General features: G+C 41.6%; 2 protein-coding genes across 9 annotated transcripts; one reads left to right on the top strand and one right to left on the bottom strand.

Annotated features, from left to right (window-relative positions):
* The first annotated feature begins 60,737 nt into the window (after positions 1–60,737).
* LOC122550323 (disco-interacting protein 2 homolog C) lies at positions 60,738–676,534 on the top strand. 5 transcript variants are annotated; one of them, XM_087987546.1, is made up of 40 exons: positions 60,738–60,993; positions 223,871–224,014; positions 438,297–438,368; positions 453,723–453,833; positions 456,113–456,238; positions 468,275–468,487; positions 476,173–476,304; positions 487,417–487,536; positions 489,809–490,006; positions 496,390–496,481; positions 504,965–505,075; positions 515,503–515,577; positions 524,962–525,085; positions 527,736–527,845; positions 529,053–529,155; positions 537,021–537,085; positions 538,247–538,340; positions 538,605–538,724; positions 541,901–542,015; positions 542,966–543,105; positions 549,516–549,652; positions 555,479–555,687; positions 556,876–556,990; positions 558,073–558,274; positions 558,947–559,056; positions 563,798–563,878; positions 572,751–572,874; positions 573,190–573,311; positions 584,569–584,680; positions 594,713–594,822; positions 599,641–599,739; positions 604,584–604,714; positions 612,148–612,316; positions 614,406–614,576; positions 644,467–644,528; positions 661,485–661,542; positions 668,685–668,759; positions 670,723–670,897; positions 671,756–671,879; positions 675,053–676,534. In XM_087987546.1, the coding sequence occupies exons 1-40, from the start codon at positions 60,909–60,911 to the stop codon at positions 675,303–675,305; spliced, it is 4,989 nt and encodes a 1,662-aa protein (XP_087843672.1). In that variant the 5' UTR covers positions 60,738–60,908; the 3' UTR covers positions 675,306–676,534. The 5 variants fall into 5 exon arrangements, with proteins under 5 accessions (XP_087843672.1, XP_087843674.1, XP_087843673.1 ...); XM_087987548.1 differs by lacking the exon at positions 599,641–599,739; XM_087987547.1 differs by lacking the exon at positions 515,503–515,577.
* Positions 676,535–694,711: 18,177 nt separating this feature from the next.
* On the bottom strand, positions 694,712–894,464 carry zmynd11 (zinc finger, MYND-type containing 11). Of its 4 annotated transcripts, none has more exons than XM_087987554.1 (15): positions 894,312–894,464; positions 801,011–801,146; positions 789,729–789,888; positions 787,215–787,376; positions 781,401–781,478; positions 769,238–769,330; positions 768,407–768,494; positions 760,891–760,946; positions 759,724–759,801; positions 754,434–754,552; positions 746,249–746,456; positions 727,978–728,046; positions 723,685–723,957; positions 712,408–712,593; positions 694,712–696,157 (listed from the first exon to the last, which is right to left on the bottom strand). In XM_087987554.1, exons 2-15 carry the CDS (start codon positions 801,124–801,126, stop codon positions 696,035–696,037), a joined length of 1,809 nt encoding a protein of 602 aa, XP_087843680.1. In that variant the 5' UTR covers positions 801,127–801,146; positions 894,312–894,464; the 3' UTR covers positions 694,712–696,034. The 4 variants fall into 4 exon arrangements, with proteins under 4 accessions (XP_087843680.1, XP_087843678.1, XP_087843679.1 ...); XM_087987552.1 differs by lacking the exon at positions 894,312–894,464 and adding an exon at positions 878,850–878,939; XM_087987553.1 differs by lacking the exon at positions 894,312–894,464 and adding an exon at positions 875,588–875,742.
* Positions 894,465–1,153,433: the final 258,969 nt, after the last annotated feature.

The following is a 1,153,433-nucleotide window of genomic DNA, read 5'->3' on the forward strand; positions in this document are numbered from 1 at the left end:
TTAGGATCATTGTTGACCTGATTGCTACCTTAAATCCATATTCCAACCTATTTCCAAAAACCTTTCAGCCTTGCCTTGATGAAAAAAACTATCCATTATTGCCTTAACTCTACTGAAAGGCTCTGCTTCGACTGCATTTTCAGGAAATGAGATCCAAAGACCCATAACCCTGTGTGAAAATATTTTGCCTTACCACTGTTTTAAATGGGTGACCGTTTGTATTTAATTTGTGACCCCTGGTTCTAGATTCTCTCAAAAGAGGAAATATCATCTCCACCTTGAACCAGTCAATAACCTTCAGGAAATTATATATTTCAAAAACATTACCTCTTACTCTTCTAAACTTCAACAGATACAAGCCCAGCTTGTTAAGTCTTTTTTCATAAGGTGATCCACCCTTCCAGATAATAGTCTAGGAAACATTTTCTGAACTGCTTCTAATGCCACTGAAGTCCTCTTTTACAGGCCTCCTAATAGTCCTATAATCATTGAAGAAAGGATAGGGAAGGTGATTCAGGAGATGAGTAACAGTAATAGGGTGGTTGTTATGGGGGACTTTAACTTTTCTGATATTGATTGGGAAAGCTATAGCTCAAGTTCATTAGATGGGTCAGTGTTTGTTCAATGTGTGCAGGAGAGCTTCCTGACACAATATGTAGACAGGCCAACAAGAGGTGAGGCCATACTGGATTTGGTTCTGGGTAACGAACCAGGCCAGGTGTTAGAATTAGAGGTAGGTGAGCACTTTGGGGATAGTGACCATAATTCGGTGATTTTTACTCTCGTGATGGAGAGGGATAAGTGTGTACTACAGGGCAAGAGTTATAGCTGGGGTCAGGGAAATTATGATGCGGTGAGGCATGACTTAGGATGTGTGGCTTGGAAAAGTAGACTCCAAGGCAAGAGTGTAAATGATATGTGGAGCTTGTTCAAGGAGCAACTATTGAGTGTCCTTGATAATTATGTACCTGTCAGGCAGGGAGGAAAGGGTCGTGCGAGGGAGCCGTGGTTTAATAAGGAATTGGAATCCCTTGTTAAATGGAAGAGGGCGGCCTATCTCAAGATGAGACGTGAAGGTTCAATTGGGGCGATTGAGAGTTATAGGGTAGCCAGGAAGGACCTGAAGAGAGAGCTAAGAGCAGCAAGGAGGGGACATGAAAGGTCCTTAGTCGGTAGGATTAGGGAAAACCCTAAGGCTTTCTATAGGTATGTTAGGAATAAAAGAATGACTAGGGTAGGAATAGGTCCAGTCAAGGATAGTAGTGGGAAGTTGCGTGTGGAGGCGGAAGAGATTGGGGAGACACTGAATGAATACTTTTCTTCAGTATTTACTCAGGAACAGGGCATTGTCGTCGATGTGAATACTGAGTCACAAATAAGTAGAATGGATGGCTTTGAGGTATGTAGAGAAGAGGTGTTGGAAATCCTGGAAAAGGTGAAAATAGATAAGTCCCCTGGGCCTGATGGCATTTATCCTAGGATTCTCTGGGAAGCAAGGGAGGAGATTGCAGAGCCATTGGCCTTGATTTTTATGTCCTCTTTGTCTACTGGAGTAGTGCCAGAAGACTGGAGGATAGCAAATGTGGTTCCCTTGTTCAAAAAGGGGAGTAGGGATAACCCTAGTAACTATAGGCCGGTGAGTCTCACTTCTGTTGTGGGCAAAGTCTTAGAGAGAATTGTAAGGGATAGGATTTATGCACATCTGGATAGGAATAATGTGATCAAGGATAGTCAGCATGGTTTTGTGAAGGGCAGGTCATGCCTCACAAACCTTATTGAATTCTTTGAAAAGGTGACGAAGGAGATTGATGAGGGGAAAGCGGTAGATGTGGTATATATGGATTTTAGTAAGGCGTTTGATAAGGTTCCCCATGGTAGGCTACTGCAGAAAATACGGAGATATGGCATTGAGGGTGAGTTGGAGGTTTGGATTAGGAATTGGCTGGATGGAAGAAGACAGAGGGTAGTAGTTGATGGCAAAGTTTCTTCATGGAGTGCCGTCACTAGCGGTGTTCCGCAAGGATCTGTTTTGGGACCATTGCTGTTTGTCATTTTTATAAATGACCTGGAAGAGGGGTTAGAAGGTTGGGTGAGCAAGTTTGCGGATGATACGAAAGTCGGTGGAGTTGTTGACAGTGAGGAAGGATGTGGCAGGTTACAGCAGGATATAGACAAGCTGCAGAGCTGGGCAGAAAGGTGGCAAATGGAATTCAATGTAGCTAAGTGTGAGGTGATTCACTTTGGGAAGAATAACAAAAAGATGGGGTACTGGGCTAATGGTCGGATACTTGGTAGTGTGGATGAGCAGAGGGATCTTGGTGTCCATGTACACAGATCTCTGAAAGTTGCCACCCAGGTAAATAGTGCGGTGAGGAAGGCATATGGCATACTGGCTTTTATTGGTAGAGGAATTGAGTTCCGGAGTCCTGAGGTCATGATGCAGTTGTATAAGACTCTGGTGCGGCCGCATCTGGAATATTGTGTGCAGTCTTGGTCGCCATACTATAGGAAGGATGTGGAGGCACTGGAACGGGTGCAGAGGAGGTTTACCAGGATGTTGCCTGGTATGGAAGGAAGATCGTATGAGGAAAGACTGAGACACTTGGGGCTGTTTTCATTAGAGAAAAGAAGGTTTAGGGGTGACTTGATTGAGGTGTACAAGATGATTAGGGGGTTAGATAGGGTTGACAGTGTGAACCTTTTCCCGCGTATGGAGTCGGGTATTACAAGGGGGCATAGCTTTAAATTAAGGGGGGGTAGATATAGGACTGAAGTTAGGGGTAGGTTCTTCACTCAGCGAGTCGTAAGTTCATGGAATGCCCTGCCAGTAGCAGTGGTGGACTCTCCCTCTTTATGGGCATTTAAGCGGGCATTGGATAGGTATATGGAGGATAGTGGGTTAGTATAGGTTAGGTGGGCTTGGATCGGCGCAACATCGAGGGCCAAAGGGCCTGTACTGCGCTGTATTCTTCTATGTTCTATGTAATCAACTGTACATTTTAACTGGAGATGTGATCTCACCAATGCTCTGTATAGTTTAAGCATAAGTTTCCTACACTGGTATTCAATTCCCCTTGAAACGAATGATAACTGTCTACTAGCTTTCCTAATTACTTGCATTAATATTATTCATTTGTGATTTATGCATGAGGAAACCCAGAGTTTTGCAATATCTCAGCATTTAGATAACATGCTTCTTTTTCATCCTCCTTGTCAATATAAACAATTTCACATTTTTCCATTTGCCAGATCATGACCTACTCATTTAACCTACCTGGATAATTTTGTATCTTCCTCATATCCTCTTCACAACTTACTTTCCAACTTTATCTTTGTATCATTGGCAAATTTGGCAATCATACTTCTCACGACTTCATCCAAGTCATATGTCTCGGTTGTAAACAATTCAGTGAAACTGAAGCAGAGAGACAGGTGACGCATCTGAATGAGACTCCGGATCAGTGGCAGTCAGGTTGAAAGAGCAGAGAGAGTACAGAGGTGTCAGAGCAGACAGACCTTTGGTGGAGTAGCTTCAATAAAGTCCAGATAATTAGTACAACTAAATTTCTTCACTTGAGTTAAGGAGTTCCAGTTGTTTGTTTGACCTTTTTAGTCTATACTTAAGTAGGAGTAAAGATAAAGACTTTGTTGTTATGAGTTGTAAGTTGTTGGAGGGGAATCTGATGGACAGGATTTACATGCATTTGAAAAGGCAAGGATTGATTAGGGATAGTCAACATGGCTTTGTGTGAGGGAAATAATGTCTAACTAACTTGATTGAGTTTTTTGCAGCGGTGACAAAGAAGATTGATGAAGGCAGAGTGGTAGGCGTTGTCCACATGGACTTGTGCAAGGCATTTGACAAAGCATGGCAGGCTGGTTAGCAAGGTAACGACACATAGATTAGAGAAAGCTAGCCAACTGGAGACAAAATTGGCTTGAAGTTAATAGTAGCGGGTAATTTTTCACACTGGTGGACTGTGACCAGTGGTGTGCCATAAGGATTTGTGCTGGGTCCACTGCTTTTCATCATTTATATAAATGATTTGGATGTGAATATAGGAGTTATGGTTAGTAAGTTTGCAGATGATACCAAAATTGGTGGTGTAGTGGACAGTGAAGAAGGTTATCTCAGAACACAATGGAACCTTGATCAGATGGGCTGAGGAGTGACAAATGGCATTTAATTTAAATAAATATGAGGTGTTGCATTTTGGTAAGGCAAACCAGGGCAGGACTCATACAGTTAATGTTAGTGTACTGTGAAGTGTTGTGAATAAAAGACTTAGGGGTGCAGGAATATAAGTTTCTTGAAAATGGAGTTGCAGCCAGACAGGGTAGTGAAGAAAGCATTTGGCACACTGCTTCCATTGGTCAGTGCATTTAGTATAACAGTCAAGACATCATATTGCAGCTGTAGAGGCTGTTAGTGAGTCCACTTTTAGAACATTGCATTCAATCCTGGTCCCCCTGCTTTCGGACAGATGTGAAAGAGTTCAGAAAAGATTGACAGGGACTTCACTGGGATTGGAGGGTTTGAGCAATAAGGAGAGGCTGAATAGGCTGAGGCTTTTCTCCCTGAAGTGTTGGTGGCTGAGGGGTGACTTTATAGAGGTATATAATATCATGAAGGGCATGGACAGGGTGAATAGCCAAAGACATTTTTCGCAGGACAAGTGAGACCAAAACCAGAGGGCATAGGTTTAAGGTAAGAGGGGAAAGATTTAAAAGGGACCTGACTGGCAACTTTTTCACACACAGGGTGGTGCACATATGAAACAAACTGCTGGAGGAGGTGGTAGAGGCTGGTACAGTTACAACATTGAAAAGGCACCTGGATGGGTACATGAATAAGAAGAGTGTAGAGGGATATGGGCAAATGCTGGTAAATGGATATCTGGTCGGCATAGACCAAAAGGTCTGTTTCCATGCTGTACAACTCTATGTCTCTATAAAAGCAAATGTTCATATTTGATTTTGTTAAGGCATCTTTGAGGAATCCAAGCTCATGATCTGCACATCTAGCACTATGTGGTAAATCCTAGACTCTCCTTGTGGCCTGGATACATTGTATGCAGTAGTGGCGTCTGGTGAGGGCAACTTAAGCTCCAGGTTTTGGAGCTTGAGCAGAAGCTGGGGACACTGCAGCACACTCATGAGGCTGAGAGGTTCATGGATAGCATATTTCTGGACAAGATCGCCCTGTAGTTTAAGACAGTGCAAGCACAGAGGGAAAGGTGACTGGTAGACAGAAGGAGGAGATCAGGCGGTAGTGAGGAATCCTCAAGTGCATCTCACTTGCAAACCATTAATCTGTCTTTGAAAGAGTCAGAGTGATGTTTCCTTTGTGCAGGCCATTCAGAAGCAAGACCATGGCACTGTGGGTGGTCCAGCTGCTTGGGAAGGTATGCGGGAAAAGGAAGAAGTGTGGAAGGGTGATAGTGGTAGGGGATTAGATAGTCAGACAGGCACTTGTGCAGCTGTAGGCGTGACTCCAAGATGGTCTGTTGGCTTTGGGGGTCAGGACCAAGATGTCATGGACCAGCTTCAGTACATTCTGAAGGCGACGAGTGAACAGCAATACCTTGGGTGCCTGACAAGTAATTCAGAGGGGAGAGAAGCTGAGATTCAATTAGAAGATACAACACTAGTGAATGAGTCCAGAAGCCAGAGATGGGCTAGAAAAGAAAGAAGTGAGTTTAGCAAAGCAAAATGGAATGTAGTTTCATGCAAGGAACATGAGGAATGAAACAGGTGAGCTGAGGGCACAGATAGGCATTTGGGGGCTGTGGTATCAAAACAGTGACCGAGACATTGTTGACAGATGGGGTGGATAGACAGGTCAACATTCCTGGTTATTGGGTATCCAGACAAGGTGGAGAGGGGCTGTTGCAAAGCTGAATCAAAAAATCAATTATAGCTGTGAGGAGAGATGATACCTTGGGAGAACTAACCATTTGGTTACAGAACTGACTTGAAGGTAGAAGACAGAGAGTGGTGGTGGAGGGTTGCCTTTCAGACTGGAGGCCTGTGACCAGTGGTGTGCCACAAGAATTGATGTTGGGTCCACTACTTTTCATCATTTATGTAAATATTTGGATGTGAAACTAAGAGGTATCATTAGTAAGTTCACAGAAGACATCAAAATTGGAGGTGTAGAGGACAGCAAAGAAGGTTGCCTGAGATGAGCCAATGGGCTGAGGAGTGGCAGATGGCGTTTAATTTAGATAAATGTGAGGTGCTGTATTTTGGAAAGTCAAGTCAGAGCAGGACTTATATACTTAATAGTAAAGTCCTAGGGAGTTTTGCTGAACAAAGAGACTTTGGAGTGCAGGTTCATAGCTCCTTGAAAGTGGAGTCACAGGTGGTAGGATAGTGAAGAAGGCATTTCATGTGCTTTACTTTATTGGTCAGAGTATTGAGTACAGGAGTTGGGAGGTCATGTTGTGGCTAAACAGGACATAGGTTAGGCCACTGGTGGAATATTTCATGCAATTCTGATCTTCCTCCTATTGGAAGGATGTTGTGAAACTTGAAAGGGTTCAGAAAAGATTTATAAGGATGTTGCCAGGGTTGGAGGATTTGAGCTATAGGGAGAGGTTGAATAGGCTGGAGCTGTTTTCCCTGGATCATTGGAGGCTGAGGGGTGACCTTTTATAAAGTCATGAGGGGTGTGGATAAGGTAAATAGACAAGGTCTTTTCCCTGGTGTGGGAGAGTCCAGAACTAAAGGGTATAGATTTAGGGTAAGAGGGGAAAACTTTAAATGGGACCTGAAGGGAAAACTTTAAATGAGACCTAAGGGGCAATGTTTGCACGCAGAGGGTGGTGCACATATGGAATGAACTGCCAGAGGAAGTGGTGCAGGCTGGTACAATTACAACATTTAACAGGCATCTGAATGGGTATATGAATAGGAGGGGTTGAGAAGGATATGGGCCAAGTGCTGGCAAATAGGGCTAGATTAGTTTAGGATAGCGGCATGAGCGCATTGGACCGAAAAGTCTGTTTCCGTGCTGTACATCTCTATGACTGTATTTAAACTTCCAATGGGCAATTCCCATCTGCCTGGAACCCTCCAAAAAGGTCAGAATTTTGAACATCCCAATACACTTAAGCTTTGTAGCTATGTAGGTAAAATCAGAGGACATATGGATAATTACATGAATAGGAAAGAATTGGAGGTAAATGGGCTAGGCGCAGGCAGGTGGGACTAGTTTAGTTTGGGATTATGGTCGGTATGGACTGGTTGGACCAAAGGGTCTGTTTCTGCACTGTCTGACTCTGTGAGTCGAAATGCATCTGCTCCCAGGAGGACCAGTTCCAAAAACGCACAACCCAGATGGCCTCCTTCTTCAAGGACCGCAATTTCCCCCCCGATGTTGTCGACGATGCCCTCCACCGCATCTCTTCCACTTCCCGCTCCTCCGCCCTTGAGCCCCGCCCCTCCAACCGCCACCAGAACAGAACCCCACTGGTCCTCACCTACCACCCCACCAATCTCCATGTACAGCGCATCATCCGCCGTCATTTCCGCTACCTCCAAACAGACCCCACCACCAAGGATATATTTCCCTCCCCTCCCCTATCAGCATTCCGTAAAGACCACTCCCTCCGTGACTCCCTCGTCAGATCCACACCCCCCACCAACCCAACCTCCACTCCCGGCACCTTCCCCTGCAACCGCAGGAGGTGCAAGACTTGCGCCCACACCTCCCCCCTCACCTCCCTCCAAGGCCCCAAAGGAAACTTCCATATCCGCCACAGATTCACCTGCACCTCCACACACATCATCTATTGCATCCTCTGCACCCGATGTGGCCTCCTCTATATTGGGGAGACAGGCCGGCTACTTGCGGAGCGTTTCAGAGAACACTTCTGGGACACCCGGACCAACCAACCCAACCACCCTGTAGCTCAACATTTCAATTCCCCCTCCCACTCCGCCAAGGATATGCAGGTCTTTGGACTCCTCCATCGTCAGACCACAACAAAACGACGGTTGGAGGAAGAACGCCTCATCTTCCGCCTAGGAACCCTCCAACCACAAGGGATGAACTCGGATTTCACCAGTTTCCTCATTTCCCCTCCCCCCACCCTGTCTCAGTTAAATCCATCGAATTCAGCACCGCCTTCCTAACCTGCAATCTTCTTCCCGACCTCTCCGCCCCCACCCCAGTCTGACCTTTCACCCTCACCTTGACCTCTTTCCACCTATCACATTTCCGACGCCACTCCCCCAAGTCCCTCCTCCCTACCTTTTATCTTAGCCTGCTGGACAAACTTTCCTCATTCCTGAAGAAGGGCTTATGCCCGAAACGTCGATTCTCCTATTCCCTGGATGCTGCCTGACCTGCTGCGCTTTTCCAGCAACACATTTCCAGCTCTGATCTCCAGCATCTGCAGACCTCACTTTCTCCTAAATGAGGCCATATGTGTATAAGTAAAATAAACCCAAAGGGGACAAACATGCTGTTGAGTGTGCATTATAGGATCCCAAACAGACAGGGATGAATACAGGATCAAATATGTACTTAAATTTCAGTGTAGTGTAAGAATAATAGTAATAGTGTGGGATTTCAATGATCCAAATATTAATTGGGATAGTTTTGGTGTGCAAGTTAGGGAGGGAGCAAAATTCTTAAATTACAATGAGAGAACTTTTTTTTGCTAGTATGTACAAAGCCCAACAAGGGAGGAGGCAGTTCTGGATCTAATATTCAGAAATTAAACATGCCAGGTGGAAGGAGGACAGCATTTTGGAAATCACAGCCATAATTCAGTTGGCTTTAGGTTGTAGAAAAAGATAATGATGGCTTAGGAATAAAATTTCTAAACTGGAGAAAGGCTAATTTTACAAAAGTGGTTAGCACTGCTGCCTCACAGCACCAGAGACCCGGGTTCAATTCCCGACTCAGGCGACTGACTGTGTGGAGTTTGCACATTCTCCCCGTGTCTGCGTGGGTTTCCTCCGGGTGCTCCGGTTACCTCCCACAGTCCAAAGATGTGCAGGTCAGGTGAATTGGCCATGCTAAATTGCCCATAGTGTTAGGTTAAAGGGGTAAATGTAGGGGTATGTGTGGGTTGCGCTTCGGCGGGTCGGTGTGGACTTGTTGGGCCGAAGGGCCTGTTTCCACACTGTAAGTAATCTAATCTAATTTAACCTTAATATGATTTAAAGTGAACTGGGATCAGCTACTTGCAGATGAAACTGTGTAGGATCAGTAGAAAGCATAAAAAAATGTAATGGTGAGAGTCGAGGGTGAATATGTTTTGACAAAGACTGGAAAACCATAGATGTCAAGATACATAAGAAATTAAGAAATAAAGAGAAGTTAATGATAGATATCAAGGGCTCAAAATGGTAGAGTTCCTAGAGGTGTATAAAAAGTGCAGGGTGATCCTAAATCAGGAAAGCAAATCTAAGTATATAAAGAGCAAGAAAATAACTAGGGAAAGGGTAGGACCTATTAGGAACCATAGAGATGAAGTGTGTGGGAATCCAGCATGACATGAGAATAGTTTGCAAAGACTACTTTGAATCAGTGTTTACAATGAATAAGACCAATGCAGGAACAGACATGAGGGTGGAGGATTGTGAAATATCAGAATAATTAAAGATAGAGAGAGGATGTACTCATGGGCTCAGCAGCTTTAAAAGGAAAACTTTCGCAGACCAAGATGAAATTTTGAGGGAGATATTGGGGCCCTGGAAATATCATTGTTAAAAAAGATGGTATAGACAAGAAGTTACTGGCCAGTTAGTTTAACCTCATTGATGGGGAAGTCATTACAAAGAATTCTGAGGGAGAATTTATTTGCACTTGGAAAGGCATGGATTAATTATGGATAGTGAGTATTGATTTGTTTAGTTAAGGTTGGATTTGACAAATTTGATTGAATTAATTTGAAGAGATAACCAGGAGTATGGATGAAGAGGGTCCCAGTACTGTCAGTCAAGGGCACAGTCCTTGTGCATTGTCACGGTCAATTATCAGATTGAAATTTTCATTGTCAGGGAACTGTCTGATTGTAGTCTGAGGAATGGGTAAATAACAACTGTAGACTAGCGTCATCAGTTAGGGGATGTGTATATCGTCATTTGGGGAGCAGCTGTAACAATAGTTCGGGGACTGGTCAGTAGTGTCTAGGAGCTGCTTATTTAAGTTGGTCTGAGATCTGGAACGAATGCAGTTCTTGAGGTCTGTTCATTAATTGTTAAGGAGCATGCAAGGCGGGGTAAGGGGGTCTTCAGGAGCAGTGGTGGACATCTGTGAAAAAGGGTGGGAGGACTCTATTTAGGTACCAATCTGTGTCATCCTGCAGACCTGTCTCTGTAATGTCTACCATTTTGTATTTATGTATTTGTACTTATGCTCTCAGTTCACTTGTTTTGTTCCAAATGCTATATATATTCAGCTACAGTCAATCCTTTGATAACGCAGATCATAGAATCCCTACAGTGAGGAAACAGGCCATTCGGCCCAACAAGTCCATACCAACCCTCTGAAGAGTAACCCACCCAGACCCATTCCTCTACCCTATTACTCCACATTTACCCCTGACTAATGCATCTAACCTACACATCCCTGAACACTGTGGGCAATTTACCTAACCTGCACATCTTTTGGATTATGGGAGGAAACCAGAGCATCCAGAGGAAAGCCACACAGACATGGGGAAAACGTGCAAACTCCACATAGACGTCGCTCAAGGTGGGAATTGAACCTAGGTCACTGGCACTGTGAGGCAGCTGTGCTAACCACTGAGCCACCGTGCCATTCTTGTGCAACCATTCTTGCATTATAGAAAAGTCATGCTTTAGAAACAGCACTCAAAATGTTGGTGCTGTAATCGTAATGCAGCCAAGACACATTTTATAAGTTTGCGTTTTAGAAACAGCGCCCCCAATTCGTCAATCACATTATAGTAAATTTACGGTGATGAAACGTGCGTTATAATAGAACAATCTGTACATAATCTGTAGTTTTCTCCTTTTTTTGTAGCCACTAGTCTTATCTGTTGACTTACTCTTAGATTTGTACTCGCTAAACCTTTTTTTCAGTCTGTTTATCATTTCCTGTATTAATAACTTTCACTTTGACCTTGTCTCTACTCTTTGATTTTCCATGTCTTCCAAATTTGATCCTGTGATGATGCTGCTCCTTTAACAAATTTAGGTTATTCTTGCTTTTTTTTCAGGAGGTCATAACGACACAGACTCTGAAATGTCTGGGGTTGATCTACTTGAGAATGCATTCAAGTTAAAAAAAAATTGTACAATGAAAGGGGAGTGGCCAGTTCTCCAGCTCAGCTTTACTCTGGTTTGGTTTGGTTTGGTTTGGTTTTAGCAGTCTGGCTGTTCACTGAAAGCAGTCAGCTCAGTTTAAGTTTGGTCAAAAAAACAACTACTAGAAGAAAGAGAGCATTCCATGCTGCCATCTCTCTTTCTTCTTTAGGATCCAGTGTTTGATTTTAACTTTTTTGCCAAGGGGTGTTTATGGGGGTTGTTGCAGGAATTTGGAGCAGCATCATTAAGTTGGGATAATCTATTGTGTTTTTAGGTAGGTTAAGTTATTCAATATTCTGTTCTATTTTGTTTGTGTTTCATTTGGTAATCTTGTAAATTAATTCTGTTTTGTTTTAAAACTAACTGGTTTGACCAGCTGCATCTCTCCTGGAATATCCACTTACACCTGCTTAAAACAACTAGCGAAGTTACTGTCCGGGCTACTTTCTTGAGGGAGTCTGGCCTGGTCCATAACAATCCATTGTTCCCGCAATTTAACATCCTCTCTACATTCCTAGTTAAGCAAATCACAAGACCACAGCATGGTTAACATGGGCAGTGTCCCAAAGGTACAACTCCCACTTTCCTCAGTACTGGTGCCAGTGCCACGAACTGAAACCCACTTCACCCACATCAGTCTTTGAACAAAACATTCATCTCTTGAATCTGATTTGCTCAATGCCAATTTTCATGTGGCTCAGGTAGCAATCCAGAGATTATGATCTTTGAGGTGCTGCCTTTGAAGTTGGCACCTACCTCCTCATACTCACCACACAGAACTCTGCAAGTTCCTCTCCAGTCCTGAACAGTTCTCCCAAACCCTTACACCAGGCAGTCAACACAGCCAACTAAACACATGTTCTTTGCTGCAAAGAAGAGTGTCAATCCCTTTGACCCCTACCATCACTATATCCCTTTTTCTCCCCCACTTGAAACATAGAAATATAGAAAATAAGAGGAACAATTGGCCATTCAGCCTTTCAAGCCTGCTCCGCCATTCATTATGAGCACGGCCGATCATCCAACTCAATCTCCTCTTCCTGCTTTTACCCCATACCCTTGGATCTTTTTAGTCCCAAGTGCTATATCCAACTCCTTCATGAAATCCGACAATGTTTTGGCCTCGACTGCTTTCTATGTTAATGAATTCTACAGGCCCACCTCTTGGAGTGAAGGAATTTCTCCTCCCCTCAGTCCTAAATGGTTTACCCTGTATCCTCAAACTGTGACCCCTGGTTCTGGACTCCCTGCCATTGGGAACATCCTTCCTGTCTTTACTCTACCTGGTCCTGTTAGAATTTTATAAGTTTCTATGAAGTTCCCCTTCATTCTTATGAACTACAGTGAATGGCCTACAGTACCACGGTGTCATGGTCAGTTCATAGATTCACCCTGAAGCATCTGCTGTCATCTAAACAAGCTGAACCTTTTGGACAATTGCAAAGGTTGAACCTCCTGTGTTCCTGCTCTCTGTGCTCCCTGGCCTACCTCACCTTAAGTCACATTCTGATATTTCTAAACACTGATCCAATCAGAAGACTACATCCTAAGATGTGTGACTGTCTCCTGGTACAAATAATCCAGGAATGCTCCCCTTCCCTGATGTATTATGGCATCTACATTCATCCTCCAGCTCATAAACTCTTAGTCAAAGCTGCTCAAACTTTAAACACTTACTGTAGACCTGTTTTTCCTGGATAAAACTGGAATCCACAAGTTCCCTCATTTCTTCCGTTGTAAACTACATTAACTACATGAAGATTCAAACAATTCAAGAATGCTTTCATAAATTGGTATTTTAAGAAAAAAATTAAAGCTGTAATAGATATTTTGAACTTTATTCTATTTAATGTCAGCATGACTCTTGAGGATTGTGGATACTGGGTATAATAGCAGAAATTGCTGGAAAAGGTCACCAGGTCTGGCAGTATCTGTGGAGAGAAATCAGAGTTAACATTTGGGTTGAGTTCCTTAGAAGGGTCATTTGACCCGAAACGTTAACTCTGATTTCTCTCTAAGGTACTTCCAGACCTGCTGAGCTATTCCAGCAATTTTTTTTTTCTGATTTACAGCATCTGCAGAACTTTTGGTGGATACTGGGAAAATTGGCATGCAGGATGTAAGGCAAAGGATGATGCATGGGTTGGCAATAAGTTGGAATGGGGGCTGCAGAGCACCGTGGGATGTATTGGGAGGGCATGAGTTGGTATAGATTTGGTATGGAGACTATAAAGGACAAGGAATAGGGAGCTGGGGATGCATGAGTTTACATAAGTTGGCATAGTGAATGGATTGTGTGGTGGTGGCAAGTGATCCAAATGATGAGGGTTTTATTTCACAAAACAACTGGGGCAGAGTTACAGAGAATTGATATGGGTCTTCTGCACAGATGTTTTACAGTGACTGCATTGCAGTACAAGAGTGACGGTTTCAACTCCATCCTGCACCCATCCACCCTCAGAACAAGCATCGCTCTGGGAATCTGGAACATAGAGTTATTTACAGCACTGAAGGAGGCATTTGTCCCATCAGATCTATACAGGCACTCTGTACAGAAAATCATTCCTGAAGAAGGGCTAATGCCCGAAACGTCGATTCTCCTGTTCCCTGGATGCTGCCTAACCTGCTGCGCTTTTCCAGCAACACATTTCCAGCTCTGTACAGAAAATCAGCCAATCCAATACCCCTAACTGTATCGCTGCAGTCCTGCAAATTTATTTCCTTGAATGTCTTTCCAATCTAATTTTGAAATCATTATTTGTCTCTGCTTTACATCCTTGAGGGCAGCAAGTTTCACTTCCGTACCGTTTGTTGCATACGAAAGGGATTTCTTAAGTATCCCTGAGTCTCTTAGCTAAATCCTTAAATATATCTCTTCCAGTCCTTGTACTATCAGTTTTGCCTTGCCCATCTTATTCAGAACTGTCATAACTATACAAATACTTTGCAAATCTACTATCAATCTTCTTGCTCTGAGGAGAACAACCCCAGTTTCTCCAGCCTAACTTTATAATTAAAAACAAGGAAAAGAGTAGCATAGTGATAATGTTACAGGATTAAATAGATCCAGACTAATTTTTGGGGATATAGGTTCAAATCCCAGAATTGCAGTTGATGGAAATGAAATTAATAATATCTGAATTGAAAACTAGTCTCAGTATTGGTAGTCACTTTGATTGGACTAAAAACCCATTTGGTTCACTAATATTCTTTAGTGAAGCAAATCTGCTGACCTCAACTACTTTGGTAACTTTTAACTGCCATCTGAAATATCCCAACAAGTGTTATGAAGGTTCATAATATCTTATTCTTTGAGATCATGGTTCTAATGAGGAAGAAATGTATTTTCAGTTCAATCAAGATCTGACATTTTTTAAATGCCAAAAAATCACATTCAAAAACGATTTTCAAGAGAGCATTTACAAGAAGTCATGTGATTTTAGCCAAATGACCAGCAAACCATCTGGAAAGACAATTGTTAAAGTGTTTGCTGACTTGATCTTTATAATTCAGAGAGAAACAAGGAGTCAGAAGCAAGTTCTTGTGAGGGGAAGAGGTCCATAACAGCAGATGTGCTGTTATTAGTTGTCTCCAACCAGTCAACACAGAGGTGACGTCCTGGCATGCCAAAGAAGAGGTGGTGTCAGAGTGGTAATGTCATTGGGCTGGTCATCCAGAATCTCAAGCTAATGTTCTGGAGACGGGCATTCAAATCCTTGCAGGGGAGGTGGTGAAACGTGAATTCAGTATTAAAGGAAAAATGTTGTTGTAAAAATCACTGCTGAATTTCTGCTCAACGGTAAATCCCAGGATATTGATAGTGGGGTCTTCAGTCATGGTTACGTTCTATTTTAAAGGAGAGACCTGTGTTGAAGGTAGCTTGCAAGGTTTGGAAGAGCTGTTAATAAATCATACACTATTCTAGGCTTCATTTTTAATTAGTTAAGTAAATGGCTGATTGGGCTAGCACTTATTGCCCATCCTTTGTTGCTCCTGAGAAGATGGTAGCACACGGTTTTCATGAATCACTGAAGTCCATTTGGTGTAGATAGACCCACAATGCCATTAGGGAGATAAACTTGAGTTCGTAACACTGAAGGAAGTCAGGATGGTGAGTGATTTGGAGGGGAACTTGCAGGTGATGGTGATCCCATGTATGTGCTGCCATGCCAAATATATGCAGTACATCTTGTCATACTGTGGTGAAGGATGTGATGCCAATCAAGGTACTTTGTCTTGACTGGTTATTGGAGCTGCATTTGGAATATTTCATCACAGCCGTGATATGATCCTTATAGATTGCAGACAGCAGTTGGGGAGTCAGGATGAGTTTATTTTTCTGCAACATTCCTAGCCTGCCATCTGCCATATGGCCAGTCCAATCCAGTTTCAAAGGTAATGCTATTGAATGTCAAGGGTTCATAATTAGATTCTCTCTTGTTGGAGATTGCAATTGCCTGGCATTTGTGTGGTGTGGATATTGTCCAGGTCTTGCTGCACGCACATGTACTTTTCCAGTATCAGTACCCATAATGCTGGAGGGCAAACTTCTGCAGAAATATCCTGGAGTTGAGATGAGTGGCCTTCGACAACCACATTCATCTTCTTTTATGCCAGGTATGCTTCTAAACAATGGAGCACTCTCCTCCAATTCTGTTTAATCCAGTTTTGCCAGGGCTCCTTGATGCCAAATTCAGTCAAATGCAGCCTTGATGTCAAGGGCAGTCACTCTCGTCTCCCTGTTGGAATTCAGGTCTTTTGTCAATGAGTGAATCAAAGCAGTGATAAGGTCAAGCGGTGAGTAACCCTGGTGGCACCCAAACTGAGCATCAGTGAGTAGGTTATTGCTAAAAAGATACTGTTTGAAAGCATCTTTGATAATACCTTTCACTATTTTACGGATGAACAAGAGTAGACTGATGGGTAGTAATTCGCCAAATTGGGTAGGTCTTTTTTTGTATAGGACATATCTGGGCAACTTTCCATATTGTCCATAAGACCAGAAGACGTAGGAGTGGAAGTAAGGCCATTTGGCCTATCGAGTCCACTCTGCCATTCAATCAGGGCTGAGGGGCATTTCAACTCTACTTACCCGCACTCTCCCCATAGCCCTTAATTCCTTGCAAGGTCAAGAATTTATCAATCTCTGTCTTGAAGACATTTAACATCCCGGCCTCCACTGCACTCCGTGGCAATGAATTCCACAGGCCCACCACTCTCTGGCTGAAAAAAATGTCTCCTAATTTCCTTTCTAAACTGACCCCTCTGACCCCTCGACTTCTAATGCTGTGCCCACGGGTCCCAATCTCCCCGCCTAATGGAAACAAATTTCCAGTGTCCACCCTTTCTAAGCTATGCATTACCTTGAAAGTTTCTATTAGATCTCCTCTTAACCTCCTAAACTCCAAAGAATACAATCCCAAGATCCTCAGCCATTCATTGTATGTTAGGCCTACCATTCCAGAGATCATCCATGTGAAACTCCGCTGGACACGCTCCTGTGCCAGTATGTCCTTCCTGAGGTGTGGGGCCCAAAATTGGACACAGTATTCTAAATGGGGCCTAACCAGAGCTTTATAAAGTCTCAGAGGTACATCGCTGCTTTTATATTCCAACCCTCTTGAGATAAATAACAATATTCCATTTGCTTTCTTCACCACAGACTCAACCTGCAAGTCAACCTTCACAGAATCCTGGACTAACACTCTTAGATCCCATTGTATTTTGGCTTTATGAATTTTCTTACCGTTTAGAAAATAGTCCATGCCTGTATTCTTTTTTCCAAAGTGTAAGACCTCGCATTTGCTCACACTGAATTTCATCAGCCATTTCTTGGACCACTCTCCAGAACTGTCTAAATCTTTCTTTAGCCTCCCCACCTCCTCAGAACTACCTGCCTGTCCACCTAACTTCGTATCATCGGCAAACTTTGCCAGAATGCCCCCAGTCCCTTCATCCAGATCATTAATATATAAAGTGAACAGCTGCGACCCCAACACTGAACCCTGCAAGGCATCACTTCTCACTAGCTGCCATTCTGAAAAAGAACCTTTTATCCCAACTCTCTGTCTTCTGTCAGACAGCCAATCCTCAATCCATGCCAGTAGCAAACCTCAAACACCATGGGCCCTCACCTTGCTCAGCAGCCTCCTGTGAGGCACCTTATCAAAGGCCTTTTGAAAGTCTAGATAGATAACATCCACTGGGTTTCCCTGGTCTAACCTACTTGTTACCTCTTCAAAGAATTCTAGCGGGTTTGTCAGGCACGACCTCCCCTTACTAAATCCATGCTGACTTGTTCCAAACCAACTCTGCCCTTCCAAGGATTTAGAAATCTCATCCTTAATGATGGATTCTAGAATTTTGCCTGCATCCGAGGTTAGACTAATTGGCCGATAATTTCCATCTTTTGTCTTGATCCTTTTTTGAACAAGGGGGTTGCAACAGCAATTTTCTAATCATCTGGGACTTTCCCTGACTCCAGTGATTTTTGAAAGATCACAACCAACGCCTTCATTATTTCCTCAGCCACCTCCCTCAGAACTCTAGGATGTAGCCCATCGGGGCCAGGAGATTTATCAATTTTTAGATCTTCTAGCTTTTCTAGCACTCTTTTTTTGTAATGGCTACCATACCCAACTCTGCCCCAGACTCTCCTTAATTGTTAAGATATTACTCATGTCTTCCCACTATGAAGACTGACACAAATACTTATTAAGTTTTTCAGCTATTTCCTTATCTCCCATCACTAGCCTTCCTGCATCAATTTGGAGCGGCCCAATTTCTACTTTTGCCTCTTGTTTGTTTCTTATGTATTGAAAGAAACTTTTACTATAATTTCTAATATTACTGGCTAGCTTACCTTCATATTTGATTCTCTCCTTTCTTATTTCTCTCTTTGTTATCCTTTGTTTGTTTTTGTAGTCTTCCCAATCTTATTGGCCACTTTATAGGCTCTCACTTTTTCTTTGATATATTTCCTAACTTCCTTTGTCAGCCATGGCTGCCTAATTCTACCACCCCACGGATAATCTTTCTTTTCTTTGGGATGAACCTCTGTACTGTGTCCTGAATTATACCCAGAAACTCCTGCCATTGTTGCTCTACTGTCTTCTCCACTAGGCTCTGCTTCCAGTTGATTTTCATGAGTTGCCTTTATTTAACTGTAACACGATCATATCCGATTATGTCTTCTCTCTTTCAAACTGCAGACTAAACTCTGCCATATTATGATCGCTGCCTCCTAAGTGTTCGCTTACTTTAAGATCTTTTATAAAGTCTGGCTCATTACATAGCACTAAAGTCCAGAATAGCTTGCTCCCTTGTCGGCTCCAACGCAAGCTGTTCCAAAAAGCCATCTTGTAAGCATTCCATGAATTCCCTTTCATTGGATCCACCGGCAACATTAATCATCCAGTCCATTTGTACATTGAAATCCCCCATGATCACCGTGACCTTGCCTTTCTGACATGTCCTATCTATTTCCTGCGCCCTGGTCCTGACCACTGCTGGGAGGTCTGTACATAACTCCCATTATGGTTATTTTGCCTTTGTGGTTCCTCAACTCCACCCACACAGGCTCCACATCATCTGGACCTATGTCGTTCAATGCCATAGATTTTATTTCATTTTTAACTAACAAGGCAACCCCACCCCCGCTGCCCATCTCCCTGTCTTTTCAATAAGTTGTAAATCCTTGGATGTTTAACTGCCAGTCCTGAACCCCTGCAACTACATCTCTGTGTTGCTACCACATCATAATCATTCACGATAATTTGTATTGTTAATTCATCTACTTTGTTATGAATACTACCAGCATTCAAGTAAAGCACCTTAATGCTAACTTTCTTATCCTTTTCATTACCCAGCTGTTTTTTTGATATCAAATTGAGGAAATTGAAGTGGATTGAAGACTGGCAAAAGTGACTCCAGGGATCTCAGAGAAGACTGAGATGGATAATACTTTCCATATTTCTCGCTGAAGACTCTTGCAAATGCTTCAGCCTTTGCCTTTGCACTGATATGATGACTCCCCATCCTTAAGCTTAGGAATATTTGTGGAGCCTCCTCCATCAGTGAGTTGCGTAATTCTCCACAACTATTCATACAAATCATAGAATCCCGACAGCATGGGAGGAGACCATTTGGCCCACTGAGTCCATACTGACCCTCCAAAGAGCACCCCACCCAGACTCACCCTCCCACCACCCTACCCTTGTAACCTTGCAATTCCCATGGCTAATCCATCTCACCAGCATATCCCTGGACATATGGGTGATTTAGCATCCCAATCCACCTAATCTTCACATCTTTGGATTGTGGAAGGAAACCAGAGCACCCAGAGGAAACCCACGCAGACGTGGGGAGAATGTGCACTGATCCACCATTCATCCATGAATGGATGTGGCAGGGCTTCATGGCTTACTTCTGATCTATTGTTTGAGGAATCACTCAGCCCAGTCTCAGTTGCAGAAAAGTATTCCAATTTTGTAGCTTCACCATGTTGACAGCTCATTGCGAGGTATTCCTGGTGCTGCTTCTGGCATACCCTCTTCATTAAACCAGAAGTGATCCCTTGGATTGATGGTAATGGTAGAGTTGGGGATAGGCTGGGCCAAGTGGTTGTAGACCATGTTGAAGTACAATTCTGCTTCTGCTGACGGTCCATGGCACCTCATGAATGAGAAGTCTGGAGTTGTGAGGTTTATTTGAAGTCTATCCCATTTAGCAAAGTGATATGCCACATAACACCTTCCAAAACCATCACCTCAATTATCTAGAAGGACAATATGAAGAGATCACTAGCTGAAATTTCCCTCCAAGCTACTTACCATCCAGACTTGGGAAATATGTTGTTGTTCCTTCAGTGTTGCCAGTTGAAATTGTTAGAATTCCCTTCCTGATAGTACTTTGAGTCTACCTACTGTTGTCCCATTTCCCCACCTCGGTCAAAGCAAAATGCTCAGAGACACAGTATAGTTTTACCTCCATCTTTATTCAGGCACTGGAGGGAGAGAGAACAATCGCCAAAGTGCACAGAGACATGCACTCATGGTCTTTCTCATTGAACTAGTTAGTCATTTTACAGGGAGGAGCATCCTGATAAGGCAACATACATATTAATTGAGTGACCTTTACAATCAGCGAGCATCAATAATAAAGATAAAGTCATCTGCTGTTACACAATGAATAACTGACTTCACATAATGAATACTCTTCACCTTGTTAAAATGACTTCACATAATGAATGCTTCCATTATTTGTTAAATGGCTCTACATAATGACTGCTTTCCACCTTGTTAACCCATTATCCTTACCTCTAGCACCCCATTGTTAACTGTCAGTTCTTATCTGATCTGAGTCATGCTCAGCTGAACCTCTTGTTTCACAAAACTCAGAAATTAACTCTTTCCCTACCTGCACATACCCTATCCACAATCTCATTTCCTCATTTTATTATTTCATGATAACCACTAAGATGGCACTACCAGATTTCATAAGACTCTAACAGCCAATATTTAAGCAAGTTATTGATACGCAGCATACAATGATAACAAAAATTACTAGTTCATTACCATAATTAGCGTTTGAAGAATCCTCCCATGTAGAAAAATATTCACCAGTAAAGTTCTTAAATCCACAGTCCTTACTGACCACTCCATCCCCATCAAGTTGAGTGTAAATGAGCCAGTTCTTCAAAATCTCCTTTAGTAAATTCCAACCTGAAAACAAAATTCAGTCTGTTCTTGCATCACTCGTTGGAGAAATCTGATTTGTTGGATAAGGGTAGGAAATGCTTCACAAGACTGATGAGACTTCCATTCTTCCAGAGATGCTTTAGATGAAGGATACCAGCGCATCTGAGTGTGCAGTGCAGCAGCTGCAGCTGCAGGCTAGGTGAATGCAGCATTCTTCGCTGCTTCTGCTCCTGCTCTGTTGTTAAATATAACAAAGCCAACTGGCTGTTTTGATGTTAGCCTGATCAGTGAACCTGCATATTCCTTAAATGGTCAAAAGATAAGGCAAAGCTCATGAGGTTTAATGTCTGTAGGATGGCCACTGACAAAAAGCATACCGACCTCCTCTTCACTGTTGTTAGCTTCTTCACTTTTCATGCTCATGACTGGGAAGCTGATTGAATCCATTGGATCAGGTTGTGGAGAGGTGGGCGGTGGTCCGAAGGCATGCTTTTCCTGTGAATGGTGAAACTCTAGAGACGATGTTAGCTGCTGAAGGTATCTTTGCATTTCCTCTCTCATTCCTTCCTTGCCAAGGTGGTTATCAGAATGGAGACAGTCGCACATTTAACTACACTAAATTGTGTCTGCCTGTTTCAACATTCTTTGAATTCTTGAAGTCTGGTACTCTGTTCACTATTTATGACATTTTCAAGTTTTATACAATCCATAAACTTCTAAATTGCACTGCCTGAACAATTCAGTCAATTATAAACAACAATCAGTGGTCCGAAAATCAAATCCTTGGGTACCTTATTCAGGTTATTCAAAAGTTATTTTCTTTTAACAAATTGATACTTGGCCAAGGATACTCCATCTAGGAACCCTCCAACCACACGGGATGAATGTAGATTTCTCCAGCTTCCTCATTTCCCCTCCCCCCACCTTATCTCAGTCCTAACCCCCGGATTCAGCACTGCCCTCTTGACCTGCAATCTTCTTCTCGACCTCTCCGCCCCCACCCCCTCTCCGGCCTATCACCCTCACCCTCACCTCCTTCCACCTATCATATTCCCAGCACCCCTCCCCCAAATTCCCTCCCCCCTACCTTTTATCTCAGCCCACTTGGCACACCAGCCTCATTCCTGAAGAAGGGCTTATGCCCGAAACGTCAATTTTCCTGCTCCTCGGATGCTGCCTGGCCTGCTGTGTTTTTCCAGCACCATATTTTTCAACTAATGTGAAAATTGTCAGGAAAAGTATTTCAAAAGTCTGGAACAGCAAGAAAACAACAAAATGTTTCCTGCGCTTTACCAATTGAAGAAACAATTTCAGTTCAGATTTAAATCTCAATTATTTGTGGGAAACAAATGCTGAATATTTTAAGATATATTCTCCACATGCAACTTCCCAAATTAAACAGTCGAAATTATGGTGGCAACTTTGATAGGGATCAGCATCCTTTGAATTTGCAATATGGAAGGGGCCAATGAAGTCTTCACAATAATTAACAGAATTGAAACAACTCAGCCTCAAGTTCGAATATCCTCTAGAAAATCTTAACAAAGCATCAAAATTAAAAATGCACTCTTCTTTTTGTGAACATTCAGCATTAAAAAGACAGCAGCAAAGGTATTATAATACAATACTCTCATCTGGTTAAATCATGACCACTGACGCAATTGTTCCTTTTTAAGCAGGAATTGTAGAATTTCAAACAAATCAGGGGCTCAAGGCACTCAATCAATTCGTTTTAAGGTTACAAGTTTGATAATTTTAAAAAGGACATAATGTTGTAAAATTTCAATGTAAAAACAAAATCTGCCCCATTTCATAGCCCACAAAACACATTGAAATGAGAACCTGATTCAAACAAGGCAAAACAGTTACTTAAAAGGATTTTCTGAATCAGGATTTTAACAAACTAAATTTTTAAACATCAACCTCAGCATGGCACAATTTACATTGAAACTTTTCCTTTTCAACCTAAGTACTAGCACAGCCTTAATTTCAGCATTTTTTTTGCATTCTCTCACTGAAATTACACTTATAGAAAGAGAAAGCCCTTACAGCGGACCACATGGCACCGCAATCGAAGCCACTCTCTTCCTCCTGAACATCGACTCAGAGAGCCTCAAATTTCACCGCTAGGGGACATTAACCCTTTCTCACTTTATTCCTCAGGGAGGCTTGAACCCCAATTAAACAAAGAATGCTCGAATCCCAAATAAGCACAGAGAGCTTGAAGTTCACTTAAACACAGAAAACTCGAACCACAGCACAATGCAGAGGACTTCAACCTCAAATCAACCCACCCAACAGACTTGAACCCCAGTACTGCGCAGAGGACTCGAACTTCAACCAAACTCACCTCAGGTGACTTTAACCCCAGTATCGTGCAGATGACTTGAACCTCAATCACACTCCAGGGGACTCTAACCACAGTACCGCACAGAGGACTTGAACCTCAATCACAACTCTCCCACCCCAATGCAGCGCAGCGGACTCAAACCTCTGTCTGCCATCGCGCTTGCAAAACTGTATCTCTTGACTGAACTAATTACCATTTGAGAAATCCATAGATTAGAGCACGATTGAAGGAGGGGACTGTCTCTGGCACACAGGAATATGGAGAGGGACCAAAGTTTAAAATCTTAACTTGTGGGCCCATCTATCTTGAGACACCAAAGTTCTGGGCGGTCGCTGGCACCGTCTAATCATAACTATCCATTTGGATCCTGCCGACTATGCCAATATTTTTATCCTGTTGCCTCCCCTTCTCCAGTCGAAGGAAAATGCTCAGAGATGCATTACCTCCTTCATTTTATTTTGGGCCCTGGAGAGAGTGAGAACAATTGCCCATGTGTACAGAGATATGAGTTCATGGGCTTTTCTGGAACAGCAGTTTCTCAATGAACTATATAGTCATTTTACAGGGAGGAGCATCCAGATAAGACAACATACATATTAATTAGGTGACCGTTACAATCAGCAAGCATCAATAATAAAGATAAAGCCATCTGCTGTTACACAATGAATAACTGACTTCACATAATGCATACTTTTCACCTTGTTAAACTGACCTCACACACTGAATGCTTCCAATATTGTTAAATGGCTCTACATAATGACTGCTTTTCCATTGTTAACCCATTACCCTTGCCTCCAGCACCCCATTGTTAACTGACAGGAATATCGACAGGGACTAAGGTTTAAAATTTTAACTTAAGGGCCCATCTATCTTGAGACACCGATGTTCTGGGCAGCCGCTGGCACCGTCTAATTATAACTATTCATTTTGATCCTGCCGACAATGCCAATATTGTGCCCTGCTGCCTTCCCCCCACCTCAGTCAAAGGAAAATGCTCAGAGACACAGTATAGTTTTACCTCCTTCATCTTTATTTTGGGCCTGGAGGGAGTGAGAACAATCGCCCATGTGCACAGAGACATGAGTTCATGGTCTTCTCTGGAACAACAGTTTCTCTATGAACTATATAGTCATTTTACAGGAAGGAGCATCCAGATAAGGCAACATACATATTAATTGGGTAACAGTTACAATCAGCGAGCATCAACAGTAAAGATTAAGCCACCTGCTGTTATGCAATGAATAAACTGACTTCACATCATGAATACTTTTCACCTTGTTAAACTGACTTCACATACTGAATGCTTCAAATATTGTAAAATGGCTCTACATAATGACTGCTTATCCACCTTGTTAACCCATTAGTCTTGTCTCCAGCACCCCATTGTTAACTGTCAGTTCTTATCTGATCTGAGTCATGCTCAGCTGAACCTCTTATTTCACAAAACTCAGAACATAACTCATTTCCTGCCTGCTTATACCCTATACACATTCTCAGTACAGCACATGGACAGCAGCAATTCAAGAAAGCAGTTCACCATCACATTCTCAATAGCAACCAGGAATTGGCAATAAGTGCTCACCCAGCCAGCAATGCCCATGTTTCATGAGTGAACAAATAAAAACTGAATGGAGGATATTCTGAATGTGAAGATGGGGAGGAAACTGTAGAGCGTGGGAGCCGTGGTTTACGAAGGAAGTGGAATCTCTGGTCAAGAGGATGAAGAAAGCTTGTGTTAGGATGAGATGTGAAGGCTCAGTTAGGGCGCTTGAGGGTTTCAAGGTAGCCAGGAAAGGCCTAAAGAGAGAGCTCAGAAGAGCCAGGAGGAGACATGAGAAGGTATTGGTGGATAGGATCAGGGTAAACTCTAAGGCTTTCTATAGGTATTTAAGGAATAAAAGAATGACGAGAGTAAGATTAGGGCCAATCAAGGATAGCAGTGGGAAGTTGTGTGTGGAGTCAGAGGAGATAGGGGAAGCACTAAATGAATATTTTTCAACAGTATTCACTCTAGAAAACAACAATGTTGTTGAGGAGAATACTGAGATACAGGCTACTAGACTAGGTGTGATTGAAGTTCACAAGGAAGTGGTATTAGAAATCCTGCAGAGTGTGAAAATAGATACATCCCCTGGGCCGGATGGGATTTATCCTAGGATCCTCTGGGAAGCCATGGAGGAGATTGCCGAGCCTTTGGCATTGATCTTTAAATCGTCATTGTCTACAGGAATAGTGCCAGAAGACTGGACGATAGCAAATGTGGTTTCCCCTGTTCAAGAAGGGGAGTAGAGACAATCCTGGTAATTATAGACCAGTGAGCCTCACTTCAGTTGTTGGTAAAGTGCTGGAAAAGGTTATAAGAGATAGGATTTATAATCACCTAGAAAAGAATAATTTGATTAGGGATAGTCAGCACGGTTTTGTGAAGGGTAGGTCTTGCCTCACAAACCTTATTGAGTTCTTTGAGAAGGTGACCAAACAGGTAGATGAGAGTAAACCAGTTGATGTGGTGTATATGGATTTCAGCAAGGCGTTCGATAAGGTTCCCCACAGTAGGCTATTGTACAAAATGCGGAGGAGTGGGATTGTGGGAGATATAGCAGTTTGGATCAGTAATTGGCTTGCTGAAAGAAGACAGAGGGGGGTGGTTGATGGGAAATGTTCATCCTGGAGTCCAGTTACCAGTAGTGTACCGCAAGTGTCGGTGTTGAGTCCACTGCTGTTCGTCATTTCTATAAACGACCTGGATGAGAGTGTAGAAGGGTGGGTTAGTAAATTTGCAGACGACACTAAGGTCAGTGGAGTTGTGGATAGTGACGAAGGATGTAGTAGGTTACAGAGAGACATAGATAAGCTGCAGAGCTAGGCTGAGAGGTGGCAAATGGAGTTTAATGCGGACAAGTGTGAGGTGATACACTTTGGTTGGAGTAACCGGAATGCAAAGTACTAGGCTAATGGTAAGATTCTTGGTAGTGTAGATGAGCAGAGAGATCTCGGTGTCCAGGTACACAGATCCTTGAAAGTTGCCACCCAGGTTGACAGGGTTGTTAAGAAGGCATACAGTGTTTTAGCTTTTATTAATAGAGGGATTGAGTTATGGAAACAAGAGGTTATGCTACAGCTGTACAAAACTCTAGTGCGGCCACACTTGGAGTATTGTGTACATTTCTGGTCACCGCATTATAAGAAGGATGTGGAAGCTTTGGAAGGGGTGCAGAGGAGATTTACTAGGATGTTGCCTGGTATGGAGGGAAGGTAAAAACAATGACTGCAGATGCTGGAAACCAGATTCTGGATTAGTGGTGCTGGAAGAGCACAGCAGTTCAGGCAGCATCTGAGGAGCAGTAAAATCGATGTTTCGAGCAAAAGCCCTTCATCAGGAAGGGAAGGTCTTACGAGGAAAGGCTGAGGGACTTGTGGTTGTTTTCGTTAGAGAGAAGAAGGTTGAGAGGTGACTTAATGGAGACATATAAGATAATCAGAGGGTTAGATAGGGTGAACAGGGAGAGCCTTTTTCCAAGAATGGTGACGGCGAGCACGAGGGGGCATAGCTTTAAATTGAGGGGTGATAGATATAGGACAGATGTCAGAGGTAGTTCCTTTACTCAGAGAGTAGTAAGGGTATGGAATGCTTTGCCTGCAACGGTAGTAGATTCACCAAGTTTAAGTGCATTTAAGTCGTCATTGGACAAGCAAATGGACGTACATGGAATAGTGTAGGTTAGATGGGCTTCAGATTAGTACGACAGGTCAGTGCAACATCAAGGGCCGAAGGGCCTGTACTGCGCTGTAATGTTCTATGTTCTATGGGACTCTGTCTCCACAAGGTCTGTGTGGTGATCCCTCTTAACGATACTGTATTGGGCAGTTACAGTTGATTCATTTATTGTAAGTATATTTTGTTACAAAGTACAGTGAAAAGTGATGTATAGTGTCGCCACTCTCGGGCACCACCTTAAAACACAGAAAAACAAACCAAAACATAGGATATAAAGACAGAAAATGAAGAAATAGAGCAAGTGTCCAACTTTATAGTCCTTCTTGTTAAGTGCTCCACCAGGGGCCAATGGGCTGGCGGGCAGGCACAAAGCCCTTTGGCTGTGCCGCTACCACCGCTGGAATGAAAGTCACCAAACTTTTGCACCATTTCACCTCGATGTCCTCACCACTATATAGTCTTCGCTGCACCTCACCAATGCAGACGCTACTAATGCTGCCAGGTTTCCTCACCTGACCAAACTTGACTCCGCCACCGCCATGAGTCTGCTCCGATGCACTCACAACTGATGCCCCCATCGTCTCATGCTGAGCCCAAACTCACCTCCACCACAACCTCCATCAATCTGTGCTGGAAACAGACGCCGTTGGGAACTCAAACTCACCTCCGCAGCAGCAGCCATGAGTTGGTGCTGAGACCACCTTGACGATGTAGAAGCTGCTGAGAACACAAACCGTCTGTGATCCCGCTACGAGTCTGCGCTGCTGGGCCCACTCACCACCGTTGCTGTCACTGCACCCGAGCTCTTTACCAAGAGGTAAGTAAATTAAGACAGAAGAGAAAACAAAACAAAGAAAGCAGACAGATTGGATGATGTTCGGTATCAGAAGCCCAACTCCACTACTATCTTACTGGAAGCAGTAGCAGACAGCAGGCAGATTGCTAAGGGTGAGGTCAAGTATGTTTTTACCTTTTTATTGGTTTCTTCACCACCTGCCACAGACCCAGTTGAGCAGCTATGTCCTTCAGGACTTGACCAGCTTTATCAGTAGTGCTACTGTCAAGGCAATCTTGGTGATGTGCGCTGAAATTCCTCTGTGTCCTTGTGACTTGCAGTACTTTCTCCGAGGGATGTTTGATATGTTGGATTCGTTAACAGAGGGAGTCAGTAGGTGATAATTAGCAGGAGATTTTCTTACCCACATTTGACCTAATGCCACAAAGTTTTATGGGATCCAGAGTCAATGTTAAGGACTTCGGCGGCAACTCCATCCTGACTGTACACTGCATCGTCACGACTGCTCGGTTTGTCCACAAAGTGGTATAAAACGTTTCCAGGAACGGTGATAACATTAGCTGGTAGGATTGTAATATTGTAAGGTAGGATTGAGTGGGAGTGGGAGCAGCGGCCGAGTAAAGGCGAACCCGGGAGACTACAGCTAAGGTAAAACAGTTTGTTTCAAAATTACTTACCTGTAGCGGGCAGCGGTGTTTTTTATTCTCTCTTCACAAAAAGAGCGGGAGCAGCAGAGGAAGTGACGGCAAACAGAGGGGCAGCCGGGAAGGAGAACTGTGAGTATAAATACTCACCCTTTAATCACCAACGGTCATTTGAGTGGGAGCAGCGGAAGTGAGGTTGGAGCGCATAGCTGGGCGGGAAGGTAAGTGATTAGTATTTGAGTGGGTGTGTTCTAGACCCCAGGTCCTACTTCCGTAGGGCCTCCCTCCCACCCTCCTCCTCTAACCTAACTTTAAAGTCCACAGGTAAGTGACTCAGTGTTATTGACTCAGTGTTCTTGTTTTTTGGAGAAAGTGTACAGTCATGGCAGCGCAGGCGGTGAAATGTTCCTCCTGCAGGATGTTTGAGGTAGGGGTGACCACCGATACTCCTGCCGACTTCGTCTGCAGGAAATGCAGTCAGATCCTGATCCTCACCGAACGAGTTAGGGAACTGGAACTGGAGTTGGATGAACTGAGGATTATTCGAGAGGCTGAGAGGGTGATTGATAGAAGCTACAGGGACATAGTTACGCCGGAGAACAGAGGTAGCTGGGTAACAGTTAGAGGTGGGAAGGGGAAGAAGCAGGCAGTGCAGGGTTCCCCTGTGGTCGTTCCCCTAAAAAATAAATATACAGCTTTGGAAACTGTTGGGGGGGACAGCGTTGCAGGTGTAAGCTGCAGTGAAGGGGTCTGTGGCTCTAAGACTCAGAAGGGAAAGGGGGAGAGGAGGAGAGCGCTAGTTATAGGGGACTCTCTAGTTAGAGGGACGGACAGGCGGTTCTGTGGACATGGGCGAGACTCACGGATGGTTTGTTGCCTCCCGGGTGCTAGGGTCCGAGACGTCTCAGACCGTGTCTTCAGAATCCTTAAGGGGGAGGGTGTGCAGCCAGAAGTCGTGGTGCACATTGGCACCAACGACATAGGTAGGAAGAGGGGTGGGGAGGTCATTCAAGAGCTCAAGGAGTTAGGCTGGAAGCTAAAAGCTAGGACAGACAGAGTCGTCATCTCTGGGTTGTTGCCGGTGCCACGTGACAGTGAGGCAAAGAATAGGGAGAGAGTGCAGTTGAACACGTGGCTGCAAGGCTGGTGTAGGAGGGAGGGCTTCAGATATTTGGACAATTGGACTGCATTCTGGGGAAGGTGGGACCTGTACAAACAGGACGGGTTGCACCTGAACCAGAAGGGCACCAATATCCTGGGGGGTAGGTTTGCTAGCACTCTTCGGGGGGGTTTAAACTAATTTGGCAGGGGGATGGGATCCGGACTTGTAGTCCAGCAAGTAGGTTAGCTGTTTGTCAGGATGCCCAAGACTGTAGGGAGGCTGTGGAGAAGGTAGCACTGACAGGGACTACTTGCGGACACAGAGATGGGCTCAAGTGCGTATACTTCAACGCAAGGAGTATCAGAAATAAGGTGGGTGAACTTAAGGCGTGGATCGGTACCTGGGACTACGATATTGTGGCCATCACGGAAATATGGATAGATGTGGGACAGGAATGGCTGTTGGAGGTTCCTGGTTACAGGTGTTTCAGTAAGATTAGGGAGGGTGGGAAAAAAGGAGGGGGGGTGGCATTGCTAATTAGAAATGGTATAACGGCTGCAGAAAGGAAGTTTGAAGGGGATCTGCCTCTGGAGGTAGTATGGGCTGAAGTCAGAAATAGGAAAGGTGCAGTCACCTTGTTGGGTGTTTACTATAGGCCCCCCAATAGCAGCAGAGATGTGGAGAAACAGATTGGGAAACAGATTTTGGAAAGGTGCAGAAGCCACAGGGTCGTAGTCATGGGCGACTTCAACTTCCCAAATATTGATTGGAAGCTCTTTAGATCAAGTAGATTGGATGGGGCGGTGTTTGTGCAGTGTGTCCAGGAAGCTTTTCTAACGCAGTATGTAGATTGTCCAACCAGAGGGGAGGCCATATTGGATTTGGTACTCGGTAATGAACCGGGACAAGTGGTGGGCTTGTTAGTGGGTGAACATTTTGGTGATGGTGACCACAATTCTGTGACTTTCACCTTGGTTATGGAGAGAGATAGGTGCGCACAACAAGGTAGATTTTATAATTGGGGGAAGGGAAATTACGATGCTGTAAGGCAGGATTTGAGGAGCATACGTTGGGAGCATAGGCTGTCAGGGAAGGATGTGGTGGAAATGTGGAACTTTTTCAAAGAGCAGATACGACGTGTCCATGATATGTATGTACCTATCAGGCAGGAAAGAAATGGTCGTGTGAGGGAGCCTTGGTTGACGAGAGAGGTTGAATGTCTGGTAAAGAGGAAGAAGAAGGTTTACATAAGGTTGAGGAAACAGGATTCAGACAGAGCAGTGGAGGGATACAGGATAGCCAGAAGGGACCTGAAGAAAGGGATTAGGAGAGCTAAGAGAGGGCATGAAAAATCATTGGCGGATAGGATCAAGGATAACCCCAAGGCATTTTATGCGTATGTGAGAAACCTGAGAATGACGAGAACGAGGGTAGGTCCGATCAAGGACAGTAGTGGGAGACTGTGTATTGAGTCGGAAGAGATAGGAGAGGTCTTGAACAAGTACTTCTCTTCAGTATTTACGAACGAGAGGGACCGTATTGTAGAAGAGGAGAGTGTGAAATGGACTGGTAAGCTAGAAGAGATACCTGTTAGGAAGGAAGATGTGTTGGACATTTTGAACAACTTGAGGATAGACAAGTCCCCCGGGCCTGACGGGATATATCCTAGGATTATGTGGGAAGCAAGAGAGGAAATTGCAGTACCGTTGGCAATGATCTTCTCGTCTTCACTGGCAACGGGGGTGGTACCAGGGGACTGGAGAGTAGCGAATGTTGTGCCCCTGTTCAAAAAAGGGAATAGGGATAACCCTGGGAAATACAGGCCTGTTAGTCTTACTTCTGTGGTAGGCAAAGTAATGGAAAGGGTACTGAGGGATAGGATTTATGAGTATCTGGAAAGACACTGCTTGATTAGGGACAGCCAGCACGGATTTGTGAAGGGTAGGTCTTGCCTTACAAGTCTTATTGAATTCTTCGAGGAGGTGACCAAGCATGTGGATGAGGGAAGAGCAGTGGATGTAGTGTACATGGATTTTAGTAAGGCATTTGATAAGGTTCCCCATGGTAGGCTTATGCGGAAAGTCAGGAGGCATGGGATAGAGGGAAATTTGGCCAATTGGATAGAAAACTGGCTAACCGGTCGAAGGCAGAGAGTGGTGGTAGATGGCAAATATTCAGCCTGGAGCCCAGTTACAAGTGGAGTTCCGCAGGGATCAGTTCTGGGTCCTCTGCTGTTTGTAATTTTTATTAATGACTTAGATGAGGGAGTCGAAGGGTGGGTCAGTAAATTTGCAGATGATACGAAGATAGGTGGAGTTGTGGACAGTGAGGAGGGCTGTTGTCGGCTGCAGAGGGACTTAGATATGATGCAGAGCTGGGCTGAGGAGTGGCAGATGGAGTTCAACCCTGCCAAGTGTGAGGTTGTCCATTTTGGAAGAACAAATAAGAATGCGGAATACAGGGTTAATGGTAGGGTTCTTAGTCAGGTGGAGGAACAGAGGGATCTTGGGGTCTATGTACATAGATCTTTGAAGGTTGCCACTCAGGTGGATAGAGTTTGTAAGAAGGCCTATGGAGTATTATCGTTCATTAGCAGAGGGATTGAATTCAAGAGTCGTGAAGTGATGTTGCAGCTGTACAGGACTTTGGTTAGGCCACAGTTGGAGTACTGTGTGCAGTTCTGGTCGCCTCACTTTAGGAAAGATGTGGAAGCTTTGGAGAGGGTGCAGAGAAGATTTACCAGGATGTTGCCTGGAATGGAGAGGAAGTCGTACGAGGATAGGTTGAGAGTTCTCGGCCTTTTCTCGTTGGAACGGCGAAGGATGAGGGGTGACTTGATAGAGGTTTATAAGATGATCAGAGGAATAGATAGAGTAGACAGTCAGAAACTTTTTCCCCGGGTACAACAGAGTGTTACAAGGGGACATAAATTTAAGGTGAAGGGTGGAAGGTATAGGGGAGATGTCAGGGGTGGGTTCTTTACCCAGAGAGTGGTGGGGGCATGGAATGCGCTGCCCGTGGGAGTGGTAGAGTCGGAATCATTGGCGACCTTTAAGCGGCATTTGGATAGGTACATGGATGGGTACTTAATCTAGGTTAGAAGTTCGGCACAACATCGTGGGCCGAAGGGCCTGTTCTGTGCTGTATTGTTCTATGTTCTATGTTCTATGATTCCGTAAGTATGACAATGGGTCAGGCTATTGTTTAACTAGGCTCTATTCCTGATAAAGGGCTTTTGCCCGAAACGTTAATTTTCCTGCTCCTGAACTGCCGTGCTTTTCCAGCACCACTCTAATCTAGAATCTGGTTTCCAGCATCTGCAGTTCTTGTTTTTACCTATTGTTTAACTAATCCATGAAGCAACTTTCCCAATTTTGGCACCAGCATCCGAATATTATGTGGAGGGCTTTAACAGGACCATGCACGCTGTCATCATTTCCAGTCATGATTTGGAGATGCTGGTGTTGGACTGGGGTGTACAAAGTTAAAAATCACACAACACCAGGTTATAATCCAACAGGTTTAATTGGAAGCTCTAGCTTTCGGAGCGCCACTCCTTCATCAGGTGGTTGTGGAGTACACAATTGTAAGGCACAGAATTTATAGCAAACATTTACAGTGTGATGTAACTGAAATTATACATTGAAAAATACCTGATTGTCTGTTGAGTCTTTCATCTGTTTGAATACCATGATCGTTTCACTTCTTTCATGTGTAAATCACAAAATATTTTTTAAAGGTTGCATTCTCAGGTTAGCTGTAACAATTGGTGTTAGCTAGACAATATGTTGAAGATGTTAGCCCCCTGTGTTCTCTGTCTATGCCATGATGTTTAGATTGATTCTAATCTAAAATGTGAGATAACTTAGTTTCACATGAACCCATGCAGTTTTTGAGCAAAATACAATGTAACTCTTCAAGTACAAATTCACCCCACAAAATATGTGTGCATGTGGGTCTTTGTGTCTGTCTGTGTGTGTGCCTGTCTGGGTTGGGGGTTGTGATTGTGAGAGAGAGTGTATGTGTGTGTGTAGTGAGTGTAGAGTGTCTTAAGTCTGTGAGGGTGTGCATGTGTGAGTTGGGAGTGTGTGTGCGTGTCTGGGGTGGGGGGTTGTGAATGTCTGTGAGAGAGAGTGTATATGTGTGTGCATGAGTGGTCTAAGTCTCTGAGAGAATGCCTATGTGAGTGTGGGTGTCTGTAAGGGTGTGTGTGAGTGTCTGTGCGCATGTCTGTGTATATCTGTGTCCGTGTGTGTGTGTGTGTGTGTGTCAGTGTCTGCGTGTGTGTATAGTGTAATGGTCGTCACCTGTAATGTGACATGAACCCAAGGTCCCGGTTGAGGCCCTCCCTATGGGTACCGAACTTAGCTATCAGCCTCTGCTTGGCCACTTTTCGCTTCTGCCTGTCCCAAAGTCCGCCTTGGAGGATGGTCACCCGAAGGTCCGAGGTCGAATGTCCTGGACCACTGAAGTGTTCCCCAATTGGGAGGGAACACTTCTGTCTGTTGATTGTTGTGTGGTGCCCATTCATCGTAGCCTTTGCTCGGTTTCCCCAATGTACCATGCCTCAGGGCATCCTTGCCTGCAACGTATAAGGTAGACAACGTTGGCTGAGTCACATGAGTACCTGCCACGTACAAGGTGGGAGGTGTCCCCACGTGTAATGCTGGTATCCATGTCCACACTCTGACACTCATGCAGCGCCTACTGTGACAGAGTTGTATGGAGTTGTTCTGAGAGCCAGGCAGCTTGCTACGAACAATGATCTGTTTGAGGTTTGGTGGTTGTATAAAGGCAAGCAGTGGAGGTGTGGGGAAGGTCTTGGCGAGGTGCTCATCCTCATTTCCAGTGCCTTAGTTGACTCCAGGCAGTAGATCTGGTTTCATTCCTTTTCTTTAAACTGGCAGTTGATACAAGTGAATGGCTTGCTTGTCCATTTCAGAGGGCAATTAAGAGTGAACTACATTGCTGTGGGTCCGGAGGTACATGTAGGCAAGATTAAATAAGGACAGTTTTCCTCCACTGAGGAATATCAATGAACCATATGGGTTTTCACAACAATTGATAATGATTCATGGTAATCATTAGACATTTTACTCGAGGTATTTCTCAAATTCAAATTCTACCTTCTGCAAGGTGGGGTTCATACCTGGGTACTGAAAACATTTTCAAGGTCTCTGGATTCTTTGCCCAGTGGTAATACACTATGGTATCACTTACTCCGGGATTAGTAGGACCTGATCAGGTATACCCTAGAACTCTGTGGGAGCCAGGAAAGTGATTCCTGGGCCCCTTGCTGAGATATTTGTATCATTGATCGTCACAGATGAGATGTTGGAAGCTGGAGGTTGGCTAACGGAGTGCCACTATTTAAGAAAGGTGGTAAAGGAAAGCCAGGGAACTTTGGACCGGTGAGCCTGACATCGGTGGTGGGCAAGTTGTTGGAGGGAATCTTAAGGGACAGGGTTTACATGTATTTAGAAAGGCAAGGATTGATTAGCGATAGTCAGCATGGCTTTGTACATGGGAAATCATGTCTCATGAACTTGATTGAGTTTTTTGAAGAAGTAATGAAGAGGACTGATGAGGGCAGAGCAGTGGATGTGATCTATGAGGACTTCAGTCAGGTGTTCAACAAGAGTCCTCATGGTAGACTGGTTAGCAACATTAGACTCTTCTAGGAGAAAGTGAGGACTGCAGATGCTGGAGATCAGAGCTGAAAATGTGTTGCTGGAAAAGCGCAGCAGGTCAGGCAGCGTCCAAGGACTTAATGGAGGGTTGCTTTCCAAACTGGAGGCTTGTGTTCAGTGGTGTGCCACAAGCATTAGTGTTGGTTCCACTGCTTTTCATCATTTATAGAAAGGATTTGGATGTGAATATAGGAAGCATAGTTGGTAAATTTGCAGATGACACCAAAATTAGACGTGTAGTGAACAGCAAAGAAGGTTACCTGAGAGTATAACGGGGTCTTGATCAGATGGGCCAATGAGCCAAGGAGACAAATGTGAGATGTTGCATTTTGGAAAGAAAATCAGTACAGGACTTATACACTTTATGGTAAGGTCCTGGAGAGTGTTGCTAAACAAAGATCTTGGAGCTCAGGTTCATACTTCCTTGAAAGTGGAATCTCAGATAGATGTGATAGTAAAGATGGCATTTGACATGCTTGCGGTGAATTGTCAGTGAATTGAGTATAGGAATTGGAAAGTCAGGTTGCAGCTATACAGTTAGGCCACTTTTGGAATATTGTGTACAATTCTAGTCTCCCTGCTATAGGAAGGATGTTGTGAAACTTGAAATGGTTCAGAAAAGATTTACAAGAATGTTGGCAGGATTGGAGGATTTGAGCTATAGGGAGATGTTGAATAGGCTAGGGCTGTTATCTCTGGAGCATCGAAGGCTGAGGGGTGACCTTATAGAGATTTATAAAATCGTGAGGGGCAAGGGAAATAGGATAAATAGACAAGATCTTTTCCCTGGGGTGGGGGAGTCCAGAACTGGACAGCATAAGTTTAGGGTGAGATGGGAAAGATTTAAAGGGGACCTAAGGGGCAAGTTTTCATACAAAGAGTGGTGCATATGTGGAATGAGCTGCCAAAGGAAATGGTGGAAGCTGGCAGAATTAGAGCATTTAAAAGGCACCTGGATGGGTCTATGAATAGGAAGGGTTTAGAGAGATATGGGCCAAGTCCTGGCAAATGTGACTGGACTAAATTAGGATACCTATTTAGCATGGATGAGTTGGAATGAAAGGTCTGTTTTTATGCTGTTCATCTCTATGACTATGACTCTAGTAGGCTAACCATATGATATCCTTACTGGGTAATCTGCAGATGTGCTGACTTTTCTAAAGCCTTTGCCTGTTCATGCTGCATGTTAAGTCTCACTTGTATTTTTCTCAAAGAATTTAATTCAAGAGCCTAGCTCTCTCACTGGAGATTATGTAATTCCTTACAAAATAACTTAATCTAGCAACTATACATAGAATTACAATTCTCTTTGTTGACCCTAATTTGGCATCATCACCAAAACTAAAGCAAGTTGCGTGTTAATACTCCTTAACTTTTGTCATCATTGCCAATTGGTGAATTAGCATAATACTTTAACCAAACTGTTCCACACCCTGGCCTGTTCGCACTCATGCAAACCACTCAGCTCAAAGACTACAGAAGTGTGCACTGAGATTGATCTGAGGTCTTAGTTCTCATTGTATGACAATGCCTTACATGCTACAGCTTTAAGTTAAGTCACCAAAGTCTTACCAGATCATAGGGCTGCTCTCTCATCAGGTAGAGACAACTGGTGGTGATTTACCCTGAGAACTACCATAGCTGAGGTGAGGGGAGAGGTTGAGAAAGAGAATCCTTCCTGGTAACCTCAGCTGATGTGGGAAAGTTCCAAAAAGCAGTATCTCTGATGTCCTCATAAACTCTGAAAGCTCAACTATGAAATCAATCAAACTGGCCATCTGAATATCTTGCATCACTCTGTAACCATGAACAACTCCCCTTTAGTTCAACATCTTGATTCACAAGAGATTTTTTTGGTTTCATTAAGTTTTCCCATCTATCGTACCTCTGCAGAGCTGTCTCTCATCCTAACAGTGTAAGTATGTGTGTATTTGGGATTAAGGGGATATAGTTTTATTTTGCACAGTATTTTAGTTGATAACCAGTTTTGCCATTTATTCTAAGATTTCATTTTGACTATAATAATTTTTTTTTACTTTATTTGAGAAATAAACTTAATAAAAGTTCCTTTTGCTGGATAACAGTAATACAGAGAAGCAAATTGACCATTTTGACAATCAATGAACCATTTAAATTTTTTGGTGCATATTGTGAACTATTCTTCCCAGCAGGGTTGTGATAATTGGTTTATGGTAGATAGTTGGAAGACATCCGATTATCATCATGGTCAAACAATATGTAATTTTTTGATGTGATTTTCCACAATGGCTATTTCGATTACAATTTTCTGACTGACTTTTTTAAACTTCTAACCTTGTTCTTGACACGACCATTGTCTGCTGCCATATTGTATTCTAGAAGGCCAATTGGTGAGGCAAATTCAGTCTTTATGGAATTTATAAGCATTTATTTACAGACTTACATATTACATACATGCACCTCCTAGCCCAAATAACCACAATTTCAGCCTATGTTTATAATAGGAGCACAAGTGAATTCCAATGAATGCCTTACACTGCATACAAATAAATAGTTCAAAAACACACAACACCAAGTTATAGTCCAAAAGGTTTATTTGGAAGCACTAGGTTTTGGAGTGCTGCTCCTTTATCAGGTGATTGTGGAGAATAAGATTGTAAGAGACAGAATTTACAGCAAAAGTTTGCAGTGTGATTTAACTGAAATTATATATTGCAAAAGACTTGGATTGTTTGTTAAGTCTCTCATCTTTTAGAATGACCATGTTGGTTTCAGTTCTTTTTTCTGTAAATCGCAAAACCTTTTTTAAAAGTTACATTCTCAATTGGTGAGGCAAATTCAGTCTTTATGGAATTTATAAGCATTTATTTACAGACTTACATATTACATACATGCACCTCCTAGCCCAAATAACCACAATTTCAGCCTATGTATATAATAGGAGCACATGTGAATTCCAATGAATGCCTTGCACTGTATACAAATAAATAATTAAAAATCACACAACATCAGGTTATAGTCCAACAGGTTTATTTAGAAGCACTAGCTTTCGGAGTGCTGCTCCTTCATCAGGTGATTGTGGAGAATAAGATTGTAAGACACAGAATTTATAGCAAAAGTTTACAGTGTGATGTAACTGAAATTATATATCGAAAAAGACCTGGATTTTTGTTAAGTCTCTAATCTTTTAGAATGACCATGTTGGTTTCCATTCTTTCAACTGTAAATCGCAAAACCTTTTTTAAAAATTACTTTCTCAAGTGAACTTTAACAATTATGTGTCTTACAATCTTATTCTCCACAATGACCTGATAAAGGAGCACTACTCCAAGAGCTTATGCTTCCAGATAAATCTGTTCAACTATAACCTGGTATTGTGTGATTTTTAACTTTGTACACCCCAGTCCAACACTGGCGTCGCCAAATCTAAATTACAAATAAATACACAATTAACAAAATGAGATTATTCTATTATTGATCTATTTGTTTCTGTGTATTATTGCTAGGTATAAATGAATCTAGAAAAGTAATTTTAAGTTATGTAATAATTGCCACTTAGTTGGTTAATTTTCTGCCAAAGTCAATGGGAAAATATGCTGGGCACTCTTTATATTCACTAGGATTCAGACCCATCTATTTCTGTGAGCTGCAATCAAGCCATGAATCTGCAAAATAAGGTGGAGGAAAAAAGGCAACACTGTATTGGAGCTTATTTAGAAGATCACTTCGATATGATCCTTCCTTGCAATGACAAGGTGCTTCTTGACATCAGTCCCAATCTTTGACTACTTTCCACCTTTGTTCCTTTGTACAGCAGTCGTGTTTTAACTGAAAGCAATGTTCTCGTTCAGCTTTTCTATTCCACTTAGTATCACATAACTCGTTAAGCTATTTTTATTTGCTTTATTTTCAAAGGTTGAAGAATTTAAGTGACCTTCCTTTATAACTCAGTCATGTAGTATTAAGGGGCAGCCTTCTGCCCCTGTAATACCTCCAGGGCTTGATTGTTTCCCTTGTTCTTTGGTGTTCAGAATGGATCACTCAAAATATGGGCTGATGAGAGCTTTTCAAAGGTTGAAACAGGACAGATTCAAATTGCGTTTTACTGATTTGAAATGCAGTTTAGTGTTTTGTCAATCCCAGCTCAACACTCATATCCAAGTATTGATTTTATACTACTCCTAAATCTCTATTTGCCCTTTCTGCAGTAATTTTTCTTTTTTGTTATTTTAGTAAATTCAATCTACCTTTCTTTTGCATTCTATTTATTAGAACATGCAACACTCGAGCTGATAATCTAGGTTAATATTCTGGTGCTTTTCCAAAGGAGTGTTGCATTGAAGTTGTGTTTGTCTCTTCAGTTGGACACCAAATGTCCCATGAAGTGAGTAATCAAAAAAAAACCCAGAGTTCTGCTTTCACTTTCAGCCACCATTTTAATCTCAATCATCATCTATTATGTTGTCACCAAGCATATGTGACACAAAATGGATGATATCATGTGAGCTGTGTATTATACACAATGTCTGATGTTCAATTTCTTTACAGTCACCAGGTATCATGAGCAGCTGATCTGAGATCATCCCTTTTATGCTGTTGTCAGTGAGGAATTGCTATTCAATTAATTAGTAATTGCCCTTCTTGCTGTTTCTGTGGCTTTGCCTAGTGCAAAAGATTGTTTTGTTTGATCTACTGTTTTATGTACCATGCCTGAATGGTCTGCAAAGAAGAAGCTGTGCTTCAGTGTCCCAGTGGCATGCTTTAGAGTGATGTTCATGCAGCCATGTGTCTCATTGTATAGCATTTATATTTTGTTGCGATTCTGAGCTTTCTTATAAGGGTCATTAATTACAATTGCAGATTGTAGCACTATTGGCCCAAGTCATCTGTTCATTCTATTTTGGTTTTCAATAAAGAAACATATGGATAACCACATGGTAAAGGCATACTTGATATGGATAACAGATATTATAACTTTTCTATTGGTCTGAACCTACTTGAGCATTCAATGAACAGTACACCTTGTGTTCATGTTAATAATGGTGTTGATATAAGGTGCCCTGGGCTCAAGTAAATATTGTCTCCTATGCCTTATTTAGCTGATATTGTCTTTCCACAGTGAAAATGATTGCAGATAAGGACAGTTTCAATGTGGAGTGCTGTTTGTCGGAGATGCTGTGGATATTTACTTCAGTTCCCAGGGACAAGATATTCTAACAGTTATTTTCTACATTCATATAGAATTGCTGGACAACATGGGAACAGAGAGATGCATTTGCTGCATGTGCCAAAAGCCATAAGGTGCTAGGACCAAAGAACTGATATGAGAACAGGCTCCTAACATTAGGCAAAGAATGTAAAGACAGTACCTACATTGTCTATTCTTGAAGAAAGAAGCATGGAGCTACAAGATAGAGTCCACTGAAATTGAAAACTACATGACCTTTTTTTTCCCAAGCTACAGATGGTGTCTTTTCCATTTCAAAGCAAATTGCTTGTCAATCAATAGAGTAGAACTGGATGTTAAACTTTCTTTAAACTTTCAAAAACAGGACATTGGTTTTCCAAAGGTAAAGATCTTTGGTCATTTAAATCAGTCAAAGATAGGACAGGATAATTTCTCAGCACATTTTTCTACAGCTTTTAATGCTCTATAGACTTTTTTTCTAAGTGAAAGGTACTCTAACACATCTTAATACTTACATGGTCAATGTAAAATTTCATTTAACCTTTCAGAACAGAGCCCAATGATGAATCACTACAGTTTAATAAAACATCTACATTGCATTACAGCAGCTAACAGTGACGTTTGAAATTCTCAAAGCTTTCAACACTTAAATGTCCAAAGTTTGACAATTCCCCAGCAGGTTTTCCCTTGTGGTCATGAACTCTGAATAATGTAAGTTGCTGAGGGCTTCTAAAACACACATCAAGACACAAAAATAGCAGCATAGTGGAGGAAGAAATTCAAGACTGAAAACAAAAAATGCTGGAAACCACAGTGGATCAGGCAGAATCCATGGAGAGAGATACAGCTAATGTTACAAAACCAGATGATTCTTCATCGGGGTTGACATGAAGTGTGGAGGGGGCAGCAATTATGCAATTGTGGGGGTGGGGGGTTGTGGAGTGATGTGGGAGAAAGGCTGCTGGTAGTGCAGATTAAGCCATTGGAATGTGAGAATCGCAGAACAATGGTGTGTCTAATTGCCAGACTGGAAAGAACAGACAAAACTGGGGTGGACGGGGGGGACAGAGGGCATGGTGACAGAGAATGAAACAAGTTAAAAGGTAAGGAATGGGAATGGGCTCACAGATCTGATAGTGTTGAACTCAGTATTATGTCCAGATGGCTGTAAAGTGTCATGTCTGAGGATGAGATATTGTTCTTCCAATTTGCACTGTGATTCGCTGGAGCATGGCAGCACGCCGAGGATAGACACATGGGCATGCAAGCAGGACGCTGTGTTAAAATGACTGACTACAGGAAGGTCAGGGTCATGCTTCCACACGGACTGGAGGTGTTCTGAAAGTGGTCACACAATTTGCACTTGGTTTCTCCAACATAGAGGAGGTCACAGTGGATACATTGAATGCAATAGACCAGATTGGAGGAGGTACAGCTGAAATGCTGTTTCACCAAGAAAGACTGTTTAGGGCCTTGGATGGTGAGCATGGGGGAGGTGAAGGGACAGGTGTTGCACTTTCTGTGGTTAGATGAGAAGGTGCCATAGGAAGAGAGGATGGTGTTGGTGGTCGAGGAATTGACTGGGGTGTCCCAGAGGGAATGATCCCTGTGAAATGCAGACAGGGGGAGTGATGGGAAGATATTTTTGGTGGTGGCGTTCCACTGGGGTTGTCTAACATGATGGAGAATTATCCTTGAAATGTGGAAGCTGGTGGGATGAAAAGTGAGGACCACTGGGACCTGATCATGCTGTTATGAGTGACAAGAGGGGGCAAGGACAGAGGCATGGGTGATAAGTTGGATGCAGTTGAGGGCATTGTCAACCACAGTGGTTGGCAAACCATGATTATGGAATAAAGATGCCATGTCAGTTGTTTTGGAAGGTGATATTATCTGAACAGATACAATGTAGGCGAAGGAACTGGGAGAATGGGATAGAATCCTTACAAGATGTGGAATGTAAAGAGCTATGTTGAAGGTAACTGTGGGAGTCAGTGGCATTGTAGTGGATGGCAGTGGACAGTTTATTCTCTGAAATGGAGACAGAGAGTTCAAGGACAGAAATGGAGGTGTCGGAGATGGACCATATGAAAGTTATAGAAGGGTGGGAAATTGGAGCAAAATGAAAAAAATTTTCAAGAAATGAGTTGTGGAAGGAGCCCAGTGTAGGACTGGAACAAGGATTGTTCCACATACCTTATAAAGAGGCACCATGCAGATGCCCATCACTATTCCTTTAATTTAGCAGAAGTGAGATGAATTGAAAGAGAAATTGTTCAGTGAGAGAACAAGCTCAGCCAAGAGAAGAGTGGTGGCGGATGGGGATTGGTCAGGAGTCTATTCGAGAAATTCAACAGTCTTGTATGCTTGGGGTTGCAACCCTTTCCAACCTGTGAAAATTCCAAATTAAAATAGCACAGGGTCAAGAAGGCACTCAAAATTTGCAAAGGTTGCAAAATGTTTCTGACTCCATTCTCGCTACCCTTAGTGGATGAAAAGCCAGCCCATTGGTATCTGTCATTTGCCTATGTTCAGCTGATCTTGCAGATAGTATTTTAGGGATGGGCAATAAACGTTCGCCCAGCCCTGATGAAGCACATATCCCATATATGTGTGAATAAAAAAAAAATCTGTGGTGGCTTTTAAGAATCGGGTAACATAAAAACTTAATGTATGCTATCTTTTACTTTTTACTTTATTATCCGTACAGAAAATTCCATTGCTTATTGATTAAAATAAACCTATAAGTAAATTATAACAATATAGAAAAAAAACATTCTTTCACAAGAAAGCAAACATTAATTAAAATATGAAATAAAGCTATTCTAATGCAATTAGAATAATCACTAGGTGAGTCCACTGTGGATCCTTGTCCCTACATCAGCTCCTGTTTAATGTCCTTACCTTTGCATTTTCATGAATAACCCAGACTGTGGGATAATTTGGTTCTCCCGTGAAGCAGAGGAAATTAAGACAAATCTCTTCTGCTGTACCCAGTTATAAATGTTGACATCAATGCATGCAGGCTGTTAGGAGAAACACACAGAAGAAATGTATTTGAAAACAACAAGTGCATTTACCTGTTTTATTATAATGCTAAAGGTGGCCTTCCAGGAAATATAAGGCCCTGCCTGCTCACTGCATCCCAGATAGTGAATGAACCTAAATGTGCCTCAATGTATTATTGAAACATTGATGAAGGAAGTCCAGAGACCTCAAATTAGAGGCATGGTGAAATGAAGAAAATAAGATCAAGTCATCTTTTCCATGCAAATCCATCAATATTCTTTAAATGCTATAAATGTAAGTCATTGATGTTGTAAAATAGCTGATAAAAACATTTAGATTTGTGATTGGTAGACAAGAATAATACATAAACCAGTGAATTCTAATTGGAATTTGCATTTGATACTGAAGCTTGATCTAAGAGGACTGTAGATTTGATAGTCCCCCCCAAATCAGGTTAATTTGATTTGGACTCTTGTCATCCAATAGAGAAATACACAGGCACATAAACAAATACAGCGCAAGGAGTGAGGCCTACAGTCTTCACCTTTCGGGGAGAGGACAGAATGTCCACAAGAGTCCAGAGTTTGATTAGACAGAGCACTGATATTACATGGCAATTGTAAGCTGATTGACTGGTGAATAACTGGAGTTACGGAGTGTATGTAAACTGCTGTGATTTAGAAAAAGGTTTTTCAAAATTTTTCAAAAAACCTTAAATGCTACCCATATAATTAATTAAAGGAGGTGGGATGGAAGAAAGTATTTATTTAATTCTTTATTCTATTCTCAAATTATAAGAATTATCAGATTGTTAAGACTTAAATTAGCACAGGAATTGGTAGTGAGAAGAGGCATTGATTTAATAATGAATGAAATCAATTAATTACTTAATTAAGACATAACAAAGAAAGCACAGCAAGTGATGTGTTGTGACTGCAGAACACATGAGCTCCTGGATGCCAGTTCGATCCATAGTAAACATAAGTGCCATAATATTCTGCAACTTCAGGAGCTTCACCTCAAGCATATTAGATGGGAACCAAGACGAAGACATTGACAAATTGAGGTGGGGGGGGGGGGGGGGGTTGGTGGGGAAGTGGAGGTAGAGTCACCTAGATACTTTGCTCTGGTAAAAACAATGACTGCAGATGCTGGAAACCAGATTCTGGATTAGTGGTGCTGGAAGAGCACAGCAGTTCAGGCAGCATCCAAGGAGTTTTGAAATCGACGTTTCGGGCAAAAGCCCTTCATCAGGAATAAAGGCAGTGAGCCTGAAGCGTGAAGAGATAAGCTAGGGGAGGGTGGGGGTGGGGAGAGAGTAGCATAGAGTACAATGGGTGAGTGGGGGAGGAGTTGAAGGTGATAGGTCAGGGAGTGGATAGGTGGAAAAAGAGCTAGGCAGGTAGGACAAGTCCGGACAAGTCATGGGGACAGTGCTGAGCTGGAAGTTTGAAACTAGGATGAGGTGGGGGAAGGGGAAATGAGGAAGCTGTTGAAGTCCACATTGATGCTCTGGGGTTGAAGTGTTCCGAGGCGGAAGATGAGGCGTTCTTCCTCCAGGCGTCTGGTGGTGAGGGAGCGGCGGTGAAGGAGGCCCAGGACCTCCATGTCCTCGGCAGAGTGGGAGGGGGAGTTGAAATGTTGGGCCACGGGGCGGTGTGGTTGATTGGTGTGGGTGTCCCAGAGATGTTCCCTAAAGTGCTCTGCTAGGAGGCGCCCAGTCTCCCCAATGTAGAGGACACCGCATCGGGAGCAACGTATACAATAAATGATATTAGTGGATGTGCAAGTATAATTTTGATAGATGTGGAAGGCTCCTTTAGGGGATTCTCCTTTGAATCCTCCCACTTCCTCTAGACCAAAGGGGTAGCCATGGGCACACGTATGCGCCCCAGCTATGCCTGTCTCTTTATTGGCTACGTAGAGCAGTTGATCTTCCGTAATTACACCGGCACCACTCCCCACCTCTTCCTCCACTATATTGATGACTGCATTGGTGCCACCTCGTGCTCCCGCGAGGAGGTTGAGAAATTCATCAACTTCACCAACACATTCCACCCTGACCTTAAATTTACCTGGACCATCTCTGACACCTCCCTCCCCTTCCTGGACCTCTCCATCTCCATTTATGACGACCAACTTGACACTGACATTTTTTACAAACCCACCGACTCCCACAGCTACCTGGATTACACCTCTTCCCACTCTACCTCTTGCAAAAATGCCATCCTGTATTCCCAATTCCTCCGCCTCCGCCGGATCTGCTTTCAGGAGGACCAGTTCCACCACAGAACACACTAGATGGCCTCCTTCTTTAGAGACTGTAATTTCCCTTCCACGTGGTTAAAGATGCCCTCCAACGCATCTCGTCTACATCCCGCACCTCCGCCCTCAGACCCCATCCCTCCAACTGTAACAAGGACAGAATGCCCCTGGTGCTCACCTTGCACCCTACTAACCTTCGTTTAAACCAAATCATCCGCCAACATTTCTGCTACCTCCAAACAGACCCCACCACCATGGATATATTTCCCTCCCCACCCCTTTCCGCCTTCCGCAAAGACCGTTCCCTCCGTGGCTACCTACAACCCATCCTCCCATCCTGGCACTTTCCCCTGCCACCGCAGGAACTGTAAAACCTGCACCCACACCTCCTCCCTCACCTCTATCCAAGGCCCTAAAGGAGCCTTCCACATCCACCAAAGTTATACTTGCACATCCACTAATATCATTTATTGTATACGTTGCTCCCGATGCGGTCTCCTCTACATTGTGGAGACTGCGTGCCTCCTCGCAGAGCGCTTTAGGGAACATCTCTGGGACACCCGCTTTTGCCCAAAACATCGATTTCAAAGCTCCTTGGATGCTGCCTGAACTGCTGTGCTCTTTCAGCACCACTAACCTAGATACTTTGCTCTGGAAGGTATTCATATCTCCTAGGTTAGGGTCTTTGGATTTGGTCAGAGGCAGGAAGGTGAGTCATTGAATGCAACAGGTAAGGGGACTCAACATGCAGAAGCCTTTGCAATTGATCAAAAGGGTTTGGGGTTCTTACTGTCTTTATGGGTGAAAGCAGTGATGGCCTGAGCAAAGGGACCATGACAACACAGCATTGAAAGCCATGTTGGTATTCAGGGATAACGCAGTCAGACAAATAAATGCAGTTCTTTGCCGCTGAGAGGAAGACTTTCAATGTCTGCCCAGTGCCAGGGTTTGGGATATCTGCTCTGGGCTGGCAAGGAATGTACAGTTGGCAGAGTGAGAAGAATGTGTTTGTGGTCCGTGTCAGAATCAACAACACAGGTAGAGTTAAGAAAGAGGTTCTCCTGAGGGAGAATTAGCAGCTTGAGTCGAAATTAAAAAGCAGCACCTTAAAAGTATTAATTTCAGGATTATTACCATCACTACAAGCAAATTAGCATGTACTCTCAGGGTGAAGTAATTTCTCCTCATCTCAGTCCTAAGTAGTTTACCCCAGACTGTGACCCTAGTTCAGGACTCACCCACTATTGAGAACACCATTCCTACATCTATTCTGTCTAGTCATGTTAGAATTTTGTAGGTTTCTATAAGATCTCCCCCCTCATTCTACTGAACTTCAGTGAAGATAATACAACCGCTCCTCATACATCAGTCCAGCCATCCCAGCAATCAATCTGGTAAACCTATGCTGCATTCCACCTACATTAAGATCATCCTTCCTCAAGTACGGAGTACAAGACTGCACACAACATTCCAGGGTGGTCTCACCAACGACTTATATAATTGTAGCAAGACTGTACTCCTGTCCAGGTGGAGGGAAAGCTCTGTTAATTCAGAATAATTTTGTGCAATCAGGAGAAATAAGACCATAAGAAATAGGAAAAGGAGTATGCTGTTTGTCCCCTGCTCCACCGTTCAATAGCCTCACGGCTAAACTGACATTCCTCATGACCACGTTTTTGCCCTTTACCTGATAAACCTCAGTTCCTCTACTGATTAAAAATTTATCTTAGCCTTAAACATACACAAGGTCTCAGTCCACAGCTCTCTGTAGCAAAGAAAATTCCAAAGACTCTCAACCCTCTGAGAGAAGAAATTCCTGCTCATCTTTGTCTTAAATTTGTGTCCCTTTATTCTGAGACAATGCCCTTTGATCCTAGACTTCCACATACATCACAGTTTTACCTGCACTTCCACATGTCATTTACTGTATCCGTTGCTCCCAATGCGGTCTCCTCTACTTGCAGAGCGCTTCAGAGAACATCTCTGGGACACCCACACCAACCAACCCCACCACCCTGTGGCTGAACACTTCAACTCCCCCTCCCACTCCATCAAGGACATGCAGGTCTTGGGCTTCCTCCATCGCTACTCCCTAACCATCCAATGCCTGGAGGGTAAACATAAGGGTAAACATCCTGTCAGTATTGACCCTGTCAAGTCCTTTAAGAATCCTCTATGTTTCAGTGAGATAACTTCTCATTCTTCTAAATTGCAATGAGTCCCAACTTGTTTAACCTTTGTTCATAAGACAATCCCTCCATACCAGGGCTCATCCTGGTGAATCTTCTCTCAACTGCCTCTAATGAAATGATGTCTTCCTGAAAAAACTGCGCAGAGGCCAGTATCCCGTCACCAACTCATCCATTATTTACTTGTGAGCAAAAGGGCCTCCCCATTTATCTCTCCACCCTGGAGGCTCCCTACCTCTATTCCTGATGAAGGGCATTTGCCTGAAACGTCGATCTTCCTGCTCCGCGGATGCTACCTGACCTGCTGTGCTTTTTCAGCACCATTCTGATCTAAACCCCATTATTTACTTGTGCACAGTACATTGGCTGTGGGCAGCCCATTCAGAGTCAGTCCCGCGAACTGAGAAGATTCTAAATCCCCTGTTAATATTTTTTTTAATGAATCTCCTGGGTTTTTTTAACTGAGTAGACTCTAAATCTCCTGGTTATATATTTTTTATTTTAAAAATGTTTTTAAACCCCCACACTACTGCCTAACTGAGGTAGTGCTTATATTTTCCCCAGCACCCATGTTGTGTGAGTGCAGGTGTGAGACACAGTGAGAGACAACAGGTATACAAATCTTTATTCAATTTTCACAACCAGGAAGAAAGGAAACACCAGGGTGGCCAGTGACAAGCAGTGCCCTTCTCAGGTGAGCCTGGGCTTTCCTGATTGTCCCAGGTGAACAATCTCAATCAAGTCTACGAGATCCACCTGTTCCAATCAGTATATCTCCCTCCCCCTCAAGTTGGGGTACGGTCTTTCACTTGTAGCTTTTCCTGTGATGTTTTCGTCCCAAGTCTGGTTCCTCTGACAAGGGCAGCATGTTTACTGTAGCCCATCTTTTGTGTCTGGACCATTTTGGGAGAGTTTCCTTCTCTTCTTCTCATGGTTATAGTATCAAGGTTGCATCCATCTTGGATTCTGAGGTTCCCTTGACACGAGACAGAGAGGGAGTATCTACGGTTTCTGACAGGCCTTTTGCTCCGAGTCCGTTTATGAGGTAACAGTTTCAGGTGATCCACGTGTTTGTTCTGGACTATATCACCTACCTAAACGCTGTAAGTCACAGGACCTGACCTTGCATCAACCATGCAGGCAAAAGTGAGGACTGCAGATGCTGGAAACCAGAGTTTAGATCGGAGTGGTGCTGGAAAAGTACATCAGGTCAGGCAGTATCTGAGGAGCAGGAAAATTGACGTTTCAGCCAAAAACCCTTCATCAGGAGTCAACCATGCCTCTTTCCATGGTTGCGACACCAAACTTCATACCCTGAATTAAATTCTCTCTCTCGCTTAGAGGAGGCATGTGGCCTGCATTGGTGTTTCTGCTGCTGTTTCACCTCCCCACCCCACAGGGTCTGGGAATGTCATGTTTAACGTGGTGCAGAGCCTTCTCCCCTTCAGCGACTCTGCTGGAGTTATCTCTGTTGTTGTGTGCAGGGTAGTCCTATAATTGAACAAGGACTGGGACAGTTTAGCATCAAGTGATGCTGTGGGCTGCTACTTTAAGCCTGCCTTCAACATTTGGATTGCTCTTTTCGCTAGACTATTGGACGATGGATGGTATGGAGCTGTCGTTATGGGCTGAATGTCATTTGACTTTAGGAACTATTCAAATTCTCTATTATCCATGACCAATACTTCCAGCAGTCCTTGTATCGCAAACAAAGCTCACAGCTGCTCAAACATTATGCTGAACAAACTTTATGCACTTTGAATGGGCAGCCACAGTGACCAGGAACATTGAGCTCTTGAAAGGACCAGCACAGTCGACTTTAACCCTGTAACTGAGTCCTTTAACCCTGTAACAGCTATTCCCACTAATATGGTGGCACAGCTGGTGGCAATCTTTGACTCTGTTGGCCCCACCAATGCAGCTATGTTGTCATTGAACCCTGACCACCAGACATTGCTTTTTTCTAGCATCTTTATCTTGGAACCCCCTGGATGACTCTGGTGGAGTTCAGCCAGTGTCTGACATTGATCTTTATTGAGGACAATCACCCTTGGTCTCCATACTCAAATGCCGTTGTCTATGCTGATCTGGTCTTGCTATGTCCAGAAAGACCATAGAACATAGAACATTGAAAAGTACAGCACAGAACAGGCCCTTCGGCCCACGATGTTGTGCCGAGGATATTCCTAATCTAATATAAAATAACCTAACCTACGCACCCCTCAATTCACTGCTGTCCATGTGAATATCTAGCAGTGGCTTAAATGTCCCTAATGACTCTGCTTCCATCACTACTATTGGCAACGCATTCCATGCATTCACAACTCTCTGCTTAAAGAACCTACCTCTGATGTCTCCTCTATACCTTCCTCCTAACACCTTAAAACTATGACCCCTTGTGCCAGTCAATCCTGCCCTCGGGAAACGTCTCTGGCTATTGACTCTATCCATGCCTCTCATTACCTTGTATACCCTGATCAGGTCACCTCTCTTACTCCTTCTCTCCAGAGCGAAAAGTCCAAGTTTAGTCAACCTCTCTTCATAAGACAAGCCCTCCAGTCCAAGCAGCATCCTGGTAAACCTTCTTTGCACCCTCTCCAAAGCCTCCATATCTTTCCTATAATACGGCGACCAGAACTGAACACAATATTCCAAATGTGGTCTCACCAGGGACTTGTAGAGCTGTATTCTGATGAAGGGCTTTTGCCCGAAACGTCGATTTTTCCTGCTCCTCAGATGCTGCCTAAACTGCTGTGCTTTTCCAGCACCACTCTAATCTAGAATCTGGTTTCCAGCATCTGCAGTCCTTGTTTTTACCTACTTGTAGAGCTGCAGCAAAACCTTGTGGCTCTTAAACTCAATCCCCCTGTTAATGAAAGCCAAAACACCATGTGCTTTCTTAACAACCCTATCCACTTGGGTGGCAACTTTGAACACCAAGATCCCTCTGTCGGTGCCAAGAATCCTGTCTTTAATCCTATATTCAGCATTTAAGTTTAACTTTCCAAAATGCATCTCTTCGCATTTATCCAGGTTGAACTCCATCTGCCATTTCTCAGCCCAGCTCTGCATCCTGTCTAAGTCACGCTGCAGCCGGCAATAGTCCTCAATATTATCAATGGCACCTCTAACCTTTGTGTCATTGGCAAAATTACTAACCCACCCCTCAACCTCCTCATCCAAGTCATTTATAAAAACTACAAAGCGCAGAGGCCCAAGAACAGAGTCCTGTGGGACACCACTCACCAGTGACTTACAGGCAGAATACTTTCCATCTACAACCACTCTCTGCCTTCTGTCAACCAACTAATTCTAATCCAGACAGCCAAATCTCCATGTATCCCATACCTCCTGACTTTATGAATGAGCCTACCATAGGGAACCTTATCAAATGCCTTGCTGAAGTCCAAATACACCATATTCACTGTTGTCCTTCGTTGACCTGTCTCGTCACCTCCTCAATAAGATTTGTGAGGCATGACCTGCCCCTCACAAAGCCATGCTTACTGTCTTTAATCATGCTATGCTTTTCCAAATAGTCATAAATCCTGTCCCTCAGAAATATTTCCAAAACCTTGCTGACCACAGACATAAGACTGATTTGAAGAAGGGCTTATGCCCGAAACGTCAATTCTCCTGTTCCTTGGATGCTGCCTGACCTGCTGCGCTTTTCCAGCAACACATTTTCAGCTCTGATCTCCAGCATCTGCAGTCCTCACTTTCTCCTCCAAAATTTCCAGCACATCAACTTCATCAATCTTGATCTGATCAAGCCTATTTCCCAGCTCCTCAAAGCAAAAAACTCATTTAATGCTTCCCCTCTCTGCTCAGACTCCACGCACAAGTTCCCTCTGCTATCCCTGATTGACCCTACCTTCTCCCTGATCATTCTCTTATTCCTCACGTATGAGTAAAATGCCTTTGGGGTCTCCCTAATCCTTCCTGCCAAGTCTTTTTTGTGCCCTATCCTGGCACTCCTCAGTCAATTTTTGAGCTCCTTTCTAGTAAGCCTGTAATCCTCTAAAGCTATGCTAGACCCTTGCTTCCTTCGCCTTACATAAGCTGCCTTCTTCCTTTTGATGAGAACTCCTCTATTCTTGTCATCCAAGGCTCCCTAATCTTACCCCTTCTTACCTGTCTCTGAGGAACAAATTTGTGCATCACTCACAACAACTGCTCCTTAAACAGTCTCCACATGTCAGTTGTGCCCTTTCTGTGGAACAATTGCTCCTAATCTGTACTTCCCAACTCCTGTCTGATAGCATCATAATCTCATTTTCCCTGATTAAATACCTTCCCTCGGTAACTGTTCCTTTCACTCTCCAAGGCTATGCTAAATGTGAGGTAGTTGTGATCACCATCACTAAAGTATTCTCCCACGGTGAGATCTGACACCTATCCTGGCTTGTTGCCGAGCACCAAATCCAAAATGGTCTCTTCCCTCGTCGGTCTGTCTACATACTGAGTAAGGAAACCGTCCTGAACACACCTGACAAAAATGGTTCCATCCAAACCATCTGCACTAAGGAAGCTCTAGTCAATAGTGGCAAAGTTGAAGCCACCCATAACAACAAACCTGCTACATCTGCATTTTTCCAAAATCTGCCAGCCTATGAGTTCTTTGATCTCCCTACTGCTATAAGGAGATCTGTAGAACATCTCCAATGAGGTGGCTGCCCCCTTGCTGTTCCTACTTCCACTCATGCTGACTCAGTAGTCAAACCTTCCTCAACAATCTTTGTTTCTGTCGTTGTGATGCATTTTCTGATTAGCAATGCAACACCCCCTCCTCTTTTTCCACCCTCCCTGTTCTTTTTAAACGTTCTAAACCTTGGAAGATTTGGCAACCATTTCTACCCCTGTGAAAACCATGTCTCCATTATGGTCACAACATCATAGTCTCAAGAACTGATCCAAGGTCGAGAGTGTGGTGCTGGAAAAGCACAGCAGGTCAGGCAGCATCTGAGGAGCAGGAAAATTGATGTTTTAGGCAAAAGCCCTTCATCAAGAATAAAGCTGTGAGCTGAGAGGGTGCTGAGATAAATGGGAGGGGGTGGGGCTGAGGGGAAGATAGCTGAGAGTGCAATAGTTAGATGGAGGGTGGGGGTAATGGTGATAAATGGGAGAGGAGGGTGGAGCAGATAGATGGGAGGGAAGATGGACAGGTAGGACAGATCATGAGGGCAGTGCCAAATTGGAAGGTTGGAACTGGGATAAGGTGGGGGGAGGGGAAATGAGGAAACTGGTGCAACCTCATCACCTCAGGGGATCTCCCACCCACAGTTTCCAATCTCACAGTTCGGGAACCCTGCACCACCTGGTTCTACCTCCTACCCAAGATCCACAAACCTGACTACCCTGGCCGACCCATCATCTTGGCCTGTTCCTGCCTCGCTGAACTCATCTCCATGTACCTCGATACTGTCCTATCCCCCGGTCCAGGAACTCCCCACAAATGTTCAGGACACCACCCACATCCTCCACCTCCTCCAAGACTTTCGTTTCCCTGGCCTCCAATGCCACACCTTCACCATGGACATCCAGTCCCTATACACCTCCCTCTGCCATGACCAGGACCTCAAAGCGCTCCGTTTCTTCCTTTCCCGACGTCCCCACCAGTACCCTTCCACTGACACTCTCATTCGTTTGGCTAAACTGGTCCTCACCCTCAATAATTTCTCCTTTGAATCCTCCCACTTCCTCCAGATGAAAGGGGTAGCCTTGAACACCAACATGGGCCCCAGCTATGTCTGTCTCTTTGTCGGTTATATGGAATAGTCCATCTTCCGCAGTTACACCGGTATCATTCCCCACCTTTTCCTCCCCTGCACTGATGACTGTATTGGCGCCACTCATGTCCCCAAGAGGAGGTTGGAGAGTTCATAAACTTCACCAACACATTCCACCCCGAACTTAAGTTCACCTGGACCATCTCAGACACCTCACTCCCCTTCCTGAACCTCTCCATCTCCATCAACAGTGGCCAACTCAACACTGCCATCTTCTCCAGCCCCGACTCCCACAGCTACCTGGACTACACCTCCTCGCACTTTGCCTCCTGTAAAAATGCCATCCCTTATTCCCAATTCCTCTGTCTCCGCTGCAACTGTTCCCAGGAGGACCATAGAACATTACAGCGCAGTACAGGCCCTTCGGCCCTTGATGTTGCGCCGACCTGTCATACCAATCTGAAGCCCATCTAACCTACACTATTCCATGTACGTCCATATGCTTGTCCAATGATGACTTAAATGCACTTAAAGTTGGCGAATCTACTACCGTTGCAGGCAAAGCATTCCATACCCTTACTACTCTGAGTAAAGAAACTACCTCTGACATCTGTCCTATATCTATCACCCCTCAATTTAAAGCTATGCCCCCTCGTGCTCACCGTCAACATATTTGGAAAAAGGCTCTCCCTGTCCACCCTATCTAACCCTCTGATTATCTTATATGTCTCTATTAAGTCACCTCTCAACCTTCTTCTCTCTAATGAAAACAGCCTCAAGTCCCTCAGCCTTCCCTGGTAAGACCTTCCCTCCATACCAGGCAACATCCTAGTAAATCTCCTCTGCACCCTTTCCCAAGCTTCCACATCCTTCTTATAATGCAGTGACCAGAACTGTACACAATACTGCAAGTGCGGCCACACCAGAGTTTTGTACAGCTGCAGCATAACCTCATGGTTCCGGAACTCGATCCCTCTATTAATAAAAGCTAAAACACTGTATGCCTTCTTAACAACCCTGTCAACCTGGGTGGCAACTTTCAAGGATCTGTGTACCTGAACACCGAGATCTCTCTGCTCATCTACACTACCAAGAATCTTACCAGTAGCCCAGTACTTTGCATTCCAGTTACTCCGACCAAAGTGAATCACCTCACTCTTGTCCGCATTAAATTCCATTTGCCACCTCTTAGCCCAGCTCTGCAGCTTATCTATGTATCTCTGTAATCTACAACATCCTTCGTCACTATCCACAACTCCACCGACCTTAGTGTTGTCTGCAAATTTACTAACCCACCCTTCTATGCCCTCAGGATGAACATTTCCCATCAACCACCACCCTCTGTCTTCTTTCAGCAAGCCAATTACTGATCCAAACTGCTATATCTCCCACAATCCCATTCCTCCGCAGTTCCAACACAGAACACACCAGATGGCCTCCTTCTTTAAAGAATACAATTTCCCATCTCACATGGTGATGATGCCCTCACGCACATCTTACATACTTCCCACACCTCTGCCCTCGAACCCCACCCTTCCTCACCTACCACCACACTAACCTCCGTACACATTGCATCATCCTCTGCCATTCTGCCACATACATACCGCCCCCACCACCAGAGATATATTTTCCTCCCCATCCCTATCCGCTTTCCATAAAGACCATTCTGTGACTCCCTTCTCAGGTCCACGCCACTGCAGGAATTGCAAAAGCTGCGCCCACACCTCCCCCCCCTCACCTCCGTCCAAGGCCCCAAAGGTGCCTTCCACATCCATCAGAGTTTTACCTGCGCTTCCACACATATCATTTACCGTATCTGTTGCTTTCGATGCAGTCTCATCTACATTGGGGAGACAGGACGCCTACTTGCAGAGCGCTTCAGAGAACATCTCAGGGGCACCCGTACCAACCAGCCCCACCGCCCCGTGCCCCAACCTGTCAACTCCCCCTCCCACTCTGCTGAGGAGATGCAGGTCCTGGGCCTCCTCTATCGCCACTCCCTAACCACCCAACGCCTGGAGGAAGTGTGCCTCATCTTCCACCTCAGGACCCTCCAACCCCACGGCATCAACATGGATTTCACCAGTTTCCTCATTTCCCCTCCCTCCCTTATCCCAGTTCCAACCCTCCATCTTGGCACCGCCCTTATGACCTGTCCTGCCTGTCTATCTTCCTTCCCACCTATCTGCTCCACCCTCCTCTCCGACCTATCACCTTTACCCTGACCTCCAGCTACCTATTGCATTCTCAGCTACCTTCCCCTCAGCCCCACCCCCTCCCATTTATCTCACCACCCCCTCGGCTCACAGCCTCATTCCTGATGAAGGGCTTTTGCCTGAAATGTTGATTCCCCTGCTGCTCGGACGCTGCCTGACCTGCTGTGCTTTTCCAGCACCACACTCTCGACTCTAATCTCCAGCATCTGCAGTCCTCACTTTCACCGGGTCCAGAAAGGTTTCAATCTTGGTTAGGATAGTTCTTATGTTTACCACCAGATGTCTTAGATTCACTAGGACAGGATTCTTTGTGTCCACAGTCGGTGTTTCAGTGATTGGAAGGGTGGCCAGAAAGTTTAAATTCAAAACAGAGTCTTCCAGGGAGGCACCCCCAGTGGTGTATCTGCCATTGGGAGGTGGCTTGAGGCATCCTCATTAGCCACTTGGCTTCCTTGTACTTGTACACACTGAGAATAAGGACCTAATGCTGAAATCCACCAGAAGCTATGGATTGCACGGTCTTGTCTTCCTTCAGTATCAAGCAGGTGTTTGTGATCTGTTACTATGAGAAATTCCTGTCTGTAAAGGTGCTGGTGGAACTTCCACACACTGAAGATGTTTGCCAAACCTTCCTTCTCTATCTAGGCATCAGCCAGTCTGGAAGCATACCTAAAACCAATATCAAAACCTTTCTGGAGCTTTCCTCTCCATTGGACCACCAGTGAGCCAACACTACCCCGATACCATACAGGGAGGCATCTCATGTCAGCATTACCTCTTGCTTTGGATCTTAGTGGGCCAACACCTTAGATGATGATAGCTGCTTTTTCACTTCCCTAAAGGCTACTTCTTGGATACACAACCATTTTCAAGGCTGACCCTTTTTCAATAGCAGATGTAAGGGTGCCAAGATGGAGGCCAGGTTATGTATGAATGTTCTGTAATAATCAATTAATCAAAGTAAACACTTACGTTCCGATAGTTGTGGGAGCCAGGGTTCCTTTGATTGCCCTCACTGTCTCTTCCAACAGGTGTAACTAAGTTTTGTCAACTCTGTAACCCAAGTAGATCACTTGGGGCACCTGGAACACACATTTTCCCTTCTCAGGCATACACCTGCCTCGGAGAAACATTTAAGCACTATATCCAAGTTCTCCAAGTGCTCTTTATTTGTCTTCCCTGTCATTTGTACATTATCCAAATAAGTAGCAGTTTAGGGGTAACCCTTGTAAAATGCTCTCCATGGTCTGCTGGAAAAGGGTGCAGTCTTGTATATTGGTATAAACCCTTATGGGTAATAATTGTAGCATAGTTCTGGGACTCCTCATCCAGTCATAATTGTAGATAGGCATGGCTCATGCCCAGTTTTGTAACGGAGAGCCACACTGCCAACTTTGCATACATGTCCACTATGCGAGGGACTTGTACTTGTCGAGCAGTGACAAGCAGTTTAACGTTTGCTGAAAATCCCCATAAACCGAACTGAGCCAACAGACTTCTCATTTGGCACATCTCTGAAGGTGGGAACAGAGTTAATATTTCGAGTGCAGTAAGTATTTTTCAGAACTGGTCCTGTTAGTGACCTTTTGTAAAAACAAAGATTTGGCTATCTTTTTCAGCGCTCCAGTTGAACCACTGTACAGCACCGAAACATATCCTTCAACCCACCCTATCTATGCTGACCAACAAACACCAAACTATAATAATCCCATTTACCTGCACTTAGCCCAGGTCACCTGGCATTTTAAGTGCTTGTTCAGATACTTATAAAATGTTGTGAGAGTACTTGCCCGCACCAGCCTTCAGTATGTATCATATTTCTACCATCCTCCGGGTGAAAAATATTTTCTTTAGACACCCTCCCCCCACCCACTGCACACCTCCCCCCTCCCCCCAAAAACAAACAAACACTGACTCCTCACCTTAAGCTTAGACCCTGCGGTCTCAGACATATCTGCCAAAGGGAAAAGATTCTCATGATCTTCCATGTCTATGCTTCTCATAATTCTGTATGCCCTCAATCAGATTCCACTCCCCCACTTCCTCTAAACACATCTTAAGGCAAAACAAAACCAGCCTATCCAGTCTGTCCTCATAACAGACTTTTCATTTCAGGTGAATCCTTCTCCACCCTCTCCAGTGTAATCATGTCTGTGAAGATCTGCTTGATAGCTATCTGCATAGCAAACTAACTGATATCACTTATGATGTGGTCAGAAATGAGCCTGAACCATAACTGAGGACTTTCACATCCATAAGATGTGTTTTGTGTACTTTTGCATTTGGCCCCAGTTCCTGCTGCAACGGGTTATGGTAGCCAGTGACTGTTGGTCTGCTGAAGTACAGTTCCTCATTCATTGCTCCTCTATCATTTTAAGGTAAGACATCCCGTTGCAAAATTCCTACAGACTGTAAGGCATCATTTGCCCATTTTTGTATTATCGCAGGCCTGTGCATTAAGACTTGATGTTATTGCTTTTGTTGTAGCTGTCACTATGGTGATCTCAGCAACACTCACATTTGTATTGCTAAAGTCAAAGGTCAGCACCCCAACAGCAATTTAGTCTGAGAGACTTTCCAAGCTCAGCCACAGCAGACAAAAAATGGCTTTCAGTTCTCAATCAGGCAAAAATCTCTATCCATACACTCACCTAAACACTGCTTAGGAATAATTTATATATCAAAGCTTGGGGAAAGCTCCTCCAGTCTCTCTATCTTGCTTTGTTTTCTGGGAATATTTAAAAATTAGCAAATGATGTTCACCCAAGCATCTATTTCCCAAACGGTTTATAATGTAAGTGGAGGACTCCTATTTTTAGATGCAGATACAATAGTAATATTTCAGAGGCATCTTGACAGATACATGACTAGGCAGGGAAAAGAAGGACACAGACTGTGCAGAGGCAAAAGGTTTTTAGTTTAGAAGGCCATCTTTTGTTGTGCTATCTTGAGGGTGGCATGGTGGCTCAATAGTTATCGCTGCTGCCTCACAGTACCAGGGACCCAGGTTCAATTCCAGCCTTGGGTGACTGTCTGTGGGGAGTTTGCATGTTCTCCCTGTATCTGTGTGGGTTTCCTCTGGGTGCTCTGATTTCCTCCTATAGTCCAAAGATGTGAGGTTAGGTGGATTGGCCATAGAAATGTAGGGTCACAAGGGTGGGATGCTCTTTGGAGGTTCAGCGCAGACTCAGTGGGCCAAATGGCTTGCACTGTAGGAATTCTATGGTGGGCTGAAGTTCATATGCTGTACTGTTCTTTGTTCTTAAATACTTTAATAAACTTGTGCAGTATTGAGGGCTGCCATTGATGTCAAAAGAGAACATTAGTCAAGATGGTAGCTCTCATAGTTTGATTGCCTTTCTGATATGGGATGTCCCATCATAAAATTGGTAGGAGAAATGCTGACTTTACACTAGAAAACCGACCTAGAAGCATTCTTTTTATCTTACTATTCTTTAATTTTCACACATATTGATAATGTTTTCTTCATACTATTTGTTTCACTCATGTAGCTATATCTCTAAATCAGATTTATTTTTTGTTGTCATCCCAAGCATGTTGAATATTTATTTTTTCACATTGCTAATTGCTGCACGCAGTGTATTTTTCTTTACATTGTATATTGATTAGTTTCATATTGCACAATTTGTATCTTTCTCTTTCACACATTTCATCCAGTTTCTAAGACATAATGTTCCTCTTTGTCTTACACAGACATCTTGCATACTTCTCTGATACGGTATTGTGTCTTGCAGGGATAGTTTCCTTTATTGAGCCAGGTACACTGCATCATTTTTTCTAAGATGTATTGTTTCTCTTCCTTATGCTTTCTTAGAATCATGATGCATGTTTCTAAAAGAAGTATCCCTTTTCAGTTTTCTTTATTCTTTCAAATAATTGTGTGCTACTGGCCAGCAGCATTTGTTGCTCATCCCTAATTGTGAAAAGCTCATGGTACGCTTTCTCTTTGATACACTGCAGTCACGGGGGTAAATCCACACTGATGTTAAGAACATGGGATATAGTTTTTACCGTGAGATGTTGTTTTTCTGTATTATGCAGAAATGTTGTATTACATATTGTATTTTTTTCTCTGAAATATTGTTTCTTATTGGTTTGGCTTTTCCTCAAAGCATATTACAAAATTCTTCCTCTGACATGTATCTAATTCGTGAACACAATCCATTCGGTTGAAGTTCTCTTCCTGGGCGTGAAAGCTCAGTTAACTTAAAATATTGGGTAACATCTCTGTTAAATAATAGAACAACTGTTTCGTATGTTTCTAATTTCAGGGCCAGGGTACTTTTCTTTTGTCTCAGACGTACTGTACCTTTGTCGGCATACACACTGTATCTGTTCCCTCACAAAGTCACATAATCTCACCCGTATTTCGCCTTCACTGTTCACTGCTTCCTCTGTTTTACACAATGAATCTTTCTTCCTTAGGTATTCTGATCATTTTACCTCACAAGGCATGCACATTTTATTTCTCTCGAAGAATTTTTTTTCGATTACCATTCTTTCACAGAGATTGTTTCAGCCTTTCTCAGATAAATTGTATCATTCTCTCACAAAGATGTATCATTCTCTCAGCCTGACAAATTGTATCACTCTCACACAGATACAATGTATCACTGTCTCAAACCGATACATTGTATTTCTCGCACACAGATACACTATCTCCCTTTCCTCTCTCAGACATATTGTTTCTTTATGCTTCGCATTTTTCCCCCACTCTCTTCCTCCTCCTCTTTACCTTACGCTCGCTCGCTCCCTCCCTCTGGCGGCGGCCCCGGTGCGCTCGCTCCCAGCGCGCGTCGTGCTGTGCTCTCCTGGAGCGCGTGCCTGTGTTGTGGCCGCGCACCCTACTCAGCACCCCCCCTCCTCCCCCTCTCTCTCCTAAACACAGACAGAGCAGACGCAGACATGGCGGTAGTGTGAAGCGGTGGAGATTCCCCCCTTCTATATAATATCATGCATCTCCTACAGCCCTCTGCAAAGTGCTGAAGTGTGGCCTCGTCACTCGGACACAAAGAGAGAGAGAGAATGGCGGACCGCAGCATTGATAGTCTGCCTCTTCCTCTCGAGGTGAGGGCGAAGCTGGCCGAGCTGGATTTGGAATTATCCGAAGGTAAAAACGGATTTTTCCCCCTTCTCTGTCTCTCCACCCCCTCCCCGTACGTTTAATGGGGATCCTTCCTATCTCCCTCCTTTTTCTCCCTCACCTCTTTTGTCAACACTCACAGCTTCACTTGGATTTTAAAAAATGTTTGCTTTGCAATTTATTAATGAATCAGTGTTGCCTTTCAGCTGACACTTCATTTAGCGGTGAAGTCGAAGGAGGTGGAAAAATAATATCAGGGCTGGGTTTTGCTCTGTTCCTCGCTTAACGGTTCCACAGCAAGGCTTCTTTCCTTTGATTTGTTGAAGCTATTATTTCATTAGAATTTCTCCTTCCGATTTGGATTGGATAGGACAAGGCAACATTGATATCTTAAGAAAAAAATGTAATCGTGGCGTCGATGCATAATATTTCTCCCTTGGTGTGAATTATTTGTAACGATTTATGACTATCAATGTATTTGCCAAACTTGAAATTGTAGTATTAAAAAATCATTTGACTGGAGAGGCGTGTTAATCAAGTGTGAGTATATGTTGAGTAATATATAACAAACAGATGTTCGGTTTAGGAATAGATCTCGCCAGTATATTGATGACAGACAGTATTATTTGAATGTAAAGGCAGGAGGCGGCATATTCTAGTACTTATTCCTGACATGAAGGAAAGACTTGAAAGTGGGGAGATACTAATTAGTGTCAATGTGCTCTTTAAAGTCAATGTGGCATTGTGTTGGACTTGGTGCTGGCAATTGCAGTGTCAGTCTGTAACATCAGCGTGCACTGGAAGTTTTTGATTTTCAAATAAAAGCAGGGGAAGCAAAGTCCTCTCCCTTTTGTAGTCTGCTTTCCTGCTCATACTTGTCTGGACGTAACGTGACGCTTGTTTTATCCCGCAGTTTGGAACACACAAAAAGCCGTTTGCGCCCTTTTGAGAAAAATGTTATGACCCAGTGTCCTCTAAGTTTAAAAATGACGAGTGTCAAGTTCATCAGTATATACATTTTGGCTGTTCACACCACCCCAAGTGCTGGGTTCCAGACTTGTAATCCATTTGGATGTCTGTTCATCTTTTAGAAAGAGGCAGATATTTTACCATGACCTTCCCTTAATAGCTTTGTGTATCATTCGAAAACGAGAATGAACAGAGCTGGCAGTCTGACAGGAGAGGAGCTTTGACCAGTTGCTAAAGGGTCAAGCTAACGGCTGCGGAGTGATCGATCAAATTAACCCTTTCTCTCGTTTCTTTTCCGTGAACCCAGATGTGCATCATTCTTTAGTCAAATTTCAGTAACCTTTGGCTATTGTTAATACATTCGTTTTGCGTGAATCTCGCTGGGTTAAGTTTTTTTTCTTGTGTGGGGAGCGCAGCTCCATGTGTAACGAGATTTGTGATCGAGGAATGAGCTTTCAAACTGTTGACACTTTGGTAGTACTGTAAACGCACCGGATGTTTCTTTTTCTGTTGAAATCCGATACTTTTAACGACGGTGCGGTTCAAATCAAGGTGCAACATTGTAATCACGCCTTTAGACTTTGTTCACATGCTGGTGTTAAAGTGTGTGATTGCTGCTTTTTGGCATGTCACTCAACGGTAATCATTGACAATAACTGTAGCAGTAAGTTTGCTTCAACCCTTTTATGGAGTATGCAGTGTTGACATTGTATTGGTTGGACTCGTCCCAAGACTTGCAACTGAAATGCTTAACGGTCGAGGCTGAACACAACGAGGAAGTGAAGGAATACCAAATGCAGTACTTTTTTTCCCTTGTAAACACGTAGTGATCTCATGATATGCTGCCGTTATTAATGACGTTCATTCTGCAGTCTGATCAACTGCCAATTTGAAATTGTCCATATGTGACCTCCACACTTCGTTTTCCCCCCACACTGCCGAGCATATTGAGAACGTTATAGCAGCTTGAGAATCTTTGCCGGGGCAGTTCTGCTCAGAAGAATGTTCTCTCGACTTTCTAGTAAAATTGAGCCAGTGATTTTTTTTCCTGCCTTTTTTGGATTTTGCCTTTTGTAGCTGTTTTCTTTGAAATATTTCCGATGAAGAGAATTGTCCCGCCATAAATTGCATGTGCACGGTATGTTGCCCGGTCGGTCCCTTACAATCAATCATGCACTTGCAAAAATTTAACGCTGTTATCATTTGTGTACTCGCGCCATTAAGAAGGGGAATTTAAAAAAAATCTGCAAAGGGGATGTTATGTAGTGAAAAACATGTACCTGCGAATAAAAATAGGTATTAGGATTGAGACTATCTGAAACAAGTTGGAATTTGGTAATTTCGAATCAGAACCACACCATATTCGAGTGCAGAGAAAAATGACTTGCGAGTAGGGCTTGCTTTGCTTTGGTTTGACACTGATAAAGAGTTGATCCAGTGAAACAGCAACCCTGGATTTTAAAGTGCTCAGATTTTCCACTGGACCACCTGCATATTTTATAATTAGAACAGTGCTAGAGATCTGGCAATATCTAGAGAGAAAGAGTTAACGTTTTCTGATGTGACTGTTCAAAACTGAAAACATAATTGGACTTGGAATGTGAACTCTTTCTCTATCCACAGATGCCGTTAGGCTTGCTGAGTTTCTCCAGCGCTTTGTTTTTATTTCAGATCTCCAGCATTTTGCTTTTACTTTTGCAATTTTTGTAAATCTACCAGGCCTTTAATGTCATCTTTTAATGTAAATCCCACTTTTGTGGGAGACACTTCTGTCAGTACATGAGTGTAGAAGTGCAGGAAGTGATCTCTGAAACAGGAGTTTGAAAAGCAAGTCAGGTGAGGGCCAAGCAATACTAACCAGCTTCCATTTCGTTCGTAACTCAAATACTGCTTCCAGACTGACATCTTTGCGTGTGAAATGTCATTCTTGTGTTTCAGTCTTGGTTGAGCAAATATACTCATAATCACAGACCTACTGCTATCTTTCCTGTCTCTTCCAAAAATGATCCAATCATGATAAACCATCACCAGCAGCCATGTTACAAGGCCTACAAGTTTTTTCATAACAAGATAGTATTTGGAAATCAATAATGCTTCAATTTGTCATACAGCTGATTTTGGCCAGTATGCATTGACAATTTGGCATTGTGTGCATGGTACACCAGCTGCCTCAGGCATTATTAGACACAGTGGGTTTTGACTTCTAGGAACAGAGGTCAGTGATTTGAGGGGAATGATTTGTAGGTTCTGCAGGAGCAACAAACCCCTTTTTTAAAAATTGGCCATTCAATTGGGACTAGTGAGAAATAGGTGGAGTAAAGACAGTATCTGTATGTAAGTGCCTTGTTGAGATTCAATGGATGTGTGATCATTGAAGAGTTGTGGAATATTGTAGTCCAAGTTGTAGTTGGCACAGAAAAAAAAAGGTAGCTCACATGTTTACAGGCATTGATAATATAAGCAGACAAGGTTTCTGAAACCTTACAGATTTATTACTATAACATTTCCTCTATTCTTTGAAAGCTTTCATGAAATAATATCAAATGGAAGCCCTACTATGTCTTTGTCATCAGTCATAAATGTACAATACCTAATTTAAAAAAATACATTGGGAGGAATCCAGGTAGGCAACTGCCTATGTTGTAATATGTGTTCACTTGTACACATTTGTCATTGTTGCTTTTCACAGTAGTTGAAAACTGGTTTGATTTTATGAATGGAAAGGCATCTTGCTTGTCATCTTGTGTTAAATTTATTCTGTCAGTGATCTTCAATGAAAAGCATAGGAAATTGCACTGAAATGAGGAGTCCCTGTTCTGTGGTTCCTTTACAGACTCATTTTAATGTGTCAGATTTGCTGATTTCTTGTTTTTATTATCAGATGACGGGGACACTGATCATTCACAGAAACTGCACAGTAGAAGGAGAACAAGCAGAAAGTCTGTCTTCACCTTTCTTCCCCTTTCCTTTGGAAATTTCATTAACCAACAGCTTAGTTTTAATTTGTAGTTTACAAATGAGCTATTGTTTAAGTTACATGAATTAAGTTCACCAATTGAAACAACCACCAAATTGACGAATCTGTCGGTAAATTCAATTCTGCAGCCAATCGGTGCATAAATAGAAATATGTACATATGGATATAAATGAAACAAGCCTATTGTTTGAAATTCTGAAGTTTTTTTGTAAAAGTTTACTTTTCCATATTCTTAGGGAAAGAACTTGAACTTATCTAGTGCCCTTCACAATCTTTTACGGTGAATGTAATGCTTTTTGACATGTAGCCCATATTTTACAGTAGGAAATGCTCCAGCCAATGTACACAGAGCAAGGATCCACAAATGGTAATCAAATAATCCAGTTTAAAATTGGTTGGAGGAAACATGTTGGCTAGGACAATGGAAATAAGAACCTCACTTAAAAAAAATACGTTCCTTGGGTTCATTTATGTCCACCCAGCAGGGAATTGAAGACTCAGTATCATCCAAAAGAAGACACTCTAAACCCTTCCTATGTACCCATCCAGATGCCTTTTGAATGTTTAATTGTACCCAGCCGCCACTACTTTCCTCGCAGCTCATTCCACACATGCAACACCCTCTGTGTGAAAACGTAGCCCTTTAGATTCCCCTATCAGCTCTCTAGTTTTGCACTCTGCTACCCTGGGGAAAAAAGACCTTGGCTATTCACCCTATCCATGCCTCCCATGATTTTATAAACCTCTATAAGGTCATCCCTCAGCCTTCATCCAATCAATTTGTAGTTTTTTTTATGGGCGGCGCAGTGGCACAGTGGTTAGTATTGGTGCCTCACAGCTCCAGAGAGTTTGCACATTCTCCCCGTGTCTGCGTGGATTTTCTACGGGTGCTCCAGTTTCCTCCCACAGTCCAAAGATGTGCAGGTGAGGTGAATTGGCCATGCTAAATTGCCCGTAGTGTTAGGTGAAGGGGTAAATGTAGGGGAATGGGTCTGGGTGGGTTGATCTTCAGAGGGTTGGTGTGGACTTATTGGGCCGAAGGGCGTGTTTCCACACTGTAAGTAATGTAATCGTCTAATCTAATCTAAATAAAAGGGGCTATTTTTAAGTAACCTTTATTTGTAGGCTTTTTTTTTCATTGTCAATACTGTGATGTAGAAATGGAATAATATACATAATTTGAAGGCCTGTCCAGATCACTGAAACCTGGTCAGCGGAAGAAGACCCTGCACCATCCTGGACCAACTGTCGAATAAATATAGGAAATTCACCGTGCACGATTATATCTCAATAAATGAAAAAGGAATTAATTGTGTTCCTGAAAAGATTGCAATGTGAAACTAAAAATAATTGCAGGATATTTTCAAATTCTACTGTCAGCACAGCCTGAATGTTTGAAAGTGAACATTTGTAAGGATTGTTTTGAGGTGTTTGAGAGATATCCTATTTGAAAACCATACCTGAATCATAGCATTTTTCTGTTTAATATTAGTTCAGTAGCTATCCTGTGTATTTGTCTCCCACCTCCTTTCGTAGAACTACAGTAATTTGAAAATAATCTGCCATGACTAAGGTGCTGGCTACTGAGTCACCACTTGTTGTTTTTCAGTGCTGGGGGCAAAAGAAAGTCATTATTGCACATTTTTCTTAACTTGACAGCCTGAAAACCATCTATTGTTTGGAGGCATAATTTAGAAGCAAGGGAAAGAATGAACTCTGCCTACTATGTGTGAAAGTCTACGGTCCATTTTAGATATATATTTGCTGCTCATGCATATATAATAAAATGATTGTTTGATTCATTGTTCAGAGGTTTGGGTCTTTGCAATGGGAGAAGCAAACCATCCATCTGGGGAAGTCCTTTGATGGTACTGTCTATTTAAAATCATTTTTATCAGTTGCATATGAAAACTTGAATCTACTTGCACTGGTTTATTCCAGGCGGTCATAGGAATCATTGTTTCCTTTTGTCCCATGTGTAAATGTGTTTAAAATCTCAAGCAACCTCTTAGGTATTTAGTTTTTAATTGTTTTGTTAGTTCGTTCTTGTCTGCTCCTGCAGACAATTGCACTGGTTTTTGTGGAGGAGTAACCTTTATATTGTCTAAAATGCATTCATAATTGTTCACTATAATGTAATATATAACTGTTATTTTTCAGGTAATTAGTTGATTATCACTTAATCCGCTGCAGTGATTACATTGGAGTTACTAATCCCTCAATTTAGGCCACTTCATACAATAATTAAAAGAAGTATCATGATTGTACATAGCCTTCAAATGATAACCATTGACCTCCACCCCAACTAATCTCCACAGTATTTCTGTTTATCTCTTTTTTTTTTTAATCTGTCTCTTTCTCTCTTCCCTCACTTCCTCTGTTCCTCAGTTTTGATCTATCTTTCACTGTCTCATTCCCTTTTCTCTCATATTTTCCTTCTCCTTTCTTACTCTTACTCTTTCCCCCAATACCCCTCTTCCATTCACTTTTCTGATCCAGTCTGCTTTCTGTCCATCTATCTCTGTACACTGATAACTTGCTTCAGATGACTTGAGGCCTCAGTGGACACATACAGCATGCTGTTTAATCATAAGTGTTAGATTTTCTAGTGTGGCATTAATATGTATGATTTAGGAACAAGGTTAGGTTATTTGGCCCTTCAAACCTCCACTGCCATTCAGTAAGATTTCTTGATGTTCCACTTTCCTTTTTTCCATCCATTCCCAAAAATGTTTGCTTCTCCGGGTTAACAAGAATCTATCTACCTCTACCTTAAAAGTATTCAAAGACTCCACCTCCACCACCTTCTGAGACAGGGTTCCAAAGTCTCTCAGCCATCTGTGAGGGGAAGAAAAAGATTCCTCATCTCTGATGTAAAAGAGTAGCCCTCAATTTTAAAGCATTGTTGTCTTGTTCTCGTGTCACCCAAGAGACTAAACATCATTTCTATGTATACCTTGGGAAGACCATTTAGAATCTTTCTAAGCTCCAATAAAACACACCTTCCTTCTCTGACCTCTAATGAAAACACATCCAACCTGCCCAACCTTTATTCATAAGATACCTTGCTCATTCCAGGTATCAATCTCGTAAAACTCCTCTGAACTGCCTGTCCAGTGCATTTGCATCTCTCACTGAACGAGACCAAAACTACACAGAAATTGATCTGGTCTCATCCTGTGTAACTGAAGCACAGGATCCCCATTTCATTGTTTGATTTCTGTCATAATAAAGGCCAGCATCCTATTAACCTTCCTGCATACTAACCTTTTGTAGCTCATGCACCAGAACTCCTAAATACCTCTGCATCTTAAAATTCTGCAGTCATTCTCACTTAAGTAATTTTCTCCTTTTTTATTCTTTTTGATAAAGTGTACAACTTCACATCTTCCCACATTATACTCCATCTGCCATATTTTTGTTTCCTCATTTATCTATATCAATTTGCATTCTCGATATAGTATTGTCATAATAATTATCCAACCTATCTTTGCCAACTGCAAATTTAACCACAAACTTTCAATCCCCACACCTAAGCCACTGATATACAGTAAATTGTAAACTGTTTAGCACCTCGTCACATACTGTCACCCTGAAACACCCATTATGCACATTGTGTTTTTTGCTTGCCAGTTAATTAATCTTCTATCCAAGTTAATATGTTACCCCCTATACTGCAGCTCTCTCAATAACCATTTCAGGAGCACCTTGTCAAATGCCTTTTGGAAATCCAAGTGCATCAATAGGTTCCCATTTATCCACAGCATATTATTCCTTCAGAGGATTCCGATAAATTGGTTAAACAGGATTTCCCTTTCACAAAATCACGCTGACTCATCCTGATTACCTTGAGTTATACGAAGTGTCCAGTTATAACTTCCTTAATTATCAATTCTAACAGCTTCCCCATGACTGGTTGAAAGTTTCCAGTTTCCTGCCATACTGCCTTATTGAATAGAAGTGTTATTGTGCTATTTTGTAGTCTGATGGATGCTTTCTTGGATCTTGGAAAATTAAATCAACATATCTGTCTCATTGGCAACCTTAATTTTAAGTCCATTAGGACTCTTAGATTAAATTAACCTGCAGCTCCATCAGTTTGCTCAGTACTGCTTGCCTAGTGATTATAATTTCACCAACTTCTTTTTATAATTCACTCATGGGACTTGGCATCTCTGATTGGGCCCATGTTTGTTGCTCATCTCTAATTGCCCTTTAGAAGGTGGTGGTGAGCTGCCTCTTTGAACTGCTGAAGGCAGACCCATAACGCCATTATGGAGAGAATTCCAGGATTTTGACTTAGCGATGGTGAAGGAATGGTGATATATGGATGGTGAGTGGCTTAGAGTACAACTTGCAGTTGGTGATATGTTTCCTTGTATGTGATGCTCTGTCCTTTTAGATGGATAGGTCATGGTTTTGGAAGGTGTTGTATCAGGATCTTTTGTGAATTTCTGCAGTGCATCTTGCTTAGTAGCAACAGTGTACTATCTGTGTTGGCAACTGAATGGTACCACATCCACAAACATTCAGATGGGTTGCTTTGTTCTGGATGGTGTCAAGTTTGAGTGTTGGTGCTGCATTCATCCAAACAAGTGGGGAGTATACCTGACATGTTCCTTGTAGATGGTGGACAACCTTTTCGGGAGTCAGATACTCGTTGTAGTATTCCTCGCCTCTGACCTGCGCTTGTAACAATTGTATTTATATGGCAAGTTCAATTGAGTTTCAGGTCAATGGTAAACCCAAGGTTGTTGATGGTGGAGAATTAAATGATGGTAATGCCATTGAGTTTCAAGTGGCAGTGGTTAGATTGTCTCTTATTGAAGATAGTCATTGCCTGGTATTTATGTAACATATTATCCAGGTCTGTTGCATTTGAACGGGGACTACTTCAGTCTCTGAGGTGTCGAGAGTGTGGTGCTGGAAAAGCACAGCAGGTCAGGCAGCGTCTGAGGAGCAGGAAAATCGATGTTTCGGGCAAAAGCCCTTCATCGGGTCCTGATGAAAGGCTTTTGCCTGAAACATCAATTTTCCTGCTCCTCTGACGCTGCCTGATCTGCTGTGCTTTTCCAACACCGCACTCACAACTCTAATGTCCAGCATCTGCAGTCTTCATTTTTCACCTCAGTCTCTGAGGAGTCACAAATGGTGCTTAACATCCCCACTTCTGACTCTAAGATGGAGGGAAGGTCAATAATGAAACACCTGAAGATGGTTGGGCCTACGGCTTTCCCTTCTGTCAACCACCAGATTTAAAAGTATTATCAAGATATTTTGTATTCTGTATGGTGAAGACAGAAACAAAATATTTATCCATTGTATCAGTCATTTCTTTATTATCTATTATTAATTCCTTATTCTCACCCACTCGAGACCCAACACTCACTCTATTTACTTTTTTATAGGTACATACTGAAATTCGTGCTGTTTATTTTTAAATTTCTAGCCCAGTTTCTTATCCTGATTAACTTTTTAGTCATTCTGTTCCATTCTTTATATTCTGATCAGTCATTTGATCTGCAATTATATGCTTTTTCCTGAATTTTGATGTTCTTCAGTGTTTTTTAGCTCACTATGAATGGTGAGTCTTCCCCTTGGAACTTTTATTTATTATAGGAGTATACCTATTCTGAGTATTCTGAAGTTTCCATTGAAGTTAGTGCCCCTCTACTAGTCTGTCTATTAGCTGAATATTTAATTTCATTTCAACTAGCTCACCTTTCCTGCCGACATAGAGTCATAGAGATGTACAGCTAGTTGCCCTTTTTAAAGTTTACAATTGTTTTCTTTCGATTCCTGCTTTTTCCTTTCAAAGTACAGTGTGTTCTGCTGTAATGCGACAGCTGCTTTACTCTGTAACCTCACACTTTAGAAAATCACCCACAATTTGTCAATCGTGTTATAGCCAATTCGTGTTCATAGAATCCCGACAATGTGGAAACAGGCCATTTGGCCCAAAAGTCCACACTGACCATCTGAAGAGTATCCCACCCAGACACATTCCCCTACCCTATTACTCTACATTTCCCCTGACTAGTATTTCTAACCTACACATCTGTCTACTACGGGCAATTTAGTATGACCAATTCCTAACCTGCACATCTTTGGACTGTGGGAGGAAACCGGAGCACCCGGAGGAAACCCATGTGACACGGAGAATGTGCAAACTCCACGCAGACAGTTGCCTAAAGTTGGAATCAAACCCAGGTCCTTGGCACTGTGAGGCAGCAGTGCTAACCACTGTGCCACCCTTATAATGCATGTTATACCAGAAAGAACTATAAACATAATGTTGCCATGTTATGATCACTGCATTTTTACTTTGAAATCATTAATTAAACCTGTCACATTACACAATACGAAATCTAGTAAACCTGCTCTTTGGTTGGTCCCAGAGCATGCTGCTGGAAGAAAATATCTTGAAATCATTCTGTGAAATCCTCAATGAGGCTACAATTACCACTTGGTTTGTTGCAATTTATATATAGATTTGAACCACCTTTAAGAATTATTGCAACCCTTTAACACAAGTACCAAGTATTTCGTTTATTCTGATTTGTCCAAAACTGTGATAATCATTCAAAGGTCTGTCGGTTACTCCTTCGAGTGACTAGATTCCCCTGCTGATCCTTATCTTCATCCAAACAGATTTTACATCCTGATCTCCTGAACCAAAATCACCTCTAAAGTTTTCATCAATGCCATCTTTGTTGAGGAGTGCTATCCCTCAACCCTGAGCTGAGGTTGGGCATAATGGTGGTGGGAAGAGATGCTATAAACTGGACATGCTATCTTTGGAGAGGGAAAGGAAAAAATTTGGGACAAGTGTTTTTTGTACCTGTTGGCAAGCATGATTTGGCCTGTTCTGTTCCTGCATTAGCCCGTTTGCTAATGCAGGAACTTGCTGGTGTCACCATCACATGCAACAATTTCATTGTCCTCCTGGCCAACCACTCATCTTCATAATGACTGTGTCTTCGGCTGACCAGGCCTTTTAAATTTCCTCTTTTGAAACTCCTACTAGTCCATGGTTTCTTCCCCCTTTCAAGAACCATCTTAAAATGTACCTCTGACCATTTGGAGGTAAGTAGTATTTTTCATTACTGTTGCATTTTGAGACTCTCTTCTGTGTTAAAGCTGCCACATGAATTTACGTTATTGGTGATGTCTGTTGATTATGAATAGTATTGTGTCTCAGTTGGGATCCTGATGTCAAATTGTGTCTCTCAGAATATCCATTCATACAGGATAGCAGATTGTTGACAACACCAATTGCCTCTGCCTTCATTTGTGGCGATAAGAATATTGATAAAATCTATTCCATGGAGTGATTTTCGAACAGTGAATTCATGTTGGAATGGATATAAGTTGTACAGTGCTTGCATTTGAAATTTGTTGTCATGGAAATCCTTTACTGAAATCACTGGCTCATCTTTTTTTTGTGTATTGATACCTGTGCTTATTTTAAGAGAGTATTGAATCTGCGATTAGATGTACTTGTAATTTACATGTCTTCATGAAGGTTCAGGTCTTTTGTAGTGTCCTTATAACTGGTTTTGGGTGACTAATTATGGTCATATATGATGGGATCCACATAAGTTTGGTTTGGAGAATAAATCTAAAATTGATTTTAAATATACATACATTTATTAATTCAGCAAAGTATTCTTGATAAAACAATTCAAATCACTCATTTTGACAGTGATCTTATAGTAATTGAAAGTTCATTAGTACAGGACGATCAATGCAAATCCGTTAAAGTCAGGATAGGGATTTAAATTTAATTAAGCAAACTTCTTGAATTGTATCGTGGACAGTTGCACATCAGGTCACTCAATTTGACATAGTAAGAAGAATCCCTTTTGACTTTGTACAATTTGGTTAAAAAGAAGGAAATATTGCATTGACTAAGTGACCTTTGCACTCTAGTACATCAGTAAAAATTTTGTCAAACATCAGCAAATGCAATTGTGCAAATTCTGTAATGAGCTGCATGTTAACATTTGAATTTTAATTTGGAGTCATGTGAATTAATAAAGTAAATTAAATTTGTAAAAAGTTTTGCAAGCAATATTAAAGATTCTTAACAGCTCACTGTAGATGAACATATGTTATGGTGTATTGAATCCCATTGTCCCAATTTTGTTTTCTTGCAGACCTGAGGTGGTCAAATTGCTAGTGTGTGTCCTGGTTCAGAAGGCGTTATATGACACAAAGGATAGCAAGCTGGACCAAATCAAACTGACTAACATTTATTTGTAACACAGCAAAATTGAAACATTTTGACCCTCAAAACAGCAATTGTTTAAGAATAATCTGTTATTCTTAAAGTCTGTTCGTAACCAGACTTTAAGAATAACTAATAGCAGACACACAATTTATAACTTAAACAGAAATTAATTAATAACACTAACTTTAGTAGAGCAAAGCTAAATAACAAGGTTTGTAACATATGATTAATATCCATGACTTAAACCCAGTCTTCTTTCATTGTAGCCTTCACACCCTCTCTCAGCCAGATAGATAGACACAGTTAAGGGCTAAATTGAAAGAAAATGAAAGTATTGCAATTTTACAGATTACAGATTAGATTACGGATTACATTACAGTGTGGAAACAGGCCCTTCGGCCCAACAAAATCATCCGCCGACATTTCCGCCACCTCCAAACAGACCCCACCACCAGGGATATATTTCCCTCCCCACCCCTTTCCGCCTTCCGCAAAGACCGTTCCCTCTGTGACTACCTGGTCGGGTCCACGCCCCCCTACAACCCACCCTCCCATCCTGGCACCTTTCCCTGCCACCGCAGGAACTGTAAAACCTGCACCCACACCTCCTCCCTCACCTCTATCCAAGGCCCTAAAGGAGCCTTCCACATCCATCAAAGTTTTACTTGCACATCCACTAATATCATTTATTGTATCCGTTGCTCCCGATGCAGTCTCCTCGACATTGGGGAGACTGGGCGCCTCCTCGCAGAGCGCGTTAGGGAACATCTCTGGGACATCCGCACCAATCAACCACACCGCCCCAATCAACCACACCGCCCTGTGGCCCAACATTTCAACTCCCCCTCCCACTCTGCCGAGGACATGGAGGTCCTGGGCCTCCTTCACCGCCGCTCCCTCACCACCAGACGCCTGGAGGAAGAACGCCTCATCTTCCGCCTCGGAACACTTCAACCCCAGGGCATCAGTGTGGACTTCAACAGTTTCCTCATTTCCCCTTCCCCCCACCTCACCCTAGTTCTAAACTTCCAGCTCAGCACTGTCCCCATGACTTGTCCGGACTTGTCCTACCTGCCTATCTCCTTTTCCACCTATCCACTCCACCCTCTCCTCCCTGACCTATCACCTTCATCCCCTCCCCCACTCACCCATTGTACTCTATGCTACTTTTTCCCCATCCCCACCCTCCTCTCCAAGCTCCAGGCTCACTGCCTTTATTCCTGATGAAGGGCTTTTGCCCGAAACGTCGATTTCGAAGCTCCTTGGATGCTGCCTGAACTGCTGTGCTCTTCCAGCACCACTAATCCAGAATCTGGTTTCCAGCATCTGCATTCATTGTTTATATCTTCGGCCCAACAAGTCCACACCGACCCGCCGAAGCGCAACCCACCCATACCCCTACATTTACCCCTTACCTAACACTACAGGCAATTTAGCATGGCCAATTCACCTGACCTGCACATTTTTGGACTGTGGGAGGAAACCGGAGCACCCGGAAGAAACCTACGCAGACACGAGGAGAATGTGCAAACTCCACACAGTCAGCCGCTCACGGTGCCTGTAAGCTTCTGAGTTCACAGCCCTCTGCCCTAAAAAAAACACCTCAGTCAAAACAGTTCAATTTAGTGTTGCTCTTTATTTTTCACCATTTTATGTGATTGGCTGGCCAACACAGGCCTCCCTTTGACCATGCAACAGCAATCAGCTGTCGGTCCTTGATCATAGCACATCCTGGTACTGAAATGTCTGCAGTGTTCTTAGAGTAACTAACCTGCAATTACCTTTCCAGTCTAGCTTCCATATGAAAATATGTTAGTTTGCTTGTTTGTTGTTCTCTTTGTTTAAATGAGGTGCTATTCAAAGTTCAGTTATTAACTTCAGCTCACCGTTCCGAACCAAAAATGAGAAAAATAAAGAAAAATTAATTGTGGTCTTAACAGGGGTAAAAATAGTATATTTGTTGTTAAATTTGTTATTCAGTGAGCATCTTTCTGGAAACCTCACAGGTGGATATTAAGTGGGAGATGGGTAAGGCTGAGCTACCTCCACAAGTCTCTGTCCGTTTGGCTAATGGTTTCTTGGGATGAAATATAGGAGTACTGCAGGCATTTTGGAGCGTTTTTTAATGTGAGCTGCAACTTTCAAGGAAGAAGAGGAAAACTGTAATTAATTGTAGTGTAAAAGAAATGTTGAACATATTAATTGTTTTCAACAGTCTACACCCTGTCCAGTCCTCCTGGCACAGAACGTGATCTCCATCCGTTGATTCCCTGCTGCCTGACAAGCTGTGGGTGGTGTAGTTGCTGACCCTGAGTCTGTGTGGCTGAGGTGCTCAAACAAAGTGTGTATCGATTTATTGTGACGAAATGCTGTCAATTAAACACTGAAGTAGAGTCTTGATCTGAAAAACCGTGTTTACTTTGCAGTTTTTGACTGGCAATCATGTATGTTTAGAGCGTGTTTTGTGCTTATTGTTTGCAAGCTATTATTTTTAAGATTATATGCATTGTCTGCTAAGGTAAGGTTTTGTTACTTCTGAGTAGGTGTAAGTAATTTCACTTCTGTTTCTTTTTAAAAATATGAATCAAATATGGAAAATTAAATAAGCTATTAATCAGTTTGCAATTCTGTGTACTCATGTTAAAGAAGCTTTTGAGATTAAAATTTAGACTTGCATTTGCATAATTCACCTGCTTTTTGTAGGATTTGGATTTTTTTCAGGCCTACTGAAGATGGATGGAAAGTCACATTCCTGGGTGGCAACTCAAGTACTAAAATGCTAACTAATCTCACACTGCCGATTTTAAAAATATAATCAGGCTAATCATATATTTAGATTAAATAAGGTATTTTTGTCAGAATTTGGCTGTCCCTTTATATATTGCACATTGACCTTTGTGCTTCACATGTGTGGCACAGTTTTGATTTAACAAGATTTTTGACATTTTCATGGGAAACTATTAAATTTAATTCCCTGTACACCCTCTCCTGCATGTACAATTGCAGCTATCTTCTTTTGTCTTGAATACATTGACCTTGCAGGTTGCCCTCTGTTATCTTACTTGAGGGCCAACTCAGTCCAGGTAGTTAATATACTTCTAAGCTACCTGAGTTTTACATTTAGAGTTGGTGTTGACATTTCTAGCAGCTCTGGTTGACACTGGTAGGCGATATCTTGAAAAGGAGTTTCAAGGATGACAAGGGTTAGAGAGTCATATAGCGTGGAAACAGACCCTTTGTTCCAAACATTCAATGCTGACCATGTTCCCGAACTAAACTAGTCCCACCTGCTTGTGCTTGGCCCATATCTCTCTAAACCTTTCCTAGTCATGAACTTATCAAATGTCTTTTAAATGTTGTAACTGTACCTGCATCCACCACTTTCTCTGGCAGTTCATTCCACACGTGAGCCACTCTGCTTTTTTTTTTCAAAAGTTGCTCCTCATGTCCTTTTTAAATCTTTCTCCTCCTATCCTAGGGAAACAACCTCTGCCATTCACTTTCTTTATACCCCTCATGATTTCATAAACTCCAATAAGATCACCCCTCAACCTTCTATGCTCCATTGAAAAACGTCTCAAACTTTTCAGTCTATTCTTCTATCTCAAACACTCCATTACCAGCAATATCCTGGTAAATCTTTTCAGAACCCTCCCCATATTAATAATATCCTTCCTATAACAAAGAGCAACCAGATTCATAGTAGTACTCCAAAAGACGCCTCACCAATATCCTGTACAACCTCAATGTGACATCCCAACTCCTACACTCAGAGTTCTGAGCGATGAAGGCGAGTGTGCTAAATGCCTCCTTAATCACCTTGCCATAATTTTCAAAGAATTATGTACCTGAACCCTTTGGACTCTTTATTTCACAACACTACCAAGGGCCCAGCCATTAATTGTACAAGTTCTGTTATTGTTTGTATTACCAAAATGCACTATCTCATGTTGATCCAAATTAAACTCCTGGCACCCCCTCAGCCCATTGATCCAATTGATTAAGATCCCTTTGTAATCTTAGATAACCGTCTTCTCTGTCCACTATACCACCAACTTTGATGTCATCTGCAAACTTACTAACCATACCTCCTATATTCTCATCCAAATAATTTACATAAATGACAAACAAGTGGATCCAGTACCAATCCCTGTTGTCACAGGCCTCCAGTCTGAAAAACAATCATCCATCACTACTCTGTCTCCTACCATCAAGCAAATTTTGAATCCAATTAGCAAACTCACCCTGAATCCCATGTGATCTAACTTTACTAATTAGTCTACCATGTGGAACCTTGTCAAAAGCTTTACTAAAGTCCATGTAAACAACATATACCACTCTGCCCTCATTAATCTTTTTGTTACTTCATTAAAAAGCTCACTCAAGTTTGAGAGACACAATTTTCCTTGCACAAAACCATGTTGACCATTTCTAATCATTACTTGCCTTTCCAAATATGTGTAAATCCTACCTTTTAGGATCATCTCCAACAGCTCACCTTTACCGATGTCAGACTGTCAGGTCTAGTTCCCCAGCCTTCTCTTTACTGCCTTTCTTAAACAATGGCACAACATTAGCCACCCCAGGTCCTCCAATACTTCACCTGTGTTAGTAGATGGTACAGATTTATCTGCTAGGAGCCCCACAATTTCTTAACTTCCCACAATGTCCTGGGATACACTTGATCAGATCCTAGAAATTTATCTTAATGTTTAAGATCTCGAGTACTTCCTCTTTCATATTGTGAATTGCCTTACAAACAACAATATTTATTCTCCTGAGTTCTCTCGTCTCCATTTCTTTTGCAACAGTAAAAACTGACATGAAATATTCTTTTAATATCTCTCCCATTTCTAAGGTTGTCTGTCTTGTTGCTCCCTTGCTGTTAATGTATTTATAGAATCTTTTTTAGTTTATCTTTAACCTTATCTGCCAAGGCTATCTCAAATCTTCTCTTTGCCTTCCTGATTTCGTTCTTAAGAATGTCCCTCCTCTCTTTACACGCTTGAAGAGGTTCAGTTGATCCCAGTTGTTTATATCTAATATGATTTTTTTTATTCTTGACTAAGCTTTCATATGTGTATTCATCCATTGTTTCCTTCAGTATCATTCACTTGATATAAATTTTAGCATTAATGTTCTGTGTGGTTTTGCTGCACAATGTTCCTGGATGTTCTGCCAAAGATTTTTGTATTTTGGTTACTGAATGCAAATATGTACTCAATATATGGAATAAAAAAACATTGTGGTTGATAGATCAATGCTGTAAAACAGTGCCTTTTCATATTGAGAGGGTTCAATGTTCTATCTCCGGAATGATCTGAGTTTTCTATCTGAGCTTGATCACTATCAATAAGGCTCAAGTTAGGATGTGTTGGAACAGTCTCCACTTGCCTGGATAAATGCAATTCGAACAGTACTTGAAGCTCAGCACCATCCAAGACCAGTTGCCTTCAGCATTCATTCTCTTCACTACTGGTGGACTGTGCTTGCAACAACAGTTTGTAGCTGTCTACAAGATGCACAGCAGCAACTTGCCAGCATTTCTTTGACAATAGCTTTCAAATCCATGACCTTTACAACCTGGAACAAGTGCATAGGAACACCATCACTTACAAAGGTATTCTGAGTTACATGCCGTCTTTATTTGGGAACTCATCACAATTCCTTAGCCTTTACTGGGTCAAAATCCTATTGTTTGCTACTCCGTGGTCCTGTGAAAAGCACTGTACTTTCATTGCATGTGCTTCAGAAGTTCAAGGTGGCAACTCTGTCATCTTGTCAAGGGCTGGTTCAGGCAGGCAACTAATGATTGAACTTACTAATGATGCTGTGTGTATTCTTAGCTGAATATATGATGGCAATGATATGCCTTTAATTCAGGGAAATTCCTTTGCTTTATATCTTTATAAATGTGAATGTTTGGCTCTGTAAGTTGTAAGAACAGAAGTGGACATTCTCCCCATATATGTTGCTGTAATACAGCTTGCTTGTCGTGACCTCTGACACTTTCTGCATTAGGGGCATTTCGGTGAGTAAACTACTGAAGTGCAAACATCAGAATTTTCTGTAGTTGTCATACTAAAGATTTTCAAATAATTTGCCAAGAGCATTGAACTGTGTAGCTAAATGCTTATGAATCCACTATTTGTGGTGTAAGCATTTCACTTTATTACAATCAAAGGCAAGAGTTCACTTGTGGGAGTTATGTACATGCCCCCAGCAGTAACCACATGGTAGGATAGAATATCAGGGAGGGAATAATGAATAATGAAAGCTTGTCAAAAGGGAACAGCAATTATCATGGGGGATTTTGACGTACATATAGATTGGAAAAATCAGATTGATGGGAGGGACAAATGTTTAGAGGAGGAATTCATTGGAAGTTTTCACAACAATTTCTGAGAACAGCAGATTGTGGTACCATCCAGAGAGCAGGCAATATTGGACCCAGAACAATGTTATAAATTACTGACCTTTGTAGTAAAATCTCCTCTGGGTGGCTGTGGCTGGATATTAAAAAAAAAACAATTAATTACTAAAAAAAAAATACATGAGGGGAAAAAAGTAGAGTGAGAGAAAGCTGACCAAAAATATAAAAACAGATCGTTAAATTTTTTCAGCTATTTAAAATGAAGAATTAGTAAAAGAAGTGTTGGTCCACTAGCAAATGAGTCTAGAGAATTAGTAATGGAGGGTAAAGTAATGGCAGACAAATTGAACAGGTATTTTGCATCAGTCTTCAAAGAGACGATACAAGTAGCATCCCAGAAATAGCTGTACAATGAAAGGGAGGAGGAATTTAAAAGAAGATAGTACTACTGCCCTGGTAATTGTAATTAAGTAAATTGTTGGAACTGCAAGTTGATAAATCCCCAGGCCATGATGGATTTCATCTCATGGTCTTAAAAGAAATGAAATAGTCGATGCATTGGTTTTAATTTTCCAGAAAGGTTCCTTTTAGATTGGAAAATAGCTACTGTTACACTTTATTCAAAAAGGGAGTGGGGGAGAAATCAGGGGACTACAGACCAGTTAGCTAAATGTCTGTCATTGGGAAAATGTTGGGAGCTATTATTAAAGATGTTCTAATAGGATACTTGGATAAGTTCAAGGTTACCAAGCAGATGGCCATGGTTTTGTCAAGGCGAAATTGTGTTTAACTAATTTTGGGAGTTCTTTGAAGAAGTAGCTTGTGCTGCAGATGAAGGGAACTAGTGGATGTATTTAGATTTCCAAAAGGCATTTGATAAGGTGCCCCAACATTGGTTATTGCAGAAAATTACAACTCATGGTATAGGGGTTAAAATATTGGCACAGAGTGAAGATTAGCATGCTAACAGGAAGCAGAGAGTATGAATAAATGGGTGATTTTAAGGCAGGTGGGATGTCATGAGTGGTATGCCACAGAGGCAGTGCTGGGACCTCAGCTCTTTGCAATCTATATAAATAATATGGATGAAGGGATCAAAGATATGGTAGGTAGATTTGCTGATGACATAGGTCAGAAAGTTGTGAAGAGGATTTAAGGACCTTATAAGGGGGAGCGAGATTGTGAAGGAGCAAAGATCTAGCAAATGAAGTAAAATATGGGAAAGTGTGAACTTGTAAATGTTGACAAAGAATTTTTAAAAAGTGCATATCTAAATACAGAGGAACCTCAATTATCGAAACACCTTGGGCGGGGAGTATTTTGTTTGGATAATCGAATGATTGGATAATTGAATGTCGGATAGCACAGTTTAGCCAAACGTTAGGACATGGCAATCTTGTCCGGATAATCTGAAATTTGGATAATTGAGGTGCCTCTGTAGTGAGAGGTCATAACGCTCTGTGATACAAGGGGATCTAGGTGTGCTAGTGTCTGAATTACAAAGGTTAATGTGCAGGTACAGCTAGTGATCAGGAAATCTTACAGTTAATAAAACATGACATTCTATAAGTGTAGGCAGTAAGTACAACTGCTTCAGTTATACATATTGGTGAGACCACATCTGGAGTAGTATACAGTATTGGCCACTGTATTTAAAGATATTTGGGGCAGCATGGTGGCTCAGTAGTTGCCTCTTGGTGCCAGGGACCCAGATTTAATTCCTGCCTCAGGTGACTGTGTGGAGTTTGCACATTTTCCCTATATCTGCGTAGGTTCCCTCCTGGTGCTGTAGTTTCCTCTCAGTCCAAAGAAATGCAGGTTAGGTGGATTGGCCATGCTAAATTGCTCATAATGTTCAGGGATGTGTAGGTTATGTGGATTAGCCACAGGAAATGCAGGGTTACAGGGATAGGGAAGATCTGGATGAGATATTCTTCGAAAGATCAGTGTGGACTCAATGGGCCAAGTGGCTTGTGTTACAGACCAGGCCAAACCCCTTCAAAATATCTCAAGAAGGTAGCTTAGACCCTACCTTTTTCTTATTTTAAAGGTAGATGTGAAGTGGATATTTGAGGGTGATGCAGCTAGTCAAAACCACTTGGCTTGAAACAAACAGAATTTATTTAAACACTACAGTTGAAACATGAACAACAGAAACCAGAATTTAGAATAACTTAACCATTCGAAAACTCAACTGACTCGATATCACAACCTAAGGAGCTGTTCCCATAAAAACACTCCTTGGCAAAAGGTAAATTCAAACTCTGGTTCTTACATGCAGGAGGAAACAACTTCCATAGAGATTTCAGAGAGAAAGCCACTCAGGAACCATCTGCTGAAGCTTGGAACCTTTCTCCACAGCAAAAGTTTCTCACTGTTACAGCTAAACCAAACTAGAAAAAAACTGAATTGAGAGAACTGGCCACTCCCCTGCCTTTGTTCAACTAGGCTCTTGCCCAGACATTTAGGAACCTCTGTCTTTACGAACTCTCTTGGGGAAAAGAAGGGCCAAAATAATCTTGTTAAAATGACAGCTTCGTCACACCTGCTTCCAAACTATAGGGATTATAAGTTGAAATTCTACATGTATATTAATACCATTGGAAGCAGTTCACAGAAAGTTTGCTGGCTTTATTTCCTAATGAGGAAAGGCTAGACAGGTCAGTTTTGTATCCTCTGGCATTTAGAACAGTTGGAGGTGACTTAATTGAAACATAGGGGAATCTAGAGTTGGGGTCATAGTTTAAAAATAAGAGGTCACCTATTTAAAACAGGGAAACATTTTTTTCATTAAGGGTTGAGAGTCTTTGGGATTTCCTTTTTCAAAAGGTAGTGGATGCAGACTGTGTAAGTATTTTTAAGGCAGGAAGTGATTCTTGATTCCCAAGGGGATACAAGCCTGTCCGGGGATATACAGGAATGTAGAGTTGAGGTTCAGGTCAGATCAGTCATGATCGTAATGGTTGATCAGGCCTGAAAGGCTTGAGTGGCCTACTCTTTTTCCTTTACCCTTGTGTGTATGTGTAATTCTGTGCAGTATTTCAAATGCTTTTCTTCCCCGGTTTCTGAAAAACATATTGATGAAGACTGTTAAAAACTGAAGCTGCCTTCTGGTTAAAGTACAAATAGAATACACACTTCCACAGTGTATTTGTTAGTGAAAGTATAAATATCCTCTGTCAACTTAAGAAAGGGTTAACTCTGATGTGAATTACTTTCCAATTAACTGACCTGTGTGTCATCATAGCTGCCACCATTCCTTTATTGCGATCCTTCAGAGTACACAGTTTAATCTTAACAAATCTGACATGGTTGACTCTCACTGTTTCTATTTTTCTTTAAATGGAGATTTTCTTTTCATTCCAGCTGTTGCCAGGGTACCCGGACTCTCCGTTCTAATGGCCAAGCAATTTGTTGCGATAGAATCTCTGAAAACAATGAATATCGGATTTCCCTTAGAGGCTGCATTTGATGACTTGCCTCACAAAGTGGACTATTTTTGAAGTGTTTTCTGGAAAAAAAAAAACCCTTTCTGATCTCAAGCCAGAAGAATTTGGATTAGGGTATTTAAGGACTGAACTTCTAAGTAGCATGCAAACTACAGAGTGCTTTATTGGTAGAAGATGGGGGAAATGGTTACATGTTGTTTATCTTCCATACAGTTATTTTCCTTGTCATGCATATTAGTCATTCTGTCTGAAAGGTCTGCTGTGTAAGAGATAGACAGCATCTGCCAAATTTGTCAGGCATCAACCGGCATGAGTCTCCCAATGAAGAAGCAGGCGGGGATTTATGGATTTTTATTTTAAACTTCAGATCTGATTTCTTGATTGGTACCTCATTGGGCTTTTTTGGTAGAATTGGAATCCCTCTTTGATCTGCCAGCAGGTGTGTGAAGGTGGCCATTGAAGCTAAGTGAAACAAAACTGAATGATTAGCTGTCTGATGAAATGGTTTAAATCGAGATTGAAAGTTTCCTTCCTTAGTTTTATTAACATTTATATGTCTGAAGTTACTTTAGCTGTTTGAAACCCCTGTGATGTGGGGGTACTTAGCATGAACAAAATATGTGGCAAGCAACAGAAACTCTCCTCTACGATAGAACAACTTGACTGTCACTGTTTCCCTTTGAACCACTGAAAAGGGAAATTAAACTTGTATATTGATGGGAAAAAGGCATACTTTAGTTAAAGCTTTTTGTCACTGGTCAGTACATTTATTGGATTCGTACAGTTCCACACACTGTAAGACTGGCCTTATTGGCATCCTCCTAGATCGGCTTGAGCTGTTTCTTCACTATGCAGACTTGATGCTGAAGGATCAAGGCCATCCTGTGGGTTAATGACTATCCTACATGCTAGGGACATAAAACCTACAGGTATGTAGGTTGTATGTCCCTAGCAATCATATTAGATATTATATCTCCTCAGTTCTTCACAACAAGCAAATTACTGACTATATGCCATCAGCTCCTGCTTGCAAAATCTGAAGCCCAAATTGCTGGTTAATCCTGTGTGAGAGAAGAATTATGCTGACAGTCAATTTACGATTGTCAGTCAGGGTCACAATGCGGTGTGTGTGCATGTGCTGGAAGCTATACAGGTTAACACACAGGACATTTTTTGTTTCAGACAAAACATGTATACGCACACATCCTGTTTCCATGTGACAATAGGTGACAGCCATTCATTTGTTAATTTTTGAGGGCTGTTTGGGAGTTTTCTGGCCTATCGGAGTCAATCTGCCTTGTTAAGATTTAAATTCAGCCTGCTACTGTAATTATAACAATATTACAACTAATACTGTAATATTTACTGTAGGATTGATTAATGCTATAAATGCATTCTTCCTGGCACCTCTTCTATCAATCTTAGTAGTGTGGATGAGCCGAGAGATCTCTTGTCCATGTACATAGATCCTAAAAAATTTCCACCCAGGTTAGTAGGGTTGTTAAGAAGGCATACAGTGTATTAGTTTTTATTGGTAGAGGGATTGAGTTTTGGAGCCATGAAGTCATGTTGCAGCTGTACAAAACTCTGGTGCAACCTCACTTTGAGTATTGTGTATAGTTCTAGTTGCCGCATTATAGGAAGGATGTGGGAGCATTGGAAAGGGTGCAAAGGAGATTTACCAGGATGTTGCCTGGTATGGGTGGAAGGGCTAATGAGGAAAGACTGAGGGACTTGAGGCTGTTTTTGTCAGTGAGAAGAAGGTTGAGAGGTGACTTAATTGAGACGTACAAGATGATCAGAGAATTAGATAGGGTGGACAGTGAGAGCCTTTTTCCTCGGATGGTGATGGTGAGCATGAGGTGACATAGCTTTAAATTAAGTGGTGATAGATACAGGACACTTGTCAGAGGAGGTTCTTTACTCATGGAGTAGGAAGAGTGTGGAATGCCCTGCCTGCAACAATAGTAGACTCACCAACTTTAAGGGCATTTAAATGATCATTGGAAAAAGACATGGGTGATAATGGAATTGTGTAGGTTAAATAGGCTTCAGTTTGATTCCACAGGTCGGCACAATGTCGAGGGCCAAAGGGCCCCTGCACCATAATGTTTTGTTCTAATCTAATCAGAGTTCACTCACCTCTCAAACAGTCTAAATGTATTCTCTCTTCCATACTGGAATTCTTGCAAATTATCCTGATGACTGCAAGTCGAAATGCTTTGACAAAATGTGTTCTTTTTCAGCAATACGTGACATCTGTATTACTAAGCTTGTATGCCTGTCACATGTTGAATACCTACAATCTCCAGCCAAGCAATTGCCTCCTGTTTGCCTCCATGTGCCATCTATTATTGCACTTTGGGAGTGATTCATTATAGATAGAGAGATGTAATGAGATGTTTTGTAATTTTTTGTTTCATTCTCTTCATTCTCATTCATTCTTGCCTGTCCTTGACTAGTCTGTATCATTCATCAGCTACTGCCAAAGGTTCTAGAGTATCCACACACACAACAAAGAAAAAGTGCTTACTCTGATTATGATAGTTGAGGTGCCAGACTTCTGCATTGCATTGCAATTACCTGACATTTCTTATAGAATATACAGTAATAAAACAATACAGTACAGCACAGGGACAAGCCCTTCAGCCACCAATCTGCACCCATTCCTATTTCATATTTAGACCCGCTATTTATTGCCCATATGCAGTTTCTATCTCTAATTGGCTCCTATTGATGTGAGGATCAAGATATGCCTTAAATGTGTTAATGTGCTTGCTTCCACCATCTCCACTGGCAATGCATTTCAGGAACCCACCACTCTTGTGTGAATAATTTTCCCAGCACTTCTCCCATAAATTTTCCCCCTCTCATCTTCTGTGCCCTCTTGTACTTGCCCTTTCCACCTGACTATAATCTCTGACTACCCACCCTATCTATAACCTGTCATAATTTGGTAGATCTCTATCGGGCTGCCCTTCAGCCTCCATTTTTCCAGTCAAAACAGTCCAGAGTTTATCCAACCTCTCCTCATAATTAAAGCCCTCCAGACCAGGCGAGATCATGGTCAACCTTCTCTACTCTCTCCAAAGCATCCATATCCTTCTGGTAGTGTGTCAAGACCAGCTGTAGATTTTGCAAAATTTGTTCTGAGCACAATTTAAAACATAATTAGATTGGGTGGAAGGACTCAATTCAGTGATATGCTGCAATGGATGGAACAAATTCCAAGATACAATTATTCTTAATCTCCAGAGTTACAATCAAAGTTCGCCAGCTGTGATGAGCTTGTATATTTCAATGTACCATGCTGTCCAGAAGCCTGAGTATTCCTGTTGTGAAGATTGCACCTTTCATTCTGTGGCAGAAAAAATGTATAACTGAAGAAAAGCTGCATGACAAAATAAATCTAATGTTTGTAATCCACTTACATAAGTTTGAATAGAACCCAGTTGATCTCCTAGCAACCTGCATATGAGCTATTATTGACTCTTTGAGAAAGCTGAGGATGACTACTGTGAAGAGTGTAACATTTTTACTTCATATATGTCACAGAAATGATGTGCTTCCAGAACCATGCATGACTGAAATGTTTACCAAACAGTTTCCCTTGCTTTTTAGTTTTCTTCCACATCTCAGCCACATTCCAGTTGGTAACATTCTCGCCACTGAGTTACAAGGTTCTGCATTCAAATCCCACTCCAGGACTTGAGCAAAAAAGTCAAGGTTTTGTTTCTTTATCTGTTCATGGGATGAGTGCTTCACTGACTATGCCAGCATTGGTTGCCCACCCCTAATTGCCCTTAAATTGAATGGTTTGGGAGGCCATTTCACAGGCCAGGTAAGGATCAGCCACGTTGCTGTGGATCTGGAGTCACGTAGGCAAGATTGCAAGATTAACTACTTGTTGCTCTACCAGAAGTGCTCCCTTTTGAAACAGACATTAAATTGAGACTTGGTCTGCTCCTTTGAGTAGATGCAATAGATCCCTGTTTTGAAGAATAATATGGGAGTTATCCATCATCAAAGGCCTGCCCTATATCTTTTATTGAAAACCACAAGAACAGATTATTTGGTAATAATCATATTGGCTACTTGTGGGAGCTTTGTTTGTGCCAGTTGGCTGTCAGCTGTCTTCGATCCGAACAGTGACTACACTGCATTTAAAACTACTTTGTCTGTAAATTAAAGTAATAAGGTGTCTTGTGGTCATGAAAAGCTAGGTTAATTCCACTATGAACAATAATCTGTATAAAGTTGTTGAATATAACATATTTCTAGTGAATCATTTTTGAGTTTTTTTAAAACATTGAATTCCATAAAATATGTAGCACAGAAACTGACCATTCTGTGTAACCAATCCATGCAGCATTTATGTTACCACTTCAGCCTTGTCCCATCCATAAACACATCTTTTCTATTTATGCCAAATACTTCCTATGGTAGTCTGGTTCTGCATTTTCACCCCTATCCAGATAATTAATTATTTTCTGAATTTCCTGTTTAATTTTTCTCAGTGATCTTTCTGCAATGGTGATTTGGAGATACCGATGTTGGACTGGGTTGTACAAAGTTAAAAATCACACAACTCTAGTTGGCTGTCCTGTTATTCTTGTAATGATGCTTGTGATTTTCATCTTCCCCAGAAGTGAAAGTCATATAGTTTTGAAGGCCTTTTGTGGGCTGCCCGTTAGCCTGTTCATCTTTTCCTGATTGATGTAGCCTCATAGTTCTGGTGTCATCCTTGTAAATCAATTTTTCAACAACTTCAGTGCCTCTTTAGATATTTTAAACAACCAGTTCAGACACATTGTGATACACAACCCAAGCAGATGGGACTTGAAGCTGGGCCTTTTGACGCAGAGGTATGGAAGCTACCACTGTACCACAAGGACCCCTCAGTGTTTCGGTAGCCTTTTTTCTAATAAGGTGATCAAAAACTTGCACAGTACTGCAAGTTGATCTGACAAAGATTTGATGCAAGTTGACATAACTTATGGTAAAAGTAGAGAAGCTATCTAATTTTGCTCAGCGTTTTCACCATTCCTTATTTCTCTGCTATTAAATTATGCATTCTCCAGCTTAAAGTCATGACTCTTCCAAAAAAAGACACAATCTGCAATAGTTTGGAACCAAGACACAGCTTTCAAGAGTAACTATTTGAAAGGCACTTCAATTTGTTCATACTAATTCAATGTGTTGCCCGTAAGTGAATATGATTTTAGTAATGCAGATAATGAGACTGAACATTTTTATTGTACAGTGAGTTTGTTACCAGCATCAGCATGTTATTTTTGGTCATGCCCCTGACATTTCTTTTCGAAGTTGAAATGTAATTATGGTGAAAGGATGCAAGCTTTTTTTAATCCACTAATGAAAGCCTATTCTCAGCAAACTCACACTTCAAAGCTTTGTGTTCTCCATGATTTCAATTATGCATCATTAATTATGGAATAAAACAGGCATTCTCCCATATTACATTAAAATTAATTTCATTTCTCAGATTATTGGGCTGTGCAAACACTCTTGCCATTCTTAAGAGCTTTGAGACTAACCAAATGATTTACAGAAGTTAAATGTTGTGAAATTTCCATGTTGATCAGTAGAAAACATTTTTATATTTTTCATCTTATTATTTTTGTGCTTGAAACTTCAGAAAGAATTCATCGAATACAAGATTATAATGAAGTTGCTGTTAAACAAAGGTTGTGCGCAACAAGATAAAATTCAAGATGTGGAGTAACATTCACTTGATTGGCACCTCATCTAACACCTTCAATATTTAATTCTCTCCATCTCTGAAGGACATGGCAGCAGTGTGTACCGTCTACATGAAGCATTGCAGCAACTTCTTAAGGCTCCTTTGTCAGCGCCATCCAAACACATGACATCTACTACCTATAAGAGCAACACCACCACCTGCAATTTTTCATCCAAGCCACACACTATTCTAACTTGGAAATATTTTGCTTGTTATTCACTGTGGCTGGGCCAAAATCCTTCCAACAGTACCCTGGGTGTATGTGCGTTACATGACACGTGGTTCCAGTAGGAAGCTCACCATCACCACCATCTTGAAGCAATTAGTGATAATTAATTAAATACTTGCCAGTGATATTCACATTCCCAAGAACGCATTTTTAAAAATCCGCATTTTAGAAGGTAGTATTTGAGAGTTATTTTTTCAAATTAGTTTGATCATTTCATTTGCTGAGGTGTGCATTACTTGGCTAATACATTTGTTTAATAAATTTAAAAATCACAAGTCATAATGCATTGACAATTTTAGTAGAAGTCAAGAACAACTAAATCGGCGATAATGATATATTTCATTGAAAGATGCAACATAAATTTAGATACCACCTGAGGAAAGCTGTCTTGAATTGTAGTATTTTACATTTGTGAATGGTTCTTGAATGTTAACAATACAGTTGGGAAGAATCTATCTTCTTTGAGAATTCACTGTTCGTGTAGAGTGGCAGACAATGTCTTCTATTCTTCAGTAATTTGAAAAAAACGCACATGGGAAAACAGCTTTGCATGTTTGCCAAGTACTGTTTTCATCAGAATTTAAACCACACGTTAAAAACACAAGCTTATCATAGAATATACACACACCTGTTGCCTGTGCATAAATTATATTGTTTCAACTAATATTGCTGAGAGGAGCAGAATCCAGTAAAATTAAAATCACACATCAGGTTATAGTCCAACAGGTTTAATTGGAAGCATGGCTTTCGGAGCACCACTCCTTCATCAGGTGGTTGTGCGCTCCGAAAGCGAGAGCTTCCAATTAAACCTGTTGGACTATAACCTGGTGTTTTGTGATTTTTAACTTTGTACACCCCAGTCCAACACCTGCATCTCCAAATCATGACCAGTAAAATTAACCTTTCAGTATTGGAGTGGCAAAGCGAAAATGGTTACTTCTAACAATAAAAATGAGTGTAGATAGTATTTTCGCTCTGTCTGCTGGCCTGTTTTGACATATCTCAAGATCAATCAACCAGATTTAAAAGTACACTTGGCGAAGAGGATATTAAAGAACAGATTCACTTTTGGTGAAGATGCAGACCCAGATTCACATTCTGGAAAGCTTTAAAGGATCCATTAATATTGGGTGATGGGCAAAAGTGGCTCAGTTATGTGGTGGAACTTATCACAGCCAAAATGTGAAATTTCAGAACAGATCTTTGGATGTGAATTAGCTTGGTGCTCCTCCGCCAGATGGAAGAACATAAAAGATTTTTTTTCAGCTTTTTATTTAAATAGCATCAACCAGTCAGGGAAAAGCTCTGAGGAGCTGTGTTTTTATATTAACTGCTGGAAAAATGGCAATGTATAGTAAAGTTTATAAGAGCTGTGGTTTTGTTCATCAATTTAATGATGCTGTATTAAGACAGACAAAGATGAATTTCTTTTGTGAGGGTAGTAAATCTGTGGATTTCTTTACTTTAGAAGGCTGTTGCAGTTAGATACTCATCAAGTGTATTCAAGGCTGAGATAGATGTTTAATCAGTCGGAATTAAACGTTATGGGGGAAAGACAAGAAAGTGAAGTCAAGGATTATCAGATTAACCATGATCTCACTGAATGTTGGAGCAAAATCAATGGATTTAATGGCCTATTTCTGCTCCTACAATTTATGGCCTTACTTCGAGAATTTGGTTTGAACATGTTCATTGGAGGTGGTTGTATTGCTGTCACGACCAAAGTTTATTGAGAAGATGGTGATCAGCTGCCATCTTGAGATGTTAGTTTATCTGGTATAGGTAAACCCTTAGTGCTGCTCAGGGAGGAAGACCAGGATTTTAATCTGGAAATGGCAAAAGGATGGTGATATACCATCCTGATGTAAAAATATGTGATTTGGTGGAAAACTTGGTAGTTGTCTTTCCACCAGATGGTTATTTTTCTTCTTCTACATGGTAGTGATCATAAGTTTGGAAGGAGCCTTGGCAAACTGTTGAATTACATCCTCTAGTGGTCCACAGTGCTGCCACCCCACAGTGGTGATGGGGAGAAATGACTGTTTAAAGTTTTTGATGGATCAGCATTGAGCAGGCTGCTTAACTCTGGATTGTGTTGAGTTTCTTGAATGTTTATGGAGCTGTGTTCCTTCTGAATAGTCTGTCACATTTCTAATTTGCATCTTGTAGTTATTGGAAAGGCTTTGTGGAATTAAGAGGTGACCTACTTTCTAAGAATGCACAGTCTCTGATGTGTCCCTGCACCCACACTATTTACCTGTCTGATCCAGTTAACTCTCTGTTTAGTTGGGAGACACTGCACACAGAATAATCCAAATATTATATTGTTAATCTGAGACCTCAGCCTCCCTGCAGTCAGAAAGAAAGGATGGCAGTTCCATTGTTGCAAGGCAGTGCTGTTATATAAATAGGGTGCAAAGTAACATATGAACATACAAAGAAGCAAGACAGAAGAAGGCACCTGCTGCATCAACTCTGACCGCTGTAGGCAATGGGTTACCTCATAGCCCTGTTTGTTTCTCTTGCTCCACTCATCATGCTCGCTATCCTGCATTGTATTGAATGTCAGTTGCCCCAAGCTGTACCTTTGAAAGATTCTACTGGCATACAGTTCTTTTAATGGCAAAAATGGTCATTATTGATGTACCCGCCAAACTGTCTGGAGAAAATCTGTACAGGCTAAGGAAGAACAGCAAAATCTTTTGTCATCTTGAATGGAGAGACCTGTGTATTTCAGTGCACCGTCTGGCAGAAGACTCTTCCTACAATAAACAGCTTCTTTGCTATTATTGGAGGTGGTGCCTTATTTTCTTTACAAGCTTGCTTTGGCAAATTGGCAGTGTAATTGTGTTGTGAATAAACTAATTACATCAACTGAGAAGTACAAACTTCAAGCTTACAATATCACGTACAGTGACTCTGTCCTAGGCAGTGCAAACATTTATTTAGATTGGATTTATATTTTTTGTATCATTTATGATTAGATTTAATTTTTGAAATAAAATTTGAAATTAAATTATGCGTTGATCTTAATTTTTGCATTTTTGCAAATGGGGCATAGAATTCAGTTGTCCGCAGTGACTGTGATCTGAGACGATCTGACTCTTCTGCTTGATGGTAAACGGTGCTGCCATATTAAGTGGAAACTAAATTCAACACACTGAATTATGTAATGAAGTTGGAAGGTGTTGGACAAGTGTCCCAGATGTCACGAATTCAATTACCAACCTGAAATCCATCCTCATCCCACAAAGAAAAAAGGGCAGCATGGTGGCTCAGCACTGCTGCCACATAGTGCCAAGGACCCAGGTTCGATTCCACCTTCTGGTCCCTGTCATTGTGGAATGTGCACCTTCTACCTGTGTCTGCTTGGGTTTGCTCCCACAGTCCAAAGGTATGCAGGTCAGTGCATGTCCAGGGCTGTGTGTTAGGTGGGTTAGCCAAGGGAAATGTAGGGCTACAGGGATATAGTGATTGCAGTGGGTCTGTGTGGAATGCTCTTCAGAGGGTCAGACTGGGCCTGATGAGCCAAATGGCCTGCTTCCACACTTTAGGGATTCTATGATTCTTTCTGTTTCTTTATGTTTATGGGCATTACCATGAGTGCACCTAATGCTGACCACCATTTATAATGGAGTTGTGCTTAAACTGATTAGCCTGACTGGTTTAACAGCTGAAAACTATGTTTGCAATTTTAATTGTGTCAATTCCTTAAGAACTGAGAATAAAGTTCAAATGTGGCACTCAGCTTTTCAAAAATCTCATCATTATCCAGGTTATGAAGTGTTTGTGCCTTTGCTTGCCTTTACCCACAATCAGCAGCAACATTCTTGCACAAAAGTCAATTTTCAATCATAAGTTGTTGACCTGCGTGAAAGAACAAAGCTCAAGGCCATCAAAATTAGATAATCACCAAGAAGTTGAACTGGGCATTCAGAAGAAATGTCCTTACTGTGAAAGTGATGAGAAACTATGAAAGGATTGTAACGAGACTTTGTGTGTTTTTACTTTTATATATGGATATAAAACAGAAACTGTTTCTGCTTGGCGAAGATAAAGGGGGTACTATTGTCATAGGCATACAATATGGAATGAGGCCCTTCACTCCATCATGTCCATGCCGGTCATCAAGCATTCTATCTACTCTAATTCCATTTCCTAGCATATGGCCCATAAATCTGTATGCTTTAGTTTTGTGTTCCAAGTCGTCATTGAGATGGTTCCTGCTTCTAACACACTTTCAGGTAGTGAGTTCCAGACATCCACCAGCCTCTGAGTGAAAATATTCTCCTCAATTCCCCTCTAAATTTCCTGCCCCTTGTGTTAAATCTATGTCCCCTGATAATTCCCTTCTCCTAAGGGGAAAGACATATTCCTTGACAATATTTATGTACCTAATAATCAGATTCCTACCCTTAGCCTTGTTTGCTCCATTGCAAACGATCTCAGCTTATTTTGTGTCTCTTCAAAGCTGAAATGCACCAGCTCAAGCAACACCCTGGTGGATTTCCTCTGTTTCATTTATTTTTCTGGGCTAAAAGCTTTCATCTTTTCTTTCTCACTTGTTCAACACTGTAACGTCGAATGTGTAGTTTACTGATTTAGGTCTTCTGTTCAAAACTCACTCCACAGATTCTATGGGTAATTTACTTTTGTATGTCTCTTGATTTGGGATCATTCTAGTGATTAACCTTGGGGTGCATTCATATTTGTTTCACCCCATCATGATCCAAAGTGAGTGTGACATCGGTGGATGAACAAAGAGTAACTAGTTTTGTCAAAGAGACTTATCTGATATAATAAAGCTAATAACAGTGGATGCTGCAAATCTGAAACAGAAACTGAAATTGTTGGAGAAACTCAGCAGGTCTGGCAGCTTCCATGGAGAGAATGAGTTAACATTTCGAGTCCAATCATTCTCTTTCAGAATGAAAGTCGCTAGGAAAATATAGTACTGAAGACATGGGGATAGGAGGGAAGAAGGAGTGAATCAATAGATAGAGATGGATATAGAGAGAGAAAGAGAGAGAAAATGCTAATGGCAGTTAGACAGACAAAGAGATGGATGATAGTCTGCCAAGGAGAAAGAAAAGCTGGTAATGGGGACCAAGCTCATCGGCTTGGTTTCACATTAAGATTTGTCAGGGTGAAATGATGGAATGAGTTGCCATCAAATTATTACATTGCAATGAAAACTGTCAAGTTCTTTAATGTTCAGAAAATCTGTTCCTACCAATAAGCATTTAATCTGATTTAAAGGCACAGTCACTGTATTTGCATGTATTTGAAAAGCTGTTTTACAGGAATTAATTTCCAAAATAGTGAACCTAGTGTATGATGCGACATTTTACTGCAAAGATTTTTGCAACTGTCTTCTTGCAATGGCATTTATAGGCTCCCAGCAACCTCTGTTGGTTTCATTTCTTGTCTTCACAGTTAACTATCTTTAAATTGTTCTTTTGCTGTTTACTGCCTTTGGTTTTCTTTTTTAAATTGATGAGTCACACCTTACTTTACTTTAAAATTTCTTGGAATGGGTCTAGCAGTCATCAAACAATTGTAGCTAAAATTGCATTTTCTTTTGTTTCCTGGAGAAACTGTGGATTAAAAAAAAAATCTTTGTTCTTGTAAGAGATGTGGGTGTCACTGGCAAAACCATCTTTTGTTACCAATCTCTAGTTGTGCTTGAACTGATTGGAAGTGGCCGAGAGAGGCAGAGGGCAGTTATGATCAACCACATTGCTCTAGGTCTGAAGGCACATGTAGTTTTAACCAGGTAAGGAGAGTAGAATTTCCCATTAGTGGCTGAAAATCAAGAGTGAACTAGATTATGCAACTTTATCAAATTCAAATTTCACCATCTGCCATAGTGGGATTTGAACCCTTTTCCACAAAACCTTAGCTCGAGTCTTTGGATTACTAGTCCAGTGACATTATCCACAATACCACACTCTCCTTTCTGTTGATTCCAATTGTACAATAGTTCTATGAAATTAGGAAGTTCATTCAAATTTCATTTGAGATGAGTACTCTCCTCTCATTCATGTCCTGTGTTCCTGATATTTTTACAGTTGCTCTAATGGCCTTGAGCTACTTTGCTCCTGCTGTGGATCCTTCCACTCCCGCTTTTCCAGATCATCTCCATGTTGTTACTAAATGCACTAATCATGATTTTCCAGAAATGGATCCTCTTCTGGATGTAGGTTTGCTCGCTGAGCTGGAATGTTCATTTCCAGATGTTTCGTCACCCTACTAAGTAACATCTTCAGCGGGCCTCCGGGCGAAGCACTGTTGATAATTCTTGCTTTCTATTTAGATGTTTGGGTTTATTTGGGTTGGTGATGTCATTTCCTGTGGTGTGACATGACCAACCCAAAGAAACCCAAGCATATAAATAGAAAGCAGGAATTATCAGCAGTGCTTCACCTAGAGGCCCACTGAAGATGTTATCTAGTAGCATGATAAACGTTGGAAATGAACCTTCTAGCTCAGCAAGCAAACCTACAACCAGAACCTCAACCTGAGCTACAAATCTTCTCAAAACTTGCTATGGATCCTCTTACACTGTCAGTAGGCTTCCTTGACCATGGACTCTTGGTATAAATAGTCCATTTCAATTATTATTTGTATGTGTGTAGCCCATGTACGTATGTAGTTTTATACAGGCAGAGTTGACCCAAGGTTAACTAATGAGAGTGTTCTTCTTGTAGCCACATTGTTAAAGTTAAATGAAATTCATCTAAGGCAGAAAAACAAAGCTGAATAACACTGTTAAATTCCTGGTTTAAAATGCACTTTAAGCTTGGTGATGGTATGCTGTCATCTACTCAGACTGGAACATAGGTCTCCGCCAGTCTGTGAATCTTGTTTCCCTGGAGATACCTAACTAAAAAGCCACATACGTTTTGAATTGCATTATGCACTTAAATTAGAAACTCTCCAAGACCAGCTGCAAATTTGTTCGCAAGAAATAGTATGATCTCAGCCATGGTTGAACCCTTACTGTGTAACTGAAGAATGCATAAAGGATTGAAGGACATTGCTCAGAGTCTTCACAAGGGATAGCATTTAGTGCTATTTGAGGCTTGGTTGGAGGCAGGTGAAAATACTGAATGATGAGTAAAGCAATTGTTTGACATTAATGTAAATGTGAAGAAAAAGTAATTGTGGTTTAGTTGTATGCTTCATTTATCTACACACTATGAATCTTGATGCTTATGTCACTGAATTGGCAATATTCAGACCACTTACAGCTGGTTTAGCTAATTATGTAAATTCATAACGACAAGGTTTTTTGGTGTTATAGCGTTGTAAAATATTTCTTGGTATGATTTCCAAGCAATTGACTTCATAATTACACTGAAGCTAAAAGTATATTGGGTTTGTTATTTCTAATACCATAAGGAGAAATAGTAAGTCTTTATCAGTCATGGAAACTAAATCAGCAGGTATGGAATGTTGATTAATTTTGAGATAACTGCCCTCTTAATGAATTACAAAAATTGATGTTACAATGCATGAAACACTCCAGTGTGCTTCACAGGAGCATTATAAAATAAGAACAAGATAAGCACTTAAGACACAGAAGCAGCAGTGGGCCATTCAGTCCATTAAAGCCTGTTCTGCCATTCAACAAAAATGATTGATTTGCCTCCTGCCTCAACAGTTCTTTCACGATAACTCCTTATTGATGTCAACTCCCTGATATTTCAAATATCTATCTTTTAATACTTTCATTGATCTAGCCTCCACAATTCTCTGGGGTGGAGAATTCCTGACATTCTGCGAGAAAAGAATTCCTTTGCATCTCAGTTTTAAATGAGTGTCCTCTTACTTTGTAACTAGTTTGAGATTCATGCACTGGTGGAAACATCTTCTCAACATTAACCCTATCAAGGCTCCAATCAAGAGGAACCTTGATTGTTCGGCATTCGATTATCCGGGTATTGGATATTCCAGCAAGATCGCAAGGTCCCGATGCTTAGCTAAACTATGTTAAAAATCACGCAACACCAGGTTATAGTCCAACAGGTTTAATTGGAAGCACACTAGCTTTCGGAGCGACGCTCCTTCATCAGATGAAGGAGCGTCGCTCCGAAAGCTAATGTGCTTCCAATTAAACCTATTGGACTATAGGAGAAAGTGAGGTCTGCAGATGCTGGAGATCAGAGATCTCCTGAAGAAGGGCTTATGCCCGAAACATCGATTCTCCTGTTCCCTGGATGCTGCCTGACCTGCTGCGCTTTTCCAGCAACACATTTTCAGCCCTATTGGACTATAGCCTGGTGTTGTGATTTTTAACTTTGTTCACCCCAGTCCAACACCGGCATCTCCAAATCATAGCTAAACTATGTTATCCGGCATTCGATAATCCAGAATTCGATGAACCAAACAAAATTCTCCCCGCCAGTATTCTTTGGATAATCGAGGTTCCTCTGTATTTTTCAATATTATCACCCTCATTCTTCTAAAATCGAATCAATAAAGTTCTAACCTGTTCTTGATACATTAGCCTCTTCATCCCAAGAATCAGCTTAGTGAATCTCTCTTTTGTACTGCCTCCAATGTCAGTATATCCTTTTTAAATATGAGGATTCAAACTCTACACACAATTCTAAGTAGGGCCTCACCAACATCCTGTACAGTTGAAAGAAGACTCCTGTTCTTAATCTTCAATATTTGCCTTTGTAATTACTTGTAGCACCTGCAGACTAACTTTGCGCTACATGTGGATCCCTCTAAGCTGCAATCTTTTGGAATCTCTTTCCATGAAATACTAGTCTACCTTTTTTGATTCTTCCTACCAAAGCGTGTGATTTATCACTATGGTGTAATTAGGACATTACAAGTCCTAATTGACCAAAAGATTGATTAAAAATGTCTTCAAGGTAGTGGTAACAGAACAGGACTATGTAAACGGTTCAGCAGGATTATCTATAGGTTCAGATATTAATTTTTAAAATTTCACCTACTTTTCTAAGCAACCTGTTCCGAGATGTTATTACACATCTCTGGAGCAGGTGGGACTTTAACTCAGGCCTCCCACTCCAGGCGTGGGGACACTACCACTGTGCCATCAGAGTCCTTTACACATTATCCTTTTTAAGTGTAACCTCAGCATTAAGCTGACAGTAATGCTATTTTTTAATTCAAATGAATAACAATGCAAGTTTTATTTAATTACAAGATGGACAATTTTATATGTTGAGGACAGGTGAATAAAATGCTACGTATTAGAATTAATCTGATTTTTTTAATACATTGTGAACTTTCTTTAACTTTGTTTATTTAGCCTATTTTTCCAATCAGCCTGATTAGCTGATTTTTTAATTTACAGGCAGTTTTAATAGCGTGAAGTCAGTTAGTTGTTTGGTTGAAGAATTTTTGACTCTGTTTGATGAGTCACAAAGTGGAATGATTGTATGTATTGTAAATGCTGAAAATAAACTCTTCCACTTCTAAAGCAAATCCTAAATCCACTGTCTTGGAATATATCTGCTACTAACAGCTGCTAACTCACAGAGACACACCCACTCACCACACCACAAACCTATCCTTAACCAGCATCTTTAGATGACTGATTTTATCCAGTCAGTCTCTGGATTAAATCTCTGGAAGGCTGGAAGGCAACTTAATTAGGGGGTGTATACAAACCCCACCACATTTCCGCCTTCACCAAGGAAAATCTTCCATCAGTTGAGGGCTTTAAGTGGTCAGTTTATGACCATTTAAAGGCTTGGGTCTTCTGCTGTTGGATTAACCCAGCTGTAGAAATGCCTGTGGCAGCATTTTTGAAAGCTGCTACCCTGGGAACAGTTGTCACCTTGAAGTGGAGGAGAGCACCCTTGATCAAAGTCAGACAGTGGCTAGGTGAAGGATTGGACATTATCCCACTGGTAGCTGCCACCCTCTCCCAGGCACCCTCAACCTGAGGGGCAGTTCCCTTCCCTTCCCTACACCTGTCTGCTTTGTGATCTTGAGACTCTGAGTGCACTACTGGCAGTAGCCATGGTCACCTTTGTTGCATTGCTGAGTGCAGGAGCTGGTTGCTCACTAGGAAGGATTTAAGCCTCCACAGACTTGACACCAGGGGAAGGCCTGCTAGTGATCTGTCTGATTGCTCTGTGGTTTGGCTAGATTCCCTGGAAGAGGCAGTTAGGGACTCCTGCCAGCTCTTCAGCTGGATGATGAAATCGCAGGTGCTTAACAGGATCCTGAACTGATCCATATAATACTTGTCCATTGTGGCACAGATGATCTCAGTAAAATGATAGTATAGCCAAGCAGTTTTTGGAGATTTGGTCAAAGCTTCCAAGTCCAGTTAAGATCTTGCAATGACTGTTGGAATGGCCATAAGATGAAACCCAAGATTGCATGTATTTATACTTCTTGAGGTCAAAAAACCTGCTGAAATTTCTTTTTGCTTTTGTGTGAATAATAATTTTTGGTAAAATATATAGAATCGTACCATAGCTAATGAATTTCAGAAGAAGGTAGCTAGTACAATGATAGCAAGGTGGAATGAGAAACCTCTTTAATCCAAATGTGGTAGACTGGTATTGGGACAATCTGGGCAACTGTCTCCTGCAAATTTCAACAGTCTACAAGTTGGAAGAAGAATAGGGATTTACTTCATTGGTTGGACAGTGTAGGTCCTAATGTTGCATTAAGAAGAATGGTGAGGCTATTATCATTTACTATTAAGGAGTAAATTGGACAGCAACTTCCAACATTTTCTCATGCGCTGGTAAAAGTTGACTTAAATTGTTTGTTTTAACTGAAATGCTCTGCTTCTCGTGAAGCCTTGCTCCACAAGAATCTCACTAAGAGGCCATGCATTTAAATAAGTGAAGGGCATGATGTTGCTTAATTATCCACTTGATATCCACTGAACACACCCAGAAAACATTGGTGCTTGTCTGTTCAAATATAAACAACACAGAACACTTTTATGATTGTCGCATCTCATTCCTTCAGTTTTTGTTGCAAAAATTCTTCGATAGTTGGTGGTCAGATTTTAAATGAAAGCAGGATGTAACGATGTTCAATGAAGGAGAAAGTGTCAGGGGGTCAATGTTTTTGTTTTCTACTAAGCAATTTGGTGTTGAACTGAATATTCTGACTTGCATTTCCTGGTTTTTCACACTGTGGACTGAAATGTCATTTCCAGAGTGCCACTTTATTCAGGTGCTACATTGGTGCACCAGGAACAGGTGTACCATGGACCATGACCTGCACAGCCTATGTGGGTTTATTCAGTGGTATTGGTGTGGTCTGTGCAGGTACTAATTGGTAGTGCTGCTTGCTGCCAGAAAATCAATGTAGTCTGTATAGCATCACTTCAAATTGGTGTTGTACAAATGAAATTTTAGTTCTTGTGCCTTGGTGGTAGCGATTCTTCAGTCTGGTTGAAGAGCCACTCCATGACTTGCCCTGCTCTTAGTAGTTGTGGATCTCCTGTAGAGGGCATCATGTTATTTTGGACTTATAATTTCTGTCACATTAATGCAAAAGCCCACAAGGTTTGTGTGCAAGTAAAATGAGTGGAGATTGCTCTTTGTTTATGGCAAAATCCAAGCTGTAATTTCAGGAAAACTGTTCAAGGATGGTTCTCTCGAGGTCAGGGTTAGATGTGTTTTCTGAGGTTTCAGAGTTCACTGGAAGCAACAGACCATTTACCGCCTTCATATCTGATAGCAGTAGGAAAATGAAATATTATCTTTGAATCCTACATTTGGTTTAGGGAAGGTGTGGATTTGCAAATTGTTCTCTATCAAGAATGATAGATCTATGCCTAATTTTTAAAGCTGTGGGAAGAAATAAAACAGGAAATCGAGGGCTTTGGAGTCCCTTTTGCAATGGAATGTGGCAATGTCATTTATTTGCATCTCAGTGCATGATAGACTTACTGATTTCCTTAAATTGGATCTTGTTCTCTGAAACAAAAAAAACCCAGACTGTGTGTTTTGTTTCAGATAATGGTGATGTTTTCCTGATGATTCTCCCAAGGTGATTGCTTTGAATTAGTTTCATTGAATGTTCTTTTGAATGTATTTAATTTGTTTTTGCTGTGTGACTTTGAGTCACACTGTGAAGCGTGAAATAAGATTATGGTATTTGGGCTATCGAACCCACTCTTTTCAGTCCAGAACTTATTTAATCTGCAGACCAAGCTCTTTGCAAAGTTACTTCTTACTCTGTAGCAAAGCTCCAGCAATCTATCTATTGCTTCATCTCATGTTCCTTTATTAACAAATTGACTTTCTTCGCTTTACGTATCTGTATTGCCAGCAGTTCAAAGTCATCATTCAAAAACCATCATATTCACACACAGCATCTGTATCTATACTAACACATGTAGACTCCAATCCAAGTCCAAAACATGTATTCATTTATAGCTTTTGCTGTGAATCTTTTTTTCACACCTGGAAAAGTCCTGTTGGTAACAAGGATCACAAAATTGTATAGTTTTAACATACAGTAACATTGCCCTGGCCTAGCCTTCCAAGCCAATAATAAATTGCGTGAAGTCAAATTAATATCTGCATCAATTTTTGTTTGTTTCAAAAGTGTTACGCCAATTGAGTTGTATTTGTAAAGAAAATGGGAAGGTTAATATTCACAAGATAATTCCTTTCAGTCTTAATTCATCTGTCTATTCAGAAATGCCCTTCTTATTTCAACATATAATTGTTACTTAAGTGATCTCAGGGTTTTCACTTCTGGAAGTCTAACTGGAAGGGACGACCCTATGATTAAATAGACCTATTATGTAGTTGAACCCTGAGCCCTCTTGTCATATGATTGCAATTTACTTTGAAACAATAGCTCAAATTTACCTTTTCCATTGCCATAGCTATCTTATAAACCACTTACATAGCGTCTTTTTTCCCTCTCCATCAAACTGGAAAGCTGTATTTGTCTTTTTAAGCTTAACTCGAACCTCTAATACCAGAGGTTAACCTCATGACTTTTTCTGCCCCATTCTACATTTTTAATGTTTAATTTCTGTCTTAGTGAAGAATTTAACAAACTTCTTAAAATATGGTCTGAATAGGGCACGGTTTAGATTGATTGGATTTGTATTCCACTGTTTTTGTCATCTATTTCAATGGTTTGTTGATTGCTGGATTGCATTTGGAGACTTTGAATGTCAAATGTACAAAGACTGCTAGCTCTCTTGACTTCTTCCTTTATTATTTAATGTGACTCTTGTGGAACATTCATCCAGTTTTTTTTACATTTGCAGTGCTTCACAATTATGGATGTTTAAATTTAATTTCTCTCATACAAGTACATCAGGAGCTAGATGACTTCCTTATGCTCCGATTCAATAGGTTCTGAAATGGCTGATAAATCTTTTGCATAGTCAATAGACTCCTCATGTAGAGCAGTTTGTGCTCGAATGATTGTGTGGATGTTTGGAAGTTTGAATGCCTTGACTTCACCTCCACCTTTCATCATGAAAACACTCTGTTCGGTGCTTTCCCAAATGAACCTTCTCCAGTTTGGCTGGTTATGAGTCACGGTCACCCATGAATGGGTAGGTCCCCTTCACTACCCCAATGACGACTGGAGAATATTCCTAAAACATGTCCACTAGCTTCCAAGGAGTCTCCTGCCATGAGTTCTGGGTATGTGTTCTGGCTACTTCTCTCAGAGAGTTGTGGAATTCAGTGCCCCACAGTGCAATGGAGGCAGAATCAATCAGCAGATTCAAGAAAGATGAAAAGCAGACTAAAGGGCTATGCGGAGCAGGCAGACAAGAGGAGTTGAGACCGGGATAAGATCAACCATGATCATGTTAAATGGCAGAACGGGCTTGAAGGGCTGAATTGCCTACCCCCTAATTCCTATGTTCCTCCTTTTGGAAAATGCTTGAAATTCAGTGACAAGAAACACAGTCCAACAGCAATATTCTCTCCCAAGCCAATGTTCCCAGCTTTGCAGTCCAGCTTTGCAGTTTGGTGTGGCATTCATCAGTATACCTGATACCAGGCTGTTGAAGCAAATTTTATTTAGGGTTGTGCCACTCACAGAAATGCTGTGTCCAACATGCTGTAATTTCTGAGTTCCTGCCTTCGGGTTTTCTCAAAATTTTCTCTAAGTTTATCTTATGTATACTCTTTTTTTTTGAAAGGATGTGATGGAAATTAGGAGCAGTAATTATTTCAACATGGAACTTTGGCACCTGATTGTATCTCCCCTTAATTCCGTCCCAGTCCCGGCATAACCCATTTCACAAATATATCTTCGCAAATCCATTGTTCCTATCCCTCAGACAGTTTACTGTCCATTTCAGTATTTACCTTAAATTCTACCTTTTGATCTGTGATCTTCACTCTCATTCGTAACCACCAGTCTCTTCTTTCCCCTCTGGTCTCTTGCATAATAATATGCAAACCCTTTGGAATTGTCTCAAATCAATATGTAATTGTGTACGTAAAAGCCTGAATCCACATTCTGATCAATTCCCATGAGCATGCTACTGTTAATCATGTGTAAATCAAGGTTAGTCTGATCACAACATTGTAATGGAAATGAACTCACAAAGGATTCCTTTCAGGGCAAGAAACATGAAGTTTGAAAAATTATTCATGTGTATAAATAGTATTTTCTGACATGATGCCAATTTTATTCTTTATCTTTACTATTCTTGAAGCAAGAATTTTTGATTGTGCAGCAAAAAGTGTAATTGATGTAATAGTGGCATTCAGCAATGCCTTCATTTAAAATCTAAGATTCCCATTGCACGTCTTTGCACCAATTTTTATTTTAAAAGAATGTACACCAAGTAGAATAGCACAACACAGAATGACCTGGACAATTTGTGTTGAGGTGCAGTCTGAGCCTTCAGATGTATTGAGCCAAGCATAGTAGAGTACAAAGTTTCCTTATAGATAAGAAATGTTCCAGACATTCAAATCTTATGAGCGGCACGGTGGCACAATGGTTAGCACTGCAGCCTCAAGGCTCCAGAGACCCGGGTTCAATTCCTGCCTCAGGCGACTCTTTGTGTGGAGTTTGCACATTCTCCCCGTGTCTGCGTGGGTTTCCTCCGGGTGCTCCGGTTTCCTCCCACAATCCAAAAAATGTGTAGGTTAGGTGAATTAGCCATGCTAGATTGCCCGTAGTGTTAGGTGAAGGGGTAAATGTAGGGGAATGAGTCTGGGTGGGTTGCGCTTCGGCAGGTCAGTGTGGACTTGTTGGGCTGAAGGGCCTGTTTCCGTCTAATCTAAAAAAAACTAATCTTAAAAAAAAATCCAATTTATTCATCTTTGCACTTGGAGTTGGATCAGTATAGAATGTTGAGATACAGCTGGAACAGATTTAATATTTTCATTTAAACATAAATGTGAAACTTCAGTAGTGTTGCAAGAGTCCAGATTTTGAAGAGGATTGATGTTGAAGAAGAGTTTAGGCATTATGGTCCATTGATCCTCAGACACTCTTTTGATAGCTCAGGTAGTTCTGTTTTTAATCCCAACGTTTTGCTCTTTTTCTGTATCTAATATAATCAACAGGGAAGAAATATATAAAAGTATAGAAATGGATAAAATTCTGCAGTTCCTCTGCCTATTCTAAAATCAAAACCTGACTTGCCTATTTCATTTATTCTCCATTGAATTCTTCCACGAAGTTTGACTTCATTAACATTGCATTTTACACGGTCCCAACCCTTGTTATAAAGCAATTAAATCTAAACTGCCTCTTATCTTCCTTTAGAATTACATATGATATGTGCTGCAGTATCATGCCATTTAACCCAATCAATCCATGGACGTGCTATGCTCCATTCGAGCCTCCTCCCATCTTTTTTCATCTAAATGTATGGTAGATTATGATAATAATCATACGTCCTCTCCCTTATCTGCTTGATTAGTTTCTCCTTAAATGCATCTATACTATTTGCTTCACCTAGTCCCTGTAATAGAAAGTCTACATTCTTACCATTTTTTTTTTGGATGAAGATTATTCTGAATTCTCTTGAATTTCTTGGTGACTATCTTTTATTGATGACTGCTAGTTATGCTGTTCCCCTCGAGAGGAAACATATTTTCTCTGTTTGCACATTACTAACGTTGAAGAATCTTAAAGACCTCTATAATGTCATCTCTGAGCCATTTACACGAGGGAAGAAAACCAATCTGTTTAATCTTCTTCTGACGTACATTTATGTATTTCTGGTACACCCTTGTAATTTGTTTTTCTGCACCACGTCCAATGCTTCTCTATCCATTTTTATTAATGGCAATTACTTTAGCAAACACATAGGATTGGGAATAAGGATTAGAATTTTTAAAATCAAGGTGGGTCAGAGAACACTAGTTGGGACAAGTTCTGAGTTAGAATATGGACAGCATTGACAACTTGCGTTTATGTAGCTTTTGACATGTGTCAACATGCTCCACAGGAGTGTAATTAGACAAAGGTTAACACCAAGCTAGTGATGGAGGTATTGAATTAAGTGACCTAGGATTTGTCTAAGAAATAGACTTTATGGAGAATTAAAATGAAGATGAGGAATCAAGTAGGCTAGTAATGGACAAATGTGTAGAAGGAATTTCATTTCATCAACTGTGTTTGGGAAAGATAAATTCATAATTGGTTGCTTTTGAAATGTTTAACTCATAATAGATTTTAGTTGTTTTAGTTATTCTATGCTTCTGGGAAACACTGCTACAAATTCATCATGTTTTAGTTTGGCAAGATAATATTCAAATTTAGTAGATTTAATTCAATTTATCAAACTGGCCAATTGAATAGTTATTTATTTGTGTCCAAAGTCCTTTCCTTATAACTAATATGGATTATCACTTATACTTTCAAGGGATCTTGTATATAAAAAAAGGCATTTTTTCTAACTGACTGCTAATGAATGTTCCATTGTATTTTATGCAGGAACGCATGATATATTTATATCATGAGGTATGTTGGCCCATAGGAAGCACTTAAGTGTTTGTTAAAATCACATTAAACTAATTTGTCATTTCATTTTCTATTGGTAAAATTGCTGACAAAAAGACTGCAATGAAAGCTCACACTTTATTAAGCAAAAACAACACCTATTCATTGGTGTTCCCCAACCTGTTTTTATATTGCTAAGTTTACTCAATGGACACATTGTAGTTTCTGTAACCCAGTTCTTCTGTATTCCATAGCCACTTTAATGGTTAGTGAAAAATATATTATTCTAAGAAATTAGAAAGAAAATCCCTTTTGCATTGTGAAATAAATCATGGGTAAGAAATTGGGCTGCAGAAAATTCACATGACTATTTAACAAACTGTAATCTAATTCAGTATTATTGTTCAAACCAAATGCAGTCTTCCTCAAGCAATTGTGAACTATTTTTAATTAACCTGTTTGGACTTGTTATGACACACGTCCAGAGCAGGTCAGACCTGGCCTCTGACCTTCCTACCCATAGGTAGAGACATTACTAATGCACCACAAGACCACCTTCTGCAAGTAATTATGCGTTGACATTTTAATTTAGCTGTTAAACAGATTCAAATTTTAGGTATGCTCTCAGGCATATTAACTAGGCCACCTTGTCATGGAATGACTTAATAAATAAATAATGTGGTAGTTTGATCAGTGAAGCTTGGAATTGATCTATTATTTTAAAAAAGTTGTTTGTGATGTGAGCATTACTGGATCATCCAAAGTTTATTACCCATCCCTAATTATCTTTCAGACAGTGACAGCTGTAATTTTGAACTCCTGTCCATGTGATTACAGGTACATTGATTATCCTGTTAGAAAGACAGTTCCAAAGTTTTGACCTAGCGACAATGAAGGAATGATGACGTAGTTCTAACATGGTGAGTCGCTTACAGGGGGATCATGCAAGACATGGTGTTCCTATGTATTTGTCCCATGTCTAGCCAAGTAGAGGAGGATGTGGGATTAGAAGGTAATGTTGAAGGAGTCTTAGTGAGTTACTGCAGTGCATCTCGAAGATGCTGCCATTGTGCATTAGTGGAGGAGAGAATAAATATTCCAGTTAGTGGTTGAGTGCAAATCAAGCAGGCTGCTTCATCCTGGATGGTGCTGAAGCGCATTCATCCATGCATATGAGGAGTGCTCCATCACACCCTTGACTTGTATCTTGTAGATGATGGACAGGCATTGGACAGACAGGCGATGTCTTACTCACAGATTTCCTAGCCATTGACCTGTTGTAGCTGCAATATTGACACGCTGGTCCAGTTCAGTTTCTGCTCAAAGATAACCCCAAGGATGATATTACTGGAGGAATGCAATGATGGTAAAACCATTGAATGACAAATGGGGATGGCTAGATTCTCTGTTGTTTACCTGGCATGTAAGTGCTGCGAATGTTACTTGTAACTTGTTAGCCTATGCCTTACTGTTGACCAGTTCAAGCAACATGCTGACATGGGCTGCTCCAATATCCACGATGCTGTAAATGGTCCTGACTATTTTCCACTTGAAACTCTGCAGTGATGTCCGGGACTGTGTAGATTGACCTCCAGGAGCTATAGCCATTTACCTTTGTGTAGGTTTGACTCCCAATCAGTGTAGAGTTTCTCCCGATTCCTTTTGGTTCTTGTTTGGCTAGGGCTCCTTGACGCCAAACTTCATTAAATGCTGCCTTGATTTCATGGTTAGTCATTCTCAACTCACCTTTTTTTTAAATCCATGTTTAGACCAAGGTGTTAGTAAGGTCAGGAGCAGAAACCCAAACTGAGCGTCTGTAAGCAAATTATTGCTGAGTGAGTTCTGCGCAATAATGCTATTGGTGATCTCTTCCATCTTTTTCTTAAGGATTGTTCGGTGGTCACTCTTTCCTAAACTGTTCTGGATAAATGCATCTGCATCAGGCAGATTTATTTTTCCCTTCGTTCGTCCACCACTTCCCGTGGACCCACTCTAGGAACTGTAACTTTTAGGACTCGATCAGTCATGGTGCTGTTGAGCTGCTCTTCATGGTGGACGTTGAAATCTCCCATCCAGAATACAATCTCCTCTGTTGTCATCCTCAGTGCTTCCATGAAGTGACATCCAGTACGGAGCAGCAAAGGGTGGTAGTACGTAGTAGTCATCAGAAGGCTTTTCTTTGCCTATATTTGACCTGATGCCATATGATATCATGGGGTCATTGAGTCAGTGTTGACACCCACCTAACTCCCATGTATGCCATTGTGCCACCACATCTACCGTATCTGTCCTGTTAGTAGATAGCGAACATCCAAGGGTGATAATGATGTTTTTGGGAGATGGTTTATAGGTACAATTGCATGCGTATGACTATGTCAGGTGGTAGCTTGACTCTTCTGGGAGACTGTTCTCCCGGTTTTGGAACTAGATGTTAGTGATGTGCCCTTTGCAGAATTGAGCTGAATATGCCATATGATCCCGATACATTGGTCAATGCCAGGTGCATTGCATTTAATACATCTGCATTTAATTACTTTTTGACATTCCTTGTTGATTTGATACAACTGAGTGGCCATTTCAGGGGGTAGTTCAGAGGCAACCACTTCGCTTTAGTATGTAGTTATGTTTAGGATAGACTGGATTTCCTTCCCTGAAGGACATCAGACTACTTTTATAATTTTAATGTTGGTTCGTAGGAAGAAAACTAGGCTCCACATGATAACTTGTGATTTTTCTTCCCTCCACAGCCTCATTGTGGTTGTTAATCCCAAGAACAAAGGGCCAGGACAGATTACAGATACAATTTCATGAACATTTTTCGCTAGTTAAATTGTTATTTTCCTAAAATTTGTGGACTTGGCTAATTCCTGAGCAATTTTATAAAATCAAATCCTGGTGCAGACGATTTTTTTCTTTAGTCAACAGGAAGGAATAATTGTGTTTTTTTTCCTGTAGCCTTGGAAACGTAGACACTAAATGGCATACTTTAGTGCGATGCTTGTAGATAATTACTACTTTTGTGTGGCTCAGAGGTAACACGTTGGTCATTTGTCAAATTTCAAAGGCACTGCATTGTTAAAGCCGATTCCATAAAGGAATTGAATTACAGGCACTGTACCATTCATTTTCATTCGTACAGCATCTTTTTAAAAAATAATATGAAGCAATTGTTGCCCTATTTGTTCACGTATGATAAATGCATTGAAGGTGCATGTTTTAATTTGTAATTTTTATTAATGGAACTGATTATGTAGTGAATAACACCATTTGAGTGATCTAAAAAAAATGTATAGAAGCCAATAAAATAAATGCACAATAAATATCCTGTCAAAACTGACATCCAGCACTTGGCTGTACTGTAAAAATTATAGCTATGATTTCTTGTCTACCTACAGCCTTGCCGAGTTTTCCCAGAATAGTACATATTCTGGGCAGACACGTGGTTAGCTGAGCTGTTTGGGAACTTTAGTCAGCACAATGATACTGACTCTTTCTCCAAGATCAGTTGTCACATATTTTGATGGTTGAGTATAAAGAAAGTAATTTTGAAGGAAAAGAAATGATTCCGTATCTGAGAATCTGAGATTGCTTTTGGGGAAAAAAAAAGTCTGGTTAGTTTTGAGCCTTTCGATAATTGTTCCTTGCTGTACAGATTTCCAAATTGGACTAAATTTTAAGCAGAAGTAAAATTTAATAGATTGTGTTCTTTTCATTTTGCAGGACACAATGAAAATCAAACAAAAGGTTTTTTGTGCATAGAAAGGCAAAGGAAGAGAAATAGTTTTACTGTATTAATTTCTACTTTCCTATAATCTAAATTATATCCTGGAATATCTGGAATATAGTTTTAGTACAACTGTAGTCCATTGGAGTGCTGGAAATGATGTACTGTCCTAAACACCCCTACAGAGGAATGAAGTACCCTTAAAATTCTTTTGGTAATTTTAACTTGATCCCTAACTGGTGGACAAATGAAAAGATCATGTCAGCCACCTGTTTTGAGAAGTCATCGGAAAGTTGAAAAAAGACAGTGCTGAATATGGAAATAACCACATTAAGGCCTCATTTCTAATTGGTGAAATTACTCCAAATTTTTATTATTTTTCTTGATAGTGGATGTATAGTACACACAACCATCTTTGAGAGATCCTGAAAAATAATGGTTAGTCCTGTGTCTATCGGACGCTTTGGACTCTGGTCTCCCCTGTGACTTGGCTGCATCTTGCTTGGCCATCATAGTGTAGCCAATCATGTTGTTTATCTAACTTCTACCATATCAGTGGCATGTGGTAAAAGAGGGAGAGGTTCACAGTCAGGCATGTGATGGGAAGAGTTTCTACAATCACTGTCCATACTTCAGACTAGAACATGCATGCAACTGGGCCTCTCTCTCTTATCTGTAGCACACTGTCATCACAGCTATTTTGCTTTTGTAATTATGTTGCATTATTGGGTGTGAGAATCAATGTCTGATCTCATACTGGTCTTTCTCACTCCAGAGCAGTTCAATGTGATGATTGAAGGAAAGTGGTCTCATTTGTTGGGTGGAACAAGTGCACCATGAAAAAATAGAAAATAAACAAATTCACTCTAAAAATGGAAATGGAAACTAGGGTTTATTTTCAAAAGGTACCTGCAACAATTGATAGGATGAAGCTAAAAGGATCCAAGGATGGAAGTGTATCATGGGGAGATTAGGAAGAGGGTCATGTTGAGTTTAAACGCAAGCACAGGACAATTGGCCAAAAGGCCTGTTTCTGTGTAAGTTTTATGTATTTTTTTTTTGTAATACGTTTATGGATACAATCGTGTTCTGAAGACGGGCCACAGGACCTGAGATGTTAACTGCACTTTCTATTCACAGAAACCACCAGACCTGCTGAGTTTATCCTACAATTTCTTATTTTGTTATGGATGCAGTTAATTATTTGGTATGGAGAATGTGCTGCAGATCATTGCATCAAAATTTGTAAATAGTAATCCATATTAGAGTGGGAGTACTCAGTGATGGGACCTGCTTGGGTCTTGTGTGAGAACAAGGTGGTATTTCTGTTAGGATAAGCCAGTGATGGTTACCTGTTGGAATTTAGCAGGAAACTAAACTGGTCCCGAAAGCATTTGCCTGTTGGGTTTCAGCTGAGTGGGTTTTGCAATTAATGAATGATGGTCCTCCCAGAATAGGCAACATATCTGTGTCCTTTAAATTCCATGCGAGGCCTGTGCATTACTTGTTCCAATTGGCAACTATCCCAGTTTTTATTTTTCCACATCTGGTAGGGAATTTGGATGAACCAAAAAAAAAGCATCTTCTTGATCCCAAGAACTAAGTCAGTGCGAGTCCGTGAGCAATGGAGAGTTCCTTACCTTGCCAGGAGCAAATTGAAAATTAATATAATTGGGTGCAGGCTGCAATATTTCTAGTGCCCTCACAGACCTTTACACAAAGAAAAAGGTGTTGAAAGCCACGATGAAGCTTTTTGTTTTGCTCAGCACGTGTGATGCCATTCCTTGAAGCTGTTATAACAGATTCTGTCTGGTGATATCATCTCAGTGGGATGTTGGAATTGATTTTAATACCAAATTATTCCTGCAAATCAAATTAACAGAAGTTTTGCTTTGCTTTGCAATTGGTGCTTTATTCTGAATGCTAAAAAAAAACAGAACTTAAAAACAAATGTAGTGGCTGCTAATACAACATAAAATAAACAAGCTTCATGTTTTTCTTTTTGGTTGCAATAAATCTATGATTTTCTCTCTCAAGTATAGCGTGTAAATAATTTGCAATACATTTTCAAGGCAGCTGAGGCTTTTCATACATAAATGTAGTTTTGAAAGAATGACTAACCTATTCTTTTTTTTTAGAATTGATTGCTCACAAATATTTTTCTTTTGCAGCCGAGGGCTATGAATCTAAATATAGTTGGACGGTTGAACATTGCATGCATTTCTAGGCAAGTACGTGGACAACAATGACTGAACTTTAGAGTTTTATTTGAAATATTCAGCATGCCAGTCCTTGATATCACACAGGAACTATGGGCAGGTCAGGCGGTATAGCTACAGGGCAGCTCGCAATAGAATCTGTGACAGAGCCTCATTAGTAGATCACAGTTTGTGCTTTGTCTAAGCCTGGTGGCAAAAGTACCATCTGCTAACAATAAGTTCCAGATCAGTCAACAATCCAAAAATGTAATTTATTTTAATAGAAAGCTCTCAAACCTTTGAGCTTCAAACTTTTGAAAGTGAATGCTCTGTTCCTATGACTATTTGAAATGTTGTTGAAAAATGTGATGCTGGAAAAACACAGCAGGCCAGGCAGCATCCGAGGAGCAGGAGAATCGACGTTTCGGGCATAAGCCCTTCTTCTGAAGAAGGGCTTATGCCCGAAACGTCGATTCTCCTGCTTCTCGGATGCTGCCTGGCCTGCTGTGTTTTTCCAGCATCACATTTTTCTACTCTGGTCTCCAGCATCTGCAGTCCTCACTTTCTCCCTATTTGAAATGTTGACAAAGAAAGCAAATTATTAGGTACTGGACATGGACATTGTGGTCATGTCATAATTGAGGATATATTTGTCACTATCTTAAGAGTGATACTTTATAGTGCGACAGATAAGTGTTTTATCTGCTGTCGAGCTGAATCAGCACCTTCCTATGAATTGCTGCCACCTCCTCTAAGTGAAGTCATGTACAGAACCTATTTGGTCTAGTATGGTAGAGGAAAACCACCTCTAGCTCTAACTAGAGGAGAATCTTGTACAGAGTAAGTTGTTTGCATGTTAGCAACTAGTTATAGATTTCACTGAAATGATGGACACTGTTCAAGTGTCTATAAGGGGGACATGGGTGGCCTGACTGATTTCTTTGAAATCCTAAGCTGCTCTGCCCACAAGTCTAATTGGCATCATCTTAGTGGGTGTTGCTAAGGCATGCCTCAATGTTAACCCTTTCAGTCCTTTACACCTTTATGCACCGATGAGCATGCAATATGTTTCTTTGGTCTCCTGTGATCAGATTTCTTCTTTTCAGTTGCCCAAGTAATGGACAAAATTAGAAGGTGTTCACACAAAATAACACTAAGAAATATGGTTGCTAGAAATCACAAAAATAGAAAATGCTGGAGTAACTCAGAAGTTTTGAGAAAGAGTCACTGGACTCAAAATGTTATCTCTGTACAAAAGTTGTCAAAACAGCTGTTTTTTCCAGCACTCTCTTTTTTTGTTTCAGATTTCCAGCATCTGTAACTCTGTGTTTATTGATACAGAGGGTGTCAGATGTCTGAAACTCTTAATGTGCAAGGCTGTGGACTAAGAAATAGAGAACAAGAGTAGCTGGTTGGACAATTGCTGGCTGGTGTGGATATGTTGAGCCAAATGGCCTTCTGTGGTGCTTTGAATTTCTATATTTCTCTGATACTTAGTGTTTTTCTGTCAAGAGTTAGGCATGCTTTATTTCCACAGAACTGCAGGTCCATAATTTATTTCCTCTTGCACAGTCACTAACTAATTGTGTTAACACTACTTACTGTAAAATATATTATGAATTGATTATGGTGCTCATGATGTAAGGCATAGATTATTTGAATAAAGAGTTTGTGCATGGAGAAGCATAAATAGGTGTTGTAGCAAGTTTTTTTAGTTCATGCAATTTTTCTCTATGAAATTTATTTAGTCTTGAACATTGTGATTCCATTACTCTGTGGATATATGATGCATTCTCCATTTGTGTTCAATGAAATAAATGCTGAGTCCATGTATTTATTATGAGCAGTTGCAACCCGACAAAGCCCACAAGGTAATGTTTGTTTTTATGTCTGTGTTTTAATGAGGGCACCTTGACTAATAATTTTATATTCGCTGCTTAAAATTGGAAAGCAGTGGAGGTATTGTGTCATGGGATCAGTACTGCACTCACTATTGTCCAATAAGATAATAAGAAATAGCAACACTGGCAGGGTGTTTGGCCAATTGAGCCTTCTTCACCATCCAATAGGATTGTGGCTGATCTAACACTCTTCACATCTAATTTCCTGTATATTCTCTAAAACCTTCTCTTCATCTCAACCTTAAATATACACACAGACTGTGCCCCCATAACACTCTATGGCAAGGAGTTCGAAAGACACACAACCTTCCGAGAAAAAAATTCTTCACATCTCAGTCTTAAATTGGTGCTCCTTTATTCTGAGAATATGTCCTCTGGACTAGCCTGTCACATGAGGAAAAACATCTTTTCAGTATTTACCCTGCCCCAGCTTCTTAAGAATCCTCTATTCCTCAATGAGATCATGTGTCCTTTTTCTATTCCAATGAGTAGAGTCCCACCTGTTAAATCTTTGCTCATAAGACGATCCCTCCATACCGGGGATCATCCTAGTGAACCTTCTCTGAACTGTCTCCAATGGAATAATATCTTTGCTTAAACAAGGTGGCAAAATTGCTCAGAGTACTTCAGATGCGGTCTTACTAGCATCTTATACAGTCGCAGTGGGACTTGGAGTGGATGTCTGCAAGTAAACATTCTGACCCTTCCACATTTGCCTGGTAAACCTGCTCCTCCTCAGACACACTTCAACATTTGGCCAGAAAGAGTTCCACCCTTGGTCATCCTTCCTGCCCTGTGCAACATGAAATTCCATCTAATAATAATTATGGAGTGACATTGACAAAGACTCCCCAAAGGGGTAAAGAAGAATACCTTGCCTGCTGCATATGTCTTGTATACATTCAGGAATCTGAGGACATGCATTGCTCATTCACCGAGAACTTAATTGGGAAGGGATACTTGATTCTGGTGAGCCAGCCTTTTTAATTAATTTGCATGAAATGTAAATGAATGTTAAGGGTTTCCTGGCCCATTGTGTCAGGACATTCGATCTGTCTTTAAAAGTCCAAGAATTTAATTGCAAAGTTCCATCCGACCCTTGGGATCCTGATTTTTTTGACCTCTTGTGTAATTAAGTTTCTCATCCACCTTGCTTTCAGCTGTCAGGAGCAGCACAACATTCAGCCCAATATTTTGAGTGTCTGTGATCTTTACTAACTGCTCCCAGTTCGGTGACATTTCTTGCACAAGTGGAATCAAGAAGGACAGGAAGAAGAGCCGAAGGAATAATCGAGTTCTTGGTGTGGAGGGCAGGAAACATTAAATGACAATAGCTTTGGCATTGCAAGGCTAAAGTGTAATGGGACAATTAACTAAATAAAAGTTATCTCAAAAAAAGTACTGTGGCAGGTTAGATGAACATTAAGGAGCCAATAGAAGTGAGAGAAAAATATCAAGCTAGCAAAGAAACTCAAACATGGGGCCATTGATTTTGGTTGAAACTTATTGTACTCTGTGTTATGTCACTGCAAAGTGTTGAGTTGAAATGTGAGTTGCTGTTCCCTGAGCATCTACTGAGACTCACTCAAACACTGTAGCAGGACAAGGGGAAAGAGATCAGAGTGGGAGCAAGGTGCCAAATTTAAAATGACAGACAACTAGAAGCTCAGACTTATCCCTGTGGTGTAAATGGAGATGTTCTTCAAAGCAATGTTGTTTCACTGTGGATACCCAGTCCTTCCCTCCCTCTTCAAATGGACTAAGATCCTTCTGTTTCTTCCTTGAAATGAGGCCCAACTAATTCCCATTTACCTTTGCCAGCTTGCCTGACTGAACTTGTTCTCTTGGCATCTATGTACCTTCAAATAAATCATCCATGTTTTTGGGGGTAGGAGAGGAATAATAGAATACCTACGGTGTGGAAGCAGATCATTCAACCCATTGAGTCCACACTAATCCTCCAAAGAGATCCCATTCCCCCCTACCCTATCATGTAATTTAGCATGGCCAATCCACCTAACCAGGGAACCAGAGTACCCGAAGGAAATCAACACAGACACGAGAATGTGCAAACTCTACACACACCGTCATCCGAGGCGAGAATTGAACTCAGGTCCCTGGTGCTGTGAGGCAGCAGTGCTAACCACTGAGCCACTGTGCCACCCCAAATGGAGCTGGAAATAAAATGAACATATTTATTTGTTGTAAAGCTCATGGACCTGTGAGTATATAGTGCTGTATTTGCTCTGATCATTCAAAATTGGCAATTTATAAAAGGTTGCAGAGAATATTGCCCATGGGAAGACTGATGTTTGATTTGGCATTTTGTGGTTTACTGTTACCAGATTCCAATGAGTTAACATTTAGAGTGATGTGAATATTCAAAGACATGAATTCATACTTAAGTTATTTTTCATATTGTTTCAATAGCAATTATAAATTCAGGTTTTATACATGGACAAACTATTTTCCGTTTTGTTCACGAATACCTGCTTTGATTGCTGTGTCTCTCAAAAATCAGTCTGTTCGTAATGGCTTTCAGTCCATCCCTTTTTAAAGTCAGTAAGGTATTTTAGTATTTTCATTCTCATATCAGTTATCTTTCCTGTTTGCATCATATTTCAAATATCAATTTTGATACATTACAAAACATTGTGGCAGTTATTTGATTTACATCAGGTTAATCCCTGTGGTACATAATACAACAAGGAAAGAATGATGTTCACATGTTTAATCATAAGCACAGTTTTATATTGCAGTTGTAGCCTATTCTCAGATGAGTGAATCATAGCCAAGAGTTCAGAACTTTGAGTAATCCTTTATCAATGACCCCAACAGCGTTCTCAAATTCAGCAATCTGTTCTTTGTCACTGATATTTTATGCAACAATTGGCTGTCTTTTCAAATACTTTAAGAACAATGTGCTCACTTTGTGTTTATGATTTGGCAAACTTGATTAAGGGTTTTCTGAAAAGCCCTTTTATTCTTGAGTAATGTGCTCATTTAAAAAAACTTTTCAAACTGCATGCTGTACTCATGATGCATTCATAAATCTGACAATCGAACAAGAATATAGATTCCATTTTTTGTATTGGTAGTTGCTGTGGGAACAAGTTCCTTGAAATTTCAGGCAGTCTGATTGCCTTGTATGCCATGCATAATTTTAAATCTTTCTAATATATTTTGCCTTTATTGGCATTATTTATTTTGGTTTATTTTGGCATTATTCCACACATTCCCACCATTTAAAAGATTGAAAAATAATTTTGTAAAAAATCTGCTTTTAAGCCAATTTGTGGTTCATCAATTATTTGGCAATGACAACTTGGAGTGCTTTATTTGGGCATTAAAAACCATGCATTTTGTCTACCTGGTGATACTTAAAGCAGCAAGCAGCTGAAGAAGTTGATGAAAAAGTGGACTGTGATGGATTCCTGTATTATTTGCCTGATGGAGATCTGCTGTAGCACTGCCTTCACTTCATGACTGTCAGCTAAAGTTAACTCAACCAAGCACATTGGAAATCTGACATTACTCATTAGGAGCACCAGGAGGACCAATATAATATCCACCTGAACCCACCCTAGGTTGCAGACCTGATGTTTGGCAATGACCTGGAATTGACAGTGAGGAATGAATATTCTGCCTTCAGTAGAACTGGAGGAGACCACTCTCCTGACGTTTTGTCATAATGAGCGTATAGGTAACAACAGTTACGCTATTACATTGTGCTGGTGTGCACTGGCACATGGTATAACAGGTGAGTGAGGTACATATCTTTTTGAAGCTTTATCCCTGTCACATTTTTCTCTTGACCTGCAGTATCAGAAACAGTCTGTACATCATCATTCATTTAAGATTGTAGGGCACGTTGAACTGCATCTGTGGTACATGACAGCACACTGCATGAATGCAATGTCAATTATAAACAAAGGTGTGGGTGGTTGCAGATAATATAAACCCTGGTTTGTGGACTTAAATACTCAATTTCCTTGATATTTATACTTGGGGTGTAGGCATCACTGAGGCAGTGCTGTTTCTGCAAAGGTGGTTGTGAGCTGCTTTCTTGAATTGCTGCAGTCTGTGCATTGAATGTGTTTCCGTAATGATGTTAGGTACACATTTGCAGTATTTTGATTTTGTGTTGGTGAAGTAACAGTGATGATGTATATTCAAGCCAGGATGGAGTGTGAATTGATAGGGACTGTTAACAACTACTGTGCTGTAAGTCTGTTTCCAATACTCATTTCCAGTATTGTGGCAGTGGGACAAAATAGGTGTTATCTTTGGAGTAATTCATTACTATTTGGATTGGGTTTTGCTCTCAATTATTATTGACATCCTGGCCAATTACCTTGGGAGTAACTGTACATGTGCCACTATGTAAGAGCATATGTTCACACTGTGGAATGTTTCAGTGAGCAGTGACAGATATACTGGGGTGAGCTTGCACAAAAGTGGATGCTGAAAATCTGAAAGAAATAGAAAATACTGGAAACACTTATCAGGTGGCATCTGTTGTGAGAGAAACATTTCATATTAATGACCATTTGTCAGAAGTTCATGTATTTCTACAAATCCCCCTCCCCGTTTTGATTGCATTCAGTGTTCTGACCCATAATTTCTCAGATTCAGATTCCCAAATCAATGATGGAGGAGTTATGTTGAGCCATAAATGGATCGCCAACTGTTGTTGTGGTCTCCATTGTTGTGACTACAGCTGCAGATACCACAATCCCATGGCAGTCTGCAAGGGAATGACCACTTTCCTTGCTATTTGATAGCTGTCTAGTTGCTACACTCGTGCAAGCAAACATACTGTTTTTAGTTGTTTGATATAAAGGGTCAAATGCATTCTCATTTCAATAAGACAAATGGCAACAGGGAGATCTATGTCTTTCAGGTACTAATCAATACATTTGGCTTCTGCAACTCAATTGAAATTTAATATTTTGATTGCCAAATTAGCACCAGGAATGGAGATTTCATCTTCTGAATGCTGTAGTACTTAACAACATAAGAACCTCAGGCCATTAAGCCCCTTCAGCCAGCTCTGCCAGTCTAAATCATGGCTGATCATCCACTTCGGTGCCCTAGGTAAAAACAATGACTGCAGATGCTGGAAACCAGATTTTGGATTAGTGGTGCTGGAAGAGCACAGCAGTTCAGGCAGCATCCGAGGATGCTGCATTTCAGTGCCCTGTTTCATTGCTATTTCCATAGACCCCGATGTCATTAGTAACTAGAAATCTATCAGTCTCTATTTTGAATGTACATCATGACTGAGCTTCCACCAATGTTCTGTCTCTTTTGGGAAGTTCTGTACATGTGGATGCGCATTGCCTCCGCTTTATGAATCCATTGGTCAAATCTGGCCCTTGACATCTGCACAGCAGGAAGAAAAGATTCCACTGCCCTTTGGGGTAGAGAATCTCAAAAAGATTCACCACTTTGAGTGAAAAATTTCCTCTTCATGCCTTTTATTCTGACGCTGTGTCCCCCACTTTCCCCAGACAGGGGAAATATCCTAAATAAAAGCAAATTTTCGGAGGCTGAGGGGTGACCTTATAGGGGTTTACAAAATTATGAGGGGCATGGATAGGATAAATAGGCAAAGTCTTTTCCCTAGGGTCGGGGAGTCCAGAACTAGAGGGCATAGGTTTAAGGTGAGAGGGGAAAGATATAAAAGAGACCTAAAGGGCAACATTTTCACGCAGAGGGTGGTACGTGTATGGAATGAGCTGCCAGAGGATGTGGTGGAGGTTGGTACAATTGCAACATTTAAGAGGCATTTGGATGGATATATGAATAGGAAGGGTTTGGAGGAATATGGGCTGGGTGCTGGCAGGTGGGATTAGATTGGGTTGGGATATCGGGTCGGCATGGACAGGTTGGACCGAAGGGTCTGTTTCCGTGCAGTACATCTCTATGACTCTATGCTGGAATCTGAAACCAAAGAAGAGAAAATGCTGGAAAATCTCAGCAAGTCTGGCAGCATCTGTAAGGAGAGAAAAGAGCTGATGTTTCAAATCTAACTGACCCTTTATCAAAGCTAAAAAAAGGAGAAATAGGGAGGTATTTATACTAGGCTGAGAGAAAGTGAGTCATGGCTCCAGAAGCAAAGGTAGCAATAAAGCGGTGATAATGACACTGCATAGAGAGAGATTATAGGGAGATTAGGAGCTGTGAATGACCAAGGCTGAAGCCAGTGGTATGTGACAAAATATGTGGGGGATGGGTGAAGCAGAGGCAAAATGGAGAAGGGGTAGCAAAGGGGGAAGAGGAGAGGAAGAAGGTGATGAGAGAGTGGGGAGCGAGAGAAAGAGACAATAAAGAAATAAGAGGTACAGAATAGTGAAAAAATTTTAAAAAAATAAATGAAATAAATTAAATAAAATTACGGAGTAGGATGAAAACAGAGTCGTCGAGATGGGATAATCATCTGAAGTTGTTGAATTCAATGTTGAGACCGGTAGGCTGTAACGTGCCTAGTCAGAAGATGAGATGCTGTTCCTCCACACTTCAGGCTCTCTGCCTATATTCCTGATGAAGGCTTTTGCCCGAAACGTCGATTTTGCTGCACCTTGGATGCTGTCTGAACTGCTGTGCTCTTCCAGCACCACTAATCCAAAAAATGCTGTTCCTCCTGTTTGCGTTGAGCTTCACTGGAACATTGCAGCAGGCCAAGGACAGACATGTGGGCATGGGAGCAGGATTGTGTGTTGAAGTGGCAAGCCACGGGAAGGTCTGGGACCTGATTGCGTACAGACCCAAGGTGCTCAGCAAAGAGATTACCCAGTCGGCGTTTTGTCTCTCCGATATAGAGGAGACCACATTGGGAGCAGCGAATGCAATCAGCCAAACTGAAAGAGGTACAAGTGAAACGCTGCTTAATCTGAAATGAGTGTCTGGGGCCTTGGATGGTGAGCATGGAAGAGGTAAAGGGGCAGGTGTTGCACTTTCTGCGATTGCATGGGAAGATGCCATGTGTGATGGGAGAGGTGTTAGGTGTGATGGAAAGGTGCCGTGTGTTACAGGAGAGGTGTTAGGTATGATGGAAAGGTGCCGTGTGTGATGGGAGACATGTTAGGTGTGATGGAGGAGTGGACTAGGTTGTCCCGGAGGGAACGATCTCTGCGGAGTGCAGACAGGGGGAGGGAAGGGAAGATGTGTTTAGTAATGGCTTCGTGCTGGAGTTGGCAAAAATGGCAGAAGATTATTCTTTGCATGTGAAGGCTGGTGGGGTGAAAGGTGAGAACAAGAGGGACCCTAACCATGTTCTGGGAAGGGAGGGAGTAGGTGAGGGTCATGGCGTGGGAGATGGACCGCACGCTGTCGAGAGCCCTGTCAACAACTGTAGGTTCTGCATCCTTCCGGTTGAACTCTTTAAGAAACTTGTAAGTTTCCAAGAGATTGCCTCTCATTCTTCTAGGCAGTTCTCAGCCCTGTATAAGGAAGGATGTGCTGATGTTGTAGGGGATCCAGAGGATTACAAGAATGATCCTGAGGATGAAAGTCTTGTCATATGAGGAGTGGTTGAGGACTCTAGGTCTGTATTGGATGGAGTTTGAAGGATGAGGGGTGATCTCAGTGAAACTTACAGAATATGAAGAGGCCTGGTTAGAGAGGATGTGGAGATAGTTTCACTAGTAGGAGAGACTAGAACCCAAGGACAGCCTCAGAATGAAAGAACGACCCTTTCGAACTGAGATGAAGAGGAATTTTGTCAGCTGTAGGAATGTGTGGAAAAGCTATGGAGGCCAAGTCATTGAGTGTATTTTAGACAGCAGGAGAATTGGGTTGAGAAACATTGGCCATGACAGAATGGTGAAGCAGAGTCTGGGGGCTGAATGACCTAATTCTGCTCCCGTACCTTATGGTCTTATGGTTTAAACTCCAGAAGATACAGGCTCAGTCTCCAAAGAAGGACCATAGAAAAGTCATAGCACAGAAAGAGGTAATTCAGCCCATTATGTCTGTGCTGGCTAAATATACAAACTGCCCATTCCAATTCAATTTTCCAACACCGGCTCCTTGCAGGTTACAGTGCTTCAGGCACAGGTGCCTTTTAAATTGTTTCAGCATTTCCATTTTAGTGTCTAAGCTGGGTAGAAGTGAGCGGCACGGTGGCGCAGTGGTTAGCACTGCTGCCTCACAGCGCCAGAGACGTGGGTTCAATTCCCGCATCAGGCGACTAACTGTGTGGAGTTTGCACGTTCTCCCAGTGTCTGCGTGGGTTTCCTCCGGGTGCTCTGGTTTCCTCCCACAGTCCAAAGATGTGCAGGTCAGGTGAATTGGCCATGCTAAATTGCCTATAGTGTTAGGTAAGGGGTAAATGTAGGGGTATGGGTGGGTTGCGCTTCGGCGGGTCGGTGTGGACTTGTTGGGCCGAAGGGCCTGTTTCCACACTGTAAGTAATCTAATCTAATCTAATCTAACCTAAGTGAGTTCCATACATTCATCACCCTCTGGCTGGTAAAATTTCTCCTCATTTCCCCTCTAATTCTTCTATGGATCACCAGAAGTCTGTGCTCCCTAATAATTGACTTCTCTGCAAGGGGTAACAGCAAGTCTTTGTTTGCCCTCTCCAAATGCATATGTTCTCATCTCCCTGAATTTAATTCCATTTGCCACTTTTTCTTTTGCGTGCACTCTCTCTCAAACCATGGATATCATCCTGCAGGTCATAGCCATCCTCTTCACTGTCAATCACCTGGTCACTTTTTGCAATTTCTCAATTGTGTATCTCCCATTTCAGTGTGAATCATTAACATATATCACAACCAACAAAGGAACCCAAAACTGGGACCCTGGAACACCAGTGGAATCTAGTTTCTACTTGCAAAAACATCCATTGACCATTATCTATTGTTTCCTGTCACTATGGCAGTTTTGGATCAAACTTACCATGTTTACCTGTATCTAATGAATTTTAAATTTGCTTTCCATTTTATCTCATGGACCTTGTCAAAAGCCTTACTAAATTCAACGTAGACCACATCCACTACACTGCTTTCATCAATACTCCTTGCTATTTCCTTAAAAAAATTAAATTACGTTATACAAACTTCCATTAGCAAAATCACGCTGACTATCGCTGCTTAATGTATACCTTTCCAAACAAGATCATGCCTTTCGGCACTAATCTTAGTAATTTATCTTCCGTGGTCTGATTTGCATGCCAATAATTATTTGGCATATTCCTCGCAATTTTTTTGAACAGCGATAGAACTCTCGCAGACCCCTGAGTGGATTGGGAGAGTGATCCTCAAAGTAACCATTATTTATTCTTTTGACTTCCTTTTACAGGCTAGGTCCAATTCATCTGATCCTGCTGGTTTGTAGGATTAAAGTGAGAGAATGGAAAGTGTCAATGTCCAAATAGAGCTGGGTGGCCTTGATCATAACGCACTGAAGTCGAATGTGTGTGGTGCTGGAAAGGCACAGCAAGTCAGGCAGCATCCGAGGAGCAGGAGAATCAATGTTTTGGGCGCAAGCCCTTCATCAGGCATGAGGATTGAGGGCCAGGGGCCTGAGAGATAAATGGGAGGAACATCGGGTGGGGCGAAGGTAGCTGGGAATTTGATAGGTAGATGAAGGTGAGGGAGAAGGTGATAGGTTGGAGAGGAGGGTGGAGTGGCGAGGTGGGAAGGAAGATGGGCAGGTCAAGAGGGCAGTGCCGAGTTAGAGGCTTGGGACTGCGATAAGGTGGGTGTGGCAGTGGGGGAAATGAGAAAACTGCTGAAATCCACATTGATCCTGTGTGGTTGCAGGGTCCCAAGGTGGAAGATGAGGCATTCTTCCTCCAGGCGTTGGGTGGTTAGGGTTTGGTGATGGAGGAGGCCCAGGACCTGTATGTCCTTGGTGGAGTGGGAGGGGGAGTTAAAGTATTCAGCCACAGGGCAGTGGAGTTGGTTGGTATGGGTGCCTCAGAGATGTTCTCTGAAATGATATGGAAGTTGGTATCCTGTATCCCCGATGTACAGGAGACTACATTGGGTGCAACAGATACAGCAGATGATGTGTGAGGAAGTACAGGTAAATTTCTATTGGATGTGGAAGAATCCTTTGGGGTCTTGGATGGAGGTGAGGGGAGAGCTGTGGGCACAGGGCCCCCATAACTCACTGAAGACTTGTATAGAGGTACAGCAAGAAATTCAGAAGGCAAATAAAATGTTAGTCTATATCGTTAGAGGATTTGAATGCAACAGCAAAGTGGTCTTGCTTCTGGTTAGTCCAGACTAGGAGTATTGTCATTTCTGGTCCCCTTGCCTGAAGGATTTACTTGTCAAAGTTGGAGCAGCTGACTGATTCCTGGAATGGTGGGGAATTGTTCTATGATGAGAGATTGACAGCACTGGTGTATGAGGTCACGAACATACAATGTGTCCCAGAGAAATACATCTGCAGGATGACTCAGCAACTGCACATGTTTCGAGCTCCACTTTTTGGAACTTCAGCAGCAGTTGGAATCCTTTGATGTGCACGTGTGAAGCAAAGGAATAGATGGAGCATTTCGGGAAGTTATCAGATCGCAGAGGTGAAGCGTAAAGGTAGCGAGAGAATTGGTAACTGCCAGGCAGTTTAAGAGAACCAGGCAGGCACTGCAGAAATCCAGAGTTGTTTGCAAATTGGTCATTCTGCATGGGCAGCATGGTAGCATAATGATTAGCACTGTTGCCTCACAGTAGCAAGGATCCAGGTTTGATTCCAGCCTTGGGTGATTATCTCTGTAGCGTTTGCAAGTTCTTCCTGTGTCTGTCAGTTTCTGCCAGGTGTTCCAGTTGCCTCCCACAGTCCAAAGCCATGCAAATGAGGTGGATTGGTCATGCTAAATTGTCCCATAGTGTCCAGGGATGTGTAGGCTAGTTGGGTTAGCCTTGGGAAATACAGGGTCATGGAGATAGAGTGGCAGACTAGGTCTGGGCAGTCTCAATAGGTCAAATGATCTCTATCTGCACTAAGATTCTTTGTACACTGTGAGGACGATGATACCACGGGAGAGTGCAGCCAACAGCCAGTAACACATTGGTGCATATGTTAGAGGGTGAATTGTTCAAGCTTGAGCAAGACATCGAGAGAGAGGGAGTGGGGAGAGGGAGAAGTGTGATAAGGGGGTAAAAGAACAGAAGGGTAACAGTGGCAAACGTCCATTTTCAGGGGATCAAGGCAAAAAGGTTTCTGTAGCTGTCGACACTACTCCAGGACCACTTGTAGCCCCCTTGCTACCTGAGCAAAATCTGTTACAGAATGCTGCAGGTGGTTCTTCTGGGAGAGGACAATTAGACAGAGATCCACAATAGCAATAACATAGGTAGGAATGGGGATGAGGACCTGAGAACAGATTACTGGAGGTCGGTAGGAGATTAAAAGACAGGACCTTTAAAGCAGTCGTCTCAGACCCCCAGTGCCACGTGTTAGTGAGCATAGAAATGGAGAATTAAGCAATTAAACAGTTGAAAATCTGGGGTCGGAAGATGGACGTTAGATTTCTGTGACATTGGGACAGGTTCAGGAGAAGATAAGACTTGTACAAGCCAGATGATCTACACCCAAACAAGATCCTTAGAGAAATTTGCTCATGTTGGGAAGGGGTTCAACTAGATGGCGGGGCGGGCCGGGCCGGGGGGGGGGGGGTGGATGGGTACCTGATGACAAATTCAGAACAGGGAACAGGAGGCAAAAAAATAGCAAGTGACTTTGAAAACCATAAGCAGAAATTAGAAAATGTGCAGCTCATAAAGTTGGCACTTTAAAGGGTATGTATGTATATACAAGCTTAATAGCAAATAAAGCTGAGGGCACGGAGAGATACATGGCCACGTGATTTCATTGCTATAATAGACACTTGATTCAAATAAAGCTAGGATTGCAGATTAACATCCCTGGAGTTTTCAGGCAGGATAGAGAAGGGAATTTAAAAAGGTGGGGGCAGTGGCAGTATTGATTAAAGAATCAATCACATGTATTAAGTGTGATGAGCTACTAATTGAAACAAAAAAATGGGCCCACAAGGATGATCTAAGGGGAAAACATTGGTAGCCACACTGCTAGGTGTGTACTACAAACCCTTTGTACAAGTCTTCACTGACATATAACCAAGGCCACCCAGTTCTGTTTGGGCATTGACACTTTCTATTCTCCCACTTCAATCCTCTTAACATAGTGGATTGCCTCACACTTAGCTCCATTATATTCCATGCTCTTGTCCACTCGTGGCCTGTCTGAATCCTCCTTGCATCCTCCTTAAACTCTCATTCACACCAAATTTTGTATCATCTACAAACATGGTATTATTACAGTTATCCCCACTTGTAGCTCATTGGTACAGGTTATGATCAGCTGGGGCCTAAGCACTGACTCTTGTGAGACTGATTAGTTGGGTATCACAACCTGAGAGTGACCCATTTTATCCCATCCTTGTTTTCTGCCTATTAACCAATGCTCAACCAATCCATGCTAATATATGACCCCAATCCTGTGCACTTTAAATTTATTCACGAACCTCCTACATGAGCCTTCCAAAAATGCAACTACATGATTGGCTCCTTCTCATCAACAATGTGAGTGAAATTCTCAAAAAAACTCTTATCAAGTTTGTCAAATGTGGTTTCCTTCAAAAATTCATGTTAACTGTACCCAATCAGACAATTATTTTCTAAATCGAGGGCATTTCCTGATGAAGGGTTTATGCCCGAAAAGTTGATTCTCCTGCTCCTCGGATGCTGCCTGATCTGCTGTGCTTTTCTAGCACCACACCCTCGACTCTAATCTCCAGCATCTGCAGTCCTCGCTTTCTCCTAATTTATTTTCTAAATGTCCAGTAATCATGTTCTTTATAATTGATCATGATTTCCTGTTAGACCAACTGGTCCTTACTTCTGTGTTCTCTCTCCTTCCCTGTATCCTTAGACTGGAATCCCTACTGGTATTACATTTACATTTACTTTCAATCTACAGACATTAGATTAGATTAGATTCCCTAAAGTGTTTAAACAGGCCCTTCGGCCCAAAAAGTCCACACCGACCCTCTGAAGAGCAACCCACCCAGACCCATTCCCCTATATTCACTCCTGACTAATCGACCTAACACTATGGGCAATTTAGCATGGCCAATTCACCTAACCTGCACATCTTTGGACTGTGGGAGGAAACCGGAGTACCTGGAGGAAACCCACACAAACACGGGAAGAATGTGCAAACTCCACACAGACAGTTGCCCGAGGCAGAAATTGAACCTGGGTCCCTGGCGCTGTGAGACAGCAGTGCTAACCACTGAGCCACTGTGGTTAGCTGCCCCTAATAATCAAACGCACTTGTTCCCTGGCCGGGAATTGAACCCGGGCCGTGGCGGTGAAAGCACCGAATCCTAACCACCAGACCAGGGAATGTTATTGTTGTAGAATTAACAGAATTTTTGAATGATGATCACTAATATATCCAATTTTTCTGTAACTATCTTTATTGAGGTCATTTGGGTCCTAGGGATTTGTCAAGTTTAAGTCTCATTAATTTCGTCATGACTACTTTTTTTAAACTAACCTTATTCTTCACTTCCCCACTTTCACTGGATCCTTCAATCTCAGTTATTTCAATTAATTATTTTTCTCTGTGAAGGCACAGACACAGTACTTTTTTTATTTCACTTCTCTACCAGTTCTGTATTTAATATAATAAGTTCTTCTATCTCTGCCTATAATGGACTCAGGTTTCTCTTTTGTCCATAGGTATGTATAAAGCAAAATGTTAAAAATCTGTGTTTAGGTTTCTTTCTTCATTACATTCATTACAATTCGCTGTAATGTTTTGCTCCTCCAATGCTGTATTCTAAAATTCTCCCAATTCTCGGGTTTACAACTTTCTAGCAACTTTATTAGCCTCCCTGTATAGGAACAATATCCTTCCTTTAATAAGGAGACCAAAACTGCGCACTATACCAGTTCAAGTATCACGAAACCACTGTAGAATTGCTCCTGTATTCAAATCCTCTCACTATGCAGGCCAACATAACATTTGCCTTCTGGACTGCCTGCTGCACCAACATGCTTACTTCAGTGACTGATGTACATTCCCCTATCTATCTCAGTTCATTACCATTCAGATAATACTCCGCCTTCTTGTTCTTGCTATAGAGGGAATGCAACGAAGTTCTGCCTGACTGATTACCAAGATGGTGGGACTGACCTATGAGGAAAGCTTGAAACAGTTGGGATTATATTCACTGGAGTTTACAACAATGAGAGGTGATTTCATAAAAATGTATAAAATTCTAACAGGACTAGATAGGACACATCCCAAACTAGGGATTCCAGTCTAAGGATACAGAACTAAGATAAGAAGAGATTTATTTACCAGAGAGTGATGGGTCTGTGGAATTCACTACAGGAAGCAGTTGAGGCCAAAATATTTTCATTTCAAGAAGGAGTTGGATATAACTTGGGGCTAAAGGGGTCAAAGCATATAGGGGAAAGCAGGTATACACTATTGAGTTGGATGATCAGCCATGACCATAATGAGTGGTGAAGCAGGCTCAAAGGGCCAAGTGGCCGATTCCTTTTTCTGTTTTCTAGGTTTCTGTCTAAAAGGAAAGTTTTTGTTTTGAAAACAGTGCATTAGTTACTTGAGCACTTGCCATTAGAAACCTTTTAATGTAGTTTTCTAATCCACAACAGCCAATTTCCTCTTCATACCCTCATAATAATCCAATTCATAGATTTAAGCCTCTAGTTTCAAATATTCCTTCTCCTCTAAAGGTTCTTTTACAACAAATTGCAATTTAGCCCATTCTAATTGCATAATATTAGATCTAAATTATTGTACACTATTCCTCAGTTGTCCAAGAGTGTGGTGCTGGAAAAGCACAGTTAGTCAGGTTGCCTGACGGACTGTGCTTTTCCAGCACCACACTCTTCGGTCAGGCAACCTGACTAACTGTGCTTTTCCAGCACCACACTCTTCACTCTGATCTCCAGTATCTGCAGTCCTCACTTTCTCCTACTATTCCTCAGTAAATTGCTCCATCTTGAATAGATTTGAGGAGTTTTTTTTTCCTTATGTTTTGGTAGATTTATCCAGTTTATATGTTGATTAATGTCATCCCTGACTATTGCATTCCCATTGTTACATACATCTCTAATTTGCTAATATAATACGGTGACTAGTCTACCAATAATGGCGGCCTCTTGCTGTTTCTTAACTCTGCCCAAATAGATTCTGTACATTGTTCCTTTAAAGGGTCTCTTGTGACAGTGGTAGGTTCTTTACCTCTGAGCCAGGACGCCCATGTTCAAGTTCCATCTGCTCGAGAGATGTATCATACCTGAACAGGTTGGTTAGAAAATATCCATCCTGTTCCGCTGATTGCAGATCCTCTCACACTAATGCACTGAACCTGTCCCTTACTATCAACACTACCCCATTTTCCGTTGTGTATCCTTCCTAAATTTCATATCCAGATCTCAGGTTTGGTCATCGAGCAGCCATGTTTCTTGGAAAGTGCTGGAGAAACTCAGCAGGTCTGGCTCCATCTTTGGAAAGAGAAGCAGAATTAGCGTTTTGAGTTCAGTATGGCTCTCTTTGGAACTGAAGATGCTGCCAGATGTGAGTTTCTCCAGTAGTGGGTTTGTATTTCAAATTTCCAGCGGCTGCAGGACTTTGCTTTTTGTTAACTGCTATTTACATTGCCCACATAATGAAGTCAGAAATTTCTCTCAGAACACATATTAAGGCCATTAAAGCTCTCAAACTTTTTAAAAAAAAAACTTTAAAGTCACGTTGAGCAGAAGATGCATTTAAAAATGAAGTATTTGGGCCCATCAGAAATAAATGAAAAGTTTACACTTCATTGAAGATAATATTTGAATTTTTGAAGAAGGGTTAGTTTTCAAAATGTTAACTCCATCACTATGGATCTGTATATTCAAAGAAAACTGCCCCATCACTGCAAGAATTGCAAAGGAATCAATGACAGTTGCTCGTTCCCATTATGAATGTTTATCAAGAGATATTCCAAGCAAATATTGAACATGCAGATTGGAATTGAAGGATCAAATGAAGCAATGATTTACAAACAAAGGATGCCTGAAAATATCTACCTAGTGCAGCACCTCGTCAATTGTAAGAATATTCTATGGAGCACAAAACTCACATGTTTATCATAATCACAACTATTCTGCAACAAAGGAACAATGCAGTTCTAAATCAACTCTATCAGTTAAGTTTGTTTGAAACAGGAAAGCAACCTTCAAAGTTTGTGAGAAGATTTGTAGCTCGGGTGCTCGATGCTGTGGTTCTGTTCGCCGAGCTGGAAGTTTTTGTTGCAAACGTTTCGTCCCCTGTCTAGGTGACATCCTCAGTGCTTGGGAGCCTCCTGTGAAGCGCTTCTGTGGTGTTTCCTCTGGCATTTATAGTGGCCTGTCCCTGCCGCTTCCGGTTGTCAGTTTCAGCTGTCCGCTGTAGTGGCCGGTATATTGGGTCCAGGTCGATGGGTACAGGAAGACAGCTAACGATCCGCATCCACGAACATCAACTAGCCACGAAACTACACGACCAGCTATCCCTAGTAGCCACACACGCAGACGACAAGCAACATGAATTTGACTGGGACAACACTACCATTATAGGGAAGCGAAACAAAGAACAGCCAGGGAATTCCTAGAAGCATGGCACTCATCCACAAACTCCATCAACAAACACATCGACCTGGACCCAATATACCGGCCACTACAGCGGACAGCTGAAACTGACAACCGGAAGCGGCAGGGACAGACCACTATAAATGCCGGAGGAAACACCACAGAAGCGCTTCACAGGAGGCTCCCAAGTACTGAGGATGTCACCTAGACAGGAGACGAAACGTTTGCAACAAAAACTTCCAGCTCGGCGAACTGAACCACAGCAGGAAAGCAACCTGTAACTGATTACCAGATTCCCAAAGTCGAATCAGTTTATTGTCAGATTAAATTTGTATATTCTTTAATTCTTCAATCTCAAGACTCCTAAATATATTCTGAGGAAGGGTCACTCACCCCAAAACATTAATACTGATTTCTCTCCACAGATGCTGCCAGACCTTTTGAGCTTTTCCAGCAATTTGTTTTTGTTTCTAATGTCCAGCATCCACATTCTTTCGATTTTTGTTTTCAAAAAGCTCATTTATTGTGTGTAATGGGTGCACGCTTATGCTTTACAGAAACAAACGAAAAATCTCTCATGCTAGTTTCAATTTATTTTATCAATCTTTTGGATGAAGTTGGGAATGAAAGTAAATGAATTATGTTCATACTGTAATTAATATCCTTTATCAAGTATTAACCTGCAAGAAGTGAACTTTGAAATCAGTCTAAATTTAACACATGCATGATTTACTTAGATAGAGCTCAATGCATGACAAAACATACATGTCCTTGTATTTCTATTGCACAACTGATCAAGAAATTGCGAGTCTCTCTAGTGTCACCTGGGAACAGTTGGCATAACTCATAAAAATAGATTAGATTCTTAAAGGTGATCTCAGTTAATTGAAGCTTCATATATTCAACGATTCTAAAATGGGTCTTGCTTATGGGAACCAACCTACACAGCCAAGTCAGTGCAACCAACACCTGACTGTACAGGTAAACTGTGTAAAACAAAATTTATTTGTTTTCTGCAATTGAAATATTAAGGTAAAAACAACTAAAATGCATACAAATCTGCTATGTACTTTCCTTCAAAACATGAAGGGAAATACAAAGTTAAAAATCACACAACACCGGGTTATAGTCCAACAGGTTTAATTGGAAGCACACTAGCTTTCGGAGCGACGTTCCTTCATCAGGTGATAGTGGAGGGCTCGATCAAGGACTCCACTATCACCTGATGAAGGAGCGTCGCTCCGAAAGCTAGTGTGCTTCCAATTAAACCTGTTGGACTATAACCTGGTGTTGTGTGATTTTTAACTTTGTACACCCCAGTCCAACATCGGCATCTCCAAATCATGAAGGGAAATAGGCATTCATGGCATGCATTTTTCCGAGAGGAACGCAAACCAACTAAACATGGTAAACATGCCATTAAATGATCCTTCGAGCAAGTAAGCTTGTGAGTTGGCGATCATAACAAATTCTCTTTTTTTCCCAATCTGGAATGAAACAGCATTTTTCATGGAATTAGTGAAACAAATGTTTGGCTCCTTCAGACAGAATGGCCAATCCTAATGCACCCTGGAGCAATGTTAATTTCACACCACTTAACTAAGTTGATAACCATTGTTAACTCTCAACTCTAGGTTATGCAGGCAGCTGTGCATTTCAGAAATTAGGAGCATTCAAGATGAGCACACAACACATTGGCAAAGCCTGATCTACAGACAGGACAAAGGAGCAGCTGGTGGATGAATTCCTGGAATTGAAAGAGTTGCTTTTTGGCTTTTCACGGGTCATTACTACCAGGGCCTGTTGCCAAAGGTGGCAGACTGAGATCGCTGCAGTCTCCATTATCTCATGCATATGGAAGGTGGAGAAAAATTAGCAGCGTGACCGCAAGAAAGCAATCAAACTAAAGCAAAACAATTGCAGCAATTAACTTGATGACAACAACAACTTATATTTGCATAGTCTTTAACGTTATAAAACATCTCAAGGCATTACAAACCAAAGTATGAGAAGATATTCAGCTCTATGGGAATAATTGTGGTCAAAGAGGTGAGGGGGGGAAGATTTAAAAAGGACCTAACAGGCAAGGTTTTCACACAGAGGATGGTGCGTGTAGGGAATGAGCTGCCAGAGGATTTGGTGGATGCTGGTACATGTATAACATTTAAAAGGCATCTGGCTGGGTATATGATAGGAAGGGGTTAGACGGATATTGGCCAAGTGCTGGCAAATAGGACTAGATAAATGTAGGATATTTGGTTGGCATGGATAAATTGGACAGAAGGGTTTGATTCCATGCCGTACATCTCTATGAAGTTGATTTTAAGGAGGGTTTTTAAAAAGGAACAGAGAGTAGAGGAGCAGAAAGTTCTGAGAGGGAGTTCCACAATTTGGGGAAACTGTAGCCATTACATCAAGTGAGATCAGTCTCATCTAAGTTGTTCCGGTGGAGAGGCAATTGAGGAAGACATGATGTGGTCAACCACATCAAAGGTTGCAGCCCGGTCAAGAAGGGTGTGAAAAGATTGTTGACCATTGTCACAGCTTGATTGAAATTCATCAGCTATTTAGGTACTGTGGCAAAGACAACAAACTAATGGAGGGATACAAACAGAATTCTTGTAAAGATGGACATCATTTTGGGAACTGACACACACACTCTGACTTTGGAGAGGAGAGGAAAGGAAAGTTGAAGATTGGCAGTAATTTCCATGTTGCAAGGTCAAGAGTCAGCATTTTTGAGCATGGTGATGGCAGCAAATTTAAAAGGAGACACCGCATCTGATGACAGAAAATGTAACAATAACAATGAACGTGATGACACTACAGGAACACTGGGTTGTGTAGAATCATAGAATCGCTACAGTGTGGAAACAGGCTATTTGGTCCAACATGTCCCTACTGACAGTCCGAAGAGTAACCCACCCAGACCCACTCCCCTACACTACATTTCCCCTGACAAATGCACCTAACCCACACATTCCTGAACACTATGGGCAATTTAGCATGGCCAATCCATAGCCATCTTTGGACTTTGGGAGGAAACTGGAGTACCCAGAGGAAACCCACACAGACACTGGGAGAATGTGCAAACTCCACACAGACAGTTGCCCGAGGGTGGAATCGAGCTTGGATCCCTGGAGCTACGAGGCAGCAGTCTAACCACTGAGCCACCATGGGTTTTTTGTTTGGGCAGTATAGGGTCAAGGTAGCAGGAGATAGGCATTGTAGTCAGGATGAGGGGAGATAGGAGAGAAACGAACAAAAGACACTCTTATGAAAGGTTTGTCCCAGTGTCTCAATCAAAGGGAGGGATTCAGCAAAGTCAGCTGATTAGGAGGTCTCAATCAACTTGTCAAAAGTGTTCATAAGCTCATCCTGGTTACTATTACATGCAGGGTTGAAGGAGACAGGGTAGAGGGGTTTAATAGAAGAGGGATTACCTTTGCAATCCTGAATTTTTAAGAAATTGAGCAATTTTAGCATGAGAGGAGAATGGAACAGTAGTTTGAGGTCCAGTTGGTTCCAACAACGGATGCCTTTGTTAGTTGGCCTCCGTGTCCTTTGAAGTCTCTGTCCCTTGAACTTAATCAGGGCCACACCCTGAATGAACAAGGTGGGAGAGTGTAATGCTTTTACTGAAGATTAAGGTTTCAAAGTGAGGTTGTGGTTGAACCAACAAGAGCTACAGAAATAGTGTGGCGAATGGAGTGTTAAAGGTTAGATAGTTCAGGTTTTGAAAGCAAAGTTAGAAGTGATTTGGAGTTTGGTTTATTTCTGAGTGGACATGGAAGGAAGTAGAGTTTGGGTTTGGAGCGGAGGTGTGGATGGGAGTGATACAAAAGACTAACAAAGATGGCTTTATCTGAAGTAGAGTTGTCAGACCCAAAACATGAACTCTGCTTTCTTTCGACAGATGTTGCCAGACATACTAAGATTTTCCATCAATTGGTTTTGTTTCTGACATCTATGATCTGCAACTCTTTAGTTTGTTTTTTGGCTTTATCTGTGATTGATATAAGACTGTATTAAGATGAACAGACTGGACTTGATTCCACTAAAGTTTAGAAGACTTGATTTAAGTGTTTAAAATCCTGAATGGTTTTGATGAGGTGGATGTGGAGAGGACTTTTTAGGACAGAGTTGACATTTTTTTTCCAAGGCACCAGAGATAGGGTCACTGAATATTTTTAAGATAGATGAATGTATTCTGGTTAGGCAGGGGAATTAAGGGTTATTGGGGATAGATGGGGATGTGGAATTTGAAAACAAACAGATCAGCAAAGATCTTATTGACTGGCGGAAAAGACTTTGGGTTGGAGAGTCTACTTCTCTTTCATTTTCTACATTTGTGTGTGCATGAAATGGCAAGGTCATGGGGCTGCCCATGAATCTGGTGGGAACATTAACATAGGAGAGATTTAGGAAGGGTGACGGGGAATTGAGCTTTGAGGAGACAGAATATGATGTGTTAAGGTGGAGGTTGAAATCAGCAAGGAAAAGGAGTTCCAGCTGAAGGTAGAAGCTAAGGAAGGGGGAAAAAAAGTGAAAATATTTCAATGAAAAAATTAATTAACTTGGAAGAGTACAGCAATGTTACTTTTTTTTTACTGTGGGATCCTGCTGCCATAATTGCATGGGAAACAACAATCAGATAGTGATACAATACATAGTACAACACATTAAGCATCAATTAAGTTTATTAATAAATAAAATTGAGTTTTTACTAAATATTACAAGCATAATACATGCTCTATTGCTATACTTGAACACCACTGCAAACATCACCATCATAATCAAATTTACTGTGTGACAGTGTATGGAGATGTCCAAAATTAAAGATTAGATTAGTTTCCCTACAGTGTGGAAACAGGTCCACATTGACCCTCCGAAGAACAACACACCCAGACCCATTCCCCTACATTTACCCCTGACCAATGCACCTTACACTACAGGTAATTTAGCATGGCCATTTCACCTAACCTGCACATCTTTGGACTGTGGGAGAAAACCGGAGCACCTGGAGGAAACCCACGCAGACACTGAGAATGTGCAAACTCCACACAGACAGTTGCCCGAGATGGGAAATGAACCCGGGTCCCTGGTGTTGTGAGGCTGCAGTGCTAACCACAGCCACCGTGCCAACATCTACAGTTTGTTTTTGTAAAAATTGCTGACTTTCAGTTGTAAAACCAGAGGGCATGAGGTTAAAGGTCTGACTTCATAGTGTATTTTTTATTTCAATCTAGTAATGAAAATATTGTTAAAAAGTCAGAATTGACACAACATTTTCAGCACAGTAGGTGAATTGATTGTGCAAGTGGAAGTTGCAGAAATGGCTAGAGAAACTCAGCAGGGGAGGACAGAAAGCAGAATTACATTTGGTTCCAGTCAGCCACCTTCAAAATTGCCACCGTTCTGAAGAAGGGTAACTGGACCAAACTGATCATGCTGCTTCCTCTCCACAGATATTACCAGCCTGCTGAGTTCCTCCAGCAATTTCTGTTTTTGTTTCGGATTTCCAACCTCTACAGTTTTTTTTGTAAAAGAAAATAGTAACTGGTTTGTGATGTTACAGTTTAGCAGGCATTGCTGCCCAGAAGTGCTGGTCTCAGAATTCACACACAAATGATTGATGTTCTTATCCGTAAGGTTTTTTTTCCTTCAAAGAAATTGCTGACTTTAAGTTGTAAAACCAGAGGGCATGAGGTTAAAGGTCGGACTTCCACAATGTATTTTTTTATTTCAATCGAGTTTACATTTTTAAAAAAAGTCATGTACCTATTTCTTATCCAACATCTCTAGTTAAAATAGCCAAAGAATCTCATTCCAACCACCGCTAATGCTGCTGTTAAAAGGCCAAATACCTCTTTGTCAGTGCAAAGGGTAATAAAACATGGCACGTGGGGAAGTTCTTTAAAAAAATTCCATTCTTAGGAATTAAATATTGCTGGCAAGACCAACAGTTATCCTCACTTAACCTGAAGAAGGTGGCAGTGGGCAGCTGTCTTGAACTATTGTAGTCCGTTGTGATGAAGATTCTCCCACAGTGCTATCATGAAGGGAATATCAGCAATGAAGTTGCACCTTTCCTCTTTATTCACAGTGCTGTGTAACTGCAACTGCATTGACAAATGGTTCCGTCAAGATTTCCTTGTTTGCTGTGTTGTGGGTTACATCAAATGAGTGATTTCCAGTAATGGAACAAGTGGTCTCTGGGAAACCTGAGTGATCTATTCTGTGGATAACACCAGTCTTCAACTGAAATGAGACGTGTTTTAAAATCACTTGAGTTAGCCTTGTATTTACTTGCTTTCTTTACAACGGTACGGAACTTCTCTTTCACCAGCAGTCTTACATTAACTTTGGGAAACTAAGTGATCTGTAGCGAGGGCTTCATTAGTGATCCAGTGTGGTAGCTGATAAGACATCATGGCTCAGCCTAAGGGCACTTTACCTCTAATTTGCTTGCCTTGCAAAGAAGTGCTCGACCTTCATGCAATGAATTTAATAGAGGAGCAGGAAGAAAAAAAAGTGGAAAACTAACCTTTTTTAATGGTACTGCACTGATCATATGGATCCTGTTTTAATTGCCTATTCCTGTGAGGTTAGTGGGAATTAGGTTCAGTGTCCTGGACATTAGAAGGTAGTGTGGGTGCAGGCCATTAAGCAACCAGGCTTATAACTTGTCCTTTTCATGGGTCGTCCGTCAGGATTGAGGATGGCTTGCTTTCCCTCGGGTTCAATATACTGTATTCCGATAGCAGCTATCCATTGGCTGGGAAATATGCATGTTTAATCAGGAGATAAAGACAGGTTTCTGGCTTTGACTAGATCCTCTTCCAAATGAGTTAGCCTATCAGTGCTTGCAATGAGATGATATTTGAAAGATAGCTACTTAGCTGAAATATCGAAGTCTCCTGGCCCATCGTGGGACTGTAATCCACTGTTGGTCATGGTCAATATTGGAGCAGATATAAAAAAAGTGCACCTCTGGTAATTAATTAATTAGACTTGCATACTTTGGCTCAAAGCCATCATAGTCTTTTTGATTTCTTTTCACTTGGATGATTTGGAAGACCTCATTGGACACAATAATTTTGGAAAGGTATGTTCAGTCCTTTAGAAGAAAGTGATAATTTCATCTGATTTTTCTGTTCCAGCATTGAAAGGGGCTCAAATAATCCAGCAATAATAAAAATAACCTTACAATTGAGTGTCGCTTAATACTTGCAGTCTAGGTAGCAAGATCCTGTCCCTCGGGATTCCCTCCAACAACTTGCCCACCACTGAGGTCAGGCTCACCGGTCTATAGTTCCCTGGCTTGTCTTTACCGCCCTTCTTAAACAGTAGCACCACATTTGCCAATCTCCAGTCTTCCGGTACCTCACCTGTGACTATCAAAGATTATAAATACCTCAGCAAGAGGCCCAGCAATCACTTTTCTAGCTTCCCACAGAGTTCTCGGGTACGCCTGATCAGGTCCTGGGGAGTTATCCACCTTTAACCGTTTCATGACATCCAGCACTTCCTCCTCTGTAATCTGGACATTTTGCAAGATGTCACCATCTATTTCCGTACAGTCTATATCTTCCATATTACTGTGGAAAAGGATATGGGAGATATAAACTGTAGGGAAATAGATGGTGACATCTTGCAAAATATCCAGATTACAGAGGAGGAAGTGCTGGATATCTTGAAATGGTTAAAAGTGGATAAATCCCCAGGACCTGATCGGGTGTACTCGAGAACTCTGTGTGAAGCTAGAGAAGTGATTGCTGAGCTATTTGTATCTTTGATAGTCACAGGTGAGATGTTCGAAGACTGGAGGTTGGCAGACGTGGTGCCACTGTTTTAAGAAGGGTGGTAAGGACAAGCCAGGGAATTATAGACCAATTAGCCTGACCTCAGTGGTGGGTAAGTTGTTTGAGGGAATCCTGAGGGACTGGATGTACATGTATTTGGAAAGGCAAGGACTTTCGGGATAGTCAACATGGCTTTGTGCATGGGAAATCATGTCTCACAAACTTGATTGAGTTTTTTGAAGAACTAACAAAGAAGATTGATGAGGGCAGACCAGTAAATGTGATCTGTATGGACTTCAGTAAGGCATTCGACAAGGTTCACCATGGGAGACTGATTAGCAAGGTTAGATCTCATGGAATACAGGGTGAACTAGCCATTTGGATACAGAACTGGCTCAAAGGTAGTGGTGGAGGATTGTTTTTCAGACAGGAGGCCTGTGACCAGTGGAGTGCTACAAGGATCAGTGCTGGGTCCTCTACTTTTTGTCATTTACATAAATGATTCAGATGCGAGCATAAGAGGTACAGTCAGTAAGTTTGCAGATGACACCAAAATTGGAGGTGTAGTGGACAGCGAAGAAGATTACCTCAGATTACAACCGGATCTTGACCAGATGGGCAATGGGCTGAGAAGTGGCAGATGGAGTTGAATTCAGATAAATGCGAGATGCTGCATTTTGGGAAGGCAAATCTCAGCAGGACTTATACACTTAATGGTAAGGTCCTAGGGAGTGTTGCTGAACAAAGAGACCTTAGAATGCAGGTTCATAGCTCCTTGAAAGTGGAGTCGCAGGTAGATAGGATAGTGAAGAAGGCGTTTGGTATGCTTTCCTTTATTGGTCAGAGTATTGAGTACAGGAGTTGGGAGGTCATGTTGCGGTTGTACAGGACATTGGTTAGGCCAATGTTGGAATATTGCATGCAATTCCGGTCTCCTTCCTATCGGAAAGATGTTGTGAAACTTGAAAGGGTTCAGAAAAGATTTACAAGGATATTGCCAGGGTTGGAGGATTTGAGCTACAAGGAGAGGCTGAACAGGTTGGGGCTGTTTTCCCTGGAGCATCGGAGGCTGAGGGGTGACCTTATAGAGGCTTACAAAATTATGAGGGACATGGATAGGATAAATAGGCAAAGTCTTTTCCCTGGGGTCGGGGAGTCCAGAACTAGAGGGCATGAGTTTAGAGTGAGAGGGGAAAGAGATAAAAGAGACTTAAGGGGCAACTTTTTCACGCAGAGGGTGGTATGTGTGTGGAATAAGCTGCCAGCGGATGTGGTGGAGGCTGGTACAATTGCAACATTTAAGAGGCATTTGGATGGGTATATGAATAGGAAGGGTTTGGAGGGGTATGGGCTGGGTGCTGGCAGGTGGGACTAGATTGGGTTGGGATATCTGGTCGGCATGGATGGGTTGGACCGAAGGGTCTGTTTCCATGCTGTACATCTCTATTACTCTATGACGGTATAGTGGTAATATTAGAGTGGTGCTGGAAAAGCACAACAGATTAGGCAGCATCCGAGGAGCAGGAAAATCGCCATTTCGGAATCCTGATGAAGGGCTTTTGCCGGAAACGTCGATTTTCCTGCTCCTTGGATGTTGCCTGACCTGTTGTGCTTTTCCAGCACTACTCTAATCTAGACTCTGATTTCCAGCAACTGCAGTCCTCACTTTTGCCTATAGTGGTAATATCACTGCACTAGTAAACTCAGGCTAAAGATTTGGAGATATGGTTCAAATCATACCATGGCAGCTTGTGGAATTTCGGTTGAGTAAAATGTGAAATTGAAAGCTAATTTCAGTAAAGGTGATTACCATAATCTATCCTAAAAACTGATCTGGTTTTGAAGAGGGAATCTGTCCTTCCCTTATGTGACTTGCATGTGATTCCAGACTCAGTGCAATGTCGTAGATTCAGAAATGCTTTCTGAAATTGCCACTCGGTTCAGGGCACTTAGGGATGGGCAATAACTCTAGCTTTTGCAGTGATGCCCGCATACCAATAATGAATTGCAAAAAGGAATGAGACTGCCTACCTTTGACTGTACCGTGAAAGAATTTTAACTTTGAAACTCATTTTTGCTTTACTTTTAAAATCATAATGTGCGATATTTTTCATTTGGCGTTAAGAAAGGTTTCTGTGCAGTTAGTAACTGCAGTGGTCAAGAACCATTTCAGTGGATCTTTTGTTGTCTGGTATCAGTGTACAGGAGTGTAAATAATATGATGTCTGTAACATCTGCAGACAATAGGGAATATTCCTTGACTAAACAGAGAATAATCATCCATGATGCAAACCTAATGCATCTAAATCCTTTAAATAATGACTGGATATATAAAAGGCCTTACTTTTTGAAAGTAATGTCAGGAACTAAATGCATTTAAATGCTATTGAGAATTCTTTTTATTCTTTGGATGTGGGAGTCATTTATTGCCCATCAATAATTACCCTTTGTGACAATGCTATAGCTTTAAGAGGTGTTTATTGTCCTTTTTCTTTGGAAAAGAGATTTTAAGACAGAGGTGGGAGCTATCTATATGAATCCAATAAATTAAACAGCTTGTGAGATCTTGGGTTTTTTTTCTAAGTTTGGAACCATGGAAACAGCCTGAATGGCTCAGGTGAAGCCACCACACAACCAGGATTTTTAGTTTTAGTTTCAGTAGCACTTGCTAGGGTCTAGAAATTGGGCTTGTGGGCTGTAGTACATCTCTCCTTGCTATGCTGTCTTGCACGTGCTTTCCCTATCCCGCACTGTCTCGCTCTGAGATTTTTTTTCTGCATGGTTTTTCCTCCTTGACTGGAGAATTGCTTGTGAGAAATCTATTTTCCTGAACTTGCTTTTGCCAAGGGTGTGTTTATGGAATAAAAACTGAAAGAATTGCAGATGTTGTAAATCAGAAACAAAAGCAGAAAGTGCTGGAAAGGCTCAGCATGTCTGGCAGCACCTGTGGAGAGAAAGCAGAGTTAACGTTTCGGGTTCGGAACTGATGGTAGCTAGGAAAATGTCAGTTTTTATGCAGAAGATAGGATGGGGGGAGGGGTAAGGAGTAAGGACTCCATACCCCCTCTCACCAAGTTCACGTTAGCAGGTAGAATAGAAAAAGCAGAATATTACTTAAATGGAGAAAGACTGCAAAATTCCGAGGTACAAAGAGATTTAGGTGTTCTGGTGCATGAGTCACAAAATGTTGCTTTAGCAGGGAAAGAAGATGGAATGCTCTCCTATATAGAACATAGAACATAGAAGAATACAGCGCAGTACAGGCCCTTTGGCCCTCGATGTTGCGCCGATCCAAGCCCACCTAACCTATACTAACCCACTATCCTCCATATACCTATCCAATGCCCGCTTAAATGCCCATAAAGAGGGAGAGTCCACCACTGCTACTGGCAGGGCATTCCATGAACTTACGACTCGCTGAGTGAAGAACCTACCCCTAACTTCAGTCCTATATCTACCCCCCCTTAATTTAAAGCTATGCCCCCTTGTAATACCCGACTCCATATGCGGGAAAAGGTTCACACTGTCGCAAGAGGAATCAAACATTAAGGAGGTTATGCTTCTGTTACACACGGCATTGCTGACCACATTGCAAATACTGTGTGCAGTTTTGGTCTCATTATTTAAGGATGGACATAATGACATTGGAGGTGGTTCAGAGAAGATTTACTAGATTGACACCTGTGCTGAGGAGGTTGTCTGAGGAAGATAGGTAGGTGAGCCTGGGCTTGTTTCTACCCAAGTTTAGAAGAGTAAGGGGTGACTTGACTATCATAATATAAGATCCTGAATGGTCTTAATGAAGTGGAAGTGGGAGGGATGTTTCTTCTTGAGTCAATGCAGAACTAATTGGCACAATTTAAAAATTTGGGCTGCCATTTCAAGAGAGAAATAGGAAGATATTTTTGCGGGTTGTGAGACTGGAACAGGAGAGTGTGGAGGTGGATTTATTTGAATACTTTAAAAACACAAGTGGATAGATTTTTTTTGTTAGTCAGGGAATCGAGAAGTTTTGGGAATAGATGCAAATGTGGAATTTGACATACAAACCAATCAACCATGATCGTATTGAATGGTTGAGCAGGTTCGAGGAGCCAAATAGCCTACTTTTCCCCAATTCCTACATTGGTGTGTTCATCTTGGAATTATGCTGTAGTAGGTTAATGTTGAATTTTTGTATTTATAGAGGTATCAAATTTTTAAAAATAAATCTTCTCTTGGATTCCCCCAACACTGCCCTCACCCACTCTCATACTGACTTGTGTTTCTCTGCATACATCCTCGTATTTTCTGTTTTTTACAAACAGGTCTTATTTAATTGCCACATTTTTAAAAATTGATGCTGTGATCCTTGTGTGTGGCAATACATCACAGGAGGACCTATTTAGGTCCTGTTGATATTTTTAAAATCCCATACCTCGATATTTGTTATTTCGAATGGATGGATTATTTCTTAGTCTGTTTCTCAGCAAAACCTATAATAACAGCCCCAGTCAAATGACATGTTAATTTTTCAAGTTCGAAGGCTCTTTTATTACTTTGGCCCTGATGTTATAGTGCTACTAGTACTGCATATGTTGGTAAGAAAATTCAAAAGCCATGTTATGTACCCTGTAGAGAATAATAGCTGGAGTCTGTGCAATTTAATCTTGTGGGTTATTTTGAGCATCAGATGCTCTGATTTAATTGCAGTAGGTTTATGCTGTCATTAGAACCACACAAATTAATACTGTGTAACTCACTATTATCTTCCATATATGTGCCTTCGGATGTGTTTCTGAGAATTTATGTGGGTGGTCTGCGTTTATAATGGGAAGACTTTTTTTTAAACTGATGCCAGTCACAGCTTTTTTCACACTTTAAATGCCTGGTAACATAACCTGTCAACAACAAGTTCATGCACATTAATCAAACTCATGACTCTGCTGTGGTACTCCCTCAGAATAATTCCTATGAGGCAGTTGGCTTATCCCTTGAAAGTTAAAGGGGATTTAAACTAACCTTATGTAATGTGTACAGTACAGCAAATTTCTGAAGTAAAAATGCTGAATCAGCTAAATGCAAATCAAATTAACTGAGAACATGGTGGATGAAAATGTACTGTCAACAAATTGAGTGTAAATTAGATTAAGAATTTTCCAGATGATTTCAGCTTTAAGTGTTGTACTTGGTGTTCTTTTGTAAAAAGCTAAATCATTAATTGGGCCAGATTTAGGTCCCTTTCCCAGTCTTAGTTTACCTTCATACTAGCCCATGTCACCCTTAGTGGTGCACTGTAGTATGGAGCTTGGCCTGTTTGTTAAAATTTTAATAACTGAATCCAAAATTGGGCTAGCCTTCATAAATCTTTACAATGATTCAAACATGCCTGCTGAAGTAAATTCCAGATGTCCTTCTGATTTAATAAGTATGCAGAGCTCATGAACCAATTGTATTCCTTGGATTGCTTCCCTTTGTGATGTGATGAGTTCCATTCTTGCAGTTTTGTTCCACTGATATCATAGTCATTATCTGTTTCACGATCGAGCTGAAGCTGTAATTGAGTTCTAAAGTTTGCACTTTTGCACCTTTGATCTTTAGAAGAGACTAATTGAGGGCCCTTCCCTCAAAAAACAAAATATGCTTTATGTGTGTAATTAATGTCTTGTATACAATGCATCACAGACTAAATTGTATATTATGCTGTTAGGTGGCACAATAGAGCAAGTTTTTCTAATTGGCTTGGCTAAATGCAATCTGTGAAATTAACAGTCCTCTTGCCTAGCAAGTCAGAATCCTGCACAAAGCTAATCAATCATTCACAATTTTTTCCACAATATGTGCTTCAGAAAGAATTGGAGCTCACATTTATGTCATGCCTTGTACATCTTCACCTGCCATGATCCTAAGCTCTAAAATTTCCTTCCTCCATTTCTCTACCCTTCCTTACTCTTTTAAGATAAAACTCTTAAAATCTTCTCTGCTGACAAGAGTTTCTGGTCATCTAGCCTGATATCTCCTCATGTACTTGGTGTCAAATTACGTTTAATTACATTTTTAAATTGCCTCAGAACATTTTACAACATGATTGATGTTATATAAATGACCATTATTAAGAGCAATTTTAGTAGGGGCAGAAGCCTAATTGCATAGTTTCAGAAGGAGTTCTCAGAAAGGTTGGGCACAGATTTGAAAGGATACAATTTACTCAGGGACTTGAGAGAGAAAAAGAATGCTGGAAGAAGGATGGGGAATTGAGAGCTTTATTTGTTCGAGAAGCCGGGGTAGTGATGACAAAATTCAATAAGTGGGCAACAATTCCTATTTGATTCAGAAAACAAATTGTGTGATCAACAATTTAGTGGAACGAATAGAAGTGGGTCTCATTGACAAGACCATTAAAAGTAAGAGGGGGTCTTGTAGCATGGTGGTCATGTCCCTGCCTTTAGGCTCAGAGATTCCAGGTTCAAATTTCACCTTTGGACTTTATTGTCATGTTGTCGGTCCTAATGTTGATAATGGACCTGAACAGCAGTCTCTAAATCCTTCCCATATGCCTGTGGTGAGTGGGAAGAGTGGGAGAGATTTCTGGTCAGCGAGAACTATTATAGTACCTGCATCATAATAGCATCCCCTTGTATAAAAACTTCACATACTGACGGACTAGCATGCATATGTGTACACGTAGGCATATGCACACATGTGGATACATTTAAGAAGATTTATAGTTCTGATGAAGAGTCACCAGACTTGAAACATTAACCCTGCTTTTTCCCCACAGGTGCTGCCAGACCTGCTGAGTTTCGCCAGCAATTTTTAGTTTTGTTTAAGACTTCAAGCATTACTTTGTTTTATTTTGTTATTCAATTACTGCCCTGTCGGTCTGCTCTAGATTATCAGAGTGATGGAAGGGATCATTGATAGAGCTATCAGGTGATTCTTGCTTAGCAATAACACACTTGCATGTTCAGTTTGAGTTCAGCAAGGGAACTCAACTCCTGACCTCATTACAGCCTCTGTCAAAAATTGACAAAGGAGCTTGGCTGCAGAGGCGAGCTGAGAGTGACAGCATTCAACTGAGTGTGATGTAGAGAAACTGGAAGCAATGGTAATCAGGAAGGGGTTCTTGGGATAAACTCTGCATTGATTGCAGCCATACTTAATACAAAAAGGTGCCTGTGGTATTTAGAGGTCAGTCATTTGTCCATCTTGAGCGGAATTTCTTAGGATAGTGTCCCAGACTTGAGCATCTTTAGCAGCTTTATCAGTAGGGATGTCTGCAGATGATTGCACACTGTTCACACACACGTCTTAGTCACTGAAGCAACCTGTGTGCACGTGCAACAAGAACTGGTTAACATCCAGGTTTAGACTGATAAGTTGCTCGTAGCTTTCATGCCGCAGAAATACCAGCCAATGACCATCTTCAAGAAGAGAGAATCTAACCTTGATATTGAATGATATTACCACCACTGAATCCCCCACAGTCCAATCTGATGTGACATCATTGACCAGAAGCTGGATCAACCATTATAGATATTGTTGCTCTTAGTTGTCAGAGCTTGGAATTCAGCACTGTGTAACTCAATTTCTGCCTCCCAAATGCCTCTCCACAATTCACCACCTTCCCTATTCACACCCTGTATGATATGCAAAGTCATATCTGCATGTACCATCTACAAAGTACCCCGCGATAACTCAACTCACCAAGGCTCCTTCAAACAGCACCTTCCAAACTCACAACTTCAACGGGAGGACCTTCACCTGGACATTTTTCTCCAACACACTCACCATCCTGATTTGGAACAATATTGCCATTCCTTCACTGTCACTGGGTCAGAATTCGATAACTGCTGCTTTTTCAAGATCGGGTGCACTAAGACCTCCAGAACTGCAGCAGTTGAAGCAAGCAGCTCATAACCAACTTCTCACAGGCAATAAATGCACAGTTAGCAATGCCCATATCCAATGAGTGCATTAAAGGTCTAGGTGGGAAGGCCTATGTTCATTTAAGAACAACTTAATGGCCTCAACCTTCCATGAGACCAATTCCCTGCCTTTGTGGCAGGAGAGCAAAGTGACTGCTTTCTATACCAGAACACAAGGTGAGGGGACATCCCAATTTTGGAGCACAGATGAGAGTGGTCGCAGAAGGCCACTTCCATGCCATTGCCTCTGATTGGTCAGCAACTAAAGTGTGGCAAAACCTCTTGACGAAGAGGCAGAGAGAGGTCTGCAGTCATCAGTTAAGTGTCCTGCAAGGAGCTTGATCTGGGCACGCTGACTGGTAGGAATGGGGGCTACTGACCCACACTGAGTTCAAAATGAACAAAATCTTAGCCAGTGTGTGGAAATTAGCTAGTGATTGTAAATACTGAATTGTCTTTGCATATGTACCTTGGATGATTTAAGTATAATATGCCTAATCTTAGGCCACAGTTAAAATGAAAACTTGTTAATCTTTGAGTGGCATTGTAAAGCTAGCGTCAAATTCATTTTTGTATTTAAGCGTCTTCATATTAAAATCAAACCTGAAGCATTGACAGATTATCTCTGGTAAAAGAGCCCATGTAATAACATATGTAAAATAGACATTATCACGTTATAAATAGCTCTCTATGGAATGTAATTTTCAGTTGTAACATTTCTGTATCAAATCATCTTTGTTTCACAGGACAAAAATAATCTGTTATCTTTTGTAGTCCTCAATCAATATAGTTTTGCCATTATTAACTGTCATTATCATTTTTTAAAAGCATATGTAATTTTTAAAAAGGCAGAAATTGTGAGCCAAAGACCACAGTTGAATTGTTGTTTTGATGACCTTCATCCTCCTCTAAAGCTCTCTCTAGAGTTTAATGTGTTTTGAAGCTAGAGATTTAAATTACAGATAAATTACTGACTCATTGCCATTCTGACTCTAGATGATTTTGTCATCACTGAAAAATAATGAAGATAACTTACTATAAAACTTGATTGGTATTCCTGTAAATTAACTGTTACTATCCCATTTAGGGGAGAGTTGGCATTGTAAGGCACAAAACCAAATTTACTAAGTGATCTCCAAATTAAGAAATTACCAATAAGATTTAGCACGAAGTAGAATCAATATGAATGAAAAATGAATTAACAGGCAAATTATATTTCACAGGAAAAGATAAATGAATGATGAAACAAAGATAATCATACCCAACACTTGAGTGCAGATATGTGGCACTGCAAAGCTACACAATTCCATGATATGCTGTTTTCTGTTCTCACAGAGTAGGTCAATCTGACAACAACTTTCACCTTCAAATATTTCAGGTGTGATTAACCCCCCTTCCTCAAGGACCTTATCTGAACCCTCTCTCTACCTTGGGTCATGTTCCTAATCTGTAGCTTTCCAGATTGACTGACCAAGCAATTGTTTTGGATTTGATAGATGGCTTACCAGGTTTGAAAAACTTTTAGGTAGCAAGTGCAAAATCTTCAAGAATTCCTTTCTCCTTTTTTGCAACATAGAAAAGCCTACCTCTTTTTAAAGACATTTGCTCCTTTTGCACTAGAATTCACTGCGCTGCTACTTCTGTTTATATTTGTTTCTGGATAGCCAACTATCAGGGAATAGATTAGGGGGACACTTTGGCAGACACCCTCAATCTCAAGAACTCCTGTTTATAACTCTTCTTTACTTGAAGCTCTCATTTGTGTCTGTCGACCAAATGACCTGTCTCTTTGTGTTGATCTTACTTCCAGGTCAAAGATTATCAATTCACATGGACCAGTATTTCATCATCTTTAAAGAACTTACAATTGGACCCTTTGCAATTGACGCAAAATCTTAAATGCTGATTTCATGCATTCTTAAAAACAGAAAACCCACAGGCACTTGTAAAAAATTTACTGAGTTTCCTTACAGTACTACTTCTGGGTCAAGGGTCATCATGTTAACTCAGGTGAATTCAGTAGTTTTGCTGCAGTAGAACACACATCTTTGAGAGCAGTAAGCATATTTATTTCAAGTAAAATGTTTTGAATCCAGTTAACCCTCCAAAATTGCCATTTTCCTATAATGTCAGTTTTTCCTTTGGTAGTTTATTGCGCTTTGTTTTCTCTGCTTTTTGTTTTTGATCCTATAATTTCTTTGGCACTTTCCCACCCCTACCCCAACCTATCAATGAGTGGACACTTTATAAATAATTTGGATGCAGGCATAGGTGGATGGGTTAGTAAGTTTGCAGATGACACTAAAGTTGGTGGAGTAATGGTCAGTGTGGAAGAATGTTGAAGGTTGCAGGGGGACTTCGATAAACTGCCGAATTGGGCTGAGAGGTGGCAAACTGAGTTCAATGCAGCTAAATGTGAGGTGATTCACTTTGGGAAGAATAACAGAAAGGCAGAATATTGGGTCAATGGAAAGATTCTTGGTAGTGTGGATGTGCAGAGGGATCCTGGAGTCCATGTACATAGATCCCTGAAAGTTGCCACCCAGGTTGATAGTGCTGTGAAGAAGGCATATGGTGTGTTAGGTTTCATTGGTAGAGGGATTGAGGTCCGGAGCCACCATGTCATGCTTTAACTATACAAACGCTAGTGTGGCCGCACTTGGAATATTGTGTACGGTTCTGGTTGCCCCATTACAGGAAGGATGTGGAAGCATTGGGAAAAGGTGCAGAGGAGATTTACCAGGATGTTGCCTGGTCTGGAGGGAAGGTCTTATGAGGAAAGGCTGAGAGACTTGGGTCTGTTCTCATTGGAAAGAAGAAGACCAAGAGGGGATTTGATAGAAACATACAAGATGATCAGAGGATTAAATAGGGTAGACAGTGAAAGTCTTTTTCCGTGGATGATGATGTCAGCTTGTACGAGGGGGCATAGCTACAAAGAGGTATGAAAGACATTTTCCTAAGATGATGATGTCAGTTTGTACGAAGGGGCATAACTACAAATTGAGGGGTGATAGATTTAAGACAGATGTCAGAGGCAGGTTCTTTATGCAGAGAGTGGTAAGGGCGTGGAATGCCTTACCTGCTATTGTAGTTAATTCAGCCACATTAGGGAGATTTTTACAATCCTTGGATAAGCACATGGATGATGATGGGATAGTGTAGGGGGGATGTGCTTAGATTAGTTCACAGGTCGGCGCAACATTGAGGGCCAAAGGGCTTGTTCTGTGTTGTATTGTTCTATGTTCTATATTCTAACCTGGAAAGATCTGTGTAAGCAGCTTTTTTGTCATGTCGAGGTATGAAAGAGTTTGGGAAGGTCTGTGTCTACAGTTGCTGTGTTAGTGGGAGCTCAGAGAATGAAGAATGCAGTACAGAGTTGAGGTTGCTGTTTGCCAACATAATTTTGTTGCGATTAGCTTGCCTTTTCCTTTCCCTGCGATCTTTGCTGCCAATGCCAGTTGTTCACTTTCATCTGCTATGTCACTTAGACTCATATCCTTCCCTCTTCTATCCACTTACTTCACATGCAAGCTGTGACCCATCCCCAAGCCTGGTTTATCATGCTCATTCCTGAATCTCTCATCTCCTGCATTAATATGGAAGTAAAATATTGGAGATGCTAGAAAGCTGAAATAGAAAATCAAAATGCTGGAAATTCATGGCAGATCGCACAGCCACAGATACAGCCAAGTATTTTCTGTTTTTATCTCTCCTCTGTTTATTTCATCCAAAATAGGGGTGGGGGTTAAAGAGTGTTATTTGTGATGCTCTGATAATGTCTTTGGATGAGACTAACTTAATAGACCATCTGCAAAAATACATGTTTTGTTGAAGCTATTCATCTTGCACTCAACAGGACAATTCACAAGAAGAATATAATGAGTGCAAAATGAAATGATTTGACAAACTGTGTTTTTGTCAGCAGTACCAAAGTTCTGTACTGCCAAATGACTTACTAATCACAGAATTGCTCAATTGTTATTATGCGGAAGGAGGCCATTTGGCCCAGCATGTCTGCACTGGCTGTCTGACCATTTTGATTTGGGTGCCAAACTCACTTCTTTTCATTCATAACCCTGCACATCACTTCCGTTTAATTAATCATCCAGTGCATCAATTGAATTGGCTTCCACCACATCCCTAGTCAGTACATTGGGGCCCTGACTATTCACTGCTGAAAATATCATTTTTCTCATCCTGCTTTTACCAACTACTTTGCAACTGTGCACCCTGGTTCTCAATTCTGTTGCAAGCAGGAACAGTTTGTCCCTATCTGCTCAGTCTCGACTTCTTATTTTTAAGCAATGAACCCTAGTTTCAGTTCCTCCCATCTGAGGAAACACCCTTTCCACATCCATCCTATCAAGACCATTCACGAACTTGTATGTTTGAATTGGGTCACCTCTTTTTGTCTTAGGCTTCACTTGAATCTGGAATTTATCAAGCCTTTGCATCAAAAGACAAATCATCCATTCTGGATATCAGTTCAGTCAACCTTCCATGAACCACTTCCACTCAAGTTGAAAGCTTGATGCCTTACACTATACTCCACATTGGTTCCACTAGTATCCTGTAAATGAAGCATAACAACCCTGTTACAATATTCAACTCCACTTGTAAAAATCAACGGCATTCTATTTTATTTCCTAACTATTTGCTGTACCTGCTATTCATGCATTAAGGACTTGCAGAGTACTCTGCAACTCAAAGCTTTGGAACCTTTCACCATCTGGACAACATGCATCTTCTTTACTCTTCCTGCCAAAATAGATAGTTTCATATTTTCCCACAATATAGTACATTTGACAGGTTGTGGCCCGATTGTTTAACCTCTGCGAATCCACATGTGTCCTTTTTTTATTCATTCATAGGATGTGGGCATTTCTGGCTAGTCCAGCATTTATTCCTCACCCTAGTTGTCCTTGAGATAGTGGTGACAAACTGCCTTTTTGGAATGTTGCTGTCCATTTGACTCAGTGCTGTTAGTGAGAGAATCCTAGGATTTTGATGCAGAGACACTGAAGGAGCACAATACATTTACAAGTCAGGATGGTGAGTGGCTTGGAGGACGACTTGCAAGTGGTGGTGTTCCTAGGCATCCGCTGCCCTCGTCCTTCTAGTTGGTAGTCGTCATGGGTTTGGAAAGTGCTGCCTGAGGAGTCTTGGTGAATTTTTACAGCTCATTTTGAAGATAGTACACCCTGATAGTCAATGGTGGAGCAATGAATGGTACCACTTCCACAAAGAATCAACTGGGCTGCTTTATCCTGGATCATGTCAAGCTGCTTGAGTGTTGTTTGAGCTTCGCTCATCTAAGCAATTGGGGAGTATTTCAGCACACCCCTGACTTGTGTAATGCAGATGGTGGGCAGGCTTTGGAGAGTCAGAAGATGAGGTACTCATTGCAAGATTCCTGGCCTCCAATCTGCTCTTATAGCCACAGTAATTGTATGTCTTATCCAGTCGAGTTTCTGTTCACAGTACTGTTCTTTTTTGTTTAGCCATGGATGGTTGTGTCCTTTATTGGAATACATGTGTTCTGTGTATTCTAACCCATTGAAATATCTGCAACAGTATCTTTATTGATGGATCCCTTAACCTAATTTGCTTTAGTTGGCTCTGCTTTCATGCCTTCTTAATTCTCCTTTTATTTAATTTTAATATGCTATTCTTGGACCCACTCTTGACGCCTTCAAACTGATTATAAAATTCAATCAAGTTATGACCATTGTTACCTAGGCATGTGATAAGATTATTTAAAGCCCTCCTGTTATTTCACAATGCCTGTGTATAGTTGGATCTCTATTTGGCTTCAGAACTTTTCTTTTCAAGAAACCATTTCAAAAGTATACTATGAAGGCCACATTTGCCTATCAGGCGATTAAAGTCCTCAATAAATGTCAACATATCTTTCTGTTAAGCCTCCACCATTGCTTCCTTTATAATCAGTCCTACTGTGTGGTTACCACTAGGGGAGGGGGGTCTGCACCACTCCCATAAATGACTTATGGCCGTTACCATGGCTCAACTCAATTCAAACTGCTTTTTGTCCTGGCCTTATGAGCATTGGTCGTGCGTCTCTATTTTGATGATACTATCATTAATTAACACAGCCACTCCTTCACTCTTTCTTTCATAGTTTTCCTGTTCTGCATAAATCCTCATTAGCCTTCAACATTCAAGGACCAATTTATATCATCATGCAGCCTGAAAGAGCAGTTGGGCCTCAATGTTAGGTCTTATCCAAAAGATGATATCTCTGACAGTGAAGCAATCTCTCATTGTTACACGGGTGACAGCCTAGATTTTCAACTCTCATTTCTGGAGTGCCCCACGTGAAAGAGAAGTGTGCTGCAGGAAAATAAGTTGCTTACACTTTACATTAAAATAAAAAAAATAGCACAGTTGTTGGTGCCAGAGACATTTTAAATTGATACTTGGTTTTGATCTCTTAAGTAAACTGGTTTGTCTTGTCAGCAGGTCTTTAATTGTCATTCATAGAATCATACAGTGCACAAGAGGCCCTTCAGCTCGTTGAGTCTGCACTGACGGGTGATAAACACCTGACACTCCCATTTACCACCATTTTGCCCATAGCCTTGAATGTTATGATGTGTCAAGTGTTCATCCAGGTACCTTTTTAAAGGATGTGAGGCAACTTTCCACTCCCACCCCTGCAGGACCCACATTCCAGACTGTCACCACCTTTTGGTTAAAAAAGGTATTCCTCACATCCCCCATCAAAACCTCCTGCCAATCACCTTGAACCTGTGTCCAGTCTGACCCTTCAACTCAGCAGAACAGCTGTTCCTTACCTACTCTGTCCACATCCCTCATAATTTTGTACACCTCAAGATTGCCCCTAGATTTTCTCTGCCCCCACTAACAGAGCCCAAGACTACTAAACCTTTTCTCAAATTTGAACTTTTCATCTCATCCTGGCAAATCATCTCTGCACCCCCTCCAGTGAAATTGCATCCTTCTTGTAAATGTTGTGACCAGAGGTGCACACAGTACTTAGTTGTGGTCTCACCAAATTTCTGTACAACTCCAACAGGACCTGCTTCCCTGCTTTTGTAATCTATGCCTCAATTGATAAAGGCAAGTGTCCCATATTCCTTTTTCATCACCTAACTAACATGCTCTTCCGCCTTCAAAGATCTGTGGACAAACATGCCAAGTTCCCTCTGTTCTGCAAAACTTCCTAGTGTTATGTGTTCATTGAATACTTTCTTGTCAAATCTTTCCTTCCAAAGTGTATCACCTCACACTTTTCAGGGTTGAATTCCGTCTATCACTTATCTGCCCATTTGACCATCCTGTATATGTGTAGTAGCCGAAGACACTCAGCCTCACTGGTAACCATCCAACCAGTCCTTGTCTTCTGCAAATTTATTAATGAATGACAATAGTGGACCCCTGTGGTACACCAGTGGGTACTGGTTTCTAGTCAGTAAAGCAACCTTCTATCATCACCCCGTTTCCTGAGCCAATTTTGAATCCACTTTACCCAGTTATCCTGTATCCCAAGTGTATTTGTTTTCTTGCTTAATGTCCGATGAGAGACCTTGTCAAAGGCATTGCTGAAATCCATATAAACTTGTGTGATGCATTGTTCTTAATCCTGGGGAAGTGAGTTGCTGAACTCTGACACTAATCCTGCTCCAGGGTCTGCTATAAATAGTTGAAGATAGCTGGACATTCCAATTTAAGTTCCAGCTGAAAGATAAATAAAACAACTGCAAATTTTTATCATTCCAGGCCTCCCATAGTTACTAAATTATTCTTATATGGGTAATCCGAACATGCAAGGAGCCAAGTCATTTCAGGCAATTCTTGGAAACCACACTATGCCTGCTTCTAGGTGTAGGATTCAAGTGTGCAGTGAGCTTGTGCAGCTTATTTCCATTTCAGGAATTAAATAAAACCTGATAAATGTTGTTTTAAGCCATTAATAACTTATGCTACTAGTTCGATTGAAGAGCGGTTGAGCACTTTATAAGGAGCAGAATGTACACTTCCTGTCGGAATTTTGATGGAACAGTGTGCCGAAAATGAAATGGTAGAAATCAATAGCATGGAAAAAGAGAAACTAAGTGTTAGAATTGGAAGGGAGAATGTTCATTGATGAGAGTGATGGGAGAGTTGAATATTTGGCCTCTGGTGCCAAAAAGATGCTAATAAGTAGTCATCTAGAAACAGAGGATGCAACACAAAGCATGTGTTTTGAAATATTTATCATATTATGGAGTGCCTTAAAAATGAGAAGTAGGATTTTTGAAATTTGATTTGCTCATTCATTTGTAAGTCACTGGAGCTGGGTAAAAAGATCATCTTGACTTTAATGTGATTATGGGGTAGGGAAATGGGCCTGCAAAGTTACAAATTAATCCACGGATTTCTTTGCATGAATCTCACACATTACTCCTTGTATACCCAAGTGTGTGGCAGCTTGAAGCACATCCATTTGAAAATTTGCACTACTTACCATAAGCTTAACTTGCAAAGAACTTCACTGTTATTGAAGAAACTAGAATGCTCTTCAGGCAGCAGAACTGCTTCACAGACCTATGTTTAAGCTTTGAGAGGGAGAGGGTACAATCGGAAGTGACAATTTTTCAGTTGAATAAAGGGAACTATGGAGCTATGAGGGATGAGCTGGCCAAAGTTCAATGGTGCAATACCTTAGCAGGGATGACAGTGGAGGAACAATGGCAGATATTTCTGTGTATAATGCAGAAGTTGCAGGATCAGTTCATTCCAAAAAGGAAGAAAGATCCTAGGAGGAGGCATGGGTGGCCGTGGCTGACGAGGGAAGTTAAGAAACATATAAAGTTAAAAGAGAAAAAGTATAACATAGCAAAGATAAGTGGGAAAACTGAGGACTGGGAAGCTTTACTAAGAAGGAAATACACAGAGAAAAAATGAGGTACGAAGGTAAACTGGCCAATAAAAAGAAGGAGGATAGTAAAAGATTTTTTAGGTATGTGAAAGGCAAAAAAATGGTTAAGACTAAAATTGGGCCCTTGAAGACAGAAACAGCGGAATATATTACGGAGAACAAAGAAATGGCAGAAGAATTGAATTGGTACTTCAGATCTGTGTTCACTGGGGAAGACACAAGCAATCTCCCTGAGGTAACAGTGGCTGAAGGACCTGAACTGAAGGGAATTTATATTTGCCAGGAATTGGTGTTGGAGAGACTGTTAGGTCTGAAGGTTGATAAGTCCCCGGGGCCTGATGGTCTACATCCCAGGGTACTGAAGGTGGTGGCTCGAGAAATCGTGGATGCGTTGGTGATTATTTTCCAGAGTTCGATAGATTTGGGATCATTTCCTGCGGATTGGAGGGTGGCTAATGTTATATCACTTTTGGGAGAGAGCAAGCAGGAAATTATAGACCAGTTAGTCTGACCTCAGTGGTAGGAAATATGCTGGAGTCTATTATAAAGGATGAAATTAGGACACATCTGGATAGTAGTAACAGGATAGGTCAGAGTCAGCATGGATTTATGAATGGGAAATCATGCTTGACTAATCTTCTGGAATTTTTTGAGGATGTAACTCTGAAGATGGACGAGGGAGATCCAGTAGATGTAGTGTACCTGGACTTTCAGAAAGCTTTTGATAAAGTCCCACATAGGAGGTTAGTGAGCAAAGTTAGGGCGCATGGTCTTGGGGGCAAAGTACTAACTTGGATTGAAAGTTGGTTGGCTGATAGGAAACAAAGAGTAGTGATAAACGGCTCCATTTCGGAATGCTAGGCAGTGACCAGTGGGATACTGCAGGGATCAGTACTGGGACCGCAGCTTTTTACAATATATGTTAATGATATAGAAGATGGTATTAGTAATAACATTAGCAAATTTGCTGATGATACTAAGCTGGGTGGCAGGATGTTAGGAGATTACAGGGTGACTTGTTAGGTGAGTGGTCAGATGCATGGCAGATGCAGTTTAATGTGGATAAATGTATTGTTATCCACTTTGGTGGCAAGAACAGGAAGGCAGATTACTACCTAATTGGAATCAATTTAGTTAAAGGGGCAGTACAAAGAGATCTGGGTGTTCTTGTACACCAGTCAATGAAGGTAAGCATGCAGGTACAGCAGGTAGTGAAGAAGGCTAATAGCATGCTGGCCTTCATAACAAGAGGGATTGAGTTTAGAAGCAAAGAGGTTCTTCTGCAGCTGTACAGGGCCCTGGTGAGACCATACCTGGAGTACTGTGTGCAGTTCTGGTCTCCAAATTTGAGGAAAGACATTCTGGCTATTGAGGGAGTGCAGCATAGGTTCACGAGGTCAATTCCTGGAATGGCAGGATTACCTTACATTGAAAGACTGGAGCGACTGGGCTTGTATACCCTTGAGTTTAGAAGACTGACAGGGGATCTGATTGAGACATATAAGATTATTAAAGAATTGGACACTCTGGAGGCAGGAAACATGTTTCCGCTGATGGGTGAGTGCCGAACCAGAGGACACAGCTTAAAAATACGGGGTAGACCACTTAGGACAGAGATGAGGAGAAACGTCTTCACCCAGAGAGTGGTGGCTGTGTGGAATACTCTACCCCAGAGGGCAGTGGAGGCCCAGTCTCTGGATTCATTTAAGAAAGAGTTGGATAGAGCTCTCAAGGATAGTGGAATCAAGGGTTATGGAGATGAGGCAGAAACAGGATACTGATTAAGGATGATCAGCCATGATCATAATGAATGGTGGTGCAGGCTCGAAGGGCAGAATGGTCTACTCCTGCACCTATTGTCTATTATCTATTGTCTTAATCCAGTGTCCCTTCTCTCCTGATATACCAGTGACTGGGTTAGATTGTGTCTTACTTTTCTCATGAAAAGTTTTGAGCCTCCTTTCGGAGTCAAATTCTTGGGAATACTTGGTTACATCATTCCTGGAGATGATGAATGTTGGGTACAGTATCATCTGCAAAGAGGAACTTCTCAATATGTTGTCAATACAATGAATCCAAGTTGCAGTTTTTATAACCTTGTGCTACAGAATAGCAGACAACTCAATTGCAAAGATGTAAGAATAAAAGAAATTGAATATTGTTAAGAAGAACAGTTCATAGCATATTTCAACAGCAAAGTGGATTTATGGATTGTAATAATAACCTGCTGTGACTTTGTTAAGTTTTAAAAAAAAAATTGAGTTTAGCATTGCTGTTTTTCTGCAGCTAGGGCACATGTTTCTGCTGGTGCAGGTATATACTTTCTTTTAGCTCAAGTTTGTTATTAGTGAAGCCAGGGATTAAAATGAAGACCCCTTACTCTGTGCATGACCTGCAGGAATATATCAGTAGCCATCATGTAATTCTCTTCTAAAGTGTATAATCGGTCTGTTTTCAAGTGATAGAGTATTAGAGGTGTAGAGCACGGAAACAGACCCTTTGGTCCAACTCGTCCATGCTGACCAGATATCCTGACCTAATCTAAATTGGAGGTGTATTGGACAGCAAAGAAAGTTACCTCAGAGTACAATGGGATCTTGCTCAGATGGGCCAATGGGCTGAGGAGTGGCAGATGGAGTTTAATTTAGATAAATGTGAGATGCTGCATTTTGGAAAAGTGAATCAGACCAGGACATATACACCTTAATGGTAAGGTCCTGGGGTGTGTTGCTGAATAAAGAGACCTTGGAGTACAGGTTCATAGCTCTTTGAAAGTGGAGTTGCAGGTGAATAGGGTAGTGAAGAAGGCATTTGGTATGCTTTATTTATTGAACAGAACATTAAGTATAGGAGTTGGGAGGTCATGTGGCAGCTGTACAGGAAATTGGTTAGGCCATTTTTGGAATATTGCATGCAATTCTGGTTTGCTACCTATTGGAAGGATGTTGTAAAACTTGAAAGGGTTCAGAAAAGATTTACAAGGATGTTGCCAGTGTTGTAGGATTTGAGGTATAGGGACAGAATGGTGCTGTTTTTCCTGGAGTGTCGGAGGCTGAGGGGTGACCTTAGAGTTTTATAAAATCACGGATAAGGTAAATAGACAAGGTCTTTTCCCTGGGGTGGGGGGAGTCCAGAACTATATAGCATAGGTTTATGGTGGGGAGGGAAAATTTAAAAGAGATCTAAGGTGCAACTTTTTCATGCAGAGGGTGGTACGTGTATGGAATGAGCTGCAGAGGAAGTGGTGGAGGCTGGTACAATTACAACGTTTAAAAGGCATCTGGATGGGTATATGAATAGGAAAGGTTTAGAGGGATCTGAGACTCTTGTAGAGATGTTGACGTCTCACACATCCTTCTTGGAAAGTAGTGAGAGACTGGTGCTGCCTCTACTTGGAAAGGCCTGCTGAAAAATGTTGCCATGAGGCAGTGGTGAGGCGGCCAGTGGGTCTTCCTCTGAAATCAAGCGCCTCTAGATGCAGAAGTCCTGCCCATTGAGAGCTGCAAACTAATCAGAAACTGGCCACACATGTTTAGTAACACCATGGAGGGGTGCCATGGCTAATGGAGGAAGAGCCCTTTGAGAGAACCAGGATTGAAGAGGGCACAGAACAAAGCTAAGTGAATTTGATTGGCTTTGATTTTGGGTCCCTCATCCTTCAGGCTGCCCACAGCAATCATGCATGCTTCATGCCTGGTTATAGATGTCTAATCCCAGCAATGATGGGCTTGAGACTTTTAAGTAGACCATAATTGGTCACTTAAAAGCCGCAATTGGTGGCAGGATGGAAAGATTGACCAAGGGGTGGCTATGCCTCCACTCCATCAAATGACATGACCTTCCTGCCTCAAAGTTCACCATCTCCATGAGCAGAATTTACCATCCTCTGTTGAGCTTTAAATTCGCTAGGTGTCAGTTTAAGTAGAACAGGTAAAGGAACAATGTGCTATATAAAGCCGTGAATTACACTTTCACTCTTCGTCTTTGGAATATAACATGATCTAATTTCCCACTCATTTGCTGCTTGTCAAATAGATGTCCACTTTTTACACTGAAATCCATTGCAGTATCTAGGGTAACTTTAAATGTAGATCTGTGTTGCTGATTGGGAAGTCGAAATGAGGTCTTAGGGCAGCAAGCATCCTGTAGCAACGTAATCGGTGTTATTTGACGTTAGAAGTATAACCAATGTTTAAGAATAGCATGGCTTTGCCTGACACTGTGAAATTAGTAGATGACCACTATATTTCACAACTGCTTTGGATCCTATGATTTCTACTAGCTTATGAGCCCTGTTTGCCTCCTTTTAAAAATAACCCACTTGTACTTGAATCCATTTATGTGCTTTTTTGTAGCTTTAAAAATTTTTCTTTATAAGGTCATATTTATAACCCATCCTTTGCCAACCATGTCCCAGTTGAAGGTATTCTTCTCTCTGTGTCAGAAAGTTGAACTCAAGACTCATTCCAAGGCTTGAGCAATGAAATCAAAGGTGAAACTCCAATGATTCTCTGTGGCAAAAGGTACCATGCTATACTGAGAGGTGCCATGTTATCGATGAGATGTATCAAACTGGTGTTCTTGTGAATTCTGCTGATGAGTGCAACCCTTAAGTGCTGATCAAATGGTTGTAGGAAAAGGTGGGGAGAAGCAAGTGGAACAGAGGGGAAGATTGGAGGGATATTCAAGATTAAATGTGTCATCAAACAAAAGGGAGGAATAATGAATATGGAGAGTTTTTTTTTGTCTTTCACACAATGTTGCTAGTGTTGTACAAAAGAATTCAATGATCTGATGTTAAGATATGCATGGTGCCATTTGCCACAGAGAATCATAAGATCCCTGTACTGCAGGTAGAGGCCATTCAGCCCATCGAGTGCACCGATCCTGCAAACAGAAACCCACCATATGCCCATAATCATGCATTTACTGTAACTAAGCCTGCACATCCCTGGACACTGTAGGGCAATGTAGTATGGCCCATCCACCTAACCTGCGCACCTTTTGGACTGTGGGAGAAAACTGGAGCATCCAGAGAAAATCCACAGAGACATGGGGAGAACATAAAACTCCACACAGACAGTTGCCTGAGGGTGGAATCAAGCCTGAGTGTCTGGCACTGTGAGGCAGCAATGCTAACCACTGAGCCACCATACTGCCTGGATTTAATTGTCTCGTTAGTGATTTAAAATTGGTGATGAATGATCATGTAATCTAGTTACAATTCTTGATGAAAACTATAAATATTTGGTCTCCTTGGCCAAACACAAAAATGTTGAAAGCAGCTTTTGACAAATTGACCGTACAGCAAGTGACTAATTATGCTTTTAGTGTATAAGATGCTTTAGCTTTAACCAAGTCACCAGGAATTGAATTCTAACTTGTGAATCAAAAACTACATCTCCCACGCGTAGTTAGTTTAAACTTAAACAATTTGACATTTTTTAAAGGAAAGTTTGACTCCAGGACTTGGTGATTTAATGGATGAAAACATCGTCCGTTTGTCCAAGTTGCTAATAGTTTTATGAAATCCAAATGAACTGATTGTAGCCAAAATTAACTTAGTCCATACTACAATGCACAACAAAAAGTACTAAATCTATTGCCCCATTCAGAGTTCAGTTTAATCACATAGAATACTGGTGAAACGATCACACTGTGAAAGGGTGTGTATTCTTCCAAAGTTGGAAGTATGTATTTGGCACAGATTGTAAAAGAAACATCTGTAACTATGTTGGCTCTTATAGCTCACCTGTAAGTACTTAAGTTTGAAAATGGATGCGGGAATAGAATCGTTCCCACCATGACAATTTAAAAATATATATCATTTAGCACAGTTTGTGAATGTGCTTTATCCTCTCGAGTTGAAACAAACCATTGGACCACACTCCAAACATCTTCCAAGAAGATACACATTGTTCGTGACCGTATCGGTAAGAGTCCTTGTGGAGACAAAGTCCCACCTTTATATTGAAAATAACTTCTATTGTGTTGTGTGGCACTATCACCGTGCTAAATGAGACAGACATTGAACAGATATAGATTAGAGTGCTGCTGGAAAAGCACAGCAGGTCAGGCAGTATCTGAGGAGCAGGAAAATCAATGTTTCGGGCAAAAGCCTATTGAACAGATCTAGCAACTCAAGACTGGGCATCCATGAGGCGCTGTGGGCCATCAACAGCAGCAAAATTGTACTCCAGCACGATCTGCAACCTAAGGGCCTGGCTTATCCCCCACTCAACCATTACCATTGAGCCAGAAAAATCAATCCGGGTTCAATGGAGAGTGCAGGAGAACATGTCTGGAGTAACTCCAAGTATACCTGAAGATGCAGTGTCAACCTGCTGAGGTTCCCAAACATGATTACTTGCATACCAAACAGCATGAGAAGCAAGTGATAGACAGAGCTGAGCGGTCCCATAATCAACGGTTCAGATCCAAACTGTGGTTTGACTATAAGCATTTGCCTGACAAAGACTTTGCCATAGTACCATCCATCAGCCTTCACAGTATGACACCAGAGGCTGTAGATAGCTTTACATATCTAAATTCCGAAATCACCAGCAATCTGTCAATTGATAATGAACTTAAGATGGGCATTGTAAACACTGCAGCTGTTAGATCCAAGCTGATTGTGAGAGGGTGGAAAAGCAGCAACCTGACTGAAAGCACCAAACTAAATCTACAAAACCTGCTTCCTCGGTCCCTACCTCTACACTGTCTAGACCAAGATAACATGTACCAGGCAACAGAAAAAGGCTGAACAGCTTCACTGTCTTTGATATATCGCTGGCATCTCTCGGCAGGGCAAGATCTCCTTCTGGAACTTACTAGTTCCATCAACATAGCATTGCTGTGCTATGGCTATCTGCATTGACTTAGCCATGTTCATCAAGTGGATGATGGTTGAATAAAGAGTCTCCGTGTGGCATATGGGTCACCTGATCCCTGTTTCTTGGGTATCCAACCTCTGCAACAATTACAACTGCAAGTGAGAAGTTAAGATGACCGATATTGAAATTGACAATTGTGGTGTAGTTGCTGACAACCACGATCTCACAGGCCTACCTCTTTGAGACGCTTTGGAAGAGAAGATCAGAGAAGAAATGCTCATTTGACCAGAAAGAGTGCTAAGAGAAAACAGTCTAGTGAATAATCTGTCCTCAGCTTATACTCTGACATGGCCGCATTTACTGTAAAGGAAATGTTGAGCTTCTTAGCCACACCAGACAGTTCTTAGCACAGAGTTGTTCATTACAGTGTGAACCATCATCTTCTGAGATTGAAGATTGTTGTAAAAGCCACAATTAATGGAAAACTACATCCTTTCGCTCCTGTTTAAAATCTTTTCTGCCTGATTCTTGCTGGGTTGAGTGTTTGGGATGCATCCTCACATATTTTGACCTTCACACATGTTTTGTCAGAATGACAATTATTTTTATAATTTAATAGGGATGCCATTGGCACAAAATATTTGCAATTTAAGCATTATAACAAATGTTTTGTGCCTAAATAAGTTTGTGTAACTTCAACATGTATCGCTATATATAAGTTCAGCTGTTGGCAATGGCTCTTAATACCAATTGCATTGCTGACATTCATGTTTCCAGCCAAGTGAAATAGTATTTACTGTATAAAAGAATTTAGTTTGTTGCCACAACAGCTGTAAACTGCTCAGCATAGTTAGAAGGATAGATAATTGTATTCCAGGTTAAAAATTGTACTAAACTTTTGAATGTTACTGAGCAGCCATGTGCTCACTCTACTTGGTTTTACCTTGAAATACCTTGTCTTGTTCAATTTTTCAAATAGTAAAGGTACTTTAAGGTTTTGCTTGGAGTAGCATAATGCAATAGTTCTGTTTACCTGTTGAACTGGACATTTTTAGATATTGAAGTCATTGATGGATTTGTCTTGCAGATTCTTTTTTTTGGAAGATATAATTATGTGACATTTCAATCAAAGTGCTTAAAGCTGTCTGATTTATTTTTCAGATTACTCAGCAATAGTTTCGGAAAGTTTCAGTTTCCCAGGCATCAATTCCTCCCTGATTTACTCATCCAGACAATAAAAGTATATTGGCCCATCTTCCATACCAACCTTTTTTTAACAAAATCTCAAAGCATCTCCTTTTGTATTTTCAATGGGATTCAAATAAAATGTTTTAAAAAGTTTGTGATATCTTAGTTAAAGTTCAAAACAAAACTTCAAATTGTGAAGAGCACAGGGAGATATGCTCTGTACTCAATGACAACAAATTGCTACCTTTTTTGTTTTGATAATGATTTCTTTTGCAGCCTTGATGGGCCAATAAAGTAAATGCCTGCATATTGTAATATATTTTACCTGCGAACAATTAGATCAGGATACTTGAGCCTCAAGCCCTAATATAAACAAGTTTTAGATTAGATTACTTACAGTGTGGAAACAGGCCCTTCGGCCCAACAAGTCCACACCAACCCTCTGAAAAGTAACCCACCCAGAGCCATTCCCCTACATTTACCCTTTCACCTAACACTACTGGCAATTTAGCATGGCCAATTCACTGTGGGAGGAAACCGGAGCACCCGGAGGAAACCTACGCAGACACTGGGAGAATGTGCAAACTCCACACAGACAGTTGCCTGAGGTAGGAATTTAACCCAGGTCTCTGGCACTGTGAGGCAGCCGTGCTAACTGCTGTGCCACTGTGCCGCCCAGGTTGTAGAGATGCTGGGACCAAGTCAGAAGTCACATGACACCAGGTTATAGTCGATTTAAAATCACAAGCTTTGGAGCACTGCTCCTTCACCAGGTGAATTCCAGGACTTGAGTTGATGAAGGAGCAGCACTTCAAAAGATTACGATATTAAATAAACCTGTTGGACTATAACTTGATGTTGTGGGACTTCTAAAATAAGCAGAATGACATCTCTGTTAAAGTTAAACATTTTATTCGGTTGTGCTCAGTATTTGCATGAATTTCAATGTATTTGCATTATGATGTAAATGCTAACCATTTTGCATTTAGAAGCTAGACTGCTACAGTGATACAGTGTGATACAGTGGAAATAAACCAAGGAGCTACCTTGAACTGAAAACATGTTCACACACTGAAGCTAGTTGAGGGAATACCTTGTGCATCCTTTGGCACTTAGTATATCTACCAAGTGATGCTCTTAATTGCTCACGACTAGGGATTCTGCTATTCAATTTTTAGTGAAAAATTGATAATAGTACAGAAGTAGATCCTCAGAATACCATCTCAAAGACTTGAACTCTCCAAAACCCAAAGCAGGGTTTGAGAAGCATAAATCAATAGTTCTGACAATCAGAGATTTAGTTTAATAGCATTTCTAATGCCCCATTTATTGTATAATGAATAACTCAACATTTAATTATTTAAAAAAAAAATCTTTTTGGCACTCTTGAGTGCCAATGAATGCTTTGCTTGGGCTGGTTTGGCACTGAGACTTTGCAGAAAGAATTCAGTGACGGAAGTAATTTTACTCTCAACCTCTGATTACATATTGGCTCCAGCAGCCTGCAGTTTTGAATTATTGGCTAAGAGAGATAAGACAATTGCAGACCTTTTGGCATCCATTCTAGTGCCCTTGGCACATGAGCTGTATTGCACAAGTTCATCGCATCCCATTCCACTGTGTATACCGAGCGGTTGGAATGAGAGTCAAAATCGTGTAAATATTGGTTAGGGTGTCTAATATTTTATGCAGCCCAACTGTGCATTGGTTGTGAAATATTCTGCTTGTCTTTGGTTTAAATTGTATTAAGTAAACAAAAAAATAGGGATTGCTTGGTGGTAGAGTTAACATTTAACTTTCAGCCAAATCTGATGCTATACAAAAGAAAACCAAAGTGCTGAAGGAACTCAGTGGGTCTTGCTGCATCTATGGAAAGAGGAGCACAATGTTTCATGAATTTTAAAGTAATTTTTGCATCCATATTTTTATCATGTGATTGGCTTTCCACTCTGATTACGGAGTCTAAATGTAGATTCCAGTGCGATTAAAAATTGGGTTGAATGACAAAGCAAAGTCTGGATGCTGAAACTGAGTTGTTTGAGAACAGAGTCCTGCTGTCAAGCTCTTGAACCCCACTGCTGGGATCTAATGGAGATCACATGCCTGCACTGGAAATGGTCATTGTGATTTTTTTTTGGAATGACCAGAAGATGGGCTCACCATCGAATTCAAGGTTGTGGGCAGGCTGTAGAAACTGGATGCCGATGAGAGGGTTTTCAGTTTGAAAACATGCAGCAAGTAGGGGAGAGCTTCCTCTGTTGGGAAGTGCCAGGCATGACCTGCCAGCGTTGGCCTACTGCTTCTGCTGCACCAAGGCAGGCAAGGAACTTCGAAGTCAACTGCAAAATTTAACTTTAAGTGGTGAAGTCAGCTATTTGCTACATGCAGGGAGGTGGCCGAGCCATTCCCATAACCCAGCTTACAGGAACATGACCTGAAAGCTAGATGGAGACAGAGAATGACAAACAGGAATGAAATTCCATACCTCCTCCCATTTCTGGTCCAGGCGGAGACTGGAAATAGAGCCAGTTATGTCTGTATAGCACGGTGCACAATGCTATCTAATCTATTGGATGACTCTTCAGATTATTTTAGGCTGAATAACAGGCAGAAAATATCATATTGACAAGCTGAATTATTCCCTTCTATATATTTATGTATTTTATTTTCATGAGATATTTGCGTCATGTGGAAGAGTACTTTAATGGCCATACCTTATTGTCCTAGAGAGGATGGTGATGAGCTGCCATCTTGAACTATTGCAATCCTTGGAGTGTAGGAACGCAGCTTAGGATATATACGTGAGTATTTTTGCTTCAAAGAAGTACATCAAAGGAGAGGACATTAGTTTGTATGAAAAGAGGACTTGAATTTATGTAGCACCTTTCAAAATCTCAAGCTGTCCTAAGGCTCTTCATAATCACGGTTGGAAGTGTGGCGACTGTTATGTAGGTGTACAATTATCCATGAACTTGTTTTTCTCTCCATGTCTGGACCAATTTCTTGTAGGCATCTTTTTTATTCATTTGTGGGGATGACTTGTGAAATATCTTGGTTAGTGGCTGAATTGCTTCAGAAGGTAACACGCATCTTCATTTCTTTGCCTTGCCTGTGCTCTCTTGCTAGCATATTAAAACACATTGTAGTTGTTGATTCTCTTAAGTTTTGGTCTTCTTGCTACATCATCCTACCAATGAATGGCAACTTGCCTTTGATGCTTTGGATATTAAATGGCTTGTTAGCATTGTGTCTGGGCTTTTTGAGCTGGAGTAAAGTTTGCCTTTTAATGAAACATATGTTTTTGTTTTTGATTTTTTTTCCCCCTGCAATATGCAAATTAAGGCTCAAATTATTTGATGACTAAAATAGGAAATGAAGGAAAATAACACAACGTTTGAGTTGTAGATGGCAGGGTTTGAAATCTTGAATCAATGTTTAAGTTGTGCGCAAGTCGACCATACTAATAACTCTGTTGCAGAGATGGGAGCAGAGTTCCTGTTCAAACGAAAGAATGGGTTAAAAATTTTAGGATCAGGCTTGTTAAAAAGTTTCACCCGAATCACCTTTAACCTAGGAAGTTCATATATGTTGCTGAATCCCTTACCCATGCCCCCATGCTATTTGTTCCTCTACTTTGGAATATTCCAATGTGGAGTTAGACATCCCTCCATTCTCTAGAATTCTGCTACTCATGTCTGTCCCCCAATACCCCTGTGCTTGCTAACCTATACTCAGTCCTGACTAAACAGTGGCTTAGTTGTAAAAACCTTACCTTTATTTCAAATCTCTTTCTGCCACCCTTTCCTACCTCTGTAATATCCTGGAGTTGCTCGATATCCTGTTCTGTGCTGTTCTAACATCTCTGAATTTAATTGTTACATCGTTGGCAGCTGTGGCTTCAGCTGCCAAGGCCTGAAGCTCTGGAATTCACTCTGTCAACCTTTCCATCCTCCTTTCCCCTCCACATGCCTTTCCTCAAGGTGCTCCTTCAAATTCACTGCCTTGACCAAATATTGGGCATCTGCCCTATGATTAATGACCCAACATTACCAGGTAGCTGAATGTCAATTTTTGTTTTGTAACATCCAGTGAAGTGCTTTTGGATATTGTAATAAGTAAAACTGTTGTATACTAAAGTAATAGTTGTCATAATTCATCATGGACAAGTTCAGCTCTATTCGTTTTTGACTTGATTCTGTAATATTGAGGAATTATAATATTCTTTCGGCAACTGGATTTTATAGTTTTTTTTCATGTCACATGCAGCCTTTGCTGACAGACCATTTATTGCCCATCACAACTTGTCATTCAGAAGGTGCTGGATAGGGTGTTCCAAGATTTTGATACAGTGATGCTGATGGCACATCGGTATCGGTCCAAGTTGGGATATGGAGTAGTGCTTAGTGTTCCCTTACACCAGTTCCTGTCTTTCTAGTTAGCGGAATATCAGAGAGGCAGTAAGTACTTTCTTAGAGTTAAAAATCACAATGCCAGGTTATAGTCAAACAGGTTTGTTTGGAAGTACAAGCACTGGGAGTGCTGCTTCTTCTTCAGGTATCTTGCTCCGAAAGCTTGTACTTCCAAATAAACCTCTTCGACTATAACCTGGTGTTCTATGATTTTTAACTTTGTCCACCCATGTCCAACATTGGCATCTCCACATCAGAGAGTCATAGAGATGTAGCAGAATTGCACGCAATATTCCAACAGTGAATAATTTATTTGAGGTGCACTCAGTACCTAAGGTACATGCAATATTCTCAGTATTGATTTTTTAGGAAAGCAGATGTGAATTACAAAATAAATAAGTTTATTTAAATGTTGGTATAAATACCATTTTTAGGCCGAGTTTCCAAAAATCATTAATCAACCACGTTCATAGAATCAGAGTCATACAGCATGGAAACAGACCATTTAGTTCAACTAGTCCATGCCGACCATTTTCCCAAACTAAACTAGTTCCACCTGTCTGCTCTTCGCCCATATCTCTCCAAACCTTTCCTATTCCCATACTTATCCAGGTGTCTTTTAAACTTGTAACTGTATGTGCATCCACCACTTCCTCTGGCAATTCATTCCATATACGAGCCACTCCGTGTTTAAAAAAAAAGGTCCCTCATGTCCTTTTTAAATCTTTCTCCTCTCACCTTAAAAATATACCCTCTCATTTGGATCTCAAAAAAACTGCTGGCACATGGCTGGCATTTTTGTTTGCTAACTCCTTTGCTTACAAATAATAAAGAGAAAATTGTTGGCTTGCAACAAAGTAGGTGGTAAGACTTGTCTCTCACCATTTAAAGTACATTGATATATTTCTGAAGTATCAGAAAAGACAGCATTATTTCAGGGATTTAGAGATTTAGGTCAGCGAGAAATTTGTGAAGCTGAACTTGAAAAACGATCAGTAATGAAGATAGAATTAAACTGCTTCAGACTGAGAAAATTCAAAATCTGAGGTACTCTTTGTGCAGCAAATGTAGGGGAGGAGTGAATGGCCAAATCTAAGTTTTTAAAAACATTTTATTTGTTTTTATTTCGTGTGTTTAGGGACATTTTTGTGGGTAATTCCATAAAGGATTAAATCGAATTGTTAACATACATTTCCATATGTCTCTATCGTTATTCATAATATCAGAAACTTCCTGGCCTGTAAGATTTCAGATAGGCTTAGGAAAGTCAATTTTGAGTCAAAATATTTTAACATAATTGGCTTTTCCTTGAATTAACATGTATACTGCACCTTTTGCATCTGTCAAGTACTGCAAAGCAATGTATATTTTGAAATTCAGTTCTTGTTGTGAAAGTGAACAGAACTTAAATGAGGGTTTCAAAATATATATGTTCTTCATGGGATGAAATCTCCAATTTTATTCTGTATTGAAAAAAATCATGAACACTTAAGGAGTGTAAGAACATAAGAATTGGAGCAATGGGATACTGATTTAGCTCCTCAGGCTTGCCCCAGTTCGTATGTTCTTATATTGTATAAGATCATCCTGATCTGTCCCAGGCCTTGTTTTCATGTGAGCTCCTCATAGCCCTCAAATCAATATTGAAAGATCTAGTCACTTTGCTTTTTAAATACTTCTGGTGATCTACCCTCCACAACACTCTGGCTTAGAAAATTTCAGTTGTTCACTAATCTCTGAAATAAAATTCACACTTAGTTTTAAATGAGTGTTCACTTTTTCTGTAAGTATGTGCCCTTGTTCAAAATCCCTCTACTGGGGGAAACATCTTCTCAACATCAATCTCATCAATCAAACACACTCAAAATCTTGTGTCTTTCAATATGATCACCTCACCATCTTCTCAACTGTAATGAATAAAGATCTATCCTATTTAGCCTTTCATAATAAGTCATTCTCTTCATCCTAAAAATCAGCCTGGTGAATCTCTTTTTGAACTGCCTCCAAAGTCGGTATGTCCTATCTTAAATCCAGGAACAAAACTACTTCAGAGTACTCCAGCCTCATCAATATTCTGTGAAGAGTCTCACTGTCTCTTGCCATTTCCCTGTTCCCCATTATCACTTCTCACGTCGCATCCTCCACAGTCACTTATACTCTTTTTATACACTGAAAGAATCTCTTGCTGTTTGTTTTTATATTTCTTGGCAATTTGCTATGATAAATTTTCTCACACTTTATTAGCTTTTTAGTCATCTGCTGCCAGTTTTTTTTAAAAAAGACACCCAACGATCTGGCCAATCACTAGTTTTTGCTGTTTTATGTGCCTTAGTTTTTGATTGAATTCTCTCCTCAACTGCTTTTGATAGAGATGACTTATTTTTCTCATTGAGTCCTTTATAACTGGAATACATTTTCACTCATCATTATAAGGTATCTGCTTAATTGTTTCCCATTGCTTATCTGTGATCCCTCAGTCTATTTTCCCAGTCTGCTTTAGACAACTCATTCTTCATACTCTGAAATTGCCTTTGCATAAGTTGAGACAGGTTTGAGACCTGCGTTGCTCTCCATCAAATTGAATTTGATATTCTGTCTTGTGATTGCTACTCCTTAGAGGATTCTTAACTTTAAGATCTCTTATTAATCCTACATTGTTGTCTATTACTAGATGTCAAATAGTCAATTCTTGGCAGGTCTGCAATTCACTGCTCGAAGAAACAATCCCTGATGCACTCTACAAATTTGTTTCCATGTTACCTTTGTCCATCTGATTTGTCCAGGTTAATATGCAGTTGAAAATGACAGTTGTAGTCCTCTTCTTACACACATTCATTGGTTCCTAATTTATGCTGTTTTGGGAGCCTATGGAAAACACCCACCTGTGACTTCTTTTCTTTTCTATTCCTTATTTAAACCCAAATTGATTTCACATCATGATCTATTGCACTCCTATTACTACTCACCAACATACTGGTACTTTCCTTTATTAGCAACGATATCCTGCCTCCTTTTCCTTTTTTATCTTTTTTATTCCAGAATATCCATGAATATTGAGTTCTCAGTCCTGGTCACACCGCAGTTACGTCTTTGTAATAGCTATTGAGTCCTATTCATTTACTTCTATGTGTGTCGTGACCTTGTCGATCCAGTTATAAATGCTGCATGTTATTCAGATAAAATAGCCTTAAGGTTTGACTTTTTACTATTATGACTTATTCTGGTTCTAATTTCTACTGCACTCTTCTGCTTATATTTTCTGCCCTTTCCTGTCCCATGTTGATTTTCCTTTGTCTGTCCACTGTCCGAAGCTTCCCGCTTGTATCTTTTTTTCAGCTTGCCTTCAATTGAACCTTCCTCCCATTGCACTTGATTTTATATAAAGCCTAGTCTCACTGAAATATTTTTCAGTAGTTCACACAAATGCAATTATTAAATTGTACTTTAAGCAAATACAGAGGCCATTCTGTGATAATAGTGTTCTCTGTTTGTTTAACATCTCATTTGAAGGCCTGCGCCTCAGAAAGTCCAACAACTACTTTGTATATTGCACTTCCATATCAGCCTAGATTGTGCATTCAAATTGTTGGATTTAAACCGGCAGTCTTATAATTTAAAGGTAAAAATACTACCAATTGAGCCAAGTTGAGAAACCAGTGTAATTTTGAATTTGCGCCCAGTATGATCAACTTAATGTACAAAAATAATTATCCTTTGACAAACTGTGAGCACTACTTACTGTTATAACGTGACATTTAAATGTGAGAGGATACATTAATTTATAATTGTGATTACTTTTAAATTAATGTATCCTCTCACATTTAAATGTCACGTTATAACAATAAGAAGTGCCTACAGTTTGTCAAAGGGTGAATATTTTTGTACATTAAGTTGATCATATTCGGCCTAAATTCTAAATTACACTTGTTTCTCAACTTGACTCAATTAGTAGTACTCTTGACTTTGAATTATAAGACTGCAAGTTTAAATCCAATACTTTGAACACATTAATCACCATACATTGTCTGCAAAGACGTCATGTATAACAAAACTGGCTTTTTTATATTGTTCAGCCTTTAGAAAAGTTTAACTTGCTCAAAAGAAATTTTGAGACTGTGTCAGGTTTTCTGCAAATAGTTTTATAAAAAAGCATTGATAATGGCAGCCAGCATGTTAAATCCCTTAAGCAACTGATTGCACAACAAATCTGTTCATGTAGTTGAACTTCACTCCGTTACATGCGTCAGTATACCTCTCTGTTGAATATATAGGTTTAAAACACCCTCAATCACTGAATGTCTTGAAAATGATTATCTACCTGCTGTGGTTCTGTTCGCCGAGCTGGAAGTTTTTGTTGCAAACGTTTCGTCCCCTGTCTAGGTGACATCCTCAGTGCTTGGGAGTCTCCTGTGAAGCGCTTCTGTGGTGTTTCCTCCGGCATTTATAGTGGCCTGTCCCTGCCGCTTCACAGGCAGCATGGCACTCATCCACAAACTCCATCAACAAACACATCGACCTGGACCCAGTATACCGGCCACTACAGCGGACAGCTGAAACTGACAACCGGAAGCGGCAGGGACAGGCCACGATAAATGCCGGAGGAAACACCACAGAAGCGCTTCACAGGAGGCTCCCAAGCACTGAGGATGTCACCTAGACAGGGGGCGAAACGTTTGCAACAAAACCTTCCAGCTCTGCGAACAGAACCACAGCAACGAGCACCCGAGCTACAAATCTTCTCACAAACTTTGAATGATTATCTACCATTGAACATGCTGTGCTTCCCATAGCGATTATTGTAATGACACTTGTGACACTGATTCTCTACATATGGAAATATCTCAATGGCCATAAATGTTTGGACAGGAACAACAAATTGGCAGCATATGAGGTGCAGGAAAATCGACGTTTCGGGCAAAAGCCCTTCATCGGTCTTTGGCACAAAACGTCGATTTTCCTGCTCCTTGGATGTTGCCTGACCTGCTGTGCTTTTCCAAAACTACACTCTTGAGTCTAATCTCCAGAATCTGCAGTCCTCACTTTTGCCTAGTAACAACAAAATGTCAATTCACAAATGTAACAAAATTCTGTAATATTTCTATAAACTATAAAAATTAGTTTTTTTTAATTTTAAAAGGAATATGAACATAAGTATATGTCAGCTATTTGCAGGATTAACTTCTTTGACTCCTGGAGCCTCCTTGAGCAAATTCATGGCTAATCTGTTTGTAACCTCAGCTACACATTCTGATGAATGTCAAAAACTATTCACTCCTTTTGCTCATCAAGAATCTATCTACCTCTCCCTTTAAAAAAGAAAAACAGTTACTCTGCCTTTGCCTCTGGGGACAAAGAAGCTTCAAAGAATCATGACCCTCTAAAAGCAAAATAGTTTTCTCCCTCTCTACCATAAATGGAAGACACTTTCTTCTTGCACTCTGTCACCTGGTTTAAGTCTCTCTCCAAGAGGGCCAGTGACTTTTGAGGCTCCATCGTGTCAAGTCCTACATGGATCTTGCATATTTTGATCAGATCACACATCATCGTTAAAGCTCAGATGGATATCGGCCCAACCTGTCCAGCCATTCCTCCGTTTCTGAATTGTTTAACCAATTTCGTTCTCCCTGTGAGAAAGTAATAAGTAATATGGCTTTCTCATATTGATATTGCAAGGTGATTCAATGCCTGTGACTTATATCTCAACTATTGTCATTTTCTATAAACTAACAATTATGGTTAAATTGAACACAAGCTCCCATAAACTGATTGAGCAGATAACCATTTTTGGTGATGCCCATCTTAAAGTAACCACAAAATTATTCAGGAATTATTCAGGTCAGTCCTTCGCAAAATCAATTTGAACACTGTCCAGATTTCTCAAATGGATTCTCAAATAGGACAAGTTCCAGAGAGGACAAAAGAAATGGTATACAGGTAACCATACCCTTGACAAGTTCTACTCCACTGTCTCCTGTTACGGACTATCTTAGGCTGCCATCTCACTTGCAGGTCATCAGTGGTTGTGTGCACTGAGTTTAGATTATGTGCCTGCATAGCTGGGACAGCTGAATGGCTTCCAGTATGTGGAGGCAGTGAGATTTGGGTGTATGAGGCTGGCAGCATTGGGTGATGGGGTGTGTTGAATATCTGGTTAAGATGTGAGAGCTCTAGTCTCAGTGTGCTGCTAGGTCGGTGATGCAACTGTGGTGCAATGAACAGTGAGAGGGGCTGATGTTGTATGGGAGAAGTCATATAAAGAAGCTCAAGGTGACTTTCCTGGTACCCACTCCTCCTCCGTCTGTGAATCATTCTTGAGGATCCCCAGGTCACTCATTGGACCTCTCTTCTACCATGTAGATTCACCTTTCATGCCTTCAACATTGTCCCACCCTCCCAAAAAAGAACGCTGGTGTGGTCAAATGTAACTTCGTCATGATTAACAATCCCCATGCTCGTACTTTGGGAAAAATGTCATAGCCCATTTTTTTTTTTCAAGCCTGCAGAGCACTCCTGACTTTGCAAAGCAGATCACTTAGAGTCATGGAGTCATAGAGATGTACATCACGGAATCAGAGCCTTCAGTCCAACCTGTCTATGCTGACAAGATATCCCAACTCAATCTAGTCCAACCTGTCAGCACCCAGCCCATATCCCTCCAAACCCTTCCTATTCAAATACCCATCCAAATTCCTCTTAAATGCTGCAATTGTACTGGCCTTCCCTACTTCCTCTGGCAGCTCATAACACAAGTACCACCCGCTGCGTGAAAAAGTTGCCCCTTAGGCCACTTTTATATCTTTCCCCTCTCACCCTAAATCTATGCCCTCTAGTTCTGGACTCCCCCCATCCCAGAGAAAAGATTGTCTCTCTATCCTATCCAAGCCCCTCATGATTTTGTAAACCTCTAAGGCCACCACTCAGCCTCCGATGCTCCAGGCGAAAACAGCCCCAGCCTGTTCAGCCTTTCCCAATAGTTGAAATCCTCCAACCCTGGCAACATCCTTGTAAATCTTTTCTGAACCCTTTCAAGTTTCACAACATCCTTCCAATAGGAAGGAGACCTGAATTGCATGCAATATTCCAACAGTGGCCTAACCAATGTCCAGTACAGCCGCAACATGACCTCTCAACTCCTGTACTCAATACTCTGACCAATAAAGGGAAGCATACTAAACGCCTTCTTCACGATCCCATCTATTTGCGACTCCACTTTCAAGGATCTATGAACCTGCACTCCAAGGTCTCTTTGTTCAGCAACACTCCCGAGGGCCTTGCCGATAAGTGTATACGTCCTGCTAAGATTTGCTTTCCCGAAATGCAGCACCTCACATTTACCTGAATTAAACTCCATCTGCCACTTCTCAGCCCATTGCCCATCTCATCAAGATCCGGTTGTAATCTGAGGTAACCTTTGCTGTCCACTACACCCCCCCAATTTTGGTGTTAACAGCAAACTTACTAACTATATCTCTTATGCTTACATCCAAATCATTTATATAAATGATGAAAACTAATGGACACAGCAGTGATCCTTGTGGCACTCCACTGGTCACAGGCCTCCAGTCTGAAAAATAACCCTCCACCACCACCCTCTGTCTTCTACCTTTGAGCCAGTTCTGTATCCAGATGGCTTGTTCTCCCTGTATTCCATGAGATCTAACCTTGCTATCTAGTCTTCCATGAGGAACCTTGTCGAACGCCTTACTGAAGTCCATATAGATCACATCTACTGTTTTGCCCTCATCAGTCTTCTGTTACTTCTCCAAAAAACTGAATCAAGTTTGTGAGACATGATTTCCATGCATAAAGCCATGTTGACTATCCCTAATCAGTCCTTGCCTTTCCAAATACATGTACATCCTCTCCCTCAGGGTTCCCTCCAACAACTTGCCCACTACCGATGTTAGGCTCACTGGTCTATAGTTCCCTGACTTTCCCTTACTACCCTTCTTAAACAGTGGCACCACGTTAGCCAACCTCCAGTCTTCCGGCACCTCACCTGTGACTATCGATGATACAAATATCTCAGCAAGAGGCCCAGCAATCACTTCTCTAGCTTCCCACAGAGTTCTTGGGTACACCTGATCAGGTCCTGGGGATTTATCCATCTTTGTGTTTCAAGACATCCAGCACTTCCTCTTCTGTAATATGGACATCTTTCAAGATGTCACCATCTATTTCCCTACATTCTAGATCTTCCATGCCCTTTTCCACAGTAAATGCTAATGCAAAATACTCATTTAGTATCTTCCCCCGTTTTCTGCGGCTCCACACATTGGCCGCATTGCTGATCTTTGAGGGGCCCTACTCTCTCCCTAGTTCTATAGTTATTTTCCTAATCAACCTGTTCAGAGATGTCATTACACATGTCTGGACGTGATAGAATTTGAACCTGGGCCTCCTAGTTCAAAGTAGGGATGCTACCACTGAACCACAAGAGACCTTCTTGTGGATCTGTTGTTGAAGTTGCCATTTTCTCAACTAGTGCTGAAGGAAGCCACCAGTTTTCAAGAAACAATTGCACAATGCAAATGTGTTTTTAATTGGCTGACCCTACTTAAATAGCTGATTTTCATAACACATTTCAATCTGCCCCCTGCCAGTGCAAATGATGTCTCCAGGTCTTTTGGTGTGTTAATTGGGCATTGAATAGAATTAATGTTTTGTCATAAGAACATGCTGGAAAAAGAAGTTATCTCTGGAAATCTGAGACAAGCATAGAAAATATTGGGAATGCTATGGGGAACTTTCACGTAAATGCTTCAAACTGAAACATTAACTTGGTTTCCCACCACAGCTGCTATCTGAATTGTGTGTTTTCCACGACACAATTATCTGTGTTGGATTATCAAGTAAATCCGTACATATAACAACTATACAACTGAATTTATAATGATTTTAGATTTGTAATGATTTGTAATACTAAAGAAAAAAGTGCAGACAAGTTTGGGGAGATTTGAAATTTGTCATCAATATTTTTGAATGTTTCAAATTAATTAGTCAGTTCTCTCGCATGGTCATTTCTCCATATTGAGAGTGAGGAAGCTGAGAATGCAAATTTTTGTTTGTTTGGCTAATTTGAGTGTTACTGAGCGTCATAAAAAGGTTGAAAATCAGATCAAAAGTTGAACCTGGGGTCCTGTTCTCTGACATCCATGCAGCCCTGCACCAAGCAAGGTCACAGAGTTTTAATTTAGAACAGGAGTTTTTGCCTGACTTTCTCTTTTCATCCTTTCTCTGCCTTGGCCCCAGTGGCCCTGCATGGTCATTGCTGATATACTGAATGAAATCCATTAACTCAGCTTGCCAACTCTGGTTAGAAATATTACTGGAGATTTATTCACAACTTCCTGTTGCTGACCACCCTAATACCATACTCTGCCCAATGTACGTGTCCTCATGAATCTGCTTCTGTTGGCACTTCATTACTTCGTTGGATGATTCTTGAATGTCAGTCGCGTTTTATTTCCGACTCCAATATTTTTTGAAATGTCCAAGGAAAGTTTAATAAAAAAGCAAAAAAAAGCTACTTCACACGGCAATACCGAAGAACTACAAGCAGCAGAAGAAAAATATCTACATAATGTTTTCAAGAAAAGCACAATTCTTCCGATTCTTCAGAAACAAACCCAAGCAAGCAGACACAACGCAACCAAAAGCTATAGCCACGTAACCGTACATCAGAGACATATCAAAAATGGCTTCCAGACTAGTCAGACCCTTGGTATCATGGTAGCCCACAACACACTTAAGCAGCAACTAATGAACCTAAAATATCCATTAGATGCTCCCAGCAAAACTAACGTCATTTACAAAATACCATGCAAGAACTGTAAAACAAAAAACACTACATTGAACAAACAAGCAGGATGCATGAACACCAATGCGCCACCAAAAGACAAGACCCACTGGTTTCTGTACATACCTACAAAGAAGGACACCACTTTGACTGGGTCAACACACGGATCCTAGGACAGATGAAACAAAGACATGCAAGAGAATTCTTAGAGGCATCGCATTCTAACCAGAACTCCATCAATAAACACATCGACTTAGATCCCATCTGCCTTCCCTTGGGGGAAAAAAAGAACTGGAAGTGACATCACCCGCTTTAAGAAACCAAGACCTATACATAGAGAGGTGGGACATTCCACCGGCGGCTCTCTCTGAAGTTGTTACCTAGTCATGGTGATGAAATGTCTGAAAACAAACCTTCCAGCTCAGTGAGCTAACTTAAATACTTTTAAAAAACAGTTTTTTAAAATAAAAATACTACTTTGGTTGTTTATAATAGTTTTCTGGAGATAAATCTTGGAGATTTGAGGGTTGGAAATCCTACTGGAATCAGTAAATTAACCTGCTGCCTACATTTGGCTGAGATGATATGACAACATGTGGCCTTGTAAGCCATTATGTTTTTATGCTTAATTATATTCACAGTTAAGTGTTGCATTTATTTTGGTTGAATCAACAAGCCAAAAAAAGTGAGTGCATATTTCAAGATTAATCTTGAAATAAAAATTCTGCTTTGTTTTTCCACTCCATGTGGAACAAAATAAATTATTATGATATAATTGCCATTGCAGAAACCATAGTTGCATTGTGCCCAGGACTGGGGTACTAAATATTCAAGGACATTCAACATTTATAAAGGCCAGATTTGATGGAGAGGGAGGTGGAGTTGCCCGAATAATATGAAATGGGAAAATGTGAGAATCTCCACTTTGGGAGAAAGAACAGATTTGCAGAGTAGTTAAGAACATAAGAACAAAGAGCAGAAGTAGGCAATTTAGCCCCTTGAGTCTGCTTCACCATTTAATACGCATTTGGCTGATCTCATCTTGGCCTAAGCTCCTCACTTTCCCCACATACCTTTAACCTGTTATTAATTATAAATCTATCTATCTACTCAAAGGTGGCATGGTGGCTCAGTGGTTAGCACTGCTGCCTCACAGCACCAGGGACTCTGGTTCGATTCCCACCTTGGGCGACTGTCTGTGTGGAGTTTGCACATTCTCCCCGTGTCTGCATGGGTTTCCTCCGGGTACTCCGGTTTCCAACCACAATCGAAAAGATGTGCACGTGAAGTGAATTGGCCATGCTAAACTGCCACATCAGGGGTAAATATTGGGAAGGGGAATGGGTCTGGGTGGGTTACTCTTCGGAGGGTCGGTGTGGACTTGTTGGGCACTGTAGGGAACCTAATCTAATCTAATCTAATCTCAAATTTATTGTGTCCTGCATCCACCTCACTCTAGGATAGTGAATTACATAGATTCATAGCCCTTTGAGACAAATAAGTGTTCGTCATCTCTGATTTAAATCTGCTGCCTCTAAAACTATGACTTCTCACTCTGGATTGCCTCACATGAGGAAGCATCCTTTCTACTTTGTCAGTTCCCTTCAATGTCTTATATACCTCAATGAGATCTCCTCTCATTCTTTTCTGCTGCAGAGAATGCAGATCTAAACTGCTCAATCTATCTTCATGGATGCCTATATGCTAGTTTTCTACAATTTGTACAAGGACACCCAGATCCCTCTGCACTGAAGCAATCTGAAGTTCCTCTTCATTTAGGTAATTTGTCTTTGTATTCTTCCAACCAAAATGGATAACCTCTCACTTATCCATGTTAAACTTCATTTGCCAAATTTTGCTTCAGTCACCTAACCTATCCATATCCATTTGTAATTTATTTATTTATTGCAGTTTAGTTTCCCACGTATTTGTGTCATTTGCAAATTTGGATATAGTACCTTTGAAAATGGCGAGAGTTTGAAATGTGCAAAGGGACTTAGATGTCCTTGTCAGTAGGTCACAGAAGGCTAATGTGATGGTGCACTAAGTTGTGAGGAAGACTAGGGCAATGTTAATCCTTTATTGCATGAGGATTTGAGTGCAGGAGTAGTGAAGTCTTGTTCCAATTTTGTAGTTTCTTGACTAACCAACACCTGTGGAGTATTGTGTGCAGTTGTTGTCATCTTACCTCAGAAAATATATCATTGCCATAGAGGGAATACAATGAATGCTCACTGGAGTTATACCCAAAATGACAGGACTGTCCTGTGAAGCAAGATTGGGCACACTGGGTCTGTATTCTTTAGCATTTCAAATGAGAGATAATTTATTGAAATTGATAACATACTGAAGTGATCTGCTTTTATTCACTTGTAGAATGTGGGCATTGCTGGCTGGGCATTTGTTGCTCATCCCTAGTTGCCCTTGAAACTGGTGTTGAGTTGCCTGGTTAAACAGCTGCAGTTCATGAGCTGTAGGTAGATCCACAATGCAGTTGGTTGGGAATTCCAGGAATTTGACCATGTCACACTGAAGGAACAGTGATATATTTCCAAGTTAAGGTGGTGAGTGGCTTGGAGGGAACTTGCTGGTACTGTTGTTGCCATGTATCTGTTGCCCTAGTCCTCCTACATCATGAATTTGGAAGGTGCTGTCGAAGGATCTTTAGTGAATATCTGCAGTGCATCTTGTAGGTGGCAAGTGTCTTAAGTGTTCTTGGAGTTGCACCCATCCAGGCAAGTGGAAGAGTATCCCATCACCATTGCTAACTTGTGCGTTGTAGGTGGTGTACAACCTTTAGGGAGTCAGCAGGTAAGTTATTTGCTGCAGGAGTCCTAGCCTCGGAGTTGCACTTGTAGCCACTGTAATTTTGTGCCAAATCCAGGTGCGTTTCTGGTAAATGGTAGCCCCCAATCATGTTGTTCATGGGGGATTCGGTGATGGAAATGCTATTGAATGTCAAGGGGCAGTGGCTAGATGTCTCTTATTGGAGATGGCCATTTTCTGGCATTTCAGTGGCGCAAATGTTACTCAGTTTTGTTTTGGGAGAAATGAGGACTGAAGATGCTGGAGTTCAGAGCCAACGGTGTGGTGGTGGAAAAGCACTGCAGGTCAGGCAGCATCCTGATGAAGGGCTTATGCCTGAAACAGATTCTTCTCTGCCTTGGATGTGGCCTGACCTGCTGTGCTTTTCCAGCAACACACTCTACGCAGTATTTTTTAGTCCAAGCCTAGGTATTGTCCAGGTCTTGTTGCATTTTGATATGTTTCAGTATCTAAGGAGTCATGAATGGTTTGAGCATTGTGCAAACATTGGTGACCATTCCCCACGGGGTAGGTGTAATTGAAATGTTTCCCCTGGTTGGGGAATCTAGAACTAGATGTGCAAATTAAAAAGAGGAGGGATGCCATTTAGGATCAAGATGAGAATTTTTCTTACACTTGGAGGTTGCAAATCCTTGGACTCCACTCCCACAGAAGGTATTGGAAGCTCAATCTTTGGGAATATTTAGGGGTTAGTATATGTTTATCAGTGGCTAAAGGGTTATACAGATAGTGTGGGTAAAAGGCAGTGACATATTTGACCAGCTATGATCATGTTAAATGGTGGACCAGACTCAATAGGATCAACGGCCTATTTCTGTTCCTGTGTTATATGTTGCTAGATTAATCATTAGCTTCTCAAATGTAATGCAAATATGTTTTAATATTTCCTTTTAATTAAAGACTTCCCAGTATTTCTTTCTAAGTAATTCAGAGGGTGAGTGCAGAACACATCTTTTGATTGTCTGCTTTCCCTTTCAGTGTTTGTCTTTCATCTTCCTCTTGGTGCTGAGGGCTCTTCTGGAGGATATGACAATATGGGTTTAATCAATGCTCAGCTGCCTTGTGTGCCTGACAGCCTTTTGGGAATGAGCTTAGATGATGAGTAGTTTCAGGTTACTTTCGATACGTTCCTGCTCAACCCGACCTCAGCTGACTTTTAGATTTTCTTTTCAAATAGTTCTCAGGAACGTAAGCACTGATTACTCACCTGCCTGGAAAATTCATATCAACTGCTGTTTTGGCAAAGCTAAGGAAACTCTCTGTGAGCCATGGAACCTAACCAAAGATCCTCTGTTCTGTATGGCTAAGAGTTGTGCAGCACAGTTTATCAAATTACTAAACTATTAGCATTTCCCAGGGTTGTGATTCTTCATCTGTTTCAATGCATAACCACTTGTGAGGTGGCGTTCCTCACTGCCTCCTATCTGTGTTTTGAGCAAAGCAATTTTGGCCACAATAAAAGGTTAGGCTTGCTTTGAAAAGATTGTGAAATTTAATTGGTCACAGACGGTTAACAACTTGCTTGTTTCTGGCAGAATGGACTGTGCCTTTGCCCTATGCACTCAGATGTGCTTATTGTGTGCAATGTAAATTTGAACCATGTGTGAATGCTAAATAGGTCCAGCTATGCTTTAAGCTGTGTACAGTGCTGAGATGATTGACCACAGCCAGCAGAATCTGTTTTGGACTGGTGGTTGCATGGACTGGTTGTTTAGACATAGTTTACCTACTAAAATATGGACCCCAGTATATTATTAAAGTTGATCTTTCTCTGCACCTTCTCTCTAGCTGTAACACTATAGTCTGCGTTCTGTTCTATTCCACTGATGTACTTATGTAAGGTATGATTTGACTGGACAGCATGCAAAACAATACTTTCCACTGTATCTCAGTACATGTGGCAATAATAAATCAAATCAAATACTGGTTTAGCTTTTAATCTTCAATTTTAATCTTCAATGTTACGTATCAGACAACATTTATAAACTATGTAAATGCCCTTTGAATGTTCTAGTCTTGGATTTGGAATAGTGTTAGATCAACTATGAATCAAGATACGCATTCATCATCCCATCTCTTCATAAGCAGTCATTCAGAATCATAGTAGGTTAAGAGTGTTTACGTGATATTTTGTAAAGAAAGTTAACAATAAATTTAAATTCCATTGGGAAAGAATGGGCTTATTCAGGCTGAGTCAGCCTGGCTTTTTGTGGTGATGGTGTTGTTTCTCAAATTTGATTGAGTTTTGTGAGGAAGTGACAAAGGTCATTGAGAGTAAGACATTGGATGTTGTCCATATGGACTTCACTAAATGATTTGACAAAGTCTTGGTAGGTTGATCCAGATTAAACTACAGAGGATTCATGATTAGTTGGTAACTTGGATGCAAAATTGGCTTGGTTGTAGAAGACAGTAGTTGTGGAGGGGTGTTTTTCTGACTGGAGGTCTATGACCAGTGATTCCACTGGGATCACTGCTGGGACCTCTGCCTGTAATATATCTATATAGGTCTGCACAAAACACTATATAGGACAAACAGGAAGACAGCTAACGATCCGCATCCACGAACACCAGCTAGCCACGAAACGACACGACCAGCTATCCCTAGTAGCCACACACACAGACAACAAGCAACATGAATTTGACTGGGACAACACTACCATTATAGGGCAAGCGAAACAAAGAACAGCCAGGGAATTCCTAGAAGCATGGCACTCATCCACAAACTCCATCAACAAACACATCGACCTGGACCCAATATACCGGTCACTACAGCGGACAGCTGAAACTGACAACCGGAAGCGGCAGGGACGGGCCACTATAAATGCCGGAGGAAACACCACAGAAGCGCTTCACAGGAGGCTCCCAAGCACTGAGGATGTCACCTAGACAGGGGACGAAACGTTTGCAACAAAAACTTCCAGCTCGGCGAACAGAACCACAGCATATATAGGTCTGAATATTACATTTGGAGACAACATGAAAATTGATGGAGTTGTGGATAGAGAGGAAGGCTGTCAAACGATATAGTAGATATAGATCAATTGGAGAATTGAGTGGAGAATTGATGGGTGGAGTTTAACCTGAACAAGTGTCAGGTGATGTATTTTGGGAGGTCAAATACAAGAGAAAAGTACACTGTAAATGGCAGGACCCTTAGGAGTATTGATATACGCAGGGATCTTAGGGTGCAATTCCATAGCTCCCTAAAAGTGGCGATACAAATGGATAAGATGGTAAAATAGGCATACAGCATACTTGCTTTCATCGTTGGGGGGATTGAGTATAAAAGGTGGCAAGTGGTGTTGCAACTGTATAAAACTTTAGTTAGGCCACCTTGGGAATAATATGTGCAGTTCTGATCACGACACTATAGGAAGGGTAGGTGGGATTTGGAGAGGGTGCACAAGAGTCTTATCTGTATGTAACCTGATTGGAGTGTATAAAGAGAGGTTGGATAAACTTGTTTTTGCTAGAGCGTCAGAAGCTGAGGCATAATCTGAGAGAAGTACATAAAATTGAGGGGCATGGATAGGGTGAATAATTAGAGTCTAGATTAGAGTGGTGCTGGAAAAGCACAGCAGTTGAGGCAGCATCCGAGGAGCAGCAAAATCGACGTTTTGGGCAAAAGCCCTTAATCAGGAATACAGGCAGAGAGCTTGAAGGGTGGAAGATAAGTGAGAGGAGGGTCGAGGGTGGGGAGAAAGTAGCATAGAGTAGAGAGAGGAGGAAAACTTCCTCAAGGCAGGCATCCTTGCAAGAAGATTCGCAGTAGGGTTAAAATCAACTAGGTAAAAACAATGACTGTAGATGCTGGAAACCAGAGTCTAGATTAGAGTGGTGCTGGAAAAGCACAGCAGTTAGGAGTCTTTTTCCCAGTGTGGAAGTGGGAAATCTAGGGGGCATAGGTTTAAGGTGGGCGGAGAAAAGTTTAAAGCAGATGTGCGAGGCAGAGGGTGATAAGTGCCTGGAGAAGGAGATATGGTAGCTATGCTTAAGAGGCATTTAGACAGACACATGAACAGGCTGGGAATAGAGGGCTATGAACCATGTGCAGGTAGATGGGATTAATTTAGAATACCATCATGGTTGGCACAGCCATGGTGAGACAAAGGGCCTGTCCCTATCATTCTGGAGGGAAACTGTTTCATACAACTTCTCTCCACGGATGCTGCCAAACCTGCTGAGTTTCAACAGCAATTTCTATTTTTGTTTGTTTTCAGATTTATACCACACCTGTTATGACCCAGGACTTTATTGAGCTGCTTCTGAAATATAGATACTATTATATGCAGGAAACATGACAGCAGGTTTGTACGCAACAAATTCATTAAAACAGAAATGCGATAATTATCTATTCTTCTGCTGTTGATCAAAGGTTAAATATTGAGAAGAATACAGGAGAGAAAGTCCCTTGCTCTTTACCAGTATAGAGCTATTTCATCTTTTAGGTTCACCTGTGAAGGCAGACAGGATCTTGTTTTAGTGACTCATCTTAAAGATGACATCTCTGGGCCTACAGTCTTTTGCTTGTGGGACTTCAACCTGGAACCTCCTGACTTGAGTATGACTTACTCCCCACCCAAGCCAAGACTGAAAGTTAATATAATTAGTATTGTACAAAATTATGAAATTAACGTTTTCTATGCAAAATTTGGACCAAGATTTTTGTACCTGGATGCATCAGGAACACTTCTGTCTCAATCTTCCTTGACTTGAGAATTTTTATTTTCTATTGTGTCATGCACAGGAAATCCGGTGCCTTATTCTGCACATTTATTCATGTTTTGGCACCATCTTTTGAGTTGTGTTCTTGATAAATATGTAATATAATGTATTCAACTTTGTAGAAATCCAAAGTTTGCCAGTGATGAAGAAAACACATTGAAGATGTGTTGTTGATAATTGTAATAATAGTTGCAGCTAGTTTTTCAAATTCGATGAAGATTTGGATAATCTGCTGAACTGGAAATTAATAACAGTATCTTTACCGCCAGCATGAGAAGCTTTGATTTAATTTGGTTACTGGGGTTATTACCTAAGTACAACCCACTTGGGTTGCTCTCAAATGCACCTGTGACATATGTTAATTGAACTAAGGCTGTGAAGTTGAGGTGGTGAATGGAGTGTCAAGTTTAAAGCCAGAAACATGAAATGTCTCTGCTCTAGTCTGATTATATCTAATAAGAGCCATGCAGTTTTAGGCACCTTATTTAAGGAAATATATTATTTCATCGGAGGCAGTTCAGAGCACATTCATTAGGATGACCCTCCCAGTATAGATGATTGTCTTATGATCAAACGTTAAACTCACTATCCTGAATTGGAAATTTATGGCCCCTCCTTCAGTGTCACTGGGTCAAAATTCTGGAATTCCCTCACTAATGACATTGTGGGTCAACCTACAGCAGGTGGACTGCAGCGATTCAAGAAGGCAGCTCACCACCAAGGGCAACTCGGGACGGGCAATAAATGCTGGCCCAGCCAGTAATGTCTGCATGCCACAAATTAATAAATAAAATAAAAAATAAAGTTGGTACTCTACTCACTGATGTTTAGAAGAGTGACAGGTGATCTCCTTGAAACATGTAGAATTTTTAAGAGGCTTGAAATAGTAAATGTTGAGAGGGTGTTTCTCCTCATTGATCAGTTTAGAATCAGCATAGTTTGAGGATGAAGGGGTGCCAGTATCAGACTGAGACATAGAGGAATGTTTCCTCTGAGGGTTGAGTGCTTTTGGAACTCATTGCCATGGAGTGCAGTGGGACAGAGCCCTTGTGTATGTTTAGTGCTGAGATGTACAGGTTCTTGACCATAGAGGAATTGAGGGTGATATGGAAAATGCAGAAGAGTGGATGTGAGGAGCATTTGATCAAGTATGATCCATTGAATGGCTGAGCAGGCTTGAAGGGCTAAATGGCCTATTTCTGCCCCTATTTCTTGTCTTAAAGCATGAGTAGTATATGTGTTGATTCCATGGACTGGAATGCCAGGCCTCCTAAGTGATATGAAAAATGCCAGTTAAAGAAAAAAATGGCTAACTGAAAACTGGGTACTAAAAAGGAACGTCATGAAGTATCCTGAGTCATTACTCTCAAATTCCAAGATGCAACATACATTCTCTGCTTTTTACTGTGTTAACATCACAAGTGTTTTCTACCATTCCTCAATTGAGCATTTTTGCTTTCATTGTCTGGCTGTCTGATTTCATTTCAAGTACAATATTCCACGTTGGGTTGACGGCAAGGATTTGTGCTTCACATTTGCCAATGTATCCACATCCTGTAAGTGCTATTCCAAATGGTTGTTAGTTGTCATTATCCATGGCTGATTCGGAACAGCGGATCTGGCTAAGTGTTTGGTGACTCAGAATTGTGACCTCACATTTTTGAAAGCTGTTCTTGATGCCAATCTGCACGACTGTCCCCAGGGAATAACAATCGTACTGCAAACACTAGGTTAGCATACTAAGTATCCTGCAGCACAGTAACTGTCACCAGAATTGATACACTTCATTATTTCCTGAAACGTCAAGGAAAACTGCTTTCATTCAATGATTCCAGAATCTCCAGCTTCCAAAACTTGTTTTTGTGAATATGTGGACCATTTTTATGTTGAGGGTTATAGCTATGATTTGGGTTTGTATCTAACTACCCTTAAAGTTTCTGTGATAACCAGCTCCATGCTGCTGCTGCTTCAAACAAGTACTGCTAGCTGATGTGCCCACATTCCACTTCTGTCAAGATTGAAACTGACAATCAAAAATACCAGTTGATTATCGCTGTATATTGGACAGCAATGCTATCGGGGTAAATCTAACAGCATCTGGCCTTTGCACATTTGTTAAAAGTGCGGGCCGATAACATTGCATTGTGGGAAAGCAGGCATCCAAAGCTTGCAGAATGGGCTGAACGACTCCATTCTGCTCCACAGGTTTCTGTTTATTTTTAAAGATCTGTGTGAACATGACAGACAAGCGTCCACATGATGAACCATTGTGGAGGAAGTAGAATTTTGAGTGTGTGAATTCAAGGTCGACGCAGGTGTAAGGAAGTGAAATAAAGAGAGGAATGGAAAGATTGGATTCAGAAAAAGAGAGAATTGATGAAAGAAAGAAAACCAATGTTTTAAAGCTGCATTTTAAAATTTACCAGAGAGGTTGGACGGGTAAAGAAGACTAATTGCGTAAAACCAATGATTACATTTTAGTATCTTGTACCCTTTGATATAGCAATGCAGTTGGTTCTGATATAATGCAATATTTCAGTTCTCACACAGTCTTGCATCATAAGAAAAATGTGTAATTGCCATGTCATTGAACAAATGGGACTGGAATTGTGTTATAGCCAAAACATTCAAGGAAATTTTTGCATTCTGCAAATAATGATCTAACTTCTTTAACTGCATTAAAGCTGGTTCACATTGAAAAAACATTCGTTATTGCAGAACAGACTAGTAGGAGTTTTTGATCTTTGTAATCTTACGTTGTAGGTTTTGTCAAATTTGAACATTAAAGTTCATGTTATGTCATCAATGTTGTCACGTTTTAGTGATGCAGGGTGGTGGTCTGTCAAATTTTTTCTAAGTGACATTTTCATACTATCTTTGTAAGTTGTGAAAAACATTCACTAGACGAAATAACTGAAAAATATTAACCTTATTGCTATCTTCAGGGAGTAATTTGAAACAACAAAAGTGCAGACGGATTGGAAAGTAGGAACATAACAGGAATGCATTTTTAAAAGGGTAATGAGAACATTAGGCAAGCGAGTTTAATGTGTGTTGTGGGTAAAGTGACGGAAGAAGAGAAGTGCCTCACATCCAGATTGGTGTGAAATTGGATACAAGATGGGGGCTGGATTGAAGTGCAATGAGGTCACAGGAAATGTGAAACAATTTCAGCTATTTTTATTGAACAGATCATTTCAGCTTGGAATATTAATCTTTGGTAAAATGCTTGTGGTCCAGGCAATGAACACTTGAATGCAAAAGTATACATGTTAAAAATGCAATTCCATCTATGTAACTAAGGGAATGAAGATTGAATAGCTGCTCAAGAAAAAAATGGTTAAATTAGTTTGTTTATAACGAGGTACAGCACTGATGAAAAGCTTCAGATTTCAATATTTTTCTTCCACCGTTCTAAATGTTGCACTTTGGTAGCTCGGGGACATTTTCCATCAATCCATAAAGTCGACTCTTTCAAAGATTTGCAGTTTCTTAAATTTAGATTCAGATGCCCCTCAACATCTTATTGTCTTGAGAAAAATCAAATTGACTTGCTCTAACTAGTATAATAAATTTCTTATTTCCTTCTAAAAACAATCTGAGGCAAGTTGGTGTGTGAGGTAGGTACAATATGGAGTTAGAATCCCAAAAGTTTCTTCAAGGCTGGGCAACATTGATTGAAAACCTTAGCAATATTGCTTTGTCACTCAGAGTTGCATGTAAATAAGGAAAAGCATGCAATTTTTATTCTGCAAATTGAATTCTTGTGAGATTTTATACCAGGAACGTCTGAACACCATAGAAGAAACAAATTAGCTGACAGGCAGCAACTATATCCTCATGAGTGCAACTCTTGACTCCACTTCTAAAGAATACATGACAGTCATCTGGAGGAATTTATCAGGTTGTGTTTCTAAACATTTTCGATAAATGGGACACTATCTGTAAGATCATGGCCTGACATATTCCCTAACTCAAAACATTACCATCAAGTCACGGGATCAACCCTGGTTCAGTGGAGAGTGCAGAAGGGCATGCCAAGAGCAGCATTAGGCATGCCTAAAAATGTGGTGTTAACCTGATGAAGCTACCAAACAGGGCTACTTGCATGTCAAACAGCATAAGCAACAAGTGATAGACAGCAATGCAATCCTGCAACCAATGATCTAAACTCTGCAGTCCTGTCACATCCAATCATGAATGGTAGTGGACAATTAAACTCCTCACTGGAGGAGGTGGCTCCCAAATATCTCCATCATTAATGATAGAAGAGCCCAGCACATCAGTGCAAAAGATAAAGTGGAAACCTTCCCTGTAACCTTTAGCCAGACGTGTCAAGTGGATGATTTATTGCGGCTTCCACAAGTCCCCAGCATCACAGATGTCAGTCCATAACCAGTTTAATTCAGTGGGAAACACTGGTTACTGCAAAGGCTATGGGCCCTGACAACGTTCCGGCAATACTACTGAAGACTAATGCTCTGGAACTTGCCACTCCCCGAGCCAAGCTGTTCCAAAACAGGATAAATCTAACCTGACCAATTACCACCATAATCAGAGGACTTTTGATTATGTCCCATAGTCCCGGTTATTTCTATTGTGCGATTTCCATAACATGAGATCGCACAGGAACGCAACTACCATGTTATAGCAGAACAGATTGGAGTCCACTGATGCAGAACCTTCCAATTTGAAGTGAATCTCTCACTTTGTTTTGTCAGTATTGACATTGGTATTCACAGGCCATGATCAGCACATTGAAATATAGTTTTTTAAAAATTACACTGTATTTATGTTGGAGCGGATTCTTCACAACCTGAAATAAATGGATGAAAGGTGACAATGATGATTTAGTATTGTGTCACCTGTAGCAAATGTTGACATGTCCTGCATGATTGTAAGTGGCCAATTATCGATGGTTATTTTTTGGCCATCAGCTCTCTTGTCAAATGTTTATTACAAATTGAAGTGGCATAATGCAATGACCTACAACTCAGTTGCTAACTCCAACACTTTTTTTCTCAAAAAAAGAAGTGTTTTTTGGCCAATTTTCCTATCTCCTACTTTGTTGCATGGAGTTGAATCCTTGCTAGTGTTTATGCATAGGCATTGTCTCATCTTCTGTGCCATTTTAACATGTTCCGATGAGCCTATATACTCAAAGATAAATTGACAGGAGGCCAGCATTATGTTTGTGGACTATGTTGTTCTCCTTGAATATCATTGAGATTTGTTTATGAATTCATAACCTGGCATGGTCCTCAATGTCACTATCAAGCCTGAGAATCAGCCCTAATTCAATGGAGAATGCAGGGCATCATCACAGGAGCAGCTGAGGAAACAAACTCTTACATCTATCATGTCAGTTCACCATAAGAAATCATGTTGGTTTCAATAAAATCACCTTGCACTCATGCCCTGCTGTGTGCCACAATCTATGTTCAACTCCAGAGAACGTGGATTCAAGTTCAAGAAGTTTGGTGCATCCTGCATGCCCTTAGCCCAACACTCGCACAGCAGGCCTTGTCGTCACATAGTCTGCTGTTAATCACCAACAGACCCCATTAACAGCTATTCACCCTCTTGGCCAAATCATTATCCACACCTTTGTCTGTCTAACTGGTGTTTCTCTATGGGCTCTATCACCACTATCGTTTACTCCTTACCTCCTACCCTATTGTCTGCATACAAACCAACATTTTCATCGCTACCAGCTGTTCTGAGGAAGGGTCTCTGAGCCTGAAATGTTAACTGATTTCTCTTCACCTATATTTCCAAACCTGCTTTCCAATTGGTTTAGTTCACTTGATTGGATGACTGGTTTGTGATGCAGAATGATGGCAATAGCATGGGTCCAATTCCTGTAAGGGCTGAAGTTACTGTTAAGGATTCTCCTTCTCAAACTCTCCCCTTGCCTGAGGCATAGTGACCTTCAGGTTAATCCATTTCCAGTTTTCTCTCTCTCTCATAAGAAAGAGGCCCAAGGTCCAATAGGACTACGGTTTTATCTTTACAACATGTGATCTCAAGAACTGGATACATAACATCATACATTATCGTACAAATAGGCCAAAATAGTTCTTGGGCATGTTCTGCCATTCATTGAGATCATGGATAATCAGATTTTGGCTTCAGTACCACATTCCTGGCTTTTCCTCAGCTAACAATTCCCCTGTTGTTCAGGAATCTGTCTATTTCAATCTTAAGTATGTTCAATATTAGTCTCCAAACTTTCTGTGCTGGAAAATTTCATAGGTGCGCTGCCATCAGTCTGAATCTTGAGCACTTTAATGATTGATTCCTCTATCAGGGGAAGCATGCATTCAGGTAAAGCCCCTTCGGGAAGTTATAGTTATTTTAACTAATATATCCAGACATACTATGGTAAATCTGAGACTGATTTGGATTTAAACTTGGACCTTCTAGCCCAGAGGCAGGGAAATATCGGAGCGCCACCAGACCCTCTGGTCAGGCTCTTGTTTGTTTCATCACCAGACATATCTGAAGATGAGTTGTCAACCTGGTGAAGCCACCAAACAGGACTAATTGCATGCCAAACAACAAAAGCAGCAAGTGATTGCCTGGCTCTGTCTATCTCTCAACCAACAGATCAGATCTAAGCTCTGCAGTCCTGCCACATCTAGTCATGAATGGTTATGGACAATTAAACAAGTTGCTGGAGGAGAAGGCTGTCCAAATATCCCCATCCTCAACAATGGAAGAGCCCAGTATATAAGTGCAAATGATAAGGCTGAAGCTTTCGCAGCAATCACCAGGTAGGAGTGTCGAGTGGACGATCCAACTCTGCCTTCCCCAGTGGTTCCCAGCATTACAGATAAACCATCCTTAGTCAATTTGATTCACTCCACGTGATATCAAGAAATGGTTGGAGACATTGGATACTACAAAGGCTACAAGCCCTGACAACATTCTGGCAGTAGTATTGAAGACTTGTGCTCTAGAACTTGCCGTTCCCCTAGCCAAGTTGTTCCAGTACAGTTACCACACTGGCAGCTACCTGACAATGTGTAAAATTGTCCAAGTATATCCTGTACCTAAAAAGCAGGGCAAATCCAACCCGGCCAGTTACTGACCCATCTGCCTACTCTCGATCATCAGCAAAGTGATGGAAGGTGTCCTCAACAGTGCTATTGAGCAGCACCTGGGCCACTCCGTGCCTGACATTGTCACATTCTTGGTTCAAACATTGACAAAAGTGCTGAATTCCAGAGGTGAGATGAGAGTGATAGCCCTTGACATGAAGGTTGCATTCGACTGAATGTGGCATCACGGAGCCTGAGCAAAAATTGAATCATTGGGTAAAGGGGGCAACCTCTCTGGTGGTTGAAGTTGTACCTGACACGCAGGAAGATAGTCATGGTTGTTGGTAGTCAGTCAACTCAGTTCCAGGATACCTCTGCAGGAGTTCTTCAGGGTAGTGTCTGAGGCCCAACCATCTCCAGCTGTTTTATTAATAACCTTTCATCCATCATCAGGGAAGTGAGGATGTTCACTGTGCAATGTTCAGCACTATTCATGACTCCTCATACTCAAGCAGTCTATGTTAAAATGCAACAAAGATCTGGACAATATCCAGGTTTGGGCTGACAAGTAGTTAGTAACATTTGTGCCAGACAATAACCATCACCAAGAAGAAACACTCTAACCACCACCTCTTGGCATTCAGCAGTATTACCATCACTGAATCCCCCACTATCCACATTCTGGGAGTTATCATTGACTAAAAACTCAGCTGGACTCACCACATAAACACAGTGGCTACAAGAGCAGGTCAGAAGCTAGGAATACTGTGTTGATTAATTCACCCCCTGACTCCCCAAAGCCTGTCCACCATCTACAAGGCACACGTCAAGAGTGTGATGGAATACTCCCCATTTGCTTGGATGAGTGCAGCCCCAACAACACTGAAGAAGCTTGACACCAGCTAGGACAAGCAGCCCACTTGATTGGCACTGCGTCCACAGGCATCAACTCCCTCCACCCACATCACTCAGTAACAGCAGTATGTGCTGTCTACACGATGCATTGCAGAAATTCACCAAAGATCCTCAGACAGCACCTTCTAAACCCATGACCACCTCTTCTATCTAGAAGGACAAGGGCTCAGATGTAATGGACAATGACCTTCAAGTCCCCCTCCCCATCCTGACTTGGAAATATATCGCCATTTCTCCACTTGTCGTTGGGTCAAAATCCTGGAACTCCCTCTGTAATGGCATTGTGGGTCAACCCACAGCAGGTGGACTGCAGCAATTCAAGAAAGCGGCTCGCCACCACCTTCTCAAGGGCAACAAAAAAAGATTTCTTACCGTTCTAAACAGCAATGCATATAGGCTCATACTTATCGAATGATCCTTGACAATACCTTTATCACCGCAATCACTCTTGTGAATTTACTCTGAGTTATTTCCCATGGAAGTATTATATTCCATTTCGAGTGTGCACTGCCCAAAGGCAGGTGTTTTGCTCATTTTCCGCTGTTTCATTCTGAGCTTGTGTTTTTTTTTGACAGTTTTTGTCAGTAGTGCTTTGCCATTGTCTTTCTCTTTCGAGGGTTGGGTAGGGGGGCAGGTCCGATGTTTATCTCAGCCAGATGAGAATTGAACCCCATTGTTGGTATTACTTGGAACCACATGCTACTTATCTAACCAGTTGAGCTAACCTCAACCCTTAACCTATCCTTCCTTAAATGAGGAGGCAGAATGTGTTCTACATATGGTCTCACTAGTTGTAACAAGACTATTGTACTTTTATTTTCTATCCCTCTTGTAGTTTCACCCTTAATTGCTTTTTGTGTCCTAATAACTTTAGGTGTTTCATGTGCAAGGATACTCAGATCTATCTGTAACATGGGGTTCTGTAGTCTCTCACTCTGTTGGAATAATAATTTACTTTACTGTTGGTTTCCATCAAAAAATAGGTAATCGTACATTTTCCCACTTTATATTTCATCTGTCGAATTTTTGCCCACTCACTTAACCAATCTTGTCTCTTTGTCTTTACAGCTTAAATTCCTGTGTTATGAGATAGCTTTGGCAAATAGAATTAAGGAGAATCCAAAGGGTGTTTACAAATCTATTAAGGACAAAAGGGTAACTGGGGAGAGAATAGGGCCCCTCAAAGATCAGCAAGGCGGCCTTTGTGTGGAGCCACAGAAAATGGGGGAGATACTAAATGAGTATTTTGTATCAGTATTTATTATGGAAAAGGATATGGAAGATATAGACTGTAGGGAAATAGATGGTGACATCTTGCAAAATGTCCAGATTACAAAGGAGGAAGTGCTGGATGTCTTGAAACGGTTAAAGGTGGATAAATCCCCAGGACCTGATCACCATCAGGTCCCGAGAACTCTGTGTGAAGCTAAAGAAGTGATTGCTGGGCCTCTTGCTGAGATATTTGTATCATCGATAGTCACAGGTGAGGTGTTGGAAGACTGGAGGTTGGCTAACGTGGTGCCACTGTTTAAGAACGGCGGTAAAGACAAGCCAGGGAACTATAGACTGGTGAGCCTGACGTCAGTGGTGGGCAAGTTGTTGGAGGGAATCCTGAGGGACAGGATGTACATGTATTTGGAAAGGCAAGGACTGATTAGGGATAGTCAACATGGCTTTGTGCGTGGGAAATCATGTCTCTCAAACTTGATTGAGTTTTTTGAAGAAGTAATAAAGAAGATTGATGAGGGCAGAGCAGTATATGTGATCTATATGGATTTCAGTAAGGCGTTCAACAAGGTTCCCCATGGGAGACTGATTAGCAAGGTTAGATCTCATGAAATACAGGGAGAACTAGCCATTTGGATACAGAACTGGCTCAAAGGTAGAAGACAGAGAGTGGAGGTGGAGGGTTTTTTTTTTCAAACTGGAGGCCTGTGACCAGTGGAGCGCCATAAGGATTGGTGCTGGGCCCTCTACTTTTTGTCATTTACATAAATGATTTGGATGTGAGCATAAGAGGTACAGTTGGTAAGTTTGCAGATGACACCAAAATTGGAGATGTAGTGGACAGCGAAGAGGATTACCTCAGATTACAACAGGATCTTGATCAGATGGGCCAATGGACTGAGAAGTGGCAGATGGAGTTTAATTCAGATAAATGAGAGGTGCTGTATTTTAGGAAAGCAAATCTTAGCAGGACTTATACACTTAATGATAAGGTCCTAGGGAGTGTTGCTGAACAAAGAGACCTTGGTGTGCAGGTTCATAGCTCCTTGAAAGTGGAGTCGCAGGTAGATAGGATAGTGAAGGCGGCGTGTGTTATGCTTTTCTTTATTGGTCAGAGTATTGAGTACAGGAGTTGGGAGGTCATGTTGCAGCTGTACAGGACTTTGGTTAGGCCACTGTTGGAATATTGCATGCAGTTGCAGTCTCCTTCCTATCGGAAAGATGTTGTGAAACTTGAAAGGGTTCAGAAAAGATTTACAAGGATGTTGCCAGGGTTGGAGGATTCGAGCTACAGGGAGAGGTTGAACATGTTGGGGCTGTTTTCCCTGGAGCGTTGGAGGCTGAGGGGTGACCTTATAGAGGTTTACAAAATTATGAGGTGCATGGATAGGATAAATAGGCAAAGTCTTTTCCTTGGGGTCGGGAAGTCCAGAACTAGAGGGCGTAGGTTTAGGGTGAGAGGAGAAAGATATAAAAGAGACCCAAGGGACAACATTTTCACACAGAGGGTGGTATGTGTATGGAATGAGCTGCCAGAGGATGTGGTGAAGGCTGGCACAATTGCAACATTCAAGAGACATTTGGATGGGTATATGAATAGGAAGGGTTTGGAGGGATATGGGCCAGGTGCTGGCAGGCAGGACTAGATTGGGTTGGGATATCTTTTGGGCATGGACAGGTTGGACTGAAGGGTCTGTTTCCATGCTGTACATCTCTGACTCTAAGTGACAAAGCTGATTGAGGGTAGAGCTATGGATGTCGTCTACATGAATTTTAGTAAGGCTAAAATTCCTCACGGTAGGCTCATTAAAAAAATTGAGATGCATGGGATCCATCGTCCTTTGGTCACGTGGATTTAGAATTGGTTTGCCCATAAATGGCAGAGGGTAGTATTGGAAGGGTGCTTTTCTGGCTGGAGGTCTGTGACAAGTGGTGTTCCACAGTATCCCCCACTGGGAAATCTGCTGTTTGAGATATATAAATGACTTGGATGGAAATGTAGATGGGTAGGTTAGTAAGTGTGCAGATGATACAAAGATAGGTAGAGTTGTTGTGTAGAAGGTTGCCAAAGCATACAGCAGGATACAGATCAGTTGCATGTATGGATGGAGAAATGGCTGACGTTTAATCTGAGTAAGTGTGAGGTGCTACACTTTGGGAGATCAAATGTTAATGAAAAGCATACAGATAATGGCAGAAGCCATTAATGTACAAAGGGATCTTTGGGTTCAAGTCCATAGCTTCCTGAAAGTGGCCACTCAAGTAGATAGGGTAGTAAAGCAAGTGTATGGCATGCTTGCCTTTATTGGTTAGGGAATGGAGTACAAAGGTCTGGATCTCATGTTGCTGTTTTGTAAGACTTTGGTAAGGCCACACTTAGAAGTATTGTGTTCAGTTCTGGTCACCACATTACAGGAAGGATGTGGAGGACTTGGAGATGGTGCAGAAGAAGTTTACCAGGATGCTGCCTGGATTAGAGAGTATGAGCTATAAGGAGAGGCTAGAAAAACTCAGATTGTTTTCTCTGGAACAACAGAGATTGAGGGGAGACTTTATAGAAGCCTGTAAAATTGAGATGTCTAGAGAGGGTTGACAGTCAGAATCTTTTTCCCAGAGGTGAACTGTTTAATACTTGGAGGCTAGCATTTAATGAGAAGGGGAATCTAATCTCCCTGATGGAAATTTCAGAGGAGTTATGAGGGGCAAGGTTTTTTTAAAATGCAGAGTCTTAGGAGTTGGGAACGTGCTGCTAGGGATGATGGTGGAGGCAGATACGTTAGGGGAGTTTAAGGGACTTTTAGATAAGCAAGTGTATTATGTTGGGCATAATGCTGTAGGCCAAAGGACTCATCACTGTGCTGTACTGTTCCATGTTCTATGTACGCAATCGTTGTCTGTGGTCTTTACCGTTTCCTTCCTTCCAACTATTATTTCTTGGTCTCATTTCCCAATAAACCAGTGTTTATGTTAGCTACTTTTTTTCTTCTTAGAACAAAGGCTATGGGCTCTGACAATATCCTAGCTGTATTATTGAAGATAGGGGCTGCAAAACTAGCTGCACTCCTTGTAAATAACTTACAAAGTGGAACATTGCCCAGGTATATCTTGTCTACAAAATCTTGGACAAATCAAGTCTGGCCAATTATTACGCCATAACTTTACTTCAACAGAGCAGTTAGGAATGGGCAACAAATACTAGTCTAGCCAGCAATATCTCCATCCCATACTTGAGTAATTTTTTTATTCAACCATCAAAGTATTGGAAGTTATTGTTGAGTTTGTTACTATGCAGCACTAACCTGTCAATCAATGCTCAGTTTAGGTTCTAGCAAGAGCACTTGGCTTGATACATCATTGGTTTAAACATGGATCCAAGAAATGAATTCCAAAGGTACGATGAGTGTGGTTTCCTTGATGTGAACACAGTATGGCTTCAATTAGAATAAGGAGAAAAAATCTCCACTGGTTGGACTCATACCTAATAGAAAGGAAGCTGGTTGTATTTGATGAAGGTTAGTCATTTTAACCTTAGCACATTACAACGCAAGTGCTGAGTCCACCCACAAATGATCATCTTACCATTGTAAGCTCAAAGGTGAGGATGCTTGCTGATGATTGATTGCTCCATGTTCTATTGCATTCATAAGTTCTCAGATAATAAAGCAGGCTTTGCTTGCATTCAACAATACCTGATAAAATATTTAGGCTTGGGCTGATCATTGGCAAACAAAATTTATACTGGAGAAATTGTGGGGCATGTCCACCTCCAATATGAGAGAATATGACCACTTCCCTTGGACATTCAACAGTTGAAGCATTGCTGTATCTCTCACCATCAATATCCTCTGGATTACCTTTAAACTAAAACTGACATGAGTCAGCTATATAATACTTTAAAAGCACATTGGAGACTGGGGAATTCTGTGATAAATACCTTACCTCTTGATTGCTAACCTTTATTTTATGAAAAGTTTTGAGTTGTACTTGAACACTTCCCACCTGGCTGGGTCCTGCTTTGACAACTCATATAAACTCATCATGGACAAAGCTGCCCTCTGGCACCCCATCCATTCTTGACAACATTCACTACCTCCACCAGAGGTGAACCAAAGCTGAATTGAATATGATTTATGTGAAGCTGTGTAGAAAACCTAGCAACTATCCATCAATAGCATCTTCCAAATCTATGACCTCTATCTCCTGGAAGGAGCAGGTGCAGCACATACATTGGAATGCTACAATCCACATATATGTTTCCATGTCCTTATCCTGGATTGGACCTCAATCATTCTACCTTCACTGTTGCTGGCTCAAAATTGTAGAACTCCCTTTCTGACAGTATTCTGGGTGCACCTACCAAATTGATTACAGTGGTTCAAGAAGATGATTCACCACCACCTTCTCAAGACTTGTTAGTAATGGGCAATAAATGTTGACAATGCCAGAAAAATCTACATCCCGTGGTTGGAATAAATGAGTACTTTCCGATATTCCATGGTTCTGAGGCCGAAACTAATGCTGCAATACAGGGTGCAGACTTCAGGGGGTCATATTGCCAGAGGCTTTATCACAAACCTCCCATGACCAGCTGTTCCAATCATTTTTCTGCACCAAGTGGAAAGTGAACAAACTCCACTTGGTTAGGTGATGTTGACTTCCAGTCCAAGAAATTCTCTATCTTCAGTTCTTTTAATACCTCTGTTGCTTGGTTGAAAAATAAAATTTTAAAAAACTTTCAGTACTCAAGTTTTTTTCCTGGGGTATTGGCAGTAGTTTCCTAAAGAATAACCTTTAATATAAGGAAATTGCTGGACAATCCGGGAGTGTTGGCTATTCCACTCCAGTGATTTTGCTCAAAGGTGACTTGGCATAATTGTGTTCAATTCTATTCACATTTGAGATTTCCGATAGAGGTGACAGGTTATTAATAGGAGGTTAATAGGTTATTGTAATGGTGTATCTGGCTGATTTCAGCTTCATTTATTCTGCAGCTTAGAGTACTAAGACTAAATGCAGTACATTTAACAACACCTTGGCTAAAGATGGTTAAAGAAAGCAAAAATCTGATTTTAGCATGAGAGCTTCCTGATTGTTACAGATTAGTTTCACTTTGTTTAGAACATTTATGAGCTGAGAGACTTAAAGGAGTGACTATGTACATAATATATTGAAACAAGGACCCAGTAGTTCACCAGTATATCTTTAATTGTGGTTTGTGAAGTTTTCTCTGTCAGGATAATTAAAGTTCTGTTTAGTTTGAATCTGAATTTGCATTGCAGTTTACCCACAGGCATTAACCTAATTGAAATGATTTTCCACTGGTACACTTACTTACAGTAAATAACTGATGAGCACCTGCATGTTATAAATTGTGGAGGAACAAATGCCCCTTGTAATGGTGGGTATCTTGGTATAAACATATTCACAGCTGAAACTAAAACTGTACGGAGAGGGTGTCATTACTGTTAATATGGTTGATCATTTTGCAAACCTGAAGGTTTTATGCCCAGATGCTAAACACGTCAATGACTTTATTAATTCAGAAAGTTTAATTTGAAGTTGCAGAGCAGGCCTGATAATTCTAAAACTGAGAAATACGCATCCTTGCACTACATGAATCTGTTAGTATCCTTTGAAAGGGAAGAAGCAATGAATAATATTAGCTTGTAAATTTACCTTGTATTTGTGTCAGTGGTTGCAAAACATTTGCTAATGGTTTCTTGTTACCAAATACTTTCATGGCACATTGGACATGATTAGAAGGCAATTTTCGATTAGCTTTGTTGACATTTGATAAGTTATCTTCCTTTGCATACAGATAACAAATGGAAGAGGTATAACTTGTGATAAGATTGCAATTGCAAACTGCCTGCACAGTAAATTTTTGACAGTATTCCAACTTGAAGAATTGGAAGCAAAGTCACAGCAGTTTTGACTGTACTAAAATAGACTTAAGATTGTGTAGTTTTTTTTCTTTTAAATCTTTCCTGTTCTGAAGGGAATGAATCATGCTGATTTTATATTGATATCTGCCATCTTTTGCACTGCTCTCTGGGGTAGAGATTTCCAAAGGTTAGTGACCTCAAATTTCAAATGGAGTGGACCACTGATGACACTGCACCAAAATCATGTCGGTTGGGAAAACCGTGTTTATTGAAGGAAACCCCTGGAATTTCCTAATATCCTACTGTAGGCTCCAGTAAATCTGATTTTAATGTGATGAGTAAACCTCTAGCTGAAATTACGAGATCAGATGGTAAAGCAGAAACTCTTTAAAACAGCTTGCTTAATTTATTCATTACATTGTATTAGAGAATATGATCTGCATTTGGAAAAGTTTGTTACTTTTCAGTAGGGAATCCCTAGTGTGGAAGCAGGCCAATTCAGCCCATCAAGTACACAGTGATCCCACCCAGACCCACCCCCACATCTCCCTACCCTAGTCCTGTAACCCTGCATTTCCCATGGTTAATCTTAGCCTGCACATCCATTTACACCATGGGCAATTTAACATGGTCAGTCAACCTAGCCTGCACAACTTTGGACTGTGGGAGGAAGCCAGATCACCCGGAGGAAACCCATGCAGATGTGCAGAGAATATGCAAACTCTTCATAGACAGTCGCCTGAGGCTGGGATCAAGCCCAGGTCCCTGGTGCTGTGAGGCAGCAGTGCTAAACACTAAGCTAGCGTGCCACCCCAAATTAGAAATTAGCTTATTGTTCTTGTTGAATTGCTCTTAAGTAACAGCTTTGGTGTCATTATTTGGCCTTGAGGTGAACTTTGGCCATGTATCTGTTCCATCACCAAAACAACCTGCTTTTTACTTTATAATGTTGCCTGCCTCACTTTACCTGTTAGTGTAAATTTGACTCAAGATTTGACTGTCCCATAGATGACTTCCTATCCACTACCCAAACACCATAAGACTATAAGAAATAGAAGCAGGAGTAGGCCACTTGGCCCCTTGAGCCTATACTGTACATCAACATGATGGCTGATTCAATACTCCTCACGTCCACTTTCCTGCACTATCCCTATAACCTTTGATTCTGGTCTTGATTGAGAATCTGCCTACCTAAGGCTTAGATATACATTAGAACTCTGTTCTACATCTGTGACGATGAACTCTAAAGGCATCCAACCCAAAGAGAAAAATTCCTCCTCGTTTCAGTCTTAAATTGGTGCCCCTTTATCTTCAGACAGTGCCCTCCTGTGAGATGAAACATCCTGCTCGTATTCGCCTCCTAACATTCCAGCACGGTGGCACAGTGGTTAGCACTGCTGCCTCACAGCGCCAGAGACCCGGGTTCAATTCCCACCTCAGGCGACTGTGTGGAGTTTGCACATTCTCCCCGTGTCTGCATGGGTTTCCTCCGGGTGATCCAGTTTCCTCCCACAGTCCAAAAATGTGCAGGTTAGGTGAATTGGCCATGGTAAATTACACTGTAGTGTTAGGTGCAGGGGTAAATGTAAGGGAATGGGTCTGGGTGGGTGCGCTTCGGTGGGTCATTGTGGACTTGTTGGGCCGAAGGGCCTGTTTCCACACTGTAAGCAATCTAGTAAGTCTCTTATGAATCCTAAATGTTTCAATGAGATCACCTCTCATTCTTAATTCCAATGAGTCGAGTCTCAAACTATTCAGCCTTTGCTTATAAGACAATCCCTCCATACCAGGGATCGTCCTAGTGCACCTTCTCTGAATGGTCTCCAAAAATCGCCCTTAAATAAGGGGACTAAAACTGCTCTTCAGATGTGGTCTCACCAGCACTTGTACAGTCGCAGAAAGACTTTCCTACAGTTATACTCCAGCCCTCTTGAAAAAGGAGCCAATATTCCATTAGTCTGCTGCACCAGTATGCTATCTTTCTGTATTCCGTACATAAATACCCACAAGTCCCTTTGTGTTGCAACATTTTGCATTTTTTCTCCATTTACATAATAATCTATTCTTTTGTTCTCCCTTTCAAAATGAACAACTTCCCATTTTCCCACTTTATTTTCCTGGATGTAGGTTTGCTCACTGAGCTGGAAGGTTCATGTTCAGACATTTCGTCACCATATTAGGTAACATCTTCAGTTAGCTTCCACACGAAGCATTGCTGATGATTCCTGCTTTCTATTTATATGTTTGGGTTTCTTTGGGGTGGTGATATCACTTCCTTTGGTGATGTCATTTCCTGTTCTTTTTTCAGGGGTGATAATTCAAATACAATTGGTGGTAAACTGGATCCGATTTACCACCCCCTCAGAAAAATAACAGGAAATGACATCACTGTGGGAAATGACATCACCAACCAAAGAAACCCAAACACACAATATAAAGCAGGAATCATCAGCAATGCTTCTTCCAGAGGCTCACTGAAGATGTTACCTCGTATGGTGATGAAATGTCTGAACATGAACCTTCCAGCTCAGCAAGCAAACCTACATAAAGAACCTCCATCTCAGCTACAAATCTTCTCAAAACTCACTAACTTTATTTTCCATTTGCTACTTTTTTTGTCTGAGGTCATCCAGAACTCTATTGTCTCCATACAATGTTTCATTAAGTCCCATTATTTTATAATTCCTGACCCATGACCACCAATAATTTTAAAGTTCTCATCTGTGTTTTCAAGATCTTGCTATAGCCTTGCCCTTCACTATGTCTGTAACTTCTTCAGCACTACTACTCCCCTGAGATATTCATAATCTTCCAAGACTGACCTCTTGAGCATACTTGCTTTTAATTCTCCAGTACTGTGGTTGAAACTTCAGTCACCTGGGCCCTAAGTTCTAGAATTCCTTCTCTCATCCTCACTTACCATGCCTCCCTCAAGATGCTCTTTAAAACCTAACACTTTGACCAAATATTTGGCCATCTATCCTAGTCCTGATATTCCCTTTTGTAGTTCTGTGCTAAATTATGCTTGGTATGTTGTTGTTTGCTAAATTAAACTCTCAATATAAATTTATATTTTACTTTTCATTGTCTCCGTTTTATCTCTGCTAGATTTTATTGTTGTATAAAGTTTATAAACCAATAAGACTCTCCTTTCACCCACAACCACTCTCCTTACTTCCTCCTATTATCACTTGATATTCCAGTCAATTGTCATGCTTAATAAATTGAGGCAGACTTTCTATTCCACACCACTTCAAGTTAGCGCCATGGAAGTGTATTTATCTTTTATTTGTTAAGCATATCTGACAGGGAATTAGCCGGAAACACCCATAATTGGTGTAACCACTTTGTGATGCTTATTTTTATTCATCACCATCTTTCAACAGGTTCAGTAAAATATTACAAGAGTTTTATCTGTTTAAAAGCTGCAAAGAAAGTAACAGATAGAGATTGACATTGTACAGGCAAGTTTTTAAAACATAAAATATACAATTTTATGGTTATCACTGTCTAAGCCCAAAGAAAGGCAATGGCATAATGATAGCGTCACTGATCTAATAATTGAAAACTCCAGGCTGGGGCCACGTGTTCAAAATCCACCAGGGCAGATGATGACATTTGAATTCAACAAAATTTGAAATAAAAAGGTAGCCTAGTGTGACCATGGCAATTTAGTGTGTAAATCCACCTGGTTCATGAAATCCTTTCGGGAAAGAAATCTGCCATCTTTACCCGGTCCATCTTACATTTGAATGTAGGTTTGCTCGCTGAGCTGAAAGGTTCATTTCCAGATGTTTTGTCACCTTGCTGGGTAACATCTTCAGTGAACCTCATGTGAAGCAATGCTGAAAATTCCTGCTTTCTCTTTGTATGTTTGGGTTTCTTTGAGTTGGTGATGTCTGGAAATGAACCTTTCAGCTTAGCGAGCAAACCTACATCCGCAACCTCAACCTGAGCTACAAATCTTCTCAAAACTTGCTAAAATCTTACATTTGACTCCAGACCCACTCAATAATCTGAACCACAGTCTTGTTAACTCTGAACTGCCCCCTTGGCATTAAGAATGGGTCATAATTGCTGTCTTAGTTAAGGTGCTGACATCCCATAAACCGTCCCTAATGATCCTTGAACTGAATGTGCAATTGTTAAGCTATTTCAGAGGGTTATTAAGGGTCAGCCACATGCTGTTATTCTGGAGTCACCTGTAGACAAGTTATAGAGAGAGGAAGAAGTAAAGTGGTAGGTGAAAGATGGGTATAGCACTGCCAGGAAGAGGGAGAAGAGGAAGGTATCAGGTCAGATTGAAGATGCAATGGTTTGAAACTTAAATGCACTGAAATAAAATTTGAGAAGCAGAAAGAAGGCAGTTTGTGGAAAGATGAGTTCATTTCCATTGATCTTTATTGGTGAAGTGTAGGAGATTAAGGCCAGTGAGAACGAAGGGTGCAACGAAGAATTCAGTTGACTTGTGACTGAAAGCCTAGGACCATACTTCCAGCTTGAATGGAGGTCACCCTACTATAGGCTTACCCTATTTTGAGCCCTTAAGTAGTGTACTAAGTTGGAAGAAATACAAATAAATTGCTTTGTCACAGACTGCTGAAGTGTTTGTGGTCCTTAATGGTTGGGAGGAGGAGATGAGAGGGCAGATGTTGTTGAATCGACTCACTTTCCCTGGAACATGCTGGGGGGAACATTGTAGATGCTTGGAGTGATGAAAAAGTTGGATGACTATGGTATCACAGATGGAATGGCCCCATCAGAATGCTAACAGAATAGAGAGGAAGATGTGTTTTGTGGTGGTAGCCCTCTGGAATTGGCTGGAATACAGGCTATGGCAGAATAATTTTGACACACTGGGAAAAACGTGTCTAAATGAGCCCATTTGACCCCAAATATCTAAGCTGTAATAATTCTATTGGCTGGCAGTTCTCCAGAATTTTTGCTTGAGTGACCATAATCTTTATACATTAGTATTTATAGATTACTATCAATAGTTAGTGTCAGCACATGATTTCCTTGAGGAGAACATTATAGCAAAACAGGATTTTTTTTTGAGTGGAGAAAAGGTGAGAAATATATGCATTCAGAGAGAGCTGGGTATTCTTTCACATGTATTTCAAGTTTGAATCACAACAATGAGGAGGGCAAATATGTGTTCATTTATTTGTTACCTGTGGATTTGGATAGAAGAAGCAGAAGTTAAAAATGTATAGGATATATATGAAACTACAATTGTAGTATTGTTGTTTTCTTTTGCTTTTGCCTGAATTAAGGGGATACTTCCTCTAGAGAGAGAGAATGCTCCAAAGGTTCTCTGTGTCGAGATCAAGTAGTGTTGAGCCTTTTTTGTTTATGTTTATCATTTTTGGTTTGGAGCTGAGTGCTGAAGGTGACTTTTGAATTGTGAGCTGCAGCTTATTCTTTGTTTTAAAAAATAACAAAACTCATTTGTTTATCAAGCCAGGCCTGGAAGTTAATTGCAGATTGATTCTTGTTCAAAGCACTGTATAGACATATCAACTCTGGACATGCATAATACTCAAACAGATGGCAGATGTTTGAATGTTAACAGAGGCTTCATAGGGAGGTTACTGCCAAGAGAATGTTGAAAAAAGAAACAGAAAGAGAAATCAAAGTTTACACTGGTTTGAACTTTTTTTTTGTCAAAATGCTTGAGACTGCCAAGGATACTGGAAGGCAATCTCATTACTCTCTGGTTACCCTTTTATTATCAATTTATTAAAGTTCAGAGAACAGCATCTCAGTTAGAAGAATAAATGAATATTCCTTGGCACTTACTGGAAGCTATTTTTATTGACTGGTGTCTTCAGAAATCAAGCCTGCGCCTTGTTACTACATTGCTTAAGTGAACCGATCAGTTAAAGTGCCTTTTATTTTTTTCTTTAGTTTTCTTTAATAGTATCTTTCTGTTGAAAGATTATGTATAAATTAATTAGGTTGCCTTTTTGTTAACATTAACACTCCACTGTTAAAGCTTCTGTATTAATTATCAAATGTTAATTCTTTTTGTTCAAGCTATATAATCTGATATTGATTATTCACAAGGTCTTGTTAGGAGCCAATACTGTTTTAATTTTACAGTATTGTGAATACAGGGTAAGGATTTGATTTGTCTGTCTGTATTTGTGTAATAACACTAGACTTTGTCTGGATTACCTGGAGATTGGACGAATGAGGAGTGACCCCTAATTGGAGCATGCATAATTCTTAAATGGCTTGACAGGGTAGGTGCTAAGAAAATATTTCCCTTAGCTCGGGAATCAAAAGTGGGTTTAGAGTTTCAGAAAACAGGGTTGGCCATCTTGGACTGAGATGATGAAGTGGTTGTGAATTGTTAGCATTCTTTACACAGAGAGAGGTGGATGATGCTGTCTTGCGTATATTCAAGACTGTAATTGGTGGAGTTTTTGCAACTAAGGGAAATGGAAGATGGGGTTGACGTGGAAGATGAAGTGTGATTTTCCTGACCTTGCTCCAACTCTTATTTATGTTCGTGTTTCCATGCATATACTCATTCCTGCCTTCCTACAGTGATTCCAGATGGTGTTCAGCTGACTTGGTGTTGAATCTTTGGCCAACTTTCCATCTTGCTTATCCAGGATTGGTAACCAGTTCCTGTCCTGATTGATGTTAGGTGACAAATGGAGTATTTCTTACCTGCTTGGCTTAACTACTCGCCAGGTAAAATTGCTGCACAATGTTGCATTTTATGCATTTTTTTAATAGTCTGAAGTTTTGTGGATTTAACTCCTCACATTTAAGATTTTAAAAATTCATCCTATTGACCCACCTAGAATATTCACTCTTTCTAATACTGGTGCACAGAAGTAGCTGTTTGCAATTCAGCAGCTTATCAAGCCGGCAGCATCTTCCAAAACTGTGAGCAAAAGCACCTCGAGGATTGAGGACATTAGATGCGTAGGAAAACCACCATCTGCAAGGACTCTAACAAGCCACGGGATAGAATTAAGTTGCTATTTATTCATTGTCACCGGGTTTTTAAAAATCCCTGGAGCTATCTTCCTAACAGCATGGTGGCTCAGTGGTTAGCACTGCAGCCTCACAGCGCCAGGGACCTGGGTTTGATTCTTGCCTTAGGCCACTGTCTGTCTGTGTGGAGTTGCACATTCTCCCTGTGTCTGCGTGGGTTTCCTCCGGATGCTCCGGTTTCCTCCCATAGTCCAAAGATGTGCCGATTAGGTGAATTGGCCATGCTAAATTGCCCCTAGTGTTCGGAATATTAGGGGTAAAATATAGGGTAGACGTATGGGTCTGGGTGCGTTACTCTTTAAAGGGTCGGTGTGGACCTGTTGGGCCGAAGGGCTTGTTTCCACACTGTGGGGAATCTAATCTAAATCAGATGGACAGCAGAGTTCAAGAAAGAGGCTCGCCACCTGCTATACAAAGGCAGTTGAGGATGGATAATGAATACTGGCTTGGCCAGTTATGCTGTCATCCCATTATTCAATAAAAGAGCATCTTCCATTTGGGTTTTAAATTGAGTCTTTTGGTGTAGCATCTTGCTTATTTTTGATTTTGTAGTTATGTTTTATTTAGTGTGAAGATAATAGATTTTGAGAAAGGAGGTATAGCTGTTACATTCATTTAAATGTCTTTAAAACCTGTTTTGGAGGGGATGAGATGTAAAGGCCATATATGCACATAGACACATTTGACTTGTGACAGAAAATGTTTGTGCTAAGATTTGGCATGAAAACTACATCGACGGAGAATCATGTTGCTGTCAGTGCAAAACAGCATGGATGGTGTCATTTGTGATAAATGTAACCAGTTATTTCTGTTTTAGTAGGGAAATTAATGCAATTCAAATCTGAAACAAAGATTCTGACAAAAGCAATTATAGTACTGACATTTAACTTCAGGGCGAAGTATGTTATTAGAAGCTGCAGTACTGTATATTCAATTCTGATTGTTGCTGAGGTACTAATTCCCAGACTAGAGCTATAATTTTAGTATAGGGAGAGCTTGCATCTGAATGTTTACCAAGTTTATCTTATGAAGGATATGTGGTCGTACTTCACTCTCTAGACCTCGATAATAAAATATGTAAAAAAGTTAGAGTGGCCACATTAAATGTTGGTCCATTAGAGAGTGATACTGGGGAAATAATAATGGGAAGCCAGGAAATGACGGTGTATGTGAATAAATACTTTGTATAATATGTGCTATGCACAATATAATGTAGCAGTCTTTACAGTAGAAGGCACTAATGACATTCCATAAATACTAAATAATTAAAGGGCTAAAGTGGAGTATGGTTTTTAGTGATAAAAGTACCAGGGAAACTAATGGAACTAAAGGCTGATAAATCCCTTGAACCTGATGGGTTACATGCTTGGGATTTTAAACGATGTAGCTGCAAATATAGAGGATGCACTGGTAATCCTTGGATTTGGGTAAGTCCTAGAGGATTGGAAAACTGCGAATCTAACACCTTTATTCAGAAAGGAAAGCAGACAAAAATAAGTAACTAAAGGCCAGTTAACTTAACATTTGTCATTGGGAAAATGTTGGAGTCTATTATAAAGAATGTAACCGAGAGCTTTTAGAAAATCAATCTAATAGAATAGAGCCAGCATGGGTTCATGAAGAGGAAATCATGCCTGACATATTAATTAAAGTTCATTGAGGAGGCAACAACAGGAGATGTAAACGGGGACCAGTAGATGTAATATACTCAGATTTCGAAAGGCATTTGATAAGATACCACATATAATTCTAGTTAATAGCAGCCCGTGGTGTTGGGGATAGCCAATTAGGATGGCACGTTGTTGCTTTAAATATTACAATGAGGCTGCATGAGTCACAGTTGCTCCAGATTTGAAACTTGACTGTGGATAACCAGCAGACCTGAAGCAAGAACTGCCAAATGCAGTAGATGAGTAACTCTAAACTTGCCTGCTACATTTAGTGCACCTGCCTCAAATCCCTCTGACCCTTCAAAATCGAAGCCTGTCTGTGATTTCTCCCCAAAGTCTCTTTCAATCTCTTTTTCCCTCCCTTCAACAATCTCCCCTCAAGACCTGACAGCCAATCCCTCCCTGAAAACGAGGGATTGCAATTTCCTGAACCACCACCTGCTGCTTCCTCACCCTACCAGGGAGTACGGCCCTTCTTTATTTTACCGTCTCTACTGAAATACTTCCCATCATGCCTGGCGATCAGGTTGGCTCCTGATCACTGTGATGTCATCAGCACACCATAAAGTTGATTTCACAGTGTGTAAGGGAACCACAATTATACTTCCCCATATCGTAATGATCCCCCTCCACTCCTGACAGGTCTAGTAAATTAAAATCCAGCTAATATATTTGTGCGTTATGTTTTTGTAGTTATGACAGTTTGTAAATATGGCACTGCAAGGTTCCCTGCCATTGGTAATCTAATTATGTCTTCAGAAACATCCATCAGCATTGCTGGACATATATGTAACGGAATGCCAGACTATTAACATCTTTTTGGAGTCTGTGCCTGCTCAATGGTACAAAACACTTACTTTGAACTTCTGTTGCAAATTTTTGAAGGATATTTTAACGAGTTCAGAGATGTTTAAATATAGGTTGATTTCCTGGTGGGATGCAATTCTTGTAGATTGAAATGTACAGTTTCGTCATTCCTCAAGTTTACAATGGATGGTTCCATTGGGAAATTCCCATCAGTTATCAAAGGGTAGCAAGCCAGCAAATGTGAACTTTCTGTTTGTTATTGCAATTGATTAAGAGGTCTTCAGCCAGGATAGGAATCCATTTCTATAGATTGCTTGCTGAGTCTTTCAAACATTGATTAACATATTTGATTTATTGTAGAAAATACCCCTTCACCTTCCTAACTGGTCAAAGGATAATAACAAAGAAAGATGTGTTAATTGGTTGGTATACCAAATACTTTGGTTATCTGCTTTACTAAATATGTTGGGACTTAAAGGAGCAACATTAAGTTAATTTCTCAAAGCTCTTCATTGCAAAGTCATGATTAAAGATAATCTGAAAATTGGCCAGTATTTATAATGTTTATACTTTTGGAACAGAAAGAAAACTTATGTAGCACCGAATTGTACATGCTCAAGTTATCATTGACTCCACATTTCTTAAAAAATAAATGAATGCTTTATAACTTGTGTTCTGTGATCTGTTAGTGTAGTAATTTGGGACATGATGAGCTTGAGCATGTGATGTGGAGGCATATTTAAAACCAGTCTACATTGCAGTGTCAGAGCGGTTTGTTAATTGCTCTATGCAGTGTAGTTCCAAATATTTTAAATGCGGATGAGTTTGACAGAATTGTTGCAAAGCAGAAGGAGGCTCTTTACCCTATTGTGTCTATACCTGTTTACCAAACTAACATCTTAAGTGGCATGGCCCTGTATACTCCTCATAATCCCACACGTTGTTCCTTTTCAATAATCATCTAATTTCCTTTTCACTGCCTTGATTAAATCTGCCTTAGTCTCATTTTTGGACAATGCCTCCTAGACCACATGCTGCGTGAAAAATATTTTCCTTGCAACAGTATTTATTAAATACTTCAAATCTTCGCTTCTTGTTCTCAATCTTTTATAAGATTGGACACATTTTCTTACTATTCAATATGTCCAGACTACTCATGATTTTTAATATTTCAATTCTCCTTTCTCCTTTCTGTCTTCTCTTCTCTAATGTGAACAATCCCAGATTTTCCAATCTGCTTTTGTAATGGATGTTTCTCATCCCTGCACTTTATCCAATGCCATTGCATCCTATCTAAAGTGAGACACCCAGAACTGGATGCATTACTCAAGCTGAGACCAATCTGATATCTTATAAGTTCAATATAACCAATGCTAAGCACCATTCAAAACTCCTTGGATACTGAAGTAATCTTTGTCCAAATGCAGTAAGACATGGACAGTATCCAAGTTTGACTGACAAGTGGCAAGTAACATTCACATGACATTAGTGCCAGACAATGCCGTGCTCCAACAAGAGATTAATTCAGAGCCATTACCATTGCTAAATCCATCTCTACCAACATCCTGGCAGAAATTGACCAGAAATTGAACTGAAATATTAATAATTGAAATTGGACAATTTACATCTTGCGGCTGTAAGACCAGGTCAAGGGCTAGGAATACTGCAATAAATAACTAATTATCCGATTCTTGAAAGCCTGCTTACTATATACAAGTCAGGAGTGTAATGGAGTACTCATGACTTTCCTGGCTGAGTGCAGCTCCAGCAACACTCCAAAAGCTTGACACCATCCAGGGCATAGCAACCTGCTTGATTGACATTGACCACCATCCACTCCTTCCATCACCGACGCTCTGTATCAGCAGTGTGTACCATCTGCAAAATGATCTGCAGAAATTCATTGAGGTTCGCTAGGCAGCACCTTCAAACCCATGACAACTACCATCCAGAACACAAGGGAATGTCACAACCTGCAGGTTCCCTCCAAGCCATTTACCATCCTGACTTGGAAATACGTTGCCATTCTGCTGGGTCATAACCATGGAAATGCCTCCCTAATAGCATTGTGAATCTACCCACACCATATTAACTACAGTGGTTCAAGAAGATAGCTCATTCTCCAGGAAAACTACGGATGGAAAATATTTTCAGTGAAAACCACATCCAATGCACATTTCTTTTTAAAAGAATGAAGGTCAAAAGCAGCAAATACATAAAATACTATGACTTTCAAGCCACCTGCCTGACTTGGACATCCATCATCCATATTTTCATTGCTGCTCGATCAAAATCTTGGAATTTTCCATGTAACTAATGAGAGAGAACTTCCACCACCCAGACTACATCAGTTCACGATGAAGACTCACTATCATCACTACATTGTCAGCTGGGTGTGAGCACTAAATGGCTACTGACAGCCACATCCGGAGGAAGAATAATGCCATTGTGTCAGCAGATGAGTTGGATGAAGGTAAAACTGGTGATGGGAATTATAGCAGTTTATTTTACAGTGAACAAAGAAGACTGTCTGTCTGTGAACTACAGCAAGCAGAAACTGCATTACAGCCTCCCAGTTGAGAACATTTTTCCAGTAAAATGTCACGAGTGAGAACATGTAATATCTCCTTGGCTCTGCATTCGACTGAGTGCTTTGAAGTGGTTGAAACATTTTGATTCATTAAAAGTACTAGGTATACACAAGTTGTTCTAAGTCAACATCTTTGAAATTGCGTGTGTAAAGTCAATCTCAGTCACTTAAAGCAGTGAGACCTCCAGGCAAGATTGAAAGGGAAGTACGCAATCATGTCCATTTTGGCCAAGTGTACTGTCATTATATACACCATAAAAATAAGGATAGCCATTAAAACTGACTCATTGCACAGCTACACTTTTCAATAAAATGTGTTTTGGAGAAGGAATCTAGAAAGAGACAGTGGTTTTTAAAAATGATTATCTAAGTATGCTTTGTAACAGTTTACTTGTCAATGCATTGTACCCAAATTGTGTCATTTTAAGCAGCCTTATCTATATTCAAGGTTGTTCATGTTCAAGTGGCTGCCTTAAAAGAAAGTTGTTTAAAATAGTGTTGGATCTTGCATAACACCTTTTGCTTGGTAATGAGAAAAGAAAAAAGAACAAATTGTGCCAGCCATATTTTTATACCTTATCATTTTCCTTTTGAAGGAAGGATTGTTTCGTAGTACTTGAATCATTGTACCAGAAAATCTGAAATCGGAGCTGTTCTTTTCTCTCTCCTGAAGAAATTCTGATGTATTTTCTTGGCTTGTTTTCTGGTGACTCTCATCAATTTTTGAGACCTCTAACATTTATCAGCATTCACCATGTGGAATAAATGGATTGGGGTTTTTCCTTGAAATAAGTGTAACTACAAATATTGATTTTAATGTTTATTACATCAATTTCAAATATCTTCAGACTTTTTCATGACTTTACACAGAACACTTAAATTGTCACTTGAAAATCTTTGATTGCATTTATGTTAATTTATGTTTGAGTTTTTGTTTTGAAAAACAGGTCTTAAATTATAGATGGAAATAAAGATCGATGTAATACATCAATCCATTGGCCTGAACTTTGCATGAAGAATAATAATGAGGCGATCAGCACTTATTGTTGTTATGGAGTATACCAACTGGCAGCTCCTGGAGAATTTTGTGCACTTAAATCTGGAAAGATGCTGTCTGATTTGCCTTGCAATCCTTCAAACTTGGTGACAGTGATACCTTGACAATGGTGAATGATGCTGCTGTACTTTCCTGTTACCAATAACATGGGCCAGAAAATGACAGTTTGTACATTCTGAATTTCAGGCAACAGGGGAAACTTGATGAGACTTGATTTCTGCCAATCTGTATGGGCCTGAAAATTTAACTTTACAAATGTGGATTCTCATTCCTTAAGTGTGTCGTTATGTATTCTTTCATGGGATTTGGGCATTACTGACTAGGCCAGCATTTGTTGCACTTCACTTTAATGTTGTGGTGAGCCAACCTCTTGAATTGCTGTTGTCTGTGTGCTGTAGACACATCCATACTGTTGTTAGTAAGAGAGTTCCAGGGTTTTGACTGTGACTATGAATGAATAGTAATATAACTCCAAGTCAAGATGATGTGTGGCTTGGAGGAGCACCTGCAGTGGTGACATCCGGTATTCAAAAAGAATGGATACCCAGTGAACCCAGTCCGCCGATTTCTCAGCAACAAACCCAAATAAGCAGACAAAACATGTCCAGAAACCCTAGCCACTCTCCTCTACATGAAAGACATCTTGGAAATGAATGCCAGACTACGCAGACCCCTTGGCAATATGGTAGCTCACAAACCCACCAACACACTAAAACAGCTGGCAATGAACTTGAAAGACCCTACACAGACAACAAGTAAAACTAATGTCATTTACAAAATTATCGTGCAAGAACTGTAACAAACACTACATTGGACAAACCGGCAGAAAACTAGCCACCAGGATACATGAGCACCAACTAGCCACAAAACGACATGACCCTCTCTCACTAGTATCCTTAGAAACAGATAAGGAACAACACCACTTCGACTGGGGCAACACATCCATCTTAGGACAAGCGAAACAGAGACATGCAGAATTCTTGGAAGCATGGCATTTCAACCTGAACTCTATCAACAAACACATCGAGTTCGACCCCATCAACCACCCCCTGAAAAAAAAAGAACAGGAAATGACATCACCACAGGAAATGACATCACCAATCCAAAGAAACCCAAACACACAGAAAGCAGGAATCATATACAGTGCTTAGCCTGGAGGCCCATTGAAGATGTTACCTAGGAGGGTGACTAATTGTCTGGAAATGAATCTTCCAGCTCAGTGAGCAAACCTACATCCAGAACCTCGATCTGAGCTACAAATCTTCTCAAAACTCGCTAATTTGGTCTTTGTCCTTCTATGTGGTAGAAGATACAAATGGTGCTGAAATTAGGTGAATTTTAAAAATGAATTTATTCCATGCTGCTTTGCTTCTGTTGTTTGTTTTCTGTACATGATTAAATATACTCATTTATATTTTCCTACATCTACATTATGAATTCCATCTGGTTGGAGAATCACGATGATGCTTCTTGCATTCAATCATGCTACAAATCAACTCTAGGGGCCACCATTCTCGGTCTCCTCCCTGACCTATCACCTTCATCCCCTCCCCCACTCACCCATTGTACTCTATGCTACTTTCTCCCCACCCCACCCCACCCTCCTCTATCTTATCTCTCCACGCTTCAGGCTCACTGCCTTTATTCCTGATGAAGGGCTTTTGCCCGAAACGTCGATTTCGAAGCTCCTTGGATGCTGCCTGAACTGCTGTGCTCTTCCAGTACCATTAATCCAGAGCATCGGAAATAGCTGTTCAAAGAATCTGTAAATCTTTAGTGTCCTTGCTATTGGATGCCAAATCCAGGTCACCAGTGAATGCTTTCATGTCATTTGCTGGGCAAGACAATAACGTTTACTGTTGTGGCCTCCCTCAACCAAACAATGCAGGTACAGATTGCACAGTTACGTTTGAGTGCTGGGGAGAGGTATGTAAAAGCAATGTAATTGCAAATTAAGGCCGTCTTTTCTACTGTGTAGAATGTTTGTATCAATTATGTTGAAGACTTTCTTAAGATCCAATGAGAAAACCAAAACTGATGTTAGGATATTGAACCAATATTTTAAAGGATTGACTCCTAAGTGTATTTAATGAAATTCAACAATGTGGATAGCACTTAGATGAGGTAGATTGGTTTTCAGCGACAGCATTGTCCTGTAACCCACACAATGCAGTACCTCGTTTTGTTGCGTATACTAATATTAGTATGTTTGAGTGAAGCATGAAGGACAGAATGGACTCGTTGAGCTGAATTGTCTGTGTCTGATGGATGTAATATTAAAACACATTATTAAACTAACAGCTTCCTCTTCAGTGAAGGAAACATTTGGTTATGTCATTTCACCGTTTCTAGCCACCCCTTTTTGGTAGTCTGTTCTCCACCCTCTCCTCCACCTCTTTCTCTTCTCTTCTATCCCTTTCAATCCACCGCTAATCCCAGTGAGTGTGAACTGCTTCAATTTCTTTCTCCTGTAAAGATCGGAAAGCTGTCACACTGGGGGAATCAAACCTACCTTTGGCAAACATATTGGTGTTATAATATGATGTTCCATTTCACTACCCTTAAAAGAATTTCTAATATTCTATTATATCCCCTTAGGACTGCAAGCTGACTAGTGTGTGATGGATCAAATGGATTTCATTAATTGTGCTCTGCTTCCCTTGTTTTCTTTATCACTGCCTTTCTCAGTATAGAGGATACTGCTTCACACTTGGAAACCGTCACTAATACCTATCTAGCTGTATGTTATGGTCATAGCTGTTTCCTTAAACAATCATACCATTCAGCCCTTTCACATGTTGTAAGTCTTTATGATCTATGTGCTCATAATTTAGATTGGATATTTTTCTATTCATAACTTGTAATAGACATTTATTCTTAATACTAACCTGGGCAATGTCTTCTACTCTGTCTCTTACTCCCATAGACCATACATTACACAGCCATAGGGAGCAACTGTTCCCATTCTATTTTCATTTGATATTTTTCTAGTCTGTTTGAGACTTTTTTTCATGTTTTCTCTGGTATCTAGTTTGCATACAACCACGAGTTGAACAAAGAACATGTATTAATATTTTCACAATCGGAGTGTGCCTCAAAGCACTTTGTAACAGATGAAATTTATTTTGAAACAAAAACATTATTGTGATGTAGGCAAATGCAATTATAACATGTGAATAGAAAATTTTCACAGATAACAACAAGATAGATTCTTAAAGGATCTTACTTTCTTGTTTATTCACCCATGGGACGTGGATGTTGCTGGCTGGACCAGCATTTATTGTCATCCCTAATTATTCTTGAGAAGGTGGTGGTGTGCTGCCTTCTCAAACTGCTTTCGACCATATCATACAGGTAAGCCCTCGACACAGATAGGGAATCAGTTCCAGAATTTTTACCCACTGGAACTGAAGGAACAGCGATGTGTTTCCAAGTTATGATGGTGAGTAACCTAGAGGGAAATTTGCAGGTAGTGGTGTTCCCATGTATCTGCTGTCCTCTTCCTTCTGGATGGTATTGGTCATGGAGTTTGGTGAATTACTGCATTAGATAGTAAACACTGCTGCTCCTGAGTGGTGGTGGTAAAGGGAGTGAATGTTAGTGTATGTGGTATGAATTAAGCTGGTTGTCTTGTTCTGATTTGTGTGGAGCTTCTTGAATGTTGTTGGAGTTGCACTCATCGAGGCAAGTATTCTGTCATACTCCTGACTTGTAGATAGTGAACAGGCATTTAGAAGTCAGGAAGTGAATTACTTGCTGCAGGAATCTTCAACTCAGAACTGCTGTTTTAGAAGCAGTATTTATATATGATTCAGAGATGCCGGTGTTGGACTGGGGTGTACAAAGTTAAAAATCACACACCAGGTTATAGTCCAACAGGTTTAATTGGAAGCACACTAGCTTTCGGAGCGACGCTCAGGTCATAGACAGAGAACACAGGGGGCTAACACCTTCAAAAGATTGTCTAGCTATCACCATTGTTAACAGCTAACCCGAGAATGCAACTTTAAAAAAAAGGGTTTTGTGATTTACACATGAAAGAAGTGAAACTATCACTGTATTCTAACAGATGAAAGGCTTAACAGACAATCAATTCTTCAATGTATAATTTCAGTTACGTCACACTGCAAATTTTTGCTATAAATTCTGTGTTACGATCGAGCCCTCCACAATCACCTGATGAAGGAGCGTCACTCCGAAAGCTAGTGTGCTTCCAATTAAACCTGTTGGACTATAACCTGGTGTTGTGTGATTTTTAACAAAAGTATTTATATAGTTAGTCTAATTCAGCTTCTGGTCAATGATAACCCTAAGAAGATATTTTGGGTCAGGATAGCTATTGGCTAAGACGAAATAAAAATTATGCTGCTGTTATTTGAGTAATACCACATGATGCTTTGTGTTCACCTGAAAAGGCAAGTGGGACATCAGTTTAGCATTTACAGTGCCTATCCCAACAGTACAGAAGTTGTACTAGTCAGTACAAGATTAAATTGTCAGTTTTGGTTATGTGGTCAAATTAGACTTAGATACATGACAGTTCGAAGGATGATAATTAAAATAGATCACACATTTCACTTACAGCAGCATAGGAATTTTTATTAGGCTGTGACCTGATAGCTTGTGCCATGCTCCTGTAACATGACTTCAAGTCCCACCGTGACAACTTCCAAATTAATCTGGAGTAAAAATTACTAGCATTCGTAATGGTGGAAATAAAGCTTTGGGAAAAATCGTGACAAACCTATCTGGTTCACTACTTTTTCTCTTAAGGATGCAAATCTGTTATCCTTACCTGGTAAAGCCTTTATGTCGGTGTTGATCCACAGCAGTGCTGTTGACTCTGAAAAGCTATCTCAACTAGCCTGGAAAAGCTACACAGTTGTCTCCAGGTTAATTAGAGATGGCCAATAAATTAAGCCTTGCTCATAAGGCTACATCCTATGACGTAATAAAATTTAATAGCTGAGCCAAGACTTTTACTTCAGTTCAGTGTATTGAATTCTTAACCCTTCCTTCCAAGCCCTGAACCTCAGAATATTTCAATGTTCCAGTATGATAACTTCATAAATTGTGACTAACCTGTTCTGGTGTAATAGTAAAAGGTGATGTCCTTTTTCATGTTCTGATGGACCCATTTTTTCTTGGCTCTGGTTGTCCTAAGATGATGATGTCAGTTTGTACGAAGGGGCATAACTACAAATTGAGGGGTGATAGATTTAAGACAGATGTCAGAGGCAGGTTCTTTATGCAGAGAGTGGTAAGGGCGTGGAATGCCCTGCCTGCCAATGTAGTTAACTCAGCCACACTAGGGAGATTTAAACAATCCTTGGATAAGCACATGGATGATGATGGGATAGTTAGGGGGATGTGCTTAGATTAGTTCACAGGTCAGTGCAACATCGAGGGCCAAAGGGCCTTTTCTGTGTTGTATTGTTCAATGTTTTAGGTTCTTATGCCTTCATTTAATACCCCTCGGTCATCAAAAAATGAAGTTTGAAGATTGTAATCTTGCCGTACTACTGATTTTCTTTTGTTTTAGAACTGTTGTAAATTGAATGCATGCAAGTAACAGAACTTAACTGCTCATGGCTCCTGTGTATTTTCTTCTTTCTCTGAATTTGTTTGAAGCACTGTGCATTCTCCAGCTGTTGACCATGAGTTAATATTTGCCAGTAGTTGAGATGAGATGACACATGAGCAGATGAAAAGGTCTGTTACTGGGACCATGGTTGAAAGTAGCAGCAGATTCTGCAGGGCAAGATGACAATTCTGAACTTTTTGCATTTTCAATGAATGATAGATAATTCTGAAGGCAGACTACCTTTAAACTTATATCCATGACAGATTTCCTGTTTGTGGTGTTACCACTGTCATCTGATTCTGAAATAAATGCACCCCCAAGGCTGACACCCATCACCAAGTCATCCACTATTTACTAATGAACAGCGCACTGGCTGTAGCTGGCCAGCTCAAAGTCAATCCTCAACTGAGGAGATTGTAATTTTCAGTCTCCTGGTTACATGGCTCCTATGTACGATCTATATGCTGTCCCATGACCTTGTCAGTTCCCACATTTATGCCAATTAACTGTCTAACCATCATTGTTACTTTTAGGGCTAATGCATTATTAGCCATCCATTTTCAGGGTTGAACAATGCTTTGAAAATTTTTCTATCATGCAAGCGAACTATCCTTTTTGCGGTTTTCAACCTTCTTGTTCTAACTTCATGGAACCTGTTTGGTTGCCTTTCAGTTTGTTCTAATAATGGTCAGTAGTAACAAGCAGTCTTATTAAGAGCTCAAGGTAACCGTATGCATCTGGGGAAGTACAAGAATTCATGTTAGGTTTTCTCTATCTAGATGGATGCTCCAGTTAATAAGGGCTTTATGTTTAAGAAACTGTAGTTGGGAAAACTAAGTTAGGAAAATGAAGTTTCATGGCTGTACAAATTGATGAATAATAGCAATATTATTGAGCCATATCAAAACATACATGCAAGTATTTCGTTAATACAAAGAGCCCACCAGCCAACTCGTCTAATACTTGGGTTTTAAGATAGACAACAAACTGAAACTGGGGACAGGATAGCTTGTGGATCTTTGGCTCTCTAGTTCTGTTCAAGATCTTCATTGGGGCATTGCTGTCCATTTGCCATGTAAGAGTTTATTGACATAAGCTTGCTAGCCTATGTAAATGTTTTGGTGCATTAATTGATCAGCAGAAGTTAAGGTGGCACAGTGGCTCAGTCGTTAGCACTGCTGTCTCACAGCACCAGGGTCCCAGGTTCAATTCCAGCCTCAGACGACTGACTGTGTGGAGTTTGCACATTTTCCCTGTGTCTAAATGGGTTCCTCCGGGTGCTCCGGTTTCCTCCTACAGTCCAAAGATGTGCAGGTTAGGTGAATTGGCCATGCTAAATTGCCCATAGTGCTAGGTGCATTAGTCAGAGGGAAATGGGTCTGAGTGGGTTACTCTTCAGAAGGTTGGTGTAGACTGGTTGGCCGAAGGGCCTGTTTCCACACTGTAGGGAATCTAATCTAATCTAATCATGTTTCACTTAAAATATTTTAAGTGCTTTTTTGGATTATTAGGTTCACATACACTCTGAAATGACAGTTTTTAGTCGCAATTTACAAAAAATACAAATTTAAAGGTGAAAACATGGCAAACTTGAAGCAGTTAGAGAAGTTGATGTTTTGAATAAAATGTCTTGGCACATCTAAGAATACATTCGCCACATTTTGATAGAGGGTTACTATCTTTAATTTTTAACTTCTCTTGACTTTTTTTTGCAGCCATAATTAGGTTTTGAATTATAGTTTAATTGTTTTCCATTGTTGATTTTAAAAAAAAGTTATCCTTCAAATGAGCTCAGTGCCCTCAAGAAGCTCTCTGAAATTAATGTGGGTGCTATTATTGCTTGGATGAACACTTGGAGAATGAAGAGCAGGTGAGATGGGGAGGGGTTGCTCACAACAAGCAATAGCCAATAAATGGGGTGTACAATGCTGGAGTGGCTTTCTTGTAACCATCTCAAATGCACTTCCTCATGCAAGTTATGCTAAAACATTTCTGAATTCTGAAGCAAAGCCCACTCCCTATTTTCTTTGTCAGTGCCTGTGAAAGTCACCCTCTGATAGCTAAATCCTTTGTCACTTGACCAGCTAAATCAGTAGTCATTATACTGAGTTACTCTTGGCGATGGCCATTGAAGTCGCTGAAGCCAGCGTACATTTTGTGACCTTGCTTCAAAAGTGATGTTCAGCATTAAAGAGTACTGGTTCATCAGCTGAGGGAGGGTGGTCAATATGTAACCATCAGGAGGTTACCTTGCCTAAATTGACATTATGCCATGAGACATTGTGAAGTCTGCAAATCACGTGGAGGACTCCCAGGGTCACTCCATCCTCGATGTATGCTACTGAGCCACTGTGATGTTGTTGGAAAGCAGTGATGGGATTGGACAGAGGCAGTGTAGACTTTTCTAAAAACAGAAGGAAAATTATGCTTGACAAATCTATTGGAATGTTTTGAATTTGTAGTTGATGAGGGAGAACTGGAGGATGTGGTTGACTTGGATTTTCAGAAGGCATTTGATAAGATCCTACTTAAGTGATCAGCATATAAGATCAAAACACTTGGGAATTGGGGCATGTGTACAAACATGGATAGTGAACTGGCTGGCAAACAGGAAACAAAGACTAGGAATAAACAAATCATGAAGTCATACAGCATGGAAACAGACTCTTCGATTCAATCAGACATTCCGAACGTATTCCCAAACTAAATCGGTCCCGCCTGCCTGCTCCTGGCCCATATCCCTCCAAATCTTTCCTATTCATATACTTACCTAAGTGTCTTTTAAATGTTGTAAGTGAGCCAGTGACCTGTGAGTACTACAGAGATCAGTGCTTGGATCCTATTCACAATATAAGTTCATGATTTATGATGATAATGAGGGAAATAAATGTAAGATCTACAAATTTGCAGATAGCACAATTTGTAAACTATGAAGAGGTTGCGGAGATGCTTCACTATGATTTGGGCAAGTTGAGTGGGCAGATGAATGACAGATGAAGTCTATTGCGGGCAAGTAAGATTGTCCAGTTTGGTAGCAAAAAGAGGAAGGTGGATTATTATCTGAATGACAATACATTGCGGAAAGGGGGAGGTGCATTGAACTTGTGTGTCCCTGTACACCAATGGCTGAAGCATGCCGGCATAACAAGTGGTGAAGGAAGTATGTTGGCCTTCATAGTGAGAGGATTCAAGTACAGAAGCAGGGATATCTTGCTGCAGTTGTATAGGCCTTGATGAGGTCACACCTTGGTGTGCAATTTGGTCTCCTTTTCTGAGGAAGGATGCTCTTGCAATAGAGGGAGTGCAAAGATGGTTTACTAAACTAACTCCTGGGATAGCAAGACTGAAGAACAGCTGAATCAGTTAGGATTATATTCACTGGAGTTTAGAAGGTTGAGGGGTAATCTCATAATAGCTTACAAAATTCTAGCAGGACTAGACAAGATAAATGCAGGACGAATGTTCCCAATGATCGGATAATCCAGAACCGGGTCACAGTCTAAGGAACAAAAGCAGAAATTGCTGGAAAAGCTCAGCAAGTCTGGCAGCGTCAATGTTTGGATCCACTGACCCTTGCTCAGAACCCTCAGACCTCACAGTCTAAGGATATAGGGTAGGCTATTTAGACTGAGATAACCCAAAGAGTGAAATTCTTGACCACTGAAGGTGGTTGATGGCAAAAATTGAATGTTTCCAAGAAGGAATTAGATTATAATTCTTTAGGCTAAAATGATCAAAGTTTATGGAGCAAAAACATAGTACGGAATGGGAAGATCAGCCATGATCTTGTTGAATGATAGAGAGGGCTCACCAGGCTGAAGGAACTATTCCTGTTCTTATTTTCTATGTTTTTATGTTGAATGGTGGAGTAGATGTGATGATAGTTCATAAGATATAGGAGCAGAATTAGGCCATTCAGCCCATTGAGTTTGCTCTGCCATTTGATAATGGCTGATATGTTCCTCACCCCCATTTTCCTGCAATCTCCTCATAACCCTTCAACCCATTAACAATTAAAAATCTGTCTAACTCCTTAAATTTACTCACTGTCCCAGCATCAACTGCACTTTAGGATAGCGAATTCCACAGATTCACAATTCTTTGGGAGAAGTTGTTTCTCCTCGCCTCTGTTTTAAATTTGCTACCCCTTATTCTAAGACTATGACTTCTGATCCCAGAATGCCCCACAAGAGGAAGTATCTGCTCCATATCTATTTTATCCACACCTTTCGTCATCTTGAATACCTCAGTTTCATCTCCCCTCATTCTTTTAAATTCCAGCGAGTATAGGCCTAAGCTGGTCAATCTCTGTTCATACAACAAACCTCTCATCTCTGGGATCAATCTAGTGAACCTCCTCTGAACTGTCCCCAATGCTGTTACATCTTTCCTTCACACAATACTTCAAATGCAGTCTCACCAATTTCTTGTATAGTTGCAATAACTCCTACTTATTCTATTCCTTTAACTATAAAAGCCAACATCCCTGTTCCTTTCTTTATTATCTGCTATACCTGCATGCTAGTTTTCTATGGCTCAAGAACAAGGATACCCAAATTTCTCTGCACTGGAGCACCCTGAAGTCTCTTCCCCATTGAGATAATAGATCGCCTTCCCATTTGTTCAACCAAAATGCATGCCCACACACTAATGATCCCTATGGTCTACTCCTGCTTCTTATTTCCTATTTTGTATATGATGATCTGTCTTGCCAGTAGGATTTTGGCTGAAAAGTATGATTCTGTAAGGATGAATGCCTCATTGTTAAATTGAGCAACTGCCTTCCCAATTTTGGTACAAGTCCCTGGATATACATGAGCAAGACCTTGAAAGGTTCACTGAGCTGGCTGTGCCTTTGTTCAAATCCAAAGTCGAGGTTGCTGAATGATGCTTGTACATTGTCTGCTTGCATAGCTTATAGTTTGACATTTCCTGTGATGTAATACTGAAAAAAGCTTTTTTTCTTAGTTTAATCTAAATAAATAACTTGAAAAGTTGGACACTTGACTTTGAAGCTTAAAAAATGGACAATATATAAATGAAATGTAATAACATGAAACATTAACTGGAATTATGCGTAATGTTGATATTGTTTAATGTATACCTGAAAAAGTTGACAGTGTTAAAAGTCTTGAAGTTCAGTTAGATCTTTAGACTAGAGTAATAGCATTATGTCATAGAGAGCTGTGGTTAGCAAGTTCCTATGCATCACTTCCTTGTTTGGAACTTGGGTGTCAAACTTGGATATGCAAATTTTTGAAGTTGTTATTTCTTTCATCCTGTGCGATTGAATGCATTTACTATTAAAACAATAATTGGAAGAAATGGTTGCAATAGAACTTTATGTCTACCACAGGAAGTGATGCAAAGGAATTTCCTAGGCACGTCTGCGAAGAAGCAAGGCACAATGGCATCGCCCTGTTATCCAAATATCCAAGTGAGCTGCACGCAATTACTGACAACACCTTTGTTCAACTAGATACAAAATCTAACTATAATGGTGAGTAACTCTTCAGCGTATCCAGAATTAGATGTAGGGAGGAATTGTCCTTCAGTGCTGTTTCTGTGTTCTTGATTTGATTTTTGTTTCTTTATGGTTTGTTTGCATATGCTTGTACGCTTGCTGTTTGCTATATAAATTGTGTTGTCCTCATTTTGTAGTAGATTCTGTGTAACACCAGCACAAGCATCAGTCTTTGAGTCCATTCGCTGTCATCACGTTCTCAAGAGTTCAAAGTGCTTCATCTCCAAAAAGCATGCTATGTCTTGATGTTGTGTAATAGTAATGTGAAACTAAACCCGAGACAACACTTGTCATTATTTTAATCAACTTGTTTGGACATGCTGTGAGACACCTCCCAGGACTTGAGCCTGGACCTTCTGGCTCAGAGGTAGGGACCACACCATTGTATCATAACACCTATTAGTTAAACACGCATATGCTGCGTCAAAATGAAAGCAGTTAACAATAATATAATTATTAAGAATAATTGGGACTTTATTATACCTGATTAAAGTTTATCAATTATTAACTGGTTGAGAGAGTGCATTATTGTAGCACTGTTAAGTGATATATACAATATTATGATTCTAGTACTTAAGTACTGCAACAGGCATTTTTCAACCGTGGGAAGGAGGCAGAAGATGAGAAATTACAGGGTGATTAGCCTGGCTGGTTAACTCCTTTATCTAACTTGCTCATCAGCTCCTCAAAGAATTATAACAGATTTTTCAGGCATGACATCCCCTTGACAAAGCTGTGCTGAGTCAGTCCTATTTTACCATGCATTTCTAAGTACTCTGCAATCTCAGCCTTAATGATGAACTCTTAAAATCTTACCAATGACCAAGGTCAGGCTAACTGTCCTATAGTTTTTTGTCTTCTGTCTCCTTATCTTCTTGAACACGGGTGCTACATCAGCCATTTTCTCGTCCTCTGGATCATCCCTAACTCTAATGATTCCTGAAAAATCACTACCTCCACTATCTCCTCCAGAACTGTGAGGTATAGTCCATCCGATCCAGGTGATATATCCACATTCAGATCTTTCAGCTTGCCCAATCCTCCCTCTTTGGTGATGCCCATGACACTTACCTCTGCCCTCTGACTCTCTGGAGGTTCTAGAATGCTGCTGGTATCTTCCACTGTGAAAACTGATGCAAATTACCTATTCAGTTCCTCTGCCATTTCTTTGTTCCCATTGCTATTTCCCCAACTTCATTTGGATCCAATGTCCACTCTTTTAGATATCTTAAAAATAACTCTTGGAATCTTCTTTTATATTATTAGCTAGCTTACCTTGTATTTCATCATCTCCTCCCTTATTGTGTTTTTAAGTACCCTCTGCTGGTTTTTAAAGGCTTCTGAATCATCTGGCTTCCCACTAATTTTCAAAACATTGTCTACTTTTTAACTTTTATGCTGTCCCTGACTTCCCTTACCAGCCAGAAACCAAAGCTGCCACTTTGAAACTTCACAGCAGCAGTGGTGAAATGAAATCTGGATTGAAGACTGTTCTCAATAATGGTGACCATGAAACTGTTGTCACTTCTGGTTCCTGAATGTCCTTTGGGGGAATTACTTGGTGCAGCTTTTGTGTATGGCTTCTGATCCACAGCACTGTGGTTGACTTTTAATTACTCTTCGAAATGTTCATCTTCCCTGTGATGGCAGTGCCTTATGAAAGGATTAAAAAGAAACTTAATTTTAATGGATTCAGATTCTAGCTCAGACAGCCGAATGATTAGAGGTTTGTGCTTATTCGATTCCTTTGACTATAGTGAGAAAGTCAACATAGTTGGGCCTGTGAACTAGGAAGGGTAGCAATCAGAAATAAAAAGAGAAAATGCAGAGTTAACATTTCAAAGTCAATATGATTCCCTATGCTTTCACATGGGAGCAGAAATCAGTTGAGTTCCTTCTGTAATACGTGTTTGTAATCTTTGTGTAAGGATATGTTTGGCTCAGTTCAGGTGCTATTGGGTTCACTAACCTGTCCGCATTCATTCATTATTGTGGTTGAAACATGAAAGCCATTTGTGACAATATTCTGACAGTAGCAGTTTTGGGAAAAGATGAAAGATCACTCGAATTTTCTTAACACTGACAGTCTGAAGTTGGCAAAACACAGGATAATTTCTGTGATAGCCATCTCTATAATGATTACAGATTTGTCACAGAATGGAGCTGCAAAGAATGGAGCTCGGGATAAATGAATAATAGACTGTTCTGTTGTCAAACATGTGATTGGAGAGTTTCCATGGACAACTTTCAGACCAAACTGTTGGTCAAGTGATGATTTACTTATGTAAGTAACACTGTGGTGGTCTAGCCCATCAATTAGCAGAGAATAAGATGCTAGACTGCCTTTCAGATAGATCTAAAATATCATATGACACTATTTGAAAAAGAGGGGAAGGTTTTCTGGTGTCCTGGCCTATATTTACTTCTCAGGGAGCCCAAAGCAGAGGATTATCTAGAGATATGCCTGATGAATGTTTATAATTCCTGATGAAGGGCTTCTGCCCGAAATGTCGATTTTCCTGCACCTCGAATGCTCCCTGACGTGCTGCGCTTTTCCAGCACCACTCTGAACTAGACCTTGCTGTGTGCTGATTTGTCTACATGGCAACAGTTATCACACCAGAAAAATGCGTCAGTGGTTCTGAGGAGTTTTGTGATGCTCTAAGGGTGTGACAGGTGTTACAGAAACGGCAAGTTCTTTTCCTTTGAGTGGCAGATGCTCTGCCATTTCATGGTTCATTTTTATAAATTGAAGCATCTATCCAGCACTAGTTTAGTGTGTTTTGTAAGTTGGTGGCATCTGGAGATGATGAATAACCATTGGTGTATTTATTTTAGCTTGAGGGCTATGCTCATGTCTCTTGGTACATCAGTTAGAGACTGAACAGTACTTTATTGGATATGTGGAATTTTGTATGGATTTTCCTGCCAGTAACGTAATAGTGGTATCAAAGCTCAGTTGTCAGCAATACCATTCCACTTTCTCTGGCTCTTCAATTGGAAGCATCAAATGTTACATTAATGCTTGGAAATATTATTTCTACATTTGAGCAGCCTTTAAATGTTCCTGCATGTGAAACAACAACATTAGATGATTTGTCAGGTAGAATTTTCATCCTATGATAGGAGTCTTATGTCGGTGACAATCTTAATCACTTTGCTGTTGTCGGGCATATGGTTTGAGGCAAGTGAGGTGGGTTATGTTCAAGCATCAGTGAACTGGAAGTGACACAGTTATTTCTACTTAGTGTAACATGGGAATCAGAGGCCAGCACCACCAATTGTGACAATTATAACATTGTGACTTCTTCATGTGTGCATGGTATATGATCTCCTCAGAACTTATCAAGGCAGCTATACATCCCTGTTTTATCATTCAGTGAAAGAAACTGGCCAAGTCTTTTTAAGCTCTTGGCTTCTTTAGTTACTACTTACCTTAAAGTTAATTATTGTACCCCATGAGACATTCAGTGCGGTTACTTAATATTATCTCATTTATGAAACCAACATCTGTTTGTTTTCAATATATCATATATATCATATATATGTTTTTTAGAAAATTCTCTCTAACACAACTTTTGTATAGCATTTTGCACATTCTTTGCATTTTGGAAGAAGCAACAAGATAAGTGTGTACTGAATGAATGGTAAGACACTAGGAAGCTCAGGAACAGAGGGATTTTGAGCTGCTCGTTAATAACGCAATAGAGTAGTCAAGAAGGCATGCTGGTTGCTTGCCTTTATCAGTTGTGGCTTAGATTATGAGAGCAGGGAAACTTTGATGGAGCTGAACATAACTTTGGTTAGGCCACAGCTGGAGTACTGAATGCCATTCTTGTCACCTCTTTTATAGAAAGGAGGATTGTACTGGAGGAGATGCAGAGGATATTCACAAGGATTTTGCCTGGGGTGGAGTGTTTTAACTATGAAAAGACCTGGATAGGCTTTTTCAAGTAAAGAAGGCTGAGGCAGCACCTGATTGAGGTGTGTGATGATGCTGCTCCTTTAACAAGGTTTTGCTTTCCTTGGATTTTTTTTCAGAGAGGTTGTAAAAGAGACAGACTCTGAAAAGTCTGGGTTGAAAGATTTCAGGATCAATTTGATTATAGCTGACAGAAACTGCTTCAGGCAAGAGGCCTTCAAGTTAAAAAAAAACACTTTTACAATGAAAGGGGAGTGGCCAGTTCTCCCAGCTCAGCTTTTCTCTGGTTTGGTTTGGTTTTTAGCAGTAGAGTTGTCAAAAGCTGTTGGACCCAAAGATCAGCAGGTCCAGGCTGATTCTCCTTTCTCTCTGGCTTTTCTCATGTAAGACCTTGTTTGATTTTATCTTTTGTGCCAAGGAGTGTTTATGGGGATTGTTGCAATTATTGGGAAAAGCATCGGTAAGTTGGAATGATCTGTTGGGTTTATGGGTAGGTTAAGTTATTCGGTGTTTTGTTCTCCTTTGTGTTTCATTTGATAATTTTGTAAATAAATTCTGTTTTGTTTAAAACTAAGTCGTTTGACCAGCTGGATCCTTCTTGGAATACCTGTGTTACACTTAAAACAACTGGCAAAGTTAGGGTCTGGACCACTTTCTTGAAATGTTTTGAGGGGGTTTGGCCTGGTCCATAACAAGTGCACAGATGGATAGGAAGCGGCTGTTCCCTTGAGTTGAAGGGTCAACAGGGAGGGGGCATAATTTTAAGTTGAAAGGCAGGACAGTTAGAGGGAATTTGAGGAAGGATCTTTCACCCAGAGGGTAATGGGAATATGGAATACACTACTTGGGAGGGTAGCTGAGGTGAGAAGTCTCACAACTTTTTAAAAACTATGCTGGTGAGCACTTGAAATGTCAAAACATTTGGGACAATTGGCCGTGTGCTGGGAAGTGGGATTGTTGTAAAAAGGTTGGTTATAGACTCAATGGACTTTTGTGCTATCTGACTGTCTAACCCTTTGCATAATATTTTGCTCTTGAAATTAGGCCCAACTCAGCTGTGCAAAATTTTAACGCATGGACAGCAGAAGTTATGCATTGTTAAATTGAAGGCTGGTGAAAGGTATTGAAGAATGTGATTGTCGTTATGCCAAAATAAGCTGGTTTTAAGTCGTCACTCTTAATATTTAGACACATTGCCATGAAATGACATTCCAACTTCATTCTGCTTGTAATTCACATCATATGTGAATTGAATGGCTCATGAACTTTGCTCGTTCTTTTACCATCCATCCATCAAATTATTTGCTATTCAAGTCTTTTGCTTCTTTGCTTGTTTGTGTTCTTTCATTTTTAGAAAATTACTTTCCAGAAGATGTATTTTAATTCCTGGATCTTAAAAATAGACAATAGTCGAGGGCACAATACCAAAGCTTGATGACAAGAGATGGCCAATAATGAACAGAATTGTGCAATATTGCACAGCAGCAAAGTCACGAAGGGCGCTTTCATTGTTGATGTAGTTGATTGCAAAGAGCATATAGGTTGAAAGTACTGATGACCAGAATCGTTTCAGAGCTGAAGGATGAGTGGGGCTGGAAAGGCTATGATTGCTTATCTTGGATCAAAGGAAATAGAGGGGAAACTTGATATATCTATACAACAGTGTGGCAAGCTCAGATTAGGTAAACTTGAGGAAATACTTCCCATTGGATGATGTTCAAGGATGAGAGGACACAGAATTACGATTTTGAGAAAGAGCTCTAGCGGACTGTGAGGAATAACAAGTATTGATGGCCGGGAACCTGCTGCCCGTGAGGGTGGTGAAAATGGAAACAATCAATGATTTCAAAAGGAACATGGATGGGCATTTGAAGGAAATAAACTTCCTACAGGGATTGTATGGGATTGCTCACTGGGGCATCAACAAGGGTTTGATGGCTGACTGCTTCTTGTGTTGTAAATGGCAATTTGTAACTCTGTGACGAAATCTTACTTTGGTAAGATGTTTAAGGTTTTGAGAGATGTAGGAAAGTGTTGATGTGCACATAAACCAACAATTAAACACTTACAGGTCACTTGTAAGTAGAGATTCCATGAAAAAGAATGTTAATTTTTTACCTTGAGACACAAACTATTAAAGTAAGGAGGTGATCTTGAATTTGTATAAAATCTTTGGTTGCAGTTGGCTGCACATAATTTTGACAGCTCATTATGGAAAGGGTATAAAAGGAACTGAAAACATATGAGTTTGCTGCTACCAGAGACTGATGGCTTATGGTTCTGATGAAAACTCTGGGATGTAAAGCTATTTTCAGTGGAACTGAGAAAGTTAAGGGCATTGCATTGGAGAGACAATGGAGGATTATGACAAGAAAATAGTGATGAGGCTCATTTCGATCACTCAGTTAATGCCTGCACTCATTTGACAAAATAGCTAGAGTTAAATTTTAAAGATCTTCACAGAATTGATCAGGAATTCTTTGTTACAAAGTTGCTGTTGAAACAGTGCATACATCATTTTAGAAAAGAATTGGATAATTGTTAAGATATTTTATATCAGTTATAAGTGGAGTGAAGAGTGATCCGTTAGCGTTATCAATATATCTGCTGAAAGCTTTCGCCTTAATATGCCATTTGGCAAGTTTGGAAGGGGCAAGGATCATTTTGCTGTTGGCTTTTCCAAGATTCTCACAGTGTGTAGCATTTGTTTGCATTTCCAACTTGTTTACTAACAAAGCAAAGTTTTGTTTTCTTGCTCTCAGAATTATGAAATGACAAATTTTAATGAAATATTAGTTAGACTGTGATAAGAATACTCTGGGCAGTTTTGGATGGCCTTTTATAGGATAGACATTGAAGTTATCCATGTTAGATTGACAATTAAGGGAACAATGAATATGTGATTGAGGCAAAGATCATTGCATTTTTTGAAGTCAAATTGACAAATATTTGAAGCAAGTGATGATGTAGTGCAAGGACGAGGATTGTTGTAGGTCATAGAGTCAACAGGACTGGCCCGATGGGCTGAATGCCTATTTTATCTAATTCTGTCAGAAATATCTTGGTTATATTGGTCAACAGTTAACTAAAAAGGAAATTGCAATGTGGTCTTGAAGCTCTTTCCACTTTTAAGAACTGAGGTGGTTCTCGATCATTTCTTACAAATTTTTGAACAATTTTTAACCCATAGGATTAATAGCTTAGTGATTTATTTTATGACATACTATTCTGAAGCAAGGTTATGAAATAGATTATAGAGAATTAAAACAGAATGCTGAAGAAAGATTTTTCCATTCAATCACTTCATCTTTCTGAGGCCCCTTTCAAAATTTGCAAAAATGTTTATTTTGCATTTTGCTCCTATCTTGGCTCTAAATCTTTATCTCTTTAACCACTGAAACATAAATTACAGTTCTTTTTCTTTTTTAATGTTCATGGCAAGTCTCTATATTACATACATGTATAAAATTAGCAGCTGAAGACAGAAGTATTTAGTTATTTGTTTGTATTAGCTTCTGTGGTTGATACCTGTCATGTTAAGAAAATATAGCCACACGTTCAGATTAACAAGGGGTCATTTTACAAGTTGCTTGAACCATAAGCACATTGATACATCTTATTCTTCTGGTTAAAATTCCATATTTTAAAAATTATTTTATTTCTTGGCTTAGCAATTAATGATGCATTTTAACCATAACAAGGGAGATTCTATATGGTAATTATCACAGTTTACCATTCCTGGGTACACTATATATAGGATAATAAGGAAGTTTAAGTATGTTGTAAGATGATACCACGTTGGAGGATTGAGGTGGCAATTTTAACCATAAGCATGAAGATTTTTATTTAACGTCCTGAGTAGTGTTTTTGCTTTCCAATTCATATGTTCTAAGTATTTGTGTACCGTGGCATGCCAGCTTTTAAGTTTGATTTTTTTTGGCCCCTCTAAAACAAACCAATTACATGAAGTCTTTCTCATTAAGTCATGGGAATAGGACATTGCCGACAAAGTCCATAATTTATTGCCATTCTGAATTCCCCTTGAGAAATTGGTGGTGAGCTGCCTTCTTGATCTCCTTGAGATTACATGGTATATGTTCCACCACAGTGCTGTTAGTGAGGCAGAGCTGTAATTTTGCAGGAGATATTTGGGTAGAAGTGCACAGATTGTTGGAGGTGATAAGACAGGTTGAGATGGTGGTTTCAAAGGTATATAAGATTCTGGGAATAATAAATAAGAGTCTTGGAGTGGCAAATCAAGGAAGTTTAGCAAAACTGTTATGGGAAATTAGTTCTGCTTCAAGTGGAGTACTGTATTAAATTTTGGGTACCACATTTTCAAACATTTGTGAAGGGTTTAGAGAAGATGCAACACTGAAAGACTTCGTTTCATGCATCGATTAGAGTGTGAGGGCTGTTTGCTTTGGAGAAGAGAAAAGTAATAGCATATTTGAAAGCAGTTGTCAATATCATGCAGGGCTTAGGTAGTGGAGGTAAGGAGAAACAGCCCACTGACAGAAGAATTTATAATCAGAGGACACCAATGTGAATTGATTGGCAAAAGAAGCAATGATTGTGTTAGGAAAAGTGCTTTTACACTGAATGGTTAGGATGTGTAATGCCTCCACCACCTGATCGTGTGGTGGAGGCATTTTCATTTATGGCTTTTCAAAAACATTGGATATGAATCTGAAGAATAAAACATAGGGCTATAGGGGTAGTGTGGATGTGTGGGATTATCAGAGATCCATCACGGCCATATTGGGCTGAGTGGCCACCTCCTGTGCTTTAAATGTTCTGTGTGAATAATCTCAGCCCTCAAGATAGATCTTTCATTGCATTATTGCACCAAACAAATGAACCATCACTCAAAGCCCAATGTGTCTGCCTGATTCCAGGTAACAGATCCTAGTACCTACCAAAGTGATTACTTAGTTGATAAAATCATAGAATCCCGACAGTGTGGAAGCAGGCCATGCAGCCCATTGGGTCCGCACTGACTCTCAGAAGAGCATCCCACCTAGACCTATCTCCCCCACCCTACCCCTGTAACCCTGCATTTCCAATGGCTAATCCATGTAGCCTGCACATCCTTGGTCAGTATGGGGCAATCTACCATGGCCAGTCCACCTAACCTGCACATCTTTGGACTGTGGGAGGAAACTGGAGCACCCGGAGGAAACCTGACACTGGGAGAATGTGCAAACTCCATGTAGATAGTCGCCTAAGGCTGGAATTGAACCTGGGTTCCTGGTGCTGTGAGGCAGTAGTGCTAACCACTGAGCCATCATGGTGAATTCTGAAATTCTAACACGTGTCTCACCCATGGAGGACAGCCACTAATTAGTAACCACAGAATATTTAAGTATGAATTTGTGCCTGCATTTGGTAGACTGTAGGTGCCTGGCACAACCTGATGAGGAGCAGAACTCATCATGGAATATCTTCACCATTTTCCTGATCATAGTGATACATTGACATTTGTTTCCTGGTTGGATTAAGCCCTTGCTTTGAATTGATGACCTGTTTATTCAAAGGAAAGAACAAGTTTTGCATAGTGCCGTTCATGTCCCCAGACCATTCTAATGTGCTTCTCAGTCACTAAGTTATTGTTTAGACACAGGAATGACTCTAACATTTTTTGGTGAAGTGAGTTGTGTTGAAATTTTTGGAGGGATTCTCACCAGGAGCCCATCTGACATTTCTCGCCCTATCTTAGCAAACCCACCTCATTGTCTACCTACTCCATCCCCATGGTGTTTCTCACATCTGATTCTATATTCTGTTTTCACACTAAATTGTCCATAGTGTTAGGTGAATTAGTCATGGGTAAATGTAGGGGAATGGCTCTGGGTGGGTTACTCTTCGGAGTGTCAGTGTGGACTTATTGTGCGGAAGGGCCTGTTTCCACACTGTAGGGATTCTAATCTAATTGGAATTCTCATCTCCAGCTCAACTTGCACCATCCCCACAACAACTGATACCTGTGTGTCACATTCTAAGGATATGGTGTAGGAGAAAGTGAGGACTCCAGATGCTGGAGATCAGAGTCATGCTGGAAAAGCACAGCAGGTCAGGCAACATCTGAGGAGCAGCAGAGTCGATATTTCTGGCATAAGCCCTCCATCAGGAAGGGTGCAGGCCATTCAGGATTGAGATAAGGATAAATAAGGGATGGCTGGAAAATGGCAAGTGTTCAGAAATGAGATAACGAGAATCCAGAGAAAGTATCTTCCTGTTAGGGTGAATGGAAAGGCTGGTAGGTACAGGGAATGCTGGATGATTAAAGAAATTGAGGGTTTGGTTAAGAAAAAGAAGGAAGCATATGTCAGGTGTAGACAGGATAGATCAAGTGAATCCTTAGATGAGTAAAGGAAGTAGGAGTATATGTAAGAGGGAAGTCAGGAGGGCAAAAAGGGGACATGAGATAGCTTTGGCAAATAGAATTAAGGAGAATTCAAAGAGTTATTACAAATACATTAAGGACAAAAGGGTAACTAGAGAGAGAATAGTGCCCCTCAAAGATCAGCAAGGCGGCCTTTGTGTGGAGCCGCAGAAAATGGGGGAGATGCTGAATGAGTATTTTGCATCAGTATTTACTGTGGAAAAGGATATGGAAGATATAGACAGTAGGGAAATAGATGGTGACATCTTGCAAAATGTCCAGATTACAGAGGTGTAAGTGCTGGATGCCTTGAAACAGTTAAAGGTGGATAAATTGCCAGGACCTGATCAGGTGTACCTGAGAACTCCGTGGGAAGCTAGAGCAGTGATTGCTGGGCTGAGATTGCTGAGATATTTGCATCACCAGTAGTCACAGGTGAGGTGCTGGAAGACTGGAGGTTGGCTAACGTGGTGCCACTGTTTAAGAAGGGTGGTATGGACAAAGAATGGAACCATAGACCAGTGAGCCTGACGTCAGTGGTGGGCAAGTTGTTGGAGGGAATCCTGAGGGACAGGATGTACATGTATTTGGAAAGGCAAGGACTGATCCGGGATAGTCAACATCACTTTATGCATGGGAAATCATGTCTCACAAACTTGATTGAGTTTGTTGAGGAAGTAACAAAGAGGATTGATGAGGGCAGAGCGGTAGATGTGATCTATATGGGCTTCAGAAAGGCGTTCAACAAGGTTCCCCATGGGAGACTGATTAGCAAGAATAGATCTCAAGGAATATAGGGAGAACTAGCCATGTGGATTCAGAACTGACTGAAAGGTAGTAGACAGAGGGTGGTGGTGGAGGGTTGTTTTTCAGACTGGAGGCCTGTGACCAGTCGAGTGCCACAAGGATCGATGCTGGGTCCTCTAGTTTTTGTCATTTACATAAATGATTTGGATGCGAGCATAAGAGGTACAGTTAGTAAGTTTGCAGATGACACCAAAATTGGAGGTGTAGTGGACAGCAAAGAGGGTTACCTCAGATTACAACAGGATCTTGACCAGATGGGTCAATGGGCTGAGAAGTGGCAGATGGCGTTTAATTCAGATAAATGCGAGATGCTGCATTTTGGGAAAGCAAATCTTAGCAGGACTTATACACTTAATGGTAAGGTCCTAGGGAGTGTTGCTGAACAAAGAGACCTTGGAGTGCATGTTCATAGCTCCATGAAAGTGGAGTTGCAGGTAGATAGGATATTGAAGAAGGTGTTTGGTATGCTTTCCTCTATTGGTCAGAATATTGAGTACAGGAGTTGGGAGGTCATGTTGTGGCTGTACAGGACATTGGTTAGGCCATTGTTGCAATTCTGTGTGCAATTCTGGTCTCCTTAATGGAAAGATGTTGTGAAACTTGAAATGGTTCAGAAAAGATTTATAAAGATGTTGCCAGGGTTGGAGGATTTGAGCTATAGGGAGAGGTTGAACAGGCTATTTTCCCTGGAGCGTTGGTGGCTGAGCGGTGATCTCATAGAGGTTTACAAAGTTATGAGGCGCATGGATAGGATAAATTGACAAAGTCTTTTCACTTGAGTTGGGGTCCAGAACTAGAGGGCATAGGTTTAGGGTGAGAGGGAAAAGACATAAAAGAGACCGAAGGGGCAGCCTTTCCACGCACAGTATGGTACATGTATAGAACGAGCTGCCAGAGGATGTGGTGGAGGCTGGTACAATTGCAACATTTAAGAGGCATTTGGATGGGTATATGATTAGGAAGGGTTTGGAGGGATATGGGCTGGGTGCTGGCAGGTGGGACTAGATTGAGTTGGGATATCTGGTCGGCATGGACGGGTTGGACTGAAAGGTCTGTTTCCATGCTCTACATCTCTATGACTCTATGACTAAATATCTTCACCCAGGGAGTGATAAACCTGTGAAATTCTCTGCTCCAGAAAGTGGTTATGGCCAAAGCATGGAATGCTTTCAATTCTGAGTTAGTTGTGGTTCTTGGGATTAAAGGGATCCAAAGGTATGGAGCAAAACTGGGAACAGAGTACTGAACTGGATGGTCAGTCATGATCATATTGAACAGCAAAACAAACTTGAAAGGCTGAATGGCCTATTCCTGTTTGTATTTTCTATGTTTTTATGTAAAGCATGAAAAATGTAGTGAGTTGCTTTAGACATTGAAATGGGTCTTGTTGGATTTCTTGTCTGATCCTACCACATTGCTCAGACCTCTATGAGATTCACTGTTGTACTGCAACCAAAACTGTCATCCACCTTGCAACAAGTGGAATATAAATTGCTATTGTTTGTTTTGAGATTGTTGGTTGAGAGGCAACTGCAGAAAATCTGTAATAGCCAGCAGTCAAAGCGGCCTCTGTGCAGTGAAAACAGGTGGTGTTTGAGGTTAGTAACTTCTCACCAGAGGCAAGACTGGGAGAAATTCTCTGTTGTTGATTTATGTGAGGAAATCTTTTTCTCTCCATTTGAAGTCCAAATTGGATCTTGGTTTAACTTCTCTTTTCCTTATCTGTTCTTTTCCATCATAAGTAGACATGAAAGATCCCATTATGCTGTGCAAAATAAACCTCATGCGGGAACACACTTATTACTCATGTACTCCTAATTGCTCCCATGGCTGTGGTTTACTCTGGCGTCAATTACACGAAATAATCATCTTTTTTTATTCCCAAAACTCACCATCATCATGAGTGATGTATGGTACTGGGCAGGCTTGTTGTTGTGGGCGAATTGAATGTTTGCCACAGCCCTTTGGCAGGAAAGCTGTTCTACCTGCTCTGCCTTTGTAACACTGTATATATATGCACTTGTCAATTTGCGCTGCGATTCGTTCCTCAAACTCGTGATACTCCAGGATAAGCAAAAGCTTTTACTTCACTTTTCAGCTCAGGATAAATGACAAGCCATTTGCTGCCAGTGAAGATGGTTGATGCCAGGAGAAACTGATTTGATTTTTAATGGCTTTGAACATGGTTTTCTGTGAGCAATAAAATAAACATGCTGCCCAACATGACATTGTTTGTCAGCCAGTATTTCATGTGCAGTTTTATTCCCCCTTTTGGTGAGGTGGTATGCATTCAGTTAGCTCCAGGCTGAAAATAAAGGAACAAACAGCCTGATATTCCAGGAGTAAAGTGTGAGGGGGGTGAATCATGGGCTTGGTGGTAGGGTTTTGTTCACTGAGGTTGGAAGAATTTCAATTTGATCAAAATAGCTCATGTCTTCGCTTCATATGACTTGGGGCACCCTGTTCCATCAGCGACAGTTCACAAAGGCCTCTTTCTAAAAATAAACGCCTGTGGTGGTTGTAAAGCAGGAAATGCTGAATTCTTCCTTTCATTGAGCCCAAATATTTGACCCAGTATGCCACAGATAAAAATTATATAAGAAGTGGTCAATTACTAACTATTGTCTGGACTACCCTTTTTTTTTGCAGTATTTCTAAAATATTAGTGGCATCCATTAAAGTGTCTAATCTACTGCAAGAGCTCGTATTTCATCTTTGACTGTTAGGTTCACGTATACGTTGATACTTTGTGCGAGACCTTAAATCTTAAGCATTTTTGTGGCCATTTTGCAAAGCAGTTTTAGAAATGTCTACAAATCGCTGCCAATATGCAGGAATAAAAACTATCAAGTTGCATAAAAATACCCTTGTGATATTCACAAAGCATTTTTTTATTCTTCTTTTACACAGTGTGGGTGACTGTGGTGATCCCAGCAGATAGCAACATTGCACAAGTCAGATCCCAGAATAAGGCCTTGCTTGATAGACCGTAGGTTTATGTTTTGTTTCATGTAGTGGTCAGTCACTGAACAGTATTCGCAAGAGGTTGTCAATGTATTTTTAACAAAAGAACATAAATATTTATTTCACACACCAGAAAAGCATCAACTATGTTAATGTCCAAGCCCTGAATAGCGGAAAGAAAGATTCAACTGTTTTACCCTTAAGACATTCAAACCTCAGTGATAACCACCTGTCTCCCTGTTCAATTTCCTTATTTCATCTGGCACACCTGTTATTGGTTTTGTTTTTGGCAAAACATTTGTGCAATCATTTGATGCTATTTCCTTTATTTAATGTTTCTCTATGAGACCATTAAACAAGGTTGCTAACTCAGCTCACTTATACCTCAGATGTGTTCCTTAAGTTCATGGGGATGCCTTCTTTGACACCTAAAAAGCCTTCTCTTCTGGAACTTCTTTTATTGACTAAAAAGTGGAAGCGCAGTTAATATTGCAGGACATTGGAGAGATGGACAAACATGTTAAATGTATGTGAATTCAAATGTGTTGACATTTTATTTAAACTGTGTGTTGTGCTTTGAAAAGAGAGGGACACATAGCATTTTGCCTTTTTCATCTTGCTTGCTATTAGGCAACCCTTTGGTTGTGGGAAATTATTATGCAGGATACTTGTGATGTGCCATTCTGCTATGTCATTATGACTATGACATACAGCTGCTGTGGTGCACTCATTTTATAACTAATTCCTTCAGTTTGTATGCAGTTGAATATGGAGTTTAAGGGGGGAAAAAAAGCATATGTTAAAGTGAGCGTAGAATGTAATAACCACATAAATCTAACTTGATTGAGTATTGAGAATAATGACTGATGTGATCAAGAATGGTTTTCCTTCAAAGATTGTATCTTCACCTGGATTTGTTTCTATAGCAACCATTGATTTTCATTCTATTAAAGGCAATAGCAATAGATCTTACTTTAACAGCAGGTGACATTAATAATGGGGTGCTTCCATTTTCAATGAGTTATTTGAAAATAGCAGGCATTGACTCCATGGGGCTAATAATGTTCTTGGGCTGAATGATGTTCAGAGTAAATTTTTTTTTAAATTGGCCCCTTCTAGAATATACACACATGTGAACTGTGTACTCCTATCCAAATTCCATCTTTAGTTATTGAAATACCATCATAGAATGAGAGAACAACTAGCCTGACACTTACTGATCTGTAAAAACATTGTTCTGTAGATATAAGAAAATAGGGAATAAACCCCAAATTATTAATGCCTGAATATTTCCAACGGAGGGCACAGAAAAGTTTCAAAGATGCGCAAATATTTCCATGAAGCATTATAGCATTGATGGAAATGACTGGAGGGACATAACAAAAGAAATAGGAGGAGGCCAGTCAGCCCCTTGAAAATGTTCTGACATTCAACAAGATTGTGGCTGATCAGACTTAACTAAGATTTCCTGTCTGAATTTTCTTTACTCTGATAATATTTGAAACCCTTGTCAGTCAAAAACCTGTTTATCTCAATCTCAATTCAAGGACCGAGCTTTCATTACTTTCTCTGAAATCCAAGAATCCAACCATTGAGAGAGAGATTTCCTTATAACACATAAACCTTGTTGACAGTCACTGAAAATAAGACAGTAGCATATGCATCAAGCTGCAGCATGGTGGTTCAGTGGTTAGCACTGCTACCTCACAGTGCCACGGACTCTGGTTCGAGTCCAGCATGGGTGACTTCTGTTGGTATTTGCACATTTTCCCTGTATCTGCATGGGTTTCCTTCAGGTTCTCCGGTTTCTTCCTACAGTCCAAAAATGTGCAGGTTAGGTCATAGAGTCATAGAGATGTACAACATGGAAACAGACCCTTCGGTCCAACCCGTCCATGCCGACCAGATATCCCAACCCAATCTAGTCCCACTTGCCAGCACTCGGTCCATATCCCTCCAAACCCTTCCTATTCACATACCCATCCAAATGCCTCTTAAATGTCGCAATTGTACCAGCCTCCACCACTTCCTCTGGCAGCTCATTCCATACATGTAGCACCCTCTCTGTGAAAATGTTGCCTGTAAGGTCTCTTTTATATCTTTCCCCACTCACCTAAACCTATGCCGTCTAGTTCTGGACTCCCCAACCCCAGGGAAAAGATTTTGTCTATTATCCTCTCCATGCCCTTCATGATTTTATAAACCTCTATAAGGTCAGCCTCAGACACTCCAGGGAAAACAGCCCCAGCCTGTTCAGCCTCTCCCTATAACTGAAATCCTCCAACCCTGGCAAAATCCTTGTAAATCTTTTCTGAACCATTTCAAGTTTCACATCTTTCTGATAGGAAGGAGACCAGAATTGCATGCAATATTCCAACAGTGGTCTAACCAATGTCCAGTACAGTCACAACATGACCTCCCAACTCCTGTACTCAATGCTCTGCGCAATCAAGGAAAGCATACCAACCGCCATCTTCACTATCCTATCTACCTGCAACTCCACTTTCAAGGAGCTATGAACCTGCACTCCAAGGTCTCTTTGTTCAGCAACATTCCCTAGGACTTTCCCATTAAGTGTATAAGTCCTGCTAAGATTTGCTTTCCCAAAATGCAGCACCTCGCATTTATCTGGATTAAACTCTATCTGCCACTCCTCAGCCCATTGGCCCATCTGGTCAAGATTCCGTTGTAATCTGAGGTAATCTTCTTCACTGTCCACTCCACCTCCAATTTTGGTGTCATCTGCAAACTTACTAGCTATACCTCTTGTGTTCACATCCAAATAATTGATATGAGTGATGAACAGAAGTGGACCCAGCACTGATCCTTGTGGCACTGTACTGGTCACAGGCCTCCAGTCTGAAAAACAACCCTCCACCACCACCCTCTGTCTTCTACCTTTGAGCCAGTTCTGTATCCAAATAGCTAGTTCTCCCTGTATTCCGTGAGATCTAACCTTGCTAACCAGTCTCCCATGGGGAACCTTGTCAAATGCCTTACTGAAGTCCATATAGATCACAACTACCTCTGCCCTCATCAATCCACTTTGTTACTTCTTCAAAAAACTCAATCAATTTTGTGAGACATGATTTCCCACGCACAAAGCCCTATTGACTATCGCTAATCAGAACTTGCCTTTCTAAATACATGTACATCTTGTCCCTCAGGATTCCCTCCAATAACTTGCCCACTACCGATGTCAGGCTCACTGGTCTATAGTTCCCTGGCATTTCCTTACCACATTTCTTAAACAGTGGCACCATGTTAGCCAACCTCGTCTTCTGGCACCTCACCTGTGACTATCGATGATACAAATGTTTAAGAAAGAGGCCCAGCAATCACTTCCCGAGCCTCCCACAGAGTTCTAGGGTACACCTGATCAGGTCCTGGGGATTTATCCGCTTTTAACCGTTTCAAGATATCCAGCACTTCCTCCTCTGTAATCTGGATATTTTGCAAGATATCACCATCTATTTCCCTACAGTCTATATTTTCCATGTTGTTTTCCACAGTAAATACTGATGCAAAGTACTTGTTTAGTATCTCCCCCATTTTCTGCGGCTCCACATAAAGGCCGCCTTGCTGATCTTTGTGGGGGCCCTATTGTCTCTCTAGTTACCCTTTTGCCCTTAATATATTTGTAAAACCTCTTTGGATTCTCCTTAATTCTATTTGCCAAAGCTATCTCATGTCCTCTTTATTGCCCTCCTAATTTCCCTCTTAAGTATACTCCTACTGCCTTTATACTCTTCTAAGGATTCACTCGATCTATCCTGTCTATGCCTGACATTTGCTTCCTTCTTTTTCTTAACCAAACCCTTAATTTCTTTAGTCATCCAGCATTCCCTGTACTTATTAGCCTTTCCTTTCACCCTAACAGAATATACTTTCTCCGGACTCTCGTTATCTTATTTCTGAAGGCTTCCGTTTTCCAGGAGTCTGTTTACCCGTGAACCTTTGCCGCCAATCAGCTTTTGAAAGTCTTTGCCTAATACCTTTCTCCAATTTAGAACTTAAACTTTTAGACTGATCAAATTAAATTGTCCATAGTGTTCAGGGATGTATCAGTTAGGTGCATAAGTTGAGGGAAAATGTAAAGTAATAGATTAGGGAAATGGTTTTGGATGAGATACTCTTCTGATGGTCGATGTGGACTTGTTGGGCCAAAAGGCCTGTTTCCACACTGTAGGAATTCTAAAATCTGTTCTAATGAAGTACATCTCACTGAGTCAAATGCCTTCATGACGAGACAGCTTTAGGGCAGACGAGAGAAAAGAAAATAAGTCATGCAGTCTGGGTCCAAATACCATGAAGGATGTCCAGCCCATGCACCCAAAGACTGATGGATTAGGAATTGGCCCATTCAGTCACATTGAGACCCAAGGCATAAACTCATGAACCTGCGTAGACATTGCCCTGAAGTCCTGAGGGACAGCTGCTGCTGCTGAAATATGAAGATATAGAAAAAAATACACAGAATGGTTGAAGCTAGATCAAATGTCCTTTACAGTTTCAAAGCTGCTACCAAACAAAATCAGTTGTAGGATTTGATATGGTGTTAAGAATACCTTGAATCCTAATCCAATGGTAAGTTTTGAATTGAAGTAATCAATAATCAATATTAAAATGGTGATAAAAATGGGCTAGCTCATTGAACTTGTCATCTGATCCATTGTACGTGGGACATTACGTGAATAAAAATTATTTTTGGAAATGGAATGAACATGGACTAATGTGGCTGTAGTATCACCTGACAACAGATTGAGGCAAGCTTTGTAGGGCCCATTTGCAATAAACAAAATGGTCTGTATTTGAAGGATTTGAAACTAAGCAATGACAAGAAATTCATTTCTCTTTATAATTCATACGTGTGAGATAATTTCGCATGTTAGATGGTAAACATCTTTCTTGCTATTCAGTCAGGCTGGAAAGACAACATAGCTCGACTCCAAGATACACACTGAGCTATTTTCAGCAGCAGAGCAGAGAGAAGACCAAATGGATTTGTAAAGAAGAACTGGAAAACTCTTCTTCCCTGTTTCTCTCATCGTGAGAAGGAGTTAAAAATAATTTTGGAAAACCACCATTCACCAATAACTCAAAGACACTGACAGCTCCTGCTATGTTGCAGATAGGAGTGAACAGTTGATCAACTGTGGGCTCAGGTTTAAAATCTAACGCTTCAAAGACTTTAAGACTTTAAACTGCTTTGCCTTGATTTTCTCTTCCGTATCACTTTTCCTAAAAAAAACCTGTGTTTGTCTTTTTCATTATTTCTCTGGGAAAGTAATAAAATTCCCCTTTTTCACTCAAGGAAACCTTTTAATTGCCTCCTTCATTTTGATCTCATTAATTGTATCATCAGTTGATGTGTGTAATATTTGTGTGCTGAAAACAAATTGTTGCAACCAGTGAAGGAAAAAAGAGAGGTGATTGCTCACATGCCTATAACAGTTTGTTCAAGTTTAATGTACCGTATATCCCATATGCTTTTTGCACTTGAGTTAATCTACTATCAACTGGTTTCTCAGTGTCTTAAATTCGCATATCTGCCTTTCTATAGAATTGTTAGGAACTCTCCAATTTGGCTCCCTCAAATTTTGTCACATACTAAGTATCTACAGGTACTCATTGTAAAACAGTTTAAAGTAATGATTGATCAATTTTGTAAAATTTAGTGAGAACAAATCCCTAAATAATCGAGTGATATATCTGAGGAACAAGATCAAGGATGCCTTACTTTCAGTCTAGTTCAATGGTTTCTGAGAAGTAGATGAGGGGTCCAGTGTGTGATCTGCAATTGTTACCACATGCAAGGGTGTTCGTGCTTGCAGGATCAAATTAATCAGTTTTCTGGAAGTTTGTGGGCTGTCTCAACTTAACCTCTGAGAGGCTTCATCAGGAATGTACAATATGTTTGATGTCTTCCTGAAAAAGGAGGTTTTAATCTTTCAGGTCAGTTTTTCACATTGTTAAAGTATTTCTGCTGTACTGTCAAAGTAATAAGTAGCGTGGATAAAAGGCACCCCTTCTATATGGTGAACTTTGATTTTAAAGTATTTGAGAGGGTTCCAAATCGAAGATTGCCATATAAAATAAGAGCTGAGGGCATGCGGAATAACATAACAGCAAGGATAAAGCTAATCTGACAGGAAGAAGAGAGTCAGGATAAATGGGTCATATTTTAGATGGCAAGACACAGAAGTACAACTATTCGCTATCAACAATAATAACTTGAGTTAAACAAGCCCCAGATAAATGGTTTCTAAATATGCTGACTTGATAGGACAGAGATAGGTAGGAGAATAACATATGAAGTATCCACAAGGCATCTGCAAAGGGATATAGATCAGTTAAATGATTGGCAAAAAATTGGTAGATGGAGTACAATGTGGGAAAACGTATACTTTTCCTCTTGGACTGGAATACTATAAAAGCAACATATAAATTAAATGGAGAGATTACAGAAACTAGCAATTGGCTCAAAGGTAGAAGACAGAGGGTGGTGGTGGAGGGTTGCTTTTCAGACTGGAGGCCTGTGACCAGTGGTGTACCATAAGGATTGGTGCTGGGTCCACTGCTTTTCATTATTTACATAAATGATTTGGATTTGAACATAAGAGGTGTAGTTAGTAAGTTTGCAGATGACAGCAAAATTGGAGATGTAGTGAACAGTGAAGAAGGTTACCTCAGGGTACAATGGGACCTTGGTCAGATGGGCTGAGGAGTGGCAAATGGAGTTTAATTCAGATAAATGCGAGGTGCTGCATTTTGGAAAGGCAAATCAGAGCATGACTGTACACTTAATGGTAAGGTCCTGGGTGTGTTGCTGAACAAAGAGACCTTGGAGTGCAGGTTCATAGTTCCTTGAAAGTGGAGGTGCAGGTCGATAGGAGAGTGAAAAAGGCATTTGGTCTGCTTTCCTTTATTGGTCAGAGTATTGAGTACAGGAATTGGGAGGTCATGTTGAGGGTGTAGAGGACATTGGTTAGGCCTCTTTTGGAATATTGCGCACAATTCTAGTCTCCTTCCTATCGGAAAGATGTTGTGAAACTTGAAAAGATTCAGAAAAGATTTACAAAGGCGTTGCCAGCGCTGGAGGATTTGAGCGAGAGGGAGAGTTGAATAGGCTGGGGCTGTTTTCCTTGGAGTATCGGAGGTTGAGAGGTGACCTTGTACTGGTTTATAAAATCATGAGGGGCATGGATAGGATAAATAGACATGGTCTTTTTCCTGGGGTGGGGAAGTCCAGAACTAAAGGTTTAGGGTTTTAGGGGAAAGATTTACAAGGGCCCTAAGCGGCAACCTTTTCACACAGAGGGTGGTGCGTGTGTTAAAGAGAGGAAGTGGTGGATGCTGGTACAATTACAGCATTTAAAAGTCATTTGGATGGCTATATGAATAGGAGAGGTTTGGAGGGATATGGGCCAAGTGCTGGAAAATGGGTCTAGATCAGGTTAGGATATTTGGTCAGATTGGATGAGTTGAACTGAAGGGTCTGTTTCTGTGCTGTACATCTCTGACTCTATGATTCTAGAACTGAGAAAGTCTAAACATTTGGATAATTTGTTGTATTTAAAAAATTGGTTTAATCTTTGTGCCAAAAACCAAAAAAATCTATGCTTGTTGATTTTCTTATCATGTACATGGTGACAATGTACCAGTTGCATGCTCTGGTACAACTCCTTTATTCAAAAAAACAAAGACAGAAAACCCATCATGAGAAAATGGTGGAAGTTATTAAAGAAGTTATAGTAGGGTGCTTAGATAAGTTCAAGATAATCAGGCAGAGTCAACATGGTTTTGTGAAAGGGAAATCTGTTTAGTTTGTGACACATATTGTGGACAAAGGTGATAAAGATGGATGTACTTTACTTTGCCTTCCAGAAGGGATTTGATAAGTTGCCATGTCAAAGGGCCATGTGGAAAATAAAAGTCATGGTGAAGGAGGCAAAAATATTAGCATGGATAGAAGATTACCTGACAAACAGTAAATAGAAAGTAGGCATACATTAGTCATTCTGGTTGGGCAAGACATAATGAATGGTTTGCTACATGGGTAGATGCTGGAACTTGAATTGTTTATGATTTATAAAAGGGACTGAAGGTATGTTAGTCAAATTTGCTGATGACACTAAGGTGTGGAAAGTACATAGCTTACAAAGAAATATATTTAAATGCATGTAAAAAGATTTGGCAAGCAGATTTTAATGTTGGAAAGTGTAAAATTGTTTGTTTTGATAGGAACAATCTAAAAATGTACTATGCAGAGGGATCTGGACATCCTGGTGCATCAATTTCAAAAGGCTAGTATGCAGGGACAGTGAGTAATTAGTAAAGTCAATAGAATGGCATTTGCTTTGAGGGAAATTAAATGCAAAAGTAGGAAGCAATTATACAATGTACCAGTGAGATGATATTTTGAGTACTATGTACAGTATTGATCACCCTATTTAAAAAATGATGTAAGTGTGCTAGAAGCAGTTTAGAGAAGGTTTACCAATAGCAGGATTGAGCTGGCTGCCTTGAAGAAAAGTTAGTCAGACTCGTCTTGTATTCACTAGAACATAGAAGAATAAGAGGTGACTTCGTTGAAACTTAGAAGGTCCTAACGAGTCTTGAGAGGGTAGATGTGGAAAGGACATCTTTCTCTTGCATAAAAGTCTAGAACTAGAGTTAAAAACCAAGTGTTGGTGAAGGGGTCTTTGGATCTCTTTTCCTAGAAGGATGATGGAAGCAAAATCCTCAAATATTTTTAAGGTGGAGGTAGATAATATTCTTGTAAAGCAAGTGGGTGGAGGTTTTTTGAGGGGAGGTTAAGGCAGTAAGATATAGAAACAGAAGTTGGGTGTTTGACCCATCAAGCCTGCTCTGCCATTCAAAGAGATTAAAACTGATCTGATAATGATATGGCAATGGCCTAATGGTATCATTGCTATACTGTTAATCCAGAAAACAGGTAATGTTCTGGGAACCTGGCTTCAAATCCCTTCACACCAGATGGTGAAATTTGAATTCAATATGAACCTGGAACTCAAAGTGTAATGATGACTGTGAGGAGAAAGTGAGGTCTGCAGATGCTGGATCACAAAGTTGAAACTTTATTGCTGGAACAGCACAGCAGGTCAGGCAGATGACTGTGAACCCATTATAAATGCTCAGAGAAACTCATCTGGTTCACTAATGTCCTTGAAGGAGGGAAGCTACCATCCTTATCTGGTCTGGCCTACATGTGACTCCAGACCCACAACAATGTAATTGACTCTTAACTACCCTCTGGTCAATTAGGGATGGGCAATAAATGCTGGCTAAGCCAGACTCCCTCATCCCATGAATTTAACAAAGTAGATGCTCGAAGTTCTTTTAGCTATTCTGCTCCCATGATTTGGCCATTTTTTCAAAAAGTTAAGTTTGCTGTGTTGCATTTCTTGGAAAATTATTAATCATTAAATCTGATAATTTTCAACAACTAAATTCAATAAGTGTTGGATCTGTTTTGGAGGCAGAAAGTCTAAATAGTTGGATAATTTGTTTTATTAAAAAATTTGATCTCTATTTTCATTTAATCTTTGTGCCAAAAACCAAAAAAATCTATGCCTGTTGATTTTCTTATCATGATTGTTTTCAAATGTTTTGCTAAGCTGATTGGATTTTCATACAGATTAAAAACATTTTAAAAAGTGCAAACACATCATATTTGTACAGTTGGTTACCTCAAGCCAATTCTCATTTCACAATAAATCTACAATTGAAAAGCAACCATTGGCTTAATGACTACTGTTAGGAAATTATTCCTTCCCTTCTTCACGTGTTGGTCAAAATAAATCCAACAAACAAGTTTTTGCTTCATCTGAAATAAAAGTAGTTATACAATTTCCTCATTCACAATAATTAGTGAGGATCTTGCCTCTAGCTTCCTGTTTGAACAACATGTATTGAAACAGGAATACAGGGTGTTTTGTCTGCAGTGATGGAAGTACTTCATCATTCAGAATGATCTGTTTTTGCCAATCTAAAAATAAACTTTCCCTTCAGTCTGTTGGCAATCCCATCAGCTCGTTTTTTTTTGAAAGAGGGGCTGTCTCTTGGCTTTGTTTTCCCTTCCTTTTCAGAAAGTAGTGCAGATAATAAATAGCTAATGTTATTCTTTTTGGACAGTTCAGCTGATGATCTCCAGTTTAAGGTGAATTAATTTTCAGTTTCACCCACTCACCCACTCTCTCAACCACTCAATTGTCGAGGGTAATTTTACTCTTCTTTTAGTTCATGCAATGGATTCTGTTCTGTTCAAATGTTTCGATCACATGACAATTTGGCAGAACAAAACTGTATGTTCTTCACTTGAAGATCAGTCCGTACACAATTATCAAAGAGGATAAGTATAGTACGTCTAATCTCAATGCTACTGTAAACTGACTAATCATATTTTGCTGAATTAACAGCAGTTTGACATTCCCTTTTAATGGTGCACATTGGGAGAGGCTGTGAAGTAGTTGTAATGTCATTGGACTAGTAACCCAGAACCCTAGGGTAATGTTCTGGAGGCATCGATTCAAACCAGATCATGACAGATGGTGAATCCTGAATTGAATTGAATTAAAATATGGAATGAAAAGCTGGTCTGATGGTAACTGTGTAACCAGTGTTGATTGTCCTAAACAATGGCTTAGTAATACCCTTTAGGGCAGGAAATCTGTCATCCTTAGCTGGTCTGGTCTACATGTAACTCCAGACCCACAGAACTGATGACTTTTAACTGCCCTCTAACCAATTAGGAATGGGTGATAAAGGCTGGCCTAGCCACCAATGCTCACAGCCCAAGAACAAAATAAATGTTAAATTATATAGTATGGTTTGGACGTTGACAATACCAGCATTTTGCTCATCCTTAATTCCTTTTGAGAAGATGCAAGTCAGAGATCCATGTCGTGTAGATACACCCGCAATACTGTTATGAAAGGATTTCCAGTATTTTGAATACATGCTGAAAAGCCACACAACATGCAGGCAGTCAATCTAGATAACATTTTATAAATTCTTACTTTGGAAATAGAACCAGTCTGACTCAAGATTGGGATACAGTCAAACTCCACCCTCACACCTTTAATACATTGTCTGAGCAGCGATGACACTTTTCTTATAATAAAACTTTAAGTGACCTCGAGAATATGACTTAAAAGAAGTTCTGGATGAACCGAAACCTGTAACCCATTCTAAAAGTTGAAAGGCTTAACAACAACCTAGGTTTGTTCAATATATTCTTTCAGTTGTATGACACTAATATTTTGCTATAAATTCTGTGTTTTATGATCCTGCCCCACTAGTTACCTGATGAAGGAGCAGCACTCTGAAATCTAGTACTTTCCAATAAACCTGTTGGACCTGTTGTGTGATGTTTAACTTTTTCCATACCTTGTTCTTGATTTGTAATGCACTGTTGGCTGAGTTGGCAAGTCACAGTTTTTAAGGATATACGTTACAATCATGGTCTATCAGTGGTTCAGAGAATGAATGTTTAATGTGGTGTGTAGGATGTCAATCAAAAGGACTGTTTTGTCTTTGTCTTTGTTGACCATCTACCTGAGTGTTGTTGGAAACAAAAATAGAAGTTACTGGAAAAGCCCAGCAGGTCTGGCAGCATCTGTGAATAGAAAACAAAGTTATCATTGCGGGTCTGGTGTCCATTCCTTCAGAGCTGATGGTAACTAGGAAAATGTCAGTTTATAAGCAGAAGAGAGGGTTGGGGGGTGGGGAGTAAGGAGTGAATGATTGGTAGTGTGACAAAGCTACTCCAAAACAAGGTTATGCTGTCCTTGGCTTTATTTTCAGAGAGGTTATAAACAATACAGACTAGGAAAAGTCTAGGGCGTTGGATTTTAGCGCCAATTTGGTAATAACTGACAGATACTGCCTCAGGTAGAAGGCTTTCAAGGTTTAAAAAAACTGGCACAATGAAAGGCAATTTCGCCCAGCTCAGCTTTTCTCTGGTTTGGTTTTGGTTTTAGCAGTAGTTGGAAAAAAAAGATGCTAGATGCAAAGAAGCAGGTCCAGGCTTATACTGTCTCTCTGACATCTCTCCTGTAAGAACTTGTGTTTGATTTTGCCTTTTATGCCAAGGGAGTTTGTGGGGATTGATGTAAGTATTTGGAACAGCATTATGAAGTTGGGATGATCCTTTTGGGTTTTGGATAGGTTACGTTATTCAGTATTCTGTTTTCTGTTGTTTGTGTTTCATTCAATAATCTTGTAAATAACTTTTTTTGTTTAAAACTAAGTGGTTTGACCAGCTGGATCACTCCTGGAATACCCACTTTACTCCTGCTTAAAACAGCTCACAAAGTTAGGGTCTGGGCTACTGTTATGTAGGTGTATATTGTAGCTTTGAGAGAGACGAAATGAGCAAGGCCTGACTGAAAGCACAGAGTGCTGAACAAGGTAAAAATGTTTCAACCTAGTGTTACAAATAGCTGGAGTTGCGTTGCCATGGAACAAAAACAAATTCAAAATTGGCCAATCAGTTTAAATTATACCCCAGATACCAAAATCCAATCAAAAATGAATTTAATGTTTTGATGTTGGGGGGTGGGGGGGGGGGGGGGGGGGGGGGGCGCAGTGCTGGGAGTGAAGGAAGAGTGGACCAGGGTGTCCTAGAGGGAATGGTCTCTGCGAAAGGCAAACAAGTGGGTGGAGGGGAGTATGTGTCTAGCGGTGGCATCTTGCTGGGATGGCGGAAATAACGGCTGATGATCTTCTGGATGTCGATGCTAGTAAGATGGTAGGTAAGGACAAGGGCAACCCTATTGCTGTTGTGGGAGGGAAGAGAGGGGGTGAAGGCAGATGATTTCTGTGGTTTTTCAATTTTGATTGCTGAACTAAGGAGTGTCTTAGAATACTTTTTAAAATCTACACATCTTTGTATTTTTTAAAATGTGTTATATAATATACATGACTTTGCAAGCATATTAAGGGCATTGAATTTTATATATGTTGGTCATTTAAGCAGATGCTCGGCCATCTGTTAGTTTACCCCTAGAAAAACAGATGAGTAAATGAGAGGAGAAAATAAAATTCATTTGACTGGATTTGTCTATCAGCATTCTGATGATAAACATGTTATGCAATTAGGATTAAAATCTGGACATTTGCCTAATTCTGTCATCTAAATGGTGAAGGTGTGCAAGTTTTAAGGTTGGTTGAATGGCCCAACTCGGGTCAAAGCCAAGACCTGGATGACATTCAGGTTTGAGCTGACAAGTGGCAAGTAACATTAGCCCCACACAAGTGCCAGGCAATGACTATATCCAAGAAAAGAGAATCCAACCATTGCCTCTTGTCATTCACTGGCATTATTATTGCTGAATCCCCTACAATCAACAGCCTGGGGTTACTGTTGATCAGAAACCTGAACTGGACTAGACATATAAATAACAGAGCTACAAAGAGCAGGTCAGAAACAAGGAATTCCACAGCGAGTAACTCGCCTTTATACACTCTAAAGCCTGTCCATCATCTATATGGTACAAGTCAAAAATGTGATGGAATACTCCCCACTTGTCAGGATGAATGCATCTCCAACATCACTTAAGAAGCTTGATATCTTCCAGGGTAGAGCAACCTGTTTGATTGGCATCACATCTACAGGTATCCACTCCTTCCACCACTGATACTCTGTAGCAGCAGTGTACCATCTACAAGATGCACTGCAGAAATTCCTTTCAAACCCATAACCACTTCCATGTAGAAGGACAGGGCAGCAGATACATGCAAATACTGCCACCTGCAAGTTCCCTTCCAAGCGAGGCACCCTTCTGACTTGGAAATATAGTGTCATTCCTTCGGTGACACGAGGTCAGGGTACAGGAACTCTTTCCCTAATGGTATTGTGAGTTTACCTATACCCAATTTACTGCAGGAGTTCAAGAAGGCAGCTCACTACCTCCTTCTTGAGGGGAAACTACAAATGGGCAATAAATGCTGGTCCAGCCAATTATGCCCACATCTCATGAATGAATTTGAAACTAGTACTAACCAATTCACATTTTAAATACTTTGTGTAAAGTTTCTCCCGAGTTCCTAATTGGACTTAATTGTGACTGACTTATATTTATGATTCTTTTATTCTTTCCTGGGCTATGAGTATCACTGGCAAAGTAAACATTTAATACTTATTCCTACCTGCCCTTAAACCAGATGATTTTATAGATTATTTTTGAGAATAGTTTAGAGTCAAACACATTGCTGAGATATTTTGGACTCATGTAGGCCAGACCGGGTAAGAATAGCAGATTTCCTTCTTTAAAAGGCAGTGTTAAATTTGTGGGTTTATTTTCAACATTTGTTGATGATTGTTGTGCTGACCATGACTGATATTTGCTTTTTATTCCAAAGATAAATTGGTTTTAACTTAAATTCCACCAGCTGGTGTTCTGTGGTTTGAGCCCAAGTTGCCAGTGGTTTGAACTCAGGTTGCCAGAGGGAAGTCTGATTATTAATTCAATAGCATATGCCACTATCTTCCCCTAAAATTAACAGAAATCACAAAGCTGTTAGTGTAAATGTATTGGAAAAAAAGCATTATTTTCTGCTTTTTTCAGTGCAATAAAAGTTGACTGTTTCCTTACAGGACCAGAAATATGATATGGTGAGTAGTGCATCAACTACCATGAATACCATGTAGCCATTTCTTTCTTTTGGAAACAAAATTACAGCTAAATCTTCACCAACACAGATAATTAAATGGATGAAGAACTATGCAATTAGAGCTGGGAACGAATAACCTTTCCCACCTTCATTCCAGTGATACTGTGGAGATCATTGAGTGCTTGCAGTTTTGGGGAATCTGCCACAGATTCCATTTGCTGACAGTCTATGGGAGCTGTTCATTTGGCTGATCATTTGATTTGTTGATTTAGCAAGTAAGATTCATGAACTCAAGAATGGTGCAGAACATTAGTCATCTAATTGTGATTAAGAACTGTGGAATGATCTGTCATAAAAGGAACTTTATCTGTTTAATCATGTCGGGCTTTTTGGTAGAACCGTTCAAGTAATCTCATCCAATTTCCCCCAATTACTGTGAATGTTTTCCTTTCCAATATTATTCTGATTTCCTTTTGATTATTCCTAATGGATCTGTATCCCCTTGGACAAAGGCAAAAGTCACATGACACCAGGTTATAGTCCAACAGGTTTATTTGAAATCACAAGCTTTCACAGCGCTGCTCCTTTGTCAGGTGAAGTCTTCATTTAAACTTGACAAATTTGTGGAAATATTCTGGATGGGGAGTTCTTCGAATATGTTTTAAGGTAGTTTCTTAGAACAACACACTCTAGAACTGACCAAAGAGCAGGTTAATTAGATTTGGTATTATGTGATGTGACAGGATTAGTTCAGATCTTAGAGCAACCATAGTTTTATTCAATTTCATATTCATTTGATAGGGAACATTGTGTCTAAAACTAATATTTTAAACTTAAATAACAGTATGTATGGGCATTGTGGGTCCACCTACACATGTGGACAGCAGCAATTCAATGTCAGCTCGCCACCACCTCATAAAAGGCAACTAGAGATGGGTAATAAATGCTGGCCAGTGAACGATACCCTTGTCCCATGAGTGAATTTTAAAAAAAAAGGAAGCTGAGCTAGTTGCGGTGAACTGACACACTAGGCTAGAGGATAGATCAATATAAACACTGTGGCAGATATTTAACACAATACAAACATACAGCATAGGATCAAAAGTAGACTTTTGGCCCCTTTAGCCAATTCTGGTACTCAAAATCCTGAATGGTCTTGACAAGTTGAACATGGAAAGAATGTTTCCTGCTAAATTAGAGGACAATTATTGTGTCCAATGAAGAGATATTATTTCTGAGGCTTGTGTGACTCTGAGCTCTGCTTTGGAAGGGTCATTGAATATTTTTAAGACAGATAATCGATTATTTTTAGGCCTGTGAATCAAAGATCATCAGGGATTGAAAGGAGTGTGGAATTTGAAACACAAACAGTTTAACCCAATAATTTTCCTAATTCAGTTATTCATATGTATTATGACAATTAGCAAAAAATACTAAAGGGAAAACTATATTTAGTGTATGAAAGGAGAATGCTGATTGTTTGTCAAATAGACTCTGATTTGTAGAGGAGTTGTCATGAAGAATGCACCAGTTAAATGACAGCTTAACACATTGTCTAGCAGTCCTTCACTCTCTGGCATGCACCACACTGACTTTCCATGTTATGTTCCCTTCTGTGTCATTCACTCTACATTGATAAACAAAAGCAGAACTTCTTTCCTCTACCTTTTCAATATGCGCTCAAGTGTTTAAAATCTTATTAAAATACAAGTAAACAGAACAGACTTCCATACCTGTGTGTGGCACAACCCAGGCTGCCAATGGAGCTCTAAAAGTGATGAAGCATGCTTTTCCTTGAACACACAAAATATAATTTCAATTTTTCTTTAGCCATTAAAACTACTTAATAATAGGGGGATAAAAAAAAATTTTGTTGTCTACATAGAGTCATAGAGATGTACAGCATGGAAACAGACCTTTCGGTCCAACCCGTCCATGCTGACCAGATATCCCAAACCAATCTTGTCCCACCTTCCAGCACCTGGCCCATATCTCTCCAAAACCTTCCTATTCATATACTTATCCAAATGCCTCTTAAATGTTGCAAATTGTATCAGCCTCCACCACTTCCTCTGGCAGCTCATTTCATACACAAACCACCCTCTGCGTGAGGATTTTGGCAGTTTCTTTTGACAAAGTCCCTCATGGCAGTCTGGTCCAGAAGTTCAAATCACATAGAATCCACGGTGATTTGGCAAGTTTGGATAAAGGTTTGGCTTGGCTTGGCTTGGCCATAGAAGGCAGACGGTATTGTAGAGAGGTGTTTTTCTGACTGGATGTCTATGACCATTGGTGTTCCACAAGGATCAGTGCTGGGATCTCTGTTTGTAATATATATAAATTAGTTGAATAAAATTGTCAGTGATTTGATTAGTAAGTTTGCCGATGACATAAAAACTGGTGGAATTGAGGATAGTACAGAAGCATATCAAAGGATGAAGCATGATGTAGATTGGCATGCTGTTGGATGGAGAAATGGTAGATAGAGTTTAATCGAGCCAAGTGTGAGGTGATGCATTTTGAAAGGTCAAATGCAAGAGGCAAGTGTACAGTAAATGCTCAGAGCTGTAGGAACATGGCTATACAGAGGGATTTTGGGGTGCAAGTCCATAACTTCCTGAAAGTGGCAACACAAGTAGAGAAAAAAGAAATATAACATGCTTGCCTTGATCAATCAGGGCATGGCATAAAAAAATTGGCAAGTCATTTGCAGCTGGACAAGACTTTGATCAGGCCACATAAGGAGTACTGTGTGCAATTCTAGTTGCTGCCCTATAGGAAGGATGTGGAAGCTTTGGAAAGGATGCAAAAAAAAATTTACCAGGATGTTACCCAAATTGGAGTGAATTAGGAATAATAAGAGGTTTGATTGGAGGATCGCTTTTGCTAGAGTGTTGAAGGCTGAGAGCAATAGAAGTATATTAAGTTATGAGGGGTATGGATAGGGTGGATAGTCAGAGTCTCTTTCACCAGAGAGGAAATGTCACATATGTGGGGGCAGAGATTTTAAGGTGAGGGAGATGTAAGAGGCACGTTCTTTACACAGAGGACAATAAGTGCCTGGAAAGAGCTGCCAGGGGCGGTGGTAGAAGCAAATACAACAGTAAAGTTTAAAAGAAAATTTCAGGCAGGTAGAGAATAGAAGGATACGGACCATGTGCGGGCAGACGGGATCAGTTTAGAATTGGTCAGCATAAGCATAAGTGGACCAAAGGGTTTGGTCATAGTCATAGAGTCGTAGAGATGTACAGCACAGAAACAGACCCGTTGGTCCAACTCGTCCATGCCGACCAGATAGTCCAACCCAATTTTAGTCCCACCTGCCAGCACCCAGCCCATATCCCTCCAAACACTTCTTATTCATGTACTGGTCCAGATGCCTTTTAAATGTTGCAATTGTACCAGCCTCCACCGTTTCCTCTGGCAGCTCATTCCATACATGCACCACCCTCTGCGTGAAAAGGTTGTCCCTTAGGTCTCTCTTAAATGTTTCCCCTCTCACCCTAAACCTATGCCCTCTAGTTCTGGACTCCCCCACCCCAGGGAAAAGACTTTGTCTATTTATCCTATCCATGCCCTTCATGGTTTTATAAACCTCTACAAGGTTATCCCTTAGCCTCCAGTGCTCCAGTGAAAACAGCCCCACCCCCAGGGGTGGCACGGTGGCTCAGTGATTAGCACTACTGCCTCACAGTGCCAGGGACCCGGTGTTCAATTCCTGCCTTGGGTGACTGTGTGGAGTTTGCACATTCTCCCAGTGTCTGCATGGGTTTCCTTTGGGTGCTGCTATTTCCTCCCACAATCCAAAGATGTGCAGGCCAGGTTAATTGGCCGTGATAAATTGTCCCATAGCATCAGGTGCATTAGTTGGGCTGGGTGGGATACTCTTCGGAGGGTTGGTGTGGACTTGTTGGGCCGAAGGGCCTGTTTCCACACTGTAGGTAATCTAACCTAATCCATTCAACCTCTCCATATAGCTCAAATCTTCCAACCTTGGCAACATCCTCATAAATCTTTTCTGAACCCTTTCAAGTTTCACAACACCAGAATTGCACACAATAGTCCAAAAGTGGCCCAACTAATTTCTTGTACAGCTGCAACATGACCTCTCAACTCCTGTACTCAACACTCTGACCAATAAAAGCAAGCATACCAAATGCCACCTTCACTATCCTATCTACCTGCGACTCTACTTTCAAGGATCTATGAACTTGCACTCCAAGGTCTCTTTTTCTCAGCAACACTCCCCAGGACCTTACCTGTATAAGGCCTGCTAAGATTTGCTTTCCCAAAAACGCAGCACCTCACATTTATCGAAATTAAACTCCATCTGTCATTCCTCAGCCCATTGGCTCATCTGGTCAAGGTCCCATTGTAGTCTGAGGTAACCACCTTTGCTGTCCACTACACCTCCAATTTTGGCGTCATTGGCAAACTTACTAACTGTACCTCTTATGCTCACATCCAAATCATTTATATAAATGGTGAAAAGTAGTGGACCCAGCACCGATTCTATATTGTTTTATGTTCCATATTTACGTTATGTGGCTCCATGAAATTTTTATAACATTGAGACGGCTCAGAAGCAAAAATGGATGAGAACCCTTGGTCTAAGCCACGGTATTGTCCGTGCTGAAAGTTTTATCAAAATGGTGCATGTGCAAAAATAAATGTGGTGCAACAAAAATCTGAATGGGGCTTTGTGATGCTGCTGCAAAGAATTTACCAAATTGCTTCTCATCTTGAGCAGAAGCAGTCATTGAAGGTAGAGCCCAGAAGTAGTTAGATTAGCCTACTATTATGGAAGCAATCTTTTGTCATCATTTTACTTTTAAAAGAACTGTTCATCTGCTACTGTTACTTGGCTGCAATGTGTAGGTCTTCGAGGAGAAAGTGAGGACTGCAGATGCTGCAGATCAGAGCTGAAAATGTGTTGCTGGAAAAGGGCAGCAGGTCAGGCAGCATCCAAGGAACAGGAGAATCAACGTTTCGGGCATGAGCCCTTATTTAGGAATGAGGAAAGTGTGTCCAGCAGGCTGAGATAAAAGGTAGGGAGGAGGGACTCCCCCAAGTCCCTCCTCCCTATCTTTTATCTTAGCCTGCTGGATACACTTTCCTCATTCCTGAAGAAGGGCTCATGCCCGAAACGTCGATTCTCCTGTTCCTTGGATGCTGCCTGACCTGCTGCGCTTTTCCAGCAACACATTTTCTGCAATGTGTAGGTCAGCAACAAATACAAAATCAATGCCATTCCACAGCTATAAGTAACTGAGTTCAATTTTTGATTTGGCAGTTGATTTTTGTTTTTTGATCAAGATTAAAAATTATAATCATTTTGTCTTAAAAGATAACGTAAGCATTTGCAATAACATTAATAATTTCCTTCAAGACTGCTAGCAATTGATAGTTTGTGGAATGAAGGAATTAAAATCTGAAAAGCATATCATGGTGATACATGCCAGCTGGCCATTTTGCTGTGAAAAATGCTTTTCTATAGTATGAGCTGAGCATGCATTTTGATTCATTATTTGCAATTTAAATCGTATTATTGAAGGATGCTGAGCGAATGACCAATATTCAGCAATATCTATTTTCTAGAGCTTTAAAGTTCAGCAAAAAAAAGTGTATAATAAAGTCAGCATATGTTCTGCCAAGTCAAAGCCAATAGTGCAGATAAATACTTGAAAAAGAAAACAAACAGTAAAATGGCAGTGGAGTTAGGTTAAGTGGATAGTTCTTTCAAAGGGCTATTGAGGTGGTAGACGTTCTGTAGTGGAGGATCTGATTAATTCATCTAAAAACGATCTTCCAGTAGTGCAGCAATCCTTCAGTAGTGCATTGGAAGCCTGGTTGAAGCCTAAGTCAGAAACGACTATGGCTGGGGAGGGCGAGTGGGGAATCATTTTGAGGTAGGCCAATTACACAGATTAGTGATAGACTTGAAGACTGAAAACATTTTAGAAACCGACAATGGATGACCAGAAACACAAGGGGGATATTAGAATCTGAGAGAACACTAGCAAGAAATATAAAAGCACTTGGCAAAGTATTCTGCAAATGCATTAAAAATAAGGTAAACTGACTATTGGTCCCTTAGAGAGTGAGATTAAAAAATTAATAATAATGAATAAGGAAATAGCAGAAGCATTAAATGTGTACTTTGTATCTGTTTTTACCGTAGAATTCACTAGGAACATTGTAAGAATAGTAGAAAATCAGGAGGCAGAAGAGAGGGAGGAACTTGAAGCATTAAAATGCCCTGGTGATTGGAAAACTGCAAATGTGATGCCTTTATTTAAGAAAGGAACATCTGCCATTAGAAAAATGCCAATTAATGATGAGGAAGTGGCAGAACACTTAGAAAATCATAGTGAAGTCAGGCATAAATGACGTAGTATTTCACAAATCTATTGAGTTCTTTGAGGATGTAATGAGCAGAGTTAAGGGGTATCAGTGGATCTGTATTTGTGTTTCTAAAAGGTATTCAGTAGGATGTTAGCATAAAAAATTGCTACAAAGACAAAGGTTCATGGTTTTGGGGCTGACATATGGATGGAAGACTTGCTGGCAAACAGCGAGATAAAAGAATTGGTATAAATGGACAATTTCAGGCCAGGAAGCTAACTCGTGCAGTGCCATGTGATCAATGCTGTGCTGTCATCTATTCGTGATCTATTTTGTTGACATGCGTGAAGGGACACACTTCATTGTATTTATAAATGATACAAAGAGAGGTAGGAGAGCAAGTTGTGATGTGGGTACAAAGAATCTGCAAAATGTATAGATAGATTAAAGTTCAAAGTTTGTGAGAAGATTTGTAGCTCGGGTGCTCGTTGTTGTGGTTCTGTTCGCCGAGCTGGGAATTTGTGTTGCAGACGTTTCGTCCCCTGACTAGGTGACATCCTCAGTGTTTGGGAGCCTCCTGTGAAGCGCTTCTGTGATGTTTCCTCCGGCATTTATAGTGGTTTGTCTCTGCCGCTTCCGGTTGTCAGTTCCAGCTGTCCGCTGCAGTGGCCGGTATATTGGGTCCAGGTCGATGTGCTTATTGATTGAATCTGTGGATGAATGCCATGCCTTTAGGAGTTCCCTGGCTGTTCTCTGTTTGGCTTGCCCTATAATAGTAGTGTTGTCCCAGTCGGACTCATGTTGCTTGTCATCCGCGTGTGTGGCTACTAAGGATAGCTGGTCGTGTCGTTTCGTGGCTAGTTGGTGTTCATGGATACAGATCGTTAGCTGTCTTCCTGTTTGTCCAATGTAGTGTTTTGTGCAGTCCTTGCTTGCCTTCCTAGAGGCATGGCACTCATCCACAGATTCTATCAACAAACACATCGACCTGGACCCAATATACCAGCCACTGCAGCGGACAGCTGAAACTGACAACCGGAAGTGGCAGAGACAAACCACTATAAATGCTGGAGGAAACATCACAGAAGCGCTTCACAGGAGGCTCCCAAGCACTGAGGATGTCACCTAGACAGGGGACGAAACGTCTGCAACACAAATTCCCAGCTCGGCAAACAGAACCACAACATAGATTGTGTGCAGTTTTGGTCGCCATACTATAGGAAGGATGTGGAGGCACTGGAACGGGTGCAGAGGAGGTTTACCAGGATGTTGCCTGGTATGGTAAGAAGATCATATGAGGAAAGGCTGAGGCAGTTGGGGCTGTTTTCATTGGAGAAAAGAAGGTTTAGGGGTGACTTGATAGAGGTGTACAAGATGATTCGGGGTTTAGATAGGGTTGACCATGAGAACCTTTTTCCACGTATGGAGTCAGCTATTACCACCCCCAGCCCTGAAGAAGGGTTCCAGCCAAAATGTCGACTTCCCCAGTCTCTGTTGCTGCCTGGCTTGCTGTGTTCTGCCTGTCTACTTTGGATTCCAGCATCCGGAATTTTTTTAATGTTTTAAATGTTCATATTAGAGCAAAACTTTTTAAAAATATTGTCTTACCTTCAGGAAAAAGTCAGTGAAGCACAAAAATCTTGTTCACACTGTTCTCCAGTTTAAAAGTGATGTTCTTCCATTGGCTTTGAGCAGTTTTTTAAAGTTTGCCTTTAACTTTATGGCACCAGGGTGAGGAAATACCCTGTTGCATGGTGACTGAGGACTGGCTCGGGTGAATCAGTGGTGAAGGGATTTATGGAGTTAGGTTGTGGGCATGGAGGTGGAAAGTTGAACGACCTGGGGATGATAGGGACAGTCAATGAAAGTAAGAAAATGAGGTAGTGTTTGCACTGTCCAAATGTATGTCCATCTCAGTGTTGGGTGGCAGTGTCCTAACAGAGCTTTGCATTCACTGAAACATTTCTATTATTCCAGCTGAGATTACTTTTGAATAATGTCCTTTGCAATGTATAGATCAGAATGCCAGCTGAGCTTGGAGGTTCGTCCATGTCTCTGAGTGGTGAGTAAAAGACTGGACATGAGCACAAGCTAAAGTATAATGTTGTTTATTCCACAATTGTCTTGAAACCATGAATGCACGCCAACCATGAAATGTGATTGTATGTTTGGCTCTCTGACTAAGCTAATCTCAACAAGTAATTATGGTGCTCATGTGAATGAGGTGATACCACTGTAATGTTTATAAGGGAAATTTAACTTTGAAAAAACACCCATGTGATCTTTGTGGTCCCAAGTCTTGTGTCAGTAGCAACATAATTGGGCATGAAGGTTTTGACCATGATGCAGAGCTTCCCTATTTGACAAGGAGGCTGTTTCATAGACTGCCCATAGGTGTAGCATTGTCAGCTAATGGTGGGTTTTACTAATGAAAAGCTTTCCTTCTGCTAAGCTGAATGTATTTTGCAGCTGGGAATTCGAATTTTAATTGTGGTTGCACAGGAAATGGTAGGAAGAGACAAGGCAGAAATGCACATAGTCCTGGTTATGATGTCAGGAATAACAAAACAAATTCATAACATTGCTACCTGCACCTATGCATCACAAGATCCAGTGCAAAAGGGAATGAAACAAAAAAAGAAGTGTTTCTCGTACATTACAGCAATGGCACCATGTGAAAATCTGGTGCAACTTTGAGACCCTGTGTGTCTTCGAGGTGGAGTTTTAATTAGTTCTGTGACAAATTTCAATTTTGAAGCTCACATTAAGAATTGATTAAGGAATGAAAAAAAATTAGTCTTTACAGTTGAAGAAATAATGCAGATTAGATAATTCATTTTTAAAAAGTCTGCACCAGCAGATGAACCTTTAAGTAGATTCATGATATTTAACTAGTAATGTTAAATTCTCCTTGCAAGTGAGTTTACTTTGAAGTAAAAGTGTAATCAAAGTTGTGTTTTGTGTTCATAATGTATGGTGTTTTGAGCAGCTTTCACATAATCTTCAGTCTTTAGTTAATTTGATCTGATACGGAATCAATCCTGGCTTATCTGCTAGTTTCTGGGTATTACACACCCTTCTTATCTACAGGAAATGTTCCTGTAAGCAAAATATTTCCAGTGTAATGTATTTGAACCTATTGTGCATCCCATAGCTTTGGATTGTAAATAGATCTGTGCTTATTACACATACATCACAGAAAAGCTGTTCCATGAATGGAATACACTGAACAGTTATTTCATGGAGTTCCAGATTTCTGCAAATATGCGTCCTCTCAGAGGATACATGACCAATTGATTGTTGTGTGCTTTGTCTGAACATGAACAAATGCTGAATTACCAAAGTAGCTCGCTTTGCTGTGAATTTGTTAGAATAAGTCAAGTTTATAAGCATCAAGGTTGGTCAAACTTTATTCAAATTCCAAAGTAACTGTTTGATTACCCACTTATTATGCCTTTTTTCTATCCCTTATAAAATGATAAATACATATGTTTCATTGTTAACTAAACAATTTGACAGTTTTAATCTTGTCAGCCAGAGATTTATACTCCTAATTTTCCAAATCTATGGATTTCTTGAGCAAGTGATCATTCATTAGCAAGTAAGGCTTCAAGTCTTCCAAAACATGCCTGATCTGTGTGATTAGTTTTGGTCAATTCTTTTTTCCATTTGAGAATTCCTGAATTTCATTGTCTTATCTTTATCATATTCCTTTGCTTCTGAAAAATATGTAGTTTGTTCAGAATTCAGCAACTTATTTAAACTCTTGTGCAATTAATTATATTTTATTGTTTTAGCAATTGTTTAATAACCTTTGCAAAATACCATTCCATAGGCATTGCATCAATATTGTACATTTTTTTTTAGCAATAACATTTTTGTTGAAGCTTTTCATTACGTGCTTATCAGAATTCATAGTATCAATGTAAAGTGGCAATGTCTTGGACAATTGGAGTTAACTGGTTTAAGTTTAGCAGTTAACTGTCAAGCATCTCATAGATGCATTCTTTGTGGCAATATCTTATCAATGTGAGTTCACTTCCCAACTATTCAGCACTGTCTTCTCAAAGTATAGACATGTTGTTCCCTTTTACAGTTGTATTTTTGGAAAATGTCTTAATGAGTTCAAGACAAAAAGTTTTGACAAAATGTATTTTTTCCAGCTTGAGTTCTGCACTGGGAAGTGACTATAAATGTGTTAATTGCATCAGTTGGGGTTAAGTACAGGCAGGTGGAGGGCATTGATTGAGTACAGGAGCTAGAACAGCTGAAACTGCTAAAACAACCAACAAGGTTTTAATAAGTTTTAGAATTTTCAAATTGCCACTTATGACCACTTGCCCAAGTAATCCATACATCTGGAAAGTTAGTAAAGGCTTCACTCTGCAATCAAATTTTACTTTGTTTTGTAATTCTAGTTTGAACATTTGATTTTTGTTCTAAAGCCCCTTCGAACAGCTGCCTCTATTTAAATTTGGTTTTATTTGCTTAAAATGGTTTTAATTGTTTTGAAAAATGTATAAAGAGACACTTAGTGACATAGGTAGAAGCAGAAATAATGATTTCAAATTGAAATTGGATGGGTGATTGAGAGCAATAAACTTGCATGGCGATAGTGGTAAAAGAGGGATGAATTGACAGGATTGTTCCACAGAGAGCCAGCATGGACTTGATGGATGTAATAACCTCCTTTTGTGTCTTTATGATTGTGGTTTTCTGACTGTTGCAAATGTATGTTTCACGTATTACAGGTTCCACAGGACCTGATTGTTTGTTTTGTATTGTATTTGGCAGAAGATAAGTTGAATGTAGCATTCAAGTTAATGACTATAAAGGATCTATTTTAGCAATTAACATCACAGCTATTTTGATGCGAACAAAGGAGAAATCTATTTTATGATATTGTTGAAGTCTTCAAATAATGGAGTGCAATTTGAAATGAATTTATGAATATAATTCAAAATTTGTCACTTTTAAACCAGAGGAAATCACTTAATTTAAATGACTGCAATCTAAAATCAAGTAGGATCTGTTTGTATTCATTTGAGAGCCTTTGTTAATACTGTTATGTTAATTCACTGAATTTATGACTTCTATTTCTCAAATTCAAGATAGCTACGTCAAAAACATTTTTTAAAACTGCCAACTGTTGACATTTTTAAATATTCTGCAAATCTTGTTTCATTTTTATTAATGTGTGTGAAAATCTGAATGCAAAAGCTCAGAGCCTTTTACACCCGGTGTTATTGTTGGTGAAAGAATATGATTTTGAATAACAGTGGATGATTAAATCAACCCTTTTTGATAAACCACAACTTCAAACTACCTGTTGTCTTAAAGGTCTGCTCATCCCTCCCTTCAGAAATACATCGAAAAATGTCTTTAATCGATTCATGCTGTCTACGGTTTCTTGATAACTTCTTGCATTCATTAATTTTTGTGAATAAACACGTCTTGTCTGGCTTCCTAGCATATAATATGTCTCTCAGTAATTAAATAGAATGTATACCAAAGCTGTTATCACAGAAAAATCCTTTAGTGAATTGTGTTTCTCCTGATACTAATAATCTTTACACTCCTAATTGTGTAGTCTTACGACAGGTGTATATGTAGCTTTTAACTTGCCTTGTTCAATGGAATCATCTTAATCATACAGCAATACTGGTTCCATTTGATCTTGCCAACGCACCAAGAGGTGAAACTGCCACATTGTGGAAAGTCTTGTAAGTCAATTAAGTCACGCTCCTTACTTGTGTCAGAGGTCTGATGACTATTGTACACAATGTTTGCAAATCAGCTGTTCAGAGTCTCCAGTAAGGTGTGTATCAAAATACATATGTAAAATGAATTTCCAATAATATATGAAATAAAAAGGTTATTGCAATATATTAAAACTCAGCAGAAAATATTTTCCTAGGATTTTTTTCATATTTGCTCTCTTTATTTTTATTTGCCTACGTAGGATTTAAAAGAAAATGTTGTAATTTCATAAACAGATCATAAGATATAGGAGCAGAATTAGGCAATTCACCCCATTGAGGTTTCTCTGCCATTTGATTGTGGCTGATATGTTTCTCAACCCCATTGTCCTGCCTTCTCCCTGTAACCTTTGATCTCCTCACTAATCAAGAACCTGTCTATCTTTGACTTCAATACACACAGTAACTTGGCTACAGTGCCTTCTCTGGTAATGAGTTCCAACGATTCACCACACTCTGGCCGAAGATATTCCTCCCTGTCACAATTCCAAAGGGTTGTGCCTTCTCTGAGACTCCGTCCTCTGCTCTTAATCTGTCCTACTAGTGGAAGCATCCTCTCCACATCCACTTCCCCAGCCCCCTCAGTATTCTCTAAGTTTCAATGAGATCTGTTCCCTCTAACCCCAGTCCATCTTCAACCAGAAGTGCCAACTGAGTGATCCATGAGGTTCCTATTGTCATGCCTGTCAGACCTCAACTAATTTGACTCAGAGTCAGAACGGCAGAAGGTACCAGATACTGCAAAGCTTATATTCACTCACAAAGTGCCATACTGAATCTAATCACTTGAATCTTCATTCATTGCCCAGCAAAATGACTCAGATATATTCTGCCCAAAATGTGGGACAAATCCAACTGGGCTAATTTACCATCCTATCAGTCCTTGACATCAGGACAGAATTTGGATGTGTGTGTTAAAGAGCTGTGGCAACGTGGAGTCAGTGGGCATCAGGAAAATTGTTGGAATCATACCGAGAACAAAGAAGATGGTTGTCGCTGTTGGAGGTCAATCACGTAGGGCCCAGGGCATCTCTGCAAGAATTCCTCAGGCTAGCATCCTTGGCCAACCTTAAGCTGCTTTATCGTAAGGTCATAAATGGGGATGTTCACTTATGATTGCATAATGTTCAACACCATGTGTGACTATTGAGATATTGAAACAATCCATATTGTGGTGCAGCAAGACCTGGACAATATCTCGGTTTGGACTGATAAGTGCAAGTGTTATGCAGTGACTGTGTTCATCAAGAGAAAATCTAACCATTGCTCTTTGATATTCAGTAGTATTACTGTCACAGAATCTAGCACCACCAACGTCCTTGGAGTTAGCATTGGCCAGAAACTAAACTGGCGAATCATGTAAGTATTATGGCTCCAAGATAGGTCAGAAATTAAGAGTTCTGCACTGAGTAATTTGTGCTTGTATCTCCAAAGCCTGTTTAACATTGATATGGCACAAGTCAGAAGTGGGATGGAATACTCGCCACTCGTCTGGATGAGTGCAGCTCGAGCAACACTTGAAAAATTTGATACCGTCTAAGTTAAAGCAGCCCGTTAGATTGAAACCCCATTAATTACCTTCATTATAACAACACAAAGAACTGCAGATCCTGGAAGTCTGAAACGAAAACAAAATTGCTGGAGAAATTCAACAGGCCTGGCAGTATCTGTGGAGAGAAAATAGTTGTTTCTGGTCTGGCCTGCAGGAGGGTCTGATGAACAAAATCCTTGAACATACTTGAATAGAGGTTGTTGATTAATAAGGAGAACATGGGTTGTGGGGAGAAGGTAGGAGAAAGGAGTTGAGAAACATAACACCATGATTGAATGGCACATCAGACTTGAAGGGCTGAATGGAAATGATAGAATTGTGCAGCACGGAAGTAGACCCTTTGGTCCAATGCGTCCATGATAACCAAATTTCCTAAACTAAACCAGTCCTATTTGCCTGCATTTTGTCCCATATGGTTTTGAACCTTTTCTGTTCATGTACCTATCTAAATATCTGTTAAATGTTGTAACTGTACCTGTATCTATCACCACCTCTGGTAGTTCATTCCACAAAAGAACCACCCTTCATGTGGGAAAAGTTGTCATTAGATCCTGTTTAAATCTTTCTTCTCTCACCTTAAAAGTATGCCCTCTAGTTTTGAACTCGCCTATCCTAGAGAAAAGACCTTTGTTCACCTTATTCATGTCCCTCAATTTTATAAACCTCGATAAGGTCACCTCTCAACCTCCTGTGCTCCAGTGAAAAAGGTCCCAGCATATCCAGCCTTTCCTTATAACTCAAACCCTCCACACTCAGTAATATCTTTGTAAATCATTTCTGCACCTCTCCAATTTAATTATATCCTTCCTGTAGCAAAGTTAAAAATGACACAACACCAGGTTATAGTCCAACAGGTTAATTTGAAAGTACAAACTTTTGGAGCACTGCTCATTCATCAGGTAGCTACCTGAGGAAGGAGTAGCACTCTTCCTACATTATATTCAATCTGCCAAATTTTTGCCCATTTGCTTAAGATGTCTTTATAACTCTGCAGACTTTGCCTTCCTCACCACTTTCCTTCCTACCTATTTCTGTGTCATCCACATATTTGGCTATAGTACATTAACTTTCTTCATTTGAGTCAATTATATTTTGTAAATAATTGTAGTCACAACACTAATTTCTGTGGTCCACCACTAGTTATAGGTTGCTATCCTGAAAATGGCCCCTTTATCCCACCTTGATGAGTAAACTGATCCCCTCTCCAAGCCATTGTACTACCTCAACATCTAAAAGCATTTCAGTACAAAATTTAAAACATTGAAATAAATTCAGTTCAGAAGGATATTGGATTTTTGCCGAGTCTTGAGTCTTTGTGGCCTACTGGTCACTGTCTCAATTTGAGATACTTGGAACATCTTTAAAATATTGCAGAAGAAAGTGTACCAATGTTCCAACATAAACAAAAGATTTAATCCTGAAGAAACTGAGGCAATGAGGGTCAATCTTGATTGTGCCTCATAAAAGCCCCAAGCTAGCATAGTGAAGAAGGCATTTGGTATGCTTTCCTTTATTGGTCAGAGTATTGATTACTGGAGTTGGGAGGTCATGTTGCGGCCGTACAGGATGTTTGTTAGGCCATTTTTGGAATATTGCGTGTAATTCTGGTCTCCTTCCTATCGGAAAGATGTTGTAAAACTTGAAAGGTTCAGAAAAGATTTACAAGGATGTTGCCAGGGTTGGAGGATTTGAGCTATAGGGAGAGGTTGAATAGGTTAGGGCTGTTTTCTCTGGAGTGTCAGAGGCTGAGGGGTGATCTTATAGAGGTTTACAAAATCATGAGGGCATGGAAAGGATAAATAGACAAAGTCTTTTCCCTGGGGTCGGGGAGTCCAGAACTAGAGGCATAGGTTTAGGGTGAGAGGGGAAAGATATAAAAGAGACCAAAGGGGCAACCTTTTCATGCAGAGGGTGGTACAGGTATGGAATGAGCTGCCAGAGGAAGTGGTGGAGGCTGGTACAATTGCAACATTTAACAGGCATTTGGATGGGTATATGAATAGGAAGGGTTTGGAGGGATATGGGCCGGGTGCTGGCAGGTGGGACAAGATTGAGTTGGGATATCTAGTCGGCATGGATGAGTTGGACCGAAGGGTCTGTTTCCGTGCTGTACATCTCTGACCCTATGACTATGACAGTGGTCCATGTGTTTTGGAAAATGAAAGGGGCTCCCACAGCACATAGGCAAATGCGTTTTGACAAGAAGGCTCTTTCACGGTGATGTGATGTCAATGACACCTCTGCACATGCACGGATAATGGTTGCAACATTTGTCAGCCATCTTGGCACTGGCTACATGACATATTTCCCTGTACAATGTAAAGTATTATACTGCAATCTTGATAAAGTCATTGACCTTGCATTATCTCCCAAACACATCATTCTAGTACTTTACATCTAAAAATAGCTTTATTAGCATACTGCACATTTTACAAGATGATTAGGGGTTTAGATAGGGTTGACAGTGAGAATCTTTTTCTGCATATGGAGTCAGCTATTACAAGGGGGCTAGCTTTAAATTAAGGGGGGGTAGGTATAGGACAGATGTTAGGGGTAGGTTCTTTACTCAGCGAGTCGTGAGTTCATGGAATGCCCTGCCAGTAGCAGTGGTGGACTCTCCCTCATTATGAGCATTTAAGCGGGCATTGGATAGGCATATGGAGGATAGTGGGCTAGTGTAGGTTAGGTGGGCTTGGATCGACGCAACATCGAGGGCCGAAGGGCCTGTACTGCGCTGTATTGTTCTATGTTCTATGTCTTTAAAGTAAGAGACTAAAGTAAAACACAAAAAATAATGCTATGTTCTTCAAAATTGTGTTGTAGGCTCTTTTTTGCCCCTCAGAGCAGAAAGCATGTTTTCTTTGAAAAGTGGTTCTTCATTATTTTCTCGATTGATGTTTGATTCTCAGTGCAACATTTTAATTTTAGTGACTACTGTTTTGGTTTTCTTTCTCACTAACTTATTTATTAGGTGTCACATGGTAACAATACAGTTTTTGTGTTGATACGTGGAGTGTATTTTTAAAAGTTATTGTTTATTTGGGAGCATTGTGGGTGTCACTAACCAGGCCAGCATTTATTGCTCATCTTTAACTATCCAGAGGGTAATTTAGAGTTAACAACATTGTTGTGAATCTGGAGTTACACATTGGCGAGACCAAGTATGGACAGTGGATTTCCTTCCCGAAAGGACATTAGTGAGCCAGATTTTTATTGGTTTTCCTGACGATCAACAATGGATTTGTGGTCATTAGATCATTAATTCCAGATTTTTATTGAATTCAAATTCCATCATCAGCTGTGGCAGGATTTGAACCCAGGTTCTTGTAACACTATCTAAGTACCTGGGATAACAGTCTAATGATAACACCAAGAGGGCATTACCTACCCTTAGAAAATAAATTTCCCCTTTTGCTGTTGTAGATAGCAGGGATATGAATTCCTCATACACTCCAGTGCACTAATAATTGCATGAATAGAGCCAGAATTAAAAGAACTCCTCTAAAATACCTTTGTTATATTTAAAGCTTCAAAACACATAGGAAGCATTAATTTTCCAGATAATTTAAAAAGCACAAGACCACAAGCATAAGTTATCAAAAGATTTTCTCTCGAAAGACTAACACTTCTACATTCAAAAAGCCATCATTTTTCCTCCATTTAAATATTTACAAATTTAACAACTGATGCACAGTTTTCATTACAATAGCATTCACTACGCTTTCCCCATATCGTAGCTCCTGAACTTATTATTAAAGAAAAATTTAATATTATTTGTAAGGAATCCATTATGTCAACAATTTCAAGTTTTTCTGTCTCCAAATTTTCTGAGTATTATTTTGTTGTTAGGCTTAAAACTATTCTCTTTCACTTTCAACTTCGCTTTCCTCCCTTACAGACTTACTTCCCCACGCTTGGAGCCTTCACCTCCCATGTGTTTTTTTTTAATAGCCTCCATCTCCCACACTTTTTGTAGCCACCTTATCTGACCCATTCCCTTATTGCAGCCTTCTCCCCCACCCATCCTTGCAAGTTGCTCCGATTCCAACCCCACCCATTTATTGGTGCCTTTCCCCACCCATCACCAAAAAGACATAATCCATGGCCCGCTACAAGGGGTACACCTGTAGCTGCAGCAAAAGTCCTGCTAAAAGGCACAGCCCTTGGGTAAAAGATGGATCTGGCTCCCCAACAACTTCCTCATTGTCAGCATTAATTGCTCACTGCCTCTGTGTTCACAGGCAGATTTTCTTGTGCTTACTGCTGATAGATTCTTTCCTGCCAGGGCACAAAAACTGTTCCTCACTGATTCACGGCAGGAGGGAAGAGGTTTGATGATGGTGGTAGGGGGTGGGGGTGGTTGGAGCCATCGCTGTGCAACCTCAATTTAATGCCACGTCTACGGAAGATGACAGTGCACCAGTCGCTCAATGGTGCGCTGTTTTGATCTGAGTGTTCAAACCATGAGTAAGTCTTGAAACCACAACATCTGACTCAGACTAGAATGCTGAGCCACGGGATGTTGGAGAGAGACAGAAAAATATCTTGAGCTGACACAGCAACTTTAAATGTAGGCAACTTCCCCTGGAGCTTCCTGAGCAAACTCTAATGTTGCTAAAGCAATAGGTACCTGAGGAAAGCTTGTTCGACAGCTATATTGTGCGAACTAATTGTAGCACTGACAGCTGAATATTGTATTTTCTCCTCTTCTCCCAGAACCATGAAACAAAAATGCTTCATTTCATCTTGTCATTGAACTTCAGAGACATTGCAGACTGGTATGCATTCAGTATTGCTCCCACACCAGGAAGGTAAATACCAGACTCGTAACATTTATAAATCAATCAAAATCATGACAGATTGAAGTAGGGATTCTCTATTACAGGTAATTGGCTGCTGAGGCCATTATGAACCAAATGGCATTTTGAGCGTTACAGACAAGTTCATGTACTTAAGTTCAACATGGTAGTGTTCCATGTTCATTCTTAAAACATATCCACTGGGCAGTGTACAAGGTCTCCAATTCATCTATTGAAATACCTATATTTAGAAAAGAGACAAAAATCCCATTCAGCTTGGAAAAAGTTACACTTCAAAACAACTTCTGATTTGCCCAACTGATCATTCTTTTCATTGAAAACTATTTACCAAAATCAATCCTGTTGCTAAGTTTCAGAGGTTCATCACACAGTTGAGCACCCGCTTACTTTGTGATATCCTATTTCTCATTCTATTGAACAATCATCTCCAAAAAGAGTGAGAGAGGATTTTTAACAACTAATTTGATGTCGATAGATGGATTGTTAACCTTATTATTGAACATAACTTCTTCTTTTGCCATACAATTTAAACAAAAAGCAATAAAACATAAATTTCAAAGCAATAAATCATGCTGAAATCTGCATCATACCAAACAAGGTTGATTTTCAAAGCTGACCAATAGTGACAAAATGATTAAAAAAAAACTACAATGTTTAATCAGCTGTATAGCTGCAAAACAATCTAAAAATGCACTGAATCTTTTACCGTCTGCAGAATTTTTAAAAAATTCATGGGATGTGGACATCCCTGGCTAAACCATCATTTATTGCCTATCCCTAATTGTCCAGAGGGCAGTAAAGAGTCAACCACATTACTCTGGGTCTGGAGTCACATGTTGGCTAGACCAGTTAAGGATGGCAGTTTCCATCCCTAAAAGACATTAGTGAACCAGATGTTTTTTTTCCAACAATCGACAATGGATTTATGTTCATCATTAAACTCTTAATTCCAGATTTTTGTTTCTTATTAAATTCAAATTCCACCATCTGCCATGGTGATCTGATATTTCCCACGTTTCTGATTTATGCAACATTGAGTTGTGCAGCTTCAAGGATCCTTCGGTGGTTGCACTTATCGATTCTATAATTGACAGATGTATTTACAATAGATACATCAGTGGGGGTACCTTTACCACCTGAGATTGGTCCTAAGGCAGGGCTGCCAGATTGGGCCTGTGTGCCAGCTCTGCCCTTTGAGGCTCAGTTTGGCAAGGACTTATCCAACCAAAGCACTTTTGGTGATGGACATTTCTTGTGTTCCCCATTTGAATTACATTCTGTGACACTGATATCATTCGTAAAACTTTCAAATTCCCAAATTCACCACAGTTCTCACAGCAAAGATACATCCCCATGAGGAAGAAAGATTTTGGGAAGTGGATAAGCTGACCATGTATTTTAAAATTTAATCATGGGATGAGAGCATCACTGGCTAGGCCAGCATTTATTGCCCTGAAGGCAGTTAAGAATGAGCCACATTGCTGTGGGTTTTGGAGTCACATGTGGGCGAAACCAGGTAAGGATAGTAGTTCCTTCCCTGAAGACAATTGTTTTTCCAACAATCAACATCATTAAACTCATAAAGCCAGATATTTATTGCATTCAAATTCCACCATCTGCCATGGCAGGATTTGAACTCAGTTCCCTAGAACATTACCTGGGCCTCTGAATTAATAGTCCAGTGATAATACCACTAGGCCATTGCCTCCCTTAAATGGTGAAAGAGTTTCAGTAAACCACAATGATATCCTCACATCCCAGATTGCGTCTCATATTATAATTGCACCTGCTATGTGGGAAATTTATGTGGTAGCTACTGATCCCCTTCATGGAAGTATGTGGCTCAGAAAGACTTTGTTAGATGTCTGAGAACAGATCACTTCACTGCTCCACAAAATGCAGTTGGCATGTGGCCAAGTGAAATGGACTGGGTAGAAAGGATTATGGACTTCATATCATCCATAAAAAAGACAACGCGCTGAGCACATTATCATTAGTGTTAAAAGCCAGTTCATTCATTTTTTCTTCTGAAAAATACTTCCATACCTATCAACATTCTCTGTGAGGTTGAGTGGGCAGACTGCTTACTGATTTCTGTCTGCTTTTATCCTGTCAAGTGTCATTACAAATAGATCTCAGCCTCTTTCTTCCTACCATGTGAGAAAGAATGCTTTCATTTGGAATACGTTAGCTAACTAAGGTCCATGTATTTATCTGTTATTTATAAAATGCGTTATATCCAATGGTAAACTTGTGTAACAACTTCCATCCCCAGGAGAGTGTTAATTTTAGTAATCACCTACATTCTGGATTCTCTGGATAACTTCTTTAAATAGAATCATACAGCACGAAAACAGACCCTTCTCTCCAACCAATCCATGCCGACCATAATGCCAAACTTAAAAGTAGTTCCACCTCCCTGCACTTGGCCCATACACTTCCAAACCTTTCCTATTACTGAACTTATCCAAATGTCTTTCAAACTTTTTAACAATACCAGCATTAATCACTTCTCTGGAAGTTCATTCTACATACGAACCACTGTGAATAAAAAAAAGTTGCCCCTCTTTTATTTTTAAATCTTTCTCCTCTCACTTTAAAGATGAGACCCAGTCTTGAAATCCCCCATCCTAGCGAAAAGGTACCTGCCATTCACGTTTTCTAGGAGAAAGTGAGGACTGCAGATGCCGGAGATCAGAGCTGAAAATGTGTTGCTGGAAAAGCGTAGCAGGTCAGGCAGCATCCAAGGAGCAGGAGCATAAGCCCTTCTTCACGTTATCTATACCACTCATGTTTTTAAAAATGGCTGTAAAGTCACCCCATAACCTCATTCGCTCCAGTGAAAAAGGTTCCTGATGGGCTCTGGCCTGAAATGTTGATTTTCTTGCTCCTCGGATGCTGCCTGACCTGCTGTACTTTTCCAGCAACACACTCTCAACTCTGATCTCCAGACCTCGCTGTCTCCCTGAAAAAACGTTCCAGGCTCTCCTTATAACACAAACCCTTCACTCCCTGCAACATCCTATCTTCTCTGAGCTCTCTTCAGCGTAATGATTTCCTTCCTGTTACAGAGTGATCAGAACTGGACACTATGCCAGAGGAGGCCATACCAATGTCCTCTACAACCTCAATATGACGTTCCAACTCCTGTAGTAAAAGGTCTGAGCAATGAAGGCAAGCGTGCTAAAGACCTTCTTAACCACCCATGTGATGCAAACTTCAAAGAATTATGTACCTGAACACTACAGGTGCCTCTGTTCTACAACACTGTCCAAGGTCCTACTTTTAATTGTATAAGTTCTGCCCTTGCCTGTTTTACCAAAATGTAATATCCTGCATTTATCCAAATTAAACTCCATCTGCCACTCCTTGACCCAATCGATCAAGATCTCGTAATCTTAGATAACCTTCACTGTCCACTATACATATAATTTTGGTGTCATCTGAAAACTTACTAACCATGCCTTCTATGTTTTCATCTGAATCATTTCTATAAATGACAAACAAAAGTGGACCTAGCACCGATCCCTGTGGAGCTTGTATCAAGCCTCCAGTCTGAATATCAACCCTCCGCCACCGTTCAATCTCCTGGTTAAGACCATTTTTTATCCAATTGGCAAGTTTGCCCTGAATCCCATGTGATCTGCGGTGGCACAGTGGCTTAGTGGTTAGCACTGCTGCCTTGCAGCATCAGGGACGTGGGTTTGATTCCAGCCTTCGGTGACTGTCTGTGTGGAGTTTACATATTCTCCCAGTTTCTGCGTGGGTTTCCTCCAGGTGCTCCGGTTTCCTCCCACAGTCCAAAAATGTGCGGGTCAGGTGAATTGGCCGTGCTAAATTGCTCTTAGTGATTGGTGTATTAGTAGGGAGTAGGTGAATAGGTCTGGGTGTGTTACTTTTCGGAGGGTCAGTGTGGACTTGTTGGGCCAAAGGGCCTGTAGGGAATCTAATCTGATCTTGTTTTACTAATTAGTCCCTCATGTAGAACCTTGTCAAAGGCTTTACAAAAGTCCAGTTAAACAACGTCTACCATTCTGCTGTCATCAATTTTCTTGGTTACTTCCTCAAACTCAATTAAGTTTATGACACATTACGTCCCTCATGTACAACTATGCTGACTATCCCTAATCATTCCTTGCATATGCATATAAATCTGATCTTCCAGAGTCACTCCAACAGAACCCACCACAGAAGTCAGACTCATTGTTTATAATTTCCAGGCTTCTCCTTGCACTCTTTCTTAAACGATGTCTTGGAGGTGCTGGTGTTGGACTGTAATGGACAAAATTAAAAATCTCACAATACCAGGTTTTAGTTCAACAAGTTTATTTGGAAGTAAAAACAATGACTGCAGATGCTGGAAACCAGATTCTGGATCAGTGGTGCTGGAAGAGCACAGCAATTCAGACAGCATCTGAGGACAGGCAAAATCGACGTTTCGGGCAAAAGCCCTTCATCCTGATGTTGATTTTGCCTGTCCTCAAGTTTATTTGGAAACCTTGGCTTTCAGGGCGCTGTTTCTTCATCAGGTGAACAACCACCTGATCAAGGAGCAGTGCTCCAAAAGCTCGTGCTTCCAATTAAACCTGTTGGACTATAACTTGGTGTTGTGTGATTTTTAACTTTTTTTAAACAAAGGCAATCTGTAGTAATCTTGGCACCTCACCTGTAGTTATAGATGATGCAAATATTTCTGCAAGGGGCCCCAAAATTTCCTCTATAACTTCCCACAATGTCCTGGGATATACTAGATCAGTCCAGGAGATTTATTTACCTTTTATATTTCTTAAGACCTCCAACCCTTCCTTTTCTGTAACGTGAACTGTTTTCAAAACACCAACATTTATTTCCATGAGTTCTCTAGGCTCCATTTCTTTCTCCACATTAAAAACTGTTATTCATGATTTGTTAGCTCTGGTTTAATGTTTGCTGATGATCTCCTCTTTGAAATTACAAACTAATTTAGCATATCTAAATGATGATATAGGAATTTCATATTACATCTAAACTGATAGTCACCATAATTCATTGCAGAGTTGTCAAGGTAATTTGCTCTAAACAAGAATTGCTTATTATGTATCAGTGCATTCTTACAGCACTGATTCACTTGATCGAGCCTGCAGGGTTACTTGTATAAAGCAAATTTTGTCGGTGAGTGGGACTTGATGCAGGGTAGCAATACAGAAAAAAAATTGACAACAGTACTTACATTGCTGAACCAATAATGTGAAGTTCAGTCTAACCTTCACAAAGTCAGCAGGTTTTAACCATTCGCAAGACTTTTGGAATAAATGCGTGTCCAAAGATCACTGCTTTTCCAATTTTGCTCACAAAAGGGCAATTACTTAATTCTGCACAAAGAGCATTTTAGTACTCTGCAGTTCCATGGTCATTTATCTTCAATGAAATCTCATTCAGATGCAAGATCCAGTGATGATGTGGGCGTTCAGAAACTTTGCAAGGCAAATGTCATTTGACAATTTTGAAAATGCACCACCAGAGGAAAGATTCTTGGTGACATGTGATGTTGTTGTGCTGGATTTGGGGTTTACAGTCATTCCTGGCCAATTCAAATGGGACAATGGACTGAAAAATGGCAGATGAAATTCAATCTGCATTTTGGTACAACAAGCAATTTATACAATTAATGTTAAAAATTACACAACACCAGGTTATAGTCCAACAGGTTTAATTGGAAGCACACTAGCTTTCAGAGCGATGCTCCTTCATCAGGTGACTACCACCTGATGAAGGAGGGTTGCTCTGAAAGCTAGTGTGCTTCCAATTAAACCTGTTGGACTATAACCTGGTGTTATGTAATTTTTAACTTTGTACACGCCAGTCCAACACCAGTATCTCCAAATCATGTATACAATTAATGGGAGGGTTTTGGGTCGTGTTGTAGAATGGAGTGACCAAGGGTTTAGGTCATATTCTTTGAAGTTTGTATCACCTGGACGAGAAGTTAAACAGGCGTTTGGCATGGTTGCCTTCATTGCTCAGACCATTGAGTATAGAAGTTGGGAAGTCATGTTAAGATTGTACAGGATATTGGTGAGGCCTCTTCAGAGTACTGTGTCCAGTTCTGCTTGTCCTGTTGTAGGAAGGATTTTATTAAGCTGGAGGAGGTTCAGAAAAGGTTTTACAGGATGTTGCCAGAAGTGGAGGGTTTGAGTTATAAGGAGCGGCTGGATAGGCTGGGACATTTTTCCTCTGGAGCATTGGAGGTTGAGAGGTGACCTTAAAAGTTTATAAGGTATTGAGAGGTATAGATGGAGTTAATAGCAGTTGTCTTTTCCCCTGAATGGGGAATTTCAAGACTAGGGGGCACATTGTTAAGTTGAGAGGAATGAAATTTTAAAAAGTCATGAGAGTCAACTTTTTTATGCAGAGGGTGGTTTGCAAATGAAGCTCCTGGGGAAGTGGTGGATGTGGATACAATTACAACGTATCCATCCAAATGTCTTTTACACATGAATTAGAAAAGTTTGGAGGGATATGGGCCAAGAGCAGGTGGTGGGACTGGTTAGTTTGGAATTATGTTTGGCATGGACTGAAAGGTCTGTTTCCATGCTGTATGACACTCTGACTACATAATTCTCCACTATTTAATGATTGATTATATATTATAAACTGATTCCCAATGTGCAATCCACAAGTTAGGAAGTGTGATCACCTGACACTGCTACAGTACAAGTTAAATGAAAAGATTTTCTGCCTGGACAGTGTTTTGCAAACTGTTCTAATTCATCAAATGTGTCTTTCAAGTGACTGTAGTTTTTTTTTGACTGACTTTCTCTTGTACCTAATCTTAGCCTTTCTAAATCGCATGGCCATGGATTTTTTTTGGATTTGATTTATAATTGTCACAGGTACAGTGAAAAGTCTTGTTTTGTGAGGAGTACCGGCAGATGAGATCGTACAAAGGGTAACAGAACAGAGCGAGGAATACAATGTTACAGCTGCAAAGAATGTGCACAAAGAGCAAGGTCAACATTAAATTTGAAGTTTGAGAGGTCCATTCAGAAGTCTAATAACAGCAGGGAAGAAGCCATTCTTGAATCTGTTGGTATATGTGTTTAAGCTGTGTATCGTCTGTCCGACAGAAGAGGTTGGGAGAAATTATAACCAGAGTGGAAGGGTCTTTAATTATGTTGGCTGCCTTTCAGAGACAGCGAGAAATATAGGTGGAATCAGTGGATGGAAGGTTGGCTTATGTGATGGACTGGGCTGTGTTCACAACCCCCTGTGGCTTCTAACGGTCCTGGGCAGAGCAGTTGCCATACCAAGTCACGATGCATCTGGATAGAATGCTTTCTATGATGCATCTATAAAAATTGGTAAGTGTCTTTCTGGACATGCCTTAGCCTCCTGAGGAAGTAGCGACATTGGTGTGCTTCCTTGACCATCACATCAAAGTGGGTGAACCAGGAGAGATTGTTGATGATCATCACTCCTAGGAACTTGACGCTCCCAACCATGTCTACTCCATTGATGTAGATAGGGGCGTGCCCTTCTCTTTGCTTCCTGAAGTCAATAACCAGCTCTTTTGTTTTGCTGATGTTGAGGGAGAGATTGTTATCTTTACTCCATGCCACCAAGCACTCTATCTCTTTCCTGTATTCTGTCTCATCATTATTTGAGATCTAGCCTACAATGGTGTCATCAGCAAATTTGTAGATGAAGCTAGGGCAAAAATTTGCCACACAGTTGTGAGTGTACAGGGAGTACAGTAAGAGGCTGAGTACACAGCCTTGTGGGGCATCGATGTTAAAGGTAGTCGTTGAAGAGGTGCTGTTGCTTATTCTCACTGATTGCGGTCTGTGGATCAGGAAGTTGAGGATCCAGTTTCAGAGACCTAGATCTCGGTTTGGAGATGAATTTGATTGGAATTATGGTGTTGAAGGTGGAGCTGTAGTCAATGAGCAGGAGCCTGATATAGGTATCGTTGTTATACAGATGTTCTAGGGATGAGTGTAGGACCGAGGCGATGGCATCTGCCATGGACCTGTTGCGACAGTAGATGAATTGCAAGGGATTGAGGCAGGCTGGGAGGCTAGAGTTATGAGTTATAACTAACCTCTTGAAGCACTCCATAATTATAGAGGTCAGAGCCACCGGGCATACTCATTGAGGCACACTGCTTGAGTTTCCTCTGGTATAAGGATGGTGATGGTCACGGATATAACAAAATTTAACAAAAATAACAATTCAAACATTTTTGCAGTTTGGTGGCTGAACATCAAACCAGCATAAATTGTAAGGATCGACTGATTTTCAGTGTACTATATAAGACTTCTTTTGAAGGAAAGAGTTAGAAAGGCACATGCATTCAGAAAAATTTCAGACCATGCATGTGGTATATTTACTTTGTTTTGCTGCCCTCATTACTAAGGAGGTTTAAATAAAGTTGGTTCAAAATTGACTGCCCTCCCTGAACCCATGTGTTAATCTTTTCTCAGTGTAGCAAATGGTGCAAAGATACTGAGGTTGGGATGGAATTTTCTTTTACATTCCATTTGCAAAATTAAGGACTGAAGAATGTTGTGACATGTTACTGTAACTTTTCAAATTGTTTTTGAGAAAATCTGAGCAAGCTTGAAAGATTGTTGTATGTGTATACATTGTATTTTAAAGTCCCTGATTTGTTGAAATCCTATAGGGCAATTTGGTAGCCTCCAGTCGAGATCACTGTTGGAGCTGGACCTCAAAGTAAGTGGTGGGAGATTTTTCTGGACCATGGCCCCAGCAAGGGAGCTTGAGGGGTTGGATTTTTGAAGCCAGGATTGGAAGGAAAAATGGCAGGGTCCCTCTAAGCTCAGGGATGAGTGGAAGCATTCATTGCTGTCAATTTCAAAAAGAAAATTCATAGATATCGGTACCAGACAGGCAGGCAACATGCTTGATTTTACAAGTTTCCCTCATGTTCAAATCTGCCAACACAGGAGTGTAACATTCAACCTGTGAGCCAACCTGGTACATATTTGAGAAAATTGTATTGGAAGTATGCTTGGGAGCCAAACATTACTCTGACTTGGAACTATATTGTCATTCCTTCACCACCAATCCTGGTCAAAATCCTTGAATTTCTACCCTAACAGCATCAGATTTTAGTGGGACACAAAACCAAGCTCAGACACTCAAAAGCTGAAAATTAGGTTACTATAGTTGTCGTGGTTGCTCATTATTTAAATGTCCCCATTCATACCTCTGAGCTCACTGAATCTGCTCCATTATTTAATGCAATCATGATTGATCTGATAACATTCAACTTCACTCTACTGCCTTATTCCCATAACCCTTAATTTCCTTTCTGATTAAAACTCTATCTATCTCAGCCTTAAATATTCTTAATGGCCTCACCTCTGTGGTAAGGAATTCCACAGATTGGCCACCCTTAGAGAGAAGAAACATCTTCCTCATCTGTAGGCTACCCTTTACTCTGAGATTATGTCTTCCTGTCCTAGCTTCTCCCGCAATGGGAAACTATCTCTTCTCATCCACTCTAACCTATCACCATCACCCCCCACCTTCATCCACCTACTGCATTCTCAGATACCTTCCCCCCCAAGCCCCACCCCCTCCCATTTATCTGTCAGCCCCCTTGCCCCCCCACTCCAACATTCCTGATGAGCTTATGCTCAAAACATCGACTCTCCTGCTCCTCGAATGCTGCCTAACCAGCTGTGATTTTCCAGCACCACACGTTTTGACTCTGATCTCCAACATCTGTAGTCCTCGCTTTCTCCTCTTCGCATCCACCTTGTCAAGTCCCCTAAGAGTTTAGTATGTTGTAATATGGTCTTCTGTCAGTCGTCTTAACTCCAATGATACAGCCCCAACTTCTCCTCATAAGAAATTCCCTCCATACCCGGGATCAACTGAAGGAACCTTCTCTGGACTTCCTTCAATGCCAATGTATCTTTCCTTAAATAAGGAAACAAAACTTTGCACATTACTCCAGCTGTGCTCTGACTCGTGCCTTTCACTGTTTTAACCAGATCTCCCTATTTTCATCATTCTTTCCCTTTGAAATAATGGTCAGCATTTCATTTGCCTTCCTTGTTACCCACTGAAATTGGATGCTACCATTTTGTGATTTGTGTATGAGGATACTCAAATCTGCAGCTTTCCTCATTTAAGTGATATTAAGCTCTTCTACCAAATTCCATAAGCTCTCACTTTCCCACATAATATTCTATTTGCCAAGCTTTTTTGCCCTGTCTTATTCCACTGTAGAGTTCTTGTGTCATCCTCACTACTTGCCATCCCACTAACACTTATGTTACCTGCATGCTTGGTGATGATATATTCATTGTTGTCATCCAAATTATGAATATGTTGTAAGTAGTTGTGACCCTACCCCTGTGCAACTCAACTAGTTACAAGTTGCTATCTGTAAAATGCCCCTCAATTCCAAACATGTCTTCTAATAGCCAATCCTTGATCCATGCTAATATATTACCACCAACTGCAGAGGCCATTTTCTTATTAAGATGCTTTGTGCACAGTACCTTATGAATACCATTTGGACATCCAAATACATTCCATTAAAAAGAAACTGAAAATGACATCACCCACCCTAAGAAACCAAGACCTATAAATCGAGGGGTGGGACATACCACCAGCACTTCTCCGGAGAGACTCACTGATGATGTTACCTAATATGGTGATGAAATGTTTGAAATCAAACCTTCAAACTCGGCGAGCTAACTTACATACTTACATTACATCTATTAATTCTCCTTTATCTATCTTGCTTGTTAGGTTTTCAATGTAATGCAGTCATTACTCCATGAAGCTGACTGTGGTTGATTATATAATGTATTTCTAAAATGCTCTGCTATAACCTCTTTAATAATAGACTGTAGCATTTTCCCAAAACCAAATGCTAAGCTTACTGGCCGATAGTCTGTCTCCCTATTTGTAAAAGAATGTTATGTTCACAGTTTTCCAATCCTCTTGGACTTTTCGGAGAATTATTGGATTCTGAAAGATTACTAGCAGTGAATCCACTATCTCTGTAGCTACTTTTAATATCATAGTGGGTAACCCATTAGATTATTGATCTGTAGGCCCATTATTTCCATACTATTTCTTCTCCAGCAATATTTATCATGTTTTATTTCCTCCCACTCCCCATGCCCCCATTAACTTTAACCTCTTGACTATTTTGTAATTTTGGAATGCCATTTGTCTACTCTATTGTAAGGTCTCATGCAAAACATTTCTTCAATTCTTCTGCCATTTCCTGGTATCCCATTATTATTTTCCCAGCCTTGTTCTCTAAGGACCTATGTTCACAGCTTCTTCATTTTTATTATCTATCATACATATATAAAAAAAGCTTTATTATCTGTTTTTATGTTACTTGCCTTCACAGTTTATTTTCTCTCTCTATTTTCTTTTGGTCATCCTTTGTTGGCTTTGAAAACTTTCTCCATTCTCTGACTTACCATCAAACTTTGCCACGTTTTGTTTTCAGCTTGATGTTGTCTGGATTAACATGAATGGTTTATCCCCTTCCTAAAATCTATCTTCCTCACTGGGATATATCTTTGCTGTGAGAACTGTGGTGAATTTGGGAACTTGAAAGATTTACCAAAGATATCAGGGTCACAGAATATAATTTAAATGCGGGACATACCAAGTTTCCATCACCAGAAGTGGTTTGGCTGGATAAGTCCTGACCAAACTGTCTGATTCCCAAAGGACAGAGCTGGCACACTAGTCCTAAGGCAGGGCTGCGAGATTCGGGAGATCTCAATTGGTGTAACTCCCACTGATGTACTTATCGTAAAAACATCTGTCATAGAATTGATAGCTGTAACCACTGCAGAATTCTTGCACAACTCCATCTTGTTGTATAAATCAGAAATGTGGAAAATATCAGATCTGGATGCATTTTTTTAATTCATTCATGGGATGGGAATGTTGCTAACTAAGGCAGCATTTATTGTTAATCCCTAACTGATATTGAGAAGATGGTTTTGAGCTGCCGCCTTAAACTACTGAGGTTCACATGGGATAGTTACAGCATAATCAAGGAATTTTCAAGGTTTTAACTAGAATTCCAGCAGCATCTCTATTTCTTAGGTTTGTTCTTTCTTGCCTGCCCACTTTTTTTTTCTTATTTGTATTACATCTTCAGTTGTCAAGAAAGACCCCAAGTTATTGCTTTTTGTAATGTCTCCATGCATGCTGACTGAGTTTCTGTGTGTTTCCAACCTTTTGTTCCCCTCACATGGGTCTCCCTTTGTCTGCCTCCACTTGATTTTTCTTTTAAGTAACAGCAGCAAACTACATTTTAGAGTTTTATGTCACTCAGAGTTTGGTTGATTTTGATAATAACATAAGCAAGCGAAGGTTTCCATTTGATGCTGACTTAAGGAGGTTTTTGCATTTGGACTGATGCAGACATTTCAAGCATAATTGCCCTGCTGCTTTTCTGATGGCTTGAAAGATGTGTTTAGTGCTAAAAGTTCATTCTGGCTGGGTAACAGAAATTTGGCATGAAGCTTTCAACTAAGCATATTTGTGCGTTCTAGTTGTTTCAAATTAAACCTGATAGCACTAAAGCATTTGTGAAGCCGTGGTTTAAAAGTTCATTAAAATAGACAAAACGTTGTGAGTTGTTTTCCAGAATCTCCAGTTTAGCTCCCCATAAACACCACAATATTTTGTGAACATCTATTATATTACTTTGCCTCAGACAATTATTGTTCTTATGAAGAATTGTGCAAATTCTTTCATCGAAAGTAGGAGCAGTTAATTAATCTAAGTTCACAGGTTACTATAATTTCTGGGTTTTTTTGATGTAGTTCATTGGCAGGAGTACTATTTGTCTACACTCAAGTCATTTGCAATTATGCTCTCAATATGTTGGTTAAGTGAAAGATTATTGAGAGAGGAAATTTAGCAATGTGGACAGAATGATGAGTAAGTGATAGCATTTAAAGTTGCAAGTTTGTGAATTTAAATAAAATAAGTAGACTTTAGGGTCAGTGGGTGGACTGATGTTTTTGTGAGAGAAAACAATGTTTCAATCAAGAGGGATGGCACAGGGGCTCATTGGTTAGCACTGCTGTCTCACGGCGCAAAGTACCCAGCTTTGAGTCGACCTCGGATGAATTTCTGTGTGAAAGGTACACATTCTCTGTGTATGCATTGGTTTCCTTCAGATGCTCTGGTTTCCTCCCACAGTCCAAAGATGTGCAGGTTATGTGGATTAGCCATGGAAAATGCAGGGCTAGGATAGGGGGGTGGTCTGGGCGAGATGCTCTTCGGAGAGTCGGTGTGGACTCAGTGGGCCGAATGGCATGCCTCCACACTGTTGGAATTCTATAATTCTAAGTTGGGCAGAAAGAACATCATTATTTGCTGAAGAGATGGAAAAAAGAGTTTTAGTAACTTATTATAATGCAGCTTAGAATGACAAATAGATGGCAAGTATAATTTAAAATGGAGAAGTGTGAGATGATATGTGACATTTGTGTGAAAAGGTGTGATGTTTTGTGAGGAAGAACAACGTTAATAGAAAGACACTGGCCAGTGTGGTGGGACAGGCTCATTTTTAAATTACAAGTAAATAAAGCTATTCATGGGACATAGAGTATGAGAAGTATAAATTGGTGATAAATTTGGGTATAGCATTAATTAGCCCTCAGCTAAATTACATGTCAACTTTCACACATCATATTCTAGAAAGGGTGTTCAAAAGTGATTATTCACCATGGTAATGTCAAGATTGTGAAACTGTATTCATGATGGGATGTGGGGATTATATCTCTCAGAAAAAGAACACCCTTTGGACTCAACATTGAATCAACAATGTCAGACTGTAAGCTCTGCCAACCATTTTAATTTGTGTAGTTTTGTCAAGTGCCAGTCTGTATCTTGGTTTCATTTTTTGCTTTCACATATAGCCATCCTTTGTTCTGCCATTCTTTACTACAACCATTTTTTCTTAATTCATTCATGGCATGAGGGCATCATTGGCTGGGCTGGCATTTATTGCCCATCCTTTAATGGCCAGAGGGCAGTTAAAAGTCAACCACATTGCTGTGGTTCTGGAGTCATATTTGGCCAGAGCTGGTAAGGATGTTAGTTTCCTTCCTGAAAGGACATTGGTGATTTTTTTCTGACAATTGACAATGGATTCATGGTTATCATTAGACCTGTGTCCCCAGGGCATTACTTTGGTCACTGGATTAACAGCCCAACGATTACACCACTAGGCCATCACTCCTCCAGTTATGACTCCCACTTTGATTTACTCATAACATCTTTGTTACTGAATGTTTCTTTCTGTCTAATCTCTTCCTGATCATGTATTTTGTACTATCAGCAAGATAAAACCCATCACATTTCTGCGCCTCTTCATTTCCTCGGAAAAATCATTGGAGTCCAAGGGTCAACTCTGTTCTTCTGTTTGCAGGTGCTTCTCGATCCACTGAGTTTTCAATTTTGTTTTTTATACCGTTTTGAATTGCTCTGTTAATGAGATGCTGAACGGATGGTGGACTGAATTAATGAGCTACCTGTGCTACAGTTTGATGCTACTTTGCTCCTGTGAAATAGCATTGAAACACAAAAGAGTTGTCGCTCAGTAGGAGGAAATGCAACACGCCAATGATGCAATGGCCCTTTTGAAGGAGTTAAAAACAGAAATTGCTGGGAAAACTCAACAGTTCTGACTGCATCTGTGGAGACAAAACAAAGCTAACATTTCAGGTCCAGTGCATCTTCAGAACTGATGGTAACTCAGAAGAGGTTGGTATACATATTTGAAAGTGGGGTGAGGGGGGTAGGGAAGGAGTAAACTATAGGTGGAGAGGAAGCCCAGAAGAAGCGATTGGGCAAAGGAATAGGTCAAGACCAGCCTGGAAGACTCCATCCATTCACCTAATTCTTCAATCTCTGTCGCATTTGTTCCAGTCATGCCAGTTTCTAAAACATTTCTTCCCTGAAATGTCCACATTGTTCCTCAACCAAGGATGCCTCACCACTGTGGTTGACAGGGCTTTAGCCGTGTGCAACCCACGTCCTGCACTTATGCTCTCACCCCTTCTCTTCACTCCAAAAACACCAATAGGGTTTCCTTGATCCTCACTTAACACCCCACCAGCATTGACATCTAAAGCATTATTAGTCACTATTTATGCCACCTGCAGTGGGATGCAACCACTGGACACACATTGCTCTCCCTTCTGCAAGTACTGTTCCCTCTGGGACACCTTGGTCCACTCCCAATACCACCCCACACTCCCATACCACTTTCCCATGCAATTGCAGAATGTGTAACATCTGCCCACTTACTTCCTCCCTCCTCACTATCCAAGACCCCAGACACACCTTTCAAGCAAAGCAGTGATTTATTTGCACTTCACTCAATCTAGTTTACCATATTCGCTGTTCACAATGTGGTCTCCTCTATATTGAGGTGACAAAATGCAGGCTGGGTGACTGCTTCACAGAACACCTACGTTCTGTTCGCAAAAATGACCTTGAGCTTCCAGTTGCCTGTCACTTTACTACACCACTACCTTTCCTGGGCAACATCTCTGTCTCAGGCTTGTTGCAATGCTCCAGCAAAATGAGGCGCAAGCTGAAAGAACAGCATCTCATTTTTCACTTGGGGACCCGGCAGCCTTCAGCACTCAATATTAAGTTCAATAATGTCCTTACCCCACGCACCAGGCCTTGTCATCACATGGGCTGCTACCACAAACAACCATTGTCAGCTACCTTGGACTCCCTAAACAGCTATTCATTCTCCCAGGCTGACCTTTACCCATTCCTTTGTCTGCCCCAATTGCTGTTCTCTCTCTGTCTCTGGACTCCATCTCCACCTATTGTTTACTCCTTCCTCACCCCTTCTTTAGCATATATACTGACCTTTTGCTAGCTACAAGCAGTTCTAAAGAACGGTTGTTGGACTTGAAACATTAATTCTGCTTTGTCTCCACAGATGTGGCCGGACTTGCTGAGTTTTTCTCGCAGTTATTGTTTTTATTTCTGATTTCCAGCTTTTCTGTTCTTTGGTTTGTTTGAAGGAACAGTCCACCTCTTGGTACTCTGCTCCCTTCTCCATGTAGCCTTGCACATTCTTTTCAATTCAGTTCCCTCTTTGAACGCCTTGATCACGTCTGGCTCCAAAGCTCTCTGTGGCAGTGTCTTTCAATTCAATAACTACTCAGTTAATCAAAAACTTTCCCTCCTGTCATCTTTACTTTCCTTTTTGGTGATAACTTTAAATCTGTGCCCTCTTGCTCTTGATTCTTCCATGAATATAAACATTTTTTTTCCTGTCTACTATGTCCAGATCTCTCATGATTTTGAATACCTTTATGAAATAATTTTGCAAGCTTCTTTTCCCCAAAGTAAACAGTTCTTCCTTCTCCAATCTATTTAGTCCATTATGACTTTCACCAACACTCACTACGACTTTGTCTGCATGCCTAATTGCACTGGGAATTACGTAACCCGAGGTAAGAACTTTCCAGTAGTTAACACCAGAGAAGAGTCATTTCATTATTCACATGTACAAATCTTGCTATTGTAGATGCAATTACACTGAAACAAGCCCTTCCTGCTTTATAGGAGTCCATGGCAACAGCTAACTAAAACATGTTGTAAATAATGAGACTCATCACCCCTCCTCTTAAACCAATTATCATTTATTTTCTCCAGTTCTAGTAGTGCCTCAACTTAGCTGTTGTATTTGAAAAACAAATGTTTATCATATGAGTAAATGATCAATGGAATAATCATCTGGTGATCAGATTGCTTAGTTCCATCACCACACAGAATGGATGACTTGATACACTCAGGAAACATCCCAATTTGATTTTGAATGTGATTAATTCTTTGAGTAGAAAGCATGGCATCTTCCCTGCAGTTGACCAAGGGGGTCGTTGTGAATATAGTTATGTAAAATACTCATCCCAAACCAGCTTGTAAGCAGCAGGTACAGAATCTAGTTTAACACAGAAATGCTTCTGGGGGTGTAGGGTTAGAAACTTTGGGTATGTGTCCTTTGTTGAAGTGTAAATACTTTGGGTATAATCTAAAATAAAAAGCTCACCTGAGTTGTTCAGAACTACTTTTTAAAGTATCACACTACCTCAAGTCATAGAATCTATAGAATCCAGTTAATTGTTTTCAGAATGGGAGAGTGGGTTGATATATATGGGCTTGGCTTAAGTTGCTTTGTTTAGGAGATCAACGACTTAAGTGTGAAGAATCTCTGAGTAAGTAGCTCTCACCAGATACTTGTATAAATGTGAAACAAAACTTGGACTATATTTTACCAAAGCAGAAAAGTTGCATTAGTGCTTTTCTTCTGAATGTTGTTTCATCTTTTGAATGCCTGTGAAACTTTGTGTTCAGAGACACAATTTTTTCAAGCAACACTATTCATATGTGTTATTGGTAAACATCAGACTTCTAACAAAGCCCAAGTCTTAACCTGGCAACTAAACTGTTGTGAGGATATCTGGATAGCAATCGAGAGCAGGAAATTTCATGATCTTCACCATTCTAATCTCTGGGTGTTGGAGACAATTGTAGCATCCCTACTGTCAATATGTTTGATTTATAACTTCTCTTCAACATGGGTAATCCCTCAGAATTAAGGTTGGCTGGTTCCTCTCTGGTTCGAAGGGTTCTGAGATGGTTGATATCTAATGATATCAATGCACATCTACAGACTCTGTAGGGTTGGAGATGAGGCTGGGCAAATGAGTTGTTTCGAGGTTTGTGCTCTCTCTCCAATGTCTCAACTTCATTTCTGTATGCTTCCCACTTAAATCTCTCACTGTGTTCGGTGTCTTCCTCAATAAACTTTCTCCATTTTGGAAGGTTACAAGCCAGAAATCTGTGAACTCTTTAGAAATGCTTTGAAGAGATTACTAAAGTGTTTCCCTGGTTCTCCTGCTGTCAACGATGTGTTGTGTAAGATAATGGCTCTGAAATGATTAAGTATGGAAGACTATATTGAGTTTCACCCAATCTGTTGATGTCATAAATTGGGAAAAAGCAGACCATGCTGGGTGAAACATATATCTACAGGTCTCCCAATAGTCTAGTAAAACTGCCTAATATACTGAAGTTACTTGTAGCTCATTGTTACCGCCAGCTGGTAGTGGTTGACAATACAGTATATACAACTGAATAGAACAATTGTTTTGAGAGTTATGTGTCAAGCACAGGAATGATTTATCCCATTCAGCGCAGTTGTTCTGAGTGATTAGCTTCAATTGCAATTAACCCATAGGATGTGAGCATTGCAGTAAGGTGAAATGTTGGGCCTAAAAGGAGTTAAAAGTCAGCCAAAAGGAGATGGGATTAAAAATGACAAGATTATGGGGAGCAAAGGTTTTTCACAACTTTGAGGTACTGGGTAAGAATTGTTTTTTTTTGGGAACCTAATAGTACAGATTTCAACAGTGATTAGATTAGATTACTTTACAGTGTGGAAACAGGCCCTTCGGCCCAACAAGTCCACACCGACCCGCCGAAGCGCAAACCACCCATACCCCTACATTTACCCCTTACCTAACACTACGGGCAATTTAGCATGGCCAATTCACCTGACCTGCACATCTTTGGACTGTGGGAGGAAACCGGAGCACCCGGAGGAAACCCACGCAGACACGGGGAGAATGTGCAAACTCCACACAGTCAGTCGCCTGAGGCGGGAATTGAACCCGGGTCTCTGGCGCTGCGAGGCAGCAGTGCTAACCACTGTGCCACCGTGCCGCCCACTAATGGGTGGCACGGTGATGAAGAAGAGAGCAGCATGACTATGCAGCATTGTCCATCTGTACCTTAGTAAGGTCAAGTGAAACATTATACATTAACATTAACCAGTATATAAAAGAATTTTAGACAATGTAGATACAATGGTTGAAAGCAAGTGCCGGGGAAAAAATGCTGATATGCTAGTCTTGGTACCTGCCTAGTTGAATTACTTGCTGAAGTTTTCTGTGTTGGATTATACATGAGGAATGACAAATTGGATGAGGCGCTGAAGGGCTCTGAACAGTGGAGGAGCTATATTTCATCTTGATGCAGTCCAGTATTCCCCCCCCCCCCCCCCTGCCCCGTACCCAAGGGGGATATGTTCCACGACCTACTGCGGAAACCTAAAACTGCGGTTGGAGCGAATCTATTCATTTCAATGGAAATATACCTTCCCAGCAGCCTCCTGGTCCCTGGTTCCGGAAGGTTCCCTATAGTATGAACGGCCCGCGGAAAGCGATTCTGCGGATACGGGGGTTGCCCTGTAGTTTTAGAAGGGTTGATTGGAGAATATAAGAGAATATTTTATTGTATCAGTATGTCAATGAGAGTTTTAATTATTATAATGCTAACATTAAACAATTAAGTACAAAATGCTCATGGTGATTTTCTGATCCTTGGTTATCTATAAAGTTCCTTGCTGCCTTTTCCAACAACCTTTTCCATAGGGCTCCTATGAGAAGAATGCAGGAGTTTTCCTATTCCCATTAGATGTTAGTTTTGTTATTTCTTCGTGACTGTATTAAATCTGTTGCTGTATCTCCCATCACCTTGCTCTTCTGCTTTCTGGAACTGACACTGCAGTTTGATATCTGATCCCTGGAGTGAGCTAGAAAAGTGCAGTTGGTCCTGGACACTGTCAGTTTTCACAAGGGTCCCTGCTATCTGTCTGAAGCAGATAAGCTGCCAATCGAAAGCAATATTTTTTGGAATTAAGATTCTGCAACAGTGTTCCTCCAGCATGCTGTGATTCCATTGCATCATCAGCTCATTCGGGAACTATTGCACACGTGTGTGTGTGTGTTTATAATCATGATGTGAAAGTTTGTGCTGCTCTGAAATTGTCCCCAGGGATTGCTGAAATGAAGTTTGAGTGGAATTTTCATATCAGGGTTTTCCAGGAACCCAGCCTGCTACAAAACTGTTACAATAACACCTCTTGCTGAATTATCCAAATAAAAGGGAGTAATCCTAATGCATAAAAATTCCAGTGCTTACCTTTACAGAATCGTTTTATAAGTCTAACTGAATTGACTCCATTAGAATTTTCAAGGCAGGTCACTAGATTTTTGTTAGGCATGTGCATTAGCTAATTAGCTAAACTAAAACCTATAGGCTTACATCCAATGTAATCTTTGTACCCTTTTAGATTTCAACCGAATTGTAGTATTTTCAGTCTGACTCATCAAATTGGTTCCCTGCACAAAGCCAGTGTTGCGTGTCAAGCAATGAATAAATATGCTCCTGAGTTACCATGTACCTGGCAGGTTCTGCTTCATTTCCATTTCCCTTTTTGTTCCAACTTGAAGAAGTCTTAAAGTGGTGGTTTTGATCTTGCAATAGTGCAAGTGACGGGGGGGTTAAAATTGGGTTTCTGAATTCAATACATCACTTTAAAAACAGTTATTTGGTCTCCCATTTTGACTGTTGATTTTTAACCTGGTTACTTTTATTGTTTTACTTTTTGCACCTGTCCCAGGAAAGTGGAGTCCTAATTACATTGACGATACTGTGACATCATTACGAGACCCATGTCATTTTTAACTGCAGGTTGATGCATGCAACCCCCCCACCCCCTACCCACGTGCAATGGACCCATTCTCTGAAAAATGAGAGTCCTTTTCTGGGCCCTATAAAACAACTTGTGCAATGTCTAATAACCTAAGATGTATCTGTTGCAGCACCTCAGGATATGGGATGAGTCGAAAGCAGTTTCCTCCTCTCCACACTCCTCCAGCATGTGTACACTGAGCTTCTCTTGAAGTATAAACAAAGAATCATTTATAAATGCTATAGTTCATGTCGATGATAGGTATTAAATGACTGGAAAATGTACATCCCTGCATGCTAATTTGCCTTTACTTGTAAATAGGTTTTGTCTCCAGTGCAATCAGTACAAACATGGCTAATTAATTGTAAGACGATGTTAAAAACAATTTGTCTGGAGGTTGGAATAGTAATTAGTTCAACATGTCTGCACTTACGCTGCTCACCTCTCCCTTTCATATTTCTGAAACACTGATGGTTCACCAACGCTGATCCAATAAAGTTGTGGTTGGTCAAGAAAGGTTTAAAAGACTTTGCATGTTGAATTCAGTGCTTATCGATGGAGTTTGGACACTGAAGTACAAGATTATATTTTGATATTAGAATCCCTACAGTGTGGAAGCTGGCCATTTGGCCCATCGAGTCCACACTGACCTTCCAAAGAGCATCCCCTCCCCCTCCCTATAACCCTGGATTTGCTATGGCTAATCCACCCAGACTGCACATCTCTGAACACTATGGGACCATTTACCAGGGCCAGTCCACCTAACCTGTACATCTTTGGACTGTGGGAGGAAGTCAGAGCACTCAGGGAAACCCATGCAGACACCAGGAGGATGTACAATCTCCACTGAGACAGTCATCCCAGGGTGGATTCAAACCTAGGTCCCTGGTACTGTGAGACAGCAGTGCTAACCACTGAGCCACCTTGCCACAGTAGGCACTGTCCCAAGATAGCTTTCAAAAGAGATATCTTTCCTAAATGACTATTTCCAAGTTATAATGGAAATTATTTCTCTGATTTGCCTATAGAGATTTTTCCTTATGAGCCATTTTGGTAGTGAACATTCTCACTGAAAAGCCAGTAAAATCACAAACATGCACAGACTTATGATTCTGCTCAGACTGTAATTGCCACTTGTTGCACAATATTTTTGGACAATATATAGAACTTGTTTAGTTATTTTAAGGAGCCATCCATCAGAGAAATAATCTGACAAACTCTTCTAGACTCTCCAGAAATCATAATATATGTCCCTCTCAAGATTAAACAGCTGAAGCAAATATGAATTGTTTATTTAAAATGTCCTAGTTCTTAGTAGCTTTCAATTATTTGTGCTGTAATTATGAAACTTAACTTGTAAAAGCTCGAATATATATTCTTCCTGGGGACTTAGTAAATGACATGTTTCACTGCAGCATCCTACAACTGGTGAACACATCATGGCAGACAATCGAGAGAGATGGCGATTTGAGCTCAAAAGATAAGAAGTTTTCAGGCAGGCGTATCTCCTCACGCGCACTTGCTAATTGTGAGTTGATAGGAACCCTGGAAACTTGAACAGTCTTCCCCTCACTTTTTGAAGTATAATGATTATGATCTTAAGGATTGATGTTTTATCATTCATAAATCGGTCCTTCAACTAAGAGTTAAATCCATTAAGTGTTATTTTGAATAAAGCTTTTATCGATGGACCAGGAATATTACTTTAAATGCATTTATTAGAAAAAAAACTCTTGCATTTATTTGGCAACCTTTGTAACCTTGGCCATCTCCAAACGTTTTACCAGTCCAGCATTACTGTTTTCAGAGTGGGCTGCTACTGTGCGGACTCAAGTGACAGATGTATCACACAAAGAACGATGATACATACTACTGGTTAATCTGTTTTGGTTCAGGAAGGAATATTCATCAAGATGCTGGGAAAATAATACTTATTGTGGGGAGCTCCCATTTTTTGTTCAAAGGGTGCCATGTACTTTGAACTTAAATTGCCGTCTCTCTAGATTGTCCATCTGCCGTGATGTGCTCACCATTCTGGAATGCTGCAGTGAAACATGTTGTTTACTATGTCCTCAGGAAGAATATATATCCACCTGAATAGAAAACAGCATCATTTGGAAAGAAGCATCTTTGCAAATTAGCATTCCTTTAGTTCTATTATGAAATATAGACCTGCATTTTTTAAATTTAAGCTTGAGAGAGGGCTTGGAACTCTCATCCCTTTGACTTGTGTCTCAGTCCTACCAGAATTAATTCGATACATATTGATGCAAATGTTAGCTGCACTACAACAGTGTGGTATCAGCTTGTTCACTTATCTTTGGTAACATAGATGTAGTATCATATCTAGATGATGAATGTGAGCTCACATAAAGATTATATGTCTCAATTTGTTTCTGTGCAAAGATATGAAGTGACAACTTCTGCTTCTGAAAAAATAAATAGCCCACTAGCACACATCCAGGTATTAATCCATGAAGCAAGAAATTGAACTTTAATAATCCATGATTTGTCTACTGGCCTCTACTTTTCACCCAGGGTTTTGATAGGGTGATTGGCAAAAACCTAGAGAAATAAAAGCACCATTACGTAAGAGTGTGCTACTGATTTAGAGATTTTTCTTTAAAAAAACTGTAAATACAGGAAGTACATGTGAAAGGAAAAACAAATGCCAGCTGGCTCAGTCAGAAACAAAAAAATTACAATCCTGGTTCATACAGTGTAAAATGAAAGATTTCTTTCTATAAGCTTCCTTGTGTCACACTGATTTATGGAACAAATAATTTTGGAGCATCATGACTTTAAATAATTATTTCTAATTTGATTAGACAAAAAGTAGATTACATTACAGTGTGGAAACAGGCCCTTCGGCCCAACAAGTCCACACCGACCCGCCGAAGCGCAACCCATCCATACCCCTACATTTACCCCTTACCTGACACTATGGATAATTTAGCATGGCCAATTCACCTAACCTGCACATCTTTGGACTATGGGAGGAAACCGGAGCACCTGGAGGAAACCCACGCAGACACTGGGAGAACGTGCAAACTCCACACAGTCAGTCGCCTGAGGCGGGAATTGAACCTGGGCCTCAGGCGCTGTGAGGCAGCAGTGCTGACCACTGTACCACCGTGTTGCCCACAAGTACTATATTGGAAGGCACAGACCAAAGATTACTGCTCCAGCAAACCTTCATTCTGCAATTACTGTATGTAGAACCTGCAAAGACTATAAAACATTGGAACAAGAATACTGAATCACTTACTTATAAATTAATATTTCTAATTCATCTTTCAACCCTCTGTCATCCCCAAATATGCAAGTAATCCAAACTGCATTTCCAAGCTTACGTCAGTGTCATGGTTACCTTGTTGGATTTGGAGGTAGGTGAGCACTTTGGCAATAGTGACCATAATTTGGTAATGTTTACAATAACAATGGGTAGGGATAAGTACATACCGCAGGGAAAGATGTGAACAGCGGGGGTGGGCAGAAGGCAATTATGATGCGATTTAGGATGCATAGGATGGGGAAAGAAACTGCAGGGGATGGACACTCTTGAAATGTGGAGCTTATTCAAGGAATAGCTACTGCGGGTCCTTAATAAGTATATCTACCAGGCAGGGAGGTATTTGTTGAGAGAGGAAGCCATGGTTTACTAATGAAGTTGAAGCTCTGGTCAAGAGGAAGAGGAAGGCTTACGTGAGGATAAGGTGTGAAGGCTCAGACAGGAGGCTTGAGAGTTCTAAGTTAGCCAGAAAAGATCTAAACAGAGGGCTAAGAAGAACTAGGAGGGGACATGAGTTGTTGGCGGATAGGATCAAGGAAAACCCTAAGGCCTTCTACAGGTACATCAGGAATAAAAGGATGATTAGAGTAAGATTAGGGCCAATCAAAGATGGTCATGGAAAGTTGTGTGTGGAATCTGAGGATCTAGAGGAAGCGTTTACTGAATATTTTTCGTCAGTATTCACATTGGAAAAGGGCAATATTAGTGAGAATACGGAGATACAGGCTGTAAGATTAGATGGGATTGAGGTTGACAAAGAGGAGGTTTTAGCAATTTTGCAAGAACTGAAAATAGATAAGACCCCTGGCCCAATAGGATTTAACCTCATTCTCTGGGAAGCCAGGGAGGAGATTACAGAACCTTTGGCTTCATTCTTTGTCATCATTGTTGACAGGAGTAGTGCCAGAAGACCGGAGGTTAGCAAATGTTGTTTCCTTCTTTTAAGAAGGGGAGTCGGGACAGCCCTGGTAATTGTAGGCCACTGAGCCTTACTTCGGTTATGGGTAAGGTGTTGGTAAAGGTTATAAGAGATAGGACTTATAATCATCTAGAAGAGAATAATTTGATTAGGGATAGTCAACATGGTTTTGTGAAGAATACGTCATGCCTCAATAACCTTTTTGAGTTCTTTGAGAAGGTGGATGAAGGTAAGGCAGTTGATGTGGTGTATATGGACTTCAGTAAGGCATTTTATAAGGTTCTACAAGGTAGGCTATTGCACAAAATAAGGAGTTTCGGATTGAGGGTGATTTAGTGGTTTGGATCAGAAATTGGCTAGCTGAAAGACGACAGAGGGTGGTGGTTGATGGGAAATGTTCATCCTGGAGCTCAGTTACTCGTGGTGTGTTGCAAGGATCTGTTTTGGGGCCACTGCTGTTTGTCAGAGCTGGGCTGAGAAGTGGCATATGGAGTTTAATATGGAAAAGTGTGAGGTAGTTCACTTTGGAAGAAGTAACAGGAATACAGAGTACTGGGCTAATGGTAAAATTCTTGGCAGTGTAGATGAACAGAGAGATCTCGGTGTCCTGGTGCATAAATCCCTGAAAGTTTCCACCCAGACTGATATGGTTGTTAAGAAAGCATATGGTATGTTGGCGTTTATTGTTAGGGGGATTGAGTTTCAGAGCCATGAGGTCATGCTTCAGCTGTTCAAGACACTAGTAAGGCCGCACCTGGAGTATTGCCTGCAGTTCTGGTCAACGCATTATAGGAAGGATGCAGAAGCTTTGAAAATAGTTCAGAGGACATCTACTGGGATGTTGCCTGGTGTGGAAGGTAGGTCTTACAAGGAAAGGCTCAGGGAACTGAGGCTGTTTTTGTTGGAGAGAAGAAAGTTGAGAGGTGACTTAATCGAGACATATAAGATAAAAGAGGGTTAGATAGGTTGGACAATGAGAGCCTTTTTCTTTGGATGGTGTAGGTTAACATGAGGGGACACAGCTTTAAGTTGAGGGGTGATAGATTTAGGACAGATATTAGTGGTAGTTTGTTTACTCAGAGTAGTAGAGGTGTGGAATGGCCTGCCTGCAGCAGTAGTAGACTTGCTGATGTTAAGGGCATTTAAATGGGCATTAGACATATGGATAATAATGGAGTGGTGTTGGTTCGATGGGCATTAGATAAATTTCATAGGATGGCACAACATTGAGGGCCGAAGGGTCTGTATTGTTCTGTAACGTTCTGTGTTCTATGATTTGATTGTAGCCTGCGCTGTTTGACTCATTTCTGTTATACTAAAAAAAAAGTATTGCTTTCCTCCAATAAGAGCACAATTTCTGTTCTGCTTCTTCATTGACGTACTGACAGTGTAAGCTGTCAGTATAGGGAAATCGCTTCAGAGAATTTGTATTCTGTCAGTTTCTGACAGGGCGCCTTGGCCTGTCAAGTTACCATAAATAGATTTTGGATCCAGTTGAGTATACTTGATAGAGCAAGTTTAACATTTTACTTCACTGCTGAGAACAGCTTAATTGGGAAAACTAAACTATGATACGAGGTTTGTTTAGCAAAGAAACTTTCTCATCTTTTTGAAGAATAGCCGAATGTTGCTAAATGTACCATGTGTTACACGTGGGATTCATTGTGCAGATTGGTGAGCAGAAGGTTCTCTTGGACAACAACTGGTTTTAAACACACATTAATTTGACTGTCATGAGAGGTGTAATACTATAGTATAGTTAGATGGGAGTGCTTCTTTTTGGGGTTAAAGCAGGAAGTTGCTATGAACTCATCTCCCCTATTTTATCTCTTGCTACTTTGTGGGAGTCCTGATATGCAGTTTATATTTTAAATAAATTGTATTTCCTTCATCCATCAATGTCATTGAGTATTTTGAGGAAGATTAGCAACCTATTCTGGATCTTTAATATTAGAGTTTTATTCCTGACTAGGACGTGATTCTCTGAAAGCATAGGAAGTCAAAGATGATAAAGTAAGGGATTAGTGAGCACTGAATGACTAGTGACAGACTATAGTTAATAGAGAACATTTAAAAAAGAACATTCCAGTTGCTTTAAAGAAATCTAAATTTGTGACAGTTTGAATACTGACTTGACTGCCAGTCAGGTGAAGCAGTATTGATTTATAAGTGATGTGAAGATATTGCACATTTATTGTGAATTTGTTTCAGCTCTATTCATTTATAACAGCTGTCTTCAAAATCATATAATGTATTTGCATCTGTTTTTGGCATGTGTAACAAGTTTACAACAAAAGTGCCTGGTTTTAGTTGAATAGAATGAGGTTCCATGGGCTGAAGATGTATCTATGCCCGGGTGCTGACACTGTACATGTTTAACAAGAACTTCATGGAATCGTACAACACAGAAGGAGGTGATTTGGTACATTGCGTCTACGCTGATGCTTTGAAAGAGAAGTCCACTCATTCACCTACTCTTTTCCTACATTTCTTTCCTTTTTAAGCATTTATCCAGTTCCTTTTTGAAAGTTACAACTGAATCTGCCTTGCCGGCCGTATATTCTTAGTATTCTCTGTGCATTTTTGAAAAGAAATTCTTTTCACCACCTGTGTGGCTATTCTACTTTATTCTACCTTAAAACTACACTCTTTGGTTACTTACTCTTCTGCTCGAGGCCATTTCTCCTCCTTTGCCCTGCCAAAATCCCTTCTGCAAAAATTCATTAAATATCCTTCAACCATGCTTGAAGGAGAGCCATCCCATTTTCTCCAGTCTCAGCTACTGTAGCCAAAAGTCTCTGGTTTTGTACTAAACAGTCCAATTATTAGTTGATCTGTCCATTGTCTTTTACCAGATGGCTTCAAGTCCAGTATTTTGACTTTAGTCCACCTATCATAAAGCAGGCTCAGAGACACATGTATGAACACAATGAGACAGCTTAGTTTATTTAGTGGCATACTCAACTTTAGGTCAGAGTAATGAATGCTTTAAGTTATCTTGTTTCTCCTCAGCTGCCCTACCAAAACGTATCACTTCAAATTCATTTGGATTAAATTTCATTCTCCAAGTAACTGACCATTTCACCAGACAGCTTATGTCCTCTTGAAGTCTGTCACTACCCTCTTCACTGTTCATATATTGTCCTTGATGATAAACATATGATAAGGACCTACACTTCATTGCAAAAATTGCTACTTTTGATGAGTTCTTAAACCAAAGCCTCATCCGTTTGCTTCAAGCGATTTTCCTTGCCTTCTTCCAGTCTGAAAAGATAACCATGACTACTATCATTATCTCATAAAATGCCTACAGTCAATCTGGGTTTCATTTGCCTTATCAAACAAAAATTGGTTATGTGTTTGTTCATCACATTGCTGTTTGTGTTGTACTATTGCATAGATCTCAGAAAGGCATGTCTAAGGCAGCTAAATGGCACCATGACATGTGATGTTCTGTTATAAGAGGTCTCCATCCCATTCTCTGATCATTCAGCACTTATTTAGCCAGTTATTTAATTCAGTCAGTCATTTAGTTAACCAGTCAACAATGTACAGAATGTATTAGTAATCTAAGCAAGCATGAGACTCCAGTTGTATAAGTTTGAGATGTCATATTAGTAGGTTGTTGATAAATTGTCACATACCTGCTTCACTGGGAATCCATACATTGTGTGGGTTAACGTTTAGAAAGTTTGTATGATCTGACTGAGTAAAAAAGAGATACCATATTTGACTATGACAACATCAGTTTACACAGGTTTTGTGGTTAGAAGCAAATAGAAACTTAATGCACAGTGGAAGCAAAAGGTCATTCCATCTGTCACACCATTCCTGACCAGAGTCTTTTCCAATTTGCTGGCGTGGGGTAATATTACTGGACAAGTGATCCAGAGCCTGCACTAATGAGTTCAAAGACCTACCGCAGCTGTCAAGAGAGTTTAAATTCAAACAAATTCAAATTTAAATTTAACTTCAACTAACTAACTAAATGGGAATAAATGCACATCTCAGCAATGGTGATCATGAAATGAACATTAAACTACTGGATTGCCCTAAACTAGTTCACTACAACCTACAGGGGAGGAAATCTGCAGTCTTTACTCAGTCTGACCTATATGTAAGCCCAGCTCCTCCACAATTTAATACACTTTGAGTAGAAAGTACGCTGCTCAGTTCAACACTGTGTCAGTGCTTTCACCACAAACTGCAGTAGATCAAAACGGCAGCTCAACACCATATTCTCAAGCGCCCTCTGTCCAATATAAATATTGACCTTGCCAGGGATGCTCATGTTCTCCAGAATGAATAAAAATGAAAAGCCAGGTTATCTCTTAGATTATCTATAACTAATAAAATAGCTGACTTTTTAACCCAATGACTTTTTGTTGAAATGCAAGGCTATAATTGGACTTCTGTACACATGACCACAGTGGAATTTTGCTTTTAATTTATGCAAAGCTTTAACGTCTGGGAAACATTTTTAGAAATTCGTTGGCGGGATGAGGGCATCACTAACTAGGTTCGCATTTATTGCCCACCCCAGAGGGTAATTGAATCATCCAAACTGCTGTGTCTGGAGTCATGTAGTCCAGACAAAGTAAGGATGGCAGTTTCCTTCTCTGAAGGACATTAGTGAACCAGGTGGGTTTTTACAACAATTAAGAATGGATTTATAGTCATCATTAGACTTCTAATTCCGATTCCGCCATCTGCCATGATGGGTTTTGAACCTGGGTTCCCAGAATATTACCTGGGTCTCAGGATTGACAGTCACTAACAGTCAACTTCTTGTTCTACAGGTACAGTCAGATCAGTGGCTTTAGCTAAGCATTATGAAGGTAACATGTATTTTACTGTCCAGATATTGTTGCACCATTTCCAAGTACTATCCTAGGTAGGTTGCGTGTCTGGGATTCCCTGGCAATGCAACATTTCAGAAGTTTAGAAATTCAAAATTTAACATTTTGAACATTTTCTCTTCAGTGAAATGTAAAGCTGAAATGATTTGCTGGAGATCATTCTCTCTTCAATGTACAGTGAAGTTGATGCATGTATCGTTTAATTAATATTTCTTTACTCTTTTGCACTTTCCCACTTACCCTGATTGCTGCTGCAAACAGGTGTTATACCGAGAGTTGTGGCCAAGTAGTAATAAAATATCAGTGCAGTGTTGGCGGATACCAACATTGGGCAGCCTGGGGGTTGACCTGTGACACTTTTGGATTAGAACTAGGAGTATTGTTGTATCTTAATGCTCTGCCACCCAATCAAATGAAATGCTACTCTACGAAGGAAGTAATTTTGAGTTGCGAGTTTTCTTACTCGTCAGTAAATATCTCAAGTATCATAAGGCAACCCATAACACTAGACAACTTGGCACACGGTGACTTTTGTGCCATCCTGTCTTTTGTCGATGTTTTCAACACCAGGACTATTGTTCAATAGCATTCCTTGACTTTTAGGTTTCTTTGCCTCATCAGAGTTTAGAAGAGTTGATAGTGATCCAATGTACACATACCAGATACTGTGGAGACTTGACAAGGTGGATGCGAGAGGATATTTGCCTTCATGGGAGACACTAGGATCTGAAAGACTTGATTCTGAGGTGTGTTTTTAGTGCTGTCCAATATGACTTTGGGGAGCAAAGGGGAAGCTTTCCAAATTATAGGGAATCTAATCTAATATTGAAGGCTTGAGACCTAACATCAAGGTCACAATTTCAGTAATGATGCCTGTTAGTCCAGTGTAGCCTGTACCTGATTTCTGCCATGCAGTAAATGATAGCTTGTTGTAAGACGACTGCCTCTTCTCATAGAACAGGGTAGAATCCCCATGGTGTAAATTGAGGCTGTTTGGCCCATTGGCTTTGCACTGATCCTCCGAAAAGCATTCTACCCTATCCCTATATTTACCATGGCTAAACCACCTAGCCTGCACATCTTTGGACTGTGGGAGGAAACAGAAGCACCCACTGGAAACCCACACAGATGCAGGGAGAACATGCAATCTCCACACTAACAATAACCCAAGGCTGGAATTGAACCCGGTTCCCTGGCGCTGTGAGGCAGTCGTGTCAAATTTGCCACCTAGATTAGATGCTTTGGTGGGTTTTTTTTTTCAAACATACCAGGCCATTTCCATATAAGTCTATGACTCTCCAGTGAAAAACGTTCCAGCCAATCCAGCCTTTTCTTATAACTGTAGCCATGATGAAGGGCTTTTGCCCGAAACATCGATTTTACTGCTCCTCGGAGACTGCCTGAACTGCTGTCCTTTTCCAACACCACTAATCCAGAATTATAACTGTAACCTTTCAGTCTGGGTAGCATCCTGGAAGAATCTTTTCAGAGCTCTCTCCAATTTAATGATATCCTTCCAAAGGAGGGCAACCAAAACTGTACAAAGCACTCCAAAAGTGGCCTCACCAACATCCTATACAACCTCAGCATGATGTCCCAATTCTTAGACTCTCTGGTCTGATTCCGAAGTCTACTTAGCAGAAAGCAGGGTCAGAGACTAATGGAATGAACTCAATGAGATGGCTTGGTTTACTTAATAACATGCTCATCTTTGGGTCAGAGTAGTGAACTCTTTAGTTTATATTGTTTCTTCTCAGTTATCCTACCAAAGTGTATCACTTCACATTTATTTGTATTTAATTTCATCCTCCAAGTGTCTGACCATTTCACTGGCTGTAGTGTTGGATGGAGTTTTCCTTGGAGTGTTGGAGGCTGAGGGGTGACCTTGTAGAGGTTTATAAAATCATGAGGGGCATGGATAGGATAAATAGACAAAGTCTTTTCCCTGGGGTCGGGGAGTCCAGAACTAGAGGGCATAGGTTTAGGGTGAGAGGGGAAAGATATAAAAGAGACCCAAGGGGCAACCTTTTCACGCAGTGGGTGGTACTTGTGTTCAATGAGTTGTCAGAGGAAGTGGTGGAGTCTCATGCATTTGCAACATTTAAAAGGCATCTAGATGGGTATATGAATAGGAAGGGTTTGAAAGGTTATGGGCTGGCTGCTGGCAGGTGGGACCAGATTGGGTTGGGATATCTGGTCAGCATGGATGTGTTGGACCGAAGGGTCTGTTTCTGTGCTGTACATCTCTATGATTGAGTGTTTAAACAAGAAGTTACTATGAACTGAAGAGGATGGTGGCAACAAATCTATCACTTGAATCTTACATATGATGGGCTACAGTGAGGATTAGTCTTACAACATGGTGGCAGAGTCCATTTAGCTGCAGTATTCAAAATGTTGGGAGCTGTCATGATTTGAAGATTCCTCTGGCCCAGCTTTAAGAAGCCTGCTCAAAACAGACAGCAGGCGAAAGAGCCAAACACTCCCGTTTCCTGAAGAGAACCTGTGGCAAAAATCCCCAAGGGAGAATCTGGCATTGTCTTTAAAAAAAACTGGTTTTAAGTCCTTGTGAGAGTGTGCAACGATGAGGATGAGCTAGCAACTTGATGGAGCAAAACTAATCACAACTAGACAGGTACAGATCACATTTGGTGCCAATCATCTGTAGATGCAGTCCCAGTCAAAGTTCAGCTGTTGAGTGAACTGGCACCTGAGGCTTTGAGAGTAAAGCGGAAATCCCTGGGGCAAGTGAAAACTTTGGGGGGAGGCGGGGAGAGGTGGTGGAGAGATAAAGCGCTGTTTACAACCTGAGAAACTGAGAACTGAAGTAGTTGTGACTTAGATGGAGTGTTGCCACTATAGTCAGTGCATGGCTGCATTAAGGAAAACCATGGACCACAGAAAAGATTTAAAATGAGATTGCAGAGCTGGGAGTGTCACAGAGCTGGAATTAAGGCAATAATGGGGTACTTTGGAAGCATAAACAGACTACGTCTTAAAGAAAAAGAATGTTATAAGGGTACAGAATAGATAAGATGTGATAATATAGATAAGATAATACTTAAACCATTGTCAAATGGAAAACATTTACCCAAACCACACAGTGCAAATCATCAAGGAAGAATGGTTAAAGAGATGGGATTCATTTAGTAAAATAGTTAAGGAAACTGGAACTGTCGATTAAGTGTGATTAATGATTCATCCAGAGATGTTTTGTAAAATGCACAGATTCTCCAATTTACTCACAAGAGACAAAGAGCAGCCATTTTACTCAATGTGGAAATCCTCTGTATTGACATTAGCAATGCAGGAAAAACTTCCAGTGCAGCAACTGTCATGTAAAATTAAAGGCCATTAAAGCAAGGCAACTTAATAATTACATTAGGCAAATCTGGTATCAGAAATACTATTGCATGGAAGATTTTATTTCAGAGGTGAGCCAAATAGAACATGATTGTACCCCTTAGAGAAAATAATTTCAAAGATGGACAAAAACCTCAAAATGAGATATCAAATCCAGAAGCAGAACAAATTAAAATACTTTGATATACAATTAGTAGTATAGCTGATTCTTTTGTCATTTGCTAAGGTTTAAAAAAAAACTTTCTGAAGTACTGAAAACCTTTGCTAATTATATTAACTTGAGAACAAATAAAATTATTTAAAGAGCATGAATTATTAAATAAAGTTCTGCATTCAGGGCAATCCATAATTGACCTTTAGTAGATAATGTGATTATTGGGGTTTTAGGATCAGAATTTGAGACACATTTGCTGAACTTGTTGCTGAATCTTGGTCAGGTTTATTATAGCTAAAGAAGACTTGAATCTTGAGGAAGCAATTTTCTCACATCTTCTCACAAACTTTGAAGCAATTTAAATGGTGAGTGAAATTCAAATCTCGAAGCAGTGAAGATCGACCTTATTCCAGCAGATGGTTAAAACCATTCAGTTGTAAAAACACACAACTTCAGAACAGACATACGAGAAAACAGTGAGCAGAGTTGCAAACATTCATTGTTAATGTTATGGAGTAAGAAAAACTCTCAGGTGCAAGCAATGCTCAGCTATTAAAAGCGAATAGGACATTTTCAGAAACTGTGCAGGGAATAAAAGTAGGTCACAATCTAAGGCAGCAAACGTCCAATAGCTACACTCTTAGAGGTGTCATGACGTAGACCAGGCTATAATAGAAAAAAAGCCAAACATATTGGGGAGGCATTGTGGCTCAGTGGTTAGCACTGCTACCCCACAGTGCCGTAGATCCAGGGTCAATTCCAGCCTCAGGCGACTGTCTATGTGGAGTTTGCACATTCTCCCATTCTCGATGTGGGTTTCCACTCGGTGCTCCGTTTTCCTCCCGGAGTCCAAAGCTGTGCAGGTTAGGTGGCTTGGTCACACTAAATCACCCATAGTGTCCAGAGATGTGTAGGTTAGGTGGATTAGCCAGGAAATGCAGAGTTGCAGTGATACAGTCAGGAATGGGTCTGGATGGGAGAGTCAGTGTGGACTTGAGATGAATGGCCTGCTTCCACGCTGTAGGGCTTCTGTGATATTCTGAAAATAAATAGGTGATCCAGAACTAGCCTTTTTACAAGAAGATATTTATGTCACAAGACATCTCATTATTTTCAACCTTGACAAGAAGTGATAATCACTATATTATCAGAAGGGGTACTGTTTACTATAATACATGGTCCAGGAAGTGGAGCATTTGAAATGAAATGTATGCTTGAAGTAACTCTCTAAGATGAGGGATGCTAAATAGTGTAGACCTGGTATGTATTTCTTAATCAATAATTTTCGCTCTTGAGCATGAATGTGTTCAGTGCCTGAGTCATTTTCAAATGGTTGATGGAATCAAATTAGTTATCCCATAACTGGATGTTCCTTGAACAGAGGCTTCTAACTAATCAAAGAATAGCCAGTCAAAAAAACTACATGTCTAATAAGTTTTAGTTACTGAACAATTGGTCAGGGACAGTTGATAGAAGATTTCATTAGGCTTCCAAAACTAGTGGCAGGACTCAAACAAAGGACACAATCCATTGAGACAAGCTATAATCTTTTGGAATAAGACATTGTTCATAATGTTGGCAAGTTAGGATTGGCAGAAATGTTTTCTGTTGCTAAAACCAACTAATGTCAGACCTCAAGATTTAGCTAAGTTCATGAAGCAACAGACATGATGAGATAGCAAATGAGCAGTCTACCCCACCGGAGCTCATTGAATCCTCAACTGATGTAATTTGGACTGCAGTACAACTTGGTGAACAGACAGCCATGCTGGGCATCAGCCTGATTCAGATGCTGAGAAGATTATAGATGAAATAGAACACTTAATTCCTGTATCTTGCTATGAAGAATCAGTACCGATGACGTAGATCTTGCCAAGCAAGAAGGATCCCAAGTAGTAAGATTGAGGAAGTGACATGTTGGCTACATCAATAACGCATCCAACCTAATTAACAAGTTGAAGTAAAGAGTCTACACATTTCAACACCGATTGAGAATAAAAGGTTGCTCACTCAGATTGAAAATGGTGCTAACAACTCCATGGAAGACACTACTATGTCAGAGAAATCAAATGTCCACAGATTCAGGATACAAGCAAGCAGAAATTGGCTGTCTGGCTCAGAGATCCAAGTTACTGCCAAAAAAAAAGAAAGGTCTGGTACAGAGCTGCAGGATATTGCAAAGGGGGAGTTAGGCAACAGAACAGCTTTCCCCTGCAAGTAAATTCTTGAAGTTGAAGGTTTTTTAGCTATCACAGTATGCAATATCCTGTTTCAGCTGGAATAGAATTGTTCGTGAAGGAAATACAAAAGACAAAAAGAGCTCCAGATTATTTCCTAAAATAATCAGGAAAGTAGAATTGAAGCTACAACCAGATCAGCCATGATCTCACCAAATGGCAGTCTGGCCCATGGGGCTAAGTGCTCCTTACACTCATGTTTATACATATGTATATAACATTTATGTTATTAACAAGATTAATTACCATTTTGGTATCAGGATTAACACTTTCAAAACAAATTAGCACTTCGCTGTATATTTGCTCTTAATCCAGATCAAGAATGGATTATTTCAAAATTGGTTGTTGATTTTACAGAGTTTACACATCCTAACAGTAGTATTGCATTGATTTAGAGCATGAACATATATATTTTCAAATTGTACAAATGTTTTCAACTTCATATGTAAAAGCATTGCCTGAGAAATTCTATCTGTAGTCTTGTCTTTCAGATTATTCCAAATGTTTGAGAGAAAGAAATAAAACGGTTGATTTGTATTTATGTAGCACCTTCTATACCTCAGGAAGTCTTACATCACCTTACAGTGAATTTATAGTACATTTGAAGTGTACACCACTACAATACAAGAAATGCAATTAACCAATTCTTTGCATGTATGTAAAGTAGCAATGTAGTAATATTTGTATAGTCTGGTCCAATGGTATTGGTTGAGAGATGAACATTCAGCAGAATGTTGGAGAATTCTTCTTTGAAGTGCCATGTCCATCTAAGAGGATAGATGTCTGCTTTGCATCTTGTAAAAAAAAAGGACCCCTTTTAACAGAGTGGCATATATTCACTGCTGCAACCTCGATTGCGTGCTCCAGTACCAGGCATGGGATTTGCATTCTGACTTCGGACAGATTTCTATCACTGTAACCTGTTTAAGATTTTTTTTCTCAACATTGATAAACTGCTATTTTAATTGAAATACTAAAATATGTTTTTAAAAAATACTTGCTCTGTGATGCATGTGGGCGGCACAGCCTCACAGCCTCTGCCTCACAGCGCCAGAGACCCGGGTTCAATTCCCGACTCAGGTGACTGACTGTGTGGAGTTTGCACATTCTCCCCGTGTCTGCGTGGGTTTCCTCCGGGTGCTCCGGTTTCCTCCCACAATCCAAAGATGTGCAAGTCAGGTGAATTGGCCATGCTAAATTGCCCGTAGTGTTAGGAAAAGGGGTAAATGTAGGGGAATGGGTGGGTTACGCTTCGGCGGGTCCGTGTGGACTTGTTGGGCCGAAGGGCCTGTTTCCACACTGTAAGTAATCTAATCTAAAAGATTTGAAATGTACACTGCAAAATTTGAAACAAATAGATTGCAAGAATTGATTGCTCAATCTTGGCAGTAGAACCTTGTTTAACCTCAACTATAACTGCTTGGAATTACCTTCTTTTTGATCAGTAATGTAAGATATATTTAAGGCTCGAGAACCAAGTACTTTTACTACTTGCTAACCTGAGTACCCAACTCTGGTTGAAATGGACATAACCTACGCTAACAGTGTGTCCCTTTGGTTCCCATCTCAACAAAACAGTGGTTTGAAATTGTTCCATTTATTATGTCAACAGTCTTGTTGCCACAGAGTCAGATTTTGTTTAATTCCAATCACAATTAAATTGGGAGCATTGTTATGCTTTGGGTTAATGTTCATTATAATTTCGATTAAACCTGTGTGCACGCATTACAATTTGGCTGTTCCCAGACCTCGCGTCATGAAAGAAACATCAGTTAATTGAAAGTGAGAAACTTCCACCACTGTTTAATCACTATTGGTCCTTGGGTTGATGCTGCAATCTGTATGCACGCAGCAAGAGCTCATTTTGTGTTGTTTGAGGGAAAACTCAAGGCATTGAGGGTCACCCTGACCCCTGAATAATGCCACTAAATCTTTTACATTCAGCTAGCCAAGCAGATATAGTCTTCATTTAACATTCGCATTGAAAGGTGAACCTCCACCCCACCAGCAATGTTGCATCCCCCAGCACTATTCAGAATTATCAGCATACATCCTAGAATAGGAAAAAGATCCGTTGACTTTTGATTTTTGCAAAGAAAATTAGTGTGTGCACTGCTGTTCTCTAGTCCTCTTACTCTTTTGGTTGTAACATACATTTAAATGTTTTAGACAGCATTATGATTGTAATGAAAATGGACAATCAATGTTTAGCTTTCATTATTTAACTTTAATACCTAATGCTATAATGGATAAATATGTTCTTGGCTAAAACGGCTGCTATTATAACTTCATCAAGTCTAGGCAACCCACATGGAATACAAAATTGAAACTTTTCAATAACTATTTTGTACACAAGGCACTGACACTCAGTGAAGTGACAAATAAAAAGCTTCTCTACACTTGCATGATAATTGACCATAACTGTATGTACTGAAATGTGAAAGAGTGCTTCCAATTACCTTTCTTGAAATTACACAGTGACAAGCAGCAGAATCTGAGCAAAAAAGAGAAAGCAATGTGGAATGATAACAGCAAGGATACCTGAAGCTCTTTGTCTGTTTGTCTGTCTGTCTCTCTATTTCAAGATCTGTAACTAGTACAGTTACTCAACCCCAGATAATGGAAGAGCTTGCAACTTTAGAAGTAGGAAGAAGTTTAAAGTAACGATTGATGAAGAAGAGATATAGAACCAGGGAGTGAGAGCAGGTAAAATGTGCAGGTCGAAATGAAAAATTGTAGGCCGAATCAATAGGTATCAGCTTATTTTCACTTGTGAAACTGCAGCACCCCAAAATGCAGGTGGCTTCATTCCATTTTTTTTAACTATCCTAAAAGGAATAGTAGCTGGATCCCCAATGTACAGTGGGATTCCCAAGGAAAGGCACTTACTTAGCTAGGGATTCTATCTCCAGGCAGTAATACAATCCTGGTCCTCTTGGAGAACTGGAGGCCAACTGGAAAATACCACTGATTCCATGTTGAGCCTTTAATAATGTGGGTTGACGGCCTACCACATCTGGATGACCATCTCCACTGCCCCCCAACCCCACTGAAGAAAACAATTTTGCCTCTGACATGTGGGGTGATGGAATATAGATCTGGGAAATCGACTAACTAACAGAAATGTATGGGCCGTGGCAGTTGGTGGAAATTGATTCCAATAAAAAAAAGTCTGGAATTAAGAGTCTATTAATGATCATGAGGCGATGGTGGATTGTCAGAAAAACTCATCTGGTTCATTAATATCCTTGCGGGAAGGATATTAATGATCCACCTGCTCAGGCCTACATGTGACAGCAGACCCACAAGAATGTGGTTGACTCTTAACTGCCTTCTGGGGCATTTAAGGATGTGTAATAAATGCTGGCCTGGCAGGTGATGCCCACATCCCATGAATGAATTTAAAAACCATAAGATCACATTTCATTCTCCTGAACTGCAATGAATACAGGTCAAGCCTGTGATATTTCTTCATAAAATAACCTCTTCATACCAGGAATTAGTCAAGTTCACCTTCTCTGATTCAACAGTCAATAAACATAGTGCTGCATTGTAGACACACTGAAACAACAACGAATCAGTCATTAGTAATGTAAACCTTCTCTGCAGTGCTAAGACAGTCCTTCCTAGCATATGGACAACAGAGCTGGACACTGTCATTTGATAATGTAGTTTAAAGTTCAACAGCATTTCTCCTGATTGTTCTTAAAAAAAAACAATGCTTATTTTGGTTTAAATCTAATAATTTCACAACTGGATGAAGTGGTATACAGACTGTAGCTTGTACATTTGGACTTCCAGATAATTTAATATGAAATCTTCAATTACTTTGCTTTCTGCCTCTTGTCCATATTGAAAATTATACTTAATCTTCATTGTTCTTTAAGTAAAGGTTCTTTGATCCGTTAAGTCAAGATAAGCTAATTACTAACTTATTATGTCATCCTCACACACTGAAGAAAATGCTGTATTATATTTGAACTGTATTTCTCCATTTCCCTGTTCAAATAGCCATTGAACAGAAAATAGAATAAAAGCAAGAGTGTGTTCATTATGTGCGCTGACTGGAAAGTTTCACATCGCCAGGCATACAAGAGTAATGATATGAAACCATCAAACATTGCTATTGTTACCAAGAGTCCAGAGAGACGTTTGCGCTGAGGTACAGTTAATAAACCCAGTACAGCATTGTGGAAGCACTGAAACAACACTGGCTCAGTAATTATACCTATGAAAGGACAAATACTGATGTTGTACTGGAGTTCCACAGCGTACAGTCAGTTCTGCTATAATGCAGTAGCTCTGATCCCGTGTTAGAAGAAAATCACGTGATAGCAGTATCAGTTAAACTAATGGGGTTGAAATCGTATTAGTAACCAATACACATTTAAAGAGTTCATGCTTTAGAAACAGCATCCCCAATTCGTCAATCGTGTTATAGCAAATTCGGGTTAACGAAACACACATTATAGCAGAGTGATCTCTATTGAAAGGAGTGCAGGCTTCACTGCTTCAAGTTCAAGTGAATATTTTCTATTGTTGAGAATGTTGAGGGAGAGCAGCAAAAGTTACATCCCTCAATCAAAGGACTGGGTGATGGTGATTTTTCTGGTATGCTGTGAAGCCATGACTTTGAAGATGGTTGGCAAAGTGGCAGCAACTCTACTTCAGATGCAATGGAATAATTGCTCTTCTGGAGAATATGCATGACTGTTTGAACAGATCAGTGAATACAATGCTTGAATCTTTTTTAGATTAGATTAGATTAGATTTAGATTAGATTACAGTGTGGAAACAGGCCCTTCGGCCCAACAAGTCCACACCGACCCGCCGAAGCGAAACCCACCCATACCCCTACATTTACCCCTTACCTAACACTATGGGCAATTTAGTATGGCCAATTCACCTGACCCTGCACATCTTTGGACTGTGGGAGGAAACCGGAGCACCCGGAGGAAACCCACGCAGACACGGGGAGAACGTGCAAACTCCACACAGTCAGTTGCCTGAGGCGGGAATTGAACCCGGGTCTCTGGCGCTGTGAGGCAGCAGTGCTAACCACTGTGCCACCGTGCCGCCCACAATGAATCTAACCACACATCTTTTTGTTCTATTATTTATTTCTATTACATTGATTGGGAATATATCTGCTCAGCTTTTGTTTTGCTGCAGTGGATTTTTGTATATTTGTGCCCAGAAACTATACTAGAAATTGTTGTCAGTAAGTGTAAAATCAGTTGTGTTTCTCTGACTGGGCAACAGAACTTTTTTGTTTTAAAGTTATTGTATAGTCCAGCAGGTCAGATGCATTGTGTATTAATTTCTTAATGAAGTAAAATGGTTGTAAATAGCATGCAGGATTAGATTTCTGCACGTTAAAAAAAAATTATTAGCTAACCCTTTGCACCATACTGAAGAAACCCAATTATTTTGCTTGAAAGGTACTTTTTGTTCATAGAGCATTTACAAAAATTGAAATTTGTTGATAATAGGTATAATTTGTATTCTGGAGTTTATGCCTTAGGGTTGTATGGACTGCCACCTGGGAATTGAAATCTGAAATAAAGCGACGCATCATGTTCTTTTGGTGTTTTATGTTCTTCAATGGAAGGAACTACTAATTGCACCTAATTAGTTGTAATAAAGCTCCAATTTAATAATATTTTATGTTTTTCCTTAATGTGAAAATGGCAATTACCAGTTTTGGCAAAACAGCAATTCTTTTGCCTCTGAATCAGAAGGTTGTGGGTTTAAGTTCCATCTGGGGAGTTCAATATATTGTACACACATGAGCCATAGTACAGTACTAAGAGAGGGTAGAAAAGCACATTAAAATGCTGTCAACTCTCTACGGTGTGAAAAATTTTGTCTTTTTCCTTCCTTTCTCACTTTTCCTCATACTTCTTTCTTTCGAAGAAGGAAAATAAAAATGTAATTAATTTGTTTCCAAAAGGAAGTTCATGCAACATGTTACAGTTATGCAGTAGACCAATGTATGAATGTATGCATATCGTACATGATATAATGGAATGGTTACAACATGAAAGGGAAGCCATTGAACTGTCATGATATTATTTGCTATGGTGAGGAGCCAAATACCACAATGTGGATGGACTACGTATGGCTTTTGGTAAAGATGCAATGTCACATGAGGTTGGACGCATCAAGATCAGTAACTAAGTTGTAGTTTAAACTGCTAATAAATCTCTGTGAACTTTTGAAGTGAATCTACATTACATCTGTGTTACTTACAGATAACACAAGAACACAGGACAGTGCTTACTTTCCTCAAAAACAACTCCACTTGTTCCACTCCACCATTTCTTGACTCCATTGCCTACTTCACGCGGCTGGATTTTTTTTTATCTTCAGATATTTATACATTTTTCTTTTGAAGGCTTTGATTAAATGTGCCTCCATGTGACTGTTGGGCAATATACTTGAGATCCTAACCTGCCATATTGTGACAGCCCAAATGCTTTTGGGGGATTAAAGCTACAATTTATTATGTTGGGGTCCGTGAGCCTCTAAGAAATAGGTTTTGTTTCAAGAGCTGATTTCTAATAAAGCACCTGTATGATCAGGTTGCCTGGGAAATAAACAACCAAGGGTCAATAAGGAAGTTAATTACAAGCGTATGTGGTTTTGCAGGCAGAGTTTGCTTTTAGAACAATTTGCATGGCAAGGTAAATCTCTTTCCAAAAGAGTTTATTTGACATGTAGTGTGATGATTAAAAGAGTTAAAGCTTCTTGTTAGCTGAAGGATTTCTAACAGTGAATTAGATTTTGAGGACAGCCAAGTCGAGAATGGGGAGGGAGTTCTAGGTACAAGACTCCAGAGCTAAAGAATATTCGGACCAAGAGAGCTCTGACGTAAGGTGCCTATGTTTTATAAAATAAAAAAAAATAGCTTTGCTAGTGTTAAACAACTACAGGATAGTTGAAGAAGATTCGCGAAATAAATTGTCAGAAGTCACAAAACAATCTCAACTTATTACATGATTCTTCTAAGCAGTTTCCAGATCAATTGGTGAAATTTCCAAATTTTGATAAGTATCTGACCTGAGTTTTGGGCATGTTTTCCAAATAGAGAAGAGAATTTGAGTTAGGCTGTTCAATTTAGAAAATAAATAATTGAGTTCCTTATACTTTCAGTATTTTTAACAAAGTTAACTATATAAAATGATTATCAGCATATTTGTTCTTCGATTTTTATTTAGTGAAAATATTTTGTTTTAATCTGTAAAATCCAGTGGTTTCATTATTTCTGGATTTTGTTATCTAAAAAATAAATAAGCGTTTTAGTGGTCTCTGTTGAGATCATAACAATTGGTGGTCTCGCCTGTTTCTAAATAAAAAACATTTTTTGCTCATGTCACAGTTGCTCCCTTTTTCCAACACCTCAGATTAGTATTCTCTGTTTCTGGATCCTTCTGCCAAAGGGACACTTTTTTTTATTCTCTCTGACTAGATCCTTTATAACAAGTTAATAGGGTAGTTAAGAAGGTATATGTGACATTTGCCTTTGTCAGTCATGGCATAGATTGCAGAAGCAGGATCTGTTCAAACTTTAGTTAGGCCACAGCTGAAATATTGTGTGCAGATTTGTCATAACAATATAGGAAGGATGTGATTGTCCCTGGGGGGTGCAGAGGAGATTCACCATGATATTGCATGGGGACTGAGTAGTTTGGCTATAAAGAGATGCTAGATAAGAACAAAGAACAAAGAAAATTTACAGCCCAGGAACAGGCCCTTCCACCCTCCAAGCTTGAGCCGATCCAAATCTACTGTCTAAACCTGTCACCCAATTCCTAAGCATCTGTATTCCTCTGCTCCCCGTCAACTCATGCATCTGTCCAGATGCATCTTAAATGAATCTACCGTGCCTGCCTCTACTACTTCTGCTGGCAACGCATTCCAAGCACCTACCACCCTCTGTATAAAGTACTTGCCGCATGTATCCCCCTTAAACTTTTCACCTCTCACCTTGAAAGCGTTGACCTCTCATTATTGAATCCTTCACCCTTGGAAAAAGCTTATCGCCATCTACCCTGTCCATATCCTTCATGATTTTGTGAACCTCAATCAGGTTCCCCCTCAATCTCCTTTTTTCTAATGAAAACAATCCTAACCTACTCAACCTCTCTTCATAGCTAGCACCTTCCATACCAGGCAACATCCTCGTAAACCTTCTCTGCACCCTCTCCAAAGCGTCCACATCCATTTGGTAATGTGGCGACCAGAACTGTATACAGTATTCTAAATGCGGTCTAGACTACACCTCCTCTCACCCTGCCCCCTGTAAAAACGCCATCCCATATTCCCAATTCCTTCGTCTCTGCCGCATCTGCTCCCAGGAGGACCAGTTCCAAAACCGTACAACCCAGATGGCCTCCTTCTTCAAAGACCGCAATTTCCCCCCAGACGTGGTCGACGATGCCCTCCACCGCATCTCTTCCACTTCCCGCTCCTCCGCCCTTGAACCCCACCCCTTCAACCACCACTGGAGGACAAAACCCCACTGGTCCTCACCTACCACCCCACCAACCTCCATTTCCAGCGCATCATCCGCAGTCATTTCCGCCACCTCCAAACGGACCCCACCACCAGGGATATATTTCCCTCCCCTCCCCTATCAGCGTTCCGAAAAGACCAATCCCTCCATGACTCCCTCGTCAGGTCCACACCCTCCACCAACCCAACCTCCACTCCCGGCACCTTCCCCTGCAACGCAAGAAATGCAAAACTTGCGCCCACACCTCCATCACCTTACTTCCCTCCAAGGCCCCAAGGGATACTTCCATATCTGCCACAAATTCACCTGCACCTCCACACACACCATTTATTGCATCCGCTGCACCCGATGGGGCCTCCTCTATATTGGGGAGACAGGCCGCCTACTTGTGGAACGTTTCAGAGAACACCTCTGGGACACCTGGACCAACCAACCCAACCGCCCCGTGGCTCAGCACTTCAACTCCCCCTCCCACTCCACCAAGGACGTGCAGGTCCTTGGACTCCTCCATCGCCAGACCATAACAACACAACAGTTGGAGGAAGAGCGCCTCATCTTCCGCCTAGAAATCCTCCAACCACAAGGGATGAACTCAGATTTCTCCAGTTTCCTCATTTCCCCTCCCCCCACCTTGTCTCAGTCAAATCCCTCGAACTCAGCACCGCCTTCCTAACCTGCAATCTTCTTCCTAACCTCTCCGCCCCTACCCCACTCCGGTCTATCACTCTCACCTTGACCTCCTTCCACCTATTGCATTTCCAATGCCCCTCCCCCAAGTCCCTCCTCCCTACCTTTTCACCCAGAGAGAGGTGGGAATCTAGTATGCACCATCTGGGAGAGTAGTTGAGACTGGAAACCGTGTAATCTTTGGAAAAAAAAGCACTTGGAAGAGCACTTAAAATGGCATAACATTCACGAATATGGGCCAAGTGCTGCAAAACTAGGCCAGCGTAGATTTAAAATAGCTTTTGTTAGTAGGGAATCGATGTGCTAAAGGGCCTTTTTGGTACTGTATGATTCAATGATTTTGAAATTACTTAGGTTTTTTTCCTCTTATACATGTGCCCATCGAATTTCTTATCTCAACTGATGCCATTAGATAATACAGTATGGTATTCAGGGTATCTTGTTAAAAGAAGAAAAGGAAAGTCAGATTGCAAGCTTCTTGACCACCAGCGAGTAAATCAACAGCATTGAATTTGTTTAGGAAATTTTCTTTATTCATTCGCGGGATGAGGGCATCACTGGCCAGACCGCCATTTATTGCCCCTCCCAGAGGGCAGTTAAGAGTCAGCCATATTTCTGTGGGTCTGGAGTCACACGTAGGCCAGACCAGGAAACAATGACAGTTTCCTTCTCTAAAGGATATTAGTGAACCAGATGGGTGTATTTCAGACAATCGGCAATGGATCCTTGGTCACCATTAGACCCTTAATTCACAGACTATGGAGAAGTTTAAAGAAAGGGAATAGGAGCAAAGGTGTTTCACTTAGAATGAATGAGATATGGGCAGCAAAACAGATTTATGTTGTTAAATTGGCAGCCACTTGGAGAATTGGTCAGTATACTGGATTTCAAGTATCACAGTAGCCTTGCAATGAAGATCGCAGTGTTAAGATACAAAAGCTGAGGATATGGCAATATTGCAGAGATTGCTCTGAAAATTCCCTTATTCTGTATGCGCTTGTAGCGAGTTTTGAGATGATTTGTAGCTCAGGTTGAGGTTTGGGATGTAGGTTTGCTCACTGAGCTGAAAGGTTCATTTCCAGATGTTTCATTACCTTACTAGGTAACATAGTCAGTGGACCTCATGCGAAGCATTGCCGATAAGTCCTGCTTTCTATTTATATGTTTGGGTTTCTTTGGGTTGGTGATGTTATTTTCTGTGGTGAAGTCACTTCCTGTTCCTTTTCTCAGGGGGTGGTAGATGCAGTCTAACTCGATGTGTTTGTTGATAGCGTTCCGGTTGGAATGCCATGCTTCTAGGAATTCTCGTGCGTGTCTTTGTTTGGCTTGTCCTCGGATGAATGTGTTGTCCCAGTCGAAGTGATGTCCTTCCTCACCCGTATGTGAGGATACTAGTGAGAGAGGGTCATATCTTTTTGTGGCTAGTTAGTGTTCATGTGTCCTGGTGGCTAGTTTTCTGCCTGTTTGTCCAATGTTTCTATGTGTGCTTGTTTCTGGACATAAGTCATATTCAAGCTAAAATTTTGCTTGAAAATCATTATTGCACCAGAGAGTGGTGGGATACATATCTATGCCTATAACTTTTCAAATCCCCAAAGCCTGTCCACCATCTACAAGGCCCAAAGCAGGAAAATGCTGGAATACTTCCCACTATGTTGGATGACTAAAGCTTCAACAACAGTCAAGCTTGGCACCATCAAGAGCAAAGCAGCCCACTCGATTGACATGACATCCATAAGCATTCTCTCCCTTCACCACTGATAGTCAGAAATTAACCTAGACTCCACAGAGAGCATCCTCCAAACCCTATGACCACTACCATTCAGCAGGAGAAGGGCAACACATATGGGAAGACCATCACTTACAAGTGCCCCTCAAAGCCACGTACAGACCTGACTTGGAAATATATTAGGTGAAAGTGAGGACTGCAGATGCTGGAAATTAGAGTCAAGAGTGTGGTGCTGGAAAAGTGCTTTTGCCCAAAACGTTGATTTTCCTGCTCCTCGGATGCTGCCTGACTTCCTGTGTTTTTCCAGCATCCCACTCTTGGAAATATATTGCCATTCCATCACGAATATTGGGTCAAAAGTCTGGACCATTCCATCACAAATATTGGGTCAAAAGTCTGGAACTCCCTCATTAACAGCATTGTGGATCTACTGACACCAAGCAGACTACAGTGATTCAAGAAAGCAGCTCATCACCACTTTCCCAAGGGGAACTAGGGGTGGACAATATATGCTAGTTAGCTAGTGATGCCTGTATTCCATCATCTTTTAAAAATTGTATTAATGCTCAGATTTTTGCAGGGTATTTCTCTTTCTGTATATAAAACCGATTTTCCCCCTTCATGGGGCTACCTTACCAGTCTTGGGTATGTTCACGTTTTGGATGGAGTAAAAAAAAAGGAATTGGTAAACCACTAAACCTAATGTCAAATTGACCCCAATTCAGGAAACCATGAACAAAATCTTTAAAGTGAAGTACAGATTCTGGTGGGGGATTGCAGTAAGAGAATCTGCGGAATCCCCCAGTGTACAAAGAGGCTATTCTGCCCATTGAGTCTGCACTGACTCTCTGAAAAGGATCCCGCCTATAATCTCAGCCCCCCCACCCCTCATCTATGTAATCCTACATTTACCATGGCTAATCCACCTAACCTGCACATTCCTGGATACTATAGGGCAATTTAGCAAGGCCAATCCACCTAAACTGCATATCTTTGGACTGAGATGCTTTGAATGAACTTCGATGGATTTCAATATGCTGTGACTGAATCCTAAAACAAAAGGTCTACTCAATTTTTTACAGCTTAGCATTGACAAAGAACAAGGTGTTGCTTTAAAGTTTGTTTTTGTTCATTTTTAATGGTTGACCTTGTTGACATCAGGGAAAAGTTTGTGGGTTTTAATTAGAGCCTGATTCAGTTCCATGGAAACATGTTCATTAACATAATTAGGTGTGCGATTATTTTCTCACTACATAACCCAACCACCCTTGGAATGTTTCTTTTCTCTTCTGAAATTAAATTGAAAGATGATTTCATTGCTCCTGGCAGTTTCCACCACAACTCCATCCATAAGTCATTCATCACTTAGAAAGTCTAGCAGCATATGTTCACATTTTGTTTTCACATGGCAGGGACCTGACAGGTCAAGGCTGATCCTGTCCTCACCTGATTGGTAAACATAACAATCATGGAGGAGGAATCTCTGCACGTTCATTTCCTTCTCAACATGAAAGACTGCCAGTAATGTTATCTTCCACCTCTTCCCTATGCCTGAAATCAGTTATCAAAGACAAATGATAACATTTGTGATCTCCCTAATCAGTTCCTCAATGTGGCTGAATCCAAAATCATCATTTTTTCTTTTTACTGGTATGATAATTTTATTTAATAATTCAGCTTCTTCAATCAAAGTAAAACAGACCCAAGAACACTTAACTCCACAATACACAACCTTAACTGTTGTAAAATAAGATTGCATTTTGTAGATTAGTTCAAATGTTTAATAGCAAGAAAATAATAGACTTTGCATCTGGAGGATTGTTTTTGTGATTTCAAGGCAACAGGAATCTCTTTTCAGCAAATTAGGTACGTTTTGAAATGCTATCACTTCATGGAGACTTGACAAACTCCCTTAGACAGTAATAAAATAAATTACCAGATAATCTCTGCTGGCCATATTGGTTGAGTGATACGCATTGACGAGGACATCAACAAGAACAACCCTGCTCCTTTCAGTGGGAATTTTCACGATTAAGAAGCAGAAAGGATCTTAGATCCCTGTCTCATCCTATGATGGCATTTGCATATACAGCACTTCTTCAGCACTATAATATGAGCATAAAGTTTGCATTTGAATCTGGAGTGCGTCCCATGATCTTCTGACTCAGAGGCATGGGTGACGTCATAAAACCACGATGACACGACCTCTCTTCTCAGTGACACACTACTTCCTGATAATGTGAGTAAGTACATTTGACACTGCACAATTGTGTCTTAATGATTACTCACAGGCACTACTTCTCACATGTACCATTTCATTACTTGCATGACAAAAGACGAAGGGTTTACTGTGTTAATCAACAAATGTTAAAAGCGGGGACTAATAAGCTTTTTCCCTTCCTTTAATGGATAAACAGTGTTTCTTGTTGTTTCACATAAGAGTTTTCAGAACCAGTTTGCTATCTGCCCAAAGCTCCAGCCTAACCTTTACTAGCCTGCTACTCTATACAGCTTTCCCTCTGCAGCTTGCTGTGATGATAACCTTTTACAGTCTACTCTGAACCAGAGGGCACAAGGATGTTGTTGCAGCAATACATTAATTTACTCTAAGCAATATCTCAAGTTAATATTGGTTATTATTAAAGGCAAACCCAAAATATTATGGCTGCTTAAAGTCCCATCCAGCTTGTGGAGTATTTTCTGTTTTTATTTTTGGGACAGCTAGTGGTTTATTGGAATGTTAGTGACATTGGTTTAATACCTGTGTTGAGGAAATTCGAAACCAGTTAAGTGATTTTTGTCAGTGGATGGTTGTATCCTGAGGCTTTTCAGGTTCATGAGATTTACACACATCCACTGCAGCCTGCTAGGCTTCATTAGGTTTAGACTGAATTCCTTTAACATTAAAATACAAGTTGCAGTTGTATTGGATGCTCGGCATGTTACCTAGGGGCAATGGAATTGAAAGTGAATTGCTTGGCTCCACCACCTCAAGGGGAATTGCGGATGGGCAATAAATGCTGATCTTGCCACCTGCATCCTCTGAATTATTTAATGGGTCAACACACGAGTGGAACTATTTGTTCTCAAAGGACTATTCACTTAATCCAAACTGCATTTGAAAACATCTGGATGAAGTGATGGGCTTCGAGAGTAAGGATATGATTAGCTCTTTGGGGGCTCTCATTGTACAATAGTAGTGCCCCCTACATCTGGACCAGGAAGCCTGGATTGAAGGCCCATCTCCTCCAGAGAGGTGTAATAACATCTCTGAACAGGTTGATTAAAAATTATCTATAATTAGCTCTCTTGTACATCACATAATCTTGACAGATATCTCAGCTATTAAGGTCAGAGCCTTTCCTCGGTACATAAGATGGGGGCATGCTGACTCAATGGTTAGCACTGCTAACTCTCACTGCGAGGGATTCGAGTTCAATTCCAGCCTTAGGATACTGCAAACACCACACCAATGTTCTGTCCGTGTCTGCATGAGTTTCCTCCAGGTATTCCCCTTTTCTTCCCACAGTCCAAATATGTGCAGGTTACATGGATTTTCAATGCTACATTGTCTCGTATTGTCCAGGGATCTGTAAATTAGCTAGATTCGTGATTATAGAAACAAGATTACAGAAATAGGTTGGGGGTCTGGGTCTGGGTAGGATTGCCTTTGGAGGGTTGGTGCAGACTCAGTGGGCTGAATGGCCTCTTTCCCCACTGTAGAGATTCGATGATTCATGTTGCCAGTGATGCTGGTTGTTAAATATTCATACATTTCCCAATCTAAGAGGATCTCAAATACACTTTGACTCCAACAGCAGGTATGCTTTTGAAAGCAATCACAACAATATTTAGGATTCTACATTGAAACCTTTAATTTCAAGTAATTCTTTTTTGAAAACCTAACTCTTAAAATGAAAGGATTTTTCAAATACCCCAAATGTTCTAGCTTGCTCTGTTTTATTAATTTAACTTGTGTTGCAACTCCCTACTGTTTGTATGCAATGTGAAAAACAATTTATATTTATAAAGCACATTTCACATATGTTTATAGCCAATGCAGTATTTCACACAGCAAAATCTCTCAAACGTCAATGAAATAAATGAGCAGATAATCTGTTTTTAGTGACACTTGTTGAGGCATGTTAGGAAAAGGCACCTGGTGTTCTTCAACAAGTGCCATTTGTTCATTCGATGCTGATCCAGCCAGACAGAATTGAGCTACCATCTCATCCAAAATCCAAAAAATTGTGCCTATTAATTTTTGAATTTTTGAGAAGTTGCATTTGATTGGCCCAAATTGATGGACAGATCCTTTGTTTAACCTCTAGCCTGAAAGGCACCCTCAAGCATGCATCACTATTCCAATTTCCGGTGGCATCAACTTACTGACTTGTGAGGTTGCAATGTTACCACTGAGTCAAAGCTAATAATTTGGTTTCTCTTTGCAAAAATAAGCATTCTTTTAATAGTTAACATAAGCATAATAAATTAATCTTCAAGACATGCACAAGGATTGATTGACTTATGACCAAGTAATGTTACAGGAAAAGAGGACGGAAGCATTATTTGGGATTGAAGTAGACTTAAGTGTCTGTGGGGGAAGCACTTCAATAAGAATAATTATCGTGTGGTGCAAGGAATCAAAGTTGAGAAGATGTGGTAAACCAGAGAGTAGAGACTAAGCAAGAAATAAGGGTATTAAAATGGGAAATGATAAACAGAATATGACAGTAAGTGTTGCTGAAAAAAGACGGATTTTGTGGAAGCTTTTTGTCTTGCACTGATCAGGACAACACGCAAGAAATAGCAAAATAATGGGGAAAAACATTTCTGTTGTTTAAGAGGTTCATGGATGTGGACTCAGGTAAGCAGAGGCTGCATTTTTGATGGTTGCTGTGGAAAATGCACCTGTTACTGAAGATAGGCAGTTAATTGCCAAGCTTTGTTTCAGTTTTAAAATAAGCAAGTTGACTTTGCCTGCTTCAAACAGCTAACTTCACTGTTTTCTCAAAGTTACATGTCTTACATGCTTTACATGAATTAATTGGCTCCATCCTATGCTCAGATTAACTTTGAGATGGAAAAGTCGAATGTGTTCCTTTTTCTGGATACCCTAGTTGAGTAATTGATAGGGGTATGTAGTCTGCTGTGGTCTACTACAAGCCAACTTTCACTGGTGAGTATACAGAATGGGATTCTTACCAGTTTCATATGCAATAATATTGACTTTATCAACAACTTCAAAAATAGGGCCTGAGCTTGTTCACAGCACAAGCTTGATGCTGTAATAGGATGCATCAAAGTCAAGGACAATGACTACTCTGATCAGATCATTTCTTACTGTATGCCATGGAAAATCATGAATAGCCTTAGGCTGTCAGTTTTGGTCCAGTAAAATACCCAAACTATCTGCAATTACCCTGGAACATTCAGGTATATCAACAGTTTAAGCAGGTGAAGTTAGCTGTTTGACACTGTGACTGTGCAGTAGCAATGCAAGTGGATTTTACAGCAAACAATACTATACCAGTAGAAGCCTAATAATTTACATTTATGGGGAATTATGAGGGCATGAAAGCAGAGTTAACAAAAATGAAGTGGCAATTTTGTTTAAAGGATATGTCCATAATAATGCAGTGGCCCACATTAAGGGGATATTTCAGAACACACAAAATAGATAAATTTTAATGAGAGAGAAAAACTTAAAGGGACAGATTCACCATCTGTGATAAACTGAAAAAGGAAAAGATGGTATGAAACTTGAGAAGAATAAGCAAATGATTATGTAAAGCAGGGTGGACAGAATATATAAAACAGCAAAGATCGATGAAAAAATCAGGACACAAAACCAACTAAAAATACAAGAGTAGTAAAACTTTGTACAGATGTTTAATAAGGAAAGAGTTAAAGTGAGCATTCATCCTGTCAAAAGAGTATTATAGCCATATTAGCAGATGGCACAAGAATGGGTGGGAACACAAATAGTGAGGAGGGAGTTCTAACCAGGTTAAGTGAGCAGGCAATGACTTGGCAGATGAAACATAATGTGGGAAAACGTGAAGTTGTGCACTTTATCAGGAAAAATAGAGGTGCTGATTATTATTTAATTGTAGAAAGACTGCAGAAAGCTACAGCACAGAGGAATTTGGAGTCCTTGTACAAAACCTTATCTAGTGTTAAGCAGGTAATATGGAAGGCAATTAGAATGTTGTCTATTGCATCACAGGGAATGGATTATAAAAATAGGGAGGTCTTGTGAAGGCAATAATTTGACTACACCGGTGAACCATACTGTGAACAGTTTTGGTCCCTTATCTAAGGAAAAATATTAGAAATCATAGAGACATACAGCAGAGAAACAGACCTTTCGGTCCAACTCATCCATGCCCACTAGATATCCTAAATAAGTCTAGTCCCATTTGCCAGCATTTGGCCCATATCCTTCTAAACCCTTCCTATTCATATACCCATCTAGATGCCTTTTAAATGTTGAAATTGTACCAGCCTCCACCACTTTCTCCTGCAGCTTATTCCAAACATGCACCATCCTCTGCATGAAAAAGTTGCCCCTTAGGTCCCTTTTAAATCTTTCCCCTCTTACTTAAACCTGTGCCCTCTAGTTTTGAACTTGCCTACCCCAGGGAAAACTCCTTGTCTGTTTACCCTATCCATGCCCTTCATGATTTTATAAACCTCTATCAAGTCACCCTTCAGCCTTCAATGCTCTAGGGAAAATAACCCCAGTCTATTCAGCCTCTCCCTATAGCTCAAACCCTCCACCCTTGCAACATCCTTGAAAATCTTTTCTGAACCTGTTCAAGTTTCACAATATCCTTCCTATTGCAGAGGGATCAGAATTGCATGCAGTATTCCAACAGTGACCTAACCAATGTCCTTACAGTTGCAACATGACCTCCCAACTCCTATAATAAAACCAGACAAAGTTGGAAATCTTCAACAGGTCACTACAATTCATTGAAAAACAGCTTCTAACATTTTAGATATTGGCTTTTCCTCAAAATGGTAAGTTTTTCCATAAAGGAAGCACACAAAAGGGATAAAACATACATTGTCAAGTTACTATAAACATCTGTGAAGTGATTGGTTGGAGGCATTTAATTGGTAGTAACATGAGGAGGACCAAAAGGATGCACAATGAGAAAAGTATGCAACTCCAAGATTAAACATACTGATGAGAGTGGGGGGAGCAGAATTGGTATGAAACAAGAATGGAAGGAGGGAACATCCAAATAAAGAGCAGGAGGTTGTAATTGGCACTTCAAGTGGTTCTTCCAGTTAGCAAGGTCATGGCTAATCTTACTGTAACAGCTAGTTTATGGATGACAAAAAAGTAGGTGGAATGGCAAATGGTGAGGATGATACAAAGAGTCTGTAAAATGACAGTTTTTGCCCACTTGCTTAACCTATGATGTGGGAAAATGTTAGCTTAGGCAATTTGACAGGAAGAATGGAGAGAGATGGCGGAAAGTTGTGGCACAGAGGGATTTGGGGGTCCTCATGCATGAATCACAAAAAAACTATCATCCAACTTCACTGAGTAATAGGGAAAGGAAAATGGACTGTTGGCCTTTTTTTTCCAAAGGGAATTCAGTATGAAAGAAAGGAGGTCTTGTTAAAACTGTACAAAGCACTAGTCAGACCACAGCTGGAATGTTGTGAGCTGTGTTGAGCCCTTTATCTAAGGCAAGATATCCTAGCATTGACTGACCCCTAACTGCCCTCTGAGCAGCTAGGGATCAGCAATAAATACTGGTCTGGCCGGCAATGCTCAGGTCCCATGAATAAAATTAACAAAAGGCATTTGGAAGGGACCTGGAAATTGTTTTTAAAAAGTAGCTACTTTAATTTTGCATTAATTGAAAATATAAATACTGCGACTAATATGGGTCATTATTAAGCTAGAATCTCAGTTGCTTGCACATTATGCATATAAATCACTATGTTTTGCAAATGAATATCTGATTGGAATAATGGAGTCTGCCATTTGTTAGGCAAACAAGATGACCTACAGTAATTAAAATTTTTTGAATGAGATGACAATCTGTTATTAATAAAGCTAATTCCCATTCTAATAATAACATCTAAATTTCCATAAACAAAGCAGATCTAGAATTCAAAAGCCATAATTTCTTTAATCAATTCACTGTGATTAATTAATTAAGTGGAAACATCTCATGATTAACCGAAAGAAACTTGCAACAAATAGGTTAATTAATGCATCTTCAGAATTCTGAACAAGATGTTTCCCAAGAGTACTCCATTGATTGTTAGCTATTTGTTGACCTCTTCGGCAAATTTTATTCATGAATCATTACTCAGTGAGGTTTTCAATAATTCTCCAAGATTGATATGAATGTTTTTTGAATATACCAATGGAAATGAACACTTCCAGGGAAATTACACCACATGAAAAAGCAATGCTGGAAATTATTTCAATGAATTGAAGTTATTTGTGGTCCAAAATAATTTTTTTGGTTGAAGATCTAGTAACATATGTTTCAATGTTTATGCTACTGGATCAATAATCAAGAAACCTGATAATTTGGAATCATATAAACTGGAAATTAGAGTCCAATTTCTACCATAACAATTGGGAATTTCCATTCATTACGTAAATCTTAGAAAAGATGGTGGGTAGGGAACTACCAGATGGTCAAAAGACAAACACACACTTTCCCCTTTAGGGAAGCATATCTGTCTTTCTTACCTGACTCCAGAAAGGCAGCCATGTAATTGGCTACAAACAGCTCCCTTGAAGTAGCTAACCAACACACTCAGCCATATCAAAACTAGTTTGATGGACTGCAGTATTTTAAAAATAAAGAGACCCATCATCTACTTCTCAAGAGCAATTTGAGATCGAGACTGGCCTTGTTGATGATGTCTGGATCCTGTGAATGAGTTTTTAAATAAAAACAAATTTTTGGGCTGTGAAGACACATCTGGTCTTCACAATGTTCATGTGGATTTCCACTTGGGAGGTGATCACAGCTTAACTTCAAGTTTCCAAATGAGTCTCATGTGTCTGTTGTCTTTGTTATGCAGTAGATCTATTTCCAACTCTTTATCTTTATGTACAGTCGGGGAAAGGCATAGTGGTTTTCATCTGATATCGTGAGTGATTGGCCGATGATCATTTATCCTCGACCATTTTCTTTTGTCAGCTGTGGATTACCAGTACCTTCCACTCTCAGAGGCAAGTCCCAGATCTACCTCAGTTGGAATAAGAATCAAACCTTCACTGTTGCCATTATTCTGAATTATAGTTTGGGGTCTGAAAGCAGTTTTGCAACCCTACAAAATAATAATATCAATTTATGTAAATGTTACGTATGCTAAAATGCCTTTTATGGCATAATAGGTAATTACAGACGTATAATCCAAAAGAATTTGGATTTATTTCCAAGTTTGTGATAAGGTACAGCTGAAACAACAATAGAAAATCTGGAAAAACTCTGTAGGCCTGCCAGTATCTTTGTAGAGAGCAACAGAGCTGATATTTTGAGCTTAATGACTCTTTGGAACTGGGGCCACTGAATTGCACTCAATATCCTAAATTGGAAGTAGGGCAAAGAGGGAAGTGGGGGGAAAAAAAATCACTTTCCACAAATCTATTCTCTACCTGGTTACAATTCAGTGGTAATTGTGAAGCAGAAAAATCAGATCAGATGTACACGTTTCACAGTATTTTGGTAACCAAGTGCAGTAAACGTACCCAAGAATTCTCTCCACGCCATGGAGGCAGGCTGTTTTGCACCTCCTCTCTCATTTAGAATTGTGTAAGAATACTGGGCATGGAAGTCATTTTGAAGCTACTCAAGTGGATGTAGTGACTTATTGTTTTGGAAATAACACATGATTAACGAATCTACATGTAGCTGTTTTCGTATGTATCTAAAAATGAAGGGCCCTGAACAATTCTACTTCTCAACGAGCCAATAAAACTGGCATAAAGTTGGTGTGTTTGTAATGATTGACTTGAAATGATCAATGCAGGGTGTGACGATGTTGCTCCTTTAACAAGGTTATATTGTCCTTGGTCTTTTTTCCAAAGGGTTATAAAATGCAGAGGTTCCGATTTGTCTGGGATTAGGCCACTTTGATTATGGCTAACAGATACTGCCGAAGGCAATAATCAGGGAAAAGGGTTTTGAGATTTTTTAAAAATACTTGTAAAAGGAAAGGGGGTGGCCAGTTCTCCAGTTTAGGGATTTTTCCAGTTTGGTTTAATTTTTAACTGGGGAACTTAAATAACATCTGTGACAATGAAAAGAGGTTCCATGCTGATTCTCTCTCTCTGACATCTCTCTTGTAAGAACTTGTGCTTGAATTTACCTTTTTACCAAGGGGTCTATTTGTGGGAAGTTGCAGGAAATTGGAATAGCATCATGAATAGATAGAGTCGGTAGGGTCTTCAGACAGGTTAATTCATTCTATATTCTGTTCATTTTTGTTTGTATTTTATTTGGTAGTCTGCAAATAAATTCTGTTTTGTTTAAAACTGAGTCATTTGACCAGCTGTACCACTCCTGGAATATCAACCTTACATCTGCTTAAAACAACTAGAAAAATTAGATTCTGGGCTACCTTCTTGTGACATGTTTTGAGGGGGTCTGGCCTGGTCTGTAACAAGGGAAATGTCCTTTTCAAATTGAAAGCATAACCATCCCAATGCAGGCTTCCATTAAATACCCAAAACAAATACTTTCAACTCAAAACCAGAAGTCCACTTTTACATACTAAAAAGCAGGGATTGGCACAACAGTAAATAACTTGAATGATCTTACTGAGATAACATTTTTCATGACTCAAAGCTTTGAAGCACTTCTGCAGTTAGTTTCTGTTGCAGTAAATGAAATGACAACCAATTTGCATACAGTAAGCTTCCATGTTGAGAAATTGACAGCTCTAATTTTTAAAAGATACTCATTAAGAAATTTGTCAGTCAGAGCAATAGAGATACCACCACACCCCCCTCCAAAATAATGCCAGAGGACTCTTATGTTCACCTCATAGAGCTCATATGTCAGGAAGCATGTACTGGCCTTGGACTGTTTTCGGAGGAGGTTCACGAGGATGGTCTAAGGAATGAAAAGCTGAACATATGGGGAATGTTTGAGGACGCTGGGTCTGTACTTGATGGAGTTTAGGAGGATGAGTGGGGGGGGATCTTGTTGAAGCTTACAGAATACTTAATGGCCTGGACAGAGTAGATGTCGGGAAGATGTTTCCATTGGTAGGAGAGACAGGACCCGAGGCCACAGCCTTTTAGAACGGAGATAAGGAGAAATGTCTTTAGCCAGATAGTGGTGAATCTATGGAATTCATTGCCCCAGAAGTCTGTGGAGGTCAGTCCATTGAGTATATTTAAGAAGGAGATAGACAGGTTCTAGATTGTAAAGGTGATCAAGGGTTACAGGGAGAATGGGGTTGAGAAACTTACCAGTTATGATTGAATGGCAGAGCAAACTCGATGGGCTGAATGACCTAATTTCTGGTTCCATGTCTTACGGTCTTATGGTCATACTGAAGTGCCATCAGTTGAACCATGACTGACTGACAGACCATGTTATAGCTTTATTGGAGCATTTTTCTGCAGTGTTGAAGACCCAGTGCTGTGTTGCCCATCCAGAAACTAACTTTTCCTGACATAGATATTTCAGATGAATTTCTTTTAAATTAATTCATGGAATGTTGGCGTCATTGGCTGGGCCAGCATTTTCTACCTGTCCCGAAAGAGTCAACCACAGTGCTGTTGGTCTGGGATCACAAGTAGGTACCAGTTTTTTTTCTCTAAAGGATATTAATGAACCAAATGGGCTTTTCCAATGATTAACATGATCATCGTTAGACTCTTATTTAAAAATTTTTTACTGAATACAAATTCCACCATCTGCCATGGCTGAATTTGAATCCCTAGGATCCCCAGAACATTACCTGGGTTTCTAGAATAACACTCCAGCAATAATACAATGAGGCCATCATCTCCCTACTTTAGTCACTCTAGCTGGCGTATTAGATCTCGTGGTATTGGAACAATTCCAGCTGTATGAGAGTAAGGATCTAAAATGTCACCTATGAGCAACCTAAATGTTAAAGATTTTTATATATTTTCCCCAAAGTTGCACATTCACTTCAGAGAACATAAGAACAGGATTAGGCCATCTAGCTCATTCACTCATTTCACCTGTCCCACGAATCTAGATCATGACTGATCACCTTGATGCCATTTCCTCTCACTCTCTCTATATTCCTTTGATTTCTGTCTTGAATCTGCTCAATGATTGAGCTTCCACAGCCCTCTGCAGTGGAGAATTTCAAATAATCCCCATGTTGAGTGAATAGACCTTTCATTTCAGATTTAAATAGCCTGGTCCTTAGTCCTGGGATTATATCCCCTGGGTCTAGAGTCTCCAGCTAAAGGAAACATCCAATTGATATCTACCCTGTCACACCCAGTCATTAAGTTTCTAAGGTTCAATGAGATTGCCTCTCTTTCTCCGAAACTTGAAGAGAACATTTATACAAATGATTGGGATGTGATCATAAGAGGTAAATATAATAAGTTTGCAGATGACACCAAAATTGGAGGTATAGTGGACAGTGAAGAAGATTACAGGAGAATCGACGTTTCGGGTATGCCCGAAACGTCGATTCTCCTGTTCCTTTGATGCTGCCTGACCTGCTGCGCTTTTCCAGCAACACATTTTTAAGCTCTGATCTCCAGCATCTGCCGTCTTCACTTTCTCCTAGTGAAGAAGATTACCTCAGATTACAACAAGATCTTGATCAGATGGGTCATTGGGCTGAGAAGTGGCAGATAGAGTATAGTTTAGATAAATGTGAGGTGCTGCATTTTGGGAAAGCAGATCTTAGCAGGACTTATACACTCAATGGTAAGGTCCTGGGGATTGTTGCTGAACAAAGAGACCTTGGAGTGCAGGTTCATAGCTCCTTGAAAGTGGAGGCACAAGTAGATAGGATAGTGAAGAAGGTGTTTGGTATACTTTCCTTTATTGGTCAGAGTATTGAGTACAGGAGTTGGGAGGTCATGTTGCAGCTGTACAAGACATTGGTTAGGCCACTGTTGGAATATTGCATGCAATTCTGGTCTCCTTCCTATCAGAAAGATGTTGTGAAACTTGAAAGGGTTCAGAAAAGATTTACAAGGATGTTGTCAGGGTTGGAGGATTTGAGCTTCAGAGAGAGGTTGAATAAGATGGGGCTGTTTTCCCAGAGCATCAGAGGCTGAGGGGTGACCTTATAGAGGTTTACAAAATCATGAGGGGCATGGATAGGATAAATAGCCAAAGTCTCTTCCTTGGGGTGGGGAGTCCAGAGAAGAGGGCATAGGTTTAGGGTGAGAGGGGAAAGATTTGAAAGAGACCTAAGGGGCAACTTTTTCACACAGAGGGTGGTACGTATATGGAATGACCTGCCAGAGGAAGTGATGGAGGCTAGTACAATTGCAGCATTTAAAAGGCATCTGGATGGGTATATAAGTAGGAATGTTTTGGAAGGAAATAGGCCAGGTGCTGGCAGGTGGGACTCGATTGGATTGGGACATCTGGTCGGCATGGACAGGTTGGACCGAAGGGTCTGTTTCCATGCTGTACATCTCTATGACTCTATGAGAACATAGACCCAATTTCCTCACTCTCTCCTCATAAGAAAATCCCACCATCCCAAGGATTAAACTAATGAACTTCTGTTGTACTTCTGTGGCAAGTATAATCTTTCTTAGATAAGGAGACCATACTGTAGACAATACTCGAGTTAAGGTCTCATTAAGGCTTTCCAGAACCGCAGCATGATATCTTTATTTCTGTGCTCAGATCCTCTTGAAATGAATGCCTGCATACCAGTTGTCTTCCTAATTGCTTGCTGCTGCTGCTGCTGCTGCTGTGTATCAGCTTTTTGTGATTCATGGATAGGGATACCAAATTCCTTCTGGACACATCCACTTCGCAACCCCTCATCATTTGTGAAATAGTCAGTCTTTTTGCTTTTTCTCTCGACAAAAATATACTGTATTCCATGTGTTCTGTTCTGGTCCATTTGCTAAGCCAGCTCAAGTTGTTTTGAAATTTCCTTACACCCTCCTCACAACTTGTATTCTCACTCAGTTTAGTGCCATCACCAAATTTGAAAATATTACTACTACAAATATTCCAATCTCCTTATCAACGAACTTTATATCGATTGCAAAAATTTGTGACCTGAGCACTAACCCTTGCAGTAACCCATTGGTTACAGACTGTCATCTTGAGAATGATCAATTTGTTCCTACATGCTGCTTTATGTCAATTAACTAACTAAGTCTCGATCTATATTCCTGTACTCCCCCAATCCCATGCACTCTAATTTTATTTACTACCTCCAGTGTGGAACCTTACCAAGAGCCTCTGATAATCTAAGTACAGACACGTTCACTGGTTATCCTATGTGTATGCTAAGCGTATCATTCTCAAAAAAGATCTTGTCAAACATAATTTTTCTTTCATAAATTCATGTTGAGAATGTCCAATTTTGTCATTTTTAAATGTTCATCCTCTATAATAAATTCTAACATTTTGTCTATGAGTTGCCAGCTAACTGGTGTGGTTCTCCACTCTTCTTCCCTTCTTATGTAGTGGCCTTGTATTTCCTACCATTCATTCAGCAGGAACCTTTTTCAGAATCAATAGAATATCAAAAGATGACCATCAATGCCCTCAGTATCTCTATTCTTCCTTCCTTCTACACTCTGCGGTGAAACTCCTCTGATCCAGGAAATTTAATAGTCCTCAATCCAGCTATCTTTATCAGTGGCACCTCCTCATTAACACTAATTGCTCTTAACTCTGAAGTTACTGAATTACTGAAGTTCCTTAGTCACTGAGGTTTTCTTTCTGGGTGAATATGCTACTCATTGAATTTTAAAAGTTACTAAAGTTGATGGTGCAGATTTGTGGCTGTCATGGGAAAATGAATGGATTCGTGGAATATTATCCCAAAGCACAGCGAACGTCCCAGAAAATTCTACATAATAAAAATGCAATGTGATTAATTCAGTGGCTAAACAAGCAGACCTAATTATAATTGAACAAAACTGTGGAATACAAAGTTTTAAGATCTATTTTAATAAAAATGGAACTCAATCTATTCAGTTACCAGAAAGGAGTGTCAATAGTTATAACTAACAATTCTTTTAATTGGAAAATAAGTCAAAGATTAAAGTCCCATTGTATACAGATCTGAAGCCCATTATTATTCCTATGATTTGTTTTGAAAGTGTACAGAAGTGAGTGGGAAGGGGGGTCAAATCAAGACAACTTTAAGAGGTGCCTACAATAATTATATAAAAGGCAAAAACTTAATTATTTACATACTTAATAAGGTTTGGATACATCAGCTCTGTGAGTAAAATCATCAAACAATGTTAGAATTAGTTCTGCATAGTTTAGTAGATCAGGACTGAAAATACAGTCTATTACAAGGAAATTAACATTTCAAAAACTAAAAGATACTAAAATACCCTGTGATTTAATAGCCACATAGTTAATGCAATAATCTATTTCCATTGTGTATGTCAGTTAAATGTTATGTTTGTGAGGAAGGGAAGGGCCAGATCACAGCACATGCATAGCAGCTGAAATATAATGGAGAGAAGCAGGAAATTGTCAATTTGATCAGGAAAACAGAAAAGCAGAATATTCCGTGTGGGAGAGAAACTTAGTGTTTTTGCATGTGAGTCATCAGACTTATAAACAGCGGTTTCCAGGTTATTACCACTTACCCCATAAAACATTTTTCCTCACATTCCCATTGAGAGTCCATCTCTTGCTCAAAGTCTTAATTCTGTGTTCCATAATACTTGTACTACCAGCTAATGAAAATAGCTTTCAAAGTCCACATTATCTTAACCTGATCTAAACTTGTACACTCTATCCAATGCTTCTTCAAATTCCTTTGTTCCAAGAAGGCCACATGCAGCTAATATCTCTCTCACCTGAAATGGATGTTGATCGTCTGGCAACTGGATTCTGATTGGTAGAGGTTTTACCATGAAGAATGCACCAGGGAACCGTTAACTGTCAAGGTGATGGGAATGGGGAATGGCTGAACTCAAGCTTTGGTTTAGTTGAGGACAGTGCGACACGTGGATTTGTTATTTGTTTGCAAAGGACTGGACTGTGTATGACCAAATGAATATATGTGCCATCTGGCATCAGAGCATAAGATATAGGAGCAGAACGAGGCCAGTCGGCCCATCAAGTCTGCTCTGCCATTTGATATGTTTGTGGCTGATATGTTTCTCACCTCAATTCACTTGCCTCTCCACATATCCCTTGATCCTCTTATCAAACAAGGACCTATCTATCTCTGTCTTAAAGATATTCAATGAATTAGCCTCCAGAGCCTTCTGCGGCGACGAATTCCACAGATTCACCACCAGTTGACTGAAGCAATTCCTTCTCATCTCAGTTCTAAAGAGTCGTCTCTTTACTCTGAGGCTGTGCCGAGGGGTCCTAGTCTCTCTTACTAGTGAAAGCATATTCTCCAAATCAACTGTATCCAGGCCCCTCAATACTCTAAGTTTCTGTTAGGTCCCCTCATCATTCTAAATTCCAGCAAGTACAAATGCAGAGACCTGAACTGCTCCTCATAGGACAGTCCCTTAATTCTTGGGATCATTCTTTTAAGCCTCCTCTAGATCCTCTCCAAGACCAGCACATCCTTCTTTGGATTCATGGCCCCAGCTGCTCACAATATTCCAAATGTGGTCTGACCAGAGCCTTATAAGCCTCAGCAGTACATGCCTGATATTGTGTTGTCATGTTTTTGAAATGAATGTTAACATTGCGTTTGCCTTCCTAACAAATAATCAGGAAGGCAAATGGAATGTTGGCTTTCATTGCTAGAGGGATTGAATTTAAGAGCAAGTGGGTTCTGCTGCAAATGTTCAAGTTATTGCTGTATTGTTCTCAGTTCTGGTCTCTTTACTTAAGGAAGGATATACTGACTTTGAAAGTGGTGCAGAAGAGGTTCACCAGGTTGATTCCAGAGATGAGGGGGTCACCTTATGGAGAGAGGTTGAGCAGCCTGGGACTGTACTCACTAGAATTTAGAAGAATGAGAGGGGATCTTATAGAAACATAAAGTTATAAAAGGGACCGAAAAAATCGAGGCAGGCAAGTTGTTTCCACTAGTGGGTGAGACAAGGACTAGAGGACATGGCCTCAAGATTAGGGAGAGTACATTTAGGACAGAGATGAAGATGAACTGCTTTTCCCAGAGAGTAGTGAATCTATGTAATTCCCTGCCCAAGGAAGCAGTAGAGGCAGCTTTATTAAACATATTCCACAGACAGTTGGATGGGTTTTTGCATGGTAAGGGAATTAAGGGTTATGGCGATAATGCAGTTAGGCAGAGCTGAGACAATGGATAGATCAGCCATGATCTTAATGAATGGCAGAGCAGGCTTGATGAGCCAAATTGCCTACTCCTGCTTCTATTACTATGATGCTATGATAACTGCCAAGCAAACCTCATAAGTCCCTTTATGCTTTAGATTTCTGAAGCCTTTTCCATTTAGAAAATAGCATACGCTGCTTCTTCCAACCTCACATTATCGCACATTGTATTCCACCTGTGACTTCTTGGTCCACTCTCCTAGCCTGTCCAAGTCCTTTGGCAGCCTCCCTGCTTCTTTAAGTTTAGATCAGTGTGGTGTTGGAAAAGCACAGCAGGTCAGAAAACATCCGAAGAGCAGGAAAATCGATGTTTCAGGCAAAAGCCCTTCATCAGGAATGTTGCCTGACCTGCTGTGCTTTTCCAGCACCACTCTGATCTAAACTCTGGTTTCCAGCATCTGCAGTCCTCACTTTTGCCTCCCTGCTTCTTTAACACTACCTATCCTTCCAACTGCCTTGAAGTTAGTTGCAATCTCAGCACCAATGCCCTCCATTCCATCGTCCAGAACCACACAAATGGGCCATGCTGTGAGCCAGACTTATCATCATAAATTGGAGACAGTAGGGACTGCAGATGCTGGAAGCCAGAGTCAATACATATGGAACTGGAGAAGGGTCCCAGCCTGAAACGTCAACTTTACTGCACCTCTGCTGCTGTCTGACCTGCTGTACTCCTCAATCTCCACTTCTCTTATCAACTTAAATTTGTTGTTTGCGTAATTATTAGCACAGTTGGGATTGTTTCACACGATTATGCAATGATGGAATCACATCTAATGTTGGGCACTATATTCGGAGTTTCTGTAAGAATGCAATGGTTGGGCACTATCTGTACCGTGCCTGTAGTGAACAATGAATGGAATGTACTTTCTGGTAAGATGTGCCTGTTGTTGGAATGTAAGGCCCACATATCTGGCATCACGCTTTCATTGAAATTCATATGTCACAATGTCCATTGGTGCAGTAAACAAAATATTCTTTTTGATGCAGAGTCCTGTTTATGAGGAATATCAGTCATGTTGCTGCTACTTCAAATCATTTATGGGATATGGACATTTGCTGACTCGGAGACCATTTATTATTCATCCCGAATTGTCCTTGGGAAGGTGGCATTGAGCTGCTGCCTTTAGCCACTGCAGTCCACATGGTGTATGTATTTTCATAATGCTGTATGAGAAGGGGTTTGAGGATTTTGATCCATTGACAGTGAAGCAATGAGTTGGAATAGTGAGGGTGTGGAGAAGCTTTTGATAGAGGTGGTTTTCACTTGCACATGTTGCCCTTGTCCCTTCTGGTGGTGCAGGTCATGGGTTTGGAAAGTGGTGTTGAAGGAGCCTTAGTAAGTTGTTGCAGTATTTGCATATCTGAGCCAGACCAGTTTCCAGACAATGATAACCCTCAAAATGTTGACGGTGGGGGATTCACCAGAACACAAGAAATGGGACCAGGAATACACCATTTATTACCTTCAAGCCAGCCCTGCCATTCTATAAAATCATAACTGGTCTGTTCCATGCCAGAGTAGAGAGTGTGGTGCTAGAGAAGCACAGCAGGTCTGGCACCTTTCGAGGAGCAGGAGAATTGACATTTCAGGCATAAACCCTTCAACATCGATTCCAAAACAAGTGTCAAACTAATTTATTTTTAAAGGCTTTCCTTGAAATGCTTTGATGACTAATTTGTTGGTTTTGGGGAGAGGTGGATTTTATGCTGCATCTAAAGAAGTTAATTTACTAGGACATTGCTTCCACAGAGAAACTGTACAGTTTTTTTGCAAAAAGTTGCTAATATTTTTTAATATATTAAAGAAAGTAGGTGAGCAGACAGGGGTTAGTGAGAGTAAGGAAGGCACAATGTTTAGATGGTAAACAACTGTAATCTGGGAGAGAAGTGAAGGCACTACTATCAGTGTAAATTATGGCATTGCCAGCCCAGCTTCTTGAGTATTTGACAGCTTAATGGACCATACTGACTTGCAGCCAACCTCACTTACATTTGTCCTCTCATCCTCTAATTCAAATGATAGCAACTAGATAATCCTGGATCTTTCTGATTACTGCACATGTTTCCATAGGATGTTTGTGGTTTTACTTATGATGGTGACATGCACTCCATCTCCCCAACCCCTACCCCAGTCCTCTGCAGCTGCCACCAAACAAAGACTTTTTTTTGCTGTACCAAGGGCATGTGCAATTGAAAGGAGTGTTGAAAGGCACAGGGCACCATCACTGCCACTCTGCCCCTCCAATGCATATTGCTGATGAGTCCATCAGTATCATCTGTAGGAGAGAAGCAGTCTCTGATTGCAGGAGCAGCTTTCATGTATATGGGTGACATTACTTTCATTGGATGCCCGAGATTAAATACATCCTGTGCTCCCCTCTTCCATTGTACCTTGCTTTTGATGCAACTTGCTGTGTACAAGTTAACTGCTGCAGTTTGACAATACAAAGGTACTTCACATGTTCTAAAGCAACTTGAGTATCATTGAGTCATGAAAGATGCTATATAAACATTTAGAGCCATAGAGCTGTACATTATGGAAACAAACTCTTTGTCCAACTTATCCATGCTGCCCAGATATCCTAAATTAATCCAGTCCCATTTTCCAGCATTTGGCCCATATCTCACTAAACTCTTCCTATTCATCTCCCCATCCAGATACCTTTTTAAATGTTGTAATTGTACCAGCCTCCACCTCTTCCTCATTCCATACATGCACCATCCTCTGCATGAAAAAGATCCCCCTTAGGCCCCTTTTAAATCTTTTCCCTCTCATCTTAAACCTATGCCATCTAGTTTTGAACTCCCCGACCCTAGGAAAAAGACCTTGGCTATTCACCCTATCCTTATCCGTCATGATTTTATAAACCTCTATAAGGTCATCTCTCAGTCTCTGATGCTCCAGGGAAAACCGCCCCAGCCTATTCAGTCTCTTCCTACAGCTCAAATCCTCCAACCATGGCAACATCCTTGTAAAACTTTTCTGAACCCTTTCAAAGTTTCATTAACATCTTATAGCAGGGAGACCAGAATTGAATGCAATATTCCAAAAGTGGCCTAACCAACATCCTGAACAGCCGTGACATCACCTTATTTTCCTTTTTATGCACTAGCTAATCACTTGGCCAGTGTACCCATACCCTCTGTCCTAAATGGATAGTTTATCCTTACTCTCAATTACAACAATCAGCAACAATGTTGACAACCCAGGAGCACAATTCTCCATGATAACAAATGGTAGCTTTCCAAATTCCTTCAGGTCCCTTGATAGATTATCACCCAAATCTTGAACAATGACTGAGCTTAATCTTGATTTTTCTAGTTTCATGCTGTTAATTATTGAAAGCCCTGATGTTGATCAAGAGATTGACAAGTGCTGCTGATTGCACCCATGCAAATCGGTTGTGCACTACAGAATCTGAAGAAGACATTTTAGAGATAACAAGTGAGGAACTGAATACGGAATGTGTCTGCAAATAATTTGATAAAGAGAACAGTTTTGAAAAACAGTTTTTAAAACAAGAGACATTCTAGTCTTCAGCTGAGCCTGCTTTAAGGACAAAGACATTCAGCATCAAAAAACCATAAATTAGTTTATTTTAATTCATTCATTAACTGAAGGATTGAACTTTTAAAGTGGAGATGCTTTCCCATTTAGAGTTGTTATCGCTCTCTTGATTCACTTAGTGTACCATCTGCTTTTTTTTTGAATGTGAACTTTTTAAAATAAATAATGTTTTACCCTTAGAAACAAACTCATTGTACAGAATTAAACCATTTGGCCCATTATGTTTATATTCGCTTAATCACAAATTAATTTCCTGCACCAGATTTTCATCTTCCTCTACTTAAAATAATCACTTACCCATTCCTTCAATGATAGAATGTTCTCTGCCTTTCTACACTGGATAGAAAAATATGCCATGCCATTTAACAAATCTTTCAAAGTTCAGTGGATAATCGGGGATGCAAATGGAATGCTGGCCTGTATTTCAAAGGAGATAGAATATAAAAGAAAGGAGATTTTGTTAAAAATGGTATGAGATGCTACTCGGACAGTAGCTGGAATATTGTGAACAGCTTTGGGCTCCTTATCTAAGCAAAGACAGACCTGACAATGGAGTCTAATGAAGCTTCAGCAGGCTGCTTGCAGGTATGAAAGGACTCGGAGAAAGTGAGGACTGCAGATGTGGGAGATCAGAGTCGAGAGTTTGGTGCTGGAAAAGCACAACAGGTCAGGCATCCCTGATGAAGGGCTTTATGCCTGAACTGTTGATTCTCTTGCTCAATGGATGCTGCCTGACCTGATGTGCTTTTCCAGCACCACACTCTTGGTATGGAAGGACTGTCTTATAAGAAGAGATTGAGGAGTTGGGCCAGTACTAATGGAAATCTAGAAGAATTAGAGGAGACGTTATTGAAACATACAGGATTCTTAGAGGAGTTGACAGAGTAAGTGTGAAAAGGTTTCCTTTTGTCAGAAAGGCTTGGACCAGAGCGCATAATCTCCGAATAAGGGGTCACCCATATAAAACAGAGATGAGGAAGGATATCTTTTGTTGGATTGTAGTGGATCTGTGGAATTCTTTACTGCAAAGAGATGCAAAGGTGTGTTGTTAAATATATTCAAGGCTAAGACAGATATTTTAACCAGTAAAGGAATCAGGGACAAAGGGAAAAGATAGGAAAGTGGGTAGGTGACTATCAGATCAACCATGATCTCATTGGTAGAACAGACTTGAAGAGCTGAAAGGCCTACTTCTGCCCTTATATTTTATGGTCAAATTACACATTTTTTTTGTGCTGACTTATCTCCTTACCATTTAGTAACCATTTAAATGAATGGCAATCTCACTGATGGCCCAATGAAGAATTAAATGAAATAGGTCAATGGTTGCACCACCGAGCCACTCATGATGTTGAATATGTATCAAATAACCTACCCAAAGTCCATTCTTATTAACCTTATCAGTTCTACCTGATTAACATGAGTGCTTCTTCCTCGATAATGTTCCACATGACCACTGAGTTGAGGGAGATAATCAGAAGAATGATTCTTTGCTGATATTTGTCCTGATTCAATTATGGGTTCCAGATGCATTTTTTTGGACTCTGAGGATTTAGTTGTTTTAAATACCGTCACACAAGCTAATCTTTATTTTAACTATACCTTTTTTTTTCAATGCATTTCTCATGTTGCCTTCCTATATACCTTCCCCATAATGTTGTTGTTCTCTACAAATATTTTGCTTATTTGTCACTAATTGCTAGAAGAACGTTTCTGATGACCAGGGTTTGGGCAACAGTTAAAGGATACGGGGGGTAACGCATTTAGGACTGAGATAAGGAGAAGTTTCTCTTTATCTAGAGAGTGGTGAGCCAGTGGAATTCTCTCCCACAGAAAGCAACTGAGGCCAAAACATTGAATATTTTTATGAAGAAGTTAGATATTGTTCTTGGGGCTACAGGGATCCAAGGGTGTGGGGAGAAAGTGGGAACAGGGTACTGAGTTGGATGATCAGATATGATCATATTGAATGGCAGAGCAGACCTAAAGAGCCAAATGTCAAGATTAGAGTGGTGCTGGAAAAACACAGCAGGTCAGGCTGCATTGGAGGAGCAGGAAAATCGATGTTTTGGGCAAAAGCCCTTTATCAAGATCTAATCTTGACTCTAATTTCCAGCATCTGCACTACCCACTGCCACCTCAAAGAGTCAAATGGCCTATTCAAAGATTCATAGCATCACAGAATCCCTCCAGTGTGGAAGCAGGCCACTTGACCCCTCGAGTCCACACCAATACACTCTCCTACTCTATTCCTGTATCCCTGCATTTCCCAACTAACCTACACATCCCTAGACACTATGGGCAATTTAGCATGACCAATCCACCTAACCTGCACATCTTTAGACTGTGGGAGGAAACCGGAGCAATTGGAGGAGTATGCTTCTATTTTCTATGACGACCATTCTGTCCTGACTGTGTACCACAGTACCACCATTTCTGTGCGATGGAACATGCCCAGAGTCTGGAGCAGAATGAATAAGAATGGAAAATGCAGAACGCAGTCTGGAAGCCAGGCAGCATCAGGAGGACGGATGGATAGAGTGTGGGTGATCATGTTTCAACTGTGAAATTTTATGAGAACCCTTTAGATCCTCTTCAAAGGTAAAATTGCTATAGGCTTACCAGATCATGGAGGTGCTCTCTCATTATAGAGATGTGACTGCAAGTGTTCAAACTGAGGGTCACCATACCTTAATTAATTTAATATTTACCATATAGACACTTTTAATTTTACACAATCTGAATTCATGTATGATGCAAATTCAACTACAAATTCAATTTTGAACTTTTAATTTATGCATTTTTAGAAAACAGTTTGGAGAAATGCCTTTTTATGTCGACAAGGTGTAAATTAATGTCTGGTCTTGTCTTGTCCTTTCTTTTCCCTAAAGAAACATGAGGTTGAAGCTTTTTTTTGTGAATCCATGTTCATATGCTGAAGAAATTGGCATGAGCATTAACAACGGGATTGGTTCGGTCACTGCAACAGGAAGAAAGTATAAGCATCTGAATCCCAAAAAATGTGTAATTTTTTGCAGCCAAATTGAGACTAACTCTTTCATGAAAGTTTATATACTGATGGTTGGCTCTGGCTTGTTGAGAGTTTCTCTGCGTATTTTGATTGGATACAGTTGTAGCACGGCATTTTCTTGTGGTCTGGCCAATTATTTTGGAAGAAATCTGCACTTCTCCCTTAAGGCAGGAGCCTCTTGAGGTAGTGAAGGATTGGGAAACCAAGTAAGACCGTGCCTTTAGAAATCAGAAATTGAGCTGAAGTTGTGGGGCAGCAGCCCACAGATGTTAAATTATTCTTGGACCCCAAACAGTCTTTTTAATTGTGATCCATTCTGGGGTGATGACTTATTGACCATTGGTATCATCAAATATATCTTTATGGTTAAAACATGGTTCATTTGTTTTCTCTCCATGTCTCTGATGTAAACGTGTTAAGCAGGCAGGTGTTCAGTTGGTCTCTAGCCTTGAGAGTTGAGCTCTTGTTGCTGTGGTGATCTGTCTTTCTCTGTGTAGTTGTTAATGATGTGTAATTTAGCAACCCCTTAAAAAAAATCCTTTGGTCTGCTGGAGCTGATTTTAGAAAATGGCTTTTGTTCATGATATGTATTTTTACTAAACATAGAATTAAAAAATTTCTATGTGACTCGACTATACCCTTATGCTGTTAAAACTGTCCGGTATTACATGTGAGTGCAAACATTTCTTTTAGAAGGCTTGAACACTAATTAAAACCAAAAGATACAAGCCAAGGGCTGTAAGTAGCTTTTGGTCTTTGAATGTTTGAATGCACATTTTTAAAAACTGCCCATCAGTTAGATGACCTTTTAGGAACATGGAGGGTACCACTTGAGCATGTAAGATTATAGACACAGTACTTTGGAGGATGTCAAATCGTGTTAAAATGGAGGGAAAAGCCAAGTCCCGATCCTCCCGAACCAGTCTCTCGTTCCCAGATGGTCGGATTCACTGCCTGCTGCCCCCATTTATCAGGCTGCCGAAATTGTCAAGTTGCCAGGCAACGCTGCCCAGGACAAGGAGGAAAGCTGCAATATTCCTCGCCACCTGCAGCTCACCAACCGCCACTGCTAGGAGCTCAGCAAACTCCTGGGGAGTGTAACCATTGCACCAAGTGGTGACCTACCCAACACCCAGGCTGTAGCCCTGTCATCCCAGCAAGGTTTACGCCTGAAGAGGAGGCGAGATAATGGAAAATCAAAGCAGCAAAAGAAGATTATAGGATTTCTCAATCTCAGAAATAAACATCTTTCCGTCATCAAAAATTTAAATTTTGTTTTTCAAACTCTGGCTGGTAACTTTGCAGAAAATTGCAACTTTCAAAACATTTTCGTCATTACTGGTTGATAATGTATTAAGTCTGCTCTGTTTTTGCAATTCATTTTTCTCCTCAATAAAACTGAATTTTGTTTTTGTAAATAAAGATTAAGATGCCCCTCAAACATTTGCTATCTCTTATGTACACCTCCTTGTGAAAATGTTAGATTGCATATCTGTTGTTTCTTGAACTTTTTCATGATCTCACAATGACTCATAACATTGGAAATCAAAGCTGTGATCCTGGTGAAGCCTCATTAATTGTTTTCTCAGGAGATGATGACTAATACATTTCCTTAGCTGATGTCACTGCCACAGTGCCACCCCCAGATTCTGTCATATTATGCTTGGTGATAGCAGCATTTCTCCCCTTTATTATAGATAGTGCCTGAAGGTGCACAACAGCAATATCCCTTTGACTCAGAGGTTGGTCGTGACCATGAGTGGAAAAACACTGAAGTCTGAGGACTTTAGAACATAAATGCAGTTTAATTCTATAACCACATAGAATCTCAATGTTGTGGTCAATTTATCTTTGTTATATTGCTTCTCTCATATTTATTGCAAATACTGGAAAGCATTTCATTTTGTTTGAATTGATCATGCGTTTATCTCGGTCTTGCTTTCTGTAATTGGTAATGGATGTGGAAGACACTGGCAAGGTTAACATTTGTTGCCATTCCCTGTATGACTGACTGTTATTCAGAGGGCGGTTAAGAGTCAGTCACATTGCAATGGTCTGGAGTCACCTGGAGACCAAGCAAGGATGGCAGATTTATTTCCATGATAGACCTCAGTAACCAGTTGGATTTTTATATTGATCTAGCTGTTTCACATTCACCATCATTGACACAAACGTTTAAAAAATGTAGTTCAATTTAGTTCTTCAATGATTTCAGTTGTCCAGCTGGCATGGATTTAGACTCCTGGTCACTAGATTATTAGTCCAGGCATCTATATTAGTAGTCCAGTGTTACAATCAAATGGAATGTCGACCTTTATTTTAAAGAGAATGGAGTATAAAAAAAATGGAGGTTCTGCTAAAACTATATGAGGCACTAACCAGTCAGTCCACAGCTGGAATACTGTGAATAGTTTTGGGCCCTTTATCTAAAGAAGAGTGTACTGGCATTGAAGGCAATCCTGAAAGCTTTCCAAAGGCTGATACCAAGTGTGGAGGGACTGTCTTTGAGTTTTGAATAGATTGGGTCTGTAATCATTGGCATATAGCGGAATGAGAGACAACTTCATTGAAACGTGGAAGATCCTTAGCAAACTCAACAGGGTAGACATGGAAAAATTGTTTCCCCTGTGAGAAAGTCTCGGACCTGAAGGCTTAATCTCAGGATAATAGGTCAGCCATTTAAGCCAGAGGTGAGGAATTTATTCTCTGAGGGTACTGAATCAGTGGGATTTATTTTAACCATGAAAGGCTGTTGAGGCTTGTGATGTATATTCAAGGGAGTCGGAGGTTATGGGGAAAAGGCAGGTAAGTGGAGTTGAGAATTATCACATCAACCGTGATTTCATTGAATGGCAGAGCATGCTTGATGGTCTGAATAGTCTAATTCTATTCCTATGTCTTAAGGTTTTATAACAACTGTGTTACTGTACGTTGACTTGTGAGCTAAAGACCCTGGATCTGAGATGAAATGAAATGGTGAGAAGTGTGCTGACAGCTAAAGACAGTAAGCTAGCATCAGTGCCAATGAATCAGAGAAGGCTGGCCTGTGAACCTGGTGTAACAGAAAGTTGTCAGCTATTTTCTTTATGCAATCAAGCAAATAGGTGGAGGTGGTGGCGCAGTGGGAGTTGTAATCCAGAGGCTGAGGCTAATGTTCTAGGGACAAGGTTTAGAATCTCACCATGGCAGATTTTGAAATTTGAACTTAACAAAAATCTGGAATTAAAGCCTAGTCTAATAATGACCAAGTGACCATTGTCAATGGTGCTTAAAAAAAAACCCATCTGGTTCACTAATGTCATTTAGGAAGGGAAATCTGCCATCACTGCCAGGTCGGGCCTACATGTGGGTCCAGATCCAATGTCACTGAATCTTAACTGCCATCTGAAAACTACTCAGTTCCAAGGCATTTAGGAATGGGCAACAAATGCCAGCTTTGCCAATGATGCCTGCAGCCCTAAAAAAAACTGTTTTAAAAGGAAATCAGTGAGTGCAAATAGCAGGGACTAAGTGGGTATGGTTTCTTGCAGTGTTTGAAGATACAGGCCGTTCCATTATAACGCATGTTTCATCAACATGAATTCACTGTAATGCGGTTGATGAATTGGGGACACTGTTTCAAAGCACAAACTTTTAAAACGTGTGTTGGCTGTAATGCGATTACAGAGCCATCACATTAAGGGCTGTGTAATTTTTTTTTATAATGCGAGGTTAAACAAGAACACAACCATCATGTTATAGAAGAATTGACTATATTCCATCAAGGGGAGTGGGTGGGTGGTAGACAATTTCACAGTGGAATAGAGGTGGGCATCTCAAGAATGAGGTATGTACGAAGTTTCTTAAGACTACGTGTGTGAGGCAGTTTCACTGTGGCATAAGAAAGAGACTTAGGATGGAGAAGGAAGGCAATAGGAGTCAGTTAGGAAAAATATAAATAATGTTGCAAAATTTAAGGCTGGAAATGTCTCAAACTGGTCCCCCTGGTGTCACCTGGAGAATGATTAAGAAGGTCTCGAAGGTAAAGATACATTAGCATAAACAGCCTGGGAGATCAGCCAGAAAGATCAAATTAGTTATTACTGATGAGCAGGAATTAAGCAATATGATGAGTCAAAACTAGTTAAGAATGTGTTCTGGGTACTAGTGACGCTGGCAAGGTCATATTGTTTTCCTATTTCTAGCTGCCTTTCATCAGTGGTTGAGTGCCTTGCTTTTGAATCTGTTCTGTTTATTTGTCAGTCATTATTGTTAAAATTCTCATCGGAAATTCATTGGGGTATTGTGATTTTAGTGGCCTCTTCTTAAGATGCTCTTATAAAGTTTTATTTCCAATGAATATTTCCATAGATAAATAATAAATGAGCAATATTTAATGCAGCATAGTCATTGCCCAGTGAGGTCTTTGAGACCATGACTCTGGATTTAAGAGCTCCATTAACAACAAACTGAGCTAGCCAGGAAATGCCTCCACAAATTCTTTTCAACTTGCATCAGCAGACTGTTACTTAAATTTGCAGTCACTATTTCAATGTTGTGTATCTGTGAAACATGGCAAATTTAACAAAGTTACCCCAATAATAAAGTAGAAATTTGAAGCAGCATTAGAAGCTCTGCAGCCACACTGATGCTAATGCCAGAAAACCGTAAAGTTTCAGGATCAGTGGTGAGTGGATGTGTCAGAAGCCACTGCATTGCCATGAATGCCCTTGCCCAATTGTTCCTGACACTTTTCTAGTTACCAGCAGAAGTTGCATTGTTGAACATATACATCTGCTAAAGGATGGAATATGATCATTAATTTCAAGCCTCTTTTATCCTCATGTGGTGTGACCTTTGCACAACATTTCAGGAGAGAGACAATGAATCACAATTATGGTGCAGAAGGAAACTATTCAGCCCATTGTGTCTTCACTAGTTCTGCTACTTGATGCCAATATCTTGTCTTTTCCCCATACTTGTCTCAGAAATTTGAGCGTGCATACATGAGGATCAGTGGTCGGCACAACATCGTGGGCTGAAGGGCCTGTTCTGTGCTGTACTGTTCTATGTTCTATCTCCACACCATTACATTCCAAATAACAAATAAACATCGTCTAGAATGCCTTAATTGAACCTGCCTCAACCACATTTCCAGACAGTAACCTAACAACTTATTGTGTGAAAAGGTTTTTCTCATATCAGCCTTGCTTCATTTGCACATCTCTTTAAATCTATACCTTTTTGTTCTTGTTTCTTTTCCAAGTGGATGAAACCTCACCTTATGTACTCTGCCCAGCCTATTCATGATTTTGAAACCTCACTAACATCTTCTCTCAGCTTCTCTCCATCGAGGACAGTCTCAACTCCTTCAATCTATCCTCATAGCTGAAGTTTCTTATAGTGTCATACAGTACGGAAACAGACACTTCAGTCTAACTCATCCATGTCAACCAGACATCCTAATCTGACCTAGGTCCATTTGCCAGCATTTGACCCATATCCCTCTAAACTCTTCCAATTCATATACCCATCCAGATACCTTTTTAAATGTTGTAATTATACCTACCTCCACCATTTCCTCTGACAGCTCATTCCATACACGCACCACCCTCTGGGTGAAACCTTTTTAAATCTTTTCCTTCTCACCTTAAACCTATCCCCTCTAAGTTTTTGATTCCTCCACCCGAGGAAAAAGACCTTGGATATTCACCCTAACCAAGCCCCTCATGATTTTATAAACGTCTACAAGGTTACCCCTTTCTCTATAACTCAAACCGTCCAGTCTTAGCAACATCCTTGTAAAACTTTTCTGCACCCTCTCAAATTTAACAACTTCCTTCTTATAGAAGGGCGGTAGAATTATACACAATATTTTAGAATTGGCCTTACCAATGTCCGCAACATGACATCCCAATAGCTAAAATTGGAACCGTTCTTGTAAATAATTCCTTCACACTCTTGCCAAAGCATTCATGTTTTTCAGTAATATAGCACCCACAAATTTATATAGTACTTCAACTGAGGTCTAACGGGTTTATTGAAATGCGATTGTTCTTTTGAATCTTGAAAAATTCTAGGATATTTAAGCTGTCTTCCCCAAAGGTAATGAAACATCTACCTGGAGCCCATAGTAATTGTTACCACAATGCTAAATTAACTCATTTACCTCCTTCCTGATGTCAGTGATCCCATTAACAGCATGAATCATGGCATCTAACTTGAGCTCTTGTAACATGAGCAGAAAATGTCTAGTCCTTATCTGCCTATCTAGAGCTCCTATAGTTAGTCCTCTTGGACAGAATTTGACGCTTGTATCCAGTGTAATTATTAAAACCTAATAGTCCAATCTCCAGATCGACTTTCTACAGTTTATAATTTCAGTATTTATGAAAAAAAAGCACATGCTGTGAAAATGTTTTCTCGTGCACTTATCAGGACAGATGCAAGAATGCCAAATTTTAAATGGGGCAACAATTCAATCTGACTGAGAAAAGAGTGTTGATTGGTGGCAAGCCAGCTGTGATTGGTTGAGGTTTGCTGTGAAGAATGCACCAGGGAACAATTGTCCCTTATGATTTTGTTTAATAAAACAAGGGTGCAATGTCTGAACATGCTAATTCTTCTTTGTTGGATGTAGACTTTGCTGGTATTTGTTGCCCATCCCTAATTGCTCTTGAACTGAGCAGTTTGCTCAATCATTTCAAAGGGAACTTTAGAGTCAACTACATTGCGGTTGGTCTGGAATTACATATAGGTCAGACCAGGTAGGGCAGCAAATTCTTTTTTCTTAAGGTCATTCGGAAACAAGTATGCTTTTATGATGATGATAATTGTCATGGTCACCATCAGTTAGACTAGCTTTCATTTTCCAGAATTTATTAATTGAATTCAAATTCTGCCGCATTTCCAGAAATTAAGCTGGGTTTCTGGATTAAGCCTAGTGAACTCGACTTAATGTATGTCATCATAAATTGGTTGTTGTCAATTGGAGTAATTATAAGCACACTCAGGATTTTCAGTAAGTGCTATCTAGTTGCAGAATCACATCTGGCATTACATTAATGCTAATAATACTATTAACAGAGGCCAGTTAATTTTTAATGAGGTGAGTAGCCATTGTCAGGAAGATTGTAATAGTATGCAGGCAATTTTACAGTCCTGTTTGATCCTGGTCCAGGTCTTGAAAGTGTCTGTTTTATGACTCCCACTCAAGACATTTGCCATCATACCATTATTAAGCTATTAAGGATTATGATGAGGTCTCTTGCAGATTCAAATATTTATAGCAGAATCCACAGAGCCCCTCAATTTACTTAGTCAAACATTTTCATCATACTTATGAAAGCAATGGCATTATTCTCTACATTTTTCTCGGATTTGTTTGGCAGCAAATTCTATCTGAGAAGCCTTGCTCTGTAGGACAATTTTCTCGATCATGGGAAGTAGGTGATTCAGGATGATGTATTTCAGAATTTTTCTGCTGTGGGAAAAAGGGAACTGTGTCGAATTTTCACATGATAATCTAACTCTGTTCTTGAATATAACCATAATTGTAGCATTCATGGGATTGGTCAGAGTTCTGCTCCCTCCCAAATCTATAGGATCAGCGTGTAGGGCTTTGTTATGCTCAGAGGTGTACTAGCTTTGAAAATCTTTGCTGGGATACAATTGAGGTTGCAGGCTTTATTGATTGTCATCCCTTTGCTTGTTGCTGTTCTCCCAGTGATGGTGGTTCACCGAAAGTTACTTCGGGATAGCCAGGAGAGTTTCAGGTGTCACTATGGAATCATGGTTCACAAATCGTTGAAAATGTTCTTTCTGGGGGATCCAAGATGGCGGCGACCCAGCAAGTCTGAATCTATAGTGCTCTTCCCAAGACTTGGGTAAAGTGGGTCACCCACCCCCATCACACTCACCAAATCATTCATAATAGCTGTTTAATTTAATTAGTTGCTTAGTATTACATTTAAACAGTCTAATATTTAGCAAAAATTACCAAAGGGAAGGGAGCCCGCAGCTCTCAGCAAGCAGGAACCCCTCCCCCACCCTCTCCAGCTGCAGCAGAGGCGTCCACAGCCGCCCCGGGGGACTTACCTACAGTAACAAGCCTTGTGGAGATGATCTCCAAGCTGGATACGAAGATCGACGCTTTTATCGAGGAGTCCCGAAATCGATGGGACTCATTCTCGGCCGCGCTGCAGAAGCACGACCGAAACATTAAAGAAATCGAGCGCCGAGTCGGACGGGCGAAGCTAAAGGCCGCGACCTCTGAAACTACAGCGCAATCGGCTGTGGATCGGGTCTGGACTCTCGAACAGCGAGTCCGGACCTTAGAGAATTACATTGACGACCCCGATAATTGAGGTCGCTGAAAAAATATTCGTTTGCTGGGCCTTCCTGAACGGGAAGAGGAAGGCCAGCTTACAGCATTCCTCCAGCAGTGACTGCCACAGCTTTTAAATCTGGAAGCTGGATCAGGCCAGGTAAGGGTAGAATGGGCCTACCGGGTCGCAATACGCGGGCCCGGCTCGAACCAGTGCCCACGCCCGGTCCTGTTCCGGCTGCAGAGCTACAAGGAGAGGCAGATACTCATAGAAGCCTCTAGAAATCTTGGAAAAGACCCCCAAGCTATGATCTATAAAGGATCCAAGATCATGTTAATCCAGGACTTTTCCCCAGCTCTGGTCCGAAAGTGGAAGGCATTCAACGAGGCGAAGAAGCGTTTAAGGGACTTAAATATTCAGTACTCCTTACGCTACCCAGCGACGCTACGCTTTAACCATGAAGGATCCGTGTATAACTTCGGATCGCCAGAAAAGGCTAAGGAATTCTTGGACTCTCTTAGATAAACTGTAAGACATAATGGATGTTGGTTTGCCTTTCCCCCCACTTTGGTTTATATTCCCCCCTTTTTTTTTTCTTACTTTACTGATTAATATTATCATGGGAGGTGGGGAAAGGGATTTGATTTTCTCCCCCCCCCCCTTGGGGTTGTTTTCTTTTATTATTTTGTGTATATATGTGGGATGTATGTATATGTGTGTGTGTATATATATATATATATATATATATATATATATAAAAATAAAAGCTGGGGAGTAAATTTTACCTCTGTCTTTAGGAGCGGGGTTGTTTCTCCCTTGTTATTTTGTATTAGTATATTTAATTATTATTTGTTGAGGTTGTAATTTTATAGTTAAAATGTTTATATATGGTATTAACATTACCAAATATATCCAGGTGTTGATATGGGTGGGGGTAGGGTGCTCATTGTTAACTCTAGCTTTGTATTATATCTGAATTCTCCTCATTTTATTGAGGAGTGCCTGGGTCAAGGGTGGGGCATTGGTTGGGAGAGGATATGATGGACTTTTGGAGAGGAAGTGACACCCCCTGGGAACAAGGGGGAAAATCTCCACTTCGATACGTTTTATATTTTTTTTATTTAGAAATAGTTTATTGTATTGGTGTGAGTGTATTAGAGAGGCTTTAATTTTGTAAATTTTATATGCTCTATGCTCGGGATGTTCTGGATAGGGTCTCCCCTCCCGAGGGGTCTCGGATTTGCCCAGATGATTATGGTTGATCAGTCGGTTAAGTGGTGCACCTGGAATGTCAAGGGGAGTAATTCGTCAGTCAAAAGGAAGAAAATATTATCAAATCTTAAGAAGGAAAGAGTTGATATAGCTCTCCTACAGGAGACACACCTGTCGGATAAAGAACACTTGAAATTACGACAGGGTGGATTTGATCAGGCCTTTTTTTCTTTTTTTAGCTCAAAAAGCAGGGGGGGAGTTATTCTTGTTCGGAAGAATTTCCCTTTCAAAATCCTAAAGCAGATAAAAGACGAATCTGGAAGATATATTTTGATTAAAGCCCTCATAAATGGAGAGGAATATGGGATTTTAAATTTGTACTGCCCCCCGGCACACCCCTTTAAATTTATAACGGAAGCCTTTTCAAAATTGATGGCTTTTGGTGCCCGTCATACAATTATAGGGGGAGACTTTAATTGTATTATGGATCCGGAAATAGATAGGATTCCCAAGAGTACTGCAGGAGTATCTCCCAGATCTCGACAATTGATGGATCTGAACAAAGAATTAGGATTAGTAGATGTATGGAGATGTCTTCATCCACAGGGCAGAGATTTTTCTTTCTACTCCAATCCACATAAATGTCATACTAGAATTGATATGTTTTTTGCCCCCTCGATTTTTTTAAATTCCATATCATCCTGTAAAATAGGTAGTATAGCAATTTCCGACCACACTGCTGTATATATGGAAACTAAGGCGAGGAACAATGGGACATCCCCTCGGCATTGGCGTATGGACCCCTTCCTAATGAAAGATAGTAAATTTGTAAAGTACTTCTCTCAAGAATTTAAAACTTTTTTAGAAATTAATTCAGGTACAGCTAGCAACCCATCAATGATGTGGGAGTCCATCAAAGCTTACACGCGAGGTTTGATCATCTCCTACTCAGCGACCCAGAAGAAATTGAAGGGAGAACAACAGCGTCTGCTTGAAGCTCGCTTAAAAGCAGCTGAAACAGCATACACTGATAGACCCTCTATTATTAAATTGCAAAGGATTACGGCTCTTAGGACAGCTCTAAACACTACGCTTACTCAAACGGCTAAGAGGGAAATATTATTTGCAAAACAAAGGTTATATGAATATGGCGTCAAACCGGGTAGATACTTAGCATTTCTTGCAAAGAAAAAAAAGGCCCCTCAGATTATTACATCTATCAAGGAAAGTACGGGCATTCTGACTCATGATCATAAAAAGATTAATGCGATCTTTAGAGAATTTTATTCTCCGTTATATAAATCGCAGGATTGTGAAGATTGGATGAGGAGGATGCAGTCATTATTAAAAAATTTGACCTTTCCAGCCTAACTCCGGAACAGGTATCGGCCCTAAATGCTCCTCTAACAGTCCAAGAAATACTTGATGCAATTAGGCAACTTCAGAGTGGTAAGGCACCAGGCCCAGATGGTTTTCCAGCTGAATTCTATAAGGAATTTACAGAAATATTGGCTGGTCCACTTATGGACATGTATAACTATGCATATAGTCAGGGCTGTCTCCCGCCTTCGCTGAAAGAGGCAAATATCTCTCTTACCCTTAAAAAAGGAAAGGATCCAGAAGATTGTACATCATATAGACCAATATCCTTGCTAAATGTAGATTTTAAAATCCTTTCTAAAACGTTCGCATTGAGACTAGAAAGGGTACTGCCACATATTATAAAGGAGGATCAGATAGGGTTTATTAAGGGCCATAGATCATCCAATAATATTAGAAGGGTTTTGAATATGATTCAAGCCTGCCATCAGGGAAAGATACCAGGAGTAGTAGTTTCATTAGACGCGGAAAAGGCATTTGATAGGGTTGAATGGTCATATTTGTTTTACACATTGGAGAGGTTTGGTGTTGGACAGGTGTTTACCAAATGGGTCTCAACATTGTATAGTGATCCCAAAGCAGTTGTGGTTACCAATGGATTAGGTTCGGATAGCTTCAGTGTGGGTAGGGGCTGCCGTCAGGGATGTCCCCTCTCGCCATTGTTATTTACGCTAATAATTGAACCACTAGCAGAAACTATATGAGTTGATCCTAATATAACGGCACCGAGGATTGGTACAGGTAAACATAAAATTACCCTTTATGCAGATGATGTTCTTCTATTCCTCAGTAATCCTCTGATGTCCGTACGTCGCCTAATCCAAGTTATTAATACATTTAGCGCATTCTCAGGCTATAAAATTAATTTTTCAAAATCGGAGGCTATGCCAATGGGTGGCCTTGCTATGACACCCCACTTAGTGGACGGATCCCTTTTTCCCTTTCGTTGGTCCCTGGAGGGCTTCTTATATTTAGGTATTTTTATTACTCCAGTATTTGGTCAGTTGTAAAAGGCTAATTTTGTGCATTTACTGGAAAGGATAAGGCAGGACCTCCAGCGATGGGGAGGCCTTCCAATTTCCTGGTTGGGTAGAATAGCACTAATCAAAATGAATGTCCTGCCCCGTCTCCTATATCCTATGAGAATGCTTCCGGTGATGCTGCCGAGGACGGCTCTACGTAAATTATATGGCTGGCTGGGTTCCTTTATCTGGAATCATAGACGTCCCCTCATTAAGCTGAAGAAGCTACAGCTTGCACAGACAAGGGGAGGATTGGACTGCCCAGACTTTAGGAAATATCAGTTAAGTTCCCTATTAAGTAACATAGCTGATTGGGTCTTGTCTGATCCACAATCAATCTGGTTGGACATCGAGGTCTCTCAAGTAAAATACCCACTTATTAACCTTTTATTTTCAGACAAGAGGAAAATCATTACAGATCACTGTAAAAACCCTATAATACTAAATACAATTAAGGCTTGGAATATAATGCGGCAAAATGAGGGCAATTCCCATAAAACATCCCGCTATGCACCAATAGTGGGAGCATGGGGATTCCAAGCGGGGTTTACAGATGCCACTTTTAAACTCTGGAGATCCAGGAGTATCTCATGTCTAGGGGACCTATTTAAGGATGGGGTCCTGATGTCTTTTGAACAGCTGCGTCAGAAATTCGGATTACCTAATGGAGACCGCTTTCGATACTTCCAAATTCAAGATTATATACAGAAGAAGACTACGTCATTAGATAGTTTTTATAAATCAGATAGAGAATGTAGTGTCCTACGACCAGTGGGGTATCTTCCGTCAGTACTATTTATCATTTACTACATGATGAAGTATCGGGAGATATGGATAATCTGCTTAAAACATGGGATCAGGATTTGGGACTAGAAATCTCTATAGAAACATGGAATGATATTTGGGAAAACGCTAGAAGAATTACTATCTGTAACAGAACTCAGGCTATCCAGTTGAAGATACTTCATAGAGCCCATATAGCACCGGTTCGATTGGCAAAATTTAAGGCAGGAGCATCTCCAATGTGTCCTAAATGCAAAATGGAGGTGGGCACTCTTGTACATTGCCTATGGACCTGTCATAAGATCCGTAGATATTGGACTAAAGTAGCAAGTACCCTGACAGAAATTTTAGGAACGGAAATTAAAGTGGACCCTGTATCTCTCCTTTTGGGCTTTTCGAACTTTCCTTCCCTGGACATGTACGGGAAGAGACTATTTTCTATTCTTTCTTTCTGTGCAAGGAAAAATATTTTGGTGAACTGGGTGGCTGAGGGCCCCCCGGACTTTCAAATTGGCACAGATTAATTATGGAATGTATTCCCCTTGACTTCCTTACAAATATGGTGCACCGAAAGACGGAATTATTTTATAAAATATGGCAGCCCTTTTTGAATTATATAAATACAGATATCTCGGCTATCCTAACAAGGGCTTTTATTTAATTGAGATTACAAACCTGGCTGGTCCGGGGCCCCTTAGGAGAGGAATCCCGCACGAATACGGGTTTTATTACATCTGATGTTAACACATTCCGAGCATGTAAGAGACTTAAATATACACTCTGGTTAGTTGTAGGTTAGATTAGTAGATAGTTGAGTTTTGTTTTTTTTTTCTTTTTCGGTTTTTTTAATTCTTTTGTTAAATTTTGGCTATTGTATATTTGATTTAATTATATATCAATGTTTATATTTGAGAGTTTTGTTTATTTTTGTAAACTTGTAAAAATGTTAAATTTCTAATAAAAATATCTGTAAAAAAAAGAGAAAATGTTCTTTCCAGTGTTGATGGATAGCATTGTCATTCTTAAAAAGAGAACCAATATCCTGTGAGTGAAAAGGACGTTTTCAATGTGACCTTGATCTTTGACTTTGATCCTGGTGACTTCAAAATAAAAGCTTTGCTTATTGTGATGGTCATTATATTATTTGGTCTCTTGGCCATTTTCTTTCCACCATAATGTCCTTGATTTTCTGGATTTGCCTATGGGCAACTATTTTGACCTCTTGGAATCCCACCACTTTGATTTCCAATTTTGGATTGTTCTGCCATGCAGTGAAGCTGCAGTCCTCACTTTTGCCTCGTGAAGATTCCTCAGTTTTGTTCAAGGAGGTCACCTAATTTGGCATAATTTTAGCTGAACCAACATTGGTGAGGACAATACTCAAACCGACTGATCTGGACAGATGAGTTGATTATGGTGAAGATGTTCCTGTTTGGTCATGACCTACATCTGGAATACCTCCCTTTGGAGCTGAACCATTCCTGAAGAAGGGCCTGTGCCCGAAACGTCGAATCTCCTGTTCCCTGGATGCTGCCTGACCTGCTGTGCTGTTCCAGCAATAAAGTTTCAACTTTGATCTCCAGCATCTGCAGACCTCACTTTCTCCCTGAACCATCAATACTCCTTTTGGAGTTTTGAAACTTGCAATTGCTTTGCATAGCTGAATATTCATCAATGAATAGATTTGTCTGTGATCTGTCCAGAAGGGATCTGTCCTCTGCATAGATAGAGGGATAAATACATTTCTTCGACTGTTGAAAAGAGCAATGTCATAAATCAATGGTGGCCCAGTGGTTAGCACTGCTGCCTCCCAGCGCAGGGGACTTGGGTATGATTCCAGCCTCGGGCGACTGTCTGTGTGGAGTTTGCACATTCTCCCCGTGCCTGCGTGGGTTTCCTCTGGGTGCTCTGGTTTCCTCCCACAATCCAAAGATATGCAAGTTGAGTGAATTGGCTGTGCTAAATTGCCCATAGTGTTCAGAGGTGTGTAGGCGAGAGATGCATTAGTCAGGGGTAAATGTAGAGTAATAGGGTAAGGGAATGGGTCAAGGTGGGTTACTATTCGGAGGGTTGGTGTGGACTTGTTAAGCCCAATGGCCTATTTCCACACTGTAGGGATTCTATTCATTCAGTACTTTGAGATAGGATTCTTCCACGTACTTTTGTGTTTATCCTTTTGGTGGAGGAGGGTGTTTGTTATAATGATGTTATGCTGATGCATTTTGTCAGCAAGGGGATGCAAGTTACATTAGCTTTCTCCACCCTTTTCCCAATGTTCTGGACATTGGAGCTATGGCCAGTCCTGAAGTTACAGATTCTGATATGAAAGATCTTTTCCTTTGGATGGCAGTGAGAATTTTATTAATGTTAATTGATTGATTTGATTTCTTGTCACGTGCACTTAAGTGCAGTGAAAAGCTTTGTTTGTGAGCAGTGCAGGAAGATCATAGTAAGCAAGGACATACAGATCATCTCGGTGAGAAAAAACTTTGGCCAGAGTGACAGATACAGCTTACACCGCACAGGTTAGACAAGATCAACATTAACAAGATCAGCATCATTTGAAGTTAGAGAGTCTATTCATCAGTGTAATATTGGCAGGGAAGAAGCTGTTCTTGAACCTGCCAATGGGTGTGTTCAAGCTTCTGTATCTTCTGCATGATGGAAGAGGTAAGAGGAGAGCATTACCAGGGTGGGATGGGTCTTTGCTGCTGTTGATAGCCTTTCTGCAGCAACAAGATGTGTAAGTAGAGTCCATGAATGGGAGGTTGGCTTCTATGATGGTTTGGGCTATTCACCCAACTTTATCATTTCTTATGATGCTGGACAAAGCAATTGCTGTCCCAGGCCCTTATATGCCTGGACAGTATGCTTTCTATGGTGCATCTATGAAAGTTGGTGAGAATGGTGAGTTCTCAGAGTAGAACATTCTTAAACATCCTCATTAGTTTCAAGGTTTGGGCATGAGCACTGATGTTGATGGTTTATTGTTTGTGACTGAGTTATTTTGAAATGTCAACAGCCTTTCAATTATGCATTTGGGGACTTATGGCAGTGCATCCAGTAACTCATTGGGATGGCAGAAACAACTCTGAACTGAAAGGTTGGTGCCAGCCTTTCCAGTAGAAGGTATATCCTTGATCTTGTTTTCTCAACTGCTCCTCACCTTAAAAGTCAGTCTCACTGAGGTAGCAATGTCAGTTTGGTGTCTTAAGAGCTACTGTGATACAATTACAATGCTTTAAGGAGCAATATAGCACAGGAACAGGCCCTTTGGCCTACTTAGACTGTGGCGATATGATGCCTTTTTAAACTTTCAAAAACTTTTTGCCTCTGTGTTGTCTGTATCCCTCTGTTCCTTGCCTATTTATATAGCTATCAAGACACCTCGAAAACACTGCTTTTATATCCGCCTCCATCATCTCCTCTGGCAGCGCAATCCAGGCATTTACCACCACTGTCTAAACATTCTGCCACTCACAGCTCCTTTAAACTTACTTGACGCCTATGTCCCCTTGTAATTGGCATATCTACCCTGGGAAAAAATTCTGACTGCTCATTCTATCCATGCTTTGCATAATTTTTCTTCCTTCCAAGCAGTCATTCCTTAGATTGTCTTTGAGATTATCATCGAGTTATAGAGTTATAGAGTCAGAGATGTACAGCATGGAAACAGACCCTTCGGTCCAATCTGTCCATGCCGACCAGATATCCCAACCCAATCTAGTCCCACCTGCCAGCACCCGGCCCATATCACTCCAAATCCTTCCTATTCATATACCCATCCAAATGCCTATTAAATGTTGCAATTGTACCAGCCTCCACCACATCCTCTAGCAGCTCATTTCATACACGTACCATCCTCCGTGTGAAAAAGTTGCCCCTTAGGTCTTTTTTATATCTTTCCCCTCTCACCCTAAACCTATGCCCTCTAGTTCTGGACTCCCCGACCTGATGGAAAAGACTTTGTCTATTTACCCTATCCATGCCCCACATAATTTTGTAAACCTCTACAAGGTCACCTCTCAGCCTCCGATGCTCCAGGGAAAACAGCCCCAGCCTGTTCAGCCTTTCCCTATAGCTGAAATCCTCCAACCCTGGCAACATCCTTGTAAATCTTTTCTGAACCCTTTCAAGTTTCACAATATCTTTCCGATAGGAAAACCAGAATTGCACGCAATATTCCAACAGTGGCCTAACCAATGTCCTGTACAGCTGCAACATGACCTCCCCAACTCCTGTACTCAATACTCTGATCAATAAAGGACAGCATACCAAACACCTTCTTCACTATCCTATCTACCTGCGACTCCACTTTCAAGGAGCTATGAACCTGCACTCCAAGGTCTCTTTGTTCAGCAACACTCCCTAGGACCTTACCGTTAAGTGTACAAGTCCTGCTAAGATTTGCTTTCCCAAAATGCAGCACCTCACATTTATCTAAACTAAACTCTATCTGCCACTTCTCAGCCCATTGACCCATCTGATCAAGGTCCTGTTGTAATCTGAGGTAACCCTCTTGGCTGTCCACTACACCTCCAATTTTGGTGTCATCTGCAAACTCACTAACTGTACCCATTATGCTCGCATCCCAATCATTTATGTAAATGACAAAAAGTAGAGGACCCAGTACCAATCCTTCTTGCACTCCACTGGTCACAGGCCTCCAGTCTGAAAAACAGCCTTCTACCACCACCCTCTGTCTTCTACCTTTGAGCAGTTCTGTATCCAAATGGCTAGTTCTCTCTATATTCCATGAGATCTAACCTTGCTAACCAGTCTCCCATTGTCGAGCGCCTTACTGAAGTCCATATAGATCACATCTACCGCTCTGCCCTTATCAATCCTCTTTGTTACTTTGTCAAAAATCTCAATCAAGTTTGTGAGACATCATTTCCCATGTACAAAGCCATGTTGACTCTCCCTAATCAGTCCTTGCCTTTCCAAATACATGTACATCCTGTCCCTCAGGATTCCCTCCAACAACTTGCCCACCACCGACATCAGGCTCACTGGTCTATAGTTCCCTGGCTTGTCCTTACCACCTTTCTTAAACAATAGCACCACATTAGCCAACCTCCAGTCTTCTGGCACCTCACCTGTGACTATCGATGATACAAATATGTCAGTAAGAGTGCCAGCAATCATTTCTCTAGCTTCCCACAGAGTTCTAGGGTCTACCAGATCAGATACTGGGGATTTATCCACCTTTATGCATTTCAACACATGCAGCGCTTCCTCCTACTGTAATCTAGACAATTTGCAAGATGTCACCATCTATTTGGAGGAGAAAGTGAGGTCTGCAGATGCTGGAGATCAGAGCTGAAAATGTGTTGCTGGAAAAGCGCAGCAGGACAGGCAGCATCCAGGGAACAGGAGAATCGACGTTTCGGGCATAAGCCTGAGGAAGGGCTTATGCCCGAAACGTCGATTCTCCTGTTCCCTGGATGCTGCCTGACCTGCTGCACTTTTCCAGCAACACATTTTCAGCGTCACCATCTATTTCCCTACATTCTATATCTTCCATATCCTTTTCCACAGTAAATACTGATGCAAAATACTCAATCAGTATCTCCCCCATTTTCTGCGGCTCCACACAATGGCTGCCTTGCTGATCTTTGAGGGGCCCTATTCTCTCCCTAGTTACCCTTTTGTCCTTAATATATTTGTAAACACCCTTTGGATTCTCCTTAATTCTATTTACCAAGCTATTTCATGTCCCCTTTTTGCCCTCCTGATTTCCCTCTTAAGTATACTCCTACTTTTCTTTATACTCTTCTAAGGATTCACTCGATTTATCGTGCCTATACCTTACACATGCTTCCTTCTTTTTCTTAACCAAACCCTCAATTGTTTTAGTCATCCAGCATTTCCCTATACCTGCCAGCCTTTCCTTTCACCCTAACAGGAATATACTTTCTCTGGATTCTCGTTATCTAAATTTCTGAAGGCTTCCCATTTTCCAGCCGTCCTTTTACCTGTGAACATCTGCCCCCAATCAACTGTCGGATTTTTCTTGCCTAATACCGTCAACATTGGCCTTTCTCCAATTTAGATCTTCAACTTTTAGATCTGGTCTATCCTTTTCCATCACTACTTTAAATCTAATAGAATTATGGTCGCTGGCCCCAGAGTGCTCTCCCACTGACACCTCAGTCACCTGCCCTGCCTTATTTCCCAAGAGTAGGTCAAGTTTTGCACCTCCTCTAGTAGGTACATCCACATACTGAATCAGAAAATTTTCTTGTACACACTTAACAAATTCCTCTCCATCTAAACTCTTAACACTATGGCAGTCCCAGTCTATGTTTGTAAAGTTAAAATCCCCTACCAGAACCACCCTATTATTCTTACAGATAGCTGAGATCTTACAAGTTTGTTTCTCAATTTCCCTCTGACTATTGGGGGGTCTATAATACAATTCCAATAAGGTGATCATCCCTTTCTTATTTCTCAGTTCCACCCAAATAACTTCCCTGGATGTATTTCCGGGAATATCGTCCCTCAGCACAGCTGTAATGCTATCCCTTACCAAAAACGCCACACCCCTCTTCTCTTGCCTCCCTTTCTATCTTTCCTGTAGCATTTGCATCCTGGAACATTAAGCTGCCAGTCCTGCCCATCCCTGAGCCATGTTTCTGTGATTGCTATGATATCCCAGTCCCATTTTCCTAACCATGCCCTGAGTTCATCTGCCTTCCCTGTTAGGTCCCTTGCATTGAAATAAATGCAGTTTAATTTATTAGTCCTACCTTGTCCCTGCCGGCCCTGACTGTTTGACTCACTTCTGTTCTCAACTGTACCAGTCTCAGATTGACCTCTTTTCTCACTATCTCCCTGGGTCCCACCCCCCTACCTTCCAAGTTTAAGTCCTCCCGAGCATCTTGAGCAAATTTCCCTGCCAGTATATTATTCCCCTTCCAATTTAGGTGCAATCCGTCCTTCTTGTACAGGTCACTTCTACCCTAAACGAGATTCCAATGATCAACAAATGTGAATCCTTCTTCTGTATACCAGCTTCTCAGCCATGCATTCATCTGCTGTATCCTCCTATTCCTGCCCTCACTAGCTTGTACCACCGGGAGTAATCCAGATATTACTACTCTCGAGGACCTCCTTTTTAAATTCCTGCCTAACGCTCTGTAATCTCCTTTCAGAATCTCAACCTTTTCCCTTCCTACATCGTTGGTTCCAATGTGGACAATGACCTCTTGCTGGCCTCTCTCCCCCGCGAGAACATTCTGCACCCTGTCTGAGACATCCTTGATCCTGGCACCAGGGAAGCAACACACCATTCTGATTTTTCACTGCTGGCCACAAAGATGTCTGTCTGTACCTTGGACTAGAGAATCCCCTAACACAATTGATCTCTTGGTTTTCTAATGTTCAGAGTTGTAAAATTTTCTTTCCTTGACTACAAAGATGGTGATATCTCAAGGTCTGTCTCCTCAGCCAGGAGGATGTGGGACAGCCTATCATTTGGCCATCTTATACCTTATTCTCCATCTGGGTTGAGTAGAAGGAATTCAGAAGAGCTCTGTGTAGTGACACCTTCTGCTGCCCAAAGCTATCTATGTCCCATACAGGTCTCCCATGACCTGTATTCACTCATCACCTGTGTGCTGCTCCCCTCTGGAGACTTCCAGGTTCAAAACTCTCTTGCCTTCACCCGTGTTTTATCACCCATTTAAGACAAAGATGCGTTGTTTTTCTCAGAGATTTGTGAGTCCTTAAAACTCTTTTCCTGAAAAGGTGCTTGAGGCTCAGGTGGATTTTTGATACGCCGTGGGTTGGAATGTGGAGTAATCAAACCAACCTTGATGTTGACTGGCAGTGCAGGCCTGAAGGGCTGAGTCCTTCACCTAATCCATGTGTTCATGGAGAACTTGGGCATGGACCTGAGTAGAAGCTGAGAAGTGACTTTGTTTTACACGGGAATGAGGGTGCCAGCATTGTTCACAGGGTCATTCTGATTTCGGTGATGTGTCAAACAGCTTCCTTCTGCCTTCTCAACTGTTGAGATGCAAAGTCTCCCTTTACCTATTCTGCTGTTGAGCACTATTTTGACTATGTACTAAATGTAACCTTGCTGTCATGGGTACATGGAGTCCTGACAACATTGTTCTCGGGACTGCGAGATCCCACAAACCTCTCCTGCACATCGAGGTGATGATCCGCAGATGGTAATTAAACTTGGCTTGTCTAATAGATATGCCAGATGTTAAGCCGCACTTGAAGCATAGATTGTACTTCTAGTGATATGTTTAATTGCCTGAGTATTAGCACTGTCATGAGCTTTTTGGTGTTTGCAGTTTTCATTGCAGCACTGAGCATGCACCCTTCCTGTTTTGTGAATTAGAATTCTGAAGTCCTTCTGCTTAGCAATGACGGTGTGTACATATCTCGATTAACCTAAGTGAAAATTGATCACACGGCATTGGAAGACATCTGAAAATTACACATTCACACAACTGCCATCCATATCCACTCAGACATTATCTATTGAACTCCTGGTAAATCTTTTGTACAGTGATCTGCGAATTTCTGAACTGTGGTCACTGTTTCCCGCCGCCTCCCACCCACTCCTGCCCAAATGCCTTCGTCTATACATGAATAAAGAATGCTTAAGTCTTCACAGTATAAATCTGCCCTCAAGAGGACACAAAGAACTACTTATGTTGTAAGTCTTTTATTGGAATTGATGTATAGTATGGTTTGCGGTGTTCTTTCCTCAGAAAAGAATGGATGATTTGGAAAGGAGAAGCATATACAATGGATTAAAGTAGTCAGGATTCATATCCACACATTGAAGCTTTAATATGTTCCCACACTCTTCTGGGTGTCTGTACATTTTCTTATTACATATCAATTTCAGTGCACTCTTCTTTGTGTAGCAATTACTCTGATTTATCTTAAATTTAAATGTTCTTGTAGGTTTACCCATTTTTTTTTGGTTTATTGTTATCATGCTACCTTCGTTAATCTGGTGATGTACAAGTGCACATCTATCTGATTGGTAGCGCTTTGGAATCCTTCCTTGTTAACATAAATTGCTTTTTACTTGCATCAAATTGCAAGGAATAAATATATCTTTCTCATCCTTCATAATATCATTTTCTGGAGCAATCCCATTTGTGGAATCCAAGTTTATTAAGAAACACTAAAAGCTGTTTTGTTTTCTGTTGTGATGAGTAGAATCAATTATTATGGGGCAGAAGAAGGCCATTTGGTCCAACCTATCTGCACTGGCTCTTTTTGGAACATGATATCTTAGTGTAGTTCTCCTGCCTTTCCCCTGTAATCCTGCACCTTGTTTCTATTCAGATAATCATCTAATACCCTCTCTACTGCCTCAATTGAAACTGCCTTTACCACACTTCCAGGCAGTGCATTTCAGACCTTAACTACTCACTGTATGAAAAGTTTTTCCTCGTTGCATTTTCTTTGTTTGCAAATAACTTTTCATTGGTGCTGTCTTGATGCTAATCCTTTTATAGTGGAAAATATCTCTCACAATCTGTGCACACATCCTTCATTATAAGTTCTTATCCAAGCCACTCACCATTCTGACTTGGAAACATATTGCTATTCCTTCACTGTAGCTGGATCAAAATCCTGGAATTCCCTCCCTAATGGCATTGTGAGCCAGCAGTTCAAGAAGGCAACTCACCACCAACTTCTTGAGGGCAACTCGGGATGGGAATAAAATTGCTGGCCAGCCAACAACAGCCAGGTCCCATGAATTAATAGAAAAAATTGAAAACTCCTATCAAATTTCTTCTCTGCCTTCTCCTTTCCAAACAAAACAATATCAACTTCTTCAGTCTATCCTCAAAACTGAAGTGTTTCATCCATGAAATTATTGTTGTAAATCTCTTCTGCACTTTAACCAAAGCTCTTCAAGAATGGTGTTGCGACAAAGTCCTGGAGCTCCCTCCCTGCCGTCATTGTGAGTCGACCTACACCAAATGGACTGCAGTGGTTCAAGAAGGCAGCTTACCTTCTCAAGGACAACTAGGAACAGGCAATAAACGCTAGCCCAACCAGTGACACCCACATGCCATGAGTTAATTAAAAATAAGAACTGTACATCATGCTCCAGTTGAGATATAACTGGTGTTTTATAAAAGTTATGTACACCCTCCCTGCTCTTTTGTTCCGTGTCTGTTAATAAAGCTTCTGTTGTCCTATGCTGTGTGTTTTACTAACTGCTCTCTTCACCTGTCCTAGCTCTGTTAATCCCTCTGTTTTTGTCGACAATTTACAGTAGTGGCCCTTAAATTATACTGTCTCTCCATGTTCTTTCTATTAAAATGTATCATCTCTCACCTATCCACCAACTCCATCCATTTGTCATTGTCCCTTTGAAGTTCTACATTGTCCTTCTCACAGTTTGCAAAGCTTCCAGATTTTGTGTCATCGTTCCCTGTATATCGGAAACTAGAATAATTTATATAACAGGAAAAGCAAAGGTTCCAACACTGTCCCTGGGTAACTCCATTACAAGTCTTCCTCCAGTCTGAGAAGCATGTGGTTCTGATCACAGAGCCAATTTTGCATCCACATTGCTGCTATCCATTTTATTCCACAAGCCCTTACTTTGGCACATAACACGCTTGAGAGCAATGTATCCAAATGACTTTTGGATGTCTGTGTCCACCAAATCAGCAGCTTTACACTCATCAACTCTCTCTCTTGTCTCTTCAAAGAATGCCACCAGGTTTGTTAAGTGTGGTTTTCCCTTATGAAATCCACGTTGGTTCATAATTAACTCACCTTTGTCATTGTGGACTGATAATCACTAATTGTTGTTTTGAGGAATTTACGTGCAGTTGAAGTTAAACTGACTGATCTGTAATTTCTGGGCCTATTCTTAAACCCTTTTTGAACAAGGATTGATGGATTGTTGTCACATGTACAATGAGGTGCAATGAAAAGTATTGTTTTGTGTGCTATACCGGCCAATCGTACTATACAAAGTGCATCAGGGTAGTAGAACAGAGTGCAGAATACAGTGCTATAGCTGCACAGAAAGTGCAAAGAGAGAAAGAAAACATTTATCCCTTCAAAAATCTGATAACGGGGAGGAAGCTATTCTTGAATTTGTTTGTACTTGTATTCAAACTTTTATATCTTCTGTCCAATGGAAGAGGGTGGAAGAGAGATGTTGTGAAACTTGAAAGGGTTCAGGAAAGATTTAAAAGGATGTTGCCAGGGTTGGAGGATTTGAGCTATAGGGACAGGCTGAACAGGCTGGGGCTGTTTTCCCTGGGGGGGTCGGAGGCTGAGAGGTGATCTTATAGAGGTTTACAAAATTATGAAGGGCATGGATAGGGTAAATCGGCAAAGTCTTTTCCCTGGGGTCGGGGAATCCAGAACTAGAGGGCATAGGTTTAGGGTGAGAGGAGAAAGATATAAAAGAGACCTAAGGGGCAACTTTTTCCACGCAGTGTGGGGTATGTGTATGGAATGAGCTGCCAGAGGAAGTGGTGGAGGCTGGTATAATTGCAGCATTTAATATGAATAGGAAGTGTTTGGAGGGATATGGGCCGGGTGCTGGCAGGTGGGACTAGATTGGGTTGGGATATCTGGTCGGCATGGACAGATTGGACCGAAGGGTCTGTTTCCATGCTGTACATCTCTGACTCTATAACTCTATAACTCGATGATAATCTCAAAGACAATCTAAGGAATGACTGCTTGGAAGGAAGAAAAATTATGCAAAGCATGGATAGAATGAGCAGTCAGAATTTTTTCCCAGGGTAGATATGCCAATTACAAGGGGACATAGGCGTCAAGTAAGTTTAAAGGAGCTGTGAGTGGCAGAATGTTTAGACAGTGGTGGTAAATGCCTGGATTGCGCTGCCAGAGGAGATGATGGAGGCGGATATAAAAGCAGTGTTTTCGAGGTGTCTTGATAGCTATATAAATAGGCAAGGAACAGAGGGATACAGACAACACAGAGGCAAAAAGTTTTTGAAAGTTTAAAAAGGCATCATATCGCCACAGTCTAAGTAGGCCAAAGGGCCTGTTCCTGTGCTATATTGCTCCTTAAAGCATTGTAATTGTATCACAGTAGCTCTTAAGACACCAAACTGACATTGCTACCTCAGTGAGACTGATTTTTAAGGTGAGGAGCAGTTGAGAAAACAAGATCAAGGATATACCTTCTATATCTGCAATTGTAATTATCTGACACTATCCTGAATCTAAGGAGGATGTAAGATTTAATGCCAATCCCTCTGTAATTTCCACTTTCACTTCCTTCATTATCTTTAGATGCATTGCATGGTTTCTGGGTACTTTGTCAACTTCAAGTACGAACAGCTTATCCAGTATCTTTTCCTTATAAATTTTGATCCCCTCAAGTGACTATTATTTGTCTGCTATCACCATGCTCTGGGTAGCATCTTTATCCTCAATAAAGACAAAAGCAAAGTGTTAATTTAATATCTCAGCCATACCACCTCCTTCCATGTGTAAATCCACTGTTTTTAATTGAATCATGGGATGTGAGCATCGCTAGCTGGACCAGCATTTATTGAGGTAAAAACAATGACTGCAGATGCTGGAAACCAGATTCTGGATCAGTGGTGCTGGAAGAGCACAGCAATTCAGGCAGCATCCGAGGACAGGCAAAATCGACGTTTCGGGCAAAAGCCCTTCATCAGGAATAAAGGCAGAAAGCCTGAAGCATGGAGAGATAAGCTAGAGGAGGGTGGGGGTGGGACAGAGTGGCATAGAGTACAATAGGTCAGTGGGGAAGGAGATGAAGGTGATAGGTCAGGGAGGAGAGGGTGGAGTGGATAGGTGGAAAAGGAGCTGGGCAGGTCGGACAAGTCCGGACAGGTCAGGGGATCGAGTTTCTGGAGGTTAGAAGCTAGGATGAGGTGGGGGAAGGGGAAATGAGGAAACTGTTAAAATCCACATTGATGCCCTGGGGTTGAAGTGTTCCGAGGCGGAAGATGAGGCGTTCTTCCTCCAGGCGTCTGGTGGTGAGGGAGCGGCGGTGGAGGAGGCCCAGCACCTCCATATCCTCGGCAGAGTGGGAGGGGGAGTTGAAATGTTGAGCCACTGGGCGATGTGGTTGATTGGTGCGGGTGTCTCGGAGATGTTCCCTAAAGCGCTCTGCTAGGAGGCGTCCAGTCTCCCCAATGTAGAGGAGACCGCATCGGGAGCAACGGATACAATAGATGATATTAGTGGATGTGCAGGTAAAACTTTGATGGATGTGGAAAGCTCCTTTGGGGCCTTGGATGGAGGTGAGGGAGGAGGTGTGGGCGCAGGTTTTACAGTTCCTGCGGTGGCAGGGGAAAGTGCCAGGATGGGAGGGTGGGTCGTAGGGGGGCGTGGACCTGACCAGGTAGTCACGGAGGGAACGGTCTTTGCGGAAGGCGGAGAGGGGTGGGGAGGGAAATATATCCCTGGTGGTGGGGTCTGTTTGGAGGTGGCGGAAATGTCGGCGGATGATTTGGTTTATGCGAAGGTTGGTAGGGTGGAAGGTGAGCACCAGGGGCGTTCTGTCCTTGTTGCGGTTGGAGGGGTTGGGTCTGAGGGCGGAGGTGCGGGATGTGGATGAGATGCGTTGGAGGGCATCTTTAACCACGTGGGAAGGGAAATTGCGGTCTCTAAAGAAGGAGGCCATCTGGTGTGTTCTATGGTGGAACCGCTCCTCCTGGGAGCAGATACGGCGGAGGCGGAGGAATTGGGAATACGGGATGGCATTTTTGCAAGAGGTAGGGTGGGAAGAGGTGTAATCCAGGTAGCTGTGGGAGTCGGTGGGTTTGTAGAAGATGTCAGTGTCAAGTCGGTCGTCACTGATGGAGATGGAGAGGTCCAGGAAGGGGAGGGAGGTGTCAGAGATGGTCCAGGTAAATTTAAGGTCAGGGTGGAATGTGTTGGTGAAGTTGATGAATTGCTCAACCTCCTCGCGGGAGCACGAGGTGGCGCCAATGCAGTCATCAATGTAGCGGAGGAAGAGGTGGGGAGTGGTGCCGGTGTAATTACGGAAGATCAACTGCTCTACGTAGCCAACAAAGAGACAGGCATAGCTGGGGCCCATACGTGTGCCCATGGCTACCCCTTTGGTCTGGAGGAAGTGGGAGGATTCAAAGGAGAAATTGTTAAGGGTGAGGACCAGTTCGGCCAAACGAATGAGAGTGTCGGTGGAGGGGTACTGTTGGGAACGTCTGGAGAGGAAAAAACGGAGGGCTTGGAGGCCCTGGTCATGGCGGATGGAGGTGTAGAGGGATTGGATATCCATGGTGAAGATGAGGTGTTGGGGGCCGGGGAAACGGAAGTCTTGGAGGAGGTGGAGGGCGTGGGTGGTGTCTCGAACGTATGTGGGGAGTTCCTGGACTAGGGGGGATAGGACAGTGTCGAGGTAGGTAGAGATGAGTTCAGTGGGGCAGGAGCATGCTGAGACAATGGGTCGGCCAGGGTGGTCAGGCTTGTGGATCTTGGGAAGGAGGTAGAACCGGGCAGTGCGGGGTTCCCGGACTATGAGGTTGGAAGCTGTGGGTGGGAGATCTCCTGAGGTGATGAGGTTCTGTATGGTCTGGGAGATGATGGTTTGGTGATGGGGGGTGGGGTCATGGTCAAGGGGGCGGTAGGAAGAGGTGTCCTCGAGTTGGCGTTTGGCTTCAGCGATGTAGAGGTCAGTGCGCCAGACTACCACTGCGCCCCCTTTGTCCGCTGGCTTGATGGTGAGGTCAGGATTGGAGCAGAGGGATTGGAGGGCTGCGCGTTGTGAGGGTGAGAGGTTGGAGTGGGGGAGGGGGGTCGACAGGTTGAGGCGGTTAATGTCCCGGCGGCAGTTGGAAATGAAGAGGTCGAGGGCAGGTAATAGGCCAGCGCGGGGTGTCCAGGTGGATGCAGTGTGTTGGAGGTGGGCGAAGGGGTCCTCGGAAGGTGGGCGGGAGTCCTGATTGTGAAAGTAAGCTCGGAGGCGGAGGCGACGGAAGAAGTGTTCGATGTCACGGCGTGTATTAAATTCATTGATGCGTGGGCGGAGGGGGACAAAGGTGAGTCCTTTGCTGAGGACTGATCGTTCGTCCTCAGTGAGGGGGAGGTCTGGGGGGATGGTGAAAACTCGGCAGGGCTGGGAGCTGGGAGGTGGTGTGGGTGTAGAGCTGGGAGTGGGGTCGGAGCCAGTACCTGGAGTGGGTGTGATGGTGGGGGGAATGGGGGTAGAGTCATGAGCAGGGGTAGTGTTCCCCTCGGGGTTCTGGGGGGTGGGGATAGTGACAGGGGGGTCTGTGGGGGGCGTGTCAGCAGAATGCAGGTGAGTGGCGCTGGTGGGGTCGGAAGTGGTGGCAGACACGGCAGTAGGGGTGGCGGAAGTCACTGAGGGTGTGGCATCGGCGATGATGTGAGGGCCGGAAGTGGCTGTGGGAGTGGCCATGATGGGGGCAGAAGTGACATCATCAATCAGCGTGGGGGTGGTAGCTGCATCAGCCGCATGGCTAATGGCGTTTCCGAGGCCAGGGGAATCTTCTGGAATGTTCGAGGAGCGCTGGTTATGGAGCTGGGTAGATAAAAGTTTGTTGTACTTACAGTTTTTGATGTTTGAGATGGAATTGAAATACTGTTTGTTGAGAGTATGGATTCTCCTGAGGATGTAGTACAGAGTGGGTCCTTTGCAATTCTGAGAGAGTGTGACCCTCAGCTGAGGCAGGGCAGACTGTAGAGAGGTTAGGTGCCGGCGCATTGCTGCAAGCGTGGAGCGGAGGATCTTGATGGAGAACCGTTGCTGGTGTTTTTGAATCTGTAATCTGTACTGTTTGTCCTGTTCGGGTCCGAACTCCGCTGGTTTAAAGGTGGTCCGGAGTCCATGTGGGGTGAGTTGGTTACGGAGACAGGCACTGAGGAAGCAAATGTGGCTGTGATAGCGAGTTTGTTTCAGGACATGGTTGAAGAGTTTCAGGGCTGAGGAAATGACCTGGGAGTTGCAATGAGAGAGAGACTCCCTGAGATTCTTGTAGAGAGAGGAGGAAAACTTCTTCAAGGCAGGCATCCTTGCAAGAGGATTCGCAGTAGGGTTAAAATCAACGAGGTAAAAACAATGACTGCAGATGCTGGAAACCAGATTCTGGATCAGTGGTGCTGGAAGAGCACAGCAATTCAGGCAGCATCCGAGGACAGGCAAAATCGACGTTTCGGGCAAAAGCCCTTCATCAGGAATAAAGGCAGAAAGCCTGAAGCATGGAGAGATAAGCTAGAGGAGGGTGGGGGTGGGACAGAGTGGCATAGAGTACAATAGGTCAGTGGGGAAGGAGATGAAGGTGATAGGTCAGGGAGGAGAGGGTGGAGTGGATAGGTGGAAAAGGAGCTGGGCAGGTCGGACAAGTCCGGACAGGTCAGGGGATCGAGTTTCTGGAGGTTAGAAGCTAGGATGAGGTGGGGGAAGGGGAAATGAGGAAACTGTTAAAATCCACATTGATGCCCTGGGGTTGAAGTGTTCCGAGGCGGAAGATGAGGCGTTCTTCCTCCAGGCGTCTGGTGGTGAGGGAGCGGCGGTGGAGGAGGCCCAGCACCTCCATATCCTCGGCAGAGTGGGAGGGGGAGTTGAAATGTTGAGCCACTGGGCGATGTGGTTGATTGGTGCGGGTGTCTCGGAGATGTTCCCTAAAGCGCTCTGCTAGGAGGCGTCCAGTCTCCCCAATGTAGAGGAGACCGCATCGGGAGCAACGGATACAATAGATGATATTAGTGGATGTGCAGGTAAAACTTTGATGGATGTGGAAAGCTCCTTTGGGGCCTTGGATGGAGGTGAGGGAGGAGGTGTGGGCGCAGGTTTTACAGTTCCTGCGGTGGCAGGGGAAAGTGCCAGGATGGGAGGGTGGGTCGTAGGGGGGCGTGGACCTGACCAGGTAGTCACGGAGGGAACGGTCTTTGCGGAAGGCGGAGAGGGGTGGGGAGGGAAATATATCCCTGGTGGTGGGGTCTGTTTGGAGGTGGCGGAAATGTCGGCGGATGATTTGGTTTATGCGAAGGTTGGTAGGGTGGAAGGTGAGCACCAGGGGCGTTCTGTCCTTGTTGCGGTTGGAGGGGTTGGGTCTGAGGGCGGAGGTGCGGGATGTGGATGAGATGCGTTGGAGGGCATCTTTAACCACGTGGGAAGGGAAATTGCGGTCTCTAAAGAAGGAGGCCATCTGGTGTGTTCTATGGTGGAACCGCTCCTCCTGGGAGCAGATACGGCGGAGGCGGAGGAATTGGGAATACGGGATGGCATTTTTGCAAGAGGTAGGGTGGGAAGAGGTGTAATCCAGGTAGCTGTGGGAGTCGGTGGGTTTGCCACTCTCATTCGTTTGGCCGAACTGGTCCTCACCCTTAACAATTTCTCCTTTGAATCCTCCCACTTCCTCCAGACCAAAGGGGTAGCCATGGGCACACGTATGGGCCCCAGCTATGCCTGTCTCTTTGTTGGCTACGTAGAGCAGTTGATCTTCCGTAATTACACCGGCACCACTCCCCACCTCTTCCTCCGCTACATTGATGACTGCATTGGCGCCACCTCGTGCTCCCGCGAGGAGGTTGAGCAATTCATCAACTTCACCAACACATTCCACCCTGACCTTAAATTTACCTGGACCATCTCTGACACCTCCCTCCCCTTCCTGGACCTCTCCATCTCCATCAGTGACGACCGACTTGACACTGACATCTTCTACAAACCCACCGACTCCCACAGCTACCTGGATTACACCTCTTCCCACCCTACCTCTTGCAAAAATGCCATCCCGTATTCCCAATTCCTCCGCCTCCGCCGTATCTGCTCCCAGGAGGAGCGGTTCCACCATAGAACACACCAGATGGCCTCCTTCTTTAGAGACCGCAATTTCCCTTCCCACGTGGTTAAAGATGCCCTCCAACGCATCTCATCCACATCCCGCACCTCCGCCCTCAGACCCAACCCCTCCAACCGCAACAAGGACAGAACGCCCCTGGTGCTCACCTTCCACCCTACCAACCTTCGCATAAACCAAATCATCCGCCGACATTTCCGCCACCTCCAAACAGACCCCACCACCAGGGATATATTTCCCTCCCCACCCCTCTCCGCCTTCCGCAAAGACCGTTCCCTCCGTGACTACCTGGTCAGGTCCACGCCCCCCTACGACCCACCCTCCCATCCTGGCACTTTCCCCTGCCACCGCAGGAACTGTAAAACCTGCGCCCACACCTCCTCCCTCACCTCCATCCAAGGCCCCAAAGGAGCTTTCCACATCCATCAAAGTTTTACCTGCACATCCACTAATATCATCTATTGTATCCGTTGCTCCCGATGCGGTCTCCTCTACATTGGGGAGACTGGACGCCTCCTAGCAGAGCGCTTTAGGGAACATCTCCGAGACACCCGCACCAATCAACCACATCGCCCAGTGGCTCAACATTTCAACTCCCCCTCCCACTCTGCCGAGGATATGGAGGTGCTGGGCCTCCTCCACCGCCGCTCCCTCACCACCAGACGCCTGGAGGAAGAACGCCTCATCTTCCGCCTCGGAACACTTCAACCCCAGGGCATCAATGTGGATTTTAACAGTTTCCTCATTTCCCCTTCCCCCACCTCATCCTAGCTTCTAACCTCCAGAAACTCGATCCCCTGACCTGTCCGGACTTGTCCGACCTGCCCAGCTCCTTTTCCACCTATCCACTCCACCCTCTCCTCCCTGACCTATCACCTTCATCTCCTTCCCCACTGACCTATTGTACTCTATGCCACTCTGTCCCACCCCCACCCTCCTCTAGCTTATCTCTCCATGCTTCAGGCTTTCTGCCTTTATTCCTGATGAAGGGCTTTTGCCCGAAACGTCGATTTTGCCTGTCCTCGGATGCTGCCTGAATTGCTGTGCTCTTCCAGCACCACTGATCCAGGACCAGCATTTATTGCCCATCCCTGATTTGTCAGAGGACAGGATTTGGAGTCATGTGTAGGCCAGACCAAGCATAGACAACAGATTTCTTTCCTGAGGGCCATTAGTGAACCGGATGGGTTTTTAAAAACAATCAACAATAATTGCTTGGTTGCCATCATACCAGCTTTATATTGGATTCAAATTTCACCATCTGCCATCATGGGATTTGAACCCACATTCCCAGCACGTTAACTTCATGCTCTGAATGACAAGTCCAGTGCCTTACCATTATGCCACTACCTACCCAGCTTCAGCTAATTGTCTCTGTGAGGAACTTAATTGAATGCTTTCCAGAGGCCCATAAAAATGACATCCATAGACATTCTCCTGTCCTCTGCTATAGTCACGTCTCCACAGAAATCCATGTTGGCCTTCTCTGATCAGCTTGAATATTTCAAGATGTTCAGTTGCTTTATCCTTAATCAGAGACTAGTAATTTCCTGACATGTTGCAATATCAGGAAAGTGGATCTATAACTCCGCAAATTATCTATCTTGAAATTTACGTGTGCATTTCTATTCGAGAGATAAGATGTTTTGGACGATTTAAACTTAGACATGTATAAATCCTTTATATCCAGCAAGCAATCCTATTCCAACCTCTGCCATTACATGACAACTGGTTGAGCTAGACGTGCACACTTAAACTGATAAGCTGAATGGAACTGTGACTGAAATGTGAACCTTTTTACACACTTTCACCTGGCAAGGGTAAAACGAAGAGCAGAAGTGAACATGTGGAGTGAATTTACGCATTTTTTCCTTCCTTCATTTTTTTGGCCAAGTCAACTGGATGATGTAAATCATTTTTCTCATTGGTGCAGATTTTAATGATGTCAGGCTAACTTTTTTTTTAGAAAACCAAGATTAACATTCTGATTCTTTTGTGAAGAGGTACTTCTCTTTCCTAATGATTTACGTTGTGACACGGAGCTGTCAGATCACATTTGGTGCAGTAGTTAGATCAGGACAATAATGTCATCATGTAATAATTCTACTGTGATGGATTATAAAGAATATTACTTTCTGAATTAGCCACTTTTTAGAGCTGCTTATTAAACTTTTGATTACACCTCTGTGAAATGCCATGGAAATGTTTTCAATGTGAAAGGTGCTATGTAAATGGAATTCCTTGTAAATTTTAAATCATTAAGGGCTTAGCTAATTGTTTTATCCCTAGGTGAACTGTTTTTCACGAATTGCTTGTGATTTTCACAATAGACATTAATTGGCTCTTAATTGCACACTTTTTTGTTTTGCAGAAATTTAGCAATTAGATTAAAATGGGAAGAATTAAATGTTTGACTGGGTCAAAATTAAGATGAATGGTCTTTGCAACTTGATGATCTAACCTTCAAGGTAGATAGGAATGAAAAGTTTTTTCCCCTATAACAAATATGTTGCTAATAACACAACATAGAACTTATATATAAAAAAAATCAAGTGTTGGATTATTCAAAAAAACAAATTAGTGAAAATGTGCAAATTAAAATGTTGCAGCTTTGGTTACAGACTTGTAAATTATTAGAACCGAAAGCAGTTTGAAGAGCTGTACTCACAAGTTTCTACCTGCCCTGCAATCTGGCTCCATTTCCATGTTGTACCAAAACACACAGTTACTACTTCATATATCATTATATCTGAAGCAGAAATTGCAGATCTTTGGACCATTGAAAACATTTTACCATTTGCTATTCTTTTTAGTGGCTTTTAGTTACCGAAGAACAGATTAATTCGCAGGGCATGTTTTAGTGGGGTTCGGTTTTAGGGGCAACAGTGGTTAAGAAAATTTAGAGCTAACCACGCTTACTCATAAACTGTGAAAACAAAGTAAACTATCAGAAATTTGTAGTAGATTTTAAGTTTAACTGATGTGTTGGCATTTTGGTATTAAACATTTAAATTCTGTGGCGGTTGAAATTCTGATATAAAAACTGGAAATGGTTGGCAGATCAGGCCGCATCTGTGGACAGTCAAGCAGAGTTACATCAGGTCAATGATATTTCATAGAACCTTGTCTGCTTCTCAATCCTCATTTGTTATCTGACCTGCAGAGAATTTCTAGTGTTTATGTCGATATTTTATTTCCATTTCCTGCGTCTGCTCTCTGTGAAGAAATCAATTTGTGTGATTTGTTCTTGTCGAAGAAAAAGTGAAAGTTTTGTGCAGTTTTGAATACTTGGGTTGTTTAAAGATATTGCTGGAAAAGCGCAGCAGGTCAGGCAGCATCCAAGGAGCAGGAGAATCGACATTTCGGGCATGAGCCCTTCTTCAGGAATGAAGAAAGTGTGTCCAGCAGGCTAAGATACAAGGTAGGGAGGAGGGACTTGGGGGAGGGGCGTTGGAAATGCTGTAGCTGGAAGGAGGTGAGGGTGATAGGCCGGAGTGGGGGTGGGGACGGAGAGGTCAGGAAGAAGATTGCAGGTTAGGAAGGCGGTGCTGAGTTCGAGGGATTTGACCGAGACAAGGTGGGGGGGGAATATGAGGAAACTGGAGAAATCCGAGTTCATCCCTTGTGGTTGGAGGGTTCCTAGGCCGAAGATGAGGCGCTCTTCCTCCAACCGTCGTGTTGCTATGGTCTGGCGATGGAGGAGTCCAAGGACCTGCATGTCCTTGGTGGAGTGGGAGGGGGAGTTGAAGTGTTGAGCCACGGGGTGATTGGATTGGTTGGTCCGGGTGTCCCAGAGGTGTTCTCTGAAACTTCCGCAAGTAGGCGGCCTGTCTCCCCCAATATAGAGAAGGCCACATCGGGTGCAGCGGATGCAGTAAATGATGTGTGTGGAGGTGCAGGTGAATTTGTGGTGGATATGGAAGGATCCCTTGGGGCCTTGGAGGGAAGTAAGGGGGGAGGTGTGGGCGCAGGTTTTGCATTTCTTGAGGTTGCAGGGGAAGGTGCCGGGAGTAGAGGTTGGGTTGGTGGGGTGTGTGGACCTGACGAGGGAGTCACAGAGGGAGTGGTCTTTTTGGAACGCTGATAGGGGAGGGGAGGGAAATATATCCCTGGTGATGGGGTCCGTTTGGAGGTGGTGGAAATGACGACGAATGACACGATGTATACGGAGGTTGGTGGGGTGGTAGGTGAGGACCAGTGGGGATCTGTAACTATTTCTATTGGTCCCCACTGGTCCTTACCTACCACCCCACCAACCTCCGTATACATCGTGTCATTCGTCGTCATTTCCGCCACCTCCAAACGGACCCCACCACCAGGGATATATTTCTCTCCCCTCCCCTATCAGCGTTCCAAAAAGACCACTCCCTCCGTGACTCCCTCGTCAGGTTCACACACCCCACCAACCCAACCTCCACACCCGGCACTTCCCCTGCAACCGCAAGAAATGCAAAACCTGCGCCCACACCTCCCCCCTTACTTCCCTCCAAGGCCCCAAGGGATCCTTCCATATCCGCCACAAATTCACCTGCACCTCCACACACATCATTTACTGCATCCACTGCACCCGATGTGGCCTCCTCTAAATTGGGGAGAGAGGCCGCCTACTTGCGGAACATTTCAGAGAACACCTCTGGGACACCCGAGAAAAAAACAACCCAACCACCCCGTGGCTCAACACTTCAACTCCCCCTCCCACTCCACCAAGGACATGCAGGTCCTTGGACTCCTCCATCGCCAGACCATAGCAACACGACAGTTGGAGGAAGAGCGCCTCATCTTCCGCCTAGGAATCCTCCAACCACAAGGGATGAACTCAGATTTCTCCAGTTTCCTCATTTCCCCTCCCCCCACATTGTCTCAGTCAAATCCCTCGAACTCAGCACCGCCTTCCTAACCTGCAATCTTCTTCCTGACCTCTCCGCCCCCAACCCCACTCTGGCCTATCACCCTCACCTTGACCTCCTTCCAGCTATCGCATTTCCAATGCCCCTCCCCCAAGTCCCTCCTCCCTACTTTTATCTCAGCCTGCTGGACACTCTTTCTTCATTCCTGAAGAAGGGCTCATGCCCAAAACGTCGATTCTCCTGCTCCTTGGATGCTGCCTGACCTCCTGCGCTTTTCTAGCAACACATTTTCAGCTCTGATCTCCAGCATCTGCAGTCCTCACTTTCCCCTTGTTTAAAGATATATCAAAATGTAATCCATTGACAATGCCTGGAAGAAGTTCCCCTTTCATTGATTGGTTGAATCATAAATTTGCATATGGTCTGATAGTTCAACCAGGACCATAGTTCAAGGGATTTATCATCAGTCCAATGCATGTTCCTACATGTAATCTTTTGTTGGTATTCAAGCAGCTTTCAGTTAAGTTTGATGAAGGGGCCAAGCACAGGTGTGCTGTATGCTGGAGGTAATAATGCAGGAGTAGAAATAGAAGCAATTGCCAGATACGTAACTGCAATGATAACTCAACTAAGCTAGTCAATGCAGGAAAGGGATTTGAGGAGAATGATGTGATGAGTGACGTCAAAAACTGCAGACAGAATGAGGAAGGTTAATGCATCGTGGTTACAATAATCAAGTTGAGTACTAATTTGAAGCAGTGAATGACGCATAACTGTTAATAAATGATGGCTTCTTCTCTCTGATTTGTCAGAGATTAGAGCTGCAAAGTAAGAATAAGAAACAAGTTGAAAACCAAGTTGGAAGCTCATAATCTTTGCCATGAAAATATTGCAATCTTCTGACATGAAAATATTGCAATCTTCTGACATTAATAACAACAGGAGTAGGCCATTCAACCCCTGAATCCTGTTCTGTCATTTAATGAGTTACTGGCTGATCTGTGTCCTGATTCCTATCTTTGGACCATATTTCTTAATACCTATTCAAGAAAAATCTATCTGTATCAAATGTAGAACTAACATCCTATCTAACAAACTGCCATTTGTGGAAGCAAATTTCAAAACCCTCAACAATTTTGGGGTGTTGAAGTGCTTCCTGCCATCTCTGCTGAACAGTCTGACCCTAACTCTCAGACTATGCCCCCTAGTTCTAGAATCACCAACCAGTGGAAATAGTTTGTTTTTACTACTGTGTATTTTTCTTTTCTGGATCTGAAGAGACATTTATGTTGAAGGTAAAGTGTTTTAATAGGCTTGTACATTTTTAAATGGGTTGCACTTATTCAAAGTAGTTGGAATTATCTGACAATACTTACATCAGTTAAATCTTCAGAAAAGCTACTCATTATAAAAAAAGAATTTGGAACAATTTTTGTAAAAGTTTGGAAAAAGCTAGGCTTTGCAAGTTGTCATTCTTATTCGTGGTTAGGGGTGCAGTGGAGACCCTCTAGCTTACGCCTTTAGTTTGAAGATGAGCTTTGTTCATTTTTCTTCACTCATGGGGCAGCACTTATTATTTGTGTGAAAGTGGTGGTGAGCTGCAACTTGAACTGCTGCATTCTATGTGCTGTAGGTCGACCCACAGTGCCCTTTGGGAGCGAATTCCAGGATTTTGACCTAGCAAAGTGATGGGATGGCAATACATTTCCAAGACTGGATGGTGAATGACTTGGAAGGGAGTTTTCAAGATGTGATGTTTCCATGTATCTGCTGCCTCTGTCCTTCTAGATAGTAGTGGCTGTTGGTTTGGTAGGTGTTGTCGATTATCTGCAGTGCATCTCGTAAATGGTCCACATTGTCAGTGGAGAAGGGAGAGGATTTTTATGGATGTGATGCCAATCAAAAGGCTTCTTTGCCCTTTGGTGGTGTTGAGCTTATTAAGTGTTGTTGAAGCTGCAACCATCCAGGAAAGTGGGGAGTATCCATCACACTCCTGACATGGTGCCTCATAGATTGTGGACAGGCTTTGGGGAGTCAGGGGTGAGTTACTTACTGCAGTATTCCTTACCTCTGACTAATGTGGCAAGTCCAGTTGCATTTCTGGTCAATGGTAACCCCCAGGATATGAGCAATGGTTGGTTCAATGATTGTAACACTGTTGAATGTCAAGTGATGGTGATTAGATTGTCTTCAATTGGAGATGGTCATTGCAAGGTATTTATGTGGCATGAATGTTACTTGCCACTTGTCAGCCCAAGCCGAGATATCATCCAGGTTTTGTTACATTTGAACAGTAATTTCAATGTGTTTAACAAGAATTTTAGAATTTATGTTTTGGTGAGTAATTGTCACAGTTAACTAATCATGTTAAATCTTAAAGTTACAGGGAGAAACATTGACTGCTAAGCAGATATTCCTGACTAATTGGCAAAATTTGAAACATAGAATCCCTACAGTGTGGGAACAGGCCATTTGGCCCAACACATCCACACCGATTCTCCAAAGAGCATTCCACCCAAACTAACCCTCATACCCTATCTCTGCACTTCCCATGGCTAATCCACCTAATCTACACATCTGTGGACATTGTAGGGCAATTTCCCATGGCCAATCCATCTAAACTGCACATCTGTGGACTGTGGGAGGAAACCAGAGCACTTACAGAAACCCACACAGATACGAAGAATATGCAAACTCCACACAGACTCCGCCTAAGGCTGGAATTGATTCTGGGTACTGACACTGTGAGGCAGCACTGAGCCACCATGCCTGTTGCTGTTCATTTGTCCCTTGCTCTTTAATTATTTGTTGCTCTTTTGCAATGTGTGTGAAAATACTATCTCTTAGCCTTTGTGAGGGCATGTAGAAATCTAACTTAGATGATAAACATAGGCTAGTATTTAAGAGAGGATGGTGGGGTGAATTTGTTTTTCTTAATGTAAAAGACCAGCAGTGTGGACTAGGCTTTAATAGTATGATCAAGTGTGACGTATCCATGGGATTGACTTGATGAGCTAAAAGGTTTTTCTTGTTCTGGATTTTATTTCTATATAATAAAGGAAGTTTATTTTATTCTTAAAATAAAAAAAAACTTTTGTTTGTCGTGTGTATATGAAATGAAAGCTTATTTGTAATAGTATGACTAATAGGAAAATGAAAAGTAGAAGATAGATCTATTTTACAGCAGTAGGAAACGTGCTTGTATCGACTGATATTATTCATTGCTTGAACATGAATAATGAGTGGATTTAAACAGTTGATTTTGTGCATTGTTTGGCTGAACAGTGATAAGCTCAGACTAAACATGTATGGGTAAGTAATTCAGCTGTGCAGTTAGAATGCCCAAATCTTCCTCTGGGAGCTGTGCTCTTCAGGAGGACTGCAAGATGTGGGAGCCTGGGGTTCCTTCGTATCATCATGCTGATTGGTGATGGAAATAATTTTTGGCATAGTCCCAGTAAGCTAAGACTTGATATTGAGGCCATTAATTTTCTATCACTGCTGTGATGCTTCATCCTGTAAACCTCAGAGCTGTCAATCAACGAAGGCAGATGCCCACTGCAGACTGCAATAAAGCAAGCGAATGAGGACTGTAATTTAGTGCTTCCAGTTGAGCAAATTAACTATCAGTAGAATAAAAGCTGGCGCACTGGGGAATTAAATGGTAAGAAGTAGCTATTTTGACTGGCAGCTAGATTTATAATGCAGATTTTATTTGTATTTCGAGCCTTGAAAAGTAGTCCAAAGACCAAAATGATGGTTAGGTGCTTATTTGAGCAGCAGACCATTCTGTGCACCTGTGGATTTCCTACGTGACGAATGGATGGTCGATATTCTAAGCCTTTTGAAAGCGTAAAGGGCTGGTTTCCATGGTGAAGCAAGCAATTTCACGAGCCTGTGAAAGGAGAACCATCAGTTGGAATTATCAATTTATATCAACATGCAAGCAAATATTAATTAAAGTATAATGATTAGGTCACCAAAGAGATTACATAATTTCCCATTTTGGCAATGGGCTGTATTTTCTGAACGAATAGGTGGAACCTTAATGGGACATTGAGGGTTTTGTCTTCCGATAGAAAGCTAGCAAGAGATCATTCCCGTTGCTGCTGCTTTTTGGGAGAGCCTGTCAAACCAGATTCCCAGCAATTAATGGCAACATCAACAGCAGGAGGTTCCTGGAACCCAGACACCCTGAGTTCATGTCCCACCCTACTGAGAACTGCTGACCAATCAGCGGTCTTGTTCTTGTATTTAGGCGCATCACTTGTAAGGTAGTGGATGTTGCAGGGAGAACACGTTCTGGAGTCTACAGAGTGACAAGTCATAGAGTCATACGGTACAGAAATAGACCCTTTGGTGCAACCCATCCATGCTGACTGGGTATCCTAAACTGAACTAGTCCCATTTGCCTGTGATTGGTACACATCCCTCAAAACCGTTAAAATGATGGGAAGGGGGATTTTGCTGAGTTGAGGGTCACAGGGAGAAGCGTTGGATGATAAGTTAGCTGCATGGTTTTAGCTCCTTGTGTGCCACATGCCCGCCATTGGGTTGATATCAGTAGTTACCAGTTGGGGGTCACAATTACTGGTGGAATGGGAAGGTTGACCATGGCAATCCAATTTAGAATTTAATTCTGGTGGCGGTGGAAGGCCATGGGGGTTCTCAGATGTCACTGTTCCATCTAATTATATTCCCTTTAAACCTCCATGCATGCTATCAGCAAGATCAAGTCAGAAGCTAGGAATTCTGTGGCAAGTTACTAACCCTCTGACAATCATCTCCAGGGTACAAGTCAGGAATGTGATGGAATACTTTTCACTTGCCTGAATGGGTGCAGCTTCAACAACACTTAAGAAGTTTGATAGCATGCAGGGCAAAGCAGCCCATTTGTTAGGCACCACATTGTCCTTTCAGGTGGCAGAAAACACAGGGGAACAAATGTATGGGAACATTTTCATCTGCAAGTTCTCCTCCAAGTCAATTGCTATCCTGGCTTGGAAATATATTGCCATTCGTTGTTACAGGACCCAAAATCCTGGAACTCCTTTCCTGGTAGCATTATGTGTATCTCTATGTACCAAGGACCGCATTGGTTCAAATTTGCGGTTCACCACCAGCTTCTCCAGGCCAATTAGAGATCAGTCATAAATGCTGGGCAGCCAGTTACACCTACATCCCATGAACAAATATGTTTTGAAAATCAGTCTTAGATTCCAAGTATAAAGAAACACACATTGATTCGCAAAAGGTGAGATTGATAATTTTGTTTTGCTATCAGATGCAAAATTGTAACATGGGAATTTGATAAATTAGGTTTATGAGAAGTAAATTCAGTACTTTAAGTTATTTAAGTGTCTCAACTGCATTAGCAACAAGTACACACACTCCATGCTTGTTTGAATTCCCACACATTATGTTGTTACCATTTATAGTAAAGATGCAAACTAAATTATGTTTCATTGGCAGTAGCAGTTACAGCTAACCCTGAGTATCAAAGGCTCTTGCTTTTTTTAAGTGTGACTCATTTCATGGCCTTGAATTGCAAAGCTGATTTTGAGAATTTTTGCTTCAATTTTTGCAGTCTCCAAAATATCACTGAAAGGAATAATTTAGTCTGCTACAATTAGACTCTTGTGTTGGAAATTCGAGCCAAACTGTACATTCTCCATAAAATATTACAGTAGCCAACAAATATCAAATTTTGCACTGGATTTATATTACTTATCCTCTTTCAAAATTGCATAGTTTTCTTTTACTATGCTTCAACATACATTGTTAATATTGGAGGATTTTTATCTGGTAAGAAATAATACATTATTTGGCTGAGAATTGTAGCCTGAGGTGTTTCTAGAAGTTGATATCTTGCTCAGTTTGCAAGTTGCCAGCAGAAGTTGAAAAACAAAAACCCCTGAAATAGACAAGAAACCAAATAAGAAAGGAAGATAACACTCTAATATTAACCCTTTTGCCAGGCTTTAGGTCAAATACCTTTAGGTTCATTAATGATTAAGGGACAGCGAGGTGGCTCAGTAGTTAGCACTGTTTCCTCCCAGCACCAAGAACCCAGGTTCTGTTCCAGCCTTGGGTGGCTGTGGAGTGTGTATGTTCTCCCCGTAGCTTTGTGGGTTTCCACCAGGTGCTCCAGTTTCCTCTCAAAGTCCAAAGATGTGCAGTTTAGGTGGATTGGGCATGCTCAATTGTTTCATAGTATAGTGTGTCCAGAGTTGTGCAGGCTTCGTCAGTTAGCCATGGTTCTGGGGATAGTGTCAGGGGAAATGCTCTTCGCAGGGTTGTGCAGACTGGATGGACTGAATGACCTTTACCCACATTATAGGAATTCAATGATTCCGTAATGATTCTCTGAACTGGAAGGCCCAGGTTCAAGCTCCTCTATGGGATTAGTTGGCCACCAGAGTTTGAATGGCTCGGAGCAGGTGTTTTTCAGCCTGCAGAATCCTTCCATTGTTTCTTCGCATTCTTCAAGGATGAAGAGAGTTTGAAGATATGCCAACTAACAGAACTATCTGTTTAATATTGCTGCACACAGAGGCCTGTCATTATCACAAAAATACTTGCAGCATACCTTTCCACAAACCCAGTGATTCTCTAAGTGCTAAATTGTAAAGTTATGGGACTAGACCAATGAATCAATAGTTAGTTCAAATATCTGTTGATTTGGACCTGAAAAAAAGTGATTGTGGTAATTGTTGAATTCCTATTTTCACGTTTGTAATATTATCCATCTTGACCTCAGCCTAAACCCAACTGCTGCTTAACCTGTCATTCTTGCCATTTTTACTCTGCCATGCCTCCGTACCTTTGGTTGGACTCCCATTTTTCACCATATGTGAACTTGGAGCTCATCCAGAATTCTGCTGCCGATATCCTAAGTTGCACTTTATGCAATAATCCTATGCATTGGCTCCCAGTACTGCAATGTTGGAAATTTAAAATTCTCATTCTTGTTTCCATGTCACTTCAGGACTTTTCTATTCCTTATCTCTATAATTTCACGTAACCCTGATGGGACTCTCCCTGCCCCTAATCATCCCACCATAGCAGACAGGATTTGAGTTGTCTAGACTGTTAGTTTAAGAACTTTCACCCTTTTGCCTCTCCATCCCCCCGGTCTCCTATTCAGAGTGCCTCTCAAAACCAACAAGCTTTTGATGTCTTAACATCTCCTTATGTGAGTTAACAAATTCTGTTGTTTGATGTTCCCTTGAGGCATTAATGGTTTTGCATAAATGTAAGTTTCTGTGAAAAATCATTTGTTCATTGAGAAATCGCAAGATACTGCATAGTTCCAAGTTTGAATATTATGTGACCTGAAGGGTTCTCGTAGATCATGGTGTTCCCATGTGCCTGCTGCCCTTGTCCTTCTAAGTGATTGACGTCATCTGGTTGGAGGATGTTCTGCATCTTGTAAATAGCACATTCTGCTGCCACAATGTGTCAGTGGCAAAAGGAATGAATGTTCAAGGTGTTGGTTGGATTGCCAAACAAGTGGTCACATTGCCTTGGATTTTATTGAGGTTCTGTGGTGAGTTCAGTTATGAGAAAAGGTTGGAGATATTTAGGATTTTTTTCCTTCAATAGAAGAAGGCTAAGACGAGATTTCACAGAAGTTCTCAAAATGGTCAGGGTTTTGGACAGTGAAGATAGGGAGAAACTGTTCCCACCACTAATTGAATCAAGAACCAGATGACATAGTTTAAAAGTGTTTTCCAAAGGAAACAAATGCAACAACAGGAAAACCTTGTTCACACAACAAGTACTTAGGATCTGGAATGCATTGGCTGGAACTGTGGTGAATGCAGATAAATTGAGGTATCCAAGAGGGCGTTGGATGTATATCTACATAAAAATAGTGTTCAGGCTACAGGGAAAAGATGGAAGATTTGGCACCAGGTTAAAATGTTCAGGCAGTCCATGCAGGCATGATGAGCTGAATGGCTTCCTTCTCTACTATAACAGTTTGATGATTTTGTGATGCTTGTGTTTTGAGTGATGCACTCCTCCAGACCAATGGAAAGTATTCCATCATAAACTTGTGCCTTTTCGAACTGTTGAAAGGAACTTAGGGAATCATGTCAGTCGCTGTGCAGAATGCTTGGATTGCTGACCTGTTTTTGTAGCCGCAGTGTTTATGTGGCTGGCTCAGTCGAATTTCTGGTCAATGCTGACTTTCAAGATGGTGAGTGAGTCAATGATGCTGCCATAGAATGCCAACTAAACCTTCTTAGACTGTCCCTTGTGAAAGATGATCATTGCTTAGTACTTGTGTGATGTGAATGTCCCTGTTGTATTTGATAGTCGTGCAATTGTCAGGCCAATCATTATTTTTAGGACCATTAGGGATGGCTAATAAATTGATTTGCAAAGGTTATTCACACTCCATTAATGGGAACAATTTGCATTTATGTAGTTCTTTTAACATAGTAAAAGCAACCCAAGATATTCATCAGGATCATTATAAGACAATTTGAGACTCTAAATCAATTTAAATCCAAGAGTGCAAGAACTGTCTTATAAAAACACTTAAAAGTTAGAAAATCTTTTTGTCAATGCTGAGTCATTTTAATAAAAGTTTTGAAAGAATCGTGTTTCATTGTGATACATGGTTGATTTATTGCCTAAGCTAGAATGTTAGAATTTGTGGAAAGCTCATGAGGCCAAGATCAATATCATGCTGCAATACATCACACAGTTAACTCAATTCACTGTCTGTGGCTCACTGTCCAATTCACACATGACAGAATTGATGGAGACAGCTGTTACTTCTGCTGCTGAATGACAGCATGAGTCATTATCTTCAGGAGACCAACAGGAGGGAAAAAACAGTTCTTTTGTGAATAGATTACAAATTTTAATTGCAAAACAGATTGCACTGCAAAGGACAGTCATCAATATTTAGAAATCGACAGTGGAAATAATTTGGCTAATTCTAGTCATTATTTGAGTGAAAAAACAATTTCAATGATATTGAAGGATTGTAGTTTGCAAATTACTTATTTAGTGTGGTGCTATTTTCTGTATACTGCTGAAACTTATAGTCGAAGTGTTTTCATGGTCACATTTTGGCAAGAATTGCTGATGACACTGGTGTTCTGTGTATATATAAATTAAACTTTTCTGAGACTTTTATGCAGAATCCTATCAGTCATGATGTTGGGAACATCTCCATTTTGGGAACTTGACTCTGCACGATGCATCTGTCATATGCACTTCACCAGCGTAAACTAATTTACATGCTGCCGCTGGTCTCACCTGACTGAAGGAGGGTAGGCGATGCCTCCGGTAAGAATCATTTCTGATTAAAGGAGCAACATCATATATCAGAAAAGCTCACTGGTTTTTGAATATTTCAGGCTGCACCAACCACAACGATGAAGACTTGGGAGAACTACTCCCTGGTTCTGTCTGATTCACTTGGAGGTTATGCCTAAGAAACTGAGGTGAGCTCAGTGAGGTGAGCTCTTTCTCGGATGAAATGGAGAGGATAGCCTTTCAAGCTATTCAGGTCTGGATGGAAATGGCAGAAGATCTCAGCAATTGGAGTGTGGGTCCCCCACCCCTGTCCCCCACTCTTGAGAATGTCTCAAGATGAGCTGTGACCTCAGGAAGGGGTCACCGGTGAATGACTGAATACTTTTAGGTGCCAATCTCTCCTTCTCAGTACACTTAGCTCAACACAGATTGCAGTTCAATTCATTCCTCTTTCTCGAGACAGCTGGACAAAATACCCTCCCGCTCTTATCCTATTGTTATCTCACTCTCTTAGCCACCCTTCCCAAATGGTTTCCTTCCTTACTCTACAAACAAGCCATTGCAAACACTGTCATGCTACTGCTTTCCTTCCATGCAAGAGAAGCGAGCACACAATTTCATGAAGGACAGGAAACACGGAGGTCATCCTCATGTGATGAGCATGTTAACAGCCATTGGGAGTGCTGGTTCACTCTTCTGCTGCGATGGAGACCATGTTCCAGGAGGTTAACATAGAACATTGAACCTTACAGTGCAGTACAGGCCTTTCGGCCCTCGATGTTACACTGACCTGTCATACCAATCTGAAGCCCATCTAACCTACACTATTCCATGTACGTCCATATGCTTGTTCAATGATGACTTAAATGCACTTAAACTTGGCGAATCTACTACCGTTGCAGGCAAAGCATTCCATACCCTTACTACTCTCTGAGTAAAGAAACTACCTCTGACATCTGTCCTATATCTATCACCCCTCAATTTAAAGCTATGCCCCCTCCTGCTCACCATCACCATTCTTGGAAAAAGGCTCTCCCTGTCCACCCTACCTAACCCTCTGATTATCTTATATATCTCTATTAAGTCACCTCTCAACCTTCTTCTCTCTAACGAAAACAGCCTCAAGTCCCTCAGCCTTTCCTCGTAATACCTTCCCTCCATACCAGGCAACATCCTAGTAAATCTCCTCTGCACCCTTTCCAAAGCTTCCACACCCTTCTTCTAATGCGGTGACCAGAACTGTACACAATACTCCTAGTGCGGCCGCACCAGAGTTTTGTACAGCTGTAGCATAGCCTCATGGTTCCAGAACTCGATCCCTTTATGAATTAAAGCTAAAACACTGTATGCCTTCTTAACTACCCTGTCAACCTGGATGGCAACTTCCATGGATCTGTGTACCTGGACACCGAGATCTCTCTGCTCATCTACACGACTAAGAATCTTACCATTAGCCTAGTACTTTGCATTTCGGTTACTCCGACCAAAGTGAATCACCTCACACTTGTCCGCATTAAACTTCATTTGCCACCTCTCAGCCCAGCTGTGCAGCTTACCTATGTATCTCTGTAACCTACAACATCCTTCGTCACTATCCACAACTCCACTGACCTTAGTGTCGTCTGCAAATTTACTAACCCACCCTTCTGCGCCCTCATTCAGGTCGTTTATAAAAATGACGAACAGCAGTGGACCCAACACTGACCCTTGTGGTACACCACTGGTAACTGGACTCCAGGATGAGCATTTCCCATCAACTAACCCCCTCTGTCTTCTTTCAGCAAGCCAATTACTGATCCAAACTGCTATATCTCCCACAATCCCATTCCTCCTCATTTTGTACAATAGCCTACTGTGGGGAACCTTATCGAACGCCTTGTTGAAATCCATATATGCCACATCAACCGGTTTACTCTCATCTACCTGTTTGGTCACCTTCTTAAAGAACTTGGTGGGCGGCACGGTGGCACAGTGGTTAGCACTGCTGCCTCGCAGCGCCAGAGACCCGGGTTCAATTCCCGTCTCAGGCGACTGACTGTGTGGAGTTTGCACGTTCTCCCCGTGTCTGCGTGGGTTTCCTCCGGGTGCTCCGGTTTCCTCCCACAGTCCAAAGATGTGCAGGTCAGGTGAATTGGCCATGCTAAATTGCCCGTAGTGTTAGGTAAGGGGTAAATGTAGGGGTATGGGTGGGTTACGCTTCGGCGGGTCGGTGTGGACTTGTTGGGCCGAAGGGCCTGTTTCCACACTGTAAAGTAATCTAATCTAATCTAAAACAAACTTGGCAGAAGGTTGCAGATGTCATTACCAATCAAAACATGAGCTTCCTAATGGATTTGATACCTTACGTATATGAGCTGATCCTCTGCCTCATTACCTTGTGTGTGGGTATCACCTGCGTGGAACTGTGTCTCTGTGTCCATCTCCTTTGCTTGAGCAGGAACATGCGGCTAAGGAGAGTGTGGTGAGTGCTGCTGCTGGTGTTACTGCTGCTGCTGTTGGCAAAGTTAATGGTAATTCAGCCTCGACTCCTGACCCTCTTAGAGGTGGAAGATAGATTTGCATGTGTTGAAGGCTGAATATCTAAAAAGATGAAGTGCTTTTCAAGGCATAAGAAATCACCTGTCAAGCCGTGGAGTGCTTTCTGCAAGATCATGCCCTTTGAAAAGCAGTCTTCCATTGCCAAGGCTGAAGTTGTTTAGTTTAACTAATCAAAGCCTTCTAAGCTTGCCAGTTTCACTGAAGACGATCTTCTTATTGTGCACTTGATTGGGTAACCCCAGGGTATTGTTGACAGATTAGCCAATAAGGTCCATGACTGGGAAATCCAGGCCGAGAGCACTTTACAATTGGCTTCTTTACAACCTGAACACCAAGTGTTTTTTTTAATAGATCATGAGACTTAAACCCTTTTCCAAGAGAACAGTTACGAGCCAACCAAATTGCTGTGGGACCTGAATTACAAGTAGGCCAGACTGGATTAGGACAGCAGATCTCCGTCCCTCAAAGGCATTAGTGAACCACATGAGGTTTTTTTTCCTCTTTTGTTATCTTCTCCAACAGATCTCCGAGTTGTCCCCACCCATTTTGTCATCAGAAAAGCTGGAAAAGGAATATGTTCCAGATTTTAAAGCTAATTTCTGTGAATTTTCTATTCCACTCACTACCCGCGTCCTCCCCCAAGCCTCACCCTCCTCCAAACCCACATCCAATTAATTGAGAAAATTTTCCTTCAGTATTAGTTTCAGAAATTGTGTTTTTAGTTAAAACCAAATGGTTTGTTGAGTGAAAAGTCATACCCATTTGAAGATTAAAAAATGAATATAATAATTTTTTAAGAGAATGGATAAAATATTTTGCTGCTTGATGTACATTTTGATTATTCAACTGGAGAGTGCAGGGATATGCAGCCTTTCAGTCAACAATGCAATTTGTGAACCCCCAATGGTCAAAAGGATAGTGATAATTACTTTAGGAGTCTTTCTCTATTGTGTTGCAAAATGTGTTTAGTTACTATACAAGGAATGAAATAATTATCAGAAGTTAATAGGACAGCAGTTTCAAAAAACCCAGTAGGACATAAACGATGCACTTTGACCTAAAATAGTATGCACAGCCTGCTAGTAAATGAAATGTTGGTTTGCAGTGAGTTTGCTCTTCAATTAGTCATTGCCTGATCAGTGGGAAATTCTTGAAGAAATTAGGGCTCTACTGCACATGCTGGTCTTGTCAGAGACACATTCACCCTGTGAAAGAATAAAAAAGATATGAAACTAATACCACAGTTTTGAACAGAAGGTTCATGTGTTAGCATGGTTGAAATTAATTAAAGCACCTTTTTTTAAATATCTAATTGTGGATTCATAGTGAATTTTTTTGATGATGAGAGAGGAAACAAACACACCAGAGATCTTAAGTAAATAGTCCTCCATTTTTAAGTTTCCAACACTTCATATTCAGCCACTGCAATGTTGTGGAGCTGTACAGTTTTACTGAGTTGTGACTGATTTTTAGCACTTTTTAAAATTCTCCTACATGTGTCAGCAGTGGCTCATTGCTAATGCTGTTGAGTTTGAGTTGGAAGAGTGTTGTCGCACTCTGTAAGAGATTTGAGCGTGTTGATACTGCAGTGCATGACTGAGAGATTGCTGCACTGCCTTCAGCCTGGCATTGTGAATGAGATTTTCATTTGATGCTGTTTCCATTTTCTCATGTTGATATAAAAGATTATATGCCATTCACTTGTAGAAGAACAAAAGAGTTCTGTCCAGTGGCCTGGACAGCATTAATTGCTCAAACGTCTTTAAAGCAAAACACTTAGTTATTAGAACATTGCTGTTTGTGAAATCCTACTGCAAATGAAATAATGCATTTCTTGCATTACAACAGTGCAAACACTTCAAAAGTAGTTCATCATCAGGATGTACTGTGGTTATGAAATAAAAGTGCGAGTCTTTCTATCAACTATTACCTTGAGAAAAAGGCTCTAATTGGAAATACCTATCTTGTACAATTCTTAGTGCCTTCAACAGTCACTGGAACTTGTAACCAGTGTGAAAGAAGATGCAACTTCAAATTCTCAGCAGCAGAACCCTGACAACTGACTGGGATGGATGTATTGTACACGGGTGGAGGTTTGGATTGGGATTCTTGCATAAAGATGAGGAATAACTGTAGCACACTTAAAGATTCAGAGGTTAATTTTTAGGTCTCGCTGAGATCAGTGTCTAGCAGGTGCTAAAAATAGGCCTGCCAACTGCTGCGGCAGTTCTGAGGCTCCATTCCATCTGTGGGTTACTTTTTATTGGGGAGGAGGATGGGGGTGTGATGTGGCGGAGTGATTGTTCAGATACAGGTGGGTGTCCAGCATGATTCATAGTGATCAATTAAAGGAGGACAACTGAGGTGTTCTGGTCAACCTCTGGGGCTGTGCTTGCATTGGGAATGATTTGGAATATATTTGTGTAGTTGAGCCTTGAAGTAACAAAGGCTTAGGTGAGTGTTTGAGCAGCAGATGAGCTGACGCTCAACCAGATTTGGACAATGCTGCAAAAGTGGAAAGGGCAGCCTGGGGAATTAGCTCGGGTACGTTGTTAAAAGCTTATCTTAGGTCAAGCTACAATTTCAGACTGTTGCCAGGAATGGAGCTGGAACAAAGAAGGCGCAATGACTTCAATCTTACCTGTATTTAGTCAGAAGTAATTTGTACCGATTCTAGTGTTGTGTTAAGTGAACTAGACCTGACTGTCATGTACATATATGTGAACAACAGATAAATTCAGGTGGGTCTTTTGGTTTTTCACTTGAAAATAAAATAATTTTAATTGATACAAATTTTATTCTGTAACTGGTAAAGTTGCTTTAGAGATGTTTTTTGCGCTACATTATAAAGCACAATGCACGTACCTTATTAGCCCAATTTGACAACTTGAATTTAGAATCAAAGGAATGTAATGAGGTGAAATGAAACGCTAATGGACTTTCATGAAAAACATTGTCTAATTAATTAAGTAATCTCTGGCTGGAGTGCAAAGGCACAATAGCAGAAAGAGTCAGATTTCCTCAGCCCTTTCTTTCTCATTCGGACTTACATCGGTTTTCCGTGATGATAATGGATCTCATCAAGGCTTGAATTTTAATCAGTTGAGAAGTGACAGCCCTGGTTTCCCATTGTTTTCAGGCACAGCTGAAAGAATCTAAAACACAGGAGTGACCAGGTGCCCCCACAACTGGTGGTAAACTGACAATGAAGGAGACACGTATAGAATCTCTCTTCTATCTTTCCTCCTCTTCCATCTCCTTGAATGAACTAATAGCACTAGTTACATTGACCAGTAATGCAGACCTGTTTATTCTTGCTGTGGAAGGGAGTTCAATGGAAACACCAGATTAATCCCTCAGAGAGTATGGTTATTTTATGAGGAGGAATTGAAGAAGCTGCGTCTGCATTCCCTGAGTTTTGAAGAATAACAGGTGATCTTGTCTAAATCTACAAAATTCCTATTGGGCATGACAATGTGGATATAGAATCACCTGGCTAGTGACTCCAGACCCGTGGGACATAAGCTCAGATGGGCAGGCCATTTAAGACTGAGATGAGTAGAGGACTGTGAAAGCTTAATGAAAAAGCCAGTTCAAGATAGAAATTGAAAGAAATTCTGGAGACAATTGATACTAAGGGTTATGGAGAGAGTGAGATTTGTTGCTTTCGGAGAAGCCTGATGGGCTGATCAGATGTTCTTCTTCTTGTGTTCTGATTTTAGCTTTCCCAAAGTACATTGTGCGATGTGGAAGTTGTGATTCTATTTTAGGAGAGGTGAAGCACTAATCATCATGTTTATTGTGTCTGTTAGAAACTATAGAGTAAACTTAGGATCAAATCAAAATCGTAAAGAAAAATGGAATAGATTCAATATTCAGCTTTACTGTGTGCTGTATAGCTAGTTAATTTAATTGACACACAACTTACACTGAGTGTGAAAAAGTTTTTGCGACTGTGTTAAATACAGGTTACTGCATCTGAAGTTAATTTACTTCCACAATAATATACAAGGGAGGCCAAATCTTATACAATGAATGAAACACTATTTGGAAATCAATTTTAATTATTTTTTGTGGGTTTATCCTTCAAATTGACCTCCACCTTATTAAAATGTGCACTAATTGGAAATGTGATATCAACAGAAATATAGTTTCTTGCTTGCTCGGTTATTGAGCTTCAAAAGTTTTTGTTTTCTTTCCTGTTCAAGATCCCCAAGATGGATTGTAAATGAGAGAGACGAAATTGGTTAAAAAGGGAATTACAAGCAGCCTTTCCTGTTTCAGAGTATGGCAGTGCTGTGTTTTGACCAATTGGTGTAGTATATTCTTGATGCACGTTTGTTTTATTTAGACAAGTGAGGCAGGGAATGGGAACAGAGCAGTAGGTCAGCAAGTAAAATGGATTGAGGAGGAGTCCGAGATTAAGGCCAGTAAGGCTAAAAGAAAAAACAGACAGGGAGAGGTTACTGAACACGGTGAGACTGGCAATCTGAAATGTATTTGTTTCGATGTGAGGAGTACGACAGATAAGGCAGACAAACTTAGAGCTTGGATTAGTGCATAAAACTATGATGTTGGAGCTATTACAGAGACTTGGTTGTGAGATGGACAAGACTGGCAGCTTAATGTTCCAAGATTTAGATGTTTCAGGCAAGATAGAGGGGTGTAAAAGAGGTGGCAGAGTTGTGTTACTGAATAGGCTGAATGTCACAGCTGTACTGAGGGAAGATACCTTGGAGAGCTCATCCAGTGAGGCCATATGGATACAGCTCAGAAATAGGTAAAGTGCAATCACTTTGAGGTTGTACTACAGGCCTCCCAACAGCCAGTGGGAGACAGAGGAATAGATATGTAGTCACACTTAGGAAAAATATGAAAATGTTGGGGTTTCAATGGTGTTTGATTTTAACTTGCCATATGTTAACAGGGAATCCCTTAGCTCCAGGGGCTTGGATAGGTGTGTCCAGAAGGTAACATGTAAATAGTCTGAACGGTAAGGAGCCATATTAGACCTGGTATTGTGGAATAAGCATGACCAGATGATTGTGTTTTAGTGGGGGAGTTTTTTGGGAACAGTGACCATCATTCTGTATGTCTTAAATTACTGTGCGTAAGGATATGAGTACTCCTCAGGTGAAAGAACTAAATTGCAGGAAGGCTAACGACCACAATATCAGGAATCAGACAATGCCAGGTTATTGTCCAATAGGTTTACTTGAAATCAGAAGCTGTAGGAGCATTGCCCTCTCATGTGATCCTTAATAAAAACTTTGCATTGATATTCACAAAGGAGAAGGGCATGGTGGATGGTGAGCCTAAAGAGAGGTATGTTGATTTTGAGGTGATGTTGATATAAAAACAAGTGTTGGGTGTTTTGAAAACATTAAGATAGATAAGTCTCCAGGACTTGATGGGATCTATCCCAGAATACTGAGGGAGATGAGGGAGTAAATTGCTGGAGCTTTATACAAAATCTTTGTATCCACTTTAGTCACAGGTGAGCTCCCAGAAGACTGAAGAATAACTAGTGTTGCTCCTTTGGAAGGGCAATAGGAAATTACAAGCTGTTGAGCCTTATATCAGGGTAGGGTAATTATTGGAGAAGATTCTTAGGGACAAGATTTACTCAGTTGGAAGTGAATGGACTTATTAGAGACAGTAGAGCATGGCTTTGTGCAGGAGCAGTCATGTCTCACAAACTTGATTGAGCTTCTTGAAGAAGTGACAAAGACAATTGATGAGGGCAGAGCAGTGGATGTTGTTCATGTGGACTTTAGCAAAGCCTTTTACAAGGGCCCTCATGGCAAGCTGATACAGAAGGTGCTTTCACTTGGGATCTGTGCTGAGTTGATTAGATGGATACATAACTGGCTTCATTGCAGAAGATAGGAGTGGAAGGTTGTTTTTCAGACTGAAGATCTGTGACCAGTGGTATTCTGTAGGGATCAGTGATGGGACTGCTATTGTTTGAATATCTATAAATGATTTGGAGGAGAATGCAGATGTCCTTATTAGTACGTTTGAAGATGATACTAAGATTGGGAAGCTGCGGATAGTGAGAATTGCCAGAGAATACATTTGGATATAAATATGCTGAAGACTTGGGTGGAGAAATAGCAGATGTAATTTAATTCAGACAAATGCGAGATGATGCATTTTACAAGATCTAATGCAGGAGGGAATTGTCTGGTAAACGGCAGAACCCTTAGATCACTCTGGATGTTAATGCTTCTATGTGTAAAGTCCAAAGTTCCCTGAAAGTTGTAACACAAGTGGATAAGGTGGTCAAGAAGATGTATAGCATGCTTGCCTTCATCAATTGGAACATAGAGTATAAAAATTGACGAAGACACGCTGTCGCTGTGCAGAACTTTATTTCGGCTACGTTTGCAAAACTGCGTATAGTTCTGATGGCCATACTATCAGAAGAATGTGGAGGCTTGGGAACGGATGCAGAAAAGGTTTGCAAGGATGTTGCCTGGTTTACAGTATATTAGCTGTGAGGAGGTATTAGATAACCTTGGTTTGTTTTCACTTGAACATCGGAGGCTGAGGGGAAACCTGGTAAAAGTTTACACATTCATGAGAAGCATGGATAGAATGGATCATCAGAGCCATTTTACCAAGATAGAAATGGAAATGTGTTGCTGGAAAAGCGCAGCAGGTCAGGCAGCATCTAGGGAACAGGAGAATCGACGTTTCGGGCATTAGCCCTTCTTCAGGAATTACTGGTTGTCCTGGTTGGGTCCAAGTTTTGTTGGTCGGAACGTAGTCCGGAGTCCGTGCGGGATAAGTCGGTTCCGTAGGCAGGTGCTGAGGAAGGAGATATGGCTGTGGTAGCGAGTCTGTTTGAGAATGTGGCTGAAGAGCTTCTGTGCAGAGGAGATGACCTGGGGGGTGCAGTGAGAGAGGGACTCACTGGAACCTTTGTAGAGGGAGAAAGAGAGCTTCTTCAAGGAAGGCATCCTTGTAAGAGGATTCGCAGTAGGTTGAAATCTTTGAGAAGAAAGTGAGGTCTGCAGATGCTGGAGATCAGAGATGGAAATGTGTTGCTGGAAAAGCGCAGCAGGTCAGGCAGCATCTAGGGAACAGGAGAATCGACGTTTCTGGCATTAGCCCTTCTTCAGGAATCCTACCAAGATAGAAATGTCAATTATTAGGAGACGTAAGTTTAAGATAAAAGGGGGTAAGTTTAAAGGAGATGTGAGAGTCAATGTTTTTACACAGAGGAAATGCAATGCCAGAGGAGGTGGTGGAGGCAGATACAACAGCAATGTTTAAGAAGCATCTTGACAGATACATGAACAGACAGGGAATAGAGAGATATGGACTGCTTAGAAGCAAAAGGTTCTTAATTTAGAAAGGAATCATGTGTCAGCACAACTTTGGTGGACCTAAGAGCCTTTTCCTGTGCTGTACTGTTCTCTTTATCCTGTGAAATTACCCTGCACAAATGGGAGAGGTGAATATTGCAGGTCTGTGTCTGCTATATTGTATCCAGCTTAAAAGTTCTGTACAATACTGTATCACATGTATTGCGAATCAACATTCACAACGTTAATACAAACCTCCAAATGTTTGCGTGTAATTTACATTGCACCTGTAATTTACACCCATGTCACATTGACCTGAGTAAGACAGTGTGGTGCTGTGATATTCAGGGAAAAAGTGTAAAACTGTGACTGTTGATTAAAGCAATTATTCAAATTATTGTTATGTTATTGCCTTCAATCTTCTAGTTGAGCTATAGGTAGGATTAACTACTTTGTGTGTTTATTTAATGTGTTTTATTTACTTCATTGTGCGTTTGCTTAACTCGTCATGGGAACTTTAAAATGGTAAATGCAATTTCTAAGCCTATTACTTTACTGAATGGTGGTTGACTGACTCCTCCGTGAAGATAACTGTTAAACAGTAGGTTTAGAGATTTCACTTCCAAATCTAAGAAGTGTTTTTGGGATTTTTGCAAGAATAGGGCATGATCATGATGATATTGTGCAATGGAAATATTTACCGGGTCCTGAGGAAATCACATAGGGTCAACCAACTTGGGCTGTGTTTTTAAAATTAATTTAAGCATCACTGGCAAAGCCTGTGAATTCGTTGGCTTTCAGAGGGCGTTAAACCACACCATGTGGGTCTGGAGTCACATGTAGACCAGACTAGGCAAGAATGGCAGATTTCCTTTCATTACTGGACCAGATGAATTTTTACAATGGATCAACAGTGGTTACCATTTTATTATTCCAGATTTTATTGTATTTGGATTTCACATTCTGCCATGGTGAGTTTTCAACTCATGTCCCAGCCACTTAACCTAGCTCTCTGGATTAGTTGTCCAATGGTATTTCCACTACACCACCATTCTCTGACACATTATAAATATGCATTTGTAACTAAATAGTCTTGGTCCACTTTAGAACTTATATATCACTTCTGAAATGACATTTCAATAGTTGCAGAATTTACTGCATGTTTGATTGCTGGTAGGGTTGAAGGAGGGTGTTGATTGATTTGTTGTCAACTATTCCTAAAGAGAAGTGCTTTCCTCCAGCTGGATGATTTCTGAATTATTTATCATCATGTATAGCATTAGCTGAATTGCTCAAACAAGGCAAAGTAATGTCAAGTTTTATATTCAGATAGCCTCCTGACTTCTAGCTCACATTGACCAAATTTTATTGTATCACAGTCAACTGTAGATTGCAGTACTTTAAGGAAAGGAGTGCCAAGTTGGTGGATCATGTTTGATGCTTGAGATGTGATGATACTATGGCGTTCAGAGGTATATTTTGTCCTTTTTTTAATGAAAAAAGGTTGAAGCTGATTAGTCTGCTCCAAAGCTGATAAAATAAACAGCTTGTGAGACCTGGAACAATAGAAGCAGTCTGAATGGGTAGGGTCAAGCTACCACAGAACCAGGATTCTTTCTCATTTTAGCCTTGAGTTGCATATGCTGGGGTCGTGAAGCTGGATTGGAAGCTTTTATTCCTCTGTGTTATGGCTAAAAGCTGGGGTTCTCTTCCTGCTGTTCAAATTACGTGTGTGACAATCTATTTTACTGAATTTGCCTTTGCCAAGGGTGTACTTGTGGGGTGTTACTATATCGGAACAGTTAATTAGTAGTAGTTAATATGTCTCTTACTTTGTTAAGCATTTTGATAGAGTTACAATTAAGCCAATTTTCTTGTTTTAATTTGTCTGTACTTTGATTATAGTGTATGAATACAGTGTGTGTGTTTCAAACCTGATAGTTTGTCGAATTGAATTGCATCTGTAACACAACGCCTTACCTTTACCTTTAAAATAAGAAAAAGTTAGGGTTGAGTCTATTTTCTGAATATATTTTGAGGGGATTTGGTCTGATCCCTAACTGAGGGTAGTGTAAACCATACCTGTATGACAAACTACCTTATATGTAGAAGGTGGTGATGAGGGATCAGTCAACTTGGTTTGATCGAGGTGCATGCTATGAAAGCCAACAAGGTGCAAGCAGGCAAAAAGCTCATGTAAATTTCAAAGTGACATATTTAAGGTAGGGACATAGGGATTATCTGAATTGTATGCTTTTCTGTATTTTGAGCTAATGCTGTTCATCTTAGGTTTACCCAGTTCAAACATTTTGGTAGACAGTTAATTTATGTCCAGATTTGTTTGAGGTAATTACTGTTTTAAGTGTTTACTGCTTTATTATTGATTCATTTCAGTTTGTCTTCTGCTTTTAGTCTGACATGGTATATTTGGAAAGTTTGTTTTGTGTATGTACATAAGAGTGGAGAAAGAAGGCTTAAATTTTCATTCAGAGAAAATGATAACTGCAACTGCTGGAGATCAGAATCGTGAGTGTTGTGCTGAAAAAGTAAAGCAAGTCAGGCAGCAGCTGAGGAGCAGGAAAATCTAATACTGTCAGGTTGTCGATGAACATAGAATAATCATAGACGATTTTAAAGAACAACAGAGCATTTCTTCCCAGTATCCTGTCTAATATTTATCACCCAATTATAAAAAGATTATTCAGTTGTGAGTAGGCTGCTGGAATTCCATCCCTAGTGCTCTCTGCCTTTCTATTTCACTTTCTCCTTTTGCAGACTCTTAAAATCTCAGCCAGATGACATCACTGCAGGAGTTTTGTTAACTGCTTCATGAATGAGGCCTCATCCCTGATGAAGGGCTTATGCCTGAAACGTCGATTCTCCTGCTTCTTGGATGCTGCCTGACCTGTTGAGCTTTTCCGGCACCCCACTCGACTTAAATTTCTATTACACCGAGCATGATTTCAAGACAGCTGAAGGCATTCAAAGTGTAGTCACCAACATAATGTTGGAGATGTGGCAGCAGAGCCTCAAAGCAAGTCCAGCAAATACCAATAGATACAATTTACCTTTATATAGTGTATTTAACATGTGAAATGTCCTAAGGTGTCTCTCAGGAGCATTATGAAACAAGAGATCATACTGAGTCCAGCTGATGCAATGCCAGAAGACCAAAACCTTGGTTGAAGTGGTAAGTAACGTGATTTAGTCATGAGATTTGATAACACATGCCAAGATTCTTTCTTGTTGGCTTGTGCAAATATTCCTTGCACTCATCAATCCATACCTGGATATTGTCTAAGTCTTGCTGTATATGGACACATGCTTTGATGTCTGAGGAGTTGCAAAAAGTACTGAAAATAATGCAGTCATCAGCAAACTTTCTCATTTCTGACCTGATGATAGGGGAATCATCATTCATGAAGCAGTTAACAAAACTCCTGCAATGATGTATTCTAGCTGAGATTTTAAGACTCTGCAAAAGGAGAAAGTGAAATAGAAAGGCAGAGAGCACTAGAGATGGAATTCCAGCAGCCTACTCACAACTGAATGATCTTTTTATTAATTGGGTGATAAATATTAGACAGGATACTGGGGAGAAATGCTCTATTGTTCTTTAAAATAATCTATGATTATTCTATGTTTATCGACAACCTGACAGTATTAGACCACGCACATTTTGCAACCAATTTGATGTTCCATTTGAGTGAAATACACCTGATTATCTTCATTCAATGCAATTTTAATTAATTGATTTATGATTTGGCTTATTTACCCACCAGTGGTCTATTTTTCCTCTGCATTTACTGCAGCCAATTTTGAAACATTCTGCATCATTTATTGTAAGTCATTAGCAGAGCTTTGGGGATGTTGAAACCTTGTGGTCCAGATTAAATGGCTGCTTTTAGTCTCTCTTAGCTTTTCTTACTTTTCAGGATTTTAAAAATTTCTCTTTCTCCATGCTTCACTTTGCCTCAGTTGTTTGGGAACAGAGGCAAATTCATTGAGCTCGAACAATAAAGTCCATTCTATTGTTGTGAACTTAAGTCTTGCAGCAGTAGTGGTCTGAAAACTTATCGAAGGTTATTCCTAATACTGGGTGATGCTTAATAGAGACTTAGCATGAAGATATTGATGTTCGTATAGCACCTAAAATTTAGCATTAATTTTAGCATTCTATTATAATCTGTACCTGTTGTGAGGTATTATAGTGTCTATTAGTTATAATATTGGATAAAAGACTGTTTGGCTTTCGTGGCAATGTTATGCAGGCTAGACTGATAACGGTAAGTCTTGGATTAGTAAAATGTTTGGATGCAAACTTTTTGTCGTACGTCATTCTGTTCTATACTGCTATGTATTCTATTCTGTTCTGAATTTTCTAATTTAGGAGACTGTCATTTCAATTTAATTTCACATTTTTCTTTGCCAGCTGGCTTATACTAGGTTCCCAGGCTGTTGTCCGTATTCTTTTTGAGCTTGTTATTCCTAAGCACATAAGATCATTCTAATGTGATTTGCCCTCTAGTTTCTTTCAATGTAGATGTGTCTATATCCTTCTTGACATCTCCTGCTGTTATCCCCAGTGATATCAAGAAAGAGCCATGGTTAATAATGCTATATCATTGCTTTGAACTCCTTTCAGTTTCTTTTTCATTCCCTCTGTATTCTTGCAGTTAATTTCTCTGCGCCTGCTGGACCTTCTTTCTTAATTTCTTCAGACTTCATTTCATTCACTGTTTCATAGCTCTAAATAGAAGTGTTCTGTTTATTTCATAAAACTTTGGTCTGTATCAAATTTTACAGTTCTTGCTTCCAAATATTACAAACAGGAGAACTGTTTCCAAATGGAGTTCAGTTTGCCCTCAGATATTTTTCCTGACTGGAGAGAAGCTCGGTTCATGAAATGGAGTCTCAACTTTTTGTACTTATGTATTGCCTTTAACATAAAATAGGCCTTTAGGTATTGCCTAAGGTGATAAAGATCTTGGTTCTTTTCGAAGTACTGCCACTTAACGTTGCTAGAAGAGGAATGTTACCCTGGAACTTTAAGGAATGGTAATTGAGAAATATGTTGATTGGAAGCATTTAGAGAAGGTTTCTTAAAAGGATAGTGGCAGAGAAGCTGAGGGAGGAACTAAAAATTGTTCAAAGCTCTGTCATCAAAGTAAGTGGAGCTTCATGCTCAAGGCAGGGAAGTAAGGTTTTTCACAGAATCCCTACTGTGTAGGAGCAGACCATTTGACCCATCGAGTCTGCACTGATCCTCTGAAGAACATTCAACCCAGACCGACCCCGACAGAGGAGGATAGGCTGATGAAAAGTTGTGGAAACATCAAAAGGTTGAGAATTGAAATTTTAATTTTGCATGTTGGTTGAAGAGTAAGACATGCCTTTGATTTATTATCATTTCAAGAGTTGTTGAGGATAGAGTGACTTCATCTTGGGTTCCCTTATCCTTAATGATTTATTAAGTGTGAGCAAGGATACAGCACAGAGGCACGTGAGCCCAGCATGGAGGCAAGCAAGCCCAGAGAGGAGAAGAATGAGCCCAGCTTGGAGGCGAGCGAGCACAGGGTGGAGGAGAGCGAGCCCAGCGAGGAGAAGAGCGAGCCCAATGAGGAGGCGAGCGAACCCAGCGTGGAGGAGAGCGAGCGAGCCCGGCGAGGAGGAGGAGAGCGAGCCAAGTGTGGAGACGAGTGAGGCCAGTTCCAGGGAGATTGAGCCCAGCACAGCAGAGATGGAACCCTTGTGAGGGGTGTGGACCCATCATGACTAAATACTTAAGAAGGACTGTCATATTGAACTTCTAACTTTATACTTTTATTTTTCTACTTTTATTTTTCTAATTTATTCGCAATAGGACTTTATAATTGAGCTTTAAACACATTTCTTTATTTTTCTAATTTGTTGCTAAGATTTTGTACTTAGGTACCTTCATAGCTAAGATGGTAATGGGAGTGACGACATTATACACTTTTTACTGTATTCCTGTACATGGTAATAAAATCTAATTTCCCTGAATAAATGTACTGTTATAATGAATACAGTGCGTTCAAACTGCACAAAGCAGCTATTATCAATATACTTGCCTTGATGGAAGCTGTGAGTAATGGCCAGAAGGAGAACCTCAGGTGTGCAATGAACTGACAATGTTTCAGTCTAAAACTTCACCGGCAAAGGGTGCCAGTGGCTGGAGACCTTTCGTAGGTCAAAAGATTTGCAGCAGCAATTAGTATGGACAGAAATAGTGTACAAGGGTATGGGCGAGAAGGTGGGAGATTGGCATGAGCTAGTCATGCTCGTTTGAAGAGATGGTGCAGGGCCGAATGGCTTCCTTCCGCACTCTAACAATTCTGTGAAATCATTCGAAAGTCCTGAGAAAGTTTACGTTTAAGACCTACCTGCTCCAGAGATGTGTCTTAACACATCGGAACAGGTTGAATAAAAGTATCTCTTGCAAGAAATTTTGTGCGGTGGAAGGTTAGAAGGTCAGCAAGCAGACGACATTTGTAAAACTGACAGAGGTGTACCATGCATCAGGATGTCTTCACGGTGGAAAATGGCATTAGACAAGCACTCTCACATGTGATATTTATTGTCACAAGCTTCAGGACCTGAAGGTCAGTTTGGTGCATTCAGTCTGGTTCTGATCCAGGTAGGATCAATGATAAGCAAATGGATTTTCTGTTGGAAATGAAAGACAGCTTTTACAATATTGAAGTCCAGGACTCTGATCTCAGGACAGGTCTTAAACACAAACTTTCTTAACTCCCAAACTTTGAGAGAGAGAAATCCACTTTAGGCAAAGCCCTTTCGAATGATATGGTGATTAATCTGAGACTGGGTTTTGAAAAGTATTTGGAAAACACTGGAGTATTTTTTATATTTTCTCATTTTTTAAATTCACTTTATGTGATGTGAGAATTGCTGGTTGGGCCAGCACTTATTGCTCATCCCTTGTCCTTGAGAAGGTGGTGGTGAGCTGCTCTCTTGAGTTACTGGAGAGGTGATGGCCCAGTGGTATTATCACCAACTGTTAATGCAGACACCCCATAACGTTCTGGAGAACTGGGTTCAAGTCCCACCACCGCAACTGGTGGAATTTGAATTCGCTAAATATCTGGAATTAAGAATCTAATGATGACCATAAATCCATTGTTCACTGATGTCCTTCAGGGGTGGAAACTGCTATCCTTACTTGGTCTGCCTACATGTGACTCCAGAGCCACAGCAATGTGTTTGACTCTTAACTGCTCACTGGGCAATTAGGGATGGGCAATAAATACTGGTGAATAAAAAAAAATGCTGATTGAGAGAGCTGGAAGCTAGACCGAGCTAAGAATGTTTGAGAACTTAGAGAAGCTGACTCTGCAGATGATATCATCGAGGAAGATAGGATCTTGGTGAATGCAGCAGTACCATGCCAGGAAGGAAAAGAAGCTGTTGTTGATAATATGTTGCTAAGAAATACAAGTATTTATGGCTGGAAAAGGGAGGAGCGATATAGCATGTAATAAAATAGTCAACTTTGTTGAGTCCTGAGGAGTGTTGAATGTATGAATGTCGAAATATCTAACGATATCAATGATTTATGATATTTTATGAAATTATTTCAGCAAATGAATGAAGTTGCATTGGAGGTATTCAAATGAGGTGTTTTGAGGAAGGAGCACAGAACTAAGAGATGACAAGTCCTTTGAGGATTTGAGAGGAATGAGAAGCTGAAAACTGGCCATAGCAAAAGAATTCCTTCATTTATAATTTTTTGATTACAATTGCTTTGCAATCAAACAACCTCTTCAATGATGTGAACTTACAGTTGATTGTTTCACTGATGAATTGTGAATGTTGATTATAGCTGCAAGCAGATGTAAAATATTTTACGCTATGCAATGATAAATACAGAGTAGATGGCAAGAAACTCTTCCCTTTGATGTAGGGATCAGTGACCAGGGGGCACAGATTCAAGGGAAGGAGCAAGAGTTTAGAGGGAGTGAGAGGAAAATGTTTTTCACTTGGAGGGTGGGGGAAGTTGGAACTCACTGCCTGGAAGGGTGGTGGAGGCAGAAACCTTCTTAACATTTAAGAAATATTTACATATACACTAGCAATACCAAGACATACCAGGCTTTGGGCCAAATGCTGAAAAATGGGATTAAAATAGACGATTATTTTTGGTGCATGGACACAGTGGGCCAAAGGGCTTTTTTGAGTGCCGTAGACTTCTATAATCCAGATCTCTTTTGAAGCACTATATTCTCCAGGTGCCTTGATTTAATATTCTTGACCAGAATAGCTAAGCTTAAACAACTTATCCAGTTGTTAATTTAATTCTTATATTATGGAACCTTGCTACGTGCAGATTGATTGGTCCCACTTCCTACTTTTCAAAAGGCCATTCATTGTGAAGTGCTTTCGGTTGAACTGAGGTTGAGAAAAGCATCATATGGATTCACATTTTTGGATCATTTGAATCTCTTTTGGGGTAGAAGTGACCTGTACAAGAAGGACAGATTGCACCTAAATTGGAAGGGGACTAATATACTGGCAGGGAAATTTGCTGGAACTGCTTGGGAGGACTTAAACTTGGAAGGTGGGGGGGGTGGGGCCCAGGGAGATAGTGAGGAAAGAGATCGATCTGAGACGGGTACAGCTGAGAACAGAAGTGAGTCAAACCGTCAGGGCAGGCAGGGACAAGGTAGGACTAATAAATTAAACTGCATTTATTTCAATGCAAGGGGCCTAACAGGGAAGGCAATTCGACTCAGGGCATGGTTAGGAACATGGGACTGGAATATCATAGCAATTACAGAAACATGGCTCAGGGATGGGCAGGACTAGCAGCTTAATATTCCAGGATACAAATACTACAGGAAGGATAGAAAGGGAGGCAAGAGAGGAGGGGGAGCGGCATTTTTGATAAGGGATAGCATTACAGCTGTGCTGAGGGAGGATATTCCCGGAAGTACATCCAGGGAAGTTATTTGGGTGGAACTGAGAAATAAGAAAGGGATGATTACCTTATTGGGACTGTATTATAGACCCCGCAATAGTCAGAGGGAAATTGAGAAACAAACTTGTAAGGAGATCTCAGCTATCTGTAAGAATAATAGGTGGTTATGGTAGGGGATTTTAACTTTCCAAACATCAACTGGGACTGCCATAGTGTTAAAGGTTTAGATGGAGAGGAATTTGTTAAGTGTGTACAAGACAATTTTCTGATTCAGTATGTGGATGTACCTATTAGAGAAGGTGCAAAACTTGACCTACTCTTGGGAAATAAGGCAGGGTAGGTGACTGAGGTGTCAGTGGGGAAGCACTTTGGGGCCAGTGACTATAATTCTATTCATTTTAAAATAGTGATGGAAAAGGATAGACCAGATCTAAAAGTTGAAGTTCTAAATTGGAGAAAGGCCAATTGTGACGGTATTAGGCAAGAGCTTTTGAAAGCTGATTGGAGGCAGATGTTCGCAGGTAAAGGGACGGCTGGAAAATGGGAAGCATTCAGAAATGAGATAACAAGAATCCAGAGAAAGTATATTCCTGTCAGGGTGAAAGGGAAGGCTGGTAGGTACAGGGAATGCTGGATGACTAAAGAAATTGAGGGTTTGGTTAAGAAAAAGAAGGAAGCATATGACAGGTACAGACAGGATAGATCGAGTGAATCCTTAGAAGGGTATAAAGAAAGTAGGAGAATACTTAAGAGGGAAATCAGGAGGGCAAAATGGGGACATGAGATAGCTTTGGCAAATAGAATTAAGGAGAATCCAAAGGGTTTTTACAAATACATTAAGGACAAAAGGGTAACTAGGGAGAGAATAGGGCCCCTCAAAGATCGCAAGGCTGCTTTTGTGTGGAGCCACAGAAAATGGGAGAGATACTAAATGAATATTTTGCATCAGTATTTACTGTGGAAAAGGATATGGAAGATATAGACTGTAGGAAAATAGATGGTGACATCTTGCAAAATGTCCAGATTACAGAGGAGGAAGTGCTGGATGTCTTGAAATGGTTAAAGGTGGATAAATGCCCAGGACCTGATCAGGTGCATCCGAGAACTCTGTGGGAAGCTAGAGAAGTGATTGCTGGGCCTCTTGCTGAGATATTTGTATCATCGATAGTCACAGGTGGATTGCCGGAAGACTGGAGGTTGGCAAACGTGCCACTGTTTAAGAAGGGCGGTAAAGACAAGCCAGGGAACTATAGACTGGTGAGACTGACCTCGGTGGTGGGCAAGTTGTTGGAAGGAATCCTGAGGGACAGGATGTACATGTATTTAGAAAGGCAAGGACTGATTTGGGATAGTCAACATGGCTTTGTGCGTGGGAAATCATGTCTCACAAACATGATTGAGTTTTTTGAAGAAGTAACAAAGATAATTGATGAGGGCAGAGCAGTATATGTGACCTATATGGACTTCAGTAAGGCGTTCAACAAGGTTCCCCATGGGAGACTGATTAGCAAGGTTAGATCTCATGGAATACAGGGAGAACTAGCCATTTGGATACAGAACTGGCTGAAAGGTAGAAGACAGAGGGTGGTGGTGGAGGGTTGTTTTTCAGACTAGAGGCCTGTGACCAGTGGAGTGCCACAAGGATCAGTGCTGGACCCTCTACTTTTTGTCATTTACATAAATGATTTGGATGCGAGCATAAGAGGTATAGTTAGTAAGTTTGCAGATGACACCAAAATTGGAGGTGTAGTGGACAGCGAAGAGGGTTACCTCAGATTACAACAGGATCTGGACCAGATGGGTCAATGGGCTGAGAAGTGGCAGATGGAGTTTAATTCAGATAAATGCGGGGTGCTGCATTTTGGGAAAACAAATCTTAGCAGGACTTATATACTTAATGGTAAGGTCCTGGGGAGTGTTGCTGAACAAAGAGACCTTGGAGTTCAGGTTCATATCTTCTTGAAAGTGGAGTCGCAGGTAGATAGGATAGTGAAGGTGGCGTTTGGTATGCTTTCCTTTATTGGTGAGAGTATTGAGTACAGGAGTTGGGAAGTCATGTTGCGGCTGTACAGGACATTGGTTCAGCCACTGTTGGAATATTGTGTGCAATTCTGGTCTCCTTCCTATCGGAAAGATGTTGTGAAACTTGAAAGGGTTCAGAAAAGATTTACAAGGATGTTGGCAGAGTTGGAGGATTTGAGCTACAGGGAGAGGCTAAACAGGCTGGGGCTGTTTTCCCTGGAGCGTCGGGGGCTGAGAGGTGACCTTCTAGAGGTTTACAAAATTATGAGGGGCATGGATAGGATAAATAGACAAAGTCTTTTCCCTGGGGTCGGGGAGTCCAGAACTAGAGGGCTTAGGTTTAGAGTGTGAGGGGAAAGATATAAAAGAGATCTAAAGGGCAACTTTTTCACGCAGAGGGTGGTAAGTGTATGGAATGAGCTGCCAGAGGATGTGGTGGAGGCCGGTACAGTTGCAACATTTAAGAGGCATGTGGATGGGTATGTGAATAGGAAGGGTTTGGAGGGATATGGGCCGGGTGCTGGCAGGTGGGACTAGATTGGGTTGGGATATCTGATCGGCATGGACAGGTTGGACCGAAGGTTCTGTTTCCATGCTGTACATCTCTATGACTATCTATGACTCTATCTCAAAAGACAATGTTTGATCAGCAAGATTATTCAATTCCTTTGCCAGGCTGCATTTTTTGTGAGTGGCTGAGGAATCTGAGAACTTTTATGGAGCAGAAGGAGGCTGTGCAACCACTGTGTCTGCACTGGCTTTCTGAACATTTTAACCAAGTGACAATCTCCTGCCTTTCTCCATCATCATGAATATTGATTATATTTAAATAATAATCTAATGGCCATTTGATTTACCTCAATAGAACCTACCTCCACCACACTCACAGGCAGTGCATTCCATATTCTATGTACTTATTGAGAAAGAAAAACTTTCTCTTACCTCACATTTGCTTCTTTTGCAAAACATTTTTAAACTGTGCCCTCTCTCCCATTCTTGACTCATAAATGGTTGGCACTGTTGTAAGTCATAGGATCAGATGATGAAAGCTTGAAACCTTTCAATATGTCCCTTATGAATTCTTTCTGTGGAATGACACATCTTCATCTGTAACACTATCTTTATGTCGTGACTACCCTAATCCTGCTTGTTTCTGCTTGGGCATCGTGCATTTAGCATTTCTATACATGGTAGTGATTGACATATTTGTAAAATTCCTCGGTTTTCATATGCAAGTTTCATGGTGCAATCCTTTTGCTGGACACTTTGGCATTGAACATAAATCTTGGTTGTTGTCGCTTATCATTGAAAAAAAATTGCTCCTGCAGCATGTCTTTTTTTGCTGCAAACTTGATGTTTTGTATTTTTCAACAAAAACGCATTTTGCAAAGATCCTTCACCTTTGGCTTAATTTTTAAAATTGTTCATATGTGAGACATTTTGCAATGGGTAATTAGTCTATTAGATTTTCTTTCTGGGCTAACCTTATGACGGTATTGACTGAGTTATATGAAATCTCGTGATAAAATCGTTGACCATCGCTGGTCATTGTGCTGTACCCATTGCCGGAATAAGTTTGCTGTCTAATCTGGGATTTAAATTGCTTTATGTCTCTGTAGTACTGCACAGTCAACCAGAGAAGTAACTCGTCTCTCCCCTTTATCCACCAATTACACTCCAAGGTGACATTTATATACCCTAACAACAATTCCAAATATTATTTGACATATCAGTTATGTTGACATGGCAATCTAGAATGTAAGAACTTGGAGCAGGAGAATCCCATTTTGCCTCAACTCTGCATTCTTGCCTATCCTGGATAGCCTTGGATGCTATTGTTAAGCAAGAATCCATCTATCTCTGCCTTGAAAATATTCAATTATTCTGCTTCCACCACTTTCTAGGATAAGAGTTACAAATTCTCATGACCCATGAAAGAAAAATAAATATCCTAATCTCAAACTTCAATGGAAGATCCCTTATTTTTGAACAGTGTTACCTCTCACAAGGAGAACCATCGTTTCAATGTCTACCTTGTTAAGTTCTTTCAGAATTATGCATGTTGAAAATATGCATGCTATGACATGTCTCACCTTCATATAGAATCATAGAATTCCTATAGTGTGGAGGCAGGCAATTTGGTCCATCAAGTCCACACCGACCCTCCGAAGAGCATCCCACTCAGACCCACTCCTACCAGCCCATTGCTGTAAACCTGCACCTCCCATGACTAACCCACTTAGCCTGCACAACCCTGGACACAAGGGCAATTTAGCATATCTGATTCACCTAACCTGCATATTTGGGACTGTGGGAGGAAACCAGACCATCCGGAGGAAACCTATGTACACTCTGGGAGAATGTGCAAACTCCACACAGGTGCCTGAGGGTGGAATCAAGCCTGCATCCCCAGCACTGTGGTGCTAACTTCTGAGCCACTACGCCGCCTGTGAAGTGTGAACTATTGGAGTTAAAGAATTGACTTTTCAAGGAGAGGTTCATTAAAGTGACCAGATGATTTATTTATTCACTCTCTGGTTCCCTTTCAGAATGTAAGAATGTTATTTTGTAATTTTGTGTGCTTGAACTCAAACTTATCAACTTCATGTGAGTTTTAAAAAAAAATACATTTAAGTAAATATTTTAATTACATTTCACCATACTTTGAGGTTCTTGTTTTCCACCTGCAAATACTTTTTAATTATGTTAATTGAACTGGAAACTGTTTCTTCAGTTCAAGCAATTAGAAGTAATACAAGCAGTTAGAACAATTAATTTGTGACCCATGTTAAGTTTTTAAGATTTTAATTGTAAGAACTAAGTCATTTCCAATTATAGTCTGAGTTTGAGAGCATCAATCTGAATGTTTAGGTAGTCCTGATTTGTTGCAATATCCATTTCACTTATAAATAAATTTTCACAAGTTTTAAAGAGTTTATTTTATTTGTTACAACAAGAAACAATTTTTAATAAAAGCAATAGTTTTTCAGTATATCTACTTCAAGATGCCAGTTTGTGACACTGGTTAAGTGGGCAGAGGTCTCCTGTTCTGTTGATTGAAGTTTCTCATTTGTCTTTGGTCTACCTTCTTCTGAGTCCAACCCCTCAAGCTCATTAACCTTTGCTGACCACAATCTTTTGTGTCACATGATCAAAGGCATCTCGAATTCCAACCGGCTTCTTAGTGTATGAACAGATTGGACCTTTAATGCCTCTATGGTTGGGCGAGTAGAGCATCACACTTTTAATCAAAATAGGGCCCTCTTGTTTTGCAGAGATAGTGTCCTTGCCCTAGACCAGAGAGACCTCGGTTCAATTCCCACTTGCTCCAGAAGTGTGTAATAACATTCCTAAGCAGGTTGATTAGGAAAAATAGGTGAGCAGTTCATTGTCAATTTTAAAATTAGCTAGGCACTGTTCTGTCCAATTCCTCATTTGGTTTCTTCAAAAGTAATGGTCATCTTAAATGTGAAGTATACAGACATGAATTATAAGTTTAAACCAATAAAAAACATAGTTTTCTATCTCAAAAATGTTCATGGTTTTTAAATTTAACTTTTCTTTAGCTTGCGCCATAAATTAGCAATAAAAACATAAAATAATGACTTATTTTTTCCCCCTAAGCTTTATGGCTTTCTTCTTACAGAAAATGTTCTACAACTGACCACAATTAAACACAATATAATTTAATTCCTCACTTGCTTAGTAAAGTCAAAATTATTGATTATTGAATAGTACTCAATCCTACAGCATGAGCATTTTTAATGAGTAATGGGAAGATAGGAGTAGAGTGATAATGTTATTTGAATAATCGGTTTGAATTGCACCATTGCTGATGGTGGACTTAGAATTCAACTAAGAAAATTTGGTATTAAAAGTTAATCCATAACCATCTTCGATTGTTCGCTACCTGGTTCACTAATGACCTTGAGGGAAGCAAATCCACTGGCTTTACCTGGGTGAATCTAAGTGTGACTCCAGTCCTTTATCAATGTCATTGACTTTGAGCAGTGACCTTCAGTTGTTGCTTGATTTTACTTTTAACAATATGATTTCAAGCTTACTTTCACACAACTTAAAAATGCTTATTCTTTCTGTCTGTGAAACTGAGACAAAACACTTGAATCAACTGCAATTAGGTTCTTCTAGTGATGAAGGCTTGTATGTGTTGTGATTTCTATGTTTAACAAGTTGCACTTAAGTTTATAATCAGTTAGAGGCAGCTTAAAGCAATGGAACAAGAAAATTGTCTTGTTTATTTTCTTCATTCTTTCATGGGGTGTGGGCCTGAATTTGAGCTCTTGAAGTGAATGGCTTGTTAGGCCATTTCAGAGGGCAAATGAGAATCAACCTCAAGGCATGGAGTTAGATCCACAGCAAGCTCGGACAGACAAGGATGGCAGATTTCCTTCCCTAAAGGGCCTGAGTCTTTTCACAACAATTGCTGATAGTTTTGTGGTCACCTTTTCTGATACTAGCTTTGTTTCAGATTTATACATTAACTTCAATTGTAGGATTTGAACCCATGACCCCAGGCCATTAGCCTGGGTCTCTACTAGTCCATTGACAATAGCACGACACCACTGTTTGATAGAACTCCAAGCTTATGACAGCTTGAGTCCTGGTCAGTACAAACACAGTATGCCTTAGGGCATGTATACATCGTTTTCTTGAAAGTTTCAAAATAATTTCCTTAAGCGCTGGGTTGACTTTTTTGCTGTGATCTGTTTGAAATCTTAAACATTTTAAATGTGATTGAAAATAAAACAATGCATTGGTTATAATTGGTTGCAATGTATATCTTAATTCTTTAGTGGGATAAAGGCTGAAATGAACTGCAGTTTATAATTGTTGTACTGACTGACTCTCAGACTATTTAAACTATATACAAAATTAATGGTTTCCAGCAAAAACTGACTTCATGCTGAATAAATATAGAACTGCTAAAATGGGTATAGTTTCATGGAATTGTTTACATATGTAGCATTACAGGGAATTCTCAGCAACATTTACATTTAGATGAAACACCTCATGTTTTTATTTAGGTGCAACTAGATGGATGGAACCTTCATTTAGATTTCGTGGTGCATAGTGCAGTTTTGTTCTCAAAACATCTAGGTGGGTAAAAGCCCCAAAGGGAAAGATTATTAACCTGAACATAGAAATGTCTTTTAGTGGTGTTTCCACGTGAGAGTTTTAGTTGCTCTGATTTTGAAATTGATGTGACATAAAAATGTCTGACTTATTAAATGAAGACCATTCAGGTTTAATAAAACATAAAGCAGCACAGCAGGTGTAAATAATTTATAGCTATAAGCTTGTGCCAGAATATTTTGCTGAGAATCAATTAGAGCACGTGGAGCACAGATTTTATTTGCTGAGCATCAAAATGGATCACCTTGCATGTTCATACACCCTGTAACAATCTTATTAGTTGTATCAGAACTAGATGGAACTGTCGATATGAAAGCCCGACTAGAACAAGGGCAGCACTGTGGCTCAGTGGTTAGCACTGCTGCCTCTCAGTCACCAGGGACCTGGATTTGATTTCTCTCTCGGGTGACTGCATGGAGTTTGCACGTTTTCCCCGTGACTACGTGAGTTTCCTTCAGGTGCTCTGGTTTCTTCCCACAGTCTAAAGATGTGCAGGTCAGGTGGATTGGCTATGCTAAATTGCCCTGTAGTGGCCAGGGATTTGCACAGAAGGTGAATTAACCTGGGTAAAATAGGGGGTTATGGGGATAGGGTTGTGGGCTGGGTCTAGATGGGATACTCATCAGAGGGTCAGTGTGGACCTGATGGGTCGGATGGCCTCTCTCCACACTGTAGGGATTCTATGAAGTAGGAGGAACAATTTAAAATAAGTGGTCTTTCATTTAAAATGGAGATAAGGATATTTTTCCTTTTACAGTTCAGAGTCTGGAGCACGCTTCCCACAGAATGGTGGAGGCAGAGACTTGGTGAAGGTTGATGGATTCTTGACCAGCAAGGTTCTCGTAGGCTTTCAAGGATGAGCAAAGCTGTGGAGTTGAGGCCACAATCAGATTAGCAGTTATTTTCTAGAATAACAGCAGTTAATTTGCATGTTCATAAGAAACCAAGAGGGATCTCTGGTGGTGGTGTTTGTTTTATTTTGTGACATTTACACTGTTCTGATACAGGCAGTATTTATTGCCCCTGATAAAGCGCTGGTGACTCGCCCTCTTAAATACGGCTAAGCAGCTTGCTAGAGGGTGAATAAGAATCAACCACATTGCTGTGAGCTCAGAATGATGTGGGTCTGATTTGGTAAGGACTGCAGATATTTTTCTGTAAAGGACATGAATGAGCCAGGTGGATTTATAATGTAATCTGGCAGTGTGATGGTTGCCATTACTGACCCTTGATTTTTAACTGCAGAATTTATTGTATATGAATTATTCACCTGTCATGTAGGAGTTTAAACTCCTGTCTCTAGATCATTAGTCCAGAACAATGGATTACTAGTCCAGAACACAGCCATTACATCATCATACCTTTCCCTCCCACCACAGTATGTAGTGTGCACAGACTAGGAGCAGGAGGACTCAGTGTTTGAAGCCTACTCTGCCATTCAACAAAGTTATTATTGATCAGATTACTTTCCGTTCCAGTGTACCTTTAATAGCCGTTTACCCACTTGGTCATGAAGAGTCTATCCATCTTTGACTTGAAAATGTCCATCGACACTGCTTCCTTTGAGATAGAGAGTTGCAAAGATTCACTACTCACCATGAGGAAGAAATTTTTCCTCTGGTCTTTCTTAAATGAGTGACACCTTACTTGTTGCTACTTGACTCCTGGCTCCAGAATTCCTAACCAGAGGAAACACCCTCTTCATATATGCCCTGCCAAGACTCCTCAGGATCTTGGATGTTTCAATCAAGTCTCCTCTTATCCTTCTGAAGTCCAATGGATACAAGCCTAACCTCTTCAACTTTCTTGTAAGACATCTATTCCAGGTAAACCTTCTGTGAATTTAAAGCCTTCCATAAATACAGAGACCAATACTTTACACAGTACTCCATTGCCATGTATAAATAAAGAATAACATGTTTTATATTCAATTTATATACTTTATATACAATTTTTATATTCAATTCCCCACGTGATAAATGATATTCTATTAGCTTTCCAAAGTACATCCGGTCACTACATAATAACCATGCAGAAGGCCCAAATCCATCTGCATCTGAGAGCTCTACAATTTCTCACCAGTTTTCTTTAATTCCTCCTGTCAAATTGGACAATTTCGCAGTTTCCCACATATACTCCATTTACCAGATTTTTACCCACTCACTTTTATACTACCTATATTTTTTTGTTGCCTCCTTATGCTCTCTTCACAGCTTAACTTCCTATTCATTATTGTGTCATCAACAAATTTCGTTCACTATACCTTTTGGTCCCTCATCCAAGTCATTTTAATGATTTACAAAAAGTTGAAGACCCAGCACTGATCCTTGGGGCATACTATTTGTTACATCTTGCCAACCAGAAAATGTCCAATTATGCCTATTTTCCAATTACTGTTAGGTAACCAAATACCCACAGATGCTGCTATATTATGCCTACACTGTGAACTTTTATTTTCTGTAATGACATTTAATGTGGCACTTTATCAAATGCTTCTGAAATGTTACAAACAGCACATCTATTTGTTCCCCTTTTTCCACTGATCTTACTACCTCAAAGAACTCCAGCTAATTGTTAAACTTTTGTTTTCCATAAACATTAGTGGCTCTCCTGATTATCTTGAATTTTTTTAAGTGCCCTGTCATAAGATTCTTAGTAATAGCTTATAACATCTCTCCAGTTTCAGATGTTAAGCAAACTGACCTGGACTTTTAAACTTTTTGTCTCCTTTTTGTGAATAAAGAAGTCACAGCTGCTATTTTCTAATCAAGTGGAATCTTCTTTGAATGTTGGGAATTTAGAAAATTAAACTTTGTGGCACCTTCACTATGATGCAATGAATTCATCCTATCTTGCTGCTCAGTTACATGTCTATTACTATCTGCATTCTGGTTGGCTGCAGGATATGCTGTTCTAAGAAACTATCCAGAAAACATTCTATGAACTCCGAGCAATGTTTCCTTTGCCCACCTTATACTTCAAATCCATACATAGATTCACATTCCCCATGATATCATTATACCATTCTGACAGGCTCCCCATTATTCCTTCCTTTATGTTCCTTCTCACTGTGTGGATGCTGGCCAGAGGCATGTCCATCACTCCATTGTGAAGACTCTGTGTGATAGCATTCCAATTCTCATTCCATCCCTACCCATGTGTACGTTGCCTCAAGGCAGGTTATTTGCTTATGCTCTCTGGTGATGCTTCCCCCGAAGCATAGAATGGGGTCAGGGCAAGGAGCCATTCCCTCACCAAGTGCAGGAATTGAACCCATATTGTTTGCATTGTTCTGAATTACACACATCCCATTGAGCCAACTGACCTACCCAGCCCTTGCATGCATACTACAACCTTACGCCAGCTCCCAGTCTCCATGGGGAATTTTGATTATAACACCTTTACCTATAGAATAACTGAAGCATTCTATGCATCAGTGATGATTTTCCATTTTTAGCAGAACATTTTTTCCAATTTTGTTTTCAGTTTTTACTTGTGTGAATGATTTAGGTCTAAGTAGAAAATTGGAGAGAGGCCACCAAGCATATATTTCAGACCTCTTTAATATTTAGATTTTTATGCAACACCATCATATGGAAAAATAAAGCCCATGTAACAATTACTGAAGTAACCATTAAGCTATTCTCTATGCTCAAACAGTAGCTCTTCCAAGCTTCAAAATATTCAAGATTGTGCTGATCGTGTCTGATAAAATTGAGTGCAAATTTGAGGGAGATTATCTGATTCTAGCTGGAAATTTTCTGCAATTCTAAACATGTTGCAGGTTCATCCAAGATGACTTTGATTCCTGGTGTTCTGTAGATATTGATTACTGTAATATTGTCGCTGCTGAAAATGTGTTGCTGGAACAGCGCAGCAGGTCAGGCAGCACCCAGGGAACAGGAGAATCGACGTTTTGGGCATAAGCCCCGAAACGTCGATTCTCCTGTTCCCTGGGTGCTGCCTGACCTGCTGCGCTGTTCCAGCAACACATTTTCAGCTCTGATCTCCAGCATCTGCAGACCTCACTTTCTCCTACTGTAATATTGTCACTTGTGTATATGAAGTAGCATGACTTTGGCATTTTATTTAGAAGCCGGCTCAAATAATATTCTAAAACCCATGGACAGAGGACTTTTGTAACAAGCAACAGCAAGAAACAGAGGAAAAAGTATTGCGGAAGTCTGTTTGTTTAATGGTACATATTTAAATGGGAAAGTGTGGAGCTGCTCACTTACTAGTGGGAAATTCCATCATAATGCCATCTTGAGGCACATATATATGATGACTGTCAAGAAAGGGAGAAGTGATGGATAGTGTGGCAAAACTTACATATCACATATCAATGAGGTACTTTTGCTTGAAGTGAATAAATATGAAAATTGAAAACGTGTGTACAGATGAAGTGATCTGCGTGTCAGCAAAACAATTTGTTTATTGTTTAGCAGTTATCATGTGTCTGTTCACATTTGCAGTTGTCTGGGTAAACTTTTCATATTCATTGTCATGTTTGGCTGACAACAGGAGTTTATACCTATTTTCGTTGATGTGAATATCACTGACAAGGCCAACATTTGTAATGCATTCCTAATTGCCTTTAAAGATAGTGGTGAGTTATGTTCTTGAAACACTGTAGTCCACCTGGTGTATGTGCATCCACAGTGTTATTAAGAAGAAAATTACCTGTTTTTTTAGCCCCGAGACAGTGAAGGAATGACCATATCCTTCCAAGGCTCAGAGTTACATGAACTGCGAGGAGGCCTGGTCAAAAAGACATTGATCAGTTGGTGGAATGGGTGGATAGATGACAGATCAAGATCAATATGGAAAAGTGTAAGATATTACACTTCAGTGGAGAGACAGTAATAACAAAGGGTACTATTCTGAAGTATGTGCAGGAGCAGAGTAACTTGAGTATATATGTGCATGATAAAAACCGAAAGAACTGCAGATGCTATAAATCTAAAACAAAATTAGAAATTTCTGGAAAAACTCATCAGGTCTGTCAGCATTTGTGAAGAGAAATCAGAGTTAATGTTTCGGGTCCGGTAACCCTTCCTGAGAACTGGACCCGAAATGTTAAGTTTGATTTCTCTTCACAGCTGCTGCCAGACCAGCTGAGCTTTTCCAGCAATTTCATTTTTTTTATTGTACATATACCTAAGTCATGAAAGGTTGCAGGACAGAGAAAGAAAGAGTTGATTTTAAAAAAAACCTATAGTATTCTAGGTGTCATTAGTAGTGGCATAGAGGACAAAGCAGGAAGGTTATGCTATACTTATAAAGGACTTTAGTTAGATCTCAGCGGGATTTCTGTGTACAAGTCTGAGAGCTACATTACGGAAGGATGCATTGAAGTAAATTGGAGAGAGCACAGAAGTAGTTACAAGAAAGGTTCTAGGGATTAGAAATTTCTGTAATGAAGATACATTGGATGAGTTTAGACTAATTTGCTCATCAAGGAGAAAACTGAGAGAAGATTTGATACAGGTTTTCAAAATCATGAAGGGTCTGGACAATGTGGATGGAAAGAGACTGTTCTCATTCGTACAAGGGTTGTGAACCAGTGAGGACAATGCAGCAAGCAGTCCTAGCCTGGAGTGCACAACCTGGAAGTGTAGTGGAGGTGAGTTTATTTGAGATATTCAGGAAGGCTTTGGATGATTATTAAAGTAGAAAAGATGTACGGCTACGTTAAATAGGGATTGGCACTAAGTCATAATGCTCATAGTCACTGTGCTTACAATGGGCTAAACAGCCTCCTGCATCCTAACAATTCAGTAGTATAGTTTTAAGTTAGAATGGAGTGTTGCTTTGAGGGAGACCTTGAGTGGTAGTGTTCCAATGTGTCTTCTGTCCTTGTCCTCCTGCGTGGTGAAGGTTGTGGTTTGGAAGGTGGCATCAAAGAAGGTTTGATGAGTTGTTGAAGTGTAACTTGCAGATAGTACACTGTATTGCCACTGTACATGAGTGTTGGAAGGAGTGAATGTTTGAAATCTAATTGAGCCTTTGGAAAGAATGCATTTTATGTACAATTTAAGTTGTTAACAGTTAATGTTAATTAAGCCCAAACTGGAACTGTGGATTAGACGATTATCTCTTATTAAAATATTATTTCTTGCAAACAGTAAAATGATCTGGTTAAATGGAGAACAGGACTTGCTTGTTTTAACTGACTTAACAGGTAGGCTATCCAGTTAATATATTGTGAAATACTGTATTGAACCTACAGTTCCTGCCAATATTGTCAACAGGTGTCTTTTCTGCAATTTATTTGGCAAGACAGAGGGTTGTGAATGGTCTACTGAACCAATAACCCCATGGGATCTGATGAAAAACGTTCCTGAAGAGCACTGCCAAAAATACTGAATGAATGGTCTACAGCGAGTGAAACGTTGCGACTTTTATCAGCATACTAAATCTAGGAATAGCTGAATCATGCTATTTTCCTGAAGTGGGTTTTATTCTTTTTAAGTCATCTGTCATCTAAAGTGATATTGACTTTGTTTCATGAGATGAAGGAAGAATAGCCTGTCGGAGATGGTTCATAGCTAAAAGCAGCCTTTGTGGTGAGTGAGGGATCCCCTGGGATGAAAACAGAATCATAAAAGCATTGCAGTCGAGAGTGATTCAGTTAATTCCTAAAGAAGCCAGGAGTAACATGACATGAAGTCATTATTATTTGTTGTCTGAATGAATTAGTCAAGTTATTACTGACCAAATTTCAGCCCTTGCATTCATTTGTTTTTGGTGACAAAGCTAATTTAAAGAAAATTTGTAATATTTACCAAAGTTTTTCCGCTAATACTCTTTGGTCAACGTTGCAAGTGAGGAAATTAATTGCAAGAAAATATTGGAATGTGATGCTTAGTATGAATTTCAAACCTGTGCAAGCCACATTTTAGAGGGGTATAAAATGAAGATCCCAAAACAGAAATTGCTGGAAAATCTCAGCGGATCTGGCAGCATCAGTGGAGAGAAAGCAGGGTTAACACAATTTATGTTTTGTTTCTGGTTTCCAGCATCTGCAGTTCTTTTGGTTTTTAGCTTACAAAGTAAAGATCACAGGTACATATTGGTGATACTAACCAGCTGGATTCATTCCCCAAACTGAAGGTTACTTTTTAAACATTCATTATCATTCAGTAGCTTCGAGCTGTTGGAATGATTTAATTGAAAGTCCAAAGATTGTTTTTTATTAGGGTGAGATTTTTAACTCCAGTTTTGTGTAACCTTAGTAATAATCCTTCCATCTGGTAAAGTAAGTGCCCACTAATAGAAAATTAATTTTTATCCTTCTGTTTTGTGAATTGCCAAATAGTAATGAGAGAGTTTTTTTTTCTTGGCTAGTTCTGTTTTCCTGGCACATGGTGGCATAGTGGTAATAGAAACATAGAAAGTTGGTGCAGGAGTAGGCCATTTGGCCCTTTGAGCCTACACCACCATTCAATATGATCAAGGCTGATCATGTAATCTCAGCATCCAACTCCCACTTTCTCTCCATAACCGCAATGGCCTCGTCCAGCTCCCTCTTAAATGTATCTGACAAACTGACCCCAACAACTTTCTGTGGTAGAGAATTCCACAACTCTGAGTGAAGAAATTCTTCCTCATCTCAATCCTGAATGGCTTACTCTTTATTCTTAGACTGTGTCCCTTTGTTCTGGACTTCCCCAACATCAGGAACATTCTTCCAGCACCTAGCCTGTCTAGTCCCATTAGGATTTTATATTTTTTTGTGAGAGACATCCCTCATTTTTTTAAATTGCAGTGAGTACAAGCCCAATTGATCCAGTCTTTCTTCATGTTAGTCCTGCCATTCAGGGAATCAGTCTAGTGAGCCTTTGCTGGACTTCCTCAAGAGCAAAAATGCCCTTCCTCAGACTCGGAGACCAAAACTACACACAATACTAAAAGTATTAATGTTAAGTTAATGTTTTGGTTACATGAGTTCAAATCCTACTGTGGCAGATGGTGAAATTTGAATTCAGTGAACAATTTGGATAAAAAGCCAACCTAATGGCAACTAGGTAATTGACGATTGTTGTGAAAATCCTCACCTGGATCTCAAGTGTTTGGGGGAAGAAAATCTGCAGTCCTTGCTCAACCTGGACTACCTGTGACTGCAGACCCACAGCAATGTGGTTGATTCTTAACTGCCTTCTGGCCAATGATGTCTGAACAAAATAATATTTAGAAATGATTTTTTTCATTAAATTTGTAAGAATGTACTGCACATCATCTTGTTTTGAATATTATCAAATATTGTAATTAAGTATAACTTATTTCAATACAGTATGTTCCACTCTTGGGTGCCATACTAATCTTAATATTTACAACATCTATTCCATGTCAGATAAATGACCTGAAACATTTCAACTTAGAAATGACCACTAGTGCTCCCTGTTCCATTCTGAGGAATCTCAGTACAGTTTCAATATTCTTGCTGTTCACATGTATATCCTTTGTCAGACATACTGCTGAGTGGTTCTACAGTTTCCAGCCCCCCTCAGTGGGGCTGAAAGGTCTGAAACAATGACCTTTCCTTATTTTCCATTCAGCAGCTGCCCCAGACTTTAGCGTGTCCTTCACCATGTAGCCCTGGACCTTGAAATGTGTCACTTCGTTGAGAAAGTGAGGGCTGCAGATGCTGGAGACCAAAGTTGAAAAGTGTGGTGCTGGAAAAACACAGCAGGCCAGGCAGCATCCGAGGAGCAGGAGAATCGACGTTTCGGGCAGAAGCCCTTCCTGAAGAAGGGCTTATGCCCGAACTTCGATTCTCCTGCTCCTCAGATGCTGCCTTGCCTGCTGTGTTTTTCCAGCACCACACTTTTCAACTCACTTCATTGAGGACAAGTCTTTGTACTGGGGAGGAAAAGAACTATGGATGCTGAAAATCAGAAACAAAAATAGTAAGTACTGGAAAAATTCAGCCAATCTGGCAGCATGTGTGGAGAGAAAGCGGAGTTAACATTTCAGGTACAGTTCTAAAGAAGTTGTCTCTGGACCTGAAACATTAACTCTATTTTCTCTCCACAAATGCCATGTCTGCAGACTTTCTCCAGCAATTTCTGATTTTGTTTCTCTGTGCTCTGAGACCAGCACATTTAAGGCAGAGGAAGGAGCATCTCTCAAGTTGATTGTCTGCCAAGTTTAGATTGGATTCCCTACAGTGTGGAAACAGGCCCTTCGGCCCAAAAAATCTACACCAAGTCTGAAGAATAGCCCACCCATACCCATTTCCCTCTGACTAATGCACCTAACGCTATGGGCAATTTAGAATGGCTAATGCACCTGACCAACACATCTTTGGACTGTGGGAGGAAACTGGAGCACCCAGAGGAAACCCACGCAGACACGGGGAGAATGTGCAAACTGCACACAGACAGTCACCCAAGGCTGGAATCAAACCTGGGTCCCTGGTGCTGTGAGGCAGCAGTGCTAACCACTGAGCCACCATGCTGCTCGTAATATTGGTCTTGGTGAGTGACCTTTTTTGGTCATCTATAGCTTTCACTATGCTATTTGACAGGCTTGTCAGTCTGTTTGATGTACTTACGTTGAAGTTGGATAATTAGGAGGCAACAGATTTAGACTGTACTGCCTAGCAATGAACAACATTGAGTTTTTTTGATGGTTGTTATTAACTTGACCAGCTGCACAATTTGAGATCTTTGCTGTTGCTGGTTTCATTTTTTGGTAAGATTTCAGATTCCACAAGTGACAATTGACCATAAGAACATTAGAAATCTGGAAGAAGGACTACACTTGGAACATTGACCAACATTGATGCTGCCTGGCTTGCTGTGTTCTTCCAGCCTCCTGCTTCTCTACTAGGCCAATGGCTCCTCAAGTCTGCTCTGCCATTCAATAAGATCAATGTTGTTCTTTTTGTGGACTCAGGTCCACTTACCTGCCCACTCACCATAGCCCTCAATTCCCGTGCTGTAATTCACAATCCCTTGGGTGGAGAAGTTCCTCCTCAACTCAGTCCTGAATCTGTTCCCCCTTATTTTGAGGCTATGCCCCAAAGTTGTAGTTTCACCCATCAATGGAAACAACCTCCCTGCTTCTATCTTATCCATTCCCTTCATAATTTTATATGCTTCTATAAGACTCCCCCGTCCCCCATTTTTCTAAATTCCAATGAGCATAGTTCCATTCTACTCTATCTCTCCTCAATAGCCAACTCTCACAACTCCGGAATCAATCAAACGAACCTCCTCAGCACCTCCTCCACTGCGAGTACATCCTTTCTCGAATAAGGAGACCAAAACTGTACACATGACTCCAGGTGTGGCCTTAACAGCACTCACCAGCGAGGTTGCAATACAACCTCTCTGATTTTCAACTCCATCCTTCTTGCAATGAAGGACAATAATCCATCTGCCTTCTTAAGCACCTGCTGAAAACCAACAATTTGTGATTCATGCACAGGAACACCCGTGTCCTCTGTACAGCAGCATACTACAATTTGATCATCTGATTCAACTACTAAAACTATCCAATAAAATCGATAATCTAACTAAACTGTGTCATTTTGTGGAAAGTCTAATCTGCTGCTATCCCCCTTAATCTCAAAAGTTAAAGAGGGGGATTTTGGACATTTAGTTTACACTTTAAAAAAATATCATGGAATGTGTAGGTCACTGTCAAGCCCAGCATTTATTGACTATCTCTAATTACCAGAGGACAGTTAAGAGTCAACCACTTTGCTGTGTGTCTGGAGTCACATGTAGGCCAGACCAAATTAGGATCTGGCAGTCAAAGAAATGGTCATTTAAGGCTGAATGCTGTCTCTAGTGTGATTTGTGTAAAATTCCACAGTGCCTTGTGAATGGTAGTATTGTCCAAAGCATTAAAAACATTGCCCTTTCCAATTCATTCCACAGAATTTCATGATGTTTACAAAGGAGTAAATTATTGTATTTAATACAGCCAATTTATTTTGGAAACAAAAAGAGAAGTTGCTGGAAAAGCTCAGCAGGTCTGGCAGCATCTGTGGAGAGAAATCAGAGTTGATGTTTCAGATCCAGTGACCCTTTGTCAGAACTGATGGTAGCTTGTACAAAATTGGGTTTTGTGCACAAGATAAGGTCGGTGAGTAAATGATAGGTGGAGATAGAGTTCAAAGAGAGAAAAGAATGGTTGCATAGACAAAGGAATGGATAATGATCAGGCTAGGAAAATGAAAACTTGAATGGGGACTGTCAATGGCTAATGATGGATTGTGTGTAGTAGCAGGCTGGGGTGTGGGGGTTTGCTGCATGATATCAGGATTAAGAGTAGAGACTGTGATGTACAGGGGATAGTTTTGCTGTAATCCCTGGGCCCATTTGGCAATTTGCATCAATTTATGTTATCATTGAAAATTGAAGTATGACTTGAATCACTTTAATTTAAGTGGTTTCACTTAGCGTGTGCTGCAAACAGAATGGATAATGATGAACCGTGGATATGACTCAATTGAAATCAGCCTATTGGTTGGATATCAGTTGTATCCCAAGATCTTTCTACCCTGTTTTTCTTGGACATTATGTGGTATTTTAAGTGAAAAATCCTGTAGATTGCATTTCTCTTGAATGGACTTGGGGAATCATTTCGGCGAAATATGCAAGCAAATCACAGTGTGATTGAATGTGATGAAGTACCAAAGTTGCTTTCCCCTGCATGTTCCTGACTCTTTCACCATCATCAGCACACCCTGCCCGAACTATTTATGACTCATTGGAATACAGTTCCCAGACTGTTCTGTTATTCTTTTATGTCTGAGCCTGGATTGTGATTGCCAGCAGGCTACTTAGTAGTGAATTGGCTATTGTGACCTTTGCTAACCAAATGCACTTAAATCAAGAGGAGTCAAGTGAGGAATAACAGGGGTAGAAACCTCTGCTGATTTTCTTTCCCCTTTGCTTGACTGTAGGATACTGCTTTATTCTGGCAGTTTCTGGTAATGTGTTTTTTTCTGAGATATGTTAACTGAACGTGGGTTACAGATCAAGCCATGGAACCTTTCTAACCCAATATTTCTTTATTGTTGTTATTATTTAAGAAACTTTGATAAGGAAGATATATTTCATGCCTTTGTTGGGAAACAATACCAGTGAACATTTGTCCTCAAATAAAATTGTAACTTGGATTTAATTCTGGTTAGTGTAGTGGCATTATGATCACTCTAGCCATTAATAGTGGTGTCCAACAGAGAGAAATGTCCATTAAAATCAATACTGCAGGCTATATACTATTCAGAAATGTAACCAAAGACTCTCAGTTTAAACATAATTATTAGGGATTGCCCATCGGCAAATTGTGACATTCTGCATGTGAAGCAGTCTGAGCAGTGAATGATGCTATGCATAGAATCAAGTAAAAACATGATCCACTTAGCTAATATGACCTTTCTGTTAGAATTTTTTTAATCTCTGGTAGCTGACAAAATAGTGCTGAATCATCTTTAACAGGATGTCATTGCATCGGTATTGAAGACCGCTTAAAATGCACACAGAAGTTTATTGACCCTGTGGTGGTGTCAGAGCACCAATTGGAGTTATCGAGACTAATTCCATTTTTTTGACTGTTTTCTACTCCCTTCTATATTCTTCCTTTTCAACTATTTATTTGAATACTTTTGAAGTAATGTGTGCAACAGTAAATACTTGTAATCCAGAAATCCATTTTTAATCAGTCTTTATGAAAAACATAATCATGTTTTTCTGTTCCTTCTTTGATGTATTAAAAACTGTATTTTTTTTTCTTATCAAAACAGTGAATTCAATTTCTCACTGTTTAACCTCTGAAAACCTTTGATAATCTTGAAAATCTCTGTTATCACCTTTGTAATCTTCTGTTCTAACAAAAAGAAAGATAAGTTTTTTTATTCAAGATTTTATCATGGCAGCAATTTGTCATTTCTAGTATATTGGTGAATTTTGTATTCTTTGCATCTCTCAGCATCATTTGTATATGAAGTGCTTAAAAATACAAGCAAAATTGTCTTTTGTTAAACTGGGATTTAACCAAAGTCTGTGCAAGTTCATGAACATTAAATAACATTTATGTTGCATGCATTTATATCTAAACTAATTTTTATGGCTTTTCTCAACTGTACTTTTATGTTTAGGGATCTATTAATGTATAACAAAAGATCTCATGATTCCTTGAGAATCTGCTAAGAAATTTACTGATTAGGCCATATTTCTCTTTCTCTTAACGTGTTCAATTACATCAAATCATATCGATCATTTACCTGCTCTTTGCTGACTTGGCTTTCTCCTGGAATTGTCATACTTGTGACCATGCTTACAAATTAAGTAATATTGGTGTATTTCAGCATCATTACACTACTAGAGTCAACGAATGTGGTGCTGGAAAAGTACAGCCAGTCAGGCAGCATCCGAGGAGCAGGAGAATTGGTGTTTGAAGGGTTTTTGCCTGAAACATCAATTCTCCTGATCCAGCACCACACTCTTCAATTCTAATCTCCAGCATCAGCAGTGTTCGCTTTCTCCATCATTACATAATTAGTCAGGAAGAAGAAAATTGAACGAGTGGTGATGATATGGGATCTATGTTGATGGAAGATGCATGATATTAAAAGGATTAGGGAAGAGATAGAAGCTGATAACAGTTGTTGATGAGAGAGAGCAAGGAATAACTCTTGATAGGCTAAGAAGCCATTTCATAAGCCAAGTTGTGGGAGAGCTTTTGAGTGGAAACTGTAAGAAGTTGGAGCAGTCGATTCTTGCTGTAATTTTAAGTTAACTAATTGCCTAATTGGTCTGTTGGCAATCAAAATGTCTTTGCCCTAAATCTTTTGCAATTGATCTTAGATTTATTTCTTCATATTAAGATGCACAACTAGCAATCCAGTACCATCCTCCCTATTGAACCATTCCTGTAATCTCTGTTTTAATTCTGAAAGCTCCAATCTTTCATACATCATATCCTTTCCTTAAAGAACTTTCAAAGTTTTAATGGAGAAAATGTTAAGAGCAAGATTAAACTGTGCTAAGAATATTAGTTGTCTTTGAGCAAACATGTCATTCCAAGTAAATCTGTTTGAAAAAAATCCAAGGAAAATGTTAAAATATGAATTTCTATCGGTTTTGTTTGGTGTGTTAAAATCTCTTAAATTTAACTAAATCAAAGAACTAAATAGTTCTTGAACTATCTCAACAGTTCCTGCCTCTACCACGCTTACATGCAGTGAGTTCCAGATACCCACAACCCTTTGGATGAAAAAAAAACCTCACATCTTCTCTCAACCTCCTGCTCCTTATCTTAAAACGAAGCCCCTGGTTATTTTCCCTTGACTAAGGGAAAATGTTTCTCCCTATCTACCCTGTCTTTGCCCTCAGAACTTTTTGTGCATCTCAATCAGGTCAGCTCTCAATCTTCTCTGATCTAAGGAAAACAACCCCAGCCTCGCTAATCTCTATTCATAGCTAAAATGCTCTAACCCGGAAAACATTCCAGTGAATTGTCTCTGCAACCTCTCTCATGCAATCACATCCTTCCTGTAGTATGGCGAAAAAATACAGCACTGTGTACAGAACCAATGCTCTATACAGCTCCATTATAACCTGCTTGGTCTTGAATTCAGTGCTTTGACTAATGAAGGCGAAAATCCCATATGCCGTCTTAGCCACCATATCTAACTGTCCTGCTGCTTTCAAGGATCTATGGACACACACACACCAAGATCCTATCATTCAATGTGTACCTCCTTACCAGGTTGGTCCTCCCAAAATGCATCCCCTATCACTTCTCAGTATTAAATTACATTTTGCTCTGTTCAGCTCATCTGACAAGCTCTTTATATAAATTAGTTCATTAATTGTGGTGTTGTGAAAGACAGCAAAGATGTTTTAAGTAAAAGAAAATATATAAAAACTGTCAGTTGCTTGATGTTTACAGTCCACTGTGTGCAGACACCAAACCAGGTTAAAAACACAATATATATGAAATATTTATGCACTGCAACTTTAATTCATTTGATCTTTACAAGCTCTTGTGCAGTAAAGTACCCTTTCAGTTAATTTGATATGAATAGATTTCCTAGCTGAATGATATCCAGAGGAAAAATAAGACAGGCAGTGGAACTGAGGAGGCAGTTCCTTCACGTTGCCAAAGCCTAACAATGTTGGTTCAAAACATTCCCTTCCATGGTGGTGTTTATTTGAATTTCTTTAGAGTTTGAAGTACAAAAATTGGATTAAGTATTTTTATGTAAGCTGTTATTACAATTTGGACTGAATTACCACAAGTGTGACTTGAAACTGACTTAATCACAGAATTTGAGAGAATTAGATAAAACAGTTGAAGACAATTTCAAAAGAAAATTCAAAAGAGCAGAAAAATTAAAATGCAAAGCTAACACCAATAGTGTTATGATTTGGCTGGTCTTCTGCACTGAAATTAGTACTTTGATTAGAATCAGGATTAACTTGATTGCTTTGCAATTCCCTCCCATGAGATTGCAAAGGATGGTTTTCAAATTGTACAGACTGTTCCTATAATTTAAGATACATAAACTGACTGGAATTATCCATATTTAATATGTTACTCTTTCTGAACCCTAAACAGAAAATCATGAGTGGAAACCTTAACGTATTTGTGCGACTAACATTTTTAAATCGTAAAACAGTTAAATGAAAGAGTCTCGATTCCTGGATATCCTGCATGAATTTATGTCTTGGTGTAGCTTGTAACTACTTTAATTCTGAAATTGGAATGATGTCTTCTGCATTGTATTCTGCTCGGGACACTAGAAAGTAGTTTTACTTCTGTACTACCACCTAGCGCTATTATATTAGTACAGATTATTGAAAATATTATCTGCATAATTGCTTACAAGTTAGGCAAAACAGTATTGTTGATGCAGTCATTGCAATTTAAGATAAAAGGCATGTTACAACAAGTTGTTTCTCATTTGGTTGTCACATACTTATTTCTTTTTTAAAAAGACAATTGTCTTTTCAATTTTAAATTAATAAAAATTGAGCTCAGCAGTCCTTTTTTTATTGTATTGTTTTGAAAACCCTTTTAGAGATTCTGCAGCGATTTTTAAATGAAACTATTCCATCTTTGCAAAAGATTTAATAACTTTAATGAATTGGACTTCACCTTTCATAGCATGTGTTATGATCCGATATAGATTCACAAATTCAAACAAACAGGTTTGTTGGATGTCTCCAACGAAAACCATAATGGACAAGATTTCATTTCTTCTTATAGTTTTCACTTAACAATTACATCAAATCAACATAAATGAACAATGAATTAACTTGCAAATCATAGTCGATATAAATTACAAATGCTGCATCAAAAAACAGATGCAACAAAGATGGACTTCATAGCTTTATCAGCAGCCGATTCAACACATAGAGCAACCATTTCAGTCACAAAGACCTTCACGACTCTTATCTTCCTTATGGAGAATATAAAATCATTTTCTTCATGGTTTTAGTGATGGATTCTCATCCAGCAGCAGCTCCCCTCAACCTAGGTTCTACAGGTTCAATCTTCAACTGACAGTTCAATCAGATCTTGTTGGAATATAGTCTTAAAGCCATGGATCTATCAACATTACTTTTATCTGGACCATCAACTTTGAGCTGACGCACTGTGTTGGTGATTCTGGTCAAACAGACACTTTAATATGACTGAAATGGTGGCAGCAACCTTGTTTTCCTTAAACAGATTTAGTCTGTGTGTTTTTTTCAAATACGCCACCGTTTACTCCTTCATAAAACATGGCCACATGGGCTATTTTCTGTGCCATGCTCCCTCCCCGATCTCAGGATTGTGGTTTATACGCATTTTTTTCATGCAGTTTGGTATCTTTGAATATCCTGCTGGCCACCTGCTGGGCTTTCACAACTGAACCCTAAAAGTGCAGGTTCATCTTGAAGTCATGGGTGATTTCCTAAATGAGGCACTGTTATATTGCAGTAAATTGCCTAAATTCCTAGTCAAACGATTTTTCAAAATAATTCTGGAAAATTTGTGGCATGAAAATAGTAGACTGTATTTCTTCAGAGTAGGAAAATATTGTTGTTTTCATAGTCTAAACTAATAAGGATTAAAGACATAACATAAGTTACTTACAATGTGAAACCTCTGCATCATGATTATGACTGTACAATTTTATCAGGAATCATGTGAATTCCAACAATAAACTTCCTTAATATTTGAGAGAAGATATCTTAGAGTGCCATGCTGGAGTTCTGATGTGTCTGACACTTTCCTTTGAGGACTGAGGATGTCACAAGTCTCCTTCAACAGCACTTTCCAAACTCATGATGTGAGGTTCTTAACTGGGTCGTGTGTGAGTGATTTAGTTTGTAGACAATCTTTCAATCATATAATTCCAATGTTGAGATTCCACAACCTTCATACACAACTATAATGCCTCATGCTGTTTTGATATGAGCTAGTTTTAACAACTTTGGCGGCACATTTGTGCTTATGTACTCACTAATTTGTAACTAGCAGACCATTTTCAATGGATGTCAAGAAAGATATCCATTGGGTTGAACTTGGTTGATGCTCAACTGAAAACTTTTACTGTAGTAATTTAAGAATCCAGTGCTCTAACAGCGTGGGAGGTTTGCTCTGTGGATTGTTGGACTAACTAGTGATCTGTGATTTATTTTGACTTCAAAATTACTTCGGTGCAAGTAGAGATGAAAATGTGAAATCCTCCATGTGATTGAGAGTACTTCGCTGTCTCTGTCTCTTTCTGTCTGCGTGTATATACTGTATTGCCCTACAGATGTTAGCGATTGTTTGTTAATAGGTTTGTTCGGTGATCGCATCAAGTGGATTCTAATTTAAATCTTGCTCTTGGATTTCTTGATGATCATTTGAGTGGGACCCAATGAAAGGTTTGTCCCCAATTTTTTCCCGTACTCACATGAAGTCCCTTCTAACATGAAATAGTATTTGCCATTGTTTGCACATTGTTGAGGCACGCTGGGATCTACATGCAGCTTGCAATTTGCCATTACCAGGAAAAAGTCAGCATGCAATTCAGAAACATTGCTGGCATGAATATGAATGGTGGAATGGCAGTGATGAGGATCGTACAGAACTGTTGCTTTGTGAAAACTGATGAACATGCCAGATACTCCAAATATGTCATAAAATGCAATCTTAATTTTGGTTTCTTTGAATGAGATTAGCATTTCTAAAATCCAGAGAAGCTTTGGTGGTTTGTTACTGTTTTAAATGAGAATATTTCCATTCCCAGGTTTGCTGAGAATAGGGCAGCCCTGACATTTCTTGAAGGTATTGTCTTGTGTCAGATACGGGTGCGCAATTGTCACTGTCACACAAGACTGTTTTCTGTGTTGGAAAGAGAGAACCAAAATATATCCTGGTCAGCTGGCTCTATCTTGGCTGCATTATTTCATCCTTTTGCTATGGTACTAATGCCTGGTGTGCTCTGTTTCAATAGTAGACTCAGTTGTTGGTTTGTTTTCCAATAGCTGACAGGCATACAATACTTGGCGTGTAAGCACAGCTACAGTGGTAGTATGATTTGGACACATTTCAGCTCTACTTGTGAGACTGCTGTTGCTTTGGTTTCATGGCACATCAGCTTTGGACAGTGTTTAGAGGAGTTGAACTTTGAGTGTAGTTTTTGTTCGTCTCATTTTCGTTGGCTCTGGTTTCAGAGAGCCGCAATGACTTTTCTGTCTTTCTACAGTATATTAGAGCATAGGTAGCTTGAGAGACATCTTTTGATGATCTGTGTTTTGGTTTCCCTTTTTACCAATTCAGCTTCACCAAAGTTGCATTTAGCACAATTTGTAAGGAGCATCCAGGAGGGTTTCTCGAGCAGTATGTACATAGACCAACTCCTGAAGAGGCCATACTGGACGTGGTGTTGGGAAATGCCCAGGTGGCTGAAGTAGGGCATGAATTTGGGAATAGTGCTCGCAATTCCATAAGTTTTGGAATACTCATGGACAAAGAACGAGAGTAGTCCTAAAGGAAGATGCTAAATTGGGGGAAGGCCAACTATACCAAAACTCAACAGGAGCTGGGGAATGCAGATTGGGAGCAGCTGTTTGAAGGGAAGTCTACATTCGATATATGGGAGGCTTTTAAAGAGAGGTTGATAAAAGTTCAAGAGAGATGGCCTCCTGTGAAACTGAAGAATAGAAATGGCAAGATTAGGGAACAGGTGACAGGTGAAATTGTGAGATGGGCTAAGAGGAAAAAGGATGCGTACATAAGGTCTAGGCGACTGAAGACCGATGAAGCCTTGGAAGAATATCGGGAATGTAGGACCAATTTGAAACAAGGAATTAAGAGGGCTAAAATGGGTCATGAGATATCCTAAGTGAGCAGGCTTAAGGAAAGATCCAAAGCCTTTTATTCATGTATAAGGAGCATGAGGGTAACTAGGAAAAGGGTTGGCCCACTCAAGGACAAAGGAGGAAAGATATGCGTGCAGTCAGAGAAAATGGATGAGATTCTTATCAAGTACTTTGCAACGGTATTCATCAAGGAGAGGGACGTGGTGGATGTTGAGGTTAGGGATAGATCTTTAGTTATTCTAGGCCAAGTTGGCATAAGGAGGGAGGAAGTGCTGTGTATTCTAAAAGGCATTAAAGTGGACACGTCCTCAGATCCGGATGGAATCTATCCCAGGTTACTGAGAGAAGCGAGAGAGGAAATAGCTGAGGCTTTAACAGATATCTTTGCAGCATCCTCGAACACAGGAGAGGTCCCAGAGACTGGAGAATTGCTGATGTTCATTTGTTTAAGAAGGGTAGCAGGGATAATCCAGGTAATTACAGACCTGTGAGCCTGACGTCAGTGGTAGGGAAGCTATAGAAGATACTAAGGGATAGGGTATATACTCATCTGGAAGAAAATGGGCTTATCAGTGATGGGAAGCATGGTTCTGTGAAGGGAAGGTCATGTCTTACAAACCTAACAGAATTCTTTGAAGGGGTGACAAAGTTGATTGATGAGGGAAGGGATGTAGATGTCATATACATGGACTTAGGGCGTTCGATAAAGCTCCCCATGGTAGGCTGATGAAGAAGGTGAAGTTGCATGGGGTCCAGGGTGTTCTAGCGAGATGGATAGAGAACTGATTGGACAACAGGAGACAGGGAGTTGTAGTAGAAGGGTGCTTCTCAAAATGGTGACCTGTGACCAGTGGTATCCCACAGGGATTCGTGCTGGGACAGCTGTTGTTTGTGATATACATAAATGATTTGGAGAAATGTATAGGTTGCCTCATTAGCGAATTTGCAGATGACACTAAGATTGGTGGAATAGCAGGTAATGAAGGGTACTGTCAGAGAATACAGCAGAGTATAGATAGATTGGAGAGTTGGGTAGAGAAATGGCAGATGGAGTTCAATCCGGGCAAATGCGAGGTGATGCATTTTGGAAGATGCCATTCAAGAGTGAACTATACAGTAAATGGAAAAGTGCAGGGAAAAATTGATGTACAGAGAGATCTGGGTGTTCAGGTCCATTGTTTCCTGAAGATAGCAACGCAGGTCAGTAGAATAATCAAGAAGGCATACAGCTTGCTTTCCTTCATAGGATGGGGTATTGAGTCCAAGAGTTGATAGATCATGTTACAATCGTATAAGACTTTGATTCGGCCACATTTGAAATACTGCATATAGTTCTGGTTGCCACATTACCAGAAGGATGTGAATGCTTTGGAGAGGGTGCAGAGGAGTTTCACCAGGATGTTTCCTGGTATGGAGGGTGCTAGTTATGAGGAATGTTTGGGTAGATTAGGATTATTTTCATGGGAAAGAAGAAGGTTGAGGGGAGACCTGATTGAGGCCTACAAAATCATGAGAGATGTAGACAGGGTGGATAGCAAGAAACTTTTTCCCAGAGTGGGGGACTCAATTACTGGGGGTCATGAGGTCAAAGTGAGAGGGGAAAACTTTAGGGGACGTTCTTCACATAGAGGGTGGTGGGTGCCTGGAATGCGTTGCCAATGGAGGTAGTTGGGGTGGGAACAGTCGGATCATTTAAGATGTATCTAGATGAATGGGCAGGAAGCAAGGGATACAGATAGTTAGAAACTAGGCAGCAGGGTTAGATAGAGAATGTGGATTGGCGCTGGCCTGCAGGGCTGAAGGGCCTGTTCCTCGGCTGTTAGGTTCTTTGTTCTTTGTATCCTGTTGGTTATTTGGCTCATTGCTTCATGCAATGAAGAAGAAACAAAGAGGATTCATGATCAGAACAGTGGATGTGATCCATATGGACTTCAGGAAAACGTTTGGCAAGGTTCTTCAAGGGAGACTGGTTAGCAAGGTTAGATTTCATGGAATACAGAGAGAACTAGCCAATTGGATACAGAACTGGCTCAAAGGTGGAAGACAGAGGGTGGTGGTGGAGGGTTGCTTTTCAGACTGGAGGCCTGGTGACCAGCGGTGTGCCACAAGGATCGGTGCTGGGTCCACTACTTTTCGTCATTTATATAAATAATTTGGATGTGAACATAGTTAGTAAGTTTACAAATGACACCAAAATTGGAGGTGTAGTGGACAGTGAAGAAGGTTACCTCAGAGTACAATGGGATCTTGAACAGATGGACCAATGAGCTGAGGAGTGGCCAATGGAGTTTAATGTAGATAAATGTGTGGTGCTGCCTTTTGGGAAAGCAAATCAGAGCAGGACTTATACACTTAACAGTAAGGTCCTAGGGAGTGTTGCTGAGCAAAGAGACCTTGGAGTGTAGATTCATAGTTCCTTGAAAGTGGAGTTGCAGGTAGATAGGATAGTGAAGAAGGTGTTTGGTATGCTTTTCTTTATTGGTCAGAGCATTGGGTATAGGAGGTTTAGAGGTCATGTTGCAGCTGTACAGGACATTGGTTTGGTTATTTTTGGAATATTGCGTGCAATTCTGGTCTCCTTCCTACTGGAAGGATGTTGTGAAATTTGAAAGGGTTCAGAAAAAATTTACAAAGTTGGAGGATTTGAGCTGTAGGGAGAGGCTAAATAGGTTGGGGCTGTTTTCCCTGGAGCATTGGAGGTTGAGGGGTGACCTTTTAAAGGTTTATAAAATCATGTGGGGGAATGGATAGAATAAATAGACAAAGTCTTTTCCTTGGGGTGGGGGAGTCTAGAACTAGAGGGCATAGATTTGGGATGAAAGGAGAAAAGTATAAAAGAGACCTAAGGGGCAACCTTTTCAAGCAGAGGGTGGTATGTGGATGGAATGAGCTGCCAGAGGAAGTGGTGGAGGATGGTTCAATTGCAACATTTAAAAGGCATTTGGATGGGTATATGAATCTGGAGGAATATGAGCCAGGTGCTGGCAAATGGGACTAGATTAGGTTAGGATATCTGGTCAGCATGGATGAGTTGAACTGAAGGGTCTGTTTCCGTGCTGTATGTCTCGATGACTCTAAGTGAAAATGATTGTTCTTTTTGTTATCATTTCCCTTGGATTAAGATAAGACATTGGCTCATCATCATTTTGCTCAGCTGTAGAGGCAAAGTGTTTTTAGTTTAGAAAAGGATCTTGTGTCAGCGCAGTCATGGTGGGCCGAAGGGCCTATTCCTGTGCAGTGCTGTTCCTTGTATGGATTTTGAAAGCATCTTCTAATTCTTCACTGTCAAAGTGGAAAGTAATGCATTTTGCTATTAGTCCTATGAAATGGCACAAGCTGTCACTGCAGTAAATCACTTCAGCCATTCTTACTGGCGTGTGAACATAGAGGATGCTCCAGATGTACTTCACAAGCGGGTAAATTAGACATAAACACTGATGTCAAGAAATGATGAGACCTTTTGTGACACTGTCCTGCTTGTTGAATCTGAGCATCTTGTGTGCCTTTGAATACAGCCTAAGTGTTTCTTTCTGTAGCTTTCAGCTCAGAATATTGTCTGCAACTTCAAATGGGAGTTGCTTTCAAAAGTTATGGAAAACTCTCCAAAAAGATTCATTTTGCACCACATCCATGTTACCAATGAGAAATTGGTCTTGGCCAAATATAAGATTCTTGTGACTTCCTTAAAACATTGCATGCAAGCCAAAAATGGCTACTTTTATAACACAATCACGACCACGCTTTTTGTGCTACTACTTACAGCCCCACCTTCTGGTCTGATTCTGTATGGTGGTTTTCAATGAACACTATAAATTGTTGAATCAAAATATTGCAACACGAATGAAAGCTCTGCCACCTAGAATGAGAAGGACAACAGAAGATGGAAAAACAACCACCTACGTGTTCCCTTCCAAGGCCCACACTATCCTGACCTGAAACTAAAGTGCAATTCCTTCATAGACAATAGGTAAAGATCCTGGAACTCCCTCCCTAGATATTATTCTCGTGTACTTACACTACATGAAACGTGGCAGTTTTTCACCAAAAAGAGCTCGTGATGGACAACACTGTCATTGCAAGAACAACTAATAAAAAATCAGTAATGTTCCACAGCACAATTCATAATTGTTTATTTGGGGAAGGAGAAGGGAAATAGTGTAAATCATAGAGTTGTAGAGATGTACAGCACGGAAATAGACCCTTTGGTCCAACTTGTCCATGCTGACCTGACATCCTAACCTAGGAGAAATTGAGGACTGCAGATTAGAGTCGAGAGTGTGGTGCTGGAAAAGCACAGCAGGTCAGGCAGCATCCGAGGAGCAGGAATGTCAACGTTTCGGGCAAATTCCTGATGAAGGGCTTTTGCCCGAAACATCGACTCTCCTTCACCTTGGATGCTGCCTGACCTGCTGTGCTTTTCCAGCACCACACTGTCAGTTGATATCCTAACCTTATCTAGTCCCATTTAGTCATGGAGTCATAGTCATAGAGATGTACAGCATGGAAACAGAGCCTTTGATCCAACCTGTCCATGCTGACCAGATATTCCAACCCAATCTAGTCCCACCTGCCAGCATTTTGGCCCATATCCCTGTGAACCTTTCCTATTCATATACCTGTCCAGATGTCTTATAAATGTTGTAATTGTACCAGCTTCTACCGCTTCCTCTGGAGATGGAGAAGTTAACATTTCAGGTATAACCCTGAAGAAGAGTTACACCTGAAACGTTGACTTCTCCACCTCCTGAGGCTGCTGACTTGCTGTGTTTTTCCAGCCTCCTGCCTGTTTACTTTGGATTCCAGCATCAGCAGTTTTTTGTCTTCACCGCTTCATCTGGTAACTCATTCCATACACGCACCACCCTCTGCGTGAAAAAGTTGCATATAATGTCCCTTTTAAATCTCTTCCTTCTTACCTTAAACCTATGCCCTCTAATTTTGGACTCCCCCAACCCGGGGAAAAGGCCTTGTCTATTTACCCTATCATGCCCCTCATGATTTTATAAACCACTATAAGGTCATCCCTCAGCCTCCAATACTCCAAGGAAAACAACCCAGCTTACTCCTATCGCTCAAACCCTCCAACCCTTGCAACATCCTTTTATATCTTTTCAAAACCCTTTCAAGTTTCACAATATCCTTCCTATACCAGGGAGACCAGAATTGCACACAATATTCCAAAAGTGGCCTAACCAATATCCTGCACAGCCATAACATGACCTCCCAACTCCTATACTCAATGCTCTGACCAATAAAGAAAAGCATACCAAAAGCCGCCTTCACTATCCTATCTACCTGCGACTCCACTTTCAAGGAACTATGAACCTGCACTCCAAGACCTCTTTGTTCAGAAATACTCCCCAGGACCTTACTATTAAGTGTATAGGTCCTGCCCTGATCTGCCATTCCAGAATGCAGCACATCACATTTCTTTAAATTAAACTCCATCTGCCAGTCCTCGGCCCATTGCCCCACCTGATCAAAATGCTGTTGTACTCTGAGGTAACCTTTTTCTCTTTGCACTGCACCTCCAGGTTTGGTGTAATCTGCAAGCATACTAACCATACCTCCTATGTTCACATCCAATTCATTTGTATAAATGTCAAAAAAATAGTGGACCCAGTACTGATCCTTGTGACACACCACTGGTCACAGGCCTCCAATCTGAAAAGCAACCCATCTTCTGTCTCCTGTCTTTGAGCAAGTACTGTATTCAAATTGCTAGTTCTCCCTGTGTTCCATGTGGTCTCAACTTGCTAACCAGTCTGCCATGAGGAACCTTGTCGAATGCCTTACTGAAGTCTATATAGATCATAAATAAAGATGCAGAGTGGAAAACATCCTGAAATGCTGTGCCCATGAATGCCTTATAATTATGTGGTGTACTGAAATATACATATATAAAAACATATAGTGTCAAAAGATAGCACAGGTGGATCTGGAGAAGAAACAGATGATAAATAGTATGCTGACTGGATGACTTGACAGTAAATTCCTTGGGAGAACTAGCTGTGATCATTATTTTCATATTCACTAGCAATGGAAGTGCTAGTCATTTTCTGACACATTGGGTGTGATTTGAGCTATGAGACTCTAATTACCCACTAATGAAAGATGTGGAAAAATATTCAAATGCTGAAAACTGAACAGAAAACAAAATGTTGGAAGTATATAACTGGTCTATCTGCAACTGTTAGGAAAATATAAGTGTGAATATTTTGAACAAAGGTCCTTTCGTGAAACCTGGTCTGATAAAAAGACCTTTGCTCAAAACATTAACCTAACATTTCTCTTCTGATGCTGATGGAAGTGCTGTCTATTACTGGAACTTTCTACACTTATTAAATAGAAAGGATTGAACCTGGTGGATAATTCATTTTGACAGCGATTACAGGTCCATAACTAATGCATAATTCATTGTTGATTACTTTAATAGAGGTGTCTGTGTTATTCTGAAAAGCTGTTGATGACTGGGCAGCAAATCGCATGTGCCAGCCCAGTCCTACTGAAACCACTTGAACTGGGTTTCCTTTAGTGAAATGATCATTTACTTGGGCAAAGATTTCAGAAGCCTCTGACCCAGGATGGTGTGATTTGATGAGAAGTGCCAAAGCAGCTGCTGTGATGGAAACATAACAAAATTTGTTGCAGTAATATATTCCCTGTGCTTTCATTTAATAATGGCTTGTTTCCTCTCATTTGCAGGAGACATCACACAAAAAGGCTACGAGAAGAAGCGATCCAAATTGCTTGGGGCTTACCTACCACAACCTCCAGGTACACTTAGTCACCTAGAGAGAAAACATAACCATTTATGTAGCATGGGAAAAATGTTACTTGAAGCAGATAATAAGTTGTCTAGTTTTCAAAGAATGGATGTGCAAAGATTTCAATTCAAATTGTAAGTGTATTTGTTGTAATTTTAACAGTAGGTTTAGTATTTCCCAAAATGACTTGAGATTTTGTTCTGTACATTAATGCTGTTCAGTTGCCAAATGAATTGAGGGTTTGAAATAATAGGGAATGTTGGATAATGAACAGCTTGGAGGATATCCACATTATTTATCCTTGAGTGTCTTGAGGTTACAGCAGACTTGACTTGTGAATCATGGAGAAGTCAAAGGATTGCACGATCCATTTTACATGGATAAATTTCATCTAAAAGTCTTGCACTTTTGTGGAACATGAATGTTGTTCTGTTAGTTTGAAGAATTTTAATTGAAATATTAAGAGCAGAAAGTTGGACTCCCTCTCTGTCATGTTTCTATGTTATTCTCACCACTCATCAGACCATGAAGCTGCATGTGTGCCAAAATAAAACAAAACTTGGATAATACCCAGATTTGGACTGAGAGGTACCAAGTAACATTGTGTCATTTAAGTGGTGAGTAACAAACTTGACCAGGTCGAGTCAAAAATCTTAACCATCGCAAAGTAATCCACCATCAACTTGAGCTACATTGTTGAACACAAGATAACCGGACCAGGAATCATGGCGACAGAAGAAACACCAGTCTTTCTCGTGGTCAAAACTGAACAAAGTAAGGAGTCGCTCACCTTCTGCTCCCTTGAAGCTTATTGAGCATGTGTAATAGTCCATAATTCGCATCTGAATAAGGAGGTTGACACCTTAGGAGACAGGCAGTACTTTTTTTTTGCTTTTGCTATTGGACTCAGCATTCACTCTCTCTTAGTGTGGGAAAGAGGAGGACCGAGAGACAGTCACCAAACCCTACAAGAGGAAATGAACCTGTGTTTGTGAAATGGTGAGAGAGAGAGAGAGAAAGAGAGAGAGAATGGGGACAGCAGCTTCATAAAGAGCAAAGAGAGAGCAGTGTCAGCAGATTTGTGAACAGTGTGAGTGAGCAGGAATAGCAGGTTTATAAAGCTGACCTCAATGAGAAGTTCAGCATTGGCAGGACATAAAAACTGTCGATAGAGAGCCCCTTCAACCTAACACGAACTGCCAGTTATAAAGTGCAACATCACAGGAATACAAGTAAGCGGTTGGTGGGTATTTGTTTTGTGTCTGTCTTTTTGATTGGTCAATGTTTTTATTGATTAGGGAAGTGGTTTAAATCAAATGTTATTGCTGCTGAAGAGTGAGTAATTTACTTTAAAATATTTAGCATCTAACTTACAAAAATAGAATGAAGATGCCTAGGCAGGCGTTTGATGCATCCGTAGTACATGGGAGCTGATGGACTTCAATGTGATACACAGTGACTGCCTCTGCAGCAATTGCTGGTTGCTCGATGAACTTTGCTTCATAGTTGATGAACTGAATGCAAACTGTGGATGTTGTGACACAACAGGGAGGTGGCAAAGAGGCTGTGTTTCAGAAGGCAGTAACATTCCTAGGATTAAATACTTCAGATTTGGTTGATAGTCAGGGACACGAGTATGTGACAGCGGGTGAGGCAGGAGTAGAAATCCTGAATTTGGTTTTGGAGGAACTTCAGTCCACGCCTTTGTCCAATAGGCAAAAGATTCTTTTCTTGGTGTGGAGGAGGACACAGACTGCAGGGAGGATGAGTGAACTGACTAAAGTAGTATGGTCAGAGCACCACTGAAGTGGGTCAGGAAATAGAATTATAATAACGGGGAAAGCATAGGGAAATCAATAATATTCTCTGCAACAAAAACAGAACATCCTGAAGGCTGTGTTGCCTACCTCGTGTCAAAGATCAGGACATCTCTTCTGGACTAGAGAGGAGCATGGAGTGGAAAAGGAAGGATCTAATTGTCATAGTCCTTGTTGGATTAGGAAGGAAGTTCTGCAGATGGAGAATTAGCTAAATTAAAATGCAGAACCATAAAGTAATAATCTCTAGATGCACATTGATGTAGGGTAAGTAGGATCAGAAAGACTCTAAAATTGATGTGGAAGAAATGGGCCCTGATTCATGGGACACTGATAGCTAATACTGGGGAAAGATAGATTGGGGTGGGCTTATTTTGAACAATGACAGGACCAGTATCCTGGTGAATTGGATAATTTAAGATTATTGATAGGACTTTTAAGCTGATTATTTTGGGGAGGATTCATTTAAAGAGAAGTTTCAAACATCAAAAAAAAATTGTGAGCAGATTAATGAAGAGGTGAATGATAATTGAAGTGTGACAGGAGAGGGACAGAAAATATATACAGAGAAGAATGCAGAGAAATTAGAGCCAGAGTGATTAATGATTGTAAAATGTCAAAACTTAAGGCTCTTTATCTAAATGCATGCATGGATGAAATGATAGCACAAACAGAAATAAATTAATATGATTTGGTACGGTGCACAATCTTTTATCTGAAATACTCAGGACCAGCTGGTTTTCAGAATTCGGAATTTTTTGAATTTCAGAATAAGTGACAGTTCAACGGTGAAATTTTTTTAAAAACTTACCGAACAGCAGACCTGCTGTGAGTAACGGGCCCTGAGACAGAATTGAGGCCTGCCAGTGCTGGGCCAAACCTACCTACGTTGCATCTGAGTGACACGTGTCGATTGGGTGTAGAGTTGGGTGAACTGTTTGCATGCCAAACAACCTTGTTAATCAGGTAAAAACTTCACAAAAAACCTTCGGATTTTGGAGCATTTCGGATAAAGGTTGTCTACATGTAATATGGAAATATGGTAGCAAGGTGACGAAGACCGAGACCTCAATATTCAAGGGTTTTTGGTGTTCTGGAAAAATAAGAGAAAAAAGAAAAGGTGTTTGATTAGTTTTGTGTAAAAAAAAAAGTGATACATGTGCAATAAATTATAATATGGAATCAGTTGGTATGGAAATATGGAATAATAAAAGAAATAAATCATGGGCAGAAGTCATCTATTGACCCCCAAAGATTTGCTTCACTGTAGGACAAAGTGTGCTTCAGGAAATTATTCCAGCTTGCAGTGTCCTGGGCTCAACCATCTTCTGCTTCATCAGTGACTATTCCTTATCATAAGGTCAAAAGTGGGGATGTTTGCCAATGATTGCACAATGAAGGTCACATTCAGCAACTTTCGCAACTCCTCAGATACTGAAGCAGACCATGTTTAAATGCAGTAAAATCTCCTCTAGGCTAGGGCTGAGAAGTGACAAGTTACATTCATAACACACTTTTACCAAGCATCTACAATAGGAGGCAATCTTACCTGTGTCCCTTGATACTTAATGGTGTTACCATCGCTGTCAACATCCTTGAGGTTACCATTAATCAGAAACTCAACTGCATTTACCACATAAACTCCGAGCAGGCCAGAGGCTGGGAGTACTGGGGCAAGTAACCCATCTCCCCAAAGCCTGTCCACCATCTACAAAGCATAAGTCAGGAATGTGATGGAATGTTCCCATTTGCCTGGATGGGTGCAGCTCCAACACCACTCAAGAAGCTTGATACCAACCAGGTCAAAGTAGCCCTCTTGATTGACACCACATCCAGAAGCATCCATTCCTTTTAACGGCAACGCTCAGTAGTAGCAATGTGTACTATCTACAGAATACACTGCAGGATTTCACAAACGATCCTTGGACAGCACCTTTCAAACCCCCAATCACTTCCATCTAAGTGGACAAGGGCAGTAAATGCATGAGAACACCAGCGCACCTGCAAGCTCCCCACCAAGTTGCTCAGCATCCTGAATTGGAAATATATCGCTGTTCCTTCAGTGTTGCTAGATCAAAACTCTGGAATTTCCTCCCAACGGGCACTGTGGGCTGCAGCAGTTCAAGAAGGCAGCTCACCAGTACTTTTGCAATGGCAACTAGGGACTGACGATAAATGCTGGCCAGCCAGTGACACCCACATTCCATGAGTAAATTCTTTTGAAAGTCACCAAGTTTACAATGATGCTTGTAAGAACCATATTGGGATGAGTGTACTGATGATCAAGCCATATTGCTCCATTAGCCAGCAGAAATGTTTAAATAACTAATTGAATCACCAAGATGGTTAATTTGCTTGATTGTGCCTGCTATGTAGGATGGAAAAAAACTCTCAGCAGATTTTCTCAATAAACAGAAAAATACTTATCAACAGCTCATCATTCAACCTGTGGAACAATGGATTATTAACTACTTCTATGCAAATGAATGCTGTACCCCTTTAAATCCAAGTGTGCAAATGAGACAGAGAGCTCTACAATAATATCATATTATGTTAGCTCTAATATAAAATAGAGCTAATTCTGAGAATCAAGCTGCAATAATGGAATGAAGTGACTTTGTCACAGTTGAGAGTTATAGAAGATCCTTAATTTGATAGTTAGCCATTCAGATTTGGGTCTTTGCTTGAGTTCAAGTTCCTCTTTTTAGCCTTTTTAAGGTGGTACTTTTCCACTCTCGGAGGGTACAAAGGGATAGACCTTTTTATGGCTTTCTGGAGGTCAGAGTCCAACAACACCTTCTCAGGTCTATGACAAACTGGAACTTGAAATTCCAAAGGCATTTGCTCAGAAACCTTTCAACCCAAATGACCACGGTTTCATCTCATCTCAGAAAAGTAACAAATTTAACTTCTCCAAAAGCCACATGACTTTTTGTAACCAGTAAGTGAACACCACATAGTTCCATTTTTGATGTTTTGAGCTCCAAAAATCCAAAAGAAAACTACTTGCTACATTCTCTGTGATACAGCAGTATCCAAACTTCTATTTTTCCCAGTATGTATTAAAAAAAGCATATGTGGCATCTTATTTCATTGCAACCTGTAGGAGGGTCAGAGTGGTAATGGTGCAGAAACATTTTCAGATTATCCATCCCAACTTGGACATATTTCTTCATTGCTGCTAAAGACGCATTCTAGAAATGGCAGATTATTAACACCACAAAATCTGCAGTTCAATGAGGAATAGATTCTACATTAGAGTCGTACTGGAAAACACAGCAATTCAGACAGCATCCAAGGAGCAGGAAAATCGACAATTTGGACAAAAGCCTTTCATCAGGAATAATGGAATGAGGTGACTTGATGAAGGGCTTTTGCCCGAAACGTCGATTTTCCTGCTCCTCGGATGCTGCCTGAACTGCTGTGCTTTTCCAGCACCACTCTAATCTAGAATCTGGTTTCCAGCATCTGCAGTCCGTGTTTTTACCCAGTTCAACGAGGAAGCCCACCCATTCATGTTAATTGAGGATGGATGATATATGCAGCCTTTAAAGTTTGGGGTCCCATTCCAAGAACAAATTTTAATTTTTTAAATAAAGGCTTTTTCCCTTTTGATTCTGGTTCGTAAAGACAATCCTCCAGGTCAAATCTTTCAGTTCTCGAATTAACAGCCTGTCTAACCAATGCACATACACTTTGCATAACAGAATCAACTGCAGCAGGTGCTATAGAGAGCTGAAGTGTGATGTTTTCACCATCTGTTTTATATGTGAAATTTAGAGCTGTTTAGGCCCTAGATCATGTGTAGAATTCGCAGCAAAAAAAACAGCTATTCGAACCACTGAAATCTTCTGGTGTTCATACTCCACACACACATCCTCTCGTCTTACCTCATTTAACAGTATAAACATCAACCTACACCCTAAACATGAACTTCTAATCCCCTTTACCCTTGTGTCCTATCTAGCTTTCTCCGAAGTACACACACACATGCCATTCACCTCATCTGCTCCATGCTTCATACACTCAAAATTTTAACCACAGATTGATTTTGTGTGCATGTATCAGCTACAATTACTTTGTAATGAAAAGCTTTCATTTTAAACTTTGCTTTTGACAGGGATTAATCTCAATGACATGGGGTGTGTACATTGGCACTGCTGATCTTGTTCTGTGCACTTAGATTCTTTAAATCATGATTAGAGCTCAGGATGCAGCAGCATCAATAGTTGGCACTGATTAGCAGAAAGATTTATTTACCTTTAGAGCCAAGTTCAGAAATAAAATTGTTCAATGTTGGGTATCTTTAGGACATATAAACATAAAAATAAAAGCAGGAGTAGGCCATTTTTGATCAGATGGGCCAATGGGCTGAGAAGTGGCAGTTGGAGTTTAATTCAGATAATTGCGAAGTGCTGCATTTTGGGAAAGCAAATCTTAGCAGGACTTATACACTTAATGGCAAGGACCTAGAGAGTGTTGCTGAACAAAGAGACCTTGGAGTGCAGGTTCATAGCTCCTTGAAAGTGGAGTTGCAGGTAGATAGGATAGTGAAGAAGGTATGCTTTCCTTTATTGGTCAGAGTATTGAGTACAGGAGTTGGGAGGTCGTGTTGCAGCTGTACAGGTCATTGGTTAGGCCACTGTTGGAATATTGCGTGCAATTGTGGTCTCCTTCCTATCGGAAAGATGTGATGAAACTTGAAATGGTTCAGAAAAGATTTACAAGGATGTTGCCAGGGTTGGAGGATTTGAGTTTTAGGGAGAGGCTGAACAGGCTGGGGCTGTTTTCCCTGGAGCGTTGGCGGCTGAGGGGTGACCTTATAGAGGTTTACAAAATTATGAGGGGCATGGATGGGATAAATAGACAAAGTCTTTTCCCTAAGGTGGAGGAGTCCAGAACTAGAGGGCATAGGTTTAGGGTGAGAGGGGAAAGTGATAAAAGAGACCTAAGGGACAACATTTTCACGCAGAGGGTGGTATGTGTATGGAATGAGCTGCCAGATGAAGTGGAGGAGGCTGGTACATTTCAGAAGCATTTGGATTGGAAATGAATAGGAAGGGTTTGGAGGGATATGGGCTGGGTGCTGACAGGTGGGACTATTTTGGGTTGGGGTATCTGGTCAGCTTGGAAGGGTTGGAGTGAAGGGTCTGTTTCCATGCTGTACATCTCTATGACTCTATTTGGCCTTTTAAGCCTGCTGTGCAATTCATTATGATCCTGGCTGATCATCTACTCAGTAGCCTGTTCCTGATTTTCCCTCTTATTCTTTGACCCCTTTAGCCCCAGTGCTAACACCAGCTCTTTTTTTTGAGATCATACAATATTTTTTCCGGAGCTACTTTCTATGGAAGCGAAATCCAAAGGTTTAACACTCTCTGAGAAGCAATTTCTCCTCTTCTCAGACCTATATGGTTTGCCTAGCATCCTTTTAGATTGTGACCCCTGATTCTGGACTGTCCTGTCTTCGGGGACATCCTTCCTCCGTTTATTCTATCTCGGCCTGTCGAATTCTATTTGTCTATGAGATTCCTCCCTCATTCTACTAAACTGATAAAATGTCTCTTCATACATCACTCCTGCCATCCCAAGAATCAGTCTGGTAAATCTAATGAGCTCTCTGTGTACGAGAACATCCTTCCTAAGATAAGGAGACCAAAATTATGTGTAACACTCCAGATGTGGTCTTACCAAGGCCCTGTACAATTACAGCAAAAAACTCCCGGCTCTGGTATTCAGACCTACCGTAATACCTGCTGCAACTGATGCTTACTTTCAGTGACTGGTGTACACAGACACCCAGGTCATGTTGTACCGTCCCCCTTCTCAATTTATAACCAATCAGAGATTTGCCTTTCTGCTTTCACTACGAAAGTAGATAACTTCATATTTAACCAACTATGCTGCCTCTGCCATGCATTTGTCCACTCATTCAGCCCCCCACCACTCTTTAACTGGCCAGACGTCCTTGGGTTGAGACCTGTCAGGCTACACGAGCTACATTATATTCTTGAAATTTTTTCAAGGCTGAAAAGGGTAGATATTTGTTAAAAGCCGATGGGGGTGAAAGGTGATTGGGATCATGGGAATGCAGATTTCAGTATGGTATCAGATCAGCCAAGGTGTTACTGAATAGCTGAATCGCCTACAGGGGTCAAGTGGTCTACTCCACTTATTTGTAAGAATCTATCTGCTTATGTATACCTTAAAACTATTCAAAGATTCTGCTTCTACCACGTTTTGAGGAAGAGTGTTTCAAATACTCTTAATTCTTTGTGAGAAAAATATTCTTCTTATCTCTTTATTAAATGCATGACCCCTTATTTTTAAGCAAGTGACCTTTCATTCTAGATTCTCCTATGAGTGCAAATATCTTTTCCTCATCCAGTCTGTAAAGACCTTTCAGCGTCCTGTATGTTTCAATCAATTCACCCCTGATTCTTCTAAATGCCAGTGGATGCAAGCCTAGCCTGCTTAGCCTTCCATTATAAGGCAATGTTCTGTTTCAAGGTTTTGTTTTGTAGACTGTTGACACCTTAGCCTCATGACCTGGGGCGATCAACAGGTTAATAAAGGATGCAACAGCGAGTGACGGAGATGGATTCCATTAGCGGTTTCAAAAGAGAGCTGGATATATATTTGGACGTGATGTACTTAGCAGGCTATAGAGATAGGACTGGAGAATGGGACTAGCTGGATAGCCTTTCAGGAGCTGCTATCGACACGGGTTGAACTGTACTGTGGAATTCTTGGATTCTTTTCATTGCTTTCCGATCAAGCAGAACCTTCACCCAAACTGGAGATTTTTGGAAAATTAATACCAATGTCACTGCCAATATCAAATTAATATTAATTATCTCACTGAACACTTCTTTTGAGACCCGAGGATGAAGCCCATTAGGACTTCGGACTTGTAAGTCTGCAAATCAATAACTTGCTTAACACCACTTTGCTAGTGTTTTTAATTTTGAGTTCCTTCTTCCCTTCCATTTCCCGAATAACATCAATTTCTGGCATCTTACCAATATCCTCGATGGTGAAGTTGGATGCAAAATGTCTAATCAATGCATCTGCCCTTCTTTATTTTTCATTATTAATTCCCCAGATTCACTTTATATAGGACTGTAATGGGCCAGGCCAAACCCTCTAAAAAAATTTTCAAGAAGGTAGCCTCGACCCTAACTTTCTCTTTTTTTAAAGGCAGATATGAAATGGGTGTTCCAGGGTGATGCAGCTGGTCAAACCAGTCCTCCTTAAGCATAACAGAATTCATTTAAACACTACAGTTGAAACATGAACAAAAGAAAACAGAATTTAGAATAACTTAACTATTTGAAAGCCCAACTAACGCGATACCACAACTTAACTAAGGAGCTGTTCCGATTCCCCCAACATCCCATAAACACACCACTTGGCACAAGGTAAATCAAACATAGATTCTTATGGCAGGAGAGAAGTCAATCAGTGAAGAATCATCTGCTGAAGCATGGAACCCTTTTTCCCACTGTAGCAGCTTCTGTACCTGCTACCAGCAGCTTCTCTGCTACAATTAAACCAAGCTAGAAAAAAAATTGAAATGGGAGAACTCGCTACTCCCGTGCCATTGTTAAACTAGGCCCTTTTCCAGACATTTTAGCACCTCTGTCTTTACAACCTCTCTTTAAAAAAAACCGAAGGACAAAATAACCTTGTTCAAGGAACAGCATTGTCATAAGGACTAATGCTCACTTTCTAAATTCTTTTTCTTTTTTTAGTAATCTCCAATTAGCCGTGTTTTTGTATTTCTAGCCAGCTTTCTCTCTCATATTATTTTTCCTTCTTTAATAACCTTTTCAATCATTTTTTGCCTTTTAAATATTAGTCCAATCTTCTGACCCACCACCCATCCTTGTGCAATTACATGCTTTTCCATTATATTTGATATTAGCTTTAGCTTTTAACTTAACTACAAGGGGAGGTACATCCCTTTTGGTTTTTCTTTCTTATAGGAATGTAACTCTTTTGTGTGTTCATTTAAAATCCTCTTAAATGACTGTTACTACATCTGTCATTGAGCTAACCCTTAACCTAATTGGCTGGTTCAATTTGGTGAGCTCCACTTTAGCACCCACGTAATCGTCCTTATTTAAATTTAAAAACCAGCCTTGGACCCACTCTTCTGTTCCTCATTCTGAATATAAAATTCAAACATATTATGGTCACTGCTTGCATGTCAATTACACTTCGTTAATCCGGTCGAAGCTGCACAGTCCCTCCAGTGTTCCACACGCGGTATTGGCAAGCCAACAGTGGCAATGACTTCCAGTTGTGAAAGCCACTGCTGCTCACAGGACTTGGAGGCCCTTGCAACTGCTAAGAAAATTAGACTGAATGTCGGTCAGGCCCTAATTTGTGTCACCTTGCAACCGTCTGTCTGCACTGTTAGTTTGTTTCACGTGCTGTGTGAATTTAGATACACAGCCTTTTACTTTTGCCCTTATATTTGTTCTGTAATCTGTAGCTTTATCCATTGATTTACTCTTAGACTTGTACTGTCTGTGCATTCCTGTTACAATCTGTTTATGATTTTCAGTATAGCTGACTCATCACCACTACTCCTTGGGCAGTGAAGGCTATTGCAGTAAATGTCCACCTCCTGTGAAGGAATACAGAGAGAAAAAAAACCTCAATTTGAATTTAGTTTGATGGCCAAAAATTCAGAGTTCTTCATTTGAAATGTGATATATTTTTGATCAGCATTTGCAGTGATTGTCTTGTACAATGTTTTTTATTTGTCAAACTGTTAAATGAAATTCTCACTTTCTACGTTATGTTTCCCAGTTTATATAAATTTATTACTTCTATGTCTCTCATACTGCAGTTGTACCTTATGACTTCCAGGCACTTCCTGATTCTCAAACACTTTATGACTTATGAATCACAGTCACTTTCATGCATATTCATGTCATCATGATGACTAATGGACACAAGTGTACATTTTACTAAAATAATAATGAGAGGTCATGACAATAAAATTATACAGTAAAGTTATTTAATGAATAATAAACCAGCTGGTGATGTTTGATTCAGTAACCCATGATCCCAGAGAGTAAATAAGTTGGGATATTCAGATGTTATAAAGCAATTTCTTACACGTCATTCTTCAGATGTTATAATTGTGGTACAAACAAAGGGAAGATTTTCTCAATGTAATCCAGGTGCAAATTGCTCTCATTCTGATAAGTATCTTTTCCTTAAGTTTAAGCTAAAACGTATTTGCATTTGCCGAACAACTACCTTAAATGAGCAGAACACACTCTAGCTTTTAGAAAATAATATTTTCAAAGGTGACCGTGTCAACCCTTGACATTAAGGCCATATTTGATCAAGTGTGGCATCAAAGAACCCTCGCAAAATTAGAATCAATGGAAATCGGGGGGGGGGAAAGCTCCATACTGTTGAAGTCATACCTAGCACAAAGGTAGATGGTTGAGGTTGTTGGGGGTCAGTCAACTCAGCTGTAGGACATCGCTGCAGGAGCTCATCAGGCTACTGTCCTCGGCCCAGGCATCTCCAGCTGCTTATCAGTGAACTTCCCCCCACCATAAGGTGAGAACTGTGGATGTTCACTAATGATTGCACACTGTTCAGCACCAGTCACGACTCCTCAGATACTGAAACAGTTCAAATGCAGCAGGATCGAAACAATATCCAGGCTTGGGCTGACAAGTGACAAGTAACACTCGCACCACACAAATGCCAGGCAGTGACCATCATCAATAAAAGACCATTTAATCACTGATGTCTTTTGATATTCAATGGTGTTACCTTCACTGAATCCCCACTAAACACATCCTGGAGGTTACTATTGAGCAGTAACTAAACTGGACTAGCAATATATATAGTGGCTGCAAGAGCAGGTCAAAGGCTAGATGCAGAAACTCAACAAGACTCCTTAGATAGCACCATTCAAACCCACGACCTTCAAGAAGGACAAGGCCAGTAGATGTATGGGTACACCACCGCCTGCAAGTTCTCCTTCTTGAAGCAACACACCATCCTGACTTGGAAATATATCACCATTCCTTCACTGTAGCTGGCCCAAAGTCCTGGAATTCCCTCCTCAGGGGCATAGTGGGGCAACCTACAGCACATGCACTCCAGTGGTTCAAGAAGACAGCTCACCACTACCTTCTCAAGGGCAGCTGTAGTCAGACAATAAATGATGGCCCAGCCAGTGACACTCTCATCCCATGAATGATTAATAAAAAAAGAAATTAATCTTTATGTCAAAGAAGTGTAACTTGATGCAGTTTGGATAATTATGAGAAAGGGTTTATCACAAAAATAAGTGTTTTGAGTCAGAATACCTGGGTTAACCTGTGAGGAACCTGAATTTCAATAACTAAGAGTAACCTTGATAAACTAGACAAAACCATTTGTTCAGTGTGTTGTGTCCAGTAATCAGTTTTCTTTTCCTTATTCTTGTATGGAATGTTTGGCTTTCAGAGGGCTGTTAAGAGGGAACCACACTATTATGCACCTAAAGTCACATGTAGGCCAGGCAAGGTACAGTTGGCAGATTTGCTTCTGTACAGGCCATGAATAAACCTAGATTTTTTTCTGACAATTGGTAGTGGTTACATAATCACCGAGAGGTAATCTTTTAAATTCTAGATTTTTATTGAATTCAAATTTCGCTATCAGCCAAGCGGGATTTGAATACGCATCTTCAGATTATTAGCCTGGGGTCTTGGATTGCTGGTCCACAGCTGTAGCATCACCACTTCTGAATCATTTTCTTAATAAATGGAAAACAAATGGTAAATTCAGAAAGGTTTAAAATGTGCTTATTAAGGTCCTTGCAACCAAAATGTGGTCTACAAACAAACATAATTAATGAAAGTTCATCATGGAGGTTAATTTACTCTGGGACTGTTGTGAGATTTGTGGGTATGGCCAGCTTCTAGTGCGCAGTTTTTTTTAAAAACTAGAACAAGAAAGTGTAAACCTGAATTAGACTTGGCATAACGTACGCTCGAAATCCTGTGACCTTTTTTGCAATGGTTTGCTGACTCTGGAAGAATTATGTGAAAAGATAATGCAACCTAGTGGAAACCTGAAGCCAATATGTTAGTTTAGTGGAAATGTTATTTGTTTTTATGATAATGCTGTACTACCTTTGCACACGTTTAAAGTTAAATTAGATGTGATACTCATGAATATTTTTTCTTGTTATGTGTTGATTTATCATCTTGGTGGTAGTATGTTTTAATTTATATCAAACTGGTCTCCTGGAAAGGACAATCTAATTTCCTTCTTAAAAAAAACAACGAAGATGTTATAATGTTTTTAAATGAGGAAACAGTGTTCTCTCACTGATGTTCATGAACATAGAACATAGAACATAGAAGAATACAGCGCAGTACAGGCCCTTCGGCCCTCGATGTTGCGCCGATCCAAGCCCACCTAACCTACACTAGCCCACTATCCTCCATATGCCTATCCAATGCCCATAATGATGAAGAAGGATAAGTGTGCACTACAGGGCAAGAGTTATAGATGGAGGCAGGGAAATTATGATGCTGTGAGGCATGATTTAGGATGTGTGGCCTGGAAAAGTAAGCTTCAAGGCAAGGGTGTAATTGATATGTGGAGCTTGTTCAAGGAGCAACTATTGAGTGTCCTTGATAAGTATGTGCCTGTCAGGCAGGGAGGAAAGGGTCGTGTGAGGGAGCCGTGGTTTAATAAGGAATTGGAATCCCTTGTTAAATGGAAGAGGGCGGCCTATGTAAAGATGAGGCGTGAAGGTTCAATTGGGGCGATTGAGAGTTATAAGGTAGCCAGGAAGGACCTGAAGAGAGAGCTAAGAGCAGCAAGGAGGGGACATGAAAGGTCCTTAGTTGGTAGGATTAAGGAAAACCCTAAGGTTTTCTATAGGTATGTCAGGAATAAAAGAATGACTAGGGTAGGAATAGGTCCAGTCAAGGGTAGTAGTGGGAAGTTGCGTGTGGAGGCTGAAGAGATTGGGGAGACACTGAATGAATACTTTTCGTCAGTATTCAATCAGGAACAGGACATTGTTGTCAATGTGAGTACTGAGTCACAAATAAGTAGAATGGATGGCCTGAGGTATGTAGAGAAGAGGTGTTGGAAATTCTGGAAAGGGTGAAAATAGAGAGGTCCCCTGGGCCTGATGGCATTTATCCTAGGATTCTCTGGGAAGCAAGGGAGGAGATTGCAGAGCCATTGGCCTTGATTTTTATGTCCTCATTGTCTACAGGAGTAGTGCCAGAAGATTGGAGGCTAGCAAATGTGGGTCCCTTGTTCAAGAAGGGGAGTAGGGATAACCCTAGTAACTATAGGCCGGTGAGTCTCACTTCTGTTGTGGGCAAAATCTTAGAGAGAATTGTAAGGGATAGGATTTATGAACATCTGGATAGGAATAATGTGAACAAGGATAGTCAGCATGGTTTTGTGAAGGGCAGGTCGTGCCTCACAAACCTTATTGAATTCTTTGAGAAGGTGTCTAAGGAGGTGGACGAGGGGAAAGCAGTAGATGTGGTGTATATGGATTTTAGTAAGGCGTTTGATAAGGTTCCCCATGGTAGACTACTGCAAAAAATACGGAGGTATGGCATTGAGGGTGAGTTGGAGGTTTGGATTAGGAGTTGGCTGGCTGGAAGAAGACAGAGCGTAGTAGTTGATGGCAAAGGTTCATCTTGGAGTGCGGTCACTAGCGGTGTTCTGCAAGGATCTGTTTTGGGACCATTGCTGTTTGTCATTTTTATAAATGACCTGGAGGAGGGGTGAGCAAGTTTGCGGATGATACGAAAGTCGGAGGAGTTGTAGACAGTGAGGAAGGATGTGGCAGGTTACAGCGGGATATAGATAAGCTGCAGAACTGGGCAGAAAGGTGGCAAATGGAGTTCAATGTAGCTAAGTGTGAGGTGATTCACTTTGGTAAGAGTAATAAAAAGATGGGGTACTGGGCTAACGGTCGGATACTTGGTAGTGTGGATGAGCAGAGGGATCTTGGTGTCCAGGTACACAAATCTTTGAAAGTTGCCACCCAGGTAAATAGTGCGGTGAAGAAGGCATATGGCGTACTGGCTTTTATTGGTAGAGGAATTGAGTTCCGGAGTACTGAGGTCATGTTGCAGTTGTATAAGACTCTGGTGCGGCTGCATCTGGAGTATTGTGTGCAGTTTTGGTCGCCATACTATAGGAAGGATGTGGAGGCACTGGAACGGGTGCAGAGGAGGTTTACCAGAATGTTGCCTGGTATGGTAGGAAGATCGTATGAGGAAAGGCTGAGGCACTTGGGGTTGTTTTCATTGGAGAAAAGAAGGTTTAGGGGTGACTTGATAGAGGTGTATAAGATGATTAGGGGTTTAGATAGGGTCGACAGTGAGAATCGTTTTCCACGTATGGAGTCAGCTATTACAAGGGGGCATAGCTTTAAACTAAGGGGGGGTAGCACAATGAGAAGCACAATGGTCATCCTCTTACTGTTTATTGTTTTGAAGTATGTTACACTGAGCATTGTTTTTACTCCTTTGCTGTAGGAGTGGAACCTTCACTACCACAAGAGCGTCGAACACCAGTCACACCATCATCCTCCTCCAGATACCACCGTCGCCGGTCATCAGGGTCACGAGATGAACGTTACAGATCAGGTATGACAGTAGCTCAACTTTAATTATTTCCACATCACGAACTAGGTTTGTAATTCAAAGCAATGTTTTTTGCAGTTATGGAACCAACAAAATCTGTTATGACACTATTGTGTTAATACCATAATGGTGGAAATTATTCCACTCTTTCCTCCTCCCAGCACTGCTTAAGAGGTCCTTCCTTCAAGGTATTTGTATTTTCTGCAGTGTTCTGTTGTAATGATAACTCCAAGAATATTTGCAAGTAGCTGTAGGTGTTGTTACAGCTGTGACATCTCTTTTGTAGTTCTAAAATGATTCATTTGTGAGAACAAAGGTCCAGTTCAAGTTGTTGAAAATTCTGACAGCACACCTATTCAAACTAAGAATTAAGGCTGTGTACTAAATTGCAAGTATAACATGTTAATACATTTCTTGGTGAGCCATCTGTTAATTAATTAACAACTTGCTTCCTCACTTTTATGTTATAGCCTCCCACCCCTCTCCATTCCACACCCGAACTTAAATACCTTTCGCTATCTTCACTTTCCTTTTCTCTGTGTATCTGCAAATATGACCATCCATTGCCATCCTTTCTCTGCACTTTACTTTCTTGAGTTGTTGGATGAACAGGCTATGATTCTCTTTTCTCAAATTAATTCTGTTACATTGAGGGAGATGATAGGTAATTAAATGTTGCCATGTTAAATATCTGTTCACTTAATAACATGAGTAATATTACTCCTAACTGTTAGAAAATATATTGATCATTCACGATGGCCTCATAGAAACTTTTGAAGCTAAAAATATTTTATATCTCACAATTATCCTTTGTGATCTGAAACCACTTTATGATTAAGACTTGCAAATCTTAGTAAACAAATTGTTTTAACAAATTATATTTTTTGTTTGTCAATCCTCTGAATAAGGAATATGTTCTAATGGTTAGTTTACATAGAATTTCCATTATTTATAATTACCAAAACCCAGAGGTGGTTGGGAGAGTGGGTTGGGGAATCAGAAGGTTCTCTGGAAGGGCAGTCAGAAACCTTGAGAACTCCAGGAAGAATCAGAGACTTTGGGTAGAAGTTTAAGGGAGTGGGTGGACAGCTCACTCTCTGCTCAGCCTGACCCTTTTTCCAAGACTGATGTTCCAACAGTTGATGAAGGAGCCTGATGTGAAGCCATAAAACATATGGGCTAGCTCCAGTAATGCAGTGTGAGGCTTCTGCCCCCATCTCCCTCTTATACCCGACCTACGGTTTTAATTGGCAAATTTCTTTATTTCCTTTAAAGTAAAGACAAGCAAAATATTGTTTCACTTCATCTGCGATTTCTGTAATGTCAATTATTAATTCCCTGTTTTCCTTTTAAGAGGATCATGTTACTGACACTCATGTTACTTACTGTTTTCCTTTTAAATATCTATTAAAACATGAATGCCTTTGACTCACCCCATCCTCAATAGGAACATGGGCCACAGGGAAAGTTGGGAACCTCATTTTAAGTGAGATGGGTACTGAGGATCTCAGCGATAGGGAAGTGGTCAGAGACCTCTTTGTGTGGAGGGCAGAGTTGAGGGTGCTGGGTGGTAAGAAGCCTTACTTGGGGAGGGAATAATGATGAGTCCATGGTCGGAGGCCTTTGGATGCAGAGGTAGTCACCAGATACCTCAGGCAAAAAGGGTTGAGATTTGGGGTCTTTGGTGTTGGAGGTGGGGAGGATACTGTGGATATGGGACCGGAGAAGATGGGAGGGGGTGCTGATGTTGCCTTTAGAAGCATTGGAGATGGCTGGAAGATCTTGCTGGAAGAAGGGGGCTTACCCTGGTCACTAAATGACAGCTCAGAAATAGATTAAATATTGCTTTACATTCAATGTCACTTGCAACCTATTATGTCCTGGGTTTTAATTGATAAATATGATCAGTTTTGTAAAATTGAAACTAAATAATTTAACTTAATGAAAGAAGTAGTGTGATGCTTATTTTGTATCATTTTGGTTATGTGAGAGGGACTTCTGAAGCTTGTTGGAAAAGTCGCATATTAAATTATTTGTTGTAATGCAACTGTTGTTGAACCACCGTGTGTACAGCAGGGTTTTTCTTTATGAAGGGTCTCCCTGAGTAAATAATGATTAGGATCTGTTGTATTGGTGGTTGTAAATAATTTATGAACAAGAGGTTTGTCTTTAATAAGTATATTCCTCATGGGATTTCTGTGTGATGAGTTTCAAAAGTGGACATTTCTGTGGGTTTAAATTTCTGTGATAATATCTAAACCTTGTATTCACCCCTTTCTCAGATGTTCACACAGAGGCAGTGCAAGCTGCTCTTGCCAAACATAAAGAGAGAAAAATGGCAGTTCCTATGCCATCGAAAAGACGGTCTCTGGTGGTGCAAACCTCAATGGATGCCTATACACCTCCAGGTAAATTAAAACAATCCCATTCCATTGAATTATGACCTAACATTGTATTGCTTATGTTGTGCATTTGTTTAGTAAAGTATATGCAATTCACAAAAAATAAATGGAATTTTAAAATTATTACACCACTAAGCTGCAGTTCTGATAATTGCCATAATTTTTCAGTATTTAGATGGTTCCTGCTGTTTTCAATTCCTTTAAATTTGTGTCTTTCAAATGAGAATAATGAAGTCATGAAAAGGTTGAATTACCCAGAAAGCATGCTGTTGAATTTCTTACATTATGTTGTCATATGTCTGCTGTGTCCAAGAATGTACATGGAAAATCTCTGCATGCATACATTTGAAAAATTAATTTGAATTAAAACTGAAATTGGACTTTTTTCATCAACTTCAAACTGAAATAATGATAGCATCTTGGGAGCTCCTTCATGTTCTACACTAACAAAGGAAAGCAGATGATTTGAAGCCATTTATTGTGGAAACTTTCCAGACGTTTCTGAAATCATTTTCCACAAACCTGCCCATCGCACCATGCACAAAAAAGGCGAATGTAATGCATTATCCAATTAATAATTGGTTAATTTCTTTTGTTTAAAATCTGTTCCATCCTCCCTTATAAACTTTTACCTGCACTGCCTCTACCTTCTTCAGAGTGCACCATATCTGATTTGAGATGTGTATAATACTCCTTTGTGAGCAGTTGAATTGACTTGCCCAGCAATTTGTTTTCATTCTCCCCATTTGACAGATCACTGGTGCTGTTTTTTAAAGCCTGGGGACAACATGGCATTGTTTAAGAACTAATTGTGTGCACGATGGCAAATGTGATCTTGCATCCTATTATTTTATGACAGAATGCACTTATTATTATATCAGTTCAACCTGTTCCAATCTCTTCCACAGCTATTTTTGGCATTTATTTGTGGAAGACTGGCACCTTAGTACCACGTCACAGGTAGTTCTGATGCAGACTGATGTACATTGGGAGTTAACATTGAGATCTACTGAGCCCAGTTATTTCCTGCAATTTTGTTTTGGTGAAGATTAAGTATAGTACTTCCAAAAATACAGAATATACACATGAAATCTGAATCATGTACTTATTTGATCACATAAAATCAATATTATAGTAAAACAGTGGCAGAACGCTTTAAGAATTACAATCAAGATCAGTCCCATAGTGGGCAGCACGTTGGCACAGTGGTTAGCACTGCTGCCTCTCAGTGCCTGAGACCCGGGTTCAATTCCCGCCTCAGGCGACTGACTGTGTGGAGTTTGCACGTTCTCCCCGTGTCTGCGTGGGTTTCCTCCGGGTACTCCGGTTTCCTCCCACAGTCCAAAGATGTGCAGGTCAGGTGAATTGGCCATGTTAAATTGCCCGTAGTGTTAGGTAAGGGGTAAATGTAGGGGCATGGGTGGGTTGCGCTTCAGCGGATCGGTATGGACTTGTTGGGCCGAAGGGCCTGTTTCCATGCTGTAATGTAATCTAATCTAATCTAAATTTGTTGGAGTAGGGAGAGAGAATATCTCTAGCCTCAACTCTTCTCCTCTTAAAGATTGAATCCCTCAACCATACATCTGCTTTTCTTCAGTTGATTATTCCTTGAATATGTTAATACATTTGTGTTGTCTGAGAGCTGTGCTTAAATCCTTCACGATTGCCATCACCACCACCTCTACATACTGCCCAATTATTACATTCCTTTTCTGTCTCAGATCCTCAAATGTCTTTTCCGTCCTACTCTCTTGAATCCCTTCTGTGAGGATTTTGTTTCATCTCTAAAGACTGCATTAATCTAAGTTAATAATGGAATTCTTAACAACCTACAAATGCATGCATTATTCCTCCCTCCATTCCTTGGCATCACCAAACCTTCTAATGTAATTAATCACTTTTTTCTCTGCCATTCTCATTTGGTTCTATTTATACCTCCACTAATCTGACTTGATTTAACCTCAGCAGATGATTAAGGCAATTCCTATTTTGCTAATCCATTTTAGAGGGAACAATACCAAACGAATTTTGAAGATATGAAAGATGCAATAGAGATGCAACTTTTTTAGACATATGTAAATGTATGCATGTACACATTTTTCATTTCAGGAACAATATACTTCAAAAACCAAGTAATTAAGATAAAGTAGAAAGCTATTAGGTTCTGGCAGTTTCTTCAGATATATGTTTTGTCAAAGGATTTGCCACTTGACAAATTATTGATTAACCTCTTACTCATTTCATGATTTGTCTCAAATAGTTGTGGCTATTTGTCCAGTATGCTCAGTCATTCTCATGGAATTTTCATTCCAAGGAGATAGGGACCACCATCTACCAAAACAGGACAGAGGTAGTCACGGAGGTTGGCAAATATAGTGGCAGGTCATGCCCCCTCAATTTCCTCTATGCCCCCTTCACCCTCAAGACTCCTCCATATGCCTAACAGCCCCTCCAAACCACCATGTCCCTTGTGTTTTTCCTCCATGCTCCTCAATCTCTTTATTTCCACCATACATGCTCCATTCCTGTTTTTCCCACACCCATTAGTTACAGAAGTAACATACTCTGTATTGACACCTTTAAGTCTTGGAGATGCTATTGAAACTATCTAAATAAATTAATTGCCATTCAAAATACACTTGGTAGATATTTCCACACCGTATGCTCATATGTTTATCAATAAAATATAGCTATTTATACACCTGTTGAGACAGACTTTAATGCACTTTATATCTCTTCATTATGCCCAAATAAATAATAAGTATTGACAAGCAGCTTCATAGAAAGAGAAACTTATTATCTGTCATAAAACTGTCAATCAAACAAAATCTAGCAGCCCCTTCACAGCTGCATACATATTCCCCACAGGATTCAATCCATTAGTGGCACTAGGAGCATAGCCTGACATTCATAATGAAGCTATCAGATAAAACAGATGGTCAGCGATCTGTTCAGGAATAAGACAGTAAATGCAATTGAACTTCACTAAGGGCTTTGTTACAGTTCCATTTGCAAGGTGGGTACTGAACATAGGAGATAGTGAGGACTGCAGATGCTGGAAAGTCAGAGTCGATAAAGTGTGGAGCTGGAGAAAGCACAGCAGATCAAGCAGCATCGGAGGAACAGGAGAGTCGACGTTACAGATCATGATCCCTAATGAAGGGTCCCAACCCAAAATGTCAAATCTCCTGCTCCTCTGATGCTGCTTGACCTGCTGTGCTTTTTCCAGCTCTACCCTTTATCAGGTACTGAAAATAAACAAGTGGAAATCAATGGAGATTTTTTACATTGAACATATTGGTGGTTGCCAGATCCCAGAAAGCAGAGATTTGTTAACATTCTGAGAGAATGTTACCAGAGTTTTGCAATCTCTTTTGTTTAAAATCTTTATCAATAATCTTCCATTAAGTATTGCAAGCAGCTTGCAGATGATACAGAGGGATTGAAGATTGCAGGATCCACAGCTGAACAAGCCGAGCAACATGAGGGTTTAAATAAACTTGGGATTTGGACAGATAGGTGGCAGATGAAAGTAAGCGAGTATGTTCCCACAAAAAGGAAAGGTGAGAGGTAACAGAATTGCTGCTTTTAGGATTCCAGCAAAACAAAACTATGACATGGTATTTCAGCTCATCCAGAACAGGAGAGCCAAGGAAAACAGTCTGCCTCCTGAAGGAGAATAAATTCAAAACTAATCTGCCAAAATAATATAGTGAACGAGTGCTCACACTATCAGGCAGACTCCCTCGGGAGTTGATAGATGGAATTAGTTTGATTCATTCAGTTGCAAATTAGATAGTTCTGTTTCGAAAAGTAATATGTTGGCATATAATATGAGTAATTCGAGAGATGACAAATGGTAAGTGTTACATGCTCCAGAGGAACAGGTACCTTTGGATACATGGGTTTCCAAAGCTCCCTCTCACTGGTGTTTTCTTTACATCATTTACACTTGCCTTGTAGACTAATTAATAGAGATTTTGCTTTTAAATTGATCGAGATTTATTGCTATGATTAGTCAGTAGCTTCATTACCACTGAATCATGCAGCTACGATTTATGGGAGAAGGAACTGGATGAACCTGTGGTCTTTTATCATCCAGCAACTCCTTGATTTCTAAAGGGACTTAGCAGTGACACATAGCTCCACAGTATAGCATCCCTTATGCTGTAATATTCCTGTTGTTATAAAATAGCATATTCTGTGACTAACCATGAGGCAATGTCCTGGAAGATCCTTTAATTAAATTTAAAAGTTCTGAGAGCATCCATCACACTACAAAAGTGTTTAAAAAAGAAGAAACAAATGGCAATTATTTCATGCTGAGGCCAATTACACATTATTAGCTGTGGAAATTGAAGTTTGTAGATAAGCCTGGAGCTGGTAAGATACATCAATTAGAACCTTTAGCCTCAAAGGCCTGTTTAAACACAGGCTGTTCTTAGCATGGTCCTATATAACTTTCAGTCATAAATAAAATGTAATATCCAACTTACTGTGAGCAGTACCAATTATGATCTGTAACATAGTTGTCTTGATTTACTAATTTCCACATGCTGATAATGGCTCAGAATTTGTTGAGCTGATGATAATTTTTATAAGAGAGTCATTTAGCTCACAGACAGCTGGTTTGCAATGCAGAGTGAGGCCAGCAGCACAAGTTCAATTCCCGTAATGACTGAGGTCACCATGAAAGACCTGCCTTCTCAATCTCTCCCCTCACCCAAGGCATGGTGCCCCTCAGATTGAACTCAATACTAGTTGTGCCTCTCTAAGGAGAATCCAACCCTATCATCCTCTGTGGTGTCTTTCCCTTTATCTGATGTTCATTTGGATGTGTCACTGCCAAATTCACACCACAAATTGCAATTAGAATACAGGAATATGCCACCAGAAGCCTTGTGGCAAATGTCTTGTATGGTGTGACATAGTAAAAAAGCAGTTCATAGAACAGTACAACTCAGTACAGGCCCTTTGGCCCACGATGTTGTACTGATCTTTTATTCTATTCTGAGATCAAACTAACCTACATTTCACTGTCATCCTTGTGCCTATCCAAGAGTCGTTGAAATGCCCCTAATGTATTTGACTCTACTACCACAACTGACAGTGCATTCCATGCACCCACCACACACTGTGTAAAGAACCTACCTCTGACATCTCTCCTAAACCTTCCTCCAATCACCTTAAAATTATGCCCCCTTGTTATAGCCACTTCCACCTTTGGAAAAAGACTCTGGCTATCCACTCTATACCTCTCATCATCTTGTACACCTCTATCGAGTCATCTCGCATTCTTCTTTTAGGCTGGGGCTGTTTTCCCTGGAGCATTGGAGGCTGAGGGGTGACCTTATAGCAAAATTATGAGGGGCATGGATAGGGTAAATAGACAAAGTCTTTTCCCTGGGGTCGGGGAGTCTAGAACTTGAGGCTTAGGTTTAGGGTGAGAGGGGTAAGATATAAAAAAGACCTAAGGGTCAACGTTTTCACACAGAGGGTGGTACGTGTATGGAATGAGCTGCCAGAGGAAGTGATGGAGGCTGGTACAATTGCAACATTTAAGAGGCATTTGGATGGGTATATGAATAGGAAGGGTTTGGAGGGATATGGGCCAGGTGCTGGCAAGTGGGACTAGATTGGGTTGGGCTATCTGGTCGGCATGGACGGGTAGGACCGAAGGGTCTGTTTCCATGCTGTACATCTCTACGACTCTATGACTCAAAGAGAAAAGCCTTAGGTCCCTCAACCTTTCTTCATAAGACATGCCCTCCAGTCCATGCAGTATCCTGGTAAATCTTCTCTGCACCCTTTCTAAAGCTTCCTCATTCTTCCTGTAATGAGATGACCATAACTGAACACAGGAGTGGTCTAACCAGGGCACTGTAGAGCAGTAGCATAACCTCACGGCTGTTAGACTCAATTCCCCCATTAATGAAAGCAAACACACCTTCTTAACAACCCTATCAACTTGGTTGGCAACTTTTGAGGGATCTTTGGACATGGACCCCAAGATTCCTCTGTTCCTCTACACTGCCAAGATTCCTGCCTTTAACCTTGTAAACTGCATTCAAATTTGACCTTCCAAAATGAATCACTTCACATTTTTCCAGGTTGAACTCCATCTGCCGCTTCTCAATCCAGCTCAGCATCCCGCCAATGTCCCATTGCAAACTACAACAGCCCTCCACACTATCCACAACTTCACCAACCTTCGTGTTACATAGTGTCATTTTCAAAATTGACCCTCTGAGGAAGTATGGACTAAAGGTTACAGTGATGTTAAGTAATTTTCTACTGTGACATAGACGGGACTTTGCCTAGAGATTGTAAACATGGCCTATGGAAACAGTTGAAACTTTATTGCTGGAACAGCACAGCAGGTCAGGCAGCATCCAGGGAACAGGAGATTCGACGTTTCGGGCACAGGCCCTTCTTCAGGGCCTGTGCCCGAAACGTCGAATCTCCTGTTCCCTGGATGCTGCCTGACCTGCTGTGCTGTTCCAGCAATAAAGTTTCAACTTTGATCTCCAGCATCTGCAGACCTCACTTTCTCCTATGGAAACAGTAGCATGCAAGTGATTTTCAGATTTTTCAATAAAAATCAGGCTGTTTTTATGATTAGTAATCTCATGCTATTACTAATAGAAGAGCAAGGAATTCTCCTGTTGTCATTTTCAATTGTTATCCCAAAACCAATACTATGAGAAACAGATTATCCTGTAATTTTATTTTTGTCCTTTAACGAGTGTTGGTGTCACTGGCTAGGCTAGCAATAATTTCCCACTAGCTACCCTTAAGAAGTTAGGAGAAAGTGAGAACTGCAGATGCTGGAGATCAGAGCTGAAAAATGTGTTGCTGGAAAAGCGCAGTAGGTCAGGCAGCATCCAAGGAACAGGAGAATCAACGTTTCGGGCATAAGCCCTTCTTCAGGAATGAGGAGGGTGTGCCAAGCAGGCTAAGATAAAAGGTAGGGACTTGGGGGAGGGGCGTTGGGAATGCGATAGGTGGAAGGAGGTTAAGGTGAGGGTGATAGGCCGGAGAAGGGGTGGGGGCGGAGAGGTCAGGAAGAAAATTGCAGGTCAAGAAGGCTGTGCTGAGTCCAAGGATTGGGACTGAGATAAGGTGGGGAGGGGAAATGAGAAAGCTGGACATATCTGCATTCATCCCTTGTGGTTGGAGGGTTCCTAGGCAGAAGATGAGTCCTTAAGAAGTTGGTGGTAAACTGCCTTCTTAAACACTGTGTAGCACCCACAGTGCTTTTAGGGAATTGTGGGATTGTGACGCAGTGACTGTGAAGGAATGCCGATATAGTTCCAAGTCAGGATGTTCTGTGGCTTGAAAGAGAACTCACAGGTGCTAGATTCCCATGCATCTGCTGACCTTTTCTCTCTAGGTAGTAGAGGTGGAAGGTGTATTGAAGGGTCCTTATGACTTACTGCAGTGCATCTTATTGGTAGCATACATTACTGCCACAGTATATCACTGATGGTGAGCGTGAACTCTTAAGACCTTAAAGGGGTGCCATTAAGCAGACTGCTTTGTCCTGAATGGTGTTGAGCTTTTTGTAAATATGTTTGTAGGATGTGGGCATTGCTGGCTTTGCCAGTGTTGATTATCCATCCCTACTTACCTTTGACAGTGTGATGGTATATTGACATCTTGCACTGCTGCACTCCTTAGTCGATAGGTATGTTTGCAAGCAGGGAGTTCCAGATTTTTGTCCAGTGACAGTGAAAGAATAGAATGGTATGTGGCATGGGGGGAGGGGGGCAGAGGGTGTATCTGCTATGCATGTCCTTCTAGATGTAGAGATTGCAGATCTAGAAGACGGTGTTGAAGGAGATTTAATGAGTTTCTGGAGTGCATATTGTAGTTGGTGCACACTACTCCCATTGTCTGTCACTGGTGGGAAAACGGAATGTTGTAAGTGGTGTTTGGGGTGCCAGTCCAGTGGGCAGCTTTGTCCTGGATGGTATTGACCTTTCAAGGCTTTTGAGCTGGACCCCCATCCAAGCAAGTGGAGAGTATTCCAACCAACTTCTTTCTTATAAATGATAGACATGCTCTGGGGAGTCAAGATAAGAGTTATTCGCTGCAGGATTCCAACCTGCTCTTGTGGCTACAATATTTAAATGGTTCACCTGTTTCAGTTTCTGGTCAATGATTCTGCCTGGAATGGAACCCTGCGAAACATCTGAAGTGACTTCTTAGGTCTAAGATGATAGATCTCCACCAACCACATCCATCTCCCTTTGTGCATAGTATGAGTCTAACCAACAGAGAGTTTTCTTTTGTTTTCCATTCAGTCTGGTTTTGCGATGGCTCCTCGATCTCACACTTGGTAAACTGCCAAATCAATATCAAGTGCTTTCACTCACATCTCGTTTTGAGAATTCAGCTCTTCTGTCCATGTTGAACTGAGAGGTCTGCAGCCATGAGGCTCTGGCAGAACACCAACAGTACATCATTTCTAGGTTATTGCGAAGCAAGTACCGCTTGATGATCCCTTTCATCACTAAACTATTTATCAGTTGGATGGTAATTGGCCAGGTTGGATATGTTCTGCTTTTTTTTGTGCACAGGACATATCTGGGCAATTTTCCTAGTTTTCAACGATATCCTAGTGTTGTAGCTGTAATGGAACAATTTCTCAAAGGAAACTGCTAATTCTGGAGCACAAGGCTTCAATACTATTGCTGGAATGTTTGTAAGAGCCAATAGCCTTGGATGTACCCTGTGTTTTCTGATATCATGTGGAGTGAGTTGAATTGGCTGAAGACTGACATTAGTGATGCTGGGGACCTCAAGAAGGAGTCAGAGATAGGCCATGCAGTTGACACTTCTCGGCGAAGCCTTATCTTTTACACTGATAGGTTGGGCTCCCTGATAATTGAGGGTGGAAATATTTGTGGAGCCTCTGACTTCTGTTAGTTGTTTAATTGTCCACCACCATTCATGACTGGATGAGCTCAGATGTGATCTTTCAGTTATGGGATTGCTTACCTCTCTTTTGTGCTGCTTCTGCTACATCACATGCTAATCATCCTGTGTTCTAGCAACTCATTTTGCTCTTTCCAGTTATTCTCTGCTTGCTTTCTTCTAAGCAAACTGTTCAGAGATGTTATTACACATCTCTGGAGCAAGTAAGACCTGAACCCAGGCCTCCCATTCTAGAGGTAGGGACACCACCACTGCACCACAAGCAGGCCCCTCCAATTATTCTCAATTTTAAAAAAACCTATTTTTCTAACTAACTTGTTCAGACATGTTTTTATTATATACTTCTGGAGCAGGTGGGACTTCAACCCAGGCCTCATGGTCCAGGAGTAAGGAGACTGCCAATGTACCACAAGAGGCCCCCTATAATTATCCTCAGATGAACTAAGGACAATTCTATTCACCTGTCACATCGCACACAGCATGAATTGCGTAAAGTCAATGTGCAGGTGGTGCAAGCAATTCTGAAGACAAATGGTGTATTGGTCTTTATTGCTGCAATTGTACAAGGTTTTGATAAACTGGAGTACTGTGTGGGGCTTGGGCCTCCGTACCTAAGGAAAGACATATCTGCCTCAGGGGATAAATTGAATATTCATGAGAAGGTTGTCCTGTGGAGGAAACCTTGAGTTGTATGAGCCTGCACTCTGCTGTTTTTAAGAATGAGGAGTTATTTGATTCAGACACACAAAGATTCTAAGAATGCTTTACAGGTTAAATACTGAAAGGATATTCCCCTTAGCTGGAGAATTTAGAACTTGGAGGCATTTCAGACTCAGATTAAACATTTCATAATTCAGCTGCTCATAAATCTTTGGAGGTAGATGCTCAGTCACAGAATGTTCAAGGTTGAGGTAGATACATTTTTTTGGACTGAATGGCCAGGATTTTCAAATGAGACTCTCAGCACATTTGTGGTTCTGCAAACCTGAAGGTTAGAAATGGTTGCCCAGATGCTAGATTTTCAGTCTCATAGCAGAGTTGAGGTTGGGCTAATTTAGAAGTCAAAGTGCACAAGGACCCCAGAAATAGGAGGGCATTGGACATGGAGGCAGACTGAGAAGATCTGTTCAGGGCTCCAGCTCTCTGTCTAATATTTAAAAAGAAAGACCAAAATGTAAAGCCTTCTTCCATGCCTTATCCCTCCCTTCAATCTCCCCAACATGATCCATATGCCCATTAATACCACCCCACATCACCTCACACTCTTCATGCCCTCTATGCCAACCTATATCATATAACCAACCCACATGGCCTATCTTACCCTCCTTGCCAACCTATGTCTTTGCACCTATGTCATTGTCATTTATAAACCTGAATGCCAACTCATGCCCCCCATCCTTCACCATTTGTCCTTAAAGCTCCCATGCCAACTCATTCAGTATTCAAAATGCAATGTATGCAGAGTAAACCTGGTAAAGGAGTTCTGATCTTTGGGCATTTTGCATCAATAGTCAGGCTATCTTTATAACAAATTGGAACATATTTGAAGACTGGGCCAAATTTTGAAACCAGTGGACAACTTATCATTTTTATTGCATTTGAACACAAGAAAAATTTGAATGTGGTTTCATCCAGAGACTGTTGTCCTGTGAGGAGGATGTATTGCTAACGATTGAGTCTACAATAAAACAATATAATTTATTTTACAGTAACATATTGATTGTGCGGTAACTATACATTTATATGAAAACAGCACCGTAATTGAGTTTGGAAGGTTCGTTGTAATAATATTTAAGAAGCTCTCCAATCTACACAGTTAGTTTTTCTGATTTTTATCCCTTGAATGTTGACAACTCACATAAAATCATTTAAACAGTTGACAATTTCTAACACACTCCTGAAACTGATGATTCAATTGTAATTTTATTCCCCAGTCATTAGCCAGCTCACTTCAGGGCCATATTGCATTCCTCCTTACTCTGTTTAATTTTAATTTTAACAGATGTGCACAATAGGCCACAAAATTGATCAGAAAACAGTGATAACAAGCATTTGAATTGCGGTGGTACAATACAAATGGGAATGAATGAAAATCTGAGAGATTGTGGGGGAGGAGAGTGTGCACACATTGTCCCTGAACCATCTGCACAAAGCAGTGCTCATTTTACAGAAGAGACAATACAACAGATCATTTTCTTTTTTAATCTAGTGTCTAGTATACCTCCTTTTCAGTTGAAATATCAATACGCTGAAAAGGACTATCAGTTTAATTGAATTGATTCAAGGATTTAACTGTCCTTCGTTAACACTTTAAGAACTATAGTTCCATTGCTGCATATAATTCAACACTGCACATTAAAATTACTTTTGGATGATTGGTCTTGCATGCAACAAATTATAGTATTAAGATTGTAGATCAAGTGCCAAACTTGATCTCCAGCTTTATTCTAACTGTGCAATGATTTCTGCATTAGTAAATTGCCTAAAACAGAACTGAGTCCCTCACCTTGATATGACCAGGCGAACCAGTTTCAATACAGATTGAGTTGGAGAATGACACTGTGATGGAATGCCTGATCCGTGACTGAGGCTGAATTCAGAAATTTCCAACCACTTCTTCAATTCTAGTTTATATCATGGCAAGAAAGAACGATAAAATAGTGGATATATTTATGCTTAGAATGCCTTAATTATGATTTTTCTTTTAGCAAGAAACTCAATATAAATTTTTCTTTCTAGGTTCTTGAAAATCTGCTAACCAAAAAATATCAAGATATGGAACTTCAGTTCATTCACATTGGAACCAGAAAAAACATTTTTTTTTCATACTAATTTTTAAATACCCTGAACATTTCTACATGCATTAAACATTCTTTACATATATTTAATGGTGTGTGGAAGAAAGACAAAGCATTTCTAAAGTTGGAAAGGTTTCTCAGGAGTCAGAAGGTTTTTGATTATGGTTTCTTATTTGCATTCCAATGCACTAATGCAGTGCCTTCAACGAGTAAAGAGATAAACAGGAGAAAGTAAACTGTGAACACAATGGAAACATTTTATTGAGAAGCTTTTGCAAATGATCTAATGTTTTTCCTTCTGTAGATACCTCATCTGGTTCAGAAGATGAGGGATCAGGGCAAGGTGATTCCCAAGGAACCCCCTCCTCCAGCCAAGGCAGTCTGAATATGGAACACTGGATAAGTCGAGCAATCCATGGGTCCACCACATCTTCTACCAACTCCTCCTCTTCTACACAGAGCGGTGGAAGTGGTGCTGCTAATGCACTGGCTGATGTCATGACACAAACGCACATCGGTTGGTACCAGTATCTATGCTCACGCAAGTTTCTTTATTTTCTCATCTTTTGCAACGTTGCTTGAAAAGGAATCCTGTGTACTTTGGTTTGTTTGACGAATAACCTAGGCCATTTCTTGATAATCAGTTGGATCGTGATCCTGAGTTAACTGATTCTAAGTCCTCTTTGATGTATTTTGGAGAAGGTAAAGTCTCCAGATTAGATTTTCTTATGTCAACTTCCCAAACTGTTAAACTCTTCAGGACTGAATATACATTGCAGTTTTCAAAAAGGCACAAATTCTGCTCTCTCTTTCCATAACGATGTATGCTGTAATCTCTCCAGTTAAGAAATTGATTTCTTCCGAGACACCAGCTATCCAGGTAGCTTTTGAGCAAATCCAAGCATTCCTCAACACACTGGTGCCATTACAGTATGGTACTTTGGCAGCAGCAACATGGAAAATATACTATTTGGATAAATACTTTTCCTTACTGCATTACAGTACTTTATCATCCTTTCATGTTTCTATTTGGTTAGATATTCTAAAATTACCTGCAGTACAGTGGATTGCAACATCCATATATGACTTGGGTCTCAAAGATTCTAGATTGGAGAGGTTGCAGTATAGTAATATCTAAATTGCAATAAGGCTAATGGAAACATTAAAATTTAACTGAGGTTTCTTTGCAAGTGCATATAAAAGCTATGAAACACTTCGAAAAAATTTTGAAAGCTAATTTACAAGGATTTTTTAACTGTGTAACACAGAATCCATTTGATTGGTTTGCTGGTTTTTAGTCAGGTATTTGATTGGTTTACTGGTTTTTAGTCAGGCATTTGAATTATTTTCTGTCAGAGGCAGAGGCAAGAAAAAGAAAGTAGATTTTCTAGATTGGAATCCATTCAGATGTTCAGAATCTCTGCATTGTCAGTATCTGTTCTACCTCCTCCATTAGGAGGATAATAGACAATAGATAATAGGTGCAGGAGTAGGCCATTCTGCCCTTCGAGCCTGCACCACCATTCAATATGCGTGCAATCACAGAAGGAGTTACACTTGCCCTTTTACCTCTTCCTACCTCTTGTACAGAACTCCAAATGCATGTTCAAAGTGAAGCAGTAAGTTACCTATTCTCCTTTCAGCCTGGTCTGCTGTATTTGCTGCTTACAGTGTGGTCTCCTCTACATTGACAGAACCCAAATGAAGATGGGGTGACTGTTTTGCAGAACACAGCTGCTCTGACTCAAAGAATGACCCCAACTTTGCAGTTGCTTGCCATTTCAATATACCTTTTTATTCTGATGCCTAAAATTTTCAAACAAGTCATGCTGCAGTGTTTCAGTAAAGCTCAAGTGGGTGGAGCAGTTCCTCATTTTCTGTTTAGGCATTTTACAACTTTCAGGACTCAGTATTGAGTTCAACAAGTTTAGAGCACGAGCATTGTCTTCCATTTTGAACACACTATACCTCCTAACCCACCTCTGATTTATTTGCTTGGGTTTGGTGTCAGCAAAGCCAACCAACCTTAGATTACGCACCGTATCGTTAACACCGAATTAGAATTGAAACCTCTCCTTTACTGCCGTTCAGACTCCCTTTACCTTTTGCTCTGGACATCCTCACCATTTATTCTAATTGTTTTCACCTTTTTTTTAAACAGCATAAATATCATCATTTTCCAGCCTTGTTTAGTTCTGAAGAAGAGTCATACTGGAGTTGAAATGCTTCCCTCTAGAGAGATGCTACCAGACCTGCTGAGTTTCTCCATCACTGTCTGGCGCCAACCTCCCGGAAGTGAGATAGTCATTGCAGCGGAGGCAGGAGTTGCGCATCAGAACGATGGAGAAGGCCTGATGCGGCTGACTGTGTGAATTATCTGAACAGTTCTGGTGGTGGAACCCTCTGAAAACATCTCCAACTCAGGATTAAAGTGAAAGACTTAATTGAATAGTTAGCCAGGGAAAATTGGAGGGACTAGATCTTGCTGTATCTCCTGGGTATCTGTATAATTGAATTGCTGGGTGCAAGACTAACACATTTGGTTTGGTTAAGAAAAAGAAGGAAGTATATGTCAGGTATATACAGGATAGATCGAGTGAATCCTTAGAAGAGTATAAAGGAAGTAGGAGTATACTTAAGAGGGAAATCAGGAGGGCATAAAGGGGACATGAGATAGCTTTGGCAAATAGAATTAAGGAGAATCCAAAGGGTTTTTACAAATATATTAAGGAGAGAATAGGGCCCGCGCTGAAAATGTGTTCCTGGAAAAGCGCAGCAGGTCAGGCAGCATCCAAGGAGCAGGAAAATCGACGTTTCGGGCATGAACCCTTCTTCAGTCTCCCAAGATGGTGACATCTTGCAAAATGTCCAGATTACAGGGGAGGAAGTGCTGGATATCTTGAAACGGTTAAAGGTGGATAAATCCCGAGGACCTGATCAGGTGTATCCTAGAACCCTGTGGGAAGCCAGAGAAGTGATTGCTGGTCCTCTTGCTGAGATATTTGTATCATCGATATTCACAGGTGAGGTGCCGGAGGTTGGCAAACGTGGTGCCACTGTTTCAGGAGGACGGTAAAGACAAGCCAGGAAACTATCGACCGGTGAGCCTGACCTCAGTGGTGGGCATGTTGTTGGAGGGAATCCTGAGGGACATGATGTACATGTATTTGGAAAGGCAAATACTGATTAGAAATAGTCAACATGGCTTTGTACGTGGGAAATCATGTCTCACAAACTTGGTTGAGTTTTTTGAAGAAGTAACGAAGAAGATTGTTGAGGGCAGAGCAGTAGCTGTGATCTATATGGACTTCAGTAAGGCGATCGACAAGGTTCCCCATGGGAGACTGATTAGCAAGGTTAGATCTCATGGAATATAGGGAGAACTAGCCATTTGGATACAGAACTGGCTGAAAGGTAGAAGACAGAGGGTGGTGGTGGAGGGTTGTTTTTCAGACTGGAAGCCTGTGACCAGTGGAGTGCCACAAGGATCGGTGCTGGGTCCTCTACTTTTTGTCATTTACATAAATGATTTGGATGCGAGCATAAGAGGTACAGTTAGTAAGTTTGCAGATGACACCAAAATTGGAGGGTTTTGGACAGCGAAGAGGGTTACCTCAGATTACAACAGGATCTGGACCAGATGGGCCAATGGGCTGAGAAGTGGCAGATGGAGTTTAATTCAGATAAATGTGAGGTGCTGCATTTTGGGAAAGCAAATCTTAGCAGGACTTATACACTTAATGGTAAGTGCAAGGTTTGTGAAGGTTTGTAGCTCAGGTTGAGGTTTAGGGTGTAGGTTTGCTCGCTACAAACCCACTAACACTCTCAAACAAAAACTAACAAACTTAAAAGACACAGTATAACTCATGGACAAAACCAATGTCATCTACAAAATTCCATGCAAGGACTGCCACAAACACTAAGTAGGACAAACAGGAAGAAAGTTAGCCACCAGGATACACGAACACCAGCTAGCCACAGAAAGACACGACCTTCTCTCCCTCGTAGCCCTACACACGGATGAAACAAAACACCATTTCGACTGCGACAACAAATCTATCCTGGGACAGGCTAAACAAAGACGTGCCAGAGAATTCCTAGAGGCCTGGCACTCCAACCACAATGCCATAAACAAGCACATAGATCTAGGTACCATCTATCAGCCCCTCAGAAAATGAACAGGAAATGACATCACCACAAACCCCAGGAACCCCATCCAGGACAAACATATAAACCGAAAGCAGGAGACAACAGCTTTGATTCACTTGGAGGTTGCCACTGATGATGTTACCTAGCCAGGTAATGAAACGTCTGGATATCAAACCTACAGCTTAGCAAGCAAACCTACACCCTATACTTAATGGTAAGGTCCTAGGGAGTGTAGCTGAACAAAGAGACCTTGGAGTGCAGGTTCATAGCTCCTTGAAAGTGGAGTCGCAGGTAGATAGGATAGTGAAGAAGGCGTTTGGTATGCCTTCCTTTATTGGTCAGAGTATTGAGTACAGGAGTTGGGAGGTCATATTGTGGCTGTACAGGACATTGGTTAGACCACTGTTGGAATATTGCGTGCAATTCTGGTCTCCTTCCTATCGGAAAGATGTTATGAAACTTGAAAGGGTTCAGAAAAGATTTACAAGGATGTTGCCAGGGTTGGAGGATTTGAGCTACAAGGAAAGGCTGAACAAGCTGGGCTGTTTTCCCTGGAGGCTGAGGTTTTATAGAGGTTTACAAAATTATGAGGGGCATGGATAGGATAAATAGAAAAAGTCTTTTCCCTGGGGTCGGGGAGTCCAGAACTAGAGGGCATAGGTTTAGGGTGAGAGGGGAAAGATATAAAAAAAGACCTAAGGGGCAACTTTTTCACGCAGAGGGTGGTACGTGTATGGAATGAGCTGCCAGAGGATGTGGTGGAGGCTGGTACAATTGCAATATTTAAGAGGCATTTGGATGGGTATATGAATAGGAAGGGTTTAGAGGGATATTGGCCAGGTGCTGGCAGGTGGGACTAGATTGGGTTGGGATATCTGGTCGGCATGGACAGGTTGGACCGAAGGGTCTGTTTCCATGCTGTACATCTCTATGACTCTATGACATGCATATAAACACCCACCATCCTGGGTGAAATGACCCGGTACATGTTGACACCTGATTTCACCTGCCCCTCACCTACTCAAGCTAATCCCTGACTTGCCACAAGACAGACTTGTTCCCAATCATTGTTCCTGATGTCCTTGATTCCACACTTTCCCTTTTGGCGCAAGCCATTTTTTCCCTCTTCTGTCTCACACTCTTTCTTGCTGTCTTTCCCCAGCAAAAAGAAGTTTCTTAAAGGAGTAACTCAAACTCTGCAACAGTTTAGGATATAATTAAATGCTGTGGTGTTTTCTGCTCATGGAGAGTAACTGAAGATATGCCACATGACTTTGATCATCTGTAAATACCTTGCAATCCTGACCCCTAATGCTCCTTTGAAGTAGCTTGACCCATGATATTATATTGAAGGTATTAATGTAAATACAAGTTATTGTTATTGTGCAAATCTTCCAAATAGGTGCCCTAGGACATGAGAAAAAATATACATGATGCATAATCTGTAACTTTATGCAGAATTGATAAAATACATGAAAAGTTAAAAAAATAATATATTTAGGGATCCAAGCATTAGTGAACAATAATTTGAATACTGTGTGGGAACCGATTATTTGTGTTATTCTTTATGAATAAAATATAATGCACATAAAATATAAAATGCACATACCTGTTCAAGAGAGCTGCATATTTGTAAAAATTGATCAGTGAAAGGACATAATCACCAATAACAGAAGACAGACTGGTGTCAGCCACTAAAGCATGAAGATGTAGAGCTGTTTGTATCAGATTTAAGATTCTGGCTGAGTTGGAGGTTGTAAGGGTTATCCTTTGATACAACACTCTATTAACCAAGAAGGAAGATTAATGAGGTCCATGGTACTGTTGGTAGGCTTTACAGACTGCCAACCATTTGATCTAGATTTGTGTTTACATGATATGCTTGCAGCAGCAATATTATAGTTTGCTGTACAAGGCCAGACAGACATTGATTTTGGTCGGCCACCACGATTTTGATCAATTGCGTTTAATATATTACATGTGCAAGTAATCCTAGAGAGTGAAATGGAGTGAGAAAATCATGGATTCTTTTGCCCATCTCTTAAAAACAGACATGGACTGAAAATGATCTTTTTGTTTTGCTCATTGGCACTATATATAAAAATATTTGTACTCATTTAAGGGAAATGAAGAAACCTGCTGAAGCAAGGGGTGTTACAATCGTTTTTGGCACATTCTGTTACTTGAAAGAATAAATGCTCTGGTTTTTACTCTATTATTCTTGAATTACTCCAGTAATTCAAGCAAAGTAAGGATTATAGTCTTTCAAAGAGAAAATAAGACAGCCAATGGATTTTTAAAAGAAGTAATTGCAGTTGTTCCTGTGAGTAAAAATGTGAATCTGTTAACTTAGTTCTTTAATCATGTATTTAATTGAGACAATTGTTGTGTCCATCGCCAATTCAGCTTATTTTGTACACTTTTTAAAAGTTAAAACCAAACCTCTACATCACTTGGAAGTGGGTCACTCGTACACTGATTCCCTTGTTGTAATGCTCACACTCTTCCCACGTGTTGATGTTGCACACATTTCAATATTGATTTTATAATTGCACGTCACAAATCACTCAAGTTGCTTCCTGAAATAAAATCTGGTCAGTCATTTTTATTTTGCGGATCTAATGTGCAAAATAAGATTTAAACAATATTGGAAGGACAGAGTTTGCAATGATATTTACACTTATCTGGAATATAAGTAAATGCAAATAACTGTGAAAGTGAGAATGTTGACATCCTAGAGAAGGAGGAGGCATCAATTCCTACGGATAATTATGTAACATCAACTGGCTGTGAGGAACTGAGTCAAAATCACAGTGAATGTTTTGCTGTAGCCTGACTGGCACCTTTAGGCTATTGAAAGAAATTGAGGAGGGCATAGTTAAGAATGTAAGCAAAATGTTTCAATCCTTAATTCTGTAAATTGATGCATTGGATGTGTGAGTAGCCAGTGCTATGACCTTATTTAGGAAGTGAGGGATTGATGGCATGGCACTGTATAACCCTTACAAACATAAGTATTTGGAGCAGGAGTAGACCACTCAGTCCCTCAGATCCATTCCGCCATTCAGTACGATCATAGCTGACCCAATTGCTCTGTATTCCCACCAACCCTGATAACCTTTCACTTCCTTGCTTATCAAGAATCTATCAACTTCTGCAAGCACTCTGCTCCCATTGCGTTTTGAGGAAATACGTTCCAAAGATTCATGACCCTCTGTGAGGGGAAAAAAATATCCTTATCTCTGATCCAGATCCATCCAGTGCCATCAGCAAGTTCTCAAAAATCAAAATGTAATTAGCAAGTATCTAGGAAAGTATAGATTAAATAAAGGCAAGTCATGTTCAGCATGCTTAATCTTTATTTTTTAATTTGCAAGATTGTTGGAATGTGTTAAAATTTCATATTTGATGACTTTTAGAAGCAGACACAGCTTATTATAATTCAGGCTTTCAGCAAGAAGAAATGTAGTAGTATGTATAAACAATTCTCCAGAAAAGAGAATGAGCTCTGGAACTTATTTTCCGATATTCTCTCTCTCTTTCCCTTCTTTAAGATTTGACGTAAACAATCTCTTTATTCTGGGTGTTTTGCGAGTCTTTAGAGGGTTAGCATTTGTGAACGTTATGGTCAAGAATCTTTAGCACAACTGCACACAATGGTTCAGAAATTGAGTTGAAGGGCAAATAAGGAAGAAACATTTTGTCATGTGTACTTAACCGTGTTACAAGTGACTTTAATATTCCTAATTGGTGGCCAGGCAACTGGTAAAGAAATTGATGGTCGTCAAAATTGACTTATATTGGACAGCGACTAAGTTAAAAGCTTGAAAAGAGAGCAAAGTAAATCTGAATGTATTGATTATTTGACATTATATTGACTTTGTTGACCAGGTCATACATCTAACTTAAATTTTGGACAGCGAAAATCCTGTAGGTGATGTAAGCACTTGGATGTTACTTACACAATCAAAGATTGTATCTTAAGGCAGTAATTCAAATATATAAGGTGGCATTTTTTTCTTTACTCCATATATAATCTTTTCTTTCTCTTAGAAAACCACTCTGCACCTCCAGATATCACAACTTATACAACAGAGCACTCAATACAGGTTGAACGTCCCCAAGGATCAACACCAAGAGCAGTCCCAAAGTATGGAAATGCTGAACTAATGGAAACTGGTGATGGTAAGTTTGATACTAATCTCTCATTTCATGCAAAATCCATTAGTCAGTGTTCAACAACAATACAACTTTTTATACTTGGTGCTGAAACCCAAATTAGATTTGAAAGTAGGGATTTAGATTAGATTAGATTCCCTACAGTGTGGAAACAGGCCCTTTGGCCCAACAAGTCCACACTGACCCTCCGAAGAGCAACCCACCCAGACCTATTCCCCTCTGACTAATGTACCTAACACTATGGGCAATTTAGCATGGCCAATTGACCTAACCTGCACATCTTTGGACTGTGGGAGGAAACCCACGCAGACATAGGGTGAACGTGCAAACTCCACACAGACAGTTGCCCGAGGCGGGAATTGAACCCGGGTACCTGGCGCTGTGAGGCAGCAGTGCTAACCACTGAGCCACCGTGCTGCCCTAAAATGCTTCACCAAGCAGAATGAACTGATATAAACTTCAAACCTCTGTTAAGATATCCAATTATTCCTGTGTGACTGATAATATTGTGGACAGTTTTACAAGTAGAGTTTTCTATGTAGAAGTAATCCACCAGCACAATTTCACATGACATAAAATCCTGAAACAACTGATTGAAGCAATGCCATTATACACAGAATTTGTCTTACTGACTTCCATTGAATTGAAATCTGTTTGGAAATGATATGCACAGGGACAGATATTGAATCGTGTCATGTAATACATTTTCAAGGTGGTGCAAATACCCATAGTTCCTGTCATTTAAAATCCTAATCTCAGATCTGTGATGACAAAGGTTTTTGTGCTGTTGGGGCTAGATGGGTAATAGAGAATTTTACTGGACCCTGACGGTAGACTTGCAAGCAGTGGAGCAACCACGAGCTGCAAATGCCAGGAAAACCACCTGGTGTTCTTCGAACACCTACCATCAGCTCCCAAACTATCAGAAATTAAAAAGGGAGGTGGGTGAGGTCCCCTCCATGTCTAGTTGAGGACCAGACATTTCTTTCCTGGATGCAAACTTGAGATGGAGATCAGGGTGGAGGAGGAAGTCTGATTTGGCCTTGGGTAAAAAAGTGGTAGATGGTCTCCATGACCAACCCTTTGACTAATTGGGTCACCCAGCCTGAAGGTTCCTAGTCTCCTTCCAACACTAGCTTTTCTGATACAATCCCACCCATTTCACAACACCATCCAGCAGCCCTGGCTCCTGTCCCCGCACTGAGCTTCCCCTCCACATTGTATAGCTTTGCACCCGGTTCCTCGAACTTCGCCTCATGGGGCTACATGTAGTCCCAGCACTGGCCACTGGCTCCAATGGTGCTCCACTGGCAGATTTGCTGGTAGCTTCCTGAGGTAAGACTTGCTTCACACAGCATTAAGTGGCTGCGGAGCAGCTAACATTAATATTGCCTAGTGATGTTCTCAGTAGTGTGGCAGAAAACCCTGCCATCCAAAAGAATCCTATGTGTAATGTGCCTTGAACATCTTTGTGACCCATTTCTGAAACAAATTGATGAAATCTCATGAGATGCCATGTTGGGTGTTCATGAAGCGTAATGAGGGAACACAATAAGGAATGCAGAAAATATAATTCTATTTTAATCATTGATTCTGAGTATATGTTCATTTTTTTGATTAATTGCCTATACCAAGTTGTCCTGAGAAGCTGGTATTGGTTTGTGCTTCATAAGATCATAAGAACAGAAGTAGACCCTTCAGATTGAGTCTGCTCCACTATTTGTTGAGATCATGAGTGGTCTGATAATCTTCAAATCCACTTTCCTGCCTTTTCCCCATAATCCTTGGTTCCCTTACCTGTTAACAATCTCAGTCTTGAAAATACTTAACAATCACCTCATCAACCCTTTGAGAGAAAGAATTCCACAAATTCAGTACTCTCTGAGAGAAGAAATGTCTCCTCATCCCTGACTTAAATTTGTGACTCCTTATTCTGAGATTATGGCCTCTGGTCCTAGATTTTCTCACAAGGGGAAATCCTCACAACCTCTCTGTCAACTCTCCTAACTATCTCATATATTTCAACAAGGTCACCTCTTAATCTCCTGAACTGTAATGAGTACAGGTCCAATCTACTCAACCTCTCCTTGTAAGACAGTCTCCCCAAACCTTTTATTAGCCTATTGAACCTTCTTTGGACTGCCACCAGTCCCAGTGTATCTTTCCTTAGATAAGAGGCCTAAAATCATTCACAGTAATCCAGCTGTGGCCTAACTAGTGCCTTGTATAGTTTTAGCAAAACAACCCTCCTTTTCGAATCCATTCCCTTTGAAATAAAGGCCAACATAGTTCTATTGCTGAAACTGTTCTTATATTGCAGTAAGTTAGCAAATTACAACATTTTGTCTCAGTAATAATGAAGGGAAAGTGATGTTGGGCAATATATTAGGATGTATTGCGAAATACTTAACTGACAAGAAGCAGAGAGTAGGGATAAATTCAGCATTTTCAAATTGGCAAGCTCTAATGAGTGGAATGCATCAGTAATCAATGATGGAGCTTCAGTTATTCATTATCCATATTAGTAACCGAAATGAAAGCATCAGGAGTAATCTATCTGCATTTGCTAAACCACAGAAATTTTCTGATGACAAAACTTAGTTGGGACAACAGTCTGTGAGCAGGATGCAAAGTGCTATAGAGAGATGACATACAGGTTAACTGATTGGGCAGTAAAGTGACAGAGTATGATGTGAGGAAATGTAAGTTTATTCAAATTGGTGGAAGAATAGTCTGCAGAGTAAAAGTGGTAAAGCAGAATGTTTTTTTAATAGCTGATGTTCAGAGATATTGAGTCCTCGTATAAACATTCAGCAAGCAATTAGAAAGGCAAATGGCCTGCAAGAGTAATGAAGTTTGCTCCATTTGTATGAAGCTTTTATGAAATTATCCAGCAGGTATTGTGCATTTTTGACCTCCTCGGCCTGGGAGGTATATATTTGATTTGGAGTCAGTGCAATGAGGATTTATTGGGTTGATTCCTGGGATGAGGGTGTTGTATGATAAGATGTTGAGTAGATTGCTTCCTGCATACTCTGGAGTTTAGCCAAATGGAAAGTGATCTTGTTGGAACTTACCATATTTTGAGGGGACTTGATATGTAGATGATGGGAGTTTGTAGAATTTCAAAATAAAGTCACTGTCTCAGGATGAGTGAATGACCATTTAAGACTGAGATAAAGAGGAACCTTTTCATTTGGAGATTGTGAATCTTTGAAATTCTCAACCGTCTGGTCTGTGGGTACTCAGACCTTGAAATATATTGAAGACTGAAAAACATAGATTTTTGTACTTTAGGAGAGTCAAGGATATGGAGATTGAGCAAGAAAGAAAAATTGATGTAAAATATCAGCCATAATTGCTGACTGACAGAACGGGCTCAAGGGGTGTATGATCCTCCTCTGCTCCTAATCTTTGTTTCATGTAACACAAACTCGCATAGACTCACTGGTTATGTCCATGTCTCTGTATGTAAATGCCCAGGAAATTCCAACCCGGTGTCCTTTTATGCTAGAATAAAGTTCTAAATAACAAACTTTCAATGACTGATTTTTGCTCGGGGCAATAACAACAGTTCAATCAATCCTATCCTAAGAACTAGCTAATTTGACCATGATTGCTTTTTCCTTCTGTGAAATGACAAGGTAATTGTTGATTGTGAAGTGATCTGAAACGTTTTACCCTATTTTGCATGTTGGATCGATGAATTCTTGCGCTGAAACAAACCAGAAAAATAAGAATTTTGCTGAATTTGTTCATTTTTTTTAATAAAGCTAAATTACTTGCTGGTATGATTTTATTTTTAAAAACATTTTCAGCATTTAACACCAAACCAGTAGGTAATAATTCAAGATCCAGGGCTGTCAGTCATTCATTCATGCATGCTGGACACAACCTTGTATGTGTTGTTCTGTTATTACTTTGCTCTGTTGATTGACCTCCTTTCAAAAACTAAGCATTTCATGCTGGAGAAAGGAAGGAGTGTGACAATCAAAAATCTCATAACAACGGGAGTCAAACTTCAGTGAATAGAATGCCCTGTTTTGCTAGCTAGTTAAATGGGAGACAGCTTGTACACCACACTTTTAGGGAAAATAATAGGTCCAGATTGCAAGGGCCAACAAAACATACGAATAAAAATCTGCTGATTAACAAGTTAACCGTTTTGACTTGGACATGTCTGTAGTTGTAATTTCTAATATGTTGTGGCTCTCTAATCATTGATTGTTTTTACGTGTGTGTGATAGAAGAAGCCAATTTTCCTTAATGTTAGTAGACTTCAATTTGAACTCTTGAGGAGCTAATAGAGCTCTCACTGCTTCACTGAATTGCACTGCGATCAATAAGGTACAGAACGTGTTCTGTGTAACAGCAATTTATTGCAATCCATTCCACTGCAGGTTCCTGGAACACTAAAGGTTTATTTTGTAGAAATATGGTGAGAACTGTTTTATCATTGTATAACTTTAGTCAAATCCAAACTAATGTGAGCAAAGAGGCCTTGGAGTGCAGGTTCATACTTCCTTGAAAGTGGAGTCATGGGTAGATAAGGTAGTGAAGAAGCTGTTTGGTATGCTTTCCTTTATTGGTCAGGGCATTGAGTGTTGGAGTTGGAAGGTCATGTTGCGACTGTACAGGACATTGTTAGGCCACTTTTGGAATATTGTGCACAATTCTGGGTCTCCCTCCTATAGGTAGGAGGTTGTGAAAATTGAAAGGGTTCAGAAAAGATTTTCAAGGATGTTGCCAGGGTTGGAGGGTTTGTGCTATGGGGAGAGGCTGAATAGGCTGGGGTTGTTTTACCTTGAGCATCAGAGGCTGAGGGGTGACCTTATATAGAGTTATAAAATCATGAGGGAAATGGATAGGGTAAATAGACAAGATCTTTTCTGTGAGTTTGGGGGAGTTCAGAACTAGAGGGCATAGGTTTAGGGACAAAAGAGAAAAATTTAAAAGGGACCTAAGGGGCAATTTTTTTACACACAGGGTGGTGTGTGTATAGAATGAGCTGCCAAAGAAAGTGGTTGAGGCTGTTACAATTACAACATTTAAAAGGCATCTGGGTGGGTTTATGAATAGGAAACGTTCAGAGGGATACGGGCCAAGTGCTGGCAAATGGGACTAGATTAATTTTGGCTATCTGGTTGGCATGGACGAGTTAGACTGAAGGGTCTGTTTCCGTGCTGTACAACTCTATGACTTTAATATGGCACTCCATTCAGTCTCGGTAATAAGCTCGGCTTAAAATACTTTGAAAACTATGTAAATACTGGTGCACATTTTTTGTCTGGAAAATTTTAGAATACCATTTCTGCAGTGGATTTGAATAGAAGAATAAAATAGTTAATGGCACTAAAACTATTTGTGAAAAATGGAAATAAGGGGCTAGCACTCAAAATAGAACAAAAACAGGAAATGTTGACGTTCCCACAGGGATATGGAACTAAGGCAAACAAAGTGCAAATCAGCCGTGACATAATTGAGTGACAAAATGCTTGAGAGGCTGAGTGGCCTCCTCCTGTTCCTATGCTCCATTCTGTGAGACAGGGATCTTCCTGTAAAAATAGGAAAATAGGTTTTTCTTTCAGATGTTTCCAGTATCGGCAAAATTTCAATTCTTTGGAGCAATCAAAATTACACTCTGGAAATGATGGGCTGCATTGCTTCAGTGTTGCCTTTTTAAAATGTGAAAGTTGCAAGAGCCATTTGTGCAAGGACTCAAAAGGTCTTGTCAAGTGCAGAATGTCATTCAAAGTGAACAGGAAAGGTCAACCAGCTCAATCTGCACATTATTTTTTAAATGGACTCTTCATATCTATCTCACACTTTTACGAGCTATACTTGAGCTTCCTTTGCACATTATCAATAAAAATGTCATGTCCTTTCGGAATGTAATTGTGATGTTTTCATTTAAAGCTGGAAGGATAAAGCCACAACATGGCTCTTATTGCAAATTAGCGTAGCCACAAAATCAGATGATAATAGCACAACAGCACTCAGTGACTTCGTGGTGGGATAGACACTACATCTTGTGCTGTTCATTTGGATGAATAAGTGTTCCCGGAAATAATGTCCTTTTGTTTTGCCCAAAACAGACAAGTCCGTGAGAACACTGCTTTTGTGCTCCCACCAAGGGGTATCAATGTTTTGAATAATAAACTAATTGGTATGCACAGAGATCACAAGTAAATTCACATCACTAAAACAAGTTGAGTTACCATTTGTATTGACATTGTCCATTTCCACATGAATCGTTCAGATCTCAATGGCTTTACATCAGAGTTTCAAAAAACCATTTGGTACTAGTGTCACAGTTGCCAGCTGTGTTTAATTTCAGTGTAATATCAATACAAATAACACATTCTTGCCAATATTTTATGTTATGCTGAAGCAATTATTTGCAGAGAAAATAATATTGCCTTATTGTTTTGCTATCCACATCAAACTGTTTCAAAATATCTTCATATTGGGGAAAAATACAGGCAAGGGTAAATCTCTATTACTTACTTGTAGCAGAAAACAGATATTGCAAGGAAACTGTGGACTCACTTTACAGTTTAATTTGCAAACTTGAACAGGTATCTCAGAAGAATATTGATTATTGTTGTTCAGCATCCAGCAGATCTTAGTGTGAGCAATGAAAACATTTAAACAAAAGTATTAGTGCTAATTAATAACTTCAGGATTTACTTCTTTCTACTAAAGAAGAGCTTAGTTTTTTATATTTCTGCTGTTCGGAGCTGCTCCTGTCCAGACACAGTTTTTTTTTTAAACAAAATGCACGTGTTAATTATTCATGTATCAGAGATTATCAACAACGGCACAAAAGGTCTCTTACTTGATTATTGTAGAAAAGCAGCTGACATCCCACAGCAACTTGGCTCAAATTGGAAACACGGCATGTGGGAATTGTAGATTTTGTTGTTGCTCAATGTCGATATACCAACATTAATAAGCACAATTAGTCTGTGTGATTTCATTGAGGTGGAGGCCAAGTCCAATTCAGTAACCATTCCGAAGTATACATGGCCAGACAAACTGGGAAGTATAAGGTCTTACAAATCTGAGGATTAGCCCCTTTTGTTCGGGAGAACTAAACAAGTGATGCCAGTATTCCGTTCCACTTTGTACTGCAGTTTAGCCTCTGAACATTACAACAGTGCCCAATAGAGCAAATTGGACCAGTATCGACCACCATTGCTTTCCTGCATTCAGCTGCTTACATTTACTAGCATGTTTCATAGAATTATGAGGGGACCACTGAATCCGTTGAGCCTGTGCCAAGTCTTTCGAAGAGCAATCCTGTTAGTTTCCTTTCTGTGCTCCACAATGTTTTATCCTTCAATTATTTACCCAATTTCCATATTACTGAATCTGTATCTTACAACCCCATCAAGGAGCATATTCCAAGTCCTAACCACTCATTACATAAAAAGCTTTTCGTCATGTCATCTATGTTTTTCTGGCCATTCTCAAAAACCTGGGCTCTCTGTTTATCAAGCTTTCAGCGTTTTGGGACTTTTTTTTATTTGCTGTATTAAAACTTTTCATGATTTTAATGACTTCTGCCAAATTTCCTCATGCCTACTCCAGTCTATTCACATATAATTGACACCCCTCATCCCTGAAACCATTCCAGTAACTTTTTGTCATCCTATCAAAAACCCTCATGTCCTTCCTAATGTATGAATATTGTTGGCCTGAGGTAGAACTAAAATATCATGAGTCTAACATAAAATTATCACAATGAGCAAGAACAAAGGTGAACATATGAATCTGTGGATTTTTGGGTGTTCCGTAATGAGAAGGTATTTGATTCACTATGCTTAGAGTAAGCAGAAGAATGCATAGTAATGAAGCCAACTTGAACCTATTTCTATTAGAACAGAAAAGACCAGGGAAATATTTGTTTGAGTTTAAAATTCTGCTTTGTGCTGACATGATGTGAAAGGACCTTAGGATACTTTGATACGTAAGTGCCAGTCATTGGTAAGTAGTGAAACATGATTGGCTTTGGTTGGGAAGTCAGTGAACATCAGTTTAAAGAAGATAAGCAGAGAGTTGGAGAAATCTCTTCATACAGAGTTGTTGGAGTATGGAATATTGTACCAGAGCAGTTATGGAAGAAATTGTTACATAGTTAGAAGCAATGTAAATAAATATTTGAAACAAATGAAGACTGGGCAATGGGGCAAGAGGGCAACATGGTGTTGACTTTGAGCTGCTTCAGCAAAATGTCATCATAAAGTAATGGACTTTTTGTATTTTAATCTTCCATGGTTCTAGGATACAAAGCCAAGCATTTTGAAACACTTCATGTGCAGTGACACACTTAGAAATATAGTCCCTTTTTTTTTTACAAGCAAACGAGGTGCCAATTTTGTGCATGGCAAGACTCCAGAAAGTGCACTGAAGTGAATGAACAGTTCATCTGTTTTCTTCTAGAGTAGAAAAGTGACCTGTGTTTTGGAAGAAGTTTCTGTTGTTCCAATAAAGGGAGAACTAGCCATTTGGATACAGAACTGGCTCAAAGGTAGAAGACAGAGTGGTGGTGGAGGGTTGTTTTTCAGACTGGAGGCCTGTGACCAGTGGAGTGCCACAAGGATCGGTGCTGGGTCCTCTACTTTTTGTCATTTACATAAATGATTTGGATGCGAGTATAAGAGATACAGTTAGTAAGTTTGCAGATGACAACAAAATTGGAGGTGTAGTGGGCAACAAAGAAGGTTACCTCAGGTTACAACAGGATCTGGACCAGATGGGCCAATGGGCCGAGAAGTGGCAGATGGAGTTTATTTCAGAGAAATGCGAGGTGCTGCATTTTGGGAAAGCAAATCTTAGCAGGACTTATGCACTTAATGGTAAAGTCCTAGGGAGTGTTGCTGAACAAAGAGACCTTGGAGTGCAGGTTCATAGCTCCTTGAAAGTGGAGTTGCAGGTAGATAGGATAGTGAAGGCGGCATTTGGTATGCTTTCTTTTATTGGCCAGAGTATTGAGTACAGGAGGTGGGAGGTCATGTTGTGGCTGTACAGGTTAGGCCACTGTTGGAATATTGCGTGCAGTTCTGGTCTCCTTCCTATCGGAAAGATATTGTGAAACTTGAAAAGGTTTAGAAAAGATTTACAAGGGTGTTGCCAGGGTTGGAGGATTTGAGCTATAGGGAGAGGCTTAACAGGGTGGGACTGTTTTCCCTGGAGCGTCAGAGGCTGAGGGGTGACATTATAGAGGTTTACAAAATTATGAGGGGCTTAGATAGGATAAATAGGCAAAGTCTTTTCTTGGGGTGGAGGAGTCCAGAACTAGAGGGCATAGGTTTAGGGTGAGAGAGAAAGATATAAAAGGACCTCAGGGGCAACTTTTTCACAGAGGGTGGTACGTGTATGGATTGAGCTGCCAGAGGAAGTGGTGGAGGCTGGTACAATTGCAACATTTAAGAGGCATTTGGATGAGTATATGAATAGGAAGGTTTTGGACATATATGGGCCGGGTGCTGGCAGGTGGTACTAGATTGGGTTGGGATATCTAATTGACATGGACGGGTTGGACCGAAGGGTCTGTTTCCATGCATTACATCTCTATGACTCTATATAATCAAGGCTTTGCAAAAACAAGCTAAGAAGGCTTTCTTCTAGGTATTGGTGTTTCCGCTAATCAAAAGGGAAACAAAAATGCAATATCTGACCTTTTAATCTATAAGCCTAAAGCACACAATGTACTTTGTCTCTTATCAAATTCATTCAGTGAAGACAAAAAAAACCACGTTACTCTCCAGAAACACCTTCACTCTCTCACTGTTTTATGGCTACTAAAATACCTACAAGTTAGTCATTAAACCCCTTCAGAGAGACAGACCAAAATCAACTAGCCAATAGCTTACATCCAACTCAAAGAAATAATATTATAACTTAGATAAATCATACATCGCATGGGGAATTGCAACTATTTAGCCATATTAATCAGATGTTCTCTGGTTCATGCATACTATTCTCTATACATTATCAACAATCCCTGTTGGCCTGTCACTGATCAGAGCTAGTTTTCATATGGAGAGGGGACGTATAATGCGAACCACAATTGATCCTCTTCTGGCTATTTGATTTGATATAAAGAGGGATTTGTGTCTCCTCTGGTAGCTCAAAAATTGTGTATAGTGAATAGTTATAAAGAACAAAAATATTTCAGGCATATTCCCCAGACTGGTGGTGATGTTTACCTCCGTTATTGTTGTAAATATTCAGCTCGACACTTGCAGTTGAATATCCGTTATTATGCACCGAGAAAGCTTATTTGAGGGGAACCAATAGGGCATTTTTCAACTGTGCCTTAGTCTGGATAAGTGTCTCCAGAAGATGAAGTAATGGTATGAAAGTGACAAGAATGCTCACGCAGTATTTCCAATTGCCTTCATGCCCACAATTCAAGTCTTAATCATATTGCTTCAGGATGTCATTGGGCAACCTGGGCTGATTGTTTCCGTTGTGCAGTATAACAAACCCGATCTTTGCTCCTGCACTTTCATGATAAAGATTAAAGGTGAAAGTGTGCTGCCAGTTATAATGAATTGTAAGGCTTAGATCTTTTTTTCATTTAGTTTATGCAATGCATTGTTCGCACTGCATTTAAAGGATGCCACTGTGAGTTGATCCATCTTTCCGAACTAAACCTTCTTCCAAGTTTAGCATGCATTGCAAGATACAGTTTACTGATGATAAAGGCTAGCATGCAGCCTGTCCTGAAGTTGAATGTTAATATTTTATTGAGAAGCTCCTGTTTATCCAAAGTTGCTGACTTTGATGTGAGTGACCATGATTTTGGTAGAAATAATAGTTTTGGGTCAGTAAAATCAGCTTTCTTGGTACCAGCTGCTTTAGGTGTGAACCACACTGTTTCAATATTTCAAATTGTTCAGTCGAATCACTGAAGAAAAAAATGTTGTGTTCCAGTGTGGGGACATTGTTCGATTGACAATATCTTTATTTTTGATTTTGCTTAGAACCATTAAGACCAGCTAAGTAATGAGGGCTCTCACTACCAGCTCTGCAACTCTACCCATTTTCTGACAGCAGGACACTGTGTACATTAGTAATCCAATTTATTTATCGATCTCATTTGTGTAGGAGTACCAGTAAGCAGCCGAGTCTCTGCAAAGATCCAGCAGCTTGTAAACACCCTTAAGCGGCCAAAACGCCCTCCATTACGAGAATTCTTTGTTGATGATTTTGAAGAATTACTGGAAGGTAAACTTTGAGTATTGGGGTTTTATTCCAAACTGAATTTGTTAAATATATAAATGTGCATAAAGCATAATAAAATTCACATTAGAATTTGCATATGTTGGAAACAGCGCTATCCAAACATTTACAATACCATCCCCTTGCCTTCATCTATCATCCTGTCCTTGTGGACTTACATTGGCAGATGGTTCTCAAATCCACACATTCCTATCCTCATTTATCGATCCTTTCAGCACTTCACTCCTCCTTATCTCTCTACCTTCATTAGGCCCACTGATACTCCTGGCCTCCCACAACACTCTCTTTCATTGACCAGAGCTGTTGTATCACCTCTCTCTCTTCACCACCATTGACAACTTGACCTGAAATCATCTAGATTAGAGTGGTGCTGGAAAAGCACAGCAGATCAGGCAGCATCCGAGGAGCAGAAAAATTGACAGTTCGGGCAAAAACCCTTTATCAGGAATGAGGCTGGGAGCCTCAGGGGTGGAGAGATAAATGGGAGGGGGTGGGGATGGGGGTGAAGGTGATAGGTCGGAGAGGAGGGTGGAGCGGATAGTTGGGAATGAAGATAGACAGATAGGACAGGTCATGAGGACGGTGCTGAGCTGGAAGGTTGGAACTGGGGTAGCATCTGTAGTACCCCACTTCTGCCTAGCTGAAATCATCTAGAGCCCAGCTCTGGAATTCATTTCAACTCATCAGCTTCCGTGAAATGTTAACAGCTCTCCTTTAGACCTACACCATTCACTAACCTTTGAGTGACCTGCCTTACCATCGCCTCCCTTGGTCCATTGTTCATTTATGCTGATTATGCTCAGTAGGTGAATGCACCACCAAGTGGGACTTTGAATTGCACTTGTGGTATGGCTCTTTTGGATTATGTACCACATTAAGTTTTGAGAACTGACCTTCAGGAAAGGTATATTAACTTCAGAGTGCGCACAAAACACATTCAATGCAAAAATACCAGTGTTAAAAGAATTAAATTGTGAAATCAGGCTGCATTAACATGGTTTGCATTCCCCTGAGTTTAGAATATTATGGGATGATCTACTTTAGGTGTCAACCTGATATGGTGTTTTGGTGGTGTTGATAGAGAGAACTATTGTCCCTATTAGCCAAAATCTAGATCAAGGAGTTAAAATTTCAGACTTGGAGCTATGCCATTTGAATCAAATCAGGATGCATTTTTATACCTGGAGATGGTAGATATATAAAATCCAATGTCAATTCCCAGTGCCAACCTGACTAGTTACTCCAACCTGTGTGGAATTTTACATGGGGTGTACAGGCCTGTAGAGACCCAATAACAGGCTAATTAATAGCTATTTAAGGGTCTTATCCCACCAGCATTGGTATTTTAGCCCCTTGGCTCACCAGAGGTATCCCTCACCTCCATGAGCCTTCCCTTGGCCTTGTGAAGATGGCTGCCCACATTGCTCACCCCCTTTGCTAAGACCTTAAAACTCAGATGTATCTCGGCACCTTGGCCCAGTAATCCCAGCCATGATCCAATGGTCAATAGCTCTCTAAGGTGTAAACTTAATCCTGTGAAAGACGTAGAATACCCATTTTCAATCAGCCATCACTGTTCTGAGTGATCAGGATTGGGTGGAATCCGCATTGACATTTTAGCTGATGTGAGAGTTGAGTGGAGTGTGGACTGAGGTGCCTCTTAAAACCAACCCCACGAAGTACAGTGTCCGTCTTTGAAACTACTTCAACAGAAAGGCCATTGGAATCTTAAGATTGGAATCACTGATTTTTGTAGAACAAAGATATAGAGGGATGTGGAGCAAATACTAGTAAATATTGAGGTATAGCTAAGCCATAATCTGATTGAATGGTGGAAGAACGTCAAGAATGACACTCATATTTTTATGCTTCTGAGTTATGTCAGCCAAAGTCATAGAGTCATAGAAGTATAGAGCATGGAAAAAGTGACGGAAGGGACATACTACAAATAACTTTAGCTATCTTCCCTGCATCTGCGCACATCCCTGCACACAACCCACCTATAAAGCAAGAATTGACCATGGCTGACTCTACCTGAGTATGTCACACTGACTAAACCTGAAATCTCGCACGTAATGTTCCTTGATTTCCTAATGGGGAGGATGGTTTATCATCTAACCATCAGGATTGGCCATAGATAATACATAATTTACTGATGGTAATGTTTTGAAGTCAAAACAAACTGTGTTTTGAAAACATACAAATGGCTTTTAAAACTCCTTCAGCAGAAATATTGACACTCTCAATTCTATTGCAGTTCAACAGCCAGACCCTAACCAGCCAAGACCAGAGGGAGCACAAATGCTTGCCATCAGGGGAGAGCAGCTGGGAGTAGTAACGAACTGGCCGCCATCCCTGGAGGCAGCTCTTCAGCGCTGGGGTACCATTTCTCCAAAGGCACCTTGTTTGACCACCATGGATACAAATGGAAAACCACTTTACATCCTTACATACGGTATGTCTACCCCTTTTTTTAGTCCAGATCATTTTGTTGAGTATCTCATTACCTGGAGTAACAAGGAAAGTAATAAGGGACGTGGTGGAATAGTGTTCTGGTAAGTCAGAACCCTAGGCTAACATTCTGGAGAAGTGGGTTCAAATCCCACCACAGCAGATGGTGACATTTGAATTCAATAGAAATCTGGACTATAAAACATGATGGCAGCCTTGGAAAGACTGTCAACTATTGTAAACATCCATCTGGTTCACTGATGTCCTTACCTGGTCTGGCCTACATGTGATTCCAGACCCATAGTAACATAGTTGACTCTTAACTACCCTCTGGGCCATTAGAAATGGACAACAATACTGGCCTAACCAGTGATATCCACATCCCGTGAACATATTAAAAAGAAAGGCTGAAAAATCAGATTTTCTTGAAGTCTGCAATTTTCACCAAAGATGCGAGTCATCGTTTTTTGCCAGCTACATGGCTGTGACATTAAGTTCCTATAAAATCGAAAAATTTCTGTAGTTATGCAAAGTGACTGTTACTCTATTCGAAGTGAAAGTGTTCACTGTTTTTCCGAAGCTGTGACATTATACACTGAGATTAATTTATACCTGTGGTGAGGACGATGAATCTGATGAAATATTGGCAGCAAAATAGGCCTTAATACAAACCACACAATGTTTCATTTAATGAAGCAGAGGTTGCACCAGATTTTGTATGTAGTTGAGTTAAATTTTAAAATTCACAGATTTGGGCTCCTTTTGAGCTATGTGCTCAGAATTCCACAAAATATTGATCACTTTTGAAATTTAAACTTTTTCAAAGCATGTGCTATTTATTTTAAACTGATTTTTTTTTTACATTTATATCAGTTTTGTGCGTCTTCTCCAGCTGCATGCACTAAGTTGACAAAATTTGAGTTGAACTAGGTTGTTCCATATGTTCTGTCCAGGGGCTCAATGCAGATTTTAATAGCATTTCCCAGTCTGTATTTATCCCACATGATGTTTCAAGTATTAGTTTTTTTAAAAAAAACATACTCAGTTCCCAGGGAGGTTTCGAATCTTTGTGCCCTGCTCAAGAAGCAGATTAAAAAGGCAAGTGAGTGCAAAGCTCTGAGCTGCAGAGGGATCTGAGTCTCCAAGTGCATTGATCGCAAAATGTTAATTCAGAGGTTAAGCATGTAATTAGGAAAACCAATAGAATGTTTTTGTTTATTGTCAGGGCAATTGAATACAAATGTAAGAAGGTTATGTTTCAGTTATATACGGCACTGGTGCAACCCGCTTTGGCGTGATGTGTACAGTACTGTTCGCTTTATGGAAGGAACACAGAACATTTCAGCGTAGTGCAGGCCCTTCGGTCCTCAATGTTGCGCTGACCTGTGAAATCAATTTGATGTCAATGTGTTGGAAGAAATTCAGAGAGTTGGTTAACTAATGAGAAAGGGTTGGACATGCTAAGATTTTTTCTCCTGGAGTTTGACAGTAAGGAATGACTTGATTAAAACATAAAGGATTCTTTTGGAGGGCCAGTTATTTTGTCTCTATCCTTCAAGGTGCTGAGTTGTTCTGTCCACAAGTCCATAGGATTTGACCATCATCACCAAAAGTCAAATAGTCTAGAGAGCTAGCATACCTACACATCACAAACCTGTTTACTTAAAGCAGAGGCAAGGCTAAAGATTGTCCAGTGGAGTTCCTTGCAATTCCACTTGCTTCTGTCAGACTGTGGCATTGAGCTCCTCTATCTGTGGTGTGGTCAGAGATTCTCCTAGTACAGACTTGTCGTTCACCTATCAGTGAGCTACATGTGATATAGTTTGCTTTGGGCTGGTGGTGAGAATGTGAGATGGGAGAAGAAAGATGGTTAAAGCAATATATCTTGAGTGGGCAGAGAAAGAGAGAAAAATAATCAGTTAACTTAATTTTTCCCCACAGCGCGCCTGCCTACCTTGTGCTGAGAAAGCAGCAAACCTGATACAATACTTTGTCAAAACCCCCACTAGCTATTACTCAGCAATTTGGAAGCTTTGTATGGAAGTACAGAACTCTGATGGCAGGAGAAGGGGAAGAGAAAGAGCATTACTGAATTAGTGGAAAGCTAGTTATGATAACAGTGATGTTGAACATTTGATAAAATAAATAAAAAGTTAGGATCTGAATCTAGTCTTTTCCTTTCATGATCTACCTGGTACACTTACACCACACACTTATCCGTGTCCTTGAATGTCATTGATTATAAAGTTCATTGCTGGTTTAATTAATTCTGGTGTCTTTAATACGATACAAAAGAATTTGATTGTGTAATGCCCGAGTAGGACTGCTGACACCTTAGCCCCCTCATGACATTGTAATTAATAGTTACTTGCACATAAGGTTATTAACTTCAGCATCATTTGTATAAGTTGAGGCTGGTATTTAAAGGTGAGGTTATGTAGATAATGGTAAGAAGATATTTTATCATGGAAGTTTAACATTTGTTTAGCTCATGGAACTGCTAGCTCTATTTGGACTCAAGTTGTGAAGATGAGGTTTGTTCTACGTAGAATATGGGTAATTATGACATTTTCAATGTACAATTAACATCCAATTGTTTGCAGCTATTTCTAGACTTCCTTGCGGATGAAGTAATCACTATGTCATGGTAAGGGAATAACAACAGGAGTGTGCAGAGCTGATTTGAGGTTGCCAGATTTAAATTAGTCCTGGCCATGTTTTTGTGACATTGATTTCCTGAGTGATCTATCTTCTTTCTGACTCTTCTTCAAGAATGTGTTGTATATTTTGTAAGAGAAATCTATCTAAAGGTTATTACTCCAGGAGTTATTCAATAACAATTATGATGAAGATATTGAATAATGGAAGGTTTTCTATGGGTAATGTGTGCAATTTAAAAATGTATTAATGGTTTTATTAAAATCTGTTAACAGATTACTGATCTTACTGAGTTAGAAAATACAAATTATTTCATTGGCAATTTTGCAGCCACGCAACATTTGGTAATATAACTTAAATTGTATATGTTTGTGTATGTGCATATACTATATTTATAGGTATCTCTTAGTCCCTCTTTCTGGAAATTCCAGCACTTTCTACAATTTATTTAAACTCCTTCAATAAAACCGGAATACGGTTTAGATGTTAGAGAATAATGCTCATAAATGATTTTTTTTCATGAATAAGCACATGGAGCTAATTGTATGACATTAGTTTGTTAATGTCATGAAGTGACACAGTAATTGACTTCCATTTTGAGAATCTAATGTGATGTATTACGTACAAAAGTGATTCAATGCACTCTCCTTTACAAATCTAACTTAGCAAATATTGCACTAACTTCAGTGACAGAACTGCAAAGGAAAGGTCTTATGCGAAGAACTGTCCAGAATTCTTGTAGTCATTGTATTAATCTTTCTCATTGAAGAAAGGCATCATCCAACATAAACTGAATTTTAAATTAAAAATAGTGGTTGGTCTCGGTTGGGTGTCATAAAAATCTATTTCCTGACTGAGACACTGCCCCCTACCCTGAAACTGCACATTTCCAAAGCTCTGAAGCCAGAAGGTAGAGGTGATTACTCTCTGTAGAGAGATTGGTGAGAACTTTAAATATAATTACCAGCTATAAGCCTCACTGACCTGCTGCCAATCTTCCTTTTTATCTGCCATTGGCCTACTTTCCTGAGCATAAGGAAATCCAGCGATTTCACCAAAGAGAGGACTGTGGGGGGTAAGTGCCTTTATACCACCTTCCTGGATGCAGGTGCCAACCTTTGCAGCTACCATAATTAGTGGGGATGTGGTGATGTGGTGATGTACTGGTATTGTCATTGAACCAATGATCCAGAGAGCCAGACTAATGTTCTGGGAGCACAAGTTGAATGCAGCCATGGCAAATGGTGAAACTAGCATTCAATAAAAGTCTGAAATGAAAAGTTGGTCGTATGAGAACCATGTGACCATTGCAGATTGTCACACGTAGCCCATCAGGTTCACTTAGGAGCATTATGGAAGGAAATTGGCCATCCTTACCTTGTCTGGTCTACATCAGACTCCAGATCCTGACAACGTACCTTTGAACTGCCGTCTGAAATAGCCTATCAAACCATTCAGTTCAAGGGCAGTTAGGGATAGGCAAAAAATACTGACTCAGCCACAGAAGTCCACATGCCATGAACAATTTTTTTTTTAAATCAGCCCCCCTCCTCCCAACCTTCCCCTCTTGAGGCCTCCAACCTTTCCAGCTGGCTGCTGTTTCCTCCACATGCTTCTCTCCCAGTGCTCCAAATCTCCCAACTACTAAAACCTCCTATGTCTACACTTCTCCCCAAGGTTCAGCAGCCTGCCATTCAACCTCCTCCATTCCCTGTTTCTGACTTAGTTGCTTCTGGCTCCCCTACCTGACTGGAAGCTCAGCCCCTCGAACTTGGTTTGCAAGTGGAGAACTGATGACTGACTTCAGAGTTTTAGCTTCACAGCATTCTAAGAGAAAATGCTGAATTGCTTGTTCTCCGGGGCTGCTTCATTGACCCACTCATTGCTGTTTTTGTAAGTGGAAGGTCTTCCCAACCGCTCACTTCAGGATGTTAAAAGGACTTTTCAATGTCTCTGGAAATTCATTTGGAGCACACAAGTTTCAAGTTCTTCAGAGTGAGACTATTGATAAGCCCTTATATTGTCATTAACAGTTTAGTTATGGAGTGGACACGCTGTAATTTCTCTGATCAGGAAAGGTGGAACATACTTACAGTATCTATTCAACTCTTGTTACTATTAATTAGTTAGGCCCCAACAAGACGATTGTGGCTATTTATGAACACCACACTTTCGTAAAATGTCAAGGCATTCAAGAGGATACAAAGTGATTTGTTAGAATGGTTGCTGGGATAAGAGAAAACAGTTTGCTCAATAGAATGAAAGAACGAGTGCTGCTTTCCTTAGAGAAGAGAAAACCATGAAGAAATTTGACAAAATTGTTTAACATATAAATTGTTTTGACAGAGTAAATAAAGGAAACTGTTCAACTGAAAATAAGAGTGATATGAATCGTTCAGATTTGGATCTCAGATTGGCTGATGAGTGAGGATCCTGATGGGTCTGTTTGATTCTGGGTTAATAAGTGTGCACTTCCCTGAACCCAGCATCAATCATGTGACCATTGCATTAACACTACTGAGACCCATCTTGACTTGTTTGGAATGCCATTTTCATACAATGAGAAGTTGAAAGCGGCCATTGTGTTTCAATCTTTCCTTTTGTCTGGTATGAACCATGGAGACAGGCAGTCTGCAACTCCATAGATTTTTTGGCCATCCCTAAACAATGAGATGTGTGAAATCCACAGATGGCATTGAGGTGTCCTGACCTATGTCCACGTTTAATAGGTATTCATCAGAGACTTAATGTAGGCTGTAAACCAAATGCCATGAGTCACATGTTATGCAGCAGCTATCTTAACCGTTTCTGTGTGTCCAGTTTTTAGAAGTATTGGCTAAAAGTTCATGATATGACGTGACATGTCAGGAAGCGTTACGTTTAATGGAGAGTCTGACCTTTTGGAACATAAAACATGCATTTCTGAAAGCTTTTTGAAAGGACCTTGTCTAGCCCCTGAGTGAAGAGGATACTTTCAGTTCGAGAGTGTAATTTGTTAGGTACATGATATGTAATCAGCTATGTGTTCTTTTGCAGCTTTACTTGATTATTTTGAAGAGTTACAGAGGATTTCTAACAAGATTGGTTTTGCCCTTATTTCTGCCTCCTAGGAGATTGCATGGTTAATGAATGCGTCAGCAGTTACATTGTCAGACACTGCTGGATCAGCTCTGCGTGTAGGGCCTCATTTTGATTTCTTCCCTTTCATTCTATTTTAAGTGCAATTGGATAAGTATTTGAAAATGTTTATGCCATAAAAGGATATACAGAAAAATGTTCAGGCTTTTTTAGTTCTTGTTGAGGAGTTTGCTCCTAGATAATGAACCAAGTGGTCTTCTGTTTTTTTATATTTGGCTGATAAAGCCGGTAATTAAATAACTAGTCTGTGTCAATTTAAAGCAATGCATATGTTTTCAAAGGACAAGGTATTTTCTTCTTGTAGGTGGAAAATCTGCTATTTCATGTATGTAGCTTTGAAAAGGAAGAATGCAAAGTCCTTTTCCTTTTCCTTTTCTGTAATGCTATTGCATGGTCTGCCGGTGTTCATGTGTGGGTTTAATGCTTTGAGTTTTTGATGTGGATTGCAAGTTTATATTCCAGTTTTCTGTAGAGCAAAAACTTTTGGCAATTGATTTTAAATTAGCTAAAGAGGCACCAGCACAGGTTTATTTTTGGGTTTCTTTCCCCTTTGAATAATCACAGTTATTGGCATTTTTTTTTAACCAACAGGGAAGCTGTGGACAAGAAGTATGAAAGTGGCTTACAACATCCTACATAAACTAGGCACCAAGCAAGAGCCAATGGTCAGGCCTGGAGACAGGGTGAGCATGGAGCACACACTGTTTTAGAGCGCTTGAGAACTGAAAATGCTCTTCCTGGATTGAATGAATCACTTTTAGAACATAGAACATTGCAACACAGTACTGGCCCTTCAGCGTTTGATATTGCGCTGATCTGTGAAACCAATCTGAAGCCCATCTAAACTACACTACTCCATTTTTGTCCATATATCTATCCAATGACAATTTAAATACCCTTAAAGTCAGTGAGTCTACTACTGCTGCAGGCAGTGCTTTCCATGCCCCTACTAATGTCTGAGTAAAGAAACTAACTCTGACATCTGTCCTATATCTATCACCCGTCAATTTAAAGCCATGTCCCCTCATGCTAGCCATTGCCATCCGAGGAAAAATGTTCTCACTGTCCACCCTATCTAACCCTCTGATGATCATATATGTCTCAATTAAGTTACCTCTCCACCCTCTTCTCTCCAACGAAAACAGCCTCAGGTCCCTCAGCCTTTCCTCATAAGACCTTCCCTCCATACCAGGCAACATCCTAGTAAATCTCCTCTGAACCCTTTCCAAAGCTTCCACATCCTTCCTATAATGCAGTGACCAGAACTATACGCAATACTCCAAATGCGGCTGCACCAGAGTTTTGTACAGCTGCAACATGACCTCATGGTTCCAAAACTCAATTCCTCTCCTAATAAAAGCTAACACACCATATGCCTTCATAACAGCCCTATCAATCTGGATGGCAACTTTCAGGGATCTGTATACATAGACACAGAGATCCCTCTGCTCATTTACACCACCAAGAATTTTACCATTAGCCCAGTACTCTTTATTCCTGTTGCTCCTTCCAAAATGAATCACCTCATATTTGTCTGCATGAAACTCCATTTACTTTAAGTACATTTAAGTCGTCACTGGACAAGCATATGGACATACATGGAATAGTGTAGGTTAGATGGGCTTCAGATTGGTATGACAGGTCGGCGCAACATCGAGGGCCGAAGGGCCTATACTGTGCTGTAATGTTCTATATGTTCTATTACCATCTCTCAGCCCAGCTCTGCAAATTATCTATGTCCCTGTGTAACCTACAAAATCCTTCAGCACTATCCACAACTCTACTGACCTTAGTGTCATCTGCAAATTTACTAACCCATCCTTCTCTCATTCAGGTCGTTTATAAAAATAACGAACAGCAGTGTACCGAAAACAGATCCTTGCAGTACACTACTAGTAACTGAACTTCAGGATGAACATTTCCCATTAACCACCACCCTCTGTCTTCTTTCAACTAGCCAATTTCTGACCCAAACCACTAAATCACCCTCCATCCCATGCCTCCGTATGTTGTGCAATAGCCTACCGTAGGGAACCTTATCAAAAGGCTTACTGAAATCCATATGCACCACATCAACCGCTTTACCCTCATCCACCTGTTTGGTCATCTTCTCAAAGAAATCAATAAGTTTGTGAGGCATGACCTACCCTTCACAAAACCATGTTGAATATCCCTAATCAACTTATTCCTTTCTAGATGATTATAAATCTTATCTCTTATAATCTTTTCCAACACTAAACCCACAACCAGAGTAAGGATTACTGCTCTATAATTACCAGGGTTGTCTCTACTCCCCTTCTTAAACAGGGGACAACATTTGCTATCCTCCAGTCTTCTGGCACTATTCCTGTACACATTGATGACAGAAAGATCAAAGCAAAAGGCTCGGCAATTTCCTCCCTGGCTTCCCAGAGAATCCTAGGATAAATCCCATCTGGTTCAGGGGGCTTATCTACTTTTACACTTTCCAGAATTGCTAACACCTCCTCCTTATACACCTCAATTCCATCTAGTCTAATAGCCTGTATTCCAGTATTCTTCTCGACAACATTGTTTTTTTTCTAGTGTGAATACTGACGAAAAGTATTCATTTAGCGCTTCTCCTATGTTTTAGATTAGATTAGATTCCCTGCAGTATGGAAACAGGCCATTTGGCCTAACAAGTTCACACCTACCCTCCAAAGAGTAACCCATCCAGACCCATTTCCCTCTGACTAATGCATCCAACACTATGGGCAATTCAGCATGGCTAATTCACCTGGCCTGCACATATTTGAACTGTGGGAGGAAACCAGAACACCCAAAGGAAACCCAGGGGAGAATGTGAAAACTCCACACACAGAGTAACCCACAACTGGAATTGAACCTGGGTCTCTGGCGCTGTGAGGCAGCAGTGCTAACCACTGAGCCGCCGTGCCACCCGAATTTCCTCTGACTCCACGCACAACTTCCCACTACTATCCTTGATTGGCCCTAATCTTACCCTAGTCATTTTTTTATTCCTAATATACCTACAGAAAGCCTTCGATTTTCCTTGATCCAACCGCCAACGTCTTCTCATGTCCCCTCTTGGTTCTTCTTATCTCTTTATTTAGGTCTTTCCTGGCTAACCTGTGACTTTCAATTGCCTTAACTGAGCCTTCACATCTCATTCAAACGTATGCCTCCTTCTTTCTCTTGATGAGCGATTCAACTTCCTTAGTAAACCACAGCTCCCATGCATGACAACTTCCTCCCTGCCTGACAGGTACATATTTATCAAGGGCATGCAGTAGCTGTTCCTTGAATAAACTCCACATTTCAATTGTGCCCATCGCCTGCAGTTTCCTTCCCCTCCTAAGCATCCTAACTCTTGCCTAATCACATCGTAATTGCCTTTCCCACAGCTATAACTTTTGCCCTGCAGTATATACCTATCCTTTTCAAACGCTACAGTAAACATAACCAAATTGTAGTCACTATCACCAAAGTTCTCACAGACCTCCAAATCTAACACCTGGCCGGGTTCATTACCCAGTACCAAATCTTATGTGTCCTCGTCCCTTGTTGACCTGTCTACATACTGTGTCAGGAAACCCTCCTGCATACATTGGACAAAAACTGACCCATCTCAAGTACTTGAACTATAGTATTCCCAGTCAATATTTGAAAATTTAAAGTCCTCCATAACAACTACCCTGTCATTCTCGCTCCTATCGAGAATCATCTTTGCTCTCCTTTCCTCTACATCTCTGGAACTATTCAGAGGCCTATAGAAAACTCCCAACAGGGTGACCTCTCCCTTCCTGTTTCTAACTTCAACCCATACTACTTCAGTGGATGAGTCCTCAAATGTCCTTTCTGCAAATGTAATACTGTCCTTGATTAACAAAGCCACACCTCCCCCTCTTTTACCATCTTCATTGTTCTTACTGAAACATCTAAATCCCGGAACCTGCAACAACCATTCCTGTCCCTGCTCTACCATGTCTCCGAAATGGCCACAACATCGAAATCCTGGGTACCAACCCATGCTGCAAAGTTCACCCACCTTATTCTGGAAGCTCCTGGCGTTGAAGTAGACACACTTCAAACCAACTTCTTGCTTGCCGGTGCCTTTTTCAAACTCTCAATTATTAAATAAATTTTATTTTCCAAATCCAGCCGTGAAATGAATTATGGAAATGTCCAAAATCCTGAAGTGTGTTTTAATGCCAGCATTTTAAGATTTTAAAGAGCTGACAACTTCAAACTCAGAAGAGAGAAGTTGACAATATTGAGATTAGTTCAAATCCTGCCAAGGCAGATGGTAGAATGCAATTTTTTCAAAACTTAGGAATTAAAAGTCTAATGATAAAAATCTAATGAATTGTTAGATTTTCGTCTGCTTCACTAATGTGAAGGAATTCTTCAACCCACACCTGGTCTGACTACATGTGACTCCAAATCCACAGCAATATGATTGACATTGAACTGCTCTCTCAAATGGCCTAGTAAGCTATTCAGTTGTATCAAACCACTGCAAGTCAAAACAAAAGAATGAGACTGAATGGATAATCTGTAACCAACTACAACAGTATCACACATACAAATGTCCCTGTACTATTACCTGGTGCCTAGTACCAAATTTGGGACTCCCACCTCACAGCACCATCAAAACTACCTTCCACATTAGACTGCAGTGACTCAGGAGTTGCTTTTTCAAGGGCAACTAGGGACGTTGCTAATCTAGGCAAACAACAGCCTGACACAGTCAGACTCATGGATGGTACCTCACAAACAATGTCTCAGATATCACCATCACTATCCTTGGATATGTCCCATCCCACTGGCAGGATAGGACCCTGAAGAGGTGGCTAGACAATGGTGTACAGTCAGGAGGGAGTTGTCCTGGGAGTCCTCAGCATTGACTCCAGAATCCATGAAGTTTCATGGGTTCAAATCAAATGTGGAAAAGAAAGCCACCTGCTGTTTATCATGTTACCTACAACCCTGCCTCCTCTGGGCTGATCAATCAGTATCCCTCCTTGTTGAACAACACATGGAAGGTACATTGGGGGTGGCAAGAGTACAGAATGTATTCTGGGTGTAGGACTTTAATGTCCATCACCAAGAATGGCTTGACAACACCACTACTGACGGAAGTGGTGAAATTCTAAAGGACATAGCTACTCAACTGGGTCTGCACCAAGTGGTGAGGAAACCCACAAAGGGAAAAATACGCTTGACCTCAACTTCACCAATCTGCTGGCTGAAGATGTATCTGACCATGACAGAATCAGTAAAATAATGCACACTCCTTGTAGAGACAATGTCTCTCATCTTATTGTTGTGTTGTGCTATCACTGTGCCAAATGGATAGTTTTCAAACAGGTTTTGTAACTCAAGACCAGGCATCCACAAAGCACTTTGGGCCATAATCAGCAGCAGAATTGTATTGCAATACAATCTGCATCCTCATGGCCTATCATGTCCCCAACTCTCCCATTACCATCAAGCCAAGGGATTAACCTTTGTGAAAATGAATCGTGTAAGAGGGCATGCCAAGCGCAGCATCAGGCATACTTGAAAATGAGGTGTCAACCTGATGCAGCTACAAAACATGACTACTTGCATACCAAACAGTATAAACATCAATTAATAAACAGAACTAAGTGATCTCACAACCAATGGATCAGATCTAAGAATAGTAGTTCTACTACATCCAGTCACAAATGGTGGTGGGCAACTAAACAACTCACTGGAGGAGGAGGCTCCGCAAATATCCCCATCCCTGATGATGGAAGAGCCCAGCACATCAGTGCAAAAGATAAGGCTGAAGCAGTCACAACAAACTTCAGCCAGAAGTGTTAAGTAGATGATCCACCTCAGCTACCAGTCTTCAGCCAATTTGAATCATTTCACGTCACGTCACAAAATGGCTGGAGATACTGAATGCTACAAAGGTTACAGTATTCCAGCAATAGTACTAAAGATTTGTGTTTGGATTAGAGTGGTGCTAGAAAAGCACAGCAGGTCAGGAGCATCCAAGGAGCAGGAAAATCGACATTTCGGGCAAAAGCCCTTCATCAGGAATAGAGGCAGGGAGCCTGCAGATTGGAGAGAGAAATGAGAGGGGGTGGGGGTGGGAAGAAAGTATCATAGAGTACAATAGGTGAATGGGGGTGGGGATGGAGGTGATAGGTCAGGGAGGAGGGTGGGGGAAGGTAGCAAAGAGTACAATGGGTGAATGGTGGGGGGGGATGAAGGTGATAGGTCAGAGAGGAGGGTGAGTGGATAGGTGGAAAGGAAGATAGACAGGTAGGACAAGTCATGAGGACGGTGCTGAGCTGAAGGTTGGAACTGGGGTAAGGTGCGGGAAGGGGAAATGAGGAAACTGAAGTCCACATTGATGCTCTGGGGTTGAAGTGTTCTGAGGCAGAAGATGAGGCATTCTTCCTCCAGCCGTCGGGTGGTGAGAGAGCGGCGGTAAAGGAGGCCCAGGACCTGCATGTCCTCGGCAGAGTGGGAGGGGGAGTTGAAATGTTGGGCCACAGGGCGGTGTGATTGATTGGTGCGGGTGTCCCAGGAATGTTCCCTAAAGCGCTGCGCTAGGAGGCGTCCAGTCTCCCCAATGTAGAGGAGACCGCATCAGGAGCAACGGATACAATAAATGATATTGATGGATGTGCAGGTAAAACTTTGATGGATGTGGAAGGCTCCTTTAGGGCCTTGGATGGAGGTGAGGGGGGAGGTGTGGGCGCAGGTTTTGCAATTCTTGCGGTGGCAGGGGAAGGTGCCAAGATGGGAGGGTGGGTTGTTGGGGGGCGTGGACCCGACCAGGTGGTCATGGAGGGAATGGTCTTTGCAGAAAGCGGAAAGGGGTGGGGAGGGAAATATATCTCTGGCGGTGGGGTCCATTTGGAGGTGGTGGAAATGTCAGCCAATGTCATTTATTGTATCTGTTGCTCCCAATGTGGTGTCCTCTACATTGGGGAGACTGGACGCCTCCTCGCAGAGCGCTTTAGGGAACATCTCTGGGATACCCGCACCAATCAACCACATTGTCCTGTGGCCCAACATTTCAACTCCCCCTTTCACTCTGCCGAGGACATGCAGGTCCTGGGCCGCCTCCACCGCTGCTCCCTCACCACCCGACGCCTGGAGGAAGAACGCCTCGGAACACTTCAATCCCAGGGCATCAATGTGGACTTCAGTTTCCTCATTTCCCCTTCCCCCACCTCACCCCAGTTCCAACCTTCCAGCTCAGCACCATCCCCATGACCTGTCCTACCTGCCAATCTTCCTTTCCACCTATCCATTCCACCCTCCTCTCTGATCTATCACTTCCATCCCCACCTCCACTCACCTATTGTACTCTGTGCTATTTTCTCCCCAACCCCACCCCCTCTCATTTATCTCTCCACCCTGCAGGCTCCCTGCCTCTCGTCCTGATGAAGGGCTTTTGACCGAAACGTCGATTTTCCTGCTCCTTGGATGCTGCCTGACCTGCTGTGCTTTTCCGGCACCGCTCTAATCCAGACTCGGGTTTCCAGCATCTGCAGTCCTCATTTTTGCTGAAAGATTTGTGTTCCAGAGCTTTCCATGTTCCTGGCCAAACTCTTCCAGTACAGCCTCAATACTGGCATCTATCCAAGAATGTGAAAACTAGCCCAAGTGTGTTCTATGCACAAAAAAAGGACTTACACAATCCTGTCAATTATTTCTCCCTCAGTCTATTCTCAATCATCAGAAAAGTAATGGGAGGTGTCATCAACACTGCTGTCAAGCAGCACTTTGAATTCAAGAAGTGAGATGAGAGTGACATCCCTTGACATCAAAGTTGCATTTGACAGTGTGTAGCATCATGGAATTTTCATAAAGACGATGTTGATAATTACACAGCATTCCATTCCATTCCAAATTCAATTGATATTGAATTATATGCAAGCATTTTGGTCTGGATAACATTCATGCTTGGGACGATAACCAGCTTGTAATATTTGGCACTGCGCACATGCCAGGTAATGACCATTTCAATATGAGAATCCAATTACATTCTTGTGACATTTGAATCCTTCACCAATAAAGTCCTAAGAGTTGCCATTGGCTAGAAACTCAACTGGATCACCAACATAAGCATCATGTTTATGAGACCAGTTCAGAGTTTGGGTGTTCTGGGATGATTAGCTCACCTCCTGACCCTTATCAAACACATCGTACAGAGAAGGTCCATTTTCAGGAATGTGATGGAGTACATTCCTTTGCCTTGATGGCTGCAGCTGCTGCTACACTGACAAAACTTGGCACTAATCAAAACAAAGTAGTCTGCTCGATCAGTAGTAATCCATCACTTTAAAAGTCCATTCCCTCTCTTACTGTTAGATTGTAGCTGTGGTCTGAGCTTTGTATGGAATGCACAAGTCAACTTAGCCGTTTGTCTTCACCAGCACCTCTGGAATAGATAAGTTCCAGCTTAATACCAAGAGCTTGACTATACCATTGCATTGAAGTTCCCTTCCAGTTGCAAATTATCTCAACTTGTGTATGCATCTTTGTTTTTTCACTTGTCCTGTCCAAAACATTGCCACCCCCAACTCTCAGCACCATCAAAGAACCTTCCCCACTGGACTGCAGTGATTCAGGAGCTGCTTTCCCAAGGGCAGCTAGGGAAATGCTCATCTTGCCATGATTCCTACATCTTGAGATGAGACATTAAACTGAGGTTCTATCTGCTCATTTAGATGGTCAGGATAAAACTGTATTAGATATACTGTCATGGTTCAAAAGGGTGGATTCCCACATCTTCTTAAGGACATTTAGGAACAGACAACAAATGCTGGCATTGGCAGCCATTCTGACATCCCATGAAAATGTTTTTTTAAAAATCTCATGACACTGTTCAAAGAATAGGTGTTCTCTGGTGTTTTAACAACATTTATCTCAAGCAGTATTGTAAACAAAATCACTTTCTGGTATAACAACACTGGTATACTTCATGATTATTTAGTTTATGCTGTGAATTGTTTTGGAGCATCAGGCACATGTAAGTTGCTTTTTAAATGAATACATTTTTACTCTTCCTCAGTTCACATTTGCTTAAGCACATTTGAAATTATTTCGGTTAGGTTGTTAATCCATCTCTTTTCTTAACAGTAGGAGTTTTTATTTTATAATATTTGAAAATGTCTTTATTGTTATCCTTTAGGTAGCACTTGTTTTTCCAAACAATGATCCTGCTGCTTTTATGGTTGCATTCTATGGTTGTCTGTTGGCAGAGGTCGTTCCTGTTCCTATTGAAGTACCCCTTACTAGAAAGGTAAGACTTGTATTTTGTAGAGTAAATCCGATTTATCTTTTGCTCATAACGATAGAAGTACAAACAAAAGCTGCCTTAAAATATGCTGAAATTAATTATCCAAGTCACTACTCATCAGTTGTCGGGAAGTTGATGAACTAATCTTACTTGAAGCACCTTTACCATTATTATTTTCCTCCAGTCATTAACCTCCCAGAGGTACTGGTTTGAGAGTGGTGAAAGCATGAAGTGTAGCTTTGTCAGCATTTATAAGGAGAAAAGATTGCTTAACATTTTGAGTGTAAATATGTTTGTCAGAATTGGAAATGGAAAATGAAGCAAACTATTTAACAGAATGGACAAATTAAAACTCAGGTGGTGGATGAGATGGGGAGTCCACCAGAAGTAAGATTTAAAGTGTATCCAGTGAGGTTCTGTTTAAAAACTAAAAAGTGATGATAAATGATTGAAGACGTAGAAAAAGGGAAAGGATGAAAAGATGTTGAAATCAAGAACAGACTGGAAATGCAGAGAAAAAGTAATGCTGAAAACTGGCAACTTGCCACTAGATGACAAAACACAAAGAGACACGCTAACATCCTGAGTTCAGACTCTTTCCATTAGATCAGGCTATGTCTTATTCTGCTTTCACTGTTTCATTCTGTATGTTATTAACATTGTACATCTATTGTGAATTGTTGCACCTTTTACTGGAATTTCTGACAAGTTTATTATCAATTCCCAAATTTAATTCTCATGCTTCTAAGGATGATTTTCTTTTTCTGAATAAAATCAAAGTGTATAATGCATTATGCATTGTTGCAGGCCCCTGATTAAAAGTGAAAGTAACAAACCTTGAAAATCCATGAAGGAAGAAACTACTCCAGCCACTGGAATTCTGAAACATGTCTGGTCTAATCATTCTCCTATGACCGGTGTTCCTTAAAAACTGAAAATGTTTTGGTAAATCAATCTGCATCTGTAGAGAGAACAGCCAGCATAATGTCTGAAGTATAGATCCTTCATCAAGCCATTTTTCTGACCAAGGATTAGCAACTGGAAGATTAACTTGTCAGTTCAGTGCACAACACTTCTATATTTGAAGTTGGCAGAGAATAACGGAATGTTCTGTGTATGTTGGCAATAGTTGTCTGGAGGTTGAACTGCACACCGCTGTGTTAAATTAATATCTTTTGGTGTCAACTTTACACGGTGGCTCAGTGGTTAGCACTGCTGCCTCAAGCATAGGGACCCATGTTTGATTCCATCCTCGGGCAACTGTTTGTGAGGATTTTGTGCGTTCTCCTTGTGTTTGTGTGGGTCTCCTCCGGGTGCTCCGGTTTCCTCCCACAGTCCAAAGATGTGCAAGTTAGGTGTATTGGCCATGCTAAATGACCCCATAGTGTCCTGAGATGTGTATGCTCGGTGGGTTAGCCATGGAAAATGCAGGGTTACGGGGATATGGTAGGGGAGTGGTTCTGGGTGGGATGTTCTTCGGAGAGTCGGTGTGGTCATGATGGTCCGAATGACGTGCTTCCAAATAGTAGGGATTCTAAGAATAGATATACAAAATAAATATCTGCTGTTTTCTCATTTTCTTCTTAATTTTCCTTTATTTTTGACAAATTAACCCAGTCTGAAGATGGATCATTGAATCCGAAACATTCACTCTGCTTTCTCTGCCGGACCTGCTGAGTTTTTCCAGCAAATTCTGATTTTGTTCCTTAATCTTTGCACTTTTTATAATTCTACTAATTTTGTGGAATTATCTGACACTACTTAAAATGCTTGAAACATTATCTTGAGTTCAGATATCTTAGTGCATTTTTGTAAACTCTTTGAAAATAGCACCACATATTTAAAGTCACTGATACTTAATAAAAGATTGCCTGCAGTAGTTTGTTTGTATATTTTGTCTTCTAAAGTATATGTGAACAATAAGTCCGGAAAATGTTCATGTAAAAACAAAGTTAAGCATCACTTGAGTTGAAGTGTGATATTTGCTCTTAAATTATTAAAAGGATACTTTTTTTTTGCATTGGGGACAGGAAATGAATGATTAAATGATATATAATGAACTAGCTGTGCACATTCTGAAAATCAACTCTCACGAATGAAGAAGAATTATGAATTTAAGAAAACTGTACTGTTCCAGCAGGGGCTGTACAATTAAATAGAGTTCTGAATATGATAACTTTTAATATGTCCACATACACACAGCTTAAACCAGTACTGCTAGCTCTGAAGTTCTACTGACCACCACCTAATTTGTTTTCTTATTAATAGATATTACTGTAAAGCTATTGATGAATGTTTATTCTGGAACTTAATTTATTTTAAAGTTATAAAACTTTGCCTCATGTTTGAAGAGAAAAGCAGCCGTATTCTTATTATGTGAGCCTTTGTGAGCCCTGTGAATGTTGGAAAGGGGTGCCTCAAACCTGAGACTGATCCTTTTGTACTAAACTCATGCATTTTCTGGCAGGAATCATTGAAACTACCTTTTCAGAATCCTATTTTGCACATCTCTTGGGATCCAGGGAGAACATTTCTAATTTCTTGCAGAATATGCGGCTTTTCTGAACTTTCCTTTTCTGCACAGCATGATCTTTGCTCTTCATTTAACAGGAATGAGATGATATTTAATACTGACCAAGGAAATTAAAGTATGGACACAGTAGTGGATTGACCGGAGACCCAGAAAGTTTAAGGGGCAATCAGGACCCTGATTGTGGAACCTAGCATTTTTCTTGGTTGAAACATGCTGGAACAAGATGTTACATCCAAAAAAAAAGTTGATATAGTTTGAAACGAAGTATGGTTTTGGGCAAGAAATTCTGGTTTGTAGCCAAAATTGTTTTTAAAAATTAGATGACAGGCTACACCTATTTTAAATGCAGGTTTTATTTTGGCTCAGAGCTACTGTAATTCAAAATAATTTAATCATCCAACAACATTGTTTTACATTCAGGCCAGATGCTTGTGTTCTTGGTTTCAAACCTTATAGCTGAGGTGGATGACAGTAGTTCGGATTGGTTTTCCCTTGCTACACAGACACAACGTAATGCTTGCTGCACTGTCAGGTTCTTGCTTTGTCGCATTACTGCTGGTATCAGTTTGTGAAAAATTTAGCTCTCAAAACTAAAACAACTAATCTGTCAAAGATTGGACCATAATTACACACCATCTGTTTCTCGCATATTGCTCATATCCCACTGGAATAAAAGTGTTATAAATACTTTATTAACTAATCTGGTCTAAAATAATGTCTGAAAATTATTCCATTCTAAATGTAACATGAAGTACTTTTAACTGTTGCACAAAATAACCAAAATAATCAAACAGAAAAAAATCCCACTAAATCACATTTGCTCTGACTATCTTGCTGTGCCTATGTGTTCACAGTGGAGGTGTGCTTCATGCTTTCACAGTCCACGCATGCGTAACTCAGCATTGCTGTGTGATGGGTAACACGCAAGTGAGAAAGCACCTGACCCAGTACATGTTAAACAATGCATAAAAAGCAACTACATATGTATTCAAGCATAATGAATCAGATTCAATTGTGAAACACTGCAGATGCTGGAAATCTGAAATAAGAAAACAAAAAGGCTGTAAAATATTAGCAAGTCATGCCATATCTCTGGCCAGGAACAGACACTTGAAGTTTCAGTTTGATAATTTTTTTTCATCTGAACTGAAAAATAGAAATAGAAATATCAGAGCTTGGATGTAGGTTTGCTCACTGAGCTGGAAGGTATGTCTTTAGACGTTTCATCATCATACTAGGTAATATCTTCAGTGAGCTTCTGGATGAAGCACTGGTGGTATAGCCCACTTTCTATTTCTGTGTTTGGGTTTCCTTGGGTTGGTAATGTCACTTCCTGACCTGTTTCTCAGGGACTGGTAAATGGGATTCACGTCAATGTGTTTGTTGATCGAGTTCTGTTTGGAAAGCCATGCTTCTAGGAATTCTCACGCCTGTCTCTGTCATGACAATTCCTAGAAGCATGGCATTCCAGTCGGAATTCTATCAACAAACACATTGATTTGGATCCCATTTACCACTCCCTGAGAAAAAGAACAGGAAATGACATTACCATAGGAAATGATGTCACCAACTCAAGGAAACCCAAACACATAAATAGAAAGTGGGCTACACCACAAGTGTTTCATCCAGAGGCTCACTGCAGATGGTTACCGGGTATGGTGACGAAACGTCTGAAAGCGAACCTTCCAGCTAAGCAAGCAAACCTACATCCAAAACCTCACCCTGAGCGACAAATCTTCTCAAAACTCACTAATATCAGAGCTGCTTAGAATTCTTGAATTAGGTTTTATTGTCACGTGTAATCAAGTACAGTAGTATTGTGAAATGTTTACAATGTCACCTCTCATGGTCCCATCTTGGGTACAGAGTACCTAGGTACAAGTCTTAGATACAAGAAGAGGAATAAAGGAGAGAAAAAAAAGCTGCATTACCTTACAGTGATTCATAGTATGAATTAGAAATAAGATATAGTTAAAAGGATAAACATTACGGTCAGAGAAACAGATTACAAATAAACATTACATTGCTTTTAAACTTGTAGAAAGGAGGAGGCAGGAAAAACAAAAGAGAAGATCTGTGATGGTTTGGATGTTAGGGTTGATTAAACTACAAGATTTCATGACGCAGCAGCCATAAAGAAGTGGTTTTATATATATATATTAAAGCAACAAAGGCTGTTTCCAAATGAAGCAATAATTACTACATAAAACCTATCTGAAAATATCTCATGAAAGTATAAAGAAAGAAACTAGACAAAGATCAGTCCAGCAAATATAAAGGAAGAAAAACATGCACAATGAAAAGAGGTAGAGGTTAAGATCTAAAGTTGTTATAAAATTGAGCTGAAGAGTGCTGAGTCAAAAGGTAAGGTATTTTTCCTCATGCTTACATTGTTAACTGGGACACTGTATAAGACCATGAACAGAAAGGTCAGCACAGTTGCAAGGTGGAGAGTTAAAATGGAGAACAGCCAGGAGTGGATTGAGCAGAAGTGCTCTGCAAAGTGCTGATCCAATCTGCATCTGGTCTCTTCAGTGTAGAGCATCCATATCTACCAGGAATGAAGAACATAAATAGGACAGGAGAAACTGGTGGGATTAAATGGTGACAAACCCCTTGCAGCTGACAACCTACATCTTGAGGTTTTAAAATTGGTAGCTGCAGAGATAGTTGATGCTTTGGTTTTGATTTTCCAACACTGCTTAGATTCAAGAACATATCCAAAGGATTGGAAATCATGAAACTTAAACCTCCCACTTAAGAAAGTCAGAAGTGAACTATTGGGCAGTTAGCCTAGCATCAGTTTAACATAAAATGCTATAATCCTTTATTAGAAAGTTGTGACAGGGCACTTAGAAATTCATAAAATGTTTAAGCAGAGTGAAAATGAGCTAATTAACTGGAAATTGTGCTTGACAAATTGCTTTGAGCATGTGGCTACTCACATGGATAATGGGGAACTATTTGGATTTTCCAAAAATATTCGAAAATATGTCACTCAAAAGATTATCGAGTCATAGAGATATAAAGCACGGAAACAAACCCTTCCATCCAACATGTCCATGCTGACCAGATATCCTAAACTAATCTAGTCCCATTTGCCTGTATTTGGTCCATAATCCTCTAAACCCTTCCTATTCATATTCCCATCCAGATACCTTTTAAATGTTGTAATGGTACCAGCCTCCACCGCTTCCTTTGGCAGCTCATTCCATACACACACCACCCTCTGCATGAAAAAGTTGTCCCTTAGATCACCTTTAAATGTTTCCCCTCTCACCTTAAGCTTATGACCTATAGATTTGGACTTCTTCACCCTGGGCAAAAATGCCTTGTTTATTTCGCTTATCCATGCCCCTCATGATTTTATAAACCTCACCCCTCAGCGTCCGACGCTGTAAGGAAAATATCCTCAGCCTATTCAGCCTCTCCCTATAGCTCAAACCCTCCAACCCTGGCAACGTCCTTGTAAATCTTTTCTGAACCCTTTCAAGTTTCACAACATCCTCCTATAATGGGGGGAACAGAATTGTATTCAGTATTCCAAAAGTCCCCAACCAATACCCTGTACAGCCACAAAGTGACCTCCCAACTCCTGAACTCAATGCACTGACCAATAAAGGAAAGCATACCAAACACCCCCATCATGATTGTGTCTACCTGACTCTATTTTCAAGGAACTATGAATCTGCACTCCAAGGTAGACAAAATTAGGGTGTGGGTTGAGGTCAGTATATTAGGATGGTTTCAGGATTGGTTCATGTGAAGAAAACCGAGAACAGATAAATAGAACATTTTTGGGGTTGACAGGCTGCAAGCTCGCAGGGTACCACGAGGATTGGTTCTTGGGCCTCAGCTATTTATAATCTATATCACTGTCTTCAATGAGAGATTGAATGTGATATGTCCAGGTTCGTTGTTGTCATTAAGTTGGGAAGATGAAGTAGTGAATTGTGACGTAAAAACATAGTGGAGAGATATTGGTGGGTTGGGTGACTAGGTAAGAACAGACCGATAGAATAGAATACGAAGTATGAAATAAAGTATTTATTTTGAATGGAGAGAGACCAGGAAACGTTTTCTTTCAGAAAGACCTGAATAGCCATGAACATAAATCATAGAAAGTTAACATACAGGATCAGCAAATGATCAGGAAGGCAGATGATATGTTAGCTTTTGTAAGAAAGATACTGGAATGTAAGATTAAAGAAGGGTGGCACGGTGGCTCAGTGGTTAGCACTGCTGCCTTACAGCACCAGGGTCCCAGGTTCAATTCCAGCCTTGGGTGACTGTGTGTGTGGAGGTTGTACATTCTCCCTGTGTCTGCGTGGATTTCCCCCGGGTACTTCAGTTTCCTCCCACGTCCAAAGATGGGCAGATCAAGTGAATTGGCCATGGTAAATTGCCTATAGTGTTAGGTGCATTAGTCAGAGGGAAATGGGCCTGGGTGGGTTACTCTTCAGAGTGTCGGTGTGGTTGGCTCGAAGGGCCTGTTTCCACACTGAAGGGAACCTAATCTAATCTGAGAAAAAAGTCTTATTGCAGCGTTAAAGGGCAGGGCTGAAGTCACGCCTATAGAGTTATGTGCAGTATTGGTCTCATTACCTAAGGAGGTACACACTTTGCCTTCAGGGAGCATAATATAGGGTCACCTGATTGGTTCCCAGAATGAGGATATTGTCCTGTGAAGAGGGATTGAACAGACCAGACATACATTCTTTTCACATCAGAAACATTGACTGATTTGATTGAAATATGAGAATTTCTAAGGGTACGGATAGAATGGATACTGAGAAGGTGTTTTCCTTGTTGGGAATCTTGAATACAAGGTCTCAAAACAAGGATATTTTAGGATTGAGAAAAGGGAACAAAAACCTTCATAGAACGGATTGTCAATCTTTGGAATGCTCTAGAGCATTTTCGAGAGGATTTTCAATCACTGAACATTATAAAGATAGTGTTGATAGATTTTTTGGCTCACAATGCAATTATGGAATGTGGAAGTTGTGAGAGATAGAGAATTAAGGTCAAACATTGAGCAGAATCTCATTTAATGGTGGAGCTAGCTTGAAGAGCCACATGGTCTACATCACTTTCTACATGTTACCATCTAACAATCTACAAAGGCATTACCCAGTCCTAATGGGACTTTGCACTTAATTTTGGCCACCATTCTATTTGAAAAAAGTCCCACTTCAAAGGGATGAGTCATAAAATAAAATAGGAAAACCACAACCATTTCATTCTATAAGCAAAATATTTTGTGTGGGGCTAAGGAGGAAATAAAGGAATACCTCAGGGACATACTACATATTTTCTTGGGTAAAGCCAGAGTGTCAAATGGGGAATTGAAAAATAGTGGATGATGTAACAATTGTAGCAAATGCCGAATTATTAGGAATTAAAATATTAGGATTATTTTTTGTTCAGTTTGATAACTGCCTCCTCACAGAGTAACAGAGATGGAGACATTTAATGCAATAAATGTGAGACTTCTGGAGTAAGCATCTCTCAATCTTGACTGTTCTTAGATTCTTGCCTGGAGTAGAGAACTAGAAGACATGATTAGAAGGAAATCACAACTATTCTTAAAATGTGAAATAACTGTAAACAAAAAATTAAATAATTTATGGACTTTTTTGCCATTTAAAGAAAAGACTATCACTTGCTCATTCAGGGAAGGGTAATGCGAATTAGGTACGGAGAGAGAAATGGAAAGAGATTTAGATGACTAAACAATCTGGATTGGTTGAATGGCATTTTATAATTTCAATAATCATGTGCTGTTTTCTTCCATAATGACATAATCACATTTTTTAGGTTACAAAGAATCTTGCATGGGCTTACAACTGTATTCACTTGTTCTTTGTGCCCAAATAAAGCTTATGAAATTTGATCTGTAATTAATTATTAACAGTATGTATTCAGATTTAAATTCTGGAACATAGGCATGGGCTATTTAACTTATCAAGTTGCCACTGGATTTTTTTTTTCCTCACAAGAATATCCAATCTAATCCCGGTTTCCTACTTTCTACCCATATCTGAGTTTGCTTTCAACTGACAATCTAACTTTTTTTGGAAAAGCAGCCATCAAATTTCCTTTATCAACAAAGGTCTTGATTAATCTTGAGTCTGTTGGTGGGCGGTAAGGAGAGGGGGTTGTGTTGGGGTAGAATTTGTAGGAATGTTGCATATCAGCAAATAGGCTTTAGACTCATTGGGCTAGAAAATCATCAGTGGGAGTTGCAGAGTGAATATAATGGGTGATGACTAATTTGCTAATTATACACTCTGTCAAATTTACTTTTCCATTGAAATATCACCACTTGGGAGAATCGTTACTCAGATATGAGAGTTTCTTCACCCAATCATGGAAATAAATAGTTCATGTATAGCTCAGTTTACCCATTTTTTAAAATATTTTGGAATCTAAATACTATATCATGGAGGATTGGATTTATCACAATCTCACAATTTATTTTGTAGAAGGCATATGATGACTGAATCGCTGTAGGCCAATTATCTATAGTATCATCAAATAACTAACCCATTATGATACTGATCCACTTTGTCACCCTTAGCTTTGCTTTAAACTATCAGCTCACATGCTTGCTAATAACATGGAAATGAATAACCTGTGATGGTGTCTGTCCACCTTCAACACTTGCTAATAGCCAGAGTATATACTTGTTTTCAGTGCTAAACTACTAAAAATCAAAAGAAAATCTACGGCTCAGTTGTCATAATCATGAATATTTGTTTCCTTTCATTAATGCAATCCTATTTATTAAGATGCAGAGAAACCCCCTGGTTCCTAACTCCATTATCCAGTATAAAAATTGAAAAATAGTCATGAACGCCCTCATTCAAATAATAAGTTTCTTTCTAGTTGTGATGTAGTCCAACTTTCTCTGTTGGTCATGATCCTTTTTATTATTTAGGAAGAGAAACTATATTGGTTGAATCCATCATGGGCTAATCCATCCTGAGCTCACTCCTGCAACTTGTCTGTTTCTAAGCTTCTTGCTTCCATTCACTGAGTATTCATATCATATCTCTGTCTCCACTTTCCCTTCCTTCTGTTCTTTCCATCTTCCCTTATCAGTTCTCAGAACCTCAAACTGACGATCTCTGCTCCCAATGCACTTCAACCACTATCTCCTTACCATCCTTAGATTCCAACATCATACCAATATCTTAAACCTAAGATTACACTCCCAGATTGGTGTCACCATGCTTGAACACTTACGTAAGACTACCTTGTCTCATATTACAATTTCTCTCCTAATGTTCTCACAGTCTATGATCCCTTTTGCAAACATATCCATTCTGCCCAGTGATTTTTGTATCCCAACCATAGTACATATTTCTCCGAAACAAAACAGACTCCTCTCCTACTCTCATTCTTTTAAAATTTAACCTATATTTCCTAAACAACCTGTTCAGAAATGTTAATTTTCCCACTCTACCTTGACACAACATTCCACATTCGGTATCTCAGCATCTAGAATAAATTCTCCTCTCAAGTTAATTCCTGCGCTCCTCATCACCACATTCTCTGTCCTTACCCATGTTTCCAAATGCCCACTTCAACAACCTCAAGCTATCTGGCCCAAAGTACCAAACACACACATGGTGTGTGCAACATGGATCTCCTTTCATAGACCCTTTTTCTGTATCCTGGGATCTTTGTTAAAAAAAAGGTAAGAGGCACAAGCAAATACACACAAACATTGCAGTGAACGACACTGATTTGTACGTTTTATGCAAATAATTATGCAAACCCTAAAAACAAATGAATGCTCCCATCATACTGTTCAGTTTAAAAAAAAACACAAATTGACTTATTGGGACACCATCAGTCAGTGGCCCTGATAATGTATTGTACGTTACAGGAGATAAAGCAACGTTTCCTCCGACTCACTGTGAGCAACGCCATGGGAGATCTGCTAGCTTTAATAATAAAAATGGTATGTGTGTGCACATTTCTTGTCTGTCGCGTCACACTTTGTGTCACAACTATTTGGCAAGTTATTCTAGTCAAAATCTCTTGTGGATGACTGGAGCAGATTCATAATTTGTTTTTAAAAGGAAAAAAAGAAAGCCAGTAAAGTAATTTGCGCTTACTATAAAATACCCCCACCAACAGAAAATGCTTTGATAATTGGGGATTTAGAATTTCTGTGGATGATAACATAACGCAATTCTTTATTCTAAACTTAAAAGGGGAAATCAGGTTTTTTTTTAACCATATGTTTATTTGCAAATTGAAATGCGATTAAACTCCTGATTGATGTTCGCTCCACTAAATTAGTTTACCAAATATTCAAAACTCCAACTGAAGTAGGGTTCTGTTTTGAAACTGTTCCTGAAAAAAGTTAATAGACTTTGAGTCTTATTTGTACTAACCCAGAGTGAAAGAAGGCAGCACAGTTTGTCAGCACAAATTTCAATTCTCTGTAAATTGTGGCATTGGTCTGGAGAGGAGTCAGTGCAACATATTTGTTGAAGAAGAGAGCAAAGGATGAACCGAATACTCCTGAGCAACTCTTTCAAATTAATTATGGGCAAATTCTTAGTATTCACCATTTAAGAGTTGACTGGAGAAGTGGAGACTGTTTTCCTTGAACAGAGAAGATTAAGAGGAAATTTAATGGAGATGTTTAAAATTGTGCAGTATTTTGTTAGGGTGAATATAGGGAAAAACTGTATCCACCAGCAGAACGATTACTGACTAGAGGACTCTGTTTCAAGGTAATATGATGAGACATCTTTTTACCTATTGAGTTATTATGAACTGAAATGCACCGCCTGAAAATGTAGTGACATCACCATCAGTAGTTACTTTCAAAAGGGACTTGGACAAATATTTGAAGAGAAGACATTTACAAAGCTATAGGATAAAAATCAAAGGAATAGATAAAACTGGATATTCCATTTAAAAAGCCAACATTGACTAATGGGCCAAATACTCTCTTCCAAGGCTACAACTTTCATGTAGGTATTTACTTAATTTGCCCATTAATTATGTGAAATAAACAAAGACATTTATCTATTAAAGACAAATATTATTTGACAAATGTAGATGTTTCTCTGTGAAAAGGTGGCATACTGAATAGATAAAGCAATTGCATCAGATGTGGTATATGTGCATTTTCAGAAGATGTTCAGAGAGGTGTGTCATAATAGATTTATTAGAAAGAAATATTGAAATACAGTGGTGTGTTTGTACAGATTTATTAGAAAGAAATATTGAAATACAGTGGTGTGTTTGTACATTTTTAAAACAAAGTACATGGATTGTCAAATAGATCAAATTGTTGTTGTATCTCAGGCCTTAGGTCAGTGTCTGCTTTCAGTCTCAATTAGTACGTCATCTGGGTTTGAGCATAGAGAAGGCAATCTCTCTGTTCGCTGATTATATAATAATAGCTTGACAAATAGTTTAAATAGCAAGGGGCATAAGTTAACAGAATGGACAATCTGTGTAGAATGCAACCTTATGTGACTAAGTGTTGAATTGTACAGGCAGCACAAGGATTTGGAGAAAACACACAGTGCAAGTTATCAAAGCTCTGGATGAACTGAGAGGCCAACTGTTCAAATACTTAATTTCCTGAAAGTGAGATTTCAGGTGGATAAAACCATTTAAAAAAAAGGCAATAGCAATTTTTACGAATAGGAAAATAAAATGCAAGAGTTCATTATTAGATGAAATTACATAACAGATACAAGCCATTCAGTACAAATGCAGTAACCTTTATCTCATCTGTCGATCTTTATTCCCATTATTCTTCTTTTTGTCAACTGCATTCTTAACCTGTTCTTAAATGCTAACATGGGGATTGAAACTTAATTTTAGTGTAAGTGCATGTGCTTCATTGGAAATGTAAGCCAGTTCTGCGTAACTATATTTTTCAGTACTCTGTTCTAAATCCTGTGCCGTTAAACTTATGGCCATGTTCTTTGCTCTGAAACCTCTCAATCACTGAAAATCTAACTTTTCATAAATTTGAATGTTGGCATTAAATCATGTTAATAATTCATCTGTTTTAACAGATAACTGCCCCAAATTGTACAATGTTATTTTTTGTCCTTTTATTTTCTCATACCAGGATACTACCAGTCTCCTAATCAATCTGTACAGTGCCCTCTTTAATACATCAATGCCGTTGTGATAGGGAGAACAAAAATTGCGTAGAATGCTTGAACCTCACATTTTTTTGTGGGTTCAGATTTTTTTAAGGCCTTATCCACTTGATGTGCTGCTTTTAATATTTTGTGAACATAAATCCCAAATCTCCTTTGTTGTTTTCTTTAGCTAGCTTTGTCCCATTTTGAAAGAATCAGATAATTGTTTAGAGCATTGTATGATATGGTAACAAAGCAGAATTAAACAAGTGCATGGAATTTTATAATTGAGATGTTGAAGCATTGAAAAGTATAAAGCATAGATTCATCAAGCTGATGGCATGGATGGGAAACTATAATTAAGAGGAGAGACTAGAGATCAAAGAACTATTTCCACTAGAGCTGAGGAAATTAAGAAGAAATGTAGTTGAGTTTGAAAACTTTCCTGCACAGCCTGTGGTTTTAACATGGAATGCTTTGTGAAGCGAAGGTGTGTAGTTAAGACCACCCAGTTCAACTTTGAAGGGAAAATTGAACACGTTTTTTGGACTTGGGGCAGATATAAAGCTGTGGGATAAGAAAGCCATGAAATTAATTTTAAATGACTCTCGAAAGGATTAGCAGGCTGAATGCCCACCTGTGCTGTTACCTGCATTGGTTCTTGGTCATATCAAAAAAACCATAGCAACAAATTGGTGATTAGGAACAGGAGTACACCAGCCAATCTATGCTGCCTAATCTACTATTAAATCACATTACTGGCAAGCTCTGCTTCAACCCCATTCACCACCTTGGAGTCATGTTTCTTCCTACCCTTTTCTAAGAAAAACTTATTGTTCTCATCATTGAATTTTTGAAAGACCACATATTCATAGTCCTTTGGTTTAGAGAATTCCAGATTTCCACATCTGTGTTTGCTGATTTTGTACCTAAGTGACCAAACTCTAAATTTAAGACTGTAATGCCTTGTCTGGATTCCCTTCTCCAGAGGAAATAATATCTTTCTTTATTGAAACCTTTTGACATTTTAAACATTTTGATGAAGTAATGGTGCATTAATTATCTGACTCCACCCTAACCTCGGGTCATCTGTTGAAATCTGCATGCATGCCTCTGTTACCTTTAGACATGAATGTTCTAATGCTGTCTTGGCTGGCCTCCCACCTTCCAAATCTTTGAGCTCATCCAAAGCTCCCTGTTCATATCCTAATCTGCAAAGTGTTCCATTTGCTGACTTGCATTGGCTCCCATTATGGCAAAGCTTCAGGGTTAAAATTTTCCACCTTACGTTCAAACCCATCAGTGGTCTTACCCTTTATATTTCTGCAACTCCGTATTGCTTGACAACCCTTTGATATCTCTGCTTACCCTGGTCTATGTGCATCCTTGATTTTAATCGTTTCACCATTGGCATCAGTAAATTCCTTCCCAACATTATGTCTCCTCTTCTTTTCCCTCTAAGACACTCTGGTAAACCTACCTCTCTGACAAACTTTTGATCACCTGTCCTAATATCGCCTTATGGAGTTTGTGTCAAATATTGTTTGATAACAATCCTAAAAAGTGCCTAGCAAAATTGTTATGCTAAATGCATGACAAATTTTATTTTCTTAAGCAAAGACAATACAAGTGAAGCTGACACAACCTGTCTCTCTAACTTGATTCCTTAAGCCCCAGTGTAATTCCCATGAATCTGTATTGCACCACCTCCAAATCCATTATATCATTCTCAAGGTACAGTGTCCAAAGCACTCCAGGCTAGTTGAGATGAGACCTGACTGAGGGTCCATACAATTGAACCATGACTCTTTTCTCCATGTATTCCAGCCTATTAAAACAAAGGGCAGATTTCAGATAACTTTGTCTTTTTTCTAACCTGACCACTAGGTTTTTTTTCCTGGTATTTGTACATGACCACCCAAATTTATGTCCCTCCACAATTTCTAGTTTATAGTCTATGAAAAATATGTTTGCCTTTCTTAGGTCTTGAACTCCATTTGTCATTCACTTAATGTGCTATACATCTTTGTAACTTCCTGCTCCCATCTTATTGTGTCACCAAACTTAATGTTATCTGCATGCTTAGAAATATGTTGAGGCTTCAATGCACATCCCTTGGAAACAGAACTTGCAACATCCCACCATAATTTGTTTCCTTTATCTCTATTCTCAGTCTCGCACATCATTGTCTCTCCATATTTCCTTCATGTCATACCTTTTGAATAAAACAATACATTGTCAAGCCTGTATGATACCATGGGTGATGGGTTTTAAGGTCATGCCTTGGATCCAGTGCAAGAGTCTCAAACACTCCAAGTTTGTGACATACAACACTAGTTGATTGAAATACATACACATTACAGGAGCAACTCACTACTCGGCAGATTACGTATCAGGAAGAAGTAGCAGTTTTTTTTCAAGAAAAGAAAGAAGCAGCAATATGCTTGACTGTTTGATTGAAGTTTGCTTGAGGATGTACAACTTCACAGCAATTAGACATTATGGGAAAGACCATTTTAAGCACAGGTGCATGTTCATAGCATAATAATGCATTAATAAAAACATGATAGTTTACATCTATAGGCTATGTTCTGAATGCATTGAGACAATTTATAGGCATGTCAGTTTGTTCAGCTATGCAATCAAATTGGTGGATGCAATTTTATTTTCCAAAGTGAGAAATTTCTATTCTTGCATGAATATAATAGTGTGTATATACGTCAAACGAGCAAATCTGAAATAGTTTTGCAGTTATCCAAATATTTTATAACATTTATTTTCCTGTTTTGATGCAGTCATTGTGCTGAATTTACTTCCCAGTTAAAGGTGTATGATGCGAGGGTTGGGATTTATGGAGTAAATTAGGTTCTTGAGGCTACCATGTTAAATTCATCGTCATCCTTCAAAAGGAAGTGTCAACACCCTTTCAAGGATGTTTGTCAAATAGAATCAATTGATGAGGCTAACCCTTGATCAGTTTCTCACCGTCCACAACAAATGATTATTCCCAATGTATAAATGCTGTCGACTTTAGCCAGCTCTGTTCAAATTAACGGGTTTCACTGGAAACGTTGATTTCCCAATAGGAAACAGTCCATTCCCATCTTATAAAAAAAGGTAGTAGATAAACATTGGCAGAGCTCGAGTTTGCCATTTGGAAAGAAGGCAGGATAGGGGAAGAGAGGTGGTTGTTGAGTTCCAATTTCACTTACTGATTAGAAGAGGGACTGACCTGGAAACTGGGAAATGCTGCTGTACCTGGTTCAAAAGCTGAACCCACAGTCAAAAAGACATGCAGCTAACCTTGAAGATGATAAAACTGCCTGGGATAAAAGTGGAAGTGGATCTGCAAAGCCACATTGGCTGTCCTCGAGATGATATGGATAAAACAATGACTGACTTTGCTGCTGAAGTTGAGTAAGTATTTGGAAGAGTCTGGATTGCAGAGAACAGCATCAATTCACAACTAGGTAGGTTACATACAAGGGAGAAATAGCACTTTTACTTCTTAAAAACAAGGGAAGGCAATATGCAGGGCCATTGGTTGTAGTTTGCTTCGGATGTGCTTTTTTACACCAGTTAGATCTTGTGATTTTACAGGGAAAGACTACTGTAAGCATAAGGAGGGAGGAGTTGCAGCAAGAGTCTCTCCTCTAAACTCATTTTGTCCACCCATCACGGTTTACAGATTCCAAAGGTTGGTGATTTATCCTCAAAGTGCAGCTTACTATTTAGAAAGGAAACCAAATGTTTGGTGAGAGCTTGCAGTTCTCTTCAATCTTGAGAGCAGCACTTGACAATGTCACCATTAGCCTAAATTTCAGTGCAACTCAATCTTCTAGATTACATTCTTCATCACAATAACCTGACAATATCCATTCATCAAGGTGGCCACAGGTGTGATCTGTTTGAGAGAGCCATGCAATTCATATCCTTGCCAATGTTAACAGGTAAACAAAGAGAGCTACTTAATTATACAGCCACAGGTTTCCACAGCCACAAGAGAAATTGATAGACACGTCACTTTCAAAGATCTGTATAACCTCCATAAATGTAATGTTTTATTAATGTGTATCTAGTGTGTGATACCTGTCATGTCATTCTGTTTGTCAATGCCAGAAAGCTAGCATGGCATCTTCATGAGGTGACGATCCTCTGTACAAGTTCACCTGCCTCGGATCAATGTATTGAGCAGGACTGTATTCATAAATGGTGATCCTAATGAGGCTTTACTTGATGCAAGGGAAGCCAAATTCAATGACAGCCATGCAACTACAGGAAATAGAATAGAGATTATGGATTTGGTGCCAAGTTAGATCTTGTGGTACCTTACAGTACAGCCTAATGTGTTTTAGGAATCATTTTGGCTTGCCACATTTTACATCGAAAAAAACTTCTTTGTTCTTCCATGGTATATGTGCATTGTTAGCAACATTGGCATTATTTGCCTATCAGGAATTGTGCTGGATAAGGTGGTGATGAACTGCTGCCTTGAACTACAGCCTTTGGGGATACCAGTGTGTAGCGAGGGTGACCCAGAGTCATTGAAGGAACAGCGGACCCGTTCCTAGTCAGGGTTGTATATAGGTTGAACAGAACTACCTGTCGGTGATATTCACCTATATTTACTGCCTTTGGCGTCTGTAGGTGACAGAAGTCATGGTGTTAGAAAGTGCTGATGGACAGTACCTGACAGGTTATTGCAATGCATCTTGTAGACGGTACACATTCCAGCCACTGTGGTTACAGAAGTGAATGTTGAAGGTGGTGAATGAGGTGCCAGTCAAGCGAGGTGCTTGGTCCTGGATGGTACTGAGCTTCATGAGTATTGCTGAAGCTACACTCATCCAGGCAAGTGAACTGTATTCCAACACACTCCTGACTTGTGCCTTGTAGATGTTGGCAAGCTTTGGGAAGACAGGAGATGAGCTGTGTTGTTGCGTGGATCATGAGCTTGTTTCATTTGTTCACCATTTCAACCACATGAGTGTAAACAATCTCCACTTCCTTTGCCAGATCAATACTGCCTAATCATAAGTTTTGAAGATTGAGCACCTTAAAATTTCATGATCCAAAAGTTTTCATTCCTCCATCCTCTATAGAGAAATGCCACTCAATGAATGAACTTTATCTCTCACCACCAGCCCTTCATGCTCAGAACTTTACTTATTGAAAACCGTTCCAACGCATTTCATCTTGTTACTCTTATGCATCCTTGTTTGCTTATGATTGTGCAGCGTCCAGCACCATTACAATGATTCAGATACTGAAGCAAGATCAGGACAACATCTAGGATTGGTCTGAAATGTGGAAAGTAACATTTGCACCCCATAAATTCCAGGCAATGGCTATCTCCAACCAGGAGAATCTAGTCATCTCCCTTTGATATTCAGCGGTGTTTCCAGACTGAATCGCCTACATCTTGGGGGATACCATTGATCAGAAACTGAACTGGCCCAAGGAGAGGCATTGGCACAGCAGTGATGTCTGGTAATCTCATCGAGGCAGCTGATGGCATTTAAATTCAATGAAATAATGTGGAACGTAAAGCTGTTCTTAGTAATGGTGCCATGCATAGGTCAGAGGCTGGGAACTGTACAGTGAAACTCACCTCCTTGATCCCCAAATTCTGTCCACCATCTAAAAGCACAAGTCAGGAGTTTGATGGAATGCTATCCACCTGCCGGAATGGATGCAATTCCAATGGTATAAGAATCTCTACATCATCCGAGGCAAAATATTCAGATTAATTGGCATCCCACTTTAAACATTCAGTCCCTCCACCATCAATGCACAGTAGCAACAGTTTGCAACATCGCAAGGTTCAATACTACAATTCATCAAGGTCCCTTCAAAATTATCTTTCAAATGTACACCACCCAGAAGAATAAGGGCAACAAATGCATAGGGATACCATATAGCCACACATCATCCTGACTTTGAAATATATTGCCATTTCATCACAACCTTCCTTAACTGTGACTGTACCTACACCCCAAGGACTACAGCAGTTCAAGAAGCACTGACGGCCAGGGTAATTAGGGATGGGCAATAAATGGTGGCCTAGCTAGTGACACCAACATTCCATAACTGAATAAATAAAAAGTATTCCTCATATTTTGATAGTTCTATTACTGATGATTGCGCAAATGAGATGCCATAATATCCAATCTATTTTCATGCATCTTAAACGATGATGGGGTTGGCAGGGAAGTGGCAACATTTGAGTTTTTGGATCCAGTAGCGGACTATCAGTGGAGGTGTTCAGTCACCATCAATTTGCCTGACCTTCCTCCTGTTGCCTATTCATTGTGATGTATGAACAGACAATCTGGTTAGTTAGTCTCAAAACTGAATTTTGTCTGGAATATAAAAGGCAAACTAACAAAATAATTAGTATTTGGAATCACTTTGCCCTATCCTTGAAAACTAGCAATTGTTCTGCAATAAATATGGTGAGTCACCAGATTTATTTTAAATAAAGAAAATACCTGAGTGTTTGCAGAGGCTTCCCTGAGCAAAAGTGAATTCCTCTGATCCCTTGGTGCTGAGAGATTAAAAGCAGTATAGCTAAGGTGCAACATGCATGCTTTGAATGGTAATGGATGTGTATTGGTGAAGTGCTGTGGCTTTCCTTGATCACACTTCTGAAGAACCCTTTTCTTGCCGGTGTGTGGCTGTTCATTTGATTGATGTAAGCTGCACAGACTGCCTTTACTGTGTTCCTGCACGTATCCATCTCTACCTCCCTACCTATCCCTTATTCCAGTCAGCAATCCACTTGAGAACTTGGGGACTCTTGTACATGCATGAACTGTAAACCAATCAGAAGTATAGTCACTGTTCCAAATCTGAACTACACAGTAAATAAGGACCAGTGAGGCCTTTCATTGGTTTACTGATGAAATCACATGATGGGATTCCCATGCTGCTGTTAATCCGCCAACTGGAGAATTCAGCACAAAGACTTTGTAATTTACCCATCAATGCATGTGTGAGCTGAATGCACACAAAGCATTGGATATTTCATGACTCATGATTTTTATATGTAACTGCACACATTCAGTATTTGCAAGTGAATTTTTTTAACAGCCTTTTATTCTCCTCTCCCCCAAATAATTCATATTCTTTCCCCTTCCCGTTTCAACCCTGCCATTCCTAAATTTGTGGTTTTGAAACTTTAAAACCAGCAGCAGATGACAAATTTGTTTTTCTTCCACCAGGATGCTGGAAGCCAACAAATTGGTTTTCTATTGGGAAGTTGTGGTGTTACTGTAGCATTAACTAGCGATGCTTGTCATAAAGGTTTGCCTAAAAGCCCAACAGGGGAGATTCTACAATTTAAAGGTAATTGGTTTTCATGTTTTTTGTAACTCTGCATTTGTTTTTTTTTTGCTGCACTTTATTGTAATTAACTACTTGGGGCAATTCTAGCTTAAGTTATTCCCATCTATTTCTGCAGTGATTTCAGTAGTCCATGCATAACAAATTGGATTTTCTTCAAAGCCCAGAGGTGTACTTTCCCCAATTTAGTATGATACTGTTCTTCTGTAAACCATAGCTGTTGGTTTTTATAACTCCCCTATTAGGAATGATAAGCAAATTATTAAATTGGATATGAAATTTGGCAACCACTAATGCATAGAAACTTGTTAAAGGCATTTTAACATAAAGTACAGAATTAATGCTATGAATTGTGTATGAGCACCTTTTGTTTATTTTTACCAGAGATGGTAACCTATTTAAAGGTTATTGTTGAAATAGTAGGCAGCTAAATTTCAAATGAATATACTTTGAGTGTTTGATAACATATTGGCATTTTGTTTGAAATTAGTGGAATGGTTTCGAACACTGCTCCTTCATTTTTGGGATCAAACTTCAAATCTACACTAAACTCATGGGATCATTGTCTTTCCTTTGCTGCCAGAGACTTTTTCTCTCATCATTATTGTGCACCAGGAGTGCACTTGCGAGCACTGTCTGCTGCCCGTGTATGTTACTCTTCCTTCCCGCTTCTTCCTGTTTTCTGAAGCAGACTCCAAAGTAATTCTGCATGACTATTACAACATAATCTCTAAATTATATATTTTTTAATATAGCCTTTGATTTGTAACCTTTCAAACTTGCAAAAAGGCTATAACCGCAGCCAATCAAAAGATTATTTAGCAATTGTTTAACTTCAAGTAATATATGAATTAAAAGTTGAGATAACTTAAATGTTTACAATTTGTTTTTGAGTTCCTGTGGGTTCAAGATTTATTTCTGAAAGAATTTGTAGAAGGAAATTTTGTCTTAATTAAAGTGCAAAAATAATTATGGGAAAAACATAGCCATATTAGGCACTTCAGCATTCTATGAATTTTGATGGATTCAATTTTTGTAATAAAAAGGGTTGAGTTTTAAAATTTATTTAGATTTATAATTCTTCTCAAAACTAAAGATTTTAATTAATAGTCTTAATTTTACTAAATGGTTCAAATCTAGAGAAGTACATAAACAAAAACAAAGGGGGCTCTTCTGATGCAGTGGTACTGTCCTTACTTTTGAGCCAGGAGGTCTGGGTGCAAGTCTGACCTGCACCAGGTGTAATCTCCGAACAAATTGATTAACAAATAGCCATAAATAGAACAATTTATTGACACTTGCTGTAACTTTGCACAAATGCAAGAAATTTACTTCTAAAAGACCATTGGCTGAATCTTTGTATACTTAATGATCTCTCAGTGTGTTGGTAAGTACTTACTGCCCTAGAGGTAATGGTAGTGTTGTTAGCCATCTCTTTGAATAAATGCCGCTCATGTGATCTAAGTGCACTCAAGGCTGTTAGGAAAGGATTTCCAGGTTTTTGACGCAATCACAGTGAAAGAACAGCTGTGCAGTTCCAAGTCAGCAAGAGATGTGTCTTGGAGAGGAACCTTCAGTGGTGATGTTCGAAAATGTCTATTCTCCTTGTCCTTCTCGATGGTATGGTTGTGGGTTTGGAAAATGCTGTGGAAGGAAACAAGTGGCGTCATTCATTTTGGACATGGTATTCTGTGCCAGAAATGGAGAAACTGAATGCCTAATGTGATATAAGAAGTGCCAGTCATGTGGGATGCATTGTCTTGGATGATGTCGAGCTTCTTGAATAGAGATGCAACACTATTATCCAGGCAAATGGAGTGTATTCCATCACACTCCTGATTTGTGCTTTATCGATAGTAGACGTGCTTTGGTGATTGACTATTCACAGCCATTGATCTGCTATTGTAGCATTTATATTGCTAATCAAGTTCAGTTTCTGGTCAGTAGTAATCCCCAGGCTGCTGTTGGCAGATGATTTAATCATGGTAATACTTTTGAGAATGAAGGAATGGTAGTTAGACACTGTCTTATTTAAATGGCCTTTACCTCACATCTGTAGCAAGTCACATCCACACCAGACTTATCAACTGAAGGTTGTTCAGTTCTTGCAATGGTCACGAGCTGCTTCAGGGATCTCCTGGGATTGAGATGATTGACATCCAATAACCACAACTGTCTTTATATCTGGTTTAAATCCAACGAGTGCAGAGTTTTCCCTCAGATTTCCATTTACTCCAAATCCATTGGGCTTCAGAATGCTGCACTCAGTTAAAAGCTGCCTTTATGTCAATGGCATTCACTCTCATCTCACTCTTGAACTCAACTTTTTCATCTGAGCTTGGACCTGACTTCAATGTAAGTGTGGAACCGAGTGGTCCTAATTGATTCTCTGTTTAAGTTCTACGTCAACTTATCGTTGTTGTAAGCCTGATTAAATGACACTGTTGACACCTTCTGTCACCTTGCTGAAGATCAAGAGTAGAGTGATAGGAAGGCAATCAGCTAGATTGCATTTGTCTTGCTTTTTTTGGAACAGTAGCTTATTAATATTAAGTGAACTTGTGACTTAAGACTCTGTAAAGTTTCTAGATCACTCCATTTGGGATAGCTCACTTCACCCTGCAATGAGTTGATTTATTTTTTGTCACTTTAGGTTGGCCACGGTTGCTGTGGTTTGTAACAGAATCTAAGCACCTATCTAAGCCACCCCGGGATTGGTTTCCTCATATCAAGGATGCAAATAATGACACTGCGTACATTGAGGTGAGAACAACTGCAGTGTTGAAACAAAATGTTTCCTAAATAATTGACTTGGGTAATAAATGTGCATCACGAGTTTCCATTTGTTTTGGCTTAAAACAGAATTAACTTTAATATCTTTAAGACTGTTGAAAATTATGTTTATATTAATACGAATTGCAGAATCAGTCTTTGCCCTCAAGCTTAAAAAAGGGTAAGGAAAGGGAAAGATATCACACTGCTGACTATGTTATGGACTTAACCAACATTGTGAGCATGCTTACAGGCTTGACCTTTTCATTCTAGCCTGCTCTCCATGTGGATAACATTGTTTGGAGAAGGAGAGAAGCTGGGATTCTAGAAGCATGACTATTCAAATGAAACAAATGAGCCACCCTCACTTAAACACTTGATGATGACTCATTAGTGAAACCCATTTCAAGGTCTGACTTTCTTTGCATGAGAAAGGATGAAGCTGTCTCAGCAAACAAAACTCCTACTTTTTATTATGTCTCAGTGGAAAGACAATGGTGTATTACTGAGCAGAATATCAGAGGTGGCAACAGTCACCATCAGTCACATTTAATTTAGAAATATGAACCTCAAGTTTTAACGTTTTAGAGAAAAATTGTCAAACAATTGTAACATCAGAAACATTCTCTTTTATTACCATCTCACACGTATAAGATACTTTGAAACATTCAATGGAATGGGGCTGATTACTTCCTTTAAACTTCCTTTAAATCTTATGTAATTTTTTTTGTAATTAATCTTGCTTTTTCTACAATAACAACTTATATTTACACAGTACCTTTAAGAGAACAAAATTAATGATATTTTATCGTAAGTTTAGGAAAACTTAAAATAAAACATTTTATTGCTGTATTCAGGTTCTGCTGTAAATGGAGTTGTAGAGAATTATATTTGATGTTCTTGGGATACTTTGGATACTGTTGATTATGATCTACACAGAAATATCACTAATAACGTAAAGAAGAATTAGTTTTTGGGATACCATACCAATAAGAGCCAAAAAACTGCAAGCAGTATGCCATTGAATGCAGCATTTCGATGTTTCTATTATGAGCTCCAACTGCTGAATTTATTGTTCTCAGCTCTTCTTATGTTGCTAAATGTATGATAAAGTTATCTAGCAACGCATCCTCAAAGTACTTAGTATGATGTGAGCACTACCACTCCTTCAATTGTTTTGGTCTGTTTTTATTATTAGTACAAGACATGTAAAGATGGCAGCGTGCTAGGTGTGACTGTGACACGAATTGCACTCTTGACTCATTGTCAGGCTTTGACTCAGGCCTGTGCATATACAGAAGGTAAGGTTTTCTTTACTGTCTCATATTTATTACTCAAAATAAAATATTGGCTGGAATATATTTTGTCTTCTATAAGTAATGGGATAGTAATGTTTTTGCCATGAAATAGTGGACCTCTTAGATTTTGGTTGTTTCAGTTTAAATTAGTATATTTATATATTGAAGGAAAATAACGTAAAGTTGTGCTGATCAATTATGAGTTTCATAGCTTTTATAGATTTTGGCCACCATGTGTTCCTTTCACAATGCTCTATTTCCTTTTCCCCATTTACATTTCTTCTGTTTTCATTTCATTGTATGCATTCCAGTGTTTTTATTATTGTTTGTACACATACAATGAAAATAATCTCAAGTGGGGGAGGTGTATAGACACAGTGTGAAATGCCGGTTTGACTACTTCAGTCTGATGGGTTAAGCAGTGGGATATTGTTTTGAGTTCTGGTTCGTCATTAACACTAGCTGATATCAGGATCAGCTTTGATGTCCACACTGTTGATACCCTGTCAAGGCTTGCTCAGCTCACATAAAGTGTGGTGCCATTTGACCAGGTCAGCAGAGACCGTCTGGTTTTTCAAACAAGTAAGATAACCAAAATCCAGTGCCTTTAGGAAAGGAGGAGTGTAGACAAAATTGGCAAAATAAGAAACACTGAAAAAAACACACAAGGCTTGATTGTGGAACCCAAGAGATGATCTTGATTTGATTAAACTGCAGGCCAGCAGCAGATGCATTGACAGAGGTTCATAATGACTTGCTGATCCACTGTTTCCATTTGTACTTAAATCTGAAGATCTTGCTGAAGTGATTTGCTGTCTGAAAATAAATAAGCCCTAATGTAGAAATTATTTTTGTAGATGCTGCCATTCTTCAAGGTGATTTCAAAATGATATAGAATGTTAATGTATGAATCTATAAGATATGTGTTAATTTCTAGGTTCTACAAGATCAGATGCCATTTAACTACAATTTTGAAAGTCGTCTTTGGCATTGTAACATAATCTATGTTGTACCTGTTAGTGTTTACTTTCAATCAAAAATGAATGGGAAATTGAAATGGAATGTCCTCTCTTGGGACTCTCCGTTCTCCCCTAATTGGAAGGATTAGGAGTTACCATGAAGCGTGTCTGCATGACATATATTGCAAACTTCTTTAGTTCAATTTTGTTCCTCTCTTGACTCAGTGGTGTTTGTTTATTCCCTATTACTGTTAAACTTAATAAAATATTTACAGTCATCTGCCACTGTATTTTCATGAAGAATGATGTACTGAGGTGTCAAAGCAATGTTGAATAATTCAAGAATAATAAAACTGGTCCAGTTATTTTATGTTTGTGCCTTATACTACTTCACAAGTGACCACCACACCTTAATGATGCATTAGCACTTAGCCTCCCACATGAATCGAGTTTGTCTGTAATTCAAGTTATTCGTAATTAAATCAAGAATACTTGCAAGGGTATCATATGAATAAAAATATACATTCGGAATAATGGTTGTCAGTGAATTAACTTATTTCAGGAAGCTGCCAATCACAGTGTATATTCTCTCAGCATTGACGTTATTCTGAATCATTACCCTCCAAACAAAATTTGAATCATCCCTAATAATTCAAAATAAATGAGATAAATCTAGCTGAAGTATATGTGACTACCAGAAGTAAGTTATGAATAAATAGTTTTGAGAAATTATGTTGATTAGAGTGCAAAACAAGTTTATCCATCAGATTCATGGTTGCTCTCTGGTATGTGCATAATTTAGTGAACTCGGGAAGGCAGTACAGTGCAATAAATTTATTTGGTGTGACTGGATTAGGGAGAGAAAGAGAAAACAGAGCTACTGCTTGTGATTGTTACTCATTGACCCCTGCTGAAAGTGCACCGTGAAGGACAAATGAGGGCTTGCATTGCCTTTGTGGTAGATTGGCCTGCTAATAGTCATTATTGTGAATTGGACAGGAATACCAACACATTAAAGGGTATCGGACACTATACCTGAACAGGGAATTAACAATTGGAGAAATCATAAATATAAATGTAATTCTCTTAATGGAAAGCCTTCTTCTGAAATTTTGTATCTTGATTGTGCCGCATGAAGGGGTGCTAACTGCAAGCAATTAGGTACTGGAGAAGTCTCTGGCTTCATTACCAACCCTTGTCATGAAATTTGGGAAATTATATTCCTATTAGGAGGCAGAGCACAACATTTATTCACATTCAAATTTCGCGTTATGTTTTAATCTATATGTTCTACAGCTTTATCCTGGAATATCCCAGTTAAGGATTGACTGACAAAATGAGGAACATTCTTATGAAAGTTTCTTTTTTAAAGTATTAATTCTCAAATATCATGTCCAAAACATTTATGACTCTATGTGGGAGTAGTCCTCTCTGGTGGCTGGTGTGCTGGTATTGTTGAGTTCTTTTTCCTGAGGTCCTTACACACTTGATGCAACTGTAACATGCCAACTTCTGTGAACAACAACAAAAATTTATTAAGTGCAGTACAGTACAAGCTTTGGAGAAGCTTGCGAGGCGTGTCCAAGGGTCTGTCCCTGGAGGAACCTTTAATACACACCTCACAGGGCTCATGGCATGTGGCAAAAGCTCTCCCTGGACAAAGGAAACAGTCTTTCCTTTATACAAAATCTTTACATCACAGTTAGTAATGCCCACAAGACAACCCCCAGTCACTCCCTCACAATCATATGCCACCCAAGATGCAATGCAGTGACCACCTCGTCTCCAGAAACCATGTAATGCAAATCATTCCTTAATGGTCAAATCTGTTGCAAATCGTTTTTTGTAACTATAGGGGAGTAGCAAATTCCAACTGTAATGTTCTTATTGATTTCTGGATGAAAGCACATATCATCCCTGAATGGCAAGGAAATGGGAATGTAAACCTCCCATATTCTGCCTATAAAACAAAGACTCACCACCTTACCCTGGGGCATTCAATTTCTTGCAGGTCAGCAGAGCAAATTAGCTCTTTAATGTTACATTCCCTCCTTTTATCATTCCATGGTAACCACCTAGGTGGCACTACCACCTTCTTCATAAGAATCTTACTGCTAGTTAAGCAAGTTATTGACACACAACATGCAATTATTATAACAGAAATTACTGGTCCATGCAGTAGATAGAATTTGCAACATCCTCACACATGGAAAAACTTAAGAGTGAATTTCTTAAATCCACAGTCCCTCGTGACCACTCCATTCCCTTCAAGTTCAGTGGGAATGAGCCAGTCATCTAAAATCTCCTTCAGTAAAGTCAAACCTGAAAACAAAATTCAGTCTGCCTTTGCAAACAACTCCACTGAGAAATCTGAATTTCTTGGATAAGGTCAGTTAAATACTCAACAAATCTGACGAGACATTGATTTGGAGATGCTTCAGGTGGAGGATTACCAGCATATCTGAGTGTGAAGTGCAGCTGCAGCAGCAGGCTCAGTGAACATAGCATTCTTTGATGCTTCTACTCCTGCTCTGCTGTCAAATGTAACAAAGCTAACTGGCTGTTGTGATGTTAGCTTGATCAGTGAACCATCATATCCCTTAAATGATTGAAAGAGAAGGTAAGGCTCTTTTAATGGTTTAATGTCCATAGGAAGGCCACTGACAAAAAGCATACAGACTTCCTCTTCACTGTTGTTAGCTGCTTCAATTTTCATGCTCATGACTGAGGAGCTGATTGAATCTGTTAGATCAGGTTGTGGAGCGGTGGGCGGTGGTCCAAAGATGTACTTTACAATAGACAATAGGTGCAGGAGTAGGCCATTCAGCCCTTCGAGCCTGCACCACCATTCAATATAATCATAGCTGATCATTCCTAATCAGTATCCTGTTCCTGCCTTATCTCCATAACCCTTGATTCCACTATCTTTGAGAGCTCTATCCAACTCTTTCACTTTACCTGTGAATGGAGAAACTCGAGAGAAGATGTTAGCTGCTGAAAGTATCATTGCATTTTCTGCCTCATTCCCTCCTTGCCAAGTTGGTTATCAGTATGGAGACAGTCGCACTAAATTTTTTCTGCCTATTTCAACATTCTAAGTCATCTTGAAATCTGTTACTATGTTCACTATTTATGACATTATTAAATTTTATACAATCCATAAACTCCGAAGTTTTATTGCCTAAACAATCCAGCCATTTATAAACAACAATCAATGGTCCTAAAATCAAATCCTCATTCAGATTATTCAAAAATTATTTTCCTTTAACAAATGAATACTTGGCTAATGTGAAGGTCTGTCAGGAAAATTATTTCCAAAATCTGGAACAGCAAGAAAACAACAAAATGTTTCCTGTGCTTTAACCATTGAAAAGGTAATTGAAGTTCAGATTTAAATCTCAAATATTCTTGGGAAACAAATGCAGAATATATTAAAATATGTTCTCCAAATGAAACTTCCCAAATAAAACAGTCACAATTACAGTGACAACTTTGGTAGAGATCAACATTCTTTAAATATGCAATATGAAGGGGGTCAATGAAGTCCTAACAATAATTGAAACAAGAACTGAAACAGCTCAGCCTCAAGTTCGAATATTCTCTAAAATCTTAACAAAACATCAAAATTAAAAATGCACTCTTCTTTTTGTGAAAACTTTGCTTTAAAAACACAGCAAAAATATTTTAATATAATACTCTCATCAGACTGAGGTACGACCACTGACACAGTTGTTTTTTGAAACGGGCATTGTAGAAGTTCAAACAAATCAGGGCTCAGGTCCTTCAATAAATTTGTTTTAAGGTTACAATTATAATAATTTTAAAAATGACCTAATGTTGTATAATATTAATGTAAAAACAAAATCTGCCCTATTCCAAAATCCACAAAATACATTGAATTGAGATCCTGATTCAAATAAGGCAAAACAGTTACTTAGAAGAATTTTCTGAGCCAGTACTTTAACAAACCAAAATATTTAAATATCAAACTATCTCAGTATGGTGAAATTTGCATTGAAACTCCCCCTGACCCAAACTTAATTCCAGCATTTCTCATTTATTTTCACATCTTCTCAATGAAGTTACACTGATAAAAAGAGAAAGTCCTCTGAGTGGACCACACAGCACCGCAGTCCATGCCACTCCCCTCCCCCCAGAAGAAAGACTCGCAGAGTCGGGTCCACAGCCCAGAAACTGACGCACTCACAACAAAAACCCAGACAAAGCTTCCCTGGCGGTTAAGGTACTTTGCTGTAAGGATCTGAATGGACTGACTCCACTTTCTCCTCCTTTTCCCAGTGACGCTTTGTTGTCTGAAAGTACTTTTAAGGGGAGGTGTTGGGGATAAAGGCAATAACTTTAAGAATTACTAAATTTTGTTTAGGTGTTTTTCTTTGTTGAAGTTCCGGATTTCTAACCTTTTCTTATGCACTGGAGCCCCAAACCTCATATATCTGCATGTATTAGATTAGATTCCCTGCAGTGCGGAAACAGGCCCTTCGGCCCAACCAGTCCACACCGACCCTCTGAAGAGTAACCCACCCCGACCCATTTCCCTCTGACTAATGCACCTAGTACTATGGGCAATTTAGCATGGACAATCCACCTGACCTGCACATCTTTGTGACTGTGGGAGGAAACCCATGCAGACACTGGGAGAATGTGCAAACTCCACACAGACAGTCGCCCGAGGCTGGAATTGAACCTGGGACCCTGGTGCTGTGAGGCAGCAGTACTAACCACTGAGCCGCCCCAAATCTATAGGACTTTAAACTCCTTTTTCCCGAGAGGACTTTAACTCATTTCTCACTTCTCACGGGGACTCGGACCCCTTTTCTTACTCTATATGTCTGGGGACTCTAACCCTGATTAAAAACACTGGGGACTCTAACCCCGATTAAAACCCTGTAACGTATGATTCTGAAAGCGAACTTGTCGTGCAAGTGCATAAGTTACCTCAGAGATTCCATCACCATAGAGACCTAGGGGACGAGGGGTTGACTGAGTGGTAGGTTGAGAGAAATCAAGGTAAATCTTAACTCACGGGCCCATCTGTCTCTCATAACCAGCACTCAGACAATCACTTATTCAGTCCACCTAGACACTCTGTGTATGTTGGAATCCCGCTGCTGCACCAAATGGTAGGTTCTTTTTCTCCTGAGGTTCTTACACACTCGATGCAACTGCAACATACCAACTTCTCTGAACAACAACCAAATTTATTAAGCACATTACAGTGTAAGCTTTGGAGAAACTCTGAACACTCCTTGCCATGCTTGTAAGGCATATCTAAGGGCCTCTCCCTGGAGGAATCTTTAACACACACCTCACAGGGCTTATGGGGCCGTGGCAATAGCTCTCTCTGAACAAAGGAAACAGTCCTTCATTTATACAAAATCTTTACATCACAGTTAGTAATGCCCACAAGACAACCCCAATTACTCCCTCACATGTCACTCAAGATACAATGCAGTGGCCACCTCAGCTCCAGAGACAATGTAATGCAAATCACTCCTTAATGTTCAAAACTGTTGCAAATCATTTTTTGTAACTATAGGGGAGCAGTCAAATTCCAACTGTAATGTTCTTATTGATTTCTGGATGAAAGCGCAAATCATCCCTGAATGGCAAGGAAATGGGAATGTAAACCTCCCACATTCCACCTATAAAACAAAGACATACCACCCTACCCCCGGGGCATTCAATTTCTTGCAGGTCAGCAGAGCATATTAACTCTTTAATCTCAAAATATGTGGTATACTGATCCAGTCCAATTTATTTTGTTAGTCTCAACTGGTGAGGAAAGAGGGCCACTACATTATTAATCTTATTGCCAGGCAAACAAAAGGTGCATGTCGTATTTGCTGCTCATGGATCATTCAGTGACTTTCCAAGTATTAATAGGTACAAGAAACAGTAGAAGAGTCACTGCAAATATCCACGGTATCAGGCAGCATCTGGACCAAAAAGAGTTACATTTCCATTCTCAAGGATCATCAATCAGATTGAAGAAAGTTAGAAATGTATAAGCTTTCAACCCAATAGAAGAGTGGAGGGGGCTTGCTGTACAAGGCAAAGGAGATAATCATAGATAAATGCAATACTTTGCTTTATTTTTAAAAAAAACGAAAGAAGTGCAGACGCTGTAAATCAGAAACAATATCTGAAATTGCTGGAAAAGCTCAGTTGGTCAGGCCACATCTGTGGAGAGAAGGGTCACTTGACCCGAAATGTTAACTCTGATTTCTCTCCTCAGATGCTGCCAGACCTGCTGAGTTTTTCTGGCAACTTGTGTTTTTGTTGCAATATTTTGCTGTCGAGTTATAGTGTTTAATTGGCTGCCACTTCTCTTCCAGGAATGTCTACATTTAAGAAGTTGGGCTCGTCTATTCAAGGGGATTCCCATCTGCTGGCCCTCCTTTGATCTCCTTGCCCCCTTTCCCCATCCCTCCACTGCTTTAAAAGCTTTGACATTTCTTTTTCTCTCTTCAGTTCTGAAGGGCAAGGTCCTCTTCATGCGAAACATTAACTTGGTTTGTCTCTACAGATGCTGCCTGATTTGCATGATTTTTCAATTTTATGTTAAGTTTCCAACAATGAAGGTATTTTACTTTTGTACTAGTGAGCAGAAACTGGATTACCCTTGCCTGTAATGGAATCATTTGAATCATATTCCCAGGTGATATGTGTTCAGCCTCACACATGAATGATGATCATTTCAAAAGTCAAAGAACCTGTTGTCTTTGAATATATATCTCACTTCAGAAGAGGATGGGCATTGATACAAAATTACAAATAACTAAGGCATAACATTTAGATTTGAAATGAAATTAGGAGGAGTGTATACTCTGCTTTTTTAAACTTTGAAATTATCACTATAACTGAGAAAGTCTTGTCTATCTTAAACAGCGGAAACCATAGTGAATGTATTGGATTTTAAGAAGGATGTTGGATTGTGGCATGGTATTCTTACGGTAAGATCTTTTCCCACATTTATTTCTTAATAAATAGCAAATCTAAGATATAAAACTGCATTGAGATGATGCATTTATTGGAATGCTCCTGTCAACAGATTGTAGGGTTTTTCTGGCATACAAAATTATGAAAACCTTAGTTTTTTCAGAATAGTAACAGATCATTTGGTTCAACAAACCTGTGTTTTTTTCCCTCCCCCTGTATCTGTGTTCTGACCATTTTCTTCAATTTCACCTCTTTTCAAGAATCCTAATTTTCTAGGTTATCAGTTTACCATATCTGTCCACCACCTCCATAGGTCTTCAACTCTGCCACCTTCTCTTTTCCTGTTGGTGTTTCTTCTAACAAGAATCTTATTTACAACAGATTTAAGTCCTATGTGCAAGATGCTATGGCATTTAAATTTTCAGGCAATAAGTTTCATCCTTGAATTTATGGAAGTAACTTATAATTAAAATAGCAGAGCGTGCAAACTTGATGGACCAAATTTCCTCTTCCTGTGCTGTGGTGTTCCTGTGACCTGCAGGTTTGGTTTTCTCACTGCAAAACAATTGCTGTCATTTTTCTTTTCCTCCTGTCATTGCTGTAACTGAGCTACAGTTACTAGTTTGTGCATTACAAATTATTATAGCTTCCTTTTATAATTTTCTTCAGAATTTCATAAGCAGCAATATTCAGTTGCTTTATTAAATTTAATTGGTAGTTTATAAAAAAGTTAAAATTCTCTCTATTTTTATAAAGAAACAGATTTCAGTTGAGCTCTAGGCAGAAACACGATCATATGTCAATGACTGGTGTGTAAACTGAAGAAATGGCAAAGTGGATGTTTCATGCAAGTGGTGACTTTCTCACATGTTTCAGTAAATCCGTAGCATTTAAAAAAGGGAGGGATTTATCTGGAAAACAAGTATGTCACGTAGCTGCCAAAAATGATCTGTTTCTGTCACTATATCACTCTACTGAATTATGCTGGTTAAATATTCTTAATTATTATAATTCTGAAGATAGTTTGCAAGTACTTAACATTTGTGCAGGGAAAGGTAGTTTAATATAATTGTTAATATGCATAATACATCAAAATGTATATTAATTAAACAAAAATAGTTACCTTCTATTTCCAAGTGCAGTATTTTCTTATTATGTTTTACTTTCCTTCTTAGAGTGTTATGAACATGATGCATGTTATCAGTATTCCATATTCATTAATGAAGGTGAACCCCCTTTCATGGATACAGAAAGTCTATGCATATAAGGGTGAGTATTGATAATGCTTCAGAAGATATTGTTTAAGGCAGATGTATGATTGCTCAAATATTTCTCCAGTGTTTATTGATTAAGTATAATTATGCATTTTAATTTTGATTGAATAAAGTATCATTACACATATTAATTTTGATCATGTAACAGATTTGCATTCTGATCAAATCTGAAAATGAGCATAAGAATGCTAAGATTTGGGTTTTATTTTAAAATTAAGGGTGAATTCGGAGAGAATGATTTAATGATATGTAATTCCAGCTAAAGTGGCATGTGTGAAGTCCAGGGACATGCATTGGGCCTTGGTTGCACACAGAGATCAGCGAGACATTAACCTCACCTCACTACGGATGCTAATAGTAGCAGATGGAGCTAATCCTTGTGAGTAACTATCTCTTCCACTAATCCTGTTGTTTTGAAACAAAAGGCAACGTAAATGTAAATAGCAACATTTTAACCCCAGACTAGTGTTTAAAGTAACAAAAGGGGCATTTTCCAGAAAAGTTCAGAATAATCACCGCTGGTTTTCCCTTGTATGCAAATGGGAAATGCTAACAAAATATGCACTTAATGTAAAAATGTCTCATTAAAAAGAATGGCATCAACTCGCATTATTTTACTTGTAATCTCACTGGTGTGTTATTTCATTGAAACTTTTGCATTTTGACTGAAGACCATCGTCTACAGTCTTAAAATCAAGTGATAATGTTGACAGGTTTTAGATCATCTGTGTCAATCCTTCCCAAGGGCCATGAGATAAAGCAATGTGATTTCACACCTGGGTTCTAGGTTGCACTCATGCCTAGACCGATGGATTTGAAAGTCTTGACTATGGCAGTTGCAATTAACAAGTGTACTAGGGGCATCTTCGTTAGCAGAGTCCATAGTTTGGAGCAATTGACACAAAGTTAAATATCTCATCAAGAGAGGCCAACAGGATAAATGTGGGTGGAGTAGGAAAGTGTAGCAAGAGAAGTGATTCTGAGATTTAAGTTATTTATATGTATTGGTTGCTTGCTGCATATTAAAACCAGAGATATCATGTAGAAAGGTTCAGTTTATTTTGCAGGCAGTGAATAGAAATACTAATTATTTGAGATTTCCACTAGCTGAATTGGTTATCTAGATTTCTGTGCATGTGGCAAACAAAGCCTCCTCCTGGAGATTATAGTAAACATCATTTTCAAATTGATTTTTATTCTATCATGGTCGGTAGATGTCACTGGCAAAGCAAGCATTTTTTGCCCATCACTAATGGCCCTTGAACTGAGATGCTTACTAGGCAATTTCAGAAAGCAGTTAAGAGTCAAACACCTTGGCCTGGGCCTGGAGTCACATGTAGACCAGACCAGCTGACTTTTCCTAAAAAACATTAATGGGCTAACAAATTGATTTTATTGGTACTGCATCAACAAGTATTGACTTCCTTCACTACTGACACTCAGTAGCAGCAATGTGTGCTATCTACAAGATGCTCTGCAGTAATTCACCCAAAGATCCTCAGACAGCACTTTCCAAACCCATGACCACTTCCATCTAGAAGGACAAGGGTAGCAAATACATAGGGACACTTCACTTAAAGTTCCCCTCCAAGCCACTCACCATCCTAATTTGGAAATATAGTAGCTTGTTAGCAAGAATAATAGCAAATTACAGGCCTTTAAATTAGAAATAAACGAATAAAGAACAACAGCACCTTTCTCCTCAACACTAAATTCTCAAATTCCTAACTCAACATTCAGTAAATACCAGAAAAGGTAGGCAGGTAGTAGGATTGCAACTATGCAATTGCTACTATGTCACCTGTTTTTGATTCCCCTGCCTGACAACCCACTCCCAAGGCTCCCATAAAGTCCCACACACAGCTTCTGCTAACTTAAGGAAAAATAGAAGTCAGCAATTAAAACAAAGATTATTTTGGTAACTATATCTGGCATTAATAAATGAATCATCATACTGGACAGCTACTGTTGACTCATGTCCTCTTCATGTGTAGATTTGTGTTCTGATCCTTGGATGTAGTTCAAGTAAGGGCTTTGTTTTCATAATGTTATGGACAGACCTCTCCCAGACCACCTGGATAATATTTTTGAATTTTTGAAAGCACAATTTCTGGTGAAACTGGTCCATAGATATTTTGGCTGTGAAATGAGATCCATTTTATTTGCAACACATTTTCAATGTGAAGAGGGAAACTGTTTTAAGTGAATTTCCCCGGAGTCCAGAACGAGAGAGCATAGGTTTAGGGTGAGAGGGTAAAGATGTAAAAGAGACCTAAGGGGCAACATTTTCACACAGAGGGTGGTATGTGTATGGAATGAGCTGCCAGAGGAAGTGGTGGAGGCTAGTACAATTGCAACATTTGAGAGGCATTTGGATGGGTATATGAATAGGAAGAGTTTGGAGGGATCTGGGCCGGGTGCTGACAGGTGGGACTAGATTGGGTTGGGATATCTGGTCGGCATGGACGGGTTGGACCGAAGGGTCTGTTTCCATGCTGTACATCTATGACTCTGAGATGTGGGCGTCATTGGCTAGGCCAGTATTTATTAGAGAGAAATTGAGGGCTGCAGATGCTGGAAATTAGAGCTGAATATGTGTTGCTGGAAAAGGGCAGCAGGTCAGGCAGCATCCAAGGAACAGGAGAATCGACGTTTCGGGCATAAGCCCTTCTTCAGGAATGAGGAAAGTGTGTCCAGCAGGCTAAGATAAAAGGTAGGGAGGAGGGACTTGGGGGAGGGGCTTTGGAATGTGATAGGTGGAGGGAGGTCAAGGTGAGGGTGATAGGCCGGAGTGGGGTGGGGGCGGAGAAGTCAGGAAGATGATTGCAGGTTAGGAAGGCGGTGCTGAGTTCGAGGGATTTGACTGAGACAAGGTCGGGGGAGGGGAAATGAGGAAACTGGAGAAGTCTGAGTTCATCCCTTGTGGTTGGAGGGTTCCCAGGCAGAAGATGAGGCACTCTTCCACCAACCGTCGTGTTGGATTTATTGCCAGCATTTATTGCCCATATCTAACTGCCCAGAGCACAGTTAAGAGACTTTCACATTACTGTGGGTCTGGAGTCACATGTCGGCCAGACCAGGTGAGGATGGTGAATTTCCCTCCCCAAAGGACATTAATGAACCAGATGGTTTTCCCCCGACATTCAACAATGAGTTCATGGTTATCATTTGACACATATTTCCAGATTATTTTAAATTCACATTCCACCATCTGCCATGGTGGAATTTGAACCGAGTCCCCAGAACATTACCCGGGTCTCTGGATTAATAGTCTAGCAATAATACCACTAGGCTATTATCTTCCCATTTGATGTGATGATGGCAATGCAAGAATTGTAACTAAAGCATTGTTGTAGTGGCTTCTGGGATTAATGTGCACATTTCAAAGCCTTTCAGTATCCTCGCTTCAAAAGTAATTTTTGTGCAGTTCTTTAGCATTTACTTCTAACTTCGCAAAATGAAAAATAAATGAATGGAACGTGCATTGGGAGATTTAGAATGGTCCTCAAATTTGAAAAAGAATATTCTAATATTTTGCAAATGTTTGTTCATTAGGGTCTATTTCTTCCTGTGACGCATTCCTTAATGTCTTCCAAAGCAAAGGATTGCGTCCAGAAGTAATCTGTCCTTGTGCCAGTTCTCCAGAAGCTTTGACTGTAGCAATTCGAAGGTATGGTGTGAGATTATTTGACTTACCACCTTTCTGGTACTATAAAAAGGTGCCTTGATAAGTGATTGCAAGATGAACATACAGTGGCAAGTCAATTCAGATATCAAAATGCATTGTAGTTAATGGTTAATCCTCTGAATAGCTTTCATCTTCATCCTGTCTGCTCCCAAACTGCTTTCTTAACTTCTAAATCTAAGGTGATCTGAACTGCAGATGCCTTCACAGTTGCTGTTAGTCTGGTCCCTGTTGGGCAAATGAGGAAATGTTTTACAGTTGCCACCTTTGCTAGAAGAAAAATCAATACGATTTGTGGTAAAGCTGAATGTCATATTTAATACTACTTTCCATGAAGTCCCACAAGGCATAATTCGTTTCTCTACATGTTGTGATGACAATAATGGAAAAATTAGAAACTATACTGCTGCACATTCAAACATCCAGGTATCAAAATTAAAAAGGAGACTTTCCAGTGAATAAATAAAATCGAGCAATTTTGTTTTGGAGAAGGAAATATTTATTTCCTCTGAGATACAGCACTCAGCACCTTAACTGCATTAAACCCAGAGCTTGATGTCAGTACAGGGACTATAATTAAGAATATCCCCTGGTACTTAAAGAACAAAGAAAATTTACAGTCCAGGTACAGGCCTTTTGGCCCTCCAAGCCTGAGCCAATCCAAATCCACTGTCTAAGCCTGTTACCCAATTCCTAAGCATCTGTGTCCCTCTGGCTCCCCACCTACTCATGCATCTGTCCAGCTCCTCACCTTTGATTTAAACTCCAAACTTCTGAATTATGTGCCAAATACTTGCTAAGTAATCTGTTTTGATTTGATGTGGCAAACAGTTGCAGCACGACCAACTGGTTGTCAGTTCCTACATGAACAACATTCTTCTGTAAAGGTTTCTTTGAAATTCCATTAAGGTTTAAAGTGTGTGCATCTATTTTAGGCCAACAGATGATACCAACCAGCCACCTGGCCGAGGGGTGCTCTCTATGCACGGCTTGAGTTATGGGGTGATAAGAGTGGACTCTGAAGAAAAGCTGTCGGTCCTGACTGTGCAAGATGTTGGCCTGGTGATGCCTGGAGGTATAGCTTAACAAAATATGCTTCCTTTTATTCCTATTGATCAACTCAACAAGGGGTAAAGGTTTCTCAGATTTAAATTAATTGTACTTTTTGTGAAGTTTTAAAAAAACTTTTATAATTTGGGGCTTCATTTTCTAATATGGGGGGAAAAGCCTTCATGTTGACTAATGTTATTGTTAGGCCTTGGTACCTTGAGAAGATCCTTGTCTAAGAACATCTATGGTACTAACATGGGAAACTTCGAATTGCTGATTTTCCTCTGTCTGGATCCCTCCAGAATTGGTCAAAATCATGCAAACTTGAGCTGTTTGCCTTATACTCAGCCAGCTTCCTACACAGATTTACTTAGAGGTTTTCAAAGTTGATCCAAAGACTGATGAGCAGTGAAGCTCCCAAGTAAATCCAGCCATTGGAGCAATATTCACCACCCCTTTCACTTTTGACAGCGCTGATCTATCCTCCCACCCACCACCAACCTCCCCAACCACCCACCCATTGCAGAACCATGGACAGTTCTCACACTCACTATATCCTCTCTAGAAATGCAGAACTGCTCACTCTTTCCCCCCCACCCCCCCGTCCAGGATCATGGACAGTTCTCACCCACACGACGTCCTGTAGAGAAGCACAGACAATGCTCACCCTCCCTTCAGGAATATCTGTTTTTGATGCCCAAAGGACTGTAGAGGGCAGAGAGTGAGCATTTTTGTGTGGTGAGAACGGAGATCATTGTAACGGGATGATTATGACCGAGGTTTGGTGTTGATCATTGCTGAGGAGGGTGGTGACTCAGTCAGTGTTTATACTAAACAAAGGAATGCAAACTGTAGGATCATGAATAATTGTTGAAATGCAACCTCGGGACATTAAACTTAACAAAACGTGGCATCTACATCCATTTAGGAAAAGTGGTTGACTTTCCTCAACTAGCCAACACTAAAGGGAACAACTGGGCTTTGTGTTAGCATATACTCCATATTTCGGAAGGAGCTGTGATCAGAAGTGCAGGTGACAAATGAAAAGTTTGACCCCCAACACAATCTGCAATAGCCACCTCTGGAATGTCCTGACCTCGGTGTACATGAAACAAATTTAGCAAAATGGTTCAGCATCCTTGATCTTCTTGAAGGCGAGTGCCTCTTTGATATAGTTCCAGATCATTTAATTTTGATGGCTGGATTTTCACTTATTTTAGCCAACAGGTTTTTTTTGTGTAAGTACCTTATACCACAGCAAGATTCCACAAACTGCACGTTAAGTCACTAACTTTCTTTTGTTGGTATTGTTGGAAGGCTCAGTGTTGACTAGAACACTCTGCAAATCATGTGTCTCTTTCAAATGGAACATGGGACCACTTTTTTTTTTAATGCCTATACATGCATATGGTGCTTCTGTTCAATGTTTGCTTGAAAAGGTAGCACTTCTGATAAAGCAACATACTCTAAATACTCCATTCAGGTGTGTTCAGATCATGGTATAGGATTTAGACCTAGATCCATGAGTCTCAGAATCTTAATCATTGCACAATGTTGGATGTTCTGTAGGTCGTCTGTATCTTTTTGAAGGCATAGTACTCTATTAGGTCTTGACTTTCTTCCTATGCAGCTACCAATGAGTTGCACACTATTTTGACCTGCAATGGAAAGGTCTTCGGTTAGAGTGGTGTATTTGATTAGTCCTATTTTCTTTAATAGCCACTTTGCATTGGGGGGAATGATAATTACATTTGCCTTTCCCACCTTTACTAATGAACATCAGTTTTCAGTACAAATTTGTTTCATGAATCAATCTTCGTTACCTCATATTTGTCTATATTTAAAATCAACTCTGTAGGTTGTTCATTTAATTCATGCAGTCTTTCTCAGGTCTACCAATTTCAGTTAAATGAGTCATTTAGTCACATTATGTTAGAATTGTGTTACTGTATAATAGCTGAGCATCCTCCTCCATATATTTAAGAATAATGGAGTCAGCAGGATATTCATTAGATTCTCCGTATGCACTAATCCTTTTTAACATTGTCAAGTGGGTTTTTCTTCTGAATCCATTCTGAAGAAGAAGTTAATTATATCTGCACAGTAGTCCTCATCTGTTCCTTAAAGGACACTTGATTTCAACTGCTTGAAAACAATGCTATAGATTACTTACATCCTCTAATATATATTGATAGGACTCCATATAATGTTCTCCTTCCTTGCTGTAAGATTGATACCTAATTTACAATTGACGACTTCCTGTTGCTTCAGACATTCTTGCAGATTTCTAGTGTATGTTTTCCATTGTCACACACTGGCAAAACAGATAATCAGAGATAAGACCAACACCACAGAAGCTATGGTGGCATATTACTGGCTACTTTCTAATCTACTGACTTGATGGAGTGGATTACAGGGCATTGGTGGAGATATAATATCATTGGACATCGTACCAGTTGAGGAACCTTATTTGTTCACACAGTGCAATGGACTTTCCATCTTTGGGATTTCTGTTTGATTGCACCTGTAGTATATCGTTATTAACGTACACAAAGAAAAGCAGTTACTCAGAGCAGGATAAGTCTTGATTCATGTAGTTGCATGTCCATTTGCAGATTCCTTTTCCTTTCTAACTTTGCTTCTTCAAAGTTCACACTTTGTACTTTGGATCTGCTAAACAGATATTCCACATTGTCATTAGATTCTCCATGTGCAAAATTGAAAGCTGCTATTGTTCTATGAATATGTGTACATAATTAGCGGGCTGACTGGCTTCCACCCTCATGACACAAGAGGAGTCCATTTGGCACATCGTGACTATGCCAGATTAAGATCACTTTCCAGCTCTTCACTCCTAATCCTGTAGCTATGACACTTCACTCTGCTGTAACAAAGTTCAATTGTTCTGGTAGCACACTCAAATGCTGTGAAGCTCTTCCTTAATGCATGGTTTATTGGTTTTGAAGAAACATTTTCACAAATGTATAGCATCGGAACATTGGTTCAGCCACTTTTAGAGTATTGCATGCAATTCTGGTCTCCCTCCAATAAGAAGGATGTTGTGAAATTTGAAAGGGTTTCGAAAAGATTAGCTGGGGTTGGAGGTTTTGAGCTATAGAGAGAGGCTGAATGGGCTGGAGCTGTTTTCCCTGGAGCGTTGGAGGCTGAGTGGTGACCTTATAGAGGTTTATAAAATTATGAGGGGCATGGATAGAATAAATAGACAAGGGCTTTTCCCCAGAGTGGAGGAGTCCAAAATGAGAAGGCATAGGTTTAGGGTAAGAGGGGAAAGATTTAAAAGAGACCTGAGGGGCAATTTTTTCACGCAGTGGGTGGTGTGTGTATAGTATGAGCTGCCAAAAGATATTGTGGAGGCTGGAAAATTACAACATTTAAAAGGCATCTGGATGGGTATGTGAATAGGAAGGATTTGGAGGGATATAGACCAAATGTTGGCAAATGAGACTAGATTAGTTTAGGATTGCTGGTTGGTATGGATGAGTTGGGCCAAATAGTCTGATTCCATGCTGTATAACTCTATGACTTTATGATTCTATCTTGCTGGCTGCAACTTCCTGCAATCACATAACTGGAAGGTTTACATCTTACAGTTCTTAACATATGTCAAAATTATCCTGATACTTTCATAGTAGACTGAAAGATGTATTTTACCCCCAGACCCCAGAGTGTGGACTTGGAAAAATTCCCAACTGGAAGTTGGGATCTTTTGAGGAAATGTTGGATAGGCTGGAATTGTATCACTGATATTTGGAGAATGCGAGGTGATCTTACTGAAGCATGTGAGATCCTGAGGCATCTTGACAGGGTTTATGCTGAAAGCATGTTACCCCTTGCGGGAGGCACTAGAACCAGGGGCATAATTTTTTTTTTTAAATGTGATCTCCCAACTATGATGGAAGTGAGGAGATTTCTGTTTTTCTCAGAGTTAAGAGTTTTTGGAGCTCTGTTTCCCAAAGAACAGTACAGGACAGGACAGGAACAGGCCCTTCGGCCCACCAGGACTACACCAATGAACCTTTCTAAACTAAAATCCATTTGCATCTACTTGGTCTGTATCCCTCTATTCCCTGCTAATTCAGATATCTGTCTAGATGCCTCTTAAACGTTGCTGTTGTATCTGTTTTGACCATCTTCTCTGGCAGCACATTCCAGTCATATACTCTCAGTGTAAAAAAACTTGCCTCTCACATCTCCTTTAAGCTTTCCCACTTTTATCTTAAACCTATGTCCCCTTGTAATTGACATTTCTACTCTGGGAAAAAGATTCTGATTATCCATTCTATCATTGCCTCTTATAATTATGTAAACTTGGATCAGGTCACTTCTCGGCCTGTCTTCAAGTGAAAACAACTTGAATTTGTTCATCTCTACCCATAGCTAGTACTGTCCAATCCAGGCCACATCCTGGTTTCTGTACCCTCTCCAAAGGCTTCACATCCTGCTGGTAACGTGGCGACCAGAAATGTACAATGGTGTCCATACTAAAATACTATAGAGCTGCAACATGAGTGCCAATTTTTCTGCTCTGTGCCCTAACCAGTGAAGTCAAGCATGCCAAACACCACCTTGACCACTTTATCCAGTTGCATTGCCACTTTCAAGGACTCTAGACCTGTACACCTAGATCCTTCTGTATGTTAATGCTTCTAAGGATTCTGTCATTTAATATATGCACTTCCCACTTGCATTAGACTTTTCAAAATGCTTCATCTCGCATTTGTCCAAATTAAACTCCCATCTCCCATTTTTCTGCCGAAGTATTCAACCTATCTATATTCTGCTGTATCCTCTGGCAAATCCTCTTCGCTGTCCAGGGTTTGCTCCAATCTTGGTGCTGTCTCCAAACCTACCAATCAGATCACCTATATTCTTCTCCCAATCACTTATATGTTATTATAAACAACAGCATGGTCCCAACATTTATTCCTGTGAAACACCACTGGTATTCTCCAATCAGGAAAACACCCTTCCACCACTACTGTCTGTCTTCTGTGACTAATCAAGTTCTGTATCCATCATACCAGCTCACTGTGGATCTCATGTGACTTCACTTTCTGTATCAGTCTGCCATGAGGGACCTGTCAAAGGCCTTGCTAAAGTCCATGTAGACAACATGCACTGCCCAGCCCTCATCAATCATCTTTGTCCCTTCCTTAAAAAATCTCAAGCAAGTTTGTGAGACATGATCTACCTCACTCAAAATCATATTTTTCCAAATGTGAGTAAATCCTGTCCCTAAGAATCTTGTCCAATAATTTCCCAACTGCTGATGTAATGTTCACTGGCCTATAATTACCCAGATTATCCCTGTTACCTTTCTTAACCAAAAGAACAACATTGGCTATTCTTCTGTCCTGTGTGGCGAAAGAGGATACAAAGATTTCGTACAATGCCCCAGCAATATCTTTCCTCACCTCCTTCACTCTCCTGGGATATATCCCATCAGGTCCTGGGGAATTGTCTACCTTAATGCTTTTAAAAACACCCAGCACCACCTTTTTTTATATATCGACGTGCCCTAGAATATCAACAGACCCCCTTACTAAACTCATCGTCCATTCAAACCCTCTCCCTCTGCTGCAACAGTCAGTGCAAAATAAAGAATTTTACTTTAATTTCCCAGATTTGAATCCTGTATCAGAACAGAGTTCAAAAACATCCTAACCCATTATTGTAAAACAAAGTATATTCTTTATATTATAAGCTAGTGAAATATTTCCATATTAAGTTCTGTTGAGTAGTGAATCAGGACACCTCATTCATACAGTTTTCCAATTTATATTAATCGCTTTCCTCTTATTAAAAAGAATCCGTGCTTTGGAAAACTGTGGGTTTATTTTCAAATCAATATTTTTATGATATAACTTAAATGTATTTATCATATCATACCATTGATTTAATCATAAAAATGTTTATATAATATGCAAAACCTGAAGTGATCTGAAAGATTTAACATAGATCACGTAAATATTGTAGTTTTAACTATAAGCTACTTCACTTCTAAATGGCCTCCAGGAGAAAATGAGGACTGCAGATGCTGGAGATCAGATTCGAGAATGAGGTGCTAGAAATGCACATTCCTGATGAAGGGCTTATGCCTGAAACATTGATTCTGCTGCTCCTCAGATCTGACTGACCAGTTGTGCTTTTCAAGCACCGCATTCTCGATTCTAAATAGCCTCTGCAGTATTGAAATACTGAACTGTAGTTCAAAAAAGAAATTACCTTCGTATATTCCAAACGAAGATTTTGACTTGCTTTTTGATTTGTAAATTAAATGTTCTTACTGGGTGCCATTGTTCTTATTTGGCAGAAAAGTAAATTAAATTAAGATGTACCAGTATAGCTTGACCTGTGAATTTTAAATAAGTAATGTTGTTGAATTAAGGTTGTCATGTCTTATGTCTTCTTCAGGTGTGATGTGTGTTGTAAGACCAGAAGGAATTCCATTACTCTGTAGAACTGATGAAATAGGCGAACTTTGTGTGTGCTCCATTGCTGCAGGTACATCCTACTACGGTCTATCAGGAATGACGAAGAACACTTTTGAGGTACGCCGTGCGGATTCAGAGCATGGACTCACTTTATGTATTGTCAACAAAATGCATATTCTAATTATGAGAAAAATAAAAATAAATATTTTGTTAAAACATGCAGACACTTTGCTTTTAAGTGGTCAAAAATTTAGTGAATTTTGAAATGTTATACACATGCAGTAAACAAAATCAAAACTTCTGAGAGTATGCTTTGCAAATTGTAAAGAACTAATCTCAGGCCAACTATGAAGATTGTGTTTGCAAACCTCTGTTGTTGAGTTTTAAGTTTTGAAGAGGGTTGGTGAAGCATTTTCCAGCGTTTTCTTTATTGGTTCTGTTATTTTTATTCTTTATTTTTGCATGTTCCAGGAGATCTCTCAGCTATTGTAAGCTTGGAGTATGTCTACTCATGGTGTCTGACCTGTCATATATTGAAAAGCCCTGTGGACCTGCTGCTTGGGTGTTTTCTGTCCATCAATTTTTTTGAGCACTGGTTGTGAAAGCAAGCAGGCATGTCTGATGCTCTGCAGGTTACATTTTGCTGTGAAAAATAATTTTTAATTGTATTTGGTCACTGCAGGCTTTATTCATCTTTTAAAAAATATCTGAAACTAAATCTAGTTTTACCCTATCTTTTTACAACATTCTTGAGAGAATGATTGAGATCTACCTCCAGTGGTTTGTAATTTAAATCTTTCACTGTGTTCAACTTCGGCACATTTAATGTTATCAAGCAGACCTCATATGGAAAAATAAGTGGAAATTTCTCACCTTCTGTCTGGATAGAGATGGGATCTTAATTGAATTTGTCCTACTTGTGCATCTCACTACAAGTTGTGAAACTGAGGATCATTATAGATATTTGGTCAAAATGTCTGCTCTTGATGATTCATTTTGATAATTTCCATAAACAACACCTCCAGCCATGAGGATCTTTCCTGTCAAAAATATTAACATGCATCCCATCTCAGAATTTGAGTAATCTTGTCATTGTCCCACTCCTGCCTCAAAATATTCTTGTTTCCTAATATATTGACCAAAGGAACAAGTCCTCTCTTTACCACAGCAGTAAATAAACAGTAGTCAGCTTAATAGTGCCCTCATTAAATAAACTCTAAAATGTCCTGAAAATTAGCAACTTTAATAATTTCATCACTTAACATAACAGCAAACAATTAAAAAATTTAAAAAAGCAAAAATCTTATTGAAATTTTATACAGCATGCTTTTCAAGTGGCTTGCATTGTACTCATGACTGAAATACTGCTACGACATCTGTTTGGTCTGGGCTGCTGTAATAGATTCCTTACAGACAAGGGGGTAGAGTTGCCATCTGCGGTTAGGCATAAACTATGTCTGAAATTGCACTAGTTTTGAGTTTCTTACTTGGGTTCCATTTCAGACTAATTCACACATTGCTCAGTGTAAAATTTGCCATTAGACCGTACAAAGGGTAGCCTTTTAGAATGTAACTTGTTAAGATAAATTTGTTTTTAAAATTGCTTCTTGATTTGTTTTTTTAGAGTTGTGCTTATATGTGGTTCAATTAATAAAACTAAAATTGGATTTATCAGAAAATAATAATTATTTTTAATTTCTATCTATTCCACCATCTGAGAAACTCAATTTTAAACACTGTACATGACTTATGCAGAACCTTCCCTAGTTAGATTGATGTTCAGTATTTGATTTGTTTATTGAGAACATTTTAAAATAAACCTATCAATGTCTTTGTTGAAACTTTATTGCTGGAACAGCACAGCAGGTCAGGCAGCATCCAGGGAACAGGAGATTCGACGTTTCGGGCACAGGCCCTTCTTCAGGAATGAGCAGAGAGTGTTCAGCAGGAGAAGATAAAAGGTAGGGAGGAGGGACTTGGAGGAGGGGCGTTGGAAATGTGATAGGTGGAAAGAGGTCAAGGTGAGGGTGATAGGTCGGAGTAGGATGGAGGCGGAGAGGTCAAGAAGAAGACTGCAGGTCCGGAAGGCGGTGCCGGGCTGGAGGGATTCGGCTGAGACAAGGTGGGGGGAGGGGGATGAAGAAACTGGTGAAGTCCAAGTTCATCCCCTGCGGTTGGAGGGTTCCCAGTCGGAAGATAAGACGCTCCTCCTCCGACCGTCGGGTTGTTGTGGTTTGGCGGTGGATGAGTCCAATGACCTGCATATCCTCGGTGGAGTGGGAGGGGGAGTTGAAATGCTGTGCTACAGGTGGTTGGGTTGGTTCGTCCGGGTGGCCCAGAGGTGCTCTCTGAATCGCTCCGCAAGTAGGCGGCCTGTCTCCCCAATATAGAGGAGGCCACACCGGCTGCAGCGGATGCAATGTATGATGTGGGTAGAGGTGCAGGTGAATCTGTGGCGGATATGGAAGTTTCCTTTGGGGCCTTGGAGAGAGGTGAGGGGGGAGGTGTAGGCGCAAGTGTTGCACCTCCTGCGGTTGCAAGGGAAGGTGCCGGGAGTGGAGGTTGGGTCGGTGGGGGGTGTGGATCTGACAAGGGAGTCGCGGAGGGAGTGGTCTCTACGGAAAGCTGATAGGGGAGGGGAGGTGCTGGGGTCTGTTTGGAGGTGGCGGAAGTGACGGCGGATGATGCGCTGTACATGGAGATTGGTGGGGTGGTAGGTGAGGACCAGTGGGGTTCTGTCCTGGTGGCGGTTGGAGGGGCGGGGCTCAAGGGCGGAGGAGCGGGAAGTGGAGGAGATGCGGTGGAGGGCACCGTCGACCACGTCGGGGGGGAAATTGCGGTCCTTGAAGAAGGAGGCCATCTGTGTTGTACGTATTTTGAACTGGTCCTCCTGGGAGCAGATGCGACGGAGACGAAGGAATTGGGAGAATGGGATGGCGTTTTTACACGGGGCAGGATGGGAGGAGGTGTAGTCCAGGTAGTTGTGGGAGTCGGCTGGTTTGTAGTAGATGTCCGTGTTGATTCGGTCGCCTGAGATAGAAACAGAAAGGTCTAGGAAGGGGAGGGAGGAGTCCGAGACTGTCCAGGTGAATTTGAGGTTGGGGTGGAAGGTGTTAGTGTAGTGGATGAACTGTTCAACCTCCTCGTGGGAGCACGAGGTAGCGCCGATACAGTCATCAATGTAGCGAAGGAAAAGATGGATCTACTACAAACCAACCGACTCCCACAGCTACCTGGACTACACCTCCTCCCATCCTGCCCCCTGTAAAAACGCCATCCCATTCTCCCAATTCCTTCGTCTCCGCCGCATCTGCTCCCAGGAGGACCAGTTCAAAATACGTACAACACAGATGGCCTCCTTCTTCAAGGACCGCAATTTCCCCCCCGACGTGGTCGACGGTGCCCTCCACCGCATCTCCTCCACTTCCTGCTCCTCCGCCCTTGAGCCCCGCCCCTCCAACCGCCACCAGGACAGAACCCCACTGGTCCTCACCTACCACCCCACCAATCTCCATGTACAGCGCATCATCCGCCGTCACTTCCGCCACCTCCAAACAGACCCCAGCACCAAGGATATATTTCCCTCCCCTCCCCTATCAGCTTTCCGTAGAGACCATTCCCTCCGCGACTCCCTTGTCAGATCCACACCCCCCACCGACCCAACCTCCACTCCCGGCACCTTCCCTTGCAACCGCAGGAGGTGCAACACTTGCGCCCACACCTCCCCCCTCACTTCTCTCCAAGGCCCCAAAGGAAACTTCCATATCCGCCACAGATTCACCTGCACCTCCACCCACATCATCTACTGCATCCGCTGCAGCCGGTGTGGCCTCCTCTATATTGGGGAGACAGGCCGCCTACTTGCGGAGCGATTCAGAGAGCACCTCTGGGCCACCCGGACGAACCAACCCAACCAACCTGTAGCACAGCATTTCAACTCCCCCTCCCACTCCACCGAGGATATGCAGGTCATTGGACTCATCCACCGCCAAACCACAACAACCCGACGGTCGGAGGAGGAGCGTCTTATCTTCCGACTGGGAACCCTCCAACCGCAGGGGATGAACTTGGACTTCACCAGTTTCTTCATCCCCCCTCCCCCCACCTTTTCTCAGCCGGATCCCTCCAGCCCGGCACCGCCTTCCTGACCTGCAGTCTTCTTCTTGACCTCTCCGCCTCCATCCTACTCCGACCTATCACCCTCACCTTGACCTCTTTCCACCTATCACATTTCCAACGCCCCTCCTCCAAGTCCCTGGATGCTGCCTGACCTGCTGTGCTGTTCCAGCAATAAAGTTTCAACTTTGATCTCCAGCATCTGCAGACCTCACTTTCTCCTATCAATGTCTTTCCATCACAAGAAAGCTTGATTCTTGGAGCCTCCTGAAAAAACCATAACAAAAACAGTAGAAGCTTGCAATATTGGTTTATTTGATTTGGAGGTTTAGTTGACGCAGTGGAAGGAGACCACGTTCTAGCAAGTCATCACTTTAAACAAGCATCACAAGTCCTGGAACATGATCTACACTGAATACAATTTGAGATAAAAATTACTTTGCACTGGTTTGGCCCATTTTTGAAAAATATTACTTGAAAAGCAGAGCCAATGAACAGAAACTCCATTATTACTTTCAGGATACTATTTTTTGGCATCTTGCTGTGTCCCTTTTCATTTTAGTTACTACTTTCTTGAGAGCAATTCAGAATGAACAATGAAGTTCTGGATATAGGTTTGCTCACTGAGCTGTAAAGTTCATTTTCAGACATTTCGTCACCATTACTACATAACATCTTTAGTGAACCTCTGAACCAGTCTGGAGGCTCACTGAAAATGTTATCTAGTAGGGTGATGAAACGTCTGAAAACGAACCTTCCAGCTCAGTGAGCAAACCTACATCCAGAACCTCAATCTGAGCTACAAATCTTCTCAAAACTCACGAGAACAATGAAGTGAATGAATGGAAAAAGAAAGGTTGACAGCCACTTTTGCAGCTATTTCATTTTGCCTCAGTTTCCATTTCATTCCTTGCATTTTTTTTCTTTATTTATTCATGGGATGAGGGTGTCACTGGCCAAGCCAGTATTTATTGCCCATCCCTAATTGCCCAGAGGGCAGTTAAGAGTCAACCACATTGCTGTGAGCCCAGAGTCACGTACAGGCCAGACCAGGTAATGCTGGCAGTTTCCTTCCCTAAAGGATACTCGTGAATCTCCAAGTTATTTTTCTTGTAAGCACCTTGCTTCTGGCTTTAAATCTCATTGCAGCACCCAACAGCCCCCTGGTTGGAATTACTTTGGAGATTACAGGGTATTCCTAGACTTGTACATGAAAGCCAAGTTCTTAATGGCTTAGAGAAGCAGATACCTTGCAAATCATGTAGCAATCATCTCAGGAACTGACCCTTGTTGGATGTCAGTGCCTTTGCTTCACAAGGAAGTCACAACACATCTGTGCTAGTTCTCATAGGCTGCAAACAATTTGCAACATCTCTTAGTTTTGGGGGAAATCAACTTTGAAGTCATAGATGCATCAAGTGAACAATTGAGGCCCTTGTTTGCAAGGGGAGGTTATTAAGTAATTTCCTTGTGAAAAAGAGAAAATATCTCAACAGGACATTCCCAAGTGGGTTGTCTTGTGTACATGGTGTAAAAGGTGTCAAGCACCTCTTGACAACTATCCCTAACCTGCAATTTGCACAGTCATTGACTGGAGAGAGTCCACTCAAATGTTAAACAAATTGACTGAGGTTTGCAATAATATCACAGTTTTTATCAATAAATGGACCTGTTTCAACTGTCACTGACCGTTCTTCTTTGTAACTAATGATAAGTAGTTCTTATTAAAGAGAGATGTTTCATTGTATAAAGTTCTTTATAGTTTTAGACATTAACTTTGTAAGTAATTTCGACTTTATTTTTTCCCCACTTTAACTCTGTCTTAAGATGTTCCCAATGATGAGCTCAGGAGCCCCTATCAGTGAATATCCATTTGTCAGAACTGGACTCTTGGGTTTTGTTGGCCCTGGCGGAATGGTCTTTGTTGTGGGAAAAATGGATGGCCTGATGGTGGTCAGTGGGAGGCGGCACAATGCAGATGACATTGTGGCAACAGCACTTGCAGTGGAACCAATGAAGTTTGTCTACAGAGGAAGGTTTGTGTCTGCAATTGGCTTGCAAAAAATGCCAGAAACTCCAAAGTTAATAGTACTAACAGTTTTCAATTATTCGTTGCCAAGGCTTATGCTCAATCAACCATTTTCCTATTTTTAAAATCTGACATTCATCATTTCAAAGCAGGCGCTTTATTACGGGTGCAAAACATCCATAGAAAGAAAGATGGTCATTGGCCTGTAGCTTGAATTTAGAAATTTAGCTCTGTCATATTTACCTGTGGATAAAGTTACTTATACTTTCATGGGAGGAGTATTTGAAGAGTTGCCCTGAAAGGTTTGGTGTTCAGTATTGGGGTAGATGAGCCATAATACCTATCAGCAGTGGCATGGCAGATTTGCTCATTTGTAACAAACATACTCCTTTAAAATAGGCATTGATTTGGTACTGTTGACCTTTTGTAATTGGAAGGGATGCCAAGGATATGTTATTTCGATTGCTAAGTGTTTCTCACCATTGTTAAACTCTTAGTGTGGAATTCATTACATGCCAATTTTATGCTTCATTCTCATGGTTCTGTTCACTCTCTTTGATCAGACTAACTGTGCTTAACGCTCACTCTTAGGCATTTGTTATTCTCTGTGTTGTCTGCTACACACATCTGATCAAAATATTGCTTTCACGCCATTGTGAAAGAACAAAATCGTGAACGATAAAGCTAAACTAATAACATTTTATTTGAATTGTACATTTGAGCTTTAATGCATGACAGATCCATGATTCAGAAAATGGCCGTACCTTGCACTCATGGAATATTTTGGCATTAAACAAGCTTATGTTATCAACTGTGTAAGGGTTCATTCATCAATGATTAAACGGATGAAGAAATATAGCAGGGAGCTCAGGTAAACAGTCAGTGATAATTCTCAGTAATTATTAATTAATTTGATAGTTAGCACAATTAAAAAGGATAATTTGTATTAAGGCCAAGGATGAGAATTGTCAAATCTGTATATTATATCGTACAAATTTAATTCAACTTTAATCAACCAAGGTGTGTTAACCTTGAAAAATTAGTATGTTATTGCAATAAATGAAAGGGCTGAAAGCTAAAATGAATGGAAGCTTGTTCTGAAGTTCAGTAATTTTGTAGTTGTAAAGTAACACTACTGTGATTTTTATTTTCAAGCTTATAGTTTGTTTTGATTCTGATCTCTGTCTGTTAACAGAATAGCTGTGTTTTCTATAAATGTTTTGCATGATGAGAGGATCGTAATCATTGCTGAGCAGAGACCAGATTCTACTGAGGAAGATAGCTTTCAGTGGATGAGTAGAGTCCTTCAGGTAAAGATGAATGATCAGCGGAAGTGCACTTGATTAAAATGTGGAAAAAAGGTCACTGAGATTTTGACTTTCAATTGAGAGCCGTTATTAGTTGGACATTGTGCGTATAGTATAAAGTTTATTATCACGTCTAACAATCTTTGGAGAACCTATGAAGGTAGAACATTGGCTGAAGACAGAATTGGGATTGTCTCTTATGGCACCTATTAATGAATTACCCAATGACACTCCCTAATGCATGATTCAATATTGCCCATTTAGGCAAAGTAATTCAGCTATTGTTGGTGCTCATAGAATTTTCTGGGAAATTGAATTATTGCCTTTAGATAAGTAGAGGGAAGAGGAGAAAATTGAAGGTAGATTTGTGCTTTCACAGAAGCTTGTAATCTCTTTACACATTATTATTTTATGCAGTCTTGCTCATCTATTAGATCATGTACAGAGTAGAATTCTTTGAAAACAGGCTGGCAAAACTTTCCCACTGTAAAGCGCTGGGAATTTTTTTTGATATTTCTCCTTGGATTTGTACTGATAAAGACTTCACCAACAGTATGGCGCTATCTTTGTTTTCATAAATATTACTTCTGTTTGGGGATGGAGATTCGGGGTGAGTGAAAAAATAATAGTTAAAATTGGCCAGTGCTCAATCCGTGCCAATCACCAAATACACCCCTTAATACTCTTGCCACTATGATTAGGATCTTGAAATTTGCCATGTGTTTTTAATTCCATAATTTATAGAAGTTAGGAGTTTTGGAACTATTGATCTAAAAACCATGTATGTATTTTTAGTCTAATGGACTTTTTAAAGCATGTGTGAAATGCTAATGTACAAACAAACCAAGATAGGGACAATTTTAATAATGATTTTGTATGAAAATACAATTGTATGTCACATGCATTTTCTTCATCATTTTATGTGCCGAATTCATTCAATGTGTGTTAATGCTGATTTTTATTATAAATAGATGAACATATCTGTCTCTGAAAAAAAATTAACATAGCAATGGATATATGATTATGTGCATGATAGTTGTGTGAGCAGATATATATTTGACCTTTCAAACAATCTTTTTTTAAAGGCCATTGATGGTATTCATCAAGTAGGGGTTTACTGTTTGGCTCTCGTACCCGCTAATACTCTTCCAAAAACTCCTCTTGGAGGCATACACCTCTCAGAAACCAAACAGTGCTTCTTAGAAGGTTCCCTCCACCCATGCAATGTGCTAATGTGTCCGCACACTTGTGTAACAAATCTGCCCAAGCCAAGGCAGAAACAGCCAGGTAAGGGTTTTCTCTTACAGAGACCCAATGTTGAACTATATGGTGTGTAAATAGCTGAATAACTAAATTCAAGGAATATCAAAGAATAATAATGCTGTAAAGGTCATTGGAGATAATCTTCTTTCTTTCGATTTGTTTACTTTTTGAGTTTGAAATTATATGATAACATTGAGAAAGCATGTTAAAGTAATTGTCTTTTCCGCAGGATGGGGGATTTCAAGACTAGGGGGCACATTTTTACGGTGAAAGGAGAGAGATTTAAAAAATTCATAAGAGGCAACTTTTTACACAGAGGGTGGTTTGCATGTGGAATAAACTTCTTGAGAATGTAATGGATGTGGGTACAATTACAACGTTTAAAAGACATTTGGATAGATACATGAATCGGGATATAGACCAGGAGCAGGCAAGTGGGACTAGTTTAGTTTGGGATTACGTTCAACATGGACTAGTTGGACTGAAGGGTCTGTTTCTGTGCTGTATGACTCTAAATGAGCGATTTCGAAGCTGTGTCTTTTTAATGTGTCTGTACATCAAATCAACCAGTTAAAAAAAGTAAGCTAACTTAGAAGATTAATGTCAGAATCAAAGAGAGTAGTTTATAAACTGGTTGTCTTACTGACAGTTATGATTTACTGAAAATTACTTTGTGGAATTTCCTGCTCTCAACAGAGATCGGCCCTGCTTCTGTTATGGTTGGAAATTTGGTATCAGGAAAGAGGATTGCCCAAGCGAGTGGAAGGGATTTAGGACAAATTGAAGACAATGACCAAGGTAGAAAGGTGAGTATTATTGAGCTCCAGCACACTTTGAACAGACTAGCCTGCGGCAATCCATGACTTAAAGGTTCAGTGGGCTGATTTTTTACCAGAGCCCCTGGAGGTAGTCTAGGGATTGGTCTGATCTGTAAAAGTCCATGATAAGGTGAGAGGTGATGTGCCTGGTATTTTCCCACCGGCATGGACTGATGCTGATGGTCTGTCCTCCTGACAAAGGGCACATGCCAGAAACGTTGATTCTCTTGCTCCTTGGATACTGCCTGACCTGCTGTGCTTTTCTAGTGCCACACTTTTCGACTCCTTCACAGATGTTAATTGAGCCATTTAATGTGGTGGTGATCAGGGTGGGGAATTGGTGTACCAGTTTTGGTGAGATTGTCAGATAAATGCAGGCCATCTTTTAATGCATTCTGATAGCAGGAGGGCTTCTCTTTAGGCACACTTCTGTGTACAAGTGAAGCCCTGGTGACAACATCCACATCAGTGGCTGAAGGGCTTTTGCCTGAAATGTCGCCTCTCCCTGCTCCTCGGATGCTGCCTCACCTGCTGTGCTTTTCCAGCACCACACTCTCGACTCTAATCTCCATCATCTGCAGTCCTCACTTTGCCCAGTGGCAAATGTATTGTGTAACCTGGCACCCTTCCCTGTCTTTCAGGGGCCTGACTGACTAGGCCTGGCACTCCCAGACTACTTTGACATGGTTGGGAGGAGCTACATTGTCCATTTCTGCACCTTCATGCATTAGGTGCAGCCCCACAAATGGCCACCACTCCTGGTGGAGCTGCTGAGCTATCGGCCTGCTGAGCTTTCAGGAGGGCCGGACGCCATCTTCAGTAGGCATGGCCGTTCCACCAACAGCCAGTTCATCGGCACGTTTGGCCCTGGGTCCAGCTAACACAGCGTCAGCACCCACTTGGTAGCCATGGGCTGAGCCCTGCCACTACGCCTGAAATCCAGTAGATAAGATGGAACTTGAACAAATTACAGACATTTTGACATTAATACATGCTTAAAACAAATCTGGAGCTGAAAGATCTGCAGCTATTCTGACAGGGTCCTTCTGTGATCTTAATCTGAAGCAAAGACCAGAAATTCAGCCAGGTGAAAGTGAGACCTTTCAACTGGGAATACTGTAAAACTGTTTCAACAAATTCCAGTTTCCGAACAAAGAGGCTGTGGGGACATTTGCAGCACATTTCTCATGGGATAGGCAGTTAGTCAAGGGATTCCAGCACATGTCATGAACATTTCTGGGCTCCCCGCTTGGTAGTTTTTGAGTCAAAACCTTACTGATCCCTTCATCCAGCCCTTGATATGATGTTGGAATGACCATCCCTTGACCCCATACTTGAGATCATTATTAGATGTCTCCAATGCTTCATCCAGGCATTTGGGCTAAAGAAAGCGAGGACTGCAGATGCTGGAGATCAGAGTCGAGAGTGTAGTATTGAAAAAGCACAATCGGTCAGTCAGCATTGGAGGAGCAGGAGAATTGGCATCAGGAAGGGCTTATGCCCGAAACATTGTTTCTCCTGCTCCTTGAATGCTGCCTGACCTACTGTGCTTTTACAAGACCACACTCTCGACATTTGGACTAAGCGTTAAGCCTCCAGATGATTGGCTCTGATATGAAGATGTCACTTTTGTGATTAATGCAGGGTATCAACAAAAATCCTGATTGAATTTGGAAATCATTCCTTTCTAATTAAATTTGACTTATTCTGAAAATTATCTCTGCCAGGTATGATAATTCATTCATTACTTCTTAAAATAAGAATCAAACTTCTTTTTTTTCTTTTTCTTTGTGCTTTGAGATCTTGTGAACATTGATGAAAAGGCCACACAAATCAAATGAGTATTGAAATCTATTGTGACCATTAATGGCACAAATGTAGTTACTTGGCTAGAGCAAGGGAAGCCACTGGACATATGGAAAGGTTTGGGAGATGGAGCGGAATATGCGACTTAAAGACAGGGCTGAAGAGATCACTGTCTCAAGCCACTAAATGAGGAGTTGTTCCTTTGCACTCATGACATTTGTTTGCATTTTTTCCGTCTCCTTCACTCTGTTTTACTCTTTGGTTTTAGGAAGTTCAGTTTGCTCAGTTCAAACACTGAACAAGCTGAAGAAGAAATTTCTAAACTTGATTCTTTCTTTCCCTGTACCTTACTGGTTAAAGACAGTTCTGGAGTGCAGATGTCTATTCTTCATTAAATTGTATCTTTCTGGTTTCAGGATTAGAATCTATTTATTAAACTCAAATTCATCAAAAATAGATGTGCCAGAGATTTTCAGTTTCTGCAGTTGTGATTAGATTAGATTCCCAGCAGTGTGGAGACAGGCTCTTTGGCCCAACCAGCCCACACCGACCCTCCAAAGAGTAATCCACCCAGACACATTTCCCTCTGACTAATGCACCTAACACTACGGGCAATTTAACATGGCCAATTCACCTGACCTGCACATCTTTTGGACTGTGGGAGGAAACTGGAGCACCCGGAGGAAACCCACACAGACACTGCTTTGATTGAGCTCAGAAATTTAGGGCTGGATTTAACGATTTTCAGCCAAGTGGTAATGAGTTCAGAATAAACAATTTTCAAACCCCGCACTAAACATGTTGAGGCCTGTGCTTGGTGTCCATCTGTCTTATCACTGTTTAAATCCTGGGAGTCTTAAATGGATATTGATTGCCTACTTAATCTCAAGGAGCTAGTTAAGGGGGTACAATTCTAAACAGGTTCAGGAGCAGAGGGACCTGGGTGGATGTGTGCACAGATGACTGAAGGTTAGGACAGGTGGAAAGAGCAGTTAATAAAGAACAGACTGTCCTCTGCTATGTTAATAAGGGCATGGAGTACAAGAGAGGTGACGTTGAACTCATATAAGACACTTGTTAGACCTCAAGTATTGTGGTAAAAACAATGACTGCAGATGCTGGAGACCAGATTCTGGATTAGTGGTGCTGGAAGAGCACAGCAGTTCAGGCAGCATCCAAGGAGCTTCGAAATCGACATTTCGGGCAAAAGCCCTTCATCAGGAATAAAGGCAGTGAGCCTGGAGCATGTAGAGATAAGCTAGAGGAGGGTGGGGGTGGGGAGAAAGTAGCATAGAGTAAATGACCTGGGAGTTGCAGTAGGAGAGGGACTCCCTGAGATTCTTGTAGAGAGAGGAGGAAAACTTCTTCAAGACAGGCATCCTTGCAAGAGGATTCGCAGTAGGGTTAAAATCAACGAGGTAAAAACAATGACTGCAGATGCTGGAGACCAGATTCTGGATTAGTGGTGCTGGAAGAGCACAGCAGTTCAGGCAGCATCCCAGGAGCTTCGAAATCGACGTTTTGGGGCATTGTTTTTACCTCGTTGATTTTAACCCTACTGCGGATCCTCTTGCAAGGATGCCTGCCTTGAAGAAGTTTTCCTCCTCTCTCTACAAGAATCTCAGGGAGTCCCTCTCCCACTGCAACTCTATGCTACTTTCTCCTCACCCCCACTCTCCTCTAGCTTATCTCTCCACGCTCCAGGCTCACTGCCTTTATTCCTGATGAAGGGCTTTTGCCCGAAACGTCGATTTCGAAGCTCCTTGGATGCTGCCTCAACAGGAGTATTGTGTACAGTTCTGGGTGCCACATTATAGGAAACATATGAATGCATTGGTGAGAGTGCAAAAGCGATTTACAAGAATGCTTCCAGGAATGAGAAGTTATGAGGTTAAGTTGAAGAAGTTGGGATTGGCTCACCTTGGAGAGAAGAAGGCTAAGATGAGATCTGACAAAGGTTTTCAAGATCACGAGTGGGCTGAATAGAATAGATAGAAAGACGCTGCTTCTGCCATTGAAAGGAACAAGACCGAGAAGGCATACATTCAAAGTGATGTGCAAGCGAAGCAAGGGTGATGAAAGAAAAATAACCTGATCGTGTAGCAAGTAATTAGGGTGGAGTGGGGGAGTCCAGAACTAGCGGGCATAGGTTTAGGGTGAGAGGGGAGAGATACAAAAGAGACCTAAGGGGCAACTCTTTCATGCAGAGGGTGGTACGTGTATGGAATGAGCTGCCAGAGGAAGTTGTGGAGGCTGGTACAATTGAAACATTTAAAACACATTTGGATGGGTATATGAATAGGAAGGGTTTGGAGAGATATAGACCAGGTGCTGACAGGTGGGATTAGATTGGGTTGGGATAACAGGTTGGCATGGACGGGTTGGACAGAAGAGTCTGTTTCCATGCTGTACATCTCTATGACTCTAGTAGGGTGTGGAATGCACTGCCTGGAAGTGTTCTGGAGGCAAATTTAATTAAGGCATTGAAAAGTACGTGGGTGATTATTTGGATAGCAGTAGTGTGGGAGAGTGTATGAAAAGGTAGGAAATTAACACGAGGTGATGATGGTTGTTTGAAGAATTGGTGCAGATACAATGGGCTAAATGGTCTCCTTCAATTCTGTGACAGTTCTGTGATTCTGTTAAAGGGTCTCATTGACCCATAGAAAGGTAATCCACTTGATGCCCCCCCACTGATGGTAAAATTACAGTGAGAGCAGAGTGAGCAACAGTGAGGGCAGGGTGAGCAACAGTGAGGGCAGGGTGAGCAACAGTGCCCAAGGCTTTAATGTATATCCTGGTAAAGAATTTTCACTTATTTGTACAATAAATCATGTAAGATTTTAAACTTCAAAATGAAGTCATTTTCTACACTATCAGAATTGCACTCTTTAAGCTCATAATGGTTATGTTTTTGTTTCAGTTTATGTTTCTTGCTGAAGTTCTTCAGTGGCGTGCACAAACTACTCCTGACCACGTGCTATTCACATTACTGAACTCTCGGGTGAGTAGAGTCTGGACAGTTTTGTACACCAGTGCACATGCATTTTATCATTTAATGTTGTTTTAATTTCAAAGCTTTGAATTTGTTAATGATTTGACCTGGATCATTTGATAGAGTTAAACCTGATAGTACTATGTTTATAAAACATCGAACAGCGGAGAACAGGCCCTTCACCCTCGATGTTGCGCCGACCTGTGAATTATTCTCAGCTCGTCCCCCTACACTATCTCAAAATCATCCATGTGCTTATCTAAGGATTGTTTAAATCTCCCTAATGTGACTGAGTTGACTACATTAGCAGGTAGGGCATTCCATGCCCTCTGCGTAAAGAAAATGTTGACTTATGTAGGACTTAATCTTTAATTTTGGGCTGTTCTTACTTTTTTGGAGTTTTCAAGTAGATTCCATACTACAGATTATTAAAGTGTCCAAATAAGTTTGAATGGTGGTGGGTGGCAGGCGGGAAAGTGGGGATGAGCCCTCAACTGGATTTTTATCAATGGCAGAGCAAATGGCTTGCTGCTGCTCCTTATTCTTGTGGATGAAATTTATCTTTGGCCAAAGCAACAAGTGAACAATAGGGCATAGTGACTGGGGAATAAAAAGCATCAGGTTGATTGTTGAACAATGTGAATATCTGCTGCTATTTCTGACTTCATGCCATTGAACATTATGGAACAACAAAATGGCCGACGACTGCAGTCGTTCAGGTTTTTAATCTCTTGGTAATATAGTTTGGCTTTTAGGGAGATCAACAGTGGCCTGGGCAACTCATAAAATAAGGAAAAAATTAAGCTTTTGAGTTTGGTGCCCTGACATTGAATTTCATCTACCTTGAGTAAATTTCATCTTCCTTCCTATTGTCAACATACCATAAACCACTTCCTTATGGAAAAAATGTTAATTACTAGAAAAATTGGATTGTGTTTACATTGTTCTAAAATGTAATTATTTTTATTATTTGAGTTGTGATGATGGATCATATAATTTATCTTGATATAATTGACTATAAGAAGGCTGTGATGTAGTTTCAAAAGAGCAGGCTTATCATGTTAGTGCCATTTGCAAAAGCATTTTCAAATCCAGAAGCAAAAGCATATTCTGTTTGAAATGATATAATGTTCATGTGCAGACATAGTAATGACAGTTCGTTTTCAGCAGTACATGCTGGGATTTCAGACACTACTGTGTTGCAATCTATTTTAAGTTCTCAGTGTGGCATTAAAACCATTAACTGGAAATTGGTTTCCTGCAGATTCTGCACTTTAGTTTTAAATTGAAATGCCATTCATGGTATTTGATTTTAAAATAAGATTGATAAAACCCAGGAGCAGTGATCCTTTCTGTCAAAATTGGCTGTGTATTTTAGGCAGTAAGTCAAGCCGAAGGACACACAAAAGCCTTCCACTGGCGCTCCAACCTTCTTGGACACTGAAGGAAGACAGTTCTCTTTTCTGCCACATTCTGAGACATTTGCATTTTTCAAAATATATGTTTGAAAAAAAATTAATGATGGGTCTTTAAAATTTGACAGGTGCTCTCTTTTCTGTCTGTTGCAAACATAAGGGTTTTTTATTGCTTACCTACGGTTTTCAGTGTAAATTCGCTCACTGTCTGAAATATGGAGGTCACTTTGCAACCTGTTCTGAAATCTTTGACCTTAAAGTGATTATGAAGCTACAGGGAGCAAGAGATGATTCTTTGGAATTTTGTGAGTGACATGTTCATTGATGTTGCATAGGTCTCTTTTAGAATCAGTATTTGAACACTGATATGCAAGTAAGGAGATGGGCAAGTTGGCAGACATGCTTCCATGAATACAAATCGAGTTTAAATTGATGGAATCTCTATCCTCATGTACAAATCTCAAGAAAATTTCCTTGAATGTAGCTTTGTGAAAAAAATAATTTTGTGGAATTAATTTTACAGCATCATCTAATAAAATTTATATTCATCAAAATTAAACTAAATGCCTATTAAAAAGAAAATTTATTTAAGGTTACCTTTGAATTAGAACTGAAAGAACAAGGTATTGCTTAGAGCTATAATTCACAACATTTTCAATATCAAGCCACATTTTAATGAGGCAAACAATTCCATGGTACGCCCACTTTTGTCAGCTGGATTGATTGCTCATAAATGGGCCATTTACTTGAATTTACTATGGTTATGGACTGTTTAGAGAGGTTTGCAATATGTTGCATGCAACAAGTTAAGGAAGGAACAAAAGTGTTAATGTTTCAAATCTACCAGCAAAGATACACCATCTTCAAGTACAAGCACAGACACATTTTAAAAAGCTGTTCAACTCTGCAGATTTCCTATCTCCTGTGTATGCGCGGTGACGATGTCAACTGATACTGCCTTCAGTGATAGACACTGTAGCTCCCGAGGAGTTTGGAGGCACTGAAGTGACCTGAATGCTTGGGTACTGGACCACTGAGTCCAGAGAATTTTGCAGCACGCTTCTCATCTCATTGCAGCACAGGAAGATGCAATAAACGTTGTTGGAAGTACAAAAAAATTACAAATGAACATGTATCTAACAGCCCATTACATCTAAATGACTGTTTTTCACCATAATAGACCTTGTCAAGATCCAGTTTTTCTGTTCAGTCCTCATACCTGTAAACATTCCTAACTTTGAAATCATTATCTGATCAGCTTCTGAAAAATGTTTTGCGATATGCCTTTAACAAATTTTTGAGGCTGGGAATTTTATGTTTTAACTACTGCTTAGATGCCAAGCATTTTGTGATTTATCTCTTTAATTCCTCCATTCATTTTACATTTGCGCCGTCTTGTTTGTAAGGGGCATTCAGCGATGGTAATGCCATTGAATGTAAAGAGACGATAGTTAGGTTCTCTCTTGTTCGTGATCGTCAGTGAATGTCACTCATCTGGCGCAAATACTACTTGCCACCTCTCAGCCCTTCCTGCTTTTGGCCGCAACGTCAATTTTTCCTGCTCCTTGGATGCTGCCTGACCTGTTGTGCTTTTTCAGCACCACTCTAATCTTGACTCACGTCTCAGCCTGAGCCTGGATATTATGCAGAAACAAAACCTGTAATTTCTGGAACAGGTCTGGCAGCATCCGTGAAGAGAAAGCAGACTTAATGCTTCGGATCAAGTGACCCCTCCTGCAGGCCTTGCTGCATTTGGGTATTGAGTGCTTCGATATCTGACTTCTGACCTTACAATGGAGGAAGATCATGGATGAAGCAGGTGAAGTGGTTGGACCTAGCACACCACCCTGAGGAATCCCTGTTGAGGTGTCCTGGACCTGAGCTGACTGACCTCCAACAATCATGACCATCTTTCTTTCTGTCAGGTATGACTCCAACCAGCAGAGAATTATCCCCCTGATTCCCATTGACTCTAGTTTGCTTGGACTCATTGACACCACAATTGGTCAAACACAGCCTTGACATCAAGGCCTATCACTCTCACCTAACCTCTGGAATTCAGCTTTTTTGGTCCATGTTTGAAGCAAGGCTGTAATGAGATCAGGAGCCGAGTGACCCTGGTAGAACCCAAACTGGGCGTCACTGAGCAGGTTGGTGCTGAGTAAGTGCTGTTGGTAGCACTGTTGATGACACCTTCCATCACTTTACTGATGTTCGAGAATGGACTGATGGAGCAGTCATTGGCCAGGTTGGAATTGTCCTGCTTTTTGTGTATAGGACTTAGTTGGACAATTTTACAAGTTGTGAAGCAAATGCCTGAGTTGTACATATATTGGAACAGCTTGGCTAGGGGCACAAATCCTCTACACTGTTAGTGGAATATGGTCGAGAGAGTGGTACTGGAAAAGCACAGCAGGTCAGGCAGCATCCGAGGAGCAGGAGACTCGAAGTTTCGGGCATAAGCCCTTCATCAGGAAGGGTTTTTACCCGATGCTGCCTGACCTGTTACTGGAATATGCTCAAGGCAGCGGCCGAGTCAAAGTGCACTGTGTGGACTCCTGCTCGGAGCTCACCTGCTCCATCCGCTTTTACTTTTCTTTCTTTCACTACTGGTTTTCCTTAGTTTAATCTGCTTACCTTCACACTGCACAGGCTTGCACCTCAGGTAAGGTAAGCAGATTAAGCTAAAGGGGTTGAGCCAGTGGGGAGGAGGGAGAGCAGGAGGCAGGAGCAGGCAGCACGAGGCAGGGGCAGGCAGCATGAGGTAGGAGCAGGGGCAGGCAGCACGAGGTAGGAGTAGGGGCAGGCAGCACGGGGCAGGGGCAGGCAGCACTGGGCAGGGGCAGGCAGCACGGGGCAGGGGCAGGCAGCACGAGGTAGGAGCAGGGGCAGGCAGCACGAGGTAGGAGTAGGGGCAGGCAGCACGAGGTAGGAGTAGGGGCAGGCAGCACGAGGTAGGAGTAGGCAGCACGGGGCAGGGGCAGGCAGCACGGGGCAGGGGCAGGCAGCACGGGCAGGAGCAGGCAGCACGAGTCAGGAGCATGAGGCAGGGGCAGGCAGCACGAGGCAGGAGCAGGGGCAGGCAGCACGAGGTAGGAGTAGGCAGCACGGGGCAGGGGCAGGCAGCACGAGGCAGGAGCAGGCGCAGGCAGCACGAGGCAGGGGCAGGCGCAGGCTGCACGAGGCAGGGGCAAGGGCAGGGGAAGGCAGCACAAGGCAGGAGCAGGCAGCAAGAGGCAGGGGCAGAGCAGGCACCACGAGGCAGGGGCAGGCAGCACGGGGCATGGGCAGGCAGCACGAGGCAGGGGCACGAGGCAGGGGCAGGCAGCACGGGGCAGGGACAGGCAGCACGGGGCATGGGCAGGCAGCACGAGGCAGGGGCACGAGGCAGGGGCAGGCAGCACGAGGCAGGGGCAGGCAGCACGAGGCAGGGGCAGGAGCAGGCAGCATGAGGCAGGGGCAGGAGCAGGAGCAGGCAGCATGGGGCAGGAGCAGGGGCAGAGAGCACGAGGCAGGAGCAGGGGCAGGCAGCACGGGGCAGGGGCAGGGGCAGGGGCAGGCAGCACGAGGCCGGGGCAGGCAGCACGAGGCAGGGGCAGGCAGCATGAGGCAGGGGCAGGCAGCACGAGGCAGGGGCAGGCAGCACGAGGCAGGGGCAGAGAGCACGAAGCAGAGGCAGGCAGCACGGCCTGGCAGCACGAGGCGGGGCAGGCAGCATGTGGCAGGGGCAGGGGCTGGCAGCACGATACAGGAGCAGGCAGCAAGGGGCAGGGGCAGGCAGCACAGGGCAGGGGCAGGCAGCACGAGGCAGGGGCAGGAGTAGGCAGCACGGAGCAGGGGCAGGAGCAGGCAACATGAAGCAGGAGCAGGCAGCACGGGACAGGGGCAGGAGCAGGGGCAGGCAGCACGGGGCAGGAGCAGGGGCAGGCAGCACGGGGCAGGGGCAGGGGCAGGGGCAGGAGAGGGGCAGGCAGCACGAGGCAGGGGCAGGAGCAGGCAGCATGAGGCAGGGGCAGGCAGCACGGGGCAGGAGCAGGCGGCAGGGGCAGGCAGCACGGGGCAGGGGCAGGAGCAGGCGGCAGGGGCAGGCAGCACGAGGCTGGGGCAGGCAGCACGAGGCTGGGGCAGGGTGAGGAGCAGACAGCACGGGGCAGGGGCAGGCGGCACGAGGCAGGAGCAGGCAGCACGAGGCTGGGGCAGGCAGCACGAGGCAGGGGCAGGCGGCACGAGGCACGGGCAGGAGCAGGGGCACCAGCACGGGACAGGGGCAGGCAGCACGAGGCAGGGACAGGCTGTGAGGCGGTGACCTTGAGCCTGGTGTGGGGGAGGTGGAGCTGTTGTGAGGAGTGGAAGCTCAGCATGGCCAGGCACCTATGGACTGTGGTGTTGAACTGTTAACTGTGTTTCTTTGTTTTTCTGATTTTTAGTAAGGATTGTAATGTTTAACTTTTTAACCTTGTTTCATTATTTTTCTGCTTTGTACCTAAGATTGCGCTGTAAGTGGCAACTTGTCAGTAAGTGTGAAAATAAGCCTCATTTTAATTCTAGGAATGTCAGGACCCCATAGCCTTTGCAGTGTCCAGTGCTTCCAACCGTTCCTTGATATCATCTGGAGTAAATCACATTAACTGAAGACTAGCACTGCAATGTTGGGGTTCTCTGGAGGAGGCCGAGAAGGAGCTTCCACTGGATACTTCTGGCTGAAAGGTTTTGCAAATGCTGCAGCCTTATCTTTTGCTGGGGATATTTGTGGAGCCTCCTCGACTAGATTTTACTTGTTTACCACCATTTAGGACTAGTTTGGGCAGAACTGCAGATCTTAGGTCTGATCAGATCCATTGATTGTGTAGCTGTTTTGTCCAATTTTGAGCATAAAATAATATATTGATATCGAAAATAATGTACAGATAAAAAATGTTCTGTTATTTTGTTAAAAGGGGTGCAGGAACAGAACAGTTTGGTCATATATGTGCAGAAATCAATCTATTTGCTTTACAACCCCTGAAAACACTTTAAACAAATGATGAGAAATTTAAAATTCCTGTTATCTATTGATAGGATAAATCCACAACATCCTACTGAGTAATCATATGATTTTACTTCCAACGAGTCAAAACTAAACCACTAACTGAACCCTATCTTAATGTATCGATCATGTTACACGCAAAAACAAAACTGAGTACAATCAGTTAAACATTAAAAATGAACACCCCAACTGAACATTTCCTTTTCTACTTGGACATTGCCTGAAGTACGTTTTTAGCTACTTAACATGCTCTGGGACCAAATCAAAGTGCCACAGTCTCAGGAATACACTTTTGTTCATCTCAGTGGTCCTGCTATTCTACAAGGTATGGTCTTTCAAGGGCTTTCTTTCATTAACCTTGAGCTAAGTAAGCCTCCAACACTCCTCAATCATGTCATGAGTGTGGACATTGTAACATAACAGATGTTTCCCTTCACTGTCTTCAACCTCAGATATGCCTCTGATTTCTGAAACTCCTTTTGCTTCGGGTCTACACCTGTATTATGGATCTTAATGGGCTTTCTGTCTCTGCTTGTTCCTGGGATTATCCAAACAGAAATGCAAAGTAAACTAAACGCTTTGATTCTGGCACCCACATGGGTGGCACAGTGGTTAGCACTCCTGCCTCACAATGCCAAGGACCTGGGTTCAATTCCAGCCTCAGGTCGCTGTCTGTGTGGAGTTTGCCCATCCTCCCTGTTTCTGGTTGGGTTTCCTCTGGGTGCTCTGGTTTCCACCCACAGTCCATGCATGTGCAGGTTAGGTGGATTAGTAATGGGAAATATCAGTTATTGGGTGGGTTGATGAGGGATACTCTTTAGAGGATCAGTGTGGACTTGATGGCACGAATGGTCTGCTTGGCAAAAGTGAGGACAGCAGATGCTGGAAATCAGAGTCTAGATTACAGTGGTGCTGGGAAAGCACAGCAGGTCAGGCAGCTTCCAAGGAGCAGGAAATTCGAGGAACCCTGATGAAGGACTTTTGCCTGAAACATTGATTTTCCTGCTCCTCGGATGCTGCCTGACCTGCTGTGCTTTTCCAGCTCCACTCTAATCTAGACTCTGAATGGGCTACATCCACATTGTAGAGGTTCTATGATTCAATGAATACTCTATATCTCTAATAGAAATAATGATCCTTTCTCCTACTTCATATTTTTCTTCCAAGTGCTATTTAATTTCTTTTAATCTGTGAACTGTGCACACAATCTAAATTTATTATTGACTTAAGTCTCCCAAAATTCTTACCAAAATTTTAACAAGGCATCTTCCATTGTTTAAGTTTTCTTGTTTCCATTCCAAATCTTTTTGAATAGATATGAGTTACCTTTTCAGCTAAAGTGACCCCAGGTCTGTTTGAATTGTATTTATTTCACAGCAAGCTGTCAGTTTCAGTTTCTCAATCAGGAATTTCCATTTATCTTAAATTGAATACTTAAATCCCAACCTAAAAGTTACTTCTTAAATGTTGTGAGCCAAGCTGGTGGTACAACTGGGGACTCCATTCCCAGAATGAAATCTGGATTGATACATTGCATCTGTTGTTAGTTCGCATGGCGGTTAGTGATTGAGGCATAGTCACAACAGGTTACAGGTTTTTATAACAACATAGCTCATTAAATGAAAGTAGAAACAATAAAAAAGCAAACCAATGTATTTAAAAGTATAAGATTATATTATATGTTGTATAGAATATATAAATACACAGCAAAACAAAAATTCAACCTTTCTCTATCCAATATAGAGACTGGACTGCAAAGAATTTACATGGCTATTTCAAAATCCTTAAGTTTCTACATTACTGGCTCCTTACAGTTTCTTTACAGTGAACTGTGGAGACAATTTGATGAGTCATTTCCAAATCTGCCAACATGAACGGTTCGATCTGGGAGCCAAAACTTCCTCAGTTTTAATAATCTGCAGATTTCTGGTCAAGTTTTCCTGGTTTGAAAATTTCATATGTTAAACCTTCTGTTGAAGTGACATGTTTGCTGAACTTCCCTGAATTCCTTCTCAGTCGGAAACTAAAAGTGTTTCTATATTCTACTTTGGTATCTTCTGTACTGTGATCCTAGATTCCTTTGAACAGAAAGCAAAGTTATTGGCCTGACATGCTGACCCTCCCTGTGTAAACCCAACAGGAAAACACTTTTTCTGTTTCCATCATAGAGGGCTGCAATCACTTGATTTTTGACAAATGCTGGATTTATTCACTGCTCTGGAAGGACTCTCTGACCTTGTTTTTTTAAGAAAGAAAACTCTTCACAAAATCCATCTGGATCTATTTTGAAATGCAAATGACAAAAATTATATTCATGTATATGAACTTTTTAGCCTTCACCATAATATAACTCTTGAAATTAGATGATAGTAATAAGTGAGCTAATGATTTGAGCTGTCATGGAAGCAATCTCATTTTATCTTTTATGTTTGTTTATTAGGGTACAATAGCCAATTCATTAACATGCCTTCAGCTACATAAACGAGCTGAGAAAATAGCAGTTATGTTGATGGAGAGGGGGCACCTACAGGATGGAGATCATGTGGCTTTAGTTTATCCACCAGGTATGTTAATGGTGTAATCATTTTTCTTTTACTCTCAAATTCTTGATCCTCTCCTTTTCAACAAAGTTGCAATAATTGCAATGTGCAATTAACATTTGCCTTCTGATTAAAAGCAGCTCTGACATTCTTCAACTGAAAAGCTGAGGATTAAAGGAAATGGGCATAATTAATCTAAGCTTGGCATTTTAAAATGAATATGTGCCTTTTAAAGAAAATCTGATAACTTGGTTTGTTGTAAAACTTGTGCAGTAACATGGGGTTTTGCAATTCAAGGTTCAGACACTAAGATGAGGCATGTTTTCTCCTTTTATACAGGAATAGACTTAATTGCAGCGTTTTATGGATGCCTGTATGCAGGCTGTGTGCCAATAACAGTCCGTCCTCCACACCCGCAGAATATTGCTACCACGTTACCCACAGTGAAGATGATTGTGGAGGTAGGGCAGGATTTAACCTTTTAGTATATTCTCTGTTTAAATTTTCACCCAATTATCTTTTTATTTGAACAAATTATCAATCTGTATTCCTGCTTTTCAAGTCCTATGACATATTTTGATTACTGGTACTTCATATTTTATATTGTCACAATACTTTGTACAGTACTTCAAAATAATAAGATACTTCATTTAAACTTATCAGCTAAAATCAAAAACAACGTTTTACTGAACCTAAATTAATTCTAATTTAGTTCTCAAATTTAATCTGACTTCAATGGAAAATGATTTGGGTGAAATGGTGCTGGTATGTCTGGAGACTGTGTCAATAATAAATTCCAACTAAAAATGATAACGTTGTTTGTAAGGTCCAGACCAGATATTCTGTCACTTATAAAGGGGTACAGTAGCATAAGTATACATGATCAATTCACTGCATTTGTTCCACCCCCACTTTATTAAAATCTGATACAATAAAGTATCATTTGTGCGACAGCAAACCATGCAATTGCCATCTCAAACAAAAAAGTGAATGTAATCCCCACCCCTTGACATTTAATGATATTACTGAATCCCTCATTGTTAACATTATGAGAGTTACCAATGACCAGAAACTGAACTGTAATAGCCGCATAAATGCTTTGGCTACAAGAGCAGCTCAGGGGTGGGGATTTGGCAGTGAGTTACTCACTTCCTAATTCTTCAAAGCTTGTCCAATGTCTGCAGTGCACAGATTAGGAGTGTGAAGGAATACTGTCCAATGACATGGAATGGTGTAGCTTCAACAACATTAGAAGCTCGACACCATCCAAGACAAAGCAATCTGCTTGATTGGCACCATACCCACAGCCTTCCACACGCACTCCTTTCACCACAAAGGGGAGTAAACTTAAATTATGATTACTTTTCCCGTTCTAAGTCCAATGAGGTGTTGTTTGCTTCAAACCTTACCCTTACTTAAGTTGAAGACTGGTATCCAAGACCCATTTTCCGATTCTAATTTTGGAATTAGCAGATACCTTGATGATGAAATCAAAGATAGAGCTTATTAACTGAACATCTGAACAGGGGAAGTGATCCACTGTTTTATCCACATCTCAGTGAAGACAGATTGTGGAAACAGAATTCAGGGCTGCGATTGATGTGCTGTCACTTATTACCATGCGTGGAATTTCAGAGTGCAGCCGCACAGCTTGGAGGGAATTTTAAAGACAGGAGAGGAGATGGGTTTGTGTGAGTGGAGAATTAGCCGAACAAGACAATAGCCAAGTCACAGAGGTGTACTGCACGGAAACAGACCCTTCTGATCCAACTTGTTCATACCAACCAGGTTCCCTAAATGGAGTTAGTTCTATTTTCTTGTATTTGGCCCCTATCCTGTATCCCTTGGGTGGCATGGTGGCTCAGTGGTTAGCACTGCTGCCTCACAGCACCAGGGTCCCAGGTTCGATTCCAGCCTTGGGCGACTGTCTGTGTGGAGTTTGCACATTCTCCCTGTGTCTGCATGGGTTTTCTCTGGGTACTCCGGTTTCCGTCCACAGTCCAAAGATGTGCAGGTTAGGTGAATTGGCCATGCTAAATTGCCCATAGTGCTAGGAGCATTAGTCAGAGGGGAAATGGGTCTGGGTGGATTACTTTTTGGAGGGTCGGTCTGGACTGGTTGGGCCAAAGGGCCTGTTTTCACACAGTAGGGAATCTAATCTAAACCTTTCGTATCCATGTAGCTGTCCAAATGCAGCTCTTTACATACACTTCCTTTGGCAGCTCTTTTCATACATGTACCACCCTCTGTGTGAAAATGCTGCTGCTCAGTTTAAATACCCCCCCCCCCTCACTTTAAACCTGTGCCATCTGGTTTTGCACTCCCCTATCCTTGGAAAAAGAACTTAGCTATTCGCCTTAATGAGTATGTCTGGGAATTTGGTTCAAAGTGGGAGTTTGGAGCAGAGGGTCAAAGAGGTGCTTTAATTCAGGTTTAGTGCAAGAAGTAAGAAGTTAAAAATCACACAACACCAGATTATAGTCCAACAGGTTTTTTTGGAAGCACGAGCTTTCGGAGCACTGCTTCTTCATCAGGTGATTGTGGAGAATAAGATTGTAAAACACAGAATTTATGGCAAAAGTTTAGAGTGTGATGTAACTGAAATTATAAATTGAAAAAGACCCAGATTGTTTGTTAAGTCTCTAATCTTTTAAAATGACCAGGTTGGTTTCAGTTCTTTCATATGTAAATCACAAAACTTGTTTTAAAAGTTACATTCTCAAGTGCACTTTAACAATTGGTGTCATGTCGGCCCAGATAATGTATTGAAGGTGTGAACTCCCTGTGAGGTTGTCTGCCAGAATGGTCAGATTGATTCTAATCTAAAAACGGATTTACAGAATCTTACATGGATTCATGCAGTTTTTGAGCAAGGTAAAATGTAATTCTGCAAGTACAAATTCACCCCACAAACATATATGTGTGTGTGTACATATGGGTTTGTGGGTGGGGTGTGTGTGTGTGTGTAAAGGGGTTTAAGTCTGTGAGAGGGGGTGTGTGGGAGTGTATGAGAGAGGGTCTGAATGTGTGTGTGTGTGTATAGTGCAATGGGGTCACCTGTAGTGTGACATGAACCCAAAGTCCTGGTTGAGGCCATTCCCATGGGTACCGAACTTGGCTATCAGCCTCTGCTCGGCCACTTTTCACTGTTGCTGTCCGAAGTCAGCCTTGGAAGATGATCATCTTGTCACAGAAAGATGTTCAGTTTGTGTTAGGCATGTAGTTTTTAGTTTTTTTTTAGGCTGATTCTTTACCCAATTTCTGTTCTCTCTCTCTCTGTGCTCCACCTCCACCTGTCTTTTATCACCCCGCCCCTGCTTTTTTTTTAGCATGCATACTAACCTTTTCCTTGCTATAATCAGTTCAGAAGAAGGGTCACTGGACCTGAAACATTATTCCTGCTTTCGTTGCACAGCTGCTGCCAGACCTGCTGTGTCTTGTCCAGCAATTTCTGTTTTAATTCTGATTTCCAGCATCTGCAGTTCTTTGGGTTTTTTTTTGTTTAGTTAAATAAGAGTCATGTGGAAAAGATGGTAAAATAGTGTTGAGAATGATCAGATCGACAATGTCTCATTGAATGGCAGAACAGACACGATTGTCCAAATTCCCTACTTTTGCTCTGCCATCTATCGCCCTATGGCCTGCTTGCCCTCAAAGTATGTGACTTGCTGAATTTAATTTCACAATTTCCTGTGCTGGGATTTGAACTCAGCATTTGAAGTTGTCAATCCTGTACTAAAACAGTTATCCAGCCATTGTATAAGCTGGCCTATCAAATGTCTTTTAATTCGTAGACATGTGGGTTTCTGTTAATAAAATAGTTGCAGTGCTGAAGAGCAACCTTGTTGCTAAGCTGCTGCTTAGCTCCTGTCTTGGGAAATCTATTGGTAGGAGTCATAGGACAGATTGACTGTTCAGAAAACAAATCCCGATGACATAATGGGATACAATCTTAAATGTTAATTACAATGTTAATTGCTGATAAATGGAAACGGTCATTTGGATGCATAATAATCATGATCATGGTTTATTCAGTGATTTGGAAATGTGGTGACTGGAAATCATCTACTTAATTGACCGTGCCTTATTTTTCACTTATGAAATTTTCTCATTTATCTCTGACCTTCAGCTTCTCTGGTAGTATTAATTTGTGTCAGTAAGAGTGCCTATGTTTATTATTAAACAGTGCTTTGGTACAATATAATATCCTTTCAATGCTCCAAGGTTGTATTTTATGGCCCATTTACATGACAGCAATGATGTCTCTGGTAGCTGTGACTTTGGTCATCGTGCCTAATGTGTTGGAGTTTGTACTGATGCTTGTGAAAAAGTAGAGAATGACATTGTAAAGTAGTTTTAATCTGGTGTCGCAGCAGTGTAGTGGCCCCATGGTGAGTAGGTAATCTGCCACCACCATTCAAAGAAAGAAAAGACTTGTATTTGGAGTGCCATTGATGACTTCAGAATGCCTCAAAGGACTCTATAAAAAGCGTACCAAGTGTGATATTGCAGGGAAAGCACCACACACATTGTGTGCAGCATGATTCTATTGAGATAATAACCAGCTAATCTGTTTTGGTGACATGTTGGGGGATAAATATTTGCCAACAGTTCTACCCTGCTCTCTTAGTGCAGTTAGATTTTTATCCCTAACTTAGAGGGTTAAGGAGGCAAAGCAGCATCTCTACCGGTGAATCCTTCTGTCAGTCTAATTTATAAGCCTAGACTACCTGCTCACGTCACTGGACAGCAGTTTGAATCCACAACCTTCTGAGTGCTTCCAGCTCACTCAGTGACCTTCCACTTAATGTCACTTTATTAATATGATCATTCTACAAAGTTGATGTGTCCATTTGTCTGGTCAGCAAAAACAGTGCTACCAGTTAATGTGGGTTGAGAGCACTGCTTATGCATAAAAGGCAGGAGGAACTTTTCAGCTTGCTGATTCCTGTGAAACATAGAAATAGGAGCAGGAGTAGGCCATTCAGCCCTTCAAACCTGCTGTATGATTCAATATGATGATGGCTGAAAATGTGTTGCTGGAAAAGCGCAGCAGGTCAGGCAGCATCCAGGGAACAGGAGAATCGACGTTTCGGGCATAAGCCCTTCTTCAGCTTATGCCCGAAACGTCGATTCTCCTGTTCCCTGGATGCTGCCTGACCTGCTGCGCTTTTCCAGCAACACATTTTCAGCTCTGATCTCCAGCATCTGCAGACCTCACTTTCTCCTCAATATGATGATGGCTGATCATCCAACTCCATACCCTTTAATCCCTTTAACCTTAAGAATTTTATCTAACTCCTCCTTGAAACTATTCAGCCATAGAATTTTAGAATCCCTACAGTGCAGAAACAGGCCATTTGGCCCAACAAGTGCACAGTTACCCTCCGAAGAGTAACCCACCCGGACCCATTCCCCTTCCCTATTACTCCACATTTACCACTAACTATTGCACCTAACTTACACATCCCTAAACACGATGGGCAATTTAGTATGGCCAATTCACCTAACGTACACATCTTTTGGATTGTGGGAGGAAACCGGAGCACCTGGGCGAATTGCAAACTCCACATTGACAGTCACCGAGGCTGGAATTGAATCCAGGTCCCTGGTGCTGCAAGGCAGCAGTATTAACCACTGGGCCACTGTGCCACCCCAATGACACACACGACTGCAATCGTTCATCTTGTGAAAGAAAGTACAAGACTCCTTGTTAAAGAGTACAGTGTCAGCCTTAATGTTTAATAATCCGTTACTCTGCTTAGAAACCCCAATCCTTAATAAGTTATTATGCAGCAAAATGTGGGTTTGGCAATTACGCTGATTTTGAGGCAACTAAATCATGTTGTGCTTTGTGCATATTTTCATACAGTGTTGCCATAGCAACCCACACAAAGGAATACATGCAGAATATCGAAAGGAAAAGTCTGGGGTTGTGCCAAAGGCTATTTGCGATTTACAATTCAAATACATGTTTTCCTGGCACCTGTTGATCCTATTGATAGAATTTGTTGCCTAATTGGAATCTTTTCATTCTCTCCTAAAGTGCTATGTTGCTGTAACTCAAATTGAAATTACTTCAACTTGAATCTTTTGATTAATCAGAGTTTAGACTTCATTGTTCAAAAGTTTGGCGAAGATTGCCAGCATCATTGCACTTTTTGTGTGGCATCTGGGAGATGGCTAAGAAAATAGACATTTGAAATCTCCCAGAGTGGATGGCTCAGTGGTTAGCACTGCTGCCTCACAGTGCCAGAGATCCAGGTTCGATTCCAGCCTCAAGCAACTGTCTGTATGCAGTTTACACATTCTCCCTGTGTCTGGGTGGGTTTCCTCCCACAGTCTAAGGATGTGCAGGTTTGGTAGATTGACCGTGCTAAGTTGCCCATAGTGTCCAGGAATGTGCAGGCTAGGTGGATTAGTCATAGGAAATGCAGGATTTCGGGGATGGGGTGGAATGGTCTTTGAAGAGTCAGTGTGGAGTCAATGGTCTGAATGGTCTGCTTCCAGACTATAAGGATTCTATGATTCTATGAACAGTTCTTCCATTGTCACTAAAAAATGCAGGGTGGAAACTTTCCTGTTGTTATTGCTGCTGACACATTACTGACTCGTTCCTTGTATTTTGTACAGGGACAGAGAAAAGGCAGAATGCTTCCCCTTGCAATAAACATTAAAAAGAAATTCATTTGATGGTATAACTTCCTTAAAAATCCTTTCCCTGAAACTTAGCTGCTTAATTAGAGCCATTTACAAAGACAGGTACTCAATAGGATATTATCAACTTCTGCATTGTGTGGTGCATTTTAATTGAGAAAGAGGGAAATGATTCTTTTTGAGCATGCCTGTGTTATTTGAAGCTTAACTGATCAGCTAAATTTGTTTATAAATGCATAATTAGTCTCTAATCATAATAGGCGTGCAGTTTCAATCTTGGGTGTGTGACACTTGGCTGGAAATTAGAGAGGGAGCAGAAAGGGCGTGTTTGAAGTCAAAACCCAGATAAATGTTTTTCCTGCAGGTACTGTTGAATTCAACCTGGTTAGTGTTTTGGAAAGTGGAGTTGTGAATTATTGGATCAGCCTTGATTTCTTTGGATGGGAATGATGGGGAGGCCTGTGGGGAGAGGGAGTTTAGGATACAGTGTTATGGAGGCTGAGGTGAGGGGAGGTCAGGAGACTGATTTTATAAGATTGGGAGAGGGGCTGCTAGAGGAACCCAATTACATCAGAAATTATTGGGTGGAACAAACTACTGGAATAGTACTTTCTACTCAGATCCGGCAGTGCAGTACAGACCTCAATTTACCCAGAGGCCTTCCCTAAGGCCCAGAAAAAGGAAGTCCACTGTGCTCCACCACCCTCCCCAGAATTGAGTTTGCAGTGTTGTTTGAATATAGAAACATATTATAGTGTATAAATTGCCAACTTACACCAGAGATGAATGGGCTACTGCAGTATTTCGGAGGGAGCAGCACCAATGGGGGAGCCAGCAGCAAGGATTGCTGGGTTTCTGTGTGTTGCCCCTTTCCATGCTGTGTCCATTGATCAGGCACATAGTGCCTGAGAACAGATGATATCCCTCCAACTTACCCACACACACCAGAAGTCTTTGGCGATGTTTGCTGGGTGACCTGCCTGGATGCTGAGTCCACTGTCCAGCAGCAGTGGGGTGGCAGTGGCCCACGAAAGACCACAATTGGCCTCCTCCCCAACCCCAACACCCCCCCCCCACCCTAACCCACCTCTGGGCTGGGACATGAAATCCTGCTCCGGATTGTACCAGATTGCTTCCGGGATAACTACTCTACGTGGCTAAACTTCAAAACTGTGGGACTGTGAGCAAGAAATATAACAGGATTCATTTTTAATTCATACCATTGAAGGACTACTGAATAAATGCGGATGAGGGATGGCAGAATCTGTATTAGAATGAGGTTGAGCAGCTCATTCTGCTTTACTGTTTTAAAGTGAGCTCTGAAAGGCCAGGTTTCCTGAGTCTGAGCAGCTACTAGGAGGTGAGGACTATTGGATCCAGGGGATAAGTGCCTTTCCATGATCCATCATGCCCCTCCCACGACCCTCGCCAATGGCCCTTACAATCTCCACCCTGCACCAAAATGTCACCTCTACACTCAACCAAAGGCAACCATCCCCCTCAGAGTATCTAACTCTGGGCGGCACGGTGGCACGGTGGTTAGCACTGCTGCCTCACAGCGCCAGAGACCCGGGTTCAATTCCCGCCTCTGGCGACTCTTTGTGTGGAGTTTGCACATTCTCCCCGTGTCTGCGTGGGTTTCCTCCAGGTGCTCCGGTTTCCTCCCACAATCCAAAAATGTGCAGGTTAGGTGAATTGGCCATGCTAAATTGCCCGTAGTGTTAGGTGAAGAGGTAAATGTAGGGGAATGGGTCTGGGTGGGTCGCGCTTCGGCGGGTCACGCTTCAGCGGGTCGGGTGTGGACTTGTTGGGCCGAAGGGCCTGTTTCCACACTGTAAGTAATCTAATCTAATCTAAACTCTTACTCCACCCCACTTTACTTCCCAAGACGAAGATTCTCCCCTACCCTTCCAACCCCACAAGCCCCACTGAACTCACTCATTTGCTCCTTCCACTAATTAAAGTTCCTGATCTTTCTCTCCAAGTCCCAAATCCCCCCATCTCTCCCCAATATAAGTCTCTGATAAATTACCCACCCCCCCCCACCCACCCATTAATTTTATTCCACCCAGCTCCTGGTCCTGCTGAGGTTTTTAGTACCTACTTCACCCACCAATGTCTCCAAGCCCTCCAATTTCCATGGCTCCTCCCCAACCCCTGGTCCTTATTATCTCAGGTCTCCTATACCTAACCTGTCATCACCCTTCTGGATCAGGACCTGCATACCACTCACTATCTGCTCCTTTGTTCCTTATAACTTGCGTTGTCCTATCTTCTGCAGCTTCTTGTCTCAACTCCATTCTTTGCGCACAGATCTCGTCTTCTAGGATTGCAGCATTTTTGTTTAGGCCAACTCCCAGCTGGTCTATAATATTGGATCAGGAAGGCATCGAGATTCCAGGCAGCATCATATGAAAACTACTTCCTCCCAAAAGACATTTGATTTCATTTTCTCAGTTCCTCAGGGGATGATGGAAAAATCACTTTTTTAGACCTTGGAGTGCAGGTTCATCGCTCCTTGAAAGTGAAGTCGCAGGTAGATAGGATAGTGAAGAAGGCATTTGGTATGCTTTCTTTTATTGGTCAGAGTATTGAGTACAGGAGTTGGGAGGTCATGTTGCAGCTGTACAGGACATTGATTAGGCTCCTGCATGCAATTCTGGTCTCCTTCCTATCGGAAAGATGTTGTGAAACTTGAAAGGGTTCAGAAAAGATTTACAAGGATATTGCCAGGGTTGGAGGATTTAAATTATAGGGAGAGGCTGAACAGGTTGGGGCTGTTTTCCCCAGAGCATCAAAGGCTGAGGGATGACCTTATAGAGGTTTACAAAATTATGAGGGGCATGGATAGGATAAATAGGCAAAGTCTTTTCCCTGGGGTTGGGGAGTCCAGAACTAGAGGGCATAGCTTTAGGGTGTGAGGGGAACGATATAAAAGAAACCTAAGGGGCAACTTTTTCACGCAGAGGGTGGTACGTGTATGGAATGAGCTGCCGGAGGAAGTGGTGGAGGCTGGTACAATTGCAACATTTAAGAGGTATTTGGATGGGTATATGAATAGGAAATGTTTGGAGGGATATGGGCCGGGTGCTGGTAGGTGGGATTAGATTGGGTTGGGATATCTGGTGGGTTGGACCAAAGGGTCTGTTTCCATGCTGTACATCTCTATGAGAAAGTGAGGACTGCAGATGCTGGAGATAAGAGCTTAAAAGTGTGTTGCTGGAAAAGCACAGCAGGTCAGGCAGCATCAAAGGAACAGGAGAATCAACGTTTCGGGCATAAGAAGGGCTTATGTTCCTTTGGTGCTGCCTGACCTGCTGCGCTTTTCCAGCAACACATTTTTAAGTACATCTCTATGACTCTATACATTAATAGTATTGATTTGTTTGTTAAAACCACCAAATTGGCTAGCTGAAAGAAGACAGAGGGTGGTGGTTGATGGAAAATGTTCATCCTAGAGTTCACTGGTGTGCAGTGAGGATCTGTTTTGGGGCCACTGCTGTTTGTCATTTTTATAAATGACCTGAATGAAGATATAGAATGGTGGGTTAGAAAATTTTCGGATGACATTAAGGTCAGTGGAGCTGTGAGTAGTGTGTGAAGGATGTTGTGGGTTACAGAGGGACATTGATAAGATGCAGAGCTGGACTGAGAGATGGAAAATAGAGTTTAATGCAGAAAAGTGTGAGGTGATTCACTTTGGAAGGAGTAACAGGGATAAAGAATACTGGGCTAATGGTGAGATCCTTGGTAGTATGGATGGGCAGCGAGATCTTGATGTCCATGTGCATAGATCTCTGAAAGTTACCCCCAAGGTTGATAGGATTGTTAAGAAAGCATATGGTGTGTTAGCTTTTATTGATAGAGGGATTGGGTTTCGGAGCCATGAGGTCATGTTGCAGCTGTATAAAACCCTGCTGTGGCTGCACCTGGAGTATTGTGTACAGTTTTAGTCACCGCATTATAGGAAGGGTGTGGAAGCATTGAAAGGGTGCGGAAGCATTGAAAGGGTGCAGAGGAGATTTACCAGGATGTTGCCTGGTATGGAGGGCAGGGCTTATGAAGAAAGGCTGAGGGACTTGAGGCTGTTTTCATTGGAGAGAAGGAGGTTGAGAGGTGACTTAATTGAGACATACAGATGATCAGAGGATTAGACATTGTGGACAATGAGAGCCATTTTCCTCGGATGGTAATGGCAAGCATGAGGGAATATAGCTTTAAATTGATGTGTGATAGATATAGGACAGATGTCAGAGGTTGTTTCTTTACTCAGAGAGTAGTAAGAGTGTGGAATGCCCTGCCTGCAATAGTAGTAGACTCACCAACTTTAAGGGCATTTAAATGGTCATTGGATAAACATGTGGATGAAAATGCAATAGTGTAGGTTAGATGGGCTTCAGATCGATTTCACAGGTCGGCACAGCATTGAGGACTGAAGGGCCCCTGTGCTGTAATGTTCTATGAACTAAAGCTACATTGTGCAGAGTATAGGTGTATTCATTTATTTTGCTTTGTAATCAAAGAGTAAAATATATTTTTCACTTGTATTCATTCTTTTGTTCTCAGACTTTGTTTGTTCTATATATTTTATTTATATATATTTCTAAAATGTGTGTATGTGTTCACTCATTTAATCAGGGATAGAGTGAAGACTTCATTTTGGATCTGTCATAGCTTACTAGGGTTTTTAATTTATAGTAAAAGGGAACATTGTCATTAAAATTCACTTGAATTATAAATGTGTTGTATGGATGGTAAACTGACTGCCTTACCAAATTGGATCAGTGTGACTCCAGTCTCCCACACAAACGCAATAAATTTTTAACTGCTCTCTGAAGCCACTCAGTACTCACAGCTATAATTGGGTAAACTAGGGTGTACTATGAATGCTCCCTTTACCAGCAATGTCTGTATCCTGAGAGGATTTAGATTTTTAAAAAATTACCTTTTACATTTATCCCCCTCCAAATCTTCATTGGAAATGAACGCACATTTGCTGTGATGAATCGATTTGGTCTTTCAAATGTGCATTGCTTAACTAATAGGTTCATTATTTTGCAGGTCAGCAGATCAGCATGTATAATGACATCGCAATTGGTAGTAAAACTTCTAAGGTCGCGGGAAGCAGGAGCAGCAGTTGATGTAAGAACATGGCCTCCTGTTTTAGACACAGGTAGGAAATGTCGGTTCAGAAATTAAGTGCAAGAGGCAGTATTGCACTCTCTTCCATCCTTGGTAGGTTGTTTTAAAAGAAAAACATCCAGTTTTATAGGCTTCCATCATGATGCATAAACATTCAGTGGTGCATTTTAAGAACCTGTTGGTAAAATGAAGACGCTGTATTGTCAGACATTAAATCAAATATTTATGAATCAAACGGAGCTTTATTTAAAGGAGCCTAATGTATAGGAATGCCTATGTTATTTTTTCACGGTCCAATCCACTCATATTTTGCCATGAATCATTAGTACAAACTAATTGATTGTCTTAATTTTGTGTAACTGTTCAGTGTTGAAAGTATTTTAATGCCCTGTAAAGGAGTTAAATCATTTGAGAAAATATCAAGACAGTGTATTAAAAACACATACAAGATGAGAAACAATCTTACATTAAGTTGAACATTTTACATTTTGGTTCAGGCATTATAACGCAATATTGTTGTGTTTAATATTTGAGAAACAAGGGTGATGGCCAAGACATTTTGCAGTAGTAATTAAGGAAAAAAGAAGTTTTAATTATTGAAAGCAATTTGGGAAAAAAATGTGTTTATGGGACAGATGTCAATTTTGCGTGCATTGCCATGTGTATTTATATAAAAATTGGCAATTGTTTGCCATACTTTATAATAACACATTTTAGTTTGTTTCATTAGAGTTTAAAAGGGAATGGAAGTTTTTGATAGACTGAGAAGGTTATTTAATGGTTCATTGTGTCAGCCCGGGCTTCCCAAAATAGGGGTCATGAGCTGAAGAGCTGATACAGGCTAAAATTCTGTTGGCTTTAGCTCTGAGACAGGGATGGACAAAGTGGAGCTCCAACTGAGCGACAAGAGTGGTGCTTACGCTACTAAAGGCCCCACCTCTGCAGCAGACTCTGCCACACCCCCACAGCCCCTATTTCCCCTGGATGTCCCACTTCTTCTATTTTCACACTGTCTTTTCATGACAATTTTCAAGCCTTCAAATGGGGGTCACACTCGGAAAGGTTTGGGAAGCTCTGGTGTAAAGTGTTTAAAGTCATACAAGAAAGTTTGGATGAATAACTGTGATATTTAACTATGTAAAATTTATATCACAGCATCCATAGTGATTTAAGGATAAAATAAAGATTACAGTAGATCGCAAGATATATGATGATCCAATTTTTTTTGCACTAGAAATCATCTGTATGTGTATACTCAGCAAACAAGTCAATCCTCCTCCTCTGCTCATAAATGGTACACTTGCACATTGGAGTCCACCTTAATTTTCACCTGAGAAATGCATGCTTCAATAATCATATAAAGGTCGCCAGCACCCTGGCAATGTTTTTCTACAACCTCTACCATCAGGGAGAAGGTACAGAAGCCTGAGCATACACACCAGCTGGTTTCAAAACAGTTTCTACCCTACTGTTGTTAGAATACTGAATGGACTCATAGACTCTTAACATTCGCCTGTACCTTTGTTTTTGTTTTTGCCACTGTTTACCTGTTATTTATTTATAACACTCCTTAACTCTGTGATCTGCCTGTATTGCTCACAAGATAAAGCTTTTCACTGTGCCTCGGTACATGTGACAATAAATTCAGTTCAATTCAATTGGCAAGTGCAATCAAGCGGACAGGAGAATCGACGTTTCGGGCATTAGCCCTTCTTCAGGGGCTGCGCTTTTCCAGCAACACATTTCCATCTCTGATCTCCAGCATCTGCAGACCTCACTTTCTCCTCAAAGTGCAATCAAGCCAACAACTGCACGTGGTGATGAATGAACAAAAATGGATCTTTTAGCAGAAAGAATAAGGTTCAAAGCTGCTTTCAAGCTAAAGTTAGTAACGCTTGCTGTAGTGGGGGACTTCCCCTACTTTGGGGGAAAAAGCTTCTTGCTATGAATCCTGTATATATCTCTCATGATTTTGTAGACTTCAACCTCTGTCTTTCTAATGAAAATAATCCTAATCTACTTAGCCTGTCTTCATAGCTAGCACCCTCCATACCAGGCAACATCCTAGTGAACCTCCTCTGCACCCGCTTCAAATCATTCACATCCTTTTGGTAATTGGCGACCAGAAGTGTATGCAGTATTCCAAATGTGGCCGAACCAAAGTCTTGTACAACTGTAGCATGACCTGCCAACTTTTGTACTCAATACACCATCTGATGAAGGAAAGCATTCCATATGCCTTCTTGACCACTCTATTGACCTGCGTTGCCACCTTCAAGGAATAATGGACCTGAACACCCAGATCTCTGTGTACATCAATTTTCCCCAGGACTTTTCCATTTACTGTATAGTTCACTGTTGAATTGGATCTTCCAAAATGCATCACCTCACATTTGCCCAGATTAAACTCCAACTGCCATTTCTGTACCCAACTCTCCAATCTGTCTATAATTCTCTGACAGTTTCCTATATTATCTGCTACTCCACCAATCTTAGTGTCATCTGCAAACTTGCTAATCAGACCACCTATACCTTCCTCCAAGTCATTTATGGGGAGAAAGTGAGGTCTGCAGATGCTGGAGATCAAAGTTGAAACTTTATTGCTGGAACAGCACAGCAGGTCAGGCAGCATCCAGGGAACAGGAGATTCGACGTTTCGGGCACAGGCCCTTCTTCAGGAATGAGCAGAGAGTGTTCAGCAGGAGAAGATAAAAGGTAGGGAGGAGGGACTTGGAGGAGGGGCGTTGGAAATGTGATAGGTGGAAAGAGGTCAAGGTGAGGGTGATAGGTCGGAGTAGGATGGAGGCGGAGAGGTCAAGAAGAAGACTGCAGGTCAGGAAGGCGGTGCCGGGCTGGAGGGAACTTAGTCACTTCCTCAAAGAATACTATTAATTTAGTAAGACATGACCTTCCCTGCACAAAGCCATATTTCCCATCACTGATAAGCCCATTTTCTTCCAAATGGGAATAGATCCTATCACTCAATATCTTCTCTAGCAGCTTCCCTACCACTGACATCAGACTCACTGGTCTATAATTACCTGGATTATCCCTTCTTAAACAAGGGGACAACATTCACAATTCTCTAGTTCTCCAGGACCTCACCCATATTCAAGAATGCTGCAAAGGTATCTGTTAAGGCCCCAGCTATTTCCTCTCTCGCTTCTCTCCGTAACTTGGGATAGATCCCATCCTGACCTGGGGACTTGTCCACCTTAATGCCTTTCAGAATACCCAACACTTCCTCCCTTGTTATACTGACTTGACCTAGAATAATCAAACATCTATCCATAACCTTAACATCTGCCATGTCCCTCTTCTCAGTGAATGCCAATGCAAAGTCCTCATTAAGAATCTCACCTATTCTTTTCTGACTCCACGTATAACTTTCCTCCTTTGTCCTTAAGTGGGCTGACCCTTTCTCGAGTTACCCTCTTGCTCCTTATACAGAGGAACCTTGATTATCCAGCATTCAATTATCCAAATATCAGATTATCCGGTAAGATTGCAATGTCCCAATGCTCGACTAGACTATGTTATCAGCTATTTGATTATCCAGAATTTGATTAACTGAATGAAATACTCTCCGCCCGTGTCCTTTGGATAATCAAGCTTCCTCTGTATATGAATAAAAGGCTTTTGGATTTTCCTTAACCCCATTTGCTAAAGATATCCCATGACCCCTTTTAGCCGCCTTAATTCCTCGTTTCAGATTGGTCCGACGTTCCCGATATTCTTCCAAAACTTCGTCTGTCTTCAGCCGCCTATACCTTAGGTATGCTTCCTTTTTCTTCTTAGCTAGTCTCACAATTTCACTATCATCCATGGTTCCCTAATCTTGCCATTTCTATCCCTCATTTTCGGAGGAACATGTCTCTCCTGCAGTCTAATCAACCTCTCTTTAAATACCTCCCATGTAAATGTGGATTTCCCTTCAAACAGCTGCTCCCAATCTACATTCTCCAGCTCCTGCTGAGTTTTGGTATAGTTGGCCTTCCCCCAATTTAGCATCTTCCTTTAGGACCACTCTCATCTTTATCCATAAGTATTCTAAAACTTACAGAATTGTGATCACTATTCCCAAAGTAATTCCCTACTGAAACTTCAGCCACCTGGCCGGGCTCACTCCCCGACACCAGATCCAATATGGCCCCTTCCTAAGTTGAACTATTTACGTACTGCTCTGGAAAACTCTCCAGGATGCCATCTACAATTTCTGTTCCATCAAGACCTCTAATACTAAGTGAATCTCAGTCAATGTTTGGAAAATTAAAATGTCGTATCACCCTGTTGCTCTGACATCTTTACATAATCTGTTTACATATTTTTACCTCTAACTCATGCTTGCTGTTGGGAGGCCCATAGTATAGCCCCAACATTGTTACCATACCCTTCCAATTTCTGAGCTCTGCCGATATTGCCTCACTGCTCAAGGCCTCCATCATGCCCTTCTTCAGCACAGTTGTGATATTCTCATGATCTGAGAGTGTAAGAAGAAAGAATCCACCATAAAGGAGCTGCCCAACATCAAATGAGCTACAAAAACTGGCCTGACCTTAAGATTGTATTGTATGACCTTGTATTGATATAGGTCCTTGAAAATAATCAGAATGCATATTGTTATGAAGATGTGGGTGTACTGTACCTTTTCAGAAAGTTAAAAGCTAACAGAACTACCTGACAGCACCACGTGTTCTCAACAAGATGCAATGCAGCATGTGAGGCACCAGTTCATGTAGCTGATTGCCTGGAGACAAAAATGTATTCAAATTAGGCCAATCAGTTTAAATTATACCTCCCAAAAAACCAAACTCCAATCAAGTTTGAATTTAGTATATTGACAATATTAAAAACCAATGAAACAATCCGATGGTTTGGAGTATAAGACCGGGGAAAACTGAACAGTTGGATGCAGAACTCCAAATAAATTGCTCTCTTAAAGGTACGCTAATCAATCAGTCACCTGTACAATAGAAATTCCTAAGAAGAAGACCGAGGAAGAATAGATTTGATGTCTGGCTGGTTTTGAAAACTTGAATTTTTGGTAAACTTTAATTGAGGGTTTTATCGGACTAGTATTGTAGAAGGGGAGGTAAAAGGTTAGAGCAAGGAGTTGTAAGTAGTTGTTAGTTAATTATTCTCTGGTATACTTTATACTATTAAGTCGCGGGTGGGGCGGCATGGTGGCTCAGTGGTTACCACTGCAGCCATACAGCGCCAGGGACCTGGGTTCGATTCCTGCCTCAGGTGACTGTCTGTGTGAAATTTGTGCATTCTCCCTGTGTCTGTTTGGGTTTCCTTTGGGTGCTCCGGTTTCCTCCCACAATCCAAACATGTGCTGGTCAGGTGAATTCGCCATGCTAAATTGCCCATACTATTTGGTGCATTAGTCAGGGGTAAATATAGGATCAGGGAATGGTTCTGGGTGGGTTACTGTTCGGAGGGTCGGTGTGGACCTGTTGGGCTAAAGGGCCTGTTTCCATACTGTAGGGAATCTAATCTAATATAATCTTTAAGAAATAAAGTTGTTAATTTTTACTTTAAATAGTTCTTGGCTCTTGAATTTTCACAGATTACCTGTACTGCATGGGAAAAATCTTTTCTGTGTTGCTGGTTTAAATTAAGCAGGAGGATTTATCCTGTTTCGTAACAATATATTTGCACGTAGGGGGCCCAATCGAACTCTGAAACAGTCAAAGATTTCAGAGCAACACTTAGTTAGTGTAACCATTTAGAATCATAGAAGTCTCAGCCCCCTACCCTGTAACCCTGCATTTACCATGGCTAATCCCCCTGGACAGTATGGGCAATTTAGCTTGGCCAATCCACCGAACCTGCACATCTTTGAACTGCAGGGGGGAATACTGGAACACCTATGGGAAGATCGTGCAAACTCCACGCAGATAGTTGCCCAAAGCTGGAATTGAACCTTGTTCCCTGGGACTGTGAGACAGCAGTGCTAACCACTGAGCCACCGGGCTGCCCCATGGAGCTGAAAGACCATGATTGCTCTAGACTACCAAATGATCTTTGCAAAAGCTAGCACTTGCCAGTGATTCATCAACAGATACTGGCAAAAACCCATTGTGTCATGTTGGCAACATGAACAAAATGACGCAATTTGCCCAGCCATTGAATTGTGGAGTGGAAACTTTAGAAACTTATCTAGTGAAAACCATAGGGTACAAGCATTCTAGATGCACAGCCTTAGTAGCCTGAATGGATGATAGAACAAAACTCACATGTTAAAAATTGTTCCTGGTTTTTGTGCATGTCCAAGACAGTGTTGAATAAATGAGGATGGAGTTGAGTTGTGGACTGATAATTCATGGAAGATGTATCCCAGTAGCTGATGCAAATTATGGAGCTTGTTTGTCAAGATTTGTGGTGTTGAAAAAGCACAACAGGTCAGGCAACATCCGAGAAGCAGGAGAATCTGTGTTTCGGGCATAACCCCTTCATCAGGAATGAGCTTGTTAGTTCAGGGCATTCGTTGATCTTGTACAGATGAGGAAACCAAAAGACACTCATAGCGATATAACAGCCAAACTGCTTTAATATCTCAAGTGACCTAACATCCACAGTTAAATTTTGGATGTGTGCTTCAAGTTATTCAAGGATCATGTTTATGCGAAGTGAAATAGATTGGTCGATTGAGAGGAAATCTTCCCAAGGAGAGGAAATATGCAAGAACGTTTTGAGTCCAGTATGATGAGACTGGGATTCTGAAGAAGAGTCATTATCAAACTCAAAACGTTAACTTGTTTTTTTCTGTCTACAGATGCTGCAAGACCTGCTGAGTTTCTCCAGCACTTCAAGCGTTTATTTCAGATCTCCAGCATCAACTGTATTTTGCGTTTATTTGGGTGGAAATGTGTGTGCTGCCCCACTTGGTCACTTTGCATTATTTTGTCATCAAATTGTAGGATATTGCTGGTGCACAGGCCAGACAAAAAGTGCAGAATATTCAATTTAGTGGATGGAGAGGAAGATGATTTTTGTGGAGGGATGATTCTGAAAATGAAAATGCCAAATGTGAACCAGAGGGGCACCCTTACACTGTTGTCATGGCCAAAATAACTCCAACTGAATTTGATAAATTCTTTGTGACAGATGCCGAAGACATTGAATTGAATGGATTTTAACATTTTATTGGATTTCAAGATATTCTTGCAGAATTACTTGTTTCAATGTAACCTGTCATATTAATTTATTGAATTACCAGAGTTGGTTTATTTACTCACACCCCAAATGGCAATCAACTAAACTAACATCCAGCAGTTCACATTTTATACTTAACATATAAGGTCACCCTTTGTTTTCACAAGGATATCTCAAGGGTTCAAAGTTCAACTTAAATAGCACAATCTGTGTTATTTATGTCTTGCATATCAACGTGGGAAAGGGAGCTGCAAGCCAATCTTTAAAATTCAGCAATTACTTAATCACTGGGCTTTGCCCAGTTCAATGTTCTGAAATTTGTGTGGCAATATTTTTTCTTCTGACATTTTTGAAATTTGATGTTATCAGGATTAAAGAAATGACCCAATTGCTGGTTTATTGGTAATTTTCTATACCCATTTGAAAAATTGCAAAAGTCTGCCAGACAGTTATTTAGAGAGTTAGAATTACCTCCACACGCAATAGATCAAGCCCAGTGGTTATTGTTGGTCCTTGTTTTAAATTGCCCTGCTTAAAGTTGTTTCATTTTAAAATGTTCTTATGCCAGTTTTTCTGATTAATGTTGCAATTTATTTTTATTATGCTGTGTGTAATCATGAGACATCTCATTTAACATTGCTGTATTGTTGATGCAGTCATTGTCATTTTGGAGTGACCCCTGTCACTTCCTGAGATTCCCCTATTCACCTGTTCCCTTCTGGACCCTCCCCCAATTTAACCCTGACTCTCCCATTCACTGCCACCCTCCCACTTGTCGCCCTTCAACCTTATCCGCACCATTTCCCCTAAAACCCTCGCCCTGATCTGACAGCTTTCTCTGGTTGCCATGTTACCTTACTTCTCCCTGAGTACATCTTGTCAATAAGGTCTTTCTCCAGTTCTCTTGACCGTGTTCCCTCTAAACTGCCGACCCACACAACATTCCACCCTGCCTCCACTGTGATCCACTGGCATTTATTGTTGACCAATTCTCATCTGGGACTGTCGTTTTTTATGTTTCGAATCTGCAGAAATCACCCCTCCCTCAAAAAAGCACTTGACACCACTGCCCTTGCTAACTAATGTCCCATCTCCACTCTGCCTTTCATCCTTAAAGTCCTTGAACATTTGTCCATTTCTAAACCTGTGCCCTTCTTGCCATGACCTCCATGCTTGAATCCTTCAATTGAGTTTTACCCCTAGCACAGTACAGAAATGTCTCTTATCAAGTTACAAATGGTGTACTGCATATTTGTACTTTGTAAGGTAAGCACACCTTCCTTGTGTTTCCCAATCTGTCTGCAGCCTTTGATATGGTCTACCTCACCATCTGCTTCCAGCATCTCTGCCCTGTCATACAATTGGGAGGAATTGCACTTCCAATTTTAGTCTAATAATAACATCATAGTACCACTTGCAATGGTTTTTCTTCCTGTTCCTGCACCGTTATCTATGAGGAAGTGCTTGCCTTGGCTTCCTCTTATTTCTCGTCTATAGGCTGCCTCTCACTGCCATCATCTGCAAGCACAGCTTTCACTTTCATGAATGCTGACAGCACCCTAGTGCTCTTGCATGAACAGTCCTTTCAACTCCTTCACTGTTCTTGAATTATCAGACCTCCTCATCTGAATCCAGTATTGGAGGTGAGTATACGTTTCCTCCAATTAAACAATGAAAAAGAAAACCACAAAACCATTGTCTTCCATCTATGCTGTAAGTTACATTTTCTAGCTACCTTTTACATCCTTTTCCCTATCAAATACCTGAAACCAAATACATTTCTGCGTAATCTTGACTTCATATAAAACCACATATCTAAGCTATCACTTAAGACCATCTACTTCCAACTCCATATCATTGACTAGCTTCACCCCGTCTCAGTTAATTTGTTACCATTAGATTTAACAACTCCTAAGTACCTGAGTATTCTTAGCTGATCTCCCACCTTCTGTCCTCTGTAAGCCTTAGGCAGTGCTGTCCACTCTGGTATGATCCCAGCTGTTGATGGTACTGGACACTTTCCTGAATGAAATCTGGTTTGACAGAGAATATACTTAACTTTAACATTTGGTTACCGTGCTGGTTCGTCATCAAAACATAATTCATTCAAGGCTGGAAATGTTCTTGAACTAACAGATTTTCAGTTTATTAACAAAAAATGTATAGAAGACAATAAGAAATACCTTGACACAAAAAGGTTTCAATCTGTTTTCTAGTGCTATCCGTTAGAAAGTCTCATTTCCAGAGAAATATCACACTTAACTTAGCTTTTTCAATTTTTTTCTGAATTGACTCTTCCTGGTTTCTTTCACTTAAACTGTTGAATCTGTTTGTTTTATTTTTGGCAGTTCCTTTGAATCCATTGAACTGAACATTTCACCGTTCTGATGGTCCATACTTCCTCAGTTCTAGTACCTTGAAAATATCTCTCTAAACTCACCTGGCCTAGAAATTCCATAGCCTAGAAACTGCGCCTGCTGAGTTGGCTTGTTCTCCTTAACTGATTTGATGCCTCTGCTGGGAAAAACTATTCTGCCTTCTGCACTGGTCTGAGACTTTGAACCTAATGCCTTGGCTGTCTACTTTTGTCAATTGCGCTCTTGCTTTATTAGCTTGAACATTCAATAAAAATATGTTGTTGCTAACATCCCAGAAATCTTTGAACCTAAATGCCACATACGTACACCAGAAACTATTGTATTGTGTAGCTAAAATAGGATGTATAGAATGCAAAATACATTCTTGTACTTTCCAAACAGTGTATTGGAGTGATTTTGATGGATAGCTTGGAGCTGTTAGCCTTCTCAAATGGTATTCTCAAATGTTACTTTATTCCTTGCATTGCTGAATGACCACTCATATTCTGCGGTCCCGTCCCTTAAATGTATTAATTTGTTTCCAGATGATTTGCCAAAGAGACGGCCTGCCCAGATTTATAAGCCCTCCAATCCAGACACTTTGGCTTACCTTGACTTTAGTGTATCTACGACAGGAATGCTGGCAGGAGTGAAGGTAAGATAACATTGAAGCTTTTGTCTCCTGTCTCATGAGTCTTTGTCTTTACAAAAAGTCACTTTCATTTGTATGAAACACCTTGTCTGCATACCAAAGGAAATCTGCGGAATTATATTTGTAATGAGTGAAGTAAAGATAAGAACAAAGGGATGTAGACACAGAGCATCGTGAACATTTGTGGTTACTTGAATCCAAGTTAAGGCAGTTATCTGCAGTTTATATATATTTTGGATACAGTGGACCAAATCTGCTGCACTGTGATACAGGAGGCCGCAGGATCTGTGTGCCCACCCGCACATGCTGAATTGAGTTGTCTTAGAGAGGAAAGTTGCTTTCTAGAAGTCTTATCTCTCTGGCTGAGACACCAAAATCTGATCGCAAACTTCCAGTAGTTTTTCAGAGTGATGCTAATGGAAGCCTGGCTGCAGGTCTCCAGTTTTTCACCCTGCTGGTTTGTGATTTTGTGACAGTGAATAAAGGTTTTTAAAAAAAGTAGGGGAGAGAATATTTATGTTTAATATCTGTTCTGTGCTCTCTGATATGTGCCGTGACGTGGATTTGAGTAGCTAAATAATACTGCATTTATGTGGAGGCTAGCTTTAAGCTTTGTTTGTACAAATTAAACTAAATTACACTGTACCATTTTGTATTTTTATTAGCTTCTTTATAACATAAAAACAATTCATCATTTTTTGTAGTCCATGTGATGAGCTTTCTGATTGGTGAACCATTTTGATTGTCTTGCATCTTTCAGGCTATTGTTAATCTTAATTATCATTGGACAACTTTGTAACATCTTGTAAACCTTCTTCTAACAAAATAGCTTGCTTTAGCTAGAGGTAATACTAAGCACTTATACACGTCCTACCAGAATGGTTCACTCATTACGTAATCACTGTCCCTCTGTAAATATCATTTTTAGAATTGCCTCTTTATAAAACCAAAACCAGATATGTTGCAGTGTAAAGGCATGGGTTGACTTCACAAGATGAGTTCTGATGTTAAGATTGTTGATGATGAAAAATAATGTTTAAAAAAAGTTAAAGTTTATGAAGTTATTTTTTGTAAGCTGAAAACTGATCATTATTTTAAAAATTGGGCATTTGACACACCTTTCCAAAATTCCACTCCAAAAAACGGTAAAGTTCCATCAAACTGGGGCAGGTGACATTTTCACAACATTGTTTATTCACTGAACCATATTATTTTAGATTTATTTTAAAAACTGAGCAGTTTGGTTTGGTGTTAATACCTCGATGTTATTAAGACTATTGTCAACCCTTGCACTGGCATACTGCCTTGGTAACTGCTGAATAAACAATTAGATCATGAAATGCATTTTCTTTACACTGACTTGTTGGGTAATCAGATAGTAAAACAAAATGTGTTTTTTTAATGTGGCTTCGTACCAGTGCAACAAGCTCTAAATGAGACTCTGGTACATATAAGACATATCTCGGCAGTGTAATTGATTTCTGAAATTCGGTTTTGAGACAACTTGGCACAATGTTTTACTTGTTATATTAGAATTTGTTAGAAGTTTTTTTTTAAATGACATTGTGTTCAGTCACAAAATAATGCCAGTGTTAGTTTTCGGCCTAAAGATCTTAAAATACTTTTGTTTCAGAAGTATCTTTGCAAATTCATAAACATAGGATTTGTTATCTCTGTATTGTAAAGCATGTCAGCACACCAGTTTTGTAGACTTGTATTGCATGCAATGCATTTCCTTGTCTTTTTGTTATCATTTTTTAATGTTTATGCTAAAGGTATTCATGAGCATATTTGTACCATTTATATGTTTCATCTGATTATTTTTAAAATAGAATAAATGATACTTTTAAATTTTATATAATGATCCACTGATGATCACTGCATGGTGTTGATCTAAATTTCACAGACTAGGAATATTTCAAAATCTGATTGCAGTTTTATGCTAAGTTGGCTGGTCTCACCAGGGTCAGTGATGGGCCGTAACTGTTGACCTATGTATCCATGAGTTATCATGGGAACAAAACTAAACCAATGGCAACTCCAGTTTATGTTGGCTTTTGAATGCCTTCTACTGGAAAGTTTCTGGCTTTTGCAGGTGAATCCATAATGAGGCTCAATTGGAACACAGCCAGAATTGAAAAGTGTGTCAGTACATACAATTTGTGTTCATAAAACAAAGATCGATGTCTTAATTATGTATTAGCTCATGTGAGACAGTGCCCTAGTATCAGCTGGCTACTCCGGTAAGAGGGAAAGAATAGCAGGAAAGAAACAAAAATATGTTTTTTGTGTTACCAAGCTCTGTGCAACAGCCTGTGGTTTGGGATGGTATGAGCTGGAACACTGTCACAGATTCCCTCTGGATCATTACGTGATCAAAGAACCTTAAAAACAACAAAACATTAAATTAATTTTGAACGTCCATCAGTCCAACTGGCAACAAGTCCACTGCTTTACTACTGGAGGTTTCAGAGCACTTTGACATTGTTCTTGCAAAAAAATACTGGAAAACTAAACACAATTTGTTTTACAAGTTTTTTTAAATGATCTTTAAATTACTGTCTGTTGCTAACTTTATGTTTAGATGACTTCAAGGTGCTTATTGCAAAAGGAGCTGTCTCTCTGGAGCTTTATCTTATGTTGATGGCTTTGTTATTTTTGCCTGTGTTACAAGTTGAAAAAAATAAGAAACCCATGTATATTTAAACTTTCAATATAGCTGTTAATAGTATGAGAAAAATTTCTCCCATTCTAGAAGTTGAAAGGTGTTTTCTTTGCATGAGTAGTATTAAGTTATTGTGTTAATCTTACCAAATTTTATATGTAAATTGTTCACTGTATATTGTACTTGAAATGTTCCAGAAGGCATTAGTCTTTCACCTCTGTGATGTGGAATCAAATCTAGCCCATCCTAATGAACTGAAAATCACTTTTGGTTGTAGGGTGATATCCATTCTGGGGATATTTTAGTCCAGTTCCGAGTGGATATGGGCTTACATTACAATTTGTATCCAAATTGGCAATTTTACTTTAAGTAGGTACAGAATGACTGATTTAAGAAATGGAGAGATGTTGCAGTTGTGCAGTAAAGGCTTTACAATATGTTTGGTCTTGCTATATTATTGAAACAGAATATTGGGTGCACTAGTCAAACAAGGGATATTTGGTGTTGACAGAATGGTGAGGGCGAAAGATGCTCCATTCTTCAGCAAGTATAATCCTGATTAAAATGAGTACAGTCAATGTGCGCACTCTTTAAAATAAAAAAAAAACACACTCAATAACTTCCTATTCAAAACTTGTCATGTATAATCACTGCATGGTTATTTCTATGTGCAGATTTTTTTTTCCAATTTGATGCTGAGGTTAAGCTAATACAAAACATGATGTAAATAAAATACAAGTCTCCTATTCGGAATTGTACAGTCTCTGATAGTTTTTCTGGATAGATATGCATACAAATTAGGCTTCTCAAGCCTGCTCTACCATTTAATAAGAGAATAGACTAAGATACAGTCGTGTAATCCTGGAAACAGACCATGGTATTATAATGTTTTGTGTCATTTACTACTTTAAAATTGAATGAGAGCTTCTTTGGTTTAATGATGACATTTCATGAGTTGGCTGGTTGTAATGTTCTAACACAATGATTAAAGGTATTGCAGTAATGCTGTTAGAATATTTGAATGCTAAATTGCTTTTAATTTCCTTCTTCATAACTGCTATATTTGTATGCCAGAATCTCCTAATAAAAATTTAAACTTGGTTAAATAAAACTCAAATTTCCTATGATTTTCAAGCAAATGCTTGCAAACCAACCTATCAAACTTGTTCATTTATAGTTTTTTTCACTGTACATCTGTAAGTAATCTTATTTTGTATTAAATGTGATAATGATGCTAGAAAATGCATAAACTTTAAATGGAGAAAGGGTATGGATAAGAACTATTAATCTGAATTCAAGGCATAATTCTGATTAATAGTTCTTACCTATACTCTTTCAAATCATCTTACTGGAGTGTGAGAACAGATCACAACATAGGATTAAGGCTTTTCTATTAGCTTCCATTTTCCACTTGTTTGTCTTTTGCACTCTGGAGATTCGACCATGACTGCCACAACTTGATTCTCTCGTGAGCTTTAGTTATCACTGTGCACATCTGACTTGCATTATTCATTAGTAGATTGGGTTCACTCTCAGACTTGCAGAATGAAAGATTTTGCCTTTGACTGTTATTATATGATATGCATTCTGACACAATATTTGAAATTGTTTATTCTAATTAACAGTAAAACTCAACAAGATATTCATTCATGTGAGGCACCATTTTTCGTTATTTAATTTCCCATGCCCTATCCTTGCCATTTATTTCATATTCAGAAGTTGTAGGAGAAAGATAATAAGTCTTTTCACTAAGAACAGAAATAATTCAGTTTTACGTTTCTTTTTTCATCCATGCTTTTCTACTTTTCCAACCTGTCTTTGAATGAGAGAGTAGATCATTTTGACCTATGTAGATTTCCACAGACATAACTAATACCAACATTGATCAGTCTGCACGAAACATGCTTCAGTGTTATACCGCCTCCCCTCCTACTCAATTCACCAAAGAAAATGATCTTGTTAAACTTAACAGTACTTTCTCTCCTAGGGAAAACCAGACTGTGAATGTGGATAAAGAAACCTGGGATTGAAATTGGGTTGTCCCACTTGAGAAACTTAACATTTTTGCATTGCAGCTGATACAATTCCGTTGTGTAAAATGTAATGGATTTCTTATGTGCAGACTACTAAGAATTCTTAGTTTGAATTAAATGTAGAAAAACTACTGCTGGGAGGTTGAAGACTCTTACACAGGAGCACCTGGCATATATACACAAGCCTTGCCCTCTATTTCCATCAATCAGTTCACTCATAATGTGAGTCCTTTGATAGACTATTGCTATTTTTATTCATGAAAGCCGTCTCTCCTGCTATTATGAATGTTAGTGAAGTGCCCAAAGACCTGTTTGAGCCGTCTAATACTGTTCTCAAATGTTTGTTTTCATATTATTTGGATTTTGTGAATATAATTGATTTTCTATTGTTAACATTAAAGTAAATTAAATATGAAAAAATGTTTTTCTGCAAGCTAATTGCTAAACTACTTTACATGTTTCAAATTGTGTGTAGTTGATCATTTTTACTGCGTGCTAATTAGAAATCCTAAAATGTTAACATAATTTAGACAAATCTGAACTGGAGAAATGAATTAATTGAGAGAGCTGGGTCTCTGATCTATAATTGCAATATCTCTTAATTAGCATATTGAACAATCTTAAATTTAAATTGTCATGATTTTCCAGTCCAGAGTTTTCATTGTATTGCATTAAGAGGTTTACGTTGAAATATGATTAATTTATGGTATCATCTACCAAATTGTAATTTTATACTGCACAGATTATGAGCATTCTGAATGGATATATAGAAAAACAATTTGTATGTGCCAAAAATTCCTTTCCAAGCACTTTCTAGTTCTATATCATCCATTTTTGGATGTCTACAGCTGCCATTTATTAACTTGCATAGTACGATAGGATACATAGTTTAATTTTAAATTTCTAGCCCCAGATGAAAATTCTGCATGCACTTTTTGTGGTGATGATCAAGTTTTGAAATCAAATTTCTGGTTGCCAATAGTCAATTTAGAAGTCGACTGGAGCACGGCAGCTGAGCCAAAACTGTAGTTTAGCGTGAGGTCTTCAGGTTCAATGGAATGGTTCACTTTACAAAACAATTTTAGTGCCCAAAATGCCAAATTTTCCTGACTTTGTGTCCTGATTTCTAGTGCAAGCCCACATGCAATTCTCCCCCATTTGGGAAGCTAAGGCAACACCACCCACGCCCTCCACCTCCTCCAAGACTTCCGTTTCCCCGGCCCCCAATGTGTCATCTTCACCGTCCATCCGCCTCTACACCTCCATCCGCCATGACCAAGGCCTCCAAGCCCTCCGTTTTTTCCTCTCCAGACATCCCCAACAGTACCCTTCCACCGACACTCTCATTCGTTTGACCGAACTGGTCCTCACCCTTAACAATTTCTCCTTTGAATCCTCCCACTTCCTCCAGACCAAAGGGGTATCCATGGGCACACATATGGGCCCCAGCTATGCCTGTTTCTTTGTTGGCTACGTAGAACAGTTGATATTCCATAATTACACCGGCACCACTCCCCACCACTTCCTCCGCTACATTGATGACTGCATTGGCGCCACCTCATGCTCCAGCGAGGAGGTTGAACAATTCATCAACTTCACCAACACATTCCACCCTGACCTTAAATTTACCTGGACCATCTCTGACACCTCCCTCCCCTTCCTGGACCTCTCCATCTCCATTAATGACGACCGACTTGACACTGACATTTTTTACAAACCCACCGACTCCCACAGCTACCTGGATTACACCTCTTCCCACCCTACCTCTTGCAAAAATGCCATCCCATGTTCCCAATTCCTCCGCCTCCGCCGCATCTGCTCCCAGGAGGACCAGTTCCACCACAGAACACACCAGATGGCCTCCTTTAGAGACCGCAATTTCCCTTCCCACGTGGTTAAAGATGCCCTCCAACGCATCTCGTCCATATCCTGCACCTCCACCCTCAGACCCCACCCCTCCAACCGTAACAAGGACAGAACGCCCCATGGTGCTCACCTTCCATCCTACCAACCTTCGCATAAACCAAATCATCCGCCGACATTTCCGCGACCTCCAAAAAGACCCCACTACCAGGGATATATTTCCCTCCCCACCCCTTTCCGCCTTCCGCAAAGACTGTTCCCTCCATGACTATCTGGTCAGGTCCACGCCCCCCTACAACCCACCCTCCCATCCTGGCACTTTCCCCTGCCTCCGCAGGAATTGTAAAACCTGCACCCACACCACCTCCCTCACCTCTATCCAAGGCCCTAAAGGAGCCTTCCACATCCATCAATGTTTTACCTGCACATCCACTAATATCATTTATTGTATCCGTTGCTCCCGATGCGGTCTCCTCTATTTTGGGGAGACTGGGCGCCTCCTAGCAGAGCGCTCTAGGGAACATCTCTGGGACACCCGCACCAATCAACCACACCGCCCCGTGGCCCAACATTTCAACTCCCCTATCCCACTCTGCCGAGGGCATGGAGGTCCTGGGCCTCCTTCACCGCCGCTCCCTCACCACCAGACGCCTGGAGGAAGAATGCCTCATCTTCCGCCTCGGAACACTTCAACCCCAGGGCATCAATGTGGACTTCAACAGTTTCCTCATTTCCCCTTCCCCCACCTCACCCTAGTTCCAAACTTCCAGCTCAGCACTGTTCCCATGACTTGTTCGGACTTGTCCTACCTGCCTATTTCCTTTTCCACCTATCCACTCCACCCTCTCCTCCCTGACGTATCACCTTCATCCCCTCCTCCACTCACCTATTGTACTCTATGCTACTTTCTCCCCACCCCCACCCTCCTCTAACTTATCTCTCCACGCTTCAGGCTGTCTGCCTTTCTCTCTGCCTTTATTCCTGATGAAGGGCTTTTGCCCAAAACGTCGATTTCGCTGCTCCTTGGGTGCTGGCCTGAACTGCTGTGCTCTTCCAGCACCACTAATCCAAAACTTTTTATTTTAAGTCAATCCTGGGATGTGAGCATTTCTGGCCGGGCCAGCATTTATTGCCCAACCCTAGTTAGCCTTCAGAAGATGGTGGTGAGCTGAGTTAAAGCCTTAACAAAAGTTTCACTCCGCGGAGAGTTGGTTTGGCAATTCTGGCCTCTGACAATGCATGCTCAATCTTATGATGATCAAATTCCGACAGATCATCAATTTTCAACAATCTTCAGCGAGACTACGGACCGTACTTTTGTTATCAAAGTGGGTAGCTTGAGTTGTGAAACTTCTTGACCTGACAGATCAGCTTTCTTGCAAGGGCCCTCTTTGACCTGATCTCTTTTGCAGGTAGTCATAGGTACAAGAGTGCCATGTCTGTCAACCTGTAAGCAAATAATGGATGGTCATGGGTGGCCGATTACCAGGTCCAAGCTGATTAGAAGGCCCACCTCTATTCTCTGGGGCTTATCATTTTTGAACTGTGAGGCCCTCTAGCTCACACTCCATCATAACCACCTATGCTTCTTCATGCTGCCTATTATGTCTGTATGCCAATTGATACAACGTACACACTGAGTACATCCTCTCCATGCCAACTCATCCACCACCTGTACCTCTCCCTCCATAGTCACTCATATTCTTTTGCACCCCCATGACTACCCACTCAGTATCCTCAGGAACCATGTGTACAGGAGGTAAAAACATACACTTAACAATTCAATACAGATCTCTTGCATACTTAATAGTGAAACACCTTGCATTCTTGAAATCTGTCAAAACTTTTACATCTCAAGTGTTCAATCTTTTGATGAAAAGGAAACAAAATTCTAACCAGCCACCCATCAATGGCAGTTAATCTTTTGATAGCCACTTTAAACTGTCAATCACAGTGTGACCTCAGAACCCCTAAAGTCCATAGAATCGTAGATTCTCTACAGTGCGTAGAGGTTGTCTGTTTGACCCATCAAATCTGCCCTGACCCTCCAAAGAGCATCCCACCCAGACTCAAACCCTACCCCCACCCAATTCCCTTAACCCCTACCCCCACCACTTCCCTTAACCCCACCCCCACCCACTTCCCTTAACCCCACCCCCACCCACTTCCCTTAACCCGCATTAACCATGATTGATCCACGTAATGCGCACATCCCTGGACACTACGGGGTAATTTAGCATGGCCAATCCACCTTACCGGCACATTTTTGGACTGTCAGAGGAAACTGGAGCACCTGAAATGGGAGTGTGTGCAAACTCCACACTGGAATTGAACCCAGGTCCCTGCAATGTGAGGCAGCAGTGTTAACCACTAAGCCACCTTACCTCCCATTAGTTACTTTTGAAACTCAGCCAAGCAATCATAATGACTTAATAACTATCCTTGGCAAATGCCAACAAAGAATTTGACCATCGTGTCTAAGTTTTAATAACATTCTTGTCTAAACTGTGCCACAGAACCTGAGAATCAGACTTGCACTGAATTTGTTTTTTTCAAGTTTAAAGAGCAAGAAATTTTGTTCCAAAGCTTCAAATCATGTCACTTAAAGAAACACTATCCATTATCCAAGGGTTTCTATGTCCAGTCTATCCATTGTGATTCCCATGCTACCGGTTAAAGCCCTTGAAATAGACAAAGTATTTGAATTCAGCACTAAGTTCACAAAACCCTGTTGAGTTTTGGCTCTTACCATTGTGAATCATGTCCCTGCTCCTATCTGGCAAAAAAGTGGGATCTGTTGGAAATGGGAATAGGATATTTGCATCCAGGTCATACCTGCAATTTTTAAAGATCTTCCAAGTTTTGAAAAATCCAGCCTGTGTTTCAGATAGCTGCAATCTGTGACTTTATAAAAATACAATTTGAAAATCATTCAGACTTGAGAGTTGTGCCAATTTTGCTATTTTGAGAGAACAGTACTGTGAGAAATACTAAGATAATTAATTCTGCAAGCTGTCTTTATATGTGCATTGGTCAATAATTTAAAAAAATTATGTTTTTTTCCACATTGTCATAGTTTTTTTGTCTTTGTACTGTTGCTGTTGTGAGAGAAAGTCTAGATCAAATTGTTTAGTTATAGAGAAAAAAGTTTCAATCTTATGCGGATTTAGAATTTCTAACAAAACACTTCCTTTGCCCTGCAGATGTCCCATGCAGCAACTAGTGCCTTGTGTCGTTCGATAAAGCTGCAGTGCGAGCTTTACCCATCCCGAGAAGTAGCAATCTGCCTGGATCCCTACTGTGGTCTTGGATTTGTTCTTTGGTGCCTCTGTAGGTGAGGAACTGACGTGATGAACTTTCTTCATGAGCACTCTCTTGCCTTTTCGTCCTGTGTTTCCAAAATCCTTGTAATGCTCTAAATAATAGAAACATACATAATGAACTTTGTGCCTTATCCTCTGTTGCTGACCAGATAATGCAAATCTAGCAGCTTGCTTCCCATTCAAAATAGTTGCGCCATTCGTCCAGTCCATAAAACAAATAAGATAGTGAAAAATCAGTTGAAGCTATGATTACTGTTCTATTTTTTTCTGACTTTTTCTGAGGTGCTGGTGGATAAGGATTACTAATGTGGTGTTGTTGTTTAAGGTGGTTACGAAAAATCATGGACCTGTAGACTAGTGAGCCTGATGCCAGTGGTTGTTGCAGGAAACTCTGAGGGACAGGATTTGTATGCATTTGGAAAGGCAAGGACTGACTAGGGATTGTCAACATGGCTTTTTATGTGTGAAATTGTGTCTCACTAACTTGATTGAGTTTTTTTGAAGAGGTGACAAACAAGATTGATGAAGGCAGAGCAGTAGATGTTGTCTGCATGGACTTCAGCAAGGCGTTCAACAAGGTTCTGCATGGTAGACTGGTTAGTAAGGTTAGATCATGTGGGATCCAGGGGCAGCTCGCCAGTTGGATACAAAATTGGCTTGAACACGGCGTTGTGCGATTTTTGATTTGATGGTAGGGGACAGAGGGTGATGGAGGGTTGTTTTTTGAACTGGAGACCTGTGACCACTAATGTGCAACAAGGATCAGTGCTGTGTCTACTGCTTTTCAATATTTATTGAAATAAATGATTTGGATGTGAATATAAGAGTTATAATTAGTAAGTTTGAAGATGACACCAAAATTGGTGGTGTAGTGGATAGTGAAGAGTACAACGGAACCTTGATTAGATGGATTAATGCGCCAAGGATTGGTGGATGCAATTCAGCTTAGATAAATGCATTCTGATAAGACAAACCAGGGCAGGACTTATACAGTTAACAGTAGAGTCCTGGGGAGTGTTGGTGAACAAAGAGACCTAGGGGTGGTGATGCATATTTCTTAAGTTAGAGTCGCAGCTAGATATGGTAGTGAAGAAGGCGTCTGGTCAGGGCATTGAGTATAGGGGTTAGAACATCATACTGCGGCTCAGCAGGACATTGTAAGGCCACTTTTACAATACTGCATTCAATTCTGATCTCCCTGTTAAACTTGAAAGGGTTCAGAAAAGATTTGCAAGAATGTTCCCAAAATTGGAGGGTTTGAACTATAGGGAGAGGCTGAATAGGTTGGGGCTATTTTCCCTGGAGTGTTGGAGACGAAGGGATGACCTTAAAGAGATTTCTAACTTCATGAAGGGCATGGATAGGATAAAGAGCCAAGGTCCTTTTCCCAGGGTAGGTGAGTCCAAAACTAGAGAGCATTGATTTAAGGCAAGAGGAGAAAGTTTTAAAAGGGACTTGAGAGGAAATGTTTTCATGCAGAGGAACATGTATGGAACGAGCTGGAGGTGGTAGAGGCGGGTACAATTACAACATTTAAAACTTGTTTGGATGGGTATATGAAGAGGAAGTATTTAGAGGGATCTGGGCCAAATGCTCGTGAATGAATTAGATCAGTTTTGGATATCTGGTTGGTGCAGACAAGTTGGATCGAAGGGTCTGCTTCTGTGCTGTCACAACTCTACAACACTATAATTCAAAATAAAACGTGTTTGACTAACTTCAATTAGATTACCAAGTGCAAGATACCTTTGATTTGGCATGTAATTGGCAGCCTTTCAGGATCATTACCAAATGCCAGTCTCTGCCAGCTGATGAACTAGCATGTCTACACATGTCAGATTGCACCCTTGGGAAGTAATGAGTGATCCTAGATAAATATCAGTTGGCACCAGGATATAAGCTTTACAGAAGCTAGTTTCAGACATTGTTGATCCTACTATTTTTCATTCTAGAAATAATCAATTACGTGCAAACATAGGTAAATTGGTAACACGTAACTTTGAAGCTCAAATGCCAGGTCATTCATGCTATTTACAATTTGTTTCAAGTACAAGTTTGCAAGATTGAAATTAATGACACCTTTTTTCAGTATAAATACACTTCCTCTGGAACAGAAATGTGTGGGTTCACTCTTTATTGCAGAAATTGAACACAGAATTTCTGACATCATAAGAAAGCGCTGCAAAACTGGCAGCATTTACAAAGTGTCTCATTTATCTATTCAGGTAAAACTGGTAAGTCATGAGTTCATCAAACCAATAATCCATCCTCAATTACAGTCGGTTCTGATAGAGCGAGATAGTTCTATTCTAGTGTGATCTTGTGTTACAAGAAGGTTCGGTAATAGCTCTGCCATTTAGACTAATAGGGCCAAAATCACGTTATATCAAGTTTAATTGAATTTATTTATTGCCACGTGTACCAAGGTACAGTGAAAAGCTTTGTCCTACTAGCAATACAGGCAGATCACATAGTAAGTAGCATAGGTAAGTAAATAATAGGTAAACAGCAGAAAAAAACAAAAGTTCACGTTCTACAAATAACGGTCTTAATTCTTCAATCGCGTTACAGCCAATTCACGTTAAAGAAAAAAGCATTTTAGCAGAACCGACTGTAATTCCACCATAATTGTTAAGAAGAATGAGAGATGATCTTACTGAAATGTTCTGAGGAGGCTTGACAGGGTAGTGGGTAAGAGGTTATTTCCCTAAACGGAGGAAATCTAGAACTGAGGGCTGCAGTTTAAAAATATGGGGTCTCATATTGTATGCTCTTGCCCCTCCTTATCTCTGTAATCTGTACTCTGTAATTGCACTACACATTGCGATATCTTTACAAATCTAATTCTGGTCACTTGTGCATTCCCATTCATAATTGCTGCACTTATTGGAGGCCATGCCAGGTGTTGTAAGCTTTGGCATTCCCAATGCATATGTCTGTCCTTCTTACTTTACTTTGCTCCTTTAAGACACTTCTTAAGCCCTACCTGGCCATTTGATCTCGTATCTCCTTCTCTGGTTCAATATCATACTTGGATTTTTAATGCTTGTGTGAAGTGCTTTGAGATGGTTCATACATTTAAAGGAGCTATATAAAAATAAGTTGATGTATTAAATTCAGAAGACCAAAAAGACAGACCTAAAGGAGCGCTGTTGTCAATACAGAGTGGCATAATCTCATGAGACTATTACTTATTGACTTTCCAGACAGATTGGAAATGCACATGGAGTAACAGATGGTTGGATTACATAAGGAAGATGAAGGCTGTCTCAATTAGGCTTAGATGCACTCTTTATTGAACTAATGAGAAGGTTTTTTTATTTATTCACCAAATGTGATGTACAAAAATAATACAGGATATATATAAAGTCAAGCTTTGACATTTTGAAGCTGTCTGTTGTTGTTATCAGTAGACTTCTTTGACATAATATTGATTTCTTTGCTTGGTTGGAACCTTGCTTTTTTTTAAAGGGGGAAAGGTGTTGCTCCAGATTTGTTTTGAATGGAGCAGCTTTGTCAACAGGTTTGTGGCATCAATTTCATTAGCAAATATAGAATTGACTCACTTTGAAATATCTGATACGTAACAAGGTACCAAGTAACCAGTAACTAATGTTTTCCTGAACCAACTTCTAATTAATTCAGAAAACATAGAAACGTAGAAGGTGGGAGCAGGAGTAGGCAATTCGACCCCTCGAGTCTGCTCTGCCATTCAATATGATTGTGGCTGATCATTGAGCTCAACACCTTAATCCTGCCCTCCTTCTGTTTCCATTGGTCCCTTTAACCACAAGAGATATATTGACCTCCTTCTTGAAAACACAAAGTTTTGTCCTCAACCACTTTCTGTGATAGTGAATTCCACAGGCTCACCATTGTCTAAGTGTAGAAATTTCTCCTCATCTCAGTCCTAAAAGGTTTACCCCTTACCTTAAAATAAGTATACTGCTTACAATTTTTTTGCCTTATAAATGTAAACAGATGTCATCATCTGGCAATTCTGAATAAAAATCTATTAGAATGGCATGGTGATTCACTGCTGCCTCAAAATGCCAGGCACCCAGCCTTGTGCGACTGTCTGTGTGGAGTTTGCACATTCTCCCTGTCAGCATGCTCCGGTTTCCTCCCATAATCCAATGGTTAGGTGGATTGGCCATGATAAATTGCCCATTGTGTACAAGGCTGTGCAGGCTAAGTGGATTAGCCATGGAAATGCAAGCTCACAGGGATACGGCAAAGAGGTAGTCCTGGGTGAGATGATGTTTGAAGAATTGGTGTGGACTCGATGGCCAAGTGGGCTGCCTACACGCTGTAGGGATTGTATGATTCTATGAGAATTTCAACAACCTTGCCGTATAGGTAAGCAGCAAATAAATCACCCTGAATTGGGTTTGCAAAAAGTCAACGCATAAGTTGTTCAGCAAACATAAGCAGTGGTTAATAACAACTATGTCAGTGTACACTAACATTATTTGATTTGAGATGGGAAGTTAATTAACCTGACTTTCAAGCAAGTGTAACCAGAGATTGAAAAGGTTTAGGGACTTCACTGTCTTCCATTAGTAGCAAAACGATTTCTTCTGAAAACTGGATTTGTGTCCGTCAAATGATTTAAGTATTTTCTTGCCAAGATAAAGATGCAAATAATATTTGTGAGCAGAATATATGTTGTAGCAGCTTTGCTTTAAATTAAATATAGTTGCCCTAAAAATATATTAATTCAAGAATAACATTTGAGTATTATTTAATTATTGTAATTTTTAAAAATGTTTTTTTGAGTAAGGTACTTTAGAATATTTGGTAGTGAATGCAGCATTCAGGTGAGAAACAAAATTGTCAGCCCAACAAAGGGGGTTTTGGGCTCTTTGTGCTGTTGTTCATCTTTTTCTGTTACTTGATATAGGGAGAATTAAAATCATTTAATCTTCATTATTATTTCTATTGTTGTTTTATATTTGGGTTTGCAACTTAATTTACTCGAATCCAGTTCTACCATAGCCTACCTTATCCCATTCCTTTTTAAGTGACTGTATAATCCTGGCTGAACAGCCAATAGTTGCTTAATCATCACCACATATGAGGCTCAAACTTCTCTTAATATAAATGTTATTCTTATGTTCCTCTAATACTCCACATGTCCAGTGGAAAGGTTCCACTTTTTTAAGCTGTTGTTAATTGGTGTATAAATTCCAGAGAAGGAGAAAGTGAGGACTGCAGATGCTGTAGATCAGAGCTGATAATGTGTTGCTGGAAAAGCGCAGCAGGTCAGGCAGCATCCAAGGAGCAGGAGAATCGACGTTTCAGGCATGAGCCCGAAATCCCTGAAGAAGGGCTCATGCCTGAAACGTCGATTCTCCTGCTCCTTGGATGCTGCCTGACCTGCTGCGCTTTTCTAGCAATACATTATCAGCTAAATTCCGGAGAAGACAAGCCTATATCTTTAAGACATTTATGTGATGTGTGACTTTCCAGAATAAAAATAACCTCATCATCTTCCATGACTCTCTGCATGTCATGGAATCAGTATAGTGTGGTCAGTCAGTCGGCTATGTGTATTTACGGTACAGTAATGTCCAAAAATACAGGACATAAAACCTGTGTCTGAATCATACTTATTTTTTGGCCAAAGCTGAATCACATCACTTTTTCTCGAGGGATTTCCACTCTGGGTTTTCTTGCTGTATTTTACTAAATTTACCCTATTTACTCCCTACCATGTCCATATAGTGTCCCTCGTATTCCCTCCAGCCTCATCTTAACAAGTGGTGTTCCCAGAACAACTGACCACTGCCAGGATATCCCAGAATTAACTAGCATCCTTTGTGCAGTCAGTGTTAATCTGGAGATCCCAGTGTGGGTCCTGAAATTTGCGTAGCAGATGGAGAAATGGATGCCCTGCTGTGTGGGTTGGGCCCTGGAGATCCTGCTGGACAGCATGGTTCCTCTTCCCACAGGAACAGCACTAGAGGCCACAGTAGCATACCATGCCAGCACACTGCGAGGTTACCATCCAAAATAAAGCAGTCTCAGTCGTCTGGAGGAACATACAGCACTGTAGGAGGAAGGTCGAAGACCTTCTCCTCTTCAGTGTAAGTGCTATTACCATCATCTCTCTAATACCTCACACTCACTCTATCTCTTGTTGTGCCCACCTCCCAACACATCTCATGCTGCATCCACTCTCACTAATGCCTGCAACACCCATTCTCACATTCTGTCAACTATCCCAAGTTCCATTAGCACTAACCCTCTGTGCCCTTTGTGCTGTCTAATTCACTGACACAGGACACCTTTCCACCTACACCAGAAAAATTAACAGCTGTGCTACCCAATTTCACCTCCCTTAGCTCCATTTCTCTCTCTCTCTCTCTCTCTCTCTCTCTCCCTCCCTCTCCCTCCCTCCCTCCCTCTCCCTCCCTCTCCCTCCCTCTCTCTCCCTCTCTCTCTCTCTCTCTCTCTCTCTCATTCTTGGAGGAATGCAGCCCACAATAGGGCAGAAAGACTGCAGATGGACGGTGGGCTGCTGGACATTCACCTCCTTTCTCCTTATGTGAAAAGCATTCTGACTCTAACCATCCTGATACTTGACTAACCATGACTAAACCATGGATTGGAGGTTGCCATTGACTAAATGTTGTTTGCCATTAATAGGTAAATTACAGATTGCCATAGTCCTAGATGACCATATGGCTACATTGTCTGTCTGTCTCTCTCTCTCTCTGCTGGTGAAGGCTGACTGGTCTTCAAACGTTGGCTGTGTTTTTTCTCCCAGATAGATGCTGCCAGGCTTGCTGAGTTTCTCGAGCACTTTCTGTTTTTTCTGTCAGATCTCCAGTTCTCTGCTTCATTATCCTGATGTTTCATTGTTGCAACTACAGTTACCACTTTACGTAATGGGTGTTCAGAATTGCAAATATGTTCCACTTGTGCCTAAATAAATCTGAAACAAATTCAGCATTGATTTCTTATATTTAGCACTTTAATGTCAAATCTAAACATAGGTAGTCCCTTTATCCTCCTTTCTACATTTGCTTTTGCATTAAAATCTATCTTCGTGCATGTTTCATTTTCTGTCTGTCTTCCTTTCTGCTAAGTCGAATGTTAGTGTATAAAGCCTGGTTTTCTTAATACCCAATTACTATTTTTTTCTTGTATTTTGTTAAACTGCATTGGTTAGCTATATTCCTTTCAAATAAAATATGTGCCAGAGTAGAATCCTGAGGCAGCTGTTTACCATTTACTCTCTGATTTGTGCCTCGAGCCAATCTTTCCAATACCATGTGAGATAATTCTTATATGAAGTGGCAACTTATCAAATGCCTTCAGAAAATCTATGTGTATAATGTGAATCTCTTTATACACTCTGATTAAATTAAATTAGTCAAGTATGACCTATCTTTTTATGTGTTACAATGTTTTAATATCCAGGCTTCTTTCTTTTCAGTGTCTACTCAGGGCACCAGTCAATCCTCATCCCTCCTTCAGAACTGGAGATAAATCCTTCACTCTGGCTCCTGGCTGTCAGTCAGTATAAGGTTCGAGACACTTTCTGCTCGTACTCCGTTATGGAACTCTGCACAAAGGGGCTCGGCTCGCAAACTGAATCACTGAAGGTTAATTGCTTATATTTTTCTCATTACTAATCTCAATGCTTTGTTTTGATTCACAGATTCATTTAAACACTCTAATAACTTTGTTTAATTGTGCATTCTTGTGGGAATTTCATGAAAAGAACTTACGAAAGTTGGCATAACATCTTCAAAGTATTGAAACATTTACAAATTAAGTTAGCTGGTGAATGGAGTCAACCTTTTACTTAGGGATAGATTCAATTTAAACGTTACTTGGTTTTAATGCACTCCTTTCCAAAGACAGCACAATAACATGGAACTGCTGCCCAACACAGATTTCGATGATAGCTGGGTGAGCTCCAAGGTCATGATATTTGGGCTCCCTGACCAGGTTCAGGGCTGCATGGTGCTAGAAATAGTAAGTAACCAACATTGCTCATCACGGGTCCATCAAGTCAGTGGAGGCCAGTTGAACTGCCTGGAGGTGACTACCCAGTGACAGATGGAGAACTGATGTTTCAAGTAGGTCCACGTGTTCTCCCCACCCGCCTGTCTGGGGCAACCTCATTCTGTATTAGTGAGGGGCTTGCCACTTTGCCCGCATTCTCTGCCCACACTTTCCCAGCCACCAACACCATCTACTCCACCCATTAAATTTCAAAAATTGGAGAGGGAGAGAGAGAAAGAGAACCTCCATTTTGAAACACCCATCTCAGTTCACTGACCATCTGTTTCATTTTGTTACACTGGCCAATGTTGGAGGCCTCTGATTGACCATCCAGTGTTGCAAACCTCCCCTCTGATCATCAAGAGATCACCCTGGGGGTAAATCACAAAGAATTACTTTGTCTCTCAGTTCCTGACAGTGGAGTTGAGAAGCGTGTAGAGGAATTCTTGCCCCTGCCTTCACTGGAACCCAGAATATGCTTGATGGAGGTTTGAAGCAACTGCAATGGTCTACTACAATGTGTATCTGGAAGGGAGTGCTTAGAAATTCAGGTTAGCATTTTTCCCAGACACCCACCAGGATTTTCCACTCCATTTAAGTTTATTTTTAATCAGCAGTCCCAATTAATGACCTGAACGTCATATTTCCAGGAGGGTGCCCAAACATTGTTACCAACCATTCCACAAGGCCCAAAATTTACAGCTTGCATTATGGTGGTTTCCATAGTTACTAAAGGTCATCCTGGGTCAGGTATCAAAGATTCCATTTCACCAGCATTAGTCCAGCTGTGCAGTTAGCTAGGGTTATAGAACCAAATTTACTTATGATTTTTTCAAATACTCTGCAAGTGTGTTTTTTTTTGCCAAAGACAAATAAATCCTCTTTAAAATGACTGATCAGGCTTATTTCTATTGACAGCAAGACTCATAATTGCAATTTGGCCTCGTTATTTATGTAGAATTGAAATTAGCTTCATGTACTTAAGTAACAAATGCTCATCAAAGAACGGGAAATTGGCAAAACAATTTAAAGCTAAAAAGGGCAGGTTAATTATTTAACCTTTTCAAGCCCCCAGTAGTGTTATGCTATGGGATATAATCAATTACGTTCATAAAATTGTTTCAACTGGCAGTAAATCAAAAAACACACCAAATTATTCATTATAACTTTAAACGTACATTTTATTGGGGTATTTATGCAAGATTTCCTCCAGTAAAAAATGTTTCAGCCATGATTAGAGTAATATTTTGTCTTGGCTTACTGTAACTTTCCTAGTATTATTTTTACTGATGGAATAACTACAGAACATCCTCGACAAAACTGTGCTCCACCTGGATATAGTCTAGTTTCTAGCTGCTCTGGTGTATTAGGAATGGGAATTAGTTACTGACCTTAGCAGTGGTGCCCCAAGTGCTGAGTACAAATTTTACAAAAATCAAATCCACACTGATGGAAAGGCAGGAAGATATTGGAATGGCTGAAGATTTTAGGTCTCACAGACAGGGTAACAGTTACATTTTTAATTAAATTTTCTGTGGCCGTGCTACTTAGAATGGCCAAATTGTCAAATTCCACAAAATTATCAATAAATGTTTATGACCAATTGTTCACTCTGGCATTTAAACATTTTACTACAATTAATTTAAAAAAAATATGTTTTGCCAATTTATTTTCTGTTTTTAGACAAGGGGATTGGATCTATCTCGTGTACGAACCTGTGTTGTTGTTGCAGAAGAGCGGCCAAGGATAGCTCTCACCCAGTCTTTTTCTAAGTTATTTAAGGACCTGAATCTTAATCCAAGAGCAGTTAGTACATCATTTGGCTGCAGAGTGAATCTTGCTATTTGCCTTCAGGTAGGAATTTACAGCTGGGAATATGTTTATCTTCATTACAGTTGTTGCTTAAGTATAAAAATAATGGATTTTTTTCTGTCTGTAACTAATTGGCTGGCTTTGTTTTGTTTTGTTTTTCTTCATTTTGTATTTATTTGTGTCTCTCTATGATATACAGCAATTGCATGCTTTATGCTTGCTGTTAACGTGCAAATTTTAAAAGCATGAAACCTACATAATTGTGCATTGGTGTGTTCATGATTTTATAACTCTACTGCATCCACCCCCCGAGCTGTCTCATTTAATACAGCTGTAGCAGTTTGTAATATTTGTAGGAACGGCACTGACGGGGTCTTTTTGTGATGCTTTAAAGATGGGTATAGTGGATTTGTATATTAGAGGTAAAGGTAGATCAGTTGCCAGCCAGATTACAATTGTCAAGTATTTGAAATTGCTTATAATTGAGTCTGAAGTAACTTAGATAGTAACCTAGTTAAAGATTAGCTCTGAACACCTTTGCAACATGTCAATAAGAGTAATAGCTTATGCAAGGGTGATTTGTTCATAGAGTCTACTAATCAATGTCATTGAAGTAGGAACTTAACGTTGGGCGGCATGGTTGCTCAGTGGTTAGCACTGCTGCCTCACAATAACAGGGACTCGGGTTCAGTTCCAGCCTCTGTGTGGGGTTTGCACATTCCCGAGTGCTCCAGTTTCCTCTCATAGTCCAAAGATGTGCAGGTTAGATGGATTGGCTATGATAAATTGCTCATAGTGTCCAGGGTTGTTTAAGTTAGGTGGATTAGCTATGGGAAATGCAGGTTTATGGGGATAGGATGGGGGCGTGAGTCTGGGTAGGATGCTGTTTGGAGAAAGGGTGTGGACCCAGTGGGCCAAAGGCTTCCACAATGTAGGGATTCTATGATTTTTGTTTCAGTGAAAATGGTTTACAAGTATGGCAGCAAAATGTGATTTAGTTTTGTTATTGCAGGATGTAATTTTTTTTACATTGGATTCAAATTTGGATCTATGTTGAACTGTATTTGTGCAAGTGCATTATTAACCAACAAATGATCAGCATATGCTAGTAAATCATAGATTGCGCAGAAGTATTTTGTGGGCGGCACGGTGGTACAGTGGTTAGCACTGCTGCCTCGCAGCGTCAGAGACCCGGGTTCAATTCCCGCCTCAGGCGACTGACTGTGTGGAGTTTGCACGTTCTCCCCGTGTCTGCGTGGGTTTCCTCCGGGTGCTCCGGTTTCCTCCCACAGTCCAAAGATGTGCAGGTCAGGTGAATTGGCCATGCTAAATTGCCCGTAGTGTTAGGTAAGGGGTAAATGTAGGGGTATGGGTGGGTTACGCTTCGGCGGGTCGGTGTGGACTTGTTGGGCCGAAGGGCCTGTTTCCACACTGTAAGTAATCTAATCTAATATAAATATCTAATCTAATGTAAGTAATCTAATCTAATATTTTGCATGTGGGGGATATTGTGTGAAAAATACTTTGGGAGTTCCATGCAAAACACGTTCAAGGAACACTACCATTTAGTTATATTTTGATATCATGGTAGCAAGATAAGCTGGTTTCCTGAGGTGATATGGAAAGTTATCACTCAGCAATTCTATAGGACACAGTCAGTGTTTTCACTCAATGGTGAACTTCCTTTCTACACTATATAAATCTATTTGCAAATGCAAATATGCTTATTAATGTGTTGTGTTTACAATCTGTTTCTCATTCTGCAGGATATAAACCTGCTCTGTGATAGCGGATTAAAACAATACTGGTTATTCTTTTGTGTGTGCTTTTATTCACCTGTTGCTATCCTTTACCAAGAGGATTGTGTGATACAAGGTTATTTGAACAGCATTTTAAATTGAAAAGTTGTTAGGTTAGTTATCTTAAGTTCTTTTCCAAGGCAAGTTAATATTTACAGCTTTCATATTAGCCTGGATTTCGTAGTCAGCAGAGAATGTACATCAATAGTTATAAATTACAATTATATACTGATCTTGGCTAAATTATACCAAAGTTCCATAAAGGAATTCTGATATTTGCTAAAGAGTTTGGGGAGGAATGACAACCTTTAAACTAGACTGTAAGTGGGACTCCCACTTTCTATATTATGAAGTTCCACATCAGACATCTATTAGAGACTGGCAGCTTTGTGACAGAAGGGAGTGCTATTGGATCTATAATTTGGACACACATTTGGAGAATGTCACAGGGTATTGGGTTTGACCCAAAATGTCCAAATGATGAAGAGGGCAGCTGAGATTTGAGAGGCCTTGTAGTTGGAGGAGTTAAAAAGAAGTTAGAGTGCCCTCATGGAGGGCTTTAGGAGAGATTTGCTCACACCTACCATGCAAAGGTACTTGCTGGAATAGATGCTTGGCATAAGCCTGTCCCATCGCTGCTTGAATCCCAGTTTGGTTGGGGTAACAAGCTAACTACCTTTGAATCCATCAGCAGTATTAGAAAACAGTGTCCTGTAGTGGGAACAAACAGAGGAGTGCTGAAGGTGAGCATGGTGAACTGAATAGTAAAGCTAGGATTCACACAGAGTTTGCCATTTGGATACAAAATTGGCTCGACGGTAGGAGACAGAGGGTGGTATAATAGACAGTGAAGAAGGTTATCTAAGAGCACAAGGGATCCTGATCAATAGGGGCAATGGGCTGAGGAGTGCCAGATGAAGTTTAATTTAGATAAGTGCCAAGTTTTGCATTTTGGTAAGACAAACAAGGGCAGGACTCACATAGTCAATGGTTGGGCCCTGGATCATGTTGTAGAGCAGAGAAACCTAGGGATTCAGATGTGTAGTTCCTTGAAAGTGGCATCACAGGTAGAGTGGTAAAGAAGGCATTTAGCACACTAGCCTTCATTATTCAGATGATTGAGTCTAGGAGCTGGGATATCGTTACAGATGTACAGGACGTTATTAGACCACTTTTGGAGTATTGTGCACAGTTCTGATCATCCTGCTGTAGGAAAGATATTATCAAGTTGGAGAGGGTGCAGAAAAGATTTATTAGAATGTTACCAGGACTGGAGAGTTTGAGTTATAAGCAGAAGCTGGATAGACTGGGACTTTGGATGTTGAGGGGTGACCTTATTGAGGTTTATAAAATTATGAGCGGCAAAGATAAGGTGAATAGCAAGGGTTTTTTCCCTAGCGCAGGGGAGTTTAAAACTAGAAAGCATAATTTTTAAGGTGAGAGGAGAAAAATATAAAGGGGACCTGAGGGCTAACGTTTTCACACAGATTAAGTGGTAGATGTGGGTACACTTACAATATTTGGACAGGTTTGGGAATAGGAAAGATTTAGAGGGATATGGGCCAAATGCAGGCAAATGGGACTAGTTTAGTTTGGGAAACTTGATAAGTATGGATGAGTTGGACCAAAGGGTCTGTGCTGTATGACTCTATAACTCATTCGATCTAGCAATATCTATGGAGAGAGAAAGAGGGAGTTTATCTTTTGAAACTAGTATGGGTCCTCCTCATGTCTGAAGAAGTCATACTGATTCCAAATGCAACTCTGTTTCTGTCTCCACAGAGGCTGTCAAGCCTGCAGAGTTTCTCCAATTTTCTCAGTGTTTGTTTCGGTTTTCCAGCATCTGCAATGTTTTGCTTTTATTCAAAGTCCTTAAGAGGAAATTTGGCATCTTTGTGAACAGGGCCAGCAACTCGATAACCAGTTAATCAGTCAGAATTAAAAATCCTCACTTTGGTCTGTGGAGTCTGAATCATGAAGTGTAAGCTAGAGTAGCTTATTATTTAAATGGAGAAAAGCTGCAGAAACCTGCTACACAAATGTGGGATTCTTGTGCACAACTCAGAAAACTAGTGCACAAGTGCGGCAGATAATCAGGAAGGCTAATGGAATCTTTCCCCCTCAATATTAACATTTTCCAAATGGTTAGTGGATATATCTATCATGTATGTTTTTATGCCACAACTCTGTGAGATATTAGTGTAGTGAAGGTTCTATATGAGCAAGGCCACTTGGATAACAATATCCCAGTTCTTATGCTTAACAGCACAAGTGCAAAAGCTGTAAGTTGCTGTCAGATTTACTCATTAATTTAATAATAGTGGGCACTGACAGCCTTCCATTAATTTTTAACATGAAGTCTACCTCAATATCATCTTTTAGAAAATTATAGCACAATATGAAGTGAAGCTTTTTAAAGACCTAATTTCATACCATTTAGGAGCATTTAGATCAATAAAACTGATGATATCAAGCAAGTCTAGAAATTGCTTTCATAAAATAAATTTAATTGAAGTCTAAAATATACCAGACAGGGCAGAAGAGCAAGGCATATAAAGTTGTAAGGATCTATACCTTGGAATGAAGTAATAATAAAGTTCAGTTATTTGATGCTTTCTTCATGTACAAACAATTTGCATTCTTTTTTAATGGCCTATATAGACTCATGTAGAATTGCAAATTTATGCCAGTTGTTCATTAAACAAAATAGCTTGTTTGGGTATAGAGTGACTATCAAACAACTACAGTTTTATCTTTATCATGGAATGTGACCGAATGGATTGAACGTCTTGGTCTCCATCTTACTTCTTACAGCATGACACATTGAGGGAAGCATGCCACAATAAGACCATAAAACATAGGAGCATAAGGGATCCATTCAGCCCATCAAATCTACCGTACCATTACATGAGATCCTAGCTGATCTGATAATCCTAAATTCCACTTTCTTGTCTTTTCTCTCTAACCCTTATTCAAAATCTATCTCAGCCTGAATGTATTTAACATCCCAGCCTTGACATCCCGCTGTGGTAAAGAATTCCACAGATTCACTACACTCTCAGTAAAGCCATTCCTCCTCCTGTCTATCTTATTCTGAGATTATGCCCTCTGGTTCTAGATCCCCCCATAAATGGAAACATCCTTTGCACATCTACCATGTCACGCTCCCCCAAGAATCTTGTATGTTTCAATCAGGTTCCCTCTCATTCTTCTAAATGAGTACAAACCCAACCAACTTAACCCCTCCTCTCTCAAAACCCAGTATCAGCTTAGTTGAACATTCTCTGGACTGCCTCCAATGCCAGTATATTGGGCCCTTAACCTCCAAAACTGTTCACTGTATTCTAGCCATTTCTGACTACATGAGATGCTAGCTGACTAGCCTACATTCCAAAATGCTGAATTTGAAACCAGCCACTCAAGTGCCCATGATTATAACGTACACATGTTGATACCAGGTCCTGCAATAAAGGTTCATTGAATTAAAGTCATAGAATCGTACAGCACAGAAACAGACCCTTTGGTCCGACTCATCCCCGTCGACCAGACATCCCAATCTGACTTAGTGCCATTGGCCTGCATTTGCTCCATATCCCGATAAACTCTTCCTATTCATATTCCCATCCAGATATCTTTTAAGTGTTGTAATTCTATCAGCCTCCACCACGTTGTCTGGAAGCTTATTTCATACATGCACCGCCCTCTGCCTGCCAGTGGGACAGCACGTATTCTGGGATTTGGAGATCGTGAGAACTGCAGATGCTGGAGAGTCAGAGTGGATAAAGAGTGGAACTGGAAAAAGCACAGTAGCTCCACTCTCTACCCACATATCCAGGAATAGTAATGGAGGTACAAAAACAGAGATTGTTGGAAAAGCTCAGCAAGTGTAGCAGTATCTGTGAAGAGAAATCAAAGTCAGCGTTTCAATTCTGGTGACCCTTCCTCAGAACTGATGTTTGCTAGGAAAGTGTCAGTTTATATGCAGAAGATAGGGTGGAGGGTGGGGGTAAGGAGTAAATGATAGGTGTGGATAGAGCCCAAAAAGAAAGAAGAACAATTGGACAGACAAAGTAGTCAATAACGATCTGGCTACGAGGGTAAATGGCTGCTAATGGCTGCTGTTAGTGGCTAACCATGGATAGTGTATAATGGCAGACCATGTGATACCATGGCCTGTTGTGTGTAGCAGGGGGCTGGGACATGGGGGAGTTCAGGGCCTAAAATTATTGAACTTGTTATTGAGTCCAGAAGGCTGCACAGTCCCAAGTGGAAAATGAGGTGCTGCTTCCCCAGCCCATGCTGAGCTTCACTAGAGCATGGTAGCAAGCCTGAGACAGAGACGATGATGGTGGTACCTGGAACATTGTCTGTCAGTTGTGATTCCTCCAGTATGACTCGATCAGGCTGTTGTTTGACTAGTCAGTGAGATATCTCTCCCAATTTTGGCACTAGCCCCCAGATGTTAAGAAGGAAGACTTCGCAGGGTCAATAAGGTTGTTTCTGCCATTTTCTTTTCCAGTGCCTGGACCAATGCTACTTGGTTTATCTGGTTTCATTTCTTTGTTGAGACTTTGTAACAATAGATACAATTGAACATAGAAAGTACAGCACAGTACAAGCCCTTTATCCCTCGATGTTATGCTGGTCTTTTATCCTACTCTAAGATCTGGCTAACCTACATACCCTTCATTATACCTTCTTCCATGGCTCAGGACCACGTAACTATTTGAGTGGATTGCTTGGCCATTTCAGAGAACATTTTGAGAGCCTGCTCTGGGTCTGGAGTCATATGTAGGCCAGACCAGGTGAGAAGAACAGATTTCCTTCTCTGAAGGATATTAGTGACCCAGATGGATTTTTCTAACCATTGAGTCTTTTAGAATTATATCGAGTCATAGAGTCTTAGAAAGGTACCACATATCATGGTGTGGGAAGAGAGCCGAACCACAGAATAAGCACGGCATATCTTCTCCCATAGTAACTTAAGCTGATAGCTTGCTTGCACTTCTTGAATACTTAAGAGCAGTCGTGTTTATAATTTAGTTTCTTACTAAGTTTATTTGAAGGAGATAAATAATGCAGATTTTCCACTTTCACCATTTTGAATGTGGGTAAGATTGTAGAAACTAAATTATGATGAAATAAAATTTAATATTCTATCAGATAAGTAGAAGAAAAAATAATGGAGTGCCTCGGGTCAGTGCTGGGCCCATTACAGTTTGTTATCTATATCAACGTTTTGGATGAGAATGTACAAGGCCTGATTAGTAAGTTTGCTGATGACACTAAAATCGGCAGTAACATGAACAGTGAAGAAGGTTATTAGAAATTGCAGTAGGACCTTGATCAGCTGGGGAAGTTGTCCAAGAAATGGCAAATGGAGTTTAATATAGATAACTGTGAGTTCTTGCATTTTGGAAAGTCAAATCAAAGTAGGATTTTTATTGTGAATGGTAGGGAATTAAGGAGTGTAATTGAATAGAGGAATCTTTGAGTTCAGGTTCACCGTTCTCTGAAGTTGGGGTCACAGGTAGACAGGGCAGTGAAGAAGGCTTTTGGCACACTAGACTTCATCAGTCAGGGCATTGAGTATAGAAGTTTGGAAATTATTTTGCAATTATACAGGACATTGGTGAGGCCGCACTTGGAGTATTGTGTTAGGATGATAACCTTGCTATAGGAAAGATGATATTAAACTGGAAAATGTGCAAAAGAGATTTACAAGGATGGTCTGAGTTATAGGGAGAGGTTGGACAAGCTCAGGCGTTTTTCTTTAGAGCATAGGAGACTGAGGGGGGAGCCTTACAGAGATGTACCAGATCATGAGAGGCACGGATTGGATTAATTCACTCAGTCTTTTACCAGGGTTGGGGAATTGAGGATTAGAGGGCATCAATTTAAAGCTCGAGGGGAAAAAAATAAAAGGGAATCTGAGGGGCAACTTTTTTACACAGAGGATAGTACATATATGGAATGAGCTGCCAGCGGAAGTGGTTGAGGGGGGTATATTAACAACATTTAAAAGGTATTTGGACAAATTCATGGATAGGAAAGAATTAGAAGGATATGGGCCAAGTGCAGGGAAATGGGGTTAGCGTGGGTGAGCATTTTGGTCAGCATGGACCAGTTTGGGCCAGAGGGCCTGACTCCATGCTGTAGGACTCTATGACTCGAAGAAAATATACAAGTGTATCTTTCATGTGTCCTCACCCTGCACAGATTGTAAGTGGAAAGCTTTGTTTGCTCATGAAAAGAAAACAAGAGTGAGATGAAGAAAGTGGGTGAAGGTTTATGTGGACTCTGAACACTGGTAAACAGCCATTGAACCAACTGACTTGTTTATGTGTGTGATGTCAATGTAGTACTGCTGTATGCGTAAAAATGTGTCGTTTGTTTATCACTGTAATTTGCTATCCTTTCCACAGCCTTTGTATTCTTCTCGTCCGATAATGTGTTCCTAACCGCAGTTTAATTCTCTGGTTCACAGTCTAAAAATCTTCCTGTACCATTGTGTCTCATTGCTGGACTACATTAATCATTGTGCTTTAATAGTCTGCATACATTACTGTATGCATTCATTCCTTGCCTATTTCCTAATGCACATCATTGTCTTTTGACACCAACTTAACCCTTCGACACCAATATAAAAGTAAAATACTGTGGACATTGGGAATTTGAAATACAAACAGAAAATGCTGAAACAATTAGTTTTTACATTCATATCACAATGGAGGGATTGATTTATCATCAGAGGTGAAACAGTTCGGAATCTACTCACTTGAGTTTAGAGGAATGAGAGGTGATCTCATTGAAACATACCAGATTCTTAAGGTAAATGCTGAGAGGATGTTTCCTGTCATGGGAGAGTCTAGGACTACAGAGCATAGTCTCAGAATAGAGGCCATTGATGTGGAGAAGCCAATGTTGGACTGGCGTGGACAAAGTTAAAAGTCACATGACACCAGGTTATAGTCCAACAGGTTTATTTGGAAGCATTAACTTTTGGAGCACTGCTCCTTCATCAGGTAGCTGGCGAGTCAAGGGTTATGGGAAAAAGGCAGGAAAAGTGGAATGTCGGATCAGCCATGATCCTGTTGAATGGCAGAGCAGGCTCGAAGGGCCAATCAACCTACTCGTGTTCCTGTTTCTTATGGCCAATCTGTATATTGTCAGCATATGTGGCAAATGTGTACAAGATCCCTTCATCCAGATCATTACCAAAGATTGTATATAGTTGAAGCTGAGCACTAATCCCTGTAGCACTCCACTGTCCGAGTTTACGAACTAGAAGATAATCCTTTTATCCTGATATTGTGTTTTAGTGTATGCAGTTAGCATACAAACATGTGAGGCTCAAATAAATATCCAAATGGTACTAATTTATTAATTGCAACATCATGAGCTCTTTTGATGTGGCACCATATTGAATGTCTTTTAGAAATCCAAATACACTAGCTCTATAAGTTCCAGTTATCCACCCTGCTTGCTACATCCTCAAAGAACTCTGTCAAATTTATCAAATGTGATTTTCTTTTCAAAAACATGTTAATTCTGTTTGATTGTGTAATGATTTTCTAAATGTCCTGCTGGGTGTTTTAATCAGCCTGTTCAGAGAATGTTATTGCAAACCTCTGGGACTTTAACCCAGACCTCCTGACCCATAGGTAGGGACACTACTGCTGCTCCACAAGAGCCCCACTAAACGTCCTGCTACTGCTTATCATTGGGTTCCACCATTGTCCAGTGACAGATGGTAAGCTAATGCCCCCCTTACACATTTAACAACACCGAGGTGGAACGAATGGAGAGTGTCAAGCTCCTGGGAGTGGTCATCCACAACAAGCTTTCTTGGACTCTTCATGTGGACGCACTGGTTACAAAGGCCCAACAACATCTCTTCTACCTCAGGCAGCTGAGGAAATTTAGCATGACGGCGAATACCCTTGCCAACTTTTATAGGTGCGCCAGTGAGAGCATTCTGTCTGGATGTATCACAACCTGGTATGGCAACTGGGCCATTCAAGATTGGAGACAGTTACAGAGAGTGGTGAACTCAGCCCAGGCCATCACAAAGGCCAACCTCTTGTCTATAGAATCCATCTACCCAGGCCCGCTGTCAAGGAAAGGCCGCCAGCATTCCCAAAGATCCATCCCACCATGGCAATGTTTTTGTACAACCTCTACCATCAGGAAGAAGGTACAGAAGCCTGCACACACGCACGAGCCGGTTTCACAACAGTTTCTACTCTACTGTTGTTAGAATACTGAATGGGCTCACAAACTCTTATCATTCACCTGTACCTGTGTTTTTGTTTTTGCCACTGCTTACCTATTATTTATTCATCTATGCTACTTAACTATGTGATCTGCCTGTATTGCTCGCAAGACAAAGCTTTTCACTGTGCCTCAGTACACATGATAATGAATTCAATTCAATGTAGCTTCCCATTTTTTTGTCCCTCCCCTTGAATAGTTAGATTTGCAGTTTTCCAACCTTCTGGGTCCTTTCCAGAATCTAGATTAAGTTCACGACCAATTTTGTGTACTGCTGCTGCCCTGAAGTTGCTTCTTTTAAGACCCTAGGATGCACATCATCAGTGCCAGTGGATTTGGCAACCTTTAGCCTCATGAATCAACTTAAGTACTTTTTTGGAGATACTGTTTAATGTTTCTCCTTCCCTTTTTCCCCTTGATTTCCTAACATACATGGGATACATTTTATGTTTGTTAAGACAGATACAAAATACTTAAGAGTCATGGAGGCATGTAGCTTGGAAACATACCCTTCAGCCCAACTTGCCAACTTTAAAGCAGTCCCATTTGCCTGTGTTCGGTCCATATCCCTCCATACCTATCCTATCCAATGTACCTGTCTAAATGTTTCTTAAATGATGAAATTGTATTCGACTCTGGCTATCCGTTCCAGACATTCACCACCCTCTGTGTGAAAAAATGCTCTCTGGACCATTTTGTATCTCTCCTCTCGCCTTAAAAGTCTTTGCCATTTTCCTGTTTCCCATTATTAACTCTCCATTCTCACCTTTGAACTAAAATTTACTTTGATTATGCTATTCCTCTTTATATATTTGTAGAATTTCTTCCTGTCTATTTTCATATTGCTTGTTACTTTACTTTACTGTAATTTCTTCATTGTTTTTAGTCATCTTTGATGGTTTCCAAGTATTTTCCCTATCTCTAACCTATCACTAATCTTCACAACAATCTATGCCTTTTCTTTCAATTTGATATCATCCTTAATTTCCCCAGCTAACCCCCAAAAATGAATTCTTTTCTTATGGAATCTTTCTTTATGGAACATATCTTGTGTATTTCTGAAAAAAGAGACTCATTTTGCCAAAGCTTTCCATCTTGCACTCATCAAGACAACTCAGAAGCAATTTGTAGAAAACTGGTATGTATGCTGAGGGAGAAGAGAATGCTCATTAGTTAGCAGGGGGACGAGGGCCTAATGGCTATACAATTAAGCCAGAGGTAATATTCTGGAGGACCAGGTTTGAATCCTGCTATGGCAGATGGTGAAATTTCATCAATACAAATCTGGAAACAAGAGTTTAATAATGATCACAAAACAATAGTTAATTGTCAGAAAACCCCATCAGATGCACTAATGTCCTTCAGGGAAGAAAACTACCACCCTTACCTGGGCTGGGGTATATATGACTCAAGAGCCACAGCAATGTGATTGACTCTTAACCGCCCACTGGACAATTAGGGAAGGCCAATAAATCCTAGCATAGCTAGTGATGTCCACATCTGTGAATTAATTTTTTTAAAAATTGATATGCAGAGGCATCATCATAGAAACGGCACCAGTGAATGCTCATTGGCAGATTGCCAGCTTTGTGTAAACCAGGTATGTTGACTCTGGTTCAGGCATGGTATGTTGACACTGATTGGGCAAGGCATTGTCTGAGAAATGAACCAGTGAATGGAAGTCATCTATTTTGTTGAGTTGAAGCTGACATAGCTTGTGTACGTGTTCTTTCTGTCTGAAAACTCTTCAACTCAACCAAAGAGGTGACAGCTATTTTCTGCTTAATTTCTCAGCTTAATGCCTTGACCAATCAGAGTCAACCTGCCTGATTTAACTTTAAACTAAGTCTAGCAGTTAACCATTAATCACGAATAACAGGTACATTCTCTAAGGTCATGTCTTTACCAATTAGAGTCCATTTTGATCGATGGCGATGGCTCTATGGTATTATCAGTAGACTAGGAAATGTTCTGGGGACCCGAGTTCAAATCCTATCACAGCTGGTGGTACAATTTTAATTCAATAAAAATCTGGAATGAAGAGTCTAACAGTGACCGTAAAACCGTTGTTGATAGTTTGAACAACCCATCTAGTTCATTGATGTCCTTTAGGAAACAAAACTGTTTACCCAGTCTGAGCTAAATGTGGCTCCAGACCCATAACACTCTTGTTGACTCTTACCTGCCCTCTGTGCAATTAGGGGTGAACAATAAATTCTGGGCCTAGCCAACAACTCCCACATCCTGTGGATGAATAAAAAAATTTGTCAACAAATCAGCATTCTCCTCAAATTCAATATAAAAGTTGGCTTTCCTCAAAAACTGGTGTTCATGTAAACAGTCCTGATAGGTGCCAAAGATTTTGACAAGGTGTCTTTTTTTTTTGCAGTGATAAAATTCTATGCTACTAAATTATTTTTAGAATGGACCTTTATGAGAACTTTGAGATATTTTCATAAATAACTATTTCTTCATAACTTTTATAAATGGCTTTACTTTAAGGCACTAGTTTCAGACTAAAATATCCTCTCCCCTCAATTTGAATATATAGTGTTATTAGGTTATGATCACTCTTTACTGAGAGATTATTATTTTCACCTGCCTCTTAATTATTTCCAGGTCTAAACAACCTGATCCATGGCTGGTTCCACAAAGCAATATTCTAAATAAATTGTCCCTAAGGTTGCCTGTATCAATTTGATGTGTTCAAGCAATCAGAGGATTAACATCATAAGGGCGGCATGGTGGCACAGTGGTTAGCACTGCTGCCTCACAGCACCAGAGACCCGGGTTCAATTCCCGCCTGACTGTGTGGAGTTTGTACATTCTCCCCGTGTCTGTGTGGGTTTCCTCCAGGTTCTCCGGTTTCCTCCCACAGTCCTCAAAATGTGCAGGTTAGGTGAGTTGGCCATGCTAAATGGCCCGTACTGTTAGGTGAAGGGGTAAATGTAGGGAATGCGTCTGGGTGGGTTGTTCTTCGGAGGGTCGGTGTGGACTTGTTGGGCCGAAGGACCTGTTTCCACACTAAGTAATCTAATCTAATAACTAATTGTTGCAGAACCGTTTTTAAATAAATCCTGCTATTTCTTGATTTACACTTGTCATGCAATGTAGCCATTTCATGAACTCTCACTTGTAATTTTATTATCTTGCTATTTCTTACTTCCACCCAAACTGATTCTGCTTACATCTTGAAATTCCAAACCAAAATAATTTCTCACTATTGTATTACTCTCATCCTTTATTAACAGCTACTCCATCTCATTTTCCCTTTTCACTCTTGGTTGTTTTGCAACCACATCACTATACTGATTATTATTCATGACCATTTATTTCTGTTTGTGCCATCAGTTCATCAATGTAATTTACCTTTTGCTGTTTACCATCCCCAGAGAGACATGCAAAATATTTTGCTGTCAAATCCACTTCATTAAGATAACCCAACAGTTTGGTCTGGAAATTGTTGGCAAGACTAAGCAGCAATTCGTTACTTGGACAGAAACCTGTTATAATGGGAAATCACAATATGAAGATTTTGATAGTTCAATACTTTGTTTAGCATTATAAAAATATTTCCTTTACCCTTTTAATGCTTAAGTTGGTTTTATGGCATTGGAGCAAAATATGTAATATAAACAATATTACGATTCTCAGAATCGAGAATGTTTTGAATTAAGTGCCGAAGGCAATAATTTCCGACTATTTTCCATTACAGACACAAGAGATATGAACTGACTGAGAAAATTGTTGAGCTTAATTCACCACAAAAATTGTAGTAGCCTTTCTGCAATAATTGAAATGAGTTTCCAGTATCTTTAACAGATGTATTTTGCAGAGGTCCATTAATTCTGAGATTTTTCCATTTGCTTCTGTAAGGTCACCATCAGTACTCACCATGTTGCAAATTCTTACCTAGTCATCTATGAAACGTTGTTACAAGTAACCTAAAATGCTACATGTATTGGTGAACACTGGTTAGGAATAGACTTTCGGTAACCTGCTGTACCAAAAACACGCACATACTTTAATAATGGCGAGACAATTTCAACAAGGACTAGATGTGATCACCCTGCTGGGTCCTGGCCAAAATATATTCTGTAGTCAATAGCACTAAAAAGCTGATGGTTGTTAATCTATTGCTGTCTGTGGAACCTTGCTGAGCACAAATTGATTGTCACGTTTCTTACATAAAGCAATGGTTGTTCTTGGAACTGCTTTGAGACATCCTGGTGTCATGAGAGGTATTTTCTAAATATGGGTTTGCTTTTGTTTGTTCTGTATTCTGTGTAAGAAACAAAAAAGTGCATTCATTTGCAGGTCATAGAGAATATAAAACATGCATCCATGATGTGCTTCTCGACCCCATTTAGATTAGATTAGATTAGATTACTTACAGTGTGGAAACAGGCCCTTCGGCCCAACAAGTCCACACCAACCCGCCGAAGCGTAACCCACCCATACCCCTACATTTACCCCTACCTAACACTACGGGCAATTTAGCATGGCCAATTCACCTGACTTGCACATCTTTGGAGTGTGGGAGGAAACCGGAGCACCCGGAGGAAACCCACGCAGACACGGGGAGAATGTGCAAACTCCACACAGTCAGTCGCCTGAGGCGGGATTTCTATCATGCCTCCTGAATTAACCCCAGAAACTCCCGCCATTGCTGCTCCACTGTCTTCCTTGCTGGGGTCCCCTTCCAATCAACTCTGGCCAGCTCCTCTCTCATGTCTTTGTGTTTACCTTTACTCAACTGTAATACCGTTACATCTGATTCCATCTGCTCCCTCTCAAACTGTAGAGTGAATTCTATCATATTTCGCTTACTGCCCCCGAGGGGTTCCTTCACTTTAGCTCCCTCATCACACTTGTCTTCATCACATCAAACCCAAAGTTATCTGCTCCCCAGTGGGCTGTACGACAAGCTGCTCAAAACAAATCTTTTCTTGATATCCACGACCAACCTTATCTTCCCAGTCCACCCGCAGTCCCCCGTGATTATTACAATCGTGCATACAGTGTTAACATGAAATAGATGGACTTCTACAGAAACTGGAGTCAGTTTTTGACTTTGCCTTCTCTTCAGCCAGTCTAAACCCAAACTTTCAGATGCGCCCTAAAATCACATAATGAAAGATGCCGTGGCAATGGCCTATTCTACCCAGAGAATTATGGCAGCTCTGATAATCAAGAAACTGCTCTGCAATTGTCTGGAGAAGGGAACTCAAAAAGTTGCTTTTCAAAAAAAATCTTCAGTACATCTTTAAGACCAGCTCGTAATCAGAAGAACCACAGAGCTGAATAGGAAAAATCGCAGAACAGATGGCTCCTGCAAAGAAATTACCAAGTCATCTGTAGGTCACAGAAAACTATTTTATAGCTAGTTATAGGGAAAACAAAATTCTAGGGTAAAAGAAGAATTGTGAGAGCAGTAAAAGAATGCTACCAATCAAGGGGATAAACCTGGATCAGGGACTAATGGAAAGAAGCCAATGAATGGACACCCAGACTAAAATGTTTCCCTGAAGATGCCCTACAATGGAACCAAAGGAAAAGAGTGTGAATCTGATCGTTTGGTGTCGAATTCTGTGTCTGGATTAGAGTGGTGCTGGAAAAGCACAGCAGTTCAGGCAGCATCCGAGGAGCAGGAAAATCGACGTTTTGGGCAAAAGCCCTTCAGGTATTCCTGATGAAGGGCTTTTGCCCAAAACGTCGATTTTCCTGCTCCTCGGATGCTGCCTGAACTGCTGTGCTTTTCCAGCACCACTCTAATTCAGAATCTGGTTTCCAGCATCTGCAGTCATTGTTTTTACCTGGTCGAATTCTGTGTGAAAATACCTCAGACACAAAAATTCCATCTGAGTGACACAGGGCAGTCATCTTTGATGCAGTCAAAACAAGTCATTGAAACATACTGAATGAAACCATTTTGTTAAAATTCTATCCTCAGATCTGTTCGAAATCCTTCAGCCATCTTGGAGACCTTCCTGCGTCTCTATGAAAATGCAATTTACATTGAAAACAGCACTACATCAGTAGAAATTTCAACAGCTATCTGGTTTAGTACTATAATAATTTTCTTTATAACCACAAAGATCCAACAACAACTTTAGTGAACAGAGAACACAGCATCAATCAAATAAATGTAGTAGAAGGAGATTAAAATCTTCATAATCAACATCTTCCCAATCAACAAAATGAACAACAATTTCAAGAGCTCATCAGACAATGAATCAAAATTCACTGTCACAAATCTTTCCATTCAAACTTTTAAGACTTTCAGATGCATTTGATAGATGAGCCTATTGGCAACTATGGTAATTACAATTTCTAAGATTTCAAACAACTTCAGCATTGGGTGCCAGAGTTGGTTAGCACACTTCTCTACTTAATGGAAAGAACATCAAATCATGTTTTACATTGATGATGAATCAATGAGAATCAGGTTTCCGTCCATAGCCTACTAACAGTTTTTGATCAATACTTCACTTAAGAACAAATAAGAAACTGATAAGATCATGCTTCAGTACAAGATATCAACTCCAAGGAAAATCTGTCAATTATTTCATTATGAATCTCAGTATACCATCTGAAACATGCAAATGTCGAAACATAAGAACTCATTTGTAACAGAATTATCATTGGTCTCTTAGACAAATGAGTTACTGAACTATTTAATTGAAACAGCATTGAACTCTAGACTGAGCAGTGAAAACTGCGCTGGCTACAGAATCTAGAAAATTCTTATCATCATCGTTATTATCATGACACAACAAAAGAATAGAATCCATACCACGTGGAAACAGGTCATTCGGCCCAACAAATTCACACCGACCGTCTGAAGAGCATCCCACCCAGATCCATCCTTCTACCCTATCCCTGTAACCCTACATTTCCCATAGCAGACACACCTAATCTCCACATCCCTAAACACTACATGCAATTTTGCATGGCCAATCCGCCTAACTTTGACATATTTGGAAAGTTCAGTCCAATGCAAAACATTCTGTAGAGAGTAAACGCATAGAACTGTGGATGCTGGAAATCTGAAACAATAACAGTGCTGGAGAAACACAGCAGGTCCGGCAGCATCTGTGAAGGTAAAAAAAGCAGAGTTAATGTCTCCTGTCCAGTAACTGTTCTTCAGAACTTTTATTTGTTATTGGTTCTGCAGAGAGTGTTAATCATCTAAAGCACAATAAAGCAGTTAACTAGAGGAAACAAACCTCTCATTGAAAAATATACTGTACGACACAGCGTCAATGCAAAGTCCTAAACAATCTAATGCTACTGTAGCTTTTTACATATCTGGTTCTAAAACTCCACATCAACAAAGAGAAAACTCTCCAGGCTCACTCCAAAAAAGTTTATGTAGGACATCAGATCAATGAGAAACACAGGTCACTTCTGAAGATCTGTTGAGTCTGAAAAACACACCACGAGTATCAAACCAAATAATTTCCAAGCTGCTATTTTTTTATTTGGTCAAGGGATTTCAGTCACCAGGCGAGGCCAGGTTTTATTGCTTAACCCTAATTGCCTAGAGGGCAGCTAAGAGCCAGCTGCATCTCTGTGGATCTGGAGTTGTATACAGGCCGAACCATTTAAGGATGGCAGAATTCCTTCCCTAAAGGACATTAGTGAACCAGATGAATGTTTAGAACAAATGACAATAGCTGTATGGTTACCATTAGACAAGCATTTATTCCAGATTTTTGTTGAATTGAAAGTACTTCTATATGTTGACGTTGACATTTCTTACTCTCCTGAAAACACAGATGAACTAAGTCCAAGACTTGGGGAGGTATTGGAAGGAAAAGGACAATCGAACAGTAAATTTTGTAAAAAGGAGAAATCAAAATAACTCATTTGAGAAAGTATAAACATGTTAATTAAGGTTTATGATGTGAAAAAAAGGTTAGGGACGGATGTTGGATAAAGGCCTTAGGATCCTGGAGCAATGTTACTGATGATGTCATAGGGCTGCTTCTCCTCAGCACATAAAGCACAGTGTTAGTAGATTTAGATGATTGAAGAAAAAGAAATCATTGCAATGTCGATCATGGTCTCTGAACAATATAAGCTCTTAACCTGGAATTTCTCAGATTGCTGTATATAGTGTTAATGCAATATATAGCATTCTACAGAAAATTAAAGAAGACAGTTTTTGACCTTGCTTTCTCTTTGTCTAGTCTGTCTTGAACCTAAATTCTCAGGTGTGGCTGTAAAGCCATGTGAAAGAAGAATTTCCATCTTCGAATATACTTTATATTAATTCGTAGAAACATGCTACTAATTGCTGTTTTCTAATATGAAACAAATTTCCAATGCAGAGATAATGCTGTTCTAACATAGTTGGAATGATTTGTTGTGTCATATTCCATGCCCAGGCAAATGAAGGCAAGCATCTCACATGCCGCCTTCACCATCCTGTCTACCTGTGCTGATATCTTCAGGTAACTATGGACTTGTACACAGAGGTCCCTTTGTTCCTCAGTGCTCCCTAAGGACATACCAGTCATTGTGCAAATCCTGCATGTCCTTACGAGACCTCCTAAAATGCATCATTTCACACCTAGCAGAATTAAATTTCATCTGCCAAGGCTTTGCTCAATTTACCAGCTGATCAATGTTAGACTGTAGCCTGAGACTATCTTCCTTACCATCAACAACAACATTAATTTTTGTGGCATCTGCAAAATTACTAACTATACCTTCTGCATTCGCAGCCAAATCATTAATGTACATGAGAAACAGCAAGGGACCTAGCACCGATTTCTGTGATAAGCCACTGGCTACAGGCTTCTAATCACAGAAACACTCTCCAACACCACCCTTTGCCTCCTATTTGCAAACCAATTTTGGATCCAGTTTGCGCTCATACCTTGGATCCCATGGGCTCTTACCTTTGGATCCGCCTTCCATGTGGAATCTTATCAAAGGACTTACTGAAGTCCATGTAAACCACATCAACTGCACCACCCTCACCAATATGTTTAGTCAGCTTTTCAAAAAAATGTAATTAAATTAGACAGGATCTCCCTGTAATAAATCCATGCTGACTGTCCGCGGTCAATCCCTTCCTTTCCAAATGTTGATTAATTCTGTCCCTCAGAATCTTTTTGCAACAATTTCCTCCATCACTAATGTCAGACTAACTGGTCTGTAAGTACCAAAGTCAATCCCTGCCACCTTCCTTGAACAAAGGAATCACAGTAGCTATCCTCCAGTAATGTGGCACTTCATCTGTGGCCAACAAAGGATTAAATATCCTTGCCAGCACCCCAGCGATCTCCTCCCTTGTCTCCCATGTACACACCTTGTCTGCTGTTTCCTGGCAGTCATCTACGAACAGCTCTTCTCGTAGGAAAGACTGATCAGACTGCTAATGAAACAATAATTCACTTTTCTAAAGTTCCTCTAACATAACAGGGCAATCTCTTTTACATTGCTCACATAAGCATCTGAAATTCAGATCTGAGTTGCATGATGAGCCATGATCACATTGAATTGTGGAGCAGGCTCAAAGGGCCAAATGGCCAATTCTTGCTACTATTTTCTGTCACATAAGACACTTTCACAAACTGGTCATTAGTTTGAAACTTTGAAATCATTCACATCAGTTAATATGAAATGGAAATTTATTGCAGATGACTTATTGATTCTAATTTCAAAATGTTGTTTTAGTTTTATTTTGTCAGTATATTTTATTTGGGCATCTTCAGGGAAACATTCAAGTATTTTGCTGCACCATGATTTTGCAACCCGCTGAGGCTGCTTTTTCAGGAAATATCACAGATATGTCACTGTGAAGCTTCACAAATGCAGCTTTTAAATGTGAAAAACAAAGAAGTGAGTTCAAGTACTTGAAAGGTGTTGTTCATTTATTGCAGTGCATATTGCCTTGGTTCACTGTTTTGCCAATCCTGTGGTTTGCCATATCGATGCTGGTAAAACCCCCCATGATTGTGCTTTCTTTCAGTTAAATGGATTTTTCCCATCCCGTTATTTCAATAGCAGCAATTGCCAACAGGATTAGCATAGCTTTGCAATAAAATTTCTCCCCTGCACTGTTGGTTCATCCCTGTAAATCGTGGTGCTCAGTCCTCTGTTACAATTATCTATTAATACTGAAAATCACACAGAAGCAGCAGCCATTATCCTTCAATCCTAATCCTAATCCTAATCTATATCTGATGTCATCAATGTGTTACTTGATTGTCTTAATTCTACATTTGTTCTGTGAATAATATGTTGAACTTGACCATAAAAACTTGCAGAATCGACGTTTCGGGCATAAGCCCTTCTTCAGGAAGGGCTTCCTGAAGAAGGGCTTATGCCCGAAACGTCGATTCTCCTGTTCCCTGGATGCTGCCTGACCTGCTGCGCTTTTCCAGCAACACATTTCCAGCTCTGATCTCCAGCATCTGCAGACCTCACTTTCTCCATAAAAACTTGCAAGCAATACTGATTCCTAGTCCCACTTCTCCAGTGGTCATTGCAAAGTTTGAATTTAGAAAGAGCAAGGACACTGGATGGATTTATATATATTGTAACTATCCCACAGGTGAAGAAACTACCTGAGAATGTCTGCTTGCTCCAAAAAAGCCTATTTAATTTTAAGAAGCCATAGCTATGCAATGAATGTTCCAGATTTTTTAAGGATCTCCAAAATATATACTTACCCACTGAAGGGTATATAACATGATAGGGTTCATTTTAGCTTTGAGAAAAATGAGCCAATTTGTTAATTTTAAAATTTTATGAATACAAATTAACACAGTACACTTTAAGTGGATACGTAAATATCTATGTCAAAAGCTATCAAAAACATATTGCCATCTCTAGTAGAATCAATTGAATATTATTTATAACTATGCAAGAGTATTCAGGAGTATCTAATGGAATATCCATTTATAATACCTTAAAGCCCTGAGTAAATAAGATGCTTTCTCCTATTGGGAAAAAAAAATCCTTTTAAGAATTATCTGAAGGTCAGAAATCTTCAGTGAAAGAGTCTTAATTCTATATTTTTCTGATTACATCACCTTTGCAAATGTGGATATGAACCCTCAGTATACATTCCTCTCACCGTCAGTTGATGTTGTATCGTTTAAAATTATTCCTTAATTATTCTGTGAAGATTTCTTTCCGAAGTTGTTTGAGATATGTTATAACTATTATACAAAGATTTATTTTTCTGTCTCCCTGATTCTTTTAAGACATAAAATAATATTTTGTTTATGGTTCATTAGTAAATGTAAGTCCCAGTTTTCTCTGTCTTTAGTTAAGCTCATAGTTTGGTTTTGACGTGAATATTGTTTGATCTTTGAAAGCTAAGGATATTCAATTGCCATCTCTTATCAGTTGGAATCTTCCGCTTTAATGGTTTTAATATCTCTCCAATAGTAAACATTTTATTTTCAGGCCGAGATGTCCCCTATCAGGCTTTCTTAACTTCAAAGTGAACATTATTGCCTTTCTTCCTCGCTTAGATAGTGTCTTTATTGTTGATAACTTGTTCTACATATTTCTTTATACTTAAATGTTTTTAATATCTATATGTATCCTACCTAATTAGTAATATTTAATTCTCTATTTATAATCAGATAGCATTATAATATTGCTAATTATATCAGTATCAGACTATATTGTTTAGTATCAGAACGGGTCAGCCAGGCCTAGCTTACTAAAAACAAGACTGACTCACATGAACATGTGAAGATTTTTAAGAAAAAGTTTAGGTGGTGCAGATAGCTACCTTGCTTCAAAACTAGTACACACGCACTCCGCAGTCTGGGGGATAAAAAAGTATTTATTCTTTATGGGTTGAGTGCGTTTCCAGAAAGGGCAGCATTTGTCGACCATCACTAATTGCTCTTGATCAGAGAGTCACTGAGCCATTTCTGAGGGCAGTTAAGAGCTGACCGTTATCGCTGTGATTCTGGAATTATATCTGTGCCAAACTAGCCAAAGAATGCACATTTTATTCTCTAAAAGACATTCGTGAACCAGATAGCATTTAATGACAAACAATGGTAGTTTCCTGATCACCACTATGAGACTAGCTTTTAATTCCAACATTTTATATTAGTAATTGAATTCAAATTTTATGCAATGCCGTGGTAGGTTTTGAATCTATGTTCACTGAGCATTAACTCGGATCACTGGATTACTGTTTCAGTGTTGTTACCGTTCTTCCACCATTCCTCATCTTTCTGCAAAGTGTTATTTTAAGGGTACTTTAAATGACAGTTAATCATAGCATTATTCATGGATTATCCGAAATCTCATTCTGTAGACAAAGATATTTTACACTTGCAAAAGCAGTTGGCAATAGGGTGCCTTTCTGGATCAGTTGTGGCTGGTTGAAGACAGTAAGGTCTGTTTTGAAACCTTCAGGATCCCTTCCATGAGTGGGGAAGATGACTTCTAGTGGGTTGTCAGCTTGAGCATTTGATGAGAGGATTTCTAGAGAAAGAGAGACAATCAAAGGGCTGTTGCTCTTATGACATATTCTTTAGGCTCTCTGATTGTCAGGTTTCAAAATTCAGCAACTTTATTCCACCCACAAACGAGGTCAAGTGTTCTCTGTGAAAGTGTTATAGACTTGCAAATGCACCATATGGTCCCCTGTGTTGTTGTCTTTTCAAGGTGTTCTTTCCAAAAGATCAAGCAATGTGTATGCCTCTCAGTTATTTTGAATTAACAACCAGATCACACTTCTTCATATTAATATGTTAAAATAATATTGCTGGCACCAATTACTTCAATAGAAAATGATCCCAGTAACCAGGTTGGTTTTAAACTGTGCCCTCTTGAAAATCTATTCTCATTTTTCATAATTCCAACTTCATGAAGCATCAGGATTGTGAAGTCATCAGTCACTTGCTTTAGAGTAAATGCAAAGGAAGCAGATTAGTAGGTCAGGTTTCTGTTATGTGGAGGTGAAGGTTTATTTGTATGTGGTATTTTAAATATGTAAGGATTGATTGTTGTGATTCCATTGCATTTATATATCAATAATTGTGTTCCACACAATCTCATGAATGACAGAATCACAATTCAAAATTTCACTCAATGCCCATGGCATTGGCACAATTAGAACCATTTCAGATTTTAGTTACTTTTTAATTTAGATACAAATTATTGATTGTACGAAGGCACTGTGTTCTGCATTGTTTATTTTAACAGCTGCTGACGAATTACTGGTTGGAATCCAAATTATTTTTACAGAATGAATCTCCAGGTGATTAATATTTTGCATTGTTGTGAACCGTTGGACCTAAACTAGTAGCTGACAATGTTCCACTAATTTCATTCTGTAGCACCTGAAGCAACAAATTACACAAGGGATTACACAGTAGGTATTTTCAGCTCTTTTCAGTTCTAACAGTACTGAAGAAAACTTCACTTTAGCACAGTTATTGATGGAATTCATTTCCACAGGAGGAAGTTTATGGCCTAATCAGTCCAAACTCTAAGAAAAAAGTAGAATGAAAATATGGTTATTGAGGTTATCAAATTTCCTCCATAGTATCTGACTATGTAATGTACAGTGTGATACCTGCCTGATTTCCTGGGGAGTTGACAAATTGACATTGGCTCTGACATTGCCCACGGTGGCCCTGTTATTAACATAGGGCTGTATTGAGAGCTGTTTGAGTGGTTATAGGATTTCCAATTGGGAAATTTAGAGATACAGGCAATCACGTTGCTGCTGATGGGAGATATCTTCCAAATCTATTCAATAAGTATTCTGTCTGACAGCTAACTTGATTCATAGCCTAGCAGGAATGCAAGTAAAGAGTAGGCGCCAGGTAAATAGTAAAGGAGAGGAACATGAATGTTGGTAATTGGAGTGAGAGGGTTGAGATTTTGTGGGGTTGATGATCACTGTAGGATGGGAGGAGTCAGACATAAGTCTTTGGAGCACTGTCCTTGAATACTTTTAGGGCAGAGCTTGACAGCTACTTGTTAAGCAAGGGATTGCAAGTTTATAAGGAGAGGCAGGTTTGTGGATTTAGGTTTACCCAATCAGCCATGGTCTCATTGAATGGTGCAGCAGACTAGAGGAGCTGAATGGTCTATGTTTGCTGCTAATTCAGATTTTCATGTGTAAAATCCTTTCCATTGATCCAAAGCAGTCTGAAAGGGAGTAAGTATGATGAGCTAGAAACAATCAGCTCTTCAAAGGAATCATCTTAATTTTTTAACAAACTCAAAATTAAAGATTATCATAAAGTTCTCATAAAAACTATAATATCATATAGACAATCATAATAATTGTTTATAGATTGAGAACATCAATTATCTTTAATATCAATCTGGCATCCACTGATATTAATATGTATAAGCACTGATGATTGTCATAAAAATCCATCATTAATTTTGTTTAGGGATAAAAATTTGTCATCTTTACCTGGTCTGACTCCAGACTTACAACAATTTGGTTGATTCTTAACTGGACTTTGGATAATTATGAATTTTATGAGTTATTCATTGTCACATATATCTAGAAAGATGCAGTGAAAAGTTTTTTTTTGTCATGACAAGCCAGTGCCATTTTGAATTAATAAAAGAATAAGAAGAAATTACATTAATAGAGTTCATTGGGATAGGCACTAAATGCTGACCTAGCCAGTGACACGCCTATCCCATTAACACATTATATGATCCTAAAAGCTCAATTAAAGCCATATAAATCAAAGCATTCAATATCATAAAACAGCAACTTTATAAATGTACCAATTTGGCCTTTGTAGCTGGATATTTGTGCAAACACTACCCTGAACCTCTGCCTCATACACCCATACACCCGTGCGCGTGCACACACAATGTACGTGTGGGTAGACGCACATTAAAGGTCTTCATGGCAATTTTGAAGAAATTGTACATTGTAGCATTAGAATGATGATATATGCTGTAATCTGGTAGTAGGTGATTTTAGACTTGTGGTTGCTCACATCGTGAATTAGTGATCTTAACTGTGCAACTACAGGGAAGAAAGTTAAATTTGAGGAGAGAGACTGCATCACCTTATCCTCTCTCAGCCAGGTCTTAGCTGGCAAAGCTTGGGGAGCAGGTACAGCACCAATTTCTTGAATGAAGGAAATCCATAAGATAAAAATGGAGGTTTTATTGGAGGTTTCATCTTTAAAATCCAATTTAAAAGAAAATAATATTTATTGGTCCAACAAAGATATTAATAGTTTTGTAACTTTGATTGAACAAAACTCAGAATTTTTTAAAAATTGTGATTGAAACCACATTTTTTATATCATGAGTCTGTTAGCTGTTGCTTTAAATTGTTCCTTAATTTGTATGACTAAAATTTTACCATGTCATTTTTACAATTTTCTTTCTTCTAAGTGTGTTAATAGTAAAATTGTAGCTAACTTTGCAAAGGTTTGTCTATTTTGACATTGTTTTTCTCCCCCTCTTTTGACCCTTGTTTAATACATTTGCTTCCGTAAACCCCACTCCCATTTATTTTTGTCTGACTTTGTTTGCCTTCCTCTTCTCCTCACCTTACAATTCCTGCTGCCATAGCCTCACCGGCTGGGGAAGCTGGCCGAGCAGGTAGGGGATTTTCATGTTCCCTATTTACCCAACAGTCAGCTTCCAACAGCAGGTCAGACTAGAACTGAGTCTGGAGATCTGGGATGTTAGGTCTGTATTATTTCAAGTGCTCTCTATCTCGGTGGACACCCAACAGTGCCAGGATTTCATAAATAAGTGAGTTTTAAAAGATGTCACTTGACACTTGAATCTTTCATTTTAATGTTCCTCATTCAGCATAAAAATGCTGAGGTAACAAACTGATTATTTGCACCAGTTAGAAAGTTGTCTTTGGGATGTCCAATGTCTCGTGTTCATGTGAATTTGTCTTTCCACCATTTTATTTTCTTATTCTGGCTTTCCATCCATGTGACAATGAAGGAAAAGTTAGCTGAATGATCTCCCCACTCAGCACTAGTCTGTTACACTGCTGAATTTTCACGAAAGTTGATTGAGAAAAACAAAACACTGGTGTCTGAATAAGATGGTAAATTCTGTGTTGTATATTTTTGAGCCTTTTTTGTTAGACTGGGACTAACCAGCATGCCTGAGTCTTGCGTGGCGTTTTGTGGAGGGATGGTGTGACAGTAACGTACTGGCTGACTTTCAGATAGGTGAAAAGAGTTTGGGATCAAAGTACTCTGGAGTCTCAAATCTGTCAACAGGAAAGTTAAACTGTGGTGAAATTTGAGCTCAGTTATCAATGCATATTATTCAATGCTTTGCCAAAAAAAGTCAAAGGAAGAAAACTTTTTATATGAAGAAATGTGTAGAATAGAATAGAAATATATTGTCACATGTACTTTTCCAGTGAAAATCTTTATAAGTCGCCTCATCATGGTGCCTATATCAATGGCAGAGTCATACATTATGATAAAAAAAGTAAAATTAAGACATAAGGGCATCACAGTTCAGTTAATGGCTCCTGCACTCAGGGAAAGCCAATTAGGAAACAATGGAATACCCTGAATATATATCCGGTACCGTATAAACCTAAATGTGATATTTATTTGTGTAGGGTTTACACCTTCTGCGTAATGATTGTGTTTTCTTCTTCATGTAGTTGCCACAGTTTTGCCACAAACTTTGTGCTGTTAACTTAAGAGGAGCTGGGGACTGATAATCCGTGTAGTTAGCGTTTCTTAAAATGACTTTCCATCGGAAAGTTAAATCTCCAGCTATTCATCACATCTTCAAGTGGAACCAAGACACTGGCAGCAAATCCTTTCGGGCAAAAGAAAGAACGAGAATGTTGGTCAAGACTGGGATTTGAACAATGACCTCAAATCCCAGCTGGCTTCTGGAACTGATCCAACGCATTTGATAATTTATACTTGTTTTATGGGATGATCTTAATGCCGGGCGTTAGAACACTTTCACATACACTCATATCCAGGATTCAATTTTTTTTGGGTCAGCTGTGAAGTAAAGTTGTGTCTATCTGACTTCAACAAACCACCTTAGCCCTAAACTCAGAAGACTGTCATGTGCAAAGCTTCTGATTTCTTACACCATTTTCCATTGTAATGTTGTGTGTTGTTGCCAGTTATTGGTGAAATGGCAACAGCTTTTACTTATTGTGAAAATGTATCCAAGCTGAAAGATTTTCAAGTACAGCCCCTTTATTATGTCGTAAGCAGAGAGATTTCAATACTGTCACTCTAGGCTAGATGAGCCCTGTGTTTGGTGGGGTAAGACTGTGATACACCTGACTTGATCCCAGCAATCAATTTAATACATCAGTACCAATTTTGTTTTTAAGTGGGCCAGTTTTAAAACATAAATTACAAAACTTCCAAAATCTACCCCTGCAGAAAGAAGACACAGTGGTATAATTCAAAATTTTGTTCAGACATCGTGAAAAATCTACTGTCTAGAAGCTAATGTGGTAGAAATTCTGAATTCATGATGTTGATGTCACTTCTAGTTCATGATTAAAGGTGCAAATAAAACCTGGTAAAATGACAACAATGTGTGGAAGTAGATGTTGGGAGGTGGTATGAGACTTTGATTCCATTGTTAAACTGCTCTTCAGGGAACACTTTCAGTCACTTGTTCTCGTAATCTGGAGTTACAATCAGGACAAGCGGTACATGAAGTGTGTTTTAACAGGAAATTAAAGAGGTCTTATGTTGCCAACTGAGGGTTTGTGGAAGTATTGGGGGAGGGGGAGACAGACAGATGGACAGACCAGAATTAAAATCCAGAGCTTTGCATGAGTATATGTGGACGTTTGTGTAAAGTGGTAGCCTCTCTCAGTGAGGTTGCTGATAATAGTGGAAGGCTGAGGAGATGCTCTGAATGAGAGCCCACAGGCTGCATGAGCGTAAGACACAGAAGAGTATACTAGGCTCTCAAATAAAACTAATAACAATGAAGAGAAGTTTTAGCATTACTGGATTGCACAAAGCTTCATAGAAGTTTGGTTGGTAGGAGGAAATTGCAGTGATCTATCTGGGAAAGTCACAGTGGACTTCACTGTACTTTCAACTTTTACTCAGTACTCTCTTTAAATTGTTCCCAATCATGCAATGAGCAGAAACTAACAAGTTGAAATACCTCTGTGTTTTGGATCAGTTAACCTCCCATAACACCACAGTGTGTCCTGGATATTGCAGTGTTTTGTTAAGAAAATAGAGAACTTATAAATAATATCATACGAATGATTGTTGAAACACACACACCCTCATCCCTCAGTCCTAAATAGAAGTTGAACAACTGTTCATGTGAATGGACTGCACACTTACACACCCACCCTCAGAAGTGCATGTGCACACATTCATTATGGGTTTGTAAACTTGCCACATATTTGTTATAGAGGGAGAACAGCAATGATTCGCCACTGATTCCTGGGAAGACAGGACTTTTCTATGATGAATTTGAGGAAAACGGACCTGTATTTTCAGGTTGAAAAATGGTCCAATTGAAGCATAAAAATAGTCACAGGACTCGACAGGGCAGATGCAGGAAAGGTGTTTTCTCTGGCTGGAGTATCCAGAACCAGGAGACAGTGTCAGAATTAGGGGCAGGCCATTGTGGTTTGAGCTGAGAAGAAGGATTTTCATTCAGAAGGTCCTGGATTTTTGGAATTCTGTATCCCAACAGGCTATGGAAAGTCATTCCTTGAGTATCGGGAGATGACTGGATATTAAAAAATTCAAAGGATGGGAAGTAGTGCAGGAAAATGGCACTGAGGTGGAAAACCAACCATGATCTGGTTGAATGTTGGAGTGGGTTTGTGGGACTGAATGGCCTACTGATACTCATATTCCCTTGTTTCTATGGAAACAACTACATTTTCACCTCTGTTGATATTTTAAAACTTTTAATCACTTAAATTTCTCAAATGGCTTAAAATAATTTCAATATAGCCCTATGTAATTTGGATAGCATTATTATTAGCATGTATTAGCAATTTGTTAAAAGGTATTCTTGATTGGACTTGAGCATAATCCTATAATTGAACCAAATAAGGTGTTGGGGAATGGTTTTAAAACCTTAGAAAGCTACTGGAAAGTAAAAATCTTCAAATTCACAGAAGCACATTGAACCACCATGACACACATTAATGACACTAATTATTATTTTTGACTAAAGGGTAAATTTAGGGTTCAATATAACTTTGCTGTTTGACTACTAAAGGATCCACTAATGGGAACTGATTCTTATCATACAGTAGACTTTATGCGCAAAGAGTAAGGAATACTTAGCCTTGTTATACCTCCCAACCCCTATACTGTTTTGCTGGTATTCTAAATTGAGCTTCAAAGGACTTCCTTTCGTTCCTGCTATTGCATGTTGAGCAAGCCTTCAGTGGATCTCGCTGCAGTAGTAAGCTTGGCTGCTGCTTTTGGCAATATTGCTATGTATTTATTCAACTGTGTTAAAATATTTATTACATAATTTTCTTGCATGAATTTGGTTGATTGCTTTTGTTAGAGTGTAGTTTTAGCTCTGTTTGCATAGTTTCCGTGTTATCATTTTTGCAGAAAATTACAAAAACATGAACACTTTTGCATAATGGTAAGTACTAACTGTAAATGAACAACTAATTGCATTTTACTGCAAGATACTTTAAGATATTAAATATGCTTTTAAATCTGTAAAACTAAATTATTGGAAGTTATGCAGTTGTGACTATCAATTTAAATGAATTAATAGAGGACCCTGATGGGTTAACACTACAATGCAGAAATTTCAGCTAATCATTTGAGACAGACTGATTTAATTATGAAGAGATACATTGCTCCTTTTTCAATGCTTATTTCCTAACCACTTGATGCTGTTGATTTCAGGGTACGTCAGGACCAGATCCCACAACTGTTTATGTGGATATGAGAGCGCTAAGGCATGACAGGTAATTGAAGCAGACATTACTCTTTTCAAACTTGGAGGAGGCAGTAAAATGTCTCTTTTGTACCATTTGTGCTACACTTGATTGGATTGAAAAATACTGCACAATGTGTATCTATTTAAGACTGTGTGCTAAAGCAATCTGTTTTATTCATATTAAGGCAACGTGTTATGTAAAACCTGTAAAAGCATTTTCCAATCTGGTGTATCAGTACAAATATATTACATTCATTGCAGTTTTATGCAGGAGTTTTACCATCTTTCACCCTTGTATATCTTATCCAGAAACTTAAAGACAAACAAAAGACTAACTAGCATTTATTTTCCTTGTAAGAGAATAATTTTTCTTAACTTTTGGGAAACGCATGTTTTGCTACATTCTACAGTTTCATTGATTCTTTGAAATAGCCAGAATTCAAGAAAGTTGCCAAGCTTTGATGAAATATAATTTTAATATTTCAGTCTGAACTTTAGATATGGAGAGATTACGTCAATTGTCCATTCCTGGTTGCCTATCATTTATCCATCAGTATCCTCAAATGGACATGGTGAAGCTATGGAACCTGTCCTGATCCATTGGTTGTGTGAGCTCTTAATTCTGCCCATAGCTTTTTTTTTTTTTTTGCTCATTGTTCATCATAGCAAAGTGGTTTATTACAATGGTCAGAATCTACATTTTATTTGGCTCTATGCAAGAACCTGTTTTCATTTAGCACTAGGATCATAAAACATGAAAGTCTAAATCCTACATTATGCTTTGCTGAAATATATGGTGCAAGAGCCAAGTGAGAAACCGTTGCAAGGAATAATATGGATATGGAATCAGTGGAGAGAAGATCAACTAAAGCTGGATAACAAGGATCTTGGGGATGATGGTGAGCAACCATGTCACTGGCTAGACCCAGTTGAGAAGGAAGAGAAGGGAAAGCTTACCTTTTTCAGAGTCATGCCAAATGTAATTTGTAACATTGAGAGTTATTTCACTCCTGTGGAAGATCTGTAAAACTGGCAAATTTGAGCATGCAGTTCAGGAAAGATGGAGCAGATTTGGGAGGTGACCAAAACACAAAGGAAACACTGCCTGATGCCAGATTCCTGATGAAGGGCTTATGCCCAAAACATTGATTCTCCTGCTCCTCGGATGCTGCCTGACCGGCTGTGCTTTTCCAGCACCACACTCTTGACTCTGATCTCCAGCATCTGCAGTCCTCACTTTCTCCAGATTCAGGAAGTAGGAATAATCTTTGCAGATGGAATATCATTTTGGAAAATGTAGAGTTATGAAGTTTGGCATAAGCTTGTTCAAAACTTTGAGGTGTCTGAGCAGAGTACATAGAAAGAAACTGTTCACGCTGGTGTGGGGATTGAGAACAGGTGGGCACAGAGTTAAAGGGAATAGCAAAAGAACAAGTGGGAACAAGGGGACAAACCTTTTATCGTTGTGATCTGGAATGCAATGTTTGAGCATGTGCTGATGGCAGATTCAGTTATAGCATTCAAATGGAATTGGATCATTATCTGAAATGAAAGTATTTACAGAGCTACAAACAAAAAGGTAGGGAAGTTGGGTGCATTGAGTTATTCTTGCAGAGAGAGGATGGACTGACTGGTACTCTTTTTGAACTGCAACCATAATTGTCCCTGTGATTCTAAGTATAAAAATATAAGTAGTATCACACCCTGCTGCTTGATGCTTTCATTATGTACTGTTTGATCTGCTCAGTTTTGATGGGATTGCATTTTTATGTTTGGTTTTCAGTGTTCAGCTAGTTGAATTTTAAAATGTGGTTGCATCAGAACGATGTTTATATCCAATGCATATTCATCAACTTGAATATTTGATAGTATTGTATAGAAATGTTTTATTTCTCGTCAATAGTCAGCATTTGTTCCGGTAAGCATCGTCAATCACTGTTCATCCAAAACATGGAAAATATAAAATTCTTCAAGTTGTTTGAACTAAAAATAAAAAATAATCTTTTTGTGAGCAGCAGCACCTGTCAATTTGTCAGTGGATGACAAAAATTACCTTTCCTTTAAATTGCTTTTTTAACTTTGAACATTATGACCTACTGACATTTAATAGTTTGCAGCAATCACATGGTTGTATATTTAACAGTGTCTTTCCAAGCAGCCACTTCTTAAATAATATGTCTATTATCTCTGGAGTCAGCATCAGGATTGACAGAATCTCTTTTTTTTTCATGAACTTCCCCTTTCCTATCACTCATCTATTTAGTGGTTTAACCTTGCTTATTTTACTGCTTCAGTTGTGGAAAGATGTCTGGAATCTGTGCACATTTTTAAATGAAGCAAAACAGTAGCCATATCATTAATCCTTAAATGATTTTGTAGAGAGTTTTAAGTTATAAATATGCTTGTAAATACCAAAAATTTAACCATTGTGCATCAGAACGTTTGGGAAGTGAGTTTGACAGCACGCAGGAGAATCAAGAGTGTGGTGCTGGAAAAGCACAGCATCCGAGGAGTGGGCGAATCACATTTTGGGCATAAGCCCTTCATCAGAACTGCAGGAAATTCATGTCCTCTGGTTCCCAGAAGCTAGAATTCATCACTCCCTTTTAGACTCAAAATGCTGGGGCTTCATTAACCTATTGTAGGACTGTCCATGTGACTACTGGACTGATCCTTGGTACCTTAACATCCCACTGCAGTGAAGCCCTCAACCACAACTCCCTGGATGTATCTTGTTGTAACAATTTATACCTAATCCTTGACAAACAATATAACAATAAGGTACCATTTATGGGGAGGCAAATGCCTGGTGGTATTATTGCTGGACTGTTAACCCACACACTGAACTAATGTTCTAGTACCAGGGATCAAATCCTGCTATTGCAGGTGGTGAAATTTGAATTCAGTAAGAAACCTGCAATTAAGAGTTTAATGTTGACCATGAATGCATTGCCGATTGTCGGAAGAACCCATCTGGTACTATATATGTCATTTAAGGAAGGAAACGGTCATCCTCCAGATGCACAGTTGACTCTTAACTGCTTTCTTGGAAAATAGGGGTGGACAATAAATACTGACCTAGCCAATGCACCCACATCCTGTGAATGAATATTAAAAAAAAAAAATTATGGGCTGATTCTTCTTGCCACTGCACCCCGTTTTTAACTAGCTTCACCTTGGAGCTCTGTTTCTGGCCTGAACTTTGTGATTTGAGCCTGTTTAGAAAAGTGGAGCGTACCAGTCTTTTCAGGAAGCCTTCCAACACAGTGCAGAGTCAGTACTGGAGGCCTAACCACACCTCCTTGTTACAGCATTCACTGCCATAGTTCAGGGTTAAAAAGACTAAAGCCTCATTAACAAGGGAGAAGGTAAGTGTATAAATTTAGTAGGTTTGGGAATGAAGGGGTGTGTGAGGGTTTAGGGTGATAGGTTGATGGAATATAGTAGACAAGCAGGAGGCTGGAAGAACACAGCAAGCCAGCACCATTAGGAGGTGGAGATGTCAATGTTTCGGGTGTAATCCAACATGGTGGCCAGTGGATGAGGGTGGCATAGTGACTGTTTTCTTTGTAAGTTTTAGGTTAATGGGTGAGAAGGTGGTGAGTACGTGTGGAGGTTGTAGGATAGGGCAGGAGGTAGGTTGTCATGTGAGTGCTGAGAAGTTGAGGTGGCCTATGGACGTGTGACAGAGCAGTGCAGATGGTAGAGGGGTGGATGGGGTAAGGTTTTTGGGGGTGTTAGTTGGTTGTTAGGTGGAGACATAGCATGTCTGGGGGAGGTTCTGCATTTGGAGTGGCATGGGTCAGATGCTGAGCAGTGGGGGATGTAAAGGTTAGCATTGTGGGGATGGGGTAGAATGAGGAATGCCAGTGGGGTTGGGGGATTGGTGGTGAATGGTTGATTTAGGGTGTGGTATTGGTCAGGTATTTTAGGGATCGGTTCTAGTCGGGTTTGTCATGGCAGAAAGAGTATCAGGGAAGAAGTGGTTTAGAGTTAGGAAAGGGGGCTCATCGAATATCAGACTCCATGGTCAGTGTAAATGATTTGACAAGCATTGCGAGTAACTGAGGGTTCAATCTTGTATTTTGCCTGGAATTAGAGCAGGTTTTAAATTTCATGATTTCTATGCCTAGAAGAGTTGGGCATTTTCTCAGACGGTTCCAGATATCGGCACGGTGGCACAGTGGTTAGCACTGCTGCCTCACAGCGCCAGACCCGGGTTCAATTCTCGTCTCAGGCAACTGTCTGTGTGGAGTTTGCACATTCTTCCCGTGTCTGCGTGGGTTTCCTCCGGGTGCTCCGGTTTCCTCCCACAGTCCAAAAATGTGCAGGTTAGGTGAATTGGCCATGCTAAATGCCCGTAGTTTTAGGTGAAGGGGTAAATGTAGGGGAATGGGTTTGGGTGGGTGGCTCTTCTGAGGGTCGGTGCGGACTTGTTGGGCCGAAGGGCCTGTTTCCACACTGTAAGTAATCTAATCTAATCTAATGTCGGGTAATGGACTATTGGAAATTTAAAATTTCCAGGCAGTTACCACGTAGTTGGTGTATCCGGAACAGAGGGCACCTGTCAGGGGACATCTGGTCTCTGATCATTTGGAGACTAGCAAGTTTGGGCCATTGCTTCCATATTTCTATAGATGCAACATCGAGGGCTGAAGGGCCTGTACTGCACTGTAATGTTCTATGTTCCAATCATGCCTTTTTTTTAATACCACATCTAACACCAGAAAATAACACACAGACATTTATAAATGAAGTAAATACTTTTGGATAATAAAACAAAGAACTGCGGATGCTGGAGATCTGAAAAAAAAACAGAAATCACTTGTGAAACTCAGTCGGTTTGGCAGCATCTGAGGAGAAAGTAGAGGTAACATTTTGAGTCCAATAATGTTTCATCAGACTCAAAACATTAAGTTTGCAATCTACTCACATATTTTTAAATTCAATCACAGGATGGGGGCATCGCTGGGTAGGCCAGTATTGTTTGCCCATCTCAAATTGCCCTTCAGGGTAATTAAGAATCAACCATATTGCTGTGGGTCTGGAGTCATATGTAGGCCAGACCAGGTAAGGGTAGCAGTTTCCTTATCTAAAGGGCATTACTGAACTAGATGAGTTTTTCTAGCTGACAAATATTAGCCTCTTAATTCCAGATTTGTTGAACTGATATTGCACCATCTGTCATAGTGGGAGTTGAACCTAGGTCTTTAGAATGTTATCTGGGTCCCTGGATTAACAGTCCAGTGATAATACCACTCAGCCATCACCTCTCGCTAGAGATATGTTGCAAACCTGCTGAGTTTCACCAGCAATGTATGTTTTTATTGTGAATGCTTTTGGAGTCTGTTGTAAGGTCCTTTCTTTTCACAAAATGTTATTCATGGTTTTGCTGAGCTAGGGGAATGTTATGCTTCACTGATGTGGGTGTTGCTGCTGTTTGTGTCCGAGTTGAGCATGATGTTATTAATGCTGTGTCACTTGCATGTGATGCTGTTGATTTTGCTCCCCTTGGTGGTGATGCTGTTGATATTGTTTCTCCAGTGATGCCAAGCCTGGTCATCAATCGTCTTGGCTGGCTGTGTCATTGAATAATGACATTGCTCCATTAAGACCATGTGGTAGCCAGTGTACTATGGGCATTAAAACATCCCATGCTCAGGCACCTAGTGCTCCTCAAAGTAATGTTCAGGACTTGGAACATGAGGAATCCCATGACAACTGCAGCAGCAATAGACATGAATGTTATACCAAAACTAAGCATTCCACATCACCTGCCCCACCTGTTAGAGTGTGTGGATCCAGCACTGCACTGTTCAGTCACTTCAGGATCCACATCTCCACAGGGGAAGAAAATCATCCGCAATCCCATGCAACTGCCAAAGAAGAATGCGGCAGGTGATGATCAAGTCTGCTTTTACAGACCAGGTATAGGTCAAATACGGATTTTTTCACTTGGTTTGCCATTTGTCTCATTGGTTTGCCAGTTCTAGTCTCAGTGATAGGTGACCTTGGAGTCCCTACTTCAACAATAATTTTTGTTAGGTTCCAGGTTTTCATGACTGGCTCCTGTGCATATACAGTTCATACATTTTCATCATTTCAAGAGAGAATTGGTATTCTTGTTAAAGTCTTGCATTCCTCCTACCTGTGCACCACTGAGCTGTTGTCTTACCTCCACCTGGTCACTTTTTAAGTAGTAACTTGCTTAGTTTTTCTTCTATTCAACAACTTTTGGATGATTTCATGTGGGCCTTGAGAGTCATAGATTGGTATGAAAATTAGGCATGATTTGTGTCTTTGGAATTTCGTTTGGGTCCTTTTTGTCACCTGGACATGTATTTCTATAAACCTGTGTTCCCTTGGGTGGTGTGGTAATGAGATAATGATTAATATGTAATGGTCAGCAAATTCCTTCAATCTTCTGGAGATGAATTGAGTTCCATTGTAGCAATTTATTCTTTCAGGAATCCCTTGCTCAGTGAGCAGATGCAGGACTGCTGAAATGATTGGTATAGGACTTCAATCTTTCACTTTTTGGAACTTTGAATAGTCTTGGGCAACCACAAGTTTTTAATTGTGGATGAATAAACAGAATGTTGTGGTCTGAGTGGTACGTCAGTATCCCCTGTGTGTTTCTACACTTCTGGCATATATTGCATATTGGCATCTTTATTTGGATGTCTTTTTAGATACCTGTCCAGTAAAATAGCTAATCCAGCTCTGTGTTTACCCTTCTTCATTCCTACATAGCTATTATATATCTTCTCAAGAAGTTCTTCTGAGTCACATTTTTTTATGATCCAGATCAAGTGAACAGAATGCAGCCTTCTAGAGAGATTTCATCTGTAATTGACCAATATGCTGTTGTGTCTTGTCAAGCCATCCCTGGATTACTTGCTGAGGCACGTACCACTCGTCAAAGTGATCAAGACCTGGAACACTAGGACCCCCACCACAAAACCAGCAGCAATAGATGTGACTATTGTACGAAATCTAAAAGCATTCTACTCGCCTCAAACATCACCTGCCCCACCTGTTACAGAGTGTATGGAATCCAACACTGCACTGGATTACTTGCTGTGAAAGCATCTATAACTATTCATCTTTGTTGGTCTCATTTTCTTATTTAACTCTGTTTTGGGGTATTACATTTCAATGCTGATGGACCTGTATACCTAGATCCTCTATTGCTTCTTTCTTGTAGGAACATAGCAACAGGAGCAGGCCATTCAGCCCTTTGAGCCTGTCCCACCACTAAATGACATCATGGCTGAACTATGACCTGACTCTATATACCTACCTTTGGCCCATATCCCTTAATGCATTTGCTTAGCAAAAGTGTATCTATCTCAGATTTAAAATTAACAACTGAACCAGCATCCACTGCTGTTTGTGGAAGAGAGTTCCAAACCTCTACCACCCTTTCTGTGTAGAAGTGCTTTCTAACATCTCTCCTGAACGGTCTGGCCCTAATTCTCAGACTCTGGCCTTAATTCTAGAATCCCCAACCAATGGAAGCAATTTATCTTTTACCTTTATCTATCTTTCTTCTGTGGCAACCACTGAGATAGAGGATCAATCGGCATCATTTCTTTTCCTGACTTGTATTTCAAAGTGGAATTGGAACTCTGAGGCTTCAAGAGTAACATTGCAGTCTGCTGATGCTGAATGCGAATGTTTCTTGTAGATCTGCTTCAATGGATGATGATCACTCCCTAATATGAACATTTACCCATAGAGATAAATATTTCTCATATCCATACACTACTGCCAAAGCTCTTTCTATGTTGGCATATCTAATCTCAGTTAATGTTAGAGCTTTGAATCATAGAATCCCAACAGTGTGGAAGCAGGCCATTGAGTCCACACTGACCCTCTGAAGAGCACCACAACCAGACCCACTTGCCCCGACCCTATCCCTGTCACCCTGCATTTCTCACGGCTAATCCACTTAACCTGAACATCCCTGGACACTGTGGGAAATTTAGCATGGCCAATCCACCTAACTTTCTCACCTTTGGACTTTGGGAGGAAAGCAAAGCGCCCAGAGGAAACCCACGCTGACGGGAGGTGATCATGCAAACTCCACACAGACAGTCGCTCGAGGGTGGAATCGAACCTGGATCCTTGGTGCTGAGAGGCAGCAGTGCTAACCAACCTGCCGCCCTTTGGGTGTGAATATTATTGATTTTTCCTCATATCACAAGGCTGTCCACAGCTATTTTGTAGAAATATGTACTGTAGAATAACAGCTTTCTCTCTGTTGTGATATGACTGAGTTGCCTCTTCACATACTACTTGGAAATTACTAAAACTCCTCGAGTGGGACTCAACCACAATACTCAACATCTTCTTTCATCAGCTCTTTTGCACTTGCCTTGTGTTCTGATATATAAGATATGAAAGAAGCCATGCACTGAATCAAGACAAGGAAACAAGGCTATGGGCAGCACGGTGGCTCAGTGGTTAGCACTGCTGCCTCACAGAACCAGGGACCTGGGTTCAATTCCAGCCTCATGCGAATGTATGGAGTTCGCACATTCTCCTGGTGTCTGCATGGGTTTCCTATGAGTGCTCTGGTTTTGTCACACTGTCCAAAGATGTGCAGGTTAGGTGACTTGGCCAAGGTAAATTGCCCATAGTCTTCAGGAATGTGTAGACTAGGTGCATTATTCTGGGGAAATGTAGAGTAATTGAGTAAGGGAATGGGTCTGGGTGGATAATCTTCAGAGGGTCAGTGTGGACTTGTTGGGCCAAACAGCCTGTTTCCACATTGTAGGAATTCTATGATCTATGAAACTACTCGGTTCTTCCTTGTCTTTTGAGGTTCCCAACTCTAAGAGAGCTGTGACTTTGTCAGGACTTGGCTTCAGGTGGTACACCGTTTCAGAGAACCGGAGTTCTGTTACAATCACAGCATATTTGTCTCTGCTGAGCTTGATCCTGGCTTTCCTGCTTTTCTTTATGGCTTCACGTCATTATCAACTTTTCATCTACATCATGGGTCTTGACGTCATTAGCCACATCAACTGCTCATTTCCATTCCCTGTATGTTTCATCTGTCATAGTAGATATTTGAAACTGATAGAGGAGAGTGGTGAGGCTGTGGAATTCTCGACCACAGAAAGTGGTTGAGGCCAAAATATTGAATGTTCCCAAGAAGAAATTAGACATAGTTTTCAGGACTAAAGGGATCACCGAGTTTGGGGAGAAAGCAGCAATGTGATACTGAGTTGAATGATCAGCCATGATCATATTGAATGGCCTGCTCTTATTTTCTGTGTTATTTGCTGGAATCCACTCTAAGGCCAAAAGTAGATTCAGGAATTTGTGTAATCCAAATGGCGTGCTGAATACAGTCAACAGTAAAGATGCTTCATCAAGCTTCAAGAGCCAGTAACCATATCTGGAATAAAGCTTGCTGAACTATGCCGGTGCTGGCATGATCTCTTATAGTGTTGACCCACTTTGTTGCTTGATTGAGATCTTTGAAACCCAGATATCCTTAACTGTCCATTTGATTCCTCTGTTACCACAATGTAATTTTCCCGATCTATAGTTTCTGTGACTGTAATTTCTTTCCTTTCTGTCCACTTCTTCATGCTGTCTTTCAGACTCTCTTTTGTTTTAGTTGTATTGAAATTTCACATGGGGGCTGAAACACTTTTCACCACTAGGTCACTGGTCATATGACACCCTAAATCTTCAAAGTGTACAATAACCTCATCAATGCTCACAGTGATTGATTCATACATCAATCTCATCATGTGTTTCATCCAAGTTATCTTTATTTCTGATTGGAGAGCACTTTTCAATGCGTGTATTATCTACCTTCATCCTCCTTCACCACATGGTTTAATGAGATAATCCACATTGTTTCACAATCGCTTAACTCCAGTATAGTGGGACAGCCATTTCATTGATGGAGAACATACAGTTAATATAGTTTCCTGTACTTAAATATTAAAAAAAATGTGGATGCTGGAAACCAGATTACGCTCACTCAATCTAGTCTACCATATTCACTGCTCTTAATGTAGTCTCCTCAACACTGAGGATGTAAAAATGCTGACAAGGCGAACGTTTTGCAGAACACCTACATTCTGTCCATTGAAATAATTCTGACTTCCCTGTTGCCTGTCACTTCATCACATTACCCTGTTCCCTGCCCAACATTTCTGGCTTGGTGCAACATAACTTATAAGAACATTTTCCGCTTAGGAACTCTACAGCCTTCAGGACTCAACCTGAAGTTCAGTAATTTTAGGGCCTGACCACCTTCTCCTGTGTCCTTACCCCACACATCAGGCCTTGTCTTTGCATGGACTGGTCCCCACTAGCAGCTTTGATTGCCCCAGTTTCTCTGCTCAACTGTTCTTCTCTTTCCGTGGGCTTCATCTCCATCTATTGATTACTCCTTTCCACCCCCACCCCAAATCCCATCCCATTTTCAGCACATCTACCAAACCTTTTCCTAGCCGCAGCCAGTTCTGAAAAAGAGCTCTCGGACTCTATGATTCTATAATAGGACTCTATGACTGTATAAGTGCAGGGAAATGGGGTTAGCATTGATAGACATTTTGGTCAGTATGGACCAGTTTGGGCCAAAGGGTGTAGAACTTTGACTCTAAGAGTCACTGGAATTGAAATGTTAACTCTGATTTCATCTTACATCTTGCCAGACCTGCTGAGTTTTCCCAGCTATTTCTGTTTGTTCATATTTTCCTTTGTATTGTTCTTATCTGACAAATATCAGATTACGTGTATGGATTTAGAACACAGAACATTACTGCACAGTTGTTGTGCCGACCTGTGGAACCAATCTAAAGCATATCTATCCTCCACTATTCCATTTTCATCCAGTTGTTTATCCAATGACCATTTAAATGCCCTTAAAATTGGCAAGTCTACTACTGTTGCAGGCAGTGTGTTCCATGCCCTTACTACTCTCGGAGTCAAGAAACTACCTCTGACATCTATCCTATATCTCTCACCCCTCAATTTAAAGTTTTATCCCCTCAAGCCAGCTATCTCTATCTGAGGAAAAAGGCTGTCACTGTCCACCCTATCTAACCCTCTGATTATCTTACATGTCTCAATTAAGTCACCTCTCAACTTTCTTCTCTCTAACAAACACAGCGTCAAGTCCCTCAGCCTTTCCTCATAAGACCTTCCCTCCATACCAGGCAATATCCTGGTAAATCTCCTCTGAACCCTTTCCAAAGCTTCCACATCCTTCCTATTAAGCGGTGACCTGAAATGTATGCAATATCCCAAGTGCGGCCGGACCAGAGTTTTGCACAGCTGCAGCATGACCTCATGGCTCTGAAACTCAATCCTTCTACCAGTAGAAGATTAGATTAGATTACTTACAGTGTGGAAACAGGCCCTTCGGCCCAACAAGTTCACACCGACCCGCCGAAGCGCAACCCACCCATTCCCCTACATTTACCCCTTTTACCTAACACTACGGGCAATTTAGCATGGCCAATTCACCTGAACCTGCACATCTTTGGACTGTGGGAGGAAACCGGAGCACCCGGAGGAAACCCACACAGACACGGGGAGAATGTGCAAACTCCACACAGTCAGTCGCCTGAATCGGGAATTGAACCTGGGTCTCTGGCGCTGTGAGGCAACAGTGCTAACCACTGTGCCACCGTGCCGCCCACAAAGCTAACACACTGTATGCCTATCAACCTGGGTGGAAACTTTCAGGGATCTATGTACATGGACACCAAGATCTCTCTGCTCATATACATTACCAAGAATCTTACCATTGACCCAGTACTCTTTATTCCTGTTGCTCCTTCCAAAGTGAATCACCTCACACTTTTCTGCATTAAACTCCATTTGCCACCTCTCAGCCCAGCTCTGCAGCTTATCTATGTCCATCTGTAACCTGCAACATCCTTCAGCACTATCCACAACTCCACCGACCTTAGTACTATCCACAAATTTATTAACCCATCCTTCTACGTCCTCATCTACATCATTTACAAAAATGACAAAGAGCAGTGGACCCTAAACAGATCCTTGCTGTACACCACTAGTAACTGAACTCCAGGATGAATATTTCCCATCAACCACCATCCTCTGTCTTTTTTCAGCTAGCCAATTTCTAATCCAAACTGCTAAATCACCCTCAACCCCATGCTTCTGTACTTTGTGCAATAGCCTACTATGGGGAAACCTTATCAAACGCCTTACTGAAATCCATATACACCACATCAACTGCTTTACCCTCATCCACCTGTTTGGTCACCATCTCAAAGAACTCAATAAGGTTAGTGAGGCACGACCTACCCTTCACAAAACCATGCTGACTATCCCTAATCAACTTATTCCAATCAAGATGATTATAAATTCTATCTCTTATAATCTTTTCCAACACTTTACCCACAACCAAAGTAAGGCTTACTGGCCTATGATTACCAGGGTTGTCTCTACTTCCCATCTTGAACAAGGGGACAACATTTGCTATCCTCCAGTCTTCTATTCAACTATTCCTGTAGATGTTTACTGTGATGTTACTCACTTTCAGAGCACTTTGCTTGAGGACAGTTTTTGTTCAAATTTTCAGGAAATATCTTCTGGTGCAGTCCAAGTAGAATGATGCTGCGTTTCAAGTTTCAGATTCTTCTGGGGAATTATTTCTCAGCTCCGTTCCGATCTGAAGAGTTGTAGAATTTTATTTCCTCTGGGAACCACTGTATTCAGACATTTTGTGAGGTAGCTTCCTGTGCTTGTTGTGTTCTCAAATTCATTGTCAGCTTTGGATGTTTTGGTTTTGTCTTCTTTTCATTTGTCCTGTTGTCTGGCTCTGATAACTCAATTACCATCTATTTTTCCCTTGCTCTGCAAGTCTTTTCCCAGTAATTGGACATTCCACTAGCTCTATAGTTTGATCCATGTGCCAAACATGCCATCTGCCTGTGATGGCCATCCACAGCTCTTGCACATCTTTTTCTCTATCGGATGTGCATTCTATTCTTACAGTTTCACTGCATCAACCCTCCTCCCTTTCTTGTGATTAAACTGAAGTTAATTTTAGAGTAGTCACTATCCACATCTGTCTATTCATAGCTTTGTGTGCTCCAGCATTGTCTACAATGACAATAAGAGTTTGTCCTTTTCAATCATATCATTTTTTAAACTCTGTGCACGTAGCTCCAAATGAGCTGATCTATCAGTCGTTCATCTGTCTCCTTAAATTTGCATTTCCTAGCTGCACTTTACAGTCTGATGAAGAAATTGCCAACAGATTCACCTGGCTTTGCCTCAGGTTTTGAAATTCATACAGGGTCATAGAGATGTACAGCATGGAAACAGACCTTTCGGTCAAACTCGATTTCCCAACGTAATCTAGTCCCATTTGCCAGCACTTTGCCCGTATCCCTCTAAATCCATCCTATTCATATACCCATCCAGATGCCTTTTAAATATTGTAATTGTACCCGACTCCACCACTTCCTCTCACAGCTTATTCAATACACACCCCACCCTCTGCATGAAAAGGTTGCCCCTTAGGTCCCTTTTAAGTTTTTCCCCTCTCACCCTAACCCTATACCCTCTAGTTCTGGACTCCCCACCCCAGGGAAAAACTTTGTATATTTATGCTATCCATGCCCCTCATGATTTTATAAACCTCTACAAGGTCACCCCTTAGCCTCCAACACTCCAGGGAAAACAGCCCCAGTCTGTTCATTCTCTCCCTACAGCTTAAATCTGTGAATCTGATGATTTGACTTTGGTGAGAGATATATGCTGAAATTTTCAAAAAACATTTTGGGTTATTGTTTTCCTTGGTCACCTTCCAGCTATTAAACACATTTAACCCTTTCTCGCCTGCCCACAAAGAATGCAGATAGTGCTTTCCTTTTTTACAGCTGTCTTTTAGAAAGCTATGAAATGCCAATCTGCATTTCTGCTTAAACTTCTCAAATACCTCTCCAACTTCCTCATTCATTCCAACCTATAACTGTGCATTAATTGTTCCACCACCCTTCGTTTGGTTTTTCTCATGATTCACTCTGTTTTCTTGCTCTTTCTGGCACTAATTCGGGTTGTTTTTTCTCTCTCAATCTAATTCAACATTAAATCTGTCTGAAATGTTTTGCTTACTCACCAACACCTGCTGAGCCCATGTTGTGTCTTCTGGTTCTCAGAAGTTTAAAATATTCACAGTTTTGACTCAGAATGCTTGAGCTTCCCTGAATGTATTATTTGCAACTCTGCATGTAGCTGCTGAACTGATACCCTTGCAGAAATGTTAGAGCACAGAAGGCCATTCAGCCCATCATGACTGCACTGGGTCTTTAAAATGAGCATCATTACCTGATCTGAAAATGTGTTGCTGGAAAAGCGCAGCAGGTCAGGCAGCATCCAAGGAACAGGAGAATCGACGTTTCAGGCATAAGCCCTTCTTCAGGAAGGGCTTATGCCCGAAACGTCGATTCTCCTGTTCCTTGGATGCTGCCTGACCTGCTGCGCTTTTCCAGCAACACATTTTCAGCTCTAATCTCCAGCATCTGCAGCCCTCACTTTCTCTCAAAGATCATTACCTGATGCCAATCTCCTGTATTTTCCCCCTGCCCTTGTAACTCACTCTATCCACATAATCACACAATGTCTTCTTGAATGTCTTAATTGAACCTGTCCACCTTCCCAGACAGTGCATTCTATACCATAACTACTTTCTGTATGAAACAGTTTGTTCTCTTTCTTCTTCTGCATATTATTTTAAATCTGTGCTGTCTTGTTCTTATTTCTTTGAGTGGAAACAGTTGCCTCCATATGTACTCTATCCAGCTTGCTCATAATTTTGAAAACCTCTACCCAATCTCCTCTCAGCTACCTTCTCGCAAAGTGGAATAATCCCAACTCCCTCAATCTTTTCTTATAACTGATGGTTCTCATTCCTGGATCAATTCTTGTAAGTCACGCCTGCGCTGTTTCTAGTGCATTCACATCTTTCCTATAATATGACACCCATAAGCAGAAATGCAGATTGGTTGTATACATTTTTGATCAACATTTAACTACAAGTAAATGCGGCACCCCAGATATACATCTGTATGCCTTTAACATATAATCCTAACAATATAACTCAACTGGAGTGAAATTTGAGGGATCTAGGAGTGGACTGCATAAAAACATTGGCCAGCCAAAGAAAGGAATACAGAGAAAATGTGGGTAACAGAATGTAGGGAAACTTGGAAAGCCAGGGAATAGCTGCAAAGAAAAATGAAAATTGTAGATTCGATTGGAAGAAAAACATTTGGAAATTGGGTAGCAGACTGCTGAAAAACCTACAGGCAATGGGACAGGTTGCAATGGGTATTACAGTGGATTGCACCAAAACCTTAAGGAACTGAGGAACGGTGGATTTTCAGGTAGAGGTGAATGTGTGACAATACTTGGAAGTATGAAAATGAATAAAGCTATGTTGTGTATTTGATCACATCCAGCCAGACTGCACTGTAAAGATCAATACAAGCAAACAGACAGGCTTACTCTAGGGCAAGTGCAATAAGTCAATTAACTGAACTGTGCAGTGTGGGGAGCAAGGTTTTAAATAAACTCTGCTACTTAAATTGTATAGATCACTGCCGAACAAAGAATTGTTATTGATGTTTGCCAGTGCACAGAGTCTGACTGAAGTGTAGTTACAGAGTCATAGAGATATACAGCACAGAAACAGACTATTTGGTCCAACTTGTCCATCCTGGCCAGATTTTCTAACCTAATCTTATCCTATATCCCTCTAAACCCTTCCTATTCATATATCCATCCAGATGCCTTTTAAATGCTGTAATTGTACCAGCCTCCACCACCTCCTCTGACAGCTCATTCCATACACACACACCCTCTCTTAATGCTTAAAGACAAACAATTGCACAGTATATTTAACCAAGGAAAAAAATACTTGATTTAAATGTGCTCTGAAAATTACAGCTTCACCATAAAGGTGGCTGCATTTAGGTTTTAGGCTTGAGTAACTCGTGCCATTCTCGGTATGAAAATCTGAGTTGTAATTTAGTGCAGAACCCCGACTTGAATGATGGTGCAATCGATTGAAAATATAACTGGGTACGGTGAGTGGGTGGGGCAGATTAGGATTTTCAAATTAGTTCCCAACAGCTGATAGGTTATTTGCTATTTACATTTATTATTTAATTTTTTTAAAAAATGTAATTATTTCTTTTTAATTTCTAATTAGATAATGAGGACACTAAATAGTCAACTTTGGTTTATAGCTGGCTGTTGTATTAACGACTGATTAGTTATCTTGAAAAGAATGATGAACTCTGAAGCAGTTTTACAAGAATGGATCTTGCGTGATTGCATACCAAAGTATTAGAAAAAATGGGAAATGTGATGTGATGAAAGGCAACATGGAGGTTGATAAATAACTGAAGAGCTTTAGTTTTGTTTAGTTGCTTTTCCTGATACTGATTTAAAAATAGATTATCTGAACGTTTGTTTTCTTCAGCATCATGGGGATCGGGTCCGGGATTCCAACAGAGGGATTGAGTCCCCGAGCCATGAAATGGACTAAGCTGGACTTAGGTTTAAAAAAGAGAATTTAAGACAATTTTTTAAATTATGTTATAGTGGAAGGACTGTTATTCTGAACTTTGTATTTCTTTTCTTTTAATTTATTACTATGATTTTGGACTTCTGAAGATCTGTAATGCTAGACTTTCTATTTTATTTCTGTAAATGTTTGTGCTCAAGAATCCGTACCTGGGTACCTCTGCATCTAAGATGGCATTGTAAGTGGTGACATGTCAGCTTTTCACTGTACTCTTCTGAGTATATGTGACAATAAAGCTAATTCTAATTCTATTCCATCTTTTCAGGAAACCTTTTTAAACAATGTTGAATGTATTTCTGATGGGTTAAAGTGTTGTAAAACATGGGCATAGCTATTTAGAACAAACAAGACATTGATTTTTAACCCGTTATTTGCTTACAGGGTCCGTTTAGTGGAAAGAGGATCTCCTCACAGTCTGCCACTAATGGAGTCTGGCAAAGTGAGTAGCTCAACCTGCAATGTTAAACTGAAGATCAAAAGTCAAATATTTAACATCTACTTTCAGTTTTGTGCTTTTTATTGCAACAATTTATTAAAATTTATTCTCACCAAGTTGAAGAATGTATCCACAGGAGGAATAAAATATTTAACAACTTGCAACTTTCTTTGGTTTATAAACCTTCCGGGATTAAGTATGGAGATAAACTGAAAAGTGAAGACCCTGAATGAGGCAAACATTCATTGGTGCACCTCTTATACATTTAGAATATTGACCTGCTTTATGTGCGAGATCACCAATTCAAATTATTTTCTGCAGTTTAGATATTTTCTAATCAAACATGGCCAGAGATGTTCTTGCACTTCTCTGGAACAGGCGGAACTTGAATCCAGGCCTCCTGGCTCGGTGTTAGGGACACTACCACTGCAGCGCATGGGGTCCCTTTTCTGTTTTTTTCTGGTAATAAGAAAGGGAATAGCAGTGCATTCTCTCATCAATCACTGAAATAGTTTTTTTCCAATCAGTTTGTCCAGGCAGAGATATTATGACATGCCTCTGGTACAGGTGGGATTTGAATCTGGATCTCTTGGCTCAGAGGAAGAGACATTATCACTGTACCAGAAGAGGGCCCCTTTTCTGCTGTTTATTCTTAACTATGACAGACTGAATTGAAATTACTACAAATTGATATCATGTGAAACTGATGCTGTTGGCAGACCAATCTTCAGTCAATCAGTCTTGGCTAGGTTGAGCTGGGGCTGAAAGAAGTATTTTTGGCAGCTTCTCTAAGCAGTCTTCCAATGACCTCAGTGTGGAACATCAACAACCTGTTTTCATTATTTATTGGCTTTGAATGTGCGAGTCATATTTTCTCCCACTTGTGTGGTGTTGTAATGTACTCTAGAGAATAAAAGATCAATTTCTTTCAATTTCTCATCATAAAACAACCCTCTCCTTTTCGAGGGCCTATCTAATCAGTGTTTACTACTTCCAATGAACGTATAACTTTCCTTAAATAAAGAGATCAAAATTGAGCATTGTATTTCAGGCATTGTCTTGCCGTAGCTCTGTAGAGTTGTAGCAAGACTTTTTTTATTCCTGTAATCCAATCCCTTCGCAGTGCTGTTTGCTTTCCACCTTGCTTACTGGACCTGAATGTGAGCTTATTGTGCTCCTGGAACAAGTACACTCAAATCTGTCTGACCATCAGCGTTTACAAGTTTCATGCTTTTTAAGCTAAAACTTGTACTTTTCTATACACCAAAAGTGAATAATGTCATACATTCTGGCGTTATGCTTCATCTGCCATCTTGGCAATTCATTAAACATGATCTCTTTGCAACTTCTCCATGTCCCCCTTACAGATTATATTCCCATCTAATTTTCTGCCAAAAGCAAACTTGGTTATATTATTCTCTGGTTTGTCACCGGAATCATTCATATAGAATAGCAAATAGTTAAGGCTTCAGCAATAACTGTTGTGACACTTTCAATACTTACAGCCTCTTCAATTTGAAAATGCCCCATTTATCCCTCCTATCTGTTTACTGTCCATTAAACAAGCCTCTATCCATGCTAATATATCCATGAACACTTACTTTATGCATTTTTACATCACCTTAATAAATGCCCTTTGGAAACAAATGTATATGGATGTAAGTTTGCTCACTAAGCTGGAAGGTTTTGTTTTCAGACGTTTCATCACCATACTAGGTAACATAATCAGTGAGCCTCTGGTGAAGCACTCGGGGTGGTAAATGGGATCCAAGTCAATCTGTTTGTTGATAGAGTTCCAGTTGGAACCATCCTAGGGACAAGCCAAACAGAGAGACACACAAGAATTCATAGAAGCATGGTACTCCAGCCAGAACGCTATCAATAAAAAATTGACTTAGATTCCATTTACCATCCCCTGAGAAAAAGAACAGGAAAAGATATCACCACAGGAAGTGACATCACCAACCCAAGATAACCTAAATACATTAATAAAAAGCAGGCCATATCCTCCAGTGTTTTATTGGAGGCTCACTGATGATGTTACCTAATATGGTGATAGAACATCTGAAAATGAACCTTCCAGTTCAGTGAGTAAACTTACATCCAGAACCTCAACCTGAGCTACAAATCTTCTCAAAACTCACCAACAAATGTATATCATGTCTTCCAGTGCCTTGTTACTGATTCGATAAGTCACTATTTTTGATTCATTCATGAGATGCAGGCATCACTGGCTAGACCAGCATTTATTGCCCAAAGGGAAGTTAAGAATCAACCACATTGCTGTGGGTCAGGAGTCTCATTTAGGCCAGACCGGGTAAGGATGGCAGAACATTTGTTTTTAGCAGATTGGTTTTTCCAGCAATTGACAGTGGATTCACGGTCTTCATTAGACTGTAAATTCCAGATATTTCTTATTCAATTCAAATTCCACCATCTGCCATCTGGGTCTCTGGATTACCAGTCCAGTGATAATGCCACTAGGGCATCGCCTTCCCCCAATATCCTCAAAAAAATGCCAATACGTTTGTCAGACAGGAATTCCCTTTCATAAAGCAATGTTGCTTTGATATAATCATGCTACGTTCTTCTAAGTGCATTGTTAAAAGTTCCTTAGTGAACGGATAATAGGGTAATGGATCTGTAGTTCCCTACTTGCTCTTTCCCTCATATCTGTGTTAGATTTGCTGATTTTCAAACTGTTGGGAGATCATACCCACTGCACCCCTACCTCTATAGCTATCATTGTTGAGAATCGTAGGAAATAGGGATTGGATCAGATTTGTTGGACTTCAGTCTATTGAGTTTTTAATAGTTTTTTTCTGCTGATATTAATTCTAATTTGGGAGCCAGAATAGAATATTAGAAAGTAATCCCAGGGTGCAAGAAATGAAGAAGATAGCTCTCAAGTAGAAATTAGCAAGCTAATAGTTGGAGTCGGAGTATGGAGAAAAGTTTAAAAAGTCGAAATCAGGGTTACATTGCATGGACATGAATGCACAGAGTATAGTTCATAAGACTGAAAAAATACAAGCACAGACTGCTGTGGAGTTGTGATGTTGTGACAATAATGGAGAACTGGCTCTAGGATGGACAAATTGAGATGTTAGATATTCCTGGTTCCGGTATCTTCAGAAAAATCTAAGAAAGTAAAGATGGAGTGATATTTTTGGTTAAAGAGTGCAGAGAAAGACAGCACCTTAGAGGGTTCAAGCACAGAATCGATTAGACCAGAGCTAAGCAATAAGAAGGGTCCAATTAAATTACTCACTGCAATATGTAGACTACCAGCTAAAAGGATTTGGAGGAACAAATCTTGAAGACGATAACACAGAGGTGGAAACATCAGAAAGTATTTATAACTAGTGGTTACCAGAATAGTGATAAAAGGGCAGTGAGGGACAAGCATTTCTAGATTGTGTTGAGGAGAATTTCCTACAGTAGTATGTGCCCAGTCCCCACTTCTTGGGAATGAGATGGGCCAAGTAAATCAAGTGACAGTGGGCAAACATAAAAAGGGAGCAGTCATCATAAGGTTTAGAATGACAGATGGAAACAGCATTGGTCAATCCTGAGTAAGAATAACCAACTGGTGCAGAGTGGGACAACGACGGCATAAGACTACTGCAAGTGGAGCTGTAACCCAGAGACCCAGGATAATGCAATATTCTGGGAACTCTGGTTTGAAACCCACTGCAACAGCAGGTGAGTGAAGGAAAACTACTGTCCTTACCTGTCTGGCTTACATTTGTCTCCAGACCCAGAATAATATTGTTTACTCTTAACTCTCCTCTGAAAGAGACCATCGAGCCATTCAGCTAAAAAAATCTAAAAATAAAGGAATGAAACTGGCTGGACCACACATCAACCTGAGCGCCAGGAATAACAACTACAAAACCCACCCCTGTCAATCCTGCCATGTCCGCCTAAGCACCATCTGGAGATCATTGCCAAAATTGGGAGAGCTGCCTCAATCTCGTCATCCAACAGCCTGACATGGTCGTACTCTCAGAATTGCACACCATCTCAGACAGCACCATCACCATCCCTTGGTATATCTTGCCACACTGGCATGGCAGACCCAGAAAGGTTGCTGGAATAGTGGTATATAGTCAGGATGGAGTTCCAAGCATTGATTTTGGACCCCATGGCATCAGGTTGAATGGGGACAAGGAAGCTTCTTGCTGATTTCTATACACCTGGGAAATATATATGTGACCTCACCTTACCGGTCTGCCTGCAGCAGATGCATCTGTCCATGCCAGTATCAGTAAGAGTGGAAAACTGCCCAGGTATGTCCTGTACACACAAAGCTGGACAAATCAAACCTTGCCAGTTATCACCCCATCAGTCTACTCTTGGTCATTTGTAAACTGACAGAGGTGTCCTCAACAGTGCTATCAAGCAGAACCTGCTCAGCAATAACCTGCTCAATGTGTTCTGTCAGGGCCTCTGAGCTCTTGGTCTCATTACAGTTGTGGTTTAAACGTGGACGAAAGTGCTGAATTACAGAGGTGGGGTGAGAGTGACAGTCCTTGACATCGAGGCTGTATTCAACTGTGTATGGCTTTAAGAGCACTTGCAAAATTAGAATCAATGGGAATTGGGAAGAAAATTCTCCAATGTTTGGAGGCATACCGAGCATAAAGAAAAATGGTGATGGTTGTTGGAGGCTAATGATCTCAGCCCCAGGACATCTCTGTAGGAGTTCCTTAGAGTAATATCCTAGGCTCAATCAATTTCAGCTGCTTCATCAATGAACATTCCTCCGTCATGACATCAGAAGTGGCTAATGATTGCACAATGTTCAACACCATTCACAATCCTTATCTCAGTCCCAAATGATCAGCCCTTATGAAACCTGAAGTAGTTCAAAAAAAGCAGGACCTATTTAATATCCAAGCTTGAACTGACAAGAGGCAGTAACATTTGCACCACACAAGTACCAGGCAATGACTATTTCCCACAAAACAGAATTTAACCATCACTCTTTGACACTCAGTGATATTACCATCACAGAATTCTTCACTATCAACATCCAGGGGTGATCATTGCCCAGAAACGCAACTTGACCAGCCATATAAATACACTGGTTACAAGAACAGGTCAGAAGCAAGGAATACTGCACCAAGTAACTCACCTCCTGACTTCCCAAAGCCTGTTCACCATCTGCAAGCCAGAGGTAAGGTGGAATACTCACCACTTGCCTGAATGAGTGCAGCTCCAACAATATTCAAGAAGCTTGACACGATCCAGGACAAAGTAGCCACTTGATTGGTACCACATGCACTTCCTCTACTACCAATGCTCAGTAACAGTGCTGTGTACCATCTACTAGATGCATTGTAGAATTCACAAAGGCTCCTTAGATGGCACCTTGCAAACCCATGATCACTACCTTCTGGAGAGATAAAGGCAGAAGATAGATGGGAACACCAGACCTGCAAATTCCCTCCAAGCCAGTCACTATGCTGTATTGGAAATGTGTCACTATTCCTTCGGTGTCACTGGGTCAAAGCCCTGGAATTCTTTCCCTGACAGCATTGCAAGTGTACCTACACCAAATGGACTCCAGTGGTTCAAACAAAGCAGCTGACCATCCACACTCAAGGGGAAGTAGGATTAAGCAATAAATATTGGCCCAACCAACAAATTATACACCCCGTGAATGAAATGGAAAAGAACAAAAGAGAAAGGGACAATAACAAAACTGGGACAGGTAGAAAGGGTCACTGGACCCAAAGGATAGGAACTGTCCATGCTTTTGTCCTACCTCCAACACCTTGGGCTCTTATCTTAATAAGTAAGCTCATTCTTCCAGAACAAAAGCAGAGCTGAAACGTTAACTCTGATTTCTCTTCACTGTTGCTGCCAGACCCACTGAGCTTTTACAGAAACTTCTGTTTTTATTTCTGATTTACAGCATCCGCAGTTGTTTCAGTTTTTACTCTTAGGATACCTTTCTTCTCCATTACAAATTTATTACTTGAGTTCAAATTTCACCTTCTACCCTATGTGAGTTTCAATTTCTGGTTGTTAGCATTGTCGGGGTGGATTACTAGCCACCATTTTCCCCATGAAGTCATTGCGACTATTTAACTTCTCCATCAACATTAAGTTGTATACTTCTCCATTATAATTAAAATTTCGCCACCTCAAAAGTTTAATATTCACGCAATCAAAGCTTTTCCCTCAAAGTGGCAATCTGTAACAATGTAAGTGGGGTTTTAAATACATACTGTGTTCTTCCCTATAGTGAATACAGGTACAATGTCGATATGGAAATCAGGGGGGTGGGGAGGAGCAGTAATACATATTAACCAATCAGCATGAGAGGGAGGAGGTATTTGTGGTTGCGGCAGGCTTAAAAGAGAATGCTTCCCCAGGCCCAGATGACATGTATCCAAGGAGGTAACAGGGACTTTAATATTAATTTTCAAATGCCTCCTCACTATAGGAGAGGTGCTAGAGGACTGGAGGACAGCTCATGTGGTACCATTATTGAAGAAAAATGGCAGGGCTAAAGCAGGAATCTACAGGCCAGTGAGTCTAACATTTGCGGGAGGGAAATCTATTAGAAAACATTCCGAGGAGCAGAATTAATCTCTACTTATCGAGGGAAGGATTAATCAAGGATAGTCCACATATCAAAGAAATGCAACAAATTTAAGATAAGTCTAAGGCAGAGAGAGTTAGGGAATCCCTCTCTTTATCCTTTAAAATCTCCCTCATGTGGTCTAACTGCGCAACATCAGAAGTTTGAATTCTGGATTAGAGTAATGCTGGAAAAGCACAGCAGGTCAGGCAGCATCCTAGGAGCAGGAAAATCGATGTTTCGGGCAAAAGCCCTTCATCAGGAATGAAGGCATGGAGCCTCCAGGGTGCATTGAATCAATGCACGTGTTACCAATTCACCAACCCCATGAAAGAATCTTCCACAGTTTACCCTTACACAACTAGGCATTATTTTGTAAACATCTGATTGATCTAACTTAGCTCTTGTGCCAATCAAAATTGTCCCAAAGCTTCACATAATTCTGGTACATCTTTATTGTATGTACAGTTGTGGCCATGATAAATTCATATTCTGTAATAATCTTGCTTTGCACTTGTTGATATTGAATCATTGTTTATTGCCTCAACAGATCCTACCTGGAGTGAGGATAATCATTGCCAATCCTGAAACAAAAGGGCCACTGGGTGACTCGCACCTTGGAGAGGTAAATCATAAACAATGATTCTTCAGTTTATAAACCCTGCCCATTCTTCCTTTTGAGTGTTTCAAGTGAACCTGCTTCCACCACACATTGATCCATATCCCCTCCCACAACAACCCTTCGCTCACTTGACCATGCGACCCCCCCTCCAAATCTTGCATGTACCTCCATTCGCCCACTTACCACCACTACTTCTTTACTCACCCATCCTGAGTCAGTCACTCACTTTCAGTGCCCAGTTAGACACTCTCACACAGTCCCCCAAGCCATCCATTTACTCCCATTGATCTTTCATTCTCCAGTCATGCACCCGCCCATTCCCAAAACCCTCACTCTCTCGCTCCCCCATCACTCACTCCCCCTGTCACTCGCTCCCCGTCACTTGCTCCTCTTGTAACTCGCTCCTCCATCAATCACTCCCCCGTCACTCACCCCCTCACTAACTCTACCCCGTCACTCACTCCCCTGTCACTCGTTCCCCCATCACTCACTGTCCCCCCACTCAATCCCCTCAGTCACTTTACCCCTGTCACTCATTCACTAACTTCCTTGGCATTCACTCATTCACTACTTGCGCCTTGTCTCTTGCTCACTCTCCCCTTCCTCCCCTCTCCAGGCTCTCACTCGCTCAACCCCTCAAGTCACTAACTCACCACCCAATTACTCAACTAGCCTATCACTCACTCACTCATTCAACCAAACCCAAACTCATTCACACATTTACTCAACTCTCCCATTCACCTGGTCACTCACTCACTTCATTCAACTCCCTGTCACTCAGAACCATCCCCCGCTGTCCCACCACCCCACCAAAATGACTCAGTTGCTGACCAAAATCCCCATTTAGTCACTCACTTATTCACTTACTCACCCCACCTACTACCTGCCAATGGCCCACTTAATTCAGCGATGGTCCACATGACTCCCTCCCTCCTAATATGTCTTTTCAGTGTCAGTCCTGTTTTAATCTTGTGATGTTCTGCTTTATTATACTGAGGGCTCTGTGAAGATAAAAGTTGAAGTATATATATATTAGGTTTGATGCTTTTTGATCTAACACATTTTATAAGTCTCAGTACTGCCCCCTTTGTCCATAGCTATAAATACAGTCATTTAGTGAGGAATGATCGCTGGGCGAAGATGGATATACACACCTGTGCAAAATTCTTCATATTACTGTAAACCTGAGACATTCCCTCTCCACACTGAAATGTCTACTTGAATGTGATGACTCACAATCTTAGTTTCTCCTCAAATGTACTTCCTTACAATATTAGAGCAGAAGTCAGCCATTTAGCTCATTGAGTCTGCTCCATCATGGAATGAGGTCATGGATAGAGTCATGTACAGTATGAAACAGACCCTTCGGTCTAACTTTGCCCATGCTGACGAGATATCCCAACCCAATCTAGTCCCACCTGCCAGCACCTGGCCCATATCCCTTCAAACCCTTCCTATTCCTATTCCCTGGCTCCTTATTTCTTCTGCTCTGTTTTGGGTTTTGCTTTCTTATTTTACTCTCTCTTGACATTGTTCCAATTCCCACTATGATATTAATGTCACGGGGGTAGGGGAAATCCAGAATGTTATTTAATACACAAATGACAGACACTGAATTTAACACTGATCTACTGATCTCTGCAAATGTCTTTTTAATGTTCTGTCTTTTGTTGCAACCAAGCTCCATTCAATTCCACTCAGCTTTCACTGAACTGTAAAACATTCACGTGTAGATTTTTCATAAATGGTTGTGTTAATCTTGGTTGCAGTTTATTGACTTCCTACAAAGTTCTTCATCTTATTCACTGTTGCTGTGTCTCCATCCTTACCGACTTGTATAACGTGGTGAGGTACTTTGCAGTTAGCTGTTAATTTCATTGCTGTTATTGAATGATGAATTGCAAAGTAAAGTATTTTATCGAGCTTTGACAAAGCGGTGATTCATGTCATTTTTTCAAATGAACAGATATGGGTTCACAGTGCTCACAATGCTAGTGGATATTTCACCATTTATGGAGATGAATCACTTCAATCCGACCACTTTAACTCACGCCTGAGCTTTGGAGACACGCAAACTGTATGGGCCCGAACAGGTTACTTGGGATTTCTTAGACGAACTGACCTTACTGATGCAAATGGAGGTAAGGACGAGAATGTGGAATACAAGTGATACTGCATTGGAGCTTGCTTTTTAAGTCTCTTTTAAGGTGCAAAGGGAGAGACATACAAGGGTCCATGGGAGCACTTTTTTCACACAGAGGGCAATGAATGTCTGGGGAACGGGCTGCCTGAGGAAGTGGTGGAAGTGAGTACAGTTTTGTAACTTATAAAACATTTGGACAGATACATGGTTTTGGATAGGTATGGAGGGATATGGACAAAATGATGACCTTATAGAGGTTTGTAAAATCATGAGAGGAATGGATAGGGTAGATAGACAATGCATTTTCCCTGGGGAGGGGGAGTCCAGAACTAGAGGGCATAGGTTTAGGGTGAGAGGGGAAAGATATAAAAGGGAACTAATGGGCAACTTTTTCATGCAGCGGGTAATGCATGTATGGAATGAGCTGCCAGAGGATGTGGTGGAGGCTGGTACAATTGCAACATTTAAAAGGTATATGGGTGGGTAGATGAATGGTAGGGGTTTAGTGTTGGTAAATGAGACTAGATTAGGATAGGATATCTGGGTATGGATGGGTTGGACCAGAGGGTCTCTTTCCGTGCAGCACATCCCTATGATTCTAAATGGGACTAGATTAATTGTGAAAACTGGGTGGCATGGGCAAGTTGGGCCGAAGGGCCTGTTTCCATTCTGTAGACCTTTGTGACAATGACTCTTATTGGAGATGAGAGATAATACCTCCTTTCCCTGTTTTTTTGTTTCCTGACCTTGCATTTTTATTCAGGAAACTCACAAGTTTTGTTATCGATGTTAGAGCGTTTTCATAATTTGAAATTCAAATGGGTTTTGATGAAGTGTGTAATTTCTGCTTTGTTAGAGCGACATGATGCACTGTATGTTGTTGGTGCCTTGGATGAAGCAATGGAGTTACGAGGAATGAGATACCACCCCATTGACATTGAAACATCTGTGATTCGTTCCCACAAGAGCATCACTGAGTGGTAGGTGTTGCGACACTTGCTGAGCCATTCTCTCACATTTTCTGCTCAAAACAAGAAAAAGATGGTTCTGTAAATCATGGAGTTAGCTCCTTCATTTCATAACTCAAATTATTCTCTTGTGATATTAATGACTATTTTTAAAGAGCAAAGAACAGTACAACATGGGAACAGGCCCTTCGGCCCTCCAAGCCTGTGCATTTTGCCCTTCCATACTAAAACTGTCTTCATGTACAGGATCTGTATCCCTCTATTCCCTTCCTATTCATGTATTCATCCAGGTGCTTCTTGAGCGCTGCTATTGTGTCTTTTTCCACCACCTCCTCTGGCAGTGCACTCACCAACCTTTGTGTGAAAAACTTGCTTTGTACATCTCTTCTAAACTTGCCCCTCCCTTACCTTGAACCTGTGTCCCCTAGTAATTGATCCCTCCACCCCAGGAAAAAGCCTCATACTTTTCATTCTACCCATGCCAATCACAATCTTATAAACTTCTTTCAGGCCGCCCCTCAACTTGCTGCGTTCCAGTGAAAACAAACCCAGTCTATCCAACCATTCTTTAGAGCTAAAATCCCCCATACCAGGCAACATCCTGGTAAACCTTTTTTGTACCCTCTCCAAATCACCCACATCCTTCTGGTAGTGTAGTGACCAGAATTGTACACAATATTCCAGTGTGGCCTAACTGAAGTTCTATAAAGCTGCAGCATAACTTGCTGATCCTTGTACTCAATGCCCCTTCCAATGAAGGCAAGCATGCCATAGGCCTGTTTTACCACGTTATCTAACTGCACTGTCACCTTCAGTGATCTGTGGACCTGCATATCCAGATCCTTCTACGTATCAGTACTCCTAAGGGTTCTGCCATTCACTGTATAATTTCTATCTGTACTTGAACTTCCAAAATGTATCACCTCACATTGTCTGGATTAAAATCCATAATTTTTGCATTCATTTTAATTCTTGCGGTCAGTTTATTCAGTAATGGCTGTTTAGTTTTCTGAAATTACAGTGAAAGGAGTGTATTAGTTAAATATTAATTTTTCAATATTTTACTATTTACACAATTTATTCAGTAATCCAAGATGGCGCCAGAAAGTGGTAACATTATCCACTTCTCACTGTACTTCGGTACAAGGAACAGCATATTAAATAAAACTAAATGAATGCAGAATTTTAATGAGACTGCCAGGCAAATCTTCACTATTTCCTCTTTTCTTTCTTCATAAAAAAATTAAAAATCTGTTCTTTACCCAAAGAATAAGGATTATATTTAGGGCTTTAGACCTGAAGGTAGCAAGCATTTTACATTTATATGCAGGGAAAGAAAATATATAAAACCCTGGGGATTTAAGTCGGAAATTGCAAATTTGGACAATAAGTGATAAATGCGAAGTTCACAGTGACAGAAAAAGCAAGAAATGTACTGCTGAGAAAAATAGCAACAATTGAATGGAATTATCACATATATATGAGGAGAAATTGCATATATGATTTAATAAAGTCTGTGTGCTGCAGTGGAAGGTGTTGGCAGAGTTTCATGGGGGAGGGCATTGGTGAGGCCACATCCATGTAGATTTGGGCTGGAAAGACGGGGACTTTTTTTTTTACTGGGAGCGTAAGGGATTAGGAGTGACCTTATAGTGATTTGTATAATTTTGAGAGGTATAGGTATGGTGAATGACAAGGTTCTTTTCCCTAAGGTGGGGGAGTTCAAAACTAGGGGGCATATTTTCAAGGTCAGGTAGAAAGATATAAGAAGAATATGAATGGTAACTTTTTTACGCCGAGAGTGGTTCTTGTGTAGAACGGCCTAACCCTGCGAATGAATTTAATAAAAGTGAAGAGAGCTAGCAAGGAGAATCTAAGTGCAGGAGGACTCATTGAGGATGCAGTGTGCGTGAGACAGAAATGTGAAGGGAAGATTTCAGCAAGAAAGTCGTCAGAAGCTTTGAAGTTAGGCATTGAGGATCTTAAGAGAGAGGTAGAAATGTTTGGAAATGATTGACGTGCTTGGAATTGAATGGAACACAGTAGTAACAGAGCAGATCTGAATATGTAAGTTAGAAGTATGAGAAGGTCATTAGCAGTGAGAGAGTCTGTGAGTGTTCAGCAGAACTATTAATATTGTTGAGAGGAGTGACATCCTGTTTGCGGTGAAATATTTAGTTACACATGTAGTTAGGGTGACCTTGATGAAGAAAAATAATTTACAGTTCAGAAACTAGGCTTTCATTGGCTCCAGATGAGGTCCTGTATGGGGCTGCTGCTGTTGGGATGAGAGTGGAAGAGTAGTTGGGTCTATGATGAATAAATGCTATCTGACATTTCTAGTGAACTGAGACAGCAAATGAGGGAATGGTAAAGAGGAAGAAATATATTTGCAGGCTTGAGGAACAACACCACTCTGAAGCTTTCTGGACTCTACATTAAGTTCACTTACTTTAAGGCAAGACCTCTGCATCTGTCTTATTTTGTCTTTCTTTTTCTTCTTTGTTTTGCTAGGTTCTGGTGTTTTTTAAATCCCGTCACACTGCATTCAGAAAGCCTTTTTTTTAGATTAGATTAGATTAGGTTAGATTAGATTACTTACAGTGTGGAAACCGGCCCTTCGGCCCAACAAGTCCACACCGACCCGCCGAAGCGCAACCCACCCAGACCCATTCCCCTACATTTACCCCTTCACCTAACACTATGGGTAATTTAGCATGGCCAATTACCTGACCTGCACATTTTTTGGACTGTGGGAGGAAACCGGAGCACCCAGAGGAAACCCACCCAGACACGGGGAGAATGTGCAAACTCCACACAGTCAGTCGCCTGCTGCAGTTCATACCTCACAGCTTTTGTTACGTCATCACTTCCATAGCCACTCTTGGGGGCTGTCGCATCACAAAATATTTAATCTTTCATCTCTGGCCTTCACCCTACTATGATCTTCTCTCTCAGTTTTCTTGCCACCCGCCCTCTTTCTACTGGCTTCAAAACACTACAAACATTGACCCTCTTTCTGTCCACAATAGCTACCTGACCTGCTGAGGTTTCCCAACTTAGACACACCTGTTGACCAGTGTTAAAATGTGACCCAGTTTGTTTCGTTTAAATAAGACATATATTTTGTTTCATTCCAAATAAACTGCTTCCTTAACATTTCTCCCGAATCTCATTTTCCTCAGTGCGGTGTTTACCTGGACAAATCTTTTGGTGGTGGTGGTGGAGCTGGACGGATCAGAACAAGAGGCTTTGGACCTTGTTCCTTTGGTCACTAATGTGGTTCTGGAGGAACATTACCTAATTGTGGGAGTAGTGGTTGTGGTTGATGTTGGAGTGATCCCAATCAACTCTCGTGGAGAAAAACAGCGTATGCATTTAAGGGATGGATTTTTGGCCGACCAACTAGATCCTATCTATGTGGCCTACAATATGTAGCCTCCTGTTCTAAGGCTTCGGTTAACAATGTGTATGTACATATGTAAAGAGAACTCTTGGTGTTCACCACAAAGTGTGCAGAAACCAATAGACAGTACTTGTTCCACACAGGGACTTTCTGCACTTGCAAGCACTCTTGACTCGCCACAAAGATGTGAAACTAATTCTTTGTACCACAGACGTTTAATAGGCAAAGACAATGATAAGTACACAACCCTTTGAAAGTCAAAAGCCCCATTCTGGAGCCTATTTCTTGCTTGTTGGTTGATTAACTGCTTTTGAAGTAAGTGTACTATCTGCGCTCTGTATTTTTAAGTTATATCAGCTGAAGTTGCTTACGTTTTTTAATCTGCCCTCTAAGGGGGTGCTTTTTATGTATTCACATACTGTGGCAAAAAGCAAGTATTTTAGATTGTCGATTCTTGAGATTTGGTCAAAAATTGTCAAAACGTTGTAAACAAGGAACCTTCTATCTAGAACTGATTGGCTGAGGACATTCTGCCCCCTCCTTTTTTTTTCTTATGTCTAGTATTAGGAGGTACAAGAGTAATGTCCACCCTGTCAATACCATCTGCACTGACATCATGAGGTCCCTCTCAAAGCAGGGCTCAGAAACCCAGAAATGTAGTCGGGAGGAGGTATCTGCTACCAAATCATGTGGATGTCTATTGTTGGTGGAGCCACTGATGGGGTCTCAATAATGTTTTCGCTTGTGTGATGATATCATTGTACTACAAACAGGAGGAAAAGAAATACTGAGTAACTTCATATCATGTAATTATGTACAAAACAGTTTTAATTTATTTTGTTCTCTTTAGAAGTATATTAAGAGAAAGACATTTGCGAATGTTTTCCTCTTTTAAGTGTTTGCTAAAAAGAAGCAAAGTGTTGCGTTATTTTATGTGGATAGCTTCACATCAGCACACTATATTCGAGGTAACTCATCAGATTTATGGTTTTACCAATGGAAGAGATGTTGGAAATCCAGTAATTCTTACTTGCATGGTGTCCCAGTTTTGAAATGAACAATGGTCATGTTATTCACCCAGCCCTCATCAGAGGTGTAGTATCTCAGTGTGTGAAGTGACCCGCAAGCAACTTCCATCAGAAGATTCCAACTTGGGGAAAAAAAAGTCAATGGACATCTTTATGCTTGTGAATTAACTGAGGTTTAAAAGTGCACTAAAAAAAAATTGAAAAAAATCAATAAAAAAAATTGTATTGTGCCAGATTGCCTGGTGTTCATTGATAACTTTGTGTTGGCATGTGCACACTTCCACTGTTAGACTCTCAGCATGTGGCAGGTTAAACAGAGTAGATTGTGTGTTTTCTAAGATGTGTGCATGCATAATGCTCCAGTGTGACTTCAGATTACAAACTGACAGCTATTAATGATCGTTTCAAACTTTTTACTGCTGCTAATTGTGTTTATAGTAAAGCTTTTTCTTAACTTGTAATGGGTTTGTAAGAATTGAAAATGAAACAAAACATCTAGCTGCAAAAGAGCCGTTTTGCCAGTAAATTCACTTTGAAATATTGAGTTAAGATGTAGGATGTAAGAAACTAATGTACAAGAATAAGTGTTAATTTTTACAGTTAAAATTTTTGCAATGATATATTTTACATTAAAATGTCAAGTTTTTAAATTTTTTTCTGATAGGGTGCAGTGTACTCAGAAAATTGGTGACTAACAGCTTTCCTCCACGTTCGTTACAGTCTCATTCCCCATCTCTGTGTAGGTCATTTGTCATTTTTCAACACCACCTTCCATTTATTTCTAGTTGAGAAGTGAAGAGACTGTGGTTTGCAGTTCATTTCTCTCTGCCTTTGATAACGTTGCTTTGCGGTTGACTAGTGGAAGACTGATCAACGACATTTCACTTTTTCTGTTCACCTAAGCTGAAAAACATTCGAAATGATATGACACCACCACAGCAGCGTCACTGAAGACCAACAGGATACTCGTCAGGTTAGAATGATGGGCAGCCTTTGAGCTGTCCAGTCAGGTTTGAAACAGTCCGCGTTGGGCTGCCTTAATGAATGAGTGAGCTCTTGGGATATTGACTACCTTCCAGTGTATGCAAATAACGTTCGCCATGAATGAGGAAGTAGACAGTTTAGCAGTGGTAATAATGCTGCTTTTCTTTTACTCAAACCTAAATCCATGCTCTTAACCTAGCACGTTACCTCTAAGGTTTATATAATATTTTCAAAGCCAGGTATGTTATGTCCTCTGCTGCCTGCCATTTGTAAAGAGAGTCTAACATTTACTATTTGTAGTAAAGTAGGTTTCTTGTTTCGTTGTGGGAGTGGAAGAAGCAACCATCCAGAGTCCAACTAGACTCAGCAATAAAGAAGGCGTGTCCTTTATTAGAAAACGTGCTATAGATAAACCATGCATTAGAATGTATAGAAACAGTTTGTCTTGTGACCTAGTGCTTTGAAGTAAAACAAAACCATGTAATCCAACTTGATGCACATGCACAAAAAAGGAAGGTACATGAAGATCATATACTGTCAAAACAAATCAAAAACAGGATCAGATTCCTCATGGTGCTTCTTATTATTATTAATCCTGCTTGACACTTTACCCAAGGGAAGACTGTCCCTTTATCAGTTGAATGTTAGTAGTGTTGAGTCGCATAGGTTGCTGAATGGTAAGAGAATTTCATGTACTCAACCAATCACAATGGATTTTACTGTGCAAAGGACAGCAATCTTTCTTGTATGTTAAAACCACCAGTTCGCTTTGTACATGTGATAACGCCTGTTTTATATTCAAATGAACAAATAAAAGCTTTTATTTTTGTTGCTCTGAAAACACATCATCTGTCTTCATTCAGTGTAAATACTTCCCTAATAATGCCCTTAGACAACTAACTCTCCTGCTGTAGCCTTCGGTTTGCACCCTCTTTGAGATTAGATAAGATTCTTTTCACAAAAGTGAAAATAGTTGCTGTTTTGGTTCTATTTCATTAATGAGAGAATAGCAGTTTTTGATCTAGGATACCAAATATTAGGAGTTGGCATGATACAGTATTAAAAAACCTGGTGTATAACATGTACAATTGGGAAAAGCCTGTGGCTGATCTGACTGGTTTGAAAGCTAATATTGCAATCACCCAATTCTTCAAATGTCTGTACATTAAGGATGCTATAAATACAGGTAGTCATCGATCAGTTCATCTATTTTCCTACGAATCCTGAATACAGAGAATAATAGTTTTGAGTTCATAAAAACCAAAGGAACTACAGATGCTTTAAATTGGAAACACAAACAGAAATTGCTGGAAAAGCTCAGCAGATCTAGCAGCATCTGTGGAGAGAATTCGGAGTTCACATTTCAGGTTGAGTGACCCTTCATCAGAAGTGTTAACTCTGATTTCTCTCCACAGATGCCGAAAGACCTGTTGAGCTTTTCCAGCAATTTCTGTTTTTATATCTTTGGAGTTCTGAGTGAATAACATTCCAGGATTTTCGACCTTTCCTCATAACTTGGATGATTTTTGAACTTTTTGTCTTTTAAAGCACAGCCAATGACAACATGTCCTTTCTATAATATAGTGAGCAAAATTGTACATAATACTCCAGGCCTTATGACCTGGTGCCTTGTATCAATCCTTGGTTTATTTATGTAGCTTTATCTGACACTATCTTGAAACGTTTCTAAGAATAGATGTACTTAATGCTTGGTTTCAACATTCACAAATGCCCAAAAAATGTTGATTTGTTTCTCTGATAGACTTTGGTTTATGTTCCCATTGCTTGTTCCCCTTCTCTGGACTTATTGTATTTCTCCCCAAGATCTCTATTATATTTCCTCTTGATTGATTTCCATTAATTAATAACAGAAATAGGAATTGCTGAAGAAACACAGTGGGCCTGGCAGCATCTATGGAGAGAAAGCAGAGCTAACTTTTCAGGTCCAGTGACTTTGAGTTCTCTAAGATGAGTAATCCTGAGAAGCGAAACTAAACTGATTGCCTGGTCTGCCTTAAACTGCCTCAGTGTATCAGTAACCACCTGAACCAAAATTTACATTTCATTTAGTACTTTCTTCCCTTGAATATCAGTCTGTGCAAAATGGTATCTTTGTATACTAGCTATGACTCATTTAGTATATTTGCCATTCTTTCTCTGCTATTATATCACTTTTAGGAGCTTTCAATAGATCAGCATACCTTTTCACACCTGCTTTCTGAATGTAATTTATAGAAATGCTTTGTTTCTTTCAGTATTTCCTACTGTCCTAAATTTGTTTACTATTATGGCTCTACTGACCTGTTTCTTGATTTCTTGAACTGAAATTCAATATAAATAAAAGCTCAAATTATGACAATAATTTAAAGTAGTTATAGCTTTTAGGAGTTGGGCAATAGTGAAGTTGTATTTATTACTCTGAGGCAGTGATAAAGTTGAAAACTACAGAGAGCATTACAAGTTGTATTTATGGGTTAATCCTGTAAATTAAATTGGGCAGAGATGAAAACTCTCTTTCCTAGGAGATGGTGATCAGTTGGGTTTTAGTGACGAATAACAACTTGATAGGTTTTTTTTGTGTGAGCCTCCAAAGAGTTAAAATTATTAAACTTCATTGCAAACTGTGCCATTCTTTTGAACAATTAATCTCTGGATTGCTTGTCTAGGATGATCATCACTATGCTGTTGTTCTGTAAGCAACACTTGTTAAATCAAGTCAGATTATTTGGCATTTGTAAGCTATATTTGCAGAATTGATATTGTACAATTAACATCTTTGAAATACAATAAAATTGTTTTTTTAAAATATTCCTCAGATACTGAAGCAATCCATTTTCAAATGGAACTGGACAATATCCAGGTTTGGGCTGACAAGTGGCAAGTAACATTTGCACTGCACAAATACCAGGCAATGACCATCTCTAATAAGTGAGAATCTAACCACCGCCACTTGACATTCAGTAGTGTTACTATCACTGAATCCCACACTGTCAACATCCTGGGAGTTACCACTGGACTCACCACAAAAACGCATGTCAGAAGCTAGGAATACTACAGCAAGTAACTCACCTCGTGGCTACCCAAAGCCTGTCCATCATCTTCAAAGCATGAAGTAGGAATGTGGTGGAATATTTCTCATTTACTTGGATGGGTGCAGCTCCAACAACACTCAAGAAGCTTAACGCCATCCAGGATAAAGCAGCCCACTTGATTGCCACCACATCCACAAATATCAACTCGCTCCACCACTGATGTTCAGTAGCAACAGTGTGTACTATCAACAAGTTGCACTACAGAAATTCACTAAAGATCTTAGACACCACTTTCCAAACCCACAACCACTTCCATGACAAGGACAGAAGATACATGAAACACCACCACCTGCAAGTTCCCCTCCAAGCCACTCACCATCCTGATTCAAAAATATATCACTGTTTCTTAACTTTTACTGGGTCAAAATCCAGGAATTCACTCCTTAATGCCACTGTGAGTCAACCTACTGCACATGGATTGCAGCGGTTCAAGAAGGCAGCTCACCACCTTTTCAAGGGCAACTAAGGATGGCAATGCCCAGATCCCATGAATGAGTAAACAACAGTTCTGTGGGTATATATTGGCATGTCATGTTACTTTGATTACCTCCCTGCTCAACTCCTATATACCTGCTGTCTTCTCCTAGTCCTTGTGTTCGCTCTCATCATTATAACCCCCTTTCCTCAGGTGCCAGCTCAGTCTCTTTGCATCTAATCAAAACTGAGTTACTCAAGACAAAAAACATCCACACTTGATCAATCCACCCACCATTGTACTCCAAACACAAAAAAACTCTCTTGTTAACCTAAAACATATCAATGCTGCCCCATTCCACTTCCACATTTTGCAAAACACATTGTCTCCCATTCTTCACTTTGCTTCTGCTGTTAGAATTGACCCTACTCTAGACCAGTCAAGCATGATATTCCCTGTAGCTATGATCTCAGTTTGATGTCCGTCAATGTGCTCCACCACCTACAATACTGCAAGGTTTGTGAAGGTTTGTAGCTCAGGTTGAGGTTTAGGGTGTAGGTTTGCTCACTGAGCTGTAGGTTTGATATCCAGACGTTTCATTACCTGGCTAGGTAACATCATCAGTGGCAACCTCCAAGTGAAGCGAAGCTGTTGTCTCCTGCTTTCTATTTATATGTTTGTCCTGGATGGGGTTCCTGGGGTTTGTGGTGATGTCATTTCCTGTTCATTTTCTGCAGGGTTGATTGATGGTATCTAGATCTATGTGTTTGTATATGGCGTTGTGGTTGGAGTGCCAGGCCTCTAGGAATTCTCTGGCATGTCTTTGCTTACCCTGTCCCAGGATAGATGTGTTGACCCAGTCGAAATGGTGAACGGATACTCAAAAAATACAGTCTGCAAATTCCTCAAGAACAAACCACGACAAGCAGACCACAGCCAAAAACCCTAACCACCTTACCATACATCAAAGAAGTTTCAGAAATGACAGCCAGACTACTAAGACCCCTCAGAATCCTAGTAGCACACAAACCCACCAACATTCTCAAACAAAAACTACAAACTTAAAAGACCCAGTACAACCCATGGACAAACCAACGTCATCTACAAAATTCCATGCAAAAACAGCCACAAACACTACGTAGGACAAACAGGAAGAAAGTTAGCCACCAGGATACACGAACACCAGCTAGCCACAAAAAGACACGACCCTCTCTCCCTCATAGCCCTACACATGGATGAAACAAACCACCATTTCGACTGGGAGACAACACATCTATCCTGGGACAGGCTAAGCAAAGACGTGCCAGAGAATTCCTAGAGGTCTGGCACTCCAACCACAACGCCATAAACAAACACATCGATCTAAATACCATCTATCAACCCCACAGAAAACGAACAGGAAATGATATCACCACAAACCCCAGGAACCCCATCTAGGAGAAAGATATAAATAGAAAGCAGGAGACAACAGCTTTGATTCACTTGGAGGTCGCCACTGATGATGTTACCTAGCTAGGTAATGAAACGTCTGGATATCAAACCTACAGCTCAGCGAGCAAACCTACAATACTTGCTATGATTCAAGATGCCCTCTCTCTCCATTCCTCTACTCTCCTCTATGGCACTAATCTCTTTTCTATCTACTTCACTCTAATAAACACATATAGAGTGCAACTGTTCTTCCAATCCATCAGCACCAGTCCTGAGTGCATTCCAATGGCTCTCTCCTCCTCCTCATCTTCGCCTCCCATCTTCCAACTTTCCTAAAACTTAGTCTCATTTATTCTGCTGCACAGTCCCAAACAAACATTTCTGCATTCCCCAGGCTTATTTTCCTTTGTTTCTCCAAGTTTAAAGTGTATCTTTTTCAAGTTTTTAATTGGTAAGGGAATCGACTGTTAAGAGGGGGAAGGCAGGAAAGTGGGGTTGAAGGATTTCAGGTCAGCCGTTGAATGGTTGAGCAGACTCAATGGGCTGAATGGCCTTCCTATATGTGTTATGGTCTGTGTCATATCCTTGCAGATCATTGACCCAATTAATTACATCATGTGTGGTCTGTTCTACACAGTGGGTTAAACAATGACGGCAGATGCTGGAAACCAGATTCTGGATTAGTGGTGCTGGAAGAGCACAGCAGTTCAGGCAGCATCCAAGGAGCAGCGAAATCGACGTTTCGGACAAAAGCCCTTCATCAGGAATAAAGGCAGTGAGCCTGAAGCGTAGAGAGATAAGCTAGAGGAGGGTGGGGGTGGGGAGAAAGTCGCATAGAGTACAATGGGTGAGTGGGGGAGGGGATGAAGGTGATAGGTCAGGGAGGAGAGGGTGGAGTGGATAGGTGGAAAAGAAGATAGGCAGGTAGGACAAGTCTGGACAAGTCATGGGGACAGTGCTGAGCTGGAAGTTTGGAACTAGGGTGAGGTGGGGGAAGGGGAAATGAGGAAACTGTTGAAGTCCACATTGATGCTCTGGGGTTGAAGTGTTCCGAGGCGGAAGATGAGGCGTTCTTCCTCCAGGCATCTGGTGGTGAGGGAGCGGCGGTGAAGGAGGCCCAGGACCTCCATGTTCTCGGCAGAGTGGGAGGGGGAGTTGAAATGTTGGGCCACGGGGCGGTGTGGTTGATTGGTGCGGGTGTCCCAGAGATGTTCCCTAAAGCACTCTGCTAGGAGACGCCCAGTCTCCGCAATGTAGAGGAGACCGCATCGGGAGCAACGGATACAATAAATGATATTAGTCGATGTGCAAGCAAAACTTTGATGGATGTGGAAGGCTCCTTTAGGGCCTTGGATAGAGGTGAGGGAGGAGGTGTGGGCGCAGGTTTTACAGTTCCTACGGTGGCAGGGGAAAGTGCCAGGATGGGAGGGTGGGTTGTAGGGAGGCGTGAACCTGACCAGGTAGTCACGGAGGGAACAGTCTTTGCAGAAGGTGGAAAGGGGTGGGAAGGGAAATATATCCATGGTGGTGGGGTCTTTTTGGAAGTGGCGGAAATGTCGGCGGATGATTTGGTTTATGCGAAGGTTGGTAGGGTGGAAGGTGAGCACCAGGGGCGTTCTGTCCTTGTTACGGTTGGAGGGGTGGGGTCTGAGGGCGGAGGTGCGGGATGTGGATGAGATGCGTTGGAGGGCATTTTTAACCACGTGGGAAAGGAAATTGTGGTCTCTAAAGAAGGAGGCCATTTGGTGTGTTCTGTGGTGGTACTGATCCTCCTGGAGCAGATACGGCGGAGGCGGAGAAATTGGGAATACGTGATGGCAGTTTTGCAAGAGGTAGGGTGGGAAGAGGTGTAATCCAGGTAGCTGTGGGAGTATCCGTTGGTCCCGATGCGGTCTCCTCTACATTGGGGAGACTGTGCGCCTCCTAGCAGAGCGCTTTAGGGAACATCTCCGGGACACCCGCACCAATCAACCACACCGCTCCGTGGCCCAACATTTCAACTCCCCGTCCCACTCTGCTGAGGACATGGAGGTCCTGGGCCTCCTTCACTGCTGCTCCCTCACCACCAGATGCCTGGAGGAAGAACGCCTCATCTTCTGCCTCGGAACACTTCAACCCCAGGGCATCAATGTGGACTTCAACAGTTTCTCATTTCCCCTTCCCCCACCTCACCCTAGTTCCAAACTTCCAGCTCAGCACTGTCCCCATGACTTTTCCAGACTTGTCCTACCTGCTTATCTCCTTTTCCACCTATCCACTCCACCCTCCTCCCTGACCTATCACCTTCATCCCCTCCCCCACTCACCCATTGTACTCTATGCTACTCTATCCCCACCCCCACCCTTCTCTAGCTTATCTCTCCACACTTCAGACTCTCTGCCTTTATTCCTGATGAAGGGCTTTTGCCCGAAACGTCGATTTCGCTGCTCCTTGGATGCTGCCTGAACTGCTGTGCTCTTCCAGCACCACTCATCCAGAATCTACACAGTGGGTGTTGATTGAAATTCATGAATTGCGCTTACACCAAGGTCTCTGCAGATTGGTCATCCCACCACCGCTAGGCTATGGTATCTACAAGGTAGAGGATTACAGAAAGTCAGGATTGACACTGCAGTATGATTTTGCCAACGTATAGAATTTGTGATCTGTAATGGATAATTTTAACAAACTGTTCAGAGATTTTTACGGCACACCGAAGTAATAAAATCATGCAGACTGCTGTCTCCCTTTGTGTTGATTGATTACATAAGACATCAGCTTTGCTTTGCCAGTATTTTAAAGCTTTGTTGTTCCTAGGAGAGCTGTATTTTCAGGGCCATTGAATTGTCATTTAAATAAAAAATTGGAGCAGCAGGATCTCTCTTATATAAAAGGAAGAAAAAGAGTTAGAGTACTCTTTGCTTTAGTACATGTCTGTAAATTTTAACTTTACTTGTATTTGTAATTGTAATCATTTTTGTTAAATACTGTTAGTTCTGCCATAACTCATTCTCATGCAATCCCATGTTTATCAGAAAATTGTGTAATAGCAGCACCTTTTAAACAAATGGGGCTGGAATCATACTATAACCAACACACGCTTTAAAACTTAGAAACCGTGTCCCCAAATCATCAACCGTGTTATAGCAAATGCATGTTAATGAAATGTGCATTATAACAGAACAACCTGTAAATCACTCTTAGAAAATTTCTTCTGAACAAAAAGAATTAGCTCTGTCTTGCTGGCCAATGCCCTAGCTACAGATCTGTATGGCTTTCTATGCAAACAGAAACTGGGTACCACGGTGGCTCAGTGGTTAGCATGGCTCCCTCACAGCACCAGGTACCTGGGTTTGATTCCAGCCTTGGGCGACTGTCTGTGTGGAGTTTGCACATTCTGTCTGAGTTCCTGTCAGGTGGCCAGCACTTGGCCCATATCTCTCTCAATCCTTCCTATTCATATACCCTTCCAGAATGTTGCAATTGTACTAGCCTCCATCACTTCCTTGGCAGCTCATTCCATACACGTACCACCCTCTGCGTGAAAATGTTGTCCCTATGTTCCTTTTATATTTTTTCTCTCTCACCCTAAACCTATGCCCTCTAGTTCTGGACTCCAACATCCCAGGGAAATGACCTTGTCTATTGATCCTATCCATGCCCCTCATGATTTTAAAACCTCTATAAGGTTGTCCCTCAGCCTCTGACCCTCCAGGGAAAACAGCCCCAAGCCTGTTCGGCCTCTCCCAATACCTCAAATCCTCCAACCCTGGCAACATCCTTGTAAATCTTTCTTGAACTCTGTCAAGTTTCTTCTGATAGGAGGGAAACCAGAATAGCAAGCAATATCCCAAAATGGCCCAACCAATGTCCTGTACAGCAGCAATAAGACCTCCCAAGTCCTATCTCAATGCTCTGACCAAAAAAGGAAAGCATACCAAACACCTTCTTCACAATCCTTTCTACCTGTGACTCTACTTTCAAGGAACTATGAACCGGCACTCCAAGGTTATTTTACTCATATTCTTATTAAATATTTGGGCAATATTATTAGACTTAAACAATGTTAGCAGTCCTCTGATACTTGGGACAATTATTTCATGTCTTGTTCTCATGATGATGAATGTTTGACTGACATTGAGTTTGAATCAACAATTTACAGATTGTTTTCCCAGTTGACAATGTAGTGAATGAACACTCCCCAGGACCTTATCATTAAGTGTATAAGTCCTGCTCTGATTTGCATTTCCAGAATGCAGCACCTTGCATTTATCTAAATTAAATTTCACCTTGTCTCAACATCAGGACCAAATTGTCTATGCATCAACTCAACTGGCAGCTTACTGCTGCCCAGCAGAAAAGTTGCACAGTTAAGGGGGATTATAGCTTGTTAAATACCTTATGAATGCCACGACTCACCTCATTAATTTGCACTTTGACAAAAATATCTGAGCTTTAGCCTATTGTGAGTTGGTGCTGAGCTATTCAAAGAGCAGCACAGTTCCACTGTGTGTGTCATGCTTCAAGTCATCTAATTGAGATGAATGATGAGATATTTAGATCTCCAGTTCGCCATTACAGTGATATCGTTGAGCATATTTCTGGAAGGTAATACTAACATGCTGATGGCAAGATGCAACAGTTACATTGTCTCCTTGCCTGATCACTTTGGGGCATTGCATACAGGTTTAAGTGTACCAAAATAATCCCAGCAATAGATGTTGAAAAGTATTTTAACTTAATTTCTTTAATTCCTCTGGAAAACAAAATGTTTTGCAGTACAATGCAAGAGATTATGGAATTATTAAAACAGTTTTCACTTAAATATGGTGCACTGACTGTATCACAGAAATTTATCACAATGAACATTAAGGCATTCAATTTGCAATTTGCACAATACCGTGTCAAAGTGGTTTCAAATCAGAACACATTAACACAAAGACTTGACAGAGTCTTCTACTTCCATTGAAGGACAGGATTGCTACTCCTGCATTGCAAGTCAGTTCATTTTTTTTTAATCCCCGAAATAAAGGTTACAATAAACCTGGCAAATTGGTTACAGATGGCCATGATTGATTAAGTATTGAATATATCAACAAGTTGAATAGAATCTGTTCTGAGGAAGAGTCACTAGACTCGAAACGTTAATTCTGATTTTTCTCTGCAGGTGCTGCTAGACCTGCTGAGCTTTTCCGGCAATTTCTGCTTTTGTTTCTGATTTCCAGCATCTGCAGTTCTTTGTTTTAATTAGTACATAACATGCTGACAGTGACATGTAACCGTTATTATAATTGTAATCTTTTCAATTTATTGATATATTCACTATTTAATCAATCATGACCATCTGCAGTTAATAATGCCAACTATGTTGTGTTGAAACAGAGTTTTGCAGCTAAACCGTACACTCATGGCAAAGTACTGAGTACCAATCTCTATCTGGTCACATCACCAGCATGCACTAACAACCCACTGCTCTTCTTTCCCCATATTTCTCAGCATCTCATGTGTTCACAACGTCTGTTATTTGTATAGATCGAGTGTTAGGAGTTCACCTCCTCATTGCATTGAGGTCTTCCAAAGTTTTCCTGAATATTTTCTGATCTCCTCCCCCAAGTAGTTGCATTTTCCACAGAAACATTCCACCTCCAGCCTTCAAGTCTCTTTGACAGAAACTTATTTGTATATGAGCAAACTGCTGAAGATCTGAAATAAAAGCAGAAAGTGCTGGAGAAACTCAGCAGGTCTAACTCTCCACAGATAGAGTGAAATAGAGTTACATTCTGAGAAACTAGGGGATGTCAATGGTCCTTCTAAGGCTATGGTAACAATAAAGAACAAATGAAATATTGATCCTGTGTGGGGAAATGTACTGAGGGGGATATGAAGCATAACTAAACAACATGAGAAAACATTTCTCGTTTCCTTGAGAAAGTAAACACTTGGCATAATGGAAAAAGGAAAATAGATTCATAGGATGGAGTTCTCAAAGATTAAGGCTGTCATAGTTTCCCTCTTCATTCTGCTACTTAGTGTGTGTGCTGAACGATTTGGATCCACTGAAGTAAGTCCAGATTTGATGCAGCAGAACAGCTGCACCAACATGCGGTCTCTCTGACCAATGAATCAGATCTAAGCTCTGCAGTCCTGCCATGTCCAGGGATGAATGGGAATGGACAATTAAACAGCTCACAGAAGGACAAGGAAGTACCACAGGTATCCCCATCCTCAACAAGGGAGAGCTCAGTGCAAAAGACCATGCAACCATCTTCAATCAGAAGTGTCATTTGGATGATCCATTGTAGCATCCTCCTCAGGTCCCCACAGAAGCTAATCTTCAACCATTTCACTTCATTCCTTGTATAGCAAGGAAGAGCTGAAGTACTGGACTCTGTAAAAAGCAATGAGTCTGTATGAAATGTTTGAGGTTCTTTTAAAATTTTAAAGCCTAAGTCAAATATAATTAGAGTTTGAGTGAATTAATCTAAATATTTACTAGTTCTGGCTATTTCCAAAAACCAATCAAAAACAAATACGTTGTTAAACATTTTACAGAATTTATTTATCACAGTAAGTAGAAAAGAAATAATATTTAGTAAAAGTAATGTTTTTTTTCAGTTGATCCACTGCAGGATGCCAGATTGTGACACTGGTTGACTGGCAGAGGTCTCTTGTTCTGCTTTCTGAAGTTCCTCTTGTCTTCGAACTTTCTTCTTGTGCGTTGAATCACAAAATAACCTCTCCCTTATTCAGCCATGAATAGCTGGACATGATCACAAATACCCTGCCATTGAATTGCTTTCTCAGTGCATGAACAGTTCATGGATTTGCTTAACATTTCTGATTGGCCACTTTAAAAATCATGGTTCTCTTCGTGACAAGACTTCCAATTGTCTCCTGCTATGCCAATCTTTTTGTGAGATTTTATAATGACTTGTCCCTTCTAGCTTAGCAACTCCACAGTTCTGGACCAAAATGGCATGGCACCAATGAGCAGTTTGAATCAGCTTTGTGTATATTGTATTATAGTCCAAGAATGATCATCCCAAATCATACACCAACATCACAGGACTACAGATTCAACACAGAACCTAACTCTTACCATCCACACACACACACATATGCATGGTGTATGTGTGTTTGGGATAAGAAAAAAAGACTCCCAACACCCCTCAGCCCATCATCATCTACATGGAACAAGTCAGGTGTGTGATAGAATACTCCCCTCTTGTCTAGATGAGTGCAGTTCCAACAACACTCAAGGAGCTTAACACCATCCAGGACAAAGCAGCCCACTTGATTGGCACCACCTACACTACTGATGCATAGTGGCAGCACTGTCTCCTATCTAAAAGATGTGCTGCACTCACTCACCAGGCTCCTCCGACAGAACCTTCTAAATGTCAAGACCTGGTATAAGGCTAGCAGATTCACGGGGATGTTGCTGCCTGGACATTCTCATCGAAGCTACACACCATCCTGACATGGATTACAATATCTTCACTGCTGCCAAGCAAAAGTCCTGGGACTGCCTACACCGTGTGGACTGCAGCAGTACAGAAGCTGGCTCAGCACCTCTTTCAGGGAACAGGAGAATCGACGTTTCGGGCATAAGCCCTTCCTGAAGAAGGGCTTATGCCCGAAACGTCGATTCTCCTGTTCCCTGGATGCTGCCTGACCTGCTGCGCTGTTCCAGCAACACATTTTCAGCTCTGATCTCCAGCATCTGCAGACCTCACTTTCTCCTCAGCACCTCTTTCCCCAAGGCCAGTTCACAACCAGCAATGCCCACATCCTAAAAGCAAATTTTTTAAAAAAACCTTCTTTTACTCTACCTTCCTTGTTCAACAGTTTGCTAAAATGGCGAGCAATTTTTTTTTTCCAATTTATCCCTTATAATTCAGCAAACACTATTACTTGATGATAATGCTGGAAGCTCATTTGCTTATCACCCTGAAAATTGCTGCCCAGAACATTACTGTCCCCAACTGTTGAATCATGATTCATTCTCACTTTGCTTTAAGGTATCAGCTCTGATCTTGTTTTCTATATAGGTCGATAATATTTTGCTACACAGTGGTGCAATGCTCTTTCCCTAAAATGTATTGCATAGTACAGTATGTTTATCCTTGAATAGATTGGTAGTTGGGGTTAGGGGGTTATGCCTGAAGTTATAGAGAATGATCTATAAGAGAATGCTCCTAGAGGAAGTGATAAAGCGATAAAGAGCAGCAGAGAAGTTTGAGGAGAAACTGGTAGATAACATTAGATCCCCCCTTTGTCATATAAATATTTAAAAGTTGGCAAAAGGAGTAGGGTTCATTATTTATATAGGTGTGTCTGAGATATTGAGACTTGCCCGCACAGTTGATATCCATGGAATAAAGGTGGCTGAGTGACACAAAATAGACATCAGGAATGCAGGACACCATTCCAAAATTTGCAGTTAACAGAATCTTGGAAATATTATGAAATGTGAGGGGACTAGTGAATCGTCAAGGGAAGAAGGTAGTGAAATGCACTGGCACAGAGCAGCTGAAATTTATTACAGCCAAGTATTAAATGATGCATTTGGACATGAAAAATGATAATATAAAGGATACAATTTCCTGTTCAGGTATGATTAAGAGATGCTGGTGTTGGACTGGAGTGTACAAAGTTAAAAATCACACAACACCAGGTTATAGTCCAACAGGTTTAATGGAAGCACACCAGCATTTGGAGCAATTAAACCTGTTGGACTATAACCTGGTGTTGTGTGATTTTTAACTCTGTTCAGGAATGTTCTGACACTGCCAAGGCCCAGAAGTAGTGGCACTTTGTCAGTAGATAAGGAAGGGTCTGCTTGAATCAGACAGTCAATGGGCTGGTGCCCTGGATCTGGAGATATTCACAAATTGGGAAAGGTCAGAGAAAACACTGAAGCCAAGGATCCTGTACACTGAGGGGCCGAGAGCGTATACTCTAGGAAACGATGATAACCCTATTGGAAACATTGGTTCAACTTCAGATGGAGATGGTTTTACAACTGTTGGATGCCATACTTTAAGAAGGAATGAAGGTAGAGATAAACTGTGCAAGAACGGTTCGAGAGGTAAGGTATTTCAATTGTGTGGATCAATGGATGAAATTTAATTTCAACAGAAGTCTGGAATTTTAAAAAATGTTAATGGTGTCAATAAAAACTGTTTTACAGGATCATAGAATCCCTAGACTGTGGAAAGAGGTCATTTGGCCCATCAGGTCTGCACCAACCCTCAAGAGCATCCCACTTAGACCCAACCCCATACCGCCCAAACTTATCACTGTAACTCCACTTTTTTTAAAAAAACTATAGCTAATCCACCTAACCTGTACATCTTTGGACTGTGGGAGGAAACCGGGACACAGGGACGGCACAGCACCCCATGCAGATACAGAGAAAATATGCAAAGTCCATATGGTCACTCAAGGCTGGAATCAAACCAGAGTCCTTAGTGCTGCTAACCACTGTGCTACCTAATGTTCTTTTGGGAGACCACCTGCCAACCTTAATTGCTCTAGCTTATATGTGACACTTTAAAAAGAGGCTGAATTGGTTGGGGCTATTTTCCCTGGAGCGTCGGAGGCTGATGGGTGGGTGGTCTTACAGAGGTTTGTAAAATCATGAGGGGCGTGGGTAGACTGAATAGTCAAAATCTTTTTCCCAGGGTAGGGAAGTCCAAATCTAGAGGGCACAGGTTTAAAGTTAGAGAAGAGAGATTTAAAAGGAATCTGAGGGGCAACTTTTTCATGCAGAGGGTGGTGCATATATGGAATGGACTGACAGAGGAAGTGATGGAAGTTGATACAATTACAACATTTAAAAGGATCTGGATGGATACATGAATGGTAAGGGTTTAGAGGGATATTGGCCAAATGCTGGCAAATGGGACTAGATTAATTCAGGATATCTAGGTCAGCATGGAGGCATTGGATCGAAGTGCCTGTTTCCGTGCTGTATACCCGCAGCAATCTGGCAAGATTTTCGGGATGGGTAAAATATGCTGGCGAAGCCAGTGGTGCCCATAGCCCATAAACAAATTAATGGAAATAGTTTTGTGGATAGATTGGCAAAAGGGCTGTTTTCCTCAGAAAAAAGGTTGCGTTTTGATTTGATAAATTGTTCTAAATCACCCACTACGAGAATTTGTTTACAATGTTCAAATTGCCGAGAATCAGAGGACAAGATGTGGAGAATTGATTAAAGAACCAGGGGATATACAAGACCTAGTAAGTCATTAGGTTCTGAAATATACTGGCTGAGAGCACAGAAGAAGCAGTTTCCATGTGGGCCTAGTTCTTGAGGCAGTCACCAGCATGATCGACCAAATGGCCTCCTTCCAGTCTGTAACCATTTTGTGATTCCATGATTTGTTTAAGACTTCTCCTCATCTTAGTAAACTTAGCTACTTCTCCTAATTATAAAAAATACATGATTGTCCCTTCTCACCTTTTCATTCACTTCCTGACCTTATTTTAGTATTTGTCTTTGATTTAAGGAATGATTATTGTTCCCATTAGACCATTAAATGCAGAAGTAAGCCAATGGCGTTTTGAGCCTACTCTACCATTCCATGGCTAATCATCCACCCCCTGTTCCTTTCTTTCCAAACCCTTGATCCCTTTAGCCCTAAGGGATCCTCTTGAAAACATTCAAAGTTTTGATCTCAACTGCTTTCTGTGGCAAAGAACTCCACCGAAACACCACTCACTGGGTGAAGAAATTTCTCAACTCAATCCTAAATGGCCCACCCTGTATCCGTAGACTGTGACCCTGGTTCAAGGCTGGTCAAGTAACTCCCCACTCCATTTTCCTGCCTTCTCCCTAAAACCCCTGATTCATATCTTGGCCTTGAATACAGCTAAGGACCAAGGCTTGACAGTTTACAGGAAAGAATTCCACAGATTCACTACCATCTGAGGGAAGAAAGTTGTCCTCATCTCTGTATTAAGTGGATGATCCTTTACTTGGCGATTGTAACTTTGATTCTGTACTCTAATAAATGGAAACAACCTCTCCACATTAACCCTGTCAAGTTCCCAAAGAATTTTATGCTTCAATAAGATAGTCTCTCATTCTTCTAAACACCAATTAGTACCTCCCTACTTTGAAACTTTATTCCCTTTGAAATAAACAACATTGTACTTTCCTTCCCCATTATCCATTTAACCTGGATGCTAATGTTTTGAGATTCACGTTCAAAGACCCCTAAACCCTCTACGATGCAGCATTCTGAAATCTCCCTCCATTTAAATAATATTCTGTTCTTCTGCTTTTCCTGCCAAAGTGCAAAACCTCTCACTTGCCCAGATTATATTTCTTTTGTCAAGTCTTTGCCCACTCACCTAACCTGTGGATTATTGCTCTGCAGGCACTTTGTGTCATCCTCACTTTCCCACCTATTTTGTTTCATCAGCAAACTCAGTGATGGTACATATGCTTGTCATTCAAGTCATTAAGATATATTGCCCATAATTGTGGCCCCAGCACAGTTTTCTGTGGCACATCCACAGCCACAGGCTGCCATCCTGAAAATGCCTTCATTTCAACCCAGTCTTCTATTAGTTAGCCAATTCTCTATCCCAATCTTGCTAACAACTCTACCTGGTCAAGAACAATTTTTGAAGATGCATTATAGTGATTTAGTTAATTCTACACTGCTGGTATTTGACACATTGCAAATATGCATTATACTGCCACATATACCAGAATCCAGAAATGGTAGGATGCAGATTGGACTCTTAAATCACAAAGGAAATGTAGGCAAATAGCAGAATGACAGGTTTTTGAAAAATATTCTACTCCTAACCACTGACTCAATCCCTCTCCTGCATAACAGTCTGCATTCAGCCAACCTGCTCACAATCTTAGTGCCTGATTCAATCCTGTGATGACACTTCCAGCTCATGTTTGTGCTCTTGATAAAGACAGCTCATTTCCACGTCTGTAACATGGCCTGATTGCACTCCATGATGTTGAGTGACATAGTATTATCTCCATGCTCAATAACAGCCTGTGTCAGAACTGCCAGATGTGGGGCATTTGAAGGAGACAGGGAAGGAGAAGCATAAATGGCATAAAGGTAAGCAAAAACTGAATTAAAACAAGCCCGTTCTGCACACTTAGATCGAGAACAAAACTAAAAGGTGGGCAGTGCAATGCAAAATAAATATGAGGAGCATTTCAGGGTGGGCTAGCACAACTGAGATGGAAAATGACATTTTCAATTCTTTAGAATCAGCCACAGAAATCGAAAGCCAATTGATAAAAGATTTTAAACACAAATGACAAAGACTTGGAGAGTCCTTCAAACTGTGGACAGTAATTTGCTTGAATAGTACATGGATCAACATCTAAACAAGTTGTTCAGTTATAAATCGAAACAGCCCCACCTCTCCAGATGGGGAGACGACATTGCATCAGTCCTTGCCAATTATTTTTATTTTATATATTTATATATAAATAAACACCAAAAGTTAAACATTCAAAGTACATCTCTGAAATACATTTATTGCCCAATGTAAACACAGATGATTTAATATATTGCCAGTAAGAAAAACTTACAAAAAAGCCCAGGATTTGCCATGTCCTAATTTAACTGCCATGTGATGCCACACTAAAATGAGTAAATGTGCAGAGTGGCTAAACCTTATGTGATGGAGTTACAAATGGCAACTGTATTTAGCTATGAATTGATTTTAATGCTTCATCTAAAACAATCCAAAGCAGGTTAATTTAGTGATAATTTAAAACAAAATCAGGCCACAGTCATGTTTAACAGAGTGTTTATACTGCATAATTTGAAGAAGGTGCAATGCTGTTACCAAGACATGAAAACAGAACAGTCAAAGTTACACGTGTCTTACTTTCATGCAGCTACGAGTAAAAGATTTAAACAGCCTTTGGAATGATTCTATATTTAAATTATTTTCCGTTTTCTGCAATACCACGAAACAGTTACTGGTATGTGTTTTGTACCAGACACGCAGCAAGGTACAGACCCATCACAATCACAATGCCTTTATAAATGGATTGACATGCAGATACATCATTCTGTCTAAGGTGACAAGGACTGTAAGCAAACAGGCAGCAATAGCTAATTACAATCCAAAACCTAAGAGCTGCTGGAAAAAAAACTAAGTGCTTCATTTTATTTTATACAATTCAACTGCAAGACAGACAACTGCACAGATATTCAGTGAACACTGGTGCAGAAAGCAAAATTCACTGTAATTTTTCTGTTCATACCTACTGGTACATAAAGGTAGTATTTGGCAATTTTACATGCGTGTGGACTCATTTGGGTTAGGAAGAAAAGAAATGTGCAAATTACAAAACCAGAACTAAATGTTCATTCCATCTCTAAGGTCCAGCTCATTAGAAATCCCATTTCCCTGCTTTAATACATGATCAACATTCATTTTTATTAATAAAAGTAGCATACGTAAGAAAAATATAAAAAAGCAGAGTTGGGAAATATTAACAGTTATTTTTTTTAAAGCAGGTTTATTACCTGCTGTGTCAACCCTGTCCCGAAGTATTGATCACATGACCACTGATGTAAAAGAAGTTAAAAAACACACAAAAAAGTATCTGGTTAAAATCAACACAGACTGACTTGGTTCGGCTAACTGGTAGGTGGGCGATGGTTGGGGGAGGGGGCAAGAGAGGAAACTAAGCTTTGTAGATTAAAATGCTGGTGCAAATGGGAAGCAAGATTCACAGAAATGTGGCTCCAAACTAAAACCAGCACTGTCTGTGAGAAGGAAGCAATCTCTGTTTCTTAGTATGGCTGTTGTGGAGGAGAGAACTTTCATCTTTTCCGACGGCAGGTTCGTTTGTGCTCAGCATGCCAGTGCTCTTGCTGACATTTGATGGAGCAGTAAGAGGTGTTCCAGCAGCAGTGGTACATTGCTTCTTCTTCACAGTTGTAGCACTAGAGAGAGGGGAAAAAAACAAGATTACATGCAATTCCTGGAGAATTTCAGGCAACAATTTCAGTTGAAAGTAAACATACAGGAAATGCCTAAACCCTCTCTTCTAGCACATGTTAAATTATGGCTGAATTGTAAACATATAAACTGCAACTCCAGGCCATTTTGTTTCTGATAACAATTAAAAGTTTGCTCAATTTGAAAAGTTAATTTTATATCAAACTTTTCAACTTCCAGTAGGCTATGACATCACGATGCTCCAGAATAATATCTACTAGACATGAACTAGATATCTACTAGACATGAGAATAGGAATTCTAGAATTTACATCTGAATTTGTTCAGTGAAAGTTAAAGAGTTTACAATGATTGATAAAAATAACATCTTCAAGATGTTTCAAGATAAGTTACCACCACAAGAGGGCTCTGCTGTATGACGTATACGCAAATACACTGAAGATATGCAAGAAGATATTAATACATTTCAAACACTGCTTAAATGAAAGCATATTTGAGTCAGCAATTTTCTAAAGTTGGAAACCTGAACTTCATCACAGCCATAAATGAGTCATTGCTGAACTAAAAGTATGTGAGAGAAACAGTTGAGTGTAGTTCTGTGCTTGGCTCATTTGCTCTTCTCCTAAGCAAACTCAAAATTACAAACGATATTTGGTCAAATGCTTCCCTTTCAAAATGGTTCAGCACTTCTCTTTAGGTTAACTTTGTGAACGGGAGTCAACAGCTGGTTTTATGACCGATTTTCTGCAGCAGAGTCTTTAAAGGAGACAGACGTGCATTGATATAATAGCCTTAATATCCTCCTAATATCCCAAATGCTTCAGAGCCGAATAAATACAGACTTGTTTTATTCATAAACTCAGAAACCTACATACAGTGCCCAACAAACATCAGCCACTTCAATGTGATCCTTGGGACTATTTTTGCATCCAGCTTAATGGTCAGGAAGAGCCTCAATTTAACATCTCAGTTGAATAATAGTATCAACAATGCAGCTATTCTTCAAACTGCCATGGTTTAACCCATAGAATGATACAGCACAGAAGGATCGCATACAATCCTGATAATGTGCCAGATAATTCCCCCCTTCACAGTTATTCACCTCTCTTCTGGAAGTTATTATTGAAGCCTATCAGGTAGTGCAACAAGATCGAAACTTACTATGTAAAAAACGGGTCCCTTCATCTCATTTCTGATTGCTATCCTGTCTGGCAGTGGAAACATTTTCTTACTTGATCTATCAAATCCTTCCTCTTTTTTGAATACTTATGTTATGTTACCCCTTGCCTTTCTGTGCTCTAAGGAAAACAACCTAACTTCTCTCATCCTGTTTCGCCTATAGGTCTCGTCTCCGTCCTCCAAAACCTTGACATTCCTCATTGATTTTCATGCACCGAACTATACACAATAATCCCCGACACCTAACTAGGTGTGCACAAAGGTTTAGCAAAACATCTGCACTTTTATATCTTAAGCCACGTCAATGTCAAATGATTTTTCAACAACATTTGTGCATTAAGTTACAGTGATGCACTTCTGGTAGAATCAGTTAATTTTGATACTTCATACTTTATACTTGTGGATTCAAATATCTAATTTGTCCACAAGTACAGCCACAATAAAGCGGGCAGAGTAGTGAAATCTAGGACACCTTTATGACACTTTCACACATCTCTAGGTTGACAATGTATAATTAAAACAAGCCTTTAAATGCATTTTCAGTTATTTCAAAACAACATTACAAATAAAATCAACTTCTTTGCAAATACAAAACACATACAGATTGCTATAGGTGATGTATTGTGAAGGTTCATAACATCATTGCAGAACTTTGGTTCAAAAGTAGAGGAAAAATGAATTTTAATTTTGTATTGTGAAGATCTAGCCTTTGTTTAAGGTCAGAAAGTCGTTTTGAATTTCGAGTTCAAAACAGCATTTAGAAAATTTGAGAGATTTCAGTGAAATGCCCAGTAAGGCACCCAGGGAAATAATTGCAAAGATGCTCACTGACTTCAGTTTGATGACCACCAGAGCGAAGGGACCAGAAGCAGGTTCAGGCAGGGTAAGGGGGCCCTTACAGAGCTGCTATTATCAGCAGTCTCTAAACAGTCAGGGAGAAATCCTGAGACCTTTACAGGTTAAGAAGAAGAAATCATCAGAAGCAGAAGGCTGTGGGGGTGTCAAAGAAGAAGGTATCCTACATGGCCATTGAAAACATGAATCTCGGAAACTCCTGTAAGTGGAAATGAGTTGTGTTAGCAGCTTTTAAAGGTCTTGAAGATAGACATTAACTGAAGGAAATAGCATGAGGTTCTTGTGGTGCAGTGGCCGAGTACAGTGAAAATTCTGGGTCAGGAGGCTTGGGTCAAATCCCACTCACTCCGAAGGCATGTAATAACATCTGAGATGATTATCTGAGAAAATATCAAAAAGCAAATAGTAAATGCACATCAATTTGCTGAAAGGAATCTGTTGACAGCTATGCCAGCTGAGCAAGATTTACCTGAAGATAGCAGGGACTTTCCATTGAGGTATGAGAGTCTGTAACAGCACTAAATGCTGGGGTAAAGAAGATGAAAATTTCTTCCCGATGACTGTAAACTGGTTGTCCTAATAATTCTTGTCTAACATAATACAGTTTGTGTTTTCCTTTTGTTAAACGTATATTGACAGCCTCTCATGAATATGCTGAGAGATTAATTAATTAAAAAAACTTAGGGTCTACCATGCAAGGTTTCATTCTGGATTGTGACCTCGCCAATGTTATTATCAGCTGAGATTATAATAAAATGGGAGCTTGTCTCGGATAAATCATCCACGATCTCAAAGGACCACTGAAAGTATGCCAAACTTTGAAGACCATGATTATACCTATTATCCAGAATGCCCTAGTGCTTACAATAAAGGAATGCACTTTTTAGTGCTTGCCATTGGGGATGCTCATAATGAGGTCATAGAATTCAGTCCTTTTGAGCTGATATACTTGCTCCATGATGTGAGAGAACACCTTGAATTGATTTAAATAAACTGCACATCAGTATTCACCAGGAGTAAGACATAGATGATAGTAAGATGATGGTAGGGAGGGGTCTGTTAATATTCTAGGGCATGGTTAGAGTGGTGCTGGAAAAGCACAGCAGGTCAGACAGCATTCAAGGAGCAGGAAAATCGACGTTTCGGGCAAAAGCCCTTCATCAGAAATTGATGAAAGACTTTTGCCCGAAACATCGATTTTCCTGCTCCTCGGATGCTGCCTGACCTGCTATACTTTTCCAGCACTACTCTAATCTTGACTCTAATCTCCAGCATCTGCAGGACCCACTTTTGCTTAATGATCTAGGACATGTCAAGATTAAGAGGTCATGTTAGGTGTCTTGAAAAACATTAAGCTCGATAAGTCCCAGGGCCTGTTGGGATCTATCCCAACATATTGATGGAGTCAATGTAGGAGATTGCTGGGGTGTTCACAGAGATATTTAGCCTCAGGCAAGGTCCTGGCAAACTGAAGAATAGCCAATGTTGTCCTTTTGTTCAATCTAATGTCTAATCCAGGAAATTATGGGCCAGTGAGCCTCTCATCAGTGGTAGGGCAATTATTGGAGAAGATTCTTATAGACAGGATTTACTCACATTTGGAATATAATGGACTTATTAGGAATAGTCAGCATGACTGCGCGGGAGTGGTCAATGGATGTTATCTATATGGACTTTACTAAAGGATCTGACAAGGTGGATACAAAACTGGCTCAGTCTTAGAAGACAGAGGGTAATTGTGAAGGGGTGTTTTTCTGACTAGAGGTCTGTGACCAGTGGTGTTCTGCAAGGATCAGTGCTGGGATCTCTTATTTATGTGTAATGATGTGGATGAAAATTTAGGTGGTCTAGTTAGTAAGTCTGTAGACAACACAAAAATTGGAAGAGTTATAGATAGTGAGGAAGGTTGTCATAGGACACAGCAGGATGTAGCTCATTTGAAAAGTTGGGCAGAGAAATGGCAGACGGAGTTTGATCTGGACAAATGTGAGGTGATGCATTTTGGAAGGTCAAATGTAAGAGGAAAGTATACAGTAAATGGCAGGAACTTTAGGAGCATTTATATACGGAAGGATCTTGGGGTGCAAGTCCATAGTTCCCTACAAGTGGCAACACAAATGGAGAAGTTGGTAAAGGCAGTTTATGGCATGCATGCTTTCATCAGTCAAGGCAGTGAGTATAAAATCTGGCAAGCCATGTTGCAGCTGCATAAAACATTACTTAGGCCATATTTGAAGTACTGTGTGCAGTTCTAATCCCCACACTATAGGAAGAATGTAGAGGCTTTGAAGAGGGTGCAGAAGAAGTTTACCAGGATGTTGCCGGAATTGAAGTGCATTGGATATAAGGAGAGGTTGGACAAACTTGGGAATGTTTTCGTGAGAGGGTCGGAGGCAGTGAAGGGCAATCTGATAGAAGTATACAAAATTATGAACAGCATGGATAGAGTGGATAGTGAGTCTTCCCCCCCCCCTTGCATAGATAGTGAGTCATCTATGCCGACCAGATATTCTAAATTAATCTAATCCCATTTGCCAGCACTTGGCCCATATTTCTCTAAACCCTTTCTATTCATATACCCATCCAGATGAGTTTTAAATGTTGTAATTGTACCAGCTCCATCATTTCCTCTGGCAGCTCATTACATACATGCACCACCCTCTGTGTGTAAAAGTTGCCACTTTAAGAACCTTTTAAATCTTTTCCCTCTCACCCTAAACCTATGCCCTCTAGCTCTGGACTCCCCCACCCTAGGGAAAATATCTTATTTATTTAGAGCTGAAAATGTGTTGCTGGAAAAGCGCAGCAGGTCAGGCAGCATCCAGGGAACAGGAGAATCGACGTTTCGGGCATAAGCCCTTCTTCATGAATCATGCCCGAAACGTCGATTCTCCTGTTATCCTGGATGCTGCCTGACCTGCTGCGCTTTTCCAGCAACACATTTTCAGCTCTGATCTCCAGCATCTGCAGACCTCACTTTCTCCATCTTATTTATTTATCCTAGCCATGCCCCGCATGATTTTACAAACTCTATAAGGCCACCCTCAGCCTCCAATGTTACAGGGAAAACAGCCTCTCCCTATAGCTCAAACCCTCTAAGGATAGCTCCATCCTTGTGAATCTTTTCTGAACCCTTTCAAGTATCACAACATTCTTCCAGTAGGAGGGAGATCAGAATTGCACACAACATTCCAAAGTGGCCTAACCAAACATCCTGTACAACCACAACATGACCTCCAACATCCTATACGCAATGCTCTGACCAATGAAGGAAAGCATACCAAACGCCTTCCTCATTATCCTATCTGGAACTTTTTCACTAGAGCATAGGAGGTTGAGGGGTGATCTTATAGAAGTTCATAAAAATCATAAGGGACACAGGTAAAGTAAATAGCAAAGGTCTTTTCTGTAAGGTGGGGGCAAAAGTGAGGACTGCAGATGCTGAAGGTCAAAGTTGAGAGTGTGGTGCTGGAAAAGCACAGCAGGTCAGGCAGCATCTGACGATCAGGAGAGTTGACATTTCCAGCAAAAGCCCTTCATCAAGAAGGGCTTATGCCCAAAACGTCGATTCTCCTGCTCCTTGGATGCGGCCTGACCTGCTGTGCTTTTCCAGCACCACACACTCAATGGCATATTTTTAAGGTCAGAGGAGAAAGATTTAAAAAGAACATTGGGGCAATTTTTTTTTTTTTACACAGCATGGTTAGTTTTTGTATGAACTGCCAGAGGAAGGGGTGGATGCAGGTACAGTTACAATGTTTAAAAGATAGTTGAGTAAGTACATGAATAATAAAAGTTTGGGGGGGAAGAGGTAGAATATGGGCCAAACACAAGTGGGTGGAACAAGCTTAGTTTAGGTATATGATCACTGTGGACAAGTTGGGCCAATGGGTCTGTTTCCAAGCTGTATCACTCTGTGCCTCTGTAAGAAGTTTGACATCATCCACTACCTTAACACTGACTCCCTTCACCACCAACATTCCCACCAAACTGCATAGAGCTCATAACTGTGTGCGCAATGCTCTGCAAGTCACTGCCATTCTAAGTTCTCAGAGGTTTGCATAGCCAGTAAGGAAATTGCAAAGAATATTGCTCACCACAAGAAGTGGATCTAAAAAGATGCATTGCAGGAACTCACCAAAGCACTTTCAAAACCTACAATCTTTCTTTCAAGTCAATAGCCATCCAGACTCAGAATTACGTCATTGCCTTTCACTGCTACTTGCTAAAAATCCTTAAACATCTTTCTCAATAGCATTGTGGATGTTCTTAAGTCCCAAGGACTACAGTATTTCAATAAAAACAGTTCACCACCATTTTTTCTAACATGAATATGGATGGAAATATGTTGAGAGGATTGGTCAAGCATTCATTACAAAAAGTGGTTTTTATATGGATATTGGCAAGTTGTAGTCACCAAAATGGCCAAAGAGGTATCAGCTTTTGTCAACCCAGATGGACTTGATCAACACAAAGCTATGTTGTTTGAAATGGAAAGTGCAGCAACAACCTGTGAATGATTAACCAACAAAGTCATTGAAGGATTCTGTATTGTATATATTGATAGTTTGGTCATGTTCAGGCAAACATGGAAGGCAAACATTTTCCAGCAATTGCACAAATTTTTTGATTGTTTTGAAAGAGCTAATTGTGTTATAAATTTGGCCAAACTTTGCTAGAGCAAAGCTTACTTGGAGAGGCAGATAAGCATTTGCAGCATTTCGGCAAGAGTGGATTCTGTCAGACATTTGTTCCAGATTTCTCTCCCTTAACAGGTTTGTTAAAGAAAAGCAAGAAATTTGAATTGACAGAGGAACATCAGTGTTTTTCACAGCTTGAAGGCTGTACTGAATTCTGCACCAGTCTCAGAAGCACTGAATTATGATAAAGCCATTAAAATGGGCTTTTAATGGCAGATGGATCAGAGTGGTGCTGGAAAAGCACAGCAGGTCAGGCAGCATCCAAGGAGCAGCAAAAGCCCTTCATCAGGAATATGTTAGTGCAGTTTTATTACAGGTCAAAGTTTGCTCCAAGATGGTGTTGGAGTAGGGCTCCTGAGCTCGGGGCTCTTCTGCTCTGCCTTCTTTATTTTCTTGTTTTTCTCTTTTACTTACTTATTGTGAAGAGTTCAGATAGCATTGGTGATGGCGATTTATCTCGGTGGGGTGGGGTGGGGGGCTGAGGAGAGCTGGGACCTGAGGATTGGCGACTTTGTCGCTGTTTGGGTCAGGCGCTGGCAGTAGTAGAATGACATCACGGTGACATCAATAAGGTGGGCTGCCTGAGAGATGTGACTCCAATGTTAGTCAAACACAGGTGGTAGGGAGGTGGTGGTGGAGGTGAATCAGCCCAGCGGCTAAAGAATTTGCCGATCCTCAGGTGTCATCAATGTTATTTGGGTCTAGCAGCGAGGTGGTGGCAATTCTGAATGGTTCAAAAATCGAACTTGGAATTCCCTTTAAGCTATTACTTTCCAGTTTTGTCTTATTCTTAAACTATCAAAATGGCTGTATCGTGGCAACTATTGGAAGCTTTTCACGGTATCTTATTGTACTTCTCACTGTAAAATACACATGACAATAAAATCATCCATTCATTCCAGTTTGGATCAGTTATTTTCCTTCAAAGTTGAATTTGGGCAAGCAGAAATATTTAATGGAAGAACAGATTTTGAGTTTGATGCTGGCTACTCAATGTTTGAAGTTTACACATCCAATAACTTTGCAGAGATTAAAGTAAACAAAGAACTGCGGATGCTGGAGATCCAAACAAAATCAAGAAGTGCTCGAGAAACTGAAGTATCTGTAGAGAGAAAAAAAGGGTTATAGTTTCCAGTCCAGAACCCCAGTTCTGATTTAACTTTTAGTTCTTATTTTTCAGTTCCATGAAAACCTAACATCAATATTCTGCTTCAAGACCCATGTTTGCAACTAATAAATTAATAAGAAAAATAATCAAAATAAGAAGCATTTAGCACAAGTACTGATCATTCAACAAAGACACTCTAAACACAGCTGTTAGGTATGGAGGGATTCATAGGATTTTACCCAATGACAATGTAGAAACAGTGCAATATGGCCAAAATCAGGACGATTTGGATCTTGGAAGGAAACTTGGACATGCTGGTTTTCACAAGCACCTGTTTTTCTCAGTGCCAGAGCCCACGGGTTTGGAAGATACTGCAAAAGAGGCCTTTGAAACTTGCTCAAGTGTTCCAGTATATCGTGGAGACTACAGCCAAGGCATGTTGGTAGTGGTAGCGTAAATATTTAACATACTGGATGAGGTGCCAATTAAGCAGAATGTATGAATTGGTGCCAAGTTTCTGAATATTGGTGCAGCTGCGCTCAACTAGAGAATTAGCATTCTAACGCATCCAAGGTGTTGTGTGGTGCAGTGGTACTATCCCGACCTCTGGACCAAGAGGCCTAGGTTGAAGTCCCACCTCCTTCAGAGATGTGTCATAGCATCTGTGAACAGGTCGATTTAAAATATTATTCCAGCACACCCATGCCTTGTGCCTCATAGGCAATAGAAAGATTTTGAGGGGTGATGAGATAACCACTTATGAGAAAGTGCAGTTTCTAGCTTTGCCCAACAGCCATGGTATTTATGTAGCAGGGAAAATGGAACCTTTGGTCAATGTTGAATCATTGGATGTTCCTAATCAGAGACTTGGTGATAATGATATTAAGGAGAGGTGGATTGACTTAATCTTGTTGGAGATGATCACAGTGTGGCTTTTGTGCAATTTGAATGTTACTTGCTATTGCTCAGCACATGCCCGAGTGCTTCTCAGGTCTTTCTCATGTAGACAGGGACTGCCTTTTAACTATATTATTCATTCTCGAAGATGAGGTCATTACTGGCAAGACTATCTGTGGTTGGCAGAGAAGGTGATGGTGCACAACTGCATTGGTTTGTGAAGGCTATTCAGAGGCAGTTTTCAATCAAACACATTGGACAATCTGTGACTTGAGTCACAAAACAATGTTGGAAGGCTTTCTTACCTGAAAGGACAGCAGTAAAAAAGTTGGGTTTTTACAAAATCTGACAACTTCATGAGTATCTCTGATCATATCAACATCCTCATCTCTAACAAATCAAAATCTCAAACTACCTTCATTTTACTGCAGTTGATGAAAGTTGGGTTTTAAATCCTGGCCCAGGGTATACCTGCTCCAATACCCTCAGGTTGAGATTTTGATGTCTACCAATCAAAAGCACTGTCACTTTTCTCGGGTATACATTCAACCTTTAGAGAGGGATGTCCCAGATTTGCTCCAACTCCTTGGTGCCACATTTGGTTGTGTGCTGTCTTGCTGCCAAGTGTCACTCTTGTCTGATCAATTCAGCTCATGCCCAGAACAAAGCTCTAAGAGTCTGAAGCCAGGAAGTTCTGATAGAACATCAGTGACCTCTACCCCTACAACAACAAGGGCAACAAATGAATGGGAACACTACTGAACACAAACTTCTTTCAAGCCACACACCTCTGTTGACTTGGAACTATATTATTGTTTCTTCAGTGTTGCTGGGTCAAAATCCTGGGACTATCTTCCTAAAGCACTATGAGTGGACCTATATGCCAAGGATTTCAGTGTGCAAAAAGGCAGCTCACTTCCACCTTCTAAGAGTTATGGATGGGCAATAAATACTGTCCTAGTCAATAACAAACACACCCCAAGAACAAATTTGAAAAAAGTATCACTCAATAGCACTCTTAGTAACTCTAACCACCCATCACTCTCATGTTAACTAACAAGTCTCATAAATTAGTCATGAGTCAGGTTCTTTCTTACTGATTAGTGCAGATTTGGAATATCAAAAGGAATGCACATATTGATAACCTTTTGAAATACAAATATATTGAGTAGGGATCAAAGAGCAAGATGGATTTCACAAAAAAACCATCTTACTCTTTAATGACACAACAAAACTCGTATAAATAAATTATTTTCCAAAGAAAAGATTGACCTATTTTCCTAATCAACCTCTTTAGAAATGGGACTTGAACCTGGGTTTCTTGGTCAATGGGTAAGGACACGACCACTGTACCACAAGAGGGCCCCCTTGCTTTATATTAATTTCTGATTGTACTTTGGTCAAAAAATACTTCTATAAACAACTCTACTCTCTAAGTCTTATAGAGTGATTGTCCTTCTTCAAATTAATAGATCTGCAAGAACTACAGAAGAAAACTTAGGCTTTTAATCTGCAAAACAATGACAAATTTCTCTTTAAAAGTAATTTGAAATGGAGTATGAAATGATTTCATTTATGTTACACACCCCACCCCACTAACCTTCCCCATACTGAACTTGTAGCCACTGCAATTACATGGCTAGTCCAGGCTAGTTTATTGCTAAGGATGCTGACAGTGGGGGATTCCGTAATGGCATGTCAGTGAATGTCACAGGCTGGTGGTTAGATAGTCTCTTATTGAAGATGATCACTGCCTGGCATTTGCCTGGTGCAAACATTACTTGCCATTTGCTGAGGTGACTGGCCAACATACACAATCAGCTTTCTTTGTGAAAAGCATGACTCCAAAAAGCACAGTATTCACCCTTGATTCCAGTTGTGCTAGGGCTCCCTGATGACACTCACTTCAAATGCAGTCACTCTCACCTCACCTCTGGAAATCAGCTCCTTTGTGCATGTTTGGACAGAGGTTGTAATGAGGTCAGGAGCTGAGTGGCCCTTGGGGATCCCAAACTGGGTGTCACCGAGCAGGTTATTGCTGACTGGCTGCTGTTTAATAACACTGTTGATGATACCATCTATCACTTCACTAGTGATCAAATTGGCCATATTGAATTTGTCCTTTTTTGTGTACAGGACATACCAGGGAAATTTACCACATTGTTGGTTAGATATCAGTGTTGGAGTTGCACTGAACAGCTTGGCAAGGATGTGGTAAGCTATGAAGCACAAAACTTTAATATGATTAATGAAATGCTTTTAGGGCACAAAAACTTTGCAGTATCCAGTATCTCCAGCCAATTCTCACTAAACTGCCTAACGTAAATGCATCTGCCCACAATGATATTGGTAAGAGTGACCACGACACAGTTCTTGTGAGGAACAAGCCCTGTCTTTTACATGGAGAGCTCTGCATTGTATTATGTGGTACTATCATTATGCTAAATGGAACAGACTTCGAACAGACTGAGTAACTTAAATAGTCATCCGTGAAGCGAGATGAGCCATCAGCAGCAGCTGAATAGTACACCCTCACAATTTGCAACCTCATGGTGAGTGTATTCCCCACTCACCCATTACTATCAAGCTAGAAGAGTAACCATTGTGCAAAGGAGTGTGCAGGAAGGCATACCAGCAGCAGCACCAATTTTACCTAAAAATGAGGTATCGACTTGAGGAGCTACAAAACAGGGCTGTGTGCCAAACAGCAAAAGCAAGAAGAGGTAGAATGAGTTGAGGGTTTCTAACCAACAGATCAGGTTCGAGCTCTGCCACATCCTGTCATAATTGTGATGAGCAAGTAAACAAATCACTGGAGGTGGTGGTACCACAATCATCCCTACCATCAATAATGGGAACCTCAGCACATAGTGCAAAAGATGGTGCTGAAACATTCATAATAACCTTCAGGCAAAAATGCTGAGAGTGCTAACCTCCTCGGGAGGCCCTCAGCATCATGGATGCCAGCTTCAGCCAATTCGATTCATATCGCGTGATATCTGAAGGTTACCACTGGCTGATGACAAATGCAAAATATATTCAACTATTTTGTTGTTCTTAATTTCAATAAAGTTGGAAATCATTGTCAAAAAAACTCTTTGATTAATATAAAATGGTATGTTTAGCAAATGATATATTAAGTCTGACTCTAGGTAAATAAACGAAAATAATTTTAAGTCACTTTTACTGGATTGTTAGTCACCAAATATTATTTGATTGGCAGTGCTAGACACTGATTTAACTGAAGCTAACTAATGGAAACTATAATGAAAATAGTGGAAATGCAAAAAGTTTAGAAAGAGGAGGGGAGTGCTCATCACAGATTTAATATATATCAAAGTTAAATCTTAAGGATGGACATATCGTTAGATTTGAGTTCCAAGTCAATTTCACAAAATAAAGAGATGTCCTTCAAATGATCCTTTGCTTTACAAAATCATTTGCATTACTTTCAAAGGGATGCTGAGAAGAAAAGTCCTTTTCTTGGGATCATGTTATGAATAAATGTCATTGCATATGATTGGAGTCAAAAGCATTTAAAAATTAAAATCCTTTCATGTACATCTTCTGGCAGAACAGCATCAACAATATTCTTCTATTCTCAATTCTAATTTAGAAACAGCAGTAGGCTATTCAGCCCCTCAGGCCTGTTCTACCATCGAATGAGATCATGGCTGATCTGTGACCTAACTCTATAATACCTACCTTTGGCCCATATCCCTTGATAAGTACGCTAAACAAAAAATGTATTTATCTCAGATTTAAGATTAACAACTGATCTAGCATCAACTGCCATTTGTGGAAGTGTGTTCCAAATCTCGACCACATTTTGTGTGTAGAAGTGCTTTTTGATATCTTTCCTGAATCTTGTAATTTTTAGACTATGCCCCCAGTTCTAGAATCTTCAAACAGTAGAAATAGTGGAGAGATTCTTAGAAACTACCATGACCATCAGAACACAAAGAGACTCCATGCAACTACTAACCATCCCCAGACTGTCTAAAAACCTTTTGAAAGGCAAGATTGGGATTGCTTTACATTTCATTAGTAAGCACAAGGAATACAATTTTGAAGAGCAAAAAAAAAGGTTACCCAGAATCATAATTCTACCTTCTACAATATGATGGGATCTAAAGGGTTCTATTAGTTTCCTCCATTACAAGATTTGGAAGAGGTTGTGGTAAAGTGGCAATGTCACTGGGATAACAATCGAGAAGTGCAGGATAATTTTCTGGAGACGTGTGCAAATCCCACCATGGTAGAAGTAAAAATGTGAATTCAATAAAAATGTGGAACAAAATACTAGCTTATTGGTGACTGTGTAACCATTATCCATTGTTGTAAAAAAAATCACCTAGTGCTAAAGGGAAGCAAGTCTGCATCCAGACTCTTAGAATGTGATTGACTTTAATTACCCTCTGGATAATTAAGGATGGACAAATGTTTGTCCAGCCAGCAACACACAGATCCCATAATGGAAGGAATATAGTCTAATTCCACAAAACTATCATGGATCATCTGCAATTAGACTTACCAGACTCTTGCCCCCAAAGATTTGTAAGTCAGCTCTTTATAAACATTCTATTCAAGTGGATATCATTACTAACTCAAATTAGAACATAGAACATTAACATTACAGCGCAGTACAAGCCCTTCGGCCCTCGATGTTGCCCCGACCTGTCATACCAATCTGAAGCCCATCCCACCTACACTATTCCATGTACGCCCATATGCCTGTCCAATAACGACTTAAATGTACTTAAAGTTGGCGAATCTACTACCGTTGCAGGCAAAGCATTCCATACCCTTACCACTCTCTAAGTAAAGAAACTACCTCTGACATCTGTCCTATATCTATTACCCCTCAATTTAAAGCTATGCCCCCTCGTGCTCGCCGTCACCATTCTTGGAAAAAGGCTCTCCCTGTCCACCCTATCTAACCCTCTGATTATCTTATATGCCTCTATTAAGTCACCTCTCAACCTTCTTCTCTCTAACGAAAACAGCCTCGAGTCCCTCAGCCTTTCCTCATAAGACCTTCCCTCCATACCAGGCAACATCCCAGTAAATCTCCTCTGCACCCCTTCCAAAGCTTCCACATCCTTCTTATAATGCGGTGACCAGAACTGTGTACAATACTCCAAGTGCGGCCACACCAGAGTTTTGTACAGCTGTAGCATAACTTCATGGTTCCAGAACTCAATCCCTCTATTAATAAAAGCTAAAACACTGTATGCCTTCTTAACAACCCTGTCAACCTGGGTGGCAACTTTCAAGGATCTGTGTACCTGGACACCGAGATCTCTCTGCTCATCTATACTACCAAGAATCTTACCATTAACCCAGTACTTTGCATTCCGGTTACTCCCACCAAAGTGAATCACCTCACACTTGTCCGCATTAAACTCCATTTACCACTTCAGCCCAGCTCTGCAGCTTATCTATGTCTCTCTGTAACCTACAACATCCTTCGTCACTATCCACAACTCCAACGACCTTAGTGTCATCTGCTAATTTACTAACCCACCCTTCTGCGCCCTCATCCAGGTTCTTTATAAAAATGACGAATAGCAATGGACCCAACACCGACCCTTGCGGTACACCACTAGTAACTGGACTCCAGGATGAACATTTCCCATCAATCACCCCCTCTCTGTCTTCTTTCAGCAAACCAATTACAGATCCAAACTGCTATATCTCCCACCATCCCATTCCTCCTCATTTAGTACAATAACCTACTGTGGGAACCTTATCGAATGCCTTGCTGAAATCCATATACACCACATCAACCAGTTTACTCTCATCTACCTATTTGGTCACCTTCTCAAAGAACTCAATAAGGCTGATGAGGCACGACCTACCCTTCACAAAACTGTGCTGACTATCCCTAATCAAATTATTCTTTTCTAGATGATCATAAATCCTATCTCTTATAACCTTTTCCAACACTTTACCAACAACTGAAGTGAGGCTCACTGGTCTATAATTACCAGGATTGTCTCTACACCCCTTCTTGAACAGGGGAACCACATTTGCTATCCTCCAGTCTTCTGGCACTACTCCTGTAGACAATGACAATTTAAAGATTAATGCCAGAGGCTCGGCAATCTCCTCCCTGGCTTCCCAGAGGATCCTAGGATAAATCCCATCCGGCCCAGGGGACTTATCTATTTTCACACTCTGCAGGATTTCTAATACCTCTTCCCTATGAATCTCAATCACACCTAGTCCAGTAGCCTGTATCTTTGTAATCTCCTCAAAAACATTGTCATTTTTCTAGATGAATACTGTTGAAAAATATTCATTAAGTGCTTCCCCTATCTCCTCTGACTCCACACAAAACTTCCCACTATTATCCTTGATCAGCCTTAATCTTACTCTTGTCATTCTTTTATTCTTTTATTGAACAAATTTGAATGCTCTTTACGTCCTACAGCGATTTGGGTTGGTTCATGTATAATTTCAATTCCCATGGAGACCAGATCCAAGCAATGTTTCAATAAACATTAAAACAAAATGCTGTGAAACATCCTAATTAAGGACCCAGTGCTGCTTTAGAAGCAAAGAGGTTTTTCTGCAGCTGTACAGGGCCCTGGTGAGACCACACCTGGAGTACTGTGTGCAGTTCTGGTCTCCAAAGTTGAGGAAAGACATTCTTGGCTATTGAGGGAGTGCAGCGTAGGTTCACGAGGTCAATTCCTGGAATGGCGGGATTACCTAACACTGAAAGACTGGAGCGACTGGGCTTGTATACCCTTGAGTTTAGAAGATCGAGAGGGGATCTGATTGAGACATATAAGATTGTTAAAGGTTTGGACACTCTGGAGGCAGGAAACATGTTTCCGCTGATGGGTGAGTGCCGAACCAGAGGACACAGCTTAAAAATACGTGGTAGACCATTTAGGACAGAGATGAGGAGAAACTTCTTCACCCAGAGAGTGGTGGCTGTGTGGAATGCTCTTCCCCAGAGGGCAGTGGAGGCCCAGTCTCCGGATTCATTTAAGAAAGAGTTGGATAGAGCTCTCAAGGATAGTGGAATCAAGGGTTATGGAGATAAGGCAGGAACAGGATACTGATTAAGGATGATCAGCCATGATCATATTGTATGGTGGTGCAGGCTCGAAGGGCAGAATGGCCTACTCTTGCACCTATTGTCTATACATACCAAGAGACTTTTGCCCATTGAGGGACACCCTAAAACCAGAGGGGATAATCTCAGAGTAGTAGATCTGCAGAATTCTTTACTGAGATGAGCAATATTGCAGTTCACATCAGATAATTTCAAATGAATTCCTGCATTTAGCCCTGTAGTATATTTTGATGTATAAGTAATGATTTTGTACGAAAAGGTCCAGAGAACAATGAAAATAACCAACAGTGCAAGTTTGCTTAACTGACCTATCAAGTTATTTTTTAAATTATTCATTCAATTAAAAAAGTCAGCTGTTCAATCACCTTGATTTAACCGATGTCTTCAGAATAATTTTCTTACTCACCCATTGCTTCTTTTTGGTCTGGGAGATGAACTGCTTGTGCTGTGTGGCCAGTTTTTTAATCTCTTCCATGAATTCCTCTTTGCATTTTTCCTTCACTTGCTTACACTTTCTATCCATCTCAGCCTGCATGTTGACAACAGCTTTGTTCACTGCCTGACGTTTTTCCTCCTCCATTTCAGTGCGCAACTACAGACATTTTAAGAAGAAAATGTAAGCATGTTCAATATTCAACACTATACTTAAGGAACATCTTACCAAACAAAACTTGACCAGGTCACTCTTAAGCCTCAAAATTTAATATTATATCTCTAATTCATTAGAAAATCATTCTTTGGAACTGGCCCACGAATCACACATAGAGTCGTAGAGATGTATAGCATGGAAACAGACCCTTCGGTCCTACCTGTCCATGCTGACCAGATATCCCAACCCAATCCAGTCCCACCTGCCAGCACCAGGCCCATATCCCTCCAAACCCTTCCTATTTATATACCCTTCCAAATGCTTCTTAAATGTTGCAATTGTACCAGCCTCCACCACATCCTCTGGCAGCTCACTCCATACACATACCACCCTCTGCGTGAAAACGTTGCCCCTTAGATCTCTTTTATATCTTTTCCCTCTCACCCTAAACCTACGCCCTCTAGTTCTGGACTCCTTGACCCCAGGGAAAAGACTTTGCCTATTTATCCTATCCATGCCCCTCATAATTTTGTAAACCTCTATAAGGTCACCCCTCAGCCTCCGACGCTCCAGAGAAAACAGCCCCAGACTGTTCAGCCTCTCCCTATAGCTCAGATCCTCCAACCCTGGCAACATCCTTGTAAATCTTTTCTGAACCCTTTCAAGTTTCACAATATCTTTCTGATAGGAAGGAGACCAGAATTGCAAGCAATATTCCGACAGTGGCCTAACCAATGTCCTGTACAGCCGCAACATGACCTCCCAACTCCTGTACTCAATACTCTGACCAATAAAGGAAAGCATACCAAACGCCTTCTTCACTATCCTATCTACCTGTGACTCCACTTTCAAGGAGCTATGAACCTGCACTCCAAGGTCTCTTTGCTCAGCAACACTCTCTAGGACCTTACTATTAAGTGTCTAAGTCCTGCTAAGATTTGCTTTCCCAAAATGCAGCACCTCGCATTTATCTGAATTAAACTCCATCTGCCACTTCTCAGCCCATTGGCCCATCTGGTCCAGATCCTGTTGTAATCTGAGGTAACCCTCTTCGCTGTTGATCAACATTAAAACCAGCTCCCAAAAAGGAGGACAGCTGGGATGTAACAGGATCATTTCAATAATAAGAAATAATAGTTAAAATAAATTACATAGGGATAACAGTTATTTCAATATTACATAAAATAGAAATTGCTGGAGAAGCTCAGCAGGTCTGGCAGTATCTATGGACAGGATGCAAGAGTTAACTTTTGAGTCCAATGACTCTTCAGACCATAAGACAGAGGAGCAAAAGATGACCATTTAGCCCATCAAGTCTTCCCCCCCCCATTCGATTATGACTGATATGTTTCTCATCCCCATTCTTCTGCCTTCTCCCAGGAACCCTTGAATCCGTTACTAATCAAGAACCAACTCCAAGTTGAGATACATTCAAATGACTTAGCCTCCACAGCCATCTGTAGCAATGAGTTCTACAGATTAACCACCCTCTGGCTGAAGATATTCCACCTCATTTGAATTCTAAAGGTTTGTCCCTTCGCTTTGTGCAGTCAGGTCCTGGTGGAAACATCTTCTCCATATCCACTCTATCCAGCTCCCTCAGTATTCTATACTTTTCATCATATTCCCCCCCATTCTTCTAAATTCTATCAAGACCAGACCCAGAGTAGTCAACCACCCCTCATATGGTAAGCCCATCATCTCCAGGATGTTTCTTGTAAATCTCCACTGGAACCATTCCAACATCAGCACATCCTTCCTTAGATATGGTTCCCAAAACTGCTCACAATATTCCAAATGCGATGTGACAACGTCTTATCCAGCCTCGGCTGCACATCTCTGCGCCTGTAGTTTAGCCCGCTTCAAATGAATGCTAACCTTCCATTTGCTTTCGTAACAGCCAACTAAACCAGCACATTAACCTTCAGAGAATCTGAACTCTGACTCCCAAGTCCCTTTGTGCTTCAAATTTCCCCATTCAGAAAACAGTCTCTATTCACACTTCTATTGCTGTTTAATGCTCTGACACAACATGTAAAAGGTTTGTCTCGTCTTTTTCCTTATTTTCTCTCATATTCACAATTTTAATTCATGTGAGTATCAATGGCTTGGTCAGCATTTATTGCCCATTCCCAATTTCTCACCATTGCAGTTTTGGGTGTTGGGGGTTCCATGCTGCTGTTAGGAAAGGTGTTTCAGGGTTTTGGTTAGCGACAGTGAAGGAACTAGTGAATGAGATTAGTGGGAAGCCTTTAAAAACTAGCAGAGGATTACTAAAAAAAAAGCAATGCGGGGGGATGATGAAATAAGAGCGCAAGCTAGCTAGTAATAAAAAAAAAGCTCTTGTATTTTATTTTGTAAGATATCTAAAAGATAAGAGAGGCAAGAGTGAACTTTGGACTGCCACTTTTGGAATACTGTGTGCAATTTTGGTCTCCCTGCTACAGGAAGGATGCAGTGAAATTTGAAACTTGTGAAACAGAATAGATTTACAAGAATGCTGCTAGAGTTGGAGGGTTTGATCTATAGGGAGAGGCTGAATAGGCTGGGGCTATTTTTACTGGAGCATCAGAGGCTGAAGGGTGACTTTGTAGAGGTTTATAACATCATGAGGAGCATGGATAGGATAAATAGACAAGGTCTTCTCCATATCATGGGTGAGTCTAGAACTAGAAGGCGTAGATTTATGGTGAGAGGGAAAACATTTAAAAGGGATCTAAGTGGAAACGTTTTCACACAGAGGGTAGCACATGTATGGAATGAGCTGCCAGAGGGAATAATGGTGGAAGCTGGTACAATTGCAACATTTAAAAGGCACCTGGATGGGTATATGAATAGGAAGGGTTTAGAGGGATATGGGCCAAATGCTGGCAAATGAAACAAGGCTAATTTAGGATATCTAGATGGTATGGACAACTTGGACAGAAAGGTCTGTTCCGATGCTTTACAGCTCTATGAATCCACTGGAAAATGAAGGTGGAGAACTAGTAATAGAGAACAAAGAAATGTCAGAGGAAGTGAATAGGTAGTTTGCATCAGTTCTCACAGTGGAAGACACAAGTAACATGCTAGAATTTTAAGAGAGTCAGGGACAGAGGCGAGTGTAGTGGCCATGACTAAGGAGAAGGTTCTAGGGAAGCTGAAAGGTTTAAAAGTGGATAAATCATCTGGACGAGATGGACTAAACTCCAGAGTTCTGCAGGAGAAAGCTGAGAAGATTGTAGAGGTGGTGATCTATCAGGAATCATGGAGAGTCCCAGAGGACTGAAAATGACTAATGTAAGACTCCTGTTTAAGAATGGAGGGAGGCAGAAGACAGGAGTGTTTGGAAGTGTATGGTCAAATAGGGCTGAGCCAACATGGATTAGTCAAGGGGAGGTCACGTCTGACAAACCTGTTAGAATTCTTTCAGAAGGCAATGAGCAAGTTTAACAAAGGGCAGCCAGTGGATATGATAGATTTGGATTTCCAGAAGACCATACAGGAGGCAGCTAAACAAGAGCCAAAGTGTTCTGGGCAAGTTACTGGCATAGACAGAGAATTGGCTGACTGGCAGAAGGCAGAGATTTGGGATAAAGGGGTCATTTTCAGGATGGCAGCCAGTGACGAGTGAAGTTTCAGAGGGGTCCATGTTGGAACCACAACTTTCACGTTAGACATTAACAATCAAGATGCAGGAACTGAGGGCATTGATGACACAAAGACAGATGGAGGGGCAGATAGTGTTGAGGAAGTGGGGAAGCTGCATCAGGATTTGAACAGGCTAGGAGATTGGGCCAGGTAGCAGCAGATGGAATATATTGTGGGCAAGTGAAGGTTTTGGACTTTGGTAGGAAGAATAGAGGCACAGACTAATTTCTAAACAAGGAGGCCTCAGAAATGTGAAGCACAAACATTGTGGTTGACGTCTTTTAGCTGGAAACAGGATAATCAAAATGATTCAAGCTATTCTGATTGAATGCAACTAATTACATGCTTATTTAAAGGATAAATTCAAAAATACAGTAATGCCGTTACAGGTGGTTTTTTTGTGTGCCATAAACATATAGCCATATGTCAAGAAATGGTAAAGCAATACATGGGTTCTTTCCATGATGATAATACTATCTACAGATAAGAGTGAACTTGGAAGGTGAGCACATATATCTGACCTCAACAACAGCTGCTGCACATAGAGTTCAAGTCACTGGACCATATCATATCCTGTTACAGTGGGTAATCATTGACAGCACCACAAATTATGCTCCTTTAAAAGGCATGCGTACATCACAAAAAAAAACTACTAGATATCACTCTTGATTAGTGAAATGAAAGATTTGAAACTTCACTGTTCCAATAAAACTTAGCCACTCTACATGTTTCCAACATACTAATCTGACAAAAATAAGCAATGGGTTTTAAAATAAAACTTGACAAATTAAACATTAAAGTACCTGTAAGTTAAAATAAATTTTAAACCATACCTTATGCATTATTTTGCTCAGAAAACATTTCACCAAAATAAGAGCATGTCTCTTTTCGTCAGAAGAATGTGGATTTAAGACCCAACCCAGAACTTGAACACAAAATCAATGTCAGCCCTCCAGAACAAACTGAGGAGACTGCTGCATTATCTGAAGTGCCGACTTTTAGACGAGGTGTTAAATCCAAAGGCTAACTACCTTCATTGGTGGGTTTAAAAGAAGAGGGAAGTTATGCCCAGTTTCCTGGACAGTATTTATCTCTTAGCTGATGAATAACTACCCTTCCACATTGACAACCACTCAGAAGAAGCAGTATAGATAGCAAGAACACAATGTTATCTGTGTTGGAGACTTCAATGTCCATTAGGAGAAAGTGAGGACTGCAGATACTGGAGATCAGAGCTGAAAAATGTGTTGCTGGAAAAGCGCAGCAGGTCAGGCAGCATCCAAGGAGCAGGAGAATTGATGTTTCGGGCATAAGCCCTTCTTCAGGAATGAGGAAGGTGTGCCAAGCAGGCTAAGATAAAAGGTAGGGAGGAGGGACTTGGAGGGGCATTGGGAATGCGATAGATGGAAGGAGGTTAGGGTGAGGGTGATAGGCTGGAGAGGGGGTGGGGGGGGGAGAAGAGGTCGGGAAGAAGATTGCAGGTCAAGAAGACGGTGCTGAGTCCAAGGGTTGGGACTAAGATAAGGTGGGGGAGGGGAAATGAGGAAGCTGGAGAAATCTGCATTCATCCCTTGTGATTGGAGGGTTCCTAGGCGGAAGATGAGGCGCTCTTCCTCCAGGCATCGTGTTGCCATGGTCTGGCGATGGAGGAGGCCAAGGACCTGCATGTCCTTGGTGGAGTGGGAGGGGGAGTTGAAGTGTTGAGCCACGGGGCGGTTGGGTTGGTTTGTGCGGGTGTCCCAGAGGTGTTCTCTGAAACGTTCCGCAAGTCGGCGGCCTGTCTCCCCAATGTAGAGGAGGCCACATCGGGCGCAGCGGATGTAGTAAATGATGGGCGTGGAGGTGCAGATCAATTTGTGACGGATATGGAAGGATCCCTTGGGGTCTTGGAGGGAGGTGAGGGGGGAGGTTTGAGCACAAGTTTTGCATTTCTTGCGGTTGCAGGGGAAGGGAGTGGTCTTTCCGGAATGCAGATGGGTAAGGGGGGCGGAATATATCCCTGGTGGTGGGGTCTGTTTGGAGGTGGCGGAAATGACAAAGGATGATACGATGTATCTGGAGGTTGGTGGGGTGGTAGGTGAGGACCAGTGGGGTTCTGTCCTGGTGGCGACTGGAGGGGCGGGGTTCAAGGGCGGAGGAGCAGGAAGTGGAGGAGATGCGGTGGAGAGCATCGTCAACCACATCTGAGGGGAAGTTGCAGTCTTTAAAGAAGGAGGCCATCTGGGTTGTTCGGTATTGGAATTGGTCCTCCTGGGAGCAGATGCAGCGGAGGCGAAGGAATTGGGAATATGGGATGGCGTTTTTACAGGGGGCAGGGTGGGAGGAGGTGTAATCTAGGTAGCTGTGGGAGTCGGTCAGTTTATAGTAAAAGCCCGTGTTGAGTTGGTCGCCCGAGAGAGAAATGGAGAGGTCTAGGAAGGGGAGGGAGGAGTCTGAGATGGTCCAGGTAAATTTGAGGTCGGGGTGGAAGGTGCAGCGTTCCGGAAAGACCACTCCCTCCGCGACTCCCTCGTCAGGTCCATACCCCCCACCAAACCAATCTCCACTTCCGGCACCTTCCCCTGCAACCACAAGAAATGCTGAACTTGCGCCCACACCTCCCCCCCTCACTTCCCTCCAAGGCCCCAAGGGATCCTTCCATATCTGTCACAAATTCATCTGCACCTCCACACACATCATTTACTGCATCCGCTGCACCCGATGTGGCCTCCTCTACATTGGGGAGACAGGTCGCCTACTTGCAGAACGTTTCAGAGAACACCTCTGGGACACCCGCACCAACAAACCCAACTGCCCCGTGGCTGAACACTTTAACTCCCCCTCTCACTCTGCCAAGGACATGCAGGTCATTGGCCTCCTCCATCGCCAGACCATGGCAACACGACGTCTGGAGGAAGAGCGCCTCATCTTCCGCTTAGGAACCCTCCAACCACAAGGGATGAATGCAGATTTCTCCAGCTTCCTCATTTCCCCTCCCCCCACCATATCTCAGTCCCAACCCTCGGAGTCAGCACCGCCTTCTTGACTTGCAATCTTCTTCCCGACCTCTCCGCCCCCACCCCCTCTCCGGCCTATCACCCTCACCTTAACCTCCTTCCGCCTATCGCATTCTCAACGCCCTCCAAGTCCCTCCTCCCTATCTTTTACCATAGCCTGCTTGGCACACCTTCCTCATTCCTGAAGAAGGGCTTATGCCCGAAACGTTGATTCTCCTGCTCCTTGGATGCTGCTTGACCTGCTGCGCTTTTCCAGCAACACATTTTTCAACTTCAATGTCCATACCAAGAACGGATGGCCAACATTCTGACCGAGTCCTGAAGGATGGACTGACAAACTGGTTCAGCAGCAAATAATGACAGAACTAACATGAGTGAAAGAACGCCTTGATCTCCAACTCACCAATCTACCTACTGCATGGAGGCAAAGTTCCATCCACACTAAGTGCACCTCCAAATGTCATGTAGCAACCACTGTGTAACATGGGAGACATTCATCCATGTATGTCCATGAGGTGCTTGTGGGTCATCATCATTAGCAAGATAAAATTTATCTCACTTAGCATCAAACCAGATCAACCCTGACTAAATATGGAGATTAGTAGAGCATGCCAAAATCTCACCTTGGCACAACACAAGACTACATGAATGCTGAATGTAAGTAGCATGGAGAGACAGTAAGCAAACCCACTACCGATGGAGTTCTAAAGAAAAGTCATCCTAGATCGAAACATTAATCGAGTTTCTCTTGGTAAGTTTCCCCAGCTTTCTGTGTGTTCATTTCATTACTAAGAATTGGATCAAAGATTTGCAGTCCTGTTATGACTGGCCATAAATGGTTGCAGATAATTAAAATACTTAGGAGAGCGGGTGTCTACATAGCATTCGCAGCTGATTTCCTCCTGAGGTTCTGTCTATCATAGAAGCAAGTTTCCAGCCAATTCGGTTCAATCCAACGTGATATCAGCCATTGAATGCATTGGATAATGCCCTGGGGGCACTGGTTCAGATCCCACCATGGCAGCTGGTAGAATTTAAATTCAATTAAAATCTGAAATTAAAAAGCCAGTCTCAGGAATGGTAGCTATTGCCAACTGTTATAAAACCCCATATGGTGCAATAGCGTCCTTTAGGGAAGGAAATCTATCATCCTTTCCTAAATGTTACTCTAGAATCACAACAATGTGGTTGACTCTTAACAGCCCTCTAAAATATCTAGCATGAAGGAAGATAGAAGTGGTTGTTGGAGGCCTGTCATCTCATTTGGAGGACATCTCTGCAGGAGCTCCTCAAGGTAGTGTCCTTGATTCAAGGGTGTTGGGGCAGCAAGGTGGCTAAGTGGTTAGCAGGGACTCAAGTTCAATTCCACCCTTGGGTGACTTGTCTGCATGAGGTTTGCATGTTCTCCCCACGTCTGCGTGGGTTTCTTCTGGGTGCTCCAGTTTCCTCCCAAAGTCCAGAGATATGGACATTACCCACTAAATTGCCCACAATGTCCAGGGATATGTGAGTTAGGCGAATTAGTCATGGAAAATGCTGGGTTATGGGTACAGGGTGGAGGAGTGGGTCTGGGTGAGATGCTCCTCGGATGGTCAGTGAGGAGTCAATGGGCTAAATGGCCTGCTTCTGCACTGTATGGATTCCATTGTCTCATTTGCTTCATCAAAGACCTTTCTTCCTTAATAAGGTCTTAAGTGGGAATGCTTACAATTGATTGCACAATATTCAGTACCATTCACAATTCTTCAGACACTGAAGCATCCAAGTTTATATACAGTAATACTAGGATATTATCCAGGTTTGAAGTGAAAAATAGTCAGTAACATTCAGGCCACACCAGTGCCGGGCAGTGACCATCTCTAACAAGAGAGAAACTAACCATTTCCCATTAATATTCAATGGCATTACCATCACCGCATCCCCAAAATCATCATCCTGGGGTCACCATTAACCAGATTCTGAGCTGAACAAGCCACATAAATACAGTGGCTACAAGAGTAGACCAGAGATTAGGAATCAACTTGTCGCCTCACTGTTCAAAGCTCGCCCATCATCTACAAGCACAATTTAGAAATGGGATGGAATACTCCCCACTTGCTGGATGAATTTAGCTATGACAGTACTTGACACCATCCTGCACAAAGCAGTCAACTGAGTGGCACCTCAGTTCCTTCACTCCCTCCACCACTGTTGCTACAGCACATACTATAAGATGCACTGCAAACATTCACCAACGGTCCTGAGACAGCAACTGCCACCTCAACTAATACCAACTAGAAGGCCAAGAGCAAGAGATACACGGATGCACTATCACCTTCAAGTTCCCCTGCAAGCCCCTCACCATCCTGACTTGGAAATACATCACATTTAGATTACTTACAGTGTGGAAACAGGCCCTTCAGCCCAACAAATCCACACCGACCCGCCGAAGCGCAACCCACCCAGACCCATTCCCCTACATTTACCCCTTCACCTAACATTACGTGCAATTTGACTTTGCCAATTCACATAACCTGCACATTTTTGGACTGTGGGAGGAAACCGGAACACCTGGAGGAAACCCACGCAGACACGGGGAGAATGTGCAAACTCCACACAGAGTCGCCTGAGGAGGGAATTGAACCCGGGTCTCTGGCGCTGTGAGGCAGCAGTGCTAACCACTGTGCCACCATGCTGCCCACTGTTCCTTCAATGTCCTTGGGTCAAAGTCCTGAAACTCCCTCCCTAACAGCACTCTGGGTCTATCTATGCCAAATGAATTACAGCAGTTCAAGAAAGTGGATCAAAACCACCACCTTCTCAAGGGCAACTAAGGATAGATAACAACTGCTAGCTTAGTCAGCGACCCCCATATCCCACAATTTTTTTTTTAAAAAGGCCAAGCAAAGCACTCAGTTCAAGAGCAATTAGGAATAGGCACAGAATGTGGCCTTACCAATGATGCAACATAAAGAAAATGAGAATAAAGAACAAAAAAACTAAACTAATGAAAACAAGAGGAAAACTCCCTAATAGCTAGAATCATGACTAATATTAAGGAAGACAATGATGGTTGTTGAATTATTCCCGTTGAAAGACATTGCAACAGGCTTCATCCAGCCAGCATCCTACTCCTTGAGCCTTCTCTGCCATTTTCTCAGGTCAAGAATGATCAGCCTATAAGTTCAAAGGCATACTCAATGCTACGTGTGCTTATTGAGATCATATCCATATCGGCCTTAAAAATATTCAAAGACTTCACCACCCTTTAAGTTGAAAATTCCAGACTCCTAACCCTCTGCGTCAAAATTAGTTCCTTGGACCTCTGTTTTAAACAGGCAACGCCTTATTTTTAAATAGCAATACCTAGTCATAGATTTGCTTTTTAAGTGGAATTATTCTCTCTCCATCTACCGTGTCAAGGTACCTTAGGATCTTACCTGCTTTAATCAAGTCACCCTTGGTCTTCTAAACTCCAGCAGATACAAGCCTAGCCTGTCCAACCTTCCTCCTAGGGCAACCTGTCATCTGAGGTATTAGTCTGGTAAACTTCACTGGGAACACTCATCTATGGCATGATTTCAAACATGACCTACTATTACTAAAAGATTTTGGAACAGAAGAGGAACTTGTTAGTACTTCAGAATGTGGCACCTTGAATGTCTAAGGCATTAGTAGAAAGTGAGGACTGCAGATGCTGGAGATTAGAGTCGAGAGTGTGGTGCTGGAAAAGCACAGCAGGTCAGGCACCATCAGAGTTCCCAATGAAGGGCCAAAACGTCGATCCTCCTGCTCCTCAGATGTCTAAGGCATTACCAAGTCATTCGTATATTGGAAAGATACAAATTCCTCCCCTACCAAATCTCAGTCAAGTTAATTAAAACCCAAAGATTCAATTTCTTTTGATCAAGGAGAATGGGGGAAAAACGTTCTATACATCCTCACCTTTTGAGCTCTAGTGTCACATATGATATCTAATATGAATCAGCTAAATGTGCAATTTTTGTTTTAAAAACTTTCGGACCTCAGTTTACATCAGATGTAGCAACACATTGAGATAATATTTAGAAATATTTGTAATCTCTGAACAACACTAACTTATACATGCCTTTCAATATACTGAAATGCTCAAAGTGCTTCTCAGGGTTCAGTGAGCCATCCAGAGTTGTTGCCTGACCTGCTGAGTATACTCCCAGCATTATCCATTTGTATTTCATGTTTCAAACATCTGCAATATTTTGCGTTTGTAAGTCAATGATTAAAACTAGGTCAAACAGGCAGTTTTAAGGATGTCTTAAGAGCAGGGAAGTGAGGTAGTGAGGTAGAAAGATTTAGGGAGACTGTTGCAGAACTTCGAGCTTAGGCAACTGAAGGCATAGCCACCAACGGGTGACTGATTAAATTAAGATAAGCAACAGGCAATCAAAATTTGACCAGCACAGAAATATCAGAGCGGGTTTAGAAGGTTTGAGCCAAAACTGATCTGTACCTTTTCCAGTGCTTCTCTTACAACTCGTTCAGTCTCCCGTTTTTGCTCTGCTTTCATACGCTCCTTAAAATCGTTGAATATTTTGGTGTACTTTTCATGGCACATATTCTGACAGGGGATGTCATTATTAGTCTGGGTGCTCCGATGTAACATTCTTGGTGAGGAGGCACTTAACTTCTTTGTTTGCGTTGCAATTGAAACCTTCTCGGTTTGGGGTGGCACTGAAGGTATTTCCTGGCTTGAACTGACCGCCTCAATTTCTGGTTCTGGCTCCTGAGAACAAGGGAAAAACACAAACTGTAAGATTTGAGTATGTTTTCCCTTCCCACTTCCATCATGCAGCCAAAATTCTCAGCACACTCAACAACACATATCACAAGGCAAGATACTAGCTTGATTTAGACCTGTGGTCTGCAAGCTTGTTAACACAATTTATTGGCAACACAATAACTAGATTATAGTGGACAGCTTTTTTTAGCTTTCTGCATACATCAGATGGGAGGTCATGCTCCTCCTTTGTGTTAGCCATGGAAAGATTCTGATATCGTTCAATTTCCTAGTTTACATTTTTTGAACAGCACATATAACTCACTAACTGATTAATAGCCTCTCAGAATAAGGTTCAAGTTCAAATACAGCCAGCTGACCATTCTGATGAGGACTATTATAGTACTGAGCTTTTACAAAGCAATTAACCATGAGGATTTTAGTGTATTTAAACAATATACAAAATTAATTTGATCTCAAATTAGATTTTACTTTATTATGCTGAAACTCTGTTCATGCTGAATTACAAGCTGAGACAAGGTAGAAAAAAATTGCACACAGGACCATTTAGAAAGGCTATGACAAGGAACAACACAAGACAATTACACATAATTAAACATTATGGAAGTAATGGGAATTCAATTATGACCGAGAAGATGGGTGTAGTGGTAATGTCACAAAACTTGCAATGCAGAGAGCCAGGCTAATGTTCTGGAAGACAGGTTGAAATCCCATCACTGCGGCTGGTGGAATTTAAATGCAATGATAAATTAAGAATTGACAGTAGTGGAGTTGTCAATAGTAGGAGTAGTAGTAATGATGAAATTAGCATTTACAGTTGAAAAGCCCCATCTGTTTTATTAACGTCTTTTAGGGAAAGAAATCTACTATCCTTACTTAGTCTCACCTGCATATGACTCCAGACTGACATCAATGTGAATAACTGAACTGGCCTTGGAAACGATCGAACAAGCTACCTGGCTCAAGGGATAGGCATAAAATGCTTGCCTTGCACAGTCACATCCCATGAACAAACAGTAGAAAAGTAAATGTGACAGCACATTTTGGGTAAATTATACTTTAAATGAAGGAAAGTTAGAACAAAGGAATTTGGAACTCAGGTTCACACGATATGAAAAGCAGCACTGCAGGTAGGTACAACCACAAAAAAATTAACAGCTTGAATTCAAGGTATATTAGACTATCTGTATGAGGTACTAGTTAAGTCAACAGTTAGAACACTAATAGTAGCTTTAGTCTCAACATTATGGAGAGGATCTTGATGCAACAAAGTAGGGATTCTCAGTCTGAGGGAGATGGCAAACTCCAAGGCAGCTACACACTGATTTCTGACTGCTACAAGAGCCCTAGCGAAATGCTGTGCTCCTTGCTATGGGAAAGGTGTTGTTAAACTTTAAAGGGTTCAGCAAACATTTACAAGGATGTTGCCAGAGTTGGATGGTTTGAATTACAGGAAGAGGCTGAATAAGCAGGAGCTATTTTCCCTGGAACATCAGCGGCTATGGGGTGATCTTGTACAGATTTATAAAACGAAGGGCATGGAGATACTGAATACTCAAGGTCTTTTCTGGTGGTGGTGGTTGCAGGGGGGGGCGGAGTCCAAACTGGAGGGCATAGGTTTAAGGTAAGAGGGAAAAGATTTACAAGGGACCCATGGGGCTTCTTTTTCATGCAGAGAATGGTGCATGTATGGAGCAAACTGCCAGAGGAAGTGGTGGAGGTCAGTACAAATACAACATTTAAAAAGGCATCTGGATGGGTATATCAATAGGAAGGATTTAGAGGATATGGGCCAAATGCTGGCAAATGGGACTAGATTAATTTAGGATTTCTGGTTGGCAAGGACAAATTGGACTGAAGGGTTTGTTTCCATGCCGTGCATCTCTGTATATCCACAACCAGAGGTCACAGTCTGAGGATTTGACGTGGACCATTTAGGATCGTGATGAGGAGACATTTTTGACCCAATGAGTGGTGAGCCTGTGAAATTCATTGCCACAGGAAGTAGTTGATGCCAAAACATTGAATGTATTCAAGAGGCTGCTGGATAATATTGGGAGAACGGGACTAAAGGTTATGGGAAGAAAGCAGGAGTAAGCTATTGAGTTGGACGATCAACCATGATCGTGAGGAATGGCATAGCAGGCAAAACAGGCTGAACGGCTTCCTCCTGCTCCTATCTTCTGTGTTTCTATGACTCTAAGTAGAAATCTGAAATGAAAATAGAGAATGCTGGAGAAACTCAACAGCTCTACCAGCATCTGGAGAAAGAAAAAGTTAATATTTTTGAGTCCAATGTGACAAAAATAAAGGGTTTTGTACTGTAGAAAATGGTGAAGGAAGGAGGGTTGGGGAAGACTAGAGACCGAAGGAGATTAGGGTTCTCAAGTGTCACAAAACAAAAGAAAAAAGAAGTAATGATAATTGTTGAGAAGTGGAATAGGTCCAGAGCACATGCATTTAATGGCAGAATACAAATTACAAAATTAATAAAATGTTTGAGGGGGAAAATAAAACTGAAGATAGTATTCATGGCCTTAAGTCACTGAACTCAATGTTGAGTCCAGAAGGCTGTAAAGGCTCTTCCTTTAACCTGAGTTGGGTATTACTGAAGCAAACCTAGGACAGAAACTTGAGCATGAGAGCAAGATACTGTATTAAAACAGCAAGTGTCATACCTGAAGTTTGAGCGAAGGTATTCTATAAAGCGGTAACTTAGACGAGGTTCAGTGTCCCCAGCATAGAGGAAACTACTTTGTGAGCAGTGAACATAATCATAGAGTCCCTACATTGTGGAAGCAGGCCATTCAGACCATCAAGTCCACACTGACCCTTCAAACAGCATCCCACCCAGACCCATTCCTTGATCCTATGCTTGTAACTTTGCATTTCCCATGGCCAACCCACCTAGCTTTCACAGCCCTTGACACTGTTGCCAATTTAGCACAGCTAATCCACCTACCCTGCACATCCACTTACTTAACTCATTGAGTTTATTTGAGGAAACCGGAGCACCTAGGGGAAATCTATGCAGATGACGGGAGTATGTGCAAACTTCACACAGAGACAGTCACCTGAAGGTGGAATCAAACCTGAGTCCCTGGCACTGTGAGGTAGCAGTGCTAACCACTGAGCTATCGTGCTGCCCAGTGTACTTTTCTACATTATATATATTACACACTCGATTCAAAGTAATGCAAATAAATTGCTGCTTCACCTGGAAGGTGTGTTTGGGACCAAGTGAAATGAGAATTTAAAAAGGATAAATATTGTATTTCTGTGATTACAATGGGACAATGACATGGGAAGTGAATAAAGTGTTAAGAGTGATAGAGAATGGACCAGAGGATGATGGAGGGAACAATTCCTTTGAATGCTGACAGGGGTGAAAAGGAACGGATATAAAAGATATGTTGAATGTTGGAGCTGTTGTCTTAAAATAAATGTGATTAAAGAATAATTTGATAGCTATGAAGGAATGAGACAGAGTAAACAGAAACAAATTATTTTCCAATGACTGAAGGATATGGAACAAGGAGTCATGGATACAAGATAACATTTAAGCTATTTAAGACAGAAAACAGATGAAACATTTTTGTTTAGAAGGATGTGGAGTAACCACTATGCTCCACTTAATGATTAAAGCAGAAACCCTGTCAAAATTAAATAAGTTAGGTAAGGGGATAAAACAGTGAAATGGAGAGGGTGAAATAAAAGAGATTTAGGGACAAATAAGGTTATGACTACTGCTTGCATGGAGAATAACCAAAAAGAACCAGTGTAGTAAAACAGCTTATAAGCATACAATTGCCACAAAATTTCTATATAACTGGTTTGCTCAACCTCCTAGTGAACTATTTCATATTAGTGAACATAACGACTGCACTTAAAGCACAGAACATAGAACAGTATACTAAAAATTTACATGACTTTCAACATTCCAAAATATTCTGGCGAATGAAAGATAAAATTACAGCTTCTCATTATGTCTTTGGTTAAGCTTACTTCATCTTTGGCGTCCGAATGTTGATTCCGTCTGGATTTCTTGTTCTTGGGTTCTTGTGTGCTTTTCTGCTGTAACATGCACCATACATTAAGTGTTGCACTAAGATTGACAGTAACATTGCAGCTTATTGTTTTGAAAGTGTAGTAAAAAAGATTTTTTGCTATAAAAACTATATTTCTCGCTTTCATTCTTCTTTACAATGAAGCTACACTCAAAGTGGGGGGGGGGGGGGCACTAATCTGACTTTGGTTTTTATGCACAAGCACAGCATTTTGACATATCATTCCATCTAATTTATTTTAAGAATATGAGATACCATCACAAAACAGATCTTCTGATAGCTATGCTTAATAATATAAAGGGTTTTTACTCAAAAGACCATTTTACAAAGGCCTTCAAGATAGAAATAGTGTGCACGAGTATGGGGGAAAAAGGACATTAGCACTAGGTAATGATGTTCCTTGCACTGTAACAATTCTGTAACAGCACTGGAAATCATAAGAATTGAGACATATTGTTTGTTTATAGAGGTTAGTTAACATATAAATTATACCATCATGCTCATAAAACCACAGTTTGCTAAATCACAACTTTGGGTTCAGTGTCAACAATGCAGCAGACATTTTGATTTAAATATTCTGCAATTCTATGCATTGTTTGGTAGCAAGCTTGGAAGGTTTGATGGGGCTTTTTTTTCCTATATTGGGAGGAGTGCAGTCAGTTGACATTTTTAATGTCAGTTTCAGCAATGCAATTTGGTGATAAAATAAATACAGAACTCAAACATATTTGACCATAATCTTAGCTCATAAATCTTCAATTCAGTAACCCACAGAATCCAAACTCTTAATTTGCTTAGACAACGATCACTGGCTTCCTAAAAGCAAATAGTTATTTGAGACTGTAAGCGTTGTGACATTTTTGTATGGTTAGAGAATCTACAAAATCTTCTCACATTACATTCTAGGAATATATAAATTATATAAATTGAGCATCACTGTTCAATGCCAATTTCAAATTTCCAGCCAATTTCTAATGGTAGAAGATTCAGTAAATGTTTTGTTGCAATCATTTTTCTCATCTTGCAGCTCCAAACTGAATTGAATATTGAATAAAATTGCTCTAACAGTGCCCATGTAAATACTTTTGACTGCTGTCAGTAGTGACAGTATTAAGGACTTCAGGTAATGGCCCTAAACAGATTAAAAGCTTCCCTCTTGAGCTTTCGACATATTGTGACACTTGAAAAAATTTGTCTTGTAATCACTCATATGGTCAGCGTGCTGATTGCATTATTTCCTGGTAGTCAATTCACAGTATTACTACACAATTATTAACACTGCTCATAATTGGAAACTGCAGAAGACCATTCAAAGGCTTGATTATGGTCAAAGAGTGTGGTACTGGAAAAGCACACCTGGTCAGGCAGCATCTGAGGAGCAGGAGAATCAACATTTTGGGTATAAGCCCTTCATCAGGAATAAGGCTTGATCATGGTTTGTATGTACTATTGTGCTGGAATATGCACAAATCTCTTATTCTGTAAAATTATATAAATCTTATTTAAACATTTAAAGCCAGATGTTACAACTGACCTAGTTCTATTTACCACACCAATTCACCTTGGCTTTACGACCTTTAATTAACTATGCCTGGGAAGCTTTTGGCATAGAGTGTTCCACAACCCTTTTCATTTCCATCAGCCAAATGAGGTCTAATCCTAAATTTAAGGTTATGCCCAAGATTCCCTACATTCTACGCATCAACCGGAAAGTCCCTATGCAGTTTACACACGTTTGCCCCTTTCAGTTACCTGCATGTTCGAGCAAAACAAGTTAAAGGACCAGACTTTTGAATAAATCACCCATGCACTCTTAAAGAATTAGACTCAATGTGGTTTTCTTCCCTCGCTCTAAACTCCTTTACAGAGGTAATAATCTCTATCTGTAGTAAATACTTTTACCAAATTTAATAATCCATGAAATTTTCTATACCTGAGGCAACACATGTCTAGTCTATTTATTAGATTTATATAACTTAAGATGTCTGTGCCACTATCTGGAAAGTCTGTATTATACCTCCTCAAAGGCCAATGTCTTTTCTTACATACAGTGCTCAGAACACAATGCAAAAAAGTACAAAGGTGACATAAAACATTTATCTTCCAGTTCCCAGGACAATAACTGGTAATTCTGTTGAGAAGTTAATTAAACTAAATCAGCATTATTCATTTGGCTCATGATGATCCTATAAACTCTCAATGATTTTTCTGTCTTTCAATCATTCATCTGTATGAAACTGGGGAGGCAACGACCTAGTGACATTATCGCTGGACGGTTAATCCAGAGGCTCAGGTTCAAATCCTGCCATGGCAGACAGTGGAATATGAATTCAGTAAATATCAGGAATTAAGGAGTAGAATGATGACCATAAATCCATTGTCTATTGTAAGAAAAATAGATCTAGTTCACTAATGTCCTTTAGGGGAGGAAACTGATTCCAGATGCATAGCAACTTGTTGACTCTTAACTGGGCAATTAGGGACTGGCGATAAATGCTGGCCGAGCCAATGACACCCTCATCCCATGAATGAAACAATTTTAAAAATTATGCAGTTTAATCTAGGAGTTCTGTTTTATAGAAGAATATTATGCTATTATTTTTTCTAGTTTATCATTATGTGCATTTTCAGATGTTTATGATTTCAAAGTTCTACAAACAAGAGTTAGGTCAGTAGACAGTGAAGTATGTTTGCCAGGTACAGGTCTATCCTGACTAAGAGGAACTGATGAGCAGAAACCAGGATCTCCTGATGTAGAATGAGGAGCAGCAGTGGTCAATCATCCTTGCTGTCAGAAATCTTGTTGCAGCCAAACCCAGTTGCTCACATATAAATAAGTACAGTTGATTTCAGTTTAACTTGATCACTTTTAGGATCGCTGGGAGGCTGAAGTTCAAGTTCCATCTACTCCACAGATGAGTAATAATATCTCTGAACAGGTTGATTAGATAAATACGTTAAAAAGTTTAAGTCCGCTTCATATTATTTTCTTGGTTAACAAGGTCCAGGCACTATTTTGTGGCAAAACACTTGGCCAAAGAAGCAGTTTTGTAATCACCATAAATTTACAACCTACAAAATCACACACATGAACTAATTTAAAATTACTGCGAAATAACAACCAGTTAGAAAGAAATGGCTGAACAAGCAGTGAACCTCAAGTACGTTGAAGAATAAGTAATCAGTCAAATAGTTACTAACACCATCACATTCAGGTGCAGAATTAGGCCATTCGACCCACTGAGTCTGGTCCATATTTAATCATGGTTGTTATGTTTTTCAATCCAATTCTCCTGCCTTCTCCGCGATTCTCTCATAAATCAAGAACCTAAATATCTCCATCTGGGAATATACCAATATCTAAGTTTTTATGTGTTAATTTGCTACTGTAAGCTTGTGGAAAAGGGAGCAATCCTTGGTCCTTGAAAGATTATGCATGGCAATATAGAAATCTGCACAAATTCAGATAAGGGAAATATGAAATATTTTACTGATGTGCAGAACTGGATAAGGTATACAGATGGCTAAATCCAATTTATTTAATTCAGGTATGTCAATTGACCGATTCACTACTTACAACAGACTTGATGAGCATGAGGTTGTGCAAAAGTTTAAAACGGAGGCTATGAAAATAATCTTTGCTAATTAGTCATGAGAGAGAGAGAGACAGGCACATTTGTCATAAGAGTTAATGAGTGCTCCCTGGGGCAGAATTTCAGGGACATTACAGTTAGTGAAGGAACCCAAGGTTGATTTACAATTCTACCTGGCTTGAATACTTCATTGAAATCAAGTATTTTTATGTATTTGATAAGTAGACCTTTTTCCTTTAAAATATACCTTTTCCCTTTAAAAGGTACTTAATTTTAACATTTAATAGCTAGAGATCTGTTCTCGCTTTAATTGGCTTCTGTAAGGTTTGGGCACTGTAAGGACCGAGAGCGGTGGCAGAGAGAGCGAGGGGGTGGGAAAAGTAAAACAAAATAAAGAAATACAGATTAGATTAGATTAGATTCCCTACAGTGTGGAAACAGGCCCTTCGGCCCAACCAGTCCACACCGACCCTCCGAAGAGTAACCCACCCAGACCCATTTCCCTCTGACTAATGCACCTAACACTATGGGCAATTTAGCATGGCCAACTCACCTGAACTGCACATTTTTGGACTGTGGGAGGAAACTGGAGCACCCGAAGGAAACCCACGCAGACACGGGGAGAATGTGCAAACTCCATACAGACAGTTATCCGAGGCTGGAATCGAACCTAGGACCCTGATGCTGTGAGGCAGCAGTACTAACCACTGAGCCACCGTGCCACCCTAATGTCTTCCATTAATATCTCCTCTTTCCTTATATGTCAAGTATCCCCCCTCAAAATCCTTGGCCCCTCTGTAACCCAGCTCACTGCCTCTAATCCCAGCATTGTATTCCCCAAATTCCCAAATACAGAAATGTCTCCTGGTAACCCCCTTTATTTTCATTGAGTTTCATGATTGGCTATGACCCAACCCCTGTTCTGAAGATAAGTCACTGGACTCAAAAAAAATTCACTTTTTTTTTCTCCACAAGTGTTGCCAGACCTGCAGACCTTCTCCACCTATTTATATTTTATATGGTTCAACCTCTGCCCAACTTTGACAGACAGCCCTGACTATTGACTGATTAGATTCCCTACAGTGTGGAAACAGGCCCTTCGGCCCAACAAGTTCATAGCGACCCTCCGAAGAGTCACCCACCCAGACCAATTTCCCTATGACTAATGCACCTAACACCACGGGCAATTTATTGTGGCCAATTCACCTGACCTGCACATCTTTGGACTGTGGGAGGATACCGGAGCACCCTGAAGAAACCCATGCAGACACAAGGAAAATGTGCAAACTCCCCACAGTCAGTTGTCCAAGGCTGGAATCAAACCTGGGTCCCTGGCACTGTGAGACAGCAGTGCTAACCACTGAGCCACCGCACCATCACTTAGTAGCAAGCCAGAGTCTAGATTAGATTACTTACAGTGTGGAAACAGGCCCTTCGGCCCAACAAGTCCACACCGACCCGCCGAAGCGTAACCCACCCATACCCCTACATTTACCCCACACTACGGGCAATTTAGCATGGCCAATTCACCTGACTTGCACATCTTTGGAGTGTGGGAGGAAACCGGAGCACCCGGAGGAAACCCACGCAGACACGGGGAGAATGTGCAAACTCCACACAGTCAGTCGCCTGAGGCGGGAATTGAACCCGGGTCTCTGGCGCTGCGAGGCAGCAGTGCTAACCACTGTGCCACCGTGCCGCCCACAATAGAGATATACAGCACAGAAACAGACCTTTCGGTCCAACACGTCCATACCCATCAGATATTCTAAATTAACCTCATCCTAATTGCCAGCACTTGGCCCATATCCTTCTAAACCCTTCCTATGCATATAGCCATCCAGATGACTTTTAAATGTTGTAATCATACCACCACTTCCTCTGGCAGCTCATTCCTTACATGCACTACCCTCTGAATAAAAACGTTGTGCCTTAAGTCCCTTTTAAATCTCCCCCCTCCTCACCCTAAATCTATTACCCTCTAGTTCCAGACTCCCCCATCCCAGGGAAAATATCTTTTCTATCCGTACCCCTCATGACTGATTTCTGTGCAGTTCCCTGACTGACGTACCCCTCAAATCCTGAGTCTTGATGCAATGGACCTCTAGGTGTCCACTCTCCAGATTGTGCTGATATAGAACTCCTGACTGTGACCACCCCAAGCCACTGGACTAAAATCAGCTGATGCCCCAAACTTACTGTGCTGGTGCAGCCAATGTGTAACAGCACACTTTGACTTGACAGATGTTGGATATCAGAAACAAAACAAAAATTGCTGGAGAAACTCAGCAGATTTGGCAGTATCTTTAGGGAGAAAGCAGAGTTGATGTTTCAGCTCCAGTGACTCTTCATCAGATAGTAGCGGGACAGGTCACAAGAGAAGTTGAGTAAGTGATATGAGTAGGGGAGAACGGGTAGTCTATGCTGAAAGCAATCCTTTTCGTGACAGGACTAAGATGTCAGGTGGGTAAGAAAACACAAAGACATAATCAGGCTCTAAAGTTATTGAACTCGATGTTGAGTCTTTGAGGCTGCAGAATCCCAAAGCAAAAGATGACATGCCGTTCTTCTAATTCCTGCTGAGGCTTGCTGGAGCATTGCAACAGGCCTGAGACAGAAACGTTGGCACAGGAACATGATGGTGTGTTGAAGTGATAAACAACTGGAAGCTCAGGGTCATTTTTACAGACAGAATGTAGGTGTTCTGTAAAACGGTCAGCTGGTCTGTTTTCAGTCTCCTCAGTGCAGAGGAAACCATATTCTGAGCAGCATTTCTTGGTCTTATGACATGGGTTGCTTTCAGTACAGGCAAAAGTGAGGACTGCAGATGCTGGAAACTAGGGTCTAGATTAGAGTGGTGCTGGAAAAGTACAGCAGGTCAGGCAGCATCCAAGGAGCAGGAAAATTGACGTTTCAGGCAGTGGCCCTTCATCAGGAATTCCTGTTGAAGGGCTTATGCCCGAAACATCGATTTTCCTGCACCTCGAATGCTGCCTGACCTGCTGTGCTTTTCCAGAACTACTCTAATCTAGACTCGGATTTCAGTACTGAAAATGTGTTGCTGGAAAAGCGCAGGTCAGGCAGCATCCAAGGAACAGGAGAATCAACGTTTCGGGCATGAACCCTTCTTCAGGAAAGAAGGGCTCATGCCCGAAACATCGATTCTCCTGCTCCTGGGATGCTGCCTGACCTGCTGCGCTTTTCCAGCAACACATTTTCAGCTCTGATCTCCAGCATCTGCAGTCCTCACTTTCTCCTCGGATTTCAGTACAGCCTACCCTTTCTCTCCACTCTTAACCCTCATTATCACTGACTCAACTTCTCTTCTCTCTTGGCCTAATATTAATAACCCCTTGTCTGTCTACCCCTTTTATATCTCTCTCTCTCCACCTGAGCTCTGTCTCCACCTCCATTCACTGCTAACCCCATTCCCCTGCCAACCCAACCTTCAGCATAAATACCATCTTTTCCCAACTGTTATTAGTTCTGAAGAGTGATCAGACTTGAATTGTTCTTTCTCCCCAGAGAAATGGGCTTTCTCCCCAGAGATGTTGCCAGGCCCGATGATGTTTCTGTTTGGGTTTGAGACAGAACTAAGTGTTGCCCAACGCCTGTAAAGTTTGACTTCAAGGCTTAGGCATGGTGGGGGAGAGAAAGAGGGCGAATGAAAGACAGACAGGGCGGACAGCAGACGCCGGGCGGGAGACAGGGCGGGCGGCCGGCCGGGCGGGAGACAGGGCGGGCGGCCGGCCGGGCGGGAGACAGGGCGGGCGGCCGGCCGGGCGGGAGACAGGGCGGGCGGCCGGCCGGGCGGGAGACAGGGCGGGCGGCCGGCCGGACTAGAGACAGGGCCGACGGGCGGACGGACGAGAGACAGGGCGGGAGGCCGGACGGACGAGAGACAGGGCGGACGGGCGGACGGACGAGAGACAGGGCCGACGGGCGGACGGACGAGAGACAGGGCCGACGGGCGGACGGACGAGAGACAGGGCCGACGGGCGGACGGACGAGAGACAGGGCCGACGGGCGGACGGACGAGAGACAGGGCCGACGGGCGGACGGACGAGAGACAGGGCCGACGGGCGGACGGACGAGAGACAGGGCCGACGGGCGGACGGACGAGAGACCGGGCCGACGGACGGACGGACGAGAGACCGGGCCGACGGACGGACGGACGAGAGACCGGGCCGACGGACGGACGGACGAGAGACCGGGCCGACGGACGGACGGACGAGAGACCGGGCCGACGGACGGACGGACGAGAGACCGGGCCGACGGACGGACGGACGAGAGACCGGGCCGACGGACGGACGGACGAGAGACCGGGCCGACGGACGGACGGACGAGAGACCGGGCCGACGGACGGACGGACGAGAGACCGGGCCGACGGACGGACGGACGAGAGACCGGGCCGACGGACGGACGGACGAGAGACCGGGCCGACGGACGGACGGACGAGAGACCGGGCCGACGGACGGACGGACGAGAGACCGGGCCGACGGACGGACGGACGAGAGACCGGGCTGACGGACGGACGGACGAGAGACCGGGCCGACGGACGGACGGACGAGAGACCGGGCCGACGGACGGACGGACGGACGAGAGACCGGGCCGACGGACGGACGGACGAGAGACCGGGCCGACGGACGAGAGACCGGGCCGACGGACGGGCGGACGAGAGACCGGGCCGACGGACGGGCGGACGAGAGACCGGGCCGACGGACGAGAGACCGGGCCGACGGACGGGCGGACGAGAGACCGGGCCGACGGACGGGCGGACGAGAGACAGGGCCGACGGACGGGCAGACGAGAGACAGGGCGGGCGGACGAGAGACAGGGCCGACGGGCGGGCGGACGAGAGACAGGGCCGACGGACGGGCAGACGAGAGACAGGGCGGACGGACGGACGAGAGACAGGGCGGACGGACGAGAGACAGGGCGGACGGACGAGAGACAGGGCGGACGGACGAGAGACAGGGCGGACGGACGAGAGACAGGGCGGACGGACGAGAGACAGGGCGGACGAACGAGAGACAGGGCGGACGGACGGACGGACGAGAGACAGGGCCGACGGACGGACGGACGAGAGACAGGGCCGACGGACGGACGGACGAGAGACAGGGCCGACGGACGGCCGGACGAGAGACAGGGAGGGCGGGCGGCCGGACGAGAGACAGGGAGGGCGGGTGGACGGACGAGAGACAGGGAGGGCGGGCGGCCGTACGAGAGACAGGGAGGGCGGGCGGACGGACGAGAGACAGGGAGGGCGGACGAGAAACAGGGTGGGCGGGCGGGCGGACGAGAGACAGGGAGGGCGGGCGGACGGACGAGAGACAGGAAGGGCGGACGAGAAACAGGGTGGGCGGGCGGGCGGACGAGAGACAGGGAGGGCGGGCGGACGGACGAGAGACAGGGAGGGCGGGCGGCCGGACGAGAGACAGGGAGGGCGGGCGGACGGACGAGAGACAGGGAGGGCGGACGAGAAACAGGGTGGGCGGGCGGGCGGACGAGAGACAGGGAGGGCGGGCGGCCGGACGAGAGACCGGGCCGACGGACGGACGGACGGGCGAGAGACCGGGCCGACGGACGGACGGACGGGCGAGAGACCGGGCCGACGGACGGGCGGACGAGAGACCGGGCCGACGGACGGGCGGACGAGAGACCGGGCCGACGGACGGGCGGACGAGAGACCGGGCCGACGGACGGACGAGAGACCGGGCCGACGGACGGACGGACGAGAGACCGGGCCGACGGACGGACGGACGGACGAGAGACCGGGCCGACGGACGGACGGACGAGAGACCGGGCCGACGGACGGACGGGCGGACGAGAGACCGGGCCGACGGACGGGCGGACGAGAGACCGGGCCGACGGACGGGCGGACGAGAGACCGGGCCGACGGACGGGCGGACGAGAGACCGGGCCGACGGACGGGCGGACGAGAGACCGGGCCGACGGACGGGCGGACGAGAGACAGGGCCGACGGACGGGCGGACGAGAGACAGGGCCGACGGACGGGCAGACGAGAGACAGGGCGGGCGGACGAGAGACAGGGCCGACGGACGGGCAGACGACAGGGTGGGCGGACGAGAGACAGGGCCGACGGACGGGCAGACGAGAGACAGGGCGGACGGACGGACGAGAGACAGGGCGGACGGACGAGAGACAGGGCGGACGGACGAGAGACAGGGCGGACGGACGAGAGACAGGGCGGACGGACGAGAGACAGGGCGGACGGACGAGAGACAGGGCGGACGGACGAGAGACAGGGCGGACGGACGAGAGACAGGGCGGACGGACGAGAGACAGGGCGGACGGACGAGAGACAGGGCGGACGGACGAGAGACAGGGCGGACGGACGAGAGACAGGGCGGACGGACGGACGGACGAGAGACAGGGCCGACGGACGGACGGACGAGAGACAGGGCCGACGGGCGGCCGGACGAGAGACAGGGAGGGCGGGCGGCCGGACGAGAGACAGGGAGGGCGGGCGGCCGAACGAGAGACAGGGAGGGCGGGCGGCCGGACGAGAGACAGGGAGGGCGGGCGGCCGTACGAGAGACAGGGAGGGCGGGCGGATGGACGAGAGACAGGGAGGGCGGACGAGAAACAGGGTGGGTGGGCGGGCGGACGAGAGACAGGGAGGGCGGGCGGACGGACGAGAGACAGGGAGGGCGGACGAGAAACAGGGTGGGCGGGCGGGCGGACGAGAGACAGGGAGGGCGGGCGGACGGACGAGAGACAGGGAGGGCGGGCGGCCGGACGAGAGACAGGGAGGGCGGGCGGACGGACGAGAGACAGGGAGGGCGGACGAGAAACAGGGTGGGCGGGCGGACGGACGAGAGACAGGGAGGGCGGACGAGAAACAGGGTGGGCGGGCGGGCGGACGAGAGACAGGGAGGGCGGGCGGACGGACGAGAGACAGGGAGGGCGGGCGGCCGGACGAGAGACCGGGCCGACGGACGGACGGGCGGACGAGAGACCGGGCCGACGGACGGGCGGACGAGAGACCGGGCCGACGGACGGGCGGACGAGAGACCGGGCCGACGGACGGACGGACAGACGAGAGACCGGGCCGACGGACGGGCGGACGAGAGACCGGGCCGACGGACGGGCGGACGAGAGACCGGGCCGACGGACGGGCGGACGAGAGACCGGGCCGACGGACGGGCGGACGAGAGACCGGGCCGACGGACGGGCGGACGAGAGACCGGGCCGACGGACGGGCGGACGAGAGACCGGGCCGACGGACGGGCGGACGAGAGACCGGGCCGACGGACGGGCGGACGAGAGACCGGGCCGACGGACGGGCGGACGAGAGACCGGGCCGACGGACGGGCGGACGAGAGACCGGGCCGACGGACGGGCGGACGAGAGACCGGGCCGACGGACGGGCGGACGAGAGACCGGGCCGACGGACGGGCGGACGAGAGACCGGGCCGACGGACGGGCGGACGAGAGACCGGGCCGACGGACGGGCGGACGAGAGACCGGGCCGACGGACGAGAGACCGGGCCGACGGACGGGCAGACGAGAGACAGGGCGGGCGGACCAGAGACAGGGCCGACGGACGGGCAGACGAGTGACAGGGCGGACGGACGGACGGACGAGAGACAGGGCGGACGGACGAGAGACAGGGCGGACGGACGAGAGACAGGGCGGACGGACGAGAGACAGGGCGGACGGACGAGAGACAGGGCGGACGGACGAGAGACAGGGCGGACGGACGAGAGACAGGGCGGACGGACGAGAGACAGGGCGGACGGACGAGAGACAGGGCGGACGGACGAGAGACAGGGCGGACGGACGAGAGACAGGGCGGACGGACGAGAGACAGGGCGGACGGACGAGAGACAGGGCGGACGGACGAGAGACAGGGCGGACGGACGAGAGACAGGGCGGACGGACGAGAGACAGGGCGGACGGACGGACGGACGAGAGACAGGGCCGACGGACGGACGGACGAGAGACAGGGCCGACGGACGGCCGGACGAGAGACAGGGAGGGCGGGCGGCCGGACGAGAGACAGGGAGGGCGGGCGGCCGGACGAGAGACAGGGAGGGCGGGCGGACGGACGAGAGACAGGGAGGGCGGGCGGACGGACGAGAGACAGGGTGGGCGGGCGGACGGACGAGAGACAGGGCGGGCGGGCCTACGGACGAGAGACAGGGCGGGCGGGCCTACGGACGAGAGACAGGGCAGGTGGGCGGACGAGAAACAGGGTGGGCGGGCGGGCGGACAAGAGACAGGGCGGGCGGACGAGAAACAGGGTGGGCGGGCGGGCGGACGTGAGACAGGGAGGGCGGGCGGACGGACGAGAGACAGGGAGGGCGGGCGGCCGGACGAGAGACAGGGAGGGCGGGCGGACGGACGAGAGACAGGGAGGGCGGACGAGAAACAGGGTGGGCGGGCGGACGGACGAGAGACAGGGAGGGCGGACGAGAAACAGGGTGGGCGGGCGGGCGGACGAGAGACAGGGAGGGCGGGCGGACGGACGAGAGACAGGGAGGGCGGGCGGCCGGACGAGAGACAGGGAGGGCGGGCGGACGGACGAGAGACAGGGAGGGCGGACGAGAAACAGGGTGGGCGGGCGGGCGGACGAGAGACAGGGCGGGCGAGAGACAGAGCGGGCGGGCGGACGAGAGACAGGGCGGGCGGGCCTACGGACGAGAGACAGGGCAGGTGGGCGGACGAGAAACAGGGTGGGCGGGCGGGCGGACAAGAGACAGGGCGGGCGGACGAGAAACAGGGTGGGCGGGCGGGCGGACAAGAGACAGGGCGGGCGGACGAGAGACAGAGCGGGCGGACGGACGAGAGACAGGGCGGGCGGGCGGGCGGACGAGAGGCAGCGAGGGGCACACAGACAGACAGCGAGGGGCACACAGACAGACAGCGAGGGGCACACAGACAGACAGCGAGGGACACACAGACAGACAGTGAGGGACACACAGACAGACAGCGAGGGACACACAGACAGCGAGGGACACACAGACAGAGATGTTGCAAGGGGCATTAGATGATAAAAGTGAGATTTATGGAGGATTCCACAGCAACATGAAAACAAGAAGGATTAATCCTTGCTGGCAATATTCTGCCTATGATGTGATGAGCCAGATAGGCCACAGTAAATCCAAGGAAGGATAACTCAGTTAAACAGGACGAAGTAGGAGGTAGCTAGAGGATAGTTTTTGAATTCTGAAAGAAAAAATGTTTAGAGCCAGACTTGTAGCCATATTTCTAGTAATGGCAGAATGACAGGAAAAGTAGCATCATGATTTCGGATATAAGAAGTAATTTATTTTCTGTTATTAAAGTCATGAAAGACGAATACAGCAAGACCACAAGATATAGGAGCAGAAGTAGGCCATTTAGTCCATCTAGTCAACTCTGCTACTTGAGATCATGGCTGATTTGATAATCCTCAATGCCATTTTTTGCCATACCCTCATAACCCTTGATTCCCATACTGATTAGAAATTTATCAATTTCAGCCTTGAATATACTTAGTGGCCCAGCTTCATCAGCTCTCTCGGGTAAAGAATTCCACAGATACAGAGAAGAAATTCCTCATCTGTCTTACGTGGGCAACCTCTCCATATCTGGGATCAACCCACTGAAAATTCTTTGGACTGCCTCCAAATTCCAGTTTATGCCCTCTGGCTCCAGACTCTTCTCCCATCTACCCTGTTAAGTCCCCCTTTGGTGCAAAGTTTCAATAAGGGCTCCTCTAATTCTTCTAGAGTCAAACAAGTTCAAGCCAAAGCGACCTAACCTTTTCTCATAAGAAAAGCCCTCCACATCTGGGATCAACCCATTGAAAATTCTTTGAACTGCCTCCAATTCCTGTACATTTTTCCTTAGATAAGGGGATGAAACTTCATAGGATTTCAATGTGGAATGACTCGTGTTTTGTTCCCTATTTTTGTACTCCATTTTCTTTTATATAACAGTCAACATTCCATTTACCTTCTCTGTTCCCCACTGAACTTAGACGCATAAATCACAAAAAGTCAGCTTTAAGATCCCAAATCCCTCTGTGTTGAGGCTTTCTGCAGTCATTGAAGTCTACAGCATGGAAATAGGCTCTTCGACCCAACTTGCCCATGTCACCCAGTTCTCACAATTTAAACCAGTGCCATTTGCCTGCGTACGGTCCTACATCAATGAGCTCTCCCCTCATCATCCTAAACTCCTTTGAGTACAGATCCAAAGTCCTCAACTGCTCCTCATATGACAAGCCCTTCATTCCCTGGATTATTCCTGTGAACCTCCTTTGGACCCTATCCAACACCAGCATATTCTTCCTTCGATATGGGACTCAAACTGCTCAAAATATTCCAAATGCAGTCTGACCAAAGCCTTGTACAGCCTCAGCAGTACATCTCTGCTCTGTCACAGAATCATAGAGAGGTACAGCATGGAAACAGACCCTTTTGTCCAACTTGTCCATGCCGACCAGATATCCTAAATTAATTTAGTCCCATTTGCCAGCACTTGGCCCATATCCCTCTAAACCCTTCTGATTCATGTATCCATCCAGATGTCTTTTAAATGCTGTAATTGTACCAGCCTCCACCACTTCCTCTGTCAGCTCATTCCATACACGCACCATTCTTTGCGTGAAAAAGGTGCCCCTTGGGTCTCTTTTAAATCTTTCCTATCTCACCTTAAACCTATGCCGTCTAGTCTAACCCAAGGACTGCCCCAACCCAGGGAAAAGACCTTGTCTATTTACCTTATCCACGCCCCTCATGATACCACTCAGCTTCTGACACTCCAGGGAAAATAATGGTGAGGTCCTAAGGATCAGGTTAAGTGTGCAAGTCCTGCCCTGATTTGCCTTTCCAAGGTGCAGTACCTCACATTTATTGAAATTAAACTCCATCTGGTTCACCTTAGCCCATTGGCCCATCTGATCAAGATCCCACTGTACTCTGAGGTAACTTTCTTCGCTGTCCACTGCACCTCCAATTTTGATGTCAACTGCAAACTTACTAACTATACCTATGTTCACATCCAAATCATTTATATAAATGATGGAACGCAGTGGACCAAGACGGAGGTCACAGGCCTCCAGTCTGAAAAGCAACCTTCCACCCTGTCTTCTACCTTCAAGCCAGTTCTGTATCCAAATGGCTAGTGCTCCCTATATTCCATGTGATCTAACCTTGCTAACCAGTCTATCATGAGAAACCTTGTTAAAAACCTTACTGAAGTCCAAATAGATCAATTGTCCAAATAGATCAAAGCCCTTCCTGAAGAAGGGCTTATGCCTGAAACGTCGATTCTCCTGTTCCCTGGATGCTGCATGACCTGCCGCGCTTTTCCAGCAACACATTTTCAGCTTTGTGTATTCTAACTCGTTTGAAATGAATGCTAACACTGCATTTGCCTTCCTAACTGCCAACTGATGTTAACCTTAAGAGAATCCCAAACAAGGGTTCCCAAGTCCCTTTCTGCCCCTTCAGATTTCTGAAACCTTTCTCCATTTAGAAAATAGTCTACCGCTCTGTTCTTTGGACCAAATTTGATAACCTCACACTTTCCCAACAATGAACCTTACTGAACTCCACTAGTTGCCCTTGAAGTAGTGGGGAGCTGCCTTTTTGAACCACAGCAGTCCATTTGCTGTGGGCAGTCCTAAAATACTATTAGGCAAGGAGTTCCTCTATTTTACCCAATGACATTAAAGGAACGGCCATATATTTCTGAGTCAAGATGGCAACTGACTTAGAGGAGAACTCATTGGTGGTGATGTTCCAGCGTTTCTGCTGCTCTTGTTCTTCTAGGTGGTAGTTGGTGTGGATTTGGAACATGCTGGCTAAATAACTTTAGTGAATTTCTGCAGCACTCTTGGAGATAATGCACACTGCTGATATTGAATGCAGATGATGGACTGAATCGCTATAGATGTGATGCCAATCAAACTGGCTGCTGTGTTCCTGGATGGTGTTAAACTAGAGACCTGTATTTATTTGGCAGGTGGGAAATATTCCATCACACTCCTGATCTATGCCTTAAGGATCATCAGGCTTGGGAGTCAGGAGGTTAGTTATTTGCTGCAGAATTCTTAGCTTCTTCTTTACTCTTATAGCCGTTTGTATAGCTAGTCCCTTAGTTTATGGTCACTGGTAACCGCAATATCTTGATAGTGGGGGGGCGCACAACGATGATGCCATTTAATATCGAGGGGCAATGATTAGATTCTTCCTTGCTGGATATGGTCATTGCCTGGCACTTAGATGGCATAAATACTACTCACCAATCGTCAGTCTGAACCTGGATACTATCTAGGTCCTGCTGTATCCAGATATGGCTTGCTTCAGTATTTCAGGAATTGTGAACATTGACGAATGCATATTGTTCCATTTCTGATCTTTTGATGGAGACATCATCATTGATGAAACAGGCGAAACTGACTGGCCTAGGAAACTACCCTGAGGAACACTCACAGAGATGTCCTGGAACTGAAATGACTGACTGCCAACAACCACAACCATTTGCCTTTGTGCCAGGCATATTTCAATCGGAGGGGTTTCCCCAATTCCCATTGATTCCCGTTTTGCTGGGGCTCCTGGATGTCAAGCAAATCTGGCCTTACACCTCACTTCTGGAATTCAACTCTTTTGTCATGTTTGAACCGATGTTGCAATGAGGTCAAGAGTTGGGTGTCCCTATTAGAAGCTGAATTGGAGTGTCAGTGAACTGTGCTACTTGTTAGCATTTTTGATGACATCTTCTATCACTTTACCCCACGGATTCAGAGTAGACTGATAGGGCAGTAATTGGATGGGTTGTATTTATCCTTTTTGTGTACAGGACGTACTTGGGCAATGTTTCAAATTATCATGTAGATGCCAATGTTGTAGCTGTATTGGAAGAGCTTGGCTAGGGTACAATAAGCTCTGGAGCACAGGTTTTCAGTACTTTTGTTGAAATGTTGTCTGGACCCGTATTCTTTGCAGTTTCTAGTGCCTCCTTACTGATTATGCTGTTCGGCACAGAAGTTGCACAGTTTCACCAAGTTGACACCGCTTTACACATATGCCAAGTGCTGCTGCTCCCACACTCCTCATTGAGCCACACATACCCCACGGCATGACAGGAATAGTGGAATGATGGATACGCCAGGCTATGAGATTAAAGATTGCATTGGGAGTAAAACTCTTCTGCTAATGGCCTAGAGCATCGCAGTCTTGAATGGCTCTACCTGTTCAAAGTCTATCCTATTTCACATGATGATACTGCCACAACACATCAGAGATTATTCTCAACATGAAGATGTTACCTTTCTTCCAAAAGAACTGTGTAGTCACTCTTACTAATATTGGCATGGACAGATGGATGCGCAGCTGGCAGATTGGTAAAGGTGAGGTCAAGTATGTTCTTCCCTCATCAGCTCTGTCTCTACCTGTTGCAGACCTTGTCTAGCAATTGGCCCTTTTAGGACTCGACCAGCTGGATCAATAGCAATGCTGCTGAGTTACTCTAGGAGACAGACATTGAAGTCCCTCACCCAGAGTACATTTTGTACCCTTGTGACTTTCAGTGCTTCCTCCAATTGGTGTTCAACATAGAGGAGCACAAAATAATCCAACGGAGGGGAATGGTAGGTTATAATCAGCAGGTGGTTCTCTTGCCGTGTTTCCCCTGATACATGAGGCATTCTGGGGTTCGGACTTAATGTTGAAGACATCCAGGGCAACACACTATCGATTCTGCACCTCTGTGCTAGCATCTCTGTTGGGTCTGTCCTGCTGGTGGGACAGGACATATTCGGGAATGGTGATGGTGTTGTCTGGGACGATTAAGAAATGATTCCGTTATGACTATATTGCTTGATTAGTTTGTGAGACAGCTCTTCCAGTGTTGGCACTAGCCTTAAAATGTTATTGAGGCCTTTGCAGGGTTGTCAAGGCTGCATTTGCTGCTGTCGCTTCCAGTGCCTTGAATGCCAAATGTTCTGCCCAGTTTAATTCCTTTTTTGAATTAGCAGTTGATAAAAATGAGTAGTTTATGAGTAAAGAATTAGATACTGGACCTATATCCCTGGAGTTTTGAGGAATGAGGGGTGATTGCAGGAAATTTACTTAATTTATACAGTGCATGAAAGGCTGGATGTAGATGAGATGTTTTCCCTTGCTGGAATGTAAAACCAAGGACATAATTTTTGGATTAATTTGAGGAATTTCTTCACTCAGAGGGTGGTGAATCTTTGGAATTCTCTACCTCAGAGGGCTGTGGAAGCTCAATCAATCATTGTGCACATGCAATACATTATTCAATAGATTTTTAGAGACTAATGACATCAACAAATACAGAGATAGTGCAGGAAACAGGCCTTGAGGCTGATGAGCAACCATGATGTAACTGAATGGCTGAGCAGTTTCAATGATCTGAATGCCTTCTCCTGTTCCCATATTTCTCAGCTCTTAAACCATCCTACTCGCTGAGTAGAGACAATGAATCAAGCATGAGCTCTTTCCTGGCCTGCAAAGGCTTGTTTCCATGCTATCAATAAACAATAATTGATAGTAGCTTGCAGGCTTCAGAAAACTTCCCAGACAAAGTGAATATATCAACAAAAGAATTAATGAATTGGCACTTTAAACATACCTGCTCATTACTTGTGGAAGAGATACTGGACTCTGCTTCTTCTTCCATTTTATCCTCTGCTTTACTCTTCCAGAACCTGCCGTCACGGACAAAACGCTGGTGCAGTTCAAGCTCATCGCAGGCTTTCTTCCAACCCAGACTTCGTTTTACCGCTAGCTGATGAACATTAACAGTAATGTCCTGGATATTCTCTGATGGAATCCATGCTCTGTAACCAAGAAGTTCATCTTTTATTTAACTAGCAAAGTACTGAACTAAACTTTAAATCTTCATTGGATCTTATTTTATGTATTTAAACAAAGACCTTTTCATAAAGTTTGCATCAGTAGCTTCCCAAATAATAAGCATCAATCAGCAACAACTGATTGCAGCACAGCAAGTCATAAAGGATAAATTAAATCAGAATTTACACAATTGTACTCCTAGGCCTCTCAATTTTTGATTACAAACTAAGAGTCAGCTAGTTCACATTTAAACTTTGTTCAATGGAATGCATTGAAAATTGGATAAAATCACATCATTATAACTTTATCTGCCTGTTCACTGTATTTAGTGGAATAGGGATATAACATTTATTAGTTTATAAATATATCACAATTACATTTTAATGAAAATTCTCTAAATGTAGATGACGTAAGGTAATTTTATTTTTTTTAGATAATTCCCACCCTGGTTTTCCCAAGCAAAGAAATACTACATTGGTTTGTGGTAAGGAACTACCTGCCAAGCCAATGTTTTCCCATGGTCCAATGCATGCCCCAATAATTTCATTTCAAAAATGATATTTAACTGTGTTTGAGCATCTGAATAACAAACAGGACTCTAGTTGAAGTGGTCCTGCACAGATTCTCAAGTAAAAAACTGCAAACATTAATCCAGATCTGCCTCAGGGTACAAACTGTTCCTATGTAGCAGCAGCAGTTCAATTATAATAGATTTAACGTACACTGAAGTGCACACATTCTTGTAGTACAGCTCCATTTAGGATTTTACAACAAAATCCAAACTCATTCTGACATTAGATTTGAATTTAAGGCAGCAAACTAATAATTAGTAATGACCTTCAACACAAAATACTTTTGGCAAAGCAGTAAAACTATTTGCTGTGACAGGCAAGACTGAGCTACCTGGGGAATTTGTAATTTCTTTTTATTTATTAGCTGAACCTGACATCTGTTTATTCCAGTATAGTTTAAATAGAATTAACAAATCAAGCAGATGAAAATTAGCAACTGGAAACAGCTCAGTAGCTTAGAAAGAAATGAATGGAAATAGTCTAGTCAACTTCATTCAATAAGACAGCGATTTAGCTTTTCCATGCTAAAGATGCTTAGTCATCAACTAATAAGCTCTCATCTGTTCAAATGGTTCAATCTGATCAAGTTTTTACTAAATTGAAACAACCAAGGGAATTACTTCATGTTAAGGTTACATTCTCACATGCATCACATAATACAACCTATCGTCAAAGTTGTAATATTACACTCCATGGCATAATGCCAATGCAATAACCAACATACGCAAAGGATAGAGGCTTTGAATAAACATAACTGTTGAAGTTGAACTAGAGAAAGCAAACTTTCTAGTAGTCTAAACAAAGTAACTCTGTTAGTAGAAACACCATGGAAAAATCTTGTACAGAATAATGACATTAACACCAATTCCTCAAGCACGAATGGATCTGCATAACCAAGGGCATCATACAAACATAAAAATTAGGAGCAGTAGGCCTTTCAGCCTCTCTTGCTTGCTCTATAATCAACAAGACTGGTTTGATCAACTGCACACTTTCACTTATTCCAACAACTATTGACTCCATTGTTCATAAAGACTTTTTCTACTTCTGCTTTCTATTACCCTGCTTCCACCTTTCTCCAAAGATTCACAACTCAGAAAAATAATTCCTCACTTTTATCATAAATGGGACACACGTTATCTTTGAACTGTGCCGTCCTGTTTTTACATTCCAACACTGCAACCCCCTGCCCGCAATAAACAGTCAATTTGCCATCCTAATCACTTGCGGTTCCTGCATAGTAACACTGTGAGACTTACACACACCCTGATCTCTCTGTTCCTCAGTCTTCTGCAATCTCTCCCCTTTTAAACAATGTGACGTTTTTCTTTACTTCAGGTCAAAGTGGCTTAAAATTCACATTTTCACACATTATACGTCATTCCTACATCTTTGTCCATTCATTTAACCTAACTATATCCATTTGCAAACTATGTCCTCTTCCTATGTACCTCTGTATCATCAGGAAGGTTAGCAACTATGCAAGCCCCATCATCCATCAATGATATGAAGTGTAAATGATGGATGCCCCCAACTATCCAGTTGTAATACCTGCCAACTCAACAGTACGGATTTATGCCTACCCTCTGTTTCCTATTAGCCAACCTAATCATGCCAATGTGTTATCCTCTACACTATGAGCTCTTACTTTGCACAGTAACTTTGATGTAACATTATCAAATGCCTTCTGGAAATTTAAGTACATCACACCTCTTTGAAGTAAAAAAAAATTGGATAAAGAACTCTACTAAATTATTGAAACACAAAATCATGTTGACTCTGATTGTATTAAGATTGTCTAAGTGCCCTTCTATAGCCTCCTTAATAATACAGTCATAGAGATAAACAGCACGGAAACAGACCCTTCAGTCCAACCCGTCCATGCCAACCAGATATTCCAACCCAATCTAGTCCCACCTGCCAGCACCTGGCACATATCAGTCTGAAACCTTCCTATTCATATACCCATCCAGATGCCTCTTAAATGTTGCAATTATACCAGCCTCCACCACTTCCTCTGGTAGCTCATTCCATTCACACACTACCCTCTGCATGAAAACGTTGCCCTTCAAGTCTCTTTCATATCTTTCTCCTCTCACCCTAAACTTATGTCCTCTAGTTCTGGACTCCCCCATCCCAGGGAAAAGACTTTGTCTATTTATCCTATCCATGCCCCTCATAATTTTGTAAAGTCACCCCTCAGCATCTGATGCGACAGGAAAAAGCCCCAGCTTGTTCAGCCTCTCCCTGTAGCTCAAATCCTCCAACCCTGGCAACATCCTTGCAAATCTTTTCTGAATCCTTTCTAATAGGTACTTTCACTAAAACTGATGTTCAGCTAACCAGCTTACAATTTCCTGTTTTGTGGTCTCCTTTCTTTTTCGAATACACGATTCACATTTGCTGTTTGCCAATCTGATGGGACCTTTATAGAAATACTAAAGTATTTTGGAAAATTAAAACCATCTTGCTCCCATTCACTTTCTAATTTACAATTATTTTAAACACTGCTATACAGTTAAGCCAGAGCAAAGTGTTTGTTCAATTCATCCGTTATTGCTTCATTTTCCATTATTAAATTCTCAGATTTTAAGTGAAAACTCTAAATGACAGTAAAAGGGTCCTGATAAATGTGAAAAACGAATCAGGAGGTGGATTGCATCAGCTTGGGAAAACAGGCAATTAGCAGTGCTCTTTATGAAGTTGATAAGAGCTTTATATCCTTTGGCGGAGTAGATTTGATTAGATTAATCAACTTAAAGTTAATAATCGTAACCCTCCTTTTTGCTACTGTGGCGCAAGGTGACTGAACATGACATTTTTTCAAAGAAAGTAATTGTATCCTTTATATTTATATAATGACAGAAAGAAAATAAAATGCCTAGATTAATCCATTCATGATGCCCAAATTTGGTGTCAGCCAAAGTTAGATCACAAGGATCCAATTTCTGCAAGTGGCAACTAAATAAATCCTCAACTGTCAATACCAGACACTGTACCAGATGAGTAAAATACTTCCCAATTTTGCCTTGCCTAACAATTCTTTTGCACATGGAAGCAGTTTAAAATATTATATTCTGTAGTTATGAATAACAGATTTGGATAGAACAGATTTACATTATACACTCTGATTCAAGTCTCAGCAAGCAGCCACCAGGTAACACTTACTTTTCATTGGGTACCTGTTTCTGAAAAGCTACCATCCAAAATATGGATTGCTAAAGTTTGAAACAGAAAATGCTGAAAATGAAAGAGTCAATCTGAAATGTCAACCTTTTCTCTCCACAGATGCTGAGACCTACAGAGTTTTTCCAACATTTTCTGCCCTGTTGTTTACTTCTAATTTTCAGTCCCTTATTGTGAAGTCATTGTGTACGTCACATTCTGCTGACTTATTAAATTGGAAACTTCCCTTCAACCTGTTTCCTACTAGCAAGAAAATTAAAAACTACTCTGACAAATCAGCAATCTTTATCAACATAATATCTATCATTGGAGCAACAATATCTATTTTTACGCTTTTCAAGTACATCCTAATGGTTGGTTCACAAACACAAATTTGTGATAATAAATAATAAGTTCAATCCCATTGAACTGGTAGTGGTGGTGGTGGGGGGAGGTTTCAGCAATGCTGCAGGTCCCTTACTCACAAGTGTGTGTCTGCTCAGAAATAAACTCTGAGACAGAGAGAGGGAGCAAGGCAGGCAGAGCAAGGAAAAAGGAAACTTCAGAAAACTCCAAGCCACAGAGGAGAGGCATTGAATCAATTAATCGAATAATCAATTATCCAAACGAAATATTGCCCATCTCGTTCAGATAATCGAGGTTCCTCTGTATTTACTACCACCACCATCACCCCCCATTCCCTGTATTTGTAACCTCAAATATCAGTGACTAAACTGCTCTCTATTTCTTTCTCTCCCTTTTTTCTGCATTTTTCACATGCATCCTTCATTTTTCACCTTCACTTTCCTTTTACAAGAATCTAACAATTGCAGTCTGCCTACCTTCAGGTAGAGTTCGAATTTTTCATGCACCTTCACTATCTCACTATTTTCTCAAACAGTGGTTTTGCCCATGTTTGTAACTTCCTCTGAGTGCCTGAACTAATTTGTTCCCCTGTCCAAAATCCATGTTTTACAGTCTGAATGATATTTCCACTACTGGCAATATTTCTTTCTTTGCTCGCAATTTAGTTTTTTATTCCTTCACTTGGGAATAAGATCTCAGAATTTGTGCATTGATGGATCTGAACTGCTATCGCTACCTAGTACGATCACAAAGTTGTGCACTACAAATACAAACCATGATTTTGACAGAGGTGAGCACAATAAGAATTCCTTACTTGTCAGAATGCGCCAAAATTTCCTCTTTTATCAGCATCATTGTTGTACTGCAGGGAGTGACTTACCTATCTCATATGGTTTTTTTTAATACCTGCAAAGCGCCCAGCTGTCTCTCCCAACTCACTGCGCATCATCATCAATGTGAAATGTCAAATTTGTCTCTTTCTACAGGTTCATCGAGGCATTCTCTGATTTTTGGATAGATTTCCAGCTTCAATAGCATTAGACTTTGTATGAGATAAGGTGTAGTTCACTCCAAGCTCTATAGGATGAAAAGCAGCTGCTCTTGCACACAGTGGAGCTGCTTTCAGCCCGTTCACAATGTTGCATCAACATAGATCGGTTCCTTCACAATTCAACCAACTATTGCACATTTCTTACTTCATAAACTTGACCTCCTCAAATAATAGATTTCTGAGATTCTAGACTATTCTCTGTCATTATACATTAGGATTCATTATTCTAACATCACCAATAATAGCACAGAGTGCAAGTACAAATACCAAGATTTCCAAAATCCAACTGGGAACAGATGAAGTGTTGATCATGGAGGTTTTAATCTGTAACATTACTGCCCCTGGAGGAGGTCATACCTTAGAACATCCAATGTATTTAAAATGGACTAAAGCAAATCATTCCACTCAAATTCAAGATGCTATGAATTATTTAAAAATTTACATTTATGAGTTTAAGACACACATTTTTAATTATTTTTGATCCATGGCTCATCAAACAATTTTGAAAGTATCGTCTTACTTCAAAGTGAAAACTATGGGGATAGGTTGGAAGTTCTACTGTAAATTTGTAATGAAAAAACTGCAAGATTAATCACTAACTTTGTTTCACAGCTAGCATATCAAGTATCAGCAGAATGATATTCTACAACTCCAGGAATAATTCCAATCTACAGTAACTGTAAATCTATTGCGTGCTTTTGCTACGGTTCTTCACTTTGGCGAAAAGATAATAAAGAAAAGTAGGTGCAAAACATTTGGGCAGCTACAGACATTAATAAGTTCTCAGCTCAACTCAATCTCCCTTTCCTGCCTGCACCTCAATATCCCCATATCCCTCATCACCAAAAATATGACTAATTCAGTCTCGAATATACTTAGTAACCTAACTTGCTCTGCTCTCTAGGGTTGAGAATTTCAAGATGCTCAAAAAACAAAGTTGCCATCACAGTCTTAAATCAAAACACTTCTTTCTGAAAATATATCTAGTTCAAGCTTCCCTTATGATATGCATCTCAGCATGTCCCATGCCAAGTCCCCTCAGAATCAGGTAATTTTCAATAAAATCACCTCTCAATCTTCTAAACTTTAACAAGAGTAGGCTTGACATTTGATCACAAGACCTACATCCCAGGAACCAAGCAAAGGAACCTTCACCTGAACTGCCTTAAGCACAAGTAAATGACTGTCTAAATGAGAAGGCAAAACAGTTTTTCAGTACTCTAGGTGTGCTCACCACACTTTGCATCATCATAGCAAGATTTCACTACTCTTGAACTTCACTCCTTTGCAAATAAAATGCATTTAATATTCAATTAAAAACAGAAAAGGCTGCAGAAAGTTAGAAGGTCTGGAAAGAGAAACAGAGTTAACACTTTGAATCCTACATAACTCGTTTTTAAGGTGTGAAATCATGTCGGACTTGAAATGCCAATTCTCTTTCTCTCTCTCTCTCCAGATAATGCCAGATCTGTTGAGCTTCTACAGCATTTCTTCTTTTATTTCAGATTTCCAGCATTTGCAGACTGCTTTTATTGCACAGTCAATAAACATATAAATAGAAAGCAGGAATTTTCAGCATTGGCTCGCCTGAGGCCCACTGAAAATGTTACCTAGTAGGGTAACGAAACATCTGGAAATGAACCTTGCAGCTCAGCGAGCAAACCTTTGTCATAACAAAATGGAACAAATTAGAGGAAACGTACAACACCATTAACAATATCCTGATAGGTGTAAAATTCACAAAAGAGGAGAGGAATGACAACAGACTTCCATTCCTAAACGTGACAGTTGAACGTAGAGTTAACGGAGAGCTTCAAACCAGAGTCTACAGAGAAACAACAAACACAAACCAAATGCTTAACTTCAGAAGCAACCATCCCAACACCCACAAACAGAGCTGCATCAAGACATTATTTCAATGAGCTACATCACACTGCAGTACCCAAAAACTACAACAAGCAGAAGAAAATACCTATACAACATTTTCAAGAAAAACTGATACCCAATAAACACAATCCACCGATTCCTTAGAAACAATCCCAAACAAGCAGACACAACGCAACCAAAAACTACACCCACATTACTTTTCAAAGATGCATCCGAAATGACTTCCAGACTAGTCAGATCCCTTGGCATCATGGTAGCTCACAAACCTACTAACACACTTAAAACAGACTAATGAAATTAATGGATCCATTAGGTACTACCAGAAAATCTAACATCATTTACAAGATATCATGCAGGGACTGTAAAACAAGCAGGAACCTTGTTGGGCAAACAAGCAGGAACCTTGCCACCAGGATACACGAACACCAACTAGCCACCAAAAGACACGACCTAATATCACTAGTTTTCATCCATACAGACAAAGGAGGACTCCACTTTGACTGGGACAATACACACATCCTAGGGCAGGCGAAACAAAGACACGCACAAAAATTCTTAGAGGCATGACTTTCTAACCAGAACTCCATCAATGAACACATCGATTTAAATCCTATCTACCGGAAAAAAAAAAGAACCGGAAATGACATCACCCACCTTAAGAAACCAAGATCTATAAAGAGAGAGGCAGGACATACCACGAGCGCTTCACTGATTATATTATCTAGTATGGTGATGAAACGTCTGAAAACAAATCTTCCAGCTCAGTGAGCTAACTTACATAATAAAATAGGAATTAATACTGTTTGGGAAATAAATAATCAAGCCTACAAATGAAATAAACACAGAACATTTAATTAGTTGCATACATATTTATTTATTTCAAATAAACACTAGCTATACAAAACTAACAAGTGTCGTACCTCTGATGATGATGTCCAAAGAAGCGCACATCCACCTGATTGTCTTGGCGTTGCATGACTTTGGCAGGCCAAAACCCAAATCCTTTCATTCGGGCCCACACCAACTCATGATTGGGAACCTGAGGTGTAAAGGAAATTTCAAAAATGTAATATTTGTTTCAACTTAACAGTCAATTCGTTTGAAACTTTTAATTTCACCAAGGGTTATACTGCTCAGAGAATTTCTTTTTAACTATCTTAAAGCAAATCCCTAGAGAGAACATTTTATGTAATTTTGCATAGCCACATGCTTGATCCCAGCGCTGCTACTCATAGGTCACAATTTGATCTAAGAGGAGAACTTTACAGTCACTTAACAAATGCAAATACAAAAAAGATCTCTCCACAGCTTCCATTAAAAGATCATTATCACACGTTTAAGTCACCTGCATGCTACCAAGGCTTGGATAAGCAAAGGCTTCTCTAAGCTGAAGATCAGAAAAACTCTTTTGGTTGCAAAGAACTAACCCTGCGCCATCAGTCTCAGTGGCTGCCATCTCAAGTTAAACTGGGATGCACATATCGCTGACATCCTAACCAAATCAGGACTGAGTTTCCTCACTCACATCCACACCTTAACATATTTCTCCTTCTGCCTTTTTCACTATTGCCTCTTTATTTCCTATCTTGCCACTGCAATTGTTTTAAACTAATAAATAAAATAAATAAAAATTGAGTAAAATTTTTATAAAGTATATATTTTTCTTTTGCTTTCCTGTTAATCAGTACCTCTTATCCAGTGATGTTAAAACTCTTGATGCTTCTTAATACCTATCAAGCCTTTTTTTAAAAAAAGAGGCAGGAACAACTTCTTTACTTTTAAATGGCCTTTGACTTTTCAGAAAACCTGATTTACAGTACAACTCCAAAGTAACTCACCTCCTGACTTCTTAAAGTCTGCCCATCATTTATAAGGCACAATCTGAAGTGTGAAGGAATAACCCCCCCCCTCCTTCCCTGGATAAGTGTAGTACCAACAACACTAAATGAATTTGGCACCATCCAGAGTGAGGCAGCCTACTTCATTTACATTACATCTATCACTGTAAAATATCATTCCTTCCACTGGCAGCAGTGTGCACACTATGTACAGGATGCACTACAACAACTCACCAAGACTCCTTCACAGTATGTTCCAAACCCATGACATCTACCAGCTAGACAGACAAGCGCAGATGTATTAGATCACTACCACCTGCAGGTATCTTCCTGCCTACACCACACACCTGACTTGCAACATCCCAGTGAACAAAACAACAAAACACAAATACTGAAGATTCATGCCCTTGTGTCAAATTAGATAAAATCAGTGATCTTTAAATACATCCCAAACAATGACTACGAACAGATATATATCCTCACCATTTACCACAAATTATCAACAAAAAATAATCAGTAAATTTTGATAATTGGTCCATTAGTTAAATTCCTTCCCTCACACTTCAATGAGAAAAATCTTTGTCCATAACATGTTGGAAGTGCAAGCTAATAATGATGGAGCTAGGACCAACTCTTATTAACCTGTAACATTTAAACACTGAGAAAGAAGATGGGAATGACAGAAGGAAACAGGACAACTTAAAGAAAGAAAGAGTTGGATTGGGCTAAGAATGGATGAAAAAACAAATAGAAAAAAGCTATAAAATTTAAAAATTGTTAAACCACCAAGAACAATTAATATTTACAGAGTTGAGATTCCACAGTATCCCCCCTATTGTGAAAGCAGGCCTTCAATCAAGTCCACCCTGACTCTCCGATGAGCATCCCACCCAGACCCACCTTGCTGCATTTCCCATGGCTAATCTATACATTCCTAGACACTGTGGGCAATTTATCCTGGCAAATCCACCTAACCTAACAATTCTAAATTTCTGTCAGTACTTTAATTTATTGTTATTGTGCAAATGCAGACATTGCTCGAAATTCATGGAAAGGCTGATGGTCAGTTCTCGACTTTCCCTCAATTAAGAAATGGACATATCCACACATCAGATCCATACCACTGTTGTTCCTTCCTTCTATTCCATTTAATATAGGGGTTGTCAACCTTTTTGCTTCCGAGGTTCATCTGAAACCGCACCCCCCCCCCCCCCCCCCTCATCATACCCTTTTCCATGATACAAGTATTTACAGACCTCTTAATAACATTACAGAAGTATCCTTTATATATTACATTTGATACACAATTAAACATTTACAACTTTTGTTTTACTTAATATAAAATTGGTTGGCGCTGAGCACCAAAGTCAATTCCAGTGCTGGAAATACTCAGAAGGTCAAGCAACATTTGGGCAGAGAATGAGACAAAGTTAACATCTTAAGGCCAATGGTCCTTCAGCAGAAATGGTCAGTCATCAAGCTGAAATGTTAACTTCAGTTCTCTTTTCATCTGCTGAGTGTTTTCCAATATTTTCTTTCTTTCATTTCAAATTTCTAGTATCTGCAGTGTTTTGTTTGATTGCATGCAAGATGCTAAAGCTGCAATAGTCTCTCAGCAAGAACAATTACACAGACAATAATTAGACATCAAAATATCTCAATATTCTGGAGATGATTCATACTGGACTCCAAATGTTAATTCTGTTTCTCTGAAGTTGCCAGAACTGCTAAGTTTCTCCAGCATTCTCTATGCTTGTTTCCAATTTTCACCATCTGCAATATTTTGCTTTTATTACATTTTCCATGTTGTGGATGAGGGAAATGCTTTGACAGCTTCCTCAAAACTATTTGAATGATTTGTCTACCCTTCGGAATTCCTAGAATGAGGGCCAGATGTATGGAATCCTCACGTGCGCAAACATTTGGCAGCTTCTTCTAAATTCAGAGAATATGGGTATTACTAGCTGGATCAACATTTATTCACCATCTGTAGTTGCCTTTGAGAAGATGGTTGTGAGCTGCCTTCCTGAACTGCTGCAGCCCATGTATTATAGGTAGGCCTGCTGCCATGAAGGAGGCAGATCGAGGAGTTTGACCCAGCGATACTGAAGGAACAGAGATATATTTTTAAGTCAGGTTGATTAGTGGTTTGGAGGGGAACTACAATTGGTCATCGTCCCATCTATTTGCTGTCCTGTCCTTCTGGATGGTAGAGATTGAGAGTTTTGAAGGTGCTGACTGAGGATCTTTGGTGAATTTCTGCAGTGTATCTTGTAGATAGTACACACTGCTGCTACTGAGTGTCAGTGATGGAGGGATTGGATGCTTGTAGATGTAGTGCCAATTAAGTAAGCTGCTTGGTCCTGGATGGTGTCAAGCTTGAGTGCTGTTGGGGCCCCACTCATCCAGGTAAGTGGGAAGTATTCCACCACACTCCAGACTTGTGCTTTATAATGGTGGACAGACTTTGGGGTGTCAGGAGGTGAACTATCCACAGCAGTATTCTGACCTGATCTTGCAGTCCATGTGTTTACGTGGCGAGTTCAGTTACATTTCTGGTTAATCACATTGATAGGGGGAATTTCAGTGATGTTAAGGTCATTGAACATCGGGGGAAATATTGGATTCTCAAATTGCTTATTGCCCGGCACTTGTGGTGCGAATGTTAATTGCCACTCGTCAGACAAATCTGAATGTTGTGCAAGCCCATTTGGAAACCGGCTGATTCAGTACCCTTAGGGATATGAACTTTGGACAGTCAGTGAATGTCAGCATTTCAGATCTTAAAATCCTTATGATGGAGGGAAGATGAAACAGCTGAAAATGGTTAGGCCTTGTAAACAGGCTTTAAGGACAAGCTGGAATCCAGTTGGGGTCACAGATCTTTCTTGTTTTTCATCCATTTGATTGCTTGCAGAAGCTCACAACTGGCAGCTGGTTTAATCATGGATACTCCACTGTAATGGGAGACAGACTGGACAGCATCAACTGCCACTGTGGATTCATAGTTGAAAGGCTGTCAAAAGCATTCTTTCCAGCATTAATGAATAGCACTAGCATCCTTAAAATGAAACACCATTCTCTGAGTGAAAGGGATTTTGTTTTAACCATTTAATATTGATGGAAATGATAGTTTTGAAAAAGCTTCATGTCATGACAGTCAACATATTATTGGATCGGTCAGCCTTACGTTTCTTATCCCATCATCTTGTTCTTTCAGATCTGACTCTGGACATCAGTCTTTGGCTACTGGAATGCTTCCTTCCTGATTTAAGATCTTGGATTTTTCTGCCAGGTAATGAAGATTGCACATTTTATTCTGGAAAGTTATGTATTTTAGTATCATTATTTGCATCAAATGTGATCTTGATGATGATGACACTCAAGCCTATTTGATCCCACCATTCTGGAATTAAGTTTGATAAGTGAATATTTTCTAAACTGGCAGTGACATGCATTTGAAAATTCCTCTCTTTGGCAGGGCTGCTTTAAGGCTGAGTCAGTGGTCTACCTTCTCTTAGATTTTTCATCCAAAAGTTTTCAAAGGCACAAAATGTATTAGCAAGTGTATTAAGTCTAATCCTGCTTAACATGTTAGTGACAATTTTTATATTGCACTTATAAATTTTTGGCAATTAAAATACAACTTGAGAGATCATGTTGAATATTGTATATAGGAAATTATTTTTAATTTTTATTGAAATAACACTTGCATTAAAAAATGACAAAGAACACTGCCCTTCTGGTTGTGTGGTATTCATTTGATGAGGGTATATGAGGTATAAGGCTGTTTTTTCTCAAATAAACAAACTAATGCATAGGCAGCAAGCTTCCAGCAGGTGGAAATCCATGAAATAACACAAATATTTATACTCTCAATCAGAAAAATCACACAAGGCAGCATGCATAGGGATGCACTGACCTTGGCATTTAAATACACAATCACAACATGTAACAGATTAAGTCTATGGTCCATTCAACTCTAACTTGAGTGTGAATTTTATCGCAGACAAAGTGAAACAAAGAAACAAAGTAAAAGTGATGCAATGCTCCCATATATAATTAATTGGATGTGTGAATTCAGTTGCAACTAATGTAGGCTCTCCTGCAAATGTGTTCAGAGTTTAGAACACATTGGCACTCTCTTTCGAGTGCAAGAAATTGAAAATGTTGCATGATGGGAGTAGCACATACTTTTCTGACTTTGAACGCAAGTCCCATTTTTGGGTAGCATAGAATGAGTTTGACCAGAACCACAATTTGTTTAAATTATTCAGTAATGACAAAAGTAGGAGTATGGTCCATTCTCCAACACTGATATGTCACAATGAGAACATAAATTTCAAAAATAGGAATTTATTTACACACTTACACAAGGATAGCAGAACCAGTTCTCAGGTCGTGAATTGGACAAGTAGAAACAGTTCTTGCACAGCTGAAGTTCTGCCAACTAGAAAACAAAATGAAGTGCTAGCAGCAGGTGAAATGAAGTTGATTTAAATTTGAAACACAATCAATTTGCATTTAGAGCTACTGAAATGTTACATTTCCTTGTCATACTTAATTATTAATAAATTAATTGCTCCTTACAAACACTCTCCATCTTCCAAACAGCATCGAAAATGATTTTGCAGTATTTTTTGTATCAGATCACAAATTTAAAAAGTTTACAAGAAAATAAAAACCTTCTTATATTGCTAAAAAGAAATCTTTTGCCAAAATGTAGAGCACTCATCGGGAGAAATGTAAAAGTGGCAACTTCCAAATGATCCACACTACAGGAAGAATAGATGTCATTTGTTGGCAAGTTGGTTTTTGGCTGAGACGTTGCCATGGAAAAAGTAATGGGAATTAATAGGTTCCCCAAACTCCCAGCTAATACAAAATAAAAGCACAAGACTCAAATATATTCCTCCTGTTTGCAGAAAACAGGACCCTATGCCTGAAATGATGCAATTTCTAGTCAGCGTAAAGGAGACTGAATACCTTAAACTCATGGTTAGTTTAGCTGGTAGCACACTTGTAATTGTTCAACAAGTGTTGCCCACAGAATTGCATCTAACAGGAGATGGTTTCTTTCAGATTTTGCATGTGCAAGCTGGTGGAGTACAGTCTGTACTCTGCAGTTACTAGGTTTTACTGGGTGTAGAACCCGCAGATTCTTCGATGATTTTAAAGTAAGTCAAGTTGGCATATTCTGGAGATTAAGTTGTGTTGGAGCAGATGCCAATAGGTACTCATCTAAATCTATCTGTACTTAGTGTGGAATGCATATAATTTAAAATGGCTCTAATAAAAACAATGCTGTGGCTGCACTGGGAATAGATGAGGCACGATGAGAACCATTCTAGTTAAAAGATTCCAGAGTCAATCTAAAACTATATTTTTTACATTACTATAGCAAGCACCAATACTGGCTCCTAAGGTTTAGGTGGCTGCATTGTATAACCACTTCTGATAGAGGTGGCTCTAACTGTAGCTATTGAGTTTGACTAATAAGTTGTAGCATTGGTAATTGACTTTAGATTTCATAGCTTACCTCATGGCAAGTGTCTTTAAAAAGAGCCCTGGCTACTTCTGCCTGGTCACTATCAGCTGCCAAAAAAAAAGAATGATGTAACTAAAAAATAATTACACCATCAACTATTGAAAGATAGAAGCGAGACATTATTTACTATAACGTACAAGTGATAGGAGGGAACGTGGTTGCAAAATGTTAATCAGGATGAAACAGCCATATCTCAATGGTAGCATGCCTATCTCAGAATCAGAAAAATCTCGGGTTCAAGCCTCACTTGAGCTCTCAAGCAGATATTTCAGTGGAAAACTGAATTTAAACAGTCATATAGCATGAAATCAGACCCTTTGGTCAGAATTAAAAGAACTATCCTAGTGCACTGGCTAATATTTCTCCTTCAGTAACAACACCGAAAGCAGATAACTCATGTGCAAATTGGTTGTAGTCGTCCCGTACATTTTAAATGTAATTAATTGTCTTAAAGTGCATTGGAACATCCCAAAGCTGTCTCCTCTTTTTAAAAAAGTAGTCAGATTTTGAAATGACGATACAAACTTGATGCAAATGCATTAATGCACAGAAAAAAGCCAGGAATTCTTACTAAAATGGGAAATCAAAATATGATTGCAGTAACAAACGTAGCAGCATATGGCACAGCAAATGTAATAAGCAACTAAATGACAGGTACTAAACTTTCAACATGTTTGGGAAAGTGTGAAGGAAAAGAGAGAAGAGTCAGAGGCTTATAGCCTGCTGCAGAATAAGTTAGGAACCAAACTGATTTATTATGGATTGAGTGCAGAGATCGGTGATCAGTCACAGTGAAATTATAAAAGCCATCTAACAAAAGAAAGGATATGGAAATTAAATTTCTAGATTTAGAGGTGCGAACAGTTATAATTAAAACTGAAAAGGTACTCAAGTATCTTAGCAGACTCAATAAGTATTTCTAACCAATTGAATACAACAGAAAACCGCCAAAAATGAGAGAAAAGTCCACAATTTAAAAGTCATGTGGAGAAAATTGAAAAGATTGTGCACCACTGCCAGGAATCGGAATCTGAGAGATGAATTTATGAAAGCATAACAGTGTTAGTGCTAATCCAGAAAATTAATTTTAAAAATTACAGGGAGGAACAAAATTCAAACTGAAAAGATATAATATTTAGATCAAAATTGGGAAATTCTTGTTAACATGAAGCAAGATTAACTGGTGGGATTAATGTAAAGATACAGTAATGAATGCTGAAATCTTGAAATAATTCAAGAAACAAGTGGATACTACAATTGGATGATGTTGATGCATTATAACTGGATGACGTTCCACCATAATTATTGTGTGTACAGCCAAGTCTACTTAGGTATAATGCAAATATTTATTTTCAAATCTGCTAATGAAGATCATACATGCTGCTATTCTTCTCATAATAAACATCTACATAATGTTTTCCCTGACACACTTCTGTCCCAATGATCTATTTGCAATGCTCTGTATTGTAAAATGAAGGTGCAAGTGCAGATTGATTATGGATTTAAAATTGAAAAGACTCAGGATGATGAAACTACTTGTAGCTCAATCCTCATTGCTGCTGAGAGCTTTTCAAAAGGATTAGATGATCTGATTCAAAGTAGAAAGAAACTGTTTTCTGCAGGGTACCCTTAAGGGTACCTGCTCAGGACATTTGATGGGGTGAAGCTTATGAATCCATGACTGTGAGTTTGTTTTAGCTCCAAGGAATTAACAAAAATATCAGTCAAGATGCTCTAAACACTGGTTTCACGAACAGACAGCTGCTGGCAAAACTGGTCAATTTTCCTTTGCTTCACTAGTTTCTTGCAGAGCACACAAAGTGCAGTTCCATTAGTAGAATCCATGGTTCTGATTTGATTTGAATATTATTGTCACATGTACCTAGATACAGTGAGAAGTTTTGTTTGGTGTGCAGTACAGGCAGTTCATACCATAAAAATGTACAGAGCGAAAAATACGTTATAGCTGCAGAGAAGATGCACAAACAGCAGGATCAACATTAACTTTATAATTTGAGGGGTCAATTCAGAAGTCTAATAAAAGCAGGGAAGAAGCTGTTCTTGAATCTGTTGGTACACAGGTTTAAGCTTTTGTATTTTCTGCCCAGTGGAAGAGGTTGAAAGAAATTATAACTGGGGTGGGTAAACTGGTTGGAACAAATATCCTGATGAATTGAATAAATCACACAGTAAATAGGGCTTTAATAAAGGGACAGGTGGGAACATTCTTGAGGGATAAATTTAACCATAGTAAGTAAAACATCAATACTCCAAAGCTCAGCATTTTAGGTAAAAAGAAACAGGAAGGAAAAATGGGAGTAAGGAGGCGCAGGTTCAAATCCCATTCTGACAGCTGATGGAATTAAAACTCAATCAATAAATCCAGAATATGAAAGCTAGTTTCAGTAATGACGACCATGGAATGATAATTGATTGCTGTAATAGCCCATCTGATTCACTAATGTCCTTTAAGGAAGGAAATCTGCTTCCCCTGCCTGGTCTGATCTATATTCAACTCCAGACTCTCAGCAGTGTGGCTGATTCTGAACCACCTCTTAACAAGTCATTCAGTTCTAAGGAAATTAAAGGTGATAAATAAATTGCACAAAAGCATTTAAAACACAATTCTGGGGTGTTTGGCATGGTTGTGGAAGTACATAGGTGACTGCTATCACTCTCCACCTGAATGGTTCTACTACAAATAGGAAAGAACCCTCAAGACAAGACTGAATTTTGAAATGAGCTGCTGGTTCATGATTTCTCTGCATTTTCACTCTACCTCAAACATGGCCTTGCTTTTGAAGAAGATCACACCATTTTTGGATTGGTTGTGTCAGGCACAAAATCAAAGCTCCTAAGTGAAGCCTTCAAAGTTTGCTTTGCAGCGCTCCCTTTGACTATAATGAAAACACACTCAAGCTCTGCTTAACAGATATACCCTGGCAAACAAGAGGCAGCATCCAGAAAATAAAATAGATACATGAGCAGAATTAAGCCATTCAGCCCATTGAACCATGACTGATATGTTTCTCAACCCTGTTCTCCTGTTTTTTTCCCCATAACCCTCAATCCCCATACCAATCAAAAACCTATCCATCCGCCTAAAAGACACTAAATTACTTGACCTCCCCAGCCCTCTGAGGCAATGAGTTCCAGAGTCACGACTCTCTGGCTGAAGAAACTCCTCATCTCAATTCTGAAGGGTTTCCCCTTCACCCTGAGGCTGTGCATCCTTGGATCCCAGTCTCTCCCATTAGTGGAAACGTCACCAGGTCCACACTATCCAGGGCGATCAGTATCCTGCAAGTTTCAATCAAATCCCCCTCTATCAAGTACAAGCCTAAAGTCCTCAACCATTCCTCTTATGACAAGCCCAAAATACCCAGGATCATTCTTGTAAAACTCCTCTGGGTTCCCTCCAACCCCACCACATCTTTCCTCAGATACCGGGCCCAAAACTGCTCACAATGTTCCAAATGTGGTCTGACCAGATCTTTATATAGCCTCAGCAGTACATTTCTGAATAGGTGCAAACTGACAGTGGAGAAAGTTCAGCATGACCTGGATGCTCCTGTGCAACCTAGTCACAAAGTAAGCATTCATAAGTGCAGTAAGCAGTAAAGAAGGCAAGTTGTATGTTGGCCTTCATTACAAGAGGATTTTATGTTTTGCTGCAATTATACAGGGCATTGGTGAGGCCATTCCTGAAATACTGGGTGCAGTTTTAGTCTCCTTATCTGAGGAAGAATTTCTTGGTCTTTAGAGAGTGCAGCATAGGTTTACCAAATTGACTCCTGGGATGGCAGAACTAATGCACGAAGAGAGATTGGGTTGATTAGGATTGTATCCACTGTGTTTAGAAGAATGAGGGGGAATCTTATAAAATCCTATTAAATTCTCACAAGACTAGACAGGTTAGATGGAAGAAGGATGTTCCCAGTGGTGGGGGAGTCCAGAACCAGGGGTTATAGTTTAAGGATAAGGGGTAAATCTTTTAGGACTGGAGACAAGGAGAAATTTCTTCACCCAAACAATGGTGAGCCATTTTTAAAAAAAAAACTCATTCATGCAAAAATGCTGGCTAGGCCAACATTTTTTGTCCATCCCTAATTGCCCAGTTGGCAGTTTAGAATCAACCACATTGTTGTGGGTCTGGAGTCACATGTAGGCTTGGCTAGGTAACAATGACAATGACAGATTTCCAAAGATTTGGAGATGCTGGTGTTGGACTGGGGTGTACAAAGTTAAAAATCACACAACACCAGGTTATAGTCCAACAGGTTTAATTGGAAGCACACTAACTTTTGGAGCGACGCTCCTTCATCAGGTGATAGTGGAGGGTTTGATCGTAACACAGAATTTATAGCAAAAATTTGCAGTGTGATATAACTGAAATTATACATTGAAAAATTGATTGTCTGTTAAGCCTTTCATCTGTTAGAATACAGTGATAGTTTCACTTCTTTCATGTGTAAATCTCAAAACCTTTTTTTATATAAAAGTTGCATTCTCGGGTTAGCTGTTAACAATGGTGATAGCGAGACAATATGTTGAAGGTGTTAGCCCCCCTGTGTTCTCTGTCTATGACCTGATGTTTAGATTGATTCTAATCTAAAAAGTGAGATAAGAGTTTTACATAAATTCATGCAGTTTTTGAGCTCAGAGTTCTACATGAATGTATGCAGTTTTTGAACAAAGTGCAATGCAATTCTGCAAGGACAAATTCACCCCACAAAATGTGTGTGCGCATGTGGGTCTTTGTCTGTGTATGTCTGTCTGGGGTGGGGGTTGTGAGTGTGAGAGTGTGTGTGTGTGTGTGTGTGTGTGTGTGTGTGTGTGTGTGTGTGTGTGTGCGTGTGCGCGCGCATAGGGAGTGCAGAGTGCAGATTTCCAAAGGACATTCATGAACCAAATGGGTCTTTCTGACAATCGACAATGGATTCATGGTCATATTAGACCCTTACTTCCAGATTCTTTACTGAATTCAAATTCGACCATCTGCCATGGTGAATTTGAACCTGAGCCCCCAGAATATTAGCTGAATTTCTGGAATAATAATCCAGTGATAATACTACTAGGCCATTGCCTCCCCCAGACTGTGACATTAACCACCATAGAAAATGGTTGAGGCTGAAACATGGTGCGTTTTCACGAAGGAGATAGATATAGCTCTTGTGGCCAAAGGCATCAATGTATTTTGAGGGAGGATGATTAGGTTATTGAGCGCAATGGTCAGCCATGATCATAATAAATGGCATAACAGGCTTGAGGGGTTGAATGGCCTACTTTCTGTTCGTATCTTCTTTGTTTCTATCAAAGAAAATTGTGTAAATGTAGCCTTTAATGATCCAAACTGTGCAAAAATAGCACAAGATGACAGTTAAAGCATACTTTTGTACACGTTCGTCAGACCAAGGATATACAAAAATGTTGAAAAGATTACAATATTGTCAACTGCATAACCAAATTAAAAGATTTCTCAGGATGAATTGACAATTGCTCTGGTAAATGCTTGCTCATGATAAAGAAAGAAAAAGACATCACAGCTCCCCATAATGATTCTCTTTACAAAAGCCAGGAGAAGAATCACAAACCCCGTGCCTCCAGCTTCCAACTCCTGGGTCAACAGTGTTTGGCTGTTTAGTATCTTTAACTTCACCCGTCTCTCTGACATCCACACAACAACCTCATAATCATAATATTGTGCTACATAATTGCTTCTCATCTTGCCTTCCTAAAAATTACTCTAAGAATGACATGCACAGTATAATAATATTTATTTTATACTATTTTATTAATTACATCATTTTCTTTTAGGTATTGCCACATTTTAATGTGTTGATGCTTTTCGAACATTAGAAAGCATATGTTTATTTGGAGGAGTGTGTATTGATTAAATAGGAGAGGGCCTTAGTGGCATCCACATTTTTTGTTATCTGTGGGAAGTCTGAATCCCTGTCCCTTATGGATAATGAGAACCGAGTGCTCCCCCTGAAGTTTAAAGAATGAAAGGTAATTTCACTGAAATGTATACAATTCTGAAAGGGTTCAACACAGAAGATATCACAAAAATGTTTTCCCTAGTTGGAGAACATAGAACACAGGGTCAATTTTAGAATAAGAGGTTGATCTCTTAGGTCTGTGATGAGGAAAAATAAAAGTCACACAATGGGTTATGAATCTTGGGAATTATCTATCTCAGAAATCTACGAATGTTCAGTTGAGTACATTCCACAGTCCCACATTGTCCTTATATTCCCAATTCCTTAGGAATCCATTGAATTTGGTCTTGAATGCTCCTCAGCCAACAGAAACAACCTCTCAGCGGCTACCTTGTTAAGCCCCTTCAGAACCTTGTTTGTTTCAGTTACATGCCTCTCATCTCCCAAACTTTAGAGAATATAGACTCAACTTACTCAACCTTTCATCATAGGAAAACCTTAACATTCTAGGGACAAATCTAAAATATCTTCAGTGTCCTTAAATATAGAGACGGTATTTCACACAGTATTCCAAATGTGCTATTCCTAAAGCCCTGTACAACTGTAGTAAAATGTCTTTATTCCTGCACACCAATCCTCTTGCAAAAAGGTCAATATGCCATTAGCCTTATACACGAGTAGGAACAACAGTAGGTCAATCAGCACTTCAAGTCTGTTCTACCATTCAAGAAGATCATTGTTGATCTGATTTTATTCTCAATGCTACATTAATGTACATCCCTAACTACCTTTCATCTCCTTTACAATCAAGAAGTTCTCTCTTCCTTCAAAACATTTAAAGATTCTGTATCCATTGCTTTCTGAGGAAGTGAATTCCAAAGACTCAACCCTCAGAAAAAAATGTTTCCTCAGGTGTTTTAAATAGGCAGCTCCCCCTTTTTAAATGTTAACCCCCTACCTCTAGATTCACCCACCAGAGGAAACATCCTTTCAACATCCACCCAGTGAAGCTCCCTCAGGATTTTACGTTTCAATAAAGTCACTTCTGACTCTTCTAAATTCCAGAGGATACAGACCTAGCCTGCCTAACTTTCCTCATAAGGCAAATCTGCTCTTTCCAGATATTAATGTATTCTTGATTGCTTGCTGTACTTGCCTGTTACCAATCTGAGTTCCTTTTTTGACGATTTTCAAGTTCCTCTGAACATCAACATTTACAATATCATACCTTATAACAAATATTCTGCGCTTTGTTTCTACCACCAAAGTGAGTAATTTTACATTCATAATGTTATATTCTGTCTGCCAACTCCTTGCTCACTCACTTAAACAATGTCTGTTTGCAGCCTGTTCTCTTCAGACCTTATATTTTCACCTGGCTTTGTGCCATCAGCAAACTTATACAATTACTGTCTCTTTGTCCAAGACATTAGCACAGATTTAGATATGAAATAATTATCCAATGGCATAGCACATTAGCATGGCAAGTGCCTGAATTGCCAGTCTAATAGCATGCCTTTGCTCAAATAAATAAAAACCAGATTAAGTAATAATAACAATCTTACCTCCATAGAATAGTATAGTGTTGTGAAGAAGCAACTGGGCATCAGATTTAAACTCATCAAAACTTCTATATTTGTTTTCATTCAGTTTCTGAGAAGGAAATTGGAACAATGTTACAAATTCTTTGAGCACTAAATCTCACTGCAAGATCATTAGTTTAATAGAACTAATTACTCAATATCTGTTTTATTTTGAAGGATTTGATTGAATGCGATTTTTATTACCATTTTGAGAAAATACATTCCAAAAATGTAGAATTGAGCATTTAACTTCATTGTTTATACAATTTTAGAAGTTTTAAAATTTACTTTATATTGGGAGGCCTCATAACTCAGTGACACCAAAGTCAGAACACTAATGACAACTGTTTGCATTCATCATAAAATGATATGGCACAGAAGGTGGCCAGTTGGTTCTTCATGCCTTGATGATTCTTTGGAGATATCCAATTAATTCCATTTCCTTTGCACTTTACACACAGCACCACATTTTTGACTTCTTCAGGTATTTATTTAATTGCCTTTTGAAAACTGAGCCAGCTTGCATTACCTTAAGAGCAGTACATTTGCAGAAAGTGATGTTGCTGTCACTGCCTCTTTTGTCAATTAGCTTAAATTTGCACCCACCGTTTACCAACACTTCTGTTACTGAAAAAGGTATTTTCAAATTTTCCCTTAATCTTCTCTACTTGAAGGAAAATGACAACAGTTTCTTTTGTTTTTCTACCCATCTGGAATCTTCCATCCTTGGTACATTAAATTTCCAATAGATATGGACTTAATATAATAAATGCCCAATTGCAAAAGGTTTAACTATGCCGGTTCTTTACTTACCTCTTGTATGCTGGCAACGTCTATAGGCGTGTGCACCAATCTCCTGTACATTGGATGCTTGCTCTCCTTTCCTTTTTTACCGAGTTCTGAGGCCTGCAAAAATATTTTGTACACATGTAAAACCGAAATTAAAAACTTCAGTCAGTCGTTTGCCTGAGACACATACTTGCTAATGCAGTACCAATTTTTACTGCAGGAGACGTAGAATATAGAAGTTGAGATGCAATAGTGAATCAACATAAAATCTTTGTATAAACACAGCTAGCTTTATAATCCACACTACAGGAAAGATATTGAGCTCGTATAAAGGGCTCACAAACAGCTCACTAATATGGGAGATTAACTGCAAGCGACTTAGAGTCAGAGAGAGACTCAGAGTTCAACAGCACGGAGACAAGTCCTTTGGCACATACTGGTCCATGCCAACCAAAATATCCACCCACGCTAACCCCATTTTCCTGCACTTGGCCCATATCCTTCTAAACCTTCGCCCCCACCCCAGCCAACCACTTCCACTGGCAGTTCATTCCATATGCATACCACGCTCTCTGCGTAAAAAAAGTTGCCCCTCAGGTTCCTTTTTATTCTTTTCCTTCTAATCTTAAACTGATGTCTTATAGCCCTCAATTCTCCAACCCTGGGAAAAAGGCGGAGTGCATTCACCCTATCCATGCCTCTCACAATCTTATACAGTTCTCTCAGGTCCCCCTTTAGTTGCCTGTGCTCTAAAGAAAAAAGTCCTAGCTGGTCCAACCTCTCTCTTTGGCTCAGACCATTAAGTCCTGGCAACACCCTTGCAAATTTCTTCTGAACTCTTTCCAGTTTAATAACATTCTTCCTATAGCAAGGTGACCAAAACTCCAAGTCCGGCCTCACCAATATCCTGTACAACTACAACATAACTTCCCAACTTCTATACTCAATGCCCTAACTGATGAAGGCCAGTGTGCCAAAAGCCTTCATTACTGCCCTGTCTACCAGTGACTCCACTTTCAGAGAACTGTGCACTTGAACTCTAAGGTCCTTTTGTTCCATTACACTCCTTAAGGCCCTACCATTCACCACAAAACTCCTACCTCAATTTGACTTTCCAAAATGCAAGACCTCACACATATCTATATAAAACTCCATTTGCCATTTCTCATTCCACTCCTCCGGGTGATCAAGGTCCTGCTGCAATTTCTGACAACGTTCCTCACTGTCCACATTACCTCCTATTTTAGTGTCATCCGCAAATTTACTAATCATGCCTTGTACATTCTCTTCAAACCAGTGATATAGATAACAAACAGCAATGGGCCCAGTACCGAGTCCTGAGGCACTTGAATAGTCACAGGCCTCCAGTTCAACAAGCATCCTTCCACTATTACTCTATGCTTCCTACCATCAAGCCAATTGTGTATCCAACTTGTCAGCTCCCCCTGGATTCCATGCAATCTAACCTTCCAGAACAGCCTACCCCATGTGGAATGTTATCAAAGGCCTTACTCAAGTCCATATAGACTACATCCACTGCCCTGCCTTAGTCAACCTTCTTGGGTTAGGAGAGAGAGGAGAGAAAGAGAATTTTCTTCACATCGGATTTGCGAGGCTATGCACCAGGGGCGTTTTGATTGAAGCAGAGACAATGTCAACATTTAAGAATAGGTTAGATCAGCAATCAAACAATAAAGAGAGCAGGGCAGGCATGTGATCAAGACTCTGGCTGGAGGATAAACACTAAAATGCACTAATTAGGCTAATCATTCTGTTTCCCAGCTGCATTTTCTATGTAATTCTACATAACTTGGCATCCAGTTTCCTATTTCTGGATTAGTGGGGCTGGAAGAGCACAGCAATTCAGGCAGCATCCGAGGACAGGCAAAATCGACGTTTCGGGCAAAAGCCCCTTTTTATTCCTGATGAAGGGCTTTTGCCCGAAACGTCGATTTTGCCTGTCCTCGAATGCTGCCTGAATTGCTGTGCTCTTCCAGCCCCACTAATCCAGAATCTGGTTTCCAGCATCTGCAGTCATTGTTTTTATCCAGTTTCCTATGCATATCTCTATTTGACTAGATTCAAATACATTTTGTCCAAAAAGCTATAAATTGACTTTTCACTTTAAAAAAATTAATTTGACATGAAGTAATGAAAAGATCAAAAAGGTTTTTGGTAAATGGTTACTCAGAAAACATGCAATATCCTTGTACGTTGAAGCACATATTTTCAAGTGGTATAAAATCCCATCTCAATCTCAATAACATCTGAAAGAAAAGTAATCTTGAACTTAATTGAACACAAATTTCTGGTGCAAACATTCATTCAATATTGAATTTCTGACATCTAATTGAAGATATATTAAGGCACTGCAAAACTAAGACTACAATGCTTTTTAGATTTTACATAAGTTAAAAGGTGATCTAAGTTTTTAACAAACAACTTAAAACTAATCCAACTACTCTCTTCCAATATTCCTCAATTTCATTTGTGCTTTTACTTTCTCCTTTCAAACTAAAAGTCAACAATTTCTGCCTTAATTATTATTTGCAAATTAAATTCCATGCTAACTGCTGGTTATCAAGCTCTCTCTTTTAATTGTACTTCTGGCTCCAGAAGTGACAATTTTAAATTGATTGCATCTTATCACCAACTCCTCAGGAGTAATCTTTCCCTATTCACCTTCATCAGAGTTTTCTTTTAAAATTAAATCTTTCAGCTTTCTCTGCTCTGATGGCTATATTTTCAAACTCTCAATTCCCTCAGTATCACCAAAGCCTGATCCTGTTATAAATTTCACTTTTGTCTTCCATTACAAGATTGACTGCATGGTTTTGAAAAAAAAATGTTGAAAATTAAAACATAACCCACAAGCTTTTTTTGGGAATCTAATTTGATGCACAAGTCAATGACCTAGAGTAGCTCACCAGCCAAAGGCAAAGGTGTTCAGATTTGAACCAGCAGAATGATAACCTTAAAAAAGGTACAGATTTTTTAAAATGAAGGTCTCATCATTTCTCAATTTCAAAAGCAAGACATTTCATGTTGCCATCACTGTACCCTTTAATAAAAAAAATTAGTGATTCACCAAGTTGCGATCCATGTTTAGAAACTTCTTTATACAGCTTGAGGTTTTGCACTTGCTAAATGTGTTTGTAAAGCAAACACATTTCTGCCAAACATTATACCTAATTTGGAATTCACAAATATTTGTTATTCACAGAAACCATGTTCAAAATGGCAACTTCCGACAAATGCAAGTTTTATGATGCCTGGGATAACTGATTGCATAGCATTCTTAAATCGGTTCAGGTTTATCTAAATATTAAGGACTATTTGCACAATGTTTTGGAGGGTACTGGGGTAGAGAAAGAGTGCTCCCTTTTCTTACCTAATTCTGAAGTCCCTTTTTAAATAAACCTTTATTACTTTGAAGAATAAATCTTACTTTTATCGCCTTCCCCTAAAGTTTTATTGCAACATCTGAGTTCAATATGCACCAGTGTGTAGATCAGTCACATAAAAATGATCTATGGGCAAGCACCTCGAATGACTCAAAATAAATTAGAATTCATTTTCGTTCTTGCAACCATGATTGACTTGAGATTTAGTACATAATAAACAAAATAAAATAAATAATTAGAAGGCCCAAAGGCCAATTTCTAGGATTGAAACATGATATAAAACTATGTTGTATAAATAAAGCCAAACAGTGACTATATCAACTAACTTAATGATGCTATTGCAACATTCATATCCGAAGTTTGTCAAGCGAGATTAAAAACACTAAATCTCAAGAGGCAACGAAGTTTAGTTGGGGAAAACAAAAGGAGTGGAGAACCATCATAACAGTACTAATAAATATGCCATCAAACTTTCATTACCACTTAATCAAAAATTTGGACACAGACACCAAAGTATTTTACTTACTGTTGTTAAACATTAAATATTTTTAAGATTACAAGCAATAAAATTTGACTTTGAAACTCTGGATAATTATTTTTAAAAGACCGAGCAGGCCAAACAAAATCTTTTTCATCAGTTAAAGGCAAGTTTACAATAAGATCAAACTCTTCAGAATGCAGGTTTTTGGGTGAAACAAACGAAAGACTTTATTTTGGATAGCAGTATTATGTTCAAAGCAACCTGTTTGGCTAAGAAAACATGTGCAATATTGAAGCTTTGAAATTGAATACAACTTTATTTTAGAAACAAAAACAGAAGTTGTTGGAAAAGCTCAGCAGGTGAAAAGAAATGAGAGTTAACGTTTTGGGTCCAATGACCCTTCCTCAGAAAAGTAGGATATTCTTCCACAATTCTAAATGGCCAGCCTCTTATTCTGAGGCTTAGTCCCTTTATTCCAGGCCCTGCAAACAGGGGGAAATATTTCTGCTGCCACCAGAATTGTACATAACACTCAGTGGCAGTTTCAACAAGGTTCTATACAATTTAAGCAAGACTTTTTAAAACCAGTACTTAAATCCTCTTTGATTGCGTTACTTTTAATCCAATGACGTATGGTCTTATTCAATGAGATCTTGGCTGATCTAACATTCCTTAACTTCACTTTTTTGTCTTTTCCCTTTAAACTGCTTTTCCCTAACTGATTAAAAATGAATTCATCCCAGCTTTGAACATACTTAACCCTAGCTGACTCAGCCTTGACAGCCCTTTGTCATAAAGAATTCCACAAGTTCAGAAAAAAAACGCTTATCTGTTTTAAATAGGTTCTTAATCTGAGGTTATGCCATCTAATCTCAGACTATGCCACAACGGAAACAACTTCTCCACATCTACGCTGTCAAGTCCCCTAAGAATCTTAGATGTTTCAATAAGGTCACCTCTTATTCTTCTAAATTCTAACGAGTGCAAGTCCAATCTACTCAAACTCTCCATATAAGACTGTCTCTCGAAACACACCAATTCAGTGAACTGTATGTATGTGGACTGCCTCTAATGCCAGTTTTATTTCCTTAGACAAGGAGGCCCAAACTGTTCACAGTGTTACAGCTATGGTTTGACTAGTGTCTTTATGTAGTTTTGGCAAAACCTCTCTACTTTCATGCTAGATTCCTATTGAAGACCAACATTCCATTTGCCTTCCCTTTACCCATTGAACATGAATGCCAGCTTTGTGAGATTCATAGGCGAGGACTCCCAAATCCTACTATTTGGTAGCCTTCTGCAGTCTTTCTTCAATTAAATAATATATATCACTTCTATTCTTCCTGCCAAAATGCCACAACCTCATATTTTCCCATATTATATTCCATCTGCCAATTTTGCCCACTCGCTCTACCTGTCTATATTCCTCTGTAGCCTCCTTGTGTCATCCTCACTACTTACCTTCCCACCAATTCCCCAATGCTGCCTACTCATTCGCTGTGGACGCTTCCCCAGCTGCACCAAACACAACAGCAATGCCGACCATTTTCATCTCCATTAATGCTTCTTCATCTCTCATTCCAAAAGGAAACAACAACACACAATCGGGCATAAAGTGGAGAAGGGTGATGGGGTTGCTCGACTTTTAGCTCCTTGCCTCTTATGAGAGAATCCTGACTCTGACCCCCAAGTGACTGACTAAGAGACTAAGCCCTTGCACTGTTATTGGAGACTGCTCTTGACTTTCTATGCTGATTGTTCCCTCTGACAAAAGACTACCCCTTTTGACTATACTGAGGCTTGCTAACAACCACAACAAGCTTTACGCCTTTGAGTTTACACTAAATGGCAAGTTGAGACAGAAGTAACGTGAGCCTGGATGCTGTGGCTGAGAGGGCAATGTACAAAAAGGCAAGGTAATGATGCTGTAACCATCTACTAAGCTAGTGCAAGCACTATGACAATGAGTGAAGAGCCTGGAAAATACAGTCTATTTCAGTCCATGAGCTGGGAGCTATATCTTGAGTCAGAGTCCTTGCAGTACCGTTTAACTGAGTTTCTTGTGTGGCCCCAAAGGCAACTCACCTCTGCGTGTGTCAAAAGCACAATGCTGGAGCAAGATTCTCCTGCCATCAAGTTTGAGCCAGCAAATGTGGCAAGGTCTTTCTGCCACACATCTCGTCATAATCCATCCTGCACAGACCCCCATAAAGATTCTGCCCATACGAAATGTTTAGTTTCTCTCACATTTCCTTATTCTCCATTCTAAATTGTCCACTCAGTCTGCAAAGGGCCCATATTTTCTAATATGTTTCTTTTGATATCTGATCTAATAATACTCCATTTCCTGCCTTTTGCACATAAACCTTGGTTCCCTTATTGATTAAATATCAGTCTTCTCCACCTTGAACATACTTAGCAACCCAACTTGTACAGATCTCCGAAGTAAATAATCCAGCAGATTAATCAGCCTCAGGAGAAAATCCTCCTCATCTGTGTCTCAAATGGGCAATTCCCTGCTCTGAGATTATACCATCTGGTCCTATACTCTTCCACAAGGGGTAACAATCTCTCTGCATCTACCTTGTCAAGCCCCTAAAGAATCCCATATGTTTCAAAAAGGCTACCTCTCATTCTCCTGAACTCCAATGAGATCAAGCTCAACCTATTCAATTTCTCCTAAGAAAGTCAATCCGTATCCAGAATCAATTTAATTCCTCTTCTCTGGACTGCCTTCAATGCCAGTACAGAACCACCTCGGTTATCCGAACATTGATTATCCAAGTTTTGGATTATCTGAACAATTTCAAGGTCCCGATGCTTGGGTAAACTGTGTTATCCGAACATTCAATTATCCGAACAAAATGCTTCCAACCTGTGTCGTTCGATAGTCGATAGTCCTGTGGATGACAGGAGAAATCGTACAACTAGCGGTTGACAGGAGAAATCGTACGACTAGCGGATGGCAGGAGATATCGTACGACTAACGGTTGACAGGAGAAATCGCACGACTAACGGTTGACAGGAGAAATCGTACGACTAGCGGATGACAGGAGAAATCGTACGACTAGCTGATGACAGGAGAAATCGTACGACTAGCTGATGACAGGAGAAATCGTACGACTAGCTGATGACAGGAGAAATTGTACGACTAGCGGTTCATAGGAGACATCGTACGACTAGCGGTTGACAGGAGACATCGTACGACTAGCGGATGACATGAGAAATTGTACGACCAGCGGTTTATAGGAGACATCGTACGACTAGCGGTTGACAGGAGACATTGTACGACTAGCGGTTGACAGGAGAAACTGTACGACTAGCGGTTTATAGGAGACATCGTACGACTAGCGGTTGACAGGAGACATCGTACGACTAGCGGATGACATGAGAAATCGTACGACTAGCGGATGACAGGAGAAATCGTACGACTAGCGGATGACAGGAGAAATCGTACGACTAGCGGGTGACCGGAGAAATCGTACGACTAGCGGATGACCGGAGAAATCCGACCACTAGCGGATGACCGGAGAAATCGTACGACTAGCGGATGACAGGAGAAATCGTACGACTAGCGGATGACCGGAGAAATCGTACGACTAGCGGATGACAGGAGAAATCGTACGACTAGCGGATGACAGGAGAAATCGTACGACTAGCGGATGACAGGAGAAATCGTACGACTAGCGGATGACAGGAGAAATCGTACGACTAGCGGATGACAGGAGAAATCGTACGACTAGCGGATGACAGGAGAAATCGTACGACTAGCGGATGACAGGAGAAATCGTACGACTAGCGGATGACAGGAGAAATCGTACGACTAGCGGATGACAGGAGAAATCGTACGACTAGCGGATGACAGGAGAAATCGTACGACTAGCGGATGACAGGAGAAATCGTACGACTAGCCAAGAGGAAAAGGGAAGCGTAGATAGGTCCAGGCAGCTAACAGAACAGGCCTTGGAGGAATATCAGGAGAGTAGGACCAGTCTTAAACGAGGAATCAAGCGGGCTAAATGGGGTCATGAATAGCTTTAGCGAGCAGAAGTAAGGAGAATCCCAAAGCCTTTTATTCTTTTATAAGTAGCTAGTGGGCAACTAGAGAAAGGATTGGTCCATTAAAGGATATGGAAGGGAGACTGTGCGTTGAATCTGAGAGAATGGGAGAGATTCTGAATGATTACTTTGCATCAGTGTTCACTGAGGAGAAGAACATGGTGAATGGTGAGACTAGAATAGACTTGATTACTCTGGATCACATTAAGTAGGGAAGATGTGTTGGGTAGGCTAAAGGATATTAAGGTGGACTAATCCCCAGGACTGGATGGCATCTATCCCAGGTTGCTGAGGGAGGTGAGAGAGGAAATAGCTGTGGCCCTGACAGATATCTTTGTAGCACCCTTAAACACAGGTCAGGTGCCGGAGGACTGCAGGGTTGCTCATGTTGTCCCTCTGTACAAGAAGAGTCGTAGGGATATTCCGGGTAGCTACAGACCAGTGAGCCTGATGTCAGTGGTGGGAAAGTTGCTGGAGAAGGTACTGAGGGATAGGATCCATTTATATTTAGAAAAGAATGGACTTATCAGCGATAGGCAACATGGTTCTGTGTGGGGGAGTTCGAGCCTTATCAACTTAGAGTTCTTTGAGGAAGCAACCAAGTTGATAGATGAAGGAAAGGCTATAGATGACATATACATGCACTTTGGTAAGACATTTGATAAGGTTCCCCATGGTAAACTAATAGAGAAGGTGAAGTCACATGGTGTGCAGGGTGTTCTAGCTTTGATAAGGAACTGGTTGAGCAACAGGAGACAGAGAGTAGTAGTTGAAGGGAGTTTCTCGAAATGGAGAAAGATGACCAGGGGTGTTCCACAGGGATCAGTGCTGGGGCCACTGCTGTTTGTGATATACATAAATGATCTGGAAGAGGGCACTGTTGGTACGATCAGCAAGTTTGCAGATGGCACACAGATTGGTGGAGAGACAGACAGACTGGAGAGTTGGGCGGAGAAGTGGAAGGTTGGAGTTCAATTCGGGAAAATGTATGGTGATGCATTTTGGGAAGTCTAATTCTCAAGCGAATCTCCAGTAAACAGAAGAGTCTTGGGAAAAGTTGATGAGCAGAGGAGTTAAGGTCTATTGTACCCTGGAGGTTGCTGCACAGGTGGATAGAGTGCTCAAGAAGGCATATGGTATGCTTGCCTTCAGTGGACAGGATATTGAGTGTAATAGCTGGTAGGTCATGTTAAAATTGTACAAGACTTTGGTTCTGCTGCATTTAGAATACTGCTTTCAGTTCTGGTCGCCACATTACCAAAAGGATGTGGACGCTTTGTAGAGGGGGCAGAGAATGTTTACGTGGATGTTGCCTGGTGTGGAAGATGCTAGCTATGAAGAGAGGTTGACTAGGTTAGGTTTGTTTCCATTAGAAAAAAGGAGATTGAGGGGGTACCTGATTGAGGTCTACAAAATCATGAAGGATATAGACAGGGTAGATAGAGATAAGCTTTTTCCCCCAGAGTGAAGGATTCAATAATGAGAGGTCACGCTTTTAAGATGAGAGGTGAAAAGTTTAAGGGAGATACACGCGGCAAGTACTTTACACAGAGGGTGGTAGGTGCCTGGAACGCATTGCCAGCAGAGGTAGTAGAGGCAGGCACACTAGATTCATTTAAGATGCGTCTGGACAGATGCATTAGTAGGTGGGGTTCAGAGAGATACGACTGCTTAGGAATTGAGCGACAGGTTTAGACAGTAGATGTGGATCAGCTCAGGCTTGGAGGGCTGAAGGGCCTGTTCCTGGGCTGTAAATTTTCTTTGTTCTTTGAGGTTGCCCTGTATATCTCTCTTTACATAAGGGTACAAAAACTATTCACAGTATTCCATCTGTGGTCCGACCAGTGCCTATAAATAGCTTTACCGAAATCTTCCTTGGGTTCGATTCTATCCTTGGGCGACTGTGTGTGGAGTTTGCACCTTCTCCCCATGCCTACTTAGGTTCCTCCAGGTGTTCCAGTTTCCCCCCATAGTTCAACGATGTGCAGGTTAGGTGGATTAGCCATGGAAAATGCAGGGTCACAGGGATAGGGTAGGGAGTGGGTTCTATGATTCTATGAAAATTACCCACAGTACTCCAGACATGGTCTCAGCGGCATTTTGCACATTTTCAGTAAGATCTACCTATTCTTACACTCCAATCGCCTTGAAATAATAGCCAACATTCCATTAGCCTTCCAGATTACCTGCTTCAGCTGTGTGCTAGCTTTCTGTGTTTGTGCATAAGTAACCACAAGTCCCTTTGTGTTGCAGCCTTCTGCAGTTTAATAACATTGTTCTTTTGCTCACCCTTCCAAAAGAACAACTTCACATTTTCCCACATTACACTCCATTTGCCACTTTTTTTTGCCCACAAGCTTAACTTATCAGTACCTCTCTGCAAAATATTTGTATGCCTCTTGTAAACTTGTCTTTTCACCTATTTTTGAGTTTTGTCTAAATTTGGCCACAGTGCATTCACTCCTTTCCTCCAAGCCATCCCAGCACTCATCCCTTTGGAACTGCAATGGTCACAAGTCACCAACCTGAAAAAGAACACCTTATCCCCATTTGCTGTTTCTTGCCCTTAAGCTAATGTGTTATCTACGCCAATATACTACTTCCAACACAGTGAGTTGCTATCTTATGTCACAACATTTTGTGAGATACCTTGTCAAACAGCTTCTGGAAGTCCAAATATAACACCGATTCCCCTCTAGCCGCTCTGGTTGAGACTTCCTCGAAAAAGTCTGATAAACTAGACATGATTTCCCTTTCACAAAGCCATGTTGACTTTGTTTGATTAGACTGTGATTTTTCCAAATATTCTCTCTTACTTCCTTAATAACTGATTCCAATACTTTGCCAACAACTTTTGCTCGGCTAATTGGCCTAATACCCACTTTTTGCCTTCCTCCCTTTTTGAGCAGGGGTGTCACATTGGCAGTTTTCCAATCCTCTGGTACTCCACCAGAAAACAAAGATTTTAGGGGAAATTACAAACAATGCATCCACTATCTCTGTAGGTATCTCGTTCAGGATGCAAGTCATCAGAGCCAAAGGACTTATCTACTTTTACTTCCATTAGTTTCTCTAGTGATAATTTTATTTCTTGTTTCAGGAAACTAAGAAAAAATTGTAAAACTACAAGAAATTAGAAAACAACGAAAGCAGGAATTCCAACCTCTAATGATACTTCAAGGTGATAGTTTAGTGGTATTATCGCTGGACTGTTAATCCACAGACCCAGGTAATGTTCTGAGTAGTCAGGTTCAAATCCAGCCAAGGCAAATTATGGAATTTTAATGCAGTGAAAAATCTAGAATTAAGAGTCTAATGATGATCATGAGTCCATTGCCGATTGTCAGGAAGGAAACCTGTGTGGGATGAAACCTGGTCTGGCCTACACGTGACTCCAGACCCACCGCAATGAGGCTGATCCTTAACTGTGCTCTGGGCAATTAGGGATGGACTCTAAATACTGACCTGGTCAGTGATGCCCTCATCTCATGAATGAATTTAAAAGACTTCAGTAAATTCCTCAGATAGTATAGCTTGACATCTTCTGCTAACATGATTTGGAATATAAAGTTCCAATTTGCATTTACTACTAACCTTGCAAAAACGATCGTAGGAACTTCCATCTCCAAAAGTGGTTACCTTATTACAGATATACTGTTGCTGAAACAATGCCTGACTTGTAAGAAACATTAACTGCAAAATCATTTGTTGTTTAATCCCTTCATTTTATTTAAAATAAATTCTATAGCACCTGGCTAAAAAAAAAGTGGACTGCAACTTTCAAAATAAAAGTGTCAAAGACGTAAAATGATACTTCATCGAAACAAAAAAAAATTCACATCTAACTTGAGGAAATTATAATAGGACAATTATTGTCTATTGTATTGCAATCTGAATTCATATAAAGTAAATTTAAAACAACTGTAACAACTCAATGTGTGATAACCATTGTGAAATATCTCGCAGGAATAAAAAGCATAATTAAGGGCACTGGTGACATTCGAAACACAGTTGAAGGCCATGTTGAGCGAGCAGAAATGAAATATACAAACATTCTTTAGTTAAATGGTATTCTTTTGGTTTCTATTTTTCCTTCATGTAATTTATAATAATTTATAATAATTTAATGTAATTTATAATACATCAAAAAGGAACAATACCAGTCACATAAACTAATGCACGGTTAACTTACTGCAGTTTGCAAACCACAGATCTGTATTTCTTTCTTAAAACAGATACTCACCCTCTCCTTCATGCGAGAAACAATGTAACCCAAATATCGGCCCATAGCTTGCTTGGTTGTGTTCTTCTTTTTCATGCTCTGTTAGGAATAGCAGTTAAATTAGTCAACTATTGCTCACTGACCAACCTACTGTAACAATTAGCAAAGTAACTCAGACACTTATTTTCAGCCACTTGGCATCTCCAAAGATACATGTGATATCACATGTTAGGTCTATTTGATTTACAACACTGACAGATAATTTTTCAAAGCATATTACGCAACATAATTAAATCTGAAAGAAAGTGTGCCAGAAAGTCTATTCAAGATAATTTTAAAAATTTAGAATTATTGAACATAGGAAAACATTGGCCAAGCACCATGAAAGCCATCAACTATTATTCAGAATAGGGTTCCACTTTCAAGACTGTGGTAGACAATAGCGAACCTTCAGTTCTCATTACATTCTTTTATAAAATAGAACTCTCTTTGCAATGCACATCATGACTCAGCAGATGCTTTACTGGACAGTAAAGTAATGCCAAACAATGTAATTGTACCAAATAAAAAGATAATAAATGTAAATTTTGAAACAATGGAAATGTTCGGTACAAATCATGATAATTATACATCAAACGTGACATGAATACGAGGTACGTAGTTATTCTGGGGATACTGAAAGTGGTTTATTTCTCACATACTTATAAAACAAATTAAGTACCCATTTACAAAAATGAAATAAAATGTATGCGAGTTCACAATAAGCTTAGATTTTACTGTTATCTTAGCTGCTTGACCATTTCAAAGATTCCATGTCATTTACAAAGTCTTGAGAGCTTTCAGCAGTAATGAGATCTCAATTTTTCTGCATAGGTTTATGCAACTTAGCCTTCAATCTGTTATAAAAGCAACATGAGTGTATTTATGCAATATTAGATTAGATTCCCTCCAGTACGGAAACAGGCCCTTTGGCCCATCAAGTTCACACCGACCCTCTGAAGAGTAACCCACCCAGACCCATTTCTCTCTGACTAATGCACCTGACACTATGGGTAATTTAGCATGGCCAATTCACCTGGCTTGCATACCTTTGGACTGTGGGAGGAAACCGGAGCACCCTGAGAAAACCCACGCAGACACAGGGACAATGCGCACACTCCACACAGACAGTCACCCAAGGCTGGAATCGAGCCTGAGTCCCTGGCGCTGTGAGGCTGCAGTGCTTACCACTGAGCCGCTGTGCTGCCCAATTACTTCAAGGTTTTCTACTGCTCAAATGGCAAAAGAATAAAGGTACTCCTTTTAAAATTCCATTCAAATCTCCAGCCCCATACTGTTCCCGATGCTTCTCTGTTGCAACTCATCTCTTGCGTAAACCTTCATTTGCACCTTTGCTACAGCAAAGAAACTAACAGCCAAATACCTTACTCCTCCCAAGTCCTATTTTAACTTGAGACTTAACTATTTTAATGCATTCCTGACTGGTCTCGCACATTCTCTTCTGTGCAAACTTAAGGCCATCCAAAATTCTGATACCATACATCTCAATCCACATCAAAACCATTCCCATACTCGCCCTGAATTACAAACCTTTGGCCATGTGACCCAACATTTTACGTGGCTTGATGTCATACTTTGTATTACAATGCTCCGATGAAGTGTTTTGGTAGGTTTCAGAACTTGAAATGTGCTATAGAAATGTAAACTGCTGTTGCAGCCATTCCATAATTTCAGAAAATTTGAAGACCAGTCCTCTCTTCTCAAAACTGATCACTGTTGATGGTAGAGATTTAAAATAACATATTTTGCTGTCAAAATGCGGACAAAAAAAATGATGTGCCTACAAAAACTAAGCCACTGTACATTAATACAATGGGATCACTAATCAACTGAAATCCTGAAATATTTCTAAAAATATTGTCCAAGAGGCATAGAAATAAAATAGAATCATACACCCTTGTAACTCTCAAATTCTTTCATACTGGAATAGATTGTCATATAGGACCATGAAATATAGGAGCAAAATTAGACCATCTGGCCAGTGGGTCTGCTCTATCATTCAATCATGGCTATGTTTCTCAATCCTATTCTTGTCTTCTCCCCATAACCCTTGATCCCCTTACAATCAAAAACCACACTGTCATAAATACACTCACTGACTTGGCCTGCACAGCCTTCTGCTAATTGTTTCATGCAGTCACCATCTGTGGTTGAAGAAATTCCTCATCTCAGTTCTGAAGAGCCGTCCCTTCATGCTGAGGCTGTGTGCTCAAGTCCTAGTTTCTCCCACTAATGGAAACATCGTCTCCACATCCACTCTCTCCCAGCCTCTTGAATTCTGTAAGTTTCAATGATATCCCCCTCCTCATTTTTCTAAACTCCATCAAGTATAGACAGACTGCTCAACTGCCCCTTACACGACAAGTACTTAATTCCTGAAATATTTTCTGTGAGCAGTTAAAAAGGGAGCTTCGACAAAAGATGGGGAATTATAGACCAGTTAGCTTAACCTCTATAGTGGGGAAGATGTCGGAGACTATTATCAAGGAAGAAAGAGCAAGGCACCTAGATAAAAATTGTCCCATTGGGCAGACATTGGGTTCACGAAAGGTAGGTCATGCCAAACAATTCTTTTGGAATTCTATAAAGACATTACAAGCACCATGGACAATGGGGACCCAGTGGATGTGATGCACCTAGATTTCCAAAAGGCCTTTGACAAGGTGCCACACAATAGGCTGCTGCATAAGATAAGGATGCATGTCATTACGGGTAAAGTATTAGCATGGACAGAGGAATGGTTGACTAACACGAAACAAAGAATGTTATTCTGGTTGGTAATCAGTAACTAGTTGCGTGCCTCAGGATTAGTGTTGCGACTGCAATTATTCACAATTTATATAGAGGATTTGGAGTTGGGAACCACATGTAGTTTGCAAATGACGCTAAGTTAAATGGCAGAGCAAAGTGTACCAAGGACTGAAAGTCTGCAGAGGTCTCAAAGTTTGCAGAGGAATATAGGTATTTTAAGTGAGTGGTCAAAGGTCTCGCAGATGGAATACAATGTTAATAAATGTGAAGTCATCCATTTTGGTAGGAGTAACAGTAAAAAAGGATTAATACTTGAATGGTAAAAAGTTGCAGCATGCTGCTATGCAGAGAGACCTGGGTATCCTTGTGCATGAATCACAGAAGGTTGGTCTGCAGGTACAACAAGTAATTAAGAAGGCAATTGGAATTTTGTTCTTCATTGCTAAAGGGATTGAGTTTAAAAGCAGGGAGGTTATTTTGCAGCTGTACAGGGTGCTAGTGAGGCCACACCTGGAGTAGTACGTGCAGTTTTGGCCTCCTTACTTGCGAAAGGATGTACTGGCACTAGAGGGGTGCAGAAGTGGTTTACTAGGTTGATTCTGGAGTTGAGGGGGTTGGTTTATGAGAAGAGACTGGGATTATATTCATTGCAATTTAAAAGAATGAGGGGGGATCGTACAGAAATATATAAAATTTGAAGGAAATAGATAAGGTAGAAGTGGAGAGGATGTTTCCACTGGCAGGTGAAACTCGGACAAGACGGCATAGCCTCAAAATTAGGGGGAACAGATTTAGGACTGAGTTGAGATGGAACATCTTCACCCAGAGGGTTGTAAGTCTATGGAATTCCTTGCCAATGAAGTAGTTGACGCTACTTCGGTAAACGTTTTTAAAGCTAAGATAGATTTTCAAAAAAGAAATAGAGGATTTAAGGGACACGGTGAGAGCACAGGTAAGTGGAGCCGAGTCCACGAAAAGATGAGCCATGACCTTATTTAATAGCAGAGCAGGCTTGAAGGGCCAGGTGGCCTACTCCTGCTCCTCGTTCTTATGTTCTTATGAACCTCCTCTGGACCCCTTTCAATCAATGTATCCTTCCTCAAGATATGGGGCCCAAAATTGCTCTCAATATTCCAAATGCGGTCTGATTGTCAGTACATCCCTGTTCTTACATATTTTAAGAGGACTAAAATACATGAAAATATATTTTAAATTAAGGGCTTTACAAATTAAACAGTATCCAGTTTGTAGTTTTAAGTATGGACAGGAAGCCTGATTTACAGGCCGAGACTATTGGTCTGGGGACATGTGATTCAAACCTCAGAACAGTTGCTAAGGAATTCAAATTGAATTTGTTGATAAATTCAATTAATTAATAAATATGAAACCAAAAGTTAGTCTCAGTACTGATAACCATGAAAATCCTCAGTCTAATATTTGAATTCTCTTCATGACCCGTTGCCTCATCCGTACAACCAGATGTTCTGTTCTTCTAATTTCGTCTCTTCTGTATCCCACACTTCATCTGCCATTGCTTTCACCACCCAGAATCCTCAAACAAACATTTCTCCACCAGCACACTTTTAACTCTGTACTTCCTTTAAGATCCTCCTTAAAAACAAACCTAACAATAAATACAAAAATACAGTAACTGTCACTCTGGAAAAAGTGCTCTGGAAATTATCACTGCATCACCATCTATCTTCGGTGTGGTTGGGTTGTTTTATGGGGAGACTGCAGGTAGGATGGGATTGCTTTCGCTGGAATTTCAAAGAATGAAAAGTAACCTTTTTGAAACATGCAAGATTCTTATAAGGCTTGATAGGCAGAGAGATTGTTTTCCTGTTTGGTAGTGGTCCTGAAGGCATCATTTCAAAATATGAAATAACACACTTAAGTCAGAGATGGGGAGAAATTTCTTCTCTCTCAGGGCAGTGAATCTGTGAAATTCCTCACTTTAAATCAAGATTTTGGTCACCACTGCTAATGTCCTTCTTTGGCTCAGAGTCCGTTCCTCACAATCCCATCCTCTTTAATCCTTGCAAAGTGTACTTGCACTGTTTTCTTCAATGAAGATGCAATAAACAGAAATTGCAAAAACTTTGAAAATGACATGAGTCAACACCATTTTCATAAAACATGTTCTTCACTATTTGATAGATCCATGGCTTGGAACTGCACAACTCTGAAGCAAGAAATGTACTTTCCTCTGCAGTCTGTCAAACTATAAACGATCACTAGATGGAGACTGGCTCTGCAGATTCCTGTTTTTCTACATGGACTATTTGCTTTTATTGCATCCTGCCTATGAGTGAGAAAGGGATGTTTAACTATCCATCCAGATATGAAACTAATTATTTGATTTTGGAACTACAAGGTCAGATTGCTAATTATTTCCTATACATGAAATGAATAGTAGCATTTCCAGTCAAGACAATTGGCACACCTTTTTATCCAAAATATAATACCCGAAGAAATTAATATAGCTGCATCAATTCAGTCTGTCGTTTTGAATTCATAATACAAACAATATTAAGTCATTCGTATATTAATTTTTTTCTCCCCTTGTGAAGCTATTTTATCCACTCTAGTTGTCTTATTCAGCAAACAAGAGAAGCAAAGTAATGAACATTTCTACTGATGTCATTAATGCCACTCAAGTGTTTCCACCACCAATGGAACATAGGATTTATTCTCAAAATTGCCAATCAATCACACCAGTCTTCATCAACGGAGGATACGGCAATCAAATTCTCACCCCCTCAGCAGACCACTGTTCTCAATTTAAAGCTATAGAACACAGAACATTACAGCGCAGTACAGGCCCTTCGGCTCTCGATAAAGCAAATCGATTTCTATACAATTGTCAATGTGATACCAAACATAAGTGAAACATTAAAATAAACTTGATTCTGAATACATGATATATGATAAACCTGTCCTTTGGATTAAAATTGCAATTCATAAATGTTTTACATTTATACTTTAAATAATTGAAATTTAAAGAAACACAATTGCACATACCTTACACACTTGGCACTGCCAATGTGAACTGCTGTCTTGCGGCCTGAATTCATCAGGGAGACATTTCGGGTGGTAAACACGAAAGCAAGAATCACAAGTTAGGATCTCTCCTGCGATGTGACACTCCATGCAATACCAATCATGACTTTCTACATTCCAATCCTAAAATGAAAAGAAAGACAAACAAACAATTTACTGTCACCAGGCTAATGTTAACCCATTGCCAAGAACAATTATGTACTTCAATAATGAACAGCAGCACATTTGGGGAACAGGGTGGAAGCCAGTGATAAGGTGGAGCCTTCAAATAAAAATCATTACAACATTTGAAATAGCATGTAAAAGTGTGAGCTACCAAACATCACTTGACTGTAACATTTTACATTGTCACTGAGGAAGCATACAGATGCTGAAACACTAATCTTCTACCAAAATCAATATTAGCATTGAAAGGTTGATGTGATTCCTGAATTTGAATTGAAGTTCATCACATCTTTAAACAGACTTCCATTTTTCCTAAACTTTTACTGGACTATCTGGCAGTAAAATACAATTCAGGAATAGTTCTGATTACCACCATTAAGAGGCAGTGACAAAATTACTCTAAAAGCAGCATACTTGATTACTCTACATTTAAAACAGTGTTTTGAAAGTAGATTTCTAAAATGTAGTTTTAGAAGGTTTGAAAAGCAAAAGGGTCAACTATATCAGTATCTAAGAACACGGTGCATGTGTCTGGCATACCCACCACTTTTTGTCTTGTTGACCAAACACTGACTCTATCTGCTTCCACGTGCATTATTTTGTTCACTGGATTCCAAATGTCACCTATATTAGCGATCAGCTGCAGGAATATTAGCTCTCCCCTCATTGAAATGGGAAGTTTACAAAGTTCCCAACAGGTTAAATGCAAACAAAGTCCTTTTAAAACTTGGGTCGTAACAAGCTGTAGTTATACTGCACAATGTGAAAAATCCAAGCAGTACGCAACAAAATCCACAAAATTGGTTCATAAATCTAGCTTCTTCAATGCTGCAAGTCAGGTCAGCATCAGGAAATTGCTTTCTATTGAAGCAAAAGCACTGGGCTGCCAGATGAATAACTGCAATCATTCATCCTTCAAAGCTTTTTTTTGCAAATTTAAACAAGGTAAAGTAAGAAACAAAAGGAAATGACTCACTTAAAAGTAAATAATATTTTATGCAAATTTTATTACTGTTAGATTTAAAACATTATAAAGTCAGGAACAGTAAAAATGCATACTATTCAGTTTGCAAACCATCACACAATGCAACTTGCACCAAAGTGAGTCAATTACTGTTTGTTGCCTTTGAAACACAATTTTCCCATGTGTTTTTAAAGATATTTAACTTTTATCTTTCTGCCAGAAACATATGAAACTATTTGACTATTTGCCAAGCAGGCATTTTCCTGGCCAATGCTGGGAGCAATGACTGGAAATTCTACCCATGCGGCAAGTAGTTAAATAACATAATATATCTGGAATGCATATCTACAAATTTAGGGCCTTATAGCCAAAATCCTGATGTTCTACATCATCTATTTATGTTTATTTGTTAATGTTAATTAGCAAATCTATTTTAAGAGCAATCATTTAAAATCAAAATTACAGGTGCGCTCCAACAATTAAACAATTAACATGGTCATCAAGTCCAGACTCTGTCAAATTTGCTAAGTTACTTCTCCAAAGCTTTGCAGAACACAGAAGCCTTTCAAATTGCCCAGCAGTGATTATTTGTTAGAGAAAAAATTACGTTAACTACTAGCAGTCAAGCTCCACCCTACTGTCCACAGAGATAAACATTATACCACAGATTCTTATAGTCCTCTTCCATATTGCATTCTTTTGAAGCTGAAACAAAAATAAATCAGCAAAAAAGCAAACAAAATGGACTTGGAAAGGCGGTGGTAAATGTCATGCAATTTCTAACCCTATCAGTGTCAAACAACTTCTTACTTGGAGCTAAAACTGGGGCTAAACAATATTTAAAGCTGTAGTATACTACAAGTTTAAGTTTTGGCAAAAAGAATGTTTTTGTTTTAAATATATAACCAAGGATACATTTAATAAAGTGCTTCATATTTTGTTGACCAATAAACGTTGAATTTAGGTCAATATTTCTAAACGCTCAACTATTACACGATGTGCATTTTAGAAGTTGTCTTGAACACTGAAATCAGAATTTCCATGGATATGCCTACAGCACTATTAACCATTCTTGCAGGCTTACTTGGATCGTAAAATCACATACGACATCACAGGATGATGCACTTCAGATGACCTAAAGAGAGTAGGCACAGTCTAAGTAACCATTCAGAACTATTTCTGTGTTACCATACTTGCTGATTTTACACCAGATAATTGTATAAGTAATGCCCTTCCAGAAGAGGATTCTTAAAGATACAGTCATACTGTAATATAATGCAGCATAAGGTTCTAATAGCCACTAAATTGAATATATGTGGCCATTTCTAAATAATCACGATGCTTACAATCTCATCCCCTGGCAGCCAATATCCTTCCTGTTCGATGCCTGCCTTTGAACCTTTGCAGCCCACAGTCAGTGTTTCAACAATCAGGCCATCTTTTACCGCAAGGCCCAGTTGCCGATTGGTGTCCTTTGGATGCATACTGTGAAGGCGAGACATGAACCTTCGGGAGAAACCACAGAGATTACTGCAATTAAATATCACTGTTAAATCAAACAGGAATGTCTAATTAAAGAATGACTAAATGAGGATGATAAATTTAAACAAATTTATCTATTTCTTTCTCAATATTCTGTGGATGAAATGTTCCATTGTCTAGTCAACAAGGTAAAAAGCAATGTGCCAAATGTATACATTGCCAACTACAGAGCAAAGTTTGATTAATTTCCAGAACTTTAATTGTAACTTAAATGCCTTACAAATGGCAAAGCAAAAAAACAAAGTAGGATGCAATTAATTAGTTGCAGATTCCCACGATGGCTGTAATCAGCAATTTTGTTGAAAACATTGTGAAAACAGGAATTATTTAGAGAGCAATTATTAGCTGCTTATATTTAGATTTGGTTTCTCAGTTAACACTAAAATTGTAACTATTGAGGTCAGAAGTTGAAACTATAATCCAACTGTAATTAATGAAAACAGGCACAGACTATATTTGACTACAGCACCTAGTTTAAAAACACTTCTACACTTGCAATGCACACAGAAGTGTGAAGTGGTCCATTGTGGTAGAAAGAGCAAGGACAACATTCTCAAGTTAAGGGTATGATTCTTCAACAGGTACAGAAACAAAAGGGAGTTTGTGCGATGATGGGAGAGTGCAATGAAGATAAATTCAAATCAGTCCTTCAAATGAGAATTGGACAATTGGTGGGTGAGAAAATAACTTCTAGGGCTATAGCAAAATGTCGGGGGAAGTGGAACTGTGTGCGATGCTCTCGCAGAGAGCTAAAATTGATGCAAGGGCCAAATTTGCTATATTTATTCCATGACTCCATACAAAGCAAATATGGTTTAACTTGGTACATCAAGCACAACAGAAACAGTTAATACTAATTTTTTTTACAAAACTTCATTTTCCTAAAATTTCACTTAAAGGCAACACTACACAAGTACAAATAAGGAGGGACGGAGAGTTGCCCTGTTGATAAGGGAGGACATAATAATGATGCTTAGACAGGATTTTCTTAAGGGGTTATCAAATGAGGCCATATGGTTAGAACTTTGAGACAAGAAGGGGTTGGTCACTTTGGTGGAACTGTATTAAAGACCCCCAAATAGCCAGCTGGTATGAGAGGAGCAGATATGTAGAGAGATTTCAGACACCTGTAGAAATAATAGACAACTGGTTGGAGATTTTAATTTCCCCTATAGTGACTGGGCCACCCAGAGGGTAGAAAGGTTGGAAGGGGTGGAATTTGTCAACCATGCACAAGAAAGTTTCCTAAATCTAATGCAGAGGACTGTGAAGAGAAAAGCTGACAGGTTTAGGATCCCTGGATGATGAGGGGTATTGAGGCTCTGGTCAGGAAAAAGACCATAAGACATAGGAGTGGAAGGAAGGCCATTCGGCCCATCCACTCCACTCCGCCATTTAATCATGGCTGATGGGCATTTCAACTTCACTTACTGTACTCTCCCCGTATCCCTTAATTCCTAGCAAGATCAAGAATTTATCAATCTCTGCCGTGAAGACACTTAACATCCCAGCCTCCACTGCGCTCTGTGGCAATGAATTCCACAGGCCCACCACTCTCTGGCTGAAGAAATGCCTCATTTCCATTCTAAATTGACCCCCTCTAATTCTAATGCTGTGCCCACGGGTCCGAGTCTCCCTGCTTAATGGAAACAACTTCTCAGCATCCATCCTTGCTAAGCCATGCATTACCTGGTAAGTTTCTGCTAGACCTCCCCTCAACCTTCTAAACTCTAATGAATACAATCCCAGGATCCTCAGCCATTCATCGTATGTTAGGCCTACCATTTCAGGGATCATCTATGTGAATCTCCGCTGGACACGCTCCAGTGCCAATATGTCCCTCCTGAGGTGTGGGGACCAAAATTGGACACAGTATTCTAAATGAGACCTAACTAGAACTTTATAAAGTCTCAGAAGTACATCGCTGCTTTAATATTCCAACCCTCGAGATAAATGACAAGGTTGCATTCGCTTTTTTAATCATGGACTCAACCTGCAAGTCAACCTTTAGAATTCTGGACTAGCACTCCCAGATCGTTTTGTAGTTCGGCTTTATGAATTTTCTCACTGTTTAGAAAATAGTCCATGCCTACTTGTGGAGCGTTTCAGAGAACACCTCTGGGACACCCGGACCAACCAACCCAACCACCCTGTGGCTCAACATTTCAATTCCCCCTCCCACTCCACCAAGGATATGCAGGTCTTTGGACTCCTCCATCGCCAGACCACAACAAAACGACGGTTGGAGGAAGAGCGCCTCATCTTCCGCCTAGGAACCCTCCAACCACAAGGGATGAACTCGGATTTCACCAGTTTCCTCATTTCCCCTCCCCCCACCTTGTCTCAGTCAAATCCATCGAATTCAGCACCGCCTTCCTAACCTGCAATCTTCTTCCCGACCTCTCCGCCCCACCCCAGTCTGACCTATCACCCTCACCTTGACCTCTTTCCACCTATCACATTTCCGACGCCCCTCCCCCAAGTCCCTCCTCCCTACCTTTTATCTTAGCCTGCTGGACAAACTTTCCTCATTCCTGAAGAAGGGCTTATGCCCGAAACGTCGATTCTCCTGTTCCCTGGATGCTGCCTGACCTGCTGCGCTTTTCCAGCAACACATTTTCAGCTCTGATCTCCAGCATCTGCAGACCTCACTTTCTCCTCAAATATTACTTATGTCTTCCACTGTGAAGACAGATGCAAAGTACTTATTATGTTCTTCAACTATTTCCTTATCTCCCATCATTAGCCTTCCAGCATCAATTTAGAGCAGCCCAATGTCTATTTTGCCTCTCATTTGTTTCTTATGTATTGCAAGAAACTTTTACTCTCATTTCTAATATTACTGGCTAGCCTATCTTCATGTTTGATCCTCTCCTTCGTTATTTCTCTCTTTGTTATCCTCTGTTTGTTTTTGCAACCTTCCCAATCTTCTGATTTCCCAGTGTTCTTGGCCACTTTATGGGTTCTCTTTTTCTTTGACACATTTCCTGACTTCCTTTTTCAGCCATGGCCATCTAAAACACACCCACCCTCCCCCCCCCACCGTTTATAATCTTTTGTTTCTTTGGGATGAACCTCAACACAGTGTCCTCAATTACACCCAGAAACTTCTGCCATTGTTGCTCTACTGTCTTCCCTGCTAGGCTCTGCTTCCAGTCGATTTTGATCGGTTCCAAAAGAAGAGGGCATACATTGGGTTTAAGCTATCGGACTGAAGTGAATCCCTAGATGACTATAAAAAGTGTAGGAGCACCTTTAAGGGGGAAATCAGAACAGCAAAAAGAGGGGATGAGAAGGACCTGGCAGATAAGGTTAAAAATAATCCCAAGAGGTTCTATTGCTACATTAAAAATAAGAGGGTGGCTAGGATGAGAATACGTTCTCTTGTAGATCAACATGGCCGTCTATGTGTGGAGGCACGGGAGATGGGAGATGATATTTCTCCTCAATGTTTACTGAGGAGAGAATCATGGATGCTAAGGAAATAAGAGAAACAAGTGGGAATGTTTTGGACCGCATACATATTACCAGAGAGGTGTTAGCAGCCTTAAAGCGCATTAAGGTGGATAAATTCCCTGCACCTGATCAAGTCCATTCTCAGACATTATGGGAGGCTAGGGAGGAAATTGCAGAGGCCTTTGCAGAGATTTTTGCTTTACCTTTAGCCACTGGTGAAGTTCCGGAAGACAGGACAGTGGCTAATGTTGTTCCAATGTTTAGATTAGATTAGATTACTTACAGTGTGGAAACAGGCCCTTCAGCCCAACACGTCCACACCGACCCACCAAAGCGCAACCCACCCAGACCCATTCCCCTACACCTAACACTACGGGCAATTTAGCATGGCCAATTCACCTCACCTGAACATTTCTGGACTATGGGAGGAAACCGGAGCACCCGGAGGAAACCCCGCAGACACAGGGAGAACGTGCAAGTTCCACACAGTCAGTTGCCTGAAGCAGGAAATGAACCCGGGTCTCTGGCGCTGTGAGGCAGCAGTGCTAACCACTGTGCCGCCCGCAAGAAAGGTGGCAAAGACAAGCCAGGGAACTACAGGCCAGTGAGCGTGACATCAATAGTAGGCAAATTGTTGAAGAGGACACTGATGGAAAGGATCAACCAACATTTGGATTGTCAAGGTCTCATTAGGATAGTCAGCATGGACGTGCACACGGAAAGTCATGTCAGACAAAGCTTTACAGCTTTTCGAAGTGGTACCAAGAGGATAGATGAGGGTTGGGGAAATGGATGTTGCCTATACGGACTTTAATAAGACCTCTGACAAGGTCCCGCAAGCAGGCTAATCATGAAGTTAGGTCGTATGGGATTCAGAGAGAGCCAGCTAATTAGATTTTAAAAATGGCTCAATGGAAAGAAACAGAGTGTGATAGTTGAAGGTTGTTTCTCGGACTGGTGGCCTGTGACTATTCGTGTGCCACAGGGATCAGTGCTGCAACTTTTGTTATTTACATAAATGATCTTGATGTGAATGTACAAGGTATGATTAGTAGGTTTGCAGATGCTACAAAATTAGTAGGTATCAAAAATTAAAGGGATCTTGATCAGATAGGGAAGTGGGCTGAGGATTGGCAAATGCAATTCAATACAGACAGGTGAGAAGTGTTGCACTTTGGAAAGTCAAACCAAGGTAGGACTTAATTGGTAAGATCCTGAGGAGTGTTGTGGAACAGAGGGACCTAGGAGTACATGTACATAGTTTGAAAGCAGCATCACAGGTAGACAGGGTGGTGAAGATGACATTTAGCATGCTGGCCTTCATCGGTCGAGACACTGAGTATAGGAGTTGGGGAGTTATGTTACCGTTGTATAAATCATTGGGGAGGCCACTCTTTGGAGCATTGTGTACAGTTTTGGTCACCCTGTTATAGATAAGACATAGTTAAACTGGAAAAAAAGATTTACAAGGATGCTGCCAGGACTATTAGGCCTGAGTTATAGGGAGAGGTTGGCCAGGATTAGACTTTACTTATTGGAATATAGGCGAATGAGAGACGATCTTATTGAGGTATATAAAGTCATGAGGGGCATTGATGGGATGAATGCAAATAGTCTTTTTCCCATGGATGGGGAATTGAAAACCAGAGGGCATAGGTTTAAGGTGAGAGGGGAAAGATTTAAGGAGGGCCTGAGGGGCAACTTTGTCACGCAGACAGTGGTGCATATATGGAATGGGCTGCTAGAGAAAATGGTTGAGACAGGTACAATAACAACATTTAAAAAACATTTGGATAGGTACATGGATGGGAAGGGTTGAGAGAGATATGGACCAAATGCGGGCAATTGGGACTAGCTGAGTGTTTACCATAGTCAGCATGGACCATTTTGGGCCAAAGGGCCTATTTCCATGCCGTATTACTCAATGACGTTTGCCCAAATCAAAGGTTTACGGTCTCAACTGTCTCTGTGGAGTTGAGCATACCATATGGGCTATTACAAGTAGAGTATTGTTGAAGTGGCACATGGCCTGATGAGACACAAATCCAAGAGCTTTTCCTCTTAGATTTTCTAGCCAATACAGATTTTACAACGAACAACACAAGTTATATATCATAATTCTGTCAGTTGGAAACTGGCTTCATGCTTATCACATTACTTCAGTGATTATAATGCAGAAGTACATTATTGCTTGCAAAGAGCTTTGGGACATTCTGAAGTCATCTTAGGGACCATGCAAATTCATGTCGATCTTTATTAATATGAATAAGAGAAATGCTTTCTGAGAGCTGCTGTTAAAGTAGTAGTAGGGGTGGCTTAAAGGGAAATACACCCCACAAGACAATACTTGAAAATAAATGGAGTATATCAGACCAGTGTTTGTCTGCTTCTTCCTAACTATTGCCAAACCTTCTATATTTATTGGATAATGATAAGAAGCTTCATAGGAAAAATGGAAGGTGACAAATGCCCTTTAAAAACTGGATTTCAACTGGAAAGGTAACCTGGCAGAGTTGATTGGACAAAAAATACTGGGAAGCATAACAAAACAGGTTTGCTGAAAATGCAGGTGAAAGCCAGAGAATATAAATCATTTAATAAACTAGGGAGACAGAGTTCAGCATTGATAAAGAATTTGTCTAGTCTAGAGGAGCTGTTTAGAAACAGACGAGCATGTTTCTGGTTATGGAATAAAATAAATGTCGACGGCGGAACATGGACAAGGCAAACGATAGATTGAGATTCACCAAAAGTAGTTAAGTTTTGCTGAAAAGAAAATTTAGTGGGAAATACAAACTTGCAAAACATTAAGCAAAATGTATATTTTGGTGTTGGTCATATTTCAGGTGCCAAGAGAAAACTGAGATTGAGCTGAACAGTTTCAACAGTGATAAAACAGCTGCCAATCTGAAGGGATTCGTGCAGGTGTTTATGGAAAGTAAGGAATCTGCTGAAATTCCAAAATAAGGTCATAAAGCAGCATTTCATAGTGGATAGGTGCTGTGACAATGATGGAAACTCTCCAAACACTGGTGTATTTCACCTGAGTCTAGATAGGAGAAAAACGAGTGCTGTAAACGTGTTGCACCACTGAAAATGACTTATGTAAATAAGCCCCTCTAAAAGAAGTTGCTTTCTCAAAAAGAAACAAACTGAGGCAAATCTCACGCGTGCTTTACAGAAACTTTTTTCCCAGAACCCAAGGGTTGTGATCTACTGTAAAGTTATTATAGCCACTTCTTACTCCCATATTCGCCTAGTTCATACCAATTGACCAGTTACAATGTTCTTATATTTCTTGCCAACTTCCTGAAGTGTGTTTGAACATCATAAAGCATATAAAATTGCATTAGACAAAAAGGATTTGAATTCACCAATATTGTTCACATCAACTAAATTCTCAATTCTGCATACATATGTGCAAGACATCTGAGCACAACATCCAATGTTATCTGTAAACACATGGAAGGTGGTGGTAGGAGAAATCAGATTCAGGAAGTTAAACAGGATATTAAGCAAATAATTATGCTTTCGTTCTCAGAACATGCAAAACTCAACATTAAAAGTTCAGAGTTACTGCACTATTCTTCAACATGTTGTGGTACAAATACGTTCAATAACAAATCAAATTTCACTTTAAAATCAAACATTTGAACTATAGTTATATAACATTTTTTTTGAACGTGCGTCATTTACAAAGAAAACTTCAGTTGTTGGTAATTACAAAGTAGCAGATCACTCAGGTTCAACCAGTCGGATATTTGTGAATCTCACACAGGTTTGTTATAAGTTTCAAAAGCAAGAGCATCAGTAGCCAGCTCAGGCAAATTACCTTTTCAGTCACAGTTCACCCATTCATAAGCTTGCTCTCTAAAAATCTCTCTACGTTCAAGTATCTCATTCTTTTAGCCATTTTGTTAATCAGTAACTCTAAGTCTACTCCCAACACTTGCACGATGACCTCCCTTTATGAAGTAGTCCAAGACATTTCACTACAGGCTGGATTTAGTAGTCACTGAGCTCAAACAAAGCTAACCATACAGATAACTGTGGTGTGGACTTCCCCTTTCACTGACACAGTTTGTTTCAGCCATTCAGTAATAGTGATAGTATCAAGTAAACATAGTCAAACTGAAGTATTTTCAGACAGCAAACTGGGAAGCAAATGCCAAAAATCTTTCACTTTTAGTTTTACATTTTACAAATAGTGAAAGACATAGTTGGAACACAGGATTAAAGAAGAAGCTAAAATACCACATACAAGCTTTTTAAAAACGTGGATTTTACTGTAATAGAGAAATGTGATGTCCACCCAACTATAAATTTACCCTTTAAGGGCAAACATAACTTCTTTACAGTAATTAGGAACTTGGCACACCATTAGAACCTAGTCACACCTAATTCAACAAGGTAGAATCTTTTCAAAGGTTTTATTGACAGACAAAAAGACAAAGGTGGAAATTATCATTACAATGATTTCCAATTAATTGCAGTCTTGAGGAGCAAAACAGTGCATCCTTTAGAGAATCAGTGGCACACATTTCTGGATGATTATGTCTAATTATGCATGTGAAGATTCCTGAAGTTGCTGTCAGACTCAAAGGAGGACGAGGAACTATTTTGTTGTCTTTATTACTGCAAAATCCATGTCAATGTTCATAAGATAATGCAAATTGTATTTCCGGTTGCAATTCAGTAAATAGTTTTTAATAACACAATTTAGCTTTGCTCCACATACTCAACAAAACATCTCCAACTCCAATTACAGTTTCCCAATAAAATGTAATTCCGAGAGCTACAGCATATTGTCGCTTGAGGTTGGATAACTGAATTTAACAGGAAGTCTTTACTCAGAGAGTAGTAAGGGTATGGAATGCTTTGCCTGCAATGGTAGTAGATTCGCCAAGTTTAAGTGCATTTAAGTCATCATTGGACAGGCAAATGGACGTACATAGAATAGTGTAGGTGGGATGGGCTTCAAATTAGTATGACAGGGTGGCGCAACATCGAGGGCCGAAGGGCCTGTACTGTACTATAATGTTCTATGTTCTATGTAAGTCAGAAAAAAAATGTTCTATTATCTGAAGGAACATGCAGACAAGAATTCAAAAATAATTAGCATCTACTGGACTTTAATGTCGTTCAAAGTTAAACATTTCTAATTATTGTCACATGACAAACCAATGTGCAGTGCTCTGAATGATGAAAAATAGTCACAAGCAAACAGGAGTCATACCTATTTGCAAATTAGTACCCTCGAACCCAGACCAAGAGTTGGCAGGCTCCCTGTTCTCAGTTACACACTGACAATCTATAGGTCTGCTCTAAAATGATTCAAGTTTCTTAAGTTCCATTCACACTTCTATACTTAGTTCTTTGACCAAATCAAGTTAAATAAAGACTGCTGAACTTGCTGCCTAAAAAGTTGCAAGTTTGAACTTTGACCAGGCGGTGGGACAATGAATTCCATCAAGTTTGTGTCAACATCACCAAACCACATAGCATTGACTTCTATAACATTTGAGAAAATTTCAGAAGCAGATGACCTGTTAAATGCTGTTACAAACTTATGGCCTGACCTCCTCCTCTGGTTTTTCAATTATTAAACTTATCCTTCCAGCCCAACTAAGAACCTCAAATAAATATTGCAACACTGTGCTTTGAGGGACAGAGGCAGCTTAGCAATAGTTCAGTTTTAACAACTTAACTTGCTTGTCTGCTTAAGGAAGATAATGACATTCACAATTGTACTATGCCTATTAACTGAAATTCCAAACGACAGACAAGGCATGTCTATTACTAATGATGAGGGAGAGGTATAACATGTTCCACTGAGTTGTGTATGTTGGGGCAGCAGCGACAAAAGAGAGCCAGCTTATACATGCGATGCCCCAATAGCATTTATTTCATATCTATCTGAAAAAGAATTATTCTGTATATTTCCAGTATAAGCTGAATACAGATAGCCACTTGAAGGACCATGAAGATTAAGCAGGAGAATAAGACTGATTCGTTAGCTCTACAGACAGCCAGCATGGATTCAATGGGCTTCTGTGCCATAAATATCTACGACAATTATATATGAAGGTTGCAGGAATGGAGAGAAAATATAGCAACTACGAAATGATTTGACTAGGATTTTGTTTTTAATAAATACTACTACGTGAAACAGTGATAACTATCATTACAATTCTCTGCTCCCTAAAGGTGACAAGAAGGTGTGGCAAAAAGGATAAATTGGATGAACTGATCCTGTGGAACAACTCAGCCCCTTGTCACACTTCACTAACTGCTAGGCAAGAAGGACTTTATACACTAAAACATAGGATAAAAGGAAGGAAATTACACCAAGCATTTGGCCTTAGTTTTCTGTAAAGCATTTTAATTAATTGATTAATAAATTGATCCTGGAAGATAAATTTCCCTGCCATTTATGGAAGAGCAAATTTTAAATGGGTGACTTGGACTTTTCCAACAACTAATCCCTTAAGAGGTCAATTAGTGACCTCAATCTGCCAGCTACCTAATCACCTGCTCTTTAGCAGGTGAGAAAGGCACAAAGAAACCTGCCTGCTGTGCCAAGATTTGGACACCTGTACTGCTCCAATGTGAGGGCAAAAGCACAGATGCGAAGCATGGCAATGGGCTCTGAAAGTCATCGACTGCCCTTGACTCTAAACGCATCCTGCGCTCGTACCTAAACAACCCAAACCTGTGAGAAGTAGCAGAACTAATTACTTGCAGCTGAATCTCGTGAATAGGAAGCGTGGGATGGTGGACATTAAGCTACTAGCCTTTGGCTAAGATTTGGCTAAGATATTGAGACCTATGATTCGCCAATAAAATCAGTGGCGCTCACTGGCCAGCTCTTAATGAGCTGCTTGGTTGATAATACGATTTATTTATCAGCAATGGTTTAGCCGTTATCCAACATGCTGTCCTCACACGAGAAAAAAAATTGGGAAAATTCCACCATGATCAAAATACCAAAGCAATTGACAGCAGCACAGAACAGCACGTAAAGTGGTCATCCTCTAAAAGTAACTTAAAAAATGAACAGGAACAAGAATGAAAATAAAGTAGAGCACGTAGTATATGCATGTGCTTTTTGAAACATTACAACCTTTTAGATAATTAACATTCTTTTAGTTACTTGGTTTAAAATTTGCTCTTCTATAAATAGCAGGGAAACTATCTTGTTGAATCAATTTATTAATCAATTAATTACAATGCTTTACAATCAACTAAGGCCAAATGTACACGATAGTTTTCTTGTTTTTATGTTATGTCTTGGTGTATAAAGTCCTGGATACTTTTTGAAAACAGCCATATCTATTTGCTTTCCCATCTTCTAATATTTATTCAAGTACATTTTCGTTTAGACATTGCAGTGGTTTGTAAAGCTCTGTACTGTGATTTTGTCTAAGTGCCTCATATTTACAAAGGCTAAAATGAAATATTAACTATCGGGTTAATTCTCACTTATCATCAAGCTAGCAAATATTCAAAAATAATCTGGCTAAATTATATATAAATGTAGTTGAATGTAGTTTTTTCGCAAGAAAAAGCTCCACTTAGCTAAAATTGCCCAACACTACTTAAAATTTCAGTTTTTAAACTGAGGACATACTTTGTTATCCTGTCCAAGTTTGCAATTTGCTTCTGATTACGGATGACTTCAATAGCATTCCAGAGTCGCTGGACCACTTGGGAGTCTGACAGCCTCCTTTTTGTTAGGCGAACCATGGTCTTATCTAGCCTGTGAGCTGCATTAGAAGAATAAAGAAAACAGGGTTAACCAATATATGTAATGCCCATCACAAACTCTGCTTGCTTATTTATTCAGCTTTAGAAAGAAAAGTTTAAGATAAGGTCCTTTTCGGCTTATTTCCCTTTGTTTAAATAAAGGTCACAAACCAAACTTCTCAATGCCAGTTTTTGTGCTTACGGCACTGTTACACTTTGAGAAAGCAAGAAAATGCGCAGCGGGCAAGTAAATGGGATACAGAAAGGAAAGAAATTAGAATGAAAACAAAGATTTTTGTGTGCACATCAAAATTAATCAAAAAAAACTCCATGCATACAGAATAACCAAATTATAGTAATGAGATCAACTTTGAAATGTGAAACACTTGATGCCATTAATTACTGAAATAATACAAGATCACTGTCCAAAACACAATTTATAAAGTTTATTCGTGATTTATCAGTGGTACATACCCTCCTCCAAATTCCACGCACCATCCCCTAATGGTCTCTCCCCATTAATTAAATCCACTCTTCTACTGACTTACACGAAGGTACATTTGAGCAATGCCCAATTACAAGGTGGTTTCCACTTTACAAATGATTAAGTGGAATGTTGACTCGTTAATCTAAGTATCCTAAACAGTACTCATAATTACAACGAAGATATCTAATACATAGTTTTCATTTAACAAAGAGATTAGATAGCAAAAAAAGTGCTGCAGATGCAACAAACCTGAAATAAAAACACAGAATACTAGAAATACTCAGTAGGTCAGGTGCCATCTGCAGGAAGGGAAACAAGAGTTAACATTTCAGGCCAATAATCTTCCATTGACCTGAAACACCAACCCTTTTTTAAAAAGATATCAGTGTGATTTGAAAAAATATTCAGCCCATGTATCGTCATAAATTCTTTCTTCTGTTCTTCCAATACATGTTTTTATCATGCAATTCATCCTTACAACAATTGGATTTACATAGCATCTACACAGATGACATCACAAATGTTCCACATGAAAAAAAAACTTCAATCCTTTGAGGAGCAGTCAAGATTACAGCACAGCTGGTCAAAGAGGTCTGTTTCCAGGTGGCTTTTAAGGACCAAGCAAGAAGAGGTGGTTAAGGAAGAAACGCTATTAAGAAGGACGAAGTTGCTGAATGTTCAGCAACATTCACGGAACTGAGGACATACAGAAGACCAGAACCCAGTATATAAGGATGTGGGAAATAACTTCAGGCTTGCAAAGGAGAAGCAGGGACAAGGTGAGTGTTTTGACATGGAGTCAATACAGATCAAAGGGTGTACCTGGGTGGGTTGCGCTTCGGCGAGTCGGTGTGGACATGTTGGGCTGAAGGGCCTGTTTCCACACTATAAGTAATCTAATCTAATCTGCCAGGGATAGAATCATAGAGTCATAGAGATGTACAGCATGGAAACAGACCCTTCGGTCCAAACCGTCCATGCCAACCAGATATCCCAACCCAATCTAGTCCCACCTGCCAGCACCCGACCTATGTCCCTCCAAACCCTTCCTATTCATATACCCATGAAGGAGTAAATGTTGCAATTGTACCAGCCTCCATCACTTCCTCTGGCAGCTCATTCCATACATGTACCACCCTCTGTGTGAAAAAGTTGCCCCGTAGGTCTCTTTTATATCTTTCCCCTCTCACCCTAAACCTATTACCCTATCCTTGCCCCTCAATTTTGTAAACCTCTATAAGGTCACCCCTCAGCATCCAATGCTCCAGGGAAAACAGCCCTAGCCTGTTCAGCCTCTTCCTATAGCTCAAATCCTCCAACCCTGGCAACAGAAGTAAGGAAATCTGAGAGATATGGAAAGATTGTCATCAGATTGGACAAAAAAGTAGATAAGAACTTCTGTGACAGTGGAGAAGTGAGACAATTGGTAATGTTGTAAAAATTCATGTATTAGAAACTTAACAAGACGCCAGTGTTTCAGGCAGACCGACTGACCTCTGCACTCAGTAAGAATGAATGCGAAATTAGTGGCTGTAAACCAACTTAGGGTTGATGTAGTGAAATACACTAAATTTGGGAGTTCCTTCGACAGCTCTCAAGCCTGTTACAAAAGTCAATAAGATTGCGATTGAACTTTGACGTTAACTCCAATTTTGTGCCTTACCTCACCAGTGCCCCAAAATGCATTACATCAGTCCTGAAAGTAGTGGAATGCCTCCAAAGTTTCACAGCCCATTGAGTGAACAAATTTCTCATCCTTTCTCCTTAATAGTCATCCTCTAACTCAACTTTTCCAACATGTACATGTACTTCTACATGTACATGGTCTAGCCATTTTAGAATTTTACATTTAATTGAGATCATCTCTAATTCTGAAGTCCAGAGAGTACAAGCTCAATCTCTCATGATAAACTTCATTCTAGAAATCAGTCTAGTAAACCATTTTATAAATCCACAATGCTAACATATTTTTCCTTAGATTTTTTACAAAGGACTCTAAGCATAGTCCCCCTAAGGCCCTATGTTATATAGCATGTTTCTTTTAGTATTCTACTCTAATCCTTTGTAAGATAGGATGGAATACAACTACCTTTTTTCTAATCTCTGCAACTTTGTGATTTATGTAAAAAAAACACCAACCCCTCCGATTACCAATATTTGCCTTTTAAGCAATTCTCTGCTTTTCTATCCTTCCTTAAAAAGTGGATAATTTTGTACTTTCCCGCATGATACTCTAACTAATATCTTCTGGCCCAATTGCTTTATCAGCCCATATCTCTTGGCAGTCTCTTCATGTTTTGCTTCATCTCTCACTAGCTTTCTTTTGCCAACAAACATGAATGTTACAATGATTTGTCTTATCTAAGTCATTAATTGTATATAACTGAAACTCAACACTGATCTGGGTGGTGTCCATTAATTACCATATGCCAACCAGAGAACAGAAAATTGATTGCTATCCTCTGTTTTAACCAATTCTCACCAATGTTAATACATCACCCAATCCAGAGTCCTAGCCTTGTGCAACAACATTGTTTGCCACTTTATCAGATACATTGAGACACTACATATACTAATCTGCAAGTTTTCCTTCATCAACTCTGACTCCATTTTCTCAAAGAGTTCAAGTACATCTGTCAAACGTGTTTTCTTTTATTCATCCATGGGACATGAGCATTGCTTGCAAGAACAGAATTTATGCCTATCTTTAATTGCCCTCAAAAAAGTGGCCGAGCAGAGGCTGATAGCTAAGTTCGATACCCATAGGGAGGGCCTCAACCGGGACCTTGGGTTCATGTCACATTACAGGTGACCACCATTGCACTATACACACACACTCACACACACAGACATTCCTACACACACACATATACACACACACAGACACCCACACACACCCTTACAGACACACACACCCACACTCTCACATGCAACCCCTCACAGACTTAAGACACTCTGCACTCACAACATACACACCTACACTTTCTCACACTCACAACCCCCAACCCAGACAGACAGACAGACAGATACACACACAGACAAAGACCCACATGCACACATATATTTTGTGGGGTGAATTTGTACTTGCAGGGTTACATTGTACTTTGCTCAAAAACTGCATGCATTCTTGTAGAACTCTGAGCTCAAAAACTGCATGAATTTATGTAAAACTCTGTTATCTCACTTTTTAGATTTGAATCAATCAAACATCATGGCATAGACAGAGAACACAGGGGGCCAACACCTTCAACATATTGTCTAGTTATCACCACTGTTAACAGCTAACCCAAGAATGCAACTTTTTTTTAAAAAAATTGTGATTTACACATGAAAGATGTGAAACTATCACCATATTCTAACAGATGAAAGGCTTAACAGACAATCAATTTTTCAATGTATAATTTCAGTCACATCACACTGTAAATGTTTGTTATAAATTCTGTTAGGATTGAGCTCTCCACTATTACCTGATGAAGGAGCGTCGCTCCGAAAGCTAGTGTGCTTCCAATTAAACCTGTTGAACTATAACCTGGTGTTGTGTGATTTTTATCATCATGTGTTAGGTTACCTCTTAGCATTTTAGCAAGTACAACAGACCTAACTTTTCCGACTTACATTCATAACTGAACTTCCTCTTCCTTGGTAACATTCTAGTAAACCTACTCAATGCTATTTCTCAGACCTTTGCATCTTACTAAGTGACTCTCAGAATTTCTTTATATCCAGAAGAGTCTCAAGTTATTGCAAAATCCCTTTGTTTTTATGCCTCCATTTATAATTAGTCTTGTAATCATACGTGTATTATAGTATGTTACCAACTTGTCATACTAGCTTTAAGGACTTTTGTATAGGGACATTAAGATCTCCCCACACAGCTACACTTGTCAAAATTGTGCCATTTGAAATGTATTGAATCTCCATGTTAATCCTTGCAAAATTCAACATTTTACACATTTCCACATCATTGATGTTGTCTATTTCACCATCCTGTTAACATTATCTCAATGTCTATAATTATCTCCTTCACTATCTATGTACAATCTGCAAGCCTAAGTTACTTGTCGTCAAATGATGATATCAGGAGTTTATTTTAAGGTTACTTGCAGAAGAGATGAGGCTGAAAAGAATAAGACAAAATAAGAATGTGATATGCCTATACTGCCACTTGAATATAAAGTGACCTCCTGCTTTATTTTCTGATAGTTATAATAAAGTAGTCATATGGTCTTTATTGTGAGGTCAATTACTAAACAGCCCGGACAAAGAAGCATGCAAGAAAAAAAGTCAAGACTGAAACGGCTCATTGTTTCAGGCACACTTTATAAATGAATATGGAATGAATGCCTTTTGGTCATGCTGTTGAGTATTGCAGATTAATTGCCATATGAAATTAAGCATCCTTGAGACAAATGTCAGGAGCCAGTATCTTGGGCTGAATGCCCAGATGGTTTTGGGGTAAGTGGCCATTCTTAACCTGATATTTCTTTTAAAGTGCAGATTTATAGGCATAAAGGTTAAGATGAAAATTTTCTTTTCAGCGAAGGCCCAATATAAAGTATTCTGGCCCCCTCTACATTATCCAAGTCAAGCAAGTTTTTACATTGGCTGCACTCAGCAGTTTCCCTGACATCAGCACTTACTTTGGAACTTCTTCACTGGACAACAGAATAAAAGCATCCCTTTGTCTGCCTCCCAGATGAAGTTGGTTTCTCCACACACCAATGATTAGATCCCTTCACAACCAAATCGGCGCGTCTACTGTAGCCTCCGAAGTTTTTGATCAAAGCCAGGAAGGTTCTGTTTGTCTAGATCATAAACAGCTTTACAAAGGGGGCATAAATAAGGTTATTTCTTTCATTCTGCACTTCCATATGCAGTATATTGTAAAGTTGGTGATGGCAGAGCTCTAAGTATGATGCTCAAATGTGTAAATAGAGGTCACTCAATACTCGATTGTACATGATAAAATCAATTGAGTTAACATTTTATAGTTTTTAAAAATACATCTCCAGATCATATGGCTGCAGACTGCAGTTTGGGGGGTGGGGGGTGGAATTGGGTGCCAAGCCTTTAGATATGACCCTCTGCCATCTAACTGCGTGGGGCAAAACTGACAAGTTGGTCTTTATCTACTGGTCTACTTCATAAGAGGAAAATAATTGGAATAGACTCTCTGATGACAATAGTGGTGAAGGTTAATACGTCCTCCACTGCTGCACTTGAGGACCCAGCGGAAGTCTCGACAGCAAACAAACCTCCTGGCCAATTACAGTGTGTCAATGTGCTGACACTGAGCTCAAGGCTTGAAACATGGGTTAGATATATCTAGAATTGTCGTACTGTTAAGTGCCTGGAATAACTTGGTGATAAATAGCATATGATGGAAATGTGTTGCTGGAGAAGCGCAGCAGGTCAGGCAGCATCTAGGGAACAGGAGAATCGATGTTTCGGGCATTAGCCCTTCTTCAGGAATGAGGAAAGTTTGTCCAGCAGGCTAAGATAAAAGATAGGGAGGAGGGACTTGGGGGAGGGGCGTCGGAAATGTGATAGGTGGAAAAAGGTCAAGGTGAGGATGATAGGACAGATTGGGGTGGGGGCGGAGAGGTCGGGAAGAAGATTGCAGGTTAGGGAGGCGGTGCTGAATTTGATGGATTTGACTGAGACAGGCTGGGGGGAGGGGAAATGAGGAAACTGGTGAAATCCGAGTTCATCCCTTGTGGTTGGAGGGTTCCTAGCCGGAAGATGAGGCGTTCTTCCTCCAACCGTCGTTTCGCTGTGGTCTGACGATGGAGGAGTCCAAAGACCTGCATATCCTTGGTGGAGTGGGAGGGGGAATTGAAATGTTGAGCTACAGGGTGGTTGGGTTGGTTGGTCCAGGTGTCCCAGAGGTGTTCTCTGAAACGCTCCGCAAGTAGGCGGCCTGTCTCCCCAATATAGAGGAGGCCACATCGGGTACAGAGGATGCAATAGATGATATGTGTGGAGGTACAGGTGAATCTGTGGCGGATATGGAAGTTTCCTTTGGGGCCTTGGAGGGAGGTGAGAGGGGAGGTGTGGGCGCAAGTCTTGCACCTCCTGCGGTTGCAGGGGAAGGTGCCGGGAGTGGAGGTTGGGTTGGTGGGGGGTGTGGATCTGACGAGGGAGTCACGGAGGGAGTGGTCTTTATGGAATGCTGATAGGGGAGGGGAGGGAAATATATCCTTGGTGGTGGGGTCCGTTTGGAGGTGGCGGAAATGACGGCGGATGATGCGCTGTACATGGAGGTTAGTGGGGTGGTAGGTGAGGACCAGTGGGGTTCTGTCCTGGTGGCCCTTGAACCCCGCCCCTCCAACCGTCACCAGGACAGAACCCCACTGGTCCTCACCTACCACCCCACTAACCTCCATGTACAGCGCATCATCCGCCGTCATTTCCGCCACCTCCAAACGGACCCCACCACCAAGGATATATTTCCCTCCCCTCCCCTATCAGTATTCCGTAAAGATCACTCCCTCCGTGACTCCCTCGTCAGATCCACACCCCCCACCAACCCAACCTCCACTCCCGGCACCTTCCCCTGCAACCGCAGGAGGTGCAAGACTTGCGCCCACACCTCCCCTCTCACCTCCCTCCAAGGCCCCAAAGGAAACTTCCATATCCGCCACAGATTCACCTGTACCTCCACACATATCATCTATTGCATCCTCTGTACCCGATGTGGCCTCCTCTATATTGGGGAGACAGGCCGCCTACTTGCGGAGCGTTTCAGAGAACACCTCTGGGACACCCGGACCAACCAACCCAACCACCCTGTAGCTCAACATTTCAATTCCCCCTCCCACTCCACCAAGGATATGCAGGTCTTTGGACTCCTCCATCGTCAGACCACAGCGAAACGACGGTTGGAGGAAGAACGCCTCATCTTCCGGCTAGGAACCCTCCAACCACAAGGGATGAACTCGGATTTCACCAGTTTCCTCATTTCCCCTCCCCCCAGCCTGTCTCAGTCAAATCCATCAAATTCAGCACCGCCTCCCTAACCTGCAATCTTCTTCCGACCTCTCCGCCCCCACCCCGATCTGTCCTATCATCCTCACCTTGACCTTTTTCCACCTATCACATTTCCGACGCCCCTCCCCCAAGTCCCCCCTCCCTATCTTTTATCTTAGCCTGCTGGACAAACTTTCCTCATTCCTGAAGAAGGGCTAATGCCCGAAACGTCGATTCTCCTGTTCCCTAGATGCTGCCTGACCTGCTGCGCTTCTCCAGCAACACATTTCCATCTCTGATCTCCAGCATCTGCAGACCTCATTTTCTCTTCGATAAATAGCATATCTCAATACTGCACTTCCCCATTGCTGTCAACACCCTGGCTTAATTCTAACACCTCGTTGCTGACCTGACAATCCACCCACTTAGGGGACTTGTCCTCTCCACTGTTTTTAATTCTTTTCCATAGCAGCTCTGTTGAAACACCTTCAATGATGTTAGGGTTGCAGCAGCTCAGAGAAGTAGGCCTTGTTGGAAGCATTTATAAAAAAGTTAGGGTACTGCAATCTTCTCATTCAGTGGCAATAAGTACCAGAACTAGATCTGGGCCACGAACTCAGAAGGAATCAGTTCTGGAGTAATAGGATCGTGGATTAAAGCATCAGTAGACCATGACAACTGCTGCTTTTAATCAGATTTAGGCTCTTGGTATGAACTGACAACTGGTATATTTGGTTGCATAAATGACTTAAAATCTCACACCTAGGATTTGCCCAATGCTCACATGTCAAGAGTAACATATGCTCCTCATTACAAAGTTCGACATACAAAAACCTGGTTTTTATTATATCTGAAAACTGACATAACTGAGTCATGCATGACGTCTCAATTTAATGGTATTGGGAAATAAAAACCATGCTTTGCAGCCAGCTGTGCTTTCCTATCAGAAACTAATGGCACAATGTCTTTTCACCTTATCTGAAAAGATTTTCTGCCATTGGTTTCTAATAACAAAACTATGCCTAATTTAATGTCAGCAAAGGAAGTTAATTCGCAATTAAGATTTCATAATTGCAAGAATCCACCAATTCATAATTCCCATTTCTGAAAGGTAGTGAATTAATGTTTAGATTTGCCTCAGAATTTCAGTATCAAATGACAGCTCTTTTATGAATATGTTTACTCTTAATGAATAAACAGTTAAATCCTGCATATCAGAAGAGTATCTTTGTGACAGCATTGTCCATTTGCCACTCCTATCTTAGTTAACTCTGCTGCTAAAATCCTCATCCACGCTTCTGACACCTCCAGATTTCAATGGTGTGTATGCAACAGCTACGGGAAAGAGTAATCCCATTCACAGCCTTCTGAGACTCTTTGTTATACTAGATTTTGGCTGACACATGATTCAGCTCCATTTGTCTTTGCTTCAGCTCCCTAAATACCCTAACCCCAAAATAAGACAAAATTTAAGAAACAAAAGCTGAGTCTTGAAAATTTCAGCTGATCAAAAATCCCCAGAGTTCAAATCTTCCACTAACCTGGATGAACAATAGCTTCAAATGGCTTAGATCTAACTTTAGGATCATGCTCTCATGTTCTTGATTTCATGCGAATGCAAAACAAACCGATGTAAAGTGTCCTTGTAGCGTTATGCTTTGAGCTGTCACCATTCTATTAAACTTGCGCAGCAGGCCCTTCAAAGCCAATATATACTTTGAGATACAGTTCCCCTAACTTAAAATAGTACATCAGGTGCATGCTGAAATAAGCTCTGCACAACAGATGCATAACTTTTGTATTGCGAATGGGGTCAACATTCACCTTGTGTTTTTGTTTACTTCTTATACATCTACAAACATCCAAATCCCTTTCCTCCTCTATGATTCCTTGCCTTCGAAAAGGTTCTGGAATTTGCTTTTCTTGGATCCAACGTAGATGAATTTGAACTTCATTTGCCACAATATTGCTCATGAATCTCGTTTATGTTATTCCCTGTCTGCTCCCAAGCACACAAATTGTGTATCCTAACACAGTTGTGTGAAAATTTGGCTATTAAAACTCACCCTTCACCCAAGTCAGTGATATGAATAGGTAAAGCTCTAATAAAGATCTCTGGAGCATGGCATTTCATTACATCCCACCAATCATATCTCTTATGCATCTAAGCAAAGTGTTTTTCAGCTTTTGAGTCCAGCTATTAAAACTGTGCGCCTGACACCTCACAATATTGAGGGAGAAAGAAAACACAACCAGGGAAGCAAACAGACAAATCTGAAGAAAGAATTTCTTCCTGTGCCAACAACAAACAATGGCAACAGGAGTTTAGTTAAAAATCACACAACACCAGGTTATAGTCCAACAGGTTTATTTGGAAGTACAAACTTTTGGAACCACTGCTCCTTCATCAGGTAGCTGGTGGAGCAGGATCATGGAACACAGAATTTATCGCAAAAGATCAGTGTCATACACCGAGTTTAGATAATACTTCCAGATGCATTCTTTTCAGCAAAAAAAAAGTTGACATTTCTCAGCTCACTTATACAAACCACCTTTGTTTGTTGTATTACAGATTTGCACACATCTGCTTTCTACATACAAGGTGGTCCACAATCCAAAAGCAAAATTCCTGTTGCAAACGTATGCCCAGTTTTACTAACATTACTGTGAATTCCACCCCAAAAACTTAAATGGGCAAATTTACACATATAACTGTTCACAGACACTTGTAAGCATGATAAAACATGTACCTTAAATAAACACACTGTGCAGAAACAGATCTATGCTTCTTTTAAGTTATTAAGTTGAGCACTCAAATTCACTGATCAAAGGCTTAAAAGTAGCCACATTTTGTGGCCAGTGTAATTAATCAAAATTCTTCTGAATTCAATTTGGAAGCATCAGGTGCTGTTTTCTTTTCAGGAACAATTACAATTCTGGGAGGCTTTCAAGGACAACATAACCAAACATGGATGGAGATTGCAGAGTTGTTACAAACATTATATCCTAGACGGCATTGTCCATTAACAGTCAGTAGCTAAATTTTTCAAAATCCTTCAAATAGCCATAGAAGATGTCAAAGAAATACCAGAAAACTTCAACTTCAATAATTTTATACTTGATAATGAAATTTAAATAAATAGGTGGTTGCCAAGGTAGTCAGCAAGAGTTTTAGAGAGAGGTTTTAGCATTGATTCATTTACTAACCTTTTTTCAAGCTTTATTTAACACATTTGAAAAATAAATAGCAAGCTCCAGCAACAGTTCAACAGCAAATTCAATTCCAGATTTGAAAAGATCAGGTGCAGTCTTCCACATAAGCGTGCAGCACAAACATGATTAAAAAAGATATAAGGCTCTCATCAAGTTAGCAAGTTAATCTAGTCATCTAGTGCAATTTTGAAACAACACACATCATTTCCTCTAACTGGATTTCACATGACTTACCTGAATATTATGTTAAAACAATAGCCATTAATTCCATTGCTTAAAAAAATGCAGTGCTCAGTATTGTGGCACAGGTACCACTTTCAATTCAGTGGAGCTACAACAAAATGCAGTGAGCAATATGTATAAATCAAGTTCGAATACATTAACAAAAAATTTCAGCCCAAAATATTTAATTTCCAAGAAAACCCCCACTGCTGTCATGTGAATACAGCTTGATGGTCGCATTTGAATGTAATCGGAACTTGATTCTTCAGCAACATGAGACACAATAGCTTCACTGTAGCATTTGTCACTGTCTCATCAAGCAGAAGGTGGGGCCTAATGATTAGGAGCCACCCCTAGCAGTTTTGTTTTATTTATATATATAGATTGAAGGTGAATAAAAGGTTTGAAAATACCACTTTAAAACCAGAACAGAGCACTACCCTGGGTAATGTTTATCCTTCAAATCAATTAAAACAAATTATCCGCTTATTACAGTCTTGCTGGTTTGGGAATATTGCAAATAGGTTGGTGAGATAACCAGCACTCCTCAAACATTCCAGAAGATTCCCCTGGCCTCGGAAACTACTCAAACGCCATTAGCCATGCGGCTGATGCAGCTGCCACCCCCACGCTGATTGATGATGTCACTTCCGCCCCATCTTGGCCGCTCCCACAACCACTTCCACCCCTCACAATTCCTCATGCATCACACGTGACATCACTTTCGCCCCTCACATCATCGCTGATGCCACATGCTCAGTGACTTCCGCCACCCCTACTGCCGTGGTCACCACCACTTCCGCCCCCACCAGCGCCAATCACCTGCATTCTGTTGACATGTCCCCCACAGACCCCACTGTCCCTATCCCCACCCCCCAGAACCCCAAGGGGAACACTACCCCTGCTCATGCCTCCACCCCCATTCCTCCCACCATCACACCCACTCCAGTTACAGGTTCCGCTCCCATTCCCAGATCTACACCCACACCAGATCCCAGCTCCCAACCCTGCCCAGTTTTCACCATCCCCCCCAGACCTCCCCCTCACTGAGGACGAATGATCAGTCCTCAAAGGACTCACCTTCATCCTCTTCCATCCACGCATCAATGAATTTAATACACGCCGTGACGTCGAACAATTCTTCCATCACCTCCGCCTCAGAGCTTACTTTCATAATCAGGATTCCCGCCCACCTTCCGAGGACCCCTTCGCCCACCTCCAACGTACTGCATCCACCTGGACACCCCGCGCTGGCCTATTACCTGCCCTTGACCTCTTCATTTCCAACTGCCGCCGGGACATTAACCGCCTCAACCTGTCTACCCCCCTCCCCCACTCCAACCTCTCACCCTCACAATGCGCAGCCCTCCAATCCCTCTGCTCCAATCCTAACCTCATCATCAAGCCAGCGGATAAAGGCGGCGCAGTGGTAGTCTGGCACACTGACCTCTACACCGCTGAAGCCAAACGCCAACTCGAGGACACCTCTTCTTACTGCCCCCTCAACAATGACCCCACCCCCCCATCACCAAACCATCATCTCCCAGGCCATACAGAACCTTATCACCTCAGGAGATCTCCCACCCACAGCTTCCAACCTCATAGTCCGGGAACCCCGTACTGCCCGGTTCTACCTCCTTCCCAAGATCCACAAGCCTGACCACCCTGGCCAACCCATTGTCTCAGCACGCTCCTGCCCCACTGAACTCATGTCTACCTACCTTGAGCTGAAAATGTGATGCTGGAAAAGCGCAGCAGATCAGGCAGCATCCAAGGAACAGGAGAATTGACATTTCGGGCATAAGCCCTTCTTCAGGAAGGGCTTATGCCTGAAACATCGATTCTCCTGTTCCTTGGATGCTGCCTGACCTGCTGCGCTTTTCCAGCAACACATTTTCAGCTCTGATCTCCAGCATCTGCAGTCCTCACTTTCTCCTCTACCTACCTTGACACTGTCCTATCCCCCCAGTCCAGGAACTCACCACATACGTTCGAGACACCACCCACACCCTCCACCTCCTCCAAGACGTCCGTTTCCCCGGCCCCCAACGCCTCATCTTCACCATGGATATCCAATCCCTCTACACCTCCATCCGCCATGACCAGGGCCTCAAGCCCTCCGTTTTTTCCTCTCCAGACGTCCCCAACAGTACCCTTCCACCGGCACTCTCATTCGTTTGGCCGAACTGGTCCTCACCCTTAACAACTTCTCCTTTGAATCCTCCCACTTCCTCCAGACCAAAGGGGTAGCCATGGGCACACGTATGGGCCCCAGCTATGCCTGTCTCTTTGTTGGCTACGTAGAGCAGTTGATCTTCCGTAATTACACCGGCACCACTCCCTACCACTTCCTCCACTACACTGATGACTGCATTGGCGCCACCTCGTATTCCCGCGAGGAGGTTGAGCAATTCATCAACTTCACCAACACATTCCACCCTGACCTTAAATTTACCTGGACCATCTCTGACACCTCCCTCCCCTTCCTGGACCTTTCCATCTCCATTAATGACGACCGACTTGACACTGACATTTTTTACAAACCCACCGACTCCCACAGCTACCTGGATTACACCTCTTCCCATCCTACCTCCTACAGAAATGCCATCCCGTATTCCCAATTCCTCCGCCTCATCTGCTCCCAGGATGTTCCACCACAGAACACACCAGATGGCCTCCTTCTTTAGAGACCGCAATTTCCCTTCCCACGTGGTTAAACATGCCCTCCAACGCATCTCATCCACATCCACACCTCCGCCCTCAGACCCCCACCCCTCCAACCGTAACAATGACAGAACATCCCTGATGCTCACCTTCCACCCTACCAACCTTCGCATAAACCAAATCATCCGCCGACATTTCCGCCACCTCCAAAAAGACCCCACCACCAGGGATATATTTCCTTCCCCACCCCTTTCCGCCTTCCACAAAGACCGTTCCCTCTGTGACTACCTGGTCAGGTCCACGCCCCCCTACAACCCACCCTCCCATCCTGGGACTTTCCCCTGCCACCGCAGGAACTGTAAAACCTGCGCCCACACCTCCTCCCTCACCTCTATCCAAGGCCCTAAAGGAGCCTTCCACATCCATCAAAGTTTTACTTGCACATCCACTAATATCATTTATTGTATCCGTTGCTCCCGATGTGGTCTCCTCTACATTGGGGAGACTGGGCGTCTCCTAGCAGAACGCTTTAGGGAACATCTCCAGGACACCAGCACCAATCAACCACACCGCCCCATGGCCCAACATTTCAACTCCCCCTCCCACCTGCCGAGGACATGGAGGTCCTGGGCCTCCTTCGCTGCCACTCCCTCACCACCAGACGCCTGGAGGAAGAATGCCTCATCTTCCGCCTCGGAACACTTCAATCCCAGGGCATCAATGTGGACTTCAACAGTTTCCTTATTTCCCCTCCCACCTGACCCTAGTTCCAAACTTCCAGCTCAGCACTGACCCCATGACTTGTCCGGACTTGTCCTACCTGCCTATCTCCTTTTCCACCTATCCACTCCATCCTCTCCTCCCTTACCTATCACCTTCATCCCCTCCCCCACTCACCCATTGTACTCTATGCTACTTTCTTCCCACCCCCACCCTCCTCTAGCTTATCTCTCCATGCTTCAGGCTCACTGCCTTTATTCCTGATGAAGGGCTTTTGCCTGAAACGTCGATTTCGCTGCTCCTTGGATGCTGCCTGAACTGCTGTGCTCTTCCAGCACCACTAATCCAGAATCTGGTGAGATCTTACTTCATTGGCACACTGCCTATTATAATCTAAGTTTGGAGAGCAAACGGCTTTTGAGTATTCAGCTTTCATTATTTCAAATTTCCCAACCAGATTTGATTTATGCTCGATTTGAGTCATAATGCTCCTTATCCTGCAAACTTGTCACTTTTTCCCCAACATGAATGTGTCAATCTCTGGTCAGTATTGAGATCTACAGGGACAAGACCCATTCCAGTTACTCATTCAAATAATTATATGGTAGTCCTTGCATTACGTTAATGATTTTCAAATATTCAAAAGCCTTTATGAGCTCCAGAGAATTTTGGCAGTTACAACCATTTCTTCTAAGACTCCACAGGAAGAAGGGCTTATGCCCGAAACGTTGATTCTCTTTCTCCTTTGATGCTGCCTGACCTGCTGCGCTTTTCCAGCAACACATATTTAAGCTCTGATCCCCAGCATCTGCAGTCCTCACTTTCTCCTAGTCCAGTCTTTGGTCATATTAGATTTCCTAGTACTTTATCCGCGAAGATAGTGATTGTTGTAATTTCATCCCGCCTTGTCAGTGGAGAAGCAATGGAAATTCAGGCTGTGCAAGAGATCAGATAAGTGCAGAGGCGTGAAATGCATATTGGTCTGAAAGAGGCTACAGAAGTAAGGAGGAATGAGGCCATTTAAATAAGGAAGATTTTAAAACCGAGTAGACAGGCAATGTAGATAATCAAACACAATGGTAATAGTGAAATAAACCTGATGGGATTTAAGACAGTTAGATGTGAGATGAATGCAAGTTCATATATGGTGGAAGATGGGGAGCCAGATAAATGGAACATTTCAGTAGTCTAGACCAGAGATATTAAAAACATTGAGAGATGGCTGAAGCAGATGAGCTGAGGCAGGATCAGAGGTAGAACAACGTTATGTAATTGGAAATAGCTTCACTATCTCCAAATCTGCATATGTCATCAAAAAACCATTTCAAAATGAAACTCAAACTAAAGGTCTGAAGAGTCTGGCTTTGTTTCAGACAGGGGAGGATGAACCCTGTGGTCTCAAAAAAAAGTTTATGGACTGGGACAAAGGACAATGGTCTCAGTCTTTCCTGAAAGTTAAACCCCTAACAATATTACTGCCAACACAGATCAGAACTCTTAGGCATCTCAGTGTACAAGTAAAAGGCGCATCATAATTACAAATCAAATTCAAGCCAATTGAACCAAATATATTTTCAGCAAAAAAAGCAGTCGGTCAGAATGCTCATATTGTTCTAAAAACAAATTCTTAGCTTTAATGGTAAATGTCAAAACAGCTGCCAAGATTTAGAAAGGCTTCACCAGAATCTTTGAAGTGAAGAAAGGGTTAATTTTTGGAACTTCTCATTAGGGGTTAAAAATGAGTGTCAAGACCCCCAAAAAATGAGTATACAACATCCAGTAAAAAAAAACCCACTTTGGATCAACTGAAATGCTTTTTTCTTATTCTGAGAGGCAACCCAATCTAATCCATGATGAAGCAAAGGAAGTTCCTGTTTGCATGAAGTACTCATCCATCCACCCTGCCTGCTACCTCACCTACATGCTATTAGTTTCTCAGTGTAATTGCTGCATGTCTTTTCAGTGGTCCCTGCAATTGAGGTTGAAACCTTTGTTATGTTTTGCATCATCTGAAGCATTAACAAATAAAATATCATTGCTTCATTTTGATATTTAACTTTAGAATATAATCTTGTGATCCACCTAGTATTTTGATGTTCAGCATTTGGAAGCATTTGTCTCAGCAAAAGCGGGACACAATTAACGGGTAGGCCATAACAATTTCCTATTATACAGAGCCAAAACAAGAAATCACTCAAAAAAGAAATCACTCAAAAAAGTAATCACAAATAGCAAATGTATAAAATCAAATTTAAACCAAAAAGGGTTAAGATTTTAAAATAACTCTGTCATTGTATTCAAGGCTGTACATCACAAATGTTCAGTGACTACTAATACCAAGTTGCATTTACATTCCACCATTAATGCAGTAAATCCTTCCAAGGTGCATGAACATTAACAGACAAATTTAACACTAAACACACAAAACATGATATTAGGACAGTTGACTAAAGCTTAAATCATAAAATTGGTTTCAGTAAAAATCTTAAAGGAGAGCAGTGGAGAAGATTGACAGGTAGGACAGATCAAGAGAACAGTGCCGAGTTGGAAGGTTGGATCTGGGATAAGATGGGGGTAGGAGAAATGAGGAAACTAGCAAAATCAACATTGATCCCGGGTGGTTGGAGGGTCCCAATGCAGATGAGGCGTTCTTCCTCTAGGTGTCAGAAGGCTAGACCTTGGTGATGGAGGCGGCCCAGGACCTTTGGGGGGGGGGGGGGGGGGTCGCAGACACACACGCTAAACAACCCCTCTGCCCACTTTAACTCACCTTCCCACTCCGCCAAGGGCATGGAAGTCCTGGGTCTCCTCCACCACCAGCATCTGCACTCCTCACTTCCTCTCAAGTACATGGGTAGGAAAAGTTTAGAGGGAAGTGGGCCAAAAGCAGGCAGGTGAGACTGGTCCAGTTTAGGAAACCTGGTCGACATGGACAAGTTGACCAATGGGCGTGATTCCATGCTACGACTCAGAATTGTACAGTCCACGGCAGAGCTGCTGACGGCACAGTCACAAAGATACAACAATGAAAATTCAGGTTGTGCAGGTCAAGATTGGAACAGGACTGAAATTTTGGGCTAGATTATATTATGATAGAGAGGGAGCTTGCCAGGTAATTTGAAAAACAAAAGCTAGAGTTAAAAACTCTAGTAGGACCCATAGTAGTAATGTTAGGATTCCATCGGGATCGATGGATTCCGGCTCTAGGCTCTGGGAATCTAGAGAGTCTCCTGTTTGGGAAATTTATTTGATGGGGAGGTCATGATGTCTTTCGAGCAGCTGAGCCAGAAATATGAACTATCTAGAAGTAAGCTCTTTCGTTAGTTTCAGATTAGTGACTTTATACAGAAAAAAAAATTAATGGTTAGTCCCTATAAGTTGGATGTGGAGAGGAGAGTACTTCTGTCAACTGGTACTCTCTCGATCAGCACCCTCTATCATTTATTAAGAGGCAGTGTCTTGAAGAACATTGAACAGCTGTGCGGAATCTGGACTCAAGAATTGAGGGTGGACATCTCGTCAGAGGCATGGGAGGATACTTGGGAGAACGTAAGGAAGATTTCCATTCACAACAGGACGCAGGATATGCAACTGAAGGTACTCCACAGGGCTTATTTGGCACCAGAGCAGCTTGAGAGATTTAAGTCAAGAACGTTCCTAATGTGCCCCAAATGTAAAACAGATACAGAGGAACCTCAATTATCCGAAATTCGATTATCCAAATATTGGATTATCCAGAGGAGATCGAGGTCTCAATAGTAACATTATATCCAAGACATATTCCCAACACCGATTGCGTCTTTTATTTACAGTGATTACTGAAATGCTGCCGAGAACAGTCCTGGACTGATGGAAGCCCAAATGACCTACTGCCCGCGCTCCCTCTCTCTCCCAACACACATTCCCTGGAGTTCTACACAGGCATATATCCTAAATCCCCCTTCCCCAGATAATCTCTCCAACATTGTCCTGTACAGGACAAAGGTGGAACCTGTCAAAAAGGTGCAGTAAAAATTTGTGTGTGGCTGTGTGTGTATATATGTGTTGTGTCTCTGCGCATGAGCACTACTTGGAGAGATTCTCCCTCCACCAAGAAAAAAGGCGGCAGTGGCAGTAGCAGTCTTGTTGTTGGTGTCCACTCCAGCTGCCCCAGAGAGGGGGGAGACACACCAGGGGGGGGTTGGGGGGAATGCACCGGTGGCAGGGGCTGGTGCAGATGGGGGTGGGGGGAAGGGGACGGTGTTGGACGAGTTTGGGGGCGGAGGGAGAGCAGTGTTGGACAGGGCTGTAGGGCCGATGATGGGTTCAATGTTGGATGGGGTTGGGGGAAGAGGGCCTGGTTGGGGGGGAAGGGGGGGGGTTGGTTTTGGTCGGGGTTGGGGGCGGGCGGGGGGCGGTTTTGGTTGAGATTGGGCGGGGGCTTGCGCAGGGTGTGCTGTGCATCTCCTGAACTGGGAATGTACTTAACAGAAAACTCTGAGCCCCAGAGGAAAGGCATTGAATCAATTAACCGAATAATCAATTATCCGAACAAAACAGTGCCCGCCCATCTCATTCGGATAATTGATGTTCCTTCTGTATTGGTACTTTTACTCATTGTTTGTAGTCATGCCACAAGCTCCATAGGTATTGAGGCACTATACTGAGTGTTTTGAAAGGGATCTTGGGAACAGAGGTCAAGGTAGAGACCAGTGTCCCTCCTCTTGGGTTTGCTGAATCTCACCTCTTTGGACGCCCATGGGAAGAAACATTCATTTTGTGCGAGGAAGAACATTCTGATGAGCTGGGTGCCGAAAAATCCCCTGGACTGTTGCAGTGGCGTAGATTAGTAATGGAACGCAAGCCCCTGGACTTCCTTACAGGTATGGTGCACCAGAAAACTGAACTTTTTTTTTATAGGATGCAGCAGCCCTTTTTGAACTATATAGATGCACACTTTGCCAGCTTTATTGTTCAGGGCCATTGAGTAGCCATGAGGGCTGTGTCTGGCAGGCCAAGGGCTAGGAGGAATTCTAAATAATTACGGGTATGCCAACTGATGCTCCCGGTGATGGGGAGCTTTGGTGGGATTGCACAGCGTGTTGTAGCTTAATTTAATTTAGTTTGCCTTGGTTCAACTCGGTTTAATTTAGTTTTTTTTTGATTTAGTTATTTATTGAATTGTCGTTTATGTAGGTTTTTCCTTTCTCTTTATTCATTTTTTTCTTCTCAATTGTTTGTGGAGTAGAGTAGTAGTTTGTTTACTGTTAGCATTGTATTAAGATTGTTATACTATTTTGTAGTAATTCTTTAATTTTGTCAAAAAGCTTCAAAATCTTTTTCTCAATAAAAATATTTATGAGAAAAGCTTAGAGGAGAAAAGCTTGAGGTTAAGTCTATGGAGGTCAGTGTGGACGGCATTTGAATAGTCAAATCTAGAGATAACAAAAGTATAGATGAGCTGAGGTAAGGACGGTGAGCAATGGGTGATGTCAGCAGTCCTGATGACAAGATGATACAGTTTCTCAATAAAGTTTAAAACTGTCATCATCCTTCCTGACATAAGGGAACCAAAAACTGCATGCAGTACTCCAGGTGTGGTCTCATCAAAACCTGTACTTAAATCCTCTTGCTATAAAGGCCAACATACTGCTTACCTTCTTCATCAGTTGCTGCATCTGCTTGCTTCCTTTCAGTGACAGGTGCATGAGGACACCCAGGTTTTGGTGCACCTTGCCATGTATTAATCTACTGTCAGATAATAACCTGCCTTCCTGCTTTTGCTACTGAAATGAATAACCTCACATTTACAAACTAGTTCCCTGCATTAAGACCCCAAGGTGAGAAATCAATGGGCCATGGAAATTTATTCACCTTTTATTCAACCAAGTTGGAAGTCAATCCAAGCTTCCCAAATAATAAAAAGAAAATGGCATATGCAATACCTGTGTAAGAATAATTAGCAACTAGGAGAGAGAAAAATCAAAAAGGTAAAGTGGAAAGAAAAGAAAAATGAACATTGAAATATGAAAATATTAGATGTGCAGTGTTATACTTTCAAATTCAAAGTAGCTGTCTTGAATTGAAAATAATAATAATCTTGGTGGGAGAAATAGTCAGCTGACTCTTAAGCCACTGCTGTTTGTTCTGTGGTTTGTGACTTAATCGGAACTCTGAGGTGGAAGATATACTGAATGAAAACAAACAATGGAATGTATTACAATACTCAAACTTGCACTAATATTTACAGAAATCAAACAAATAATTTATTTTGAACTAAATGGAATTGTTATTCAACTTTTGGAAATCTGACATAGCACTGTTCATGAAATGTGTGTTTGACAAGGAGATCAAGAATGAACTATTGCAGTGGCACTGTGAAGTGATGGGAATTATACATTTTGTATTGAACTTTCCATAAGGTGAAACTATGAAACAATATAATTAACAATTCAGAGAAAATAAAAATTGTAAACAGTGCAAATTTAGAAAGTGGTAGTGCTTTAAAGGCAATCCAGTCACAATCCACAAAAAAATCTTAACATACATGGTGTAAAACTTTCACTGACAATTTGTTACTGACAATTCTGACGAAGGGGTCACTAGACTTGAAACATTAACTCTGCTTTTCTATCCACAGATGCTGTTTAAGTTTCTCCAGCACTTTCTATTTTGGTTCAGATTTACAGCATTCACAGCTCTTTGCTTCTATTTTAGAGTGATAAAATATTTAAGTGAAAAAGTAAACAAAATAAAGTAAAATCCATGAATCGTTAAAAAGAGAACAACTTCTATTTCTAGGTATGTTCTTTTATCAGGCTTGAGCACCACTGACAAGACCAGCCTTTTTATCCATCCTTAACTGTGCTCAGAAAGGTGGTGGTGAGCTGCATTCTTAAACCACTGAAGTCCATCTAATGTAGGCTTTTCATCTCTCTGGGAATCAATGGATATTGAAAACACAGGAAAAATGGGTGATGTAGCTGAATAGCAATCATAACCATTTTGATTGACAGGAAATGTTCTGAACTGGCAATATGGTCTATTTGAATGCCTGTTGTTAGATTTTCATTACTCTCTTTTTACCATAGTAACTTTTCAAGTTTTATCATATTTTCTGAATTGCCTGCTATTGAAATTAATCCAAGGGCATTGTTATGGGCCAGACCAAAACCCCTGCAAATATATCAAGGAGATAGCCTAGACCCTAACTCTTATCTTATTTAAAGGCAAGCGTAAGGTCCAGATGTAATTCTACTGGTCAATTACAAGACTTAAAGCAAAGCACACTTTATTCTCACCCCATAATTAAAATACTAATTCTTTCTTTTAGTTGTATAAGCATAACTCTATTGGAAAACCTAACAGAATAATAGATTTTTCTGTTCCAATACAATAATATCCCATAAACACACCCATGGCAAAGGCAAATTCTGTAAAACAGATTGTGTCACATGTGATGTTTACCTCATCAGAAGGAAAGAACATCAATAGAAAATTCTAGCACAGAAAGAGAACTCAAGTGTTTTGCTACAGCAGGGAGAAATGTACGGAAGCTTCAAAACCCCAGTAACTGCTGAAAGCTAAACTAAAATGCTGCTTCTGTGGGAGCCTGACTCCACCCATTCATGCTGTCTTTATTGCTCCAATTTAAAATAAGATCTCATCAGTTGTTTATTGCCTTGAAATAGACAGCTCTCCCTTTAAAAAAAATGTCAGATCAAAATTCACCTCTTAAAGCCATAGTATCATCATAGCATTCACACCCAGACTGCGGTGGGAGGTATTCTGCTTTTTAAATTCCAACTCAGTAAGTTACATGAAAGCACTATTGGAAAGCCAAGGTAGAAACACTTCTGAAGACTGCTTTACATCAACTTTTTTAACCCCATTCTGCCATGCTCGTCTGTCTCCAGCCTCACTTGCTTGCTGATTGAAACAACCACGCCCCACACCCTGGCTAAACTCATTACAACCTCTTCTCCTCATCATAAAGACCCCTTTAAAACATAATCCTGCTTTAAATAGTCTTCCTTCATCCTCCTCTGGTCTGCTTCTATTTTCATCCTTTGTGAAGCGACTTTAGGAAGTTTTATTATATTAATGTGCGTGCTTCAATGACCTTCCCACCATCCTACGGTCAGACGTGGAGATGTTCATGGATGTTTAGACAATATTAAGCATTATTTACAACTCCTCTGAAACTGAAGTACTCCAGGTCTAAATGTAATGAGTCATGGACAGTACTCAGGTTTGGGATGACAAGTAACATTCATGCTACACAAGTGCCAGGAAATGACGATACCTAATAAGAGAGAATTTAACTGTCACTCTTTGACATTTATGCCATTACCATCACTAAACCCCCAGACTAAATAAAATACTGGAGGTCACCATAGACTAGAAATTGAACTGGGGTAGCCATATAGACTATAAGACAGGAGCAGAATTCGGCCATTCAGCCCATTGAGTCCGCTCTGCCACTTGATCATGGCTGATGTGTTTCTCAACTCCATGCCCCTGCCTTCTCCAACCTTCACTTCCCCCACCCCATAACGCTTAATCCCTCTAATAGCCAAGAACCCATCTACCTCTATCTTAAACACACACAATGACTTGGTTTCCCAAGGGCACAGAGTGCAAAAATCGCTCATGCGGAAGGCCCGTCATCCCTGGATGATTCTTATAAATTTCCTCTGGAACTCCCTCCAACAACAGCATATCCTTAGATTCTGGGCCCAAAACTGCTCACAATATTCCAAACGCAGACTGACCAGAGTCTTAAAACAGCCTCAGCAGTACATTTCTCCTCCTGTTTTCTCGCCCTCATGAAATAAATGCTGACATTGCATTTGCTTTTCTAATTGCCAACTGAACCTGTATTTAACCTTAAGAAACTCCTGAACTAGGACCCTCAAGTCCCTCTGTACTTCAGATTTCCAAAGCCTTTTGCCATTTAGACACTAGACTATGCCTCTATTCTTCCTACCAAAGTGCATAATCTCATACTTTACCACACTATATTCCATCTGTAACTTCTTCAGTCACTTTCCTAGCCTGTCCAAGTCCTTCTGCAGCATCTGCTCAACACTACTTGTCCCTCCACCTATTTTTGCATCATCTGCAAACATAGCGACAATGCCCTCAGTTCCTTCATCCAGATCATGAATAGTTGTTTTTCCAACACAGACCCCTAAGATACTCCACTAGTCACTGACTCCCATTCTGAAAAGACCTTTTATTCCTTCTGTCTGCCTTCTACCAGTCAACTAATCCTCCATCCATGCCAGCACCTTGCACCTAACACCATGGGCGTGTCTTGTTTAGTAGCCTCCTGTACAGCACCTTGTCAAAGGCTTTATGGAAATCCAAACAAATCACATCCACTGGCTCTCCTTTGACTATCTTGCTCATGCCTCCTCAAGGAATTCTAAGGGGTTCATCAGGCATGCGATACTGACTCAGCTCTACTTTACCATGCACTTCCAAGTACTCTGCAGTCTTAACTTCAATAATGGACTCTAAAATCTCACCAACAACTGAGATCAGGCTAATTGGCCTATATTTTCCTATCTTCTGCCTCCCTCCCTTCATAAACTGGAATGTTACATTAACCATTTTCCAGTCCTCTGGGAACCTCCCAGAGTCCAGTGGTTACTGAAAGATCACTACCAATACCTCTAAAATCTCCTCAGATTCCTTCAGAATCCTGGGGTGTAGTCTATCTGATTTATCCATGTACAGACCTTTCAGCTTCTCCTTAGTGATGGCCACTGCACTCATCTGTGACCCTGGCATTCTCGAAGTTCTGGCATGATGTTGGTGTCTTCAACTGTGAAAACTGATGCAAAGTTCCTCTGCTATTTCTTTACCACTTCTCCAGTGGTCCAATGTCCATCTCTCATCTCTCTCTCATCTTTTACATAGCTAAAGAAACTCTTGCAATCTTCTTTTATATTACTATTTAGTTTATTCCCATGTGTCATCTTCGCCCCTCCTCCTCCCCCACCTCCTTCTTCTAGTTGAATTACCTTTACTTGGAAGGATGTAGTGAAACTTGAAAGGATTAAGAAAAGATTTACAAGAATGTTGCCAGGGATTGAGTTATAGGGAGAGGTTGAACAGGCGGAGTATTTTCCATAGAGTGTCAGAGTGATCTTACTGAGGTTTATAAGTTTATACTGAGTGTAGTCGGTGTGTGTGTGGGGGGGGTGGGGGGGGGGGGGGGGGGGTGCGCGTGCACGCACATGGAGGTAATTGGAATCCTGAACTAGAGGGCATAGGTTTAGGGTGAGAGTGAATGTATTTAAAAGGGACCCCAGGGACAACTTTTTCAAATCTCTACTATTTATCATTCTTCTATTACACTGTAACTTGCATGTTTTGCACTTCTTTTACACTTTATGCAGTGTACAATTGTGTAGTTTGTGCTGTCCATGGAGCACCCTTGGCCCTGAAGGAACGCTGTCTTGTTTTTACTGTATCAGTTGTATATGGCAGAAATGACAAATAAAAAGCTATTCTACTCTTTCTATTCTCCTCTATATGAATAGGTAGGACTCAGAGGGATATGGGGCCAAGTGCTGGCAAATGGGACTAGATTAGTTTAGGATATCTGGAAGGCATGCACGAGTTGGACCGAAGAGTCTGTTTCCATGCTGTACAACTCTATGACCCTAATTGTAAGATTGTTACATCTGATTCCAGGTTCTCCCTTTCAAAGTGCAGCATGAATTCTATCTTATTATGAACACTGCCCCCTAGGAGTTCCTTCACCTTAAACTCCCTAATCGTGAATTACCTGATCGCTCATGGGCTCTATCACAAGCTGCTCAAAAAATCGACCTTGTAAACATTCCACAAATTCCTTTTTTTCTGCTACCACCTTGACCACCAAGTCCACCAGTCCACCATGATTATTGTAATAGTACATGCCTTTTGTACATGTCTTTTCTATCTCCTGATTTATTTTCTTCCCCACATCCTGATTACTGCTAGGAGGCTGTATACAATTCTCAAAGACATTTTTCCTTTGCAGTTCCTCAACACTATCCACACAGATTCTACACCATCTGACTCTATATCACAGAGTCATAGAAATGGACAGCACGGAAACCTTCAATTGCAACTCATCCATGCCAACCAGATATCCCAACCTAATCCAGTCCCATTTCTCATCACCTGGCCTATATCTATCTAAACCCTTCCTATTTATTCACCCATCCAAATGCTTTTTAAATGTTGCAATTGTACCAGCCCCCACCACTTCCTCTGGCAGCTCATTCCATAAATGCACCGCCCTCTGCGTGAAAAAGTCACCCCTTAGTTCCCTTTTAAATCTTTCCCTCTCACCCTAAACCTATGCCCTCTAGTTCTGGACTCCCCCACCCCAGTGAAAAGACTTTACCCGATCCATGCCCCTCCTGATTTAATAAATCTCTATAAGGTCACCCCTCAGCCTACTCAGCCTCTCCTTATAGCTCAAATCTTCCAACCCTAGCAACATCCTTGTAAACCTTTTCTGAATCGTTTCAAGTTTCACAACATGCTTCCTAGAGACCAGAATTGCACACAATATTCTAAGATGCCCTGTACAGCTGCAACACGACCTTACCATTAAGTGTATAAGTCCGATCCTGATTTGCCTTTCCAAAATGCAGCACCTCACATTCATCGAAATTAAACTCCATCTGGCACTCCTCGGTCCACTGGCCCATCTGATCAAGATCCCGTTACTCTCCGGTAACCACCTTCACTGTCCACTACACCTCCAATTTTGGTGTCATCTGCAAACTTACTAAACTACATCTCCGAGGTTCACATCCAAATCGTTTATATATGTGACAAAAAACAGTGGACCCAGCACCGACCCTTGCGGCACACCACTGATCACAGGCCTCCAGTCTAAAAAGCAACCCTCTTAAACAGACACACAGTCTTCTACCTTGAAACCAGTTCTGTATCCAAATATCTGGTTCTCCCTGTATTCCATGTGATCTAACCTTGCTATTCACTCTACCATGAGGAATCTTGTCGAATGCCTTACTGAAGTCCATATAGATCACATCCACCACTCTGCCCTTATTTATTGTCTTCGTTACTTCTTCAAAAAATTCAGTCAAGTTTGTAACACGATTTGCCACACACAAAGCCATGTCGACTATTGCTAATCAGCCCATGCCTTTCCAAATACATGTAAATCCTGTCCCTCAGGATTCCCTTCAACATCTTGCCCACCACTGATGTCAGGCTCACCAGTCTATACTTCCCTGGCTTTTCCTTACCTCCTCTCATAAATAGTGGCACCAAGTTAAACAACCTCCAGGCTTCCGGCACCTCACCTGTGACTATCGATGATCCAAATATCTCAGCAATGGACACAGCAATCACTTCCCTAGCTTCCCACAGAGTTCTACATCTGATCAGTCCTGAGGATTTATCCACCTTTGTGTTTCAAGACATCCAGCACCACCTCCTCTGTTAGAAGGACATTTTTCAAGATGTCATCATCTATTTTCCCCATATACTTGTTCTGGAAACTTTAATAACCCTGCTGAGCCCTCCCCCAGCTTAAAGTTTTTCCATAATTTTCCATGCAACTGAACCCATCACGCACCACTACTTAGTTTAAAGCCCTAGTTATACAAGTACTGTGGCTACAAGAGCAGGTTGGAGGCTAGGAAGCTGACAATGAGTAACTTAGCTCCTAATTCACCAAAGCCAGTCAACCATTTACAAAGCACAAGTAAGGAGTATAATGGATTACTCCCCACATGACTCAATGAATGCAGCTCCAACAACAGTTACTCCCTCCACCACAAATAGACTGTTGTAGCATGTACCTTTTACGAAGCGCTGGTGAAATTCACCATAACTCATTAGACAGCACCTTTCAAACTCATGTCCACTCCCATCTAGAAGGGCAAAGGTAGCACATACATGAGAGCACCACCAGCTGCAAGACTCTCTCCAAGCCACTCACCATCCTGACTTAGCAATGTATCGCCACTTCTCAAGTCTTGCTGGATCCAAATCCTGGAGCTCCCCTCCGAATAGCATTGTAGGCACCTACACCAAGTGCATTACAGCACTTCCATAAGGGAGCGCTCCACTGCCTTCTTAAGGGTAATTAACACTGACCCAGCCAGGGTGGCCGTCATCCCCTGATTTTTTTAAAAACCTAAACAGCTGTTGAACATAACCTCTACTTAGATTTGCACGAATCATATACAGAGGCTCCTGATTTACTAATGCACAACTTACAAACCCTCACACTTACAAACAAGATCCCATATTACAATTAATCATGAAGATCATATTGAACACGATTTGAGAATGAAATACAGTATAAGTTCTGCACTTGCACATAATCTAAGTTCGCCTCAACTGTGTGGTTTTGTTTCATCATTAACAAAAGATTACGATGCCAAGTTTGACCAATAGCAACACTCAACTGTTCTACCAAGATGCTTAGAAATTAACTTCCAAGTATGCAAGCTTTAACTGCGTTTAAACAAATTTTTATTTTTACTTGAAGCAATGAACCAATAGAGATCAGAAAATGTGGACAATAGGATACAACAGATGATACTGTAGGGGAAGGCCTTGGACAGATTTGTACAATACCTTTTAAGTACAATCTATTCAACCACAGGATAGCCATTGTAGGTTAGTAAAGACAAGGATGATGAGTGAGCTGATCATGTGCTTCAAGTAAGGCATAATACACATCACTTTAATGCACTCTGACATTTCAGGAAAGAGAACAGTAAAATGTGCAAAAAAAAGGCACAAAAATATTGGGGACGAAAAAGAAACACCTAGTAAAACCAAGTCATTCTGTAAACAAATAGATAAGCCCAAGGCTGGAAACAAAAAGGTCCAGAACCAAATCTGAAGAACAGCTGAAATTGAACAGTTGCAAGTAGCCAAATTGACTAAAGGAAAGAATTAGAAAACAGTCAAAAAGGACCAAAGCATAAGGTGAAGAATAGGCAAATTGGCAAGTAAAAGTCTGACAAATTTGTCAATGAAGGTCAGGATAGCGCATTATTATTTCAAACGACAGGATAAAAGGACCACAGAATTATTTCTGATTCCACAAACAAGGTGCCAAAGCTTCAGTGGATGTACAAAAGAGAGGATTAATAGAAATAAGTCTAGTAATGCTAAAGTAGCTAAATTCTGCATGGATCACATTTCTTTTAGGCAAGTAGCATTCCTCCCTTTCTAATTTACTGTATGAAACCACATTGCTGCATTACAACTTGTGATCATCATCTACTTTGCTTCAATTTGGAATTCAGAATTCAGTGACATGGATCACTTTAAACTGCAAGATCTTAAAAGGGTTACCATTTTTCTACCTTAACTGACCCATCTCCTGTCTGTGTACATTCATTTACTGTGCTTTTCCAGCACCACTCTAATCTAAACTCTGGTTTCCAGCATCTGCAGTCATTGTTTTTACCTAGCTGATTTTAACCCTACTGCCTGCCTTGAAGAAGTTTTCCTCCTCTCTCTACAAGAATCTCAGGGAGTCCCTCTCCCACTGCAACTCCCAGGTCATTTTCTCTGCCCTGAAGCTCTTCCACCTATACACTCCAACCTCCTCCCTGACCTATCACCTTCATCCCTTCCCCCACTCACCTATTGTACTCTATGCTACTTTCTCCCCACCCCGACCCTCCTCTCATTTATCTCTGCACCCTTCAGGCACTCTACCTGTATTCCTGATAAAGGGCTTTTGCCCGAAACGTCGATTTTACTGCTCCTCAGATGCTGCCTGAACTGCTGTGCTTTTCCAACACCACTCTAATCTAAACTCTGGTTTCCAGCATCTGCAGTCATTGTTTTTACCTACATTATTTTACACCCAGTTTACTATGTGTCCACAGCGCCTTGACAAAAAATATCACTTTGGTAACAAAATGTTTCAGGAAAATGATAAAGGTGTATGCAACTTCTCCTCAGCATGGTTTTCCCAATTTTATTCTAACACGCAAGCTCCTACCTCTGCACCCAATTCTTGCAATAGTTTAATTGAATTTAGGCTGCAATAATTCCACATTTTGATTAATGTCAGGATCCACGTCTTCCATTTATATATCGCATTACATATAGCAGAGAGTAAATGACAATCTGAAATCTAATGGAGGTGCTTGGGGTGCTTTATATGCAGAGTAACATGTACCAGACAGTGAGATACAGATATGAGTATTGTCGATGGGTTTGGAGTGGTTTACACATAGAATAACAGATACTGGGTTAAGAGTCACAGACTGGAATCTAATCAAGGGGATCAAAGAGAATAACAAATACCTTGGAATAAGTTACACATGGGAATCTATTCGAGGGACAGATGGGCCAATGAGCTGAGGAGCGGCAGATGGAGTTTAATTTAGATAAATGTGAAGTGTTGCATTTTGGTAAGGTAAATCACGGCAGGACTTATACAGTTAATGGCAGGGTCCTGGGGAGTGTTGCCGAACATAGAGACCCGAGGGTGCAGTACAGAGCTCTTAGAAAGTGAAGTTGCAGAAAGGCAGAGTGGTAAAGGAGACCATTAGCATGCTTGCTTTCATTGAATAGGAAGGATTTATAGTTCCTCACAGCATAAGAGTTCCACCTCCCTTCCACTTCCCAAATTTACCAAAGCTAAACTCCCAAACTGACCCTCAAAAGGTTTTGGCATCTAAACTTAATTTCTGTCCCTCTTTACTCTTAAGGAAGCAGAAAGATTATAAAGAAATGTAATGCTTTGGGGTGATCAATTTTCATTCCACATGCAACGGACAAATCTGAGATGTACAGCTTTTATAGGGCTGAAAATGTGTTGCTGGAAAGGCGCAGCAGGTCAGGCAGCATCCAAGGAGCAGGAGAATCGACGTTTCGGGCATGTGCCTTCCTGAAGAAGGGCACATGCCCGAAATGTCGATTCTCCTGCTCCTTAGATGCTGCCTGACCTGCTGGGCTTTTCCAGCAACACATTTTCAGCTCTGATCTCCAGCATTTGCAGTCCTCACTTTCTCCTAGAAGTTTTTATAGGGCAACAACCTTTTTGCTACAGCAATCCAAAACAAATCCCGATACCCTTCCTGCTCCCTATTTCCCATTCTCCTCCTGCTTCAGCAAAAACTGCATGTATGTTATATGTTTAATGCAGTTAAACCTCCCAAAGTATTATAAATATTGATTTGTTTTCTCCTGACAAAAATAGCAATGGTCTCCACCTCAAATTCACCTTGGTAGAAGTCCCAAGTTCTAATGCATCCAAGTAAAGACACTTTGCTATATCCCTTGCCTTGGTGATAATTTAAAATTGATGACCTGTCCAAATCAGTTCTCTCTTAACCAGGGGAAATATCCCTTCCCCATAAAAATTCTACTTCAACAATCTATATTAGATGTCCTCAGCTTCTCTGCAGTGGACGGAGATGGCACCAATATCTTGTCTGTAGCTGTGGCTGGCATAAGGCTCTTGAATCTACCATTGTACCAAGTTTATAGTTTGAATGGCCTTTTGATCATGGTGTACCCAAAGCTGCACAAAGATCAGGAACTGTGGACTAACAAAGTCTTGCAGAAATGTTTGTTAAACATGTGGTCAGTTTCCGTATGTATATGATAATCTGAACAGGCAAAGGAACATGAATACCAAGACAGCATTTGACAGAAGCCCTACTAATGAAGCTGTCCCAGCAAAACTAAACTTTTGATAAGCTGACCTCTGATAAAAGGTTCTGGAGTAGAGTCGTACTGGAAAAGCACAGCAGTTCAGGCAGCATCCGAGGAGCAGAAAAATCCGACGTTTCGGGCAAAAGCCCTTCATCAGGAAGAGCTTTTGCCCGAAACGTCGGATTTTCCTGCTCCTCAGATGCTGCCTGAACTGCTGTGCTTTTCCAGCACCACTCTACTCCAGAATCTGGTTTCCAGCATCCGCAGTCATTGTTTTTACCTCTGATAAAAGGTGTAAGGCCAGTTAGGAGAGCTGTGAAAAGAATTGAAAGTCACCCAAGTCCAAGAGGATCATCAGCTGCTCTCTCATTGAATAGGTTAAAATCCCCACCAGTTTTGACTGATAGTCACTATGTCTCAGGCAAGTGGTACAAGTTGGGGCAATTATGGTTGACATCAGCTGGTACAGGAATTGAACTGTACAGTTAGTGTCACTCCGTATTACAAATCAGCCAACTAATCAACTGTGCTAACCAACATAATCAAGAATTGATTTAATAAAAACATTAATGATAGTTCCACAGCAACATCCTAAGGCAAGGTGGAGGGGTCAAAAACAGAGGTAGAAGATACAGTCATTATACAAAGAAGGTACAGAGATGTAAGCACTGCTCAAGGTCAAGTAGATGTTCAGTGCATGAATTATGAATGGGATACTGTAATGTTAAAAGCTTAAACCGTACTCTGTGGACATTAATATAATATTAAAGGGTTAAACTGCACTGTCTTTGGGTGGGGACGACAGCCAAGAAAGAATGCAGATGACTATCCATTGTAATTTACACTTCATTTAGACATTGCTATTGTCAAGTTAAACTATTAATTCAATTTCTTCTATTCAGAAATGCTTTCTGGTCAGAGGTATATTGCATCTGCATTGTCTTGGAATCAGTGAGCCGTGAACCTGCATAACGGTTCCCCAGGATGAGGACATTAGCATTAGCTCTGAAGATCTCATTCTGCTATTGTACCTGGGGTAACCTGCAACTGTGAGTGACAGGAGGTTGTCGTGAGTGGCATGTGACTGTCGGGAGGTGGCCAGAGCATCTGTAAACATTGCAACTGACCTGTACAAAGGGGATTAGATTCCCTACAGTGTGGAAACAGGCCCTTCGGCCTAACCAGTCTACACTGATCCTCCGACAAGTAACCTACCCAAATCCATTTCCTTCTGACTAATTGACCTAACACTATGGGGAAATTTAGCATGGCCAATTCACCTGATCTGTGGGAGGAAACCGGAGCACCCAGCAGAAACCAATGCAGACACAGGGAGAACGTGCAAACTCCACACAGACAGTCACTCGAGGCTGGAATCGAACCCTAGTGCTAGCCTCTGAGCCACCGTGCTGCCCCTTGAGGGGATTAAGAAAAAGGGTGGTTTAGGGAAGAACTTTCAGAGCTCAAAGCCAAGACAGCTGAAGGCACACTAACAGTGGAATTAAAACAGTAAAGTATGCATCAGAATCCAGAGTTGGAGGGATCTGAGGTTCTGAATGATTGCAGCACTGAAAGTAGGGGTGAGTATCTGAATGGATTTCACAAGAGAATAAGAATTTTTAAATTGAGGGGTGAATGATCTAGGAGCTAATATAGGTCAACAAACAGAGGGCCTTACTTTGTTAAGCAGAACTTGGTGCAGGCTAGAATACAGACTGACAGATTAACGGAACAGAGAAGGCTACCAGGAATAGAAGGTAACTAAAGCACAGACAAGGATATTGACAGCTGAGACAGGAGCAGAAAAACAATGGGGGAGTTTTGAATGGACATGACATGGGCTTACAAACTCAGCTTTGAGTCAAGTGGGATGGTCACCAAGATTCTGTGCAGACTATTTCAGCCCAAGACAGCATCCAGGGAAAGAGGAAAAAAATCAGTGGCAAGGAAACTGTTTGTGGTAGGATAAGAACTGGCTTTGCTGAAAAATGAATCCTGAAGAAGGGCTTATGCCCGAAACGTCGATTCTCCTGCTCCTTAGATGCTGCCTGACCTGCTGCACTTTTCCAGCAACACATTTTTCAGCTCTGATCTCCAGCATCTGCACTCCTCACTTTCTCCTAAGAACTGGCTTTGGTCATTTTAAGGTTTAGTTAGAAAAACATGCAACTCATCCCAGACATCCCCTCCAAATCAACACTAGAAATGAAGGAATCAAGGGCGTGAGGTGGGTGCTGCCTACATACATTTGAAACTTGACAGGTGATGCTGCAGAGCAGCACCATGCAAATGAGAAACAGGAGGGGGCAAACAGAGATAAAAGAATTATGGACAAACCAACTTAATACAAATATGATTCAAAGCACATGCAAGTCAGAATCAGATACCAGCAAAAAGTAAAACGGTAGCCTAGATTTCAAAACTACAGGCAAGATATACTCAATTTAATTTATGAGGCTACAACACCCAGCAGAAACTTAAGTCTATATTTTAATTCTGGAATACAATGCATGCTTGACAGACTATTTAATACCAGTGCATGTATAACACATGTAAATCATTATGTGCTTTCTTTGTTCAATGCCTTCCTTTGCCCTGACTTTGCATGCCTGTGAAGAGGGTCAAAGGAGGTCACCTGGCTTGTACAAGCTTTAATACACTTTAACTTTGCATAAGTTGCTGCGTTGCAGTTGCATCAAGTGTGTAGGAACCTCGGGAAAATAATTTAATGCAATCGGGGCAAAGGTGCAGCTTTTGTTGAAAAGCTTCAGTTTAAGTGGAGGACATTGTAGCTCAAAGACCGGATGCTAGATAATCAATATGATAACATGGATACAGTGGGAGATGCAAGGAGAGATGATGCTACAAGACAGATTGGGTACAGTACTCTGAAACAAGTGGCTGACCTGCTCGCTCTTCAAATCCTCTCCATCACCTCTAACATTCAGAGTGTCAGGAATCTGGTGGAATACTTGCCACTTGCCTGGATGAGCACAGATACAAAAGACAATGTAGAAGTGAACTTCACTCAATTTGGTGATTGACACCACTGGCCTCAACATTTCCCCAATCCTCTCACTAGTGCAGAGGATGTATTACAATATCTCACCAGGGTTAACTAAACAGGATCTCTTTTGATAGCCTCTACCACCAAAATCACAACAGCAATGTCATACAAATACCTCAGCATTTTCCTTCAAGCCTGACACCGGATCACATCATTTGCTCCTTGTTATTAGATCAATATCTCTGAATTCCCATCAGCTAATATTGATGGGAGAACAATTAGTGGAAACATAACAGTAGCTTATGGTGTCCTACAACCATAGTTGCAAGACTATGGATGCAGTTGCTCTCATAACAAAAGCAGAAAAGACGCAATGCAATTTTTACAATGATATAATCAGAGACTCACAACTGTGTTAATTTTGAAAATAACATCATTCACATATTTTTAGTTTCCTGTCAGGTTTGACAGCCTTAATGTAGGCCCTTACAGTCCTGAAGAAGGGTTTATGCCCGAAACGTCGATTCCCCTGCTCCTTGGATGCTGCCTGACCTGCTGTGTTTTTCCAGCAACACATTTTTCAGCCCTTACAGTCTGCAGACGGTCACTGCACCAGGTAATGATGACCACTTCAGGAAATTAACACCAAGTCAACTGTCGGTTCTTGAGATAACAGGTCAAAAACTCCAACCAGAATTTTACTTCAAAAGAGTCATAGAGATGTACAGCACAGAAACAGACCCTTCAGTCCAACTCGTCTATGTCAACCTGATATCCCAATCCAATCTAGTTCCACCTGCCAGCACCTGGCCCATATCCCTCCAAATCCTTCCAATTCATAAACCCATCCAGATGCTTTTTAAATGTTGCAATTGTACCAGCTTCCACCACTTCCTCTGACAGCCCATTCCACAGACACACCACCCTCTGCGTGAAAAAAGTTGCCCCTTAGGTCTCTTTTATATCTTTCCCCCCTCACCCTAAACCTATGCCCTCTAGTTCTGGACTCCACACCCCAGGAAAAAGACTTTGGCTATTTACCCGATCCATGCCCCTCATGATTTTGTAAACCTCTAAGGTCACCCCTCAGCCTCCGACGCTGCAGGGGAAAACAGCCCCAGCCTATTCAACCTCTCCCTATAGCTCAAATCCTCCAACCCTGGCAACATCCTTGTAAATCTTTTCTGAACCCATTCAAGCCTGTTTTAAAAAATTCTCAAGGTCAGGTTCGTAGGAGAGTAGTCTGACACAGAACAAACGACCAAGAGGCGAGACTGCTAGAATATGGGCATTTTATTCCCCGCAGCGTCGCACAACGGGTCTGGCTTATACTCACTCTACATGTTACAAAAACTGGGAGCCGTCAGTTCTCGTAGAGCGGTTGCCAACAACCCACGCTCGGCGGTTAAACGTAACCCCGGAGCAGACTCACCGAACTGGAGACTTTTTCAGCTGATATACTCTTTTCCAGATATAAACATTCATGTGAACAGCAGAGCAAGGCTAAAAAACACATTCCATTCTGGTTACATACAGATAAGAAGATTCACACGGGACTAAGCAACACCTCCATTCCGGTTAGATTCACACATGTATTGGGACATAATTTTTAACCGTTTCACCACATTCCACTGCTTGGAATTTTACACCACATTCCACTGCTTGGAATTTTACACCACATTCCACTGCTTGGCCCAATACATGTGTTACATTATGATTCACACATGTATTGGGACATAATTTTACACCACAAAGCCTCACAACATCCTTCTAATAGGAAGGAGACCAGAACTGCACGCAATATTCTAACAGTGGCCTAACCAATGTCCTGTATAGCCGCAACATGACCTCCCAACTCCTGTACTCAATACTCTGACCAATAAAGGAAAGCATACCAAACGCCTTCTTCACTAAGCTATCTACCTGCAACTCTACTTTCAAGGAGCTATGAACCTGCACTCCAAGGTCTCTTAGTTCAGCTACATTTCCTAGGACCTTACCATTAAGTGTATAAGTCCTGCTAAGATCTGCTTTCCCAAAATGCAGCACCTCACATTTATCTACATTAAACTCCATCTGCCACTCCTCAGCCCATTGGCTCAACTGATCAAAATCCTGCTGTAATCAGAGGTAACCTTCTTTGCTGCCCACTACACCTCCAACTTTGATGTCATCTGCAAACTTACTAACTATACCTCTTAAGCTCACATCCAAACCAGCACTGATCCTTGTGTAGCTCCACTGGTCACAGACCTCCAATCTGAAAAACAACCCTCCACCATCCTGTGTCTTCTACCTTCAAGCCAGTTCTGTATCCAAGTGGCTAGTTCTCCCTGTATTCCATGAGATCTAACCTTGCTAACCTGTCTCCCATGGGGAACCTTGTCGAACACCTTACTGAAATCCATATAGATCATGTCTACTGCTCATCAATCCTCTTTGTTACTTCTTCCAAGAACTCAGTCAAATTTGAGAGACGTGATTTCCCACAAAGCAATACTCCAAGCAATTTTCACAGTCTGTCGCATAAACAATAGCTGCTGCATCTGACAGCATGTGCAAGTCCAACATGACATAAATATGCAAGGACATATAGGGAAAGAATGCTGTAGCATTACATTTAAGTACTAAATGACTGGACAATTCATGTCCTGTTTAGAAGCATCAAAATGGCACTGTAAAGATCTGGTAGTCTGCTGCTTGGCCTTTATTGTTCAAACAATCAAAAAAAGCTTACCGGAAATCAAAACTAGTAGAAAGAGAAAATTAGCATGCATGTTTCAAATGTGTGGAGCTCAGTTTTCCTATATTAACTACAAGGCAGCAATGAAACCTTATTTGTCCACTTGCATAGCTTTCAGCACGATATGTGAAGTGCTATCACATAAAATGGATGTCAGAAGCCTGTACTGAAATAGCTAGCCCTGTGGTTAGTTTCACATAACTTGGTGGAGAAATGCAACATAATTGGATTAACTGCAACAACAGGGAGAAAACAGCAGTGTCTTTCTACTATTACTGCACATCTGATTTTAGACATTACTTGTGACATTTGTAACTATTCTTTTATTCCTGAAGGGATAATTTGGCCATTTCCTCCAGGAAGGGAAATGGCCAAATTATACCTGGTATTGTAGATTGAGCCCAATCTAGTGATCGAAGTTTCAATGGGGAAGCATTTTAGGAACAGTGACCATAATTCTGTAAGTTTTAAGTTACTAATGGATAATGATAAGAGTAGTCCTTGGGTGAAAGTACTAAACTGGGGAAGGAAAACTACCACAATATTAGGCAGGAATTGGAAAGTACAGTTTGGTGGTGGTGGTTGGGGGGTGGTTGGGTGACTCTTTGAGGGTAAATCCACATCTGTAATGTGGAAATCTTTTAAAGAGAGTTGATTAGTGTTCAAAATCAGTGTGTTCCTGTGAAAAATTGAAGGATAAGGATGGCAAGATTTGGGAACCTTGGAGAAAAAGAGAAACTGTTAGCTTAGTGAAAAAGAAAAAGGCACAATAAGGTTTAGGAAACTGAAGACAGAGCCCTCAAACAATATTTGGTGACACAATGCTCCAGTGATTAACACTGCTACCTCAGTGCCAGGGACCCAGGTTCGATTCCAGCCTTGGATGACTGTTTTTGTGGAGTTTGCATATTCTCTCCATGTCTGTGTGGGTTTCCACTGGATGCTCTGGTTCTGTCCCTCAGTCCAAAGGCTGTCCAGGTTAGGTGGATTGGTCATGTTAAACTGCCCTAGAGTGTCCAGGGATGTGCAGTTCAGATGGATTAGCCATGGGAAATGTGGGGTTAATGGGGTAGGATAGTGGGTTGGATGCGTGTGGGATGCTCTTCAGAATATAGTGCAGACTTGATAAACTAAATGGCTTATTTCTGCTCTGTAGGGATTCTTTGACTCACGCAAACAGGATTATGGAAGATCCCAAGGTATTTCATACATACAGATATGAGTATAGGTAGGGAAAGGGTAGATCTGCTCAAGAACAAGAAGGGAATTTATGCAAGAAGCCAGAGGAAGTGGATGAGGTCCTCTTGGTCCAGAGGTAGGGATACTGTCACTATGCCATAAGATGGCCCAAATCCAAGCACAAAGTGCAATGCTTCCTCATTGTATGAAACTAACCATAAAAATCATCTATTCTCATAAAAGTCTGAGTCAATCCATCATTTAGATTTTAACCAAGTGTGCCTCATCAAGGAATCTCAGAAATTCTTCAAACATCTGCCTTGAAAACTTATTTTACTATGGCTTCAACAGACTTACAAATCGAAATTATTCAACGCAGTCAAATAGTTAGTCATAATAAATGACTATTAACTGCTAATCCAGAGATTTAAAAATACTTACATGCAAGCTTTGCAATTAAATATTTTGTATTACTAAAAAGACAAAGTGCAAATTACAACTAATTTCTCGGTAAAGTCCCATTCACATTTCGCTTTTTAACTCCTCCAAACGCCAAACTATGGACCATTATAAAATTAAAGAGTTATTCTGCAAGTGCCAATGCGTTTACTTCTGAAATGCACAGACATTAAATACCAACTGTAACAAAAACAGAATTTGCTGGGAAAACTCAGCTGGTCTCACAAGCATCTGTGTAGAGAAAGCAGAGTTAACATTTCAGGTCCAGTGACCCTTCTTCAGAACGAAAATACCAAGTGCATTCTTTTGTGCATAAACCTGTTCTCTTTACGCTGAATTAACCTCAGGCAGGTTGAGCTTGGGCAGAAGTCACAAAATTTGCTTACATGCAGCTGATCAGAATAAGAATCCAACCTGCTAATGAGATCATCATAGGGGCATAGTTAACAAACGCAATCATCTATTTTCTTCCACTGATAGCATTTCGGTCCACAGCTAAGTGGAAACTACCGCACCAAGAAATGATTTCGAACCTGCAAAGGCTCCACCAGCTCAATCTGCCAGCAATTATGTATAGTTACAGTGTTAGTGTATTCATAAGATAATGGAATGTTAAATACAACGTTAAAGAAGCAGAATAACTGTCACCAGGGATTAAATCATTAAACAATTTAGAAAACGTGCAATCATCCTTTCAGACAGTTCCATTCTGTTCCTCCCAATTGGGTAAAGAAACAGTAAGTCAGTGACTCCAAGGAGTAGCAAACATAAAAGTCAATGATCAGTTCACTGGAGGTGCGGATAAAGATTAACATCAGCCTATTAATGGCCATGGAATCTGATGTCTTAGCGGGGTTCTAGATCCCACGTACAGTAGCACTATGCTATTGTCTGACTTAGAAGTCACATGACACCAGGTTATAGTCCAACAAGTTTATTTTAAATCACAAGTTTTCGGAGCACGACTGCTGCGTCAGGTAAAGTGGAGGGAAGCACACCTCCTTTCCACGAGGACCATTCCCTTCAACAGTCCTTGGTTAGCACCACTCTCCCCACCAACATCCCCCCAAAACCCCCAGGTACCTTCCCCTGCAACTTGAAAGGATACAAAACCTGCTGGTACATCATACATCCCCCCTCACCTCTATCCAGGTCCCCAAAAAGTCCTTCCAGGTGAGACAGAAGTTCACCTGCCTCTCATCCAACCTAGTTTACTGCATCAGGTGCTCTTGATGTGGTCTTCTCTACATCAGAAAACCAAACATAATCTTAGAGAACAGTTCGCTGAGCATCTCAGCTGGGCCCGCTGGGGTCGAGCTGAACTCCCATTCATCACCCTTGACCTCCTCCATTGCCACAATGGACCAAACCGCAAATTGGAGGAACAACACCTCATCTGCCACCTGGTCAGAGTTCTCCAATTTCAAATAGAGTCCACTCCCAGTCTCTCCTCTTCCTCCCTGCCACCAACCAGATTCATTCCTCCCATTGACCAACCAGGTCGAACCCTCCACCTGTCTTCATCTATCCCCACTTCACCACCCTGCCCCCTCCATCCCCTTTATGTGCAGCTCCCCCTACGCCCATCCCTCCTCCTGAAGACTTACACCCAAAACGTTGATTTCTCTACCTCCTGATGCTGCCTGGCTTGCTGTGCTCTTCTAACCTTCTGCCTGTCTACTTTGAATTTCAGTACCTGCAGTTTTTTTTGTCCCTTGACCTTCGTTCAAACATGGACAAAAAAGAGTTGATTTCCAGAGGGGAGGTGAGTGACAGCCCTTGATATCAAGGTCACACGTGCAACATTAAAGAGCCCTAGCAAATGGGAATCAGGTGTAGAACTGGTTGCAGTCAGAACTGGCATATAAAAAGATGGTTGCAGGCAATGGAGATCAGCCATGTCACCTCTGGGACATTGGTGCAGGAACTCAAGTTGGTGTCCTTGATCAAATCATCTGCTGTAATGACTTTCCCTCTATCATAAGATCAGAAGTGGGAAGTTTGCCCATAATTGTGTAATGATCAGCACCATCTGACTTCTCAGATGCTGAAGCAGTCCATGACCAAATGCAATGAGGCCTGGACAATATCAAGGTTTGTGCTGAGATGTGGAAAGTGACATTCATGTCACATAAGTGCCATGCAATCACCATCACCTTGAGTAGAGAATCTAGCCATCACTCCTTGCCATTTAGTATTACAATTGCTGAATCCTCCACTATCATCATTGAGGTTCCCACTGAACAGGCGGCAGTGCTATTTATCCATTTATGGTTAATTATACAGCTTCTACTTTTACAGGCTATTACTACCATAGACAGGTATTTGATACATGTGCTGAATGTTAACACAAGGTCAATCCCAGTACTTCTGCTTGCTTATTGGTAGTGTTGGACAGTACTAGGCTGGGCGCCAAATCCAAGGGTTGAAAGATTTGTGACCCCATGTTAAAGGTTATGATCATCCTGAAGTACCATGATGCCTGGTGCCTCAGCACACAAAATAGAGCTACTCATGGATCTTTCGAGAAAGACAGCTAAGAATTTTCTTTGCTAATATTCAATTTTATATCTGGTATGCAACTGTGCATTAATTTCTCTACAGAATCAAAACCCAAACTGTCTTTGTATCTGAAAGAAGACTAGTTATGTTCATTTGTTTTTGTAAGGTTTGAGGGAACCACTCAAATTGTTTTTGGTAAAAGGAATAGTCCAACTGGGTGGATGAGTACGTAGCCCCCCCAGCAAATTAACAGATAGACTAAAAGACAACTGAAGAAATCTGGTGACCTATACAGTCTGTCTTGCCTTATACCTTTCACCCTTGACTAACTGGAACATAAATACAGGGTAATATAGTTTACAGTGTGAAGGAAAGTGACAATGCTGATCCCTGGTTTGACAAAATTGTACAATGTCCCTGATGACAAAAGAATCAGATAGTGCATGTGAAATCTGTTTGAAAAACCAGCCAGTCACCATAATTTGGAATCTGGAAGGTTGGTGACATGCAAGTAAATACAATAGTAAGTTTCAAGAGGAAACTGTACTTCTACCCAAAAAGTGCAGATCCTTAAAGAAACAGCAGGGTTGAGGGATTTCATAGCAGTTCTTTCAAAAAGCCAGCACAGGCAGCTTGGACAAATGGAATCTTTTTTTTGTCCAATCATAAAGAGATTACACATGAGCAGATGTTCAGTATATCTTAAAGAAGGATTCAAATATGGGAAAAAAATGGCCATGCAAAATGTTAAAGACAAAAACCAATCTCAGGGGAAACCAGCACTCAAAGTTTACCCTGATGTTAGTTGTGTCAGAGAAGGTATACCATTTTGCTCTATATAAATAAAAGGGTGAAAGAGTAACAAAATGAAAATAGCAGTATATAATGTATTTATTTTACCACAAAATGGGGCGGCACAGTGGCTGCAGTCAGTACTGCTGCTTCACCCAGGGAGGGACCCAGGTTCAATTCCAGCCTTGTGCCACTGCCTATGTAGAGTTTTGTCCCACAGTCCAAAAATGTGCAGGTGAGGTGACTGGCCATGATAAATTGCCCATTGTGTCCAGGAACGTATAGACCAGGTGGATGAGCCATGGGAAATGCAGGGTTACAAGGATAGGGTAGGGGGGAGGGTCTGGGTGGGATGCTCTTCAGAGAAAGTGAGGACTGCAGATGCTGGAGATCAGTGTCAAAAAGTGTGGTGCTGTAAAAGCACAGCCCGTCCGGCAACATCTGAGGAGGAGAGTCAACGTTTCAAGCATAAGCTCTTCATCAGGAATAAATCTTCCTAATGAAGAGCTTATGCTCGAAACATCAACTCTCCTGCTCCTCGGATACTGCCTCAATGCCAGCTGTTTTTATAGCCAGTATGCACTTGTAGGGCTGTATGGTTTGTTTCCACACTTAGGGATTCTATTCTATTAAAAACGCCTTTACAGAAGCAAATTTGTAAACACGCTGCTCCTGCAAGTATGCAATAGGAAAATCATATCAGTGAAGTTTTGATGATGCCTACTTTTGGTAAAGTTGATCTACCAACTATATATGGAATAAAAGGCTGCTCTCCACCCCTCACATTGTCAGAGAAAACGTACATGCTCATTTTGGAAGCAGCCTGTTGCAAAGCCTAAACACCCACTGCATAAAAGTATTTCACGTTGCTTCTGATTCCTTTGTTAATATCTTTAAGTATATTTCCTTTGGTTGTTAACACTTGAGACATTGAAAATATTTTATATTTTTATTCTACCTAACTTCTAACCTACAATAAAAACAGTAAAGCTGGTGGACACAGACAGTAGTGACTGTAGAGCTAAAGAGGGGAAGTTCTGTCGGAAGACAGTACAAATATGAACGAATACACGCTCTGCCTTGCAGAAGGTTACAACCACAGATAAGAGCTGAGACTGAGGCAGAATCAAAGAAGAAATTAATTCAGTTTGATCAAGAAATGAAGCTAGCTGTTTCACTCTGCTATTATGCAACAGTAAGATGAGTGATGATTGCCACTAACAAGAAACTAAAGGACTTTGTGCCCATCACACAAATGATACTAAATGAATATTTTGCATCAGTATTTACTGTGGAAAAGGATATGGAAGATATAGACTGTAGGGAAATAGATGGTGACATCTTGCAAAATGTCCAGATTACAGAGGAGGAAGTGCTGGATGTCTTGAAAAGGGTACAAAGTTAAAAATCACACAACACCAGGTTATAGTCCAACAGGTTTAATTGGAAGCGCACTAGCTTTCGGAGCGACGCTCCTTCATCAGGTGATTGTGGAGGGCTCGATCGTAACACAGAATTTATAGCAAAAATTTGCAGTGTGATGTAACTGAAATTATACATTGAAGAATTGATTGTCTGTTAAGCCTTTCATCTGTTAGAATACAGTTATAGTTTCACTTCTTTCATGTGTAAATCACAAAACCCTTTTTTTTTAAAGTTGCATTCTCGGGTTAGCTGTTAACAATGGTGATAGCTAGACAATATGTTGAAGGTGTTAGTCCCCTGTGTTCTCTGTCTATGACCTGATGTTTAGATTGATTCCAATCTAAAAATGTGAGATAACAGAGTTTTACATAAATTCATGCAGTTTTTGAGCTCAGAGTTCTACATGAATGTATGTGGTTTCTGAGCAAAGTGCAATGTAACTCTGAAAGTACCAAAAAAATTCACCACACACAATATATATGTGTGCATGTGGGTCTTTGTCTGTCTGTGTGTGTGTCTGTTTGGGGTGGGGGTTGTGAGTGTGAGAAAGTGTGTGTGTGCGCGTGTGTGCGTGGTGAGTGCAGAGTGTCTTAAGTCTGTGAGGGGGTGCATATGTGGGAGTCTGTGTGTCTATAAGGGTGTGTGTGGGTGTCTGTGTGCATGTGTCCGTGTGTGTGTGTGTGTCTGTGTGTGTGTCTCCGTGTGTGTGTGTGTGTGTCCGTGTGTGTGTGTCCGTGTCCGTGTGTGTGTGTCCGTGTGTGTGTGTGTGTCCGTGTGTGTGTGTGTGTCCGTGTGTGTGTGTAGTGCAATGGTGATCACCTGTAATGTGACATGAACCCAAGGTCCCGGTTGAGGCCCTCCCTATGGGCACCGAACTTAGCTATCAGCCTCTGCTCGGCCACTTTCCTCTGCTGCCTGTCCCGAAGTCCACCTTGGAGGATGGTCACCCGAAGGTCCGAGGCTGAATGTCCTGTACCACAGAAGTGTTCCCCAACTGGGAGGGAACCCTCCTGTCTGTTGATTGTTGTGCGGTGCCCATTCATCCGTTGTCGTAGCCTTTGCTCAGTTTCCCCAATGTACCATGCCTCTGGGCATCCCTGCCTGCAATGTATAAGATAGACGATGTTGGCTGAGTCACATGAGTACCTGCCATGTACACGGTTGGAAGTGTTCCCACGCATAATAGTGGTATCTATGTCCACAATCTGACACGTTTTGCAGCGTCCACCGTGACAGGGTTGTAAGGAGTTGTCCTGAGAGCCAGGCAGTTTGCTACAAACAATGATCTGTTTGAGGTTTGGCGGTTGTTTAAAGGCGAGTAGTGGAGGTGTGGGGAAGGTCTTGGTGAGGTGCTCATTCTCATTGATAATGTGTTGCAGGTCACGAAGAACATGGCGTAATTTTTCAGCCCCTGGGAAGTACTGAACAACGAAGGGTACCCTGTCAGTTGCAGCCAGTGTCTGTCTCCTGAGGAAGTCATTACAGTTCCTTGCTGTAGCACGTTGGAACTGGCGGTCGATGAGTTGAACATGAGTTGAACGGGGTACAATGTTCAACTCATCGACCGCCAGTTCCGACGTGCCATAGCAAGGAACCGTAACGACCTCCTCAGGAGACAGACACGGGCTGCAACTGACAGGGTACCCTTCATTGTTCAGTACTTCCCAGGGGCTGAAAGATTATGCCATGTTCTTCGTGACCTGCAACACATTATCAATGAGGATGAGCACCTCACCAAGACCTTCCCCACACCTCCACTACTTGCCTTTAAACAACCGCCAAACCTCAAACAGATCATTGTTCGTAGCAAACTGCCCGGCTCTCAGGACAACTCCATACAACCCTGTCACGGTGGACGCTGCAAAACGTGTCAGATTGTGGACATAGATAGCACTATTTCCCGTGGGAACACCTCCCACCGTGTACATGGCAGGTACTCATGTGACTCAGCCAACATTGTCTATCTTATACATTGCGGCAGGGATGCCCGGAGGCATGGTACATTGGGGAAACTGAACAAAGGCTACGACAACGGATGAATGGGCACCGCACAACAATCAACAGACAGAAGGGTTCCCTCCCAGTTGGGGAACACTTCTGTGGTACAGGACATTCAGCCTCGGACCTTCGGGTGACCATCCTCCAAGGTGGACTTCGGGACAGGCAGCAGAGGAAAGTGGCTGAGCAGAGGCTGATAGCTAAGTTCGGTACCCATAGGGAGGGCCTCAACCGGGACCTTGGGTTCATGTCACATTATAGGTGATTACCATTGCACTACACACACACACACACACACACACACACACACACACACACACACACACAGATATTCCTACACACACTCACATGCACACGGACACAGATATACACAGACGCGCACACAGACACACAGACTCCCACACATGCACCCCCTCACAGACTTAAGACACTCTGCACTCACTACACACACACACACTTTCTCACACTCTCAACCCCCACCCCAGACAGACACACACACAGACAGACAAAGACCCACATGCACACATATATATTATGTGTGGTGAATTTTTTTGGTACTTTCAGAGTTACATTGCACTTTGCTCAGAAACCACATACATTCATGTAGAACTCTGAGCTCAAAAACTGCATGAATTTATGTAAAACTCTGTTATCTCACATTTTTAGATTAGAATCAATCTAAACATCAGGTCATAGACAGAGAACACAGGGGACTAACACCTTCAACATATTGTCTGGCTATCACCATTGTTAACAGCTAACCCGAGAATGCAACTTTAAAAAAAAGGGTTTTGTGATTTACACATGAAAGAAGTGAAACTATAACTGTATTCTAACAGATGAAAGGCTTAACAGACAATCAATTCTTCAATGTATAATTTCAGCTACATCACACTGCAAATTTTTGCTATAAATTCTGTGTTACGATCGAGCCCTCCACAATCACCTGATGAAGGAGCGTCGCTCCGAAAGCTAGTGTGCTTCCAATTAAACCTGTTGGACTATAACCTGATGTTGGGTGATTTTTCACTTTGTACACCCCTGTCCAACACCGGCATCTCCGAATCTTGAAAAGGCTAAAGGTGGATAAATCCCTAGGACCTGATCAGGTTTACCCGAGCACTCTGTGGGAAGCTAGAGAAGTGATTGCTGGGCCTCTTGCTGAGATATTTGTATCATCGATAGTCACAGGTGAGGTGCTGGAACACTGGAGGTTGGCAAACGTTGTGCCACTGTTTAAGAAGGGCAGTAAAGACAAGACAGGGAACTATAGACCGGTGAGCCTAACCTCGGTGGTGGGCAAGTTGTTGGAGGGAATCCTGAGGGACAGGATGTACATGTATTTGGAAAGGCAAGGGCTGATCAGGGATAGTCAACATGGTTTTGTGCGTGGGAAATCATGTCTCATAAACTTGATTGAGTTTTTTGAAGAAGTAACAAAGAAGATTGATGAGGGCAGAGCAGTAGATGTGATCTATATGGACTTCAGTTAGGCTTTCGACAAGGTTCCCCATGGGAGACTGATTAGCAAGGTTAGATCTCACGGAATACAGGGAGAACTAGCCATTTGGATACAGAACTGGCTCAAAGGTAGAAGACAGAGGGTGGTGGTGGAGGGTTGTTTTTCAGACTGGAGGCCTGTGACCAATGGAGTGCCACAAGGATTGGTGCTGGGTCCTCTACTTTTGTATTTACATAAATGATTTGGATGTGAGCATAAGAAGTACAGTTAGTAAGTTTGCAGATGACACCAAAATTGGAGGTGTAGTGGACAGCAAAGAGGGTTACCTCAGATTACAACAGGATCTGGACCAGATGGGCCAATGGGTTGAGAAATGGCAGATGGAGTTTAATTGAGATGTGCGAGGTGCTGCAGTTTGGGAAAGCAAATCTTAGCAGGACTTATACACTTAATGGTAAGGTCCTAGGGAATGTTGCTGAACAAAGAGATCTTGGAGTGCACGTTCATAGCTCCTTGAAAGTGGAGTCGCAAGTAGATAGGATAGTGAAGGCGGCTTTTGGTATGCTTTCCTTTATTGGTCAGAGTATTGAATACAGGAGTTGGGAGGTCATGTTACAGCTGTACAGGGCATTGGTTAGGCCACTGTTGGAATATTGGGTGCAATTCTGGTCTCTTTCCTATTGGAAAGATGTTGTGAAACTTGAAAGAGTTCAGAAAAGGTTTACAATGATGTTGCCAGGGTTGGAGGATTGGAGCTATAGGGAGGTTGAATAGGCTGGGGCTGTTTTCCCTGGAGCATCGGAGGCTGAGGGATGACCTTATAGAGGTTTACAAAATTATGAGGGGCATGGATAGGATAAATAGGCAAATTCTTTTCCCTGGTGTTGGGGAATCCAGAACTAGAGGTTTAGAGTGAGGGGGAAAGATATAAAAGAGACCGAAGGGTCAACGTTTTCACGCAGAGGGTGGTACGTGTATGGAATGAGCTGCCAGAGGATGTGGTGGAAGCTGGTACAATTGCAACATTTAAGAGGCATTTGGATGAGTATATGAATAGAAAGGGTTTGGAGGGATATGGGCCGGGTGCTGGCAGGTGGGACTAGATTGGGTTGGGATATCTGGTCGGCATAGACGGGTTGGACCAAAGGGTCTGTTTCCATGCTGTACACCTCTATGACTCTATGGTAAACGAATTTCAGTGCTGTGATACCAGGAATGTCAGCCTACATCCAAAATACTGGTGGATCATACCAAACAGTATAGTACTTAGGCTGTTCACAACAAACAAGTTACTGACTGTACCCAACCTGCCTACACTTGTAAACAAATGTTAAACATTAGACTCGATTTCTGCAATTTGCTTGATAATTCCATGTGCAACGAATTACGCTTATGATTAATTTAGGATGGCCAATCAGTTCAATGTGACGTACTTGCATGAACATAAGCTACATAATATTAATACATAGGGGCTGTCCTTTGCAGACAGAAAGAACAAACATGTTGCCTGTTTCTACTCGACAAAATAGATGACAGATACTGATTCATTTCTCAGAGCAATGCTCTGATCAATCACAGTCAACTTACCTGGTTTAAAATTTAAACATGCTTGGCAGTTCACTGTTAATAATTATTAGATTAGATTCCCTACAGTGTGGAAACAAGCCCTTCAGCCCAACAAGTCCACACCGACCCTCCGAAGAGTAACCCACCCAAACCCCTTTTCCCTCTGACTAATGCACCTAATTGGCAAGTTAGTATGGCCAATTCACCTAACCTGCACATCTTTGGACTGTGGGAGGAAACCAGAGCACCCTGAGGAAACCCACGCAGACACTAGGAGAATATGCAAACTCCCACACAGACAATCACCCGAGGTTGGAATCGATCCTGGGTCCCTAGTGCCATGAGGCAACAGTGCTAACCACTGAGCCACCGTGCCGCTCGCGAATTAATTAATTGGTGCGTTTTCCATGGCATTCCGTCTACCACTGTCCACTTGCCAAAAACTCAGCATCTTCCTCTTATGCAGTATGTTAGTTTTTTTGGTCTTCACCTTGAAATTATTTTCTTCTAAATTGTCCTGACAATTCAAACCAAAACGTTTTGACAAATGTGTCTTTTTCAGCAACACATGGGCTCTGGACTACCAAATTACTGTTTGTAATTTAGACAGAAGCTACATTCTGTGGAAAAAAGCAGAGGCATACTCTAGATAGCTATTGAAGGTTGGTGTGGAATTTTGATCTGGAAAGCTTTGGTTCAACTAAACAACAGAGACAGGTTATGATCAGATGAACTCAGAAACACAAACTGGGTGAGTGAGCACACAGGTGGGCAAATGCACTTAGAAATACACCAATACCATTGGAAAATGAAACACAAAATCTATGCAAAATCACCACATACAATAAATTTAAATAGAATCCAACTCACCTATGCTTCATGACATAATATGGCTGTGATGGAAACCTCTGATTCTTAAAATCTACAGCATTCAAAGCTGTTATTCGATAGTTAGCTAGCTTTGGCAAACAACTTCAAAACTTTAATATTTTAATTTTAACAAGAATTCTGCTCATGACTTCTCACACAGCTCAAAGTGGAAATTTTGATCTTAGAACGTTCAACTGAATACATGATTGAATTTACAATATTTCCTCAACACAATTAATTATGACAAAATTTCATTCCAAACTTGGCAATCACAGTTAGTTCCATAATAGCTTTCTGCACCCCTCCAAACAACTAACTATACCTCCCAAGAGGGTCATCTATGATCCTGAATAGAAAGCACATTTTATCCTTTATCCGAGTCATTCAAGTCTATAGTGAAAAGCTGAGGTCCAAGCAGAGATCACTGAAACATACCAGTAATCAGAACAAACCATTTGATTGTGATTTTATCCCCATCTCAGAGTCAATGACAGACCATCTCGCAAGGTTCCCTTCAATTCCATGAAACCTCATGTTTGATAATAATTGCTTGTGTAACAGTATAAAACCGTATTTGCGCTTTGTCTACTCCTTTCAGCTGTCAGTGATCACAGCATTTAGCTACCCTGACCAAGCTTGCAATTCCATCCTTTTTAATCTATCAAATGTTCAGACACTTTTCCTAACTCTCCCACTATAGTTCAATGTTCATTATTGTTATTTCTTTCTTTATAGCATATTGGGATGTTTTCTGTAATTAAAGACTCCCCACAACTATAACTACATGTTATGACTTGCATTTAGATAGTGTTTTAAACATGATATGATGCCCCACAGAGGCATTAGAAAACAAAATATGACTCTTACAAAGGCTTCAAATTTAATATTTTTGTGGACTAAAAGAGGTCATTGAAAAAACATTGGAACGCTTTTTAACAAGGCATTTTTTAATAATTATGTGTCTCATGATAACTGCTCATCTGTGGAAGAATATTTGTCTGGATTTATGATTACCAGATTGCAGTTTCTGCTTAAGACATTGTTTGCAGAAGACAGGGAGAGGTCTGCTGAAAGAAAGAAGTTTCTCAACTAAACCCTCCTACTTCTGGAAAATAACCAATGTTGAGAGTTCAGTTTGATCTACCTGCTCTTACATAAGATGACTGAAAGAGTTCATAAGTATTTCCTGAATGACTGCAGGTGCAAAGGTTCCCAGCACATGTCCAGCAGCATCTGTGCACCAGAATGACAGGCTGATGACCATCTAAATGTCTCAAAAATTAACCTTTCTGCCTTGGAGAACCTCAATGCGATGGCCAAAAATCTTTTTTTTTTAAAGTGAATCTCTGCAGAGATAAATCTATACTTTTGCCGTTACCTACTGTGGTTGTGTTACCACTTATATTTTCAGATTACAAACTGAGTCTGTTGACTAGTTTTGCACCTTTGGTAAATCACTTCATAATGAAGCACTCATTTTCTGCTTATTAAAGAAACCTGGTGAATGGTGGTAGGCCATTTGGGAATTTGAAAATAAAGAAGGGAATTTTAAAATTGAGGAATTCTCTATGGAGAAGTCAATGTTGATCTGTGAGGGGAGGACATAAAATTAGTGAATGGCATTTGAAGACAGGACAGGAGCAACAAACCTTCAGATGATCTTCAGATGGAGTGTACTGTTGCTAGCAATTCTAAATTTTCTCAGTCATTCGAAATGAGAAGAAACTTGGGAAGTTTGCCCTAAAAGGTAAATTAGATGGAAAAGTATGTGCGTTTAAATTTAGTGTTGTAACTCAGCAGGATGACACAAAACGTCTGGATCAAGTCCTGTTAAAAACAGATATGCTGCACCAGATGTGATCATTGTTCATTGGTCAGCAAATCAAAATGGAGTTGATCATAAGGTTCTACTCTGTAAACATCATACTAATGATTGTAAAAAGCTGCAAGGAAATAGCCTACTTATGCAGCTTGAGCTAGAGGTCAAGGTTGGTTAAAATCAAGAGATAAGCCTCTTTCCAGACAAAACAAGTAGATGCCCTAATGAGTGAAAGGTCAAACAACCATGATTGATGTGACATACTGATCATGTTTCCTGGTGGAAAACTAATCAAATGCTGAAGACTGGACAATGTCAATGATTGAGTAGGCTGCATGCATGGAAAAGTAGTATCAAAGAATGCCTCAGAGTACTAACTAGACGTCTCAGAAACAGGAGTAATCTATCCAAAGACAGGAGGTTGGGATGGAGCTGGCTGAACTGGCTGTTTCATTATGATTCTCGAACAAGTACACATAAACCAGGTCACTAAAACTACCTGATGTCACAAACAGTGTGGCCAGCATCCAGGTTCCTGTGGACAGGGCTGATCCACTCCATCCGCTTTTTTCACCTTTTTTTTGGAAGGCAGTAGGAAGTTGGCGATGTTGGGGTCCAGCGACAGCTGGTGAGCCTGGAGTGGGACGTTCGACAAACGACAGCAAGGCAGCTGATGAACCTGAGGCAGTGGCATGGAGAAGGAGGTTTGCAGAGAGGTGAGGTAGAGGAGGGATGTTTCAGGTGGCAATTGCAGCTCCTCGTGGTCATTGCAGCAGTGGCCCATGGTAGTATGCTTTGTTATCATCAGTGGTATGACCCAGGATTCCTTTGGGTGGCTTTTACAATGTCTTCCTTCCCAGGTTTGGTGGCAGATCAAAAGACTGGTCCTTGGGGCAAGTTCTTTCATCCATTGTAAGATTAGAAATGGGGATGATTGAACAATATTTGCCACTATTTGTGACTGCAGATACGAAAGCAGTGCATGACCAAATAGCAAGGCCGACCCCAATATCCAGATATGGACTGATGAAGAAAATAACGTTCACACCACATAAGTGCCAGACAATGACCATATCTGACAGAGACAATCTAACCATCACTCCTTGGCGTTCAATGGCATTACCATCATTAAATCCTCCATTATCAACATCTTGCGGGGAGGGGTTATGACTGACCCGGACTGGACTAGCCTAGCCATATAAATCCTGTGGGTACAAGGGCAGGGAATACTGCCATGAGTAACTCACCTCATGCCTTTCCAAAGTCTGTCCACTATCTGCAAGGCACAAGTTAGGATGTGATGGAATACTCCCCACTTGCGTGGATGAACGCAGCTCCAGCAACACTCGAGAAGTTTGACACCATTGAGAACAAAGCAGTCACTTGATTTGTACCCTATCCACAAACATTCACGCTCTCCATTATCAACACGAAAGAGCAGCTGTGTATACCATCTACAAAATGCACTGCAGAAATTCACAAGGCTCCTTATGGAGCACTTCCAAACCCACAATTACCATCTACCAAAGTCTAGTCTGAATTTTCCTTTCTCGCCCTGCCCAAACCAACTTTTAAGACAGCCTATTTTCTTTACTTGCCAATTTTCTTCCTTTCTGAATGAATTGACAGTATTTGGGTACTGTTTCATTTCTACCCCAAGTGGCTATTGTTCATTCATAAATCTTGCTAATTTGCTGCTTCATTTGTCCGAGGATGATAAATCAGGAGTGAGCTAAAGGCATATTCTATTAGATTTCATAAATTCTGCAAATTGAAAAAAATCTGTTAATGTTGGCACTGTGGGTTATAAGTACCTTCAGTCCAAGCAGATAAATTTTAATCTGGATTGGTTACTGTACTCTTGATCATATAGCAAAAAGTTCTGGACTTTTTGGAAACATGGCATAATGATAATATCAGTGCTCTAGTAATCCAGAACCCTAAGCTAATGTTCTGGGTAAATGGGACCAAATCCCACCATGGCAGATTCATTTTCTGAATTCAAAAGAATTTTGAAATAAAAGGCTAACTGGCAACTACCTAACCAGTGTCTTGTCTTGAAAACCCATTTGGTTCACTAATGTCCTTTAGGGAAGGAAATCTGCCAACCTTCCTGGTTTGGCCTATATTTTACTCCAGACTCTCAACAGTAAAGGTGACTCTTAACTGCCCTCTGGACAATTAGGGACAGGTAATAAGCGACACCCTCATCCTGTGAATGAATAAATAAAAAATCATGTAGTTTAATCTCGTAGTCCTGTTTTATCTAAGACTATTATGCTACTATTTTTTCTAGTTTATCAATATTTGCACTTTCAGATGTTTATGGTTTCAAAGTTCTACAAACAAGAGTCAGGTCAGTAGACAGTGAAATATGTTTCCCATGGTGTCTTCGGATACACATCTATCCCAATTTGGGAACTGACGAGCAGAAACCAGGGGTCTCCTCATGTAGGACGAGAAGGAGCAGAGGCCAGTCATTCTTATTGTCAGATATCTTGATGCATTCAACTAGGTGGCTCACATATAAATAAGTACAGCTGATTTTAGTTTAACTTGACCACTTTTAGGATCGCTTCATGGACTGGGAGGCCTGGATTCAAATTCCACCTGCTCCAGAGGTGTGTATTAATATCCCTGAACAGGTTGCTTAGATAAACAGGTTAAAAAAATTAGGACTGCTTCATATTATTTTCATGGCAGTAGGTTAACAAGGTCAAGGCACCATTTTGTGCCAACATGGGGCCAAAGAAGCCATTTTGTAATCACCATAAACTGACCTCCAATAATCAAAACCACCTCAATGTACATTTCCAACTGCTTTGATAAATTTACCATAAAACTGATCTCAGTACACTGCATGTGTAGAAAGCAATGAGGCCTGGTATGGCAACTGCTCTGCCCAGGACCACAAGAAACTACAGAAGGTTGTGTGCACATCATGGAAGCCAACCTCCCATCCATGGCCACCACTTACACTTCTTGTAACCGCGAAAAGGCTGCCAACATTAAAGACCACCTCCCCCTCCACCCCCAGGTAATGCTCTCCTGCAACCTCTTCTGTCAGGCAGAAGGTACAGAAGCTTGAACACACACACACACACACACACACACCAACGGGTTCAAGAACAGCTTCTTCTCTGCCTTATTAGACTGATGAATGGATTCTCTAACTTCAAATAACGTTGATTTTGTTAATGTTGATCTTGCTTTGCGCACCTCCTGACCAGTGTAATCAGTAAGCCTCGCTCCAAGCACCCTTTGACCTCTCCGCCCATGTTTGCTATGATCTACCTGTACTGTTCACAAAACAAAAATTTTCACTGTACTAAGGTACACACTATATAATGAATCAAATCAAAAAAAGCTGGACCAAATAAAAATGAAAAATGAAAAAGAATTCAAGAAAAATACAACTAGGAACAATATATATGAAAGTTTAGAAAACACGTGAGACTGTTCATTTTCAGCATTGCCGGTTACACATGTAGTATCAGAAATATAAGAAAATGACATTTTGATAATTAAAATCTAGTACTAAATTTAAACTGAAATCTTGACTGGGATAAATCTTAATATTTGGACATCTCTGAATATCCACGGTCAGAAGACAACAGGCTAACATTTTTTGCAACTAAAACAAAATGGCCTAACTGTAAATAGCAGGGTTCTGGACACCATATATGTGTGTTATATAAATACACACACACAGACATTTTTATACATATATCTCAAGGTTAGGAGCAGAGCAACATGGGGGAAGAAACAGATCATTTAAGTCAACAAGCCTGCTTCAGCAATGTAGATCATGGGTGATTATCTACCTCAATACCATATTCCTGTGCTTTCTCCACATCAATAGATGTCAATGACCTAGAAATCTTTTAATCTGTCTTGACGTTACTTAAAGGATAAGCTTCATTAGCTCTCTGGGGTACAGAATTCCAGAGATTCATCACCCTCCAAGATTTTAGTTTGCAGAAATAACACTGGCAAGGCTATCGATATTAAGAGATCACTGAGATAACAACGATGGTACCACACATGCACAGTTGAAAGCAGAAAGTTGCTGTTAGAGACATACCACTCTTCTACAAGATGCATTGTGACAGCCCTCCCCGACAGACATGGTACCAATTAGGACTATAACAGCACTAATTTTCCACATTTGCCCACAGGCATGACATTAAATACAATTGAAAATGTTAGACCTGGTGTATTCAGGAATGAGCGTATTTTTAAAATGGCAAAAAGTGTTAATTGCCGCTAAACAATTTCACTAGTCCTAAAAAAATTAGTTTTACAAATGCAGAATGTCACTCCCTCAGAAGAAAACAATTTGAATTTGAAATCTTTTCTTAATTTTTTTTTAAAAATCTCTTCTTTAATCTGATCTGTGTCCCATTCTTTAAGCTACTTATAGAGCTCAAAATAAAGTAAATTCATTTTTCCTTCTTAATACTTCCTGGTTTTGACTAAGCATGTCTCAGTTAAGATTGATGCGGAGGTGTCGGTGTTGGACTGGGGTGGGCAAAGTTAAGGATCACACAACACTACATTATAGTCCAACAGGTTTATTTGGAAGTACCAACTTTTGGAGTGCTGCTCCTTCATCAGGTAACTAGTGGGGCAGGATCATAAGACACAATTTATAGCAAAAGGTCATGGTGTCATGCAAATGATACGAAATATTGAACAAACCTAGGTTGCTGCCAAGTCTTTCATCTTTTAGAATATGTAAATCTCAGAACTTCTTTCAAGATATCAATTTATTAATACATAAATCTTAGAACTTCTTTCAAGTTCTAAGATTTATGTATTAATAAATCGATACCTGCAACCCATTCTAAAAGAAGACTTGGCAGTAATCTAGTTTTGTTCAATATACTGCTTCAGTTGCATGACATTATGACCTTTATGCAATAAATTCTGTATCTTATGATCCTGTCCCACTGGTTACCTGACGAAGGAGCAGCACTCTGAAAGCTAGTACTTCCAAACAAACCTGTTGGATTATAACCTAGTGTTGTTTGATTTTTAACTCAGTTAGGATTGTTCAATCTAACTGATTGAAGAGGCTGGTTGTTTCTTGTCCTTGTCATGGTATCATCAATTCCCTGTTCAGGGTGCATTAGCAGAAATCTAAACTAAGCAGCCTGCTAAATCTCAGTAGAAAATTAACAATGAGGAGAACTGCTGTTCCTTTGTCACTGACACTCCTGGACATTCTTTTCTCCAGCTAGGAACAGACGTAAAGCTATAAATAACATTGTAAATAAAAGACAGAACACATTTATTGCTGTAGCCTTCTTTCAACTGCATAACAAAAGCAAAAAAAAAGCTATATACTTGATTTAAGCAAAGGCTTGTAGTAACATTTTCTTCCTACCAAAAATTCCGCATTTTGCAGCTTACTTATACACATAGAATTAAGGAGCCAACCTGATCTGTTTACTAAACTGAAAATACCTTACCAAACAAAAAAGGAAATGCTCAGTAAATTCTTTGCTATTCGGTGATTATAACTGATTTTCAGCTCCATGTTCAGTTTCACTCCTGATATCCCTTGATATCTCAAAATATCAAAAACCTACCCTTGAATACGTTCAATAATAGAGTGGAGAATTCCAAATGATTCACAGGTGAGAGTGAAGAAATTGGGCTGAAGACTTAGATAAGCTCTTTATACCAAGGCCACATCAGTGTTCAAGATTTCCCCATCTAGTGGAAATAACCTCCGTGTCTCTCACATTCATTCTGGTATGCTTCAACAAAACCACTCCCTATTGCTAAACACCACAGACCTTGACCTCAGTCTCTTATCGTGTCCCTCTGATCCAGGGACAAATTCATAAGACTCAGAAATCACAGCAAAGAAAGAGGCTATTCAAGCCATCATGTCCACATCAGACATCAGTATTAATTCAATTTCTTGGGTATGGCAATGCAAGTGAATATTTAAATACTGCGTAAATGTCACAAGAATTTCTGATTTAACCACCCCTTCAGGCAGTGAATTCCAGACAGTCTCCACCCTTCTGGATGAAAAGAATTCTCAACTCTACTTTTTGCTATCTACTTCTTATCTTAAATCTATACCCCCTGGCATTCACCTCTCTACTGATAGAAAAAGTTCCTTCCTGTTCATCCTATCTCTGACCCTCTTAATTTTATACCCCTCTCTCATGTCCACTGTGAATCTTTGCTGTTCCAAGGAAAACAATCCTATCTTTCCTCCTAGTCATAGAGATGTATAGCATGGAAACAGACCCTTCGGTCCAACCTGTCCATGCTGACCAGATATCCCAACCCAATCTAGTCCCACCTGCCAGCACCCAGCCCGTATCCCTCCAAACCCTTCCTATTCATATACCCAACCAAATGCCTCTTAAATGTTGCAATTGTACCAGCCTCCACCATATCCTCTAGCAGTTCATTCTATACATGTGAAATGTTGTGAAAAAGTTGCCCCTTAGGTCTCTTTTATATCTTTCCCCTCTCACCCTAAATCTATGCCCTCTAGTTCTGGACTCCCCGACACCAGGGAAAAGACTGTGTCTATTTATCCTATCCATGCCCCTCATAATTTTGCAAATCTCTATAAGGTCACCCCTCAGCCTCCAACGTTCCAGGGAAAACAGCCCCAGCCTGTTCAGCCTCTCCCCATAGCTCAAATCCTCCAACCCTGGCAACATCCTTGTAAATCCTTTCTGAACCCTTTCAAATTTCACAACATCTTTCAGACTCTCCAGGCAAGGCTGCAACCTAGTAAATCTCCTCTGCACCTTTTCCAGTGCGACCATCCCTCCTGTAATATAGTGGCCAGAACAGCATGAAGTACTCCAGTGTGGCCTAAAATTAAGTGAACCATGCAAAAAACGGATATCCTCGCAATTTCATCAACAGATGCCTAAGGGAGAGACAACAGAACGAGGACATGCCGCAACCCAAAGGACTAGCCACACTACCATACGTCAAGAGCATCTCTGAAATGACAGCCAGACTACTGCGACCACTAGGACTTATAACAGCACACAAACCAACAGCCACTCTCAGACAACAACTCACCAAAACTAAGGACCCGATACCCAGCATGAGTAAAACTAACGTAGTGTACAAAATCCCATGCAAGGACTGCACAAAACACTATATAGGACAAACAGGAAGACAGCTAACGATCCGCATCCACGAACATCAACTAGCCACGAAACGACACGACCAGCTATCCCTAGTAGCCACACGCAGACGACAAGCAACATGAATTTGACTGGGACAACACTACCATTATAGGGCAAGCGAAACAAAGAATAGCCAGGGAATTCCTGGAAGCTTGGCACTCATCCACAAACTCCATCAACAAACACATAGACCTGGACCCAATATACCGGCCACTACAGCGGACAGCTGAAACTGACAACCGGAAGCGGCAGGGACAGGCCACTATAAATGCCGGAGGAAACACCACAGAAGCGCTTCACAGGAGGCTCCCAAGCACTGAGGATGTCACCTAGACAGGGGACGAAACGTTTGCAACAAAAACTTCCAGCTCGGCGAACGGAACCACAGCAACGAGCACCCGAGCTTACAAATCTTCTCACAAACTTTGTCTGCACATTCTCGCTGTGTCTATGTGGGTTTCCTCTGGGTACTGCAGTTTCCTTCCACAGTCCGAAGGTGTGCAGGTTAGATAGACTGGTAATGCTGAATAGTGTCAGGGATGTACAGGCTAGGTGGATTAGCTAGGTGAAATGTAGGACAAGGATAGGGTAGAGGGGTTGTGCCTGAATGGGATGCTCTTCAGAAGGTCGGTGTGAACTCAATGGGTCAAATGGTCTACTTCCACACTGTAAGGATTCTATGACCACTTAACCCCCCATTAATTAAGATCAATAGCAAATTCCTAGAGAATGTGAATCATGTTCCATATCTCGAGGAGCCACCTCTTGACAGAAGCAAGACGATCAAATTCGCAATGTCTCAACTAGGTCAGCTCAGCCGTTGACTGACTTGAGAAAGAAGTATCTGAAGGCAGGGACTTCATATCCAAGGCAAATGTTCGCTAGGCAGTAGTGACCCAGCAACACTGCATATACAGGATTGTGTGAGATTTCTAAGAGCATTCGCAGCAGATAGAGCTCCCTTGCATTTGCTGCCCTTGTTTTCTAGGTAGTAAAGGTTGTAGATTGGGGGGTTGTTTTCGACAGAGCTTTGGCAAGTTGCTCAATTCATCTTGCAGGTGGTGGTATTCCCAAAGGCATGTTGGACTTCACATTCGCTCTGCTTCCTCATCCTGTTAATTGTTTAATTGTGTATCATCATTCAAGTATAGATATGGCAGAACTTCAAAACTTTGATCTAATCCACTGCGTCAGATTGTGGAATCACTCATCTCTGTCAATACCATGCTGCTTCCAATATTTTGCATGCAAGGCATGTAGCTTTACTACAATGGCACCCATTTTAGGGATGCCAGATACTACTACTTGTACAGTCTCCTACATCAAATTAAACCAGAGATATAACCATAAGACATAGGAGCAGAAGTAGGCCATTAAAAGGCATTTTGTACACATGCCTTCATTGATCAGCACCCTGAGTATAGGAATTGAAATGTCATGTTGCAGCTGTACTAGGCACTGGTGAGGCCATTTTAGAGTATCGAGTTCAATTCTGGTCTTCATGTTATAGGAAGGATTTTGTTAAACTTAAAAGGATTCAGAAAAATTTATAAGAATGTTGCTGGGATTGGAAGATTTAAGCTATACAGAGGTGCTGAAGCATCATAGGCTGAGGGATGACCTTAAAGAGGTTTATAAAATCATAAGGGATGTGGGTAGCCAGGGTCTTCTTCCCAGGGTAGGGGAATCCAAAACTAGACGGCACAGGTTTAAGGTGATAGAGGAAATATTTAGAAGGAACCGGAGGGGCAATCTTTTCACACAGAGGGTGGTGCACGTATGGAGCGAGCTGCCAGAGGTGGTGGAGGAGGTGGGTATAATTACAACATTTAAAAGGCATCTGGATGGGTACATGAATAGAAAGGGCTTAAAAAGGGATACGGGCAAAGTGCTGGCAAATAAGACTAGATCAGTTTAGGATATCTGGTCAGTGTGGACGAGTCTATTTCCGCGCTGTATAACTCTATGACTCAACCCATCGAGTCTTCTCCACCAATGACATCCTGGCTGATCTGATAATCCTTAACTCCAATTTCCTACCATTGCACCATAACCCTTGGCTGCTTTATTGAATTAAAAATCTGTTGATGTCAGCCTTGAGTATGCCTAATGACCTAAACTCTACAGTCTTCTGCAGTAAACAATTCCACATATTCACTACCATCAGAGAAGAGATCCCTCTCATCTCTGTCTTAAATGTGCAACCCTTATTCTGATCTTATGCTCTGTGGTCCTGGATTCATCCACAAGGAGAAACAATCGTTCCACATCTGTCCTGTCATGCCTCTTAAGAATCTTGAATGTTTCAATAAGGTCACCCCTTGTTCCTTGATATTTCAACGAGTACAAGTGCAATCTACTCAACCTTGTGAACATTCTCTGGATGCCTTCAAAGCCAGCTTGTTTCCTTAGATGATGATCCCAAAACTGTTCACAGGATTCTAGTATGTTCTAACTCGTGCCTTGTATACTTTTAGCAAAATCTCCCTCTTATTATTCCCTTTGAAATAAAGGCCAATATGCTATTTGCCTTTCCTATTAGCTGCTGAACTCAGATGATTCATACACAGGGACACCCAAATCCCCCGTTCTGTACTTTTCTACACTCCTTCTCCATTTAAATAATATTCAGCTCCTCTTCATCTTGTCAAAGTGCATAATCTCATATTTCCCCACATTATAGTCGATCTTACAAGTTTTTGTCCACTCATTTAGCCTGTCTACATCTCTCTCCAGATCATCATCCTCACTAATGCTTTCCCACTCACTTTTGTGTCATCTGTAAGCTTGGTTATAGTACAGCCATGTTCTTCATCCAAGTAATTTATATATATTGTCAATAACAGTGGTCCTAGTTTGCCCTGGCTTGAAACTAAAGATAGAGTCAGAGATATGCTCAGCCATGCAATAACACAATGTAGTTAAATATAATTCTACTGCTTTTATTCCTCAAGCTTGCCCAGTTGTTTTGCATGATGGTAGGATGACAAAACATAGTAGAGAGAGTGTAGCCAACTAATAAATTTGTTGCCAAAAGAGAAAATGCTGAAAAATCTCAGCAGGTCTGGCAGCATCTGTAAGGAGAGAAAAGAGCTGACGTTTCGAGTCTAACTTAACCTTTGTCAAAGCTTTGACAAAGGGTCAGTTAGACTCGAAACATCAGCTCTTTTCTCTCCTTACAGATGCTACCAGACCTGCTGAGATTTTCCAGCATTTTCTCTTTTGGTTTCAGATTCCAGCATCTGCAATAATTTGCTTTTATTAATAAATTTGTTGAATGCTATTTATCTTTTGTAAAACCATGCCAAATCTGTTCGGTCGTCCTATGTGCAAGACATGGCAGAATAATTCCTCCACGGTCACAATCAAAATACAAAGAGTCCTTTCCTAATAGCACCAGTCTATCTTCACCCAATAAACCACAGCTGTTTAAGATAGCAGCTTGTCAACACCTTCAAAAGAATTAGGCAGGAGTAATAAATGTTGGCATTTGCTCTGATATTATACATGATAAAATCTGCAATGATGGCTTGACTATATGAGTGTTGGTGACAGCTATCCACCATGACTGATTAACTTTTCAGCTTGCCATATTCTCCATGATCCCCAATAAGGAGAAAATGAAACAAAAACATTATTTCAAATAAAAACAACATCTAGATAAATTCATATTTACATAGAAACAGAAAATAGGTACAGGAGTTGATCATTCAACCTTTTGGGCCTATTCCACCGTACAATAAGATCATGGTTGATCATCAAACTCTGTACCCTGTTCCCGCCTTTGCCTCATAACTTTTGATCGCTTTAACCCTAAGAACTAAATCTAGCTCCTTAAAAACATTCAATGCTTTGGCCTAAACCATTTTGTGTGGCAGAGAATTCCTAAGGGTCACCACTCTCTAGATGAAGAAATTTCCCAACTCAGTCCTAAAGATAGATCTTTAAACTGTGACGTATGGTTCTAGACTACCTTCAGGAACAGTTTTTGTGCATCTACCCTGTATAGTCTGTCAGAGCTTAGTTACAGTTTATGCTAACATCACAAGTCTCCCATTCTGAAAATTAATGATGAATGAATGATCAGATAAAATTGAGATAAAAGCAGATAAATATTTACCAAAGTTTTGCTAATAATGTACATTCATAATTATCTAAATGCTTATCATTGTTTAATGCTGCATTTTCTACATATATATCTAATGTTTTCCAAACTTAAAATTCATACTCACAAGATAGGAAGCTGATTCATAAGGGCAAAGTATTTCTACTTTCTACTAATCTCTTGCTTTTTAAATAGCATGACAGTAAGGTTAAAATTACTGTTAAGTAATTAAAGTTATAGTAGTAACTTTAAGGTATGGCAAGACAGATCAGCCAAGTGGAATACCCATCCTGTGGCATGTATGGTTCTCATGACCTAGACTAGCCTTAGTGCAGAAATTGTCACGAGCCGCACAGCTTGAGATCTAGATTTCAGAGTACAAGCAATGGCTATAGTCACTTAGGTGCGTCTAAGAGGCACAAAACTAAACAGATAATATGTTCAAAGAGTGGTCACAATGAAACTTAGGGGCAAGAAGGTATTTAAGGAATGGGTGATTGACAGGCTGGCCAAGCGAAACAGGCAGGGAGTGCAGGAATATCCCGGGAAGCTTCTAATGGTGGAGGATCCTTGAAAGGAGTGTAGCAACATCCAAACCCCTGACACCATTGGTAGGCCAGCTAAACAGGAGATGAGGAAGAAGAGCAAAAGACCAACAGTGGTAGTGTATTCTTTAGTTAGGGGACAGGCATTTCAATGGCCAATGTTACTAAAGAACAGTTTATCATCTTCCTGGTGCAAGGGCCAGGGATGTCACAGAACAGCTTCAGGACCCTCTTCTGGGGAGGAACAGCCAGAGGTTGTGATCCATATTGGTATTGAAAAAAAACACAGGCTGAAATGGGGACATGGTCCTACAATCAGAATTTAGGAAGAAAATTAGTATAACTTCCGGATTGCTCCCATTGTCACATGCAAGTGACCACAGAAATAGAATAAGATGGATGACTGGCAAGGTAGTGCACAAGGCAGGGCTTTTGATTCCAGGGGTGCAAAACTTGCAAGGGTTCAGAAAAGATTTACAAGGATGCTGCAGGGTTAGAGGGTTTGAGCTATCGGGCAAGACTGAATAGGTTGGGGTTGTTGTCGCTGGAGTATCGGAGGTTGAGGGGTGACTTCAGAGAGGTTTATAAAATCATGAGGGCCATGGATAAGGTAAATAGACAAGGTATTTTCCCTGGGCAGTCCTGAACTAGAGAGCATAAGTTTAGGGTGGAGAGGAAATATTTAAACAAGACCAAAAGGGGCAACTTTTTCACGCAGAGGGTGCTGCCATGGAATGAGCTGCAAGAGGAAGTGGTGGAGGTTGGTATAATTACAACATTTAAAAGGCATCTGGATGGATATATGAATAGGAAGGATTTAGAGGGATATGAGCCAAGTGCTGACAAATGGGACTAGATTAGGTTAGGATATCCAGTCGGCATAGTCGAGTTGGATCGACAGGTCTGTTTCCATGCTGTACATATCTATGACTGTACTGGAACTGGATTGGAGGAAGATGACACCAGTAAAATCAGAGGGTTGCATCCAGCCTTCCCTCTAATTTTCTTGTGCACGGCAGCAACTTCTAAAATTGAAAGCCAACATTGCAATTAGCATTAGCACATTGATTAACATTAGCATGCAACTTAAAAGGAATGTTGATTGCATCTGCATTATAGCCAGGAGTGAGTTCCTTGTGGGTGCATTGCTAATGCTGTGGGATGGTTTGAACAGCAGGAACGTGGAAACGAGGAGAAAAAATATTTAAAAGTAATACCAAACTACACAAAATGCTGGGAGAGATATATAGCATTGAAATAGAGAAAAGTAAGTTAACTTGGAATGAAAGTGAAGGAGAAAGTATTGAAATTTAATTCAGGGTTACACAGCATGCGTTACGCATATGAATACACAGGGTGTTAGCTAATAAGACTGGGGAGTTTAAGGCAGAGGTTGCCACAGGTGTGGTGATAATGGAGGCCTCGCTTAAGGTAGAGCGGATCCGAGTATTAAATATTCCTAGTGACAAAATATTCAGAAGGCCAGAAAGGAATAAAAGGAAGAAGGGTTGCATTTTTGGTATGAGAAAGCAAGAGGATTTAAGCACAGAATTGATTTGGCTAGAGTTAAGGAATAAGAAGGTCGCAATTACTTTGCCCAATGTAATATATGCATGACCATTTAGTAAGAAGGATACAGAGAAACAAATCTGCAAGGAAACTCTCCAGAGAGATGTAAATATGACGGAGTAGTTATAGTTGGGGAATTCAATTACCCAAATATAGACTACGATTAGAGCACAAAAAGGAGATTTAAATTTAGAAGCAAAAACCTTGACTTGAATGTTAACTGAACACTTTGCATCTGTCTTTACCAAGGAGGAAATGCTGGCCAAGTCATGATGAACAAAGGAAGAAACTCAATCATTGGAAGAGTTTAAAATGAATAAGTAGGTGATACTCATTAGTTGTCTGTACATAAGGTTGATAAAGCACTGGGTCTGGATGACATGCGTCCAAGGACACTGAAGGAAGTGTGAATGAAAATTGCAGAGACACTTTAGTCTTCCCTAGATTCAGGAGTGGTGCTGGAGGATTTCAGAATTGCAATAATTCCCAAGTATTTAGGATAAAATTAATATCCACATGGGAAAATATGGAATGAATCAGAAGATTCAGCAATACTTTGTTAAGGGAAAATCATGGCGAACTAAATTGCTGAGTTTTGTTTTAAAAGAGAGAGAGAGAAGTTTGAAGGAGGGAAAGGTATTGTTGTGGTGCAATTGGACTTTCAAAAGGCATTTGGTGCAGTGCCACAAAACTGACTCGAGAGGAAAGTTATAGGTAATGGAACAAAAGGGCAGTAGCAACGCAGATACAAGATTGCCTAAAGGTACGGAACAGAGGATATTGGTAAATGAGTGTTTTTCTGGCTGGAATAAGATTTGTAGTAGAGTTCGCCAAGGGCTGGTATTGGGACCAGATTCATTATATATTTAAATTAACAAGATCTTGGTGTGCTGAGGACAATTTCAAGGTTTGCGGACAACATAAAACCTGTGAGGATTGTAAAACGCAAAGAACAATGTAGAACTTCAAAGGATAACTTGGCGGAGTGGGTGGATAAATGGCAGATGAAGTTCAATGTGGGAAAGTGTGAGATGATCTGTTTGTTACAAACAACTTGGAAAGACAGTATAAAATAAAGAAAACTATTCTAAAGGATGTGAACCTGCACAGAGGCCAAGTACTCAACTCATTTAACGTTGCCAGGACAGGCAACAAAAGCAGTTAATAAAGCTGGTATTCGAGGTTTTATAAATTTGCACAGATGTCACCTTTCTTTTAATAAAACCTTAAGTTATCTCAGGAATGTGACGGAAGTAGTTCTGGGGTTTACGTATTAAATGAATTGAAACCTGCAATCCATTTTTAAAGAAAAAAGAATTAACAGCAATCCAGGTTTGTTCAATATATCGCATCAGTGTATGACACTATGATTTTTTGATATAAATTGCGTCTCCTATGATCCTACTCCACTAACTACCTAATGAAGGAGCAGTGATCCAAAAGCTTATACTTCCAAATAAACCTTTTGGACTATAACCTGGTGTCATGTGATCATTAACATATAATACAAAAGCAGTGAGGTAATGATGCACTTATAAGACACACTAGAATGATTCCAGGAATGAGACAATTCCTTTACAGTATTAAGAAAAACTGCAGGCGCTGGACCATTTTTCTTGGAGAGAAGGCCAAGAGGTGATCGAAATTTTCAAATTCATGGGAGTCTGGACAGACTGGATGAAGAGAAACTGTTCTAAACTGTTATAAGCTAACCTAAAACCAGAAGGCACAGCTTCAAAGTGTTTTGCAAGTTAAGAGACTAAAAGGTGACAACAAGTCCTTTTCACACAGTGAGTAGTATGGGTATGGAACACACTGCCTGAAAGTATGGCAAAGTAAATTTAACTGAGGCATTCAAGAAAATATTAGATTGTTATTTAAATAAAAATGATGAGCAGGGTTATAGAGAAAATGCAGGAAAATGGAACCAAGTTAAAATGCTGGTGCAGATACAATGGGCTGAATAGCTGTCTCCTGCACCATAACAATTTTGGGAAAATTTAAATGAAACTATATTTAGACTTTCAATCTGGTAAAATACTTAAACATGAAAGGATTAAATTTAGACTTTTTAATAATTCACTTTGAAAATTGGAATGGCTGAATATTGGAATGGCTCAGAAGAACCAGGAGGAGACATGAGAAGTTGTTGGCAGATAGGATCAGGGTTAAACCTAAGGCTTTCTATAGGTATTTAAGGAATAAAAGAATGACGAGAGTAAAATTAGAGCCAATCAAGGATTGTAGTGGGAAGTTGTGTGTGGAGTCAGAGGAGATAGGGGAAGCACTTAATGAATATTTTGACAGTATTCACTCCAGAAAACGACAATGTTGTTGAGGTGAATACTGAGATACAAGCTACTAGACTAGGTGTGATTGAGATTCACAAGGAAGAGGTATTAGAAATCCTGCAGAGTGTGAAAATAGGTAGGTCCCCTGCGCCAGATGGGATTTATCCTAGGATCCTCTGGGAAGCCAGGGAGGAGATTGCCAAGCATTTGGCATTGATCTTTAAATCGTCATTGTCCAAAGGAATACTGCCAGAAGACTGGAGGATAGCAAATGTGGTTCCCCTGTTCAAGAAGGGAGTAGAGACAATCCAGGTAATTATAGACCAGTGAGCCTTACTTCAGTTATTGGTAAAGTGCTGGAAAAGGTTATAAGAGATAGGATTTATAATCATCTAGAAAAGAATAATTTGATTAGAGATAGTCAGCACGGTTTTGTGACGGGTAGGTCGTGCCTCACAAACCTTATTGAGTTCTTTGAGAAGGTGACCAAACAGGTACATGAGAGTAAACCAGTTGATGTGGTGTATATGGATTTCAGCAAGGCGTTCGATAAGGTTCCCCACAGTAGGCTATTGTACAAAATGCAGAAGAATGGGATTGTGGGAGATATAGCAGTTTGGATCAGTAATTGGCTTGCTGAAAGAAGACAGAGGGTGGTGGTTGATGGGAAATGTTCATCCCGGAGTCCAGTTACCAGTGGTGTACCGCAAGGGTCGGTGTTGGGTCCACTGCTGTTCGTCATTTTTATAAACGACCTGGATGAGGGCGCAGAAGGGTGGGTTAGTAAATTTGCAGATGATACTAAGGTCGTTGGAGTTGTGGATAGTGACGAAGGATGTTGTAGGTTACAGAGAGACATAGATAAGCTGCAGAACTGGGCTGAGGTGGCAAATGGAGTTTAATGCGGACAAGTGTGAGGTGATACACTTTGGTCGGAGTAACCGGAATGCAAAGTACTGGGCTAATTGCAAGATTCTTGGTAGTGTAGATGAGCAGAGAGATCTTGGTGTCCAGGTACACAGATCCTTGAAAGTTGCCACCCAGGTTGACAGGGTTGCCAAGAAGGCATACAGTGTTTTAGCTTTTATTAATAGAGAGATCGAGTTCCGGAACTATGAGGTTATGCTACAGCTGTACAAAACTCTGGTGCGGCCGCACTAGGAGTATTGTGTACAGTTCTGGTCACCGCATTATAAGAAGGATGTGGAAGCTTTGGAAAGGGTGCAGAGGAGATTTACTGGGATGTTGCCTGGTATGGAGGGAAGATCTTATGAGGAAAGGCTGAGGGACTTGAGGCTGCTTTCGTTAGAGTGAAGAAGGTTGAGAGGTGACTTAATAGAGGCATATAAGATAATCAGAGGGTTAGATAAGGTGGACAAGGAGAGCCTTTTTCCAAGTATGGTGACGGCAAGCTTGAGGGGGCATAGCTTTAAATTGAGGGGTGATAGATATAGGACAGATGTCAGAGGTAGCTTCTTTACTCAGAGTAGTAAGGGTATGGAATGCTTTGCCTCCAACGGTAGTAGATTCGCCAACTTTAAGTACATTTAAGTCGTCATTGGATAAGCATATAGACGTACATGGAATAGTGTAGGTTAGATGGCTTCAGATTGGTATGACAGGTTGACGCAACATCGAGGGCCAAAGGGTCTGTACTGTGCTGTAATGTTCTATGTTCTAATACTTCAACATCCTAAGAAGCTGCTCTGAAGCTCTTTTCAGTTTGACAACAATACGATACACAAAACCAATTTTGCAATAATGCCAAAAGGACAGACATGTTAGAGTGCAATACTTCTGTTTCTATACTGACACAATCAACTTTCAGTGTTACTAGAACAGGAAGAGACTGAGTGTGAAAAAACAAACAGGAAAAGAGTATCGTCTCAGTTAACATCTGCATCTAGTTTTTTTTTAGAACATATACCACAAGACGAACAAAGGCTATTTAGCTGAACACATTTATTTAATCATTTAGTAGCACTGACTAAAGGCATACTTGCATCATTTCATTCTTCACAAGACAAAGCACAAAGGCTAAAGAAAATGCTAATGATCTTGAATCTTCCAAAAGCTTCAAGCATGACAATATTGGTGAACAAGCAAATGTATTAACCAACTTTGCCACTGTTTTGAAAACTGAATGTATTACATTTAAACTTGTAACTTGGAAACCCCTTGGAGGTTTATTTTTACAAGTGTCATTGTATGTAACGATAGTATTAACTAGGTTGCACCAAAATAATCTGTTCACCAAAGAGGATTTCTTATTTGACAGATGACTGATGATTTTCAGCCAGTAATTATTATAGCATTAATAAATTCATGCAAACAACTTTACTCAATTGTAATTTATTTCCGTAAACTGCATACTGTACATTTATTATTTCGGACTCATTCAACAAAACAGTATCTGATGCCTGGTCAGTGTGAGCTTCTGATTTTTTGTAACAGCCAGTTGTGCTAATATAGGAAAACAATAAGTTGGAGCCTTTACTAACAGTAAATACTTGGATTTTAGATATTATTAAAAGTGTTTTGAGGATTTCCCACAATCCATATCAGATGCCTGTTCCTCACTTTGGTTATAACACCCTTCACCATCTGATTGTGTTGTTTGGAAAAGTGCAGGATTCTGTAAAATCTTAATGCTAGGACTTGATCAAGAATTCTTCAACAAGGATTTCATAACAAAAACTTTGACTGACATGTGAAACTATTAAAAAAGGGGAAAGGGTTCGAATGTGTAGCTTTATAAGCACTTATGAGAAAGCCACAATCAACAAGGCATTAATACTGGTTAACGTGACATACTGTGCTGTAGAGGCAATCTGCCAATGGATACTGAGCATGTTAACCCAGCAGACAACTTCACTGCAACTCACAAAGGTTGCTGTACCAATGAAGAATGTGAATCAACCAGGGTAAAGTTCAACAGACCTGTGTCGCCATGGGTTCTTCTGGTTTTGACTATGCCTTGGTGGAGATGGCGATCAGGATGACAGGGTGGAGTGGGGTCAAATTAACATTGTCTTTGGTGCTGTTTTGATTGTTGAAATCTCCAACCAAGAAAGTAAAAGTCATTCAGGGAATCTTGCTGTGTCCTTTGGTGGATATCAAAAGATTACAAAAACATTTGTGTTTAGCAGAAAGGTTGATGGTCAGCAATTTACTGAACTCACATTAGAACTGCAGCAGAGTATAGGTGCAACATGATCCTTGGACTTTGCTTGGTGTTGAGACTTATCAGGCAAAGCTTTATTTAAAAAAAGTGACATCTCAGCTCAAACAATGCATTAAAGGTGTGAGGTTAGAGTGTGTATGTATTCCAATCTTGAGTCAGACTGTTTCTATTTCCAAAGTAGGAATTTATAAAACATCACATGGATTGACTGCTAACAGATCGTGTGCTTTTTGAACAAAATAGAATGTATCTGCAAATACAATTCTGCAAATGCAAATTCACCCCATAGACTTATATGTGTGCGTGCATGCACGAGAGAGAGAGGGAGAGAGGGAGTGTGTGCGTATGTGTGCTTGAAAAAGTGTGTATCTGAGTGTGATGGAGTATATGCCTGTGAGATGGTGTGCGCATGAGTGAGAGTGTGGGGGAGGTGTGTGTGTGTGCCTGAGAGAGAGCATGTGCATGGGGGATGATCTATGGCATATGTAAGAGTGTGTGTGCGTATGTATGCATGTGTGAGAGCATATAGTGTAGTGGAGTCACCTGTAGTGTGACATGAACCCAAGGTCCCAGTTGAGGCCATCCCTCATGGGTTCTCAACTTGGTTATCAGCCTCTGCTCAGCCACTCTGCATTGTTGCATATTCCAAAGTCCACCTTGGAGGACGATCGCCTGAAGATCCGAGGCCGAATGTCACAAAAACATTTGTGTTTAGCAGGAAGGTTGATGGTCAGCAATTTACTGAATTCACATTAGAACTGTGCAACATGATCCTTGGACTTTGCTTGGTGTTGAGACTTATCAGGCAAAGCTTTATTTAAAAAAAAGTGACATCTCAGCTCAGACAATGCATTAAAGGTGTGAGGTTAGAGTGTGTATGTATTCCAATCTTGAGTCAGACTGTTTCTATTTCCAAAGCCGAATGCACAGAAGTGTTCCCCGACTGGGAGGGAACATCCCTCTCTGGCAATTCTTGTGCGGTGTTCATTCATCTGTTGTCTCAGCGATTGCTTTGTCTCACCAGTGTACCATGCCTCAGGACATCCTTGCCTGCAGAATACGAGATATATAACATTGGCCGAGTCACAGGGGTACCTGCTGCGTACATGGTGGGTGGTGTTCCCACATGTAATAGTAGTATCCATGTCGACACTCTAACACATCTTGCAGTGGTTTCCATGACAGAGTTGTATTGTGTTGTGGGCAATGTAGTCCTGAAGATATTCCTGATGAAGGGCTTTTGCCCGAAACGTCAATTTTACTGCTCCTCGGATACTGCCTGAACTGCTGTGTTCTTCCAGCACCACTAATCCAGAATCTGGTTTCCAGCATCTGCAGTCATTATTTTTAACCTGAAGGCTGAGCAGTTTGCTATGAACAATGGTCTATTTCAGGTTTCACGGTTGTTTAAAGGCAAACAGTGGAGGCGTAGGGAGGTCTTGGCGAGTTGCTCATTCCCATCGATAATGTGTTGCAGGCTGCGAAGAACATGATGTAGCTTCTCTGCTCCCAGGAAGTACTGGACAACCAAGGGTACCCTATCGGTCGCATCTTCTGTCGATCTTTTGAGGAGGTCATCACAGTTTCATGCTGTGACACTGGCAATCAATGAGCTGAGCATCATATTCTGTTCTTATGAGGGTGCCCTTCAGTGTTCCTCCTCATCTGAACAGATCCTGTGTATGTGTAGGGCTTGGCTGTTTTAATATGTTTAGCTTGGGAGCTAGAGAAGTGCAGCGTTTTGAGGTTATCTGCAGGTCTGCAGTAGAGTGAGGTACTGAGGTGCCCGTCCTTAATGGAGATGCATGTGCCCAAGAATGAGACACTATGACACTCTGATCTTTTGCTATAAATTCTGTGTCCTATGACCCTGCTCCACTAGCTACCTAACGAGAGCTTGTACTTTAACCTTGTGTTGTGCAATTTTTAACTAAGTTTATGCTTGATATTTTTAGCCTAATGATAACTAATTGGAGATTGTGAGCGTTGAGATTATGATCAGCACAATAACAATGCTAAAATGCTAAAAACATTAGTTTCGAACCAACACTGTGGGATCTGTTTCCAAATAAATTCCTCAAACGACAGACAATAGTAGTACAGAACAGGAATAGGCAATTCAGGATTTAGCTATGTGTAATTAGGCAGACTTGATAAGGGAGTTTAAGGAGAAGGAACCCTTAGGAGGTAGAAGACAACATTATAAAATTCACTCTGCAATTTGAGGGGGAGAAGCTGGAACCAGATGTAATAGTATTACAGTTGAATAAAGACAACTACAGAGGCATGAGGGAGGAGCTGCCCAGAATTGACTGGGAGAGGAGCCTAGCAGGAAATACAGTAAAACTGCAATAGCAGGGATTTCTGGGAGTAATTCAGGAAACACAACAAAAATCCATTCTTAGGAAAAAGAAGCATGGTACAGGGAGGATGAGGTAACCATGGCTAACAGTGGAAGTCAGTGACAGCATAAAAACAAAAGACAAAGCATATAATGCAGCAAAGGGCAGTGGGAAGCCAGTGGATTAAGAAGCCTAAAAAGATCAACAAACGACAATTAAGAAGAAATAAGGAGAGAGAAGAATAAATATAAGTGTAAGCGATCCAGTAATATAAAAGACGACTGCAAAAGTTTCCTTAGATACGTAAAGGGCAATAGAGAGGTAAAAGTTGACACTGGGCCACTGGAAAATGGCGCTGCAGAAGTAGAACAAAGAAATGGTGGAGGAGCTGAACAAGAACTCTGTCAATCTGCACGTTGGAAGACATGACTAACATCCCAAAAATTCAAGACAGTCAGGGAACAGAGGTGAGTATGGTGGCCAACACCAAGGAGAAGGGGGGGAAAAAAATAAAGATCTGAAGGTGGATAAATTACCTGGAGCAGATGGATTACACCCCAAAGTTGTGAAGAAGATAGCTGAAGAGATAGTGGAGGCATTAGTGGTGATTTTTCAAGAAACACTGGAGTCAGGGAGGGTCCCAGAGGACTGGAAAATCACTAGTGTAACTGCCCTGTTTAAAAAGGAGTAAGGCAAAAGACAGGAAATTACAGGCTGATTAGCCTGACATCAGTCGTTGGTAAGATTTTGAACTGCATTGGGAAAGATAAAATTTCTGAATACTTGAAAGTCCATGGTAAAAGAGGGCAAAGTCAGCATGGTTTCCTCAAGGGGAGGTCATGTTTGACAAATCTCAAAGAATTGTTTGAGGAGGTAACAAGCTGGTTAGACAAAGGAGAGCCAAAGGATGTTATCTGCATGGACTTCCAGAAGGCCTCTGACAAGGTGCCACACAAGAGGCTGCTGAGTATGATAAGAGTCCATGGTGTTAGAAGCAAGGTACTATCATGGATAGAAGATTGGCTATCTGACAGAAAGCAGAGAGTGGAGATAAAATGGTCCTTCTCAGGATGGCAGCCAAAGACTAGTGTGTTCCACAAGGGTCAGTGATGGGGCCGCAACTTTTCATTTTATACATTAATGATCTAAGTGAAGGAACGGAGGGCATTCTGGCTCGGTTTGCAGGTGATACAAAGATAGGTGGAGGTACATGTAGTATTGAGGTAGCAGGGAGGCTACAAAAGGATTTAGACAGGTTAGGAGAGTGGGCAAACAAGTGGCACATGGAATACAACAAGGGAAAGTGTGAGGTCATGCAGTTTGGTAGGAAGATTAGAGGAATAGATTATTTTCTAAATGGGGAAAAAATTCAGAAATCTGAAATACAAAGGGACTTGGGAGTCCTAGTCCAGGATTCTCTTAAGGTTAATTTGCAGGGTCAGTTGGTTGTTAGGAAGGCAGATACAATATTTACATTTACTTCAACAGGATGAGAATATAAACACAGGCATGTACTTCTGTGGCTCTAAAAGGTTCTGGTCAGACTACATTTAGAATATTATGAGCAATTTTGGGCGCCATATCTCAGGTAGGATGTACTGGCCCTGGAGCGGATCCAGAGGAGGTTCACGAGAACGATCGCAGGAATGAAAGATTTAACATAAAAGAAACGTTTGAGGACTCTGGGTCTATACTCAATGGAGTTTAGAAGGATGAGGAGGGATCCAATTGAAACTTACAGAATACTGGAAGGTCTGGATACAGTGGACGTTGGGAAGATGTTTCCGTGAGCAGGAGATACTAGGACTCAAGGGCACAACCTTAGGAGTAAATTAAAGACCCTTGAAAATGGAGAGGAGAAACTGGTGAATCCAGGGAATTCATTGCCACAAAGGCTGTGGAGGCCAGGTCATTGAGTATACTTAAGACAGAGGTAGAAAATTCTTAATTATCAAGGGAACCAAAGGTGACAGGGAGAAGGCAAGAGCATAGGGTTGAGAAACCTATCAGCCATGACCAAATGGTGGAGCAGACTGGATGAGCCAAATGGCCTAATTTCTGCTCCTATGTCTTATGGTCTTACTTGTAGTAGGGTGCATACACATTTTGTGGATCTGCACTTAGTTGGATGTACATATACCTTTTATCATATATTGCCCATTAGGTGGCAGCTGAGACTGTCACAGACTAATGCTGCGGAATTGAAAGCCTGCTATCAGCAGAAACAAAAAAAAATCATAGTGCTCAAATTAAGATACAGTGAGAGATTTGAACATTGAATACCATGGTGACAACTATATCCTATAGTCTAAATGTAAAAGGGCCTGGTGCATTTAAAGCTACTTGACAATTTACAAATGGCCATGGTTTCAAATTGCAGCTTGTGTCTGTTAAAATCCAAGTTACAGGTAGTTTGGGATAATGTACATTTCAGCAGCGCAACTTGGCTATAACATCACTGAAGAATTAGCAAACAGAATTTGAGAACGCTTACTTCCATTGACAATAGCGTGATTCCAATGGGGATCAGTTCACGCGCTTTGCTCTGCACATGCACGATGTCCGTGCCAAAATCTCTGTGCTGTTCTGCACGTGTCGATGTCCGTGCCGGTCCATGGATGCGCGACATTGGTGCCAGACTTTGTGCCATTCTGCGCATGCGCTGATGTCAGCTGCCGACAGAGCAGCTTTCTGTGAGAGGTAATGTACAGAGTACAGCTTTCTTATATTTTTTTTAAATGTACTGCATTAAATTTACTTTTGTTTCATAAATACAATTCAACCTTCATTCAGGCTGTGCTATACTTCGCATTAGGCTTTTGGGTGATTTTTGAGTAACTGTGAGTGATATGTTTTGTTGGCCTGCCCCTAACCCCACTTTTCCCATGGGCCCCATGATTTCTATTACATGATTTTCTATTAAATGAGGTTTTGCCAGAACGCAACTACAGCATTATAAGAGAACTACCTGTATTTGGAACTGTCAGTTATGTACTTTTCTTTGGAGTGTCCATTTGTACAAGAATCACTATACAAGTGATCTATTAAAACACCAGCACACATCTCAATTTCCCAAAATTAATTTTAATCTGGCAGAAATTACATAGTCAAAAGAAAAATGCTAACTCAAATTGCCCCTGTGTACCATCTGGCAAACGGCAATATGATACTGGCAGACACTTAGAAACACAGTTGCCATCTCTCTCTCTCGCTCTATGATCAATGCATGATACAAAAGAGGAAAGTGAAGAACTTCAAAAAAAAACAAAGATCATTTCCTGACTGCATAACAATACGTTCATTTATTGCATTTGCTAGTGATTTCATTCAGAAATTTGAGCTAATTAGATTTTATATTTTATGTCTACACAAGTCAATGTTACATTTTCCTTGAGGCTTCTTGATCAACAAAGCAAAAGGAAAAATCTGAAATCTGTACATGCATCATGAAAACAGGCAAGAATAATGCATTCATGTACAGATGCAATTCCACCTGCTCTCCACCTTGTGGCTGTTCCAGTACTCACCCCTTTAAAGCTGGTTAAAGAGTGGCCAGAACATAAGCAAAAGGGAGGAAACATATGGTAATTTGCTATCAGAATCGAGCATGGAACCTCGCTGTATCTATAATGGTAGCAGCATAACATTTACAATTAAAATCCAGGGTTTATGAAAAAAAATCCTTCAGCTGCTCCATGTTTTAAAAAAATCTGATGTGTGGAATTCACAACAAGTATTTGAGCTGATTAGTAGAAATGCATTTAAGCAGTAGCTAGCTATATAAAAGAGGGAGACAAGATAAAGGTTTTGTTGATAGGTTAAAGTGAAATGAAAGAAGGTTTGAATGCCAGCATACAGCAGTTCACCTGAGAGGTCTGCTTCAGTGTTAAATTGTTCAGGATCTTTGGATTCTCAAAATGCTTTTCAACTGTAGTTAGTGTTATGATCTGGGAAATACAGCAGTCAGTTTGGGCACAGCAAGTTTCCACAAACAGCAATGTTGTACTGACCAGATAATCAGTTATGGAATTCACATTGTTCAGAATACTGGGAAAAGCTGCCCACTTTTCTTTAAGTACAGCAAACCTTTTATTAACTACTGTATTTGATCAAATATTGTTGGCTGATCAAAAGGTTCACATAATCAATGTAAAAACACACACTAAGGAATAGAAATGCAATGCATGGGGTATACACGTCACTGTTTACTTTATTCACAGATTAAATCACAAATAATTTAATACAGCTTTGCTTTAAACAAAACTTACCAGCGGAGAGCCTCCTCACTCGCACTCTTAACTGACTATTCAGACATCACTGAGATCGCAATAATAAACTTCTGGTATTTCAGGTATATATTTTTTCCCAGTTTATCAAGAGCGCCAGTTCATAAGGTGCCAGTTAAAACAAAGCTATAATATTGTGAAATCTCTTATTCCCACCTGAGCAGACAGATGGGATTTCAGCTTAACAACTCAGCTGAGAGACAGAACTTCCATCAGTTCAGTGCTGTCTCAGTACTGCAGTGGAGCATCAACCTAGAATTTAGCCTGGTTTTAAGCTTAATCAGCCAAGAGTTACTATAGTAACCACAAAAGGTTGACAGGATGGCAACAGCGGTATCATGTCACGTAGTGTGCCTAGTTAGTATGAAATGCCATAAAAACAAAACTAAGCTTACGGGAAATTGAAATTTCACTCTGGTGCTGGTTTCACATGACAAGGTTCCAGCAAAGGGAAAGCCAAAATTACTTCAACTTGATAACATTTAAAATGTAACAGGCATTTTGTCAGCAACGGAAGTTACAGCAGTTATATGCCATGTAAAGAGCTCCACTTCACAGGACTTGTTGGCATGAGCAGCTTTATAGCAGTCTTCAGCACACCAGTGTGCCTCAGGCACTGTTTGCTATTTTTGTTTTTTGCTACGGTCTCAATTTCTGTGGAATGTTAAGCATGGTTTTAAATTAATTGCCTAATACGCATGCACCATTAGTTGAAGTGTCACATACATGTGAGAATTCTCAAGTGAGGTTTCCACGTGTGAATGGGACATTCTGTTGGTATGAAAATATTATTTGGAGCCAGTGATGAAAAGTCAGAAATGACAAACAACGTCACAAATTTCTTCCCATTACATTAATATAATTGATTTAAATGGGAGCAAAACCACTTAGTTTTTATATTACTTTACTAATAGATAATGTAATGGCAGAATTATTAATATACGTTGATTTCCCCATCTGTTAGCCAGGTTAATTTCACTACTCAATGACCTTACTACTTTTACATAACAGTACAAAAGATAAGCAATAAAGCTGTCAATCACAAGGTCACTTGCAAGCATAATCTTGTCCTGTAATTGCCACCCGCTGGTTTACTGACACAGAGTTCTGGAAAAAAATTGTTTTTCTCGACCCCATATATTTCCCTTGTCAATGGGAATAGCCAGCTGTGAATGGCAAAGGACCTTTTTTTTCTGTGCAGAGCACCTTTCTTTTCCAATCTCAAGAGTACTTGTTGCATTTTAATGAATCCACTGTATCAAAGCAGCAAATGTTTGAATACAGAAAAGTGCTCTTACAAATTGATGTGGGCTGAATGTTTGCAGCTTGGGAATGTATATTCACAATAAGATATTTCAGTCTCACAAGAATATTGGAATAAATCTTTGAAATATAAAAGCGGTTTGTCCTACAATTCAGAAACTTAAGGACAAACGCCAGATTTCAAACACATTATTTCAAGAATATCACCTTTAAATATTCCTACTATTTGAGTTACATATCTTCACTCCTTTCCTCAATTTTGCTGATGCCCCGAACTGTGCATCTTGGACCTTCACCCTGAAAGTTTAAACAAACAATTTAAACTAAACATGCTATGTACTAATTTCAATTCCTCTGCACGTGTAGTGACTCCTCCAAACCAAACCATCAAATGAAAGAGGTGTCTTGAATTTCTGACATACATGTGTCTAGAGACATATGTAATCTAGGCATAAATCAATTTTGTGATTTATATTTGGGATGTGGACTATCTTAGCAACTAAAAAACTCCAAATCCCTCCATTCTTCTACTAATTGAATTTTCTAAAAACTGCAATCTCTCAGAGGCTTGCTTAAAATTACAACCAGATTTCATGCTCAGGAAGGAAAAGTCACTTCTCTAGTGTTCTTTTGCATTTTTAAAATTTATCTTCACTGGGAACTGGAGTGTTTCGATCAAAGCATTTGTTTTGCATATGTCACATTAAAAATCAAAATGCTTCCACAATTGCAGGTTCATAAACATGTCTACCAAATGTGCATGAATAAGTTGAAATTTTAATATTCATATTTAAAGTGGGAACATATGGCGAATTTGAGGCTTACCTCCAGCCCCAGTTGTGCACACTAATTCATGCTCTTTTGTATATTTGGATGTATCGTGATAATGTGGGCAGATTTGGCATCACAATATGAGTACATGTTCTGGGTTCATCCAATGCAGGAGCCTCCAGGCAGTATGGTTAAGGAAATCCTCTAACTTTGGAAATCCAACACTTAAATTGCACAAAATAAACACATGCATTACAGAATTGCTGCCAAAGACAATAAATGGCAAACACCAGCTATGGTCTTAGTCAAAAAATTGTGGGCACAGTTCCCACCTCAATATTGACTAAACACATCACTGCTATTATCCTGACTACCTTTGCACTACTAGATTAATGCTAAGCTAAGCTAACAGAAATGATGGTCAGTTAGTTAGACAGCTGGTTTGCAACGTACAGTAATGGCAACAAAGCTGAGGTTACCATGAAGGACTCTTCTGCTCAACTTCTCCCCTCACCCGAGGTATGGTGGCCCTCAGTTTGAACCACCATCAGTCGTCTTTCTCTCTACTGAGAAGCAGGACTTTTTAAGATATAAATTCATACTAAACTATGATCGGAGTCTACACTCAAATGTAGTGTTGCTAGGTGGGTTGCTAAAGCCAAGCCTCTTCTGCCCGCTCAGGTAGATGCAAAAGATTCCATTTTAAACAACATGAGTTGTGCTACTCTATAGCCAATAATTATCCCTCAGTCTACATCTAACTAGAGATTACATGGTCATTAAAACCTCATTGGGAGATTTCTCATCTTTCCTGGCTTATACAATTAGTATGGATCAGATTGATGCCAGCAGCACAGGTTTCAATTCATAATCTAGCTGAGATGGACTCAGGCCTGTGTCTTCACCCTGCCCCATAGTAAAAGATCACAGAATTTACAAAGCTTTTGTGATTAATCACCAAGGACCTGCCTTCAGTAGAGAACTCACAAAGATTACTTTGCTGCCCATTGGACCCCACTGAGCATAAATAGCTGCTACATTTCTCACATTATGACAGTGACTGCATGTCAAAAGTGCTTCGCGAGGTAATGAATAGTGCTATATAAAAGCAAGTTCCCACTTTTCACTTATGTGGAGAAAAGGAGAGGTCTCTGAACATTGATCATCCAGGGCAGGGAAATATACAGTCCAGCAGTTTTTTAATTAATCACTCCATTTAAAATCTATTCAATAGCCCCTTAATTTTTTTTAATCAAACTCTCCTTCCCAAAGCAGTCCATCCGCAAGTCTGTCAACTTCTTTGCTAAGTATTTAAATTTAAACTGTCTCAGCACCTTCTATCTTACGCTCATCTGCAGAATGTGGCAATCCCAAACATATAATGAAAATCAATTTATAAATTTATTGATCATTTTTGGTTTCCTTTTATCAAAACAATCCACAAGTACTGGAATCTGGAGTAGAGGATTTGCTTCCTTTTCTTTTGTCCTCTGCCATCTGGTTCATCATTGAGACACAGCAACTTGAAGCTTGATGCAGCTTGGTGGACCAGTTTACAACATTTTGAACAATTGGTAGCAAGCTTCTCCCAATCAATAACATCAACACTGCTACACTTCAAGGGCAGTATCAGATTTCTTTGACCTCCCCTGGAATGTGGATCATAGAACAGTGAAGAGAACAAGACTGGGCAGAAGAGACACTTTTTAGCCATGTGGAAACACTGTACAGTCTAAGTTTATTTTGTTGGAGGTTTTGCCCAAGGGCTTCTACAACTACCTTCAAGGAAGCCACTGATGTTTATTTGATCTCGATCACCGAATCTCAGAATCTAAAGAGGTTCCAGTTGCAGGGTCTTCACTGAATCCAGGGGATTTAGTGAAGACACTGATACCGAAACCTAGTTAGCTCTCTTTCATGTCACTAATACACAGTTCAGTTCAAGCTGCAGTACAGAAGTGGGGTAACTTGAAGTCTTTGTTGTCAAATATTCACTGTAGTTTGTGTAAGGCTGAGCTGATCCATCGTTGGAGATCCGAGTCAATAGTGGCTTTTGCAAGAGTGGGCCTGCCAAGATTTTGGAAATGCTTAACATATTGCAGAGTCCCCTTCGACATATGTGGGGTGAGGGATGGGAGGGAACATCTGGCGGACTAAGTTGATATGTGCTTTGTTATGGCATTATTCAAGGATAGACTACATTCCTTATATACAGAATCAAAGAGATCAACAGATACTTGAAAATCTGGTGCAGATGGAAAACACAGGAGTCAATACATCACCATATATCAATGGTAATCATTTAGTTTTAGCATGAGGCAATTGAGGTTAAAGAATTTTCAAATACAGATGATACTTAATATTCACACCAGAGGGCAGGTGATCTTTGATCAAGTTAATGGTCACCATCAGGAAGAGTAAATCAGGGACATCGGTCTTGCTTGATCTTAGTCTGGATTCTGAAGGCATCTGTTTGACACAATCAATACAGTTGTAGAGGTATCATGAAGTACTTGCAGGATCGTGAAGGAGTTTCTTGGCCACCCAAAATTTTGGAGAACAATTCAGAGAGTTAAATGTTTTGGTCAGATGGACAAATACAATGAAGAGTTCCTGGTGACGTTTTCAGCACTTTTCCTTGAATTTTCTGGTTTGGTTCTGCCACTGTGGAAACTCATCTCCCTGGGATTTGTAATTTTTCCCTCTACCATGTGTCATACACTGTCCTTAAAATTTCCACCCAAATTCTGATCTTAATGATGTGTGTATCCATTACTGGACAAAAATACACAGCTCCAGTTCTCTAATCCACAACTACTAAGTTTGCATTTCTGATTCTGGTGTTCCTACCTTAGTTTGTATTTGATCACAATACATATCATCTACTGCCATCATATCCTGTTCACCTCTTCTTCATTACTTTGAAAACCTACATAAGCCATTTTGACATCTGCAAATTTAGCTTTTGTTTTTCTTCACAGGTCCATCTATAAACACTATGTACACTGGGCCCAGCACTGACCTATTTTGTAGCTGCTCCTTATCATAACAATTTCACCACGGCCTCCACTCTTTCTCTGGTTTAGGCAGTTTTTTAAAAATGCTGCAGCCTTGCCTACTACTCCATACATTCCAACCTTGTGGGTTTATTGTTCAAGTGACATGGCATCAAAGTCCAAAACCAATGAAGACCAAATTAAGGTGACTGGCTAAAGAAGTGATGAGGAAAACTTTTTTTTTTCCCTGATATGCAAGGAGGCAAATTCACCTGTGGTTTTTAAACCAGAATTAAATAACCACCTGAAGAGAGAAAAAAATTCAATGCGGTGAGGAAAAGTAGGAGGAATGGAGCTATTGAGGAGCTCTTCTTGGTTGCCAGCTCAATGGACAAAATGGCTGACTCTCTATGTTGTTACCATTTTGTGAGTCTATAAAAACTAAATGGATTATTTTGAGAGCATTTTCACTTTCTGAAAGCATTTTTAAAATTCATTCATGGGTTGAGAGTTGACCAGTTTTATTGCCCATTCTTAATTGCACCTTAAATAATGTAGTTCACACGATGTAATGTTAGAAAGAGTTCCAAGATTTGTATTAAGCAATGAAGAAATGGCAAAAGAGCTCCAAGTCAGGATAGTGCATGAATTGGAGAGGAATTTTCAGGTGCGGATACTTTTCTATGTCTGCAACCCTTGACCTTCTAAGTGGTAAATGTCACAGGTCTGGAATCACTGTTGCAACATTTCTGTGCATTGATGGTGGAGGAAATTAATTTTAAGCTGGTAGATAAGGAGCCAAGCGAACAGGCCGCTTTTTCATGGCCTGGGTGGTGTTGAGTTTCGCTGGAGCTGCAGTTTTCCAGGTAAATGGAGAGTATTCCATCATTGTTGCTTGGAGATGGAATGATTTTGAGGGGTGAGATAGCAAGTTACAGACTGAATTTCTCACCTGCTCTTGTAGCAGTATTTCCTCAATCATAATTTCTTTAAAAATAATTCCAGTAAAAGCACTGAGCAAAAACTCACTCCCTTCAATCCACGTGGACTCACTTTTGCCATACACTTATACCCAAGTGCCTCTTTTAGAGGTGTGTTGCAATATTGTACTGAAAACAGATGTTCGGCTGATTGGCCCCATATTTCCCCCAGGCTGTTCATATTGTCTTGGGGTCTCAGTAGCGACTTTCCAATCCTCAGTAACAATACTCAACATGCAATTAATTTCCTAAAGATAGTGGCTACAATCAGACTACCTCTTAAGAACTTTTGTATGAAGGCTGCTTGTCCATTGATGATAATCCTTGTTAGCATTTCTTTCAACTACAAAAATACCAAATCTTTGCGGAGACAATATTGAATGAAAGCAGGGAAAAAAAATCATTTGGTCAGGGTGTGAGAACAATGCAGAAATAGTTCTCAATTCAAAGCAACTATTCTCAAAAGATTTGAAATAGTTTCCTTCTTTCAGCAAAAAACAGATTAATGTCAAAATAGGATTTTTTTTTTACTTTGCCAGGTCAATACGGCCGTAAATTTTAGAGCTTGCTTGAATTATTTTTAATCAAATTTCATTAAGTCAGTTTTGTCCAGTCATACAATTTCACCCACATTACTTTGTTTTAAATGCACCTTCTCAGTTTTCCTTCACATTTTGGCAGCCTTGTTTACAGTGGAAACTTTATCTCAGGGTGAACACAGACTGGGTAATAAAACCTCCAGTGTAAACCACTGTTGTCCTTAGAAGCTGGGAACCAGAGATTTTCCACTCCCTACTGCGCTGTAAATCAGTACCTATTTAAGGGCCTCCTCTTAATTATGTGCATGTGATTCAAGTTTAGCATTGATGGCAGTGAATCTCAGCTGTCCACATCACAACCACTATAGTTCTTAACACATCAAATGAAACCCCAACTTTCACCTACTGTTTTTTTCTGAATAAAAGGGCAGCTATTTTAACTTCAAGTTGACAATAAATACTTCAAGAGTCAAACAAAATCTCCGATCCACAGTAGCAGAAGCTGCTCAGGCTCCTAGACTATCAGTCAGACTTTTGTTTTAATATCTTGTATATCAAAGAGTCAAAAAGTCAGACAGAAAAGGAACTGACAACTATGGCTACAAATGTGAAACAGCAAATAATGGCAATGAATTAGTAGACAAGTTCAGGAAAACTATTTTTAAAATTACTTATTATTTCAGGTTACATGTGGCTTTCTGGGCTAAACTGGCAGATCCACCCCAGGGCACTGCTGATTTTTTAAGTGAATAATAGTATACATGATGAAAGTGAAGAAAGTGTGCTGGAATGGAGTTAGGTAGAAAGTTCAATTTACATAAGATAAACCATGCTAAGCACAACAAATTGATAGGGAGTCAGAGACGGTGGGATAATGAAATGTACAACACAATCATTTATTTTAATGGGGATTGCTGTTGGAAATGGAAGGGAAGCCACAACACAAACCTGGTTGCTGACAGTGGATCATGTACTCTTGTACAGAAAAAAACTGCAACCTAGTACGCCTACGTACATGATCCACAATTCACAATGTTGGATCATATGGGATTGGGGTAATTTATTAGTTTCAGATAGATGACTGGCTGATGGACAGAACACAGTCGGGATAAATGTTTATTTTCCTGGATGGCAAGATGTAACTAGTGCCACAGGGTTTGATCCTTGAACCCCAGCTATTCACAATCTACATTAACGACTTGGATACTAGGATAGAAGGCTCTATAACCAAATTTGCAGACAACACAAAAATAGGTGGGATGCAAATTGCAATGAGGAAATAAGCACCTTACAAATGGATACAGATAGGTTAGGAGATTGGGCCAAAATGTGGCAGATGGAGTTTAACTGGATAAGTGTGAGGTCATGCATTTTGGTCGAAAAAATTGAAAGACAACCAATAATCTAAATGGGGAAGAGACTTCGTGGTGCTCTGATGCAGAGGGATCTTGTTATCCAAGTTCATGAGTCAGAAAACTAGCATGCAGGTGCAGCAGATAATAAAGAAAGCGAATGGAATGCTGGCTTTTATAGCTAAGGGAATAGAATATAAAGGTAAGGAAGTTTGGTATGCTTTCCTTTATTGGTGGGAGTATTGAGTACAGGAGTTGGGAGGTCATGTTGCGGCTGTACAGGACATTGGTTAGGCCACTATTGGAATATTGCGTGCAATTTTGGTCTCCTTATCGGAAAGATGTTGTGAAACTTGAAAGGGTTCAGAAAAGACTTACAAGGATGTTGCCAGGATTGGTGGACCTGAGCTACGGGGAGAGGCTGAACAGGCTGGGGCTGTTTTCCCTGGAGCGTCGGAGGCTGAGGGGTGACCTTATAGAGATTTACAAAATTATGAGGGTCATGGATAGGATAAATAGACAGTCTTTTCCCTGGGGTCGGGGAGTTCAGAACTAGGGGGCATAGTTTAGGGTGAGAGGGCAAAGATATAAAAGAGACCTAAGGGGCAACTTTTTCATGCAGAGGGTGGTACGTGTATGGAATGAGCTGCCAGAGGATGTGGTGGAGGCTGATACAATTGCAACATTTAAGAGGCATTTGGATGGGTTTATGAATAGGAAGAGTTTGGAGGGATATGGACTGGGTGCTGGCAGGTGGGACTAGTTTGGGTTGGGATATCTGGTCGGCATGGACGGTTTGGACTGAAGGGTCTGTTTCCATGCTGTACATCTCTATGACTCTAAGTGTTGTTGCAACTATATAAGGTTTTGGTGGGACTGGACCCGGACTACTGTGCATAGTTTTGAACATAGAACAGTACAGCACAGTACAGGCCCTTCGGCCCACAATGTTGTGCTGAGTATTTATCTTAGTCTAAGATCAACCTATCCTACACCCCTCAATTTATTGCTGTCCATGTGCTTGTCCAAAAATCACTTACATGTTCCTAATGCCTCTGACTCTACTACCACCACTGGCAGTGCATTCCATGCACCCACCACTCTCAGTGTAAAGAACCTACCTCTGACACTTCCCCTGTACCTTTCTCCAATCACCTTAAAAGTATGACCCCTCATGACAGCCATGTCTGCCCTAGGGAAAAGTCTCTGGATATCTACTCAATCTATGCTTCCCATTATCTTGTACACCTCTGTCACTCCTCTTCCTTCTTCTTTCCCGTATGAAAAACCTGAACTCACTTAAAGTCTCTTCATAAGATAAGTCCTCCAATCCATGCAATATCCTGATAAATCTCCTCTGCACCCTCTCTAAAGCCTCTACATCTTTTCTGGGTGTCAAGTTTAAGGGATCTATGTACGTGGACCCCAAGATCCTGCTGTTCCTCCAGACCACCAAGAATCCTGTCTTTAACCCAGTATTCAGCATTCAAATTCGACCTTCCAAAATGAATCACTTCACATTTATTCAGGTTGAACACTATCTGCCACTTCTCAGCCCAGCTCTGCATCCTGTCAATGTCATGTTGTAGCATGCAACAGCCCTCAACATGACCTACAACACCAGTGACCTCTGCCATCGGTAAACTTACTAACCCATCCTTTCACTTCTTCATCCAAGTAATTTATAAAAACTACAAAGAGCAGAGGTTCAAGAACAGATCCCTGCGGGACACCACTGGTCACCGACCTCCAGGCAGTTTTGGCCCTGTTATTTGAGGAAAGACGTAGTGGCACTGGAGGCAGTTCAGAGGTTCACTAGATTGATCCAGAGATGAGGGATTTGCTGTATGAAGAGAGATTGAACAGTTTAGGCCTATACTCTCTGGAATTTAGAAGGATTAGGTCAAATCGAGGTATTCAAGATGATACAAAGGAATGGATAAAACAGAGCAGATGGTTCCTCTTGTGGGGCATTCCAGGAGGAGAGGTCCCACACTTGGGATAAAGGGTAGCAAGTTTAAAACAGATATAAGGACAAACTTCTCCCAAAGGGTTGTGAATCTGTGGAATTTGCTACCCCAAAGTGCGGTGATGCTGGGACAGTTAGTAAATTTAAGGAGGAGTTAGACAGATTTTTAATTGGTAATGGGTTGAAGGGTTATAGAAGGCAGGAAAATCGGGGTGAGGAGCATATCAGTCATGATCAAATGGCGGAGCAGAGGTCATGGGCTGAAAGGCCTAATTCTGCTCCTATATCTTATGAATTTATGAACTTATATTCTAAGCAGGGGTTAGACAGTGAGAAATGCGAAGGGAATTAATTTACTCTGCTGATCTGTAAGAAATTGGATGCCGGTTGGGGGGTGGGGGGAGTTGATATGTTTCTCTATCTTGTAGGTACAATGTAAAACATTTGCGTTACCATCACTTATTATTCAAAGTTAATTTACATTATCATTCACTGTTCAGAATCAATAAAAATACTGCAGTAAAAAAATTTCTACCAGATCTTGCCATCAGGCAATGATCTAAATTACATTATCTCCAGAAACAGGTCACTGCATTGTCTTGAGTGGCATATGACTGTAGGTTGTCTTGTGGGCATTACTGATGGTGATGTAAATGGATAAACTGTTCTCTTGTTCAGAGAGCTTCTCTTGACACGCTTCACAATCATTGCGAAGAGTGTTAAGTGTTCCTCCAAAGCTTGTACTTGCTTAACAAATTTTGACTGTTCACAGGGGTTGGCGTATTGCAGAACATCAAGAAAATAAAAACCTAAGGGGTAATCCAGCGTCACTGTCAGGCAGCCGCCAGATGAGGAGAGTATGGTGACCTGATGCCCCCAAAACTGGCAATCACTGCACCCATGACCAAGCATGTCAGTGTTGCATTAAAAATATGGAAGTTAAATAAAATGGTAACTTGACATGAGCAATTTATGTAGTAGAGTTTGCAATTAAAAGCTGACAGGAAAGACCCAAGTCCAAATTTGAAATTAAAAGTATGAATCAAAAATGGTGGCACGGGATGCAAGGCTAACATGGTCAGGCACTGAACCTTACACACAAGTAAATCAATGACAAGGTCCACAGCTCTTAAATCAATGTACGCAGAACAGAGACCGATTTATTCAAGTGACTCACTCCAAGAAACTAGACTAGCATATCAAAAATAGACTTCTCAAACCCACTTGGTCTCTAGACTTTCCTGTGATAGGGCAGACAGCGTTTGGGACATCTGAGAAACATGTAGGGTTAACAAGTGAACAATTGGGAAGACTAGCTCTCATCAGGATAGGCAGACAAAGAAGCAGAGACCTATGAAACACTTAGTGAATAGGACACAGGCAAAACAAAAACATGGGCTAGGGAAACAAAATCATTATTACAACTTATTCCCAGTCAAATCAACTTCAAAAGAAAGGTGGTGGTGGTGTTGGAGGTGGGGGGCCGGAAAGAGGAAGAAATATTCAACACATATTATACAACCACCTGTATTTATATATGTCTTTACAGTTATAAAACATCCTATAGCATTCCACAGGACCATCAAACAAAACTCAATACCAAGCCACATAAGACAATATTAGGACAGCTGACCAAAAGCCTGGCCAGAGAAATAGATCTGAAGATTTTTAAAGGATGGAGTGAGGGAGGTAGATGAAAAAGTTGAGGAAGAGAATTCTACAAAGAGGACGAAGAACTCATGCCCTATCTAATGCCTCAACTGAATCTGCCTCCACTACACTTCCAGGCAGTGTATTCCCACACTACTCACCGTGAGAAAGATTTTTCTCACCGCACATTTTTTTCCTTTTGCAAGCACTTCAAAACTGGGCCTTCTGGTTCTCAATCCTTGCACAAGCAGGAACAGGCTCTCCCAATTTACTCTGTCTTGGGCCCTAATAGAACTATCAAATCTCCCCTCTTCCTCCTCTCCAAGAACAATCCCAACATTTCCAATATTTCTGGTTCCAACAATGAACAACCTTTCTCCAATGCACTCACAACTTTCCTAAAGTGTGGCACCCACAATTGTTAAAAATCACAACACCAGGTTACAGTCCAGCAGGTTTATTTGGAAGTACAAGCTTTTGGAGCGCTGCTCCTTTGTCAGGTAACTAATGGGGCAGGATCATACGACACAGGATTTAGAGTAAAAGATCAAAGTGTCATACAACTGATGCAATGATTTTTAACTTGTACTTTTCAACCAATACCAGTTTTTAAAAAAACAGATCACTTGGCCAGTTATTTCAGTACTGTTTGGTGGGCCTGACTGCACCCGATTACAATGCTGTATTTTCTGAAACCAAAGATTGATGCTGTCCAATCTGACTGCTCATCTGATAGCAAGTTAAAATTTAGTTTATGACTTGAAATTAGTTAAAACTGGCAAACTTGAATGTATTCTGTTCATGAAATATTCATATTCTTGTACCAACATCCCTATCTTCATCACTATAATGTCATAGTTTCCTCCCCACCATCCAGTTTTCAAACACCCCACTCCTATATGCAGATTGAATTATTTATCTCCACAGTTTAATCCAACCATTTGGGAAGCTTTCTACTATGCCCCAATGTGGATTACTATACATTCTTTAATTTTCTACTACCTGTCTTTCATTTAGGTGGAAGTTCTATGATGAAGTATACATAATTGCCTAAAATTTACCACTTCTAGGCTAATCACTATAGAATCCTACGAAAATAAATTGATTTATTCAGTTTGTAAACAAGTGAATTTTAGAGTAATGTTTGTTTTGGACTTCTGTATAGCAAAATATACAAGACTAGCCACATCCCTGCCTGCCATTAAGCTGAAGGGTGGGTATACACACACACGCACCCCTACTGTTTTATGAGTTGTGTAATCACAGTTCACTTCACAAGCTGTTCATCTTACTGCATCCATCATTTAAAACTAGCATAAACAATTATCCCAGAATTTGTGGATACAAAATATGTTTCTCAGAATAAAATATTCTAAATATAATTTTTTAAAAAGTAATTCCAGAATCTTTTGTTATTTTCAGAGAGTGAACAGGTGTGTCACCCCAAGTACATGTTCCTGCTGGGGTGAGCACTACGTTCAACAACATATTGGCTGGACACAAACTATCCAAATAATTAGATGGTGTCTGATATATAGCTAAATCAGTGTCATACCTCACCAAGAACCTAGCTAGGTTAAATTTTCAAAAACTGCCAATAATGCAGCGTTCGCTCAGAATATGCTACAAGTCTTTTAAAAAGAACCATAAACACAAAAGATACTTATATATACAATCCTGAGTAGATGACAAGTTACTAATATCATTGGCATCACCTCCCTTAATATTTGAGTTTTAATGGATTCAGATCATCTCAAAAACTAAGATCAAATTTCAGAATCTTTTCTGACCTCATTACATTTAGTTTCATACAGTTTCCCCGTAAAGTTAAATAAGAATTGCCTCTCTTTTCACGAATGGATTCCTCTGCCTTTTGATTGGGTTCTTACCTTCACTTCATCAACTTACAAAACCGCTGGTTTCATAATGTAATTTGCCTTTAGTAAAGTTATGATTCTCAAGCAGTGTATTATTGGATATATTCTTTGCCATCTTTTTCTAAACTAAAAATCTACAACAGTGCATGGTCAAAATTATAGATCCACTTTTTAAGATTTGTAGCCAAAATACCTCGGAAATATTCAATTCAAAATACTGAGATATGGCATTTAGTAAGTGTAGCATGCTTGAGAGGACTCTTGTGGTGCAGAGGTAGTGCCATTATCAATGCACCAGGAAACCCAGGTTCAATTCCCACCTGCTTCAGGGAGATTGTAATAACATCCCTGAACAGGTGGAATACAAAATATCTAGCATGCCTGAGAGGAATAGGTTGATTTCCTAATACCCTCCAGCACTGGGGTTTTCCTTGTCTCATGTTGGGGCCTGTCAAAGACTAATTGAAAGGGAGACTGATTGCTCGGTCTCATACAGTAATTGTTGTATCCTGCAAACAGGAAGGTGATAGAAACTAGATGAGACTTGCTCTTTTCTCATCCTGCAATTCCTAAGTGCGTAAAATAGATGATTAAAATCGGAAATTATCTTCTGAATTTTTAAAATGTGAACATTTATCAATATTGTTGGCAATATTTAAGGAAAGTTAATTCAATCGTAACTACTATGGAGAGATCTGTACTGTAAGACTGATTCTTAATGTGGTTATTAAATGTTGAGTTCAGGTGAGCATACATTCAGTGCAAGAAACATGAGAAGATAGATTTGTGGCACCACCTGTTACACTTGATGCTCTCAGCAGGGTCACCTCTCATGAAAGGCTTATCTATGTGCATTTGCAATAATTCTCACACAAGAATGGCTGGTGACAATAGATGAGAGATGGGTAAAGCAGGGGCACTTGATATACAGCTCTTGCTAGCATATAACATAATTTGGTATCAATATAAAGCAACTACTTGAGAAGAGTGGAGATTACGCTATTAATTTCAAAATGAATGAATTAAACTGTACTCAAGTTAGGCAATGGCCGATTGCAAAACCCACCTATAACAACAACTACTTTCATTTAAGACAGACCTTTAACACAGGAAAACAACCGTACTTCACAGGAGTGCAATCAGACAAAAATTGATACCAGACCAAAGAAGGCGATAATAAGTCAGGTGACTAAACTTAAAAACACACAATTCAAACAGATCCTTGAAGCAGTCTCTTATGCCATAGTGGTAGTGCCCCTGCCTTTGGACCGTGAGATCTAGATTCAAGTTCCAACTGCTCCAGAGGAGTGTAACAACAACAGCAGGTTGATTAGAATAATAGGTTAAAGGAACCTTTAGATTAGATTCCCTACAGTGTGGAAACAGGCCCTTCGGCCCAACCAGTCCACACCGACCCTCCGACGAGTAACCCACCCAGACCTATTTCCTTCTGACTAATTGACCTAACACTATGGGGAAATTTAGCATGGCCAATTCACCTGATCTGCACATCTTTGGACTGTGGGAGGAAACCAGAGCACCCAGCAGAAACCAATGCAGACACAGGGAGAACGTGCAAACTCCACACAGAGAGTCGCTCGAGGCTGGAATCAAACCCCAGTTCTGGGCACTGTGAGGCAGCAGTGCTAGCCTCTGAGCCACCGTGCTGCCCCTTGAGGAGATTGAGAAAGAAGGGTGGTTTAAGGCACACTAACAGTGGAATGAAAAGAGTAAAGTATGCATCAGAATCCAAAATTGGAGGGATCTGAGGTTCTGAATGATTGCAGCACTGAAAGTAGGGGGTGAGTATCTGAATGGATTTCACAAGAGAATAAGAATTTTTAAATTGAGGGGTGAATGATCTAGGAGCTAATATAGGTCAACAAACAGAGGGCCTTACTTTGTTAAGCAGAACTTGGTGCAGGCTAGAATACAGACAGACAGGTCTGAGAGCTTAAGTATATGAAAAACAGAAGAGAGAAGGCTACCAGGAATAGAAGGTAACTAAAGCACAGACAAGGATATCGACAGCTGAAACAGGAGCAGAAAAAGAATGGGGCAGTTTTGAATGGACATGACATAGACTTACAAACTCAGCTTTGAGTCAAGTGGGATGGTCACCAAGATTTTGTGCAGACTATTTCAGCCCAAGGCAGCATCCAGGGAAAGAGGAAAAAAAACAGTGGCAAGGAAAGAGTTTCTGGTAGGATAAGAACTGGCTTTGGTCATTTTAAGGTTTAGTTAGAAAAACATGCCACTCATCCCAGACATCCCCTCCAAATCAACACTAGAAATGAAGGAGTCAAGGGCGTGAGGTGGGTGCTGCCTACATACATTTGAAACTTGACAGGTGATGCTGCAGAGCAGCACCATGCAAATGAGAAACAGGAGAGGGCAAACAGAGATAAAAGAATTATGGACAAACCAACTTAATACAAATATGATTAAAAGCACATGCAAGTCAGGATCAGATACCAGCAACAAGTAAAACGGTAGCCTAGATTTCAAAACTACAGGCAAGATATACTCAATTTAATTTATGAGGCCACAATACCCAGCAGAAACTCAAGTCTATATTTTAATTCTGGAATACTATGCATGCTTGACAGACTATTTAATACCAGTGCATGTATAACACATGTAAAGCATTATGGATTTTCAAACACATATGCATGTATCAACTGCTTGCTGTAAAATTGCCAGTCGTTTCCAAAACCTAAAGTGTTAGCACTTGCCTTTATCAAAAGTGCAACGTCGGCCATTGATTTTTCTTAAAGAAAAACAAGCTCTCAGAGAAAATTCCTGACCCCGGCTCTCAAAATTGCAGCACCAGTTAGACCGAGACATTAGGAAAAAGTGAAGTGAAAAAATGTGTTATGGTAAAGGAGCAATTTGAAATGCAATGTCTGACCCCACATAACTGTGGAGATGAATAGAGTCACCAGGGCTAAACTGTTGATTTAAAGGAGGGCCAGCTCTATGAAACTATATGGTTAATGTTCAAGAGGCAACCATCCATCATAGCCAAGACAGAGAAAAAAAGTGTGTAAACCCTGTTAATGGTCACATCTCCCTAGGTTTTACTCTGACTTTACCCACCCATCAAAATGGGAAAGGGGGGAGAGAGACAATCCTCACCAACATCTCCCTCTCCCCTAACAATAAAAAAAAACTGGTCTCCCGTCAAGTTGGGCTTTGCCGAGAAAAGAAGAGTGTGTTTGGCGGCGGCGTCAGGAGGAGGACATTAAACCTCGGCCACAGGGTCTGAAGTGAAATAAATAAAACAAAGAGAGGAAAGGGGGGGGGGGGTAAGGCCGGCTCGGCCTAGCCGCCGCCTGCAGCCTCTCCCCGGCTTTGGGAGTGAACACCACTCGCCGACACCCTCCTCCTTCACTCCCCGAAAGGCGAAGTCTCCCACCTCCCCCCAATCCCCGACAGCCGGGCCGCCATGTTCCCCGGTCTCCGTCCCCCCGCCCGCCTCACCGAGCGAGTTCCCCGGCTCCCCCCCCCCCAAACCCAACCCGGCCCCGCTTACCTCCGCCAGTCTCTCCTCTCCACCTCCCCCCCCCAACCCCCGACAATCCGCCTGGCAACCAGGCCGCTGTGGAGTTTCCTTTCCTCCCGCGCCCCCTGTGCCCGGTGCGGCGTTGGCAGGGCCTGTCAGTGTCGGGCTCGGGCTCGAGCTCGGGCTCCACTCGCTTCCCCCTCGGACTCGGCTCCACATCAACAACAGGAGCCCGTCCGTCCGTCCGCCAGCCCGCGCGCCCCTCAGCGGCAGAGCTCAGAACAGCAGCAGGTTTCCCCACGCCCCTCACCCTCAGCACTCACTCTCCTCCTCCTCCATCACCACCACTTTCACACTCCTCTCTTCCTTTCTATGACTCTCCTCCTCCTCCTCCACCACCACCACTTTCACACTCCTCTCTTCCTTTCTATGACTCTCCTCCTCCTCCATCGCCATCACTTTCACATTCCTCTCCTCCTTTCTATGACTCTCTTACTTCTCCATCACTACCACTTTTACACTCTTCTCCTCCTTTCCCTGACTCCTCCTCCATCACCACCATTTTTACACTCTTCTCCCCCTTTCCATGACTCGCCTCCTCCTCTGTTATCACCACTTTTACACCCTTCTCCTCCTCCTCATGACTCTCCTCCTTCTCCATCACCACTACGTTTACCCTCCTGTCCTCCATCCCATGAGTCCCCTTGCTCTCCTGTTTCAGCACCAGCCCCTCACTTTCCTCCACTATCACCCTCTCCTCCTTCTCTCCCCATCATTCCACCCTCTCCTCCCCCTCCTCCATCCCCCTCTCCCCATCCCCCTCTCCCCACCCCCCTCTCCCCACCCCCCTCTCCCCATCCCCCTCAACGTCCTTCCCCTCCACATCACCATAATCACCCTCCCCTCCTTGGTCAGAATGCTTGCAGCAGGATGATTTTTGGACTGGGGACCAGTATGGGCAGTCAGCGGTTTGCAAGCCTCCGTGTGGAAGCACCCTGCATTGATCTACTGCAGACCCTTTATAAAAGACTCAGTGTTTATCTTTTTTAACTTTAATGCTTATTTTTCTAACATCTGATGAATAACTATATGGTAATGTAACGTTTTATCTCTCATCTATATCTGAGAATTGTACCTAGGTACTTTGTTCCTAAGATGGCACCATGTGGGGCAACATTGTAAACTTTTCAGTGTACTCCTGTGCACTGAATAATAAACCTATTCTAATTCCCACCACATCACCCTCTCTCCTCCTTCACCTCCACCACTATCACCCTCTCTCCTCCTCTTCCACCACTATCGCCTCTCTTCCTCCACTACTATCATCCTCTGTCCTCCTCCACTTCTGCTACTATCACCCTCTTCCTTGATCACTGTCACCTTCTCTCCTCTCCACTTCCAGCACCATCACCCTCTCTCCTCCTCCAACACCATCACACTCTCTCCTTCATTCCCTCTAGCATCACCTCTCTCCACTAAACCTCCTTTACCATCACCCTCTTGCCTCCTCAACCTCTCCATCATCAGCTCGTCTCTCATCCACCATCACTCTCTCTCCTCTTCCTCCTTCACTATCACCCTCCCACTTCCTCCTCCTACTCCACCATCTCTGCTCTGTGTGCACTTACCTCTTTTTCTTACGCCACCACCCTCTCTCCTTCTCCACTGCCACACACTCTCCTTCATGACCACCATCACCCTCTCTGCTCCTCAACTGCCTCCATACCTCTCATCTCCTCAAACATCTCCATCAACACACTCTTTCTTCCTCCTCCTCCACCACCACCAAACTCACTGATCTGTCTCCAATACCAAACAGACTGGTCCCTCTCCATCACTGACGACACTGATCCCTCTCCTCTACCAAACACACTGATCCTTCTCGATCTCCAAACACAATGATCCCTCTCCTCCACCACCACGACAGATTTCTTACACAAACTCAGCATCTGCAGACCAGTTGATCCAGGAACATTCCTTGTCACAATGGACTTTTTGGCACTCTAAACCAGCATCCCCCATGATGATGGCATCGCTACAACTAACTCTTCATCCAGAATCAAGTAGAGACCAAATATGCACCCCAAATGCCAACATTTTCATCCATGAGTTTGAGCAAGACTTCTTTGCTGCACAGGACCTCCAACCAGCGTTATACACCAGATACATCAATGACATTTTCTTTCTTTGGACTCATGGCAAGGAATCACTGAAATTACTACATAGTGATATCAACGTGTTTCATCCCACTACCAGACTTACCATGGACTACTCTTCAGAATCAGTCTCATTCTTAGACACACACATATCCTTCAAGGACAAACACGATGGACACCAAACCTCATAAAAACGGGATATGACGCTCACCTCATCAATCGCCAGTTCCAATGTGCCAGAGCGGAAAACTGCAATATGACCTCCTCAGAGGATATGACATAGCATATGACCAGTAGAGTTACCCAGTACTTCCCCAGAGGAAAGAAATTACACCATCTTCATAGCCTTCAACATGTCATCGATGTCAATGAGCATCTCACCAAAATCATCCCTACACCTCCACTTCTTATCTTCAAATAACTGCCAAATCTTAAAAAGACCATAATTCACAGCAAACTACCCAACCTTCAGGACAACATCAACCACAACACCATACAACCCTGCATGGCAATCTCTGCAAAACATGTCAGATCATCAACATGGATGCCACCATCACAAGGTTCACCCCACCTTCATACACCCCCCACCAGTACACAGCAGATATTCATGTGACTCGGCCAATGTTGTCTATCTCATACTCTGCAGGCAAGATGCCCCAAGGTATGGTATATTGGCGAGACCATGCAGATGCTACTACAACGGATGAATGGGTATCATGTAACAAATACCAGAAGGAATGTTCTCTTCCCATTGGGGAACACTTCAGCAGTCAAGGACACTCAGCTTTCAATAAGCATCCTCCAAGTCAGCCATCGAGATACACAATAACACAGAATTGCCGAGCAGAAACTGATAGCCAAGTTCCATACCCATGAAGACAGCCTCAACTGTGACCTTGGGTTCACGTTGCTTTACATGTGACCCCAGCACACTTCTATATCTGTAAAACCTTCCGGACTGTCCTATTTTTTTTTAAGATTAGATTACTTACAGTGTGGAAACAGGCCCTTCGGCCCAACAAGTCCACACCGACCCGTCGAAGCGCAACCCACCCAGACCTATTCCCCTACATTTACCCCTTCACCTAACAGTATGGGCAATTTAGCATGGCCAATTCACCTAATCTGCACATTTTTGGATTGTGGGAGGAAACCGGAGCACCCGGAGGAAACCCACGCAGACACGGGGAGAATGTGCAAACTCTACACAGTCAGTCGCCTGAGTCAGGAATTGAACCCAGGTCTCTGGCGCTGTGAGGTAGCAGTGCTAACCACTGTGCCAACCACATGGTGACACAATCATCATGATGAATTGTTATGAGCTCTCTACCTTAATTAGTTTGTACAGTTTTGAATTACTTGTTACTTTGGTATATGATCCTTACACACCTTATGTTGTTCCAGTCATTTGGTTGAAAATGTGTTGCTGGAAAAGCGCAGCAGGTCAGGCAGCATCCAAGGAACAGGAGAATCGATGTTTCGGGCATAAGCCCTTCTTCAGGAATGAGGAAAGTGTGTCCAGCAGGCTAAGATAAAAGGTAGGGAGGAGGGACTTGGGGGAGGGGCTTTGGAAATGCGATAGGTGGAGGGAGGTCAAGGTGAGGGTGATAGGCCGGAGTGGGGTGGGGGCGGAGAGGTCAGGAAGATGATTGCAGGTTAGGAAGGCGGTGCTGAGTTAGAGGGATTTGACTGAGACAAGGTGGGGGGAGGGGAAATGAGGAAACTGGAGAAATCTGAGTTCATCCCTTGTGGTTGGAGGGTTCCCAGGCAGAAGATGAGGCGCTCTTCCTCCAACCGTCGTGTTGCCATGGTCTGGCGATGGAGGAGTCCAAGGACCTGCATGTTCTTGGTGGAGTGGGAGGGGGAGTTAAAGTGTTGGGCTACGGGGTGGTTAGGTTGGTTGGTTCGGGTGTCCCAGAGGTGTTCTCTGAAACGTTCCGCAAGTAGGCGGCCTGTCTCTCCAATATAGAGGAGGCCACATCGGGTGCAGCGGATGCAATTGATCACACTTTCCTCATTCCTGAAGAAGGGCTTATGCCCGAAACGTCGATTCTCCTGTTCCTTGGATGCTGCCTGACCTGCTGCGCTTTTCCAGCAACACATTTTCAGCTCTGATCTCCAGCATCTGCAGCCCTCACTTTCTCTCCAGTCATTTGGTTCTCCAGAATTACCTTATTTTTATTTTTTTGTAATTATCTCTCTGCCTCATTTAATTGGATTCTAGGACATCCATTTGCTTGTCATTCAACTGTTGACACTTAACTCACACCGTCTGACACTCTTAGATTAGATTTAGACATCTATTATTCGACCTATCGATGCTCTGCTCACACCATTTGTTTGATCTATTGATCTCTCTGCCCATTGATCTCTCTGCTTGTAACTTCTGTGCCTGTGTGCCGCTCTCTCCCTTCACCCAATGAAGGGGCAATGCACAGAAAGCTTGTGATTTCAAATAAACTTCTTGGACTATATCTTGCTGCCATCTGACTTCTGACTTGACCTCCACAAAACGCACTGATCCCTCTTTTTTCTTACTTCACCTCCTCCTCCTCCCTCTCCAATCTCTCACCCTTATTTTCACTTCCCTATCTCTAGAACATTATGCTAGGATTATAACTGCAGTTACAGTATCACTGTGCCAGCAATATACAATGTAAATATTCACATGTTGCTATTAATCTCAGCAGGGACCATCTAACAGCGGTAGAACCCAGAAGATAATCATCAGAGCTATGATAGGTCAGATCAGGTGTAATTTTCCAAATCCAGAACTAATTATTTTAGAGTCATACAGCATGGAAACAGACTCTTCCGTCAAACTCTTCCATGCTAAAAATGCTTTTAGGTTAGATTACCTACAATGTGGAAACAGGCCGTTCGGCCCAACAAGTCCACACTGCCCCTCTGAAGAGAAACCCACCCCAACCCATTCCCCCCTGATTATTGCACCTAACACTACAGGCAACTTAGCATGTCCAATTCACCTGGCCTGCACATCTTTGGACCGTGGGAGGAAACCAGAGCACCCAGAGGAAACCCATGCAGACACGGGGAGAATGTGCAAACTCCACACAGACAGTCTCCCAAGGCTGGAATTGAACCTGGGTCCATGGTGGTGTGAGGCAGCAGTGCTAACCACTGTGCCACCATGCCACCCCATTTGCCTGCATTTGGCCCAGATCTCTCTAAACCTTTCCTATTCATGTACCTGTCCAAATGTCTTTCAAACATTGTAACTGTACCTGCAACTACCACTTCATTTGGCAGATCATTCCACATACTAACCACTCTCTGTGTGAAAAAGTTCTCCAGGTCACTTCTGAACCTCTCTCCTCTTCCCTTAAAAAATATGCCGTCTTGTTTTGAACTGCACTACCCAAGGGAAAAGACCTTTGCTATTCACCTTATCTATGCCCCTCATGATTTTATGAATCTCTATAAGGTCGCCCCGAACTTCCTAAGCTCCAGTGAAAAAAGTCCCAGCCTATCCAACCTCTCTTTATAGCTCAAACTGTGGAGTCCTGGCAACCTCTTGGTAAATCTTTTCTGAATCCTCTCCAATTTAGTAATATATTTCCTGATGAAGGGCTTATGCCCAAGACATTGACTCTCCTGCTCCTCAGATGCTGCCTGACCTGCTGTGCTTTTCCAGTGCCACATGTTTTGACTGACTCTCCAGCATCGGCAGTCCTCACTTTCTCCATATCCTTCCTATAGCAGGGTGATCAGAACTGTACACAATACTTCAGAAGTGGCCTCACCAACATTCAGTACAACTTCAACATGGCACCACATCTCCTGTACTCAGTGGTCTGAGCAATGAAGGCAAGCATACTAATTGCCTTCATCGTCCTGTCTATCTGTGATACAACTTTCAAAGGATCATGTACCTGAACACCTTTGTTTCTCTGTTCGACAACACTACCCAGGGCCCTACCATTTACTGCATAAGTCCTGCTCATGTTTATTTTACCAAAATGCAATGCCTCACATTTATCCAGATTAAATTCCATCTGTCACTCAACCCTTTGACCTAATTGATCAAGACCCCATTTGTTATCCTGGTTAACCTTCACTGTCCACTATATCACCAGTTTGGTTTAAACAGATACCTTGCAAAAAGGATTGTGATGTCAACCCTCTATTGGCTCTGTTGAGGGATCAGGCTTTGCATCTCTATGGCTAGACAATATTAACTAGACTTTGCAATGGGAGGGTGTCCACTAAGAGGACACAAATCAGATGACCACCAGGTATGAACTGTTTCATTATCTTAAAGATTGTGAATAGAACTGGTCATTGGTTTAGAAAGTGCTGTTTAAGGAGTTTTGGTGAATTCTGCAGCTCATTTTGTAGATTTTACTCACTGCTGTTACTAAGAGTCATAGTGGATGGATTGAATGTTTATGGATATGGTGGCAATCAAGTAGGTTGCTCTGTCTTTTTCAAATTGGGTCATTTTCAAATTCTGGATTAGAGTGGTGCCGGAAAAGCACAGCAGTTCAGGCAGCACCGAGGAGCAGGAAAATTGACATTTTGGGCAAAAGCCCTTCATCAGGAATACAGGCATAGTACCTGAAAGGTGGAGAGATAAATGAGAGGAGGGTGGAGGCAGGGAGAAAGTAGCATAGAGTACAATAGGTGAATGGGGGTGGGGATGAAGATGATAGGTCGGGGAGGAGGGTGAGGGAGCTAGCAAAGAGTACAATGGGTGAATGGGGGTGGGATGAAGGTGATAGGTCAGAGAGGAGGGTGGAGTGGATAGGTGGACATGGTTGAAGAGCTTCAGGGCAGAGGAAATGACCTGGGAGTTGCAGTAGGAGAGGGACTACCTGAGATTCTTGTAGAGAGAGGAGGAAAACTTCTTCAAGGCAGGTTTTTACCTCATTTTCAAATTGGCAGGCAGTAACCAGTGGGATGCCACAGGGATAAGTGCTGGGAACCCCAACTCTTCACAATATATAGTAATGATTTGGATGAGGGAACAAAATGTAACATCTCAAAGTTTGCAAATGATACCAAGTTAAGTGGGAGGGTGAACTGTGATGAGGATGCTGAGATCCTTCAGCAAGATCTGGACAGGTTGGGTGAGTGAACAATGATTGGCAGATGCAGTACAATTTGGATAGATACAAGGTTATTTACTTTGGAAGCAAAAACAAGAAGGCAGATTACTACCTGAATGGCTGTAAATTGGTAGAGGGGAGTGTGCAGCAGGACCTGGGTGTCGTTGTGCACCAGTCGCTGAAGGTACAGGTGCATGCAGGTGCAGCAGGTGGTAAAGAAGACAAATGGTCTGTGGCCTTCATTGTAAGAGCTTTCAAGTACAGGAGCAAGGATGGGTTGTTGCAGTTCTACAGGGCCTTGGTGAGACCACACCTAGAATATTGTGTGCAGTTTTGGTCTCCTTTTCTGAGGAAAGGTTTACCAGGCTGATTCTGGGGATGGCGGGACTGACGTATGAGGAGAGACTGACTAAGTTAGGATTGTTTTCGCTGGAGTTCAAGCAAATGAGAGGACAGGACTAGACAGGGTAGATGCAGGGAGGATGTTTCCAATTGTGGGTGCATCCAGAACCAGGAGTCACAGTCTGAGGATTCGGTGTGGACCATTTAGGACTGAGATGAGGAGACATTTCTTAACCCAATGAGTGATGAGCCTGTGAAATTCATTACCACATGAAGCAGTTGATGCCAAAACATTGAATGTACTCAAGAGGTGGTGAGGTGTGGCACTTGAGGCGAATGGGATCAAAGGTTATGGGAAGAAAGCAGAATGAGGCTATTGAGTAAGGCGATCAGCCATGATTGTGATGAATAGCACTGCAGGCTCAAATGGCCTCCTCCTGCTCCTATCTTCTGTGTTTCAATGTTTGTCCTGGATGGTGTCAAGCTTAGAGTCATAGAGATGTACAGCATGGAAACAGACCCTTCGGTATAACCCGTCCATGCTGACCAGATATCCCAATCTAGTCCCACCTGCCAGTGCCTGGCCCATATCCCTCCAAACCCTTCCTATTCATATACCCATCCAAATGCCTTTTATATGTAGCAATTGTACTAGCCTCCACCACTTCCTCTGGCAGCTCATTCCATACACGTACCACCCTCTGCATGAAAAAGTTGCTCCTTAGGTCTCTTTTATATCTTTCCTCTCTCACCCTAAACCTATACCTTCTAGTTCTGGACTCCCCCACCTCAGGGAAAAGACTTTGTCTATTTATCCTATCCATGCCCCTCATGATTTTATAAGCCTCTATAAAGTCACCCCTCAGCCTCTGATGCTCCAGGCAAAACAACCCTCAGCCTATTCAAACTCTCCCCACAGCTCAAATCCTCCAACCCTGGCAATATCCTTGTAAATCTTTTCTGAACCCGTTCAAGTTTCACAACACCTTTCCGATAGGAAGGAGACCAGAATTGCATGCAATATTCCAACAGTGGCCTAACCAATGTCGTGTACAGCTGCAACATGACCGCCCAACTCCTGTACTCAATTCTCTGACCAATAAAGGAAAGAATGACAAACGCCTTCTTCACTATCCTACCTACCAGCGACTCCACTTTCAAGGAGATATGATCCTGCACTCCAAGGTCTCTTTGTTCAGCAACACTCCCAAGGGCCTTATCATTAAGTGTGTAAGTCCTGCTAAGATTTGCTTTCGCAACATGCAGCACCTGACATTTATCTAAATTAAATTCCATCTGCCACCTCTCAGCCCATTTGCCCATCTGGTCAAGATCCCGTTGTAATCCAAGGTAACCTTCTTTGCTGTCCACTACACCTTCAATTTTGGTGTCATAGAGTCATAGAGATGTACAACATGGAAACAGACCTTTCGGTCCAACCCATCCATGCCGACCAGATATCCTAACCCAATCTAGTCCCACTTGCCAGCACCCGGCCCATATCCCTCCAAACCCTTCCTATTCACATACCCATCCAAATGCCTCTTAAATGTTGCAATTGTACCAGCCTCCACCACATCCTCTGGCAGCTCATTCCATACATGTACCACCCCCTGCATGCAAAAGTTGACCCTTAGGTCTCTTTTATATCTTTTCCCTCTCACCCTAAACCTCTGCCCTCTAGTTCTGGACTCCCCGACCCCAGGAAAAAACTTTCCCAAAATGCAGCACCTTACATTTATCTGAATTAAACTCCATCTGCCACTTCTCAGCCCATTGGTACATCTGGTCAAGATCCTGTTGTAATCTGAGGTAACCCTCTTTGCTGTCCACTACACCTCCAATTTTGGTGTCATCTGCAAACTTTACTAACTGTACCTCTTATGCTCGCATCCAAATCATTTATGCAAATGACAAAAAGTAGAGGACCCAGCACCAATCCTTGTGGCACTCCACTGGTCACAGGCCTCCAGTCTGAAAAACAACCCTCCATCACCACCCTCTGTCTTCTACCTTTGAGCCAGTTCTGTATCCAAATGGCTAGTTCTCCCTGTATTCCATGAGATCTAACCTTGCTAATCAGTCTCCCATGGGGAACCTTGTCGAACGCCTTACTGAAGTCCATATAGATCACATCCACTGCTCTGCCCTCATCAATCTTCTTTGTTACTTCTTCAAAAAACTCAATCAAGTTTGTGAGACATCATTTCCCACGCACAAAGCCATGTTGACTATCCCTAATCAGTCCTTGCTTGTCTAAATACATGTATATCCTGTCCCTCAGTATTCCCTCCAACAATTTGCCCACCATCAATTTCAGGCTCACTGGTCTATAGTACCCTGGCTTGTCCTTACCACCTTTCTAAAACAGTGGCACCACGTTAGCCAACCTCCAGTCTTCCGGCACCTCACCTGTGACCTTGAGTGTTGTTGGAGTTGCACCCATCCAGACTGTAGGGGTATTCCATCACAGTCCCGACTTGTGCCTTGATGTCTTAGCTAGCTCTTGAGTACAATTCTTCAGCACTGCAATTAGAATGCAGCTGGGACCCATGGGGTTTGTTGGATCCAGCACCTCAAAGTTTCCTAATAAAATTTCTTTTATTCATTCATAGAATGTGAGCATCTTTGGCTGGCCAGCACTTTCCGCCCATCCCTAGTTGGCCTTGAGAAGGTAGTGAGCTGCTTACTTGAACCACTGAAGACCACTTAGCGTAGGCACTAGAATCAGGGAGGGTCCCAGAGGCTGGTGACAAGTGGTGTTCTGCAGAGTTTGGGCCACAACTTTCCCCTTTATACATTAACGACTTAGGTGAAGGAACTGAAGGCATTCTGGCTAATTTTGCAGATGATACAAAGATAGGTAGAGGGACAGGTGGCATTGAGGAGGTGGGGAGGGTGCAGAAGTATTTGGACAGGTTAGGAGAGTGGGCAAAGATGTGGCAGATGGAGTACAACATGGGAAAGTGTGAGGTCATGCAGTTTGGTAGGAAAGATACAGGGATGGTCTTTTTTCTAAATGGGGAGAAAATTGGGAAGCATAAAGTGCAAAGAAACTTGGGAGTTCTCGTCCAGAATTCTATCAAGGTAAACTTGCAGATTGAGTCAGTAGTTAGGAAGACAAATGCAATGATGGCATTTATTTTGAGAGGACTTGAATATAAAAGCAGGGATGTACTTCTGAGGCTCTGTAAGACTCTGGTCAGGCCACATTTGGAGTGTTGTGTGCAGTTTTGGGACCAATATCTCAGGAAAGATGTACTGGCCCGGAAGTGTGTTCAGAGGAGGTTCGTGAGAATAGTGCCAGGAATGAAAAGCTTAATGTATGAGGAATGTTTGAGGACTCTGGGTATATACTAAATGGAGTTTAGAAGGATGAGGGGGGATCCAATTGAAACTTACCGAATACTGAGTGGCCTGGACAGAGTGAAGGTTAGGAAGATGTTTCCATTGATAAGAGAGACTAGGACCTGAGGGCACAGCCTTGGAGGAAAGGGAAGACCTTTTAGAACAGAGATAAGGAGAAACTTCTTCAGCCAGGGAGTGGTGAATCTATGGAATTCATTGCCACAGAAGGCTGTGGAGGCCAGGTCATTGAGTATATTTAAGACTGAGATAGATAGGTTCTTGAATTTCAAGAGGATCAAGAGTTATGGCAAATGGTGTTGAAAAACCTACCAGCCATGATTGATTGGCAGAGCATACTTGATGGGCTGAATGGCCTAATTTCTGCTTGTGTGTTTTATGGTCTTATAGTATTCCTCACCTCTGACCTGCTGTTGTAGCCATTGTATTTACATCACAAGTCAATTTCAGTTTCTGGTCAATGGTAACCCCAAAGATATTGATAGTGGTGAATTCAGTGAAAGTAACACCATTAAATGTCAAAGAGTGATGGTTAGGTTGACTCTTATTGGAGATGATTGTTGCCTAGCACGTATGTGACACAATATTACTTTACGCTTTTCAGCACAAGCCTGGATATCTTGTTGCATTTGAATGTGGACTGCTTCAGTTTCTGAGGAACTGCAAATGGTGCTGAATATTGTGCAATCATTGGTGAACATCCCCAATTCTAACCTTATTGTGGAGGAAATGTCATTGATGAAGCAGCTTTTGATGGTCGGGCCTAGGACATAAACTACCCTGAGGAACTCCTGCAGAGATGTTCTGGAACTGAGATGACTGACCTTCAATAACCACAGTCATCCTTCTATGTGCCAGGTATGTCTCTAACCAGCAGATTTTGTCCACTCAATCTCAATGACTCCAGTTTTGTGAGGGCTCCTTGATCCCAGACTCGGTTGAATGTGGCCTTGAGGTCAAGGGCTGTCAGTCTCACCTCATCTCTGGAATTCAGCACTTTTGTCCATGTTTGAACCAAGGCTGTAATGAGATTAGGAGCTGGGTGGCCCTGGCGGGTCTCAAACTGGGCATCACCGAGCAGGTTATTGCTGAGCAGGTAGCACTGTTGATGACACCTTTCATCTTTTTACTTATGATCGAGCATAGACTGATGGAGCTATAATTGGCTGGGTTGGATTTAACCTACTTTTTATGTGCAGGACATACCTGGGCAATTTTCATCTTGTCAAATCCAGTGTTGTAATTGTACTAGAACAGCTTGGCTAGGGGTACGATCTGTTCTGGAACACAAGTCTTTGGTACTATTGCTGAAATGTTGGAGTGAATCAAACTGGCTGAAGCCATATTAGTTGGCTATTAGTTTAAAATTAAACAATGTTGTAACTGACAGTGGTTTCGGGGGGAAGTGGTAAAAGCAAATAACTAGAACTGGGGAGAACAGAATACTTGACCCCAGAATTCTCAATGCTACCTGCCATTGGGATTGAAGTGCTCTTGTTAATGTGTGCAGATGTCAGATCAAGACAAACATATGGGACATATGTTTGGTGAAAATGAATACAAAAGGTGAATATCTATTTCTAGTCAAGCTTGACATTAGATTGTGAACAGCAGACCAAGCCCTAGAGGTGAGGTCACTATGTGTCAATTTTGGTTTCACACATTGCAGACCTATTGACAGTAAGACATGGATCTAGCAACATTTGTGGCATATCAAACAGTAAAATAGTAGCTGCAGGAAATTTCAGCAACAGAGTGGTGAGGCTACTGATGCTACAGAACTGCAGTGAGGAAAGAGTTTCCATGATAGATAAAGTTGTTTAGACCTAAGTAAGGATATAGCACTCGGCTCTAATATGTAGCAATCAATAACCCATTGCTACCATTGCACAGAGGAACCATCATACACGCAACTCCAACTCCACAAATCAATTACAGCTGATTTGTGAATTCATCTGAATGATAAAGCTTTAAGGAAAAGTAGAATTATTAACTTGTGACTTCAAAATTTGGATTTTCATGTTTAGGGAATCAGTTTCAGAGAGAGTAACTCATGACTCATGCCATACAGTAATGTGTAAACTTGGTTTCTTTCATAAACTTAATTGTTGTTCCTGAAGCATACTGCAGTGTGTTAAACAGGTTTTTTTTTGTCTCTGGGCACCATTTGGTTAAGTACCTGAGAAGAACTATCTTGACACTATTCACAGGTTGAATTGCTGAAGATTTTTTAGCTGAAAATGTGTTGCTGGAAAAGCGCAGCAGGTCAGGCAGCATCCAAGGAGTAGGAGAATCGACGTTTCGGGCATGAGCCCTTCTTCAGGAATGAGGAAAGTGTGTCCAGCAGGCTAAGATAAAAGGTAGGGAGGAGGGACTTTGGGGAGGGGCGTTGGAAATGCGATAGGTGGAAGGAGGTCAAGGTGAGGGTGATAGGCCGGAGTGGGGTGGGGGCAGAGAGGTCAGGAAGAAGATTGCAGGTTAGGAAGGTGGTGCTGAGTTCGAGGGATTTGACTGAGACAAGGTGGGGGGAGGGGAAATGAGGAAACGGGAGAAATCTGAGTTCATCCCTTGTGGTTGGAGGATTCCTAGCCGGAAGATGAGGTGCACTTCCTCCAACCGTCGTGTTGCTATGGTCTGGCGATGGAGGAGTCCAAGGACCTGCATGTCCTTGGTGGAGTGGGAGGGGGAGTTGAAGTGTTGAGCCACGGGGTGGTTGGGTTGGTTGGTCCGGGTGTCCCAGAGGTGTTCTCTGAAATGTTTCGCAAGTAGGCGGCCTGTCTCCCCAATATAGAGGAGGCCACATCGGGTGCAGCGGATGCAATAAATGATGTGTGTGGAGGTGCAGGTGAATTTGTGGCGGATATGGAAGGATCCCTTGGTGCCTTGGAGGGAAGTAAGGGGGGAGGTGTGGGCGCAAGTTTTGCATTTCTTGCGGTTGTAGGGGAAAGTGCCAGGAGTGGAGGTTGGGTTGGTTGGGGGTGTGGACCTGACCAGGGAGTCACGGAGGGAGTGGTCTTTTCGGAACGCTTCACAGAGGGAGTGGTCCGGACTATGTTCAGACCAACAAAATTTGGATCGGACTACGTTCAGACCAACAACATTTGGACTCCTTGAAGATTTTTTAAACATGTTCCTGTGCTGTGCATCTCGATGATTCTATGTTCCTTATTTTGTTGGGAGTATCATGAGAACTAAAGTGGCTCAGTGACTAACGCTGCTGCCTCACAGCACCAGGGACCTGGCTTCAGGTGACTGTCTGTGTGGAGTTTGCACATTCTCCCTGTATCTGCATGGGTTTCCTCCAGGTACTCCAGTCTCCTCCCACAGTCCAAAGATGTGCAGGTCGGGTGAATTGGCCAAGCTAAATTGCCCATAGTGTATAGGGATGTGTAGGTTGGGGCATTAGTCAGGGGGCATGCAGAGTAATAAGGTAAGGGAATGGGTCTGAATGGGTTACTCTTCGGAGGGTCGGTTGGACTTATTGGGCCTATTTCCACACTGGCCTGTTTCAACACTGTTGGGATTCTATGAACTAGCAACAAGGTTCTGCATATGAAAAGCAAACCACCACATTAAAAAACAGAATCTCAAAGGTAATGATCTCTGGATTATTACTTGAACCACATGCAAATTGGCATATGGTAAACAAGGCTAGGGAGATAATTTTTTTTATTTATTCGCAAGATGAGGGCATCGCTGGCTAGGCCAGTATTTATTGCCCAACCTTTATTGTCTGGCAGCAGTTAAATGTCATCCACGTTACTGTGGGTCTGGAGTCTCATGTAGGCTGGACCAGGAAAGGATGACAATTTGTAGGAACAAATTACTGCAGGTGCTGGAATCTTCTTTCCTGAAAGGACATTAGTGAACCAGATGGGTTTCTCTAAAAATTGGCATAGATTTATGGTCATCATTAGATTCTTAATTCCAGATTTTTACTGAATTCAACTTCCACCAGCAACCTTCAAACCCAGGTCCCCAGAATGCTGCCTGGGTTAGCAGGCCAGTGATATTACCACTAGACTGTTATTTCCCCTGGGTGTGGCTGAAAGCCAGATGTGAGAGAAGTGGGTTCCTGTTTTTGGGGCACTGGCGGTGGATGGCGTCATGGAAGCAGGTGGGGGCCGGAGTGGCACCAGAGTGGGGTTCTAGTGGTGTATGATGAGCTGGCTGGTGAGCCCAGATGGCAGCAGTGCGGGGTTCGAGGGATCGAGCCCAGCACGGGGGTGGGATCCAGCCCTTGTGGGGAAATCTCAGCATGAAGCGACTGCAGGCCCATTGCTAAAGAAGGACTGTAATTTGGAACTTTTAACCTTATTGCTTATTTATTACTTTATGTCAAGAACTGCAATGTTGAACTTTTAATTTATTTCTTTACTTTTCTCCTTTTTACCAAATGTTTTGTATCTAGGTACCTTGTACCTAAGTAGGCACCGTGAATGGCGACATTGTAAACTTTTCACTGTACTCCTGTATCCTTGTACTTGAGTACATATGACAGTAAAACCTAATTCCTAAGGGAAATAGAGTGAGTTTGAAACTAAATAGTGGGAGCAAGGGCCTAAATTTATCTAGTTTTATCTGCTGATATTCTCCTAACTCTATACTCTCTGTTCCTTCCTGTCATTGCCTGTATTTCACTTCCCACACTCATTCCTTCCTTTGTTGCCTTGTCCCCTCTTTTTTGATTGAGCACGAGGCTACAAGGCCATAATACAGAGAAACAGGATTAGGCTATTCAGTCCATCGAGTCTGCTCCGCCATTCGATCATGGCTGATATGTTTCTCAATCCAGTTCTCCTCCTGCCTTCTCTCCTTAACCCTTGAACTCCTTATTGATCAATAAACTATCTATCTTTGTCTTAAATATGCTCAATGACTTGGCCTCCACATCCCTGTGTGGCAATGAATTCCACAGAGTCACTGCCTATGGCTGAAGAAATTCTTCCTCATCTCAGTTCTAAAGGGTCGTCCCTTCACTCTGAGGCTGTGCTCTCTGCACCTAGTCTCTCTGACTAGTGGAAACATCTTCTCCACATCCACACTATTCAGGCCTATCAATATTCTGTAAGTTCCAAGCAGATCCCATCCCTAAACTCCATAGTAGTACAGACCCAGAGTCCTCAAGTGCTTCTCATATGACAAGCACTTCATCCCTGGGATCATTCTTGTAAACCTCCTCTGGACCTCTTTCAACACCATAATGTTCCACATGGGGTCTGACCAGAATCTTATATAGCCTTAGCAGTGTAAATCTGCTCTTGTAATCTAGTCCTCTTGAAATGAATGCTAACATTGCATTTGCTTTCCCAAACTGCCAAGTGAACCTGCATGATAATGTTAAGAGAATCCTGAACTAGGATTCTAAAGTCCCATTGTGCTTCATATCCTGAAACCTTTCCCCATTTAGAAGTGCCTCTAATATCTTGACCAAAGTGCATAAGTTTACACTTTCCCACATTGTATTCCATCTGCCACTTCTTCACCCACTCTCCTAATCTATCCAATTCCTTCTGCAGCCTCCCAGCTTTCTCAACACAACGTGTCCCTCCATGTAACTTAGTGTCATCTCCAAACTTGACAATAATGCCTTCAGTTGCTTTATCCAGACTGTTAGTATATATTTGAATAGTTGTGTTATTTTCTGTTGACCAAGTTGTAGCAAGTGATGTGTCACATTGCTGGGCCATTAACATTTTGCCATTTATGCAAATAAATTTTAGGGTAGGGGAAGAATGTATGGTTGCTAAATTTGCTGATGACACAAAGATAAGAGGAAAGTAAGTTGCAAAAATGGACATAAGGAAGTCACAAAGAGATATAAGTAGGTAAAGTAAGTGGACAAAGATAGGCCAAATGTAATATAATGTGAGAAAATGTGCAATTATCTAATTTAGCTGTCAGATTAAAGAATGATTTGGAAATGCCGGTGTTGGACTGGGAAAGTTAAAAATCGTACAACACCAGGTTATAATCCAACAGGTTTATTTGGAAGCACTAGCTTTTGAAGCGCTGCTCCTTCATCAGATGGTTGTGGAGTGTAAGATCATAAGTCACAGAATTTATAGCAAAAGTTTACAATGTGATGTAACTGAAATTATATATTGAAAAAGACCCAGGTTGTTTGTTAAGTCTCTCATCTTTTAGAATGAACAGGTTGGTTTCAGTTCTTTCATATGTAAATCACAGAACATTTTTTAAAGTTACATTCTCAAGTGAACTTTAACAATTGGTGCCATGTCGGCCCAGATAATGCATTGAAGGTGTGAGCTGCCCTGGGTGAGACTATCTGAGCCACAATGGTCAGACTGATTCAAATCTAAAAACAGATTTACAGAATTTTACATGGATTCATGCAGTTTTTAACCAAAATCAAATGTAATTCTGCAAGTACAAATTCCCCACTCAAACTTATATGTGTGTGTGCACGCATGTGAGTGTGTGTGTGGGTGTGGGGTGGAAGTTATGAGTGTCTGTGAGAGAGTGCGTGTATGTGTGTGAGTGTGAGCGTGAAGAGGTATAAGTCTGTGAGAGGGTGCTTGTGTGCGTGTGAGTGTATGTGTAAGTGTACGAGAGAGAGCTTGTGTGAGTGTACAGATCTGTAGGAGTGTGTGTGTGTGTGTCTGTAAGAGTGTGTGTGTGTCTGTAGGAGTGTGTGTGTGTCAGAGTGTCTGTCTGTGTGTGTATATAGTGCAATGGGGTCACCTGTAGTGACGTGAACCCAAGGTCACGGTTAAGGCCATCCCCATGGGTACCGAACTTGGCTATCAGCCTCTGCTCAGCCACTTTGTGTTATTGTCTGTCCCGAAGTCCGCCTTGGAGGATGGTCACTTGAAGGTCCAAGGCCAAATGTCCCGGACTGCTGAAGTGTTCTCCAACTGGTAGGAAAACTCCTGTCTGTTGATTATTGCGCAGTGTCCATTCATCTGTTGCCATAGCCTCTGCTCAGTCTAGCCAATGTACCATGCCTCAAGAGCATCTTTGCCTGTAGCATATGAGATAGACAATGTTGGCTGAGTCACACGAGTACCTGCCACGTATATGGTGAGAGGCACTCACAAACTTATATCTCTTTACACTCACATACACATACTCTCTCACAGACATTCAAAACAGACACACACACACTCCTACAGACACACACACACTCTTACAGACACACACACTCTTACAGACACACACACTCTTACAGACACACACACTCCTACAGATCTGTACACTCACACAAGCTCTCTCTCGTACACTTACACATACACTCACACGCACACAAGCACCCTCTCACAGACTTATACCTCTTCACACACACACACACACACACATGCACATACACATATAAATTTGTGGGGTGAATTTGTACTTGCAGAATTACATTTTATTTTGCTCAAAAGCTGCATGAATCCATGTAAGATTCTGCAAATCCATTTTTTAGATTAGAATCAGTCTGAACACTGTGGCATAGACAGTCTTTCACAGGGCACCTCAAACCTTAAATGCATTATCTGGGCCGACATGACACCAATTGTTAAAGTTCACTTCAGAATGAACTTTAAAAAAGTTCTGCAATTTACATATGAAAGAACTGAAACCAACATGTTCATTCTAAAAGATGAGAGACTTAACAAACAATACAGGTCTTTTTCAATATGTATTTTCAGTTATATCACATTATAAACTTTTGCTATAAATTCTGTGTCTTACAATCTTATATTCCACAACCACCTGATGAAGGAGCAGCACTTAAAAAGCTAGTGCTTCCAAATAAACCTGTTGGACTATAACCTGGTGTGTGATTTTTAGGATTAAAGAGTAGAAGCATATTATCTAAATGGCAAGAGTTTGCAGAGGTCTGAGGTGTGATTAAGACAAGGATGAGAATATTTTTCTCACATACAATTGTGAATCATTGGAATGCTGTTCCTGCAAACTTGGTGAAAACAGAGTCTTCAAATATTTTTTATTTAGTGGTAGCTGGGTTCCTGTTAACCAGAAGATGAAAGGTTATTGGGTGTGGACAGGAACATAACTAGATCAGCCATGTTCCTGGGCAGCACAATGGGTCACAGTGCCAGGGACCTGGATTCGACTCCACCCTCAGATGCCTGGCTATGTTGGGTTTGCAGATTGTCCCTGTGTCTGCATGGGTTTCCTCCGGGTGCTCTGGTTTCCTCCCACAGTCCAAAGATGTGCAGATTAGGTGATTGGCCATGGTAAATTGCTTGTAGTGTCCAAGGATCTGCAGGCTAGGTGGGTAAGCCACGGAAAATGCAGAGTTACAGGGATAGGGCAAGGGGATGGGTTTGTGTGGGATGCTTTTCAGTGTGAACTCGATGGGCTGAATGGCATGCTTCCACATAATCATATTATATGCTTCCATATAATCATAATTCTATGATTATATTGAGTTGCAGAGCAGGCTGAAGGAACCAAAGAGCAATTTACTGCTCTGAATTTGTTATTTCAAAATTAATCTAATTAGATTAAATAAGAACGTGTACTTCCATTATGCTCATCCTGTGCAGAGAAAAAGAAATTTGAGGTGTTTTACAGAGTGGAGGGAAAGGCCGACCAATCAGGTGACTAGGGGGAAGGAAGAAAAGAAGTTTGGTTGGAGCTGACAACATGATTGAGGAAATAAGTTTGACAAGGATTTTGAAAGGCTGGGAGAGGAGGATTGCGCTCAGATTAAGGTGCGCTTTTTGGGAACTCCACGTCAATAAAAAAAATCAGAAGGAACGTATACTGAAAATTAAGTGTATTTGTCTACATTTCCTGTATATCAGGTGGCATATATTTTATATGTATTTACAGATATGGGTAGAGTATACAAATGAGTAAAAAAGCATTGAGTATGCATGACAGGAGATTTTAGGTTAAGAGAACTGTATGTGTCACATGATATTCCATCCTTTAATTATAATGTTATGGTAGGCAAAAGGGAGGACTGCAGATGTTAGAAACCAGAGTTTAGATTAGAGTGGTGCTGGAAAAGCACAGCAGGTCAGGCAGCATCCGAGGAGCAGGAAAATCGACATTTCGGGCAAAAGCCCAACACCTCTGACGCCTCCCTCCCCTTCCTGGACCTCTCCATCTCCATTAATGACGACTGACTTGACACTGATATTTTTTACAAATCCCACAGCTACCTGGATTACAACTCTTCCCACCCTACCTCCTGTAAAAATGCCATCCCGTTTTCCCAATTCCTCTACCTCCACCGTATCTGCTCCCAGGAGGACCAGTTCTACCACAGAACACACCAGATGGCCTCCTTCTTTAGAGACCGCAATTTCCCTTCCCACGTGGTTAAAGATGCCCCCCAACGCATCTTGTCCACATCCGGACCTCCGCCCTCAGACCCCACCCTTCCAATCGTAACAAGGACAGAACCCCCCGGTGCTCACCTTCAACCCCTACCAACCTTCGCATAAACCACATCATCCGTCAACATTTCCGCCACCTCCAAACGGACCCCACCACCAGAGATATATTTCCCTATCCACCCCTTTCTGCTTTCCGCAAAGACTGTTCCCTCCGTGACTACCTGGTCAGATCCACGCCCCCCTACAACCCACCCTCCCATCCTGGCACATTCCCCTGCCACCACAGGAATTGCAAAACCTGCGCCCACACCTCCTCCCTCACCTCCATCCAAGGCCCTAAAGGAGCCTTCCACATCCATCAAAGGTTTACCTGCACATCCACCAATGTCATTTATTGTATCCATTGCTCCCGCTGCGGCCTCCTCTACATTGGGGAGACTAGACATCTCCTCGCAGAGCGCTTTAGAGAACATTTCCGGGACACCTGCACCAATCAACCCCACCGCTTCGCGGCCCAACATTTCAACTCCCCCTCCCACTCTGCCGAGGTCATGCAGGTCCTGGGCCTCCTCCATTGCCACTCCCTCACCACCCAATGCCTAGAGGAAGAATGCCTCATTTTCTGCCTCAGAACACTTCAACCCTAGGGCATCAATGTGGACTTCACCAGTTCCCTCATTTCCCCTTCCCCCACTTTATCCAGTTCCAACCTTCCAGCTCAGCACTGTCCTCATGACCTGTCCTACCTGCCAATCTCCCTTCCCACCTATCCGCTCCACCTATCTGACCTATCACCTCCATCTCCACCCCCATTCACCTATTGTACTCTATGCTACCTTCTCCCCAGTCGCCCCTCCCCCCCACTTATCTCTCCACCCTGGAGGCTCCCTGCCTCCATTCCTGATGAAGGGCTTTTGCCCAAAACATTGATTTTCCTGCTCCTCAGATGCTCTATAATGTTATGATGTATGGCTAGAGTGTTAATTTATAAAATCTATTCCATACTGGTATCTAAGTTCCTGTTTGATACTATTTACTGAAATTCTTATCACATCTTACGCATCATGTCATCCTGAATGAAAACATTCATAGCTTTGATCTAAGAAACAAAATTTGTGTTCCAAGTGCTAAACCACTGCTAAGACTAAGTGGAAGATTTATGTCTTTATCATTTGGGTGTTGAGTATCACTTGGGAGAAATGCCGTAACAGATCTCTTCTAATACCTCTTTCATTGAACGTAATGGAAGAAACTTCTAACAAATGCTATGTGAGATACGTCAGTGCCCTGTCAGATTTACTCTCTACTCTGTGTCCCATTGACATTTAACATCCAGGAAATAAAGCAATAAAGTTTGTGTTCTTTCTACAGTTGTGATTCCCATCACTAGTGGCAGGAGGGCCCTTTCCATGAGTCAAGAGGGTGTTCTTGCTTTCAGAGGTTCCTTAAAAACCATTTGTACAGTATGGTGTTATCAGTAAATTGGCTTCATTGTCACTTAGTCATTGCTGTGCACCTCGACAAACGTCAATGAAGAAAGTTATCTCTTCAAGATGCCCAAGGTTTGCATCTGGCAGGTTCTTGAGCATAGTCAAAAAGTGTGGCACTGGCAAAGCCCAGCCAGTCAGGCAGCATCTGAGGAGCAGGAGAGTCGAGTTTCAAGGAGGAACAGCAGAGAGGATTGAGGACTTCAGTAGGATAGAAGAGTTGAGGAACAGTTAGAGGAAACAGAAGCAACACCAAGGACAAGCTCTATATTAAATGCTGAACTTCCATGGCACCTTCACATTTTAAATTCAAGGTAAAGTGAAGATTATAAGACTATAAGATCAATAGGAGAAAGTGAGGACTGCAGATGCTGGAGATCAGAGCTGAAAATGTGTTGCTGGAAAAGCGCAGCAGGTCAGGCAGCATGGGGGGACCGTCTCAGACTCCTCCCTCCCCTTCCTAGACCTTTCCATTTCTATCTCGGGCGACCGAATCAACACAGACATTTACTATAAACCGACCGACTCCCACAGCTACCTAGACTACACCTCCTCCCACCCTGCCCCCTGTAAAAATGCCATCCCATATTCCCAATTCCTTTGTCTCCGCCGCATCTGCACCCAGGAGGACCAGTTCCAAAACCGTACAACCCAGATGGCCTCCTTCTTCAAGGACCGCAATTTCCCCACAGACGTGGTCGACGATGCCCTCCACCGCATCTCTTCCACTTCCCGCTCCTCCGCCCTTGAACCCCGCCCCTCCAACCGCCACCAGAACAGAACCCCACTGGTCCACACCTACCACCCCACCAACATCCATGTATAGCGTATCATCCGCCGTCATTTCCCCCACCTCCAAACGGACCCCACCACCAGGGATACATTTCCCTCCCCTCCCCTCCCCTATCAGCGTTCCGAAAAGACCACTCCCTCTGTGACTCCCTCGTCAGGTTCACACCCCCCACCAACCCAACCTCCACTCCCGGCACCTTCCCCTGCAACCGCAAGAAATGCTAAACTTGCACCCACACGTCCCCCCCTACTTCCCTCCAAGGCCCCAAGGGATACTTCCATATCCGCCACAAATTCACCTGCACCTCCACACACATCATCTATTGCATCCGCTGCACCCGATGTGGCCTCCTCTATATTGGGGAGACAGGCCGCCTACTTGCGGAATGTTTCAGAGAACACCTCTGGGACACCCGGACCAACCAACCCAACCACCCCGTAGCCCAACACTTCAACTCTCCCTCCCACTCCATCAAGGACATGCAGGTCCTTGGACTCCTCCATCGCCAGACCATAGCAACACGATCATCTTCCGCCTAGGAACCACAAGGGATGAAATCAGATTTCTCCCGTTTCCTCATTTCCCCTCCCCCCACCTTGTCTCAGTCAAATCCCTCAAACTCAGCACCGTCTTCCTAACCTGCAATCTCCTTCCTGACCTCTCTGCCCCCACCCCACTCCGGCCTATCACCCTCACCTTGACCTCCTTCCACCTATCGCATTTCCAACGCCCCTCCCCCAAGTCCCTCCTCCCTACTTTTATCTTAGCCTGCTGGACACACTTTCCTCATTCCTGAAGAAGGGCTTATGCACGAAACATCGATTCTCCTGTTCCTTGGATGCTGCCTGACCTGCTGCGCTTTTCCAGCAACACATTTTCAGCATAAGATCAATAGACATAGGTGCAGAATTTAGGCTATTCATCCCACTGAGTCTGCTCCGCCATTTAATCATGGCTGATAAGTTTCTCAACCCCATTCTCCCACTTTCTTCCAATAAGCCCTGATCCCCTTGATACTCAAGAATCTATCTATCTCAGTCTTAAATATACTCAATGACCTCCACAGCATTCTTTGGCAATGAATTGCAGAGATTCACCACTCTCTAGCTAAAGAAGTTTCTTCTTATCTCTATTCTAAAAGGTCTTCCCTTTACTCTAAGGCTGTGCCCTTGGGTCCTATTCTCTCCTACCAATGGAAACATCTTCCTAACATCCATGCTGTCCAGGCCACTCAGTATTCTGTACGTTTCAATTAGACCTCACACCCCCATTCCTCCAAACTCCATTGAGTATAAACCTGGAGTCCTCAAACATTTCTTATATGTTAAGCTTTCTGTTCCTGGGCCCATTCTCATTGAGGAGAATGGAGAGGAAAATTAGTGAGGTGGAAAGAAGTTAGAAATTGTTACTGTCCGGGAGTGATTTTGTGAAGTTAGTATTAGCATTATAAAGACTCAATTGTTTTCAAAACTGTATATTTTGTTTTTGCATTTCTTGTTTCTTCAAAGGTGTCATGACAGCCTCAATTTGTTTAGCAGGCACTGATTGTTTGAAAAGTTGTGACCACAATGAACACCTGCCTATTGCTGTTGAATTTTGTGGATTAATGACTGCATCAAGGAGCACTGTGACACTGCAATTCAAAAACCTCTGTCTTGCACATCAAACGTTTCGTCACTTCTGGCTCCCCCACTACTTCTCGTACAACCATAGGATCCATTTAGTGTGGAAGCAGGTTATTCACCCCATCGAGTCCGCACTGACCCTTCGAAGAGCATCCCATCAAGATCTACACCCCCAAGCTATCCCTGTAACCGTATATTTCTCATGGCTAACTCAGCCTGCACATCCCTGAACACTATAGGTAATTTAACGTGGCCAATCTACTTAACCTGCACACCTTTGGACTGTGGGAGGAAGCCCACACAGATTTGGGGAGAATGTGCAAACGCCACATAGACAGCCACCTGAGGTTGAAATCGAACCCAGTCGACCTAGTTACCTCAAGATTCCTGTGAACCTGCACCATTTGAACTTTAGATCCAGCTCATCTGATCCCAAACTGATCTCCCCATTGTCACGCCCCATTACTGTTGCCACAACAGTTAGTTTCTGAAATGGACCTCACCCATCTAGGGCTTACGCCCGAAATGTCGATTTTCCTGTTCCTTTGATGCTGCCTGACCTGCTGCACTTTTCCAGCAACACATTTTTAAGCTCTTATCTCCAGCATCTGCAGTCCTCACTTTCTCACCCATCTAATCTCAAATTAAGTGAGGGGAACGGAGTATGTTTGAAAATACAATGTAATCATTGATATAGTGAAGTTACTAATATCTTTTCTTCTGTTTCTCAGTCTCCATGTGAAACATTCTTGAATAAAGGGACAAACAATATTCTAATCCATAGAATCATAGAATCCCCACAGCATGAAAACAGGCCGTTCTGCTTAACAAGTCCACACCAACCGTCCAAAGAGCATCTCATGCAGACCCATCCCTCTACCGTATCCCTGTAGCCCTGCATTTCCCATGGCTAATGCACCTAACCTACACATCCCTGAACACTATGGGCAATTTAGCATGGCCAAGCTACCTAACCTGCACATCTTTGGACTGTGGGAGGAAACCAGAGCACCCAGCAGAAACCAATGCAGACACAGGGAGAATGTGCAAACTCCACACAGACATACACTCGAGGCTGGAATCAAACTCCAGTTCCTGGTGCTGTGAGGCAGCAGTGCTAACCACTGAGCCACCGTACCACCCTTAAATTTACTTTTTCATCTGTATTGACATACAGTAGGATTTCCCTGGATTCTAGTAAATTGTTTTACATATTTTACACCAAAACATAGATTTGAACATATAAGGTGCTCAAATCTCCTGTTCCCGTTTTTATATACCCTAGACCATGATAACCCATGATATGGTGCAATGTTATATGGATTTGATGATTTCACATGTTTAGTTTTCATATTTAAGGATTGTTACAAAAACAAAATTGCTGGAGAAACTCAGCAGAGTTAAATTTCGGGTTCTGTGATCCTTCTTCAGAACCGGAGTTACTGGATTTGAAAGGTTATCTCTGCTTTCTCTGCACAGTTGCTGCCAAACCTGCTGAGTTTCTCCAGCAATTTCACGTTCTTTTCCAGATTTCCAGCATCTGCAGTTCTTTGCTTTATTTAAGGACTGATTATATTCATATTGGAGGCAGTACAGGTAAAATTCATTAGATTGGCTCCCTGTTGTCCGATAGTGATGAATAAGTAGATTGGGCCCCATTCTCTGGAGTTAAACATAGAACATGGAATAGCAGGGCATGAGTGAAAGATGATTTTATTGAAACCAGCATGATTCTTAAGGTGAATTGATATAGTAAATCGAAGAGTTTGTTTCCTCAGTTGGGGAATCAAGAATATGGGGTGGAGCTGGGGTCAAAGCCCCATGTTAAGGGGTGTATCATTGGGACTGAGATGAGAAGAAATGTCTTCACTCAGAGATTTGTAAATCATTGGAATACTTGACGTTAGAAGATTGTGGATCCTCCATCATTGAATATGTTTAAGGTTGAAACAGTGGTATGATAACCTCGTTTGTAAATCAATTCTTTTAGAAAATAACTTATGGTTTAAAGACTTGATGTTTTAACTATGATGTGGAGGTGCCACAGTTGGACTGGGGTGGACAAAGTTAAAACTCACACAACACCAGATTAGAGTCCAACAGGTTTATTTGGAAGTACTAGCTTTTGGAGTGCTGCTCCTTCATCAGGTAGCTGCGGAGCAGAATCATAAGACTGCTATCTTCACAGCTATCTGATTAAGTAGCAGCAGTCCGAAAGCTAGTACTTCCAAATTTTGTGATTTTCAACTTTGTTTAAACTATAAAAGTGGAGTAATTTGATTGAGAAACGAAGAGAGCCTGAAATAACTACAATTCAATCAAGCCTGGAGTTAATTACAGACAAAAGTTAACTTGTGTGTCTGTCACAAAATCAGAGTTCATAGTGAAAACATGAGCAATGAATGATCTATTTCTAAGCTTTCATAGATGAGGAGGCCTTGGGGAGAAGGTGATTATATCCATTAACAATATAAGCTATTTCTATAAGTAGCAGACTCAAAAACATTATGCTGATGATAAAATAATTTATTTGCATTTCTGTTTACATCATCTCAAATCATGCCACTCTGTCACTAAGGTAGTGACTTAGGGATGAGCTTTCATTTTAAGGCTTTTTTAAATTTAATTTCTCTGTGCGCCTTTACTGACAGAAGCAAATAGTTAAGGTTGGGTTTCATGAGGGAAAAGCAGCTGGATAATTAGCTTTAACTTGCAACTAGTGGCAGAAATCTATAGTGGCCCTCACAGAGTTTGTGGCAGAAAGTAATTTGTATGAATAGCTTGCTTGGAAATAACTGTGCAGAAGTGGAGGAAGTCTGAGGTAAAGCAATCTATTTATGTCTGAAGCCAGGACAAGGAACTGAAGAGTCCACAGTTCATGACAACCAAAATTCAGAAACAAAAACAGAAGTTGCTGGAAAAGCAAGGAAGGGTGACCGGACCTGAAATGTTATCTCTGATTGCTCTTCACTGATGCTGCCAGACCTGATGAGCTTTTCCAGCAACTTCTGTTTTTGTTGCCATGGTTCTTGAGGTCAGTCAAGAAAATTGGAGTGATTCAGCAGAATATGATGGAAGGACCTGTACAAAATTTGTACCTTGAGGAATAGCTGAAAATGAAAGTAAATTCTGGAGGATTAGTGCATCTTTTTTGGGTTGGTCCCAGAAAAAGTGAATGAATCTTCAAGATTTAGAACAAAGAACAAAGAAAATTTACAGCCCAGGAACAGGCCCTTCGGCCCTCCAAGCCTGAGCCAATCCAAATGTACTGTCTAAACCTATCGCCAAATTCCTAAGCATCTGTATCCCTCTGCTCCCCATATACTCATGCATCTGTCCAGATGCACCTTAAATGAATCTACCGTGCCTGCCTCTACCACCTCTGCTGGCAATGCATTCCAGACGCCCACCATTTTCTGTGTAAAGTACCTGCCGCGTGTATCCCCCTTAAACCTTTCACCTCTCACCTTGAAAGCGTGACCTCTCGTTATTGAATCCTTCACCCTGGGAGAAAGCTTATCTCTATCTACTCTTTCTATACCCTTCATTATTTTATAAACCTCAATCAGGCCCCCCTCAATCTCCTTTTTTCTAATGAAAACAAATCTAACCTACTCAACCTCTCTTCATAGCTAGCACCTTCCATACCAGGCAACATCCTCGTAAACCTTCTCTGCACCCTCTCCAAAGCGTCTACATCCTTTTGGTAAAGTGGTGACCAGAACTGTACACAGTATTCTAAATGCGGCCGAACCAATGTCTTGTACAATTTTAACATGACTTGCCAGCTCTTATACTCAATGCCCCGTCCGATGAAGGCAAGCATACCATATACCTTCTTGACCACTCTATCCACCTGTGCTGCAACTTTCAGGGTACAATGGACCTGCACTCCCAGATTTCTCTTTAAGGAAACAAGTGAACTCATAAGAGGAAGGTAAAGAGTAAAATTAAAGTTATAGCGTAAATTCTTTAAAGTTATTGCATTAAGTTAATCGTGCTTACTTTGTTTTTTATATCAAATAAAATTTGAAATAGGAATAAGAAAAGACTAGAAAAACTCAGCAGGTCAGGCTGTAACTGTGGCGAGAAGCAGAGTTTACATTTTGGAGTTCTGAAGAAGAGACATGTTGCACTCAAAACATTAATTCTGTTTCTCTTCTCACACATTCTGTCAGACCTGCAAAGATTTTCCAGTATGTTCTGTTTTTGTTTCCAATCTTCAGCGTCCATAATACTTTGCTTTTACTTAGAACCTTTCAGGTCGATGATCCTGCACTCTGATTTCAGTTTTCATCAAACATCATTGACCTAAAACATTGTCCAGAATCTTATAGGAGTTTGAACAATGTGGGATATGGCGAGATGTGTGGCAGATTCAGGTGAAAACTGTGATGAGACCCATCTTGACACAAAGAGCATTACACTCCATCTTTCATGCTATTCACCAGTGACATGGCAAGATTCTCAATAGGCAGTGGCAAGATACCAATTGATGGTTATTATTCTTTGTTAAATGCCTTGTTAACTCCATGATTCACCTCATTAATATTCAGGTTCCCATCTTACCAAACTTGCCAAACAAGCTCAGTGCCAGAAAAACTTGGCAAAGAAACTAGAGCAAGTACCTGTTGGATTAAACTCCCCACCTGCTGAACAACATCCATGTGGGAAACCAAACTCCAACATCCTCAGGTCACCATACATGGGTGCTGGCCACATGTACTCCACCTCCATGGATATTGGCATCTGACATGCACTAGCCTCCAAGAACCATTACTGCATATCTTCAATTCACTTACTACATTGACAAACACAACGTATTCACATGAAATCCCTTTCTCAGATTTTTTTATGGTAAACCTGATTGAAAGCAATTAGATGAAGCCAACTTTTTGGTAACCTTGAATTCCCAGTAGAATTCTATGTTTCTGTGTTAAAGGATCATGGCCTGAAGATAAACACATCAAGGCCAATACACGATGCAGCACTGTGGAAAGGCTGTACTGTTGGATGCATTAGCTATCAGTTAAGAAATTAAACCAAGACCAATTGGCCTCTGAAATGGATGTTTGAATGCCATGCCAATATCTGAAAGAGAACAAAGAGAATGTCTCAAAGGATGAGGCATGATTTAACCCTCAACCAACATCAATGAAAACTGATCATTTTGTTACTTACCTGTCATTTGCAGGACCTGATGTGTAGAAGGTTTCTGCTGAAATTCCAACATGACAAAAGTGCCCACATTTTAAAGTGATTAGTTCCTTGTGGAAAAAAATTGAAATGTCCTGAGGTTCAAAAAAGGAACTATATTGATTCAAGTCCTCTTGTTTTTGATAGCTAAACCATTTATTTTGCCTAGGCGCTAATGGGCAAATGTTTAGCTTTATTCAATTACAGGATGTGGGCATTGCTGGCTGGCCAGCATTTATTGCCCCATTCCCAGATACCCTTGAGAAGGTGGTGGTGAGCTGCCTTCTTGAACAACTGCAGTCCATTTGTGGTAGGTTCACTCACAATTCTGTTAGGAAGGGCATTCCAAAATTTTGACGCAGCAACACTGAGGGAATGGCAATATGTTTTAAAGTCTGGTGAGTGGTTTGGAGGGAAATTTGTAAGTGGTAGCGTTCCCACATATCAGCTGCCCTTCTTTTAGATGGAAGTGGTCATAGGGATACTTGGTGAATTTCTGCAGTGCAGTATAGACTGAGTGGATGTTTATAGATGTGATGCCAATCAAGTGGGGCTACTTTGTCCTGGATGGTATGAAGTTTTGACCCAGACAAGTGGGGAGTATTCCATTGCGCTCCTGACTTGTGCCTTGTAGATGGTGGACAGGCTTTGGGGAGTCAGAAGAGGAGTTACTTGCTGCAAGATTCATAATCTCTGACCTGCTCTTGTAGCCACAGTACTAGCCCAGTTCAGTTTCTGGTCAACTGTAAGCCCCAGGATGTTGATTGTTGGGCATTCAGTGGTGGTAATTCTATTGAAAGTCAAGGGACAATAGTTAAATTCTCTCTTATTGGAGATGGTCATTGCCCAGCACTTGCATGGCAGAATATTACTTGCCACATTTCAGCCCAAGCCTGGATATGGTTGTGATTTTGCTGCATTTGGGCTTTGACTGCTTCAGTATCTGAGGAGCTGCAAATGCTGCTGAATGTTATGCAGTTATCATTTATCCATGTTTGGACTGTGATGAGGTCAGAAGCTGAGTGGTCCAGGTGGAACCCAAACTGGGCATCACTGAGCAGGTTATTGCTGCTGCTTCCATCACTTTACTGATAATCAAGAGTAGACTGATGGGGTGGTAATGGGCTGGATTAAACATGTCCTTCTTTTGTTTACCTGTTTATTTTTGATCTGCTGTATTATATCAAATCAGTACTGATGCTTAACCAATATGTAAGTTATATTTTTTTGAGGAGCAGGATTTGATAAATGATGGGCTAGATTTACTGATCCTGCATTTTCCAACGATAGCCACATTTAAGGAGGTTGCAAGTTGAAAATAGTCCACTACATTGTGACAACAGTCATCCCATTTATAAACTCTCAAGCACACCTATTCACTGAAAATGCAGGTTTGGTGAATTAGTCCTTAGATTGCCAGCAAAGCGCGCAATGTTTTCCATTCAATTCTGGTGTACTTATCTGGAAAGCAGTTGCTGAATGATGATAGTAGAGCCAATCTTTACTCATTCTTACATTTATTTACAACATGAAACACCCAATGCACGTGTTTCTTGCTTCAACCTCACCACAATTTTAATTAGTGTCTTTTTAACTGTTTAAATGAAACCTCAATTAATGGTCCCCACTTACAAGTAATTAAAGGCAACTGTTAACACTGGTCAAAAATAATTTCTAGTACTTTTAAGTACAGACTCCAATGGAATTTATTTCTCTCAAAGGATAATGTTTCTTCAAAAAATGACATGTAACTTTAACACTCAAACTAAAAGTTGATCTTCTCACAGTTTCACCTTGAAGTGAGCCTCACTGTCCCTGTGATTGTTGAAATGGACTAACATCTTTGGTAAAACAGCAAAGTCACTTCTGATGAATGTATTCATTGCTACTCTATTTATATTCAAAGGACTATTCAAAGTAATGTTTTTTTTGGTAGAATTTGTGGCAATTGCGTTAAAAAGGAAGGCCTGAATTGTGCTTTAAATGTTAAAACTGCAGTGAGCAAAACAACAGTATTTGTTTATACTGGGTCACAAGCTAAATTTCAGCACTGTGTTAGCATTGCATCAAGGATTGCAATCAAAAAAGAAACTTTCAATCATTCCTCAAATAAAAATTGATAATAGTCATTCAGGACATTTGTTTCTCTGAACTGAATCCCTCAGGACTCAACGTATAGTTCCACACGCAAACATTTAAAAATGTTTGATTTTCAGTTGCAGGAACCGTAATATGCTTTTTATTTTATATGTTAATATCTGCGGAAGCTATATTTCTTGCCAGGGTAAGAGTGTCATCTGAAGCAGTGGTGCATGAAAAGGACAGCAAGGTGTTTGCTGAGCTGTGCTTTATAAGCATTAATATTAGAGATGACAAGTAGTACAGTTTCCATACATATTAATGCATTATAAATCATAATAATGCATTTTTATGCCTTTGCTGAGGATATTTTGAGCTGCCATCCTTTTCTAGTAGCAACATATAAAAATTAATTTCATTGAAATGACATTGAACATCCCATTTATGATCTTTGCTATGTTTCCCAGCTATTATCATAAGCTAAGATTGGATTATACAATTAGACCTTTGGGATAGAGGTTGGAGAATCCATGCTGTTAAGTAAAAAGCCATAACTTTTATGTTACGGATTTTGTCTCAGGGTAGAACTTTTATCAGAGTAAATTAAATAGATCAATACATTTTAAATCCATAAACACACTCATCAGATGTTGATGATCAGTTTAAATTTTGTTTATTACAAAAGACATGATATGCATGGAATTTCATAATTATTCAAGATGCTGTTTGTGAGCATTCCTTTAAACCTGAAACAATAGTTTACTAACTATTAGAAACTTTAACATTGACAAATGTCCTGAGCTGTTTTGCAAAGGATTATCATCCTTCCTCTTATCTGAAAATGGACAGCAAGCCAAAGCAACACCTATTGGGAGGCATGATGGAAAACGTGGGTCAAAGAGCTGTTTTTTAAGGAGAGTTTTAAAGGAGATAATGGAGGTAAAGAGGTTTAGCAAGGGATTAAAGCTTACAGAGCTAAATTGATGAGGGAATGACAGCTCATGCTGAAGTAAAAATAGATGTAGTGGTGGGGGAGGGGTGGGGGGGGTGTGGTAGTGAGCACTGCTTTAGAGGCCAGAGTGATTAGAATGCAAATGTTGGTATGAGCAGGTTGTAGAGTTGGGATAGAATTTTAGAGTGCTGAGATAGACTGGAGGATTGCAGGTGTAAATAGACACCTAGAGGGCTAAAATCTGACTTATTAGGCAATGATGACAATGACACCGATGACAACAATTTGGATTGAAAATGATGTATAAAGGCAGACAGGTATTGAGGGGTGGATCAATGGTGCTGGAAGAGCACAGCAATTCAGGCAGCATCGAGGAGCTTCAGCAAAATCGACGTTTTGGGCCTGAATTGCTGTGTTCTTCCAGCACCATTGATCCAGAATCTGGTTTCCAGCATCAGCAGTCATTGTTTTTACCTAGGTATTGAGGGGTTGCAATCGTATGCAACTGAAGGCACAGACACCAATGGTAGAGCAATTATAGTAAGAAATGAGCAAGAGGCATGAATTAAAAATACAATATCTCAGAGGGAACAAAAACAGAAATTCCTCGAGAAACTCAGCAGGTCCAGTAGTATCTATTGCGAGAAAGCAGAATTAACATGGAGGGTCCAATGGCCCTACTTCAGCATCTTCTGAGGGTTTTGGAGTGGAAAACATTCCACAAATGCGAAGGGATAAGACCATGGTGCTGCTTGAAAATGAGGAAGGGGGTTTTTAAATGAAGTCATTGCTTGACCAGAAGCCAATATAGGACAGAAAACCCAAGGATGGCAGGGAAATTTAATTTGCAGTAAGTTTAGGACATGGGTGCAATATTTTGGATTACAGCACGTTTATGATGTGGGAGGAAACTGAAGCATGTGGTGAAAATGGGGAAACATGCATCTGGGTGCAGAAAACAAAAACCCATTGCTGCAGACTTTGTAGAAATTCAAATAGCTGTAAACGCGCCTTAAACCTCTGCCCTGTACTGGATCACTTCATAGCAATCTTGGAGGTCAGTGGAACAAGTGGATAGGGACTTTGATGCTATTGTTCCAATTTCCTATCTGCAATCTGGGAGAGTGATTGGCAGTTGTGCAGCGGAAATGTCACATGCTCATGTTTGATCCCTCACCAGCCACACATTACCAGCTGGAGTCGATAGACTCAGCAGGAACTAAAGAGAAGCAAATTGCATCAGGCCACAGCCTGGAAAAGCTCAGAGTCTCCAGACACAATCATAAGGGAAACATCACTGTTCCAAGAGAACCCTTGGGCACGGTATTGGCACACTAGAAAGAGGAAGTCCAAACGCCATGCGCTGACCACTTGTGTGTAAAACATCATTCACTCTGTTCATAAATGAACTCATCAGCTTTTCCAGATTTGTGAGTTAGGTGTATGTTCTCTATTTATTGAAACATTTTACACCTCAGCCATGCTTCTTGTTTCTAAGTGTAAACCCCTTTTTGGCTTAAAATCAGCCTTCTTCTCCTTTCACCACCCTCTTACTATTGATGTACTTGAAGAAGACTTTGGGATTCACTTTAATGTTAGCTACCATTACTTTCACCCTCTTTGCTTCTCTTAGTTGCTCTCTTACCTTCATTTTGAACACTGTATATGCAGGTTGGTTCTCAATTGTATTTACTACCTGGCACCTGTCATAAGCTTGTCTTTTCTTCTTTAATTCAATTTCCATCTCCTTCATTATCCAGGAAGTTGTGGATTTGTTTGTCCCACCTTTCTCTTTGGACCACAACCTCTGACTGTTTTCCTTTTCCCCAGAAGAATGTAGCAGCTGTTCAGTGACATCCCTGACCCTAACACCTAAGAGGCACCAAATCACCCAGAAGTTATGTTGATGACTACAGGAAGTGCTTTGAAACTTGGAGCTTAAGGTTGTTCAGCCAGTGGCACTTCCTGCCCATAGACTCATTGAGGTTTCAACTAGTGTTCACAAATAATGTCCCACATGGTACTGGATAGACATTGTATCTGGCCAAACTGCCCTGTTAAACTTTAGCTTATACTCTGAAATTATTTTACTTACTGAACTTTAATTACCTTAACTTCCTTCAATCTTAACATTGAAATGTAATTATCTGGTTTGGCCAAGTTATACCTTAAATTATAATCTTTTTACCTTACCTACAATGACTTTAATTACTTAACTTACTTTAACCTTAGTCATCATTGGTCATGCCTTCAGCTACCTAGGTCTGAAATTTTGAATTTTGTTATAATGTATTTTTGTGGGATGTGGGTGTTGTTGGCTGGCCAATGTTTATTGCCCATCCCTAGTTGCCCTTGAGAAGGTGGTGGTGAGCTGCCTTCTTGAACCACTGCAGTCCACCTGCTGTGGGTTGACTCACAATGCTCTTAGGGAAGGAATTCTAGGGTTTTGACCTAGCGACAGTGAAGGCACGGTGATATATTTCCAAGTCAGATGGTAAGTAGCTTGAAGGGGAACCTGAAGGTGGTGTTGTTCCATATATCTGCTGCCCTTGTCCTTCTAGATGGAAGTGGTCCTAGGTTTGGAAGGTGCTATCTAAGGATCTTTGGTGAATTTCTGGAGTGCATTTTGTAGGTAGTAAACACTGCAGCTACTGAGCATTGGTGGTGGAGGAAATGGATGCTTGTGGATGTGGGGTCAATCAAGCGAGCTGCTTTATCCTGGATGATGTCAAGCTTCGTGAATGTTGTTGGAACTGCACCCAACTAGGCAAGTGGGGAGTATTCCATTATACTCCTGACTTGTGCCTTGTCGATGGTGGACAGGCTTTGGGAGTCAGGAGGGTGAGGTACTTGCTGCAGTATTCCAAGTCTCTGACCTGCTCTCATAGCCACTGTGTTTATGTGGTAAGTCCAGTTGAGTTTTTGGTCAACAGAAACCCCCAGCAAATTTCCTTAATAAACCTGTCCATCTCTCTGCTGCTCTCTACTCCTTTAAGTGACTTCTCAGGAACTACCTTTTGACCAAATGTTTAGTCATTTGATTTAATATCTCTTCAAATCATTTTCAGTTGCAGTTAACAATCACACAGCGCCAAGTTATAGTCCAACAGGCTTATTTGGAAAACTCCTGACTGTCCTGATATTTACATAGGCATATCAACAGCTATGTGTTTAATAGCTCACTAACCACATTGCCATCAGATGGGTAATGGTAAAAATAACATCCATATACACATTTGTGCACAGTATGTACACACTCCAATGCAAATATACACTTCACCCATGCACTAGAATATAGAATAATGAATTGTGTTCCAGTGAAGCAAAAGATGGTTAAGAAAATAAAGTTATATCAAATCATAGATTCATACAGTAGAGAGGAGGCTCTTCAGCCCATCGATTTGCTCTGATGAGAAACTATTCTAAATCTATACTAGTCCCACTTTCCAAAATTGACCCATAGTCTTGAATGTTTTGGCATTACAAATGCTCAAACAAATTGTTTAAAATGAGACAAAAGTAACACAATTAAATAACTGGAAAGGAATGTGAGAATTGTGCTGTGAAAAGGAAGGCTGTCTTGTGAGAAAGAATGGCTCAGTGCTTGGTGTTGTGTTGTGTTGGCCTGGTGGGACAGCCTATTCCCTGGGTTCTCCTTTCCTGGCTGCTGGATCTTGTCCCGTTTGGTCAGTATTGACATTTCCTATTTCACTGTCACCTCATGCCTTCTGAAATGCCCCTCATTGACTCACACGTTCTCTGTGTCTCATAAATATCTTTATTTTCTTTCATCATTTTCCTTTTTATTGCATCATGTGTGTAACACTGCAGCCATTCAACCATCTCCTTCCTTTCGTGGAAGTCTTTTTCAAGCCATACAAAATCCTTTCTCATATAACTACACAGCATAACTGTTTATGTTTGTGTGTGCATATGTGTCTGTATGTGCGTATCTTTGTGTGCGTGCATGCATGTCTGTATGCATGTGCATGCAAGTCTGTGTGTGCATGCATGTGTGTGTGTGTATGTTTATGTGCACTTGTATGTATGTTAATGTGTGTGTACACGTGCATTTGTGTCTATGTGTGTGCATGTGTGTCTGTGTATGTGTGCATGTGTGTGTGCATGTGCATATGTGCGTGTGCATGCATTGCATGTGTGTCTGTGTGTGCATGTGTGTATGTGCAAATGCATGTGTGTCTGTGTATGTGCATGTGTGTGCGCGCATGTGTCTGTGCATGTATGTGTGCACCTGTGCGTGCGCATCTATCTGTGTGCGTGCTTGTGTATGTGCATATGTATGTGCTCCGGTTTCCTCTCACATTCATAGTCATAATGTGATCCAAAATATTGCTGCCTGAGTGCATGCATTCATGTGTTTGTGTGCATGTGTGTGTTCACAATTGTACATGCATGTGTGTATCTATGTGCATGTGTGTATGTGCATGTGTGTGTATATGTGTGTGTGTATGTTTTGCATGTGTGTGTGTGGATTTGTGTGTGTAAATGGTGTTCCCCTCTAATTCTTTCCAAACCCTGATGAAGAATCTATATCCAAAACGCTAACTTATCTCTCTTTTAGTTATTTGGTCGTACAGCACTTGAGTATTACTGCCAAAAGAATATATTTGTCAAACCTTTTTGTCTGGTACTCATCAGGACATCTCACAAGTATACAAAATTGAGGGGAAAACCAATTATTTATACTGCATGAGAGGAGTGTGCTGATTGGTTGGCAAGTGGATTCTGATTGGTTGAGACATTGCAACGACGAATGTACCTCAAATTTGGATTAACAGTCAGGCTTTGATTAAGCTTATCAATCTTATTCTGCAATTAATGTTTTACTTAAGGGCTAAGCCTTTAACCAAGCCAATTTAAGAGAAAAATTGTGTTGTTAACCATCACCGAATCCCCCACTGTCCTGGGGAACAAAAATGACCAGAAGTTGCACTGGACTAGCTATATAAATACAGTGGCTACAAGAGCAAGATCAGAGATTAGGAACCCTGCAATGAGAAATTCACTTCCTGATCCCCCAAATACTGCCCACCATCTACAAGACACAAGTCAACAGTGTGATTGAATAATCTCCACTTGCCTGGATGAATGCAGATGCAAAAATAAACAAGAAGCTTGACACCTCCAGGACAAAGCACCCCATATCCACATTCAGACCTTCCACCACCAATGCTCAGGAGCAGCAGTGTGCACTATCTACAAGATGCACTGTGAGAAATTCACAAAGCTCTTCGACAGCAACTTCCAAATCCATGATTACTATCATCTTGAAGGACAAGAGCAGCAGATACATGGGAACGCCATCTGCAAATTCCACTCCAAGGCACTCAGCAACCTGACTTAGAAATATATCACTGTTCTATCAGTGTCATTTGGTTAAAATCCTGCAACTCCCTTGTTCATGGCATTGTGGGTGTAGTTTCAAGGATTGAATGTTGGAGTGCAAGAAGACATGAAGAAAACTGGCTAGATTGGAAGGAAGGGTCACTCGACCTTAAATATTAACTCTGATTTCTCTACACAGTTGCTGCCAGATTTGCTGAGCTTTTCCAGCAATTTCCTTTTGTGTTTCTGGTGGAGTTGTATTGTTTCAATGTAATGCCACGGCATCATATGCTTTCTTCAAAGAGGTTATGCGTAGATAAGGAAGAAAGAGTGATACATGGATCTTGGGAGACTCCAGAAGCCATTGTAAAATGACAATTTCCACGTCCAGAAAAGTTATTTCCAGACATGTTCACAAAGAATATTCCTCCTGAGTATGGATGAAGTGGTATCAGTGCTGCTGGGGAGACAGAAATCAAAGTGGAGAGATTCAAAAAGGGACAGATGGGGGGAGACACATTAAAGAGCTTTGGATACATGTGGGGTGTTAGAAATCTTGTAGCTATTAGTGAGGACAGCTGGGATGAGGATAGGTTTTATGAGTGGGAGACTGATGACAGATTTTTGAAAGAGAAACTGTGCTTGAGGGAAGAAATCATTGGCAATATCAACTAAATAAAGACCAGGAAACTGAATTGTTGGCAAAAAGAGGACTGTTCATTGTAGTCATCTGGGCTGAACCCACCACCAGAGTTGCCAAAGAAAAATATAGGCATTCTTATTGGCTGCCATGACTTTAGGGCATGCTAGGAATGTGAAACGCACTAGATGAATTCACATTCTTTTATCCAGGTAAGACTGGTGCCCATTCAGACAGAGGGTTCAAATGCAGGTCTTGTGAAGCCAGATGAAAACTGGATGGATGGCTATAAATGCTGGCCCAGCCAGTGATGGCCACAGCCTGCGAATAAATATATTTTTTATTGGCAATTGCAAAGACTGGCTGCTGGCAGACCCTCTTTTTAGATCATCTCACCATCACCTTTATTAGATGATGTAGCCTCATGCAATATTCCTCTCCTTGGAGGAGCAAGAAGAGGAAATAATTGAATGGTTTGTTGCTGGAGAGATACTCGCCCCTTTGCATTCATGTGAAAATACAAATTAGGAGCAGAAGTAAACCATTTGCCCTTGAAGCCTCTTCCAAACTTCAGTACGATTATGGCTGATCTGTTCATGTTCTGAATTCCACATGTCTATCTACCATCTCCCTGTCACCTCCACACTTAAGTGCTTGACACGAAACTCCATAAGTGACTTCCTCAATTTTCCAGCAATTATGTTAGTTTGCATGGTCAATTAAAGACCACTGAGGCCTTGACTTATTGCTTCTCTATGGTTAGTGTCCCAACTGGGACACCATAGTGAACCAGCTGCTGAGCAAACATGGCAGGTAAGGGAATGTCCTGTGAAAACCACTGCCTTGCTCTTGCTTTGATCTTGCTGGCTTCTCCTTGAAAATGAAAACATAAACAGTGCAGCACAGGAACATGCCCTGTGGCCCACCATGCCTGTGCTAACCATGATGCCATTCTAAACTAATCCCATCCGCATGTACATGATCTGTATCCCTCCATTCCCTGCCTGCTCATGTGTCTAAAAGATAGAAAACACTTCTTGCCAAGTGGTTGATTCTGACAAGTAGAACATAATATCAAAAGATGCTGCCTTCGATTGATTGGCATGTCAAGGACTGTGATGGTGATTTTTAATTAACCTGTTTAGGCATATTATTACACACCTCTGGAGCAGGTGGGATCTGAACTTGGGAATCCTGGCTCAGAGGTAGGAGCACTACCCCTGTGACTCAAGAGCCCATGACACGAACAAAGTTTTGTTCCCTAAGTGAGAATCGAACCCTGGTTACAATAATGGAAACATCAAATCCTAACCACAAGAACAACAGGGAATTTCAAATCCTGTGATAGGGTGAGATACCTACCCTGCATCACCTGTTGACTTTTAAAGAGCTGAGTGACACCTGATTGGGTGAGCTATCTCACGGGAGGGGCAGATATGTTAGTCACCATCTGACATGTTCACCCCCATGCTTAGAATTAACATATGAAAGTTCTGTCCATTGTAACATTAACATCTTCTTAGAGTAAAGGGAAGACCTTTTAGAATGGTGATAAGGAGAAACTTGTTCAGCCAGAGAGTAGTGAATTGATGGAATTCACTGCCATAGAAGGCTGTGAAGGCCAGGTAATTGTGTATATTTAAAAGTGAGATAGAGAGATTCTTGAGTATCAAGAAGTACGGGGAGAAGGTGGGAGAGTAGGGATAAGAAACTTATCAGCCATGATTGATTGGCAGAGCAGACTCGATGGGCTGAATGGCCTAACTTCTGCTCCTGTATCTTATGGTCATATCTGCATGTGGGTTGAATTTTTTTGTAGAGTTTATTTTCTTTACAAAGTTAGGATAGCTGCATACTGCTGCATCTTTTAATCAGGAATGTATAAATATGATGTTTCTGTTATTCTCTGATACATAAATCTCCCCTACTCTTGTTTCTAAAATGGGATCATATGCACATTATGATCAGCCAGTCTGCTTGCATTCCTCTACCCACATGTCAATCAATCCTCCTCCACCCTCAATAATCTATACCCACTCCTTGTTGCAGGGCAGCCAGCCAAACGTTCGTAGAGATACCATCATTAATCAGTAGCTCCTTTAGTTTGGCAACAGAAATATTGTTAAGGAGATGCTTGATGTTATTTAGGGCATGAGCAGTAAGTTCTTTTTGTGATTCAATAGTGAATGCCTTCAGAGTATTTGGCTTTAATGTGAGCTACTTTTGCAGAACCAGTATGTTGTCACTTTACAATGTAAAATCTATGATCAATCGTCTTAGATGAGTAACAGGCTCCTCTTGGTCATTCATGTTAATGATGCTGTGTTTCAAAGTAAGCTTCTCAGTGTCTTTATCGGCATTTCCTTTGCATTCCCCAGAACATTGGCCATCTGAGAGTCAAGGAACAGGACCTAGTCAGGAAATAATTTTCAGCCATCCAGACACAGTTCATCAGAGTTGAGTTTGAAGGAATTTTGAGCGAATTCTTGTGAGGTTATATTCAAGAAGAACACTGTTGTGGTTCTGTTCGCTGAGCTGGGAATTTGTGTTGCAGACGTTTTGTCCCCTGTCTAGGTGACATCCTCAGTGCTTGGGAGCCTCCTGTGAAGCGCTTCTGTGATCCTTCCTCCAGCATTTGTAGTGGTTTGAATCTGCCACTTCTGGTTGTCAGTTCCAGCTGTCCGTTGCAGTGGTCGGTATATTGGGTCCAGGTCGATCTGCTTATTGATTGAATCTGTGGATGAGTGCCATGCCTCTAGGAATTCCCTGGCTGTTCTCTGTTTGGCTTGTCCTATAATAGTAGTGTTGTCCCAGTTGAATTCATGTTGCTTGTCATCTGCGTGTGTGGCTACTAAGGATAGCTGGTCATGTCGTTTCGTGGCTAGTTGGTGTTCATGGACGCGGATCATTAGCTGTCTTCTTGTTTGTCCTATGTAGTGTTTTGTGCAGTCCTTGCATGGGATTTTCTATACTACATTGGTTTTACTCATGCCCTAAATAACATCAAGCATCTCCTTAACAATATTTCTGTTGCCAAACTAAAGGAGCTACTGATTAATGATGGTATCTCTACAATCGTTTGGCTGGCTGCCCTGCAACAAGGAGTGGGTGTAGAGTATTGAGGGTGGAGGAGGATTGATTGACATGTGGGTAGAGGAGTGCAAAACCAATGTAGTGTACAAAATCCCATGCAAGGACTGCACAAAACACTACATAGGACAAACAGGAAGACAGCTAACGATCCGCATCCATGAACACCAACTAGCCACACACGCGGATGACAAGCAACATGAATTGGGACAACACTACTATTATAGGACAAGACAAACAGAGAACAGCCAGGGAATTCCTAGAGGCATGGCACTCATCCATAGATTCAATCAATAAGCACATCGACCTGGACCCAATATAGCGGCCACTGCAACGGACAGCTGGAACTGACAACCGGAAGTGGCAGATTCAAACCAGTACAAATGCTGGAGGAAACATCACAGAAGCGCTTCACAGGAGGCTCCCAAGCACTGAGGATGTCACCTAGACAGGGGACGAAACGTCTGCAACACAAATTCCCAGCTTGGTGAATAGAACCACAACAACGAGCACTCGAGCTACAAATCTTTTCACAAACTTTGATCAAGAAGAACACTATTTGAGGGTGCTACATTTCAATCTGGAGAATATGACAGAGACACAGCTGGTGGAATCTCGGTAGCATTCTTATGTGTCTTTGGAGCACAGTCCCAGTCGAACTGGAGTACAGGAGTCTAGTGATGGAAATGGCTCTGTACTCTAGGACTTTGGTAGCTTGAGGAAGTCTTTGTAGTTTGTAGCAAACTGCTGGTCTGCTCGGCCCAATACAGTGGCACTGGCACAATATAAATCCACCTTAAATAGACAAATGACATCACCCCAGCTACAGAAGTGGAATGAATGTTAATAATTCTTGAGGTAATTTTTAATACAGTTCCTTGGCTCAATGATACATTTATCTACAGAATAGATCTAAGGCGTAGTGTTTGATGCATAATTCCTTTGTTCTTGTTCCCAGTGCACATGAATTCCAAGGCCTTTTTCTAATGGTTCTTGAAAAATGTTTACTTTCTCCAAAAATACTTAAATAGTTTCATAGTTGAGCATGGATTTACAGTTAAATAACTCCATCCAACACAAGAAAATATCTTACATTATAGAGATGAAAGTTTTAGGGGCAGGATGCTCTTCTGGAAAACATGTGGGGAAAATTCTCTTATGCCTGTATTGGAAGGGAGTTGAGGCAAATGAGTCAACATTAATATAAGTGACTGCATTTTACATTGTCTTTCCATGAATGTGAAAGTTTGTGCCATTTGTTTACAAGCATTTTATGAAAGCTAATGGCACCTCTTTAATTGAACAATAAATATTGCAATAAGTTCCACAATGATCTATCAATTGCATCACTCCCATTATTTGAATTCCAATTTTATATCAAGGATAAAGTTCAGGGACATTCCATTTGCCATTTATTGAGTATACAATAGTCCCTTTGAAATCAATCCTTTTTATGCACTGTTAGTGTAAATTAAGAAATTCTAAAATACACTTTTGAATTATAAACATATAACATATGAAGCAATTTGCTGTAGAGTATAAATAAATATTCAACTTGTGTTTTCTTCGAGTGAATTCATATGAACTTTTTCAAATTCAACGAATGTCTTTCACAAACTCAAACATCCTGTTACTGCTTTTCATTGATATTGTGGTCAAATCCAAACCATGCCTTACACATTAATGGTAGGGCCTTAGGTAGTGTCGTAAAACAGAGTGACCTAGGGGTTCAAGTACATAATTCATTGAAGTTTGTATCACATAGAGACAGGGTGGTTAAGAAGGTGTTTAGCACGCTAGCCTTCATTGCTCAATCCTTTGAGTATAGGAGTTGGGATGTCATGTTGAGGTTGTACAGGATATTGGTGAGGCCTCTTCTGGAGTACTGTGTCCAGTTTTGGTTGCTCAGTTATAGGAAGGATATTATTAAGCTCGAGAGAGTCCAGAGGAGAATTACCAGGATGTTGCCGAGTATGGAAAGTTTGAGTTATAAAGAAAGCCTGGATAGGCTGTGACCTTTTTCACTGGATTGTAGGACTTTGAGAGGTGACCTGATAGAAGTTTATAAAATCATGAGGGATATAGTGAGAGATTTTTGAGAAGATTTGTAATTCAGGTTGATGATATGGATGTTAATTAGCTTACTGAGCTGGAAGGTTTATTTTCAGACGTTTCATCACCATTCTAGGTAACATCTTCAGTGAGAGCCTCTGGTGAAGTGCTGGTGATATGTCCCACCTCTCTCTTTATAGGTCTTGGTTTCTTAAGGTGGGTGTCATTTCCAGTTCATTTTTTCCAGGGAAGGTAGAATAAAGTCTAAATCAATGTGTTTATTGATGGAGTTCCAGTTAGAATGCCAAGCCTCTGGGAATCCTTGTGCATGTCTTTGTTTCGCTTGTCCTCGGATGTGTGTGTTGTCACAGTCAAAGTGGTGTCCTTCTTTGTTGATTTGTATAGAAACTAGTGATAGTGGGTTGTGTCTTTTGGTGGCTAGTTGGTGTTCATGTATCCTGGTGGCAAGTTTTCTGCTAGTTTGTCCAATATAGTGTTTTTACAGTTCTTGCATGGTATTTTGTAAATGACATTAGTTTTGCTGGTAGTATCTCAGGAATCCTTTAGATTCATTAGTCGCTGTTTAATCGTGTGGTAGGTTTGTGGGCTACCATGATTCCAAGGGGTCTGAGTAGTCTGGAAGTCATTTCTGATATGTCTTTGATGTAAGGTAATGTGGCTATAGTTTTGGTTCCGTTGTGTGGGTTTGAGTTTGTTTCTGTGGAATCGGTGGATTGTGTTTATTGGGTACCCGTTTTTCTTGAAAACGTTGTATAGATATTTTTCTTCTGCTATTTGTAGTTCTTGGGTACTGCAGTTTGACATAGCTCGTTGAAATCATGTCTTGATGCAGCTCCTTATAGATAGAGTTAATGGTAGGTGTCTTTTCCCTAGAATGGGGGCATTTTAAGACCGGGGGCATATTTTTAAGGTAAGAGAAGAGAGATTTTAAAAAGACATGAGAAGCAATTTTTTTTCCCCACTGAGGTTGCTTCACATGTGGAATGAAGTGCCTTTAAAAGGCACTTGGATAGGTACATGAATAGGAAAGGTTTGGAGGGATATGGGCCAATAGCAGGCAGGTGGGACTAGTTTAGTTTAGGATTATGTTGGGCATGGACTGGTTGGACCAAAGGGTCTGTTTACGTGCTGTATGACTCTATGACTCTAACCTACAGAGTAGTATCTCAGATTTGTATTTTGTTTCCTTTCACTACAACAAGTATTTTAGTTATTGCGTAGAGTATATATGCTCCTCTGAAATATAAACTCCAGTCCGCACCTGTTGGGCTGCACATCCTGTGTCTTTGTTATAGATGCCATGTAACTTGATGAATCACCTGATAATCACATTCATAGCATGGTAGAATTGACACTAATCTTTGCACAGGAATTAAAATCTAGACTAAAGTCTCCTCTATCTGCCAGTTCTAAGGGAGTCATGATTTGGTGATGCCAGTATTCGAGTGGGGTGTACAAAGTTAAAAATCACACAACACCAGGTGATAGTTCAACAGCGTTATTTGCAAGCACTAGCTTTTGGAGCGTTGCTCCTTCATCAGGTGGTTGTGTTGTAAGGGAGGTGAGTGTGAAATCAGTTTGGATGGTCGCACTGAAAGACTTTTCATATTTTCACAGAAAATTTGGTATTTTCAGGTGGGAAGTAAGACACATTTTTCTGACTCTGGAGGGCTTTTTGTTGACATTGTATTATTTTTATTCATTCACAGGATGAGGGCATTTCTGGCTAGACCAGCAATTACTGCCCATCCCGGAGGATAGTTAAGAATCAACCACATTGCTGTGGGTCTGGAGTCACATGTAATCCAGCTGAAAATGTGTTGCTGGAAAAGCGCAGCAGGTCAGGCAGCATCCAAGGAGCAGGAGAAACGACGTTTTGGGTATGAGTCCTTCTTCAGGAATGAGGAATCACCACACCACACATATTAGTATTCATATGTACAAGGTCAGCATAATAATGTGTGCTATATATTGTGTTACCTTGAATCATTCCTGAAGAAGGGCTCATGCCCGAAACGTCGATTCTCCTGCTCCTTTGATGCTGCCTGACCTGCTGCGCTTTTCCAGCAACACATTTTCAGCTCTGATCTCCAGAATCTGCAGTCCTCACTTTCACATGCAATCCAGACCAGGTAAGGATGGCAGTTTCCTTCCCTAAGGGACATTAGTGAACCAAATGTTTTTCTTTCCTGACAATCAACATGGTCATCATTAGGCTCTTAATTTTAGATTTTTTACAAAAATTCAAATTCCACCATTTGCTGTGGTGGGTTTTGAAGTCAGGTCCCATGGCAGATGGTAAACAATCCAGCGACAATACCACTAAACCTCCCCTTGAATGCCTCATGGAATTTGTATGCCTCAAGGGCATTCTGTTCCATCTTTGAAGATTTTCCCAGGGTTGATGGTTACAGCATAAAATTCCTTTCTTCATTTATTCATGCGTCCGGATGTTCCTGGCTGGCCCAGCATTTATTGCACATCCTTAATTATCCCTTGAACTGATTGGCTTTCAGATGATAGTTAAAAGTCAACTACATAGTAATGGATTTACAGATCAGACCAGGTTAAGATGGCCGATCTACCTTCCTAAAGGACGTTAGTGAACCAAATGGGTTTTTGTGACAATGGTTGCATGTTCACCGTTAAAATAATCTTAATTTAAGATTTTTAATGAATTCGAATGTCAACATCTGACATGGAGGAGATGAATGTATATCCCCAGACATTATCATAGGGTTTTAGGTTTGTAGTCCATTACCGTTATCACCAAAGCATTGCCTCCATACACATATTAGTATTCATATGTACAAGGTCAGCAGAATAATATGTGCTATATATTGTGTTACCTTGAATCATAATGTGTTTAATCAAGCGGGTAAGGACTGGGAAGATCAGGTCTGGCTGCATTAAAGTATTTCATATAAGCTGAGAAAAAGCAATCTGAAATGGTTAATGCTTGTTTTCTATTGTGTGAAGAAGGCAGATACTGCCCATTACATAAACACAGAGTTAACTAAGGAGCAAAATAACAAATTTGCAATATACAAAAGTAACAATTTCCAGATTTTTAGGTGATACATATTTAAATGATACCAAGATGCTTATTAAAATCTCAGGACAGCACCCTAAAATTAATGCAAAAATGTACAAGAATTTACAATAAAATCGTAAGTGCTGGAAGAACTCAACAGGTCAGGCTGCACGTTTGGTGACAGAATCGGAGTTAATCCCACATGGCGTCTTCCCATGCTATCACAGAAGGTGTAACACTTGTCCTATTGCCTCTTCTTTCCTCATTGTCCAGGGCTCCAAACACACCCTACTGGTGACACAGCACAATACTTTAACTTCTTTCAATCTAGTCTACTGCACTCACTGCTCACTGTGTAGTCTCCTTTACACTAGCAAGACTAAATGCAGACTAAGTGACCGCTTTGCAGCACACTTAAACTCTGTCTGGAAGAACAACCTTGAACCTCCAGTTACCTACCACAGTAACCATTGTCATAAATACCCATTTGGTTCACGAATATCCCTTAGGAAAGGAAATCTGCCATCTTTAGTTGGTCTGACCTATACCACTCTTTCTGTCATGGTCACATTTCTGGCCCAGGCCTATTGCAGTTTTCTGATCAAACTCAACACAAGTAGAGGAAGACTGTCTAATTTTCCACTTGATGTGGAGGTACCGGTGTTGGACTGGAATATATAAAGTTAAAAATCACACAACACCAAGTTATACTCCAACAGGTTTATTTGGAAACACTAGCTTTCAGAACACTGCTCCTTCATTAGGTAGCTTTGGAAGAGGATCATAAGATGCAGAATTTTATAACAAAAGGTTACAGTGTCATACAACTGAAATGATATATTAAACAAACCTAGATTGCTGTTAAGTTTTCCATCTTTTACAGTGGGTTGCAGGTTTCAGTTCATTAATATGTAAATCCCAGAACTTATTTTAAGTCACATCCTCAAGATAGCCTAAGGTTTTATATAAAAAGGTGACATCTCAGTTCAGACAATGAACTAAAGGTGTGAGGTTAGAGTCTGTCTATATCCCAATCTTGAGTCAGACTGGTTCAATTTCCAAATTAGGAATTTATAATATATTACATGGATTGACTGCCTGTAGATTGCGAGCTTTTTGAGCAAAATAGAATGTATCTGCAAATATAATTCTTCAAATGCAAATTCACCCCATAGACTTATATGTGTATGTGCGCCCATGAGAGGGAGAGTGTGAGTGTGTTCATGTGAGTGTGGGTGCACGAGAGAGAGTTTTTGTTTGCATGTGTGTATGTCTGGTAAAGTGTGGACATGAGTGTGACGGAGTATAAGTCTGTGAGAGGGTATGTGCATGGGTATGAGTGTGGGGGGGTGCATGTTTTTGTGTGTGAGAGAGATCCTGCATGAGTGTCTCAGTATGTAAGCGTGTGTGTGTGAGTGTGTGACAGAGCCAGTGTATAGTGAGTGTATAGTGTAGTGGGGTCACCTGTAGTGTGACATGAACCCAAGATCCTGGTTGAGGCCATCCTCACGGGTACGGAACTTGGCTATCAGCCTCTGCCCAGTCACTCTGTTCTGTCGCGTATCCCGAAATCCACCTTGGAGGACAGTCACCCGAAGATTGAGGCTGATTGAGACCGCCGAAGTGTTCCCCGACTGGGAGGGAACACCCCTGTCTGGCAATTGTTGAGCAGTGTCCATTCATCCATTGTTGTAATGTCTGCTTGGTCTCGCCAATGTACCATGTCTTGGGGCATCCTTGCCTGCAGCATATGATATAGACAACGTTGGCTGAGTCACACGAGTACCCAATGTGTACATGGTGGGAGGTGTCCCCATGTGTAATGGTGGTATCCATGTCGACACTCTGACATGTGTTGCAACACCATACAACACTGTGCAACCCTGTCATGGCAACCACTGCAAGACGTGTCAGGCTGACCTCAACAGAGATCTTGGGGTCACACTACAGGTGACCCCACTACACCATACACTCTCACTCACACACATACACACACACTCTTACACTCTTACATACACACTCACGTAAATCCTCTCTCACTCACACACACAACCCTCACACTCACGCCCATGCACACAGCCTCTCACAGACGTATACTCCATCACACTCACGCACACTTTACCAAGCATACACACATGGAAACACACACACTCTCACATCACTACACTCACAAGCACACACTCACATAGACACACTCACTCTCTCTCTCTGACATGAATATATCCACACATATAGTCTACAGTGTGAATTTGCATTTGCAGAATTATATTTGCAGATACATTCTATTTTGCTCAAAAAATGTGTAATCTGCAGGCAGTCAATCCATGTAATATTTTGTAAATTCCTACTTTGGAAATAGAACCAGTCTGACTCAAGATTGGGATACAGGCAGACTCTAACCTCACACCTTTAATGCATTGCCTGAGCTGAGATGTCACATTTTATTTATAAAACCTTAAGTTATCTCGAGAATGTGACTTAAAAGAAGTTCTGAGATTTCCATATTAATGAATCGAAACCTGCAATCCGTTCTTAAAGATGAAAGACTTAACAGCAATCTAGGTTTGTTCAATGTATCATTTCAGTTATATGACACTGTAATCTTTTGCTATAAATTCTGTGTTTTATGATATTCTTCCAAAGCTACCTGATGAAGGAGCAGCATTCTGAAAGCTAATGCTTCCAAATAATTCTGTTGGACTGTAACCTGATGTTGTATGATTTTTAATTTTCCACTTATACAGCCTTCTGGACCCAACACTGAGTTCATTAATTTTAGAGCATGAACACTGAACTCTATTTTGATTGCACCCAACCGCTGACCCATCTTGTTTGCATGGGTTTGTTCTCATTTTTAACTACCCACAGCTTTTAATAAGACCTATTTTGTATCAAAATCTCTCCCTTACTACCATTAGCACTAACTTTGCTTTTCGCTGTGAGCACTCTCGCCATATGTTCAGCTTGCTCTTCCTTCGTCTTTTCCAACAACACAAATAGCATCATTTTCAAACCCTGTTCAGTTCCAAGAAGAATCATTGGCCTTGAAATGTTAACTCTATTTCTCTCTCTGTAAATGCTATTCGACCTCCCAAGTTTCTCCAGCTTTATTTTAGGTTGCCAATAATTGTAGTAGTTTGAGTTTCCACGTTAACCAATGACTTGATTTGTTTTCAAAACCAAAGAATTTTGATTGATTGAACTGTGTTACTTAACTCTTTCATTTCTGTACCCAAAGTGTAATTTCATGCAATATAGTCATGGAACTGGCTGATGAATCAGACATAATAACATAATTTATCATTTTTAACACAACGGTTTAGAAACGTTAAGTGGTTTTCCAATTATCAGCACCACTTAAGAGACATGCATCAATTCAGTTAATTTAAGAATTTAAGTAATTAAGTGAATGATATTCATTTTACCTCATTACTGTTATGCTTTTACTGATTTGTGGTCCCCATTTAGAATGATTGTGCTCCACTAAATTAACTTATGAATGAATTGAGCTGGCACCTTCATATGCTGTCAATACATGTACATTGGTTACTCCAGTGTGTGCAGGAACGTACAACACTGCAAGGACCTTAGGGACAGAAATAGGCCAGTTAGTCTCCTCTGCGATTCAATGAGATTGTGACTGATCTGTGACCCAACTCCTGATTTTTCCCAATATCCCCTAGTGTTGTTAGTTCATGAAAATCTACCAATCTCTAATTTAATATTAGCAATCAACCCAACACCAACCATATTTGGAAGTGTGTGCAATTGAGACTGTGCAATATTGCTTACCCCAAACATGAGGAGGTAATTGTGCTGAGATAGGTGAGCTTTTGTTGCAAAATCAATACCTGCAAGGTTCAATTGTTGAGTATGACTGTTAGCTCATTGACTTGATGGCTCGTGTGTCATTCAGAATAATGCCAAAAGCACAGGTTCAATTTCTGTTCTGGCTGAGTATGGCTTGGGATCTGCCTCTTTGCCCTGGCCAAAGGCAATGGCAAATATGCACTGACAAGACTGCCAAGGAAAATATCTCGGGATGAGGCAGGCAATTAGCCAGGGACCTTTTTAATATTTGTTATTATTTCACAGAACATGGGCATCACTAATTAAACAAAATGTATTGCCCATCACAAACCTACCTAACAATGGAGAAGATGGTGGTGAGCTTCCTTCCTGAACTGCTGCAGTCTCAGTAGGATGGTATACCTGTAGGGTTACTAGGAAGGGAGTTTCATCACTTAGATGCAGTTCAATGACGGAACAGTGAAATAGTTCCAAGCCAGGATTGCATATGACTTGAAGGGGAACTTGCAGGTACTGGTGTTCCTAGGCATTTTCTGTTCCCATCCTTTTGGATGATGGAGGTCATGCAAGTGGTGTCAAATGAACCTTGGTAAGTTGCTGCATTGCATGCTGTAAATGATACACACTGTTGCCACTGTGTTTGCTGGAAATATTAAAGGTGATGCATTGGGTGCAAGACAAATGACTGCTTTGTCCTGGATGATGTTGAGTTTTTTAGGATTGTTGGAGTCTTACTCATCCAAGCAAATGGACAGTCCTCTATTAGAATCCTGATAGGTTCCTTGGAGATAGTTGACAGGCTTTGGGAAGTCACGAGGTGAGTTATTTTCTTCAAAGTTCCCAGTCTCTAATCTAAATTTGACCTCCAATTGCCAGTATACACTTAACAAACTCAACTCAGATGTGACCAGACATCAGAATGCAAAAAGTTACAGTAGGTACTAGAACTAATTTTGAAGTGGTTAAATGTAAAATGAAATCTTGTCGCTAGCATATTGCTTTGGTTAGTTCAGTTTCTGTTCAATGGTAACCTCCATGATGTTAATGTTGAGGGTTCAGTGGTAGTAATGCCATTTAGTTTCAGATGGAGGTGGTTAGATTCTCTCTTGTTTGAGATGGTCTGTACCTGGTACTTGTATGGTGCAAATTTTATTTGCTTCATTAACATCGCAAAAACATGATATTGTCAAGTCTTGCTGCAATTGGACATGGACTGTTTCAGTATCTGAGGAGTCAAGAGTGGTGCTGAACATTGTGCAATCATCAGCAAACATTCCCAGGTCTAACCTTGCGAAGGTCATTAATGAAGCAGCTGAAGGTGGTTGGGCTTAGGATACTATCCTGAGGAACCCCTGCAGAAATGTCCTGGACCTCCAACACCCATGCCCATCTTCCAATGTGCCAGACATGACTCCAACCCGGGAAGATTTTGCTCCCGATACCCACTGACTGAAGTTTCACTAGAGTTCCTTCATGTCATACACAATCAAATGCTGCTTTGACATCAATGACAATCACTCTCACCTCACTTCTAGAATTCAGCTCTTTTGTCCATGTTTGAATTAAGATTGCAGTAAGGCAAGGGAAGATGGTATTGTTGCTGGACTTGTAATCTGAGATCCAAGCAATATTCTGGGGGATCCAGGTTTGAATGCCACTATGATAGTGGATTTAAAATATAAGCAGAGGCTATTGTGGCACAGTGGTAATGTTCCTATCACTGGATCAGGAGGCTGGGGTTCAGGCCCTACCTGCACCAGATGTGAGTAATAATGTTGTTGAACAGGTTGATTGAAAAATATTTATAATGAGACAAGAACTGAGTGGCCCTGATACATAAATGTCGGTGAGCAGGTTATTCTTGTGCACGTACTTTTTATTCATTCATGAGATGAGGGTGTTGTTAGCTAGGTCAGCATTTATTTCCCATCCCTAATTGCCCAGAAGGCAGTTTAGAGTCAACCACATTGTTGTGGGTCTGGAGTCAGATGTAGGCCAGACCAGGAAAGGATGGCAGTTTCTGTCCCTGAGGGACATTAGTCAACCAGATGGGTTTTTCTAACAATCAGCAATCGATTCATGGTCATCACTTGATCCTTAAATTCCAGATTTTTGTTGAATTCAAATTTCACCAGCTGCCATGGAGGGATTGGAACCTGTGTCCCCAGAAAATGACTTGGGTCTCTGGATTAACAGTCCAGTGATAATGCCGCTAGGTCATTACCTCCCCTACTGCATTGATATCACTGTTAATGACAGTTTCCATCACTTTTCTGATGACTGAGAGTCGACAGATGGGGCAGTCATTGGCCAGTTTGGATTTGCCCTGCTTGCAGTGTGTAACTGTTCTGGAACAGTTTGTCTAAGGGACATAGCTAATTCTGGAGCACATTTCTTCAGTGCTACTGTTGGACAGTTGTCAGAGCAGTGAATGAAACTGGGTTAATGACTGGCACCTATAGTGTTGGGGACTCAGAAGGAGGCTGTGATAAATCATCTACTCAGCACATTTGAGCTGAAGGTTGTTGCAAAGGCTTCAGCATTGTCTTTTGCACTGGTGTGCTGGGCTCTCCCATTGTTGAGGAATGGGATTTTTGTGTAGGCTCTACCTCCTGTTAGTTGTTTAATTCTCCACCATCATTCAAAGCTGCATGTGTCATGATTTCAGAACTTGGAATTGGTTCGTTGGTTATGGACTGTTTAATTCTGCCTATTGCATGCTGCTTATGCTGTTTGATATGTAAGTAGTCCTGAGTTGTCACCTCTCCAGGGTTATACCTCATTTTTAGATCTGTCTGGCACTACCTCTATCATGACTTCCTGCATTTCTCTTTGAACCAGGATTTTTCACCTAGTTTGATGATAATGGTAGAGTGGGGGATATGCTGGACCATGAGGTTACAGATTGTGATTAAATACCAATCTGTTACTGCTTCATAGATGAGCAGTGTAAGTTATTAGGTTTGTTCAAAACTGTTTAATTTAGTTGGCGCAGTGGTAGTGCCATATACCACAATAAAAGGTGTCCCCCAGGCAAAGGTCGATTTGGTCTCCACAAGGACTACACAGTGATCACTCTTACCAATTGTATCATGGACAGATACATTTCTAACAGGTTATTTGGTGTGGTTGCGGTCATGTAAGCTGTTGTATAATTCCCTTACTGCCTGCCCCTACCCAGTCTAGTAGCTTGTTTGATCAGTAGGTGGAGCTGCCGAGCCACTCTTCATGGTGGACATTGAGGTACCCCACCACAGTCATGGCACACTTCCTGGCCTTGCTACCCTCCGTGTGTTCTGTCACATCCAGGCAATGTACTCACAGAATGTATTCAGATCAAACATTGTATATATACATAGGTGCCAGATATAGGGGATACCCAGAGACCTGATCATGTGCGCATACCCACAAAAATTATTTTTATTTACTAAAGGTACTTGATACCTTTTTTTTTAACCATTCATTCCCTTGGAAGTGGCAAAGCATAAAAATAAAGGTCAGTACGTTTGAAGCTAATCCAGTTGGTCCTGCCTGTCCCCATCCTGTCTCAGGTAGAATGACAGATGTGAAAATGTGTTTATCACTGTGTCACCTCGATTGCCTGATAAAAGGGGTCAGGTCTCAAGTGGTTAAGATCAGACAGCTGGAAGTCAGGTCAACATACCCACCTCCAAAACCGTGACCCTGAGAGAGACTCACAGGAGTGCCACTTTGGTGGTGATTACTTATTGAGAGCAAATTATAATTTTAATCATCCCTACTGTTTCCGTGCTGTACTTTTCTATGACTCTATGACTCTGCTGCTGACTAATGCCTAATTAAATAATCTGATTCTTTTTGTACAGTATAAGATGAACAGAGAGACTCTGATCTGCTGAATCAAAGTTAAATTGAGATTTCATTTTACGTTTAACTGCTTCTAAATTGGTTCTAGTGCTTAAATGTCCCTTAGGGGGTATTGCTTTACTTACTGTAATTATTTACAATATGATGCCCAGTCAATTCTGAATTTGGCAAGCATTTATTAGCAATTGGAGGTCAGATTTATGTGGATGTTAGTTTACTTCAGCCGCTGATGGCTTGTGTAATTTATTTGAAATGCACATTATTAATAAAATGCATTTTATTCAAAACTGATATGTTGGATACATGACTGCCCAGAAATCTGCATTGTTGGCAGATACAAGAGAGAAATACTGTGGAGGCTGGAAAGTTGAAATAAAACAGGAAAATGCTGGAAGTGCTCATCAAGTCATTTAGTATCTGTGAAGGAACAGAATAAATGTTTCATATTGGTGATCTCTCATCAGACCTGGAAAAACATTGGGAGATGAAATAGGTTTTAATTAAGACTTATTGAAATTTATAAAATCATGACGGTACAGATAGGGTTAATGGTAGTTGTTATTTTCCTGGGATGGTGGATTTCAAGTCGAGAGGGCACATTTTTACAGTGAGAGGAGAGAGATTTTAAAAAGACATTTGGGCAATGTTTTTATGCAGAGGGTGGTTCACATGTGGAACGGACTTCCTGGGGAAGTGGTAGATGTGGGCACAATTACAACATTTAAAAGACTTTGGATAGGTGCATGAATAGGAAAGGTTTGGAGGGATATGGGCCAGGAGCAGACAGGTGGGACTGATTTAGTTTGGGATTATGTTCAGTGTGGACTGGTTGGACCAAAGGGTCCATTTCCAAGCTGTATGACTCTCTGACTCTGTGATAGAGGTAGGGGAAGTATGGAGAATGGAATGAGAATAAAAGAGGAAATTTGTGATTAGAGATTAAGTGATGAAAAACATGATGGTTCAAGGCAGAAGAACAGTACAATTAAAGGAGTCTAGGGAGGTGTAAATAGTAAGTACAGAAACATTATCAACAGCTTCAGTCTGATAATATTAAAATAAAATTAAAAAATAATGGGAGCAGACTTGCAAGATGATTAGCATTTTTAGAGGGAGGTGATTTGCTGAACTGCTTCCAGGTTGAGGGGTTCTCCATTTTTTTATTCTTGACTAGAACTTAGTTATTTTTATTCATTCATTTTTTTCCTAATCTGACCAGCTTCGCCTTTTACTCTGAACTCTCATTATCATACATATGAAGGCCTCCCACTTGTCAGTCATCCCTTTACTTGCAAACAGTCTACTCCAACCAAGTTTTGAAATGTTGTTCTTTTTGATGATAATTAGATGCTAGCCTTAATGAGCAACTTTGACTTCCAACTGCTCCAAGTAGTTCTGTCATATAGCCAGATCACATGCTTATTGTTCACTTCAAGTTGTAAACAAAAAGCCATTTGGATGGACATCAAGTGGTGTTCAGGTCATATATGTCATCTGGTGCTTTGCTAAGTGCATTTAGATAGGCAGGTGATATAGCCAAAGATCCTTTTCTTTATCTCCATTAAAGTAACAGTAAATTTCTGTATGTTCCAAATGTTCCAGGCCATTTCACTGCAACAAAAGCCAAATCTTGTCCTAACCTGCAAGTCTGGTGTGCACTTTCCATGAAGAAGCAGAGTGGGAACCCAGGCTGATTTTTCCATATCAAGGGAAGTATTCTGACAACCACTCTGCTAGCGGTGAAAGGCTAAATTCCTTTTAATCTTGCTTTCAGACCTGACAAAACTCAGGTTTCTTTGTTCAATCTTTTATTCATGCATGTATGGGAGATGTGCCGATCCAAGATGGTGCACAGCTCAAATTTTATTGCACAGTTAGTAATTTTATTCTATTTCAATAGATAATAAGTTTCCACTCAAAAGTTTACACATTTACTCACCCATATCTCTCTCCAACAGTGTTCACATAATTTACATTCCAGATTAGTACACTATATTATCCAATCATATTCAAAAAAGTACATGTGATTATATTATCCAATTAGACCATTATATGTTACATCTTCTAACTGTAAGTACATACTTCTGATGATTAGAAAAACCTATATTCTCCTTTATGCTCCTTTCAGTGGTTATATGTTATAATGATTAGAAAAAGGATAGAACAGTAGATCATATAGTAGCCATGGTTTTAATTCTCACCCAGTAACTGTGCAAGTTGGGGCCTATGGCAACTATTTACACCTCCAGATGGTGAGGACATTTTAACAGTAAGCCTCATTTCCATCTGCCCCACATCTGTCACCCAAATCTTGGGCAAACGAGGGAAAGAAGTTTACTGATAAAGAAAAGGAACTATGGCAGGCTGAAGCATGATTTTGGATGGGATGAGCTGAAGGGATAGTCCATTGCTGTCATTGAATTGCAGTAAGGAAGGCATTGCAGTGGGGGAGAGTGGGTGAAGTTCAGTGAGGGGCACGTCCAAGGTTTCCTGTGACCATAAGAACAGGAACATAGAACAATACCGCGCAGAACAGGCCTTTTAGCCCTCAATGTTGCGCCGATCTGTGAACTAATCTAAGCTCATCCCCCACACTATCCCATCATCATCTATGTGTATTTCCAAGGATTGTTTAAATCTCCCGAAAGTGGCTGAGTTGACTACAGTGGCAGGCAGGACATTCCACGCCCTTACCACTCTCTGAGTAAAGAACCTGCCTCTGACATCTGTCTTAAATCTATCACCCCTCAATTTGTAGTTATGCCCCCTCATACAAGCTGATGTCATCATCCTAGGAAAAAGACTTTCACTGTCTATCCTATCTAACTCCACTGTGTGGAGTTTGCACGTTCTCCCCGTGTCTGCGTGGGTTTCCTCCGGGTGCTCCGGTTTCTCCCACAGTCCAAAGATGTGCAGGTCAGGTGAATTGGCCATGCTAAATTGCCCGTAGTGTTAGGTAAGGGGTAAATGTAGGGGTATTGGTGGGTTGCGCTTCGGCGGGTCGGTGTGGACTTGTTGGGCCGAAGGGCCTGTTTCCACACTGTAATGTAATCTAATCTAATTCTCTGATCATCTTGTATGTTTCTATCAAATCCCCCCTTAGCTGCCACCTTTCCAATGAGAACAGACCCAAGTCTCTCAGCCTTTCCTCATAAGACCTTCCCTCCAGACCAGGCAACATCCTGGTAAATCTCCTCTGCACCTTTTCCAATGCTTCCACATCCTTCCTGTAATGGGGCGACCAGAACTGTACACAATATTCCAAGTGTGGCCGTACCAGCGTTTTGTATAATTACAGCATGACATTACGGCTCCAGAACTCAATCCCTCTACCAATGAAACCTAACACACCGTATGCCTTCTTAACAGCACTATCAACCTGGGTGGCAACTTTCAGGGATCTATGTACATGGACTCCAAAATGCCTCTGCACATCCACACTACCAAGAATCTTTCCATTGACCCAGTACTCTGCCTTCCTGTTATTCTTCCCAAAGTGCATCACCTCACATTTAGCTGCATTTAACTCCATTTGCCACCTCTCAGCCCAATTCTGCAGTTTATCCAAGTCCCCCTGCAACCTGCAACATTCTTCCAACTGTCCACTACTCCACTGACTTTAGTGTCATCTGCAAACTTACTGACCCATCCAGCTCGGCCTGCATCCAAGTCATTTATAAAAACAACAAACACCAGTGGTCCCAAAACAGATCCTTGTGGCACACCACTAGTAACCGGGCTCCAGGCTGAATATTTTCCATCAACCACCACTTGCTGTTTTCTTCCAGAAAGCCAGTTTCTAATCCAAACTGCTAAATTACTCTCAATGTCATGCCACTGCATTTTCTCCAACAGCCTACCATGTGGAACCTTATCAAAGGCTTTACTGAAGTCCATGTATACCATGTCAACTGCACGCTTGGTCACCTTCTCAAAAAACTCAATGAGGTTTGTGAGACACGATCTGCCCTTGATGAAACCATGTTAACTATCTGAAATCAAATTGTTGCTTGTTAGATGAATATTAATCCTTCCTAAAACCTTTCCTAAAACAGAAGTAAGGCAAACTTGTCTATAATTACCTGGGTCATCTCTCTTGCCCTTCTTGAACAAGGGCACAACATTTTCAATCCTCCAGTCCTCTGGTACTAAACCTGTAGACATTGACAACTCAAATATCAAAGCCAAAGTCTCCACTATCTCCCCCCTAGCTTTCCAGAGAATCCTCGGATAAATCCCATCCGGCTCAGGGGACTTGTCCACTTTCACTCCTTCTAGAATTGATAACACTTCTTTGTAACTAACTTCGATCCTTTCTAGTCTAATAGCTCATATCTCATTCTTCTCCTCTACAATATGCTCCTTTTCTTGAGTGAAAACCGATGAGATATGTTCATTTAGCACCTCTCCCATCCCCACAGTGTCCACACTCAACTTCCCACTTCTGTCTTTAACAGGCCCTATTCCTACCCTAGTCATCCTTTTATTCCTCACATACCTATAGAAAGCTTTAGGGTTCTCCTTTATTCTACCTGCTAAAAACAGCTTATGTCCTCTCTTTGCTCTTCATAACTCTTTCTTTAAATCCTTCCCAGTTAATCTGTAACTCTCCATTGCCTCATCTGAACCATCTTGTCTCATCAACACATAAGCCTCCTTCTTCTGCTTATCAAGAGATGCAATTTCTGTCGTAAACCACGGTTCCCTTACCTTGTCACTTCCTCCCTGCCTGACAGGGACATACCTATCAAGGGCACGCAATATCTGTTCCTTAAACCAGCTCCACATTTCCATTGTCTGCATCCACTGCATTTTGCTACCCCATTCTATGCATCCTAATTCTTGCCTAATTACATTATAATTGCCCTTGCCCCATCGATAACTCTTGCCCTGTGGCATGTACCTATCCCTTTCCATCGCTAAACTAAACGTAAGTGAATTATGATCACTCTCTCCAAAGTGCTCACCTACAACTAAATCAAACACCTGGCCTGGTTCATTACCAAGCACCAGATCCAGTGTGGCCTCCCCTCTTGTCGGCCCTTCGACACACATTCGACAAAAACTGATCCATCTGATGTACTAGAGTTATAGCATTTTCCAATCAATGTTCGGGAAGTTAAAGTCCCCCATACTGACCACCCTGTTTCTTTCACTCCTACCCAGAATCATTTTGCCAATCATCTCCTCTACCTTCCTGGAACTCAGTGGAGGCCTATAAAAACCTCCAAGCAGTGTGACCTCTCCTCCTGTTTTCTAACCTCAGCCCATACTACCTCAGTAGACGAGTCCTCGTCAAAAGTTCTTTCAGCCACCGTTATACTGTCCTTGACTAAAAAGGCCACACCTCGCCCTCTTCTACTGCGTTGTCTGTTCTTAATGAAAGACCTAAACCCTTGAACCTGCAACATCCATTCCTAACCCTGCTCTATCCATGTAGGCCATTCAGCTCGTTGAACCTGCTCTGCCACCCAATAGGATAATAGCTGATCCAACATTCCCCCCTACTGTTCAAGATCCCACCAGTTTGGAACTAACCAAATCTAACACTTCAGATTCTCCAAGCCAACAAAAAGAAAACGTTTTACCTTTTTGGAACCTTTCAGACCCACAGCTTCTTTTGTCACCAGGTTGCCAAGCGGGAAAGCTACCATTATCTGTGTTGGTCCTGGGTTAAATTTATGCTCAGGCGTCAGTCTTAAAGAAGATCTGACAAAGCTTTTCAGCAGCGATCATTCTTCCCTACTCACAACAACTGCTTAAAATCGCCTGAAGTTGCAAGCTAGTAGGCTCTGTGCCCAGTAACCTAGTTTCCACTAGATCGGCAGGATTACCTGATGTCTAGTTAGTGCAGTTTGAGCAGTCTATTAGTGGTTGCCCCTTTAAGGCCAGACTTTACATTAGGCAGCTAGTAAGATCAGTCAAAACAGAAACTGCTGTAGAAACTCTGCAAGTCTGGCAGCGTCTGTGGGAATAAAGCAGAGTTAGCATTTTTGAGTCCAGTGTCTTTTCATCAGAACTCTGTCCAGTCCAATCCTTGTTTTTCCATACATTGTTAAAAAGCCAAAACAATTTTCAAAGTGGAAAGGTTTGTGGAATCACAGTAAACTATAGATGAAAACACAATCTTGTGGATGCTGGAAATCTGAATTAAAAGCAGAAAATTTGGGAAATATCCACCAGATCACACACACCTTTGGGAAGAGATACAAAGTTAATGAGGGGAGATTTAAGTAGCAACAATGTTTAGATGTGGGTGGGGGTGGTTCAAAGTGGGGCAACAGTCAGGACATACTGACGCTAACCTTTTGCGTCTGCATGTTAGGCTGTAAAAGAATGAACCAAACCCACAATCCCCACTCCCAGAAGAGGTGGTTTGTTCATGTCAGTTTGTTTGTCATAGAGTCATAGAGATGTACAGCATGGAAACAGACCCTTCGGTCCAACTCATCCATGTCGACCAGATATCCCAACCCAATCTAGCCCCACTTGTCAGCACCCGGCCCATATCCCTCCAAATCTTTCCTATTCCTATAGCCATCCAGATCCCTTTTAAATATTGAAATTGTACCAGCCTCCACCACTTCCTCTGGCAGTTCATTCCATACATGAGCTACCCTCTGCGTGAAGATGTTGCCCCTTAGGTCTCTTTTATATCTTTCCCCTCTCACCCTAAACCTATGCCCTCTAGTTCTGAACTCACCCACCCCAGGGAAAAGACTTTGTCTATTTATCCTATCCATGCCCCTCTCATGATTTTATACACTTACTTTATGTAAAGTGATATTAACAGGGCTTTTGCAATTTAACTGCAGGTACATGGCTTTCCCAGACTCCCTGGAACTTGCCTGGAAAGTAAGATGGAAACATAACAGCAGTTGAGAGACCTGAAGACATGACAGGCAACGTCTATGTACATTGGGAGCTCATACTGTGCGTCTGTTTCTGTGAACGATTTTGTTCACACTACAGCTATAAATAAAAGGCTTACATTTATTCATAACTATTAGACCTCTCAAAGTACTCTACTGTACGGGCAATGAAGTACTTTTTTAAGTGTGATCCCTGTTGTACTGCAGCCACTGTATAATGTAATCAGCAAATATGCATAGTGTAGACTCCCACAAACTGTAGTGTGTTAATGATCAGATAATCTGTCTTGTGACTTTGCTTGATGGACATCTATTGGCCAGGACACTGGGACTAACTACCACCTCAGCTGCCTTCCAATCTCTGCCCTTCACTCTTCAAAATTCAGAGGCGGATGTGATACCAACTGATACAGTTTCAATCCTGTATATCTGATCTCCACCTTGGAGCAGTGATTTATCAGATTAATCTGGATGCTGTTTATGTTGTTTTCTTTTGGGCCTCAGATGAGGACCAAGATGAACACCCGCATCAACAGCAGCACAAGCAGCGAAGGCCTCTGCCCCACAGAGAGAAGGAGCTCGGGGCATCCAGGTACCGGTTAATCTTCCTCAGCTTGTCAGAGTATCTCAGGAGGCTTGGATTTTCCATTCAGTTATCCTGCTGGAACTAAACATTACAGAATTACAGAATTGTTACAGCACAGAAGGAGGCCGTCCAGCCCATTGTGCCTGTACTGGTTCGATTACCTCAGGCCAATCTCCTGCCTTTTCCCCCTGCACACTTTTTCTATCCAAATAATTATCCAATATCATCTTGAGTGTCTCAGTTGAACCTGCCTCCATTATATATCGAGGCAGTGCATTCCATACCCTAACCACTTGCTGAGTGTAAAAGCTTTCTCTCATATTGCGTGGTTTACATGTCCCTTTAAATCTATGCCACATCGTTATTTTATCTTTAAGAGCAGGAACAGCTTCTCCCTATGTACTCTGTCTAGTCCACTCATTCTCTAAAAAACTTCGATTAGATCTCCTCTCAGCCTTCTTCTCTCCCAAGAAAATACTCTTCTTCAACCTAGCCTCTTAACTGAAGCTTCTCATTCCTGGAACCATTCTTGTAGATCACTTCTACACTCTCTCCAAAGTTGTTCAAAGACACCGCTCCTCTCAATGGCTTTGTCTCTGGCCACCTTCCAGGACCCCAATGGAGACATCCTGCAGTCTGCTGCCCACAGTTCTGTATAAGAAATGACTGAAGGCTGGTCAGCTGAACAGGAAGGTTTTTGATATTTCCAGAAAGCCTTTGACAAGGTGCTGCACTGCAGGCATCCGAATAAGATAAGAGCCCAATGTTAAGGAGCAACGTACTGGCGTGGACAGAGGATTGGCTGACTGGCAGAAGGCAGAGAGTGGGGATAAAGGGGTCTTTTTCAGGATGACAGCCAGTGATTACTGGAGTTCCACAGGGGTCAGTGTTGATACCATAACTATACATGTCATACATTAACTTTCTGGATGAAGGAACTGAGGGCTGGGTTTCCAGGTTTGCAGATGACACAAAGCTAGGTGGAGGGACAAATAGTGTTGAGGAAGTGGGGAGGCTGTAGAAGTACTTGGACAGGCAAGGAGTGTGGGCAAAGAAGTGGCAGATGAAATACAATGTGGAAAAGTGTGAGTTTATACAGTTTAGTACGAAGAATAGACTATTTTCCAAATGGGGAAAGGCTTCAGAAATCTGAAGCACAAAGGGACTTGGGAGTCTAAGGTCAGGATTCTCTTAAGGTTAATATGCAGGGTCAGTTGGCACTTAGAAAGACAAATACAATGTTAGTATTAATTTGAAGAGGGCTAGAATACAAGAGCAGGGATGTACTGCTAAAGCTGTAAAGACTCTAGTCAGGCCGCATTTGGAATATTGTGAGTAGTTTTGGGCTCTGTGCCGAAGGAAGGATGTACTGGCCTGGGGTAGGGGGTGTCCAGGCGCCATCTACTGGAATGATCCCAAGGATGAAGGGCTTTCATGTGAGGAGTGGTTGAGGATTCTGAGTCAGCACTCGATAGAGTTTAGAAGGATGAAGGGGAATCGCATTGAAACTTATAGGATACTGAGAAGCTTGGATAGAGTGAACGTGAAGATGTTTCTATGATTAGGAGAAACTGGGACCCAAGGGCACAGGGTTAGAGTGAAGGAACAACCCTTTAGAACTGAGATGAGGTGGAATTCCTACAGCCAGAGGGTGGTAACTCTGTAGAATTCATTGCCCCAGTGGACTGTGGAAACCAAGTCATTGAGTGTATGTAAGACAGAGATAGATAGATAGATAGATAGATAGATAGATAGATAGATAGATAGATAGATAGACAGACAGACAGACAGACAGACAGACAGACAGACAGACAGACAGACAGACAGACAGATAGATAGATAGATAGATAGATAGATAGATAGATAGATAGATAGATAGATAGATAGATAGATGGATGGATGGATGGATGGATGGATGGATAGATTCTTGGTAAGTAAGGAGATCTAGGGTTACAGGGAGAAGGCAGGATAATGGGGTTGAGAAACATATCAGCCGCGATTGAATGGCAGATCAGATTCAAAGGCTGAATGGCCTAAACTTTGCTTCTAGATCTAATGGTCTTATGGTCTAAGTAGTGTAGATGCAATTGTGACAAAAGAAGAGCTCAGAGTCATGGAGTCATAGAGATGTACAGCATGGAAACAGACCCTTCGGTCCAATCCGTCCATGCTGACCAGCTATCCCAACCCAATCTAGTCCCACCTGTCAGCACCCGGCCCATATCCCTCCAAACCCTTCCTATTCATATACCCATACAAATGCCTCTTAAATATTGCAATTGTACCAGCCTCCACCACATCCTCTGGCAGCTCATTCCATACACGTACCATCCTCTGCGTGAAAAGGTTGCCCCTTACGTCTCTTTTATATCTTTCCCCTCTTACCCTAAACCTATGCCCTCTAGTTCTGGACACCCCGACCCCAGGAAAAAGACTTTGTCTATTTATCCTTTCCATGCTCCTCATAATTTTGTAAACCTCTATAAGGCCACCCCTCAACCTCCGATGCTCCAGGGAAAACAGCCCCAGCCTGTTCAGCCTCTTCCTGTAGCTCAGATCCTCCAACCCTGGCAACATTCTTGTAAATCATTTCTGAACCCTTTCAAGTTTCACAACATCTTTCCGATAGGAAGGAGACCAGGATTGCACGCAATATTCCAACACTGGCCTAACCAATGTCCTGTACAGCTGCAACATGACCTCCCAACTCCTGTACTCAATACTCTGACCAATAAAGGAAAGCATACCAAACGCCTTCTTCACTATCCTATCTACCTGTGACTCCACTTTCAAGGAGCTATGAACCTGCACTCCAAGGTCTCTTTGTTCAGCAACACTCCCTAGGACCTTACCATTAAGTGTACAAGTCCTGCTGAGATTTGCTTTCCCAAAATGCAGCACCTTGCATTTATCTGAATTAAACTCCATCTGCCACTTCTAGCCCATTGGCACATCTGGTCCAGATCCTGTTGTAATCTGAGGTAACCCTCTTCGCTGACCACTACACCTCCAATTTTGGTGTCATCTGCAAACTTGCTAACTGTACCTCTTATGCTTGCATCCAAATCATTTATGTAAATGACAAAAAGTAGAGGACCCAGCACCGATCCTTGTGGCACTCCACTGGTCACAGGCCTCCAGTCTGAAAAATAACCCTCCACCACCACCCTCTGTCTTCTGCCTTTGAGCCAGTTCTGTATCCAAATTCCTAGTTCTCCCTGTAGTCCATGAGATCTAACCTTGCTAATCAGTCTCCCATGGGGAACCTTGTCGAACGCCTTACTGAATTCCATATAGATCACATATACTGCTCTGCCCTCATCAATCTTCTTGGTTATTTCTTCAAAAAACTCAATCAAGTTTGTGAGACATGGTTTCCCATGCACAAAGCCATGTTGACTATCCCTAATCAGTCCTTACCTTTCCAAATACATGTACATCCTATGCCTCAGGATTCCCTCCAACAACTTGCCCATCACTGAGGTCAGGCTCACCGGTCTATAGTTCCCTGGCTTGTCTTTACCGCCCTTCTTAAACAGTGGCACCATGTTTGCCAACCTCCAGTCTTCCGGCACCTCACCTGTGACTATCAATGATACAAATATCTCAGCAAGAGGCCCAGCATCACTTCTCTAGCTTCCCACAGAGTTCTTGGGTACACGTGATCAGGTCCTGGGGATTTATCCACCTTTAACCATTTCAAGACATCCAGCACTTCCTCCTCTGTAATCTGGACATTTTGCAAGATGTCACTATCTATGTCCCTACAGTCTATATCTTCCATATCCTTTTCCACACTAAATACTAATGCAAAGTATTCATTTAGTCATGCCAAGCTTGAAGTTTGTTAAGAGTGTAAGAGGATGATGTTGAGAACTTTGCTCAGGACAAATTGCTCAAAATCAAAGAGGGAAATATCAGATGATGGCTCCACTAAAGGACTGGCTTGGGCACAATAGGCTGAATGATCTTCTTTCATGTTATATCATATCAGTCTATGATTCCCAGTTATTCAGGAGAAAATGAACTCACTTTGAATGACTCCCAGCTGATAAGCAACATGGTTAACCTAGTGAATTGAGTGCAATAAAATTCTATATAAATACTGCTCACTGATAAGTTTAGAATGAGCTGATTAAAAGTGATAGAGGTGGTGACCTAAGCAAGAATACTTATGAGCTTGGTGAAGCCTGGCAACAGTGACTGGAAATGGCGATAAGAAACTAACTGATGCATGTCAATGCTGTAACCTAATGCAAAACATTGCATAAAGATTAACATCGATCGAAACTTAGCTGGATTGTGTTTCTTTGTATTTTTGAATAACGTTATATTATTGCTTTAACTATTTACCAATGTTAAGATTTGCACACACATATGCCTTTCACATTAAAATCAGACAAATCACACAATGAATTGTTTCTGTCGTGCAATGACTGTTGCTGCACGGGCAAATGCTGCTGCAATATCAAATGATCAATGCTGACCAAGATAATTTTGTATCTTTTTTTGCCAAGTCAGAATACTATTTATATATGGATTTGACTGTAAATAAACTATTTGCTGAATACAATAACCTACCGACAAGCATATGATGTGACCTTTGTAATCCCACGTTCTTCTCTTTCTAAACCTGAGGTCATCCAAAACATGCAACATGTTCCATCCACTTCTCCCTGACCTACTTTAACTCCTGATTAAACAACACTTCAATTTCAAAATTGTCTCCCGTGTTTTCAAGTTCCTATCTCTGTAACCTCACCAGTCTTGCAACCTCCCAAATCACCTATGCTTCCATAAATTTAGCTTCCTGAGCATTCCCAATTTTAAGTGCTCTATCATTGGTGACAATACCTTCAGTTATGAGGCAGCTATGTTCTTGAACTCATTCCCTAAGCTCCTCTGCCTCTCTGTCTCCTTCCTTTTCCTCCTTTAAGACAGTCCATAACTCTATCCATTTGACCAAGCTTTGGCCATTGGTCCTAATACTGCTTCATGTGACTGTTTAAATTTTGTTTTATAACACACCTGTGACCATTTTATATTAATAGTACCATATAAATACAATGACCCAAACAGGAAATGCTGGAAATACTCAGCTGGTCTGACAACATGTCTGGAGATGAAAATATGTTGCTGGAAAAGCGCAGCAGGTCAGGCAGCATCCAAGGAACAGGAGAATCGACATTTCGGGCATAAGCCCTTCTTCAGGAATCTGGAGAGAAAAATAAAGTCAAAATTTCACAGAATTGCAGAATCACTGAAGAGTTTTTGCACAGAAGGAAGCCATTTGGCCCATTATGTCTGCACCAGCTCTTCAAACGAGAAACATTCCCTAGTACAGATCTCTTGCTTTTTCCTCATCCCCTTGCACATTATTTCTGTCCAGACAATCATCCAATGCCCTCTTGAATGCCTCAATTGAACCTGTCTCCACTGCAGTTTCAGGCCGTGCATTTCACCATGCATCACAAGTAGGCCATTCTGCTTTTTGTAGGGATAGGATATGAATGTTGTAGTTCAATGAAATATTCCAATGGTGATCCTGAAGTAGGCTGGGTTATCACTGTGCTGTTCTCTCTGCCACGAGGAAGGCGTGAGGAAGTCCTCAGTCTTGTGAGATACCTGCAAGTAGAGGATGTGATGACATGTTCATTGAACTTGGATTCCAACTGAAGGGGTTGAGTTACCATGGCAATCAGTTCCTGTCGCTACCTCTCCAAATGCTGGGAGGATCACCTGATAGGATGCTGTGTCATGTTGTGATCAAGAGAACGAGGGTGAAGCACTTAAATAAGGTGATGAGTCTGTTCAGATCAATAACACTCTGGTGGAAATGATAATCCCGATTCCAAAGCTAGGAGCTGTCTCCAACACTCCATAACTCTGTTGATGACTGAGCAGCTAAGTCAGTTCATTAAGTTGGATCCTGGAGGCGTAGATCTCTTAATAAATGTGGGGAATCCTCCCAGCACAGTCCAGAAAACATTGGAAGATGGAGTTTTTATATGTATTGTGGTTCTGAGTGCAGAGTTAGTTTACAAATGCCGCATGTTGACAAGCTGAGTGGGATACTGTAGCAGTTCCCTTAGACAGACTTCAGGATCTTTCAACCTCTGTTCTGGCAAACTAAGCTGAGGCTCTCTACACCAAGTAAGACATCTGTGTGTGGGGAGAGTAAGTACATGAAATTGACATTTTAACTGTGTGGATTCTCAGGAGCCTGATTGCAAAATCTTAAACATGCAATTGGTTTTGCAGGTGTTATATGTAAGAATCTGCCCTCAAATAAAAGCAACATATTGCAGGTGCTGGAAATCTGAAACAGGCACAGAAAATACTGGACAAACTCAGCAGGTCTGTCAGTGTCTGTGGGGAGAGAAACTGAACTGTCTCTGTTCTGAAGAAGAATCATATTAGACTTGACATTTTAATGCTGTTTCTCTCTCCACAGATGCTACCAGACCTCGTGAGTTTCTCAACATCTTCTGTTTTTGCATTGGCTTGATTTGATTTGATTTATTTGTTGTCATGTGTGTTTCGTTACAATATACAGTGTAAAGTGTTACATAGTGTTGCCATTCTCCAGCGCCGTCATAAAACGCAAAAGAAAACAGAATATAAAAGCAGAGAAATGAAGAAGTGAAGGAAGTGTCCAACTTGAGGGTCCTTCTTGTTACATGCTCTGCTATGGGCCTAATGGCCAGGCACAAGTCCTCTTTACCACATCACCGCTGCTGAAACAGAAGTTGCCTATCTTTGGCACCATCTCACCTTCACTGACATCTCTCGCCACTATCAGTCTTCTCTGGACCTCACCAATGCTGCTGTGTACCATACATTTTTCCTTTTACTATAAGGCTGTTTCCTTTGTTGTATTTGAACAAGTTTGGAATTTCATTATCACCTTTGACTTGCACTTTCTACCATTTAAGAGAGTTTTAAAAGCTGCAGGCTCAGTATTTGAACTGGAGATTGAGGAGATGAATCTTTTGTTTGATAACAATGAATAAGTTATAGGACTGGTTGAGTGGCAAAGCAGGAGTACCCATTCTCTGTTTTATGTATTATCTTTTCAAGAGTTGCATTCTATTGTTGGGCTGGATACTGGAACCTTTTACAGTTATAGTAACATACTGACTTTTTTCTGTTTGAGTGATTCAATTTGCAGGATTTGATACCTGACAGGAATACTTTCCACTGTGTGTCCACTCTTAAATGGAACAAAATGCTGGACTGCTAGTCTCCAGATCCACTTGGACCATGTCACTGAAGAGCAAAGGTGATGCTTTGATTTCAAGTGATTGTTCTTGTGGTTGGGTCACTCCATGTTCTCTCCTTTTTTCTGTAATCTCCTCCGGCCCTACAACCCTCAAAGAAATTTGTTTTTCAAACTCCAGCCTGCCCAGGTCTCTGACATCCTTCAATCACAAAGAGTAGCCATGCTTTCAATAAACTCTGGAATTCCCTTCTTAAACCTTGCCCCATTCCATATCTCCTTCTTCCTTTCAAACACTCCTTTAACATTGTATCTTTGAATTATCACCCAGCTCCTTTTGTGGCTTGGTGTCAACTTTAGTTTGTTTAACAATGTTATAGGCGCAATACAAATAGCAAACTTGGACTCAGTAGCAGGGAAGCCAGAACCAAGAAAAGCACATACTGGTTGTGAAATGGATAGAACTATTCAGGTTTTCTCACACTGACATTGAGAATATTCTGGACGGAAGGAGGCCTGAAACAGTTGTTCTCCTTTGGTGTATCTTCTGATTATATCTTTATTATGTGGTATTATACTTTTGTTTTACATAGACTATCAGGAATACTTTGAACCAGAAAGTATCCATCTGCATGCCAATGATATAATCACATTTACTGTTTTAAAAGTTAATATTTTACCAACCTCCTTTTTATTCAATGTTACAAAGCAGTAACATTGATGGAAATAATCAATTGTGTTTTGTGATCCGTAAAATAGAGGAAATATTCCCACAGTGTTCGAGAGCAGTACTGGTTATTAAACAGGAAAGTGTCTGTTCAGTAATTAACAGACGATTTCTAGGGCTCCTGCTCCTTTGTAGTTTGGGTCACCATCTTTAGATAAGTGTATTGCTGGTTTATCAGGGGGAAAGACAGAGAGAGAGAGAGAGAGAGAGAGAAAAAGCTCTCAGTAGAGGAAGAGTGGTCTGTAATTCTGCATGGAGAGCCCCAGATCAACTTCTGATAGCTGTGCCCAACTGTATAAAGACTTTAACTACTGCTATCAAATCAAAGCAATGCAATTTACTTCCCAAATCTTTGATTTTTTTATGACAAACTTACATTTAGGGCCAGAGGGTGTCATTTATTACATAGAGGATGGCCATGCAGCCCATTTAATCTATGCTGGTTAGTTGTAGAATACTCCAGCCAGTTCCATTCTTCCACTCTATTCCCTATAGACCTGAAAATTTATTTCCTCTAAATGCCCATCCAATTTTCCTTTGTAATCATTGACTATTTTTGCTTCTGACACTCTCATTGGCATCAAAATCCTATTACCTGCCCTTGACCTCTTCATTTCCAACTGCCGCTGGGACATTAACTGCCTCAACCTGTCTACCTCCCTCCCCCACTCCAACCTCTCACCCTCACAACATGCAGCCCTCCAATCCCTCTGCTCCAATACCAACCTCACCATCAAGCCAGCGGATAAAGGGGGTGCAGTGGTAGTCTGGCACACTGACCTCTACACCGCTGAAGCCAAACGCCAACCCGAGGACACCTCTTCCTACTGCCCCCTCGACCATGACCCCACCCCCCCATCACCAAACCATCATCTCCCAGACCATACAGAACCTCATCCCCTCAGGAGATCTCCCACCCACAGCTTCCAACCTCATAGTCCGGGAACCCCGCACTGCCCGGATCTACCTCCTTCCCAAGATCCACAAGCCTGACCACCCTGGCCGACCCATTGTCTCAGCATGCTCCTGCCCCACTGAACTCATCTCTACCTACTTCGACACTGTCCTATCCCCCCTAGTCCAGGAACTCTCCACATACGTTCGAGACACCACCCATGCCCTCCACCTCCTCCAAGACTTCTGTTTCCCCGTCCCCCAACGCCTCATCTTCACCATGGATATCCAATCCCTCTATACCTCCATCCGCCATGACCAGAGCCTCCAAGCCCTCCGTTTTTTCCTCTCCAGACGTTCCCAACAGTACCCTTCCACCGACACTCTCATTCGTTTGGCCGAACTGGTCCTCACCCTTAACAATTTCTCCTTTGAATCCTCCCACTTCCTCCAGACCAAAGGGGTAGCCATGGGCACACGTATGGGCCCCAGCTATGCCTGTCTCTTCGTTGACTACGTAGAGCAGTTGATCTTCCGTAATTACACCGGCACCACTCCCCGCCTCTTCCTCCGCTACATTGATGACTTCATTGGCGCCACCTCGTGCTCCTGCGAGGAGGTTGAGCAATTCATCAACTTCACCAACACATTCCACCCTGACCTTAAATTTACCTGGACCATCTCTGACACCTCCCTCCCCTTCCTGGACCTCTCCATCTCCATTAATGACGACCGACTTGACACTGACATTTTTTACAAACCCACCGACTCCCACAGCTACCTGGATTACACCTCTTCCCACCCTACCTCTTGCAAAAATGCCATCCCGTATTCCCAATTCCTCCGCCTCCGCCGTATCTGCTCCCAGGAGGACCAGTTCCACCACAGAACACACCAGATGGCCTCCTTCTTTAGAGACTGCAATTTCCTTTCCCACGAGGTTAAAGATGCCCTCCAACGCATCTCGTCCACATCCCGCACCTCCGCCCTCAGACCCCACCCCTCCAACCATAACAAGGACAGAATGCCCCTGGTGCTCACCTTCCACCCTACCAACCTTCGCATAAACCAAATCATCCGCCGACATTTTCACCACCTCCAAACAGACCCCACCACCAGGAATATTTTTCCCTCCCCACCCCTTTCCACCTTCTGCAAAGACCGTTCCCTCCGTGACTACCTGGTCAGGTCCACGCCCCCCTACAACCCACCCTCCCATCCTGGCACTTTCCCCTGCCACCGCAGGAACTGTAAAACCTGCGCCCGCACCTCCTCCCTCACCTCTATCCAAGGCCCTAAAGGAGTCTTCCACATCCATCAAAGTTTTACTTGCACATCTACTAATATCATTTATTGTATCCGTTGCTCCCGATGCGGTCTCCTCTACATTGGGGAGACTGGGCGCCTCCTAGCAGAGCACTTTAGGGAACATCTCCGGGACACCCACACCAATCAACCACACCGCCCCGTGGCCCAACATTTCAACTCCCCCTCCCACTCTGCTGAGGACATGGAGGTCCTGGGCCTCCTTCACCGCCGCTCCCTCACCACCAGACGCCTGGAGGAAGAACTCCTGATCTTCGGCCTCGGAACACTTCAACCCCAGGGCATCAATGTGGACTTCAACAGTTTCCTCATTTCCCCTTCCCCCACCTCACCCTAGATCCAAACTTCCAGCTCAGCACTGTCCCCATGACTTGTCTGGAATTGTCCTACATGTCTATCTCCTTTTCCACCTATCCACTCCACCCTCTCCTCCCTGACCTATCACCTTCATCCCCTCCCCCACTCACCTATTGTACTCTATGCTACTTTCTCCCCACCCACACCCTCCTCTAGCTTATCTCTCCACTCTTCAGGCTCACTGCCTTTATTCCTGATGAAGGGCTTTTGCCCGAAATGTCGATTTCGCTGCTCCTTGGATGCTGCCTGAACTGCTGTGCTCTTCCAGCACCACAAATCCAGAATCCATCAAAATCCAGGTCATTCCCTCTCACTGTATAAAAAAGGTTTCCTTTCTTTCACATTTCTTCTCTATCTCTTACTCAAAATCTTTAATTTCTTTCTGCTTTGTCCATCAGCTCATGGGAATATATTTCCCTGTCCACCTTATTGAAGCCTGCCATAATCTTTCACACTATCAAATCTCCCTTTTTAATTTGATGAGAATGGTGATGGCTTCTCCAACTTACCCTGTAATCAGAATTTCCTATTCTAGAAAAGATGTTCATAAATTTCCTTTGCAACCTCTCAAATCCTTCCAAATATGTGATGCCCAGAACTGGATGCAATCCTCTAGTTATGACCTCACCAGGACTTCATAAAGGTTCAATCTAATGTTCATGCTGTTGTACCCAATGACGCCAATCATGAAGCCCAAAATCCCATTTGGTTTTCTAACTACTATCCTGCCTCCTTCAAAGATCTATATCCTCCCAGGTGCTTCTGTTCCTGCACCTTATTTTGAACTACGCTGTTTAACCTGTATTTCCTCATCCAGTCCCTTCTGCCAAAATACATCATCACCTCACCCTTTGCAGCGTTGCATTTGTACATTAAACACGAGCACTTTGCTGACTTACCTGACCTCTGCTGCAAATTGCTTTCAGTGGAGAAGCAGAAATCATTCAAAACAGATGAGCTGAAACTTGGGCCATCAGTTGTTGAAGCAGCGCAGACAGAAGTCGTACATTGTGAGCCTTTGGAAATCCAATGCAGCTGATTCCCTTGGAATTACCCTGGACATTGGCACTGTTGATGGGCAAATTGCCCCATGTCTGGGAACTTCTGAGTCGTCCTTGAGTTCGGGTTGGAGATTTTGGAGGGTTCTGCGCAACTGAGCTTAATAACTATTCAGTTGCTCCTAACAATGAGATTCCACCCACAGTTTTGATCATGAATGATCTTTTTCATTGTTCTGTCACTTGTAAATGGAAATGATAGTGCATTTAATTTGTCTTGTGTTCTTATGGAAAGGGGAATGTTTGGACAAATGCACTAGCACATTTGACACTTGTGGTTTACCAAAGCAATGTGACCTCAGCTGTAACTTTCTCCTACTTTGGAAGTAGGAATCATTGAAACATATTACCTGAAACACAGTTCCCTGTATTCAATTCCATCTGCTGCTGTCTTGCTATTCTACTAGCCATTGTCCTCTTGCAGATCATTTGTATCATGCTCACTGTTTAAATCAAAGAAATATACTGCATTGCTGGAAATTTGAAACATGTGCAGAGAATGCTGGAGAAACCCATCTATGGAGAACCAGACTTAACAGAGTTAGGGCCACACAGTGGCTCAGTGGTTGGTATTGCTGCTTCACAGCATCAGGGATCCAGGTTTGATTCCAGGCTTAGGTGACTGGAAGTTTGCACGTTCTCGCTGTGTCTGTATGGGCTTCTGCTGGGTGCCCTGGTTTCCTCCCACAGTCCAAAGATGCTATTGGAAAGATGTTAAACTTAAAATAATTCAGAAAAGATTTACAAAAACCTTGCCAGGCTTGAGGTATAGGGAAAGGCTGAATAGGCTGGGGCTGTTTTCCCTGGAGGATCAGAGGTTGAGGGGTGACCTGATAGAGATTTATAAAATCATGAGGGGCTTGGATAAGGTGAATAGCCAAGGTCTTTTTCCCAGAGTAGGGGAGTCCAAAACTAGATGACATAGGTTTAAGGTGAGAGGGGAAAGATTTAAAAAGGACCTAAGGGGCAACTTTTTCATACAGAGGGTGGTGCGTGTGTGGAATGAGGTGCCAGAGGAAGTGGTAGAGGCTGGTTACAACATTTAAAAGACATCAAAAAGGATGGGTATATGAATGGGAAGGGTTTCGAGGGATATGGGCCAAATGCTGGGAAATGGGACCAGATTGGTTTAGGATATCTGTTTGGCACGGACAAGTTAGACCAAAGGATCTGTTTCCATGTTGTATAACTCTATGATTCTACATGCAGGTTAAGTGGATTGGCAATGGGAAATGTGGGGTTATGGAGATAGGGTAGGTTGCTGGGAATGGGTGGGGTGCTCTTCAGATGGTTGGTGCAGAACCTAATGGCCTCTTTCTGCACTGTGGGGATTCTATGAATATTTTGAGTCCAGTATGATTCTTCCTCAGAGTTGAAAAGTGTTGGAAAATAATAAGAACAAAGAACAATACAATACAGGAAGAGGCCCTTCAGACCTCCAAGCCTGCTTCAACACATTTTGCTCTTCCATACTAAAACTGTCTTCACTTATAGGATCCATATCCCTCTATTCCCTTCCTATTCATGTATTCATCCAGCTGCTTCTTGAATGCTGCTATTGTGTCTGCTTCCACCACCTCCTCTGGCAGCATGTTCCAAGCACTCACCACCCTTTGTGTGAAAAGCCTGCCTCACGCATCTCTTGTAACCCGGTACCTTGAACCTGTGTCCTTAGTATTTGATCCTTCCAACCTGGGAAAAAGCTCATACTTTCCATTCTATCCATGCCAATCACAATCTTATAAATTTCTATCAGGTCACCCCTCAACCTCCTGCGTTCCAGTGAAAACAAACCCAATCTATTCAACTGTTCTTCATGGCTAAAATCCCCCATACCAGGCAACATCCTGGTAAACCATTTCTGTACCCTCTCCAAAACATGCACATCCTTCTGGTAGGGTGGTGACCAGAACTGTACACAATATTCCAAATGTGGCCTAACTAAAGTTCGTAAAAACTGAAGCATAACTTGTCTATCCACATACTCAATCCAACTTTCAATGATGGCAAGCATGCCATAGGCTTTTTTTACTACCTTATCTGTCTTTGCTGCCACCTTCAGTGATCTGTGGACCTGCATACCCAGATCCTCTGTGTATCAATACTCATAAGGGTTCTGCCATTCCCTGTGTAACTTCCACCTGGTCAGAAGTCAGATGACACCAGGGTTAGGGTCCAAAAGGTTTTTTGGAAATCACAAGCTTTTGGAGTTCAGCCCCTTTGACAGGTAAAGTGGCAGTGACTGTCATCTGACTTCTGACCTTGCCCACCCTAGTCCAACACCTCCACATCCACATTATAATTTTCACCCATACTTGACCTTCAAAAATGCATCACCTCATATTTGTCTGCAATTTTTGATGTATTTTTGACAGATACCAAGGAAGAAGAAGAACGGAGACGGTGTGGAGCCCCAATATAAAACATGGGCGGCACGGTGGCACAGTGGTTAGCACTGCTGCCTCACAGCGCCAGAGACCCGGGTTCAATTCCTGCCTCAGGTGACTGACTGTGTGGAGTTTGCACATTCTCCCCGTGTCTGCGTGAGTTTCCTCCGGGTGCTCCGGTTTCCTCCCACAGTTCAAAAATGTGCAGGCTAGGTGAATTGGCCATGCTAAATTGCCCGTAGTGTTAGGTGAAGCGGTAAATGTAGGGGAATGAGTCTGGGTGGGTTACGCTTCGGCGGGTCGGTGTGGGCTTGTTGGGCCGAAGGGCCTGTTTCCACACTGTAAGTAATCTAATCAAAGGGATTAATAATGATGGTGAAAGATGAAAAGATATGTAAAATGTATGTAAATTAGGGGGTGAAAGGCAGAGAATCGTTCTTCTCTACTAAGAGCACAAGACACAAACAAAGCAACGTTGTGGGAGGAGAGGTTGGAGGCAGACTGTAGAGAATGTAATTAAAATGCGGAACAGAGATCATGTGGTCAGTTTATGAGGTAAAGGAATCCAATGTTGAGACCTCAAGGCTGTAAAGCAGAAAATGGGCTGTTGTTCCTCAAGCTTACATCGTGCGTTGTGCAAGGCCAGGACAGAAATGTTAGCATGAGAGCAAGAGGGTTTATTGAAATGGCAAGCAATTGGCAAGTCAGAGATATTTCTACAGACAGAGCAGAAGTGTCCGTCAAAGTGATCATCCTGTCTGGGTCTGATCTCGCCAATGTAAAGAGACCACATTGTAAACAGTGAATGCAGTAGAATAGTCTGCAAAGTTTAGATGAAATTAAACTTGGAAGAATTGTAAATCATGAAGAGAAAAGTATGGAATTCTGAAAGGACATTGACACGTTGGTGGTTTGGGCGGATGGGGTGCAATGTGGAGAAGTGTGAGGTGATGGACTTTGGCAGGAATAACATTGGAACTCAGTGTAAAACAGTCTAAGGGTGGGGGCAGGAGCAGACGAAGCTGGTGGATACATGCACAGATCATTGAAGGTTCCTCCAAATTTATTTATTCACTTTGTGAAACTTTGAATTTTGTTATAATGTATTTTTGTGGGATGTGGGTGTTGTTGGCTGGCCAATGTTTATTACCCATCCCTAGTTGCCCTTGAGAAGGTGGTGGTGAGCTGCCTTCTTGAATCACTGCAGTCCCCCTGCTGTGGGTTGACCCACAATGCTATTGGGAAGAGATTTTGACCCAGTGACAGTGAATGAACAGTGATATATTTCCAAGTCAGGATGGTGAGTGGCTTGGAGGGAAATTTGAAGGTGGTGGCATTCCCATATACCTGCTGCCCTTGTCCTTCTAGATGGAAGTGATTGTGGGTTTAGAAGGTGCTATCTGAGGATCTTTGGTGAATTTCTGCAGAGCATCTTGTAGATAGTACACACTGCTGCTACTGAGCATCGGTGGTGGAGGGAGTAGGGGTGAAGAATGCCGTGGTTTGAAGGTAGCTGTGCTTGATTTATCCCAACCTCTTCAAATGCAAGTGAATTCCCTCACATTCTTTGCTTTTAATAGTTTCCTCAGCACCGAGATTAGGCTGACTGGCCTGCAGTTTTGTGGCACTCCTCCTCCAGTAAGTTGTTTAATTGTTCACCACCATTTATGACTGGATGTGGCAGGACTGCAGAGTTTAAAACTGATCTATTGGTTGAGGGATTGCTTAGCTCTGACTATCACTTACTGTTTATGCTGTTTGGCACGCAAGTAGTCCTATTTGGTGGTTTCCCAGGTTGAGACCTCATCTTCAGGTATGCCTGGTGTTCCTCCTGGCATGCCCTCATGCACTCTCCAATGAACCAGGATTGATTTCCTGGCTTGATGGTAATGGTTGAGTGGGGGATATGCCAAGCCATGAGATTACAAATTGTGCTGGAGTATAATTCTGCTTCTGTTGATTGCCCACAGCTTCTCATGGATGCCCAGTCTTCAGTTACTAGATCTGTTCAAAGTCTGTCCAATTTAGCACAGTGATAGTGCCGCACAGCACAATGGAGGTTATTCTCTTTGTGAAGGTGGGACTTCATCTCCACAAGGACTGTGCAGTGGACACTTTTACTGATACTGTCATGGACAGATGCATCTGCAGCTGGCAGGTTAGTAAGGATGAGATCAAGTATGTTTTTTCCATCTTATTATTTCTCTCACCACCTGCTGCACACCCAGTCCAACAGCTATGTCCATTACGACTCGACCAGCTTGATCAGTATTACTGCTGCCGAGCCACTCTTAGTGGTGGTCATTGAAATTCTCTGCCCTGATTACACGTTGTGCCCTTGCCATCCTCAGTGCTTCCTCCAAGTGTGGTTCTACATGGAGGAGTACCGATAATCAGCAGGAGGTTTCCTTGCCCATGCTTAACCTGGAGCCTTGAGACTTCATGGGGTCCAGAGTCAATGTTGAGGACTCCCAGGGTAATTCCTTCCTAACTGTGTCCCACTGTTCCGCCACATCTGCTGGGTCTGTCCTGTTGGTGAGACAGGACATATCCAGGGATGGTGAGGGTGATGGTGGCGTCTGGGACATTGTCTGTAAGGTATGATTCCATGAGTATGACTGTTGAAAACTGTGTTGCTGGAAAAGCGCAGCAGGTCAGGCAGCATCCAAGGAGCAGGAGAATCGACGTTTCGGGCATAAGCCCTTCTTCAGGAATGAGGAGGGTGTGCCAAGCAGGCTAAGATAAAAGGTAGGGAGGAGGGAATTGGGGGAGGGGTGTTGGGAATATGATAGGTGGAAGGAGGTTAAGGTGAGGGTGATAGGCCAGAGAGGGGTGGGGGCAGAGAGGTCGGGAAGAAGATTGCAGGTTAGGAAGGCGGTGCTGAGTCCGAGAGTTGGGACTGAGATATGGTGGGGGGAGGGGAAATGAGAAAGCTGGAGAAATCTGCATTCATCCCTTGTGGTTGGAGGGTTCCTAGGCGGAAGATGAGGCGCTCTTCCACCAGGCGTCGTGTTGCCATGGTCTGGCGATGGAGGAGGCCAAGGACCTGCTTGTCCTTGGCGGAGTGGGAGGGGGAGTTAAAGTGTTCAACCACGGGGCGGTTGGGTTGGTAGGTGCGGGTGTCCCAGAGGTGTTCTCTGAAATGTTCCGCAAGTAGGTGGCCTGTCTCCCCAATGTAGAGGAGGCCACGTCGGGTGCAGCGGATGCAGTAAATGATGCGTGTGGAGGTGCAGGTGAATTTGTGATGGATATGGAAGGATCCCTTGGGGCCTTGGAGGGAAATGGGGGAGGTGTGGGCGCAGGGTTTGCATTTCTTGCGGTTGCAGGGGAAGGTGCCGGGAGTGGAGGTTGGGTTGGTGGGGGGTGTGGACCTGACGAGGGAGTCGTGGAGGAAATGGTCTTTTCAGAACACTGATAGGGGAGGGGAGGGAAATATATCCCTGGTGGTGGGGTCTGTTTGGAGGTGGCAGAAATGACGAAGGATGATATGATGTATCTGGAGGTTGGTGGGGTGGTAGGTGAGGAATAGTGGGGTTCTGTCCTGGTGGCGATTGGAGGGGCGGGGTTCAAGGGCAGAGGTGCGGGAAATGGAGGAGATGTGGTGGAGAGCATAGTTAACCACGGCTGAGGGGAAATTGCAGTGTTTGAAGAAGGTGGCCATCTGGGTTGTATGGTATTGGAATTGGTCCTCCTGGGAGCAGATGCGGCGGAGACGAAGGAATTGGGAATATGGGATGGCGTTTTTACAGGGGGCAGTGTGGGAGGAGGTGTAGTCTAGGTAGCTGTGGGAGTCGGTCGGTTTATAATAAATGTCCGTGTTGAGTCGGTCGCCCGAGATAGAACTGGAGAGGTCTAGGAAGGGGAGGGAGGAGACTGAGACGGTCCAGGTAAATTTGAGGTCGGGGTGGAAGGTGTTAGTAAAGTGGATGAACTGTTCAACCTCCTCGTAGGAGCACGAGGTAGCACCGATACAGTCATCGATGTAGCGGAGGAAAAATTGGGGGGGGGTGCCAGTGTAGCAGCGGAAGATGGACTGTTCCATATATCCTACGAAGAGGCAGGCATAGCTGGGGCTCATGCGGGTGCCCATGGCTACTCCTTTGGTTTGGAGAAAGTGGGAGGATTGGAAAGAGAAGTTGTTCAGAGTGAGGACCAGTTCAGTCAGTCGAAGGAGGGTATCAGTGGAAGGGTACTGGTTGGGTCGGTGGGAAAGGAAGAAGCGGAGGGCTTTGAGGCCTTCGTGATGGGGGATCGAAATGTATAGGGATTGGATGTCCATCGTGAAATTAAGGTGTTGGGGGCCGGGGAAGCGAAAATCATGGAGGAGGTGGAGGGTGTGGGTGGTGTCCCGAATGTAGGTGTGGAGTTTTTGGACTAATAGGGACAGGACCGTGTCGAGGTATGTAGAGATGAGTTCGGTGGGGCCGGAGCAGGCTGAGATGATGGATCGGTCGGGGCAGTCAGGTTTATGGATTTTGGGCAGGAGGTAGAAATGGCCGGTGCGGGGTTGTGGGACTATGGGGTTGGAGGCGGTGGAAGGTAGATCCCCTGAGGTGATGAGCTTATGGATGGTCTGGGAGATGATGGTTTGGTGGTGGGAGATGAGTCATGGTCAAGGGGGCAGTAGGAGGAGGTGTCCGCGAGCTGGCGTCTAGCCTCAGCAATGTAAAGATCATTGCACCAAACTACCACCGCGCCTCACTTGTCTGCCGGTTTGATAGTGAGGTTGGGGTTGGAGTGGAGGGAGTGGAGGGCTGCGTGTTGTGAGGGTGAGAGATTGGAGTGGATGAGAGGCGTGGACAAGTTGAGGCAGTCAATGTCGCGGCGGCAGTTGGCTATGAAGAGATCGAGGGTGGGTATGAGGCCAGCACGGGGTGTCCAGGTGGATGGGGTGTGTTGCAGGTGGGAGAAGGAGTCGTCAGAGGGAGGACGAGAATCCTGGTTGAAGAAGTAGGCGCGGATGCAAAGGCGGCAGAAGAAATGCTCAATGTCTCAGCACGTGTCGAAACCGTTAATCGAGAGCGTATGGGGATGAAGGTGAGGCCTCTGCTGAGGGCTGATCTTTCATCCTCAAAGAGGAGGAGGTGTGGAGGGATGGTGAAAATGCGGCAGGGCTGGGAGCTAGGACCTAGTGTGGGGCTGGAGCTGGGAGTGGGGGCGGGGTTAGGCGTGGGGGCGGTGATCGGTGCGGGGGCAGAGTTGGGCGTGGGGGTGGAAATCGTGTGGGGGCGGGGTTAGATGTGGGGATGGGGTTAGGCGTGGGAGCTTGGTTAGGCATGGGGTCAGAGATCGACGTGGGGGCGGAGACGCATGCGGCGTGGTCATTGTGCAGGTGAGTAACGTCACTGGGGGCGGAAGTAGATGTGGCGATGTCAACTCTGGGGGCGGAAGTGGCTGTGGCGACGGCAGAAACGGTGTTGTACCCAGTAGTTGTGGACCCCGCGGAGGCCGCGAATCTGTCTGCGATTGTGGAGGCAGTTGTCTGGGCGGTGATTGCGGAGGCTGCATGGTCGGTGGGGGCGGATGTGATGTCATGGTTCGCGGCGGTGGTTGCTGCTGCGGCCGCGTGGGTAATGGCACCCAAGCGGTTCCAGAGGCTGAAGGAAGATACTGGAACGGTTGAGGAATCCGGAGTGTGGGGGTAAGTACATGAAAGTTTTTGGAACTTACTGTCTTTAATTTCCGATATGGCTAGGAAGAACTGTTTGTTTAGTGTATGGATTCTTCTGTGGATGAAGAACAGTAGAGGTCCTTTACACGTCTGTGAGAATGTTGTCCTGAGCTAGGGTAGGGCTGACTGCAGGGATTGTAGGTAGCGGCGCATGGCTGCAAGCGTGGAGCAGAGGATCCGGAGGGAGGTCTGTTGCTGGAGGCGTCGGATTTGTTGTAGGTACTGGTTGTCTTGGTTGGGTCCAAATTTTGTTGGTCTGAACGTTGTCCGGAGTCCATGCAGGGTCAGTCAGTTCCGTAGACAGGTGCTGAGGAAGGGGATGTGGCTGTGGTAAGCGAGTCTGTTTGAGGACTTTGAAGAAGGAGGCTATTTGGGTTGTTCGGTATTAGAATTGGTCGTCCTGGGAGCAAATGCGGCGGAGGTGAAGGAATTGGGAATATGGGATGGCGTTTTTACAGAGGGCAGGGTGGGAGGAGGTGTAATCTAGGTTGCTGTGTTTCCCTCCCCTATCAGCATTCCAGAAAGTCCCTCCCCTCCCCTATCAGCATTCCAGAAAGACCACTCCCTCCGCGACTCCCTTGTCAGGTCCACAACCCCCACCAACCCAACCTCCACTCCTGGCACCTTTCCCTGCAACTGCAAGAAATGCAAAACTTGCACCCACACCTACCCCCTCACTTCCCTCCAAGGCCCCAAGGCCGTATTTTCACCATCCCTCCACACCTCCCCTTCTCTGAGGATGAACGGTCAGTCCTCAGCAGAGGCCTCACCTTCATCCCCATAAACTCTCGGATTAACAGTTTCGACACGCGGCGAGACAGCGAACAATTCTTACGCCGCCTTCGACTCCGCGCCTACTTCTTCAACCAGGATTCTCGCCCACCCTCTGACGACCCCTTCTCCTGCCTCCAACACACCCCATCCACCTGGACACCCTGTGCTGGCCTCTTACCTGTCCTCGATCTCTTCATAGCCAACTGCCGCTGCGACATTGACCGCCTAAACCTGTCCACCCCTCTCACCCACTCCAACCTCTCACCCTCACAATGTGTAGCCCTCCACTCCCTCCGCTCCAACCCCAACCTCACTATCAAACCGCAGACAAGGGAGGCGCGGTGGTAGTTTGGCGCACCGATCTTTACACTGCTGAGGCTATACACCAGCTCGCGGACACCTCCTCCTACTGCCCCCTTGACCATGACTCCACCTCCCACCACCAAACCATCATCTCCCAGACCATCCATAAGCTCATCACCTCAGGGGATCTACCATCTACCACCTCCAACCTCATAATCCCACAACCCCGCACCGCCTGTTTCTACCTCCTGCCCAAAATCCACAAACCTGACTGCCCCGACCGACCCATCGTCTCAGCCTGTTCCTGCCCCACCGAACCCATCTCTACGTACCTCGACACGGTCCTGTCCCCATTAGTCCCCACCTACGTTCGGGACACGACCTACGCCCTCCACTTCCTCCATGATTTTCGCTTCCCCGGCCCCCAACGCCTTATCTTCACCATGGACATTCAGTCCCTATACACCGCCATCCTCCATCATGAAGGCCTCAAAGCCCTCCGCTTCTTCCTTTCCCACCGACCCAACCAGTACCCTTCCACTGATACCCTCCTTCGACTGACTGAACTGGCCCTCACCCTGAACAACTTCTCTTTCCAATCCTCCCACTTCCTCCAAACCAAAGGAGTAGCCATGGACACGTGCATGGGCCCCAGCTATGCCTGCCTCTTCGTTGGATATGTGGAACAGTCCATCTTCCGCAACTACACTAGCACCACACCCCATCTTTTTCTCCGCCACATCGATGACTGTATCGGCGCTGCCTCGTGCTTCCACGAGGAGGTTGAACAGTTCATCCACTTTACTAACACCTTCCACCCCGACCTCAAATTTACCTGGACTGTCTCAGACTCCTCCCTCCCCTTCCTAGACCTCTCCATTTCTATCTCGGGCGACCGACTCAACACAGACATTTATTATAAACCGACCGACTCCCACAGCTACCTAGACTACACCTCCTCCCACCCTGCCCCATGTAAAAACACCATCCCATATTCCCAATTCTTTCGCCTCCGCTGCATCTGCTCCCAGGAGGACCAATTCCAATAACGAACAACCCAGATGGCCTCCTTCTTCAAACACTGCAATTTCCCCTCAGCCGTGGTTAACGATTCTCTCCCCCGCATCTCTTCCACTTCCTGCTCCTCCGCCCTTGAACCTCGCCCCTCCAACCGCCACCAGGACAGAACCCCACTATTCCTCACCTACCACCCCACCAACCTCCAGATACATGATATCATCCTTCGTCATTTCCGCCACCTCCAAACAGACCCCACCACCAGGGATATATTTCCCTCCCCTCCCCTATCAGTGTTTCGGAAAGACCACTCCCTCCACGACTCTCTCGTCAGGTCCACACCCCCCACCAACCCAACCTCCACTCCCGGCACCTTCCCCTGCAATCGCAAGATATGCAAAACTTGCGCCCACACCTCCCCCCTCACTTCCCTCCAAGGCCCCAAGGGATCCTTCCATATCCGTCACAAATTCACCTGCACCTCCACACACATCATTTACTGCATCTGTTGCACCCGACATGGCCTCCTCTACATTGGGGAGACAGGCCACCTACTTGTGGAACGTTACAGAGAACACCTCTGGGACACCTGCACCAACCAACCCAACCGCCCCGTGGTTGAACACTTTAACTCCCCCTCCCACTCCGCCAAGGACATGCAGGTCCTTGGCCTCCTCCATCGCCAGACCATGGCAACATGACGCCTGGAGGAAGAGCGCCTCATCTTCCGCCTAGGAACCCTCCAACCACAAGGGATGAATGCAGATTTCTCCAGCTTTCTCATTTCCCCTCCCCCCACCTTATCTCAGTCCGAACCCTCAAACTCAGCACCGCCTTCCTAACCTGCAATCTTCTTCCCGACCTCTCCGCCCCCACCCCCTCTCCGGCCTATCACTCTCACCTTAACCTCCTTCCAGCTATCGCATTCCCAACGCCCCTCCCCCAAGTCCCTCCTCCTTACCTTTTATCTTAGCCTGCTTGGCACACCCTCCTCATTCCTGAAGAAGGGCTTATGCCCGAAACGTCGATTCTCCTCCTCTTTGGATGCTGCCTGACCTGCTGCGCTTTTCCAGCAACACATGTTTTAGCTCTGATCTCCAGCATCTGCAGTCCTCACTTTCTCCTCCATGAATATGACTGTGTCAGGCTGTTGCTTCACTAGTCTGTGAGTCAGCTCTCCCAATTTTGGCACTAGCCCCCAGATGTTAGTGAGGAGGACTTCGTAGGATCAGCAGGGCTGTTTCTGGCATCGTCCTTTCCTGTGCCTTGGTCAATGCTGGGTGGTCCATGCTATTTCATTTCTTTGAGACTTTGCAGTGTTTGGTCCAATTGAATGGCCTGCAAGGCATTTCAATGGGCAATCAAGAGTCAACCACATTGCTATGGGTCTGGAGTCACATGTCGGCCAGACCAGGTCAGGATGGCAGATTTCCTTCCCTGAAGGACATTAGTGAACCAGATGGGTTTTTCTGACCATTAACAATAGCTTCATGGTGATCAGTAGATTTTAAATTCCAGGTTTTATGTTTATTGAATTCAAATTCCAACATCTGCTGTGATGGGTTTCAAACCCGGGTCCCCAGAACCTTATCTGGATAAATAGTCTAGCGTTAATACCACTAGGTCATTGCCTTCCCTTATGTGACAGGACAGGGAGAGAGAGCAATTAATAAAGCACACAGTGTTCTCAGCTTGATTGATAGGGGCATAGAGTACAAGAGCAGGGAGGTGATGTAGAATTTGTACAAGACACTTGTTAGACCTGAGCTGGAGTATTGTGCACAGTTGTGGACACCACATTATGGAAACACAATGGAAAGTGTACAGAAATGATTTACAAGAATAGTTTTAGGAATGCGAACCTTCGGTAATGCAGACAGATTGAAGATGTTGGGACTGCTCTCCTTGGAGAGAAGAAATCTGAGAGGAGTTTTGATTGAGGCATTCAAAATCATGACCCTCACAAAATCATAAAAAAGGAAAAGCTCTTTACCCTCATCAAATGAACATAAACGGGAAGAGATAGATTTAAGGTGATGTGCAATAAAGGCAAGGATGAAATGATTTTCTTTCACTCAGCAAGTAGTTAGGGTATGGAATGTAGTAGGAGAAAGTGAGGACTGCAGATGCTGGAGATCAGAGCTGAAAATGTGTTGCTGCTGCGCTTTTCCAGCAACATATTTTCAGCTATGGAATGCAGTGCCTGGAAATATGGTGCGGGCAGGCTTGGTTGAGGCTCTCAAAAGGACATTGGATGATTATTTGGATAGAAATAAAGTGCAAACATGTGTGGAAAAAGCAAAAGATTGACACTCTCAGCAATGATGTTCATCTGACGAGTCAGTGTTGACATGGTGGGCCGAATGGTTTCCTTCTGTGCTGTAATAATTCTGTGACTGAGTGATCCAGTTTAAGAGTTTCTCTTATTGGTATCTTCACCCACTCTGGACCCCTCAGCCCTAAATAAATACATAACTAGGCAATATTGGTGGCATCACACATATCATTTCTGACTTGGAAACATCTCCTCCTCTCAATTTCCACCTTACCCTGTTAGAACATAGAACATAGAACATAAAACAGTACAGCACAGTACAGGACCCTTTGGCCCTTGATGTAGTGCCGATCTTTTATCCTGCTTTAAGATCAATCTAACCTACGTACCTTTCATTGTACAATCTTCCATGTGCCTATCCGAGGGTGGCTTAAATGTCCCTAATGTATCTGACTATACTACCATGGCTGACAATGCATTCCATGCACCCACCACTCTCTGTGTAAAGAACCTTCCCCTGACGTATCCCCTAAAACTTCCTCTAATCATCTTAAAATTATGCCCCCTCGTGATAGCTATTTCTACCCTTGGAAAAAGTCTCTGGCTATCCACTCTATCTATGCCTCTCATTATCTTGTACATCTTTATCAAGTCACCTCTCATCCTTCTTCACTCCAATGAGAAAAGCCCCAGCTCCCTCAACCTTTCTTCATAAGACAAGCCCTCCTGTCCAGTCAGCATCCTGGTAAATCTCCTCTGCACCCTCTCTAAAGCTTCCACATCCTTCCTATAATGAGGCGACCAGAACTGAACACAATATTCCAGGTCTGGTCTAACCAGGGCTTTATAGAGCTGCAGCATAACTTCACAGCTCCTAAACTCAATCTCCCTGCTAATGAAAGCCAACACACTGTACACATTCTTAACAGCCCTATCAACTTGGTTAGCATCTTTGTGGGATCTATGGACATGGACCCCAAGATTCCTCTGTCCCTCTACACTGCTAAGAATCCTGCCTTTAATCCTGTAATCTGCATTCAAATTCAACATTCCAAAGTGAACCACTTCACACTTTTCCAGGTTGAACTCCATCTGCACCTTAGCAGCCCAGTTCTGTATCCTTTCAATGCCCTGTTGCAACCTACAACAACACACTCCCTGCACACTATCCACCATTCCAACACTCCACCAACCTTCATGTCATTGGCAAACTTACTAACCCAGCCTTTCACTTACTCATCCATTTATAAAAATCACAAAGCGCAGAGGTCCCAGAACCGATCCCTGTGGAACACCACTGTTCACCGAGCTCCAGGCTGAATACTTTCCATCTACTATCACTCTCTGTCTTCTGTGAGCCAACCAATTCTGTATCCAGACAGCCAGATTTCCCCGTATCCCATGCCTCCTTACTTTCTGAATGAACCTACTATGGAGAACATTATCAAACGCTTTGCTAAAATCCTTGTATATCACTTCCATTGCGCTACCTTCATCAATGCGTTTTGTCACATCCTCGAAGAATTCAATAAGACTTTTGAGGCATGACCTGTGCCTCACAAAGTCATGCTGACTATCTCTAATCAAGCTATGGTTTTCCAAGTAATCATAAATTTTGTCTCTCAAAATCCTCTCCAATAATTTACCCACCCCAGACATAAGACTGACTGGTCTGTAATTCTCAGGATTTACCCACCCCAGACATAAGACTGACTGGTCTGTAATTCTCAGGATTATCCCTTTCTTAAACAAGGGAATAGCATTTGCTGCCCTCCAATCATCTGGCATTACTCCAGTGAACAGTGAGGACATAAAGATCATTGCTCAAAGGTGCAACAATGTCTTCCCTTTTTTCCTGTAGTAACCTTTGATATATCCTGTCTGGCCCAGGGGACTTACCTATCTTTATGTTTTTCAAAGTTTTCAGCACATCGTCCTTCTTAACGTCAACCTGTTCGAGGATATCAACCTGTTTCATGCTGTCCTTACAAGTGTCAAGGTCCCTCTCAGTAGTGAATACTGAAGCAAAGAATTCATTAAGGACCTCCCCTACCTCCTCCGACTCCAGGCACAAGTCCCCTCCACTATCCCTGATCAGCCCTACCCTCCCTCTAGCCAGCCTCTTGTTCCTCATGTAAATGTAGAATGCCTTAGGATTTTCTTTAATACTACCCGCTAAAGCTTTTTTATGCCCCCTCCTAATTCCATTCTTTAGTTCCTTCTTAGTTACCTTGTAACCCGCTAGAGTTCTGTCTGATTCTTGTCTCCTCAACCTTCAGTAAGCTTCCTCCTTCCCCTTGCCCTGATGTTCCACATCCCTTGTCACCCAAGGTTCCTTCACCCTACCATCCTCCTTGCCTCAGTGGGACACACCTGTCCAGCACTACCAGCAAAAGCTTCCTAAACATTTCTGTCGTGCATTTCCCTGAGAACATCTGTTCCCAATTTAGTTGCCCCAGATCCTGCCTAATAGCATTGTAATTCCCCCTCCCCCAACTAAATACTTAACTATACCATTTGCTTCTATTCCACTCCATGACAATAGTAAAGGTCAGGGAGTTGTGATCAATATCACCAAGAGATCTGACACCTGGCCTGGTTCATTGCCAAGCACCAAATCCAATATGGTCTCACATTTAGTTGGCCTATCTACATTTTGAGCCAGGAATCCTTCCTGGACAACCTGACAAAAACGGCTCCATCCAAACGATTTGAACTAAGGAGGTTCCAATCAATATTAGGGAAGTTAAAGTCACCCATGGCAACAACCTTGTTACTGCTGCATCTTTCCAAAATCTGCCTCCCAATTTGCTCCCCCGTGTCTCTGTTGCTATTGCCAGGGTTTGTACAATCAACTTTTCACTTCAAATGGTTATTTCCTCCCTCCACTCCCAGTGGTCCCCCATTCTGAATCACCATCCATCCGACCAATTAGCTTACCCCTCCCAGTCATCACTGCCCACCCATCAGCATCCCAATTGCCTCATCCCTATCATTTCATCTACCTCCAAAAGGACCCACCTTCCCACCATCCCCTTACGTACCTTCCAGCTGCTGCCAGTAATGCAGTGGCCTAACATTTAAAGCACTTCAACCTGTGTGTTGTCTACAAAGTGAACTGGTGTCTGTAGCCATCCAATCCACGATGGTGGCAGAGTAGCAGGGCTGAATGTGGGCTCTTGCCTGGGGCTCATCCACTCCTGCATACTTTCTTTCACTTTGTCGTTTCATTTTACTTCTGCTGTTTTTCTTTGAATTAGAATTCAAATTCCTACAGTGTGGAAACAGGCCCTTCAGCCCAACAAGTCCACACCGCCCCTCTGAAGAGTATCCCACTCAGACCCATTACCCGACATTTCCCCTGACTAGTGCACCTAACCTACACATCCATGAATACCATTCGTAATTTAACATGGCTAATTCACCTAAACCGCACATCTTTGGATTGTGGGAGGAAACCGGAGCACCCGGAGAAAACCCATGCCGACACGGGGAGAATGTGCAAACTCCACACACACACAGTCGCCCGAGGCTAGAATCCAACCTGAGTCCCTGGCATTGTGAGGCAGCAGTGCTAACCACTGAGCCACTGTGTGCCACACTTTTCAAGATGGCGGAGCCAGCAAGGAGGAGGAGGAGAGCAGCCGGAGGAGGAGTCTTAGTGAGACAGTGGCATAGTCTAGCAATGAAGCCAGGGGCTCATGATTGCAGTAGGCCCAAAGAGGGGCCTCCTGGCATTGGCGAGGCAGCAATGGAGCCAGAGACTCCTGGTTGCGGGGTGAGTGTGGGTTCAGCATGGGTCCTGGCATTGGCATCAACAGCAGCTTCAGGAGGTAGGTCACCTAAAACGTGCCAACGCCTATGTTGGTATATCTGGCGAAGATGGAGGCAAGGTGTTGGTGGAGGGGTGGCAACATGGGTGTCGTTGGTGAGCTCAGGACTCTCTTTCAGTTTTATCTTCTTTCCTTTTCACTTTTAAACTATTCAAAATGGCGCCGGATTGTGGCAACTATTGAAGCCTTTCACTGTATTTTACTGATTATCAGGATAAAATGCAAGTGATAGTGAATAAATCATTAATTCATTTAGTGTAAGTTAAAACAGGTGTAATATAGCTTGTGCCTTGCGCCCACCCTCTGTAGGTCAGGGTTCACTTCTCTGCCCAGTTTGTGCAGTCAGATCAGTGCTGCACAACTTCAACACCCACTTTGGAATGTAAAAACGAGCCAGGAAAGGTGACTGGGCATTCTTGGCTCTACAATAACTATTGCATTTGCTTTGCAAATTGAGGGTAACACAGTTATGCTCCCAGAAATAATTATTGTGCAGCACAGAGCTAGTCTCAGCCACAGAGTCCCACCTGTACGGAAGCAGGCCATCTAACTGATTGAGTCCACACTTGCCCTCCAAAGAAATGGCCCATCTCACTCGAAACCTTAGACTTCCGCTGATGTATTGTGTACTGTTCTGGGTGCCACACTACAGGAAGGCTGTCAGTGCATTACAGAAAGTGCAGAAGATGTTTATATATATTGTTCCACTTTAGTAATGAGGAAAGATTGAAGAGGTGGGGTCAGTTTCCTTAGAGAGGAGAAGGTGAAGTGGAGATTTGATAGAAACATAGAATCCCTCCCACTCAGCCCATTGAGTCTGCACTGACCCTCCAAAGGACATCCCACCCTATCTCCACAACCGCACGTTTCCCATGACCAATCCATCAAACCTGCACATATATAGATTCTGGGAGGAAACCGGAGCACCTGGAGGAAACCCATGCAGACATGGGCAGAATGTGCAAACTCGACACAGACAACCATCCAAGGATGGAATCAGGTCCCTGGTGCTGTGACTCAACAGTGTTAACCACTGTTAGCAGTGCTAACCACTCAGCCACCATGTTGTCCCATGCTAATGTAAACTGAAAGATACTAGCATAAGTTTAATTGTCTTGATCATAAGACTCAGATTTGTGGGACATTGGGACCGGTTCTGGGGAAGGCGGGACTATTACAAATTGGATGGTCTACATCTGAACCAGACTGGAACTAATGTCCTGGGAGGAGTTTTTGAACTAATGTGGCAGGGGGCTGGGAACCAGAAGAGAAGACTAATAGACAGTGAAGTGGAAACTAGAGAATGGAAAGATCATGAAGTTAGCATTACCAAGGGGAAGAGTAGGCAGAGAGCAGTTGAACGCATAAGAACTGATGGCCTGAAGTGCATATACTTTAATGTAAGGAGTATAGTGGATAAGGCAGATGAACTTAGGGGTTGGATTGGTGCCTGGGAGTATGATGTTATTGCAATCACAGAGACTTGGTTGAAGGAAGGGCATGATTGGCAACTAAATGTTCCAGGATATAGATGCTTCAGACAGGACAGGGAGGGAAGTAAAAGTGGGGGAGGAGTTGCACTGCTGGTCAGGGATGATACCACAGTTGTGCTAAAGGAGGACACTATGGAGGGCTTGAATAGTGAGGCATTATGGGTGGAGCTGAGAAATAAGAAGGGTGCAGTTACATTGTTGGGGCTGTACTACAGGCCTCCCAACAGTGAGCTTGAGGTAGAAGAACAAATGGGAAAACAGGTAATGGAAAGATGTAGAGGCAACAGTGTGGTGGTGATGGGAGATGTTAATTTTCCCAACATTGGCTGGGATACACTTAGTGTCAGAGGTATGGATGGGGAAGAGTTTGTAAGGAGCATCCAGGAAAGTTTTCTAGAGCAGTATGTCAATAGTCCGACGGGAAGGGGCTATCTTGGACCTGGTGTTGGGGAATGAGTCAGGCCAGGTGGTAGAAGTTGCAGTGGGGGATTTCTTTGGAAATAGTGACCACAATTCTGTATGTTTTAGACTACTCAGAGACAAAGATGAGAGCGGTCCTAAGGCAAGAGTACTAACCAGCCAATTATATCAAAATTCGGCAGGATCTGGGAAATGTGGATTGGGAGCAGCTATTTGAAGGTAAGTCCACATTTGATATATGGGAAGCTTTCAAAGATAGGTTGAAGATATTGCAGGGTAGGCATATCCCTTTGAAAACAAGGGCAAGGGCAAGATTCATGAACTGTGGATGACAGGAGATTTTGTGTGACTAGCCAAGAGGAAAAGGGAAACTAGCGTTAGGTCTGGGCAGCTAAGAACAGAACGGGCCTTGGAGGAATATCAGGAGAGTAGGACCAATCTTAAACAAGGAATCAAGCGGAATAAAAGGGGTTATGAAATAGCTTTAGCGAGCAGAATTAAGGAGAATCCCAAGGACTTTTATTCATATATAAGAAGCAAGAGGGTAACTAGAGAAAGGGTTGGTCCACTAAAGGATAAGGAAGGAAGGTTGTGTGTCAAACCTGAGAAAATGGGTGAGATTCTGAATGATTACTTTGCATCAGTGTTCACTGCGGAACGGGAGGTGATAAATGCTGAGATTAGAGATAGAAATTTGTTTACTCTGAATCACATTGACATAAGGAGGGAAGATGTGTTGGGTAGGCTAAAGGATATTAAGGTGGACAAATCCCCAGGCCCGATTGGACCTATCCCAGGTTACTGAGGGAGGTGAGAGAGGAAATAGCTGGGGCCCTGACAGGTATCTTTGTAGCATCCTTAAACACAGGTGAAGTGCTGGAGGACTGGAAGGTTGCTAATGTTGTTCCCTTGTACAAGAAGGGTAGTCAGGATATTCCAGGTAACTACAGACCAGTGTTGGGAAAGTTACTGGAGAAGATACTGAAGGATAAAATCTATTTATATTTGGAACAGAATGGACTTATCAGTGATAGGCAACATGGTTTTGTGCGGGGGAGATCGTGCCTTACCAACTTAATAGAGTTCTTTGAGGAAGTGACCAAGTTGATAGATGAAGGAAGGGCTGTAGATGTCATATACATGGACTTTAGATAAGGTTTGATAAGGTTCCCCATGGTAAACTAATGGAGAAAATGAAGTCACATGGTGTGCAGGGTGTTCTAGCTAGGTGGATTAAAAACTGGTTGAGCAACAGGAGACAGAGAGTAGTAGTTGAAGGGAGTTTCTCGAAATGGAGAAAGATGACCAGTGATGTTCCACAGGGGTCAGTGTTGGGGCCACTGTTGTTTGTAATATACATAAATGAACTGGAAGAGGGCATTGGTGGTCTGATCAGTAAGCATAAGGGACTGTCAAAGAATACAGGAGAATATAGATAGACTGGAGAGTTGGGCAGAGAAGTGGCAGATGGAGTTCAATTCGGGCAAATGTGAAGTGATGCATTTTGGGAAGTCTAATTCTAGAATGAATTATACTGTAAACAGAAGAGCCTTGGGAAAAGTTGATGAGCAGAGAGATCTGGGAGTGCAGGTCCATCGTACCCTGAAGGTGGCTGCACAGGTGGATAGAGTGGTCAAGAAGGCATATAGCATGCTTGCCTTCATCAGATTGGGTATTGAGTATAAGAGTTGGCAGGTCATGTTAAAATTGTACAAGACTTTGGTTCGGCTGCATTTAGAATACTGTGTACAGTTCTGGTGGCCACATTACCAAAAGGATGGGACACTTTGGAGAGGGTGCAGAGAAGGTTTACGTGGATGTTGTCTGGCTATGAAGAGAGATTGAGTAGGTTAGGTTTGTTTTCATTAGAAAAAAGGAGATTGAGGAGGGACCTGATTGAGGTCTACCAAACCATGAAGGGTATAGACAGGGTGGATAGAGACAAGCTTTTTCCCAGGGTGAAAGATTCAATAACGAGAGGTCACGCGTTCAAGGTGAGAGGTGAAAGATTTAAGGGGGATACACACGGAAAGTGTTTCACACAGAGGGTGGTGGGTGCCTGGAACGCATTGCCAGCAGAGGTAGTAGAGGCAGGCACGGTAAATTCATGTCAGATGCGTCTGGACAGATGCATGAGTACATGGGGAGCAGAGAAATACAGATCCTTTGGAATTGGACGACAGGTTTAGACTGTGGATTCGGATCGGCTCAGGCTTGGAGGGCCTGTTCCTGAGCTGTAAATTCTCTTTGTTCTTTGTTCATAATAAACCTTGTGTAGCTCTGACCTTTGTGTACCTCTTACATCCTGTTGCTGTGAACTCTTTCTTTGAGGTCTGAATGTCTATTTTTCTCTTTCTCTCAAGTTATCTCTTGTTGGTCCTGGTTTGTCTTGATACCTTTTGGTCTAGCTACACAATACTTTGTTATGCTTAATATCAATGCCTTTGTTGGTCATAATCTCTCCTTTGTTGTCATGATTTGCCTATGGGTCTTTGACAGCAATGCAAAGCAGCCAACACCCGGACACATTGTCCAAGTCATTTGGCTGAGCCCTCAGACTCACAGAACTCAAGTCAGACGGGGTGCAGATCTGAATTTACTTTCCACTCTGATTGCTGATCAGTAAATGTGTGTTACAATATGTGCTGACATGCAGCACAGTTCATCAGCTTCAGAAAACTCAATTACAACCAGCTCCATCAAATCAAAAATTTTATCTTGTAATCATATGGGCGGCATGGTGGCTCAGTAGTTAGCACTGCTGCCTCACAGCACCAGGGTCCCAGGTTCAATTCCAGCCTCAGGTGACTGTCTGTGTGGAGTTTGCACATTCTCCCCGTGTCTGCGTGGGTTTCCTCCCACAATCCAAAGATGTGCAGGTCAGGTGAATTGGCCATGATAAATTGCCCGTAGTGTTAGGTGCATTAGTCAGGGTAAATGTAGGAGAATGGGTCTAGGTGGGTTGCTCTTCGGTGGGTCGGTGTGGACATGTTGGGCTGAAGGGCCTATTTCCACACTGTAGGGGATCTAATCTAATAAATAATGGAGACACCATAGTTTCATTCTATTATTGGAATGGCATTGCAAAGTTTACAAAGATCGGAAGTGACCCCATGTGAATGGCATGAACCTGTAGCCAGGTTCCCTGATCAGGAAAATGGGCATCATTGTGAAATGACACATGTTACTTCCAAATGGAACCATAACACAAGATTTCCTGGTGGAATCAAAGGTCACAGAATTCCTGGGAAATGCTGTATTTCGTAGCAAAAATAATGTAGTTGGCTTTTTGGCTGGAAAACTTCACTCTACTTCACAGCTGGCAGTTCCTTGAACCTGAAAAAAGAAGCTCAAGTTAATTTAGCTCAGGCTGGCCATTTTATCACTCATTCTAAGTTATAATTACGTTGACTCAATAGGCACAAAAAAGTGGCATATTATGATCACAATCATTAAATCCCTACAGTGTGGAAGCAGGCCATTCAGTGCAAACCAATCCTACAAATAACGTCCCATCCATACCCACTCCATCCTTGTAATCCTGCATTTCCCATGACTAACCCACCCACCTCTGGACACTACAGGCAATTTAGCAGGGCCAGTCGACCTAACTTGGATTTTGGGAGGAAACCGGAGCTCCCGGGGAAACCCACACAAACACAAGGAGAGCATGTAAGCTCCATGTAGACAGTCACGCAAGGATGGAATTGAACCTGGGTCCCTGGCGCATGAGGCAGTAGTGCTAACCGCCAAGACACTGTGCCACCCACCGTGGGAGGTTTTGATAGCCTGCTGTTTAGAAACAGAGGAAATGGTGGTATCTGGGGGAGGGATGACCTAACCGTGTGAGAAACTTGGTCAAGAGGTGAGGGAGAGAGGCTGGTGAAAACCTTTGAAGCAAACACAAACTCCACGTTTCCCGAATGTCTGCGAGACGACATTCAAAATCTAGTCAGGTCAGTCAGCAACTTTCATTCATCAGAGATGGCTAACCTTCCAATTTTACAAAGCGAGAGACAGGAAATTGTACATTGATAAAGAATTACAGAGTGACCTTGTTCAATACCCATCTGCACGGTATGGGCCCATATGAAGCAACAGACCTTAAAATGAGTTAAAATCCCATCGCCTTAAATCTAATGCCAACTGGCTAATACCAGGCCCCAGGTTTTGACTAGTTTTTCCAAACAATATTCTCACATTCTCTGATCCTGCCACAACTCAGCTGCTGCTGAAACACTCAACCATTACAATTGTTACCAACATTGATTCCTGATTTGATAATGCCTAAATTTTAATATTCTTGTTTTCAAATGACTTCATTTTTCTATCCCTCTATCTCTGAACTCCCTCCATATGTAAAACCCTCTGCGATCACTGTCACTCCTCCAATCTTGCCCACTTGCTGTTACAATACAGAGATTATAAAGTTGTTGTGATTTGGTACAGCTTCTGTAATTTAATATAAACTGACAAAATGTGACCCCGGGAGAAGATTTAGGAATCTATTCTTAAGGATTAAGAGTAGGTTGTTGGAGGGGATTCCAAGGGACAGGATCTACATGTATTTGGAAAGGAAGGACTGTTTAGGGATAGTCAACATGGCTTTGTGTGTGGGAAATTGTGTCTCATGCACTTGATTGTTTTCCCTTTTTTGAAGAAGTGACAAAGAAGATTGATGAAGGCAGAGCGGTGGATACTGTTCCATATGGATTTCAGCAAGGCATTTGACAAGGTTCCACATGGTAGGCTGGTTAGCAAGGTAAGATCACATGGGATCCAGGAGACCCTTTGGTCCAACTGTCCATGCAAAATTGGATACAAAATTGACTTGAGGGTAGGAGATAGAGGGTGTTGGTGGAGGGTTGTTTTTCAGACTGAAGGCCTGTGACCAATGGTGTGCCACAAGGATCGGTGCTGGCTCCACTGCTTTTCATCCTTTATATAAATGATTTGGATGTGAATATGGGAGGAAGAGTTAATAAGTTTGTGGATGACATGAAAATTGGTGGTATAGCGGGCAGTAAACAAGGTTATCTCAGAGTACAACGGGACCATGATCAGATCAGCTGAGGAGTGACAGATGGAGTTTAACTTAGATAAATGTAAGGTACTGTATTTTGGAAAGGCAAATCAGGATAGGATTTAAACACTTAATGGTAAGGTCCTGGGGAGTATTGCTGAACAAAGGGACACTGGAGTGCAGGTTCATAGTTATTTGAAAGCGGAATTGCAGGTAGATAGGATAATGAAGAAGGTGTTTGGTATGCTTTCCTTTATTGGTCAGAGTATTGAGTATAGAATGGCATGTTGTGGCTGTATAGGGCATTGGTTTGGCCACTTTTGGAATATTGCATTCAATTCTTGTCTCTCTGTATAGGAAGGATGTTGTGAACTTGAAAGGGTTTAGGAAAGATTTACAAGGATGTTGCTGGAATTGGAGGGTTTGAGTGATAGGAAGAGGCTGAATAGGCTGGGGCTGTTTTCCCTGGAGTGTCGGCAGTTGAAAGATGACCTTAGATACAGTTTTATAAAATCATAACAGACATGGGTAGGGTGAATAGCCAAGGTCTTTTCCCGGAGTTGGGGGAGTCCAAAGCTAGAGGGCACAGTTTTAAGATGAGAAAGAGACCTAAGGGGCAACTTTTTCATGCAGAGAGTGGTTGGTTAATGGAAGGAGCTGCCAATGGATCTGGTGGAGGCTGGTACAATTATAACATTTAAAAGGCATCTGGATGAGTATATGAATAGGAAGGGCTTAGAAGGATATGGGCCCAAAACTAGACAAATGGGACCTGCTTAATTTAGGATATCTGGTCAGCATGGGCTGTTGGACCAAAGGATCTGTTTCCATGCTGTACATCTCTATAACTCTGAGGGCTGCAGGCTGGTGGGGAGGTTGGAAATTGTGAAAGGGGGAAATATGGTATTTGTAAGGCCGGGAATAGGTAAAACATGAGTGGATAAGATGGGGGGGTGTGGGGGAGTTGCCCATGGCCAAGAATGCCAAGGTTTGAAGGTGGCTGTTCTTGATTTATCCCTACCTCTTCAAATGCAGGTGAATTCTGTCTCTCAGGTCCTTTGCTTTCAATAATTTCCCCAGCACCAAGACTAAGCTGACTGGCCTGTAGTTTCCTGTTTATCCCTTGCTCCCTTCTTGTATAATGGTACTACAATGGCTAGCCCCCAGTCCTCTGGCACTTCTCCTGTGGCCAGAGAGGAATCAAAAATCTTTGCAAGTGCCCTTATTATTTCCATCCTTGCCTCCCTCATCAGCCTGGGATACAACGCATCCAGTCCTAGTGATTTATTTGCTTTTAAGCTTTCCAGACTACTTAAAACCTCCTCCCTGGCCATGCTAATTTCTTTAATTGTATCACAGAGTTCTCTCTGATTTCCAAACCTTTATCATCCCTCTCACTAGTAAATACTGATACAAAATATTCATTTAGAACTCGATCTACATCCTCAAACTACCACGGTGGTTCTTAATCGTGTACTCTTGACCTCGTTATCCTTTTTATTGTTAGCGTAACTGCCAAACAATTTAAGAGTTTATTTTATTTTGCCTGTTAGTTTCCTTTCACATCCCCTTTTAACTCTCCTAATCTTGTTTTCATGTTCCCTCTTGCACAATGTATCCTCCTCTCGGACTGCTGCTACACTGAGCCTGTGATATCTGCCATAAACCTCCCTTTGCTTTTAATCCAATGCCTATATCCCTCAATATCCAGAGGATTCGACAATCACACCGGTTTTCTTTATTGGAACATGTTGGTCCTATACTCTTCATATTTCCTTCTTGAATACATCCCACTATTCTGAGACAGATTTACGTGAAAGTATCAGCTCTCAGTCCACTCTGGCCATGTGACTGTGCTAACTAGCAAGGCAGGGCAAGGCAAGGCAGGGATGATGTGAGCATGCAGGTAGGTGTTAAGTGAGCAAGCACACAGAGCCCAATTGAGCAGCTGTGAGATGCAGTCTGGTTCTATCTGTGAACTGGATGCTGTGCCTCCCTCTTCACAGTGTCCTTGCTGCAACCTTGCAAAGCTGTAAGAAAATAAAATAATTAGAATTAGATTCATTGTCACATTTATGCAAGTGACTACAGTAAAAAGTTTGCAAGTCGCCAGCTGAAGTACCAAGGTACCTAGATACAGAAATCTTAAGTACGTAGTACTTCAGGAAAAAAATTAGGAAAATAAAGAATTAAGAGTTCAGAATAACAGTCCCTCGAACCCAGACCATGCCAGGCTTTATCTTGAGGTCAGGAGTTCAGATCCACACTGAGGCTGGGAGGTCGGGTCCACATTGAGGCTGGGAGGTCGGGCCCACACTGAGGCCCGGAGATCGGGTCCACGCTGAGGACGGGAGGTCGGGTCCACACTGAGGCCGGGAGGTCGGGGTCCACACTGAGGCCGGGAGGTCGGGTCCACACTGAGGCTGGGAGGTCGGGTCCACACTGAGGCCGGGAGATTGGGTCCACGCTGAGGACGGGAGGTCGGGTCCACACTGAGGCCGGGAGGTCGGGGTCCACGCTGAGGCCGGGAGGTCGGGGTCCACGCTGAGGCCGGGAGGTCGGGGTCCACACTGAGGCCGGGAGGTCGGGATCCACACTGAGGCCGGGAGGTCGGGATCCACGCTGAGGCCGGGAGGTCGGGTCCATACTGAGGCTGGGAGGTCGGGTACACACTGAGGTCATGAGGTGGGGTCCACGCCGAGGCCGGGTCCACGCTGAGACCGGGAGCTCGGGTCCGCACTGAGGCCGGGAGATTGGGTCCACGCTGAGGCCGGGAGATTGAGTCCACACTGAGGCCGGGAGCTCGGGTCCACACTGAGGCCGGGAAGTCAGGTCCACAGTGAGGCCATGAGGTGGGGTCCACGCCGAGGCCGGGTCCACACTGAGACCGGGAGGTCGGGTCCGCACTGAGGCCGGGAGATTGGGTCCACACTGAGGCCGAGAGCTCGGGTCCACACTGAGGCCGGGAGGTCAGGTCCACACTGAGGCCATGAGGTGGGGTCCACGCCGAGGCCGGGTCCACGCTGAGACCGGGAGGTCGGGTCCGCACTGAGGCCGAGAGATTGGGTCCACGCTGAGGCCGGGAGATTGGGTCCACACTGAGGCCGGGAGCTTGGGTACACATTGAGGCCGGAAGGTCAGGTCCACACTGAGGCCATGAGGTGGGGTCCACGCCGAGGCCGGGTCCATGCTGAGACCGGGAGGTCGGGTCCGCACTGAGGCCGGGAGGTTGGGTCCACACTGAGGCCGGGAGATTGGGTCCACGCTGAGGCCGGGAGATTGGGTCCACGCTGAGGCCGGGAGATTGGGTCCACACTGAGGCTGGGAGCTCGGGTTCACACTGAGGCCAGGCTTTGAGTCCACACTGAGGCCGGGAGGTCGGGTCAACACTGAGACCGGAAGGTCGGGTCCACACTGAGGCCGGGAGGTCGGGTCCACACTGAGACCGGGAGGTCGGGTCCATGCTGAGACCGGGAGGTCGGGTCCACACTGAGGCCGGGAGGTTGGGTCCACACTGAGGCCGGGAGCTCGGGTCCACGCTGAGGCCGGGAGCTCGGGTCCACGCTGAGGCCGGGAGGTCGGGTCCACGCTGAGGCCGGGAGCTCGGATCCACACTGAGGCTGGGAGGTCGGGTCCACACTGAGGCCGGGAGATTGGGTCCACGCTGAGGCCGGGAGATTGGGTCCACACTGAGGCCGTGAGCTCGGGTTCACACTGAGGCCAGGCTTTGAGTCCACGCTGAGGCCGGGAGCTCGGGTCCACGCTGAGGCCGGGAGGTCGGGTCCACGCTGAGGCCGGGAGCTCGGATCCACACTGAGGCTGGGAGGTCGGGTCCACACTGAGGCCGGGAGATTGGGTCCACGCTGAGGCCGGGAGATTGGGTCCACACTGAGGCCGTGAGCTCGGGTTCACACTGAGGCCAGGCTTTGAGTCCACACTGAGGCCGGGAGGTCGGGTCAACACTGAGACCGGAAGGTCGGGTCCACACTGAGGCCGGGAGGTCGGGTCCACACTGAGACCGGGAGGTCAGGTCCATGCTGAGACCGGGAGGTCGGGTCCACACTGAGACCGGGAGGTTGGGTCCACACTGAGGCCGGGAGGTTGGGTCCACACTGAGGCCGGGAGCTCGGGTCCACGCTGAGGCCGGGAGCTCGGGTCCACGCTGAGGCCGGGAGGTCGGGTCCACGCTGAGGCCGGGAGCTCGGATCCACACTGAGGCCGGGAGGTTGAGTCCGCACTGAGGCCGGGAATCTGCATCATCTTTCACCCCAGATAATGCCAACACCGACCGAGGATGGGAGGTAAACAAAAAAGAAGAAAAAACATAAAAAAAGAGAAAGATAGAAAAGAAATGGATGGAGTAGATGAGGTCTGGCTCAGGAGTCCTGCTCCTTAATGTAATAAGGAACTGCAGATGCTTGAGTTCTGAAACAAAAACAGAAATTGTTGCCGAGACTCAGTAGGTCTGTCAGTATCTGTGGAGAGAATACAGTTCGAGTCTGGTGTCACTTGGAGTTCCGATGAAAAATTGGGTTTGTTTTAGATTTCCAGCATCTGCTATACATTGCTTTTACTTTAATTGTATTATAAGGTTTAGATAAGTGATGGAAAATTATAAGTAGAAGTCCAGAGTAAAAATGATGAATCCTCGGAGGGTTAATTAGAGTGGGTTGAGAACAGATTGGGATGAACGGCTGGCAGGAAAGACTGTGATGGAACAATGGAGGGGGAGGGCCCTTTAAAGACTGGATTGTTTAGATTCTGTCAAGATACATGCCCAAAAAGAAGAAAGGCAGTGTAATAAAAGTCACAGCTTCCAAGATGAGGATGAAAGAGAAATGGAATAAAATGAAATATATGTAGGACAGATGTGAGGCTGATGAGAACCAGGCTGAAAATGGAAAATTCCGAGGGGAAGTGAGAAAGGAAATAAGAGTCAAAGATAGGATATCAGAAGAAAATGGAAACTAATGGAATCCAGAAGTTTTCCATAGGCATGGAAACAATAACAGGCTGGTGAGTGGAGACGTGCGGCCAGCTAATGAATTTTAGAGGATCTCAGTGTAAAAACAGACATGTGGCTGAAATAATGAATGAAGACTTTACATCTATCTTTACCAAGAAGAAGGTATTTCTGCTGTCAGAGTGCAAGAGGAGCCAGTTGTGATATTGGACAGACTAAAAATCAATAAAGTGGAGGTATTGTATTGGCTGGCTGTATATAAAGTTGGTATTATGATTAGGACTTGATGGGATGTAACAGTAGGTTCTGAGGGATATAAAGATGGACATTGTGAAGGTACCAGGCATAATCTCCTCATCTTTCTTAGACACAGGAACAGTGACAGAGGGCTAGAGGACTGCAAATATTTTCGCCCCAGTCAAAAATGGATAAATCCAGCAACTACAAACCCATCTGTTTAAGATTGCGAAAGTCTTCAGTAACAATATTCTGGATCAAAATTGATAGTCACTTGGACATGTGTAGATTAGTTGAAGGAAGCTAGCTCAGTTTTTAAAAAAAATGACTTATATTGAATCAAATTAATTGTTCTTTTTAGAGGTAACTATAAAAGGACTGAGGAGCTAATGTGGTTGACATGACCTATCTGGACTTCCAACAGTGTTTGACAAAGAACCATGTCAAAAATTCGTCAGGCAAGTTGAAGGCTATTCAAGAAAATAGATGGCGGCCGTATAATGCTGCTTCATTGGCTGTTGCGGTGCAGTGGTGTTGTCTCTACCTCTGGGCCAGAAGGTCTGCACTCAAGTCCAAATTGAACAGGTTATTAAAAAAATCTACAGTGCTGGCTGAGCAGCAGGAAATAGAGAATGACTATTAGTGGAGAATTGATTGTTGGCTGGGGTAAGGCAGAGAGTGGATTTTCCAAGGATCTGGTCCTAAGACCTCTCCATTCTTAATTTCCATTAATGATCTTGACTTGGTTGTACAGGGGACAAATATAATGACACAAAGTCTGGAGGTATTGTAAAAGTGAAGAGGATTGTTATTGACTTCAAGAGAACGTAGGCTGTTGGAAAAGAAATTTAATGCAGAGGAATATGAATTGGCACATCTGCTAGGAGGAACAAGGAGAGACAATGTTGAACAAAGGGTACAGTTTGAAAGGGGGAGTACAGGAGTAGACACCTGGACATTTTATGTGCTGAATGCAGTTAATATCTCTCATTTATACAAGTGAGGTTCAAATGAATCTTCTGTCTAATATTTAAAGAATAGTTTAGGCCAGTTAGTTAATTAATTAACTAATTTCAGCTGTTCTCCAGAAGTACCTTGTTTTCCCTACCCAAGCCTGGGAGAGAGTTAAAACATAAAACAGTAAATTTAAGTTAAATGCTATTGCAGGCAAACTGTACTAGATTTTACAAAAGAGATTATATTTGAAAATATAAAAGATATCCACCATCTTACTCATCAAACTATCACCCCATGATGTTCAATGACATTACAATCACTGAATTCACCCACAATCAATATCCTGGAGTTAATATTGACCAGAAACATAACTGGATTAGCCACATAAATAGTGTGGCTGCAAGAGCAGACCACAAGCTCGAATACCACAGCAAATAACACTCTTCCTGATTCCCCAAAGTCAGCCTACCAACTACAAGTCACAAATTAGCAGCATGATGGAATCGTCTCTATTTGCCCTTATGAGTGCGGCTCCAATAATACTCAAGAAGCTTGACACCATCCAGAACAAATCAGCTCACATAATTGGTATGACATCTCCCACTTTCATTTGTCTCCCCTTCAGCACTGATGCACAGTGGCAGCAATATGTATGATCTGCAAGATGCACTGTAGCAACCCATCCAGGCTCCTTTCACAGCAGATTCCAAAACTGTGAGCTCTACCATCTACAAGGACAAGAGTAGCAGATACGTTTCCCTCTAAGCCACACCATCCTGACTTGGAAAGGTATAATTATGATTAGATTCCCTACAGTGCGGAAACAGGCCCTTCGATCCAACAAGTCCACACTGACCCTCTGAAAAGTAACCCACCCAGACCCATTCCCCTACTCATGCAAATTTCACCATGGGCAATTTAACTTGGGCCAATTCACCTAACCTACACATCTTTGGAGTGTGGGAGGAAACTGGAGCACCCGGAGGAAATACATGTAGACACGGGGAGAATGTACAAACTCCACACAGACAGTTGCCCCAGGCTGGAATTGAAACCGGGGCCCTAGTGTTGCAAGGCAGCAGTGCTAACCACTGAGCCACCGTGCTGTTTCACTGTCACTAGGTCAAAATCATAATAGTCCCTCTCTAACAGCAATGTGGGTGTACCTACAGCAAATGGACTGCACAAGTTTAATTAGGCAACTCACCACTACCTTCTTAAAGGTAACTAAAGATGGACAATAAATGCTGGCCAGCCAACGATGCTCACATCCTGTGAATGGTTTTCTAAAAATTTCAAAATGGCAGAATAGGTTCAAGGAGATACCTATTTCCATATTCTTAGTTGCATGTGGAAAGCAGTTTGTCTATTTAACTCCAGTTGTTGTTATTTCAGTTGAATTAATTTGTGGATATTAGAAAAGAGCCAGAGTTGAGTTTAAAAATATCTGTGTAAACATCAAAAGGTGCTGATTCTTTATCCCTTCTCTGTGCATTCAGTCTTATAATTGATTATTGTTCACTACAGATGTAAGGATCAAAGTTAAAAGAAGCATCAATACTCAAACTATTCACTGAAACACACCTTTGAGACACCACAGGGAATATAGTAACTCAGAGGCACATCAGTACAATCTTTAACCATATAAGCTGTGCATTCAGGCATTCAGTGAGTCAGCCAATTAAACAAGCCTGTCTGTACTGGTTGAAAAAAATGCTTTATCTTTAAAACAAAAATTCTCAAACAAGGTGAGCTTTCTAAGGACCAATTAGATATTTCAAGATTTAAGCCTCAAAATCAAACCTAAAATATTGGGTAAGGACAAACCAATGGTATTCTTTATCCAGGCCTTTAGCAGGATTAGGCCTATTCCCACCTCCACCTCCATCCCCTTGGATTCCAAATCTCCTTCCCTCTGTCCCTGGCACTTCAATACTCTACCCATTCCCCAGCTCACGTAACCTCAGATTTTCCTCTTTATACCTCCAGGCACCTCCTCAACACCCATAACTCCAAGGCCTGTGGCCTTACCTGGGGTCAAATCTGACTAGCTGTTTGACCTGTTATCTTGTGTTGCCTCAACTCCTCACCTTTGATCGAATCCACTTCACTGGGGACCACAGCAGTGCTGAAGGTGGTTCAGTTCCTTATTAATCCTCTCCAGGACCACAGCAGTGCTGAAGATGGTTCAGTTCCTTATTAATCCTCTCCACTCTTTGCTGCCTATAAATGCAATCTATTGCATACTTTCAATGGAATGCAGGTATAACTGTTGGACAGGTGGGCTACTATTTGAGATTAGATCTGGAGTGGGAGCGGTGGGTGTTGACTAATTTGCCATGGCTAATGTCAGGAAAGCTCAGCTTATCTCAAATCAACAATAGAAACATAACAGCAGCAGTAGGCCATTCAGTCCCTCAAACCTGCTCTGCCATTCATTATGATCATGCAATTCAGGAGGCCCTCTCCCACTCCTATAAGGAAGAAATTGGAAGATATAGAAGGGTTAAGGAAACGGGCTAGCATCTCCCCAGGACACATACCACACAAACAGCAACAGGAATCAGACTATCTTTGCACCTTTAATATTGTCTGAAGAATAGGCTTTGATCAATGATCTTGAAGACCCAGAAGCTAACTGCCACTGATGATTGGTCAGGGCACCACAGTTGATACCAAGGAGCTTATTGGTCAGCTCTCAACAAGTTGATTCTAGAACCAAGGATCACAGTCTAAAAGCCCAGGGTAGACCGTTTAGGGCTGAGATGAGGAGAAATTTCTTCACCCAGAGTGGTGAGTCTGTGGAATTCACTGACTCAGAGCTAACCATGCCTATCTCATGGACGGCAGCAAAAGAACATAGCCTTTGGAATGGTGGGCTATAGAGATAAGAAAAGGAATAAAAAAAGGCAAACTGCACAATGGTCTCATCAAGGCATATTGCAAACAGCATCCAATTCCATTCGTCAAGACACATGGCAGACAATTCCATTGCTCCCTTCTTACCACCTCTGTCCAGCTTCTGTAAACCTGACTCAGTCCAAAGCTCATAAATTGTCCTGTGCATCCACTTGCTTCCAAATTCCTCTATGATCTTACAACTCCCATTATCTGTCATTTCCTCCGGCTCCTCTAATTCGGCCTCTTGTATATCCCTCCTCTTTATCCTTCCAATTCTGCTAACTGTGCATTCAGTTTGAAAGTTCTGGAATTCATCCCCTCCATCTCTCTCTACTCTTCTCTCCTCCTATAAGACACTTCTAAAAATCAACCTTTTAACCAAACTTTGGTCATTTGTGGTAACGATCGGGATTTTAGCAACCTGAAGTGTACAGGCTACGAAATGTTGGGGATCTGGTTCAGAAAATCCTCGGGTGGCACGGTGGCTCAGTGGTTAGCACTGCTGCCTCACAGCGCCAGGGACCCAGGTTTGATTCCCTCCTCGGGCGACTGTCTGTATGGAGTTTGCACATTCTCCCCGTGTCTGCGTGGGTTTCCTCCGGGTGCTCTGGTTTCCTCCCACAATCCAAAGATGTGCAGGTTAGGTGAATTGGCCGTACTAAATTGTCCATAGTGTTTAGCGTAAATGTAGAGGAATGGGTCTGGGTGGGTTACTCTCCAGGGAGGTCGGTGTTGGGCTGAAGGGTCTGTTTCCATACTGTAGGTAATCTAATCTCTACATAATGCCATCATTAGGGCAACTGACCAATGCTGGGACTAGGTGTAAAGAGGCTATTTGCTCTAAAGAGACAGGCAGCAGAGCTGGGTAAGAAAGGGTGTATGATTGGCCAGTAGACATTTTGCAACTGGTAGGGCAGCACCCAGCAGCTAACTGGAGGTGACATTGCAGGGACAGCCCCAGGAGATAAGTCCTCACGTGGCAAAGAAGGAGCACTGGTCAGGGTTGGTGGAACAGACATCCCTTCTGACCTCTGAAGGAATTTCTTCTCCTATCCTCGGCACTCCTGCATACATCAGCAGCAGTGGTTCTCTATTTCAATGGTAATGTCAAAGCTGTCAGCCCTGTGACAAGGCCAGAAGCATGAGGGGACCACTCACATGCCTCAATTGAACCGTACGCCTACAGGCAGCCATTAAACGATGAACTTGTCTTACAGATCCTGGTGTCACCCTGTGTGGACTCAGGAACTCCCTCTTCATCCCAGTGTTGGGGTCTTATAACATGGTCAGCCAGCTGGACCTCAAAGAATATGAGTTCCCTGATTGGGGCTGTTAATCTGGTGCATCAGGGAGCCTGTCTGACATAAAAGGATGAATGTCAGGATATTGAGACCTGGAATGTCTGACTCAGTAAGAGGCAGTGCTATTGTCAAAGGCTATGCATTTGTAAGTAAAAGGTGGTTGGCGATGGGATGCCGGCCATTGAAGTGTTATCTCAGATCCTGAAACTCTGTGGAAAAAGAAGCCCAAATGGTATCTCACTCTATGGCTTGGCACCGCACTTCACCTGAGAATGCTCCTGTGAAATACCTCACTAGGTTTGACTGAATTAACCAACACTATATAAATACAAGGTGTTACAGTTCAGGCACTGGAGGCAGCTCAGAGCAGAGACATGAAGCCAACCTCTAGTGTCAAAGTTCTGACTTTATTGGGAATTCTGCATAAAAAGGTCTTTTTGCTCAGGAACACTCCCCAGGACTTTACCATTAAGTGTATCGTTCCTCCCCTGATTTGCCTTTCCAAAATACAGCACCTCACATTTAAATAAATTAAACTCTATCTCCTACTCCTTGGCCCATTGGACCATCTGTTCAAGGTCCTGCTGTACTCTCAGGTAACCTTCTTCACTATCCACTACCCCTCCAATTTTGGTGTCATCTGCAAACTTACTAACTATACCTCCTATGGTCATATCCAAATCGTCTATTTAAATGATGAAAAGCAGTGGATCCTTGTGGCATACCACTGGTCACAGGACTCCAGAGTGCAGGTTCATAGTTTCTTGAAAGTGGAGTCACAGGTGGATAGGATGGTGAAGAAGACGTTTAAAAGGTTTTCCTTTATTGATCAGAGAATTGGGTGTAGGAGTTGGGAGGTCATGTTGATGCTGTACGGGACATTGGTTAGGCCACTTTGCAATATTGTGTGCAGTACTGGTCTCCCTCCTATAGGAAGGATGTTGTGAAACTTGAAAGTGTTTAGAAAAGATTGACAAGGGTGTTGCCAGGATTGGAGGGTTTGAGTATAAGGAGACGCTGAATCGGCTGGAGCTGTTTTATCTGGAGTGTTGAAGGTTGAGGGGTGACCTGATAGAGGTTTATAAAATTATGAGGGGCATGGATAGGGTAAATAGACAAGGTCCTTTCCCTGGGGTGGGGGAGTCCAGAACTAGAGGGTGTAGGTTTAGGGTAAGAGGGGAAAGATATAAAAGAGACCTAAGGGGCAACTTTTCACGCAGAGGGTGGTGCGTGTATGGAATGAGCTGCAAGAGGAAGTGGTGGAGGCTGGTACAATTGCAACATTTAAAAGGCATCTGGATGGGTATATGAATCGGAAGGGTTTAGAGGGATATGGGCCATGTGCTGGCAAATGGGATTAGATTAATTTAGGATGTCTGGTCGGTATGTATGAGTTGGACTGAAGGGTCTGTTTCTATACTATACATAGCTCTGACTCTATGACTCTATTAACAGAATTTATCCTGAACATTAATCGATTTTACAATGGCTGGTTGGAAGGAGATTAGATTACTTTACGAGATTAGTTTACTTTACAGTGTGGAAACAGGCCCTTTGGCCCAACAAGTCCACACCGACCCGCCGAAGTGCAAACCACCCATACATTTACCTCTTACCTAACACTACGGGCAATTTAGCATGGCCAATTCACCTGACCTGCACATCTTTGGACTGTGGGAGGAAACCGGAACACCCGGAGGAAACCCACGCAGACACGGGGAGAACGTGCAAACTCCACACAGAGTCGCCTGAGGAGGGAATTGAACCCGGGTCTCTGGCGCTGTGAGGCAGCAGTGCTAACCACTGTGCCACCGTGACGCCCTCTCAAAGAAGCTAGTGGTGTTTGGACATTTTTAACTGGAAAGGGAGGTAATCTGAGACGTGACTTTCAAGATGTTCACTTGGTAGTACCAGAAATGAAAAGCGTAAATCCAGAACAATAAGGTGAGTAGGGCAAAGGGATATATATTTAAACTAATGAAATAATTTTGAGACTGATCTTTACCATGCAGCAAGTGATTAATAGTTTTCAATGGACTTCAGGAGAAGAGCCTAAAGTCCTGGATATATTTAAGGAACAATTAGATTGTGTAGGAGGGGGACTAAAGAATGAGTCAGGATAGATGAACTCACCATCCCAAATTATCTTGCGCTTTGTGGTCCTCAGGGATGTCATTACACATCAAGACATGTGTTCAAGTGCCTTGTGTAAATTATTGCGAAGCGCGTACATTGTCTCTTCCTGAAACAAAGGGCAATTAGCTACTAAATCAGATCAAACAAGATAACTGATGACAAAGTGGGAATTCAGTGCTTAAAGCTTCAGATTATCAGATAAGCAGCTTTTAATTCCGAGTACACAGCTGCTGAAGTGTGCTTGCCTGACCACCTGGTGTTTATGTGACGTGCAGTTTGTGGATCAGATTGTCATTGTGACATTTCAGGGATAAACATTACCAACGGTCTCCAGCAGTCCCCAGCTGATATCCAGAGACTCCTGTTTGAAGTCTGGTGTTGTTAACCGTGCTTAAAAATGTGTTGCTGGAAGAGCGCAGCAGGTCAGGCAGCATCAAAGGAACAGGAGAATCGACGTTGTTAACTGTGCCTAATTTCATACTCCAATATTGTACACTGCATAGTCACACTTCAAATGATCCATAAAGTCCATTGAATCTAAATAAACAGAACTGGGAGTGTATGAAGTGGATTGGCAAGGATGGATTAAGGAACCTGAGTAAAAGGATTGATGGTGCATAGACAATGGTTCATATTTAAAGAATGTGTACATGAATTCCATAAAAGAGGAAATGTGGTTCAATTACAGTTTACAAAATAAATTAGAGACGGTTTTAGATCTAAAGATGAGACATATAAAATTGTCAGAGCAAAAACAGGAAATCTGAGGACTGGGAGCATAATAGAACTCAGCAAAAGAGGACAAAACATTTCATCAAGAGGGGAAATTACAATAGGAGAATAAAATTGCAAGGAACTGACTGTAAACACATCTATGAAACTGTGAAGAGAAAATGATTAACAGAAACAAATGTAGTTCCTTAAAGTCAGAAGCTGGGGAAATTATAATGGGGGATCAAAGAAATAGCAGAAGATTTGAATGCATAATTTGATTCTGTCTTCACAAAAGTGGGTAAATAGTCTCCTCGAAATATTACGGAACAAAGGTCAAGTGAATAAATTTTTTAAAAGCCCAAGGGGTATGGGGAGAATGGGGGAATAGAGTTAGAGGATCAGCTGTGGTCATATTGAATGGTGGAGCAAATTAAAGCACTGTATGGTCTATTCCTGCTCCTAGTTTCTATGTTTCTATTGCAACATTGCTTCTTACCATCACTCATTCCCAACTGTAAACCAATATCATCACCAGCAAACACTTGCTAACAAATGTGATTGTCCATCTCAGAAATTCCATGGCGCTGGTCATGGGGTCTGTCAGTCCTTGTGTGGCTAAATGATACCAGCCAAGACTATATGAAATGTTGGAGTAGGTTTAAGTGGCTTAAATGCCTAATCCTGCTTCTAATTATGTTCTATTGTAAAGTTTCTTGTCCAGTTGTTGAAACTTTGATTTTTTTTGTCAGCAAATTTCTGCATTCACTTAACGCTATTTCTTTATTTAATGTTTCTTTGAGACATTTAAACTTACTGCTAACACAGCTCACTTAGCTCTTAACATGGGTTCCTTAAATTCATCTTGCAGAGGCCACTGCTCCTGGGGATTTTCTCTTCCCAATTTCAAGCTTCTCTGAATCAATTCTGTTCTGACAATTTTGAAATTGCACAGCCGCTGCTCGAGAACTTATCTCTCTGAAAGAAATCTGTGCTCTGCCTTGCTTTCTGGATGGTTCTTTCTTTCTGTCTCCTTGCATCATAGGATACCTGGTTGCTAAGCAACAGCAGATTTTTCTCCTCTGACTTTGTTTCTACTGCAGTGAACTGCTCCATGTTTTAAAGACCAGCATTAATGTATGTATAAAAGATCAGCCAACTAAACGCCACTCAGAATTCCAAAACTTAAACTGAAACTGCGTCTCCCAGAAATGAAACAGTCAAAATAGAAATATAAATCAAACTTAAAATTATATGTGGCTCTTTGAGTTTAGAACTCAAGTTTCCAAATAATATAAACACCATATTTTTATTTTTCTTTGCTTTGTAAATCCAGGATCCCCTGTATATGAAAAACAGATTGACGTGGACACAAAGGATTATTTCCCTTTTCTTCTTCAAAATGGTGCCATGAGAGGTTTTGCATACATCTGAAAGGGTGGCTAGGGCTTCAGTTTAACATCTCATTTGGATAATGGCACCATTGATGATGCAGCACTTTCTCAGTTTGGAACTGAAGTGACAGCTTTGATTTTCTGCTCAAGTGCTCGAGTGAGGCTTGAAGCCAGAACCAACTAGGAGAAAGTGAGGACAGCAGATGCTGGAGATCAGAGCTGAAAAATATGTTGCAGGAAAAGCAGGGCAGGTCAGGCAGCATCCAAGGAGCAGGAGAATCGACGTTTCGGGCATAAGCCCTTCTTCAGGAATGAGGAGGGTGTGCCAAGCAGGCTAAGATAAAAGGTAGGGAGGAGGGACTTGGGGGAGGGGCGTTGGAAATGCGATAGGTGGAAGGAGGTTAAGATGAGGGTGATAGGCCAGAGAGGGGGTGGGGGCGGAGAGGTCGGGAAGAAGATTGCAGGTCAAGAAGGCAGTGCTGAGTCTGAGGGTTGGGACTAAGATAAGGTGGGGGAGGGGAAATGAGAATGCTGGAGAAATCTGCATTCAACCCTTGTGGTTGGAGCGTTCTGAGGCAGTAGATGAGGCGCTCTTCCACCAGGCGTCGTGTTGCCATGGTCTGGCGATGGAGGAGGCCAAGGACCTGCGTGTCCTTGGTGGAGTGGGAGGGGGAGTTGAAGTGTTGAGCCACAGGGCAGTTGGGTTGGTGGGTGCGGGTGTCCCAGAGGTGTTCTCTGAAACATTCCGCAAGTAGGCGGCCTGTCACCCCAATGTAGAGGAGGCCACATCGGGTGCAGCGGATGCAGTAAATGATGTGTGTGGAGGTGCAGGTGAATTTGTGACGGAAATGGAAGGATCTGTTGGGGCCTTGATGGGAAGTGAGGGGGGAGGTGTGGGCGCACGTTTTGCATTTCTTGCAGTTGCAGGGGAAGGTGCCGGGAGTGGAGGTTGGATTGGTGGGGGGGTGTGGACTTGACAAGGGAGTCACGGAGGGAGTGGTCTTTTCAGAATGCTGATAGGGGAGGGGAGGGAAATATATCCTTGGTAGTGGGGTCCGTTTGGAGATGGCAGAAATGACGAAGAATGATACGATGTATCTGGAGGTTGGTGGGGTGGTAGGTGAGGACCAGTGGGCTTTTGTCCTGGTGGCGATTTGAGGGCCGGGGTTCAAGGTCAGAGGAGCGGGAAGTGGAGGAGATGCGGTGGAGAGCATCGTCAACCACGTCTGAGGGGAAATTGCGGTGTTTGAAGGAGGAGGCCATCTGGGTTGTTCGGTATTGGAATTGGTCCTCCTGGGAGCAGATGCGGCGGCCACCAGGACAGAACCCCATTGGTCCTCACCTACCACCCCACCAACCTCCAGATATATCGTATCATCCTTCGTCATTTCCGCCACCTCCAAACAGACCCCACCACCAAGGATGTATTTCCCTCCCCTCCCCTATCAGCATTCCGGAAAGACCACTCCCTCCGCGACTCCCTCGTCAGGTCCACACCCCCCACCAACCCAACCTCCACTCCCAGCACCTTCCCCTGCAACTGCAAGAAATGCAAAACTTGCGCCCACACCTCCCCCCTCACTTCCCTCCAAGGCCCCAAGGGATCCTTCCATATCCATCACAAATTTACCTGCACCTCCACACACATCATTTACTGCATCCGCTGCACCCGATGTGGCCTCCTCTACATTGGGGAGACAGGCCGCCTACTTGCGGAAGTTTCAGAGAACACCTCTGGGACACCCGCACCCACCAACCCAACCACCCTGTGGCTGAACACTTTAACTCCCCTTCCCACTCCACCAAGGACATGCAGGTCCTTGGCCTCCTCCATCGCCAGACCATGGCAACAAGACGCCTGGAGGAAGAACGCCTCATCTCCACTTAGGAACCCTCCAACCACAAGGGATGAATGCAGATTTCTCCAGCATTCTCATTTCCCCTCCCCCCACCTTATCTCAGTCCCAACCCTCGGACTCAGCACCGCCTTCTTGACTTGCAATCTTTTTCCTGACCTCTCCGCCCCCACCCCCTCTCCGGCCTATCACCCTCACCTTAACCTCCTTCCACCAATCGCATTCTCAACGCCCCTCCCCCAAGTCCCTCCTCCCTACCTTTTATCTTAGCCTGCTTGGCACACCCTCCTTATTCCTGAAGAAGGGCTTATGCCCGAAACGTCGATTCTCCTGCTCCTTGGATGCTGCCTGACCTGCTATGCTTTTCCAGCAACACATTTTTCAGCTTGGAAGCCAGAACCTGCTGATTCAGAGGTAAGTGTACTCCCAGTCGAACCACACCAAACAACATCAAATCACATGAAAATTAAATCATTTAAAGAAATGGGCACGATTGTTCTCAATTTCCAGATTGCATTAATTAATACAAATTCAGAAAAGCTCAATCATTATAGAAAGCTAGAGGGCCGATATAATGTAGTTTCACCAGGGTGATACCATGGCTAATTAACTATAGATGCAAGAAGAGACTTGAAATACTGGGAAAGCTTAAAAGATTTATGAGGATTGCATTTAAAAAATCAGAACCTTTTTGGGGGAAATAGGAAAAAAAATGTTCTTTTAGTTGAAAGGTGAGGTTAATGATGTTGTCAATTTAAATCTATTAGACAAAAAAACAAAAAAATGTTCTTTTAGTTGAAAGGTGAGGACCAGTTACCTTAATTGTCCTAATATATAACAATTGTCACAGAGAGTGGCGAAGGCAGCATTTATTCCAATTTTGATGAGAAAAGAGGATATGTTTTGAAGCAAAAGATATGTGCTCACATAGCAGGGCTACAAAATTAATAATGTACTGTGCTAACAATGATGCAGCATACAAATGATGGGCCAAATGGACCTATTCTGTGCTGTGATCTTTAATTATTCATCAGAGTTAGTATCACATATTATTTTCACATCACTAATTTTATAATGCCTTTAAATATTCTGGCTTTTTTTTCTTTTTGTGTTGTAACCTGAAAATAATGATGTCACTGCTGAAATGCTTTCAGGATATTTAGAAGACACAATTGCAAGGAACATTCCTGCCAGCTTTTTGTTTAAGACTTAGACTTGCTCGTGTGCAAGCAAGCCAGGAATTTCTGTTGTCCTGTTGACAATTTTAATTACATTTAAATATCCTGTAATGTGTCACAGATGGAGCAGGTTACCATCTCCCTGTTTGCTTACTTGTTTTGTTCTACCTCTCCTGCGATTTTGATTCAAATGAAGGGAGTTGGACATCATGACCAGCCTCCTCAGATCCTGTCAGTGCTGGTCCTGGTGTATTGATGAAGTGCAGACAACCGTCCTGGCATCTTTTCTGAACTTGGTCCAAATCAACACAGTGATGATCCATGAATAGAGCAGAGGAGCAGGGGTAGCCTTATGCGCTGACAGGATTAACTAGAGGCTACAGTAAGTAACTTCATATCCCAGAGGAAGATGGAAAATTAAGGAGCTAACAGGTAGTTGGATAGCTCGCCAAGCTGCTGGGTTATTGTACAGACTCTTCGTGACCATGCAGGGTAATGTTGTCAGTGTGACTTCAGTAAAGAGCTGTTGTTCCATCCTGCTTGATTTTTATGTGGGTCTGGTCTGTTGGGGTAATGCCACTTCTAGGTCCTCTCTGCAGCAGTTTGTATACTGGGTATATCTCTGTGTTTGTTGTTGGCCTTTTTGGTAGAAAACCAGGCTTCCAAGAGCTCTCTTGTCTTTCTCTGATTGGCTTGTCCTAGAATGCTTATGTTGTCATAGGCGAATTGATGGCCCTCTTGGTCTATGTGTATGGAGATGAGGGACAGTGAATCATGTCATTTAGTTGCCAATTGGTGTTCACAAAGTCAGATGGCTCGTATTCTTCCTGTTTGTGGGATGTAGTGCTTGTTGTAGTTGTTGCAAAGGATTTTGTATATTGCATTGATCCTACACGCTGTGGGTATAGGGTCCTTTATCCTGGTAAGTAGTGGGCGTAGTGGGGCTATTGGTTGGTGTACTACCATAATACCTAGTGGTTGTAACAGCCTGGTTGTTAGTTCTGATATGTTCTTCACATAGGGTAGGGTGGCTAGTGTGTTGGTAGGAAGAATGTCTTCTTGGCATTGTCTGTTGGACAGGTATCAACGGACGAAGCTGATGAGGTATCCCTTGTTAAAGTGTTCTTCCTCTTCTTGTGCAATTCTGGTATGTTGCAGTGTGTCATGGCTCTTTGCAAAGCGTCCTGACACAGCTCCGTTTGGGGACATTGGAGTGGTTGCTGTTGTAGTTTAGGATCTGGTCCTTGTGGGCGGCCTTCCTGTATACGTTGGTTGTAAATCTCCCATTGGTCATCTGTTCCGCCATGATATCTAGGAATGGGAGTTGGTTGTTGTTCTTTTTCTTGTAAACTTGATGCCAGTGAGTACACTTAATGAGGTGGTGTGTTTCCTCTAGTTTTGTATGTTTGATGATGACAACATGTGTCATCCACGTATCGTATCCATAGTTTCGGTTGGATCGGTTGTACGATTGGGTTTTCTAGTCTCTGCATGACTGTTTCTGGGAGAGCCCATTGGTGTGCCATTGATTTGTTGATATATCTGGCCATTGAAGACAAAATTGGTGGTGAGGCATAAGTCTAGTAGCTGATGGTGTTGCTTGCAGTCATTGTTTCTGGATCCTAGTGGTGTGGCGACTGTTTCCTTGATTAGTGGTATACCAATGGAGGTAAATGGAGCCATGATATTGAATGCCAAACACAGACATACCAGAGAATTTTTGGAAGGCTAGCTTTCAACCAAAAAAGGCCATCAACAAATACCGAGATAGACCCAGTGTCCAAACTGCTACAGAGAAGATCCTGAAGTGATACTCACCCCAACAGATCAGATCCACATAAAAACCAAGTGGGACACAACAACAGCGTTTCATGATGATGTTACCCAGGATGGTAATGAAATGTCTGCATGATAATCGAGCAGCTTGGCTAGCGAACCAACTACCTCATCCACACCCCGAGCTATAGAGCTTCACAAAAACCTTAAAGGAGCTAACAATTAGGTGCAGGAACAGTAATGTCCCCTTCTCCAGATAAGGATGTGAAGGTATGTTATGGGGACCATTTTCTGGGACTTGATTTGCAGTATAACAGGTGTTATGAAGATGTGGATTTACTGTACCTTTAAGAAAGTTAAAAGCTAGCAGAACTACCTGAGAGCACCAAGTGTTCTGAACAAGATATAATGTAACCTTTAGGTCCAGCAGTTAGTGTAGTTGGTTGCCTGGAAACAAGAACAAATTTGAATTTTGGATTAGGTTTGCTCACTGAGCTGGAAGGTTCATTTTCAGATGTTTCGTCACCTTACTAGGTAACTTCTTCAGTGAGCCTTCGGACAAAACACCGCTGATGATTTCTGCTTTCTATTTTTATGTTTGGGTTTCTTTGGGTTGGTGATGTCATTTCCTGTGGTGATATCGTGTCCTGTTCTTTTTCTCAGAGGATGGTAAATGGGGTCGAAGTCAATGTGTTTGGTGATAGAGTTCCGGTTGGAATGCCATGCTTCTAGGAATTCTCGTACGTGTCTTTGTTTCACTTGTCCTAGGATGCATGTGTTGTCCCAATCGAAGTAGTGTCCTTCCTTATCTGTATGTAATGATATTGGTGAAAGTGGGTTATGTCATTTTGTGGCTAGTTGGTGTTCATGTATTCTGGTGGCTAGTTTTCTGCCTGTTTGTCAAATGTAATGTTTGTTACAGTTCTTGCACGATATTTTGTAAATGACATTAGTTTTGTTTGTTGTCTGTATAGGGTCTTTCAAGTTCATTAGCTGCAGTTTTAGTGTGTTGGTGGGTTTATGTGCTACCATGATGCTAAGGGGTCTGAGTAGTTTGGCGGTCATTTCCAAGATGTCTTTGATGTAGGGGAGAGTGGCTAGGGTTTCTGGACATGTTTTGTCTGCTTGTTTGGATTTGTTGCTGAGACATCGGCAGACTGTGTTCATTGGGTACCCAATCTTTTTGAATAAACTGTACAGGTGATTTTCCTCTGCTCTGCGTGGTTCCTCTGTGTTGCAGTGTGTGGTGGCTCATTGAAATAATTTCTGATGCAGCTTCATTTGTGGGTGTTGGAACGATTGTTTCTGTAGTTCAATATTTGGTCCGTATGTGTTGTTTTCCTGTAGATGCTGGTTTGAAGTTCCCCATTGGCTGTTCGCCTTTACTGTGAATGGTAGTTTGTTATTATTTTCCTCCTCTTTAGTGAATTTTATGCCAGTAAGGGTATTATTGATAGTCTTGAAGGTTTCCTCTAATTTGTTTCGTTTAGTGATGACAAAGGTGTGATCCACGTAGCGGACCCAAAGTTTGGGTTGGATGGTTGGCAGAGCTGTTTGTTCGAGTCTCTGCATGACTGCCTCTGCTAAGAACCCTGATATCGGAGATCCCATGGATGTTCTGTTGGTTTGTCTGAAGGTTTTGTTGTTGAAGGTGAAGTGGGTGGTAAGGCATGGGTCCATTAGCTTGGCGATACTGCCCTTGCTGATGAAGTTGGTGGTGTTTGGTCCTTCTAATAGTGTAGTCAGTGTTTGCTTGGCCAGATGGATGTTGATTGATGTGAACAGGGCTGTTACATCGAAGGAGACCATTATTTCATCCTCTTCTATCTTGGTGTCTTCAGGTATTCTTGGATGGAGTGGATGGAGCAGCGAGAGTTTTCTACTAAGTGTTTTAGTCTTTGGTGTAGTTCCTTGGCCGATCTGTAAGTTGGTGTTCCAGGTAGCGAGACTATGGGTCTGCACCACACACTACAGCACAGAGGAACTACGCAGAGCAGAGGAAAATCACCTATAAAAAAAACCTGTATTAAAAAACAATGGCTACCCAATAAATAAAGTCCGCCCATTTCTCAGCAACAAACTCAAACAAGCAGACAAAACACATCCAGAAACCCTAGCCACTCTGCCCTATATCAAAGACATCTTGGAAATGACTGCAGACTACTCAGACACCTTGGCATCATGGTAGCCCACAAATCCACTAACACACTAAAACAGCAGCTAATGAACATGAAAGACCCTATACAGATAGCAAGCAAAACTAATGTCATTTACAAAATACCGTGCAAGAACTGTAACAAACATTACATTGGACAAACAGGCAGAAAATTAGCCACCAGGATACATGGACACCAACTAGCCACAAAATGACATGACCCTCTCTCACTAGTATCCTTACATACAGATAAGGAAGGACACCACTTCGACTGGGACAACACATCCATCTTAGGACAAGCCAAACAGAGACACGCAGAGAATTCCTAGAAGCATGGCATTCCAGCCAGAACTCTATCAACAAACACATTGACTTCGACCCCATTTACCATCCCCTGAGAAAAAGAACGGGAAATAACATCACCACAGGAAATGACATCACCAACCCAAGGAAACCCAAACACATAAATAGAAGGCAGGAATCATTAACAGTGCTTCATCCAGAGGCTCACTGAAGATGTTACATAGTATGGTGATGAAACATCTGAAAATGAACCTTCCAGCTCAGCGAGTAAATCTACATCCAGAACCTCAACCTGAGCTACAAATCTTCTCAAAACTCGCTAACAAATTTGAATTAGGTCAATCATTTTAAATTATACACCCACCCAAAAAAACCAAACGCCAATCAAGTTTGAATTTAGTGTATTGATAATATTAATAGCCAATGACACAATGCTTTGGGAGTATAAGACTGGGAAAAATTGAACAGTTGGGAGAGAACTGCCAAAAGACCAACAGATGTAGGCTGCTAGTCAGAACTCTCCGAGAGGTACTTGTCTAGAGAAAGGGTTTGCACAGAGAAAAACATCAATACCGACCTGGAGAGCAAATCTACAGAGGAAGATAAAGAGAAGATTTGACCACTGGCTGGTTTTGAAATTCGAATTTTTCAGTAAATCTGAATTGGGGTTTTATTGGAATAGTATTATAGAAGGGAAAATAAAAGATAGGTTCAAGGAAGGAGTTGTAAATAGTTGTTATTCTCTGTTATGTTTTAAGAAATAAAGTAGTTAACTTTTACTTTAAATAGTTCTTGGTCTCTCAAATTTTCATAGATTACTGCACGGGGTAAGTCTTTTCTGTGTTTGTGGTTTACATTAAGCAGGAAGGCTTTATCTTATGACGTGATAGTTTACATTAAGGAGGAGGGGTTACCCCGTGACGTAACGGTTTACATTAAGGAGGGGTTTACCCCGTGACTTAACATTTTACATTAAACAGGAGTGTTTACCCCGTGACTTAACGGTTTGGGGGGATTGTCCAGAAGGAAAGGAGAAATGAAGGAATCAGTGTCATTGCAAATGCCCTTTTCCTTTGAGTGATTATAACTATTATGGTTGTTTAACAATTAAAACTAGTGAATATCAAAAAAAAACTGTTACGTCACAGGGTAAACCCTCCTGCTTAATTTAAACCAGCAACATAGAAAAATTTATCCCATACAGTAATCTGTGAAAATTAAAGAGGCCAAGAACAATTTAAAGTAAAAATTAACTACTTTATTTCTTAAAGTATAACAGAGAATAATTAACTGGCAACTATTTACAACTCCTTCCTCTAATCTATCTTTTACTTTCCCTTCTATAACTCTAGTCCGATAAACCCCCGATTACGATTTACCGAAAAATTCAAATTACAAAACCAGCCAGCGATTGAATCTTCTCTTCATACCTTCCTTGGTAGATTTGCTCTCCAGGTCAGTGTTGATGCTTTTCTCTATGCAAACTCCTTCTCTAGACAGGTACCTCTCAGAGTTCTGATTAGTAGCCTATATCTGTTGGTCTATTGGCGTTCTCTCCCAACTGTTCAATTTTTCCTGGTCTTATACTCCCAAAGCATCGGATTGTGTCATTGGTTTTTAATATTGTCAATATATTAAATTCAAACTTGATTGGAGTTTGGTATTTTTTGGGGTATAATTTAAACTGATTGGGCTAATTCAAATTTGTTTTTGTCTCCAGGCAACCAGCTACCCTCACTGCTGGACCAAAAGGTTACATTGTGTCTTATTCAGAATACTTGGTGCTGTCAGGTAGTACTGCTGCCTTTTAACTTTCTTAAAGGTACAGTACACCCATATCTTCATAACACAGGTTAATGTAAATATACAAATAAGAACATTTACATCATCTTGACTATCTTCTAAGCAATTAAAAAGACACAGTAAATCCTGGCCTGGACAGCAATGCCCACATCCCATGAATGAATTTTTAAATCTTTTATAATTGGCTCTAGCAGCTTTTCCAACTACCAATGTCTAGTTAGCTGGTCTATAATTCCCTGCTTTCTCTCTACCTCCATTTTTAAATATGAGATTACATTAGTTAGCTTCCAAACCATAGGGTCAGTTGTGGAGTCAATAGAATCTTTAAAAATGGCCTCTAATGCATCCACTATCTCTTGGCCCTGTTCCTTTACTAATCTGGGAGGTAGATTATTGGGCCCTGGGGATTTATTGACCAAAAGCATTCCCTACTAATACTGGTTTCCTTCAGCTCCTCCCTTTCACATTTTTTGGGATGTTATTTGTGAGGAGAGAACCACAGTATTAGATTAGATTAGATTAGTGGGCGCCACGGTGGTTAGCACTGCTGCCTCGCAGCGCCTGAGATCCGGGTTCAATTCCCGCCTCAGGCGACTGACTGTGTGGAGTTTGCACATTCTCCCCGTGTCTGCGTGGGTTTCCTCCAGGTGCTCCGGTTTCCTCCCACAGTCTAAAGATGTGCAGGTCAGGTGAATTGGCCATGCTAAATTGCCTATAGTGTTAGGTAAAGGGTAAATGTAGGGGAATGGGTGGGTTGCGCTTCGGTGGGGCGGTGTGGACTTGTTGGGCCGAAGGGCCTGTTTCCACACTGTAAGTAATCTAATCTAATCTAATTACTTAGTGGGGAAACAGGCCCTTCGGCCCAACAAGTCCACACTGACCCTCTGAAGAGAGACCCACCCAGACCCATTCCTCTACATTTACCCCTTCACCTAACACTCACCTAACTTGCACATCTTTGGACTGTGGGAGGAAACCAGAGTACCTGGAGGAAACCCACGCAGACACGGGGAGTATGTGCAAACTCCACACAGATAGTTACCTGAGGCGGGAATTGAACCCAGGTCTCTGGTGCTGTGAGGCAGCAGTGCTAACCACTGTGCCACCAGTACGTGTTTAATTTGTCTACCTTCGCTTTGTTCCCCATTATAACGGCCCCTATGTCCGGCTGTAAGGGACCTACATATAACTTCAATTTTTTTTTCTCTTTAAATACCTCTAGGAGCTTTAAAAATCAGACTGTATGTTACCCACAAGCTTATTCTCATATTGTAGTATTCCCTTTTAATTAATCCTTTTGACCTCCTCTGCTGAACTATTGTCATTTGCAAGTTTACTGATCTTTCCTTTTGGAACCTTCTGGCATCCTAGATATTGGAGTTAAAATCAACTGAGCTTCAAACAGCTGATATTTGATGGCCATCCTGCCTCCCTCCACTTACCTGTCTGACTCCGACTCTCAGATAAAATCCCTTTGGTACACTGTTTGTTCTTTGGTGCTTGTTCAAAAGCATTGTTTGTGCTTAGAGTTGTCTCTTTTCTCTCTCATTGAATGTGTATGAATACAGGAGGTATTGGTCAGTAAGTTTGCAGGTGACACCAAAATTGATGGCGTACTGGACAGTGGAGAAGGCTACCTCAGACTACAACGGGACCTTGCTTAGATGGATGGAGGAGCAGCAGATGGAATTTAATTTAGATAAATGGGAGGTGTTGGATTTTGGAAAGGCAAACCAGACAGGACTCAGATACTTAATGATAAAGTCCTAAGGAGTGCTACTGAGCAAAGAGACCTTGGAGTCTGGGTTCATAGTTCTTTGTAGGTGTAGCCACAGGTAGACAGGATAGTGAAGGTGGCATTTGGTACGCTTATCTTTATTGGTCAGTGCATTGATTATAGTACTTGGGATGTCACATTGCAGCTGTACAGGACATTGGTGAGGCCACGTTTGGAATACTGCATTCAATTCTGGTCTCCATGCTATAGGGAACATGTTGTTAAACTTGAAAGGGTGCAGAAAAGACTTACAAGGACGTTGTTGGGATTGGAGGTTTTGAGCTATAGGGAGAGGCTGAATAGGCTGGGGCTATTTTCCCTGGAGCATCAGAGGCTGAAGGGTGACCTTATAAGAATTTATAAAATCATGAAGGGCATGGATTGGGTGGATAGTAAAGATCTCTTTCCCAGGGCAGGGGAGTCCAAAACTAGAGGGCATAGATTTAAGATGAGAAGGGAAAGATTTAAAAAGGACCTAAGGGGCAAATCTTTCACCTAAGGGGTGGCATGTGTATGGAATGAGCTGCCAGAGGAAATGGTAGAGGTTGGTACAATTACTAAATTTGAAAAGCATCTGAGTGGGGGTATATGAATAGGAAGGGTTTAAGAGGGATATGGGCCAAATGCTGGCAAATGGGGCTAGATTAATGTCGGATATTTGGTCGGCGTGGATGAGTTGAACTGACAGTCTATTTCTGTGCTGTATAACTCTATGGCTCTAAAGTATATATTGTAGTTTCTAAAATTTATTGACTGATGGCACTGGAGATACAGAATTTGAAAATGAGCCTTTATTTGACAGACCTGATCTTACACTCACCCATACAAACATCCAATTGCTTAGAATTGTGGTTTATTATATACATCTTCATTTCATTCCTAGTCATCTCCCTTGACACATCAGCAGCCATTGTTAACAAAACCCAAAGTCTGTTGCTTATGTTTTTGGAAACAACAGATGAACATGAATGTGATTTCCAACACTGAGGATCATATATCTATCTCTCTGAATAACCAGCTGTTTTGTTATTCTCTATTGTGACCTGACTGTACTTCCATTGAATTCAACGCAGAACAAGTGAAGATTACTTTCTAAAGAAAACATGAAGTATCAAAGGTAGAAAGCAAAGCAAAATACTGCAGGTGCCGGTATCTGAAGCAAACAGAATGCTAGAGAAACTCAATAGGTCTGGCAGCATCTGTGGTGAGAGAGAAAGCGAAAAACAGACTTACATTGTTCAAATTCAATAGGACTTTATTGACAGTAAAATACATATTTGACAATAGATTAAAACACAGTCGTAAATCAATTGCCCACTGCACACTCCTATCAATTTCTCTTGAAATGAAAGTTACGTCGGCAGAGTTTATAACTGGTGGTGAGTCACTTCCACAAGCTTAGTGTTGTTGCTGGTGGTGGATTAAACTTCACCACATCCTCCTCACATGACCACTACCCACCCTGATTGTCATACCTAAAAATACCACACTAACAGTGAATACATTATGTCCCATTTTAGGTTTTCCCATTTTAAGGCATCCACTTTAATGTTGGCCGTATTCACTGGAATAACTGCACAGAGGTTGCTATCCCGTCACCAAGTCACCCTTTATTTACTTGTGCACAGTACACTGGTTGTGACCTTCCAGCTCTGAGTCAGTCCCCTGAACTGAGTAGATTCTAAATCCTGTGGTTATATTTTATTAAACAGTACAGTTTACAAACAATTAACATTAACAGCTGTATACATAGAAACAGCAATTTACAAGGGAGAGGAGTAGAAAAACCAGACCCTAAGCCCTACTGTTCAACACGTTTTCAGGGAAATGAGGACAAACCTCAAACCCCACTTTCAGTCATCACAAAAATAGCAATTACAAATACATACAAGACACTCCAATTAGATAAGAAACTGTGCATAGAATACAGACCCCGCGTCCCACCAGCAATCATTATCATGAACAGTTCTCTTTGAAACTGAGAGTCCATTCCAAGAATGGAGTCCACTCCAGTAGACAAAGTGCATTGTCAGAAATAGAGTCCACTCCATTCTGCAAAGTCTGTTGCCAGAAACAGTCCACAACCAAGAGCAGAGTCCACTCCTGAAGGCAGCAGATGCACACTCCACAGCACCCCACAACATGTTCAGTCTCCACAGACGCCTGGCCCATCCATAGAGAACCAGGCCCACTCTCAGGAACAAAATACATTGTAAAGGTGCAGTTAACTCAGAGGGGTTTGGTCCACTCTCAAAGGCAGAATCCACTCCCAAACTCCAGGCTGCAGCAAAAGCTCAATTCCCTGCACTCACAGGTTTTCAGTCTTTCCAGAGGCCTAGTCCACGAACAAAGGGCCAGGCTTACCCACAGGACCAGCTCATCTGGAATGGTGCATCTCCTCATAGGGGCACATCCCAAACACCAAAAACCAAAAGTGAAGACATGTACAAAAAAAAAGAAAACCAAAATTTAAGGGCTAAGCCCTGCCATAAAATCAACATTGTCCTTTTCTCAAAGTAAAAAGAGAAAAGAGTAACAAGTTTTGATAAAATTTGTAGCTCAGGTTGAGGTTCTGGATGTAGGTTTGCTTGCTGAGCTGGAAGATTCATTTTCAGACATTTCATTACCATACTAGGTAACATCATCAGTGAGCCTCCGAATGAAGCACTGGAGTGGGTGTAGCCTGCTTTCTATTTATATGTTTGGGTTTCCTCGCATTGGTGATGTAATTTCCTATGGTGATGTCATTTCCTATTCTTTTTCTCAGGGGTTGGTAAATGGGATCCAAGTCAATGTGTTTGTTGATAGAGTTCTGGTTGGCTTGGATCCCATTTACCACCCCCGAGAAAAAGAACAGGGAATGACATCACCATAGGAAATGATGTCATCACAGGAAATTGAATCACCAACCCAAGGAAACTCAAACATATAAATCGAAAGTGAGCTACACCACCAGTGCTTCATTCGGAGGTTCACAGAAGATGTTACCTACGTGGTAATGAAACATCTGAAAATGAACCTTCCAGCTCAGCGAGCAAACCTACATCCAGAAAAGAGTAACACAGAGGCTGTAACCAGCCATTGAAACAACAGTTCCCGAATGAGAAATGAAGCACATTGGGTAGATTTAGATTAGATTACAGTGTGGAAACAGGCCCTTCGGCCCAACAAGTCCACACCGACCCGCCGAAGCGAAACCCACCCATACCCCTACATTTACCCCTTACCTAACACTACAGGCAATTTAGCATGGCCAATTCACCTGACCCTGCACATCTTTGGATGGTGGGAGGAAACCGGAGCACCCGGAGGAAACCCACGCAGACACGGGGAGAACGTGCAAACTCCACACAGTCAGTCGCCTGAGGCGGGAATTGAACCCGGGTCTCTGGCGCTATGAGGCAGCAGTGCTAACCACTGTGCCACCATGCCGCCCACAAATCAGGCAGTTTGGACATCAGTTCTCTATAAAAGGGCAACCAGTTAACAAACTGGCTATATAATTCAGCCAGTTCAGGAATCAGGTTTCTCCCCCCTAAAAAAGCAGTAACACACAGACTGATCCAGCCAGCACAGAGTCAGTTCCCTAAACTGAAGAGATTCTAAATCTCCTCGTTATATTGGTCAGCCAGGGCTCCCTGATTGGCCAAGGTTAACAACCATAAACAAGGACCTCATAGTCAACAGGATCCACTTGGTTCCAAGCAAAGTATTCACCTTTAGTGTTAAGACTTTTATTTTGACACCAGTGGGTACTCCTGACACAGGGTCACATGACCTGGTTGGCAACATTATGGTGCCCTTCTCTCTGTTCCTAACCCTTGTGGTTGCTGCCAACCTTCCCTCTCACAAATTCAACCTCTGGCTGCATCTCTGCCTTGTACCTTTCTGCAGCCTAAACCCACTCTTCCTTGCTTACGTTGCTCATTTTGCCGGTCTTCACTTCAGGAGAGGGTAGCAGCAAGCAGTTTCGGTGAGAAGGAGGGTAAAGGGGCACAAAGTGAGTCTAGCAAGAGTTTGAGAAATAGAATCAGCGATGACCCATTGAGCCAGTGAAACAATGAGCTGGAGATGTGGCAATATGGAAAGGCGGTGAGCTGCGCAAGCAGAGAGAAAACTCCTGAGAGTTAGAGCTGGAGAGGTAGCGGAGACAGAGAGACAGCAAGATGGAAAGGCAGTGAGGCAGAGACACAGAGAGACAGTGATACAGAGAGTCAGAGCCGGAGAGGAAGAGACACAGAGAGACAGAGAGGTAGTCAGCCTCTTTAAAAAGTGGGAACTATGTTTTATCTAATTTTAAATTGTTTCATAACATTCATGTTGCCTTAGAGAGAATAAAATGGTTTTAAAGAAAAGATGTAACAAGGACCTAAAATAGCTGCAATGATCAAATGGCCGTAGATCGAGGCACATTTCAGAACACTAATAAATTAAGGTGTCAGCACTGAAATTATTAGTTTTATGGAAAGACATTGAAAACTGACTGCTGTGTGTCATCAAACATTCCCATCCCCTTTTTTAATTCACAGGTGTATGATAATTCCACAGACTGAGAGAACTGTGAGCTAGCTTGGAAAACAATGGGGTGAGACTCTAGTGTACACATTGTTCTACATTACAAAGTTGCTTTTAAGCAGTAGCACACAGAAAGTAAAAGTGGATTCTTTTCATTCATTCATGGGATGTGGGCATCACTGGCTGGCCACATCCCTATCTGCCCTTGAGAAGGTGGTGGTGAGCTGCCTTCTTGAATCGCTGCAGTCCACATGTTGTAGGTTGACCCACAATGCCATTAGGGAGGGCATTCCAGGATTTTGACCCAGCAACAGTGAAGGAACTTTCAAGTCAGGATGATAAATGTTTTGGAGGAGAACTTGCAGGTGGTGATATTCCCATATATCTGCTGCCCCTGTCTTCTAGATGGAATGGTCATGGGTTTGGAACGTGCTGTCTGAGGATCTTTGGTAATTTCTACAGTACATCTTGTAGATAGTACACATTGCTGCTACTGAGTGATGTAGGTGGAGGGAGTGGATGCTTGTGGATGCAGTGCCAATCAAGTGGGCTGCTTTGTCCTGGATGGTGTCATGCTTCTTGAGTGTTGTTGGGGCTGCTTCCCTCCAAGCAAGTAGGGAGTATTCCATCACACTCCTGACTTGTGCCTTGTAGTTGGTGGACAGGCTTTGGGGAGTCAGGAACTGAATTACTTGCCTCAGTATACCTAGCCTCTGTGATGCTGTTGTAGCCATTGTGTTTATGTGATGAGTCCAATGAAGATTCTTGTCTATGATAACCCCCAGGATGTTGATAGTGGGGTATTCAGTGATGATACTACCATTGACTATCAAGGAGCAGTAGTTAGATTGTCTCTTATTAGTGATGGTCATACCCTGGCATTTATGTAGCACAAATTTTACTTGCCATTTGTTAGCCCAAGGCTGGATGTTGCCGATATCTTGTTGAGGTCGGCATGGATTGCTTCAGTATGTGAAGAGTCGCGAATGGTGCTGAACATTGTGCAAACATCAGCAAACATCCCCACTTCAGACCTTATGATGAAGGGAAGGTCATTGATGAAGCAGCTGAAGATGGTTGGGCCTAAGACACTACCCTGAGGAACCTCTGCAGAAATGCTTTGGAGCTGAGATGACTGACCTCCAACAACCACGTCCATCTTCCAATGTGTCAGGTATGACTCCAACCAGAAGAGAGTTTGCCCCCGATACTTATTGATTCCAGTTTTGCTAGGGCTCCGTGATGCCACATTTGGTCAAATGCAGCCTTGATGTTAAGGGCTGTCACTCTCACCTCACCTAGAATTCAGCTCGTTTGTCCATGTTTGAACCAAGGCTGTAATGAGGTCAGGAGCTGTGTGGCCCTGGTAGAACCCAAACTGGGTGTCAGTGAGCAGGTTGTTGCTAAGCAGGTGCTGCTTGATAGCTTGATGACACCTTCCATCACTTTACTGATGATCGAGAGTAGACTGATTGGGCGGTAATTGGCTAGGTTGGATTTGTCCTGTTTTTTATGTAGAGGACATATTTGGGCAATTTTGCACATTGTTGGGTAGATGCTAGTGCTGTAACTGTACTGGGACAGCTTGCCTTGGGGAACTGCAAGTCCTGAAACACAAGTCATTGAGTCACAGAGTTGTACAGCATGGAAACAGGCCTTTGGTCCAACTTGTCCATGCTGACGAAATATCCGAAATTAATCTATTCCCATTTGTGAGCATTTGGCCCACATCCCTCTAAACTCTTCCTATTCATATACCCAGGAGAAAGTGAGGGCCGCAGAATCAGAGTCAAAAAGTGTGGCACTTGAAAAGCACAGCAGCTCAGGCAGCATCCGAGGAGCAGGAAAATCAACGTTTCGGACATAGGAGTTGGTGGTGGATGTGGGGGGAAGGTAGGTGGGAAGGAGATAGGTGGGACCTGCATCCATAGATCCCTTTATTCGGCAACACTCCTCAAGAACTTACTATTAAATCTTTAGAATTTTGCCAAATTATTGTCAGGGCCCATAGCCTCTACATTAATGATTGCCTGCAACGCTTTCCTCCTATCACATGGAGTTAAATGAGTTGTCTAAAGACTGCTATCTGTGATTCTGGGGACCGCTGGAGGAGGTATTGGAGGTCTTATAGAACGTTACAGCGCAGTACAGACCCTTTTGGCCCTCGCTGTTACACCGACCTGTGGAACCAATCTGAAGCTCATCTAACTTACTGTATTCCATTCTCATCCATATGCCTATCCATTGACTGTTTAAATGCCCTTAAAGTTGGTAAGTCTACTACTGCTGCAGGCAGTAGTTCCACACCCCTACTACTCTCTGAGTAAAGAAACTACCTCTGACATCTGTCCTATATCTATCACCCCTCAATTTAAAGCTATGTCCCCTCATGCTAGCCATCAGCATCCGAGGAAAAAGGCTTTCACTGTCCACCCTGTGTAACCCTCTGATTATTGTATATGTCTCAATTAAGTCACCTCTCAACCTTCTTCTCTCTAATCCAGAACTAGAGGGCATAGGTTTTTGGGTGAGAGGAGAAAGATATAAAAGAGACTTAAGGGGCAACTTTTACAGACAGAGGGTGGTTCGTATATGGAATGAGCTGCCAGAGGAAGTGGTGGAGGCTGATACAATTGCAATATCTAAGAGGCATTTGGATGGGTACATGAATAGGAAGGGTTTAGAAGGATATGGGCCAAGTGCTGGAAGGTGGGACTAGATTGGGTTGGGATATCTGGTCAGCATGGATGGGTTGGACCGAAGGGTCTGTTTCTATGCTGTACATCTCTATGGCTCTATAAAACAGTCACAAGTCCCTCAGCCTTTCCTCATAAGTCCTTCCTTCCATACCAACATCCTAGTAAATCTCCTCTGAACCCTTTCCAACGCTTCCACATCTTTTCTATAATGCAGTGACCAGAACTGTATACAATACTCCAAGGCTGGCCACACCAAGGCTTTGTATAACTGCATCATGACCTTGTGGCTCTGAAACTCGAATCCCTCTACCAATAAAAGCTAACACACCGTATGCCTTCTTAACAACCCTATCAACCTGCGTAGAAACTTTCAGGGATGTATGTACATGGACACCAAGATCTCTCTGCTCATCTACACTACTAAGAATCTTACCATTAGCCCAGTACTGTGTATTCCTATTGCTCCTTCCAATGTCAATCACCTCACACTTTTCCACATTAAACCCCATTTGCCGCCTCTCAGCCCAGCTCTGCAGCTTATCTATGTCCCTGTATAACCTACAACATCCTTCAACACTATCCACAACTCCACCTCCTTAGTGTTATCTGCAAATTTACTAACCCATCCTTCTCTACCATCATCTTGGTCATTTATAAAAATGACAAACAGCAGGGGACCCAAAACAGATCCTTGCGGTACACCCCTTGTAACTGAACTCCAAGATGAATATTTCCCATCAACCACCACCCTCTATCTTCTGTCAGCTAGCTAATTTCTGATCCAAACCACTAAATCATCCTCAATCCCATGCCTCCGTATTTTGTGCAATAGCCTACCATGGGGAACGTTATCAAAACACCTTACTGAAAACCATATACACCATATCAACCGCTTTACCTTCATCCACCTGTTTGGTCAGCTTCTCAAAGAACTCAATAAGGTTTGTGAGGCACGACCTACCTTCACAAAACCATGGTGACTATCCCTAATCTATTCATTCCTCTCTAGATCATTATAAATTCTATCTCTTATAACCTTTTCCAACACTTTACCCAAAACTGAAGTGAGGCTAACTGTTCTATAATTACCATGGTTGTCTCTGAACAAGGGGACAACATTTACTATCCTCCAGTCTTCTGGCACTATTCTTGTAGACAATGACGACATAAAGATCAAAGCCCAAGGCTCTGCAATCTCCTCCCTGGCTTTCCAGAGAATCCTAGGATAAATCCCATCCAGCCCAGTAGGCTTATCTATTTTCACACTTTCCAGAATTGCTGACACCTCTTCCTTGTGAACCTCAATCCCATCTACTCTAGTAGCCTGTAGCTCAGTATTCTCCTTAACAACATTGTCTTTTTCCAGTGTGAATACTGAAGAAAATATTCATTTAGCACTTTCCCTATCTCCTCTGACTCCACACAACTTCCCACTACTAACGTTGATTGGCCCGAATCTTTCTCTAGTCATTCTTTTATTCCTGATATACCTATAGAAAGCTTTAAGGTTTTCCTTGATCCTATCTGCCAATGACTTCTCATATTCCCTCCAGCTCTTCTTAGCTCTCTCTTTAGGTCTTTCTGGCTAACTTGTAACTCTCAAGCGCCCTAACTGACCCTTTGTGTCTCATCCTAACATAAGCTGCCACCTTCCTCTTGACAAGAAATTCAACATCTTTAGTAAACCATGGTTCCCTCGCTCGACCACTTCATCCCTCCCTGACAGATACATACTTACCAAGGAGACGCAGTAGCTATTTCTTGAACAAGCTCCACATTTCAATTGTGCCCATCCCCTGCAGTTTCCTTCCCCATCCTATGTATCCTCAATCTTGCCTAATTGCATCATAATTTCTCCCAGCAATAACTCTTGCCCTGCGTTATATACCTATACCTTTTCATCGCTAAAGTAAACATAACTGAATTGTGGTCACTATCACCAAAGTGCTCACCTACATCCAAATCTAACGCCTGGCCAGGTTCATTACCCAGTACCAAATCCAATGTGGTCTTGCCTCTTGTTGGCTTGTCTACATACTGTGTCAGGAAACAATCCTGCACACATTGGACAAAAACTGACCCATCCAAAGTACTTAAACTATAGCATTTCTAGTCAATATTTGGAAAGTTAAAGCCCCCATAACAAGTACCCTGTTACTCTCGCTCCTATCCAGAATTATCTTTGGTATCCTTTAAGCAAGAACTGAAAATCTCTCTCTCTCATTTTGCTTGTTTCTCCCAACATCTTCAAAACAGCACCAAGTGAAAAAGCAAATTCAGAAAACAACCATTCACCATGAACTTAAAAATACTTCCAGATTTTACCACTGCTGAGGACACTTTATGTGATCTCAGGTTAATAATCACAATCTTAAAGACTGAAAAGACTTCTTAACTCAACTTTTAGACCCCATGTCTGTAACAGATACTCTCTCTTTAAACTTATTACCTGTGTTTGTGTTTGTTTTGTCTTTGGTTTGTGTTTGTTTTTTTCTCAGAGCTAGTAGGCAATAAAACTCCTTTTTCTTTCTCTCAAGCAAGGCTTTTAATTGGTTCCTTCACTTATTAGTAAACTATGTTTGAATTGAAGTGCGATAGCTCAATGCTTGGGGGAAAAAAAATTCAATTGAACAAGAGGGAATTATAAAGAGGAGAGTAAATTCCTCCTCCTCACCTGGTCATAACAATTATTGGGTTGAACTGTAATGGTTCCTCCAGGTGAGAGAAAGAAATAGGGTGGGGAAAATTAATTGTTCCTTCAAAAGCTGGTTCTGCAAAAGGATTTCCTTCAGTCTCTAATGTCAGTGGTGCTAAGATATTCACATTTGAATGTAATGCTTTCTCACAGCAGAATGAAGTAACCCAACACTTTGTTCTTGGAGAATTATAGAGTGTAGCTTGACTCTTAGATGTGGGGTTCCACCCAAAACAGAAATTGCAAAACCGATGTTGCAAATCATTGAGGTGAAAGTGAGGAGTGACTCCGATAAATTAAACTGGAGCAGGAGAGATTAGAATTAGAATCCCAAGAGACAAAAGAAGAAAGGAAATTTTAGGAATGGAAAGAAAAAAGAGACCAGGAAAGGAAAGAATTAAGCGAATTCTATGAAAGAGAGAGAGAAAGGGAGTTCCAATTAAGATAACTCAAGCTGAGAAAAAAGACTGAATGTGGTTCTGGTGACGAAACCACATCTAACTCAAATTTGATTTTGTTTTTATTATCATGAGTATTTTACAGTAAGAATGCAATAAAACACAGCAAAAATCTTTCATTTGTCACAATGAAATGGTGCAATTTTTAATAAATTAAGAATAAGGAAAAAATAAGAAAGAAATACCTTGAAGAGTGCCCATCAGTTGGTCCTGACCAGGTCAGCACTGTCAGCACCATCTACACTACTATCTCTCTGCCACCATGTCTCTGCTCAGAGAAAGTGAGCACTGCAGATGCTGGGGATCAGAGTCAAGTGTGTGGTGCTGGAAAAGCGCAGCAGGTCAGGCAGCGTCCAAGGAACAGGAGAATCGACGTTTCGGGCATAAGCCCTTCTTCAGTTCACTTCTCTGCTGCCTACTTAAGGGCTGAAATATTCACATTTGCCTATTTAATGCCTATGTTTGTCCATTTAATCCCTTCTTTATCTTTTCAAAATTTAGCAAAGCAATTAAAATTGCCAGTCCAGTAGTGGACCCCACTCTTAAGGGACATGCTCATTGAGAAAGCTCACAATATTTCCTCCCTTTTACCTGAGCGAAGTGCCAGTGGTGTGATAACAGAAAAAGGAGCTGCTTTCTGTGCATATCACTTAGTGCCTGAGATGTACAGGTAAAAATTCCATACCCACATGTCATGGCCTGATCAGTCATGCCTTGAATTTGAATGGATTAAACACCTTGCTTTGGACTTCTGGGTATAAGCATTTAAAATTGAGGCACTTACAAAACCCCACTGTCAGAAAATTCTCCTTTGAGCAGTTCAGAAACACAATTCTCTTCCCGGTGTGGATGTAGGTAGAGGATCAGAAGTATGCAGGGCCCAGACAGGCTGCTTTCTCACAGACGACTATGAGTTAAATCAAGGATGTCTGGGCCTGATGTCTAATGTCTGGGATAGACGCCCTGAGACAGGCTGGAGAGAAAACTGAAGCGAATTGTTCTGAAGAAGAGACATCGGACTCGAAACATTAACTCTGTTTCTCTTTTCACAGATGCTACCAGACCTGCTGAGTTTCACCAGCACTTTCTGTTTTCACTTTAAACTTCCCACACACTTGGCAGCAGCAAAGGATCCTGGTCTGGTGGCGATTTGTAAAGATTGAAATTCAGTGTGGTTAAGTTCGTATATCAACACTCAATACATTTGTGTTACATTCCAATACTCCCCATTTAATATAGGTTAACATAAAGAGGTTAACAACTTTATAAAAATGGCAAGTGCAGGAACTTTACTTCATGTGATCACAAATGGACTGTACCCAACATTTCAAGTGTCAGCATGGCTCAGTGGTAACACTCTGAGTTCAGAAGATTGTGTGCCTTGAAGAAATGGAGAATGCAACAATAGTGTTTCCCTAAGTTTTTCCCGGTGGGCTTCCACACAGATAGGGAATCAGGAATAAAAACCTTGGCTGATTAATTAGATTAGATTAGATTACAGTGTGGAAACAGGCCCTTCGGCCCAACAAGTCCACACCGACCCGTCGAAGCGAAACCCACCCATACATTTACCCCTTACCTAATACTACGGGCAATTTTAGTATGGCCAATTCACCTGACCCTGCACATCTTTGGACTGTGGGAGGAAACCGGAGCACCCGGAGGAAACCCACGCAGACACGGGGAGAACGTGCAAACTCCACACAGTCAGTCGCCTGAGGCAGGAATGCTAGGTGTGTTAGCCAAAAGTAGAGTCAAGCTGCCACATGTACTAAATTGGAATGAATGAGGAGCTATGCTGGTCAGCAGGTTTTGATCATGCATTGCACAGTGAGACACTGGATTGAGGGAACATTGGACAGGCCTGTGGTGTGTCAAAGTATCAGAAATCTATTTCCTACATAAATCCCAGATCATGATATGGGACAGTATAAGGAATAACAATATAGAGTCACATATTTGGGGCAACACATTTAAGAAGCCCTTTCTTTTATTTCTATACTCTATACCTCATCCTGGATTCCTCTCTCGTGGGTGGATTTGTGTCAGAGAGTTCCGAATACTGACCAAAGCACTGATTGCCTGCACAATTCCTCTCACAACCATTATTAGCTGTGGAGGGCAATATGTATGGGTAATGATGGCGACAGCGAAGAAGACAGCATCTGGACTCTTGAGATCAGGGCTCGTCCATTCCATCCTCGTTTCTTTTTTTTCCCTACTTTTCTCGTCCTTTCTTCTCTTCGTTGTAGTTGTATAGTTTTTTTTAACTAACTTTTTGGACAGAGAACAGTCTTGGAGGCAATGGCAGCAACAGCATCAGAGTCCGGAGTCTGGAGTGTGCCAGTGGCTGTGGCCCATGGCACTTTAACAGGTGACAGAGGCGTGGCCGACAAGCTCAGTCCAGTGCAGGTACAAGTGTGTCCTTGTGGGGTGTGGCCCAGTGCAAGGGAGAGCAATCTCTTGTGGGGAAAACCCAGTGCAGAATGACCACCGGCCCATGGCTATAGAAGCACTGTAACTGTTGAACTTTTAACTGTATTTATTTATTTTACTAAGAAGAACTGTAATGTTGAGCTTTTAATTTATTTTTTAGCTGTCTAATTTGTACCTACGATTTTGTCGCTAGGTACCTTAGTACCTAATATGGCACAGGGAATGCTGACATTGTAAACTTTTCACTGTACTCCTATATCCCTGTACTCGAGTACATGTGACAGTAAAACTTAATTCTAAGGTCAGGAAGCCATCATCCATTCTATTACCACTACTGGTGCGAAGGTTCTTATAAACATTTGAAATACAGCATTATGCTCCATCATGGACAATAATTTCAAAAGCATTAACCTGTGTTTTTAAAGTTAAACAGGTTAAATAAAAGTGCATCAAGATAGTGGAAACAGAAATGCTAGATAAGTGTAACGCAATTCTAGCATGTAAAGGGTGACAGACAGTCAAAGGGTGACGTTGTCTGAGAAATTGGTTTGGAACTTGGAAATGTTTTTCTGTCACTCACATATTGAAGATATCCATCTAACAAATTCCTTCAATCAGTGTGTCTGAGCGGCTGTCTCCATAGTGTTCCTGCTGAGTACCCTCTGTAGTATTATCCTGCAGCATGTTTAGCGATCGATACCAGCAACAGATCTCTGAACGCCCGCTGAGTGAAGTGGGATTCTGAGCTCCCTCAGACCAAGCTGCCAGCCTTAAAAGTGTTTATTCTTTTATAGGATGTGGGCATTAACAGCAAGGCCAGCTTGTCTTACCCAATCCTATTTGCTCTTGAATTGAGTGGCTTTTCAGGGGGCAGTTAAGAGTCTGTGGGTCACATATGTTATGAACCAATCCAGACCCTTCAAAACATTTCCAGAATGTAGCCCAGATCCTAACTTTGATAGTTGTTTTAAGCAAGTGTGAAGTGGATTTTCAGGGAGTGATCCAGCTGGTCAAACTAGTTAGTGTTAAATAAAACAGAATTTATTTTCAAGATTACTGAATGAAACACAAAGAACAGAAAACAGAATAGCGAATAACTTGTCCTATCTGAAAATCCAACAGACTATCTCAACTTAATGATGCTATTTCAAATACTTGCAACAATCCCCATAAACACCCCTTGGCATAAAAGGAAAAATCAACACAGGGTCTTACAGGAGAGATGTCAGAGAAAGAGGACCAGCCTGGACCTGCTTCTTTGGGACCAGCAGCCTTTCTTTCAGACTATTGTTAAAAAAACCAAACCAGAGAAGAGCTGAGCTGAGAGAACTGGCCACCCCTCTTTCATTATACAAGTTTAAAAAAGAACTTGAAAGCCTTCTGCCTGAGGCAGTCTCTGTCAGCCATTATCAATTTGGCCCAAAAACCCTTCACCTCGAGACTTTCAGAGTCCTAGTGATACCAACCCAAAGAAACCCAAGTAAATAAATAGAAAGCAGGAATTTTCAGCAGTGCTTCGCCTGAGGCCCATTGAAGATGTTATCTAGCAGGGTGAAGAAACGTCTGGAAATGAACCTTCCAGCTCAGTGAGCAAATCTACATCCAAAACCTCAACCTGAGCTACAAATCTTCTCAAAACTCACTATGTAGATTTTTATTGTCTAAATTTAAATACTGCTAACTGCCAAAGTGGAATATGAATCCACATCTCTAGAACAGTAGTCTGAGGTGCTAGACTATTAGTGCAATGACATTATTGCTACACTACCATCTTGAAATGTATGCATGTTGTTAGACCAGACCTTTGAATGTTGTTGGGACTGTTGAGGTTGTACAGGATGTTGGTGAGGCCTCTTCTCGAGTAATGTGTCCAGTTCTGGTTGCCCTGTTATGGGAAGGATATTATTAAACTGGACAGGGTTCAGAAAAGATTTACCATCATGTTGCTGGAAATGGAGGGTTTGAGTTATAAGGAGAGAGTAGATACACTGAGACTTTTTACACAGGAACATGAGAAGTGACTTTATAGAGGTTTATAAAATTATGAGGGGCATAGATAAGACAAATAGCAAAGGTCTTTTCCCCAGAGTGGGGGATTTCAAGATTAGGGGGCATATTCTTAAGGTGAGGGGAGAAAGATTTAAAAAGGACATGAGGGGCAATGTTTTTTACACGGACAGTGTTAGTGTGTGGGATGAACCACCAGAGGAAGTGCCAGATGTAAAATATGTTTCATCCATGGTATGTGGGCATTGCTAGCTGACCAGTAATTGGCCAAATACAGGCAGATGGGATTAGTTTAGTTTGGGAACATGATTGGCATCAACTAGTTGGACCAAAGGGTCTGGTTCCATGCTGTATGACTCTATGACCAACTCCCTCAGAGCATATCAAGAAGGTAGTCTAGACCCTAACGTTTTCTTATTTAAGGTAAGTGTAAGGTATTGCATTCCAGATGTGTTTTAATTGGTCAAATTACTAGGCATTAAGAAAAATAAACTTTATTATTACACCAGGTTTATAACAAATTTCACCAGTTTCCTCACTTCCCCTCCTCCCACCTTATCCCAGAACCAACCCTCCAACTCTGCACCGCCCTCTTGAACTGTCCTCCATGTCAATCGTCCTTCCCACCTATCCGCTCCACTCTCCTCTCCAACCTATCACCTTCTCCCCCACCTACATCTACCTATCACATTCCCAGCTATCTTTCCCCCAGTCCCAACCCTCTCCCATTTATCTCTCAGCTTTCTTGGACCACAAGCCTCATTCCTGATGAAGGGCTTATGCTTGAAACATCGATTCTCCTGCTCCTTGAATCCTGCCTGACTGGCTGTGCTTTTCCAGCACTACACTCTTCGAGCATCTGCAATCCTCACTTTCACCTCATTGCAGTCAGCAGGTTCCCTGCACTTGGGCAACTTCACAAATAAGAAGGACAAAATGATATGAATGAAGTGACTCTGAAATCACTCTAAGTTATCTATCCAAGAATTACATGTGATGTGCATTAGAACTAACCAAATCCCAGGCTAGTGTGCTGTGAATGTGATATCTACACTTCAATAGATCTTACCTGAGAATTATAAACACATGTATTTATACCTCCCTGAGATCCTGCAGCAGAATCAAACAGTCCAGCTCTTGCTGATGTTAATTCTGCTGAAGCTCATTACTCAAGGTAATTCAGAAACATCTGCACCATTGCCTCAGGGGAAATTATTTTGGAATTAAGAAAGTATATTTCTAAAGCTGAGTATAAGTTGCCTAAACCCAAATATCTAATAGAGACATTTTCATAATCTTTAATATTCAGCCATTCTTGCTGAAAAATAATCTTTTCTGGACCTTTGCATTGGCTTCACTAAAAGCTCCAAATTGTTTGATTTAAAAAAAAATGGTGGATAATGTTCTAATTGGCTTGGAGCAAGATCACCCGAAGATTTGCCCTGGTGAATTTAGATTAAATGCTACTTTAGGAAATGTGTTCTAAGTTACTGTGATGCTACTTAATATTCCTGGATTCAGCCCCAACTATCCTGCATCTGGAGTCTTAGAGTCTACATATGCTGCTGGAATTTTAATGTTATATATGTCTGAATGATGGCAGCTTCCATTATTCTTAAGTTAAGAAAACACTCTGGTTATACTTTCTGTTTTTGCCCAACAATATAAATAATTCTCATGCCAATTGCAATCAAAGGCTTTGGTGATAGTTTCTGATCATGAAGACATTTGGTCCTTGGGTCAAAATGGCTTTTTTCCCTCAATTTGTGAATTTTTTATTTGTTGATTTCCATACATGTTCAGTACATTTTTCATTATCTTGGCTAGAAATGCCATTTAACTTTAACCCATTGTAAGGTGTATTAGTGAGATTTCCACTGATCCTACAACAAGGGATAAACATAAGAGGCCTGAGGGCGTTTCTGACCTCTGTTTCACCTTAACCAAGCTTACAACTGGGAGAAAGTTTACATTTGTTCTATGTTATATTGTATCTAGATTTTCATCCAAATTAATGCTTGTTTTGTGGTGGTGGTTGTTTAGATCTTGGAAATATTCTAATTGACATGTCAGTTATGCATGTAACAGGAGTTTTATTTGCAACTGCTTTTAAGACATCTGCTCTCCCATGCTCCCAGCTTTGTCCTTTCAGTTTAAATTCAATTTCTCAAGTAACAAGACCCAGCCTGGGCTAACTATACACAGTGACCACTCAACAGACAAATCAAACAGTAAAGAATTGACTACTGAAGTGGCAAATTGCCTCAAAGTACCATATAATTTAATTTGTAAAATCTGGTAACTTCACGAAAACCTAACTAAGAAAGTTGCTGAATTGCTGTGAAAACCCATTTGTTCAGTAATGATCTTCAGGAAAGGTAACTAATACCAGTACAAATCTATAAAAAAAACTGCAGATACTGGAAATCAGAAATAATCAGAAGCTGTGAGTAGTGAGGCATTGTGGGTGGAGCTGAGAAATAAGAAGGTGCAGTTACATTGTTGGGGCTGTATTACAGGCCTCCCAACAATGAGTGTGAGGTAGAAGAACAAATAGGTAAACAGATTATGGAAAGATGTAGAGGCAATAGGGTAGTGGTGATGGGAGATTTTAATTTTCCCAACATTGACTGGGATACACTTAGCGTCAGAGGTCTGGATGGAGTAGAATTTGTAAAAAACGTCCAAGAGAGCTTTCTAGAGCAGTATGTCAATAGTCCGATGAGGGAAGGGGCCATATTGGACCTGTTACTGGGAACGAGCCAGGACAAGTGGTAGACATTGCGGTGGGGGATTTCGTTGGGAACAGTGACCACAATTCTGTAAGTTTTAGAATACTCGTAGATAAAGAAGAGAGTGGTCCTAAAGGAAGAGTATTAAACTGGGCCAAGGCCAAATATATAAAAATTAGGCAGGAGCTCAGAAATGTGGATTGGAAACAGGTATTTGAAGGGAAGCCCATATTTGAGATGTGGGAGGCTTTCGTAGATAGGTTAAAGATAATGCAGGATAGGCATGTCCTGTTGAAGGCAAAGGATAGGAAGGGCAAGATTCGTGAACTGTGGATGACAGGAGAAATTGTACAACTAGCCAAGAGGAAAAGGGAAGCATACATAGGTCTAGGCAGCTAAGAACAGAACAGGCCCTGGAGGAATATCAAAAGAGTAGGACAATTCTTAAATGAGGAATCAAGCAGGCTAAAAGGGGTCATGAAATAGCTTTAGCAAGCAGAATTAAGGCGAATCCCAAAACATTTTATTCTTATATAAGAAGCAAGCGGGTAACTAGAGAAAGGATTGGTCCACTAAAGGATAATGAAGGAAGGCTATGTGTCAAACATGAGAGAATGGGTGAGATTCTGAATGATTACTTTGCATCAGTATTCACTAGGAAAGGAACATGAATCTTGAGATTAGAGATAGAAGTTTGATTAGTCTGGATTACGTTGGCATAAGTAGGGAAGATGTGTTGGGTAGGCTAGAGGTTATTAAGGTGGACAAGTCACCAGGACCGGATGGGATCTATCCCAGGTTGCTGAGGGAGGCGAGAGAGGAAATAGCTGGGGCCCTGACAGATATCTTTGTGGCATCCTTAAAAACAGGTGAGGTGTCGGAGGACTGGAAGGTTGCTCATGTTGTCCCCCCTGTACAAGATGGTAGTAGGGATATTCCAGGTAACTACAGACCAGTGAGCCTGATGTCAGTGGTGGGAAAGTTGCTGGAGAGGGTACTGAGGGATAGGATCTATTTATATTTAGAAAAGAATGGGCTTATCAGTGATAGGCAATGTGGTTTTGTGTGGGGGAGATCGTGCCATACCAACTTAATAGAGTTCTTCGAGGAAGTGACCAAATTGATATATAAAGAAAGGGCTGTTGATGTCATATACATGAACTTTAGTAAGGTGTTTGATAAGGTTCCCCATGGTAAACTAATAGAGAAAGTAAAGTCACATGGTGTGCAGGGTGTTCTAGCTAGGTGGATAAAGAACTGGTTGACCAACAGGAGACAGAGAGTACTAGTTGAAGGGATGATTCGGAGATGCCGGTGTTGGACTGGGGTGTACAAAGTTAAAAATCACACAACACCAGGTTATAGTCCAACAGGTTTAATTGGAAGCACACTAGCTTTCGGAGCGACGCTCCTTCATCAGGTGATTGTGGAGGGCTCGATGCAAAACATGTCAGATTGTGGACATAGATACCACTATTACGCGTGGGAACACCTCCCACCGTGTACATGGCAGGTACTCATGTGACTCAGCCAACATTGTCTATCTTATACGTTGCAGGCAGGGATGCCCAGAGGCATGGTACATTGGGGAAACTGAGCAAAGGCTACGACAACGGATGAATGGGCATCGCACAACAATCAACAGACAGGAGGGTTCCCTCCCAGTTGGGGAACACTTCAGTGGTCCAGGACATTCAGCCTCGGACCTTCGGGTGACCATCCTCCAAGGTGGACTTCGGGACAGGCAGCAGAGGAAAGTGGCTGAGCAGAGGCTGATAGCTAAGTTCGGTACCCATAGGGAGGGCCTCAACCGGGACCTTGGGTTCATGTCACATTACAGGTGATCACCATTGCACTACACACACACACACACAGATATTCCTACACACACACACACTCTCACATGCACACGGACACAGATACACACAGACGCGCACACAGACACCCACACACACCCTTATAGACACACAGACTCCCACACATGCACCCCCTCACAGACTTGAGGCACTCTGCACTCACTGCACACACACACACTCTCTCTCACACTCACAACCCCCACCCCAGACAGACACACACACAGACAGACAAAGACCCACATGCACACATATATATTGTGTGTGGTGAATTTTTATTTTGGTACAAAGTTACATTGCACTTTGCTCAAAAACCACATAGATTCATGTCGAACTCTGAGCTCAAAAACTGCATGAATTTATGTAAAACTCTGTTATTTCACTTTTTAGATTGGAATCAATCTAAACATCAGGTCATAGACAGAGAACACAGGGGGCTAACACCTTCAACATATTGTCTGGCTATCACCATTGTTAACAGCTAACCCGAGAATGCAACTTTAAAAAAAAGGGTTTTGTGATTTACACATGAAAGAAGTGAAACTATCACTGTATTCTAACAGATGAAAGGCTTAACAGACAATCAATTCTTCAATGTATAATTTCAGTTACATCACACTGCAAATTTTTGCTATAAATTCTGTGTTACAGTTGAGCCCTCCACTATCACCTGATGAAGGAACGTCGCTCCGAAAGCTAGTGTGCTTCCAATTAAACCTGTTGGATTATAACCTGGTGTTGTGTGATTTTTAACTTAGTTGAAGGGAGTTTCTCAAAATGGAAACTCCCATTGGTGCCCAGTGGTGTTCCGCATGGCTCAGTGCTGGGGCCACTGTTGTTTGTAATATACATAAGTGATCTGGAAGAGGGCAGTGTTGGTATGATCAGCAAGTTTGCAGATGGCACGAAGATTGGTGGACTAGCAGAAAGCGTGAGGGACAGTCAGAGAATACAGGAGAATGTAGATAAACTGGAGAGTTGGGTGGAAAAGTGGCAGATGGATTTCAATCCAGACAAATGTGAGGTGATGCATTCAGGCAAGACTAATTCTAGAGTGAAGTATACAATGAATGAAATAGCCTTGGGAAAGGTTGATGGGCAGAGAGATCTGGGAGTGCAGATCCATTGTACCCTGAAGGCTGCTGCACAGGTGGATAGAGTGGTCAAGTAGGCATATAGTATGCTTGCCTTCATTGGACGGGGTATTGAGTATAAGAGCTGGCAAGTCATGTTAAAATTGTACAGGACATTGGTTCGGCCGCATTTGGTATACTGTGTACAGTCTGGTCACCACATTACCAAAAGGATGTGAACGCTTTGGAGAGGGTGCAGAGAAGGTTTACAAGGATGTTGCCTGGTATGGAAGGTGCTAGCTATGAAGAGAGGTTGAGTAGGTTAGGTTTATTTTCATGAGAAAAAAGGAGATTGAGGGGGGATCTGATTGATGTTTACAAAATCATGAAGGGTATAGACAGGGTGGATAGAGACAAGCTTTTTCCCAGGCTGAAGGATTCCATATCGAGAGGTCACACTTTCAAGGTGAGAGGTGGAAGGTTTAAGGGGGATACACGCAGCAAGTACTTTACACAGAGGGTGGTGGGCATCTGGAATGCATTGCCAGCAGAGGTGGTAGAGGCAGGCATGGTAGATTCATTTAAGATGCGTCTGGACAGATGCATGAGTAGGTGGGGAGCAGAGGGATACAGATACTTAGGAATTGACCGACAGGTTTAGACAGTACATTTGGAGTGGCTCAGGCTTGGAGGGCCGAAGGGCCTGTTTCTGGGCTGTAAATTTTCTTTGTTCTTTGTTCTTTCTTTGACAATGGGTCACTGGACCCGAAATGTTAACTTTGATTTCTCTCCACAGATGCTGCCAGACCTGCTGAACTTTTCCAGCAATTTCTGCTTTTGTTCCAATACAGACCTCTGTCTGATTCCAGGCCCACACCATGTCATGGACACTCAGGACAAAGCGAGGTGGGGTATAAATCGTGCCGTTTCAGAAAATTACAGCCAAAGAACAAATTGCACGACAGTGTGTTGCTACAAAATATTAATGTTACTTTACTCCTTTGCTGATCTAAACAATTAACTGTACTTTGCATTTGACACCAATGGGATTTTCTCTACAGTTATGCTATGACCTATCAGCTGTGGCCCAATTGGTGGTAATCTCTCTTCTGAGTCAGAAGGCTATGGATACAAGTCAAGATCCAGAGACCATGAACACGTCTAGACAGTCACTTCAGTGCAATACTTAAGGAGTGCTTCGTTGGTGGAGGGGCCATCATTTGGATGAGATACTAAACTGAGGACCCATACCACATCTCACAAGGATGAATCCATTGTAAATTCTTCATTGTAAATCTGATTTGATAGTAGATAGCTAATTATAATGTATGCATCCCATTCAGCAGAGTCTAGAGATAGTCTTCAAATTTTCTGATCATTAGCAGTGAGACATCTTGATTGTTACCCTGGTCGTCACTGAGAAAAGACATGTCCACCTGTGCTGACTTGCACTCTGTGCATTAGTCAAAACCTCCATCCTGTTTTTCCTGTATGGGGCTGGATCATTCCAGCCAGCTGCAGGTAACATTTCTGCATAAATTATGTGCAGGTCGCCAGATAGTTTTAGACCAAAACAGCTGTTGACATCAACAGACGTTTTGAATGTGGGAGCCTTCCTGAGCATGTTTTTGTTGCTGAGGATAAGTGGTGAATAGGGAAAAAAAAATCAGCTTTGCAGCACGATGTAATACAAGACACCAGGTAAGGTTCCCCATTTCATTGAAATATAATTATTAGCTCGTGACTACCTTCTTTCATAACCTGAGATATAAATTGTCAGAAACTGGGGTGTTATCAGATTTCCATTTCATAATTTCTCAATCATTATTTTTTAATAACACTAATTTCCTTCAATTCCGCCGCACCAATAGAATCATGCTTCCCTAAAACTATGAAAAATTGATTTGTGTTTTCTTCTATGAAGATAGAACATAAGTAACTATTTAATTGCTCTTCCATTTCCTTGTTTTAAGACCTACATTTGTCTTCCCTAATCTTTTTCATTTGATGTATTTATAGAAGGACTTACAGCCCACATTTATGTTTCTGACAAGTTTACTCTCATGCTCTATTTTTCCCCTTTTAATGAAGCTCTTAGACATCATTGGTTATTAAGTCCCAATCCTCAGGCTTCCTACTTTTACTGGCAACTTTACATGACTCCTCTTTGGAATTAGTACTACCCTTAAATTCTTCCCTTAATCTGTTTCGGTCACTTTTCCTATTGTATTTTTGCACTAGAAAGGAATGTATAATTCTAACAATGCATGCGACCAAGAGGCATAGCAACATTTAGCTCTCTGATAAACTAGTCTCTGTGAACAATAAATGATGTAAACACGAATAAAGTAAAGCCACTGCAATGTGAAGTATTTGTAAGTGAAATTTAATTGTGAAAAATACTCACGCCACCTCTGTATGCTCAAGTCTTTTGTCAATGCCAATGTAGTTGGACAGGAAAGTTATGACTGTGATGCAGAACCCTCCCTGTTTGATCAGGAGACACTTGAATAACTTGCCTGTCGATGTAACATTGGTCAGTTGATTCACCTGTGAAAACCTTCCTGACATCAAATTGATTATGACTTACATATACAGCACTTACACTTGGAATTTTAATTAGAAACCCCTGGAAAATGGCAAAAAGAGAGAAAGAAGTATATGCAATTTTAGTTACAATAATGGAAATGACACACTATTGAAAAAATCCAACACTATATTTTATATTCAGCTGACATTTGAAGTGGAGCTGAATTAATGTTTACTCAGGATCTTATTGAAAGAGTGCCGCACTGTCAGAAATGTCATCTTTATGTGTCAAATTAGTTGTTTATTTTAAATATTTACTGTGAATTCCTGCAGGACAAATTTCTCTTCAACTCGGTGGTAGCTTTCTTATCTCTGAATCAGAAAAGTGTTGGTTTAAGGTTTAGCCCCAGACTTCAGTCTTACAACTGGGTTGACACCTCAGGTTCGTAGTTTTGGAATATAGTCTCAGTTGTAATGTAGACAGCAGTCAACCTGCACACAGCAAGACCTACAATTATTAACTGATTGTGATCAGATAATCAGTTTTAGAGATATTGGTTGATGGATATATATCAGGCAAACTTCAGCTCCTCTGCTTTGAAATGCCTTATACAGGGTGGACAGAGCTGCAGGTTAGCACCTGAACTGGACTGAATGATGGCACTTCTGAGTGCAGCACTCCCCCAGTACTATGCTGGGTATCATTAATTCAGTTGGAGGATGAGGGGATGTCAGTTATTATGGATGGCAGGTTTGTGATGCAGAGTGACGCCAACAGCATGGGTTCAAATCCCTCTATGGCTGAGGTTACCATGGAGGAGACTCCTTCTCAACCTCTCCCCTTGCCTGAGGTGCAGTGACCTTTAGGCTAAACCTCCACGAGTCTGATCTCTTTAATGAGGGAGCAGCCCTCTGGTCTGGTAGGGCGATGGTGAATTTACCTTTAATTCAGAACTATTTCAGTTAACAGTAACGCAATCTTGATTAGAGCTGCCTACCCATTGGGTTCCATCTTGTAGCCAAAGTCATCTCATCCAGATGTAAACTATCAAGGCTCAGTAATTACAATAATATCTCAATGAATGCTAAAATGGAAAACAGCCCTGTGTTTTTAACAAAGGATAAAACTCATTTCAAACAGGTAGTTTATGCTGGGGAGCAAGCTGGAATTTTTTTTTATTTATTCATTCACTGGATCAGAGTGTCACTGGCAAGGCAGCATTTACTATCTCTCCCTAATTGCCCAGAGAGCAGTTAAGAGCCAGCCAGATTGCTGTGGGTCTGGAGTCACATGTAGGCCAGACCAGGTAAGGATGGCAGTTTCCTTCTCTAAAAGACATTAGTTAACCAAAAGGATTTTTATCACAATTGGCAATGGATTCATGGTCATCATTAGACTCTAACTTGCAGATTTTTAAAAAAATTGAATTCAAATTCCACCATGGCAGGATTTGAATCCAGATTCCAAGAATGTTATCTGGGTCTGTGTATTAATTGTCATCACCTAACTGTAATTGAGATGATAACAGCTGAGATGAGGCAATGACATTTTGCAGAACTGTAAAATGAATTAATTTTGAAAGAATAAATGACAATTTTTACATGTTTCTGTAATGCATTGGTGGCATAGAATTTTCATCAAGGTTTTAATTTTTAATTGTGGTATAACATTGTAGTAAACAACTTTTTCCACTTACATTAATTATCTATCACCATATGCCACTGACAACTGGTCTTTTAACCTGATGAAATGACAAATGCATTCTGGCAAAGAGTTTTTAAAAAGATATTTAATCCTTTGAGACCTATAGTTGGAGCCTGCAAGGAATAAATCTGAATAGTTTAATTAGCATTTAATATCACATTGAGAATAAAGCCATCAGATAGATTTGATTCATTTTCTGAGAATTTTCTAGAGTTAAAACAATCCTTTGGAATTGAGAAAATAAGATTGTTGCATCTTTCCAGATTAACAACCAAAAGCAATTGCGTCTGAAATATTTGATTCCAAAACGTTGCCTAACATTATCTGCTTGCATCAGTTTATGTTATAATATTCAATATTTGTTCTCAGCTCATGCACAGCATTATTCAAATGACAGAGGTATTAAAAAGAATAAACAAACCATGTACTAACAAATGTATATCGTAATTACTTGGGAGGTCATGTTGAACTGTACAGCACATTGTTCAGGCTATTTTTAGAATAATGCATGCAATTCTGGTCTCCCTGCTGTAGGATGGATATGGTGTAACTTGAAAGGGTTCAAAAAAGATTTAAAAGAATGTTGATAGGGTTGGAGGGTTTGAGGTATAGGGAGAGGATGAATAAGCTGGGGCTATTTTCCCTGGAGTGTTAGAGACTGAGGGGTGACCTTATTGAAATTTATAAACTCATGAGGGCCATGGATAGAGTGAATAGCCGAGGTCTTTTCTCTAGGGTAGGGGAGTCCAAAACTAGAAGGCATAAGTTAAAGGTGAGAGGGAAAATATTTAAAAGGGATCTAAGGGGCAACATTTTTACGTAGAGAGTGTTACATGTATAGAATGAGCTGCCAGAGGAAGTGGTAGAGGCTGGTATAATTAAAACATTTAAAAGGCAGCTGGAGAGTATATGAATAGGAAGGGTTTAAGAGGGATATGGGCCGGGTTCTGGTAAATGGAACTAGATTAATGAAGAGTTGAACCAAAGGTTCTGTTACTGTGCTGTGCATCTCTCAGAATTTATGACTCTAGATTGGGTTGGGATATCTGGTCAGCATGGACAGGTTGGACCGAAGGGTCTGTTTCCATTCTGTACATCTCTATGACTATGACTATGACTAAACTAGGATTCTGTTATGGTACTTAATTAACTTGTTTAATCATTAACACTCAGATTGTGGCCTAGCTAAGGCTTTATGCAATTGTAAAAAAAAACTCCTCCCTTATTTAATTAATTAAATATTTAATTGGGACACGATCAATTCTCTTCATCAAAACATCAACCTCAACCAAGTCATCTTCCTCGTCTTTAGGGGTTCCTCAGGTTTGAGGATGACATTTTTCCACTCCATCTTTGTGGGGGCCTCAGGTGATTAACCAATCCAACGCTCTATCTACACACCCTCATGCAGAGAGCAAGGGGTGGCTGATGGAAAGATTGGGTTTTCAGATAGTCCAGTCTCTGTTTGCACATGGCCTCTTTATGGGACTATCAGAACAGTTGGCGCTATCTTCTTCAGCTATGGCCATCTTGGCAAGTTCCCACAAATTGTTGGCCCTGTGACATTTTTCAGGGAAGCTTTGAAGATGAACTTGAAACATTCCCTCTGTTTTTCCAACAGCCACTTGCTGTGACAGCGCTCAAAGAGTTCATTTTGGAAGTTTTGTGTCAGGCATATGGTCAATGAGATCGCCCAATATAGCTGATTCACTGTAACTAGTGTCTTAATGCGAGGGGTGTCAGCCTGAGAGGGAGCACTGATTCTGGTGTGCCTGACTCAGCTGGAGTACTGCGCACAGTTCGGTGCCATAAAGTTGAAAGGATGAGGACACATTGGCAAGAGTGCAGACACGGTTTACAACGGTTTGAGGAATGAGGAACTTCAGTTTTGAGGATAGATTGACAATGTTGGGACTATTGCCCTTGGAAAAAACAAGACCAAGAGAAGATCTGACAAAAGTTTTCAAATCATGGACAGAAGTTATTCAGGTATAGGAACAAGAATGAGTGATGTGTGGTGGGTGCAAGTTGTTAGAGGGCACTTGTCTGCCAAATGTTTAACCAAGAACCCATTCTGTCATCAGCCTTTCTGTGTGTACCAGGCACTTATCACTCTTGTGTAAAAAAACTGCCTTACATATCTCCTTTAAACTTTCCCCCCTCACCTTAAAGCTATGCCCCCTAGTATGTGACATTTCTACCCTGGGAAAAAGACTTTGACTATCCACCCTTACCATGACTCTCATAATTGTATGTACAATTATGTGTGACCACTATTGTTGTGGCCATGAGTGAGACATAGATAGAGCACGGTCAGGAATGTATGTTGCAGGTTCCAGGATTTACATAGAACATAGAACATAGAACATAGAACAATACAGCACAGAACAGGCCCTTCGGCCCATGATGTTGTGCCGAACTTCTAACCTAGATTAAGTACCCATCCATGTACCTATCCAAATGCCGCTTAAAGGTCGCCAATGATTCCGACTCTACCACTCCCACGGGCAGCGCATTCCATGCTCCCACCACTCTCTGGGTAAAGAACCTACCCCTGACATCTCCCCTATACCTTCCACCCTTCACCTTAAATTTATGTCCCCTTGTAACACTCTGTTGTACCCGGGGAAAAAGTTTCTGACTGTCTACTCTATCTATTCCTCTGATCATCTTATAAACCTCTATCAAGTCACCACTCATCCTTCGCCGTTCCAACGAGAAAAGGCCGAGAACTCTCAACCTATCCTCGTACGACTTCCTCTCCATTCCAGGCAACATCCTGGTAAATCTTCTCTGCACCCTCTCCAAAGCTTCCACATCTTTCCTAAAGTGAGGCGACCAGAACTGCACACAGTACTCCAACTGTGGCCTAACCAAAGTCCTGTACAGCTGCAACATCACTTCACGACTCTTGAATTCAATCCCTCTGCTAATGAACGATAATACTCCATAGGCCTTTTTACAAACTCTATCCACCTGAGTGGCAACCTTCAAAGATCTATGTACATAGACCCCAAGATCCCTCTGTTCCTCCACCTGACTAAGAACCCTACCATTAACCCTGTATTCCGCATTCTTATTTGTTCTTCCAAAATGGACAACCTCACACTTGGCAGGGTTGAACTCCATCTGCCACTCCTCAGCCCAGCTCTGCATCATATCTAAGTCCCTCTGCAGCCGACAACAGCCCTCCTCACTGTCCACAACTCCACCTATCTTCGTATCATCTGCAAATTTACTGACCCACCCTTCGACTCCCTCATCTAAGTCATTAATAAAAATTACAAACAGCAGAGGACCCAGAACTGATCCCTGCGGAACTCCACTTGTAACTGGGCTCCAGGCTGAATATTTACCATCTTTCATTAAGATCATGGAAGGTGGTAAAAGAGGGGGGGGGGTGGTGTGGCTTTGTTAGACAAGGAAGGTATAACGGTGGCTGAAAGAATACTTGATGAGGTCTCGTATACTGAGGTGATATGGGCTGAGGTTAGAAACAGGAGAGGAGAGGTAACACTACTAGGAGCTTTTTTATAGACCTCTGCAAGTTCCAGGGATGTGGAGAAGAGGATTGGCAAATCGATTCTGGGCAGGAGTGAAAGGAACAGGCTGGTCATTATGGGGGACTTTAACTTCCCCAACATTGACTGGAAATGCTATAACTCTAGTACATTGGATGGATCAGTTTTTGTCGAAAGTGTGCAGGAGGGTTTCCTGACGCAGTGAATGAAAGGGCCAACAAGAGTGGGGGCCACACTGGATCCAGTACTTGGTAATGAACCAGGCCACGTGTTTGATTTAGTGATAGATGAGCACTTTGGAGAAAGTGACCATAATTTGGTGATGCCGGTGTTGGACTGGGGTGTACAAAGTTAAAAATCACACAACACCAGGTTATAGTCCAACAGGTTTAATTGGAAGCACTAGCTTTTGGAGTGACTACCACCTGATGAATGAGCGTCGCTCCGAAAGCTAGTGTGCTTCCAATTAAACCTGTTGGACTATAACCTGGTGTTGTGTGATTTATAATTTGGTTATGTTTAGTTTAGCGATGGAAAGGGATAGGTACATGCCACAGGGCAAGAGGTATCAATGGGGGAAGGGCAATTATAATGTGATTAGGCATGACTTAGGAGGTATAGAATGGGGCAGCAAAATGCAGGGGATGGGGACAATAGAAATGTGGAACAGTTTAAGGTTTAAGGAACAGTTATTGCATGTCTTTGATAATTATGCCCCTGCCAGGCAAGAATGAAGTGATAAGGTAAGGGAAACGTGATTTACTAAAGAAATTGCATCTCTTGTTAAGCGGAAGAGGGAGGTTTATGAGATGGTTCAGATGAGGTGATGGAGAGTTACAGAGTAGCTAGGAAGGATTTAAAGAGAGAGTTAAGAAGAGCAAGGAGGGGACATGAGTAGTCTTCAGCAGGTAGAATAAAGGAGAATCCTAATGCTTTCTATAGTTATGTGAGGAATAAAAGGATAACGAAAGTATAAATAGAGCCAGTCAAAGACAGAAGTGGGAAGTTGTGTATGGACCTTGTAGAGATCAGAGAGGTGCTAAACAAATATTTCTCTTCTGTTTTCACTCATGAAAAGGGGAATATTGTAGAGGAAAGGACTGAGATACAGGCTATTAGACTTGAACGGATTGAGGTTAGTAAGGAGGAGGGGGTTATCAAATTCTAGAAGGTGTGAAAGTAAATAAGCCCCTCTGGGCTGAATGGGATTTTGCCGAGAATTCTCTGGGAAGCGAGGAAGAAGATGGCTGAGCGTCTGGCCTTGATCTTTGAGTCGTCATTATCTACAGGTTTAGTACCAGAGGACTGGAGGATTGCAAATGTTGTGCCCTTGTTCAAGAAGGGCAATAGATATAACCAGGTAATTATAGACCAGTGAGCCTTACGTCTGTTGTGTGAAAAGTTTTGGAAAGGATTATATGAGATAGGATTTCTAATCATCTAGAAAGTAACAGCTTGATTGAAAATAGTCAACATGGATTCCTCAAGGGCAGGTTGTCTCTCACAAACCTCATTGAGGTTTTTGAGAACGTGACCAAGCATGTAGATGAGGGTACGGTAGTTGACGTGGTGTACATGGACTTCAGCAAAGCCTTTGATAAGGTTCCACACGGTAAGCTACTGAAGAAAATGTGGAGACATGGGATTGAAGATGATTCAGCAGTTTGGATTAGAAACTGGCTTTCTGTAAGAAGGCAATGAGTAGTAGTTGATAGAAAATATTCAGCCTGGAGTCTGGTTATTAGTGGTGTGCCACAAGGATCTGTTCTGGGACCATTGCTGTTTATTTTTATAAACGACTTGGACGCAGGCATAGGTGGATGGGTTAGTATGTTTGCAGATGACACTAAAGCCGGTGGAGTATTGGACAGTGTGGAAGAATGTTGCAGGTTGCAGGGGACTTGGATAAACTGCAGAATTGGGCTGAGAAGCGGCAAATGGAGTTCAATGCAGCTAAATGTGATGTGATTCACATTGGGAAGAATACTAGGACAGCAGAATACTGGGTCAATGGAAAGATTCTTGGTAGTGTGGATGTGCAGAGGGATTTTGGTGTCCATGTAAATAGATCCCTGAAAGTTGCCACCCAGGTTGATAGTGCTGTTAAGAAGGCATACAGTGTGTTAGGTTTTATTGGTAGAGGGATTGAGTTCCGGAGCCGTAATGTCATGCTGCAACTGTACGAAATGCTAGTGCAGCCTCACTTGGAATATTGTGTACAGTACTGGTCACACCATTACAGGAAGAATGTGGAAGCATTGGAAAACGTGCAGAGGAGATTTACCAGGATGTTGCCTGGCCTGAAGCGAAAGTCTTATGAGGAAAGGCTGAGGGAATTGGGTCTGTTCTCGTTGTATAGAAGAAGGCTTAGAGGTGATTTAATAGAGACGTATAAGATGATCAGAGGATTAGATAGGGTGGACAGTGGGAGTCTTTTTCCTAGGATGATGACATCTGCTTGTATGAGGGGCCATAGCTGCAATTGAGGAGTGATAGATTTAAGACAGATGTCAGAGGCAGGTTCTTCACTCAGAGTGTGGTACGGGCATGGAATGCCTTGCCTGCCAATGTAGTTAACTCAGCCACATTCGGGGCATTTAAACAGTCCTTGGATAAGCACATAGATGATGATGATGGGATAGTGTAGGGTGATGGGCTTAGATTAGTTCACAGGTTGGCACAACATTGAGGGCCAAAGAGCCTGTTCTGCTCTGTATTGTTCTATGTTCTATACTTCCATAAGGTCGACTCTCAGCTACTGACACTCTAGCAAAAACAATCTAAGTGTGGGTACTTAGCTCTCCCTATAGCTAATACACCCCATCCAGGCAATATTTGCACCCTCTCCAAACCCTCCACATCCTTTCTGTAATGTGCAACCAGAACTGCACTCAATACTCCAAATGTGGCCTTCATAGTCCTTCTCAGCTGACAGAGTCAAAGGCCTTTGTGAAACCAATAAAAGCTGTGGATAGAGGTTGCTGCTATCTTGCTGTGAAGATCAGGTCCAGTGTGTCTCTTGATGATGATGAGGAGCTCTTCAGCCATGGGGAGGAGTTTAATGAGGTGGGTCTTTGCAAACCTTCCTTGTGATGAACAACAGGGTCCCCTCTGCAGATACTGCAATTGGACTTGACTCCTTTTCTTGATGATGGTCACAACTAAATCATCTCAGAGATCCCCTTGTATGCTGTCCTCCTTCCAGATTAGGGAGATAAGGTCCAGCACCCCGTGTGAAGCATGCCCCTCCACTGTATCTTCTTCGATGACAACTTCTTCATAGGGAGGTGGGATTCAGGATTTGATGCTGCAGCTGCAGTTCTGAAACATGTTTATATGCCAATGCTTTAGGAGGAACAAAAGACCTGGAGGAACACCTATTGATCCAGTGCATCTTGCACTTACTGCCACAAAGTAATCAGAATTAATGGCAATTTGTAGAAACTAGAAATATTTTATTGATTTATTGCTATTATATGTAATAAATTGATGCACTTCTTTCACAAAATAATGTAAGTAAATTTATTAAACAATGCCAGAAACAAAAATGTAGATATTTTCATATTCGGAGCATCAATAATACAAGATAGCCCACTTATGTAAAGCATACTAAACTGTGTTCTAAAGTTGTTGCTAAAGAGATAGATAGCAAGTTGAAGTCTTTGGTTGTACACTCATCAGGGTATAATCACAAGAAAACCAACTTTAGAAAAGAAAGAACAACCTACACAACAGGAGAATCTAAAATCATCACAATAATCTTGATAGAAGTTTATGAAATTATAAAGGATTATCAGTCAGAATATATTTCCCAGATTTGAAATATCTAATACTAGGGGGCATGCACTTAAGGTCAGAAGGGAAAAAGTTCAGAGGAAATGTGGGGGGCTAGTTTTTTTTACACAGAGAGTGGTAGGTACCTGGAATGCCGTGCCAGGGGTATTGGTGGAGGCAGATATGATAGGGGTGTTCAAGGGGCTTTTAGATAGCCACATGAGTAAGCAAGGAATGGAGGGATTTGGACAATGGGCAGGCAGAAGGAATTGTTCTAATTTGGCGTCATGTTTGGTACAACATTGTGTGCCAAAGGGCTTGTTCCTGTATTGTACTGTTCTATGTTCAATTTCAGTCTGTTGAGAAACTAATACATTCATCTCTATTAATCAACATCTACCTTGCTTCTAAAGCTGTACTGTTGTTGCTGACATTTATTATGATTTGTGCCACACATGTAGGAATTGGGCTGGTTGAATAACATCACACAAGTGATGGGAGAGTTCTGGTCTGTCCTGTTGCATGGCCCAGACTGGATCACAGCAGAGATGCGCATGTTAGGCCAGCCAGCAGGGCCCTGGTGAACTGCCAGTGAAGAATGACCCATGCTTTGAGAAGCACTGCTCGAGTTTGGGATGGGAGTGAGCTTCTAACGAACCAAATGCCTGGATTTCTGAAGTGCGACAGAAACGTTTCATGTACTATAAACCCTATTCTGCACTGCCACCCTGTGGATTTCCAAAGAAGTTTCCCATCAAAGCAGGCCACGTTTACGAGGGAGAATATAATTCGAATGCTGGGATTTGAATGAAAGTGACAGGCATTCTACCATACAAATACCAATCACACCATCACCAACAGGGGTAACATGCACTGCAAGTAAATGTTGACACTTTTAATATGGGGCTTAGCCTGAGATCAAAGGTTCAAGTTACTTTCTGATTGAATATTGAGCCAGAATGTGTGTTTTTCTTCAAATGTAATTGATCTACAATTACCTGGTTCATCGCTTTCTTCTTTTGGAACAGACGCAGAGTTTTTCCAGCTCAGTGGTGACACGTGCAGCCTGGGGAAATCCCCCAAAATGGCAGCAGTTCAGATCCCCTTGTGGCCTCATCACTTTCTGGCCTTCTCCGGGACAGGGTATGAGTCTCATGGGAGATACTGCCAGTCTGGCGAGAAGTCAATTGAAGCAACTCGGAAAATGCGTTGTGCCCCTAATTCCCAATGATGTACGTTGATCACACAGCAGCATCCATGAAGGGAGAAACAGAGTTGCATTCTGAGTCCATTAGGACACTTCTCCTGAGCGCTCTGAACACTCGATCTGGAGAGAGTGAGTACGCACCCAGAACTTCTCACTGGGTGCAAGTGAGCTGAAGCAAATGGGGCAAAGGGAGGAATTAAGCCAGAAATTGCTGGGAAAGGTCAGCAGGCCTGGCAGCATTGGCAGAGAGAAAGCCGAGTTAATGGTTCAGGTCCAATGACTCTTGTTCAGAACTCGACGTTTCGGGCAAAAGCCCTTCATCAGGAATAAAGGCAGTGAGCCTGAAACGTGGAGAGATAAGCTAGAGGAGGGTGGGGGTGGGGAGAAAGTAGCATAGAGTACAATGGGTGAGTGGGGGAGGGGATGAAGGTGATAGGTCAGGGAGGAGAGAGTGGAGTGGATGGGTGGAAAAGGAGATAGGCAGGTAGGACAAGTCCGGACAAGTCATGGGGACAGTGCTGAGCTGGAAGTTTGGAACTAGGGTGAGGTGGGGGAAGGGGAAATAAGGAAACTGTTGAAGTCCACATTGATGCCCTGGGTTGAAGTGTTCCGAGGCGGAAGAGGAGGCGTTCTTCCTCCAGGCGTCTGGTGGTGAGGGAGCGGCGGTGAAGGAGGCCCAGGACCTCCATGTCCTCGGCAGAGTGGGAGGGGGAGTTGAAATGTTGGGCCATGGGGCGGTGTGGTTGATTGGTGCGGGTGTCCCGGAGATGTTCCCTAAAGCGCTCTGCTCGGAGGCGCCCAGTCTCCCCAATGTAGAGGAGACCGCATCGGGAGCAACAGACTTCTTCCTGTTCCAGCAGCCCAACCAGGCAGATGGTCTTCTGATGGCCTTGATTTTCGAGGTCATCAACCTGCTCAACTAAGGCCCCTACCTGCCGTTCCAGGGCCTGGACCCGACACCTGAGGATTCCACCGCGGTTTCGGAAGCAGCGGTCCGCTGCTCCACCTCCACAACGCGCTGCCTGAGATGCTGGATCTCCTGGTCATGCTTCTGCAATGTTGCTGAGATCAGTTCCAGCCTGGTCCTGGTGTCCTTCATCACTGAATCGATTCTTTCTCGGAGTTTCATGAACTCCAAGAGCAGGTTCTGCTCCACAGGTAAGTCCCCTGGGACGTTCGCGGAAGCTGATGCCACAGCCGCGGGCGTGTCTGTTGCTGCAGGGGAGTGCCCTGCTGGTTGTGATCCTCACGGTCCTTTTCCCTTAGTCATTTTTTGTTTCTTTAAAAAAAGCACTGAAACTAATATATATAGCAGTTCTGGGAATCTAAAACCAGCGATTTGTACCATAATGGGTAAGAAAGGGAAGGTGAATGCAGCACTTTGTCTGGGTTCTGGTGCAGAGCTCAGGAGGGCAGACCTACTGGATTGCCACCATCTTGGATCTTTGCTTTTACGTAGAATGACTTTATGATATTGAAAGACAGGTCAGGCACTTTCTTCTGAGAAATAAAAATAGCCACCTTAAATTTAAGAGAATTATATATTTTTTAATCTCTTAATTGACTAAAGGACTGAATTTCTTCATTATATTTTATTGGATGACTATAACTGACACTGTCACACTCATACAGAATGTACCAGAATGCAAAACTAAATTATCTAATCTAGGAGGTAAAATTAGTCTCTGTGGAAAAAAGATTGAAGTTCTATTTAGAAATATTGCAAATTATTCAATAATAATGAGGGGCCTTGAGCTAATTTTACTTTCTGGTTTCTCGCATGCGATTATGTATATAATGAAGCACATTTTTAATGAATATTAGTCAGCGTTGAAATAAATGTGAGTCAAAATGCTAATTAGATACATTTTCTGGTTCTCTAGAAATAGGTATATCCAGATGTTAATTGCATAAATATTCATAAGTTAAAGGTCTTGCATAGTTTCACCTATAGATGCTGCCTTTACCTCAATGCTCAGTAGTTCAGGTAAAATTGATTATCCCTGGCCCTAAATATCACAAACAAAGTAAACTTTTCAGTGCTGAAGATGATAATATAGGACTGTATCTGTATCAACATGTAGTATTCCTGCAGCTACAGAATTTGAATTGGAGCAAGTAAGTAGGAAGACAAATGAAAAGTTTGTCTTTATTGCAAGGATGGTAAACTATAGGAGTTGGGGCCCTGCCCACTACCCTTCCTCTGGGTTAGCAGGCTCCCTAGAGATCCAGACCTGAGTACTTGGGCCCTGATGTACCTCCATGTCCTGGGCCCCACTTTTACAGGTAGTGCCATGAAGTAGAAGCAAATCTATGGGGTCAAATCCAGTCTTTTCCTGTGCAGGCATATGTAATGATCTGAGAGAAATGCAATCATGCAAGAAAACCCACCCCAGCCCTCAGCCAATGTACCTTCCTCTTTTATGCCCATCTCCACATTTAGTCTCAGAGAAACAAAATTCCATCTAATGTTGGAAGTGGTGGATATGGTGCCAATCAAGCAGGCTGCTTTGTCCTGTGTGGTTGTTGGAGTTACACCCTTCCTGGCAAGTGGGGAGTATTCCATCACACTCCTGACGTCTGCTCTGCAGATGGTGAAGAGGCTTTGAAGAAACAGGAGCTGAGTTACTCAACGCAGAAAGCCAAGCCTCTGACCTGCTCTTGTAACCATTATAAGTGATGTGATATAAATATGTCCTTTCTAATGTAAGTTGTGGCAACTGTGCTGTTGATTCAGAAAGGTGAAAGCTCCTAAAAACACCAGGAGGCAAAATAGACAGCAATGGGTTGAAGTGAGTAAAACAGGAAGTGTGGATGTTGGCAGAATGAGTTATGTTTATAACCTGAAGTTTAGATGTGGAAAATCTATGCTTTTTTGTTGAAAAATTATTTTTAATAGGATGTCATGAAACTGAGCTTCCATTATTCCATGCAGACTGTGAGTTAACAAAAGGCTTGGTAGATATGATTTGTCATATACAATAATACTGCGAGAAAGTTACATGGATAGCAACAGAGTAAAGTGTTTAAACAATAATAGATAGCTCATGGGAATGGATAATAAATGAATTCCCCTAAAGTTGCATCAAAGACATGAGTTGCTGAGTGTTACTAAGTTCCCATGATGTAATGGCAGTGAGTAACAGTCACACAAATGAGCCCACTGTGTCTGGACCACAAGCATTCTCGTTCCATCATTGTGTCAGAAATAGCTTTGAAAATGGAAAGGAAATCAAACAAGTTGAGAAAAATGTAAGGCTTACCTGCCTGCTGCTATTTGTCTGTTGCTTCTGGTGGTTTTATGTATCTGAATAAAACTTGATTCATAGTTTGTAATGTGTAATTTGTGGAAAGTATTTTGCTCGTTTATCAGAGGGTTTGGAATACTGTATATGCTTCATGCTCTTTCATAACAGAGGCATTTACTTTTCACTCTCAGCATTCCTCCCTGCTATAACATCTCTAAGGTCCCATTCCTTTCTATTCCAGTTAGCTCTTAGAATCACAGAGACAAAAAAAACTGCTGATGCTGGAATCCGAAGTAGAAAGACAGGAGGCTGGAAGAACACAGCAAGCCAGGCAGCATCAGGAGGTGGACAAGTCACTGTTTCGGGTGTTATCCTTCCCTGTGCAGTCCTGAAGAAGGGTTACACCTGAAACATCGATTTCTCCACCCCCTGATGCTGCCTGGCTTGCTGTGTCCTTAGAGTCATAGAGACATGCAGCACTGAAACAGACCCTTCGCTCCAAGCAGTCCATGCTGACCATAATCCCAAACTAAACTAGTCCCACCTGCCTGCATTTAGCCCCATCCCTTCAAATTTTTTTTATTCATGAAATTATTTAAATGTCTCTTAAACATTGTAACTGTGAGAAAGTGAGGACTGCAGATGCTGGAGATCAGAGCTGAAAAATGTGTTGCTGGAAAAGCGCAGCAGGTCAGGCAGCATCCAAGGAGCAGGAGAATCGACGTTTCAGGCATAAACCCTTCTTCAGGAACGTTGATTCTCCTGCTCCTTGGATGCTGCCTGACCTGCTGCGCTTTTCCAGCAACACATTTTTCAACATTGTAACTGTACCTACATCCACCACTTCCTCTGGAAGTTCACTCCACATGTGAACCACATTCTGTGTAAAAATATTGCCCTTCAATGATTTTTAAAATCTATCTTCTCACCTTAAAAATACATCGTCTAGTCTTGAAATCCCCCACCCTAGAGAAGACACCTGCCATTCAACTTATCCATGCCCCTTTATAAACCTCTATAACGTCACCCCCTCAAACTCCTATGAGTCCTAGACTATCCAGCTTCTCCTTATAACTCAAACCCTCCATTCTAAGCAACATCCTGGTAAATCTCTTTTGAATCCTTTCCAGCTAAATACTATCCTTCCTATAAAGGGCAATCAGAACTCGACACAGTACTCCAGGAGAGGTCTCACCAATGTCTTTTTTTGTTACAAACTGGAGCCAACTCCTTCACTTCTATAACATACTTTATTAATTCTAATTCAACCTCTGTGTCATAGCCTAGATGAATTGCCAAATCTTGCTACCTATGTTATACAACAATTGGTGATGCAATGGTACCATGATTTGATTGGTCAGTGTCTTGATGGTATCATGAATCCAAATCCCACCACAGCACCATTATATCCCATTATATCCCACCGCCTCCACATACCCATTTCTTTAAAAGAGACACAAATTCCTCTAACATTCAATGAAATCATATCAGCATCAGCAACAGCTCCCCATTTGTTAAGAGGCCAGTTGATGGGATTTCTGCATTGTCACACCACACATCAAAATCTGACTGAATAGATCTTTGTTTCTCTAATTTAATGTTCACTGAAACATTAGCTCACCTAAGTCTGTTATCTGGACAGCACAGCCAGCTTGATTAGCACTACATCCACAAAATTCCACTCCCTCCAGCAATGACACTCAGTAGCAACAATCTACAATACAGAATTTTGCAAAAGCTCCTTAGATGGCACCTTCCAAACCCAAATCAGTTCCGTCCAGAAGGTCAAGGGCAGCAGATCCAGAGGAACAATACAATCTGCAAGTTCCCCTCCAAGCCACTCACCATCCAGACTTGAAAATATATCGCCGGTCCTTCAGTTTCACTGTGTCAAAATCAAAGCTACCTACAGTAAATAGCCTGCAATGGTTCAAGAAGACAGCTCAACACCACCTTCTCAAGGACAACAAGGGACAGGCAACAAATGCTGGCCAACCAGTGAACTTCCATGTTCCATGGGTGAATTGAGAAAAAATGTTCTTAACTTTATATTGGAAAATTTTTGTGTGACATTACTGAAGGACAGCAATTCAATTAATCTTGAAATATTAAATATTTGGAAGGACAGGGTTTCTGTCAAATCTTGCATGTATCCTGATAAATTTCTTAAATGGTCCTTTTTTCTGCAGTCAGTTACATTTTATTTGATATTATGATTGTGTTTCCATAATTAGACTCATATCAAATTTGCTGCAATAAAACATTCAAATGTAAATGTTTAGACTTGACGCTGGATTGTGAATCAGTTTCTCAAGATAGTTCTGACTAAGTACAATAATGGCCATTTTATATTTATATAGCACCTCAAACATAACATATCAAGGTGCTTGTAAAACATATTAGGTCAGCTAACTAAATGTTTGGTCAAAGAGGTGGGGGAGGGTGGGGGGGGGGGGTGGGGTGTCTTAAAGGTGGAAAGTGAAGTAAAGGGATAGAGAGGTGTAGGGAGGAAATTGCAGAATTAAGAGGTGAGAACAAAGGTGAATGATGTAGTATTAGCATTGGGCATTGTTTCAACACGGCGATGAACACTTTTGCTAATTAAACCAAATACCCAGAAAAGCTCACCTCGTCTCATAATCTGTTAAAAGTGTGAGTGACAGAGAAACTCCCAACTTTCACTATTTAAAAAAAAATCAATTTATTCTTTAACTCTAAAAGTGAACATTAAACAACAGTTATTTACAACTGTAAGCCTCTTTTCTCATAATTGCTTGTTATCTGCCTCCAAATCTATAACAATATACTGTTTGAATAAACATCCCTATTAAAGTTGCATCAACTTAATTTTCGAAACCCTCCAGTGGTTGTTGTTTCCGGTGTCTGTCTTCCTCTGGTTGTAGATCTCCCTGGGTCTTCTTTGGTCTTTGGCTACAAAGATGTTTTCTATGAAAAGGTACCTTTGATAGAGAGTATTTGGCTGGCTTTATTCTAACAATGGCAATACCTTTGGTATAGAGTATTTGACTGGCTTTACTCTAACAATGGCAGTTGGTCACTCTGTCTGGCTAACTCTCAAAATGCTGGCTTTTTTATACCCCAAACATCGGATCGTTTCAATGGTTCAATGTTGTTAAAAACAATAACATGTGTTACGACACGGGGTAAACCCCCCCTGCTTAATTTAATCCAGCAACACAGAAAAGATTTAATTCATGCAGTAATCTGTGAAAATTCAAGAGGCCAAGAACTAGTTAAAGTAAAAGTAACAACTTTATTTCTTAAAGTATAACAGAGAATAATTAACTAACAACTATTTACAGCTCCTTCCTCTAACCTATCCTTTACCTTCTCTTTGGACAATACTAGTCCAATAAAACTCACCCAATTAAGATTTACCAAAAAAATCAAGTTTTCAAAACCAGCCAGCTGTCGAATCTTCTATTTTGATCTTCCAATGTCTTCTTTTCTTCCTCTTAGGGATTATGCTTCACAGGTCACAGATTGATAAAGGTACCTTTAAGAGAGCTATTCTCTGGGCAGCATGCAGATATCATTGGCTTGGCAGTTCTCCATCCAACTGTTCAATTTTTCCCTGTCTTATACCCCCAAAGTTTCGGCTTTTAATTTGTCAATATACTAAATTCAAACTTGATTGGAATTTGTTATTTTTGAGGGTTTAATTTAAACTGATTAGCTGAATGCAAACCTTTTTTGTCATTTCCAGGCAACCAGCTAATCTAGCTTTTGACCCAGTGTTATATTGTTAACTTATCCAGAACTCTTGGTGATGTCAGGTAGTTCTGCTAGGTTTTAACTCTCTTAAAGTATAGTACACCCATATCTTCATAGCCCTTGATTGGGGATTGGGTTTTAGTATCCTGGGGCATAATTTAGACTGATTGGTTAGATTTGAATGGTGGTCAAAATAACTAAGGTACGTAGTTTACAGTCAAATGTTATACATCTTCAATTTTCCAGTCCACTCTGAGACTGCTAGTCAGTCACGTAACAGGTGCCTGCAAGCTTTCAGTGCAAAACAGCTTTCACTCTCTCTTAAAGGTACAGTACAATCCTTCAACTTCATAACAGTGTGTGCAAAAGTCCAGAAATAGAGAAGGAGGACTAAGCAAATGAATGTCATTACAGGGATAGGGAGATGACAGATCATGGAGGGATTTGTAAAGAAGAATGAGAACATTAAAAATTAAAACATTTCTTGACAGTGAGTTCAAGGAAGACAGGGATGTGAGACTTGCTGTGAGTTAAGACACAGGGAAAGCAGTTTAGGATTAGTTTATAGATGGTAGAATGTGGGATACTCATAAGGAAAAGACAACTCCAGAGGTTACAAATAGGGGTTTCAACAATGGATGAATCATGATAGCACAAAGTTGGGTGATGTTATGGGTTGAAAATAGATGGTTTTATGGTGGCATGACCATGGAGTTAGAGGGTCCTCTCAGGATGACATGCACCACAAGGTTGAGGGTAGTCTGCCTTACTCTGAGAATGTTGCCTGGGGGAAAGGAATAAGGACAGTGTCTAGTGAATAGGGTTTTGCAATGGGGATTGAAAACAACAGCCACAACCTTCCCAGCAGTTAGAGAACAAGACCACAAGACATAGGAGCAGAAATTAGGCCATTCGGTCCACTGAATCTGCTCCACCTGGCTGACATGTTTCTCAACCCCATTCTGCTGCTTTCTCGCCATAACTTTTGATTCCCTTGGCAATCAAAAACTGACCTAACTCTGTCTTAAATATACTTCATAATTGGAGGAACTTTCAGGATTGGATGCTGGATAAACAGTTTGATCATCTTGAGGCTGAATAATGATGAGTTTGCACATGTTGCCAAAACGTGGAACATAAGGTCATAAAATCAGAAGCCATTAGGTCCATTGAGGCTTCTCCACCATTCAATAAGGTCATAGCTAATGTAAATGTGGCCTTGATGTTACTTTCTTGCCGGTCTCCCATGTTGTGACCTGAGATGATTGACATTGAGTTATCCAACACTTTATCCATAGCCTTATATCGGCGAAAGTGAGTACTGCAGATGCTGAAGATTAAAGTTGAGAGCGTGGTGCTAGAAAAGCACAGCAGGTCAGGCAGCATCCAAAGAGCAGGAAAATTGACGTTTCGGGCAAAAGTCCTTCATCAGGACCTTTTCCAGCACCACACTCTCGACCATAACCTTAAATGCCTTGGCATCGCAAGTATGCAGCGAAATGCTCCTTAAGGGCAATGAGGGTTTCTGCCTCTATAGCCTTACAGGCAGTGAGTTCCAGTTCCCAGCATCTACTGGGTTTGTAATCCTGGGCAACTCATATCCTGAAGTAAGACCACAAGTCTTTTTTTTTATCATAGAGTCTGCCTCCGAACATGTTGACAAGAGGGTGCCAATGTACTCTTACAGGTGACCAATCAACAAGAGTAGGCCACTCAGCCCTTCAAATCTGCACCACCATTCCAATGACTTTTCAGCAAGGGAATTCGGAGAAAATGTTTTCCACATTTCTGATTTAAATAGGCAACCCTTTATTTTAAACCTTTATTTTAGTTCTAGATTTTTCTACAAGAGGATACCTCCTTTCAACATCCACCTCAGGATCTTACATATTTCAATTCGATCACCTCCGACTCTCTTAAGAAAAGAGCAACAGCTTTTACGCAAAAGAAAAACACAAACTATGTTACGCTATACAAGAGTTATTGAAACAATTTCACTACAACTATAATAAAGAAAGATTTTAATCTTTTACTTTATAGCCACCTACACATCATTAAGGGTCACCGTGTCCCTATACTTAATCTCTGTTTAGCCGATGTGACTGTTATCAATTTCTTGGCACTATATTGCAACATTCACTCAATGCTATTTTCTTTAGTTAATGTCTCTATCTGAGATTCCAAAATAAGCTGTCAGCTCCCTTACCATTTAACATGTGATCATTGAACCCATGTCTTTAGTAGCCCCTTGTTTTATGAGGGATAACTTTTGTTTGGCTAATGAGCTAGAGTTTTTCAAAAATGTAGCAAGCAAAATGGATAATGGGGATCCTGTTGATGTAATAAATTTGTATTTCTGATGGAACACAAAATTTAATAAAAATAAGGTCACATGGGGTTGGGGTGTTTATTGGTTCGGATAGACCATTAGCCAATGAACAGAAAGCAGAGAGTCAGGATAATGCCTGCATCTTCACCTTTTCTGGTTGGTGGGGGTGGGGCAGGTAGGTGCCACAGGGATTGGTCCATGGGCCCCAATTACTTAAAATCTAAGTTAATGACTTGTTTGTGGAGATGAAACTAAAATAGTCAAGACAGTAAGGTGCAACAAAGAAATAAGAAATTTGCAAGTGGATGTGGATGTGGATGGGTTAAGTGAACGGGTCAAAAGTCGCTAATGGGGTCTAATATGAATATATGTGAGACTATCAATGTTTTTCAGAGAAATCGAAAGGCAACCCATTCTCAAAATGAAGAGAAACATTAGAGAGTTTTGGTACAGAGGCAACTGCACTCGACTTGGGGGCGAGGACACAGTACTCGAATTGGGGTGGAGCCACTACATGGGGATTGGGGACAGGGCTGCTGTACATGATTGGGGTGGGACCACTATCTTTGGATTGGGAGCAAAGGCACTTTACACAGATCAGGGCGGGATGATTATACACAGATTGGAGACAGGGCCACTGTGTACGAATTGGGGTCAGGGCCACTCTACTCAGATTGGGGGTGGGGCATTGTGCTTGGATTGGGGCACTCCACTGTACTCAGATTGGGGGTGGGACCCTGTATCTGGATTGGGGATGGAACATTGTATTCAGATTGGGGGTGGGGCACTGTACTCGGATTGGGTGTGGGACCATTGTACTTGGATTGAGGATAGGACCATTGTACTCGGATTGGGGATGGGACCACTGTACCTGGATTGGGGGTAGGGCCACTGTATTCGGATTGGGAGTGGGTCACTGTATGTGTATTGGAAGTGGGACATTGTACTCGGATTGGGTTTGGGACACTGCACTTGGATTGGGGTGGAACACTGTACTTTGATTGTGGGTGGGACCACTGTACTTGGATTGGGGGTGGGACCACTGTACTTGGATTCGGAGTGGGACACCGTACTCGGATTTGGGGTGGGACACTATATTGAATTGGATGTGGGACCATTGTACTTGGATTGGGGATGGGACCACTGTACCTGGATTGGAAATAGGACTACTGTACTCGGATTGGGAGTGGGGCACTGTACTTAGATTTGGGGTGGGACCACTGTACTTGGATTGGGGGTGGGACCACTGTACTTGGATTGGGAGTGGGACACCATACTCGGATTGGGGGTGGACCACTGTATTGGATTGGGTGTGGGACCATTGTACTTGGATTGGGGATGGGACCACTGTACACAGATTGGGACTGGAACACTGTATTTTGATTGTGGGTAGGACCACTGTACTTGGCTTGGGGGTGGGACCACTGTACCTGGATTGGGGGTAGGACACTGTACTTGGATTGGGAGTGGAGCACTGTATTGGATTGGGGCCGGTCCTCTGTACTCGGTTGGAGGCAGGGCTGTTGTGCTCAGATTGGGGCAGGGCTACTCTACTCAGATTGGGGGCTATGGCCACCTTCTTTGCATTAGATAGGGCACTGTTTTCTGATTGATGGTGGGGCCAATATATCCAGACTGAAGATGGGGCCACTGTAGTCAGGTCAGGTATGTGCAAGTTAAGTTGAGCCCGGATGCCTGAGTTGTGGTCAGGGTTCTGAATGAATGCTTTGTTTCTGTCTTTACAAAGGAGAATGAAGCTGCAGGCATAATAGTTAAAGAGGAAGAATATTAAATATTAGATACAATGAACAGAACACAAGTGGAAGTGTTGCAGGGACTGACATTCTTGATTTGTATGAATCATTTGTAGTCCAGGTTGTTAAAGGAAGCCAGGGAGGAAAAAGCTCAGAGAGTCATTTTCCTGTCCTCACGAGGTACAGGTGAATACAGGATTGGGGGCCATCAAACATTCTACCATTGTTTAAAAAGCATGCAAGAAAAAGGCCAAATAATTATAGGTCTGTACGTCTGACTTTGGCTGTGGTCCAATGATTAAAATCAGTTCTGAGATGCTAAGCTGCCATTTGGAAAGGAGAAAGTGAGGACTGCAGATGCTGGAGACCAGAGTTGAAAAATGTGGTGCTGGAAAAACACAGCAGGCCAGACAGCATCCGAGAAGCAGGAGAAATGACATTTCGGGCATAAGCCCTTCTTCAGGAAAGCCATGGTTTAGTTTGGGATAGTCAGTGCAGTTTTGTTAAGGGGCTGTTAACTATTTTTGAGGCAGTGACAGTGTGGATTGATGAGGATAATGGAGTGGATGCTGTCTGTATGGATTATGGTAAGACATCTGACAAGGTCACACGTGGCTGACTGATCAGAAAATACATTGTGGTGCTGGAAAAGCACAGCAGGTCAGGCAGCATTCGAGGAGCAGGAAAATCGACGTTCCGTGCATAAGCCTGTCATCAGGAATGGCTGAATTCCTGATGAAGGGCTTATGCCCAAAAAGTCAATTCTCCGGCTCCTGACCTGCTGTGCTTTTCCAGTACCACACTCTCGACTCTGATCTCCAGCATCTGCAGCCCTCACTTTCGCTGACTGGTCAGGAATGTAAAGACTGTGGGATGCAGGGCAGGTGGCAAATTGGATCTTAAATTGACTCAGCAGCAGGAAACAAAGGTTAATGGGCAATTCATGTTTTTTGTGAATGAAAAGCAATTTCCAGTGATGTCTCATAGAGCTCAGCAGTTGTTGGCCTTTCTCTTTGTGATATACAATAATGATTTGGGCACATCTATGTCAGGCATGATTGGGAAATTTGCAGTTTACAGAAATATTGGCCTTGTAATTGATAGGGAAGGGGCTGACTGTCAACTCAAGGTTGATACGAATGTGCTTGATTGAACGGATAGAAGTTATCAAAGTTAATTCAGTCTGAAGAGGTATGAGGAAATGTATATGGAGAGGGCAACAAAGTGAGGGAGTACACAGTAAACAGGAGAGTATGGTGAGGAATACAGGAAGTGAGCTGCCATGGAGATAGGGTGGCACTGCTCCCTTGTATTGGAAAGCCAGGGGCTCACCATTTAAAAATCATGAGTTACCCATTTCAACACAAATGAGGCAATCTCTTTTTTTCTAAGAGGCTATGGAACTCTGTTTCTGAAAATTCATGATGAGGAGGTGTCGGTGTTGGACTGGGGTGGACAAAGTTAAAAATCACACAATACCAGGTTATAGTTTAGAGTGTAGGTTTGCTCGCTGAGCTGGTAGGTTTGATATCCAGACGATTCATTACCTGGCTAGATAACATCATCAGTGGCGACCTCCAAGTGAAGCGAAGCTGTTGTCTCCTGCTTTCTATTTATATTTTTCTCCTGGATGGTGTTCCTGGGGTTTGTGGTGATGTCATTTCCTGTTCGTTTTCTGAGGGGTTGATAGATGGCATCTAGATCTATGTGCTTGTTTATGGCGTTGTGGTTGGAGTGCCAGGCCTCTAGGAATTCTCTGGCATGTCTTTGCTTAGCCTGTCCCAGGATCAATGTGTTGTCCCAGTCGAAATGGTGGTTTTTTTCATCCGTGTGTATGAAAACTACCATTTCGACTGGGACAACACATCTATCCTGGGACAGGCTAAGCAAAGACATGCCAAAGAATTCCTAGTGGCCTGGCACTCTAACCACAATGCCATAAACAAGCACATAGATCTAGATGCCATCTATCAACCCCTCAGAAAACGAACAGGAAATGACATCACCACAAACCCCAGGAGCTCCATCCAGTACAAACATATAAATGGAAAGCAGGAGACAACAGCTTCACTTCACTTGAAGGTCGCCACTGATGATGTTACCTCGCCAGGTAATGAAACGTCTGGATATCAAACCTACAGCTCAGTGAGCAAACCTACACCCTAAACCTCAACTTGAGCTACAAACCTTCACAAACCTTGCGACCAGGTTATAGTCCACAACCACCTGATGAAGGAGCACCACTCCGAAAGCTAGTGCTTCTGAATAAACCTGGTGGACTATAACCTGGGTGTTGTGTGATTTTTAACTCCTTGAAAATGTGTTTGTCGCAAGGTCCTTGAATGTTTTTAAAGCAAAGGGAAACAGATTCTTGTTAAGCAAGGCAGTGAAAGTTCCAAATTTGTATGTTCACATGTTCGCAGGACAGGTAGATAAGATGGTAAAAAAGTAAATGGAAGCTTTCCTTTATTGGATGAGGTAAACAGTGCAAAAGTGGGTGTATAATGTTGTTGGTTAGGACACAGTTGGAATTTTGTGTACAGTTCTGGTCAGTAAATTAAAGGAAGGACGTAATTATTATGGAGAGAATACAGAGGAGATTTGCAAGAGTGTCATCAGAGACTGAAAGATTGGTTAGGCTAAGGCTGCTTTCCCTAGTAGAGAGTAGGCCGAGGGACAATTTCAAATGAGGATCCTAATTTGCGCAGACAGGGTAAATATGCTCGATATAGCAGATAGCTTAATTATAAATAAAAACATAACGGGCTGGAGAAATTTAGCAGATCTGCCAGAATCAGTGGAGGGGGAAACAGAATCCTGTTTTGAATCCTGTGTGACATCTCTTCAAACTCCGAAGAAAAACTTCAAAGAAGAGTCACGCTTAACTTGAAATGATTTCAGATTTCCTGCATCCACATTATTCATCTTTTCTCAGGAGAGCTCAATGATTGCGAGCACAGATTTAACTGGTAAACCTGTCGGGGACCTGTGGAAAAGTCTTTTCCATTTGCTGCCTTATTTGGTGGCAGATGTGGAAAACTTATTCAGAAGTTACTTGGATCTGCACTTGGAGTGCTATAATCTCCAAAGCTATAGAGAAGGTGCCGGACGTGGGATTAGAATGTGGGCTAGTTCTTTTCTTTCAATAGGTACAGAAACGGTGGGCTGACTGGCCATTTTCGGTGTCATACGTTTCTATGGTTTCAATAAACAGTTACCGTCACTTTTTATACAACCAAACTCCACTTTTCGAAGCCTTTACCTATCATGCTATGACTTCTGCACATATTACGCGGTCAATCCAAGAGTTTCCTCAATAGAATATCACTAGAGAGAAGCTAATATTTGGTTAACAAATCTACACCAAAAGTGGAGCTAGAAAAATTAATGGCACAATTTTATTTTCCATATACTGATATAATAAACTTTTCACAGAAAGGCGACAAAACTAAACATTTGAATGAAATAATTTAATAATTCACTGTCATCTGTTGGCTTGTGCAAGTTGTGTCTATTTTGTGACATGGAGCCAAGTCAAAGAATTTGTTAAAGATAATGCATTTTCTATCTTCTCTGTGTGGACTGCAACAATTCGAGGTAATTCAAAAGTGAATGGAAAATATCTCCTCTTAGAAATTCTTATTACAAATGTTAACCTTCACTAATGTGAGGAGTATTGGTTTCATTCTTCTGTTACAAACTCCTACTGTTATAATATTAACTTGAATTTATATAGCACTTTTAATGGATAAAGAAAATTTCAAGGTGCTTCACTGAGAAGTAGCCAAAGGAAGATTTGATCTGAAAATGTGAATGAAATATATAATATCCTGAGGGATGTTGACAGGGTGGATGTGGAGAGAATATTTCCTCTTGGGTAAAAAAAACAGAACTAGGTGAGGGTGGGCCCTGGCAGAGGGTGTCATAGTTTAACTATTTAGGCTTGTCTAACAAAAACAGATGTGAGGGCCATTTTATTTCTCTCTGATGGTTGTGATTCTTTTGAGGTCTCTTCCTGGAGACATAGTTGTAGCAGAATCTTTGAATACTTTCAAGACAGACCTGGTTTATAATTTAGAAAAATGAGAGATGATCTCACAGAAAGATTTCAGATTCTTATGGGGCTTGAAACGATAAATGCTGCGAAGATGATTCCCCTAGGACCGGAGAGCATAGTCTCAGAATACAGGATTGAATAGCCTTTATTGCCACATGCTCTCGAAGGAGTGCAGTGAAGAGCTCGTAATGCTGCCTCTCTTATGTACAGGGCACCTAGGTACAGATACTACATAGAGTCATAAAGATGTACAGCACAGAAACAGACCATTCGGTCCAACTCATCCTTGCTAACTAGATATCCTAACACAATCTGATCCCATTTGCCAGCACTTGGCCCATATCCCTTTAAACCCTTCCTTTTCATATGTCTATCCAGATGCCTTTTAAATGTTGTCATTGTACCAGCCTCCACCACTTCCTTTGGCAGCTCATTCCTTACACATGCTACTATCTAGGGGAATTGGTTTAGCTCAGTTGGCTGGATTGTTGGTTTACAGAACAGTCTGATACCAACAGCATGGGTTCAATTCCCCTCATCGGTTTGAGGTTGCCATGAAGGACTTTCCTTCTCAACCTCTTTCCTTGCCTGAGGTCCGGTGATCCTCAGGTTCAATCACCACCAGTCACTTCTTGCTAATAGTCTTACCCCTATGGTCTGGGGTAAGACTATGACGACACAACACGGCAATTACCCTCTGCGTGAAAAAGTTGCCCCTTTGGTCCCTTTTATAACTTTCCCCTCTCACCCTATGCACAATAGTTCTGGACATGCCCACCACAGGTACAATACCTTGTCTGGAGGTCCTATCCATGCTCCTCATAATTTTATAAACCTCAGATGCTGATGCTCCAGGGAAAACAACTCCAACCTATTCAGCCTCTCCCAAGAGCTCAATTCTCCACACCCACTCCATCTAGGCTGCCCAGTACTCTGTAAGCTTCAACAAGATCCCTCTCCCCATCCCTCCAAACTCCACCAAACACAGACCCAGAGTCCCCAACCGCTCCCCACACAACAAGTCCTTCATCCATGGGAACCTGCTCTGGGCCCCCTCTCCCCGCTGCCCCACAGATCCAAACCCCCAAAACAAGCGAGATAAACATTCCCACCATCTCTCCTCAGTCGGCCTGAGACGATCCCCTCCTGCCCGGAGCCAGCCGTACAGGAGGGGAACAGGAAGACAGGAAGGCAGAACCAACCCATGCAGAACGACTGTGTGCGTTACAAAACCTCGATGTCACTTTCCTGCAACCAGTGGAAACAGATGATCAGAGCGAGAGCAGGCACAGTGAGGGGCTTGGCTCCCCATCCCATCCCTCCGTCCCTCTACCTCGGTGAGCCAACCCAACCCCACCCCACTCCAACGTGTCACCAACTTGGCGCCCACAACTCGGACCGAGTCTACACCGCCTCCACAACCAGCCACTTGCAACTCGAAGCCTCTGCCCATCCAGGTCCCGTGGGCAAACCACCACAAGTTCCCCTCATCTGGCTGCCCACTGAGAAATCCCTTGAACAACCAAGTTCCAAAACCAGAAAAATAAGACCCCCGCCCCCACCAAAGGAAGCAAGCACAGACCGTCATCCCAACCCGGTGACCCATGTGCAACCTGGCCACTGCTCCAAACAGCAGCATCCATCTTCAGAAGTGTCCAGGGCCAATGGATTGATCCATTGCCCACACACATCCTGAGAAACAGCGAAACGTTCCGAATCGTGTGCTCCACAGGCAGACCGCATCGCACGGACTATGCCAGGGCAGCAGAACAGAACGCAGAACCCAATGCCACAGTCACAGAGAAAGCACAGAGAGAGAGAGAGAGAGAGATCAGAATTAGCACCTGGGAGACCTGTTCAAAAGTCTGACAACAACAGGGGAGAGGCTGTTCTCACATAGATTCAAACTTTCATATAATCCAGATACAGCCAGCTGGAGTGGGGAGCAGAGCGATTGCAGACTGAGTCCCAGAAATGAGCGGGGGGGGGGGTAGAGCGGGTCACGGCCAGAGCGGAGAGCACAGTGAACATAGGCCGAGTCCCAGAAGCAAGTCGCACTTCGAATGGTGAGCGGAGCGAGTCCTGGAAGTGAGCAATCACAGGTTGCGTCCTGCAGAGTGACTGCGGCTGGAGTGGGCGCAGAGTGAGGGGCTCCAATTTAAGACTGAAATGAGGAGAAAGTTCCTCTCTCAGAGGGTGGTGAGTCTTTGCAACTCCTTGCCACAGAGTGCCGTAGGGGCAGAGTCCTTGTGTGTGTATAAGGATGGGAGAATTAGATCAGTTCGTGCATCAAGGCAGAAGAGAAGATGTGAGGATTGTCAGATCAGCCGTGATCCTATGGACTGGTGGAGCATGCTGGAGGGCCAACCCTTGTACATATCTCTCATGTCGAGATAAATTCTTCTTCAGCAACGGGGTGGAAGGTTTTCCGGGTGGGTAAATGGATTTGAGATTCCAATCAGATCAGCCATCATCATAATCTTGGTAGTACAGGCTGAAAGGACTGAAAGGCCTCTGTGCCCTAGTTCTATGCTTTAATGGAGAAGGAGACTAAAGTTTAGTGAGAGCTGTGGGTTTTAAGGAGGGTAGAGATTTAGAAAAGCAATGTTGGAAAAAGTTTCTAATGCTGAAGGACCAGACAGCTGTAAACAGCCACCAATGTGTGTACGTGTGTGCGTATGTGTGTGTGTGCGTATGTGTGTGTGCGTATTTGTGTGTGTGTCTGTGTGTGTGCATATGGGGTTGGGGGGGGCAGGTGTTTGGTGGCTGGTTGAAGTAGGTAGTCGATGTTTAACGGTGAATGCTGGAGCTAGGTGGAGCCCTTGGAGGGGTATGGATGGTGACCAATAACATTGTTTGGTAGGTTTGCTGGGTGGGGAGCAAGTGTAGGATAGAATTCAAGGAACAGAGTTTTGGATGAGGTTAGAAGTATGGAGACATGACAAATTCACAATGGACAGTTGAAAATGGAAGAGGTTGGTGTAAATTTGACATGCACCCGAACTGATAATGGTTCTTTCATCATGTGATGGCATGGTGGCTCAGTGGTTAGCACTGCTGCCTCACAGTACGAGGGACCTGGGTTTGATTCCACCTTCGGGCAACAGTTTGTGTGGTGTTAGCTCATTCTCCCCATGTTGGTGTGGGTTTCCTCCCGGTGCTCCAGTTTCCTCACACAGCCCAAAGATGTGCTGGTTAGGTGGATTGGCCACGCTAAATTGCCCATTGTGTCCAGGGATGTGTAGGCTGGGTGGGTTAGCCTTGGAAAATGCAGCGTTACAGGGATAGGATGGGGTGTGGGTATTGGTGGGATGTTCTTTGGAGGGTCGATATGTACTTGATGGGTTGAATGGCCTGCTTTCACACTGTAGGTATTCTATGCTTCTGTGGTCATGCATACATCAATTTGAACAAACTAAGTTCAAGTATTTCGGCAAGGTTGGTGAGTCTCTGAAACCCGTGTGAATTATGGCAGGTCACTGAGTTCATGAACTAGGGAAAGATTAGATTAGATTACATTACATTACAGTGTGGAAACAGGCCCTTCGGCCCAACAAGTCCACACCGACCTGCCGAAGCGCAACCCACCCATACCCCTACCCCTACATTTACATATACCCCTTACCTAACACTACAGGCAATTTAGTATGGCCAATTCACCTGACCTGCACATCTTTGGACTGTGGGAGGAAACCGGAGCACCCGGAGGAAACCCACGCAGACACGGGGAGTACGCGCAAACTCCACACAGTCAGTCGCCTGAGGCGGGAATTGAACCCGGGTCTCTGGCGCTGTGAGGCAGCAGTGCTAACCACTGTGCCACCGTGCCGCCCACCTGCTATGAAGTCTGCTATGAAGTCAACACCTCTTGTTTGCTCAGTTTAAAAGATCTTGACAACTTTAAATGTCAAGATTAGATGCAGCGTGATGCATTAAACTTGGTTATAATTCAACGAATGGTGATGGGACTCTGTCCTTCAAAGATGAGTGACCAGTACGTTGAATAGCATTGTCAAGTCATTCAGATTTGTTAAGAGTACTTTATTCAGAGAAAAACAGTTCTTCTCCATGTTAAGCAATATTGAGAATCAGTTGTTGATTTGTCAGCTAAACCCTGGAGTGTTGTTGAAGCTGTTGAAGATTCAGATAAAAAAAGAAGACAGCGGAATTCTTTGATTGACTGGTCAGCTATTATCAGCAGTTGTGCGATATCACATCAATCAGTGTGTGCTGTACATCCCAGCAGCTGTACAGTCATATAATTCAAAGGTGTTAATTTATTTCTGAACATTTGTTGATACAGCTGTGCAATGCAATTGTATTATGAATAGTTGGCTGAGCTTCAAAACTAATAATTCAACTGAGCAAGACTTGTTGACACAGCTGTTAAAAACATAATGAATTGTGCTTTGTGACAGTGTTATGAGCTTCTAAGAGGATTATGCTTTGGATGTGAACTGCGTATGACTATAATTATCTTGACAGCTTAATGGTCGTGTAACAGAATTAATATTGTTTTGAAAATGTATATATTTTCTTTACCATTTAATGAGATTTCAAGAGGAATGATCTTTTTCAAGAAGGGTTTGAATTGATATTTGTTTATTTTAACAGTTTCATGAGGTGTTTAAATGATTTCCTCGCGTTACTAGTGGACTCGTGAGTTTTATACACGGAATACTTGGTGAGTGGATATTGAGGAACCAAAAGACCATAAGACATAGGAGTGGAAGTAGGCCATTCAGCCCATCAAGTCTGCTCCACTATTCAATGGGATCATGGCTGATCTGATAGTCGTCAGCTCCAAAATCCTGTCTCTTCCCTATCACTCTTGATTCACTTACTGATTAAAAATCTAGTTTATCTCAGTCTTGATAGCCCTCTATGAAAAGGAATTCCACACATTCACTACTCTCTGAGAGACAAATTCCTCCCCATCACTGGGTTAAATGTGTATCTCCTTAATCTTTCCTGGTTCATTCCCCAAAGAATCTTGTATGTTTCAGTGCCCATCTGACTCAACCTCTTCTTATAAGACAATCCCTCAATACCTGGTATCAGTCAGTGAACCTCCTCTGGACTTTATAAAGGTTTATAAAATCATGAGGGGCATGGATAGGGTGAGTAGCCATGTCTTTATCCCAGGTTGCACAAGTCCAAAACTAGAGGGTGTAGGTTTAAGGTGAGAGGGGAAAGATTTAAAAGGGACCTAAGGGGCTACTTTTTCATGCAGAGGGTGGTGTGTGTATGGAATGAGCTGCCAGAGAAAGTGATGGAGGTTGATGCAATTGCAGCATTTAAAAGACATCTGGAGGGGTATATGAATAGGAAATATCTAAAGGGACATGGGCCAACTGCTGGCAAATTGGACTAGATTAATTTCGGTAATCTGTTTGGCATGGTCACATTGGAACAAAGGGTCTGTTTCTGTGCTATACATCTCTATGATGATACCAGTATATCTTTCCTTAGATAATGAGCCCAAAACTGTTCATATTATTCCAGCCATGGTCTTTCAAGTGACTTTTAGAACAAATATAGAAATTGTTGGAGCAACTCAGATCTGGCAGCATCTATGGAGACAAAGCAGGGTTAATGTTTCAAGTCTGGTGACTTTTCATCAGAACTAATAGCAGCTAGGAAAGGGAGTTCTTTCTGCTGATGACAAGTTTAGAGGTGATGTGAATGGAGTAGGCAGATGAAAGGATCATTGATAGTGGGTCAGGATAGTAGAGAAGCTGAATAAGTGATATTGAGAGCTGAGGGCAGGAGACAATGGGTAGCGATGAAAGTTGCCCATATCATATTATGAAAAGACTAAGGATGGGTGAGAATGGGTCAGTTGGGCTGGAAGCAACCCATTACAAGACTAAGGTGTGGGGGCTGGGTAAAAGCATAGACTCAGCAAATGTCTTAGTTTTGACCCTCTACAACCCCACCTCACTGAACTTCCGGCACAACATGATATTGAACTCTTCTTCTGTCACCATTGCTTCTGTGCCCATTTCTTTGGAAAAGAGTACTTTCCCCATCCCACAGACCCTTTTGCCCATCTCCAAACTCTCCCTCTGCTTGGAGCCGTCCCTCTGGCCTTTTCCCTGCACTCGATCTATTCATTGTGTCGATGTCACTTTGGTCACATTAAGCTTTCTGCTCCCCCCAACGCCCTCATCCATTCCAATCTATCTCCCTCTGAACTGATTACACGCTGTACCCAGATCTAAGCCTGCACATAAGGGTGGTGCTGTTATAGCCTGGCGGACTGACCTCTACACAGCAGAGCCTGACTTGTACAGTGCAGACTGACCTCTAGCCTGCAGCTCTCAGGCACATCCTCCTAGCTCCCTCTGGGGCGTATTGAGCCTTAGGCTATTGTATCCAAAACTGTCACCAACCTCACCTGGGGTAATCTCACCTCCAACTCATAGTTCCCCAATCCTACACAGCTTGCTTTTACCTTCTACCTACAATCCACAAACAGGACTGTCCAGGTAGATGAATTGTTTCTGCCTACTCCTGCCCCATGGAATTCATCTCTTCCTCCCTCAACTCGTTTTTGTTTTTCTCCCCTTGCCCGATCCCTTCCCACCTAATCCGCGATTCCTCTGGAACTTTACGTCAGTTTCAGAGTTTCCACTTTGTGGGCTCCGACCAGCCATCCTTTTACACCTCCATTTCCCATCTCAGGCCTCTCTGCTTCTTCCTGCAAAAGGACCTGCACTATCCCCATCCACCGCCTGGCAGAGCTCATCATCACTCTGAACAATTTCCCATTATCTCCTCTCACTTCCTTTGGGTCAGGTGAGTGGCCATGGGTTTCCTCATGGGCCCAAGCTGTGACTGCCTCTTCGTGGAGAACGTGGAGCATTGCTTGTTCCAGTCCAACTCCTGCTTCTTCTTTTTAATATATTTTTCTAATCAACCTGTTCATGTTATTACACACATGTGGAGCAGGTGGGAGTTGAATCTGGGCCTCTCAGTCCAGCGGTAGGGACACTGCTACTGCTTCACCTTCCCAGCCCCACTCACAACATTTTCTCCGCTACATTAATGACATCATCGGCGCCTCTTCCCTCTCTCATCCGAAATTGGAAACATTTGTCAATTTCGCTTCCAATTTCCACCCCACTCTCACCTTCACCTGGGCCATCTCTGACTCCTTCCTTCCCTTCCACAACATCTCCGTTTCTACTTCTGGGAATAGGCCGGCCACCGATTTCTCCGACAAGCCTAGTCCCTCCCTGGGCTATATATCCTGCTGGATTAGAGGTGCAGGAAGAGCACAGCAGTTCAGGCAGCATCCGAGAAGCAGTAAAATCGACGTTTTGGGCAAAAGCCCTTCATCAGGAATAAAGGCAGAGAGCCTGAAGCGTGAAGAGATAAGCTAGAGGAGGGTGGGGGTGGGGAGAAAGTAGCATAGAGTACAATAGGTGAGTGGGAAAGGAGATGAACACACCACAGAACACACCATATGGCCTCCTTCTATAGAGACCACAATTTCCCTTCCCACGTGGTTAAAGATGCCCTCCAATGCATCTCGTCCACATCCGCACCTCTGCCCTCAGACCCCACCCCTCCAACCGTAACAAGGACAGAACGCCCCTGGTGCTCACCTTCCACCCTACCAACCTTTGCATAAACCAAATCATCCGCCGACATTTCCGCCACCTCCAAAAAGACCCCACCACCAGGGATATATCTCCCTCCCCACCCCTTTCCGCCTTCCGCAAAGACCGTTTCCTCCTTGACTACCTGGTCAGGTCCACACCCCCCTACAACCCACCCTCCCACCCTGGCACCTTCCCCTGCCACCGCAGGAATTGCAAAACCTGCGCCCACACCTCCTCCATCACCTCCATCCAAGGCCCTAAAGGAGCCTTCCACATCCTTCAAAGTTTTACCGGCACGTCCACTAATATCATTTATTGTATCCGTTGCTCCCGATGCGGTCTCCTCTACATTGGGGAGACTGGACGCCTCCTAGCAGAGCGCTTTAGGGAACATCTCCAGGACACCCGCACCAATCAACCACACCGCCCTGTGGCCCAACATTTCAACTCCCCCTCCCACTCTGCCGAGGACATGGAGGTCCTGGGCCTCCTTCACCGCCGCTCCATCACCACCAGACGCCTGGAGGAAGAACGCCTCATCTTCTGCCTCGGAACACTTCAACCCCAGGGCATCAATGTGGACTTCAACAGTTTCCTCATTTCCCCTTCCCCCACCTCACCCTAGATCCAAACTTCCAGCTCAGCACTGTCCCCATGACTTGTCCTACCTGCCTATCTTCTTCTCCACCTATCCACTCCACCCTCCCCCCGCCCCCGACCTATCAGCTTCATCCCATCCCCCACTCACTTATTGTACTCTATGCTACTCTCTCCCCACCCCCACCCTCCTCTAGCTTATCTCTCCACATTTCTGGCTCTCTGCCTTTATTCCTGATGAAGGGCTTTTGCCCGAAACGTCAATTTTACTGCTCCTCAGATGCTGCCTGAACTGCTGTGCTCTTCCAGCACCACTAATCCAGAATCTGGTTTCCAGCATCTGCAGTCATTGTTTTTACCTATATATCCTGCTTCCTGTAAGGACTCCATTCCATTCTCCCAGTTTCCCTGTCTCTGCTGCAGCTGTTCTGATGATGCCAGTTTCTGTGGGTGAGGGGGACGTTCAGAAATACCCACCTTTTTCCTCAAGCAAGGATTCCCCACTCCCAACAGGACCCATGGCCATGTTTGAACCATCTCCTGTACTCTGCCCTCAGGCCTCCTCTTCCGTCCCCTTCTGATGGGGTCCTCCCAGTCATCAATTTCCACCCTCACCAACGTCCAAATGTTTGTAAGTCGCCATTTCCATTACCTCCAGCAGGATGCCACGTATTCCCTTCCCCTCCTTTGTCAGCATTCTATGAAGACCATTCCATCTGGGACTCACTGGTCCACTCCTCCTCCACTCCCAATATCACCCCATACCCTCTATGGCACCTTCCCACAGAAGGTGCAACACATGTCAGTTCATCTCCTCCCTCCTCACCATCCAAGGCGCCAGGGACTCCTTCCCCGTGAAGCAATGATTTAATTCACACAACCGAGTCTACTGTATTCGTTGCTCACAATGTGGTCTCCTGTACAATGGGAACTGAAATGCAGACTGGATGACTGCTTTGCAGAACATCTCCATTCTGTCTACAAAAATGATCCAAGCTTCCACTTGCGTACCACATCAGCACACCACCATATTCCCATGCCAATGTTCCTGTTGCAGGTCTGCTGCTGAGTTCCAGTGACCCTCAGCGCAAGCTTGAGAAACAACATTGCATTTTTCACTTGGGGACTCTCCTCCTCTAGGACTTGACATCAAGTTCAATAACTTTAGAGCCTAATTCCATCCTTCCATGTTTCTTACTCACCTCTACACCCGGTCCTGTTATGACATGCATTGCTTTTCAGGACCACCAATTCTCATCCACTCTTTGTCCTCATTACCACTCATTCAGCTTCCCTTCTGTCCTGACCTACTATCAATAATCCCCCGGTCTGCCTATCCCTTCTACATCACTCTGCCTCTAGGCTCTGTCTCCACCTATCCGTTCACCTCTCCCCTCTACTCTCTAACCCCATCTTCAGCATAAATACCACATTTTCCTCACTGCTGTCAGATCTCATGAACAGTCACCGGACTCAAAACATTAACTCTGCCTTCTCCCCACAGACGCTGCCATACCTGCAGAGTTTCTGTAGCAGTTTCTGCTTTTGTTTCATTTTAGTGCCATTTAGTATAATCTCTCTACCTTTATGCATCATTCCCTTTGAAGTAAAGGCTGACATTTTACAAGGCTTCCCTAGTACCTACTGAACTTGGATGCTAGCTTTTTGTGATTCATGGATGAGGTCTCCCAAATCCATCCAGCCTGTAACTTCCTGCAGTCTTTCTTCATTTAAATAATACACAGCTCCTCTATTCATCCTGACAAAGTGCATTACCTCATATTTTCCCACATTATCCTTCATCTGACAAGTTTTTGTCCATCCCCATAACCTGTCTGTTTCCCTCTGCAGACTCCTTGTGTTATCCTCCTCACTTGCCTTCCCATCCTTTTTTTTGTGTCATCCTCATAGGTGGCTACAGTGCATTTACTTTCATCTAAATTATTGATACAATTGTAAATAATTGTGGCCCCAACACTGATTCCTGTGGCAGTCCACTGCTTACAGGTTTCCATCTGAAAATGCTCCCCTTATCCCAACCCTCTCTCATACGCTAACACATACACTCCCCCACACACCCTCTGATAGACTTATACCCCTTTACACTCACACTCACACACATATACACACTCTCTCACAGACACTCATAACCTCCCCCACCTCCCCCCCCCCCAACCACCCCCCCCACACACGCGCACATACACATATAAATTTGTGGAGTGAATTTGTACTTGCAGAATTATATTTAACTCTGCTTAAAAACTACATGAATCCATGTAAGATTCTGTAAATCTGTTTTTTAGATGAGAATCAGTCTGACCATTATGGGACAGACAGCCTCATACAAGGAAACTCACACCTTCAATACATTATCTGGGTCAACATGACACCAAATTGTTAAAGTTCACTTGAGAATGTAACTTTTCTAAAAAAGGTTTTGTGATTTACATGTGGAAGAACTGAAACCAACATGTTCATTCTAAAAGGTAAGAGACTTAACAAACCATCCAGGTCTTTTTCAATATATAATTTCAGTTACATCACTCTGTAAACTTTTGCTATAAATTCTGTGTCTTACAATCTTATTCTCCACAACCACCTGATGAAGGAGCGGCGCTCTGAAAGCTAGTGTGCTTCCAAATAAACCTGTTGGACTATAACCTGGTATTGTGTGATTTTTAACTTCGTGCACCCCAGCCCAATACTGGCGTCACCAATTCATGTTTTAGTTCAGCAGAGGGAAGTTTACAAACAGGGGAGTGAACTTTAACAGGCTTCATCAAACAGAACTATTTGATGGGATAGTAAGAGACACTATGTTCTGGAGTCCTTTGGCTCACGTTCCTGCATTGTGTGATTTCATGTCACAGTGACTTAGCTCCTCCTGTACATCCTCTGTAGGTACTCTTTCAGTAAAGGCATCAAGTAACTTTTGACAGAATTGAACTTGTTGTCTTTATTTGTATACCACCCTTACAATTTATCCCTTTTAATTCAGGTCAGTGGAATTTGAACTCTTCATCTCTGCTATGGTTTTCATGAAGCCACTGTATTCACTTTGGCACCCAAAAATGTGAATTCTTCAGGAACTAGATTTCAGAAACAAATCTCTTGCAGAAAGTAGGAATTTGAATTAGTGGATATTTCGAATTGAGTGTTTTTGAATTAAATGGACTGGACATACTCCCATGGTGTAAATCTGGTATCAGAACCTGAACTGAACATGCAATGAAAGAAATATCTCCTAGATTACACCAATGACTAGACTTTGAAAGTACTTAATTGGCTGTGAAGCACTTTAGTGTGTGTGGAGATTGTGAAGATGCTCTATAAATGCAATTATTCCTTTCTCCCTAAGGGAGTAACTTACTCTTACTGAACATCTATAACTTCCATCACTTTACACTTCAAATGAATTAATTTGTGAACTATCATAACTGTGAATAATAATGGAAAAGTAATGGCTGATAATTGCAACACGATAATGCCCTAATTTAAACAGTTAAACACAGTTCCTATAATTACACCAAACATACAAATGAAACCATTCTGAAGTGGTGGTAATCATAATAATGTGAATTCAGCAAACACTGTCTCTTCGCTGATTTTAATAGAAGTGGAGCTAATTGTTCTAATGAGGGATATGGTACAGCCATGCAAATGTTACAGAAAATGTTCAAGGAAGCCACTGAATTTACATTTATCATAAGTTTCTGTACTGACCTAAAATGGCTGCTAGTGTCATCTGTTAACAAACTGAGGCAAGCTTAGTTAAACCAACGTGAGGCATAAATATTTGATTGCACTGAAAGACAGTGAACCAGGCAATTAATCAACATAAAAGAATTTATATCTCTTACTTAACTCACACTTACATGATAAATGCACATATTGGGAGATGAAAGGCAACCTGTGTAGTATTCAGTTGGGAAAGACAATGGATCAGAATCAGGAATGTACAAATGGGCCTTTATCAACAGTTGCTTTGAGTAACAAAGCAGAGAGAAAAATTCATAGATTCCCTACAGTGTGGAAACAAGCCATTTAGCCCATCAAGTCCACATTGACCCTCCAAAGAGCATCCCACCCAGACCTTCTCCCACCCTTTCCCTGCATTTCCCAAAGCTAACCAACCTAGTCTGGACATCCCTGGGCAATTCAGCATTGCCAATCCACTTAAACTGCACATCGGTGGTCTATGGGAGGAAACCAGAGCACCTGGAGGCAACCCACACAGACATGGGGAGCATGTACAAACTCCACACGGACAGTCACCCACAGGTCACTTGCCACTTGTCAGCAAAAGCCTAAATGTTGAAAAATTGAATGAAGCTGGAACTCTCATTCTTTCCATGTTTCGCTTAACTTCATTTCCCTGTGAAAAAGCAATATCATTCACTGAGAACTCCAGAACTGCAAACTTTATTTCTGCTGCAGAATATGGTCATCAATTAAACAACTGGCCTCAGGTCTAAAACCTAACAACACAAGCAGCTTAAGGACCTTTCAAAAGAAAAAGGACTGTGGAGCTCATTGTTCTGTATATATTAGGCACTGCATCTTTTCTAAACATACTTTGCATCAGTATTTACTGTGGAAAAGGTTATGGAAGATATAGACAGTAGGGAAATAAATGGTGACATCATGCAAAATGTCCAGATTATAGAGGAGGAAGTGCTGGATGTCTATAAACGGTTGAAGGTGGATAAAGCCCTAGGACCTGATCAGGTGTACCCGAGAACTCTGTGGGAAGCTAGAGAAGTGATTGTTGGGCCTCTTGCTGAGATATTTGTATCATCGATAGTCACAGGTGAGGTGCCGGAAGACTGGAGGTTGGCAAACGTGGTGCCACTGTTTAAGAAGGGCGGTAAAGACAAGCCAGGGAATAATAGACCGGTGAGCCTGACCTCGGTGGTGGGCAAGTTGTTGGAGGGAATCCTGAGGGACAGGATGTACATGTATTTGGAAAGACAAGGACTGATTCGGGATAGTCAATATGGCTTTGTGCGTGGGAAATCATGTCTCTCAAACTTGATTGAGTTTTTTGAAGAAGTAACAAAGAAGATTGATGAGGGCAGAGCAGTATATGTGATCTATATGGACTTCAGTAAGGCGTTCGACAAGGTTCCCCATGGGAGACTGATTAGCAAGGTTAGATCTCATGGAATACATGAAGAACTAGCCATTTGGATACAGAACTAGCTCAAAGGTAGAAGACAGAGGGTGGTGGTGGAGGGTTGTGTTTCAGACTGAAGCCTGTGACCAGTGGAGTGCCACAAGGATCGGTGCTGGGTCCTCTACTTTTTGTCATTTGCATAAATGATTTGGATGCAAGCAGAAGAGGTACAGTTAGTAAGTTTGCAGATGACACAAAAATTAGAGGTGTAGTGGACAGCAAAGAGGGTTACCTCAGATTACAACAGGATCTGGACCAGATGTGCCAATGGACTGAGAAGTGGCAGATGGAGTTTAATTCAGATAAATGTAAGGTGCTGCATTTTGGGAAAGCAAATCTTAGCAGGACTTATACACTTAGTGGTAAGGTCCTAGGGAGTGTTGCCGAACAAAGAGACCTTGGAGTGCAGGTTCATAGCTCCTTGAAAGTAGAGTCACAGGTAGATAGGATAGTGAAGAACGTGTTTGGTATGCTTTCCTTTATTGGTCAGAGTATTAAGTACAGGAGGTGGGAGGTCATGTTGCGGCTGTACAGGACATTGGTTAGGCCACTGTTGGAATATTGCGTGCAATTCTGGTCTCCTTCCTATCAGAAAGATGTTGTGAAACTTGAAAGGGTTCAGAAAAGATTTACAAGGATGTTGCCAGGATTGGAGGATCTGAGCTACAGGGAGAGGCTGAACAGCTGGGGCTGTTTTCCCTGGAGCGTCGGAGGCTGAGGAGGTTGACAAAATTATGAGGGGCATGGATAGGATAAATAGACAAAGTCTTTTCCCTGGGGTCGGGGAGTCTAGAACTAGAGGACATAGGTTTAGGGTGAGAAGGGAAAGATATAAAAGAGACCTACGGGGCAACTTTTTCACACAGAGGGTGGTACGTGTATGGAATGAGCTGCCAGAGGAAGTGGTGGAGGCTGGTACAATTGCAAATTTAAGAGGCATTTGGATGGGTATATGAATAGGCAGGGTTTGGAGAGATATGGGCCAGGTGCTGGCAGATGGGACTAGATTGGGTTGGGATATCTGGTCGGCATGGACGTGTTGGACCGAAGGGTCTGTTTCCATGCTGTACATCTCTATGACTCTATATTACCTGTGTTTGTGTATGTGTTTGATATCACATTTTTAGTATTTTTCTCAGGATTTGTAAGTAATAAAACTTCTCTTTCTTACATTCAAGAATATGTGATTTGCCTCCTTCGCTTTGATTAAATTAAAGATATTTGGTTGAAGTGTAACAGTAGTGGCTAGCATTTAATTAACAGATTTATTGTGACCGACTAAATGGGGATTAAAAGAAGTAAGCCAATCGCCATCCTCACATGGTCGTCACACAGTGAAAATGAAATTTTGAGCACTCTTTCATTAAATGTAGGCATTGCTAACTGGACTAGCATTTGCTGCACATCAATCATTGCCCTTATGAACGCTGCTTTCTTGATCGCTATAGACCTTGGGTGTAGTACTCAGCGCTGTTAGGTAGTGACTTTACAATTTTGACCCAGCGATAGAAATGATGAGACAAAAGTGAGAACTGCAGATGCTGGAGATTAGAGCCAAGAGAGTGGTGCTAGAAAAGCACAGCCAATCAGGCAGCATCCGAGGAGCAGGAAAATCGATGTTTCGGGCAAAGGTCCTTTATTAGGAATGAGGTTGGGAGCCTAGGGATGGAGAAATAAATGGAAATGGGGTGTGGCTGGGGGAAGGTAGCTGAGAGTGCAATAGATGGATGGGGGTGGGGATGAAGGTGATAGGTCAGAGAGGAGGGTGGAGCGGACAGGGTGAGAAAGAAGATGGACAGATGAGACGGGTCATGATGGTGGTACTGAGCTGGATGGTTGGAACTGGGGATAAGGTGGGGGCAGGGGAAATGAGGAAACTGGTGAAATTCACATTGATGCCATGGGGTTGGAGGGTCCCGAGGTGAAAGATGAGGTTATCGTTCAGGATGGAATGTGGTTTAGAGGGGAATTTTCTGGTGATAGCATTCCCATAGATGATAGTGTTCTGGTCGGAATTGTGGGTTTGGAAGAGACTGTCAAGGAAGCCTTGGCGAGTTGCTGCAGTTCATCTTCCAAATACAATGCACACCACTGCCTTTGTGTGTGATGGTTGGAGGGTCAGAAGTCACATGACACCAAGTTACAGTGCAACATGTTTATTTGAAATCACCATCTTTCAGAGCATTGCTCCTTTGTCAGGTAACTTTATCACTTCATCTGACGAAAGAGCAGCGCTCTGAAAGCTTGTGATTTCAAATAAACCCTGTTGGACTATAACCTGGTGTGTTGTGACTTCTGACCTAGTCCACCCCAGCACCTCCACATCATTGTTAGAGGGAGTGAATGTTTACGGATATGGTCCCAAACAAGCAGGCTGCTTTGTCCTGGATGATATAAAACATCTTTAGTGTTGTAGGAGCTGCCCTCATTCAGGCAAGTGGGGAGTATTCCATGACACTCTTGACTTGATTCTTGTAGATGGTGGACAGGATTTGCGAATATAGAAGAGAATTTACTTGCCATAGAATTGCCAGCTTCCAACCAGCTTTCGTTGTTACAGTTTATGTACAGCTGGTCCAGTTCAGTTACTAGGAGAAAATGAGGGCCGCAGATGCTGGAGATCAGAGTCGAAATGCGTGGCGCTGGAAAAGCACAGCAGGTCAGGCAGCATCCGAGGAGCAGGAAAGTCGACATTTTGGGCATAAACCCTTCATCAGGAATGTTGATGAAGGGCTTATGCCTGAAACATCAACTCTCCTGCTTCTCAGATGCCAGGCTTCTGTGCTTTTCCAGCGCCACATTCTTTGACTCCAGTTCAATTACTGTCAATGGTAATCCCAAGGATGTTGATAGTGAGACATTTAGCAATGTCATTGATATTGAATGTCAAGGGAAGACAGTTAGATTTTCTTATGTTTGTGCTGGTCATTGCCTGGTACTTGTGTAATACGATTGTTACTTATCAGCAAAAACCTCATGTTGTTCAGGTTTTGCTCCAAATAGACATGGCTGCTTCAGTAGCTGAGGAGTCACAAATGGCACTGAACATATTGCAATCACCAGCAAACATTGCATCTTAAAACCTATGATGGAGAGAAAGCTGTCAATGGTTGAGACTAGGACTCTAACCTGAGGAACTCCTGCATTGATGTCCTTGGACTGAGATGATTGACCTCCAACTATCACATCCATCTTCCTTTGTACTAAGTATGATTTCAATCAGTGGAGAATTTTATCTCTGCTTTCCTTTGTACAATCGTGCTGGAAATCCTTGATACCATTCACTCTCGCTTTTGTTGCATCATGCCGTCATGAAATAATTGTTGAACCACATATTGTTGGAAATATATATTTATTTTTATGGACTTTGTGAGAAATAGAAGACATGAAACTTTCTGGACTTTTTAAAATTAATTCATATTGAAAAGGCTTTTACCTTGAGTCTTTTTTTGGAAAATGAGGACAACGATTTATTGTGTGTTGTATGTTATCTTCAGTTTACAGCAACTGAATTGATTTTTGGATAAAAAGACAAGTGCAAATTTCCCTAGGCTGCCATTTTTGAGCCAAATGTCAGCAATCGTGCAGGGCATGTCTGGATTAACAATGCCGCCCATTTAAGCATTGGCCTTTTAAAGTTGGCACTGATGTTGCCATTAGAGATGCCAGCAAAAGGGACGGTGATGACCTAGTGGTATCATTGCCAGACTGTTAATCCAAATAATGTTTTCAGGACCTTGGGTCAAATCCTGTCACGACAGATGGTAGAATTTGAATTCAATGAAAAAAAATCTGGAATTAAGAACTTATCGATCACTATGAAGTCATTGTTGATCGTTGGAAAAACCTATCTGGCTTTTCAGGGAAGGCAATCTGCTATCCTCACAGAATCATACTTTACAGATAATGTCCCAGACACCAACCTCACCATCCCTGGATATGTCCTGTCTCACCAGCAGGACAGACCCAGCAGCAGTGACAGCACAGTAGGACACAGTCAGGAGGGAGTTGCCCTGGGGTCCTCTGGACCCCATGAAGTGTCATGGCTTCAGGTTAAACATGGGCAAGAAAACCTCGTGCTGATCACCACATACCGTCCTCCCCAACTGATGAATCGGTACTCCTCCACGTAGAACCACACTTGGAGAAAGCACTGAGAATGGCAAGGGCACAACATGTATTCTGGGTGGGGGCTTTTAATGTCCATCACTAAGAGTGGCTCAGCAGTAGTAATGCTGATCGAGTGGTCGGGCCGTAAAGGACATAACTGCTAGACTATGTCTGCCGGGGGTGATAAGGGAACCGACAAGAGGGAAAAACATACTTGATCACATCTTTACCAATCTGTTGGCCGCAGATGCACCTGACCATGACAATATCAGTAAGAACCACTGCACAGTCCTTGTGGAAGCAAAGCTCCGCCTTCACTTTGAGAATAACTTCCATTTTGTTGCGTGGCACTATCTCTGTGCTAGATGGGACAGACTTCAAATCCATCTAGCAACTCAAGACTGGGCATCCATGAGGTGCTATGGGTCAGCAACAGTGGCTGAATTGTACTCTAGCACAATCTGTAACCTCATAGCCTGGCTTATCCCTCACTCAACCATTACCATCAAACCAGGGTCTACCCTGGTTCAATGGAGAGTGCAGGAGGGCATGCCTGGAGCAGCACTAGGCATACCTGAAAATGAGGTGTCTACCTGGTGAAACCATCAAACAGGACTACTTACATGTCAAACAGCAACTAATAGACGGAGTTAAGCAATCCCACAACCAATGGATCAGATCTAAGCTCTGCAGTTCTGCCACATCCAGTTCTGCATGGGAGTGGACAATTAAATAACTCACTGGAGGAGGAAATTCCACAAATATCCCCATCCTCAATAACGGAAAAGCCCAGCACATCAGTGCAAAAGACAAAGCTGAAGCTTTCACAACAATCTTCAGCCAAAAGTGCCGAATGGATGATCTATCTCGGCCTCCTCCAATGGTTCCCAGCATTACAGATACCAGTCTTCAGCCAATTCAATTTACTCCACATGATATCAAGGAATGGTTGGAGACACTAGATACTGCTCAGGCTATGTGCCCTGATAACATTCCTGTATTTCCCTTCCCCCCACCTTATCTCAGTCCCAACCCCTGGATTCAGCACTGCCCTCTTCACCTGCAATCTTCTCCGCCCCACCCCTCTCTGGCCTATCACCCTCACCCTCCCCTCCTTCCACCTATCGGATTCCCAGCGCCCCTTCCCCAAATTCCCTCCCCCCTACCTTTTATCTCAGCCCGCCTGGCACACCAACCTCATTCCTGAAGAACGGCTTATGCCCGAAACGTCGATTCTACTGCTCCTCGGATGCTGCCTGGCCTGCTGTGTTTTTCCAGCATCACATTTTTCAACTCTGGTCTCCAGCATCTACAGTCCTCACTTTCTCCTAACATTCCTGCAATAGTATTAAGACTTGTGCTCCAGAACTTGCCGCTCCCCCAGCCAGGCTCCTCCAGTACTGTTCCAACACTGTAATCTAATCGACAAAGTGGAAAATTGCCCAAGTATGTCCTGTACAAAAAAAAGCAGGACAAATCCAACTTGACCATTACTGCCCCATCAGTCTACTCGTGATCATCAGTAAAGTGATGGAAAGTGTCATCAACAGAGCTATGAAGCAGCACATGCTCAGTTATAAACTGCTCAGTTTGGATTCCGCCAGAGCCACACAGCTCCTCATCCCATTACAGCCTTGGGTCAAACATGGACAAAAGAGCTGAATTCCAGAGGTGAGGTGAGAATGACAGCCCTTGACATCAAGGCAGCATTCGATAGAGCATGGCATCAAGGAGCCCTAGCAAAACTGGAGTCAATGGATATCGGATAAAAGTCTCCTGTGGTTGGAGTCATACCTGACACATACGAAGATGGTCATGGTTGTTTGAGGTCAATCACTTCAGCTTCAGGACATCTCTGCAGGAGTCCCTCAGGGTAGTGTCCATGGCCCAACCATCTTCAGCTGCTTCATCATTGACCTTCCCTCCATCATAAGGTCAGAAGTGAGGATGTTTGCCGATGATTGCATAAGGTTCAGCATTATTTGCGACTCCTCAAATACTGAAGCAGTCTGTATCCAAATGCAATGAGATCTGGATAATATCCAGGTTTGGGCTGACAAGCAGCAAGTAACATTCGTGCCAAACAAACGCCAGGCTATGACCATTAAGAGTCAATCTAATCACCGCCCCTTGACATCCAATAGTGTTACCATCACTGACTCCCCCACTATTAACATCCTGGGAGTTATCATTAATCAAAAAACCACTTGGACTCTTCACATAAATGTAATGGTTACAAGAGCAGGTCAAAGGCTAGGAATACTACAGCAAGTAACTCACCTCTTAACTCCCCAAAGCTATCTACAGGGCACAAGTCAGGTGTGTGATGGAAAACTCCCCACTTGCCTGGATGAGTGTGGCCCCAACAACACACAAGAAGCTTGACACCATCCAGGTCAAAGCAGCCTGCTGGACGTGTGCTGCTTCCACAAGCATCCACTCCCTCCATCACTGTCTGTCAGTAGCAGCATTGTATACCATCTACAAGATGCTCTGCAGAAATTCACCAAAGTTCCTCAGACAGCACCTTCCAAACCCATGACCATTTCCATCTAGAAGGATAAGAACAGCAGATATATGTGAACCCCACCACCTTCAAATTCCCCTGAAAGCCATTCACCATCCTGACATATTGCCATTCCTTCACTGTTGCTGGGTCAAATTCCTGGAACTCCCTCCCTAATAGCACCGTTGGTCAACCTACAGCAGGTGGATTGTAGCAGTTCAAGAAGATAGCTCACCACCACCTTCTCAAGGGCAACTAGGGACGGGTAATAAATGTTGGGCCGGCCAGGGACACCCTTATCCCACACAATGAATAAATTGTAAAAATTGAGCATTTCTCAGTTGAAGGGAATTGCTCTGGGAATAACACATAGTTGATGGTGCTGGAATCACACAAGGGAATCAATAAGGATGGGGTAAGTAATTAATTTTCTTTATTTATTTATAGGATGAGGGCATCACTGGCTAGAACAGCACTTCTTGCCAGTCCCTAATTGCCCAGAGGGCAGTTAAGAGCCAATCACATTGTTGTGGGTCTGGAGTCACATGTCGGCCAGACCAGGTAAGGATGGCAGTTTCCTTCTCTAAAGGACATTAGTGAATCAAATGTGGTTTTCAACCATCGACAATGGATTCATGGTCATCACTAGACTCATAATTCCAGAATTTTAATTAATGGGTTTAGTGAGATACAACTAGAAACCTTATTGGTTTCACAGTGAGAAACCTCTGTAAAAAATCAGCATAACTGACACTTAGCCAAAAAGATGTAAGATTTAGCCCAAATGTCTATCATACCAATGAAATTTGTACCTGTATGCTACTTGCAATGAACTTCAAAATGTTTCACACAAGAACCTATTCTTGTCAGATTGTTCATATTAGGCTACCTGGAAGTTGGCTTCTTCCTGTTTCCACAGTCGGCAAAACAGGCCCCATGTCTCTCAACTTAAAAGGAGGCTGTTGGCAAGAACTCTTCCATGAACATGATCAAGAGTCCAGCTAGCTCAAAGAATATGATGCACAGTGGATTAATCATACAAAACAAAGCCAGCAATGGACATTGTTCCTTCGGACAGCACACCAAGAGATGTAATTGTGAACATTCGTTTGAAATCTCTATTCTGACTTCCGAATGCTGGTCCACGATCACTCGTGATGTAGTTCTCGGTGATTCTCGGAGTTGCAAGGCCATTGCCAGCAGATCACACACCTCATGTAAAACACTAAACATCTACGGAAAGCAACAGGCAGAAAATCAGCAGATGAAATCTCCACTGCAATGTATTAATACGTTGAGGTCAATTCTGATATCAAATAACACAAGAGAGAAAATGCTGGAAAATCTCAGCATGTCTGGCAGCATCTGTAAGGAGAGAAAAGAGCTGACGTTTCGAGTCTATCTGACCCTTTGTCAAAGCTTTGACACAATTCCACCAAAGAAAACCTTTGGCTTTGCACTGTTTCTTTAGACAAATATACCTAATCATTCATGATCATATCACGAAGACAATTACAAAGTATTCATCGCCATTATAAAGTTTACCAAAGAAAATGGTTTTAAATGGAATGTGCCATAAAGTTGATCTTCCCTTTCTGTTATACCCATAGTATCCAACAGAGGGAAGCTTTACATTACTAAAAGCATGAGAAATGTCTGCTGTATTACCTCCCTCACAAAATCTTTGTAAATTTGCTAATAAACCATTGAATTTGTAATATAAAATATCTTCCAATTATTCAAATATATTGGCTCTGACATTATAATTAAGATTATTTATATTACTAGATTTCTTTGTCTGTGTATTTCTTTTTCAATTAATATGTTTTATCAGGTTAATTCTTCAAAGTCGTGAAAATGGGTTTTCAGAGAAAAGAATATTTGAGGCCAGCAGTGTCAAAATCAACCTTCCTTACATCCGCCGTAAGAGAGGTCAGAGGCAGCAGACAGTTTTAGTGAACAAAATCTATTTCTGAAAATCTCCTCCTTGAATAGGGTGGCACACTACATGAGACAACTGAAAGTGTACAACAACAATGTTGGGAGAGTTAGAAAGCACGAGAGTACAAATAGTCTAGAGTTGCATGGATTCAGAGTAGGAAGAAATGCAATCAGGTCATTTTTTTTCTTTATTCTTTCAGACAGGAATTGTTGGCAAGGCCAAATAGGGTGATAGAATCATATTGCACCGAAACAGACCCTTTGGTCCAACTTGTCCACACCATTCAGACATCCCAATCTGCCATAGTCCCATTTGTCAGAATTTGGTCTGTATCCTTCTAAACCTTCCTCTTCATGTACCAATCCAGATGACATTGAACTGTAATTGTACCAGCCTCCACCACCTCCTCTGGCAGCTCATTGCGTTAACACACCACGCTCTGTGTGAAAAAGGTACGCCTTAGGTCCCTTTTAAGTTTTTCTGCTCTTACCTTAAACTTACACTGCTGAGTTTTGGGCTCCCCGATCTGAGGAAAATGACCTTGGCTATTCACATTATCCATGCCCCCTTATGGTGAATGGTTTGTTTGGCCAATTTTCATGAAGTCCTGCCATTTCTGATTTTTCTTTTTGAGTGCATGTGTTTCAAAGATGCTGGTACTGTGGTGATTGGAACAAGGGATCTCACTGACTATGCGATCCTTAATTGGGGTTGTTAATCTGGGCTAATCAGGGAGCCCTGGCTGACAGAAGTAAGCAGAAGGTTCAGAAAGCCTCCGGTGTCGAGGAACTGGCTCTGAGCTGGCTGGTCAGAGCCCATAAAATACCTGTGCAAATAAAGGGTGACTTGTTGATAGGATATCAGCCTCTGTACACAAAGTTAAAAATCACACAACACCAAGTTATAATCCAACAGGTTTATTTGGAAGCACTAGCTTTCGGAGCACTGCTCCTTCATCAGAATAAGGCACAAACTTTATAGCAAAAGTTTAAAATGTGATGTAACTGCAATTATATATTGAAAAAGACCTGGATTGTTTGTTAAGTCTCTCATCTTTTAGAATGCTATGTTCATTTCAGCGCTCCGAAAGCTAGAGCTTCCAATTAAACCTGTTGGACTATAACCTGGTGTTGTGTGATTTTTAACTTTGTACACCCTAGTCCAACATCAGCATCTCCACATCAAGCCTCTGTGCAGTTATTTCAGTGGCAACGAGAGAAAACGGTATGCCCCTGAGGAAAATTTGCTAGCCAAAATGAAGATGTTGGTGAGAATTTATGTCTGATAGCCAGGATTGGATGCTGACATAGCCATGTTGGTGGGGCAGTGCCCAGAATGCCAACAAGGGCAAATATGTCTGCCAGTAGGGCCCCCACATTTGTGAGAATGGCTGGGTAAACCCTGGACTCAATTACACGTCGACAACGCTGGTCATTTCATGGGCTCAATGTTCCTGGTCATTTTGGATGGCTATTTGAAGTGGTTGGACATGCGTAGAGTTCATTCAGCAAACTCAGGGATAACAATCGAGAGGCTGTGAGCATTGTTTGCGATACACGGACTCCTGGAAGTATTGCTCACGGACAATGGGACATCATTTATCAGCAGGAAGCTTCCTAAAGTCGACTGGCATTCGCCATGTTCAGGCAACTCCATATCGTCCATCGGCCAGTAGTCTGGTGGAAAGAACAGTCCAAACATTGAAGGAAGGCTTAAAGAAACAGCCTAAAGCTTTGCTTGATACCAAACTGCTCCACTTCCTGTTTGTTTATGGATAGCTCCAGCAGAGTTGCTGATGGGGAGAAGACTCCGCACCAGGTTAAACCTGATACTCCACAGCTGGGGTAGGGTGAAACAGCAGCAGGAATGTCAATCCTGGCCACATGTTCCTCTAAGTGAGAGAAACGGCTTACTCTGGGGACAATATTTGGTGCTGGAACCAAGGAACTAGCCCAGCATGGGTAGGAAGCCAGGTCGACGTAGGTCAGGTCCCGTGATATACAACGTTCCGGTGGGTGAGGCGGTCCTGAACAATCACGAAAGCTGTTACCTCACAAACAGGGCAGCAGCAAAACATACTTCAGAACAGCCAGAAAGGCCTGTCAGAAACTGTGTGTTCCCTCTCTCCATCTAGGATTGAGGAAACATCAGAGTCCAACATGAGTGTAACCTGGATAGCGTTACACTGGAAGAAGAGGAGGAAACTCTCCCGAGACCCTCCAGGCACAAGGGACAGGTTATGGTCCAGCACATGCTGTTCATGTCTGAGTCCGAGTCAGAGCAAGTGGACCTGGGCTGAAAACACCCAGGATAAGATCCAAGAGAAAGACCACATCTCTAGACTAGGCGGGTTTGAGGAGGGGTTGGATGTAGTGATTGGAACTAGGGTCAGGTGAATCTCATTGACTACAAGCTCCTTGATTGGGATTGACAACCTGGGCCAATCAGGGAGCAGTGTAAACGGGAGATTCAGAAGATCTCCTCAGTCTAGGGACGGTCTCCGAGCTGGCTGGTCAGAGCTGGCCAAGGTGACTTGGTGATGGGATACCAGCCTCTGTGCAGTTATTTCAGGTAACCAGTTTTGTTTTTGAAATGACAATGTGTGATCTTATTTTCAAAATTACTTATTGGAGATCAGATAGCTTAAACTAAGTAAACATGCAAAAAACACAGAAAATGCTGGGCGGAGAGTGAGTGGGTACGGGAGCCCAAAGAGAGAGGCAGAATAGGTAAGAATGATCAGATAAGTGGGGAAGAAGACTGAGAGAGAAAGATAGGGAACTGTGGCAAGAGGAGGAGGAGGCACAATATGGGAAAATGGGGTGAAGAGGTGATGATGAAGATGGGGGAAGGAGATTGTGGATTATGTAAAACAGAAGAAAATAGAAAAGGGGGCCAAGAGAAGGGGAGTGAGAAAGGTGAGCAGAGCAGAAATGGATTGTGTGAAAGAGGTGACAAGCAGAGAGGAGGGAATGGGAGTGAAGCAAGTGTTTCTCAGATGGAGTGGAGGCGATGAAAGTGGGAGAGAGGAAGATGAAGGAGTGAGGAAATCGAAGAAAAGAAAGGAGTTGAGGGGATAGGAGTTAGAGGGCGATGTAGTTGAAGAATTCGACAGGGAGGGAAAACCAGAACTGGTTGGGGGAGAGGGTCAGGAAGACAGGATGAAGTAAGGAAAAGGGAAACAGTGAGTAAAAGGAGTGAAGAAGAGAAAATTGAAGAACAGGAAAAGTGCAGTGATCGAAGCAGAGGAATGGGGGAGGAGAAGATGGACCAGCATAGAAGGGGTCAGAAGGAGAGAGAGAGATATGGGTGAATATTAGTCAGCAGTAGGAATTCAAATGTTCAAATGTGACAAATAGATTTGTATATCACGCCTATTCATCAAATAGTGTTCCCTTATTAATAAAAACTTTAGAAATACATTATATGCATGAATGCTTATGTCCTTACAATGAAGGAATTAGTCTGTTACAATTATGATAACAAGAATATGGTTTAAAATGACTTTGCAAGTCACATCTCCCTATCATCTTAATAATTGTGTATGAAACTTGCCATGAAGAATTAGGATGATATCATGGTAAGTTCTCAGCTTCAGTACAGCTTGCTAAAGTGAAATAAATGTAGCATCATCAAAAGTGTGATGAAAACTCTCAGACAAAATGCCATTTTAAAAAATTAATTGATTTAGCAGTGTTCCATTTGGAATATGTTTCAGCAAATTATATTCAATGAAGAAAAGAATCCAAACAAGTTTTAATGTCCATACACATTGCTGTTTGCATTAATCCTGATACAGTTCTTGGTGAGGAAAATAAGCGACGTGTTGGAATTACCTGGATTATTATTAATGACATACGTTGAAGCACCATTGGTAAGTTCAGATTAATATGCACTAGAGAGCTGACTAGATTGAGTCAGTCAGGATTGAGTCAAAAATAGATCCTAATGCACATGCAAGGTTTCAGGTCTTGACACAGAAGCTCTGACAAAGAATCATCTAGACTCAAAACATTAGCTTGCTCTCTCTCATTGGATACTGCCTGACCTGCTGTGATCTCCAGCATTTCTTGTTTTCAGTCGAGATTCCAGTATCTGCAGCAATTTGCTCCTTCTTACTTGATCAAAAGTGTTAGTCAACAGGGTTTTTAAATTCAAACTAAACTAAATTCGCATTTTCATCTTTCAATAGCCTGAGTTGATTAGCTAATCTTGCTTTAAATTGAGTCCAAACACTTTGTAAGCACGAAGGGACAGATTCCACTAAAACAAAGGTGGCTTGTTGGTTGAAAAATCACTTTAAGATAGGAAACTGATGAGGAAAATGATGGCCTGAGGTTTAGAAAAATAACTTGAGCAGAATGCATTGATGTGAAGTCTGCTGACCTTGAACTGTGCTGTACCTACCTGAAGCAAAATCTAAATCCAATGATGTGATCTCTTGTGTTATTCTGATTTTTATACCGTCTATGCTGAGCTGCATCTGAGCAGAAATCATATTGAAAATCTAGGCTAATGTTTCCTGTTAATTGGAGCAAGTTTTTTTGAAACAAAGGATTTCTCCATGTGTTTCAAAGAAGGAAAGTACATCAGTCGATCTATTATATTGACATTTAGTGATTTCGCCATTTTTATTCTTGACAGTATATGACTGACTATGAGTTTGTTTTTCACCCTCGAAAGGATATGTTTTACATTTCAGTATATACTGGAGTTGTCAAAGATACAAATCATCTTTACAGCTTCCTACAATTCTAGGTAATATATTTGCTAACAGCTATCAGGCTCTATCACAGAATATTTTTTGGCAGGGTTATGGATCTTTTTATGTGAATGTTGAAATGTATTTGGAGCAGTTAAGCAGACATTGTTTGGCATTAGGATGAATGGATTTCACATAGCAGCCAATGTTTCTTTTTTCATTTCATTGTTTGTGCTTATGACAGAAGAGTTCAATAACAGGGCAGTACAAGGTACAGGCATCAGAGAAAAATGTAGCACTGTCTGATCCACTTCCCACACTTCCACCCTCACCTCATCATCTCCCTCCCACAATCAAGATGGTATTCCCCTTGTCCTTTCTTTCCATGTCCCTGGTCTCTGTCCAAAAAGGACCTTCCTCTTGCATTTCTGTTAGCTTCAATGTGATATTGCCAACAAAATGTACCTTCCTTTGCTCTCCCCCTTCCAGTGTTCTGAAGGGACCATTCCCTCCACAACATCCTGATTCACTCTGCAGTCACCCCGAACACCTTCTCTCTTCCCTTCCACACTTTTTCCACATACAGCCAAGGGGTGCAATGCCTGTTCTTGCACCATGTCCCTTCTCAGAGGTGAGGGTGGAAGTGTGGGAAGTGGATCAGACAGTGCTACGGAGGTATGGCATTGAGGGTGAGTTGGAGGTTTGGATTAGGAGTTGGCTGGCTGGAAGAAGACAGAGGGTAGTAGTTGATGGCAAAGGTTCATCTTGGAGTGCCGTCACTAGCGGTGTTCCGCAAGGATCTGTTTTGGGACCATTGTTGTTTGTCATTTTTATAAATGACCTTGAGGAGGGGTTAGAAGGTTGGGTGAGTAAGTTTGCGGATGATACGTAAGTCGGAGGAGTTGTAGACAGTGAGGAAGGATGTGGCAGGTTACAGCGGGATATAGGTAAGCTGCAGAACTGGGCAGAAAGGTGGCAAATGGAGTTCAATGTAGCTAAGTGTGAGGTGATTCACTTTGGTAAGGGTAATAAAGAGATGGGGTACTGGGCTAACGGTCGGATACTTGGTAGTGTGGATGAGCAGAGGGATCTTGGTGTCCATGTACACAAATCTTTGAAAGTTGCCACCCAGGTAAATAGTGCGGTGAAGAAGGCATATGGCGTACTGGCTTTTATTGGTAGAGGAATTGAGTTCCGGAGTACTGAGGTCATGTTGCAGTTGTATAAGACTCTGGTGCGGCCACATCTGGAGTATTGTGTGCAGTTTTGGTCGCCATACTATAGGAAGGATGTGGAGGCACTGGAACGGGTGCAGAGGAGGTTTACCAGGATGTTGCCTGGTATGGTAGAAAAATCGTATGAGGAAAGGCTGAGGCACTTGGGGTTGTTTTCATTGGAGAAAAGAAGGTTTAGGGGTGACTTGATAGAGGTGTATAAGATGATTAGGGGTTTAGATAGGGTCGACAGTGAGAATCTTTTTCCACGTATGGAGTCAGCTATTACAAGGGGGCATAGCTTTAAATTAAGGGGGGGTAGGTATAGGACAGATGTTAGGGGTAGGTTCTTTATTCAGCGAGTCGTGAGTTCATGGAATGCCCTGCCAGTAGCAGTGGTGGACTCTCCCTCATTATGGGCATTTAAGCGGGCATTGGATAGGCATATGGAGGATAGTGGGCTAGTATAGGTTAGGTGGGCTTGGATCGGCGCAACATCGAGGGCCGAAGGGCCTGTACTGCGCTGTATTCTTCTATGTTCTATGTTCTAATGGTAGAGACTCATCGGTTACTACTTTTGATTTAGGGCTCTGCATTCATTGTTCACAATGTGTTCTCCTCTACAATGGGGAGACCAAACACTGACTGGCTTATTGCTTTGCTGCAAATTTCACTTGGGTCACAAGTTCTCACACTGGTCCTGCTCTGGTACAGTCTTCCAGTGAGTGTCAAGATCACCTTGAGGATCAGTGTCTTATCTTCCACCTCCGCAATCTACAGCCTCTGGTCTCAGCATTGAATCCAATAAGTTTCGATCTGCCTCCATCTTCATCCAGGCTTTTTTATTCTTTCACAATCTTTTCGTTTATTTGTTTTTGCTTGCTTCTTTAATCCTTCAGATGTCTGTTCTGCAGGTATTCATGCCTTGTTTGGATATAGCCCTTATTTCTTCATCATGCTCATTACCATTTTCTATGGCTATTGTATCATGAAATCTTTAATCTCTCCTGCTCTCCCCCATCATAAACCTTCACTTTCGCTTTTCCTCCCTCCTTGCCAGTTCCACTAACTTAAAAACTGTAACATTTCAATCCTCCAGTCTTTTCACATTTGGTTATGGTAAGTTGACTAGGTCACCATTTTTCATTCATATTTAATTGTCCAGAGAGTCATAAGGGCATACAGCATGGAAGCAGGCCCTTCAGCCCACCATGTTGATACAAGTAGATAAACACCAAACTACGCTAATCCCAGTTATTTGCACTTGGTCCAGAGCCTACTAGGCATGGCATTTTAAGTACTTATCCAGATGCTGCTTAAATGTTGCAAGAGTGTCTGCCTCTACCAAACTGTCAACCTGAAAGACTCCTTTATCCCCACTCTCTGCCTGCTGCCAGTCAGCCAATCCTTAATCCACGCAAGAATCTTGTCTCTAACACCATACACAGCCTCCTGTGCAGCACCTGATCAAAGACCTTCTGAAAATTCAAATAGATCACATCCATTGCCTCCCCTTTGTCCAACTTGGTTGTCACCTCTGCAAAGGATTCTAAGAGATTTTTCAGGCATGACCTCCCCTTGACAAAGCCATGCTGACTCAGCCCTTGCACTTCCAAGTACTCTCCAGTCACATCCTTAATAATGGATGCCAAAATCTTACCAACAGCTGAGGTCAGGCTAATTGGCCGATAGATTCCTGTCTTCTGCTTCCCTCCCTACTTAAACAGGGGTTGAAGAGTTTCTCAAAATGGAGAAAAGTGACCAGTAGTGTTCCACAGGGATCAGTGCTGGGGCCACTGTTTGTGACATACATAAATGAACTGGAAGAGGGCACTGTTGGTATGATCAGCAAGTTTGCAGATGATATGAAGATTGATGGAAGAGCAGAAAGCAATGAATACAGGAGATTATAGACTGGAGAGTTGAGCAGAGAAGTGGCAGATGGAGTTCAATCCAGACAAATGTGATGTAATGCATTTTGGCAAGTCTAATTCTAGAGCGAATTATACAGTGAACAGAAGAGCCTTGGGAAAACTTGATGAGCAGAGAGATCTGGCTGTGCAGTCCATTGTACCCTGAAGTTTGATGCACAGGTGGATGGAGTTCTGAATGTAGGTTTGCTCGCTGAGCTGGACGGTTCATTTCCAGACATTTCGTCACCCTACTAGGTAACATCTTCAATGGATCTCAGGTGAAGTACTGTACATGATTCCTGCTTTCTATTTATAATTTTGGATTTCTTTGGATTGGTGATGTCATTTCCTGTGGTGATGTCATTTGAACCAGAACTCTATCAACAAACACATCGAGTTAGGTCCAATCTACCACCCTTTGAGAAAATGAACAGGAAATGACATCACCACAGGAAATGACATCACCAACCCAAAGACACCCAAACGTATAAATAGAAAGCAGGAATCATGTACAGTGCTTCGCCTGAGGCCCACTGAAGATGTTACCTAGTAGGGTGATGAAACATCTGGAAATGAACATTCCAGCTCAGCGAGCAAATCTACATCCAGAACCTCAAGCTGACCTATAAATCTTCTCAAAACTCGTTAAGGTAGATAGAGTGGCAAAAGTGAGGACTGCAGATGCTGGAAATCAGAGTCAAGAATAGAGTGGTGCTGGATAAGCACAGCAGGTCAGGCAGTATCCGAGGAGCAGGAAAATCAATGTTTCGGGCAAAAGCCCTTCATCAGGAATTCAATAAGATACACACCCTTGGATAATTCCCAGCCCTGATCCCCTTCCAGCCATGTCTTTGTAATATCCATAACTTGCACTGGTCAATATCAATCTGTGCTAACGCTCATTCGCCTTGCCTCATACAATATCCTCCACCCTGTGTTGACCATTACCCTTCTCATAGTTGTCCCTTATGTGCTGTGCCTGAAGTTCAATTCCTGATTCTTTCCATACTCTCTGTTCTATTACGTGTTTTGGAAACTTTAATAGCCACTGTTCAGCCTTCTTCCCCTTTATTTTCTCATAATTTTCCATTTAACGGAACACCCCACACTCCACTATTTAGTTTAAAGCCCTACTCACATGGTGCACCAGGACTCTGGTCCCAGTATGATTCAGGTACAGCTTGCCCCATTGGAACAGCTCCCACCTTCCCCAGAGTTGCTGTCAATGAAGATGATCCTGTTTCTCCCACATTAATCTTTAGCCAAGCGTTTATTCTTGAACCTTGTTGACCCTGAGCCAATTTGCTAATGCTCAGGTAGTCGTCTGCTGATCATTATTTTCTTGTTCTACGCCTTTAATTAGCACCTAGCTGTAAATATTCCCTCAGCAGAATCTCCTTCCTATTTCTACCCACATAGACAACAACAATTGGATCTTTCCTCTCCCCCTCCAAGTTCCTTTGGCAGACCGAATGAAATATCCTGAACCTAGGTACTTAGCAGGCAACACAGCCTTTCTCAGTCTTGGCCACAGAGAACAGTGTCTATTCCCCTGACCATACTATTCCTGATTACAACTATAATTCTCTTTTCTTCCCTCCTCTTGAATGGCTCCCTGTGCCACGGTGTTATGGTTGGTTTGCTCATCCTCCCTACAGCCCCCAGTTTCATCCACACAGGGAGCAAGAATCTCCAGTCTGTTAGACAAGCTCAGGGACTGAGGCTCCTTCAGTACTACCTCCTAGATCCCTCTGCCTGCCTTGTTTGTAGTCACACCCTCCTGTCCCTGACTACTGACCGAATTTGAGATAATTAACCCAAGGGGCGTGGCTGCCTCCTGAAACCCAACATCCAGGTAACTCCCCCACTCCCTGATGTAATGTATTGCAGTGTTCGAAGCTCAGACTCCAGCTCACCAACTCTTTTCAATATTTCAAGTCTACCTTAGCTGGAGCAGGGGTTCAAACCTTGTTGTTAGCATATCCTGAATCACATGCTAATCAACTAGCCAACTGAGCTAACCAGCCCATAAACTGACTAGTCATCAGGTTATAAAAAAATCAGGAAAGAGTGTTTTGCTTTGTCAATCACTTGTGCTATTTAAATAATTGGATATTTAAGTGTCCTCTATTTGCTGAAGATTTTTCAAGTTCATTGATCTGATCAAGATGTTATAGTCAACTAATCTTGATAAACTCCATGAAGATAAGCTTTGTAAATAGTCGTTCAATAATCTAGAACTCGAGTGTTGCTGAGTAGAGATGTGTTTTGCTGAAGCTTTTCATCTTGTATTCAGTCAGCACAATTTGCAAGAAATATCAAGGTCTTTTCCCCTTTACATTGGTATTTTTTGTGAATAGTCCCAGTGAGCGCAAGATGTAATGCCTCAACAAAATATATCCTTTTTCTGAAATATTCAAGATTAACTTCATGCTATCATAGGCAAAAGATGAGTGTGAGACATTCAGCCTGATCCGCACCTCCATTCTTTGTCTGAGATTTCAGGACATGGGAACAAAAAGCAGCCCTGGGTCCTTCACAAATTGAATATTATTGCTGCTCTAGACCAATGTCCTTCGCTTTGAAAAGGGTTCCTTTCAAAAGGTTCAAGTTTCTTGTATGTCCAGCTGATCATATATAAATTTTCTTTGGAGGAAAAAAAATAGAAAAATAAAGAAATAAAAAGTTCAGCATTACAGATCGTAATATAAGTTAGAAAACAGAGAAATATAAAGTTCAGAATAGCATTCCTTTCAACCCAATCCACACTGGCACCTCGCCTCCAGTCCATACTGGGTCTGGAATCCAGACTGCACTGGACTTCAGCTTGAAGCACTCGAAGCCAGGAGACTGGTCTGAAATCAACTCGAGCAGAAGTCCACACTAAGGCCACATCGGGCTGAAACGCCACCATGACAGGCCTGAAGTCCATGCTAAGGCCACACTGGGCTTAATGACCACCGCGGCAGGCCGGAAGTCCATGCTAAGGCAATGTTGGGCCACCGAGAGGATGCTACACTGGGCCAAGAGACGGCTACAAGACTCTTAATCTCAGAGCTTTGGGCTGGAGTCCCACATTGGGTGGAAAATGTCTCTCCCTGTGAGTAGTGAATCTGTGAAATTGTTTACCTCAGAGGGCTGACCAGGCTGGGTATTTAAGTGTATTCAAAGCTCAGAATAGATGGATTTTTAATCAATAAAGGAATCAAAAGTTATTAGAAGGAGGTAAAAAAGTGGAGTTGAGGATTATTAGATCAGCATGAGGGCATAGAAACATAGAAGGCACAGTCAGTGGAAGCATATTTTAGAGACATGGACAATATTTTCATCAAAAGTTTGCAAAGTGTCCAAACAGTGATGGCTAATGACAAGCACCATTTTGATCTCTATGGATATGACATTCTGATCAACAAGCACCTGAAATTATCGCGTTTAGAAAATTGAGTAGGAGTAAGCCATTTAGGCTTGCACGCCTATTCCATCATTTAATATCATCATGGATGATCATCCAACTATCCCCACTTTCTGCCCTTAACCTTTGATCCCTTTAGCCCAAAGGATGTTATCTAATTCCTACCTGAAAATGGACTCGATTGGTTCCTATGACTTATGGCTTTATAGCCTCCTTTCTAACCCAGTCTGCATGCCTTTACATATTAATCCAGCTTTCTTCCAAGTGCATCAATGCTACAGACCCCAACCATTCAGGATAATTCAGTTCCATATTGTCACTACTTCCTATAAGGTTTCTCCTGAATTTTGTTTGGATTTAGAGAGTAATTTACAGTATGAAACAAGGCCATTTAGTCCAAAGCAAATATGGCAGCAGTCAGGTAGCCATCTAGCCTAATATTTAAGGGCATGCAGACTGGGTTAGAAAGGAAGCCATCCAGCCTAATCCCATTTTCCAGCTCTTGGTCAGTAATTTTGAGAGTCTGGCACTTAAATACATATGAGGCGGAAAGTCCAGTTAGACATCACTCTATTAAAGTACCTGAGGCCCTTACTCTCTGACCTCTACTGTCAATTTCACAATGTTCATTTGCATAAGTTTTAGAAGTTTCAAGTACTTGCAGTTTCAGCTATTGACACTTTAAATTATCAAAATAATTGACACTTTCCTTGTTCTGAAGTGAAAATTTATATCTTTTTAATATCATAGAATGTTATCAGTGAATGACTTTTGAAACAGCTTTTCTGAACATTCTAATATGACAATGATAGTCATTCATTCTATACAGGGCGAATGGTTAACAAAACCTGGCATTGCAGTACGAAGAGCCTTTCAGGATGGTAGGGGCATAACTTGACATCATGTGCATGAGGGTCTAAGAGGAGCGATGGAGGTGAAAGGTCATAGTGTGGCATGGGTTGGGTGAGCAGGGAAATTGATTCCTGATCCTTGCTTCACTTTGAGGAGATTCATTTGTAAACGTGTCTGAAAATGAGTACAGGGCTGTCATTTTGTTACTGAAATGAAGCCTGCATTAATTGCTAACCTCTTCCATGACAAGCGAAAAGAAACTTTGACAAATTCAGCAGAGGTCCAAGCAATTGTGCAAATTAGGCACCCGCCTTTCTGTGCTACATTTTGCATGCCCAGGTCCAGTCTGTGGCTGGAAAACCTGAGCAATATTGTTCTACTTCTACCTCACTGTGTCCTTACTGGCATCTCCTTTCACTGTCAAGATAAGTCTTTTCCTTTGGATGGATGGTAACCATAACAGTGTATGTTTGCAAACTAATTCAGAGCTTATTTCTTAGTTCCACAAATGATCAGAAATAGTTCCCTTCCGTGGTTAATTATACAAAAGTCTTGTACAAAGGCAATAGGAAACGTACTTTCTACTGATAAAGCACGCAGCTCGCTGCATTAATGGTTTTTGATTCATTCAAAATTACCTGAAAAGGGCCATCTAGACATGAACTGTTTGACTTTCTGCTCCATTACATTTATCCATTGATGTTTTTCAATAAGCATCTTGATGGAAGAAGTTGACAGGTAAAAGGTTTCACCAATGTTTGCATTATTTTCAAGAATGCAGGGCCCTGCCACATAATACTACTCTGCTCAGTCTACACAATGGTCAGCAACTTTACCATGAAAACCCCCTTTTGAATAGTGTTACAAACAGACACATGAAACAAACTGAACTGAATCTGAAGAAAGCAATGTTTGCAAAAACTCATAGGATACCTAACAAGTGCTGGCCAAATTTAGCAATTGTTTGGTATCAATAACTACAGCAACTTGAATTTATCTGGTGTCTTTAGTATGATAAAATGTTCAAGGTGCATCACGGGAGCATTATCAAACAAAGCTGCAAGTGAGAGAACTGAAACAATTGGCTTCAAAATCCTGATCAGTCTCAAAATCAAGGCTGTATTACAACACCCATACTATTTACAATCTACCTGATAGAAGCTACTTACATCAGCAAAAATCAACAGCTCTCTGGTATTAGTATTAAATGACACTTAGACCGAAAACTCTTTAACCTCATTTGCCTCGATACCAAACCTAAACTGACTACCATAAATATCCATGATCTAGAGTTCAAAGGTGGCTACTGTTGTGATTACCCACCCCACACCAGATTTGCAAACCATTCTTGATCTCTTCAATTCTGGAGACAAGAAACTCACCTTCTCCTTGAATGTTGCAAAATCGAAACTCATATTTCAACTCCCATCTCATCAGCTAAATATTGCACTGCCCATGTATGTTGAGAGACATTGGATCACAATGAACACTTCCATATATATCTGAAAAGATCATCATTAAAGAAGAGGTTGAACACTAGATCAGCCGGCAGAGTTAAACATTTGGCAAAACAAAATTAATTAACACTTAGAAAAGGAAGCATTAATCAGGGAGAGTCAGCAGTGATTTGTGTGATCCTGTCTGACCAATTTAACTGAGGTTTTTATAAAGGAGACTCAATATATTGATGGGGGTTAGTGCAGTTGATATGACTTCCATGAACTTCAGTAAGGCCTTTGTCAAGGTCCACATAGAAGGCTAGTCCAAAAGGAAGAGCCCATGGAATCCAAGACCAGTTGGTAAATGGGATCCAAAATTGGTTTGTAAATAGGAGGCAAAAAGGGTGATGGTGGATGTTTTGCTTGTGATTGGCATCCAGTGACCAGCGGTGTACCGCAAAGAGTAGTGCGGGACCCTTGCTGTTCATTATGTACATTAACGACTTGCATGTGAACGTGGAAGGTATCGTAGTAACTTTGCAGATGGGTGTTGTTGAGTAGTGTTCAGGACCAGAACATTCCTGTGAAAATGAAGGACAAGGATGGCAATATTTGGGAACCTTGGATGACAAAAGGAATTGTGAGCTTACTCTAGAAGATAAAGGAAGCTTATGTAAGATTTAGGAAACTGAAGAAAGAAAGAGTCTTCAATGAATGTAAACAAAGCAAGAAAAAGCTTTAACAAAGAGTTAGGAGGGCTAAACATGAATTGTTTTTGGCAAGCAGACCAAAATCCCAAGGAAGTTAATATGTACATAAGAAGCAAGAGGGTAGCCAGGGAAAGGGTAGGTTTGCTCAAGGACAAAGGAAGGAATTTATGCTTGGAGCTGGAGGAATTGCGTGATATCCTTAAAGACTATGTTGCATCAGTATTCACAAAGGAAAAGGACATGATAGATGGAGCATCAAAAGAGGGGTACGTTGATGTTCTAGAGCATGTCGATAGAAAAAAGGACGAGGTGTTGGGTATTTTCAAAAGCATTAAGGTAGACAAGTTAACAGAACTTGATGGGATTGCTCCCAGAATGCTGAAGGAGACAGGGGAGGGAGGGGCTAATATAAAGCAATATATAACATCTTTGTATCTGCTTTAGTCACAGGAGACGTCCCGGAGGACTGGAGAATAGCCAATGTGGTTCTTCTGTTTAAGAAGGGAAACAAGGATAATCCAGGAAATTATGAAAAGTTCCAATGAATCAGTCAGACACAACTCCCCTTTCATGAACCCATACCAACCTTGGTTGATTATATTATGATTTTCCAAATGTTCTACTATGACATCCTTAATAATTGACTGCAATATCTTTCCAATAAGAGATGTTCGGTTAATCGGCAATATACTGTTTTTTCCTTTTTAACTTGCTTTTTCCTCTGTCCCTTTTTGAATAGCACATTAGCAATTTACCAATCCTCTGGTACTTTTTCAGAGTCAAGGGATTTTTGGAAAATTACAACCATTGCATCATTACCTCAGCAGTTTATTTTTATTGTAAAAATATGCTTTATTCATAAAAAGAAATCTTTATGTCCATGTATAGTTAATGAAGCTGTTCAGATCTATACTCTCTTTACTTACAGAGAACAAATTAAGTCTGTGTTCACCATTCTCTGTACTTACAATCAACCTCTTGGCATTGGTATCAGAAGGGCCCAATTACTGAATGGACCCCCATGATTCTTTGGCAGAAGGACCTTACACCGTGGTCTTTGCCCACCGCACCTTAGTGGCTCAAGCTTTAGTGCATCCCTCATCACGTAGTCCTGGACCCTGGAATGTGTCAGTTTGCAACACTCAATCAGGGTCAACTTCTTCAATTGGAAGACCAGCAAGTTTCAGGCAGACCAAAAAGCATGTTTCACTGATGGTCCTCCAGACACAGTTGATGTTTGTCTCTGTGCATCCCAGGGAACAGACCATAGAGTGCAGAATCCTGCAAACAGATCTGCTGGGGACGAATATCAACAAAAACCACTGCATTCCTCTTGTAATTACCTCTATTAGAATCCTACGATGCAAGCATTAGAACCAGGGGCCTTATCTGCCTTTAGTCCCATTAGCTTGTCTAATGCTACTTCTTTAGTAGTGGTGATGTTACCTAATTCCTCCTCTCTGTTTATTAGTATTAATGGAGCATTTGTTGTATCTTCCATGGTGAAGACTGACGCAAAATATCTATTTAATTTCACTTCCCCATAACTCTTTCCCCAAATTCATTTTCTAAGGACTCTGTTCACTGACCTTTTCTATTTTTTTATATGTTTAAAGAAGCTCTCTTTGTTAATGTCTTCTTCTACAACAGCTTCCAGTTCACCCACCATCCTGACTTTAAAAATGGTCGCTGCTCTTTATTGTTACCGGGTAAAATTTCTATGAGCATTGTGAAACTAATTGACACCACACAGATGGCTCACCATCAAATATTCCAGGGCCGCTAGGGTGGGGCAACAAACACTAGTGAAAATATATTTAAAAGGCTGACAACTGTCTTCACCAGTATTCCAGTGAGCAGTTTAACCAAATATGTGAGGTCACTGGAAACAATGTCTTTTAACATTTGAGCACAAACATCCAGAGTTTAGATGTAACTGACAAATGCTTGTAAATTTTGGTTTTATTCAGTTAAAGCCCTTTAATTGTCTTGTTGGCTTGCAGTCCATTCCACTTATCCATTAATCAAAATGTCTATGTAATCTTGTACAAGCAGTCCATCCTCTTGAAAGGGCTTTGTTTCCTAAGCAAGTGTACTTTATCAAAACAAGGCACAGGCAGTCAGATGCAGATGTCACAGTGGTCTGAAACATAGAGGCTAACCTTTACTTTCAGGATGATTTGAATCTCTTGTGAAATAGCATCAGAAGCAACTTGTTTCAGCTCAAACAACAGACAGCACACTCCTTGGAAACAGTGCAGACTGGTCAGGCAGTGTTGACATGATTGAGTAGCAAATTATTTGCTAGGTCCTAGAAATATCAGCAAATGAATAACGTCGATGAATTTAACAACTCCAAAGGAAGAATTTCACTTCCAAGAAATGAACAAACAGCTTTTAATGTGGTCATTTTTCATCCAAAAAGCCTCCTGATGATACATGGAAGGGGATATGGCCTGAGTGGATTCGATGGTATTGTTTAAGAAACAACAATTAAAGTTGAAGAATTGAGTTTTCATTAGATTCCATTTTCTACCTGATACGTTAACCTGTGGAATTAATATGACCTGTGGGGGGTAATGGTTTCACAGCATGAGCCAAAGAGATCCTGTTGTAATGATAATGTAACATCACACATGACTCAGAGGGGCTGGAGACCGGGTTCATGGAGGAGACAAACTGAGCATGCCTAGCTCCATGACTGGGGGTCTTGTGTTAGTCTGGGGGTAAAAAGTTGTAGTTAAAATGTACCCAGGCTACTGCAGAGTCACTAGGGACAACAAGACCTCCTGTCAAACCAATCCAGAGAATGCTTGACTGCCAAATAATATCTCATCAAAAACCTTTGATTCTGAAGTGATGTTGGGATGTCATATTGTGGCTGTACTGGACATTGGTGAGACCACTTTTGGAATACCGCATTCAATTCTGGTCTCCCTGCTCAATGTGGATTTCACCAGTTTCCTTATTTTCCCCTTGCCCCCACCTTTATCTGAGATCCAAGCTTCCAACTCGGCATCACCCTCTTGACCTGTCTTACATGTCCATCTTCCTTCCCACCTATTTGCTCCACCCTCCTTTCTGACCTAGCATTATCACCCCCACCATCATCTACCAATTGTATTCCCAGCTGCCTGACCCTCCCTCCCCCCGCCCCCTTCCCATTTATCTCTCAGCCCCATTGCCTGACTTAGATTAAACTAGATTCCCTACAGTATGGAAACAGGCCCTTCAGCCCAACAAGTTCACACCGACCCTCCGAAGCATAACCCACCCAGACATATTCCCCAACTGTATATTACCCTGACTAACACATCTAACACTATGGGCATTTTAGCATGGCTAATTCACCTAACCTGCATATCTTTGGATTGTGGGAGGAAACTAGAGCACCCGGAGGAAACCCACGCAGACACGGGGAGAATGTGCAAACTCCAAACAGACAGTCACCCGAGGTGGGACTCAAACCCGGGCCCCTGGTGCTGTGAGGCAGCAGTGCTAACCACTGTGCCACCCCTAATTTCCCCTCTCCCCACCATATTCCAGATCTAACCTGCTTTTCCAGCACCACACTCTTCAACTCTGATCTCCAGCATCTGCAGCCCTCACTTTCTCTGTATGCTTCTAAACCTTTCCTATTTATGTACCTGTCCAAACATCTTTTAAATGTCGCAGTTGTATCTACATTTACCACTTCCTGGGGCACTTCATTCCATCAATGATCCTTTCTCTGTGTGAAAAAGTTACCCCTCAGGTTCTTTTTAAATCTTTCTCCTCTCATTTTAAAATTATGCCCTCTAGTTTTGAACTCCCCAACCCTAGGGAGAAGAGCTTTGCCAATCATCTTAGCTATGCCCCTCATAATAATCATTATATGGTCATCCTTTAATCTCCTACTCTCCAAGGAAAAACTTCCCAGTTTATCCTATCCCACTTTTTAGTTCAAACTCTCCAATACCGGCAACATCCTTTGTAAATCTTTTCTTCACCCTCTGAAATTTAATGATGTCTTTCTTATAGCAGGGTCACCACAACTGTAGACAATATTCCAAAAGTGGCCTCACCAACATCCTGTATATCTGCAACATGACATCCCAACTGCTAAACTCAATGGCCTAAGCAATGAAGGCAAACATGCCAAACACCACCTTTACCATTCGGCCTATCTGTGATGCACGGTTCAAAGAACTATGCACCTGAACCCCTGGGTCTCTCTGTTCAACAACATTCCCCATCAACTGTATAAGTGTTGTCCTTGTTCATTTTAACAAAATGTAATACCTTGCATTTATCTAAATTAAACTCCATTTGCCACTCCTCATCTCAATCACCCAATTAATCAGGATCCCTCTTTAATCTAAGATATGATTTGGAGGTGTCGCTGTTGGACTGGGGTGGACAAAGTCAGAAATCACATGATACCAGTTATAGTCCAACAGGTTTATTTGAAATCACAAGCTTTTGGAGCGCTGCTCCTTCGTCAGGTGAAATGAGAGAGAAGAGCACACAGATACAGAACGTATAGGCCAAGAGATCACAGGCAGGGAGATCAAAAGGTCTTACAACTGATGTGACTGGAGTGTTGACTAATAAGTCTCTGCAGGTGACCAAGAATGTTAGATGATGTCAGGAAGGTGATGTCATCAGCTGACTAATAACCAAAGGGATGATCTATATTCTGATTAAATGAGGCAGAGAGATAATTACAAAAAAATAGAAATAAGGTGGAGCTTCAGACAATCTAAATGACTGGAATAACATGATAGGTATAACAGTAGCATGCCATGGGACTATCAAAAGTAATAAATAATCCAAAACTGTACAAACTCAATTAAGGTAGAGAGATCATAACAATTTATCATAGTGATAGTGTCAAAACAGTACAGTAAGGAAGATTTTACAGATACAGCACTGGGGGTCACATGTAGAGGAACATGAACCCAGGATCACGGTCAAGGCTGTCTGCATGAGAAACGGAGATTGGCTATCAGTTTCTGCTCAGCATTTCTACATTGTTGTCTATTATGAAGGCTGTCTTGGAGGAAGCTTATCTGACGATTTGAGACTGAATGACCTTGACCACTCAAGTGTTCTTCAGGGAACATTCCTATCTAATGATTGTTGCGCAGTGCCCATTCATCCGTTGTCATAGTTTCTGTATGGGCTCACCAATACACTTTGCCTCGGTGCATCTTTGCCTGCAGCAAATGACAGAGACAACATTGGCCAAGTCACATGAATATTTGCAGTGGGTGGTGTTCCCACATGTGATGGTAGTATCTGTGTCAATGATCTGACATGTCATGTTGTGTTCAATGCTGTCCTGAAGGCTGGGCTATTGCTGTGAGTGATGGTCTGTTTCAGGTTTGGCGCTTGATTGAAGGTGACAGTGGAGAAGGCATATTCAAATGATTGATGATTGCAAGACATGTCTAATTAACTTTTTAATAATCTTTCCCCCTACTGTTATGTTTTACAACCCAACTAACATAGGCCAAAAAAAAGCCAAATAAAGCAACATCACAAAAAAAAGTTAACAGCCCCTGCATGGTAGATTGCATTGTCATAGAGACTGGTGAATATATAGATCTGGAGGAAGTCAGTCACCATATCAAACCATCTTATGCTAATTACTAAATGTTGTCTCAAGGTCGTCTCTTATAAAAATCAACAGAAAAATTGATTATTTTAATGTAAGTGATATAACCTCCGAAGTAATTTCCTTTGTTCCATTAGCTTCTTATCAGAGGCTGCAGTTAGTGGTAAATATCATGGGGTCAATAACCATTGGTTAAACACTTTCCCCCAATCTAAGTGTGTAACCATAAAGCTGTAAGGATGCTTTGATAAGCCAGCTCCTGGTTTTTAGCTGGTGATACCTAATAATACTGTGGGCTATCAGCCTTGTCTATATTGATTATCGGTTTGTTGATCTGTTTCTCCAGCTCTGCTTATTCAGTTGCCTGCTGTTATTCTAAAATCAGTGTGAAAGAAGTGCTACGGTTTTAAAGGGGGGCAATTTGACCCATCTTGCTTGTACTGGCTTGTTAAATGAGCAATATTATCCAGTGTCAATCTCCAGCTTTCCCTCACTCCCTTGCACATTGTTTTTTTATCCAAATCACCATCCAACACTGTCTTGAATGCCTGCACCGATCCTGCCTCAAACACACTTCAGGCAGTGCATTCCGTATCCTCACTGCTTGCTGAGTGGTGAGCTTTTGTTCTCACCTCATGCTTGCTTCTTTTGCAGAGCACTTTAAATCTATGCCCTCTTACTCTTGTTCCTTTTACAAATGGGAGTGGTTTCTCTGCAGACCTCCTCTTAGCGTTCTTCTCTCAAAGGACAACAGCATCAACTTCATCAATCTATCCTCATAACTGAGATTCCTCATCCCCGGAACCATTCTTGTAAACCTCTGCTGTCTTTGTTCCACTGTGTTCATTTCCTTTCTATAATATGGGATTCAGAATTGTACACAATACTCCAGTTGATGTCAAACACCATCACCTCCTTGTTCTTGTACTCCATGACCCTATGTTTAAGCTGAGGATAAGTATATTTTGCTTTCTGTTCTCTCTCTCTGTTCTCCCAGTTTCAGGGACTTTAGTTTGACTTTCCTCTTCATAGGAGAAAGTGAGGTCTGCAGATGCTGGAGATCAGAGCTGGAAATGTGTTGCTGGAAAAGCGCAGCAGGTCAGGCAGCATCCAGGGAACAGGAGAACAGGAGCCCTTCTTCAGGAATGAGGAAAGTTTGTCCAGCAGGCTAAGATAAAAGGTAGGGAGGAGGGACTTGGGGGAGGGAAAGAGAGGGAGGGGAGAGAAATATATCCTTGGTGGTGGGGTCCGTTTGGAGGTAGCGGAAATGACGGCGGATGATGCGCTGTACATGGAGATTGGTGAGGCAATTTCCCCCCCGACGTGGTCGACGATGCCCTCCACCGCATCTCTTCCACTTCCCGCTCCTCCGCCCTTGAGCCCCGCCCCTCCAACCGCCTCCAGGACAGAACCCCACTGGTCCTCACCTACCAACCCACCAATCTCCATATATTTCTCTCCCCTCCCCTATCAGCATTCCGTAAAGACCACTCCCTCCGTGACTCCCTCGTCAGATCCACACCCCCCCACCAACCCAACCTCCACACCCGGCACCTTCCCCTGCAACCGCAGGAGGTGCAAGACTTGTGCCCACACCTCCCCCCTCACCTCCCTCCAAGGCCCCAAAGGAAACTTCCATATCCGCCACAGATTCACCTGCACCTCCACACACATCATCTATTGCATCCTCTGCACCCGATGTGGCCTCCTCTATATTGGGGAGACAGCCGGCTACTTGCGGAGCGTTTCAGAGAACACCTCTGGGACACCCAGACCAACCAACCCAACCACCCTGTAGCTCAACATTTCAATTCCCCCTCCCACTCCACCAAGGATATGCAGATCTTTGGACTCCTCCATCGTCAGACCACAACAAAACGACGGTTGGAGGAAGAACGCCTCATCTTCCGCCTAGGAACCCTCCAACCACAAGGGATGAACTCGGATTTCACCAGTTTCCTCATTTCCCCTCCCCCCCACCCTGTCTCAGTCAAATCCATCGAATTCAGCACCGCCTTCCTAACCTGCAATCTTCTTCCCGACCTCTCCGCCCCCACCCCAGTCTGACCTTTCACCCTCACCTTGACCTCTTTCCACCTATCACATTTCCGACGCCCCTCCCCCAAGTCCCTCCTCCCTACCTTTTATCTTAGCCTGCTGGATAAACTTTCCTCATTCCTGAAGAAGGGCTTATGCCCGAAACGTCGATTCTCCTGTTCCCTGGATGCTGCCTGACCTGCTGCGCTTTTCCAGCAACACATTTCCAGCTCTTTCCTCTTCATACGTGTACTCTGTACATTTTCTTTGAAATGAAAATACTATTGTTAAACTTTTCTTAATCATAGAATCATACAGTACAGAAGATGCAATTTGGCCCATCAAGTCTATAGTCAAAAACATACTACTTCCTGCACTGGTCTCACTTCTACATCGTAGGCCCATAGCCTTAAATGTTATGACACATTTTAAAGGTTGTGAACTTTTTCATCTCAACTATCTTCCCAGGCAGTGCTTTCCAGACCCCCCACCACACTGAGTGAAAACATTTTTCTTCAAATCCCATCGAAAGCTCCTACCTTTTTACTTTAAACCTGAACCCCAATTGATTATCAATGAATGGGAACCGATATAATCAAGTCTGAACAAGCATCATAATCCACATTATCTTCCTTAAAGGAACTTGGGTTGTCTTGTGGGAGACATTGGCTTTAAGACCCTGCCTATGGTTTTCTTTGTTTTCCAGTTGCTACAGTGACCAGGAAGACATCTGACACAATGTAATTCAACTGTAACAATGATCTGAATTGCCCGAGAGCTGAAGTATGTTTGGAAGACACTGCTGATTACATCTGATGCGTTAGACAGAGTGGGTTTTGACACATGCCCTAGTCTGCTCCCTGCTTTCTTCTGTTTCAACAACAAGCACAAGTTTAAGAGAATATTTTGTGGCAAGTTATTAAAAACAATTCAGACATTTGCCTTCCAAGTCCCAACCCCTTTCAGTAATGCTCGCTTTCTTCATATTTTTCACTAAAAGTGATAAATGAAATCTGCCTGCAGTGGAATGAAAAGTTTATATCTCTTGGGGCACTGAAGCTGAAGATGAAGTAAAGTATTCTAAACAATTTACATACTAGGGGGAAATTTGGTATCAAGGCAGAGTTCCCACACTACCTTTACCACTCCTCATTACTGCTTGCTGGTACAATTTGTCACAGGCAAGTGTTTTGAAATATTGATGCTTGTGTCATGGGGTGTTGGTTAGTTTGGGTGGATAGCGTGTGAGTCAGATTGAATCCTGTGCTGCTGGCATCAATCTCCATTCTGACTGAAGCAAAGTAGGGGCCAGTCTCCTCAACAACCTGTCGCTAAAAAAACATGGCATTTTGTTGTGACTCAGTAAGCAATTGCTGAGGGCCTACCTCCTCAGGGAACTGGATAAGAAAACTTGTTCCATAAAGGAAGGAGCATTAACTTTGTTTAAGATAAATACCCAATGTATTTAAATAAGAACATAAGAACTAGGAGCAGGAGTAGGCCATCTGACCCATCAAGCCTGCTCCACCTTTCAATAAGATCATGGTTGATCTTTTCATGGACTCAGCTCCACTTACGTGCCCGCTCACCTTAACCCTTAATTATTTAACCGTTCAGAAATCCCTCTTTGCCTTAAAAACAATCAATGAGGAAGCCTGGACTCCTTCACTGGGCAGGGAATTCCACTGATTCACAACTCTTTGGGTGAAGGGGTTCCTGCTCAACTCAGTCCTGAATTTGTTTCCCCTGATTTTGAGGCTATGCCCCCTAGTTCTAGTTTCACACCAGTGGAAACAGTCTCCCTGCTTCTATCTTATCTATTCCCTTCATAACTGTATATGTTCCAAAATGGAATACATGTTTGACAGGAGGAGGGCTGCAGGTGGGTCCTGCACTGAGTGTCTGCCCCGTCTAGTGGGCACCCATCTATCTTCCTGTACCATGGGTGTGACCATGTTTCTCTAACTCCTATTTATGATACATTCCGCCATTTGTATGATCCTTCGTGCCTCCAACCACTGCACAAGCCGACCCTATCTTATCTATTCCCTTCATAACTGTATCAGATTTCCCCCTCATTCTTCTAAGTTCCACTGAATATCGTCCCAGTCTACTCAATCTCTCCTTAAAAGCCAACTCTCTCAATCCTCTCAATTTTGCTCAAATATGAAAATATACACAAAATACATTTAAACCTCCAGTTTATCCAGCTCACCGTTGTGTTTTCATCAAGGAAGAGACTTGTGATTTTGGTTATTAAAATGAAGTATGATTTACACTTCAGGTTTATTTAGCCCCTGCTCTCTTAGAATTACTTAGCTTTGTATCACCAGTGTAATAACTAAAATGTTTAGAAAGCTCATTAAAATTTAACTTGTAAACTAGCAGCCAATGAGGGTTAGTCATGTCAGTTGGTGGGGGTTTTGTGTTCTGTCTGTGAGATGTGATCAATCATGAAGGTTGAGAGCATCCCTGAGCATTACATCTGCAGGAAGTGTAACCAGCTTCAGCTGTTCACTGACTGAATGGGTCGGCTTGTGCAGTGGTTGGAGGCACGAAGGATCATACAAATGGCGGAATGTATCATAAATAGGAGTTAGAGAAACATGGTCACACCCATGGTACAGGAAGATAGATGGGTGCCCACTAGACGGGGCAGACACTCAGTGCAGGACCCACCTGCAGCCCTCCTCCTGTCAAACATGTATTCCATTTTGGATACTGATGAGGGGGTGGCCCATCAGGTGACAACAGCAGCACCATGGCTGGCCCTGCTATACAGAGTGGAGGCACAAAGTGTAGTAGAAGAATAGTAATTGGAGATTCCATAGTCAGAGACACGGACAGGCACTTCTGTGGCCACTAGAGAGACTCCTAGATATTTATGGCCTCCCTGGTGCCAGAGTCATGGATGTCTCTGTGTGGATAGTCCAACGAGGAAGGGGTCTATACCAGACCTGGTAGTGGGAAATAAGCCTAGCCGGGTGATCAAAGTTTCAGGGCATCCTGAAATGGAAGGGTAAACAGAAAGAACATAGAACAATACAGCACAGAACAGGCCCTTCGGCCCACGATGTTGTGCCGAACATTTGTCCTAGCTTAAGCACCTATCCATGTACCTATCCAATTGCCGCTTAAAGGTCACCAATGATTCTGACTCTGCCACTCCCACAGGCAGCGCATTCCATGCCCCCAACACTCTCTGGGTAAATAACCTACCTCTGACATCCCCCCTATACCTTCCACCCTTCACCTTAAATTTATGCCCCCTTGTAAAATTCTGTTGTACCCAGGGAAAAAGTTTCTGACTGTCTACTCTATCTATTCCCCAGATCATCTTATAAATATCTATCAAGTCACTCCTCATCCTCCGCCGTTCCAATGAGCAAAGGCCTAGCACTCTCAACCTATTCTCCATTCCAGGCAACATCCTGGTAAATCTCCTCTGCACCCTCTCCAAAGCTTCCACATCTTTCCTAAAATGAGGCGACCAGAACTGCACACAGTACTCCAAATGTGGCCTTACCAAGGTCCTGTACAGCTGCAACATCACCTCACGACTTTTGAATTCAATCCCTCTGCTAATGAACGCTAATACACCATAGGCCTTCTTACAAGCTCTATCGACCTGAGTGGCAACTTTTAAAGAGCTATGAACATAGACCCCAAGATCCCTCTGCTCCTCCACCTTACTAAGATCCCTACCGTTAATCCTGTATTCCGCATTCTTATTTGTCCTTCCAAAATGGACAGCCTCACACTTAACAGGGTTGAACTCCATCTGCCACTCCTCAGCCCTACTCTGCATCATATCTAAGTCCCTTTGCAGCTAACAACAGCCCTCCTCACTATTCACAACTCCACCAATCTTTGTATCATCTGCAAATTTACTGACCCACCCTTCGACTCCCTCTTCCAAGTCATTAATAAAAATTACGAACAGCAGAGGACCCAGAACTGATCCCTGCGGAACTCCACTTGTAACTGGGCTCCAGGCTGAATATTTACCATCTGCTACCACTCTCTGACTTCGACCGGTTAGCCAGTTTTCTATCCAACTGGCCAAATTTCCCTCTATCCCATGATTCCTGACTTTCCGCATAAGCCTACCATGGGGAACCTTATCAAATGCCTTACTAAAATCCATGTATACTACATCCACTGCTCTACCCTCATCCACATGCTTGGTCACCTCCTCAAAGAATTCAATAAGACTTGTGAGGGGTAGGTCTTGCCTTACAAATCCGTGCTGGCTGACCCTAATCAAGCAGTGTCTTTCCAGATACTCATAGATCCTATCCCTCAGTATCCTTTCCATTACTTTGCCCACCACCGAAGTAAGACTAACTGGCCTGTAATTCCCGGGGTTATCCCTATTCCCTTTTTTGAATAGGGGCACAACATTCGCCACTCTCCAGTCCCCTGGCACCACCCCCGTTGACAATGAAGACGAAAAGATCATTGCCAACGGCTCTGCAATTTCCTCTCTTGCTTCCCACATAATCCTAGGATATATCCCGTCAGGCCTGGGGGACTTGTCTATCCTCAAGTTTTCCAAAATGCCCAACACAACTTCCTTCCTAACAAGTATCTCCTCTAGCTTACCAGTCTGTTTCATACTCTCCTCTTCAACAATACGGTCCCTCTCATTTGTAAATACTGAAGAAAAGTACTCATTCAAGACCTCTCCTATCTCTTCCGACTCAATACACAGTCTCCCACTACTGTTCTTGGTCGGACCTACCCTCGTTCTCGTCATTCTCATGTTTCTCACATACACATAAAAGGCCTTGGGGTTATCCTTGATCCTACCCGCCAAAGATTTTTCATGCCCTCTCTTAGCTCTCCTAATCCCTTTCTTCAGCTCCCTTCTGACTATCCTGTATCCCTCCAACGCTCTGTCTGAACCTTGTTTCCTCAACCTTATGTAAGCCTCCTTCTTCCTCTTTACAAGACATTCAACCTCCCTCGTCAACCAAGGTTCCCTCACACGACCATCTCTTTCCTGCCTGACAGGTACATACATATCAAGGACACGTTGTATCTGTTCCTTGAAAAAATTCCACATTTCAACGACATCCTTCCCTGACAGCCTATGCTCCTCAGATCCTGTCTTGCAGCATCGTATTTACCCTTCCCCCAATTGTAAAACCTACCCTATTGCACGCACCTATCTCTCTCCACAACCAAGGTAAAAGTCACAGAATTGTGATCACCATCACCAAAATGCTCACCCACTAACAAGCCTATCACTTGTCCATATTGACATAAATGACAACAGTTGGAAGAATGAATAGGTCCTGCAATGCCAATTCAGGGAGTTAGATGGTAAACCTCTTGATTAGTAATCTCAGGATTACTCCCCATGCATTGTGCTACTGAAACTAGGAACTGGAGACGTAGTCTGTATTTGCTTCAATGCAAATCTAACGTGTAAGACAGATGAATTTAGAGCCTGGATTAATGCATGCAATTATTATGTTGTTGCTATCAAAATGATTTGGTTGAAAAAGGGTTAGGATTGGCAGCCTAACATTATGGGTACACCTCAGGATTAGGAAGGGTGCAATCATATGCTGGGATTGTACTACAGACCGCCCAGCTGCCAGAGAAAGAGGTATGGAGTCAGACTCTGGAAAGATGTGAAAATAACAGAGTTGTTGTGGTGGGTGGTTTTAACTTCCCTTATATTGATGAGAACTCCTTTAGGGCCAGGGGTTTGAATGGGGAGTCATTTGTTAGGTAAGTCCAGGAGGATTTTTTTCAAACAGTATGTGGATAGTCCAATGAGGAAGGGGTCTATACCTGACCTGGTATTGGGAAATGAGCCTAGCCAGGTGATCAAAATTTCAGTGAGGCAGCATTTTGGGAATAGTGACCATAACTCTGCATGTTTTCAGATAGTTGTACATAAGGATAAGAGTGGACCTCAGATGAAGGTGTTAAACTGTGGGAAGGCCAACCATAACTGAATTAGGCAATTGAAGAATGTGGATTGAAGAATTGAAGAATGTGGATTGGAAGCAGCTATTTAAGGACAAAATTCAGATCTGTCATGCGGGAGTCTTTTATGGACCAGTTGATTAGAATGCAGGACAGGCCTGTTTGTATGTAAATGGAGGAGATGAATGGCAGGATTCAGGAACCTTGGATGAATAGGGAAGTTATCATCTTAGTCAAAAAGAAGAAAACATACCTAGTGACTAGGCAACTAAAAACAAAGTCCTTGAAGAATATTGAGCAAGTAGGTAGGAGTTCAAATGGGCTAAAAGGTATTATGAAATGTCCTTGGCCAACAGGTTAAGGCATTTAATCTGAGGGGCAAGAGGGTAGCAAGAGAGTCGGCCCACTGATTGATAAAGGAGGGAGGTTATGTGTGGAGCCAGAGAAAATGGGTGAGATCCTTAATGAGTGCTTTACATCAGTATTGACCAAAGAGAGACACATGAGGGATGTTGAGGTTAGGGAAAGGTGTGTGAATACTCTTGGGAAGTCAACATCATGAAGTGTCCTGAAATATATTATGGTGAACAAATCTCTAGGGCCAGAGATGGGATCTATCCTAGGATATGTGGGAGGCAAGAGAGGGAATATCTGTGCCCTTAATAGATATCTTTGTATTTCGAAGAGTGTGGTGCTGGAAAAGTACAGCCGGTCAGTCAGCATCTGAGGAGCAGGAGAGTCGATGTTTCGAGCATAAGCTCTTCATCAGGAATGCATCCTTGCATCCTCTTTGGCCTCAGGCGAGGTTCCAGAGGATTGGAGAATGGACAATGTTGATCCTTTGTTTAAGAAGGGGAACAATGTTAATCCAGGTAACTACAGGCTGGTGAGCCTGATATCAGTGGTGGGGAAGCTGTTGAAGAAGATACTGAGAGATAGGATTTATTCACATTTGGCAGTGAATGGACTTGTTAGTGATAGACAGCAGCGGTTTGTGCAGGAAAGGTCATGTCTCACCCAACGTGATTGAGTTTTTTGAAGAGGTGACGAGAATGAAAGATGAGGGAAGGGCAGGGGATGTCAATTATGTGGACTTTAGGAGAAAGTGAGGACTTTAGTAAGGCATTTGATAAGGTACCTCATGGCAGGCTTGTGCAAGTGGTAGAGTCTCATGGGATCCAGGGTGAGTTGGCTGGATGGATACTCTGATCGTACTGGAGCTCCATTTAGATATAAAGCTGACAATTCAGACCAGTATGTGTCATTGACAAATTTTACTGGTTTTTCAACCTCGGAAAGTCATGGACAGGTTTGAATATAAGGATACAAATTTTGACTTGAGGTTCAGAAGAAAAGTCATATTGGACTCCAACAATTCTGGGTCATCCAAAATAGAGGATAGGAAAAAAGTATGGCTGTAAGAGCAGTTCCTTTTTTTATTTTGAGGCATTTGAGGTGCTGGAAGTGATTTTCTCAAATTCCTGGAGCAGCAATTGCTATTTTATATACGGGAGCATTGTTTTGGGACTTTGGGGAAAGAAAGATCAAAATAACGGCAATTTAAAAAGGAGGAAGACAGACAAAGGCAGTGACCAGCTGGTCAGAGAAAGAAACCTATATTGCTGTCTGACACAGTAGTGAATCTGCACAGTTACTGCCTTTGCTGTTTAAGTTCAAGTATCTCTGCCATCAGAATGCTTCTTGGAAAAATTAATGAACAGTGGAATTCGCAGTCAAGATTAGAGTGGTGCTGGAAAAACACAGCAGGTCAGGCAGCTGCTGAAGGGCTCCTGCCCGAAACGTTGATTTTCCTGCTCCTCGGATGCTGCCTGACCTGCTGTGTTTTTCCAGTACCACTCTAATCTTGACTTTGATCTCCAACATCTGCATTGCTCACTTTTGCCTAGTGAAATTCGTAGCTGATCTTGGACGAACTTGTGTGGAAGAGCTCACAGCATAGGAACAGACAAGTTTTTACATGTAACCTTTCTGTAAATCTACAGTAGTGAGTAGAGTGGGTTCTTTCTTGATTATATGTTTTCTTGAGATCTGTCTCTTTTAAATTGATTAAATTTTAAAATATAAACAATAAGTACTAAGTTAACCTGGAACAGTGTTTTTATAGAGCAATAAGACGGTGCTATTTTCTGGGTCCGTAGATTGTGAAGGAGCAAAGATGGCCTTTAGTGTAGTGAGATGCATTCCGTGTCGGATGTGGGTGATGAAGGAGAGTTTCCATGTTACTAATGATTATGTCTGCAGGAAGTGTGTTTGGTTGTGAATCCTACCAGATCACATGGATCAGTTGGAAAGGCAATAAGGGATTTACAAGAGTTGGAGGTGGGGTGGATGGCAGTTATAGAAAAGCTTCAGATACAGCCAGGGAGATGGGTTACTGTCAGGAAAGGTCGGAGGGGCAGGCAGGTAGTGCAGGAATCTCCTGTGGCTATCCCCATCTCAAGCAAGTATGCTGTTTTAGGAAATATAGGGGGTGATGGACTCTCAAGGGAATGTAGCACAGCCGGCCAAGTTTCTGGTACTGAGAATGGCTCAAATGTAATGAAGGGTACGTCGGGTTCCAAGTGATCGATTGTGTTGGTGGACTGTCTAGTCAGAGGCACAGACAGACGTTTCTGCGGCCAGCAGTGAAAAATCAGAATGGTGTGTTGCTTTCCTGGTGCCAGGATCAAGGATATCTCAGAGAAGGTGCAGAATGTTCTCAAAGGAGAGAGGGACCAGCAGGAGGTCATTGTACACATTGGAACCAATGACATAGGAAGAGAAAAGGATGAGATTCTGAAGGGAGAATATGGAGAGTTAGGCAGAAATTTAAAAAGGAGGTCCTCGAGAGTAGTAATATCTGGATTGCTCACGGTACTATGAGCTAGTGAGGATAGGAATAGCAGGATAGAGCAGATGAATGCATGGCTGAGGAGCTAGTGTATGGGAGAAAGATTCACATTTTTGGATCATTAGAATCTCTTTTCTGGGGTAGAAGTGACCTGTACAAGAAGGACTATTGCACCTAAATTGGAAGAGGAAGAATATACTGGCAGGGAGATTTGCTGGAGCTGCTCAGGAGGATTTAAATGAGTAAGATGAGGGGAGGGGCCACGTGCGCGGTGCGGGGTGACCCAGGGAGATACTGAGGAAAGAGATCATTCACAGACTGATACAGTCGAAAAAAGAAGCGAGTCAAATAGTCAGAGCAGGCAGGGACAAAGCAGAGAACAAAGTAGGACTAATAAATTGATTTGCATTTATTTCAATGCAAGGGGCCTAACAGGGAAGGCAGATGAACTCGGAGCATGGTTAGGAACGTGGGACTGGGGTATCATAGCAATTACAGAAACATGGCTCAGGGATGGGCAGGACTGGCAGCTTAATGTTCCAGGATACAAATGCTACAGGAAAGATAGAAAGGGAGGCAAGAGTGGAGGGGGAGTGGTGTTTTTGATAAAAGATAACATTACGGCTGTACTTAAGGAAGATTTTCCTGGGAATACATCCAGATAAGTTATTTGAGCGGAACTGAGAAATATAAAAAGGATGATCATTTTATTGGGATTATATTATAGACCCCCAAATCATCAGCTGGAAATTGAGAAACAAATTTGGAAGGAGATCTCAGTTATCTGTAAGAAGAATAGAGTGGTTATGGTAGGAGATTTTAACTTATAGACTGGGACTGCCATAGCATTAAGGGTTTAGATGGAGAGGAAATTGTTATGTGTGTATGAGAAATTTTCTGATTTACTATGTGGATGTACCTATGAGATAAGATGCAAAACTTGACCTACTCTTGGGAAATAAGGCAAGGCAGGTGACTGAGGTGTCAGTGGGGGAGCACTCTGGGGCCAGCGACCATAATTCTATTAGTTTTAGACTGTGGTCTAAAAGTTGAAGTTCTAAATTGAAGGTATTAAGCAAGGAATTTCAAAAGTTGGTTGGGGACAGATGTTTGCAGATAAAGGGATAGCTGGAAAATGGGAATCTTTCAAAAATGAGATAATGAGAGTCCAGACAGTATATTACTGTTAGGGTGAAAGACAAGGCTGGTAGGTGTAGGGAATGTTGGATGACCAGAGAATTTGAGGTTTTGGTTAAGAAAATGAATGAAGCATATGTCTGGTTTGAAATTGAGTGAATTCTTAGAGCACAAAGTCAGAAGGAGTATACTTATGAGGGAAATCAGGAGGGCAAAAGGGGGACATGAGATAACTTTGACAAATTGGGTTTAGGAGAATCTGAAGGGATTCTATAAATATATTAAGGACAAAAGGGTAACTAGGGAGAGAATAGGGCCCCCTCAAAGAACCACAGGAGGTGGGGGAGATTGTAAACGAGTATTTTGCATCAGTGTTTACTGTGGAGAAGAACATGGAAGATATAGAATGTGGTGAAATAGATGGTGACCTCTTGAAAAATGTCCATATTACAGAGGAGGAGGTTCTGGATGTCTTAAAATGCATAAAAGTAGATAAATTCCCAGGACCTGATCAGATGTATCCTAGAACTCTGTGGGAAACTAGGGAAGTGATTGCTGGACGTTGAAACTTTATTGCTGGAACAGCACAGCAGGTCAGGCAGCATCCAGGGAACAGGAGATTCGACGTTTCGGGCACAGGCCCTTCTTCAGGAATGAGCAGAGAGTGTTCAGCAGGAGAAGATAAAAGGTAGGGAGGAGGGGCGTTGGAAATGTGATAGGTGGAAAGAGGTCAAGGTGAGGGTGATAGGTCGGAGTAGGATGGAGGCGGAGAGGTCAAGAAGAAGACTGCAGGTCAGGAAGGCGGTGCCGGGCTGGAGGGATTCGGCTGAGACAAGGTGGGGGGAGGGGGGATGAAGAAACTGGTGAAGTCCAAGTTCATCCCCTGTGGTTGGAGGGTTCCCAGTCAGAAGATAAGACGCTCCTCCTCCGACCGTCGCGTTGTTGTGGTTTGGCGGTGGATGAGTCCAATGACCTGCATATCCTCGGTGGAGTGGGAGGGGGAGTTGAAATGCTGTGCTACAGGGTGGTTGGGTTGGTTCGTCCGGATGGCCCAGAGGTGCTCTCTGAATCGCTCCGCAAGTAGGCAGCCTGTCTCACCAATATAGAGGAGGCCACACCGGCTGCAGCGGATGCAGTAGATGATGTGGGTGGAGGTGCAGGTGAATCTGTGGCGGATATGGAAGTTTCCTTTGGGGCCTTGGAGAAAAGTGAGGGGGGAGGTGTGGGCGCAAGTGTTGCACCTCCTGCGGTTGCAAGGGAAGGTGCCGGGAGTGGAGGTTGGGTCGGTGGGGGGGTGTGGATCTGACAAGGGAGTCGCGGAGGGAGTGGTCTCTACGGAAAGCTGATAGGGGAGGGGAGGGAAATATATCCTTGGTGCTGGGGTCTGTTTGGAGGTGGCAGAAGTGACGGCGGATGATGCGCTGTACATGGAGATTGGTGGGGTGGTAGGTGAGGACCAGTGGGGTTCTGTCCTGGTGGCGGTTGGAGGGGCGGGGCTCAAGGGCGGAGGAGCGGGAAGTGGAAGAGATGCGGTGGAGGGCACCGTCGACCACGTCGGGGGGAAATTGCGGTCCTTGAAGAAGGAGGCCATCTGTGTTGTACGTATTTTGAACTGGTCCTCCTGGGAGCAGATGCGGCGGAGACGAAGGAATTGGGAGAATGGGATGGCGTTTTTACAGGGGGCAGGATGGGAGGAGGTGTAGTCCAGGTAGCTGTGGGAGTCGGTTGGTTTGTAGTAGATGTCCGTGTTGATTCGGTCGCCTGAGATAGAAACAGAAAGGTCTAGGAAGGGGAGGGAGGAGTCCGAGACAGTCCAGGTGAATTTGAGGTCGGGGTGGAAGGTGTTAGTGTAGTGGATGAACTGTTCAACCTCCTCGTGGGAGCACGAGGTAGCGCCGATACAGTCATCAATGTAGCGAAGGAAAAGATGGGGGGTGGGGCCAGTGTAGTTGCGGAAGATGGAATGTTCCACATACCCTACGAAGAGGCAGGCATAGCTGGGGCCCATGCGGGTGCCCATGGCTACTCCTTTTGTTTGGAGAAAGTGGGAGGATTGGAAAGAAAAGTTGTTCAGGGTAAGGACCAGTTCGGTCAGTCGAAGGAGGGTGTCGGTGGAAGGGTACTGGGTGGTACGGCGGGAAAGGAAGAAGCGGAGTGCTTTGAGTCCTTCGTGATGGGGGATGGAGGTGTACAGGGACTGGATGTCCATGGTGAAGATGAGGCGTTGGGGACCGGGGAAGCGGAAATCCTGGAGGAGGTGGAGGGCGTGGGTGGTGTCACGAACGTAGGTGGGGAGTTCTTGGACTAATGGGGACAGGACCGTGTCGAGGTATGCCGAGATGAGTTCGGTTGGGCAGGAGCAGGCTGAGACGATGGGTCGTCCGGGGCAGTCAGGTTTGTGGATTTTGGGCAGGAGGTAGAAACGGGCGGTGCGGGGTTGTGGGACTATGAGGTTGGAGGCGGTGGAGGGGAAGGTCCCCTGAGGTAACCCCACTGGTCCTCACCTACCACCCCACCAATCTCCATGTACAGCGCATCATCCGCCGTCACTTCCGCCCCCTCCAAACAGACCCCAGCACCAAGGATATATTTCCCTCCCCTCCCCTATCAGCTTTCCGTAGAGACCACTCCCTCCGCGACTCCCTTGTCAGATCCACACCCCCCACCGACCCAACCTCCACTCCCGGCACCTTCCCTTGCAACCGCAGGAGGTGCAACACTTGCGCCCACACCTCCCCCCTCACTTCTCTCCAAGGCCCCAAAGGAAACTTCCATATCCGCCACAGATTCACCTGCACCTCCACCCACATCATCTACTGCATCCGCTGCAGCCGGTGTGGCCTCCTCTATATTGGGGAGACAGGCCGCCTACTTGCAGAGCGATTCAGAGAGCACCTCTGGGCCACCCGGACGAACCAACCCAACCACCCTGTAGCACAGCATTTCAACTCCCCCTCCCACTCCACCGAGGATATGCAGGTCATTGGACTCATCCACCGCCAAACCACAACAACGCGACGGTCGGAGGAGGAGCGTCTTATCTTCCGACTGGGAACCCTCCAACCATAGGGGATGAACTTGGACTTCACCAGTTTCTTCATCCCCCCTCCCCCCACCTTGTCTCAGCTGAATCCCTCCAGCCCGGCACCGCCTTCCTGACCTGCAGTCTTCTTCTTGACCTCTCCGCCTCCATCCTACTCCGACCTATCACCCTCACCTTGACCTCTTTCCACCTATCACATTTCCAACGCCCCTCCTCCAAGTCCCTCCTCCCTACCTTTTATCTTCTCCTGCTGAACACTCTCTGCTCATTCCTGAAGAAGGGCCTGTGCCCGAAACGTCGAATCTCCTGTTCCCTGGATGCTGCCTGACCTGCTGTGCTGTTCCAGCAATAAAGTTTCAACTTTGATCTCCAGCATCTGCAGACCTCACTTTCTCCTCAAGTGATTGCTGGACCCCTTGCTGAGATGTTTGTATCATCAATAGCCATAGGTAAGGTGCCAGAATACTGGAGGTTGTCCAATGTGGTGCCACTATTTATGAAAGGTGGTAAGGAAAAGCCAGGGAACTATACACCGGTGAGCCTGACATCGGTGGTGGGCAAGTTGTTGGAGGGAATCCTGAGGGACAGGATGTACATATATTTGGAAAGGCAAGGTCTGATTAGGGATAGTCAACATGGCTTTGTGTGTGGGAAATCATGTCTCATGAATTTGATTGACTTTTTTGAGGGAGTGACAAAAAGGATTCATGAGGGCAGAGTGGTAGACGTGGTCTATATGGACTTTGGTAAGACATTTGACAAGGTTCACCATGGGAGACTGGTTAGCAAGGCTAGATCTCATGGAATATAGGGAGAACTAGCCATTTGGATGCAGAAGTGGCTTGAAGGTAGAAAACAGAGGTTAGTGGTGGAGGGTTGCTTTTCAGACTGGAGGCCTGGGACCACTGGTGTGCCACAAGGATCAGTGCTGGGTCCACTGCTTTTCATCATTTATATAAATTATTTAGGTGTGAACATAAGAGGTATGATTAGTAAATTTGCAGGTGACCCCAAAGTTGATGGTGTAGTGGACAGCGAAGAAGGTTACCTCAGGGTACAACAGGATCTTGATCAGATGGGCTGAGGACTGGCAGGTGGAGTTTAACCTAGATAAATATGAACTGCTGCGATTTGGAAAGGTAAATCAGAGCAAAGCAGGTCTTATACACTTAATGGTAAGGTCCTGGGGAGTGTTACTGAAAAAGACTTTGGAGTGTAGGTTCATAGTTTCTTGAAAATTGAGTCGCGGGTAGATAGTTTAGTGAAGAAGGCATTTGGTATGCTTTCCTTTATTGGTCAGAGCACTGAGTATAGGAGTTGGCAGGTCATGTTGCAGCTGTACATGACATTGGTTTGGGCACTTTTGGAATACTGTGTGCAATTCTGGTCTCCCTCTTATGGAAGCATGTTATGAAACTTGAAAAGGTTCAGAAAAGATTTACAAGGATGTGGCCAGGGTTAGAGGATTTAGCTTTGGGAGAGGTTGAATAGGCTGGGGCTGTTTTCCCTGGAGTGTCAGAGACTGAGGGGTGACCTCATAGAGGTTTATAAAATAATGAGGGGCATGTTTAGGATAAATAGGCAAGATCTTTTCTCTGGGGTGGGGAGTCCAGAACCAGAGGGCATAGGTTTAGGGTGAGAGGGGAAAGATATGAAAGGTACCTAAGGGACAACCTTTTCACGCAGAGGGTGGTGCATGTATGGAGTGAGCTGCCAGAGGAAGTGGTGGAGGCTGGTACAACTGTAACATTTAAAAGGTATCTGGATGGGTATATGAATAGGAAGGATTCAGAGGGATATGGGCCAAGTGCTGGCAAATGGGATTAGATTAAGTTGAGATATCTGATCGGCGTGGACGAGTTGGACCGAAGGGTCTGTTTCTGTGTCGTACACCACTCAATGTTCAATCATTTTTGCTGTCGACAGAAGCTGCCAGGTTCTCAAACAGGTTATGTTTTTATTGATCAGTGAATGACTTTTAATAAAACTGCTTTAAGTAAATCACATCAGATCAGGAACTAAGCTACTGATAAGGAGAGGCAATGGTATTGTTGCTAGACTCTTATTCCAGAAACTTAACTAATGTTCAGGTTCGAATCCTGCCACAGTAAATGGAGGATTTTGAATTCCATTTTTTAAAAAAAGCTCTGGAATTAAGAATCTACTGATGACCCATGAAACCATTGTTGGCTGTCAGAAAAACCTGCTTTGTTTAGATCACTCAGTGTGGAAACAGGCCCAACAACTCCACATCGACCCGCCGAAACGCAACCCACCCAGACCCATTCCCTTACATTTACCCCTTCACCTAATGCTATGGGCAATTTAGCATGGCCAATTCACCTGACCTGCACATTTTTGGACTGTGGGAGGAAACCAGAGCACCTGGAGGAAACCCACACAGACACAGGAAGAATGTGCAAATTCCACACAGTTGCCTGAGGCAGGAATTGAACCTGGGTCTCTGGTGCTGTGAGGCAGCAGTGCTAACCACTGTGCCACCGTGCTGCCCATTGTTCTCTGATGTCATTCATTCTCAGCTGATCTGGCCTATGTATGTTTCCAATTTCCAAACCCACAGACTTGTGGTTGATCCTCTGAAATGGCCTAGCAAGTCCTTCAGTTGTATCAATCACTACAAAGTCTCAAAGAAAAGAGCAAAATGGACTGCTTGGCACCAACCAAGGCACAGGAAAAGACAATGACAGAAACAGCCCTGCTGATCCTGCAAAGTCCTCCTCACTAACATCTGGGGGCTTATGCCAAAATTGGGAGAGCTGTCTCATAGACTAGTCAAGCAACAGCCTGACACAGTCACACTCACAGAAATCATACCTTACACCATCACCATCCCTGGTATGTCCTGTCTCACCAGCAGAACAGACCTAGCAGAGGTGGCAGAACAGTGAGACACAGTCAGGAGGGAGTTGCCTTGGGAGTCCTCAACATTGACTCTGGACTCCATGAAGTCTCATGGCTTCAGGTTAAACGTGGGCAAGGAAACCTCCTGCTGTTTACTACGTACCGTTCTCCCCCAGCTGATGAAATCGGTATTCCTCCATGTTGAACCACACTTGGAAGAAGCACTGAGGATGGCAATTTTATTCAGGGCAAGGGATTTCAATGACCACCACGAAGAGTGGCTCAGCAGCAGTACCACTGATAGAGCTGGTCAGGTCCTAAAGGACATAGCTGCTAGACTGGGCCTGCGGCAGGTGATGAGGGAACTAACAAGAGGGAAAAACATACTTGACCTCACCTTTACTAATCTACCGGCTTCGGTGCATTTGACCACGACCGTATTGGCAACAGTGGCTGCCACATAATCCCTGTGGTGGCATTTCGAACAACCTCAATTGTGTAAAGTGGCACTATGACTGTGCTAAATGGGATCAATTCGATGAGATCAAGTAACTCAAGACTGGTCATCTATTAGATGCTGTGGGCATAACAACAGCAGAAGTGTGCTCCAGCACAATCTGTAACCTCATGGCCTGGCATGTCACCCACTCAACCATTACCGTTAAGCCAGGGGATCAACCTTGGTTCAATGGAGAGTGCAGGAGGGTATGCCAGGAGCATCAGGCATACCTGAAGATAAGGTGTCAAACTGATGAAGCCACTAAACAGGACTGCGTGCATGCCAAACAGCATAAGCAGGAAGTGATAGACAGAGCTAATCCCACAATCAACAGATCAGATCTAACCTCTGCGGTCCTGCCACATCCAGCTGTGAATAGTGGTGAACAAATAAACAACTCACCAGAGGAGTAGGCTCCACAAATATCCCCGTCGTCAATGACGGAAGAGCCCCAATACATCAGTGCAAAAGATAAAGCTGAAGCAATCTTCAGCCAATAGTGTCGAGTGGATGTTCCATCTCTGCCTGCTCCAGTGGTCCCCAGCATTACTGATGGTTCAGTCAATTTGATTTATTCCACATGATATCAAGGAACGGTTTGAGACACTAGATACTGAAAAGGCTCCAGACCCTGACAATGTTCCAGCAATAGTACTGAAGACTTATGCCGAGTCAAGCTCTTTCAGTACAGTTGCAACACTGGCATCTACCTAAGGATGTGGAAAATTGCCCAGATAAGTCCTGGATACAAAAAGCAGGCAGAATTGAACCTAGCAATTTGTTATCTACCAGTTTACTCTCAAAGTTAGACAGAGGCTGGTGGTGGAGGGTTGTTTTTCAGACTGGAGGCCTGTGACCAGTGGAGTACCACAAGGATCGGTGCTGGGTCCTCTACCTTTTGTCATTTACATGATTTGGATGTGAGCATAAGAGGTACAGTTAGTAAGCTTGCAGGTGACACCAAAATTGGAGGTGTAGTGGACAGCGAAGAGGGTTATCCCGGATTTCAATAGGATCTGGACTAGATGGGCCAATGGGCTGAGAAGTGGCAGATGGAGTTTAATTCAGATAAATGTGACGTGCTGCATTTTGGGAAAGCAAATCTTAGCAGAACTTATACACTTAATGGTAAGGTCCTAGGGAGTTTTGCTGAACAAAGAGACCTTGGAGTGCAGGTTCATAGCTCCTTGAAAGTGAAGTTGCAGGTAGAAAGGATAGTGAAGAAGGCGTTTGGTATGCTTTCCTTTATTGGTCAGAGTATTGAGTACAGGAGGTGGGAGGTCATGTTGCAGTTGTACAGGACATTGTTTAGGTCACTGTTGGAATATTGCGTGCAATTCTGGTCTCCTTCCTATCGGAAAGATGTTGTGAAACTTGAAAGGGTTCAGAAAAGATTTACAAGGATGTTGCCAGGGTTGGAGGATTTGAGCTATAGAGTGAGGATTTGAGCTATAGGGAGAGGCTGAGCAGGCTGGGGCTGTTTTCCCTGCAGCATCAGAGGCTGAGGGGTGACCTTATAGAGGTTTACAAAATTATGAGGGGCATGGATAGGGTAAATAGGCAAACTCTTTTCCTTGGGGTGGGTGAGTTCAGAACTAGAGGGGATAGGTTTAGGGTGAGAGGGGAAAGATATAAAAGAGACCTAAGGGTCAACGTTTTCACGCAGAGGGTGGTACGTGTATGGAATGAGCTGCCAGAGGATGTGGTGGAGGCTGGTACAATTGCAACATTTAAGAGGCAGTTGGATGAGTATATGAATAGGAAGGGTTTGGAGGGAAATGGGCCAGGTGCTGGCAGGTGGGACTAGATTGGGTTGGGATATCTGATCGGCATGGACGGGTTGGACTGAAGGGTCTGTTTCCATGCTGTACATCTCTATGATTCTATCTAAGTGATGGAAGGAATCATCAACAGTGCTATCAAGCAGTACCTGCTCAGCAATAACCTGCTCAGTGATGCCCAGTTTGGGTTCCACCAGGGCCACTCACCTCCTGACATCCTTACAGCCTTGGTTCAAACATCGACAAACAGCTGAATTCCAGAGTTGAGGTGAGAGTGACAGCCCTTAACTTCAAAGCTGCATTTGACCAAGTGTGGCATCAAGGAGCCCCAACAAAACTGGAATCAATAGGTATTGGGGGGCAAACTCTCTGGTGGTCAAAGTCATGCCTGCCATATCGAAAGATGGTTGTGGTTGTTGGACATCTGTCGTCTCTCTTCCAGGACATCTCTGCAGGAGTTCCTCAGGCTAGTGTCCTCAGCCCAACCATCTTCAGCTGCTTCATCAATAACCTTCCCTCCATCATAAAGTCAGAAGTGGGGATGTTCACTGATTGGTGCTGAACATTGCACATTCACGACTCCTTATACTGAAGCTGTCCGTGTACAAATGCAACAAGATTCGGATAATATCCAGGCTTGGGCTGACAATTAGCAAGTAATATCTGCACCACACAAATGCCAGGCTGTGACCATCACCACTGAGTTAATCTAATCACCACTGCTTGACATTCAATGGTGTTACCATCACTGAATCTCCTACTATCAACATCTTGGGGTTGCCATTGACCAGAAACCCAACTGGACTATAAACATAGTGGCTACAAGAGCAGGTCAGAGGCCAGGAACACCACGACAAGTAACTCACCTCCTGACTCCCCAAAGCCTGCCCACCATCTACAAGGCACAAGTCAGGAGTGTGTTGGAATACTCTCCACTTGCCTGGATAAATACAGCCCCAACAAAACTCAAGAAGCTTGACACCATCCAGGACAAAGCAGCCTACTTGATTGGCACTGCATCCACTCCCTCCACCACCATGCTCAGTAGCAGCAGTGTATATTATCTATAAGATTCACTGCAGAAATTCACCAAATCCTCAAACCCACAACCATTTCAATCTAGAAGGATAAGGGCAGCAGATACATGGGGACACCACCACCCGCAACTTCCTCTCCAAGCTACTCACCACACTGACTTGGAAATATATTGCTGTTCCTTCACTGTCGCTGGGTCAAAATCCTGGAATTCCCTCCCTATTGGCATTGTGGGCCAACACACAGAAGATGGACTGCAGCAGTTCAAGAACGCAGCTCACCACCACCTTCTCAAGGGCAACTATGGACTTGCAATAAATGCTGGCCAGCCTGCAACACCCACAACCCACAAATGAATATAAAGAAACAATGAGCAGGAGTTACTGTTTGTTAGGACATCAGTAACAAGGTTCTCGATAACTAAGAGCACAAGTGTAAATTGGAGGAGTTCATTGGAATCAGCAGGTCTAGAGGCAACAAAGGTGCAAAGGAACATTTCAGTAGCAGCTATGCTGAGGCAGAGGCTGAGTCAGTCAATATCAACGATGGCATTAGATATCTTATTGATAACGTAGGCATGTAGATGGAATGTCATAACAGGCCAAATATAACACCAAATTTGTGAACTGTCTGATTCAGTGTCATTGAGTTGGCAAGGACCAGGATAGAATCAATAGTTCAAAATCGTTTTAATCCACTTTCTGACAGAGGTAAACCTTGTGCTTCGCCCCTTATCTATCTGTAGCCAAACAAAACCCCATAGTGAATAATTGCTGAGGATCTACTTTTGTAAAATCAATGGCTGCATAAAGACACTAGCTTCAGCAAGTAGAAAGCAGTTTTCAAATGCATATTTCTGCTGCCTGTGAATGGTTTCAATACCAGAAAACAAACTCATCCAATTTACTTATAGAGATGATTAATGGCATGGGTGACAGCAGAGTGCTTTACTTTCATAATTTGTAGTTGAAGTTTATGCATTTGAGTTATTTATCTGCAAACAGAGCCAGTTAAAAAGCATTTTACAGGCTGGTTTAAAAAATTGCCACCTACTGAAATTATTTGTTTTGTCTCGACATGAGCAGTTGGTGTTTACCGATGTTATGGTTCGTGGCTTAAAAGCATCATGATAAAGGTCTTATCATGAAGATGGACTCACGTTTAATTGGGTGTATTTTAATCACAAGATTGCAAGATGGATTACAGGGAAGAAAAGACATTTGTTTCATACCAACTCAGTCATCGAGAAAAGGAAGAAACTACAGGTCCCCTCTCATATATTCAAGCATTTCTTAAAGTAATTAAAACAATATGCTGGCTAGTGCATATGTCAGTCAAGTCCTAATCATGAATGTATGCTCCTAGGTTGGTATATGTTCCTAATGGATATTTATAAAACGGAGTCTTTAATGACGAAGAGGAAACTATATTCTAACTGCAGGTCCCTCTTCAAACAAAGATCAACAAACGTGAAATATTTGGTGATATAGTAGCAGAGAAGTTTTGCAAATATTTACTAAGCTTTTATTTTCAAAGAAGCATACATAATGCAGAACACCAAAAATGTGATAAATGTTTAAGCTATGATTAAGCAACGATTGTTGGATCTTTCCACTGTGTTTAACTAAAGGGGAAAGAAATTATTGAGACTATATTGAAAAAAAAAGTGGACTTCAAGCTGTTCTTTCTGGGTAAGCTGTCCCAAGTGAGTTTGTGGTGCCCTGGTATCTTAAGTCTATGCCTAGTTCAAACGTCTCTGGATCGTGGGTGGCACGGTGGCTCACAACGTCAGTGACCCGGGTTCACTACCACTCTCTGGTGACTGTCTCTGTGGGATTTGCCATACAAAATTACCCATCGTGTCCAGGGATGTGCAAGTTAGGTTCCATAGGAAATGCAGGGTTATAGGGTAGGGGGATGGGTCTGGGTGGGATGGCCTTTGGAGAGCCGGTTTGGACTTGATGGGCCGAATGGCTTGCTGCCACACTGTAGGGATTCTATCATTCTATATCATTAGAGACTGAATGTACAACAGAGAGTGCAGAAGTCCTGATTTGGGAATTGATTGGGAAATTTAAAGTTTCAGTGGGAAATTCTTTGTTGTCCATAATCCTGAATGAGAGTCACTGACTCTGAGGTAGAGTTCAAGACTTGTGTTAGAGCTGCACAACCTATTTTGATATTTACACATGATAAGTAAGGGTTAAAACTTTTCCTAACACCTAGGAAACTCAATGACTGGCAAACCACACTCCTGACTACAATACCTCGCCCTCTACACCAGTCCCAGGGTTCACTTACCCACCTCATCCACTCACCCACCTTACCCATCTATCTATTCACCCACAAACCAATTCACCCACTCATTTACTCACCAACTCACCCATTCATCCACTCACTCTTTCATTCATGCACTCAATAACCCACACAGATTCACTAAAATATTGGACATAAATATTTCCCAGAATATGGCTACTGGTGCAGCAATAAAAAGGGATCACGTCTTCCCTTTCCAATCCACCCCTCCTTCCCCAATTCTACTTCAATCCACTGAACTAAGAGGAGAGATGTCATGCAGTCTGTTTCTCCTTCAGTCAGGATCAGAAGATCCAAGAGGAAACAAGTAGTCATATCTGGTCAGGAAAATTGTCACGCACAGTGGCAATGGGCCACAACATTGCCACTGACTGGAGGATTCAAGTCCCCAACATTCAAGGTGTCAACTTAAAAAGTAACAAAATTGCTATAACAATGATGAGAACCAGTGCTGACTCTGGACAGAGAAATCAACAGAAACCTTTCTCTAATAAATGACATTATAAATTGCTCACATTGTCTTCTTTTAGCTCTTAATAGAAGATGGACATGTACAAATTTGGAGGGTATGCTGAAGCCTAAGAAATTACACATCATCTGTTCCTGGGCATAGACTTGATCTGCAAGTTTAACATTCAGTAAGTGAGTCAGTGGTGTATATGTACAGCAGCACTGAGCATGACTCCAGCATGGAGATTATTCAAGTCAAACCAAACACGCCAAGATCTGGTCTATCAGGTGCCAGTATTTATAGCACAATGTGTCGATGTAGTCTTCAAGCAATTTTTTTTGCTGAGAGAAGGTGTTGGTTACAGACTGATGCTTTCCTGTACAGAATTCCAAGAGGGTGACCTCCACTTTCATTGCAGTTTCCAACTTGCAGTTTTTCCGATCGCTCCCTTCCACACCTGTCTGATACTGCCAAGTTTGGCATTGCAATTGCCGAGGACAACAATGTTTTTCTGGGGAGTTTGTGGAAGTCTCAGAACTAGTTAATGAAGGTCTAATTGTATTTATTTGGATATATAAAGATATTGTGACTAATGCTGGAAGTTGAAAGTTATTGCAGAAGTTATTGAAATTCAAGATTAAGTTAATCTGTTGAAATTATGGACAAAGACCAGAAGCCAAACGGCTGTACTTTTAACTACTTTCTGATTCAGCATGCAAAAGAGGAAACTAGCAGTGATCATAAACTGGATTGTATTTAGTTATGAGCGTAGTGTTTTCAAACATCCATATGTGGAAAGAGATGGGCAACAATGATCACAATATCATAAGATTTCGACAGTCAGACAGAACCAAAGGTGTTTGAAACAAGCTCCATTAAAAGAGCTATACTGGACTAAAAATGCTAACTTTATTTCTCTTTCCACAGATACTGCTGAGTTTCTCCAGCACTGTCTGTTTTTATTTCAGATCTCCAGCATCTACAGTACTTTGTGTTTATCTTCATCTTCAAAATGATTTGATCAAAGTTTGAAAAGAATAGAATGCGTGCGTGAAGATATTTTATTCCACTAAGTAGGATGAAAGAATTTGAAGGCACCACCTCGAGTTATACAAAGGCAGAACGAGGTAAAGAGATTTCAAAGGGTAGGATCTTGCTGGATCCTGTGATGAAGATGAATCACTAAATTGCTTCAAGCATGCCTTCATGACTGTACAGGGTAGACTGTTTCCCTTCTGTCCAGTTATAATACATTCATGAAACCAGACAGAGATATGTTTATCAACGTTAGTATTTTAATACGCATTCTTTCTAGACAGGATTGCCGACAGTTACCCAAATAAACAATACATACTTTCATTTCTAGCAGCTCCGACAGATTGAAAAGGACCATGTGCAGCTTGTGTCATGTGCCAACCAATGTAGTTCCAAGGCAGATGAATCACATTACCATCAATTTAACTTTTATAAGAGAAATTTCTTCATGAGTGAAATTATCTTTATGACTTTCCGATTTATTGTTTTTTTTAGCTAATGCACTCTACCCAAGAAGAGACATGTTTACATGGAAGCTTTTATTTATGCTGAAATCTGACCTTTCTGAATTCAGGAAAGACAGCGCCTCACGGCCAGTTAAAACATTTCTTAATTTGGCCTTGTCGTTGAGTATTATTGGCAGACTCCCTGCACTTATCCGAAAGCTTTTCCTGCGGGTTGATTTTTTTCTTACTCCCAATATTTCTTCTTCAGGGCTGTAGTTTCTTCTTTCGTCAAAACAGATAATCAGCCAAAACAGCCTCAAATGTACTCCCTTTTTAAAGAAACAGAAAATTGCATACTGTTGAGAGGTGGGAGGACAAATAACAAGTTTACAGACAATGAACAGTGTTTAAAAAAAGGCAAAGTTCATGGTTTCAAGGCAAATGTTAGAAATGAGAAACTACAGTTCATTACACTTTCAGTTTGAGTCAGTTGCAGGTTTTATTAATGAAAAATCACATGTTACATAACTAACAGATAGTAGCATTTGTAATTTTTAGACCGATAAACCCAGAGAATCACAGCCTATGCTGTCAAGGTACTGTAAACAGTCAGATAATCATATAATAATAGAACTGTAGAAAATCTAGTTGTAGAAAAAGGCCATTCATCCCCTCATATCATTTCTAGTTGACAAATAGTTGTGCAGCCTAGCCGACTTTTGTGTACTAGGACTCTAGCTCTGTAGTAAAAATCTAAGACTCCATAAATGTGGTTAGAGTTTCTGCCACTGCCACACTCTCTTGGGGAAAAAAAAGTTCCCTCATCTCTCTCTTCAACTCTTCTACCAATTACTTAAAAATACACCCGTTGATTTTCAACTACTCTAATAAGGTAAGTAGCTTATTCTGTTGTGCCTGCCACGCAGGGTATTTAACTCTTATTAGTGAGTTTTGATAAAATTTGTAGCTCAGGTTGAGGTTCTGGATGTAGCTTTGCTCGCTGAGCTGGGAGGTTCAATTCCAGATGTTTCGTCACCCTACTAGGTGACATCTTCAGTGGGCCTCAGGCAAAGCAGTATACATGATTCCTGCTTTGTATTTATATGTTTGGGTTTCTTTGGGTTGGTGATATTATTTTCTGTGGTGATATTATTTCCGGTGATGATGTCACTTCCTGTTCTTTTTCTCAGGGGGCGGTAGGTGGGGTCTAACTCGAAGCAGGAATCATGTACACTGCTTCGCCTGAGGCCCACTGAAGGCGGTACCTACTGGGTGATGAAACTTCTAGAAATGAACCTCCCAGCTCAGCAAACAAATCTACATCCATTTAACTCTTATTTCCAGCAAAGAAACTGTGAATCGACTCAATAATAAACAATAATATTTATTTATTTAACACAATTAATACTATAATAACAAAATACACTATAAACTAACAATTTACACTACAAATCTAATCAACTATCTTGTTCTTTAACTTCACTCTGGATGATCGTATCCCACCACACCAGACCAGATCTTGGCCTTCATCCATGTGGTGATGGTTGATTGGTCTTCTCCCAGGGATGTCTTCTCTTCTTGGAGATCGGTCTCGAGTTACTGCTGCTCAGTATGGTGTTGCAGCAATTCTTGTACCTGAAAGTCTTTGTGCCTTTTTGTAAGGGTCTTTACTGCCCACCAATGGATCGATCAGGCTCGATCACCCTGCTCGGTTGGACCCAAACAGGCATTGGCATGTCGATGGTTGCGTGGTCCTTACGCATCCATTCCTGGAGGTGTTGGGCACACATAGCTCCCTCCAAGTAAGGGTGTGAGGCTCCCCCAGTCTGGTACACACCCCAATGTTTCTGATTGCCCTGAGGATGGCATTCCAGTCGACTCTATTCAAGCCCAAATTCCGGTGTGCACTGTGTGGTCTGCAGCTACCAGGTTGATTACATACTGTCTGCTGGTAGCTGCAGCCTGTCTGGATTCTGCAATATGTTTATTAGCACAGTCACAATGGTAAAAGCTTGCCTTGATCTCCCAGCATGCCTCAGTTTTTGTCCATTCTTGTTTCTATCATAAATCCATCCTTTTGAGTGGCCCATCTGGCCACAATTCCAATTGCTCCCTATCGGCCCTTCATTCCCTTATATACCATTGTTCGGGCACTCTCCCACTCTGTTTCCCTTTTACAATGGTTCTTGGAGTTTAGCAAGATAAAGAACAAAATCATACATTTGGCTCAACCACAAACGTGATTATTAAAATAAACCTCTTAAATCTCTGATACAAACTCTCCAAGCCTGTCCAAACTACACAACACCTTGATAGGTGTGTCCTATTTAAATCTGTCCACAAGTTTATCTTGGCTCCCACCCAAAACGCGTTCATTCACCAGGAGAAAAATCATTGTCACAAAACTGGAGACAAAACCTTACGTGTCTGCTTAAACCTTTTAAACTCTTCGGGGGGGGGGGGGGGTTTAAACTAATTTGGCAGGGGGATGGGAATCCGGACTTGTAGTCCAGCAAGTAGGCTAGCTGTTTGTCAGGATGTCAAAGAATGTAGGGAGGCTGTGGAGAAGGTAGCACTGACAGGGAATACTTGCGGACACAGAGATGGGTTCAAGTGCGTATACTTCAATGCAAGGAGTATCAGAAATAAGGTGGGTGAACTTAAGGCGTGGATCGGTACCTGGGACTACGATGTTGTGGCCATCACGGAAACATGGATAGAAGAGGGACAGGAATGGTTGTTGGAGGTTCCTGGTTACAGATGTTTCAGTAAGATTAGGGAGGGTGGTAAAAAAGGAGGGAGGGGGTGGCGTTGCTAATTAGAAATGGTATAACGGCTGCAGAAAGGCAGTTCGAGGGGGATCTGCCTTTGGAGGTAGTATGGGCTGAAGTCAGAAATAGGAAAGGTGCAGTCACCTTGTTGAGTGTTTACTATAGGCCCCCCAATAGCAGCAGAAATGTGGAGAAACAGATTTTGGAAAGGTGCAGAAGCCACAGGGTAGTAGTCATGGGCGATTTCAACTTCCCAAATATTGATTGGAAGCCCTTCAGATCAAGTAGATTGGATGGGGCGGTGTTTGTGCAGTGTGTCCTGGAAGCTTTTCTAACTCAGTATGTAGATTGTCCGACCAGAGGGGAGGCCATATTGGATATGGTACTTGGTAACAAGTACAAGTGACAAGGGACAAGTGATGGGCTTGTTAGTGAACATTTTGGTGAGGGTGACCACAATTCTGTGACTTTCACCTTGGTTATGGAGAGAGATAGGTGCGTACAACAGGGTAGGTTTTACAATTGGGGGAAGGGTAAATACGATGCTGTAAGTCAGGATCTGAGGAGCATAAGTTGGGAGCATAGGCTGTCAGGGAAGGATGTCGTGGAAATGTGGAACTTTTTCAAGGAACAGATACAACGTGTCCTTGATATGTATGTACCTGTCAGGCAGGAAAGAGATGGTCGTGTGAGGGAACCTTGGTTGACAAGGGAGGTTGAATGTCTTGTAAAGAGGAAGAAGGAGGCTTACATAAGTTTGAGGAAACAGGGTTCAGACAGAGCAGTGGAGGGATACAGGATAGCCAGAAGGGACCTGAAGAAAGGGAATAGGAGAGCTAAGAGAGGGCATGAAAAATCTTTGGCGGGTAGGATCAAGGATAACCCCAAGGCATTTTATGCATATGTAAGAAACATGAGAATGACGAGAGCGAGGGTAGGTCCGATCAAGGACAGTAGTGGGACACTGTGTATTGAGTCAGAAGAGATAGGAGAGGTCTTGAATGAGTACTTTTCTTCAGTATTTACGAACGAGAGGGACCGTATTGTTGAAGAGGAGAGTGTGAATCGGACTGGTAAGCTAGAGGAAATACTTGTTAGGAAGGAAGAACTTGAGGATAGACAAGTCCCCCGGGCCTGACGGGATATATCCTAGGATTATGTGGGAAGCAAGAGAGAAAATTGCAGTACCATTGGCAATGATCTTTTCGTCTTCACTGTCAACGGGGATGGTACCAGGAGAGTGGTGAATGTTGTGCCCCTGTTCAAAAAAGGGAATAGGGATAACCCCGGGATTTACAGGCCAGTTAGTCTTACTTCGGTGGTAGGCAAAGTAATGGAAAGGATACTGAGGGATAGGATTTATGAGTATCTGGAAAGACACTGCTTGATTAGGGACAGCCAGCATGGATTTGTGAAGGGTAGGTCTTGCCTTACAAGTCTTATTGAATTCTTTGAGGAGGTGACTAAGCATGTGGATGAGGGTAGAGCAGTGGATGTAGTATACATGGATTTTAGTAAGGCATTTGATAAGGTTCCCCATGGTAGGCTTATGCGGAAAGTCAGGAGGCATGGGATAGAGGGAAATTTGGCCAATTGGATAAAAAACTGGCTAACCGGTCGAAGTCAGAGAGTGGTGGTAGCTGGTAAATATTCAGCCTGGAGCCCAGTTACAAGTGGAGTTCCGCAGGGATCAGTTCTGGGTCCTCTGCTGTTTGTAATTTTTATTAATGATTTGGAAGAGGGAGTCGAAGGGTGGGTCAGTAAATTTGCAGATGATACAAAGATTGGTGGAGTTGTGGATAGTGAGGAGGGCTGTTGTTAGCTGCAAAGGGACTTAGATATGATGCAGAGTAGGGCTGAGGAGTGGCAGATGGAGTTCAACCCTGCCAAGTGTGAGGTTGTCCATTTTGGAAGGACAAATAAGAATGCGGAATACAGGGTTAACGGTAGGGTTCTTAGTAAGGTGGAGGAACAGAGGGATCTTGGGGTCTATGTTCATAGATCTTTGAAAGTTGCCACTCAGGTGGATAGAGCTTGTAAGAAGGCCTATGGTGTATTAGCGTCCATTAGCAGAGGGATTGAATTCAAGAGTCGTGAAGTGATGTTGCAGCTGTACAGGACTTTGGTTAGGCCACATTTGGAGTACTGTGTGCAGTTCTGGTCGCCTCACTTTAGGAAAGATGTGGAAGCTTTGGAGAGGGTGCAGAGAAAATTTACCAGGATGTTGCCTGGAATGGAGAATAGGTCGTACGAGGATAGGTTGAGAGTGCTAGGCCTTTTCTCGTTGGAACGGCGAAGGATGAGGGGTGACTTGATAGAGGTTTATCAGATGATCAGAGGAATAGATAGAGTAGACAGTCAGAAACTTTTTCCCCGGGTACAACAGAGTGTTACAAGGGGACATAAATTTAAGGTGAAGGGTGGAAGGTATAGGGGTGGGTTCTTTACCCAGAGAATGGTGGGGGCATGGAATGCGCTGCCTGTGGGAGTGGCAGAGTCAGAATCATTGGTGACCTTTAAGCGGCAATTGGATAGGTACATGGATGGGTGCTTAAGCTAGGACAAATGTTCGGCACAACATCGTGGGCCGAAGGGCCTGTTCTGTGCTGTATTGTTCTATGTTCTATGTTCTATTGTAGACTCAAATCCTCTGGCTATTACCCTTAGGTTAGATGAAGCCCTTAGCCCCAGTACTCCTTATATTTTGCTGATAAATGACCATCCTCCATCTGGTTGGTCCTTTGGGTGAGAGCTGCTGCTTCATGAGCCAAGTTGACTGTTCCTGACGTTCCTTCATGACTGAAGTTATTTTTATAAATCCTGACTAAGATCACTACAATTCGGCTGGAACATATAGGTGATCAACATGTCTGGTGTTGTTTGTAAACCCAACCCAGGCTGACTGAGCATGACCGCTTTTCCAAATGCTGCCCAGTACAGCCCAGTCCATCATGCAAACCAGCCTCCCATCCATTGACTTCATCTGTAAATCCCACTGCATCAGGAAAGCAGCCAACATAATCACAGACCCCTCTTTCCCCAGTTATACTCTCTTCTACCCTTGTCTGTTGGGCAGAAGATATAGAGGTTTGTATACACATATGAACAGATTCAAGAACAGCTTCTTCCCTGCTCTCATCAGACCTTTGAATGGAGATCTTTAATGTTAATGTTGATCTCTCTGAGCACCTTCTTGGTAGTTGTAACATTGTATCCTGCACTCTGTTCTGTTGAAGAGCTTATGTCTGAAATGTTGACTTTCCTGCTCCTCAGATACTGCCTGACTGGCTGTGCTTTTCCAGCACCACACTCTTCGACTCTAATCTCCAGCATCTACAGTGCCCACTTTCCCCTCTGTTCTGTTACCCTGATGCACTTGTATAGTACAATCTGCCTCTAAAGCACATATATGACAGCACTTTTCAATTTACCTCGGTAAACACTGCAGTTATGAATCAACTCCAGTCACATCAAATCCAATCAAACGATGTCACTTTCACTTCTTTTTTATCATGATTTATATCAAGCCTATCACAACCACACCCAATATGTTCCTGCTAATCCTCTCAATGTAATCCTTTCATGGGAAAAAAGGTCCAGCCAATGTGATCGATTTATAATGAGTCAAAGTATCTCTCCTGTTGATGGCTACAGCACCTAACTCTGAGATAAACAGCGGTTTGAGTGATGCATTTCCCTCCTCATTGGGGATAACAGTAACAGGTGACACAGTTCCAATGTTATTGTATGAAGTTATCTACTTTAACCTTGGCTTTTGGATTTCTGTTTTAACAGCCTATTGGTTTTCTGTGTGTCCGATGTTAATAACTGACTAAAATATTGAAATAGTGAAACTGTCCATTTTGGCAGGAAAACTAAAAATGTCATCAGCATCTCATCTAGCAGTGAGAGGTTACAGAGCTTTGAGATGCAGAGGAACCCCTTTGTGAATGTTTCATTGGAGTTGAGTTGGGAGGCTGGAGTGATGTTGGTGGTAGCTCCTGGCTCATAGGCCTGATCCTGGAATGGCTGCAGGGTATCAGCGCCAGCGAAGGCAGAGTGGAGACGCCTGGCTGCAGTAGGCCTGGAGTGTGGACACTTTCGGCAGTGGCTGTACTCAGTGCGAGGGCTTCTGGCTAAGGTAGGCCTGGAGCAGGGACCTTGCAGAAGTCCTGGAGCTGTGTTTGAGATACGGGCCGATGAAGACAAACTCTATTTACGTACTTTGTTTTTATTCTTTTCGACTTGAAAATGGTGCTGGATTGTGACAACAGAACACTATTTTCACTGAATTTCCCTAGATATGTGTGACAACTAATTATTAATTCATAGACTAATTCTGAGTGTTTTTGTGCATGAGTCACAGCAAGTAACTAGGCAAGTGAACAGAATCTTATTGTTTCTCACAAGGGGAATTTAATATACAGGTTATGCCTCAGTTGTACAGTGGAGGCCACACCTGGAATAATGTGCAGAGTATAGGTGCACTTATTTAAGGAAAGATGTAAATACATTGGAGACAGTACATGGAGGGTTTACTAGACTAATACCTAGAATGAGGTGTGGGCTGTTTTATGAGGGTAGGTTGTACAGAAGCTGGTTGTTCAGAAGAGTAAGAATGACTTGCTTGAAACATGTAAGATCCTGAGAGGTCTTGACAGATGTGGAGAGGATGTTCCTTTGATGGGAGATTCTGGAACTAGAGGCCACTGTTTAAAAGTAAGCCATCACCCATTCAAAGTGGAGGAAATCTTTCTCCAAAGAAGTAATGAGTCTTTGGAACTCTCTTCCTGAAAAGTTGGTGGGTGCACAGTCCTTGAATATTTTTAAGGTTGAAGGTAGATAGATTCTTGATAACCTTTCACCCCTTTGCTTATCAGGGTTGGGCAGGAATGTGGATTTGAGGTTACAATCAGATCAGTCATGATCTTATTGAACAGTAGAGCAAGCTGAAGGGGCTGAATGGCCTACTCCTTCTCTTGCTTCATATGTTTGTATGTAATGACTGCAATTCCCTTTGTACTTCCCCAAAGCCTTGCAAAGTTTTTATCCAATTCCTTTATGAAATGTAGTATTGAATCTGCTCCCACCAAGCCTTCAGATAGTGTATTCCAGATCAGAACTGGGTGGAAAATGTTCGCTTTATACCATTCCTGCTTCTTTCCCAAATACGTTATGTTTGCGTCCACTGCTTATCCCTATTTCTGCCAGCAGAATCGATTTCTCCTTACTTACTCTATAAAAAGAGTGCTTACAATTATGAACATTTTCATAAAACTTTCTGTTTGGTTCTCTCTGCTTTAAGCCCTTTTCCCTGCTCGCTGCACATAAAAACCCTTATCCCCAGGAAAAACTCTAGATTTCTTTCACACCTTGTTTTGATATCCTTCCTAAAATGTAGCTTTCAGAATTGAACACAGAACTCGGACTGCTGGCTTTTGTATTCTTTTCTTCGATTGACAAAGCAAAGGGATCCCCAATGCGTTTCAAACCACCTTCTCAACTCAGACAATAAACAATAGACGCAGGAGTAGGCAATTCTGCCCTTTGAGCCTGCACCCCATTCAATATAATCATGGCTGATCATCCTTAATCAATATCCTGTTCCTGCCTTATCTCCATAACCCTTGATTCCACAATCCTTGGAGCTCTATCCAACTCTTTCTTAAACGAATCTAGAGACTGGGCCTCCACTGCCCTCTGGGGCAGAGCATTCCACACAGCCACCACTCTCTGGGTGAAGAAGTTTCTCCTCATCTCTGTCCTAAATGGTCTACCCCGTATTTTTAAGCTGTGTCCTCTGGTTCGGCACTCACCCATCAGCGGAAACATGTTTCCTGCCTCCAGAGTGTCCAATCCTTTAATAGTCTTATATGTCTCAATCAGATCCCCTCTCAGTCTTCTAAACTCAAGGGTATACAAGCCCAGTCGCTCCAGTCTTTCAGTGTAAGGTAATCCCACCATTCCAGGAATTGACCTCGTGAACCTACGCTGCACTTCCTCAATAGCCAGAATGTCTTTCCTCAAATTTGGAGACCAGAGTTGCACCAGGGCCCTGTACAGCTGCAGAAGAACCTCTTTGCTTCTATACTCAATCCCTCTTGTTATGAAGGCCAGCATGCTATTAGCCTTCTTCACTACCTGCTGTTCCTGCATGCTTACCTTCATTGACTGGTGTACAAGAACACCCAAATCTCTCTGTACTGCCCTTTACCTAAATTGATTCCATTGAGGTAGTAATCTGCCTTCCTGTTCTTACCACCAAAGTGGATAACCATACATTTATCCACATTAAACTGCATCTGCCATGCATCTGACCATTCACCTAACTTGTCCAGGTCACCCTGTAATCTCCTAACATCCTCATCACATTTCACCCTGCCACCCAGCTTAGTATCATCAGCAAATTTGCTAATGTTATTGCTAATACCATCTTATATATCATTAACATATATTGTAAAAAGCTGCGGTCCCAGCACGGATCCCTGCTGTACCCCACTGGTCACTGCCTGCCATTCCGAAATGGAGCCGTTTATCACTGCTCTTTGTTTCCTATCAACCAACCAACTTTCAATCCAAGTTATTACTTTGCCCCCAAAACCATGCGCCCTAATTTTGCTCACTAACCTCCTCTGTGAGACTTTATCAAAAGCTTTCTGCAAGTCCAGATACACTACATCTCCCTCGTCCATCTTCAGAGTTACATCCTCAAAAAATTCCAGAAGATTAGTCAAGCATGATTTCCCCTTCATAAATCCATGCTGACACTGACCTATCCTGTTACTACTATCCAGATGTGTCGTAATTTCATCCTTTATAATAGACTCCAGCATCTTTCCCACCACTGAGGTCAGACTAACTGGTCTATAATTTCCTGCTTTCTCTCTCGCTCCTTCCTTAAAATGTGGTACAACATGAGCCACCCTCCAATCCGCAGGAACTGATCCCGAATCTATCGAACTCTAGAAAATAATCACCAACGCATCCACGATTTCTTGAGCCACCTCCTTCAGTACCCTGGGATGTAGACCATCAGGCCCCGGGGACTTATCAACCTTCAGACCTAACAGTCTCTCCAACACCTATTCCTGGCAAATATAAATTCCCTTAAGTTCAGGTCCTTCAGCCACTGTTACCTCAGGGAGATTGCTTGGGTGTTCCCCAGTGAACACAGATCTGAAGTACCCATTCAATTCTTCTGCCATTTCTTTGTTCCCCTGTTTCTGTCTTCAAGGGCCCAATTTTAGTCTTAACCACTTTTTTGCCTTTCACATACCTAAAAAAAAGTTTTACTATCCTCCTTTATATTATTGAGGTAAAAACAATGACTGCAGATGCTGGAAACCAGATTCTGGATTAGTGGTGCTGGAAGAGCACAGCAGTTCAGGCAGCATCCGAGGAGCAGCGAAATCGACGTTTCGGGCAAAAGCCCTTCATCAGGAATAAAGGCAGAGAGCCTGAAGCGTGGAGAGGTAAGCTAGAGGGTGGGGGTGGGGAGAAAGTAGCATAGAGTACAATAGGTGAGTGGGGGAGGGGATGAAGGTGATAGGTCAGGGAGGAGAGGGTGAAGTGGATAGGTGGAAAAAGAGATAGGCAGGTAGGACAAGTCCGGACAAGTCATGGGGACAGTGCTGAGCTGGAAGTTTGGAACTACGGTGAGGTAGGGGAAGGGGAAATAAGGAAACTGTTGAAGTCCACGTTGATGCCCTGGGGTTGAAGTGTTCTGAGGCGGAAGATGAGGCATTCTTCCTCCAGGCGTCTGGTGGTGAGGGAGCGGCAGTGAAGGAGGCCAGGACCTCCATGTCCTCGGCAGAGTGGGAGCGGAAGTTGAAATGTTGGGCCACGGGGCGGTGTGGTTGATTGGTGCGGGTGTCCCAGAGATGTTCCCTAAAGTGCTCTGCTAGGAGGCGCCCAGTCTCCCCAATGTAGAGGAGACCGCATCGGGAGCAACGAATACAATAAATGATATTAGTGGATGTGCAGGTAAAACTTTGGATGTGGAAGGCTCCTATTGGGCCTTGGATAGAGGTGAGGGAGGAGGTGTGGGCACAGGTTTTACAGTGGCAGGGGAAGGTGCCAGGATGGGAGGGTGGATTATAGGGGGGCATGGACCTGACCAGGTAGTCACGGAGGGAACGGTCTTTGCGGAAGGCGGAAAGGGGTGAGGAGGGAAATATGTCCCTGGTGGTGGGGTCTTTTTGGAGGTGGCAGAAATGTCGGCGGATGATTTGGTTTATGCGAAGGTTGGTAGGGTGGAAGGTGAGCACCAGGGGCGTTCTGTCCTTGTTACGGTTGGAGGGGTGGGGTCTGAGGGCGGAGGTGCGGGATGTGGACGAGATGCGTTGGAGGGCATCTTTAACCATGTGAGATGGAAAATTGTGGTCTCTAAAGAAGAAGGCTATCTGGTGTGTTCTATGGTGGAACTGGTCCTCCTGGGAGCAGATTGGGCGGAGGCGGAGGAATTGGGAATACGGGATGGCATTTTTGCAAGAGGTAGGATGGGAAGAGGTGTAATCCAGGTAGCTGTGGGAGTCGGTGGGTTTGTAAAAAATGTCAGTGTCAAGTCGGTCGTCATTAATGGAGATGGAGAGGTCCAGGAAGGGGAGGGAGGTGTCAGAGATGGTCCAGGTAAATTTAAGGTCAGGGTGGAATGTGTTGGTGAAGTTGATGAATTGCTCAACCTCCTCGCGGGAGCACGAGGTGGCGCCAACGCAGTCATCAAAGTAGCGGAGGAAGAGGTGGGGAGTGGTGCCGGCGTAATTACGGAAGATCAACTGCTCTACGTAGTCAACAAAGAGACAGGCATAGCTGGGGCCCATACGTGTGCCCATGGCTACCTCTTTGGTCTGGAGGAAGTGGGAGGATTTGAAGGAGAAATTAAGGGTGAGGACCAGTTCGGCCAAACGAATGAGAGTGTCGGTGGAAGGGTACTGTTGGGGACGTCTGGAGAGGAAAAAACGGAGGGCTTGGAGGCCCTGGTCATGGCGGATGGAGGTGTAGAGGGATTGGATATCCACAGTGAAGATGAGGTGTTGGGGGTCAGGGAAACTGAAGTCTTGGAGGAGGTGGAGGGCATGGGTGGTGTCTCGAACGTATGTGGGGAGTTCCTGGACTAGGGGGGATAGGATAGTGTCGAGGTAGGTAGAGATGGGTTCAGTGGGGCAGGAACATGCTAGTTTACCTTTGTACCTCATTTTTCTCTGTGTATTTCCTTCTTAGTAATCCTCTGTTGTTCTTTAAAAGCTTCCCAGTCCTCCGTTTTCCCACTCATCTTTGCTATGTTATACTTTTTCTCTTTTAACTTTATATGTTTCTTAACTTCCCTCGTTAGTCACGGCCACCCATGCCGCCTCCTAGGATCTTTCTTCCTTTTTGGAATGAATTGATCCTGCATCTTCTGTATTATACACAGAAATATCCACCATTGTTCCTCCACTGTCATCCCTCCTAAGGTATTGCACCATTGAACTTTGGTCAGCTCCTCCCTCATAGCTCCATAGTTCCCTTTATTCAACAGAAATATTGTCACTTCTGATTGTACCCTCTCCCTCTCAAATTGCAGATTAAAGCTTATTGCATTATGGTCACTACTTCCCAATGGCTCCTTCACTTCGAGATCCCTGATCAATTCTGGTTCGTTGCAGATCCAGAATTGCCTTCTCCCTGGTAGGCTCCAGCACCAGCTGTTCTAAGAATCCATCTTGGAGGCACTCCACAAAGTCTCTTTCTTGAGGTCCAATACCATCTCCCAGTCTACCTGCATGTTGAAATCCCCCATAACAACTGTAGTAACATCTTTGCGACAGGCCAATTTCAGCTCCTGATTTAACTTACATCCGACATCCAGACTACTGTTTGGGGGCCTGTAGATAACTCCCAAGAGGGTCTTTTTACCCTTCGTATTTCTCAGCTCTATCCACACTGACTCTACATCCCCTGATTCTAGGTCCCCCTGCGCAAGGGACTGAATATCATCCCTTACCAACATGGCCACCCCACCCCCTCTGCCCGTCAGTCTGTCCTTACAATAGCACGTGTAGCCTTGAATATTCATTTCCCAGGCCCTGTCCACTTGAAGCCACCATTCAGGAACCTTTTAAAGATTTCTGTCCTTAAACCCCAGAGCTCGTTTCTGACACACGTTAAAATCCTACCAGACATTTCACACGGCGTTTGCTCCTTCTTCCCACCAAAACGAATTGCCTCATCCCTTCCCTGTGTTAAACCTGCCAACCATCTACCCATTTCGCCATGATCTCTGAGACTATCCAGCTCTCCCTTGCGACATTTCTGTCATCCTCAAGCTTTGTAGTTATGCCACCTATACTCAAGTATATGCAGTTAATTTAAATCAAAGAGAGCAGTGTTCTTAATACCAATCTACTGATGCTTTCCTCAGGTTTAATATGAAACAGAAACAAGCAAAACTCTGACAGCCTAGTCCTCCATTCAGTAAGGTCATGGCTGATCTGATTACGACTATAAATCTGCTTTCCGACCTGCCCTCAACAACTCCCAAATTCCTTGTCAATCAAAGATTTGTCCATCTCAGCTTTGAACATAGGCCTAGATATTTCTGATCAGGACTGGGGACACTATTTCCATTCATGATCAGATTAAAACTTACCCACTTGACTTTAGGTGGCTTCTGCGCTGGAGATTCCAGAGCAGGGACCGCTGTCCTGAGCATGTCCAGGAATGCTTAAATCCAGCCAGGAAAACAACTGGTGCAGAAACCACGCCCTGCTTTTCAGTAGTCCGTCTGCAGTATCCCAGGACTGTCCTTCGACAGCTCTTCCAAAAGGGTAGGTAGGTAAATGCAGAGTTAACATCTGAGCCAACCTCCCTCCTTTAAGGTGCCAGTGTTCCAAGTAAATAGGGTTCCAGGTACATGGGCGATGGAGTACTTCGGGTAGGTCATGATCGGGGGAAGTGGGTAGGGAACAGTGTTGGTTCGGGTGGTGGGAGGAGGTGTGTCCTGTTCTCAGGTTAGCAGCTGAGAGCATGGGGCCTGACTGGAGGCATTGGTTTAGGCTGGCAGATGGGCAATTGTCAGATCTATGGGGGGTGTTAGTATCAGGGTCAAAAGGAGGGTGGTCACACTGGCGAGGGGATGTAAGGTGTCAGGTCAAGATCCAACATAGTCAGTGTGGAGGGGTTGCCATGCGTTTACGTTAGTCAGTGGGGTTAGGTTGTTAGACGTCCAGGCAACATGCAGGGTGCTAGTTGGGCTTGTTTAAGGCAGGGGGGTGGGGATGGGAGAGGGGGGCATTATTTATTTGTAAGTGTGTGGTCAGCGCTACGTTGACAGGACAGTCTGATAGTTTTCCAGGTGTCAGATGAGGTTTTCAATCCTCTCACTTTTCCTGTAACAACTAATTTTAGAAAGATGTAAACCTCCAAATTTTCTAACATTAATGGACTATTTTGCAGGTTTCCAGATGCAGAAAAGTTGTCCATTGGAAATTCCCGAGTAATTCCCACAAAGTAAGCTACCATGGGAATTCAACATAATCCATGTGCACAATTCCAGTCTATGCTGTACCAATGACTCTCTGGCCATGGGAATATCCAAATTGTTTTCAATGATCCAGCTTCCACTGTTCCCTGTGAAGACAATTCCAAAGATTAATGACTCTCCAAGAGAAGAAATACATCCTTACCTTTGTCTTCTTTGGAAAAGCCCATTCTTTCAAACAGTGCTCCATTATTTCTACATTCCCACCTGAGGGGAAATATCCTCTCAGGATCTATCTTGCAAAGCCTTCCTCAGAAACCTGCATATTTTAATAAGATTACCTCTTGTTTTTCTAAACCCCAATAAGTAAATGCCCAAACTGCTCAACTTTTCCTTCTTAGACAAACCTTTCACCCCAGCAGTCAACCTAGTGAAAATCTTCTGAGCTGCCATCTATGCAAGACTGAAAAATAACCGTTCAACGTTCCTGCCTGACTTCTGTCATTTGGCCAAATTTGTCTCCACACTGCCACTAAATCATAGATCCCATGGATCTCTATTTTGATAACAAATCTATGATGTGCTATTTCATCAAAAAGCGTTTTCAAAGTCCATATGCTCAATATTAACAGCACTAGCTTCATCAACCCTCTTTTGCTTCACCATTGTTAAAAATAGCAGCATTGATATTCTTGAAGGGGATCAATTGGTGGGGGGGGGGGGGGGGGCGAGAGAAGTGAAGTTACTTCATGTTAAATGCTGTATGAGAAAAGATTACAAATCTACAAACACTCAATAAATTTCATCCTGACATTTCAATAAAAAAATGTATCAATGGACAGCGAATTATGTATCAAAAGAAGTTTTGAATAATGACCTCCATGTGAATATTCCCATAATAACTTTGAAATGACACAAGATTTACAATTTTCTTCAACTTCTCAACTGCCTTTCAGAAACTAATCTGAAAATTAAGCTGGTTTTGCCAAGCATAACCATTAAAAAGAAAAGGAAAGCAGAGAAACTAAGTTTCCACGATCAGTGTTATATCCTGTTAAGGACTTTTGAAATACATTCACTGTGTTGGGACCATAACAGTCAATTTGCACAGGCATGCTCCCACACACATTAATGTGACAATGACCAGTCAGTCTGTTTTTGTGAGCTTGGCTGTGTGATAAATATTGGCCAGGAGATTAAGGAATTCATTCTTTGGTCTCTTTTATAACTTTGTCCTGGAATTTATTTTATGTTTACCTCAGAGGGCAGGTAGGTCTTCTGTTTAACATTCCCCTGAAACACTGCAGGCAGAACGATGTAGACATTGACGGGAATGTTGGGTAAATAGGGTGAAATTGGCAGGAATGAGATTCCCGACATCGAGAGTGTAAAGAGGTTAGCCAGGTAGACCTCATAGAATGTGAGTTCCCTGATTTGGGATGTTAACCTGGCCCAGTCAGGGAGCCCTGGCTGACAGATATAAACAATAGTATCAGATATTCTGTTCACTCTAACAGCTGGCTCTGAGGGAGCTGTCAAGGACTTTCCAAAGTGTAAATAAAAAGTGAAGTGACGGGATACCTGCCTCTGTGGAGTTATTTCAGAGAGCAAAATGTTTGAATCTCCAAGCAAGTGTTAAATGGTGATGGATGAATCTCAATAGCGAACAGTGAGGGACCTATTTGCATCCATTAGCACAGACCAGAAATATCTCCTCAACTTTGTCTTCATTGGAAAACCCCTTTTTTCTTCAAACCGTGTTCTATTATTTCTATATACCTACTTGAGGGGAAATATTCTGTCAGGATCTATCTTGTAAAGCCTTCCTCAGGAACTTAAATGTTTTCAGTATTTCAGAATTACCTAAGCTCTCATCATCGATATACAGTTTCCCATTCTCCCACCCTCCAGATAGAAACGAGATGGTGACAATTCCCAACATGAAAGTCAGAGTGTGGCTACCTGGTAACTCCAGCACACCACTTGCACCTCCAGCCCTCCATCTTGGACTGTAACATCTCAGGGCATGCCTAATGAGTGATGACCACCTGCCACTCCTCATCCTTGGCATCAGACACATGTCAACCTCTCTGCATTCACATGGCACATCTCTGATCTATCTACAAGACAGCTCTCCACTTCAGTCCTGCTCTTTGGAGCTGACTGGAACATTTCACTGGACACTTTGTGCATATAGTCAGTGATCCAGCTCATGGATTGGACCGGGTGCACTTTAGGGCTTTTGCTTGCTCCTGTAGCCCTCATCCACTTTCTCACGGCATCTTTGTGTTGCTTTGTCATGGGTTTTTGCGCTTAACATCCTCAACAAGATTTGAAAGGCCAACAGTAATTCTGCCTTGCCATGCAGTTTTACACAGACACAATATCAGGTAGCTTGTCATGGTTGTCAGTCATTACCCAGAAGGGGCTGGACATGTTGCTGTCTGACATCAAGCGACATCAATCTCATGTGAGCACTGTGTGTCAGTAGCTTATGTGGCAACACACCGAGCATGCTTCAACCCAATACCCACACCTCAAAATCTGAGGGGAGCAGTCCTGTGTTCAGTTAGGGATATCAGCGCAATAAGGCAAGGGCAGCTTCCAGATGCTTGGACTCAGTCAGTTGGTTGCTTAGATAAATCAAGGTCAAAGGATCTACATCATGAGACTCCAGAGAATAGGCCTTGGTCAGTCCTGCAGGTCTAATGAGCCACTGTATGTCAGCCAAGGAGCTGCACAACGGTTGATCGTGGGTCTAGTCCATTAGAAATCAAGGCCATCCTACCAATTTGGTCAGGAGGGCTGGTCAAAGGTCAGTATGGGGAGTTAGTTCAGTCTTGGCAGTCATTTTAATGGAAGTCATGAGGATTTGTCAGGGGTCACTGCTGTGGAAGTCAATCCTGGAGAACTGAGACAGAATGCTGGGGCATAGAAGGAACAACAATTGTGAAGGAGAGAAACAACATATGAAGTGTAGAGGCAATTTTGCATTGGAAAGGATGGGTTACAGTAGGGAGGAGTCATCAATGTTCACCACCATGCTGGTACCTATGGAGATGGGCAGTGCAGTTCAATAGTTGGCATGACTAAGCTGTAGGGCTGGGGCTCAGGGGAGAGTTTTGGGAGATGAAATCCTAAAGGTGTGTGAGTAGAGGCTTAGTACAGGTCATCTGCTCTAATGCAACAGTCACATTCTTTCGTGACCTCACAGTACAGAAAATCGCTATAGAAAATCACATTATAGAAAATCGCATTATAGAAAATTGCTATAGAAAACCGCACTGTAGAAGATTGCTACAGAAAATTACTATACATGTTCAGTAGAGAGTTTGCGTTATCCAAACAGCTTTCACAATTCATCAATTGTGTTATAGCCAATTCATGTTGACAAAACGTGCATTATACCAGAATGACCTGAACAGATGGGCTCACCAAAGAGAAAGGAATATGGCAGCTTGGGACGTGCCCCTTGAATGCCTACTTGAGGCTGCCACTCAGGGTGCTAAGCAGTTGCCTTCCATACTCTTGCACCCTGGAATGGTTTTTGTTCTGTCTGAGTATGAGGGCTGTATTTATGAAGGAGGCGAGGAACAAATGGACAAAGCATTTGCAACAATCTTCAGCCAAAAAACCAAGTGGATGATCCATCCCGTCCTTCTCCAGAGGTCCCCAGAGGGTACCAGTTTTCTGGCAATTTGACTTACTGCACAGGATATCAAGAAACTGCCGAAGGCAATGGATGCTGTGAAAATTTACTACAAGTCATGAACCAGAACATTAGTTAAATTAAACTTCAGTATTAAATTTATGAAAATGAAATCTAACAGGTGAGTAATTTTGCATGGTTTGATTCATTTTGTGAATTTGAACCATTCAGTAAAACAGAAGATAGACAATTTGTTGGCCACTTCTGAAGTCAATTGCTGCCTTGCAAAAATGGGAGTCCTTGCATAATGGTCCATGATTAAATCTGAATGTAACTGTTATGCATCAGTCAATATTTTATCATGCTGAGCAAAAATACAAATTGAGGTCAAAATTAAAGAGCAGGTTTAGTTAACTGAAGTCCTGTTTAATAGTCCTTTTAAAATAATGTACACTGGCTTGATGTAAGTCAGTAAAAAAAAGACGGTGAAATTTAATGTTCCCAAATTTGATTCTACTGTTTTGAGAATGGGTCGAGGTCCAATTATCAGGGGAATAAATTGCCTATTGAGCATTGAACTGGCTGTGTCAGGCGTTCATGGGAGTAAAGACTCTGGGGATGGACATCCTGTCAAACACACACACACTCTCCCTCCCCACACAATCCTCCAGAGTTGCCATCCCTTTATTGGCTGGTGGTTCCCATGGCTACAGACAGCAGGAGCAATGGTTGCTACTGCTCGTGCTCCTGTGCACCAGAAACAGAAACTCATATAAGAGAGGGCACGGACGAGGTCACAGCAACAGGGACAAATCATGGAGCAGGAAGGAGGTGGGGGGATGCTGGTAGGGATGGCTTTCAGCTTGTGCCCTGTCCCAACTCCAATATTGACCTTTAACATATTTTACCAAACTGCATTAGCCATGGATATGTCAGAATGTGACTCAAGCAAAGTCTGAGACAACAACAGTCAGTTGTCTGCTGAAGTGAAGATGTTGCAGCTGAGTCAGATCTCAGAGAAAGCACTTACAAAATCCTGTTAGCGGCTTTTAGATTTTATCTGTTAACAAGTGTGACATGAAGCAAACATAATCAGAAGGATGTTGTAATGCCAAAGTGATGTCCAGATTACCATCCCCATCCCACAGGGTGGATAGGTTTCTCTCATCATGCAGATGAGCTGACAGACAAAATTGCTAGAACAATTGATAGGGACTCCATATTCAAGAGTGTGTTGCTGGAAAAGCACAGCAGGTCAGGCAGCATCTGAGGAGTAGAAAAATTGACGTTTCGGGCTGGAGCCCTTCATCAGGAATGAGGCTGGGAGCCTCAAGGGTGGAGAGATAAATGGAAGGGGGGTTGGACTGGGGAGAAGGTAGCTGAGGGATGGAGGTGGGGGTAAAGGGGATAGGTCAGAGAGCAGGGTGGAGCTGATAGGTGGGAAGGAAGATTGGCAGGTGGGACAGGTCATAAGGATGGTGCTGAGCTGGAAGTTTGGAACTGGGGTAAGGTGGGGGGAGGGGAAATGAGGAAACTGGTGAAGTGGACTCCATATTGTCAAGAGTGTACTATTATATCACAAGCAGGTGATTGCAAAATTAATGTGCAACCTTGAGCCACATTTGAGTTGCTCATTTCCAATGCTGCAAAGGTATTGATGACAGCTTTCTTCCTACAGTTTGACATATCCCCTACTGTCTCATTGTGTCTTCCATATCCTTATCATTTTTTATTGTGCATGAATGGGTTGTCAATTGATAGTTGTCAGGTGTCATGGTCTCAGGATGATCAGCCATGATCATGTTGAACAGTGGAGCAGGCCCAATGGGCTACACCTGCTCCTATTCTCAGTGGTGCTACAGTGGAATGCGAATGCAAGTTGGACCTGAACCCAGTTCAGATCTGAGTCAGAGTCAGGCCGACATGAGGATGAAGCGAAAACTTCAGTTAAAGGTGAAGGCTAAAATTGGCCTGTGTTGCAGCAAACTTCTCCTCAGTCTCGGTCCAAGATAAGTTAAAATCATTCCCCAAGTTCTGAAAGTTTGAGCCAAGAAAAGAGGTATTGTCTTAGGCATAGAAAGCCAGTAGTTAATATAGATTTGAAAATAAATGGAAAAGTTGTGTGGATTTTTGAACATTGTGTAACATATTCTACAAGGAGGGAAGTGTAATAGCACGGTCCTTGTGGCCATGTGCTTAATTGTATATCTCAGAACAAATCAGTTGCAATTCAGTGTTGACACTTGACATTGTTTTAGTTTGTTCTGCAATGTGCCACCGAACCCTTTAAGCTGCTCTAGCTGTTTACCACCTCTAACTGGTCGTTATTTTTTTCCTCTGACAGGGCTAGTTCCCAATGGGAGGCCGTGCCAGCCAATGCCTGTTCAAATGAGGCTGACTCAGGATGTTCTTGTCCATTAGGAGAAACCTTGAGAAACGATTGTTTTAAATTCTGGCTGTGTTTCCTGACACCTTGCCATGACATTTCAGATTTTGGAAGTGCAGCAGGAAATCTGGATGCTGTATTTTAGTTAACTTCTTTTTCTTCCAGAACACTCTTTACTTTATAAGCATGTTCATTCTTTAGTTCCCAGTTTGGACGGCGATTCGACAGGATGTCACAGTTCAGGAATAATCAAAAGATAATATTGGCTTTCAAGAACAGTCAAGGGGTGGGCAACAATTTTGGCTGAGCCAGCAATGCACTCATTCCATCAATGAGTACAATATAAATGGAAGCTGCCACTGTTGCATTTGCTGTGAAAATAACAGTTGATTGCAACTGCAGTTCTGATATTAAAAGGTAAGTATCACGATTGATAACTGTAAAATAAAGCAAAGAACTATGGATGCTGGAAACCTGAAACGAAAATGAAATTGGTGGAGAAACTCAAAGGGCCTGGCAGTATCTCTGGAGAGAAAGCAGAGTTAATGTTTTGGGTCTATGATCCTTCTTAAGAACTGATTGCAGTTGGGAAAAGGTGGGATATACGTTATATGTACCAGGGCTGGCATGGTAGCTCAGTGGTTAACTCTGTTGCCTCACAGCACCAAGGACTCTGGTTTGATCCCAGACTTGGATGGTTGTTTTATGTGGAGTTTGCACATTCTTCCCGTGTCTGTGTGGGTTTCCTCTGAGTGTTCCAGTTCCCGCCCATAATCTAAAGATGTGCAGGTTAGGTGAACTGGCCTTGGAAAATATAGGATAGGGGTCTGGGTGGGATGCTCTTCAGTGTGGACTAAGTTGCTTGCTTCCACGCTGTAGGGAATTTACTTGCTGAAAACAGGGGTTGGTAAAGGTGGAGAAAGAGCCCAGAGAGAGAGAAAGATAGACAAAGGGATAGATAGTGGTAAGTCAGAGAAGGAGAAAAACTGCTAATGGAGGCCATAAGTAAGTGACAGACAATTTGTCCCAGTCATCCTTTCTTTTCTGAGTGCACTGTCAAAGTTCAGTTGGAGCAGCTTTCAGACTGCTGAAACCCCACTCTCAGTGTTGGTGAGGTATCCTTAATTACAGTCTTCATTACAACTTACCGACATTGATTGTGTTCTCCAGAAAGCATTTCTCATGTCATTGCAGAAACAAGAGCAAGGCAGCCATTGGTGCTTGAAGCAAAGTGTTCAACAGGAAAGCACAGCAGGTTCCAAAATCACCATTCAATTGTCAGTGAAGGACACAAGCATTCTCACCGAAGAGAAGGATAACTATGAATTTTATCTAAATCTATGATGTTTATCAACTTAATCTAAATTTGATATTTAAAACAACAATTTTTCTTAGTCTAAAGGCAAAATCTATTTTTACAATACAAAGTGGATAAT

This window comes from Chiloscyllium plagiosum, unplaced genomic scaffold (assembly GCF_037043375.1).
Source record: "Chiloscyllium plagiosum isolate Xiang-an unplaced genomic scaffold, Cpla_swu_hap1 HiC_scaffold_5, whole genome shotgun sequence".
Lineage (NCBI taxonomy): Eukaryota > Metazoa > Chordata > Chondrichthyes > Orectolobiformes > Hemiscylliidae > Chiloscyllium > Chiloscyllium plagiosum.

Coding starts and splice junctions, on each gene's coding strand:
- LOC122550323 (XM_087987546.1), top strand. CDS start 60,909: ATGGCGGACCGCAGCATTGATAGTCTGCCTCTTCCTCTCGAGGTGAGG. Junction 490,007..496,389: donor ACTTTACATCCTTACATACG/GTATGTCTACCC, acceptor TTTAACCAACAG/GGAAGCTGTGGACAAGAAGT. Junction 549,653..555,478: donor TGACGAAGAACACTTTTGAG/GTACGCCGTGCG, acceptor CTCTGTCTTAAG/ATGTTCCCAATGATGAGCTC.
- zmynd11 (XM_087987554.1), bottom strand. CDS start 801,126: ATGGTTCGCCTAACAAAAAGGAGGCTGTCAGACTCCCAAGTGGTCCAG. Junction 760,947..768,406: donor CACTATACTATTCTATGGAG/GTAAGATTGTTA, acceptor TTTTTTTGGCAG/CTGATAGTGACCAGGCAGAA. Junction 759,802..760,890: donor TTAAAGACACTTGCCATGAG/GTAAGCTATGAA, acceptor TTTGTTTTCTAG/TTGGCAGAACTTCAGCTGTG.